At 50.2% G+C, this 936,607-nt stretch overlaps 47 protein-coding genes, 5 long non-coding RNA genes and 6 other non-coding genes across 116 annotated transcripts; 26 read left to right on the top strand and 32 right to left on the bottom strand.

Annotated features, from left to right (window-relative positions):
* Positions 1-6,571: 6,571 nt before the first annotated feature.
* Positions 6,572-15,417, bottom strand: SPATA20 (spermatogenesis associated 20). Of its 3 annotated transcripts, XM_030506084.1 has the most exons (17): positions 15,356-15,417; positions 14,356-14,493; positions 14,056-14,120; positions 13,502-13,656; positions 13,095-13,238; positions 12,642-12,843; positions 12,414-12,544; positions 12,230-12,334; positions 11,701-11,775; positions 11,282-11,494; positions 10,953-11,145; positions 10,067-10,235; positions 9,460-9,668; positions 9,133-9,332; positions 8,951-9,031; positions 7,950-8,053; positions 6,970-7,294 (listed from the first exon to the last, which is right to left on the bottom strand). In XM_030506084.1, exons 1-16 carry the CDS (start codon positions 15,385-15,387, stop codon positions 7,988-7,990), a joined length of 2,178 nt encoding a protein of 725 aa, XP_030361944.1. In that variant the 5' UTR covers positions 15,388-15,417; the 3' UTR covers positions 6,970-7,294; positions 7,950-7,987. The 3 variants fall into 3 exon arrangements, with proteins under 3 accessions (XP_030361940.1, XP_030361944.1, XP_030361943.1); XM_030506080.1 differs by lacking the exons at positions 6,970-7,294; positions 7,950-8,053 and adding an exon at positions 6,572-6,802; XM_030506083.1 differs by having other exon boundaries at positions 6,970-8,053.
* A 133-nt stretch (positions 15,418-15,550) lies between these two features.
* On the bottom strand, positions 15,551-25,324 carry EPN3 (epsin 3). Of its 4 annotated transcripts, XM_030506085.1 has the most exons (10): positions 25,010-25,285; positions 21,763-22,408; positions 21,276-21,394; positions 19,804-19,884; positions 19,427-19,534; positions 19,234-19,318; positions 18,689-18,997; positions 17,752-17,862; positions 17,246-17,467; positions 15,551-16,439 (listed from the first exon to the last, which is right to left on the bottom strand). In XM_030506085.1, the coding sequence occupies exons 2-10, from the start codon at positions 22,331-22,333 to the stop codon at positions 16,120-16,122; spliced, it is 1,926 nt and encodes a 641-aa protein (XP_030361945.1). In that variant the 5' UTR covers positions 22,334-22,408; positions 25,010-25,285; the 3' UTR covers positions 15,551-16,119. The 4 variants fall into 4 exon arrangements, with proteins under 4 accessions (XP_030361945.1, XP_030361946.1, XP_030361947.1 ...); XM_030506086.1 differs by lacking the exon at positions 19,804-19,884 and having other exon boundaries at positions 25,010-25,324; XM_030506087.1 differs by lacking the exon at positions 17,752-17,862.
* Positions 23,582-33,221, top strand: LOC115616616. Of its 3 annotated transcripts, none has more exons than XR_003994334.1 (4): positions 23,582-24,486; positions 25,426-25,528; positions 26,988-27,069; positions 31,921-33,221. It is a non-coding gene; the product is annotated as an uncharacterized LOC115616616 (long non-coding RNA). The 3 variants fall into 3 exon arrangements; XR_003994335.1 differs by lacking the exon at positions 31,921-33,221 and adding an exon at positions 27,875-28,406 and having other exon boundaries at positions 23,585-24,486; XR_003994333.1 differs by lacking the exon at positions 31,921-33,221 and having other exon boundaries at positions 23,588-24,486; positions 26,988-28,406.
* Positions 28,814-40,349, bottom strand: MYCBPAP (MYCBP associated protein). 5 transcript variants are annotated; one of them, XM_030506076.1, is made up of 19 exons: positions 40,162-40,349; positions 39,359-39,483; positions 38,648-38,804; positions 38,442-38,545; positions 37,774-37,948; positions 37,343-37,458; positions 36,479-36,629; positions 36,108-36,223; positions 35,271-35,383; positions 34,517-34,628; positions 34,002-34,191; positions 33,292-33,479; positions 32,577-32,723; positions 32,138-32,404; positions 31,198-31,319; positions 30,378-30,490; positions 29,779-29,891; positions 29,445-29,624; positions 28,814-28,959 (listed from the first exon to the last, which is right to left on the bottom strand). In XM_030506076.1, exons 1-19 carry the CDS (start codon positions 40,259-40,261, stop codon positions 28,855-28,857), a joined length of 2,694 nt encoding a protein of 897 aa, XP_030361936.1. In that variant the 5' UTR covers positions 40,262-40,349; the 3' UTR covers positions 28,814-28,854. The 5 variants fall into 5 exon arrangements, with proteins under 5 accessions (XP_030361936.1, XP_030361938.1, XP_030361937.1 ...); XM_030506078.1 differs by having other exon boundaries at positions 33,292-33,371; XM_030506077.1 differs by having other exon boundaries at positions 34,517-34,625.
* On the bottom strand, positions 39,696-42,718 carry RSAD1 (radical S-adenosyl methionine domain containing 1). Of its 2 annotated transcripts, XM_030506090.1 has the most exons (9): positions 42,557-42,718; positions 42,024-42,157; positions 41,740-41,944; positions 41,300-41,665; positions 41,146-41,209; positions 40,920-41,067; positions 40,795-40,849; positions 40,621-40,718; positions 39,696-40,549 (listed from the first exon to the last, which is right to left on the bottom strand). In XM_030506090.1, exons 1-9 carry the CDS (start codon positions 42,707-42,709, stop codon positions 40,369-40,371), a joined length of 1,404 nt encoding a protein of 467 aa, XP_030361950.1. In that variant the 5' UTR covers positions 42,710-42,718; the 3' UTR covers positions 39,696-40,368. The 2 variants fall into 2 exon arrangements, with proteins under 2 accessions (XP_030361950.1, XP_030361949.1); XM_030506089.1 differs by having other exon boundaries at positions 41,146-41,665.
* A 16-nt stretch (positions 42,719-42,734) lies between these two features.
* LOC115616610 lies at positions 42,735-44,372 on the top strand. The gene is made up of 3 exons (XR_003994332.1): positions 42,735-43,216; positions 43,467-43,527; positions 43,930-44,372. It is a non-coding gene; the product is annotated as an uncharacterized LOC115616610 (long non-coding RNA).
* Positions 44,373-44,737: 365 nt separating this feature from the next.
* On the bottom strand, positions 44,738-80,001 carry ACSF2 (acyl-CoA synthetase family member 2). Of its 3 annotated transcripts, XM_030506136.1 has the most exons (16): positions 79,882-80,001; positions 75,212-75,407; positions 73,753-73,881; positions 72,709-72,762; positions 69,638-69,756; positions 69,261-69,423; positions 68,760-68,855; positions 67,679-67,827; positions 67,203-67,294; positions 66,024-66,100; positions 48,007-48,114; positions 47,733-47,884; positions 47,157-47,298; positions 45,263-45,373; positions 45,039-45,107; positions 44,738-44,947 (listed from the first exon to the last, which is right to left on the bottom strand). In XM_030506136.1, the coding sequence occupies exons 1-16, from the start codon at positions 79,968-79,970 to the stop codon at positions 44,897-44,899; spliced, it is 1,797 nt and encodes a 598-aa protein (XP_030361996.1). In that variant the 5' UTR covers positions 79,971-80,001; the 3' UTR covers positions 44,738-44,896. The 3 variants fall into 3 exon arrangements, with proteins under 3 accessions (XP_030361996.1, XP_030361997.1, XP_030361998.1); XM_030506137.1 differs by lacking the exon at positions 68,760-68,855; XM_030506138.1 differs by lacking the exons at positions 75,212-75,407; positions 79,882-80,001 and adding an exon at positions 74,006-74,022.
* On the top strand, positions 57,003-64,802 carry CHAD (chondroadherin). Of its 3 annotated transcripts, none has more exons than XM_030506141.1 (4): positions 57,003-57,811; positions 61,326-61,489; positions 61,646-61,791; positions 63,822-64,802. In XM_030506141.1, the coding sequence occupies exons 1-3, from the start codon at positions 57,038-57,040 to the stop codon at positions 61,785-61,787; spliced, it is 1,080 nt and encodes a 359-aa protein (XP_030362001.1). In that variant the 5' UTR covers positions 57,003-57,037; the 3' UTR covers positions 61,788-61,791; positions 63,822-64,802. The 3 variants fall into 3 exon arrangements, with proteins under 3 accessions (XP_030362001.1, XP_030361999.1, XP_030362000.1); XM_030506139.1 differs by having other exon boundaries at positions 57,038-57,811; positions 63,819-64,802; XM_030506140.1 differs by having other exon boundaries at positions 57,038-57,811; positions 61,646-61,796.
* Positions 80,002-82,617: 2,616 nt separating the features above from the next.
* Positions 82,618-86,741, top strand: LRRC59 (leucine rich repeat containing 59). Its single transcript, XM_030506142.1, has 7 exons — positions 82,618-82,950; positions 83,254-83,313; positions 83,629-83,787; positions 84,097-84,201; positions 84,784-84,856; positions 85,295-85,468; positions 85,944-86,741. The coding sequence occupies exons 1-7, from the start codon at positions 82,846-82,848 to the stop codon at positions 86,183-86,185; spliced, it is 918 nt and encodes a 305-aa protein (XP_030362002.1). The 5' UTR covers positions 82,618-82,845; the 3' UTR covers positions 86,186-86,741.
* Positions 86,742-88,900: 2,159 nt separating this feature from the next.
* Positions 88,901-93,232, bottom strand: EME1 (essential meiotic structure-specific endonuclease 1). The gene is made up of 8 exons (XM_030506133.1): positions 92,631-93,232; positions 92,420-92,547; positions 92,144-92,236; positions 91,650-91,771; positions 91,293-91,419; positions 90,656-90,771; positions 89,646-89,835; positions 88,901-89,371 (listed from the first exon to the last, which is right to left on the bottom strand). Exons 1-8 carry the CDS (start codon positions 93,205-93,207, stop codon positions 89,195-89,197), a joined length of 1,530 nt encoding a protein of 509 aa, XP_030361993.1. The 5' UTR covers positions 93,208-93,232; the 3' UTR covers positions 88,901-89,194.
* A 104-nt stretch (positions 93,233-93,336) lies between these two features.
* Positions 93,337-98,091, top strand: MRPL27 (mitochondrial ribosomal protein L27). Its single transcript, XM_030506135.1, has 4 exons — positions 93,337-93,410; positions 96,384-96,506; positions 97,162-97,229; positions 97,662-98,091. The coding sequence occupies exons 1-4, from the start codon at positions 93,374-93,376 to the stop codon at positions 97,866-97,868; spliced, it is 435 nt and encodes a 144-aa protein (XP_030361995.1). The 5' UTR covers positions 93,337-93,373; the 3' UTR covers positions 97,869-98,091.
* An 85-nt stretch (positions 98,092-98,176) lies between these two features.
* On the bottom strand, positions 98,177-103,476 carry LOC115616634. The gene is made up of 6 exons (XM_030506134.1): positions 103,393-103,476; positions 102,813-102,934; positions 101,480-101,581; positions 100,919-101,083; positions 99,505-99,647; positions 98,177-99,430 (listed from the first exon to the last, which is right to left on the bottom strand). Exons 1-6 carry the CDS (start codon positions 103,427-103,429, stop codon positions 99,385-99,387), a joined length of 615 nt encoding a protein of 204 aa, XP_030361994.1. The 5' UTR covers positions 103,430-103,476; the 3' UTR covers positions 98,177-99,384.
* Positions 103,477-104,174: 698 nt separating this feature from the next.
* On the bottom strand, positions 104,175-117,250 carry XYLT2 (xylosyltransferase 2). The gene is made up of 11 exons (XM_030506175.1): positions 117,059-117,250; positions 112,108-112,579; positions 111,114-111,289; positions 110,631-110,833; positions 110,159-110,239; positions 109,800-110,016; positions 109,238-109,414; positions 107,907-108,169; positions 107,609-107,804; positions 106,839-107,172; positions 104,175-106,210 (listed from the first exon to the last, which is right to left on the bottom strand). Exons 1-11 carry the CDS (start codon positions 117,191-117,193, stop codon positions 105,888-105,890), a joined length of 2,577 nt encoding a protein of 858 aa, XP_030362035.1. The 5' UTR covers positions 117,194-117,250; the 3' UTR covers positions 104,175-105,887.
* A 2,059-nt stretch (positions 117,251-119,309) lies between these two features.
* LOC115616657 (CMRF35-like molecule 2) lies at positions 119,310-124,204 on the bottom strand. Of its 2 annotated transcripts, none has more exons than XM_030506176.1 (7): positions 124,119-124,204; positions 123,685-124,023; positions 122,832-122,988; positions 121,933-122,039; positions 121,323-121,375; positions 120,703-120,840; positions 119,310-120,424 (listed from the first exon to the last, which is right to left on the bottom strand). In XM_030506176.1, the coding sequence occupies exons 1-7, from the start codon at positions 124,156-124,158 to the stop codon at positions 120,290-120,292; spliced, it is 969 nt and encodes a 322-aa protein (XP_030362036.1). In that variant the 5' UTR covers positions 124,159-124,204; the 3' UTR covers positions 119,310-120,289. The 2 variants fall into 2 exon arrangements, with proteins under 2 accessions (XP_030362036.1, XP_030362037.1); XM_030506177.1 differs by having other exon boundaries at positions 122,832-122,913.
* Positions 124,205-124,362: 158 nt separating this feature from the next.
* On the bottom strand, positions 124,363-125,399 carry LOC115616658 (CMRF35-like molecule 6). The gene is made up of 3 exons (XM_030506178.1): positions 125,304-125,399; positions 124,855-125,193; positions 124,363-124,686 (listed from the first exon to the last, which is right to left on the bottom strand). The coding sequence occupies exons 1-3, from the start codon at positions 125,365-125,367 to the stop codon at positions 124,502-124,504; spliced, it is 588 nt and encodes a 195-aa protein (XP_030362038.1). The 5' UTR covers positions 125,368-125,399; the 3' UTR covers positions 124,363-124,501.
* A 14,885-nt stretch (positions 125,400-140,284) lies between these two features.
* Positions 140,285-147,121, top strand: RAB37 (RAB37, member RAS oncogene family). Of its 2 annotated transcripts, none has more exons than XM_030506173.1 (9): positions 140,285-140,420; positions 142,026-142,136; positions 143,675-143,716; positions 143,866-143,932; positions 144,019-144,071; positions 144,438-144,503; positions 145,227-145,283; positions 145,531-145,607; positions 145,715-147,121. In XM_030506173.1, exons 1-9 carry the CDS (start codon positions 140,304-140,306, stop codon positions 145,818-145,820), a joined length of 696 nt encoding a protein of 231 aa, XP_030362033.1. In that variant the 5' UTR covers positions 140,285-140,303; the 3' UTR covers positions 145,821-147,121. The 2 variants fall into 2 exon arrangements, with proteins under 2 accessions (XP_030362033.1, XP_030362032.1); XM_030506172.1 differs by having other exon boundaries at positions 143,863-143,932.
* Positions 147,122-149,097: 1,976 nt separating this feature from the next.
* Positions 149,098-158,192, top strand: SLC9A3R1 (SLC9A3 regulator 1). Its single transcript, XM_030506171.1, has 6 exons — positions 149,098-149,534; positions 154,890-155,051; positions 155,673-155,826; positions 156,349-156,389; positions 156,889-156,987; positions 157,091-158,192. Exons 1-6 carry the CDS (start codon positions 149,145-149,147, stop codon positions 157,253-157,255), a joined length of 1,011 nt encoding a protein of 336 aa, XP_030362031.1. The 5' UTR covers positions 149,098-149,144; the 3' UTR covers positions 157,256-158,192.
* A 1,625-nt stretch (positions 158,193-159,817) lies between these two features.
* On the bottom strand, positions 159,818-164,539 carry NAT9 (N-acetyltransferase 9 (putative)). The gene is made up of 7 exons (XM_030506169.1): positions 164,465-164,539; positions 163,848-164,023; positions 162,972-163,081; positions 161,981-162,115; positions 161,701-161,760; positions 161,427-161,521; positions 159,818-161,341 (listed from the first exon to the last, which is right to left on the bottom strand). Exons 2-7 carry the CDS (start codon positions 163,922-163,924, stop codon positions 161,195-161,197), a joined length of 624 nt encoding a protein of 207 aa, XP_030362029.1. The 5' UTR covers positions 163,925-164,023; positions 164,465-164,539; the 3' UTR covers positions 159,818-161,194.
* Positions 164,540-164,548: 9 nt separating this feature from the next.
* Positions 164,549-209,527, top strand: TMEM104 (transmembrane protein 104). Of its 2 annotated transcripts, none has more exons than XM_030506168.1 (10): positions 164,549-164,635; positions 165,856-165,980; positions 167,898-168,019; positions 169,954-170,035; positions 170,918-171,020; positions 171,440-171,520; positions 176,027-176,126; positions 176,893-176,998; positions 193,717-193,810; positions 206,020-209,527. In XM_030506168.1, exons 2-10 carry the CDS (start codon positions 165,936-165,938, stop codon positions 206,778-206,780), a joined length of 1,494 nt encoding a protein of 497 aa, XP_030362028.1. In that variant the 5' UTR covers positions 164,549-164,635; positions 165,856-165,935; the 3' UTR covers positions 206,781-209,527. The 2 variants fall into 2 exon arrangements, with proteins under 2 accessions (XP_030362028.1, XP_030362027.1); XM_030506167.1 differs by having other exon boundaries at positions 176,890-176,998.
* Positions 209,528-213,054: 3,527 nt separating this feature from the next.
* GRIN2C (glutamate ionotropic receptor NMDA type subunit 2C) lies at positions 213,055-227,260 on the bottom strand. Its single transcript, XM_030506166.1, has 13 exons — positions 227,189-227,260; positions 222,803-223,226; positions 220,537-221,132; positions 219,922-220,036; positions 219,052-219,263; positions 218,772-218,940; positions 218,258-218,411; positions 216,906-217,031; positions 216,590-216,819; positions 216,252-216,412; positions 215,565-215,752; positions 214,798-215,030; positions 213,055-214,436 (listed from the first exon to the last, which is right to left on the bottom strand). The coding sequence occupies exons 2-13, from the start codon at positions 223,208-223,210 to the stop codon at positions 213,063-213,065; spliced, it is 3,966 nt and encodes a 1,321-aa protein (XP_030362026.1). The 5' UTR covers positions 223,211-223,226; positions 227,189-227,260; the 3' UTR covers positions 213,055-213,062.
* A 7,342-nt stretch (positions 227,261-234,602) lies between these two features.
* Positions 234,603-244,052, bottom strand: FDXR (ferredoxin reductase). Its single transcript, XM_030506534.1, has 12 exons — positions 244,012-244,052; positions 243,122-243,219; positions 241,973-242,068; positions 240,896-241,018; positions 240,263-240,376; positions 239,669-239,770; positions 238,245-238,352; positions 237,941-238,025; positions 237,058-237,251; positions 236,596-236,767; positions 235,982-236,155; positions 234,603-235,241 (listed from the first exon to the last, which is right to left on the bottom strand). Exons 1-12 carry the CDS (start codon positions 244,022-244,024, stop codon positions 235,111-235,113), a joined length of 1,410 nt encoding a protein of 469 aa, XP_030362394.1. The 5' UTR covers positions 244,025-244,052; the 3' UTR covers positions 234,603-235,110.
* Positions 244,053-246,326: 2,274 nt separating this feature from the next.
* FADS6 (fatty acid desaturase 6) lies at positions 246,327-251,416 on the bottom strand. 3 transcript variants are annotated; one of them, XM_030506536.1, is made up of 8 exons: positions 251,248-251,416; positions 250,983-251,043; positions 250,718-250,908; positions 249,844-250,010; positions 249,439-249,619; positions 248,431-248,618; positions 247,666-247,845; positions 246,327-246,593 (listed from the first exon to the last, which is right to left on the bottom strand). In XM_030506536.1, the coding sequence occupies exons 1-8, from the start codon at positions 251,399-251,401 to the stop codon at positions 246,444-246,446; spliced, it is 1,272 nt and encodes a 423-aa protein (XP_030362396.1). In that variant the 5' UTR covers positions 251,402-251,416; the 3' UTR covers positions 246,327-246,443. The 3 variants fall into 3 exon arrangements, with proteins under 3 accessions (XP_030362396.1, XP_030362398.1, XP_030362397.1); XM_030506538.1 differs by having other exon boundaries at positions 250,718-250,867; positions 250,982-251,043; positions 251,248-251,341; XM_030506537.1 differs by having other exon boundaries at positions 250,718-251,043; positions 251,248-251,356.
* A 16,159-nt stretch (positions 251,417-267,575) lies between these two features.
* On the bottom strand, positions 267,576-276,861 carry USH1G (USH1 protein network component sans). 2 transcript variants are annotated; one of them, XM_030506573.1, is made up of 3 exons: positions 276,436-276,861; positions 268,671-269,912; positions 267,576-267,954 (listed from the first exon to the last, which is right to left on the bottom strand). In XM_030506573.1, exons 1-3 carry the CDS (start codon positions 276,834-276,836, stop codon positions 267,951-267,953), a joined length of 1,647 nt encoding a protein of 548 aa, XP_030362433.1. In that variant the 5' UTR covers positions 276,837-276,861; the 3' UTR covers positions 267,576-267,950. The 2 variants fall into 2 exon arrangements, with proteins under 2 accessions (XP_030362433.1, XP_030362434.1); XM_030506574.1 differs by lacking the exon at positions 267,576-267,954 and having other exon boundaries at positions 268,667-269,912.
* A 2,620-nt stretch (positions 276,862-279,481) lies between these two features.
* On the top strand, positions 279,482-285,968 carry OTOP2 (otopetrin 2). Of its 2 annotated transcripts, XM_030506571.1 has the most exons (7): positions 279,482-279,623; positions 280,223-280,660; positions 281,121-281,257; positions 281,896-281,954; positions 282,502-282,635; positions 283,095-283,984; positions 284,999-285,968. In XM_030506571.1, the coding sequence occupies exons 2-7, from the start codon at positions 280,255-280,257 to the stop codon at positions 285,167-285,169; spliced, it is 1,797 nt and encodes a 598-aa protein (XP_030362431.1). In that variant the 5' UTR covers positions 279,482-279,623; positions 280,223-280,254; the 3' UTR covers positions 285,170-285,968. The 2 variants fall into 2 exon arrangements, with proteins under 2 accessions (XP_030362431.1, XP_030362432.1); XM_030506572.1 differs by lacking the exon at positions 279,482-279,623 and having other exon boundaries at positions 280,202-280,660.
* A 7,614-nt stretch (positions 285,969-293,582) lies between these two features.
* On the top strand, positions 293,583-298,764 carry OTOP3 (otopetrin 3). Its single transcript, XM_030506241.1, has 6 exons — positions 293,583-293,973; positions 295,037-295,173; positions 295,912-295,970; positions 296,339-296,457; positions 296,954-297,879; positions 298,594-298,764. Exons 1-6 carry the CDS (start codon positions 293,583-293,585, stop codon positions 298,762-298,764), a joined length of 1,803 nt encoding a protein of 600 aa, XP_030362101.1.
* Positions 298,765-301,526: 2,762 nt separating this feature from the next.
* HID1 (HID1 domain containing) lies at positions 301,527-330,515 on the bottom strand. Its single transcript, XM_030506436.1, has 19 exons — positions 330,275-330,515; positions 322,501-322,650; positions 320,344-320,514; positions 317,591-317,704; positions 314,853-314,959; positions 314,259-314,375; positions 313,313-313,535; positions 312,864-312,920; positions 312,627-312,767; positions 312,152-312,242; positions 311,393-311,544; positions 310,057-310,135; positions 309,270-309,434; positions 307,886-308,113; positions 307,263-307,396; positions 305,009-305,089; positions 304,575-304,666; positions 304,114-304,272; positions 301,527-303,680 (listed from the first exon to the last, which is right to left on the bottom strand). The coding sequence occupies exons 1-19, from the start codon at positions 330,338-330,340 to the stop codon at positions 303,617-303,619; spliced, it is 2,391 nt and encodes a 796-aa protein (XP_030362296.1). The 5' UTR covers positions 330,341-330,515; the 3' UTR covers positions 301,527-303,616.
* A 2,789-nt stretch (positions 330,516-333,304) lies between these two features.
* On the top strand, positions 333,305-353,525 carry CDR2L (cerebellar degeneration related protein 2 like). The gene is made up of 5 exons (XM_030506435.1): positions 333,305-333,777; positions 345,912-346,024; positions 347,712-347,860; positions 348,786-348,950; positions 350,761-353,525. The coding sequence occupies exons 1-5, from the start codon at positions 333,699-333,701 to the stop codon at positions 351,644-351,646; spliced, it is 1,392 nt and encodes a 463-aa protein (XP_030362295.1). The 5' UTR covers positions 333,305-333,698; the 3' UTR covers positions 351,647-353,525.
* Positions 353,526-356,880: 3,355 nt separating this feature from the next.
* MRPL58 (mitochondrial ribosomal protein L58) lies at positions 356,881-359,270 on the top strand. Its single transcript, XM_030506468.1, has 6 exons — positions 356,881-357,073; positions 357,525-357,561; positions 357,714-357,773; positions 358,411-358,493; positions 358,589-358,758; positions 359,041-359,270. The coding sequence occupies exons 1-6, from the start codon at positions 356,912-356,914 to the stop codon at positions 359,123-359,125; spliced, it is 597 nt and encodes a 198-aa protein (XP_030362328.1). The 5' UTR covers positions 356,881-356,911; the 3' UTR covers positions 359,126-359,270.
* Positions 359,271-359,862: 592 nt separating this feature from the next.
* On the top strand, positions 359,863-359,935 carry TRNAR-UCU. The gene has a single exon. It is a non-coding gene; the product is annotated as a tRNA-Arg (tRNA).
* A 793-nt stretch (positions 359,936-360,728) lies between these two features.
* On the bottom strand, positions 360,729-360,801 carry TRNAR-CCU. Its single transcript has one exon. It is a non-coding gene; the product is annotated as a tRNA-Arg (tRNA).
* Positions 360,802-361,232: 431 nt separating this feature from the next.
* Positions 361,233-361,305, top strand: TRNAR-CCU. The gene has a single exon. It is a non-coding gene; the product is annotated as a tRNA-Arg (tRNA).
* Positions 361,306-361,780: 475 nt separating this feature from the next.
* Positions 361,781-361,853, bottom strand: TRNAR-UCG. Its single transcript has one exon. It is a non-coding gene; the product is annotated as a tRNA-Arg (tRNA).
* A 2,205-nt stretch (positions 361,854-364,058) lies between these two features.
* On the bottom strand, positions 364,059-364,131 carry TRNAR-CCU. The gene has a single exon. It is a non-coding gene; the product is annotated as a tRNA-Arg (tRNA).
* Positions 364,132-364,383: 252 nt separating this feature from the next.
* Positions 364,384-364,456, bottom strand: TRNAR-UCG. Its single transcript has one exon. It is a non-coding gene; the product is annotated as a tRNA-Arg (tRNA).
* A 1,477-nt stretch (positions 364,457-365,933) lies between these two features.
* LOC115616838 (5-hydroxytryptamine receptor 3A-like) lies at positions 365,934-369,915 on the top strand. The gene is made up of 8 exons (XM_030506599.1): positions 365,934-365,979; positions 366,168-366,325; positions 366,952-367,061; positions 367,712-367,878; positions 368,563-368,723; positions 368,880-369,090; positions 369,411-369,530; positions 369,671-369,915. The coding sequence occupies exons 1-8, from the start codon at positions 365,934-365,936 to the stop codon at positions 369,913-369,915; spliced, it is 1,218 nt and encodes a 405-aa protein (XP_030362459.1).
* Positions 369,916-370,802: 887 nt separating this feature from the next.
* ATP5PD (ATP synthase peripheral stalk subunit d) lies at positions 370,803-374,231 on the bottom strand. The gene is made up of 6 exons (XM_030505738.1): positions 373,911-374,231; positions 373,267-373,397; positions 372,507-372,603; positions 371,610-371,681; positions 371,215-371,277; positions 370,803-371,077 (listed from the first exon to the last, which is right to left on the bottom strand). Exons 1-6 carry the CDS (start codon positions 374,061-374,063, stop codon positions 370,946-370,948), a joined length of 648 nt encoding a protein of 215 aa, XP_030361598.1. The 5' UTR covers positions 374,064-374,231; the 3' UTR covers positions 370,803-370,945.
* KCTD2 (potassium channel tetramerization domain containing 2) lies at positions 373,992-383,945 on the top strand. The gene is made up of 6 exons (XM_030505739.1): positions 373,992-374,355; positions 375,706-375,814; positions 376,030-376,121; positions 376,791-376,886; positions 379,788-379,913; positions 380,481-383,945. Exons 1-6 carry the CDS (start codon positions 374,062-374,064, stop codon positions 380,508-380,510), a joined length of 747 nt encoding a protein of 248 aa, XP_030361599.1. The 5' UTR covers positions 373,992-374,061; the 3' UTR covers positions 380,511-383,945.
* A 7,817-nt stretch (positions 383,946-391,762) lies between these two features.
* SLC16A5 (solute carrier family 16 member 5) lies at positions 391,763-404,039 on the top strand. Of its 5 annotated transcripts, none has more exons than XM_030505734.1 (6): positions 391,763-391,852; positions 392,053-392,451; positions 393,350-393,600; positions 397,510-397,653; positions 398,912-399,778; positions 401,237-404,039. In XM_030505734.1, the coding sequence occupies exons 2-6, from the start codon at positions 392,387-392,389 to the stop codon at positions 401,476-401,478; spliced, it is 1,569 nt and encodes a 522-aa protein (XP_030361594.1). In that variant the 5' UTR covers positions 391,763-391,852; positions 392,053-392,386; the 3' UTR covers positions 401,479-404,039. The 5 variants fall into 5 exon arrangements, with proteins under 5 accessions (XP_030361594.1, XP_030361595.1, XP_030361592.1 ...); XM_030505735.1 differs by having other exon boundaries at positions 391,763-391,936; positions 393,353-393,600; XM_030505732.1 differs by having other exon boundaries at positions 391,763-391,936.
* LOC115616478 lies at positions 397,791-398,988 on the bottom strand. Its single transcript, XR_003994303.1, has 2 exons — positions 398,906-398,988; positions 397,791-398,261 (listed from the first exon to the last, which is right to left on the bottom strand). It is a non-coding gene; the product is annotated as an uncharacterized LOC115616478 (long non-coding RNA).
* NT5C (5', 3'-nucleotidase, cytosolic) lies at positions 400,559-416,162 on the bottom strand. Of its 3 annotated transcripts, none has more exons than XM_030505742.1 (5): positions 415,098-416,162; positions 412,195-412,295; positions 412,050-412,110; positions 411,184-411,298; positions 400,559-401,337 (listed from the first exon to the last, which is right to left on the bottom strand). In XM_030505742.1, the coding sequence occupies exons 1-5, from the start codon at positions 415,341-415,343 to the stop codon at positions 401,315-401,317; spliced, it is 546 nt and encodes a 181-aa protein (XP_030361602.1). In that variant the 5' UTR covers positions 415,344-416,162; the 3' UTR covers positions 400,559-401,314. The 3 variants fall into 3 exon arrangements, with proteins under 3 accessions (XP_030361602.1, XP_030361601.1, XP_030361600.1); XM_030505741.1 differs by lacking the exon at positions 400,559-401,337 and adding an exon at positions 410,332-410,502; XM_030505740.1 differs by lacking the exon at positions 400,559-401,337 and adding an exon at positions 410,707-411,102.
* Positions 407,799-410,367, top strand: ARMC7 (armadillo repeat containing 7). Its single transcript, XM_030505743.1, has 3 exons — positions 407,799-408,063; positions 408,137-408,280; positions 409,209-410,367. Exons 1-3 carry the CDS (start codon positions 407,997-407,999, stop codon positions 409,544-409,546), a joined length of 549 nt encoding a protein of 182 aa, XP_030361603.1. The 5' UTR covers positions 407,799-407,996; the 3' UTR covers positions 409,547-410,367.
* A 54-nt stretch (positions 416,163-416,216) lies between the features above and the next one.
* Positions 416,217-426,916, bottom strand: JPT1 (Jupiter microtubule associated homolog 1). Of its 4 annotated transcripts, none has more exons than XM_030505744.1 (5): positions 426,731-426,916; positions 423,782-423,924; positions 423,102-423,199; positions 421,199-421,226; positions 416,217-417,212 (listed from the first exon to the last, which is right to left on the bottom strand). In XM_030505744.1, exons 1-5 carry the CDS (start codon positions 426,784-426,786, stop codon positions 417,070-417,072), a joined length of 468 nt encoding a protein of 155 aa, XP_030361604.1. In that variant the 5' UTR covers positions 426,787-426,916; the 3' UTR covers positions 416,217-417,069. The 4 variants fall into 4 exon arrangements, with proteins under 4 accessions (XP_030361604.1, XP_030361608.1, XP_030361605.1 ...); XM_030505748.1 differs by having other exon boundaries at positions 426,890-426,907; XM_030505745.1 differs by lacking the exon at positions 426,731-426,916 and adding an exon at positions 425,612-425,802.
* A 6,740-nt stretch (positions 426,917-433,656) lies between these two features.
* SUMO2 (small ubiquitin like modifier 2) lies at positions 433,657-441,043 on the bottom strand. The gene is made up of 4 exons (XM_030505749.1): positions 440,632-441,043; positions 438,953-439,084; positions 435,901-435,972; positions 433,657-434,365 (listed from the first exon to the last, which is right to left on the bottom strand). The coding sequence occupies exons 1-4, from the start codon at positions 440,650-440,652 to the stop codon at positions 434,303-434,305; spliced, it is 288 nt and encodes a 95-aa protein (XP_030361609.1). The 5' UTR covers positions 440,653-441,043; the 3' UTR covers positions 433,657-434,302.
* Positions 441,044-441,484: 441 nt separating this feature from the next.
* Positions 441,485-445,034, bottom strand: LOC115616477. The gene is made up of 3 exons (XR_003994302.1): positions 444,796-445,034; positions 441,998-443,764; positions 441,485-441,907 (listed from the first exon to the last, which is right to left on the bottom strand). It is a non-coding gene; the product is annotated as an uncharacterized LOC115616477 (long non-coding RNA).
* Positions 444,947-457,079, top strand: NUP85 (nucleoporin 85). 2 transcript variants are annotated; one of them, XM_030505730.1, is made up of 19 exons: positions 444,947-445,291; positions 445,363-445,456; positions 445,528-445,690; positions 446,075-446,145; positions 446,629-446,672; positions 447,407-447,476; positions 448,389-448,510; positions 448,819-448,953; positions 449,487-449,609; positions 449,950-450,081; positions 450,469-450,575; positions 450,879-450,962; positions 451,588-451,653; positions 452,101-452,252; positions 452,343-452,460; positions 453,794-453,894; positions 455,475-455,626; positions 456,247-456,333; positions 456,891-457,079. In XM_030505730.1, the coding sequence occupies exons 1-19, from the start codon at positions 445,259-445,261 to the stop codon at positions 456,990-456,992; spliced, it is 1,956 nt and encodes a 651-aa protein (XP_030361590.1). In that variant the 5' UTR covers positions 444,947-445,258; the 3' UTR covers positions 456,993-457,079. The 2 variants fall into 2 exon arrangements, with proteins under 2 accessions (XP_030361590.1, XP_030361591.1); XM_030505731.1 differs by having other exon boundaries at positions 445,195-445,291; positions 445,363-445,460; positions 445,532-445,690.
* A 333-nt stretch (positions 457,080-457,412) lies between these two features.
* On the bottom strand, positions 457,413-477,749 carry GGA3 (golgi associated, gamma adaptin ear containing, ARF binding protein 3). Of its 5 annotated transcripts, XM_030505724.1 has the most exons (19): positions 477,681-477,747; positions 475,535-475,665; positions 473,667-475,146; positions 472,502-472,586; positions 471,711-471,786; positions 471,125-471,223; positions 470,218-470,341; positions 468,992-469,095; positions 468,380-468,460; positions 467,161-467,298; positions 466,064-466,145; positions 465,474-465,590; positions 464,277-464,525; positions 463,597-463,664; positions 462,880-463,202; positions 462,091-462,356; positions 461,741-461,910; positions 460,939-461,049; positions 457,413-459,787 (listed from the first exon to the last, which is right to left on the bottom strand). In XM_030505724.1, exons 3-19 carry the CDS (start codon positions 473,803-473,805, stop codon positions 459,677-459,679), a joined length of 2,343 nt encoding a protein of 780 aa, XP_030361584.1. In that variant the 5' UTR covers positions 473,806-475,146; positions 475,535-475,665; positions 477,681-477,747; the 3' UTR covers positions 457,413-459,676. The 5 variants fall into 5 exon arrangements, with proteins under 5 accessions (XP_030361584.1, XP_030361585.1, XP_030361588.1 ...); XM_030505725.1 differs by lacking the exon at positions 475,535-475,665 and having other exon boundaries at positions 477,681-477,700; XM_030505728.1 differs by lacking the exons at positions 473,667-475,146; positions 475,535-475,665 and having other exon boundaries at positions 477,681-477,749.
* Positions 477,750-477,764: 15 nt separating this feature from the next.
* On the top strand, positions 477,765-481,399 carry MRPS7 (mitochondrial ribosomal protein S7). The gene is made up of 5 exons (XM_030505714.1): positions 477,765-477,892; positions 478,507-478,698; positions 478,993-479,056; positions 479,648-479,815; positions 480,649-481,399. Exons 1-5 carry the CDS (start codon positions 477,837-477,839, stop codon positions 480,868-480,870), a joined length of 702 nt encoding a protein of 233 aa, XP_030361574.1. The 5' UTR covers positions 477,765-477,836; the 3' UTR covers positions 480,871-481,399.
* A 164-nt stretch (positions 481,400-481,563) lies between these two features.
* MIF4GD (MIF4G domain containing) lies at positions 481,564-506,893 on the bottom strand. Of its 4 annotated transcripts, XM_030505716.1 has the most exons (8): positions 506,882-506,893; positions 491,339-491,342; positions 488,513-490,445; positions 485,794-485,930; positions 484,930-485,039; positions 484,484-484,639; positions 483,673-483,765; positions 482,180-482,530 (listed from the first exon to the last, which is right to left on the bottom strand). In XM_030505716.1, exons 4-8 carry the CDS (start codon positions 485,873-485,875, stop codon positions 482,303-482,305), a joined length of 669 nt encoding a protein of 222 aa, XP_030361576.1. In that variant the 5' UTR covers positions 485,876-485,930; positions 488,513-490,445; positions 491,339-491,342; positions 506,882-506,893; the 3' UTR covers positions 482,180-482,302. The 4 variants fall into 4 exon arrangements, with proteins under 4 accessions (XP_030361575.1, XP_030361576.1, XP_030361579.1 ...); XM_030505715.1 differs by lacking the exons at positions 488,513-490,445; positions 491,339-491,342; positions 506,882-506,893 and adding an exon at positions 487,560-487,802 and having other exon boundaries at positions 481,564-482,530; XM_030505719.1 differs by lacking the exons at positions 488,513-490,445; positions 491,339-491,342; positions 506,882-506,893 and adding an exon at positions 487,828-487,857.
* SLC25A19 (solute carrier family 25 member 19) lies at positions 490,444-497,342 on the bottom strand. Of its 2 annotated transcripts, XM_030505712.1 has the most exons (7): positions 497,258-497,342; positions 496,990-497,121; positions 496,345-496,500; positions 495,411-495,581; positions 494,330-494,513; positions 493,075-493,205; positions 490,444-491,963 (listed from the first exon to the last, which is right to left on the bottom strand). In XM_030505712.1, the coding sequence occupies exons 2-7, from the start codon at positions 497,113-497,115 to the stop codon at positions 491,763-491,765; spliced, it is 969 nt and encodes a 322-aa protein (XP_030361572.1). In that variant the 5' UTR covers positions 497,116-497,121; positions 497,258-497,342; the 3' UTR covers positions 490,444-491,762. The 2 variants fall into 2 exon arrangements, with proteins under 2 accessions (XP_030361572.1, XP_030361573.1); XM_030505713.1 differs by lacking the exon at positions 495,411-495,581.
* On the bottom strand, positions 498,682-557,918 carry GRB2 (growth factor receptor bound protein 2). 3 transcript variants are annotated; one of them, XM_030505721.1, is made up of 7 exons: positions 557,692-557,918; positions 557,464-557,572; positions 544,129-544,334; positions 509,371-509,468; positions 504,867-504,989; positions 502,367-502,535; positions 498,682-501,013 (listed from the first exon to the last, which is right to left on the bottom strand). In XM_030505721.1, exons 3-7 carry the CDS (start codon positions 544,204-544,206, stop codon positions 500,828-500,830), a joined length of 654 nt encoding a protein of 217 aa, XP_030361581.1. In that variant the 5' UTR covers positions 544,207-544,334; positions 557,464-557,572; positions 557,692-557,918; the 3' UTR covers positions 498,682-500,827. The 3 variants fall into 3 exon arrangements, with proteins under 3 accessions (XP_030361581.1, XP_030361582.1, XP_030361580.1); XM_030505722.1 differs by having other exon boundaries at positions 557,536-557,572; positions 557,692-557,888; XM_030505720.1 differs by lacking the exons at positions 557,464-557,572; positions 557,692-557,918 and adding an exon at positions 549,310-549,558.
* Positions 516,204-528,202, bottom strand: LOC115616467. The gene is made up of 3 exons (XR_003994301.1): positions 528,123-528,202; positions 523,877-523,879; positions 516,204-516,214 (listed from the first exon to the last, which is right to left on the bottom strand). It is a non-coding gene; the product is annotated as an uncharacterized LOC115616467 (long non-coding RNA).
* Positions 557,919-557,996: 78 nt separating the features above from the next.
* Positions 557,997-608,663, top strand: TMEM94 (transmembrane protein 94). Of its 11 annotated transcripts, XM_030505701.2 has the most exons (34): positions 557,997-558,154; positions 563,808-563,924; positions 566,230-566,356; positions 568,223-568,317; positions 577,486-577,605; positions 578,424-578,551; positions 579,122-579,258; positions 579,913-580,109; positions 580,889-581,040; positions 581,599-581,701; positions 582,006-582,092; positions 582,603-582,719; positions 586,549-586,605; positions 588,416-588,520; positions 589,114-589,278; positions 589,529-589,735; positions 589,901-590,219; positions 590,966-591,139; positions 594,317-594,419; positions 595,611-595,828; positions 597,038-597,219; positions 597,380-597,518; positions 598,128-598,243; positions 598,958-599,057; positions 600,403-600,511; positions 601,020-601,209; positions 601,755-601,832; positions 602,204-602,289; positions 602,872-602,953; positions 603,261-603,415; positions 603,732-603,826; positions 604,806-604,899; positions 605,147-605,317; positions 606,136-608,652. In XM_030505701.2, the coding sequence occupies exons 3-34, from the start codon at positions 566,311-566,313 to the stop codon at positions 606,206-606,208; spliced, it is 4,200 nt and encodes a 1,399-aa protein (XP_030361561.1). In that variant the 5' UTR covers positions 557,997-558,154; positions 563,808-563,924; positions 566,230-566,310; the 3' UTR covers positions 606,209-608,652. The 11 variants fall into 11 exon arrangements, with proteins under 11 accessions (XP_030361561.1, XP_030361560.1, XP_030361563.1 ...); XM_030505700.1 differs by lacking the exon at positions 563,808-563,924 and having other exon boundaries at positions 606,136-608,663; XM_030505703.2 differs by lacking the exon at positions 563,808-563,924 and having other exon boundaries at positions 589,904-590,219.
* A 768-nt stretch (positions 608,664-609,431) lies between these two features.
* Positions 609,432-642,278, bottom strand: CASKIN2 (CASK interacting protein 2). Of its 3 annotated transcripts, none has more exons than XM_030505697.1 (21): positions 642,049-642,278; positions 639,160-639,873; positions 622,023-622,074; positions 620,086-620,183; positions 619,837-619,982; positions 619,617-619,712; positions 618,647-618,777; positions 618,330-618,438; positions 618,098-618,206; positions 617,701-617,795; positions 617,502-617,619; positions 617,119-617,298; positions 616,602-616,723; positions 615,891-615,972; positions 615,691-615,785; positions 615,372-615,482; positions 615,190-615,291; positions 614,838-614,976; positions 612,372-614,507; positions 611,954-612,263; positions 609,432-611,758 (listed from the first exon to the last, which is right to left on the bottom strand). In XM_030505697.1, the coding sequence occupies exons 2-21, from the start codon at positions 639,251-639,253 to the stop codon at positions 611,662-611,664; spliced, it is 4,422 nt and encodes a 1,473-aa protein (XP_030361557.1). In that variant the 5' UTR covers positions 639,254-639,873; positions 642,049-642,278; the 3' UTR covers positions 609,432-611,661. The 3 variants fall into 3 exon arrangements, with proteins under 3 accessions (XP_030361557.1, XP_030361558.1, XP_030361559.1); XM_030505698.1 differs by having other exon boundaries at positions 617,701-617,786; XM_030505699.1 differs by lacking the exon at positions 617,119-617,298.
* Positions 642,279-655,219: 12,941 nt separating this feature from the next.
* On the top strand, positions 655,220-659,765 carry LOC115616684 (melanin-concentrating hormone receptor 1-like). The gene is made up of 2 exons (XM_030506236.1): positions 655,220-655,354; positions 658,698-659,765. Exons 1-2 carry the CDS (start codon positions 655,297-655,299, stop codon positions 659,750-659,752), a joined length of 1,113 nt encoding a protein of 370 aa, XP_030362096.1. The 5' UTR covers positions 655,220-655,296; the 3' UTR covers positions 659,753-659,765.
* A 30,169-nt stretch (positions 659,766-689,934) lies between these two features.
* LOC115616648 (cytochrome P450 2C5-like) lies at positions 689,935-694,304 on the top strand. The gene is made up of 9 exons (XM_030506164.1): positions 689,935-690,195; positions 690,691-690,853; positions 691,210-691,359; positions 692,109-692,269; positions 692,409-692,585; positions 692,682-692,823; positions 693,040-693,227; positions 693,541-693,682; positions 693,758-694,304. The coding sequence occupies exons 1-9, from the start codon at positions 690,019-690,021 to the stop codon at positions 693,949-693,951; spliced, it is 1,494 nt and encodes a 497-aa protein (XP_030362024.1). The 5' UTR covers positions 689,935-690,018; the 3' UTR covers positions 693,952-694,304.
* Positions 694,305-696,285: 1,981 nt separating this feature from the next.
* CDRT1 (CMT1A duplicated region transcript 1) lies at positions 696,286-709,406 on the top strand. Its single transcript, XM_030506597.1, has 14 exons — positions 696,286-696,405; positions 696,501-696,573; positions 698,578-698,760; positions 698,853-698,980; positions 699,874-699,996; positions 700,511-700,623; positions 701,019-701,222; positions 702,182-702,303; positions 702,841-702,989; positions 703,865-704,007; positions 704,577-704,735; positions 705,625-705,869; positions 706,768-706,923; positions 708,317-709,406. Exons 1-14 carry the CDS (start codon positions 696,286-696,288, stop codon positions 709,162-709,164), a joined length of 2,766 nt encoding a protein of 921 aa, XP_030362457.1. The 3' UTR covers positions 709,165-709,406.
* Positions 709,407-712,134: 2,728 nt separating this feature from the next.
* LOC115616506 (Golgi apparatus membrane protein TVP23 homolog B-like) lies at positions 712,135-718,758 on the top strand. 2 transcript variants are annotated; one of them, XM_030505812.1, is made up of 7 exons: positions 712,135-712,224; positions 712,868-712,950; positions 713,803-713,947; positions 714,401-714,490; positions 716,011-716,142; positions 716,245-716,373; positions 717,347-718,758. In XM_030505812.1, exons 1-7 carry the CDS (start codon positions 712,213-712,215, stop codon positions 717,377-717,379), a joined length of 624 nt encoding a protein of 207 aa, XP_030361672.1. In that variant the 5' UTR covers positions 712,135-712,212; the 3' UTR covers positions 717,380-718,758. The 2 variants fall into 2 exon arrangements, with proteins under 2 accessions (XP_030361672.1, XP_030361673.1); XM_030505813.1 differs by lacking the exon at positions 712,135-712,224 and adding an exon at positions 712,253-712,364.
* A 185-nt stretch (positions 718,759-718,943) lies between these two features.
* TEKT3 (tektin 3) lies at positions 718,944-831,037 on the top strand. Of its 3 annotated transcripts, none has more exons than XM_030505807.1 (13): positions 718,944-719,276; positions 736,177-736,267; positions 799,441-800,053; positions 800,597-800,680; positions 802,246-802,316; positions 802,550-802,693; positions 803,957-804,179; positions 804,840-804,994; positions 806,035-806,236; positions 814,568-814,668; positions 815,811-815,901; positions 825,661-825,801; positions 829,797-831,037. In XM_030505807.1, the coding sequence occupies exons 3-11, from the start codon at positions 799,475-799,477 to the stop codon at positions 815,821-815,823; spliced, it is 1,572 nt and encodes a 523-aa protein (XP_030361667.1). In that variant the 5' UTR covers positions 718,944-719,276; positions 736,177-736,267; positions 799,441-799,474; the 3' UTR covers positions 815,824-815,901; positions 825,661-825,801; positions 829,797-831,037. The 3 variants fall into 3 exon arrangements, with proteins under 3 accessions (XP_030361667.1, XP_030361668.1, XP_030361669.1); XM_030505808.1 differs by lacking the exon at positions 718,944-719,276 and adding an exon at positions 798,707-798,789 and having other exon boundaries at positions 736,228-736,267; XM_030505809.1 differs by lacking the exons at positions 718,944-719,276; positions 736,177-736,267 and adding an exon at positions 796,947-797,035.
* Positions 831,038-936,607: the final 105,570 nt, after the last annotated feature.

Genomic DNA, 936,607 nt, shown 5'->3' with positions numbered 1-936,607 from the left:
GGGACACATCCAGCCCCCAGGGGCTTGCAGTGTAATCCTCCATCAGCGCTCAGGCTGAGGCTTCACACTAAACCAGGACTCCCTCCAGCACTTTTGTCTTTGTATACTCTTTCTAAATTAGATTTTGCTCTTTTCTCTGTTATCCCTGCCAATTCCCTAGGAGCTGGGAAATAGCTCTGTCCCCTTCTTCTCCCCCTTTCATTTCCAGTTGTTCACCAAACATCAGTTCATTTTCTTGCCTGCTTTTCTGAGAGATAAACACGTCTGTGCTGGCTGTGCTTTCGGATCCCAGACGCAGCCGGCATCCCTGGCATGCCACAGGGGTAGCAGCTCCCTCATCCCTCAGCAACTGATGGAGACATCGGTCAGAGCCACAGAAACCTGAGCTGTAAAGCATGAGATGGTGAGGAAGAGGTGCTGAGGGGTGTAGAAAGCCTGGTGCTGCCAGCATCCTGAGCAGGCACCTGGGAGGGATGTGGGGATTGCATGTGGCAGCAGGGTCTGATTCAAAGGCAGGACCCAAGAGCTGCTCATCCCCTGCTCCATCACACTGTGGGGCCACACAACCACTATCCATCCAACTGTGGAGCCAGGGGTGACAGCAGTGCCACGGTACCCTGCACCCTGGCTCCATCCAGGGCCCCATGACTAATTTGGGATGCAGTGGACATTTTTAATATGCTGCTATGAATATTCATGGGCTGTCAGCTATGAGAAAGGACTCTGCCTCCCACCGCGCTGCCCTGCCAGAAGGCAGCACACAGGAGATGGAGTGAGCCACTGCTCACTGACCACTGGGACATCCCAGTGAGCATTCCATTGTGAGGATGCCTGGTTGTGGTATGCCCTAACCCAGCTCCTGCCCACATTCTGGTGGAACCTCAAGCCAGTTTCCTTCACGGCTGTGACATTCCCGGCAGGCACAGGGGAGAACACACCAGCACGGCGGGGGCCGCCTGTCAAACCCGTGCCTCAAATCCCACAGAGCCAAAGCTCGCGCCTGTCACGGCAGCCTCCAGTCTGCTGAGCTGCACAAACCCCGATGAAAGCCTTGTGCTGAGTTGCAGTTCTGCTTTGCTGGCGTGCATCGCCCCAGGGACCGCCTGCCACCCGCTCCCACGTCTCCTGCTCTCCATCCTGGCCACACCACTCGAGCATCACCACTGCCGAGGCCCCAAAAGCATCACCCCGTAGGGATATTATAGCCTGCTTTCTGCACTTCTGAATACCTATTGATTCCTCTTTTATGTGCTACACCCCGACGTATCGATCTGACTTAGCCTTCATAACTAAAAGCAAATTAGCTGCCTTTAATCAGTGGATAATTGCAGCAAGCCCAGCTCTGTCTGTCCCAGATTCATGAGGGAGGAGAGCGCTGGGTCAGATAGGGACATTCAGGTTCCTTGTCTGTGGGTAAAGCCCCCAAATCAGCCCTGAAGCACTGGGAAAAGTGGCCTCAGGACAGCCATGCAGCAGCCAGAAACCTGGCTCCTATGGCTGGGGACCCATCCTGCTGTTCCAATGGTAGTTTTGACCCCAAAGCCTGAGCATCACCACCTGCCTCCTGCTTTCCCCAAGCCCTGGGGTCCCTGATTTGGGTTTCAGCTTTGGCTGATACCATCAAGCGTTGCTCCATGCTCCAACCAGGCTGCAGCACACAAGGGGTTAACCCCAAAAATCCATCCTCGCTGGAGCTTTAAACAAAACCTGAGATGAAAAGCGGAGCCTGCTCCCCTTTGATGAGCAGCTCCAGGAGCCCTCAGCATCTCTCACTTCTAATTTAGCAGCTCACAAAGCACCAAAGGCACTGGAGATGCCACCAGCACCTCACCTGGACTGACAGTGTCTGGGACATCCCCATGCTGGTGATGAGGCTGTTTGGGACCCGCTGGGGTCCTGGTCCCTCTGTGCACCCTCAAAACACCACTTCCATCTGAGTACCCGCAAACATGCACCCTCCTCCCCGAGCATCATCCTCCACCCTTCTATAAAGCCTTCAAAATACACATTTAATTGTGATTTAATGCAATAGTTACTGTGGTCAATAAATACTAAAATCATATTAAAGGAGGATTAATGGCCGTGTAATGGCCGAGTGTCTATTGCGTATAACCCTTCATATGCGTGGATGGCCTCTTGCTGCCCTCCTGCCATGCCATGGGCACTGCAGATCTCCAGCCATCCCTTCCCATTCTGGCTGAGGCTGACAGTCCCATGAGAAATGGATGAGATTCCTGCAGTGCTGCCAGGCAGGAGGGGGAGATCTCCAAGTGCTGAAACTGGATAAAAGCATCAGCGGCTGAGCATCTCATGGGCATGACGGTCCCTAAGAGACCTTGGCTATGGCAGCCAGCCTGGGGAGAGCAGAGACTTCCCCTGCATGGCCCCTGGAGCCTGTCTGCCCCTCTCCGCCCGCTAAAACCCAGTCATTAAACAGCTTGGCTGCACCCCCATCCCATCTCCCCTTTGCACTGACCACTCGCTGCACCCAGCAGCATCCCAACACCAACCCACTTGCAAGGGGAGAGCCATTTTCCCATCTCTGGGGTTCCCCACTTTGGGAAGCACTGCCCTGAAACGCAGCAGTTGGGGTGCCCTGTTTATCATGGATCAAGAGGAGCCAGAGCACAGGGTGGCTCTAGGAGAGGCCAAGCGGGGCGCACACTGCAGGGCTGGCTGATGGTTTGGATAGGAATTGCCAGGACATGCTTTTGTGGCAAGGGAAACTGAGGCAGCAAGTTCCACCACCACTCCAACCCCCACCCCCTCCCCATTCCCTGGCACCAATCCACATGGAAAGTCACTTTAAAGAGGGGAAAAAAAGCACATTTTGAGCAAATTTTGGCTGGCTTCAGCTGCAAACTCACTTGTCAGGAATACTGGAATTAGTGGAGCTGGATGGCGTGAACATCTGTGCAACGCAAACACCGAGGGGGGAGCGGAGCCTCCGCTGCTGCCTGCGGATGCTCCAGTGGGATGCAGGAGGAGGGCAGCTGGGACCCAACACGTGCCCCCACCCACCCCCCCGTGCAAGGGGACCCCAAAATACCCTGGAGAGGAGGCTGCAGCTCAGGGACTCACCACACCAGCTCAGCAGCTGCCAATTCCCTTTGAGTGAATACTGGAGTAACTGGGCTCAATGGAGCAGGATGGGCACAGAGGGACTTCTTGCACCAGCCCCACATCTCCTGCCCCTTGTAGGCTCCCCTAATGCGGAGACGGGGCTTTTCAGAGCAGCCATGACCAGCACCCAGCACTTCCCAACCTCCTCCTGCATCAGCAGCACTGCAACCCTCAGCTGCCAAAACCTGCCTGTTTATGCCCAAAATAGCCCTCAGGCAGGAGCTAATCAGCTGATGAGGCATGAGCAGATTGGGTACTCAGGTGTTGGCTAATTAGGTGTTCAGGTGCTGACTAATTGGCCACCCAAGCATGGTGCAATGGGGTGCTCAGGCATGACCTAACTGGGTCCTGATGTGTGAATCAGTTGAGGGCTTGGGCTCGGGTGTGAATGGGGCACCCACACCCAGGCACCCATGCAGGAGGAAATGAGTGCAGAAAACTCATTATTTTGCCCAATTTTGCCCTTCTTGGAGAAGCTGGAAACAGGGATTCCTGAATTGCACCCCCACGTGTGTCTCAGGGCAGGGATAAGCACCGGAGCAGGGTTGGACCCGGGCTTGGGGACATCCCTCTCCATCCTCCCTCCTGCACAGATGCAACATCGCAAATAGCAAACAGCTTTCAAAGCCCCATCTCCCATTGATGTCACATCAATGCCAACAGAGATAAAAGCTGAGAGCCCCAGAACTAGTGCTGGCTTTGCCAGGAAATATTAATTAGAGGGAAAGCCTCATTAGAGCAGCAAGGGTGGTGGCTGACACTGCTTCCCCCTCTGTGTACCCTGGATCCCCCAAAGGGGTACTATGGTACCAGCGTGTCAGCATCCCGGCTGCCTCAGTGGGATGAGCACTGCAGACCCTCCAGCGTAGGCATTAAAGACTAAAATGCTGAAGGTGTTGGGGTTTTATTAAAAAGAAGGAAGGAGAAAACCTGCTTCTCCCCATCCACAGCTCCTGGGGCTTCCAGGCAAGCACAGAGCCCAGGTAGGGTGATAAAGCCCCCCTGTGCCCTCCAGAGCAGCCTAATGGCAATCCCCAGTGTTTTTTTGGGGAAAAAAGCAGCACAACAGTTATTTGATGCATTTTGGGGTTTCATTATGATAACTTTGCAGCTGAAGAAGAGCAGAAGGAGCGCAGGATGCTGCCTCCTGTCAACCTAAGCCTCCCCATTGATGGGGAAAGGAGGTCTAGTGCTGCCCCACGGAGAATCCCCAGCATCTGCCATCAAAGGGAATGTGGGAAGGGATCTGGGAAATGGCTATTGTGAAGTGACACAGGACCCTTGAGCACCTAGACCCCGCTCCATCACCCTCCCGAGAACCTGGCCCAGCCCTGGCCCCCATTAATCACCCCAGGAAATGCAGCAAATCAGTGGGTGAAATCAGTGTGCTAGTGACAGGAAGGTAATGAGGAAGGAAGCAGCGTGGGGAAGGTTTAACTGCCATGGCTGTGCTCAGCTTCTGCAGCCAGGCCCTCCTTTGGCAGCACCTCCCAAGGAGGAGCATCACCCATGGGTGCCCTGGTGCACAGCCTGGCTGGGGGACACTGAGGAGATCAGCAAGGAGGGTGCTGCAACTGAACTCAGAACACCCCTTGCCAAGGCCATAAAGTCAAAGGAGCAGCCGGGTGGCTCCAGGGACGGGGTAGAGAACGTGTGACTGCACAGGATGGGGCTCTGGTACCCAGGCAGCAGCGAGGCAGCGGCACCAGGAGGACCGAGGTGCCACCACATCAGTTGTTTATTACAGAGAACTTCCCTTCCTTTTTTGTTCTGTTTTTCCCAGGAGATGAGCCCGATTCATCCTGACAGAGGTTCTCAGCACATATTTGCCCAGGGGCTGCTTACAGAGACGCACTGACAAGTAACACAGTGCGGGAGAAAGGCACCCTGTGCCTGTGCCACAGGGGGTCTAGCGGGCACCAAAATGGGCTCAGCACATCATTCCCAACCCCATGCCACCTCAGGGATGGCTGCTGCACGTGGACCTGGCTGGCCATGGGGCATGAGGCCTCTGGGCTTTCCCATGGGTGCTCAGCACCAGCCCTGCTCTCTGAGGATGCTCTCCCAGCACCAACTTGGTCCCAGCGCTCGTGAGGATGGGTGTCAAATCAATCCCTGCAGCAAGGATGCCAAGTTAAAATAATAAACCCAGAGGAAAGCAGCCAGCCATCTGCCAGAACTGCAAATTTCAGCTGGATTTCCAGAAACACTTCAGCTCTTAAAACCAAGAGAGGAGAGAAAATAAAACCCCCTCCTCTTCCACGAGCACAGAAAGCACTCACGATGAGGTGTAAAATTCCTCTTTGACTTCAAAGGCATTTCTCCTGGCTGGTTACCCCAAAATCCTGGCACAACCCATTGGAAAGCCATTGGGAGCACAGCTCAGCGCCGCTCTGCTGCCAGATGACAGCATCCTGCTGCCCGGGGTGCGGGATGCTGTGCTGGGGAGTCCCGGGGTGTCAGAGGGATGCTGAAAACACAATACTCACCCCTCTGGAAGCAGGGAGGAGGAGGAGGGATGGGGATGGGAGAATACTACTTATGCTGCAGCAAAGAGAGCTTGTGTGGTTGGCAACAGCACCCTGCTTCTGCCAGAGTGGGTTACATCCCTCTGCCAAGACCCCACACTGCCATCCCCATGGCCAGCATCAGCAGGATGCTCACCCATGAGGCTGGCTGAGACCCTCGGTCCAGCTTAGGCTTTGCTGGGAAAGCTCAGGGCAAACCTTCCCTCCTCAAACACCGGCCAAAAGGCGTTATTTCTTGTGCTGTTACTGAAACTTTCTGCAAGCAAAGTCAGCCCCAAGCACCCCAGCATCAGCACCCACCCAGAGCAGTGCATCCCCCAAGCCCCATCCTGGCATGGGTGCAGGCAATGGCCTGTTACAAACAAGACAAGACTTAGAAATGTGCTTTCTCAAGCTGCACCAGGTTTCTGCACCCTTGGCAAAGCCATGATGAGCTGTTTAGCTCTTTGGAAGTGCTCAGGCCGAGTCGTGTGGCACGTTTTCATCAGCTGTGGTAATCAGCAGGGCTTTTGCAAGCACTATATATTAACTTAACGTATGTTACAATCTACCCTGTAATGGAAAAACACCGTGGCTGCTATAGCTGGTAACACTTTCAAAAGCATTTGACTCCCAAGTCATCCAGGTGCTTTTGACAGTGTTATCCTGGGTTGCTATAGGAACTCTAATAGTTTTCCCATCTGACTTCTCCATTAACACTGGGATTTATAGTTAATTTGTTTTCCTTTCCCTCAGTGAGAAGAGGCAAGGAGTGTGTATGCAGGCGGAGGAGATGCTCCTCGGTGGGTACCTCTTGGCCACCCCAAAACCAGCACCGGGGACCAGAGCTGGTTCTGCTGAAAGCCATGGTGCAATCAGAGCCCACCGTGCTGCTGGAGGGAAGGGCAGAACCCCACCACCCTGCCAGGGACCAGCCAGGAGATGGTTGATGCCCAGGGTGGCTTTATTACGGGTCTCTCAGTCCCTCAGGGGCAGAAGGCTCATGGGCAGAGCATCCCACGCAGCTCCTGGAGCGAGGTGACGGGTAGGGAGCAGGTGAAGTTGCTGCAGACGTAGGCGGTAGCTTTCCCATCCTTCCTCTCCAGGGATGCAAGGAAAGGCAACTGGCGGTAGAGGAACCCAGCGCTGTCTCCATCTGCCAGCATCAGCACCTGCCCGAGAAGGAGCTGTGAGAGCTGGAGAGCACAGCCAGCACCAGCGGCTGGGCCTTCCCTCCGCATAGACCTGCCAAGCGCTGGCAGCATGCCCCATGCATTCATCCAATGAAGGGAGAAGGACAGGGAGCCAAGCAGACCCAGCCAGCCCTCTGCCAGGGTCCCACAGTGGCCACATCCCCATCACACCTGCACTGGAGGGAGCGTATGGCCCACATCGTCCCCGGCAGCTTTGCCTCCCTTTTCTGGCAGGGATGAAGCACAGGAACCAACACACAGTGACCCAGAGCCAGCCAGCTCCACAGGGACACCCACCCAACCCAGGGGCAGCCCCAACCCGAGCATCAGCACCACCCCATCTCACCCTGCAGCCCTTCAGCTGCTTCCCAAGAAGCTCAGACACAGGCAAGCAGTGGGCTGGGGGCTCTCCTGGCTGATACAGCAGCACCAGCCAGGGTGACGACAGGGCTGCCGTGATAATTAGCTTTTCTGAAAGTGAAAATGTTTGTTAAAGCCTCAGGGCTTGTGGGCTCATCAGGGAAAGGGCCAGGAGCTGGCCGGGAGCCTGGTGCCCACACAGATGCAAAGGGTGAGCAAAACACCGGCCCTTCCCAAGGTCCAAGGCACGGTGGCAGCATCCCACTGTTGGAGTACATGGTTCTCCCTCATCTGCCCCAGCCCTACCATATGCACCCACTGCAGTGCCCACTGAGCACTGACACACTTGCCACATGTTCATGCTGCTGCCACCAAGGAATGCTGCCACTGAGGGATGCTGACACCAAGCATTGCCACCCCCAGCACACACATCTCCCACCCCAGCATGCGGCATCCTCTGCCACTGGACCACGAGCAAACACAAAGCCAGGAATGACACTCAGCAGGCATGACTCCCAGCAGGAACACCGTGCAGCCTCACCCAGGCCTGGCAAGGGCTGCCCCAGGGGGTCCCCATGTCCCCAAGCCCTTGCCCTGGATAATGGCTGCTACAGGCATCCTGTCCCCATCACCCCTCATCACTGCTCAGCCCCTGCCTTGATGCAGCGCTGGCTCAGCCTGTCTCCCTGCCTGCCCCTCTTGTTCTTCCCCCAACCTCCTCCCCACTCTCTTTTGTCTGGAATTAATTCCAGGAGTGATTAATTACCAATTCATGTCCAATCTGAAATTCATTATTCATGTTTCTCACAAGCTCCCTAAGGTCCTCTTGCGGGGCCAGGATGAAGGCGAGCACAGGCTAGCGCTCTGCAGCTGAGGAGATAATGGGATCCTTCATAATTACCCTAAAGACCATTAACAGAGCAGGGATCTACACCACGAGCAGGGATCCAACTCTCCCTGCTCCCAGCACCAGGATCCCCAGGGAAGCAACCACTGGCATCATCCTGGAGCACTTACAGCCCCATGGCAGTTGCCTGTGGCAAAGGGCTGCTCTGGGCACAGGGTCCATTGAAACCTGTGACCTCCATATCACTTTATCATTACAGCAAGAATTTCAATGTGAGGTTTATAAGGAATTAATTACTGGAACGACCTAATTAATTGTGTTCCTGCAGATGAGCTTAGCCCCCAGCGCCCTGGAAGCACCGAGGGAGCATTGGCGGCAGGGGACACGGCCGTGATGTTTCCCCAACTCCTTGGCAAAGTCAATTCCCAAAGCTGCCATGCCCCTGGAATGGGTGACCCGGGGCTGCCCTGCCTCAGGCAGCTTCTTGGGGTGGGGAAGGAGAGCTGTGGGGAGGCTGAAGGTGTGTAGGAAAAGAAGCACCCGCATCTCCATGTAATGCAGCACGGAAAGAGGGATGGCTGTCGGGAGGCAGCAGGAGAGGGATGCTCGGTTCAGGTTGAGCTGTGTAAACAGCCAGCAGTGACAGCAGCCACTGCTGCAGCCTCTCCCTGGGCTGGGCTGCCAGTGCTTTGTGCCAGTGAGAGGGGTGCAGGGGCTCAGCCATGGCCCTGCTGTCTGTGTTTACGGATATGGAAAGGATAGGCTGCTTCCCAAAAGGGAGGCACGACAGAGGAGGAGAATGGGTGCTACCGCCCTGGGAGAAAGGATGAAGGCAGCAGCGATGCAGGCAGCAGCAGGGAATGCGATGACAGCCGGTGGGAAGTGGCTGTGCAGTGAGCAGGGAGGGCTGGCACCTCTACCTTGGTTGGGCTGAAGACGGAGTGGACGCAGCGCAGCATCTCTTTGGTGTCTTCTCCTTGTGGGTCCCCACAGATAACGACCTGTCCAGGGAGAGCATGGATGACAGGAGGGATGAATCAGAGCTGTGACTGTACCCACACCACCCATGTCCTATAGGGGACACATGAGCCCCAGCCTGTACCTGTTTGACAGTGTGATGGAAGACAGCGGTGGCCCGGGCCATCTCTGGCAGGATTATTGGGATCTTCTGCAGCCTCTCTGAGTAGGCAGCCAAGATCTGCCTGGCTTTTTCCACCCAGTCTGTATGGCCAGAGTAACAAGCTGCTCGGAGCAGGTTTGTGACAGTGACAGAGTTGGCGGTGGGCTCTGCTCCATCTTGGTCTGTAGGGGACAACAGCTCCTCCATCAGCGCAATGCCTCAGCACCCCATGGCTTAGTCCTCCAGCCAAGCAGCACCCCTGCCCCACAGCATAACCTATGCAGGGCATGGCCACATCCCCAAGCTCACCATCCTTCAGGCGCAGGAGCAGGGAGGGATCACCAGCCTCGCTGGAGAAATATGCAAAGCCTTTGGGGTCCCAGAAGAGCTTGTCTTGCATGTGCTGGAGCTGCAGGGCCCACTCCAGCCAGCCCTGATCCAGTGAGGCTTCATACAGGTCAAACAGAGCCTGGATGACGAAGACATAATCCTCCAGGAAGCCCTGGATGGGCACGGCACTGCAGCAGCAGACAGGGAAGGGGCATGACAGTCTCTACACTGGCCAAGTGGGAACTGTTCTCCAACTCAGCAAAGCCCTACACACTGGTCTCTGCTAGCCAAGGAGAGCTCAGTCCAAGATAAGTGGTGGCTGTGCCATCACACTGCTCAGCCTGGGGTTTCTATACAGTCGGGGGAAGGTTCCTGCCAGCTTGGAAGATGAGGAATGGGAAACGATTTGACGTTCATTCCTCTGCACTGTGTGGGGGGCACTAATCCATCCCAAACGCACTGGAGGCAGTTCTGCACCAGCCTCCCTCCCTCCACGTTCAGCCCTGTCTGGAGGAGAGGAGGACAGGGACTGCCGGGGGCAGTGGGGTGGCCAGTTGGTTTGCAGACACTCTGCACCACTGCTCACCTCTGCTCCACCGCGTTGTCCTTGCCGCGGTAGCAGCTCCGCAGCAGCCTCCCGCTGGTGGGGTCGAAAAGGTGTCTCTGCAGGAAGGCGGCTGCCTGCGCAGCCCGGCTCACGTACTCCTGCCTGGCCAGGGCTGCCCCAGCCTGGGCAAAGCCCGAGATCATCAGCCCTGCACAGGCACAGGGAAAGGGACAGGCTCAGGACAGGCACAAGGAATCGGTGCGGATGTCACTCTCTCTTCTCTAAAGGATGCTCAGCATGAAGCTCACCCTCCCTGATGTTCAAGGCAGGTGAGGGCTCAGCCATCAGCTCTTTCCTCTAAGAAAGTCACCTACTGTGACCAAAGAGCAGGGCAGAGTGCTGCATAGCCAGCAAGAGCTAAGCCTTCACTTGTAGGCAGAAATGGGGCTTAAAAAAGTCTTTCTGTTTGCAGGACGTGGTCTAACTCATGCCAGCTCCAGATCCAGCTATCCAGGCATTCATATCCATGGAAACAGTGCCTGAGGTACTGCAGTTATTACCTGCTCCAGGACACCCGGACACATAGGTATGGTCCCCCCACTGACACAGCAGTGAGATGGGCTCTGCACCCTGCCTGGGTCCTGAATCCCCACCTCCATCCCCTTCCCCAGAGCCACACCGCGAAGCTGAGCCATGGGAAGAGTTTTGCTGCTCTCTGCTGGCAACAGGGGAGGAAAATAAAGCCAGAGCAATACCCTGACCCTCGGCAGCCCCTTGGCATGCGGATGAAGGGCAGCTTCCCCCCGGCGCTCCCACATTCCCGCATCCCAGCCCACCCACTGTACCCATGAGGGGCTCCCCGGTCCCAGCAGGACTCGTTGCTACAAGCCCCCAGTAACGTGCTGGGCCCGCAGCCACCTCTCACCGTTCCACGCCGCCAGCATCTTGGTGTCCAAGTGCGGCCGCGGGCGCTGTGCCCGGGCAGCGGCCAGCCTCTGCCGGCCCTCCTGCAGCGCTGCACCCAGCCGCTGCGGCTCCAGCCCGAACCGGGACGCCGTCAGCTCTGGGGAGCCCCGCACAATAAGGACGTTCTTGCCCTTCAGCTCCTGGTGGGGGTCCTGGAAGGAGAGCCCTGTTCTATAAACACCACTGGGATGACGTGGGTTGGACCCTGTGTGCTTTGGGGTTGCTTTGCCATCTCCCCATGCCCAGGGGTCCCTCACCGGTACCAAGCAGGTCTTTGCTCTCCCTCACCTTCATGGGGTCCACGTTGCCGGTCTCCTTCACTCCATAGTGGTGCATGAAGACATCTCCCAGGGTTGTCCCCTCTGTGGCCCCCTCGACAGGGTCAGGAAGGAGAGCCCGTATTTCCTCAGCTGTCCAAACACAGAAGGCTCCTTCTCGCTTCTCTCTGGATTCGGTGGTCGGGTGAGAATCTGCATCTTCTGCGCTGTAGAAACCTCCTGCCTGGGAAAAGAGCAACAGAGAGACCTTCCAGTTACTGGGACAGCACCTTCAGCCAGGTCCCCATCACTGCTGGGCCGGCAGCCCGGCCAGCAAGCAGTGCCCCATAGTGAGCTCAGCTGGGAAGGGAGGCAGGGAAAAGCATCCCTGAACCACATCCTAGGGCAGGGTAAGCAGCTCCCTTTGGCCCAGCTCAGGGAACAACCTACCTGGTCACTCAGGTCCCGTGAGACATAGAGCAGAATGTCTTGGGCAACATTGGCAAAGAATTCATCACCAGAGATCTGCAGGATAGACATCAATGTTTCAAGGAGGAGGAAGGAGGCAAGAGACACAGCAAGACTGGAGATTCAGATTTAAAGAGCTGGCAAAGGAGTGGAAACACATTGATTTTAAATGTGGGATGGATTCAGAGTAAGAGCTCTGATGGGAATCTATGGGCACTGGAGAGTAACTCTGGGGTTACATCACAGTCAGAGGCAGTAGCACGTGTTTGCTGACTTGCAGACTAGCCAGAAGGCTGTTTCCTCCCCTGTTACACTCAAAACCCTGGGGCTGCACTGTCATGGGTTTGTGCTGTGCCTCTGGATGAACGCCAGTAGAAGGGGAGCATGGACCTGCTCCTTGCCCATGGGATGGGCATCATCATGAGGAATAGGCTTTGAAGCTGCTCCTCAAACCAAGCCACCATTCAGTGTGTCAAGTGAGATCCACAGCAGAGGGTTGCCACAGCCATACCTGAAATGCTCTGCTATACGTAGCTGCCAACTGCCCCTGGTCATACAGCATCTTCTCAAAGTGAGGGACGTGCCAGTGCCGGTCAGTGGAGTAGCGATGAAACCCCTGCAAAGACCAAGAGGACACATCTCACCACACACCTCCTGGGCATGCCAACGCTTTACCTCCAAGGCTTTCCTCCTACCTGACCGACGTGGTCATGGATGCCCCCATGGGCCATCATCTTGAGTGTATGCAGAGCCATCTGCAGAGCCCGGGCTCCTTGTGGAGTTGTTCGGTGCAGGGCCCAGTACGTGAAGAGGAAATTCAAATTCACTGAAATACAGGGAGAAAGTGGGACGCTGTGGGGTGGGCTCTGCCCCACAGCACTGCCTGCCCCACGGCGGGGCTCAGCACCAGAGGCCAGACTGACCTGGGGTGGGGAACTTGGGGGATTCGGAAAAGCCGCCGTATTCCTCATCATAGGAGTCGGAGAGCTGCTGGAAACAAGTGGCCATCACCATTTCGGATGGTGGGGGTGACTCCTGGCCTCGCACACGGATCTCAGTAGTACGTAGCAATGCTTCCAGGATCTTTTGGCTGTTCTGCAACAGGGCATCTTTGTTCTCCTTCCACTAAAATGCAGAGTGAGAAAGTCAGTTCTTCCATATTTTGCCTGTTTCCCGCCTTGCACCAATCCAAACTGCACCTTCAGTTCCCAGTCCCCTTCCTCAGATCAGCTCAAACCCACCTCTAAGCCAGCCAGAGCTCTGACAGGGCCTAGTTTCTCATGATTCTATCTCAACAGTCACCCACCAAGCCCAGACCAATTTCCCTATGGTCCCTTTGGTTGAGCACCGCCTGTTACACCATTCCTGCTCCATACCTGCTCTGCGATTCGGAGCAGCACAGTCCGAAAGCCAACGCGATGAACTCCATCCTCAGGAGGAAAGTACGTTCCTCCTACAAAGGGCTTGAGGTCTGGAGTCAGCCAGACGCTCATCGGCCAGCCACCTCCACCACTGGTTGCCTGAGAGACAAATCACGGGTGCACCAAGGTCACACAAGAGGCATCTTCTGCTCTGTAACCCTCTGGCACATCCACATGTCTCACTCGAGGACAGACGTGTGCTTCACTCTACCCTTGTGATGATGCAGGGCCCCATACAGACCACCCCATATATCAGACCTATATATCAGACCACCCCACATACTGGTTCTTCTTGCCTGAAGAACATGTCCATGAACCTCAACTTGAGAGAGACAGTCCAAGCCCTGGCCATGCTTCCTTACCTGCACGAAGGTCATGTACACCTTGTCCACATCTGGCCGCTCCTCACGATCCACTTTGATGCACACAAAGTTCTTGTTCATAATCTCCCCAATCTCCTCGTTCTTGAAGGACTCCTCCTCCATCACATGGCACCAGTGGCAGGTGGAGTAACCGACTGAAAACAAGCTCAGACAAGTGAGGAAAGGCTTTTGCAGGGAGCAGGACACATGTTATGGGGAGATCTCCCAGAGGTGGGGAACCCTGCTATGGGCAACATCTGCTGCCTCTAATAGAAGAGATGAAGAAGGGCCTCCTGCAAGCATGGAGGCTTGCAGAGCCTCCTGGGCTCTCCAGCTCTTGCTCCTACAACCTGGCCAAGGACTCCAGTCCTCGGTGCAGCCCATCTTAAGAGAGCTACTAAAACACATGGCCCTTTCCTGCTAGCAGAGAATTGGTGCTCAGGGTCTGTCCTTGCCTGCATGGCTACTGACACACCAGCTCAGGACACAGCTTTGTCTGGTCATCTATTGAACACCACACGTGGGAACATGAAATATGTCTCGTTTCTGGTTACCTGACAGGAATATCAGCTTGTTTTCTTGCTTTGCTTTATCAAAGGCTTCCTGACCCCAAGGGTACCTGTGGAGGGAAGACAAGAAAGGAGCTTCAGGGGCCACCACTCCTCTAAAGCTGCCCAAGAAGCTGCTGCCTGGTGGAGAGTGGTCAGGACAGCCAGTGCACGGCTGGCTCAGGAGCATGGACCCAGAGCCCATGGGGAGCTGCACAAGCTGCTTCGCCTGTCGTCATTTCCACGGCGCTGAGCCCCATGGATGCAAGGAGAGGAGGAGGGAGAAAGGCACGAGCCTGCTCTTACCAATCCACGGGGTTGTGAGCGTGCTGCAGGAGGTACGGGGACTTCTCGTTAATCAGGCGGTTGGTGTGACGAGGGATGCTGGGAGGGAGGGTTGTCCCCCCTGTGGCCATGGTCACGGTCCCTGTTAGAAACGTGAACCTGGGACACCAAACGGGCTCATCATTTCCTTGCTCACAGCAAAGCACAGCCCCTGCAGAGAGCCTGGATGCCCCAGAGCAGCACCACCTCCACCCGGCTCCTTGCTATTCACTCCATGTGCCAGGGGAACCGCTCTCAGCCCCAGGGCTGGGTGACTCTGCCGGGGTTCAGGCCACCTCCGGGACCCTACAAAGTCCTTCCCACTTGCGGGATGCTCAGGTGAGGATGTTCTCCAGCCCAGGGATTGCCATCCCCGGGGCTCCCTCTCTTCCAGCCCCCCACCAGCACCCTTTGGGGGTCACCCTACAGCCATGGGTACAGGAACAGCATCTGCAGGATTTGACCTGTGCATCCTCAGAGAGGAAAATCCCCTCCCGTGGGCGCAGGTGCAGGGTCAGAGCAGCACCAGCTCCTCATGGCGAGAGGATCGAGGGACAGGAAGGGACCAGAGAGATCCTCCTGCTGCTGGGCAGGACGCAGGGCTGGGTGCAGGGAGTAAGTAAATGCATGGTCATGCAGGGGATACAGGGATGCAGGGAGGATTCCAGGCAATACAGGAGGGGTGCACAGATGATTTCGGGAGGATGCAGAGGAACGCAGAGAGGATTGCAGGGAATACCGGAGAGGTGTGAGCGTGCGGAAAGGATTTAGCAAGGATTCGGCAGGGCGCAGCGGGGTTTCGGGAGGTGCAGCAGGGGCACGGGGCGCCGCAAGGACGCAGGAGCATTGAGGGGGGATGCGGGAGGCGCGGGGAGGATTTAGGGGGCGGCGCTGACGCGGAAGGGCTCCGGGTGCCCCGCACCGCCCTCGGGGCCGGCCCCGCAGCTCCCACCGCCCCCTGCCCGGCCCCTTCCCCCAGTACCTGCGAGCCAGGCGCAGCGGCGCCGCGAACATGGCGGCGGGGCGGAGCTGCCGCCGCTCCCGTCACCGTCCCGCCCCGGTCCGTCCCCCTCCGGTCCCCGCCCATCCCTGGCACCGCACGTTGTGTCCCGCAGCCCGGGTCGCGCACACCGCATCCCGCAGCCTCGGTCCCGCACACCGCATCCCGCACATCGCATCGGTCCGAGAGTTTTATTGTCTCACAGGCAGCCCCGAGCCGCCGCTCTCCAGCAGCACCGAACCACCGGCGCTCCCACCGCACACACCCCCCCCCCCCCCCCCCCGTCCCGGAGCGGTGCCCAGCAGCGTGCGGGAGGCGGCTGCTTTACCCGCAGCTCCTGCGAGGTGGGGCAGCGAGCTGGAAAAGGGGCGAGGAGCGGGGAACAACGGCCAGGGAGCGCGAACCAGCCGGGGACCGCGGGGAGCATGGAGGGGGGTCCGCAGCTCCCTCCGGTCCCCCACAGGCGCCCCCCCGGGGGTCCATCCAGCAGCGAGACCCCCATGCACGGAGCCCCCATCCTCAGCCCTTTGGACGGGCCCCCCTCGGCAGGGGAAGGGGATCCCCTCTCGTCGGTGAAGCGCGGGGCTCATGCTGCTGCTCCCCAGACGGCAGGCAGGGGGCTGGCATGGGTGGCACTGTCCCTTGCAGCTAGCGAACCGCCTGGACCCCCGAGGTCTTGGTGGGAGGAAAGGCCGGGGGGGTTTGTAACAGCGGGGAAGGGGCGAGAGTCTGTTTGTCCATAGGATTCAGAGGAAGGGGTTGAGCCCCCCCGGAGCGGGCGGCGGGGCCGGGGCTCCGCTCAGCGGCAGTAACGGCTGCGGCAGGTTGCCGGGGAGTTCAGGGAAGGTGCCAGCCTGCGGGAAGGCACTGGCGGATGCGGGGAGGGCAGCGGCGGTGGTGGGGATGCTGCTGAGGGGCAGCGGGAGGGATGCGCTGTAGGTCATGGAGTTGTTGGGGAGGCCGGCGGGCAGGCTGGGCACCGGGGAGCTGGTCCGCATCTGGTTGAGCGTCGGCTTGGGCTGCTCGGAGAGGCTGAAGGGGTTGGTAGGGGACGGCGTGCTCAGACCTAGCAAGGAAATGATGGGACACGTCAGGGCAGGCAGAAGTGATCCAGAGCAGCCCTGTGGAGGAGGACTTGGGTGTGCTGGTCAATGAGAAACTGAACATGAGTGTTCAATGTGCATTCGCAGCCTAGAAACCCCACGTGTCCTGGGCTGCATTAAAAGAAGCGTGACGAGCAGGTCAAAGGAGGTGATCCTGCCCCTCTGCTCTGCTCTCATGAGACCCCACTTGGAGTACTGTGCACAGTTCCAGCGTCCGCAGCATAAGAAGGACATGGAGCTGTTGGAGCATATCCAGAGAAGGCCATGAGGATAAGGGGACTCGAGCACCTCCCATATGAAGAAAGGCTGAGAAAGTTGGGGCTGTTCAGCCTGGAGAAGCTGCATGGAGACCTCAGAGCAGCTTCCAGTATCCAAAGGGAGCTACAAGGATGCTGGAGAGGGACTACAGTGATAGGACAAGGGGGAATGGGTTTAAACTTAAACAGGGGACGTTCAGGCTAGATATAAGGAAGACGTTCTTTACTGTGAGGGTGGTGAGGCGCTGGCACAGGTTGCCCAGAGAAGTGGTGAATGCTCCATCCCTGGCAGTGTTCAAGGCCAGGTTGGACAGAGCTTTGGGTGACATGGCCTAGTGTGAGGCATCCCTGCCCCTGGCAGGGGGTCTGAACTAGATGATCTTAAGGTCCTTTCCAACCCAAACCTATGATTCTATGCCATTCCCAGCCCTTCTCTTCCTCCCCCAAACATCTCTCTGCCCAGTACAATGAGGCTCCCAGCCAGCAGCTCCCACCACAGCACCAGCACCTACCCGAGAGAAAGGGGTTGCGTGTCTTGGAGGCCGGTGTAGGTGCGACCAGGGAGTCCAGGTTAACCAGGGAGGAGGCGGCGGGGCCGAGGAAGGCCTCGGGGGTTTTACAGTCCTTCCGCTCCTTGCTGGATTCGGGCAGGGAGTCAGCCAGGTTGGTGAGGTCGAAGCTCTTCGTCCCATCCTGCCTGGTGCTGGGGAACAGGTCACCGAAGGGGTCCAGCTCTAGGGCAGAGGGGAAGATGAGCCGCATGAGACAGCCGGGAGACACTGAGAGTGATGGTCCCCCTGTCACCACACCAGGCAGCTAATAGATCTATCCCCTTGGCTATGGGACAGCCCAAGCCCATGGCACGCACGGTTGCAGATGGGAACAAGCTTTGGCCACACCAGCAAGCAGCCACGCACAGCCCGGCCGGCCCTGGAGCTGCCTCTCTTCCAATGGGCAGGGGCAGGTCACTGTCCCCAACCTGCCCCAAATCAGCCCCTGCTGCTCCCCCGGCTCTTACCAACGGGGCTGTTGGACTTGGCCGAGGAGGGCGGCTGCGAGGGGTCCTGCTCCGGTGGCTCAGCAGGCTCGGGCGGCTTTGCAAAGAGGTCGAAAGCGTCCCCCCCTGGAGCTGGGGGGAAGAGGTGAGACTCAAGGAGGGGAGCAAGCGGGGAGGTGAGAGGCAGGAGATGTACGGGCAGGAGAGAGGCAGGGGCGGCTGCCTGCAGGGAGACAGAGAAGAGGGCGTGCGGTGGGGGGCACGGGGCTGCGGGTCAGGAATGTGCATTGGCCCACGGTGGGGGCTAAGATGAGCCAGACCATTGGGGATCATTGCAGACCAAGGCAGCCCCACACTGCTTGCAGCCATCCCCCCAGCAGCAGGCGGGTCCCTTTCCCAGCCGCAGTGGGGACAGGTCTGCAGCAATGCTTTAACAACCAGCACTTGGCCCCAGGCCGGGTTCTGCTCTCCTCCCCAGCGCTGAAGCTGGGGAGCTCCACGGGGCCGGAGGAAGCACCAAGAGGAAGCACCAAGGAGGAACTGAGAGTGGGTTTGAGCTCTGAAACACAGGCTGCTCCTGCAACCGCTCCCTCATCTGCAATGCAGCAACCGCTCTGTCCCAGCAGGGCACATGGTGCTGCTTTGGGGTGACCAGGTATCACCAGGGGGGAAACACACACACTATCACCCCGCTGCTGCTATCCGCTCCCATGGGAGGGCTCTGTTAACTGTGCCATGTTCATTAAAGCAGCCTATTCTGTACAGAGAGAAAGCCTATAAGTTCATTGAAGTGTCCAAGATGCCAAGGGGTGAGCAGAGGTCCTGCTGCGGGGCAGGAGAGCAGGGAGGGTGTTTGCAGAGCTGGCTATGGGAGGAATGGGAGAGCACCCCGGGATCGCAGGAGGGCCAAAGCTGCCCATAGTCCCCAGCAAAGCCAAAAGCCAGTCAAGCCTCTTACCAGGGTTAGGAGGTTGCTCGGCCACCGGGGCCCAAGGGTCGGTAGCTGGTGCAGGACCAGAGCCCTGGGCAGGAGGGGACGCCGTCACCCAGGGGTCCGCAGCAGGGAAGCCAGAAGACAAGGGCGCCTTCCCCCAGGGGTCGGAGGCTGCCGTGGTGCTGGGGGGGAAATCCCAGGGCCCGGCAGAGCTTTGCTGGGATGGGGCGCTCGCCTGCGACAGGGGCTCCCCACCAGCGGCTGGGACCGGCACCCAGGGGTCAGGAGCACCGGCCCAGGCAGAGGCTGCCGGCTCCGCTTTGGGTTTCATATCTGAAAGAAGAAGGGAAGCTGTGGAACAATGCAGGGTACAGAGGGATGCTGAGCAGTGGGGATGTGCCCGGGGACCATGGCTTTCAGCAGCATCACCCAGGCATGAAACGGACCGGGCAGCAGAGAGAGAAGAAACAAAAGGTCCTTTCTGCTGAGTTACTGGGGGGGGACTGGGTTTCTGGGACTGGCAAGGGACAGGTTTCTGCCGCTGTCCCAAGCCTGCAAGGTGCCCCTACCTGGCATATCCCATGGGTCAGCAGACGTGTGGCTGGAGGGGGCTGCTGCTGGCCCAAATATATCTGCCAGCTCCAGGATAGAGGACTGCAAACAGAAAGGGAATTAAGAGATGAGGGCAGGCCTACGGGATCACCCCAGCTTCCCCCAGCCCCGAGGCTAGCTGTGTGACCATCCAAACCCCCAGCGCTGTACCTGGCTTTTCTTCATCTTATCTTCTTCCTCCTCTTCCTCCCTGCCCTGGGCAGTCTCCTCCACGGCTCTCTGCAGCAGGGAGTTCTCCCCTTGCCAAGCCCTCACCTCCTGCAGCAACAAGAGATGAGTCCATGAGCTCCAGCCCTGCATCCAGCACCTTCTCCAGGAGACAGACCAGCACAGGAGCTGCCACCGCATCCCCGAAAAGTCCCAGCATCCGAGCAGAGGGCTCCTCTGGGAGCGAGCTCAGCAGACAGCCCACAGCAGCAAAAGCAAAGCGGGCAGCGGAGCGAGGCAGCGTTTTGGGCTCCAGCACCCCAGAGAGAAGCCCAAAGCGCAAGGAGAGAGGAGCGCCCGGAGCTGCGGGGCACAGGTACCTTCTCGTGCTCCTCTTTGCTCAGCGCGAGCGCTAGCTGCAATTGCCTTTCTTCATCTGTACTGGAAATTGGAAGTGGCTTCTGCCAACAGAGGAAATGGGGTGACATTTCAGCTTGCCCTCAGCTCGCAGGAATGCTCCGAGGTCCCTGTCCTCACCACTGCCTCTTGCAGTGCCTGCACACCATCTCTGTGCCCATATAGTGGCTTCGCTTGCGGACTCCCAGCCCAGTGCCTCTGTGCTTGTGACCCAGCTCCTAATCAGGCTCTCCTGCAGCCACTGCCCCAGCTCCTTCCCCTGCCCCTGCATCTAGGCTGGGACGACCCTCAATTAGGCAGGGAGGTTTTCAGGGACTCAATGCAGTCAGCAGAGAAGGGATTGATGAGGCATCCCCTCACTACGGCAGCCTGCTGGGAAGGAGGGTTTGTGATGCCTTAACTTGGGAATCCTGCCCAGCCCTGCTCTGCTGGGGAATAAGCACCCAGACCTGAGGCAGATTTGAGGGAGAGGCTGTCCCCATACTGCCATGGCAGCCCTGATCACTGCTTGTGATGCTTGTCCAGCATGGGATCGGCTGGGAATGGTGTCCCTGGTGTGGCTCTGCATGCCTGTACAAGCGTGTGTGAGCGTGCACACATGTGTGCGCAGCCCAGATGGACTCCAACAGGCAGTGCTTTCGAGAGCGTGTTCCTACAGTGCTCATCGCAGCAGCATGTGGAAGCTATAAATACTCCAATTCCAGGACAAAAATAGGGATATACACTCTGCTCCATCTCCAAAACAGCCTCCATCGGGCAGGGAAGACAGGCAGCAGCAAGAGCTGTCTCCAAAGCATGTCCCCTGCATGGCAGGACCAAGCTCATGGTGCTCAGTGTCAGCCTGGGTTAGGGGGGACACCCATAACAGCTCACTTGCTGCCTGCTACATCCCTGCTTGGCTTCTCCTGGTGCTGTTTTCCAGGGCTTCTTCTAGCCTGGTTTGAAAGGACTAAGCCCCATTGAGCCTCCAGCCCAGTGCACAGCCCTGGGGACGCTGCTGTCCCCCCACCCACCACACAAACCACAGCACTGGGCAAGACATCGCCCCTAAAACCTCTGAGGGAAGGCAAGAGAAATGGGGGAGCTTAGACCAGAAGCCCTCAGCAGAAGAGGGCAGCCAGGTTTGGGGAGGGTCATGGTGAATCCAGACCCTCAAGCTCACCCTGGGGTCTAGGATGGGTCTCAGCCTGGTGCTGTCCCTGTCAGTATGAGGACAGGGAGCAGGGACAGCCATTGCCTTCGTCTGCCTGCCGGCCATTCTGGATGCCGGGCACAGTGCGAGCAGCCTGGTGCAGTTGCAGGTGCATGCACCGGCCTCGGGCAGCCCCCGAAATCCTTCCTCCTCCCAGGGAAACAACCCACCATGCCCACAGACAAGGCAAGGTGCTGGGAAATGCCCATCCTCTGTGTCTCAGGGCAGGCAGAGCCCTCCTACCTTCTCTGCCTCCTCCCGACTCATGGCCAGCGCAAGCTGTAGCTGCAGCTCCTCCTCACCCGTCGTCTGGGGCCTCGCTTGCTCCAGGTCAGAGGCGAACCGTGGGGACGAGGATGATGCTGGAAGATAAAGGAGAAAAAGGGGAATGAGTGGCATCAGGACTGGTGTATACTGGGGGGCACATCAGCAGCCTCCTCCTGGCCCCCATCCCAATGCCCGCAGCTCCACAACGTGGCTTCCCCAGGGGATGTAGCCCCACATTAGAGCTCCCTACCATGAACAAGCGATGGTTTTAAGGCTCAAGGCACAACCAGCTGCCACCACTGCTGGGTTCACCACTGGCACAGCCAAACCTCTGCCCATGGCACAGGCTAGAAGATGGAGGTGGGCTTCACCACCACTACCACCCCAAAAGGTGAAGAGGAGTGATGGGCACAAGGCTGATGCAAACCAAACGCACTGGGACACCCACCCCAGCAACACTCACAGTTAAAGGAGGAGGGTGAGCCCCGTGCCCGGCCGTAGTCTTCGCCATAGGGTGATGCACGGCGCCCATAGGCGACCTGGTGGCTGCCGCTGCCCATGCCCTCGAGGGCCATGCGCTCCTTGGTCTGCAGCGCGTGCGCCCGCTCCTGCTTCAGCCGCTCCTCGTCCTTCAGCAGCGCCATCACCTGCTTCACCTTCTCCCGGATGTTGATGCCCTGGTCCTTGCCGTCACGATCCACGTACTGGAAGTCCTTCAGCGTCTGGATGGTGTAGAGGTTCTCCCGGCACTGGTGGGTCACCTTCTCGGAGCCGGTTTTGATGAGGTAGTCCAGGAGGGTGAGGGCTTTGTAGACGTGACGCCAGTTCTTGCCGCTGTCATTCAGCCGCCGCCAGATCATGCCCATGACCTCGGCGAAGGCCACGGTGTTGAAGGTGAGGTCGGCGATCTCTGACATCAGAGAGCTGGGGGGTCCCCAGGGATCATTGGAGGTGGCCTCCCGCACCTTGATCTCTGCCTCTGAGTAGTTGTGCACGATGTTCTTCACCTGCCGGCGCAGCGCCGAGGTCGTCATGGCTGCGGGGTGCCTGGCAGCGGGCAGGGATGATGGAGAAAGGATAAGCACTCACAGCCGCAGCCTCACAGGTTCCTGCAGCAGGGAACAGGGACACAGAGACCTCAGCATCACCCAAGCCCGTCCCCAGAACACTCAGCTGATACCTGGGACACTTCTCAAGGTGGAAGTGCCCATCATCAGGCTATGAGGTGCACCCACTGGGCTGCCACCGCTCGCTAACCTGAAGCCACACAGGATGCAGGATGCTCAATGGGAAATAAACCCCTCATAGCAAGCTGATCCCCAGCACTGCAGAGCCGCCAAGAGATTTGGCTCCAGATACAGCAACATTTGGAGGAGATTTTACCCTGCACTTCTGCTTCTAAAAGTAACCACCTGAAAATGGCAGCTCCCTCCTCCAGATCCCAGCTGCCTCAGCACGAACCGTCCCGGCAAAGCTGGTTGCAGGCCCCCAGCCCTCGCACCAGCCAGGGGCTCCCCTGATGCTCCATCTGCGGCTGTATGTGGGCCCCACTCGCCCCAGCCATCACGCCAAGGCTCTCAGTTACACCAAGGATGCATTGTGGTAAACCAAAACCTTGCTGTGAGTCAGAGCCTGCCACAACTGACCAGCCTGGCAGCCGTTTGAGTGGGTTTTCCCAGCAAACTCAGTAATTCTGCTTCCGTGAGATGCTGTGGGTACAGAAGCATGTGCTGCTGCAGGGTGGTGAATTTGGGATGCTATCCTCCTGCACCAGGATGGATAACACAACCCTCCTCTCCCAAAAACCCTGAGCTGCCTCGGGGCCTTCTCTGCACCCAGATCCATGGCCAGGGCAGTAGGGGCTGGTGTAGCCAGGAGCTTTCCTGCTTCCTCCCCAGGAGGCAATGCCCGTCCTTGGGATGCGCTGCACCCGACCTGATCCAAAACGACGTGGGTCAGTCTGGACCCATCTTCCCACCACAACTGTGTCCCCTGTTCTGTCCTAGTCCTAATCCTCACCTTCTCCCTGCACAGTGGGAAGACACCATTTCCCCTCAGTTTGTAAGAACACCAAGCAAAGCCAGGAGGCAGAGGCTGCCCGGAGCTGCCTTGCCCTCAGCAGGGCCGCACTGCAGGGCCAGGGAGCGGGGCTGCTCCCAGAGTTCCCACTGCGGCTGCTACAAAACTCACTGGCAATGTGCTCCCCATCTAAGATAACACTCGCAGGCAGAGGAATATCTCCCCTGTGCAGCAGTGCCTGCACACAACTATACAGCATCCATCCCACCACCCCTCTCGGTGCCGGTACCTCCCTGGACCGCAGCTGCTGCACCATGTTCAGCCCTCTCCCGGATCAGGACACCAGAGCAGGTCCGGGACCATGCTAACATGCCCATAAGCCACGCACGGCGCCCGCCACGCTCCCGCACAACCCGTGCGACCGGTCCAGCACCTCCTGCTGCCGTGGGCCAGCGGCCAGGAGCCCCATGGCTGCGCCGGCAACGTCTCTTGTGAGTCAGAGAGGAGCCTGGCACCACCACGCCGAAGTTTCTCTCCAGACACTTCCCTGCATCGATTCCCTTTCGCAATGCAGCCTGTCACCGTGGCCTTTGGATCCTGCCGGGACAGCCGGCGCTGCGGATGGACACGCTATTGCCTGCCTGGCAAAGGAACGCTTTCGGGACAAGGGCAACGACACAGCAAAGTCCTCAGGGACTTGGCTCCATGCTCTGCTTTCCACCAACACCCAGGCGGGAGATAAAGTCGTGTTTTCCAAAGGTGCCACTGGCCCAGCAAACACCATCACTCCTCCTCTGGGGCAGGATGATCCCTCCTGCCTCCAACAGGTTTCCTGGCAGGATAAACCCCAGGGCCAGCACGATGGGCTCCAGCACTGCTTGTCCTGGCCAGAGACCTGACCCCAGCTGGACTTTGCCCACCATGAATGAGATGGCCCAGGAAGTCTGAATGGGAAGAGATGGGAAGCAGGGGCAGGGAGGGGAGCAGCGGGGCCCTGGTTGAGCACTGCCAGTGGCGTTAAGAGCAGCGGGGATTATCAAACACAATATCTCCCCCCCCCCGCCTGGAATATAAAGGCAGTGAAACAGAAGCTGTGCGGGAGATAAGGCAGCAGCACCCAGCAGCTCATATGGAATTACTGCAGTGACCTTGAGCGAGAGGCTGCCAGGTGGGAGAAGGACACAGGGGTGCGGGGACAGGTCCCCCATCACCCCGCGGCCCGGCCGGGGGACTGCGGACCTGCAGCGGGGGGGGCGCGAGGAGCAACACGGAGGGGAGCAGAAGGGGATGGTGGGGAGGAGAGCGCAGAGGGGCAGGCGGGGGGAGCCCGGGAGCGGGGGGATTACAGCCTCCTCCATCCCCGATCAGGTGCGGGGCTAGGAGGAGCAGCGCCCGCCATGGAGGGAGCGGCGGGGGAAGGCTCCTGGCAGAGCCCTCGGCCCGGCTCCCGGGGCCGCATCGCACCCGCACCCGCACCCGCCGCGGGGCCCCGAGCCCGGTCCGGGAGGCACCGCAACCAGCGGGGCCCGGCATTCCCCGGCCCAACGCAGCCCGCGATGCTCCGGCGTCCAGAACCTTCCTCTTCCTCCTCCTCCTCCTCCTCCTCCTCCTCCTCCTCCTCCTCCTCCTCCTCTTCCCCCCTCCTCCCCCGTCCCCGCAGCCCGGCTGACGGGGGGCGCAGCCCCGCTTACCTGCGCGGAGCGGAGCGCGGCCCCGCCGAGCCGGTGGCGGAGCCGGAGCTGGTGCCGGTGTGAGCGGGCTGGAGGCGGCCGCAGCCCGCCCGCTGCCTGCTGCGAGCTGCCGGGCTGGCTGGGCAGGTCCCGGCGGCAGGTCCCGGCTTAACCCCTTCGGGGCCGCCCGAGCCCCGGCCCGGCTCCCTCCCGGGCACCGGCAGAGGCGCTCAGCCCGCCCCGGCGCGGCGCAGCGCGGTGCGGAACCGGCCGCGGGGGATGCGGCGCCGAGCCCCTGCCCCGCCGCATGCGGGAGGCGGGGATGCTGTAAGTGCTCAGTCACTGCCCCTCGCTGGCAGCCGCCCAGGCGCCGCTCGCTGCTGCTTGCTTTGCTTTATTTTAATGATTTTTGCCCTCCCCATCCCCCTTATTTTTAGACAGAAATCAACGGTCCCGGGCTCGGAAGCGGCTCCGAGGGATGCCGACCCTCCCCACGGCGCAGCTCCCGCGCTGGTACCCAAGGCCACGGCTGCAATTTGGGTTTGTTGCATTTTTAATTTATACGGGGTTTTTTTTTTCCTGGGATCTAAATTTGGAGCGGATTCTTCCCCTGCTCTGAGCAGCTCCCGGAGCCTGGCTGGGGGAAGAGAGGGAGGCATCAGATGACATGACAAAATAAGTCATGTCTCTCGATCGTTTCAATGCCACCCCCTCTCTCCCGGCCTCTGCCTTCCATTTTAATCACTGACAGGCCTTCAAGTATTATGGATATATATAATCTTTTTAATATCACTGACATTTTCCATAATGAAAAGCATCTCCTGAGTGCGGAGACATTCTGGAGGGGGAGCGTGGCTTCCTGCGATGCTCCTGCCATGCAGACCTGGGACTCATCTTGCCCCGGGCGCTGAAGGTCCTGCCTTGGGCAGCAGGCGGAAGGCAGCAGCGGGGGGGCCGCTGCCTCTGGGAGCTGTGTAGATCACATCAGAGCGTGCATCTAGTCCCAATCTCAGCTGCAGCATCCAAACCATCCTCCAGGTCACCCTGGAGCACATCCCAGCTTGGACAGTGGGAGGCTTTCTTCATGGTTGCCTCAGATCCAGGCATTCCTCCATTCCCAATGCTCACAGTTCACCTGTGTCAGGCAGCCAAAGCAGCCAGATTGCCTCTCTTAGAGCGTTATTTTCTAATGAGCAAAGGGGGGGTCAACACCCTACAATCCGCAGATATAGGGTTTGCTTTGATAGAGAGCTCATGACTCTACCATAGCCACAGAGCCCTATGCAGGCTCTAAAGCTGATTTCCCTCAGCCCTGGCCCAAGCCAGCTGCTCACCCAGACCCCCGTTGCAACTAGAAAGCCTCTGGAAATGTGCCATCACCTTCTGCTAGCAGCATTTTCCTGGAATCCCCCTTCCCGGCCTCTCTGACAGTTATGGTGTCTTCAGGCCCTGACTCACGTGATGGGGTTGGTATGTTAACTCCCAAGGCCAGGAAGGTTGCTCACCTTGGTTGTTTAGCAAACACAAAACAAATTATTAACAATAATACAAATAATGCCCACGTTTGGGAGAGGAGAAGGAATACTCTCTGTGCCTGGCTGACAGGACTTGGCATTACTGGGACTCGATCACCCCTATGTCCTTCGAAGCGTGGGGCTGACCAGCCCTGCAGGGCTCTGCTCTAAAGGCAGGACCCAGATCTCATACCAGGCGTTTCTAAAGCTGCTGTGTGGCAGCCAGCTCTGATTCCACTGCAGTTCCAGTCATGTAACTTCCACAAATCAATGCAAAAGGAGGGGGAAAAAGGCACCTGGCTCAGAGAAAGCCACAGCAGCAGCCAGAGAGCAGAGCAATGCTGACCCTGCATGTCCCTTCCCGTGCGCTGCTCGTACCTTGTCCCTTGAGGACACTCCTGCCCCAGGCTTTAAGAGACATGGGCAATATTTATGACCAAAAACATAAAACTATTCACAGCGCTGGGGTTTGTTCTCCTTTGCAGAAGTTCTTCTGCCACTCGGCTGCCCCTGTGCCACCAGGCTCCTCCCTTGGAACGGAAGGAGATACCGGCATATTATTCCATGGTACGTGACTGACGTGAAACTCCCATCTACCTGATTTTGTATTAACAAATATCCCTGGGAACAGAGGTACACGTACAGCCTGGTTTCTATAAGGTGCACTGGAGGCATGGATCTTGTGAAGGGGTTTTGCCATCATTTAAGGCAAAGCTACTGCATAAAAGTATTCCTGCCTTTGAGACAATCACGTTGCCTCTAGAACGTGCAGACTCCCTCTTGTCTAGAAACAGATGGCTTGAGCTGTTTGAGTTGGGCATATTCACAAGCTGATAATCATCTCCAGGGAGGCAGGAGCTATTGTCAGAGCCTGTGAGACACACCCCAACTTCAGGCCTTTTTCCTTCTAATTCTCAAAATGTTGCTGAAATTCTCACTACAGGAATGCTGAGCAGAGACATTCCCTTTGTGGGTCTGCGCCCGCTAAAGTCAGAGAAGGTTCCTGGCTTCCACAGAAGCCAAAGCGCTTCCCTGCTAAGAGAAAGCATCTCAAAGCATGAGGAGCCCCACCTGGCCAGCAAAAACAAATAAGCTGTGCTTTGCCAGGAGGAAGAATATCTCCTCTCCCCAGAGACAGCACACGAGTTGAAATGAGAAAGCAAAAGGGAACAGCTCTGCAGAAGGAACAGTTATTTCACGCGTGTCAGTGTAGAGCAGCACGTGCCTGAGGCTCACACGCCTGGTGCAACCACACAGCGACGTGCAGTTTGTAACAGCGATGCTCAGCACGGATACACATCTGCTGCCTCAGAACCACAAAGGTATCACAAACCTCAATTAATAATCTAACACTGATGTCATCTCTCTGCAGGGCCAAAGCCTTTCCGGGGAATGCCGTCCAGCTGCTTTAGCAGGAAGACGGCATTTTACTGGCGTACGCCAGGTCTCTCGTGATGCCAGGTCAAGAGAGACCCTGCACCCAGTTTGCTTTGCATTGGAAACCTGCTCTGACCCAAGCCCAGATGCAGAATGTGTGACATTCCAACTTGGAATGCCTCTACAAAAAGCTCCATTCCAAAGAATGGACAAAGAAACCTGGACAGAAAGCAGTGATAAGCCCAGACACACACATAGACTGACAGAGGCAGGAAGGGTGGCTCTAACTCAAGGCCTTATCATGCTCACAGTATTTACAGTGTGAATTTCACTCATTTTAATTCAAGAGTGATTAGTCTCAGAAGGAAGCAAATGAGCTGGCTCAGAATGAGGCATGGCTACCTTGAGCTGGATGGAGAGAGATGGCAAGATCAGCACAAGAGGTAAACTCATAGATGTCAAACCAGGCAGGGTGGCACACCTCTTGGGATAGTGTGTTTTCCCAGGGATCCAGGGTACCTCCGGGAAGCCTGCTGTCAGCAAGTCCTGAGAGGAGACTGGACAAGCAGCCAGGAATATGATCAAAAATGGCATGGATTTTAGTATGCTACTGTCCTGGTACTTGAGCTCATGAGCACAAGGGACACCCTCTGCTCACTCACCCGCTAGCCAAGCGAGATCAAGAAACAGAGAGTAAGACATCTCGTGTTGACTGGCGCTTTTAAATCCTTCTTCTTTAACAGAAATGTCAGTATTTTCCAGTCTTAACGGCTTCCGAGCTGTGATATTTCTTGCCTTGTCTCTCCTTGGCAAGTGATCATCTGCAGAAGTAACAGATGATCTAGCAATCGTCTCGCATCACAGCATGTCAGAAAGGAGGCAGCCCACTACCAGTAATCACTGCATCACCTCACAAAGAAGAATCTCCACTCGATCTGTTTAAATGCGGTTATTTATTGTTTTAAAAGCCTCTTTCTAGTTACAAAGGGCTTCACTCTCCCACTTCAGAGCACCTTGTTTCTTCAGTTCCTCAAACAAAGAAACCATTTTGCTCACCATTGAATCCAACAGCCCATAAACCTGCAGCAGAAATTAACAGAAGGTTAATTGCAGTGAAAACACAGGAAGAAATCCTGGTGATGAGACTGACAGGCACAGAGATGGTGTCTCACACTGGAGCACATTAACGTATGGGCACGCACACAGAGAAGAGGCTGCCTGCTAACAGAGCCTAGCTCTAGTAATAACTTTTCTGGCTACGAAGTGTGTTTAACATTATCAGAGGTACAATTAATTCTGCTCATCCCTCAAGAGTCCACAAGCATGCTAAAGACATCCCAGATAGAAATCCCGCATGCGGCTATGGGATGGCTGGGTTTATGGTAGCAGGTTCCAGGCTGGAATAAAGGACATCTTACCTTGTGTTTCACACTTACCTCACTACAGAATTACGGACATATGTTTGGTAGCTTTCTGAGTTGATGCTTACCCCTCCCACCTAAGCTTCAGCATAAGCTGACAAGCAAAGAACCAAACCAAGATACAAGCTTTGGCCACAGACTTACTTCAATATAAAGCTTTTCCTGGTATATCCCAAACAAAACAGGGTCCACCTGCTCCCGAGGAGGTTCTGCTCCCTCTGCTCCTTCCATGGGCTGTGCTCCCCCTTTCATCTCCAGTGATGAAACGGAAGATTTAATCTTTTTCTCATCTTTTCCTCTTAACTTTCTGCTGCTTGGACGTTCCTATTGAGGGACAGACACACAAAACACCCCAACTAACACAGGTCAGAACTGTTCAGACTATTGCAAGATGCACCTCCCAGAAGCAGCACCTCATTCACTGGGTTGATCACACTGTCCCCAGCACTCAGGTTTCAACAGGCACCCCAACACACACCTCTTTCCCTGTCTTTGTTCTTCTTCTGCCTTCTCTGTCCTTCCCACCAAATGACCTTTTGTCTTCTCTCCTGCTGGTTATCCTGTCTCCTTTTACAGGTACCTTTATTTCCACTATAAAAGAAAGAATTTCAATTACTCAAAACCAACATTTTCACACCCAGAAGCCAAGCCCACTGCATCCACGCAGCGGAATTATATTACTTTTGCAATCTGTTTTCCTCTTTTTATTAATCTGACCTGTACTGCACTGAAAAACAATACTTTGAAGAGTACTTGGTTGAAATAAGGAATGAACAGTCTCAGATATGTATCAGAACAAGCCTGTAAGACAGCTTGAGGGTTTTCTGGGTTAGTCTGTGTGAAAACCATCTAAGTCTAGCTAAATTAAAAGGCTTATTTGTGTGGTGGGTTTTTTTAATGGCACCAAACCACAGATCACAATTAGTATCACACAATCTGCCATTTTTTCTGATGCATTTTCTCATAAAAGCTTTGAGGGGAAACTGCTGAAATTGTCATTTCAGTTGAAAGTCAGCACGTGTTCAGGATTTGCAACAGTCCACAGAAAGGGGTTGCTATGCTACAACTACCATTTACCTGTTTCCTCTGGAACTTCTACATAGATGTCCTTCTCGGGCAAGCCAAGCAGGGATCTCAGCTTTATAGAGTGACTCACCAGACCATCAATTGCTTCACGCCACAGCTGGAGACTGAGGAAAGTATCGGAATCAGGAGGGAGACAGCACAGCAATTGCCAGGGGCAAAGGCACCTTATAGTTAAGAGCTGCTCTGTCCAAGTAAACCAGTAGAACAGTACCCACTGTCCAGAAATCTATCCAGAGGGATGCTAAATTACCTTCTTCATGTTAGAGCCCTCTGAGGTCTCTGAGGCTTGCAAAACAATGGGCTCACATGGACCCATACATACTACTGTGAAACTAGATCTGCTCTTGAACTAGGCACATGTAAATCAGCATCAATCTGCTCTGTGTTCATCAACAGGAACCTGCATCCTTCTCATTTAGAAGGAAATAGAAGCTTGTTGATACGTTTACAGTCTGAAAGAGCTGAGCAAAGAACAGAGACTCAATACAGTTATCTGAGTAAAAGGGTAGAGAAAATTACTCAAAGGTTTTATAAATACAGACTGGAATAACCTTGCCAGAAATATTCTTGTATATTCCCCAAAATTACATGAATTTCATATTCTAAACTTATCTCCAGGGAATAAAAAAACCCCCACCATTTGGGTCCTAGACAGTTGCTATACTTAAGCTATAAAAAACCAGAGTGTAAAGAGAACTTCTAGACCTTGTATCATTATCTGCACTCTGAATGACAACGCTTGCAACACAGCTTGCTAAGGCTGTTGATCACACGATGCATTGACAAGCTTTATCTTGCAAAGGGAACGCACCAGATTTGATGCAAAAGGTCTGACTGAGTTGGCCTCTCTTGAACACACAGGTCCAGTGCTGCCTTGTTGAGCTGGGCCAGTGCTGCTTCTCGCTGCTCTTCCACAGGGATTGACTTTATAGCCTGATATGAAAGAAAACACAGGGTGTGTGGAATGCTGCTTCTCAGCCTTCATTCCCAGCCTGTGGACCCTGAGCTCAACACTATGGCTCTCTTTCTGGACACCAGTCTGAAACCAGGCTGCACTGGGCACTTACACACCCAGATCTGGCTTCCTCTATGGCTGGGATTTGGCCAAGGTGCACACATGACCCAAGAACTGGGGAGCATTCCCAGACCCCCAGTGAGCCCCTTTGCAACTTCATAGGTGTGTTGGCGAACAGGGATTCCAGCCAGAAAACCCTGAAGTAAAGATTAGTTATAAAAGTAGCAGAGAGATTTCCAAGAGACCACGCTACAGAAAAACTGGGCTGACAGAATCCAAACCACTCTTGCTTTAATCTAGGGAGGTCTGTACTTTATCCACAGCCTGTCATGAGTGCCTCCTTAGTGCTGTGATGAACAGGAAGGACTCTCCAAGGAGAGGAGCCCTTGGGGAAGCCACAGGAGGCTGTAGGATTAGCCTACCCCCTGCATTCAGTCCTGAGATGACAGAAAGCTAATGGCAGATATGCTTAAAATATCTATTACATTGTCTGGTTCTCTTTTCTTCTTCACACAACAGCCCTCAAAGTCTCTCTTGGGAATGTCTTTACAAGAGCACTGAGAGTGTGGCGAGCAGAGCTGAAGTGCTTTTCTGCAACATACATCATAAATCATCCCTAACTTGGGGCACATTGGAGGCAGACCTTTGAGTGGGCTCAAACTGCAATGTTCCTGGCTGCAGGGGAATGAAAACACCATCAGCTTGTCACTGCACTAGCGGGAACAGAGGCCACCACCTGCTTAAAGTCCTCGAAGGAAAGGTTCCATCCTGAAGGAGCTGGTTCTTCCTCCTCCACGTTCAACATTTGACTCGGAGCCCCCTCGAGTGAGTTCTTCCAACCTAGGACCTCTGTGATGCTGCTCTGAGGAGAGGGACCCTCTGCAATACTCTCCTGGTACCGCATGTCCTCCACGCTTGTCTGGCCCAAGGGCACTTTCTCCTCAGTCATGTGCTGTCTCCATAGTTCATGCAGCTGCTTTACCACTTCGTACTGATAATGCAACTGTGATAAAGGGGAAAAAGGTAAATAGTGAAATGAGCTATGACTTTCATCTACAAACCTAACTGTTAAAGCCACCATGGCAGACTATGCCAGCCTCCAAGGATGCACCAGCCCCGCTGGTCTTCCCTCCCTGCTATTTCAGTTGCGTATCCCAGCAAACAGCAAACATTACCTCGGGATTCTTCCGGTGGAACAACTCTTCCTCAGTGACATAGGCATCCACAGGAGATGGGGTGCGCTCTGGGGTCCGAATTCGGCCAAGAAGTTCCTTTATGCTCTCTTCTACTATAGCAGCACCTTCTCGAGCAGCCAGGTCACTCTGGGGCACCCCAACAAGAACAACATGTGAGAGTCCCCATGCCACATACAGACACGCAAATAAATTCACACCCATGCTAATAACCACCACATGTATATGTTATATAGGGCTCCAAGGACAAGAATAACTGCAAATATCACTAAGGAGAGCAATACTTACAACAGCTTTTCAAATAAACCCTACAAACCCTCCCCCAAACTGCACTTTTCAAAGTGCTGTGTAATTTTCAATTTATACCTTAACTGATATCACAGTGTGCGACACATAATCCCATCCCCACTAAGTAACTAGTAAATACATTACCAACAGAGCATTAATTCCTTAAAGGACCAGTGTGAACCGTTCGGGAGGCACAATCATATCTTTATTAACAACAACAGACTACAGAGTTCTTCCTTCTTTTTCTTCCCAGCAAACCTGCCGAAGTATGTGCAGGTGCTCTGTAAATCAGCTCATTCTCAACCCTAATTGCATAGCAATAAAATACCATGTCATCCACTCCCACCCTTATCCTCTATTTGCATATTAAGTTCAAAGCTCATAGTCACCCAGTTACATGCTTGGTTACCTCCAGTTTCTCTCTGAGGTCAGCCAATTTATCCTCAGACACAGCAATTCCCCAAAGGGTCACCTGCAGCACTGCTCCTCCTAATAACAGAGGATGTGTCCTGAATTCCCAGGCCTCGCTGAAAATGCCTACTCTCTCTGACTTGAAAATAAAGGAAAACTTCCTAGTTTCTCCAGGCAAAATTACACCTGAAATAAGAAAATGCATTGGTCTGCAAGAAGCCACCTGGTTAATTTGATCCTTTTCCAACCCCACCCTCTGTGTCCTTATCTCAGTACAAGACTCTTTCCCCATAGCTTAGCTGGTTATCACATTTCATCCAAATATTTTTCTCCTTCCAGATTTACTTCCAGTCACCATGTTACTGAACTGGTGTTATTTCCACTGCATGCTCCTTTTACAGCGAGCTCAGTGCTCTCTCTAGAAGATTATGCCCAGTTTGTTATCAGAAAATTATTCACTTCTCAATATTCCACCCATTTACATTCAGAGCAGGGGCAACCTCCTTTCCTTCAAAAGATCCCACGAAAGGGATCTGCCTCACACACCTCTTTAGGTGTGAGTCAGCTCTGACATGCAGGGTGGCTTCCTAACAAGAATCATCTAACAGGCTTGCTCTGCCATTAGTCAGACTCCACATCTCAGATAACTCCTGAATACGCGCTCCCTGGTCTATGTACAAAGGTCTCTGAGATGAGCAGCTCTCATACCTGGTCTGGTATCAAAGTAAAAACACTGCATCCTCTTCCCCTTGCGTTCTCTGGAGGGAATCTTCTGGGGAAGCCTCATCCAGTTATACCAGATGGCAGCTGTGCCATTATTGCTCACCATCAGGGAGCTTTCGGCTTTCTCACCAGCCAAAGTCTCAAAGGTGAGCCGGGCAGCAATGCCAATTAGATCCTACAAGGAAGAGGAAAAAGGCAAAGATAACAATTTCTACTCTTGCCTGAAGTCACACCACAAATAAGAGGCTGAGCCTTGGTAGGTGAACTTGTAAGGCAGGTCCAATAAAGTGGCCATTATACAGAGAGAGCCTGGGAATTCACACCACAGACAGAGCAACCCCTTCTGCTTCTACATCTCTCCAGAGCAAACACAGGGACACTCTATTATACTTAGAATAAATCCCCCATTCTCTGGCCCGGGGGTGACACTCATTGTACAGCTGTGACTTGGGAACTCAAGCAGGCTTAGCTTGACTAACCAACAAGAAGTGCACAATTACCCTGCAAGAAGTGGTGCAGTCGATCCAACGAGCAGGCTGGCCACAGAAAACCAAAGAGGGACCCAGTATGTCTTCTGGAGCTGCAAAGGGGTGGTCATTTAAGGAGTCACTGCTAAAGAAAACAAGAGCCAGTGTTTTCATGGAGTGAAATTCACTTTCAGAGATGGGAGAACCAGGGGCAATTTACAAGACCCTATAGAAAATAGTCCCAACTAATGTTTTCCTACACAGTCATCTCTTCAGGGACAGAGCCCTGCAGATGTGGTAAACTCCAGCTAGCTACTTATCACCATTGAGGTTCAGCCAGCCAGAATATTAAAGGATAATACCTGCCTAAGGAAGGCTGAGGGTACATGACTGAATAATGAGAGGCCCTTGGGTTGTGACTGTTACAGACAGAGAGGACAGGGGAAAAAGGGCAAATTAATGATGGAAGTGGAAGGCTGGAAAAAGACAAGCAGATGGAGGTAATTTAGAGCAGAATCCCCACCCTGCCTGATGCAAGCTCTGGAGCCACACAGAGGGAAGGGTGGAGGAAGGGCCTAAAAAAACCCTCTGGTTCTTGCTCCTTAGGCCCCAAGGCACAAAGAAACAGCTTGATTACTTAATCTGGTGGTTATAATATTAGAACATGCCTTTTATTGTGCCTCAGTGGAGACTCCTCTCCATTCCAGGTAAGAACAGCTAAGGATACCCTCATAGGTTGCTGGTGCATACCTGGAATTCTTTATTTCTGCCATGAAGTAAAACTTACTTTAGGCTCTCAGATGTCTCAGACTCTTCTGAAGTGATGAGACATGGAATAGGCTCTGTTGAGACAGATGTGAAAGGCTGCCCTTTGCCGATCACCTCCAGTCCATCCAGATCCTGGACATACAGACAAATGACCAACTCCTGATTTCTCTCTTTATATAGAAAGGAAGTTAAAATACCAGACGAATGTACCATCTGAGACAAGTAAAGCGAAGTGGAGATGTCTTGCTCCTATGATGGTTTTCAGAGCTATCCAACATATGTTCCAAAGACAGGAAGGAGCCAGTTCTGGCTCCCCCAAAATCCTAGATGACTGCATTCCCCACTACAAATGATGCATGGATGGGAAAAGTCCCCTTCACACACATTTCTCATCCCCAAAGCCAAGTTTCAGAAAGAAAAAGGTGAGGTTTGTCCAGCTTTTAAGAGGAGGGGCTACCTGCCTGCAGGAGGTTATTTCAGATGCATGTCTTCCACATGGGAAGATGGGTACCTTTATATGGGTAAAGGTGTCTTCCCTCTGCCCTGAGGCACTAAATCAAACTCCTACACCACTATTTGGCAGGTTTTTTATTGCCTAGGCCTTGGCAGCTGCATGCTGCTGGTTCAGGGTCCTATTCTGAGGCTCCTAGACCATTCCATGCAACACTTAGGGAGGGTCGACAACTCCTTCATGGTCCTTTGGAAATGTGGGAACTTCCAAGAAAAGTTCAGTGGGGATTAAGTTTTAGATTCCTGATGCTTTTTTCAGATCCAGTTCTTGGCAATTTTATGTTACTCTACAGCATCTGACAAGAGAAGAGAGATGCAAAGAATGTCCTTGATCCTCTAGTCTTACCGGCTTATAGAAATCTAGCTCCTCTAGGACAGATTTTAGCTCCTGCCGTCGATGTTTCAGGAAAAGACTCTTATCCCAGGTTAGATGGAAAGGGATCCTCTTTGGAGGCTTCAGGCCTGTGGAAATACCCACATAGGAGCTCACTGTCTACATACCCACACATCTATTAATTTCCCCCTCTGCCAAACTTTGGTCTCATGGTGTTTTAAAGAGGAGGACCGACAGATGACTGGGAAACAGCTTGTGCTGCACCTATCAGAAGGACCAACTCTAATGTGAGCCTTGTTTCTCCCATGAGTCACTGTTTCTGCTGATCCCTCCACACTTGCACCCCATTTCTGTGAAACCACCTCTCTGTGATGTTCCCTTACCCGTTTCCATCCGGACAGTGTGTGGTTTCCCCACATGAGTGACTGGCTCTGGGTAGCCACGTTCACTCTGAGTCAGTGTCATCATCAGGCCGGTGAGTTCACTTCCAATACGCTCAGGCTGGCTCCAGAACTCACTTCCTTTTCGGTAGCCCTAGGAAGGAAATCAAGGCTCCCACTGACACTTTTAGCTATTTTCACAGGGACTAGAAGCTAAGAAGAAGAAGGGGTCCAATTCTGCTTATAAGAACACTTTAGAAGTCTATAACTTAGTCCTATCACTTTCTGCAGAGCAAGCCAAAATTTCCATCAAGCTGCTGTCAAAGACAAAAGAACTTTCTTCTACTCAGTGCTATATGAAGGTTGAATGATATTAAAATAAAGCCTCACACAAATGCAAATTCTTCGATAGTGCTATAAATGTAAAATAAAATATTTTAACATAGGATACTCCCATAATCCTCCTGATACACATACCCCTTTCTCCATGGCAACCACTAAAAATCGAGCCTGAAGTTATCAGGTCTTTCTGTCTCTGGAACAGCAACTGTGGCACGTCCCCATGCCACTCCCCAGTGCCCGACAGCCTTTGGTGAGAATCATGAAATGGCACTTGCCCACGTACAGCAGTTCATAAGCAAGAAGCCAAGCACAGCACCACTTCCCTCTGACCAGTATGAATAGCACAGTTCATGGTTTCAGTTTTAAAGCCACTAAAAGCTCTGCTTGCACACGGGGCTAAAGGACTTGGAGTGGCTTTGATAAAGATCTAATGACAGGTCTTCAGGGATGTTACTCACAACACCGGTGTCTCAGCTCTTTCACAAGAACAGAGCAGTCAGGATGCAGATGAAGCGGGGCTCTCACCTTTCCAGGAAGCAGGGCAGGGAGAGTCCTGTCAATGAGGTCGCGTTCTTCCTGGATTTGCCTGTATCCCTCCGAGATGCTCATCAACAATTCATTCTCTGGCCTCTGAAGGATTCCTATATAGAAGAAACATCAAATCACTGGTGCTGCACTTATGGGCACACCCTTTAACACTGCTATTGTTCATATGTCACCCCCTTACACTGTCCCCCCCCAGATCCACTATCCTTCCTCTAACTAGAACCAGCTCACTTCCCCATAGCACCCATGCCCACCAGCACTAGCAGTGTGGGGAGCTCTGGGAACATGGAAGTAGACTGCAATGGCAATAGGATTAACCCCAGTTGGCTATGACCATCACTGTTGTGGTGCCACCAAACTCCTTCGTCTGTACACACACTGTCACAGAATGAGGCCTCAGCTTTTCTCACCTCCTATATATTTCTCCTGCTTTTTCCTGATTGCCATATTATGATACCAGTTTTGGAGAGCTTTGTGCTCTTCTGGTGGGGTCTGATGAATCTTTTTCTTCTTCTCTCTTCCATGTTTCTCTTTTAAAGCTGCTGCAGTAACATCTGGATGAGAAACCTCAATAAGATCTGCTAACTGAAGAGAAAGGAAACATTAAATTAACCTCGTCATGCACACAGGGACACCACAATGAGAATGGGAGGGGCAAGAAGAAAAGAATTCTTCAGATTGACAGTACTTTTACGTTATCACTCTGAGAGGAACAAAACCAGGGCATTAGTAACACAGAAACAATGGAAGGATTTATGTGAGTCATTCGACTCGAGCAATGGCATTGCTGCAATAGCAGCAAGCCTGACGCCATCAGCAGCAGCACATATGGAAGAGGAAGCCACTGTAATTCTTCCCTCCATGACCTCCTCCTGCACACAGGACTTCAAAACCTGCTGGTGCAGTTTGTCTGAAGGCAAAGCCCTCCCTGCAGAGTGTGACAAGGCTGGGAAAACCACACCTCAGGCCTGACCTGTTCCTGATAGGTGCTGGAAAGCATCAAAAGGTACTGTAGGCACCACACTCCACCTCCAGACAAGTGCCACACAGCAGCATTTTTGTAGCTTTACAAACTAACCCGAGTGTTTCCTCTGGCCAAGGCTTCCATCTTGAACTCCTGGAGACTTCCCAAAATGTGATGTGGGAGAATCTTTTCACAGCCATCACCAAACTGTCCCGGTCCTACAACACACACATGAAAAAACACCAACCCCAGAGCCACGTCACCAGAGCTGCGTTTAGCGAAACCAAACCCCAAAGGTAAGATGTGAAGTTTAACCCTACCACCAAAAGTCAGTGGTCCTCTGGGTGCCTTTGGGAAAGCAGGACACGCTACGAGGAAATGTGTCTCCTTCGTCTCTTTGGGTTGGTGTTTTCGAACGAAGTATTTCTTCCTAACTGAAGCTCTCCCAGCATCATGGGGAGGGCGTGGAGCATGAAGCTTCAGAAAAGAAACAGTCACAATGCCATTAGGTACATACTACTCACCTCCATTCCTTCTGACCCTTCTCAGATATACAGCCATTCAGTATAGGCTGTTCCTCCCTAGGAGGCACATTACACAACTGCGGAGATACCAGCTTAGTTATTGTCTTATTCTTATAACTGGGGAAGGGAAAAGAGTTTTAAATCACTTTCCCAATAGTTTTCTGCTGTGTCACTTGGTGGCAAGTGCTTCCACTCACGCACTTTGACCCCACGTTTGGAAAGGATGCTGTGATAGTTACTAAACAACTTCCATGTCTTATTAGACCAGAAAGTTGGAAATGTAATTTTGAGGACGCAGATGACTTATCCTCCCATTTGAAGAGGCTGTGAAGGATCAATAACTCTTTACTTTTAGCAACTGAACTGACAAGTCATAAAAAGCAGGACAAACGGAATGAGAACTCCAAGAGCGGGTTTTGCTTTAAGTAAATGGACAGCAGACTCTTGTTGAACACACTGAATAAGAGCGTCAGTAAGGCAGCCATTTCTATCAGTAGAAATACATACTTTCTCCAGGTCCTCCACCTTAATGGCAAGCGCCTGGATGTCATCTCCTTGCAGAACACATGGAACAGGCTCCGGCTCTTCTGCAATTGTTGAGGGGGGCAATTCTTGTATCTTTTCCTTCTTGTCTGAAAAACAGATGAAGAAACCTCCTCTTCAGCCTCCCGAGGAGACACCATCTTCCCCTTTCAGCCTGGTCACTCATTACTGAACTATATTTAGTTCAGTATATTTAGGGTTGGGGTTTTTTAAGGTTGCACAGTGTTAAATCCAGCATCTCTTCTAATTGGAAAAATCAAACTCTCAGAACCCACAAGGACCAAAGTGAGTCACCAGGATTTGACTGTCTCACACTTTATTCTACACATGGTACAAATACCGCCTGTGCTTCCCGCAGGTAGAACAAACTCCTGCAGTTTCCCACCCCAGCTGTAAGCACAAGCACACAGCTCCTGAGCACAACTCCAACAGCAAAACATGGATTTTCACAAGCTCTTAAATAGCAAAACAGACCTTAAATACCAACTCCCGGCCACACCGGGTGCAGGGAACCACCGGGCAGGACCCCAGCTAAGTCAAACCCACCGGGGGGCTCTGTACCCCCCTATCCTGCGGCCGCTCCAGCTGGAGTTGGGGCGCCTTTCCAGGGGGACAAACATGAGGACGATGCACAGGACGGGAGGGGAAGGGGCTGTTTGCGGCGGCTTCAACGCCGGGGATACCCAAGCCGTGCTGAGGGCACAAGCCGGGCCCGGGTCGTACCCCGGGGGGGGGGGGGGGGAAGGGGAGGTCCCGTCGGGCCGTACCCTGCGAGGTGCCGGCCAGGGTCTCCCGCCGGGTCAGGCCAGGCCGGGTCCCCCCCTGCCCCGCCGCGCCGCCCCGCCGTGCTCCGCGGCCGGACGCCATGGTAACGCCGCCGCTTCCCGCGGGCGGTGCGCAGGCGCCGGTGTCCGCCCCGCCCCGGCACCCGCACGCAGCGACCGTCGGTTGTCGTCCTGCACCACCGCCGCCGCTCACAGCGCTCGGAGCCCGGTGCGCGCCGCGCTACTTCCTCTCGGGGCCGTGCCGCCGCCCGGTGCGGGTCCCGGTGCGGGTCCCGGTGCGGTGGGGCCCCAGCGCCGCTGCAGCTGGCAGAGCAGGTCGGGCAGCAGCGAGTCCAGCACGGCCAAGCCCCGCTCCGTGCACCGCAAGCCGCTGCGGGGAAGCGTTGGCTCAGCCGCGGTACCGGACGGGATCCCCCCACCCCGGCACCCCGCGGTGCTCACCCGCCGTCCAGCACCATCCAGCCCTGCTGCTGCAGCGCCTGCCCCGGCGCCCCGAACACGGCCTCCAGGCTGAGGTGGGGGGAGAACCGGCCCCAGCGCTGCACGAGCCGGAGGAGCAGGCGTTAGCACTGGGTATTAGGGGTGCAGGGACCCTCGCCCCGGGCAGCATCTCACCTTGTGGGTGATGCCTTCGTCTGTCCGCAGCCCCAGGGCGAGCACCTCCTCCAGCCTGCAGGCACACGGAGAGATGCAGACAGTGCAGCATGAGGGGTACAGGGGGACCATGGTACTGTACTTACTGTTCCAGCGGGCTCAGCACCACCCGCTTCCCGGTGCCATGCCCCCGGCTCTGCACTGCCCGCATCCAGGCGATGGGCTCCAGCATCTGGACACGGGCTTCCCGGCTGCAGCCACCCTCACCGTGCGGCACAAACCGCCCGTGTGCCCCTGCAGCAGCAGAGGAGGGGGACAGTGAAGCTTGGGGGGCACACACAGCCATGCACACTACCAGTCACCTGCACTTACCAGGGCCCACGCCGATGTACTGCTCAGCCCGCCAGTAGGAGAGGTTGTGGGTACTGAGGGCGCCCTGTGGGAGAGTGTGGTATGGGGTGACATGGGGGCTGAGCCTGCTGCAGGGGTGGCATAGCATGGGGGGCACAGCATAGGGGCACCCCACCTTCCTTGCAAAGTTGGAGACCTCGTAGTGCCGGAAGCCAGCAGCCAGCAGCATGGTGCGGGCTGTCTGGTACATGTCAGCCAGGAGGTCCTGGGGGGGTGCAGGCAGGGCTCCCCCCCAAACTCGTGCTGCCAGTGCCGTGCCCCTCTCCAGTGTCAGCTGGTACAGGGAGATGTGGTCATCGCAGAGCCCCAGTGCCGCCTTCAGCCCTTGGGTCCAGGCACCCAGGCTCTGCCCCGGCAGCCCGAAGAGGAGGTCGATGGAGGTCCGGCCGGGGAAGAGCTGCCGTGCTGCCTCCACGGCTGCCTGTGCCTCTGCCGCTGTGTGCTCCCGGCCCAGCAGCCGCAGCTCGACGTCGTCCAGTGACTGCAGAGAGAGCACAGTGGCAGTGGGGAGTACAGGGGGGCTGTAGGGGATGGGAGGGGGAGTGCTGCTCTCACCTGGACGCCAATGGAGAGGCGGTTGACACCAGCTGCCTTGAAGCCAGCGAGCCGCGCTGTGGTGGTGGAGCTGGGGTTGGCTTCCAGAGTGACCTCGGCACCAGCGGGGAGATGGGCAGCCCCCATCACGGCCTCCAGTACCGCTGTGATGGTGCCGGGGCTGGCCAGGCTGGGGGTGCCCCCACCGAAGAACACAGAGGTGACGCTGTAGGGCAGATAATGGGGAGGCTGTAGGTGGGAACCGAAGGGTTCTGTGTCCCCCCCCGTTGTCCCCATGCACCCACCTCTTCACCCGGCTGAGCCGGAGCAGGGTTTGTGCCTCCCGCACCAGGCAGGCGCGCACGGCCGCCTCGTCCACCGCCGGCACCACGTATGTGTTGAAGTTGCAGTAGGAGCAGCGCTTGCAGCAGTAGGGCCACTGCGGGCAGGGGGTGCCATGGGGAATGGCTGCACACTCACCCCCGGGCACTCCGCTTTGGGCACACAACCCGTGGGGGCCACCCTTCATGTGCACAGCTCGGGGACCCGCTCAGCACCCCCAACACTGCACAGCAGGGGAGTCCCATGTGTGTACCATGATGTACAAGGACGGGATGGGGCCCCACGTGTGCACCCACACATGTGCAAGCCGCAAGGTCCCACTTTCACCCCCCAACCAGCGCAAGCATCGGAGTCTCATGTGTGCCCCCCACATGTGCAAGCCCCGGGGTCCCCCCCACCACGTGTGCAAGCTCCTGGGTCCCACATGCACCACCCCACGTGTGCAAACCCCGGGGTCCGTCCCCCTCCGTGTGCACTCCCGGGGTTCCCCGCTCACATGCACGTAGACCGAGGCTGCGGCGGGGGCAGCCGGTTGTGGGACCGGTCCCGGGGCCGGTTCCGAGGCAGGACCCGGTCCCGGTGCCCGTCCCGGGCCGCCCCCACCGGGCCGCGCCGCAGCCGCCGCCAGCCGCCAGCCCCGCGCCGCCATGGGCCCTGCAGCTCCGCCCCGGGGCGGGCACCGAGCCTCGGCCGCCCCTCGGCGGGGACGGGAAGGGAACGGGGCAGAGCCGGTGCCGGTGTGTCCCCGGTTCTCTTCCCCGCTGCTGTCTCGGACACACGGTCCCGACGAGGCTCGGGCACCGCGGGGCTGGCGGAGGATGTTCCTCTTTTCTGTGTCTCCACAAACCCAGCACTGATGGTCCCAGACGTTACTTGTTTGCTTTATTAATAGCCATGGAGAAGCGAGAACTGCCTACGACAAAGGTCACGGCTACCAATTCCTGTTAACAGGCCAGGAGTGGGTATTTTGGGGAATCCCATGCTTGACGTAACCCTCCCTGGGAAGAGCCCACAGCTCTGGGAGTTTCCAAGCTGGTGGCCAGTGCTATAAGAGCAGGAGTGGGTTAAGGGAAGGACAGGAGTCCTGGAGCCTGCTGACAGCCCCCCACACAGCGAGGCTGTGCTGCCAGCCACGACGATCGTCCCTTCCCCTCCTGTGAGTATTTACAACCGGGGTTGCTTTGTCCTGGTGGGCTGGGATGGTTGTGGGACATCTCAAGAGGTGGCCTGGCTGGCGAGGGCTGGATGTGCCCTGGAGAAGGTGATGGAAGGGGAAGCTTTCCAAGCTCTGCTGAGACTTAGACCTATGGACCTGGGATGTGAGTAGGGCTTGGAGGAGCAGGGATGGAGTGACGGGTCTGTACCCCAATGTGCTGGCTGTGACCGGTGCTCACTGTGTTTCTCAGCAGTGTCTCCCCACGCATGCCAGAGCTGACTTCACTTCTTGCCAGTAACTCCCTAGCTATGGTGAGTACATGGGGTGCTTCTGGGCAGCACTGGGGTTGTGTAAAGGGTGGTGTTATCAGACAGGAACCAGAGGAGAAGCTCCTCTCTCTGCAGGCCTGGCAGGGGGAAAGCAAAGGAAGGTAAAAATTCCTTCCCTAGACATCAAACCTAGAGGTCCACTGCATCCCCAAGGCCCCTGGCTGCCGTAACAGTTCCTCTTTGGGGAAGGATGGTTTACAAGGGTCCTAAACCAGAGCAGGGAGGAGACCTGGGTTTTGCTTGCACACATCCCACTTACGTCAGGGTGGGCAGAGGTGAGGTGATGAAACACAGTGACACCAGCCCCACGAGCAGTTTGGGAACAGCAGAAGAACCTGGTGCTCTGAGACAACCACCCCATACCCTGTTTGTTTTCTCTTTCAGAAAGCAGATACGAACAGTGGGCTTGTGTGCCACTGGGTCTGCTTCCATGGGTAGAGCCCCCGGTCCAGCTGGGATTGAGCCCTCGCTGCCTCTTCACCCCTCTCCCTGTTGCACCGTTTCCCCTGGAGGAAGCTCCAGCACGGAGATGGAGGCCCGGCCGCCAGCCCTGCTCGGGAAGTAAGCAGGAGGGAGATGGCACAGAGGTCGACACCAACGTTATCCGGTTCCCAGCTGGGGTGGGACACTGCTGCGGGCAAGGAGGAGGAGCTCGGCTCTTCTCCTTCTCCAGTAATGTTTCATGGTTGGGAGGTACCAAATAACTCCCGTAAAACACTGTCCTGGGTGTGCTCTGCTCACAGTGCCGCTGGGACAGGAGCTTTGGTATTCCTGCAACATCCTGTCTGTCTTGTCCAAAACACCAAATAAACAATGCCAAGTGTGCCTTGGAGATGTTTCTTTGGGGAGCAGAAGGCCCAGAGGGAACAGGGTGAGCTTTTCCGGCCAGCTTCAGAGATCCCCTTCCCGTCCAAAGTCTCACTTCTAAAGCCCCTGCCCCTCATTTCAAGCTCCTCTGCTGTGTTACATGACCTGGGAGACTCAGCAGAGAGGGCATCCACCTCCCTTGGGAAGCGAGGCCAGGCTGACTTTAAAATACCTACCAGCATCTGTCCAAGTCCGCTGAAATGGCTGCAGCCAAATGGCTCAAAGAGACACAAGGCTTTAAAACCTTCATGAGGCCTTTCAGTAATTCCAGAAATAAGCATCCCTTCCGCACACCACAGTGTTTCTGTTGGCAAACAAACCCAACTGGGGACAAAAGGCACTCTGTTTTATTAACTAAACCTGCCACCAGCCTGATGTCAGCAGAGGAGGTCTCCACTGCACAGCCCAAGGCACAGGTGAAACAGACCCAAAGCTGGTTGCAGTGGGGCTGATTTATCCCATTTTTTGCTCTGCCTTTCCCAGCTCAGAGCTGAAGGTGCTTCTCCATCTGTTCCCTGAGCTTGTATTTCTGAATCTGGAATGAAGTGCAGAGAGGAGAAGGGAGACTCAGACAGGAGATGGAACAGGAGGCCAGAGCTCCCATCCTGCCCCAGCACATCTCTTACCTTGCCAGAGATGGTGAGTGGGTACTGATCCACAAACACGATGTACCGTGGGATCTTGAAATGGGAGATCTGGGAAGAGACAACAGCTCCTAAGGAACCTGCTGGGAATGGCATAGCCAGCCCAGCTGGTACTATCCAAGCTGGATCCCCAGTTCTTCTAAATCCATGGGTCTGCCCAGCTGGGTGTACTGCTCTGGTGGGGAACCAAAGCCTGGGAGACCCACCTTCCCTTTGCAGAAGGCTTTAATCTCCTCCTCGGTGCATTCCTGCCCAGTCTTCACTCGGATGCAGGCGCAGATCTCTTCTCCCATCCGTGAATCTTTCACACCAACCACCTGGTTGGGATAGATAATCAGTGTGACCCATGGGGATATCCCTCTCCTTCCACAAGGTGTGTGTGTGCTGGCCCATGGTGCAAGCCCTGACCCGTACCGTGGGATGCTGGAGTAGTAGTGTGGGGTCTGTAGGGGCAGTTTGAGCTGCTTGACCATCCCACCAGTGTTTTCTATATGACATCGAGCCTTCCTGGAAAGACTTCCCACCCATTTGCCAGAGGAAAGGTGGCAAAGCAGGCTGGGTGCCAGGACACCAACACCCTCCTTTGGCTTTACAAAGCCACTGGAGTGAGGGCTGAATCAGACCAGGCAGGCAATGTTGCTCATTGTAGGTGCAACAGGGATCTGTGATCCCCCTGTGTGCCTCTGCTTCCCCAGAAAAGGGGGCAACAGGTTTCACAACCAATAGGGAGACTTGTGAATCTCCAGATGGAACAGCAGGAGAGGGATGAAGTGAAATTAAAGGATTAATGGACCGCTGCCTGTGACACCAGGAGATGGACTTCCCACGCCTGATCTCTCTCTAAAGCTTGCTCACGCTATTTCACAAGATTCCTACTGTCATTCCCTGCCTTGAACCAATATCTCCAAATCCTAGAGACACGTCGATCCTCTTGAGTCCAGAGCACTGACATAAAGCCCTAGAAACTACATAAACAGGCCTGGTTTGCAACCCATCTGCACTGGGACTGTTCCAAGGAGAGATGCTAGCCTGGCACAGGCACAACGCTGACTAAATAACTGGTTTATTTATGGGGAAACTTGTCTGGCACAAAACCTGGAGCAGAACAATCCCAGCAGACTGGGAGCAGCTGCTCCGTGCTGCAAATCATTGCTGTCTTGTGAAGGGGTGAAACTGAGTCTCACTCTTCATCTCCAGGGACTCGTTGGAAGAGTCTTTTTGGGTTTAGGAGTTTAGTAATTGTCAGTAAGTTCAGTAAAACCTGTCCTTCCAGACTGCTTTCCAAGACAGAATGTCAGAGGGAGCTATGGAAGTGGGCAGGCAGTTTAAAACCTGAAGATGAATGGCAGTCACTACTTTGCAGACATGAAGCCGGTGCACAAGAGGAACCAACATGCCCCATGCCAGGAGCTCTGCCTGCCTCTTTGCCCCAGTTCCCGCTGGGATAGAGTTAATTTTCTTCCTGGTAGCTGGTGCAGTGCTGTGGTTTCGGATTTAATATGAGAATAACGATAACACACTGATGTTTTAGTCGTTTGCTAAGTAATACTGACCCTAAGTCAAGAACTTTTCAGTCTCTCATGCTCTGCCAGTGAGAAGGGGCACAAGAAGCCAGGAGGAAGCAGAGCCAAACTAGCCAAAGGGGTATTCCGTACCACAGCACGTCATGCCCAGTATAGAAACTGCGGGGAGCTGACTGGGAGCCACTGATCACTGCTTGGGATAGGCTGGGCATTGGTCAGGAGGTGCTGAGCAATTGTGTTGTGCATCACTTGTGTGTCTTGGGGTTTATTGCCCCCTCTCTCTCCTTTTCATTACAATTATTATATTATTTCAATTATTAAACCGTTCTTAACCGATGGGTTTTACCGTTTTCTGATTCTCCTCCCATCCCACCAGTGGTGGTGGGGCAATGAGCGAGCATTGCCACCTGGGGCTAAACCACAACACCCTCCCATGCCATGAGCCTCTCCCTCCTGCTTGCCAACCAGTATTACATGAAAACCGATGCTGAAAACAGGGGAGGACAATCCCAAGCAGCAGTCCCAGCAGCTCTATATGCAGGTTTCCCACCACAGGAACCACCTCCCTCCCGCTCACCTGGACCTCCTCAACCTTGGGATGGGTGTGCAGAAACTGCTCAAGCTCTGCTGGGTAGATGTTCTCTCCTCCCCGAATAATCATGTCCTTGCATCGGCCTATGATTTTGCAGTAGCCGTGCTCATCCAGGCTCGCAAGGTCCCTGCAATGACACCACACTCCTGGTCCTGGCCTAACTACGTGGAGGAATGGCTGATGCTCCCACCCAGCCTGGTCTGGAGGCTGAGGTGCCCCCTGAATACATGGAAGGGATCAGAGAGCTCCTGCTACAGCCAGACATTGCCATCAGCAGTGTCCACACAAAGGAGGAAGGCAATTCCTGCCCCTGCAGTGTACCCCCACAGCCCTTCCATCCCTCCAGTAGCCAAGTGATGATCCCCTTCTCCAGGGGCATTTGGCATGGGGAGCTCTCCGCAAAAAGCTGTTCTGAAGTTTGATGGGCACATCAGAGCACTAAGTTGGGTCAGTTTTCCCTACTTTGGAAATCACAGCCAAGGCACTTCCATACACATCCATCCCCATCCAGCATCACCCTGCAGGACAGACCAGCAGGAGCAGGGCTGTTTCTAGACTCACCCTGTCTTGTACCACTTCTCATCAGTGACCACTTCGCTTGTCTTGTCAGGGTCACCCCAGTAGCCCAGCATCACACAGTAGCCACGGATCTGAAGCTCCCCTGCAGTGTTCAGAGGCAGGGACTGCCCTGTTTCGGGATCCTCAATTTTTGCCTACAACGGAAGAGAAGGGCTCAGTAGGGGATATCTGAGCCAAACATGATGGCATGCCCCAGCGCCAGCACCAGACAGGGAGGACACTGAGGTCTGCTGCAGGCAGGGAGGGTCACGGTCACCTCTGTGTGGGGAAAGATGCATCCCACCGTCTCGGTTTTCCTGGTGATGCTGTCGTCAGGGAATCCCATGAAGGTGACAGGGCTGTTTTCTGTGGTCCCATAGGCAACCTGCAAACACAAGAGGAGAAACATGCATAGCTCCAGGCATGGGGAAGACAAAGCTAGTGATAACCACAGAGAAGAGTGGGGTGGGAGAGGTTGTTTTCACAGTCATTCAGGTCACAAGCAAGCACTGCTCTCCTGGCCCATGGATGGACACATTGGCTATCATGCACTTTTGACACCACAACTTTTCTGGAGAACCCAAGGTTCACCCTCCTCCTTTTAACCTGTGTCTCTCCAAGCCCTGCCCCATTGACTCCCCACCATCTCTGCCAGGCACTGACTTTGCCTTGGTGCCCTTGCAGCCATCTACTCAAGGTGCTGAGTTCACCTTGCATCTTCTACAGCTCCAGGCACGTCAGACATTGCTTTGGACAAGCCTTGGAGCCAGCAGTGGGCTCCTGTGGGACATGGCATGTCCCACAGCACGGCTGCTGGCTCCAGATGCTTTTGTTCAGACCTCAGCTCCTGTAACCTTCATAAAGGCATCATGAGGCTGCACAATGCTCGGCGCAGCAGCATTTGCAGACCAAAAGCCTCACAGCGGGACAAAAGCTTCTTGCTGCTAAACCTCCCTCACCACTAATCCCAGCGGCAGGATCCGAGTCACCTCAGCTCGAGGTCACTTCTCCTCGGAGGAAAATTCCAGCTCTTTATGCCCAGCTCAGAGGCAGCAGGAGCCGGGCAGGAGGAGCTCTGAGCAGCTCTGACCTGCACCAACAGTGAGAGGACTTTAGCTGCAGGAGCATGGCTGGGACATGGGAAGCATTTGCTCCTTTCTCCTTCACATCTTCACACTGGCACATGAGCAGCCTTGGCACCAGATCTGGGTCGTGCCTTTAGAGCAAATGCCCAGCTCCACCACTGGACAGTGCCCACCAAACTCCAGGCACTGAGCCCAAAATTAACAAAGGGCTTTGCAAAGGACTGTGATGAGGCACCCTGGAAAAGCACACCTGTATCCTGAGCTATACAGCATCCTGGGGGGAGCACTTGGTGCTTTCTGCTGTTCGGTGCTGCTGAAGGATCTCACATTGGGCACAGACTGTTCTGAGGCTGATGCTCTTGCTTGACTGCACCGGGGTCAGTGTGAATCCGAGCTGGAGATTTGCAGGAGCCTGCTCTTAGTCAGGAATCTGGAGGAGACCGTCTCCAGGATGCTGCAGGGACCATCTGGTGCAAACTGCTCTGCTAGGAGCCTGGCAACCCACAGGGAGCGACTGTAAATAGGCTTCTCCTACCAGACGCAATGATAGCTTCCCAGCCGGGGTGGAAACCTACAGCGTCTAATGCTCAGACAGGATTTCTCTCCCACCCACTAATACGAGTCCTGTGGCTGGATCAAATGACTGACGAGACACCGATCCAAGATCCTAAACACTTATTAAGAATCCCAGCGCCTTTGTTGTTCTGTTTTACACTGCTGGATGAATCGCAGCGCCGGGCCCAGGATCCCAGCCAAGCCCTGACTCAACCCCTTCTGCCTCCCCGGGTCGCTCCAGCAGTTTAATTGGACGCAGCAGCAGGCAGCTCCCTGGCAGGACGATGCTGTGGTTCACCAGGCTCCTCCAGATGCCTGGCACCTCGCCGGGTACCCCAAGCACCGCCTGTCCGTGCCTTGGCCTGCGGCTTGTCCCCATAAACACCCTTGCACCATCAGCAATGGGCTTCCCAGACAGCGACGTGGGTCTGAACCTCCAGCCTGCTGCTTGATCACTTCCCCTGCCAGCCTGCACCAACATCGCTCTCTGCAGCCAAACACTGGGATGTTGCTCCTGAACTTCCCAGCATTTCTCCCTTGGGATAGTGTTTTCCCCAGCTGCATTCCCAAGACCAAGCCAGGGGCTGCAGCAAGCCCTCACACCAGTGTGGTGTCCTTCCCTATCCTCATCTGACACGTGGAGCATCCTCCAACAGCTCCATCGTCAGCAGGAGATGAAACAATGCTTCCACAAAACTCTATCTAGCAATTTAAGCTTGGAGATATCCACAAAGATTCCTATCTTTCAAGGCCCAAAGGGACACTTAGCATCATCTATCCACGCAGATTCATAGCTTTCAAGACCCAAAGGGACACTTAGCATCATCTAGCCTTGTCATCTGGTATAATTCAGTCCAGAAAACCTCACCCAATCATTTCTGCATCAGCTCCATAATTTCCGCTGGAGCTGTATCTGGTGTCAAAGCAAAGCTTTTCAGAGGCAGAGAGTCCAGCTCAGACCCTTGGCTCTGAGAGAAGCTACAAGAGTACAGAATATAATTGACTGTAAAGCATATTTTACTGTGAGGACCACAAGTGACCCCCCAACGTCCAGCACACAGATCAGTCCTGCCTTCAGCAACGACAACAGCTCCAAAACAAACTGCTGCCTAACTCCTACCGACAAGAGAATCATTCTTTGTGCCTCCTGAGCCTCTGTCTAAACCAGGAATAAAAAGAACATCTTAGAAGTGTGTTTTTTAAAGCATATTTCACAAACATTTCCTGCTCGCGCTGTTTAAACACCGGCCACTGCGGAACAGGCAAAACAGCCTGAAGAAGGAAGTGTCTAAAAAGGAAAAATAAAGTGAAAACAATGAGACTCCAGTCTCCTTAGTAAACAGTGGGGAGGCAGACTGATCTGGTGGGGAGAGTGGGAACTGTGAGCACCCTGGGTTTTTCCCAACTGTGCCGCTTATTTACTGCATAACTTGGAACACATCACATCGACTCTCTGCTCTTCGGTTCTCCCCAGTGTTCAATGGCAATAAAAATACCCACCTGTGTTCAACTGCTGCTGAAAAGCTGTGATGAAAAGGCTGGATTCAGCCCCATCAGTGCCCCAAGTGGGGTTATACTGGGTGAGACTGGAGCAGAAGGGCAGAGCTGCAGGAGGTTCTTGGAGGAAACCTCCTCAGGGCCTGAATGATGCTCAGGGAGGATCTTTGCGCCCCTTGTCACCACCCTTTGGTTATGCCACACTGGAGGATGATGGCAGGGCTGGAACCACCAAACTAAAACCTTCAGAAACAGCTTCACTGAAGACAATATTGGCCTTGGAAAAAAGCATCAAATTGACTGTGAAATAATAGGGATTTTAAGACTTCAGAGAGGGCATAATGAACAACAGAAAGCAAACTGGCAACCCAAAACATGTGCTAAGAGACCTCTAAGAGGCACTTTGGACCTCTCTCAGTGTAACATGCCCAATGGATCTAATTATCCCTAAACCCATGCTGAGCATGTTGTCTATCTTTGGTACCTCCACGAAGCCAACCCCAGCCTTTCCCTCCACAGCCAGCTCCAAATCATTCTCAACTGAGCATCTTCCTCACTACCAAGATCACCCTGAACTTGGCTGTCCTCTGGGGACACGTGTCCCTTTGCTTTGGAGCTGTCTATCCCAAATTGTATTGGAATATTCCAGGTCAACTTTGCCACTGCAAAAAACAACTTCTGCTCATGTCCAGCCTATGTCACAGCGAGGTTTAATCTCCTTCCCCAGCAACAGTACCAGCTTTGTGTCAAAAAGGACACAAACAAGCAGGTCTTGTGGGACAAACCTCCAAGCGTGGCCACCCTGTTGGCGTTTCTCCCCACCCAGGTTGCTGCCAGACAGTCCCAGTTTGGATGGGGCTTAAAAAGCTCCCATAAATATCAGGTGCCCAAAGCACCGTCTTTGTGTTGTAGCACGCAATGGCTTTGCCTCAGGAGGAGACCACTGCAAAAATGGGCAACCCAAAAGGCTGCTGCTGCTGAAAATTAACCTCCTGTTATGGTACAGTCAGGACAAGCTGCTCCTCGTGGTCTGGAGTTAAAGCTGCTTCTCTTCTATCTTGGGGAAGTCTTGAGGCTTGCAAGTATTTCCCCTGTCCTGCCAGCGTTTCAGAAGCAACCAGCGAAGGCGTGTGAAGTTACTTACTGGTTTATCCACAGCTTGGTAAAAGGTCTTTGCTATGTAATTAACTCCATCCTCCCTGGTGCTGGGTGCCAATGTGTTTAGGAAAAGTGGAATTAAAAGGAAAAAGTGAGAGGAAATGTGTTTTGCAAAGGTAGAAAACCACTGGTTTGGGGGTACCTGAATGCTCAATGCTGCTGGGGAAGAAACTTGGCAAAACCTAGGGGTAAAGAACATCCTAATGGATTTGGAGAGCTCAGCTCCCACCAAGGACATGGCTGGAAGTCCAGGATCTGTTTGCTTTCATGCTGCATTGTAAATGTTCTCATAGCACATTCCCATAGCTTCAGCAGCTTCTGAAACCACCTACTCAAAGAGATCCTCTCCAAATATGAGGTGGGATGGGATGGGGAGGTCTCACTTTGGCCAAGGCCAAGGCAATCACCATATGGAGTCAATTTTCCATCTTGAGAAAAGGGGGGACTCATGGCTGAGGAGCATTTGGGAAAGCTCCCGGTCTTGCTTGGATTAGAGGTGTTCTGCAAGTGAAGAAAGCCCCTTCTTCTTCAGAGCCTGATGGGCTGCTGGGAGATGCCCGGTGCCTTGCAAGGGTGGACACGGCAGGGCTGGGGAGAGGCAGTAAGGGGAGGAGAGGCCAAGAGCATCATGCAGCAGCTGCTGGGATCAGAAGGGAAGGGTTCAGCCAAACTGGAAGCATGTCAATGGGTGGAGGCCATGCTACAATGGAAGAAAACCATCAGAGGGAATGGCTGCACCCACCATCATCTCTTACAGCTCAATAAGCAGCTTGGCCCCCCTATCACAAAGGGCAGCATCTTTCAAGCATGTCAGAAAAGATAACTCAGGTCTGAACTCAGAGCCCCACATGCACTGTCACTGACGGGGATACTGCACATCACCCAAAGCCAGGGATTTCTTAGGTGCTGCCTGGAAGAGGAGGGATGACCCATGAGACCCTCTGGGGCTCCCCACTGCACACCCACCAGGGCTCCTCAGACACTGCAACCCCCCTGGGACACTGCAGAGGTTGCACTTTCTCCCACCTAGTGCTGGGCATTGCCAGGGGCTCAGCTCCACAAGGGATGATGCTGTGCAGGCTGCAAACACGGACAGCATGTGCACCCAGGCACCCCCAAAGCTGCCTTGAGCCCTCGCCTCCAGCCAAAAGAAGGAGACTTGCACCAGCTACACTGGTGCCACTTCAAGAAGGTGATTGCCAGTGTTCACTGACACGCAGAACCAGATCTGGAGCCCCTTAAAAGCTACAGGATCAGGTTTAAGCAAGTAATGGAATATTTTAACATGGAGCTATCTTGATATGCCAGAATTGTTAATACTAACAAAAATACAGATTAAACATGGAAAAGACCATCTCCAGTGCCGTATCAAAACAGCTCTGACCTGCAGCACCAAAGAAACACCCCACATCTATATTTATACTGTTTCCAAAGCTGTATTTCTTTGCTTATCCCACAACACCTCCGAGAAGGCGAGGATGGGAGCCCAGCATCTGCAGCTTACCCAGCACCAGGAATGTTTGCACAACTGTTAATCAATTAAGAAGGAGAGGATGGCAGGAAGATAATCCTGCCTCTTCTGCCATGTCCCAGCAGCACCAGCCCCAGGGGACCAGTGAGGTAGGGGCTGGAGCAGCCCCAGCTCACTGCGGTATCCCACTGCAGCAGAGGGAACACTGACACTGCTGCCATTGTCACCTCCAGACTGCCAGCCACCCACGAGCGGGACCCGGGAGAGCTTTTGAGGATCACTGGATGTTTGCTGGCTGGTGGAGGGCTGAGGAACCCGGTGTGGGAAGATCAGCTCAGAACACAACCAGCCGGGAGCCCAGGGCGAGATGCCAGCCAAAGCAGATGCCAACCAGCTCCCGCCACAGGAATGTGCTCACCAGGGCACAGCAGTCAAACAACATTAGAGGAAAGAACTTCCCTTTATCCAACGTTTGTGCCTGGAGAAATGGAGCTGAGCAGCAGACACCTTTCCCCCAGTAACACTGTCCTGCTGCATCCCATCGTGGGACTGAAAATAACCCAGCATCCATCTAAACCTCTGTTGCAGTCAGAGGTCTTTCTCCTTTGAAATCAGCAAGACAAGACCCCCCCAAAACCTTCCTCTGGGCACTGGGCTGGTGGGGAGCCCATAGGGACAGCTTCCCACCTTGCACCAGCATCGTGGCATCTCACGAGGAAGCTACAGGTCTTACTTGTGTCCACAACCACAGCACAGGCATCCCTACAGGTACACAGTGTCCCTGTCCCCCAGAATCTTCAGTCTCAGCCAGCAAACAGATAAAGGGTGGGAAAAAGGGAAATTTATCCCCAGAGGAAGAAAGAAGAGAAGGTGGTTTGAGGTTTGGGCAGCTTAACCTCTGAAAAGGGTCTTGTTCCAGAAATACACATGGGTGGGATGTATTTACGGCCCTCACCAGCTTTTTGCTCCAATCTGACTCTTGCTGCAGAAGCAGCAAGCTGTTAGCTGGTATTTTTTGCAAGGAGATGGGAAACCCAAGCATCAGCCATCAGCTGCCCTCAGAGAAGGAGCATGGATACACTACCTCGCTTCAGTGTCCAGCAGAAATAGGCTGGATTTTACATCTCACCCATCAGTTGCTCTCACGCAGAGCAAGAGCTGGTATGTAACTGCAGGAATTGTTCATCAAATGATTACAAGACTAAAGGTGGTTGAACCTGCTCAAAGAAAAGAAAAAACTATCAATCAGTGGATAGAAGATGATGCTTTAGAGGTGAATTTTCCCATTCACCCAGCTCCCTGCCTGAGCTTTACGAGCAGCACGCACTTATGGGACATCTCAGTCCTGGTCAACCTGGAGAAGCAATGAAGGAAAACACAGGATTCTTCTGTCTGCCTCCTCTTTCACTTGTCTCTAAGGTCCTGACCAAGACACTCAAAGAGCTACTCCAGAGACCAAAACACACACATGACCATTGCGGTGCCTACTGAATCAGGTATAAGCAAAGATACCACTGTTTGGTCAAAGAGTTTTAAGTCCTCCAGTAACTACAGCATAAGTTGATCACGTCCCTCTGGCAGGAGCCTGGAGCTCCTATGGTCAGAACATACCTCTGGAAATGAGGCAGGAGAACTGCTTAGCATCATAGAATCATAGAATCAACCAGGTTGGAAAAGATCTTTAAGATCATCAAGTCCAACCGTTCCCCAGCACTGCCAAGGCCACCACTAACCCACGTCACTAAGGTGACATCTACACAGTTTGTGAATACTTGGGCAGACTGTTCCAATACCTGATGACCATCCCCGTGGTGCTGAGGTGAGTGGTGAGGCCCTGGCTGCTCCACAGCAGGGCTGGCAAACACTGGAAGCCTGACACGGACCAGTTTGCACTGAGATCCCGCATTACATCATCATTCCATCTGGACCACAGCCTCACCAGAACCTACATCCACACCCTAGAAGCCCCTTTTCTCCCCCAGACTGGTCATGCAATGAAAACAGGGTTCATACTGACAGCTGCTGAGCAGAGGCTGGGCTGGCAGGCAGTTTGCATAGCACCACTGGAGCATGCTCAGCGGTGCTGGCTGATTCCTCACTGCAACAATGGAAAAACCCAGGAATCTCGGTGAATAAGCCAGTCTGTGTCCTAAGTCAGCCCTTGGATTTCCTCCCTTTCTTGAGCCTGTCTCGCCTCTGCAAAAGCTCCGCTGGGGCTCTGCAGCCAGCCTCGGGAGCACAACTCTCAACAAGCTCACAGTTATGCGCTGGGCTCTCAACTGTTTGCTGCAGCCAGGAACTGGCTGGAAATCAGTTCAAAATGTTCCAATTCCAAACCCCACCCCACAACCCCTGGATCTCTCCCTTCACACTCACAGAAGCAGCCACTGGGGCTTTTAACCACTTTGCTTTAGCCTTCTCCATTGGGAGAGCAAGGGACATCCCTTGTGCTGTTAACTCACCTTTGCCACTGCTGCCCCAAGACAGGAGCCAGGGCAGACTCTAGTCCCAGCTCCAGCAGTGATTTCCTTGCTCTGCCACCAATACCCACACCTTTCCCTGTCCACAGCTTCATCTTGGGAGCCATAGGCATTGTCACCCACCAAACCTACACACAGCAGGGCATCACTGTCTTACATTTCATAGCCACCAGCCCATGCCCCACCACTTCTCCACAGGCTCTTCCACTGCCCCATCCCTTGGAAGGCAACAGCCACTGCTCCACAATACCACATGCTGAGAAAAAACCCCCTCTCACACAGGTCTCCTGACCATGCCTATGGACGTGCCACACTTAACTGCTCACAGGAAAAGACACAGCAGAAATGAAGACTTGTCTTTGCTCTCCCTTTCTTGGCCAGCTCCTGGGTGCAGTCTAGATCTGCAAGGCTTCAACCAAAGTTTTGCATTGCAAGAGCAGCTACAGCACTGTTGGCCTTTGGCATGACCCTGTATTGCTCCCATCTTCTCCCATCCCTATTCAGGCAAATTCCTTTGAAATCAGCAAAACAAGAGCCCCCAGAAACTTTGCCCTGTGATAACAGGACAAGGTGCTTCTCCCCAAGGCAGCTGAGGATAAATACATTCCAGGATCTTCAGCACAAAGTGTCTGTGGAGCACAGCAGTGCTCCCTGCTATGCTGTTCAACCAAAACATGTTGTTTCCCCCCCCGATGAATCTGGGCCCTGCTCAGCTCAGGAGGGAGCAGATGGGTTCCCCACAGAGCAGGTTTGTGCTTGTTCTCCCTGTTGCAGAGAGGAAAACTACCTCAGCTCAGTGTCTTCAGCAGCAGGGCCCGGCAGGACCATGGATACTCCCCTGCCTGGTGCCAAGGGGTTAAGCTCACAGTAAGTTCCCAAAGCCAGTTGCTTCCAACTGGCTGCTGCCTGCGGTTTGTGGGAAGGGATTTTGCTTTTTAATAACATTATAAATAGGGCTGTGTTCAGCATGCTACAAACACAGTTACTCTCTTCTCTCCCACCCATCTCCCTCCTTCTCCTTCTCCTGCTTCTCTTCCCACCACACTAATTCCAGGTCTGACCATGTATCGGCCAGGCTTCTTCCTCAGTGTCCTACTGGCATGTCTCACCTCCGTCGTGCAGGCATGTCCCCCGAGCTGCCACTGCCACGGTGGAGACCTGCAGCATGTCATCTGCGACAACGCGGGGCTGAAGAAGATCCCCAAGGTGCCCGAGCAAACACGGCTTCTCAACCTGCAGAAGAACAACTTCCCCGTCCTGCCGACCAACGGCTTCCGTGACATGAAGAAGCTGGTGTCCCTGCACCTCCAGAGCTCACGGATCAAGGAGATCTCAACTGGAGCCTTCCGGGGGCTCAAGAGCCTGGTCTACCTCTATCTCACTGACAACCAGATCAGTGTCATTAAGCCAGGAGCCTTTGATGACCTCACTGAGCTCACCTACCTGTACCTGGACCAGAACAAGATCCCAGACCTACCCAAAGGGCTCCTCTCCCCTCTTGTCAACCTATTCATCCTGCACTTAGGCAGCAATAAGATCCAGGAGCTGAAACCAGGGGTCTTCAGTGGGGCCAAAGACCTGCGGTGGCTCTACCTCTCTGACAACTCCCTCACCAACCTCCTACCTGGGGCCCTGGAGGATGTAGAAAACCTTGCTGTCCTCCACCTGGACAAGAACCAGCTGAGCAGCTACCCTGTGAATGCAATGAGTAAGCTGAGAGTGCTGGAGGAACTGAAGCTTTCTCATAACCCAATTGAGGTCATCCCTGACAATGCTTTCCAGTCCTTCGGGCGGTACCTGCAGACGCTCCACCTGGACAACATGAAACTGAAGCAGGTGAGTCCTTTCTCTTGCCATTTGCTCTGGATAAGAAACATGGGGCTTGGTTTTCTTCTCCTTCAAAAAGCTCTGTTTGCTGTCCCTCCATAGCAGAGGAGAGGGTGAGATGCAGGTCTGCAGGCTCTGCAGACATCAAGGCACTGGCCAGCCAACACCACTCTTACATGACTCAAGTGAGGGATGAGAGCACTCCATCCTTCTGTTATTTTATGCAAACCCAAATTATCTGGTGTTGTTCAAACTGCCTGGAAAGGCAGCACATTCCCTCCCAAGCTGGCGGTGACACCAGACGTTGAGAAAGGTATTTGGGATGCTCCAGGACAAATAGCAACCTTCCATCACGCCAGACACAAGGTGTGGGATGAGAGGCGGGTGTCTGCTTCCTACTCGAGGGATTGAGGAGCACTGCCACCTTGCAGAGCAAAACTGCTCTGCCTCCTTCCTTCAGCCTGGGTACCTGTTGTAGGTTGGGAGGGAAGAGGAGCTATGAATAGCAGTGGTTTTGTACCCATGCCTTGCAGACAGGTAGGCATAGGGACGTTCACCTCCCCCATGCCTCCCAACTTTACACATTACAAAGAAAGGTTTGTTTATTGATGCTGTCTCAAAAGGAACTCACGCAGCATCTTACAAAGGGGCCCTGTTCCCACTGGCAAGGAGGAGGAGGAGGGAAGTTCAGGTATCCCAAATGGCAAAACAACCCCCTTCTTTTTCTGTGGGAAACAGGCAGGAGCATCACACTCAGGGAATCACTTGCATTAGGACCCCTGAAATGCCAGAACAGAAACAAGCACAGTGCAAGAACAGCAGCAGCCTGATGTCCTACGTACACCCCACGTGGCTGGGAAGGGAGGGGGCTGCAGGTAGAATAGAACAGTTCTCCCTGGGATGATGCTTTGCCAAGAAGCCCGAAGACAAAGGGAATCCAGGTGAGGCAGGCGAGGACTTCACAGCAGAGCTATACCCACCACATGGAGGAAGATGTGATGAAAAAGAATTTCTTAGCAACAAAGACCAACTCATAGAGCCTCACAGGGATGAAATCACCTGAAAGCTACCAGGAATAGAGTTTTCAAGGGGATATAGCACCCAAAATGCTCAAAAACTGGAATTACAGCATGCCTAGGTGGAGAGCAACACTACCTGTAACAGCTCGGTAGCACTGTCAGTATTTAAGCCCTTGTTCACTCTCAGCACTAACGTCTGCAGGATGGGAATAAGCAACTCAACACTGAAAACAACCTGCTGACCTCTCTAGGCAAGACCTCAGACGTGCTGTCACAGCACTTCTGCAGGCTCGGGTTTAATGCAGTTTCATCATGTGCAAGTCACAAATCACAGCTTAAATGCTGTACCAGCTGTAGAGACATCAGAGTCCCAAGTTACACATTAGACTAACTCATGCTGCTGGGGTGCTCCAAGGAATTCAATGTCCTTGTATCGGCCAGAAAGCAGGGATTAACAATGCTAGCCAACAAAAAACACTTTCTTCTGTTCAGTGACCCCCTATGGACGGGACCTTTAAAGGCTCTTCTGCAGCCAGATGCCTCCTTTCCTCCCCAGCAGCCCAGTAAGACACCAGTTTACAGGACCAGCACTAACAGGGATGGCTTCTGCAGCTTTAGGGCTTGCATTCTTTGTCAGGAACACAAACTCCCACCCCAGCTCAGAGCCTTCTCTTCAAATCCTCAAGGGCCTCATATCCAAACGGCCCACGCGTGAACTGTGCACTGCTAGGAGACATCTGATCACAGAGGTCTCGCGACCTAGGAAATCACCACCAAATGCTTCAAATGCCGCTGGCATTTTGGCTGCAGCTCTTGCTCCTTCACAAAAACACTGTCCTTAGCTGTTCCCTGCATGGCTCCAAGAGTTTTGAGCTGATTAAATGCAGAGCCCTTCTACTCAAAGCTATCTCAGCCTGTATTGCATTGAGCAGAACGAGGAGAGCCCTCAGGCTACTCCGCAGCTCCAGCATGGAGCTCCCAAAGCAATCCACCAGCATCGTGGACCCCCTTCAGTCACAGGCCAGGACCCACCACATACATCAACATGAAACCAGGCAATGCAAGCTTTACAGACACCCTTCTCTGTGTATTGATTGCCAAATAACTTAGAGCAGCAATCAATCCTCCATCTAAATAAGGGAAGAAATAACCCATTTCTTCACAAACGCGTGCTCTGGCAGGCAGCGCAGCGGCTGTAACCAGCAGATGTGAACTCTCCTCACGGGGCTGGGAGAGGAATGAGCAGCTGAGACAGTACACCACTGTCCAAAGCAGAACGTGGCCAGGCTGCCGCCCCGCTGCACGGCATGCCAGCATCTCTGAGCAGCTCCACTATCAGCACAGTGAAGCCTACCAAGGTCAGCTCAGTGTTAGACCGCAGAGGCCAGCCCCACTGATTGTCCAACAGCTACAGGACTCTGGGAGCCTCTTAGCTAAGCTCTAATCCCATCCAGCATTGCTTAATTTGGAAGATGGCAAAAGTTCACAGCTTAAAATAGTGGGTTTTCCCTGTCAGGCTTTTTAGCTTAGAGAGCTTGAACACAACACCCTGATGGTCCCATCTGAAGTGCAAGGTTCTGGTCAGCAATGGGAGAACAGGTCCTTGACTAGGAGGGTTCTGGTAGACCTAATGAGCCTCCTCTTTGCCCTTTAGAGAATGCTTTAGCCCCCCCAGCTTTGAGAAGGGGGAGAAATGCTTTGTCATAGCCAAGAGGAGCTTTGTGCTTTGTCAATTACCCCCTCTCCAAAGCATCACCACCGAGGAAGTTTGCGTTGAAGGGTTTGCTTTCAAGAAGAAACTTTCCAGCCTGAGTAACCGTGGGGTGAAAAAAGACAGGATGAGGCTTCAGGGAAGAGAGACAGAGCCAGGTCTACAGCCTCTCTCCTCTCTTTGGCAGCTTTTTTAAGGGAGGCTCTCCCTGAAAGCCTTCCCATTAATTGAGAAAAGACAAATCCTGCAGCATCCCCTGCAAACAACTCACTGGAGATGAGGAAAAACAGAGGAGGTTGAGGTGCTGGAAACCCGCCTCTATTTCTGCACTGCTCAGACGCCAAGTGTAACTTTCCACTTGGAGCCCCCGGGCACTGCCAAAGTCTACAGCCCCTTCAGACGCCACAAACACTCCCTCCTTCAGCCGTTCCAGGACAGGCAACAGGCTCCGGGAGGGTTTCCAGCCTTGGAAAGGAATACACCCAGAAAATATCTTCATTTAGAATGGAGAAGTATGGCTCGAAAATAGAGAAGGCTGGCAGACTTGACTGTATTTGGGGATGTAGCTGCAAAGACAATCCCACATGGATTTGGGACATGACTCTCTGCAGGCAGGGGACTCCATCACCCATGAACCCACTCGTTTGATACCTCTGTTAGGTGTCCAGCAAGCCAGGACACCCTTCCACTATTCTTTCCATGCTTATGCCACTAAGTCTTGAACAGAGACACTCAGGTTTGAATTCCCCCTTCCCTAACTCAACGTTCCTCACCAGAAACCTCTGTGCTTCAGTTTGCAGACAACGCGTTCACCAGTGTGACCGTGCTGAAGACGGCTCACGTGGAGAACAACCGGCTCACCCAGCTGCCCCGCAACTTCCCCTACGACAAACTGGAGACACTGACGCTGTCCCGCAACGCCTGGCACTGCAACTGCCAGCTCGCACATCTGCGCAAGTATGGCATTCCCTGGGGTCTCCTTGGGGGTCCCCACAAGAGGGGGATGCTGAAGGCTGCATCCATCCTCAGCAGCTCCCCTTTCCACTTGTAGTGGATATCCACGGTGGTTTTCCTTCTCTTAAGCTCCTGGTCTTCTTCCTCCCCGTGTCCCAGGTGGCTGAAGGGCAATCGTACCCGCACCGACGATACCTGCTCTACACCCGCACAGTACCGGGGACAGTCCATCAGAGACACCCCAGCCCTCCGCACCTGCAAGCTCCCCACCAAGAGGTCCAAGAAGGGAAGCCGCCATTAAACACGTAAGGTGGTTCACTTTCAGTCAGATCTACCAAACACTGGTAGGGTTCTATAGCTGACTTCTGTCTCTGACTTGAATAACACTAGGGTTTGGCTCAACACAGCTCATCCATTCACCCATGGACACCTCTGCTCAAAGCTGCTCCATCTCCTGGCAATATTGGGCTCCACGAGCTCCCCAGGACAAAGAATCTGCCTGGATTATCAGGGATAGAGTCAACCCTGCAAAACAAACATGGGGCTAAAGACAGGCCTGGGGCAGCAAGTAAGGGTGGAACATGTAATTAAGTGTCAAAACAAGTGTGGGTTTAGCCCACTCTTACCCTGAGCTGGGATCAGAGATGCTTTACTTTTCTAACTGATTGGAGATGCTCAGCCTATTGCCCTAGTAAAGGTCCTCTGAAATCCAGGGCAGGACATTGCTGGGAAATCTGCGTCCAGGCTGTCCAGCCTGTATGAAAATAGACGTCTTCCATAAGGAGCAGTTTTCGGTCCAGCACCTGCCTTTCAGCAACTACAATTCCCCTCCAAGACACTCAGGTATTTAAAAACAAGGGCTAATGCCTTCAAATGAGTGTCCCAGAAGAAGGAGGTTCGAGACAGCAAATACTCTTTGAATAGAGTGTTCTAGGCCAGAAGGTGATTCAGAGACAGGGCTGACTTTCCTTTGAGCAATAAGCTTGCTGACATCTACCAATCCAAACACCAACTGTGAAAACCTATCACACAAGCATCTTCCACAACTGGATGCTATCAAGAGTATTAAAAACTCAGCACACAGAGTAGCTAAAAAGCCACAACTGTCATCACTCCATCCCAAGCATTTTACTTTTCCCCATCCCAGGAATACATCTGGAGGTTGTACGGATTCCAGAGGACTTTGGGTGAGCCTGAAAGTTTATAAGCTCTTGGGAAAGGGGGTTTTGCTCATCTGTTAAGTAGAGTGTAGTGACCCTGCACTGCACTGTATGAACAAGGGTTGTCACTGTGTCCTATCGTAGCAGAAAGGACAAGGCAGAAGCCTGAAACTCAGTTATGGCCATTTGGTCCCCAGTTCACCGAGGATATGCATAACAGGATGGAGAAAGTAAATTTATGACCAAAATCTCAGGGATGATGCCAGCTGCCTTCCTAAAGTGGTTATTTCTCTTGCAGTGCCAGAGGTTTTATGGATTAGAGATGGAAATACCAGTCATTCCATATAGGGCGGATAAAGTTGCGCTCTGAGGACGGAAAAACTTCAGTTTTCTAAACCACAATACTCAAATGTATTTTATTTACAGGTCTGGCCCTTCTTAACCTTCTTCTCTCCCTGCCTAAACTCAATTCCAGTTCACTCCTCCATGATGAGAGTAAGAAAACCATGACAATAACACCAGTTTTTACTATAGCACCTTCTATCTGGCTCCCTCAAACATGTTTACAAGTGTTAATGACATAGAAAACTATCTATTCCAGTCTTGCAGAAGACAAAGCTTGGTACCTTCGGGTGTCAGTGCCAAAATACAGGCACACAAACCCACTCAGTGTGGTGAGCATGATTCTAAGGAATATGAAGCATCCGACTTCATCATGTACCTCTTGAGAGCCAGGCAGCTTTCTCAGATGCCAGCTATGGGGGTCTGTATTTCATGACTGATGACTTGGGTCACTGACCGTGTTTCAGCTGAAAAGCTGCTTGGCAGTTCCTAAAAATCTGCCTGCCCTGGATAGTCTGAACTGGGACACCAAAATAATTCACTGCTTCTGAAAACCTCACTCTTGGGTTTCTTCCTTTACAAAGAAAGTGCTCACTGACCATTGACACTTCGGGTAAGGTACTCAGGAGTCATGTAGTGAGTTGGCAGAAGAGGTCAGAGATGGGACTAACCCATCTCCTCTACTGTGGGAGCTCACAATGGCTCTTTGACTCCTAACACTTCACTTTCAAGTATGGGCTTCACTTACTCACTATAAAAACAGACAAGTTTACTGATTGCTTGGAAAATCCCCTTAAACATGTGACCTTCTCTCTTCTTTTCCCCCCTAGCAGGCCCCGGTATGGCCTGTCCTGGTGACCGGTCACTTCAACCATCAGAAAACTACTGACTTCTGAGTCCTTCCTTTAAGCTTCTCCTACCTATCAGGAAACATTTCTGATATATCCAAACATTTCCAGCCTCCTCCGAATCCCTGCTTCTCTGCTCATCGCAGGATGGAATCCACCTTTTCAATCTTTTCCGACATCTATATATTTTAAAAGAGGCATTCTTATGCATGACCATACTAAGACAAAGCTAACCTAGATCCTGCCGGTAAAACACAGTCATCTTTCCAAGAGGCAATATAACCCACGTCCCCAGTCAACCAGTTGGTCGCTGTCTCTCCCTTTCCAGTGGAGTGGAAGCAAGAGGGAAGGTTGGAGCATCCTTCCCCCAGCTGCTTGATCAGGAAAATTGGTCTCAACCCATACAAAGCAACTCCTCTGCCTTCCCACGGAGGGGATCCCTGCAGGCCAGGGCTGAGGGGGATAGGTGAAGCAATGACCAAGAACCGGTGGCCTTGAGACCGAGCTGCCCTTTCATGCCAAAGGGCAGCAATCTCTTTAGGTTGGCCAGAAATCCTTTAAGCAAAGCAGTATTGGGAAACCCCAAAAAGTGGAGCCATCTGAAGACTGGATTCCCTCCCACTCTGTGGGGTCTACCAAGACACATGTACATCCAAGAGGAGAAGGTGTGCGCTGTGCAGCCTGGCTTGGGCACCCCTCCTCTTCGCCCTGCCCATACTCCAGAGGATCTAGCAGGACACCAGGATGACTGTGGTTTATTGTCACGGCTATTACAATACCACAGTTGCAACCTAACTGTGTTTTTTAATCTGAAAGAGTTATATAAATATATGTATATTTATTCCTCTGTAACTGAGTGTAAATGACCTTTAAGGGGATGAAAACTCCTCTGTCTCCTATGTAGAAATCAAATTGTATATTTTCTTATGTACATCTTCTGTATAAAGCTCTTGCTGCAAAGATGAATTCAAGTCTCCCTGTGTCTGTCTGAGGGCTGGGGGATCAGAAGTAACACGAGACCAGTGGTACAAATATAGACTTAATCCTCTTTATCCTATGGGCAGAGCAACTGTTTGGGAGGGTTTTATTATTTCTCTCTCTACAAAACAGGAACATGTGCACGTAATGAGTCCTGGGCACTTGCAGCAATGTCTGAAAGTATTTTGTGAGGCTAAATTCAAGTCTACTATAAAAATAGGTGTCTGCCACCTGACAGTGCCTGACAACAGCGCCAGGGCTGTCCTGGTGTTTTCAGCTCAGCATTAAGAGCATCAAATCCTGCCTCCGAGACGGCTCCAGGACGGGTGCCCTGGACTCCCCTGGTCCATGGCAAAGCACACAGTCATCCCTGTAAAGCCCTGGTGCTGGTGTGGTCCTGGTCTGCCAACAATAACACGCCTAATCTGACTCCCAGCCCTGTGTGTTTACTCATCACAACAGTCTGCTCCCTCAGCATTTGAAAGCAGCACGTTATTGCCTTTAAATAAGAAAGTTCTTTTTTGTCTCAGCCATTCACTCACACACATGCAGAGGGCAGAACCTGCCCATGAAACAGGTCACTGGAGCAGCACTGACCCCCTCCACATGCAGGACGTGCTGATGCTCTTGCACAGGGCAAGGGTGCAGGGACATGTGATGGAGCAGCAGCATGTGAGGTCTAACATGTGCTGCCCTTCTGGCAATGCAATGCCTGGTGCTGCATGCATGGATGGCGCCATCCCCACAGCCAAACACATAGTATGCAACAAGGTTTTATATCTGCATGCACTCCAGGATGGTGTAAGAAACCCAACAGCTTCACAGCAAGATGAACACATGTATCCACCCACACCGATACAAACCAGCAACGCCTCTTCCATGATCATTCATCCTTGCAGCATGTACAACAGAAGGGTTTATGAAAGCTTTGAAACGCACCAGCAGGAGCTCAGTTTATAACTCTCAATGCAATGCCTTCTCTTCTTACAAAGCTTCCTCCTCAGACACCCCACCAGCAACCAGGCAGAACCCCCCTTCTTCCTCCCAGCCCCTCTACACCTTTGCTTTTCAGCCTGGCCTCACACCCATGGTCCCATTACACCTGATCCCACCACCATGGGGTACCACTGCAGTGCAGAGATGCCCAAACTCGGGCTCTCATCAGGACAATCACCACTCGTAGCTCCAGTCGCAGCAACGACAACTCACCACCATCTCCGGCATGTGCATCTTGGTCATAACCATCTTCATGACCTCAGGGGGAACAGGAGAACCTGCAATGACTCCTGGAAGAAAGAGGAAAAGATGACTGTCTTGGAAACCATCTATTTATTCCCAGGTTATCATCTATTTATTTCTCAGAGGTTCTGTACTTCCAGATTTAAATGCAGGTGAGACCTTTGGGATAGACTGGTTCCTGTCAAAATACTTGCTATTTTTATGGATTAGAGGTTGTAGTTATTCGAGAAGCAAAGGCTGCAGCAAGGCCAGTTTGCCTGGATGAATGAAGGGTTGGCAGAGTTCACTCATTAGGAAAATAAACTCTATAGCACAAACCTCGTCCAAGCTGTAGTTCCCAAAGAGGGAAGATTCAGAGCAAAAAGAGGCACAGATTTTTAGCAGGACAAGCAGTCTCATCAATCACCACCACCACAAAACCAAAAACCTTTCCTCCTGCCTTACACAAGGCAGCCCTTTTGGGAGAGGGCAGATCACATCTTCACTTGTTCTGTCCTAGGATGGCAGAGCAAAGGAGTGGCGTAATACATAGGCTTTGCTGGGGAACAAGATGAGACAGGATGATTTTCCACATAGCAGAGATGATTAGGTAATCTTTAAATGTTTCTGCTCCAGCAGCACCTTCCCTCAGTGCTGTCATTGCAGCAAAAGGGCTTGTGGTCTCCCCGTTTCAGCTCAGCTATTTCCAAGGCTGTCTGTGACAAGACAGAAAGCTCCAGGATGCGTTTTCACACCCTCTCCAATATTTAGATGAAGGCAGGAAACTTTAGGTCAGAGAAATGACAGTGTAGCTCTGCTTTAGGGACTGCACCAGCCTAAAGCATCTGCTGCCACATGGTGGTGGCTGGTGAGACAAGAGTTGAGCAAACAGGCTATTCCTGACACCTTCCCTTGCAGATGAAACAGAAAAGTCCTTTCTTAGACTGCCTTAAGATGAGAGAAGAGTCCTAAAAATACATCTCTCTTGAAGGAAACCCCAAGGAAAGGAAACACAACATCAAATTCACAGTGAAACACAAAGCTCATGCAACTAAACTCTTCCAGAACAGCCAGTTGCTTGAAAAGCTTAATACAGTCTCCCAGCAGGGAACAGCAGGAACAGTAATATCCAATTTCTCAGGATTTTTCCATCTGAGTTCCAAGACTTACCTCCCCGGAGACTTGACAGGTCGTAGGAGTCAAAGTCCGGCTGGGAGAGCATATCTATGAACATGGTTGGTGTGCCATGCAGAAAGGAGCATCTTGAGGAAGGGGAAAGAAAAGGTGAAGCTGGAACCAGGGAAGTTCCAGCTCAGCACCTATCCCATCCCATCCCATCCCATCCCATCCCATCCCATCCCATCCCATCCCATCCCATCCCATGAGAACAGCAGCACAGAGGCATGCACAGCAGATATACTGTTCATCAATGCACATACACGTATATAAAAATAGATATAATAAATGAGTGTATTATGCAAACACAGTGATAGCTCTTTTGTTTTATGAGCTACACATGAAGAACAGGCTGGAAATGCAGCTCTCTGCAGCAGAGGGCAGGTGGTGAGATGCAAAGACACACCAGCCACAGCAAACCAAGCAGCTCTGCAAGGTGATAACCTCTGTAGCAAGACACAAGCGCTCACTTCTCTCGAGACACTGCCTCCAGCGCAGCCTTCCCCTCGAAGCTCGGTGATGAGAAGATGCAGGAGGACCCGTGCAGAGCCATCACCATGCAGCCTCCTACTGACGACAGGCAGTGATAGAGGGGTGAGGGCAGGGCAACGCGGTAGTCCTGGGATCAAGCCAAAGACAACAGTGAGGAGAGGAGATCTCCCAGCCCACGACCAGCCCATCTCTACCACTGAAGAGCAATGATCTGAACAGAGTTTTCCATGATTCACTGAAAACTTGCTGGAAATCCAGCATTCATCTGTGTTTCCATTAGTTGGAAACACGACGCTGATCATTCCTGCCTTTAATAAAAATCAGTTTGGAAGTTTTTGATGTCAAAATTTCATGCTGTCATTTTGCAATGCCTTGTCTTTGCTGGACTTTTTGGCCTGGTATTGCTTACACATTATTTTATGCTACTCCAGCAGAGTGGTAGCGCTATGACAGGCATGAAGCGTGCAGGATTTGGCACATGCCATTAATTTTGTCTTTAAAAGCACCAAAGGCTCTGAAGACTGATGAAACAACCGAACATTTTTCTGTATCAAAGCTGCTGTGTTAGAAATAACTAATTCAGAACTTCAAATGAAAATATTTGCCTTTAACGATATTAAAACTAAACTGCAAATAGCAAGGTCACATCTTGATAAGAGTTATGAGACCCTTACGAGTCTCATATGAGTTTCATGTATAACGACATGAAATGAAGTCATATAAAGCAGATTAAAACCTTATTCAACAGAATTCAAAGCTAACATCCAGAGTGTTGTAATTATTTCAAATAAGCATTCACCAAGATGAAAAGTGGTTAATTTCACATTTTTCCCTTAAAAAAAGGCATCTTTTTCCCACCCCAAAAAAACCTTCACATGAAACTAAATGAAACATCAATGAAACTCCATTGAACTGACAAATGTTATGGATGAGTATCCCTCAGTGTCACTCGCAGCAAAACATCCTGCACCTCTGCTGAGCAAGTACCAATGCTCTCCATACTGTGGTGTGTCTGTGGCCATGGAGACCACCCCAAAGTGTGTTCCCGCCAAGACCCACCTGCTCTGTGAACCCCAGCCTCAGCCCAATCAGATGGGCGTTATTCACAATGTTCCTGTGGGAGAGGGTGGCTCCTTTGGGGCTTCCTGTGGTCCCCTGAAAGACACAGGGCATTATGCAGTGATGCCACCTTTTCCAAGGATGAGCTATGTGTGCTCTACGGAGATCTCACTCTTCATTCTCCATTCAGACCGGGGAGACTTATTTTCCCCTTTAACAGCATCTGAATCCAAAACCATATGCACACACAAAAATGGTCCAACTTCAATTGGACAGAACTCCCATGACACCCCCTTATCTACATCAACCCCTGACAAAGGGCTGAGCAGCAAGAATGGAAGAAGTAAGGGGAAATGTTAGAACACTTCCTTCATCCTACACGAAGATGGAACAGGGCTTGATCTCAGAGGGCACAAGGAAAAGGAATGGGGTCCTCAGCATCTCATACATCTTTCCCTGTGTCCCTCAACCACAAGGCATGGAGCAGGCAGGAGCACCTACTGAAGTGAACTGGATGTTGATGGGGTCATTGCAGGAGAGGGTCTGCTGCACAGCTCTTAACTGCTTCATATGGCTGCTGTCCCCTGCCTGCATCACCTCATCCATGTGGAAGGTGCCAGGCAGCTTGGAGTCCAACATGATGACAGTGTTTAAGTTGGGTAGCCTGACAGGAAGAAAAATACCATCGACAGTAACAGGGCAAGGAGAAAACTGCCTGGAAAGGTGTACACTTGTCAGGGCAAACATTCAGGAGAACCTAAGTTGTTCTCTTCACATAAGGTCCTTCTTCCACCCAAGCCTGTGTTTTGCAGCTGAGAGTACACAAGGCAGGACCAGCTGCGAGATCAGTGCAAAGACACCATTTGTTCCTAACTCACCTTTTGCTCTTTATTCCCCCTGGGCTGGATGTCTCTATCTCGGGACATGACTGCTTTAGGATATCATAGTATTTCTGCGTTTTAAATTGAGTGGGAAACACCAGTGCCTTACAGCCAACCTGTGAAGGGAGACAGAAACTCATGAGAGGTCACGTTGGGTTGATGTTCAGGCCATGCTAAAGAGCAGTCACCTCTGACACAGGAATGTGCACAGCCCTGTCACACCACACAGCAAGCATTAGCTATTACACCACACTGGGATTTTCTCCATGGCTTGTTTCTGTAAGCACATGATAGAATCAGCAATCTCCAGGCTAAACCCAGAGATTTTAAACTCTTAGTAAGATCCATTGCATGCAGTGGCTTAAAGATTCACTGGAAAGCATGACATGGCTCTTTGCACAGTGAGGCTGAAATAGCTGTACTCCCGGGGCTGGGGCCATAGAATCATAGAATAGTTAGGGTTGGAAAGGACCTAAAGGTCATCTAGTTCCAAGCCTCCCACAGGCAGGTTCAGTGAAAGCAAATGCAAGCCATGCATTCATAACACCCCTCAAGCACAGGGCAGGGTGCTGTTATTGCACCCCAAGCACCCATGTAGGAGAGCAGAGCTGCAGCCTGAGGTTCCCTCTTCTCCCAGGACCAACACTCCTCATTGCAAGCACAAGGCAAACACCACGGGTTTTCACATTAGGAGTCCCACCACTAACAAAAAGCCCAGTCCCAAAATATGGAAAGAAATCAATCATTTGAGTTGATCTGAAATGAGGAATTTTGAGGAACTTGGCGAAAACAAGGAAACCTAAAGACCACCTCTCAGGTCAAGCCAAGGTTTTGGTGTGGGTTTTTGAAGATGCTCCTTTTGCACCTCTTTTTAAAATTATTACTTGTTTTTTATAGTTTTATAACTATATAATTATTAATCAGCTATTTTGAAAACTTAAACATTTTGCTTTCAAACCTCTACATCTACACAACCCTAAACCGAAGCGCTTTCATTACTCCAAGAATTCCTATTTCTTTTCCAGCAGAGATTTGCTGAATCTGACCCAGATTTGAAAACCCACTTTCTTCTTCCAAATAAATGCATTCTGGTCAAATAAACCCTTCACATAAATTATTTACTCAGCTGGTTTCATTATTTTCCCAAGGTCCATGAAACGAGACCAAGGCTCTGGCAATAAATTATTTGTAAGCATCCTCTAGGGTTTGTCAGAAGGGAAGACAAACATTTGCTCTATTTTCTGGAACAGGCTGCCCAAGGGACTGAGGCTGTTCTGGGATGTTACTATTAGTTCCTTCAAACTACTATTCTGCATAAAGTAGCTTTGCAAAAGAGATGCTACATGAGGACTGGAGCTTGCAGGGCAGATGCTATATGAGATAACAGTCACTAGTTGGGCTTCTCCCACTTGGTGTCAACCTGAATGGTGGCACCCATCTTTAAAGGACCTGTCATATGAATCCTGCCATCAGTTTGCTTTTCCAAACCATGGAAATACAGCAGGAATTCAGCGTGTATTTCTGTATATACCAAAGGGAAGGAACACGGTGGAGCAAAGGCTGACAGGAGGCAAAGCCCTAAAGTCTTCAGGGGTTTTGCTGTGCAAATAAACAAATACAAATGATTAGGGGGTGCGGGACACCAGACATCCCAGTGCCAAAGGTACGTGGAAAAGCTAGGAACATTAGCAAACCTGGGAGGGCGAGACAGGAATAATCCCCAATGGAGCTGAAACACATTTCTGCTCTGACCCGATCAATATCCCATCTTAGCCCATCTCCTCCTCAACTGGAGGAGGAAATCAAAGCAGACTGACACAGAGAGATGGAAAGGAAAACAAAAGCCAGGTCTCCTTGGGGAAAAAGGAAAGCACTGCCATGCACGTTTCCAGCTGGTGAGACACAACAGGCATTCAATTCTAATGCACCAAAACAGGAGTGAGGCCACCTTAAGAGGATTAAATGAAGGGGAAATGGCAACTCGCATTGCAGCCCAGCAACCAATTAGAGTTACTGATGCAACTCGTTGCCAGAAATTGTCTACTTTCTAGGTTAAGCAAGAGCTTGGATAGTGCTGGGAAGACCCAGAAGTCGTTCGCTCTCTTCTAATATCAGCCTTTGATTTAAAGCTGAACAAACTACAGATGAGCAAGTTAGCTTAATTAATCCTGAGATTAATTTTTAGCCATCAAATGTTTAATAACCCGATTTCCTCATTACTGGAGCTAAGAAGCCAGAACAGTTTAAACTGATGGATGCTCTGCAGGTTGCCAACTGAAACCCAGGCAGGTATACAACGGTAGCTAAGGCAGCAGAGATCAGACAGCAGAAAGATGTCAAGCAGTGGCAATGCCTAGGACTTAAACCAGGTTAAACCTAAGGCCTAGGACAAATCTGGGAAGGAGAAATCAAGCTACCAAGTCAGCTTATCCTTTCTGAGCCTTCCTCCTTCCAAAGTTAAAGTCCCAGATGGTGATGTTTGCCCTGAGCAGGAGGCAGGCAGGATGGCACCGAGCTGGACAGGGTGGACACACAGTGCTGTCCCTCCCAGGCAGGCTGGAATGTGAGTGTGGGAAAGTTGGAACTGATTTAGGACAGATGTTGCCTCCAGAGATTGCAGCCACGCTCTGTTACTGCACATTCTCTGCTGTCCTGGCTGCCAGCTTCTCGAGTAGTCTCTGGGTAACATATTTAGTCTTGTTTTCCTCATTTCCTAGCAAATGATTTCTGGCAGTTAGGGCTGTTATTGATGTGATATTGGCAGTAGATGGTTGTCAGCAGAGAGAGAGGGATGAGAAGGATGCAGATAGACAGTGTGGCAGCCATGGGGAACAGCATGTGACCACTGTGTGACCACTAAACTGCAGCTTCCTCCCCTTGGTCATGCGTGGTGTGTTCCCTCTACACAGCCACCACAACCCTGCTCTCCAGCCAGCTCCCCCTGATATACCCAGGTCCCAAGCAGAAGCTCACCTGTGCTGTGTCCCCACTATCCCCTTTAACAGACAGCTTCTTGTATGAGTTCTCACAACAAATCAGTTAGTATTACCAGCAAGCGCCACACAAACCTTACTGATGACAAACTCCAGCTCAAGGGCCTGGTAGGCTGGATTCACAGATACCTGAAGAGGGAGAAAGAAGAAAATTGATCAGAGTTACCCTTGCCTTGAAAACCATCTCCTCTAACACATATCCCAACAGAAAGGTTCCCTCAGGGACAAGCCACACTCAAGGCCTCTCTTCCAACATGCAGAACTAAGAGCTCGCCACCACAGGGATTTCACATTCACCAGAGAAACTGGCTTGGATCCTGTGTTTGCATGAAAGAAAATGAAAAGAGAGGTTTATGTGAGGTCACGTAACCAAAACAGTTTCAGGAACAGAAGCCAAACCTCCTGTCTCACAGGCAGACATCCAATTTACTAAACTGAACACTCAAAACTCAAGTGCAAGTTGGGTTTCTTGAAGGACAACCAAGATAATATCAGCTTTTTCTTGCCCAACTCTCCACAGAAGCAATATTGGCCAATGGAGCTGAATTCCCCATGAGGTTCTGAGCCACCCTGTTCTTGTGTCTTAGCAAACACTGGGATGAACCACAATGAAGAAAAATGGACCAGAAGGTAGGGTGTAGTCCTTACCATGGTGCAGTCTAAATAACATGCATTTGGTGAATGTGCCAGGTCATACTGGCTTTTGGAGATATGCAGCTTGGACTAGATTTTTAAGTGAGCATTTGCACCATGAAGCAATACAGGCCCTATTTAGAAGGAATCTAAATAGCTGGTAACTGTTTAGGACAGCAGCATGCTACATAAAAATGTTCCCATAGGCAATAGTATATATCTTTCTATCATCAGCTGCTGCAAGCTAGTTCACAGCAATCCATTTCTTGCTGCTCCTTCCTCTGAAGTCTGCTTTTCTACATAGTGGAGGGCAAAGATGCACAGATCCTGTTTAAATACTGGATTCAGTTGTAGACAACATGCTGGGTAAGAGCATGGCAAAAAAAAGACAACAAACTTTATTCTCCAGTATCTCCTATTGCATTTTTGTCTCAATTTCTTTGCCCAACAGGCTGCTAAAACCCCAGACATAGCATCACTCCTTACCAGGATGATTCCTGCCTGGGCAGTTGCAAACTGCATGAGAACCCACTCGTACTTATTGGGACCCCACATCCCGAGCCGGTCTCCCTTCTTCAGGCCAAGAGCCAGAAGCCCAGCTGCTGCTTGGTCCACCTGTAAAACACAAGGCAAGAACCTGAGCATCACCGACAGGATGCAATGGGGGGATATTCATCTCCAGGCACCACTTTCTGGGGGAAAAGCATCATCTTTGCAACTGAAATCAGACAGAATATACCTCTGCTGAAGAATCTGTCAGCCTGCTGCAGCAGCAGCCACATCTTCAGGGTCACAGACCCTTAGCAGGTTGATGGAAAACACAAAAACAAGTGTGAAACAATACAACAAAGCAGAAAAGAAACCAAAATAGATAATTATGTACCAATAGTTCCAAATTAATCCTTGCCCAGAGTGTATTTAGTGTCTAGCTCCTCATCAACTCAGCTTAGGACTAAGCTTTACCCGTCTACACTGTTGGATCTGCCTCCACTCCTGCACATCACTTACTTCTAGAAGGACTCAGGTGAGGAAAAGTACATCAAGTGATTTTTGGCCAGTTTGGGGTTTCTATCCTCATTAACTCCTCATCCAGCTACTATATTAACATAACTACTGCAAGATGGTGTGTTTCAGGTGTGCAGATGCATGTATAAATATTCTGAGGTATTCAGGAAAGGTTTTGGTAGCTTTGGTATGTTCTCAAATGAATTTAAGAAGTCTGTCTTGTAGGGGATGTGAATGTGAGGAATAGCTATTCTCTGATTTATTGCTGAATTACAGCCTAGTGTTTAAAATTACACAGCTAATGTTGTTTATCTGAATGGATGTAACCAAAACAGCAGTAAAACTATATTAACCCCAACAATTTTTCCTATGCAAGATTATATCATACATTTAATAGAAACTTCTCAGGCAATTAGCCTTGAAATATTGCCCCTCCATTCAGAATACATATGAAGATATATTTGTATGCAATATGCACACATACACATGCACAGATACACCTACACATGGTTTTGTGTATGATATTGAAATCAAATCCTTGACTTTGCCTGGTTGCCTTTGTGCTTGGATTAGAAATCCCAACACGCTCAGAACCTCTGGCAGTCAGATCGGTGACTAATACAAGAACTGGACCCTGCTCCACCGGAGAAAACCACCGTGACTCAGCCCATACATATCAGATAGAGGTGATAATTTTCAAGTATGAAAGTTCATTCTGGGATAGTAAGTGAGCATTTTACATAAACCGCCTTCTCCCTGCTCTTAAAATGCCAAGGAGGCCAAAGGGCGCACTGGTGTGTGTGCTGGGGAGGTGCTGTTAAAAGGTCCACGCACCACACGCCTGAGCTGAGTGATGAAACCCCTTTCCATGTCTCCATCACGCCTGCTGCTGCCATCATACACATACTCAGGCCCTCCGAGGGGTGAACCAGGCACTCACCTCCTCTTTGAACTGAGCAAACGTCTTCCGAACCCCTTCCCGGCAGAAGACCAGAGCCTCACGGTCAGGAAACCGCTCGACAGTCTCATCCAAGCACTGACCTGTGGTTTTGGTGAGCAGGGGGATATCTGAGGTCCCCTGGACATAGCTGTTGGTCACCCTTAGGGAGGCAGAGGGCACCCCCGTGTGCAGGGCACTGTGGAAGAAAAGAAGAGTCTATTTATTAATATAAGCCATCAATATCATCTTCCTTGAAGGATCATCAGCCTGCCCAGAACACCAGGAGTACCTGATGCACATCCCCACACCAGTGGGAATCACAGGCAGCAGCTTCTGCAGGTCAAGAGGGTGCTGAGGCGCTGGCACAGGGTGCCCAGAGAAGCTGTGGCTGCCCCATCCCTGGCAGTGTTCAAGGCCAGGTTGGACACAGGGGCTTGGAGCAACCTGCTCTAGTGGAAGGTGTCCCTGCCCGTGGCAGGGAGTTGAAATTGGATGAGCTTTAAGGTCCCTTCCAACCCAAACCAGTCTGGGATCTCTTGGACCGGTTATAGACTCTCCAGTTTACTGAGAGATGGCAACTGGGTCTGGTCTTTCTGCAGCATTGAAAAGTACAAGCAACTTGCAAGGAACTCAATCAGAACAGTTTGTAGGGAAATTCCCCCAAGTGATTTCTCTCTGCTGGAAAGAGCAGACAGCTGAGAAAGTCACAATTAAAGTCAGAGATGAGTCTCCAAAACGGTCTGCAGATAAGGGTCTAATCCTGACGAATACAAACTGGTTAGAAGAGTTCAAAGAAGTTGAGCTGTAACCGAGAGGCTTTTGCAAAGTAACAGTCTGTGCACACAACAGCAAGTGGCTGTATGTTCTCTACTACCTCTGCCAGCTAAACTGCAAAGAGTTTAGCAACTCCTTGGCAATGAAGACAGCATCAGTAAAATGAAGAGCAACCAATGAGATGAGCACCTGGGCAGGAATGGCATGACAGGGTCCTTGAGAGACACTGTGCTGAAGCCAAGCTGGAGAGGGAACAGTTAGGAGAGGCAGCAGTGAGAAGACGTGGACAAGGAGGTAGGGAAAATCAGTCTAAAACCATTAAGGCTTTCACTGAGGCCTGATCATCGGTGGAAAACCAGCAACCTCCTCTCAAGCCTCAGCTCCTGACCATCCGAGTGCTGTGATTCTTGCCCTGGTTTCAATCTCTATCTCCTCTCAAGCCTCTCTCTGCGCCAGCAGCCCACCTCCCCAGGCAGCCCCCTGCTTCCTCTGTCCCTCCTCACTTCTTCCCCACCTCCCTCCATGCTCTCAGCTCCTCCATCCCCACCTTAGGAGATGATCAGGAAGAACAGGCTTAAGCAACACTTGTGGGGTGCATAGCTCGGAGGCAAAGCCGTGTTTGCACATTCAGCGTATAATGGGGGGTCCCTTGCCCTAGAGAAGAAAAACACATCATCCTGAACTCAGTTTTCCCCCATTCGTTATGGGATCAATATTCTGCAAAGACTTGGTGCTATTTACCATGAAAGATTTAGTTTTCTGCCCACAAGAAACAAAACCTAGCATGAAATGACTTCCCCTGTGGCACGAGTTCAATCTCAAGAGAATAGAGATTCTACCTTCCAGGGTGAGTTTTGCTCTGAACGCTAAGCAATGCCCTCATCCTCTTTGCCCCACTGCTTTTGGGCAGATGGAGGGTTGTGCAAGTCCCACAGGCTCTATTTGGACATCACTCCTAGCAGGGCCCTTGGGCAACTCACATCAAGGCTGTAGGAGGAGGAGAAGTGCTAAACTACCTTTTGTTGTTTGAAAGGTCCTGGGCAAAACACGTAGACAAACCAGAAGATGAAAGCAGCTCTGCAGAAGAAAAACCTTTATAAATATAGGTTATATAAACGCAGGTTGCAAAAGCTCTCCTGAACCCAAGGGAAGGACAAACACTCTTGGGAAAGCTGCAAGAGCCACTACAGCCACAGCCACTCGGCTGTTTGAAGTGGTGGCTGGAGAAGCCACATCCCACTGCCATAAGCATGGTCTCAGAGAAGCAACTCCAGCCACCAGCATAGACAGGTGAGGAAACCACAGGCTATTTGCAAAGCTGTTTCATGGAGACAACCACACTCGCATTCCTCTAAGGCCAAGTCACCTCCATGCTTCAGCATCTCTGTATCACTTATCTCCTGGCCACGGCAGAAGTGAAAGGTGTGGGATAAATCACAGTAGGCTGTTGGCAGCGCTGAGGGGCAGGAATGGAAGGAATGAGGCAGATACAAGATTCGTTATCAGTAGCATCATGCTGGAAATAACGTAGCGTTGGTCTCCCTCCCGCCTATAGCCGACAGCAAGTGTATATTTCTGATCTGAAAGAATGTACCAACAGACTTCTGCAAAGGAAATATGGAAATAACCTTTTTGTTCATCGTTGTTACAGAAAACAAGTTAATTCACCTTCCACCTCTTCCTGTGAAGCATCTGGTACTGCTGGAGATAACACAAGAGCAATGGCCTGATATTACAGCAGCTGTCTGTTCCCTGCATTAGCTGGAGGAGAGCGAATAAAACTGCTTCCTCTTGGGTCTCAGCATAAAGACTGCTCTCCGAGGGCACATGCCTTCTGTTGGCACCAATTCCAGCAGCAAGACAGCCCGCGGTGCCTGCAGAGGAGCCTCAACATTGGGCAGAACTCCATAACTCTGGAGTTCGGTGGTGCAACTGAATGGAGAAACATCAGAGACACAGGGAAAACGCATCCCTGTTGTGTCTGCTGCGAGAGGCAGGCGAGGAGCCGCTTCCTGGCAGTTCCAGGGAGCGCTGCCTCCTGAAGGCAGCGAGATGAAGCAACTGACCCTGGGAGCTCTGAGTGTTTGTCTCTGATCAGCCCCAACCAACATTTTGTAGTTGTCTATATAAGATAACCAGCTTCGTTTTTAACTCTTCACCAGTCTCTATAGACATTATCAGAAGGGACAAGAGATGAACACAAGGCAGGGGCATCGGTGTAGCCTCCTGTCCCCATGACGAGCACACTTCACAGCTGTGGAGGACACTGACCGGAGCTGTGGTGCCATCCACCCAGCATGGAGAGGACAGGTCCTGCCCTGCCAGGGCTCGGGAACTGTCCTGACTGCAGAGTTCATACCCTGAGAGAGGTTCACAGACACCCCTGCCAATTCCTTTGCTCATGGACACCTACCAGGAGCTTCTGCTCCCAGAGCAAGACCTTTTGGGTCTTTTATGTAACACAACCGCGATAAAAGGGTGGTTAAAGTTAACCCTGCTCTGTCCTTACCTCTTCTTTACTCTTTAAAGCAACCCTGTCAACTAAAGAGTCGATCAGGTTCTCATTAGGGTTTTTGTTTGCTTCAGTTTGCGGAAGGATCAGGTCCCCAGAGCTTTCAGACTCCTACTAGAGCAGACTTTCTGATTACACTTTCCACTGCTCCTCCCTTCCCTCTGCACTCTTCCTGCCAAACGGATAAATACTGCCTAACTAGGAGCAGAACTGCATAAGCTCTCTTATAACATTACTAGAAAGAGTTCAATCCTCTAAATATGTGGTCTTTTTCTCCAAGTGCTTTGTATTCCTGCCTCCAAGTTTCACTTCTGGGCTGGAGTTTAAACTATGGTGAACTCTCTGTTGTGCTTCACTTCCGATTCTGTTTCCTAAGAACAGATTCCGATGGCAATCTTGGCCCCAGCTACACACATGGGCTTCCACCACCTCACCCCTAATCCCAACCCAGCTGAAAAGAAAAACCTGGACCTTCTATGTGGGAAAAACAAGGGCTGCTCCCACTATTCTTGGGAAATTGCTCCCTGGAAGTCTGAGTCTGAGGCTCTGATGATCAGTTAATCCTTCCAAGCCTTTCCCAAAGCCAGTTGCTTTCCTATTGCTGATCTTTCCCATGAACTTGCTCCAAGAGGCAGCACTGAATACAAGCAAAGCAAAGAAGTGCCCTGACCCCCTCCAAACCCCAGAGCTCCTCAGTGCCCTCAACCTGCTGGCACCCCAGTGTCCCCCACCACCCTGCCCAGCCTGGGGTCTGCATGGCCACCTAAGGACAGGAACACTGCAGGTCAGAGCACTGAAGGAAGACAGAGAAGCTGTTTAATACACTTCACATTACTACAATCAGGGTGGAGCTGCTGCACAAGGAAAGTTCAATCCCAGTCACACATTCACGTCCCTCCACACACTATGTGAGGCTCATTGCTGCCCCTGATCCCCTTCCAGGTTGGGGTGAGGGGTAGACTAGTGGATGCAGCCCCTCTCCTGCCACTTTGGAGAGACTTTAAGGAAGCCAAAGGACAGCAACACACGCTGAAAGTGAAACCTCCAGCTGAACTCACCCTGCACACAGCCACTCCCCTGGCGGGGCACCCACATTCCTCTGCAGCTGCCCTGTAGCCCCTGTCCCGCTCACACATGGCCGCCATCCCCTAAAGCCCCCATCCCTGTCCCTACAGCTCTGTGCCCTACAATCCCTCATCCTCTGCCCCCACAGCCCTCCATCCACTATGCCCCCCCACCCTCTCACCCACATCCCCCTGTCTCCTACAGCCCTCCGTCCCTATAGCCCCCCACTCCCTCTCACCCATGGCCCCCTATCCCCTATAGCCGCCCATCCCCTATAGACCCGCAGCCCTCCATCCCCCTCTCCCGGTCCCGGCCCTACCTGCCCGGGGGGGCTCCCCGCCGCCCGCACGCCCGGCGCAGGAAGGTCAGCCCGGCCCGGGGCAGCGCTGCCAGCCGCGCCGTAGCCATGCCTGTAGCAGCGGCGGTACGAACCGGGCTGTTAGATACAGTACGGGGAGGCGGTGCGCACCGCGGCCCGCCCCGGCCCCGGCCCCGGCCCCGGCCCCGGCCCCGCTCCGGTCCCGCCCCAGCAGGCTGCGGCCCCCTTCGGCCCCGAGGCGCTGCAGGATGGGAGGAAGCGCCCGGTGGGACCGGAGGACGCGGCGGCCCTGCCCGTGCCGCGGGGCGAGCAGCGGCGGGTGCGGGGGGTCGGGGCAGGAGGAGCGGGGATCCCCCCCCGCGGCAGCACAGAGCCCCGCCGAGCACCTTCCATCCGCTCCTCCATCCCGCTGTCACCCCCATCACGGCTTTTCCACCCCATAAGCCCTTCCAGCCTCACGCCAGCCCTGGCCTTGTGCACCCCGAATAAGCCCCACACCCTTGCTGAGATGGGTTTGGGTGCGGGACAGTCATCATCATTTGTCTCTGCTTTCTTCCACCTGTGGTGCTCGGTGCCTGTGCCCTCTGAGCCACTGGCTGATCTCCAGCCCCATCTGCTCCAGGAGTTCGCACAGTCACCACCTCGCTGCCAGCTTCCAGCGCTCCCTGCCTGCACCCTGCCTGCAACGGGAAGAAGAGGAACTGCAGAGCTACCCCAGAGCTGGGCAGGGGGAGATCACAGAACCATAGAATGGCTTGAGTCGGAAAGGACCTTAAGATCATCCAACTCCAACCCCTTGCCATGGGCAGGGATAGCTCATGCTAGACCATGTCACCCAAGACTGTCCAGCCTGGTCTTGAACACTGCCAGGGATGGAGCATCCACCACTTCTTTGGGCACCATCGAATGGAAAGGAGCTTAAAGATCATCTAGTTCCAACCCCCCTGCTGTGGGGGAGCTGGAGTTCAGGGTGTCTGCAGCACATCAAGCACAACAGTGCTGATGAACAAGGGCATTGATACTGGCCTCAAAACAGCGAATCTCAGCCACCAAAGTCATAAACATGCCCCTAACACAGCCACATAGCGAAGCATTGACTGCAGCTCACCGGTGTGAGATACTTGGGTTTCAAAGTTTAGAAGCAGGAAGGCTCCACACTCAGTGTGCATCTTGTTCACAAGGAGTTTGGTTGGTGGCAGTGGTGATGGTGGTTCTTTTTAGTAGGAGAAGGGAGATTTGTGTCATTGAAATGGGACAAATTTGCCACAGCGGATGAGGGCACTCTGGGTGAGGGTTCTGCAGAGGAGGGTCTGGGAATGGTCTCCAGCATGACCAGCTCCTGCCCCCAGGGCTCCAGCAAGGATCATGCGATCAGGATTTGGCAGTGTCCAACCCACTTCTCTCAGCAGTCCCAGTTCCCTTTTCTTTGCTGGTGTTTCCGCAGCATTCCTCTAGCAGGGCGTGCGAATGTGCCCCGTGCTGTGGCCGATCTGGAGGTTCCAAGTCTTTCTAGACCCACACATGTGCCTCCATATACATGTCAGTCTCACTAAAATCAGTCACTGCATGAGCTTATGCATTTCCACAGGTGACATAAGGCTGTTTGATGTTCGTGGCCAGGAGCTTTCCTGTCCCTGCTGCAGCACAGAGCAGTTATCTTTGTCATCAGCTGCATCAAAGTGTGCTCAGTGTTGTATAATTACAGAGAAAAAAAGCCAAACCTGCCTGGGGTCCAACCACATCACCTTTAGCCAACAAAAATACAGCTGACTTCCAGATTGATCTTCTCACGTTCCAATCTTTACCCTGCAGGGTGAATCTCGGTTAGGTATTAAACCAAGAATGAAGCAGGACTTAATGAGACCTTGACTTTTGGATACGTTTGTTGAAGATTGTCAAAGCCTGAACCAGTGACGCTTCCTATGCCATTCAGGATTGTTCCTTTCTGATGAAGGTTTTTAAAAGTTAATCACAAATGAGCAGCAGGGTCTGTAACTGATCTACACCCTTGGTACTCTGTGAAGAGCCAAAGGCTCTTGGACTCGTGTCAACCCAGAGGTGCAGATTTCAGTCCCAGCAGAGATGCGTGGACAAAGGCTTCCCCAGAGATGTGGAGGGTCTTGCCCAGATTCCGAGTTTTAGTGCCTAAAGGGGCTGACAAACAAGCTGGAGAGGGACTTTGGAAAAGGGACTGTAGGGGGTGATGGCTTTAAACCGACAGAGGGAGGTTTAGATTAGACATTAGGAAGAAGTTCTTCCCTTTGAGGGTGCTGAGGCGCTGGCACAGGGTACCCAGAGAAGCTGTGGCTGCCCCATCCCTGGCAGTGTTCAAGGCCAGGTTGGACATAGGGGCTTGGAGCAACCTGTTCTAATGGAAGGTGTCCCTGCCCATGGCAGGGGGTTGGAACTTGACGATCTTAAGGTCCCTTCCAACCCAAACCATTCTATGGTCTCCCGGATGAGAGCGCATTAACCTCAGGCGGGTTTTGTTATGAAGCAAATCCTTGTTTGCCGTTTTGGGGTGCGTTTGCTCAGGCTCCCGGTCAGGAGCTAACGCGGTTGCTGTGTTTAGATTGGGATTATCAACCAGTTGTGGGGCGGTGTGTGGCCGGGGATATGGCTGATGGAGCTGATACAGCATCATCGCATGCGGACCCGGGCCGAGGCTCCCCTTCCCCTCCCGTACACGCGGAAGGCGCCAGAGCCGCGGCAGCACTCCCGCCATCCTGCCGCGGGTCCGGGGCGGGGGTAAGGCTGACGGTGCCTCCCGGGGTACCCCGGGGCGCTCCCGGTGCTCCGCTCCGCTCCGCTCCCGGCCGTGGCGTGCTCCGGACCGGCAGGGGGCGCGCCCGGCCCCGCGCGGACGTGGACGCGGACGTGGACGCGGAAGTGGGTGGCGGGGCCGATCGGAGCCGAGCCGCGCTGCAGCCCGTTCCTCACGGCTCTCGGAGCAGCCCGGCGGCCATGTCGCGGGGCGGCGGGAAGGGGCCGAGCCTGAAGGATAAACTAGATGGCAACGAGCTGGACCTGAGCCTCTGTGACCTGAACGAGGTGCCGGTCCGGGAGCTGGTGAGCGTCCGGCCCGCGGCGGCCGGTTCTGGCCCTGGGAAGGGGCTGCGCGGGGGAGCCAGATGTGCGCGGGGGAGCCAGATGTGCTGACGGTGCGTGTGAGCTGGCCTGCTGTACTGGAACCAGCAGGGAGGAGGGGGGGATGTCCTGCTGGCCCAGCGGCTGCCGCTGCTCGCATCCATTGCGGGATTCCATGCTGCCTTCAGACCCAGAAACCCATCTGGACGTGGCGCGGCCACGCAGCGATGTCGAGAGGGTCGGGGTGTACCTCAACGGTGATCCAGTGCTCTGCTTCTCTTTCAGGCTGCTCTTCCAAAAGCCACTGTGTTGGATTTGTCCTGTAACAACCTCATTTCCTTGCCGGTAAGGTGCTAGAGAGCCTTGGTGGGGGTGAGTCTGCTGGGAAGTATTGAGAAAGAATAACTAGTGCTTCCATAAAGGTTTGGAACTGGCACTTCCCTCATCCCGGGGTGGCTGAATGACTCTGCTGTGGTTGATGGGTCCATGCGGGTGGTGGTTTTGGCTGAGGCAGGAGGGAGAAAAGCATTGCACTGCATAAAGATTGCAGTGTCTGCCTGCCAGAGGCTCCCCACACAAATCCACACCAGCTTCATCAGCCCCAGGGGCTCGGGTTTGTTTCTGGTGCTGACAAGGGTTCTGTTTGTGTTTGGGTTTTAGTCAGACTTCTGCAGTTTGATGCATCTGGTGAAACTGGATTTGAGTAAGAATCGGCTTCAGCAGCTGCCCTTGGACTTTGGGCGCCTGGTCAACCTGCAGCACCTAGACCTCCTGAACAACCGTTTAGTCACCCTGCCAGTCAGCTTTGCACAGCTCAAGGTAAAACTGCTTGCTGGGCAGTTACGTAAAGCTTTGGGATGCAGCCCAGGGTCTTGTGATCTTTCTCAAGTTGATTTCTCCGGTAAAGCATCCGTCCTGCTGATTACCCGTTCCAAAATCCAGCTGGCTCTGCACCGCACCTCGGTGGGAATTCTCTCACACCTATTGGAAATGTCTTTGCTCAAGCTCTCTGCTTACCTTCTGTACCTGTTTCATTCACGTGAAAACTAGTCCTCTGCTCCTGCTTTGGATCTCTTAAATAATTGCAAGACTACCGTGCTCTTACAGCCTCCCCTTTCCTATCTGCAGAACCTGAAGTGGCTGGATCTGAAGGACAATCCCCTGGATCCTGTCCTGGCTAAAGTAGCAGGAGACTGTCTGGATGAGAAGCAGTGCAAGCAGGCTGCTGTCAAGGTAAGGAATCTGCTTTTATTCTTTTTTTTTTCCTTACTTGGCTTTGTCAGTGGAGGTCCTTCCTCTTTTTGCTTAGCGAGCTGGGCAGCTGCTGCAGCAGCTTGTGTTTTCTTCAGCCATTGAGGTGCAGGTTCACTGCACTGACTTCACTGCTGCTGAGCCTGTAGAGAGCAAACACTGGGCTGAGTAGGATTCTCTTCCAGTAGAGGAGTTAAGAGAGGAGTAAATGATGGTTGCCAAGAAAGCAGAGGCGTAATCAGACAGTAATCCATGTCTAGGCGTATAGCTCTGAGTAAAAACCTCTGTAGTTCTGGCAAACTACAGGCTCACAGAAGTAGAAGTGTTTTGTGATCCCCTGTGTTGGCTGCCACCAGGTTGTTTTGTCACGGGGAGATCTGTTTCTTAACCACAAAGGTTCAGGGGGGAATGTGCGAGCTCTCTTCAGAGGATACCTGTAAGGGGAAGAGGGTTTGGGGTCAGCCCCAGCCGGTGTCCTCAGCCACGCTCCCACTGTTCTGCTTTGAACTGACCATGCGACAAGCCCTCTGCAGAGCTCTCAGGTTGTTTTCTTGGACCTTGAAGGTGCTGCAGCACATGAAAGCCATCCAGTCGGAGCAGGATCGACAACGGCAACGGAAGCTCCAAGCAGAGCGAGGTGAGCACAAAGAGCCCTCATGTACTCTCTGCTGAGGACTGGTCCTGATGTCTCACACACCCGAACATGCTATTTGCCATCTAACATACTCGTAACTGTCAAAATCCTGAGGCTCGGGAAGTAGTAGGGTAGAAGGGTTGAAGGGAGAAAGATAGCAGGAGGATAACTGTGATTTCTTGCCTGAATAATAGTTAGAGCTCCAGATAGAATGTCCTGTAGTTTAACTATAAAACTATGAAAGAAGAGCACAGGATTTATTTTAAGTGAAGCCTAATTCTGAGGAAGCCAAGTGCAAGGTATGTAATATCTAAAAGATTAAAAAGGATAGTTACTTGATTGGCTTCCTCATTCCTATCGGGAACAGATAAGCAGGTAATAAGGAAGAAGGCAATGACAACCCTTTACATAAAAAGGAAAAAACTTCCTATTAATCCCCAGAGATGGAGAAGAAGCGTGAAGCAGAACAGCGAGCAAAGGAGGCTCAAGAGAGGGAGCTGAGGAAGCGAGAGAAGGCGGAGGAAAAGGAGCGCAGGAGACGGGAGTACGATGCTCAGAAAGCTGCAAAACAGGAGGTGGAAAAGAAAACTAAAAAGGAAACCGTGCAGACCCGGAGTAAGTAGTATCTGTTTGGGGTGGGATTGCACCGGATTTCATCCTCGTCACGCTTTGATGCTGCCAGATCTTCTTTTATGAGGGGAACCTGCAGGACACGTGTCGCTGCTGTGTCCTTTTCTCCTTCATCTGTGTTCCCAATGAAGTGCTGAGCTACAGAAAGTTCTTCATCTGTTCTAGGGAGAACTTCACTTATTTCTTTTTAAGTGTTCTGAGCTATACGTGCAAAACCAGACCTCGTACAACACAGAGGTACTTTACACCCTCTCCACTGCTGCCCATGAAAACTAAAGCTGAAACTTTTCATCCTAAACACACATTCTGCACATTTACTTAAGTAATGAATATTCATGACAAAAGACACCCGCAGCACAGGCTGAAGCATCTCACCCGAACAGCTCATTTCTGAACCAGACTGTTCAAGACACTTGACTAATCCCTCATGTTCTGTGTCTTGTAAATGTTCTGGTTACAGAGCCCGCCTCCAGCTCTCGTCCCCCGCAGCCACCCCGGCACAAGCACTCCTGGTCACGGTCGGTGCTCAGAATCCTGCTCTTTCTGCTGCTGTGTGTCCTCTGTGTTTTGGCCACTTGCAAGCTGACGGAGCTGCAGCGTCAACCTCTGTGTGTCAGCGTGAACACTCTCTACGAGGACGTGGTGGCCGCTCTGCAAAACCACAAAACCCTGCAAAACATGCTACAACAGAACTCGCAGTAGTGATTGTCCTGGACGGGCACTTGCTTCGTCAGCATCTCCTTCCACCATCTACGCAGCCAGAATTCCTATGGAATTGTGTTCTGATGAAACTGCTTTTAATCAGTCAGCATTGGTTTGCTGGTCCACTCCACACAAAGCAGAGTTATTGTTCACATCATCCTTGCTGTGCATGTTTCCCAGTTGGCCTGTAACTCCCATTACTTGCCTACCTTAACCTAAAGTCATTAACACTTCTTACCTCCAGGGGATGTTTAACCAGATAGTGAGATACAGCATGCTGCCAATCTATAGAAGTGGAAAAAAAAAGAGCCTTTGCATTATCTAGGTAGCTATAGCTCTGTCTTGGGAGGTGGAAGGTTTTTAATACATATCTATTCCTTGCTCTCATTTCTATTTGTGCTAAAATTGATTATATGGCTGTATGGGAATAATGAAGGCCTACTCCAGGACCAATTACAAGCGTGTAGGATGGCTGTGGAGCCGCGCGTTGGAGCGAAGAAGCTGATGTACTAGTGAAAGGAGCTGAAAATTTTCAATACAACAGTTTTCGCAGCAATTTGTCTCCACTGGATGTTTATGTTGCTAATGTGGTTTTAATTTCAATTAGCTCTTTTAGAAACAGCCAACACATTATTTCCTAGTACATACAGTAATGATTTCTAACTATGTTGAAGCAGCTGGTGCCAACAGAGTGGCTGCAGCATACGGAAGGCTTGGGGCCAGCCTGGAGGCTGGTTTTGTGTCTGAGACCAAGGGACAGGGTGCTGGCAGTAGCCGTGGGTGCTGAGGCAGGCAGGCAGAAAAGGGCTTTGCCTCGGGGCTTGCTGGGAGGTTTGGTTTGCACCTAGAGATGAAAACTCGCCTGTGCAAAGGCCTATGAATTATTCATAGTTTCCTTACAGAGAAAAGCAAACAGATGTTTATCATATCCTTAAGGGCTGTGTGAGTACTGAGATGTACACATAATGTTGTTAAGCACGGATATTCTCTGAAAATCGTGCTACAGACTCCACTGAGACATCCTACATTAGTCACAGAATCGCTCCCCTCTCTTCTAACACCTGAGATTGTTGCTGGTAAGAGGAGTGCTGTGAGGGAATAATCTGTAGCATTCCATACCAAGGTCATCATTGAAGCATTAAGCCTTCATCTTTTCGTAACCTGATGATAAAAGTCTGTGGTTTTCTAAGTATCACACAGAAAAAAGCAACAGCATGAATATCAAGTAAAAGGAGGGAAAGACTGCCTATCTCCACCTTAGCAGTATGTATGTTTGCTAAAGTTCTTTAAGCAGGTTTACACTTTGCTTTTAGTATTTAACTCACCACATTCTTTAAAAGGCCCTTGCTTGCTATCCAGAAACGTGCAGAAAAAACCCCAACAAACAAAATCCAAAACAACATTTCCTCTCTGCAGACATTCCTGCAGCATCTGGCAGGAACCTGCTACTTAAGTTCATAGAATCACAGGTTTCAGTTGGAAGGGACCTTAAAACTCATCTAATTCCACCCCCCTGCCACAGGCAGGGACACCTTCCACTAGAGCAGGTTGCTCCAAGCCCCTGTGTCCAACCTGGCCTTGAACACTGCCAGGGATGGGGCAGCCACAGCTTCTCTGGGCACCCTGTGCCAGCGCCTCAGCACCCTCACAAGGAAGAGCTTCTGCCTAAGAGCTCATCTCAGTCTCCTCTCTTTCAGTTTAAAGCCGTTACCCCTTGTCCTGTCCCTACAAGCCCTTGTCCAAAGCCCCTCTCCCAGTTTCTTGCAGCCCCTTTATGCGCTGGAGCTGCTCTGAGGTCTCTCCGGAGCCTTTTCTTCTCCAGGCTGAACCAGCCCAGCTCTCTCAGCCTGGCTCCAAAGCAGAGCTGCTCCAGCCCTCACAGCACCTCCGTGGCCTCCTCTTGGACTCACTCCAACAGCTCCACACCCCTCTTGTGTTGTTGCTCGAGCTAGACACAGGACTGAGGGGAAGTCTCACCAGAGCAGAGCAGAGGACACCTCCCTCAACCTGCTGGCCACTTCTTTTGATGCAGCCCAGCACACACTTGGCTTCTGGGCTAAAAGTTCCCAAATGCCAGGCTGATCAGGTTTATCAGTTTGGGTCAGAAGCGCGCTGCTGGCCCCGCAAAGGCTCTTACTGAACCCCTGAAGCCAGCGTGGCAGGTGGGTATTTTTTCATCCAAGACAACACATTTCCAAAGGGTAACTTCCACACATCAGATGCAGTTTAAAATTCACTCCCAACACTCATCTCCGTAAGTGCTGCTGTCACAAAAGACTTCAAGTGTCCTTGTGTGCACACAAGTGCTAACGGCTTCAGAGAGGGGCAAGCATGCTCCCCCGTCTAATTAAAAGAAAGCTTTTTCTGCCAACTGTTCAGCCCTCATAATTCCAGCACATATAATCAGATTTCAAGACCCTCTATAGATTAAGCTGTCTGGAGACTGAATCAGGGCACTCTAAATTTATATCTGAAAATTAGTCTTACTCATTCCCATCTGCCACAGCAGAAAACTGAGTCTGCTTTGTGAGGTAAAGCTCTTCCACCTCACTTAGAGCAGGTGCTGGGGGGGCTGCACCATGTTGCTTTAGCATTAGGATTTTTCACACTGGAGAGGGAAGACAACTCCTTGCAGTTTAGGAGAGCAGCGGGAAGTATTCCTTTCAACAGATGACAGACCTGTCTAGATTCAAGGCCGGATATTAAAAAGCAAACTTATTAGTCAAATGATTTATTTACTAGGAAGACAAATAAAAGGAACTTTCATTCCTCTAAGCCGTGTCCATCTCATGCTCTTAGGGAAGATGTTCTCCCCCTTTCTTGTGTAAACTCCAGCCATTCAGCAATTTAATCCAACCTTCTTCTGCTACAGTGAAGTCCGAGTGCATTTTAAGTCTTTTAACTGGCATCAATGATTCTGTTATCTAAGCACTTCTCCCCAGAAGGAAGCTGAATACTTAAATAGTAAATACTTAAAGCAGCAAACAGTAAAATCCTCATTCCCTGGAGCTACCCAGTGATATCCAAATAGAGATCAGGATCATGGGAAGTCATCTGGAGATAGACTCGTCGGGAGAGCTCTGGTCCAATGCGCCGGGAGGTGGCTGTCACGCCGTCACCACGGCGCACAGGGATGTTAGCCAGCATGTTCTCCCGCTCCTGCTCTGAGGAGCACCTGATATAGGCCTAAAAGCAACACAAAGGATCAAGAGTATCAACCATTTGCATCCATTGCTCAAAAGAATAATTAAAGCTTTGCACCCGTGGCTGCACTACCCTTGTTCACAACGTACGCTTGATTTTCACCTGGTCTCTCCACAGATCCCATTTGTGAACTTCACCACCTCACTAAGCAGCTCCATAGAGAATCCTTGTGTCACATTTAATATCAATTAAATGATGTCTTCCACTCCTTACATTAGCTGGCTGTCTGCACACAGTGTTCTTGAGGCATCCTCACCTGGCTCAGGAGCTGAGGAGAAGGGTAGGCGGACACAATAGCCTCAGCCATCTCCAGGCTGACCCGGTTAAACTGTTGTAACTGTCTCTTCCAAACTTCCAAGAGACCCTTTCCGGAACGATCCACCTTCACTCCTCCACACCACGCCTTCTCTAAGTAGAAGGAGAACCCTGTGTTCTCCCGCTCTCGCCTGGGGAGAACAAAGAAGAGAGGAGCAAATGAGACAATGAGATATGAAAATCCCATCCCTCCATGAGTTGTCACATAACCAGAGAGACGTTTCTCACTCTCTGCTATTAGAGATGCCATTGGCATCAAAGTAAATGCTAACAATTTGACCCTGTCTTCTTTACATTTCCTTGTTTAAGACCCAGATTTCCTACTGAAAAAGAAACGACCTGTGCTTGGGAGCAATCCTGACACGAGCCAGCATGCATGCGAAGTGGTAAACAAGAATTCACTTTCTGTCAACCATACTAGAACACTTTTATGTGTCATTTTTAATGACGTCTCCCCTCTTCTCATGGCTGAGATGTCAAATACAGCAGCTGCTGTGATAGGAATGCTAGGATTGTGTGAGACAGCACAAGATGGCTTTCTTTTAGCTATTGGTGCACAACATGCTGCTGTCCTTATCAGTGAAAACAGCTAAAGGGTTCCCTCTCAGTAATGTCTCTCTTGGTTACACACTGAAGAAGAAAAGCTGGTGCTCTAAAAGTCCAACCCTACTTGCATTCCTTTCCCGCTCCTAAAATCAGACCAAGAGCTCGATGTTAAGATTCCAACATGAAACCAGGGTCTGTCCTCACCCCTCCCTAGGCAGGAATTCAGTTTCCAAGAGCTAACTCTGTGCTGAAGGAGCTGCACTACAGCTGCTCTGGTCCCTGCTCCTTTAAAGATCATTACACTGTGTTGTAGTGAAGTAGAGCCGCATACCTGCTATCCCCTCCCAGTAACCGTGCAAATGCAACCTCTCCAAAGGTGTGACCAAACCTGATCTGGTTACTCACTTGAAGGGTGCTTCAGCCACAGATTTTGTGAACATAGTGGCATATTCTCCAAGCTCCTCCCAGCTCTCAAAAAAGCTGACTTGGACTTGTTTGCACAGCTGCAGGTCCACCAAGGCCTGTAAACATTGTCAGAAATGAATGGAACAATTCATCTTGTCACATCAAACCCCACTCTTGAAACAAAAAAAGGGTCACGACATCTTGCTATAGCACAAGAACATCCCCCTCTCTCCCCATTTTGGGAACAGGTAATTTAAGGCACTGAAGTATTTAGGGGCAGTCTGTCTCCTGCCAGTTAGTATCAGTCTAGCACCATTTCAGCTGGGCAGCTCCTCAGTGGCAGCTCTCATTACACACAAGCCACCCAGCCCAGCTTTGCCAGCAGCCCACCGAAGGTGAGAGATGCTAACCAAGACTGACATCAGAATCAAGTTCAAGGTGAACTTGATTGAGAATCAAGAATCAAGGTGAACAAGACAGTCCATGAGAGTGGGGAACTGAACCCAGAGCTCTGTCCACACACATGGATTAACAAAGGCTGAACCCCTCCCACCCAAGAAGGTGTGTGAGTGGGTCAAATGTTCCAGCAGCAGCCAACAAGACATGATGGCTGTGTGCCTGTTTTAAAGGTACTCACTTCTTCCACGTCCATTCTGGTTATCTCCAGGCCAGAATCCTTAACTGCCTTTTTTTTACGTCTTCCTTGTTCCTCATCTCGGCTTCCATTTGCTGCTGCTTGTCGCTGTCTCTTTTTTGACTGAAGTCTGAGAGACGAAAGAAGAGTGAAGTGAGGCTGGGATCTCATGCTCTTCCCCAGGTATTTTGTGATGACAGGCCTTTACTTCTGTTTCTGTATGACAAATAGTGGAGCAGCTCTGGGTGGGAATGCCTCTTAAGCTCCAGTCTTTGCTAGAAGGAATTAATGTAAACACCTATGGCATTTTTCCAGGCCAGAGACAAACACAGAAATGTTTGGAGGGAAAAAAAGTTTAACCTGAAATAATTTTCTACTTCGGCAACAGCCAGTGCCAGAATCTTCCCAGGCATTTTCTCCATCACACGAGCTACGTAGGTCTGTAGGGTCTCCTTCTGTCCTTCTGTACAGCCCTGGGCCTCCTGCAAAGATGAACAGAAAACAGGAGTTAAACCATACTGAGGTACACACGCAAGTGTAGCAGCCTATGGCTCTGATTCTGCAGATGAAAACATCTGTTCGTGCTGCTCTTCAGGAGCAAGCAGGCAATATTTGATCTGGCATAAAGCTATGGCAAAAAGAAATATAAAATAACCCCATTTGAGCTGAAAAAGTTTGTCAGAATGACAATGTTTGCAGAACTTTGCATTATACAACCCTAGTGGCTTTGATCCATTAATCCATGAAACCATGGCTCCATCCCACATCAAAACCTTCCTGCTGTGAAGAGAACGATGAACATCACCCTGAGAGCACAGCATGTTCGTGAGCACAAAAGTCATAAGCATTCTCACTTGTTTGTAGTTGTGAGCCATGGACAAAAACTCCTCCAAGCGAAGCAGAACCAGGACATTTGGTTCTTCTGTCCATTCATCTCCTTCTCCCATCTGTTCAGATAGGAAAACAAACAGCCAGACCAACAGTCTGTTTATCATTCATTCCAACCAGTGCTCCCACTCAGCCCTCTGAAGCAGGGAGAGGATTAGAGAGTGTTTACTAAATACAATTACTAATGAGTGCAAATAACAGAGGAAGAAAAGGGCAAGAACATGAAGATTTGGCTTGCGCACCTGAAACGACACAGCCTTTCTCCTCCAGGTGATGCTGCAGGGAACAGCCTGATCCTCAACCAGACAGGAATAATTTGCAGCCTGCAAAGCACTAAGGACCTGTTCACCACCTTCTACCTGCAACAGAACTGAGATCAGTGCATGGGTCAGACCTCCACACAGAGGAGACAACAGGCAATACAAGGCAGACACAGGCTGTGAGGACAAGTACCTGGATCTAGCACCACTGTTATGTATTTCTGGCACTCCCCTGGCCGCTGAGCTTTCAGCACCTTGGCAAGGGCCCTCTTCCTCTCTTTTTCCTCCTCCTTTTGCCTCTTTAGCGCTTCTCGCTCCTTCCTCCTCTGCCACGATTTGCACATTGTCTCTCTATCCTTCTGACTACGGTTTAGCTTCTTGGGAAGGGGGGATATCTCTGGGCTTGCTTCGCTTAGCAGGGGCATATTAGGCTGGTCCGTGGAGTCAGACTGAGAGGCTGGCAACGGGCACAAGGAGGGTGTCTCAGCATCTTGCGTGCTCCTTTGGCTGCCACAAGACACTTCAAAACCCGCATTCCCTGCTTCCATCCTCCTTTTGATCCTCTCAGGTAGAGGGACGACCTCCTCCTCGTCGCTCCCACTGCTCACTACCACAACCACCTCTGCCGCGCCCCTCGCTTTAGAGGCAGAAGGCGAGGACCGCCGGCGACCCAAATCGCAAGGCGGCGATGGGGATATCTGCAGAAGGGAGGCTAAAGTAGGCAACCGCTCCTCATCGCTCCCCTCAGACCTCGGACCGCTTTCCGCCATCCCTCCTTGCCCTGAGGTATCCTGAGGGGAAGCCCAGCCCTCGCGGCGATTGGTCCGAAGGCGCGCGGGGCTGGCGGCGATTGGCCCGGATGCGCGCGCGTGCGCGTTCGGGCCAATCGCCGCCAGCCCCGCGCGCTTCCCGCCCTCCCACCGGAAAGGGAAGAAGATGGTGGTAGACAAAATGGCGGCGCTGCGGCGGTTGTGTGAGTGAGGGGTTACCTTCACCTTCGCTCCCTTCAAAGGGTGGGGAAAGGAGGGAAAGCCGGCCGTAGGGTGGGAGGTTTTGCTCGGGATGGGATGGGGTGTACCCCGTGGGAGTTCGCTGTCGGTGTCTTGGGGTCGAACTCTTTGGTTTTTACCTCAGGCCGCGGAGGTGCTGTGGTGAAGTGGGCGGGTTTCAGGCCCCGCATTGCGGGACTGTTCATGCGGGAAGGGGTTTAAGCCATCTCAGGTGGTTTAAAGTGCAATGTGCTGAAAGCAGGGGCTGAGGTGATGGTGAAGTGCTGAGGGCTTTATCCCTTATGCCTTCAGAAATCTCCAGGGATGAGGAATGTCTCTGTGCTGCTGCTTGACTGCCTTCAAAGTGGAAAAATCATCTTTAGAGAACCAGTATTCATGTGTGTTAGATAGAAACCAAACAGTGAGGGGTGCCGCTCTCTCCTTGCAGAGTGTAATAGTCAGGAAGCTTTAAAAATACCCTTTTCTAATTGTTAAGTGTTAAAGGCCAAAATACTCTTAATGATTCTTTGGTGGCCCAGGACACAGTTGGCTTTCTGGGCTGCACACTGCCAGGTCATGTTGAGCTTCTCATCAACCAACACACCCAAGCCCTCCTTAGGGCTGCTCTTAATCCAGCCTCTGCCCACCCTGTACTTGTGCTTGGGATTGCCCTGTCCCAGGGGCAGGACCTTGCACTTGGCCAGGACCTTGAACTTTCAGGTTTCCATGGCCTCACCTCTCAAATTTGTCTGTGGATCCACCCATCAAATCCATGTCTCTCCAATTTAGAGACAAGGATGTTATGTGGGACAGTGTCAAGTGCCTTGCACAAGTCCAGTTGCTCTTCCCTTATCCACAAGCACTGTAGCCCATCGTAGAAGGCCACCAGATTTGTCAGGCATGATTTGCCCTTAGGGAGTTCATGTTGGCTGCCACCAGTCACCCCTTATTGTTCATGTGCCCTAGCTTAATTTTAGGAGGATCTGCTCCATGGTCTTGCTGGGCACTGAAGTGATCCTGACCAGTCTGTAGTTCCCTGGATCTTCTTTTTTCCCTTTTTGAAAACAGAGGTTATATATCCCCTTTTCCAGTCATCAGGAACTTCAAAGGGCTGCCACAACTTCTCAGATATGATGGATAATGGCTTGGCCACTTCATCCACCAGTCAGGACCCATGGATGCATCTCATCAGGTCCCATGGACTTGTGCATCTTCAGGTTCCTTAGATGGTCTTGAACCTGATCTGCTACAGCGGGTAGTTCTCCATTCTCCCAGTCCTTGCCTTTGCCTTCTGTGACTTGGGTGGTGTGGTTGGAGCTCTTGTCGGTGACAACCTTGGCCTTCTCCATGTCCCATGTGACCAGGTCTCCCTTTTCCTTCTGGAGGGGGCCCACATTTTCCCTTGTCTTCCTTTTATCCCCAGTGTATCTATCTAACTTCTAAATCTAGAAGTTTCTCTTGTTGCTCAGCTACAAGACCAGGGCAGTGAGCTTGCTGCATGCCCTCCTCACTGCCCTAAGGATCTTGATCTCCATTTCATTGTCACTGCAGCCAAGGCTGCCCTTGAGCTTCACATGCCCCACCAGCCCCTCCCTGTTGGCGAGGACAAAGTCCAGCACAGCACCTCTCCTCGTTGGCTCCACTATCACTTTATCATTTGGAAAAGGATGTTATCATCAGTGTATTCCAGGAACCTCCTGGATTGCTCCTGCCCTGCTGTGTTGCCGCCAACAGTTATCAGTGGTTGAAGTTCCTCACGAGGACCAGGGCTTGTGAACGTGAGGCTGCTCCCACCTGTATCCAGAGGGCCTCATCCACTTCTCTTGCTCCTCATCCATCCCCAGGCAGAGCTCCATGCCCTCCAGCTGGTCACTGACATAGAAGGTGACACCACCTCATCTCCCCTGCCTGTCCTTCGTGAAGAGCTTGTATCCTTCCATTCCAACACTCCAGACACAGGAGCCATCCCACCGTGTCTCCGTGGTGCCAATAAGTCCATAGCCCTGCAGGCTTGCACACACCTCCCACTGCCCCCACTGAAGCCTCCACTGGCTGGAGTGGCAGGAATTCCTTTGTGCAGCTCTTCAGGTGCTCTCCTGCTGACCTGCAATCCCTCTCCAGGCTCTGGGCACCTTGCACTGGCATCAAACTGGTAGGAGTGGGACAGACTGAGGTTCCCCTCCCTCGGAACTTTAGTTTAAAGCCCTCTTCACCAGCTTTGTGACCGAAGATGCTCTTCCCCTTCTCAGACACACAGAGCCACGTTTCTCAAAGCAAGTCCCATGGTCTAAGCAGCCAAACCCCTTACTGTGACACCAGTCTTGTAATCATGTGTTGATCTGCCACATTTGACAGGCCCCTTCAAACCCTTCCCTTCAACCAGGAGGATGGATGAAAAACTCCTGCGCTCCAGAGTCCCTGTTCACCACTCCCAGGGCTCTATAGTCCTTCTTGATACTCCTCAGACTGCTTCTGGCAGTATCTGGTATGAATATCTGCTTGTGCATCATCCTGGAGTCTTCTCACTTGTAAGATTGCAAAATATTACTGTGTAAGTAAATACCATTGGGTCAAAGGGGAAGCTGAAACAGAGATCACAACTTATCTCTTCTCCAAGCAGTATCAGGCCAATCCACAGCTCCCAGGAACGTCTGTACCTCATTTTACAAGGTCTTGCTCAAGCATGAATTTGTGCACGTCCTTTAACATCATTGCTGAGATCATTCCTCCATGGGCAGCAGCAGCAGCACTTGAGATGTAGCCTTTTAAATGCCTAAGCATTTAAACTTATGGTCAAATTATGGTTTCTCTTGGAAGTACATTGTTTTTTTCTCTCCAGACTTTCTTTTACCTTTAGTTTTAAAGCTGGTCTTAACTGATCTCCTTTAAATCTGAAAGAAAGAATATGTCTTAATAGCTTTTTCCAGCTAACGTTGTTGTTCTTGCTTCAAACCCAGTTCTGACAACTCCCCAAACGAGCCTGGTTGCCATCAGATGTGCTTCTAAGAAAAGTGGGGGCAGCTCAAAAAATCTTGGTGGCCGCAGCCCTGGGAAGCGCTATGGGTTCAAGAAAGTAGAAGGTAGGTCTTGAGTATCTGCTGAGTCCCATTTGTTGGGCTCCTCACAGCTTCCCCCTCCTACTGGTTGCAGCAGGAGGTGGCCAGGGCACTCTTCCAAGAGAATGGCAAGGGGAGGTTCAGTGAAACCTCGTGATCAAGGGTGGCTGGTGGGAGGGCAGGGTGAGCCAGCCAAAATTGCCTACAGAAACATGCTTTGATTCCAGCTCTGCCTCTGTGGAGCTCCTGGAAGGAGGGCAGGCAGTGGGACACTTTTCCCCCCCATGCTGCTGCGCATTTGAGATGTTTACAAAGGGGAGAATTATGAGGCTTAGCAGAAGCCAAAGTACAGATTCTTGCACCTGAGTGCTTATAATTATTACCTTTGCTGATGAAAACATACTGATGTAAAAGGTAATAAAACAAATACTTTCAGCAACCAGAAAATGCTTTGCACCCCCAAGGAATCTGTTCAAAGACTAACATTGCTTTTTGCCACTGTGTATCAATTGCCTTTTATTTCCTGCTAACAGCATTTTTTGGTTAGATGCGTTTAGCATTTCAAGTTCATTTTTCCTTAGAAAATTCCCACCAAAAGCTGAGGTTTGTAAGTCCTGGAACCACTTGTGTTCCAGGGAGCTCTGTCTCTCTGCAGCCTGACTCTGTCACTCTGTTGCAGGTGCCTTTGTGCATGCAGGCAACATTCTGGCTACGCAGCGGTTGATACGTTGGCACCCTGGGGCTCACGTGAGTTGTTTTCCATCTCTTCCTTAGTTCTCAGAGAACAGCAACCCACCAGAATCCTGTACCTGGGGCCTTCTCTCAAGCTCATTCTTAATGCTCTTCCCTATATACTTCTGAAATGGGGTTTCATGACCTGATATTTCTTAGTCACAGAGCCACACCAGTGCCCATGTGGCTCGGGAAAGGTCTGAAAGTTATGGATATCCCCCAACACTTCTACAACCTTGTACTTCAGGGTGGAATCAGTATCTCCTCCCTCGTGATGAGCACCATTGTATACTGATTGCTGGAAGCAACTAGTGTGGTTTTGTTTTAAAATCCAAAGCAACAGATGCTGTTGAAACCAGGATATCAAAGGAGGCAGACCAATGATCAGGTCTGCTTTAGTGGTGGACCTCCAGCCTTTCCTTCCTAATGCTCCTCATCCTCTTCCAGGTGGGGATGGGCCGTAACAAGACACTTTACGCCCTGGAGGATGGGATTGTGAGATACACCAAAGAGGTCTACGTCCCTCTGCCCCGCAGCAGTGAGAGCAGAGAAGTCATCTGTCGCCTACCCAAAGGAGCAGTGCTTTATAAAACCTTTATCAATGTTATCCCTACCACAGAAGTAGGAAGCTTTAAACTGGTCACCATGCTCTGAGCCATCACACGGGGACGGATGGGAAGGAGTGACTGGGACAGACCACTACAGCTGGACCGACATCCGAGGACAAGAACATCCTAGCTCTGAAGGTACCAGTTTAGGACTTGTTTTTTTGCTCCTAAAGCACGTGTGGGCAGTGCTCAGGCGATGGGATCACCTGCAGGCATTTCTAAGAGTGTTTAATAAATGCTCTGGGGCCGCTGAAGGCTTTGGCTGTTCATGGAATGCATTACTTCTGTTCATGTACCATCTGAAACTCCCTTCCTCTGGGGAACCTGTTCCATTGTGCCACTGGATGAGTTTTCTCCACAATCACTTTTAGGTCACTACTTATCGCACTAATAATTCCCCTCTATTTTTGCTCATTATTAGACATTACTGTTGTATTTGTATCTTAATTCAAAATACTTTTCCACCTGCATCTATCTCTGCATCCCTGGAAGGTAGATTTTTCCTTCTAACTCATCTCAGTGATTAACTCAAGTATCTGGAATATAACTCAGATACCATTTAGTAGCCACAAGAGGCAAGTTCACACTTGTAAAGCTAACTCATGACTAATTGTAGGATGCCTGGGAGGATGCACAGGCCTGGGGTGGTATTTGAAGCTCAGCAGCTGGAGGTGTATCATAAGGCCATAAACCAGAAGACATCCTTTTTGTCTTCCCCTGAGTCATTCCATGGCATTTTTTGAGCTTCTCTTGCTCAAAAGAAAGGAGCCCAAATACCTTGTGGCCAAACTGATCTCATTTTATCTCAATTTTATCATTGTTTGTAAACAATTTGAAACATTGGCTCTGCAGTAGAAAACAGGTTATCAAAATTGGTGGTGTAAGGACACCGGTGTGGATGCTGTTAGATTGTCTGCTCTGCAGAAGACAACTAAGTAAATCAGGTCAGCCACGCCTGTCCACCTTTGCTTTACATTCCCTGTGGTTCGTAGTTCACCAGCTATTTTGGCTGCATTTCTGTCCTTTCCCAGTCACACAGTTCATTCTCTGTGGTTGGGATTTGCATATAGCAGGTGACACTACCCCTGGAGCCTCTCCAGATCTTTATGTAAAGTCCATACAACATCGCTGTTGGTCACAGAGGACCATTGCTGCAGGAGCACACAGCAGTGCTCTCATGCTGACCCGTTCTGCTGCTCTCAGGTGAGGATTCCCACCTGGCAGCCAATACACTGATAAAGTAAAACATTTCATAACCTAAGAAATAAGTGAAGTAGCACAACACTGTGACTGTCTGAGGTCTGATCCTTGGTCCAGCTGGCAGTGCTCGCCTCACAGAGGTGCCATACACCAGCTGCCTGGAGGAGCTCTGGCTGAGCAGACCTTCTCCTTGGCTTTGCCCCCTGTGTGGAAGCAAGCAGCTGGTCTCTTGCCTTTGGTGACAGTACGTTTGCCAAAGAGTGAGCACACATCCCTAGTTGCTCTGCCTGGCAGTGGCTCCGTGGTTGTCCTTGTGCTGCAGGAGGGATGTCTCTGCTGGCCAGGTCTGACTTGCCTGTGTCTCAGCTGATGGCAAACCTGGGCAAAGGTCTGACATTTGGCCATTCCCTGCGGATGAGAACGATGTCACAGGCACTTCTGCCGCTGACACCACAGGAAGAAGCAGCACACCGAGGCCTTACACGGCTGTGTTTCGCTGAGGTTGGTAGCCAGGAGGGGCCTGGAAAGAGTCTGGAACGCCACGTCTGTCCAAGGTCTCTGAGCTTATCACTGGTCCTGAGAAAGCTGGAGGATGCCTCAGAGCATGCTCATAGGGAGGCGGCATCTATTGAGGAGAGAGGAAGAGCGTTACAGCGGATCAGAAATAACCAGGAGATTATCCCACCTCTTCTCATGGAGCAGATGACAAGGCTCCCAACCACCACCAGCCTGAAATCAAACTCCTGCAGTCATCCAAGCAGCAGGCTGCTAGCCAGGAGAACTGGGAGATGAGGGCTTAGCACTCTGATCTTGCACCTTGCAACACGGTAGCGCACGCTGAAGAGGCACATTCCCCCTGCTCCCCCCAGCTCTCTGTACCAGGTTCCAGCTCTTCTCTAGTCCCTTTCAAGGACTTGTCACTACTTGTCATACGGCCAGAAGAGATGCGACTTTCATCAAGAGGACTGTAGCTCACTTTCCTTTGGCCACAAAGATCAGTTACTGGGATTATACAAGCACCTACAAACCAGGCTTTCTGCCCAGGTTTTGGTAGCAAGTCTCAGTACACAGCAGCAAAGAGGAACCTCCAGGCTGTTGTTATGTGTATTTTGGCAGAGCTGAGCCAGTTCTCTGCCTGTGAGGAGCCACAGAAGCAGCACAGGCATGTTGTGGAAGTGCTCCCCTTGCAGCTCCTTACCTACTCATCTTTGGGACTGACCTTTCTGCCCTCAGTGCTCTGGTTTCAAGGCAGCTCTCGTTAGTAATAGCTCCAAACACTGAGTAGCAAGTGCTAAGCCAGACTTAAGGTACAGCTTTAAGAGCTCAAAATCCAGGTAAATTGGTGAACCTTTAGTGCTCTACCCAGGGTTTCAGATGTTTCTGTTCTGCTTTAGTCAAGGAGGTCTCTGTTCTGTGGGAGTCTCTCGGGACACTGCCACAGGACCTACTTGGCAGATGCACTCGCTTCTCTCTGTTCTATTGAAGGAGTGCAAATCTTAAACAGGCAAAGCCTTCTGCTCAGAAATAACACTTCAAGGTAATAGTGAAGGGCCTCCCAAAGGCAGGGAGAAGGGAGCGAGAAACCCTGGAAGCCTTACAGATCTAAAAATAACATTCCAGCTTGGACTTGTACTGAGCAGATGATCTGAAGGGCTCACCCTTTCAGCAGCAGCTCTGCCCTGCCTCCCCCACCCCGAGAGCTCGATCATTAACCAGCACAGATGAACACCAAAGGAGCTTCCCGATACCCTTTGTGCCCTTCCCAGAGATAAAGGCTATCGGAGTAAGGCAATCGCAGAGAACAGAGTCCTGCAGCAAGACCCAGATGCAGACCAGAGGCGGGGAACTGCCCCTGGGGCTCTGCCAGCAGCCCGGTGCAGGGGAGGGAGAGCTCACCTCCTGGGAAGGCTCTGCCCACAGCCCGAACCTGTCGGCAATCATCTGGTGGATCTCCCGTTGGCGATCCTTCTTCCGCACGCTCTCGTAGCTGGGCAGGCGGGGCTGCTCCCAATAAGGGACCTGGTATGTGCTGGGGGGCCCGACACAGAACAGCTCATCCCCCTAGAAATGCCCAGCCAGAGGAGAAAGGTCAGTGTGGTGGTGGCTTCCTTTGCTAAAAGTTCATTACTTGGTGCCACCTGAAGTTGCTTCAGGGTTTGAAGTTGTAGCTGCCCTTCCTTGAACCCTGAGAGAGGAAATCCTCCCTCCTGGGAGATAATCATACCATGACGTGCTTGCAAGATCCCAAGCCCCAAGGGATATGCCTGGCACTTACCATGGTGTCCCGTGCAGTATCCCTGCTCCCCACATCCCCCTCCACGCACAGGCAGCACTTCCCAAAGCTGCTCCTGCTGCCCAGCGCCTTCTCCCTCTGCCCCAGGAGCCCCCAGGTTCCCATAACCATGGCCTTTTCCCTACCATTCCCCCTCCAGCTCCCATCAGGGACCCAGCCATCACCTGCACGCCCGGGTTCTCAGCTGCAGCACTCTCCAGGCGCGAGGCTCTGCACTGGGGACCCACCAGCCGCTGGCTGCTGCTGAAGGAGGGCGGGGGGCAGTCCTGTAAGGAGGGGTGAGATGTTAGCAAAGCCAAAATCCCTCTCATCCTGCCTGGCAATGAACAGAACTGAGCTGGCTTACATGGGCCAGGGTGGGAAGTGGGGCTCTGGAAGTGGGGAGAACCACCCCTGCCCTTTTGGCTGATGTGGCTCTCACCACCAACCTCCACCTCCCTCTTTACCAATGCCAACATCCTCACCAAGCAGCACAGAACCTGAGCCCAACTGGAGGGACAGCAGCCCAGGCCCAGGTTTCATTCAGACTCAGCAGAACCACTCTCTTGGTTCATCTGCTTAGGACAATAAACCAAGCCAAGTATTCCGCTATCATAGATAAGAGCTCCATCACATGCTGAATTTGTAAACTCTTATCTACCAAGGTAGTCATTTCAGGATAACGGAGCAAGAAAATCTGCAGAGCAATGGCTGTTCTGTTCCTGAGTAGTCCTGCTCCAGTTAAACTCAGTTCCCCATCAACATGTTGAGCAAGAGTGAGCAGAGATCATCTCTCTGTAGACAGCCTTCTCCCTGACAGGCAGCAAGGAGGAAGAGGAGGAAGGAGCAGAGGCAGTGAAGCGGGCAGGGGACACCCACAGCCTGCTCCCACTCTGATTTCTGCTGGGGACTATCAGATTTGCTTTTCATGGCACCAGTCTCCATTCCCTACCAGCTGAGGCTGAACATCCCCTCTTCTCCCAGGGGAAAGTGGTACCTGCAGCTCTTAACAGCCATCCCGCAGCTCTGGAGGCTGAGCTGTCCCCAGGCAGCCACCAAGCACCACAAAAGCAGTGCTGCCTGAACATGCTGCTCTTTTCACTGTCACCAGCTCCCCACTCAAAGGCCAGCCCCAAGAAATTACAGCTGCGAGCGAAAGGGCTTTTGTGTCTCCCTGCTCTGTGCTGGGAGCTGCGCACATGAGAGCCACTTGCTGGGGATGCGAGTGGCTTTGTCTGCCTTTGCCCTCAGCTTCCAGCCCTCTCCCCATAACGCAGAGCCTGACCCCACCACAACGGTGCATCACCCCTCTCCAGGGAGCCAGGGAACCTGCCCGTGTCAGGCCTTGGGGATGTTACCACCAACAGCATGGCCAGGTGATGGATCTGTGCGGGAGACTGGGAAGAAGGAGGAGGCAGAGCTCAGCCCTGCTTGGATATCCCATGTCCATCCTGGAGCACAGTGCAATGGAACATGAGGCCGGGAGCAGCAGGAGACCCAGGGCAGGAGGACACTCACATACTGGCTGGGGCTCTGGAATAAGCGGCAGGAGCAGAGGAACTGGCAGCACATGGGGTCCCGGTGGTACAGGAGCAGCAGCAGGATGAGGATTGCCACGATGAAGACGGAGGTGGACACAGCTGCCAGGGAAGGGAGAAGAGGGGAATAAGCCTGTGGGCCCACGGGCCTCCCTGTTGCCTCCCACCTTCATCCCCCAGGGGCCACGGCTAAAAGCAGCTTGGAAAAGCCCCATTCAAGCCGGTTTCACCGACTGCCTGTCCCGAGGACTCGCCCACAGCGAGTAAGGGCACTCCGCGGGGCTCATCCCCATCCCGGACCACTGCACCGGGAACCGGGCCCGGCGCCCCCCCTCCCGGGGCTCTCGGCTCACACGCGGCCCCGCGCAGGGAACCGGGTCTCCAGCACTCTCGCAGAGCCCACCCGGCACCGGCACCCCCTCCCGCCGCTCTACTCTGACCTGAGCCCCGGGGGCTCAACGGGGACCCCGAAGAAGGACCGTGGGCTGTAGCGACCGCATCCCCGGGCCGCAGGGAGCCGGCACAACCCGAGGCCGCCCCCACCCGACCCCGCCACTCACTCGCGGCGATAACGATGGCCAGGACGTTGCTGTCCATGGCGGCGCCGGCAGCCGCCGTGTGCACCGAGGCCTCGCTGGGCTGCGCCATCCCGCCGCCGCCGCCCGCACCGGCAGCCGCTGCCCGCGCCCCATCGGCCGGCGGGGCGGAGCCGAGAGCGGCGGGGCGGGACCGGGCGCACCCCATTGGCCGCCCCCCGCCGTTCCCCACTGGCTGCAGGCGGGACGGGCTGCATTGGCCCGCGGTTGTCGTGGCGACGCGGCGGGGCGGGCCCCGGCAGCGGCAGTCCCGCTCCTCCGAGCCCGCGGTTACCGGAGCACCGCTGCGGTAGCGGAGCCACGCTCTCTGTGTGTGTGTGTGTGTGTGTGTGTGTGTGTGTGTGTGTGTGTGTGTGTGTGTGTGTGGCCCGGCCCCGCGGGCAGGGAACGGCCGCAGCGCTGCCCCGCTCCCGGGCAGCGAGAGCACGGGGAGGCTCCGGCACAGGGTGGTGCCCGCTCATTACCTAATTAATTAATTAGCTAATTGCTAAGTAAGCACCTACAGGGCTCCCCCCCCCCCCCCCGGGCACAGGCTATGGAAACCCAACAGCTTGGTGCTGAGCTGCACATGGCCCTGGACAGCAAGCCCAACAAACACCGCCAGCACCGCAATGCACCCCAACAAACCCCTCAACCATCCATCTCCCGGTGCACAGGACCGGGTACACCCCACCAGGGTGTCAGGTGAAGCCAAAGCTCCCCCACCCCTCGCAGCACCCACCACACAAACCCATCACACCACACCATAGAGCCAGAGATATATTTGTGGAGATGTTGCATATTTAAGACAACTTTACACAACGCTTCCAACAGTTTTGGCGTCTTCCCCCCCCGCGCGCCCTTCACCGGCAGGTACCTGCCCTTGCTGTCAAGGTCTCCGTTCTGTTTGACAGCATGCCCCATGCAGCACCAGCATCCTTAATCTGGGGAGACAGGGAGCGTGAGCCCCGGCAGGCGGGAAGTGGGGCGCTGGAGGAGGGTGGAGGATGGCACGGAATCTTTGGAGATGGCAAAACACGACTGGCCGAGGCCCGGAGCTGCTGGCGCTGCCTGGAGCACAGTGGTTGGGCCCAATGGGCTCCTGCTTGTCCCCATCCCATGCAGCAGGCAATTCCCCTTCCCAGGCTGCAGGCAAATGGTGAAGTGTCTTCCCAGGGTGCAAACCAAGCCCAGGCTTCTCCACGCAGTCAGTCTTGGAGAAAGGAACAGCACAGGCAGTCCCTGAGCCTGGGAGGATGGCAGGAAAGAGGGATGTTCCGCTGCACCCCTTCCCCAAGGAGGCAGAAGCAGAAAGCGCCAATGGATCCGGCCGGACCTTGTCTTGCCTCTTTGCTTTTTGGCCAGGGAAGCACAGCAGGTCCTGAGAGCTTCTGATGACCCAGGAGAAAAGAAGAGGTTGGGCCAAGGGGCCATGGCACAGGGCAGCGCTCCGGGCACAGCAAGCTGCTCTCATTTGCAGCAGGACATCAGCCTAAGGGGTGGCATTTTGGCAAGGAACTGGGGTGTCCCTTTGCTGAAGCAGACGGTGGCAGCAGGGTCTACAGCAGCGTTTGGGACTGTAACCATGGACCAAGTGCTCCACCGTCACAAGACACACACCAGCAGCTCCAGATGTTTGGCACCATCAGGCAGCACCCCACAACCCTGCCCGAGGGGCAGCAGGGTGAGTGTCCCAGCAGCACCCAGCAGGAAATGGGGAAACAGCAGAACAGTAACCATCATAATTCATAGTAAAAAAAAAATATGTAAACGACCCAGCACCCTGTCCTGTAGCGCCAGGACACCCAAGAGAACAAGGTCTGTTACAGTCTGAGGGGAGATGGAGACACAAGGACTTCCCGGCCAATGCGGGGTCTCGTCTCTATTGCACTTTGCATCATATATATTTCTCTCTATATATATTTATAAAAATACAAACTAAAGGGCTGGGGTGGAGGGGGTGAGATGCAAGCCCTGGCCCAGCAGCAGCTCCGTGCACATGTCAGGCTTCAACCCATCTGCTTCTGCCTTTCCCCACAGCCCTGTGCCAGCCCTGCCTGGAGCAGCACAGAGCTTGATCCTGCAGAGACCTCAGGGTGCTGAGCTGGTCCAGAGCCTGCCCACACCCACCAGCCTTCCCTTGCTCCCTTGCCAGCGCTTCCCGAGGCACCAAGGCCTGGAGGGACAGACGCACAGCTCTTCCCAGCCACCTTCTGGGCAGCCCATCGCGCTCTCCATGCTCTCCCCAGCCAGCAAGAGCCCGTTCCTGGGGGAGATGGACAAGCCTCACCTCACCCCTCTGCCCAAAATCCCCCTTAGGAGAAGGTTTTCCCCTGCCCAGGGGTTCCCATTCTCTCTTCCTCGAGCGCCTACGGTGCAGATGGCACAGGGTGATGCAGTCCGGGGACGCCCCCCACGCCAGTGACAGTGATGGAGGAGGATGCTCCTCGCTCCCAAGGCCGCCCCCCCGGCTGCTCCTGCTACCTCAGCCGCCCGTCAGGTTTGACGGGCCCCAGTTCTGATTTGGGGTCCGGGGAGAGGGAGCTCCAAGAGGTTTTGCTGCAGGTCTCCAGGGCGGCGCAGGCAGAGGGGCTGCTCACGCAGACGTCCGCCACGGACCAGAAGGCGCTGATGGCACCGTCAGTCCAGTCCTCCAGCGCCTTCCCCGTCAGCTGCGCCTTCCGCTCCGCATCCTCCTCCGCTGCCTCGGAACGTGGCAAGTTGAGGATCCCCCCCAGGCCCTGGAAGCTCTGCTCCATGTACTCGTTGCGGGGGGGGCCACCGTGCAACCAGTTGCTGTCGTCTGGGAAGGAATGGGAGAGAAGAGAGTAGGATCGGCGGCATAGAATCAGAGAATGGTTTGGGTTGGAAAGGACCTTAAGATCATCCAGTTCCAACCCCCTGCCAGGGACAGGGACACTTCACACTAGATCATGTTGTCCAAGGCTCTGTCCAACCTGGCCTTGAACACTGCTAGGGATGGAGCATTTATCACTTCTTCGGGCAACCTATGCCAGTGCCTCACCACCCTCACAGTAAAGAACTTCTCCCCTGTTTCAGTTTTAACCCATTCCCCCTTGTCCTATTGCTACAGTCCCTGATGAAGAGTCCCTCTCCGGCATCCTTGTAGCCCCCTTCAGACACTGGAAGGCTGCTCTGAGGTCTGAGCACCCTCATGTTCCCTCTGCCACCTCCCGGTGGAACTCAGCACCCCATCCCTTTGCAACCTCAGCTCTCCTCCAGCCTGAGGAGAGGGGAGCTGCTGCAGGACAGACCTAACTGACCACAAACGGGCCTGGTCTGAGGACTCCACATGGGCGAAGGGGACACCAGTGGGTAGGACAGCTCCTGCCTTGTCACCAGAGAGTCCAGGAAGAGGGGGACCACAAGGAGACCCTCCCATGAAGCCCCAGGCTCCAGTGCACCCTCACCTTTCCTGAGAGGCTGCTTGCGGTTGAAGGTCTGTGGCACCACCAGGAACTGGCTCTCGCCCAGGGGCTCCCAGAACTGGAGGAGGCGGATGGTCCAGACGCCGGGGCGCAGAGGCCGGTTGAGGGGGGGCTTGTACTGGGTGAACTCTGCCTCAGCATCCACCGTGATGTCGTAGGAAGCAGCGATGATATAGGTGGGATCGATCCACACCACCGTGGCCGTCAGGTTGGGGCCTCGAGACCACTTCTGCATGGCCACCGGCTCATCAAAAGGCCCCATCAAGCCTCCAAAGTTGCGGAAGAGTCTTTCCTTGGGATCCCACTCTGTGCCCACCTGGAGGGACAGGAGGTACAAGCGGTGGGACGATGGGCAGGGAGATGCTACCAGCTCAGGTTTTGCATTTCACCTCCCCAAACCAGAGAAGGCATAAACCTTGGAACCCAAAGCAATGCACACCCCACTCCATGGCTCTCCTGCTTGGCTGTACCATGCCAGCACTACTGCAGCTCCGAGATGCCTCCTGCAGCTGCAGGCACTGGACCCCACAGCCTTGCCTCCCCCCAGAAGATCCCCTTCAGGTTTTTTCCCCCCCATCAGCTCCATGCCCCACACAGAAACAAAACCCCCGGACAAAGGTTTGTTCCCAGACATGATCGTGCAAGTGTCCCCCGTCCCCACAGCGTGCAAGTGGAGGAAGAGGAGGAAGGGCAGTGTGGTGTGGGACAGCCTGGGAGGAAAGTGGGTGTTACGAGGGACTTTCCCCATTTACCTCAAGGTTTTGTAAGCGGTTTGCCTGCCCTCCGTGACCCGCCAGCTTCAGAGCTCCTTGGGGCATCATCCACACCTCCAGCGACTCTGCCTGCCCCGTTGCCAAATTCTGCACTTCCTGCATCACCAGGTAACCCTGGAAACGGTCATCATAGAAATATAAGTGCACGCTGGATGGGAAGCCCCGGGGTTCAAATCTGCAGAGAGAGACAGACAGAGAGAGGTTGCACATCTGAGCATCAGCACAAGATGCAGGCCACCACTCGGAGCCTGGAGCAAGCCCGCGGCAAATACCCGACCTGCAGAGCTTGGCGGCCTTTGCTGCTGGTGTGGATGCAGCTTTGTGGAGCCCCAGCCTGGAGAAGGCTGTGTAGAAGGTGAGGGTGACATCGCTGAGGCCACTGAGCCCATCGACACGGTCGTAGACGTTCTCCCAGTAGGCCTTCAGCGCCGGTGTGTTGGGGGGGTAGCTGCCGTAGAGGTGTGTGTCCAGGATCTCCAGCACCTCCTGATTCACCGTCGACTCAAACTTGCGGGCGAAGAAGGTGGGTCTGGAGAGTTGCTGGAAGAGCAGAGGTTTGGATTAGACACTGGGAAAAAATTCACTATGAGGATGCTGAGGCACTGGCAAAGGCTGCCCAGAGACGCTGTGGCTGCCCCATCCCTGGCAGTGTTCAAGGCCAGGTTGGAGCAACCTGCTCTAGTGGAAGGTGTCCCTGCCCATGGCAGGGGGTTGGAACTGGATGAGCTTTAAGGTCCCTTCCAACCCAAACCATTCTATTATTCCATGATTCCTAACAATGTTGGCTGCACCCAGCTGAGCAGGGCAGCTGGAAGGCACACAGACCAGGAAGAAACACGCTGGGACCCATCCTGCCCCCTTCGAGGGCACAGCCTAAGGAGCAGCAAAGCACAGCCAGCCCCTGTGTGCAATCCTCTATGACAGGATCAGTGGGAGCACACAGTACTGGTAATGCAGATGGGTTCCCATCTCTCCCACTGCCTCCCCCTTTCCGTGCTCAGAAGCAGCCATGTGTCATCTTAGCTCTTCAGCACAATCTCTACTCAGATGGGCCCCCACCTCGCAGAGTTGCTGTGGAGCCCGGCACGAGGCCTGGCCACGTGGCAGAGCTTCCAGGATCAGGGCCCTGCACTATGGAAGCCCACGACTGCTGGAAAACCTTGGTGACTCCTCGTTTCAGGGCTGGATGTATCTCCCCCAAACCTCAGTCTATATCCCTACACACTGAGAGCATGGGAGATGGTTTGTCACAAGGCATTTTGTCCTGCCAAAGAAGGCAGCGCTCTGAAGTGCTTCTACTGAAAAGGTATTCATCCCAAGTGACAGTCTGCAAGGAAAGAGCAGGAAAAATGGGAAAGTCTGGGAAGAGGAGGAGCGTTGCAAGCAAAAGCCTGGCTGCTGGGCAAGACAATCAGTGTAATCCCACTGCCTGGATGTTCAGACAGGTCTATGCTGAGCCCCGCAGCGGCTGTGGGGCTGGGGTGAGGCTCGTGGGGACATGCATAGCAGTTGCCATTGCACCCAAGGTTGCGCCCGCAAGGATGCTCGGAGAGGAGAGAGCCAGGGAAAAGGGGAGAGAGCGGGAGGAGAAAGGAGGATCTTTTTCACCTGTAGCCGGAGGAAGTCCTGGGGTTTGAAGTCATTTGGGGAGCACCCGCACCAGTCGACTATGTGTTTATATTGGCACTTACAGCCCAGCTTCCGGTTCCAGTTGGTCACTCGGAGGTTGTTATCGACCAGTGTCTCGCAGGCGTGACTGTTCTCCAGGACCGTGTGGAAGAAGGACTGTGCATGGAAGAGAACGGACAGGATACGCAGTGGGGATGGAGTACGGGTGGTTAGCAGAGACACCCTCCCATCACTCATAGAGGAATAACACAGAGCTTGATAACTCCTGAAGAGAAACCTATCCCTGTTCCCAGCACAGGGTAATACGTAAGGAATATAAACTGAGCCTTGGATACTTAGATATAAACATGATGGAACTGGATATAAACATCAGCCTTGGCCTGTCTGCTCCTCTCTCCCCTCTGTGCCTGGACAAAGGGGAGGCACAAAGCCGAGCAGGACCAACATCCTTCTCAGCCACCCAGTGCGGGGATGAAGCGGGACAGAGATGTTAAGTACAATGGGAAGAAACCCTGCCCCGTGGCCCGCAGCCAGCACCCACCTCTGCTGGCAGGAGCGTGTAGGTGTAGAACTGGCGCAGCTGGGACACGAGCTGGTCCTCGGCATAGACCACGTACTCCACAAAGCTGCGGGTCAGCGAGAACCAGTCGGAGCCGCCGTCCACCACGATGCCCTCGGGGATGTGGCGCTCGCCCAACCGCCACATGTGGGAGTCACACTCGTGGAACAAGCGGTCCAGGCCTTGCTTCTTGATAAACCTGGGCATGGGGGTGAGGATGAGTGTCACCAACTGTGCAGCTACATCCAGAACATCCTCCTTTGTCCCAATTGTTTCAGTTCTTTCCCCAAATCCTTCCTTTTTCTGTTCCTCAGCTCAGCTCTGCCCCTAGCTGGGATTACCTGGCGTTGTCTCGGCCATGAGACTTGAGGAAGTTTTTATCTCGGTATTTGGACAGGAACATCACCAGCTCCTCATTGGTCCTAAGGTGCAAATTAGAAAGCATTAATGGCCACTGAGGTAAAGCAGACCAGTAATCATTCACACTGCAAGAGCCATCAGACACAAGAAGCCTAAAGCTGCTCAGTGAGTGTTGACTCAAACCCTTGTCCTGTCACTGGGGAGGCACAGAGGTGTCTCTCTGCTGTCTGGCGCCTCACATGCGTGTTCCCCTGCTACACCCAGACCACAGGAAAAAACAGCCTCCAAGGCTGGGCTCCTCCGCAGAGATGGGACCAACCTTCCCCTGGAGCATCATCACCAGCACATGGGTGCAATCTCCAGCCCCATCTTCCCTCACCTCCCTGCGCCTCCCAAGGCACCATGCAGCCCAAAAACCTCCATCATCCTCCCCTGCCCCAGCAAGGTCCTCACCTTGTGGGATAGTCAGTGGCGCTCAGGTTGATGAAGAAGTCCCAGGGCCACTCGGGCAGTTCCAGCAGGTCCTTCATGCTACGCAGGTACATCTTGAGCAGGCTGGCACCTCCCCAGATGGTCACCATGCGCCAGGGTGTCACACGGATGTTGGGGTAGTGCCGGGCCAGCTCCACCGCCTCGCGATGGAGGTAGTTGGAGCGCTGTCAGGGAACATGGCCCATGCTCAGCAGGGAGCTCATCTCCCCATGGCCTTGCCAGCCCTGAGGCAGCCCCTACAGCAGCCTCCACAGAGAGGGGAGCAGCGAGACAAGACTGCTCTGGGCAGGGGGGATAGATCCTGCTTCCCTGGGGTTGCAGAAATAGGGGTTGCACTGAGGACAAACCCTACTCAGCCACTTCCTCCACTTGCCATCCACTCATGCCCCAGTGACTGATCCGGGCACTGTTAGCACCCACCTTGCCCTCACCCCTGCCACATACCTTGTCAACATGGATGTAGAAGAAGTGCTGCTGGTGGTACACAGCCTTGATGAGCCGCTTCAGCTGGCGAATGGCCCTGCCGTGCACAACCAGCATGTAGGCAATGCGCACGGGCTTGCTGGGGGGCAGCTGCTGCAGCCGGCTCTCGTCCCACTGGATGACAGGGCTGACCTTGCCTGTGCGGGGAGGGAGAGGGCTTCAGCCTTGGCACCCACCACCCCAAGCTCCTGATAAACCAGGGAGACATAAGCAAGGGGATGGGCAGCGGGGAAGAGCTTGGCCTCGGGCAGATCCCATCAGTGCAGCCCAAACTGGCTGCAGCGCCAGAGCATGGCAGCACACACAGCCCCTTGGCTGTATGGAGACCTCAGAGCAGCCTTCCAGTATCTGAAGGGGGCTACAAGGATGCTGGAGAGGGACTCATCATCAGGGACTGTTGCAACAGGACAAGGGGGGATGGGTTCAAACCGAAACAGGGGACGTTCAGGTTGGATCTAAGGAAGAAGTTCTTTACTGTGAGGGTGCTGAGGCACTGGCACAGGTTGCCCAAAGAAGTGATAAATGCTCCATCCCTGGCAGTGTTCAAGGCCAGGCTGGACAGAGCCTTGGGCGACATGGTCTAGTGTGAGGTGTCCCTGCCCATGGCAGGGGGTTGGAACTGGATGATCTTAAGGTCTTTTCCAACCCAAACCATTCTATGATTCTATGATAACTGACAGGGATGCGTTGGGAAAGGGGGGGTGTCTTTCTGTCCCCTCAAAACAAGATGCAGCTGGCTCTGACCTCTGCAGGTTGGGATGAACAGCCCAGTTTAAGGATGCTGGCACAGCTTTGATTGGATTAGAGAGGCAGCGGTAATCTGGGAATCAGTGACAGATTGAGGCCGCAGTTTGCCAGGTGGCACAGTGTGGTGACATAAGGAACGTGTCCCACGTGCCTGGCTGGGACATCCCCGATGCCCAGGGTGACCGGGAGCACCCCAGCAAGGACTCACCCGAGAGCTGGCAGTGGCGAGGCACAGACTGGGGCATGAGGCTGCCGGCCCGGTGCAGACACACCACGTTGGCGATCTCCTGTTGGCACTGCTTGCTGCTGGCCCGCGCCAGCGCCGAGAGGGCGTCTTTGCCCGTGATTTCACACTTGGGGGTGAAGCTGTTCTCGGTGGGCTGGGGAGCTCCTTCCACACTGCCCGTGTCGCCCTGCTGGAACACAGCCAGCTGGGCTTCCCCACGCAGCTCCGTCAGGTTCCTGCGGCTCGAGGAGTCCGGCGCACCCGGCAGCCTCCAGCCCAGCTTGTGTCTCGCCGTGACAGCTCTCACCACCTTGGACACCAGCGCGCCGGGGCTGTCCGGCCGGCCCCGCCACCGCCCGTGCTTCCTGCCAGCGCTGCCCCGGCGCCCCGCGGAGCTGTCCGAGTCCTTGGAGCCGTCGCTGCTCTCCGGAAAGCCGGCTTTTTTCTGCCGCTCCTGTTGTAGGTGGGTGCAGAAGAGAGGACAGAGCGTTAAGTCAAGCCTGCTTCCCCCCGGCATCCCTGTTCCCAGAGCTTGCTGCACTCAGTCCCCACTGCTGCAACATGGTAGGCACTCCAGGAGCAGCCACTGTGCAGCAAAGGATGTTACACTGCCCCTCTGCCACCTAAGTCCCCACAGCACCTCTCTGCATGGTCCTATGCCCCCTGAAGCCAGTAAAGGAAGACCTCGATTTGCAGACCACATCATCACAGCACAAAAAGGGTGTTGCTCTCTGCATGACTAAGTGGCCAAGGTCGATTATGCCTGCACCAGACACCCTCCAAGGTCCTGCGTAGGCAGGGGAGATGAGCACAGGGCTGCTCTGACTGGTGGTGGTGATTTTACCAGAAGGCGAATGGACCAGCTCTTTTTACCGTGACCACACTGTAAATTAAAGCCCAGCACATCCATCCGGGAGCTGGGATCTCAGGCAGCCACGTTCTCTGAGGCTAAAAGCACTGAATGAGGCCCTGCCCACGCTCCCTTCCCTGGGCCCCGGCTCCCCGCACCGGGCTGGAGCAGGCGCTGCGCTCACCAGCTACTCCAGAAATCCCTCTCACAAACCCTCCTGCCGAGCCAAACGGATGTGCACAGGGAGCGGTTAATTACGCTTCGTTACCTCGGTCAGGCTGGAAGCGAGGCAGCCTTGGGGCGAGCACGGAGTTGGGAAGTTCGGATGCCTGAGAGAGCCACGCTCCTGGGAAAGAATTTACCCAGCGAGTGGTGCTTGCAGGGACAGGGCTGTGTGTCCCCCAGCCGACAGGCAGCAAAGCCGATGCTGCTCCAGCCAGGCCTCCCAGCACTATCCCACAACCCAGCCTCTGTGCCCAGCACTGCGAGGCACATCGGGGGCTATTCCCGGGCAGCAGCATCTTCTGCTGACGGGCAGATGCCTCACAAGGACAGCAGGACCAAATTAGCCCCCTGCACAAGCACCAGTGTGAGTGTAGCTGCTGGGAAGGTCACAGCCAGGAGAAACCATGCCAGGCAACGGCTGTAAAGCATCTGGTGAGATCTGCCCGCTCCGCAGTCCCTGCTCTACTCGTGTTGTGGTGCAGAGCTCTCAAACCATGGTGAGGAAGGGGCAAGCCATCGCTTAACTTCCAAGGGGCTGGCGTCAGTGAGGATCAGCCGAGCTCCTTGCACCCAGACAGGCATCACAGGTGGCCGAGACAGGCTGAACCACTCATCAGTCACCACCAGGCCCATCTGTTCAACAGTTATAAACCTGTTTTCTGCACCAAGCATCACAGGAGCAGGGAGTCAGGAGGCAACAAGCGAGAAATGAATCTCTTCCACAGGCTCAGGACTGTTCCTGCAGGATGAGACTCACTGGTCCCGCTCACACTCTCTGCTTCCCAACACGCCTGGCTCTGGGGATAGCCCCCATGCAATGCCCCCACTTGGTTACAGTCCCCCTGGAAAGAGCCCTGTTCCTGGCTCAGGAGCACACCCATTGTTAGAAGCATCGCCAGCCTTTCCAGAGCTGCCAGCTAAAGAACTCAATGGCTTCTAATTACTGCACCACAGCGGAGCTCCCTCCACCCCAGCCTGGCAGGGAACGGCTCCAGCCACGTTGCTCTGCTGTATTTAAGGCTTGTGTGCTGTTCTTTAGGCAAGTCGCCCTGTTACCCTCCTCCTGACATGCACAGATGACTCCAGGCACCAGGCAGAGGTCAATTCTCCCCCAACATAACCATATGCCATCCCCACAGAGCTGTGGTCAGGCATTTACCTGCACCCCAGCCCCAGCACAGGTCTGACTGCACTGACATCTCCAAGCCCTGCCACTGTAAGGAACAGCACTAACAGCATCTGGTGTCCTGCAGGATTCCCCCTCTGGCCAATTGATTCTAGTGTCTGTCCCATACAAGCACCCATCAGACAAAATTGGCACCAAAATGTTCCAAAGTCACCAGAGGAATCTGGACACTTGATTGCTACTTGCAGCAGCAGAGCCTTAAACCTCATGATTAAAACGGCTGACACAGCCCCCTAAAACCAAGCTTTTGGGGGGGAATAATAAAAATCAAGGAATCTCAGCAAAGCTGGAAGGAAAGATGTTTCATAGAAAGCTTCTCTGGTGGCCAGAGCACATGGAGGACACCAGCACACAGGCTCCAGAGAGGTGCTGCCTCCTGTCTAGAAGGAGGAAGATGGGAGGCAAAGTGGGGAAAGAGATGCGACCGGGCTAAAACACTTCTCCCAAGTGACAGATCCTCTTCTCCACCCATGAGGACGCTCACATTTTCCTGGTGCCAGCTCCACCGTGGACCAAGCAGTCCAGGAAGCTCATATTCTCTCTCGGGAGCTGTCAATGTCACCATGATGTAGGATCACCCTCATCCCTTGGGCTCCCACCTTTGTGTGCAGACAGGCTCTTGCTGTCTGCAGCAGGGATGCTGTCAGCAAAGGGCTAGGTACCAATGGGAATTTCCTCTCCCATCAGTCAAGATCGTTTGGCTTCCTGGAGACAGGAAACTTAGTGTTGGCCTGAGTGGATGGAGACTGATCCAGTGGCTGGTCTGCACGCCATAAAGCATCTGCCTGGTGAATAAAGGGAGCCTGCAGGATCCTGAAATGGGGCTGGGAAAGAGAAGTGATGCGATCCAAGCGGCAGTGAGCCAGGTTATGGCTGTGTCAATTAGTGGGAAGGAGACATTTATGCCTTCTCCAGAGACAGTTGTCCATTCCCAAGCCCTGGAGTTAGTGCTGCTGGTGGTGAACCATCCCCTCTCGGGGTGAGAGGACCCATGGCCAAACCTGTCAGCTGCCCAGCTCGGTTCTGGGAAGAGACATGGGGAAACCAGGCAAGGACTGAGGCAGGATGAGCCGACCCATGAGACAGCGCAGGGCAGGAGCAGGGAAAAGCAGAGAAGCAGTTCAGGACAGTGCAGAGGAAGCCGGGACTGGTGAAGTGATTTGATCAAGGTCACAGGAAAGGGGAAGCTGGGCACTCCTGAAGCCAGATCAGTCTGCTCTCACACTCCCAGTGCCTCCAGATTGAAGGCAACACCGTGTCCCCTCTCCTTGATGCATTTGTTCCCTAGTTCTGTTTCGGTGGTGAGCATATGAGGGAGCTCACACCATTCCCAATGGCCTGGGGCTGGGAATTTATCTGCAGAGTGAGTGGTTACCTTAGAGACCTTCCCCCCACAAGAGGCTGCCTAATTCCCCTTCTCACCTCTTTGCTCTCAGGGAAAACTTCCTAGTCCTATGAAAAGACCTGTGGGGTCACCCTCCACACCAGTGAGGCACCCCACAATGGAGAGGAGAAGCTCTCATCACTCCAGAGATCCCCACTTCTCACCTCATGGCCACTTGGCTTCGCTCTGTCACAGCTCACCCCACGCCTGCTCCTACCCAAACCTGGCTTCACCATCACCCTGGGAGCAGCTCTCAAAGAGTCTCTACAGCCCCTGGACCACAAGGATCCTGCCCAAGATGAGGGGCTGTGGTGCCACACAGACATTCACCAAGGAAGCCCATACAGGGACTCTCAGCCCTTGGAGGAACCTGCTCCAGCCACTGGTCCATGCAGATGCAGCGGGTCTGGACGTGGTCCAGCAGCTCACAACAAATAAATGAATTCAAGTAAGCAACGCAGAGGTGAGGAGCTTTGTTTCAAGGTTGCGGCAGCGTGCTCCACGTCCTCCTTAATACCTGCTCGGTGTCTGACCTTGGGCAAACACCTTCGCCAGCCTGTGCCTCAGTTTCCCCACACATAAGAGGTGATGCCTTTCGCCTTAGCGGTGTTCTGGCATAAAGACACCAGATGACTGCCAAAGGCCCTCGTACCCTCGCACTCCAGAGGGATATCCCTGACCGGACCAGCTAAACAGGAGCTGCCACAAACTTCCCAAGCTGCTGCACATGCTCTCCCAGCTCTCTGAATTAATACATACTTCCTTATTTTCCGGCTTGGATGTCACTGATCCCAGCTTCCTACAGCATCTCCCAACCCATGGAGAAGCCCAGGACCCTGATGAGCCTTCCGCCCCACACCAGACCCCAACCTGGACCACAAAGTCCCTTCTCTTGTGCCATGGTGACCCCACACTGCTGCACCCAGAGCTCCTCACAGGCAGCATCCTAATGCCCACGCCCTGCAGCAGCCCAGGGACTGCGGGACCCCCACCGACCTCAGGGACCCATTGCGGGGCAGGACCTTGCCAGCCCCACTGGGACACCCCGGGGGGAACACAACACCCTCTTTGTGTCCTCTCTAGGCTCCACAACAAGGGAACACGCCAACCTCCCCCCCTCCAGAGCCCCATCCCAGCACGCACCATCCTCCTCCGACCCCCCAGCCCCATAACCCACCTCAAGCCCCTCACCCAGCCCCTTTATCACCGCCGTACCCCCCTCATCCCCATCCTCCCGTTCCCCGCCGGCAGGCCCCGGGTCCGGCCTCCCCCCCCCGCCTCGGCGCACCTCGCCCGGTCCCTCCTCGTCGAGGCCGGCGGAGGTCCAGAGGACGAGCCCCTGCAGCAGGAGGATGGCGAGAGCCGCGGCCACCGCCAGCCGGTAGCGCCGCGCCAGCTTCCGTGCCCGCCCCGGGGCCACCATGGTCAAGGGCCGCTCCGCCGCGGCTGGGCGGGCACCGGCACCGGCACCGGGCACCGCGCACGCGCCGACGGGGCACCGGGGCGGGGCTCGGGGCGGGGAGCGGGGGGCGGGTGTGTGTGAGCGTGCAACGGGGGGTGCGTGTGTGCAACGGGGGTGCGTGTGCAACGGGGATGCGTGCGTGCAACGGGGGCTAAGTGTGCAAGGGGGCGCACACTTGTGTGTACGCCTGTGCAACGGCGAGGGCGTGTGTGCAATGGGGTGCGTGTGCAAGGGGTGGTGCATGTGCAACGGGGGTGTGTGTGTGCAGTGGGGGTGTGCGTGTGTGTTAGTGCATGTGTGTGCACGGGTGTGTACATGTGTTCAAGTATGTGTGTGCCGTGTGTGCACAACTGTGCATGTTGGCACTGGCGTGTGCATGTACCCGTCCATGTGCACCATGACTATATGCATGTTTGCGTGTGTACACCAGGGTGTGCACGTGTGTGTGTGTGTTCCTGTGCATGTGCGCACCAGGGTGTGTGTGTGCTAGTGCATGTGTGTGAATACATGTGCATGTGTGCACCAGGGGGTGTGTGTGTTAGTGCATGTGTGTGAGTACATGTGCATCTGTGCACCAGGGGGTGCATGTGTTCATGCATGTGTGCACCAGAGTGTGCATGTGTTCATACATGTGTTTGGCATGTGTGCATCCAGGTATCCGTGGTTGTGTGTGGTTGTTTGTGCACACATACACAGGGATATGTGTGTGTACAGGCATGTGCCTGCATGCATGTGTACATGTGCTTGTGTACGCCTGTGTATGTGTGCACTGGGCTGTGCATGTAGCCATCCATGTACATACATGTGTGCACCATGAATATATGCATATCTCTGTGTGTGCATCAGGGCGTGCATGTGTTCATGCGTGTGTGCTCCATGTATGCATTGCTGTGCATTGGGGCACTGGCATGTGCATGTGTACACGCATGTGTGCATGCATGTGCATCTGGGCACTGGGGGGTGTGTGGGTGCATTTGTGTGCATGTATGCACTGGAGCATCTAATCTTCATGTATGAGCATGTGTGCATTGCAGTGCCCATGTTCATGTTCTTGTGAGCAGCACCGTGTGCATGTGCTTCTGCACGTGTGCGCTGGGTGCACGTGTGCTCGTGCGTGCTGGGGGGTGCATGGCCATGTGTGCACTGCAGTGTGTGCCTGTGTCCACTGGATGTCTACATGTGTACACATACAGATACATGTGCATGGTGGGATGTGCACAATCACATTTACATGCACTGGGACACGCTGGTGTGCCTCGGGACCTGCAGGTGTGTCTTGCGGGCACATGTGTGCACACGCAGAGCCACCGGATTGTCACAGCTGGAAACCCCTGCACAAGGTGTGGGCACAAACCTGCCCTGCTGCCGAGCGTGCTTCAAGGGGAGATAAAACACCCCATTGCTGGTTCTGCTGCAATAAAACCTGAGGAGATGCAAAACCTCTTCCAGGACATCCACCCAAAAGGCTCCGGGAAGGCAGCTTCCCCTTGCCAGGAATAGTTTAGTTCATGCCCATGAAAGCCAAGAGCTACAGGCATGGCAGGAGTAGAAGAAAAGCCCCTTCTCTGCTTGGATCATCCTATCTGCTCCACCAATCCTTATGTGTTAATTGGGGGTTTCAGGCAGCAGCAATTCATGAGTGAGCCATGCAGTGGGACTCTCCCTGCTCTGTCCTGTTGGGAGTTTGTCTTTCTCCCTGATCTTTTCCTAAAGCACGGAAACTACCTCCAGCTATGGCATAATGGAACCCAGTTACCTAAAAAAATCCGATTCCTCCTCCCAGCTCCTTCAGAGAAGGGGTGTTATTATCTCCAGTAATAAACGGGGCAGCAGGAGGAGGAGTATGTGGCTTTGCTTTCCCTTTTTCCCCAGGAATGGCTGGAATCTGGCTGGATGCTCATTTCATTACAAACTACAGCAATGATGCTTGTCTGTGCCGTTGCTGTTTGCTCCTCTGGAGCCCAGCCTCAGGCAGGGTAGGAAGGATGGATCCCACCTCCTGACCAAACAGAGGAGGAATTTTGCTTATAGAGGAATATAAGCTTATATAGGAATAACCTATAGGAACAACCACAACTGTTTTACCACAGGCACTTAATTCCAGCCGACTTTGGCTTTGTCAGAGCAGGGATGCTCCACGTGGCTTCTCAAATAAGACAATTACAATACTGAAACAAAGCTTTGCAGCAGTTAACGAAGTTAACAGATCCTCTCCAAATGAACCCCTGAAATACACTTGACTCAGCCTCACAAACAGATGTATTGAGTGGGTGCCATGAAATAAATTATCAGCAAAGCAGAGAAGAGCAGGGTCACGGTTACTGCTTATCCGTGTGCTTCCAGCCTGGAGTTCCTTGGGAATGGTGGTGGAGAGAGAGCAGGAACAAACGTCCCTGGGGATGTGGGACCAGGAGGGTCAGGGAGACACTTCCCAGCCACTGTGCAGGAGGGACAGGACCTCCTCTGCCATCATCGAGACCCTAATGCACTGCACCCTCCACTTGAGCCCTCCAGTGTTTGGATGTAACAAATGCATTTGGATATAGCACATCTCACTGTCCTGCTTCCCAGGAGCTGCCAGCTCTGCCTGCCATCAGCGTGAAAAAAGTCAGTCCGAGGTGACCAATGGGTTTGGGAGCTTCAGTCCCTGTGAATAACAGCCAAAGGGGCAACTGGGATGGGTGCTGGATGCAGGGAGCCAGGCAGAGCCCACCCTCACCTCCTGCTGCTGGGCTCTTCCACCCCTGCCCAGCCGGTCTCTGGCTTGAGCTACCCCAGTGCAAGGGGTAAGGTTTTATTCCCAGCATCACTGCTGTGCGGGTGAGGTCTCCAAACGCAGAGGGATGATTCCATCCTCATCCCGCCCCGTGCCTCCTGCTCATCATCAATCTCTTCAAGGTTGCTCCAAGGAAACATCCAAGCCCACAAGAGCAGCAGCTCTGCTGTCCAGCCGGCTCCTGCCTGAGCAGAAAGCCAGCCCACTGCCCTCCGTGTGTATCCCATGTGTGTCCCGCTGGCGCTGCCGGCAGCAGGAGCAGCACAGGGACCCGGACGGGCTCACTCCCTCTGCACCGGGCTCTGGGGCTCTCCTCTGGGCTGTGGAGCTGACGGCACGTTGGCGTAGATCTCCTGCTGCGCTGGTGGACACTTCCGCACGGTGGCATATGCGGCCTCTCTTTTCTCTTCCGAACGCTGGGAAAGGAGGGAAAAACAAAATACATCCTTTGCGGGGTTGCTCCAGGACAACACCCTCTGGTGGAACCTCTCTCAGCTGCTTTAAGCATCCAGGAGCAGCGTGGGGACCAGAGGGGACACCCATAGTACCCAGCATCATTTCCACGCCAGCTTGGCACATCCCTTTGCAGCTCCCTCCCTGCCCACCCGACACATCCCACTGCCCACACTGTCTCCCATCCGCTCCAGCTTTCCACCCATCACTCCGAGCTCGGCACTGCTCTGCATTCTCCTACCTTGTTGCTCTGCTTGACCTCCATGTACTCTGTCGTGGTGTCTGCCAAGCAGCGTAATGCCTCGGTGTTGCTGTACAACTGGCTCTCGGCTGTGCTCGTGCGGTGGTTGATGTCCGCATAGTTCAAGGCATCTTCTCCCTGACACGTGAAGGAGAGGGATGAGCTGTTTCACCTCCTGCTGCCCCACTGCAGTGGTGGGAACATCTCCCATCCTGCTGCCTTTCCTGATGAGGCTGCAGGAGCACTGGGGGGGAATTAACCTGCAGCAAGGGCTGGGTCAACGTTCCCCAGGGGAAATCTGGTTAGTGACACCAGCACCTCCTTGAAACCTGGCAGAAAACTACCTATGGTGCGTTTACTGCTGGTTCCCAAGGCTTTTCCAACCAGAGAAGCAGCTCCCATGCTTGAAGAGGCTTGAGGAGAAGCCTCTCAGCCCAATCCTAAATTCCCTTCACAGGAATACTCTGCCATAAATCCCTGGTTGGGTCTTCCTGTTGCAAAACGGAGCCCAGAGGATCCCTCCCAGCCTAAAGGGCTATGAACCTGGCTGAAAGCAAAGGGCTCTGGCAGCCTGTTTCCCCTCTCCAAGCGAGCTCTAAGCACAATGTGGTTTGTCTTACTGTATGTGACATGCTGCCAGTCCTGTCCATCTCTACAGCTGTTCCAGAAGGGGCTGGTTGAAGCGTGGATGAGGTTAGACACGAGTGAAACCAGAGGAAAAGAAATGTATTAAAAACCTGCACTGCCACTATGAATTTCACCATAAAGCAGAAAGAGAATCTATTGCCCCATCAACCACCTGGAGTTCTCCAAACAAAACCAGACCCCCTCTGCCAGCTGGTGACATCCCCTTCTGTCCCTCCCTACCCATCACACTGGCATTGAACTCTGCACCAAGCCTAGTGTGAGCCCTGAGCACACAACTGAGCACGGCTGGAGAAGCCGATGGTGCCCAAACAAACTCAAGCAGGTGCTGTTCCAGGCAGCACCCATCCCAAGAGCTGCCATTCCCTGCTCCCATCGGTATGAGACCCATGAGATGGTCCCACTCCTCCTCTGGGGGAAGGAGACCACATTGGTGGAGGTCTCAGTGGTGGACCTGGGAACTGGATGGATCAGAGAGGGAATGGGGGAGAAAAAACAAATATAGAGGGAAAAACCCCCAACTATATCAGAAGACAGGCCCTGGTGAGGAAGCAGCATGTGTGCAGCAGTGACAGCTTTGCTTACCCTTCTTCCTCTTCCTAGTCAATATTACCAAAACACCGACAGCAACTGCAAGCAAAAGAAGAACCACTACGATGACTGGGGTGAGGATGTGCTCAACCACATCCAAGCTGCAAGAAAAAAGAGAGTGTTTCTGTTCTCGTACTTCTCAGAAGCAGACTGGAGAGGAGCCAGTGTGGGGCAGGCACACAGGGAGAGGCTGAGGGTGATGGGGCTTGGGGTGGTCAGGCTGCAGGCTGGGCTCAGAGCAAAGCAAACTGGAAACTGCAGAAGCAAACAGGCACTGGGGTCTGAGAGCTGCTGCATCTTCACTGCTTTAAAGATCAGTTCCTGCACCTGATTTAACTCTGGTTTAGCTCCACTATTTGTTGAACTCGTAATGGGCAGCCAGGCAAAGTGTGCCAGCTACCCCTTGAGCACGCAGATGGGAAGCCTCAGCTTTGCCTGCTTCTTTCATCACCACCAAGAGGCAGGGGAGGAGGAACAAAGCTCCAGTCTCACGCTTTCTCAACTCTCTCTGATGGGCTGCATGTGACTACATTAAAAAAGGGATCCAGCTCAGCGCTTGGTTTCCCACAAGCAAACAGGCCCTCTGAATTTTGGGGAAGGAAATGGGGTCAGCGCTGCAATTAGAAACCATGGTGATAACCCTTGCCTTGCTTAAGCTGCAAGATGAACATGGGACAATCAGAGCTTTGCCAGGGCCAACCAACCAGGAGTGCTGGGATTATTTTCCATGCAGAGTGGCTGGATGAGAGGATGGAACACTGGTCTCTAAAGGCAAAAGCAGGAGGTCTGAATCCTTAAGGGGGGTGTGAAGAGCCCGCAGGGTTGCAGGGCTCCAGCTGCATCAGAGACCTCATGGAGGGAGGTGGCCACTGCGGGCAGGAGCTGGCACTCACTGTGGAGGGCTGGAGCCTTTGTGGTGGGAGAGATTTGATCGTGGTTGCAGAGATTCCGCCTGGGGATTTGCCTGTGTGGAGACTGATACAAAGCTAGTGAGATCCCGGTGCTCAGTGGTGGGGCCATAGGGCGATGCCGGGGAGGAGGAAGACGGAGCTGTAACAAAAAGAGGAGAGGATTGGTCAGTCTCCCTGCCTCTGCAGGGGAAAAAGGATGTGGGGTTTGCAGTGAATCAGAAGTGACCCACTTACCGTCCATCACAGGAGGAAAAGCTGGGTCCCCCTCTGCCACATCCAGAGCACGCTCCTTGAGGTGAGAGGACTGTAATCCCCTGCCCAGGAGGCTTTTCATGGCCTCAATCCCCCCCCAAACATGCACACAACAGAGTTCGCCCTGCAGAAAGGGCATGTGGGCACCTCATGCTCAGTCCAGTACTATAACACCAAGGTCCCTGGCGAGGGGACAGAGAGGGACATTCCCTAAGCTCAGGGCCCTACAGTGGATAATGGGAGGACACAAAGGGGTGAGGAGATCTCTAGTGTTATAAAATAAGGCAACTAGACCACAGACAGGACCAGCAGGATCTGAAGAGAGGGGAAAATATGGTGTGGGGCACTCCACTGTTGGGGGTGGCTGACCCTGGGGTGCTAAGAAGGGGCCATGCCAAGACCTGGGCATGGGGAACCAGTGGAGGTGGCACCTGCCACAGCAGCAGCCTGCCGAGACCTGGTGGCACACGCTGGGGCTGCCTCAGGTGATGCGGGCACCTATCTCCTCCCGGCTAACCCCCTCTGCAGCCTCGGATCCCAGCACATGGAGTGGGACAAAGCAATGCTGGACGCGGGGACTCACCTGGGGACACGATCACCCTCACATTGGCGCTCTTATCACGCGAGAGTGTGCTCGTTCGCACCCCGCAGCGGTAGGTGCCCGCGTCCTGCACAACCAGGTCTTTAATGGTCACCGTGAACACCCGTTGTGTACCATTGTCCTCGATGGTGACCCGGCCTCGCTGCACCACGGGGCTCAGCTCCGAGGTGAGAACGATGTCAGTTTTGCAGGTGGAAACGCTTCCCGGATAGCACCAGAACTTCGGCATCGTCTCATAGCCGGGCTCGTACGCGCAGGTCACCGAGAGGGACCCCCCCAGGAACCCCCGCACGGTGCCAGGCCCCGTCACCGCCCAGCAGCCTGCGGAGACACACGGAGCCGCGGGAGTGCTGCCGCCGCGCCCGCCCGGCCCGTCGGGGCTGCTCCGGGGCGCGGAGGCTCCGGGCCGGCCTTACCTGGCAGCAGCGCCCAGACAAGAAGAGGCAGGAGCCGCATGGCCGCTCCAGGGCGGTGGGGCTCGGCGTCCTGCCGCGCCCGGTTCCTCTCCGTGGGGCCGTGGGGCCGTGGGGCCCGGCCCGCCCCTGGGGCCGCCCCTGGGGCCGCCCCTGCAGCACCGGCCGCCCTGTCGGGGCGGAGCGCTGGGACCCCCGGGCCTGCCTGACCGCGGCAGGCATCGGAAAGAAGAGACGGAGGCGCAGAGCGGAGTCAGAGAGGCTTTATTGCAGCCGCCGCTGGCGGTAGGAAGGGCCCGGCGGGGTCCCGGTGCTGCCCCCCTACCCGCGCCGTCGGGGCCAGGGCGGAGCGGTGCCGGCTGAGGCTGCGGGGTCCCGGCCGCGGTTCAGGCGCCCCGCAGGCTGACCCAGAGCACGGCTCCGCTCATGGCGAGCAGCGCCAGCACCTGCAGCCCGGCCAGCACCGGGAAGCAGCGGAAAGGACTGGGGGTCCCCGGTGGAGCGTCCGTCACTGCCGCAGGCGGCCGGGCGGTGATCGGCGGGACGGTTGGGGTCCATCTGGGCGATGGGGCTGCGAATTCGAAGAGGGGACACATGCAGCGGGTGCTGCCGGGCACTGACCAGCCCTTGTCCCTCTCCATCCCTCCATCCCCAGCACCCCATCTCCTCCCGCAGCCCAGCCCCGGCCCCCAGACGTGGTGGTCACTGTTGCTGGGGAGACGGATGTGCAGGGACTCACCTGGGGACACGATCACCTCCACTTTGGCGCTCTTATCACGCGAGAGTGGGCTCGTTCGCACCCCGCAGCGGTAGGTGCCCGCGTCCTCCACAACCAGGTCTTTAATGGTCACCGTGAACACCCGTCGTCTTTGATAGTCCTTGATGGTGACCCGGCCTCGCCGCACCACGGGGCTCAGCTCCGAGGTGAGAACGATGTCAGTTTTGCAGGTGGAAATGCTTCCCGGATAGCACCAGAACTTCGGCATCGTCTCATAGCCGGGCTTGTACGTGCAGGTCACCGAGAGGGACCCCCCCAGCAACCCCTGCACGGTGCCAGGCCCCGTCACCGCCCAGGAGCCTGCGGAGACACACGGAGCTGTGGGAATGCTGCCACTGCACCGGTACCTCCTGCCCCGTGGGGCTGCTCCAAGTGTGGGGCTTGAGCCCCAGGGATCCCCTCAGCTCTACCTGGCAGCAGCATCCAGGTGAGCAGCAGCAGGAGCCGTATGGTAGACTGGCCTGGGCAGTGCATCAGAGCAGCCCTCCTGCCTTTCCTGCTCCTTCTTCCTTGTGTCTCTGGAGCTTTGCTTCCTCTTCTGCCAGGGGTACCACACATTTATAGCTAAAGCGTGGGCTTTCCTTTATCCTCTGGTCTCAGCTGACTTCCTGCCTCTGCTGTCACAAAAAGCTCTGCCATGTGCTATCCCAGCTCCTGTCCCCCTTCCTTCCCCTGCCCCAGGGGCTCCCCTTTTGCTGCTGGCATTGCCGCCACAGTGGGGTGCAGTCCTGTCTCTCCCTGCCACACTGTCACGCTGCCCAGCCTCTCTGGCCAGGCAGGGCACCCAGTGTGGGATCCACCTCTTGAGGGTGGCTCAGCACTGCATAGGGACCCCCTGAGCCCCAAACATTCCCCCAGGCTGGGGGCAGTGCTTCTTCATGGGCATCCTGTCCCCGTCTTGGGCAATGCAGAGGGAGAGCTCCAGCCTCCAGTCCCTGATGTGAGCACCTGTCCCCACTGCCCTAGCCAGTGCATTACCCTGGGCTGTCAGCCCCAGCACAGACCCTGCATGGCTTGGTAGCCCTATGCCCAAATCAGGTCTCCCCATGCTCCCCCTGTGCCCCCATCCCTTGTCCCCTGGGAGAACCAGTCCCCCCCACAGTGTCCTCCCTTCCACCCATATGTGACTTGTTGATCCTGTGCTGCATTGGGCAAACCCTTTGGAAGAAGTTCCCAGGGGTGAATCTGGGGACAGGCAATGACAGGAAGGACAGACACAGCCCACACACAGGAACCAGACCCACACTGAGAGTCACAGGATCTGCTTCCTACAGTCATGGGCTGGTCCTGGCTTGGCCCAGAGCCTCACACTTGGACCCACTGCTGGTACCTTAGCAGAGGCAATGAGACAGCTTTATCACCAACAGTTGGTTCTAGTTTAGCAGAGCTGAGCATGTTCCTTGGTAGAGACACAACTGAGCTGTCCCTGTCCCTGCCTTGTGCCTGGCCTCAAACCCTGGCCCCCAACGGTGGGTCCCTGCCCTGAGCATCACCCAAGCTGGGCTCTGGGCTGCCAGGGGTCCTGTGCAGTTGCTCCCCTGCAGACAACAAGCTGTGTGGTTCCCCATGGCTCTGCCTTGGAGCTGCCACCTCCATCCCGTCCACACACATGGTGGCTCTAGGGCAGGACTGTCCCACTTGATGGTGCCCTGGATGGGGCACTCTGAGGATGGGGCTCTCACCCTTCAAACCCACCAGGAGCAGACAATAAACAAGGAGGTGGGACCCCAGGGGGTGGAAGCTCGGCCCTGGCCCATGTGGTCCCAGCAGGAAGAGTGGATGCTGGGCCCACAGCCAGGCCCCCAACTCAATTCCCTCCAACCAGCCAATTCGGTGGGATTTCAGCACTATTCAAGTGCCTGCTTTTTGGAGGCACCAAACCTGGAAAATAATGGGAGCAATGAGAAAAGGAGCCCAATGTGAGCACCATCAGCATCGGCAGCCATCAGCACCCCAGGCAGTGCTGACAGGCAAACAGACAGACAGACAGTCACCTGCAGGACACCCAGGCTTTATTGCAAACCTGGCACCAGTTGGCAGCTCCAGCTCAGCAGACACAGGCTCTCTGTGCCCCAAACCTTCCCCTCTCCAGTGCAGGGGCTGCCAGGAGAGGCTGATGCTTCACTGGGGGAGAAGCCCCCAGAGCCGAGCACATCCTGGTGCAGGGTGGCCGTGATGGGTGTCACAGCCCCAGCAGGGTGGGGGGTAAAGGGGCAGGAGGGTGTCCCTGTGGCTCTGGGATTGGTGGGCAGCCCAGTGCCCTGGTACCAGCCACCTCGGAGAGCTGCAGGTTTTCCTGGCCATGGTTCCTGCGTTGGCTCCTTACCCAGGCAGTCACACACCCCAGGAGCAGCGCCACAGCCACCTTCACGCCAGGGATGAGCAGCAGGTAGATGATGTTGAGCTGGGACCTGGATAGGAGAAAGGAGATAGTGCTAAAGCTTGAGTCTGGGCAACGGGGATGGGGACACTTGCACGTCTGCCCTGCTTGCCCCTGGGATGCTCCTTGGAGCTGCTGCAACCAACCCAGGGATGAGGGATGCATGCAGGGAAAGAGGTGTCTTAGGCCAGGGGATGCTGTTGGGGGCTTGCCCGCACCCTGAGCCCTGACTCACAGCACTGGAGGCTCCCCAAAGCCCGTGGTGGCCACTGGGCTCACATCGCTGCCTTTGGTGGTGGATGAATCAGCTGTGAAAGAAAACAGAGTCAGAGCAAAGTGGAGACCCCCCCCTGCACCCATCCTGCCCCGGGGGCCTCTGCCCTGAGACTTCAGCCACAGAGGTGCAGGAGGTAGAGAGGGGGGTGCCCAGGCAAGGCACTGGGCACCGAGGAGGAGGAGGATGAGAAAGGAGAGAGGTTACTGGGAGAGACTGGAAACCCCAAAGGGCTTGTGGAAGCAGAAATGCTGAAAGGAGCAAGCAAGAGGCTCTGCTCTGCATGAGGCTCTGTAGCCTCCTCTTCCCTCATCCAAATCTGCACTGGGGCAGCCTTATGCTGCACATGCCTGACCTGTGCACATGCCTGACCTGTGCTCCCACATCTCACCTGGCAAAAGGGTCCAAACCAGGAAAATCCACATTTTCCACCTTCTTGCTCCTGACGCAGATTTTCCCCTGTGGTTATTCACAAAGTGCCCTGTGGGGTGGAGCTGGTTCACATCTCATGAATTTCCCAAGCCTCCTTCTCCCGTCACTTCCGTGGGCAATGTTTACCAGCAGAGCAGACCCTTGTTTAAAGGCAGTTGCTTCCTCATCTTCACCCAGGGACCATGACTCACCCTGGGAGTGTCTCATGAGAAAGACTCTCTGCTTTTTCTGTGAAACAGTGCTGGTTCCCAGCGAAACTCCCAAAATACAGCAGGTTCCTCCACCGCGATGCCTGTCCAGTGGTGAAAGCAGCCCCTTCCTCATGCACAGAGCCCAAATGGCTTCAGGGGGCTTTGTAGGAGGTCCAGGCCAGAGCGGGCTCCAGGGTAGAGCAAATGCAGATCGTGTGGATGGACCGGTTGGAACTGCCAGGATGCTCTCCCAGTCATGATGGACTGGAATGACAGACAGGAATGGTGGACTGGGATGATGGACATCCATCCCCACTGCTCTTCAGCTCCTGAGGTGGCCGCCAGTGCAAGCTGGGCTGGTTTTGTTTGTTTCCTCAAGCAGAAGTATCTCATTTCTTCCCCCAGAAATGCCTTTTTTGGGCACAGCTGTGGGTTTTGAGTGACGAAGCCTTGCTGAGGGCTTTCTTCCTCTATGGTCTTTGGAAAGGGCAGGAAGCACAAATCCCCAGCTCTGCCAGAGGCTGAGGCAGCTCCTTCCCCACCATCCCCTTCCTTCCCCATGCTCTGCCATGCCAAGAGGAAGCTCTGGGGTTTTCTTCTGGCTATCGACTAACCCCTTCATTCCTAGAAAACCAGCTGACTGACTGTGAGCTGAGTCGCTGCAAGAAGCAACAAGAGCTAAAATCAAGAAGTGGTTGCAGGTTGAAACTTGCTTTCTGATGATAAACCTTCCTGCAGAGGCCGGGCAGCCAGGGCTCCAGCTGCTCCCCAGCCACTCTCATCTTCCTTGCTTTGAGTATCCCATTGCTCCCTCCTAACACAGCCCAAACAGTAAAGGGTGCCGCAGAGACGCCCCCAAAGAGAATGGCAGCAGTACTGTGGCTCTATGGGTTCACCAAATTGTCCCCTCCAGACCAAGCCTCTGCAGAGGAATTAATTGGATTTAATAGAACCCAAAGCAAACAGGCAGTAATTGAATCAATCAGTGCGTGCACTCTCTTGGTGCAAGATCTTCCCCAGTTCCCATCTCACCACCACAGCTGAGCCTCTCCAAAGTCCTCCTCTGCCCTGGCCTTCAATGACATTTCCAATGCCCGACTCTGTTACTTAACCCAGGGCCTTTGCAAAATAATCCGGGTGTTTCGGACCATGTTTTCATGGGCAGATTCGGCAACTTTGGTGAAATTGTCCTGAGGAGATAAGGCTGAATATAATAGTTGCTAATGTAGCTCCTGGAGTGCTGGCTGATTGAGCAAGAGCTGTCTGATCTCTCCCTTCCGCTGCCATCTCAGACAACCAAGATAAGCCCATTCCCAGATCGCCTCATTTATCAAAGCTAATAAAAGAGAGAAACGCTTGGAGACTGTGGTGATGGTGGAGGGTTTAGCCCCAGCTGTGCCTTAGGCTGGATTCCTCACCCAGAAAGGGCTAAGGTAGGGGTTAGTTATTGCAGTGGAATTAAAGCAAAATTCAGCAGGTTCAGAGGATGAAATTCTTCCCAGCTCATAAGGAAGGAATGACTTCGGCAGGGCTCATATCTCCCCCAAAAAGTGCAGTATGGGCAGTCCAGAGAGATACTGCAGCAGGTTAATGGGTTGGGTAGTTGAGAAGGAGCAGGAGTGGGGAGGATGACAGTAAAGCAGAAAATCCTGAGCTGGATTTAAATCTTCCACTGTTATAGCTGTACTTTTTAAGGGAAACAAACAAGGAATCAAGTTATCAGGGTTACAATCTGCCAGCAAATGACCGAACAACGGAGCTAATTTACGTGTTCATTTGAAATCACTCCTGCCACTTGCAGGTCATTTCCTTTGGTTTCATTGCTCTGCACTGATCTCAGCTGCTCAGCGCTTGCTCGGGGCTATAAACCGCTCGCTGGCTCCCAGAAACCTCTGCTGGGGGCTGGGAGAGTGTTTTGCTTTGGATGGGAGGGAAAGGCATTCACTGGTGTGTAAGGGAAAGAGGGTGATGTGTATTGACTGCTGGGCTCTACTGAAGCTGCCGATAACACTTATCTGCGGCGGGTCAGGCCCCCCAGAGCCATAAAGGGCTATAAAGCCCTTGGAGCGGCGCCAGGCTGTGCTGGTGCCTGTCTTTTCCTAGCAATCATTACATTTGGCGATAACATGATAGATAGGAAAAGTGTCTTCCTTTTGAGTGCGGTTAAACCTGCGAGGCTAAACGTGTCTGGTGTGATGCCAGTGCCTGCGGGAGAAGGGGAGAATTTGGCTTTACGAGGCTCTTCTTGCTCAGTTCCTTGCTGCACTCCTTTGCGACTCAAAAGGGAAATGAATATTGCTGGAGCTGAGATGGGTCAGAGGATGCTCTCCAAGCCCCAGAACCTCTCCTGCAGCAGGTATGTGCTGGGAATCCCCCTCTAGAGATAAGCAGGGCTGTAGTCGTGCACCTAGTGGTGCACTGGGGGCTTCCTGTCCTCTTCACTGGCGGTTAAGTTCATCCCAGCCCCCAGAAGAAGATTGTCTGAGCACCAGCACAGCTTGGGTGCCCAGGGCAGTCACACGGTGCTTGCAGCAAATCTGGGTCTTGGGTACGTGTGACCCTGCAGGCAGCTCAGGGCAGGGCAATACTATGCTCTGTGCAGGCTCTGGGGCAGGAGAAGGCTGAGCACATACTTGAGACACATTAACATAAGGTCACCATCATCAATGGGCCATTTCAGCACTGGGAAGCCCATGGGCCTTTTGACAAATGCCTGGTATATTTAAGGGGGCAGAAAGCTGCCCTGGCTTTCTGTCCCCTCAGGGTTTGTTTTTCTTATCTTCCTGGTCCTACCTGGTGTGGGTTGTGTGCACTATGCTGAACCACAATGCTGGTTGGGCCACTTGTAAGTTATCTGATTTGGACACTGTGGTTCACAATATTGCTTATTTTCGTGCTGTTGATCGTTTTCCAGTGCCTGAGACCAACGGGTAGTCTGGCTGCAGGCTTGCCTGAGTTTAGCTTCTTGGCCTCGGGCAAGCCTGAAAACCCCTTGTCCCTTTGGGTTGTTTTTCATCTTTTCTGGCTGTTGTTGCCAAGACTGATCATCTGACCTGAAAGAACCATCTCTGCTGTCAGAGGAAACAAAGGGCAGATATAATTAGCAATGTCAGACCCAGGCAGTCAAACAGCAATCGGACGGGTGCAGATGGTTCTCGGAATCGTGGTCTGTTCCTCTGGCTTGGGGCCTTCTGCTGATCTGGAAGGAGGGAACTGGAGATTGAATCGAGTCTCTTAAATAAACTTCTCGGTAATTTCTTTTGAGTCAAATAGACAACACCAGATTGCTCTAGAGGGAGTTGTAAACAAAAGGATCTCAATGAGATACTGACTGTCACCTCCAGGTTTCGGCACAGTTTCCTCCTGTTTCTAAATACAATTTTTTTTTCCTGTTGCAAGCACGTTCCAAACTGGCTCTGTAAATGCAGTGGGTTTCCATGTCGGGATAGCCAGACTCAGGTTAGTACCAGTTTCATGAAGAAACTGGAATGGCCTGGCTAGCACAAGCCACTGTCCTTCGCTGAGCTGACACTGCTAACCCTGGTGACCACACAGGTCTGTGCTTTGCCACTGCCCCCGGACACCCAACTGAGCTGATGGCTGGAGGGGTGTCAGCTGGAGCAGCCCCTGTGCGGGCTCTTTGCAGAGCCGGGGGGACCTCTATCACAGTGGATGGAGATGGGGGAGTGGAGAGGGACCTGTGTGGGAGCTCCCACGGCCTGCCCGCCCCCGGGCGGGACCGGCCTCGCCTTCCCCCCGACTCCCTCCTCCAGGCGGTGGAACTCTGCGAGCAGAGCGAGCACGGCAGCGGAAGGAGCCGGGCACCGCTCCACTGTCCTGCGGGGAACCGAGCCGAGTTGTGCTGCGCTGAACAGGGCCGAACCCAGCCGTGCTGTGCTGAACCGGGCCCGGCCGAGCCTCGGCCCCTGCGGAGCCGGACCGGGCTGTACCAGACCAGGACTGACGGAGCCGGGCGGAGCCGAGCGCTGTCCGCGGTGCTGAAGGCGGGGCGGGCGCTGTCTGCGGTGCTGCAGGAGCGGCCCGGCCCGGCCCCCCCCGTGCGGCCGGAGCCGTTCCATGCACCCCGGCTATGGAGGCCCGCACCGCCGGCTCCGGGGGGCCCGGCTACAACGAGGCCCTGCTGCACAAGGTAGGGGGAGAGGGGAACAGGGGAGGGGACTGCAAAGTGCACGGGGAATGGGAGCATCGTAGCAGGGCGCCTGCTTAAACTTCCTCGGGAAAGTCTGTATCTCTCCCCTCCTCGCTCCTCTTCCTCCGGCGGCGTCCGTTCACCACCCCCCATCGCGCCGGGGGTTTGCGGCTGCAGCTATTCCCCCTCCCCGCTGTAGCCGGGGCTGGGTAACCCGCAGGGCTCGGCCCCCGTTCCCGACACATCCCTGGTGACGGCGGGGAGGGGGACGGCAGGAACGGGCGTGTTTGGAAAGCGAAGCGGGCAGGAGCGCTGGAAAGGGGCCAGCCCCGCGGCACAGCCCGTAGCCGGCGTTCAGCCGCTCCCACTGTCCTGTGCATGCTCGGGGGGGCCGGGGAGAGCTGCATCCCGGGGCTCTGTTTGCCAGAGACAGTCTAAGGAGCCGGGACTTCCCTGCCATGAAATAGCGGTGTCCCAAGAGACGTCCATCCCTGCCGTCCTTGCTTTAAAAGCCTTCTCTTCTGCGGGGTCCCTGGGACTGTGTTTTGTAACTCCACACTGTGCGGAGGGTGTTCGGTGCTGCTGCTGTTTTCCTTGCAAGACCTGGGTGGCTCAGGCTCTGCTCCCTGCAGTCAGACACTGCCCTGCAACTCCAGGAGACATGGAGGAGACACTGATCTCTGCCAGATCCACCCATCACTCCTCCTTGCTGTCCTCACGCTGCTTTGCTGCAGTCCCCAGTGACTGTGCAGGGACAGACGCCCCTGGGAAGCAGGTGAAAAGCAGGGGTAAGGTAGTGGAAAAGACTGGAGCTGCATGGATCCTTCTTCACAAATCCCAGCCTAGTTTATATCCTGCTCTATTCAACTCAGGGCAATTTGCCCAGCCCTTGATTAGCAGAAAAATATCAATTACTATCAACTCTCATTTCTGTTGTACATTGAGTACGTAGGACATGACTCCAGGGATGACTCAAGAAACTTTGACTCTTAGCAAAGCCTTAACTCCCTCTTCTCCAGCAATGAGCTGCTGCAGTTAAGGAATTACATTGGTGGAATTCAGTCACTGAACAGAAGAGCTGCCCAGGCAAATAATCATCCCAGTCCCATGTTCTCTGCCGTTTCCCTTGGTATTTTGCTGCTGCTCATGGCTGGGTTGCTTGTCTTGCAAAACCAAGCCTGCTCTTACTGCAGGGATGTGAGACAGCAAATACCTCACTAGATCTTGTTTCTGAGCAAGGAATCACATTTCAGATGTGCTGAGAAACCCTGAGAGAGCTTTGTGCTCTGGAGGCAAAGGTTAAGTGATTGCTGGCTGGTGGCTAAACCCAGGCCTGGGGAGGAAAGGGGCTGGGAGCAAATCAAAGCAGGATCAAGCAGAGGTTTGTTCTGGGCTGTTCCAGAAAAGTTTCACTTGGCACATAATGACAGATTCTGCTTTCAGGTGATTTGACCCATTGCCAAATCATTCTTCCTCCCATGCGATGCTTGGATCCATTTAGCTGGAACAAGTGCCAGAGGGAGAGGGATGTGCCCTTGGGCTGTGGTTGATCCAAGGTGTTAGTGCGGGATTTGCAAATGGGGATCCCCCGAGTGATTTGAGACAGCTTTTGTTTGATGTGCAGCCCTAGAACTCATGTCTACAGGGCTGAAATACTGCCTCTGCCAGGGCAAGGGCCAGTAGAGACCTGTGGGCTCTAGCTTAAGTCAGCGTAAGGGGCTTGGCCATGGTTAAACAGCACCTCGGGAGGGTGGGGACAGGCCTGAGGTGTCCCTGTGGCACAGGACAGCTTGAGGCAGCATCCAGCAGCATCCAGGTTGCCCTGGAGCAGGGGAGAGGCCTGCTCTGAGTGCAATTTCATATCTAGAGCAGGTAAAAATAAGTCTCATTAATGTACCCTGAGGGACAGTGAGGGCGAGGTGATGAGGGGCTGAAAGCAGCTACAGCTTCGCTCTTGGAACTCTCCTGGTGCCATGTCCTGGCTGAGCTCTGCAGGCAGCTGTGCTGGGGTGCACGTACACAATTACCACAAGTTGTTGTGGTAAATCCTGCTGAGCTGGGAGCAGACCTTTGGGTTTGGGGCCTCAGCAGCTCTCTGAGTGCAACAGCAGAGCCCATGGAGGGCACCTCTCCCCTCCCTGCATCCCCCAGGAGAGGGATTTTACCCTGTAGGGCTCCTTCTGGCTACATTTAGGTGCAGCTATTGCATGCTAAAGCTCAAAAGTGAACTGGGAAGATAACCTCAACCCACACGTGTTATCCCAGATTTCCTCCTGCTCGGCTGGCACTGGAAATGCAGCAATTGCCTCCCTATGCTGCCTTGACATCCATGCAAAGCCTCACTTCCCTAGGCACCAAAATACCTCCTTTGCTCACTAGCTGCCAGCAGAGGTAGAGGAGATCTGAGTGGGTTTTGCCCTTGCCACTTCATTGCTTTGCCTTGTCCCTTCAGCCCACGCTGAGCCAGCAGTGTTTTGAAGGGACGTGATTTGTCTACATCTGAATTAGTCCCAAAACTACTAATTCAAGGTGTTTGTGGGGATATTTGCTCTTTCCCTAAGGCAGAGCTTAAGAGAGGTCTTCTCAGGGTGTGTTACAAGCAGTGCTTTGGGATTGTCACTGAGTGGCTCTCCAGGTCTTGGCCAGGCTTCCCTTTGTGCCTTGTCCAGCCCATTTGTGCATGCACCCCAGCAAAGCACCGCTCCATCCTCACACCATCATCCAGAGAGGAGCTGCAGCCTGAAAAGGAATCTTGCAACTTTCTACCAAAGTTTTCCAGGCAATAGAAAAAAAACTGGGAAAACCCAGTGGGATGAAGGAGAGGCTGGCTTGTGGCTGAGGATGCTGGCAAGAGGCAGGGTGGGGATGGAGCTTTGTCACTGTGAGGCTTCTTGCTATCATGACTCAAGCATGTACAGCCTGAGGTTTGGACAGCAGGTTAGCCACATCCACTCCACAGTGAGGTTTTATTCTTCTTCTACGCTCATTTTACAGCCAGGAAGGTCACAGTGATTTCCACTGTGCTGTACCTCCACAGAGCCCATCAGCTTGTCCTGAAGTCACTAGGAAAGTCTCTTGGCCAACTTTTACTATTATTACTAGTAAATCATGAAGCAATTCATGAGTTGCCTCTATTATAAAGGCCAATTAAATTGTTATGGGAGCCTGCTTTGTGTACACGCTCTCTGTAAATCTTGGGCTCTGGAGGCTTTCTGGTGCTCGTTCCAGCCAGCTCTCCTCCCTCCATAATTAATGCTGTTCCCCGCATTAACTGCTCCCAAAGACAGCGCTGCAGGGTGCAGCTGGTCCTGTTGCACCTCCCAGCACCAGTGTTATACTGGGAAAAGGGTGTAGCACCAAAAAATGCAGCACTGGGGTGCAAGAGCCCCACAGAAATGAATTCCTGGGGTGTTTTCCTATGTGGCTGCTCCAGATCCTGCTCTTTACACAGGCAATCATAGAATCATAGAATGGTTTGGGTTTGAAGGGATCTTAAGATCATTCAGTTCCAACCTCCTGCCATGGGCAGGGACACCTTCCACTAGAGCAGGTTGCTCCAAGCCCCTGTGTCCAACCTGGCCTTGAACACTGCCAGGGATGGAGCATTTACCACTTTTTTGGGCAACCTGTGCCAGCACCTCAGCACCCTCACAGTAGAGAATGTGTCTGGACCCCAGGGCAAAGCAAAGGGGGACATGGACAGAGAGATTCCTCATAGGGAAAGGGGTGACCCAACCCCTCTGGCCCATGTGCAAAGCCTTCACTCAGAGGTTTCTGTCTTACAACATCCCCCCAGCTCCTGTGCAAGCTCCCAGCCCATGAGGCTGCTCTGAATGTACAAGTGACCCGCAAACAGCCTCATGTCTAGTTGGGGAGGAGAGAGAAACCTCTGGCCATTGGTTGCTGCCTCAGCACCCAGGTCTGTGCAGCAGCATGCAGCTGGCAGAGGTGCAGGGCTGCTTCCTGCCAACAACTCCACCCGGCAGGTCAGGCTTTTCCCAGGAGATGTTTGGGATGTTTCTTTCCAAGGGAAAAAGCTGATTCACCGGATCAAGCGTTTCACTGGAGCGTGAGCCAGTGAATCGGCCTTAACAGGCTCCAGGCGGGTTGTGGTGCAGCGATTCGTGCAAGGCAGGATGCTGGTCTCCTGCCAGCCCATGTTCCTGCTTTGTTTGTAGTCTTCAAGCTCTTTAGTTTTTGTTTTCTTCCCACTCCTTTTGGATCTGTGCGGTGGCAGGAGCCATGGTGCTGGGCGTTGTGGGGTGTGGCTGGATCCCCAGTGGCCTCCCAGGCATGAAGTCAGGGCTTGATCTGCTGGGGCTGTTTGGGCACTTGGTCAAACATGGTCCTTCACACTACACTTCACGAGGGGATGTGTGCAGTGCCTTAAGTCGTGCCAGGCTGGGTTTCACCCTGCCCTGGATGATGGAGGGATGGGACTGGCCATGCATAGAGGCTCCCCTGTCCATTGGGAAGATGCTCCTGCTTGACAGGCAAAGAGTGACCTTCACAATGTCACCCGGGGAGGGGATGAAGGGCTGAGGAACCCCAGGACGGAGCAGGGCTGCTGGAGCTGCATCGAACTAAGCACAAATCAAAGGGAGAAACAACAGATACAGAGAAGTGCAGCACAGGGTGAGGAGGTTCAGCCCCAGCACCTCGCTGGCTCAGCCCTGCAGCTACAGGGGTGGCAGGGGACAGGGGGACACTGGGATGGCTCAGTGCTTGCAAGGGCTGCAGCTACAGTAACACCCACGTCCTGAAAGCCAGAGCCAAAACAACTTATGAGCAAGAAGCCAGTTAGGAGAGTGTTTATTTTCACTTGTGTCCCTGTAAAAGGGTTGGAAAAGCCTCAGTTTCCTGGGAGGATGGGAATGTTTGCACCGGTGGCTCTGCAAACAAAGCCCATATACTGGCAGAGAAGGAGGGAGGGGCTTGTGTTTGCACTGTTGGTGTCCCTTAGGCCGGGGATTTGGAGGACGCCTGGCAGGAGCAGAAGGGAGGATGGGCTCCCCAGGGATGCGGTGTGGGTACCAGGGCCATGGGTTGGCAGCTTGGGAACTGCTCAGGAGGTGATGGCAATGCTCCAGCTCTGACACCTGCATGGCTCCTTCTGCCTGGGGACAAGCAAGCTTTGCTCCCCATGTGAGAGCCCTGGAGCTTCCCAGGAAGGGCTGGAGAGGCAGAGGGGCTCCATAGCCTCAAATCCAGGGGGAAGTGCTGTGTTAATGCAGTGTGAAAACAGCCCAGTGTCTCGAGAGGCTGCGTGGCTGTGGCAATGGTTGTGTGCAGCCGCTGTGGAAGATGCTGTCTTTACTAAACAGTTTTGGACCTGATCCAGCGCTGCCAGAGTCCTCCCAAAGAGGTTTTCCACCAGGGCTGTGCAAGCCAAGGCTGTCTCTGTCCAGCAGCTTCCCAAGCTGGGGCAGGAGCATCTCTCCTGCTTGCTTTCATTGATGGGCTGTGCTTTGCTTTCTCTTCCACCACTCTGCACTTGGAGAGGGTACAGAGGGGCTCATGCCTGAAGCTCAACCTGGGGCACATTTAAGTTATTGCAAAGATGCTCAGAGGGGTGGAAATTCCTCCCTGGGCAGGTGACAGGACCAAAGATGACAGCAAAGAACAGGGCACAGCGGGACAAGCCATCTGGACATAGTGCTGGCACCCAGGCGCCCATGGGGACAATCTGCTGCCGAGTGGGGCTGTGCAGGAGGACTCGTGGGCCCCATGGCTTTGCTGTGATCTGGGGCTGGGCTGGTCCCTCCCGATCCCTGCTGCATCCCCCCAAACACACTGTGCCTGTCAGCTTGGGCATTGCCTACTCCCTGTGCTGATACCTCTTTACCTCGATTGCAGACGATCCTGGTTGGAGATAGTGGTGTGGGGAAGACATCTCTGCTGGTCCAGTTTGACCAGGGCAAGTTCATTCCTGGCTCCTTCTCCGCCACTGTGGGCATCGGGTTTACGGTAAGAGCCTGGTTACTGGTCCCTGTGTGGTGAACCTCACTCACCCTTGGGAAAGCAGTTTTATTTGGGTAATCACAATCCATGAATCTATGCTTTAAGTAGTGCTGAGCATAAAGATCTGGGAGAATTTGCTTTGGTGCTGCTGGATGAGGGGCTGATTTGGCTGTGTGCTTGCTGGGGGCTGCTGGCAGGGGTGGAGGACTGATGAGGCTTCGCATTCCAAAACCCTCAGTGGGACCATGCCTGGGTGCAGCCTTTTGCTTCTCACCCAGAAAGCCGCCTTTGGAGCATCCCTGCTCTCCTGGGATAAGCCAGCCCGTGTCCTGCCTGTGCAGCCCAGGCAGGGAATAGTCAGGCAGACGGCAGCAGCGCCTGGGAAAGGCGCTCGGCCACCCTCCAGTGCTGTTTGCTGAGCTGCCATGATGCCATTGAGTGGCTCCGACGTGTGTGTCCCCTCTCCCGGGAGAGCCTGGGACAGAGACCGCTTGGGACCTCACTGCACAGCAAGACCAGCATCCATGGTGAGGCTGTTGCCCACAGGATGGCTGTTAGCATGAGGAGGCTGTTACCTACATGGGTTTTGTCTCTAGTCCAGGCCAAGGAAGCAGGGAAATGTGGTACCAGCACAGGGGTCTGGGGCCAGGCAGCACAGGGCCTGCAGCCCAGGGTGCCCGTGTGGGCAGTGCTGAACCCTGGGCAGGCAGGGGAGGCTCAGCCACATTGCTGACCTCTGCCAGCTCCTGGCTGTAAATGGGATGTTTCTCCTGCAGCAAATGCCGCGTGTGGAGGTGATGCTCAGCCAGGCGTTCTTCCTGCCTGCACAGCTCCATGAGTACCAGTGCGGCTTGCCCTATCCTTCCAGCCTCCCTCCCCAGCAAGCTGCAGGGGAGCTCAGCCACTTCCAGGAACTCCGAGTGCCTCCAGCCTTCAGCTCTGGGCACTTTCCTGGCCAAAGAGTGTACATAAACTATAAATCCCCCTGCTTGGTCTGAGCTACAGGACTGGAAATACAGGTTCCCTTTTCCCGAGGGGCAGAGGGAGGCTTGACTGGAGCAGGAGCTGGCAGCAGGGGTGGGCGCTGCCACAGAGGGCATCTCTGCCATCAGACCTCCCATGGCCTTTACCTGGAGAGCAGTGCGAGGCTCTGCACTGGAGCCCCGATGCCTGAAACCCATCAGCATGAGCAGGGATGGGGGGGTTAGACTGAAATCAGGCCTGGAGCAGGGGAGATAGGCTCTGTATCCCGTGGAGAATAAATCAGAGGGGACTGACGGCTTCTGTCCATGGAGTGGTGCCTGTCAGCCTGAAGACCTGTAGAACATGGATCTGGATGGGGTTTTGTAGAGTAAGTTTTTGGGTAACACATCCAGGACTTTTCCCTCATTCCCACACTTGTGTTTTTCCCACATGAAGAGCACAAGGGCTGTGCCCCAGTGTCTGGTGTAGGATGCTGGAGGCTCTGAGCAGCCAGGGGAGTAGGAGTCACAGCAGCCATCCTGGCACGGGCTCCCCATAGCGCTTGGCTTCCGGCTGCTGGCCGCTGCTTCACTTCCCTCCTGGTTTCACTGCGCCTGGGTGCTAACCCAGGTCAAAGCCTCACCCTGGGGTGGGCTGGAGGGATCCCCACTGATCCAGTGTGGTGGAGTGATTTGGGGTGTCCATCCCCACACCCATTGGGGACAGGAGGCTGTTGATGTGTGGAGTGAGTGGTTTCTCCTCTCCCCATCCATGTCCCCAGAGGGATGTGCCAGGGCTGTGCCCACCATCTGATGCCACCAAGCCCCTGGCAAACCCAAGCACCCTGAGGTCCCTGGTGCAGGGGGCAGGTTTCCAGCCTTGAGCCTCCTCTTTCTCATCCCGTGGCCGGGCTGGGCAGGGAGGCGGCTGGAGCGCAGCCTCGGGGGTGGCACTGGCTGGGGAGGAGGAGGAAGAGGAGGAGGAAGGCGGTTCGGGTGGGGTCCGCGGCTCCCGCTGGCCCCGCCGCGCTGGGACTCGGCGGCTCCGCTCGGGCGCACCATGAGCGGCCCCGACGGGGAGGTGGAGAGCGGGACCCCCCCGAAGGGGAGAGGGGACCCTCCGGCGGGGAGCGGGATACCCCCGGTGCTGCCCCGGGACTACGAGCTGTCCGGCAAGGTGGGCGGCGGCGCGGGGTGCGAGGGGAGCAGGGATGGGACCCCCCAAACCCTGCTGGCGTGGAGGTTGGAGGGTCCGGGGGGTGGAGGACCGGGAGGGGATCCTGGGTCCGCCCGCTTCTTCCGCTGCCGCGATCGCGCCCAGGAAGCGGCTGCGGGACGGGGAAGGGGAAGGGGAAGAAAGCGGCGGTCCCAGCCGAGCCCCCCAGCCCTGCCCGCCCCTGCCCCGGGGGGTCCCAGATGTGGGGATGGAGGTCCTACCCCCCCTCCCCGGGAGGTGGAGACAGGGGCCCCTGCCCCGGGGAAGTCTCTGAAAGCCCGTCCTGTCCTTCTCCGGGCAAGGGGGGGTCCTGCCATCTGGGCAGTGGTGCCCCCCATAATACAGGGCAAGGGATGCAGGACTCCATCCAGCCCATCGCAGCATCCCAAGGGCACCGGGGAGGGGGGCAGCCTGTGTGCCCCAGAGCCGAGCCAGCCCCCACACCCACTCTAAACCCCTCTTACTCCTTTGCCTTTATCCTCCGTGCTCTAACTCCTTTCAATGGAGGGCAACTTTTGTGTCAAAGGGAGGAATTCAGTTGCCAGCTTGACCTGGAGTGAGGTGGAGGCAGAACTGCGCAGTGTTCCCACCTGCCTATGCTGGGTCGGGGTGTCCCGGGACAGGATTTGACCAGCAAAGCGAATTGGCAGGAGGCAGAGCATGTCCAGCCCCCAACTCTGGCTGTGCTGGCCCAGCAGGGTGGCCACAGCTCACTGTGTTCACCCTGGGGCCAGTGGGGCTGTGTGGGTTTGCTTGGCAGGCTCCAGTGTCCCCACATGCTGGGCTTGTGGGGATGGAGTCCTGCTCACTGCTATTTTTAAGCAGGGAGTAGATATAGTCACCATTAGGTTAATTATTGCTGGGCAGGAAAGGGCTGCTGCCTACAAGCAGGAAGGAGAGCACAGCATCGGGGTGTTGGATAAGGATGTGGTTATGGAGACCAGCATCGGTCCTGGCTGCTGCCCGCCCAGGTCCGGCAGTGCCGGAGAGCCCAGGCTGAGCCTGTTTGCTTAGCAGGAGGGGAAAAGGCACCGTGTTTGCTTTGGTGTCTGCCCCGACAGGGTGAGAGTCCCGGACACGGCAGGGTTTGCCCAAGCCATGCATCATAGAATCATAGAATGGTTTGGGTTGGGAAGGACCTTAAGATCACCTAGTTCCAACCCCCCTCAGCCCTGGGGCTGGGCACACTCGGGCTGTGGGCAAAGCTCCATGTGTCTGGGAGCTGTTGCTGATTCTCCAGGAGCCTCTTGGGCTGGGAGATGGCCCGGGACAGCCAGCAGATGTCTTTTCTTGCTGTGGTACCCACCTTCCCACCAGCTCTCCCCTTCTACTGTCCCCCTCTTCGGTGGCTGGGGGCTGCTCTGCTGCCCTGGGCACTGCTTGGCTGCACCCCTGGGGGTCCCATCCCACTTCCAGCTCTCATGGGGTGCCCCAAACCCATCAGAACCAGCGCTGGCGAAAGAAACAGAGGGACAGCAGGGACCTGGAGGGGGGGACTCAGCATCACCCCAGGGATGCTGCTCCCTCCCCATCCCGCTGACACCTCTCCCTGCACCCATCTTGCAGGTGATGTTACTCGGAGACTCGGGCGTGGGGAAAACCTGCTTCCTGCTCCAGTTCAAAGATGGGGCCTTTCTCTCCGGGATGTTCATAGCCACCGTGGGCATAGATTTCCGGGTGAGACCACCACGGCTGCCGGCCCCTCACCTCCCCTGACTTACACTTCAGCCAGGACAGGGCACTGGAAAGGGGGGATGGAGGGTTTCCAGCCTCTGCACCCCAACCAGCAGCAGGCACTTGCTGAAACCCTTCCACCTCTCCCTGGGAGAGTGGTAACAGACACAAGAGCCCACTGGAAGCATCTCATCTTGTCTTTAAATCAGCAAGCAGCCTTGGTTTAGCCCATCTGGTGGATGCATGGGCTGGGGTGTGCAGTGGGTAGCGACCATGCTCCACTTGATGGGCTGAGGCCAGTGTCTAATGGGTACAAACACTGGTTGGGGTAATTTTATGCCTTGAAAGGGCTGAAATTGGCTGCTGAGGAGTTGTTATGGTCACAGGATCCTGTTCAAACCCTCCCCATTGCTCTCTGCTCACCCAACCCCAGCTGCAGGGGATGCAGGGACAGGCTGTGTTTGCAGCACAGGGTTTGAGCAGGGTGGAAGTGGGGGTGTCCCCGGGCAGGGCTCTGCTGTGGCTGCAGACACGTGTCGAGTGTGGTTGAGTGTGGTTGGTGCTTCCTCTGCCTCCGCAGCTGCAGTTGCTCTGGTCCTCTGGTGCCTTTGGGCTGCTCTTGGCTTGCGGGGGGGGAATTGGGTGAGGAGCAGGGGCCGGGGGTTTGCTTTGGAGGGGTCTTGTGGCCAGTTCTTCCACCAAAGTCATGAGAGAAGGCAAATCTGGGGTGTTGCCAGCTCGTAGGTGCTTTGTGCGAGCATCCCCTGCAGCATCGCACAGCTTCCTGCTGTAGGTCATTTCCAGTCTCCTAGGGCACGTTTTTGTTTTATTCAGCCCGTTTGCTCAAATTCTGTCATCTCCACATGGGCTGAATTTCCATTTCAAACAATTCTAGGCAACCAAATTATTTATAGGGGTCTTCTCTTTCCAGACTCATCCCTCCAACCATGATTCTTAAAGAGTCTTAAAATAGTCCTTCAGTAACTCCTGCTTTGCTTTCTTTTGGCCTCTAGAGAGAAGTCCCTGCACTTCCGAGTTGAGTACAGCGGTTGCTTAAGCCCTGATAACTGCCTTCCCTGCTCACTTGCAAATGTGTCTTCCTTCCTCAGTCCCAGCTCAGCTGCAAACCGTCCTAACCCAGGAGATTTCCTCCTGCTGTGCTGGATAAAGCTATGTGCTACCTGTACCCCCCCTGCATCAGCCAGCTCAGCAGGAGCCACAGAAGAGGGGTGCTGGCTGTAGGAGATAAGCGAGGCACCAGATCCAAAGTAGGCTGGGATCTTGTCCTGTCTCCATCAGGGCCTGATTCTGCTCTTTTCCACCTTGGGGGATGCTGCTCTGGGATGTCCCTGTAGCTGCAGCTCCACAGCAGGACCATGGTTTGTAGCAATGAGGCTTCAATGTCCAGCCCCATGGGCAGCCTGGCTTCATCCCACCAGCCAGGGGCGAGAAGCCGAGGGGCTGGGGCTTAGATGCTCCATGCTGGGGCTGGCTGGCATCTGTGCCAAGGCTGATGGATGTGTTCTCCTTCTCTTCTGCAGAACAAAGTGGTGGCCGTGGATGGTGTGAAGGTGAAGCTGCAGGTGAGCTTTGGGAGTGGGTGAGCAATTCCCAGCTGGATTGCTGGAACTCCCATCCCCAGGCTGAGCGCAGTGGTCCAATGGGAGCAACTGGGGCTTCCCCAGCTCCGGGGGTTCCCCTCCCTGCTCTCACTGGGGTGGCTTCTCAGCAGATCTGGGACACAGCAGGACAGGAGCGCTTCCGCAGCGTCACCCATGCCTACTACAGGGATGCCCAAGGTGGGTTTGGTGTCCAGCAGGGATGGGGGAGACCAGCCAGAACACATCCCTGCAGCAGGGCAATGCCTCTGCCTCTTCCCTTGCAGCCCTGCTCCTGCTCTATGATATCACCAGCAAGATGTCCTTTGACAACATCCGCGTGAGTCCCCTCCATGGGTCGGGAGCGTGTTTCTCCCCAGGGATGGGGCCTGTGGGTGCCCTGTTTGGCTTACATGTTTGGCTGCCTGTTGCGGCCAAACCCAGCCAGCTGGGAGCTCAATCCTGGGGTGCCTGGCTGGGTGCTGCATGGCTGAGTGCTGGAGGGAGAAAACATGGTTTGGGATGGGATCAACTACTTATAGACTTGGGCTGTAGCCAGGAGACAGGGTGTTTTCGGGACTGTGATGCTGGAATGGTTCCCATGCCAAAGAAAAAGTCATTTTCCCCATTCTCATGGCAGGGGTAAGGGCTGGGAGGGGAGGGATGGATGCACCACTCACCCCAACACAGCCCCGCTGCCCCACAGGCCTGGCTGACGGAGATCCATGAGTACGCCCAGAAGGACGTGGTCATCATGCTGCTGGGCAATAAGGTGTGTGCAGGGTGTCCTTCCACCCCATGGTTTGCTGTGCTGTGCAGTGCCAGCCCAGCCCTCGTTGCCCTGGGGCTATGGAGGGATGGGGCTCAGTGGGTGCTCTGCCTGCATCCTCCACTGGGCTCTGGTGCTTTCTGGGCTCAGCCAGGCCCAGAGGTGACCCCACAGATTTGGGGTATCAAGAGAGAATGAGGGGACCAGTGCTCCCGGCAGCCAGTGGAGGGCAGCACAAGGCTGAGGCTCCGGGTATGGAATGCTGCAGGGTATGGGATGCTCACCCAGGTCCCAGGTAGCCCCAAGCCCCAGATGCCCAGCCAGGTCCCAGATTCTCTCTGGAGGTCCTAGATGCTGCTGGTTTCCCAGTGCCCGACTGGGTTATGGATTTTCCCGTGGGACTGGATGCCCCTTGGGTCCCGGATGATGCTGGGTACTTGATGCCCAACAGGGTTTTAGAAGGCCACCTCTGGGTCCTGGATACTCCAGGTACTGGATGCTGCCCCAGGTTCCCAGTGTCCCCAGGTCCCAGGTTCCCCCCCACATTCTTGATGCTACCAGGTCCCAGATGCTCAACAGGTCCTGGATTCTCTGGGCACTGGATGCTCTCCAGTGCCTGAGTCCTGCAGTTCGTGGCAGCCCCCTCTGCACCCCATACTGCTTGCTGGATGCCCCCAGGGTGCCAGCCAGCCCTGGTGTGTGGTGACACTTTGCTTCCCTTGGCAGGCCGATGTGAGCAGCGAGAGGGCTGTGAGGACAGAGGATGGAGCATCACTGGCCAGGGTGAGCCATACTGGGGTCTAACCCAGCTGCAACCCCCCAGACGATTGCACATCATGCAGGGTCCCCACACAGCCGTGCCATCCCCTCTGATGGGTGCCCGGAGCTGGCTCTAGCACAGACAGCGTGGCACATAAAACCTGGGGCAAGGCAGGGAGGGGATGGCACCTTGTCCCCACGCCTGAGCTGGGTGACACGAGCAGGAGGGCATTTTGGCTCTCTGGGTGATGGGGCCATGCTGCCCTTGCAGGAGTATGGGGTGCCTTTCATGGAGACAAGTGCCAAGACGGGCATGAACGTGGAGCTGGCATTCCTGGCCATTGCCAAGTGAGTACCTGGGGTCAAAGGGCTGGGCATGGGGGGTGTCTCTTGCAGCCCCACCACCCCCTGCACTGGTGCGGGCAGGGGGGATTAATGCAGTCCCACCGCCCCAGGGAGCTGAAGCAGCGCGCGGTGCAGCCGCAGGACGAGCCCCGATTCCAGATCCATGACTACATCGAGTCACAGAAGAAGAAATCCAGCTGCTGTGCCTTCGCCTGAGAGCAGCCAGGGGGAGCTGGGGGTGCAGGCAGGCAGGGGGCACAGCGGGGGCCCGATCCTGCCCTCGAGCTCCTGCGGGAACCAGCCTCTGACAAGCCAAGTGTGGACGGGACAATACAGCGGAGAGAGGAGAAACATCATCCCAGTGTCAGGATCCCGGGGCCGGATCCTGCTGCCCCGTGGGACAATGCTTGGGAATAACCATGGCATGATGACTGCCAGCCTGGCAGGGAGCCATAGTGATGCCTCCATCACCCAAGCAGGATGCGGGACGTGGCTCCACACCTCGCTAAGAGCCCCCTGGAGTGGCTGGAGGGGTGATATGTGTGCCACGGACAAGCCCTCATGCAGCCTGTGGCCCTGTCCTCTGCAGCCATCCCAGCTCATGGCACTGCTCTCATCCGGCTGGAAGGGCCTGATCCAGCCCATGCATTCCCAGCGCTGCCAGTGACCAGGCTCAGCCGGGGCTCCTCACTGCTGTGGTTGCTGCTTTATCCTCCTGCCACCATGAGGGAAGAGGTATCCCTGTTGTGTCCTGGTCTTGCCGGAGGGAAGGGCTGGGATGGGGAAGCGTCCAGCCAAGCCTGTTCCCCGCCCATGCAGCTGACATGAGAAATGAGACTCCCTTGAGAGCACCCAAATACACTTGGAGCATTTCTAGTACACGCAGCAATTTGGAAAAACCTTTATTTCCCCTCTCGTGCAGTCACAGGAATTAAGAGACTTCATTTTAGTATTTTTTAACAAGAAAAACCTTTTTCTTTCCAATCCCTCCAGACAAAACCATCTCCGGCCTCACGCTGGAGCTGGTGGGGTGGAGGTGCCGGTGCTGCTGTGCCTGCTGGCTCCCATCCCTGCACATGGAATACAACCGTTTTCCTCCTGCCCCTGGCAAATAACAGCTGAAACCCACTCTCTGGAGAGCAGATGCCTGAGATGCTTCAGCCAGCAAACACTGCTACGCTGGGCACCGGGGTGCAAGGCTCTGTCCCTGCATCACTGCACATCCCCAGTGCCAATCCAACCCCTCCAGCGCGCTGCTGGTCCCCCCAGCACTACCCAGGGCGGTGGGTATTTGGTTATTTAGCTGAAGAGCTGATGCAAAGGGCAGCTGCAGAGGGCATGGCACTGCCGCACGTAGGAGTCGGGCACTGCCCAGCACATCCGTCCCCGCCAGCGTTTCCCCTGGCTCTGCGCCCCAGCTGCCCATCTCTTTACTTGCTCTGGTGCCTCCTTTGCTTCTCCTCCGCTCCCGGGTTTCTCTTTGCAAGTTTACACATTAAAGCTGAGTATTTTCGAGACTTTGCCTCCGCCCGGGTGTTTTATGGCGTGAGAAATCCCTGCCCCGGCTCTGCGCCGTGGGAGGCTGCTGCAGCCGAGCACTGCGGAGCAGTGGGGCTGCGGGGCCCCCCAGAGCAGCCATGGGGCGGGGGAAGCACCCACGGCCCCTTTCTCCGTGCTGGGGCTTTCGTTGCACATTTCAGACAGTCCAAAGGTGAGAGGGGAAGAGTAAACATGGCCTGTTAAATTAAAACCAACCTCCTCCCCTGCTGTTCTCATGGTGCGGAGTCCAGCATTCCCCAAATAACTCTGTCTTCCCACCAATGGCATTGCTGCGGCCGCTTGGCTGATGTCTGCAAAAAATGCTGGATGGCTTCAACACAAACAGACGTTGGCTCTTTTCTGCTTTCCCCCCTCCAGCCTGAGCTCTCTTAACGTCACACTGAGCCACAAAGGGCCCTGGCAGGAGGAGGCAGCGCCGGTGCTGCCAATGCCCTCCCATTCCATGGGTGCTCTGGAGTACGATGGACCCAAAAGCAGCTCCGGCTGTTTCCTGTGCTGCTGCTTTTCTCTCTTATCGCGGTCCCATGCTCAAAACAGCCCTCTTGGAGATGAGTTTGGTTTCCTGACCTAGGGCAGCATTCCCAAAAATGTCTCACCCCTGAACATGCATGGTTGTGGGGCTGTGCCACTCACACCCCCCTTGCCAAGAGGAGGGCTGTGCAATGGAACCCCTGTCCTGGGGTTGTACTATGACACGCTTGTCCCGGTTTTCCTCTCCGCAGGCATCTGCTGCCGCTGCCATGGGATTCCTCTCCGCCGCCTTTCTCAGGACTGAGTAAATGCTCAGCCGAGTGGAGGAAACAAATGAGCCCACCCTCTGCTCTGCTCCCAGCTTGTCCCCATGGAGCTGGAGCACGGCCACCCCGCAGCGCACGGGGGGTGTCTCGGCCACCGGGGTTCCTGCAGCAGGGCTTTGGTGCAGAGCCGTGGAGGGACGTGTCCTGTGGCTGCCGTCACCTCCTTGCTCACCTGCTTGCAGCGTGGTTAAATGTGATCCTGGGTGTCCTGAGGACCTTTGGCCACCCTGAACTTCAGCCAGGCCTGAAGCCCAGCAGTGAGACACACCAATGGTACCTCCGTGCCACCCTCCCCAGGACAATCCCCGGAGCCAGGGGCCAGCTCTGCTCGGCACCAGGAGCCCTGCTCGATCCCAGGCTCGCCATTGCCTCGCTCTGCCCTGGCTGACTGGAGACACCAGGATCTCACACTCTTATAACCCCCCCTGCAGCCACTTCTGCTTCCCAGGCCGCCACAGAGCAGGGCAGCGGCAGAGCAATTCCCTCCCAGCGTTTCCCTCATCTACTTCCCTCGAGACCCCAGCTCCAGGGTGCTGCTCGGGGGGCCGGGTGCTGCTCGGGGTGCCGGGGGCTGCTCTCCCATTTCCGCTGCACAGCGAGTTCCCGGTGACCGCGGCCTCCGGCGCTGCTTTCCCGCGCACTTCGGGGTTTTTATTTCACTTTTGAAGCACCGAGCACTCTCCAACCCTCCCCCTCGAACCGGCCTTGGAGGACCGGGCAACAAGATAGGGAGGACGGGCCCCGAGAGGCCGAGGTGTGCCACCCCTCCGGGCTGTGCCCCGTCGGGGCTGCCCCGGGGGGAGGCAGAGCAGCCCACAGCCAGGGGTTTGGGGGGCATCAGCGGTGAGCGGGGGCTGCCAACCGGTACCCGGTTGGGTACCAGGACGAGCCGGAGGTGCCCCGGGGAGCGGTCCGGACCCCGCTGCCGGCGCTAGGACCCTGCGGCCGGGACGTGAGGATACATTTACATACCCCAACCCTCGTATAATTTGCATAACCACGCCCCTATATATGTATAACCCCGCCCGTCGTGTCCTTCTGTGGCACCTCTCGTCCCGCCCCGCTCTCCCATTGGTGGCCACTCATCCATCGCCCCGCCCCTCGGTATAAGAGCGGCGGGCGGGAGGAGCGGCGGCGCAGAGCGCTCGGCGGGACGGGAGGTGGCGGCGGCGCCGGTCCCGCCATGAGCAGCAGCGCGGTCCCCGCGGCGCGGCTCTGCCGCCTGGAGCGGGGGCCGGACGGTTACGGCTTCCACCTGCACGGCGAGAAGGGCAAGCCGGGCCAGTTCATCCGGCTGGTGGAGCCGGGCTCCCCGGCCGAGCGCTCGGGGCTGCGGGCCGGGGACCGGCTGCTGGAGGTGGATGGCGAGAACGTGGAACGGGAGAGCCATCAGCAGGTGGTGGACCGCATCCGCGCCGCCGCCGGTGCCGTCAGTCTCCTCGTCGTGGACTCGGCGGCCGACGAGCAGCTGCATAAGCGGGGTGGGGCGGCCGCCGAGCCCCCTGTGAGCGGCGAGGAGGCGCCCCCGGAGCCGGCGGAGCCCGCGGCGCGGGAGCCCAGCGGAGAGCAGCGGGTAAGCGGGCGGGCGGGATCGGGAGGCAGAGCGCTGGGAAGTTTTCGGTGGGTGGCGGTGATGTCCGGGGGGGTTGAGTCGGGACCGGCCGCGGTTGTCGCCTCGCAGCCGAACAAGCAGGATCGGCAGCCGCCGTGTCGGCGCCGGCCTCCCCCGGGCGCCCGGCGTGGTTTCACTCTTGGTTCTTTCTTTTTCGCTTTGCTTGAAGCGCGGCTCCCCGGGAGCGCCCCGCCCCGCTCCGTCTCCTTTGGTTTATTGATTCAGTTTTTATGTTAATGCTCTTCTCCAGCAGCCGCGCTGGGTGGCGAGCGGGGGCAGGCGGGGCTGTGCAGACCCATAACCGAGCAGCCCGTCGTGTCTCGGAGCTCTCGGGCCCGTCCTTGTGCTGCAGGGCCGGTAAAACCGGATGAGAAAAGCAACAGGGAGCCAGGGCAGTGGCTGGTGAGCCCCTGCCCGGGGCTGGGTTAGGGGTGGCTGGCTTTAACCCGCTCCAAAATACAACAGAAAAAAGCTGTAGAGGGTATTTTGGGGTATTTTGTGGCTGCAGGTGTTGCTGGCATCATTCATGCTCTGAGTGGGACTGGTCTCTGCTGTGGAGTGGAGATGGCAGAGCCTTTCCCAGGCTGGGGGGGGCTGGTCCTGTTGTTGGTCCCTGTGTACAGACACCTACTAATGTAGGAATGTTGGCTGTAAGGGGCATGTGGGAGTAGCAGTGGCACAAATAAAGTGATGCAGAAAGGTGAGGAATTGAGAAATAGCTGACCTTTCCGGCCCGGAGCGGTTCCTAAGAGACGCCCTGGGCTGCTGGAGACAACACTGCTTTCTGTTTACCCAGCAAATGCATAACGTTTGTTGTTACAACAGGGATGTGGACGGTTTTCCCAGGAAGCATGCTCCTGCTGTCCCTGGAGTGTGAGGGACCTTCTGGGGAGCTCGTATGACCTGTTACCAAACATGATCTGTGAAGGGTTGGTGCTGTGGGGCCTTCCCGGTGTCGATGCTGAGTCCCAGGCAGGCTTTGGTGCCTCCTGAGCTGGTAACATGCAGGGTTTTGCTGAGAATCAGGTGTTTTTTAAAAGTTGTCTCCTCTTAGACTTTAGCCTTGAGCCAGCTGCCCATTGCCCCTGGTTGGGCTGATCCACTGCAGGGCACCGATCTCATCCCTGCCTGGCTAAAGCATTGCCTCAGCACCTCCTTCAGGGGCTTGTTAAGGTGGGAACAACCAGGCTCTGTCCCTGTCACTGCCCTGCTTGCTCTGTCTCCCATGGCATCCCTTGGGTCTGGCCCCATACAGGGCTGCAGTGTTGCCCCACACAGGAGGAATATGCCTGCTGTCCTGTATCACAGTGCCAGCACTCCCTTGGGGCTGGTGACGCTGTGCTGTGCTTTCTGCTCCCAGATCTCCATGGGCTGGGAAAAGTAAAAGGGATGTAGTTAATGTAGCTCGGGCGAGCCCCCTGCCAGGCTTGAGGGGCTGAGGATGTGCAGCCCCTAAGGGGGACAGAGCCCTGACATGCTTTGGGGCGGCTGCCTGCTCGCAGGGGCTGTGCCGCAGCGATGCCAAGGGCCTGGGAAGCTGGAGATGCCCCCTGGGCTTTGAGGGGGCAACCCCAGCTGTGGATACCCCACAAGCTCAGGGGGCAGGCTCAGAGCAGTTACCACAGTGGTTTCCCTCTGCTCAGGAGCAGGAAGTGGGTGACATGGGGTGACATTGCCACACAGCCCTGGATGATTTCTCAACAGGTATCAGGAAATCTTGTGGCTGGACGCAGGGCAGTAAAAGCGAGCAGGTCTGGAGACATCACCCCAGCTGGGCACCCACCAAGCAGGGTGGGAAGATGCCAGGCGGGATGGCGAGCCAAGCCGGAGCGGGCAGAAAGGGATTTCTCTATGGCAAGCTGGGAACACACTGGTGTCCCTGTTCTCCAGCCGCTGGCAGGCAGCCGGTGCCTGCAGCCCCATCCCCTGCAGCCCCCATCAGCCCCATCCCAGCCCGCTGGGTTAGTGGGATTCCCCTGGGATCACCATGGTGGGGAGAGGGAATTCTGCATGTGTCAGAGTTCTGTTTGCTTTGTTGGGCTGGACTTGCCTTTATTTATTTAAGGAGCCTGGAGACACTGGCTGCTTGGAGAGCAGCACCTGCACCCAGGGCTGTGCAAGGGGTGAACATATCCCACCTTCTGGGCAGGATGCAACCTCTCTCCCAAACACTGCTGGGTCCCGCATAGTTGGGAGCCCCCCATACGAGGGGGCCCCTGTGGGTCCCAGTGCTGGGGTGGAGGTGTTGAGCCTCCCATGCACCGCTCCTGCGGCGCTGAGCCACAGAGGTGACACTTTCACACGCCCAAGGCCAGTCCCGCTTCCGGGGGCCCTGCACCACAGGGACTGTCCCCAGCGCCCCATGACAGCTCGTCCTCCCCCCGCCTGCGTTTCCGGAGGCTTCAACTGCTCAGGAGTGTCTTGAGAAAGCTTCATGCAAACCACAGGGTGTTATCAGAGTGCAGGCACCGGCTGGGGCTGCTCTTACCGGGGCAAGGCTTTAACTACCAGCCCCAGGCTTCCCTATAGCAAATTCAGTGCTAAATCAGAGCCCTCTCTGCCACCAATGCTCATCCCTCCTTGTAAAACCCTCCCAGGGTTGGGTTTTGGGGTATAACGAGGAGCAGATTCCCCCCCCACACACTTCCATTTGGGAGCGTTGCACTGGGAATAGCTGGTGTCTAATTAGGAAATGAATTAAATTTCCTCTCGAGGCAGCTGCATGAAAAGCAGCTCCAGTCGAACGGGACGTGATGAGGATGCTGCGAGGAGGCTGCTTTGCATCCCCTTTGTATGAAGCCCGAATGCGTGCGCCAGATTTCAGGACCCGTGTGAATTTGCTGGCCCAGGCATCCTTGGAGCTGTTGTGTTTCTCTTTGAGTAGCTGGGAATGCTGCAGCCGATGGGTTTGTTGCTGCTTGTAGGGCTGCAGGGAGTTTCCTGCCTCTTGGGGTTTCAAAAGCTTGCTGTTGTGGGGCTGGGAGATGGGGAGCGGGTCCTGGCACACACACAGGGGGTCCCCACATCACTGGGTGGCCAAAGGTGCTGGGGAGGGATGGTCTGACACGTGCCTGGAGGGAGAAGGGTCTGGAAGTGCCCAAGTCCTGTTCTAGGGCAGGAGTAGGAATGCGATGCCACTGATTTCCTCATCCCACATGGACATCTCTATGGGCAGATGTCCCTCTGCCCCCCATGGCAGCACAGGATGTCCATGCTGGGGGCTGAGTCCAGCTTCCCCCACTACCCACCAGAGGCTGTAAGGCTCTGTTGGCTAATCCGTGCCCCAGCACCACGGGCAGGCTGCTGGTGTTGGAGGAGAGGATGCAAAAGCTTATAGAAATTAGGAGCATTTCCGTTTTCCTGCTGTGCAGCTCCCAGCCCCACAGCTGTGGGGCTTGTCCATGTCCCTTGGGATCCCTCTGAGCAGGAAAACCTTGGTGTTGGAGGGATGCGGATGCCCTACCGCAGGGTGTTTGTCCCATGGATGGGCTGGAGCATCGGGTGCATTTATAGCTTTCTCTCAGGAACAGTGGCTGCCCACAGGGTTTCTGCTGGCACAAGGGGTTTGGGAAGGGTGAGGGCAGCCTGGCACGTTGTGCTGGAGGAGCTGCCAGCCCCTGGCAAGAGGATGCTGTGGGGGCCAGGTCACGGCTCGGCCAGGCTGCCCTGGCACTGGTGGCCTTTGAGGGCTTGATCTTCCCTCTGTGCCATGACCCCCTGTCCATCCTGCACGGTTCCCCCCCAGGTCCATGGCTCCAGTGTCTCCGGGAGCCTGGGTTGCAGGGTCTTTGTTGGTATGGATGGGAGCGAAGTCCTCCCTCCTCCTCCTCCTCGCCCGGGAGCGCTGCCAGTGCTGCTTGCCGGGTGCTCCCTTCGTCTTTGTCCCGAGCTATCGGTGTGGAGCAACCCCGTGGTGCTGCCAAGGGCACCGGGAGCAGCGGTGCTCACAGAGCCTGAGCCCCCTTCCCGGGGCCTTCCTCCAGGCTCCTGCGTTTTGGCCTTGATTTGGGTTTTCCCTGTCCCTTGCCAGGGATTGCTGCCTGGGTGGATGGAGGGTGCAGTCGCAGCAGCCTGGATGGGGTTTTATCATGGTGTTGGGCTTAATGATTGCAAATGCATCACCCTGGACCATGTGGGACCCTGTGCCACCACAGTGCTGCCAGGCACCCCAAGGACCAGGCTTTTCATCAGGAAGCAAAGGGGATTTCATGGCAAGAAGCGAGATTCCTGTACAGGGGGTAAAGAGCAGCACAGTGTGGGTATGGGAGGGGGAATTCCTGCAGTGCTTGTCCCCAGTGGTGCTATGGGTACCAAAGGAATAAAAACCGTCTCAGAAGGAAGAATAAATATTAACCATCCCCTCCATGGTGAGGAATATTTCAGGCTTGACTGCTGGGAGAGCGCTACCAAAGCCCTGGAGGTGGTGGCGAAGGCAGGATCAAACCATATTATATATAATTATGTAGAAATGGTGTTTGGGTGCTGGTATTTGTGTTGCCCGATTCCTCTGATGCTTCCTGTGCATCCTACTCCCTGATGGGTGAAGGCAGCTCCTGGGGATGCTCCTGCTTCTCCCCTCTGCTCACAGTGTGGGGAACTGTGCTCATGGGGAGCTGGTGTGGGGCTGTGGCTGCCCCATTTGGGTTCCCCGGCTCCAGGTGCTGGTGGATCCACAGGTCAGGGTGAAACCGGGTGCAGATGAGCTGGGTGTTGTCTCCTTGAGAGGTGATCATCCCACATTGCGCTGCCCCGGTTGAGCTGGTTTCTCTGTTTTGCAATCCCAGAGGGTCCTGCTGGGACACTGGGGTGCCTCAGTGTTAGGGCTGCTCCATCTGGATCCCAGCTGCCTATCCAAGCCCTATGTGCCCCTTCCCATGGCTGTGGGGTGCTTTGGGGTGGTCCCATGGCTGGGTTTGCAGTTTGCAATGGAGTTGTGGGGGGACCTGTCTTGGTGGCTGAGACTTCTCCTATAGCAAAAGCTTCCCAGGTAGGGTGGGTAGAGGATGCTTCCCAGCAGCCTGACCTGTGTTTCCTCTTCCACCTTCATTTGGTGATTGCAATCCTGATCCCAAAAGGAAGCGTGTGGTCTGGCAACACACATAATAACATATTTGTTTAACGTTTCACTGCAATTAGTGTGCCCCACACCTAATTAAGTAGAGCTTGGGTTCATAGGATGTTTTGGCACCCTGTGTCCCAACTTGAGGTGTCTGTGGGTGCAGGCAGCCACATGGTGTCACCCAAACAGATGTCTGATGGTCCTTGGGTGTTGGGAGGGTCTGGGAGCAGCTTTCCCACTGGCTTCTCCCATTGCAGGAGGAGCTGCGGCCTCGGCTATGCCACATGAAGAAGGGCCCCAATGGCTACGGCTTCAACCTGCACAGCGACAAGAACCGCCCGGGGCAGTACGTCCGTGCCGTGGACCCCAACTCGCCGGCTGAGGCGGCAGGGCTGGCCCCCCAGGACCGCATCATCGAGGTACGATAGTGGGGGGGTGCTCCCTCGCATCCTGGCGCCAGGAGGTGCGCGGTGACCCCGGTGACTCACGGTGCAGCCGGTCCCCACCCAGGGGTGCAGCGCCGCAGAGGGCTGGGGCTGAGCACTGATTATCCAGCCTGCCCGGAGCATGAGCACCCTATGGGTGTCCCTGGGGTGGGGCAGGCTGAGGACAAGGTGTACGATGACCCCAAGTGCTGCCACTGGCCATGACCGGGGTGAGGATTGCACCCGTGAGGGCAAGAACCAACCCTGCTGCTCACCAGGGTGTGGGGCTGCTGCCTCTTTTGGCACAAAGCTTTAGGGTCACTGAGGCCCGTGCCATGGCACAAAGGTTTTGTGCCTTGACCATGCTGCCCATCTCCTGCGCCAGCCCCAGGTCCGTGCCCTGCCAGGCTGCTCCCTGCCTGTGTGATCCTGTGCTAATCACTCAGAGGAAAATCTGCTTTTAATGAGGTTTTGCTGGCTTCACCGCTAATCCCTGTGAGGCTGCGGGTACCTGTGGGGGCTGTGGGGTGGCTGTGACTGGTACCATGCCTGGTACCCAGTCCCGAGGGATGGATGTCCCCTGGCCCCAGCAGTGATGTGGTGCTGTGCCCACAGGTGAATGGAGTGTGCGTGGAGGGCAAGCAGCACGCTGACGTGGTGGCAGCCATCAAGGCGAGCGGTGACGAGACCAGGCTGCTGGTGGTTGATGTCCTCACAGATGAGTTCTTCAAGAAGTGCAAGGTGGTGCCCTCGGAGGAGCACCTCACAGGTAGGCTGGGGGCTGTGCTGCAGGGAGCGGGGTTTGTGCCACCTCTTCTGGCTCTGTGTCACCTTGCCACCAAACCCGAGGGTGCTGAACCCTGGAAGGTGGAGATCTCATCAGCTGGGGGCCAAGCACGGTCACGCAGCTCCGGGGAAGGAGGGTTTATGGCCCTGGGTTGCACTTTGGCAGGGTTTATGGCTTGGGGAGCAAACAGGCAGCAGCCGCCCTTCGCTCTCCCCCGCAGCCTTGGCTCAGCGTTGGCCCCTTCCCTGCTGTCACAGTGGTCCCCGGGAGGATGGGGTGTCTCACAGGGCTTCATGTCATGGCTGTCATCATGGGGATGTTCCTGGTGCCCAGCAGCATTCCCCTGTGCTGTGGGGCTGCCTGTGATGGTGGGTTAAAAACTCTGGGACCTGGCCAGACCTTGGGCAGCGCTGGTTTGGCCACATGAAGCCTTTGCCTTGCTCTGCATTGCCTGTTGGTGAGGGGCAGAGCAAACTCATCCTCACCCGTGTCCTTGTCCTGCAGGTCCCTTGCCAGAGCCAGTTGTCAATGGCGATGTAGGGAAGGTAAGAACCTCGCCTTGGTTTTCATCCCATCTGTGCCAGTCCCCAGGCAGGGACCCTGCCTGGTTAGGTGTCCCCTCATGGTGATGCCACCATGGACCACAGTGCTCCCGGGCTGCCATTGTGGGGTGGGAGCTGGTGCCCTCCAGAAAGGGGGTTCCTTGTGGTGCTGAGTGTCACGGAGGTTTCTGCCTTCCTCCTGCTCCATCCTTATGGTGCTGCAGGGCTGGGAGCCCTTGTGCTGCTACAGGGAAGTAGCATCCAGCCCTGCAGCTGCCCTCCTCCTCCTCCTGCTAAAGCCAGGGCAATCAGGCCAGGGTTTAATCCTTCCCCGCCCCGGATGGGCAGCACTGGAGGTATTTATGAGCCTTGGAGCTTGCAGGGGATTATGTGTGAGGACAGATTTCGCAGCCCCCTGCGTGGAACTTGCTGCTCCAGGGGCCATTCCCAAAGCCCAAGGCTGGCGCTGCCTGGCTCACGCTTGCTCCCTGCTCCTTCCCAGGAAAACGGCACGAAGCCACGGTCCAGCTCCGTGTCTGAGAGCCCGTCCAGCCCCGGGCCACTGGCCACATCCCCCAACTCCAGCGACACCCACAGCAAGGTAGGGCTGGGGATGCTGGGGGAGGCGGTGGCTGGGAAGTGGGGTCCAGGTTGTCCCAGGGGGGCACAATGGGGCTGACACAGCCTCTTGCCCCCCCCCCCAGTCTGACACACAGGAGGGTGACAAGGACCATTCAGCATCCGGCTCCCTCCTGGACCTTGACATCCCGCTGGCAGTGGCCAAGGAGCGGGCCCACCAGAAGCGCACCAGCAAGCGGGCTCCCCAGATGGACTGGAGCAAGAAAAATGAACTGTTCAGCAACCTGTGAAGGCCCCAGGGTGGGGGTGAGGGTCCTATGGCCCCCCCCAGCCTCGCACCCACCTCTCCTGCACCTCCTCTCCCTGCCATGGGGCTCCTGGTGGGGGTACAGGGCTGCTCCCCACTACCCTGGCTGGAGCGATGGGGCTCAGTGGCCAGTGAGCATCTCTGCAGCAGGGTCCTGATGGAGGTTATGGGGCAGAGGGTGCTGGGGGTGCCCCCTCCTGTGGGCCCATCCCCGGGGTGCTCCTCCAGGCCTGCTCACCCTGGTAGGCACAAGTGGGGATCTAGGGGGGGGGCGATCAAGGATTTGGGGTGACCTGATACCCAACACTTCCTGCTGTTCCCTGGTTCTTCCCCCACCCCAAACCAACCCCATTTCCACTTGAGCCCCCCACATCGCCCTCTAACTGTGCAAAACCTGAGGCTTTTAGTGACTTTTAGCATCCCCGACCTGCCCGGCCACTGACCACAGCGGTTCCCCTCTGGGAGGAGCCCCGTTTGACCCCTGCCTTGGTGAGCTCCGTCCATGGTGTCTCTTTGTCCCTCTGGCTGCAGGGAGGGACACGGGTGCCCAGCATGGTGGGGAGCCCCCAGCACCCTGCCCCTGGGGCTATTTTGGGAGAGGAGAGGGTGTCCAGAACCAGCACAGCAAGCAATAATCACCTCCTTTGCTCCCGCTCACTCCTGGAGGCAGAGCTGATCAGGGTTTGAATCCAACACTGTGTAATTTAAAGGCTTCTCAATAGACTCTCTTTTTTTTTCCTCTCCAAAATAAGAGTTTTCCAATCACACTGTTTTTTGGGGGTTTGTTGGGGGTTTTTTTTTTTAATGTATTTTGTGGAAATTCTTCCTGTGGATGTTTTGTTTCCATGTGTTGCGATCGGGTGTTGTACTGTCAAGCTAAAGAGAAATCCTGTTTACTGGAATAAACCTTCCTGACTTCATATGTCTGGTTGAAGGCTAAATCCTTCCACAGCCCAAGGGTCTGTGGGGCTCATCGGGGGCTCATTGCTGTGCTGCAGGGGCTGGGGAAGAGGCAGGTAACACTCCCAGGGGTGAGGGTCATTGGGGCTGGTTTAGGTGCCCCACAGCACCCGGTGGGGGGGAGTCAGAGAGGGACTGGCTGGTTGCAGTGTGGGTTAATGCCTTGGGGTGATTAAAGGGCTCTAATCCCCCCCGGAGTGTGGGGAGGGGTGATGCAAGGCTCTAATCTGTGTCTGCTGGCCTCACAGCAATGCTGGGGGCAGCCCAAATCTGCCCCCTGGGCGGGGTTGAGGTGAGCCTGAGCCCCAGGGTTGTACCATGGGTTGAGGAAGGCAACGGGGATCGGTGGGGAAGAGGGTTGTTTGTCCTAAGTCGATGGTTCTATGTCCTGTCTGGGGAGGGGAGCAGAGGAAAGCAGGGCAGACAGCTGCTTCAGCAGGGGTTGGTGATGGGCCCGTGGCTGGAATGGGCTGGTGGTACACAAGGTAGGGGCTGGGATGCCCCCAGGGCTCTGCCACCTTCCAGCGGGCTGGTGGCACCATGGCTGCCTGGGGACAAGGCAGGGCTGTGCTCTCAGCAGCGGCTGTGGTGTGCTGTGGACCCCCCAGCATCTTTGCTTTCCCTCCTCTGCCCCTCTTGTTTTGTGCTCCCAACACCCAGAAGAAGAGCTCCTCTACCCAAGCAGACAAGTGGTGGCAGAGATCTGCAGCTCAAATGACAACCAAGTGACAAAGTGCCACCGCATCCTCGAGGGACGTGCAGGCTGTCACTCACTGGAAGCTGGGGGACCCCATTTCAACCTGCCTCATCCTCCAAAGTCATGTCCTCTGTGGCAGTGCTGCTGAGGGGAGGTGAGCCCCTGCTCCCTCCTTTCCCACCCTCATCCCCTTGGCACAAGCAGGATATCCCTGCCCGGGACAGGGTGCAATGCCATGGGCAGCAGCTGCCTGCGTGGGGCAAGATTGGGGGGGTCCTGGGAGCATCTTTTGCCTCTTCCCCCAGTAGAAGCAGCCTGGGGGACCCAGTTGAGCTCCGCCAGGCCCCCCCCAGCCCGTGTGACAGCCGTGCCTCCGGGACAGACCCAACTTTGTTTGGGGTTGCCAGGAGAAGGCTTTCCCAGAGGCCCTCGGAGGCCCGGTGTTGCCGGGGGACCGGGGATGCCAAGCGGGGCACTCACTGGCTCCGGAGCAACGGGCCAGGCACCAGGAGCCATGGCAGGGCCAGGGAGGGCAGCACAGCTCCACTGTGCCCCCTTCACCCTGTAGCAGAGGGGGAAAGAAATCATTTTCCCACCTTGGTCACTTTTTAGGGGAGCAAATCCCACCCCAGCTCCATGTCCTGCCAGTCCAACCTTGCTGCTTTGGCAGAGGGATGGAACATGACACAGAAGGAGCACAGAGGCAGCAGTTCATGGGGCAGGTTCTGCAAATCTGGTTGTGGGGACAGAATCCTTTCCTGCCTGCTGCAGGTGACAACAGCACAAGGATTAGTAGCCCTTGTCATGGTAATCCCAGCTGGAAGTAGAGCTGCTCTTCACTGTGTTACACCACAAAGCTTTTGCTACAACTAAATCCACACTAAATACTTGTTGTTTAAAAGAGCAGGATATGCTGTTCCCACGCTTGGCTTTAATATTAGTCACAGGAAAGATGTGTTTAACTAAAATTGGAGAACTAAATCCCCCCAGGCCCTAAAAATACACGCACAGCAACACTAAAAATTCCCCAGTCTGATAAAAAACATCCCTGGGCAAATCTGGAAGCTGTTACCTGATACTGTGTAATTGGAACAAATAATTTCAGGTCTAGAATTAGCCGTTACGGTTGCTATTCCAGTGGGAAAACGCACAGGAGCGTCAGTTATCCTCCTTACCTTCTGTCCTCTGCTCTTAGCAAGCTTCCCTGCTGTGGAGAACATGCTGTGCAGGGCAGGAAGGGTCAGGCTAAATAACTGCATTAAAAGCTCTGTCCAGGGGGAGTCAGGCAAGTGCCTCCTCTTCAACCACGGATCTCGGCTACACCACAGCGGAACCTGGCGAGCTCCCGCTTCAAAGAGATCTGCCCCCAGCAAGAGAGATTTTCCCCCCATTCATCTTACTGGAGAGCAGCAAACGGACCCTCCAGGCTCAGCAGGGAAAGTCCTGAGCTCCTGGAAGAAGGGGATCACTATTCCTTGTCCTTTGAGCTGTGTTCTCCTCCTCCTTGCTTTCATAAAAGCAGCCTGGTCAAACAGTGTCTCTTCACTGATGAACTCAGGCTCCCCGGTCCTGTAGCTGCCAGTGCCCCTGTTTGCAGGGATTGATCCTCCAGGGCTCTGCTCTAGTCTCAGTTGGCTGATATCAATAGTTTTCATCATATTAACTTGCCCTTTGGTTTGGCTCACACCTTCAGGACCACCTGTGGCTCACACACACACCTTCAGGACCACCTCCAGGACCCTGCAGTGCCCCCTGCTCCCCAGAAAATGGGGTTCAAAGAGTCTCTGCTGTCCTTTAACAGCAGCCAAAGCAAGCAGACCAGCCCCACTGCACCTCAGGTCTTTGTCATTTCTTTAATTCAAGAGAAAACTGACTGAGCTAGAGCATACTGAGCCTGCCTGTGTTGAACTGGTGAATCCTGCTCCAAGGGCAGCGGAAAAGGAACAGCAGGTGCTGCTTGCCCAGAAACTGGTGGCACCAGAAATCAATTAACTGCTGGTGATCTTAGGCTGTGCCGGAACAGCATGTTGAGGTTAGAGTCATTGCTAGGCAAGCCTGTGAATTAGTGGCTGTTCTCCAGGTTCCAATTTCAGGCAGTAATCCCAGCTGGTTTAACAAGGTGCAAAGTTGACAAGATGACAGAGTAACCAAAGAGACATGAAAACAGTGAAGCTCAGTGCTGGCTTACTGGTGTCCTCCACACCCAGAGCTCACAACAGCATCCAGCTCCTCCCTGGAAACAAGGCCAGGGTCTGGATGTGTCCGTCAGGTCTCCAGCACCTCAGCTGGCAGCTTCAGTTCAACGTAGTTCTTCTCCTTCACGTGGTTTGTCTGTTCCAGGAGCCATCGTCTTTCCTGGTCACTGACCTCCAGCCTCAGTGTCACCTCCTGGAAAACGCTGTTCACAGCAACCTGTATCACACAGAGGGAAAGCAGCTCAATCCCAGCTGCAGGGGTAACTCTGCTCACCTCCTCTGGGTAGAAGAATGGCTCTTACCTCTTTAAAATGAAGTTTTTTGAACATGCAGATGCTGGCTTCATTCTCCTGACCAATCTTAGCCTCAAATTTGGTGATCCCCAGCTTTCTCACTCCTGCAAGAGAAATCAGAAGCATTTCTGTTACCTGCTTGGCTGCAACATCTATGAAAGCACACAACTCCAATTTCTGGGGCAGAGGCAACCCTTAATATCCTGACTGTGTCACTGGGAATATGTGCTTCTAGATCACATCCTGACTGTACTCCCATTCCTGCGCACTGAGCTACCCTTACCATAGGACATCATCATCAGAGTTGCCTCCTTGCCAAATCCTCTGCCTCGGTAGCTGGGCTCTGAAAGAGACAGCCACAGAAGTCAGCATTCACTTGGGTGAGACAAATCAGCCATGCCAGACACTTTGCAGAAGAGACTGTGAGCTGGGACCAGCAAAGGATGCTGCTCAGGAGTGAACAGCCACAGCAAAGCAATAAGACTAAAAAGTTGCTGTACACAGCACCTGCAGCTGGCTTTAGCCATGGCAACAAAGGTCCAAGTTATGAAGCAGAACTTGACCTGCAATCATAATTTCAATCTCAGCCAAAGCTGGATCCTCAGGGTCAGTGAGGAAGAGGTTCACATCCCCCACCATGCAGTCCTCATCCGCCTGCCCGGGCCACCGCTCCGTGTCCAGCACAATGAAGGTACATTCTGGGTAAAACAAAACCATAGCAGAGTTTGCAGGGCACAAATTACTGAAGGATGAAATTAAAGGCACACAATGAACAGAGGAACAACAGTTTTCCATGTGTTAATAGTGAGGAAGAGCTTGTAATTGAGCTTCCCATACCAAGTATGCCTGCTCTCATCCATAGAGATGTACAGACCCCTTGTAAGGGTGGTGCAGGCACCAAGACTAGAAACAGCCTATTTAAGGAGGCTGGAAACTTCCAGCCTGTGTCTGAGGTCTCCCTGCCTTGTCTCACTCAGCAGCAAGTTCAGGCAAAGAACTCTTTGGTGCACCAGAGACTGAGACCTAGTGATTCATCTAATCTGTATTATTGCTGCTTTGAGTAAGGCTTCTAATGCCAGCTAAGACAAATGCTCCACACTGAGGTCTTTGTCAGCCTCAGCATTTTCTAGCTCGCTATATTTCTACCAGGCTTTTATGGGCAGTGATTCATTACCTGTAGGAGAGCCAGGGAACCAATTCCAGCACACCTCAACCAGGTAATTCTAGAGCAGTTCAATTTCTCAAGGAAAAGTATGACTCCTTTCTACCTTTTTATGATGATCGGACCTGGGGAGCTTTGACTGTTCAGGAGCAGCTCAGCACATAAAGCTGTGGGAAACAAATCACTGTAATCTTTGAAAAACTGCATAAAAAGGACATCAGCAGCCCCGGACACTCTAATTCCTGAGTATAGACCAGCTATAAACAGAAAACCAGTTCAAAGCAAGTAGAACCCACTCACTGGGTGCTCTCAGCCCACTGTGGGTCCTTCAAAGGACAGAAGGGACCTGCTCCCCACTCCCACCCACCCTCAGAAGTGTTTAAGGTCCTCACTGTCTGCGTCGTCCCTCCAGCTGCACTGCATCTCATACTCCTGCTCCAGGCTGAGGGGTTCAGAGGCTGTCAGGCGCTGCAGCTCCTCTGACTGCATCCACTCGTGGTACCTGGCAAGAGGACCCACAACCACATCACTGCCTGAGCTACAGCACCACAGTCTGATTTCCACAAATGCTCTGAGGATTAGATTGTCATAAACTGGTCCTGGAAACACCAGCCTGGCATTTATGGCCTCCACAAGCCTCTCTCCCGTTTCTAACATAGGAATTGGTGTTCTTTGTGTAAATTTAGCAAGTTTGGCCATCCTGTGGCTTTGTCTGAAGAGTGACTGATGTTTTTAAAAGTACTGAGCACTAAGTTCCGGCACATTTCATCCCGACTGAGATTGATAGAGCATCTCCTGGACACTGACAAAAAGCCTAATACTGGCATCTTTGTGCTGAGGCTGCAGCTGCCTGGGTCAGCACTGTACAAATTGCCTTCATGCCTGCTTCTAATAAATCAAACATCCATCTGGCTTTACACATTGGAGTTTTGCTCTTCCACTGTCATTAGGGAAAGACATCAACGAACAAGAGAGCTGTTGGTGGGTCACTCACAGCCAGGTTCTCCCCTTTCCATAGGCACACACATGAAGTTCTCTTTGTCTGCAGACCTGGCACAGAGCACAGACCTGCCAGGGATGTCTGCTGCCAGGCATGAAGGGCAAAACTGCCTGCCTTTCTGAGTACTCCTTCCGCTTGTGTGTTTCCCACGGGGAAGAGGGCCCTGCAACCGTCAAGCCAGAACCCTTTCTGACTACCACATGCCCTTTAAAAAGAGAAGTGAGATCAGACTGTGCAAGAGCATCAGAGGAGGACACGAGCCACGTACCGGGGCACATGTGCAGAGGTGTATGGCACCAGGGTTGCCCTCTTTCCTTGCAACACAGTGTTCTGGTTAATCTTCATGGCCTCTGCACTCAACACCCCACTCCGTGTCTCCAGCAAGGCCAAGGGATGGCTCAGCAGGTCCTGGAGCCCTTTGGGAGCCAGCGGCGGCCGCTCTCCCTGTGTGGACAGCCCGCAGCTCATACCAATCCCCTCACACAGCCACCAACCCGCATCCCCCTGCTCCCCACACCCAGGGCAGGGCTCTATCGTGCCCTCGGAGGTGCCACGGTGGCGGGGGTCTGCCCTGACAGGGGCCACTTAGTGCTTTGTACTTAACACAGCACTTCACCAGGGGGCTGAGGGGAGATGGGGGCTATGGGGACGTCGGGGCTGAGGGGAGATGGGGGCTATGGGGACATCGGGGCTGAAGGGAGATGGGGGCTGAGGGGACGTCGGGGCTGACAAGAGATGGGGGCTGAGGGGACATCGGGGCTGACAAGAGATGGGGGCTGAGGGGACATCGGGGCTGAGGGGAGACGGGGGTTGAGGGGGGAATCGGGGCTGAGGCGAAGCAGAGCCCGGAGCCGCGGGGACCCAGCAGCGGGACGCCATGTCTACCTTGCCCCGTCGCCGTTCCGCGCCCGCGCACAACCGACCGGCGGTGCCATCATCGCTCCGCCCCGCCAGCCGGTCACATGTGCGGAAGGTTCCCCTCCCATCACACACACCCGTGCTGGGCGCATGCTCTCTGGACGCCCCGCGATGTGGAGCCGGGGGTCGCGGAGCGAGGTGAGGGCAGCGGCGGGGCGAGGGGAAGGTCGGTCCGGTCCGGTCCGGTCCGGTCCGGTCCGGTCCGCGCAGCGCCCCCGGGAGGGACGGGGCGCGGTGGGGTCTGGGGGCGCGGGTGCAGCCCTGGGAGGGTCCTGGGGCGGAGGTGCGCTGGAGCGGCAGGGCTGGGGGGGGTCTCGGTGTTGTAGAGGGGTGTCTATGGGAGCTTCCCCGGGAGGGTGCGCAGCATTGCCGGGTGGGGGGGCAGTGGCAGGGCTGGGGGCTCTGGAGGCCTTGGCAGGGCCCCCCCGGGCTGGGGTGGGTGCCTTGCAGGAGCACTCTCATCCCCGAGGTGGGTGCTGGCGTGGCGGTGGTCTCGCTGCCTTGTCGCGGCTTGTTGAGCTCGGCGTCGGTGGCTCGAGTGCAGGTCTGGTATAGAAGAAGGTGTTTGGCCGCTCCCCCTGAGGGCTGGCCGAGTTGTGACCGCTGTGAGCGGTGCTGCTGATGGACTGCTGTCGTCTGGGGGTGTGCGTAAGCTCATGGGCTGTTTGGTCTTCTTAGCTTGTGGAGCTGTGCTGATGATTTGCCCCAGTTGGTGTGACTGGGTAGGAACATATATAGGAGTATGAGAAGTTTGATAAAGCTCTTAAACAATTCAACTGTGGCTAATTATTGACCCTGAAACCTTTTAGAAGGTTTTGGGTCTCGCTTCCCCGTGTAGTTTTATTAAGACAATGTGAATTTCCCAAATACTTGTGCTTTGGAAACCTTGGTATGTGTAACAAAACATCTTGGGGTGTTTTTCATAGGTCTACTTATTTTTCTACTTGAGTTTATAAAGAGAGACTGTGGGCTGGTTTTCCTGGTTTAATTTGCAGGAGACACCTGCTATTAAGTATAGTAGCTGCATGAAAAGCAGCGGTGTGAGCTCATCCTCAAGGCAGGCATTCTTCCTCTTGAGGTTTTAGTGTCTGAAACGGCCCCTCTGGCTGTTTGGGGAAGGAAAAGTTTGGTCATCACATGCTATGGAAGGGCAGGGCTTTTTGGTTCCTTTTAAACTAGTTTAACAGGTAGGAGAACTTTTCGTACTGAGCCAAGTGGTGCTGGTGAATGGGCTATATCCAAAGCGCAAAGTCCTTCTGAAACCCTTCTTTGTTCAAACTTCACAAGGCTGATGTGCAAAAGCTGGCTTGTGAGTTCCTCCTGTACAAAGCTAACACAACTTTATGGTGTTTCCCAAGGTTAAAAGCAATAGAAGTTGAAAACACCCTCCTGAAAACACCCTCCTCGCTCTGCTCGGAGCCTCCCCACCGCCTTCAGCATGGCTGGCGGCATCACAGATACGGGAGAGCTTTACTCTCCCTATGTAAGTATGGCTCATTGTGGGTTTGCTCACGAGTGTGTTCCATATCCTCTTCTCTCAGCATTGTGGTTTCATTTCCTACATCCCCATGGACACAACCTCAGTGTTTCAAGAGATGGTGGAAGTTAAAAATGCTTAGCGCTTGTGGGGTTTTAACATTACAGATCACCCTTTATATAAGGGGATAATGTCAGCTTAAGGTACAGTTTTAAAAATCTTTAAAAGAACTTCACATCCCATACTAGCTCTTGCATCCTTTTCTTTCCTTATGTTTTCATTAGCCCAAATTGTCCTGTGAAGCTACCATAAACATGGGGGTGTGTGAGACACTGAAACTATCCCACTTTGCTGCTGCTTTTTTTTTGCTTTAAGAAATGCAGGGGAAAACATTATATAAAGTTTACTTATTTTTAGCTGTTGTACTAATTGCTTTTAAACCACTTCACTTAAAATGAGTAATCGGGATGTTTCTTCCTTGTAATGTGGTGTCCTGTGAAATTGCAGGGCCAATTAGTGCTTTCCTATGTTACTGGAAATACTGGTTTTCATAGCCACGAGTATTCATATAGTGTCAGCTCTTAAAAACAGTGCTTGGCAAACTCTCTTTGTTTTTCATTCTGAAGTGAATTCACTAAATATAGAACCAGTCCTGAAACCTGTGTTGGTTTTCAAATGCTTTAAAACTTTCACCCCCATGTTAATGATTGAATTTAGCAGAACTGGGTATTAGGCTGCAGAAGTAGGTCACAAATGAGAAAATGGAGAACAAGACAATAACTGGGGCATCCAGACCCTAAAGGATTAGTGTCACCTGCTCTTATGTTATGCTAGTGCTGCATGAATTTCCTAGTGCCTCATCTCAAAGGCTATGACTCTCCTCTCTTCCTGAAGATGTTTAGCCAGGCTGAACACAGGCACCACTCTCATCTCTGTCAACTTGACCAAAGTTAAGGAGAATCACCTGAGGTGCTTTTTGAAGAGTCCTTCACTGCAGGGTGAATTGTGGCCCTGAGCACTTGAGTTGTGCTTGAGGAATGACAGCTCTGCCAGCTGAATGGAAAGAACTTTCCTGCAAGCTGCGATAGCTGACTCTTGTCATTCTGGGGGACTTGTCAGAAGATGAATTTGCTGTGTTTATACCAGTGAATGAAGGGCAGGAGTGCTCACAGGGGAATAGTTCTCTTGATATTTCTTGTTCCACGCCTAGGAAAGTGTACTGTGACACAGTTCTTTACTGGCTGTCCTCTGGAGAGGCTCTGACCTATATATGTATGTATAAAAACCAAACAAACCAACTTTGAGGCAGTTTTTGACCCTGAGTTCAGCTGATTTCATAGTCTGGAGGGTCCTGTCTGGGTGTACAGTTATCTTTTTCCCGTAGGCAGGAAAAAGCTCATTGCCAGAGAGGAGAAAATCCTTCCCCTTCCAGAAGTAAAATCCCTTCTTCAGAATGTGTTAAAATAGTGAGCAGGCTTTGAGTTAGAATTCTGTTTGGGTATTTCCTGCTTGACTAAGAATAAAGAAGAACAAGAGGTTCTGAAAAGTAACTTATGTATGAACCTAACTACTTAGGTTCAGGTCAGAAAATAAGGAGAGACCCCAACCCACAGTGTAGACCCTTCTGATAGAAGGCCGTGGAAGGATGAAACAGCTCACATGCTTTCTAACTTTAAAAGCTAGAAAGAAGATAACCTTAAAAATAATTAAAAAGATGGAAATGAATATCAGTTTCTCCAGAAATGTGCTGACACTCACTTTGGTTATCAGTCCCCTCTTACATTTACTTCTAGTATGGGCTTGCTCCCATCCTGCTTGCTCAAATACTGCGCTCTCCATTTAAATCAGTACCTATGTGAGGTGTCTGGGATGATCTCTGCCACAGCTGCCAGCTCTCATGTTGGATTATGTGGATGATTGCAGGTGGGTCTGGTTTACATGTTCAACCTCATCGTTGGAACAGGAGCCCTGACCATGCCAAAGGCCTTTGCGACAGCAGGGTGGCTCGTCAGCCTTGTTCTCCTCATGTTCCTGGGATTCATGAGGTGGGACGTGAGTATGTGTCCTTGGTGGATTGGGAGGTTCGGTTGGGTGGGGCTGTAAGGACAGTGCTAAGACTTCTGGTGCTTTGCTGAGTGAGCCTGCTCCTCTGGTGCTTGAGCATTGCAATTGGCAGCTGTGTTGCCTGTGGACCTTGTTTGGAGGGATGCAGCAATATGGTGCTACATCCCACTTCCTGACTGATGGGAAAGACTTCTTCTCCAGTCCAGAGTCTTTCTCCTAGCTTCCTTTTTTGACACTGCCCTCATTGTGAATACATCCCACTCTTGCCTCTGTCCTGGATCAGCTTCCCAAGCACTAACCAGGTCACAGACGACACAGGGTCATTGCTGTGCTTTGTGACTTGCAGGTATGATGCAGACCTGTTGTGTTAGCTTTCTCTTGGCTTCTGGCAATGCTCTGGGCAGCTACAAGAGTGTCAGGAAAACAAATTACTCTATAGCTGGGCCTTTCTTATCCCCTTCCAAACCTTTCCTGCTTGAGACCTTGGAGCTAGTCTCATGATTTCCATGCTGGCTTGCTGTGAGCTTCTGCCCAGATGTCTCCCTGCTGGAGCAGCAGGTGGAGCTGGAGGCTGTTGATCCAGCACGGATGTCTAAGTAGTTATTAATAGAATTGCCATGTTCTAACAGGCTGTGAAACCCTGCTTGGTTTTAAAGTAAAATAAACCAAAATCCCCTCCTGGTGTTTGTACAAATGGAATTTAGAAGTTCCTTTCTTGTCAGTAACCAGCTCTGTCAGTCTGAATGTGCCTTTGATTTGGAGGCAGTGCTTTTTGGATCGGTTAGGTGCTGCTATATGGAGGTACTGTATGGTCAGTACTGATTGCAGTAATGCTTGTAAGTTCCCCACCTCAAATTCAAAACTGAATGCTGTGAGGGCTTAATGTAAACTGTGGGAGTACCAGTGATTGGGAGCTTTGGAAGCAATTCCCCTTAGGTGCATTCGTTTAACAGTGTAAATGCAATGTATGATACTCAGCACTAGCTGACAGACCTTCAAGGTCAGCAGAAGAGCACAAACCTCTGAATCTGCATACCAAAACTGATCTGGGTTAAACTGAGAAGACACAGCTTGAAGCTGTGTGCCTTGGGAGCTGTGCTGACCTGTTGCTTTGTTCTGGTGTTTGTGACTTCCTCATGCCCACTGGGACCCTTCAAGTGCCAGAAGAGTCTAGGCAGAAATTGGGCCTCAGAACAGGGCTGCTTGCTTTTATTCTTGCAAAACTAACCTCTCATTTGAGCTTGATAAGTGAGTCCAGTTCCTGAAGCAGTGAGAAGCCACTTTAAAGCCTTAAATAAGGTTGATTTGAGGTTGGTTGGTTTTTGTATTAAAGGACTGTTTTTAGCTGAGGTAATGATATTCCTTCCATTAGTGGCTCTCTCCCTTGACAGCTTTTCCCCTGGCCTCCAGCAAAGTGTATTAGCATACATGTGTGATCTGCTCCTTGCTCTTGGATTGCTGCTTTGCTTCTGATGCCATTTGTAAGATTCTTTACTGGATTGTAGTACCTTCGCCACAGGCCCTAACAGATAAGCTTCAGCACAGTACTGTGTGTCCTTGGCCCTAATAAGAGGAAGGAAGCTTGCTTTCTAACAAAAAGGGAAGTCCTCTTGCCTTTCTCAACCCCTTAGAAACACTAGGAAGGTGCTTTCCAGATATCTGAAGTGTCTTTTTATATCTGAAGGCATGTTATATTTTACTGCATTTTGTTGTCTGCTTGACACCTAAATCTGAAGAACAGGAGGGAGCAGCAACCAGAGATGAAATGCTGTACCAGCAACTCAGTGTGTGTGTGGAGCAGGTGAAAGAGTTGTTCTGATTGGTTTGCACCTGCAGACAGATGGGAATAATTGTCCATCTCCCTTCTGTAACAGTTCTTGACTATTATTGATACCAGTTGAATTCCTCTCTCTAGCTTTATGACTACAACCTTTGTGGTGGAAGCCATGGCTGCTGCAAATGCCCAGCTGCGATGGAAAAGAATGGAGAAACATAAGGTTCGTGTGAGGTTTCTCTTGTTCTTCTATCATGTAGGACTTGCCTGAGATTCCTCTGCATCTTTGCCTCATTAGTAACTCTAAAGGAATAAATTTCTACTGTACTGAACTTTGCCATATGAAATAGGGCTGTTCGTTCCCTGTGGGGTTGCTCATTAAAAAGACAGGATTTTCTGCTCCTGCTTTGAAAAATCTCCTGTGCTGTTCCCATTTCTTAACTGATTGTGCTCTCCTTACCCAGAGGCGCTGCTCAGTGAATGTGGAGAGGTGGCAGCCAATATATTGGTGCCATTTGGAGTGTGCTGAGGTCTATAAATCCTTGCTGATCGTGGGTTATTTAACTGGGACAGGCTGGCATATCCTTACTGTCACTTGGGCTGTATCCCAGGGAGTGGGCAGTCCTGAAGTATGTCCTTGCTGTAAAACTTACCTGTGGCTTTTTGGATCCTGTCTTTAGCGGCTTTTCTGGATCAGTGTGAGGCATTGATTGCACTCATTTAGATCCCTGCCTGTATGTTAGTGGGTTGGAGTTGGGAGCCAGACCTGTCTGCTCTGCCCAGCTAAGACTATATATGTTTGGATTATTATTATTACCGATTCTGCAATCCTGCAGGTCTGCCAGAAGCTTCTAATTTCCTGGTGCCACATATCCCTACACGAATTGGACACCTAGGCTAGGGCAGCAGAGCCTGTCACTCTCTTCAGCCTGCTCTGCTCCCTGCAGCATGCCAAGCCTGGGCCAAGGCTTCCTGCCATTGCCTTTACTTGCATGTCCTACCCATCCCTGTTTGGGACCTACCTTTGAGTTTCTGGAAGTGAGACCATGACAGCCTGTAATGTGGGTAGCAGACGTCTCAGCAGAGATCTGGACTTCTTTTCTAGGAGGATGATGAGGATGAGGATTCTTCCTCTGGTGTATCTGACACTGATGTTCTCCTCCAAGACGGCTACGAGCGAGCAGAGACACGACCTATCCTGTCAGTTCGTAAGTACCCACTTCATGCTTTCACTGCATCCGAGATCTCTTCTCCGCAGACTGTGTCCCAGTGAGCTCCAGCAAGTGGAACAGGAAGGACTCTTCTGTCCACTTCACCCTGAATTCCACATGCTCACATCCCAGAGTCCTTAGCACTTGCAAGATAAGACTCATTGAGCATTCAGTTTGCCTTTTGCAGTCTGATAAAGATCTCTTCCTTCTAGGTCACTAAGATGAGAATATCGTATTTTTGAAACACTTTTAAACTAGCTTCAGCAGAGTAATTGAACCAGTGACTCTGCAGCTGTGGAGTCATACACACTGTCCTTCAAACTGTTGCTAGAGCTTCCTGAGTGTCTTCAGATAGTGTCTGGCCTCTGGGTTTACTGAAGGGACTGGATGAAACACTTCTTGTTTTCAACTTGCAGAGAGACGTGGCTCACCCAATATCTTTGAAATTACTGAGAGGGTGGAAATGGGCCAGATGGCTTCCATGTTCTTCAACAAAGGTAAGTAATTCATGCTTTTAGAAGTCCCTTCAGGTGCTCTGGCATGCTGTGTGTATGGCTTTTCCTTCCTTTGTGTGCTTCTCAGTGTGGGTTTGCATCCTGAGTTTGTGATGATTCCACCCAAAAGTGTTGTTCCTTCTCTCTGTGGGCTGCATTATTCCCCATGTGGTGTTTCTACAAAGTAGATGATTTATGGGCCAGGTGGATCTGAACCTGGATGAAGGGGAGGGTGCGGTGGTGGTAGTGGAGCTAGCCAAATACTGCAGGTTATGGGCCCAGTTTCTTGAGACAGGTGTGAGTCAGTGATTTTCTGACTGCCCTTAATGTAACTCTGAACTGCATCCCTCCTCTGTGATCTCCCCTGTCTAAAGCAGTAGAGCCCAGCTGTAGAGCTCACTAGTTCCATCTTGGTTATAGCATTTGAGAACAAGGGATTTGGGCTTCCCTAAACCCTGTATCAGTCTGAAGGAGAGATGCGTCTGGGGAGAGCTGCTGGGAATTGCTTGTTTCTGGGGAGTCACCAAGAGAGCTACTGGGATGTGAAGTGCTGAAAGGTGTGCATATGATAGGCAGCTGTCTTGTCTTATTGCTTTTAAAAGTCTTTTGTGTGCCCCGGAACAAACTTGTTTCTGTACTGCCATAAAGATGTATCCATTGCTGCATGCGATAGAAATGCAAACTGCAATGTTAGGTATCCTGAAACTTGTAAACCAGTGCATTTGAAAGGCTGTGCAGAGCCAGAAAATCATCAGAGACACAATGGCTGTGCGGTTTTGAGCCTGTCAGGCCCCATTTCTTGTGGAAAGTGACATTTTCTCTTGTTCACTGGCCACCTCACAAAGACATGATGGGCTGGTTTTTTCCACTACATTACATCAGCTTTATGCCGGTGCAGGACCGTTGCCTCTGAAGGACAGCTGGGCTTAAAGTGAAGAGTCTTTGAACTATATTATTTCTGATTTAAAAGTCCAATTGAAAAAAAAAAAAACCCTTTTTTAATTTCCCTGCATGCTTCTTCTGGGCCTTTGTAGATTTAATTCACTTAGGACTGTCAAAATAATCTACCTTGGATCAGGCTGCCACTTTTCTTGTCAGAGGAGAGGTGACGTGACTTGGGTGTGGGTTGGAGACTTGGATTGGTCCAAAACAGAACTAGGAATGTGTTGTTGCTAGTCTTGCCTTGAGTACTGGGTTGCTCTGGCTTTAGGTAAGCTTTCTTGCTTGTGTGCTTTGCCACTGTGAACATTTCCCTGTCTCTTGTTCATCCTCTGGGGAGTAATATTTGGGAAGTGCTTTGGGAGTAAGCACTGTGTAACTTGGCAGTATTGCTGAGGATTCAGCTAGAGAAGCCTGTTGAGCTGCAGGAGGGCTGGGGGATCACAGGAGCCAGAGTGCTCCCATAAGCAAGCTCCAGAAGGCCCCTGCTTTGCCTGTTCTTCACAGGGAGAGGTGGTAACGACTCCCCAAAGCCAGGCAGGGGTTGCCTTCTAGTCCTTGCTGCTGGCAGCTGCTCAGCCTGTAGAGGGTGCTGGAAATACACGTCCTCTCTCTGTCAGGCGCTGATGTACGCTGCTAAGTGATATAAACTGCTTAGGACTCTAAATCTTAATCCCTCTTCTTAACGTTGTTTTAGTCAGAGTTATCTGATTTCTGTGTTGGGGATCCTCCCCAGGGAAAAGGCATGAATCCTTCTGCAGGAAGGCAGCTGGAACAGCCGCAGACCATGGCTTGAAACCTGGCAGTGTTCAAAGCCGGGTTGGACAGGGCTTGGAGCAACCTGCTCTAGTGGAAGGTGTCCCTGCCCATGGCAGGAGGTTGGAACAGGATGAGCTTTAAGATCCCTTCAAACCCAAACCATTCAGTGATACTATTGATTCTATGAAACAACTCGTGACTTCCAGATGAGGTGAGGTACACCCAGCAAAGGCTTTAAGGCAGCTGTAACTCATTTGCTGCTTTCCTGTCCTCTGTGCTCAGCAATGAGGCTCCATCCCTAGACTGTTGCTGAGTCCCAGTTCAGAGACACCCTCTGGTCTGCTGAGCGGCTGCAGAGGAGAGACAAGTACCTCCCTCTGCAGATCCTTGCTGAGGTGATGGTTGCACAGAAAGGCCTTCAGTAAGGGCAGTTTGTCAGTGACCAGTACTGCCTAGTGCCGAGACTGGGCTGCACTGGAGAAGTCCTGGCTCCAAGCACCAACCTCTGCAGTTTCACAGCTAGCAAATGTCTAGGTGGGTTTTTGCTCATGATATACAAAGCAAAAATCCAAACCTGGGATGTCTGAGGGCTTTACAGCCTTCATGGGGGGAAAGCTGGTGAAAGCTTTGCAGTAGACCTCAAAGCCTCTGATTTCCAACGAGTTCTCTGCTGCTTTCTCTTGACTGATTTTTATTTTCAAGAACCTGACAGTAGTTGAATCTGCAGTCCTGGGAGGTAAGCTGGGGATAAATCTCAATTTCAAACTGTCTCTTCTCTTAAAGGGAGCTGACTTAGGTTTAGGCTGTGAGGGGCTGTGTGCTCTTTCAAAGAGCTGCCTCTGGAGAACTGCTTGCTTTTGTAAGGTGCGGTGTTGGGTGCTTTCTTCTGGGACCAAGCAGTGATTTATCACGGTGGTGGATTCTAGGCACATTCACCATGCTGTTTCCCCACAGGAAGTCATTGATTTTCTTTTTTGCCTCCCCATTTTGTGTCCAGTAATGAAAGTATTGATCAGGGAGGGTCAGAGGCAGTTTATAAAAGAACTGATGCTAAAGTCTTCCTGTATTTGAGAGGAGGAGTTTGGGAGAGGAATGTCACCTGGACTTCCCACAGACAGAGAAGCCTGCACTGGAATGGGGACATAGTGTGTGCTGGTGGGTATGTGGTGGTGCTGCTGGGGCTTAGCTGGTCGTGTTAGTGTTATTCTGGGGGGTACTTGAGATGAGTAGCAGATCCCAAAGCAGACACTCTTTCTGAGTCTGTGTAGTCTGTGCTCAGGGTGTCTTGTAGCTTCTGTCCTGTCGGATATTCGTTATAACCTTCAACGCTTTTGGAGAACTGGTAGGTAATTTGTTGCCACATTCAGAACAACACAGAGACTCCTTAACTGTGAAGCCATCTTAAATCACAGAGGAAGAGAACAAGGGGGGAACTGCATGAAATGATCTGACAATTTCTGTAAGATCTCCATTTGTCTGTTCAAACGAGGAACAACTCTAAAATCCTGGCTTGGTGTGGCTCTACAGAAGCAGGGAAGTTTTATTGCTGCTTTCCCAATAGAGCCCTTTTTTAGCGATGTGTTATGCTAAGTAGGCTCAGCATATTGAATGATTTATTTAAACGAAGAAGAATGACTATTAATGTTTCTTGACATCCAGAGATCCAGGGGCAGTGTGATGGTAAAACTTTGGGGCATCCAAGCACTGTAGAGATATTTGTCTGCATTCCTGCAGCACTGCTGCCCTTGTTTGATAGTTGTCACATGTGAGGCTGGAGGAGGGGAATTGATTTGCTCAAGCTGCATTAGGATTAAGCATCAGGTGGCATCACAACTTTAAAGTGTGGGCAGCTTCCTTGAGCTATTTTCCATCAATGTCAACTTCCTAAATGAAACAAATCTGAGGCTGCTTTTTATTTTTTGTAACTCACCTGTCTCTGAACTAAAATATGTTCCAATTTGTTCTTTCTTGGTGAGATTTATACCGAGTTGCTTGGAAGAAAAGAATCCCGGGGTCTCATCAAGCATTTCTTTATCCCTGCAGATTTTAGCCCTCCACAGCAGTGTCTTGTTTTGCCCCAGTAAGGCTGTTCTGTGCACCCATTGTGCACAAGTTAACTTGTGTAAGACTTTTTCTGATCTCATAGGTGAACACAAAGCAAGGTTTTAAAGAAATAAAGAAAACAGTCTGGGGCAGGAACAGTGTACACTGTGGCAGTAAGGCAAGAGGGCTTTGCAGGTTTGAACCTTGGCTCAAGCAGTTGATGGTAAGGAGTCTCCCAAAGCAGCTCCATTTTAACCGTGTGGAACCTGAGCTCTGCAGGGCTAAATCCCTACTGTGAGGGTCCTGCAGGTTTGCAGGCAGAGGGTTTGGAATCAGCAGACACTAAAGGCTCTTCTCTCCATTTCACTGTTTGTCGAGCTCTGCTTACACCAGGTCTGTGAGCATCAGCTAGCTGTTTGCCTGTGGCTCTTCCATGTTGACAGCTTCATCTGGCAGATGACTTGAGACCTGTTGGTCTCGACCGGTGACTGGAATATGGGCTTGAACCAGAAGGTCTAGTGTCAGGGCTAAGTGTTGAAGGAGGCAGAGTTGAGCTCCGAGGCACCTTGTGTTCTGTCAGTTTCTGTGCTGTGGTCAAGTTCCCTGAGCTGCTGATGTGACCCTTGAGTGGAGTTTGTTGCAGAAAGAAGTAAACTATGGAGGCAAATGGTGATTTATTTCCAAAGACTTAGCTTTGTGTGTTTAAAGTGCATAGTTCAAGAGACCCTGTGTGCTCTGCTGTCTGTACAATATTTCCTTTTCCTGCAGTGGGTGTCAACCTCTTCTATTTCTGCATAATTATCTACCTCTATGGAGACCTGGCAATCTACGCAGCAGCTGTACCAGTCTCTCTCATGCAAGTGACCTGGTAAGTATGCTTACTGCTGTGGGGTTGTGTGCTAACACAGAAAAGAGCAGACTTTTGGATTTGATGGGGTGACTGGGATCAGCTCTACTTTCTGGAGTGAATAAATGACTTGAGGACAGCTCAGCATCACTTATGGGTGGGAAGGTGAAGTTGTTTTATATTGTCCACCTGAGTGCCTGCTGCCTGCCTGAAAAGTAGCTGACTTGATTTCAGATGAGTCCTCAGGTGTGAAGTACTTGCAGCTTCAACACCTGCAGACATGAGACTTCTTGCTCAATAGTTTGATTGCAATACTCTGTGCAGGATTTTAGCTTCTCTGTCTCTTTGGGTAAGAGCTGAGAAGTGTTATGCTTACCAGACTGTGACCAGCGCGTAGTGATGTTACATGGAATTAGCTCTGGACTGAGCCCAGTTCCTTTCTCAACAAAACAGATAATGAAAGAGATTGGTTTGATCAAATCTGGGCTGGATTTGGACTCACGACTTGAAAATGGAAAACCTCAGTAATGCATACATGACCTTAACTTCCTAGTTTGACCAAATGATAAAGCTTGTAAATGACTGGAGACAATTCAAGACTTTGCCTTTAAATGTATGGTACTTGGTGACTTGCTCTTTTACGCAGCCTAGAAAATAAAAGGACTGGGGTAGAGGAGGAATGGACACTTCAGGGGTCTGGTCATTCTTCTGTCCTGAACGCAGGAGAGGGGAAGTCATCTACCAGGAGTTAATGACTGTCTTTTGTTTCTCCCTCCTTTCCCAGCAGTGCCACAGGCAACCATTCTTGCAGTGTTGGAGATGGCACAAAGTACAATGATACGGACAAGTGCTGGGGGCCAGTTCGACGGATCGATGCTTACAGACTTTATCTGGTGAGTTTCTGAAACTGGGGTCACCATTATTCCCATTTAAACTTTGCTTCTAGTGGATAGGGATTCTTTTCCTGTAGAGGTAGTGTGGCTCAAGTGAACAACAGAGGTGTGAAGCTTTCAGGTCAGTCTGATCTTTTTGGCCAAATACTCCCTCTTTATTCTTGGCGACATGGCTGTGTTTCAATTTGGTGGCCACCAGAATGATTCTGAGTTTAAGTAGAGTTCTGTCTTACTGTTGTGTAGTTCTATATTGCTTAAGCAGGTGATATGTACATGCCAAAGGGTGGGATTTTTTTCCAGTGGCTGGCTAAGTAATTGTTGCTTAGTGGTAATTGTTGTCAATAGCCTGGAGTATGTTAAACTCTCTTGAGTGCATTCTTTTTGTGAATCAAACTGTTTATGCTGCAAGAGAGTCTGCTTCATGAGAGATGATGAAACAAACCACTTAAACAACATCCAGTGCTGTATGCTGCTTTAGTAATAGCTTTGTCTAGTTTAGGATTGTCTGGTGCATCTATTGCTGTGATTCTGTTGTGAAACCAAGCGTTTTCCCAAAGGATGATAAACTGTGTTTCTCTTGAGCTTGGAGACGGTTGAGTGCTCACACCTGAAGACAGATGTTAGTAGGGCAAAATGAGAAGAGGGAGGTGTGCAGGTGCTGCATGGTGTGGCTTCTGTTAAGGGTCTCAGTGAGAATGTCAGGAAAAAAGAATGACTATGGCCATGTGTGTGCAAAGAAATCCAGGGGTAAAGACTACCTAAAGCAATTTTTCAATTACTACATTTTAGACATGCAGGGGATCATATCCTTGAGTGCACTTGTCCCAGCATTATTGCAAAAGTAAGAGCTGGGCCTCAGGAATATTAGTGAATGTCAAAGCCTAGTTAATTATTTAAGAGAAATATTATTGCTTTATTAAATTGTGTCTTAGTCTGTTTCTTTAAAACTTCCAGAAGATGGAAAGTTTCCTTCCTGAATTTCAGTAACTCTCTCTGACCCAGCAGAAGGAGCTAGTCAGAAAAGGCAGACAGGCGTTAATTACTGCCTGCATCTCTCGGATATTATGTCTATAATTCATGAAGATAATTGTTGTTAGGACTTGGAAAAAAAATAAATTAAGGCTGTGTAAGCATTAGACTTGCTGCCTGTGTACATAGCTCTCAGAGGAGCTTTTCCCTCTGCTTGTCTCCTCTTGTGGCTTTGGAGAATAAATGTCTGCAGTCTTTGGTAGTGGTTAATCCTTCCCTGCTCAGGAATTGAGATGAGTGTTTCGATGCTTTTCTCCTGCTCCTCTTAGAGGTAGAGAGGGACTGTTTGTGGGAGAACATAGAATCATAGAATGGTTTGAGTTGGAAAGGACCTTAAGATCATCCAGTTCCAATCCCCTGCCATGGGAACGGACACCTCACACTAAACCATGTCGCCCAAGGCTCTGTCCAGCCTGGCTTTGAACACTGCCAGGGGTGGAGCATTTACCACTTCTCTGGGCACCCTGTGCCAGTGCCTCAGCACCCTCACAGTAAAGAACTTCTTCCTTATGTCTAACCTGAACTTCCCCTGTTTAAGTTTGAACCCATTACTCCTTGTCCTATCATTGCAGTCCCTGATGAAGAGTCTTTCTCCAGCGTCCTTGTAGCCCCCTTCAGCTATTGGAACACACCAGTCTGTGGTGGGTTACTGGAGGGGGGTGATTCCCACAATCACTATTTTCAGGACACTGCTGGGTGTTGGCATTACCTCCAAGTTGTGCTTTTCTCTTAAGGTCTCTAATGCTTCTTTCTGGATCAGTATGGGAGTAAACTGGGATTTGTTCTACCTCCAGCTCTGCTGGTCCCACTCCCTGCTTGACTCTGTGGTTTTATTCTTCAGAAAACAATGATGATGATGGCTTCTCTTGAGAGGGATATCAAACATTGAGACCACAGTCCTGACGCTGTCTTCAAGTCTGGGCTGCCTCTGGAGTGCCTGTGCTGGTTAATATGTTCCCCCACTGTGCTGTTATCAACTAGTGACCAGTACTTCGAGCTCTTAAACTTGGAGAGAAACCTGGGGATGAGAGGGTGGGGGTAGGAAGTTGCTTGACTTCAAGCAAAAAATTAATAGCAGAACACTGTAACTATCTCCAAAAACTTTGTCCAAGCTTCTTGTGTATAGAAGTGGAGTCTTGAACACGCAACAAAAGCTGAAAACTGCCTGTCTGAAGGGGAAAAGACAACGTGTAAATGAGGAGGGGTGAGATGCATCAGGAGCATAGCTGTTCTCTTGGTCCCAGGAGATCATACCCATAGAGAACTTGCTCTGTTTTCTTGACCTTTTTCTTTTTTGAATACTTGCTTGTTGGAATAATTCAGGTTCCATGTTCCAGTGGACAAACAAGGTCTCTTTTTGCAGGCTAAGTTCCCCTGTGGCAAGGGGACAGATGGACACTGTGATCCCAAAAGAAAGAAGCTGAGTTTTTGGATCAGCCCTTTTGTCCTAGATGCCTGCCTCTAGCTTTCTCACCTCGTCTTAGTAATGTATTTAGGTCTAAATGACTTTTAGGAGCAAGATGGGTGGATGTAACTGGAACCTCTTGCCCGTTACAGTGAAGCACATCTCTGGATGTACTGTTACATTTCTTACTCTGTGCATGACCCCACAGAAAGCCTTTTTTTGGACTTCTAAGGAGAAATAATCTATTTGAGGTTTTCTGGGGAGATGGTGCCAATGGGAGCTCTCTTGTGCCAAGTACTACCAGTCTGCCAAAGGTCTGTGCTGCTTTCCTCCTGTCGACTCTTTCTCTCCCAACGCTGCTCTTTTCGACAAAACCCATTTCAAACATTGACTCTTTGAGATGGGAGTGGAAACAGACGTAATGACTAATGTAAAAATCCTATTTCACAGTTTATTGTCCAAAAAGGCTTCTGGAAGCTGTGGCTGCTCTGATCACTGTGAACGGAAGCTGAAAACTATGTACATAATGAGAATATTTAGACAGATTAAATTCTTCTCTTGAGACTTGCTTGTCTGAGCAGCATCTTTATTGCTACTCCAAAATTTCACACCTAAGCGTGACTGCACGGTCTTCAGAGACCACTAGGCCCCTATTAACCTTTCTCTGAACAAATGGTTGTCTTGCTTCTTGTTTGTAAATTGCTTTGGAAAATACAGGCTTGCAAAACAAATAAGTGAAGGCAAGTGCAGGAAATAATGAAATAGGCTTTCACTCCTGTCCCGTCATGTGCTGCTAATATTTGCCTCTTCTTCAGGACTGTAGGAGTAAAACCCTATGGATTGAGATAAGAACAGTGCAATAACTGACGTATAATATAAAACTATTATTATTAATAAGGGAAATAACAAGGGGAGAGAATATAAAACTAAAAAGGGAAGGGGGAAAAAAAAACAAACAATAAACACAAGTGATGCACAATACAATTGCTCAGCACCCACTGACCGATACCCAGCCCAACCCGAGCAGTGATCTGGGCCTTCTGGGTGACTCCCCTCAGTTTCTATACTGGGCATGACGTGCTGTGGGATGGAATATCCCTTTGGCCAGTTTGGGTCAGGAGTCCTGGCTCTGCTTCCTCCCAGCTTCTTGTGCCTCTCCTCACTGGCAGAGCAGGAGAGACTGAAAAGTCCTTGATCAGAGTAAGTGCTACTGAGCAACAAGTAAACCATCAGAGTGTTATCAGCAATGTTCTCAGACTAAAGCCCAAACACAGCACTGCACCAGCTACTAGGAAGGAGAAAAATCAGTGTTACAGCTGAACCCAGACACTGTGCTATTCCATGCCTTTGAGGGCAAGACCAAGCAGGGCAAATTGGCTGGAAGAAAGGCATGTGTTAGATGGCCCAGCAACCTTGTTGAAGGCAAGCACTGATTACTGTTAAAGCGGATCGATGGCTTTCTATCTTTGCTTCAGATCCCTCACCATGCTGTCATGTCCTCGACAGCTGAAGTGACTCCCAAGTGCCTTGGCTGTCTCGATGGCAATGGTAAGGACAGGGTCAAGTTCTCTCCATGCCGAGTTCATGCTTCAGTGCAGTTGTTTTATCAGCTTGCTTTAAGGTTAGATGGGCGTCTTCTGTGTGGGCTGCGGGGAAGGGGCAGCAGATTTAAGTTTCAGATCTTTCATCATAACCCTTTCTTGTCTCTGTTCCAGTGATGCAGGAGTGTGACATGATAGTCCCTGTTTCTAGAAAGCAGCTAGGAGATAAATATGAGATTAAATCCTGGGGATCAGCAGCCATTCAGAGTGTCTGATCCAAAATGCATTCATGACCTGGCACACAGTGCTTCTCTTCTGCACCAGGGCAGCCTATGGAGCTAAAACCTCTACTCTCAGCCCTCCTCTTCTGGCAGTTTGGGGCATGGTGTCTTCCCACGATGGGAAGGAAATGGCTTTAAATTATCAGGGGGAGCCGTACGCCTTTCAGAAGAGGCACTGGCACAGGTACTCCTGGTAGCCTGGCTCCGTAGTGTGTCAAAGCTACCAGGTGCATCTGTTCTGTCTGAGTCTCTACTGGGTTTTTAGCTGATTGGGAAAAGGACGCGGCATCCGCTTTTGCCGGTTCACAGATGCTGCAGCATCACAGGCAGCCCAGCGGGTGCAGGCCGAGCGAAGATGGGAGCGCAGATGGTTTAATGGAGATTATCCCAGTTGGAAACGTGCTTGTGCAGTGAATAAAATGAGCGGGCTTGCAGGCACCATCCCTCTTCAGGAGGGGACAATGTCACCCCAGCCCGACGCTCTGATCACAATAGCCAGTGACCAGAGCAGGGCCGGGCCGTGGCTGCGAGAGGCTGTGCAGGGGGGTGAGGAGGTAGTCTGAGGACACACGTACAATTGCTCAGTGCCAGCAAATGCAAAGGCTGAACTGATAAGTGTTGATGTAGATCCCGGCCGCCTCGGTGCGGTGCTGCTTTCCCGGCCCTCGTCGGCTGTAGGGCTGTGCTCTGTGCTGCTGGTGTACGTGCTCTGCTTCCCTCCTCAGCATTTGTCCTTCTTGACTGTGCTGCGTGTGTGTGTGCGCACCCCCTGCTCTGGGTAAAGTTACCTGCGGTATTTACTATCAAAATGGATCTTTCCAGATATGTTTTACTGTTCTAGGGGAGTTTTATGGGCTTATTCGGTGCATGAGACTCTTGTGGTCTCTCTGTGGTTGCCTTCTGTGGGCTTGCTTTGTGGGGTTTTTTGTTTTATTCATTAACCTTCCACCAGTGATACAAGGGGAGCCCCTATGGCAGTATTTGAACATCCATGCTACATTTAAGCTGTCTTTTGCTAACTGGGAGCTGGAGAGAAAGAGCTGGAGCAGTGCTGCAAGCAGACCGCTGCTTCCAAGGACACCCGGGTTCGCTCCTCTTGTTCCCTTTGCAGCAAGTGCTTTTCCTCTGCCCTGCCTTCCTCAGCTGTGCCCTGCAGCAGCATCCGGTAATAAATGGGTCACAGCTGCTGTCTCCTGGATATTTATTCTTACAGGTCTTGGTGTCTAGAGACCTTGAGAACCAGTGGTGGGAAGGTACCTGCTTCAGCGTGTCTGGAGCAGGGAGGGCTCATTTCACACTCGTCAATCAGACAGGTTTGAGGTGCTTGCCCTGGGCTCCCAGAGTGAGCCAGAGAAGCTGATAGGACCTTCACATCTGCTGGTGTGAAGCCATCATCTTGCCTAAATAAATCGCATAAACTGTAGCATTGTTATATTCCAGGTTCCCCCAGCTTTGCAGTAAGGATGCAGCAGGACTGGGGCACTATTAGCATGTCACCCTGCATATCCTGTAAGAAGTTATTCCTGGTAAGACTTCCTTGCCAAAGATATTGTGTTATATTCCTTAACACAAATGCTCTGATGTGTTTTATTATGATGCTGATATAGAAATAGAAACAAATGCAGCAAAAAAAGGCAGCTGCTGCTTCTGAAAGCCTTCAAAAGAGGGAAAAGTCTCTCAGAGCTCCAGAATATTATGCCATTTCTGTATGTACAGGCACCTGAGTTTTGAGCCACTGCTGTGGCAAGAGAGGAATTAGTACTGCATTAAACATAAATATCAGTAGCCTTAACTGTTTGTTACAGGTGCCTCTGAAATACAGCTTTGCTTGGCTAAAAGCCCAGTCTCAGGGGCTGGCTGGAGTCTTCTCATGCCTCTCACCTAAGTCAGCTCCCAAAAAGTAAGGTCTGTTATTTGCTGCTTTACTCTGAAGTGGCTGAAGAAGGACAGGAGCTGTGTTCATGTCAAATAAATGGTGTCTGGGATGGGAAGGCAATTCTCAGCTTGCTTTATTGTGAAACTAATAAGGTTGAAATTGGCACACAGCCTTGTTAATATGGCATAAATCCTGCCTTGTTCATCCCGGTCCATTCTTCTTCTGTGGGCTTGTCAATAAATTCTTTCGATTGCTCACTCGTCATATGCCTGTGACAGATTAAACCAGCTCTTTTGGAGTTTCCCACACCCCTTGTGTAGCCTAATGCAAAAAGAACTTCACATAATAACTGGCCTTGTGAGTAAGAGGTTTTTCCTGGCTAGGGGAGAGGCAGGCAAGTGCAGTGTTGCAAAAGTGGAATATAAACTTGTGCTAGTGACCTGAGAGCAGGAGTTCAGCTTCTGATGTGTGATTTTTTTCCTTGCTTTCCTTGTAGTTGATGGTGTTTTGAGTCAAAAGAAAGATCAGCCAGAAGGCTCCCTGCTGCTAGGGCAAGGTAGAGAGTCAGCCTTTGGTACAGTAGCGAAGCTGCTTCAATCCATGGTCTCGCAGTTGCTAACTTTAAAGGATTAGCTTGTCTCTTCACTGGAAAATCAATAGTGCAGGGGACTGGAATATGTTTTCTGCAGAGCTGAGAAGTGTTTTTTTCCTGAAGCAAAGCTTGGGTTACTCTGTCACTTGGGTGCTGAGCTTTTCCAAAGGGCCATTCTTTCCCCTCTGCCACCTCCAGTTGTTGGCAAAGGCTGTGTGGAAGGGAAGGGTGCTGCTGGTTGTGTGTCTGGCCAGATGTGCTACAGGTACCAGCCCTTAACTGAAGCAAGGTGGCCGATGTATGGGCCATTGGTGAGCTCAGGTGCACTTGGCTTCCCCATAGGAGTCCTGCACACTTCGGTGCTTGGTTTGGCTTGTGTGGTGATGGATGGTGGGCACGAAGCAAGCCAGCTATATAAATTGGGCAAAGAAGTGGCTCTAGGTACATCTCTGTTTGCTTTTGTGCACTTCCTACAGGTATGAACGTACTAGTGGTGTTTATTGGACTCAAGCTACAGCCCCTGCTGCTCAGCAAGGCTGAGAGGCTGTGCTGCTGCTGTTCCTAAGTAAAGCTGTCCTCTGGAGTAAGCTCACTTGGGCAGCAAGGCACCAAAGCTGACACTGTTCTTTCTTGCTATTGGAAACCAATCTCTCCCAAACTGGGCAGGTGTCAGAACAGATATCTTGTTTGTGATCACCCACTCACTACTCCAAGCTGTAAAGGTTTAAAAAGGACCTTCTCAAATCCCTTTCTTGGACTTGACTGTTCCAGCAGGCTCCGCAGATCTTTCATTTCATAAGTAATAAATGCATTTCCCCCTCCGCAGTGTTATTTTGGGCAGTGGTAGTGACAGCATCCCAGAAACCACAGCTGGAGAAGACCTGTTAAGTCAGCTAAGCACTCCCCTGGGAGATGCAATACAAGCCTTTATCTCAATAGTGTATTTTGCAGTACTTTGTTCAGTGCTTTACCACCAATTTTGCTTTTAAACAGAGGTCTGACCTTGCTGCCTGCCTCATCAGCGCTTTCCTTCACTAACACAGCACTCTTGATCTCTCCTCCCCTGAAATTACCATTAATTCCCTAATACACACCTAGGAAGCACCAGGGCTGCAAAACTGTGCAGTCAATGCCCATCCGAACATTACCAGAGGCTGTGGAGGAAAGAGCTCTGGACAAACTCCTAAATAAGTCTGCAACTTCTTAACATCCTCCTAAATTGTGCTTTATGTCTGGGTGAGATCACTGACACTCTTGTCCAAAAATGTGTATTTTTGGGCTACATCAGCAAATCCCACATGTGGCTCATGCTTCTGTAAGCAGGACTATAAATACAAATAATGCAGCTGGGATTTATCTTCTAAGTTGAAGTCAATATAATGCTCTCAGGCAGAGCTGATCTCCGAAGCCTGTTGCACCAGTTTGGTGTGTGTTGTACTGGGGAGCCAAAACAGGAGGCTGGGAGCAAGCAGACACCCTGCTAACCCCAAGCAACAAGACTTTATCTCTTGCTTTTGTGCTGCTGCAAGGTAATTACAGACTATGGGACATTTCCTTGGCTTCAAGGCAACTCCTGCCTGAGACAGCAAATGGGATAATGTTGTCCTGAAACTGTATCCTCCAGGAATTGTGTGAAACTCAGCTGAGAAATTTGTAGGGGGAAAATTAAATGGAAAACATAACTGCTTAGTGATGGAGACACTCTGTGTGGTGGCAGATGAGGGGTTAGTGGCCCCCAGGAGCAGTCATCCTTGCTGAACCCAAGTACCTCCTAACACTGACAGTTTGTAGCTTGATGTGTTTGCAGGGCCCTCAGTGCATCCGTGTCGTGCTGGTCCATGTCTTCCTCACTTTGTGCTGCCTCTCCCAGGGGCTTTTGCAGTCCATGTCAGTCCTGTTGTAGTTGCCAATACCCTGCTAGGAGAGGCTGTGAATATGCAGGAATTGTGGTCAGTGTCTGTGTATAATGATCATGCCCTCACACTTCATTGGAGGGAACTCATTAATCTCTCATACCATGTTAATAAATTAAAGAGGTGGGGAACAACTCCTCCGGGTTACACAGTGTCAGGCTCCTGTTCCATAACCTCTGGGAGGTCAAAGCAAGCTGGTGATGGTGGATACAGCCCGCCCTGGCTCTGCAACTCCTCTGCTGTCCTTCCAAGTATCACAAAGCAACCATTCAGCTCTCCTGCATATCTATCCACTTTGCTGCTTCCCTCCTGCTTGCTCAGATGCAATTAGGAGATGCAGAATAAGGGGGAGCCAGGGGTCAAGGAGGCGACAAAGTGATTACAAGATGCTGCAAATGGCTGTGCCATGAACACTCCAATGATGAAAAATTAGATACCAGTCACCTCGGGGTTATTGCTGGCCTCCATCTTTCTCTTGTGAAAAATGATAATGGAAGTGTATTTACCCCAGAGAGTGCAAGCTTGCTGCTGGCTGTGATCCTGCACTCCACAGGTGTGCCAGGGACTGCAATCCTTGCACTGAGTGACTTTCTGAGAACACTCCTGCCTGGATTTCTTTGCTTTAGAAGGAAGAACAACTAGTTTTTCAGGGGGTTCTTTCCAAAGAGGACAGTTCCTGGTGCTCAGAGATGGGTCAGCTCCACAAACAGGCTGCAGGCCTGAGTCAGGGTGGGGAGAGGAGAGCAGCACCCTCCTGCTTGACTTCCCAGGGCTTCACGTGGAGGTTCTGGGTATGTTGGATGCCCAGCAAGATCATAGCTTGCAAGGACATCTGCTGTGACAAGTACGCTTGTTTGCTGCATGGGCAGTCAAAATCCAAAGCTGGTGCTGGACTAGAGCCTTTGAAAAACTCTAGATCCAAATCAAGTCAGTAGCTTTGGGGACACCCTTCTACAACAGGGCTACAGCATTGGTGGGTAAGGAAGGAACTGATGTTATCTACGTGGACTGTGCAAGACATTTGACACTGTCACTCATGACTTCCTTGTCTCTAAACTCGAGAGACATGGATTTGATAGGTGGAACTCTGTGGATAAGGAATTGGACGGATGGCCGTGCTCAAATTGTTGAAGTCAACAGCTCAATGTCCCAGTGGAGACCGGTGATGAATAGTGTTCCTCAGGGGTCAGTGCTGGGGCCAGTGCTGTTCAACACCTTTGTAGGTACATGAGCAGTGGGATTGATGCACCTTCAGCAAGTTTGCTGGTGACACCAAGCTGTGTGGTGCGATCGACACGCTGGAGTTCTTAGTTCTTGGAGGATATCTCCTCCCTGCCTTAAGGCACTGGGGAGAGAGATGGGTGAGGGCTCCTGGGTGCCAGCAATGTGCTTCATGTGAATTATGACTCTAAACCTCTGCCAGGTGTCCCGAGAGCAGCATGTTAATTACTGGAGCTGCTGTGGTAGCAGATGCCTGCTGTAGTCAAAGTGGAACTGCCCTTGTTTCTCTATCTATAAATACTCCTTGTGGGATGTCTGGCGGTTGCCTCCTCCCTTCGTTGTGACTTCCTGACTCTCCAGGGGATCTGGAGGTTAAATTCCCTCTTGCCTCTCAACTTCTATTGAGCAATCCTTGTTCTGTAGCTGGTTTATCTCATTTCAACTGACTCTAAGAGCTTCATAACAGCTTGTTTGCTGATAACTTGCTGTCTATCAGTACGGCCTCTGCTGCAGCCCTGCCTCCAGCCTTAAGCGATTGTGGATCTTCAGCTTTACTTATTTTTTCAGCTCTCTAAAAAGCTCCTTCCTGAACAGTCAGGCTCCTCTCATGGGTTTATATTTGTACTGCCCACTGCAAGGGGTAAAGCTTTACCAACGAAAGCTTGGATCGCCGCCTTCGCTCATGTGCCATCTGGCTCTCTAGCTTGAGATATGAGCTCATGCAGGAGGGAAACGTGGCCTTGTCGCCCAAGTGAAGGGGAGGAGAGATGGCAGAGAGGGCACCACATTGCACTTGAGACCCTTCTCCCTTGCTGTGTTTTAGCTGAAAAGCACTGAAGCCCTGGCACGAGCCACTGGAGCCTGTTGCTGGTAGCACAGCGCTTGCCGCCACCTGAAGTGGGTGCAGAGAAGCTACCAGAGGCTGTAGGTAGGAACTGGTGGAGCTGCAAGTGAAATGTTATAAAGCTCTGCTTTCTTTATCTGGGAATCCTAAATGGGAGTGGGGAAAGCACCTTGCGTTTAATATTTCTCTCCAAAGTCACCCCTAAAAATTCCTTGAGGATGTGAATAGGAACACAAATAGTAGTTAATAAGAAACTACTCTACCTAAGATGATAGGTCTGGTTCAAGCTTCCAGCCACGAATAAAACCTCTGACCTGTGTCAATGCTGGTAAATCAAGTTTTGCTTTTTCTTTCCTAGATGTCTCTTTAGACACACTCTAGAGCAGAGCAGCTGAGGTGGGAACAGAGCAGCCAGTCCCTGGTTCTCCTGACATCTTGTTTGCTCAGTGTCCACGCACAGTGAGGTTTTGTTGGATGGTTTTGTCTGTCCCTTCTAGTGCTCCTCTGGGTTGCGAAATAGCTCTGAGCCTAGGGACCTCCTGCAGAAGCAGAACGGATGTCAGCATTGCCACTCCTGACAGCATGTATGAAATGTCTGCTTTTTCCTACCCTGCTCAAGGAGACTTTCCTTGTGTCTGAGCACTGAATCAAACAAAGCTTCCTCTGGGAGGTGCTTGTTCAGTCAAGCTTGTGTTTTCCTGTCAGTATCTTGCTTTGCTGTGGGAATGCTGCATAGCCATAGCCCTGTATAAAGCACTCAACCCTCAACTTTCCAGTTAAAGTCTACTAAAGAGAGAGATCCATTTTGTTAAATCAGTAAATTTCTCTTTAAATGTCAGCTTGCTTCCCATTAGAGTAGGGTTATTTGCTGTACTCTGTCTTGTGGGAGAGAGGTACTACTGCTCAACAGTGGTGAACATCAATATCTGCAGAAGTGGAGTTGATGCTATCCTAAAATGAAGTTGGTCTGAGATGTTGGTACTTCTATCAAGGGGAAGCAAGAGTCTCCAAGGAAGGATTTGGTTTGGGGTGAGTTCTGGTTTTGAATGAGGATGAGGAAGGCTGGGAGGAGGAGGAGAGGAAAAGAAAGGGTGGCTGGGGCCTCAGTACAAAGGGCGATATTTAAGGGGTGAGCACTACACCACCTCTTTACCATCTTCATATTAAAACTGAGGGTTCCTTGCCCTGGTATCTGAGATGTAATAACAACTTTGCATTGCTATGATAGCCCTGTGCCACACAAATGCATTTATTAAACTCTCAAACTCTTTTTGCTCTGCTCCTGGTGTATTTGCTGCATTTAACAAGGTTAATCCTCATGGTCTCACTTTGCTCAGGTAACTACTCTGCTTCCACTCAGCCTGTCTGAAAATTTCCAGGCTCTGAATCAACAAGAAACAGTAGCTACTGTTTTTAATTCACTACTCAGCAAGTGCCAAAGACGGATGCAATTCTTACCGATGACTTTGTGGAGCATGAAAACAAGCAAGTTCCGATGACAGTTATGAATGAAGCTGCTTTTCAGATGGCCCTCTTGCAAATGTATGCAGACACTAGCCATAATGCTGTAACTACTGCATCTAATACATGAATCAGCTCTGTTTGGGATGCTAATTGTGCTTCCTGAGCCGTATTGGCTTTTTCTGTGAAAGCAGCATGCTGGGAAGCAGATGAAAGCTATTGAACTGTACTGGTTCAGAGTGACAGATAGACCCTTCAAGCCAATAAAGAACCTGTTCGGTCAATACACCCCTCTGACTGGCTTAAAGCATGTTTGTATGGTCTGAAAGGCTCTTGGCATTAGCTAGCCATCACTTAGTGGCTGAGAGCTCTCTTGGTGTCCCTCTTGACTGAAGCTAAGCTGATAAACCCAGCCAGATGTCCTATTAACATGTGGTTGTACTTTTGCTTTTTTAAGATAAGCCAATACATAACCTTATGTAACCAAGTTTTAACATAAGAGCTTTAATAAAATACACTTTTAGCAAAAGATATATAAAAATATATTCCAGGCACTGGTTTGCTTGTTTCCCCCATGGCAAGAAGACGTGAGTTGACCAGTCTGCTTTTTGCATTGAAATACCAAGAGCTGATGGGTACAGAGGCTGGGGAAGTGGTGTCACCTGAGTTGCCAACCCAGAGTAGATCCCAAACCTTGGTGCCTGTACTGCTGTGGCTTGGCTTCGTGGGAGGAATGGATTGGAGACCCTCCCAGGGGTTGAGCAAGCTGGTGTGATGCTCGTGGCTCCTACTGGCCTGCAGAGAAGAGTGTAATTCAGGGTGACAAGCTGCTGTTCTTTCCTCTGTGCTTGCTGGCTTCTATTTTTCTGCCTGGAAATGTTATTAAAAGTGAGAAAAAAAAATTGGGTTTTCTGGTCACTAATGTGCTGGATCTTTATGCTGTTTTACGTAGCATGAGAAAGGAAGATAAAAATAAAGAATTTTGTGTCTGTTGCATTTATTTTATGTGTGTGGGTTCCACATACCCTCTGTAGCAAGCCTGGCACCTTGTCTGGCCTTTCCCATTTAATGGAGGAGCTTGGAGAGAAATTAGGGAACTATGCTTAATAGCAGAAACACAGTAAAGGTTTCTCTGTGCCATCCTCTGAACATAAACATTTAGTAGATCTGATCCTCCTTAGCCGAAGGAAGGATTCCCTTACCTTAACTTTAGCAATGAATCAGCCATGGATGCCTGCTTGTTTCTAATAGGAAACGACTTCACTAGTAGAAAAATCTTTTAATCAAAGTAGACTTTGCTCATTCTGCCTCTTCTCTCAGGAAAAGAATGATAAAGTCCTTGAAAACATCTCAGCTAGCTGAAGAGGTGAACTGGAAAAACTTGGGAGAGCTTTTAGATGTGCTGGAGCTCTGCGTGTTTGATTTCTGGCAGGGCTGACTGGTGCAGTTTTCTATGTAGGTTTTAGAGTGTTTGAATTAAGTGTGTAATGAAGCACTTTAAATTATATCCCTCTAGGGGAGACGAGCTTGGAAAACATCAGGTGGAAAGTTTGGGTATATGTCTGAGGATCTTATTCGGGCTTACTTTTTCCTTAGGGAGAAGTTAGGAAACTAATGAACTTGATGGGTCAGAAGAGCATTTAGATGCCTGGCACAGCAAGATAGAGAAAGTAGGCATCCTCCTTCTAAGCATCATGGTCTCCTCTCATCCTTTTGGGGATGTGTTTTTAAATAGGCTTGCTGGCCTTGGGACTCTTCTGAGGGTTGACAATGAGGTGAGTTCTAATCTAGGGCCTGAGTCCTTGTCCCTCATGTCATGGCTATTGGTGAGGAACTGACCCCTCTTCCCTGACCCACAGGAAATCCTCTAGAGCTGTGCACCATTTCATATCAAAGTGATGTTCATCTGCCTGTTCACTGTCCTCTTCTGCCTTTCTCCTCTTAACCAGTCCAGTGTGTGCTGTGGCTTCCCTTCTTATAAGTGGTTGGCACAAATCCCTGCAAAGTAGGGCAAGCTCATCTCATTGCAGGCCTTAGCATTGTTTGTATTGATCCATGGATATCCGTCTTGGATCACTAATGGGCGTCAAGTGCAAAAGGTAATAAATTTCTGTTGCACTTGAATTCATCTCCCGCTTGGTTCCTTTGGACCTGCTCCAGGATCTTGTTAAGAACAGAAGACACTGATCATCTTAAAGGATGGGAGGGTATCTCTTCCCCATGAGCTGAGCAGTAAAGCCACGGAGGAGGAGGAAGAGAGTTGAAAGAGATGCTGAATGGAGTTGGTTGTTTCAGCTGCCTTGAACACTGGAGAATAACTGCAGAAAGGGGAGTGAAACACCCAGAGGAATTCTTTCAGCTTCATTAGCAGATGGTGGGGAGCATGTAGGAGACCCGCATTCTTCCAGCACCTAAGAATGCTTTTGATGCTTTTCAGCATCAAAGCCCCAAATCCACCTTAACGCAGCTCTTTCTTCAGTGCTTAAGACAACTCCAGGTTTCAGGCCCAGCTGCTCTGGTGCTCAGTGATCTTGTGTCAATCCTCACCATGATTTGAGATGCTGTTTTGCCAATCTGTTCTGGTGCATTCTAATTTGCAGAAGACACCTGTCCCTTAATCATCACCATCCTTCGTCTGTCTCTTTTTGTTTCAGCTCTTTCTGACGCATGAGCTGTTAACGTGATTTGAAGGGAAGCTGTGTTGAGCAGAGAGTGTGTGTTGGGAGAGGATGTTGAGAGAGATTAGTCACAAACTCAAGAATAATTTCCAGAAAGAGAGTTGACATCTCCTCTGGTTTGCTCTGGGTCCTTGACCTACATCCCTCTTTAGTCTAAAGTTTATTTGCTCCTTTGAGGTTTGTGCACTATCCGAGGATGGAATGGCAGTGTTGGAGGGCAGGAGAGGGTGGCAGGAGAGTGGAGTTAAGCTCCAGATGAGAAGAAAGGAGCAAGAGGGAGAAGAGTAAAAAGCTGGTTTGCTTCTGTGTAGCACTGGAAGTGTTTTATCTGTTAAGGCTGGTTTAGCTCTTAGTCTTGCCAGTTTTGCCTGTGGTGGTTGATGTATTCTGTTTGATTTCAGCATTTCCTCCAAGGATCCTCAGTTGCTTCTCAAATCTGAATTCTCTGTGTGCTTTCTGTCCGTTTCTGTCCCTCTTTCCCCTGCCCTCCCCACCTCCACGCCAAAAAACCACCACTTGGTGTAAATGATGGCCTCAGATCAGAATATGTCCTCGCTGAGCGACGTGTGAAACCAACGGTTCTCTCCTCTGGCCCCCTTCTGGGTTTACTTTGGTTGTCTGAGAATACTTGTGATGCGAGGCATTGCCAATTTGCCTTGCAGATATCCTGAAACTGTCTCAAAAAAGGTTTCTTGGGGTTGTACTAGGCTTAAAATAGCTTGGATTCTGTTCTGTGGCTGACTCGGTTGGGGTCGACGGAGACCTTGAGGCTCTGCAGCCTGCCCCTTTGAGTCCCAGTTCATCCCTTCTGGTGACACCTTTTCTTGAACTGCTTGAAGAAGTCATGGAAAAGAGCAATGTGTAAATATTAATGTTGAATGTTTGTCTTTAAAAATCCCTTCGAGATGCTCAACAAATCTGTACTCTGTGTGCTGTGACTTTCTCGATACTGCTTGCTTATAGCTTTTGGATCTGTTAGTATATTGCTCGTCCCTGGCATCCCACAGATGACAGGCAGGGCTCTCTTTCCTAACACCTATTTTGTCTCCCTGTCACACGTAGCTTCTCTCAGGTCACTTTCAGACCTCAGTCAAGGTTTGTTACCTTTCTGCAGTAAAGCCTTTTCCCTTCGGACTGAAGGAGGTAGGGTTCGAGTGGTGCTTGATGCCCGGGCAGAGATGAACTTGCTAAGAAATGCTGGTCTCTTCATATACTTCTAAGAGGGCACTGAATAAAGATCTGTCTTCATTGACAGTAGCTTTAATTTCCACACTGAGTGAAGTTTGTTCTTATGAGTATCTTTATTTTTTCCCTCACTTTGCACAGGTTTTCAGCTTCCAAGTCAATAGCTTAACTGTTATCCTGTGGCTTCTTGCTGTAAAACAAGCAACTTAGTGTGGGGAGGACAATATATTCCAGGCAGACCTGGCTCCGTTGCTGTTGAGCTTGGGACATGCTGCTCGGTCAATGTTAATGCCAGCAATCTGGTCATGGCTGTTGCTATTCAGACCTAAACTGAGCATGTACCTGGGCAAAGAGGCCACAGTTTAATATTTAATGTTCCATAAGGCTGCACTGAGAGCTTTTACTGAAATGTGTCAGTAAAGGAGTGCTGGAGCAGTGATAGCAAGAGGCTGAGAGCCAAGAGGATCCTGTGCTCTATCCGTGCCCAAGGCATGTTCTCTGATACCAAGCAGCTTGCTTGACCCGCTGTGTCTCAGCCAACTTAGCTGTAAAATTAAGCAGGAAAGCAGGCTCCATAACAAAGAGACGTGTCTGGAGATGAACTTGCGAGGCAAGCTTTGTTTTACTGGTAAGTTCATCTTACTAACAGGATTTCAGGGGTTTAACCTGTGTGTTTTCTGTTGTGCTTGCAGGCAGCATTCACTCTTCTCCTCGGTCCTTTCACCTTCTTCAATGTGCAGAAGACCAAGTATCTTCAAATCATGACGTCCCTCATGAGGTGGATAGGTGAGTCTTGGCGACCCCTTTACCATAGATGGAACCTGAGGCACAATAACAACACAGGATATTCTTGTTCAGAAGCAAGTTCTCGTTAAAACAACCTCTATGAGGATTGTCCAGGCCTGATAAATCTTTGAGGAAACGGGTTTTTGCTCTAGGATGAAATTTCTGATTAAAATAAACCAAACAAATTGTTCTCAATCGGATGTGAGCTGGTAGATGAAGTTTTAATCTGCTTTGTGTGAGAGGCAGAAGGGATTTGGAAGAGTCTCCTGTGGGGGGCTGAGCATGATACCCACCAGGTGCTGTTCAGCAGCAAGTTTCTCATTCTCTCAGCATGTGTGCAACAGAGCTTGAAGAATCTTTGTTTTGCTCTAAGAACAAAAAGCACTTCTGTCAGACTTTCCACCTTCAGTTACATCATCTGTTTGCGTGGTTTATTCCTGGGCCTTGCTTTAGCGTAGGGTGTCCTGCATTGGAAACCCCCAAACTGTCCTTGGGAACCTCCACTCTCGTGAGTTCTCTCCAAAATCATCCTGCCAAGAACTTATGGGAAGACAGATAATTCCCTTCATGAAATAAAATATCACTACTTTTCTCTATCCCCCAGTGCTTTTGCCATCCAGAGGTGCAGCTGCCTCACATCTGGCTTCTATGTGTACATGTCCTTAAAGGCTGAGGGCGGGATGTGTGTTATGGAGGCTTTTGTTGAGGTTTCTCTTGCCTTGTGTAACCTGGACAGAGTAACTGATATTCAGGGCTAACAGAGAGGGTGTTACATTACCAGCAGCATTTCTGGAGGTTAAGAGTCTCCTGGTTTGTGGGTCCAGACCATTCAAACACAGAATTAGCTCTGTTTATGCATATCACTGACCTGGAATAGGAAGAAAAGCTGCTTCTCAGACCAATTCCCACCACACACATACACTTGACCTGACTTCAGCTGCGTATCGTCCCTTTTCTGTGAGTTCAGAGGCCTGTGACCCTGTTTGGCAGTGACTGGCAGTCACTGCAGAGGAAAAGATCTGTTCTAGACAACATTTGAGATAGGGTTAAGCAGTTATTACCCAGGAAAATGAGGCTGGATTTTAAGCCCTCAAGTCTCAGATGCTGAACAGCTTGAGTTAACAAATCCTGGCCTCAGATGGTGTGAAAACCCTGAATGTCTGTTTATTCCTTTTGTTGTCTGAGCATACAAAAGGTCAGAAAGCCCCAATGTTCTTCAGAGGAGGTTAGCTCGTTGAGGGCAGTTAGAAGAGGCGTTTTGGCTTTGTTTTCTAACGATGAGTAAGCTCAGCTCCCTGGCCTGTTTCCAGCCACCCTGCCTCCTCTTTCCTGATAAAGACATCAGTCAGACCTCATCCTGTCTCTGTGACAACCTGATTTCTGCCTGATCTGCCATTGTTTTCCCTTTAGCCGGCTCCTTCCAGTATGAGGACTGCTAAACCTTGGTGTAAAGGCAGAACTGTTTCTCTTTTTCATCTCTTGATGGAGAAGGACAAAGGCAGTGTTTGGAGAAATGTAGGGGAAATTCATGCTTTAGCCTGATTGATTCCTGCGTCAGCACACTGGGGAACAGCTGCCCCAGATAATGATATTTAATGACCCTGACAGCACCTCAGTGGCTACTTAGAGCAATGGATTCCGTATGTGTACAATGAGGGATAGATTTATTAGGGAAGACAATTTATCAAACAGCCACGTGATGAAGGTAACAGGAACAAAGATCTTGCTGCACATTCTGGGCTAAGGATGGATCCCATACTGCAGGGATTTAGCAAGCTGGCTTCTCCCATGTCCTCCCATCACTGATGTTCCCCTCCTCCAAAAGCAGAGCTGTGAGTTAAACATGGATTGGTCTTTTCTTAGCGTTTAGAGAGCTTAGATCCTAAAGAATGGTCTTAGATGGTGGTTTGTGGGCTCCTTGTCTTGCCTGAACGCCAAAGGCCAGATGTGGACTCTCTGTTTTACTGTGGTGTTTAATTCATCTTCCTTTAGTTAGTTTTAGCCATGTGGGGCTGAAGGTGGATCTTCCACAAAGCTCTCTGAGCAGCAGAGCTGAACACTGGAGCTGCCAGCCTACGTGTTTGCTGTGCTGGGTAACAACTTCCCACATGGACAGTGGTTTATTCAGCTTACCTGTGCCCGCTGGCCTGGTGTGGATGGGAGGCTGATGCATGTTTTGCATCATGATTTGAAGGAATCCAGCCTGCTCGAGCTGGGAAGTCAGTGCAGGCTCTGCAATGTGCCTATTGCAGGACCCACTGTATGTACTTTTCCCCATCCCAGTGAAAGAAAAGCCCCTGGATTTCGGAGCAGCAGTGGATGATGTAAAGCTGCACTGCCCCAGGTATACTACTGATTCAGATGACAGTGGCTGAGAGGATGGTTCTTGGCAGCAGGGAGAGCTAGCTGTGTGTGAAGGTCATTCTGCTGGTGTTTGTAGCAGTGTCAGCCTTGCCTTTGAAAGTTGCTTTCCCTCTTTCTCCTCATCTAAGTGATAATCAAATGTCACTAGCCTTTTCCAGAGCCTCGTGCTCATTGCAAGCAGCACATCAGCTAACAATGCCTACAGTCTCTTTCCACACCTCATGGACAAGAAAAATGTCTTTCTGCCTCTGAAAAATAGAGTCTTAAACGCTGAGATCTGAACTGGAAAATAAAAACGGACCAGCTCAAGGAACATGGAGATGCAGCAATGGATCAGCCCTTCATCTGGCTGTGGTTTTCCTCCCAGGGTAAGGGAATAGCCAGGACAGGCCCCTCTGAAGCCTCTAAAAGGGGAAAGGTGAAGAAGGAGTTTGCAAGCCCAAGTGCTGTACTACAGACAGATGGGCTCTCATTGTCTGGGCTTGCTGATCATGGAGAGCTCATTTGGAAACCAGGCTGGCATGGCAAGGCGCTTCCCTGTCAGGACTCATAGGAGCACAGAGGGTGGATCCGTGTCTCCAGGTGGAGTGGGGCTGATGGCAGACAGAGGGCTTCCAGAGGCATCGAGCTGTTGGCAGTCTTGTGAAGAGTAACAGCTTACACACTTGGCTGCAGAGCTGATTGCCACCTCGCATGGGTGAGTGCCAGTGGTTAAATTCGGTGCAGCAGTCCGTGCTTAACTGCTGGCCTCATCTGTGCTTAGAGATCTCTGTTCTCTCTGTGTAAGGGTTTGCCTACGCAAGCTCTCATCCCCTTCCCAACTGCAAACTGCAACTCAGGCTGCTTTGAAAGCCCTCTCCTGAACTGCCTTGGGAGACTGAGCACAGCACCCTAACGGCTGTGACAGGGAGCCTGCCTGCTGTGCTTCCCTGGAGAAAGGGCTTGCTGGGAAAAACCACTTGGTTTAAATCCTGGTAATGGTGAAGCCTTGATTTAAATTAGGAATAAAATGTTGTTGGCTTCCTCAGCTCTTGACCAATAATATAAGAGCAGATAATATAAGAGCAGAGATAGGGTCCAGACTGTTTGACCAGGTAAGTATGAATCATCCCCTTGGGGTGAGGAGGGTTCCTTCCCCAAACTGTAGTTCATTCCTTCCTTCCTTTCCTTCCTTTCGAGTCCTTTTTTACCAGTTTTGGAGCCTGTTTCTAGGTCTCTTAGAAGGTTCTTGGAATGGGGCATCTCCTGCAGAAGGCTAAACCAACTAAGCCCTCAATAAATTAGAGCTGTTGGTATGTTCAGTTTTGCTGTTTGGACTTCAGACTCTTGTTTTCCTGGAGGATTTAAACCTGTGGTGGTCATGGATTGCTCTCTATAGAGACTTGAATATCTAGCTGGGGTTTTATTCCCTCCTTTCTCCAGTCCTGGTCCAAGTGGGTGGTGTTAGGGGTGAGCTGCTGGGGGCAGAGCACAGCAAAAGGGACTGAGTCTGATGCACTTCTCAAAGCAGAAAGCACACAGCCCTACCTCTTTATTATTGGATAATATTGGATAACAACTGACTAGCAGCCTCATGGGAAAGGATATGGATTAGGAAAGATAACAAAAGGACAGGGCTTGGTGGAGCTCAGCAGCAAACACTGGGCTATTGTGTATTAAGCAGCTAACCCAATTAATTGCAGCCTGTTACAGCCCGAGATGTCCAGCTCTATAGGTGAGGACTGTTGGCTTTAAAGACATTGGTAGCATGATTATCACTGCTGTTATTGAATAGCCGCTGGCAAATGTTCCCAGACAGCTCCCATGTGGGCCATTAGCTCTGTGTGCTGCTCTTGATGCTGTATTGTAGTTATTAGAAAGTATTGTATTTTAATAAAGAGACATTTTATTGAGGAAACTTCTGGGTTTGGTTGCTGCAAGCTCCGTTCTCTGTGTAGTACAATCAGATCATACCACAGTTACTCAAGTAACTGCAGCCCTCGAGACAGAGCATTCTCAACCCTGCCCAAACTATCATCTCACAATTATATGCCCAGAAATAAAACCTCTCCCGTTGCTCTTTCCCCTGGTCAATAGGATGGAGGGGAAAAGGACAAAAATAGCCAGGAAGTCTTCTTTTCTCCTTCCCATCCCCTGCCAGGATACTTGGCTTCTAGGGAGGAAACTAGGAAAGGGCTCTCCAGAGCATGCTGCTGGGGCTGACTTTCCCCATCTACTGATTTCTCTGCTAGTTCTGCTTTCTCCACCAGAATCCTGCTTTTCACAGGCTCCCCAGCACCTCTCTGCAGAGAACTGGTCTCGGACCATCTCCCTTTGTGAGCAGGTTTCAGCTGCTGTAGTAACTATCACTGCCATCCTTAGGCTTCACCAGCCATGCTGGAGTTGATGCAGTCCAGAAACCTGGAGTCACTCAGCTTCATCCCTTCAGCTGCAGAGACTGAGAATTAGAGAGGAGGCTGATAGAGGAGGGGATGACCATTACCTGAAGTCCTGTGTTTCCAGGCTTCTGCAGAGAGGTTTGTCTGCAGTGTCCACAGTCCTCAAGGTGGCCTCTTTTCTGCATCAGAAATGGAGCAAACAGCTTAAGGAGGGACCCGTTTGAACGCTGCCCCTTTCCTTTCACAGAGCAGGGCATATGGGACTGGCAAGGAAGAGGGAATTGGACTATAAATCAGCATACTGTTGCATGTTCATTCCAACAAGCTTCTTCAACAAAGTTACTTTGTGTTCTCGCATCCCTTTCGGAGCAGAGAAAGCTGCTGCTTGAGCCCAGGGTAAATAATTCACTACGAGAAGTGAATATATTTATGAAGAGTTGGATAAAAGGCTGTGCTTCTGTCATGCCAGCTTTCAGAATTACAGGCTGAGGAGCTCATCTCAGTGCTGTTTGTGGGGGGCAGTGGGGTGAAGCAGTGCCTGTGTGAGTGAAACAGCCTTTGTTAGCTTCAGATGCAGGTGGAGATTGATGCGCAGTGCTGGACTGAGATCCTGCCTTGAGGAGTTGATGTTCCTGAAAAGAGCACTTTATCCAGGCAGCAGGAGACAAACTAATGGGTCTGAGAGCTGGAGAAAGGGAGCTGAAAATGTAAGGACACATTCAGCCCTGCAGAGGGGTCGTGATGATGGTGCTTACACAGATTTTCAGAGTGGGTCTGTGGCATGCAAGAGTGTGTGTCATTGAAACAAGATGACAGAAACTTTGCTGGTTAGGGCCCTAAGAAGGATAGGGAAGGGTAGATTTCATGGGACACAGGTGCTCTGCGCCCAGTGCTTTCCAGAGCATGATGTGACACCACAGTGTGTGCTATTCCCTTCATGCAGAAGGGTAAATTCTCACATGGACAGAGAAGTGACTGTCAAAGTTAATAGACCAAGTCAGCAGCAGAGCTCGGAGCCGAGTCCCCATTGCAGAGGCTTTATGGTGCTTCTGCCAAAGGTGACTGGAGGAGAGAGGACAGTAAACTACACGGGTAATTTTCCACCAGAAGCAAACGCTCCTCGCTGGCTGCTCTTTCATTCCCATATGTTGAGATAAAGCACCCGTGATAAACACCAGAGCAGAGCCGTTTATCTCCCTGTGAACTGTTGCTGTGTGCAGATGTCTGTGGAGACCAGCTGATATGGGTCAGACGGGGCAGCTCCACTGGTTCCACAGCAGGACTCGTTACCACAGTAGGGGAAGCTACTTGGTGATGGTGTAGCAAACCCTGCCTGGACCATGAAGAAAAGCAGGGGAATGATGCCTTTACAGCACAGAAGCCCAGGTGAACTGCTTCTGACAGCCAAAAAGTCCTGGTGGTACTTAATAAAAGCTTCCTTTTGTGAAGAAATGGGCTCTGCTTGGCCTGAGGCCATCACAGCAATAGTGTCTGAGACGGCTGCAGCAGGAGCAAGCCAAACCTGGCAAAGGGACTGGAGGCTTTTTCTTGCCTTCCTGGTAAACTGCATCACACTCCTGTGATCTTAATGTGTCCAACATGTGGCTCTGCTTCCCCTGTATGAGAAACAGCGCCCTGCCATGTAGACCTTGCTTTGGGGCAGGGAGGGTAACGCTGTGCCTGCAAGTCCCTGCTCTCCATTAGAGGAAGGAGTCACACTGATGTCCCACAGCTTCTGCTCATCCCTTTATTCTGGGAAGTAATTTCCCTCCTCTTCTCCTTCCGACTTCTCTCTCCAGAGGATTGCTGTCTTCTATGAACATGTCCATCTTGCTTCCCCATAGTCTGTGCACTCATAAATCCTTCATCTTCCTCGAGACGGTGTTTTAGGCCCTGTCGTTGCCAAATCTCCAGCTCCCACATCTGATGGAGCAAACCTGGTTTTCATTTTACCTCTTTTACTGCTGTTTCATGTAGAAACCTCCTCTGAAGGTTGCAGAAATTTATCAGCTGCTACTCTGGAGTTTACAGAGAGCTGGAGGTCATGAAGAAGTGACAGGATATAGCTTCTGCAGGAGAAACCGGGCAAATGAACTTTAAATTTAAGAATCAATGTCTTCATTTCCTTTGCCTTGTTTTGCCGGCACGGTGAAATCCAGCTGTGCTCTAGTATTTCAAATGCCACAGCATCCATAATACCTGACAGCTCCAGAGTTGGAGTGGGCTCTTAAACTTGCCCAAAACACTGATAGAAGGCAACTGGCTCTGGGAGAGTGCACCAACATCCTAGAAAAACATCAGTAGTGAAGTAGACAACAAAAGTATTGTGTAGAGATGCAGAAGTAAGACTGCTTTGACGTGATATTCAGCATGTACACGGCAGATGCTCTCCTTTTATGCCCCCTCTCCTGAAAGAGCTGCCTAACATTACACTAAATGAGATCTGTTCCTCTGTTAAAGAGTGGTCTGTGTTTTGGCTTGATGGAGGATCAGCATCAAGATTAAGGTGGGGATTGATCTTCCTCTTTCCAAAGAGAATAGGCTCAGGAAGCTCATGAAAACCTCCTCCTCGGGATCCATCATGCCTCCTAATGTATGAAGAGGGAAGCAAGTGGCACGTGTTGTGAAGGGGTGATTCATTATCATTATTTCCTGGCACGCTGATGTCTACTTCAACAAGGAAGCTCTGTCACAGCATCAGGCAAGGAGATGGATGGCCCTGCCACAGCCGTCAGCAGCACAGCCCTCTGCTTAAACAAATGCCTGTGGATGGGGGTAGGGAGCAGCCAGGCTTGGGCTGCTCTGCTGATACAGTATGGTATAGTGCTCACCACTGCCTCTGTCCATCCCTGGGGATGGACAGTTTTGCCTTGTAGAAGGAAGAATGAGAGTAGGGACTGAGTTGGAGAAGATGTGACTTGAGGTCTGGTGCAATTCCTCTGTCTTTACCTTTCTGACTCTTAACATACAGGTGGTTGTCATGTAACTTTTGTTCTGTTTTCTTCCCTAAGTCTTTTACTCATCCCTAGTTAATGTCAACCCCCCTGCTTTCTAGAGCCATTAAAACCATCCTTGTTTTAACTGGGACCAGTGCTTTGAAGGTTGAAGTTCACTGTTGAACGTGGGAGGCAATATCTGTCTTTGACCTTCGTTCCTGCCGTCACAGACATGTTATCCATTGCCACAGTCCTGCAGAACCTCACTTCTGAGCTTGCTTCCCCCTTGCCAAGCCACCTCTTTCTGAATTCCTCCCTGTTTCCTAGTGTGGCTCAGTTCAGGATCTTCTCCATTATTTTCCACATGCCTATAGAGAGACAGAAGTGGGGCACCAAGTCAAGCATCTCAAAACCATAGTGCCTTGCCAGGGATGCAAGGGAGGGTTAAGCCAGGAATTCATTCTGAGCATCAGTTCTTCCAGGAACCTATCATGATGGGGGAAAAGAATGTGTTCTAGCCTTGGGCTTCTCTCTTTCCTTGCAATAGCCTTTCTGCAGAGAGATGAAGTTCATGTACAAACCAGCATTTTTTCATTTACAAAGGCGTTTGCTCTGACTCTGGAAAACAATCCTTAAACTTAGAATGGCTAAATTATCTCCAGTGCTCTTCTGCAGCCTTATTATGCTTCTATCAAAGTTCACCAAAATGTACTTTTTAATATCCCCAGGCTCCCATATTTCCCAAGGTGTTCTTATTAGGATGTGTGCTCATCCATATTCATCCTTTTTCCACCTGCAAGAGCCAGAGCAGAGCTGCCTTATCTCTGAATCAACATCTCCTGAGTCAAGCAGGACAGGCAGCAGTTGCTGCCTGCAAGGGCTGCACTGTCAGTGAGAAGTCAGTGTTTGCTGCTCAAAGAGTGACAGGAGAGGTCTGTAGGTGATGAGATTCATCACAGCTTTTCCTTTATGGCATACCCCTCTCTATTTTCTTTCCAGTCATACATCCTTCAGTAAAAATGATGCTCAAACATCTACAGGAGAGATGATGGGACCAGAAGTGTCCTCTGTGCCTCGCTGACTGCCAAGCCCATCTGTGGTGTGTGGGTTTGGAGTGGGTCTGACACTGATGAAAGATCAGGACCCTCAACTGTTTTTAAGCACTTACAAGGTTTAAAACAAGGTTTAAAACAAGGTTTAAAACAAGGTTTAAAACAAGGTTTAAACAAAGTTTTCATGTACCCTGCTAATAATCCGTGGTAGCATTGCTGTCCACCTCTCTTTGTCCTTATTGGTCACGGTACTTGAAGGTGTTTCATCCCTGGAGCATCTTGCTTGTATCTTCTCATGTGTGTAGAGGAACAGATCAAGGCTTTTTTATGAACCCATATCTGACTTCACCAGGGTCCTTGTGGTGAAGGAATGCTGTTGGACAGTCAATGTGGCAACTGTAGGTGGCTTGCAATAGCATGGTATGACTCTGCCTTCAGCCTGCTGTCCCAGGTAGAGGAGGATGCGAGCAGGAGCTCTGTGTGTGCCTGAGGATCCTGCGCTGCCTCTTGTCTGCCCTAAGCTGCCTGTCAGTCAGCATCTGTCATCTTCTTTTCATCTTGATTTATCATCTGGCATAAGTAGGTTTCAGAGTTTCACTTCGGGGCTTGTCTCCTCCCAGGGACAGACAGATAAATCTGTCATGCAAATAAACAAATAAGTCTGGCATGCAAATGTTTTAGCTCTCTGGATCCAGGAGTGAGAGACTCTTCTGTTGCAGAGAGAAAACACAACCACTGGGGCAGGGTTGCTGTTGTCTTCTCTGAGGCTGGAATTGAGCAGGGGAGGATTCCAGTTTACCCAGCACCATGCATCTCAAGGCTCATGCAGAGCACCAGGGCAGGGGAGCACAGCCTTGCTGGAAACAGTGCTAGTTTAGATCTTAGTATTCATAGAATCAAAATGGTTTGGGTTGGAAGGCACCTTAAAGCTCACCCAGTTCCAACCTCCTGCCACGGGCAGGGACACCTTCCCCTAGATTGGATCATTATGCCTTGTAACTTTAATACCTTTGATTTCTGAAAGAAGTATTTAAGGAAAAGGTTATGAATTCCAGCTGCTTAAGCCAAAGTCCGTCATTTAGGCAATCCGTAGGAATTCTGTTCTTTCAGGGCTCCCTGTCAGAGAGAGCAGAAGAGAGCCTATGGGTCTCTAACTGAGGAGATGCTCAGAGGATGGGGTGCCAGCCTGCAAGTTCCCCTGCACTGGTCCTATCAGCACTGGTGTGGAAAGCAGGGCTTTGAGCCAGTGGTGAGTTTGGGAAGTGGAAATAGGTGACTCCTCACCCTGCTGAGCAGAGGAGGTGGAGATTTACTGTGTGCAGAGGAAAAGGTGCAAGACGTGTGTGGTTATGTCTAGTCCAGGTACAGGACCAGCTCAGGATTGGGCTGCAGAGGATGACCACGTCTCCCAAGTGGGAAGGAAAGGAATGGACTCATTATTCCATCTCGTATTTCCAAAGCTGGTTTTCTCATTGCTCAGGGCACTTTCTCCTCTTCCTTGTAGCCTGTGCAGCCCCAGGGAGTGCAGCCAATGTCACATCACCTGGAACACAGTTCTTTCCAGCTCTTTTGCTGTAACACATACGCTGGCAAGCATCTCCCCTCTCCCTCTCCCCATTGGGGAGCAATGGAGGAGGCACAACAACTGTACCTGCGCTCACAGTGCCCCTCACTTGCTGGCTTGAGTGAAGGTGAAGGGAATTGCACAGTCCCAGAGCAATGAGCTGTTGTTTTCCATAGCCCTCTGTGGCTGCTCTTGGGGAAGTAAATAGAACCCAGCACTCCCAAAGTGGCTTGGCCCTCGTGGTGCCATGGAGGAATGGATGTACTGTCACCAGCCCAGCGTTGATGGAGACCTCTTAGACTTGCCCTGTCACTGGGGATAGTTGGAAGCGAGAGGTTTCCTGAGGCAACATGAGATGAAACGCAGAGTGTGGCTTGGTGAGGGCTCAGCACAAAGGTGGTGTTTGCCACGGGAAGGAAAGGAGGATTGCCATGAGAGGAGAAACAGGATCTCAGAGAGTGCTGGGGGTGCACGGGAGGCAATGTTCAGTTCAGGTTAATCTGGTCTCACTGGGGACCCAAGAGGCAGCATTTGTACACTGGTCTGTAACTGTCTTCCCTAGCCCTGTCCCTGGCAGGGTGTCCCATCTCCAGCCGGCTGTGTCAGGCAGAGCAGCACTTGGCACAGAGCAAGCCAGTGTCCTGGTCACCCCACGGCCAGGCTTGCAGCGCCGGTGGCCACCCTCCTGTGGGCTCTGTGCTGCTCTGTTTAATTCCTCTGTATTTATATTTATGACATTCAAAGTTGCCTGTAGCAGGAGTCCTCTCAGCATTATGCTGGGTTTTTTGTTACCTGATAATTCACAGCTCTTCTCTGGTGCCCCAAACCAGTGCAGGAGACAGCTCTGCGCAAGCTGCAGTGGCCCATCCATTGCCAGCACCAGGCTGTAAATCTTGCTGCTTGCTGCCCTGCCAGGTAGGGTTTTTTCCCCTGTTGCTTGTTAACTCCAGCAGCTGATGATCATCTTTCCCAGGCTGATGTGATTTCTGTGACACCAGAATTAGTTCTCTGCTGGTTTAATGTGCCATGCTAGGAATAACAGGCGAGCAGTAACTGCTGCTGGCTCCAACTGCCACCAGCAGAGTAAATAAGGGCATTAGACCAATCTCCTCGGTTCATTTTTGTCCATAGCACATTGCTTTTTTGTGATAAGCTTCGCGAAACGTCGTTAAGGCTTTTCCCTGCCATAAGTGAGGGGCAGACTTGGTGCCTTAGAAGTGATGAATTTTAATTGCAGTCTTTCAGTGCTGCTTTAGTTCCTTCCAGACTGGCTTCTGCACCCTGGGATTAACTACAGACAGCCTGTTCCTCCTGCCTGGGAAATGGCTGGCTGGTTCTTGCTCTATCATGCCTGACAGATCACAGGGACGGGAAAGCTTGGTGGTAGCTGCTGCCTCTTTGCATCTGCCTCTGTACATAGGTGAGGGCTTGGAAGCATTAGTCCAGTTGCAAATATTAAAGAGTATTACTGGGGTTGACTGCAGCCAGGTTTAATCTTTTCTTCCTTTAGAGGTCAAAGCTCAAACATCTCTAAGCCATTTTTAAATGGTGGTATTTAGCCACGGTGTGTTGGCAGAAGCATCCATGGACTGAGACCCATGAGAGCCAGCCATGTTAGCATTCCACTTCCGAAGGGCCAAGAGCAACTGTTTGCTATCCAGGTGGGAGGTGAGTCCCTGTAGGAAGGAGACTGGAGGGAGATTCCTGCCAAAGGCCCATTCCCTTATCTGCTGACTAGCACTGAAAGCAAGTGGTGATTAATTCCCATGCACCTTGCCTTTGATGTACCACCTTCTCTAGAGATAAGGAGATGCTCTTGTGGAGCAGGACACAGAGCTGCTGCCAGTGCTGGTGGGAGGAGGGTCGTGGGGAGCGCACACCTGGGCTTGACCTCAAACCTTCTCTCTCCCTCCAGCTTTCATCCTCATGATTATTCTGGCTCTCATCCGCATCAGCAGAGGCCAAGCTGAAGGTCACCCGTCCATGGCCCAGCTCTCGGGCATCCGCAATCTCTTTGGGGTGTGCGTCTACTCCTTCATGTGCCAGCACTCTCTGCCATCCCTCATCACGCCCATCTCCAAGAAGAAGCATGTCAACAAGCTCGTGCTGCTCGATTACATCCTGATCCTGGCTTTCTACAGCCTCCTGTCGTTCACTGCCATTTACTGCTTCCGCAACGACACCCTCATGGACATGTACACGCTCAACTTCACCAACTGTGAGATCATCAACGTTGCCTTCATTCGTTACTTCCTGGGCCTCTTCCCAGTCTTCACCATCAGCACCAACTTCCCCATCATCGCAGTGACCCTGCGCAACAACTGGAAGACTCTTTTCCACAGGGAAGGGGGGACCTACCCATGGGTGGTGGATAGGATTGTCTTTCCTGCCATCACGCTCATTCCCCCAGTGCTGGTGGCTTTCTGCACCCACGATCTGGAATCCTTGGTGGGGATCACAGGAGCTTATGCTGGGAATGGGATCCAGTATCTCATTCCGGCTTTCCTCGCATACTGCAGTCGGAAGGACACTCAGCTGGTCTTTGGCAGTGGGACAGTTAACAAACACCTCTCCCCTTTCCGACACACCTTCTGGATTGTGTTTGTGCTCATATGGGGCTTTTCTTGCTTTGTGTTTGTGACTGCAAACATTGTCCTGAGCGAGCCAAAACTCTGATGTGGGGGTAGCAGCTCGCTCCCTCCCTGGCTCCAGAGCCCTTGGCATTTCAGCTCCCCCTCTGCAGCTGTGGAATGGGGGAGAGGCATCATGAAGGGAAGTTTCCAGGCCGTTGGCTTGGTGACAAGGGTTAGCCTTGGACACAGACTTTCTTCACTCCATTTTGAGTGTGGATGGAGTGGACTCAGCCTTGTTACTATCCTGGTTCTCACACCCTGCTGTTCAAAGCCGTGGGGCTGAGCCCTTGGCAGCCTGCACGATTAACCAGTGTCCAGCCATTTCTGCCTTCAGCTCTGTTGGAGCATCACTGTTGGAGCTCTCTGTGTGCTGCAGGTCTCGGCGCACAGGAGAGCAGACAGCCTTGGCTGCTCACTGCACTAATCAGCTCAATGGCCCTTCTCCCAAAGGCACAGATGCGCTGGGCAGAATCCGGCAGGAGTTTGGGATAACCGAGTCTCTCTTTCAAACCAACCTCCTGTGTTACTTGAGGGGAGAAATGAGGGTGGGAGGACATCTAATTCAGAAGGAAGTAATGGTGTGTTCTGTTCAGTTTTCTTTTCCTAGAGGCATTAACCTGTTTGTGCACCATGATTGCCTGGGGTCTCCTGCTTACAGCAGGGTTTCTCAAGCCCAGGAGTTTACATTCACACTTCTCACCCTGTTCTCTGCTGTGGCAGCCCCAGTTGGACCCCAGAGCGATGCCCCTACATGCAGGGATACAGCTTTTCCTCCCTGGGGAGGAAACTGCAGCCTTGCTTCCCTCTGCTACTGCATGCAGACCCCTTGCCCAGAGCTGGTAGGACCAGCCAGCCCCTGCCTCCAGTGGTCAGGATTCCTCCGGGCTGGAATTCCTGTGGCTAATTACCCAGTCTGGACACGTGTAAGGCCTGCAGGGGCTCTGGCTGTGCACACTGATGCATTTCTAGCCTCCTGTGCTGGGTAATTAGCCTTGAAACAAGGTGGGTGTTAACTCAAGGGAATGGGCTGGTGCCAGGAGGCAGCGGCTAAGCCCTGCCTGCAGGAGCAGAGATCCCAAGTGCTTAAACCCTGCTGGAACTGGGCTTGAATCTCCCTTCTTCTTCTACACAGGGCTAAGGTGGGCTTTGGGCTGGTCCTGCTCAGCTTCTCGGAGTATTGGGCTTCCTGTTACCTTCAGCAGCCAGTGCTTTAGGTGAATCTCTGCTTTTAAGGCTACTAAACAGCACACAGCGACACACAGCCCTGGGTCCTGTGCTCTGAGGCCCTTGGGCAAAGATCTTTGGGCTTTCCTAGCAAAAGGAAGAACTTCAAAAGAAGTTTCCACCTGAAATACTTTAAGCCCCCCCTTATTAAAGCAGGTTCAAAGCCAGGTGCACGTCACTTACGTTAGATCCTCTTGCCCTCTGCACTTGCTGCAGTATTAAGTGTCTCCGCTCACTAAAGCAAGCTTTGAACTGCAGCTCTTTTTAATCAAGCTCTGTTTTCAAGTAGGACTTTCTGGTTTCCATATGACCTGAAGTGCTCCTCCTGCGGGAATATGCAAGTACCTGGAGCTGTATAAAAACACTTCATGGCTTTTAAAGCAAAACCCTGCACCTCTTCAGCCTGAGCACCGCCACTGTGTCCTCGCTGAGCTGCTTGGAGAGGATCCGGGGGGACTGTTTGCCTCCTCTCCAGCTTGATCCTAAGCATTGGCAACGACTTTAAACATCCCCAAGTGCTCCGGGGAAGCTGCTGGGGCATCTTCAGTGCCAAATGAGCAAGTTCTTTACAGGTGGTGGTGTCTCAGGAAGAGGGAGGTTGGAGGGCAGATCCATGGGGCAGCATTGCTGGGAGCCACCTGCGAGGCAGCTGAGAGGAATTTAGTGCTGATGAAATGAGCCTTTGGAGAGCTGGAGGGGCAGCAGGGGGTGTGCTGTGCACAAGGGCACAGATGTGGGTGATGGGGGAGGCTGAGGCCCTGCTTTGCGAGGCACTTGGCTCTGCCTCCATCCCTGCAAGCGCCCATCGCAGTCTCTTCCCTCCACATTTCATTGCCAGCCAGGGAACGGGGCTGTGCTCTTGTTATTTCACCTCTCATCCTCCCTTCCCCTCTTAGGGCTGCCCTTGGTCTCCCTCCCTTCCTGTCTCTCTATCAGGCTGCCTTGCCTGGGCTGGGAGGCAGCAAATCCACCCTCTCTCCTGCATCTCCTACTGTTAAAGACGTGCCTTCGCTTCCTGGCCTGGGTAACCCCCTCTCCTCCTCGGCACGGTGGTGACAGGGATTTCTAAGGGGCCTTACCTCCAAGAGCTGCTCGGATCCAGGTTTTGGATGCAGTGGCACGGCGAGGGCTCGCATCCTGCCCCCAGCCTTTGCTGTGGTACCTTAGTGAGAAGGACTCTGGTCTCCACAAGCACGAGTGCTTTCTTAAACAAATAACCCGCTGTCCTTGCACAAATATATCCAAGGAATTGGGGTGATTAAGGGAAAGAAGCTCTATGGCAGAGAGAACGTTCTTCATATCAGATGTGACATAGCAATGCCTTAAAAATTACTGGAGAAAGAGGGAAGGGGATGGCTCGGTGGAGCCAGCGCTGTCCGGGGGGACACTGCCCTCGGTGCAGGGCAGGAGCTCCCCCTTCTCACCCATCATGAAAGTCTGGTTTTATTTGGCCGTTATCAACACTAACACTTGATTATCACAGACTCTCACGTGATGCTTGTCCTGACTGTAATTAGTTCTCCAAAAATGGGATTAAACCCAATAAAACGCGCATTATACATCTGGTTTAGTCTGGCTTCTTTTTCCACCCCTTTCCTCCTCTGGTGCGTGCACTGAGCAGCTCTTCCCAGAGGGAACGGCCGTGACGGATGGTGCTGCAGGCCAAGGGGAAATGGCAAGCAGAGAGGCTAATGTAGACCCTCACCTCTTCTCTATTAGCCTCCTGCAACTCTGGGTGGTAGCTGCAAACTCAATTAAAACATCTGTACTTTCCCCTTCTCCATTACGGCTCCTTACACTTAAACCCGAACAAATTGAATCGCTCCACTGCCTCGGGCTGCAAAGGCAGTTTTCTGCCAACAAATTTATTATCACCATAAAGCGCAGCTTGATTTATGGTAAAATATTAAAACAGATCTTTATGGTGGAAATAAACACTTTCTGCTGTGATTCTCTCGAAGGACCTCACAAGCAGCAGAGGATTTCGGGGCTTGGGCTGTAAATCTGAGACCAAACTGGTATCAGGGATGGATTCGGGCTCTGGCAGCGCTTGGAAGAGCAATGGCCAGCAAAGGAAAAATGCCGACTTTGAGCCTGGGAGGCAGGTTTGGACAAGGGCTGAACATCACTGAGGGGCCATGTGTCACTTGGAGGGGGGGTTTAGCTGTTTAAGGGTTTATAGGAAGCTGCTCCCCACATTTCCCATCATGGGTTTGGGCAACCAGCTCCTGATCCCAGGAGCTATCAGCATCCGCTGGCCCTTTATTGCACTTTCCTGGCTCTGTATCTCTTCTGCTTTGTGATTTAACCACCTCCCCGTGTCCTCACCCAAGCCACCATCTCCCCATAGCAGCGTCCTTGCCATTGGAATCCTCTTCCCCATGGCTGGCCATGCTGGCCTGCCTTGTCCCCCCCCTTTCCTCAGCAGTTGCGTGTCGTGATGCCAGGCTGGATGTGGTTCTGGGCCACCTAATCTAGATGAAGGTGTCCCTGCTCACTGGGATTAGATGACCTTTGAAGGTCCCTTCGAGCCCAAAACATTCTATGATGATTCTATGATGCTGAACGATGAGGGCAGTGAAAACAATCCATGCCATGAGGGTGCTGGAGCTGCAGAGGCTGTTGGCGGATGGGGGGGCATTGCTTGTCCCCCCCCAGCAGGGCTGAGCCCCCCAGCAGTGGTCAGCACTGAGCTGACTGTATTTATGCACAGACCCAGCAGCATCCCAGGAGCTGGCTGGATTAAAAAGTGATTGATTAGACAATCTCACCCAAAAGAAATATCCCTCAGCGGCTGTTAAGCACTAAACTACCCAACCCCTGCTTTGGAAAGCCTTATCAGAGGGTGCTTCCAGGCTGCTGCTTCCCTGTGGATTCATCCCTGGTGCTCCCTGGGGTGTGGGGATGCTGCAGGAGCAGCTCAGCCCTTCCCCGGTCCATAGAGGGGGTGATGCAGCTCCCACCCTCACTGAGATGCTCGTTCCCCATTCAGCTCCATTCCCAACAGTGATTATCACTCGGGAATGTGAGAAAACCGGTGTATTCCATCCCAATTGTCATGTAAAGATAATTATGCAGATGCCACCATGGCAGCAGGGGACGGGGGCACCCACATGGCCCTGGCCTTACAGCGGGTGCTGACACCCATCCCCATGGAGCATCCCCGGCACCCCCATGTCCCCTGTCCCTCGCTGCCCTCAGCCTCCCGCAGCAAAGCCCTTCAATAAAACATGAAGCAAAAGCCATTTGGCCTCTGCTGAGTCACTGGGGACATCACTAATTAATTTAAAGTGTGGGTTGGGAATTATATATATATATATATATTTATTTATTCCCTCCCCTTTTCAGCTCTCTTTTGTTCTCAGAGCCCCAACCCTGGCTCAGCTTGACCCCAAAGGTGCAGCTGTGTGTGCTGGCGTCCTTGGGCCAGAAAGCCACAGTTTTGGGGGGGTTAAAGCTCCCCAGGCCACATTAGAGCCTCCTGAGGACCAGCCTGTCACCCGCAGGGGCATCCAGGCACCCAGGTAGGGAGATCTGCCCCAGGTAAATGGGTGCCATCCCCTGGGGCAGCCCTGCAAGGATCCATTCCCTTGCTTTCAGCCGGAGTTACTTATTTCTTTCCTTTATTTATACACCAGCACCTCTCTCCCTTGCCACAAGGCTTCAGAGGGGCTGCCAAAGCAATTAAGAGACAATTTCAATGATAAATAAGGGAATTAAAGTGCCAGCACCTGCTTGTGATGGAGCCAGGCTGGGGGATGGGGAGGGAACTGGTTGGATTTAACCCCAGACAGATGGGTGGATGGATTGATGGACAGATGGATGGACACACACACAGTGCCAAAGCTTTCACACGTGGCCGGGCCCTTCCTGACCTCCCTGGGGCTTTGCAACCATCCCTGGGGCAGGGCTGGGTACCCTGGAGCAGCTCCTGCCATGGTCCCCTTGTTGTCACCAGCCCCGGCTGCTTGGTGGCTGCTGCAGCCTCAAGAGCTGCTTTGAAATAGGGAAAACAAAATGATGGAGCTTTGGAGCAGCTTCTTGTGGAGACGTTCATCCAGACGGGTGATGCTGAATCAGCCGGGAGGAGAGGATGAGAGTTGGCATCTCCATGGGTAGCTTTGCATCATCCCAGCACTGCCCTGGGATGGGGCTGGTACTGCTGAGCAAAGCCTCGGCTCCCGCTTCCCTAAGCCCAGCAGGGAAAGGGCAGTTTCAGACATGTACATCAAGAGAAGAATTAACCCCAGCTCATCCATTGCGCCTGATTTATGGCTCCATCAGCCCTGGGAAGGTGGGAGGAATTGTTTTCCCTTCCTCATTCTCCCTCCACACACTATTGCCAGGCTGCTGGTTTGCAGCCATAGGAGCATCACTCGCTGACCCGAGCTCACAGCCATCTCTGCCCAGCACCCTAAAACCCGAGCAGGGTGCAGTGCTCGGCTCCAGCCTCGGCACATGCTGATGGCTCCCTCAGGGCAGGTGCTGTTTCCCTGTGCCTGGTTGCCACCAGTGTGATGAGCCTATGCCAGAGCTCAGCAGTAAAGGGCCATGAGCAGGGAGGGGTGCACAGGACCACAAGCATCCCACTGACAGGGGGTAAAGCCAAGGGCAGCCCTGGCGACAGAGCCTGGGGTGCCATGGTCTAGTGTGAGGTGTCCCTGTCCATGGCAGGGGGTTGGAACTGGACGATGTTAAGGTCATTTCCAACCCAAACCGTTCTGTGATTCTATGACTACTGGAGGATGGAAAAAAGGTCCTTAGCTGGTTGAAAATGTCTCTTTAATGACCTGGAAGTGGTGTTTCAAGTCCTTTGAATGAACCCAAATGACGGCAACACGGTGGCAATGAGTTTGGTGTCCCCGATGCCAGCCCTGCCTGCGGGAAGAGCCCAAGCCAGCGTGTGCCAGCCCCTGCCAGCCTCTTCTGACCCCCCCCGCCCCTCAAAGCGCACGGGACCCGCCGAGCCGCTTGGAGCATCCCACTGCCGACACTGCAGGATCCCGGGAGGCTGGAGCCCGGCCGGGAGCCGCTGGCTGGCCCATGGGGACACCCGGGCACAGGGCAGGCAGAGGGGTGCGGACACCCCCCTGTCTCCCCATCACACCTCCGACTCCAGGCTGGAGACCCGCCGCCAGGACCCGCCGGCGCAGGGACTCGTCACCCCGCGGGACAGCGGATCCCTCCGCTCGGTCCCCGCTGCCCGCAGCAAGGCCGGTTCCCCCCCGCGCCTCCCGCAGTCTCTGCACCCACCGTCCCAGCGCCCAGACCCCCGTCCGCAGCCCGCCGGCACCCTGGGGTGCTCACAGGGCGGGGGGGACCCCCGCGAGCGGTGCCCCGGGTACAGGTTGGGGTAGGAGTTCATGCAGGCGTACGGCGCGGTGCCGGTGGCACGGGGGGGTTGCCGGCAGGCTTCCCGGTACGACGGCAGCCTGGCGGCGGGGGAACGCGGTGGGAGCCGACCCGAGGGCTGCGCACAACGGGAGCCACAGGTGTAGCCGGATTCGGCTTCGGGGAAGAGGTCGGGGATGTCGGTGCATGGGGAGGTGTGAGCAGCACCGCAGCGGCGCAGCGCCCCCGGACACCGCTTCCCACCCCGCTCCCCGCCCGCACGGCGGTTCGGCTTGTCCCGCTCCGTCGCTGCAGCCTCCGGCTCGCCCCTGGCTCTGCAAGTCCTGGTGGCTTTGGGGAAGGCTCCATGAGGGCAGGACGGCGGCAGGAAGGGGCTGCCCACCTCCTGCCTCTTCTCTGCTGCTGAGAGCAGCCAGGGCACCGTCCCTGAGCCCCCGTGTCCCACATCCCCCTGGAGCCGGGGTGGGTTCTGCAGCCGGTCCCCCAGCCCCGACGGCCGCTTGTGCTCCCTGTAGATGTCCGGTGGTGGGAGGTCTCTGGGGGATGTAGGGGGCGGGAGGGGAGCCCCGATATGGTTCCCCACCAACACTTGCTCCCCAAAATCCTCCCCTGGGGACGTCTTGACCGGGACGTGGGGGATACCCGGGAGGGTTCCATCCCCTGCACAGCCCCCCCGAAACTTCAGGGGGTGCAGGAGGCGGGGGACGTGCTTGTTCGTCCCTCTCCACTTGTCCTCCCTGGGCAACCGGGAGTCCACGGGGATGGGCTGGGGCAGCGGCAGCCCCAGGGGAGCACCCACGGGTGCATAGGCTCTCTCTAGCCTTTCAGGGGCGGCTGGACCAGAGGAGGGGGCCCGGTGTGCGCCGGTGCTGTTCTGCACCACGAGCTGGGGTGTCCTCAGGGAGAAGGTGGTCTGGAGGCGCTCGCTGCGGCTGCTCCAGTCCTCGATGGTGCGGGTGGCGTGCTCCAGCGAGCTGCCCACGCTGGCCGTCGACACCATCTCCTTGGCCGCCTGCAGCATCTTCAGCACGTTGGCCTGGGCCGAGCTGGCAGTGACATCGGGTGTGGGCGCCCGCCTGGGGCTCACCAAGGACTGCACCCCATTGAAGCAGCTGTAGATGCCCTATGGAGAGAACAGGGCCCCCTCAACATCATCAGGGTCATGAACCCACCCTGCTGAGCTGAGATGATGGTGCCGAGATGTCTTAATGGCACCAATGTCCCCTCCTCAGCATCCCCAGCACTGCCAGGGTAGGTGACACCATCCTCCAGCACTCCTTTCCCCCGGGATGCTGATATGGATGTGGGGTCATTCCCAGGGCTAAGCCTTTCCACCAAACCCTACCTTTTCTCCCCAACCAAGAGCTCACATCAGCACAAACATCTCCAGTCCCTCCCATGCAAGTCAAAGGGATGATGCTCATCCCCATGGCACCATGAGAGGACATTTGGGCCCCTCAAGACCCTCCATCAGCATCACTCACCCTGCTGATGGCCAGGAGGAAGTCAAGCTTGTGAGACTTGGGGACGGAGTGACGCAGCTTCCAGTAGACGAGGTGCTCCCAGGCGAAGACCAGCAGGCTCAGCCCCATGGCCACCAGCAGCATGTAGAATACCCCCGCCATGTTGTCGATGTCCAGCTTGCTGCTCATCACCTCGTTCTTCTCATTCTGGCAAATCCCTGACAGCCAAACTGTCTCCAGCTTCTGGGTCTCACCTGGGGCCATGCACAGTGATGGGAGAGATGAAAACATCCACCCTTGGGCATCATCTCCCCAAGCACAGCCCCTGCCCATCCTCACCCCACCATGGCTGGAGAAGGAGAAAGCCATCCCTGGGGCGATTATCACCCAGTCCTTGCTGCTGCCCTTGGCCTGAGCATCCCACCAGTCACTCATCCTCCTCCAGGCCTATGTCCTATCTCTGTCCCATACCCATGTGCCAGCCAGCCATGCTCACTATCCTCCCCAGGCTTCTCCTCCTGACCCTCTGCTTTTGTGCGTGGCCATCTCCAGGATTTTACAGGAAGAGGAGGGACTCCAGAGGGAATGACCCCCCCGTCAGCACCCAGCTGGAGAGATGCTGCTGGGTTCAATATCCCCTGAAAGGAGCTGGTGGAGAACCCATTTGGTAGCATCCTGCAAGGAGCTGTGGAAGCTACACCGGGTCTTGGGACCAAAGCCCTCGTCCCTGGGTTAATTTGGGGTGATGATGGGGACAGGGCTAATGAGCATCTCTCCTGGGTACCCACCATCTCCCAGGAACTGGAGCAGGGCCAGGTCGATGGCCCGTTTCCAACGGGAGTCCTTCTGCAGGGCGATGCCGTAGCCCGTGGTGGCAAACACCTTCCCGCTGCCGATGGTCACCAGCTTGCAGCCCTCATCCTTGCCCGCCATGTAGTTGAGCACCGCCGCGTCGTAGATGAAGGCATCCAGTTTCCTGCACCACCAAAGGGAGGGAGGGTGAGGCTGGAAGACCTTGGGGGGGACTGTAGCTCTTTTGGGGGAGCTCTACCCCGTTTGGATAGCTATAGCGCATCTGGAAGGGGTTGTGTCCTCTTTGGGGGTCTCTGCCCCATCTTGGAGAGCTGTAACTCCACTTGGGGAGGGAAGTACCCAACGGAGGGGCTGTATCCCATGTGAGGGGAGCTGTATGAAGCTGTACCCCATCTGCAAGGGGTTGTACCCTGTTTGGGGGGGCCCATACCCCATGCAGGGAAGCTGCACAGAACCATAACCCACTCTGGAAGAGCTGTACCCATCCTGGGGAGCCCATATCTCACTTGTGGGGGGCTGTACCTCAGTTGAGGAAGCCTTACGCCATCTGGGAGTACCATACCCCATCCCAAGGAGCCCTAGTTCATTTGGGGATCCTGTATTCCATGTGGAGGAGCTGTATTCCAGCTCTGGGAGCCATACCCCGTTTGGGGGAGCCATACCCCATTTTGAGGCTGGTGAGGGCATCCTCCACGGAGCGCTGGTTGTACTTCACCATGTGGGTGTGCATGTCGGGGTAGTTGCTGCGGATGTTCCTCTCAGTGCTGCCGTTGGGGACGGTGCCGAAGCGGAAAGGGGGGTACTGCTCCTGTGGCTTCTGAAACTGCAATGGGGAGCCCCAGGGAGCAGCATCACACAGTGTCCGTGTCCCTGCCATGTCCCCCTTCCCCACAGCCATCCACACACCCATGCTGGCAGTGATGTGCAGCCCCCCCCCAAGTTCATTCCATCCCAAAAACCTTATTATTTTGTAGAGATTGCACCCTAATTCCAGCCCCACCTTCCTGTCACTCAGCCCCGACACAGTGTCGATGTACTGCTCCTGGATCATGAAGGCAGCCAGGTTGGCGGTGTAGCTGGCAAGGAAGATGACAGCGAAGAAGGCCCAGACGAGCACCATGATCTTGCTGGTGGTGCCCTTGGGGTTCTCGATGGGCACAGAGTTGTTGAAGACCAGAGCCCACAGTAGCCACACTGACTTGCCGATGGTGAAAGAGGGACCTCCAGGCCCTGCAAGGACAAGGGGACAAGGGGACTGCAGTCATCCTGGCTGGGAATGTGTCCCCTGTGCCCAGCTCCCACCTCTCCCAACTCACTCTTGCCACTGGTGAGGTTCTGGTTGTAGCCAACGGGGCTGAAATACTCGAACACAAAGACGGTGACGGCCACCACAGTGAGGCACATCACGAACATCATGACCCACACGGCCGGGCTGTAAGGCTCTGCAAAGCAAGCAGGACTCCATCAGCCCCACGGGACACCCCACAGCACCCTGGGGACCCCCAGAGGATGGGGGATCCCAAATATTGTCCCTCCCAGCACTGTGTCTGAGCAGATCCATAGGCAATCAGGAAGGAAGTGGGATGCTGTGAGAAGGGGGGATGAAGCCATGCTTCCCTGCATAAACAAAATCGGGCTTTCATCAGTGGGGAGGTGCTAATGAGATGCTGCCCATCTCCAGGCTCATCCCAGGGAGGGTTTCCCACGGGATTATGGCTTGTCCCCTATGACAGCTCTAGCCACAGGACCATATGGGACCAGCCCTGCAGGAGCTGAGGGTGGGCAGCAGGTCCCTGCCTGCCCGGGATGAGCTGGGACAGGGCAGCAGGAGCTCTGGGGATGCAGCCGAGCCCTCAACATGCAGCCACCGAGGTCCATTTGTCAGCGTGTCCTTCGCTGTCAGGGAGGAGAGGCCTCCCCTGATGGGGATGCAGCTCATTAGCACGGGAAGCACAGGCCCCAGCCCTACCGACCCAGGGCGGGATGCTCCGTGTGTCCCCTGTGTGAAGGTGACCCCTGCTTCAAGGGGAAAGCTGGGCCCCACGGCGTCGGGGGGACAAGAGGGGGAAGATGTGTCCCACACCCCATAGCATCCCTGGCACTCACATCCTCCCCATGCGGAAGCTTGGCTCTGGCTAAGCTTGGATGCCACCACCGTGCCCTTGCCAAGAGCCTCAAGCCATGCCCGAGCGCTCAGGCTGGGTTTCGTGGTGACCTTGGCCAGTCTCCTCCCTTCCCAGGCTGCAGCTTTGCTCTTTTAAAGCTCATTTAATAAAACTTTTAGCTCTGGTTTCCTACCCCCACCTTAACCACAGGCTCTGGTGATGGCGGCAGAAAAGGGGTCCCCAGAGCAGAGCTCAGAGGTGGCAAATCCCCTCCTTGTCTCACCTACGTCCTCATCCTCCCTCCAGTGCACAAGTAATGAAGGGGAGGAAACCACCCATCCTGGCCTCTGTAATAAAAGGATTATTCAGGCAAGGGGAGGAGGAAACCCCAAAGACTGCAGCATAATCCCCTTTCCTTCTGATTTAGGCTTTTTTTACTTAAAAGTTATTAAAACCAAGCAATATTTCTAAATTGCATTTGTCAGAAGCGTGGGATGAACCTGCAGATAGAGAGACAGAGAGAGAGACAGAGGAACAGACAGATAGAGGGACATGGAGCTCACCCAGGAAGGCAGAGGGGGAGACGGTGCCGTTGCTCCTGGCCACCATGACACTGATGCCCGTCTCCACGAAGGGCACGGAGAAGTCCACAATCTCGGAGCGCTCCTCGTTGATGGTGAGGGAGCCAATGGCCATGTCCGCGCGCTTGTAGTACACCTGGAGAAGGGGCAGAGGGTCTTGGGATGGGCAGAGGGACAGGCAGAGGGGCCCAGACCACCTCTCACCAGGCATTGCCTCATCTCCAGCATTGCCAACCTTAACTTTTGTCTTTCAAAACAATATGTTTTAGCTTCTGAAATGACCAGTGACACAAACACAACGTAAATGTTTAGTTGACTCCATCCCCATTCTTTCCCACAAAGCCTTGCCCATAAGCTCATGCCAAGCCCAGAGTCCCACACCGCAGACACCCTTAACCCCATCTCCATCAGGAAAGCCCAAGGTGAGGGCAAACCCCAAGAGAATGGTGCCCCCCAGAGAGGCCAAAGGTGGGTTCCAAGCTATGCCCACCCCTACCTCCCCAATCATGCCGTTCCAGACCCCACGGACGATCTTGCCGTGTTTGCCGTTGGTCACTAGATAGAGGTCATAGGAGAACTTCACCGTCTTGGCCAGCTTCTTCAGGATGTCAATGCAGAAGCCCTTGCAGCACAGCTTGGTGTAGGGATCCACAAGGCCATCACCACTGAAACCACACCAGGAGAAAGGGGTCGGACCAACCAAAGAAGCTCAGCGCCCCCACGGACACCATGGGGAGCGGTGGCCAAAAGAGCTGAGCTCCATCCTCGCTGCTCACCTCTGGGAGGAGTTGGTCTGCTTGCGGCAGGGCACGGTGTTGCGCACGCAGACCCCGGTGTTGGGGTCCGTGTTCTCCACTATGACAAAGGGTCTCTCCTCCAGCGTGGCCACCGTGAGGTGGCGGTTATCAACCACGGGCTGCAGGAAGGAGCCGTAGCGAGGCCATACCGGGTACTTCATGTGGATGATGCCTTTCTCCCACTTGCCCACCTGGGAGAGTTCACATCACTCTGGTGAGGGGCTCTGGGGGTCACACGGGGTCCCATGTCCATCCTCCCCATGCCTTTGGGGCTCATTTCTCCTGGAGCACCATTAGGCTCAGCCATAGAATCAACCAGGTTGGAAAAGACCTTTAAGATCATCAAGTCCAACATTCCCCAGACCAAGCCCACCACTAAACCACGTCACTAAGGGCCTCATCTACATGGTTTTTGAACACCATGGTGAGACCCATCTCAGCATCCCTCTCCACACACAACCACTGACCATGGGGCAAGGTGTTTCCTCCTGGGTCCCAAGCACCAGGCTTGGGTGAGCACAAACGTGGCCAATCTTCACCCAAAATACTTTTAAACTGGGAAAAAAACCCCTCTCTGCACGGCTTGTTTCAGGTCGACGTGTTTGGCTGCCGCTCTCCAGAGATGGGCAAAGGCATTTTTGCCTCTTCTGGAATGTTCCAGCCAAATTGCAGGGGAAAAACCCCAGTTCTTGACAGAGCTTTGGTGCCACAAAGCCCCAACATGCCACCATGGGTACCAGACATGGGTTTTGCCTGTCCCATGGTAGGATCCCAGCCTGTGCATGGCCCCAGGCTCACCCTGCCCAGCCACCCTCCCTGGTGTGCCCATGCAGGGTGCCGGGGTCCTACCATCTCCCAGAGCCGATGCTGGTTGAGCGAGATCACCACCATGGTGGGCCTGACCAGGTAACCGCCTTCATTGAAGGAGAAGTCCCTGTGCTCCCAAGTCACGTTGAGGAGGTGCCTGGTGGGACACAGCACCCATAAGCCCCTGACTGTGCAGCCCAGCCCCATACAGCCCTCCTCTTCCTCCTCCTCCAGCACCACGGGTCCCACCTAGAGACATGGGGCTGAGAGCTGGGGACCAGGTTTAGCCCTTATGAGAGGGGCAGCAGGGAGCTGGAGAAAACCCTGCCAGCAAGGAGGCACCAAGGATGGACCACTGCAGGGTTGAGGTTGCACAGATTGCCACAGAAGCCCCAAGGTGCCACATCTGCACTGCAGAGCAGAGCTGTGAACCACCCCCCAAGATCCCCATAGGTCCCAGGGGACAGAGAAGCATGGGAAAAAGCAAGGGCTGCTCAGGGGAAGCCCATCCAAGAGATGTGGACCACCAGCTACAGCCCACAGTGAGCATCATCCCTGCTGCCCACCAGCTCCATCCTCCCTCCTACTCTTCTCCTTCCCCCTCCATTTCCCCATTCCCCCATTTCCCACCCATCCCAGTGGATCCCCAAGCCTTACTGGTAGAAGCTGGTGTTGGTGGCCATGGTCCCAGCAGGAGCCCGGCAGTCCCGTCCCACCGCCGGGAGGTAGCCATGGGCCCGGAAGAAGCTGGCTGCCCCCATGGCAATGATGGCCACCCCATCCCGCACCTTCTGCCGCAGGCTCAGCTTCCAGCTCTCCGTCACCACACTGATGAGGCCAACGGGGAAGGAGGAGGGTGGCACCTCCATGCTGCCCACTGCCAGGCTGGGCACAATCCAGATGTAGCCTGGCCCCACGAGGCCGGCTTGTTCCGCCATGGTGAAGAGGTACTCGGCCTCCTCTCGTGAGCAGTAGACAATGAGGATCTGGGCATCGACCTGCCGCAGGAGCCGCTGCGTCCTGGAGCTGCTCCGCTCCTGGCTCATCTCAAAGGTGAGCACCTCCTGCAGCTCCCAGCCGAAGTAACTGGCGTCCGTGAAGGAGCGGATGACTTCCAGGAAGATGTTGTAGCCCGGGTAGAGGCTGGTGATGACAGCAAAGGAGCCCCAGTCGTATTCCTCCAACACCTTAAAGATCACCTGGATTTGCTGCTCGATGGAGACACCCAACTGCAGGAATGCTGAGCCGGGCTCCTGCAGGAGGAGAAGAGGTCAGGGGCTGCTCCATGGTCCAGGTCCATGGACCATGGTCCAGGCCCATTTGCACCTATGCAAGCTATCTTGAATTTGCCATCATGAAGGGTTTGAGGGAGCCATGAACTGGCATGGTCCATGGGCTGGAGACACCCAAAATGGGATTGATCCAAGGAACCTTATCCCATGCAAAGGGTCAAGCCCTGTGACATCTCCTCCATCTCCCAGTCTGACAACTAAAAACTCATCCATCCTCCAAAGGACACCACTAATTTCTCCTTAAACCAGTGGACGGAGGGGGGCAAATCCTCTGCCAGGAGTGTAAATCCCATCATAGCTCCAACTCACTACTTGCTACCAGAGCCTGTAAGGCTCCTTCCCTCCCGCCCCACCTCCCCCACCATCTGGCCTCTCATTAGCAAATCTTAATTGATCTGATTCTGTCTTAAATGATTCAGTGAGCGGCATTTGCAGAAGGTCGCGTGCAGGCAGCGGGGTTCCACCACTCGGACCCCCCCCACCTCCAGAGAAGTAGCTTTCCCAATGAGGCTGGTGGTCCCACCAGAGGGGTGAGCCCCAGATGGGAGTAGGAGACGCTGGGGACCTTCAGACAGGTCCCTTCACTGACCCCAAAATACCCAACATCTGCATGAAAGCTGCAGAAAAGCACCCAGATCACAGCAAAGCCATGGCTAGTTTTCAGTTGCTTGGGGTTTCACCTGTGTCCATTGCACCCAAATCAATCCATCACACCCACCCAAGCCTGCTGCACCCACCTCAATCCATTGCACCCACCTCAATCCATTGCACCTACCCAAGCCTGCTGCACCCACCCGGGTCCATTGCACCCACCTGAGTGCACTGCTCCCAACTGCCACCCAGCCACAGTGAGCTGAAGCTCTGGGTGATCCAGGAGCAGCAGCAGTGCAAGCAGGGGGTTTAGACCCCAAAACCTCTGGACAAGCAGAGCATGAACCCAGTGCCCTGAGGAGAAGCAGAATCTCCAGCCCAATAGCTGGAGATTCCTCCATAGAAGGAACCAGCACTGGGACCCCTCCAGTGCCCAGAGTGAGGGGAGCAGCCAGGAGGAGATAACCCAAATCTCCTCTCTGGTAGGGACTAGAGCCTTGCCGCAGCCCATCACTGCCTGCCCAGCACCCTCTGGCTCTCCCTGCCACCAACTCCTCCCAGCAGGCAGGTGACAGTGACAGTGTCTGATGCCAGCAGAGAGCAGAGAAGCCAAAAATCCTGTTTGGGCCTGTGGTGCACCTGAGATGGACACCAGAGCTGAGAAAGGCTTCTCCGTGCTGCTGGCCCAGCCGGTTCAGGGCCAGATCCAGCCCCGCGACGTGGGGAAGGAGAAGGACAGGGAGTGCCAACCCTGCCGCTGCCCTGGCAGCCCCAGTGCCACAACCATGGAGGGCACAGCTGGAGGGGACGTGAAGCAGGGCACCAGGGAAGGTGCCTCCACAGGGCACCAAAGTCCTCTCTTATGTCCCATCAATAGGGCCCCTCTTTGAAGTCTCCTCCATGTCCCACCACGCTGCAGCAGCCACTGCCTGTTCCTGCCTGTAAGCCCTAACGATGCATCCCACATCCCATATCTACCCCTCTCTAATCATCCATTTCTTTCACCACACAGCACAAGAAACCTGCAGCAGATGCCTCACCTTTGGGGTCAGGACCACAGCAGACCCCCCGCTGATGCTGATGACAGGGACCTGGGTCTGGGAGGAGATGAAGTCAAGGATCTGGGCCACAGCCTCTGTGCCGACGTTGTCCTCGAAGATGATGCCGTGGATCTTGTGGCTGGCGAGGATGTTGCAGATCTGAGTGAGGAGGCTGCTAGGGTTGGTGTTGTTGACGATGACGGTGATGGGATGGATCTCCAAAGGCATGTCCAGGAAGCTCTGTGGACTCAGGCGGGAGCGAATGTGCAGGGGGTAGGACGTGCCCCCAAACACCACGGCCACGTTGACCACCGGCTCCTCGAGGCCCGGCAGCAGGAGGTCAGAAAAGGCGGCCGAGCAGCCCAGCACCATGGACAGTAGCAGAGCGTGCGCCGGCACTCTGCCCATGTCCACCACCGCGTCCCTGCCAGGATGGGAGACAGCCCCTTACATCCAGCTGCCCACCAGCACCTTGCTCACCCCAGCCCTCCCCAGCACCCAGGGCAGCAGCAGGGCAAAAGGGGGACCCTCATCCTTTGGAGGCTGGATGTGGTGGAGGAATGACCACAGGGTTGTACCCACCACCCACCATACACCCCAGTGCTGTGTCTCTTGTTCCCAGTCCCATCAACTACTAACCCTTCCCAGCTAGTCCCCCCCTACCCACCACCACCACCCCATTCCCATCCCACTACCACCGTCCCCCTCCCAGTGCCGTCACCCTCTCCAAAAGCCACCACTGCTATGATGCTCCTTATCGCCCCTTCAGCCAGGGATGGAGACAGCAGCGAGAGGTGACAGGAGGAGCTGGCAGCTCCCTGGTGCCTCTCTCCACAGCTAACAGCCACCTTCAATATTTAAAGGCTTTGCCCTTGAGAGAGGGTTCAGTTCTGCAACCCCCATGTTGGGGTTTTACAAACCACACAGTCACCGGAGCAGCCGGTCGCCTCCCTGTCCCCTGCCCATCACCCTGCCCCAGCCCCTCGCTGCTGCTTCCCAAATCCCAACCTAATTGCCCTCATGACCCCTTATCTCCCAAGTTTCCCCCTCTAGACACCATCCTACTGCTTTCCCCCCTTCTTGCCTTCATTCCCCTTGGTGCCTGCCCGGCTGGGACACCCACCGCACTGCGTCTGTGCTGGCTGCACCGCAAAGACAGGCTCGGGGGGGAGTTTGGTCATGTCCCCCCCACCACATCCCTAATTCCCCACTGACTGTGGGTGCCAGCAGCAGGCGGGGTGATAGTCACAGCGGTGGGTGACACATTCCTGCTCACAGCAACGCGTCCCTGTGCTGGAGCTCATCCCTTGTCAGAGCCCAGCAGCAAAACCAACCCGCAGTGAGACCTGTGGCCAGGGGCACCTAAGCCCCTCCGAGCCCCGTTGTCCCGAGTCAGCACCCCAGTGCCATGCTGAGCAGTGAGGACAGGGACAAGCAGCCCTCTGTGGTGGCACCAGCAACATCCATGCAGCAAGATGCCAGCTGGTGCTCAGAAACGTCACTTGCAATTAGAAGCTGCTGTTGCTTAACACATCCTCAGCGCAGCCAGAGGAGCCCCTCACCATGTTCCGGATGGTTTCGGGGTCTGGGATGCCCTGGGGACCTGCATCTCAACACCCCTCCATGCTGCAGTGACGGACAACCCCTCAGCACACTGTGAAAGCACTGCTGGCATGTTGGACTGAAAATGCAGGAAATAAACCCAAGGACTGCCTGGCTGGGCACCCTGCACGAGCTGCTCGGTGCAGATCTGAGCACCAGAGCTGTCACCTCTGCAAAGACAGGGGACACGAGCCCCATGTCACCCTCCTGCACTCCATGGGTACTGCAAGGGCTCAGGCACCCAACCGGGCATCAACGCTCACCGGGCAGCATCTCATTCAACCACATGGGTTTCAGCAGGGGTCCATCCACCCCCAGCACCCAGGGGGGTTCACCCTGCCCTGCTGCATCCCCCTCACTGCCCCATACCACAGCTGGCCAAGCCGCAGGAGCCACGATGCCACAGCGATGGCCACAGCTATGTCCCTTGGCCGGAGCGGGTGGCGTGTGAGTCATGCCATGCTGGCAGCGTCCCACACTCCGGCACGGCCAGCTCAGTGGCACGGCGGCCCGCGCCGCCTGCTCCTCGTTGCGAATTCCCAAGTATTTTTAGTCCCGTGATAAATAATTCATTGGGAATCCGGCATCAGCTACCCGAGCAGAGAGGAAGGGGAGCAACACACCACCCAAAACAAACAGAGCTGCTCTCCCAGCAGCTCTGCCCGTCTGAGCCCTCCTCAAGGACGTTTAAATATACTCCGGGCCCTGATCGGGTGTGCTCGTGCCAGCCCTGGCACTTCACCCATTCCATGCCCTCATCCTTCTCTTCTTCAACCCAGCTCTTCCTTGTGCTGGGGAGCCTCTTCTAGCACCAAGTAACCCAAGCACAGGCCAGCAACCCCTCCTGAGGTGCCAACTGCTACCACCAAAGGGGCTGCTCTGCTCCCAGCTACAACTGGGGTCAGGGTTGAGCAAACTGGTTTCCCACTGCCCAAGCCGCAGGTGGAAAGCATCCCCATCCCTCACAACTGGAGTGCGATGGCAGAGGGGAGGTGGGCATGGGCATATCCCATCGTTCAAGGATCCCATTGCTGGGACAACCAGGGGAATGGATTTCCATCTTTCCCAGGAATCCGATGCCACCGGCCAGAACTGAGCTGTTTGCAGCAGCCAGTGGAGGATGGAGGGGTTTGGGACCAGTGAGCCCGCCGCTGGCAGGGGCTCCCTGCACGGGTTGGAGCCAGGGCTGCTCCAAAATGGCTGGATCTGGGACGTGAAGAGCAGACGGCTCCTCCAGCCTAGCCAACTCTGTGCTTCCAGACTGGATTTTTCCCAGAACAAGCTAGAGGGGTGCAGGGAAATGTGGGGTTTTGGGGGGTAAGGACAGAGAAGGCAAATTGCAGGTAAGTGGTGAAGGCAGAGGAGGAACCGAGCCCATCCCTGTGCTACTGCCAGAGCTCCTGGGCTCAGCACAAGACAGCCCCCCTAGACTTTAAACAAAATCCAAGCCCTTGTAGCAAGCACTGCGGAATTTGGGAAAAGGCCTTCCCAAAAGGGAGGTTTTCCAGCCAGGGGAAGGGACAGTGGCCAGGCTGCAGCAGGAGGAAGGTGGCCCTGGGCAATGCCATCTTCCAGCAGCCTCCCCAGGGACCAGAGGACACCCACAGAGCTACTCCATGGCTTTGGCACTTGGATTTTGTTGCATCAAGGCAATTTTGAGCAGCTTAACCCCTTTCCTAGGCACAGCTTCACCTGATGGATCACTCACAGAAACCTCCTTCTTAAAGCACTGATCGAGCCCTTACCTCCTACCACCCTCTGAAATGACATTTTAATGCAACAGGGAAAGTTTGCTCTTAATGTTAAACCTCCTATTTCCATCCATCCATCCGTCCATCCATCCATCAATCCCTCCCGTGCTCTGAGAGGGGCAGAGCTCATGCAGATATTTTGACCTCAGGAAAGGGAGAAATAACATCCTGAAATGCAAAATACCGTTCAAGAAAGAGAAACCTTATCCCCAAAAACAGCCTCTGAGCCTGAAGCCACAGGGAAGGCGCAGCCTGCGCCAGAGGAGGGGGAACTGCTGCCGATGGATGGAGCGAAGCCGATTGTGATGGGAGCCGTGTGGGGAGGACAGGGGGCACCAGGAGGGACACAGGGTTGTGCCAGGGCTTGTCATTGTCCCTATGGGGACACCCCTGTGGAGCAAGGACACCTCGATGGAGCCTCCCAAAAGGAGGAAAAGCAGCAACACCCCCCCACCCCTCCAAAGCCAACTCGTCGCCATCCCTGTCCCCACGCAGGGGGGATGACTCGGGAGGGAGAAGCGCTGGCAGCCCCCGGCAAGCACCGTCTCCTTTCAACCTTCATCTGCCACCACCCAGCATTGCCCTCCTCTTCTTCGCCCGCGCCTCCGACAGCAACAGTTGCGGGCTGGGGGCTGCGGGCTGGGGCGAGGGCCCCGCACACGCACGCACCGAAACGCAGCTTAAAAAGGTCGAATATGGATTAACCAAAAATAAACGCCAAGTGTCCTGCCTGCCGCTGGGTTACGCAAGGTGGCGGGGGGACACAGTCCTGGTGGCATCCAGGGGGGTGTCCCCTCTTTTTCCTGCCTCCCACCCCCCAAAAAACCCCCCAGTTCAGCGCCCAGAATTAAGGCTCATTCCCATCCCCTGCCCGGACGGGGAGCGGGAGCTCGCGGGGATGGGGATGCAGGAAGATGCTGGGGGAGAGGGAAACGGCCAGGACAAGCCCCCCAAACCCCTCCACCCCATCCCTAAAAGTTACTGGTGGTGGTGCCGGGGCGGCGACAGAGTCCGTCGGGGGCCCGGTACTTACGAGACCGCCGCTGCTCGGTGCCTACATGCCCCGCGGCTCCGGCTGGGCTGCGCGTCCCACCGCGGGCTCGGCTCTTCCCAGCGCGCTCCTCCTCCGGGGCAGCCCCCGGGGGCAGGGTCGGGCCCCGCCGCGGCTGCCGGGGGGGTCCAGCGGCCGCCGTCGGTCCCGGCTCGTCCTTGGCGGCGGTGGCGGCGGCAGCTCTGCAGCGGCGGCTGGAGGCAGGGACGGGAGCGAGGGAAGGAGGGAGCGGAGCGGGTGTGCACGGGGGGGGGCCCGGTGGCAGCAGGTGTCTCGGCGGCCGCTGGGCCCCGGCAGCCATGTCCGTCCCCCCCAGCCCCGGTACCGGCACCGGCGGGGCTGGCTGCGGGGCGGTGGAAGGACAGGACGCGCGTCCTCCCGCCTCGCCGCAACTTCGGGGCTGGCCGCCAGCCCCGGGGAGGGGACGGCGGGGGAACGACAAGGGGACGGGCAGCCCTCCCTGCCCGCCTCCCCCGGCACCCGGCGCTGGGGAGGGCGGGGGACAACACACACACACCCTGTCCTTCCCCCCCCTGCTCCTTCCCAAGGAGAGGAAACCCACCGCACAACGGCACCAGCCCCACCAGCCCCCCCAGCCCCTGGAAGAGCTGGAGGAGCGCAAACGGCTACAGCTGTACTCATCCCCCTACGGTATATTCCAGCTCTTTGCTAACTGAACCAGTGGGGACTGGCCAGCCCGGTGCTCCCCGCTCAGTGTAGGGCAGCCCCAGGGTCCCCATCGGTCACAGGGAGAAGGGGGGTGACACACAGCAAAGCCCCCGCAGGCAGCAGCATCCTCCAGCTGTTGCCAGGGCCAGTATTAAAGCATCAGCTGATCCCGCAGCACTGGTTTAGAGCAAGCCAGACTGGGGGGGAGAAGGGGGAGATCCAGCTAAGGCAGGGGGAAAGGCGGGCAGGGGCCCTCCTGGGGTCCCCTTGTCCCCGGCTGGATGCCCAGCCCACTCCAAAACCAGCCCATGTTCTGCAGCAGCCGGGCTGCGGGCAGAGGGACCGCAGCTCCTGGCAGGGGCTAGAGCCCAATTCAGGCCCTGCCAGGGGGGCAGCTGCTCCAAAACCTCCTTGTGCCCCGGCTCAGAGCCACCAAGATGCTGGGCATCACCCCTGAAAGCATCTGCTGGTCTCTGTCATGCTGGGTACCAGCAGCACCCATGCCCAGGCACTGCCCTCCTGCCTTCCCTGGGTGCTCAGGGACACAGCCACCCAAACCCAAGCTATTTAGGGCTGTCGGGTGGTTGCCACCCAGCCTGGCACTGCAGGCACCTGCAACAGCAGCCCTGCGGCGGCTGAGGCCTGGAAAGGTTATTTCCAGAAAGGTTTCAAGCTGCCTCCAAACCTGCTGCCTGCAGTTAAGCAGGAGCTGCCTGATGCAGGACATCCCCACGCTGTCCCCTGTCCCCGAGGCAGCCCGGCCCGGGGCTGTGGGTACCCTCAGGGCTGCAAGAAATGCCATAAAAACACAAAGGAAAGGGGAAAATGCATTTTGGGTTTCATTTTAATCCCTGTAAAAGCTCCTCTGCAGGAGAGCTCAGCCAAATCTCTGCTGCAGGGGCTCAGGGGGATGCAGGACCTTGCACCCTTCTCTTGGCTACCTGCTGGCCACATCCTGCTTCCCCCCAGTGCTGTCTGATGCTGCCTCTCTTTTGCCCAAGGAGAGAAGATTTAATGGTTAGCAACAGGTCCCTGCCTCAAATCATTTTCCCAGGACGACAAAAGGGTGGCTCTTGGGTTTAACATCTAACATTTAACCCCTTCTGTCACCTTCATGGTCAGGTGTGACCAGGCCTGGGGGACCAGCTTTCCAGGGAACTGGTCCCTTGGGGCTGGCACAGGAACCCTGAGCTGCTCTCGTGCTCTTAGTGCACCCATGGCAGCTCAGGGGCCTCATTTACCCCTCCTGAGCGGGATCCCTGGCTCACACCTATTTCAGCCTCAGCAATGGTTCATGGGAGGAATGAGGAGGACAACAGCAACCTTCTCCAGGGCAATATCTGGCTCCCCCACTGCAACATGGCCCTCCAGCATCTCCATCCCATGGAACATTTAACCCCATCACAGCCCAAACCCCACACGTGGAACAGACAAACCCATGTCTGATGCACAGCTGGGCACAGCTGGAGGGTGTCTGCAGTAGGGACAAGCAGTACAGGGCAAGGACTGGAGGAAACACACTACCAGGGCCCCCTCCAGCCTTGTCTCCTCTCCCTTGGGAGTCAAACACGGGTAAAGCTCTGGCCGGCACTTGCACTTGAGGCTGCAGAGCGAGCGGCTGCACTAAGAGCTTGCTTCCAAGTTCTTAGTTTTCCTGGCAAAGTCCTTCCAAAGCAAAACCCACAACATTTCTCTGGGGGGGAAAGTGCAGCGATTCCCCAGCCTGCAGCTGGGTCTGGGGCACCAACATCAGAGTTGCTCTGCAACCATCAAGATAACTTACCTGTGCATTTCAATAACAAAAGTCCTTTTCACATTCAAAAGAGGTGCCCTGATGGCTACAAAGGTCCAAACCAGAAGCACGAGCAGCACCTCGAGGTGAAGCCCACAGCCTCAGAAGGTGCAGATGGAACTTTCCTCATGATTGGAAAGCTCTGACTTCCCCAGCCCCTCAATACCACCCTCTCCTGGGATGCCGTGCCCTCTTTGCCCAGCTTTCTGGGCTGTGTGGGGATAACATGGGCATGAGACTGCTTTCCCCCTCCTTTATCCTCCTCCTTGACACCTCCCGGGTGGTACCCTGGCATGGGACCCTCAGAATCCCAGTGGGCCCCTCACCCATGGCACAGCACCAACGAATGGGAGCTCACCTCAGCTTCTCCATCTTTTCCTTGGTATCTTTTCTTGCAAGAGGCTCTGAAAGCAGGTTGATGAATGCAAAGGCACCACGTTCCAACAGCTCCTGGTGTGCAGCCACCTCCTGCAGGGGAGAGCCCACTCCACACAGCCTCCTTGCACCCCATTGCAACCCCACATTGGCATTCCACATCCCAAGCTGGGGTAAAGCCTCACACAGTCCATCCTGCCCCAGCACCTCCATCCTGGTCTCCCAGGAGTCAATGGGAGCCCATCATTTCCCAGCATAAGCCTGCACCCATGCCCCTACGCAAAGCATCCACCCCCAAGGTGCACCCACAGGCAAGACAGCATTGCACAGCTTCAGCCAGTGTCTTTAACATCTCCACTTCTGCAGGGTAAGCCCCAACCATCAATCTCCTATTTGTAGGAGAAACTCAGCCAAAGGTTTTTAACCTGAGTGCATCCTAAACCAGGACTTTGGGAAGGAGAGGGCCCCAGTCTGTGCACTGCGAGCACAAAGCCAGAACAGTCCCTGGAAGGGCAGAGTGACACAGTTTAGGCTGTCCCCATGGGCATCTGCATCCCACTAACAGCATCCAACATCAGACAGGATAACCTGGCACACAGATTCCTCTGCCGGGGCTGAGTCTTGCAGGTGACACTTCTGACACCTGAGATTTAGCCCTGGATCTGCATCAGTCCCAGACCTGCACTCATCCTGACCTGCACCATCCCAGCCCTGCCTGTCGGCTGCCAACCCTCTTCCATAGAAGTTTGCCCCAAAATCAACATCTGAGCACAGCCACCTCTACTCCTGGGCATTCACCTTGCCCTGGCCCTCTGGGGCTCACTTAAGAAGCAAAATGGGTGTAGATCATCTTCTCTCTGTTCTGCCTCCAGCTCCTGGGGCCATCCTCAGGCACCATCCTCACCTCCCCTCCCTACTCCATCCCATAAAGGTATTCAGATGCTTAAATAAGCACGCAGAGCTGGCTGGTGTCTTGGATCCCAGCAGCCACAAAAGCAAACAAAGCTGAAAACAGAGTAAGGAGAAAGTTGGGAGAGAGGCCACGGGGTTGGTGCTGTGAGTGATGCACACACGGCACGGATCCGGCACAGCTCCGCTCCGCTGCCACCATGTCCTACCCTCACAGTAATTAAGGGAGCTAAAATAAACAGGGACGCTTTCATCCCTGCGGGGATAATTCCTCCTCCTGGGGTGGCGCGTGCCTGCGGGGCTGCCCTGGAGATTGGGGATCAGGCAGCCAAAGCCAGCAGGTTGGAAATGGAAATTTCCCAGGAAGGGAGAAAATCGCTTCTTTCTGGGGCCGTAACCAGCCCTCACCCTCCAACAACTTTATTTGCTGCTGTCGCATCCCTAAATAGCTCCTCGAAGCAGCTGCTCAGAGTTCACATCTCCTTCCCCTCTGCTCCCCTCCTGGCCTGGGGAATGGGTTTATGCAGCTCCAAAAGTAATGACTTTCCAAAGTAATTCAAACAGAGGGGAAACCTCCAGCCCAGCACAGCCCTCTGAACATAGGCAAGACTTCAGGAAGCCTGAAGAGCTTGGATCAATAAGGCAGGGATTGCAAACCATGAGCCTCTGGTGGGTCTGGAGCCAGGGATGCGCATGGGATCCTTTCAGAGGAGGGGCGATGTCGTGCCAGGAGGGATGGTACTGGGCACAGTGGGGCTGATAACCCGCTCCAGTGACCCAGAACTTGGTACCCAACCTGTTCACATCCTGTCCCCAGGGATGGGGATGAACATGGAGAGAAGAGCACACAAGGTACAACAAGATGTGCCCAGGAGGGGCCAGTGCTTGTGCTCAGCCAAAGCGCTGAGGTCAGCACTCCCCAGAGCCATCTGTTCCCAAGCGAAGCCCCGGCACACACGGACTGACCCGGGCTTCCGATGCCGCAATTCCGTGGATCATGTGGTGAGGGGCCGGCGTAAAGCAGGACACTGCTTCTGCGGCCGCTCGGGATGGGGCTGGGGAACCATGTGTTAGCCATGCCATGGAAGAGCTTTTCCAACCATTTTCCTGGTGGCATAAGCGGCTTTTAAACAGCTCTTCACTGCTGGGCCAGATTCCTGCCTGGAGCTGGGTTTTCCTTATTCCAGAGCACAGGTAACTTCCTGCTTCGCCGGCTCTAAATGCTTGCTTGAAAAGGCCAAGTTCATCAAGCAGCCCATTAGCAAAGACAGCGAGAGCCTCCACACTTGTCTCCTGCATGTAATAAACACAGCATCAACCGGAGCTTCTGGGGTGTTTCAGATGTGCTCTTCCCTGGGTTACTCCAAGCTGCCCAGCAGGAGCAAGGCAGAGCCTCAGGGGAGCAGAGGAGTTACCCTGCACAGCTCTGCAGACCGGGGAAACTGAGGCACAGCAGCAGGAGGTTGCAAAGACCCAACCGAACAGCATTTACTGTGCAACCGCCCCGCACCACGGCGAGCTCTCTCTGCTCTGTACCCATCCCAGCTGCCTTTCAGAGCAGAGGAACTGCTCAGCCTTGCTTGGCTGGTCTCGAGGCCAAACCTCACCAGATGCTGATCGCCACCAGCTTTGTGCAGTCTCATTAAAGCTAAGCTGAGCCATAACTCATTGGAGCAGGGAAGTCCACATTAAGAACTGGCGGTGATGACTTTCAGCTTTTCAGACCTCCTTCCAACAGCAGGCGGGTGTCACTCAGAGCATCGTCTTCCTGGGGTGGAAAATGGCTTTGGAGATGCCCCTTCGGCTGCTCGGGAAGCAGAGGGCACAGGGATGGCTGCCCCCTCACCCCTTGGACCACCGCGGTGGGGACATAACCTATAGCAAACACGAGGTTAATCACACCTAAAAGCAGAACCTGAATGTGAACAGGTCCCATGAGGACCGCCCCCCCGCTGCTCAGAGCCCAAGCAGCCCCGGCGGTGTCAGGCCTTCTCCATCCCCACTCAGCCCCTCTTTGCTCCCCATTACCAGCCTCCCAGCGCCACCTAACGACATAGTGACCGGGATAAGGCCCTTCCTGAGGAAGCCAGGGGCACCCCAGTCCCCGGAGGAAAGGATGGAGAGCATCCCTGGTGATGGGGACAGCTGGCTGGGGCCTGAGGATGCAGGCAGCAGAGGAAAGGGGAGCTGGAGGTACTGAATGAGGACCCACATAACCGCAGTGATCCTTCCTCTGCCCACGAGGTGCAGTCCTCCATCCCTGCCCTTCGCTGACCTTGATCATCTCATGGCTTCCCCACGGCCCAGCATAAACCCCAGGGCCTTGGCTAGGTTCTGCGTTGAGCAAGGACACTGGGCTCAGCAAAGAGAGACACTCCCCTTAACCTGTTATCACAGCCCCCAAACTACCCCGAAGCATCACCAGTTTGGGAACAACCATTTGCCATGTGCAGCACAAGCACCGTGATTGATGATGGCTACAAACACACCCGACATCAACATTCAAGGTGAAGTGGACGAAAACCCTGGAGAAGAGCTGGCTCATCTCTTCCCAATACCTGCAGATCTGACGCAGCCACAACCACCCCTTCACCATCACATTTCTGGCTGAGCCGTCTACCAAAAGAGCTGCTCCCTGCCCTGAGCACAACCACTTCAGCCCCCTTCCCAAAGAGCTTATTCACCTCCGAACCCAGAGCTGATGTAATCTCCCTAATGCTCAAGAGTTCAGCATTAAGGCTGCATCAGCCCCGAGACGTATCAAGAGCCCCATCACACCAGCAGCTGTTCCACAAAAGCTTTATTGCTTGTTTGCGTACGAGTTCCCAGGATCACATTTCCTGAGTTCCTTAATGAGCTTGCAAATGAGACTGGAATAGAAAAGGAAAGGGGGAAAAAGGGAAAGATGAGAGAAGGGAGATCTCCCTTCCCTAACGTTGGACCAGAGATGGGGTGGGAGTATAGCGCCCAGCGGACAAGCCCTCTACCATGACTTAGAGATGGAGGTTGAGCGTGGACCTGAGACAAGCCCCACCAGCTGGATTTCCCCTCTGCCTCCATCACAGAGCCACCAGTAACAACCACTTACACAGGTCAGAGAGGAGAGGCTGCAACCCTTCAGTGCTCCCATGGGGAGTGCAGGATGCTGAGGGTGGCCAGAGGAGGAGACCATGCTGACACAGCCCCTGCACCATGGATAAAGAGGAGATTATGGCTCACAGCTTGTAATCTGGCTTAAAACCTGACACCGTCACCGCAGTCAATTCAGGCTGAAAGAAGCATTTAATAAGCTTCAAAAACACACAGGCCAAAAACCAGAACCACACCAGTGAATGAAGTGAAAGCTCAAGGCAGGGCTTGCATCAGCCAGCGCCGGCAGGTACCAACGAACACTGGATCCCTCATGATCCGGAGCAAGGCAATTACATGCTTGTTATCCCAATCCACCCTACGATCCAGAACCCAGGCTCTGCCGGGGCTTAACTGCAGGAGGCAGAAAGCAAATTAATGCTCTTGTCTGTTTAGAGCTCGCAAGCAGAGAGCAAACAGTCCCTCCCTGCACGAGAGGAGCTGCTTGCCTTGAGACACGGCGCAGCAGACGCGGCACTTGGCTGCTCCAAGAGGAAGGAGTCACAGACAAAGAAGCCAGACTCAAGTGGCAGCTCCAATTTGGCTTCCCTGGAAGGGTTTATTTAAAAAACAAATATTATCCAAAGCAGCCTGCTCAGGCACGAGTGACAAGGCAATGAAGCCATTTGGCTTGAGGCTTAAAGGGGAGGCAGTGAGACACGAGGAGGTTTCTCTGTCGACTTGCCATGGGGAAAACGCCTGGCCAGGCCCCCTGCCAGGGACACAGCTCCCCTCACCTGCATCAGCCAATTCCTTAATGCTTGAAGGACACAAAGGACAATTATCACCTCCAGGAGTGGCAGCTGGCTGCAGAGGCGCAGCACCAGCCAGCAGCCTCGGATGCTTTGAGACATTCACTTCGGGAGCCCAGAGTTCATCATTACTAGAGAAGCTCAAGTGCCACACACCTCTCCAGAGCAGCCACCAGCTCCAGGCACAAGCCCTGTGCTCCAGGGCCGTGCTGTAACCCACTGGCCTTGCCCCAGGACAGCACCAGCTGGACCAGCACCACATTCCCATCACTGATGCTTTAGTGACCGATGAGCCGCAGCATCTCCTGAGGATCCACGATCTTCTCTCGGGGTTTGCCAGCAGCTTTGCCTCTTGCCACTTCAGCAGCATCTATCTTCTCCCAGTCCGAGAAGGAAACAGGACGGATCCCTGTGATGATGGCAAGAGATGGGAGAGAGAACTTAACCAAGTAAAAACAAGTTCAGCCTCAGCTTCCCATTAGCAGGGACCTGATGTGCAGGGAAGCCTGCCCTTTCCTGACACGGCGCCAGACTTCAGCCTCACAAAGGAGTAATAATTTCTAACACCACAAGGAGAGGGATGGCAGGTTCCAGTCAACTTGGATTAGTCAGACCTTTGCGAGCTGTTAACAACTGCGAGCACAGCACCACCTCAGGGGACAAAACACTTCCAGTTCACTGTTAAGCCTCAGACAGTTAAGAGGCAAGACACACACAGACTTTAATTGAATGCCTTTAAACACAGCAACAGCAAATTACTCTCTTGGGCATTTTAATCCTTTCCCCAACTTGCTTAGAAGGGTTACTAGGAAAAGCACTCAAGAGCAATAGCTCGCTGCCTAGGCAGCTAACAGTGGCATTTTACCCAAGGTCCGTGCTGCTTTTAATGGCCCTTCCCAGAAAGTGGTCATTAACCTTATCAATGACACCGAGTTTGATGGAATTCAAATCCCCCTCTCCCTGCACTTTGAAGCAATGAAACAGCAGCACGTTTCCATGGTTCAGACTCTGCTCCCAGAAGCAGCTCACAGGACTCCAGGATACCCACATCCAGAAGGAATTTGGCTGTATAACCAAATATATATTTTGCTGGTATATTTTGCAGCTTTATGCTGGCTGCTACAGTGGCTCGCAGCCCCTCACACTGACCTCGGCTGCGCAGGATGCTCTCCATAGCCCCAAAACCTTCTCTGGAGGTGGACACGTCCAGCACGCCCCCCTGCAGATCCTCCAGCACAGACTGGGCAGTGTCAAAGCTGTCGTTCATGGTGGTGATGATCACACCCGTGGGTCCTCTCTTCACCCACCCGCTGCAGTACAGACCTGCATGGACACATAGAGTAGCCAGGCTTGGTTCAGTGTGTGGCTATGGAACCTCCTGGCTGCAAAGTCCTGCCCCTGGGCATCACATCAAGCTGCAAGAGGTGGAAGAATCCAGCCTTATGGTGGGAAGAGTGCAGCCTTTTGTCAATGCTGTCATAGGAGTTTGTGTACCTGCAGATACACTAAGCAGCTGTATGGGCTGTATTGCTTTAGCAACAGACTGCAAGGCCCAGTAAAATCACCCTGTACAAAACCAGACCCCCCAAACTCGAGCTGGGGACGAGCCAGGTCTTAACGCTGACAGAGGCAGCTTGTTTCCTCGGTTTCCACTCTCCCAATGAAGCATGCAATTGCCTTGTGTCCATGCTCTTGGTGAATGGAGCTTCCCAGCCCACCAGCTGCACTCGACATGTCCCACCCATATCCCTGTGGATACAGACCTGGGACACCCTCCACTCTGCCCGAGCTGTTGGGAATAATGCCACGCTGGGTGTCGAAGGGCACTGCTGGGTCCAGCGGCAGGCTCCGGTAGCCAATGCTGCTGACCACCAGCCCACACTCCATCTCCTCCATGTCTCCAGTGGGGATGGCTTTGGCAGAGTCACCCGAGCCCTAAGAGAGGAAGAAAGGGACTGCTGACCACCACTCACCAGATGCAGAACAGCCTCCTCCAGCCCCCTTTGGAATCCCTGATCCCAAAAGTCTTTCCCTAAAGGTCTTTCTAATGTAGCAGCATGAAAAGAGCTCCCTTTAGAGGCAGAAAGGCTCTTGGTGGTACCAGCTTCCCCGAGAGCCAATCCAACCAGTCAGGGAAGACAACGCTGTCCTTGGAATGATTCCCAAGGGCTGGAGGGATGCAGCAGTGTCCTGCTCAGGGATGGGTCAAAATACCAAACCCGTACCTCCAGGCAGGTCAGGGCCATGCGGACGCCTCTTGCCCGTGTCCCATCAGCCGTGGGCAGCACCTCCTGGGGGCTGCGCTGGAACTTCAGCCCCCATTCCCGGGGGGACACTGTCTCCACTGGCTTCTTCGGAGGCTTCTCCAGGGCTGTTTTGATCATCAGTTCAGTCAGGCGCTTCCTGGGCCTGGGGGCATCTAGGAGCAAAGAGAGAGCTTCAGGACAGGAACCACAGCAAAAGGCCCTTGACACAGCACAGAGCCAAGTCAAGGCAGTGACAAGTGGTATGTGAGTATCCATTTGGAGCTTGTCATGCTGATGGGCACCCGACACCTTTAAGATGACAAACTGCAAGTCAAAGTGACCAGGAGAGCTCCTGAGGCTTGAGGCCTCACACAGAATCATAGACCAGTTAGGGTTGAAAAGGACCTTAAGATCATCTAGTTCCAACACATGAATCAAAGCCTGTGATTCTCCTGCCTTGCTGGTGCTCAGAGGCAGCAGCCTGCGGAGAAGAGCAAGTCTCTGGACACCCTTGAACTCAGTGTTTTCCTTTTAGCTCTGCAGAAAGCTCTTAAATCTACAGCCTTGGGATCTCTCCTGCAAGTTTCCCCCAGCCCTCCTGAACCTCCTGTCCTCATTACTCAGAGTGTAAGCATAACTCCCAAGCAGCAAAGTGGCTGCACAAACAGGCTGTCCTCTTATCTTTGTGGCCAACTAGCACTCTGAGGATGACCCACACCACGGTCACCTTGCTTCACACACCATGCATTAAGCACAAGGTAAGAGTTTCTCTGATGCACGTTCTGAGCATCTCCAGATTGCTCCTGGATTTCGCCTGTCAAGGCGAATCACTATCTGGAGGACCACAGCACACTTCCCTCACCTTTAACAGCATCCTCGAGGCCTGTGAAGTCAGCAGGGTTCAGCACAGGGCTGGCACCAGGCAGGTTTATCATCTCCCGCAGCTCCTGGGGATTGCAGGTAGGAAGGTGTTACCTCCAGCACCGAGAGGTCACCCAACAGCCCCAGGCCCTCTTCCCCAGCAGTCAAGGAGAGAAGCCAGCAAATAGGTGCAGGAAGGATGCCTGTGTTCCTCACCCATCCCTAGACCACCTCTCCCAGCAGGGACGGGCAGCCTGGGGCTCAATGCTGGGAAGCACAGCTGCCCTCCAGCACCCCTGCCTTACCTTGATAGTGAAAGCAACTTGGAGAGGTCCCCTCCTCCCAACCAGCCAGACACGCTTCACCTTGCTGCAGGCAAGAGCTGCCAAGGAGCCATCAGTGATGTCTGTCTTCTGCAGAACAGAGACAGGAGAGTGGGATGAGGGCAAATCTGGAGGGAGCTGGGGGGGGGAAGCACAGCCTCTGAAGGTGAAAAATCAGCAGAAAAGCAGGCTGTGCATGCAGAGAGCCTGGGCAAGGGCGGAAAACAACTCATCTCCCATCGCACAGAGCTATTTGCACAGCTGGTCCCTCATCACTGAATGAGCTTTCCGAGGCCATAATGCTCTAGAGGCAACGAGCCGGCACCCCGCGAGATGGCCTCGGGGGATCCACCCAAGCAGGTTAACCTTGGGGCTAATGGAGCGAAGCCTTTCAGTGAGCTCCATTGCGGGATGCCTGCAGATGCTGCTGGGTGACTTCCCAGCTCAGGATATACAGGCATATGGGTGAAACCCACTGCAAACCACAGCTCAGGTCAGTGTCTGCCCACCCCGGGCAGCTCTGAGCACACACAGAGGCATTATCAAGCCTCAATGGTTGGCATCTTGCAGCTCTGTTTCAACTGTGTGCGTGTATCTAGATCACAGGAAGATCTTTTCCAGAGAAGACACAATGGGAGGGACACCAGGAAACCAGGAGAAACCATTCCAGACCAATATTCCAAACAGCAAACTGCCTGCATCCCCTGGCACTTATTTCCAGTGCCAAGTCCTTCCCAGCACTGCCTCCCAGCTGGCTTTAGCCACTGGTTGGAAGTGCCTCCAAGTTGTTGTTGGGCCTTTTTAATTTAGTTTTCATTTAATTTAGATATTAATACAGGAAGTGGTTGCATGAATGTAAAACCTCGTGGCATTTCTCCAGGAGGAAGAGCCTTTGCTGCCAACATCTGGGGCAGCAGCTGTATGGAGCAGCTGGTTCACACCAGCTCCCAGCTATAAGGGAGCAGCAGGAGGAGAGGTGCACCAGCTTGGACCAGCCACCAGTGTGCCCAGTGCTACCAGCAGAAACCAGGCTGCTGCCCTCAGCTACAGCAGACAAAGACCCATCCCAACATGGAGAAGCTTCTAGTTTGGTGGTGGAATAGGGCAAGCAGCTCCTCCTTTGCTTCTCATAAGGGATGAAGCTCAAATGCCAACTTTTTAGATACCAGCAGAGCAACCTGGAGAACTCCACAGTGTTACCCAAGGCACGGCTGGAGCCTTGGATCACTCTATGGACTGTGAATCCATAGGTCCACCCAAGAAGCAACAGCCTTCCCTGAGGAAAGATCCCAAAGACAGGAGAGTCTGAGGTTTTGCTGAGATGGGTGGGAACCAGCACCCATCCAGCAGGGACTGAATGTGGGCCCCAGACTGCCTTTGTGGCACAGAGCACCCCTGGGACTCACCCTGAGGAGCTGCAGTGGGGACAGGAGGATCCGGGCAATATCCAGCGCCACATTGCCATGACCCAGAATCAGCGCTGTCTCACAGCTCAGGTCAGGATTCAGCTGCCAAGAAAGACCCAGCTGTGAGCATGATGGCCTCAGACCTGTTCCCACCACCCAAATTCCCTTCCACCCCTCTTTTCCCCCCAAAAGAGGTGATGCAGATGGGGAAACTCCACACCAGCCTCCTCCCCAGACACAGCAACACAGCCACCCCAGGTATCCCATCAGATCCCTCTCCCCTTCTTCCTATGATGGCATCTCTGGGAGAAGGAGCTGTTTTCAGCCAAGAATACCTCCTCAGGTCAAAGCAGAGCATCACACCCCCAGGTTCCCATCTGGCCCAGCCAAAATGTGCTGCCAACCTACAGAGGCAGCTAATCCGCTCTCACTGATGTGCAAATTGTTCACATTTCTGCCATCTAAGAAGGATTTAACATGGTGCCTGCTAATCTTTTCCAATTGCAGGCCTTTCAGGACTTAATCTGGAGCTGAATGCCTGCGTTTGGATGCAGGATGGGGAGGAAGGGCAGGGAAGCACACGGCTGTACTCACATCCCGGTTCTCCGGCAGCCCGTTGTACCAGCCCACAAATGCTCGGGCTGAATATACTCCGCAGAGGTTCTCCCCTGGGATCCCCAGGACCCGGTTATCTTCAGCACCGTAACTCTGAGGAAGGAGCAGACATGGTCAGAGATGTCACCGTGTGCAGGGGTTGATACCAAACCACAAACCTCCCCTTCCAGCTGCTGCCAGGGACACTGCACGGCTGCAAACCCCTCCTAGGGGCTGGGATACCCAGTGAGGAGCTAAACACAGCCCAGGCAGAGGCGCTTCATCCACTCCATCCCCATAGGCTCCAGAGCCAAACTTGACCTCCTTAGGCCAAGGCAGAGCACAACAAGCTGAGGACTGAACAGGAAGGACAAATCCATATCAAGCTGAAACAGGTATTGACCATCACAGCGAAAAGGCTCCTCAACCATGCCCCTCACAGCGGGGTTTCAGAGACCTGCATTTGATGCCATGTTTTAACACACACCCCCTGCCTGAGCTGTCCCAAGCACGGGGACAGCTCACCATGGTAATAAAGCACCCAGAAACACCTCACCCAAACCCTCATCCCAAGACTCCAGCGGGGAATAACCCCTCAGAACCTTCTCCGCGAGCACAGGCGGCGGTACCCACCAGCACCACGGCGTGGTACGCCTGCCGCAGCTCTGCCACCGTCACGTCCCTGCCCACGGTGACGTTGCCGTAGTAGGCGCAGCGCCCCGAGCGCGCTGTCTGCGTGAAGGCGTTGATCACGTTCTGCACAGACCAAACAAGCACCAGGGAGTTACGTCCAAGCCCCAGCAGGGGCCAAGGCCCGCTGCTGATAGCTCCTGTCCCCCTCAGCCTTGAGATGCGTCACCCCCTCGCCCAGGCAGTTATTCTGAGGCTCTTATCTAACACCAGCCGCAGATAATTCATGGGGAGATAAGCACAGGCTGGGATTTGGCGCTCGCTTTTTCCATCGCCCTGTGTGGAATGGAAAATCCATCTTTTGCAGGAGGACAGGACCCCTTCAATGCCTTTGGCACCTCTCCATAAACCCCACTGTAGGAGAAAACTCCTTCCCAAAGGTGATGTCTGCAAGGGAGTCCAACCAAACCACCCCTTCCATTGAGGGGGCTGCCTGCCAGACCTTCTCTGCCAGCCTCTCATCTCAACCCTTCCCAAAACCCACTTCAATGAGGGGACACAGAGCAGGAGGGTGCCCAAACCCTTTTCTTCTGAGCAATCAGGGTTACAGAGCAGAACAACTTCTTCCCCTGCAGCTCCAGGGGATTCAGCCTGGTAGCAGGATGGATACCACTATACTGCAGACACTGCCCCAAACCCACCTCCCTTATGTCCACTCCTCTTCTCTCTCCCTCCTCTCAAAGGGATCCTGGCATTTTGGTCTGATGATCTCCAGGGATTAGAGGAAAACATCACAAGATATTCCTGTGTCTGGAACTCCTATGTCCCACCACTCTGACCACCTCCCCTGCAGCTCAGACACAGCAGATACCCCTGGGTACAACTCATGCCTACTATGAGGCAAAGGAAAATGATTGATTTCAAAGAGCTCCTTTGAGTTTAACTTCTCCTTGCCCAGATGTGCACCTACAGCCCAACTCCATCACCCCTAATAAGAGATCTCTGATCCCGATTGCCTTGCCTGCACCCAGCACCATCATGTTGAACCACATGGGCAAAGGGGAGGAAGCCAGCACCAACCTTCACTTCTGGGTGATCTGGGGCCACCCCAAAACGGACGAGCCCAAAGGGAACAGGCAGCTTCTCATAGATGTCCACTTGTGCCCCGCCATGGTGCTGCAGGAGAAGGAAATCACAGTTAAGGGATGAGGACAGAAAGGCCACATGAGCCCAGCAGCTCCAGAGGGACACGCAGTGCTCGCATGTTGCTAGGGAAGATACAAGGCAGGAAGAAGGATTGCACCAAGATCCACAACCAGCAACTGCCTCTTCCAGAGCCTTCCATGCAGAGGATGATGCTGTACCTGGTACTGCCAGCTCAGATCACAGGGTGTAGCAGAGTATGACCTTAACCACCATCAAGCACATCTCATGAGGGGCTCCATCCTCCTGCCCACCCCACAGCTCCTCTTCCACACTCACCTGGCAGCTACCCAGTCCCCAACAAAGAGCCCCCACACTGGGTGCACAGCACCATGGGTGCTGGTGGACCCCCGGCTGTCTGCCAGCCCCCAGCAGAGGTGAGAGCTGCAGACAGATGTTCTGCTGCAAGGCTTTTGTTATCTTGTATTTTGAGTCAGACTCTTCCCAGAGATTAAGCAGCCCTGAAATTTGTCCCTGAGGCTTAGTAACAGCTATTTTCCAACACGTACCGGAGACAACACAGCAGTTTAATGACAGGGTTAAGCTGCTGCATCTCTGCTCGGTGCCAACAGTTCTGTGCTCAGGTCTCCTTTCCCACCAGAAACCTGACTGCCCAAAGCACTAATAGCCTTTACAGATGCCAGGTAAAGAGTCACCTGTGTGCCTTAACTCAGCTAGGAGAGAAGGAAGCAGGAGAGCAGGTCTTGCACGCTAACACATGGTTAACGTCATCCCTGTTGGGTGACGACAGCTCTGAGCAAGGCAGATCTCTGTTTCTAGAGAAACCACTTGGGGTGAACTCGCAGCACCCAGGCTTGGGTCTGACCCAGGGGCAAGGCAGGGATGGAGACAGCAGCACCTACCCCAAGTGAAGGGGCTCAGGAGGACTCTGGGGGGTCTGGGCTGCCCCAAGCAGCCCCCCAACCACACAGGTCTGGCTCCCCAACCTGCTTCAACCCAAGCCAGCCTGGATACCTGCCCCCCCCATATCCTGCCTTCACCCACCGTCAAATCCCACCCTGGTACCTTGAGGATGTGCTGAGCTGTGTAGAACCCCGCGGGCCCGCTCCCCACTACACAGACCCGAGGAGCTGGGGCAGATGAGGACAGCCACCGCTTGAAGCCTGGAGGGGGGGGGGGAAAAGGACAGAGAGGACGTGAGGTGCATGAGGTGGCGACCCCCAGCCCAGCACCGCCCTCCCCTGGAGCCCAGCACCGACCCAGCGGGGCTCGTCCCCCCGCGGCACCCATCCTGCGCAGCCAGTGCCGGCGGCCGCCCGCGGTTTATGTACCCCCGGTGCGAGGTGGAAACGCTTTGGGGTGGGTCAAGGCTGCGGCCCCCGCGCTCGGCCAAGCCCGTGGCCTTGGTGCTGACGGCTGAGCCGGTGGGGACGGGGACGGGGGGGGGTTGTCCCGGAGAAGGGCACCAGGAGGCGCCGCAACAGGGACCGTCCCGACCCCGTGCACCGGAGGACTCCGGCCCCGCGTCCCTCGCTCCTCTAGGGCTGGAGCACGGGCCGGCCGGTCCCGGTTCTCGCAGCCACTCAGACCGGCAGCCCCGGATTCCCCGGTCCCGGTTCCCGCAGCTGCTCGCACCCGCAAGCCCCGGTAGCCGCAGTTGCCCCGGTCCCGGTTCCCGCAGCCGCTCAGCCCCGGTTCCGCCGGTCCCGGTGCCCCCCGCACCCACAAGCCCCGGTTTCCCCGGCTCCAGTTCCCGCAGCCGTTCGGACCTAAAGCCACAGTTCCCCCGGTTCCCGCAGCCGCCCGTACCCACAGCCCCGGTTCCCCCGATCCCCGCAGCCGCTCGGACCTAGAACCCCGGTTCCCCCGGTCCCGGTCCCCCCCGGACCCCGCGGTCCGGGACCCGCTCCCCCGCCCCTCACCGCCGCAGCCGCCGCCGCGCCTCCAGCACGCACCGCCCGGTCCCATCCCGGCCACCGCTGTCCCCGCCCCTCCTCCCCGCCGACCAATCACGAGCCGCGTTAAAGACATGATTAGCATAACCACGCCCCCTCCTCGCCGCGTGGCCACGCCCCCAGCCAATGGAAGCATGCGGTTGCCACCACGGCTGTCCGGAAACGGGAGATATCATAGAGAGGTAGGGAAGGAGAGGCCGCATAGCGGACGTCCTCGCCACCGCTCTCTATGGCGAGGCCTCCGCGGTACCCTGGTGGCTGCCCGGGGCGGCAGCATCCCTGCGGCTGCTAATTGCGAGCGCCCCTTAATTGCCGGGAGTGGTTAACTGCGGAGGTCTCCCGGGGAAAAACAGCAGCTCAGACTGATTAATCATTCCCCAGTGCAGCCGTCAGCCCCTCGCCCAGAGAAACCCACAGCACCCCATCAATAAAGGATAAACCACTAGTGCCAGAGCCCCGGCCCCAGCCTCCCCACTGTCCCTGCTTTATTTCCTCCTTAATCCCATCACTCGGCTCGTTCCAAATATAACTACTCACCATTCCCATGCGGGAGGACCCAGACCTTCTTCAGCCCCTGCGCAATACACCAGGCAGGAAAATCATCTCAGTGGGCCCAGGAGATGTTGAAGGGTTGTACGGATGCCAAAGCACACAGGCGAGCATTAATGGGGCTTTCTAAAAGCAATTAAGACCCAGAGGAGTTTACAGCTAGAAGCTGGTTTTAATAAGGGTCATAAACCTCACATCCTTTATGCATGGATTTGAGAATTAGTTCATGGCTTTCTGCGTGCTGAGAACAGCAACTGGGCACGTACCGCATCTGCACCCACTCCTTCAGGGGGGTTGCAGTGATGACCAGGATTTCCAACAGCTTTAAAGCCTGTGCCCCAAGCCCCCAGCCCAACACAGCAATTACCAACCCCTGCCCAGAGAGGGGAGCCTGGAGGCTCCATTCCAAATATCATCCAGAAGAAGAGCTGAGTTTAAATCTAGGGCATCGCTCGAGGCAGAAATGTAGGAGGTTCTGAGCACAGGTTTCCCATTAACCTCCGCTGTATCTGCCACTTCTGACAGGGGATAACCCCCGTGTTTCCCAAAACACGAGTCATCTCCCCGGCCGGCTGAAGAACCTGAAAACACTTGCCTTTAGATGGCACTGCGTTAAACAACAGCCGTGAAATCCAGCCTGGAAAAAGGCTATTGCTCCCTCCAGTGCTCACAGACATTTTGGGACTCATCGCTTTGCAATAGGGGAGGAGAAAGAGCGTTTTGTGCCCACAAGAGGGACACGTGAGGCTGAGATTATCCCAACTGAAAGCACTGCTAACACCTCCCCCCCCCCCACACCCCCCCCCCCCTTTGCTGGAGCACTGTTCGGCACATTCAGCTCTGGTGCTTAATTGAGAAACTAATAATGAGGGCTCTGGGGAGGTCTCTGCCACCCCTGGGCCCTGGGTGACCCCCACAAGCCCTTGGGCCGTTTGGTCCAGCCCCCCTCTGTTCTCTCCAGCCTTTTGACCCAGCATAACCCATGCTCAAAGGGCAAAGATTTGCCCTTTGGATGTTTCACAACATCCTGGATCAATAAACTGACATGGGGCCAGTTAGGGGTGACATGGCAGTGCCACCAGCCCAGGGCATCAGCGTCCCCTGGGTCTCAGCCCAGGATAAATCAGTAATTCCCTACTTCTGATGCCAAAGGGGTCACACTGGACAGATCCAAGGCCAGCTTTCCCTGCCCCCAAGTCTGGATCTGCCCTATGTCACAGCAGCCACATGGGGACCCTTCTCCAGTGGGTCTGAGGATGTCCCTGCACAGGGTGACGGTCTTTCCCCTACGTTTGAGTACCACCAGTAGACTTGCTCCAGCAACAAACCCCAATAACAAAGATCCACATCGATGTGTTAAGGCTGAAATCATTGTTCCTAGAAGGGACTGATTCACCCCAGAGTCAGGCAAAGCGCGGGCAGCAGTGACACAACCTCCTCCCCATGATCCAACCCCTTCCCTGAGCCTCCAACCACACACTTGCAGTTCCATCCTACAGATCCTGGTGGTTCTCAGCCAGGAACACTCTCTGGATGCCCTGGACATGGTGCCGCATCCCCCATGGTCCTGTTGCAGGGAGGCCCCAGCCAGCAGACAAAAGGTTTCCTCTCCCCAAGCGTGAAAGCAGAGTGGGTAAAACTAAGCCCTGGCTGGGAATAACTTGGGGGTATCCCCCTTTTTCTGTCCCTGGAGATGCACTTCCTGGCTCTTCTCCTGCAGTGGCTCCGTGCATCATTATCCAGCCAAAAGCAAGACATCAGGGGGAGATGTTTCCTACACGATGGCTTTATGGAGGCATTTGTCTGTGTAGCCCCAATCCTGCTAAAACCATCACTGCCACAAGTCCCTGCAGGAAACACCCCTGAGTCCTGGGGTCCCATCCTCACTGGATGCCCACCAGCTCCGTTATGGGGGGAGCGTGGACCATCAGCTCCTCGTATCTCTGGAGGAAGAGACGGAGCCTGGAGGTGTAGGTGTCCTCATTGTATGGCAGCTTCTTCTGCTTCAGGTACTGGGAGACGATGGGTTTGATCTGCAAAGGCAAAGTCATCTCTATGCAGGATGTACAAGGTTCCCAGGCTGAGGCATTGCTGAGCTCTCCACAAGGTGCCCATAAAACCCATCCCACATGCCCAAAACAGGGCTGGAGAAGGCAGCACCAGCCACGAGGATTAAGAGGAAGGTGGTTTCCAGTTAAAGCAACCCAGGGAGTTCACCCTGGCAAAACACCTTTGCAGGGATTAGGAGAGATGTCCTAATGAGGCTTTAAATGAAGGCCACCCATGCACGCTCATCACTTGCACCCATGGTTATCCTCAGGCACCCACACAGCAACTCAGCACCAGGGCTGGGAGGCTGCCACCAGCTTAATTACCCCTTCCCTGCAACACACCTCTATGGGAGGCAGGTTCTGCCAGCCCCATGAGCTCGAGCAAAGGGCACAGCCTGAAGCTCATGGTGCTCCATCTCTTACTATTACTGGTTTTCCCCCAACTTGAGGCTGAAAGTAAGTGCACAGCATCAAATGAGTGGAGATCCTGTGCTGAAAGGCATCACATGGACCTGCCTTCGGATCCCCTAGTGCTGGGGCAGTGTCAGGGCCCATGTTTTGAGCACACCCCACACCTCAGAGCAACAGGTAAGAGCACATCCAAAATTAGGGGAGGTTTGCCAGGTCTCCAGCTGAGCCAAGCCAGACCGAGCAGTAGTGGAGATACTTTCCCAAGTGAAGAGCTGGGAGGATCCCAGACCACTGGGTGGCTGCTGCAGGCTGGAATTGAGATCTGGGGAAGAGGCAAGGAGTAGAAACCCACGAGAAACAGGAGTAAGCACAGAGGGAATCATAGAATCAACTAGGTTGGAAAAGACCTTTAAGATCATCAAGTCCAACCATTACCTCAGGACTGCCAAGACCACCACTAATCCATGGCACTGAGGGCCTCATCTACATGGTTTTTAATGTGCAGAGGTGGGTTAGGGTTAGCGAGAGGTTTCTAGCATGGGGAGAGCAGCACAGAGAGGTCTGATGGCAGGGAGAGCTTGCAGCGGCATGGTGGGGAGATGGATGGTCTCATCCCAATACACTCACCCAACCCCTGTCTCACCTTGAGGCACATGTTGTCGGAGAGGCTGGGGAAGAGGTGATGCTCCACATGGCAGCTGATGAGCGAGTGGCCGAAGGACCAGTCGAGCAGCACATTGCGGGGCAGGTTGAGCACACCCAGGCTCATGAGGTGGATCCGCTTGGGCTTCCGATCGGCCGCGAACATGGGGAGCCCAATGTGCTGCGGGAGAGGCAGGGTGGGCATCCTACAGCACCCAGCACCCCCCAGACCCTTCAGAGCTAACCGCAGCTGTGGCCATATGGGAGCATGAAGGTGTCCCTCAGGCTGAGCCACGTTTTGGGGTTTGGCTGCCAACCCCAGGGCTGGGATCATCCCTAAACTCACTCCATCCTGTGCTTGGATGGCCAATGTCTGACCATGGAGCCCCACCAAGGGGCACCCAGGCTCTGTGCCCCCAAAGCACATGCACTTGGAGCCACCAGCCCCTCTCCATCCCAGGACCTGTAACAGCAGCTACACCAACACCAGCAAGCACACAACCTCCCCAAATCCTGCAAGGCATCGCAGAGGACATGACCCTCCAGCCCTTTGCATCCATCTGCCCTGATGTTCTCCCACCGCTTTCCACCCCAGCACCACCAGCCTGATCCTCCCCGTGACAACATCAGCACAAGGGAGGTGACAACTGTGGCTACTCGCCTTAAGCTGACGCAAGCTCTACCCAGCAGTGTCAGGGCTGTGTCACCGGTGATGGCTGACACATCCCCAGCACCATCAGGCCTTCTTGGAGCTTCAGGTCCCTACCTGGAATATGTTGACGTGGATGTAGGGATGGGCCAGGAGGGAGCGGGTGAGCAGCATGCAGAGCAGCGCGGACCACGGCGACTGGAAGCCCGAGACGTGGAGCAGCAGCCAGTAATGGCAGTAGAGACCCAGAAACATGCAGCACAGAGTCCGGAGAGCTGCTTTCCACTCCACGTTCCTCAACAAATCTGCACAAGGAAGAAGAGGCAGCACATGGGAGGGGTGCTGACACTTCCCTGCCACCACTGCTGCTCCAGCAGCCAAGCTGTGTGCCGATAGCCCTACATCCCCATCCCATCCCACCCTTCATCTCCCTTTCCCCATCCTTCACATTGGCCTGACTCCCCCAGCCTGGTTTTTGGGTCTTCAGTGCAGGCTGCATTCCTTGCATAGGGTCCAGCTGTGCATCATCACACAGGGATTTGGATGCACCTTCATGTCTTACAACGTACTGAGTCGTTGTCTGCGATTTTGACATTGCCCAGAGCTGTCCAACCAAGGGGGCTGGGCTTCCTCAGCCTCTTACTGTTTCCTGGGCGCTTCTCCATGATCATTTCCTGGCACCATCATTTCCCCTGTGCCACCACTTTGTGTACCCAAGCTTGTTGCTTCCTGGCCCCATACACAGTCATCAAACACACCCCATGCAATGCTCTCACCAACCAGAGTCCTACACGTGACACTGAATCCTGCTACAGCCGAGGGGCTGAACTAAAGGAAAGCGAATTTGGGGTGATTCAGGCTCATGATGGCTTGTGCCAGAGCTGCCATAACCAACACAGGAAAATGTGAAGTGTTTTCTGAACACCAGCAGAGAGATGTAGCAGATGCCTTCCATGGAGCAAGTGCAGCATCGCCTGCCTTTGCTGCAGCCCTGTATCCCACCATGGGCTTGAATAGTTGACCTCATGCCTCCAAACAATGCAGAACCCTTTGGTAGGGTGACATCTGCTCAGTAACAAGCTCGCCATACCCAGCACCCCATCCCAAGGCAGCTGGGACACGTACCAAGTGCAACTAGAGGGGTTAAGATGGGCACTGCGAGAGGCGCGATGAACATGTAGACGTAGCGGTTCAGGAAAGGAAGCTTCCAGGTGCTGGAGTCCCCCAGGCCAATGACATTGGTGTAACCATGGTGGATCTTCACGTGGTTGTAAGTGGCCTGCTCGACTGTGAAAGCTGAGCAGAGCTGGGAGGGAAGAGAAAGGAGAGGAGATGCCTACAGCCACAGCACCAGTGTTGGGCTCAAGGGAGAGGAACCCAGGAGAGATGCTCTGCACTCCACAGGCTCCAAACCAGGCTGGAAATGGACTTCTTAAGAAGGTGGCTACTCCTGAAGGGTTTGAGATGCTGGCAAGGTGATGATGGGGATCTGGGGGGGGCTGCCACCCAAACCCCACCAGCCCTGCTCACCTCAATGAAGAAGATGGCCCACACTTTGCCCCAGGACTTGGACTCGGTCAAGGCATTGTGGCTGGCCAGGTGGCTGCCCTTCACTGTCAGGGTGTGATGCACCACGCCAAGGGTGAGGACACCAGCCAGGAAAGGGATGGCCCGGCCTGACTGCAGGCACAGGAACCCTGTGGAGAAACCAGCCGGGCAGGAGCTTGGGCACGCACATGTGCTGCTGCCCTCCTCGCCTCTGAGCCGAGGTGTTGCTACACACAAACAAGCCAGACACTGCCCTAAACCTGTTTTTCAGACATAGTTACAGGTATATAAACTGCCCGAGCTGGAAAGCTTCCCTCCACACCACCCTGCACAGCTGGACCAGGCACACTCACCATCATGATGAAGGTTTGGCCACTTCCAGTCGTGATGGCACCGGGTGCTGCTGGTGGCAAATACAACTTTGCCAGGACCTCAGCATCCCCATGACTTCAAAAGCAAGAGAAGGTACCACCTGCAGCTTCCCAACCATGCTGCTGGAGCCCTGTGCTCAACCACATCCACCTGCACCTACCACAACCACGACCGTTGCTACCAAACTCATCAGGGTTTCCCTTCCCCATGGCAGGACATGGATGGGGCACACCAATCCTACCCTGTGCCCATCTGCAGGGCATCACCCCCTCACCCCAGGCTGTACCCTGGGTACCACCATCACCCACTGCAGGTTCCCAGTGGGGTCAGGGTGCCCCATAGCACAGGGTGAAGGGGTTACTATTAAACCTGTAATAAAGCTGTAACAGCTTCCAGCACCAAGTTGTACGAGCAGTGCAAAAGCCACGAGGAGGAGACATCGGGACCCCCCTGGCCGTGGTTTGGGGGTGCTGAGCTGGATTACCTGCCGGCAGCAGGAGGAAGCTGCAGCCGAGGATGCTGATGTCCACCCCGTGCCGTTCCCACCAGCTGCTGTTCTTCACCACCTTCTGCACCAGCTCAGAGAGCTCAGTCATCAGGGTTTCCTCATGCTGCCCTGCTTGCTGCAAGGCCCCTTTGGGGGTCACGTTCTTGTCACCCAGCGCTGGCCCTGTCCTGCTGCCATCGGGCGCTGTCATGTCCTGGAGCAGGGGGTCCCCTGTTTCCCCGAGCCGGGGGATACCGCTGCCCTTGCCATTGACCCACTGTCCCCTCTGCCTCGCTGTGTCCCCATCCTCCAGCGGCATCTCCCTGCCAAGCACAAGCCACACAGAGGGTAGCACCCACAGCACCCTGCCCCAGTGCCGGCGGGCTCCCCGGCTCCCGCTGAAGGACACGGGAAGGACAGGGATGGCAAAACCAAACAATCCCAGGAGGACACAGGCAGCGGTGACAGCCGCAGCCACCCAGCCTCCCGCCCTGGGGACACCCCTGCCACCGCAGCCCCCTACTCACGCCAGCCCCGGCGCGGTGGCTCCCCCGGTGCTGGCCGTTGCGGGGCGGCCGCGCAGCCGGTGCAGCACTGCGCACCGGTGGTGTCGTACAGCAGCGATTTGGAGAAGGGAGGAGCAGGGGAGGACGGGGAGGAGGGTGAATGCAGATGAGCCATTGGCAATAATCGGCCTTGGCAGCCCGTTTTGGGGAGCAGCCACCGCGGTGGGGCCATGGAGAGGACACTCAGCCGAGGGCATGGGGGGACGGGGGCAGCGGAGGAGTGGAAAAAGGATGGAGAGAGGCAGTGGAAACGCTGGAGGAGAAGGAGCCAAGTGCTAGAAATAGCCCTGAGAAACCCAAGCGGAGCACTGAGGACGGGGATAGGGTTTCGCTTCTGCTGGCGAGCGGGAGCAAACGGTGCCTGTCCCATGAGGGAGCCGTTTTGGGGGGGAAAATGGCCTTTTCCACAGCAAGGAGGAGGCTGTGGAAGGAGGGGGCAGCGCAAGGCTGCCTGCTGCTGCCTGCACACGCTGCTGCCGCTGCGGAGCTGCTCGGCACAATCCTCTGTGCTGAGGGGGAGGACACCAACCCGGGTCACCCCAAATCTGTGCCTGGCACCCAGACCCGACTCCACAGGGTCCCTCTTCCACGCTGTTCTCAGGAATTTCCTCCCTTTTCCATGATGCTGCCCAATTAATCACGGAGGCACAGTGCAGGAACCCCAAAAGCTTTTGAGGTGCCCATGCACAGACAGGGACATCCTGAGCCCTATTTCTTTGTGGTGGAAAGTTAAACCCACATTGCTTCTCGCTGTTGTGCTGGATTTCTTCTTGCTTTGTTATTTCTCCCAATCAAAACCTGAATCAGCTCAACTAACGCACCAAAACCCTGATGAACACTGACCCTAGCAAACCCAAAGACAAGGCTGGGTTTCTATACCCATTGCTGGGGTACCCCAGTCCCAAACTGAGACAGGCTCAGCACCTCCAGTAACAGCGCATCACTGCAGCCACTTGCAGGGAAGCAAACCTCACACCCAGGTTGCACCAATCCCCGGGGAATGTCATTATATCCTTGGTAAAAATTAATAACAACTAAAAACCATCCCATCTGCTGCAAAAGGAACAGAGCTGAGGGTGCATCAGAGACCTGCTGAGGCTTCATTTCTACTGTAAGAGCTTCTATTGCGAAAGATCATTTCCAGACCCACGAATTACAGCAGCATACAAAGCCCAGCCAGGCCAGTGGTTCATTTGTATACACAGCAAGGGAAGCCTGCAGATGGGAGAGCACCCATGGGTGCTGCCGGGCTAGAGATGTCAGACTCAAAGGGTGCTGCTGGGTCCGCTCCTGAGTGATGCCTTCCTTTACCTTCATCACGCCAAGGATGTCGTGGTGGCAGCACGGTGACAAAGCCCTGCTCCGAGGGCTGCCATCCAAAGGTGAGCAGTGGTGCAGGTGCCATTGCACAGGTGCAGAACGGAGCCGAACTGGTCGTGTGGTGGCGGCCAAGGAGGAGGAGATGGGGATCAGCCCCACATCCAAGACCAACATGAGCCATCAGGATCCAACCGCAACCAGCAGTGAGCGTGCTGGTGTGCACGGGCAGGGGCAGGCACGTGGCATGGCTAGTTCCTGTGCCGCCACTGGGATCACAGACCAGACAATCCCAGACTGGTTTGGGTTGGAAGGGACCTTAAAGCTCACCCAGTTCCAAACCCCTGCCGTGGGCAGGGACACCTTCCACTGAGAGGCTGTTTTGGCTTCTGGGTAAAGCATTGAACCCATAAGAGCCTCTTCCTTTGGGCTCCAGCGATGTCATGATGCTCACAGGAGAACAGCAGCCATAAGGAAAGCCAGCAGATTCAGATCTATAGCCCCAAATCTGACTCTTTGCTGCCTTGCAGAGCTCCATTTCCAAAAGAGCCTTTTAAAGCCCAAACTACACCTGATTTTCCACCATGCACAGGCCAAGCTATGCAGCCCCACTGACCCAGCTGAGGTTTTAGGGATGAAAGCAAACACTGGCTTGGCCCTTGCACTGTGGACACAAACACCTCCAATTTAGCAGGAAAAACACATTTAAGACTCAGAAATCCTCGGGCACGCAGCAGGGTGGCTGGAGGGGATCAGTGTAATCCCCATACAGTGAGCTCCTGCTGGCAGCTGCCGACCCTGTGCCTGTCCCCCTCCATGGGCAGCAGAAGAGTCCCATGAGCAGACCCTGCTTCCTCCATAGGAAGCTGCCCCAAGAATCAGTCTCCCACCACTGCCTTCATCCAACCTTCAGCCCCTCTGCCCCCAGACCCAAGCCCAGCCCCAACTGGCGCCTAGGAAAGCCAAATCTGACCCCAGGCAGTGTCCTCCCAAGTCACTGCTCCCAAAGGAGGGAAAATGGGCCATTTTAACGTAGCGCAAGGGCACACACGCCAGGACCCAGCAACCCTCAGCCCTCCCCACGGGCAGAGCCTGCTGCAGCCCCCAAATGGACCATTTCCAGTCCCAAAACCACCGTCCCCCTTTCTCCAGCATCACTGAGGCTGCAGAGATTTTCTTGTTTAATAGCTGGGGTTGGGTGGGGTTTCCCCCTCCCCTTTCAGGCCAAGCACATTTGGGTAATTAACTTAATGAGGGACTAATTACCACCATCCCGTCCCCAGTAGGGAGAGCAAAAGCACCGGCCTTTTATCCTTTTGGGGTCCTCAAGGAGGAGAAAATTGCCGCGATTAACACCTCATCCCATCCCTGAGGTCGGAGGGCTGGCGAGGAGCTCCATCTGCAGGCAAAGCCCTGCCTCCATCCCCCCCAAAAGCAGCTCTGTCCCCGCAAAAGTAGCTCTATCCCCCCAAATCCAGGCCCTGGCCCCAGAGTGCTTGGCACATCCCAGGCTCCGCAGCCGAGCGGCTCCCACTGCTGCTGCCAAGGCGGGAGCTGGGCACCGGTCCTCACTCATCCCCTACCCACAGGCATCCAGGGCACCCCAAACCCTCCATTCCTGGGCCTGCGGGATGAGGGAAGCGGGAAGAACGAGCTCGGGAGCCTCGGGGCGGGCAGCAGAGGGAGTCGCAGCTCCGCGCAACGCTGCTTTCGTTGTCGCTTTGCCAAATCACGGGGTGCTCAGCCCTGGGCTCCCAAAAAGCGAGACTCAGCCTCATCCCTGTGCCAGGGCGAGGAGCAATCAGTCGGTGCTGGGGATGGCACAGCCCGTGGGGTGCAAAGTCCCCTTACAGGGACCAGGACCTTGGGTACAGCCACAGCCCCTCTCGGAGCTCCGGCGGTGCCAGGCTGGGATGGGGCCGGCGAGATGCCAGGTCTACCCAAGGCAGTTTGGTAGCCTAGATGCTCCCAGCACCGCGGGGACGTGCAAAGTCATGCTTTTAACCCTAAATAAATACACCCCCCGGACGCCTCACTGTTTGCAGGGCACACACGGCCACTTCGAGTGGTGGGAAACTTCCTGCTCGCACTCAGCAGCGCCTGGAAGAAGCTGGATGCTGGCACTGGCTAATCTTGGCGATCTCTTTGTGCCAAACAGCGGGCACAGACCGAACGGCGGCGAGACGGGGCAGGCAAAGCCGTGCTGCCCTGTCCTGGGTCGTGCACGGCTGCAGGGGAGGCGCTGTGGATGGAGGCTGATCGTCTTGCCCAGGCTCTGTGTTGGTCCAATGTCACCTTGCATCACCTGGCACCCCAGGAGGGAAGTGAGTGGGTGGCAGAGCCCACAAAGTGTATTGCCCAGCCAGAAAGGGGGTGCAAGCCCATTCACACCATACTTTGCATCACTGTCATAGTTTTCTCATCTGTGCTTGACCCCTAGATGGATGCTGGCAGAGGGGGGTGTGTGTGTGTGTGTCACACATGGAGAATTGATCTTAATCTTAGTGATATTCACCGTGGAGTGAGAAGGGTTTTACCTGCTAGCTTCACTGGCCTAGGTCCTCAGTGCTGCAAGCTATAGGGGCCACATGGCATGGCAGAACCTGAGCCCTCCCAGCTCCAGGTTTGGGACAATGGTCCTCCAGGTCCCGGCCAGGCAAACATGCAGCTTTACCACAGGGATGGACCACGAGCATCCCCCATTTGCAGAAGAGATATGGACCATGGGGCTGCTCATGCAGAACAGGACGCTCTTCTTTGTGTGGGGTCAGGCACATGCCTGGTATGAGCTACACCATAGAGGGGAACGCAGCCACCTTCCTTCTGCCCTTTCCAGTAGCCATCTGCAAACATAAGAACCCCAAAGCCCAAGGACAAGCCCTGGGTGCAAGTCCCCGCCTGCCCAAGGCTGCAGGGCCAGGTGAGACCTGCAGCAGCGGCTGGTGCAGGTTCAAAGCCAATTGCACATGAAAACCAAACCCAGCACAAAGCCTGGCCCTGAGCCCTTGGACACCCCTTACCAGGGCTCAAAGACACAGCACCAAACACCATCTTTACCCATGAGCACCCCAGGGACTCGCTGCAATATCCACCACTGTCCCTTTTGCCCACCATCACCAGAGTGTCCTGATGCAGCACCTGGACCATGTTTCCAGTTTTATGTATCAGCAGTGAATAAAGCAGTTGTCATCCACCCCCTGCTCCAGCCCGGCTTAATTTCCAAAGCCGAGCTGGAAGTGTCAACTAATCACAGACTTCCTCCACTTAGCAGCTCAGGGCGAAGGTAATCACTGGTTTGGGTGCCTCTGCTCTTGCCCCGACCGAAACTGTTTGCCCCCACCCCTTGGTCCCTGGCGTCACTGCCTGGCCAAGAGTTACCCAACTCATGGTGGAGATGCTGCAGGCTCCATCTATCTCTGTTTCCACAATGCCAAGCCTGCCACTGGCAGTGCCACCAAGGGGTGGCCGAGCCCTCTCACCCACCAGCCCAGCAGCTCTTTTGTGTCCCCAGAGGGCTGGGGAGTCCTGTCCCAGCAATGATGAGTCCTGAGGAGGGAATCAGCCATCGCTCCATCAGCCAACAACTGCGAGGACGCTCCTGGGCGTGCTGCTGCAACTCCAGTCCTCTAAGATTAAGCATATTTCCCTTGTAAGCATGGTGCTGCCCAACACCAGCTCCCCAGTGCCCTTTTGGCCCCCAGGACAGAGCCCGTGGGGCCTCGCATGTGTCTCCATAGGCAGGCATCCACATGAAACTTCTACCACTTGATGCACGCTCCACCCTCTGCCCTCTCTAGGAAAGAGGGATGTTTCCAACCTCCTCGGCATGCAGAGGGAGGACGAGGACCCTGGTGAGGTGCTGGGGATGGCACTACCTGGCACTTGCTGCCTTGGGCTGATCCATAGATGAGCAAGTTTGCCAGGGCTGCTCAGCACCACTATCCACAGGGCCAGGTCTCCCTGCCGGCTCCCACCTTCATGGGACAGAAGGGAAAGGGGCTGGGAGGGAGGGTGGAGCTCAGGACCAAGACCTTCTTGCCTTCTCCCTTGGGAGTACTTGGGCATGATCTGGTGGGGCTGATGTGTTTGCGCACTTTAAGAAACCAGAGGTAAGGTGTGCACAGACCACTACTTGTGTCCTGACTCCGTCACTGCTCTTTGTGGGATCAAGAGATGTTGAATTAATGGAAACCAGGATTCCTGCAAGACAGAAAGCTTATTAAGAAGCCTATGCATGGCCTTAATTGACAAGAAGAGGGGTTGAACAATGCTGCCCCAGCACCCAGGATGAGCACGAGGCATGGGACTGTACTCTATCCCAGCATAGGCTGTGTAGGTTGGTGCCACCCTGGATGCAAACAGCAATGGGGTGCCATGGTCCATGGGCAGGTGCCTGATCTCACACTGCTCCGGCCGGAGAGGTGGCGAGGGCAGCTTGTGACATAACCTGCTGTGCCCGGGAGGCAGTGCCTGGAAGGGAGTGAGCCAGGCTGGGAAGCCAATGCGCTGCGTCACTCCTGCTGGCTGGAAATCTGGTTGGGAGCCAAAGGGCTGCCCAAATCCAGCTGGGCTACAAGAGCACATTCCTATCTCCCTGGGCCTTGCATGGCCATAATCCAGTTCCTTGCTTTTGGCTGCTGTCAGAGGTGATGGTTGAGCTGAGGGGCCAGGAGAGGATCTGCTGCCCCAGCTCCATCCATACAGGTTCCATATCCCTGCCAGGCTTGGGGACACATCCAGCCTTATGTGTCCATCCTGCCCATTACACATGGGACAGTCCCCAACCCCAGATGAGGGGAACTGACCTTCTAGGGCTCAACTGTTCCAAGCCCAACTTCCCAAGGGAAGAGCCCATCCTTCCCAGTGCCCTGCCACGCTTGCCTCCCATAGGTGCCACCACACTGAGGGCAGTTCTTGTTTCTCCTTCAAGGCGAGCTCCCAGATGCACCCTGCCAGCCAGAGGGATAACTCACACACCGCCTGGCAGCTATTTCATCAGCACGGCCGGACCCATAAAACCAGTTAGCTTGGAAAAACAGGGACTCTTCTAATGATACCTTTGGAGCAGTGGTGCTCCGGATCCCATCCACCAAGAGAATAGCTGAAGGAGCCCAGAGGATGTTGCAGGTCAGCTCTGGCTGGCACATAGCTGCATCCCCAACCCTGCCAACAGCACTGGCACTTCCAGTGCCCAAAAACTGGCATTCTGCAGCCTCCTAGGGAAACACAAACACCAGGAAAGCTGCTAATCCTGCAACTAGTTTTGCCACAAAAGAAGAGTCTCCCTAGCTCCATTCCTCAAGCTTTCTCCTTCCCACCATAAGCTGTTGTGGGCAAATCCAAGGTGCTGCTCCTTAATCCCAACTCTGGGAAGCAGGAGCCCCCCTGACCTCTCACCTCAGCCAGGATTGGGGTCAGTGGCAGCCGGCGGGAGGGTGAAGTGGGGCAAAGCGAAAGAGGGAGGAGGCCCATGGAAAAAAAAGGGCTTAGAATAGAAACCAGGTTAGGGCTAAACTGTGGGTGGTAGGAGCTGTTGTGGCAGGTAGAGCTGGCTGCCACGGCCAGCCCAGGGGACCTGGGGCCCTCTGAGCATCCTCAGCGTCCTCACCAAGTCTGCAGGTCTGCCAGTCCTCTGATGTTGGGAAACACTGGGCTGGAAAGCAACAGTGGGAGAGGGGCAGCAGGGATGAATCTGGGTGCAAAACAGCCCCAAAACCATCCCTTCATCCCGCAAAGCCTCTTTTGGTCCATTGGGTGGCTGAGGATCAGGACTACCCCTTTGGAGTGTCCTTGCTGCCCCATAAGAGCTGCATCCTGCAAGGCCTCTTTTGGTCAATTGGATGGCCGGGAATCGGGATTACCCCTTTGGAGGGTCCTTGCTGCCCCATAAAAGCCATATCCAGGGCAGCCAGACAGAGCCTCAGCACACACGGAGACCCAGACAGCGCAAAAATGAGGGTGGGTGGTTCTTTTCCCTTTCCATTCTTCCTGAATGGCAAAAGAACAATCAACAATGAGCCAAGCTCGGCGCAGGGCGAGATAAGCCTGACCTCCCACGCCGCTTGCGGCCGCGGGACCAGCGTCACAGGGCACTTGGCACGGCCCCGAGGGCTCCTCCGAAGTGCGCAGAGGGCTCACGAGGTGCCACTGGCGCCGCCCTGGCACCCGCCAGCGCGGGTGGCCCATGGGTGGCCAGAGCCAATGGCAAACGCAGGAGCTGTCCCATGGCCACGTCCCCGGCTGGGCTGCAGCCAGCAGGGAGCTGATAGCGGGATTTGCTGAGTGGCGCTGGAGGTGGTTCTGGGAATAGCCCTATTCCCAGAGCAGGATGTCACCTTCTAGCACGTGCTACAGGTGATATCCATGGATAACTGGGTGATTTGCTGGAAGAGGGGTGACTAAGGCTGGTGTTTTGTTGGAAAAAGGGGTGAAACCAAGTTGGTAGAATGGAGCTGACGGAAAATCAAACAGTCTTACCTTTGCAGAAGACAAGGCCACAGCGATATCGTGAGTGGGTTCTCGTGACCATCCTCTGCCCTGCGGAAGCGCTGCGTCCCCTGGGAATGCTCTGCTGGTGGGGAGTCATGGTGAGGAGGGCATCTGAGGAGAGGTGTCGAGTGCTGCCAGCTCCCTCTTTTTCACACATCCAATAATTTTGAGGAAGAAACAGTGTAAAAAAAGTGCTTTTCTTTTTAGCTTTCAATCCCAACACAGCCTTGTGCTGCCGTCAGGGCTGGGGCAGTTCTTAGCATCATCTGCCCCTGGGGTGGTGACAAAGAGAGCTTATGGCCCCATTCAGAGAGGGATGGATCCCATGTCACCTCTTCCAGCCCCTGGTATCTGTGGGATGCCCAGGGAGAGCTGGGGACCTCCTCATTACTCCCCAGCATCGAAAGCCACTGGTAGCACCCAACCCATCTACCTTGCGCAGGATTGAACCAGCCCCAGCTTGGGGACACCATCCCAGGGGCTGGTCCTCCCTGGGAAAGGCAGTTTGAGCACGTGGCATTCCTGCCCATCGGAGCTGAGCGCAGCCCGGGGCTGGGTGACTAACACCGGCTGCCTCAAATACCGGGGGTTTGATCTATCACCAGGTGCTCGTGGGGACAAGGTGTGCTGGGCACCACCAGACTGCCTTCATGCCTCTCTATGGGTGCTGCTCAGCCCCACCATGCTCCTCCAGGCAGCCTGTGTATCCTTGGTGGGTACCACACTGGGGTGGCACTGCCACCAGGGGCTGTCACGAGGGATGCCCAGCACAGGGCAGGGGGCCGGGCTGTCCCCATTCCTGCAGGCGTTATCCTGGAGCAGGGTTCCTGTCCCAGACATGCTGATGCTGCCACCAGCACCCTGCCCGCACGGGCTTGTATAACCACTTACATAAAGCAGCGTTGGGCCACAGCTGAGCTGGATCCTGCTTCAATCCCTGCCTGTGCTGGCCTGGCACCATGGATGATCCTTGGGCCCAAAGGTCCAGGGTCCCACTCCCTGGGGATCCCTGCCTCTGCTGGGCACCCCATGGGTCCCTCTGAGCAGCAGCCTTCCCATGGGAATGCTGTCAGGTGCTGTCACCTGGTCCCTGCTGTGACCCAAGGATGCTCATCCTCCACCTCAGGTCCCTTTGGGGCAGAGTCCTGCATCACACAAAGCAGGTTTTGCTATTGTCTTTGAAAGCAACCGAGAAAAGGGATGTCTTATGCTTCTCCCAAGAGGCAAATGCGGCCAGGGCTGCTCCCTGGCCAGCAGCAGAGACAAGCCCAGCACAGCCTGACAGGCACCCAGAAAGCCTCCACCTCCCCAGCCATCCCTGGCCTGCTTTCCAAACCCGACCAGCCGGGTTTCGGGGTGATGGAGGTGAGCCAAAGCACCAGGGCAGGAGGGCGAAGGCATTCCTTGGCAATGGAATGGGCAGGATGCCATGCCAAGAACAGCGTGCACTGCTCATCTCCCATTCCTGAACCCCGAAACACAAGCAAAACCCCTGGAGAGATGCTGTCTGTGGGTGCAGACAGCCCCTGGCCGCCTGTCAGTGCCCTTGAGGACTATGCAGCACCAATGAAACCCACAGGCAGGGTCTGCACAGTGTCTCCATATGATGCTTTGGAGCACCCACTGTTGCCCTCGGGCATCACTTGCAGGTTGCAAAGTGCCGCAGGGGAGTTGCTTTGGTACTGAGTCCTCTCACATAAGGAAAGCAGGAGAGTGGTGGGGATGAGCCTGTCTTTATGGGCCAGAAAACGCTGGTGCAGGGATTGGGCATGGTCAGCCCGTGAGTCAGTGGCAAAGGAGGGCCGGGCGCGGCGGAGGCTTTATTAGCTGATGAGGGGTGGAGCGAGGCTCTGCAGGCAGGCGAGGAGCCACGAGACACGGCATCGACGGAGCGGGGTCCCACTGTGCTGCCCAGCGAGCCCCCGCAGCACCCCAGCGATGCAGCCCCGGCCCTGTTCCTCCTCCTCCTCCTCACCGTGCCCCTGAGGGGGGGGGCCGAGCTGCTCGCCCCCCACGGCAGCCCCGGACTTGCCCTCGGCGCAGGCAGGAAGGCAGTGATGGAGCAAGGTCAGTGGAACAGGTTTCTCCTCCCGGGTCCCTCGAGCAGGTGTTGTCCTTCCCCGCGCAGGCTGGGGAGCTGCGGGGCTGTTGACAGAGGCTCTCATTAGCTCGGTTATTGAATAGGGATGAGAGCTGGGCTCTTGGATCCGGAGGTAGCGGCTTGGATGGGGCCATGGCTGCCCTGTGCATCTCCCTGGTGGATACCCATGCTGCTCAGGCTTCCCTGGCCTTGCAGAACCCCATTGGAGCCCCCAACCCAGGAGGTGTGCTCCGAAATACCAATTGGGTGATTGAAATAGTGGGTGTTCACATGGGAGCTCTGTTGTGCCAGGGACCAAAAGGATTTGGGGACAGCATCAGACCATGGTGCTGTGACCTGCAGCTGCCCTGGGTGCTGGCATGCCATATGAGGGACCCCAAGCTCAGGGGCTGGTTGTGGCTGTGGAGAAGGGTCAGGATGAGGGTTTATCACAGCAGAGGTAAAGGCAGCATCCAGGCCAGCTGCCAGGATCCTTCCTCTGCCCTGCTCAAGCCTTTCTCTGTCTCATTGGAGTTCCCGTGTGTTCCTCTGCACTTCGCACCAGCACTGCCAATAGGCAATAGGATGCGTTCCCTCATACACACACCAGGAATGGAGATCCCAGGGAAATCCACCCCCAAAAGGGCTTAAATGCTTGTGTATGACTTACTGTCTGGGTTTAGGTGTTTTCTGGGCTGGATCCCCTCTTGCTGCTCCAGTGCAGTGCAGTACCACAGGGTGTCGAGTGGTCCAGCCTTCGTCTGGGTGTCTCCTCCTCCTGGTCCCACCAGGACCTTGTGGGCTCTGCTGGCTTTGGAGAGTGCTGGTGTGTTGGAGCTTGGTGTGCTGCAACAGGAAAGTACAGTTGCTGTCAAAGTGCATCCTAAAAGTTTAAAGCATAGGCAAAGATCAGTGAGCAGGAGCATCAGGAAGGTTGTCCCTGTCCCTCCAAAATAGCAAGGGATAATGAGGAAAGCCAGGATCACTGCTCCCCAGTGACTTGGCTACCTGCCTTTCTTCCACCAGTGTCCAGGGCAGGATGTACAGGCCATCCAGGGCACCAATCACTGCAGTACCTGTGTTTGCCCCAGGCTGCATGTTTTCAGCTAGCAGCGCTACCCAGGAGATGGTGTCAGTGTTGTCCCAGCTACACAGGGTCTGTCACCCGCCGTCACCCCTGGACCCGTCTCTTCCCTTGCTGAGTGATCTCTTTTTCATGCAGGAGATGCTGCGTCGCTGGGCACGTGGAACAGCGCAGAGCCAGCCCCATTGCTGGGGTTGGAGTCAAGTCCTCCTAACACACAGCTCCCCATAGGTTCAGCATCCCCACAGGCAGTGCTGGGCACGGCCCTGTGTCCTCACCATGGGTATCAGGGCCAGGTCAGAGCGAGCCAGGAGCACGGTGTCACGCGGACAGGAATGTTCAGCTGCCGGGGACAAAGATCATGCGGTGCCTGTGCTTGAAGCACAGTTATCCCCAGCAGCACCATCAGTGCTCAGTGGGATGAATCCAGACTAACACCACGTACCTGACTGCAGCCACATCTTAGCCGAAGGTCCTCACAGCATGAAGCTCCCAGCTATGAGCCCTTATGCTGTTGGGGCAGGAGCCTGGGAGAAGGCGTTTGGCTCTTCCAGTTCCAGTGACCCCGTAGCTCCGGCATTAGCACCCAGCTCACCCAGTCTGAGTGCTGAGAGGCCCTGGGGAGCCTCACAGTGGGGGCATTTGCTTGCGTGCTTCCTCATTAACAGCTCCATACCCCTGCTGGGACTGGAAGAGGTTAATGCAGCCACAACTCCATGGTTACAGAGCAAACTGTGCACTGAGACCTGTGGGAGGTGCTGCCCTATTCCTGACCCTCATTCAGCGACAGGCAGGGATTTTAGCTGAGCACCCAGGAGGGAGCATCCCCCTGCCCTGCACCTCGATTGAATATCTGCTCTAGGTGCTTCAGGCATCACCAAAGGCACTGACAATGCCCCACACCTTGCTCTGCCCTGGGTCCCCCTCCAGGGATGCTCAGTGCTGTCTGTGGGAGCAACCCTGTGCTCCTCCAGCCACCCGGGCTGAGAGCAAGCTGGGTGGTGGGTACCAGGATGATGTGTACCAGGATGATGGGTACCAGGGTGCTCACTCCAGCCCCAAGACGCTTGGTGGTAGAATCCATGGCATCACCTGATATTTGCTAATATTTATGAATTGTGTGAAGCAGATGTAGAAAATAATTTGCTCTGTTAATACCTAAAGTCAGAAGTAAAAGCAAATGACACTCCACTTTTCCTGCTTTCCTGGCCTGCTTAGCAGCTCTCTCACAGGGAGGACAAGCTGAGCCTGTCCATGTTGCTGCCTCTGGGGCGTTTTGGGTTTGGGAATAACTATGGAAGGGCCTAAAAGCCATTGCAAAGCCCCTGTGGGGTGTTACATCGAACCCAGGCTGTATCAACACTGCATCCAGCCCTATGCTTGGCTGCTGGTGAGCACAGTGCAAGGCAAGGCAAAGCTGTGGCGTGCTGCAGGAGCTCTGCATGGAGCCTCCATTCTGGTCCTGGCCATCCTCCTTCCTGCAGCCATGTGTTACTCAGCTGCCCGGCCAGGAAGTGAATCCTGGCGGGATGGGCAGGAAATAGTTAAGCAAATGGCAAGCAATGGCCCACACTGGCCCGGCAGGTCCCAGACCCTAGTGTCACCCTCCGGTGTGGGCTCTGTGGCCATCACCAGTCACCAGCTCCGGGTGAGGCTGGAGGAGCATCAAGCAGGGCTGAGGACTCAGTGCTCCTGCCCAAGGGATATTCCTCCCTGTGGTCCCGTCTGCCCATAGGACCTACCTGGTGTTCTGCGGGTGATGTCCCTCCTTGGTTCCCATTTTGGCCCCATGTGGCATGGCTGAGCACACTGTCCAAGAGGAGCACCCAGTAATCCCAGTGCTGCCAGCCCCATAGGGGAAGCAGCCATTTATCCCCCCTGGGGTGGCTGTGGTACCCAGCACCCGAGCAGGGATGCTGCAACACTCACTCAGCACCTGCAAATCCACATCTCTAACAGCACAGCCACTGCACATCCTCAGTCATCCCCAACCGTCCCCCGGCTTCTCCTTCCTCCAGACCATGATCTGGATAGTACTCGATATATTATTCTTCGTTATATCATCTGTCCAACTGATTTTAGTACCTGCAATATCCCGTTGACACTATTTTGCTGTTTTCTTGTTTTGAACCTGTTATTTGCTATCTTAATACGATACACACTGTTTATTGGATCAGCCCAGCCAGCTCCTGAGGATGGGGAGACAAAAGCACCTGAGTGACAGAGAGCGCCAACACATCACCCTTGCAGCAGCCACATGGGGCTAAGGGCAGGACCTGTGACTCAGCATCACTTTTGTGAGTGATGCTTCTCCAGCTGAGGAGCCAGGGATGTGCGGCTCAAGGGTGGGGTGTCCACGCCATGGCCAGACACAGCCCATTGTCCTCACTTCACTCCCTACATGCCACCTCCTGCACCATCAGGACAGGGAAATACATGTCTAAGATAAGCCCAGGAGACTGGTTTTGCTGGGAAGCCCAGTTTAACACCAGCACAGGGTTTGGGGAGTTAAGGGACAACCATCCCCAGGATCGCAGGGTTCTGTGCCAGGGAGATGCTGCCATCCGCTGCCACGGTGCCCGCAGGACCTGTGCCATGTCCAACCCTGGCACCACGGGCAAGCCTGGCCACGGGCAGGTACGAAGGGCAGTGTTTGCTTGCTGGCAGCACCGGGCCGGGGAAACCTGCTGCCTGGCTGGGTTTCTGTTTGGGAGGGTATGGAAGGGTGTTCTCCAGGGTGTGCCAGCCCCAGCCTCCACCCTGCTTTCACAAGTGCCCTCTCCGAAAGGAGCTTGTTGTTCTCGGCCGCGGAGCAGATGCAATTAGTACCAGCGAAGTTCTCCCGTGGAGACCGGGCTTTCAATGGACAGAGATGGGGCCTGTCTGTGCTAAGGATGTGGGGACAGCCATGTCCCTTCCCCATGTCCAGGGCAAGCAGAGCCCTGCTCCATCATGAGCCCGCTGGGATGCAGCAATGCAGCCAGCTTGGGGGGTTTGAAAATCAAGGGACATCTCCTGGTCTGGGGGGTTTGAACGCCTTGATCTGCAAGGGCTGCATCCCCACACCTCGTAGGATGCAACGTGGTTGGAAACAAAGGACCAAACCCAAAGCCAAGCAACAAGCATGAGCCCAAAGAGCAGGCACTTGATCTGGGGCTTCTGACACCTCTGACAGCCACCCCTGTGCACACAGACCATTCTCCTTACCCCACCTGGGGCAGCCATGGGTCTGAGCCCATCCCCTGGGCTCTGCAATGATGTGCTGCTGCCATGGCTCAGTTCCCTGTGGTCATGGAGATAACATTGGTCTCAGGGCTCAGCAATCCCAAGCAGCATTTCTGGGCTTGGTTTTAGCTGTGTGGGGATGTGCCCCATGGCACTTGGGTACTATCACATCGCCAAACCTTTTACCTGGTTCTTTGGAGGAAAGACAAGTTGGGAGAAGGGATCTGTGTCAGCATCAGCCCAGCATCAGCAACTACTTGGGTGCTCCTAAGCACAAAGGCAAAGTTAAGGAGTGTGCAAACCCCAGCTGCCCCACAGCCCCCAAATACCTGCTGCATCCTGGTGCTTGGACAGCAAAAGGCAACAGCAGGTTCCAAGCCAATAGATCCACTTCTCCCTGCCATCCTCTGGGATAAACTGGTCCCCATGGCACTGGAGTGACAGGGATGTGAGCCAGGGCAAATCACTTCCCTCCTGTGTTCGGCACAAACCCAAAGGCACGCTTCATCCCTGGGGGAATTGGAGCCGGGAGCTGTTTTGTGGGGGTGCTCTGATGGTCATCCAGAGCAAGGGCAGAGGGCTTGGGTGAAGTCACACATGTGCATGAGGAAGGGGATGAATTTAGCTACTATAACCTCACCTGAAAACTGGCCTTAGGTTGTGGGTCCTGCTCACAGCAGCACTTGGTGGCCATCCTCCTGCTGCCTCGCAGCCTCGGTGGGCTGTGGGTCCCATCCTGCTCTCCCAGCCCCAGTCCCGGCAGAGGGAGCTGTGACATTATCCAGAGCTCTCCCTGCCCGTTGGCAGCCCTGGGCTTTGGAGAGAGACCAAAGCAAACAGGCCCTGGTGCTGCGCAGCCCTCACGGGAACTCGCCGACTCAGCACATCTGATCGCTCGCCCTTTTGCCTGGAACTCAAGCCAAGAGTTGTGCAGAACTTGCGATTTCAAATAGAAAAGCACTTTTAGCTCTAAAAATCACTTACAAAAACTCCTCCTCAGTTTGCATCTGTGCAGAAAGATCTCGGTCCTGCAGTGCTGCGGTGGTGTTTAGCTGATACTGGAGCATCAATGTGTGCAGCAGCACAAGGCTGGGACCTCACACCTCTCCTTGGGGGGCTTCAGCCACTTGAGGGGCAGTAGGACACAAAGCCACCTTCAAAGAGTACTTTTGCTCCACTACACACACACCCAGGGCATGCACAGGCAGGGAGCAGCACAGCTTCACACCAAACAAATCCCCATCCTCCAAACAGCAAAACCACGACTTCCACAGCTCCAAAGGGACAAGCATGGTCCAGATCCCAGCCAGACCTGGGGTGAGCACACACAGACTGTCAGGAGTCACTGTGCTCCGGTCATTTCTTACCATTTGCATCCTTGAGATAAGGCTGGATAAGCAGTACCAACAACAACACGCGGCACTTCTCTGATCTGGTAGTTTGCATCACAGCCTGAACAGGCATATGGCCAATACCCCATAGCAAGGGGCTGTTGACTCTCCCACTAGGATATGTCACTTCCCAGGTCCCCATCCTGCTCCTGCACCCCAGAACCACTCCTGCCACCCAGGAGCCATCCATAGGTGCAATGGAGCTGAGGGTTTGGAAAGGGAGTGCAGTGGTCAGTGAGAGATGTGATGGGTCTGTGCAGAACACTGAATCCTACTGTTCAGAGCTGTGTTTTGAGCACTGATACATCAGGGATTCTTGGAAGAGGCTCTGGGCTGCAGCCTGGTGTTATGCTGGGTCCTGGGATGCTCCTGGAGGCAAAAATCAAGGTCCTTCACACACAAACTTCGCTTAATGCCCTGGAGAGATGGGACAGAAACATTGCCTCCATGGGAGAGCAGTTTGACCACTGGAAGGCACCTACCAACGTGTTCAAACATGTCTTCATTTCAGAAGACAGCGTGGACTGGACTCAGGGATGTGCTGGCTATAGTCAGGGCTGGCACAGCCCCAAACCACAGTAATCAAAACTCCCTTCCAAACCCCAATAACAAACAATACAACGAGAACCAGAAGAGAGACCAGGACTCCCCATCTCTGCTCCTCCAGCCCAAGCCCCACATCAACCACTTGTTCAAGAAGGAATGGATTGTAACTATTTATTTTAGGTCCCTTTGATAATATGATCACGTATCTCCTTCCACTCCTGGCTTGTGTGGTCTCACAGCCTGTGACAGCACAGTGCAGCACGCTTCTTCCTCCAGCGAGCAATGACCGTCATCCCTTCAAGGTTGGCAGGAGCTGCCTGGTCCGATCTCAGCCGTCATCCCTCTGTAGCAGGTACCGCCTGGGAGCATTGCACAGGCAGGGAGCAGAGCGAGGGAGCAGGAGGGCAGTCCAGAGGGACCGCTGGGGATGGCTGTAGCTTTCAGCTGCCCCAGGAAGGGAGTCTCTGGCTTGTGTTTTCTGGCAACTTAGAACTGGGTTTGTTTCTGGATCATTAAAAAAAAGATGATGATGCTATCTGCAAAGGGAAAGAGAGAAACCCATCAGCACCCTGAGGATTCAGGCCTGAGTGTTCTGAAAGCTGTGAAACCAGCTAGAAGCACACGGATACTTGAAGGCCGGCAAGCCCAAAGCACACAGTGAATTGGGGTGTCAGCAGATGTGACAGTGGGAAGAGCACACTGACGCCTTCCCTTCACCTCCATGGCACGTGGTCCTTCGAACCAAACCAACCAAACACCATAGAACAGCAACAATTCCAACCCAAATATGCAGTCTCCAAAGGTCTGAGTAAGATCTCAAGTATCTGGGGAAGGATTCCCAATGGCGCTGGGCACTGCCGTCAGCCTGCTCCCACCGGGAATTGTGGCTGATTTCCTAATGCCTTCAAAAGGTGAAGAGTCAAGACAAGCCTGAGCTTGGTTGAAAATCCCAGCTACGGGGACACAGAAGAATCAGACCACAGAGCAGTCTGCATTCATACAGGTTATGAAACCAAACAAGGGCTTCACGTCCTGCCCAGCCACATTAGAGCTGTTGAGTAATGAGCTAACGCTGTTGCTACCTCTATGAACTCTCATCATTTCCACACGAGCAGGAATTTGCCCACACACAAAAGCACTGAGGTTACCTGGACTCCTACTCTTCCAAGTGGGTTGAAACCAAGACCTTACATTATCCACATCTCCACCTGCTGAAGGCTTTAATCTCTCAGAGGCCCCATCTCCTACTTACAGTTCAGTGTCTACAATGACATCTGGCTTCTCCAGAGTTTGTCGTCTCCTCTGGATGGCATCCACAATCTTTTTCCTAGGGCCCAACGGGATATTGATGCTCTTCAGGTCATTGTCTGAACACAGCATGAGGGCCTCCAGGTCAATCTTTTCCTTCTTCAAGATGGAGATGAACTCAAACATGTGCAGGGAAGCCAGAAAAGTCTCCAAGGGACTGGTATCTGGTTCATCATCATCATCTAAGCCCAGCTCCACCTCATCCCAGGGCAGCTCCTCCGCGTTCCTCTCCTGCAGGCTGTTGGCACTGCCAATGCTATCGTTGAGACTTGGCGAGCGCTGCAGGCGGCTCCGCAGTTTGACACCTACCCCATCTGTGTTGTCTTCACCCAATGTGCCAGCGTCCTCCCGGCCGATCCCAAAAAGCCCACCGCTGACATAGTTGCGCCGGAACACCATGGTGCCGAGCCCGGGGCGGTTGAACAAGGAGTCGTGGCCAGAGTCGGTGCTGACTTCCGAATGGGCCGAGTCCATGTGCAAACCTGGGTCACTTATGGCACGGGAGACAGTGTCTTCATCCGTGAGGAACATGTCTCTGATATTACGCCGGGTCCATTCCTTGGGACTGGCGTATGTGCCCTGCTTCACAAACATGACATCGTTCCCCAGCTGCAGACCAGATAGAGACCGCACACTTTTCCTCCCATCCTCATAGATCTTGAACGTCCCATCCACTTGCTTCTTCTTCTCCAGCTTCTTTTGTATTTTTGTCTTTCCCTTGGCTGTGCCATGGATGGTGGCTTGTGAGTATGGCAGGGAAGTCACCATAGACATGTGCTGGAACTTCTTGCTTAAGGTGCTACTTGAATAGCTGGAGAAGCTCATGGTATCCGAATTATCTGACATCTCCTTTCTGTACCGTTTCTCCATCCTTTCGTGGTGCTTCTTCTGCAGCTTCACACAGTCTTTAATCCTCCGCTCCGCATCCCGAAAGGCCTTGTCCTTCAGTTTGCTCACCAGCTTGGGGTTGAGGCTGCTCTGCTTGGCAGCTATCGAGTCCAGGTATCGCACACACTCCATGTGCCCCTTCATGGCTGCCATGTCCAGCGGGGTGTGGTAGTCATTGTCCAGGCACCAGATGTTGGCCCCAAAAGAGATGAGGAAGGAAAGGCAGTTGAGGTGGCCATTGGCTGCTGCCAAGTGGAGAGGGGTGTTCCCCCAGATGTCACATTTGTCTGGATCCCCCCTAGACAGCAAGAAAAGAACCGGTTAACATGCAGGCATGGTTGGCAGACTCTACTGAGACATTCCCACTTGTGCAGGGCCAAATCAGTACCATGAGCTCCTAAAATATGAAATAGATGAAGCTCAAAATATGAAGCTACATGCCTCTGGCCCCCACAGCTTAATTTTAAGGGGGTTTCTGGAGGGGTGTACCACTGACATGGAATCATGTGCCTGACATGCAAGTCATGACATGAATTTAGCTCTCAGGAGACACATGTTCCTTCTTGCTGGCCTTGGCCTTGGGGTTTTGTTGGGAGTTTTTGCTGTACCACGCTTGGTCTCGATTGCATGGCTTGGAGCACATTGGTATTAGCACATCCTGAGAATCCAGTTTCAGAGAAAGTGGAGATTAGGTTTCTGCGCTCCTCAAGAGCAGGACACTCGACTAATGCCATCAGCATCTCTTCTCACACCGTGCCAGCCCCTACCCCAGCAAGCTGCTGACAGGGCACAACCGCTTGCCCACATCTGCCTCCCATGGCAGGACAGACACAAACCAGGGATTCAGGGGAAGCTGGTCCTCCTGACATTCCTCTCTATTTGTGACCTGCTGAAACAAGAGCCAGTTCACACCCCTGCTGGCACCAGCCTTCGCCTGAGTGCGTGTGCTAATGATATGCAGCCAGCAGCAGTATCTGTCAACAAGGCGCTCTCCCTTCCTGCACAGGGATAAGGCAAAGCCTTTTATTAAGGCTGTGCAGCTCCACCACCCTCAAAAGCAACTCCCGTGGGCAGCAGGGCTCTGTCTCAGCACAGCTCCTGCCCGTTTCATCACCACTCTTCCAATGAGGAACCAAGCATTGTCTCTCAACCATGAAGACATCAGCTCCAAGCCCCGCTGACACCAGGAGTCTGGAAGGCAAATGCACACTTGAGACTGTCAACCAGTGTTACTTTCCTCTTTGCTGCTTTGGGATCTGTGTTGAGAAGAGCTGGGAGCAGCAGAGCCCTCAACCCCCTCCCCAGCCCCACATGCTCTGTGCTATGGCTCGTCACACTTGAAAGAGCCTGAAAAGTACTTCAGAGGAAGAGCACGGAGATCACAGGAGCTGAGGGATTTCTTTCCTGGTCTGCTTTGCATCTTCATCCCTAGCACCCATAACAGCTTTGTCCTCATCCAGCACATCCACACTCCCATAACAGAACAGCAGAGCCAGAGCAGAGCCACCAGCTGGTGTAATGACTCAGTTGCAACCCTCAGGCTTTGCTGACATCCCAGCTATGAAATACTGAAGGGAAATGATTCGGAAAAAGGCAGAAGCAATAAAGACAGTGTCCAGATATTAAGCTGGAGATTACTTGGACTCAGAGTGTGAGCTTCCTGCCTGCATTCCCTAAATGCTGCTCTGAGGTGTGCTCAGCTTTTCCCTTGTGGAAGCATCACCAATAGCTCTACCAATCTCGTGTTTTCACAGGGTTTGTAGAAACTTAGTAAGTACAACCCCGAGCCTGCTGGCAAACTCAGCAAGTTAGTTAAAAGGTTCAAAACTGCGTAAGATCCAAAAGACCCACAAACCCTGCAGGACATATCTCTCTTAGAAGCAAAGAAAGGCTTCAAAGATGGGTGTTAGGGAGAAGGGCAGATCACAGGGTTGAAGAGCTGTGAAACCAGCAGAAGGAGAGGAGGGAGCTGCCAGTGCTGTAGCAATGCCCAGTTTCCAGGAGTGGCAACTCCCCAGCCCTCATCTCTACCCTCATAGTGACATGCCCAGGCTGGGAAATTCATGGGGAGGATAAATATTTGATGAATTGCAAGAGAGGAGTGAATTATTGATGGGGCTGGATTAAAGAGCCAGTGAAACTGGAACTGCCGGCGCTGGCGGTAGGACTCCGGCGTGTGGAGGGTGGTTGGTTTGTTTACGTGTGCTCTGAACAGGCACATGTGTGCCCAACACGGGCGGGCAGATGAGCCAGGGCACCATGAGGGTCCCAACAGGTACATGGACTCATGATGGGGGCACGGAATTAGCAATGGACTCACTAGAAATCATCTGCTCCCCAGGCCAAGTGTATGGATGCTCCATCCATAGAGCCCATTCTCATGGCTGGCTGGTCCAGCTGGCAAAGGGGAAGGTCTTGGGGGATTCATATTTGAAGGTCTACTTTCCCCTCATGAGTGAGTGCATCAAAACTAGCTTTCCCTGGGCATTTCTACTGTCTAAAAGCAAGAGCATTCGAGCAAAATTAGATCTCTGGGTCCCTTTGCCCTATAAATGCCTGCCGCAGGCGCTACAAATGCATCCAAAGGGAAGAAGAACGGTGACTTGCAAAGTAGAGGTGTTTGATCCAGCACAGATAATAAACATGAGGCCCTCCCTCTGGCAGGTGTCTGTCTGAGCAAACCTTCCCCTCCAGGGCGCTGCACACGAGGAGATGCTGACTGCAGGGTCCACTAAGTGGGAACCTATGTTAATAACAGGTATAGAGCGCAGCACTTCTCAACTTCAAAGCGTTTTCGAGTGCTGAGTCAACTCCTGTAATAATCATTATGAAAAACACTGTTAATTGAGCCCCTTAGGTGGACATGTGCATGTCCTGAGTCACTCCCTTTGCACCGTGACAGGCACACTCACTCCCTTCCTGCTGGTTTTTCCCCTCCACTTCTCCATAGGATCCCAATTAGCTGGAGAATCCAGCGGCACTTACACATGTCCTTCCCTGGCTGCATGTGTGAAGTTCCTCTGATAGCATTGGGCTGGCTCATGCTCTGGCTCATGGTGTGTGTGAAGGATCAGGCCCTCAGACCAGGAGCCAGCTGGGTGCGGAGTGCCTCTGGCTCCCATAAAATGTTTTTGGGTGTAGGAAGAGGAAAACTCATTCATGGCTGGAAGGAAAAAACCCACCAACTTCAACATAGCCAGGGCAATGAACCGAGTAAAGCTTAGAAATGAGCAGAAAAGATGAGGTTTTGGACCGAGAGCAGAGCTTTGGGTGTTGTGGTAGGTCCAGGTGGTGGTAGGTCAAGGATTTAGCTTTTCTCCAAGTTCAAATCCCCCTAGATCCAGCACAGATGCTGTAGATGAGCTTCCCCTCAGGGCTCTCTACCTCTTGCACCAACAGAAAGCCAGGCCAGCAGCTATTGTTGCTGGTGATTATTACTGCTGTGGTAGCGCCTGGGGGCACGTCTACTGGCTCAGCACTTCCCCATGTCCTGATCTCAGCCTGACTCCAGGAGCCAGCTCAGGTGCCGGAAGCAAGGAGGCTACAGGCACGCTCCACCCTGCTCCTTCACCCTCCCGGCAGGCACGGCCCAGGGGAAGGTCTCCCCAGCTCGGCACCGGTGTGGCTTTGAGCACTGCGGTGTGCAGGGGTGCACATCACCTTCACGTGCTCTGCTGCATCTTCCACTGCAACCTGCCCCAGCCAGGGTGATGCGAGTCCCTCAAGCAGCCTGGCTGATGTCAGGAGCCCTCTTGTCCCATCCCACCCACTGCTGAGCTGCTTGCATCCCTCTGCCATTAACATCCACAGCATCCGTGATGCCCATTGTAAGAAGGGAAACTGAGGCACATACCCGCAAAGGCGACAAAGCTAACTGGGGGCATGTCTAGCAGAAAGACACATCCTCACCTCTCCTGTGGTCCACTCCAAGGCAAGGAAGTCCTGGCTATTCCCAGCTGAGGGCCCAGACCCATGGTTAACTGGAGCTGGACCGATGCCCACCACTGCCACTGCAGTTCATAACGAACCACGCTGAAGAATTACTGCCTCTGAAAAGCTGCAGTGCCAAATGCCAGCCTGCATCTTCCCAGCCATCATGTTAATTGAGTTTGCTTCTCTCACTGGAGCCCAGCCAGGAGGAAGAAAAAGGCTTTTTGTATTGCAGACAAGAAGGATGAGCCACTGCTGATCCCTCTGTCCCAAACCCTCTCTCCATCCCCATGCAGAGGTGGCACAGAGGCAGAGACATCCCCAGCTGTTATGAACAGAGCACTGATGACAGAGCCTAGATAACCCTAAGTGTCCATTGGGCACCAGTACCACTGCCCAGTGCTGGCAAGGAGGATTTGGAGTTTCTTGCCGCCCCATCACCCCTTGTGCCTCAGCATCCTCCTGCAACCCAGTCAAAGGTTAACCAGCCCCCTCACATCCTTAACGCCTCCCACCCTATCCCTGCGTGGAGCCAGCCCAGCCCCAAAACCTTCACTTCTCCCAGCACCATCCCATGCCTCAGTCCCACATTGTCCTGCCTTGCTGTGCAGGGCTCTCTCTGCCAAAGAATAGCAGAGGCCAGAGAGAAATGCCCTGACATTCTGGGGCACTCAGGGGTCCTCCCTCTTGCCTCCCAGTCTTTATAGTAACATACCCAACACAGAACTAAGTTTCACTTCTGAACAAGACAAAGACCATTGCACATCATCCTAAGCACTAGCAGAAAATCACAGGGGCTGACGATGGGCTCTCCTGCGTCCTGCACAATTCCCCCTCTCCTGCACCCCTGTGCCAGGCTCTCCTGCCTCTCACAGACCCAAGATTGGCTCCAGGGAGCAGAGATGTGCCTGTATTGAGCTGCAGGAGGGCAAGGAGGCTTTGCTGATCTCTGTGTGGTCCTGGGCAAGGATCTGACACACAGAGATGAATGCATTGATGTAAACACATCCTGCAGCCCGCAGACACACGTTTTGTTCCACCATCCATCACGTAAAGGGCACTGGGCTTTTGCCAGGCTATTTTCCTGTCAGGAACAAATGTATATTAGGCTGTTAATTAAACAGCAGCCGAGCTGCACTCGGACATGATTGAGCCCACAAGGACTTTTTAATCCAATGTGAACTTATAAAAGGGGCCCCTCCATGGAAAAGCAGCCATGGAAAAGGCTTTGTGGAGAGGCAGAAACTGTTGGTTTGGATGTGTGGGTCGACAGGGCAGGCAGTGGTGCTGCAGGGTGGAGGTGGCCAATATGAGGACATATAATGATATAAAGAGATATAAAGTCAGTCTTATAGGCCCATGCTGTGGGTCAATCCAAAGCCTTTCTGGAGGGGTGTTCATCCATGGCAGGGGCCTTTCACACTGACCTTTGTGCCATCAAAGAGTCTTTGGAACCCTTTTTGACTTCAGGGTCTCATCCCCAGAGCTCCCGCCCTTGTCTCTCTGGCCCTGGGTGGTGATTCCCCTCCTGGCAGAGCTCAGGGCAGGTTTATGCTGGGCACAGCCTCTCTGGGAGGCACACAGTAAGTGCCCCATCCAGGGAAGCATCACGGGGCGCTCAGCCCAAGAGCATCTCAGGGTGCACCACTCAGAGGGATGCCTTATCCCCTCCAGACTCCAAAATCCTGTTTTCTTGAGCACACTCCCATTGCATCAGGCACTGAAGGACTTCTCACAATCAGACCAGAGCATCAGGGGATGCTGAAAGCCCAGGAACAGGCACAGTGATCGGGTACAAGAGCTGCAAACACAGCCCAGGGTGGACACAGAAAATCCCTGCTTGGTTGCCTGGTGGCCCCACTGAGCCCTGGCCCAACATGGAGAAGCAAAGCCCTTCCAAGGAGGGGTGCTGAACATCCAGGCTGCCCACCTCAGCACTATTATTCAATATTAGAAAGAAATAAATCAAAATCAGCACCACCAGTAATCTCTCAACACAAGGCAGAGGTTGCTCCACTTTGGATGCCGTTAGATGAGGTGCTCAGAAAAGCTGCTGGAGCAGAGAGAAGTGCTGGCACGTGCTCCCTTGGGAGGCTGGTAACAACAAGAATGTCATGTACTGCTCAAGAAGGAACTAGGCATGGCAGATCTTGCCTTAGCAAGTTCCTCCAACACCAAGATGTAAAGCCTTCAGTCTGAAAAGCCCCCATAGTCCCACTCCCATCCCTCCACTACATCCATGTGTACAGAGCCAGCTTTGGCAGCCCAGGGTGAGGTATTGAGAGACAGATCAGCATCAAGCAGCCCCAGTGAGGGAGACTGGACTTAAACCTGCGCTTGGGGAACCTGCTCCTGGTTTCCCTGGGCTCTGGGTGCATGACAGGCTGCCCGGGGGTCACATATTGAGACCCTGCTTTGGATAAACCAGACAAGAGTCACCAACTGCCAGCTGGCACTGCGCACATCATTATGTGAGCAGTTATCGGGACAGAAGGAGCAGTTATTCTCTCTGCCTCTCATTTAAAAGGGCTTTTTTCATGGCAGTGACCCAATGTGTTTGCACTTCATCTCTGAAGTGCATTACAGGACCTGACTCAGGACTGCAAAGCACTTGCGGGGGGGACAAGTCCCTGGAGAGCTGAAAGCAGGGTTTGGAGCAGTTATAGGGTCAGAGGAGCTGGGGTAACACACAGTGGTTATCAGGAGTGTTGGATTGGACTCAAAGCACCACCAGGAGACAAAAATAACGGGGGAGAAGGCATGTTATGGACAGAAGCCATCATTTTGTGGGGCACCTGCATCCACGCTGACCTGCAAGCAGGAAAGGGGGAAAGATGGGGTCCCAGCTACTCTGTCCCCAGGACCAGCCCCATGCATTCACCAGTGCTCACCCTCTGCTGACGATGAGGCGCAGGGCATCCAGGTTGCCGTGGTAGGCAGCCCATAGGGTCGGGGTCATGCCATCCTCGTCCGGAGAGTTCAGGTCCTTCTTGGTGGCTTCCTTCAGGAGGTCCAGGTAGCCGTCCCGGGCTGCTCGGTGGTACTGGTCATTCATGGTGTGCAGTGGTCCCCGGGCGAGGGCATGGGTGCCCAGGGGGTGCTCAGAGGATGGGCATGGACGCGGGGAAGGGGAGGGCTCCCTCGCACAGCGCCGCTGTACCAGGACACCTGAGAAGTCCCGGCCGCTCCAAGCACAGCCAGGCAGGCGCTCCAGCGCTTCCCTGGGTCCTAAGCATCCTCCAGCCCTCACGGCTCCTCGCCACAACCCTTTCACGCACCAGCAACACGGCATATTACAGCTTTCAATTAAGCAGCATCACTGCGATGGGCTCAGCAGCGCTGTGGGCACGGTGACAACTCACTGTGTCTATGTGCCCCCTGCACAGAGCAGGCTGCCAGGTACCTGCCTGGTGCCCCTGCATGCCCCTCGCCATAGGTGCCCCATCTCGAGTGAGGGGCAGCAGCAGCCGGGGAAGGAAGCGAGGGCTGATGGAGCACCAGCCCCCACGGCCTCCACTTGCAGCCCCATCAGAGTAGGGCAGCAGCTGGGACCTGGATGGATGCTCCTGCTCCATGCAGACATGGCCAAGAGAAGTTTGGTGACTGTCCTGATTTCAAAGCAATGCCAGGGCTGTTTTCCTGGTAAAGATAGATAGATAATAGATAGATAGATAGATAGATAGATAGATAGATAGATAGATAGATAGATAGTTTTCCTAGTCTCACTAGCAAGATAACAGCAGACCTAGCCACCATCCCTGTCCCCCGACTCCCCTGCCTGTGCCCACAGGATTCTGCTTTCCAGGGAACTGCACAACAAATTGCACAACAGGAGTCCCTGGTAACCTGAAGTAACACACAGGCTGGAAAAATTCCCTTCCTCATCCCCTCTCCCTCTATGGAGACCATAAAACCTCCTCGAACCAAACCCGCTCCTGTCTGTAGCTCAGTACTCCTCCTACAATGTGCGCAATGGCCTCTCCAGTGTCTTTTATGCTGACACAGGATTCCTGGCTGTGGTGAGCCCTGCGGGGAGCTGGACAGCCTCAGGCAATGCCTGCAGCACAGGATTCCTGAGCCCCGGGCACCCTCTGCTGTCAGGAGAGGCAGAGCCAAGCCTGGATGTTGACCAAAGCACGTAGCTGTTGCAACACATTGTGCCCAACATTGAATCGTATCCCCTGGGACATGCTGTCATGGAGGAGGAATTTCTTCCCCCTGTCTTGTGTGTTTTGCCTACCACATCCTGGTCCTGGCTCTGGGAATAGAGAATTCCAGGGCTGGACCATGTGTCTGCCACCATGGCCCTGGGGCAGTGCAGGGGTTTGGAGAGGGTAGAGGCAAACCAAGGATGAGAAAGCAGGGAAGAGTGGAAAAAAGGGGAAAGACTGAAACACAGCAGCAGAAAGGGCTGGAAGGTAATGAGCAGAGAGGAGGAAAACAGCTTATTTTTCTAAGCAAAAAACCACCCCGCAGGGTCTGCTCACATCAGCAGGTTCATACTCACCCGCTCAGCCTCCTTGAGTGAGTCCTGGTGGGATGTAGTAGACATGGAGGTATTTGTGGCTGGGATCCTTCCGGGTGAAAAGCAGCGCAGTAACGTCTGCAATTCATTACAAGGTGATTTAATGATTCTTGTCTTATTACTAATTAAGCCTGTTACGCTGTATGGTAGCTCCCAGGAAGGACCGGGAGCATTGCCCAAGGCAGTACATGCTCTTTCCTTTGTTGCTGGCTGTTAAGGACAAAAGAGGGACGATAAATCAGTGCGTTTCGCTCGGGGGCACTCTGAATCTCTGGCCTGTGCAGAACATCTCCATTATCAGCTCCGATTCACTACCTGGGCGTCTGGCTTCCCCATGGAATGGCTACAGGCTGAGATCAACCACTCAGCCCGAAGAGCAGCCCCTAAGGCTCAGCGGAGGCCAGGCGGGGCAGACCCAGCACTGCTGGTGGCAGCCGGTTGGTGGCAGCACGGGAAAGACACACGAAGGTCTCCCGGTGCTGTACGGGAGATGTGAGCTCTCTCCTTCACCATCCCATATAGCTCAGTTTGATGCTGTCCCTGTAGGGCTGCAAGAAAGAGCACAGAGGTGAGCAGGCAGGAATAGGACTAAAAATGCACAGCAAACAGCCCCAAGCTGTGCTTGCCCCAGAAGAGACAAGCAACAGGGACATCTCCAAAAGAGGTGACACCATGAAGGAATAAAACTTGGCCACATCCACTCAGAACAGCTCTGGGTCCTTTTATTTCCCCCACCACAATATAACAGTGGGGTAAAAAAGATCTTGAGCAAAAGCTCTTCCCTCACCTGGCAAATGACAGAATCTCATCTGCATTGTGGTTTGTGGCATGACTTCTTTCATCTTGAAAGGACAGAAGTTAAGCTCCTGCGGGCAAGAGAAAGGTGAACCCACCCTGAAGTCAAATGCAATGCGTCAGCAAAGGGACATGGATTCCAGTCCCTGCTCTAATGATAAATCTTCCTCATTGTTGCCACCGTGGGTGAGAAAATATTGAGCTTCCCTTGGCACTGAATAGATACCAATGCAAATTTCTTCCTTCTCCTCAAAACCATCGCAGGTGTAGTGGGTACTGATTTGAATAGTACAGGGTGAGGCACAATATATGTTGTGCTCAGTTAAGCAGAAAGCCAAGCCCCAAATCATCAGCAAAGGTAAGTTCTTCAACCTAGACCATCTTCTCTTCAGGGAAGAGAACCCATAAGCGCAGAGAGATTGGTTTGATGGGGTGGCTTTGCTCGCTGGTGACCATGACCCTGTGTCCGAGCGGTCCGTGCTATGCTTAGCAGTGTTGCCACCTCATGCCCTTCTCAGGTAAATAATAACCCTTATCTCCTCATCTCTCTCATGCTTCCCCAAAATCAGCTATTGCACAAAATGGATCACATGAGTTTCTCTGAGAAGCCTGTGAAGAACTGCCGTCGGCTCCAGACATGGTATAAATCACAGAGACATCCCAACAGGTATAAATTCTCCGTTTGACCAAGCTGCAGCGACAGGAAAACTTCTCAGCCTGGCAAAGAGCAGAGATTGGGATCCCAGAGCAGCAAAACAGGTCAGTGAAGGCTTTGAGTGGTTAACTTGCTTTGTTTCAGGCTTTTCATTGGGAATCAATGAAGTCCCAAGCTTGGCACGGGCAAGGGGGTTCAGAGGGAGCGACAGTAGAGATAACTCACACCCTTCTTGCTGCAACTGGTCTAAGCCGTGACGTGATGTTCCAAAGATTCCCAGGGCTTTCTTACCTTGCAATGGTCTGTTCCCCAGCCAGGAAGTATGCCATTTCTCAGAGTGTTTAGTGGTTGACATTTAGAAATCAAACCACCTTGGCCGCCAGCCCCAGGATATTTGATCCTGTGAGCGCCTTTCTAGTGCTTTTTCAATACACACCTAAATGTTGTGTGGTAAATTAGGCAACTTTGTTCAGCTGAGCTGGGATCTCCCCAAGCAAAAGCATCTTAAGCAAGAACGCAGCCTTCAGGGAACCAGGAAGAGAAAGGTTGGAAATGAGCTCATCTGTCTTTTTGCGCTCCCTGTCTCAGCCTTCCCCGTTCCTCTGATACGTCCTCTCCTCCTCATCACATCCTGCTTTGGTCCAGCCCTACACTATTCAAAATGAAGTGACTCCTCTCATTCATGGGCCTCTCCTCCCAACAGCATTAACCCTCAGCTAAGGCGTTAGCTGAACCATGACTGAAGAGCCCATGCGGAAGAACAGCGAGATCGGACACCCTAACTCCAGCATGGGCTGTGGACACAAGGATGACAAAGCCAGCCTGGCCTCGAGCCAGAGAGCGTCTTTCAGCCACCAACCTCATCAGCCTCCCTCCACTCCTGCCTCCAAGGAAGTGTGGAAGAAGGGCGGCCGCATGTTCTCCATCCTGCTGGCAGTGCACTTGGCACTACTGGCCTGCACGTTGGTGAGCAGCGGGGCTTTCGAGAAGATCGCTGTGCATGACTACGATGTCTTCTTCCTGCTGACTGTCATGATGCTGATAGTCATCATATGGATCATCTTCTACCTCTTTGGCACCTCCCGGTGCCCAGATGCCATCCTCTGCAAGGACTCCCATGCTGGACCCATCTGGCTGAGAGGTAGGAGCTCTTCAGGGACTGGGGTTGGAGGTGAGAGGCAGGGTGGAGAGTTCATGGAGGCATCAGTTATTACAAGGGAAACAGCAACCATCTGGGGCACATCCTCCTCCAGTGCTGGGGCACCATGCCCTGCTTCAGGAGGTGAGCTCTTAGTCTCTCCACTGGTTTCACTGCCAGGCCTCCCTTTATCTGCAAGAGCTCTTGGTACTTTACACCAGGTTCCTTCCCAGCCTTGCCATTGCTCTTGCAAGAGCTGTTAGTCCCAGCCAGAGAACAAGGTTGACTGAAAATCCCTTCCACCCAAAATTAGTCTGTTGGTGCCAAGATAATTTGGGTACCGCAAGAGGAAAAACAAGTAGAAGCAAAGCCTCTCCATGGCAATAGTTCCTCTTCGTCTCATCTGTCTGCATTAGCCCACGTGTGCATCTGTCCAATCACAGACATTTTCGTTCCTCAACAGGAGGCCTGATCCTATTTGCCATTTTCAGCCTTGTGATGGATGTGTTCAAAATAGGATATTACTCAAGCTTCTACAGCTGCCTGTCTGCAATCAAAATAATCTACCCCATTGTGCAAGCAATATTTGTGGTCATCCAGGTAAGAGGGTTGTGCACCGTCTCAGGGAGGGGTAGAGATACAGAGCCACCAGTGGAAGCTGGAGCTCTCATCTCAGGGACATAGTTCAACTCCCCCTGCAGCAAAGGCAAGTGGCTTCACTCAGCCCCTACTCAGCTCACATCATCCAACCAGGACAGCTTCCAGCCATGGCAACTCACTTTAAGGCATGAGTTTAAATTTGCTCCCATCCTGTGACATTTTGGCTTATGCCAGGATGCTTGTCACAGCCTGCATCCATCCAGGTCTCCTTTGCCGTGAGGAACAGAGAGGGAGGATGATAGCCAGGGCAGGGGCTGCCTGGGAGTTTGAAGTCCTACATAGAGGACCATCTGCTCTGGGACAATACCAAGGAGAGAAGAGGTCAGATAAGAACAATTTAGACAGAAACAGGGGCTGGACATGGGCAGAGCAATGGCAGTGGGACAGAGCAGGAGGAGCAAAGAAAGAACAAATCACTTCCAGCAAAGGGCCAGGATTATGGGTTAGTGGGCTGGGCGCAGATGGACCCAAGCAAAAGAGGCTCTAGCTTGCTCCGCTGGGCAGGGAGATCCCTACTACAGAATGATGTGATTTGCTTTCTTGGTTTGTTGGAAATGACAACTTCTCATTCCTGCCAGACATACTTCCTGTGGGTCTCTGCCAAGGACTGTGTCCACGTGCACCTGAACGTCACGAGGTGAGCACTGATGCTCTTTGAATTTCATTGACCCAGAAGACCTGGGCCACCACAAACCCACTGCACTCAATCACACAGCTAAGTTGCAACAAGGGGATAATCTCATCTCCCTTTATCCTGGCCAAAACTAAACCTGATCAGTCTCCAACTACCCTTAGATCCCAGCTCAAGTGGTTGAGGTTCATGACCCATGGATGTAGCAGGGTTGGGATTCAATTCAAGGATACAAGCATTACTTAAAGCAGATTAGTATTAACTAAATAATTAGCATTAAATGATTCATAGCTGACTTTTGCTTCCATGGGGAAGACAACAACGCAGAGGGCAAGTCCCAGCCTAAACCAAGATCTTGCCCAGTTTTGCAAGACTGGATCTTCTGGAGACCAATCCAGACCTGTTGACCTATTCACTATTGAGAAGCTCTTCCAAAGCCAACAAGAGGAATCAGGCCTTTCTAATTCTCATGAGCATGGACCAAAAATAGACAGAGAGCTACACGGCCTAGAGCCAGTGCTTTAATATCATGAACCTTCTCTTTCTTCTGCAGGTGCGGCTTGATGCTAACGCTGACTACAAACTTAGCAGTGTGGATGTCAGCAGTGACAGATGAGTCTGTTCACAAAGCACATTCAAAGTTGAAGAAGAATGTGACAGATGAAATCTTCAGATGGCTTTTGAAAGGTAATTTGTCCATTTGTGAAGCCATCTGGTCCAGAGAGGGAGCCCACGAGGTAGCAATTGTTCTGCGAGTCTGGTTTTATCCCCTTTCAGAAGGCCTGTCGAGAGTTGAAGGTGCATTTAACTAAGCTGGTATGTTAAAAGACAGGTCTTAACGTTAATTTCTTAATCTGTATCACAGAGGAATCAGAAAGGTGGAAGGTCCTGTATAAATGGGGTAGGAATGAAGAAGGGAAGGAAAAAGAGAGATTCAACCTGCCACCTAACTTCAGAAAGATCATGAGCACCAGAAGGCTGAAATTGTAATATCCTTGTCTTGAAAGTGGTCACATATTCTTCTGTTTCTTCTGTCCTTGGTCTAGTTTTCCACTGACCCTAAGCATACAGTTCTTCAGGGCTGCTAACAAGCACTGGCTCCTTGTTTTAATACCACTGCACCTATGTGTTTCTATCTTGTTTCAGCGGGAATGAGAAGTAGCTCACCTGAAGAATGCAATTGCAACAGCCAAATCTGCCAGGTCTTCAAGAACGGCTACTTTTGGCTGTACCCCTTTAACATTGAGTACAGTCTCTTTGCCTCTGCCATGGTCTATGTCATGTGGAAGAATGTTGGACGCTTCATAGACCACCACTCCCACCATGTTCATCGCCTGAAGTTCAGGCTCTTCAGAAGGACCTTCTTCGTAGGCATTGTGTTGGGCCTCATCACTCTCGTGAGTGGTTTGGGAGTCCTTATTCTTTATGAGGTGCAGGTTAATTCCAGCACTGAATCCAGCAAGAAGAGCCAAGCCCTCACCATGTACTATATCTTCAACATTGTTTGCCTGGGCCTGATGTCTCTTGTCTGCATTGGTGGCTCTGTCATCTACCGGTTTGACAAGAGAGACATGGATCGGCACAAGAACCCAACCAGGACCCTGGATGTGGCCCTGCTGATGGGTGCAGCCTTGGGACAGTACGCTATTTCTTACTACTCCATCGTGGCCATTGTAGCCAGCACACCAAGAAATGCTATCAGCGCACTCAACCTCACGTATGCTCTCCTAATGATTGCTCAGCACACCTTCCAGAACATCTTCATTATCGAAGGCCTCCATCGGCAACCCCCCAAGGAGGACCACAAGCATGATTCCCACCAGAAGGATCTCTATGGACTCACCTTTGTCAACATCAATGCAGTGTCCCTCCGGATGCCTGACAGCGGCAGCACCTTGGCCCCTAGCACAGTCTCTGGCGCTGAAGCCATCCATCCTTCTGACCTTGTGAGGTCCCTCACTGCTCCCAAGAGGATGAACTGGAGGAGGAAGTTCTTAAGGGAGATCTCCATGTTCCTCCTGCTGAGCAATATCATAGTGAGTACATGCAGAGAGAAGGGTGGGAGGGAGGGAAGCAAGCGCAAGTGAGAAGTGTCTGGGAAGGAGAGGATGCAGCCTTTGCAAAACCACTCCTTTCTGTGCCTTCCTTACACTGAGAGCACACTTATATTTGTATATGTGGACAGCTGATATTCTCTTGTCACTTAAAAGCAAGAGCAACCACCCTGGAGTAATGACATTTTAGGCTATTCAATAGCCTAAAATCAGACAATAAAATCATTGGTTACATGAGAAGAATCAAGTTTGGTATTTAGGTATTAGCAGATATGTAGAATTGCTTATTAAAAGCAATAAAATACATTAAACCCTTCCCTTATATCCCCAAAGAAAGGATGTAAAGTGACAAATACCTGGGGTGAAGTCAGGGTTTTCTTGAGAAATGGCAGCACATCTCAAAATCCATGGCTTAGAAGCCCAAATGCTGATCCCAGTTGCTGTGGGGAGAAATTGGACAACTTCAGTTGGGGTTTCCGCTTCCAGGGGACCACAATTCCCTACAAAAGAAAAGTAAGGTTATAGCTGCACCTCCAAGCACATGCTTTGTCTTTAGAGCACCTCCAAATCCCCAGCTAGTCAGACAGATCATGTCCTCACACTGATATTACACATATGCTGACAGAGGATGCGCTGACAACTCCCATGCAGCCACATACGCTGGCTGGGTTTCCGAGCAAGACATGCACAGCAGAGCCCAGGCTGCTGCCAGCTCAGCCCTACGCTCGCTTGCTCCATCCAAAGAGTTTGGACAGGCCAGGCTCATGCTCACAGACAACGTGCTCAAGTTCTCCCCCTGGTGAGTGCTTCACACTTGGTTCAAGCCTGTCTGGCCACGAATAGAAACTGAGCTCAGAACGTACTTTATCTTAACGGAAACACAGGCTCCTAACATAGGTACCATGCTCAGAAGGTCATTCTCGGTAGCTGCGATTGAAGGTGCTTGTTGTACCACTCACCTTCCTCACTGCAGTGTCATTCTGTTTCCTCCAACAGCTCTGGATCATGCCAGCCTTTGGTGCCCGGCCCCAGTTTGACAATGACACAGAACTGAACTTCTATGGTGATTCCATGTGGCCGGCCATCGTGGATATTTGCCTGCCCTTTGGGATCTTCTACCGAATGCATGCAGTGGCCAGTTTGCTAGAGGTCTACACCATGTCCTAAAGAACTGTCTCGCAAGGAAGATGTGATCCTTCTCAACCCACTTGCCTTTTTCCTTACCCCAGGGCTGGGAGACTGCCCTGATGCCCCCAGGGGTCACCCCAGCACTGCCTGAATCATGTCCCCTTGCAGTGCTGGGGCATTTATGAATCGCCAGTGCAGATCATCCAAACATGGTCCAGATTTTATTTTTGCTACTTGTGTGTGGATGCGCATGTGTGTGTCTGATGTTCTTAAAGCTTAAAAGGTAAAGAAAGGAAGGTATCCAGAACAGGATCATGGTGATTACCCTTTGGTTCATGTAGAGACTCACCTTCCTTCTTAAAAGCCTGTTCACTCCATGCCAGTGATGTACCTGCCAGTGGGTGCTTGGCCCCCTTGGACACTCAGTGCCTGCCTGAGGGGCTAACACAGGCGTGAAAGGCAAAGAAATGAAACCACTTCAACTTCTGGTAAGGCCAGTCAGAAATCACTGCCCTGCAGAGATGTGAAAAACAAACCAGTGACCACCAAAGGCTTTGGGAAACCTTTTAATCTTTCCTCTCTGTATTACCCATTTATATTGATCCTTCCCTGTATCAGCCTCTGCTGTTTTCCTTCCTCTCCAAGGAGGCATCACTGCTGCCGAGTGGGATTGCCTCCTCTTCCCAAGGGGCAGGTCGTCTCTACAGGAGAGCTGTGCATGTGGTCCTGGGCTGGCCCTGATAGGGGATTGCTCTAAGCACACTTTTTATCCCAGTTTTCCTGAATCAGGGCTCAAAAACCATAAAGATTGTATGGGCAATATAGTGTGGGGAATGTCCAAGAGATTTGTTTTTTGTTGTTTTTTTTTTTTTTTTTAAATAGATAATGATTTTTTAAAACATATGAACATTTTTGTCTGTTATTTATTGATTTTCACTATAACACTGAACTCCTGAAGGGACCTCCTGCGCCCTCAGAAATCAACCCAATGCCATGGCCAATTTGATCTCTGAAGGGATGCTTGTGCTGCATCTTCCAGCCTGTGTGTGCTCTGAGACTGTCAGCACAGCCCCAGCACCCAGACAGCCCCAGAGGATGAAGCAGTGGGGCCCAACACAGGTTTCTGGGTGCCTGCAGCTCTCTATGAACCACTCTATGACTGAGGGGGCTTCCAGAGCAGGACCCTTGGGCTTGTCAGGGTTTATCATTCCAATAAAGAACACTGCAGAGGTGGCAGAAATCATCAAGCTTTTGCCTATGGATTCGTGTGCATCCACCAAGGAAAAATCTAATTGAAATCACGGTACTTGACATGGAGTGAGGCAATTTTCCACCCGACATCCCAGGCTGCCGGTTCACACATTCCAAAGCACCTTTCCCCTCCACAGCTATCACCAAACCAGCCGGGACCAGTGCCTCTGGCTGGTCTGACACCTCTCGCAGCCCCACCAACCCTGCAAAGGCCTCACTCTATTTTTAACCATTGATCTGGTAAAGATACCATCTCTCCTTAGGAACTATCACCTTTCCTAAAACAAAAGCCTTATTAATTTCAACTTCAGGAGCCCCACATTGAGCCAGAAGAGGGACGTAAGTGGCACACAGACGTCAGTGTTACGTACAGCCCTACACATTGTTCTAGCCCAAGCTGCTGAGCAATGACAGGAGCAGAAAACACTTGTCATCACCTATGCTGTCCTGAGGACACACTGGCTTTTCCCCCATGTGTTGGTGCCTGGTTCCAGGTTCCTAGGGCAGAGCTGGAAGTGCTCTTTTGTTCTGGACAGTAACTGTAGGAGCACTTTTTGGGGTTAAACAAGCTCAGGATGGGTGTAAGAAGAACCCCACGACAGCCCAAGCAGCACTGATACAGGCAGTAATTCCAAATCAACTGCTCCAAGGTGGTGGGTCTGCAGGAAACACAATGCCCAACCACAAGCAATGGTATTGGGGTAAACCAAAACACTCTGGGAACAGCACAGGACCCCTTGCTGACCTGAGGCATCTCCAGGCTGCAAGCACAGGGACAGCAGGGGTTTCCAACCAAGGGCTGTGTTCTTCTTATGCTCTCCAGCCACATCCATACATCTTGGGCAGGCAGCAGCTAGGTGAACAGCCGTCAGTGAACCCTACCTATACACCCAAGAGAGGGGACAGAGGGAAAATGAGCACCCACAAGTCTAGAAAGCAAAATGATCCATCCCAAACTGTAAGAAAACACTGTAAGCAGGGAGCCTGCTGCGTGCTCAGGGGTTGTCTATTAGAACTTATCAGTTCATGGTCTGTTAATGTGCAAAGGGCTGATGGAGAATCAACCAAATGTCCCTGGGCAACTAACTCCTCAATGCAGCCAGTGTCCAGTGCATGGCACCCAAATCTGGGTGCACCCCTGGATCAGGCATTGCTGCATCCTAGCTGCCTGGATCCATGCCCATCCCTGGGACTCTGCACTGCCAGGGATGCAGCTGACTGATGCTGGTTGCTCCGTCACTACCCCTTCCACTATGGATCTGGAACACAGCTTCTCACAGGCCAGTGAAAGAGAGGGACATCTCTCCCTTATGGAGTTTTATGGAATGGGAGAACGCCCCAAACGCAGAGTACCTGAGTAACATGAAGGGGTCCCACTTCATCCTTTGTACATGCATCCTCATAACAGATCCCTGCACGAAAGCACTGCTGTTAGATCCATCTTCCACGCCTGGAAGGAGGGAAACTGAGGCACGGGAGCTGTGTGAACAGAAAGCCTGTGTTGGAGCAAAGAATGAGGCTGGACCCTGAGGCCACCATCAGCATCCTGCTGACTGCTCCTGCCATTGCATCAGTGATGGAGCAGAGATCAAATCCACATTAGGGGATCAGGAATGGGGTCAACAGTGTGCCTCAGGGTGACTGTTTAATTGGTAGCCCTGCAAATAAATAACTACAGGAAAGCAAAGGGCTGCCCTGGGGCGCTTGTGTCTTGCCAGAGGCTTCCAGTCTCATATGCTTTGGTATAAAAACCTCCTTGGCCTCCCAGGGATCTGAGCACTTGCTGTGCTGCAGGGGTTTGGTGGGAGCACTGAACCCCACTAATAAGAACCACAGAAGGGAAAGACACAAGGAGCAGGAGATGAGAAATCACTGCTCAGAAAAAAGCCGGGGAGGCCATAGTCAAGGTCAGAACTGAGTCATCATCCCACCACGACCAGGGTTCCCCATCCCCTCCTCTGCTGCTTAATCATCTGTTATTTGAGGGCGAGTTTTGTTTTATTAGGTGAAAAAAAATAAATAAACCTTTTATCTGGGTGATTTGCTGCGAGGTGTGTCAGGGACAGGGCAGGAATCCGAGTTAATTATTATCTGTCAATGCAGCAGCTAGGAAGTGGATGCACTGAGAAGGTCACAGGCTGGAGATGAGGGTTTGCAGCACAAGGCACTGCAGCAGCGCTGGCTCTGGGGTATGTGGGAGCCAGGGCAGGAGGTGCTGGTGGAGGAGGCACATCCCCAGGACCAGGGTAATGGTTCTTACCAACAAGGAGCAACTCAATGGTGGCAGGAAGTTGAAGCGACCTGCTTTGGGGACCAGCGGGTCCATGCTTCATGAGTGGAGCCACCACATCCCCATGGAGCCCATCCGCTCCCACAGTGTGGGGTGGTGCAGTGTGGCTCACCTCCTGCTGCTCACTGCAGTTCCTGTCAAGGTGCTCCTTCATTAGCCCATGGGAGACGTCACCACGTGGTTATCGGAGGAGAAGGAAGGGTGTGAGCTGGTCGTCGGGCTCATGGTGGCCTTTGGGCAAACACAGCAGCTGGGCATGAACCTCCTGCCTCCCATGGTCCTGTTTACAGATCCGCTTGGCCCAGCCTGGGTGTTATCACTGCTTAAGTGCACAGATAACGCCATTTATAAGCATGCTGCTGATAGCAGAGGGGCAAACATCACTCCTACTGTGGAGCAGCTTTCTCACAGCCCCTGAGTAAAGGCAGCTTCTGCAGGGCAGTGATTTATGTGATCAGTCAATGCAGTTAGTTCAACTCCTCGCTCCCTTCCCGCCCCTCTCCTGCACGCTTGCTTACTTAATGACTTGGTTAAACTTGTGTCAATACATTCAAGTTAAACAGCTGCTCTTCTTCCACATAAAGGACAAATTAGGAAGATTAACCAGTCTCCCGGCGCTTTACAGCTCCTTTAGATTCAATTTTAGCTCCAAAGCCAGAAGAGGACAAGCCAGGCAAGTAAGCAAGGAAGGACCGTGCAGCCCAGATGCACGGTCCCATTGGCAAAACCACTGGGGCACAACAGGCCCCAACATCTTATTTCAGGCTTATTCCTCCAATAAGCCTAATAAAAAGGCTTATTAAAGGAATATGATTCTATGAAAAACCTCCAGTTTCACCCAAGCTTTTTTTCCCTGGGATATATTCACACTCCTGCACTCTCCTGGAGAAACTGGCTGTCCATGGCTTGGGAGGGGATACTGTTTGTTGGGTAAAGAGCTGTCTGGCTGGATAAGCCCAAAAAGTGCTGGTGAATGGGATTAAATCCAGTTGGCAGCTGGTCACAAGTGGTGCTCCCCAGGGCTCAGTGTTGGGACCAGTTCTGTTCAATGTCTTTATCAATGATCTGGATGAGGGGATCAAGTGCACCCTCAGTAAGTCCCCTAATGACAACAAGTTGTTTGGGAGTGTTGGTCTGCTGGAGGGTAAGAAGCTCTACAGAGGGATCTGGACAGGCTGGATCCATGGGCTGTGGCCAATGGGATGAGGTTCAACAAGGCAAAGTGCTGAGTCCTGCACTTGGGCCACAACAACCCCCTGCAACGCTCCAGGCTTGGGAAAGAGTGGTTGGAAACTGCTCATGGAAAATTGGTCAAAGGTAGCTGAACGTGAGCCAGAGTGTGCCCAGGCAGCCAAGAAGCCACCAGCATCCTGGCCTGCATCAGCACCAGTGTGGCAGCAGGGCCAGGGCAGTGATTGACCCCCTGTGCTGGGCACTGGTGGGGCTGCACCTCGAATCCTGGGTTCAGTTCTGGGCCCCTCACTGCAAGAGAGACATTGAGGTGCTGGAGAGGGGCCAGAGAAGGGAATGGAGCTGGTGCAGGGCCTGGAGCACAAGTGTGATGAGGAACGGCTGAGGGACCTGGGGGGGTTTAGTCTGGAGAAGAGAAGGCTCAGGGAGGACCTTATCACTCTCTACAACTGCCTGACAGGAGGATGGAGCCAGGAGGGGGCTGGTCTCTGCTCCCAAGGAACAAGGGATGGGACAAGAGGAAACGGCCTCAAGCTGCACCAGGGGAGGTTTAGATGGAGATGAGGAACAATTCCTTCCCCAAAGGGTGCTCAGGCATTGGAACAGGCTGCCCAGGGCAGTGCTGGAGTCACCATCCCTCCAAGTGTTCACACCCCGTGTAGCCGAGGCCCTCAGTAACATGGGTTAGTGGTGGCCTTGGCAGTGGTGGGGAGCAGTTGGACTTGATGATCTTAAAGGTCTTTTCCAATCTATGATTCCTGGCCTCCATTTCCCAGTTCTGCATGGTCACCCCAATTTAGGAATACAGCACTGAAAACCAGCCAGGTTCGTTAATGTCTTGCATGTAAATTATTGTCTTTGTTCGACAAAGAGGCCACCAAATAGCTCTTGGGAGATCCCAGATCATTGCTAAGCTCTCGAATGGGGTCTGGAGAAGAGCCAGACACCCAAAGGAGGGCCCGATTGCTCTCAGGGCATCCCAGAGCATCAAGGCAAGAACAGGGTTGTCCAAGCAGGCTGGAGCTGCTGATGCTTTGGAGGAAGGCAGAACAAATCTAGCCCTGGGTATTCATGAAAACCAACCCAGATCAGCACCCAGGCTCCACCAGAGCAGTGCAAGGGTTTGGTCAGACAGTCAGCACGGCCGCTTGGCTGGCAGACAGTCAACACAACGGCTGGACCAGCGCACACTGGGTGTTCTCACCCAGAGCAATGCACCCCTTTCCCTCTTGTTTTCCATCCCTTTCGTCACATCCCCACGCACGATAACCTGTGCTCCACCACCCACTCCTACCCCTAATCAGCTTCTGGGAAAGGGTTTCATGGCTCTGAACTCTCAACTCACTTGTTTGCCATCAAGAACCACAGGGCTTGGGGTTCATCCCGGGACACGCAAACTCCTCTCCTTCCATGGAGAGCTCCATCCTCTCCTGATGGACCCTCTGGGCTCACCACGTCAGGCAGGAATGACAAGTCCTCCACTGCCAGCCACAAAACCGGGGAAATCAGCTCACCGTAGAGCCATAGAAATAGGTTTGCCCTGCAACAGGAGAGGGAACAGAGACAGCTTGGACCTGAAGCATCCCTGACATGAGGGTTTGCACATGAGGGTCCGTCTCTGAAATCAGCACTAGTAGGTTGTGGCTACCACCCCCAAAAGAAGCAACCTTTCTGCAATAAGTGCATCGAATTGTCATCATGCCTGCATCTATCCTGGACAAGTTTTGCCTTTTGGGTCGGTTTGAGTATCTGTGCCCTGAGTAAAAGCAAAAAGTAATGGTACACTTGAGGAATAAACCTTAGGATCTACCTAAACCCAATGGAATGGGGAGCTTGAATGGATTTTAGCCAAAGTACTCCCAGCACAAGCCTGTGCCAGGAGGCTAAGGTGAGAATAGAGCTAATCATGGCACACATTAGTCACCACAGCTTTGTGGTTTTACCAGTTGGCACATCCTGTGCCAATGCTGTCCACATGGAGCAACCCAGCAAGTGCACAAAGGAGCTGATCCCCATTGGCTGCCCTTGGCAGAGCCGAGAGCTTCTCATTGAGTAATTAATGTAATGACAATAATAGACCCAAAGTAAACAAGGTGGAAGGGAAGAAGAGGAAAAAATCAATGGGTTGGGAGCAGAGGCCACGTTCAGCGGGAGCAGCCCCGACTCCCGACGGCTCCTGCCTCCTCCTTGGGCTGCTGCAAATACTTAGGAGCATCCTGGTGGCACTCGGGGAGTGGTTTGAACATCGGCTGTAACCGGTGGCTGCTCCCGCTCGGCAGGAGGCTGCAGGAGGTAAGGGCTGGGGCTTGGCTGCTCGCACAGCTACAGGATCAAGGGGGTGGGTGCAGCCTTGTCCGGGCACTTGGGGACTGCCTGGTGCAGCCTGGATGGGTTTCCAGCTGAGCCTTCTGCTTTTATGGCTTCTCCCCTCCCTACCCTGGCCACAAAGCAGAGGAGTTATAGCCATAGGAGAGGGGGGGAATTTGCTCCTCTGCTACTAAGTTCAGAGAGTTTTGGAATCAAATGGGGAAGAGTTTCGGATCAAGCTCCACTGAATCCCCAGAGACCAAAGAGAGATGGAGCACCTCAGTGCACATGCAAAAGAAGAGGGAAACATTCAATTTCAACCCCTTCCCAGACAACTTCTCCCCCAAAGCCCTATTTTATATATAGGATAACTATATATATATATATATATATATATATATATATATATATATATATATATATATAACTCCCTCCATCCTCAAACACACCTTGGGGGCTGCTTTCCCTCCAGCCACCCCCCACCACAGAGTCACTCCCTGGAGCGAAAGCACCTTTCCATATGCCAAATGGATAAGAGAGACTGATCTTGCCTGGATGCTGTGTGTGATCAAGCTGATTTCTCTCTCATGGGCAATACGGTCCTAACTGAGATTATTCCAAAAGCTGGATAGAAAAGTTCCCAGGCTCTGGATGTCTATTGAGCCAATCCCTCAAACTCCTCTGTGTCAGTGTGCCCAGAGCTCTGTGCTACAAGTAGAATAAGAAACGTTGAACAAGTAGAATAAGAAACGTTTATCCCAATCTCAGCCCACCTGGATGGGAAGTTGGATCTTTTCCAAGCAGCTCAGATCAAAACTCACAGACCCTCTTAATTGTCTGCAGCTTTGCCACAATTCCTGCAACCATCTGAGGAGCCTGGTGTAACATTCACAGCCCAGAAACACAAGGAAGAGGTCAGACCCATCAAACTGAACGTTAGAGCAGGTCTGAGCTTGCTCTGCACATCCACCTAATCCTTACAGTGACAAAGGGAAAGGAGGAAACCCAAATCCAGGGTGAGAAGGTGTGAAAGGTGAGCATGGAAACTGTTTGGGCACCTCTGGTCCCAACAGCTTCAAGTACTGGTGGGGCAAAGCAGAGACTCAAATACCCATTTCAATGCAGGTATCTCTGGACAGCTTTTGGCAGAAGAGCCTTTTCCCAGTGCCTTGCAATGACTCTGCCTACCAGGAGTGCTTAATGCCTAACCTGGGCTAAACACCAATCCTTTTCCCCTCATCCAGCTTCTGGAGCGAGGAGGGAAAGCTGCAAAGCAAGGAAGGGAGGTCACCACACAAGCGGCTTTACAGCAGAGCACAACCTCTACAGCAGAGCACAACCTCTCCTCTCAGCATGTCTCCCTCCAACCTTTCCTACTTTAAACCTCCCTTTTGTTCAACAGGCAGATGAGCCATGTCGGGCAACAAAGTCTCCAAGCAGAAATCCTGCCAGCACTGCAAGAACAGGCCAGCATCAGCTCCACAGGACACCGCCATGATCCACTATGAGAAGTTCTGGCTGTACCGGCACTGCTCCTCGGTGCAGCAGCGGCACAGGCAAGCTCAGAAAGCAGGGCAGCTCTTCTCGGGGCTGCTGGCCATGAACGTGGTGTTCCTGGGCAGTGCCTTCGTCAGCAGTATGATTTTTAACCATGTGGCCATCACCCTGGCGGATGTCTGGATCCTGCTCTCCATCCTCAAGGTCTTGTGCCTGTGCTGGATTATCTACTACCTGCTGGGTACCAGCAGGCAGCCACATGCGGTGCTGTACCGGGATTCCCATGCGGGGCCTATCTGGATTAGGGGTAAATTCTGCTTTTGTTTATCACCTCATGCCTTTCCCTTTCCTCCCAGGACTTAGACGATAAAGAAGTTCTTCCACTACGACTAATAGAGCTAGAAGCCACAGGAGATGTAGCTGGGCGCTGGGAATCTCCCAATGGGGAGACTGGGGTAGGCTGGGGAAGACATGGGCATAGTGGATGCCACAGAGGAACCAGAGCAGGCAGGAGTCCTTCAGCCTCCAGTCCAACTTCACCCTGTGGTCCCTTCCCAAAGCACAACCCAGGCATCTCCCACCAGTAACTGAGCACCGTGGGAGAGATACAGGAAAGGTTTTAGGCATGACCACTTGGCAATGTGAGAGCAGAACCACCATGTTTACCCTCCAAGGGCGTCAGCAGCCCCGTGCCACCCTCATCCTTGTTTAACATCACAGCAGCCTTGTTTCCAGGGGAAGATTCCTGCCTGGTGAGTCACATCCAGTGACACCCAGGCTTTCCTGGGAGATCTCCCATCAGTAGCTGCCCCACTTTGTGAAGTGACACTTGTCCCAGCTGCCTGCCTCTGGTCTATTATGGAGTTTCTAATTAGCACTGTCTTGTTAACCAAGCACGGAGAACTAGAGGGAAGAAAGCTGCAACGTGCCCAAGTAGCTAAAGCTGCAGAGAGGTTTCCAAGGTGAAGGAGAGAAACAATTAAAGGGTCCTAACTTCTTCAGTCTAGTGCTGCCAACAGCCTTAGTAGGCTTGGATTGATCTCAGGCTTTCTCTGGAAGGCAGAAGCCATCACATGCCATTAGCTTACCTCTGTCACTCCAAACGGCACAGAAGAGGCCAAAACCCTTGTTCCCAACGACAAGACAATACCTTGCACTGCCTCAACACCTTAAACCAGCCAAAGCACACAACCAGGCTCAGGAATCAGGCTCCCCTTTGTCTCCTTCTCTCAAAATCATGAGAATTCCAGATGGGAAAGCCTACAGCTCCACCCAAATCCAAGATGCATGAGGTTTCCAGTCCCCAGCCAGGCCCAGATGCTCCACAGACATGTCCTCATTTATTTACTGGTGCTTTTGCTGTTTGCCAGGGTCAGTGCTGCTCTTCGCCACTTTCAGCGTCCTCCTGAACACGTTTCATATCGGCTACAGCGCGGTTCTCATCCAGTGCAAATCCAGGGTGGAAATCGTGTTCCCCAGCATTGAAATCCTTTTTATCTGCACCCAGGTACTGCACATTGCCTTTCTGGAAGCTTGCTTATTCCCTCTGTCCCATTCCCAGAAGCCCAAAGGGTGGGGGGAAGTAGGGATACTTGGGGAACTGGGTGCACATGAGGCATTCCTATGAGCATTTAAGGCATTAAAGCATCACATTTCACATACCACTCACACTCCTCATAGGCCAGATGGAGGACAAAGTAGTAAGATTTAGGAAGAAATCACTTTGGCAATACCTGGCATACCGTAGGAATCAGATGAGTTTGTTTTGAAGCATCAAAGTAGGGAGAGAGGAGAGGAAATTTAGTCTCTTCACGAGGCTGAGACCCAGCCTCTCTATTTGCTAATACATCTCCCCAACAAAATCCTTTGTGCACAAAAACGTCTCACACTGTTTGCAACTTGTTACTCTGATGCCAAACTTCTTTCCAAACCCAAACCCATATCTGTAGAGTAACCTAGCGCCCATCTCAGCAGCAAATACCCACATATATACAAGAGAAAGAGAACAGCAGATCTCCCAGATCAGCACTAGGTGCAGGCACACACATGCTGTAGTTACCTGAGGATGCCAGCACATGTCTCAACACTGAGATGCAGGTGCACACATGTCCCTGCACCACTTGCACAGAGACAGGATTGCTCCCACTTGGACTCGTACCCTCTTGCCTGCCTGTCCCTTTGCACTGTGCATGCAGCAGGCTGCTGGCTTCAGCCTGCTCATGTCATTGTTGTTATCTGTTTGCAGGCTTTTTTCCTGTGGCATCACTGTAAGGACTGCATTCAGGTCCAGCACAACCTCACCAGGTACAAAGAGGGGGGAAACTGCCTTCTACTCGTCTAAAGAAACTCTTCCTTTCTGTTTGCTTATGATCTCTGTTATTCCTGTCTTCATCTGATCTCTCTATATTCTGCATCTGATTCTGTGTATTCGGACTCTCTATATTCTGTATCACGCAAGAATCAAGCTGTGACTTGATCAGACCCATCCTCCTTCCACTGACCTGGGCTCACCAGCTCCTTTCGGTTTTCACTTGAGCCTTGGACTGCTGCAAAGCTCATTGCTTCCTCCTAACCCCAAATCCCTTCCTGCTGCATGGCTCAGGGACCACTTCCATGACAGGAGGATGAGGTGGGGTGGCCTCCTCAGCCCTATCACCTTTCTCTTCTCCCAGGTGTGGGTTGATGCTGACCATAGCCACCAACCTCCTCCTCTGGCTCTTGGCTGTGACCAACGACACCATTCACATGGAGATCGAGTCTCAGCTGCGCGAGGTGGAGCAGCGATTTGCAGGCAAGACTCCTTCTCACATCCCTGTTTGTGTCAGGCTGACAGAGATGACTTCTAGGGAGGTGACAGTCTTTGGTCTTGGCAATTCAGATATCACAACCAGTTCCCCCGAATGCTTCAGATTCCCTATTACTGGAGCTTGTCTCAAGGAGATGGGCTGCAAGGAGAGAACATCTTCACTTGGAGGGGGGTGATCTGCTGTGAAACCCTGGAACCGAGGGTTAGGAAAGGAGAAGCCCAACATATATTAGCATTTCTGCTCATGTTTATCTGTCAACTGCAGGCAAAAGATTGCCAGACTAGAAGACATTTGCTAAACCCTGTTATTCTGAATCCTCACAGCCTTGAGGACCAAGTAGTGATCGCTTAACTTCGTGATCACTGGTTCTGAGACCCACAGAGACAGATGTTGTACCTGCACACAAGAAACACTCAAAGATAGCCACGAAATCCAGGCCATCTCCCTCCTAATAATTGCCTTCCTCTTCTCTTGCTCCAGGCAACGAGACTGTCTCATGCACATGCCCAAACACAACCATCTGCAAAGTCTTCCAGAAGGGCTACATCCTGCTCTACCCCTTCAACACCGAGTTCTGCCTCGTCTGCTGCTCCGTGCTGTATGTCATGTGGAAGAACGTGGGGAGACGCATCAGCCACCACCATGCCCCTCACATCAAGCACAAGTTCAAGCTCCAGGGGGTGGTCTTTGGGCCACTGCTGGGTGCCGTTGCTGTCATCATCGGGATCTGCGTCTTCATGATGTACCAGATCCAGGCCACCAGCTCGGCCCCTGACCACCAGGTCTTTGTGATGTTTTATTCATACTACATTGTGCTCCTGCCTGTGATGAGTGTGGGTGCAGTGGTTGGGACAATCATCCACGCCTTGGAAAAGAAGGAGCTGGATACAGTGAAGAACCCAACCCGCAGCCTGGATGTGATCCTGTTGATGGGGGCAGCCCTCGGCCAGATCGGCATGTCCTACTTCTCCATTGTAGCCCTTGTGGCCACCGACCCCAGAGACCAGTTGAACAGTCTCATCCTGTCCTATTCTGTCCTCCTCATCCTTCAGACCATCACCCAAAATGTCTTCATCATTGATGGGCTTCATCGGCAGCCCTTAGTGGCAACAACTGAGGCCAGACACACAGGACATGACAGGCACCATGCAGCAGCTTCGGAGCTACCTGAGGAAGAGGAAACCACAACTAGCAGCAAACAGGGGCACACACACTCCAGCAAAGAGGAGGAAGTTAAAGAAGAGCAGATCCATGAAGCCTATGACCAGAGACGACTGAGCGTGCTGGAGCTGGGACAGGAGATCCGCAAAGCTTCCCTGTCCTATATCCACAGCTACTCTCACCTGAGCTGGAAGAGAAGAGCACTTAGAGAGATCTCATTCTTCTTGGTTTTGTGCAACATCATAGTAAGTACTGCTCTCTCTGCTACCTCATACCTTGGCTGAGCCAGGATGATACAGATGTGCTCTCCTTGTCTTTCTTTTGGGCTGCTATTCCAGACAAGAAACCTTTGTCCACCATGTTTCAACCTATGGTGAGGCAAATGGAGGCCAGTTTAGCTGTTAACACCCCACTCTCACAATGATAAGGTCTCTTTTTCAACCAAAGAGTCAAATATGGCTGGGTTTCCTGGGTGCAGAAAGCAGAGAGCTAATAAACCCTTATGAGCCAAGATTTTAGCCTCTGAAAAGGTTATCTTAATCATTAAGGGTGTTTCATGAGATAGGTGGAAGAACGTGAGGCACCAGCAGTGAAAACGTGAGGGTCCAGGATTAAAACTCACCCAATTCAGTGCTCTGGGATCTCGAATCAGCATGGATCCTCGCTGCAGCCTTAACGCACTGAAAACACACTGGCCAAGGAAACAGTGGAATTCTGTAGAAAGACGAAGCTGGCTGGGGCAGAATGAGGCTGTCATTAGGAATTCAACAGGATTTGACTTACAGCAAGGGCTCAGCAGCATAACTGGGGGGTTTTCCTTCTCTTCCCTGGCAGGGAGACTCCTCTGATACTCTTGCAATACTCCTACAGTGACTTGAGGCAGTGCTGAGATTAGAGCGCAGGTAGGAGACGGTTTCTCATCCTCTGACTTTGCTCTTGTTTCCCTCACGCCTCTTTAGCTGTGGGTCATTCCCACATTTGGGGCTCACCCTGTCTTCGAGAATGGGCTGGAAAAGTCCTTTTACGGCTACTCCACCTGGTTTGCCATCGTGAACTTCGGCCTCCCCCTGGGGGTGTTCTACCGAATGCACTCCGTGGGGGGGCTCCTGGAGGTCTATGTCACAGCCTGACCCACGCCGACCCCCACCCATGGGCTGGGGTGGAACAGTGATGCTGAACAAAGATGCAGGAAGCAGCGGATATGCACATGGAAGCTGTTAAGCTTTTTCCCTTCAGCTTCTGCTTTGACTTCTCCTTGCACAACACCTTTGAGTTTCAGAAGAAAAGGAGGTTGGGTTATATTGCTTTTATCTCCATAGACTCAAAGCCCATAAACAAACTGTCTTGCTGCTCTAAGGAAGCTTGGATGCTGGGGCTTTTTGGTAGTCTGACAGAGGATGCTGCATGGCAGCAAGTAGGACTTGACCAGCTCCTGCTGAAACCTTCCAGAACACAAGAGCAGCCTTCAACCAAAGCAACAAAGTGTGACCTACACTCCATAGAGCTTCAAATATCCACAGTCAAGCCCCACCAGTCCCAGAACTGCTCCCCAACCTGTCATCCTGCAGCACAGAAGAGCTCTATCACTCCCAGCCCCACTAGAAGCACATACAGCCACAGGCATTCAGAAATGATCCAAGCACACACTTTATGCATCATATTCAAAAAGCAGTTGGTAGCTGCTTTAATGGTCAGAACAGGGACTGTTTCTGATTGTTCCTGGCAATCCACATCAACCTGTGTGAGTCCTGTAGGAGCCAGCCCCACTGAGTGCCAAGCTCCATTAGCTCTCGGCACTGAAGAGCAGGACAGGCCTTCAGACCTGCACTGGTTCAGCACATCTTCTCCCATGATCAGAACCAGAAGCTGTAACATTACCTTGCTTTACTGAGAATAAACTCTTTCTCCTTACAGGCACTCACAGAGCCTCAAGTGAGAAGCCCTAGGGCTGATCTTCACTTGATGCTGCTCATCCATGATGTTAGCACCAGTATGTATCGCAAAGCTCTCACCCTTGCACATGCAGCTAGTTCAAGAGCTATTGACAGATCCTCAGTGAATCCCTCCCTATCCCAACACTTTGATCCCACTGCTGCTTTGCACATCCACAAACATTTCACAAGGTGCACCGTAAGGGAACACGTGCACAGCCTGATCAAAGACCCATCAGTACTTGTTCTGCAGGAGATGCTTTGAAAGCACATGGGGCTTGTGACTATGGGTCCCGAATACAGAGCCTGATGAATGGAAATAAATAGAGATTGAATTTTCATGTGTTATCCTGTGAAATCTCTGGGTCTCTCTGCACTCAAAGACCACACTCAAAGTGAACTGACATTGACTTCCACCACTCTTGCACTCGGAGGTTACAGGAGATTTAAGAGCTGGCCTTATTTTACAATCAAAACCTTTGATGACCCTCAACCAAGGCCAAAGTAACATGGTACAAAAGGCATTTACATTATTGCTTCTGTTCCTCTACAAATCAATCCCACAAGTGCAGGTTTAAGACCAGAGCTTACTTAGGAGTGGGGTTGTGATCCCCTAGAAAAGCAAACTCTCCCAAGACAGCAACAGGGATGAGAGCTGGAAACTCCTGAGCACACACAGCTCCCCTTAGGATTCAGCATTCAGGCAGTGATAGCACCTGCCTGTGAAAACACATGTGAGAATGACTGCACGAGCATGAACTTTGCCCAATACACGTTTTTACTTAGGCCTGTGTCAACAGAAACATGTCGTGAGAAATAATAACTGGATAAATGAGGCTCCAGGAAAGTTAATCATTATTCTCAGGTCACAGTTTGTGCCAAGGGATCGACAGGAGACACATGCCAAGGGCTGGCTCTTTCAAATGATGAACATGAACCCAAAACTTCCTAGTTATTGACAGCTCAGAGACAGGCAATGATGTACTTCATGGGCAAACCCATGGACTGGGTTTTGTCTGCAGCATAACAGATAAAACACTGTTTAAGTTACTGAGCCTAGAGGTGGCTTTGGAGGTCTCCCACTGAGATAAAACATGAAGTCACAGATTTTATGTGCAAGTATGCACTGAAAGAGAACTTGACTTGTGATTTCTTGCTGGTAAACAGATGGGATACCTGCATTCATGATTAGCATGAACAGCAATGAAGCCCACCAGGGCCAACTCTTACCCACAGCCACTATAGATCAGTGGTCAGGGCCCTCCAGGCTTGATCATCCAGTTCCAACACTGCAGATGAAAGTAAGAAACCCCACAATGAGCAACAGTAGAAACACTCTTCTAGGCCAAAGAGAAATGTAGGGTCCAAGGTTTCAGCCCTTTCACTTAGGAGAGGTTTATCTCTGGACTGATTTGTGTCTACCTGCAGGAGGGGTAAACCCCTGAACACACAGTTTGCACGCAGTTAAAACTGCCCTTGGCTCCTTCACAAGGCTGAGGGCAGAGCAGGGCACAGTAACCAAAGCCTAGTGAGCAGTGAGCTAGCCTTGACTCCCAAATCCAACACAGCCAGGACATGTCAGTGACCTACCTGCTCCTTTGTCATCTGCCACCCATGAATGGCCTCCAGAGCTCTACCAGGGCCAGGGTGCCTGTTTTATGGGCCTGAACTGCATAGTTTTAGTACATGCTTCAAAGCTGGGAGACTATTTTGATCTAGTTTCTCTTCTGTACCCTTTGAGGCAGTTACCTTTGATGATGTCTCATGCCATAAACACAGAAAGGGCCCAAACCACTCAGTTCAGGCTCATTTTCCAGAGGCCAATCTTCATTTCTGATTAAAACACAGAATCCACACACTGCAGAGGAAGCCAGCACACGGTCTCCTAGTAGCACAACTCACCCCAGCATAAATCAAACAAGATTATAAACGTCTCTCTGGAAATAAACTCAGCAACCAAGTGCATGTTTCAGATAATCTTTATCTTTCTCTCTGTAAGTAAGCAAATAGTTTACAGTGCAAGTTGATTTCCACAGAACAAGTATCAGACTCCAAACACCAAGAAACAAAACAGAAAGGTTTCCAGAGGAACTCACAAAGAAACAAAGCAGAAAAGAGAGGACGGAAGAGATCATGAGAACCAGCAGATCCATGGGAGGGAAGAGGCAAGCACACGGGACACGGGATGCCCCATTCCAGCTGTGAGGTGTGAGTGCCACACAACCAGAGGCTGGCCCCACCAAATCACATTCTTATATATGAGAGAGATTCCAAGTAAAACAGGGACCTCACCCTGTTTGCATCAGAGCAGGGATGAGGTCAGGATGGGAGTAGTGCTAGATGGCAAAGTGGGTTGGAGATGGGAGGTGGGTGGGGGAATAACCTCTCTCTGTTTCACGTATTTCTTATCCTTCAAGAAAACCATTCAGTTTTTATTTCAGCTTTCTACTGGCCTGGGACCCCAGCCCCACTTCCAGTGCCCAAAGGAGGAAACCCCCTGACTACAAGCCAGCAGGAGCCAGCAGCTCACTAGAGCAGAACTCCCTCTAAGAGAGGACACTCATGTTGCTATCACTCTAGCTTCAAAACTCAGGCAAGGGTTACAAGTGTGTGCCATGCCTGTTCCCTTTAATGTGTGGGACCAGTTTCCATGGAGTGATCTCACCTCTGGTCAGTGATCCTCTCAAGAGCCTGAATACCAGAGCACCATGGACTAAGCTTTGGTGGAGAGAGAAAGGTCTCAGTTCCTGACAGGACCCCTCACATTTCATTGTCTAAAGACCACGTAGGTCTAACACAGCAGTCCCTCCCAACAGAGCATAAAATGCAACTCAAACCCCTGGATGTCTCCACCTATCCCATGCTGCTGAACCAAAGCCAGCAACAGTGGGTCTCCCACCAATTCCAGGTTCTGGCTTCCAAGATTTCACATGCTTGGGATCCAATACATTCAAGATGTGATAACTTGGTCACTAGCAAAATGCCCTGAAGAATGGAACTTTACCTCAGCACTCTCCAGTCCCTACTGACATGGAGATGCTTTTCCTCCAACAACTTCCAAATTCCTCCTACAACTTCCCTGAGTGCTTCCCTCAAACCCCTGCCTTAAACAGTAGTGTGCAAAAGACCCTTCCACTCCCTGCCTTGCATCAGCCTGCCAGGCAAAGACGGAAGGATATGGTTCCCTTCAAACCCAGGTGACACTGTCCTTTCAGTCACCAGGAGAAGACTAAGGGAGTTTAACAGTCACGTCCCTTCTTGCTCTCACTGAGCCAGTCTCTTCCTCCGTATGTGCTCCCATGGATTAAGCAGAGCTTTCCAAAGTGGCACATGCTCCATTGCAACAGCCCATCATAAAGGACAGGCTGCTGGGCCTGGAAGCCAAGGCAAAACTTCTCCTGCCACACCAAAGCACGAGCTCCTACAAAACTTCTTAAGCAGCTTTCCAGGAAAGGAGTAGAGAGATTCAGAACTGAGACACAAAGTTTTCCTTCAGCAACTTCTCCTTTCATTGGATGGGATAATTTCCCTACCAATATGTAACTGAGAGCAGGGAGACACCTGCAGCCAGAAGGGATGCCCCGGAAACTTTATGGAGCCACATGGAAGCAACTGCAGTTTCCAAACCCCCATCTCCTGCAGGAATAGCAGCTTCTCCCTTGCACCCAATTTACAGCTAGTCTTATTCAATTACGTGCTGACTCTGACCAAGGCAAGGACAGGGTCAGATTGGGTTCCAAACCATATCCAGGAGCAAAAGAGTAACAGAAGAGCTAAGTACAACCTGATTTCTAGTGCAACCACAACAATGCACAACCCCTTAGACATCTTTCACTCAAGGGTCCTGGTGAAGGGTGAGGGAAGAGAAGTGAGCTGGGGGGAGGGATGTCCAAGCAGGTCCCAGTTAAAGCTTTAAATGACAGGGAGGTAAATGAAGTGATTGTCCTTTTGGTCTCTCAGCTGGGTGTGAAATGCAGGAATAGCTGTGATGAAGCAGCACACAGCAGTCCTTAGATCCAGTGTATTTCTCTTCATAGAGGTAAGTGCTCTCTTAGACCCGTTGAATTTCAAACAGCTTCACATCTGTGTCATACCAGATAGGGGGATCCACATTCCTGAGAAAGACAAGAGCCACTTTACTCCCTGTGAGCAGGTACATGGAATTCCAATCTCACAGCTGAGGTTACAGGAGCTGCCTACACAGGATGCCTTCAGCTTTGCAAAAGAGGAAATCACTGGTTGAGAGACAATGCACCTTAGAGGGATGACAGTGTTTACAGCATCCCACAAGCCAGAGCTTTGCATTAAGTCTCTTCACCATCCCCTCTAGGCAGCTTTTCTACTCCCTGCTGCTGCTGCTGCCAGTTCCCAAACAAGCAGTGCTCCCAGAGCAGCTCCCTTCACTCAAACCAAGTTTTGGAGCAGCCTTTTCCGAGGGAATGACATCTTTTCATCCTGTAGATATGAGACAATCCAGAGCTAGCCAAGCACATGCAATGCTCTCTCCAGGCCCTCCAAAAGTTTGGAAAAGACCAAGAACTGGTTTACCTCAAATAAATAACTCCCCACATGTAGGTCCGGAACCACATGGCAGTGCCCGAGTTCGCCTGGTACTTGCGGATGAGGATGGGGTGAGGCACAGGCAGCAGCCCCACCAGTGTGCCATGCTGCAGGAACTTGAGGATCTCTGATTCATCAGTGAGACCCCTGCCAAGAGACAGATGAGCAACATCCTTAGCACGGCCCATAGACACCCCCAAAAGTGCTGCAGCACAAAGCAGCAGGCTAAACACAGTGACTGTGGCCACCAAGAACACACACAGCCTTCAGTCTAAAAAGGAGTTGTGAAGGGATCAAACAAGGAGCTTGGCAAGCAAAATAACATGAGACCATGATGCTTTCAATGATACTTTACAAGGTTTCCCCCAGAGGCACTCCAAATTCAAACTCTGCCAACCTCACAGAGCTCTTGACACACTGCACAGCCCTTGCTCTCCAAAACTACTTACTTGTCGATGCAGATCTTCTCCACCTGAGGGACCAGCACCTGCAGGAGCCGCATGATTGTCTGCAGGGGAAGCTTTGACTTCCAAGACATCACCTGTGAGGAGGAAAGCCCACAGGGGAATGAGCTGATCTATGGTTATCTCCACTATCTCTACAACAAAGGAGGTTTACAAAAAGCACAAAGGTGGTGGATGAACTGAGTGCACAACAGCACTACAATTATGAGCCACTCAATGGAACTAACAAGGAATTGGTTTAAAACAGGTAAAGCAAAAGATGGTGATAAACTTCCAGAGCTTGGACCACAAGTCAAAGACATTCCCCATGGGGAAATGCTCCTGTGGGGAGTCCTTCAAGCAGGGGAAACGGGTGGTGTGTGTGGCATTTCTGCCACAACTCTTATCCTCACTGATTTCCTCTGTCCCCATTCCCTTACCCAGTCAGGAGTTGGGGTCCACTGCCCACTGGAGGATGCACTGGAGAGACGCCTTCGATCCCGCCGGGGGTGTGATGCCTCCTGGCAATAAATAGGACATATTAAAACAGCAAACAAAAGCAAATCCCAGTTTAGAGCAAGAAATACACCCATTTCCTGCTGACTTCCCCCCAGTTTTCCCAGAGCAGTGTTAGGAAACACAGCTCAGCCTGCCCACAGAAGAGATCAAACCCACCAGACCTTCCATCACCAAAACCACATGCTTTGACCCACAGAGTGGCAATTTGATGGGGTTAAGTTGTAGGAGCCTCTGGCAAGGTCACAGCTGCTGACGCTCTGTTGGAACAATCCACAGTGGGAAGCTAAAACAGGATTGACAAAGCCTGTCCAGACACAGTGCTTTCTTTTAACACAGGGATTGAACAGCTGAAGACCACAGCTTTAAAATCACTATTAATCTCTGCATGATGTAAAAATGGAGAGGCTTTTTCCTTTTGCAATGCACCCTGCACCATTCATTACTCCTAAGTAACGTAGTCTTAGAGCTGACCTTTCTACAAAACAAATGGGAACAGCACTTCCTTCCACAGCCATCCTGCACCTCCACATGCAGGGCTTCATTCCTACATCACCTTTGCAACCAGCCACAGCAGGCTTGGGGCAGAGCTGTGCTGCAACCCACTGGAAGCTGGCAGTGCTGTACCAGTCTTTTCTGACTGGGAAACAGCTCAAACTGGATCGAGATGTAATGACCTGTGATTATGTTTCATGGGCTACTGGAGGAAGAAAACCTTTCTGCAAGTTCTCAGCCAAGATCTCACTTAATAACAACATAATTGTGTGCTTAAGACGTCTTGCTGACCTTATGGGCCTTCATCTGGGACCAGGAAAGGCCAAGAAGGGTAAGTAAAACTGGTCCTGGGATATTCAGGGATTCAGTTCATTCCAAAGGCTAAACAGCAATATTACTCTGCAGTGTTTGCAGCTACAACCCTTATCATTCAGCCTGTTCAGTTTCAGTGCTGTGCCCTCATCAAGCTTCTAAAAATAAAATTCATAAAGGCATAAAACCCTCTGATTTCCTGCAGATGACCGCATCTCCTTCCTCTTTCCTCCTCCCTCTCCCACAGCCCTTGCCCCCTCACAGCTGCCAGCCAGCTGGCACATTTAGGAGAAGTAAGATGGAATTACATGGAAATATGAAGTTGAACATTTCACAAGACGTATTTGAAATGGTTATGGCTGAAAAAGGGAGAACATTCAAAGAGATAAAGGAAGGAAAGTAAATCAGTCACAAGCGTGGGTATCCTAAAACATATCCAGTATCTTTTACTCATTTATCTTAGCTGAGTAGGTTGGGAGCAGGTTGGGGCACAGAAGGAAGACAATGTTCAGCTAGTCTGAACCACCACAAGCCCTGGAGACAGGAGCACGCTGCCTGAAGCACAGTGTGATAGCAGTGATGATTCTCCCCATAGAATCCCAGCCTGCTTTGGGTTGAAGGGACCTTAAAGCTCATCCAGTTCCTGCCATGGGCAGGGACACCTTCCACTAGAGCAGGTTGCTCCAAGCCCCTGTGTCCAACCTGGCCTTGAACACTGCCAGGGATGGGGCAGCCACAGCTTCTCTGGGCACCCTGTGCCAGCGCCTCAGCACCCTCACAGGGAAGACACTGCTGCTGCACTGAAATGGGAAGGTGGTTGGTTTAGAGCTCTTGATGGGAAAAGCTATCAAATGCCAGAAGGTTGACACTGCCACCAGAGCCGGCACAGCCTTCATGCACAGACCACAAAGCCTCTCCCTCATTTACATGGCCAAGCAGCCTCCACTCTGAGAACAGCATCTCAGCCAAGCCCTCATGGGAACACACTGTTCACAACATCAGCCAGATGATCACCCAGAAAGAAGGGAGAGGAAAAAGCAGCAGCAGTCAGAATCTGAGCTGAAAGCCTCCAGCCCAGGAATACATCCCTTTGCAATGCTGCACTTGCTGCTCCATCAGTAGCTTTCATGGTGGTGAAAGCTCACTCCTCTGGTGTCCCAGCTCTTGTGTCACTAGCACGGATTTGAAACACCCACCATGATGCAAGAGGACTTGTGAACCACGGTGTTTGCCAGCACAGTGCACATGTGCATATTGCCTCTAATAGGATGCTTTTATTCTAAGGGCCAGCCAGACCTCTCCTTCTCAGTCCCCCATTGAGTTCATGTCACACCCCAGCCCTTCCCTGCACACCAGATTGTCCGGCCTTACCCCGCTCCAGGGCTCCCCATCGCTCACAGCTGAGGGGGGGTTACCCTCTGGTGATGATTGTAAAGACTCAGGCTCCAGTGAACGCATGGTCCCATCCTCTGAGACCTGCGACTTCTCCGTCAGCTTGTCAATTCCTATGTTCAAAAGAGACAAAGCTCAGGAATACAAGTGAATTAAACACACTTAGAAGCAGGGGGGCTCTTTGTGCTAACATGCACAGACACCTTATGCATCTGCTGACAACCAAATCCCTCTCATTTCAACAGGAAAAGTAAGATCAAGCTTTGATTTCACCATCCCAAAGGAGTCCATTTGTCCCTAAGAAAACGCTCCCTGATTAAAGAGGAGCACAGGTTCTCATGGATATAGTTAAACTGAGGCAGAAGGTCAAGGTTAGGCCACGTGGCCATGAAGTTTGAGAAGAGAGAAGCTCAAGGCAGTTTACTTTGACTTGTTTGTGATCAGCTTGGGCAAACTGATGTGAAACTCGGCCTGAAAGGCACTAAGTCATTCCCAGATGTAAACTCCTAATCTCTCCCACACCCAGCGAAAGGGTGAGTCCACACTATATCTCCCAGCGAAAACAAACCTCTCTCCTGTTACAAAGGTAAACTAAAGCTGACCTGGAGTAGCCACCAAACTTGTCTTCAGTGTCCCTGGCTCTGCAGGGGCAGCAGGACGGGAGCCTTCCATGGAGACCCCTTCCTGGGAGTTGGTGCGAGAAATAGGCTCCGGAGTTCTCTTCTTGCGCTGCAGCCCCTTCTGGATGGCCTGTGAGTCCGTGGGCAGGTTGGCCAGCTGGTGAAACACGTTCCGCTTCCGGATAACAGCATAGACCAAATTCGAGTTTCCTGGCAATCAAAGCAACAAAATGAGCAGAGAAATAAGACTCAAAGAGCTCTGTCAATAAAGCAAAGCTCACTGGGGACATGAAGCGTGGTTGTGGAGACCCTGCAAGCTCAGAGAGCCACGCTTCGGCCCACAAAGGCGACGGCAAGTGGAAGAAAGCAGAGCTCAAAATCCTCTTATCCCTTACAAAGCAGTAAGTGAAATCCTTCCTAGGCTGGAAGGCTGACAAGAAAATGGTTTAGAAACTGCCATTCAAACAACTGAGAAGAAAAAGGAGTTTAAATCACGTATTAGCACCTCTTTTGAAAGAAAAGGTTGAGACAAGATTCAATATTCCTCCACCTTCAAAAGAGTTCACAAAACACATCAGGAGTATTGCGTTTGAGGAGAAACAGGCTTGAAATATCAAAGCCAAAAGACCAGAATTCTTACTGGCTGCAAGGTGGCAGAGAACAGAATGAAACCATCCCCTAATATAAAACACAAAACAGCCACAAAGACTGGTTTAGGGTCTGGCAACCACCACTTGCAAGATTCCAAGGCAAGATCCGGGCAGCAAAATGGCCACTCTTGATTTGCAGTTTGAAAGCAAAACATGACAAGTTGAGCAGTTTAAAAGACCTCATTATTATTTCTTTGAGGTAAAAGACTATCATGCAGTTAAGAGGGAAAGCATAAGGGATTTCCTGGAAAGGTAGCAAGTGCCAGAACTTTGTCTGGTTGGGGCTGTTCAGTCTTCAGCTCCAGTGACCTGACAGAGAAGAACCAAGGGGCACTTCTAAGGAGTTTAAGGAGATGGAAGTTGTTTTGTCCCCTCACATTGCTGAGCAACATGAATTTCACAGCAGCATCCAGCCAGTTACAACTTAAGCATTACACACTCACTTTCCCTTCTTCTTCCCCTCTATCCAGCTCATCTTCTGGTCTCCAAGAGGCTGAGGTTATGCTGTCACTAGCTTCCATCTCATTTTGCTCTAACCTGCTCTGTCTGGACCCAACACTGATTACCTACTAACTCAACTTCTCAATCCCAGGCAAGTCTCCATGTAGCTGATTTCTATACCTCTCATCTGTTTGGACTTTCTCTGTTGTTCCATCTCATGTTCTCTTGGACTAAACTAGTGCAAACCAACTAAATACAGCAGTCAAGTCTCTTACCATCAAACTGGTACTGAATGATGTTGTTGAAGACTTCCAGCAAGAAGAAAACAAGGTGGTGGTTCTGGACAGCAGAGAACAGGAACCAGGTGGTGGAAAAAGCCTCCAGGAGATGCAGTAACTTGTTAGCAGCCACCATGGAGAGAGACTTCAGGTACGGAGACACTGTAAAGGCAAACAAATGAAAACTGGAGGAAAAACTGAGGTGCATTTATTCACATAAATACACCACTAAATATGTTGCTCTTACCACCTTCCCACCCTGCACTTCTGGGAAAGCCTCATGGAACAGCTGAGCCCAACAGGGTTCCACAGAAACATTTCCAAACAGAAAAGAAGTAAACATAAAACCCTAGTGAAAGCAAACATTTCTGCTTTTAGAGGCTCTTGGGTAGTTTTATACCAGTAACATCACTGCTGGCACACCTCCTGAAAAGCTGATCCAACTGGAGCCACTGGCTGAGCCCAAGGGAAGCCACTGCCACCATGGGGAGGTGGCACTCCCTGCTGGAAAGGGCTGGCACTACCAACCACCCTCCCCAGACCTACTGGCAAATGCCCTTTTGCCACCCCAGAGGGGCTCCAGGGTCGCTGTTGTCCCACTCTCTGCCCCATCTGAGCTCAGGCAATACCCTGCAGGCAGGTCTGACCTGCAGCTGGCACCTCCAGCATGGACTAGAAAGGATCACTTGCCAGCAGCAGCTCTGACACTGCTCAGGAGCACAGGGAGAGGGGAGTGAGGGTGTCCCCTCTGTGGGCTGTGGTTCCACACTCAGACAGCACTCACCATTCACCACGATGGTGAGCAGGCAGTCAAAGAGAGGCTGCAGCCGCTGGTGCCCGCTGGTGATGATCTTGTGAAAGACCTATGGCAAGGAAAGAGCACTTGAGCAAGGTGGGACCTTACTGAGAGCACCCTCTCAACCAAAACCAGTGCCACCCCCACACTAATCGCTTCCTGACACCATTCCTGCCTAGGCAGGGCCCTGCACATGCCACAATTACACAGGTGGGGAATGCTGCTCTCACTGCAGACTTGCGCTCCAGGAGTACAAGCTTTCATTTACAAGGAATCCTTTGGGGATGTGATTAGGGCTCTACAACACTGCAAACAGAAACTGACTGTCAGCTATTCCAAAACACACACAGGCAGCCCGAGACAGAAATTAACCACCAGGAAGTAAGAAACATCTTCACCTCCAGATTGTGACTCTGAACCCCAACAATAGCTGCTTGAAATGCCACAGAACCAATCACTTCACGTTTGATTTTAGTGCAAACTTCTAACTCAAATATTTCTCCTATTTTTCTTAACTATACCCTCAGACATGGAAGATTTGACATTCCCAATCTTGGCCTTCCCACCTCTAGCTGAGAAGGTCTGCAGAATAATGAAAATATAGAGATGATATGAGATTAATAGAATGTAATAGCAAAACACATGGCATCAACAGTCCTGGTGGGCACATTTCTCCCAATTCTTTGTAGTGGGAATCTCCTTTTGGAGGTTTATCAGAAGCTGCTGAGAGATTCTTCTCTGGCAAGCAAGCACTAACATGACAGGAGGATACCACCACCTGAGGCTGGTAGTGCAAAACACAGTTTGTGTTTCGTAGTAGCTGTTTGTAGGCAGCACTGTGGTCCTCAGCACTGCAGACTGAAAGCTGACTGAAACCTTGCACACCCCAGAGCTGCAGGGTTGAGCTCGGTATCACCAAGTTGGTCCCACTCTGACAGATGTGCTCCACACACCTCTGGGACAGAGCCAGCAATGCAGTCACATCTGCCTTCCCCAACCACGACCAAGTCTGGCAGATGCCATGCACCCATCCCACTCATTCCACTTCCAGAGTCCTTTAGACACCAGCCCAGTGCTATCCGGGATCCTTGTTCTTTGGGATCAGCTCATGCAGATGGAATTGTACCCTGCCAGGCACACCACCTCAGGTTAACAACATGCAAAGATCCCACCAGTGCTTGGATGCATCCCACTTTCTAGCTACCCAGTGGGCTGTCATTCTAGGAAGCATGAGTATATTGAAGGAGAAAAGAGGACAGTTATTTGTGGAGGTATGGAACAGGAGGTAGGAGGGACACAAAAGAACTGTTGGAGCTATACTCACTATGATGAGCAGATCTGCATGTGTCCCTGTGAAGACAGGGATGTCCATAGGCACTCGTACAGAATAGGGCTTGTTGAGTCGAACCCCAAAGTTACGCTCCCCACTGAGAAGCAGGAGGATAAAGACCCCAATGTGCATCAAGCCCACTCGTGCTGCAGGTAAAAACATATCACAGTGAGGCCAGTGGACTCCTCAAGACAGAAGGCAGTGAGGAGAGGGGAGAAACACTATGGGACCGAAAGAGAAACTGCACAGACCAGACCACCCTGACAAGGGACATCCCCACAGAGCTCCCCCCGCTGCCAGTTCCAGTGCCCTTCCCAAGCACATCTATGGGGCCAATACAATGTTGAGTCTTGGATAAACCATGCTTTTCTTCATATGTTCTTGATGTAAACCCATCACTGTAGTAAGATAGATCTGAATTATTCTTACCACTCCGCAGTAATGGAATTATGCACAATTTATTCCCAAGGCAAGGACAGATTCCTCATTTCCCTCTCTCAGGGACACAGTTTTCAACACAAGGACTCAAAGTGAGTTAACATGCTAAGGATTTCCCTTCCCTGTGTCGTGGTATAGATCATGTCCTGCTTCTAGACACTAAAACCCACCTATCTGAACCACTCCACACCTGTAGAAGGCTCAGAACTTGTGCTTAAGATGCAACTGCATCTAATTGGTAGGGAGGAAGCATCTTAAAAACATTCTAGCTCAAGTGTCAAGCACAGCTCACCCCAGATACTGAAAATAACTTACACTGGTCTGCTCTGGCATCATTGAGAAAATACAAGATTGGGACAAGGATGTCCAAAACATCGCTGCTCTTCAGCACAAAGAAGAGGAATTTCTGGAAGAAAGGGAAGGATTTCAGGCAATCATAAGCAGATTTGATTTTCTGCAGCATCTGCAGGACTCACGACAGGTAGCCTCAAGCTAACTAGTCTCTCAGGACCATTAGAAAGGCTGATGCATGCACCAGCTCTTCAACTTCAGAGTTATCTGAAGCCATTCTAACACCTGCTCCAGCATTTGCCTCAAGCACTGACCTTCAGGAGCTGCAGCCTCTCTCATAAGCTGTCCCTACATCCAGACCCCCCTTACCCCATGCAGCAGGGAGCAGTGCTGCGGGCCAGAGTACCAGAGCCACTGCTAACTGCCTGCCCACAACCCTTCACCAGGCCCTGGGCAAGGGGCAAGGTGGGGCAAAGCTGAGCAAGAAGCAGATCCACACCTTGTTGAAGTCACAGAGTTTCCAGAAGAGAACGAGGAGTTCCTGATGGAATTGGATCTTCTTGGCAGAGTTTGGCAGGTAGGTCTGGACCAGCGGGTTTGATAACAAGCGGGCCACTCCTTTGAGGATGAACTGGAAATCCTGCCAAGAGACCAGGAAAGAGCCTGTGGTGAGGCCAGGGCTAATGCAACCATCATGAAATCAGACAGGGAAGAGTTGGGGCCAGGAGCACGTTACCTCCTCTCGGTGTATCCTTGAGAGGTAATTCACAAACAGATTGTCTGGTCCAGGAGGCTGTGTGCAAAGAAAAGGAGTGAAACACTTACTGGCAACAAGGATTACTCAGGAAGGCAAAGTAACCACTGGCTCTGGGGACTGATGTCTCTCATTTCAGCTTCCCACTCTGAAAGGTCCTGTTTTAAACGCCAGGAGACAGAGCACCTCAGGGAACTTTAAAGTCTTTTCACTTATATGCTCCTGATTCAAGTTAGTGACCAAAGCCTAATGGTTTGGTCATGTCCAGCTGCTTAGTGACCTACAGGAAAGAAGCAGGACTGGACCAGAGACAGCAGAGTGCAAGGGGAGAAGTGGTGCTGCGCCCTGCAGGTCAACATTCAACACAAGCTGGTTTAAGATCACTACAGGGAGTGATCACTACAGCAAACACAGCTCCCAGTGTCACTCACATCCACATCATCCATGGCCGTGCCAGTGGTCGTGCCATCCACGGTGGGACTTGAACTGGTGGAGCTGTCATAGTCCAAAGTGACAATCAGCACCTGGGCTGCCTCCTCCACCAGGGGCTCGCGGTAGTCCGAGAACAGTAGGTGGTTGTAGGGAATCCCGTATCCCACAGGATCGTAGGCACAGACGACGTTCAGGAGTGAGGTGAAGAGTGGGAGCGCGTGTCTGAGGGGGAGAAAACACCCTGAGAAGGCAGAAGCAGGAAGCAAAAGGTGCTGCCTTGGGGAGGGACAGTCTGGGGTCATGACAAAACGCAATCATCTTCTCTAACCTATGACAGTGGCCCAGAGACAAGAGCTGACATTCCAGCTCCAGGCTGGTCTCCTGGACTACATCCAAGAGGGAAAGGGGAGGTAAAAAAGGCTGAGTGGCCTCTCAGAGGAATCCTGTGCGGCAATGTGAAAAGAGGAAAAGATTTCAAAGCTCTCATAGGCTCTGGAAAGACAAAAGTGTCTGCTTTAAGCCAGGAGGTGAGCAACTACCGCCTGAGGAGCTGGAGGTCCCAGAGGAGACAATGTCACTAGAGGGCAGCATCCATCCGCCACCACCAGCAGACACTGCCCGCAGCACTGCCACGCCAGCATCCCCTGGAAAGAACAGGCTCTACAGCAGGGAACAGCATCTGCCATTTCCCACAGGGCAGGGATCAATCCTGTATCAAACTCCAGCGAGCACCATGCTCAGACTCCCCTTTTGCTACTGAGGAGCAATTCTCACTAAGCAGAGATGATAAGGAGATGTACATAAGATAGGGACAAAGATAAAGGACAACAGCCCCTCTGCGCTGGGGGTAGCAAGTCCTGTGATGCCCCATCATGAACGCACTCTATGGAAGAGATTTGAGGGTACTTCTCCCCTGGCACCCAGTTTGCAGCTCTTCACCCTTACCTGTTCTCTGTAGAGCAGAAGAACTGCACCCAGGGGTTGGTGTTGCTGCTGTCTGAGGAGGGAGGCAGATACATGGCCTCAGAGAAACAGGTCAGCAGCAGCTTCAGCAGCTCTGTCCTGAAAGAAGGGAAGAAAAGCCAAGGCCTGGAGCCATTCAGGAGTAGCAACTGGGTGCAGGAAGCACCAACAGCAGAACATAAGGAAAGCTCAGATCCATCTAGAAAGTCCTCACCACAGAGAGCTAAGCCTATTCCATTTCATAAGCAATATGCTGTCACTGGTGCATAGCTCAGCAGAATTATTGCCTTATGAAAAGGAAATGCAGTAGAGAGCTGCTGGGCATTTTCAAAGCAGCAGTGTTTTGCTAGTTCCTGCTGCAGACATTCTGACTCCCATATCATACTACACAAAGCTATTCAAAAGGTCAGCTGGGCTTTTTTGCCTGTGTTGCCAATCCTGTTAGCTCCTTTCAGAGCAAGCAGAAAGCCCCTGGGGAATCACAAACACCCCAGGAGACCAGGAGAGTCTGTTTCCACCACATTCTCCTCTCCCAAACCCAGTTTCTTTCCCTTCTGCCTCTGCAGAGCCTCTTACCTATTCAAGTCATGGATGTAGTTAGGCTGTGGAGAATGAGCAAAGCCCACTCCTGCCTCCCAGATGTACTCACAGCTGTCGATGGAGTGGATATCTTCTGCTGTGTCCTGTGGGAGAAACAAGAGGTTGGACTAGAGAAGGCAAGAGCCAGAGCTGACAGCACTAGTGGTACCCAAAGCAGCTCAGTCCCTCTCTCCAGCAGTACCAAAGGAACCAGCAGAGAAGCATCCAGACACTGACTGTACATACCAGCACCACCAAGGAGCGCCCCTGACAGAGGGCCTCACATTCAACATGCACTGAGCACCATGCAAAATGAGGTCCTTCCTCTAGCATGCTAAGGTGCAGTGCTGGCCACCTCCTCTGGGAAGGGTCACCCAATGCCAAAGGATCCAAAGTATGTTCTGCTCTCATTACAGGATGCATCACCTTCTCCTCTCCTCCTCATCTCACGAAATACAGCCCAGGTCAGGGCTTCTCCTTTGCAGATCAAGAGCACCACACAGGGTGCTGCTTGACACCTCAACCCTACCTCAGGGCACATCATGTTGAATTTACCCACATAAGGGTGACTCACAGTGGCTGCACCCCAAAGACAGAAGCAGCAAATTAACCCTCATGTATAACAAAAGCAGGTATGGCTGTGACTTGCTTTCAGAGGGGAAAGCAAGGTGACTGCAAATAAGTTATTTCTCCCAGTGAGAACCCTCCCAGTCCCTTGGCAGCCGCTGGCATGACTCCCAAACTCTTGCTTTGCAACCTGAGGGGATGAACCACAGTGGTTTGCCCTTCTCTGCCATGGTTGAAGCAGCTCTGCTGCCATTGAAAACCACCAGCCAACCCTCCAGGAACCACGAGGAGCAAGGGCCCAGGTGACTGTTTGCATCAAGTGCCCTTGGCACACTTTGGCTGTCTCTTTTCTGGGGTTTAATCAAGCAAGTTTTGCCTCCTGCCTTCTTTCCTCCCTGCACTTGGCAAAGCAGATCACAGGACTGCTTCTAATTGCTCTGGGTTCCCACTGCATCACCTCCCTCCTTCCACAAAGGCACTGATCTCAGGTCTTGAGGGCAACCAAGATGCACTTCCCACCCCAACCATGACTCCCACAAACCCAGCGTGTTGACAGCAGCTACTGCTGACAGGGAAGCAACTGCAGCTGCTTTCACAGTCCTGGCTTCTCCTGCCTTGCTACTCACTTCCTACAGACAGGCCAGAGCAAACCTGCTGTCAAGTTCCTCACCAAACTCCTCAGAACAACTCTTGCTGTGCCCAAGCCCTCCCTCCACAACCAAATCTTGTGCATCTCCTGACAGGCACTGGCTTCATGGAAAGAAATGGAATCACATCCACAAACCTGCTTCTACAGCGTGTGACTAAGCAGGAACACTAGGAGGAGACAGCATGTTACCAGCCAGCATTACAGCAGATCCAAGGCCCCAAAAAGCAGGTGCTGATGTCTTCAAAGAGCTCAGCCTTTGCAAGTAAGGGGTAAAACACAGAGATGCAGCACTGTGCATGACAGGAGCCCCAGTTTCCAGCCATAGTTACAGGGCTGACTCCAGTAGGACGACAAACAGCAGAAGAGCAGGCGTCAGTCCCAGCTCTCCTTTGCCTATTCCATCCCAGTTCTTCCTCTTCCTCTCAATTCTGCTTTAGCAACTACCCACCATGAACTGTGTCTCTGGGGCTGCCATGAATATGACGTGGCTGTACCCATCTCTCTGCTCTTAACCTGCAGTCAGACCAGCTCCAGAGAGGGAAGCAGCTAAGCAAAGACTACAGAGGCTGCAGGCAGCAGGCAGGCAGCTAACAGCAAGGAACATAAAGCATTCCTGATCTCATTGTCTAATTCAAGTTGCCCAGAGTCCTGGAAAACCAGGCTGGCTGCTGCCAAGGGTGAAATCACACGTGCAGTGAGGACTTCTCCCAGGGAAAATTTGCCCTTTCATCCCCAGGTTACAGATTTCAACTCTATTTCTACTACCCAGAAACCTCAAGCAAGCAGTCTAGTACTCAGGTTTGCCAGGGGATCTTGCAGCCATCAAATACACAGTGGTTTGGAATGCTCATTTTTTATTTCCTTCATAGCCATAGCAAAAAGGAGGGCTGCTCACTTCTGTTTATAGACTGGACCTCCAAGAAACACCACAGAATCATTGGAAGAGGGGAAGCGAGGGCAGGAGATGCATCAGAATCTATCCTTAGCACATGTGGTAAGAGCTCCCTCCTTCAGGGAACTCCTCCAAAGACAGTCACCATAAGGACCAGAACACATTTGGCTTTGCTGCAATGATGCAAAGAGGAAGAGGAGGTGGAAAGACACAACAGAGACCATCTACTCATTCAGATCACAGCACGTGTGATCAAGCAAACAGCTGCTTCCTGCCCTATCTGGGCTAAATTGCCAGTGAAAGGAACAGTGCTAAAGGTCTCTGGCAACAGCACAAGAGTGGTTGTTTGCCAGCACAACCCCCTGTTCCTGTGGGGCGAGCCACAGTGCAGGGGTAGATGCCAGCCACTCCATTTGAGACTCATCCAGCTGTCTCAGAACATCTGGTTTAGAAGGTACAAACCCCACACAGTGAACCCAAAATGCTGATCAACACCAGTCACTGTGGGCTCAAGCTCAGTGACTCTGTGTTTTCCTGCCTGCAGGGTTGCAGGGAGCTGCTGGGGTGTTCCAGGGTACCCCTCACCTTGCAGCTGATCTAGGTCTATAACCCCATGTTCCAACTCACCACTGTGCTCCTCCGGTGGCTCTGCACAGTGAAATCAGGGCAGAAGAGCAGGTCTGTGACAGCAAGGAGCAGCGACTCAGCCAGAGGCCGGGCATTTTCATCATCTTCATCTCCCTACAGTGAGAAACATGGAAGGGTGTTGTCAGCCCAGGTTAGCAAAGAGCACCCAGGAACACAGCAAGAGAAGATACACTCCCCAGGAACACACAGGGAGGCAAGAAGTTACAAAGGAACAAGAGGGACAGACAAAAGCCAGCCTGCACAGGAAAGAAATTCACCCCTGGAAGGTGGTGACTAAACAGGAATAAGCGCTTGAAATGACACCAAACTGAGCAAACAGACTTAGAGATGTTGGGGAAACAGCAGAGCAGCACTAGACCTTGCCAAGTGGAGATGCTTGACTTACTGGAGACAAAAGGAAAGGGAACCACTGGCAGGGAAGAAGGTTTTACAGTCGTGAAGGAGGGTGACTTGGATGGTGCACAAAGACAGTGACAGGAAGAAGCCAGCAGCAGCAATAAGGTGTAAAACCTCTTGAAGCCCAGACCTGGAGGTGACAGAACAGAGGTGACAGAGGCTGCATGCATCATGCAAGGGGCTGCCTCAGCCTGCCATGGCACAGCAGGCATGACAGCAGAGAGGATTTTGCCCTTGTCACCATTCAAAGCAATCACTGGACTCATGCATGGCTACTCCTCTGCAGCCGTTGCCACGGGAAACCATCCCAGATCCTGCCTGTCAAAGAGCATCCTGGATGGGAGAACTTCCCCACCACGCCCTGGTGCAGCAGGGAAAGGCGGGGAGCAGGAATGGCAGGAGCTTATCTATCTGCGCCAGGCCCCTGCCAGTCTGCACACAACACACAGCTCTTCAATCACAGCAGGCAGCTAAGGGAGATAACAACCTGGGGGGCTGCCTCAGCAGCAGCAGGAAGACTATTGCCAAACAGATCCTGGATGTCAGGAGAAACCCAGAGAGCATGGCTGGAGGCAGCACAGCAAAGATGCTTTTCCTTGGGCTCTCAGGCAGAGATGAAGTGACAAGCATTAGGGTCCAAGAGGATTTCTTTTCCAAGAATGATCTTTGCTAAGATCACCTTGGCTGCTGGAATGAAAGTCCCTGCAGGCTCTGGGTACCACCACATCCAAAATAGTGATGCACACCAACCCAATAGACCAGCACACAGCCCAGACTCCCTCACAGGAGGGAGGCACCCATGCCCCAGGAGCTCTGCCATCCATCACTGCACCATGGAGCAGGTGAAGGGTAATTGCAGAGACATTTACTAATGTAGCCATCATCTTCCCCTTTGGTTCCCAAAGAGAAATCAGCCTTCAGACCACAAAGCTGTTACCTCTAGATTAGACACAGCCCCAGCTTCCCTTAACATCTCTGTTATCCCTGCCAGGCAGCTGAGCCAGCCTTAGAGCTGCTCCTGCACATGGTTAAAGGATGGAGCACACTGCACCACAACAGCTCCTCGACATTCAGAAGGTACAACGCAGCAGGAGGGTTCACACATGCACTGGGCTGGATCACTATAAAGCTGACTCTCTCTTCTAGCTGCTGAACAAGGTGCAGAAACAGTAGTAACAGCAGCCTGGCTGGATGAGAGCTCCAGGCACCCCGCATGTGCCTTCCCAGAACAAGCTCCTCCATTGTTAAGCCTCTCCAGCACTCCTTGGCCCCTGCAGGGATGAAAGGATGGACAACCACCACCCTCCCAATCAGACCACACAACAGAGCAGGGCTAGCAAAGACTTCCCATTCCACCACCCAGAACTTCCCCTTGAAGTGGCCTCAGGCAGAACAGATTAGAGGTGACAGGCAGAGACAGCTCAAGGTGCAAGGTTTGTTCTGTACCAACCACTGCCAACCCTTTGTAACAGTCCCCAAAGACACTGCAGGGCACTGAGCCATCAGGGAAACCACACTCTTCAGTGCAGCCACACTGACCTGCAGCTTCAGGACCTCATAGGAGAGAGCTCTCTATGCACAGAGAGGCAGCTCCTGAAGGAGCAAACAGGCACATGTATTCCTGGCCTAACTCAGCTGTGTTTTCAACACTGTTTCTGCTACTTACAGGAGATCCTAAAGCACTTTCATCCTGTTCCTTCCAGAGACACAGACGAGCATTATTGTGCCTGCTCTCCAGAGACATAGGGAGGTTCAGAGCCTCCCCTGAGGTTATTCACATCACTGACAGAGCCAGGAACAGCACCTAATTCTTTAACCATTCTTGTTCAGTTGTGGGATTCACCTATGGGGCTACATTCCTGGTTAAAACTGTTTCACTCAGCTCATAACAGAGTATTGAGTTGTGATGCTGAGAGCTTCTCTGGCACTTGTTGCTTTAAATGCGACATTGTAAAGTCAGTGGAAACTACAGCCTGTTTCAATTTGACATGAATCTTAAATCAACCTTAGTTAATGGAACAAGGTCATTTCAGTTTAAGAAAGTCATACAGCCTTTAGTACTGCTCTCGTGTTCATTTCAGTTCACACCTTCCCTTACACTGGAGAAGCTTTCCCTCACATACCACTGCTCTCCTACAGTTACACAGCCAAGTGAAATACTCAGATGATGCAGAAACCTCTGCAAAACAAAGCAGCTGAGGGGGAGAGAAAGAACAGCAAGAATGAAAGGAAGGAAAAGAACTCAGAAGGTGCCACCTGATTTTTGACCAAATAGAAATAACTGGAATAAAGTTGCCCCCAAGTGTACAAAGAAGAATAAGAGCTAAGAGACAGACCCCTCCTCGGCCAGCCCCAGGGACAGTTGACCAGAAGAAACCTCTCCAGTCTGGGTCCTCGAAGATGTAAGGCAGGATGCGGGTGAGGAGCCGGCAGCAGTTCAGGATGATCTGCCTCTCCTTCTCGGTGTGGCAGCCGCTCTCTGCTCCCTGCACCAGCTTCTCCACAGCCTGAAGGAAACAAAACCAAAGACAGGTATCAGCCTGGACACAAGTTAGCAAGAGTTGGGCAGGTCTGTCGTGCTGGCGACACCCTCAGAGTCATAACCAGCTCTTGGAGCCCATTTTCTCAGGGTTCAATGGTACAGATGCTGCTGCTGTTTGAAACGCTGCAGAAATAGGGGTAAGGCTCTAAACAGACCCTCTTGAATTGCTCCTGTCCCACTAAAAGAGACCTCACATAGCAGGGTTAATCTGTGCAGCACATGTGTCATGCCATGTGAGAGACAGCCCCAAAAGGCTCCTTCCAGCCCTGCTCCGTGACACCACACACTGACAAGAGCAGCTCAGATTCATCAGCTGCAGCAAGCACCCAAGAGGCAGGCAGAAGCAAGGCACAGCGCTGTGCTGCACGGCGTGAGGTGCTGGCAGCGGGAGATGGCACAGGAACAGGTCTGACAGCTCTGTGTGTGCTGTTGTGATTACAGCAGGAACCTCTCCTCACTCAGGAGGTGGGAGCAAAGCTGCTGCCTGGGACTATTAAGTGTACAGATCGAGCCTCCAGCAGAGTCTGTCAAGGCCCTGCTGCAGAGGAGGGTGCCAGGCCAGGTTTCTTGTCAATAGGACTGGTGCTCTGGAAAGAGCTTCGGTGCTGAGTCTCTGCAGTCCAACCAGTCACTGCTGAACCTGCCAACGGAGACAGCCACAGGGTTTTCCAGAATAGGATGTGGGTCTTTGCCAGGCAGCAACCACAGTCCCCAGGGGCAGCAGCAGGAGGTTTTACCCACAGGCAGAAAAAGGCAGCTCCTTCTCCCAGCAGCTGCACCCACTTGCTCTTACTACTCCCTGATCCCATAGGGAAACAGAGGGGGGAATGAAAGCCAAAGCATTTACCAAGGATCCCCCTTGCTGCTTTTAATTCATGAGGTCATGTGTCCCTGCATGTTTTCCTAGCAGGCTGCTTGGGTCACAGCCTGCACCACTGCTTTAATGGGTGTTTAAATGCTGGTTGTGGAGTCTCAGTCTGGTCACACACCGCCCCGTGACTGAGCTTAACTATTCTTTCAGGCACATTCATGACTCTGTACAGCCTAAGCCTGTAGCCAGGACTGCAAATGACATTTCAGCCATGCTCTTGTGCTCTCCATGAACACACGCAGCATTGCTAAGTCCAGTGGCACACTGCACATGGAGCATGTCAGGGCCCTCAGCCTGGCAAAAGCACTGCAGGAGTCTGTAGGCTCCTCTGACCCTGATAGCCCAAGATCTAAGGCTCCTGGATAAGCTGCTCTGCAGCCATCAGGTCTCCCAACACATCTGGTTCCTGTAGGGAGAACAGCTCATGTTTTAGTCTTGGTTTAGGGGTATAGAGGACACAGAGTCAAAGGGGTTGTGTGGTCAGTAGAGGTCTCCTCAGCCCTTCTCCATCCTCAAGCTGCCGATGCCAGAAGCCAGAAAACAGCACTAGGGAAGAACTATTCCCTTTTCCCTCATTTTTGTACTCTTTCTCAAGTATCCACCACAGGCACCTGTGTGAGGCACGATTCCCAGTCACAGGCACCTTCAGTATGATTCAGTAGGTTTTAACCACGTTTTGTAGAGCAGAAAAGAAAAACAGGATGGCAACAACCATTTGAAACTGGGAAAACGCCATTCCAAACGTTCCCAGTACTACAGATTCAAGGCTACTCTTTGCATGGCTCAAATCAGGAGCACAATTAACACCTGCACTTTCCCAGGCAGAGTAAACCTCAGGCTGTTGCTCACCAGCTTGACAATTTGCCAAACCCGGAGGGTAGGAAACGTGAGTCCATGTGCCTTGTGCTCCACACAAAGCCATGGCAACACCAGAAGCAGCAGCAGGGATGCCCTGATGTCACAGCAGAAGGAAGAAAAGTCTTAGGATCTCCCTTGAATTTCATCCAGACACTCATACAGTGACAACCTCCACATCCCTCTGGGATCTACCAGCTTGAAGTAAGGCAGCACCAACCTTACCTTATAACACAAAGTTGCCAAGTTTGAAGGTGATTCTTCTCTCACTGCTCGGATCTCTGCAGCTGGTACAAGGGCAAAGACATCCTGCACTGAAGTAGCTGTGTCTGCCCAGAACTGGTCCCAAAAGGCATCATCTGTTGCCTCCACAGGCTGTGGAAAGACAAACATGGTTACAGAACCACCATTCTATTAAGTCCAAACACCCAGGTGATGTATTCCAAGATCTTTACCAATGCTCTCACAGCTCTGTCACCTTCAGAGCAAGCCAAGGATACCCTGAGTGTGCACTGGAATTACTTCTGTTGCAACCAAAGTCTCGAGGAAGCAATCAGAGACATCTCACACGAAGGCACGAACAGACATCTCACAGAACTCACCTCAAAGCACTTACAGATCCAACCCAATTGGTCTTTCTGAATCAAATATTTATAAGGAACTGGGCTGTGCAGCTGATTGCTGCAAGCTTGGTTCTTAAAAAGCACTAAGTGTGCAATTCAAAGGGGAAGATGGAAGGAAGAGGCTGATAGACCAAAAAAACAATCCATTTCAGACTCATGGTCTGAGAAGCTTCATCCCACCCTCCATGTCTGGGAACACACCTCTTCCCATTACCTCTTCTGGCTCTTCAGGTACAACCTTCTCCTTCACCAGCACTGTAGTCCCCTTGCTACAGTGGGAGGATGAGTATTCTCCGCGAGCCCGCCCTGAGACCCCATTACCAGGGATGCTGGTCTGTTTGCCAGGCCACAGCTGGAAAGACAGCTCTGCACATCTGGCTGCAGAGTGCCCATGTGATTTCCCCCAGCTTCTTCCTCATAGCATGGCACCTACTTGGAAAGCAAAACACCACCAATGACAACCTGGGTGTCAGGTTCTATGTGGCTGAACAAAGAGGACTGCACCTTGCTTTGCTCTTATAGAGCCAAAGAGCATTCCAAAGTGAAGCAGAGGCTCGCACACACAGGGCCAGCTGTGCCTCCAACCCTGCGCAAGCACTTTGATGCCACTCCCCAGATGGTGAAAGCACCAGCACTGTTTGCTGAACAAGGAGGCATCTCCATTACACAACATCTAAGGCATCCAAAGCTCTGAATAACCAGGAAAGACTTCACTTTTCAGCCAGTTTAAAACAGAGCACAGCTCTCCCCATCTAAATGTTAATCCTTGCCAAGAGGCATCACCCAAACAAGGCTGGGAGCACTCATCCAGCCCAGGGGTGGGATAAATACCTGCCTATTTATGCCCAGCAGTATAGAAGAGATGGATGCACATCAGAGGAGGAAAATGGAAGCTTTTCCAGAGGAGTTTCCCCAGCCATGCTGAGGGGTGGTGGCAGATCAGAAGAGCCATCCCCTTGGCTTGAGGTGAGGGGGAGCCTCCTGCCTGCAAGGGCACCAGCTCCAAAGCAAACAGCAGCTCTCTCCAACTGCAGTAACCAGCCCTGTGGGTGGGTCTCTCCTGTCAGATGGGAAAGGGATGAGAAAATGAACATGTGTTTAACTTCAACAATTCCTGCTCACTCCCAGCTCTGCTGCAGAAAACCCGCCCAGCTCTCTGCTGTCTGAATGCAGCTAAGACACAGCTCCAGGGAGAACAGCTCACTCACAGCTCTGGCACTGAGAAGTGCTCCATCTCCCCTCTGCTATCACCTCCTGAATTAACAGCCACAGTCTTAGAGCACTGTGTGTCACTATCACCCAAAGGCCAAAACGTGAGAGGGACTGCCCCCAAACTGGTATAGCAGGTTATTGCCCTGCAGCTCTCTGCCTTAACGCTCCAGTGGTGCAGAGGCTGCTTATCTCGTGTCCTGGTCCTTCCAGCCATGCAGCAGATCCACCCAAGCGACTCTCCAGACTTTAAAAACACAACCAGAGTAAAGCCATACACATGTTTAGGCATTAGGAAAAAATTCTGCACTCTGAGGGTGCTGAGGCGCTGGCACAGGGTGCCCAGAGAAGCTGTGGCTGCCCCATCCCTGGCAGTGTTCAAGGCCAGGTTGGACACAGGGGCTTGGAGCAACCTGCTCTAGTGGAAGGTGTCCCTGCCCGTGGCAGGGGTTGGAGCTGGAGGAGCTTTAAGGTCCCTTCCAACCCAAACCAGTCTGATTCTATGATCTTCTTAAACTGCTCTAGTGCTGAAACCCTCTTCATTGCATCACCTGGCCACCAAAGCAAGCTCCCACCAAACATCTTCCCAAGGTTCAAGATCACAGCTCCTCAGAGGGGATCCATAGGAAACACCAAGTGCTCAGCGCTGACTTCCAGCTTCCTGCGTGCTCGGAGGAGCTGCACTCTTTGTAACCTGGGCCTGAAGTGGAAGCAAAGCTGTTTTGCAAACCTCAACTCTAATCAGACTCCTCAAAAAGAGCCAAGTATTTGGAAATCCAATCTATGTAACGCACGAAACATCCTACCCCTTCTTTCAAGCCTGGTACCACAACCATGTGTATAATTGCCACATGTACGCGCTGGCTGCCTGCCACAGCCACTCCCACTGACAACAGGGAGCAGCAATTGCTGCTAATTGGAGCTCATGCATAAATAATGCTTCACTGTCATCTAGAGGGGAAGCAGAAACCATTTCCCACCAGCAGACACAGATCCTTTACCTCCTGCTTGCCTCAGGCCTGCTCTGAGCTTGAACACAGCCGCTATTCTACAGATGGTAACACACCAGTGAAGGCAGATGGAAGAACAGGGTCTCTGACTAAAAGGGCATGGAAGTAGAGAAGCTTAGCTGCAACATTGGGTGCTGCAGCCACGTGAATGTCATGTCTGCCATCTTGGCAAGCAGATGATGCTAAAACACTGGTTCTTTCGGGTTTAATAGCTGCAGCAGTCAGCTCCTCGCCAACAGATGGTATCCCCTGTACAATCCTAGGCCATGGATTCAGTACTGAGTCACTCACAGCCCCACAGCCCCCCTGGTTTAATTAACAGTCTGGCATCACGAAGCTACTCCATCCACGTAATATTCATCCCCTTGATAGAACATTAATGGATGTTTTTAAGCTGATTGTGTTCCGCACGCAGCATCTCTGGGGATCTAAATATCCATTTCCTCGTGCTGAGCTCACCCAACAGCCCGTATGTAGCTCACAGAAAAGGGAAATACAGAGACCTAGAAGAGGTTTGTTCACCAGCTATGGATATCTTCATTTGGAAATGTCAGGATTTAGTTACAAGCAGCACATGCTGCAGTAACAAATCCCACAGCTAACCTGGACAGTGCTTTAACCAGAAGAGCTCACAAGGAGCTGAATCCTGACCAGCAATGCTGTGAGCTGGGGCCACTTTGGATCCTCCAGATCAGCATGGATGTGTCCTCTTTCAGAGAGGGAGCTGCAGCACGGATGAAGATGTTCCTGATGTTCCTCCTGCACAGGGCAGACAACCAGCTCTGCACCAGCACAATGAGAATTAGAACTTCACTGTTGCTGGAAGAACTGAGGGATCAGTAGCTCAGCTCTACTCTGGAAACACAACTGGCACATCTGGAGAGCAAAGGAAGTTCCTGACCCACCACGCACCCCAACACAGAGGCTGCTGCAGTTATCACCTTGCAGAGAGAGATGCTGCTGCCTGAACCGAGCTCTCCACACCAAAGGGATGAGGTGACAGTAGCACAGAGGGGCTGCTGAGACCACAGTGGGCTGAGCTGAGGTGATGTGACATCTCAGAGCAAACAAGAGGGAGACTTCCCTTCAGTTCACCTGGGCAAGGTGTAAAGACCTCCCCCCTGCATGCTGGCCACACAGAGCTGGAACCAGTCCTACTGGACACTTCCAGTCTTTATTTCCCAATAGTTCTAAATGTTGGGTTTCAGGTTCTTTAGAGCACACCACACACATGCTGTAGGAGCAGAAAACACTCTGTTTACAAGCATCTTGCCAGTTACTGAACAGGGAATCATAGCTCCAAACAGGCAATCCCCAGGCATCCAACAGGATACCTCACAGGAAACAGGAACCCAGAGTGGAGCTGACCACGTTCTATAAACAGGAAAAGGTCCTGAGGCACAGCCTCTCCTGTTCATTACTGTCCTCAGCCTGGTGCTAGCACCACCTTCGCTTTCTCTTTCAGATACAACCCCTCACAAACTCGTGCAGGGTGAGTGTTTGCACCCTCCTCCCAGCCAAGCACTTTCTGCACTTCCACCTTTACATCAAATCCCCATTCCCAACAATTCCTCCACCAGGTCCTTACCAGAAGACTGTCCTTAAACCAATTCTGAAGTTGCTGCAAACCATCAGCAGAGAATCAAGGGGACAAGCAGCCACTAGTCTGACTGTATTCTCTTCTTGCTTCTTGCCCACACGCCAACTGAGCATCCCACCAATGGAGCCAAGGGAGCAAGGAGTTCAGGGCAGGGACTCTCCTTCTTCTGGGAGTCAAGAGGAGAGTGGGTTCCTCATCCCTTACCAGGGTTTCTAGCCAGTAGTACCCAAACTCAGGAATGTAACAGCAGCATGTTCCTTTCCACCCAAATGAGGCAGAACTGTGACCAGAGAGACATTCGTGCAGCACTTGGTGGAGCTCTAGGAGACGAGGCAACCCTGCAAGGCCAAGGGATTAGTTTGAGGCAATTTACACCTTTGTACCCCCTGCTTGTGAGCCACTGTGCAAAAGGAAAGGGAGAGGACAGATTTATTCAGAACATTAATAACTAGCAAGATTTCCCCCCTGCTGCCAAGGCCAGCAGCTCCACACAGAGCAATAGCAAGCTTTTCTGGAGGATCTCTGCAGTCAGCAGGGCAGAATCAAGGACAGACCCCACATGAGTGTGCTGCTGGTTCTCTGCCCCCACAGCAGACAGCGTGGCAAAGGAAACTGCAAAAGGGGATTAGTGCGAGTCTGGCAGTGAAAGCCCAGGACAAGTGTCAGCTGTGTGCACTGTTAGTTACAGCTTTGCTTTTAAGACAACAACTTTGCTTTTGATCAACCTGAGACAAGCTTGAACGCTGTTAGAAATAGGCTGCGAGAAACCTCCATGCACAAGATGTACTTTTATCAGCCCCAAATTAACAGCCTTTCCCCATCAGAGAGAAAGAAAGGACTGGAGTTTGTCCCTCGTGTCTGATCCTTCCTGTCTCTTTAAAAGCAGAGGCACAGCTAGCACTAAATTCTACCAAGCTGCTTCACAAGATCACAATTCCTTATCTTCCAGTCGGCTGCTTGCAGAAACCATTTAATCACCAACTGGCACGAAATGAAAACGTGTTTCCCAGCAGACTCCCAACTTCAGCTCCCTGCTCTACCTCTGACTAGTCATCATCCTGACATTCCCTTCACCTCTTAAGGAGACAGCATTTTCATGGGCAATTTGGGAGGGCTCACACCTTCCCTGCGATAAAGCACACCTGGTTTATTATTAAAGGGTGGCCCTATCCATTTAAAGGTGTGCAGTGTAAGGTAATATATAACATATGAAAATCCTAAAGCCCATTTTCTCCATGTATGATTATAAATATACAACAGTAGCATAAGCCAATTCCTTCCTCCTGGTACTACTGCCATTTTTTAATCACTGAAATCATTCTTTATCAATCCTCTTACACCTTCAGAGCTTCTCTTTGGAGAAAACCAAGGAATCAATTTCATTTGTGTCCAGACTTGGTTCAACTTCTAAGTTCTTGGTTCCACACATGCTACAAGCATTCAAGGGTTATGTTCCTTACACATTTATTTTAATGTTCATAGGGGAACACTCATATTTTTGAATTAACAAGAAATTATAAGAACTTATCTTTAGGAAAAGCTTAACTTCAGAGACAACTGAACCTTCACCAGTGAGTGAACAGTGCTTTCTGCTCAACTTCCTTCCATCAGAGCCTTGGGAAACACCACATCGTGTTTATTACTCCAGTAATAGTGAGTATTACTAAGCTCAGGGTTTCATGTTACTGATGATTGGACACAAATCTATTTGTCCAGCCACCTAAGGTCAGAGGAGAAGGCTGCAGAGAAGCAGACACGCTGCTGAGGAAGCAAGGTGTGTTCTGAGCTAAGAGCTTTGAAGCACTTGCCACTGTCCACTACCGCAGCCTGGGTTTGAATCCAGGGTTCGGCAGGAGGAGGCTGCTGCTGGTGGGAGCTCCGGAGCTCCGGCAGAGCGCAGTCACACATCCTGCACAAGCAAACAGCGGTGCCCTTCTGCAGTATGCAAATATGGGAGCGCCAACACCCCACCCTTCTTCCACATGGCAGTTCAGTTGCACCTACACCACAAAGACCTGAAACGAATCCAGCCAAGAACGAAGCTTTTTCCTCCTTCCTTTACGTGGGGCCCCAGTGAAACTTCTTTCATTACACACGTCGATAAAGCAGGGGAGGGGAGCTCTCTCTTCTTGGCTGGCGATAGGAAGGATTGCCTCATACAGGATTCTCTTTGTGAACAGCAGGCTGAGAAGATCCCCACAGGCTTGATTTCCCCTTTAATTTCACTTTACACACACATTTCCCAGTGGAGGAAGGATGGTCCAAAGCTGAAGGCAGTCTGAACTATTTGGCATCCAGAAAAGACTTTGGAAGAATCCCTTAAAACATTAATTCATTCACTTCTCTTTTTGCCTAGGGATGTTACAGAACATCTACAACTGAAAGGTTTGAAGATGATGTTCAGAAAAGCCCCTCCTGAGCGATGCAGATAGAAGTGATACTGCTTTAAAAAGTATAAACACAGCTTCTCAAAGGCTTTTCCAGCCTGATTCATTTCCCAGTTCTAGGCTTCATCTCTTGAGTTTTCACAGATTTTCTCCCGTTGTCCCTTTGCATCCATATCCTTTTCTGCTGAATTCATTCCTCATTGTTAAGCATCCTTCTGCCATCATCCCTAAGTTTTCTTAGCAGTTGTTATTCCCTTACTACCAAAGGTGGATCATAACAGCAACTCTCCTGTGTAGCTCATAAGAATCCAAGATATGATTTCTCAACAGAGCAAAATCCCTCTGCTTAGACAGAAGGACACTACTCATTTGCTACCAGCATGCTGCCATCACTGACTCTCAACTTACACAAGAACCAAGCTAGCTCCCAGGGCATGGCAACATCTGTTAGACCTCTGGGCAACCACCCTCCTTATAGACAGCCCTGACCGCCTTTCACTCCATTCCTTCTCCTCTACAGCCTGCAGAAATAAAGTGTTATTTCACAGATGGAAGCTGCTTCTACTGCAAAAGGCTCTCTCAACAGCATGGATGGCCAACAGCCCTTTGAATAAGCTATTACCCCAAAACAAGGTTTGCCACCAATTATTCAGGGGGGAGAAAACAACAGATACAGAAAAGGAGGCATTGGCAAAGCTTGCGGTGATGTAAACCTGCAGCTGAATGCATGAGGAGCCGTGGACATCGCTTACGACAGCAGCGTCTCAGCCTGCTACCACCAAAGCACAAGATGTCAGAGCGCTGTGATACAGGCACGGCCCTGCCACGGCTGTGCCCAGGGGAGCCCGGCCTCATGGCGTTACCGGGGTCCCTGATGGGGCCGGAGCCCCCACGGGCTCCGCAACCTCACGGCGAGGCCTCACCGGGGGACGGACCAGGGCCAGCCATGGCTGCAGCCCCCCCCCGCCGTGTTGTCACCTCCACCCCCAGCAGCCTCACAAGGAGCCCGCCCCGGCCCCCTTCCCTCAGCACCAAGGGGTGCCCGGGTGCTGTCAGCCCGCCCCGGCCGCCTCGCAGCCCGGGGAGGCCGCGCCGCACGGCTGGGCGGGTGGCTCCGACATGGCGCCCCCCCCCCCCCACCTCACCCACCGCCCGACATGGCGGCCTCACCTGGGTCTTGGTGGTGAGCTGGATCACCGCCTTCCTGAAGTTGAGCTTGGAGTCGGCGCTGCCCATGGTGCGGCCCGGCTGGGCTGGGCTGCCAGCCGCGGCGGGCAGGGCAGGGCCGGGCAGGGCTGTCCCCTCACGCCGCCGGTGCCGCCTCCCCTCCTCGGGCAGCCGCTGCCGCCATCCCCCGTCCCCGCGCCGGCGGCTCTCCCTGCCCGCCTCCCTGCTGTCAAAGCCGGCCTCGCAGGTCCAGGCCCTCCCTCCCCTCCTCCCGCATCGCTTCCTCCTCCCACGGCCGCGGCTCCTCCTCCGCCAGGCTTCCAGCCCGCCCCGCTCCTCCTCCTCCTCAGCCTCCCCTCCTTTCCCATCGCCGTTTACCGCCCCTTACCCACTTCATCCCTTCATCCTCCTCCTGGCACCCCCTTCCCTACCGCCATCCCCTTTCCAAACACACTTCGCTTCCCATGGCCATGCTCCCCCTACACGCTCCCTCATTGTCACTCCATGAGAGCCCATGGCAGAGCACGGCATTCCTCATTTCCCCCACCTCTTCCAGCCGTTTCTCGTTCTCCCTTTTGGCTTCGGCTCCCTCCACCTTCTCCACGCCTCACCTTCCCTAACAGCCCCCTTCTCTTCTTCCCTACCTTTTGCTTTCTCTCCCTCATAAGCGTCCTTTGCCCCCCATCTTGCCCCTTCTCCCCCTTTCTTCCTGCATCCTTTGTCCCCTGAAGCCCCTTTGCTTGGCTGCTCTCAGGCACAAGCCCTATGACAGCTCCAGAGAGCCTGGATGGTCAGGAGGAGCAGTGGGATGCCAGGGAATGCCGGCTCTAGCAACCCTAGTCCTGGGTTGAAAAAGGCCAAGAACAGGAGGCTTGTAACAGGTGCCATGTGCAAACACCTTTTAACAAGCTTGTTGCATATAGTGGCCCATTAACCCTAACGGAATTCTACCCACCTGCAAGGAGAGGTTGTTTTATAACCCTGGGGAGTGGGAATTCAGGATTTGGCCCTCATTGAACACCTCAAAGCAGCTCTTTGAGGTGATTCAGTGTCTCCTTTGAAGCTATCCTCAGTTTTCTGCACTGAACCGCAAGCTGGGCTTCTTGGTGTCGCTAAGTTACATTTCACATGCTCAGCCCTGCAAACCTGCTTTCTTCAGAGGAAATGAGGTAATTCTAAAGGGTTTTGCAAAAGGAAGCAATTTGCTGACTGCCCAGCTGGGGCAGACTGTGGGAATTCTCATTTGCTGGCATATAAACTGGACAGGAATCACCGGTGTTTGATCATATCGAGTGACGGGTCAGATCTGAGCCGTCCGTGTGAAACCTACAGGAAAATGTTTTCCCAATATCATGTTGCCTGGCTTTTGCTGCCAGAGACAAGGGATTTACACCCAAGCACTCACTCCTATGGGAACGCTACATAGATAAATGATAATCATTTATATTTAGGAACAGAACACTTCTCACAGGCAACTATTTTGCACAATTAATAGAATAGCTCTGTTGGAAGAGACCTACAAAGAACCATCATCTAGTCCAACTGCCTGACCACTTTGGGGCTGACCTGAAGCATGTTATTAAGGACATTGTCCAAATGCTTCTTCAACACTGATAGGCAGGAGAAAATTGAGGTTTTCTCATTTCTGTGTTAAAATTGCTTAGAAAAAGATCTAGGAGCCAGTCAGAGGTGGCTTCCTCCCAGACGCACAGAAAGTGCTTGGTTATCTTTGCTGGGTTATAAATGCCAGGTTAAAGCAAACTCCTCAATCCTGGTCTGCAACAGCATTAAAGCAGAAGACTTCCCTAAATTTTGCAGATATATTGATGTGTATAGAGAGGTCTATGAGGGGAGAAAGGGAGAGGAATAACCTACTATTTCTCTTTTATTCCCTGCTTTATCTCCCTCCTCCTGTGCTGTACACATGAGCTGAGTACTAGTCACTGCTTTAATCACCCAGGGGCTCCCAGCTGCCTGTCACTGCTGGAATGGGTGGAATTTTGTGACACAGATCCCATCTTTTCTGGATGCACAGTCTGCTGCTCTTGCGTAAACATCTTCTATTGCCTTTTCTGTTGGCAGCACAGCAAGGTAAAGCAATCAGTAAAAACCCAGGAGTTCCATCACACAGCAGGCAAATAAAACTTAAAAAGTCATCTAAACCCACTGACACATGAGTTCATTTGGACCTTGGAGTCTCTGATGGGTGCCAGGGCTGACAAGGACAAATAAACCTCCTTGCACCAAGCTCCACGGTAGCAAGGAAGAGAAAAGCCACCTTCTCTAACCCTCATTCCCTTAAGCTGAAAAGCAAGTGCCAAAATTCCAAGTCTTTTCTGAACTTGCTTGTGTGTAACAGTCATGTTTCCCTTCAGACCTCTACAAATCCTCATTTCACTTGATTTTAAGCTCCTTTCACCCTTTGGAAAGACACAAGAGCTTGTCCTTGATCAAAAGAAGGGAGAAACCCACATCCAAAGCATTTGTTTCTCATCAGGGTGCAAACTAGAGAGAACACAGAGCAGGAGGAAGGGCTAGGGAAGACACAACGCTAAGATGATGCTATGGGACTGCTGGTATGGGGGTTCTCCTCTCACAGCCCCAGCCAGGGAGATTAGAAACACCCCCACTTGAAAAGCATCCCATACGAACCCACCAAGGCAGAGAAAGCACCAACATCCCCACTGATGGGTCCTGAGACCTGCCCAAAGCCACAGAGAAGCCCATAGCAAGGCCAGGACACCCTCCACATCCCAACCAGCGCCGGAGCAAGCCCTGCTCCCGGCTGACCTCCCCGGGATGCAGGGACCCAGCCGGAGGTATCACTGCAGGAGGGAACAGCAGGGCAGCTCCCTCCTCCCCATCCTGCCAGCCCCAAACCCCGCTCCCTGCAGCCCCAGGCCCGCTGCCCGCGGCAGGGCTGGGCGGAGAGGAGGAGGAGGAGGAGGAGAAGAAGGAGGAGGAGGAGGAGAAGAAGGAGGAGGAGAAGGAGGCTGGTCTCTCCTCGCCTCCCCCTTCCCTGTCGCCGGGTTTCTTTGCAGCATTTCCATGCTAGAGGTCTCCACCGAGCTGCGGAGAGAGGATCTGCCTGGCTGCGCCGGGCCCTCTTCCTTCCTTTGTGCATCCCCCAGCCCCGGGCAAGCCGTGCCCCCCGCCCTGGCCGCCACGTCCCCGCTTCATCCCCTCCGGAGCCTCCCCCGGCCCTGGAGGCAGGAGGAAGCCGCCGGCCCGGGCAGGCAGAGCCGGGGCAGCGGCAAGGCACCGGCTGCCACGTCGTGCCACCCTCTTCCCGGCGCGGGCACCGAGGCCGCATCCCCGCCCGCATCCCTGCATCCCTGCCCGCATCCCTCCCCGCTCCGCTCCGCGGCGGCGGCGGCGGGGTCCCCTTTGGCGGATGCTGCGCGCCTCCCCGGGCCGCTGGTGCTAAATGCTGAGCGCCGACAGGATGGAGGAGTTTCAGAGCGAGGAAGAGGAGCCCTGGTACGACCAGCAGGACCTGGAGCAGGGTAAGGATGGGGACACCCCGCAAGCTGCCAGGGATGGCGGGCTGGGGGGATGCGGAGGCAGAAAAGGGAGCAAATCCCGGGTTCGGGAGGGTGGGATACCTTCTCTCAAGCATCGTATGTGCTTGGCAAAGCCAGCGCCTCATCCTGCGGCGGCATCTCCGTGGAAATCTCATCTCTGCTGCTCCAAATCACTGTCCTGGCTGTGGAAAGTTTAAATCCAATGGATAGAGGCAGGGAGAGCAGGTCTGTCCTGAGCACTGGGGTGGTAAAAAAAACCTGGTGTGTTACATCCACGGGGAAGCTGGTTCCCCAGAAAACTTGCTGCAGGCAGAATCAAAGATGGGTAGTTAGGACATTGCTTTCATGTCAGAGCAGTTGCAGGTAGGGTTAGCACGCACACTAGTTAGGAATTAACACATCAAAAATAATGTGTTGCTATGCTGAAAGCATCTCTCAAAAGCTTTTGCTGGCCAAGCCCAAATCCAAAGGGATCTTCCGCTTCTAAGTCACCTCATTACTTCTGGAGGTTTTTGCAATCAGCCAAAAAGCAGGAGAAATTGGGATGGAGGAAAAGACAAAACCAAGGCCAAGTTTCAAACAGCAAAAATAGCTTTGGGAGAAGATAACATTCACTTGTAGTTTGTTTTGAAGCAGCTGTACCTACATTTGCATTAATTCTATGTAATGCTTATCCCGAGGCTGGGCAGTTGGTGGCTTTGGGTATTTGGGGCATCTATTTTAAATTTCATTTTCCTTATCTTAACATTTTGACTCAACACGCAGTAAGTAAATAACTGGAAGAAGTCCTGCTTAGTGGCAATCGGCCCAGGAGTGAACCAAACTGCTCAGTCAATCCATAGGGAAGGATTCCTCCCTGAATCCAGTACTTCCCCGCTGCGTTGCATTCTAGGTACAGTTACAGATGTGCTTTGGGCTGTCAGCAGGGCCCCGCGGTCCAGCTGCAGTGCCTCTGCCCACCATCGCTCCAGGACATTATGTCATGACTGAAAGTTTACACAACTTCAGCTGCAGGGCAGAGGCCCAGCAAGGAATGAAACCAGCTCCCCAGGGATCGCTGCAGCTGGTTTTCAACCCCCAGTTTATCAGGAAACAGGAAGTATCCATAGCGGGATACTGGGTCCTGGTCTATGGAACAACAGATGAAGCCAGAGCAGAGCACGGAGATGGAGCTATCGGCTGAATAAACAGTGCAGCCTTTGAGTGCTCAGAAATACACATTGCTGGGTGACGTCTTCCCATGGCTCACAAGGGGCCTGGGCACTGCTCCAGGGGCGGGATGCAGGCTGAGGAAGAGCAGAATCATGGATGAATGTAGGGATTGTTGGACAACGTGGGACAGATTGATTTTGAGTGTAACACCGTCCCTGGTGACAGGTTCATGAGTCAGCACTTGCACCTTACAACTGGCTCACAACAATGAAGCCACCTTCCCACTGCAGGCCAGGTTCCTCGCTCTGTCCCGGCAGCGTAATGCAGAATAACTGCCTCCACATGATGGATTGATGCTGGGGACAGACTCCACCTTTGAGCACATCCAGGACTGGAAGAAAACACAGACCCAAAACAAAGCCCAGCGGTGGGATTTGCAGCCTCCTGTACGAACGGGGGCTGCACAGGCTTGCACAAACACAGGAGGAGGGATGAGGAAGCCTTTAACTAAAACCAGCCAACTGGAAAGGTCCTACGGGGTAATTACAACCGTAATTAATTTGCATGATGCACAAAGCATCACGAAGGGCAGTGCTAGACTTTGTCCACATACACTGTGCCTTCGCATTATAGCAGTAGCAGTATCCAGAGGCCTCTGGTGACAGCACAGCTGTGGAGCTGTTGGTTTGGAAAGGGGGGGTGGAAGTAGAGTGCAAGACATCCCATCAGCATGGGCATGGACCAGCATTACTAAGAGGATCAGCATGCCAACAGCCCAGGGTCGCACAGAAACCCACGCCTGGCAGCAGTACCAGGGAAGCAGAGGACAAAAGCAGAGGCTTAGAGACTATTCCTTAGGAGTGAGGGGTGGGCGAAACAAGAAACAGCCTTGGAGCTGTTTCTCTTGGAGCGAGGAGAGCAGAGAAGGTTCTGCTGGGAACCAATTGGTTCCTGGGCCTTTAATCATCATTTCACAGCATCAAATATTTATTACGTTTACATCCAAAACTGTTTGCTAAGCAACAGATGGCTTAACTGGGAGCAACGTGATGACTGTGTCAATTAACCATTTTAGCACCACAGAGGAAATCATACCTCCAGCTCCACTCTGAGTACCTGTTACTTTGCTCCTCATCCTCCAGAGAACTTCTTGTTGAAGTAACTGATTTTTCCAAGAAAATAAACCCAAATCCCTCTTTTCCCCCTGGCTAAAGCACCCACAGTGGTTGACTGCATCCACCACATGCCTTGGAGGCAGCCAGACCTGGTCCCCAGCCTCAAGGCTCCTTCAGTGAAGCTGGTGGCTTTCAGGTTCCTTTACCTGTTTCCTAGTGTGCTGTAAGCCTGTGTGGTTGAAGGCATTGTACCAGGATGCCTGAGGACATAGAAGTAGAGACTCAAATCCCAGCCAAGATACTTAGAAGTAATATGGAAACAGTAGTGGTATCCTCTGAGGTGTTTCATTCTCATGGCGTTCCCTCTGGAAAGGCTTTCTGGTTTGAAGAAAGGGGTAAAAATGGAGCTCTGATTGCTTGGCTTTGCTTATTGCCAGGCTTTCTAAGCATGATCAGGTATCAGTGCTGCTTTGGTTCAGCCACAGCCTCACCTTCCATGAGCTGGGGAATCTGTGCCTCTCAGCGTTAAAGCCAGAATACAGTGATGATGAGCCTTTTCCAGCCGTTGGGAACTGATGATGTGGCTCCAGTTGCATCATACCCTGTGCTCAGAGTATGCAGCCATACACTGAGAGAATGAATGAGCTAAAATTAGAGAGTCTGAGCTGGGGATAAGTGGGGACACCTTTTCTGTTCATCAGAAGCATTTGTGTGCAGAAGGGCTGTGTGCCAACTCAATCACATCTGGATCCAAACAGAGCAGAGACCAGATCCAGCCACTTCCAGCCTTCATCTCCCCCTGCAGCAAGCTCCCAAGAGAAGCCCTTCTCGCAGTCACCCCACTGCATTCCCTGATCTTCCCACTGCCAGCATTCCAGTCTAAGCAGAAGAGCAAGGTGCAGCCCAAGAGAAGGGCTCTTAAGGCCAACCTTATGGTGTCTGGAGCTTAAATACCACCTAAGTGCTGGGGCAATCCCTCCCATGTAAATAAAACAGCCTTACACTGCTCTGAGTTAGCCAGAGGAACAGAGGTATCACAAGAACCAGCACATCACCTCACTGCCACTGCAAGACTGATCATCCTCAGCCATAGAAACTTTTGGGCCAAACCATCTGCAATGCAGGCTTAGGACTTTATAGCTGTAACCTCTAAAGGTCTCCAGATTTAAGGTTCTTATTTTAATTCCTCCTCCTCCTCCTGCCAAGCATCTGATTGCTTGAATGCTAAGAAGGAAAATGACACAAGGTGCTGAGCTTGCACCACTCCCAACTCATCCATATAAAGACACAGGGTCACCAGGCTCCGGTGACATTGATGTGAAGCCAGGGACTCAGTCCTAGCACCCACTAGCACCCATACTTGCATCACCCAGCCTAACCTAGGGTGCTCCATAGAGCTGCAATTCACCATCAGCTTCCCCAGAGGATTCACTGTGCTGGGGAGCAGTTGGTACCCCAAATTCAGTCCCTCATGATGCAGTTATCCCCGCTCAGAGGACAAGCCATGCAGCTCGCCTGTCCTCCAGCAGCACAGCAGTTAATTCGCTGTCCTTTCTTCCCAGTGGCAAGCCAGAAGGACAGAGTTTTGCCTGCAGTAGCTGAGCCACTTACTTATTTAGCAGTGCAGTACAGCAGGTAGCTTATGGAAGTGGAAAGTTTTCAGTGACTAATTGCCGAGCTGCTTGGGAATGACAAGAGGGAATAGAAAAGTCACAGGAGACAAGGAAATAAGATGACAGCTAGGTTAGCCTGAAGAGGGGATGAGAGCCTCCAAATCTGGGAAGGAAAAGCAAAGGAATATAAGAATATATACATGTATGTATGCATTTTACTAGAATAAAAATTCCCCTGTTATGTGAAGACAGCAAGAAATAGGGGCATAAGAGAGCCTCACCCAGCAACTACCAGGATCTCCCTCCTGGTTTCTCACAGAAGCTCCTTTCTCCATCTGCTGAACCCCAGGCACATAATTCCAGCTGTGGGAGGGAGCAGAATTACAGGGACTGCTGGAAAGGGAAAAGGAGAGGCAAAGGAAAAAGAACCCTAACCCCAAACATCATAAATCAGAGCTTTCCATGTCTCCCATCCTGAAACAATCAGCTAACAGTGGAATTTCTCCTTGGCAAGGCCATGCGCGAAGGATTTATGGTCCAAATCCTGAAGGACATTCCCTCCACAGCAGCCCTGAGCCCGAGGGACTGGGAGCCCAGGCACCAGCCGCTAACACCCTGCAATCAGAGGCTTTTCCTCCCATCCCAGCGTTTTCCAACCCTCTTTCTTTCCTCCTGTACCAGCCAGCGCTGGCTGGTGACAGGGGAGATGCACTGACTGTGGGGCAGCCAGGAGCCATGTAGAGCTGTGACAGCACCAGGGTCCGACCCTGCTCCTGCTGAAAGCTGTGCCAGTGCTTATGCTAACACACAGCTCACTCCTGCACACACTCCTCTGCTAAAAGATCTTTCCCAAAGCAGCACAGTGGTATATTCCCACCTCACCTGACTCCAACAGATCTACGTGCTCACACCAAACACACCACGAGGGCTTCCAAAGCTTCTATTTGACCTGCTCAAAAACACATATCTGAGTCAAGAATTCAGGAAAATCTCTCCAATACAAAATACCCCGGAGGAATGAGACAGATGTTACACAACTGCTGGTCTTTCATAGCTGGGCAGTTTAAATTGATTTTAGGTTAGAGTTTGTTCCAGTTTTTTCCATGTATATTTAAAACACAGTTGCAAACCTTCTCTCCAAAAGAAGACAGTTCATTTAATGATTTAAACAGCTTGTTCCTCTGCAGCCTTCTGTGAAGTCCCTCTAAGTTATCCCACGTGCAGTGCAGCTGCCCTGGCACTGCTCAGTTAACTTGTCTCCTCCCTGAAGGATTCAGTCTGAGTGTGAAGTATCCAGGTCCATGCTGACCTCTTCCAGTTATGCAGCTGGAGCAAGGACATTATCACGCCGTGCTCCAAGTTTTCTTGGCCTGCAAGCAAGCGTTGGGTCCTGGGAAGGCACATTGGCCTGGGAGGTGGTGGCTGAGCACTGGGCTCTGCAGGATGAGGCAGAACAAGGGAAGTGCAGCATGTCCCCCTGAGCATCAGTCTTTGCAGCAGAGCTGCTTCAGGGCCTCTGGCTTTGATGTTGGGCTCCTGAAAGAGGCATTGCCCTGCATCCTGCTCAGGACTAGTGATGGACATAAACACCACCATCAAGAATTTCATCATTTCCTTTCCTTGCAAACGCAGGCTGGAAGGCAACAGCACTGCGTTCTTCCTGCATAGCTCCACAAATCCATCACTCACCTGAGCTCAGGACCTCTTCCCACATGGGCAGCATCTCCAGCCGGTACCCACAGCCAGGGTACCAGGTGCTGGGCTGTGTGTGAGCTTAGCACCCAGAGGAAGAGGGCTTCAGAGCATTCCCCAGCAGTGGATGGGAAGGGAGCAGTGGTGGGGCAGCAGCATGCAAGATGATACACTTTAAAGCCAAGCAGAGGGGCTGCTAGAGAAGAGGTGGGCAGGTTTTTGGTGTTGCTGCAGAGGGTCAGGCTGTTTTCTGCATTAGCTGTCACACATGGCTGTGGAAGAAGGATATTCTCTGTACCTACATGCCTCTGGCACATGAGAAGCAGCAGACAGGAGTAACCAGCAGCCGTGGTGCTGGTGGTGGTCTTGGTGCAAGTGGCAGTTGTGCTGGAACTCGGTTGCTCCCTGAGGGACCGAACCACTCGGGATCAGTGGTCCAGCAAGGGCCGATGAGTTGGCTGGCAAAGGCTCGGAGTAGGAGAACACGTTGTGTGAGCACGAGAGCTGACCCGGTTGTGGCAGCCCATTGCTGTGGGCACTGTTCCCTGCCACACGAGCGCACGGACCCGTCCTTCACAGGTCACCTTTGCTCGGGGCTCAGCACATGCACAGTGCTGTGGTGCAGCAGCAGCAGCCAACACGTAAAGTCTCCCTGATGCTCATCCTCCTCGTCCATCCTGAGTCAGTTACAACCTCCTTGCCCACAGAACACACAGGGGAGAGGAGATTGCCACATGGCAGCAATCCACGTCTGTGCCTTTAGCTTTCAAAGAGTCAAAGCTTCTATTCATGGTTCTCTGCACCCCAACATAATTAATTAGTTGGAGCTTTGCTGCCCGGAGGAGGGATACATGCAGGAAAGCACTGGCTGCCTTTCCCTCTCCTCTTTCCTCAGTGCTTCTCCTCAACAACTCCACTTGTATGTATTCATTTAGGACACTTTCTAATCCAGGTGCACTATCAGAGCCTCTGAGATGACTGTTTCAGCCTAACAAGGCAAACGCAAGCACCAAGGCTATTTAGATAAAAGAACAGCAGGGAAAGACGCAGCTGGGGTCCAAACCATGGTCTGATAACACACTCCGTGTTTTCATGCTCTAGCAACTTGGCAAAATGCACATTGATTGCTGTGGGCACAGGGATGGGACTGCTGCGTGTGTGTTTGTATAGACACATGCAGTTTAGAAGCAGAGGTAACCACCCTAGGTCTCAAATGTTAATGTATAGGTGAAGCTTTGGGGCACAGAAAGATAAGAGGGCAGAAAGAAAAGGCAAGTATTAATCAAATAAAAAGCCTGATGACCATCTGTGAATTAAAAGAGCTGATGGAATGGAAATACTGAACAGGACTGAAAAATACAGAAAGCAAGGGAGGGAGCTGCAGGGGCTGACAAGACTGGAGGGCCTCCCTGCAGCACAGTACAGCTGCTGCACCCCTGAGCCCCTTATCAGGCTTTTCACTCCTTGGTGGTGCCACTTTTGCTCAGGGGACCACAGGCAGCACCGAGGGAGCTGCTCTCATTCCACTGTTCTTGCCTTGCCCCCTGCAAACCACATCTCTCCCCTACCAGGGACGACTGCAAAGCCAAACGCAGCTCAGGGGTACGTAACATATTACACAAGAGAAATAAAAGGGAAAGAAAGGAAGAAAAGCAGCAAGCAGGAAATCCAGCAAATCTCATTATCCAACAGAAACGCTCGTGTGACCAACGTCAGCTCAGCCCAGCTACAGCCACAGGTTGAAGGGAGGAGAGGGAGGAGGTGGCTGTGCTACCAGAGACCTCACGCACACCCCTCGCCGGCTCTCACCAGCCCTTCCAGGGGCATCTTTCCCCCTTGCTGCATTGGGCTGCTCTGCAAAGCAAACCCTGCCTTTGCGGTACTCCAAAAAGGCAGGTCCCCTTAAGAAACACACAGAACATCAAGTGCAAAGCTGAACTGGGCAGCAACATTGGAGTTATCCAGTGTAAAAGGGATGGAGAATCCACACCTCAGCAGTAACACTGGTGGCTCTCTGAAAGCTCTGCCTCGCCGTGGGAAACACTATCATCTGTGGAATGGGCACATTGAAAAGGCATTTCCAGGTTGTTTGCAAGATGCTGTCAGATGCCACTGGCTTCCTTGCACCCCAGCACATTCTGTTGCAAAGGCTTAAAAGGGCTAAGTACACAGAATGCCTCCTTCACCTCTCATGGAGCAGCAGTAAGTGATATACAAAAGCTGATCTTCATTGTAATATACCCAGACAGCACAATCCCTTTCAACTAAGAAGAAAAATAAATGAATGGCAAGCACACCCTACCCTAGGATAAACCAGCACAGCATCATTTATTTAGATTTTGAAAGGAATAATTGCACCTACCCTTGACTCTAAGTATTCGTGTGTAATGGAGCAGACAGCAAATGCAATTAAACTAAACGTCAACAGCATTAAACATCAGTTCTTAACTCTCAACCTACCCCATCCATCAGCTAACAAACAACCTAAACTTCTTCCAGACCTCCACACCAGAGCAGTTCCTCCCTGCTCTGAACCAGGTGAATTCATCATCTGCAGTAGCACCATATGCATCATATTCATCATATGCAGGAGCAGCCCTTCCGTGCTTAAGAGGGGACTACAAGTAATTCCTTCATAGATGCTTACCTGAAAAGGACCTGCAAGTACATGCACCATAAACCTCTGCTTTTTGGCACCACAAGTCAAAGGACTTCCATCACCCCCTGCCTGTCTCAGAGGATGGGGACTGGGTTGGTGTAAAGGTTACCATCCCTCTCACCCGTTTTTGGGGCAGCAGCATGTTCTCTCACAGCCTGAACAAATGAATCCCTTGCTGCAAGAGAGGCAATGGGGGAAAGCCCAAAGTGGCTGCTCCAGATGGTGGCTTCCTCCAGAAGCTGTATTTTTGGGGACCATCTGAATAGCCACCAGATCACCACCATGCAGAGAGCAGCCGAAACCTCTTCTGCCTGGCATCAAGCTTGTGCTCCCCTGAAGCCACAACCAGGAGATGCTAGGGGTAAAAAACCCTTCCAAGCATGGTCTGTTCTGCTCAGCAGATGCAGGCCAGCACTGGGATGGCAGGAATGGCTCCAAACCCTCTTTGAGCCTCATTGCAAGTGCCTAGCTCCACAGCAGCCCCATGCAGCGCACATCTGCCTGTGCCAGCATTGCCACAGGATGCTGCCGCGGGGGAATACCCTGCAGCGTGTTTCTCAGCCTCTTTCAGCCATACACAACCTGGTACAGCTTTTGGATCAGGATTTGTTTCCCAGGTTTCCTCAGTGGCACAGAGCTAGCAGAATTATTGCTGAGCTGCTGCTGATCTCGGCAGCTCCAGGACGGCTGCTCCTGCACGTGCTGCCCAGCCATGCTCCCCTCCACCAAGCACTGCTGGCATTCAACTCCCGCTCCCTTCCCACCATATGGTCTCTCTTCTCTTCCCCTCCCTCCTTGCTCAGCGCCTTTCCTGTGGAAGCTTGCAGGGAAATGCAGCCTCCGTCCCTCCCCTCCATTCCATAGGCACAGCTCTTTGTGTGGGGACATGGGGTGTCTCCTTGGCTGGTGTCACTTGTGCTACTGACAGCCAAAGGACTTGGTGCCCAGGACAGTTTGCATCCGCAGCCCTCTCCCAAACAGGATTTGGGCAGCACCAATGCTCCCATCTTTTAAGTTGGATGTTGCCCATTTCAACAACATTCAGCACAGAGGCTGCGGAGGGATCAGGCACATGGAGCACACACGCTGCAGAGTCGCTCCCAACCACTTTATTTCTCCTTCTGCATCGAAGAGAAGGGGGAAGGGAGGCATCAGCATATCTGCTAAATTAGGGCAAGTCGTACAGCGCTGGCTGATGTGGCAGTGGGGAAGCAGAGGAATACAACAAACCATGGAGAAAGCACATTGCTATCCATAGAAAATCCCCAAGCTCCTAAATTGTTCCTTTTCCCCCCAAACTTACTGAAATTTCCCATTCAGCCTCAGGTGTCTGTGGTCTCCAAGGAGAGGAGCTGTGTGCTCCCCCAGCCCCTGCAGAGCCACAATTAGTGCAAAGATCAAGAGGGAGCTGGTCTAAAAGACGACATTAAAGCACTTCCATGCAGCATCCCCACGGTCCCACAGCCTGGGGGAGACCAACAGGTTGGGTTGGACTCAGGCACAAGGGGGTGGATGAGACAGGATTACTGGGGATGCTCGGGCTGTCTGGCAGGCAGAGGGAGTGAATGTATGTGTGTGACAGCAGCTGAGGCAGTTAAAAGACACTAAAAGAACCAATTCCCTCATGTCCTTCCAGCCTGGAGTCTCCCAGGCCCTTACGCTCAAACTGGAAACGAAGAATCAATCTCCTCCTCGGAGCTCAGCCCCGTTCTCTCCTCTTTCCCACCCGTCCCCAAACGCTGCCCATTTTCCCCCACTAAATTATTGCTGACAGAGCCCTTTAAATTACAATGCAGGATCTTGCACTGCCTAATCCACTTAACTCAACCCCAGCTGATTAAATTGGATGCCATATGGTGGGAGAGCACTGGTGTAATCCGCAGGGACGGGGACACACTTGAGTCATTACCTGGAGCGCAGCACAGAGCCCTCTGTGCCGGGGCCCTGCTTGCTGCAAGGGATGTGATTTGCAACATGCTGGTCTCCAGCAACAACACCAGTTCTGGCAAAGGTGGTGGTGCCATTAAAATACAGCCCCAAGCAGCTTAAAGGCACACATTGTCCTCCCTCTCTGGTGGCATCTGGCTGTTCCCTGTCCCCAGCTGGTGTAGCAAACACTCAACCTCCCAAGGGCACTTTGGAAACAGGAGAAATTTAGTGCTTGGTAGAAGAAAATAGGTGGAAAAGTCCATGGGGAAACGTGCCAATGTCTTGATTGCATTGATAGCTGCGACCCTCAGACCAGGTCCCTGTGCAACGATGGGGATTATAATTAAGAAGGTCACAGCCTAGAATAACACCCTGCAATGCGGGCCACAGCTGGAGAGCACATGCCCATGGTGGAGGGGAGATTCCGGGCACACTGAGCAGCTGCTGGCTGGAGCACATCTGGGAGCCAGCCCTCCCGCACCCCTGGAGCTGCATGGAAAGGAACATGGGCATCACCCAAACTAGTAACACACCAGCACTTCCAACAGTGCAGTGTTATCCATCAGGAAAGCCCCATCCCAAACACTGAGAGCACTAACAACACTCGTCCCAGCAAGGACTCGTGTCCAAGAGGTCAGTGTGAGCCTCAGTTTGTGATGTGCCATTTGAAGTGTGAGAGATCAGTGATTTCCCATGCTCGGAATACATTCTAAGCATCCTGATCCCCTTTTTTCTTGCCTTAGTGACCAAATATCCCTCTTTCCTAAAGAACTACACGGCCAAATTAACCCCCAGAAGAAATCACAGCTGCTTTTAGCCATGGCAGAGCCTTTACAAAACGCAATTAGCTGCAAACTAGAGAGGAGCACTGATGGGCTGAGAAAATGCCAGGGCAGGAGACCCAGGTCCCCTCACACACTGCAGGATTGCCACTCCTTAAGTATCTAAAACTGCATAATAACCATACCAGAGAGAGAAACACACACCAGGACCTTTTACCTTACCTTTTTGGAGGTCAGATTTTCAGGCTGCCACTGTAAGACCTAGAAACTCACCTCTAAAAGAACCAGGAAAACCAGAAACCCACATGCTCATCGGTTTAGGCTTTAAAAAGACAAGCAATTTCTGTGAGAGCAAAGGGATGTTATCAGAGCCAGCTGAGCCATCCCAGGCCCACAAACAGCATCACCTGATGTGCTCACGCTTTGGCCAAAGGACTCACAAGGTCTTGAGGCTTTTTCTTTACCCAGGAGACAGCAAACCCAGTGTTTTAAGCTGACTACATTGTCATCTATTTGCCCCTGCACTTCTCCTAGGTCCAACTATTTCAGCAGCTTCCAAAGGGTGTTTAGAGGTGGCAGGGAGCAACATAAAGTGGTTTGTCCTCACCCTGGAGCTGCCCCAAGGAAAGAGCCCCAGCCCCAGCACAGCACTGCCCAAGCAGCGGGAGATGCTGCCAGCCCTTGGGGCCACACTTGGTTGTGTTGCTCATGTCAGTCTATTAGCAGCGATGGATGGAGGCTGAGGGCAAAGGCAAGGCACTCCCTTCATTAGAGATAATAGCAGCATTTACAGAGCATCCCCAAGGCTCTCATTCTGATAAGTGCTGAGTCCGTTTCAGCCCTACAGGATTTGGTGATATGGAGGATGGAGGTGCTGAGCACCTGCAACAGTCAAGCCCCATGGGCCTGACCCTGGCTATGCAGTGTGCAGTGCAGAAGGGTTATGCAGCCAGCCAAGCACCAAATCATAGCATGAAAGATGTCCTGATCTCAGCCTCCCCTTGCTCCTGCAGCCCAGGATGACAGAGGCCAGATCCTGTCTGTCCCATAAGCATGCATCCGTGTCAAAACTTGCCTATAAAATCAATATCATGCAAAGCATTCCTGTGTCTGATGTGGTGGCATTTGAGGAGCCACAGGAACTGCAGCAGCTTTGTCCCATCTTGCTTTCCAGACTTGCATTTGGCCGCAGAGCTGGGGAAGACGCTGCTGGAGCGTAACAAGGAGCTGGAGGACTCCCTGCAGCAGATGTATGCCACCAACGAGGAGCAAGTGCAGGAAATCGAGGTAGGGACACAGTCGGGATAGGGGTGGGGATGGAGCTGCTCAGCCACTGCTGTCACCTAAGGGTGGTGGTGGGGAAGGGGCTCTTCCACTGATGCCAACAGCTCAGATGCCAGTAGAAAGGATGTGCCAAAGGGCATGGGAGTTAAAAGTATCTTCTCTATGTGCCTGAAGTGGGATGGATTAAGGTCTGGTTGAGCTCATCCCAGCCCTGGAGAGGGTCCCTTTCCTCCCCTAACTGGTATTTCCCCAATTCACACATCCCCACCCCCTGCCCAGATGTGCACACCAGATTTTGGCACCAGGTTGCATCTGGGTCACGTCTGGCCTTTCCCTGCCCATCCACCAGCCTCCACACTCCTTTCCCTTTGCTCTGCTGCAGCTTTCCCTTCATTCCAGTTATTCATAATCACGTTTGTTCCCAGCTGGCCCCTGGGCACCCCCATAACACAGCCCCTTTTGTTAGAGGCATAAAATAGCTCTTTCTGCAGGAGCTGCAATCTAAACCAGTGTTTCAAGCATCCTTTGGGGTCAGGGCAGTATTTCTAAGAGCCCATAGAAGTGATCTTAGAGGCTTAAACCTGCTGTGCCAAGAGGTTTTTCATCCACTGGAAAACTTCTAGGGATCTGTGAGTTAAAAAAGCTTGGAACCCCCCTGATTTAAAAGGACACAGGGCAGGGCTGTGAGCTGGGGCTGTTCAGCCTGGAGAAGAGAAGCTGCGTGGAGACCTCAGAGCAGCTTCCAGTGTCTGAAGGGGGCTACAAGGATGCTGGAGAGGGACCTTCATCAGGGACTGTAGCAATAGGACAAGGGGTGATGGGTTCAAACTTAAACAGGGGAAGTTCAGGTTAGATATGAGGAAGAAGTTCTTCCCTGTGAGGGTGCTGAGGCACTGGCACAGGGTGCCCAGAGAAGAGATAAATGCTCCATCCCTGGCAGTGTTCCAGGCCAGGTTGGACATAGCCTTGGGTGACATGGTCTAGTGTGAGGTGTCCCTGCCCATGGCAGGGGGTTGGAACTGGATGATCTTAAGGTCCTTTCCAACCCAAACCATTCTCTGATTCTATGATAAGAGCAGCACAGGGTGGCTGCAGGGATCTGACAGCTGATGCCTGAGGACACTGGTGGATGGATTTAGCCATCTCTTCAGCAGCCCTTCAGGAGCATGTTCACTGTAGGATTTGGGATCTGGTCCTGGCGAAGAGTGATGCCCAGTCTTTGCAGGAGGAAAGCTTGCAGTGGCAGGCTCACAGCAAAGGCTCTGCACACACACCGGAGCTGCAGGTCTCCTCACATTTCACAGGCTCAGAGCTTTCGCCTGAATTCCCAAGGAATTGCAGCTCCTGCAATCAATCTGTCAGACAATCCAGCAACCAACCGGCCACGTTCAGTCAACTGCAGTGAAGGGTCATGGTCCCAGGGGTATCAGCTTTCTGTGGGTACTGGGAATAAAAGAGCAGCTGAACAGAGATTGAGGTTAGTGCCCTTCACAGAGGGCAGGGGAAGTTCAATCTTGTTTTAGACACAGAACTGCTCACAGTGAGCAGGGGGTATGAATATTTCAACCAGGCAGAGGATAAATCAGCCACAGAACACACTATTAGAGGGAGCAAGGGCTGTAGGGGTTTCTGGCTGGGAAACAACCCGGATTTGGGATGTGGAGTGTTTCTCTTTGGCTTTTTCCTGCAGTACCTGACCAAGCAACTGGAGACGTTGCGGCAGATGAACGAACAGCATGCAAAAGTCTATGAGCAGCTGGACCTGACAGCACGGGACCTGGAGCTAGCTAACCAGAAGCTCGTGCTGGAAAGCAAGACATCCCAACAGAAGATACAGTGGTACAGCCTCCCCTCCTCCCTCTGCAGCAATGCTTGTGCCCAAAAGACCTTCATCTCCCCTTTTCCCTGCCCCAAAGTGCAGCGTGTCCTTGCTATTGAAGCCATTCTCTTATCAGTCAGGTTTTGCAGCTATTTACAACACAAGCTTGTTGCACTGATGCTGTTTAGCAGAGGTCAACCACAGCACAGACACCCCTGGGACAAGGGCTGGATAAAGGAGTGTCTGAAGCTGCCAGGAGGGAGCCATGGCAGCCTCTCCTCTGATGTGTTTCCTTGAAGAAGAGGCACATAATGATATCAGGGAGGTCCCCAGCACACAGCCCGGCAGCAACACTAGGCACAGATCCAGCATCTAATGAAACCCTGGCTAGTCCATGCTGAAACACCAGTTTATCAATAATACTTCTTTCCTAAAACAAGCCCATACTCAAGGTCATCCCTGGAAACAATAGACTAAGCCATGTCCTTGCAATGCAGCATCTTTTGCAGACGACTGTGCTGAGAGGGAGTTTTACAAACTGCATTCACAGCCAGAACACAACTAAATCTCTGCTTGGTCTCTCTGTGTTTATCTCTACATGATACACAAGAGGAAGAGAGTAAATTGCTTTTACTGCAGAGATATTCCAGGATAGTGCTTATGTTCCACAGGTGACTTTAGCCAACTGATTTGAGGACAGAGGGTCTCAATATCCCTTGCCACTGTAGAAAAAGGTGGGGGATTACAGCAAACACCCCCATTCAAGTGAGATCACACAGAGAAAGACCAACCACTGCCATGAACACCAAGCACTATCATGCTCCCAGCCCACATGCTAGAAAATGGAAGCATCTCCCCTAGACTGGCTTTCTCTATAGGGAAAACACACCTTTCAAGGACCTGCAGTGCCCAATTCCTCACTCGTGCCCCCTCCTCTCTCTGTAGCTTGACAGAAACAATCGAGGGGCTGCAGAACCAAGTGGAGGAGCTGCAGAAGCAGGTGGAGGAGATGAGGAGCCTGGAGCAGCTCCGCATTCGACGGGAGAAGAGGGAGCGGCGCCGAACCATCCACACCTTCCCCTGCCTTAAGGAGCTGTGCTCCAGCCCCAGGTATGGACCCCTGCCTATAGCAACCCCTCCAACCTTCTCCCCCACCTCCTCTGCCTGTGGACAGGGGATGCAGTGGGTTAGATCCTCTGGGGGTGCACAAAACCCCACATGCACCCCTCCAGGCCTCAGAACCTCAGTGCTGGAGGTGAAGGAAGAAATTCCCTCTCTCCTCCCTGCCTGTCTATGCGGGTGGCAAAGCAGAGCCTTCATGATCGCAGCATCAGTGATGCCTCGAATGGGGAGATAGAAGCTCTTTCAAAGAGGGCAATAGCTAGGTAGGAGGACCTGGATGCCTCACGCAGCTGCACTGAGCCAGGCTGCAGGGGACAGGCATTGCCTGGAGGGGCTGGGACTCTCCTGGCACGTTGGCAAGGAGCTGTGTGGGAACAGACACCAGACAAGGACACATTGCTTTAGCTCCAGGTAGCTCAAAGCAGCCTCTCCTCATACAGCCCATTCAGTAATGCATCATGTGAAGAGGACCCTTACCTCGAGCTGCCTACACAGCTTCCCTTCCCACACCAGCACAGCCCATTTGCCCTTTGCAGCTCCCCCCCAGCACAGAACCAGCACCTCTGGCTCACTAAAACCAGTTGAGATGGTGCATTTTGTCCTGTGTGACTTCGGTATCCCCCCAGGAGCACCAGTCACACACCAAGATACACCATGTGCTGCCAAGTGCTGTACAGACACCTTCAGCACTATTGCACACTTGATCCTCCTTAAAACCCACGCACTGTGTTCATTCACTGACCTCGTGAGGGCATTTCTTGCTCAGCTCTGTCCACAATAGAGGCTTCTTTAAATAGATAAGCAATCGATAAACTTTGTTACTGACAGCATCCTCTGCCAGAGGATATGAACAAAAGAAACTCCTACTGCAGCAGCAATGGGGCTGTTTATGAGGCCATAATCTAACCCCCAGCAAAATCCACTTAATGTCTCTGTGGTTCTTTCCCCCCCCAGTTCCCAAGTCCCACTACACCCCAGTGCCTCAGGACCTCAGTTCAGTTGCAGCTCTGCAGTTGGCTCTGAAGGTCAGGCTGCCCTTCCATAACTTGGGAATCTGTTCAATACCCCGCGCCACCAGTCCTGCCTCCCAGGGGAGGCCACGGTGCTTGCTCTTCTCCAATCTGTTCTAACCACATAGGATGCCACGGGCACTTCACTGAGGAGGAGGAGAAGCTGAGGGAAGGGGGAAGTGCTTGTTACCACTCCCCAGGCAACAAAGAAGGGGCAACTCAACCATGTCTAAAGCCTCTACCTGCCTCCTTTGCTGTTTGAATCCTCTCCCACGCTCTCTGGAGCACCTCCCAGACACAGGACAGCAGAGCCTGCACGTCTGGGTTTTGGCTAGTTGGGGTTTGGGGTTGTTGGCTGATGCAGCGAGTAGTTGGTGAACTCCATGCAGTGAGTAGCTGATGAACTGCAGCAGGAAACACTGAAAGCCTCCTACTTTCAGCTCAGACTGGTGGAACTTGAACGCTCATTGTTGCTTCATGGCAACATTGGTGGCTTGTCTGTTAACCAGATGAGTCTTCTACCTTTTAGGGTTTCATTTCCCTCCTGTCTTGGATCACTGCTATCAAATGAGACTGCAGGTTCTCTGGGACAGAGACTGGTCTCTGTGTGCAGAAGGGCCTCAGCCACGTCTTTTGGTCTCCTGGCACATGGAAGAGGCATATCTCACTCCATGAGCTCAGGTTTGCTCTGGGCATCAGTGGAATCACTTAATGACAATAGGACACAAGGAGTCCCTCACAGACTGTCACTTGGTCAGACACTGTCAAGGGTCTTTCTTCCCTTTCAGGTATGAGGACGCATTCCAGATCCACAGCTCTTCCACAGAGTTCAACCAGAAGCCACTGGAGAGGGAGAACGAACGTCTCCAAGCCATGGTGAACTCCCTCAGGTCCCAAGTCAACCAGGAGAAGCAGCGGAAGGAGAGGGTTGAGCGAGAATACACCTCTGTTATCCAGGAGTACTCGGACCTGGAGCAGCGGGTGTGCGAGATGGAGAACTGCAAACTGCGCATCAAGGAACTGGAAGCAGAGCTCCTGGAGCTACAACAGATGAAACAAGTCAAGAAGTATTTGCTCAGCAGAGAAGACAACTTATCCGAGGCCCTCCTCGAGCCGCTGAATAACGCCCCAGAAGCCGACTACATCGACCTCTCCGAGGAGGAAGGAGGAAAAAGTCATGGGCCATCCATGACACCTTCCCCAAACCACCCTGTCCGGAAGAGCTGCAGTGACACTGCCCTCAACGCCATCGTCACCAAGGATGCCGTGAGCAGGCACGAGGGCAACTACACGCTGCACGCCAACAACGTGCGCAAGAGGGGCATGTCCATCCTGAGGGAGGTGGATGAGCAGTACCATGCCTTGCTGGAGAAGTATGAAGAGCTCCTGAGCAAATGCCGGCAGCACAAGGACAGTGTGCGCCACACAGGGGTCCAAACGTCCCGCCCCATCTCCCGCGACAGCTCCTTCAGAGACTTCCGAGGAGAGGGACATGAGTTGGAAGAGCGGAAAACCATGGAGAAGACCATCAGCAAACACGTGGAGGCTGTGGACAAGCGGCTGGAGCAGAGCCAGCCCGAGTACAAGGCTCTCTTTAAGGAGATCTTCTCCCGCATCCAGAAAACAAAAGCAGACATCAACGCCACAAAGGTGAAAAACAAGAGCAGCAAATGAGCCCTGCCTCTCTGCAACTCCCATGTGCAATCGCAACAGCCACGTCTTCTCTTCAAGCCCCAGGAAACGCCACGTGGCCCCTCTGCTTTGAAGGTTTGAGAGGTCTACAAGCAAGACAACGTCACAGAGACTCCATTCTCTTTATGGAAGCTCTGGACAACTCGTTGGGACAATTGTACATTGTAGTTAGAGGATTCCAGAAACCGTACGATGGATCTCTGCATGAGTTACTGCCGCTGCCAGACATCACAACAGCAAACCACACCACAAAGAACACGGATCACCTCCTCCACCCTTTCCAGCTTGTCTTACAGCCCAGTTATCTGCAAGCAAAAGCCTGGATGTCCTCCAGCATCCTGCCACAGCTGGAGCCTTTCAAAGTCAAACCAAAAGCCATCAGAACCCCAGGGGCTGCTGCAGCACACTGGCCCAATTTGGTTTTATGGCTAAGAACCTATGCTTGTACCCAAGAGAGTTCCGTCTACGCCTTCCCCTTCCCCAAAGGGCAGTATGTTCTTGCTATTGAAGCCATTTCTCTTACCAGTCAGGTTTTTCAGCTATTTTACAATGCAAGCTCATTGCAACTGGAAAAACTTGAAGAGAAACAGATGATTGTTCTGTCTTCATCAGCGTCGCGTAGTGTTTCGGTCCATACCCTCCAGACTTTGTAGGCACATGGGATTTCCTCGCTTTACATCTGCCCCCCCTATTTCAGCCCAGGTGAAGCACTGTGCCTGGTAGGAACTTGATGACCAGGGCTCTCCCATAAGCTAGACGAGAAGTGCTATTACAGTATCACAGACACGCTTTCATCCCATGGTCTGGGTAGCAGCCCTCTGTGCTGTGCTCTTCAAGAGGCTGCCATTGCCCCGTTGTAGCAAACTCCTTAAACACAGCTTGCATGGGCTTGCAGAACTGACCACCAGTGACTCGCATGCAAGCAGAAGGATAAAGCATCTCCCAGCGCCAGGAGCTCTGGTCCTGGCAGTAGCACTGACCACACGTTATCCCCCCACTTTTGCTCTGAACATCTCCCCAGTCGAGAGGACACATTTCAGGGTTTCTGCTGAAAATCACCTTTCTTGGCTGAGATCCTGTCTCCAAAGGTTGTCACCTCTCATGTTCACTTCCCAGCACTGAAATCTCCTCACTTTTGCTTCCACAGACATGCAAACACACAGCCAAAAGGCCACTGCAAGTCTCAGGAATCACCAGTTTCCATCGTTCACGAACCTTGTATGGTCAGACACATGTTTTAGGCAGAGAAGCAGCATTTCATTACAGCTTAGTCAACACCCTGAGCATAGAGCCACAAAAATGAAGCAGTTCAGTGTAAGCTACCTATTCTGTACCTGCCTGGAGAAGCTCCAGGCAAGATTTGGTTCTGTTTTCACCAGCTTACATCCCAAAACCTTGGGTGAATGGTTGGGAATTCTGCAACCCTGCCATGAATAAATGAGCACGCAGCTTTGGAGCGGGAAAGACTCTTAAAATGTAATTATCCTCCAGTCTAGGGCCTTGATGTTATGAGGAGCCACTTTCCTTTCACTCCCCATGGAAAGAATGCAAAAATACCCCCCAAAACACATTCTTGTGTTAAAGTGAGGACCACGGAGGTAAGTTGGCAGGAGTGCAATGCCCAAACCATGCCCGCTCCGGAGGTCTCCTCCTCAATCCACCCTCCACCATCCACTCTGCTCTTCCACGCTCTGCATTTTCAGGTGCCCCATGGCCCCAAACTCGAGAAGCATCAGGAGCCGCACGCACGACCGTGGCTGCCAGCTCTGTAACAGTATGGAGAACCTTCATGCCTTATTTATTTATAATGGAAAGCAGTTGTCTAATAAAAGAAAACAAATAAAACTGAACAACAGCAGCAGCAGAAGCAGCGGTGGTGATTTTCTCAGAGCATCCATCCATTAAAGCCATTGTTTGTAGCAGGGTATGGCTGAAGCAGTGATGGTTTAAGCTGACCCTGCAGTCCTTTGGTTGCTGCAGAGGTGTGGGAAGAGGATCACCTTCTCTTCTTTAAGCAATCCCACATGAATCAGCATCCCAGTGTACACACAGTCTATTTTCCAAAGCTTTATTCTCTTCTCGAATAAAAAGGAACGCTGGTGTTCTCAAAGCCAAGACCTTCTTTACGGCTCTTTTAAGAGCAGCAGAAGAGTTATTTCCTGGATTTACATGTACAATTTGGGTCAAGATAATGCTTGAGGCTTCCCTGCAGAAAGCAGAGCGAATACACCAAACTATACTGCTGCATTATTTATATAACATATATTCTGTGCACTTGGACCACTAACATTTGCCACATGACAGAAACCCCCATTTGCCAGCTCGGAAGCCTCTGTAAACCCACACCATTTCAAAGCTGGCAATTCAGATGCTATTTTTGTTTAGGTCTTTCTTGAAAGCCCCAAATCCAAAGCTGACTGATGGGAGTAACGTGGCATTAGAATTTGGCTGCACAAAGGACCAGCTGCTGTATATCAGCAGCTTGTTCAGCTGAGGGCATTTTCCTCTGCATCCAAAAATATTAGTGGCCATATATACACGTCCTGATGACTGTGTGAGTCAGAGTCACTTGATTCTTTCCTTTAGTGAGGCTTTCAGCAACCAAAGGAGGAAAGAATAAGCATCTTCTGGCCTTTTAGCCAAGTTTCTATCTAAACTTTTCATATTGCTTTGAAAACACCAAGGAAAACTACACAACTCCATTAAGAGGTAAGAGGAGAGTATTAAGCAACCACACTGCTGACCACAGAAACAGGTCTAATAGAGCAGCAGCTATTTAAGAGCATGGCCCAGTGATCAAAGACAGAAAGAAAACTACTGCATGCAATTAAAAAGGCTGAGGAAAAGTCTGCTATTATAGGATATAATGATTAATCTCAGAATTTGGCAAGACCAATGAACCTATGCAGCTCATAGCATTAAGATCAATAAGGACAGAGCTTGCCAAGAATCCAGTTTCATGCTGAGATTGAAAGATGACATTGAGACAAGGGCATTTGTATCACATCTAGTCTGGCTTCTTACTTTATTACCCGTCAGAAACCCGCCCATCATCACAAATAGGGATGGAGCACTCGAAGCACAAATTCAAGGGGTTTACAGAGCTTAAGCCCTCACGGGGAAGGAGATTTCCTGACTCAGTCTTCCCTCTCTTATGAGAGCTTAAACCTTGTGGAAGGCCCCTCAAAGAGCTGATTTCTCCTGCATTAATGGTTGTGCCCTCACTCACACAAGGAGCAACAGGCTCCTTGGACACAAGAGCTTTGCATCACCTTTCAGGGGTGGCTCCTCACAGCTCCTGCTCGCTGGTGACCACCATGCCCAAACGGGGACAGCACCAGCACCAAGGCTGTTCACTTCTCCAGCTTAAAGGTCAAAAGCTTGGCTCTCCTTGGGTCAAAGTAAGACCTCGTCACCCCAAGCCCTGCCTGCTGGGGAGAGCCGTTTCCAACCATCATCCTGCTTTTTACAAGGCTCTTTAAACACCTGCATTCACCATCAGAGAGTGGGAATGAAGCAAAACCACAATAATGCCCTGTTAGATGGGTCTGGGTCCAGCTCTGACCTTCAAGCCCCTTTCCCAGCCCCTCTGTGCACCACACAGTGACACTGTCCTTGGTGTGTGTTACCAGCACAGTGACAATGCCAACGTGTTGGACCACAGTGGGTAAAATGAGTCATTTTGCTTTGGCTATTTTACCCATCCCTCTGGCTACAAATGATTTACCTGTTCCTGATAGAAATTAAGGTCACCAGATGGCACGGATTGTCTCTGACAGTGCTGGGGGGGTTCTTTAAAGCATTTCAGCAGAGTTTGGATGGAGGAAGCAGAGCAGAACCTCAGGACATAGAGATTTGATTAGAACAGAGCATGGAACCCTCTTTGTCCCCTCGAGCACTGCTCAGACACAGCCACGACAGACCAACCACCAACAGAGACTTGCTCCTTCCCCATGGACTGAGCTTCCTGACATTGCTCTGATTCTCTAGATGGGACCCAGCTCAGCTCCTCAATCACCCACTGTCTTATATCAGCTTCAAAACACCGTTCTTGACTTCACCCACCCTTTCAAACAAGAGATAGTCAGCTCCTGTCACAACACCAGAGCAAATGACAGCCCCATCCCTGCCTGTGCACTTTCCTGCTGCCAGAAATAGCAATCCCTGCCCCTCCCAAAAGCCAACCTGACAGCTCCAGAAAGCTGGGGAGGATATCCACAAATGCTTCACTCCCCTGCATCCCCCGTCACAGAATGATTTGGGTTGGAAGGGACCTTAAAGATCATCTAGTTCCAGCGTTGGCATCTCTCTTACAGACCTGGAAACACATACATGCTCCTGTATCAGCATTCAAAACTATATAATTATATATATACATGCATATATAACTTTTTAGCACTCTCGAGCAGATGAAAGCTGAAGCATCCCGGGTGCAAAGTCCAAGTACATGGAAAACTCTGGATGTATTTTCAGTGTCACCGCTCAGCTCACCAAGATGCAGGGTTCAGGCAAGAGCACACGGTCCCCACCACTGCCTGCACCCCAGAGCTGGGAATGATGTACCCAAACCAGCCCTATGGGCCTCCCACACCATGACGCCCCAGGGCCTGCCTCAGCACTCAACAGACCCCATATAGCCCCTCAGTCCTCCCACACCCTCCCCATGGTGCTCCCACAGACACCATATACCCCCCAAGGTGCCCCACAGACCCTATATAACCCCCTACACTTTATAACCTAATAACCCCCTATACTTTATAACCTGTATAACCCCCTACACTTTATAACCTATATAACCTCCTATACTTCATAACCTATATAACCTCCTATACTTTCCCACGGCCTCACAGACCCCATATATTCCCCAAAGTGCCCAACAGACCCCATATAGCACCTCAGTCCTCCCACACGCTCCCCATGCTGCCCCCACAGACATCATATACCCCCCAAAGTGCCCCACAGACCCTATATAACCCCCTACACTTTATAACCTATAGAACCTCCTTCACTTTATAGCCTTCTACACCTTCCCAAGGCGCCCCAGAGAGCCCATAATCCCCCCCAGACATCCAATGTCCCCCATATAGTGCCCCAAAGACAACCCCCCCATAGACCCCACACCCCTCGTGTCTCACAACCCCACTGGCCCCACACACACCCTCCCTCCTCGGGCCCCGCCCCGGAACGCTGCGCGCAGCCGCCGTTTCCGTAGGGACACCGTGGCAGCGCTGCACCGCGGGAGCCAAGATGGCAGCGCACACGCTGAGGGCCCTGTGCCGGCCGCGGCTGGGGCTTCTCGCCGCCCGGTTCTCGCAGCGGGCCGCCGCCGGGACCGAGTACCGGAGCGCGTACAGCCTGGACAAGCTGTACCCGCCGCGGCAGGACGGCGGCGGCACCGGCAGCGCCGCGGTGAGGGCGGTGGGAGGAGACGGGCGAGGGGCGGGGCTTAGCGCTTGAGTGACAGGGAGAGTGGGCGGGGCTTAGCACAATGGATTACTATGGGGGTGGGCGGGGCTAATAGCAAGGGGCGGGGCCGACGCGGGTGAGCGGGACTTGGCGCAATGGGTTGCTATGTGGTGGGCGGGGCTAATCGCAAGGGGCGGGGCCGCCGCGGGCGGGCGGGGCTTAATGCAATGGGTTGATGCGGGGTGGGCGGGGCTAATCGCAATGGGCGGGGCCTAGCACAAGGTGTTTGTAGTTGATGGGCGGGGTTTATCGGAAGGGGCGTGGCCCAGGGTAGCTGCGATGGATGGGCGGGGCTTAGAGGGAGCGTGGCTTTCGCGGGTGGGCGGGGCCAGGCTGCTCCCGGTCGCCCCATCACTCCCTATTCCCAACGCGGGCATTCCATGGTGTTTTCCAGGAGGAGCAGCAGCCGCCCGCCCTCGACATCCCGCTGGGTGAGTCACCCCCTGAAACCAGCCCCAGCCGAGGTGCTTATCCGGGCCTGCCCTGGGTTAGGTGCCCGGAGGTGTTAGCCTGGATCAATCCTGTTCCAACACCAGCAGGAGCTGTGGCTCCGGGTCAGTGCGCTCCTTCTCTTCTCTTCCAGGTCGCCTCACCGTGACCTACTGCCGGAGCAGCGGCCCCGGCGGGCAGCACGTTAATAAAGGTGAGGAAGAGGATCTCCCCCTTTGATGGGGAAAGTATCATAGTCTTCAATCGCTTCCCTGTATTTGTGGTAAAACATTCAGAACATGAAGGTAAAGATCATCTTTGTGCTGCCTGGTGCTTTTTCATCATCATTACCTTACATTTTAACACAACTTCCACATCTTCACAATGCTCCAGACCAGTGGTAATGTATTTGATTCTCCTGCTGTTGCTGGGAGCGTTGCTGCGACATGTGCCACATGAAGCATCACCTCTGTCTGGTCTGTTTTCAGTGATCAGGCACAAGCAGCCAGATGGTTTCTGGAACTTTACAACACCATAAATTCTCAGCTTAATTCAAATAAACTAGAAATACTTCCTGTTGTGCCGCTGCCATTAAATAAGGGGGGTATTGACTGGCAACAGCGATAAATCTTGTCTAGAAAGGCAAATATCATGATGGAGTATCCATAAAGATTTAGAGATTGTCTTTGAGAATGGTCAGTAAAAATACAGCAAGGAAAAAGGTGATTTTTCAGGAAATTGATGCTGGAATCACCCTATGTTCAAAGCTAACAGTGAACAGGCTGAATTATCTCCTATAACTTAGGAAGGCAAGCCATTACATAGAAAAAAGACCCTGTTTTTCCTCCCAGTGAACACCAAGGCAGAAGTTCGCTTCCACTTGGCATCAGCAGACTGGATTCCAGAAGCCGTAAGACAGAAAATAGCATCGATGGTAACTACAGACCCCTTCCAGCCACAGTTTGAACGTCACTCTCAGACAGGATGTGATGAGGTGTCAGTGATCACATCCCGTTTTCCCCTCTGCAGCACAGGAATAAGATAAACCGGGCTGGTGAGCTGATTGTGAGCTCTGAGGAGAGTCGCTACCAAATGAGGAATCTGGCCATTTGCTTAGAAAAGATCAGAACCATGGTCACGGAGGCTACGGAGCAGCCCAAGGTGGTGTCTAAGGAGACAGCACAGAAACTCATAGAGAGGTATCTTTATTGAAACGGCCTTTTATTTGAGATGGATTCAGATCATTGTGTGATTTAGTTTGCAGTTCATTTGTACAATCTTCATACTCATTTGGATTTCCTTTGCTAAGAAATCCACTGATCCATTAGATTTTAACCACTTCCCTGGATAGCATCCCAAGAACAGGGACTGGTTATTCTATCTGTGGACATTTGTCATCAAGTCTATGTTGTAACTGTGCTCAGATTTGAATGTGGAAATGTTTTCTTGGTGCACTAAAGGAGCTTTTAACTTTGTTTTAGGGTGGAAAAAATGAACCGCGAACGACTACGACAGAAGAAGATACACTCGAACATAAAGCAGAGCAGGAAGGCAGACTTCGACTGAGAGAGCAGAGACCCAAGCCTTCAGCATACCATCTTCATAAAGAAATGGCGTTGGCAGCTGTAGATGGTGCTAAACTTATGAGCTGTTTTTAACAAAAATGGTCTGAAAGTGTAAATAAAAATATATAACATCTCCTTTTGAATTGAAAAATTATTGTTCATGTTTGAAACTAAAAATTCGGTTTGAATTATATATTTTATAATATATATAATATATATTTTAAAATATATTAATATATATATGCTGTATATGTAGATTCTTTGCGTGCTTCAGCCCTCTGCTCTATGAGAGCACCCTCTGCTGCTGAGCACAAAAGCAGCAGTTGATTCGGGTGGAACGAAAGGGAAGAGTATAAAAGCATAACTACATATGTAAGTAGCTATTCACCATTTCAAGCACTTTCCATTCATTGTAGTTGATTTTTTTCCTAACCATGAAAAAGTACGTGTCATTTTATTACGTTAACCTAAAGCCACAGCAGGAATTGGGCAGGTTGGTCTCTGGGGGTGCTCAAAGACCAAACCACCCTCTAAGTCCAGGAGGATGCTGGTCCTTGAGGTGCAACACCAGAACCCTCAGGCTGAGTCTCTTGGGCTTGAGGAGTCGCTCATTAGGGGATCCTGTTTGAGCAGAGGACGATCCTGTGGGTAATGTGGGGTTCACCACCAGGTCACTTCACTGGGGGGGGGGATGTCCTCAAAAACACCAAAATCACACATTTTTCCTCCTCTGTCAGGGCCCCAGTGGCCTAATGGATAAGGCACTGGCCTTCTAAGTCAGGGATTGTGGGTTCGAGTCCCACCTGGGGTGAGCAGAGCTGGCTCTGTTTTAGGCAAAAACCCAAACAAGAGAGGGAAGTGCGCTCTGCTGGTTCCTGGAGTTTAACAGGACACTCATGGCTTTGCTACAGTGCCCGGTCCCCTTTGGAATGGAGGGGACTTCTGATCTCTGCCCTTGCATCAACCCGGATCAGAAAGCAAAGAGCTCAAACCTCACATCCTCCCCAGACAGGCTAGAGCACATCAATGCATCCCGATCACCCCCCCTGCACACCGAGGCCAGCAAAGATAATTAAGTCTGGCCCTGCCTAAAGGTTTTCTGAATGGGAGGAGGGTGGCTCCAGCTTCCCCCCTCACAGCAACAGCGGCTGCAGCTCCGAGCTGTGCCCTGGGCTTTGCTAAGTGAACAGGATGTTGCTGCTTCAGATGTATTTCTGACAAAAAAATGCTTCAGATGTATTTCTGACACAAAATCATTGCACGAACATCAGTTGGGGCAGCAACAACCTCAACCGAGGCCTCCTGCAACCAGGACACCTCATCATCCCCTGCTCTCCGGGTCTCCTTACCAAGGTTTTGCAGTAAGATTTGCCGAGTTCTGCTTAAAGCCTTGGACACCACGGTTCGGGGGAGCCGCTTCAGAGATTAAAAGCATATTTTAATGCTGGGTTTGTGCACCAACACCTCTCCCGTGTGAGTATGCGCTGAGCCAGGGGTCACGGAGACCTGGGGGGCATGCTTAACCGCCTGTCACGGCAGCACCGACCCCTCGCCACGCACCAAGTCACCCCAAAACCGGCTCAGATCCGCGGAGGGAAAAGAGTCACCCCAGATGGGACTCGAACCCACAATCCCTGGCTTAGGAGGCCAGTGCCTTATCCATTAGGCCACTGGGGCTGCGCACAGATAGATTATTTTAGTGCCGTGACTTAACTCTCTGCTGGCCGGAGGGGAGCGCGGCTGCGGCGAGCGGGGTGCGGGGTCCTGCACAGCCCCGGGGGGCCCCCGGCACCCCCAGAGCACGGCAGCGCCGTCCTCGCCGAGCCGCGCAGCTCCCCGCCCAGCACAGCCCCATCTCTGTGTGTACAGCCCAGGAAACCGGCGGTGTTGGAGGGCCGGGGAACCCCGCGAATGGCCCGGCTCCGCCCACCGGGCCGCAGCCCGCTCTCCCGCACCGGCGGGGCGGGAGGTTCCGGTGCCCACCGCCCGGTTTGCGGTGCAAGGAGCCGCTCTCCTCCTTCCCACCCCCCGCACCGGTCGCTCCGTTCGTTCCGGACCCCCGCGGAAAAAGCGCGGGGGGGCGGGGGTCAAGTGGCGGCTTTTGCGCGGCCCCAGTGGCCTAATGGATAAGGCACTGGCCTCCTAAGCCAGGGACTGTGGGTTCGAGTCCCACCTGGGGTGGGAGCGGCTTTTTTTGTCCACTTCTTTGCATCAGAACCCCAAGGGAGAGGATGGGCGATAATGGGACGCCCACCCTCACATACACCGACCCCTGTACCTCGCCCCAACTCACCGGACGCTCCCCGTAGCAAAGAAAAGCCGCAGCCCGGTCGCCCCTGCCCCTTTATCCTATCCCCGGTAACCGGCCGCAGCTGGGGCTCATTATCCGCCCTGTGCCCCCATCCCGGGACAGGGTGGCCCGAACCGCTGCCCGCCGTGGAGCCCCAGGAGCACGAATGGCCCCGAGCAGGAGATCCCCGGGGATTTGCAGGGCACATCGCACCCCAAAGCTGCCCCAGCACGGGCACGTTCCCTCGGGCTTTGCCCCACTGGCACCCCGGGGGTGCCATCACCCCAGGCGGTACTGATCGCCGCCCCCCCCACGCCAGCAGCACAGCGAAATTAAACTAGTCGAGGCTCTCCCGTGGCTTTAAAACAACCACGAAGGGACTCGAACCCTCAATCTTCTGATCCGAAGTCAGACGCCTTATCCATTAGGCCACGTGGTCCCCCATAACTCTGCTTTGGGGACACTGGCAGACACCGGGGGTCCCGGGGGGTCCCTGCCACCCCCTGGGCATCCTCCCCATTCCCATCCCGCCTGGGATCACGCTGTTCCTTACACCCAACACGGGACCCCATGTGCTTAATCGGTCATCATAGACCCCACTGCTACCCCCAGCCTCAGTTTACCCTGTACGTGCTGATGTCTGCAGCAGTGACGTTCTCCTCCTGCCACCAGCCCTGCTGCCCAAACCGTGCTGCTGAGGATGCCAACAACTCTGCACACAAATATAACCCAAAACGCAAAGAGACCCCATCCAGGAGATACCCCCAACACAGAGCCACTGGGGTCACCCTCCAGCTGCTGGGGGCACACAAGTCCAGGCTTTCCCTGCCCATCCCCATGGAAAGGCAAAGACAACATCATCACATCCAGCTGCGGCTGTGCAGGAGCCTTAAGGGGGAGGGAAGCAGCGTTTGACTCCCAGGGTCAGGCATTACTGGGGAAGGAAGAAAGATGGGGAGAGCCAGGACCCTGGAGACAATTCATCCTTGCCTGTTAAAGCATTCAGTGTGATGGGCACAGTGTCAATGAGATGCCGGGAGCAGGACACAAGGAGTAACACCATGGGCCTCATTAAGCCCCTGTTCATTATTAGTAACACCTCCTGGTGCAGCTTGGCTTCTCCCCCAAACCTGCATTTCTCATCTAACCCTAAATAAGTTTCCCAAAGCCTGCCACAGGGCGGAAAGGTGTTTTAACCTCTTCTGCACCCATGGAGGTTTTGGGGACCTGTTGGCTCCTGGGGTACGTTCAGCTCAGCTTCAACCAGTGTGTCTTTTCTGATGTGTATGTCAAACAAAAGCTGAGCAGAAACATGCTGAAGAGCACTTGTGGGTGTGCTTAGGCCTCAAGCAGGTTTGCTGCTCTCCAAGCAGCCAAGTCATTTCCTCCTACACCTAAGAGAGAAAAACTACTTAGAAAGAAACTTTACTCTAGGTTTCACTGGTGTGATATCACCCTGACCACAGCTGCCTTTTAAAATCCATTAACTGTGTTAGAAAAGACCCTCCAAGTAGCTTTTTAATGCAACAAACCTGAGAGATCATTACCCCCAAGACACTTATGTGGAGGGCTGTGGTCCCAGGGCAGCGCAGCCAAACTGTGTGACCCCAGCAACCTGCCCCTCACTGAGATGCAGTTTCTGGCGGAGTAAAGCATCCTTCCCAGCAGAGCTTGTCCTGCTCCGGGAAGAGGTTTATGTGATACCTGCAAGGTTCTTATCGCCCAGCATCCATCCGCTTTTTGTTGGGGGTCAGATGCAGCTGATGACACAGGGAGCACCCAGAGCGGGTAAAAATGCAGCTGAAGTTCCCGGCACAGCCCTGAGCCAACACAGACCCAGCTCTGCCCAGACAAAGCTAATTAAACAGTGTTAACTGCTCTGCTTTTGCACTGTATGGGTCGCCTGGAAAGATGCCCCAGCCAGAACCATCCTTTCATTAACACCTCTCTAGAAATCATCCTTTCGTCAACAGGTCCCAAGCATTCACCTTTGCACTGAGGCCTGGGGCAGTTTGTAGCTACTCCTTGTTGCTTCCCTTTTTCATGGAATCATATTATCACAGACTGGTTTGTGCTGGAAGGGACATTAAACCTCACCCAGTTCCAACCTCCTGCCACAGGCAGGGACACCATCCACTAGAGCAGGTTGCTCCAAGCCCCATACAAAGCCCTGTCTTTCTGATGAGCTCTAAACTGTGACCACTGGCCAGGAGCAGATAACCACATCGTCCCAACACCATCGTGTACAGCTCGTGTGCAGCACCCTGCGTACTGCGGTTGTTGGCACAGGGAGCAAGACCAGCTCTGCTGTGGGGATCTCACTGCCCCAAAACACATAGTGTGGACTACCCCAACCTCCCTCTTCAGCTTTCCCCTCTGCAAGCTCTGTCTCCAGCGGCTGCACTCAGGCACACACATTCAGCAGCACTGGTTTATTCTCCTGCTGCATTAACCTCCTTAATTGACATCTGCCACTAGGGATGGGGAACGTCTGCCCCATGACCAAGCAGCCAAAGCCAGCTCCCACCGGGCAGCAGCACCAGGAGAAGCAGGCGGCCCGGAAGCTCTGAGCGGGGTGATGGCACCTAAACCAGGGAGCAAACGCACAGAAATGGGGTTGACACCAGCAAAACGGGGGGGTGCTCACCCCAGATGGGACTCGAACCCACAATCCCTGGCTTAGGAGGCCAGTGCCTTATCCATTAGGCCACTGGGGCTGCGCAGGGCGCGCGCCCCGGCCCGCGGGAACGGCCCGGCCCTGGCGCTGGGAGGGGGGGGGGGCGAGGAGCCCTCAGGGGAAGCGGGGGAAATCACCCGGGGGTCCCGGGGAACGGGAGGCGGAGCGGGGCTGCACCGGGAGCGGCGGGGGGGGCACAAGGGGCCAAACCGGGTTCGCTTCTTCTCGCCCCCCCGCCGGGAGAAGAGGCGAGAAGGGGAAAAGCTGGAAATGGGGAAAGGGAAAAAAGGGTCGACCACGAAGGGACTCGAACCCTCAATCTTCTGATCCGAAGTCAGACGCCTTATCCATTAGGCCACGCGGTCAGCGCTCTGAAAGCGCCCCCCAGCGATGCTGCCAACCCCCAGCCCGCTCCCACCGCCGGTCCCACCGGGACCCCGGCACGGAGCATCCCCGGGCACGGCCGGGAAGGACACTGCCGGGCGGGGGAAAGCAAGGGTGGGACTCGCTGCGCTGGAGCCGGGGACAGGCCCGCAGGCAGGGCCGGGGTGCTTCGCTGGGGAGAGGCAGAAGCAGGATGATGCAGAGCCCAGGCTCTCGCTGAGCATCCAAGTCGTCCCATCGCTTCACCCAGCCTCGCAAGTGTCCGGCCTCCCTCCCTCCTCTGCCCCCCACATGAGCTGCTGCAGGAGGGATGCTGTGCAGAGCGTGCAGGTCCTTGCCGCAGCAGGACATAGTGGATACCAATGGTTTGCAGAGCAACAGGACAGATTCGCCTTTCCAATGTACTCACATCACACCAGCTGCTGGCAGGCATAAGGGATTGCTGGAGGCCAAGTCACCTTTATAGCACCATGCTGGGGGCCCAGCATTATCCTATCTCTACTGATACCGTCACCCACCAGCATAAGCTCCTACAATCAACACAACCCTCAAGCCCCAGCACAGAGATCACCTCTACTTCTCGTACCCCTTGTATGTGATCCAAACCCACTCTTATGGCCATATGCTTCCTACCTCCTATCTCAGGAACAGCCGCACCACACAGTTATTAGGTGCCATCTTGGATGTCCTGGCAGGATGGGACTTTCCAAGAGGACAAGAATTGGAGCCGCTCCCCTGCAAGGGAACCATCACTTTGAGCACCTCAAGGTATTGATGGAATCACGGCAGAAAAAACAGGCAGTGATGGAGAGGAGGGGTAGCTGAGGGAAAGAGACAGAGATGGAAAATGCCTCTGAGCCTTTAATCTTAACCTTGAGGACTTGGAGGAGAACAGGAGCTCAGGAGTCAGAAACCCATCAGTGGGTGCATGAAAGGCTCAGTGCTTTGGGAAATGAGGACACACTCTAACACCCACAGCCTGCGCTGCTATGGAGAGGACCAGGCTCAAAGGAGAGCAGCCTCTCGTCTGCCTCCCCAGCACCCCTCACACCGCACAAGCACTAATTCCTGTTCCATTTCAGTGGGGTTGCAGCAGACTCTCAGCCCAATAAATCAGACGGGATTTGCTTTGAGTAGCTCTGGCTCTTTGCCTTTTCTTTGTGGAGATGGGCCCTTTCTTTTCCTCTCCCTCAAATTGTTGGGGTTGTTTTAATGACTTTATTTGTTCCTTCACCACAGCTAAAGGCTGCTCCCCTGAGCCAGCTGAGTGCATCAAACCATTAGCAAGTTCTTCCTTCCAATGCAAATAAATACATAAAAAGTCTAGCTCCTATTTACAAAATAGCCATCCCTCATTAATAAATATCAAATCAACTTCGACATAACAAGTGACGTGTCCTGCAACTGTTCATAAGACACCCGGGTACCATTTGCCTCCTTATTTAGAAGCAGGAGACGATGCAGCGAGCTTTTATAGTTATCCTCACCTTCTCTCTTGGGTCAGGTAAGTGCAAGAGGGATAGAAAAGCTTTGAGGAATTCTGTTCTCATCCACATGAGAAGGGGTTCGCCTGTGTTAATGATGTTTTTCATACCCAGAGCTCCAGGCCCTTTCTCTTCTGGTACATCTCTCACACAGGTTGGGAACTGCCTGATCCTTTCCTGATTCAAGTTGAATTCTTTCCTCCAGCAGGGGCTGCTCCCAGGTACATCTGCACCTACTACGATGTGGTTGAGTACCTGAACATCTCCTCTCACAGCAAGGTGCACGCACACATACTGCCCAAGACAGACTTGAAGGAGCCTGTGGAGGTGAAGATGGATTTCATGCTGATGGCTATTCTCTCCGTGGTAAGGACCCAAAACTCCCGTCGAGTCTTTATAAGAGAAAACTGGGCAATTCCTAGATTGGGGTCTGGGTCTTCTGCCAGGCAGGGCTGAGCCAGCAAGGCCACAGGGATGAGAATCAGCCCCTTCCACTTCAGCTCTCTGCTGTTTGCAAGTGGCTTTGGAAGATCTAGAGTATTGTCTCCCACTTACTTCCAGGAAGAAGTTCAGAGGCAAATTCAGAGAAGCTGCTTTATAAAAGGCTCTAAAACCAACCCTGCAGAGTGCCTCAGCTGAGCAGTGCAATTGCAGGGCACTGGCATGTAAATGGTAACAAGAATCTATTTCTTTACGTAAACCATTGGACTGCTCCCACTCTTCATGTGTCGGACCAAGACCCTTGAGCTGAGCTCCTGCAATCTGTGCTGTCCACTGCAAGGGCGACAGGGGCGAGCTCCGGGCTCTGCACTGGATGTACCTGAGAAAGCAACATCTTCCCTTTTGTTTCTCCAGGTTGAAAAGCTCCAGACAGTCACTTTTTACTTCGTTTTGAACCTGGTAGGTCCCTCAGGAGCGTTTCCATCCTGCGATGCCCAGCATGATGGTGCTGAGCCCGGCGCTCATTTCTCTCCTGCAACTTCTTCCCCCAGGAGTGGAAAAACACTTTTGCAACCTGGAACCCGCAGGATTTCTGTAACATTTCCAAAGTCATTCTGCCCATGGAATCGTATTGGTCTCCCCCCATCTTCATTTTAGAGCGGTACGTTCCCCTTTCGTTTTTATCTACTGCCTTAAGAGAAATACAATGGGAGCGAAGTGTTGGTATTATTGTAGGAAATGGGATAAATTCATATGGTTAAAAGTTGTTCCCATGAACTCTCTGAAACCAAGAACCTTGTAATTTAGATTAATGGTGACCACAGTTCATACTAAGCACTTTGTGGCTCTATAAAACTGTAACATCAGCAGAAAGATCCCACCTGGGCTGTAGTTAAAGCTGAGGAAGCAGCAGAGACCTGCGGTGTGGTGGGATGAAGCAACCCTTGGTAGTGAGTTGTGAGATACAGGATGAGCGCTGCGGGTCTGACAGGGATGGGCACCAGCATCAGCTCTTCAGCTGGGGGAAGGATGGTGGCAGCTCTGCGGTGAGCAGAGCCAGCACCGAGCCCTGCCCCAGCTGAGAGTGGGAAGCAAAGGGGAGAGAGGAAGGAGTTCAATAGGATGCGCAGAACTACAAACCTCAGTCCAGAGGCACCCACCAGCCCTTCTTCAAGCCTCAGGTTTCCTCCTCACTGCTACATCCCATAGGTGGGTGACGGCACAAAGCCCCCCCGGAAGGATGCTCACAGCCCGCTGAGGAGCATTCCAGCATCTTGGAGCTTGGTTGTTCTCCACTTTTGTTTCCTCCAGAGTGAATGGACAAAAGCCGAACTTGGATTACATGGGTGTAACGCACAACGGCACCTTCAACTCCACCCAGCCCTTCCAGGCGACCTTGACGTGCAGCTTGATGATCTTCAAGTTCCCCTTTGACACCCAGACCTGCAACTTGAGCATAGCTTCATTTCTCTACCCAGGTACAGCAGCAGGATGGGCTTTACCACATCAGCTGGGCTAAACTTGCAGAGAGAAGAATAGATGGGATGGACCCCGGCTCACTCCTGGGTTCCAGCACCACATGCTCACAATGGGTTGGTGGGGTTGAGGTCACATAACACCAGGGGAAATGAGCTAAACCACTGTCATTCTGTTTGGCACGTTTCTCAGTGGCATCCCCGGAAGTATCTGGATGTTCTGTGGCAATTCCCCCTCCCCAGGACTGGTCTCTACAAACCAAGAGACTAAGAGGCTTAAAACAAGGCTGCTTGTTCACATACAGCTTCAAGGGCTGATCCTTAAACATACCTGAAAGCCATGGAAAGGGAGAAGATTAAGGAGTTTCAGGGATCCAAGCTGTGCTCAGAGTTCACCCCATCAGGAAGGGTTGAAAAATAAGCTGAGGTGACACAAAACCCTCCAGCTCCAACACAACTGTCCTAATTCAGCAGAGATTTCCCCTCTGATCCACATTCCTAAAGGTCCAGCCAAGTCTCTTCACCAGAGTCCACTGATGGGTTAAGAAGCCCCATCAGTGCAGGGAACGCTGCCTTCCCCATCTGCGGGCACCCTTGGTTGGGAGGGAAATGGAAAGGAAATACCTGACCTCTAATAAATAACCTCAATTCTACAACCTCTCTCCTCTTTTACCTCCTGCCCAACAGTTACAGACCTTGTCATGAAGACGAAGCGGGCACCAGCTGATATGATGAGAGACAGCCAGAGTTACTTCCTCACTGATGGAGAATGGAAGTTCACCAACCTGAGCATCATTGAATACATGGAAAACCTGGATGATGGACAATTTTCCGTGGTCACCTACATGGTATGGCAGTACCTTCATGATAGATTGCATCGATTTGCCACCAAAAGAAAAAGAAAAGCATGAAACAAGATGATTTTCTACATCAGGGAAAAAGCATTTGCCCAACACAGTAAGTTATCTCCTGCTCACCTAAGTTTTGTCCATCTTCTCCAACAGATTTCCATGGAGAGACGACCCACTCTGTACATTTTGAACCTGATCCTGCCGACATGTGCGCTGTACCTGCTGGACATGGCCGTGCTGTTTGGACCCAGCTCCCTCGAGGAGAAAATCAATTTCCAGATTGCCATCATCCTTGGAAGCTCCATGTTAGCTGTGATTCTCAACAACATCCTCCCGACGTCCTCCAACAGGCCACCCGTGATAGGTACCCGTCTTTACTGAATAAAAACTAACTGGGTTAGTTTTTAGGTTGGAACCTAAGCCTGAGCCTCATCCAACATGGCCTTGAACACTGCCAGGGATGGGGCAGCCACAGCTTCTCTGGGCACCCTGTGCCAGCGCCTCAGCACCCTCACAGGGAAGAACTTCTGCCTTCTATCTAATCTCAATCTCCCCTCTGTCAGTTTAAAGCCATTCCCCCTTGTCCTGTCCCTACAGACCCTTGTCCAAAGCCCCTTTCCAGCTTCCTTGCAGCCCCTTTAGGCACTGGAAGGCTGTTTTCTTTGTTTTCCTATTGTTCTGCAGTGGTATTCTTCCTGGGCACCTTCCTCCTCATGATCATGGCTGTGTTCGACACCTTCTTCTTGTTGCACCAGCAGCACAAATCCCTATACGTAGACAAGGTTCTCAGAAGCTTCCAGCAAGGTAAAGAAACCCAAAATAACCTCTTAAACCAGTAAGTTTGGTGCATTTTCCTGCAGCTTCCTTTGGGCGAAGGTGGGTTTCAGCTGTGGCAGTCACCCACCAACTGCCCTACACTGATATATGCTATTTGCTCTTCACAGATGTGCACACCAAGCTGGCAACGAGAGCCACAAACAACCAGAGCACGAAACACCTGGCCAAGGACGGTGCCCAACAGCCGAACCTTCCCAAGAAGGCCCAGGAAAAGGGACAACCAGCCAAGCGCCACTGGCAGCCACAGGAGCAGGACCCGTTTCTGCCTGTTCTGGAGAAGGTGCTTCTCTACAGCCACTTCTTCCTGTCCCTGGTTTTCTTTGCTATTATTTTTACTAAATGGAGCAGCTGAATTCCAGCTCTGCACAGCACTAGGTCAGTTGCTCTCCACTGCATTGCCCCTCCTGCGTAGCTTTTATCCAGCTTCATACACTGAGTTGCAGTTGTTTCAGTTGCCTAAATAACATTAAAAAGACAAACCCACAGGGGGTGAGATCTGCATGCTTAGTGCTTCATACTCTGTTCAGTAGAGCTACATCTGTTCTTAAAGCATTCCATGTGCTAGCAAAGCATGGCAATAAAACACTGGTGAAATCTAGGGATAACGCCTTCGTTCTATGGGTCTATAATTCTCACCACTAACATGACCAATGGAAAGGGAGTTAATGCCCTTCTCTTTTGGAGATGTTTCCATTTTGGGGAAAGGTGTTGAAGAATCCACCTCAGATAATGAAATAAACCAATGCAAGTCTGAAGCATTTGTTTCTGTGAGTTTCAGTGAGCTCTGCATCATCCAGAAACCTGGGACAGAGGAACAGGATCACCAGGGTTAAAGGGGTGATAGCTGGGTTGTCTGAAAAAGATAAAACCTTTTTTTAATGTATCTCAATACTTTCACACTCCTTCAACTCCTTTTACAATTGACTGGACTTAAACCATCACAACCAACCTAGAAACCATCCCCAGACCTCTGCCTGTAGAACTACTGGGACATGTCTCCCACTGCACTGCAGATCATTACTAAATACACCCCAACATCAAAAAAGGCTTTATACCTTCAACTCCTATGCAACTATTTGCCTGCAATGGCACAAGAACTACATTCCCTGCGCCATGCAGTCACACAGATGAACAGACAGTTTGATTGCATTACAAAAGGACACAGTCTGATCAAGAAAGGATCCTGTCCTTGCTACAAAACCAAGCTCACAGGTAGAAAAGACAAAATCCAGTGGGCTGTTTGCAAGTTCATGTATTGTCCCACATTCCTCAACACCTGGCAACCTCATGTCTAAGATCTAAGGCACAGACAGGAGGGAAAGTACTTTATTTAGATGATCATAGAGTCTGACAGTCACTAGACAAACTGCTTCTGGACAAGTTTACAGATCAGCTATTGGTTTGTAGGGCCAGTACGGGTATTTCTCCTTGTCCAGTCTGGTTTCAGGGAAGGCTTCGTGCAAGTCTTCAAGCGTCATCTGTTCAAAGGGGATCATGCTTTTGAGCTTCTGGAGCTTGAAGTGGGAGCAGAGACAAAACATGTTACAAATCCCTTATCAGCAAGAAAGAGCAAAGCACACCCCCAGGTAAGAACACGGCGTGTGCCAGGCTGGGTTAAAGGCAATATTCTCTAAGCAAAGCCCAGACTTACCTCTTGCTCGTACTGGGCAATACGAGCTTTGGAAGCCTGCACGTATTCCGCAGTGCTCTTTGCCTGCAGGAAAGCAGAGGACACAGTGAACATGGTTATACTAAAGACAGTGACCCAGAGTGAACCTGCAACCCCGCGCTTGAAGTTGGCATTAAAACTCCTCATTACACTAGGTAAGTGGACAGAATCTTGATCAAATCCCAAGCAGCCAAACCATTCCATGTGCATAGATCCTCCTGCTCAGCCAAAAGCCAGAGACACATACAAAGCGTGGAGCCATGCTCCATCCCAGGCTGCCCTGCCTGTGCAGATGCACGCAGGGAACATCCCTTCCCTCCCACCCCTTCCCATCCCCACAGACCATGCTGGCATTAGGGAACACTTCAAACACTTACAGCTTCCTGCTCTTGGGCATCAATTTTGGCAGTCTGTGTATCCACTGGCTCAGGAATCTTTAGTGCACTGAACTGTAAATCAAATGAGAAAACTTTAGTTATACAGTTTGTTTGATTGAAATAATCCTTCACACCGAACTCATTCCCCCTGGCAGCAGGGGAGCATTCCCTCCTTTCTTCCCAGGATATGCTCATGACTATGTAAGCTAAGGAGCTTTCTAAAACTGATCACTGCAGCTTGACTGTGAGCTTAAAGCCAACTAGTCTGTACTGCATACCACCACCAGGACACAGAGTGCTACACACATTACACCACAGCACTGCAAAGAGCATTGTAAAGAAGCAAGAAAGTCTAAAAGCAGAGAGTTGACATATTGGAGACTTATTTCCCCCAGGACAAAGCTCCCAGACCTATCAGTGGGTCCTCCCAGTCTCAGGAGGTCAGTTCTCACAGTGCCAGTGACACCACGTGCCCTTCAGCAAGACCCTTGCTCCTGCTTTTCAATTCCTATTTATAAAGAGGATGATAAGCCCTGCAGGCAACACGTTTCACAGTGTGCAGAGCCACACTCGCCACCTCCTTCCATTCAGTGAGTTAGAGAAATACTTTGAAGGTTTGCTTCAAGAAGGCACTACAAACACGCTCCTGCAGCCAAAATAACTTATCAAGTTTTCTTTCACCAGCCTCTCACTTGCACAGTGCCACAGGTTTCCTCCTGAGAGATGGCACTGACGTGAGCTCCTCCAGGTTAGTGATGCTGACCTGCAGATGTAAATCCAGAGCCTCTTTCTAGCCAAAACCAACCTCCTCTGCCAATCCTGGTGTTTCCTCCCACCTCCAAAGACATTCCCCATTTAATCCCCAAAAAGCAACACCCAGCTGACACAGAGACTGACCTTTCTCTGAAACTCATCCACCATGCCTGCTTTAGCAACAGCAGTCTTGTAGTAGGCCCAGTCGATGGCAGGGGGCTTCTCTGGCAGGGCAGCCAGCCTAAAGGGACAGAGGACAGAGGACATGAACAGTGCTGGAAGCAACCTGGTGCCATCATTTGATCTCTGCCACAGTTACTTAGAGCCTGCTAAGGTTAGTTTAAATCTTTTCAGATCCATCATTAACAAGCAGCAATGAACCATTTCTGCAAATCCTTGAGACAGGCTTCTCTATACAGACAAGAAGAGCTCAGCCTGCAGCCCTGCTCCACTGGAAACCACTGCACAGCATCTCCGGGAGCAGCCCTGTAAGAGGATTAGGCAATTTTCACAACACCGAGCTAGAGGCAATCAGCAATATTAACTGCAACAGCCAAAGGTGTTTGTGTCCAGCGGTGGATCTTGAAGGACTTGAAGAGAGTCATGAATCTGTACAGCATTTATCAGACAACAAAGAATGCAAAACGTTTTGAACCACCAAAGCAAACTGCTTTCACAGAACTTGTTTTTACGTTTCAGCTATTGTTTTGTTCTGGGGGGGATTATGTAAAGATGATTTGCCACAAAAAGCCACCGCATGTCTTGAAGGTGACCTGTTTTAATGCCAGCCAGGACACTGCTGTGAGACCAGTTACCAACCCCAGCTTAACCCAGCACACACGGGTCAGGCGGCTCAGCTGAGGGGCTGACCTGCCCCACATGCAGGAGTGGGGCAGCCACTCACCGGGCCGACAGCGCGTCGCTGCGGGTCTTCAGGGCGTTGAACATGGCCTTCTGGTTGGGGGGCACCCTCTCGGCGAAGGCCGCCCAGTCGATGGCCTTGATGGCAGCTCTGCGCCCCGCCATGCTTCCCCACTGCGGCCACGGAGAGACAGCACCAGGCGGGTTACACCGGGGCGAGGAACAGCGACCGCGGGGATGGGGAGGACGGCGACGGACCGGGAATGGGGAACCGATGGGGGCGGGAGCGGGGACCGGGACACAGGAACAACGGGACACGGGGGCACCGGGACTGGGGGGCACGGGGGACATGGGGGCACCGGGCCGAGAGGACACAAGGACACCGCGACACGGGGCCAATACGACACGGTGGCACCGTGACACTGCGGCACCTAGACGATGGGACATGCGGCCAACGAGACACCGCGACACGGGGCTAAGGGGACACGGGGGCACCGGGATACGGAGGCACTCAGACAATGGGACACGAGGCTAACGGGACACGGGGGCAGCGGACCGCGAGGGCACCCAGCCCATCCCCGCCATGGCCTCGCTTCCCCTCCATACCCCCCCAACCCGCCCCGTCCTGTCCCGCCGCCCCGGGACCCCCAGAACCCCCTCTCCTCGGTTCCGCAGCCCCACTCTCACCTTCACTGACCGCCACCGAGCAGCGCCGGAAGCCCCGTCCCCGCTGCCCAACCCGGGCTCGGCCCTACCGGAAAGCGTCGTTCCCGTCCCTGCTCGGCGCTGCCGGAAGCGGGGCGGTGATGGCGGCGCGGCGGCGCTGAGCGGCTCCGCCATGGCCGAGCTGGCGGCGGCAGCGGAGGGGCCGCCGCGGGGCCGCACGCCCAGCCCGGGCCCTGGGGGAGCGCCGGGGCCGCCCAGCCCCCGTGCGGCCGGAGCGGCGGCGGGCTCCGGTGGGGCGCTGTCCCCGCCCGGCGCGGCCCGGCCGCCCGCCGCCGCCTCCAAGTGGGTCCGGCTGAACGTCGGCGGCACGTACTTCGTGAGCACCCGGCAGACGCTGTGCCGAGAGCCCAAGTCCTTCCTGTGCCGCCTCTGCTGCCAGGACGGGCCCGAGCTCGGCTCCGACAAGGTGAGGCCGCGGCGGGGACCGGCCTCCAACACGCACCCGGGGCCTCCGCCGCGGCAGCCGGTGCCACCGGGGAGCAGCGCCCTGGCCCCGCTGCCGGGCTCCCCAGGGCCGGCACCCCTCGGTCCCCCTGGCGTGGCAAGGCCCATCGCCACAGCAGCCCCACCGCCGTGCTCCCCGGGGCACACGCCATCTCCTTGTCCCGTGTCCTGTTCCACATGGCCGGCCATAGCCCCAGGGACGGGGTTAGGGTCTGCCCGGCGCTGGTAACAGGCGGGTACGATGCCCTCCGCCTCCTGCCATGGCACGGGTCCTCCAAGGAGCAAACCAGCAGTTTCCCATGGTGGTTATTGCAGGGAGGGAACAAGAAGGAAGCTTCCCTAGAAATAGTAATATTAATGGTTTCTCCTGTTTGTTGGTGGGGTTTTTTTAATCTTATATTCCACTTTGCTCTCATAAAAGATCACAGTGTGTGTTCCTTACATGGATGGATAGTTTGGAACTCGTTGCAGTTCATTGTAAGGATTTTGCAAACAGTTCTTCTTGTACTTGCAGGTTTTCTTTAGGAGCTGCTGCACCAGGTTGTGTATGTGTTTTGTGGGTAGGTCAGGCTGAGAGTTAGCCTGGTCTTTGGCCACTGTGCTCAGAGTTTAATCGAAGTTGTGATCAAACTAGGAGTCACTGCATCCGTGAGTAGAGGAGGTGACATTTCAGAACGGCTTTTTTGGTCTTTTATTGCTTTAGGGCAGATTGGTTGCCAGGAGAAATGATGCTTTAAAGTGGTGTATGGAGAGAGAGAGATGGAAGAGTTCTGCACAGGCTTTGTCAGTGCTCCAAAGATGCTTTTGGTTGTGAATTGTTGGTTATTTAGTAGTTATTGTGTTGCTAGAGACATGGCTGGTGCATTGCAGCGTGCATTTTCTGTAGTAGAAAGGAGTAAAAAAGAGCTACTTTAATGGTTGTATTCTCTTAGCTGGAACTGGAGAGCCAATTTTCCTCCAGAGCCTCTCAGTTATATCAATCTGGAAAACAATGTTAGACAGAAGACAACCACCAGCTTTTGGTTCTTATTATTGCAGTGAAGAAAAGCTGCTGAACCCTGCTTTTCTCTCCAGATATATAAACTCTGTGTGTAGAACTGCTTAACTTGAAGCATCTACTAACATTATTGAGCTGCAGCATTTGTAGCAGAGTTCAGGCATTGAAAACATAAGTGTTGGGTTAAATGTGGAGTCACTAATACACCTTTCACAGGCAAATAACCCAGGTTCTCAAAAGAAAAACTGTTCAATTTATTGTTTTCAACTGAAATGACTTTTTTCCTGGTACCACTTACCCATCCCTCTTCCACAGGATGAGACAGGGGCGTATCTCATCGATAGAGACCCCACCTATTTTGGTCCAATACTGAACTACCTCCGACACGGGAAGCTCATCATAAACAAGGAGCTTGCAGAGGAAGGTAAGAGAAAAACGCTGGGGAAGAACTGACAGGTCGTTTTCTTCCAGCCTGGGAGCATGAGATCTGTGGCACAGCCCATTCAGCATTTGGGATTTTCTCACCTCTGGGATAGATCTGGAGTCAGGAGCAGCTGTTCCACCCTCGTGACAGAATCATCTTCATTCTACCCTGTACAAAGTGACAGAATCTGTGTCTGCTTTTGCTTCCTTCCTTAGGGGTACTGGAAGAAGCTGAGTTTTACAACATTGCATCTCTCGTGCGGCTGGTGAAGGAGCGGATACGGGACAACGAGAACAGAACCTCTCAAGTGAGCACAGGGATATTTGTGCTTCTGTAGCACAGCAGAAGGACAAGTGTGGCTGTCAGCACTTCTAGTAGCAGTTCTTTGGTTTTAGCAGTTATCTTTAACTGCAGGAAATGAGTGCTTTCAAGTAGATCCAGGGATCAGCTAGGAAAAAGCATCCATTAGGGTTCTGTAAGCACAGAACAGAGCCATCTTGTTAGTGTTGTAGAGGAGGACAATGAACAGTTAAACAAGAGGGGCCAGGAGCAAAGCTGGGTAGCTATAAAGCAAAACACGCTGCTTTGGTAGGTAAGGAGTGGTTCAAACTCTTCCTTCTCTAAACCATTTTCTTCCCTTTATATCCATCTGAGGCAATTTTCCCCATTGCTGCTCAGCTGATAACACATCCAGCAGATTCAATTTCAGAAGAGAAATGTTTTCAAAAAGCAGTAAAAGGCTTTGAAAGCCAAAGAGGTTTTGCTTTTAGTAGCCCTTAGATGCCTAGAAGGCTTTTAAGAGTGATGTGCCAACTGTATGTACCCATTTTAGGATCAGTTGGATGGTCAGAAGGAGGGACCCTCAGACTTCCTCATATAACAAGACAACAGAGCAGGAGAGGCTTATTCATTTTCTAGCTTGATACTAGCATAACAATTGCTAAACTTACACTTATTTGTCTTCTCCCTGCCTTAGGGACCTGTGAAGCATGTGTACAGAGTCCTGCAGTGCCAAGAGGAAGAGCTCACACAGATGGTGTCCACTATGTCCGATGGGTGGAAGTTTGAACAGGTATAGTTACCAAAGAACTTTGAAAGCTGCATACAGAATAAGCAGAGTTTGCTATTGAATTGCACTTCACACTGCTCTGCTCTTCTGAATAAGCAGCCTGAAGCGAGCAGCAGTCTGCTCTGTAACATAACTGACAGGGAAAGGCAGAATTCACTCAAACTGCAGTGAGATTTCATTTTCTCTCAGCACTTTTTATATCCTTGTCAAATCCCAGAGCAAGTCTTCCCTTCTCCTGCATTTCATCACATAGACCAGGCCCCAATACATCAGTTTAATATAGGAAAATTAAGAGAGTCATGAAAAAACACAGCACAGCTTTTCTGGAAGCTCAAAGACATGACTCCAGCATTTGCTAAAGAGGCACTGGGTGACATGAGAGATACACTTCCTGCAGATGCCTTTGTAATGCAGCTGGTTTCAGGGCTGGGTATCACTGAAGTTACATATGGCGTTAGTTCCACATTTGGTTTCTGGAATCAAATACAGTCCTTTTATTTAAGAGGCTGGAAAACTGGAAACCAGCTGGCCTGCATGTCAATGCTCTATTAAGAAACTGCAGAATAGGCTCTGGATTACAGCTCTGCTGTCTTCCCACTTAATGCAGCTTCCCAATTAATCCCATAACAAGTGGATGTTGTGGGAAATGTGTGCTGACACAAAGGGAGGCAGAGGATTAACAACAGCACTTTGCATCACTTGTTCATATGTACCTATTCTGTAATGCCTGAAAACTCCTATTGCATCATGGGGAGTTAAAAACCTCTTGCCCCTGTGAGCTGGTGGTGACATGTTGTGACCAAGAGCCAGTGGCTGCTTTATGGAAATGCAGTTCTCCAACAGCCAGGTTTTGCTGTCCAGAAATTGGCTTAACCAGAATTTGCCTTTCACACATGCGTGAACATACACATGCATGTATACAACCCCAAAACCAAAAACCCACACACAGGAACCTGCACCCTTACATCTTTCCTAGTCCTGCTTTTCAAACCTGTAATGACAGGGTCAGGATACTAGTTGTAGGCAAACGTTACTGTGTTCCCTTCCAGTTCCCTTCTTCCACCATCCACAACCTTTGCACAAATCCACACCAGCTTCCTTCCTGTACACCGCAGGCACCAGGAAGATTTCCTGCATGTCCTGCTCCAGCACATTCCCACCATCAGGAGCTGGTTTTGCTGTCTCCAGGACTTGCATTTCAGACACCCAAGGGCAGCAAGCCAGAACAGGACAGATACCATCCCTTACACAGCCACACAGCTTCTCTCCAGCTGTGAGGTGGCCCAGACTGGGTCACAGAGCAGGAGCATGGCAGTGGTGCAGCACAGGATGTGTCCAATGCTGAAATGGGCCCTGCTGAGAGGCACATTGTAGCTGCAGCCCGTTGCCAAGGTCTTGCCCAGATGTGCAACCCTGCCATGGGTTCTATCTTCCCCCAAATCACACCACTTGGCATGCTGAGACGTGTTAGGAAAGACAGTAACAGATCTACATACTAGGGACAAAGAGCCTATTGCTTAACCTGGATGCCAGTGGTTGAACAGAGCAGACGTTCCCTTCCTGGGCTCTTTGGATCCAGTCATTTTGTAACACCAAAAAGACTGGTTCAGAAACCTGCAGGAAAGGCAGAAGCAGTAAAAGCTGTTGCTGCATTATTATCTGTGAGGCTTGGGCTCTCCGAGGAGCATGTGGCCTTTCAGGTTCTCTGCCTTGTTCTGTTCAGTCCTGCTTAAATTAGGATGGACTAGAAATGTGCTATTTTACACAGAAATCCATTCTTCTGTCCCCCTACAGTTCTATAGTCTGGAGAACTGCTGTTTTTATCAAAAGATGCTTTGTTGAGTAAATAGTGGTGTGTGGTATTGAAATATCAAAGAGATTCAACAGGCAAGAAAGGAGCAGGGAAGCAAAAGGAAAAAAAAAACAACCCTTTTTTAATCCTATTGTCTATCTTTTGCCATCAGCACAAACATCAAAGGCTGTTTAAAACAGTGCTGGGGGTCAGGCAATATGACAGCCCAAGTGTTCCTGCAGCTGCACTGTAATCACAGAGTCATCTGTCTCAAATACGGAGCTGTCTCTTCTAAAATCCATTAGGACATGGAAGTTAGGGTGCACACTGCATATTAAACTTTCCTACTATACACAATTGATACAATTCATATTGCTTTCTTCAGATTACTTCGATTTATTATCTAGAAAGCAGAACTGAGCAGTAAATGATAAATTAGCTCTGCACTCCAGGATGGCCTTTTAATGTAATAATGATAAATGAGACAGATGGGATTTCTTGGATCCACTCCAGGCCCCTCATCACAACAGCAATAGAATATAATCCCATTTATACAGATATCAACTCCATCTTGACAGCATCTACATAAAGAATGGTGTCAGTTTGCCACATGTCCCCTAGTTCATCTAACATCTGCCTGTGGTAAAGAATTGCCTTTCCAGGTTTTACACATCAAAGTCACAAGGCAAGCTGAGAGCAGAGCTCAGTGGAGTCTGGACCAGGAAGCCTGCATTGCCCACCCCGTGTCTGAATTAGCTGGATATTATATATAGCAAAATATATGTATCTAGCAGAATGTATTTATCTCTATATAGCAAAATCTATATGATGTGTCTTTCCTTTTTCTGCTCTCAGTAATTAATTGAAAAACACTCCGTTGTGTTCAGCATTAGTGTTTCAGGCTGGAATGTCTTCCTGGGCTCCAGGTGCCAGTAGAGGGCTCTGGAGCTCGGCTCTGTCCCTGCCTTAAACACACACATCAAAGGCCACGGGGAGACACTTGAGGTCCAGGATAGGTCCCACTGGACACTTGTACCTCACAAAGCAATAGTGGGAATAAAGCAGAAGTCAAGACTTACTGATAGTTCCCTTGGTTATCTCCTGTTGCACAGCTGATCAGCATTGGATCTTCCTATAACTACGGAAACGAAGACCAGGCAGAATTCCTCTGCGTTGTGTCCAGGGAGCTCAACAATTCTACCAATGGTATTGTCAAGGAGCCGAGCGAGAAGGCAAAGGTGAGGCAGCTGCTCAGAGGTATGGGCTTGAATTCTCCTTTGCAAAGAAAAAGCTCTTCTTACAGTAGCAGATCCATAATTTGCAGTAGCAATTCTGTGTACCAGCTTTCCTGTTTCCTCCTGTGTGCATGATCTTCCCCTCTTGGAAGATTTTATGTGTTATTGTACAACAAGAGCTAAGACTGTATGTCTCAAATCAAGACAAATAGGAGAAAGACTTGAAAAAGGCAGACAGCATTGCAAGGACCTTTGAGATCGGTCACATTTCGTGGTTGAAGGATGGTGCAGGGAGAGACAAGCTCTTTCTCTTTTCAAGCCACTCGTTTTTCCCCCAGGATAGCAACAAAACCCATTATTCTTAACACCGGGGAGGCAGCTAAGCAGGATTCCTAGAGAAGGGGCTCAGTCTGCTTTAACCAGCCTGTCATTTGTTAGGGTAGCAAAGAAGCCAGCAAGATACTCTCACGTTACTCCATCTCCTTTCTCTGCAAAACCCGAGGACTCTGAGCAGGAACTTTTGCCTCTAAACTTGTCCAAGGTGTTTATAGAAACCCTCTTCTTTTCCAGATTCTTCAGGAGCGAGGATCCCGGATGTAATTCCAGCATTCACTCCGTTAACACTCCCAGATGTCAAAGGGCAGCCCAGCTGGGCAGAGCGCCTCTCCGCAGTGCAACCTTGCCCTTGTACAGTAACCAAGCTAATGCAAAGCAAAGCCGAGCCTGTCCTGCCAATGGTGAATAATTCTGGTCATAACCAAAGGCTTCCCTCTTACCCTGGAAACCTGGGAAGGAAGAGACTCTTCCAGTGGGATGGTCCTTTCCACAAGTATTTGGTTTATTTCCTTGGCCAGCACTGTATTGAGTTTCTCCACCAGCCGGATTCCCAGTCAGAGCCTTTGTGAAGGTTGCTCAGGTCCACAGGCCCTTGTGATCAGTCCCACCTTCCACAGGCTGGTGCCGGTGGGACGATCTGTGTTTGAGCTGTGCCATTCCTTGCACCCAGGGCTGCCACTAGAAAAGCGCAGGGACCTGGCAGTGCTCCCCCTCCTGATCAGCCAGATCCCCCCCCCAAAATCAGAACAGGGCTTTGAAAGGAGGAACAAAACAACCACTCGTAAAAAAAACCCACCCAGACTTTTCCATTCTTGCTTTGTATTTGTTCCTTGTTCAATTCCTAAGAGCTAAGTTTAGATACTAAGGGGAGGGGAGTTGTGTGTACACCTTACGTGGGTCTCACTGGTAACACTATTACATATGGGCTCCTGGTGTTTCCCAAAGCCCATTACTTCGCATGCATAAACAGAGACCTGTGTTCACCCAGAGTAGTGGTAGAGTGATAGTTGTCCTTCACGCTTCTCTACTGCAGAGGAGCAGTGACATCTTCCCCATCCAGCACCCTGCCACGGCCATATCTTAGCCTGGTGCAAAGTCACAAGGTTAGGGACTTCTTGCTGCCAAGTTCAGCTTTGCCTTGTTTGTCTCCAGCAGCGTGGGCTCTCTGTCTCCTTCCTTCTCACCGAGGGAGGGCTTCAGGCAGAATCTCTTTTGTACTGTAGCAAGCAGGTAGGTTTGTTTTCACCCATGAGATCCTTCGCGGAGGAGATCCCCTACTTCCACGCGGTGATTTACCTGCAGCCCCCTCATGTCCCCACCTTTAGGAGATCACCTCAAATTATAGAGGGGCAGCACAGAATTGGGGTTGGGAGGGAGGGGGGGTTGGTGAAAAGTTGCCAAACTGTTGTAATGTTTCTTGTCCAAAGTGATGTGTCAACTTCTGTGACTTTTCTTTCCTTATTTTGTTTTGAATGCCTTGGATGGATGTGCAAAATGTTCGTTTGTGCCTCTCTTGAGTTCTGATCTTAGCCAAACTGCAGTCACTGGTTCCCCTCTGTTAACCTGTGCCATCCCTAACCAAGGGCATGTCCCTCCTAGTCTGGTAAATGGAATTACTTAGCAATTTGCTGCATGTTTTTCCCCCCCCTTCATCCTGGCTTTGTTCTTTGTAGCCCAAGGGTCCAGGCACTTGGGTCTCTTTGAGTCAAGTCCCAAACTGATGTGAAGCACTCCAGAGATGCTGGAATTCACAGACATTGACAAGCTCAGAGCAGTTGGTTCTCAATAAGGTATCAGAAGATTCCTCACCTGGACTGAGGAGTTGGGCTCCTTTCTGGAGGACTTCAGCTACCTGTGGTCTCCTTAAAGCTTTGAGATAGAATTAGGCAGGTTTCCCATCTTATCACTTGTTGCTGACAGGGCCTTGCAGCAGCGTTACCGATGGTTCAATGACCAGTTCAGCAGACAAGACATGCAGTAAGGACACCAAGCGACACCACTGCACTCTGCCTCTTCCCAGTGCTCCTGTATGCACTCTTGCCTGTCCCCTCCCATCCTGCTTTGCCAACATACGTCCTTCGGTGGAGGCTTTGCCTCATTCTCAAGAAAGGTTTATTCTCTGTGCTACTTTAATCCTGGTAACAACAGACTGTGCCAAATGTCTTTGAAGTCACCTCGTGTCACTTACAGGCTGTTGAAACGCAGCTGGCTTGCCATCATGCTGAAGAACCCAGCTCCTCCTCTGCCCTCCAACTTCCCTGTTTATAACGTGGTGAGATGGTATTGGTGTGATTAGACCATACGCCTTGGCTGGGCCTAAATAACACTGTGATGTGTATAGAGATCTTTCCTCTGTCACTATCTTGTAGCCTCGCTCATTGTCCGTCTGTGCTCACAGCTAGGAAATCAAGAAGCACACGTAAGCAAGTTAGCAGCCTAAAAAAGCCCTTTAACACTCTCATCTATCTTCTTTCCCTTCCTCAGAGGAGGGAGTTTCTGGGAACTGATCAAGAAATCCCAAACTAAAGGCAACAGGAACTGGTCAAGCTGCTTTTGTCACGTCAATGCCAGTTGAGCACCTTGCTGTTCAAGCCATGGAGCTCAAAGCAGAGGGAGGCTTTCTGTCCAGTACAGCTCAAGTAGATAACAGTGACACATCCATGCTTGTTTGTATCACCAGAAATGCCATCCATGGGGAAGCCCACCAGAGGATTGCCTGATACAAGAGTGATGCCATCAGTCCCCGATCTGAGCCACAGAGAGCCTAAAAGTTACCATTGCCAGCTAACAGAAGAGCTGTTTTATTCACGTGCACAAGAAAGACTTTCAAAGTTGCATCTTGCTTTTCCCTTCCATGCTGCTTTCTTCAGTGAGGATGTGCCAGGGGATTGAAGACTCTGGGTTCAATTGCAGGGTCTTTAAACTCAACCAACCAAGTTTATGGTAGGAGACCAATCGGTACGGGACACTTGAGTTCTTGGGTGATATTTATGACCAGGTATGAAGTCCATCCAGAGCAGGTACATTCCCAGGAGGATTTCTGCTTTCCCAGCTGTGCTTGGTCACCTTTACCCTAAGACCAAGGCTGGTCTCAGCATTATGCACCAGTTGCATCCCTTCCGTGCTCAAGACAGGGCTTTTCCTTCCATTGCCTTTCACTCAGTCACAACTATATCAAAACATATTAGGCTGAAATCTGTCCCATTCACTCCAAAACAGGTAGCGTGTTGTGGTGAGTAGGGTAGGTGAGCAGGGGTAGATCTACTGGATATCTCAAAGAGTGCTTGTGCCTCTTGGGAAGGTTCATGTTCAAGTATGAATCCTGGCAACGGCGAGGACGACACTTTGGGTTTTAAACAAACTTTCCCAGTGGCCTAAAATTGTTCCTTTATGGCAAGACTGGAAATAACCTCTCGAAGTGTCTTTGTCTCTGCACATTTTTAAACACAAAGCGGTTTTACTCAGGGGTGACTGAGTGGGCTGAGGCAGAGGGGGCCCGGGGGGGGGCTGCGGGGCGCTGGGCCGTGGGCTCCTCACCTTTACCTGCGAACCCGGAGGTTTTGTACAGTTTGTGTCAGTGCCCTTTGCTACCGGTTCTCTTTGGTTATTAAATGTGTTTGAATAACAGGTGAGATGCTGTGAGTGATTGACTGAGTTCTTGTTTTTCAAATAAAGATTCAGAAATGGGTTTGAAACGTTTGAGCTGACGGTCTGCGGCTTTCTCTGCATCCACACAGGGACTGCAGCGTGGGGAAGGAGACGTGCTTCTGCCTCCATTTATAACAGTGATCTGACAAGAGGTGGATATAATTAGATTTGAGTCCTTCTTGATTATTTTCAAAAGCCAGGTTGGACAGAGCCTTGGGTGACATAGCCTAGTGTGATGCGGCCCTGCCCATGGAACTAGATGATCTTTAAGGTCCTTTCCAAGCCAAACCATTCTGTGATTCTATAAAGGCAAACTGAAGCAGGTTTCTGGTTTGCTATTATAAGCAAAGAATCTAAACTTCCACATTTTATCGTTTCCACTGGCAACCAAAAACAAGTAGAATGTTAATACAAGCATTAAATATGAGTAGCTAAGAAAGGAAAATGCCTTTTTTTGTCAGCTTTTGTTTGCTAACCCTTACTCTGCTCTGGCTCAGCACACGTGACAAAGGTCTGGCTGTGCAGACAGCTTCATCCCTTAAAAAGGAGCACGACCAGCAGGTCAAGGGAGGGGATTCTCCCCCTCTGCTCTCATGAGACACGCACATACACTCCCCTGCATTTGTGTTCAGCTCTGGGGTCCCCAACATAAGGATATGGGCCTTTTGGAGGGAGTCCAGAGGAGGCCACGGAGCTGCTGTGAGGGCTGGAGCAGCTCTGCTCTGGAGCCAGGCTGAGAGAGCTGGGCTGGGTCAGACTGGAGAAGAGAAGGCTCCTGAAGGGGAGACCTTAGAGCAGCTCCAGTGCCTAAAGGGGCTCCAGGAAACCTGGAGAGGGGCTTTGGACAAGGGCCTGTAGGGACAGGACAAGGGGAATGGCTTTAACCTGCCAGAGGGGAGATTGAGATGAGCTCTGAGGCAGAAGTTCTTCCCTGTGAGGGTGCTGAGGCGCTGGCACAGGGTGCCCAGAGAAGCTGTGGCTGCCCCATCCCTGGCAGTGTTCAAGGCCAGGTTGGACACAGGGGCTTGGAGCAACCTGCTCTAGTGGAAGGTGTCCCTGCCCGTGGCAGGGGTTGGAACTGGATGAGCTTTAAGGTCCCTTCCAACACAAACCAGTCTGTGATTACCACAAGAGACCCTCACTGACCACCCGCAGCAGCCTGCAAACAGCTCTCCACTTGCCCCACAAGACCAAAGATGAGCAGCTCTTGCCATCACCAAGGCAAAAAGGGAATGAACGTAAGAAACAACTGCAGTTTCTTCAAGCCAGCTTCCCCTTGCATCCTGAGCCTGCACTGACTGCGGGCAAGAGACTGCCCTGGGCATGGGCATTAGCCCAGAAACCCTGGAGGATGGTTGAAATCGCTGGTCTATTACCTCCACCTCTATTACCACAAACACAGAGCTGCCGGCCTTCCCTGTGTTTGTGTCCTTAGTGTGGCTGGTGGATTAGCTGAGATTTAGGTTCTTCCCTGTTTACAGAGCATTGCAACTCAAATGCCTGAGACAGAGGTACCAACAGATGGACAGGCAGCGGGGAGGCAGAGGCAAACCACAGAGTGAGGCTCTGGTGATGCCAAAAGGTGGATAACATTGACAATTGAGGCCCAACATGGGGAGAAGGAGGAGGAGCAAAGACATACGGATGGGAAAACATGGATTAATTTAGTCTTTTGACTACAAGTGGCTGTTGCTGCTGCAGCTGCTCTGAAGCTGCCCTGCAGGCACCCTGCTGCCTCCATCCCCACCACAACAGGAGCCTCAAAACAGAGCTGGAGTGGGTTTAACAGCAACACAATGGAAGATGATAAGACTTTTCCCCCCAGAGGTTGCTCACAGGGGCAGAAACCACATCTGGGCCAAGTCACCACATAGCATGGGCTCATTTAAGAACCTCCTTGACCCATCCCCGTGTCTCTGTGCCAGACCTGACTGCAGGTCTGGGCTGCCAGCGAACTTGCCCAGGGCAAAGCCATGCTCGAGCACTGGCAGCATCTTGGGCAGAGGCAGGAGGTGCTGGGCTGGCACTGCTGACACCACCTGCGTATTCATTCACATTCACAAGGTAGGACTTGTCAGCAGATGAAATTACAGATCACATCCAAATTACAGCTGGCATTCCAGGCCTGCAGTCACAACCTCCCTGCTCTCCCACCATAGGGATGCCCTATACGGCCACATAAGCTGGAAAAGCCTTTGTACAACTCAGTGCCACATCACTGGGCAGAAGACACAAGCGTCACTCAGTGGTGTCTGCAGAAACCACAAGCTGGAGCTGCCAGAGCTTTGCACCGTCCCTCCCTTTCCCATTACAGGCTGTGCAATGCACTTAACTCCTTTTAAAGATCATTTCTTCTCACTGCAGAGCACACAGGCGATGCCCCAGCGTTACCGAGCAGCGAGAGGCTGTGCAGGATAGGCAGCAGCATCCTGTGTGTTCATTTTTACCCTGGGTAATGTAACTCTATACACCAGCTCTTAACAAGCAGGTCCTGCGGTTGCCAGGGCCAAAGCTCAGCTCTCCCCATTGTCAAACCCAGGCTGCTCTAGAAGGGAAAGAGAGGGGTGGTTTGCAGCAGAACTGGCCTCAGCAGAGGGTTAAGGCTCTTGTCTGGGTTTGCCAGAGCACCCCAGGCTGCCTCAAGATGCGGGATACCCAGTGCAGGCACCTCCCCGGGGACAAGCAGCTCCTGTGAGCAAGAAGTTCCATCCCTGGGGCTGTGCCACCCCCAAGGCAGGAGGTGGATGGCAGCACAAACACCCAAGGAACTTCATACCTGCCCATGATTTGGTGCCTCCCACCCCTGAGGGGCAACTGGGGGAAATAAGTTCCCCAGGTGCCTTCTCCAGGTGCTTGGGAGGAGGATGAGTAACAAACCATCGCTGAGATTTCCCGATAGCCACAGTCAATAAGCAGCACACACATCCCAGCTGCAGCAGGGGGGTTTCAATATCCCTTTATCAGCCTTTTCTGCATTGAAGGGGCATAAAAGGAGCAATCCCACACCTCAAGGAAAGGCTCAGGCTCTCTAGCACCCTGGCCACCACACTGGGTTAGGGACTATTTGGCTCCCTGTGGCTGGGGCTCAGCTCGCTGCAGCACAGCAAACCTGCCATTAGTCACCCTGCAGCCGCTGCCAGCTTTGCCTGCAGCACAGTTCACTCGTTTTCCTGGCCTGCCTGCTCATGTCTGTGGGCACAGGAAACCCGAACTGACACCCAAGATAAGAAAGGGGCTTAGCAGCATGGAGGCACTTATCAGCATCCCACTGCTCAGCCTGAGGCTCCAGCAAAAAGCAGTGGAAGCTGCTGATGCATCTCCCCTCTTCACACACATATGGGAGGGGGAAACCCAGTGGTGCAGAGGTCTGGCCGCAGCCATAAAGGGCATCTTGCACCACATGTACACTCTTCTGCTCTGCCTCAGGCCCTCGCATAAAGACAAGGTCAGTTTGTCACTTATCCACCCCCTTCACCAGAACAAAGCCATCAAAAGCCAGATCTATTTGCAGCCAGGAAGCCTGCAGATATTTTCAACCCAGCTTACTAACTTGTTTGGGAAACAAGGACCTTGGCCATAGCCATTCACCTTGATCTGGTTTTGAGGCAGCCACCGGAGGTTTAACCCAACTTTCACATGGACAAATAACCCACATGTACCTTCTCCCTTCCAGGGCTGGAGAAACATGTTGTTTTCTCAAACCACAGTAAAGAGGAGCTACAATCCCGAAGCAATTGCCTTCAGATCGTGGTGTTACATGAGCAAAGGCATCAACATTTGACCTTCCAGAAGTATTTCCTATTAGAAGCCTCCATCCTTCCTAAGAGTTCCCCAGACTTCAGCAGATGGGAGCCTGATACAAGCCCATCATTGGTCTGAAGCGTGAGTTACCATCAAGATCCTCAGTGAGCTGAGCTCAGCGGGTCTCTGCATCACCAAGAAAACCCTTGGGGAAGGTGAGCACCTTCACCCATGATTGGGGTCAGGGCAGCAGGTCCTGCAGCCCAGGCAGGAACACACACACCAGCGGTCTGGATGGATTCAAATGACAGTGGCTAAAGATGAGGAAAACTGTGTGGGCAACCGAGCAAAGGGTCAGGCCTTTAACCCAGGCACTGAGTTCAAGATGTTGTAGAGAAGCGGATGAGTCACTAAAGCGCTAACAAATACTTCATGAACAGTCATCCTCATCCTGATAATTCAGTGGGTTTTCATCTAAAATCGAATGCGGAGAAACATGGAAAAAGCAAAGGGTGGTTGTATTTGCCAAACCAAAGGGGGTTTACCCATGAAACAAAGGTTAAAGGACACGTTTTGCTGTTTCCACACACCCCCCTGACAACATGACCCTAAGGCACACAGCGACCTGCACTTCCCAGCAGAATGAAGAGCTCCTGCCTTTCTTTTCAAGGAATCACAAAGCTGAACATCATGATCCCTCTGGGGGTGGACAAGAAGAGCCCATGTGTTGGCACTGAGGTGTTGGATCTCCTCCCCTGCTCTGTTGTGACTTCTAGGTATCACCTGCACCTTGCTTAGAGCAACTGTTCTTGGACAAAAGACAACTGAGAGCAGGACCCGGCCAGGATGGCAGAGCATCTGCTTAGAGCAGCACAGCCAAAGCTGCTTCTCTTGGCTGGCTGGAGCCCAAAACCCCGCTGGGTTCCTGCACACCCAGGTTGTGGCTGCACACCTTCAATCGCCAACAACCTCCTCCAGCTCTAAGGATCCAGCATCCACCCAAGGGAAATACTTCTCAATCTTTCAACCATTAAGCACCTTATTCCTCATTAATACAAGCCAAGGTAAAGTGACAATTAAGTACTTGATAGATGAGATCTGCTAGAGGGAACACCACACACCACAGCACAGCATCCCTAGATGTCAACCCATGGGAGAGATGGGCTGCAGCAGGGTTAGACTCACCCACAGCTGCAACACAGCCCATTGCCCCTTCCTCTACCACATCCTTAACTATTACACAGATGTTTTCATGCAGCCAGCAATAAGGTAACTCCATTTCTCCAAGAGCCCCACTTTTCAGGACACACACCACCCTCCTCATCTTCACAAGGGAATAGCTGCAAGACCAGCACCAGCACCTTCCGGATAGCCTCAATAACCAGGTTCTAGCAAAGACCTCCATTGCTTGGGCAGTGCTGTGCCAGCATCAGTCCCACTCCCAGGGCAGCGTGGCAGGTCAGGGTGTCACACAACACGAGCCAGAGGCACTCCAATGTGAACTCACCTTTCTCAGGCTCATCCCCATTGCCTCGGGGAGAGCTGCCCACCTACTGCACAAAGCCCATGCCCTGGGGAAGCCACAGGCAGTGACCATGGGGACAGCAGCAAGGGCTGGATCGCACTCAAACCATCTGCAATCACCCACCAGGGTAAAGCACAGGGACAAGCCACATCTTGCTGGATTCCTGTGAGCTGAGGGGAGCTGTCAGTGCACGCTCTGGTGCCAGCTGCCTCCTCAACCCCCACTTCCCATCTCCATGCCAAGCACTGTTATCCCCAGTACTGGCTAATGGTCATTAAAGCTGGTCCCAGAAGTGGAATGTCTCACCTGGTGGTACACCCACGTTCTGGTGACTAATGGGCACAGAGCAGTCAGGCAGAGCCAAAGTCAGGGCAGGAGAGCAGCAAACAGCAGTGAAACACATCAAAAACTGATCTAAGGCAAAGATCTGGGCTTAAATGCAGCTGGAGAGCAAATGGGGTGGAAGAGGTGTGGGAGGAGGCCCCAGATGAGGCTGATCAAACTGATTAGGACCTATCAGTGCAAGCAGGACCCTGACGGCCTTTGCAGGGGGAGGATGTGGGAGTGATGCTATGGGAACTGCTTGGGAAACTCCTGATCAACCAGCACTTTGCCCACCCTTGGCACAGATCCATTTGCTCAGCACCAGCAGAGCTGCTCTGCAGGGCTTTTGCCAGGGTTGTTCAGATCCTGCCTCAGTCTCAGGCCAGGAACCTGGACTGAGGTGCTCTGAGAGCTTGGTTTCTGCTGAGTCTGTTGGGGTTCAAGGAAAGGATCAGAGCAGGAGGTTAATTTGGCATTGAAAAGGAATAGCCCCCAGCTATTGCTCTGCAATCCCACAGCTGAAATGTCACTTAGTTCCCCTTGCTTAAAACCCAAACCCAACCACCACGCAGCTTCCTCCCCAGGATTCAATCTGTGTCAGGCCATTTGCTAACCTGGATCTCTGGAGCAGGTTCAATGACTCTTTCTCAAAGTGATTTGCAATCTCCGGGATATTTGCACTTTGGTTTCCACATTGTCTGCCCCAAAAGTGCTGCTGACCTGGGGACTGGCTTACAAAGCTGTAACATGCCAGCAAGGACATGCAGAGAGCATGGGACCTATGGTCCCGGGCACGGCCTGACCCTTAAGGGCTGCTGACAAGTGACATCCCACAGACACAAGCCCATCACATTAGGCTGTGCTGCAGCACTTGGGCCATTGCTTTAATCAGAGCTAGATCTGGATTCTCTGCTGTCAACTTAGTGGGTGACCTTGGAAAAGTCAGCTGGGATGGAACACAACAGCCCTGGGAGAGGATGGCAAAGCAAGCCAGGATCTCGGGATGAAAAGGTACTTAAAAAGTGACTTATAAAGGTATTTACCAAGAGAAGTGCTTGGTTCTCCTCCCCTCAACGTACACCGAGTAACCCCAAGAAGCAGTTTTCCACCCCTCTCAGTTTACAGTAAACATCTCACTTGTGTGCATGCAGCTGATTTTACACACTCATAAACCACATGTCCAGCACACGCCGGGCCGAGCTGGGGCGGCAGGAGGATGCTGCTGGGCAGCAGGATGCACAGACCTAATGCACTATGATCAAGAACCTTTCCTCTCCATTTCCATCCCAAGCTGCTGGCACCGTGTGGTCTCTGAACAGCCCTCCAAGCCCCATCACTGGGACAGGGGTCCTGTCTCCCCCCACCAGCCACACTCCTGATTTCCCCGCTGGATCATCCCTCCTGGGTTGCTGTATGGGAGAAGTGAGCCGCTCTTCTCCCCATGGAGATACCCACCAGCTGCAGGCTCTCACCGAGGGCAACATATAGACATCACCATCATTTGCAGGCTAAATATAAGCCTCTTCCTAGGAGGTGAGATACATAAATGCCCCAGGCCCTTGTGTTTGTCAGCATAAAGGGCTGCCCGTCCTTGCAGGGAGCAGCATCCAGCAACCCTCATCCCAGCAGCTGCTTGTCCCCCATCACAGCTAAGGGAAACTGAGGCACAGAGGAAGCAGGCAGAGTCACTCCTGGTCTGCTGCCATAAACAGCAACTAGTAGGGCTGCTCCATCACAGCTGGGGAAATCCAAGAAGGTCTTGGGTGTCACTGGAGGAAGAAGAAACAACATCCAGACCTGAATGAGAGAGAATTATCATCAGGACAGACAGTGAATGGCCAGGAAGAAAGGCTGAAACCAGCACGTGCTCCCCCATGTCCTGTCCATGGCACCCCTGTCCCCCGGGCACTGTGTGGGCTGGTAGAGGGAAGCACCTTTGCACATCTATGTGCTCCCAGCACAACACACTGTTTGCAGTAGGCACCCAGGCGTGGTTATTGCGGTGAACTTCAGTCCCATTCCCAACACCATCAGCATGAGATGATCACGTACATGGGAAAACCCATGCCTCGCGGATGTCCCTGCTCTGTCACATTCACTGCTCAGCACCAGGAACGCGTTGCTTGAGAGCCACCAAGCCCATAGGAGCACAAAAACACACATTACCCCCCATGTTTGCCCCTTCCATCCGATGTGGTTACCCTGGGAAGGGTTAAACCAAGGTTTTGCAGCGCTGCTGGTGTTCCGTGTGGCACATCCGGCTGAGCCAGCGCTGGAATAAACTCGTTCCTTTACCTTTATGCAGGCAGCGAGGAGGCAGCGAGGAGGTCACCGTGCTCTTGGCACCACATCACCAGAGCCCTTCCAGGTTGGGCTGCCCAGGGGAACGGGTGTCCTGCAGAAGGTGGATGAAAGCCATGGGGTCTGCAGCCCCACTGGAGAGCCCTTCCATGTAAGCCGGCATGCAGGGAGAGGTGTGGGGAGCCAGAAATGTGCTGGACAAGCTCAAGAGCTGGACGGGCTGTCTGGGAACAGAGAGGAGCTGTGTGCTTCTGCCTTTTATTGCAGGTTCGCTGTTGCCGGGGAGAGGCTTTAGGCTGTCATCCAGCTAATTCACACCAGAGAGACAAGCACTTGAATTAGTTGCATTATCTGCGCCCGGCTAAAGTGGACAAAGGATTAAAGTGTGCTGAGCACCACCACCGTGATTTGCATCTCAGAGCCCCTTCCCACGGGGCCCCCCTTCTGCTCCCAGCCTTGTTTTTTGTCCTTTGGGCTGGGAGCCAGCATAAGAGCCCTGCTTACAGAAGTGATGCCGAGGTTAATATTGCAAAAGGGCTTCATCAAAGCTTTTAGTGGCTACTGAAGCAGAAGTGCGGGCCGTGAGCTGCGCACACAGGGGATGAGCTGCCCGCGCAGCCACACGCTCGCCACCCTCCGCTTGACCAATCCTTGTCTCAACCTGAGGTATGGAACTAACTTTCTGCCCCTGTGGCATATATGAAATAATGAGCATAATCAAACTGTTATTCATCTTTAAAGAGGCACACAGAACTCAAACGTGGCTGTTCTGCTAGGGAAGATCAGTGTTTGAGTGCTAAATAAATATTGCACCATGTTGCGACCTTATGGGTGCTTTTCCGAGCTCATCCAGCTGCCAAAGGTGTTTTTTTCCTTATGCATGTTTATTCATGTGGATGGGGAATGCTATTGCGATGTGTTTCTTGTAGCCAGTCTTAAAGAAGTCAAAGCTGGGATCTCTCCAAAGAAGCTTCAGCTCTAACCGGAGGTAAAGCAAAATCCCATCTGTGATCACTGGATCCTAATGACTTAATGGCTTTAAAACTGGTTTTTCCCCACTAGCACTGTGTGGGTAGGTGCAGCCTTCCTGCCAGTTTCACCCCAGCCCTGCTGCCACACGCAGACTTTATATGGTTCTATTTTTCTTGGCATTTGTGGGGTTTTTCCTCCTCTTCTGGGCACGAGGACTGGGTGACCTTAGCAATTGCCAGCAAGGGGACTCCGTATGATGAAAGCAGGTGAAAGGGAAAATAAGGGCGGGAATTAGGTAAGGCCAGTTCATTCCTCAGAGGAGGTGTGGTCCTGCCCTGTACCTGGCTGTGGCCACAGTCTTGTGAAATATAAAAGGGGAAGGCAGTTGTTCCTTAAGCAATCAGTTGCCAGGATCCTGCGGCGAGAATGAAGGGAGGTGCTAGAAGAAATGCAGAGCAAGAAGTCTAGAGAGTTAGCTGTAAAAGGTGTGGGACGCTCCGGTGCCTCCAAGCCTTGGGAATACCATCAGCTCTGCCCCATAGGCTCATTCACTGGGCTGAGGGTTGCATGGTAGCTGCTCTTCCTTCCCCAGCAGGCTGGCCTGGGAGGAGAAAGAAGCTGTCATGTCCCAAGGACAAGCAGGAGAACGCAAAGCTGCCAATGCCCAGGACCAGGGCTGGGCATGGATGGTCCTGCTGGCTGCAGTGGTGCTGCAGGCCATGACACTGGGCTTCCCCTCCTGCATCGGCATCTTCTTCACGGACCTGCAGCGTGACTTCCAGGCCAGCAACAGCGAGACGTCGTGGTTCCCATCCATCATGGTGGCTGTGCTGCACGGAGGCGGTAAGTGATGGGGATGCTCTCCACCACCTCCTGCTGCTGTGTGGCTGATGAGGAATGTAATGAGGGCACTGTTACCATTCAGGTTACCATTTTCCATTAAGGTATTCCATGGTGGAAGGGACTGGGAGGTCAGAGCAGACTGGCTGGTTGGCAGTGCACAGCATCTCCTAACTGCTTTGACCACACCTAAGTTTCCACAGATACCAAGCTCCCTTTTGCCACTCTAAGCGACACCCAAGACCCTTGGTCAAAGGAGGTGAATCCCTTTCTCTCCCAGCATCTCCAGACCAGCGAGAACTTAGTTATTCCCCATAGCAGCTCTTTGAATGAGCCACTAGGTAGTGCTGGAGCTTAGGTGCTTTCTTGGTTCATCTTGCATCTGTGAGAACCCATCTTCTTCTATGTTCCACCTGACAAGTGTGTTCTTGGTGGCTGAAACACACCTCAAGCCAAGCTCCTCCAGGCTGCTAGCTGAGGCAGAGGATTAAACCAGCTTCCTGGGCGGTGGCATTGGGTGCACACCCAGGCAGGGTGGATGTGAGCTGGATTGATGCAGGATGTGGGTCAGGAGGCAGCCTCTGGGTGAAGGGGGTGGAAGGAAGGTTGTGCTCTGTGGGTAGTGGAGGGAATCACTGGGTTTTCCCTGCAAAGATGATGTGGGAGGTGACAGGACATGGTACCCAGATCCCCCACGCAGATGGATATATCTGCACAGAAGAGAAAAACAAGTCCCCAGCAGCTCGAGGGCTTCCCAATGAGAGGATGGTCCACATTGCTGCTGACCCCTCCATGTACAGCTCCTTCTTACCTGATAAACAGAAACTACCCAAACTGAACCAGGCAAACAGCAAAGCACCCATCGACAGCCACATCCCTGAGCTGCTTCCTGAGTTCATACCTGCCCCTTCCAACACTGGTGAAAGGTGGCACTACAGGATGAAGAGAATACAAAGCAGAGCCCTGAGTCATGCTGCTGTGAAGGCAGTGTCAGGTTCACGCTCTCCTGTGCAGGGCTTGGCTCACAGCCACAGGAGAGAGAGTTTGCACCTTAGAGAAGCAGTTGGGTCCAGAGCTGCAAGGTGCGGATGGAAAGAGAGCTCAAGGGAGGCAACCAGGGGAGGAATTATCACTGAAGGTCAGCAGAAATAGAGCAGCATCCTGGGGGGGTTGAATTTGGAAGCTGCTGGGTATTCCCTGTGCTGCCTTCCATCCCTGCTGTGGTTAGTGGGACGGAGCCAAACGGGACCTGCTGGCTCTGGGAAATGGTCTCAGGAGCAGCCCAGTCCTAACATGTCCAGAAGTGACAAGTCTGGCAGCATCTGCAAGAAAATATCTATTATCCTATCTGTTCTGATGGAGTAATTGTTGTGTAGGAGGCTGGGACCACAGTAAAAGGCACTATAAAGACGGCCAATAAATAGATCTAAGAGTTATAAATTAGTCAAGGAAAGAACAGCCTCATACTAATGACATTCAACAACAGAATTTGTCAGGGCACAGCCAGTGAGTTACAAAAGGCTTATTACTCTGCTTGCCAGTTATGTCTCCTGTTGCAGGCTGTTACAGCAGGGAGTGCTTGTTCTTGTCCCCCAGGAGTGTAAGGCAGGAGTAGCATAACCAGGAAGAAAACCAACAAAAACCAGACATAAAGACTCCCTCTCAGGTCAAGCATGTAGGGCTTCTGCTGCAACTTCTGACCTCCTTAGTGGTGGGCCAGGCTCTGTTTGGTTCAGGTTCTTCAGTTACATCCATCATCCTGGCACTTAAACTAAATTGCATTCTGCAATGTCACCGGTGTCTCTTGAAGATGCTGCTCTCTTTTCTTCTCCTTTATTCTTTTTAATTCAGAGAAACTGAAGGGGAAGAACAATATTTGTGGCAAAAACAGGTAAAGGGGCAGGGAAATGGACAGAGCAGCCTGTTCTCAGGGCGGTCAAGAAGGTCCCAAGCAGGAGAGCTATGGAAGGAAACAGGGAAGGACACAGTGCAAACAATAACTCATCAGTTAGGAAGCCAAAGTTATCTCATTGCCCATGTTATGTTTCTAGGTAAAAGTGATTAATGATTATTTTGTTATAAGAATGGTTTGAGAGACCTCAGGATCCTGAGGCCATCCCCAAAAGGGTTGTTCAGGCCTCACAGGTTCCTGCTCCTAGATATTCACACACATGTAACTCGCAACTCACACTCATACAAATGCAGCACTTTAGTTGCTATTATTTTTGCAAAAGAAAGCACAAAAGCCTCAGGCAAGTGACAAATAACGTTTGAAACCTAGAAAGCAAGTTAACAGGAATAAGTAATGAAAATCCCTTATACTTTTAGAGCCATTCTCATCGTTTTGGAGCGTTCAATTCACGACTTCTGGCTACTGGGGTCGGTTAAACTGCAGAACCATCCTTAATATCTTCAGCAGGAGGAAAATAATGCAGTCACCATTTGCTGAACACTTCTTCAAAGTCTGAGGTGGAAATCTCCCAAGCAGATCAAAATACAGGCAGCTGCTCTCCTCATTTTAATAATGGTCCCCTGTTCACTCCATTATGTGGGTTCTATTTCAAACCAGACGTTGACTTAGGTCACAAATATGCCACAGGTTATTTTCCCTGCACTGATGACTCCTAATTCTGAAACTTACAGTCATTTGGCCTTTGCTCATATAACCTGAAGTGTTCAGAAGAGAGGAAAAATAATAAACCCTGGAAAAACCTGAACATCCTCAAAGGAATGGAAAAAGAAACTCTCAGATCCTCTTCTCATGCAGAGAGAAGCATGTTTCCCACTAGTGGGCTGCAGGTCTGAACTAACTTTTTCCTACCCCAAAATGAAGGATGCTAAATGATATTAATAAACTAGTAATTTACCACAATCTCATGGAATTCACCAAAACTCTATGAACAGTAAAGAATTAACTGACTTTAAACACACACCACCATGGCTATTTGCTCTTTTTCTCATGAAATAACACAACTCTTTGCTATAAAGCCTGCCAGCAACGTAGGTGCACAACAGAACACAGGTTTGGGCCCAGGAAGGGCAGAGGTGGGCTCTGGTCCATCAGAACCACCTGGGTCTCACTCCCACCTCTGTGGTGTTAGTGCTGGAGCGGCAGTGGGAGCTGGGATGTGCATGGTTTGCTCCTAGGCTTGTGTCCTGTTGGGAGTGGACACAGTGAAACCTTCCCACCCTGCCAGGTAAGCCAGGACAGGCACGTGCAAAGAGCTGTGCTGACAATAACAGTATTTTTCTGAAGAAGATGACTTGCAGGACACTGCAGGACTCCACAAGCTGCAGCTTGGATGCTACTGCCTGAAGCTTAGATCAATTCCCATGTAGGCATGAATATACCTCAGCTGTATTCAAATGATCCTCCTCAATGATGTCTATTTTCTCCCATTTTTGGTCTAGTTCAGGGTCAATCTGTCTTCTCTTGCAAGGAGTTTCACTAAGGGAGAGGACACCACAGGCAATTCAGGAGATTTTGTGGCAGAATATTTGAAACACACAGTGAAAGGAGTGCAAATATGCAAACAGAACCATCATCCTGCTTAGCATCTCTTATTTGGAGGCACAGAAATCCAATCCTTTCCTTTCTCAAATCATTCCCAGAATTTATATGACGTGAGAACAGATTACACTTGAAAGTCCTTCTGCCATTCCATTTCCAACTGTTTGAACTAAAATCTACCACAGAGAAGCTTAGAAATCCTACTTGATGGCCAAAATCCAAGCAGATCACAGAAGCCTTCCCCTCAGCTAACAAGTCAACCAAGCTCTTGGAAGGATTAGGGACTATATATTCTCTCCCTGGCTCCCTTACCACATTATGCTGGATAACTGCAGCAATCCAGCAGGCACAGAGAGTTCTCTTCCTCCCTAACTGCTTCCCTTTTGCTTATTTGGTGCCAGGGCCCCTCTGCAGCATCCTGGTGAAGCGCTTTGGCTGCAGGTTTGCGGTGATGCTGGGAGGGCTGCTCAGCAGCGTGGGCATGGTGTCCAGCTCCTTCTGCAGGTCCATCAGCCAGCTTTACATCACCGCTGGCTTCATCACGGGTGAGTACCACAGAGCAGCAGGAAACCCGGTGGCTGAGCTTCACCTGAGAGACGGGGAATGGCGATTCCCGACTATGTGCTCACTTTGTTCCATTCATCCATGAAATAGGATAAACCAGGAGCAGCAGGAGTCATAGAGCAGCCAGACTTGCCCTTCGCACCCCTTCAACACGCACCTCATCCAGCCAAGCTCACTGCAAAGTGTTTCTCTCTGGAAAAACCTTCAGGTCTCCAGAGGGCAAAATGGAGAGCAAAGATGTCTGTTCTGTTTAGCAGCTTCTCAGCCTTTTGGCTGTGAGGAAGGGAGGGGGCTTTCAATCTTGGAATGTGTTGGGATAATATAATCTATGATAACATCCCTCCCAAGTTCCCTGGGTTTGTATTTCACCACTCCCAAGCTGGGGCAGTGTGGAGACACCTAACAAAGGAACATGTTGGTTTTGAACAGAAGTAACAGACGGGAACTTCTCCTTTCCAAATATTTCTCCTACGTGACTGACGTTCAGCTCTTGGGGGTTTTCTAACACAATGAAGAGATTCATTTCTTCAGCCAGGCTATGCTGCTTTGGGACTAATCCCATTGGATCTTGAAAACTAGATGGTGTCCACTGCATAGAGAGAAAACCAAGTAACTCCCTGAGCCTTGATGGAAGTGTCAGGAAAGCAGCACTGCTTGTTGTGTGCAGTATAAAAAGTTTTTAATGAACGATTCCATAACAATTTTAGGAATGGCAGACTGCTCAAAATGTCAGCTTAGATCAGTATATTTAGTATAGAACACAACTAGTTTAATTTATGCACAACATCCCTTCTGTGGGGTTTCTGAGTATGAATCACTGCGGGTTGTGCAGCCTGGCAGGTGAGGAAATGCTTCAGAGGCAATAAAGTGATAAAACCATAGAATGGTTTGTGCTGGAAGGGACCTTAAAGCTCATCCAGCTCCAACCCCCTGCCACGGGCAGGGACACCTTCCACTAGAGCAGGTTGCTCCAAGCCCCTGTGTCCAACCTGGCCTTGAACACTGCCAGGGATGGGGCAGCCACAGCTTCTCTGGGCACCCTGTGCCAGCGCCTCAGCACCCTCACAGGGAAGAACTTCTGCCTAAGAGCTCATCTCAATCTCTCCTCTGGCAGGTTAAAGCCATTCCCCCTTGTCCTATCTCACCTGTGGGTACACCCTGGATTTAGGCTTTTTGCACCCTTTAAGACAACGCAGAGGGATCATGTGCTGTCATTTGCTTTTTTATTCTTACCTTTAGGCCTGGGGTCGTGTTTCAGCTTCCAGGCAGGAGTGACTGCACTGGGATACTACTTCGTACGGTGGCGAACACTGGCCAATGCCATGGCATCCACCGGTGTCTCTCTGGGTTTCACGCTGTGGCCGCTGCTTTCTCAATACCTGCTGGATGAGATGGGCTGGAGAAACACTTTCCTTATCTTTGGAGGAATACTATTGAACTGTTGTGTTTGTGGAGCCATCATGAGACCAGTTCAGCTCGCTTCAGGGTCAGTGCTACAGTCACCCAAGCCTGGAGAGGAGCCAAGGAGAAGAGCAGAAGAGACACAGCTGTCCAATGGAGCATCTTCTCCGCATCATGAGCTCCAGAAGCAAAGCAGAAGGACTGCATGCTTCCATGTGCTGCAGAAGTACCTGGCTTTTGACATCTTCTGTCAAAACAAACGTTTCCAGATATATACTATTGGCGTGACCTGGATGATGATGGGGTTTGCATTACCCCATATCTACCTTGTGCCTTACGCCATCCAGAACGGGGTGGAGGAGCGCAGGGCAGCTCTCCTCATCTCTGTGATCGGGTTCATCAACATCTTCATACGCCCCTTCACGGGGCTGCTCTCGGGACACAGAGTCTTCTCAGGGAGACGCATCTACCTGTTCAGCCTGGCCGTGCTCCTCTGCGGGCTGAGCAACTTCATCTGTGTGGCGTCAGCTGAGTTCAGCGTGCTCATCATCTACTGCGTCATCCTCAGCATAGCCATGAGTGGCATCGGGGCACTCACCTTCCAGGTGCTGATGGATGTGGTGGAGATGGACAGGTTCTCGAGTGCTCTGGGGCTCTTCACCATCGTGGAGAGCATCACACTCCTCCTCGGACCCCCTCTCACAGGTGAGAAGCTATTAAAGCAGGCTGGGGAGAAACTGGTTGTTTAGACACTGGTGAGAAGTGTTTGGGAAAATAAGAAGAGAAATAAGGGAGATTTCAAACCCATGCAGGGAGGTGAGTTATGCAAAGGGAGGGATATAAAAGGGAGAATCAGAAACGAAGGATCAGCCCTTTCTCACAGCTGAAGGAGGGTCATTTCTGCAGCTGCCCAAGTGTCACTATGGCAGTTTGTCAGGTATGGGAGTGATAAAAGGTTTGTTCCAGTGAGCAGCAAGACAGAGAGGAATTACTGTGGTAGGATCTTGCTGTCTCTGAACTCTTTCACTTCTTCGTCAGTTCGCACTGTTTTATCTACGAAGTCTCAAGGAATTGTGAACGGCCCAATAAACAAATTAACTCTGATCAGAATTAATACCAGTCCTACATTATACGTGAGCCTTATAGTAAAAGCTTCTGTTCGCTCTTCTTTCCAGGTTCTAGAGTGTATTGATTTTTCTCTGGAGACAAGAAAGGAGCTAGATATGAACCCAAAGCCAATAAATGATTCACAGATTTCACAGTTCACCCCTGCATGTACCTGTTCCTGCAGCACAGCAGCAAATTTAAAAGACCTGAGCATGAATGAGGCTTTAGTTCTCTTCTCCAGACAATGAGCTGTGTGCTATTCAGCAGGAAAATACTGTCTGTTCTAAGGACAGGACGATAACATGCACCATATTGCATGGTATTCCCTGGCATTAGTGGGTCAGTCCCTTTTTTCTGCTAAAGAAAAGTGCAGCAGGACAAGAAACATCACCAGTCTTTACTGAAGAATACAAGCAAACAAACAGTACTCCAGTATTCCCATGTAAATAAGTAGCCTACAGAAAGCATCATACATTTGACCCAAGTATCACCTTTCCATCTCTAACATCAGTGTTAAATTACTCATTTGATATGTCACACTTTAAATGTTTTATACTGAAGGCACTTAATGTTAGTCATGATGCTTTCTGTGTTGTGAATTGCTTTCTCCCTGATTACACACTATTAGAGACAAGGTTTCAGTTTAGAGACCCTAACGTGTCCATCTGGGAGAGATTTCTCTATTTACTTGTTCTGTTTTCTGACCTGGCATATAACAGGGTCACCGAGTCCAAGATCCAGTGAGTGGCACAACGGTCCTCTGCTGAGTAAGCAAAACGAATCAGCACGTTGGGGAAAACTCCCAACTTCCTTTTTTCCCCTTGATTTCTCTGTGTATTGTGATCTACCTGATACAAAAGCACAAACATCACTTGAGTCATGACTACAAAACACAACCAAGCCCTGGAATCTAAAGAGAATTTACCTCACCTGTGGATGCTCATCTTTTGTATATGGCAGTTTGCTGAGTGATTTAGGTTTAACATTCATGTGATTGTCACCCCGTTGCCTTTAGTGTGCATCTTCTCTTTGACTAAGCTGTGGCTTCTATTTCAGGTGTCCTGGTAGATATAACTAATGATTTCCACTACGTCTTCTACAACTCCAGCTTCTTCCTGATCTCGGCTGCCTTATTCATGGCACTCTCCTTCTGTGCTCTGGAAAAGAAAACCAGACTGAAAGAGGCTTCCAAAGTACCTGTGGATAATCCTTCCAGGTATCAGTACAGTGAAATGCCAACTGAATCACAGCCTGAAAGTCAACCCCCTCCAGCAGTCGTGTACATCACAAGCATATGAAAAGAAAAAAGACAAATAAAGAGGAACACAAATGATTATGTGGCCTGTACAAAGCTACACGTGGCCCAGCACTGGTGGCAGATGAGAAACCAAGTGTCTGCTTTCCACAAATGTCATCATCCTTCTGCACTTCCACTCCATGGAGCCGTGTCAGACTCCAAGTGAGTGATCTGGACCACAGGCTGAGCCCAGAACCCAGCGCCAGCCAAAGAGATGAAGGACAAAGAGAACTGTGCTTCCCCAAAGCAAACCCTGGGATAACAGCCATGGTAACCAGCACCGAGACACAAAAGCTGTGTCAGTTCAATTGGTGTAAATCAGTGCCTTTAAGTCACTGGAATCTCACATGCACATTCCAGTTGGTAACACTGGATAATACGTATTAATGGCTATGCACAATGGTCACTCTTCCACAAAGAAGTATTATTGCCTCATCTGAACACATGATTTTGGTGCAGAATGTAGAGTTTCCTGGTTGCTTTCCATGTTGGGGGTGGCAATTTCCACAGGAAGGCTGTTATTATTTTCCACATCTCTAAATATTGTACGGAAGCTGCTGCATGTGCTGCAGAACTCAGCCAAGTCTCTAGTAAGAGCAAATATTTTCTTCTATGAGGTATACACACGAGTTCTTCATGCCAAGGACATTTTCAAAGCCTCAAAGGTTCAACTCCAGAGCATCAAAAAGAAACGAACCAACCAGCCTTAGAGTGCCTGCTTTGTGTAACTAGTGACATCCCAAGTGCTTCTTGATATACCATAAACAGGATCTGTGGCTTGTGTAAATACACTTCCTTTCAGCACTAACTGGGACCCATTGTTGCAGGGGGGGAGTGGTAGCAAAGGTGTTACTAGACCTAACAATAAGTGTCTACATCCTTAGAGGGCCAAATTCAAAGCCACTGTAGTAAAGGAGTTTGCAGTACACAAAGCCCTTGTGTAAATGAATCTAGCTCTTTAGTCTTAGACTCTCAGACTTCATACACCAGCATTCTCTATATTATAGAGTGCTTGCACAAGCAGAACTACATTTCTTATAAGCACAAGCATAACTTACAGAGGAATCTGTGGGGAAAAGTACATTGAGAAAAGTCAATGTTATTGACTTCCACATCCATACAGCCTTGACTAGAAGTAGCTTTTCTTGCTACACTCCTGGGAATTACACTCATAACTACTAAGATGAGAGCTGCATGAGCCTTCAGCCTCCCTCGGCATCAGCTTGAGTTGCACAATGGTTATGTTCTGTATCATTCCTTATCTGACAGGAGCAGATAACACAATCATAAAATTGATTAGGTTGGAAAAGACCTTTAAGATCATTTGAGCCTAACCGTCAACCCAGCACTGCCCAGTCCACCACTAAACCACATCCCCCAGTGCTACATCTGCACATCCTTTAAATCCCTCCAGGGATGGTGGCTCCACCACTGCCCTGGGCAGCTTGTTCCAATGCTTGACAGCCCTTTCTAATCTAAACCTCCCCTGGAGCAACTTGAGACCATTTCTCCTTGTTACCCTTGTTACCTGGGAAAAGAGGCCAACACTCACCTCACTCCATCCTCCTGTCAGGCAGTTGTAGAGAGCGAGAAGGTCCTCTCTGAGCCTTCTCTTCTCCAGACTAAACCTCCCCAGGTCCCTCAGCCGTTCCTCATCACACTTGTGCTCCAGGCCCTGCACCAGCTCCATTCCCTTCTCTGGCCCTGCTCCAGCACCTCAATGTCTCTCTTGTAGTGAGAGGCCCAGAACTGAACCCAGGATTCAAGGTGCAGCCTCACCAGTGCCCAGCACAGGAGGATGATCACTGCCGTGGTCCTGCTGCCACACTGGTGCTGGTGCAGGCCAGGATGCTCTTGTCTACCTGTGCACGCTGCTGGCTCATACTCACAAAGCACTGTAGATGAAGACTCAACACATCAGAACCATCAGAGAGACAGAAGCATAACACGGGAGTGAGATGGAAGAAGTAACAGCTTTCAGCTTAGCTGCAGAGCTTTTCTTTAGGACTGGTACATCAGATTCCCAGCAACAAACCCCAGTTTTCACCAATGCTGTGGGCTCCCAGGGCAAAACAAACCAGTGGAACTGAAAAATAAACCTCACATTGAATGAAACCACTGGAAAACTGACTCCGAGGTCTTCAGAGACTATAATGGCTTCACAGCTGGCTTTTACAGTGGGAAGAGGTATCACCCTTCAGAGGGGTTCCTGCTCCCACAGCTCAGCATCTTCTTCAGTACTGCTCTAGGATTACTGAACCAGTAGGCTCTGCACTTCCTGGTCAAACATACACTTACATGACATGGCTAGTGGGAGATAAAAATATCTGATCTTGCCACATGTGTTTATTAACTGGTGCAATGCTTACACGGTCCATAACTACAAAGTAAACAGGGACTGGTGCTTCTCAGCTTATGGAAACAACGACTGAAGCAATGGCTGTACATTCCTAGGAAAAAGATGGGGCTTTCTCTCTCCCCCCCCGAAAAAATCAATGAAAAGGGCCAAGTCCCAAACCTTTCCTAGCTATTGCAAATAAAACAGCTAAGCTGCTGAACACATTGCCGCTTTCCTGTGTGTAATTCTTACGTTTTACGTTCTGATCACCTTTCTACACTCCTTTTCTGTTTTCTTCCAGAAACATGGGGTCATATTGTCCCATATCTTCCCACTGCTACAGATGTCCTGGGCCAAACAGGTAAAACATGGTGTAAACTACAACCCATCAAACTTTACCACGGGAAAACAAAGGTTAGTTGAAGGAGCAATAGAACACATCTGTGTGGAGCCAATTGCTCTATCTGCAATGCTTTAGCCCTAGAGCTGGCTCATAAGCAAGGAAATGCGTAATCTAATGCATGCCTGCAAGATATAAGGAAGGAAAAAGAAGTACTCACCCACTGAACTGGCACAAAGGGATCAGCTCCTCCTACACCATGGCACGGAAATCTGTTTTGACTGTTTCTTAGCTGTGTGCAGCAGTGGAAGATGATTTAGGATGGGAAGTTAGGAGAGTACTTTATAGAACTGATGCTCCCAGACTCAACACCAGGGTCACTGGGGCTTATCTGCAGATAAGGCAGAGATGTTTCTGGGCAGAAAACCAAAGGAAATCCATTATTTTAACGTTTCTCAACTGGTTCACTATAAACTTTCTAACAGCTTTACAGAACGTGAGCTGCCTCAAAAGAGGGTTGGTTACTTCCCACAGACCCTTTAGAAGTCATCCACAACCCACAGGTTGGAAATGAATCTTGGAGAGGGAAGAGAGAACATTTTAGGCTGTTTCCACAGGTAAATCAGGTGTCTGAGCTCCCATAATAGAGGAAACTACCCCTTCCTCCCTCCTCTGCTGTTCCAAAGCTCTCCTCTCCTAGCTCTCTTTTCAACCTGAGCTCCAAGCTGCCCTGAGCAGGAGCTTGTAAAGCATAACTGAAGGGACCATGCATAAAAACCACATTACCCTATAACAAAAATTCCCCCTCAGAGCTGTCATACAGGAGCAGTAACACTCAGTCCTTAAGAATCTTGAGGCCCAGAAGAAAAATAAAGCAATAAAAGCTCCTTTCATTAGTTTAAGGTCGTCCCATTATGCAAAGCAAAAACCCCCTGAAGCAGAGTTTATTTAACACCTACAGACAGTAAAATAACCCTGGTTTTAATTATGGCCAAACACTTACACCTCAGCCAGGTTATAAACCTCTGAGAACAACAAAAGTTGACCAGAACTAAATGTCCCAAGCTCCCCATGTCCCCTCTTGCCCTTTCCTGCTCCCTTTATCATTTCAAGTACCATTAACCTTGCAAGGTAAGCATTTCTGCAACGAGCACCTTTCCTTACTGCAATGAAACATTCACCAGGAAGTTCACATTGAAATCATGCGGGCTCATGGTCCTTCAAAGCCAAAGTAACACTTGGAAAAGTTTAATACAAACCCAAAGGAAGGTCACAGTAAACTTCCAAGCTCTGAAACACCTCAGAAGGGCAAAAGCACTCAAATGAAGAGCTTGGCATCCTGTCTGCAGGCCTGGTTGGTGACTACAAGAAAGGAAATGTAACTACTAGAAGTAGTAGTGCTTCTATTGAATTGTAACTTGCAATGTCACTAGACCAGCCCCTGGAGCAGTGAATACTCCAGCTATACCAGCCCATTCTGCAGTAACTCTTCTGGCAAAAAGCAAGTGCTTGGAGCATTCAGAGGATTAAATATATAGACAGCATCGGGTGAGTAAACAGCCAACTCCAGCTACTGCCAAGTGATCTTTCTGGATGGTCTGGCCAGACTCCCTGTAGTAAGTCAGCACAAAGACAAGCGGCACAGTGCTAGTACCAAAGCAGGTTGTGTGATCAGTACTAGTGTGGTCTGTTGGTTCTGCAGGGAACCTCTGAGAGCCACAGACCCAGAGGATGGTGTTAACCTCTCCTCCAGGAGGCAGCTCCGGCACAGCAAATGAAATGAAAAGTGTTCCTCACATCTAACCAGCTTGGATGAAACTCAGTGCAAGACAAAGGCTGGAAGGAGCTCGGCTCGCCGTTCCCAGGGTGTTCCTCTCTCCTGGTTACTTCTTGCCATGCACTGAATAGCATGACCTGGAGATGTGTCACCTGGAACAGACACCAGCCTTTTCTAAGCACCACTGTCTGTGGAACTGCACCAGGGGACAAAGTTCCTTCTGTGCATGCAGAATTACCCTGACAGACACGAGTCATTGCATTTTTCCTCTTTAAACACTGAGTTTCACCCCTTATTAGTCAAGCCCAGCATCCTTAATCGCTTCTCTTTGTGCTGACTAGCTGAAAGCTGTGTTTGCTTTCTCTTCTCCTGCTTTCTCCCATTAGTCATTTACTTTCCATGTAATGACAGATGTGGCTCTAAAGTGTGTCAACACTTACCACTTACAAAAGCATACATTAAGGGATTTGTTAATACATTAGCAAACAGTCTGATATGGAAGTTGTCTGTAGCACCTTTGCTGACTGCTTTCATGTATGTACACACATATACACACAAATATACACACATAGATATATATACACCAACTTCAGCTAATAATTCTAAGAAGAGTTGAAGCTGCTAGCACAGGCCTGGCTTTAATCTTTATATCAGTTGTAAATAAACACCTTCCCTTTCACATTCTCTGCCTTCCCACAGCACTGCAATGTTAAAAGCTTTAGCATTCCTGCACTCAGTGTAGTTTCTTTGCTCATTCTTCTATTTAATGTGGTCATGGGCAGGTAGGTTACTACACCCAGCTGTGTAGTAGATGATTAGCAGCCCAACACACTTGCCACCCGTGCCACATAATCAGTGCATCAGTTCATCCTCAATTTGCTTTACCTGAAAATCAGCTGTACTTGAGATAACACAAAAGACAGCCTGTTCCCTTCCTTATCTACAGAAGAAACTTCATATGCTTAATTGCTCCAATAAAAGAAGCACCAATTTCTGCTGAGTTTACGTACCTTTACCTTACATATTTAAATGACATGAACCACAACTGAATCCACTTGCAGTGCCTGTAATCACGGTGGTTTCACAGGCACTGGGCTGGTTCAGAATGGGGTGATTACTCTGCTTTGTGCTTAAACCAGAGCACTCCACAACCAGGATGGAGTTACCTGCTGCTGGTTTCATTCACTCCTTGGCTTCCCATTTCTTTCCCTTTAGTTTATCCCACATGGAAGTTTAGTGAGTACATAGCAGTGAGTGAGGGTTTAAAGCAAAGTGTTTAAATAGCAGAGTTCTGCTGTACTCTGAGACAGAAGAGCCGAGAACCTCGACACACACTTGTTTGTGGTAGTTGTTAACAGGTTACACGGTCCACAGGGAAAGAGAGGATGGAAAGAGAAGAAGGAAAGGGAAAGGGTTAAAAAGGGAAAGGGGAAAGAACGGGGGGAAAAAAAGGGGGGGGAAAGGAAAAAAGCTGTAAAAGGGGGAAAAAGAGGGGAAAAGGGAATAAAGGGGGAAGAGAGGGGAAAAGAAATAAAGGGCGAAAGGGGGGGAAAAGGGAAAGGGGAAAAGAGGGAGAAAGGGAATAAAGGGGGAAGAGAGGAAAAAAGAAATAAAGGGGGGAAGGGGAAAAAAGAGGAAAAGGAGGAAAAAAGTAGAAAAAGTGGAAAAAGGGAATAAAGGGGGAAAAGAAGGAAAACGAAAGGGGAAAAGGGGGAGAAGGAATAAAGGGGGAAAGGGGAAGGGGAAGGAAAAGGAAAAGGGAAAGGAAAAGGGAAAAGGAAAAGGAAAAGGGGAAGAAAAAGGGAAGGAAAAAGGGAAGAGAAGAGAAAGAGAAAGGCAAGAGAAAAGGAAAAGAAGGAAACGAAGGGAAAGAGGAAGGAGGAGGAGGAGCCGCCGCGCCACGCCCCCAAGATGGCGGCGGTCGCGCCGTGCCTGATCCGGTGATGAGGCGGCCCCGCTACCGCTGGCCCCGCTCCACGCTGCGGGGCAGCCCGGGCCTGAGCACGCCCCGCCCGCGGGGCTGTCACCGGCACCGTGCGCTGCTGAGCCCGGGGCACGGCGCGGATGGAGCTGGGCCGGCTGGAGTACCTGCAGGCCCTGGTCACCGAGTTCCAGGCGACGGACAGCGCAGGTACCGCGGCCGCGGGCGGACCGCGGCGCCCGTGCGGGGCTGCTCCGCGCTCAGCGGCGCTTCTCTGTTGCAGAGGCCAAGGAGCAGGTGCTGGCCAACCTGGCCAACTTCGCCTATGACCCGCGGAACTACGAGCACCTCCGGCAGCTCCAGGTGCTGGACCTGTTCCTCGACATGCTCACCGAGCGCAGCGACACCCTCGTGGAGTTCGCCATTGGTAAGGAACGCGCCCGGCACCATGGAAAGGGGCTGAAAGCGCAGGGGACAGTGGGGCTGATGTGTGGTTTGGGGGTTCATGTCCCTCCAAGGGGCACACAGCTGCATGGACAGCACCACGCTGTGCTGGTACAGCCTCGTTTGGTGGGGAGAGAGGAAGGGGAGAGATGGGAGGCATCTCCCCTTCATCCTCATAGAGCTGCTGTGCTGCAAGAAGGATTCTTTATCCCCAAACTCAAACTGAATGAGGTTTTGATGAAATTACCTATAGAGAAGCAGACGTTAATGCATAAAATACATAATGCACATGTGTAATGTGCAATGCTCTCATTCTGCTATTGACAATCAATAGTAGAATTGGCAACCAAATTCCAGAATAGCTTCTGGAATACTTACTTGAAGTCTTTTAATAAGCCCTCTGAGGAACTGCCTTATGGTGATTCAACATGATCCAAAGATAAGTTAAGGGGCCAGATCCTAATTGTGAGTGATGCCATGAGCTGACAATAAATATATTTGATTTTATGGTTTGTGGCTGAGCTACACCAGGACATGGCTGCGTCTTAAAGTGTCAAGTTCAAGCATGCCGCACCTCTTGGCTTGTGCTGTTGGCTCCATTCTCTGTTTTCCTCTAACACCTGCAATGAACTGCTGGCTTTAGCCTCTGTTAGGGTTAAGGGATCCTGGAATTCTGTGGAAGAGGTTATGTCCAGCAGTAACAGTGCCCTCTAATGACATAAAGGAGAAGGAATGTTGTGGTGGAAAACCTTGCCAAGGACCCGTTAAGAATTTTCCATCCAAACATCCCAGATGCTTATTTCTGTGTTAGAAGAAAGGGCTCAGCTGTGACTTTGAATCTTAGCATGAAAAAGCTGAGGGGGTGAAGAGCTTCTCTTGCACGCATCAGATGTTTTCTCTTGCTGTTCCAGGGGGTCTTTGTAACCTGTGCCTGGATAAAAAGAACAAAGACTACATCCTGGAGGCAAACGGGGTAGAGCCCATCATCAACTGCCTCTCTAGCTCCAACGAGGAGACCGTCATGTCGGCGGTCACAACGCTGATGTACCTGACGACGCCGCAGTCGCGGCCGCAGACCACGGCGCTGCCCGTGGTGGAGTGCATGCTCCGCTTCTCCCTCTCGGCCAGCAGAAGGCTGAGCAACCTGGCAACCATCTTCCTGGAGGATTACTGCACCCCGCTGCAGGTGGAGGAGGCCAGGAGCCTGAGCAAACACACTGCCGTGGGGATTCCTCTCCCCAGGGACTGATCCTGGCAGGATAGTGCAGATCAGAGAATCAGCCAGGTTGGAAAAGACCTTTAAAATCATCCAGTCCAACCATTCCCCAGCACTGCCAAGGCCACCACTAAGCCATGGCACTGAGGGCCTCATCTGTATGGTTTTTGAGGGTGATTCCACCACTTTCCTAGGGAAAAAAGAGGGAGATCTCCCTCTGTTTTCCCAGGCCTCCGCTTTCTGCTCAGCAGGTCAATAGTGGTGCCAGGAACAACCTTAAAGAGGGAAATTAATCACACCAGCACTGGGTTTAGTTACTAAAGAGGATGTATAGCACTGCCCTGTCAAGTCAGGCCAAGCACACAGCTGAAACTGAAAGCAGATATTTAAAATAGAACAGGTCATGGCCATTGGAGAGCAGGGTGCCACGTGCAGCCCAGCACCCAGCCTGCACCAATAACCCTTCCCAGCAATGAGTTACTGGGCAGCTTATATCCCACCCTGGTTCCTGGCTGGTGTTGCTGCAGCTCTTCAGTGTCAATTCAAAGGACTTTGAAATGTCTCATAAACATTATTGCTTCTGCAGAAAAAATAAGGTGTTTCCCTGCCCTGGCAGTTTGCAGCCTTAGTGCACCTCTTTAGTACCAACTATGCCATCCTGTCATCGTGGCACAGGCTAATAAATCACTGCACAGGGCAGGTTGCAGCTATCCTATAAATGGGGAAGTGAAAAGCTGTTTTTCTTTCATTACCACTGGTGAGAAAGGTGAATGTTAAATAAAGGGCTCACGGCAGCCTGGCTCATGGGAACAGCTGTCTTGTAAAACCTTCTCTTAATAAAACATTAACTTAAATGCTGTGTAAACAGTTTGGTATAAGCTCATAAATATTTCTCTCCAGCACTTGCAGCCCAGCCTTCGCCCACTCTTACTCACGCACATGGGCCAGAAATGGAAGCCAGCTTCCTGTCCTCTCTTCGTCAGCCAATGATGCAAAAGGTAACCCAAAAGCCAGGGTGGCCAAATACGTAACACCAACAGGGTTTGGCTGTTGCACACGGTGTTCCCTGACAGACACCCTCGCTGCGTCTGCTCTAGTTTCAGAGCTTTACTTCCTCTTTTTTTCTTCCCTTCCACCCCCAGTCAGCACAAAACAAACAGGACTGAGGTTAAAAACACACACACACACATAAATACAACCCACAACTGCTTGTATTTTATCGTTTCTCTTCACCAGAAGCAAACATCCCAAACTCTACAGACATAACTAACTGCAGAGCAATCTTCCAGACGCATGGAGCAGCATCAGCTCTGCAGCGTGTCTAACAAGGTCAGCTTATGTCTTGTTATAACTACTCCCAAAGTGCTTCTGCCTGGATGAGAGTGCTCACTGCCTCCTGGGAATGGGATTATTCCCTGCCAGTGGGAAGAGCATCCCCTTTGTGCACTACTGCCTGCGCTTGCTTTCCAAGATGCCCTTCCAGTCATCCGCCCAGGACAGCAGCCGCCTGCGTGGGGGCTGCAGCTGGATGTGCCTGTTGTGGCAGCAGGTAAAGAGGATGTGCTCCCAGCTCGGGTTGGGCTCTGCGCCTGGGGGCAAGGGAGGAGAGCTGGGCTCAGGCAGGGGGTTCCTTCCCGGCTAACAGCAATCCATACAAGTGCTTTCCAAACCTGTAATGGTGTCCTTGTCGTCAAACAGCAAATCCGCAGACACGACGGTCTTATCTCGGGTTAGAATAATCCGCTCCACAAACTCAGGTCCCAGATGTTTCTCTACCCACTTATACTGCAGAGGTAAGAGAGAAAATGCTCCTGTGCTTCAGCTCCAGTCACATCAGCCCCAGCAGAGCAACTCTTCCCTGCAAACCTACATCTGTGTCCATGAATCCCCACTGCAGAGACTGGCCATGGCCCAGGACACTGATTTAACCTGTATTCTATCAGCAGCACTGTGCTTCCCATGCCTAACCACTATCGAGTCTGTGAGCAGCACTGGCTGCTGGCCCAGAGCACGTGGATTGTGCCCATCCAAGTCATTCCAGTGATTTAAGGTCCCCCTCTCGTTCTCATGCCAGTGGCAAACAGGACCGATTCCAACACTGAAGCCTCCTCTTAACTCAGCACTGGCCTCTTTCAGGACACTGGGTGTCTCAGGCTCCGCATTTAGACAGAGTAAAGTTTTATTGTTGAGGATTCTCCAGTGTGGAATCCCCTGGGAATATCCACCCCTGTGAGCCATGTTACAACAGCTCCTTTGCTATCATAGGTGGAGCAGCAGGGTCACATCATGCCAGCTCCGAGAGCACACGTGCCCCACAGTAAGGACACTGGCACCACGTGGCACTCCGAGATTCCCTGTCCTGTGCTACTACCCTGTGTCTGGGAAGCTGCCCGTCAAACAGAGGGATCCAGGGAAGCCTGGCAGCTGGAGCCAGCCACTGTCTTTATAAATGCATGACTCTGGCTTGGATGGTGTGATAGAACAAGGCCTTGCAAAAGCAGCAAAATAAAACCCAGTAAAACAAATTCTCTCCCACCTTTTCCAGGACGCAGTGCTCGTACTTCTGAAGGGGACTTGTGCAGATAAAGACTTCGGTGCTGAAAAGAAACACCATCCATTAGCAGTCAGGGGGAAGTACGTAAGGTAATGGAAAAGGGCTGCGGGGTGCAAAGCATCCTTACTCCTCCATGCGGATCATCTCCTGCATTGCTTCAAGGGCTCCTGGAATTGGATCCAACCCTAGAAAGAAGCCAGGGGACTCATAGACACTGGCTACCTTAGCCTGCAAGAGACAGGGGGACAGTCAGCAAAGCCCACCCATGCCTTTATCCGAGCTCTGAGCACCACAGTTGTCCAGTTACCCCATGTGCAACAGCCATCAAAGGGCCAGTGCTTTAGCGCGAGGTGATGCTTCACACCCAGAGGGGATTGTAACATTTCTCACCTTTTGGGTTCCAGCTCAGGCACACAAGAAGGAGAAGTTACTCTCTGGTGGCTCGTCAGGAGTGAGGAGGCAGAGCTGATCCTGACCTTGAGCAGCACCACAGACACAGCACTGACCGACAGCTCGGCTGGCTGATGTCTGGTACAGGGGGAGCTCATGGTTCACCCCTTCCCAGCAGGTCTCTCCCCACTGACTCTTGTGAAAATCGAAGGAACAAGTTCAAGGCTCCTGCTCCTCTGTCACGTCTGACTGGAATTTGCTGGTGGCTCAGGAATACACCAGGGCTGAGTGGGCAGCACCAGCAGGCGCATCCCAGCAGCGTTAAGGGCTGAATCCAGACCTAAGCTTCGTTCTCAGACAGACAGGTTAAACTTCTGATCTCTTTTCTACCCTAAAACATGTGAATCCCGCCTTCAGTAAACTTCAGAGGTGTCAAGGCAGCATTTTCCACTAGCATTAGAGTCAGACATTCCCACAATTTGGAAAACTTAGTTCTCTGTAAGTATTCCTCAAAGGCAGGCTGGCAGCTTCGCTTAGGAACTGTACCACACTGCTTTATAGTCCAGCTGACTCCTTGCTCTATTTCACCAGCAGACACCAACATAAAGCCCATTTCAATTAAGCAGCAATGAGAAGTCAGCACTAAACAAGTCTCCTGGATCATGGTGCTCTCTCAGCTCTCCTAATTTACCACTTCTCATAACTCAACAGCCAGACATGTGGAAGCACTGCCTGATTCCACATGCAGATCAGAAGAGTTAAGGTGAAGACGTGGAGATCACATCTGCCCAGATCCCTGCTTCCAGGCAAAGCCTCATCGATTTAAGCAACAATTCCCTGGAGCTCTTCCTGAGGAGATTCAATTACAGAACCAGGGCTTGTATCTGAAAGCTCTTTTATCCACTGCAAGACACCAGAAACGGGCAAGTTTCCAGCATGTCACAAGAAAGCCTGGCTTTGCTGGAGAAAGAAACTGGAATTGATGACTTTTAGAACCAAAAACCATCTTGCCCACCCAAAAATGTGACTACTCATTCTCATGCCATCGTTGCTGAATGTTTCCTTTTAACAGAGTGATGTTCTGCAGGGCCCCTCCTGCATCACCCTGGCAGAACTGAGGTCTCTACAGCCACAGTATTCACATAAAGGAGCTTTAAAACCTTATTTTTCTGCCAAATATACCTAAACCAGCCCAGAGATGCAGAGGTGGCTGAAGGAGGCAGACACACAACCACCTAAACCTCATTTCCTTAGGAAGCCAGGCTAATAACAAACAGTGAGATAAGAGCTTTGTGCAACTGCTGATCTGCATGGGATTCAAACCAGTTATCTGGTTATTGCATTGACACACCTAAAGGTCTGGGAAGGAAGAGGATGAGCATGAACCAAATTAGGGAATGGGAATGCCAGGAATAGAACAGGACATGACTTTCAGGACAGATCACATTGTAGCCCTTCCAAATAAAAGCAAATAAAAATTTGCTTAAGAGGTCTTAATGACCTCTTAAATTACCTGCCTTTTTCTTTTTGGTCCTTCTAATGGGATTCACTTAAGGAATACTCACTTAAGCAATAAATCAGGTTTGGTTCTATAAATGATAAACAATTCATGCCCATTCCCCATATTTACAAATTCCATGTTCAGGAAGTTTTGAGCATCAATAGTCATCCATTAGAGCTCGGTCAGTTTGGAGCCTGTGGAAACGCTGCCTGGAGCCAGCACTCCTGTCTGGCCCAGGGTGCAGGAGCCTGAACCTTGCTGTGGAATGGGAGGAATTGAATGGGAATTGTCATTTTTCAGCAGTAAAAGAACCTCTGCAGGCCCAGGACAGCATCTTAAAATGAGCAATGAAAGTGTATGGCACAGCCTGGATCCGCAGCCTGGATCCGCGTCCATTCCATCTTCTTACAGTCCCTGAGTGTCCTGAGCTAACCAGAAGGAAGCATGATCTGCATTCACAGTATTATTAATTTTGCCTTGCAAATTGACGTTCCCTCAGTCATTAGCAAACATTTACAAAACAGAAACCATGTGCAGGGATGGGGGGTACCACCAGCGTTTTACATAGTTCCACATGGGTTATCTACCACACACTCTGCTTGTCAGAGCACGCAGAGGGCATGATCGAGGTGTGGGGTTTCATTAGCTGTGCAATGCACAGATAGTATTCCTATTTTTCATCCTGCTGCAGAGGCGCATTAGTACTTAAAGTGCTCAGAGAGCTTTAAGTTACTACTTACCTTATTATTACTTATTATTTTAATAATGTTAATATTACTTTTTAATACTGCCAATATTACTTATTAAGTTATTACTTCTGCATAGTAATATGCATACCACAGAGAGGTTCATGAGTAGGAAAAGAACGAGCTGAGGATGGTTCAGCAAACAGATTCATCCAGTTATTTTGAAGAGAGAAGCAGCTTTTGCCAATTAATTCCCGCACACACATCCCTGTGAAGGGCAGGAAATCCTCCTGGAAGAAGTCACTAATCACCACCATACAAATGCAGGCACGAAACAGCCCTCCCCTCTGCTTTGTATACGCACAGCGGGCAGGAAGAGATTCCCTCTGCTCCCAGCAGGATACACGGCAGGAGCCTCCGCTCCGCCAGCACCGTCCCGGCCGCGGCACTCACCGCCAGGTCCCGGCGCAGGCCGCGGTACTGCTCCCGCACCGAGAAGCCGCTCCGTGCCGCCAGCTCCACGCGGGGCTCCGCGGGGAAGCGGGCGCTGAAGCCCCGCAGCACCGCGCCCTCGAAGTCAGCCACGACGCCGTCCATGTCCACCAGCACCCGCAGCGCGCCGGACATGCCGCCCTGCGCCGGGAGCAGCGGCACCAGCGAGAGCCGTGCGGGAGGCACGGCCTGAATATGCATGAGCATGGGCGGGGAAGGCGCGGATCGGGGGCAGCCCCTCGCCCCGCACACGGGTGGCTTCTACCAGTGTCTGGGGGTACTTGCTTAAGGGTAAAAACAACAGCCAGAGCCGCTCCAGGCATCTCGGCACCATTACCACGCTCCAACCGAGACAAAGAGGGCAGCGGATGGAAGGGCAGCTCCGCTCAGCTGAAGTCCCAGCAACCGTAAAAGGAGCATTAACAAGTTGCACCGGTTGTGGGGCTCGCAGAGGAAACGGGATTTGATTATTTTCCTCCTCCAAGGGCAGAAAACAAAGTGGGCACGATTTACATGCGGGAGCCACAGCGCATTTACCAGCCACGAGCAACAGCACCCCCAGATGTAGGAGGGGAGGAGCACGTTAGAGCAAATCCGGTTTTATAGGTTAAGCACCCAAGGCTAGGGCTTCCCAACAACTGGTTCGGAAACAGGGTGTTTTTAAGCACTGGTTCTTCCAGGAGGAGGGTGGAAAAGGCACCAGCAGTTACACTAGTTCTGTGCAGATCCACTGCTTTGGGCTTACCATGCAGCAGATCCCCTCCAGGACAACAGAGACCTCCATGGGTTGGTCTCCCCTCCCTTGTTAGGGTCTCATTTTTGTGAGGAGAATAAACTTGCCTCTGTTTTCTTGGGTATTTTAGATAGAGCAGGTTATAGAGATCCCACCATATCACACACTCTCTGATCTAGACAATAAAGAGGCAAATCAGACACTTGAAGGGAAGATGACTCCGGACAGCGACTTCAAACCAGGTACACAAGGTCTCCTCCTCTGCTGCATCCCGCCTCTGTCGGAGGCTGAGCCAAGGCCAGCTGAGAACAGAGCAAACCCGTGAAATAAAACCCACACAGGAAACACTGCTTCAAAATTTCTATATTATTTACTTTTAAGCAACAGTCCAGCTTTGTGAAATTACAACACACACTTTAAAGGATGAGATTTTTTTCACCTCATGGTCAAGCACCAGCATGATCATGCACAGCATTGAGTCAGTTGTAAAAAAAATGCCCTGTCACTTGTATTTCTATGATCCACTCCACCTTTACTGAATAAAGTCTGAATAATTCCCCTCCTAGCATCAGGCCAGGCGGCTCTGCTCATCAGCCCTATTTGGCACATACCCTGCTTCATAGTAGTCCAGTATCAAGAGGTTTTGATTCTATATTGTATTTTAAAGGCAGCATGGTGTACACTAACCACTTTAGGATTCATATGGCACAGCAGGGCTCAAGGCATTTACCACATGCAGTCAATGAAGCCTTTTAGGTCCCCAAATCCTGCATGTGGAGGAAGGGACTGCTCTTGCTGATTGTTTGCTGGCCTCTTCAACCAGGATTCTAGACCCTTGTAAAGCTAAAGGGGTTCTAAAAAAACCTCAGTACAAAAACCCTCTAAGCACACTTAGAACCAATCTACTCTCCTTTGAGTTACAATGACGATACTTCATAAAGCTTTCCCTCGAGTCTATCACTAGAAAACACTCATGTCACTTCCAGTAGATCTGGGGAGGGGAAAACACAGGACAGAAGTGGGGAGGACCAAAAAAAAAGAACCAACCCTTGATCTCAACGAAAGATGGGAGTACATAAAGTGCTTCTTTTTAATGAAAGAAATCGGAGATGTACAGTCAGGCTCAAGTTGTGCAGTTCACAAGCATGGGGGGGGGGAAGAAACAAGACACGAGTTCAGAACAGTTGGGAAGGGAAAGGTTTAACCGAGGACTAGGCTGGACTTGCCACCGGGTGGATTTCTCCTGGATGGTGCTGGTGCTACTGGGCTAGGAACAGGTGCAGCAGGCAGGGATTTCTCTTCATTCTGACCTGGGGCAGCTTCTACATCAGCCTCAGTGATTTCTAGAAGAAAAGAAGCTTTTAAAGTGTCTGATGTGGATGATGAAACCACACGTTTCATTGGCTTAGACAGAAGGTCAACTCCTGTAAGTCTTCTTCAGGCTGACGCACAGAGCGCTGCTATAACCTGCTGGCAGGACAGACTGCAGCCCTCTGAAGTGTTTCAGGTGAACTCTAATGCTTTAAGGTTCAGCTTCAGGCATTCAAGAGCCACATTCACTCAGCTGCTATTAGCAGACCCCATCAATTTTTCATATATATATATTTTAAAGACAAGCAGCTTAAGTCTTAAATCTTGTCCATATTATTAGTCAGCGTATGACTGTGCCAATTGTAACTCAAGTCTGAGCAGGTGCTGGAAACCAAGTCACAGAAGCAGCAGGACTTGGAAGCAAGAGCTCAAACTACATTCCCAATTTTGTGAACTAGAGGGAAGAGTATCTGCCACACACTTCTGAAGCTTCACACAGACAGAACAGGGAACAGCCATGCATGGGGAGGCTCCGCGTGTACCCTCCCTGGGAAGCACATGATAGTTTAATCTATCTAAATACTTCCAAACAACCACAAGTGAAGACAGGACACAGAAGGAATTCTTCATAGGAAGCACTTTAGATACTGGAGGAAAGAACTAATGGATTTGCTTCATTGACAATTCATTTAAGGAGCACAGCAAATACCTCAGCATCTCATGGTTTATAGATTAACACAATGAGGTATGAGCCAAAGGCCCAAATGAGCACCAATAGCCCCTGATACTTGGGGGGATGAAGGGAGTGAGCTTCCCCACCAGCTCTGTGAAGATGAACTTAATTTAACAGACCCCATTTAGTTTCATCTAATCACTAGTTCTTGGTTTGGAGGATTCACCTTCATCACCACCTTCATGATTTAGTGTATCTTGATCCTATTCTCTTTCCCAACTGAAGCCATTTTAGTCTCTCCTCACACGGCAGCTACTGCATCCTTTTACATTTCCCCTTACCTTCCTCTGCCCCTTTCTTACCTCCACTCCACTCTGGCCTTTACATGTCCACAATTGCATCCCTGATTCAAGATGTGGGTATATCCTTGTTTACAGAGGCAAAACAATGTCTTGTTCCCCATTCTCTCCTTGACAACATTTCAGAGTGTCAGAGAACTTCAGTAATAGAACCCAAGGCAGATCCTGGGAGTTAACTGCTGCACAGAGCTGAACCCAAGCCTCGCATCGTTTAGGTTGTGGGTCTCCCCCCCCAAAATGCATTACTTTATACTGACTTACACAAAAACTATCCTGCCACCTTTTAACCTACCTGCCTTATTTAGGTGAGTCCTGACAGTAAGATTTTCCCACCATCAGCACAATTTGCCTACTCGAAAGAACTAATGTCACCAACAGAATTGGAGACTTCACTGTTCATTACCTTTTCCAGGTCACGGATGAAGGCTCTGAATAACACTGGCCCCAGCATCACTTCCCATGGCTCGTTTTTCCAACATGAAAAGCAATCACTAAGCCCTACCCTTTGTCTCCTATTCTTTAGCTACCTTCCTATCCATGGGAGCAGTTTTCCTCCAATCCTGTGGCATCTTTGATGCAGAATTTTATCAGAAACACTGAAAACCCACTTGTGTCCACTGAACCCCCTGGATCCACGCTTCTAATAATCTCAAAGTGCTCCAGCAGCTTAGCATAGTCTCCATGAATCAGAAATAACCTACAACACAGATTCTCTGCTGTATTCATTAACCCACATCCGAACAGCACTGTTACTATGAAGCTTGAAGCTCCTGCAGCTCATATGTACCACTGCCTGCTTACTCAGCAAGCTGAGAACAACTCAGGCCATACCCACTGCTCACACAGAGCTGAATGCTCCATTGTCTGCACCTTCAGCACACAGCCCAAGCACTGTGCAGCACTCCCAGTGATGATCTGTCCACCAAATGCCAGACTCCACCTTCCTGTGTATCATGTAGAGTCAGTCATTGGTGACAGTCAATGGAGGGCTGGCTGGTTCTCCTTAGCTGGTCACATTCATTAGGCACACAGTGCTAACTGAATCACAAAAGAAACAAGAATTACTATCACAGACTTTGAGGGAAGTTTCTACAGCATTTAGAGGCTCACTTGGCCAGCTGATGTACACATTAGTGCTTCCCACATAATCAAGATATAGATAAGTTCACCAACCTAATAACTAAAGTGGTAAATGCAGCAGGATCAGATGAAATGTTGACGTTCTTCCCTCATCAGAAAGGGCATGATCTCTGAAACAGCTTCCTCCTGAGTACACTGCAAACCATTGGAAGCTGATGCACAGAAAGGAACTACAGCTTCCAAACAAGCAGCAAGAACTCTGCTGCAAAAAGGAACAGGTTTTCTTCCCCTAGACAGGCATGATTAAACATGCACACCCCACCTGACACCTACTTGGGGTTTTACCCTCAGTTACATACAGAAAATCATTTCCAAATTCAAAAGAATAACCATTTTGTTTTAATGATGGGAACCCATTAAGCGGCTGGTTATGCTGTGAGCTGTTTTTCCTTGGAGGTGTATTCATTCAGCCCAGAGACAAGTGCCACAGGTGGGATGTTCACCAGCTCATGCCTGCCATCTCACACAGCAGGAACATCAAGTGCAGTGACACAGCCAGCTCAGCAAGACTCTGTGCTCCATTAAGCTCTGATACCTGAAGCTATCAACACTAGAAATTAACTTAATCCATCAAGGTTCTCAGCTATCTGCCACAGTCACCGTTTCCACTTTCTACTCCTTCTCAAGCACCATCTGTGGAAGTTTAACATTCAAACCTTTGCCTGTCATTTTTATTTCATTTTACACATCTACAGAAATGTAATCTGAGTCACGGCTACAACAGCAAACACCCCAGTTACTGGCCAGTAACACAGCCCTGCTTCTGCTTCCTCCCTTCCCATCTCTACGTGCCTTACCACTGCTCACAGGCTCTCATCCGACCCCATGTGAGCTCATTAAATGCCAGGAGAAGCAGCAGAGCCCTCAGATCAGTTTACTTCTATTAGCAAACCACATCCTCCTACTTGAAACATAAACTCCAGATGCCTGCAGTGTTAATTAAGATCAGACAGACATGGGAAAGAAATACTGAAGAAGCCCGTGCAGTTTGATTAGCAGCAGCAAGACTTCTTTTGGGCACAGATACCACTTAGAGGTAGGTAAAACATTCAGGGAGAACTCTCCCCCTCCCAGCTGAAGTCTTTTCAGGACATGGAGCTGCTAATGGCTTTAGTGATCTCCCACAACTCATAGGTGTTGAAAGTAGCACTTGGAAAGCAACAGTCAACACGCACATTCCTCTGGTCAGGAAGTCAGCTGTTCTTAAGGTCAGTCTTACAAAAGAGAGATTTCCAGCCTCAGAGCTAGAGAAAACACTTCAAGGTTACCATGCGTGCTGCAAGGGGAAATGCCTGTTTACACCATGTTTGCAGTATGCATATGAACTTCCTTGACAGAAATCAGCATTTAAAAAGCGACAGGAACTTAAAAGCCAGTTAGTGCAGACACTTCCAGATGCAGTTGCTGGGTTTGATTATTTCTGTGACTGTAGTGTTTGCTGTAGGAGATGACAGGAAACTGAATTGCTAAACTAAAATCTGTACTGTTGAATTATAAACTACTAGAAGAGCAGTGCAGTCTCAATGACTGAGCTCTTTGCAGGATGGTATCCACCTTGCCTTCTAGTGCTTAAACAAATCCAGACACCAACCGCTGCTGGCAAAACAAACGAACAGGATTGTTCTCATTTTAACCTGATGACTACCAGGCACTCCAGCGTTTCATCCCACAGCCACACTTCCACTGAAGCAGTCAGCTCACTTGACTGATGTGATGGATTCAAGGAACCACCCCGAGCTGTCTCTCTCCTGATACATGACCATTTATATATCCTATATCCTCTTGCATTTCAGAAGCGCCCAATTGCAAAAGGCTTTTACTAGTAGAGTCTGAAGGAGTTACTCACCAGAAGTTTCACCACCACCATCGCCTCCCTAGAAGAGAGAGACACACATTAAATCTCACACTTCACAATGTATTTTCCCCTTCCATCAAGAGGGTAACTCAGCACTCCACATTATGACCATGGTGGTTGGGCAACACCTTCCAAGTGACAGAGCCAGTGAAGCACTTACAGACCAGCAACAGGCTCTTAGGGACAGATACCAGAGCGGTGGGTTCTGCATACACATTTCTGCAGATATTATGGGTTTGTAAGCACCAGTTCTTACAAAATGACTAAAATAACTTCATCAGCTGTTTATTTATCTGGCAGACTTCTAAATGTTTAAGCAGAAAGATACTACTGAAGCCATCCTGATGACCTGTAACATGTGGCATCGTACTTGTTCTCACACTGTGAAGGACATGGGTGGGCAAGAACACTTACTACAGACATCACCCTCCATGAGGCAGCATAGACAGTAACCAGAACACTCTAATTGCTGAGCAGTAGTGACAAGAAAATAATACTGTAAGCAATTCACAGCAGTTATGTCTCCTCCTTCTACGAAGCAACTCTTTCCAACCCCAAACATTTATCTGTTAGCAAGGCCAAAAGCTTTTCTTCTATCCCTTTGTGAAATACAGATCAGTGTTTTGCAAGGTTACTGATATAAGTTCCCTTCACTACATAAACAGCTAAACATTGGTTTCATTCTGAATCTCTTCACAGGCTGCAACTTGACACAAAGATACAGAAAAGTCTTCCAGCAGCAGGCAAGGCTCCTCAATGGCAGGAGGTTTTATCAGCTTTCATAGATTTAACATTGCTTACTACACAGTGAAACTGCAGCCATCAGGATATAAAACTCAGACAAATACATCAACTTAAATCAGACTGGGCTCCAGCTTCTGCTGTTTGTAGCTGTAACTACTGTACAAAGTTGAAGTATTCCCCGTTGGAACTGTTTGCAAAGCTGAGAACCATAGTATTTAATACAATTAAGTAGAGGATAGAATTAGACTAAACAGTTTGTGTTTTCTGTGCTAGCGGCTGTAAATTTAATCTTACCTACATTTGCTAAATTGGAACAAGATATTTCCTGCAAGAACAGTCTTGGGGCTGAAAGTGCCAATTAACAACAAAAACGGGTTGTGATGATTGATGCCAATTATCAAAACTAAAACTTGCTCTTTATCATCCACGAGCCAAAAGGTTCTGCCACAACTTTTGAGATCCACAATTTACCCACCAAGTTCTTTTCAGAAAACCTAAAGCTGGAGAGCTGTAAAGAACAAGGTTTCTTCCCCCCCACCCCTAGGATTTGTTCAGGCAAGTGCAGCCCACCCTGGTTCCTGTTTTTCTAAGTTCAGAGGAATTGCTCCTCTTCATCCTGTTTTTGTTTTTCCCATTAAATGTAATCACACATCTAGCAAACCCCACATTAATACTACAAATCATGCTCCATACTGCTACCAAGGACAGTTTATCTAGGAAAGAACACACGTGATGTTGTTATTAAAGACAGTAACATAAAGCAAGCAAGCATTTGTGCTACTGAGCTAAGTACTTGTTGGGATGTGAAACCAAGTCCTTTGTTAGAGCCACAGTTTGTTGCAGATAACTATTGTTTGTAAAGTCTGTTAAAAACACAATTACACACGTCTGAAGCTAGGTTTCACACCACTTCATTACTGGCTCATGAATAAGAAGAGCTGAGAGCTCTAGAAAGCTTTAGAAAAATCCAGCCCTTCATCACCATCCTGTAAGGCTATCACGTGGAAAAGAAGAGAACCTTCAGGAAAAGATCAGATTTGAGGCTTCAAATCCTACAATGTTTCCAACTGTGTGAACAGCAGCGATAAAGCGATCCCACACAGAGCACGAATTGTCCCATTATCAGGCTCTTCCTAGTTAATGTACTGACCTTGGGATCTACAAAGTCTCCACAGTTTACATCAGTTGAGTTTCTTCTTTGTGGCCCAGATGATTCACAGTTTTCTCCGATTTCACCTGGCTTAGTCCCTACAACCAGAGATTGATTCTGATCAGGCTGCAAGATAAACTTCCTGGGAAAGCACATCATAAAGTCAGGAGGTTTGGGGTTTTTTTTACCATTCTTAGTCCTGGACCTTTAGATAATAGCTCACAAATTACAGTCTTACAATAGCATCTCATGCAGTTGAGGGTGTTATTTAAACAGATGGAAACTGGGGTCCCAAGGCCACCCATACTGGCAGTGCTCTGCAGAGATGGAAGCTTAATCCCACAAAGCTGAACTTCCTCTGAATAACCAAGGGCAATCAGTGCTACTAAGACACAAGTTCACCTTATTGTGGCTTGGAGGAATTGCATCCCAAATACAATTCTCTGCTTGCAACACCTATTTTCATGACTTGCATAAAAGAATTCCCAGCCAAGCAAAACTCTGGAAGCAATTCAAAATGAGAAATAGACTCATGCAAGCAGACATCATTTATAGCCCTGGACACCCCAGTGGGAAGCAAACTCTGGTTTCTACACTAAGCCACCAACAGCTTCAGGCCCGTTCAAAAACTGGAATTAGCACATGTCAGCAGCTCTGGGAACAAAGCACTACGTTCTTACCCGATGATTTAGCCCAGGAAGGTGGATTTTCTTCAGGAGTTCCAAAGATGCTCGATGCCATTTTGTTCCTTCTCACGGGTTGTTCTTTTGGTTCATCAAACCCCAGCGAAAAGTTGGACCCACCTCCAGGAGGACGCAGCACTCTGGGGAGAGAAAGAGGCAGCTTTACAACCATGCAGGGACCATTACTGAGTGCACTCAACACGTAAAACAAGACTCATAAGCCAAGAGATCATAGTTGGCTCTTGTTACCAGGCAGTCATACTGTCCAGACAGTACTCTGTCCAGACAGAAACTATGCAAGATGACTGTATTAAGCACTGGCTTTTAACAGATGACACAGTGTCATGTCTTCAGTGCAGAATCTCAGCTCAAAAGGCAAGCTGCCTGCCAGCTTTCAAGCCAGACACTGTAACTCCACTACTCTTCTCATCAGCGACACTTAGAGCCCTGAGAATTCCAATACTAATCTTCAAACTGACAGCACAGCAAAGACAGGAGCCAAAGTACTGGTTGTATCGCTGATGACTGGGGGCTGCAGCCTTTATCCACATTTGTTCCATTGGAGAAATCCTCCAGTCTGCAGCACGCCGCTGGACTAGACTTAAAAGGTACAATTAAACAGTCTTAGGCTAAACTATTATTAGGAGAGACACGTATATGAGGCTCCAAATTTATAACCTAAATCTAGCAATCCTATTAGACAGACACAAAAGCAGCCTGCCTGGGACTTTGGGGGCTACATTGTGGTCTGCTTTCCAACTTGCAGACATCAACCGAAATGAACAGCAGCAGTAAAACACATCTTTAAATGTAAATGCCTTCAGATCTTAAGTATGAGATGTTGTGTTAGCTGGAGAAGGCAGACAAAAGCTGGGAGCATGAAAACGCATAAGGAGGATTGTCACAACCCCCAGAGAGATGCGAGTAACACCAATAGAACTGGGCTTTAAGACATCTAGTGCTCTGAAAGGAAGAGCAGAACACACTTGGGATGGCGTACATAAAATACAGCTAGAACTTTGCAGCAGAGAACAGTGCATGGCTTGTCAATGCACCCAACCCAGGAATTCCACACAAAGAACACGTCTGATTTCACACTGTCATCTCCATCACTAAAAGGTTTTACATCTTTTGAGACTTTGTGCCTATTGCATTCCAGATGCAACACAAAACCACTTCTCCAGCCTAGAGAGATGAAAAAGCTCAATGGCAGGATGAATTCACACAGGTGTGTGCTGGGGCTATTTAGTGTTATTTAACCAGCAAACTACTTTTCCTAACAAAATTCTTCTCCAAAGTTGTCAGAACGCTCAGCTGCTAATGGGAGGATCCCCGGAGATTGTGGAGCATGTTTTGAGAATCCAGGAATGGTTTTTTTATGCTTTGCTTTGTCTCTTCTGAATTCAGAGATACGATATGATGGTCTTGAATCTTCTTTATCTTTTTTCCCCCAGAGATAATGTCCCCATGTAGAAGGTTTCTTTTCCTAGCTACATCTGTTGCACTCCCTAATTCAAAGAACAGACCAGTCAAAGGAGGGATTGTTTCCACATCTCAGATCACCTTTATTTTACCAGAGCAGTGAAACCTGCACTCTCTTAACAGCACAACAGTTTCCACTGACAGCCTTAATGAAATTAACAGAAGAGGCAATTGAAGGAAGAAAGCCATCACTCAAACTGTTAAAAGGGAATAATCCTTCTTGCCAACCTCAGCTAAAGGTTCACAGATTTTATTAGGAGCCGCTCACAGCCTCGAGACATTGCAACACGTTTGGTCAAAGCCACATCTAACACTTCAAGCAATGAACCGCTCTTAAAATTGCACCTGATACCCAGGGATGTATCCTGCAGATTCAGCCACGGCTCCATCCAGGAAGCATCCTCTTACACAGGATTTGTGGGGTCTTTTTGCTTTGTCTTAAAACGCACCCCAAAAAGCCAGAAGCAAACAGGAAGCAGCAGCTTTGTCAGGCCAAAACCTCACAGAAAAACACGACAGGGTCCTCCCCAAGCCAGCTGCAGGAACGTGGGTGCCTCGCACAGCGCCGAGCACCTCTTCCAGACCTACCTGCCAAGTTTTCTTTGTCTGCAGACAGGCTACAGCTCCCCGACCCCCCCCGCAGCTCCCCAGCCCTCGTTTGCCACCGCAGGGCCGGGGAAAGGGCACCCCCTGCCCCGAGCACGCTCCCTGCCCGCCGACGGTCAAGCAACGGAACGGCCACCTCCGACCAGGGCACCGCGGGGAGCGGCACCGGCCGGCTGAAGCCCGCAGGTGGGGAGGCCGGGGCGAGCAGACAATGGAGCCCGCTCGGCCCCACCCAGAACGCGGCAGCCTCCGGGGCTGCTCCGCCAGGCCGAGGGGTAAAGGACGGTGCTGGCAGCCGCAGGGAGGGGAGAGCGGCGGGCAGAGGAGCGGAGCGGAGGGCAGCCGGGGTGCCGTGCCTCCCCCCCCTCCCCGCCGCTCCAACCCCCGCGGTGCGGTGCGCGGCCGCGCAGGGAGTCGCCTCCCTTCTTTGTTCGGGAGAGGCAGGGGCGCACGCCCGAGCACCCGGGGTGGGTCTCGCCAGCTCCCACCCCGCAGCTCCCACACCCGCCTCCCCCGGGCAGCTGCGGCAGGGCACGGCCCCGGCCCCGGCCTGCCCCCCCGCCCGCCGCCCCCGGCAGCGCAGCTGAGGAGCCGACGGGCAGCCCGCGGCACCCGGGTGGGTGGGTGCGGCCGCCACCGCCTCCCGCCGACCCGCCCGGGAACCGGCGAGACAGAACCGCACACACCGAGCCCCGACACGGCTGGCGGCCGCTGCACACCCCCCCACCCCGGCCCGGCTCCGCGCCTCGCCGCCCCGCTTAGAGCCGCGCCGAGCACCCGCTCCACAGCCAGCCAGGCCCTGAGGTGAGGCGGAGCGGCGGCCCCGCCGCCGTAACGATTTCAAAGCCCCCCCCGGACCTGGAGCTGCTCCTGCCACTGGGGTCCATGCCCGAAAAGGTGGTGGTGGTGGTCATGGCGGCGGGGACGGCGGCGGCGGACGCAGAGGAAAGGGCTCCGCGGAGCGGGCGGTGACAGTCCCGGGAACCGAGCTCCCCGCCCCTCCCCGCCCGGCCTCACCCTCCTGCTGCCGGTGACAACTGCGGCCGCCGCCCGCACCCACCGCGCCTTTTATATCCGCGTTACGGCCCGCCCTCCAGAGGCCGTCTCATTGGACGGTTCAAATCCAACCCCGAGCTCCTATTCGACCGCACCCTGCCACTCTACCCGTTAGCCCGCCTCCCCGTCTCTACTGAAGCTCCTTGCCTCACCGGGAAAAGCCGATTGGTGAAGCAATACGTCTGTTCTGCGCTGATTGGCTGAGCCCAGGCGGCGGCGCCTTTTGTTGGTGATTGGCAGGAGCCTTGTCGCTCATCAGCCCAGGTGAGCTGCGATTGGCTAATCCACACATGAGGCGAGACAAAAGTGTGTGCGGTGCCCCCGTTGTGAGGGGACCGGGGCCAGCGCCCGGCCCCACGACACCGCCCGGGCACCATCGGGCTCCCAGCGCCCAGCACAGTTCCCCCTCAGCCACCTTCACACCTATGGCCGTGCTGGGAGCCGGCTCGGCCCGGGACAGCCTTGAAGTCGCCTCATGGTGCAAGCCCACCAGCCATGGACGACAAAGAGGCCATCAATGGGTGGAGGGTGTTCGCATGAGGCTGCTGCAGCATCCATCCATGGGGGATAGGCACAGGGCTGGTGCCTGTGTCAAAAGACGTGGTGGAATGAGTCAGTTGTAGTATCAGAGGATGGTTATTCCATGGAAACCACTGTCTATAGTAGTGGAGTATGAAGTATGTGTGTTAACCCTGGAGGCTGTGTGGATCCAGCACAAAACACGCGCAGCACAGACTCCACATCACCAGATGTTGGCTGCTGACCTGTCAAACCCACCTTGGAACTGGTGACGGGGAGTTCCTGAACTCCTGGCAACTTGCAGACACACAGATGCTTCCTGGATCAGCAGCGCATCTACTCCTAAATGAACACATCAGGACCTCCCGCTGCAAATGTTATTGTAATTAGTACTTGCATGAAGGAGGTGGAAGAGGGAAAGAAACCCCCTGTGCGTTCTATCCATCCCTCCCAGTTTGCGCTAAAAACAGCCCTTCAGAGCCTCAAAACACTTCCCTCTAGAAAATAATCCTTTATGCTTTGGCAAATGCAAGTTTTGTTTGTGCTACTTCACTCTTATGTACAACAGGAGGTATCGAGTGTCTGAATTATCATTAACCTTAATATTAACGCAGCTCAGAGCTGAACTGCTGCAACTACACAAACAGGAGCACAGTATTCTAATTTTCTAATCTAGGATCTATAAAAAATTCTTGTTTAGTTAAAAAAAAAAAAAAAGCCCCAACCACTATTTTGGTCCACAGGGAATTCTGTCACATTTTTCCAGATGTAGATTAAAGGGGAATTTTAAGTAACATGACACAGTTGTTTTAATTCCATTACCCCTTAGGCTCGGGCACTAAGAAGTCAAATGATCCCTCCTTGCATACAGGTAAGCAGCTGCTCTCTTGAGAACTTGCTTAAGTATTTTGTCATCTAAATGCTTTTTATTCAAACCCACAGGATTTGACTCTTAAATTTGTACCCCTGAGACATGCGGAGCCTTTTCTTAAAGTCGAGAGGAAGAAAAACCCGTTCCCTCCGACAAAGCCAGTTTTAACACGCAGCTTTACAACTCTAAACCTTCCGCATTTCCAAGGGACCCCACGGATCTCTCAGTCTGTGGGGATGGTCTGTAAAGAAAAGCTGCTTTGCTGATTAGTTATCCATAAGAAGAGGAACAGGTTTATGAAGATGGCTCCAGAAACTGGGCTTATGATCCTCCTCGGGATGATGACATTTGACCAGAACAATTCCCAGCAGCTATTTGACAAACTCAGACACCACAATTCCACCTGCTCTTGAAATTCAAGCGGCAACGAATGCAAAAAGCATCTGGAAGTGCAAACAAGACTCCAGGAAATGCAAGGGTTAGGCAAGGAGAGATACCATTGGGTTGAGAAAAGCCTCAGCTTGGTCATCCTCCCATGACCAAGGGCTGCTTCTTCATGCCACTCTCTGCTACTTATGGCACAGCCACAAAGAACATTTGTTCGTTAATTCATTTTACCAAAAATAGGGTTTGGCTCAGTCTTGTCTTCTCCTATTGCCCCAATCCATTCATAGCTGAAGGTAAGTAGTAAGCTTCAGCTAATAAATAATCCTTGTCACAGCTGGATTTGCAGCTGTAAAAGACCTCTGCATCTGAAGTGATGCATGGTGGAAGGTCAACAATATCATACAGATCCAACTGTCTGTCCTACTGAGCAGATGCTGCAGTTTGCAGGAGCTGTGAAAGCTTCTTTGGTGCCCCTGTACATCTATCTTCAGGTAAAGTTCATCACAGTAAGCTAGTGTTTAGGAAGGAGGCTTGAATCAATGCCCACACTCCTCTCAAAGCTGCAGAGATTTAGTTCTGAACATAAAAAGCAGGGTGGCCAATTCATGTTCCTGCTCCTGTGCAGGCATCCAGCGTTACCGAGTCTGGCTGTATACTCCAAAGCACTGCTCCTCAGTGGAAAAAGACAAGCATCACTGGAAGGGGAAGTCAGTGCCCTGACAGAGTCCTCAAAGAGCTCCTTTCATTCCAGTTTGCTTAAACGGAAGTTTTCTTCACCAAGTGATCCTTCAAGAGTCTCTGCAGGGCATCAGATGTGCTTTAATGAGATCCATGGATGGGATGCTGAAAGGGGGTGGATGTAAGCCACCAAAACCAGCACAAATTCCATCACAAAGGGTGTCCTGTGCACCCATGTCCTCCCTGGAGAATATTCCTTTCCTAAGAAGTAACAATTTACTATTGATTTGGGCTTCTACAACCTTAAGTCTTTCCTCGGTGCTTCAAAGTGATGCTCCTATCAGGATTAACTGTGAAAGCCTCCTGCTCTGCCCATTCCCACCAGAGCTCCTCACCAACTTGTTCTTCCTACAGCACCCACACCCTCATTACCTCTGCTGACAGCAAGCCACTTCACAGCACCACCAGCTCTCCCTCATCCCTCCTGCATAGTCTGAAATTCCTCGGGAATAGCGGAAAAAGAGGAAAACTCTTCCCCTCAAAGGGACTCAGAAGCATTTCACAAGCACCCGCTGGGCCTCCCAGCATCTCCATGTTAGAAGAAGACCGTTAGTCTCATGCTACTAATGAAGAAACCAGGAAACCTCTGTAATTAAGCACCTTGAAGGGTAGCCAAGGACTGAAACCACATCAAAATCCAGTCTTCCATCTCCTGATGATCCTCACACTTCTACATCCTAACCAGCAGGGAGAACTGCTGTGCTACTGATCCATTCTGACACCAAGTACAAAGAAGGCAAGATAAATTACAGGATTAAGTTATTCCCTCTCAGAACACATTCAGTTTGGCAACCACTTAACAGCCAGAATGAACCTCAATAATCCAGAGAATGAAATGTATTAATGACACTGGTAATATAAGTTATTTAAATGCTTTGAGAGTGTCTTTTAGTAGCCCCCAACAATCCCTCACCAGCTGATTCAAGTGGCCTTTTCTCAGGCCACGATCTAAACCTCTAATAAACCTCTTCAGTTTATTGTTCACTTTCAATTTAGATGATGCTGAGGGAGCATCTAGTTTTTCATTTTTAGCTTTGAAAAGAAATTGCTCTTCCTTAGCAATTCCCCTCTTTCCAGCTGCCTGAAGCACAGCAAGCATTCTTTCCTTAGGCAGGTCACATCCCTGTTCATTAATGTTGCAGTGACAATCACAATAGAACCAGTATCTGACAGATGAAACGACAGCACTTACATTACATTGACTCAGAAGTAATGAAGTCGAGGTACTAGAAAGGAATATTCTTGCAAGAAAATAATCTTGTTTTGACCATCTCCTTTGCAGGAGCCCTCTTATCTGTTTTGATATTGTGATCTCGAAGCAGCAACCATCATACTGCTGCTACAGGTGCTTTTCTTTTGTTGAGAGCACCTCTATAGCCAGTACAAGAATCTCTCTCCCATCACCACTTGCAGTATTTCCTTACCCTCTTAGCAGTTCAGCATATTCTGTTTCAGAATGACCTTGCAACACCTCCCAGAACACCTTTGAAACCAGCATCTCAGGCCACTTCGTACTGAACAAGAGCCCTGTTAAATGGGTGTCACCCCCACTGTGCAGAGGTGCTGGGTTTCAGGTGCCAACTGAGTCCCCTCACAGCCAGTTTGTACTTCCAGTCTGCCATTATCACTCACAGAGATAAAAATACCGTGCTTTTCTTGTGTCCATTCCACAACTGAAGCTCTCTGAGGGACTGAAGACCGAGCACACTCCATCATCCACAAGAACTCACTAGAGAATTGTAGCTGATTATGACTTACTCCCTTCTTTTTCATTTAGAAACCAGGAGAGGAACATTAACTAAATTGCATGGCAATCACTTTAGAATGTGTTACTTGAAAGCTGTGGGTAATAATATCATTTGCCCAGGCTCTTGAGAGATCCCAACTGGTAATAAGTATGAAAAACTCACCTCCCAACCAGTGTGACAAGATCTCTGTGCTCAGTTTCCCACTATCATCCACCATGTGGACTTCTAGTAGTCTACACAGGCCACCAGTGTAAGAACTGCTACAAACCAAGCCAGGCCAAACAGCCCAGTGAACTCCAAATATGTTCTGACTTGTTCATACCCCTGCACTTCCCAGCACCACTTCTGAATCCTCACCCCTAGCAGCAGCATTCCCAGGGAAGAGGTTTCACAGGAAACCCACTGAGGTCCCAGCAAACAGGAATCAACAGGTTAAATTCGCCAGCAACAGAGTGGTACCGACAAGCACCAAGTTCTGTCCTAAGAAGAGCATTGGCAAGACGAGTTCTAAAGAATAGGTTTAAAAAAGCAGCTTTTACAGTGTTTCTGCATTGCTGTGTCCACAGATATGCATCAGAATGTGCCAACTCAACAGTTTGCTGGACTAGTGGAAATTAATGTTTGAGGCTCTCGAGGAATTAAGCCGCTTGAGACAGTTTCTTGATACCTGTCTCATCGAGGAAAAGCCCAATTTATCAGCTTCTGCTTGCAGTCACCACCTTACACCAACACCATCCAGCACTGTTAGAGCAGTTACTGCAGAAACATGAGGAGCAAACCCAGGTGAATAGCAAAGACGTGAGAAATGAGGACATTCAGGCAAACCCTGCACATAAGTTCATGACGGATGAAGTGCCACTCTTCATTCAGGAAATTAAGACAGTGTTTTTGAAAGCATGTTCAGTACCTGTCCCTTGACTTTTATGGCCTCAGGAAAGAAGAAATAGTTGGCAAGATATAATAGAGAGTTGTGAGCTTCACAGGCTGAAGCTGGGCTGGAAAAATCCCTGTATTTAAGGAGACCTCACCCTTTCTTCAGAAACCAAAGCAAGTCCAAACATCTTTTTTGGCCAAACAAGATAAAGAGAGCTTTCTTCTGGGAGAAGCCTTGGCATGACATCAAGTTGAAAGAATTTTAGACACTGTTATCAGTGCCAGAGATTCTAAAGCCAACAAGCAATGTCTAACCCAGGAAAGGTGTTGAAATATATTCTGCACACACACCCCCTTTTTTTTCTTCCCAAGAAGATTTTTTCCAGGTCTGTGTGAGCTTGGATATGAAAACATTTGTTCACAAGAGGGAATTCCAACCTTGCAATATACCACAGAAGTCTCTAAGGTACATACCAGAGGAAGAAATAAGCTGCTTAGCAGTAGAATTCCCTACAATTAAAGCAATGGTAAATGACATTCTTCAGCTCCATAGTCAAAAGTAACTGCAAAAATAATGCCATTTTTTCTCCTAAAAAGATACATGTAATATCCAATGTATTAAAGTCATGACATAAGTCAAATAGATCACTGTCCATGAGCTAACTGCACAGACCTGACATTCTGCCACACAGTCTGAGAGTTTCCAGACCCAGCAGGCACTGGCCTCACATATAATCACTTCTTGAACTGACCACTACAAAACCCACCACCCACAAGTGAGCTCTGCCAACAAGTTAATACCAGAAAGAGCATCAGCTCATTGCGAACACAAGAAGATGCTGGAACACTCCCAGGACATCAGGGAATGCTCTAGGGCCGCTGAGTAGACAGGTCAATCTTTCATGAATGTCCATGGATTTCACTGCAACCTCTGAACTTCCCCAGGAGAAAGCTCAGGACCAACAGCCTTGTGGAAAAGACTCATGAAAAACATGACCATCACCAGCTCCCTTTGGTACCTGCAGCCCCTTCCAAGCAGGAAGGAGGTTCTCTTTCTGCTTTACATCATGGCAAAGCAGAGCTTGGAATCTACACCACCATTGCTACATACACCCAAAACCCAGGTGGTTTTTATTTGTGCTTTACATTTCCAAGCACCTCCCATTTGATACCATGGGAAACTGAATGGTTAATGAAATTATTTGCTCTTTTTAGCTTCATTTTTACATCAAAAAGCATTTAAATAGTTTTAAATAAGCTACTGTAACAATATTGATGCTTCTATTAAAGCTTGACAAAAAGAGCTCAACCCAAAGTCCAACATTCTGCAGTTTCCCTATTGAAACATTTCTGGCTTAGCAGAACATACAAAATAAGAAATCAAAAGAGAAAACCAACTTCTATTTCCAAGTCAGCTACTGACTGAGAGGATTTAAGGAAGCCTTTCATTATCCAACAGTCTTCTACCTGTAAAAGGGGAATTATACTTACTTACCCCACAGAAAGCTGAGCCCTGGGAAGCGTAAAGCACTGCAGAGAAAGAAACACAAGTGCTGAGTCCTGTTACTCCAGAGAACACTAAAGAAACCTGGTTATTTTAAACAAGAAGTTTATTTAAACAACAAGACGCTTTTACTTGAAGGGAAAAACTATCTAGGATTTTTTTTTCTTCCTTTTTTTCTTTTTTTAAGAGTAATTTACCCCTACTTAGACAGAGATTGCTCTACATGTAACAGCTACGTACAAAAAAGTTATAAAATTGTCCTTGGTTTTACAATGATAAAAGAAAAAACATTGAAATTATCCAATCAAACAAGGTATGCAAGGTTTTGTTTTTTGTTTTTTTTTGTTGTTTTTTAAACAGTGAGAGCAAAATAACTTACTGGAATATAAAGATAAAAGGAGCAGGAGCATGCCACTAACGGAGAAAGGGGCATTTTTCACAGAACCAGTTTGTTTTTCCCACCCCATCTCCATTAAATGTTGATCAAAACATACCATTGGCCATTTAGTTAAAAAAAATATGCATTATGTCTGTGCACATACACCAGTTACTTTATGTACAATAGAAGGAATAGGAAAAAAGAAAAAATCAAGAGAGAGAAGAGAGAAAACTCTACTGCAGTAGTCAGGATGTGGCTGAACCAAGTCTCGTTTGTCTAATTGTGAATGTGTTGCCTGTGGGAGCACAGTTCTGCAGAGGAAAGTAGCAGGTTCTTTGTTTGTGTGTTGGTTTGTTTAGTAAACTCCTCCTGTTTGCTGCTGGAACACATCAATTGTATCTTCATCCTCCATTTCCAACTGTAGCAGAAAAAAAAAAGAGAGAGAAAAGGCTTTCAACTCTTCTCGGGTATCTACTATAGGCTTGGGTGTTCTTACATCTTCTTTTCATGCAACTTAAACCAGCCCAGCCCCACTCCCTTCCATCACCATCACTTTGTACATTTAATCTACATCGCCAGAACTCAAGAGCAAAGAAACTGCAGAGGCAAAACCCAAAAAGCCAGTTGATAACTCTTGTCCTAGAACGGATTCTACTACATAACTTCAGGGTGCACTGTAGGACTTGTGTGGAAAAGATCAGCACTCATAACATTTTAATTCAGATGCCTACTTTTCCATGGCATCTTCTTTCTCCTACTTACTTCCTCAGTTTACCTTAGAACATTGACACAATTCCACCTTGCTGCTGTTATTCAAATGGCTTCAGCTACAGCACTAAGGAAAACAGACTGTAATGAAGGCCCCCAGCCCAGGCAGGCAGTAAAACCAAGCATCAGCAAGCATGAAAGAAAGCACTTGACACGGTCACCCATGTAACAAACTGCCAGTGAGCAGCAGCAAGACTTCATAAATGTAAGTCTCTTTTGCACCCCAATTTTTACAGTTGGTATTTCTGGGATGTTGATGTTACCTAGAGATGACAATCTACAGGAAGATTGAAGGAGTTGCTATAACTAATGTTATATTCCTAAACAGTCTCAATTTCTACTCCAGGAAACCAAACAAGTCTATGGCATTTACCACAGCTATAAATAGACTGATCCTGAGCTTCAGCATAACATGGATGGAGAGAAAAGCACCCTGTTACCTCGATTATCAGCATTCCGAGCTAAAAAGTTGCAGATTGTGCCCATAAGAGGCACATTCTTTGGAGCAACTGCTTAGAAAATACAGGTCTACTATAAACCCCCCAACACCAAGAGTCCCTTATTTCATAACAAGCAGTTCTGCAAAGCACATCAACCTGTATCACTTGGAAACACTGATTAAACTCAGCTACGTGGAGCAGTACAGAGAAATACTCAAGAGCCACAGCAAACCATTCTGTTCTTGGAATGGCCTTGATTTTACCCAGTTACAACTTCACAGTATTCATTATTTTTATGCTGCTGAAACAGAGCTTCCAATTATGAATAACAGAAAATGGCTTTTGCATTACAAAAGCCAGTTTGCAAACAAGATCCTGATAACATCCTGGCAACCTCTTACAGAAGCAAGTCAGTGCTTCAGGAAAAACTCAATTCTTGACTTACCAACTCTTAGCTCAGAGCTGTGACTCAATAAGGTGACAGGTTTACAAGACTCACCATCTGTACACTGCACTTCCAGTTCCTATTTTATTCCTGGTGATACAGACTCATTACTTAAAACACTACAGAAGCCTGAGATTCCAGTTCCAATACCCCTAAACTAGTTATACCAGAACAGTGGTAAAAAAGATCAAGTTCTATCACTAATAGATACAATTACACGGGTATTTTATACGCAACAGAAGCATCAACCCCTGCAGCAAGTATCAAATGCAGTTCTTTAGCCTTTCTTCTGCTGTTTACCTGTGCAGGTGTGTCTGTTTCATTAATAGGCTGCCCATCGAACCGGAATCTGATTTGCCTCATTGACAACCCCTGCACAAAGAGAAGCAACAAAGGGAAGTAAGTCTGGTGTAGAAGCACTCACTAGCTTGCTCTTCAACTTGTCAGCATGATCATTAAAAGCCAGGATATAGTTTTCATACTCCCCTCATGCACTGACTTTAAGGCATTTCCCTACAAATCCTTGCAGTCTGGTTTGTATTAGTAATTGTATTGTGGCCAACAACTAAGAGAAGCAACAGTGCCCCCACTGACTGGAAGGTAAAATCAAGCAGCTTCTAGTGCACGAGTCTCACCCCAAAGGCCAGGATTTTTATAGTGCTGTTTAATAATAATGCACTTAAAATGAGAGGCAACACTTTGGGTAACACATGTCAAACAGTAATAGTCAATATTCCTTTTTGATCCTGCCCAAAAGCAACAGTATGTGTTCCATAAATGCAATCATCATTTCTAAGTCTGCAGCAGCAAAGGGCAGGCAATGGTGACTTTCTGACCTCCAATTCCTATTTACAAGAAGTCAATGGATCAAAGTTCCCTGCACAGCTGAAACTTTACAAAAAGATAATGGAATCTTCTACTTCCAGAAACTACTGAATAGGATTTGAACTGGTTTTGAGCATTTCTACCACACACAGTCATTTTGCTGACCTCTTCTATCCCCAAAGGACTACTCATTCTTGCCTGAGCCAACTCAAAAAGAACTAAAGAACAACAATCCCTTCTAGTTGTAACATAAGCTTCAAATTCACAAGTTTTCCAAAGTATTCTACTGTACACCACGTTCTGCACAGGAAGATGAATGAAGTGTGAGGATACAACCAGAACCAAGAACTTTGTTGTCTGCTTCTTCCCCAGTTCTAGCTACTCTCTCTACAACTCGAGTTGGCTTGAGGTAAATCCCACATGGTGCTGTTCTGGCTCCTCTGTATTTGAAGAGCAGACTTCATTTAGCCCTGCAAGAGCAGCTGTATCAATCACACAAAATGCAGTTCATTAATTCTTGAGACTTGGCAGGAAAAAAAAAAGATTTTAATAAAGAATAAGTAAAATTTTCAGTCAGAATTTAGAATTCAGAGCAAAATCCTTCTCCACCATGACTCAGACTCTGCAGTGTTCACTCAGAACATCCTCCTGTTTAAAAAAACCCATGTGGCAAAGTGTCATGGCAGCAACACATTTTTGCACAGCAACACTTGGTTTGAGCTGTTTTCTCTGTCATTGTGTTGCTTAAAATATATTTTTCCTATTCCAAAAGTGCTGGGGTTTTTTTCTTGCAGGCTCCTGACAACTTTATGAGCTGGATAAATGTTAGCTGAAAACATACTCACCAACGGTACCTTGGTGAGATTAATAGCCACAAAAAACTGGCTGTTCCATGGATTAGTTTTCCCCACATGAATAGTCTTGATCTTCTAAACGTATCAGTCAAGGTTTTACTTCCATTTTAGGCCTACAACATGCAATACATGATTTTCCTGCTTTAAAGCTGCTCAATTCTCTACTATATGCAGCTTCCAGCTGCCCAAAATTAAATCCAAAGTCCACAGTTTAAGGATTTTAAGACTGGATGTGCCTAGTTACAACCACCAACTGAATCTGACTTTTAGACTAAGGCAGAACAAACGCTTCTAAACAAAGTCAGCACCTAAGAAACACAACTTGAAGACAGTATCCTTTGCACACCTACTGGCTTCAAACTGAAACAATAAAACATGTCTCCCATTATAAAGATTTATTATTTTTTTCCCCTCCAGTTGACAATTGGGGAATTCAGGTGAAAAGTTTTATAGCTTTACTTTTGTTTCCAAGTAACTGAAGCACAAATAGTGCTTCTAAAATCATCTTTCCTAAGACTTTACAACCAACTGACCGAGCCTGAAACCCTCCAAGAGACAGCTCTAACTGCACTTCATGTTTGGAAAAGCAGTACACAGAGATCTGCAAAATCTAACAAGAGTTTGTCTGACAGAGGTAAGAAAAATGAGTTCACGGCTTCAAACACTCACTAATTTATCCCCAGAACACCCATATGAGAACATATTCACACATCCAGTGAGAGCTGATTTGCTCTGTCTTTATTCGTATCACTCTCCTGTTGTGGCAAAGGGTAAATCAAAGAGGTTTTCCCACTCTGAGTGTGAATTAGTTTGTTTTTTCCTGGGAGTGAAATAGTTACCTCAGTGATATATACTGATTTTATTGTATTTGATGGTATCACTGAATATTTGTGTTTAAAAAAAACCAACCCAAACCATCCCCAATTCCAAACACTTTTGGACAGATGGAACTTTTTAAAGGCAGACAGTCATTAAAAAATCGTGGTCAGCAGAGACAGAACCTTCCTAACCAAAAGCTCCAGCTGAAAGTGTTAAATAGCACCGCTCTTATACAGGTGGGTGTGAAACTTGCAATAGCTGCCTACATTTGCCATTACACTAACAAAATACAGGGAATTTCTTGCTCCTCAGAGGATTAATTTGACAAGGCCACAAGAGAAAAAACAACCCACGCTCAGCATTAACTGTACAAGCTCCTTCTCAAGGTGGACACTCAACACTGCAATACCCAGTGATGTTCTTCCATCTCGATACTAAGCTAATAAACCAGAATCTCTGACCACACCAAGCCGTTACTCAGAGTTATAAAAATACCTCTGATTATCACTCAAGTCTCTCTCCTGAGTTCATACCACAGGTTCCCAACCCACCCTTTCCATACGGGTATTTCTGAGCAGTAGAATAACAGTCACCTCCCAACAGCCTCCACCTATAACCCAGACTTCACAAAGATAACAAGAGATCTTTATTTTACCCATTTCCTGTCACAACCCTGTCAGTCCACCCTGTAACAGATCCGAAGAACAACACACTCCCCACCACACAATTAGTTTCTCTTAAGCCTTTATCATTTTGCATATTTGCATAGATCTAAGCCTCTGCTGCCTTCAGCTATCATCTCTGGAGATCACCTCTCCCCCAGCCCTCTCCTGAGGATCACACAAGAACCATACCTGTCGTTCACAATAGGCTTTCATTAGTTTGCTAAGTGGTGTATGCCTCTTAATCTTAAACTGCACCACAGACCCATCTTGCCCTGCCACCTTCAGATTAATGTGGTCATTGTTTTCAGTCTTCACTCCTTCCTGTGGAGGAAATAAAAGAAGAAGAAAAAAAAAACCAAACACACTCTTTTTTTTAAAAAAGGTACGAAACAAGAAGTGAACATTTTACCAAAGTGCAACAGGTCATTAAAAAGGAGGAAATAAAGGGCATTACAGCTGTTTAACAACTTGAAAATTTGTATTAGGAGATAAAGGTCAGTAGTTTTTATTTGAAACTGTAAAGAAAAAAACCATGCACACAAAAAGAACCCCCAAACCCAACTGATATTGGCTGTCACTCTTGAGACTGGTTAACATGTCAGGTAGCAATGAAAAGCTACTAGGACAGCTGTTTTACAACAAATTTAAAGATAAAAAAGTAGTTATTTCTATGAAGGGCACAATAATATGCAACACCACAGCTCCCAATCAAAGCAATAAAGTTAATGATATTATAGCTATGATCTCCACCACTAGCAAGTGGTTTCTAACTGCACCTCAAACTTTTTCCTATCGGTTGAAGTACTTCTGAAGAAAACTTCCAAGCTACTTTAAAGGACTCGATGTGAAAAGGTGGCAAAACCTGAGCGGAACCAAGCTTCCTCCTTCAGAAAACGCTCAATAAAACCCCTCCTAGACCCGGAGTCCGATCCTGTCGCTTCCACGAGAAGCCACATGCACAAACTGCAGAAAACCAACTTCCAACTCCGCTGCTCGCGTTCTGATCCGGAGGCAACGCGAAGGTTCCGCGCTCCCCGGCTCCAGGGCAGCGTTTTCACCTGGGTTTTCTACCGGAGAAGCGACCCGGGCCCGGGTGCGGGTCGCCGCCGCCATGTGACAGATGCCCCCGGCCCGGCGCTGCTCCGAACCCCGTTTAAAATGAGGGGAAAAAATATTACGAGAGAGGGAAGACGGCGCGGGGCTGGCTGTGGTGGGGTTTTAATTATTATTATTAGTTTCGCTGGGGTTATTCTTTAATTGCCGCTGTGGAAAGCGAAGCGCCTCCCTCCCCCCCCGCCAGGCCAGGGCCGCCGGGCCCGGAGGCAGCACAAAGGGGGCAGGGAGCGATGTCCGCCCGCCCCTCCCGCGGCACCGAACGGGAAGGGGCTGGCAAGTGCCCCGGCGGGAGGCTGGCTCCGAGCGGGGATGCTGCGCCGCCAGCCGCGCAGGGGAGGCCAGATCCGGCCCCGCGACGAGCAAGAGGAGGAAGAAGGCGGCAGCGGCAGCAACCGCCTCCGGACCTGCCTCTCTGCCTGAGGAGGGCGGGAAGGGAGCCCGGATTCGCCCCCCCTGAGCCTCCCCCTTCTCTCCCCGCCATCCTCCCCGGGGATCCCCCGCCCGCCCCGGGAGGCTGCGGCCCCGGCCCCCCTCCTCCCCCGGCGGGGCGGGAAGCGGCCGCGGCCTGGGTGCGCAGGAAAATGGCGCGCAAAGCCGGCGCGCCGGAGCCGAGGCCGCTTGGCTGGGGCCGGGCCAGGGCCGGGGCCGGGCACGGGCCTCCTCCTCCTCCTCCCGCCACCACTGCCGCCGCCTGAGGGGCGAAGTGAGGGCGGCGGGAGCGAGGGCGGGCGGCGGGAGAGCGCCTGCCTCACCTTGGGCTTCTCGTCGGCCATGGCGAGTCAGCGATGTCCGGGCCGCTCCGAGCGCCTCACAAAGGGGGGGAAGGAACGACCGAGCGCGGCGGCAGCGGAGGAGAGAGAGAGAGAGAGAGAGGGGAAGGCGGGGGGGGCAGGGAGCGCGCACGCACTGCCGCGGGGCCGCGCCTTGCCCCCGTGCGTGCGCGCGCCCGACGGGCTCCCCCCCCCGCTTCCCCCTCTCTCCTCCCCCCCCTCGGCGCGGCCCCGCCGCCCATTGGGCTCCAGCGCGCGGCGGTGGGCGGGGACAAGGGGGGGGGAGGTAAGAGTTGAGGGGGGGGAGAGGGGGAAGAGAGGCGGTGTCGCGCGCGCGCTCCCCGCGGCCGTTACATAACGCGGGGCCCGGCGGGGAGGCGGAGCGTGCGCGCGCCCCGGCCGCTGCGTGCGCGCGCCCCGCCCCGCCCCGCCCCGCCGGGCGCTCACAGCGGGCCCCGCCGTGCCTGTGAGGCGGGTATTGTCCGACTCAAAATGGCCGCCGCGCCCCCCCCCACCCCACCACCACCTCCCCTCAGGCACCTCACCTCGGGGCACTGCTGGATGTTACCCCCCCACATACACACACACACAGCCCCGGGTGCACCCCCGCCGGTGACCCCGCTGCTTCGGCCTCCTCTAACCTGAGGTGCTTTTTCTCCCCCCCAAGTCGTGCCCTCGCTGTTTTACAGCTGACACTGAGGTTTGACAGCCACCCTGTCACCCTGCCTCTGGCACCCCCGGGCTTCGAGTTTCCTGCCCTGAAATAGGTGGTTTCTGCAGAGGGAATGGAGACCCGCTCTGCTGCATCCAAAATACACAGCTTGAATATAGTGAAAATGATTGCAGAGAAGGTTTACTTGTGTCCTTCAACGAGCTAAGGACATGAGGCAGCACCTCAAACATATAATACATAAATAAGAGGATATACCATTAATGATGTAAGTGGTTTCTTCAAGTTCTTTCCAATAGAGGAGAAGGGGGAGTTCTCGGTAACACCAGGGAGTTCTCAGGCTCCCACAAACCAGTGTCAGAGCCTGTTCCCATCAGTGTTACACCCGCTGCCATTTGTCAACTGCTTCTCCACAGCACATCGGTGGGGAAGAAATGCCACAAAAAGGACCTTTGTGGATGCTTCAGGGATGGATTTGCCGTTAATGGGGGGCATCAGTCCCACCCGGAGCCGCTCCGTGGGGTGAATACACTGGATTGTGACACAGAGGTGATGGACGCTCTGCTCCAGGCGTGACAACACCCAGGCCTGTGTTTAAGGCACAGGAGATGTTACAAGATGGGATTTGTCCAGATTAAAGCACTCAAGTAGTGAGATATCAACTGAAGAGAAACCTACGAGCAAAGCTCAGACTGCAGCCATGCTTTTCACTCCTGATTCTGATCCCCCTTCTCTGCCTTTTGTCACGTTACTTCACATTCCAGTACCCGAGCGCAGACACAAACAGATTGTTTTGTTTTATTGCCATTGTCTGGAAGGTGAAGAACAGTATCACGTGCTGAGGATGGAAAGCTGAAGCCAAACCTTTACCTGAGTTCCCAGTTGAGAAAGTAACAGCCATAACCCAACCTGAGGCAGAGCTTCCACAAAACACAGGCCATGAAGTCTCCTACCATCTCCTTGTAGACTGGGCTCCCATAGATCGTAGTTTTCTCTCTGCTTCAATACTCTGAAAGATCAAACGTCATCTAGAGTTTCATAGAACCTTTTAGTACTTTACTCCTTCTGAAGAGTCTTAGTTAGTCAGTTCTGGAATCACAGGCACTGAAAGAGCTCCATCTGACCCAAGAAAGCAACCAGTATGCTGTTTTAAATTGTGACTGCAACTCAGATCCTCCTTTGAGCTGGACATTCCACTCCTACCTGTATGGTTTTCCTTATCATCAAAAGACTGTTCCAGTCAGTCGATCTTGCCTGTTTTCCCTGCATTTAATTCCTCTTACTATTGTTTTTTCTATTTATTTAAGCTACCAGGAGGCAAGAAGCACCTGTGACTAGAGAAAACAACCCGCTTTTGTCCAAATCCCTCCTCGAGCAGCCTAATGGTGACTCACTCTCCTATGATCTCCTTTCACCTTTTCTTTTAGCTCTGAAAAACAATGGGCAATGTCACTGTGGCCTTCTGAAATCCATTACCACTGCTGCAAAGCAGGACTAAATGGGAGGACAAGGAACTAAATCATCTCAAACCCCATTCAAGTCGTCTTCTTCATACATGGCTTTCTTTAAGCAAGACTCTGTGCACGAGGGGTGCTTTGCAGAACAAAAGACAAGTGCCACTTCCCAAGAGACCTGAAGTTCTATTTTTAGAAATGATGCAACACCAGAGAGAAGCGGCTGCTGTGAGGAAGGGCATCACGAGACTGATGGTGCTCGATGGTCCTGCTTTATTTTGCTCTCCCCTCCCTCTTTGAAGACCTCCGTGCAGCAGGGCCGGGAGCAGGATTTCTTTGGGGAGAGGTGGGATGAAGCTGGTCAGGGCCTGAGAGCAGCATGAAAGAACTGAATGGTGTTGAGACATACATTAAGGCCAGTATTACAAATAGCACTTGGAAGGAGACAAGGAAATACACTAGATTTCATGAGAACATACAAGATTTTGCTACCACTGTGGATGTCATATGTGCTCAGATAAGCTGAGAACTGTGCCACCACTGGTCTCACCACCAATTATGCAGGGCAGGGTTGTACAAGCCTCATATTTATATGGCTTGTCTTCTTATAGAGCAACAGAGGAAACTCACACTATACAGGAGGCTCAGTGGAGCTACAAGTAAGTGCTAAAATCCCCAGAGCAGTGGCCAGAACTCCCCAGCACTCGGAGCGAGCAGCAGGGGAGAAGCCACACACAAAGGACCTGGTCCCGCAGGATCCTGGCTGCAGCAGAGGGGAGCAAAAGGCAAAGCTTTTTTGTCCCTCTGAGCTCCTCCTCTTCAATGCCTGGAGTTGAAGGGCAGTGAATGGGGCAGCGTCACAGTGAGCATTCCAGAGAAATTCCAACTCCGGGAAAAAAAAATTCCACGTGTTGCTTCCTAAAATATTTCCACGCCTTGTTTCATTCTCGGACAGCAGTTTTGTAAAGGAGAAATACAAGTTGTCTGGATCCTGCAGAGCACAGAGCAGCACCATTTGGTAAGTCAGTAGATGAATTTGTACAACAGAGATTCCAACATTCCCCAAAACACAGGACTCTTACCCACAAATGAAGGATGAGCTTTCTTAAAACTGATGCCTCTTAGTTTCTCAAGCAGGTTTCTGAAGATTTAAGTTCTTCTACCCTGCAACAAGCCACCCCTCCTGCCTGACCCACACAGACACCACCTCCTTTGCCCAGCATGACTGGCAACACAAGGTGCTTTCACCAAAGATAACTGCTGCCTTTATTGTTTTGAGGAATGATGGATGCAGTAGCCAATAGAGTGAAAAAGGGGGATTTAGCAGTGGAGTGTTGCAGCATTTGTCTCAAGAGGACAGTGAATTATTTAAGCTATCTTGGGAAAACCTTAGTAAGCTTTTGTAAAGCACCAGTTTGAGGGCCTGTTGCCTCCTCCCAGCTGAGAGCTCAGCGAGGCAGCATTGCCAGGGCTTCTCTTAAACAGTGGATCACTGAACAAGTTCTTTATTGAGAGGAACAGGCAAAAAGTGAGGAGCATGCAGAGATGGGAAGAAGAGCAGAGTGAGGGAAAAGAACAGCGTGTGGTCAGTGTTTTGTCACACCAAGTTATTAACGGATCCTCAAGTTCAAGTCTACCGGTAGGTGAGCTCCCAGCGTTAGAACATCCATCAGGCTCTGGCGGTATTAACCCTGCCAGGCACAGAAGGGAAAACATCTCATGGCCCTGAGTGAGTGAACAGAGCACAGCAGAGATGTTCTCCCTGACACTTGCCAGCACATCTCCCTGATCTGCTGCGACTGATCCAATGCTTCATCGCAGTCCTCCTCCAACCTGCAGGCAGCTCGCTTAAGTCATAAAGCACGTAATTTGATTACTCAGCTTTATCAATGAGCTTGCCCGAGAGAGAATGTCACCTTCAACAACCTGGAGGCTCATTTATCTGCGAGTGTTTGAAGTGCATCAAGAAATAAGACAAACCAGTTATTAGAAGGCAATGAAGTGAACACGGTGTTCACTGACCGACTACATCGCCGCGCACCAGCGCCAGCACCGCGTCCCTGCAGCACGGAAACCGCCGAGACACGAAAATGAAGGAGATGGAGACGCGGCGGCTCCGGTTCCGAGGGGCTCCGCGCTCCCCGCTGCCTGCCCGCCGCGGCGCTGAGCCCTGCCCGAGCCTGGAGCCCCCCGCACAGCACCAGCGCCCCGGCGAGCTCCGGAGGCCTCAGGGAAGCGCCCAGCGGAGCGCAGCCCGCCCCGCCCCGGCGGGGCCTTGGGAACCCGCGGCGCTTCCGGGGCTGAGCGGCGGGCGCCTGCCCCGAGCCGGCGCCTCCCCGCGGGGCCCCTTCCCCCGGCCGGTGTTTCGCCGGTGCGGACAGCGCTGCGGGGAAGCGGCGGAGCGCGGCGGGGCTCCGCGGCGGCGCAGGCAGCGGCGCGGGCAGCCGCGGCGGGGCCTTCCCGGGAGCGCAGCGCGGCAGCCGCCATGGAGGAGCTGGATGCGGAGCCGCCAGTGATGGTGCGGGCCGGGGGGCGCGGGGCGGTGCGGGGCCGTGCGGGCGCCTCTGACGTGCCGCTGTCCCCTCGCAGGTGGTGCCGGGCGCGGACCCGTCCTCCAGGCAGCTGTGCTTCGCCTGGGGCCCCGCGGAGGTGCTGCTGTGCGAGACACGCTTCGACCGCACAGGTAGGTCCCCGCCGGGCCGGGTCGGGTCGGACCGGGCGCGTCTGCCCCGGCGCTGACCGCGTGTGTTGCAGGTGCCGGGGATGGAGGACCCAGCGCCTCCCGCGTCTTCGTGGTCCGCAAGGATCAGGACATCTATATCCACACCCTGCGGAAACTCTTCAATGAGTCGCACGGGATCTTCATCGGGCTGCAGCGGAGCGAGGAGGAGCTGGCGGGGAAGTCGAGGAAATCGCAGTGAGTGGATGGGGAGCGGGAGGGCGGGAAACATCCGTGGTCCCTGCGCCTTCTCCAGCCAGGAAAGTGCCTGGGACTTGGCATTGCCTCTGGTGAGGCGGGTGCCATTGACCGGGCTGCTCCGAGCTGCTGTAATCAGCTGCAGTGCAGAAACAATGTCTGGTTTGGGGTCATTTTACCAACCAAAGTCCTGATCCTTCCAGTGACTGTGCTGACCAACACCTTTCCCAGCATACAGCAACCAGCGCACTGATCCCTACTGATACACCCAAGTACTGGGAGCATCTGCTGCTGCAGAGGAACTTGCAAAGCTTTAGTGGACAACAGGCATGAGAGTAAAACTCAAACAGCACTTCCTAACTGAAGCCTTTCTGTGTTTGGCAGTTTGGTTCAAGTGAGTAAAAACTACCGGTCGGTGATCAGAGCCTGCATGGAGGACATGCACCAGGCAGCTAGTAAGTTTATTCTCTTACAGCACTAAAAGGAAATGCTGGTTGGGGTTATAAAATAGCATTTCAATTGTGAGTTATTGCAACTACTGTAAAATAGATTCCAATAATTATCAAGACTCCATTTCCATCCAGATTTCCAAGTTGGTTTGTAAATCCTACCCCATTTTAACAGATTTTCCGGGGATTTGCAATCTTTTCATATCTCAGGTTGCAGTTTTATGGGATACAGAGTCCAAATTAACAGCTGGCTCCCCCAAAAAATGGGAGATTTTACTCTTCTATCCATTCCCTGGTGCCATACCCAGATTTGCGCAGGATTTATAAAGCAAAGTTGCAGTTTTATATAAAAGTTAGCTTTGCCATGTGTGTACTCAGTTAGGTCTGTGCTTGGTGAGTGATCACGTATCGTTGTCTTTAGTTGTGAGCCCAGAAAGGGCTGTGAAAGGTGAATCTGTCACACTTTGACTTTCCTTGTTCCTCTCTCAGTTTCAGCCCGTGACCCTGCCCTGCAAAACCAGTACAGCACCCAGGTAATGTGTAGTCACACCAGAGCATGAATCCTGGCTAGTAAATCCACCAAGGAGGCCAGCACTGTGGCACTAAAGCAGTTTAGATTTAACTCTGCCTTAGTCTATTGGATGCAGTTTGTGACCAAGAAAAAATGGGAATAAATAGTTAACTCCTTTATTTCTAGAACCAAAAAAAGGTGTCCAACATCTCAATTCACTGCCATTTCTTAAGCATTTATCCAGTGTTATAGGGGTGGTGTTTTCTTGTCATCTTAAAGTCAGCTGTGGGCTGTCTGGAACTTCACCCCTCAAACACACAAGTTCCAGTTGGCCTCGTGGCAAGCTCTGGCTGTTCACTGGGAGAGCATGGGAAGAGCAGTGCTTGCAGTAGCTTTGTCCTGGTGACTGCAGTGATGTTGTTTCATTGGCCTTTCTTTGCTGTTTGTATTAAATCTTAGGAGTGCAGGAAGGCTGCAAATAACACTTTCTGTGTGCTACTACTGCTGTGCTACTCAGTCTTGCCCACTGGTGACAGATCATCACTGCAGTGCCAATAGTTTCTAAGCTGAATATAGAGAAGTTGTGGCCTGTTGCTGGCTTTTAATTTGTATCTCTGAAATATAAATATGACATTTGTCTTGTCCATAAAAACTGAGCTTACCTGACAGCTACAGACAGCTTCAAATGTGTTACTATTCCCAACAACTGGAATGATGACTGGCTCTAAACCTGGCCCTGCTTTTTTCACTCCTCAGGTTTCTATCCTCTCTGCGATGGAGCTGATCTGGAACCTGTGTGAGATTCTGTTTGTTGAAGCAGCTGCAGGTGAGCAGTGAACTATCTGACGTTAAGACTGAAGGGCTTTTGGTTTGCATATTTACTTGTTTAAAATATATATAGCAGCTAGTGTGTCATTTTAATATGTTTTAGAGCTATAACAAGTGCCAGTAAGCCTTTTAATACCTCTTCTGCCTCTGTAAATTGCCTTCTTCTGAGTGATATCAACCTATTAGATTTGCCTTCTACCTTTTCCCCTCATGTAGAGTGCACTACAATGTAAATTCTCTTTTTGACAGGTAGGGAAGAAGAGGGATATCAAAAGTTATTGCCAATTTATTTGACTTCTGAGCATAAACACGTCTTTAACCATCAAATATGTTGATGCCAGCTAACATTTACACATTCTCTGCTGTAACTCCTTTAGCTTTAGATGCCATTTCTGAAGTCAGTTTGTTTACACTGGCAATTGAAAGTAATAAATATTAAGGAAATGGGATTATGCAGACAAATTCTACTTGCACAGTCCCAGAAGTCAGAAGAGAGATTCACAGGTTGTAGATCAAGTAATCTGAAGAAAAATTAACCAAGTGCCAGATTCCTTCTTCATAATCAGTTAATAATAATGAATTGATGCTAAATTAAACAGGAACATTCTGTGTGTCCTTTGGCATTGCAAGATTTATGATCTGAATCACTCACCTTTTATTTCTTCAAGTACCTGGTTAGGGTTTTCTTCTGGATTGTTCTAATTCACCACATGGAATTCTGGCAGCAGCCTGGGGCTCCCACAGCCTGGCTACTGAGGAGCTCCGGGCCTTTGTAATTTGACTGTGGCAGGTAGAAATCCAGTCAGTAAAGCTCAGGTAGTGACTGTCAAGCCAGTAAGGTCAGAAGCAAGTAGAAGCAGTTTGGGAAGGAACACTTGGGAACTAACAATGAACTCTTCTCTGCCCAAAGCTGGCCCTCTCCTGCTTCGCCTCCTCGACTGGGTTCGGCTTCACGTCTGTGATGTGGACAACATGGTCCGTGAAGTTCTGAGCAGTGAAGATCCATCAAAACACGAGCTCTTCTGGAACGTGGTGAGTGCAGTCTCAGCCAGCCTGTGCCTTCCTCTTCCCTACTCAACACTAGATGACATCAAAAAACTGATTCCTGGGATGCTGCTATCTACCTCTATAGCTTTTAAGATGAAGCCGTTCTGAAGATCATTCCTGTCCTGATCCTTTCATTTTCACCCTCCACAGAGGTCAACACACTGTGTGTTTGAATTAGCAGGGCTTACAGTTGAAGCATTTAACTCCACTCAGCTCACAAGTGAACTCTGACACTCTCGTGGGTGTTTTCCAGCCTTGCCCAGTGTGATGCTCACAGAGGGTGGGTTTTGCAGGTGGATGTCTTTGTGCTGCAAGGCCGAATGGATGAAGCACGGCACTTGCTCTCCAAGGAAGCCAGTGCCAATCCCACGTCAGTGAACATGTACAGAATCCTGGATGACTTGATGAAGAAGATGCCTGTGCCCAGTGTATGTATAAAGAGCATTGTTATCGTGCAGTTCCACTGGGAAAAGGGAACTACTCTGATGTGGCTCCTGTCACATCACAATTTGTTCACCACTAAAACATCTCAGTCTTAATCCTTTACAGCCATAATATTTGTATTGAGTTGCCCTAAAGACCCAACCATTCAGATAAAAGCCTGTTGGGTGACAAACCAACAGAGAAATGTCATTTTAGCAGCAGGATCCATTCTCCAGTTGTCTGAAAGACATCCTGGTGAGAACTATTCTCTCCTACAGAATATTCTCTGAAGACTCTTACCAGCAGCTTTCCTCTGTTGCAGTGATTTCCTGGTGGAGGAAAAACTGCAGCTGCATTACACTAACCTCTCATAGGCTCCCCTTTGCCTTATTCAGATGGGTAAAATACGACACTTCAGGTGTCTTACTGTAGGACAAGTTAAAAATGGATTTAGCTTTTTATCACAACTGAGTTCAGCCCCAAGCACTTGTTGTGATTTGACTTGGTGCTTCCCTTATTTTCTGTGTCTTCTGTTCAGCTTAACAACACCCAGACACTGACCGAGATGGAGCTGAAATGGCAGCACTGGCATGAAGAATGTCAGCGCTATCTACAGGATGGAACTTTTGCTTCCAATTCCCACACGGAATCCATCTGCAAGGTGTGTTTTTGCTGGGAAGGAGAGAAACTGGGCAAGTATCAGATCCATCCTCCATTTCAGGAGCCCTGTGTAGCCATAAATAACTTGATTATACTGGATGACCTGTTCATTAAATCAGGAGATTTCGGGCCCGTCTTCTCTGTTCTTTGTTGTTGCAGGCCTGGGCAGATCATTTTCCTGTCCAAGGCCATGGGGCTGATGAGGAAACTGGGCTCTGAGAAGGATCTTTGTCATTTATCATTTCATTTTGATTAAAACTTTGCAAACTGGGAGTAATGCTTCTAAAGAGTCCCAGTGCAGCTGGGTTTGGAGGATCACTCCTGTGTCTCTCTCCTGTTAGATCCTGCTGGGAGATGAGGATGCCATACTGGAGAAAAAGGAACTCATGACCACTTGGTACCACTTCCTGGTTACCCGACTCCTCTATTCCCACCCAACGGTGAAGCCGATGGAGCTGCGGTTTTATGCACAGGTATGAAATAGGATTTTATGGATATTCTCCACTGTTTCACACACACAAAATTACTGATTTAAGGAAAACTTTGGGGGGGTAACATCCGACAGCAGCTACATACCTGTAAGATGTTCCCTAGAATGTGAAGTGGGTCAGGAGACTGATAGAGCTGAAGACCCACTCTCTTCAGTGGCTGCTGTCACCAGTCTTGTTCCTGCAGATTGTTTTCCCAGTTTCTTTATGCTAAAATAAGGAAAAATCTTTTTTTTGTTAATGTGTTCAGTCTCTGTGAGCTGTTATTTCCCATAAAATAACCAAAACAAGGCTGCTCCATCCAAACAAATGTCTTCCTTTTACCATCTCCCAACCTCTGCATTTATCATGTCTTGTCATCTCATTCCACAGTCTAGCATGGACCTGTTCCTGGGTGGAGAATGCAGCCCTGAGCCTCTAGACACGATTTTAATGGCAGCCTTTGAATTTGAGATTCATCAAGTGATCAAGGAATGCAGGTGGAGTTTTAAGGCTTCTCATTCCCTGGTTTTACAGTATTGCTTCTGTGTGCATTTACTCCAGTAGGATTTGGGGTAGAGGATATGGGTACAGCCCCACCTCATCATCCTTCCCAAGGATTTAGCGGAAGTACATGAAGCAGGCAGCAGTGACAAGGATTCCATTAGGTCTGGGACATTGCAACCAGGCATCATGCTGGAATACAGCCTCTGTATTGGGAAGAGATGCCTGTGGAAAACGTGACACATTCCTTGGCAGCTGTAGGCTTAGTTTTTCCTTTCTTTTCCTTGTTTCAAATACAGCATTGCCCTGAGCAACTGGTGGTTTGTGGCTCATCTGACTGACCTGCTGGACCACTGTAAACTCCTGCAGTCCCACAATCTCTAGTAAGTATTTCTTTGCCTTGACTATTCAGACCCTCAGCAGCAAAGATGACTGAAGCACCATGTGGATGTTGGTTGAAAAGGAGCATCTTGGGCCTGTACAGAGGAGGGAGAATAAAGATGCTGCATGTCATCCATGGCAGGGGGTTGGAACGAGATGTTTTTAAGGTCTTTTCCAGCTTTTAACCATTCTATGACTCTATGTACCTCTGAAGTTACAGGCAGCCCAGATGATCTGTTCAGCAGCACCTCAATACAGTGTTAGGATTCTTAAATATCATTTTATCCAACATATAATCAAGGGCCCCAATGTTTGTGATTTGGAATAGTGAGAAACTAACCTAAAAAGAGTTCCTGAATAAACTGAAGTTTGAGCAGTTGAATTTTGCTCTGTGGATTCCCTTGAGGTCTCAGTTTATAAAGCACTTTCTCTCAGTTACACTTGCTCAGTGCTGTAGCTGTTTGGCAGGTGTCCCAAGGAGAAAGCTGACCTGCAGCTTAGGCCCGAGGAACAAAGATTAAGATGGCCCACGATACTTAAATTCAAATACTTGTGAAATCAAGTCAGCAGGTTGTTTTCAATGAGATGCAAATAGTAATTCCTGTTTCTTTTCCCTCTTCCCCCCAGCTTTGGTTCGAACATGCGTGAATTCCTTCTGCTGGAGTATGCCTCAGGCCTCTTCTCCCATCACAGGTACCAACTTCTGGGTTTGCTCAGACAACAAACACGGAGGCAGCCAAAACAACTAACTCCATGTTAATGAAAGAAAAAGGCAAAATTTCCAGAGCCACTGTTGGAATCCCAGCAGAGGTGTCCTTCAGGGATCATGCAACGTGAGCATGTTTTCTTTCCTGAATGGAAGACAAAAGCTATTTGTTAGAACCTGTGGAGCGCGTTGACCTGTGCAGAATACTCCTGTCATGGGGCTTTCCTGGTACAGAACACCTTGTACTGAAGCACTTGTGAGCTGCAGGTGTTCCCCAGTTGTAGGTCTGAAACCCAGTTTAGGTCTGAATACTGACTTAAGCAGAGCTGGCTGTTATTAATGCAGACCCAGACTCTCCTTGTGGCTTTACTGTTGTGCTTATTTAAGGTGTATATGATCAGAGTAGCTGACGTTGGGGTTTTGCCCTCTCTCAGCCTGTGGCAGCTGGGGGTCGATTACTTTGACCACTGCCCCGAGTACGGCCGAGTGTATTTGGAGCTCCACATCGAACGGATACCCCTCAACACAGAGCAGAAGGCCCTCAAAGTGCTGAGGATCTGCGAGCAGAGGCAGATGCATGAACAAGGTGATTGATTTGTAAATCTCACTGGTCTGGAGTGATAAGTGAAGCCACTGGAACTAAGTGTTTCCCTCTTCTCCTGTGTTTCCTTCTCAGTCCGTAGCATCTGTAAGATCATGGCCATGAAGGCGCTGCGGAATAACCGCTTGGGCTCTGCCCTCTCCTGGAGCATCAGAGCTAAAGATGCAGCTTTTGCTACACTCATCTCAGACCGGTGAGTGTGAGCAGCAGCTCCCAGGGGAATGCTGCTGGAGCAGGGTGCTGGGGAGAGGACTATCAGCCACTGCAGTGGAGCAGAGCAGGTCCTGCTGCAGGCAGAGGGACACTGGCTTTGCCTCAGAGCAAGTGCCTGCTTCTGGACTAGCATAGGACATCCTTGAGTACTCCTGTCTGCAGTACCCTACCCTGCAGTGCCCTGGTTCTTTTCTGCACTGTTCTACTTCCTGCAATCTAGAGATGAAACAGATTGGCTTTATCCAACAGGCCACTCCTCTTAAAACGTGCTTTGGTAAACATCTCTTTGGGCAATCTCTCTATCATCTCATGCACTGCCCTTTCCTTTGCTTAGATGGGGCTGTACAGCGAACCAAGGAACTGATTTGGGTGGAGGATGAGCCCCTTCTGTGCTTTATATTCAGCAGGTTATTCTTAACCAGTTGAGTTCACCAGGAAACCTCCAGACAAGTCAGTGGGAGTCACTTGAGCCACTGTTTCTGCAAAGAATCTCAACCCCCAGTTTAACACATGTACCAGAGAGTGAAGTTCTTTGTGCCCCTGGTTTTGCATAAGCTCATGAAAACATCAGACCTTGCAGGGGTGGGAATGCTGTAAAACTGAAGAGGGTGCTGACAAGGCCTGGGCAAAAGCTCTGGCAACTCTTTAAGCTTTTTACACCCTCACAATCCCTGTCATGTGGTTTTTGGCTAATTGGAAATGGGCAGGTACCAACCTCTTTGCATGGTTTGAGTCCAGTACTGAAATGACACCCTTGGGTAGGTGGCCAGGCAACACTGTCCTCAGCAGTGGAAACAGGGAATAAGAAATGCTGTGTTGGGGGGTTTTAGTTTGGGGTTGTTTCATTTGTCCTTGGAGGGAGTGGGAATCGTGCTAGTTCTTTCAACAGAAGGTGAAAGAAAACCACGCCAGGAAGCAGCTCTGCAAAAAGCAGCATCATGAAGGCTGCAGCAAAACTGATGAGAAGCTTTTAGAATTGTTTTCTTCCTGCTGCTTATGACAGCAGGAAAACAGAGCTTTTTGTTATGATCTGGGAGTGTTATTTATGCACCCACCAGCCTCAGCTTCCTGTGCTCACTCCTTCCCTCACTCCTTTCAAAGGACAGATCTCAACTCCCACAAAATCTAGAAGAATTAATTAAGTGGCCACTTCGAGGAACTGTTTTGATGCCTTTTGAAACCCTCACAAGAGGCTGATTGAGAGGGAACTCAGTTGTACAGCGACGTTCTCTGCGAAGGGATTCAGAGGTACAAAGCTAACGTGGATGATGTTCTTACCTCTGCATCTTTGTTGTGTTTTACTCTCTCCCCAGCTTCCTTAAGGATTACTGTGAACGGGGGAGCTTCTCTGACTTGGACCTCATCGATAACCTGGGGCCATCCATGCTGCTCAGTGACCGGCTGACGTTTCTTGGTGAGACATGCACAGTTTTCATCCTGGTCTCTTACTTAGAACACAGTTAACTCCACGGAATCACTTGGATCTGGCTCTTCCTCCATCTGGCTACATCCTGGTTTAGTGATGAGGGGAATGCAAACGGCTGAAGGTGATGAGGGATGCAGCCTGCTTGCTACCAGGAGGCTGCACTTACAGCAGTGCTCACAGCAGCATCTATCCCACACTGCTTTGAGCAGGATAGTCTGGAATTCTGACACTTAGAGGCTTCACTGAGCCAGAATCACTGCCTGGAGAGCATCTCAAATCCCAACAGATGTGGTCTGGAAGACCTGAGGGGGCTTCCATGGCAGAGAAACCAGTGGTTTAAGTGATTGTGACAATGTGATGGGTTTTTACTGACTTCAGAGAGTTCTCCAGCCTCTCCCACCACTTCTCTTGGTTCCATGTGCCAAGTTCAAGCTCACTCAAACAAAAGCTCTTTCACTGTGGGCACTTGTGCCCAGTAACAGCGGTTTTGGGCTGCGGTGACCTGGCTGCAGCTGCTCTGGGGCCTCATTAATGGACTGAGAGAGGCAATGGAGCCAAAAGGCACCTTTCTCTGGAGCTGGGGCACTGGGGAGCACAATTACTGGGGCTAAACTCTCATCAGAGTTTGCAATAGCTGGTGGCAATTGGGCTGACTCCTCCTGGCTGACACCAGCGCTGCAGTGAGGGTGCTCCTGAATTTGGGCTGTTCCCTTTTCAGCCAGGCTTGCAAAACTGGCACTGTACTTGTTCCTTTAAACCTGATCCTAAATTAAGCCTAGAAGCTGACTGTGGCTTAGCAAACTGGTCACATCCCTGTGTGCCCAGTGTCACCCAGTGGCCCTGGCATCAGCCCCAGAGATTCACAGCTTCATTGTGAAACTGTGCTTAGAAACTGTGATGTAGAGAAATCCCCTTTTTGCTGTTGCTAAAACATCCTGAAAGGCCTGAGAATATTTCTGCTGGGAGTTTTTAGGAACATCCATTTTGTTGGACAACTTTCACATGGCTTTATCTTGAGCTGAAGCATTAGTTGAGGGGGATCTGAGTGGGAGTCACTGCTGCAGTATGTGGATGCACACAAAGCCACAGATTAAACCTCACTTTCATCCTCGGGCAGTTCTCTCGTACTGATCTAACTGATCTTAGTCAGTACTGATGGAACTCATTTGAGCAAAACCAGAACGTTCCACATTAACACAGGTCTCAGTTTCCATTTAACCACTCAGGAACCTGACACTGCAGCCGTTCACACCTCCTCGTTTCTGTGGTATCAAAGGGAACAGTCACCCCCTGCCTCTCCCCTGTGTCCTGGCTTGTGCAGACCCCACCAGTGTCTCTGAGCCACTCGTGCTGTTGCCCTGTGAACGCTCAGCACCAGTGAGCGACCATCCTGCTTCAACCAGTGAATGTTACCAGGACAGTAACAGGCTTTTGGCTGCCACTATTTTAACAACATTCCCCTTCTCCCAGACCCAGCTGCTTCAGAGACTCACTTCAATTGGGGGTGGTTCTACCTCGGGTGTGACAGACACTGACACCTTTTCCCCTTCACCAACACCCGTGTGCAGGCAAGTACCGGGAATTCCACCGGCTCTACGGGGAGAAGCGCTTCTCCGAGGCTGCCAGGCTGCTCTTGATGCTGATGACAGCTCACATCGCTCCCTGCTCCTTCTGGATGACCCTGCTCACAGACGCCCTTCCCCTGCTGGAGCAGAAAGAGGTGAGCAGCTGGTCACACACAGCAAACCCCCCATTGCTCTTTCCTTCCTTCCTCACGGGGGATCTCAAAGTGGTGACCCCCCTTTCTCCCCCCACCCCAGCCTGGAGCTGCACCTCCAGTGTAAAAGAGCTGTTCGTGGCAGTTCCAGACCTGCAGAGCTCCCCAAGGGTGCCACCAGTGGGAGCACACAGGAGCCAGCACAGGACAAGCCACCCTTAACTTGGTTCCCTGCCTTCAGAAAGCAGCAGTGGGGTCCGTGGGTGCTGATATTGAAGTACACACCGTGTACTCGGGGTGCTTGGCTTGAAGGTTGTTCAGAGCTTCCTTCTTCTACTCCCTATTTTTCCTTCAAGATCCATCAAGAAAATGACAGTTGAGCAGTTGCAGACCCATGATGGGTAAAGGCCAGAGCACCCGCTCTGGCCTCAAAGCGGACCCTGCTCTGCACGGGAGGTGGCACTGGAGACCTCCCAAAGTCACTTCCAGCCTGAATTATCCTGGTTTAAAGGGTCAGGATGGATCCGAAGGAGTGTGGAAGCTTCCTCTTCCTCCCAGCTCAGTTCTCACTGTGTGATGTCCTCAAACTCCATCACTTTAAGCAAATATTCCCATTCCCACAGGTCATATTTTCAGCGGAGCAGACTTATGAGCTGATGCGGTGCCTGGAAGACCTGACAGCAGGGAAGTCGGAGAAGCAGAAATTCCAGGTAGCTCCTGCTCTGAGGAGAGCAGGATAACGGATCAGTGGGAAAGCAAACCCTGCATTCATATTCCTGTGTGAGGGCAGAAAGGGGAGACCCCGAGTTACAGGGGCTGGTGTGGTGGGACTTTTAAAGGCCAGTCAAATGAGGCACCATGAAGAGATTTCCACAGACACAACCCCAGTGCTGGGGCGCTTCTGCTCCGCACTGTTCTGCTGGGCAGGATTGGACCGGGATGCTTTTCCAAAGCAAGTAAGCGCTCATTTCATAGGCAGTACGAAGTGGAGATGCTGCCACTCAACAGTTTCAGCTGTGGAAGGTTCCAGGCGCAGCACAGGGAGCATTTGCTGCACATGCAGCTGCCAGGAAAAGGCTTTGTAATGCTGCCTGTGGGATCTAGAAAGTAGGAAACGCAGCTTTTCCTCTTCTGGGGAGGTCCCTGTATCAGGTAGATACTCACGTGCTCTCCCTCTGAACATCCTTTCTTACCCAGATGCAGGGGGAGCCTGTCTCCAGCTCATGGCTGTGTGCAGCAGCCTAACCCCAGCTCTGCTCACTTCCAGGATGACAACGTCGAGACGATGAAAGTGGAAATGCTGAGACTTGCTCTTGCCCGGAACCTGGCACGAGTCATCGTCAAGGAAGGCACGCTGGAAGGGTCCTGAAGGCAGCAGGATGTGATTTTACTCTTCCTCTGTGGCTCACTGTACATAACCCGAGTGCTTTTCTAAGAATAAATGTCTTGTTTTGCATATAGCTGGGGATTTGCTCTTGGCTGCCATAAATGTAACTTTTCAGAGGGAGCTGCATCAAAAGGCTGAGGTTGCTTGGTCCAGCTGCCCGCCCTCCCCAGTGGAGTCAACCCCGTCACCAAAGGCAGGGTTACCTTGGCTTCCCCAGTTGCTTTGCCTCCAGTACCCAGAGCTGACACTAAACCCACCTTTTAAGCCATGAGAGGTTTAGAAAACACCAGCTTCTCCATTTTCCCTTAGTTTGGATGCTCTTGAGGCAATGGGTTGAGTTTCAGCCTTCCCAGGAGCAGCACCGACCGCAGCAGCACTCACACGAGTAAGGGCGACCCAGAGAGCAAAGTAGGGAAATCAGTTTATTTCACATGCAGCAGATCGAATGCATCTGAGACGTATGTACAGTTACAGCTGTTGGGGGCGAGCAGGAACCTCACCCTACAGACAAGGAACACTCCGAGTTTTCATTTCCAAAGCTTCTAACGAGGCATTTGCAGGCTGCAGGCCTCCGGAAGCCTCTCTCTGTGCGGCTGCACAGCGCGGGCAGCGCTAACACAGGACACAGCCAGGCTGCAGAGAGCACTTGTGCTCCTCTGACCTCCCCAAAGCCACAGCGAGCCTCACGCACTCCCAGCAGTGAAACCTGCTGCCTCAGGACACGCTGCCACCTCCTGAGCACCACCTGCAGCATCGGAAAGAATTCTCTCCTTTTCCCCTGGCCTTGGCTGTCAGGTTAAAACTGCTCTTTAGGGACCCAGCAGCGCACCCGCCTCTCTCATATGCCCCCAGGGAGCTTCATGAGCTTCAGACCAGGCATTTACACAAGGTCCTTGGCCGAGCTTTGAGTCCACCTTCAGGGGTCTCTACAACTGGTGCCTCCCCTGAGCAGGTTCTCAGGCCTTTGAATCTGCTGAGCTTTTCCCCTCCAGTGATTTTACTTTACAACACAGTAAAGGCAGCTGCATGGAACTCAGAGCTGCACTTGCAGCAATGGGTTTTACAGCCACCATGAATTCAGCAGCACCTTCTCCTCCACAGTTCTCCTACCTCAGGCAGGGCTCTCCTCCTTGTGTGGGTTCTCCCAGTGCTCCAGCTGACAGCTCCCGCTCTGCTCTGGTAAGAGCTGCTGCCTGGTGGCACCGAGCAGTGTGCAAGGACCTGCCCTACCTGTGCTGTGGGCAATGCACGTGAAGAACCCCATTAATCTAAACCAGTCTCAATGCTCACTGAGGCACTGCTTGAGATTGGAAATGGAGGAGGAAGGGGCTGCTGGAACCACGTCTTTGTGACTTTAATCTCATTTCTGCAGCAGGAAGGGTTGGCTTTTCTTGCTCTAGTGGAAGGTGTCCCTGCCCGTGGCAGAGGGTTGGAACTGGATGAACTTTAAGGTCCCTTCCAACCCAAATCCATTCCATGATTCTATGATTCTCCCCCTGTTAGCACACACCTCCAGTGTCCAGCCAAACTGCTTCCCCCCTTGCAGAGACAATTGCACTTGGCCACTTTTACTTAATACATTAACGGGGCATCAAACCCCACACATGCACCTCCAGCCTAGAGGAGCTTCTTTCCATTCATTGCCTGCTTGTTCCTATTTAAATATCCTATAGCTCTATTATTTACATCTTGTATGTCATTGTACTCAGCTCAATAAAACACAGTATTCAACTACAATAATAATACTGCCCGCACGAGGGGACGCGAGAGGCACCTCTCCTCATCCCTGGGTTCAGTCGCTGCACCTGATCAGTGATTGTAAAGCCATTCCTGCACGCTGGGTGCTGTCCTCCACCACCACCGAGCCCTCCATCCCAGCCCTGTTTACCTCCTCACGACACATTTCCTCTTTTCCCACATTAGGGAATGCGATGAAGGCAGAAAAATAACCAGTGTAACCACCTGCATCCAAACCTCAGCTCCCCGAGCGGATACAGAAGGGAGGCAGTAGTGTCAAATACAGACCCACTAAAGACAGAGCAGCATCACACAGCACAGAGCGAGGGGCTGCTTACGTTGGCCATTGGGAATGAAGCAGCAGAGGGGGAGGAAGGGATTTAAGTGCCATTTCAGTGTGAAAAATCAGCATTCCCTCCTGGATCCAGCCTTATTGCTCGCCGTGCGCAGCGGGTCCGTGTGGCACTGAGGAGGGGAGAGCCCAAGGGAGGGCGTGTGTGAGGGCTCTGCACTGAGGAAGCTCCTGGTGGCATCATCACCCCGCCAGGCTGTGGTATCTCTGGACAGCAGCACAGGAACGAGCCGACTAAATCCCTTCTGCTGACAGGTCTCCCCTCAAAATACAATAGCTTCAAGTTTAACAGAGTGGAAGGTAGAACCAGATCCACCCCGAGGTCAAGATGAAAGCAGGCAGCACCGCCTGGTACCGGCTGCCACCTCAGTCCATGCTTGGCATAAATGTTCCAGGACCCCTTTAACGTGGGGCAAAACATTCTGGACTAAAGCTACAAGCAGAGTGGGCAGGACATGTAACCAAAGCTGAACATCACCAGTGGACAGCACGTGTGCCCCTCGCCACGCCACGGCCATCCCAGTCCTGCGGGAGCCCCTCCTCGTCCTGTCACACAGTCTCTGGCAGCGGCCCGAGGTCATAGATTCCCCCATTGCTCTACGGGGGGAAACTGATCCACTTCGCCCACCTCTGTGCTGGGCTGCTCTCCCAGCGTGAAGGTCAGTCTGTATCTCAGCCTCACTTTCTCCTGCAGATGAGACAAAAGCCAAGAGCAAGGTGAGAACAGCCCCAGTGGCTCCCAAACACCACACTGCTACAGCTGGACACGGAGCATCAGGGTTCTGCAGCACCCAGCAGGGGCACAGGGCCATGGTGAAGGCCACGGGGGGGTTCAGCTCTTCAGCAAACCAGTTTTTATAGCACAGAAGCTTTATTGCTTAGCACGGAGCAGCAGGAGGGAAGCAGGAATGACCTGTGTGCATGCACGTGGCCAGCCCCCACTGCTCAGCTGCTGTGCAGCGAGCCTGAGGAATGCTGCTGGAATAGCTCAACGCTTCCCAAATTCAACTCCCCATCATGTGGAGGAAGATCAAACAGTTCCTGCTCTGCAAAACTCGGAGTGAGGCAGCAAGCAGGAGGTGGAGCCAGTCCTTCAATGAGGGGATCACCATGCACCCCACAGCGTTGTCCATCTTCCCACCAAACCCCTCTGACATTTAGCCTTTTGGACCTCAAAGCTTTCAGCTGATGCTTTAGGGACCCTTTTGCTGTAATTCTCAAGCAGTAACATCCAGATGAGCACATCTGTGTGTACCCCAGCACACAGCTTTGGGCTTTATGGGGGGGGCTACTTAAATGGGTAACCACAGCAAGGACAAGCAGCTGCTCAGTGCTCCCAGCACCATCAGCAGAAAGGGAAGGAAGTGTTATCCACATTGTTCCACTGGTCCCAGGGACGTCCCCACAGAACAAGGGAACAGATGTGATCTGACATGGGTCTCTTGGTTCAGGTCCATCAGGCTACAGCCTCAACACAACAAAAGTACAGCTACAGCACCAGCTGATTTTGACATCAATCTCGTTATCACCAAAGCCAGACACTTCCAGTGCACAAAGGGGGGCAGGTACAGCCCCAACTGCACCCCTTCAAGCTGAGCCTCATGTGTCTGTGGCCCTTCTGCTGAGAGAAAAGTCCTTCTCATCCCTCTCCTCATTGACAAAGTCTGCTGGGGAAGAGCCTCCCTCCAGCCCTGAATTCAGGCACCAGCGTTATGCAGGAACCACCCCTGGGGGGCAGGGACAGGACAAACAGCAGCATCTGCCCAGATGTTTGGTCCAACCCCCTCAGAATGCAGCTTACACCGAACCCGACAGGATGAACCCCGCTGCCCCTCTCACCTTGGCAGGGTTTGCCAGGAGCATGACTTGGGTGATGGCAGCAGGCGGCTGGATGGGATTGAAGGGAGACAGCTCTGTGCCAGAGGGGGGCTGGAGCTTCACCTTCATGGACTGCAAGGGAAAGAGAAAGGGGAACCTCAGGGGTTATCTCCTGCCCTGGGGACAATGAGAGATCCTTGCACAGGCTGGGGAGGTAACAGCACACATCTAAACTGGAGAGGATCAATCCATATGTGAGGGTGAGGAAATGAGCCAGCCCTACATGACAGGAACATGTTCCTACATGACTGGAGCAGGTACTGACAAGTCAGCCCAGCGTAAAAGCACTGCTCAGAACACCAACAGCACCTTCATGTGCGTGCCCGTTGCCAGGTTTTCATGTGAACACCTTCCTGACAGCAGCAGATCACAGCTGAGATCAGGCTGGTTTTCAAGCACAAAGCTGCCCATCCAAAATCATCCAGGTGCAGTAAGAGCAGAATGGAACATACTGTTACATTTAGGATGTCTTAAAAACTCTGATCCTGAAGACCTCAAGGGTGGCTCTGTCCATGTCAGAGTCTGTCTGAGCCACCTTCATGAACACACGCAGCTGGATTGATCGTGGATAGCAATTCAAACAGAACACTGCCTGCACTGCTTGACTTATCCTAGTCAGTGCGCCCCGACAACCACCTCTATGTTCTGGGAACAGGCAGAGCACAGCCTAGAGAAAGGCAGAACCAGGCTGCCCCAATTCCCAAGTTCCCATCCAGGCCTTCCCAAAGCCTTCAGGTCGCTGTGGGTCTGGCCCCATCCCTACCTTTGGCACTGCAGCCTGGAGCACGATGTTCTTCACGGGGAGCGGTGCCGTGTTCAGCATGGAGACCACCACCACCAGCACATCCGCCCTTCCCGGCGGGCATTCCCGGGCAAAGTGCAAGAGGATCCGGAAGCCGTTCTTGTCGTAGGCTGTCACTGGGAGGGCACTGCCTGCCACGGGGAGGGAAGGGGAATGCAGGTTTATGGTGCAGAAGATGAGCTGTGGCAGCATGAGACACTCTGACTGCTCAGCTGGGACATCTCAACCCTTCTCTCTACTTCATAAGCTTTGGGAAGAAACTTTGCTTTTCAGGAATGTTCACAGAAAGGTGAAAATCCCAAAATACTCACTGGGTTTGATGGATTCCAAGGGAACGTGGACATTGGCCAACGAAATCTCAGGTGCTTTCACGGGACTGCCTTGCTGCTGGAATGCTGCTGGCTGGAAGAGAGGGCTTCCCGAGCCCGCAGGGCAGCTGCTTGGGAAAGGAGCTGGCGGGGCTGCAGGGGCAGTGGCTGGCAGCCCTGCGGGAGCTATCAAGGGGGCAGAGGTGACAGTGGTTGGCAAAGCAGCCCCAGGGAACACCGAGGGTGTCGCCAGGCCTTGGGTGGCAGTCCTGCAAGAGAGACAGAAAACCATGGGAAATGGAGCGGGAAGCGAAGCAGGAATTTCACCACAAACCTGGAGGTAACAGATCTCGAGGACAAAGCAGCAGCCTGGAGCCAGACTGGAGTCTGTCGCTCAGTACAGTCTCATGTAAGGAGGAGAGCTATAGGGGAAGTGGTGGTGGTAGGGTCAGGCATCGCTTGTGTAAGTCAAGAAGGAAGCAGAGTCCTACCATCTCAAGGTGGGCAAGGCTAAGAGGGGTCTCTGCACCTCAGCAGCCTGTTCAACTTCACACCACACAGTTATATCAGGCCAGAGCACGGGTGCTGTGCTCTCCCTAGGGGTGCCTGCCCTTCCCTCCCAGAGGTGGGACCCCCCTATCAGTTTATAAACCAAAACCCTTTGAGAAGACAAATCCCAATCACACATTTCTACCAAACCAGACAGTTTGGAGTCAGCCTCTGAAGCTGATGCTGCAGCAAGTTTGGCTTTCCAAGTGCAGAGACACAGCAAAGCCCAGGACTTTAGGTTACCCTTTGGCTTCTTCAAGGAGTTGTCCCAATGCATCCATCTTATGTGACATATTGCTCCCCACAGACGAGGTGAAATACCCAGGAGCAGCTGGAATAGTCTTGGGAGGCCCCACAGGGGCAGCTGGTCCAGCAGGGAACACAAATGGTGCTGAGTTTGGTGCTGGGATGCCTGGAGCAGCCTGAGAGGCTGTGAAAGCAGAGGGCAGCGTCACTGACGTTCCACACGTGGTCTGGGATGTGGGATGGAGAAGGGGGTTCCCTGCAGAGTTGCAAGTAACAGTCACCATCTTCGGGTTAAAGAAATCCAGGTCCAAGTGGTCATTCTGAAAGAGAGGACAAGGAGATGCTCTAACTCGCTGCTACCCCCCGCTGTGGAGGTGTTACAGAGGGAGATAGATTTACCGCAAACACAGGTGCTGGGTGGCAAGCAGCAAAGTCTGTGGCCTATGTCAGGGCTACATCTGATCTGTAATTTAAGCAAAGGAAGTGCTAACATCATGGGGGACAGATGGGAAACTGAGAAAGCCAGGTTCAGGGCTATCCACTCTCTTTAACACACAGCTATCCCGGATTTTAGGGCTAAGCCAGACTTCCCCTCGGGAACAGCTGCCCCTCTGCCTCTATGTTTGTTCTCATGCTTCTCCAAGGTGACACAGTGGGTTCTGAGGCCTCCCACAATGACAAACCCTCCCCTTCACCCCAGACTCTCCTTCCTACCTCAAACATGCTCCACTGGTTGTTTTCTGAGGTCTCCTTCACTGCTGCCGGGGCTGGGTCATTCAGGCCTGAAAGGGAAAACAACAAGTAGGTGACTGGAGGAGGAGATGAGTGAGGGGTCACCCCTTGGCAACTGCTCCAGTACCATCAAACTGCTCGATTCAGCTCTGCCAGAGCCCAAAACCTGAGGAAAGAATGTGATGAGGAAAAGAGACTGACAGGAGCTGTCAGCCACCCCTTGCACACAGCTCTTCTAACCCTTCCTGATCTGCAGTGTCCTTTTCTGTTCCATCTGGGCTCCACAGGCAGGCATGCTGCAGGCTCCTCCACACAACCCCTCTAAGGCACCTTGTTCTTTAGCACTCTTTGGTACAGGGGTGAAACCTGCACCAAACTGCATGTCCAAGCACCTACAGGGACAAACTGCAGTTACACTCAAATTACTACATGCAGCCAGCTCTGGGAAGATCAGAGTTTTCAGTCCTGACTCACTGACCAGGTCTCATATCCAGCATGAGGCAAGGGAATGTCCCCTGCACTTCTCTAGAAACCAAAAGGCATCTCATGCTCCTTTTTGGCACACCACACACGCAGCCAGCCCTCACTCAAGCAGAGGGAAGAAAGCAGTCTTTGTTAGGCATGGACGGAGTAGCCCTTTTCTGAGCCCCTCAGTGTCTTACCTAAGCACAGCAGCTCCTCATCCAGCAAGGAGAGGGAGCTGCTGCTCTGCTGAGCGGGTGCAGCTTCCACTTGGCCAGAGGAGCTGCTCCTCAGGGGAGCAGATGCCTGGGGAGGAGGTGGCAGGATGGGGATTTCTGCTGGGGGGGCTGGTGTCAGGGTGCTGGGTGGCAGTGGAGGTGGCGGGGTGCTGGTGACGTCCAGTCCAGCCAGGTCGATGAGGGTGTTGAGGTTACTTGTGGAGTTACTCCCTGCAGCAGACAGGAGAAGAGCACTACTAGGAGAGAAGGCGAGAGGCTCAGAGCAAACCCAGCGTACAGAAGAAATGATCAGAGAGATGGTTTAGGTAACACAGATCCTCGTTCTATCATGGCTCTCTGGAACACAGGAAGCCCACGTGCTTTCTGCCTCAGCATTTGCTGGCCACAGGCTCCTTAAATCAACCAAGAGACTTGGAAACTTCTCTCTGAAAATCAGCACCTCAGTGCTTCTTGTAGTGTAAGTTGTAATAGTTTCAAAACCTTTTGAGCTCAGATGAGGCTACAGACTTACAACAAAGAGGGCTACCAGAGAGCTGAGGAAAACTCCTACTGGCTTGGTCTTTCTGTTTAGGACAGTCTTGTCTCCATGAGATGCTGCCAGGCAGCACCATGCACTCCTCTGCTGCTCTCCATCCAGAAATGTTTAACTGCCTCCCCAACGGGAGTTCTGACACACACACACATTCCAGAGCTTCAATGGTGAAGCTGAAGTGTCAAGTGGGCAACCAGCCTAAATTCACAAATGGAATTGCTGGCAAAGCCAGGAACAGCACCTCTGGCCTGGCTCCCACCTTCCTTCCTGCTCTTGTCCTTTGGTAAGATCATCTTCACCTTGCATGTCCCCATTAAGGACAAACGTGGAGAGGAAAATGAATGGAAACTTCCAGCCACACAAACCATTCAGATGCAGTTTTGTTCCTGATGTTATCAAAGGTTTCAATATGGAATAAGCAATGGAAAAGGCAAAGCTGCAGCACTGTTCCCCATGTCCAGAGCTATTTATCCCCTGCTTAGGAGCTGTCTTGTCCCCCTCTGATCCAACAAACTGTTGGCCACAAGAACCATCAGTTTTCTACCTTAGCACGATAGGAAACCCTGTCCAAAAGCCTTAGGACTGCAGGATTCAAAACTGGAACAGTTGGCTTCCCAGGAACTCACCTTCCACTACAGACATCCCAGGGAGATCCACTTCACCATTGAGCACTTGTCCCTCTATGATTTTCTTATAGGAATTTATCACACGGGACAGATTGTCACTGGCCTGCAGAATATCCCCTACACGTGAGAGAGAGAAACGACCTCCAGGACTTGAGTCATGTTGCTCCCACTGAGAGCACCAACTGAATCATCAGCAAGAAGATAACCCATGATTGCTTGGCCATGAGCTCCATTACTCCCTGCCTTTGCTTTGCTCCTCCACACAACACCCTGACTTTTCTAGGCCCATGCACATTACAGTTACAATATAAAAATGAATCCAAGGCTTTGCTCCCCACAGCAACCCCCTTCCCCTTCCAAAGCAGCAGCTCTCCCCCATTAGCACCCCCAGCCTCCTCTGATCATCAACTCTACTGCCAAGTCCTTGCCTGAATGTAAATGATAAGGATAAAGAGGCTTTTATCTGCTTGTTCAAAGCAAAGTGCATCACAGCGAGGAGCTGCCTTCCCAGCAGCCATTCCCCTGCTGAACCCTCGCACAGTCCCAGGTCACAAAAGCAATGAGGAAAGGAGACGTGGCATTCAGCTCACCCAAACTGCTGTCGTTATCCTCTGTCTCGCTGGCCAGCTTGAATAATGTCCTTCTTTTGGTTTCACACCTCTCACAGAGCTCCTACAAGAGGACAAAGGGTTTCATCAGCCAGGAGCCACCAGCAATAGCAGTCAGCACAGAATGACTCCCCAGGCACGCACTGGAAAGCCCAGAATAGAGAAACCAGTCTCCCTGTGCTGAAGGTGCAAGTGTAGCTGGACAATGAAGGTGCCAGTGTAGCTGGACAACCAGGATCCCCTGTCCCTGCCCTATTAACAGGCTGTGAAGCATTACCTGACCCTGGGAACCTTAACACAGCCTGCATCTCAACACAACATCACCCAGCCCTCCCTCACATCAGCACTTAGGCCAGATCTAGGCCAAAAGAGATGTTCACCCCTTGTACTACACTTAGTCCCTACAAGCCACAGGAAGAGCAGAGTTGTATTTCAACTACTGTGCTTCAGTTGTGCTGCAACCACTCCTCAGAGTCTGCAATGGCACAGAAGAAAGGTGGCAAGAAGGAAATGTTTCACAGAAACCAATCAGTTTCTCAAGCTTCTTATCATTGTTTCGGGAGCCTGTTAAAATGAGTAGTTTTAATGTTTTAGATTAGATCCAGTGCAACTCTTCAAGCCCCTGGGCTTATCCAACCATCCTTGGTGGCTGGTTTCATTTTTACCCTTCTGACGTTCTCCCAGCCTTCTAACACTAGTTAAAACTCTTCCTTTGAAGGGGAGGTCGTATTTTCTGCCCCTTCAGCCTTTAGTTTATCCATAACAGTGCTGTAAGGGACAGCTCTGATCTGCAATCACTGTGTCCTAACAGCAGCAAGCAATTACAAACTGCAGCTTCCTGATTGTGCCACACTGCAGTTTTGGAGCACAGCTGTCCCTCACTTCAAGCATGTGCAAACCCAAGCTATTACCCACTGAGTCCTTTGCTGAAAGGCTTTAAAAACAGTTCTTTTCTTTCCTGCCATTTCCTGCTCTTGTTTCTCACCACTGCTCTCTGGTTTACTGCACTCCCTGTAATTCCTTGCAAAACTCAAGCCTGTCAGGAGAAAGGATTGACTCCAGGAGCAGCTCAGACCCACCTTCATGAGCTCCCTATCGGCCTCTGATGATTCCTCTTTGCTGTAATGAACCAGCATCTCATTTAGCAGCTTCACATTGTTATTCACTTCCTCCAGCGTGTGCATGCGCTTTGTCACCTTCTGAATCCGAGCCTCGTCCTTCAGGGAGTAAAACACACACATAAAGTGAGTTTCCCTGTAGAGGTCCATGGTACCACAACAGCTATTCCCTGTGTCAAATAATGCCTATTTAAGGTTAAGCTTAGAAATAAACCAACCAACCACCTCTCCATTCACATGAAGCTTTGCTCATTTTATTATCTTTTCCAAACAATAGACTTTGATGTATCATCAAAGATGATGATACATCAAAATAGAAAAGTTCCTTTCTGACCTTTCCAGAAGATTGATTTTTTTTGGTCACTTGATGTCATTTAATGAAAAAGATGAGTTTGAAGCAAAACATTTACTAGGAGCAACAAGCACTCTCTGGTCCAAAATGTCCACCTATGGATTTGAGATTCCAACTACAGACGTAGGACAGTCTGCCCTGGGGACAAGATGAGCTTGACTGAAGCACTTCAATAACCTACACGTCCTCTTCAGTCTAGAAGCTACCCTCTTTTTTTGCCAGAATCACCGTGAGTCATTTCCTGGCCTCCAGTTTCTAATGCCTGCCTGGGGTGGATGCTCTACAAACAGGAAGGTGTTTCCATGAAGCCTGCTTGTGAGAAGACATGCTCCAATGACTCAGTCCTCAGTATCCAGGGGTGGTGCTGCAATGCTCCACCAAACCCTGCCATGAAATACTATCCTGAGTGATGAGAGTGTGATTGCAACAAGGGGCATTCAATCCTTGTCCCTTCTTGCCATGGCCTCCACCAGAGACACCAACTCCCAGTTGCAAGCTAGAGCCAAAATCACAACACGTTCATATCACACAGAGCCCTACTAAGCCATCAGATGACACCCCTTTTATTGGGGGACACAGGGACTAGATGCAAGTTAGCACTGTTAGAGGTTTTAAGAAAGAATAAGAGGCTGGATGTCACTGGTGGTCAGTCTCATCCAGTCCCCACAGCTTGACTATGGGATGTGCTAACACAGTGCTCCCGGAGCCTGAGGAATGCAGGTTCTGCCATTCACATGATCCTAAAGCTCTCCACCATTCTGAAGTCAAATTGCTGGAAAGCTGGCAAGCAGATTGCTGTCTGGGACCAATCCTGCAGGAATTTCTTACCTCTTTTACCATGGATTTGATAAGCTTGTTGGCCTCTTGTAAATCATCTGGGTTTTTGCTTTTCAGCAGTTTGGCTAGAAGCTGTAAGACGAGAAGAGGATATTCAGGAAGCAAATAAAGACCCTTTGACAAAGGGAAGCAGAGAAAGGAATCTAAGAGAACAATTCAGAGGGAAAGAGATACAGCCCAGTGTCACCAAGCTTACACTGCTTCTGTAGTTCAGTGACTTCAGCAGGAGCCATTTATGGTTTATTATTTTATGTGAGTTGCTGCATTCTTGCTTCTGCACAGGACATATGCTGTGAAACCTCAGAGACTTCTGACACAACACCATTATTCCTCCCATATATCATTTTTGGTCCTATGTGTGAAATGTTCTCTGCCTCTAGTAGTACAGCAGGATGCCACTTTAACCAGGAATAGCCTCATAATGGTGACACAGACAAGGCTTGCACTGGAACTTCAGGTTAGGCGGGTGGACAAAGCAATGAGTTCTGTGCAAGTACACACACCCCCCCGAAAATAAAAGCTGAATCAGTATCTTTCCTTATTCTAACTGTGCACTGACTAATCACTTTTCATTAGTGATTATGGTAGAAGTGTTCACTGTACCTTGGATTTCTCCTCATCATCAAACACAGGGTTTTTGGGACGAGGCGGTGGAGAAGGAATCAGGGTTCTGTCTGCAGGAATCACAGGATCAAACATAACGATCCCTGAAAGGAGAAAGGGAACCCCTGTGGGTTTGCTCACGCAGTCACACCAGGCAGTGCACCCTGCTACTCACAGGCTGCTGTCAAAGCCACACACAGTCACTGTGCCCACAGACCCCAGCACCGTGTGCCAATGAGCAATACAGGATCAGTGTCACTGAGCATGCTAGCTGGAGAAACACCGTTTCTTTGGGAAAGAAAGGCCAAAACCCCACAAATGTGCTGCCATGTCCATGTTGCTCCTCTAATAGCTCAGTATAACCAATAGCTCTCCACTATTTGTCTTTCCCCCCTTTTATTTTAGCTGTTGAAGCACTAAGTCCCAGACAACCCAGCTTTGTGCAGACTCAAGGGCAGGATACCTGTACGAGCTGAGCAGGAGAGCAGCAATGCAAAGTGGGGTGCTGAGCCCACTCCTAACCACGACTGGGGGCAGAGCTAAGTCCCTGCTTGCTCCATTGCCACTTAGATCTGTGCTCAGCCTCACAACTGGGCTTGCACTGGAGCTGCAGCTTCTCAGCTGAGCTTTTTTCACTGTGCCTACACAGGAAATGTGGTATCAGCTGAACTAAAGGTGCAGTTGTAAAGTGATCTAGTTAAAAGAACACAAAAGGCTACAGAGAATCACAGAGTGGTTTGGGTTGGAAAGGACCTTAAGATCATCCAGTTCCAACCCCCTGCCATGGGCAGGGACATCTTCTTCCACTAAATCATGTCACCCAAGGGTCTGTTCAACCTGGCCTTGAACACTGCCAGGGATGGAGCATTTATCACTTCTTTGGGTAAATGGAGGCTCTTATTTCAGTTTAAATTAGACTTGTTCAAATCATTTAATATCTACTGCCAGAAAAACTTAAACAAAAAACAGGCTCTGCAAGCCAAAACAAAAGTATTTGCAAAGTGTTTAACTAAGGTAGTTAAAAAAGCCAACCCAGGCCAAGGGATTTAAACATAATGAGAAGCTTTTCAGGGAGTTTCTCCCTTGTTCTATCTCCCTCAGAGACAGAACCTTGTAAAAGCCTTGCAGAGCCCTGACCCCATGTCATTAGAAGCTGTGTACTTTGTGACACTTGTGCTTAAAGCCCAGGCTGAAGGGGATGCATGAGCAAGCAGCCAACTTCCTACCTTGTCGCTTCAGCATGTAGTAGGCATCCTTGATTTTGGATTCTTCTGGCAGTGCCACTGTCCAGCTGTACAGCAACTCGATGACTTTGCTTTTCACCTTCTCTGAGACTCGGTCTCCCAGGTACTAAACATGGACAAAAGATGTAAATTCTCCATGTTCTTGATTTCTTCTTTTCACAAATAAAGCCCAAACCCAGAGGATGGAAGTTGAGTGATGTACATTAAAGGTGTGTAACCCAAGTGCCAAGGTTATCTAAGATACATCTTATTAAGAGGAAAAAATGCTCCTCTAGTATATTTGAAGCAACAGTGAAGAGCAGCTTTGTGATTACCTTTAGCAAAGGAAAAAGCAGCTGTTCTGTGGCTTGCAGGATTTTGCTATTTAAAAATTACAGCAGTACAAATATCTACCCCCTCCCCTGTCCCCATAGAATGTGGGAATACTCGGCTGCATCAGTCATGCCACGGGGTGCCTCTATTTATCACCCCATCACCATCACTGCTGATGAATGCTGAGGGACTTAGCCAGGCCCTCTTTACACAGCAAGTCAGCAGCAGAGTGAGGACTATGGTGTGTTGCCAAGGGTTTTGTTTTAACCTCTGCATCACCCCTCTCTTCCACTGATGCTGCAGTTTGGTTTGGTTGCTTAAAAACATAGCCCAAGCTTTAGAATCCCCTGAGTTCCATGAAGGATTAGAACAGAACAGAGACTGATGGTAAGTAAGTACAACTTACTGAGAAGAAGAGTAAGCAGAACATAAACCAACCAAAAAACCTTAGATAAATGCTCTTGAATACGGGCTAATAAATGCAATGAGCCAGCCAGAGCACTGCAAACATTTTGGATGCTGCCTGTAGCTTACAAAGGCTGAACAAGAAGTAAATGCACAAGGCTCAAGGACTAACCTTTGGAGACACAACTTTTATCAACTCGTTTAAAAAGCGAAACTTCCCGACTTCATTGTGAAATCTTCTCCCACAGTTCTTCATACAAGCTTCTAGCACCTGCATTCAAGGAACAAAAACAGGGCTGAAGTGAACACAAGACCCTACAGTAACAGCACAGCTGAGGTGTGCTTACAGAGGAACTGAAAGACCCATGTCAGTGAGACACATTCCTGCTCTGTAACACATGAACCCCAAATCTTTAGAGGTGACACACCAAGGCAGGCAGGTCTCCCACCCTCAGCCATGTATGCACGTGTTTCAGTTATCTCACCATTAGTTGTCCTCACAATAAACACAAATCTTTCCCAAAGATAACAAATGGAAGCAGCTAAAACTAAACTAGAGTTATTTCTGACTGCTCCATTGCAATGAGCAACCTGGACACTTCAGTGAGGTCCCTGTGCTCCCCCTCCCAGCAAAGGGGAACTGGGGCTTTCAGCCCCACAACTGACCCCAGTGACACACTGCACATCTCTCCTACTCTGCACAGATGCCATAAGATGATATATAAGTGGATTTAGGAGGAGGAGTAAGGACTACCTACTGTCAAGGCTTGGACTGCCTCCCATTCCTGTGGCGACTGGATTTTATGAGCCAGGAGCCTCACAGCTATCTGTGGCCTGAAACAGAGCACACCCCCATTACACACAAAGCAGGTGAACACAGCCAAGGATGTTTCAGACTTTCTGCTCTTTAAATAAGATGTGTTTCACATAATCCAATGAAATTAGTACTTTTTATCTTTCCACCAGTGTACAAAGCTAACAAGAGGCATCTTTGTAAGGCTGGGTGTTTGCACATAGGAAAGGAAGCGAGGGCTCATAGTGTGAGCCAGCAATTCCAGATTCCTCCTTGGGAGGGGCCAACCAACTCCCAGTCCAGTTCCCAGCCCAGGAAATCACTTCATTTCTCTTGCATTAGTTTCTTTTTGCCAGAAGAAAACACTTCTTCCTTAGCTCCCGGGAATGCTGGGAGCCAGGAGGGTTCCTTGTAACGTTTTTAAGGATGTGAGGCCCATGAGGCACTAAGAAGAGTTATGACCCCATTTCACAGCCTGGCAACCAGAGGAACTCTGGCCAGATGAGCTAATATCAGCTGCAGCTGCTGATATTAGGGGCAGATTCAGAGTTCCCATTCTCCATCTGCTCAGTGTGTGTATCAGCCATACAGCCCAGAAGAGAACCCCCACTTCACAGCATCTTGTTTCTTTTATAGCCACATCTTCCTCGTGATATCAGCATATATAAAAGACAACATGAAAGTGTGATGATCAAATGATATAGTTAAAGCTGTGAATATTAATTTATTAAGCCTAGAGCACTTTGGGACACCCACCCTTCAAGTTCTTTGTTGATCTGGTCACAGAATCCGATGATGTATTCCCAGTCTTCTTGCCTGTTAGATGGGTTAGTGGCTTTATCTTTGGCAAGGGAAAGAGAACACATTACCAAGCAAGTAAAAGAAACAGTAGAAAAGGTCATGCACTTCCTAGACAAAAACATTTGACATCTTTTGCCAACTATAAAACAGGAGGAAGAAGTTCACATGTGATCTGTTTGCTCAGAGAAAAGGCTGTGTTCAAGCTGAAACATCCAAACATCCAGCAGCAATCCCTGCTTTCCAAAAAGCCAGGTGCCAAATCCCAAGTACTTAGAAACATGTTATTTCCATACTCTAAATGAGAGCACAAGATAAAACAAGGGAGCTCACGGAGCTTCCCTCTGCCTGAATGCTCTTTCTGTTTGGCTGTACCATTAAACTCCTCAAAAGCTAAACCCTCACACTCTCTACACAGGAAATTGTGTATTCCCTGGAAGTTTAGTGGAAGAGCTGGAACATCAGATGTTTAATATAAGGCAGTTAGCATTAAGCATTGTTTTTAGAGTGCCAGCTGATTTGTTAGGTGCCTTAGCATTCCTCCTGGGAATTATGAACTGAAATTCATTATTATCCATGGAGTGGTTCTTGCAATTAATGATGAGCCCAGCCTGGGCGGGATCAGCAGTTCAGACCCTGCCTGCTCAGACCCACAGGTCGATGCTTTCCTGACTGGGCTATTTCAGGCTCCCGAAGGCTCCTCCCCTGGGCACCAGGACCTCACTTACTGTGCTGATTGCAGAACAGGGATGCTACTAGCAGCTTTTTTTGCCATGAATGCATCTTATCCACGTATTCTGCTTAACCCTGACGGAGCACTGGGTTTACAGGAGACAAAATTCCTGCTTTAACCTAATTTTCCAGTTAAGATGACTGGACATGGTGAGTTTTCTTTCCTGCTATACATCTAAGGGCTGGCATTTAAGAAGCCTTCATAAAAATCTTAATACAATGAGAAGAGATGCAGAAAAGAACCTATTGCTTAGCTGGATAGTGTAGAGCAGAGGATGAAGGGCAGGGAACACCTCCCTGTGCTTTCATTCTAGAGGGAAGCGTAACAAACTCCACACATGCTACATCACAAAGTATCATTGTTTGTTATCATTAAAACACATCCTTTTACCTTTCCACAGGTAGAGAAACCCAGCTGCCAAACAGAATAACCCCACTCTGACAGTGCACCTCAGTCCTCCTACTGTGGCAGGCCTACAAGGTTTGCTTGGGTTTTCTTCCTCCTCAAAAAAGGATAGTTGTAAAGCCATTGTGTCACTTATTCCCTGGATTTCAGCTGTAAAACACTCCACAGAGGTGAATCCTTGTGCCTGCTGCCGACTTACATGGGACCCTGGAGAAGCAGGAGGCAGCAGGCAGGGAGGACAAGCTGCAGGATCCCATCCTGTTGTACAAGTGAAGCTATAAAGCTGGTTTTTGAACTCAAGAGATTCAAGAGAGGCTCAGTTCAAAACACAGCTGCTGCAGAGCCAAGCAACTGTTCAAAACATATGTGACACTTCAACCTGGGTACCACACACAACTGCTCAGCACCCTGGAAGCAGCAGGAGACCACGCGCTTGGAACAATGTGAAGTCTTTTCATGCAAGTCAAATGGCATCATGCATGGCTCAGTGCTCCAAAGCACCTCTGCTGCTCTGAAGATGAAAAAGCACAGTTCTTGGCTGGAGTTAATGGAATGTACTTAATAACTGCAGGAAGAGCACAAACAAAGAGAAGGAGACTCAACCACATGAACTCTTTTTGTTGGCTGCACATCCTGAAGGTAGGAAAAAGCTGTGGTACAAACAGAAAACGTAACCAATGGTTCCGTGCTCCAAGGGTTAATTTTAAAGCTGTTCCAAACGTCTCCAAAGATTGGAATGACACTGGATTAGTTCACACTCCCAAATTGAGCTCAGACTCATCTAAGTTCTCGCACTAGAAGCTCTCACAGAGAGATAGTGAAGTCTCAGAAGGAGGTTACTGAAGGGATGTTATGTTCCATATGAAGAAACTCCCTATTTTTAACACTCATAAAATCTCCCTAGATCATAGAAGTTAATCAGCTTGATCAGGAATCCTTCCCTGGCTCTGGAAATCGATGTGTTTGCCTGACACAACACAATGGTGTGTACGAATCCTTATTGCCATCTGAGTGCAGCCACATGAGCACAGCAGCCCAAGTGAGCTAAATTCCCCTTTGTAGGACACCCCTACATGAAGCTGCACCATGTCTATCGAGGCATAACTTAAAAGTCCTCTGTTTTTACACAGAACACTTCAGATGTGGGCAGGGAGCTCCTCTGCAGTGCCTTATAGATATGCTTCAACACTTACATGAAAGGATTCACTCCAGGAAGGAGAGTTTGGCACTCTGGAATATCAAATCCTTGGACATATAAAGTTGCTTCATACCTGACCTAAGCACCAGGGCCATTCAGCCCTCAGTTGCTCTGCTAGACCCTGGAACAGGAGTTAACATGCAGATGCATCATCAGATATGAAACAAAGGTGCTTCTTTTCTGTACAGAGAAACAGCTGTTGAAAGGCAGAGAACCACAGACATTAACTGCCTGGTAATGAGAGCTCATATTTTCCCAGGTTTACTTCTGAAATGAGACAAAAGCCATCCCAACAAAGGCTTTCCCCCAGGTCAGGCTTAGCACATGAATTGGGAACCCCCAGCCCAAGCATGTTGAGTCTAACAGCCTGATTTTGTTTGTATCCCCAGGAGGAGGAGAATGCTGACCCATGACAACACAAGGGAAAAAGAACTGAAGACAGCCGTAATACTTCATCCATCTGCATCTATCACATGGAGACGCAGTGCCTAAGCCTGACACGAGTGAGACACAGACAGCTTCCTTCTGGATGCAGTAAAGGCAGTGCTAAAGTCAAGGGCTCCAGCTGTGTTTGTACAACTGACAGGATTTCCTAACCTCCTCCTCTATTTCAGCTCAGTGCAGCAGAGCCTGCTGGCAGGAACAGCAGAATCACCTTCTTTCCTCCCAGCTGCCTGAGCTGAGGCAGGAAACATGAAGATGCTGGATCATCACTGGCTGAAGTGCAGATCTTGCTGCAGTATTAGGACACGAGGATGATGTTACTTCCTGGGTCTATGCCTCCACCTGATGACAGACAGGGCAGCGTGGAAGGTACAGAGGAAAAATCATTGGCAAGAGGCAATTTTCCACCTTCCTGTGACCGGGAAGTTGGCTGAGCAATTCCACCCTTTCCTTTAGGAAGGGCACAGCAGGTTAGCAGTGGGGACAGCACAGCTTTGTGATGGTTAGAAGAATAAAGCCCTCAGGACGCCTGGTGGAAGCTGCACCAGCCTCCACTAATTCACATACACTAAATGCTCTGTGCTCCCTATGATGGGAGGAGCAACCGAATCACACCAGCACAAATCACACCAGCACAAATCACTGTGGCAGTGACCTGGCATAAAAGCATCCTCTGAAATGAGAATGCAACACTCGAGCCTTGAAAAACGTGTACACCTCTGCAGTCAGGCTCACTGCACTACTCACAGTGAGTAAGGCCTTTGTAACGCTACCCTTCAGCGTGTGTTCTCCTGTGCAGAACATCCTCCTGCTCGGCCAAGGAGAGAGAAGTTCTCTCTTAACATCCACAATTGAAAAACAAGCCCACAAAACAAACAGGCAGGAAGCCTTCCAGGCTCCACAACCTAAAATAGCATTCCTACTAGAGATATTTTCACACACAAACTGAACTGGGTGAGTCAGTGCTCCTCAGAGGAAGATTAAAAGGATGGGATGTGGGTGTTTCTTCATGTGTCTCACTGGCTACAATAAGAGATATTGACAAACTGTGGGAGTTCAGAGGAGGAGCAAAAATGCTGAGGGGCCAGAAGGCATTGATCTAAAATGAGAAAGAAGAGCTGAAAACGTCATTTAGCCAGTAACTCCTGGAAGAGATGATGATACTGGGTATGTGTTTGAGTTTTATATAAAAACCACCAAGAAAGAACAAGAATTAATCATGTTTATGGAAGGATAACTCCGAAAGGGTAAGAGGCTTTGTACTCTATGATATTTAATGACCATCTGCTCTTTGCCTAGTGCCCAAGTACTTCAGAACTTCATTCACTGCTGTAACCAAATAGCTATTCAAATAAGAAGACAATCCAGACAACAAGCTGGTCATGCCCAGGATAACCTCCCAGGGACAGCAGCGGCAGCCCCTCTGCATGGAATATAGGGAAAACAATCACTCTTATGACTGATTCATTCAAGAATCATTCCGGATCTGCCGGCACTGGGGTGGGATCTCACAGCACCAGGTTCTCTGCAGCCAACAGCCCCAAAGCCACCTGACCCCCAGAGAGACACTCACTGAGGAGATACCCAGCAAGGGCTGGGGATGAAGAGGCCGTGTTTGGGGTTTAACCTGCCTCTGATGTGATAAAATACACCTTATCTTGACAAAGGGTTTGTAAGCATTCCAGCCTGTACGGAACACACACCCAGACCTCCTACCCTGAAACTGCAGCTAGGCACCGAGCAAACCCCATCTGCTTCACCATCCTGGTTGTGTAACACAGCAATACAATTTATTAGGTGAATCCCTACAGCTCTCAGCCTCACAACCACCACCAAGGCTGGGCACTTCCAACAGCGCAGTGCTTTGTACACAACCAAAACCCAGGAGCAGGGAGAACACACACATATATGAGCCTCCATGGCCAAAATACCCCACAGCCCCGCAAGGCGAGCTCCAAACCCGCCCATTGCTCACCCCTCCCGGGCACCACATCGATTAACGGACCCAAACCATGGACCCTACAACAACCACCCCCCAGCGCCCCGCGCCTCTCCTCCCCGGCCGGGGCCGCAGGACACCCGAGCGGGCGATCGGCGGCCGCGACCCCGCGAGGCCTCAGCCCCTTTCCGTGCGCCCGGGGTGCACCGACCCGCCCTCCGCCTCCCCTGCCCGGCCACGCTGAGGCGGACGGGGTGGTGGGTGGGGGGGGGCAGCGCTGAGGTGATGGGGAAGGGCGCGGGGTTGAGGAGAGCGGAGCGGCGATGGGAAGGGCGCGGGTGGCGGTGCCGGTGCTGGGGGGGTGCCGAGGAGGGGAGCGGGACCCCGGCGCTGAGGCGGGGGCTCCGCGGGTACTCACTGAGCCACGACTCCAGGCTCTCCCCTTCCGCCTCCGCCATGTTGCCGGCCCCAAGCCCCGCCCCGCCCGCGCAACACCCGCTCTGGGAGGGGGGCGTGGCCAACCTAAGGACCGCCCCCTCCTCTTTCCCGCGCTTGGCTCCGCCCCGCAGGGAAGATGGCGGCGCCCATGGCGGCGGCGCTGGGCTGGCGGCTGCGGGCATGGCTGCCGCGGTGAGCGGGGCCGGGGCACCCACACACGGGCGCGGGGAGCGGGGGGTGATGGGGTGGTCCCCGCGCACGGGTTGCGGTTGTTTGGGCTGCCTGCGGGGCGTGGGTGCGGCGGGCTCGAAGCCCGCTTGCTCCGCACCGAGATGCGCCTCCCGCGGTGGGTGGTGGATGGGTTGCCGGTTTAAGGTATTCGCCCCTGCGGCACGGGTGCAGAACGGTGTGTGTTTGAGGCACGCACAGGCTGGGCCCTCGGGGAGGCTCGGGTGAGGCAGGAGCCCGGTGCTGTGCCTGGGATTCGCTGTCCCACCCGTGCCTTTGGCGTGGTTTGCAGCGAAACTCCTGATTTATGGAATCACAGAATGGTTTGGGTTGGAAAGGACCTTAAGATCATCTAGTTCAACCCCCCTGCAATCTATTTCAACTTGACTAGACCAGCTTATCCAGAACCACATCCAGCCTGGCCTGGAATGTGCCTCGTGGTGGAAATGCAGTGATGGAGAGGAAGGTGGAGATGTCTCACAAGTCCAATGTGTCCCTCTGAGATGTGTTCACATCTCCCCATGTCATGACGTATTGTACGTGTGAGTTTACAGCCCTCCTCCTCTTGTTCTTTGCAGGCTGACGCAGGTGAGATGGAGCCGCTACAACCCCAGTTACGTCGAGCCAGAAGTGAACAAGGAATTGTACCGGAAACCTTCAGAGGAGCTGACGGATGAGGAAAAGGAAAAACTGGAGCTTAAGGCTGTTCAGCCCATAAAAGCTGCACCCCCCACTCTCTCCAGCTCCGTGTTCAGCGACCCCATGATCAGGTCAGAGAAAGCAGCATCTCCTGTGTTACAGCGAGGTCCTGTGGAGCCAAAATGCCAGGGAGCTGTGCTCCTCAGCCTTGTCTTGCTGTGCTGCCCGTTGCCTTCTAGTACAGCACAATCCTTTAATTCCAGGTTAATCTTTTCCCCACAAAGCCAGTCCTTTGACTGACGGTGCTTAGAGATAATCACAGCAGATTCAGGAGCCCCCAGACTTAATGACGGGAACGGCACAAAGGGGGTGGCTTATTTCTGTGGGTGATTAAAATCAAATCACCTTTGGCTTTGTGTTTACAGTAAATTCACCAATATGATGATGAAGGGTGGAAATAAAGTGCTGGCCAGAAGCCTCATGGCTCAGGTGAGAACTCACATTTCTTCTGTTAGGTTAAACCCATACAAAATGGAAGGCTGGGACATCAAGTCCACTGGAGTTAGGAAATACAACAACTCGGGTCATCCCTGTGGTCCTGACACATTTGTCCCTGCACACACATTTTCTCGCTGTTACTTACCTGACAAGACATTTTGTACAAGCCCCAATTTCACTCAGCTCACAGCCCAGGTGGTGAGAGCCTAATGGAGAACGTTCTCTTTCCACTCTTCAGTAGCCCTTGGACCTTATGTACTGCATAAACTCCAGATAATACCCTTAAAAGCATAATTTTCTCAAATAATCTTCCTTCCAGCTCTTTCATGCCTTATATTCTGTATAATTTGCCAATGAAATCTCACAGATGTGTCACAGTTTTGACCCCTGCTCTGACCTACAGTAACTGGTTTTAGCTGATGGTCCCATCTGGTGTGTTCCACCCTTGGAACAGGGACACACGGTGTCCAAATGTTCCCCAGCTGCTCAAGTGAAAATGGGGTGCTTGTAAAAGTGATGAACCTTCATGGAGTGGGATGAGCCATCTGCTCTGCATGTCTCCTTTCTTGTCTTTGTCCCAAGACTCTAGAGACCATTAAGAGGAAGCAGCTGGAGAAGTACCACAAAGCTCCAGAAGATGAGAAGGAGACAATTGAATGCAACCCTTATGTCATTTTCAACCAGGCTCTCAAAAACTGCCAGCCCATCATTGGGCTCACCAGCATCACAAGAGGAGGCAAAACCTACCAGGTGAAAGGGGGGCCTGGGAGCACATCTGGCTGGGACAGGATTAGGGAAGCAGATGAAGTGGTTCCATCCCTGAGCTCAAGCTTTTCTCCCCTTGGAGAGACACTTTGCAATCGGGATTAAAACCACATTAAAACCAAGATCAGGATCCCAGCCTCTGAGCATGGCAGTTCCCCTGTCAGCAATGGTCTCTGCTTCTCTGATGAGATGAGGGGTATGCAGCAAACGTTGTCCAAGGAGACAGAGATCAATGACAGGCAGCAGACAACTCGGCAGTCCCAGGACTACCAGTGTCATCCTCTGTGCTGCACCACAGTGCTTGGGTAGAGGTCCCAAAGCCCTGGGGCAGGTCAGTGTAGCAGAAAACATCAACTACATACAGTGGAGGGTTGAAAATGAGCAGAACCTGTCTTTAAGTAAAGGCTCTGCAACATGGAGACCTGGTGGGGAAATAAGATAGGAGGCATTTCTGTCATTCAGTGCCAGGGAGTGGGGACCATCTCCCATCTCTGCAGCACAAACCAGCCGGGTTCCAGCTTCCAAACAGCCCAGAAGTCCTTCCAGAGCCCATACCAAGGCAGTAGCAGGGCTGATCAGAACATCATTTGGTATCAGTGGCCGGTTTCTGTGGGCAGAGGAGGTGAATTGGGGGAGAGGAGGTGCTGGGAGCTGGTTTTAGTGCAGAGAGCAGCATGCAGGCACTGGAGCTGCAGCGTGGGGTGGATCTGTGTGAGTGCTGGAGCAGAGCAGGTTACTGCACCCTCACAGTGTGATAACTGTGAGATGTGATATCACCCTCGCAGTGTGACAACTGTTATGGTTTGAACCTTCCCCAGGTCCCAGTCCCTCTGAAGGACAATCGGAAGCGCTTCCTGGCCATGAAGTGGTTGATCACCGAGTGCAGGGAGAACAAGCACCGCCGGACGCTGATGCCCGAGAAGCTCTCCCAGGAGCTGCTCCAGGCCTACAACAACGAGGGCCCCATCATCAAGAAGAAGCACGTGCTGCACAAGATGGCAGAGGCCAACCGGGCTTATGCCCACTACCGCTGGTGGTAGGGACTGTGCATGGGACACGGTGCCACCAGCCCCAGCGCCGCCTGCCTGCCTGGGAGAAACTGGGCAGAAAGAAGAGGGAAAGAGGGAAGATCCCTTCCAGACAGCTTCTGAACTAAGCCAGGGAGAGCTCATCTGATCCCACAAGGTTCCTCTGTGCTTCTTTGGATGGGAAAAGGAGGAGTGTGGAGTTACCAACCCCTGCTCTGGTTACTTCGTCATCACTGTCCTGTGAAGAGAAGCCTTAGATGTTTTCTTACAGCAATGCTGTACAAAATAATCTTCCACTTACCTTTACTGGAGACTTGTCAGTCTCTGCTCCTGCAATCAGCAATGGTTTTGGCTGCACAGCTACAAACAGAGCTGGATTTTTTCCCACACCACAACCACCCTTAGCAGCAACGGTACAAAAGGCAATAAAAGGCCCTTTTTGATTACTGCTTCTGGTCATCAGCAGCATTGTCTGTGCAGGTTTGATGGCAAAAACAGCAAAATAAAACCAGTTGTATGGGAAAGGTTTCTCATGTCCAAACCTTTGTGTCTGTTGGTTGAATCTCACACTGCTCTTTCCAGTTACCCTGGTTGTACCAGGCCAAGCTGACACCCTACACCTAAGGAGAAAATGAGTATTGAAGCCTTAAGTCAGGAGTAACCTTTAAGTAAAGCTCAGCAGCTGTGCAGAGAGAAAGCAGGGCATGTTAGTGGAAAACTTTTATTAGAAAAAAATCCTTCAATAGACTATTTTGTTGTTTTGCTTTGTCTATGATAAGAAACATTCCGTAGTTGAAACTCCCTAAAGCCTGATAAAACACAACAGTTGTTGTATAAAACTTACAAAACCTGTTCCTGGCTACGTGTGCTCAGGGACCTGCACATGTAGCAAGGAACGACATGGGAGTAGTTGTGTTCTGTAGAACCAACCACCAGAGCCCTGGGGCAGGTACTCGTGGCTGTGTGCACGCAGGTGCTGGAAGGAGCCTGGGAAAACAGCACTTGGTTGAGCTGTTTGTGAGGCCACAGTGTTCTGTGTGGCTTGTCCCAGAGAACCGCGTACAACCTGAGCTGGGATGGATTTCCCCTCTGCCTCCCGCAGCTCTTGGATAAACCAAGATGTTCTCAGCCTAAATTGTGCTTTTAACACTCAGAAAATGCTGGTTTGAGCTGGAAACTCAAAGCTTGCTCTTTGCTGGCAGCAGCCTAATATTAGCCAAAATCAGTGGTAGAATTCCTGGGTTAAACGTGCCCTTCCCACCTCTCCCAACCTCCGAAGTCAGGTTAGCACCAGTTGTAGCCTCACAGAGTGCCCAGAGGCTCTACCCAGTATCAATCCGATTTATAGGAAGTGCTAGAAGAACATTGATGTGAAAAGAAACTCAAACTTGGTATGAAGCTTGCTGGTGAAGGTGCTGGGGACGTCTCCCCTCTGCTGCAGAGCTTAATCCGTCACTTCACTGTAATAGTACTTCTGGGCAGCGTCCGTCATCTTCCAGTCGGCAGCTCGGAACTCGATGATCTCCAGCAGCAGGAGCTGGGACAGGGAGCTGAGCCCTTCCTGCAGGAGGAAACCGTCCCGGAGGAGGGAGAAGAGCTCGTCCATCCGCTGGGAGTTCATCTTCTCCAGCTGCTCGCCGATGCGGTGGAGCTGTAGGACCAAGCAGTCCACCTTCAGAAGGAAGAGAAGATGGCTGAGTAGAAGGGAATGAAGAGCTTTGGCACATCTCTAGAGGTCCCCATCAGTCACTTATGGACCAACTCATCCTGTTCTCTCTGTTCTGGATTTCCAACAGGTGATGGTTCTGCTTCCCCAAAGCTGCTGTGATGCAGGAGAAGCTCAATGTCCCTTCTGGCAAAAGCACTGGAAAAGCACATCCTCAACTCCCATCTCTCAGATAAAACTGCCAGAGAAATGCACCCACAACGGGTGGAAAACCATTAATTTCCTGCAGGATGGCCAAGAGATGATGGCAAGGCTGAACCTGAGGCTGAAGGTGCCTCCAAGAACAGAGGGAAGTGCTTGGAACGTGCACTAAAGCTCTTATAAAGCCCAGTGATTTGCAGGAAATAGGCACTAACTGGTCTTTGGAGAAGAGGAGAAAGTCAATGGGCTGCAGGGGTGGGAGGGTTGTGCTGAAAGGGAAGAAAAACCACAAAGGGCCCATCCAAGGCCCCTACGTTCTATAGGAGCCCCTCGCCTGGCTCTGCCATGCCCCACACAGGTTGTGTGAAGCTCCAGCTCCAACAGATCCTTCTCCAGCCCACGGGGGTCTGGCTCAGCATCAATGCTGCAGCCCCGGGCAGGTGAGCAGCAGCCACACAAAGCATCACAGAGCACAGCCTGGGACCTGTGGGGACACAGAGCCACCCTGCACAGCCACAGCAGCTACCTGCCACCACCTCCCAGTGCCCCAGCATATCACTGTGGCAGCTGCTTTTCCACATGTCCAGCAGTTGGGAATGCTGGAAAAGCAGCTGGATTCTGTGAAAATGGGGGAATCGTCAGTGTTTTTCTCACATGATGGGATTGAACCTGTGTAGCAGCAGACAATCCCTGCTTCCAGGTGTGCTGCTGCATCTCCAGTGATGACATTTGGGCAACGGAGGGGAAAAGCTGCCCCAAGGGAGGACGCGCAGCCTGGGCAAGGGAGTCCCAACCAGCACCTCCATCCTGCTTCCTCTCTGCAAACCCTCCTGCCCGGCAGGTCTCCTTCCAGCACATCCCAGGAGGCAGCTCTCCCTCCTGCATCCCCCCGGGCTGTGCCTTTCGCTGGTCCTTGGCACATCAGCATCCCTCTTCTCTGCACTCACCTCTTCCTCCTTGCACAGGCTGTCGGGCTGTGCCAGCCGGAACAGACAGTCGTAAACGGGGTTCACCAGAGCCATCATGGGCATGTTGTTCACCTGCAAGGAGGCAGGAGCCATGGTCAGCTTGGGGGCAGAAAGGGGGCAGAAAGGGGGGAGTCTGCAGCTATTCTAAATAGCTGTCCCCTTGCTGCTCTTCAAAGAAGGGAGCAGCATTTAGTTGTGCTGCTAAACTCTCTATTGGTGGGATTCACGCAGGAGAGCAGACACTTGAGCCTCCAGGAGCCAGAGAAGCTGCACAATGATGTGAAAACCATCTATTTTTAAGTGTAAGCAGGTAGCCATGGGAAATGCACTTGTTGCAACAGCATTTTCCTGCCTGCAGCTCTGTTTGCATCATTTTTACATCTACTCCCAGCACACACACTGCAGCAAAGGCTTGCAGACGACCTCTGTCAGTACATGGGCTAGAAATTGTATCAGCACCCACAGGTCCCCCCAGGACTAAACTAGTTCAATCTGGGACATCTGGGAGCAGGCAAAACAGGGGATTTCAAACACCAGGTACAAAACAGGGAAGCTCAGACTTTGTGACTGTTGCCAGAGAGGGCTCTGCCTCTTCAAACCTCTTTGCTTGCCTGTAGGTAGCACCAGTTCTTGCAGCATCCTTGTGCTGAGAACCAGCTCTGGCTCCCACTGCTGAGCCATGGCCCTGAGGCTCCGTTCAGCACCCATCCACCACCCCAGCCCTGGCACCTCTGCACACCCGGGGCCCTTGTGGCACCCGCAGGCAGCAGCAGCAGCTCCTGTTCCTCACCCTCAGGTAGTCGAAGATGTTGCAGATGAAGGTGACGTAGCAGATCCAGGCCTGGAGCGAGCGGGTGCGCAGCTCCTCCCGGTCCTTGTACTCCTGCTGCAGCCGGTTCAGCAGGCTCCTCCGGAAGATGCTCTGCCCAACTTGTTTGCTCTCTGCCTACGAGCCCACAAAAGCAGGATGGAGGCATGAACTGGGGGGTGAAAGGGGCAGGGGGATGCTGCTACCTGGGGGATGCTGCTACTTGGGGGGATACAGGACCACACAGACACCGTCCTGTGACTGCCCAGAGAGGCAGGAAAGCTGCAGCCAACTGCCCGTGCTCACTGGCTGCTTGTATGGATGCTGCCACTGCACAGGGCAAGCAGCAGAAGAGTTGGATCATGGCACAGGGCTGGGACAAAGCCTCTCCTGGCCCAGCCCAAGGACCAGGCACGAGGAGCTCTCACCTGGATGATGGTGTAGCAGATGCGCCCTGCCTCCTTGCTGAACAAGCAGTCTTTGAGGGACTGGTCCACTATAATGTTGGCCACTTTCTCCAGGTCTACATTGCTGGGGTCTGCAGAGAGGAGAAACATGTCAGCATCCAGCACTCTTTGTGCCCTGCTTGCTTTGGAGCACCTGGAAAGCAACCAAGGTCAGCGTGGGGCCTGCTACAACCATGTTATATGGTGCAAAACCTCCTGCTTGCTCCCACATCGAGAGTCCCAGCCTCTTTCACACACCAGCTCTAGTGGTGCATGGTCCTTCCAGGCTGGAGACAGAGCTGTCATGATGGGAAAGCGATGGAGAAAGCAGGTAATACAGGAAGCAAGTTGATCTGAATGTGAAATCCCAGCACTGCTTCGCAGCTGGGTTAGTGGGAGCCAGATGGGCAAACTCCTGCAGGGCTCTGGCCAGAGATGTGACCAGTGAGCAGGAGACCCCATGGGCCAGGAGGAGGAGGTGGCCCCATGGTGTGGAGGGGCAGAGAGCAGGAATGGGGCACTGGAGAGGGGTGAGAGGCCAGGTCTGGGCAGAGATGCTGGGTTAGAGCAGGAGAGGGGGTACCCCGAAATCAGAGAGAACCCCAACGATGAGAACCAGGAGCTGAGTTTGAACATCCGCAGCATTAAACACTGCGGAGGCGAGGGGGTGAGAAGAGGTGGGGAGCAAAGACCTTCCTGGAGAAGATTCACCAACAGGACCCAGTCGGGGATGAACAGTGTTTATGGAACAGCTTTTCTACCCTTAGCACTGGGTGTTCCTTACAGGGGTTCAGCCTCAGGTGCCAGCCAAGCTGCAGCAGAGGAGCAAGTACAAAAGCTGCTGACCTTTGAGGGCTGTTTTCAGCAGCTTCTGCGTCTCGGTGTCGAACGACTGTATTTTATACTCTTCTTTGCCTGTTTCCCCCATGACTGGCTTCCTCCAAGGGCAAGAGTCAGGGCAACGGATGGGCTAGTGACAGTCCCTGGGGAAAGAGCACACAGAACTTCGTTGGACAGAGGCAGACCTTCACCCAGCCACTGGTAAATCCCATCTAGTGCTGGAGCACAGGCTGTTATCCTGACAGCTCGCACCAGCCCTCCATCTGAGCAAAGCCTTGCTCCCCATCTCTTTGAGCCTTGTTTCCTATGATACGACTTAATCTTCAAAGCCTTTATGTTCTTCTGATATGAAACGTGTGTTGCAGTCTGTTGATCTGCAGATTCAAAGAGCGCAGCACACCAAGGCAGCCCCAAAATACACCTATCTCGCCTCAGGCGGCTTCCCTGTGGCTGTATCACAGGGAAACACACACAGGAGCACCCTGTGCAGCCGCTCTTTGTGCTTTTAACACACCAGCTCAACTGGTGTCACACAAAAGCTTGGGAAGAACCAAACCCAGCACCTAAGCATCCAGAACACCTCCTGCACCACTGTCAGGCTCCCTCAGCGAGACACAGCAAGCTCTGCAGCCAAATCCCCAACAGCACCAGCTCCCATCCCACTGCAGCCAAGCACAGCTCTCTGCAGGACCAGCGCTGCTCCTAAAGAGCCTCCAGATTAGTTTGTGATACACTAAAGACAGCAATAGAGTAACATGGCACAGAGAGAAAGGGCTTTCCCTGACAAACACACATACAAGATGATGTGCTGAACACAAACTGCTGGGCTGGCCAGGCCCACATGGAGAGGGCACTCGGCCAAATGGGTTTTGCCAGCTTGAAATTCCTTGTCTGTTACTCACCCCTCGCTGCAAATAGGTCCTGACAGGGATTAAAGCCAAAGAGCCCATCGTCCTTTAGAGGCATGGGACACACACATATAGCACCTCGGAGCAACAGGTAGAGGCTGTGCCCTCCTCTCCTGCCCCTCTGCAAGGCCCAGAGCAGCCCCTGCCCCATGGGGTGACAACTGCCAACGCTGCTCCCACAGCCAAAGCTCCCACCGACACAGGGTTACCTGCGGGACCAGCACTGAGGTGTCTTTTCCGGTTGGATTCACAAGCAGCTCTGTGCCCTCCGTGCCATGCCTGGGTGACAAACACCTTCCCATCCGGCCTCTCCAGCCCCGCGTCCCACCGGCAGCATCGCTGCGCTGGAGGAACCTGGCGACAGCTCAGCGCCCGATCCCGTCCGGCAGCGTCTGTCACCACCGCCCAGCGCCTCTCCCAGAGCATCCCCGGGGCTGGGCACGGCTGCTTGGAGCTGCTGTGCCAAACAACCCTGCCCTGCGCAGCCCACAGCCCGTGAGTGTAAAACCAGCCAGGACCACTGCGTCTGAAGGGCTGGTGGCGGTGGGTGACACTGGGCACAGCATACCCGTGAGTACCAACTACTCCTCTGCCAGCGGTCCCCACTAGACCTGGGGACTGATGCGGTTGGTGTCCTCGCCTGGCTGCGTCCCAGCGCGTCGATCCCGGCGGGAAGGGCAGGATGTGCCGCGGCCCCACAAGCAGAGGGAGAAGAGCAGCGAGTCTCCTCCGAGGGGCACAACCAACCCGCCGGGACCCTCGTCCCATCCCCACCGATGGCACCCGCAGCACCGAGCCCCCTTCTGTGCCCCGGGGGACCCCCCGCCCCGCAGACAGGGCAGGGCGGGGGGGGGAGCCACCGACCTGCCGGGCCGCCCCGCTGGCTCCTCCGCATCGCCGGAGCGCCCCGGGCCCCGCCGCGGCCCCGCTGCCTCCCGCCGCGGCCCCGCTGCCTCCCGCCGCGGCCCCGCTGCCTCCCGCCGCGGCCCCGGTTTCCTCTTAGGTCATTTCCTCGCCCGAGCCGGGGGAGGGCCGGGCCGGGCCGGGCCGGGCGAGCCGCGGCCGCAGCGCCACCGCCTGCGAGCTCCGGGGCACCGCGGCTCCCCCGGCACCCCCCAGCGGCCGCACTTACCGCTGTGTGCCGGTCCCACGGCGGGAGAACCGGGCGGGCCTCCCCCCACCCCGCTGCCGCTATCCCGGTGCGAGCCGCGGTCAGTGCGGTCCCCCCCCGGCCCGGGCAGGCTGCAGCGAGCGGCGCGGAGAAACACATGGGCAAAGTATCAGGGAAGGGGAGATGAGTCAAACCAACTCAGTGCAACGGGAGCATCCTCGCAGTCTTCATTCCCAACCGTTTCAGCCCCTTAATGGGTGAAGCCTCGGCAGCACTTGGGAGCAGAGCGGCCAGGCACAGCTCAGGAAACCAGAATGAGTGGTTTGGGAACTTTCCGGCTCGGTACAGACCAAGCCAGGACTCATCCACCACCGTGCGGGGCGCAGGACCCACTGCGGGGCTCCAACAGACCCTCTGGGGCACAGCGGTGGGACTGGGCTGGAGACCCCCCTCCGCTGATCCGCCTCTGGGCGCAGCTATACCCAGAGCATCACCCTGTATCCCAGAGGGGATGGAACGGCTCCCAGGAGCCAGAGATAGGGAAAACCAGACCTTCCTGCTGCCCCACACCCTGGGCCTGGCTGTCCTCCCCCAGGGCAGGAGGGGGCCCATGGTGATCCCATAGGATCCAGCTGAACATCACACTAGGAGGGAAGGAATAATCAAATTGCAGCCAGACAGGAGCATAACCAAGGATTTAATGTACCTTTTCTCCAAGGTAGCACACGTTGTGCTCGGACACTTTCCAACAACAGCAGCTGCAAAAGATCCACTCAGGAAACACAAAGAAACGCTGCAAAGAATCAAACTACATCACATGAGAAACTTAAACCCAAACGAAGTACAACCTATTCCGAGCCTGACTGTCAAACACTCACTGCTTTTCACAAACCACGCTCTGGAGGAGCATTCCAAGAACAGAATGTCCCAGGACTTGGTGCTGCAGGACACCGTGTCCATGTCCTCCTGCCCGAGGCCAGCTAAGAGCGACAACCACGGCACAGCTTGGCTTTCCCTGCTGAAGGGCTTTTGGATGTTCTGATGGTACAAGGCACTATTAGAAAACTAACACGACTGCAGGCAACACAGATCCCCGCTGCCAGCATGACATCAGAGGGAAATCCCAGCCATCCCAATGGGAAAAAGCCAGCACAGAGTCACAGCGAGTCACTCATCGTGACTATGAACTGGTGTGCAGAGTATCCAAGAGCAGATCTGGCCCAGCACAGCAGAGAACAAGGTGACTATGGATGTCTCCTATCTCCTGCTCCTCAGATTCAAGGAATCTTGGCTTCAAACAGCATCACAAGCAAGCCCTGTACTCCTAGCGCTAAACCAGGCATTCCCAAAGGGAAAACACCAAACCAGGCCATGTGCTGAAGCTCCTGACCAGGAATGTCTCTTCCACAGACTGGCACAGCTTCAACTCCAACGTTGCTATCTGTTGGATGGAGGCAAGCGCATCTAATGCAGAGTGGAGGAACAAACTATCCCAGAAGGAAAAGCTGCTCTGTGCCCTCCAGCGCTGCTCTCCCTGTGGCACAGCCAACTTGCACACCCCAAAGCTGCATCACTTCAAGCTCCACAGCACACCTGAGGAGCACTGTCTCAGCAGAGCACAGTCTTCTGTTCTTTCTTTTACCCCTGTGCCAACCAAAGCAACTCCCCCCTCTTCCAGAGCTGCAATTCCCACTGCTGAGTTCCTCACCAGTTTCCCCCTATTTTGTGCAGTTTAACAGCAGCTCTTTGATATGAAGTGAAAAACAAAGAGTTTTGTAAGGTTTAGACAGGATGGATGAGGCCTCATTTCCTATGGAAGCCTAAGTCAGCACCAAAAACCTGCTGTGGCCACTCCTGTCCCTGCTATCCATGACAGCATTCCTCTGTACCAGCAGCCAAAAGACAGTGACAACCCCAACCTGTTTGACCCTGTTTCACAATGAGACGTTTCTCTCAGTGGAAGGATGTCATGAGGGTAAGTCCACCACTGCCTGTGATGTCTTTCCAAGAACAACAGATGAACAAGAAACAAAGGCAAAATATTGTTATGAAGATTTTGGGGGAATCTCAGCCTAAACAACACAGGAAAATGCCACTAAGATTGAGGCACTTTGAGACACTTCACATTCTTTGTATTATCTCCTCTAACCAAAACTGTGCGTTTTTGGAGCACATGCAGCTAATAGTCCCTCTTCAAGGCTCCTGTGTTAAGCCTCCTGCCTGCCACCACCACTGCTCTGTGGATTTAACTTTAAATAGCTCTCAAAGTCACCTGCAAACAGCCACGTCACGCTCCACGATCTCAAAGCACAGCAGACACCAAGTTATTTGGCCTGGGCTTGCAAGGAATCTCTCTTAGATACCTCAGACACCAGTGAAACCAGTGCGCTCTTTGAAACCAGCCTCTCACAACAGCACAGGGTAAGTGAGCAGTGCTGATATGCTCAACATTGCCAGAAGTTGCATCAGCAGAATGGAATTGGTCACGCTGGAATGTGGCCAACACTGAGGATTAACACCCTGGATACTGCAAAAGAGGCATGGAAAGCTCTACGTGAAGAGCCATCAAACCATCCTCTGAACAACAGCAGTGCTCTGCCCCATCCACCACTCGCCAGATCACCAACATGCTTTTGTTCCTCCTCCTCGGAGCCTGCCTTCCACAACTGGTCCAACCACACCCTGCTTGGAAAAACAGAGTAAAAGAGGAGGAAGAAAGTAATTTCCCTCTTTTCCCCATTACGTAAATCAGAGCTGCTGGGTCGTTGCTTTGTTGGGTTTTTAAAGCATTCCTAAAACCTTTGAAATGCCAGAAAACCACTTCTCCAGCTCTAATTCCATCACCCTTTCCTTGTCAAACACCGTGCTGAGCCAAGCAATTCCCAGCTGATGCTCAGTTCTCTCACTCCAGCTTATCTTGTCAAAACACTTTCATCTATTAGCACCACAGCAGGAGTGAGATTCAGAAAGGTTTTGAGCAGAAATACTTGCTGGAAACATTCAAAGGTGGTATTAAATAGTAATAATAACGATAAAAAAAGACATTTACTAGTTTCCACAGGACTTTTTCCTTCATTAGTCCCACTTAGATTAAATATTTCTAGAACCCTACACAGCATTTGGTTACTCCCTGCATTGAAGCAAAGGACCCTGAAGTAAGAACTGGGCTTGTGCGTTTAATCCCCTTAAAGAGGGGTTCTTAATCTGCAGATTGAGTTGCAAACGTGTGCCTAGGCAATGCAGAACCCCAAGAGATGTGTGGCAAGATGTGCAAGAAGAGAAACGGGCACTTTGGATACAATCAAGCTCATCAGAGTTAAAGGAAGAGCAAGTTTGGGTGTGATCCAGCAGAAGATGCTGTGTTTCGGGTGGCTGATTCAAGTGGTCAGCAAGAAGCAGCAGCTGGCAGCAAAGAAAAGGGAAACTGAGGTTCTGTGACATGAACAAGGTTTGAACTGGCTTCACAACAGCAACTCAGTGCTACACCAAGGAAAGAACACGGTGCAAACAGCAGGTCAGAGAGCAAGGACACACAGCTGTGCGGATGCGGCCATAGGAAGTGCTGTTAGGTTGGATAAGCAGCACCATCTACACCAGGATCCCAATCTGTGATCCCGGGCAAGCACAGGAATCCACCCACTGTATCAGGTGCCTCTTCACAGCACAGTGAAGGTAGTTTTCTGCTTGGTTCCCCCCCCCTCTCCCCACTAAATGTGTGCTGATATTAGAGGAGACAGAGGAAAAAAGTGCTCAGTTGAACAGCTTCCAGCAAAGCAGTTCAGTGTCTTCAGCAGAACTGCAGCTGCCTTCTCCTTCTGCTTGGTCCCAGGAGGTGATTTCCTACAGGCTGGTGGAGCTCTGGGAACTCTGACATTCCCAACATGCTCGTGACAGAGCAAAGCCCAGCAGTTTCCCCTCCTCCAGGAGAACACCGGGTAGCCACAGACATGCCCCTTTCAGCGTTCCTTCCTTGCAATGCTGTCGGTGGTCTTCAGGGAACACAGGAGGCTGCAGAACAGCTCATACCAGAAGAAGGTAAGGCCAGTGGAGACAGCAGCCTTCAGCAAGCTGGGGGAGAGGCCCTTAAAGAATCCACCCGGGCCCTCCTCTCGCATGATCTGCCTTATGCAGTCCAGGAGACCGCTGTACATCCGCACCTGGGAGAGACACGGCCAAAAGGTTAAACAAGGAACCTCCAGGACAACGTTACCTGGAAAAGAACACAGAGATCCCCAAACATCCCACAGAAACGGGATGTGCAGCCTGGAGATACCTTTCTGGCTGTTAAAATGAAAGCTTCAGAGAGCCAGTTTGTAGCAAGTGGGGTAGAGGAAAACCACGTGTTTTGCGTCAGCAATGGCTTATGCAGATCATTCTAATTGAGCGGCCCTAAAATCTTTCTGCTGCAACCGCATGTATTATTCATGGTACCAGTTTGTGAAGTGGTTATTTCAGATTGTGCTGCTGTTTTCCATCCCCTTCACTCTCTAAAAAGGGACTTTTCCAGTTTCCTGACAGAAAGAAAACACAAGCCTCAAAACCAGCCATCTGCATGTCATCGTGTCACAGGGAAGTTTTAACATCCTGGGCCACGTCGGTGCTAAGAACAAGTTCTGAACCTCACTGGAAAAGCATCAAATGCAATGGGTTAATACTTCAAGTTCTTATCTCAGAGTTTCTTAAGGTACAGACTGATTTGCTTCTCAGATCCAAGCAATGTGAAGGAAAAAAAAGACATTTTCCACATGTCGTGGAAAGAAAGAGATAGTTCCTTGAAGGATCTGTATTTGTCTTACAGTTTTCACCTCGAAATACACTGTAAGACAAATAGAGCACAGAGGATGGTGCTAAAGAACACCAGAAGTATTTAATTTGCTTTGAATTTCAGGATGTTCTGGTACATAAGACATACGCTCAACACTTGGTGCCCATTCCTTGTGTCAAAATACTAATTGCAGAAGAGGATCCTGACAGCCAGGCGATCCCAGCACAAAGCCAGTGTCATCCTCTGCCAGGAATGTGGTCCTGAACCAGAACTACCAAGCTGCAACTAGTAAATAAGTCTATCAAACCCCTGTTTCCTGCTTCAGTCATCCCCAGCTTCAAGACAGCCAACACGTGGAGGTGGGTGACAGCAAGTTCCCCGGGAGCTCTCAACCCAAATACGAACACAAGAGGTACCACTGGTGAATCACCGCTGGTGGACTGGCTCTGGATTGTCTCACAAATCCATATTCCTAAAAATCAGAGAATTCCAACATTTCTCACCTGCCCAAAGGCCGCCCGGGCCTGCTCAAAGCCACCCACTTGCAGTCGCTTCTTGAACAAGTCGAAGGGATAAGTGAGGGTTTTGCTGATGATTCCAGCACAGCTGCCACAAACGAGGTTTTTAATGTTGCCTGAGAAGCAGAAAGGGGAGATAGCAGGGAGGGAAAAAGAGGATGAGCAGGGAGTCTGGATTAAACATCATGAGACTGAAGTTAACATCACTTGCCACAAGAAGTAAGGTCAGAAAGGCCCTTTAAAGTTCCAGTCTGTATTTTCTACATCTGGTTTGCAGTGTCCTCTGGAGCTGGAGTGTAACAGCTCATCTTGGTTCATTGCACTGATCGTGTCCTGCTCTGCCAAGTGGCTTAGCACAAAAAACCCCAGTCACCAGAGAACCTGCCACTAGTGGATGGAAAAGTTTTCCTGCCCCCCAGTAAAAGCCCAGTCACTGGAAATGTTGCATCCCTGACTGCTCTTATCCTGGATTGCAGTAAATCACAAGCTGGCGCTGCCTGATGATTTCAGAGGCTTGTGGGAAATGAGTTTTGTGGCATTAAACTTCTGCCCAACAAACATGAGTTCCCGGCACACAACCACCATCAGCCTCTGCCATCTGAAACTAAACATGCAGACATGATCTGGGAAAGTAGATCCTCTATTGAAGAAATTCCATCGAGGAATAAGAACATGCTGATGCTGCACACACTCACTCTCAGGGAGGCACCAGGATCTAGAACTATCAGGTGACAGGTCGCATCGGGATGAGGTTCTCTTATCACGGAGCTAGAAATTATCATAAAAATATCAACTTAAGAGCTTGGTGGTTTTATATGAGGCTGAATGAATCCTCTTCTGGAACAGCTGTGCTGGGAACTCAGGCAGATTTCCTGAGGAAATCCAAGAGTCCCATCCCCACAGCACTAATGGAGCAGAGAAAGGTTATGCCTGCACTGTGTTCCCACAGGATCAGTGATGTGACACAGTTCGAGAAGGAGTATTCGAGCCTGTGACACTTCACTTTCCCATCCATCCCCATTTCCATCATGGTGATTCCATGACAGGAGCTGTGTGTAAACTTCACTGTACTTACTTTTGCACTATCAGTGAAGGGGTAAGAATGAGAGGGAGGAAATTGAGACACTTTTGTATTGAAAAGGTTGATGGGACAGAAAACTGAGCTTATGGCAGCCTCCCAAAGTAGCATCCATCCTTTCTGTCCCCCCCCATCACAGACATCACTGTCCCAAGTGCCTACCTCCTTTCTTTCCTTCAGCTGGAATCGCCCATTCAGAAAACTGTTGCAGGATGTTGTAGAAGGAGAACTGGAGACCAGCATTTGGGAAGACAGCAATGATTGTGGGGGTCAAACCTCTATAGAACGTCCGAGGTCCTTCCGTCTGGTACATCGTGACCACTGCGTGGCGAAGGTTTTGGTAGATCTAGGCAATAAAGAAGAGGCTGATTCACTGATGGAAGAGGCTTAAAACAGCAAAGCAAAGGGCAGGTTATTTCCCAGTGCCCAAAATACAACGGACTGGTTTTCAGCACAAAGCAATGAACAAAGGGATTTTGCACATCTTCACACCGAGCTGAGTATTCTCAGCTCAGCCCTTGTGACTCTTGTAAGCTGAAAACCTAAACCTGCCTCTGAGCTACAAGAGACTAACTCAGTGATTGTTAGCTCTGCACTGAAAGGCCTGGGCTGATACATCCAAGCTGTGCTGAGGGGTGGAAACAAGGCACAGACATGATTGATTGTTTTTCTCTTAACAGCTCTGCTTGCTCCTGCAACAGAATTCATGTAATAATATGTATAGTGATTCTACTGCAGGCTAATGGCTCTGATATAAACACATATAAGCCCAGTTATTACAGATCTAATTAGCATGGAGACCAATTCTTGCATAAATAAGCACATGAAATTCAAGTGAAAGGTGACTGGTTTCAGGTATCATCCCCATCATTATCTAAACATGACTCTGTGCAAGTGGAAAGTTTCAAAACCACAATGTTCAACAGACTGAGGAGTGTATTTGTAAATGGCCAACAGCCCAGATGAAAATTGACTTATCCTGGTAAGGACAGTCTCTCCCTTCTGGATCCTCTGTTAGGATTCAAACAGAAATCAGGAGCAGCAAAACATAATTAAGAAACCTGTGTCAACAGCACAGAGAGTAACTTGGCAACAGCGCAAACATTGCCCAATAACAGCACCTGCTCCTTTATGCTAACCCCAGGCCGTTATGTGCTTTTCAAACCTCCTATTTTCACACCCATGGAATATTGCTACTGCTATGGATGCTAATCCCAAAGCCCTGAAGATCCCTAAGCCATACCTTGGGCTCACCCTGAGCAGCTAAGCGGGTGCGTAGCGTGTCAAGAGGCTGCACTGCAACAGTGGCTGTGCAGGCAGAGAGCCCGCCGCAGGTGAAGTGCACCAAGGAGTCGCGGGCGCTGTACGAGGTGACGTTGTGCGCCAGCTGGGTCATGCTCTCAAACACCGTGAACTGACAGGACAAGCACACACAGGTCACGGAGTCAATGCTTATCACTGACATGGATCTCCCACTCCTCCCTTATTTCACCAGAACAGCTCCACCCACCGCCTGTAGTCACCTTCTCCCTCTGTCCTTCAAACGTCCTTCCCAACTTGCACACTGAGCATGCATGTGCTCGAAGAATAACCTGTAAGGATCACTAAGCAGCCCAGGGAGTGCTCAGGATAGTCTGAGCTCTGACACTTCCTGCTAGATCTTGCAGTTTGAATTGTGAAAAGCTCATTTGAATGCTCTACATATCCTGAAGAGCATTTGCTGTACCACAGATGTGCTGTCCATTCCTCTTTCAACCACTGCTTGCAAAACACGTTGTTAGTATTTAGAAATTAAGCATAACAATGCTGTGTAAAACACCATCATCAGCCTTGGTTTTTCCTTACAAGCTGTTAGGGAGCCATGAACAAAAGCAAAACACTACACAGGTCTGGAACACGAACAGCTAAGCCAAGTGTCAGGAAGAAACAGGGCTTGTCTGTGACAGCAGATACAGGCAGAACTCAGTCTGCTCTAGCTGTGCTCCAGCTTCAGCAAGCTCAGGAATATTAACTTAGGAATTATCCATCAGCAAGATACAGCTGCACATCTTTGAGGCTTGCATCAGTACCGTGGAAACCTGGACCTTCCTGCATCTGCCCATGCAGCCAGCCTGAAGAGGAGCAAAGTAAAGTCCCATGTATGTGCACCGGGCCCAGGTGATGTCTGGTCACCTCACCTGAACAGCTCCGTAGCCAACTGAAAGCAACTGGGCAGGAACATGGCCCTTCCAGAAGGCTACCAAGCCCTCTTCCCGGAAGATGCGCCGTGCAGCTTGCAGGATGCTGTGATACTTCGCCCCTGGGTTTCTGGAGGAGAGCTGCTCGATCTGAAGCTGGAGGGAAACAGAGAGAGTATTTTCTCTAATTCCACGTCACGTTTCAACAAGTTCAAGCGTCCTCTTCAAGAATACACAGCCCTGAGAGGCAAGCAATGCCTTCCCACGGGATCACACCTAGAAATGACTGGGATGTTATTTAGGTAGAGCTCTAAAAGAGTAAGACCACACGTGCAACACGAGGCAATCAGTAGGATGATGGTGAAATTCAGTTAGATAGCGAAGGTGATACATAAAGACAGAGAAGGAAAACAAACTATAAAGCCCACAAGGTCCCATTCAAACACTTAAGTTATACAAATAGAAGCAGCGGACACGGGATAGCTCTGCTACCTTGCATAACCTGTACACCCTGAGGTGAGGGTTCAGGAGCAGCTTTCATGCTCCCTGGTTGCACAAGTGACCTATTCGCCCAGGACGCGCTCCGCTCCGCTCTGTACCAGGCTCTGTCACGCCGCGTCCCCCGGCACGCCGTGAGGGAGGTACCTGGAAGCGGATCTTGATGACATCCAAGGGACTGATGAGGAGCCGGGTGACGAAGCCAGACGCTGATCCTGCTGCCGCCGCTTCCGCCGTGGAGACGCACCTGGCGCCGGGGTCATAGCCCACCATGCCTGCCTGCAAGGGACGGGGGCTTCGGTGAGCGCGGCGCGGACAACAGGCTCCGTCCCACAGCAAGCCTGCAGCCTCACCCCGTCCCCTCACCCCGCCGGACCCCTCACAGCTCCCCTGCCCCACAACCCGCGCCCCGCACCGGAGGGGAGCAGGGAGCCGAACCCCGGGCGGGGCTCGCCGGCCGCAGCCCGCCCTCAGCCCAGGGCCCGCCGGGGCTCCTCAGCCGCCCGCCGCCGCACTGCGCCTGCGCGCCGCGGGGGGCACCGGGACATGTAGTCCTCGGGCACCGCGGTACCAAAATGGCGGGCGGGCGGCTGGGGATGGCGCTGCCAAGGGCGGGCGGGCGGCACCGGAGGAGCCGGGAGTCAGGGTTTTCCTGCAGCACAGCCCTGCCGCACGCCACAGCTCCCGGCGGGAAGGGAACACGCCATGGAGACAACCGGCCTTGCTCCTGGTGGTTCTTCCACTGTGGCTTAGCCTTGTTGTTCCACAGGCACATATAGCAACATCTTCCCTCTATAAAGTGGAAGGGAATAAAGGTTTTCTACACTTTTCAGTAGGCACCAAGTTATAAACAGCAGTTTTGATCAACCATGTCCTGCTGCAGCATTACAAAAGCCAGATCTCCAAACCACATTGTTTCTATATTGACTGAAAATAGAACTTATAACACTATCCAGGCGTTTCAACTGCACACTCCTTGACTATATTTGAGCATAATAAATAAAAGCAACTGTTAAAAACCATGCCAAAACCTCAATTGGGCTTTTTCCTGTTGTATATTAGACTATAAAATTGCCAGGCGCTCTCAGACCATAAAGGAAAGGCTGAGCCCACAGAGCTGCTGCACACCTTGGTCACGCAACTGGGCAGTTCTCTTCCTTCAGCAATAGAAGGGAAAACAGGCTGCAAGGCACTGATGGAGCAGAGCAAAAGCTCATGAGCAGTGTGAGCCATGGTGGCTGTGCTTACACCCATCGTGTGCCCATCATCCCCTCAGCAAGATGCTCCAGAAACAACTGGTGTATCATGCTCTGTTACAGCAGTGCAGTCTGTACCACAGAGCACATGAGCTGTTTGGTAAAAAGCTAAGAAAAAAGCAAGGGGAGAAACAGTGCAGTGCCACCCACACGCTCAGCTTATGGGCTTATGTCCTCACAGCAACATCATCATTCAAAGAATCATGGAATAGTTTGGGTTGAAGGGACCTTAAAGCTCATCCAGTTCCAACCCCCTGCCACGGGCAGAGACACCTTCCACTAGAGCAGGTTGCTCCAAGCCCCTGTGTCCAACCTGGCCTTGAACGCTGCCAGGGATGGGGCAGCCACAGCTTCTCTGGGCACCCTGTGCCAGCACCTCACCTATTCCCCCTCCTCACTGTTCATAATGCTCTGTGTTGACTTAGCTTGGAAGAGGAATGAATTCAGCCAAGACTAAACTACCATGCTCAAGAGCCTGAGCACACCTCACAGCTTCTCCCTCCCCTAGCAATTCAATACCTATACATTACCTCCGTCAGCCACATTTTGCTCAGTTAACTGAAATAACAGACAGATGCTCAAGTGAAGAATTCAATGTATATTTATTATTCACAGTTAATTACTATCTACCAAATGCTGCTGCAGAGTTAAAGGATTAAGTACATAGGCCTTTTTTTTTTTTTATTTAAACACTGATTTTTTTTTTTAATATATATACACACACAAGACACATGTCTGCAAGGCTGCATGATATACACCAATTCCAAAATAAGGAAACAATCAAATGGTCCAGGTGTAGAATGCCATAGATTCCTCTTCCAATCACTTTACAAAGAAGGAAGAAAGTGAGTGACAGCTAGCAAGGAGAGGGGGAGAAAGTAATAACTCTACAGGATAGCTCTCTCTTTCATCTGCTGGAAAATTAAAAGTGTAAGGCAGAGTCCATGTCAGGAAGAAAACATTTGTAACACTTAGTACAAAAAAAGGCACCCTCCAACTAAAGATTGCCTGTGCTCAGGCAGGGCGGGAGGAGATCTCCGCTGCAGGGTTTGGATTCGTTGGTGGGGTGAAGGGATCCAGCCAAACGGCCATCAAAAGGAAAAGTAATGCAAGTGAAGATTGGCACAGAGAGCAGTGAGGCTCCGTTGCTTTCCTTCCCGTCCAATTTAATGTCACACTGCTCTGGTGGAGGCCACAGAAAATGCCATTCTGGTGCGGGGTGGGGATTACAGTCATCACACAGCCTGCTGTGAATGGGGAGCGGGGCGGGGGGATCTGCTTCAACAGGAACACTGACCTGAGGAGGGAGGAGAAACTGGAGAACAGTGATGCCAACCCCACGTTTCAAGAGCAACACGACTGCAAATATTCCCTATCCAGGCCAAAGAGACAGGCTGATTACATGCATCACGTAGAGACATTCACTAAGAGCATAAAGGTTTTTGTCTTCAAGCACTATTTCTTGAGGTTTCTCTGCATTATAAAGTTTTCCATCAAAGGAATGTACATTTTGTAGGACATCTCAGGGCGATTATTCCTCAAATTCCCCTCCCCTTAACCCTCCCCTCCCCAAAATATTCTTCCTCATCTTCCCTGGTCATAACTTCCCCCCTTTCTGTTACTTCTTTTGAGGCTCCTGGTTGCAGCTCCCCACCTCTGAGCAGCAGAAGTTGCCACTTGAATGCCTTGATTTTACTTTCCTTGGCATAAGGGAAGTTCAACAGTTAAGACAAATCTTAAGATTAAAGCTCCATCTCTTGTTTGTAGATTTCTCTCAAATGTCCATTGATAAAACCACCCTCCTTTACACCCTTCCCCCAAAAGTATTTATTTACACATAGGCAGGGAAAAAAAAAAGTTCTGGACTGTCCTTTTAACTTAAAAGAAAAAAAAAGAGAATAAAAAAAGAAAAGAAGGGAAAGGCACTATGGAAAAAAGTACAGAATGTGCTCAACCGTACACCTTTAAGAAAAGAACACAACAAAAAAAGCTGTCAGCACAGCATGAACAGATCTCAGTTGTACGTTGGAGTTTCTCAAAGCAGCTCTGTGACTCCAAAGAAAAGAAAAAGAACAAAAAAGCCACACAACTCTTCTCCCTTCCCCTGCTTGGAAGCTGCTGAGCTTCAGAAGAAAGTGCCAAAGGAGGAGAGACAATAAAACTTAAGATTAACACCTCATCTTTCCCAGGCAAGAAGAGCTGAATGTTGAAGGCAAAAGCAGAGACTGATGATTTTTGTTTTGTTTTAAAGGCAGGACTGTGGATTTGGTTCTTCTCTCATGTCCCTTCATGTCAAATGAAGACCGTTTGCAGAGAGAGAAAATACCAGCAGAGTTTCTCCCTTTTCCTTTAACTGCATGGCTAGGACTTTATATGGCATTAAAACTTCATGCACTGATGGACAGAGGGAGGGGGGGAAACAAGAAGAGTGGATGAAAGGGGGTAACCCAGGAGCAGCTGAGGAAATTTGTTATTTTCATTGTTTTCTCTCTCTTTTTCTCTCTCTTTTTTTTGTTTTTCTCTTTTTAAAGATAACTTTTGGTGTGTTAAGTTGAACTCTTCCCCCCCCAGCCCCTGAAGTTCCGTACTGAGTGAAGGAGGATCACCTCACGGTGAAAGGTGACTCAGGTTTTATCGCCGTGTGATTTTAGGTCACTGGCTGCAGTTAGGCTCTGTATGTGTATTTACTGGTTCTCTTGTTTTCTTTAAATAATCTCTAATATTTATCTCTAGATGTTCCGGTTCACTGGGGTCACGTAGTTGCGTGGAAACATGCCCGTCTGTCCGTGGCAGGCTCCCTTCCACCAGTTGGGGTCAGAATTGTCAAGGACTTGGATAAAGTCTCCACGACGGAAGCCCAGCTCTCCTTCCTCCTGGGGATCAAAATCAAACAGGGCCTGAACGTATGTGGGTTGCTGGAAAGGGAAAGAGAAAGAGACACAAAGTGAGAATCATCCCCAGCGCTCGAGAAACCTGCTCCTTCAGGCAGGAGCTTAACTTACACCAGGGTTTAACAAGGAACATTTGGGCTGTGCCGTTTCCCTGCAAAACAGCTTCCAACATCTGTAACAAGATGCTAAAATAGGAAAGCACAGTCTATAGAAGACCTTAGAAGAAGTCAAGCTCCTTTCAAAGAGCAGAAATAAAGATAGCTGATGAGTCAGATGTTTTCCTAGTGTTTTCCAGGCTTCCTGACCTACTGTAAATCTGTATGTACTGCAATACAATAGTCTTGTAGTCATCCTGCGTTCACCAACTGACAGGGTGAATATAACTGATCTACTGATAACCAAAGATCACCCTAAAAGCTGGATGTTAGCATTTAGATTTTCCTTGAAACTCTCCAATAGCAATAAATCCTGCCTGGTCAGCAAATACTTCAATTCCTATGGAAAAGCTAATGGTTCATTTAAAATGCATGTGATTCCTTAAAATCGTGAGGTTAGGAAGGTACCTTCATGGCTGCTGTTTTCAGCCAGCTGTTTGCTCATCCTCTGTTTATCACTGACCCAACAGTGCAGAGCCAGATGTTAGTTCAGACAAACTGGGGCAAAGGGGGTGTGCGGTACCCGGTGGGCACCATGAATTCCACCCCCCTTGTCCTCAAGCTAGAAGGAGAATGCTGCTGCACATGGAAGCAAAAGGATTTATTCAGAATTGACAAAAGCTCCAGTTACATGCAAAATAATGTTCCGACTGCCCTGGGAAATGGAACAAAACAAAGAGCTAGATATCCACAAGCTGCTCTGCTGGCACTTAGCAGCAGGTTTTGGTTTCTCTTAACACTGGCTAGATCCAAACCAGAAGGTTGGAGATGTTCCATATGCTGTAGACACCTCCTGAGGAAAGACCAGTACCAAAGCTTCACTGGCTACGGAGGGGAATAGTTCTGGCTATGAACCAGTATAAATAGAACTCTCCTTTCTTACTATGTCCTAAACCAGGAGTAAACCCATTTTTAACTCACAGGAATAAGATAATCTTTCTACAACAGTATCCATAAACATTCAGACAAGCCAAGTGTTCAAGCAGCAACAATAATGTTTTGCCTGACGTGGAGACTAGGGAGTTCCAGGTAGGCTTTGCACAAACATCCAGCTTATTTGCCAGTATAATTCTGGCTGCAGGATCTAAAGATACACTTCCACAGGCATAAAAACATCAGTCAGCTTCATTCCATCCCTATTCATTTACTCTAAGCTGCAATCCCACTTCAGATTGTGGTTGCAATAGTCCAAAGGTGTGCTCTATGAGGACGCTTCTCTTACCTGTGGCACCTGCTCAATGTCCCGGAGAAATATTTGCTGGTTCCTGGAGACAGATGTGGATCTGTGATAATCTACCAGCTCGTTCAAAGAATTGAACTTCACCACCCAGAGGAAATACTTGCCAGCCCCATCTCTAAGCACCTTGAAGTGCTGCACATCATTTCCAAACCTGAAGAACACATAAAACCCACAGTTAGTCACCAAGTATTGGGATGTCACAGTTAGGAACAAAGAGGTCCTTTGGGGCACAGTGAAACTGCCAATGATGCTCGTAACAATTGGTATCTGTAAAAAGTCATCTGAAAACCACTTGTCAATTGTATTTTAAAGAAATCAGGGATCAGAGATAGAATCCAAATACTGAATTTACCTTGAAAAAAATCTTGCAAGCTTCACATTTGCTTTTCTTATAACAGGACTGTTTAAAACCAGCTTTTCAAACTACTCTGAACTTGCAGAACCTTGAGGTCTTTTCATAAAGGATTTCTGGTGTTACAAAACACTCTTTATTTTGGCTGACAGGCAGTATTTCAGCTTTCTATTCTACACTACATTGCCACATAGCTGGCACCAGTACATGTGCTTCTTGATGTAGGTATGCAGTCACCTGAGTCGTTGAAGACAGCGCACAGAGGACTTTGCAGTACCAGACCAAGGTCACACTGAAGTAGCTGCACCATGGTGCCTTCCACTTCACATCCCCAGATACCACGTTCTGAAGTCAAACAGTACAAATGTTTTGGTTTGGCTCTTCACACACAGCAGTTTCACAGCTGACTCGAGCCAGTTTGTGTTTGAGCTACTCTTGCTGTGGTCCTGGACTTGTCTCAGTCTGTCCCTCATGCAGCACCACTGGGTGTGTGTGATAATGTAATACATAAGCTCCAGTCCCATTGTAGGTAAATTCCCAGGAAAACACTGCCACAGGGAGGGTGGGATTGTCTCCTCTGGTGGCTGGTCTGGACTTATGCAAAAGACTGTCTTGCAAAACAAAAGGATCCCACAAAACCACCCCAAATCCCTCATGCTTGAAGGGGGATGCTGCACATGTAACGCAGCAACTTCAATTCCATGTTAACAATTCTTTCTGACGAACGATGCCATTCAGTTGAAGCTGCTTTTCCAACAATTTTAGTCTGAATAAAGGGAACTCTGGAGAGATCCATTGGGATTTTCCAGATGAATGGCACATGGGTATTTTTACTTCAGTCTAAACCACTGCAAACAGACGACGACTGTTCCCCACTTGGCGCGCACAGCTCCTGTGTGCTGACTGACACACAGACACCATCCTGGCTATAAACCTACATGAAACATCTCCTGAGTACTGCCTCTGCTCTCCCTTCCTCAACCTGAGAGCTTCTCACCATTTAAATCCTGCAGATCACTGTTGAGGAAAAAGACACTTCTAAATCAGACAGGGAGGGGAGAAAAAATCAACTGAGAAATTACCACCAGATGGCAACACAAAGCTAAAGGCAGCAGAGCCATGCTAGCCTGACTTGATGTTTCTTAAAGGAATGCACTTTCTGGAGTGAAGCTGCCATTTGTATCTAGTATTCCAGCTCAGATGATTGTATTCAAGACAGGAATATAAACTGGAAGCTAAAAATGTAGTGAAAGATAACCTGAAAAAGAAGTAATCCTGTTGAGACAGATCACTGATAGCCACAGACACCAGCAGATTAGGAATTGTGCATAAATAACCAAAAATTGATAGGATTCTAAAGAAAATTCTATCGTTTAGATTCCGAAGCAAAGGGGAAGATCACAGGAAAAAAATAAAGGTAAAATTCAACTGCTGAGGACAGAAAACTCCCATCCCCAACCCACGTTGAATTAAGTCACATACCTTTTTAATACCTCTATTTTACGGTGACAGGTAGCATGGTATTATATGGGCCATGGCTAACTAGCAGCAATTCCTGCTGGTGAACAGCCAGTACCTCCTAGTATGGTTACTCAAGTGCTCCTCACTTCACTGTTGTTAGAGTGAGTTTCTCTACCAACAGGGAATGCACTTGTGAGAGATCGAAAAGGCCTCCGTGTCCCAGTGCTAGACAACATGAATATCCCCAAAGCCTGTCCCAAGCAGACATGAAAACATATTGGAAGGGTACTACACAGAGAAAAGATAAAGTAATAACTTGTACTGCGTAAGAGGAATGAAGTAGGATGGGAGAACATGTACAACACTTTGTGGCTGTAAGGAGGAGGAATGGGACTCAAAACCAAACCAGTAGATAGTGGCCAGGATTGCATGAGCCAGCCAGAAACATGCCACCAGGTCAGCCCTGTACTCATTACAAACCAGAGCACATGTATTTGTTCTGTTAGAGAGGGACTAAACAAGCACCACTGGAAGAACAGAACTGCTATAGGGCATCTGGAAGCTTATTCCTGCTCCTCAGCATTGACATCACCTGACCTCTCCTCACTCGTCCATATGAGCAGTAGGTGGAATGATTACCACACACGGTTGCTTCTGGGCATTACTTACTTGACTGAGAGGGAGAAGTCCCCAGGAGCACTCTCACTCTCCCTGATGAGGAAGGCACCATCGTGTCTCTGTTTGCCCAACATCTCTTCAGCCTTCGCTCGGGGAATCTTTCCAAAAAACCACCTGTGTAGGAGCAAAACAACAGGGAAGGAGAAGAATTGTAATTCCTTCATGGAAGAGCCAGAGGTAGCTACTCACACCGAGATGAAGTGATTGCTAACAGAAATCACTGCACCTCACTGCCACTCCAATACAGGCCACTGAACCACAGAGCTTTTCATAATGCTTCCTCCTGGCAATGAAGCAACCACAACCTGATAAGCAGGTGCTTGCAGTAGCCTTATTCCACCCAATGTAGTGAAGCAGAGATGTGGCAAGAGTGAACTCCTCAAATTATAGGATTTATTTGCAGAGGTGGAAACAAAACCTGCTCGAAATGTCATGTATTATTCACATGGTTTTGCACCCTCTTGCACCTGCAGTTTAGCATATAAAACAGCACACCAAGAACCTGATGTACACAACTGCCTCACAGCAAAGTCCTGCTTGGTGAGACTAAGATGAGAACCCTGGGAACTGGCTACAAGCTTGGCCAAAGTTAAAATGTCTGCGGTGGTCTCACTGGTATCTTAACCTAAAGTCAAACAGATTAAATGCCTTGCTCAAGCAAGAAACTCGAGTCCCTTCCTCTATCAGTAAGGAATAAAGTGCCAGGTCTACATGCAAAGTTTTAATTGTCCAAAATGTATGATGCCATCAACTCAGAGACAACAAAGAAGTCCTGCACTGGTGGCTGGTCAAGACTGAACTTCTTATGATGTAGCAGCATTTATGTCACTATTAGTACCCAAAGGTAATCAGCAGGGAGTAATTCAGTCTCCTCTATTAGTTCTGCCTCCTAAGGAGAAGCTGCCCATGCCTTAGCCACGATATGCAGAGCAGACAATAGAGAACATTGAAGTTATTAAGGATTAAGCTATTGTCACTCTTTTAGCGGGTAGAAATCTTTACCAGAACTGGAGTATTTGCAAGCTGCAAGGGAAACACTGGGAATTCACTCACAGGTTTCTCTTCAGAAACATCCCAGCTGTAGAAAGAAGATCCTGCCTATGGACTGACCTATCCTGCACAAGTGGAAGGGGTGTTCTGTATCAAAACCAATTTCTAATCTCTTTGAGATCAGGTGCTAAGTCATGAGTGCTTCAGGCAGAATGAGTAGCTTCACTCAGCAGCTGGTTGTTCCTGCAGCCCAGAGTCTGATCTTTCTATCCCATCCCACAGCACTGTGGTCAAAGACACATATCACACTTCAGAAAGCTAAGGCAGGTCCCAGGAGTGGAGTTATGTGTACATCAAGTGAGAAAAGCTCCCTCCATGTCCCTTGGCTTCACTGGAGAGGGGTGCTGAGCTGGGCATGCAGTTCGGTTCTAGGGAAGAGGCTGATAATACTTGTTTCGGAGCCTGTTTTCTTGCTTTCTCCTGGAGTCAGGACAATCCAGCAGCTTCCACACAAGCAGTCACATGGAGGAGCTGCACCATGGAAGCCACATCTGAGGTTCTTGGCCGCTGTGCAGAAGTCAAAGCCGCAGGCTGACCACCTCCATGACACCAAGGGTGAACCTGCCTCGGGCAACCAGATCGGCAGCACTGACCAACAGCGCCCGGTCACAGGATTCTTACCCACATTTACATCTGCATTTCCAGACTACTCCAAGATTAAAGGGAAACGAGGGCTGAGTGGAAGGTCACATGGGGTGGGAAAAGCAGAACCACCTTCACAACCAAAAAGTACAGCTTTTATTTCTGAGGGACCGATCACACAGGGCAGAAGCACTTACCACAGCCTATAACCACGCAGATGGTTGACCTTAGAGGAGAGCATTTAGTAACAAGAGCTCCACACACAAAGTTTACTTTCTACACTGAAGGGTTTGGTGCAGCAAAAAGTTGCAGAATCCTCCCTGAAACAGTTGGTTTTAAGAGAAGTGGAAGCTTTCACCAAGCCACGAAGTCACCAGATCTTCCTCTTTAAGAGGTTTCCATGATCACCTAGACATGTTTGACTTGCTTGCAAGTCTTCTTGTGTACTTTTTATCCCCCGAAATGGAAAGGAAAAGCTTTCTCCCACAAGCATCCTATTTCCAGTGATACTTCATGGCATTTAGTCCTTTCCTGGTGGGTTAGCATCTGTGCCTCTTCTTGGTACCCGAGGTGGTGGCAGAGGCAGCAGAAGGAGCACCTACCTGGCCTCTCACCGCACTCTGCTGCCTTCAGAAAGCCACCTCAAGAAACCAGGATGTGAAACTCCTTCAGAATTCAGAGGCAGCAGTTTGTTTCCTGGGCTTTTGGCACAAAGGTCAGAAAGATAAGGAAGTCTGGGATTTTGCCTCTGCCAAACGTAACATAAAGCGAGTTTTATATCATGACTTCAGTATCTTGCCATAGTTCTTGTTTACAAAGTGGTTTCATTCTCTTTAGGTCTCAATTAGGTCTCAATTACTCACATGTGACTTGGAAATGAAAGCCTTATCTTAAAAAACCCCCCTGAAACACCTCCCCCATCTCTGTACAACAGAAGGAAAGCCTGAAAGAGCTCAAGAGCACATCTATAATCCTTCCTGAAGCCTCTATTTTCCCGTAAGTTTTACTGAATCACTACAAAGTACAAGTGTACAATTTGATTAAAGGAATTAAAGCATGTCAAAATTCAGAGAGAATTAGGCCAAAGAAACCAACCACAGCATTCCCACAGCTTCCCTACACTTGATAACACTTGGCTTTGTAATGTGGGTGAAACTCAGCCAGTCAGCACTGCAAAACCAAATCCAACTCCTGGCATTACTGCTGATGCTGGGAGATGCACTGATGGAACAACAGAGAGTTCACATCACTCTCACACTCACTTCAATCTGCAGTTTGGCAATTCCTTTGGCTTTACTGAAGACAGCTAGTTAGCTTGGCTGAGTTCTACCCATGTTACAATAGTGCAAAGTGAGATTTCAGCTGTATCTTCAAGGAAAGCTGATTAGGAACACACACTTGACTTACACCATAACAGGCAAATTCTTCCCCTGTCCCCTTACAGAGCACAAGGTGGTCCTGCCACTGAACTCACTGTTGTGCCCTCACAAAAGCCTCCCTGCCGAGAGTTTCCTGCAGCTCTTCTCTCAGTATCACACCTATGTCTGCTTAAACCCTTACTTTGTTAACTGCTGTCGCAATTCAGATTAACCCCTCAGAACCCAGGTGACTGAGAGGCACCTCATTTTCCTTTCAGCTTCATTTGCTACTGGTTACAAAGCAAACTAAGATTTGCAAAACACAAGCACGAAGAAACATGGCTGTGGGGCTGGAGTCTCAGATCTAGGACAGGATTTAAAGCTGTTTTCAGTTGCTTTCTTTCCAAATCCTCTTGAAAAGCTCTTCTGCCACCTTCCCACAAGACGATTTGATCCCAGGCTGAGAAAGGGAACATTCCCTTTCTCAGCTGCCTGCAATTTGCTGTTTGTATGACCTGTATGACTAGAGAGCTCTGCATGACAACTAAGCAAACATTATGCTAGAAAAACGTCTGCATAATTTCCCAGGGCTGCTAACACACTGTTCAGACTCCCAGCATTGCTGACACATGGAGCTAACTCCAGCCAGCTGCCATCAGCAGTTTAAACAGCTTCAGAAAAGGTCAAAGTAACCATGCTTAAAGAACACTACCTAATTCATCCACTTGCAGGCTTGTTCATTCCCTTTTGGTATCAAAAAGCAAAATCCCGACAGCTCTATCCCTCTAAACCAAAGTACCATGGATGGTTACGGAACAAACTGATCATCAGCACAGGAGACATCACCACATGAGAACTCAAATGCCTGCAAAACTGTTGCAAAGAGATGCATGATGATTGAAATAAATGATGAAGAGAAATTGGAATGTACATTTGTGATCCCCAGGGGACCAGCATGATCCCCACAGCATGCCAGGTCAAACCAGAGGGTGGCTTGTTTTGTGAGGAAAGTGTTGGAGCAGATGACTGTTAGAGGTCTGATCTAAACAGTTCTGTGATTCTATACTCAGGATGTGACAAACACACCAAGAGTGCTCCAAATATCCTTAAACATGGTTCTGGGCAGCTGTGAATGCCCCAGTTTTTATTCTTATCTGCTATGCTAAGTAAAATAGAGAATCATCACAAGAACACAGTCACTCTTTCCTGTGGTGGTGACAACTCACTACTAAAGAGTTCTCTGCTGGTTTATGCTTGCTACTGCCCAAAATCTGTCTGACCCTACAGCAAAACACCAGAGCAATGACCAGAACAGCTTCCAAAAATACCCTGCTATGTAGCTAGCTGTGAATGAGTTACAGCAAACACTACAGCCAGAGACAGAACTCAACAGCATCCTTTATCTAACCACCCATTTTGGTAGATCTGGTAAGGTACAGAAAATCCTTCTGTTTGAAAGGATGCACAAAGGGATCAAAGGAGCCTGTCACCAAAGCTCTACTTACGGATGTGGTTTCATTTCTATGTAGTTCTTGGGAATGAAGCCATCTTTTCCATTGAGTTCTGCCTTGTACCAGTTCTGATCGCATTCTTCATTCAAAACCTGAAGGAAGCAAACAAAAAATAAGCTTACCACCCTGCAAAACACAGCAAAAGTGGTGAAGGTACTCGCTTATTCTTCCCATTCTTGTTTCTAAGACTGCTCTTGGAGGAGGAACCTGTAAGAAATGGTGCTAGTCAGCCTGCTCTGCTGCACCTCATGAGTGTTGAGAACAGTGGTGAACAAAAGCTGGACAAGTAACTTCAAATAGCCAAAGGAATTCAGTGCCAACCCCCCATGCTTTAGTACTCTGAAGTCCACAGGTACTTTTAACAACATAATCTTAGAACATATCTATCAAGTGTGCTGTCATCACCAAAAAATTCTGTCCACAAGCTGCAAGCCAAGAAATTCTGATTCTTTATCACTTCTAATAATCACTTTTTCCTGGATTCAGCTGATAAACCTGGTGTTTTCAGCATAAATATGATGCCATCCAGCCTTCCTACATTTGCACTGGTTGCACATGGGGTATGTTAAAGGTTCTAGGCAACACCTATAGAGAATTCTACAAACCACTCCCTCATGCCAACATTAGTCCAGGTACAGATACAACTGGCAGCTTCAGCTGGTTTTGCTGATACAAGTTAAACCCAGCTTAAATCATACAGCAGAAATAGCAACCTGCCTGTTGAGCACTTTTTAGGTTAATAAGACAAAGTTAAACACACAAACAGCAAATGTACAGGGACAAAGTTTCTTTCTTAAGGGATACTTTCGTTACTCTAACTTTATCCTAAATGAATGAAAGATCAGGAGTCACAAGAGACGAGCCACATGAAGAGCTGCTTTACAAAGCACAGACTGATACTTCAAAGCATACTTGCTCTTAAAACTTCAGTGCTTTATTTTTCACTGCATTTCTGTCAGCTGGTGGAGTGCAACAGGCAGGGCTGGTGTGCTGCCTGAAAGCAGTCTCTTTCATAGTGTTATGTGCTGGAAATAAAGCCATGCTATAGTTTGAAACTGCCTTTCCTCAAACAGATTTGATTTGGTGTTGGAAGCAAATACCGCGCAGAACCTGCTCCCCACTTTAAAATGAAGCACCACACCAGCACTTTTCCCAGGGCACTTGCATTCCTGCTCAGCTTTCTGAGGTTCTGTTTTAGCTTTGGGACAACAGCAAACAAAAAGCTGGATCTGAGTTCTGGTTTATTTATATACTTCAAGCTTCAAGTCACAGAAGTATCACATGAGCAGCATTGCCCGGATGCGGGAAGATAAGGAAATGCAAAGAGAAAGACAACGTCAGCGCAGATCCAGAGATCAATACTACATAGACACGTAGTTACAGTGAAGACATCCACCAAAACCACACCAAAATACTCTTTTGCTATCTCACTCTTTCTTTTGGAAGGGTGATGAGAGGAAATAAAAGATAAAAGCAGAGAGGAATGTGCAAGTACAGGCTTTAAAATCCTTACAGCTGACGGGAGTGCTGTGGAAAATTCAACTCTAAAGATCAATGTTTGCTGCCCTTCAAACACACGTGACAGATCAACACCCTCATCTGCCTCATTGCTCACTGCTGCATTGAAAAGAGAAAAACCTCAACACCTATTGAGATGAAATCGGGCAAAGCAAAGAGAAAATGGAATCTGAATCTGCTCAGTGAATTCGGGTGGATAACAGTTACCTGGCTGTTCCTTAACTCCCTGCCGATGGTGTGCATCCCTCAGGTGCCAGCATTTCCAGTGCAGAACTGGCACAGGAGCAGGGCCACATCTACACAACTTTAGGTGAGCAAAGATATGCACCTTTACAGCCCATTTCACAGTATTTTAGTTGAGGAGACTTTAACACTTAGAAGATCCTAAGTACTTTTACATGGATAAAAATCTTCACGCTATCTTTTGTGCAGTTACTACTTTGGGCTTCCATTTATTTATTTACAAGCAGTCTTAGCAGGCATTAGAGTTCAGTCATTTAGTAAGGATAACGTGACCACACGTTCAAGTGTGTCTGTGTTACAGGCTCAGAGGTAAAGCTGACAGAGATCCACAGATGTAAGCAAGAAAGCGTGCACATCTCTTACAACCACCATACCGACTGCAAGGCAGCGTTCTGTGCACAAACAGATTTGACTCCAGAATACAAAACACAGGTAGGTGACACCAGAAGGCAGCTGTGGGATACTGAGCAGGGAAGATGGAGATTAAAATGACCAGGAAGTTTGGTTGTTCCATACCTCAGCTGCCATCACGAGTGTCATTTACAACAGAACACAAACATGACACATAGGGATGTGATTTCTAACAAGGCAGGTTTTATGCAATAGCGTGTGTTCCTTTATCAAGGATAGCACAGATCAAACTTTTGATAAGACTGTGTCCTCCAAACTTGTCTCATTACCATCAGAGAGCAGTTAAGGGATGTGGCAGTCTGTTCTTTTTCCAGGGACAGAATAAAAAGGGCAAACTGTAGCTTCCTGTGAAGGACACCACTATGGATCTGTGTCTTTAACACCTGCTGCGTTTGGCAAGGGGTATTAAAAATTATCAGAGATTCTAAGGCCCAAATGTAAATTGTTTTAATGAGTTTTATCTTGCTCTGAAGATATGGTAATAGGTGTGCAGGAGCCAAATCACACAGGGCTTGGGGTATTCATCAATGCATGGCCTGAAGCCAAACGCCGGCGAGGGAGCATTGCTGAAGCACGCATTAAGCTTTGTGACCATCAGAAGCTGCTGGTTAAAAGGGAGAGGAAGGTGAAGTGCCTGCACAGATGTATGTACAACCTGTTCAGGGGACTTCTGCTGTACCAATGAATCCTCCACAGCTCCCCCCTTCAGTCGCTTTGTTTGCTCCAAGGGCTTTTTCCCGCTTCATACCCAGGCTGATGGATCTTCAGCGCCGTTGTCCTTTCTAGGATCATTTTAAGTAGCTGTCACAGCTCCATTCACACCCCGGCACACAGCCAAACTCTCCATGCCCTATATAATATACCAGAGAGCTTATACACCCAGAGTCACCCTGTAAACACCCCTTTCTTTCCTCTTTCCAGGTCTTGCAGTGTATGCTCTCCTCCAGAGGCAACAGAACATACTGTTTTCTGTACAAAGCTCCATGTTCACGCATCATTTCAAGAGGACTCATGGTCTCCACAACACAGATAGCTACAAAGTCATTGTTTTCTGACAGAGGCTCAAACAGACACTGCTGGAGCTGTTCCCAATGCTCAGTCAAGCAACAATGAGCGTACTGAAGTACCTTAAATTCAGGATAATTTTGCAGCCACGTGCACGAGGCTGGAATTCAGGTGCTGCTATGAAGTGATGTGGTTGTTATTATGACAAGTGCAGAATAGTTATGTGAAATTACAGCTTTCAAGAAAGCAACTTATGCCACTAACATCCTGCAGTGAAATACAACTAAAAAGCAACTCAGGAACACATTAACCCTCTGCACTGCTGTATCCATTTACATTTACATCTGACGTTGCTCTTTTAAACTGTCAACCCACTAAAAAGAAAAGTGACTTTAAGTAATTAAACTACGTGGCTGCAAAACACTTAAGGAAAAGCATCCAGTAAATCCCTCTATCCCATAGCTCCAACTGGCCTCCAGTGATTTCCAGATTGGAAGAGGAAAATATATCACCTGGATCCTTAAAAAACAGTGCTATGCCTCTAAGGAAAATAAAGATTCTTACCTGAGCTATGGTTAAGATTTTCCCAGACTTCTATTCCCAAGTTACAAAACTTAGTCCAAGTGCTGCATGTATCACTGGGGTTTGCTTTGAAAACTTCCCCACATACAAATAAATGCCAAGAAATAAAGCAACAAAAAGTAAAGATTCAGCGCTCCAAAGGCAGACACAGCCTTCAGAGTCTGCACAGGAGTCTAGAGGCACAAACACTGATTTCTCTCAACCGCTAAAAGCTGCTGCTGTTTGTATAGGTCACAACATAAAGCATTCCTTTGCGGCCAACCCCCCTGTCTGCTCCAGATCTAAGCGAGTCTACGCCAGAGCGACTCTTCCTTTCACATTGGGGCATCTGTGCCTAAGAGGAGGAAGAAGGCAGGCTATTTTTAGCCACTACATTTGAACACACAGTGCCGTGTGACGTCCTCAGCCTGCCGTCAGCCCTGTGTCACTCTAACAGCGGCTCCACTGCTGCCCATCAGTTTCCTAGTTTGATAAGAGATCTCTTATCAACAAAAGCCCATCTGTTCCCATGGAAATGAGAAGAGGCACCGCTCAAGAGGCACGCAGGGCGGTTCTCCCAAGTTCTAGCTACACAACAAGCATTCCCAGCCATTCCTAATCCCATATCTAGTACGTCTAAGCACAGCTTTTCCACCTTTGTGAACTGTTGCACACCAGTCTTGATCCCCTCAAAACCAAACAACTCTCAGGAACACGCAGGCACTAAACTAGAACATAACAAGCAGATCTGGCATCTCAGCTCTCAAGCTGACTTCCATATGCAAACATGAATTAAACAGAAGGCCTCAAACATACTTATGTGCTTGCAAATTTAGCCAAATTCATTGGAATGCTCCAGTTTTGGAGTGACAAAACCCAAAAAACTTGTTCAGGAAGGGCTCTGAACCTCCTTATTTCCCTGAATTGTAAAGTTTCAGGATTCTTACTTTCTGTTTCTTAGCGCGGCAGCACAACTGCTCAAGCACAAGCTGTTAGCTGCCAATCTGTTTCTTCTCCTCCACAAAGTTGCACTGACACTGCCACGAAGAAAACGATGCAGCACATGGAAAACACTCCCAAAGTCTGAGGAACGCAGGGGAAGAGCTCACGACACTCAAACTAGGGCAGGAATTACAATATTAAAGAAGTGAACAGATTATTTGAAGGCAGCAAATCTGTAACTGAATTTTCAAGCCCAGAAACATGTCCCAGGATGGGATGGTGGCTGGGAGGATGGTTTCACCCTCCACAGAGGAGCTTTAACACAGCTTGTCATTTAGGAGAAAAATGGCTCCTTTTCTGCTCCACAAAGGGAGGTATGAACCAGCTAAAAACCCAGTAAAGCACCCTCTGCTTCAGGGGAAGCTACACCTGGATTCAAACAGAGTAAGTTCAACACAGTCCTTTAGATAGGAATTTTCTTCCACACAAACTTACTGAAATGGCTCCACAGGACATTCAAATCCATCTCTTTGGGGTTTTGCCGAAGACAACCCAAAACGTGGCCTGGTAACCTGCAGCTCCCATCCTCATGTTGCACAGATTTCCCTGAACAAATGAATCCTCCTCACTCCGGCTGCCGAATGCCATCAACAAGGCAGCAGAACTGGCATCTTGGACAAAGTCAGCGTGATGTGCACGTCAAAATGGCATTGTAATGCAACTGTTAGAATGCAAGGTGACCAGCTCAAGAACACAAAGCTGCTGAAAGATTTTAGGCCTTTCCTTACATTCAATTTATCATAATTACACATAGGAAATGCAAAATGTCATGTTTTTCAGATCAAAACCTAAAGCACTATGTTTGGACATGCTTTAAGACTGTGAACACTTGCTCCCTAGGCTGATATAAAAAGCTGTGAAAACACTTAACCACTGAGCAAGTGTTACTGGAAACAGGCAGAGAAAGATTGCTTCTTAAACTGTACTTGCTATAAAGCATTATAAAGTAACACCTAAATAATGCATGCAGATTGGAATATAATGCAATGATGTGTTATGGGTACAGGTTTTCATTCTGACCCTCTCCCCAATTCTCATTATCACTGTAGAAACACTTCTTCCACCCTTATCTTTTTTGAAAGCACAAAACACAAACTCCAAAACAATCCTTTCAGAAAGGCTTCCCACCACAGCAAACACAAAGCATGAGGGGCCTTTCCCCCCTGCTCCTCAAGCAGTGCTTCGGTCAGAGCCTTGTCTGAGGTGATGGCTGCTGCTTCAACACACTGACAGTGTTCACCACCACAGGCCAAGCTGAAAGCAGGAATCAAGGAGAGCAAATGTTGAAGCTGTTCAGCTCAAGAGGCTGGTGTCTGGGTTACACAGTGCTGTCTTTGGACATATTTCCTTCTTAAAGAAACCAAGTTATTGCCATTTATCTTGAAGGAGCCTGGAAACTAAAGTAAAATACATGAGCAAGTTGAGAGACAACAAACCAGAAATGACAATGAAAGTCACAGGACGCAGCCACTGCAGGAACTAAGCTTCTCTTCCCAAACTGAAGATAATATTGTCCACCCAGTCTATCACACAAATCAATGGAGGTTCATTCCATATAAATGTTTACAGATAAATCCAGTTTTCCCTTAACCTTCAGGAATGGTTGATGGGAAGAAGTAGCTGAGTAAGATTATAGGAAGTGATGTTACTTCCAACTGCATGAGATAAAGGCAAGTTGCAATGACAATTTCGTGCAACATTTCACCATGCAAAACTCCAGATAGAGAGAAAGAGACACAAGGGTCAAGAAAGCCACAGGAGCACTGGCTGGCAAGTACAGTAACGTGTGTTGTAACAAAGCGAAGTCCAAGGAGAGGAACAGAGCTGGGAATCAGCACTCAAGCTTTCACTTCAAAACCACCTTTTTGTGTTCTTTTGTATGTAACACAAGAATACTTGAGGCAACTTTAAGTTAGCTGAGGTACAATCAAGTCTAGCCACAAGGACAGAACTCAGCACAGACTAACCTACCCTGCCTCTCAGGCCTTGCAAGTCTTGTACTACTGCTTCCCCTCTGGCAAAAGCCTTGAATTATGAAGACCTATTCATTTATTTAAGATAACAGGAAAAAGAGAGAGAGAAGTAAAAAAAGAACAATCTAGACAACAATTCTCTTTCCCTAACACAGAATGGTTTGGGTTGGAAGGGACCTTAAAGCTCATCCAGCTCCAACCCCTGCCACGGGCAGGGACACCTTCCACTAGAGCAGGTTGCTCCAAGCCCCTGTGTCCAACCTGGCCTTGAACACTGCCAGGGATGGGGCAGCCACAGCTTCTCTGGGCACTCTGGAAGTTAAAAACCAGCATTATATTATAGTGACCACCAAAACATTTAATGGAGATCCTGGAAAGGCTCAGTAAAGCTCAAGGAACTTTGCCACAGGTCTCGTCTTCAATGAGGCGGTTCTGTGTAGGAAGCTTCCACTAGCACAAACGCACAGAGGTGAAATGATAATGAATCCACCAGTTCTGCCTATGTTGTGAAGGACAGTGAGATGTCAGCCTCAGCAATTACAGAATTCTCTTCAAATTAGTGCTGCCACTATCACCACTTATGTAAAGGTTGAGCTAAAGATACAACAACCTGAGTATTTTCAAGGAGAAGGTTGATGCAAAGCCTCCATCACAGAAAGAACAGGAGCCTGCAATAAACATCAGTATTGGTGATTTTACAAGCCAAACAAAAATAGCTTTACAGAGCTAGAAGCAGCTCCAGCTCGTGCTCTAATTAGGCTTCCCTCATCTGAAAGACCCCCGAGTGTTTCAGTACCAGCAGGGGCTCTCAGAAGAGAGATTAGTTTTATGTTCAGCAACTTTTATGGTGCTGAAGTGAACACTAATTCGGATGAACTTCATAACGTAAGGGTGAGTGCTCAACATTTGGATGTTACAGTGAGTACACTGTCATTTGATCAGTGCTTGACCAAAATGGAGTGCAGGAAAGTATGACTGTTATCACAGCCTCAGCCCCACAGTTTGGCTTGCACGTGTACAGAGCAGAATGCTATGGGATCCACAAGAACAGTTTCTTAAAAAGAGGAAGGGGAGTGTTGTTTTTCCTTAACAGACCCGGGGTTAGTTTACAGTGACTAAAGACCAAGACCAGCCTTTTATAACTAGCTGTAGTGCTCAGGATGTTATCACGGAAACAGAAGACAAAACATCCTTCCTTAATCTCCAACCCAATCCACATCGAATATGGAAGCACTGAAGAGCATTTGGTCATGCACTGTTGTGCAGTGTGGATTAGTTCACTCAGGTACTAGTTGGGATGGTCATTTGCTTGTGTCTTTCCCCACTGAGTTTTCGTTATAAAAGTCAACAGATCAGCATTGTTTAATTCAGGTTTAAGCAGGGTCCCAAAAGAAGAAGCATCAGTGGAGCACACAAAGAACAGGTCAAGTTCTAAGCCTCGAGAGCTCAACGCCATCCTTTTACTGAGTAAAGAGAACAGCCCTGAATTCAGAGTGAAAACCTGCTCTGTTTGGAAAAGGTTCAAAATCCAAAACCACACCCCAAAATAACCCAAAAGGTTCAAAATCCAAAACCACACCCCAAAATAACCCAAATAACATCTGTACATAAAGAACAGAGTATACATTGCCTCAAGCATCCCAATAAACCCTCCATTTTGAGCAGAAATTTATCTAGTGGTCAGAGTAAGGTCTTCTGGTTTCTATTCCTGTGTCTGCTAACACAAATGTTATAAATTCCAGGCCATCTTAAAAGAGGGGTTGTTTCTAGCTATCCCTTCAAGTTCAGCAACATAGATACCAAGCATAAAACACATCTGTTATCATACGCTCTGGACTATTTACCCAAGGACAAACCAACTACAACTTCTCAGGCCTTTAATGAAGCCGTAAGGCTTTTGTAAGAGCTCTTGGCACAAGCTCTGAGGGGTGAAGGTCAAAAGCCACTCTACCAGAAAATAATAACAACAATAAAACCTCCCTATCGAGCATTCCAGTGAGTGTTTCTGAGTTGCTTTCAAACTTCACACAGAAACACTGCTGAAATACCAGCAGTGGCCATGTGGCTGTTTGCAAGCCTATCAAAAGCATACATGTCTCGCACGACTTCTCTCCTCATTGCTGGCTCTGTTGTAAACCATTACTTGATGGTGTGTATCAAACAGAAACGCTCAAAAAGGTAATGAAGAACAAGCAATCACGCCACATGTGCTTGCCATCCCAGCTGCGGTTGCCCTTTTAGAGCTTTACAATACAAATGAAGCTGGTCACCCAGTAAAAGTGAGAAATACCCTGGGGAAATACACATGCATGACAGTCCATAAATCAGACTAGAATCACAGCTTGTGAAATCCATTCTTAATCTGCTTTGCATAACAATTTTACTTAATACCCCAGAGTTCCTATTTCTATTCCTAATTCTATTTGCATGCGTCCTAATACCTTACTAAAATGCACTGCTGGAGAATGTATTCCTCACCATGTCTGAGGAAGCAGATACACCCATCTCACAGAGACAGGGACAATTCCTCCGTGGTTATACAACAGAGCTAAGACCAGAAGGCAGAGTTCCTTGCTAGTTGTCCCACACCTTGCCTTTAAACACACTACAGCAGTCAATGCTACTAGAGGACAAGGAAAGGCTGGCATCTCATTGAAGAACAGGATGCTTCACAGTCCAACACTCCACTCCTGGACTTTCATTCTTAATTATTGCTTTTCCTAGCACACAAAGTTCACCCACTTTTAAGCAGACAGGAACAGTTATTTGTGGAGTTACATCAAGCAACTGCTCCATGTAAAGAAGTTCTCTATTACAACCATTCTAATGCTTGTGCACAACAGAATTGCTATGACGTACAGGAGTAATAGCAGGTTAAAGTCCAAAAGGATGGGTTAAAGCAGACAAGCTGCTTAGTAACAGCTCTGCAATGCAAACCTTTAAAGAAGGTGACTGCAGCCACTGAAGCTGAATATTGCTCAGTTCACTTGGCATCCCGCAGGAAGACCAAACTCTTATCCCAGTGCTGGGAAAGCTGGGCAGGAGGGGGATGATAACTAGTGGAACTTAATCTTTGATCGGAAACTTAGAGGTGGTTTAAAGTCTTGTAGCTTTAAAGTCTTGAGGACTTTAAGCTATAGTGCTCCCCAGCCAAGGCCTTACATGCTCCGAGTGGAATTCCTTTGCATGTTGTGTAGGTATTACAGCCCTGTCTATACATCTCATTATAAGTGTTGCTTAAGAGTGTGATACCACCTTGATTTCAACCAGTTCCCCACTGTAATGTCTGGGGTATTTCCAGAGGAACTGATACCTAGCTAGTTATTTCCCAGCCTGTATTTGAGCAGTTGATTATTTCTGCCTGTGTGTTTTGACAGTACATTAATTCTGGTTGAACATCTTCCTGGTTTTAGAATATATTCCTTCATTGTACCTTCAGCATAAGCCCAACTCAACTAATAATCACCACAAACATTATCAGCATCTCTATTTCATCACCCAGTTCATTAATGCAGTATTATCATACCCAAGATTACATTGTGGAAAGACAGTCGGTGCAACAGTGACCCTCTGCTACCCAGGCTTGATTGTGGTTTTCTACATCCCCCCTATAGCAGATTTCACCTAAACGAGGTCTCCTTCACAAAACAGGCTGCCAGTGTCAGTGGATTACTGGGCTTGATTCCCTGGGATGCACTGGGAAGTTTAAGTGACCAGCAGGATGTGCACAGACATGATGAAAACTGCAGTCTTGATGTACTTTGAAAACCTGGAAAAAGCTAGACAAAATGCACACACCTTGCGCTGACAACCACAGGCTATTTGGTGAGGAGCAAGTCAGGTATCCATGTTAACTGCCTGCTACAAAGCGAGCCAGAAGGGAAACCTGGAAAGGTTGCCCAAAACCACTACCAAAATCCAACTACATTTCAGTGGGAAATACAATTAGAGACATTCTCTGCGGCATTTTAAAGAACACTGAGAAATAATACAACCAATAAAGGCATAAAGAGAAATTTCAAGTGTGTTCAAAACACAGACTGTCCTTTTTTTGCTTATAAAGAAATAAATTACTTGATCTACAGCTGCTCTGGTTTTTTCAGTGAAAAACCTATTGCAACCACACAAGCAAAAGGTCCAACGTGCTTCCAAAGATCAAGACAAGAGGCAGATTCCTTCTGAGTATGAGCAACATTACTGGGGCGGGGGGAAGCTTTCAGTGCAATTGGCATATATTTACAAGACAGATAATCTTCACATTCTTTTTTGTGTTTAAAAGCCTGGCTTTGTTTAAACTGTTTTATTACAGTATTTATTATACGTTCATTTTACAGTCCAGACAACAGAGCAATAAACCCCTTATCTTTGCTTCATCTGGTTTTAAAATGTCAAGGCTTTCGGATTCTGCCAGCCCAAGTTCTTGCACTTCGTATCGATTGCTTTATGTTTTATAGCATTGTAAATCTTAGAGAATGTGAAACAGCCTTACTCGGCTCTTAGACAGATATCGGGACCAGTATTTGACAACTAATTAGCTACAGAACAAAGTTCCCCAGGTTAATTACACCTGATACGCCATATTAAATATATATGTATTTGGAGAGCTATGCAACACTTTAGTTATTCTGATACTAGTGAACTTTTGTATATTTCATATCTCTTATTGATGGTCCTCAAAAAACACAGTAGTTCAGTTATGCCTTGAAAGAGGCACACGTATTCAACTAAACATAGAGCTGCTACAAGCCAAAATCCAGATGATTTAAGCCTGCATCCAGAAATGAGGATGTTTGCGGCATCTCTCAAAAGAGTCAGCAATGAAATTGTTAGTACTGATCTTGCACACATCTTAACCTCAGAATTAACAACCGGACTTGTTAATTCATGCTTCTGAGCATGAGTTCCTACCCAGCCCAAGCTCAGAGGCCAGGCTATCAGGCTGTAGTGGCTGGATGTTTGGCAGCAGCACTGTTTGAGTTGGTTTGTGCAGTCAGTGCCGTGTGGCTGCAGCCTCCCACATGCACTCCAGGGCAGTGGTAACAGGCACTTGTGTAGTGCAACAGATTGGGGAACTGATGTGCAGAACAGTTCAGGGAGGTGGTGGTGGTGTATTTTGTACCTCCTCAGTTGACTGGTATGTCAGTAAGTGCAGAGTACGACTGTACAACCAGAGCTGAGGCAAGCGACTAAGGAGACGGGAAGGAAAGGAATAGGGCAGGACTGCTTGAGCAGGCAGTGCCATGAAGGAAACACCCTTCGTTCCAGTTTCAAAAGACACAAACTGCTCTACAATTCCTCCAGCAAACCACCCCAAAACTCACATAAACAAGAATTAATCTTCCACTTGTGTAAAGTTTCATCTAGGCAGAGTTAAACGGAGCAACCTATGAGAACAGGCGGACAAGAGCTCAAGAAGGAGCATGTGAGGAGTCCTGCAAAGGGGCAGCAAAAACCCAAGACTCAGCTGAATGTGGGTGTGTAGAAGGGAAATGGGGAAGCAGAGTGAGGGACTCAGCTGATGCTTACCAAAGTATTTGTGTCTTCTGAGGACACGCTTATTTGGGCAAGCGGTTTCAAGCTTGGTTTCAAACTGTATACAAACTGAAGCTGGGCCCTTTAATGGGTAAGATAGAAAGCAAAGTCACCTTCAGGTCAGGCAGCCAGGTTCAGCTAAACCTCAGACTGATCCTGGCAAGACATCTGAAGATTTCTGCAGCATAGAGAGAAAAACCACAGACTTAATGCATGAAACAGCTATCGAGTTCAGGGACACTCACTAGAAGTACTGGTGGGCTGATCAAGTCTCTGTTTCTGCTCCATTCTTTCAGCAGTGACACTTGTTGGTCCTTCTGACAAGGTGAATTCTTTATGGGTTTATGACTGATCTGCATAGCAAAAGTCAGCCCTTCCATCCAACTACACATTGTGAAACCACACACATGAGAAGAGTAGGGCTTTATGACTAGATGTTTAAAGATCACATGTCAATACCAGTGTGCCAACGTCAAACCTGTTAGACACAGGATGTCAAGTGAGTGTTACTGCTTTCTGCAGCAATTGAATTATCAGTATCTACTATGAAGCATCAACACTCACTGATTTCTTGCACATCTAAGACACAGACATACTTTTCTGCCAGTCCCTAGAGCATATTCTGCAATTTGCATTTGGAAGTACAGAGAAAAGCCCAAGTTCCACTGCCCTGAGACAGCTGCCCTAAATGTCACCACCACTCAGTTCAGACCCAACCTGCAAAGGCTGATCACTTTGGCCAATGAAGCTGAACTCTGCCATTTCCTGTTAGCACCAAGAAGGTTCCACAGCATTAGTGATCTAAGGATAGTCTTCTCACCATCTATTTGAAGTGCATTTCCCCCAGCTTCCAAACGCATCAGTAACTCCCCGCCCATGTGTTTCAATCCCTGCCCTACTGAAAGAGTGAAGTAAATGGTGTTGAAATCTCATTTTGAGATGCAAAATGAAAACTGGAGCTGAGGAAGCCTCCACAAACAGCTGTCAGTGCAGGCAAAGAAGTCATGTTTCTTGTTAGGACAGGCAGCAGCAGTTACAGCTACACCTTTGGGACAGTAGAACTTAGCTTTGGCTGTAACATTTGCTGGGTGTATTGATGGAGAACAAAAGGAGACAGATGCCTGTGGGGCAGGAGACACTGATCTTTATTAAGCAGACTTCACACACCAGCAAAACGGAAAAGACTGACTGGTGATAATTAGACCAAGAAATAGGGTTTAAAACACTGCAGAAAGTCCCTTTTCTACTGCTAGGAAAAATGAGCCTCCAATCTCAGAGCTGTGTGAATCTCTCAGGTGTAAGGCTGACTGCAACCACTAGATAACACAAACTAAAGACTTGCCTCATCGACGCAGAGCTTCCAAACTCTGCTAGAATGTAAGCAGGAGGCTTATGGTTCTTGTTTATAGAGACAACCCTTTCCTCACAGTGACTGCAATCTACCTGCTTTGTCAAGAATGAAGTTCAGGGGAAGCTTTGCATTTGCTACAGGAAGGGTTCACTGTGCTCATTTGAGCGATCCTTCTCTCACAACAGAGGAGATATGACTCATGTCAGGCAAAGTCCACGAATCCTCAATGTCTTTATTTTCCTTTCGCCCTTTACATCTCCTCACAGAAGTATTGCTGGAGGAGTCACAGAAAGAGCCCTTACATCACCATCTATTCCCCCTTCCTCCTCCACTACCCCAAATGGAACAGGCATGCTATCACTAAGCCAGCTCATGCAATTCTTTATTCTTTGCAATTTCCTACCTCTCATTTGAAAAACAAATACTTCACTGTTATCTGAAAATACATTAAAACATTGCCAGCAACTCAGCGCTCAAAGCAAAACAACCATCACCACCCAGTGTGAATGCACAATAGAAGCGGCAGGTTTGGTAAGGCAAATTTTGAGGGAGTTCTTGAGAACAGCAAGAAAAAGAATTCAAGTTACAAACAGAAAGGGCTGCTCTATAATCAGCAAGAGAACACTGCTCTGCCATCATGAGACTCAGCCGAATGCATAGCCCCAGGGCAGGGATGAAGACTGCAGTTTGAGAGCAGCAAAAGCCTGCAGCAGCAATGCCAGTGTAGGGTATGCAGAGCTGACCCCCACACCAAAGCTGCTCCCCCCCAGTGCAGCCAGCTCAGCTACTTTAAACTAAATCAAACACAACCTTAGCTAAAAGAGCCCAAAACAAAACCAAAACTAACAAGGAAACCCCAAACCAAGAACAAAAAAACACCCAAAAAACCCCCAAACCAACCAACCAACTCCACTGACCTCTTCCCCCTGACCGGTTCACAGTGCACCCCTACAGATGTCTGCACTACCACAGGTAAGACTGACACACAGAGCATCCTGTTTGTAAAGCTGAGCTATATCCCCAAGGCAGTGATTCCAGAAGTGAAGTTTGTGACAGAGCTACATTGAGCTTCTCCCAGCACTTTCTACCCTCCAGACACTCATTCTCACCTCTGCACTCTCCATCCCCAATCTGTGCTGGCCCAAGTGTTTGGGAAGTTAAAGACTAAACAGGGTGAAGAAGAAAAGCCCATCATTTGCAAGGGCTCCATTTTTGTCAACACGCTCAGTCCCAGTGGAGCTCGGTCACTAATGTGAGTTTTCTATCAACAGAGCACAGGATTAGGAACTAGAGGAAAAGCTCAAGTGCTCCTGTACTCCAAAACAATGAAGTGCAATGAAGAGTTACACACTTCATGTACTCTAGGCAGCTGGGGCAGGGACTTACATGATATTCCTGCACTGCACGCTTCTCTCTAAGCAAAAGCAGGTCTAACAATATACACCATTCTACTAAAAGGTCGAATTCAGATCACCTATAAAAATGACAGATCAATCAGAAGCAGAAAGAAGGAACTTCCTTTTACCCCAGCTCTGATGTACTAACACATCTCCTTCCTCTTCCTTTCCAATCTTCTTCCCTAACACATCTCCTTCCCCTTCCTTTCCAATCTTATTCCCAAAAGCAACTTTGGGATAGGAACCAGCAATATGCTTGATGTTCACAGATGGCCAGTGGAACAGATATGCAAATGCTTTAAAGAGAGTTCCCTCCAGTATCTAATCTGGAAGTCCATCAGTGTAGCACAAGAAACTCCCAAATAGCCGATGAATCTGCTCGAACAGGAGTTACGATAAAACCCAAATCTCTTAAAGAGAGAGAAACATATTCGCTTTGTAACTCCCACAAGCATCAGCTGTCACTTTGCCTTCTTTTCATTTACAGGCTTGAAGAAGCAACACCACTTGTTTCCTAATTGGTGCCTGAAACTGTGCAGAAAGGACAGAGCTTCTTCCACAAGTTTGAGACAAAGACCTCTTGTAATCCTCAAAGTCCACCTAACGATGTTTGCATTAGTGTTTGCAGTAAAACTTATTAGCCCAGTGCAGGAAAGAGTCCCTTTCTCCATCACAGACTAGAAAATTAACCCTTTGCAATCAGCCAATCTTAACCCATCATTAACAATAGCAAAGTTGTGCTGTAGACACTAAAAAGTTTGGGAATTCTGTGCTCCAATTCAGTTGTCCTTTCTTCATTTAAAATGAAACTTCATTTAAAACGTATCATGAACTAAGGATCTCCAGAAGAGGCTCTTATTGAAACTGAAAATGCAGTTCTTAATAATCATTTCTTATTTGTTGTCCTATATACAGGGTGGATTTCATCCTTTGTAACTCAAAGGAGTTGATTTACTCATCATTTTAGGCAGCCTGTTTAGACAAAAAAACCCCAACAAACCAACCCAACAACAACCAAGTGTCTTACTCTCAGTAGGAAAGTCTTTGAGAGCTTCATTATTTCAGGGTGATAGAAAGCTTTAATCTGAAGTTTGCAGAACACACCTCAGGTACCTTTTCAGTGTATTCTTTTGCAGCTGCTGAAGAAAGGGTTAACCCCAGGACATTTTCAGATCTAGAGACTAAGTGTAATGAGATCAGAATAATAAGATTACCATAATCTGCCTCACACACGTAGCTCGGATCAGCCCTAATCTCTTCATTTTGAGACAGATGGAAAAAGCATGAAATCAGAGATAACAGGAGGCCAATTTCCTAGAATAAGCAGCTTTGCAAGGTTCACTGTAGCTCTAAGTAACTATTTTTCTAGATTTGTACCTATTTAACCAATTCTAATAGAACATATCGGAAGGGAGAATCAGGAACTTCAAATCCATACTCCATAAGCAAAAAGAAGTAGTAATACATCAATGTAATTTTGATATGCTGCAGAATATTAAAGACTAAGAGACTAATTTACTGAGACTTTAGCCAATACCATTCCCAGATGCTTTAACTGAAAACACTGAGTAAAGAGCCAATACTTTGAAAAACAAGGATCTCAAAACTGCACGTGACTGGGGACTGCTCATTGATTTTTACTACAAGGTGGATACCCAGTGTGAGGGTGGCAAATCGCATCTGTGAGCAGTTTGCCACAAAGCAGGCACAGGAAGGGACAGTTTTAATCTTGGTTTAAGACAGCACATTAAGAGATGCAGCATGGAATGACCCCTTAACTCTGCTATTCTGCAGGATATGGGTATTGGGGAGAGGGGAAGCATGAAATAGCCTCAGATATACAAGATAGCTGAGGGTGATAATCGTGGCCACTCTGCAGCTACCTCAGCAGAACCTGGCCAAGCATCAGCAATAGGGGAACTTGGAGAAAAGGAAGAAAAGCACGCTGTATTTTGGCACTAAATAGGATCAGCAAGATGCCTTCAGATTAAATAACACTGGTAAGGGAAACAGAGGTAAGCAAGAAATCACAGGAGGAATTAAAACCAGACTGGTGGCTATAGGATAAATGGGAAATTATTTTTCAAGCAGCCAACAGCCTCTAACTTTTTCCAGAACAAAAGCCCTACCCTGTAGGTCAGCAGCAGCCTCAGGCTCTCTGAATCAAAGCGACATGAGACCTTTGAGGCTGGATGTGCAGTTCAGCAGCAATACTGTCAGCTCGTTATGCAAAGACCTGAGAAAGGAAAGGGAAAGATAAAGGCACCACAAAATCCAATCTCTTCCCAAGCAGGTTCACCTGCCAGTTCAGACTAATTGCACCCATAACTCTTAGAGCACATCAGCAGCTTGCATATATCTGCTCTAAGCCAGTAATTTTACAACATGTCTTAATTCAGCCCACAAAAGGCCTGTTCATACTCTCACAGCCCTCATGATTTTGTCATGTATTATATAGACATGGCCACAATTAATGATTTGGTTGGTATCCACATAAAGCTCTTTCTATTGCCTCAGCCCTGTTTGTACATCTGCATAACTTGCTGCCTCACCTCTTATCTGTGCACTCGAAATGTTAAATGTAACTCTCCTTTGTGGGGAGGACAGGCAGATGTGCAAACAGCACTTACCCCCATTTCATTTTGGGGTGGTTCACTGACAGAAGCTAGAAGAGGAGACCTGATCACATCAGTTCTGCAGGGCCAGACACACAATCGTGTCCACATAAGAACAGCAAAACCAACACTAGTGGAACTTCAGGTCTTAAAACAAGATGCCTTCATAGCAAGATTATAAATTCAGTTATAAATCAGCACTGACTAAAATAAAGAGAAATCAGTGACGCTTATCTTGCCCTGTACAAATCAAGGCAATTCCAGTGCATACAACTAACAACATTGTGGCTCAGCATGACATAAGAGCTCTGTTTTCCACAACATAAAAACCACCATTTAAGGCACCCAAAATACTAATGCTGCACCAAGGAACTGCAACTGCATTCATCAGAGATTTGTCAGCTGCAGGGTGATGGTTTTAATCAGCATGTTTTTGATGGATATAGCTTATTTAATCTAGTTTTACTGATTTACGTCTAGCAACATCCTAAACTGGAGAGGAAATCTGCAGGTACTTGGTTTGGCTGATCTTCAGAGTGAGAATATGAAGAGAGACAGGAACTCTTCTTGTTTTCCAGTAAGTGCAAAGCTGCTCAGACTTCCTCTCTAGTGGGACACGCACACACACACAAGAGGAAGACACTTGCAAATGGTTTCTGATCAGAACCCTGAATATCATCTGACTCATTCCTGTCACATTTGCACAATGCAAAGCACACCAAGAGGTCTTGCAAGCCTCTATGAGAGCAGAAATGTGGTATCAAACTAAGCACACTGAGGGCAGTTTGAAGAATGGGCTCTAGAACATTATACCCACTTAAAAACATCTCACACAATGTCTCATGAAACAGAACCAAACAGGAAGAAATGAGATGCAGCTTTACTGTAAAGCATTACATTAGCACCAGTGATTTTCCTGCCCACATTACACCAAATAAGGGAGAAAGAGAGGATAATAGAGGCCCTTTAATGAGAAAAGGTTGTTGGGGACTTGCTTTTAAAGGCCTGAGATGGCACATTGCCATTTTCTTGCACCCAAGTTTCAACCCAGCTCCCAGCAGGGCATCAGCCACACAAAAAACACCCAACAAAACACAACCAACCTGGTTGGTGTTAAAGAAAGCAACAAACCACCCACCCACCCACCAGGATTCTGCTGGTGTTGCACTAAGAACCTGAAGTTCAAAGACGGTTTGAACAGTCCATTCGTACACACTGCACATGGTTCATGCCACCACTGGAGGCTGGAATAAGATACAAGGGAGCTTTCACCCAGCAACTCTGCTCACTTCCACCTGGTCAAGTTCTGCTAAGAGAAAAAGATTGCAAATAACAGATGTACTTGAACACCCTTTTTAGCCAAAGACATCAGGTACACTCCAGATTCAGACTTCTGGAACAAAAAAACCCCCCAACAAAAGGCAAGCAAACAAAAACCAGGAAAAAAGGATTTCAAGGGATTTTGTACTTAAATAACCCTTGTGAAAGTATATTTAATCATAATTCTTCTTTCCAGGTTTTGATAAATGTTTCTAACAACACTAAAAGCCAGTAAAACCAACTGGCTATGCTTCACTACCTTGCTAAAGGCGCCCAAGCAACTGGCTTCAGATCTTGGCAGTCCCGGGGTAATGGTTGGACTTGATGACCTTAAAGGTCTTTTCCAAACTCATTCACTCTATGATTCTAATCCCTTAATTTCTTTGCCAGGTTTCCTTAGCTCTTCGATCATGAGGGATAGAACATGTATGTCAATAGTCTTAATGTTGCATCCTCAGTTGTTTTATTAGGAAGATTTGGGTGATACACTTCACCATCCATCCCAGCTTTTCCTCAGCTGCCAGCCACACCAGCCCTTCCTGCACAAAGCTTCCTCAGTGCTTTCCCAGCGACTCGTGCCCTTTGCATACGTAAACCCCAAGAGGGAAACACACCAAATTCTATAAACACACACACTCTGGGGTTGGTGTACTCAGGTCTCATGTTGATCTTTCATTCATGCTAACTTAAAGAAGAAATGTATGATTGTTTTCCCTCTGCTACGGAATAATGAACTATTATATCCCAGAAATCTTATAATGACATTTAAGTTCAGCTTATTTTGGGGTCACCACAGGCCTTAGTGAAAAGTGTTGGTTCATTCCAACACTAATCCATTTTTCTTTCTTCTCCAAACTCATCATTGGATTATGGTGTAATTTCTGGGCAATTAACAGTATACAGAATGAAACACCCACAATTCTGTACTCAGAATAACAAAATGCAGAATTCCAGTGGCCTCCATTTAAGCATAAAAAGCCCAACGATTTCTGGCAAACCAGGAAAGATTGGCCTTTCAAAGGGAAAAGAAAACCACACACCCCACCAGAGCCTGCGAAAATAGACTGAGAAAAGAACCTGCTTTGATAACTGATGCTAGACTGAGGAGCTGGAGAGAAAGACGTCTGAACCATGCGCAAGGAATCGGATGCTGAAGAATAAGGCTCATTCTTTTGAACAAGGAAAGCTATCCCGACTACACAGCCTACATCTAACCCCCAACAGAAGCCCAGAGGGAATGCTAGAAGTCATTATGAATGGCAAAAAGTGAAAAGATATCAATAACCTCCTCTTTTGAAACAGAAGGGGATGCCCACCACGTAGTAAGGACCCCACACACGCCAGAGCTGCCCGATGGTCTGGAACATGGACTTATTCCAGTGTCAAAACAGCATTCCTGCTCTAACAAACTGGGGAAGTGCAAGGCCCAAGAACTAAAAAGCAAGTTCAACTCGCATTCTAGCCCAGAAAAAGTCCAAACCCTCAGTTGTGAGGGCTTACTGAGAGGAAACTACTGAATTACACACTATAGGGGAAGGGACAGGGGAAAATGAGTAGCATAGAAAAAGAAGGGGGGGGGGAAGACAACATCTGCACGTTGAAGAGATGCTTAAAAAAATTCCCCTTATGCTACAAAGTTCCTCTTTCACTTCAGAGCTAATAAAATAGCTTTAGTCCATGTGCAATTCTCTCCATGAAAGGAAGCTAAAACATTTACATAGAATTTGCTCACAGCAAGTTGCAGTAGGAGAACTGCGTGTATTTATGAGACTGAGCCTACAGTTGTCATTGTAATTCAGTATCGTATGGATTGGGAAAGGAAACACTCCTCCAAAGTTACTCAGGGGTAGGAAGAAAACCAGTATACTAATACAGGAATATTTCACTTAAAACAGATGTGCTACCTACAATATCTCAGAGGAACAGAGAAATATAAACCTGGTAAGTAAGTACTGATAAATACTTCTTTCTTTTTCTTTCTGTTTCTGTTTTTTTCTCTTTTTCTTTCTTTCTTTCTTTTTCAGTAATATAACATACTATTAGAAACACCATCAATCTCTACAAGAAACCCTATCGGTGCTTTCTTAGCTAATAGGCAAAAAAGAAAATCAAAGAGGCTCCTTACATGAATAATGCAGAAATGCAGATTCTAAATGCCAAAAGCAGTAACTTGCTCCAGAATCCTGGAATCAGCTGGAAGGCAGCTGAGGCACCAAATTCTTTATGGAAAAGCTCAGAGATAACTCAAACCATCTCCTAATTAGTGGCTCAAATTAGAAGGAACTGTTCCAGGTCAAGAACAAATTAAAACAAGAATAGAATTCGTCAGGGCTCCATTGCAGTAACCTGGAAGGGATATCAGAATGCAGGTCACTCACACCCTGGGGTATATTATTTGACCACAGACTAATTTTAAGCTCCCAAGTACATTATAGTAGCACAATATCTCCATTGTAAGTCTCAGCAAAAGATAAGGCACTAAAACTCTCCCTTACTGGGAGATTCCAATCAGGAGATCAATGCCTTGAGCACAGAAAACTCCCCCCAGGGCCCAGACAAAGGGTCAATTGTTCCTACACAACAGAATAGGAATTTTAGGCCATGTGTTAGCTATGGATGCATTCAAAAACTTTCCCAAAAGTGGAGTTCTGGGAAGACCTCGATAAGTGAAGCCACCTCACTCGTGCTCACAAACCAGGATCAGGCCTTACTGAAAGATACCAAATAGATATCTTGCGCCATGACAGATGCCAGTTGGTGCAGCTGGTTTGCAGCAATATTGCCAGTGTGCAGCCACAAAGCCTCTCTGGAATCAGGCTCTCCAGCTGACTTTCAAGCAGCTCTTTGGAAGCTGGGCTCTTCTGGCAAAGCTCTAAAAGCAAAAAGCATCTTCACCTCAGAGCTCCATTTAATCAGTGGCAAGAGAGAACAAAAATGTAACTCCATATAGAAGGCAGATGAGTCACTAATGGAGATAAACTAGAAGAGTTGCAAGGCCAAGATGCAAAGTTTTCTTGGGTTTACGTGTGTTGCTTCATTTCAAAAGAACAACTCATGTTTTTGGCTACTCATCTCCATGAACATACTCATTAACACCACAGGACCCGCTCTGCTCAGTGGCTTGATAGAAGGCTAACATGGAAAGCAGGGGTCAGTGTGCACAGCGGAGGGAGGCTGTACCACAGGGATCCCAGGAGGGGCTGCGCTGCTTGACAGCTTCACCAGTGAGCTGAGAAGCTGGCAGGGAAGTGGCAACGTTCACCAAGATGTACACAAACCTCAAAATTCAGGAGCTGCACAGATAACATAGTACTAAAATACCAAGTGATAAAAGACAGACTGAATACAATATGCAAAATAACATGCGTGAGGAAAAACACAGCCAAAACCCCCAAAGAACTGTAACTACAGGAAGCTGTAGGTTTTAAACCAACTATTTCTCCTCAGCAAATATCCCAGAATCATGGGGGTAGTAATCTCCAAACAGATTAGAAACATCACCTAATATTCCATATGAAAGAACCAAATTACTTTGACTCTCTGCATCTGTTCTGTCAGGCCCTGAATTCTCTGAGTAGCTAGACTCAGCCCATCTCAAAACATACTGAAAGGTACTAAAACAGTTGAGAAAGGAAAGAGGATAAAATAAGTATGGAATGGTTTTTGCACTATAGGACATCAGACACGAGGACATATGCAAACCTGCTCCTCTCAGTACAGGAAGAGATGCTTTCCTGCTATCTCTCTCAAGGGAAGGATGGAAGCAGGGGGGAAGTCAATAAAATTCCCAGGTAGGATGTTTCAAACCAACAAAGGGAATAACTTTTTCCCCACACAGGACACATTTACATTAGGAGAATTTAATGTTATCATGTACAGATGGACTCAAAATGGGTTTAGAAAGATTCAGAGAAGGTGTAGCCATCAGTGGCTGTTACAACACCATAGTCCAGGTCCAGCCTCCAGCTGAGAAAGTCACTGTAGTCTGGCTACGGGAAGACCTTCTACAAGGAGAAGGATGATGCCCAGGGCTAAATGTCTTGCCCCAAACAGCCAGCACTCAAGGAGTCCATCTTAGCTCAGTCTCTAATGGCAAATAAGTATAGATACTCAGAGAAGAATAAAGGAAGGTGTCCCTGCCCATGGCAGGGGTTGGAACTGGATGAGCTTTAAGGTCCCTTCAACCCAAACCAATCTGTGATATGTATAAAGAGTTTTCTATTATGTTTAATCATGAAAATGGCACATAATGCACTTCAGATGGAAACTGCTCTCAGATGATACAGGACAAGATTTTAACATTAGGAAGGGTACAATTTACTTCCACAGGAGAATGTCTAAAGCATAATCCATTATAAAGGTATAATAAACTTAATGTTATCTATGGCAACGAACAGTGAGGAGAAGTTGGCTAATACTGGGAGTTGGCAACATGGTACAAGGGCCATGTAAAAGGTCAGCTCAGATCTGTCTATAAGGGCTGCAAACCATTGCCAAAGCCAAGCACACCCCAGCAGTGCTACGTGTTCCTGCATTAGTACACAGCAGCCAGGTTCACTCATCTGGATGATGCCCCTTGAGCTTCCTCCCAATTAGTAAACTAGGAGTTTTAGTGACCATGACTGAGGGAATCAAAGGTGGTTGTACTAGAGTTTCCTCAGGTACTGCCAGATTTCTCACTTTGGACTGCAATCCTGAACAATACTAGCCAAATCCAGTTAAGATTCAGAGCAAACTAAGAAAGTGGTAGAACCATACTTGCTTTGTGAGGACTTTAAGCTAGGGAGCCCCAAAGCATCTAGAACTGCACCCTCAGCCATGGCCACAGAACACTAACCTGCAGCTCATGTAAGTCACTCCTGGCTGGATTTCAGTGCTGACCAGGCTGCAGAGCAGCTCTTTTCCCAACATATGTTTAATAACTTCATTATTTTGAAGCTTTTTGAAAGTTAAAAATCATTTTTCTTCTCAACAAATAAGCTTTAGGAGGAACATATTACTCCTGATGCAAACAGCACCAACAGTGTCTCTAATCTCACTGCAGCATCTCGCACATGTTTGTAATCCAAACAGAGACAGGTGGAATGAAACCCAAGCTCTTCATGGAAAAGAAAGCTCAAGCAAGTTTATAGAAGCCTCTTTTTACCTATGCTCTTCCTTTTCACATTACCTAAATAAACTGAGGGAAGGTAACAGCTTGCAATTTCCAGACATACCAAGCTGTGAAGGAAGGGTGGAAGCCAAGGAAGCTGGGTCAACTGTAAGCACTTTGGTTAGCTCTGGTTTTTGTGACCCTGTAAAGAGAGTTGTTATTTTTAACCTGGGTCTTCTTAGGTAAAGTCCCAACAGTCTTCATCCATCCTGGCACAGAGCAAGTTACACTCTTCACCTAAAAGGCAATTTTCAGGAAAAGAAAATGAGGGGAATGTGTCACTTCCTGTTAAGGAGTAAGGAATTGTCAAGATGGTTTGATGCTGGAAGAAGGTTTAAGCACCCTGGTACAAATGCTCAAAAGAGATGCTAGTTTTTGACAAGCTGTAGTTTCATTGGAGGTCAGAAAGAGGCATCAGTGCAAAATATACCTTGAGAAATAAGGACAGAAGTGAAGGCAAGGAGGAAGCAAAAGCAACTTCTGCTTCCTCCAGTCCTGCAGTCAGAGGAGAGCCTGAACTGCCAGCCCAGGCTTTATTCACTTCCAGGATTCATCTTGATTCTTCTTCAAGGACATGCAAACCATTACAGGAATGTAACATTCAGCTGTGGAATATACACACGAGTTCTCCTTATATTGCCTCAATAAGGCACGTTTATCAAACTGATGTTCATCTCACGAAACCCAAGTACTGTTTGAAGGCAAGGTTGGGAAAAACAGCATTTCAAATGCCAAATTTCACCTTTAAAAGTTGCATTGTGCTTGTCTCCATTCTGGCTGCACCTCCTCCTCATTGCTTCCCTTCCTCTGCAAGTGTAGGACACACTTTGAGCACGTGTTGGCCTTCCCTCTCTGCCCCCGCCAAGACACTCAGAGTTTGCCCTGACTGGTTATGCCCCCACTAGTAAAGATCAGAGCCCAAGATGTGAACAGGAGCTGAGGGAAATAAATACCTCTTAGGTCAAAGGGGCAGATTTTCCATAGGAACTAATGAAAGATGAACACTTCTGCAGCTTAAAATCCTTCCAAGGACTCCGAAATAAACTCACTTAAGGCTGGAATCTAAGCATAGCTCTTTCCAAGCAGACCATAATCTACTGTTAAAAGCAGAAAGTAGAAGTCAGATCAAATGGCTAAAATCTCATTTTCATATTTATGCTGAAGTAGCGTAAGGAACAAAAGAATACTCAAAATTTGACTGCATGTAAGGATTTACAATGGAAAAACCTCCTGGAGCTCAGCACCAGTTGCAGGAGGTTTGAATTTTGTGCCAGTTTCTCACAAGGCAGAGGGCTGAGTAGCTTAGACCACAAGTCCTCTGCACCAGCAGAGCTGCTAGGATTAGTGGAACCTGCTGGCTCACACATAACTCATGCAGAATTCCCCCCTTTCCTCCAAAGGGAAACAATTTTGCATAACAGCAGCACTTTTTTCCCCTCCCTCCGCATGTAAACCTGTGGAGTTTTAGCACAAGTCAGAGCAAGCAGCAGTTTGGCTCACTGCAGAAAGCATGAATTCCAGAGGCAAATTATTTAAATCAGAGGTTTTGGAGACTAACAGCATAATTACAGCTCAGCTGAACTGCAGAAAGAGATGCTTTCTGTTCCGTGCACCCGGCCCAGCTGCAGCGGAGCCAGCTCGCGGCTCAGGACAGAGCGTGCACGCCGGCATGAACACATGCAAAGCAGCTAAATGAGGCAGGTACACACTGAGCACAGCTACTCTGGGAGGGATTCTCTTTCTCTATTTTGGTTATAAAGGTCAGTCAGGTTTGAACAGCACAAGTATAAAGTCATCACTCTACACAGGCTGACAATGGACTTCCTAGCCAAAAATAGCTTCTCCTCACTGTTGCTTTCTTCCAGCCACCAACCTGACCTGCCCCTGTGGGATCAAAAACCCAACTGATCTCATGGATCTCCAAGAACAGGGCTATTTGTTTTCCCAACCTCCAATAGAGACAGAAGGATCCAAGATCAGAAAGGGAAAAAAGCCTCTTTGGTGCTTCAAAACATCTTTAAAATGGGCTTTTATTTAGTATTTCTAGAAAACCACGACTCTTTTAGTAAAGAGAAATACAGGTTTAGGGAAATGATGAACACAACCATTCAAAATGCAAATTTCAGATGCATCTAGTAACTAATAGGGAAGTACTGTAGAGTAGCATCTGGGGTGCAGGAATATAATAACTATCCTCAAAATCATTATCGTGAGCAGTTTGGGAGAATGTCAGTTCACTTCTTGCTCTATTAGAGATCAGCAGTACCAGCCCATGTGTTTAGCACATGTCACCATGAAAAAAAACACATTCCTAAGTTTGTTAAACCAATTCTCACTTGAGTTGTCAGATGGTGGCACCAATCATGCATATAAGACATGGGAACAAGTTCAGGCTCCACCACAGGCTGCTTCACAACCGTTTTTCTCTGCCATCTGAACACCTACTCTTATGAGGTGTTACAAGATGACTTCAAAGTTGAAGGCATGTGTCACTCATGAGCAGTGCTTGAAATGCTGAGCACCAGGGCATGAGCCTAGAACGTGACAAACAAAGAGCAGCTTGAGGCTTGACAGATTGAGATCGACAAGGCTGTTGTTGTTCCACCTCAAAAGATACAGCTATTTGAGGGGCAGGAACAACCCACATTGTAGGTAATGCAAAAACCTCCTAAATATCACAAAGTATTCTCCTATTTTTCTTCCCCAAGGCCCAAAGCATCTAAAAAAACCCCCACATCTCACTTCCTTGTGTATATTCTAGTCACTGATGTTTGCCCAACTTGGGAGATAACATTAACTGCCACTGCAGGGCCAGCAAAGGAAATGAAAGAGCAAGAGCAGCTGTGGGATAAAGCTGCAGATAAGAACTCGTGTATCAAACCCCTGCAGTGTCACTTTGCTGATGTGCACAGAAATGCTGAATGCATACACTCACCTACTCATCTGCACTTTGAATTCGACAGAATCTTCACCGTAAACTGGAACTGATAGAGATCAAAGGCAGCTTTCCTAGCAAAATGCTAAATAAAGCAAGTGAAAAACCCCCAAACATTGAGACCTGGTACCTCTTTTCACTGGTGCCTCAGTGAAATGGCTTCCTATACAAAAGCTCCATTTCTAAGTCTATGAGTTAGGTATCAGAGGAAAAACAAATGCATTTCCTTGGTCACTTCTCTACATTCACAAGCCACAGCTGCATCTCTCTGGCTAACACCTATCCCACCAGCACTGGAAGAAGGGAGAGCAGGAGAAGGAGAAAAATAGGCTTCTCCTTTGCTACACATTGCTAATTCAAACCTCCAGAGCAGCCTGCTCAGACATCAATGCATCACACCCCCTGTAACCTGGAACTAAGCACAGGCCAAGTATGTTAGTTTTGAATTGTGCTGAATCCCATAACGTGGTTATCATCACTCCCGTTCCCTGGAAGTTAGCCACACAAGATACAGTCCCATCTCCTGGCCACGCAGTGCAGACATACCCATACACCAACCTGCAAGCAGAGAGGTGACAAGCTCCTCACAGCTCTGCTTAGTGCTTTACCACCACTCTGCTGGCAAACCCAAAGGATGTTCTGCAATTCAACACCACAGACCAGAAATGTGATGCCACATACAGAGTCACACAGGGAAAACTCAGAGAACTCACCTCAACTAGTTCATCAATGTTGCCAAATCCTTTGCTGATGCCCATTTTGTGAATGGCTTTAAATGTGTTTTGTTGGAGGCACGTAGGGGGGTGTGTTTGGGTATTTTAAAGCTGTTTCTTGTTATGGTTCCAGAACTAGCTTTGATTTTTCAAACCTTTCAAGACCTACATAAATAAATGAAGACTATAGAAAAGGCTTTAATTGAGGGGTAACCAGCGAGATAAGTGTGGCAGTCTGGCATCAGCAGTGTAACAGCCTTAAATTAATCCACCAGCTCAGTCTCACAGCAGTTGTGAGAAAGTCCTAATGTTATCTTTAGCCTAGATTTGTGTTGTGAAATTCATCAGGTTTGGTAAATCACATTTCCCTTTTTGCTCAATGGGAGATTAGAAGATTTTTGGCTCCAGTGTTGTTAGGGAGCTAATGCTTCCTTTTCTTGCATTTTCAAAGAAATAGAATTAGTTTCACCCAGTGCATTTTGCTCCTGAGGTTTAGGCTTTAGTTATTGATTTCTGGTATATTGCCACTGGCAAATTGAAAGCACAAGGGATTTATCAAGGGGTCATATAGTTCCCTGCTTACATTAGGCTGAGCTGCACACAGTCAAATTGGATTCCTTATCTCCTCTTGCTTAGTTGAATCCTTATTACAATGAGAAACCAGAAAAGTCTGAATTTCACTACCAACAGGACCCCTCCTCCTCCCCCAGAATGACAGGGCTCTGCACAGAAACTGGAAAACTATTAATACTACATTTATGATACTCTCAATCCTTTATATATGCCACTGAAAAGCTTAATCCCTCTTTTCTTCCCCCAACTGAGATCAAGTTTTTACCATTTTAATTAAAATTATAATAAAATCAAAGTTGGTCCATTATCACCTGAGAAAAACAGATTTTATCGACCTGAAATTCTCACCATATAGTTCCTCACAAGAGAAGGGTCACTGAACCAAAGAGGAGAGAGGACATTCTTGTGCTGGCAGTAAATAACCCCAAAGCCCGTTGCACCGGCTGCAGTTTGACACATGTTGGACAAGCAGATAACTAATTTAGCAAGGCAAAGCTTGAGTTGCTGGTTCTGTCTCTGCTAACACCTCTCACAGGTCTGGCATACCCCATAAGCTGGAACAACAGCACTTCCATTACATGGGCAAAAGGCAGATGGAGCTTCAGATGAGCATCATTTCTCCTGGTTATAGCAGAGTGCAATACACGTTCAATCAATACAATAAATGAGCTGAGCTGACCACTAGCTTTAATCAGTGTTTTGCTTGACACTCAAAACTCCAGCAGCACACAGCTCACAAGGGCTAATTTTATTCTGCTGTCAGTGACAAGTTTAAATAACCAGCACAAATAGCTTCTAAATAAACACAAAGATGCTGGTTTTAAGGAAGAATGTGTTTACTCCTTGCCTGCAAAGCCCTTCAGTCTGGAACACTCCCTGTTTACGTCTTCTGCACAGACACACCTTCAGCAATACAATCCATGAGTGTGTTCTTTCCTGGGCACACACACCTTGTGGAGGTGAGGGAGATCCTTCCCACAACCCTTTCCCTTGATGCTTGGAGAAGTTCATTAACCAAATACATCCCACTTTCTATCTGTAGGTTATCCTCATACACAGAGGAACAGTATTGGAGAAGTTTGTACTAAAAACACAGGCACTGCATAGCTGGGTAGACCAGAAGAATGCAACCTCTTACAGGAGGCATCTCCTTCTAACACAGAACTGCGACTGCCAGGATGGCAAATCAACTCCATTTAAGATAATTATACCTGTCTTTATGAGTCTCTGTGATTATCTGAGGTTTGTGTTCCTTGACTGCAATATCGATCACATATTGATGACAAATACGATCTTCGTTCAGTGCTTCCAGCCAAGGAACACGACCTAAGCACACCTCTACAAATCAACCATCACATACAACAGAGCAGCCACCCACAGCTCAGTCACAAAATAATGCAGGTTGGAAGGACCTCCAGAACTCCCTCATCTATCTCCTGCCCAGAAGAAGTCTAATTAGATCAGCTTGCTCAGGGACTTGTTTGGGGATCTCCAAGGATGGGGATTCCACAACTTCTCTGGGCAACCCGCTCCAATACTTGACCTATTTCACTATAAAGCACACAGTGCTTCAATTTGCCTTAATGTAGAAAACTCTTTCTCATGTTAAAATCAAGACCACACCTGAGTCCATCCCCTTCCAAAAAGCAAGGAAAGATGATTGAAGTGTGTGAGGAAGGGAGAGAAGGATGAAAGTAAAGACAATTTCACCCTAAACAGAGGAAAAGTCTTTGCAGTACTTCACAGCAAGCCATGGATTTCCATTCTCTGGCACAGACACCACAGGCAATGCAGGTGAAGTCAAAGCCAAGGGATAAGGGAGAAGAGAAGGGAGACCACGCTGCCCTTGTTTAGCAGACTCCTCCCTCTATTCAAAACTGTTTCACTGGAGCCAGGCACAGAAAGATGGTTTTCATGCAGGAAGTGAAAATGCCACCTCAGCATCAACTGTTTGCAAACACTCGATCCTCTTCAAGGCTGACAGAAAGAAAAGGCTGGTGGGAAACAAGCACATGAGCAGAACCCGGGGTGACCGTCCTGAGTGTGAGCAGAGCAGGAAAAACCCATCACTCTGCTGAATGAAACCATCAAGTGATCAAGATTCTATCAAGGAATTCCTTCTTTTAGCAGAGAGGGAAGCTGGTCTGTGTGTGTCACACCAAAGCGAACACCCCAAAATGAAAGACCATGGCCTCTATTTTAAATCACCACCTGAACAATTTTCCTCACGAAAACAATCTGTAAGTGCCCCTGAATTCATTATGCTGACAACTACTGGGAACAGGAACTTACTCAGTTCTTCAGAAGATCACTTTGCAGCTATGCCCCAAGCCTCTGACAGAAGAAAGAGAAAGAGGAAATGGAGCAGTGGTCTGTAGCTCTTTAAAAACCCCACAACATTCAAGATATTTTTGAGTGTGCTCAGTGCTTCTGCATTAACCATGCAGAAATGGTTATCAGAGCACCACAGTATTAACTGTACTCTTTGGATTAGATGTAGGAGGAATAGAGAAAAGAATGATGATGAGATGAGAGGAAGAATGATGATTTTTCTTCTCTCCTCCCCCCCATCTCCTGCCAAACCACCAGCAAGTATTAGCACACTTTAGGTCTGGATACTTGCCAGTTAGCACAAAGGCCAACAAGACCAGAAGCTGCTCCAAATACAATAGTTTTGGGGGACATAAAACCCGAATAACAAATACAGAGATGGAAGTTAACTACTCCCCACTTCAACAAATACAGCAATCGAACGGGGAAAAGACTGAAAAAGCATCATAGCAACCATCAACTATTCCAAGCAAATCAACATTCTGAGTAGGAACCCCCCAGTTCCGTTTTATTTTTACTTATTTAAACACCAGCACAGGGCCTCTTCGCACCTCTAAGGGGATGCCAGTCACCAAGTTCCTGTGAAGCAACCACCAACACATGACAGCAACGGTGATCCCGAGAGCTGCAGCACTGTGCTGTAATCAGAAGATACAGAAGGAAGCAGGAATCTTCCCTTGCTCTGGAAAAGTAGTATTTAGTGTATTTAAAATGTCCAAGGGTCAGTTTGCACCTCCTGAACAGCAACACCACACACTGCTACAGAACCACCAGACAACAGGGTAAGGGGATGCAGTGCACTGCCAGGGTTTCGAAGTCACAGAGGCAGCTTCTGCCATACAGTGCCCACACAAGCAAAGGCCAAGCACTTTTCCTCTTCCCTCAGCTGTTTTACAATTGCAAGGCAAAGGTCAACTATCTTCAGTCACTTTTGGAAACCAGCCACAAGATTACTAACCACCAGCTTAATGGCTACAGTTCAAATGCTGTTCAATCAAGGCCTGAGTATGTGGGTATGCAGCAGTAATGGCACCATGACATCACAGGCAAGTTATCTGCTGAGATCAGAGCGAGCCAGTGGGCATCTCTGCCTGCTCTCCTAGGATAGAAACATGAACTTCCCAAGGAGTGGGAATTAAAGAGTCAGAGATTGCGTTCTTTCCTTAGTGTGGCCAAGGTGCAACGTTTCGCTATGAAACAATCCTTTGCCATCACCCTCTTAAGAGGAATGGCTGAAGAACTGGGGGGGTTTAGTCTGGAGAAGGCTCAGGGGGGAGCTTATCGCTCTCTACAACTGCCTGACAGGAGGATGGAGCCAGGAGGGGGCTGGTCTCTGCTCCCAAGGAACAAGGGATGGGACAAGAGGAAACAGCCTCAAGCTGCACCAGGGGAGGTTTAGATGGAGATGAGGAACAATTCCTTCCCCAAAGGGTGCTCAGGCATTGGAACAGGCTGCCCAGGGCAGTGCTGGAGCCACCGGCCCTGCAAGTGTTCACACCCCGTGTAGCCGAGGCCTCAGTGCCATGGGTTAGTGGTGGCCTTGGCAGTGCTGGGGAATGGCTGCACTGGATGAGTTTAAAGGTCTTTTCCACCTGGTTTATTCTATGATTCTATCATACCTGCCACCAAACCAACTTGACTTTCTGGAGGTGCACCAAGACAGGCGTCCAACAGCTAGATACAAAGAAGCCCTCGCTGCACACCAGGTTACGTGGGCAGCACACCAAAGGCTATCTCAAGAGTGAATGCGCAAGTGCATTCAACAGGGTACAAGTTGATTTCTCAATTCATTTGAGGGCAGCAGGATTGACCTGCTTCATTGCACAGATCACATGAGGTACACGAATGGGGTCCCCTGAGACTTCTCAGTCACGAGCAAAGTACTAACAAAACAGATCTGACATGTCTGAGGGAAATTCAGTTCCACAACTTGAAACACCTTAGAAGTGAACCAGACTTTCAGAATGACAAAGCCTCACAGAGCTTTGTCAGCCTGAATAAAGTGAACTGTGACAACTGGAATTGGGTTTGGCTTATTTGTCTGAACTTTACCAGCTTTAGTGACCCTCACCATGCTGCACAGGACCCAGCTGTGTGCTGAAGGATTCCTGAAACCGGGAGCTTCCACTGACCTCAGTGACAATCTTGAGCAATTCACCATTTCTATAACTCAGTTTACTCATCTATGGAGGAAATCTATAAAATGAACAACCCTTTTCAGAACATGAGCTGAAATACAGTGTGAAGAACTGCTCATCGGTGCTATGAGGATGTTCAGGCTTGGGTTTGTGTAGAGTAGGAAAATCCCTCTCTTTAGGAAAAAGGCAATCAGTAATGTGGTGTAACATCATATATACACTATGTTTCTATCACTGGGAACAACGTGTACCTGTGGGATGACATCAAGTGCAAGGACTCAAGAACATGTTACTATCAGCCACTGTGTGTAGTTGTAAGAGTTTTAGTAGAGACGAGGCTTCCAAAGCCTAAAAAATGTTATTTTCCTTTAATTCTCAGAGAAGAAAATGTTTCTAAATGAATGCAAATTTTACCACATATTTTTTCATGTATTTCATCAAATTTCGAACCAAACTAGATCAAAATAATTAAGATTCCACTTTCAAATAAACCATAATTCATTATACTTCAGTTTTTCCTTTGTGTTCGGAACGTTCTACAAACTGACCTCAGCTGTGCTCTACCTCCAATAGACTATAAAAGCTGAGGGTAGCAGTAACCCAAAATAGACAAATACAGCCCAGGTTAAGAATAATAAATGCAAGATTATCCCAGAAGGCTTCTAAAATTCTGAGCCTTAAACGTTTAAAAGCAGCAGAAGGAAATACTCTGGTCATTTGCAACAGAGGAGTTGAGGTGTACGGGTCTTTCTAGGCCAAGTATGGCCCAGGGATGAGCAGGACACACACAGATGCAGTTAGTTTAACAGTGGGATACATTTTTGCAACCTCTATCTGCTGATGGCCACACATTTTAGTGCCCTTTTAACAAAGCCACAGTCACGTCATTGAAATATCAGTTATAAAAGGCACAAGTTTATCCATCAAGGTTGGGTTTTTGCCAACTCACATTCAAGTAGCAGTTAAAATCAAGCCCTTCCCTGGCAAAAGTTTTGAGCAGATGAGTAATCCCACTGAGGTCTGAGGACTTGATTTGTCAGCACACACAGAGTTATATCTGCACACAGGCACCTCCCAACACTGTTTCTACTCAAAGCATTGGAGAAAGCAGCAGCTTAAAATACATCAAACCAGGATGGTAAAGCCCATTTTATGGGGAAATCCTGACTCTGAATGAAGCTCCATTAAAGCATTCTGCAATATGGCTCTTAGGGCTTGGCAGCAACAAAGCTCAGAGTTGTGCTTCACTGAGGCCAAAGCACTGGGGGTTTTATCCAAAACATAGAATTTTGGGCTTGTTCTCTGTGTCCAGTTTTTTGAATATACCTTCAGAAATTCAGATATTCCTCAAATTCCTCAATACAGCCAAGACAAAGCCTAAAAAGCCTTTGATATATTGAAAAGACTATAGACCAGAATTCGTCTAATGCACTCCAGCATCCACTTACATCTGCACAGATCCATTAAATATTCAGCCACAAGCTTATCATTGGAGTTCATCAGGACTGAAGATAAAACTCAGTGCCAATATTTGACAGCCTGATGCTAAAGATTACCTACTGAGAAATAACCCAATCACCGTTCTTTGATACTGGAATCCTTGGCAGGAGCAAAGGAAAGGAATATCAAATTGATCTTGATCACTTTAAGGGGTTTCCTCTCTTCGAAGGGAATTCAGCGTAGAGACTGGTTTGTACTTCTGCTTATTTGCAACCATGTTTACGACTAAGTTTTCAGATATTCCAATCTTAGAACAGCGAGAGATGAGACGCTTTGGGATGCACAATGAACACACACACACACCAAACAGCTGCTCCTGCTCTTAGAGATCAGGCTGGGATTGAGGAAATCTTGCGGTACTCTATTAAGAGGAGGCAGCGTTCCCTGGGGACTCAAAGGAGGGTCAGGTCTGACGGACAGGAAGAGAAGCTGAAAAGCCCAGGGCGAAGGAGGGAACTCCCGAGCCCTCGCCCTCCGCTTACCTTAAGGATGTCCCCCCGTTTGAAGCTCAGCTCGTCATCCGCGGTGGCTTTGAAGTCGTACTTGGCGATGGCTTCCATGCTGGGGCTGCCGCGCACGGCGGTGGGCAGGAAGCGCTCCCCGAAGCCTCCGCTCCTCCCGCGGCCCGGCTCCGTCCGAGGCGCCGGCCCCGTCTCTCACATACAGGGAGGCCGGGGGACGATCCGCCCTAGGGGAGGGGGAGGAGGAGGAAGAGACGGGCCATTAGGGGAAGTGGCACGGATCGATGGCCGGGGCCGCGCCCAGCGCCGCTCCCTCCGCCCGGCGCGGCGCGGCCGCCGCTTCCTCCCGCCGCCGCTCGCCCAGGCCCGGCTCGCCCGAGTGACACGTCCCACGGCCAATGGCCGCCCCGACTGCCCCGGGGGCGGGAGGCGGCTCCGCGGCCGGCCCCGGCCCTCCGGGAGGAGCCGCGGGCCCTCGCCCCGGGGCGGCGGCGGCGGCAGCAGCAGCAGCGTCGCGGTGGTGCCCGCGGGGCAGCCGCGCTGGCAGGGCCCGCCGCCGGCGCCGCTCCGCCCGGCTGCCGAGCCCCAGGAGCGCCCCTCCCGGGCAGCCACCGGCTCCTCGCGTTTGTAGTCCCAGCGGTGGCCACGGCCACCGAACCGAGCCCCGGCAGCCCCCGCCGGCCGCGGAGAGGGGCAGCCCGCACCCTGCACAGGGAAGGACCGGTCTGGAGATGCAGCTGACACCAGTAACTCGGGGTTTTTCCATTCATACGGCTCACAGCGATTCAAATAGAGTCAGACAAAGCAGAGAGGGGCTTCTGGGGGTCCTCTCTAACAGAGCTTTGCTGGAATCGAAATGTTCACTGAAGTGTCCTCAAACAATATCACATAGAGACAAAAGTTTGGGCTCGCTCTGCCACAAAACCACCCCAAAATTCCAGTGTCTTAGGCAGCAGAACATGTTAAAAGCATTTCAAAAGCACGGCATGAAAATCAAGATGTTTGTGTATCTCTTAGGAGCACAGAGAAGAAACAACATCAAACCCAGCAAGGCACAACGAAACCACTGGAAAGGCTTAAATCTTGATCTTGGGTTTGAAGAGGAAGGATTTAATCTCACTCCAGCTATGCTGGATAGCAGAGAAGATACGGGATCAGGAGAAAAACAAGTCTGTAAGTTCAAAGCTATTGTGAAGGCCCAGCAGAGAGCTGGTACCTGTCAGTGACAACTCAAGACAGAAGAGCTGTGACAACCAGCAGTGAACCCACGCACCTGCTAATTCAGGCTCTGCTTAGGGCCCAGAAGGAGCCCTGCCACAAGCAAAGGCAGCAGATGGCAAGAGAAGCCTCTCATTTCGGAGAGAAACCTGCCTTCCATGAACACGGAGAAGCAATAAACACGCTCCTGTGCCATGAGCCCCGGGTTTGCCCAACCTTCAGCTGCCCGTAAAGAATAACGAAGCTGGAGGCAAACCCCAGAAGGGAGATTTCTATCGCAGGAAGCTGGCAGGAGGAGAAGAGGTATTTACAGGATTTACTTCGAGCGAAAACCAGACCAGCTCGGTGAAGTCCCATGTGGGCAGGGCTTGGGGTTTTCTCTGGTACTCTCTGGTCCTCCTACACAGCGCTGAGACTGACAGGGCTGTCAGCAGCCACAGAGATCCCAACTGAACAATCTGCTGCTGCAACCGTAGGGAACAGATCTACTGGATCCGAGCTTTGACCAACGTGTATAATTAAAAGCAAAAGGTGCCTCATCTTTGCTACATTCTGGTGATTCTAAACTACTTCATTTTAGTTTCAATGCCGATGAAAAAGCATCGTTCTGATGTCAGTCTTCCACACCCACAGCACACTCATATGAACAGCAGCAATAGCTTTCTTTCACCAGGAACATCTTCTCTTTGCCACCTCTGTGTTCACCACCTCCTCATGCCTCTAACCTGGCCTCTGGTCTTTCTAACTGATGGTATTTATGATTTCCTGCTGTTAGAGCAATATTAAGGAGCAACATAAATGACTGTGTGTGAAACGATGGAAAATGCAAACGTTTGTTCTACACCTCCTGCACCTTCCATGGCAAACCTCAGCTGTTTCTAATCCTTCTCAAAGGATAAGTATTAGTGTTGTGGTGTTCCAAGCAGCACAATGCTACGTTTGAAGATGTGTATCACTACACGGGCATGCAAACACTATCAGCTAAGGGAACACTGCTTGCAAACCCCAAGTTCCAAACCTAGGAATATAACAGCAAGTTGCACAACTTGAAGAATACAAGGAAGGCTCAAGACACAGTTAAAGAAACAAAATCTTGCCAGTTGGGAAATGTTCCTTTCTTTAGGACACACAAATATTGCCACCTTGTACTGCGTTAGCATCTCAGAACTACTTTTCTAACAGAAGGAGTTAATGCTCAGCTTTCTCAGAGAAACTGATAGAGCCTTTCCAAGAACTACACTGGCATTTCCCTGAGCTTAGCAATAGCACAATGTTGGGAAGTTTTCCAGCACAATGCAAGATGAAAGAGATTCATCACACAATTTTCTTCCAGCATTCATATTGCTACCACCATCATATACACTGTCAGCATATAAAGGAGGGATGTTTCCAGGTAACAGAACTAACAGCAGCTGCAGCATAGAACCAAACCTTCATCATCACTTTAGGCAAAAGTGGAGCTGCAGTTTACACAGGGAAGTTCCATGGAAATTAGGGAAAAGCTTTGAAAATATTAAGCCAAGACACTTACACAGCAAATGTCAGAAAAGGTAAAGGTAGAATATCAATTCCCTTGCAGCCACTCAGAAAGCATTTGCTTTTCACTACTCATAAAAGTCATTATAGACAGACAGACACAGTTATTAAAATACAAATCAACTGGCCAACAAGGGCAAGAAAAAGCTTCTGGGGAAGCAGCTTGTGCTGGTCTCTGCCCACCGAGAGCACAGCTGGAGGTATCTGCTGTGGGCAGACAGCAGAGAAACAGAACACACTGAAATACCACAGTGTACCCCAGCCCCACGGACTTCAAACGGAATCAGGCAGGTATGAAGGACTAACAGGCAAACTATGAACACAACGAACACGCACCACAAGAATTATCAGATGATCTCACTAGAGAAATGACTGAGATTGCTCTGAGTATCTGTCTGGTTTTCACCTCTCTCCTTACTGTGATTTGGGGCATGACACTTCCTTTGCTCTTCCAATCATATCTGGGAGGGGGCAGAGAAGCAAAGGCAGCAGTTGCAGCTACCAGTAAACTCTGATTACCATCGAGTGCTGCAGCTCAGGGTGGGATGTAAGTAATTACAAATACCAACCTGCCTGTAGCCAACAGGAAACAATTCTCACGTTCTTTTCACTAGATATTTCAAAAAACACTCAGGCAGAGGGAGGCTTTTTGTCTGCTCTTACAAACAGCACTTTTTTTCTAGCAACTGAGAGCTTTCTCATTGTTCTCTTTCCACTGTTTCACTGGAAAGTGATATGGGCAGGAACAGAAGAACAGACAGTTTAGAAAAGCCAAAGCGAGGGAAGAAAGAAGATCCCTTCAGTGGAAGATTTTGCAAAGAATCAGATCCAGGCTTCCTCAGCTGCTGGAGAACAAAACATTACAGAGGCTGGTGGGAAGAAAAATGTGTGGATACATCATCTGGAAGACATGCAGAAGTGTTAAGTGACAGGCTCTAGACAAAAGAATAGAAAGAAAAAAACTGGTAAGGGCAGAGCACTAATTCGCATTAGCCAAATAAGGAAGTAAAACATAAGAAATGAATGAGGTAAAATAGACATTATCAACATATAAACTCCAGGCATTCGGGATCACAAATGACACCCCTCATCTACTGCGTTAACACATTTCAACTTCCTCAAGCACGTCTTGCCAGCGGACAACTCACGATAGCACAGAGCTATGCTACAGCACAAAGCACAGATAATATTTATCAGATGAAATAATTTTATCGGGTAATAGAAAACTTTCTATCTCTGCCAAAATTTATTTATTGCCTTTTTTATTATTATTATTACTTTGAACTCTATAAGCAGCTTTAACTGTTCCAAGCGTTCTGGTATTACGAAATACTTAAAGTGCTACATGACATAATCAGCATAAGAGATGATGACAATTGAAAAGTCTCTTTTTTGGTACAAATTGTCAATACCCAAAGTTTGCAGAGAAACGGGTTACAAACACCACAGTGTTTGAAGAACAGCAACAATCCGTGACCCTGCACGTTCTGGCCCTCGACCACAGGCATTTAATACTTTCTGAAACAAGGAGTTAACTTCCCTAAACACTGTATTTATCTGTGAGCTGCTTTCCCAGTTATTAACTGTGCTACAGAGTATTTTGCTCTTTAGGTTATAAAGAGATGTCTGAGTCAGATGCTGTGGGAGTTAACAAGACTGCATCCTTGTCTTCTACAGATGATTTGAAACTATATTGGCAAGCTAAACCTTATCCCCCCCACCCAAAACCAGCGCTGCATCTCAAGCAGGAAGTTCAGAAGAGAAAAGAGGTGGCAAAGAGAAAAACGTCCTTCTTTAGCATAAAACTCACGTCTGAGGCACGACCCAAAAGGTCTTTGGAGAAAGAAAAGGATGGATGTTAACCTGCCTACAGGGTATTCACAACCTTTTAACCTTTGGAAGCGGCCTGAAGTTACGGAACTCTTCCGGGGAATGGTAAAAGTAAGCCCCGAGAACAGCTCACACTCCCCGGCCTCTCGGCGACGGGGAAAGCGCCCCGAGACCAACACCCGCCCGGGGGACCCGCGGAACAGAGCCGTGCGAGGCCCGGGGAATCTCGCCCAGCAGATAACGCCTCTCCAGCCCAGGCCCTTGCTCCAACCCCCACCCGCCCGGGGCAGCCCTGCCCCGCAGCGCCCCGACAAGCGCCTCAGCAAGGTCGGGGCCCGCCGGGGCGCGGGCCCACAGCCGCGGGGCGCAGGGACAGCGCTGAGGCGGCTCCTGCGGAGCACGGCGGGCAAAGGCGGAACAGCCCAGGGGCGCAGGCCGCGGCACACGGGGCTCAGCGCGTCCCTCCCCTAACGCGCCCCAGCAAGGCCCGCGGAGGGCAGAGGAGCCGGGACCCCACCGGGAAGGCCCTTCCCCGCGGCGCACCGGGGCGGGGGCTGGGGGTCGGCGGCCCGCCCTCCATATACACACACACACACTCCCCCCCCTTCCCGGACTCACCACCGCGCAGCGCTGGGGGCCGCCGCCCCGCCCAAGGGTCCTCGCCGCCTGCCCGGCCCCACGCGGCCCGGCCGCCCCTCCAGCGCCGCCTCGGCTGCCGCTACGGCCCCGTCCCGCGGGCCCCCCCCCCCGGCCGCCCGCCGCCTGCTCCGCCGCCGCCGCCGTTCCCGCAGGAACTCTCGCGAGAGCGGCACTGTCAGCGCCCTGCGCGATCGCTCCGCCTAAGGCGGGAGGGGCGCCTGCGCGCTCTCAGCGCTGCCCGCGCAGGCGCAGCGGGGAAGGACCAGGGGGCGCGGAGGGCAGCGCGGAGAGGCGGGAGGTAGCAGCCGCGCACCGGAGCCCTCCCGGGCAGTACGGAGGCTGTACCCATCACCTCCGGGGGAAGCGGGGCATGAGTACAGGGCTCCGGAGGTGAAGCCACGCAGGGTTTATGCCTAGTTTATCTGTAAGGCAAGGCAGGCTAGCAAGGAGGAATCATTGACAAGAGTTACTAGCAGGGAAATTCGCACCTTGTCCACTGGGTGTTTGAGGGGGACAGAGCTCATCAAGCTCGGAGAGCAAAGAATACACCCGGCAAAGCCATAACTTGATAGCTAGCATCCTCTCTGAGCACTGATTAAGGCACCCAGGCTGTAGGAAAAACATGTAACAGTGATTACACATTGCAATTAAAATAGAGGAGGGCAGAATTCAGATTGCACCTGCAGTGTTTGACCCTCCTGCCATTCTTTTAGCTTGAAAAGAGGCTAATAACACACAGTGAAAGGTAAGCATCAGGCCTCGATTCCTCGATAAAGCCATGGAATAAAAGCAGCTTTCCCCCGGCTGTAGAGGGGAAAGCTTGGTTCTCACCTGGAGGCTTTTACAACCACAGTGCTGCTCCCATGAAAGGATGAGCCAGCTACAGGGGTTACTTCTGGGGTTTTCTCCTCCACATCAGTTGCTCCCCACTCTGCCACCCACAAAAAGATGGGAGTGGAACAGGCAGTGTAAGCACAGCACGTACCACACAACTGAGACGCAAGCTGCAGGGTTCACATCCAGGCCCCTGTAAATTTAGGATTATTCTGGACCAAGACTACATCTAATTTAGAGATAATCAATGTTTTCTTTTAAGCAGACTGAGATGCAGATTTCCAGCCTCCAATTAAACCCACTTCTTTTACACAAGCCACCGCACGGGTTGATCTCCCCAGCTGTACTCTGCAGGGGGGTGTCATGGTTCCAGCTGTACCAAGATGAGGGTAACATCAGAATACTGCTGCTTTGTACAATTCAGCTTCAAACCATGGTCTGCAAACACTGCCTGCTAACATTCCCATTCTAAATGCTTCAAAAAGATTCCTGAGAGGTTATTTTTGGATGAAATTTCTGGTTAAAACCCCTTAGCAAGGTCCTTTTCTTGTCTTAATAGCAAGGACCTTGTATTTAAGGGGGTTTAACTTACTGCCACATTTGGGTGCTGGGGGAGGGTGTGAATTCTCCCAATATTGGAAAGGGTGGGGAAATGGAGCTATAGGAGTTGAGGATATTACAAATGTTTCAGATGTTCTTTCTGAGGCTGCAGAAGTGATGCACCCAGGACAACACAAAGATTGATGAAATCAGAGCTAGATTCCAAGATCCCTCCAAGTCCCCAGTACATGTTCATAGCATCGGCTTACAGACTCTCTGGTTTCATGTCTGACCTCAAAATGAGCATTTAGAAGTTCTCAGTAAGCCTCCTGTAAGTTAAAGAACAGCTCAGAAAACTTCGAGCAGCTACTTTTAGCTGGACTTGAAGAGCCAGATACAGCCAACAGCTGCCAGTTGAATGATGGCTACTTTAGGAGCCTGCAGCTGCCCGACTTTAAAAGGGCAGCCCTAGAAAATCAAACAAGCGACACATTTTACAAATAGCAGAGATCAAAGTGGTAAGAGAAAGATATTCCTGATAAAGGAGCTGCTGAGATGGACTTGCTTGCGAAGCAATTACTGTCGAATGTCTTCCCCAGCTTGCGAACACATTCATGCTCTAGGAAAATACCCAACTTCCTCTGCAAACACCAGGCAGCTTCAGCGCAGCAAAGGCTGAAATCCTGCCTGGCTGTAAGCAAGGGTGGAAAAGGCAACACAGACATTGTTTTGCTAGAGGATCAGGTTCACATGGTTTCGGTAGTCTAGGAATAGCCTGGATTTTCTAGGAGAGTTTGTGGTGATAAAATATAATCTAAGATTAGCTCGGAGTATTTTAAGTACTAAGAGTAAGACAAAGCTTGGTGTCTGGCATAGCTTCTAAACTTCTCAGAGCAGTCTGGAGACATCAATATCCAGGTTTTGCTATCAATAAATCAGAAGAATATTAAACAAAACCTGGTTTTGTATCAACAGCCACTCAAGATGTGCAATTTCTGCTTGGAATATTACTGTTAATGCCATGATACTGCCTAAAGACAATGGTCACAGATGACATAACGTAAGTTTAACATTAGTAACAGCAGTTACGTTAGTGCAAATGTTACGAAGACAAACCCTGGTGATAACACGTCCCTTATCTTGTCACAGTCTCTCAACTCTGCTCCAGGAATGTCTGTGTCCTTGCAGTGCAATTTAATTATTGTGAAAACTTCTCCACTATTAGGACTCGCAGCTCCCACTACATGTCACCTAAAGATTAACTTCCTAGTGTTGTCACAGCAAATGCAGGAACTCAGCATGTGGTGGTGTAACACACTTCTCCAGACAAGCAACTCCGGCATGGATTGAGATATTAACATGCTCCTAATTTTTATCCCCATCTTAGTGCTACTGTACACAGTAAATGTGCTGCTTTGTAAGGCTGATGCAAGAAACTAAACGCTAAGCAGGAAGATATTCTAGACTGTTTCTTTTCATTCAAAGGAAGAAAGAAGTGACCTCTCACTCCCACTTGCTGAGAGCATCAACACATGCAACTTCAAAGGTGGTTTTGAAAACTAAGCGGCAGAGCTTAAATTGGAGCCCAGGGGCCCCTGCCTCAAACAAAAGAGCAACTAGAAACTATTGGGAGAGCTGTTGAACTTCGAGAGGGTTCATAGGCAGAAAATATTTGCTCGAGCTTTGCTTCATATCTCTTCTCTCTATTGGCAAACACAAGTTAAAAGCTTATGAACTGACAGAGTAGTGAAAGAAGGAGCCTTGTGGTCGTTCCATTCCACATGCACTGCGAGCAAATTCATCTCCAGCAGGATCTGTCTCATGACAGTGCAAGACACAGAGAGACCAGAAAGCAATCATCTCTCTCAGTAGAGCAGAGGCTGCAACACAAAAAACCCAGGCTTGAGTGGAGAACAAAAGCGATCCTTAACTTGCAGTGCCTTAATTTGTAATGTTAACTTGACACAAACTTGTATGAGGCCAAATTCTTTCAAGCTTCTAATCAATCAAGAGGAAAAATCCAACATCCGAGTGCTTTAGATGCTGTCAGTATCAAAGATAAACCAGGGTGGGTGTAACTCCCTTGAGGATGTGTAAGAACTGCTTAGTGGTTGCTGGAATCTGACATCACATCCCAACTCTAACAGAAGGAACCTCTAGCCTGGAGGAAGTCCTTGCTTCACCAGCTCTGGTGTTTCAGAGGCCCACCACCTCCTTGACAAACTTCTAACACTTAAGCAATTTCTTTAGAGCGATGTGGCTTAACCTGCATTCCATGTGCCTCAGCCTCTGTCCAACCCCAGGCAGAGGAAACCTTCCTGCGAGAGCTCTCCAAAGCACCTCACTTCATCCTTTCTGTGGTCTTTGCGTTTGTTCCTAAGCCCGTTCTCTTCAGACATGAGGACCTGTGGTCATCAAGAACTACCATTCACAATCGCCAGTGTAAGGAATTTTGTGTCTGTTGCAATGACTTTTTAATGGCATCTGGCACAATAAGTGTGGTAAACCACGTTGCTAACACGGACCTTTCTTCCTCAGGGGCGCTTCCTGATTTCAGAGAACTGTAGTGATATTTTAGCTCCCCAAAGCAAACCCCGACTCACTCAACATAGCTGAAGGTGCTCAAAGTTTCACATTGTGATTCTGCATTGTACTGCTGCAGCTCACCCACCCTCACACTATGTGTGTGTTATCCAAGTTGTGACAAGCCACCTGATGTACAAACCAAGACAGAAAGCTTCCTCCCACAGAAAACAATGCAGAGAATCTGCTGGGGGAATGCAGAATAGATGCAGATAACTCAAGATAGCCCTGATCAATTTTCTTACAAGCTGAAAATGTAATGCCATAAAGAGTGTCCTGACAGCTGTAGGGGAACTTACTCGCTATATGCCCCTGAGATGCACAGGAATAAAGTGGGTGCAGCAAATAGGGAATGCCAAGAATGTAGGCACAGCAAGGAGAGAATGCTGGGAATGGGGCTGTTGATATTTGTTACATGAACATTCTCTTCTTGCCTTTTTCTTCTCACATCACCTCATGTTGGCCTCAGTGTAAAAATCATGCCAGGGCCATTAAAATCCAAAACTATTCCATTTACTAGATTGAGTCTTGGAGCAGAAGTTGCTTCATCAAACATGCCTGATGCAACCAAAAAGCAATGACTATGACCTGCTCTAGGGAGATGCTAAATACCTTGAGAAAACCTAGTATCTAGCTGCTAGTCTTAGACCACATACAACAGACCTGCAGATACTACTTGCAGACAGGAAAGGCAACAAATTGCCTTCATTCATAATTAAGTATTAAAATAGTCACCAAACAAGCTTGGCCTATTGATGGAGTCTTATCAGCTTAACTGGTATTACTGGAGTTTCTCTAAAGCCTTAATTCCAGATCTAGTTCTGTCTAGATAAAGGATTTACCCACATGCCTGTATCTGGAACACTGTGTGACAGCATGAATTAGAGACTCGGGCAGCAAAGCTAAGGAAAAAGCCTGTCCAGATGTGGTTTCTGTGCCTGTTCTTTGGAGAGCAGGACAGTGAATGGGTTGGCTAAAGCCATACAATAATGTCCCACAGCATTAGGAACAAAATTCCTAGCTGTTGGCTTCGGAGCCTTGCTGTAACCATCAGCTCTCCCCGCTCCAAACCCCTCCTAATGCTCTGCTCAGCCTTTCTCACACACATATTGAAACATTACCACAACTGCTTGTTTCTGTGAATCTGTCCAAGTGCAGTAAATAAGTGTTGGTGCTTGTGACCCAGACAGAACAGCTGATCTGCCAAAATAGCTTCACCATTTTACTCATTACAGATCTCAAGAGCACTTGTGAAGCAGCTTAATCACCATGCGAGACAAACAGGGACTGTTTTGACTATTAGAGACCAGCAGACAAAAGAAAGTTAGCTTAGCCTCAAAACTAAGCAGAAAACAAATAGTCCAAACCAAAAGCACTCCAGTCTTATCTCTTCCCAGTGAGCTGGGAAGAATGTAATAAAAGCAGATTCTCTTCTGTACCACATGTGTTTCTATGGCCACAAAGAGAAGAAAGGACAAGATTGTTATAAAAATGACTACGTAGGAAATACTGCTCTACCTGGGACTGTAACACCCATTGCTGACATTAAGAAATTCAACAATAAAAGGAGTTGGCTGAGGTCACCCGGAGCTGCTTAACCTCTGAAAGACATCTGTAAAAGGGAACCAGATCCAACTATAGTGTGTCATCTCCCCTTTCTTCAGCACAAAAGAGCTTCTGCTTTCTTCCTACTCCCAGTTCAGTCATCTGTCATTTTTCAGGACAGCTTGGAATTGTCAGTTCAATTACCTTTCAGTTTGGAGAAAAACAAAGCAGATGCTGTTTATTACTAAAAGGCTGAATCTCTCTCTTTTGAGGAATAGAGTCTCTTTTATAATTAGACATTGAATTATAGTGCATCTCCCTTATTTATTAAACAATATATAGGAGCTGGGAAGGAATATCATTTAGCTAAACTGAAATACCATCTTCCCTTCAGCTTTGGTAGAGGTGTTGGTCAGCTCAACTACTGCTTTTAAGACTCAGCTTCTGTAACAATCTTCCCCTTTTAATTCCCCTTATCATTACATACATATCAGAAACATGGTCAGTTCCTAGCATCTATCATGCAATGTGCCTGGGGTGGGGGAATCAGACACACAGCAATTGCCTTGCCTAAACAATACAACATTTTCTCTCCAATTTAATTTGTACATCATTTGTTCAGAAATGCTACTCGAGTATTGATTAAAAATGCAACTTCATCATGCCAGAGAGCTTAACTACCTAAAAACAAAGGCAAAGAAAGATGATTTTTTGCATACAATACCTGCTTTAAAGTGGTCCTACTCAAATTTTCCTGTCTGCTCTACCCGCAGCAGCACACTGATGAGCACTGACTGAAAGGCACATGCAGGGAGGTCTAATAGTTCTCCTGGATCTGTCAGGCATTGCAAGCCAGAGGCGGAAGCTTACTGCAAACTGAGCCACGTCTCTGCCCATATGTCATGGTCCCAAGAGGAGACACTATATCCCTGCGCTGAGGACATGGGGAGCATGAAATTTAGCTTTTTCAGACTATACAGAGAGGTTTGCAGTAGCTGCTTCATTTCTGTGAACTCCCTTCTTACCAAAATGATATAAGAGGCCTTTACACAGTGAAACAGTTCCAGGAAGTACAAGGATGTGGGGAAAAAAAGCACCCAAGGAATAGTTTTAATAGCTATCTTGAAGCAAGGATGGGAAGTAATCTTCATTTGCAGGCAAAATGGACTGATTTGAGCTTTCCACACCAGAATATTACATTACTATAAACATGCAGAAGTGATATTATCTTGTTTAGCTTTAGAGCATTCATTCACAACTCTAATATTAAAACATAGAGAGGATGGCTTGCTTGTAGAACACGTCTTTACACCAAAGTTCTCAGATCCAAATATCAGACCAGTTTAGTGCCTCTTGAGTACTTCCCAGCATTCACCTTTTGAGGTTTCCCTTTGTCATCTAGTACTAGAATACACAGGAAAAGTGCTCTCTGGGTACCTGTGCTATTTCTGAAGCTATAGCAACATTGTCCAATTCAAGGGTGTTTCTGCTCTTCCAACCATCCTGGTAACACCACCTTTTGATAATGTTTTTCCACTTAAACACAACACGCTCTACAAGCACTAGGTCCCTAAATCACTCTGAAGTAGACTGAGAGATCACACGTATTAAGGAGGAAATAAAAGCACAAATAGGTTAAAGATCCAGTCTATCAGCTCCTATAACTGCACATCTCATTGACAGAAACTCTATACACAGCACACTTGTGAGTGAAAACAGGTTTTATTAGTGGCTTGCTCGAAACCCACAGGGAATCAGTGTCAGAAGGGAAACAATCCAGACTCCAGATCTCTGTTCAAGATGTATCTTTACTCTGACCATTTAAATAAAACCTTCTACTAATTAGGCATATTTTATTAGGAGTGGAACAATCTAAAGAGGAACTAAAGATGCTCATGCAGCACTAAGCACGACTCACCATCTTATTACAACTCCAGGAACACATTTATCCTCTTCCCCTTCTTTGTACTGTCTCTATATGACACCATAAAATTCCCCAGACCTGCCATTTTAAACCAAAACCAGTTACAGTGTCACTCAAGTGTATTAAGAGTTGTGGGGTTTCTTTGTTAACTGATTAAAGGGAATTGTTCTGGATAACAAGCTCAGGAAGAGCAGTTCTGTGCCTTTCATTTTCCTCACCAGACGTTACATTGCATTTGAAAGAGCTGAAATCACACTTGTAGAACTCCTGCACTCCGTATGTATCCAGGCACCATGAAAGCAGGCTGTCTCAAAGGAGTATTAAGTACACTCCCAAAATACTACTTTCTCATCCTAAACTGCATCTGCAGGGAAAACAGTGCAGAGCCTTTGTACAGTTTATTACCATAAAAATCACAAACAACTGCACCTGCAGCTTAATACATTAACTATCATCAGCTTTGTAAGGCAAAATCTCACATGGGAACTGTTGCATCACAACCTGGGATAATACCCGCTCTGCAATGAATTACAGGAAGAGGAAGGGAATTAAAGCTAAGGAACATGCATCTTTTCAATTTAGCCAGTATGAATTGAGAAGACAACCCCCAAATCTCCTTTCGGAGGCACAGAAACGGGCCATCTCCGCCTCACACCTCTGATTTCCTTTCCAGATTCTGCAGCGGCTTAGATTTCTCGTTAGATTACCGGCTTGGTAGGGCTGTGTGCTCCTTCCCCGCACGGCTCCCTGCGCACCCGGCACCCAGCGGGTGAGCTCACCTCAGGGCTCCTCCGAGACCGCCGGTCCGCTGGTTATCTACGGCAAAAGCAGCTTTTCAGAGGGAGATCTGCAGGTGTCACCCTCCCCTTGCAGAGGCGCAGCCCTGGCAAAGGGACACCCGTTCTCCCTCACCCTCCTTTGACAGGGGCACCCACCTCAGCCAAGGGGATGGCGCCTCACGCCACAGGCCACTCGTGGGCTCTCCTCATCTCCTCACTTCACTGCTCTCAGCACCGTCCCTTCGACGGCATCCCGGCACTCAGCTCGGCGCTGTGGCGGCCGCCCTCCCCTCAGCGCTGCGGCCGGGGCTGAGCCGCCGCTCCTGAGCCCGCCCGGGCTCCCCTCAGGGCTCGCCCCGACCTGCCCCCAGGGCGGATGCTCTGCTTCGCGCTCCACCCCGCCTGAACCAATCAGCGCGCGGCTTACGGGTGGCCGCACGGGATCTCACCAACCAGACACCAGCTTCTTGAGGCCGCCCCGAAGCCCCATCGCGGGGTATCCCCTCCACCCCAGCGCCGTGACGTCCCGTTTGCCAGTGACCCTGATGGCGGCCCCGGCGGCGCGGGGGGAGGCCCGGCGGGCCAGCGGCTTCCCCGCCGAGAGTGCCCGGCGCGGCTGGTGAGTACGGGCCGAACGGCGGCGGGGCGCGGCCGGGCTCCGTCCCGTCGGGGGAGCGGCGCCGGGAGGGCCGGCCGGCCGCTCCCACAGCGGGATCCCCGGCTCGGCTGGAGGCTGCCCGCCATGGCGGGGGGAGAGGCCCGAGGCAGAGCCGGCGGCGATCCCGCCGCCCCTCGGGCCCGGCAGCGCCGCTCCCCTCACGCAGCCTCCCCTTGGCATCTCGCCGGAGCGTTTCCGAGCGGCCCAAGAGGGAGAGGAAATGAAAGAGACCGAGAAGAGCCGCTCCCACACGTGTTCGCGCCTCAGCGCACCCGCCGGGGCTTCTCCCGCAGCTCCGCCTCGCAGCGCAGCCCCCGCCGGGCTCCTCAGCCCCGGCAGCGCTGCCCCCCGTATCGGCGTCAGGGTTTTAGGGCTGGCCCCAAATTGCGGCTAAAACGCCTTCAGGAGTTTGCCTAACCCTCGGCTCAGCCGGTTGCTTTGCTCCTGCTCCTACCTCACCGCAGGCTTTTGCTCAGCAGAAGTTCGTGGCACGCTTCGTTCTGCCTCAGACATTCATCCGTGTGTGGTATTTCTGAAAGGTGTGATCCATGGAGCTCTTGGATTATGTTACTGCTGTTTGTCTGTTGTTTGGGAGCTTTCTCCTATCAGGATAAGACAGGCCATGATTGATAAGAAAAGGGCCAGCAATCCCAGGTAAAAATCCCATTACATAAAGCACAAGAAGTTTGTCTTACATTATATTATCTACCTAAAAGATAGCCAGAGAGGAAGGGAAAACCCACAGACAGGAGTGTTCTAGCACACAGTTAAGACTCACTGAGCTTCCACAGGACAGCTTGTGCTACAGAAGTCTCTTTAAGCTACTCTGACCAGTCTTAAAAGTTACCAAGGTAGCAGCAGATAAGCAGAAGCACCTGTCTATCTCACCAAGTAGTACATACTGCTACTTTTCCTGAAAAAAGGAAGCAGTTATTCCATGCTTGCCTAAAATCCTATTATTTCCCACCAATTGCAGAGTAAGTTCGTAGTTGAACAGACAGCTCATACATGAGGAGATACAATGGTATAGGAGGACATGACCTCTGTGGAACACTTTGGGTTCCTTAGAAATGCATGTTTATACAGAAACAAACTTCCTTGATAGGGGCTGTGCTGCACTGAACTACGGGTCTTGCTCAAATATAGCCAAATTTGAATAACCTACCAAGCAAACTAGATTTGCTTTCTAAGAAGCCTGTTCAATACAGGCATACACATAAATAGCTACATTATGATGGCTTTATGCAAGGTATCTTTTGTTCCTTAGAACAGTGCCTGACACTGCTTTGTTGTCTTTTACTTAAGCACATCAAAACACTTTACATAATGCTGTTCTTAATCATGACCTTCTAAATAAACACATTGCCAACATTTTTTATCAGATGAGAAGATTAAGATATTAGTTGTCTTAGCCTTGGTTACAAAACAAATCAACATGCAAGTGGAACCAAGAAAACAAACCTCCTTCCCCTGGACTTCATACTCCATTCTGTTTTAGTCTCTGTATCTCTGAGGCCACCCTTGACTCTGTTAGAGTCCTACCCAAAGTACCTGCTAGAAGCAGCTACAAGCACTGCAGAGACCACAGTACTCCAGGGAGAAAGGCAGCCCTGAGGTGAAGGTGGGATGGGAAGGGTTTATATACACCTATGGTTGGGTGGGACCAGCCAAGAGCAGGGCTGGGCCATGGGGGATTGGCCAAAAGGCAAGTCCTTCTGGAGGGTTGACCAAAAAGAGTGCCCTATGAGGGCTTGGGCAGCACTGTCCTGCACGCAGGCCTGCGAGGAGTAGGATTTGGGTTGGGTTAACACCTGTGATAATGTATGGAACCATTTGTCTGCTCAATATGGCACTTTGGAGCCTTATCTGTAATACTCTTGAGTGAATAGTGGAGAGTAGTTCTTAAGGAGCTGTAAAGAGCTCCTCTGTTTTCCTTTCTCAGTGGAGTGAGTCAGCTCACTGCTCTAATTCTAGACACAGTTCATCATACAAATGTTCATCATAAAACTTGCATGGAGCTTCTTGTGGGAATAGCAAAATACACAAATCTCTCGAACTGCTCAGTGTCTGTTCTGCATAAGGGCTGTGCTTTGCTTTGCATGAATGTAGGAGCTTGGTCTGCTTAATGCCCTTCAGGTGCTGCTTTGGGGAACTCCCAGTGAACACCTTCCCATCAGCATGATATTGTTCAATATCTCCACATGGCAAACACTGCTGTAGGCTGGGTTTTTGCCTAGATTTACTATAAACTATGTGTATAACACCCTTATTTATAACCTGGAATTAAGAGAAAGAGCTGCACTTTTATCTGTGAGGCAGCGTACATCAGCAAACATTGATTTGCTGGAAGGTTCTATAAATACAGCACAAGCTTTTTGACTCTTATTTTGGGCTGCTGCCTTTTTGTGGGTTTCTGGCATTTCAGGATGGGTTTTAAGGGAGGTAGTTTTAAGGGAGGTTTTAACGATCCTGCTTCCCATAATAACCAATATCCCAACGATGAGTGACAGCTGCCACTTTTGCAGTGAATCCTTCCCTACATTTGCTGTGAAATGGTTTAGTTGTCATTCAAGGCATCGCGCCACAGAGCAGATGATGTCTCAGCGCTCTGCAGAGGCTGGAGGGGCCCCTCCATCCTTCACAATTGTGCCTTTTGTTGCCTTTCCCACTTTGATCCAGACTGTACACATGCTGTGTCTTTCTGTGGCAGGCTTAGAGTACCTGAAGCAGAAAAGATAAAGCAATCCTTTAATTCCCAACTCTCTTTTAACAAAGTAAGGAAAGATGAACACAGCAAAGATCTTTCAGATTTACTATCCCTTCATTTGAAACAGTATCAGCCCCAGTGGAAACAGTAAGTAGACTGATCTGATCATTCTTTTGATCATAGCCATCAATTACTTCTCAACTCACCAGCACAAAATTAAAACAGAAATAAATGCCTTGTTTTGGTTGTGTAGCATCTTGTTTTACCAATGTTAATCATGCAAGTAAACCAATGGTCTGGCTCTTACAAGTGGGCCAAATCATAGAATCAGCCAGGTTGGAAAAGACCTTTAAGACCATCAAGTCCAACCATTGACTATTTCCTACTCCCCTTCTCCCTCCTTGTTGCTCAGCTTTTGCTTCAAGCCACCACTGCCCTTTGAAAGAAGTCTAATGTGCGTGTCCTGTGCTGAAGAAAGAAGTCAGAGAGATTTTCTGTTGGAAAACTCAATGAGTAAGGGTTAATCACAAGGTAATTTCACCTCCAAAGGCACACTTGTCAATTGGAAGACAAATTGTAAGTTCATGTCAAGTTTAATCCTATTCCTGATTCACGGTAGAGTGGATCTCTCTAATTCCTGTCATTTAGCAAGGGAAGTGTGAAATCAACTGGGATTTTTCACAGCCATGCACAGACAAGATACATGACCACTGCTGCGTTGATAATACTTAGCACACATGCAACACTAATTCAGATCTCACTTAACTTTACAGATACTAATAAATTGATTTCACAGTCTCTCTCTGGAGCAGATCTGCACATCCCTGTTTATAATCTAGGGTTAGTGAAGCAGAGGATGTTCAACTGGCCCTATTTCTGACAAGGTTTTTCACAAGCAGCTCCTGCACCAGGAGTGGGGCTGCCAGCTCACTTGCTGGAGTTACTCTGTGCTCTCAGTGAGTCTCAAAGCAATTTGACAGTATGAATTGATGCACTTTTGGAAGTCCAGAGATCAGCAAACGTGCCCATGTTGCAAATGATCAGCTACTCAGGAGGAGGAAGACTGTGTGGTTGTGCTGGTATCAAACCCACCAGCTCTAATCTAAGCCATTCTCTCCAAGGCAGCTGCTTTTTTGGTTGGTCTCTGTTCCCCCGTGTTTCTATTCTTGGTGACAGCTCAGGCTTCTGCTCCTGAGGAATCCACTTTTGGCAGCAAGAAATGTTCAGACTCCCCATCATTTTTCATAGACTCTATCTATGTTGGGAATTTTCAGTAAATACCATGAAAGCAGCAGTGATGGAACACTTAGGGAAAACAGGATCATTAGGTTGATTTATTTTCTCCCTAAAGACCTGCAGCTTCTGAAGCACATTTTTCTTTCCAAGTGTCTGTAGGTTGTACAGTTATCTGATCTTTCTGTTTGCCAGTTGTTTTAGAAGTGCTGTACCTAATGGATCATGCTGTATAGTTCCTTATTAAATATCACCATACTGATGTTGTGAGGTTTGGTTAAGTTGTCATGCTTTGAAATCCCTGGATTTCAAAGGAGCATCTGCAAGCGCAGTGTTTGTTACCTCTATAAATACTCTCCTGCAGAAGACAGTGTTATTTGAAAGATGATTTCATAGACAAATGTTTGAATGGACCCTTGTGAGGCTTCTGCTCTTCAGCAGGATGTTTCAAGCACTTCTTGATGCTCTCAGATCAAGCTACAAGACTTAACTCTTTGCTCAGGGCACTTGCAAACAGGAATGAGTTTGGCGTTTGGAAAGGTCTGGGTGTCAGATACACATGGCAACCTGAGCACTGGCCTCTTTTATTCTTACAGATATAAAATGGGTATAGTCTAAGTGCATTGCAGACCTCTCCACACAGTTATGTGGTAACTACTGGCCAAGTTCAGCATACAGGACTTCCAGAAAGTTCATTTGCTGTTAAAGGTGCACTAGATTGAGTAACTTGGTGGACCCTATGTTGGGTTCACTCTACTGGATGATTTGGAAGCATTTCTCATTGCTGAATGCAGCACGATGACACTTGAACACCACATCCAGCCATTTCAAAGATCCAAGGACTGCTCTAGACATGAGAATCCTGAGGAGTGATGGAACATGCTGGGAAAGTGAACTGGCTGCACTTGGAGCCTCTGGTGTCTGATTAGAGCAACCACAGCTTCAGGCATCTCTGACTGTCTGCGGCTGAATACTTGACGCCCAGTGACATGTTCCAGCAAAGTCCCACGTCATTTTTACCCTCCTGTCTGGCCCAGTTTAACATGTCAACAGCACGAGTGACTAATGGCCTGGGCAGGCAGAAGAGAGATAACACACAGGGAGGGCAGAGGCAGGCAGATACTCTAGTGTGGAAGCAATAGTGGTGCAGAGAACTCCTGGGCTGGGTCCAGAGTGTGGCGAGTCCCTGCTGTTGGGTGGGGGTGATGGGGGGACACCCATGGGGGTGATGGGTGGGAATTAGAGAGGATGGAGTGGATGGATGCACAGCTCTGCACATCTGCACGTTGCCTACAGAACTCATCAACTGCCTCAGCCTCATTGTGTGAAGCTGTTTTCTGAATGTCTGCAGAAACCTCTGTAATGCTGATGAGGTTTTTTAGTTGGTGTGGCACAATTCCTGCCATTTTCTTGCAGAATTCATATCGTGCTAGATTCTGATGTGCAAGAAAGCACAAACCCCACATTTTATATGGTTCCAGTGCCATTCCTGGTGCAGCAATTGTGGGAGGATGGTTTATCACTGTAGCCTGTCTTTGCTTTTGGCTTCAGTTATCCTAATACTAAGCTATCCCAACCTGTCCAGGCTTAGCTGTGTCTGGAATTCTTGGTTGTAAATCAAAGCCCTTTTGAAACTTGGAAAAATGAAACATTCCACTTGTTTTGTACATCCAGATTGGCACAGGAGAGACCTGGCTTCTTGCTTTCTCTGTGTGAAATGTCTACAGTCTAACCACTGTTGGCACCTTCGGTTGAGGATGTGAGAGAAACTGAACTGCTTCTGGGTTTCAGGTCAGTGTGTTCAAATTCTGGACAGCCTGCTGCTGATGGAGCAGGGCTGCATGCACCACTGGGTCCTTTCACAAGCTCTTGTATTGTTCATTGCTTTTGAATTGGACTAGGTAGGGAATATTCATTCTTTCCAACCAATCTTTTAACACCCTTATTGTGTATAGAAGCATAGAATGGTTTGGGTTGGGAAGGACCTTAAGATCATCTAGTTCCACCACCCCTGCCATGGGCAGGGACACCTCACACTGTGTGATACCCTAGTAGGATACCCTAGTTCCTGCTTCCTGGCACTGAGGGACTTCAGGGTGGTGTTCCCAAGCATGCGGATGATGTGCTTTGAACTGTAAGGAATGGTGTGGTTTGCATTCAGGATCACATTTCAGTTTGCTGCCTAACACAGAATGTCACTGAGTGCAGCAAATCCTGTCCCCTGCCCTCCTGCCACAGCCACCCGTGGCTCCTAATGATACGGGCTCCATGGGATGAGCACCAGCAGCCCACGATATGTTTTCTCATTCTGCTTTTGTGACTTTGGCTTCCCCTTTGTCTTGGCTTGGCTTACCCACTTGTGTCATACATAATTATGCTTTTGAAGTCCAGATCCAGAGAGAAATTCAGGCTGTTAGCTTTGAAGGAGTGAGAGCATGGTGCAGAATCCTTCAGGAGATCTATCTTCTGTCAGAGGGGGGGGAAAAGAAGAATCACTGATTTATTTCTCAAGCCCTTTTATTATTAGTGACCTCAAAATCAGCCCCTCATTGCCTTCCCTTATATTGAAGTCACTCTCAAGTTAAAGGGAAGATACTGAGGCTCTGTGCTGTGTGTGCAAGCATACAAAAGTACCTTTTCCTCCTTCCCACTCCCAGCCCTTTGCTGGGAGCTCTTTGTCAGCTGCGCTCCAGTAGCTCTCTGATTCTCTCTTTGCAATTGCTAATGGCCTGGCAGGGATATGAAGTGACTGAAATAGCTTCATTCCCTGGGTGTGTGCACACTGACAAGGGTCGTAGCACAGCAAAGTAGGGCAGAGTCCAGCCTTGTGGCTCATGCCAGCCAGCCAGCAGCCAAAAAATGGCAGTTGCAGGTGCTGGTTGCTGTATTGCAAGCAGTGCTTTGATAAGCAGCACTTTGAATACTCAATGCTTGCTGCTTCCCAAAATGCAGGTGCAGGACTTGCCTGCATGAGAGGAAATCCTGACATGGAACTCTTCAGCGTGGGGCAGGAGGGGCTTTCTGGGTGAGCTTTGGGTGCCTTGTGTTTTCCTTGGCATGATGGAGCATCATGGAGAGCAGTGGCTGCCACAAGGATGGGCTCTCCAGAATCCCTCTTCTTTGAAGAAGCAGTATGGTATAGGCCAAGGTAGTAAATCCCAGTTGGCAAAAGGCAATCCTGTTGTATATAGGAGATGTGTGGCTGGTTTGGGTTGGTTTGCAGATCTGGCTGCTTCCTTGTTTGCTTGGGTTTACAAGAAGTCCAAGCCCTGAGTTTGTGTGTGATAAGAAGTAGAACCAAGAGTTACTGATCAACAGGAAGTTTCCCAAGACAAATCATAGCATCATCTTAGAATACTTCATTGTGGTTCTATATAAGAGAATCCTCTGGAGCAATATACACACATCCTTTGTTTTGACCAGAAAATACATATGTGGAAGGAGAACATATTTGTGCCATGGAAGATCAAGGGGGAAATGGGCTCGAAGGAGGATGTGAGTTCTAGAGCTGCTTCCTATCTCAATTCTATTACAGGTTCAGCTTTGCTAAAAAGAAGAAGGGGAAGACCTAGTTCCTTGGAAATCTGGAATTGCTTTTATGACTTTTGGCCCATTGAATGGTGGTCACATACATGCTCAGCCCAGCAGCATAGCCTTGTCAAAGACTGGATGTGCTGTTCAGCAAATGGAAGGCTCATTACTGCAGGCTCCATTAGGGATTAGGTGGACAAAGCTCCTGGTAGATAAGAATAGCAAGACAAATAGCCAGGGGTGACAGCATGCTCCAGCACCTGGTGGAATCCAGTGCTTTGTCAGCTTGTTTTGGAGGCTTGCCCTAAAGTGTGTCAGGGCTGCAATAATCCTGGGAGCTGCTGGGAACTTAATTCATCTGCTGCTGCAGTTTTTGAGGCGATGTAAGATACTGGGATCCGTTCGGAGAGAGAGGAGGTTCATGTGCTCTTAGAAGCACTTTCAGGTCCACAGTTCTTTTAAAGACCACTCTTGTAATTTGAGTTTTGGGAATGTCATCACTTTCTTGTCCTAAAGGGAGTGATACAGGGAGACTGATTGACTGCTTCCCGTTCTGTTTCCACAGCTGGTGATGTGATAAGTGTGGCCAAGCTCATCTCTCCCTCGGAGCCAACCTCCCCTGAGGAGCAATCCCCTTCTGCTGCACATGCTTACAGAAGCACACAGCCGTGGACCTCGAGGAGAAGTGGCAGGTAGGTTTCCTGAGAAGGGTCATGCCCAACTGCAATGTCGAGTCCTTTTAATTGTTTTTCACTATTTTGGGTCAAGGCTCATTATGGTATAACCCATGGTTAGTATCAAAGCTGAGTGTTCTGTCACCTTCACGTTCCTAGGGATGTATGTGCTTGTATCCGTAGGGAAGTCCTTTGCAGGCTGGGACTTGAGGCACCGTGGTGGAACAACATAGGTGAAGTATATGCTGTCACATATGCTGTGTCTTTCTTGAGGTTTAAGGTAGGGCTTCAGTCCCCTGGGCACTAACCTTGAGAGGCTGAATTCACTGAGAAGAGTTTTTAAAGACACCAAGGGAATGAAATCATCTGAGGCCAGTTTTTCTGGTGGTAACTGGATGGATTTCTTGGGTAATTGCATGTGTAGGGAATGCTGCAGGATAGTATTTCTACATCTGGTTTAGAAAGTGCCAGCTAAGTCTAGCTATTGTATGGAGGAATGCCATCTTGCCATGCTTTGAGATTACAAAGGGAAAAGAAGAGAGAGAGATCTTCATGAATAGCTGCTGTGGAAGCTAAAAAGACATATCTGCTGTGGCTGACAAGAGACGGTCAGCTTGGCACATGTTACTGCTTCCCAAAAGTAAAATGATTTTGATCACTTCAGTGAGCAGCGTGCTGGTCACTTCTGGTTTAGTTTCAGCAGCCACCTGAGTGTAAAATGTATTTCTTACTCCAAAAACTGACCTGGTTTTTATTCTGGATCCCAATCAGAAATGGGACACGTAGTTTGAGACCAGTGGAGAACATGATACACACCAAGCTGTCAGCTGGCTCTGGGAAGAGCACATTCTTGGCTTTCCTTTTTGACGTCCCTCTCTCCACCACACAGTAACTTTATCTGCCAGCTCATGGTGCTGCCTCTCTGTTATTCTGTGCATCCCTTTCTTGCTGTTTTGTTTACAGTGCTTCCAGCATCAAGAAGTAGTTTTGTTGATTAGTGCAAAGTACCTGTTAGGTGATCACCTCAGAGCTGCTCTCAAAGCTTGCTACAGCAGTGGAAGTGACTTCAAAGCTACTCCATTTTTAACAAACACCAGCACTTGCCTACTACACTTCTTCTTTGCTGGGGTCTCTGTTCTGGCCTGTGCTTGTCCAGCAGGGCCTGGGTTTACTCCTGCCTGAACCTCTTGGAGCTGCTGTGCTTGGAGGACGTGTTTGAACTGTGTTGTTTTACATTCGATGGCTGTTTTACTATGGAGGTAACATTCCGATGAGGATAAATACCTGCTTATTCTCTTATTACTGACATCATAGGCTAATCTGGCATTGATCATTTTAAGAGATGATGCAATTACCATTCTGTACAGGGGTGTGTTCTGGGTAGGACCTGGAAGCACCAACAGTGGCATGGCTGCAGCCACGGCAGAGCGCAGTGGAGACACTTCCACTGTAGGTCACTGTCTTTGGTTCATCTCTCTCTTTCTCAGGTGACATTCTTCACTGTACAATGCAGGAATTGCATATCAAATTGCTGGACAGGCAGCAGCATGGACAGTATTGTAATAGACCTTTAAAAGGCCTATTAGGAACATGTCCTGCACAAGGATATTTAGGGGGGTATCGTGGTGTTCTGAACTCCTAGTCTCTTCTTCTGAGTTACTGAAGCTTTTCTCCCTCCTTCCTGAATGGGGATTAAAAGTGAAGGCAAGATATCATCACACTCTTTTCAATAGGTATTAAACCAAAAACCTTTTGAAACATAGAGCTGCATTTTACAACTTACTTTGTTTGGATCTGAGGAAAGACCATGGATTTGTTCTTGTAGCAGTAGATTATTTGGTGTTAAGAAGTTTGCTCCTATTTTTTTTTTTCCCAATGCTGCAGATCCCTGTCTCACCCCCTTTAAAGTGGAATCCATCTTCCTTTCCATAGTGAAGAACTTGGACACATACATGCTGATAAGGGAACAAATTCACCTGGTATGTAACCTCAGTAGTAAATTCAATGTGCTGGTTTTATTTTAAAATGCTAAAAATCAAATAAACCCACGTGAAAACATCAGTCCCAAATCTAGCTGAAAGCAACCTCTTTGCTCTAATATATGTGTGTGAAGAGTTAGCACTCCTGGAACAGAAGATGTGCTCAGAGCACTGTCGAAGCACAGGCATTTGTCACTCAGAAGATGAGAGACTTGTCCTCTGCTCCTATGGGCTGAGACAGTTCCCTTGGCAGAGGTGGCTGAGGATCAGAGTTTGTCAGGTCTAATACAGGCCACCTTCCAATTTCTGCCACAAGCCAGACACTGCAGAGAAAGGCAGAGTTTATTTCAGGAGCAGTGCCAAAAGCTAAAATTAAATGTGCTGATATCTTGTTCTTTCTCTTCTCCTGACTTTTGAATTTTCTGTGTATTTCTGATGTGAATTTAATACTTGGGAAAGGTGCCACAATCTCTGCTCCAACACCAGCATATACCAAGGCTGACAGCAGCACTGCTTGCCACACGACAGTGTGAGCCTCGTGAGTTTGAGTTGCTTAAGATGTATTTGCAGCACACAACTAGTAAAAATCATTGGCATCATTGATACCACAGTCACCAATAACAACTGAGCCGGCTTATCCCAGTGTGATTGCTGCAGCCTGGATGCGGCACCAGGCCAGACCCTGGCAATGTGTCCACATTGCTCCAGCTCCAGCACAGCCTGTCCTGAGCTATCTTGTTCCAGGGAGCCTAACAAGAGCTGCAGTCCTACCTTTGGACTAAAAATTAGCCCAAGTCCTTTGCCTCTTCTCATCTTGCCAGTAATTGTATCTCTGGTTTTATCCCCTGCTGTTCTCTAAAACCTCAGCTCTTCTTCCAGGGGCTTTGTCACAGACTGATCTTTTCCTGCAGATTGTCTCTCATCTATGCTCCAGTTTTTGTATGGGTCTCAGTCTCTTTATACTCAGCCTCTTATTTCAAGCCTCAGTTTTATCTCCAGATCTCAAGTTTACAGCTTCTGCTCTTTCATTCTGTTGCTTAATGCACAAATCCATACCCAGATGCAGTTTAGGCTGATGTCAGGAGGAAGCTACATAGTACAAATTACTGCCCTACACAAAACCCTTCAGAGCAAGGCCTCTCGGTGGTGGGGTAAAGAAGAAGAGGGAATTTAATGCATTTCCAGTTGTGTTCACAACCAAAGCTGGAGTTTTTGAGCTGGAAGAAAGTTGTGTCAGGACCTCTTACCTGCATGAAGCACAAGGGTTGTTCCTGGTATTGCACTGTCACAAGCAAGTTGTTCTAGTCACATTCAGTTGAGCCTCCAGAAGGAGCAGAGCCATGGGAAATAGATAAGCACTATAATAAAAGGAGAGGTGTTACATGTGTGTTGCGTGAGGGTTTGTCCATTCTTACCCCGTGTTGTTGTTGTTGATCCTTTCTTCTCCTTGCTTTTTTCTTTGTGTTGAAGGGAGGAGGTAAGTAGTTTCATAGCAGGAAAAGAGGAAGGAAGGCAAAATTGTGTCATTAGGACATTTTGTTCCTCTCTCTGGTTTAAAATTGTCGTCTAGGAAACAGAATGCCCTATAGAAGGATGAAGGATGTCTTGCCTCTTGCTCCCCCTGCTTTCTCCTGAAGTTACATTAGATGCAGTGTCAGCTTCCCTTCAACTTTGGCTTTAAGAGCTTTGTGAGGTTACATACTGATGTGCAACTCAGTGCCAGCACAGGGGTGATAACCAGACCCTGCACTGGGTTTGTGGTAAATATTCAGACCTCTTAATCTCTGCACATCTGGCTTTAAACACAGAATATGGGCTGTGCCTGTTCAGGCATGTGGATCTTGGGGAAGGAAAGGAAGAGCTTGGCCAGGGAGGGTGGCTGAGTCCTGATACCTGTGCTTGGTCTTCAAAGCTCCATGATATGCTGAGAGCTTTGCAGTGCCTGTCTGTTCTGTACTGGGCAGCTGTAACCCTTGGCAAGGCTCTTGGCTGGGACAGTTCCTTACCCCTTTCTATGTGGAATGAAAGTAATTGCTTTAATGGTTGCTCTGCAGAACTTGGAAGCCCCAGAGAGATTTAGGACGGCGCTGAAGTAGGAGCTATATCTAAATCCCCACTTATACAGGTGCTCCTTTCCAACAATGAGAAGGAAGCACTGCTGTAGAAGAGAGAATGAGAGAGAAAGCTTATTCCTTCGTCACCCCCACAGGCCTTTTTATCCCATTACCTGTTGTTTTACCCAGCTCTTCCCTCTCAACACTAACCCTCTGCCTTGTCGGTGGCACTGCCCTGGTGGCAGGAAAGGGGAAGCCCCAGGCATGGTGTGTGGCTGTGAAGAATTCACATGCACCTTTTGTTTAGATTCTGGGGCTCAGGATATGTAATACTGGGTGCTGAGAGGGGCTTTTGCTGCTCTCTGTTGTCAGGCTGGACCTGTAGCCATCTCAAGTTGTTTAAGTAGCAGATGCTTATAGTTTTAAATTGAACTTCAATACAAAGCTGTGGAATCATCTGGAAGACTCTCCTAGATTTATATAGGGGGTTTAGTATTCCTGGCTCTCTCTGCCTCAATCTAGTCTCTTTCTTTGCCTACTGAGGTGTCCTTTCCCCTGCAGTATATTTTATAGCACTTTGTCCTGTCTAATTTGCCATCTGCTTTTCCACAGACCCCTGTGTGTCAGCATGAACCCTCACTGTGCATGCATACGCATCTCTCCAGGCAGGGAACCCAGGGATTCGGGCTCTGTCGGCTCCAGCTGATGAATGAACCATTCTCACAGACATCTGGTGCTATCCTGGGCAAACTTTCTTCTCTCCTTGCCCTTTTTTCTTCCCCCCCTCCTTTCTCTCCCTCATCCCCACCCCCATCCACCGCCTCCTTGCTGGAGCTGCAGCATGACTGGAAACAGGCTGAATTAATCAGCAGCCTGGTGCTTCACTCTGCTGCTTCTGTCTCATTCTCTGCAGCGCTGGGCTCTGCACAGTCTTGCTCTCTCTCCCTCTTTGCTGGCTCATTTCTGGAGAGCAGCAGCAGTGCAAGTTGCTGGGGAAGTGGCGCAGGAATTTGGCCCAGATGCTGTTTAAACAGGCTGATCTCTGGATCCCCCACCAAGGCAAATGCTGCAAAGTAAGTTTCTCTGCCTTAACATTTCAATTCAAAATGGCTTTCCCTGTCTTCCCCCCCTCCATCCTGCGTCCTGCCTGATGTGATGGTGCAGGAAGAGCTTTGAGGTTTTGAGGAGAAGAGGTTATGGCAGGACATGAAACAGTGAATGGTGATTTTACCGAAGGAATAGCTTGGCGTGTTGGAGGGGATGGGGAAAGCAGCTCTCTTTCTAGAACCAACAGGAGGGGCCAGACATGGTTTTAGGTGCTGACTCCTGCTTTGCTACCCCTCAGCCTTATGACTTAAATTTGTCTGTTTCTTCTATGGGCTTTGATCTGTAGCTGTTGAACCTACTCATCTCTTTGAAATGTGTCTGACAGCTAGGCTGTGCCATAGTTTTAGTCCCCAAAGTCTTCAGCTAAAGAAGCGGGGACGGGAAGGGGGGATGACAGATGTGCTGAAGTTCTGTGGGTTTCTGAGCATTGCTGAACTCTGAGAGGGGATGAGCATCCTTTGGAGTAAGCTCTGCATTGGCATAAAGCAGTGTGCTGTGTGTTGGAGCCTGAATAAATCCAGACCCCTAAGTGCTCTCTGAAGTTGGAGGAATAATGTAATAAAAGCTTGATAATTGCATAGCACAGGTGAGCTTCAAAGCACTGCATAAACACTGCCTCATCCTGCCAGCAGCCTGGTGGGGCAGGTAACTATGGCTGGGGATTTGCTGCTGCAAACAGGACCAAAGAGACAGACCAAGGAATGCACGATTCACCACTGAGCTGGTACCTGGGGAGCAGTCACCTCCTTCTCTGCTGCTGTAGCTGAGGGAGAAGCAGAGCACTGGGCTTTGCATTACCCACATAGAAAGGTTGGTCATGCCTGTTGGCATCTTACTCAGTGCTTTATGGAGGGGGTAAAATGTGAATGTCATCGTATGGATTAAAATGGACTCTGCTCACAGCAAAATGCAGCGGTGATTCAGGCAGCTGATGAGTGTTGCTTTGGCCACATCTCTCAGAGATGTGTGCTCCTGCAGCTGTGTCTCTTTGCAGTGCAAGTCTGCAGGCCCTGGCAGCAGTGAGCCTCAAAGCCAGGAGCCCCTGCAGGCACCCAAACTGGGGGGGCTCTTTTGTGCAGGGGCAGGGGGAGGTCTGGCCTCTGCCTTTCATGCTGCAGATGGAGGAAGGAGACAGTTGTTGCCTGTTGCTCTGCCCATTAATTTGGGCACTGCTGTGCTGAAGGCTTTGCTTCTTTCATCGGATTTGAGACCACCAACAGCTCAGCTGTGGCTGCCAGGCTCATGGCAGGTGCCATTTAAACCAAGTTGAATTCATTGTGCCTTCTGGTACCTTTGCCAGCATGGGCAGTTTTAAAGGCAGTGGTCCCCACAGAGCCATGATCTGCTTGATGGAGCTGCCTGAGTCCTGTGGGTCTCAATATATACTTCTTTTTCCTGTGCTTTCCAGTATGTTCAGGTAGGTTGGTGAATATTACAATCTTCACCACAGCTACAGTTGGTAGGGAGTTGGTAGTCCCATTATAGAGATGAGAAACTAAGGTGCAGAGGAGCATCCAGTTTCACACTGTCATGCAGAAATATATTTGGTCAACTAACTCCTTCTCATGTGTTTCTGGAACTGTGAACAGTGCTTATAGTTCAAGAGGTGTAATCCCTGAAGTAGATTAATAGCCAAATGCCATTGTTAAATGAAAAGCTGCCTTCTCTTTCTGCTAAGGAATGCAAAATAGCTGTCAGGGGAAGGAGGAACATTCTGCTGCCCAGTTGCCCACCTCCAACTGTTGAAAAGTGGAAAGCAATTGAGTAGAAGTGTTGAAAAAGGAGCCTCGTGTGCAGGCTGGAAAGAGGGAAACAACCTGACAGCTGCCTTGTAGGGTTCCCATCCCACTCTGAACCAAAGGGGTGGATCTGCAGGCTGTGAAAATTGAAGCTTTTAGCAAATATTCTGTTTTCTATTCCCTTATTTGTTCAAACAGCCTTTGTAAAGGCAGTTACAAAGTGTACAGCAGTCTTGGTGAGAAGCTCTTATCCTGCAAGAGCCTGAATCCACAGAGGATGGAGGATGATTCAACTCCCTTTGTAAAGCAAAGAATGTATTTGTGTTCTGGTGTTACTTAAAACAATATTTGGCACATGGGCTACAACACCACTTATTCTATCAACATTTACTGGTACCACAAATAAATATGCTACTATGGATGTGTAATGGCTGTGTTAAAAGATAAGAGGACTTTGTTGTACTAATATTTCGTGGCTCTTTCTCACCTGCATACATCTGACCTCTGCTTGCTTGAAGGAAGCCTCTTGAAGGAAGGAGCAAGACCTCTGTCTTTCATTGGATAGCAGAGAATAGCTGATAAACTTCTAAGATATTCTTGAATGTTTCCGTGTGTCAAAGAACAAGATGAGAATTCGAGGAGGAGACATCAGGAATCACTGGTGGTTTGTGTGAGGATGAAGGTGGGCTGTGGGAAGCAGACACGAGTAGGTGGTGATGCTCAGGAACAACTTCACGTTGTGGGAGGCAAAATCAAGAAGATAACCACTCTTTTCCTACCTGTCAGTCTGAAAATGCATCTGCAACCCATGAGGAAGGCAAAGGAAACCTTTTAGCTGTGATCCTCCTGGATCACTGGGTGTTTGCCCAATAATTTCCCCCTGTCAAGCTATGGAGGGCCAGCTGAGAAGGCAAAGAAAAGTCTACAGGTTCTGTGGCTGTCTCCTAGCTCTGAGCTGCTTCCTGTGTCCTTCCTGCAGAGCCAAAGCAGCTCCTAAACCTGGGCATTTGCTAAATCTAGCTCAGGTTCCCCTTCCTTAGCAGGCAAGCTAAGCAGTAATTTAACATCTAGGCTGTTTACTGCAAGTGGAGACATTGACGCATCTTTTCATCTTCCCATCCTGTCCACACCTCAGCATGTTCATTCCCTCTACAAAGCAAAATCACATGCACAAAAGAGATCTGCGCTGTGTGGTTTTCCTTCACAGCCATCCTGCAGATCACAGCTCTTGAGAGCTGTGGTACCATCCCCAAGGCAGAGGGTTTCAATCATCCCCTGTTCACTTGCCTTCAGTGATGCATCATGGACTAAAGCTGTGCTGGCCAGCGCAGGGGTCAGCTCCAGAGGAGCCCTCAGTGCACTTAGAGCCTCTTGTGCTCTCCAGCCTCATGGGACAAAGGAGGAAGCAACTGCTGGTTTTCTCCTCAGGACTTTTTCCCTTTAGGCATGGGCAAAAGGCTAGTGTAGCCTTTGATGGTTCCCATCAGGGCTTTGCTTTCACTGTAACCTGGAGTTTACTGGTCTCTTCTGTTCTTCAGCCTGTGGGTGGGATGGTGTCTCGCTGCTTTTGTTTGGGCTTGAAAAGTAGCAGGTTACTCTTTGAATGCCACTTCCCAAAGCAAAGATGTGAACATTGAGGGGTTTATTAATGACCTGCCACCTCCTGCGGATGGTTTCCTCACCCTGGGGTGCTCAGCTCCTGTTCTGTGGCAGGAAGAGCGCTTGCAGCTGATGAAAGGCTGGGAAGATCCCTCTGGGCCAGCTTAAGAGCACCAAGGTTTGCCATAGATAAAGGTTTACTTTAGGGCATTTGAAACATGCTTCATTAGCAGTTGATGGCTTCTTGTTGTGAAAACCCAGAGCTGCCCCTTGCCAGCAGCTCCGGGTGGCTCTCCTTGCCTGTCCCTTTCATTCCTTGGTTCCAAGGGCTTTCCCTTGATGCTCACCAGCAGTAGGTGACCTGAGTCACCACAGGCAGCCTCTCACTCCCATTATCCAGTGTTTGTTTACCACGGGCTCTGCCTGCTTTGCTGAGCACTCCATGTTTTCAGTGTCAGGATGGGTGTTTAACATTCCCTGCCTTTCCTGCTGTTCTTCCCCTGCCGTGCCACTCTCTGCACTTGTCCTTTCTCACCTCCAGCCACCTTCCTTTGTGGCTGCCCTTACCTTGACTGATAGTACAGCTGAACTCCTGTGCAAAGACTGGAGCAGATGTACAGGTATTTCAGGAACCTTTCTGATTACCTCTGGATTTGCTGCCTTTTCCTGCTCGCTGCCTGCTGGGATGTGGCAGTTTCTCTTTCCAGGCAGTGTGTGACTGTACTAGATGTTGGCATTAAGTGCAGCTTTCCTCTCATTTCATCTCGAGCTCCTGATGCATCCTTTGGAAGCAGTTTGGTGTCTAAGCAGACTTTGCTTTGCAGTTAACGTCCTTATTACTCATTCTGTGTCTTTTATTTATCTCTCTGCTTTCCCTGTGTTGGAGAGGACGTTTTTGCAGGTGCTTTATCCCAAAGAGCCAGCAGTCCGTGGAGAGGGAGAAACCTTTACTGTCACTTGCTCCGTGTTGCTCTCAAGCACTCCTGTTTGCAGCACTTCCGTGGTGCAGCAACATGTCTGTTGCCATCTTCTCCTCTGGGAGTCTTTGAGAGACTCCTATGTTTAGTCCTATGCTGATGTTACCTGGGTTGCTTCCAAGCACAACACAGAACTGCTTCCTCTATTCCTAAAACTGACACAGAGGATGAAAACTGCGGCAGGATTATTTTTAGTCCTGTAAAAGGGCAGCTAAAGCGGCATTGGAGACTCTGCCAGGCCAGAATTAGCTGCTTCAGGTTGTCCCTGATAGGTGGGGAGTGTGTGTGTGTGGTAGATGGTAGTTTAAAAAGCATCTATCTACTATTCCTTGACGCTCAGTTACACTTCTGGATTGGACCAGCAATGCAAATGAGTCTGAAGGCCAAGATCATAGTTTCTGGTAAACGTTCATCACGAAACCACTCAGCTGAGGAGCAGGAAGAAAAGGGCAGGTCCCAGTGAGCTGCACGTGCGGAGCTGGGTGCATGCAGGCAGCTCCTCAGAGCAGAGCTGCTGCAGTTCGAGACCACGGTGGCTTTTGGCAGGGCTGGGAAGAGCTGGTGGCTGCAATAGCAGGAAGAGCTGCAGCTCCTGCCTGAGCTGTGTGTCACACTGGTGGGGACTGGAGGGGGCAGCTTCCTGCCTGCTTTGTGTTCAGTACTGCTGTAAACAGTATGAGACACCTGAACACTTGTGACATGCAGGATATCCTGTGTCTGTACGCCCTCCTCAAGGTGTTTGTATTAAAACATGCAATGCAAATGGTAACTTGTGTTGTCCAGTTCCCTGCTCTCTGCTGTGGCCCTCTCAGGGACACCTGCCTGCTTCTCCTGCTTAATTCAGTGATCTGGTAGCCACCTCGCAGCAGGGGTTTGAAAGAAAGTGCTTGTGTTCTTGCCTTGCCCCCAGAAATGCAAGTGTTCACCCCACTTTCTTGTCACCAGCATCCTATGGCAGTGTTTTCCACGTGGCACCCTCTTGGGTTGCATCCTTTCAGGCTGCTGCTGCCTCTTTGCTGACCAGTGAGGGAGCAGTGCTCTGGTCTCTGTGCTTCCTTCATGTCCAAATGCCTCCCTCCTATGTCTGTCCAGTTCATCACTTCAAACTCGAGTGCTTTCTCTTGTAAAAGTAGTTGATGCTGGAGCCTCTTCCTGCACTGATCCCTTAAATCTGGGGGCTTCTGTGTCAAAGTACCCACAGGCAGGACTCATAACCAGACATTCATAATGAGCAGTGGAAATTGGGCCACTCTTGTTTAGAATTGCAGCTATTCTTAGTTGTTACTGCCATTAGCAACTGTACAATTCTACTGTAACTGTGTTCTGTTGTCTCTACAAGCTGATACCAGTTGGAGCCTGCATAACCTTGGAGCTGAGCAGCCTCCCTTTGTATTGTCCTCAGCCTGTGCTGATTAGAATCTTGTTTCACAGCAATGACACTGTATTGTGCTTTGATAAGGTGTTTATCTGGCACAGTCAGGACTGGTTTGTTTACCTGATACTATCTAAGTGCTCCAATTCCAGCCAGCAGGCTAAAGTTCACAGGAGGGAAGATGATTCCAGGAAGGTGGAGAATCAGCCTGGTGCTGATGAATGCAGGGCATTCCCTGTAGGGTGCTCAGTGAGCCACCAGTGAAAAGCCTAACAAGAACATAAGGAAGCACTAACCAGTTTGGTTTTGTGGCACTTCAGGATGAGATGACTTCAAGTTTGGGCCTCACCACGAAGAAAGCCCTCACCATCCTGAGAGACCAGTTGTCAGCACTGCTGGAGGGGCATCAGAAGGAGCGGAAGAAGGTGGCTTCATGGAAGGTGAGGCACCAACAGCACAAGGGTGGGCACTCAGTCTCCCCTTCTCAAAGGAAAGCTGATAGGTGGGGAGTGTGTGTGGGGGGGTAGATGGTAGTTTAAAAAGCATCTATCTGCTATTCCTGGACACTCAGTTACACTTCTGGATTGGACCAGCAATGAGTCTGGAGTCCAAGATCATAGTTTCTGGTAAATGTTCATCAGGAAACCACTCAGCTGAGGAACAGCTGAAGATGAAACAAAAGTTGGCTGCATTCCCTCCCAGACTGGGTGTAGAGCTGCTAAAGTCCTTGGGAACAAAGCAAGGAACCTACCTAAGGATGTGTTTTGTCCCAGCACTTCTCTCCTGGATGCTGGAGCTCAAGAGGAGCTTTGCTTCACCTGTGAAGGATCTAAGGGCTTCAAGAGCCACTAACGGCAGCGGGGTCCGTATTAGGTAGAGAGCAAGAGCTGTGAAGCTCAAGTCTCCCTTGTCCACCACGTTTACCTGGCATTGACTACAAAATGCTGGTGTTTATGCACAGTACTTATACACAGTGCTTGGTGAATGACAGCGGGGCAGCCTGGCACAGAAACCTTTTCATTCTTCCAAGCAAGAGTAAAGCAGAGAGGGTTCACTCAGACCCACCAGCTGAGCAAGCATTAGTGCTGGAGCATTCCCATAACTGATCTGGGATGCTCTGTGTCATGCTCGGGAGTTTTACAAAGTCATGTTCACCCTGGAGTGTCCACTGCTGCCTTCCCCCTTCCTCACTGTGCTTTTTCAAGCCTCTGCCTCTGTGTTTCGTGGATGCTGACTGTCTGCTGCTCTGCTTTTGTAGGAGGTGTGGAGGAGCAGTTTTCTGTACCATGGTAACCGTTGCTCCTGTTTTCACTGGCCTGGTGCATCTCTGATGCTTCTGGCAGTGCTGTTGCTGCTGTGCTGCTATGGGAGCCAGCCACAGGGGAGGTAAGAACATCATCCTATGCTGGGTAACTGAAGCAAGGTGGCAGTTATATATTGTCTCAATACTGTGGCTGATAGAACAGTGTTGTCCCTCATTCTGTCCAGACATCAAGACATTAGCATGCACTGGTAATTCTGTCCCTATCAGTCCCTTTCATAAAACTTCAGCCAACTTAATCCTACTTCTAAAAGACCCACAGAGTGTCCTATGGAGAGACTGAGATGCTACAGCATTCCTAGATCTTGAAAAATCCTAAGGCATTATCAGAGTTAGGAAGGATTTTGAAACTGGAGAAGTTAGTGGCTCATAGTGCTGTCACATGTGCCATAGCATTTCTTCACTCTATTTGTAAGGGTATTGTTTAATTGAGACAAGACTTTTCGGACTTCTCTAGTGGTATTATCCTAAAGAAGTGTGATCCTAGCTCCCCTGCCTTTCCTTTTTAGCCGTGAGTCTGTGGGATGTAGGAATAAACACCCAGGCAGGTGTGCATTTATCTCTGTGGGTGGCTGGCAGTGTATTCTGCTCATTTACTCAAACCTTCCTGCTCTCTTCTCTTTTGCTGTGCGAAGCCAAGGGGCTGAGATAGTCAATGCACTGGCACTCTTCCTCCTTCTCCTCTTGGATCTCTTCATAATCGGGCGTCAAGAGAGGCTGAAGTGCAGAGAGGTGGAGAGGAGACTTCAGACAATCATTGAGAAGATAAATGGTGAGGTCTCATCCATCTGGCTCTCGTTTGCATTTGTCTTCTCCTCCTGTTGGATTCTTCTCCAAACCTGACCACATATGTTACTAGTTGGGCTTAGTAGCCTTCCCCTGTGCTGCACAGAAACAGTGAGAACTGTGTCCTACTCCTGCCTCTCCTGTACAAGAGTTATTTTGAGCTATCATGTGGCCATGTGCTTCCAATCTGTGTGTTATCAGGTGGGCGTCTGTTATGTCTGTGCTTTGGAGTAATTTGAATCCTCAGTAGCCTACAAAAATATCTGCCTTGCAGCAGATGATGAGAGAAGAATACGTGGGGTTGTACCACAACATAGACCAGAAGGAAATAAATTGCTGTGTGTGAGCATCGTCTCAATGGGGGGTTGAACCTGAGGAGGTAGTTCGTTTCAGTGTGGTGGTTTTAAGGACAAACTTCAGCTTTTCCATTGTACAAGTGTGTATTTGAGGTTGTAGAATGTTTAGTTGTTAATACTGGGTGGAGAGAGAAGGGAAAAGACATCAAGGAAAAAGAGAGAGATGATAAAAGATCATGGGCTTAGCCCTGGAGGACCTATAGCCACTACAGGATGTAAATTGATGTACAATTTGCCCCTCCAGAATTGTTATCACTTCATTCTTTCACACCCTGTGCTTTCAGATACACTTGGCAAAGAGGTGAAATGGCCAGACTCCATGTACCCTGACCTCCACATGCCTTATGCCCCATCCTGGTCCCTTCACTGGGCCTACAGGGATGGGCATCTTGTCAACCTGCCCGTGAGCCTGTTAGTAGAAGGAGATGTTGTTGCCTTGAGGCCAGGCCAGGAGTCGTTTGCTTCTCTGAGAGGGATTAAGGTAACTTGCTTATTTCCCTGGCCCTGTAACAATATATTTCCTGGGATTTTCTTGCTAATTCTCTAATTGCCAGTGTACAGGTTATTGTTTGAGTGTTTGATTTCTTCTGACCTTGAAAACAGCTTGAAATGCCAGTAACAGTCAAGGCTGGTGCTTTGTTAGACAGGCTGCATCTTCCCTATGAACTCCTAAACCCAATGGATGTGACACATTATTTTGTGATACCAAAGTACCATATTTCCATCTCTTCCAGCTCAAGGGGAAATTGTAATGTGCTGCTAAATAGAAGTGAATCTATCCAGGAGGATGATATGACGTACAAACCCCTACTTTATCCTGGGGTTTATGTGGAGAAATAAAGTTTACTTTGACCTTCTCCTTACTACTAACTTACTATAAAAGAAGATTATATAAAATACCTGGGGTAAAAGTAAATCAACAAATCAGTTACAAGATCTAGGCAAAGACTTTGCTGCTTGAAGAAGACTGGAAAAAGTTTAAAGCTTCAATTGAAATGTACCTTTGTTGGTTTTTATCCTGACTTTCACTCCGAATGCCACTTGTCATGCCATAACCCGATGTGCTCGAACACAAGCATTTCATTTTACTTCAAGTTTGAACAACAGTTTAGCTGGTGAATGTTTGATAGCTGAGAGAGGGAACTGTGACCAGCACATATTGTAGCAGGGATCCTGCTGGACTAAACCTCTGGCCCCTCGCAGCAGGATTGCACCCAGGCCCTGACTGTGCAGCCTTTGACTCTCTGACCTTTTCTCTAGGATGATGAGCACATAGTTCTGGAGCCAGGAGATCTGTTTCCACCTTTCTCACCTCCACCCTCGCCAAGGGGAGAAGTGAAGAAGGGCCCTCAGAACCCTCAGCTCTATCGTCTCTTCCGTGTCCTGAAGACGCCAATAATAGATAATGTCAGGTGGGCTAAACACAGTGCACAAGGCCTGCCCTTGTCTGTGTCCTTGTGGCTGCCTCATGTTGGGGAAGAATGAGACTTACTGGTACAGGAGAGGAGTTTTCAAAGGTGCTGAGTTTCCTTTATTACCTGGGAATGCTCTTTTAACTGTCCTCCTTAACTGGTAGGCTTGTATTTAAAACCACATATATGCCAAGTATTACTGTTCAGCTCTACTCTCCAACTAAATGTGAACAAGGCAGGGAGCTCACAGATTTCATGCATTTGATGTAACCAGTGATATGAAGCCCTTTAGTCAACTGGAGATACAGATCTCTGAATGTCCTGTTGGAGTTTCAGTGCAGATTGGGGTGATGGAGCCTTTCCCTTAAGCAGGGGGGGAGTTTGTTCAACAGCACTGCACATTTACCATGGCAAGTGCAACGCTGTTATTGGAGGACTTGGCTTTGCTTTTTAAGTGCATCCCTCATAGCATAGGGTGAATGCAGTGTTCTCATCAGGTCTCCTAGGGAAGTGCAGGGTTGGTTGCTGAGATCTCAAGCTGGTTTCCATCTATTTTAGGTGGTGTCTGGAAATGGCTTTGTCACGTCCTGTGACAGCCCTGGATAATGAGAGATTCACTGTCCAGTCAGTGATGCTGAAATACGCTGTCCCTATTGTGCTGGTAGGTCTCGTTTCAAGCCTTTGGTGTTGAATATAACCATGTTGTGTCAGTAAAGGTGAACAGTTTGCATCCATCAAGTTAGCCAGGCCCTAACTCACACATCTGACTCAATGTGTACCTTGGGAAGCTCAGAGAAGCACAGATGCTGAGCCATCTAGCTGTGAGAGTGCAGGGAGGAACTGCACCAGCAGACCGTGTGTATCTTCCAGGCTTTCCCAGGGCTGAGAGTGTTACAAGGCAGTGAAAACTCCTTCCCTCCAAGCAGTAGTAGTTGCTGACAGTGCCATCTCTGTTTGAATTGCAGGCTGGCTTCCTGATCACCAATGCTGTGCGCTTCATTTTCAAAGCTCCTGGAATTGCTTCTTGGCAGTACACTCTTCTACAGCTACAGGTAAAGAGCTTTGAGCTCCAGTACACCCCCAGAGCACCACTGGGGGTGATTCCCTCCCTCAGAGAGTTGCTTCATCCTGTGGCAGCATCCTATGCACTCCCGTGTGCATGCTGGATCCAGGAGCTCCTGGTGGAGCAGGACAACAGCTCTACCCTGGCCATTCCTCCTAGGCTGCTCTTTCATTTCTTGCTCTCTCTCACTTGCCATATGTATGTGTCTATGTGTGTATATATGGTATCCTTTGCCTTTAAACTTGTAAGAGTTTATGCCAAATTGAGCAGGAAAAAGAGCTGCAAGTTGCTGTGATTCATTCCCTCCTTCATTACAAACCCCTAAGGGGGTGTCTCTCCTCCTGTGCTTCTCAATGTGCTGCACTGCTTCCAGTGCAAGCAGTGTCCTTCCTTCCTGCCATTGCCTTTGCCCCATCCTCTCACTGTGGTGCTGAAGGTGTCATGTGAAAGGGCTGAGTTCTTGTCTCTCTGCTTGCTGGTAATTACAATTCCTTTACAGGTGAACGGTGTCCTACCCATCCTTCCGTTGCTCTTTCCTGTCCTGTGGATTCTTGCTACAGCCTTTGGAGAAGCCAGAGTCTTGGCCCAGATGAGCAAGGCCTCATCCACCTCACTGGTAGGTATCTCTCCACATCAAACCATTGCAGAGCAAAGGGCAGGAGATGAGAAGGGCTCTGTGAAGCACAGTGAATTCAGCAGACGTGTCAGTTGTAAAAGCTTGGTGGATCTTTGGTTGTCCCCATCTCTGCAGCATAATGGGATTTCTTCTTGAGCAGATGTTTTCATTTTTCCAAGCTGTCTGCAGACATCCCAAGGTGTCAGGAAGCTCCAGTGATTCTCTAAATCACTTCAAGACATGTGCTTTCTATCCACTAAATATAATCTGCCAGAGGGGTCAACATGGAGATAAACACGCTGTAGTGGCTCTAACTGGGCAGTGTTAAGCCACTGGGAAGGAATGGGATACATGAGATCCTCTGCAATCCCTGGATTTAATGTGTGGGCTGAACAGCTCCTTCCTGAGGCTCTGAGGCTTCTCTTGCAGGCATGGCCTTTGCAGTAGGTCAGGGAGTAAGAGGAGTTCCTGGTAGTTGTGCTGATTTGGGGAGCAGAATTTGGTAGCCTTATAGGGGTGTGATCCTGAACTGAGCACACTGATGGGTGTCTCTTGTTCTCTGCTAGGGGCAGTGTTGGTGAGATGCACCATGGTGTTGTCTTCGGTGCTGACTTCTGTTATATCAGTACTTGGAGAGTTTCTCTCTGCTTCTTGTCCTTCCTTGGTCTCTGTGGCCCTGGGTCTGTGTTTTCTGTTCTTTTCCCTATAGGTTGTACATGACCTGTGTTCTGGGAGGGAGGACGTTACCTCCCCCAGTGGCGTTTGCACCTTCACCATCTCTTTTCAGTGTTTTCTCCACTTTACCTTTCCAGCCATTCTTGGCATCACTTGGTTTTTGTCTTTGGAACCTTCCTCTTCCCCATCACACTTCGCTATTTGGCTGGGAAGAGCCAGAGCTCTTTGGCTTCCCTGGTTCATCATTCTCAACATACACATTTGCCCTCTCACCCATACTTGCACCTTCCTTGTGTTCTTTCTTGTCTTCTCCTTTTTCTTGTCCAGGCACCTCACTCTGTCCAGCCAGCTCTTTCTGTGACATCTCAAACATGATCCTCCATCCTTGCTGCTGCAGAACCACCGCTGGGTTGTGCCTTGGTCATTCCCCCCTTGACTAGGGCAGTCTTCTCTTGGCCTCTCTATTTTGCTCCTTCCTTCTCTCTACTCTATTCAAAATGTAGCAGGTAAGACCCTCTGCAATCACTTGGCCTGTGTGATGCTCTTCTGCACCTTCTGCCCCCTCCCATCACGTTCAAGCTGTTTGATTCCCAGTTTTTCAAGGCCATAGATGAACCTTGTGACTGGTTAGTCAGACTTCCTACAGGACACAAACCAGTGCTGCCCCAAACGAGCCCCTGCCTCAAGTTGCGTTACTACAGTTGGACCACAGCAGCATTCCTTTGAGTAAGGAATTTGATGTTGGTTTGAAACTGCCTTTGGTAGTTTGCTTCAGTAACTATTGACCTTCATTGCTAAAAATGGGCATTCTGTGTTAGTGGGACTTTTTGTAGTCTGATTTTCAACCCTTGGAACATTTACATCTTTTGTCTCCTATCTCTAAGAGCACATCAGTCAGATTTCTGGCCTGTTGTAGTTACTCACGTTCCCTTTTACCATCTCTTTGGTTAAGTAAATAGTTCAAGCACCTTGAGTCACTCTAAGCATATTTCCCAACCCTCTAATCTTTCTCTTGGCTTTCCTCTGAGCTTCCTCCGGTGCTTCAGGATCACTGCAGAATTATGAATCTCCAAACCCCACAGAACATTCCAGTCACAGTTGTGCTTGTGCTAGATTCCAGAATAATTTGGACTTTCTACTGTATGTCCCTTTGTTAGTGCAACAAAGGATCATATTAGATCTTTTAGCCACTGCTTGAAATGAAATGGCCACTCTTTGTTCAGCTGATAATCTACAGCTACTGCTTTCTGAGGCTGAGCCCTCATCCTGTAAGTCCAACCTGCATTTTTGCTCCTAGCTATGCACCTTCCTGTTGGTGTGCATGGGTTTGCTTCTTTACCAAGCAATCCACGTGGTTCTGTAACAACACCCTGTTCTCTTTACTATTTGACCCTGCCCCAAACTTAGTATAGTTGACAGTATCTATCAGTAATGGGATTTTAGTTTTCTTTCAGGCTATTCACAAACTACCCAGATTTGTCCCTGCTTGAGCATCCTATTGCAAATAAGTCCTCAGTTTCTGTTCTGGTTGGAGATAGTCTATTTCTAATATATTTAATCCGGGCCCTATTTCTCTTTTGTTACTCTAGTTCTTGTTAGAAAACCAGTAAAGCATTTTGTGTCAAGTCAAAGTATAGAATGATAGAATGACAGAGTGGTTTGGGTTGGAAAGGACCTTAAGATCATCCAGTTCCAACCCCCTGCTAGTGTGAGGACAGGGACCCCTCACACTAGACCATGTCGCCCAAGGCTCTGTCCAAGTACCAAGTGATCTATGTCAAAAGCATTCCTTTTATCAGTCAAACATGTACTTCTGTCCAAAAAGATCTCACAATAGTTCCATGAGATTTATTACTCACATACTTGTGGTGTTTGGCTCTGGTTCTATTATTCCACTTCTTTTAATTGAGTCTCATATTAGCTGCTCTGTTATTCTGTCTGAAATCAAAGTCTGTCTGGGTCCTGCACTAACCTGGTTTGTTCTCCTTAACCTTTTTAGGCGTTGGCACCACTTTAGCTTTCTATTGCACTGGGACTTAATCCATGCTTCGAGCCTGGTGCTAAATCAGCAGGAACAGAAAGCTGTCCAGACCTGCTAATTTAAACATAGTTACTGTCAGTAGCTAATGGTAGAATGGAAAATATTTCATGGTTATCATGTGGTATGATTGTATCACTGGATAAGGAATAGCAATATTTAACGCATCTGCCTTGCCTGCAATGTCATTTGCAATGTCTGTCTTCAACATGCAGCACACTGGTTTTAATTACATATTGGTATGCTTTATCTTACTTTTATGTTAACTTTTACTTTTGTTTTCACTTCCACTCAAACTGGGCTTTCTGATTTTTCCTATGGGATTATTTAAATATTAATAAAATGATTAAATTATTAAAATAGCGATAAGATATTGTCAAACAGTTCCTAATTCTCCTTCTTAGCTCTCAGCTTAAATTATTCCTGATGAATTTGTCTTGGTAACAGGTCATTTTTAAAGTGCCACGTAGATGCCTTATTATTGGGGGGGTGTTTTAGTTACATACAAATGTAATTGCCATATGCACTGATGCTTGTGAATATACTTCAGTTTAAATGACATCTACTGTGGAATTCCTTTGTGCTGGCTGCAGATTTTGAGTTAGTAAATTTCCCAGTGTAATCCCAAGATAATTCCATGGTAGTGCCCTGCATAATGTCATTTCCTACCCACATCCCATTCGTATCACCTCATTCCTCTGTGTCCAGTGTATTCCAGGCACCTGCTTTTACACCCACTTTCCCAGCTCCCCTCTTTTAACTGACCCATATAGCTTAAAACCAGATCAGTCTGTCCTGGCTCTTTCTGCCTAAGAATAACCATCCAGAAACAGCCTCCTCTGGGTCTAATTGCTGTTATTTTCTCTGTAGACATTTAGGTAATGACTGTGTGTCTTCTGTGATGTACAGCACCAAGCACTTTGTGCCCCACAAGTAGATAAAGACATAGTCCATTAAGGACTTAATTGCTTGGATGAATTATTGCTCTGCCTTGGTATTCCCAGTGAGCAGGACTCCTGCTTTCTCCTCTCTGGAGGCACAGTATTGAGGGAAGGATGTTCCTCAGGACACATTTCTGAGCACAATTATAGTAACTGGTCTCTTCTCTTGCTGCAGCTTGCTAAGTTTTCAGAGGACACTCTCAGCAGCTACACAGAGATGGTATCTTCTCAGGTACTATTATTATGAATTGTTTTCTTCTATCTTCACTGCACAACTTCATGATATCCTTTCCCTTCCCCCCTGATCTCCTGTTTGTTCCTAAACCCTTTTCACTTGTGCCACTTGTTCATTGTCACTCATTTGCTGCTTTAACTTACTGGTTGCATGTCTTTCTCTTGCACCTTCTTATGTAAATGCTGCTCTGATGACCAGAGATTGAGGTGACTTTGATACAGTTGTGCTTTTCTCTATATTGCAAATGGTTTGAAATCAACTTTTTTCTGTCCTGAAGAGAGTATCTCTTTCAAATCCTCCTGTTCCAGGAGTAAAATGAACTTTTTATGGTGTGTGTCAGGAAGAAGCATATTCCTTGTGCCAGAAAAACCTCCTTTCTCAAGCCAAAACTGAAGAACAGGGGGGATGGTGGTCAGCGCCAAAACCAAATGCAAAGAGGGGTCCATGGGCTGTTCAGGCTTTTTAAAAGCCTGATGCTCTTTCACAGGCTCCTTAACAAGCTTAAGCACATTACTTGTGCCTCCAAAGCTGGGGCAAATAAGCACTCAGAGGACCTTTTTCTGGGGGAGGAACTGCATCTGGCCACTCTATAAATTGAATCATCCAGATTAAACAGGAGGGTAGAGGAAAGACACTCTTCAGTCTAATCTGGCATTAAGATTCCCCTTGCCATAAGGAAGCAGATGGACTCCAGGAGTTATTAAAATCCCTAGGTATTACAAGAATCAATTCCTATCTCCTTGCTCCCAGCCACACAGAGGCATGCAATGGATGCACACACACATGCTTCCTCTGCTCAATAGTTTGTTTTCCCTCTGTGACAGTTCATTTAGTTGAGATGTTTTTCAGGTGTTCAATGGGAGTGATTTGAGCTGAAGTTCCTCACTGGAAAAGCTCTTCCCTTTTGTACCTATGCAACATTACTGCTTATGAGAAACTGCTTTAAATAAGAGCTTTTTTCCTACCTGATTGTTTCGCATTTGAGCTTATGGCTGTATGAACACTTAGGATTTAAGGAACTTGATCTAAAGAGCTTTGAGGGAAGTGCTCTGCAGTGGCAGCATTCCAGAACAACGGCTAAAAAAGCAGTAAAAGAACACTGCAATGCAAACCTGGCTTTGCTGGCTTTAGGAGTGCACAGGTTAAAACACACAGCTCTGGTGCTTGGATCGATTGCCACCATCCAGACACCTTCTGCAAGAGTTTGTGTGGAAGATGAAGGTGCCAACTTGACATTTTCATTTTGCAAGATAGCCCTTTCAGTTTATTAGCATGTTGATTACAATTCCTGTGTAATGATGGAGTAGTCAGGGCACCTTTACTTTGTTTCCAGCACTGCCACTGCCTCTGTAAGTAACCTTGGGCAAGTCACCTCAGCACAGTGACTCCATGTACCCCCATTCACTCATTCTGGTGATCATAAGCTTAAGGCCTCAAACTCCATAACCCGAGTGGATGAGAGTTGCTTTAAGAAAACATACTAAGAGGTAACAACTGATTCACCTCTAATAAAATCAGTTCAGAATTCCTTCCTGTGTTTTTGGGTAGACAAAGGTAGTTTCAGTGAATTCTCAATTCAATCAGTGTCTGTTAGCATCCTCTGGAAGGGGGGAGAAATGCCTTTCCCTTGAGAACATCAGCACCATATCAGTTAACGGGTTCCCACAGAGACTGATGTTTATCTCACAGTGTATCACTGTGTTGAACCTGCAAGCAGGTAATGTCATACTCCCTTTTTCCCTTCTCTCCCCTCATCTTGCACTGAATGAGCCTTTCACTGGCTGGTGTCCTCTGCTTCCCTCGGCAGGAAATGATACGCTGTATCTGGAGCCACTTCCTCTGTGTTTTAAAAGGCAAATCCCCAACTCTGAGCTTCACTTCCAGCTTGCTCCATAGCCTGGGATCTGTCACTGTGAGTATTGCTGGGTTATTAGAAGGGGGAGCACTACATGAATGCTTCGTTTGCATCGCTCACATCATCCTGCCCTGAGCATAGGCTGTTAGCAGTCAGTTCACTGTGCTGGAATTAGAAACCCTTCAGGCATCTGTCTTTGTAGAAGAGTTGATAACTGTCTTGTCTTGTCCAGGCAGCACATTTACAGGCTAAAACAATGGTTAGAGATACTCTACAGCATCTAACAGGATGTCTGTATTTTCCAGCTCTGGTTCTGGTCCCATAACCCTCTTGACTTCTGATCGAGAACCAGCTGGGTAGGTCCTCATAAGGTACTAACTGGTGAAACAGGCTGAGTCGTTGCTTCCTTCTGTGGTCTTCATGCCTAGTTTTGCAATATCCTGAGATAAAATATGTGTTAACCTCAATCCTGCTAGAGCAAGGAATTCTTGGAGCGTTTTTGAGTGCAGTTTCTTAGAGAAGGTTGGCACAGGAGGGACTCTATTCTCCCATGTGTGTATTAAACTTGTGATATTTACAACTGTGCATGAGCAGAGAGGCATGTTTTCACTGAGATTTTGCTTTCTTGGGGGTGTTGTGGGATGTTCTAGGTGCTCTGCTGTGTAGACAAGCAGGGAATTCTTTCCTGGCCAAACCCCAGCCCAGAGACTGTTCTATTCTTCAGTGGGAAAGTGGAACCACCTCATGATAGCCATGAAGATCTGACTGATGAGCTCTCTACACGGTCCTTCTGCCATCCTGAGATGGAAGATGAGGTGAGTCATATATAATCCATAATGCAGTATTTTGGCTCTGATCATAGTTTGACTGACATGCACGATTATATAGGGGCCCTTTGCTTGTAGAGAAATCCTCTAATTCTTTGCTTAAAGGATAAAGATAAAGGATAAAGAAGCGGCGAGGATGAGATCCTCTTCTACAGCAGTCCTAAAGCAGCAGGTGAATCAGTAGTGGCTCATGTTCAGCCACTGAATCACCACTGTTCATTTGGTTGGTCTCTTGCAGCCCCATGAAAGAGATGCTCTGCTCTCTGGTCCCCTGGCAGACACAGTCCACATGGCCAACGAGCAAGAGAGGAACAACTGGTCTGGTGACCCTCCAAAGGCTCCTGATGCCCATACCCACCGAAAGCCAAGCAGAAGCAAGCATCCCTCTGGGTCCAATGTGAGTTTTAGCAAGGACACAGAGGGTGGAGAAGAGGAACATACACAGGTAAGACATACTGGTGGGGCACACAAGTGGTCTGTTGTATTGCTATAAGACAGACTTAAACCTATAGAGCATTCCCTTTTGGGAATTCAGTTGGGAATTGCCTGTGGGATTCTAGGCTCCAGCTGTAGTCATTGTAACCAACTGGAATTTTCCTGTCTCTTGGAGCAGGTTGTTGGTGACAGTGAGGTGATGACTTGTGAGGCTGAAGACTTTGTGTGTGACTACCACCTTGAGATGCTTAGCCTGTCCCAAGACCAGCAGAACCCCTCCTGCATCCAGTTTGATGACTCCAACTGGCACATGCACTTGAATTCCCTCAAACCTCTGGGCCTCAATGTGCTGCTCAACCTCTGCAATGCCAGTGTGACGGAGCGTCTGTGCCGCTTCTCTGACCACCTCTGCAACATTGCCCTCCAGGAAACTCACAATGCTGTGCTGCCTGTCCACGTGCCTTGGGGCCTCTGTGAGCTTGCCAGGCTAATAGGTAAGGAGAAATTGGATGAGCAGGCACGGAGAAATCAGAGCTGTCAATAGGCACTTAATCCTTAGAGAGCACAAGAAAAATACTTCCCTGGTCCTGGTTGCTGAGAAGGTGAAATTACAGACCTGACTCTGTTGTTCAGTTGCCAGAAGAGTCTTTTAAAGAGATTGCTTTTGGCAAGTTCTGACATTGCCGACACCATCAAAGGAACAAATGTCATCAAGGATATTCCCAGCCAGCCCTGGCTAGGCTTGGAATTCTTCTGCTTGAGTCTGCCAACCTCAACAGGAGACAAAGAATACCTGCTAATGGACAGACAGCTGCCCTGCCTTTACAGTGATGCTTTACCAGGAGTTTGGGTATAAATGATGTGAGGTACCTCAGCTTGTTTATAGATGGGAAAACAAAGGCACAGGGGACATGAAGAAGTTAGCTGTAACACTAGGATGAAAATCTGGAAGCTCTGGATGAGCTCACTGCTGTGCTTGTTCTTCAGTGTCACAGATCCTCTCTCCAGTGAACCAGAAGCAGGAAAGCTGTAATTATTAATAACATCAAGTCCTTCTGAATGATTTGCATCGGAGAGCTTGAGCCAGCTTGATGTAGCTGCACAGTGAGCACAGCTCGCCTACCTATTGCTGGGGAGGTGTCAGAATGAGCAAGGGCAGAGCAGGTGGCACAGAAGCAGGAGGAAGGACCTTTCCTTTGCTTTGAGCCTATTTTTAATCCTTGTTGTGTTCACGTTTCAGGTTTCACACCGGGTGCTAAAGACCTTTTCAAGCAGGAGAACTATTTGGCCTTGTACCGCTTGCCAAGTGATGAGATGGTCAAGGAAACAATCCTGGGGAAGCTTTCGTCCATCACCAAGAGGAGACCACCCCTGAGCCACATGATTAACCTTTTCGTGAAGGACACCACTACCAGTAAGGCTGCCCCTTCCTTTGGGTATCTGCTTGGTACAGGAGGAACTTTCCCTGCAGAGAGCCTAGGAAATGCCAGACTGGAATAGTCTGGGGTCACTGTGGGGTGACAGCCTTGCTCTGCCCATGCTCAGTACAGACGTGCTCACCAACCCTTAGTGATCAGTGCTATGGCATACTGAGGGGGGGAATTCTTCCCACCTCTGGCTTACTCCAGGATCATAAATAACTTTTTAGGATTATCTTAGCACTCAGTAAACCTGTTTTCTGCAATCAAATGGCACTGCAGAGCCAGGTAGGGGGTTTATTTGGTTTGGAATAGACTTCATTATGATAGAGAGACTGATACTGCACAGGGCTGAATGTTACTCAGGGTTTTAGCTAGTGATGCTCATCCTTCTGATAACCCAAGTCAAAAGTCATTATCTTTGTGAGTTGTCCATTGCACAGTCCAGTTCTATATTGCATATTAGTAAGAACTCACAGAAATCCCATACAAACTCATGGTGACCATGCATACAACACCTGAAGCCACGCTGACTTCTCCACTCTTAATCCTTCCTAGTCTAATAGGAATGGGCTAGGAGGGAAAGGAATTATAGCTGGGTACCATGAGGTCTTAAAGCACCTCAGCAAGATTTAGCAGCTTGCCTGTCTTGGTCTCTTCATAATACCTTAAAATGGACTGAAGTTGGCTCTCGGGAGTTGACAGACATTTGATATTGAATCTAAACCATTATTATTCTGCTGGCCAGAGGTTTCCCAGGTAAAGTGGCTTCTCTTGCCCAATTCCTCTTAAATTTTTATCTTAACCCGGGGAGGAGCTTTTTCATTTCTCCTGCTTGCTGCTCTCCTGCCTTTGTGAGCAAGAATTTTTCTGATGCTGAGATTCTCACCGTAGCAAAACCCCTTTAATGTTTAATGTTGCCTCATTTCAACTCCTTATCCTCCTTTTCAAATGGTTTAGTTTTAGAGGCTGGAGCTTAGACAAACGTGTGTGTGACCTGGATTACACTGTCTAGAGCAGATTCTGAGAGGAATGTTGCCAGTGGGGTTAGTTAACCATGGGAACACCTCTTGTCCCTTGAAACTCTTACGTGTACAAGCAGAAAGAATGGCTTGTGCAGATGGTACTGGCTGCAATCAAATGACTCTGTTCGTGCAGAGCCGGAGCAGATGATCACAACTAACCTCTCTTGAGCCATTATTTGTGAATCAATCTTTGAATCCACCCACTCCCAGGACGTGCTGAAGTCAAAGGGAGATACATCATAAATCCTACAGCTGTAACAGAAATAGGAGGCAGCTTATCTGTATGCTCCCTTGCTGCTCCATGGAAATACGTGTCTCGTCATCTGGCAGCGTTCATCCCCAATCCATAGTAACCACATGGAAACGAGGGGCTCACCGTCATCTTCGGTGGAGTAAAATGCCTTGATACCATCTCTGCCTGCCTTTGCTGTAGCTGCACTCTTCCATTCCTTTTGCTCTGTGTCACTGGCTCAGCTGGAGCAGCTTGGTTCTTCCTAATGAGTCCCAGCACTCATGAATGGCTGTCATACTCCCTGTCCTATTCATTAGTTTTCTCCCTCGTGCCAGAGAAATCCTGGCCTGCAACTTCATGATTTGAGAAGGGAAGAGGCTGAGCTCATTTTACTGGCAATGAAAGCTGAATGAACTCCTTCCAGTTTGCAGTGCCTGCTGTCACTGCCATTTACCCCTTAGGACTCTTGTGCAGGATACTGATGCTGCTGAATGGGAAATGGGTTGCAGTTGCTGTCAGGCATGAACGTAGCTATGGCTGTGATCATCTGCATGCTCTTGCTCTGTGTCCAGGGCATAGTTTTTGCATCAATCAATAAACATCTCTTGTTCCTTCTTTCCTAGCAAGGACTATCTGGCTCTAGGAGCGAGGTGGGAAGGATTAGGTGTTCATACAATAAAATTAACCAGAGTTCAGCACAAGTTCTCCTTTGTGTCCCTGACACAGGCTCCTCCTTTCACACACAGCTCCTATTAGCTGGAGGTTTGTTATGCTGATAAACTTGGCCTGTGATAGCTATTTATAGCAGAGAGCTGCTCTGTTTTGGAAAATCCTGCTGTGTTCCTGAAGGTTCCTGCCTGCTTTGTGCCAGTGGATATTCCTGGCTCTTGGTTTCACCAGCTCGTGGGAGCATTTGCACTCAGCAGCAGTGCCTGCAAGGAGCCTTTGGGCTCATTTTTCTTGGCAGTGAGGTTTTGCCATTAGATCAGCTTTGGAGCTGTTGGGGGCAAAGTCACGGAGCAGCTGGAGGAGGGAACCTCCACAGGGAAGTCGACGTGTGTGCAATGTTAATGTATCAGTGCAAGGGAAAGGCAGCAGGAAGTATGGAGGGGGAGGCAGCATCCTTTACCTTGTGTCCCGTGCCTGGGACCTGCATCAGACAAGTGCTATCACACACCTTTGAGAAGCTCTTTTGAACACCCCTGTCTACAAGAGGGAACAGAAGATTTTAAGTCTGTGTTAAAGTAGTGGAAGAAGAAACCAGGGCAAGCTGTGGTGTCTTGATTCTCAGTTCTTCTCTGATCACAACAGGAGTTACTTCTCTAGAGTCTGTTATGCTGAACTTCTGACTTAACACGTTTTCAGGACCCTTTGTGAAACAAGCTGCTGTCTCATGGGTCACACTGTAGAATTAGCTTATGCTGCTTGGATGGAAGGTACTCAAGAATAGCTCTTACCTTTTAGATCCACGCCTGGCCTGAAACTGAATGCACTTCCCAGTGGAGGCAGACTTTGATCCTCACAGGCTCATCAATGCTGCTTGTAGTCTCATGGGAAGAGGCACACAGGAATAAGTTTTCTTCTGTTCTGTGGATACAGGAGCAAGATATTATCCCATTTGTTGTAGGAGCAGAACCGTTACAACAGGGCAAATAGGAACTGACTGCGTGGCTCACATTTTATCACAGCCTTGTCTGAACTCACAGTTAGACAAATAGCAGCTGAACACATATCATCCAGTCTGGAATAATTTCTCAATGGGTACTGAAGACTTATAACAGAGGAAAGGGGCTATTTGGGGTGCATCAAGGCAGTTTGAATACTTGCTTCTAACAAAGAAGGGAGCAGCTGGAATGATATCCCTTAACTGGGAGCCTGTATGTGTGATGCTGACTCGTTGTTCTCCTACACTTCAGGCACGGAGCAGATGTTTTCCCATGGGACAGCTGACCTCATCCTCGAGGCCTGCACAGACTTTTGGGATGGTACCGACATCTACCCGCTCTCTGGCTCTGACAGGTGGGCCCTGTGTCACCGGCTGCAATTGCAGATCACCCTTTGTTAAAATTCCCTTTCCTGGTGTTCCTTAAGCTATCTAATAGAAGCTTCAAGCAGGTGATGAACAGGAGCCATCTCTGCTTGTAATGAATTGTTGAAATTATAGCAGCATAAGAGATGAGACAGCAACAAGCAATCTGTTGGCCTGTAAGATGAAGAGACTTACATATCTGTTAACACATTAGCCTCTTCTAAGTGGACTATTATGTAGTAGGACCATGAATTATAATCAGGTCCTGTGCTGGTGGCAGATAATTTTTGTTGTTGTTCAAGACAAATGCCTTGTCTTACACGAAATGCAGAGTGATCAATTCTACCTGCTGCTGCCAGCTTCAAACCAGTCCACCACCATGCATCACACCCTGTTAGTCCTGCTGCACCATCTGACAGTGTCTGTTGTATTCTCATCTACAGGCTAAATGTCTGTTCCCACCAGCAGAGCAGAACAGTGATGTTTAGTTTCATTGACCAGCAGCACATTATTCTTCTTCTAAGGCTGCTTATCCTTAGGTGTAAGAAAACTCCCACTGGTTCTTTTTGGAATATCATCTTCGAAGCCAATGAAGAATCCTATATGTAGTCTGATTTGTTTCCTTTGTGATTTCAACTTAGAGAAGGAACTTTACACTATTCCAGTGACTGAATATTGCCTAAATGGAGGCTTTCCATGCAGCTCCTGGGACCCAAATCTGAAAGGGGTTGGGAGAAAAGTCTGTTGCTGTAACTATCTCTGCAATAGATACTGTTGTCAGAGTTGTCAGTTCCTCCCTGGGTGTTTATCTCCTTACAGATAAGTTCTTTCTGATGGATTAAGCTTCTGCTGTCATGCAGTGAACTTCCTTGGAGTCATCTGGCAACCATATAGAGCGTATTACATTAATAAGTGTATTCAAAGAGCACTGTGTTCATACTCATCAATCTGTCTGATGAGCAAACAGAAACCTTCACCACTGCTCCTGCTGGAATATGTGTTCTTCTTGTCCTAGTTTGTTGTTTCTAGTGCCTGTAGCTTCGAAAATGAAGAAACTGTAAGGAAAGGCTTTTTTAGAGCCTCTCATCACTCCTCATGGAATAATTGAACTGCAGTGTCCATTGTCAGAAAAGAGGCATATTTCTGCTTAACTTTGCCTGTTTTTTCTCTCTTCCCCATAGGAAGAAGGTGTTGGATTTCTACCAGCGAGCCTGCCTCTCAGGATACTGTTCTGCCTTTGCATACAAGCCAATGCATTGTGCCTTGTCCTCCCAGCTCAATGGCAAGTGCATAGAACTGGTGCAGGTCCCTGGGCAGAATGCTATCTTCACGTGCTGTGATCTCCCTGGGACAACCCCCATCAAGCAGAGCAGTCGGAGGAATAGCTGGAGCTCAGATGGTACGTGTCCTCTGTGCTGTCTATAGTAAGTTCTGCTGCTGGGCCAGGTGCTTGCTCTCTCATCAGTCTAGAGCTGTAAGAACATTGTTATTCAGAGCAGCAGATGGAAATTGAGAGCTAAGGGTTTCTGAAGTAGCTGCATTTCCAGAGGGAGTAAGGATGTAGCAGCTGGTAGGTATGTTTCTAAGTCAGTTCCTGATGCTTGCAGAGAAATTCTACGTGAGGGAAGCCTATTTCTTAAAGCAGGCGACTCACAGACAAGATTCCTGGTATTTCAATACGTGGTTTGTTATTTGTCTAATTCTATGGAAATCACATATGTTGGGTTTTTCAAAGGAATTACACGCGTGGTGGTATGTGACTATTCTCCCTTGATTTTGTTGCTGTGCTGGAGGAACCGATTGCCACCAGATGAATTGTCCATCTCCTCAGAACAGTAACGAAGCTGAGAATAAGCACATACCATTAGGTGACTCCAAGAGGCTCTTTTGGAAAACCAGTCCTAATCTCTTTCTGCCTTGGTCTCCCATTCTGTAACATGTGGATTATGGGATTCCCAGCTGCTGGGAGGCAGTTGTGACTGAGTGTTTTCAGCACACTCTGCAGTCCCACCTGTGGCAAGCTTTGCAACTGTGTGAAGCGTTGTATTATTTTCCTCCTGCTGCATCCAGCTCCCATTCACCACGAGCTGAGCTGGGAATGGTGAAGGAACCCTGTCAAAGGGCCTTTGCAGGCTCTTTGGGAACACCTACAATGTCACTGGAGGGAATATGCTCCAGTTCTTTTGTATCAGCCCCACGTACTCGATGCCAGTCTGCCTCAGCTCGGCTCCCCATGTTGTTTAAGCACAGAATGATGTGTTTAAAATGCACATGTGAACATCATGCAGCACACATCCTTTACCTTTCTGCCCCAGTTCTTTGTGACTGATCCTTGTCTTCTGTTTTGTCTTTTTCCCTTCCATGCTCACTGTTTCGTGCTTGTGTTCTTGGTCACACATGTGGGGATGTCCTGATACCACTTCTGTGACTGGGTATGCTGGGACAAATGGATGTCTCTTCATCTTTCCTCCTGTGTGTGTGTATCTGCATGTTTCTGGGTACTGTGTCTTTGGGTGTTATCTGGGTGGCCTCTCCCACCATTTGTGCTTTGATGCACACGTGGTCCCTCGTGTCTCAATGTGCTTGCGTGTTGTTTGCATGCCTGAAGAAGGGATTGGGGAAGTGATGGAGAAGGAAGACTGTATCCAGGCTCTGAGCGGACAGATCTTCATGGGAATGGTCTCGTCTCAGTATCAGGCCCGGCTTGACATTGTCCGCCTCATTGATGGATTGGTCAATGCCTGCATCCGTTTTGTCTACTTCTCCCTGGAAGATGAGCTCAAAAGCAAGGTAAGCTCTGCTGAACCTGAACTTGCATGTCCCCTGGCTGGCAGACTGGAGAGTCCAGCTCCAGGGCAATCTAAGGTTAATCTGATTCACCTAATGGGTCCAGTCTGCAACGCTCTGGCCTGGACAGTGACACTAAAATCTTCTCTCTGCTCATCTACAGGTGTTTGCTGAGAAGATGGGTCTTGAGACTGGCTGGAATTGCCACATCTCTTTAACACCCAATGGTGATGTGCCTGGCTCAGACATCCCTCCCTCTAGCCCCAGCCATGCTGGCTCTCTGCACGATGACCTCCATCAGGGTGAGAGAACCATGCCTAAGCCACTTTCAATGTTTCCTGGATGGTTCTTTTAAACCCATTGATAGGTTCCTGTGTCCTCACCAGCTACCTGATCCTTCAGAGCTTTGAGCACAAACCTGGATGGGCCTGAGGTGTGTGTGTGTGAGAGAGTGCCTTACATTTATAGCCTGTGTACCCAGTCAGCACCACAGCTGTGGGAAGCAGGCATCCTCCTGCCAGGATTTTACAACTGCTCATTAATGCTTTTGGTTCTTGCTGGGGCCCTGCTCAAGCCACTGAGGGTCTCTTGCCTGTGCATTTTGCTTTCTTCTCACCTCAGGTGGGATTTCTTTACTCTCTTCTTCCCCCAGAAGAAAGAGAGCAGAAGAGAGAAACTGCCATGTCTCCAAAGAGCAGAGCCTGGGCTCACATATCTACCTCTGAGCAGATTAGTCATCTAAAAATACTGCATTTTAGATGACTGAGTGGGATCTAAGTGTTGCTAACCTAGAAAATCAGACCTCACATTTCCTATCTTCTGCAGTGCCACGTGAATACACCATGTGGGTGGCACAGGGGTGGCAGAGGCAGGATTGTGCTGATTGTTTATGCTGCTTCTTTCTGCTCCAGTTTCTCGAGATGATGTGGAGGGGCTTCTGCTGATGGAAGAGGAAGGGCACTCGGATCTCATCAGCTTCCAGCCAACAGACAGTGATATCCCCAGCTTCCTGGAGGACTGCAACAGGGTGAGGTCCCTTTTCCCTACACACCTTGCACTGTTGTCATGGCCAGCAGCATCACCTCATTGCTTCTAGAGCGAATTCCTCTTCAAAGCAGCTTAACTGGTTTGCATTGGGACTCCTGATCTCCCTCCCACCCTCTTCCAGCTTGCTATCTAGAGCCTGGGAAGTTCGAGGTTCCCTCAGTTAATCACTTTTACTGAACAGAGGTTTTTTTGGGAGTTTAGGAATGGAGATGATCACACAGCTTTGAAAGCCACATCTCAGTCCATCTGTGTCCCCTTCCCATGTGCTGGGCAGGGAATGGGAACATCCCCACGTTCTATGCAGACAGAAGAAACTGTCCTTCCTCCAGCTGTGAGCCATGGCTTGTGCTGCCCAGTAGCCAGTGTGGGACAAGCTCTTCCTGTCTCATACAGAGCTCAGACATGATATAGAGCTAGTTGCTGGGAGGCAGCACATAGTCTCTGACTAGTTTCTCCACACAGGTAACAAGTCCTTAGAACTCCTTGACCACAGGTTTTACCATGCTGGTCCTACAAACCTTGATGGCAAGCACAGTTTGGCATGTCAGCATGGACTTTGTACAGTGGCTTGGGAAAGCCAGCTCCTGCCTGCAGGGACAGCAGTGTGCATCTGATCTTGCACTTGCAGTTCCCTCTGCAATGCCTCTCCTCACACACACACTCCCCTGCTTAGTCTCTTCTTTCTCTTTTCCAGGCCAAACTCCCCCGGGGGATCCACCAGGTGAGACCTCACCTGCAGAACATAGACAATGTGCCTTTGCTGGTGCCCCTCTTCACAGACTGCACCCCAGAGAGTAAGTGGCACAGAGCCTGGGTCTGTCCTGTCCTTCCCCAGCCGTTTGCTCTGGCTCATCTGGCTGTGGACATGGGTGAAGGGAAGGGAATACAGCCCCGAAATCTAGAAGGACATTTTGATGTTAACAACCTTGTGGGAAGCCAGGTGTTAACTTCATTTTAGTGATGCTGTTTCCTAGCTACAGAATCGGGCTAACAACTGCTCCTTTCAGTTTGTATTCATAAGACACACTAAAGCAAGCATCCAAAATACTGCTGCCTTCTATTAAATAAGCATTATCAGTGTGCTAGAAGACTCTGATCTCTGCTCACAACCCTCACTGCCCTTTTATAACTTGGAAATCACTTCCCAGGATGATTTTCCTCTGGCAGTTGCTGTTAACACCTTCTGCTTTGCAGAGCTTTTGATTGCAGGGACCAGAAAGGATGTATTTTAACTCTGAGAGCTACTATTTTAGCTAAGAGATGGGCTGAGTGCTCAGCTGGCCAATACCTGTACACCTTACAGTGTAAGTTCCAAGCACCATTAGGTGTTTCAGGTACCTCTGGGCACAGTTTAGAGAGGCAGTGAGGACCAGTTACAGCCCAGCCTGCCCAAGCACTCAGTGCCCAGGAAACTCCTCTCTTTTTGGCAGAAGTGGTTGTTTCCTGCCTCCTCTAACCCCTTGCAGTGCTGCAGATCTGGGTGCACCAGCCATTAGATAAGCTGTTTACACAGGAACCTGCAGAGAGCGGGTTTGGGTTTGGTTTGTTTCTTGGTTTTCTTTCTTTTTTCCTAGAAAATCCATACACACAGAGAGCACTGGGCATAAAGCTGCAGAAGAAAAAGCACATCAAACAGCAGCTTTGATTTCGAGGCCTCAGGAGGGTGTTAATAAAGAACTAGATGAAGGCTAGAGGTAGTGGTTGGAGTGCAGGAATAGGGGCTGGCTCTGAGTATGGCTAAGCTTGGCACTGCTTTTGGAGTAGTTTGTTGTATTCCCTCTGTTCCTTTAGACTTATAACAGTAGTGATGTGCTGCTGAGCACATTCTACATTGTATGTTTATTTTAGGTTCGAATTATTTGAGTTTATTTAATGTTCTGCTATACCTACAGCTCTGGTCTGAAAGAGAGGTCCTAGAGATGCAAATCCCTGAGTCCCAGTGCTGGCAATCACAGCTCAGCTCCTGCCATGAATCAGCTGTGTACTTTGTAGATCTCATTGTACCTGAGTGATGAATATCAGTTGGGGTAACTTGCAAAGCTCTGGCTGCTTGTCATCCAGCCTGGAAGGGGGGTGTGAAACTGCATCCGTGAGCACGATGAGATAACACGCTGGGTTTCTCCTCCTGTCCCTTTACAGCCATGTGTGAGATGATCAAGATCATGCAGGAGTATGGGGAGGTGACTTGCTGCCTGGGAAGCTCTGCCAACCTGCGGAATAGCTGCCTCTTCCTGCAAAGTGATATCAGGTAGGGCAGGATCCAAACTCCTCCTGCTGCCTTTACCTTATGCTTGGCAAGTGCCCAGCCATGGGTCACTGGATTGGGCAAAGGGAATGCTCACAATTGCTGTCCATTACAAACTGCTTTGTCTCCATAAGGGAGATCTGGGATGAGTGGATGGGATGATGACCTAGATCCCCTGACACAGACATTTCTCTCCATCTTTGAGAGGAAGGTGCTAAAGTGTTGTGCACCAAGTGGCATTACACATGCTTCTCATTGGATGGAAATACCCCTTTGGATCAGCCAATTTGTTGACCTTGCACACCACAAACCCAAAATATGTTCATTATTTCTCTGGGAATAACAAAGTCTAGGGAAGATTGATCCTAAATTCATGTCACAGCTCAGGACTTCTCTACCAGCAAGGTAGATAGAGGTGGCATAGCACAGCTTTACAAGCTGGACTGCGTTGAAACATAGGTTCTCCTCTGGGATGAGGACTTTCCCTCATGCTCCTGTGTTGTCCTTGCAGTATAGCACTGGACCCTCTCTACCCATCTCGCTGCTCCTGGGAGACGTTTGGCTATGCCACCAGCACCACCATGACTCATGTCTCTGATGAGCTCACCCCTCTGCAGCTCTCAGGGCAGCTCAACAGCCTGCCTTGCTCCATGTCCTTCCGCCAAGAGGAGAGCACCAGCATCATCAGGCTCATCGAGCAGGTAAGCCAGGCACATCCCCTCTCTGACACTCACCCCTCTTCCTGCAGCTCACAAAGAGCAAAGCCAGGAGCTCACGTGAGCATTCTTGGAGTTACCCACAGTAAGCTGCCAGCATTAGCTTTGCTGGTGTCTCCTGTCCTTTGTTCAGGAAGCACAACAGAGAGAACTCTTCCTGCTTGGCCCTACTAGTCCAAGGGGTAAGGGATGGTTTGGGAATGGTGCCTTGTGGCCACAGAACATGAATACTGCTCAGTTGGATAAAGTAGAAGCTTGCAGAGATCCCAAACCAGTGCAGTGCTGGGGAGAAGCGGTACCCCAGAAAAGCCAGGAGGTTTAAACTTAACCCTTGCCTAAATTCTGCCTTCCCTTCACAACCTCTACATGTAGGCAAGAGACCTTCCCCTTTTGCTTACAGCGTGTCCACATCCTCTCCCCTCCCACTTCCCCTGCAGGCCCCATGTCCTGCCCCTGCCTGCCAATAATTGCTCTTGGCTGATAACTGCTCCCATCACAGAAGGGCTCTGAGGGCTTGTGCTTCCTTCCAGGCCAGGCATGCAACCTATGGGATCCGCAAGTGTTTCCTCTTCCTGCTGCAGTGCCAGCTGACCTTGGTTGTCATTCAGGTGAGTCCTGGCCTAGCTGGGGACAGCATTTAGCTCCGAGGACAGCAGTGCTAGCATGGATGTGGGTGGCTGCAGTGGGGCAAGTGAGCAAAGTAGCCTTTAGTCAGGTTTACACAGGATGCTTGGGGAAGGTGCAGACAGAGACGATGTGATCTCAGCTGCATTGCCCTTCTCCCTGACCCTCCTACAGGGCTTTCTTCTCAAACCCTTTTTCCTTGGGGAAAAGCATCCCTGGAGCATGTGCAGGGGCTGTGCAGTGGCAGCCTAGTTACCAGCTCATCCCAGTGTTTTGGGGGAGGATGATAGCACCTTGGGTGACAACACTGTCCTAGCACTGCTCATGCTCTTCACTCTGGGTTGTTCCTGTGCAGTTCCTCTCCTGCCTGGTGCAGCTGCCCCCCATCCTCAGTACCACGGACATCGTGTGGCTCTCCTGTTTCTGCTACCCACTGCTCAGGTGAGTCTGTCAGACAGGGTGGAATCTGCCTCCCACCCACAGGATGCACTGACCAGTCCCCCAGCCTCACTGTGTCCATGGTAAAAGGAAGCTGACATCACCCACAGCATGGTAAGAAGGCTGGAAGGATTATTCCAAACACCTGCTTTGACAAGGTGCTTGGAAACACAGAGAGGAGCATTTGAGTACTGCTGTGTTAGCCCTGCCTGCTGTCTGAGAGCTGCTACTGTCTTGTGGCTTGAACCTCCAGCTGAAATCATCTTCTTATCATTATCACATCTTAGTATCATTAACCCTGATACTGTCACACTGTTTGGAGTGTGATGGAGAACCTAGTGAGTCAGGCAGAGGTCAAAGTACCATGGGTGGTGTGTTCCCTGTCACACATTTGGAGATCACCTCTCTCCCTGGTTGTACCAGACATAACATGTTTTATAGCTTATGCTTGAGGCAGTGGCCAGATAAGTGCCAATGCTCCAAACAGTCTGAGGAGGTTATTTGGGTTCAAATGTTAAACAGTCAAAAAAGCAAGAGTTCTGGTGCCTGAACTTGTTACTGAGACACTAACTTACCTTTCTGCAGCATCTCACTCCTGGGAAAGCCTCCCCACAGCTCCATCATGACCATGGCCACAGGAAAAAACTTGACTTCCATTCCTAAAAAGGTAGGTGACCCATCAGATTTAAACAGTTCACACTTTCTCTCTTCTGCTTTGTCCCAGTGTTGATGCATAGCTGGGGCCCTGTGCACTCCCAGCTCACTTGGGAAGTTGATCCATAGCATAAGCCATGCTATCCAAAAGTCTGGCATGGACAGGAAGGGAATCCCTTAGTGCCAGTGTGCCCACAGGGCAGCATCTCACCTGTACTACAGCTTGTCTTTTGCAGCCACTGATCCCCTGATGGCTCATGCAGGGGAGGTTGGGCCAGTGACATGCCCACATCATCCTCCTGCCTCTCCCTCATTCACAGACTCAGCACTACTTCCTGTTCTGCTTCCTGCTGAAATTCAGCCTGACCATCTGCTCCTGCCTCATCTGCTTCGGGTTCACCCTGCATGAGTCCTGCAGAGGGGTGAACACTACCAGCCTCAATCTCACAGCCTGCTCCTCCATCATGCTGCACAGGTGAGAACTGAGCCTGGCACACACAGCCCTCGCCCTGCAGGGCCTCTTGCTCTTACCCTTCCCAGGAAGGACTGGTTCCCCTCTAACAACCTTCAGACTCTTGCATGACCCAGCTATAATGGCTATACAGAGGATGGGGTGCTCTCCCCATAGCCTTGACAACTACAGCTTTGCTCACTGTTGCCTCCTGGTACTAGGGCAGCCTGACTCCAAGCTCAGGCTTAGCTCTCTCAGCAGGGGACATGGCCCTGGTGGGAACAGGTCAGACAGTAAGTCCCCACTGGTGACATCCTTCCTGTATCCTCTCATTTACTAGCAATGCTGATGGTGCTCCTGACTGGTTTGGGACATTTTCCAATGCTCTTCTTGTAGCCCAGAAGCTCACAGCAGGTCTGATTGTTTTACACACAGGTAAGTCCCTGTTCCCAGACCCCCATTCCCCACTCTGGGGGAAGACCTGCATCCTTTGCCTCTTTCTTTGCCCTCTATGCTAGAGCTCAAACTCCCTGGTAGAATTAGACACTGCAGTGGTCTCTCAGCACAGACATGAAGCCCCTTGTCTTACTAACCATTGCCCTAACAGATTAAAGGCAGCACCTTCAGAGCTGATTCTGCTTCTTACCAACCTGATGAAGTGCTGATTCCTTTTCAATTTCACCAGAAGAGCAATGTCTCTCTGCTAGAAGCCTTTTTAAACCCTCAGGAGGGGTGGGGAGCCAGCTCCTGGCTGACCCTCATCACCTGTGCAGGATTGCCTGGCAGAGGAGGTGCAGCTGATCTTGGTCAACCTTAAAGGGTCTCTGCTCCCTTTCCACCACGTCATGGGGTGCTGTGCCTTGGTGCCAGGCAGAGCATTGCATGTTGAGATGGGCAGGGTGTCCAGGCCTTCCTGGTTTGAGAGGCAGCCTTACTTTAGAGAGAGTTGGTGTGCGTGACTGTTCATGTCCCTGAGCCCACTGAGGCAGGTGGAAATGCTGTTTAGAAGAGCCCAAGCAAAAGCTGAGCAAACACTCGGGGGCTCTGGCTAAATACCCTTCTCTGGGCTGGAGCTTTCTGCTGGTGCAGGCCTGCAGTGACCCAGAGACAAGGGCACGCTCCCTGCTCCCTAGTTGTGCTCCTTTGCCTAATCTGTTGTGGCATGCAGGCTGCAAACCAACGCTGGCATCCCCACAGTGAGTAATCCTGTGCTGTACTACTACTGCTCTCCTCCCACCCTGCGTATCTGGGGACTTGGAATTGCTGTGGGGAGTCTGGTCTGAAAGGACCTTGAATAAAAGGTTGGTTTCAGGGTCATAAACCCCATATTCCTTTGGAGTAATAGCTGTGGGTGTATATTGTGAAGTACCTGTGTGTGATGCTAAATAATGCCCTCTTCCCTCTGTCCCCACAGTGTTCATATCCATCACCCACGTCCATCGCACCAAGCCGTTGTGGAAGAAGAGCCCCCTCTCCAACCGGTGGTGGACGCTCACTGTGGCTGTCGTGTGAGTATCCCCAGGCCCTGCTGGGGCACTCCAGGATGCTGGAGGAAGAAGGGCTCTAGATCTGCTCCAGCACCAGTTTGCTGGTGCTGAGGAAAATGATAGTACCTGGCAATTGTTCTGCACTGAACTGGCGAAGGGTCTCTGTTGTGAACTCAGGAGTGTTACATTGGGGCCTGAACCTTGATCTGCAGGTCCTGGGAAGCTTGTTAGCTCTGCTGAGATGTGCTGTGTCTCTTTATGATCTTAGATTGCTGGGGCAAGTGGCACAGACTGTGCTGGACCTGAAACTCTGGGAAAACCTCAGTTCTTCATTGACCTTTAAGCATGTTTCCATCTCGCCGGTCTCATGGCTCCTGGGTTTTCTTTCCTTGGTCCTTGTGGTTATCATCAATGAGGTTGTCAAGCTGCATGAAATCAGGTATGGGGGTAGTAGGGAAGATGGGGAGAAAGGGCTGGAGCCTCATTCCAGCCTGCCTCGAGCTGCAGAAAAATGCTGCCCAGGGAAGAGGGTGGGGAATGAAAAGGAAAAGATGATTGCATTGTGTAAATCACCTGGCCATTGTGTGCAAGCTCCTGTTCCACCTCACAGGGAGGAAAGAGGGTCAGGGAGGGGCAGTGGCAGTGATTGGGAGCAGGAAGGGAGAGCAAAATCTCCTTATCTCAAACCAATGAGAGGGACACAGCCAAGGTCTATGGAATACCGGGATGGAACTGGAGAGGGCTGTTCTCTCCATCTCGTCCCACGAGGACAGAGAGGCATTGAATCACAGCAGAGGAAATACGTCTTCACACAGTGCCTGGACTGTGGGACTCGTTTTCACAGGAAGAGGCTGAAGCCAAGAATTAGGAGCAGGCAAAGTGACTGGTTGTTCTTCCTAGCACAGGGAGCAGCAGGGCTGGGAGTTAACACTAATGAGCATGGAGTCAGGAAATGGGTTGGTGAGGAAAAGCAGTGGGGATTAGAGAGAACCCTGATGGGGACAGAGCTGCTCTCTCTGTTCCTCTAAAGGATTTTTGGACCTTTCTCTGCTTTCCCTGGAGACGGGACTTGGCTGGATGGGGCAGGACCGAGATGGGTTGCTCTCTGGATTTGCTTCCCCTTTTAGGGTACCACAGGGCCCAGGGCAGGGGCTTCCCTCTTGTAGGGGCTGTGCAGCTCAGGAATCACAGTGGGAAAGCTTTGCTTTCCTTTCACCCTCCATATGCTGACTCCCTTCTTTCTTCTGCCTTCTCCAGGGTCCGGGTCCGTTACCAGAAGAGGCAGAAGTTGCAGTTTGAAACAAAGCTGGGGATGAATTCTCCATTTTAACCACTCTGAGCTTGAGTTCCCTGGAGCCAGGGCCCACACAGCCACAGCCTGCACTGAGAGCGGCTGCTCCAAAGGCTCGGGGAGCTTTCCCTCACACATACAAACCAGACAGCTCCCTGCAAAACCACCTCAGCACCTTCCAGGGACCCCAGGCAGGGCACTGCTAGCAGGATCCCCCCGCAGGTATGCAGCCCTTCCTTCCCCAGCCTGCTTGGGTACTCCCAAGGGAGCCTCGCAAGCTCCAGTGGCTGGTAAGGCTGCTCTTCCTTTATTTATTTATTACTAGAGGTTTCTGTTAGTAGCATGGTGATGCTGAAATGAAGTGACTCCTTCCCTCTGTGTGAACAGATGGGTTTCTTGGAGCTGGCAGGAGAATCTGGGGCCAGCATAGGGCTGCTGGAGCAAGAGATCTCTATTGAAACCCAGTTTGGTTTCCCACCTCTGCGTGCTCCCCTGGATGATGTGTTTGTGCATGTCCTCACCCACCTCCTTGTGTCCTGGGACAAAGGAGCCCTTTCTCTTGCAGCTCTAGGAGCGCTGGGGGCCAGGTGAGGACTGGAGCTCACATTCCCAAGGGGATATGGGAAAGGGTCTCTGGGAGGGTGCTGGAAAGCCTCTGCCATGGCCAGGCTGTGCCAGGCCTGCCCTCTAGCGTTGTTGCTGTAGCCATATGCCGGCTGTTGAGTGCTTCAAGAGAAGAGAAGGCTTTAAGAAAACCGGTCCACGTTTGACCCCAGTGATGTGGTGCAGAGGGAGGCAGGAGGGTGGCTTTGCCAGCCTGCAGGGGGTCAGCATGCCTCAGCTTCCTCCAGCCCTGTTGAACCAGCTCTTATCTGCTTTAACAGCCCCCAGAGAGGTTTATAACTGTCATTCTTGTGATTCACAGGGCTGGTTTGCTTCGGTAAAATGCCTGCTTGAGAGGGCCATAGCTAGAGAGAAAACCTGAGACCTGCCTGTCCTGCCAGGGAGGGGAAGGGATGTCATTCCAGGCAGGATATCTGCATCTTGCAGTCGTGGCTAACATGGAGCTGGTGGACACCACCTTTCCCAGTCCTGGAACTGTGCTGCAACTGGTACTTGCTCTTATATCTGTGACAGTGGTCGGAGTTCTCTCCCCTCTGTGCTGCTGCCCTCAGACCTGTTCCCTGTTTCTCTGGAGGTCTGTTGTTCCTTTCAGTGGGAGAAGCCTCTCCCTGAGGGCTGCTGCAAACCATGACTTGCCCCAGCATGGCACACATGCTCTTGAACTCCGAACAGACCCCACTTGTCCTGGGAACACTGGTGCCATTGTGGGCTGACAGTTGAGGGCCACACAGGAGCACACAGACTTGGCTACCACAATCTTTGTAGCTTATGGAGATACTGACTCTCTCCTAATTCTAAAAGCTGTCTAAAGCTGGTAGATCCTGGCACTGATTTTGCTCTCAACATTAACACTACAGTCTAGAGCTGATACTTCCCCCTTTGGCTAACAAATGGCTGCTGGTCCTTCCCTGGCAGGGAGGAAGGGAGCTGCCTGGGATCCCCCAAGCTCTGCCCTGCTGCTCCACTTTGTCTTCCTTACATTTCAGCATAACCAGAGAGCATGCACACTACTGTGTGTCTCTAAGCAATACCCTTCTCCCTGCTGTGTGTCTGGTAGGAGAGCAAAGCGGGGTACAGCCAGCCTCTGAGCTCTGGGGACAGACAGAGGTGCTGGAGGGGGGCAGCTGGGGGTGCTGAGAGGCTTGGACCCTGTTCCTGCAGCTAGACAGTGGATGTTTAGGTTCCGTGCTGCTGGCAGGGCTGCATGGGATGGATAGGGAGACAGCAGCTCATGATTCCATGCTGCCGTCCTGCTTGCAGAGCGGGTCTGCTCACCTTTGCCAGCCAGGCTGAGCTCTGCCTTCACTCCTCTGGGGCCTGCAGAGCTCCTGGCTCAGGGAGAACAAGCTGCACCTTTCTCAGGCTCACGGAATGCCAGCTCCAGATCTGGTACCCTGGCACCTGAGAGAGCAGCTTTGCTTCCCGAGGCCAGGCTCAGCTCGGATATGGTCTCCTCTATGGGCAGGCTGAGCTGGAGTCAGAGCCACCACCAAGCTGCTCCCTGTAGAACAACCTTCCCCTCCACCCCTTAGCTCTTGCCCTGTGCCACTAACACTTGTGGCTGATAACAGGCAGCAGATACCAGGGCTTCTTGCTGCCTCCACCTTCCTCTAGAGGAGGCGCCTCCAGTTTCCTTCTGTGGGTGATCCCAAACGTTCTTTTCCCTGCACCCTCCTTCCCCTGTCAGACTCGGAGGGAGCCAAGGCCTATGAATGAAGCCTTTTGGATGGAATTGCCAATGCCCCCCCTTCCCTCTGCCACTGAGGTACCCAAGGGTGAGGGTACGCGGCTTCAGAAAGAAGTTTCCTACATCGAGATGTTTTTAAATGGTGTATATTTTATATTAAAATTTTTGGGATGTATGTACAAATATTTCATTTGTATTAAAACTTGTAAATTGTATTAAAAAAAACCAAACCCAGGCACCAAACTCAGACCCACACACATCCAGGCTAGGAATGGCAATAAATGAGTGTCTTGGATACACGCAGGGAGAGTGGGAATAAGTTTGCACCCAGCAAAGCAAAGAGGTGGAAGTGTGTATGATTGCTCTAAGTTACCTGTTGTAGGGACACAGCCTGAAGGAGCTTGATGCTCCCTGGACCTGATCCTGGCACTTTTTCCCCACTTTCTGCTCAGCTTTAGGCAAATCTGCCCAGCTCTGAATGCCTCATCCTACAGAGTAACACTCACCTCGTGGTCTCCTGCATCCCAGGCACTGCTGGTTGGTGGCCCAGTGTGAAGCCCTCTGGATGGAAGGTTGGGGTGAGCTGGAACAGGCACTGGGAGCCCTGGAGAACAGCAGCGTGGTGAGGTGAGGCAGCCTGGGCTGCTGCTTCTGAGCAAAGCAGGACCTGGTGGTGCTGTGGCTTATTCCTTGGGTGGCTGAGGCTTCAGCTGTGCCCAAAGCAAGGCACGAGAGGGTCATGTTGGTCCCCAGCACTCTCCCCATGGTGCTAAGCCTCAAATTGGACACTAACCTTGCTGGAGGCAACAGCGGGACTCTTACCAGGGGAGATTATCAGAGGAAACCCCAGTCTTAAGCTCCCAAGGGTCAGGATGAAGCTGATCCTCAACAAACCCCGGAGTAGGTGACAAGCTGGTGCGATTGGACACGAAGGACACAACTAGGCAAAACTATCAAAAGGGTAAAATACGCCCCACTGTTTAATAGCATTTAGTCTTACTGCATGTTAGTGGAAAACAAAACACATGATGAACACAAACAGAGCAGATGGTTTAGAATCTGTTGTCAGTCTGGTGATTACACGGGCTATTTTTTCCCCCCTCACGGTCTTGCTGCGCGGAGCAGCTGGGGTCAGTGAGTCCCACTTGCAGTGTACATAACTTACACACCATACAGTAGCTTCAAAATAGAGATCTAGAGCTTAAAAAATAGGCATTCTTCTGCAAAATCCAATGGTTTAATTCCCTTATTGACAACGAGAGCAGCGTGGTGCTGCCCTCAGGTGGCTCAGACAGCGACAGCTCCACCCCAGTGTCCTCTTATCCCTGACCCTAGAGTCCAAGGCTTGCAGTTCTGGTTAGTAAATATATATAATAAATCACATTTAAAATATATACATTGGCCTTTAGAAAACAACCCACAAACATTTACAGTTTATCGACATTGGAAAAAGAAAGAAGAACTGGGCTTGCCCCAGGTTGACTCGAGTAAAAAACCAGTTTTAAAAGGTTTCCACAAACCTTTTGATAAAGTGCCACTGGTTGTAGCTACTTACAATCAGGCGGGTCTGTGGTGTAGCACTCGCCTGTCAGACACGGGCATTTAAATACATCAATCAGAGCAACCAACTAAGCCAGGAGAGAGGGGTCTCGTCCGCCTCAAACTGACCTCAAGTCCCAGCCAACGAGAGGGTTTCTGTTTTTCCAAAGGGATTGTTTTGTCCTTGCTCCTGCTTTTCAGCAGTTAAACCCCTCAGGAATGTCCAGGCAGGCTCTGCTCGCTGCAAGGGGATGAGGGGCTGCACCATCCAATACAGTCTCAACTCCCAAAAGGATTGGGAAGCAATGGCCTCTTCAGCCACCTTCTCCCCATTCCAGTTCGGTTTTGTGTCGGTGTTTTATTTAAAAGAAAGGGGAGATGCAGATTATTCTTTTCCCTTTGTCAGGAATTTCTGTAGCAAATGGCACTTGAGTACAATCTTAGCTTCCCTTCTGGTGCTCGGATGCTTTCATTTGCTTGGCATGCCGAGCGCAAGCCAAGTTCAGGGCTCTTGGACATATTTAGACATGCACTACTGAACAGATCCCGCTGGAGAAATCTGTCTTCCAGCGATGCCGCCGTTCCTCCCGCTTGGATGCAGTGAGCTACTGACCACATCCAGCCTGCACGCACGGTAGCTGCTGCTGCTGAGCTGAGTGCACCCAGTGCACGTGGGGTCACCTCTCCCGCTGCGAGGAAGCGTCCCAAACACTGCTCCTGTTTAACAGTGCTCCCAGCGGAGTTAGTGCCAGCAGGGAGAGGGAGTGGGAAAAGGGACTGTTTTCTCCCCAAATAAGAGATAGGGAGGGGAAAAACTCCAGGTTAAAAAGCATTAACCACACTGCTACTTCACCCCGGGAGCACCGGGGTGGTGGTTTCATAGGCACAGTGTCTGCAGAGGGCAACTCCCTTTAGCAGCACAATCCAACCGCACAGGCCTTCGGCGCTGCCATCACCATCCTCCTCGCTCTGGGAAAGGGGCAGCCAGACCTCCATGGCCAGCAGGGCCGTGGTGGAGCACCCACTGCTTCCCAGGCTCGAGGGGTCCGAGGGTCCCGCAGGAGGGATTTCGATCCACTTGGATTACACGCTGCCCGACGCTGATGCGATTGGAAAAGCAGCAAAGCAGAAAAGGTTCCTTCTCGCTCCGCGAGCTGCCAAACCGCGACAACCCCGTCTCCTTTTAGCTGCTGTCAGGCCTTGCCGGGGTGGGATCTGCTCAGTAAATAGCCAGCCCAGTGCCGGCTGCCCAGGGACGTTTCTCCTCTGACACATTGTTGGCAGGGGATAAATAATAAGTGGCAGGACTCAGCAATGCAGCGGGGAAACAGAAAGGTCCCTTGTGGAGGCTCCTCGGCTTCTCCGTGGCCTCCAGGACCCCATGTGCAGCCCCTCTGGGCTCTCCTCCTGCCTCCAGTCTGCTGGGAAATGCCTGACCCCCTCGGAAGCGAGCCCGCGGCCGCACTGGCACGTGTGATACGGAGCCAGGGGCGAGCAAGGAGGGGCAGCAGCGTTCCCAGCGCAGTGCTAAGTGTGGGGATGAGGCGGCTGGAGAGACCCGGAGGCACCTCTCGGTGCTGGATCTGCTCTTCCCCATCACAAGGAGCAGCCGGAGGCAGGGAGGGGAAGGAGGGAGCAAGCCTCAGTCCAGCATCGCATCCAGCTGGTCGGCCAGGTCGTCAAACATGTTGCTGATGTCTTCCAGGATGTTCTTGGCTGAGTGCACGGTGCTGGGGTGGCTGGGGAGGGAAAGGAGAGAGTCAAACCACCACCCAAAGGCTTCGGGTGCTGATGGGGTAGGGTTGGCCACGCTGGACCTGATGGTACATCCCTTGTACATGCACATCCCTTCACCTTGCCCTCACTGGGGGCTTCCCAATCCTCCCGGAGGGGCTCATTCCCAGCATATCCCTCACCCCACCATGTTCCCTCACCTCTCCACCTCCTCCGTTGTGATCTTCTTCTCAGCCGCCTGCAGCGCAGCAGCCAGGGTGCAGTTGGTCTGCTCCAGCCGCTGCTGCACCAGCTGCCCCGGGGCAGATGCCGATGGCTTCACCGGCACCTTGCTGCCCACCTCCAGCGCCCCGGCACCGGCCAGGGACCCGATCACATCCGGCACCGCCTCAGTGCCTGCCCAGGGAGCCACGGTGTGGCGGGAGGGCTGCAGGAGCTGCTGGTAGATGGTCTTGGGACCTGAGAAGACGAGCTTGGTGGATGCGACGGAGGTGTGCTTGGCGGGGACATCTGCAAAGGAAGGGGACTCATGGTATACAATGGCACACGTCCTCCTCACCTCCTGCACCAACCCAGGAGGGAGCCTCATGCCCCATCACCACCTCATGGCCCATGTACCTGGAGCAGGCGTCCTCACCACAGCGGTGCCGAGCAGCTCCGTGGGGCTGGGGGCTTTGGTGGGGCTCGGTGCCTTCTTCATCCCCTTCTCCAGAGACAAGATGCTTTTCTCTATCTCGGCAATCCTGAACTCCACAGTGTCATCATCAAAGGCATCCCTGGCCAGCCCTGCCCGTGGTGCTGGTGTCGTGGGGCCGGTGATGCTCACTGCCTGGGCCTGGGCATACTGGGGCACGGGGCTGGTGGGTGCCTCTGCCTGCCCGGCCATGCTGAACGCCTTCAGCACCGCCTGCAGCGGCTCCCGCTCCCTGAACCGGGGCCGGCGCTTCACCGTGTCCGACTCAGTGAGGTTGAACTCCAGCACCGGCGGCTCCTTGGTGACAGCGGGTGCCACCGGCTCCTTCCCAGCGGAGCAGAGGGACTCTGCTGGCTGGGAGCCGGGCTCTGTATCCGGCACGGCCGCATCAGCCTTGGGGTGCCCGGTGGGCTTCGGCCGCTGTTTGATGGTTAAGTTGCCTTCCTCTGCAAAGGGGATGCACTCGCTGGAGCTGTTCTGAGAGGATGAGGAGGACACCTCTGGCTTGGTCTCCTCCTCTGTGTCCGAGCAGGCATCCTCCCGCCCTCCCTGCACAGCCACCTCTGTCATGGGAGCGCTGGGCTCGCTGAATGTCCGTCTCCGTGGCTTGCTGCTCTCAAAGGGGTCCCTACCAGCATCAGAAAGGGCGGTGCTGCCGGTGTCACCACCACTGTAGGACTCACCATCCACATCTCCCCTGGGGAGACAGTCCTGAGCCACATGCAGCGGCTTTGGGGCCAGGAGGGGCTTGGGCGGACTTGCTCCCGGTGTTCCCTCCAACGCAGCCGCCAGGCTCTTCACTGTCCTGCTGCGGCCGGTGTCACCTGCATCGGCCACGTCCTGGGGGGCTGCGGGCTGCCGCTCGGGCTCAGGGGGCTGCTCACTGTCTGCGAGGGCGCTGGACACGGAGCTGAGGCGCTTGGGAGGCGGCGGCGGGGGGCCCTTGCGCTTGGCCCGGATGGCGAAGGACTGGCTGCGGGTCACCTTGGCCTCCGTCTGCAGACATGCCCGTGGCATCTGGCTGCGGCCCGGCCGCCGCGTCAGGGTGGCGTAAGAGCCCAGCGTGCTGGTGGGTGCACCCTCCTCCTCCTCATGCTCCCCGTCCGACAGCGCGTAGCGGTTCAGGCTGTGCGACCGCTTCTTGTGCTTGAAGCCTTCACCCCCGTTGTGCTGCTCCCCAGCCGGCCAGGCACCCGGGGCTGCCCCAGCGGTGGGACACACGGAGGGTGGCTCCGTGGGGCCGCACTGGCTGTGCAGGTAGGAGAAGGCTTTTTGGGCTGATGTCTGCAGGCTGCTCTTCTGCCCCGAGGAGAATGGATGCGCCAGGGTCTTGGGCTGCTCCGCTCCCAGGAGGGAAGGGACTGTTGGGGATTTCAAGGAGACGTGTGGGTACATGAAGACATACGGGGCTGTCGCCTTGCTGGGGGTCTGGGGAGGAGTGCAGGGGGTGACCGCGGGTGTCCCGGGGCCTTTCTGAGCCGCTGGCCGGGTGTACTGCTCCGTGCCCTCAGGCAGGTTCCTCTCCTTGAGCGGGCTGCCCCCGCCACCATTGGCAAAGCCATTGAGCCCCTCGGGGGACACGAGCTTCCCAAAGGGCTCAGGACTGGGCCGCCCCGGCAGGCTGGCCGGGCTCTCCTTGCTGCGGGGCGGCGCGCAGGACTGCCCGCTGCTGCTGCTGCTCTCCCCGCTGCCCAGGCTCTCCTGCGAGGGGCTGGAGAGGTGCCGGGACAGCACGTTGTCCTGCGAGTGCCCCGAGCCCCGCGAGCGCACCCCGATGCTCTCCTGGCTCCGGGACATCCCCTGGCTGCTCTTGATGCCCAGTGTCTCGTGGCAGCTGTTGGACATGGCTGTCTGCAGCTCGTAGCTGAGCTCGCTGTCCTGGAAGGTCGTCATTTTGGGGGTGTGTGGGGACTGGCACTCGCCGTTCTCCAGTGACTCGATGGTGACGATGTCCAGGGCACCGGGGACTTTGCGTCTTGCCAGAGTTGCTTCTGCTTGGTTGAGGCTTTTGCGCAGGTCTCTGAGCTTCTTGACGGCCAACATGATCTTCTTTTGGTGGCCTGCAGGAAGGTTGCAATAGGAAAGGGGTGTTAGGTTGGTTCCAGCCCCTATGGCCTTTGTTTCCTGGCCAAAAGGAATCGTGGTCACACCATCAACCGGGGCAAAGGCCTCCGGGTTATCCAAACACTGCCTTTGGGAGGAGACAAACTACGGCCAGTGTCCTCATGGCTCCAGCCTGCCAAGAGATTCCTTAGGGACAGCCATGAACTGCCCTTTCCGAGTGCTCAGGACATGCCTGCACCTCCCTGCCTGAGGAAGAACGGGGCGTGGGGAGCTGGGTGGGAAGCTTGGCTGCCCTGGGCCACCCCAGCATGGTGACAGGGACTCACCCAGCTTATTGATGCCGATCTCCTGCAGATCCTCCCACGTCAGGTCCGTCACGATGGTGATGGAGTCATAACCGTTGTTCACCAGCTTTTTGTGGTACTGGGGCAGCCCGATGGCGCTGAGCCAGTCCATCAGGTCAGCCTGTGGAGAGCACAGAGATGCTGCCGTGAGCATCGGGGCATGGGCAGCTCCTTCATCCATCCCTTGGCTTGGAGACTGTGTTTTTAGGCTCTAACTGCATTAACACAGCATGTGTTTCCTTACAGACCCCGCTCCTGCGCTGGGGTAAGGCAGCTCTGAGAAAAGACCTGGGACAAGAAGGTGCTGGACCCAAGCCCCAGCACCAGGACTCACCGGGATGTAGTTGGGCAGCCACTCGGCGATGCTGAGCTGCCCGATCTCGGTGGAGATCTTCTTCCTGTGGCCTGGTTTGGTCACACCAATGGCTGTGAGATCCTAACGTGAGCAGAGCAGGGCAGTGGTCAGCAGTGGTACCCGCTGCAGCAGCTCGCGAGGTGGGGAAGGACCTGCCTTACCTCTGGGGTCATGCGGCTGATGGTGGGGACATCGTAGCCGGCGTTGAGGAAGTTGGCGGTGTATGACTCCAGCTGGAACTCACTCAGCCAGTTGTAAATGGCTTCTGCATCCTGGGGGGTGGACAGGGCAAAGAACAGCCTGTGACAGCGGCTGCAGGGGCTGGAAGGACCTGGGTGCTCCGAGAAATATCCCCTTGGGCAAGACCCACCCGTCCCCAGTGCCCTCAAGACCCATCTCCTGTGTCCCCAGTGCAGGGAGAGCTGGGCTGAGAGCCCCAGATGTGCCCCCCTCACCCATCACACCAGTTTGCCCAGTTACCTTCCCCTCGAGGAGCTGCTCAGGACGCAAGAACTGGTGGGAGAAGACCCTGTCTCCAGGGGGGCAGCTGCCCGGGGGCTGGTGGCTCTGTGTCCCTGGTGGAGAGGAGAACCGTCATGGGGGCACTTGAGCAGCGAGCAGCCTCCAGGGCCAGGGGGAGAGCTGTGCCCAAGGCCCCATGGAGCTGGGACACCCCTCACCTGCTGTGGGGGTCAGCTGCCCATTGTGTGGTTCTGATCCCAAGAGGTGTTGCTGGATGTCGTCACCGGCGGCGGGCAGCGGCTGGGGGAGAGGAGGAGTGATGGAATAGGGAGAGACAGGCCCTGGCACACCCCCAGGAGCGGAGCGGGGTCCCCACACTGGGCGCAGCTTCACCCAGTGAAGGGCTGGTCCCCAGCAAGAGATCTGTGCCCTTTTTCTCCTCTCAGATGCCACAGGATGCAGTGGAGATGCTGTGTGGTACCAACTACAGCCTCCAGCTCCACTCAAAAAGGTCAGCTAGGCTATGGGGGGCAACTGGGGGTCCCCTAGGAGCATCTCCTTGCTGGGACCTAGCAGCAAATCAGCGTTTGGTGGAGGATGCTCAGCTTAGACTGGGTATTAGGAGGAATTTCTTCACCAAGAGGGTGCTCAGGCATTGGAACAGGCTGCCCAGGGCAGTGCTGGAGTCACCATCCTTGGAAGTGTTCACACACCATGTAGACAAGGCCCTCAGTGACATGGGTTAGTGGTGGCCTTGGCAGTGCTGGGGTAATGGTTGGACTTGATGATCTTAAAGGTCTTTTCCAACCCGGTTAATCCTATGCTCCCTGCATCCCCTCCTTCTCCAGGAGGTGCAGGGGGTGATAGGCAAGGTGCTGGGGCTCCAGCATGGGGGGAGCAGCATGGGGGGAGCAGGAGCTGGTGCCTACCCTGGCGTTCTCGATGAGGATGCTGGTGCTCTGCCCGTTGGTGCCCTCGGTGCTCTGGCCGCTGCCGGCACTGCGGATGCTGCCGATGCTGCCCTCGCTGCCCACACTGTTCCTGTCTCCTGCTGCTCGGGGCATCGGGGAGGGATCAGCAGTGCCCCAGGGTCAGGGCTCACACAGGGCACAGAGGTCCCAGCAGGGACCCATGTGCCAGCACAATGACGCCCCTAAACCCAGTCTCCCATGAGACCCCTCCAGCCACAGACGATGCATCGCTCCCTCCCGCCTCCCGGCACACACAACACAGACAGGGTGACCCGGGCTGGCAAGGGACACACAGATGGACACGGGGACACAGGCTGGGACACAAGGAGGGAAGGGGCTGCTCTATGGGCTCCCCTAAACTCCCTTTCCTTGTGTCTGCTCCTTCTCATGTGGGAGGTGGAAGGAGATCTCCCCCCGTGTCCCCCTGCACAGGCAGGGCTGGGAAGAGGGGAAGGTCCCCGGCTGCACCCCTGACCTGAGCTGTCAGGGCCCGGGGCCGTCCGGGTTAGGGTGAGGTGGCCATAGGCTGGGACGCTCAGGGCTGCCTGGTGAGGACACTCGTCGGGGAGGTGCTGCAGCCCGCCGGGGGGGGCCGGGAGTGCCGCGGGGGGGCCCTGGCGCTGGTGTGCGGGTGGCACGCGGGGGACAACCATGCCTGCAGTCAAAGACAAAACACGCGCGGTCAGAGCTCGTGCGGGAGATGGGGGGTGTGAGCCTCAACCCCCAAATCACAACCCCCTGCATCCGCCCCAGTCCTTCTCTCCCCACCCCTAGGGCTGTGGGGACCTGTCCTACAGGAGGTGCAGGGAAGGTGTCACACAGAGGACTGTGCCTGGCATGCGCGGGATGGACACTGACCTGTTCTCTTGCTGATGACTTCAGCAATGGAGGGGGGGAAGTAGCCAACCCGATCGGTGCCTTTCTGAGAGTCGTGGATGTGCCCCTTCCATCGCCCATCCGGATGCTGCTCCAGGACCTGCGGCAGGGATGAGAGGGATGGGGTTGGTACCTGGGGCTATGATGGGGCAAGGGGATGGGGAGCAGGGAGCAGACTCACTGTGATGACATCTCCTGCCCGGACATTGAGAGCGGTTGGATCGTGGAGGTTCCAAAAATCCTTCAAAGCTCGGACCTTCAGGATTCCTGATGCCTCTGAAGACAAGGGACAGAGGGAAGAAAGAAGGTGCCAGAGTGCAGGGAGGAAAGAGAGAGGTTCAGAGAAAGCAGGGGGAGAAAACAAGAGCGAGGAGAAGGGAGAAGAAAACATTAATACTGCAGGAAGGACTCGATCCCTGGTCACTGCCCACAGGGAGGATTGGGGCAGTATAACGCAGGACCAGGATGCTGATGCTCGCAGCCAGGCTGGTTTGGGTGTTCAGGAGAAGCATTGGGAGCCCCATGCATGTCCCAAGAAGCCCCTTTCAGTGCCTGGCTGTGTGCCGGCCCCACCTCACCTCTCAGCAGCTGCTTGATGTCCTTGCTGGCGTGCGAGGTGGTGAACTGGTTCACGATGTCCAGCGCCGTCTGGTTGTAGGTGTTCCTGATGTTCACATCGACACCACCCTGCCCAGGAGGGGACGTGGTCATGGCCAGACCCCGCATGTGCCACCGGACCCATGGGAGATGGAGGGACGGAGGGGAAGGGGATGGTAGCTGCCCCCAGGGGCTCATCCCCTCCACGCTCACCTCCAGCAGCAGCCGCACCACCTCTGTCTTGCCGTAGAGCGCGGCCTCGTGCAGGGCTGTGCCCGTCTTCGTCTGCTTGTTGATCTCGATGCCAGCCTTCAGCAGCTGCCTGGTAGGAAGGAGGGAAAGGCATGAACAGCAGGACACGGGCATCAGGGCCAGGCGATCGGCTGGGGACAACCCCTTGCACCACTGAGGCTCTGGGGATGAGGAACCACAGCCCGCAGCAGGGAGATGGGTTTGGAGGAAGCAGGATTGAAGCTGTGATGCGTTTCTCCAGGACAGGGCAGTGCTCCAGGCTGGCAGGGGGTTATTACCTGATGATCTCCTTGTGCCCGTTCTTGGCTGCCAAATGCAGCGGGGTGGTGTAGTTGGGGTCAGTGGCATCCTTGGACTGTCCCTCCAGGAGGGCGACACACAAGTGGCTGTTCAGCAGCAGTTGGGCCACCTACACATGCAACAGATTGAACAGTGGGGTACGGGTACCCCTACCCAAGGGGCTCACCCTTGGGGCCAGCCCTCTGCTCCCCATCCCTCTGCACCCCTCCATCTGCAGCCCCAGGGCTTGGCTGGAGCTGGCTGGTTCTTGGCATGGTCACACTGTCGTGAGGGGCCATAAAGGTCACAACAACCAGAAATAGTCTTCCCATAATCGGGCTTTTCAGACCAAGCCCTAAAAAGCTTCAGTCTCTCCAAGCCCAGAGTGACATTCAGCATCTCAGGGCAGCCCAGAGGCACAGAGGAGTTATTTTTACTGCCCTGTTTATAGCTGCAGACATTATAGATACGCCAAAGATGGAAATATCCCCCTGCTCCCCTCCCCGGTGGGGTATGGGACAGTCTGGCTGGACAAGCTCCAGCCCAGACCTGGTGCTGTGGTGCTGGCTGGGTTGGGGTCTCCCAGAGCGCAGGGTGGCCTTGTCCCCACGAGCCATGCCAGGACCTGGAGCTGGGTGCTCATGGCTTGTGGGGATTAGCCAGCTCAGCCTATGTGAGCTTAAACAGGAGCAAAGCCGGGGTAGAGGGGGGAGGCTGTGGGGAACTGGGAGCAAGGACTCCTGGCTTCTCTCCCAGCCTGATGCTGCTCTGTGTGAGGTCAGGAGCAAAACCTGCAGCTCCCAGGTTCAGGATCCAGCCTTGTCCGGGCAGATGCTGGCTGCTGGGCTCTGGGGCGTGTGGCAGAGGGAAAGCACAGCCAGACCCAGCGCTTTGCTCCCAAAGGAGCTAAAGAGCTCCAGAGCTGCCCCAGAGACGTGCCTGGCGCAGGGCAGAGCCCCCAGCACTCACCTTCAGCCGCCCGAACTCACAGGCCAGGTCCAGGGGGGTTTTCTTTGCCTTGTTGATGAGGCAGGGGTTGGACTGGTGCTGCAGCAGCATCTCCGACTGCAGGGGAGCAACGTGGTACAGGGGCTGAGCATCGTCCTGCACCATGGCGTTCAACCCATGCACGATGGGGTTCACCCCCGAGAGACCCAGGGGGTGTGTGTGGTGCTGGGCTCTCACTTACCACCTCGTAGTGGCCGTACTGTGCCGAGAGGTGCAGCGGGATCTGCCCGTCCAGCGAGGCCATGTTGACGGAGGCAGCAGCTCGCAGCAGCACCCGCACGGGCTCCACGCGCCCCTGCCAGGCTGCGTAGTGCAGGGGCCGCATCCCTGCGGGGAACGGGGCTCAGCAGGGCTGGATGCGGCCCCTGACCATGCTCAGGGGGCTGCTGGGGGCACAGGGCTGTGCCAGGGGGGCAGGGTCACCCCTTACCATTGCTGTCCTTGATGTCAACGGTGGCCTGTGCCTCCAGCAGCAGCGAGATGAGGTCCAGGCTGCCGCCCAGGGCTGCGTGGTGCAGTGCTGAGAACCTGTGACACAAGGCAGGGCTCAGCCCAGCTTCATCCCCACTGCGCTGTCCCTACAGCCCCTGCCTGCACAGGGACATGGGGCTGGTCACTGGCTGTTCAGGGCTACATCCTTCCTGACTCCCTGCTCCCAGTGCCTCAGTTTCCCCATAGCAAAGCAGAGATAAATCCCTCCGTGCTGCCTCAGGGCTCAGTGAGGGATGCAGGGACCTTGTGCACGCCCAACACCGAGAGGGGTCCCTCACCCCCCAAACAGGAGGGATGGAGAGAGATGCATCTCCCCTCTCTGCAGTGCAGCCACACTGCTCGCAGCAGCCAGCAAACACACCGGCACAGCGGCCATTCCTGCCCCCTCCCCATGCCAGCAGGGATGCCGGGAGCCCACGGCACAGTGTGGGAGGCCGCTGGTAATGAAAGAGCCCTGTGTCTCGGGGCTGTGAAAGGGGCCTGTCTGCCCGGGGCTCCCCCCGTGCTGTCACGTGAAGGGCCACGGCCAAGCGAAGGGTCCCTGAATTGCCGGGGATTAGCCCGTGTGCTGCTCCAAGGGGTGTGAGGGGCTCCAGGCAGGGCCAGCCTGGGGATCTGATGGGCTCAGCAGTGTCCCAGCCCTGTGCTGGGCACACAGCTCAGCCAGCACGGCTCTCCTCCCGATCCGTGGTCCCGGAGCATCCCCAAATCCCTACGGGCGATGCAGGAGGGATGCGAACCCCAGCAGCGAGAGCTGCTCCCTCCTTCAGTGCAGCCACTGTGTCCCTGAGCTCTGCCTTGAAGAGACAATGTGGGAGGTACAAAACACCCCCCAGCCAACCCTGCAGGGATCCCTGCGGGGCCAGCTCTGCCCTGGAGGCAGCTCCACCAGCCCACGCTCACCTGCCCCATCATCTCCAAGCCACGAGCAAGGTGACACCAAGGACACCATCATCAGCGTGGCTCTCCCCATGCACAGCTCTCACCTCCCTGCCATCCCCTTCCTGCATCCCACGCGCTGCCCACGCTGTTAATGCCCTCTCTGATGGGGAGCCCTTTACCCTTATTCCCATCAGCAGCCCTCCTGGAGCTGCCCGAGCACGAGCCCTGTGCCTTATCAAAATCAGATCATTGCATCTATTATTACATTTTTTTCCTATTAAGCTCCATCTGCACAGTATTATTTTAAGACAGAGCCATCCTGCACATTCTCAACCCCCCACTGCCCTTTAGGGCTCATCACAGACACCTCCTCCTCCAGAGTCCTCAAAAAGAAAACATGTAGAAATTAGGTACAACAACAGTACATAAACCAATGCTAATAGCTCACAGGTCAGCGTTAATTCAATAAGAACAACATGCTGATTTGTTTTATGGGCCTTTGTGGTTTCTTTAACTCTCAGTACCCATCTTATTAAGTGCTTGGATTCTGGAAGTGATGAGCTACACAAGTATGCTGTGGTCACTTGGCAACCTCATCTTGTCTTTCTCTAACACCCCCCCAAATGAAGGAATATTGCTCTTGGGATATTAAACACAGGCACAAGCACGTGTGGACACTGCTTCAACCAGCACTGAGGACATGGACCACTGGCTGGACACCCTGCGATCCCTTTTCATCCCTAAGGAAGGGGGCACGGAAGAGCTTTATGAAGGATTTTGCAGGATGGATTGAGCACAGTGCTCAGCTCCAGCAGGCATTGGTTCTGCCTCTGCAGGGCTTGCCCTGGCTTTGGGATGCTGCTGTGCCCTCTGTGCCTCAGCAGCTTCCCTCTTCATGATACCCAGAGCTGCAGAACCGACTGGATACCGGGAAGAACAAGCCCCCCACGCTGGCGGCAGCAGCACCCAGCACCCTGCCAGGGGAGCACTCACCCGTCTGCATCCTGGTAGTTCACATTGAGGCGCTTGGCAGACCCCAGGAGCTCTGCAGAGAGAAGAGGTGAAGGTCAGGGCAGGAGGCAGCCCCCAGCACCCCGTGTGAACCCATCCTGCAGCCACACCGACCTCCCAGCGCACAGAACAGCGCCTGTCCCATCCCGGCAGCCTCTTCCCTCCTCTCACTCCATCTTCACATCCACGAACCCTCAATGGGCTGACCCAGCTCAATCTCAGACCCTTTCCTCCTTCATCCTTCCTGCTCCATCTCTGTGCACCCCCGGGATGGGTCGGACCCCGCAGCTCCTGTCACCCCTGCTCGGTGGGATGGCGTTTCCCTCTCCTTTATAGGCAGAAACACCCCAAAACTGCTGAGTGGGGTCATTTTGCTCCCCACTCACTCCCTGTGCCCGTCACTGCTGCCAAGGCCTGGCCCACAGAGCACATGGCTGGCATTTTATGGCTGAAGCCTCTGTGAATGTGAGGATTGTGCCACCTCGGATGTCCCCGTCCCCCCATCCCTCCCTCCCCTTTGGGGACCACTGAGCCACAGAGGATGCTCACCCCACACAGCCTCACACGCTCCCCCAATTGCTCCTTCCCGCAATTAATTCGAACGAATTCCTTCCTCCCACACAGAGAGGACGTTTTATTCTCCACCGAGAGGTTGAGAACGGATTAACATCTCTGGAATTCATCCGCCAAGTCAAAAGGGAAAGAAAGGAGAAGGTATGCAGGGGGCAAGAAATGCCGCCGCTCCTCCTCTGCCTTTCCAGACTGCCCCATTGCCGAGCCGGGGAGGATTAAATGCTTTCAAAAGTTCCTTTGCTGTTTCCTACGGAAAATCCAAGTCTGGAAGCCAGGCTCGGAGTGCTCCAAACCCCACTGAAACATAGTGGGGTCCTGGGGAAGGAGTCCCCTTCCTTGCAGCCGGGCACAGATCCTCAGGGCTGCAGCTCCCTTTCCTCCTTCTCCTGCTTCATTCCCTTCTCTTTTCCTCCTCTCCCGAGGTCTCCCATACAAAGCCATACTCTGCTGTATGGCCCCTCTGCCGAAAAGCAGAGCTGAAGAGGGGGTGGCTCATTCCTCATGCAAATGGTAATTAAAGGAAACCAGGGAATGGTGTGTTCCTTACTGCAATCTGTGGTGTTTTGTAAACAGCCTCATTAATGCAGAATGGGCTTGGAGTGGCTGCTGGTGAAGGACTCGTGACTCCTCACCACAGCTGAAGGGATCAGGATGGGATCACCCTAATTACCTCCTCCAGAGTGGCAGCCAGCAGCTCCACCAACCTGAAAGCCCTTCCAAAGCCACATCCCACTGTGGGATTGCTCCCATCAGCTGAAAACTGCCTGAGCTGAGAAAGGGGGTGAGGAGGAAAGGTCTTTACCCACTGCAGAGGGGCAGAGCCTGGATTGTGCTGGGAAGGGAAGGGCTGGATGGACGTACCCACTGAGCACACCCGAAAGAGGCCGAAACATCCCCCCTGGCTTGGTTCTGCAGTTGAGCAATGCCCATTATTTGAATCCCATCCCTGACCACCTCCTACAATGGCACTGGGGTGGTTGGTGGGGTCCAGTAAGCAGGGCTGGGATGCAGTGGGTGTCCCTGGCCCCAGGAGGCAGCTGTCAGCATCTGCACAGCCAAGTGTCTGTGTCTTTGCTCCTTTCCCCAAGCAGCATTCCTCAGATTAGTTCCCTGCTCCGGCTGCCCAGCAAGGTCAGGACATGGGGCAGGACCATACGGACACAGCATGTGTGGCTGGGAAAGCAGCAGCTCCCCAAAAGCGAGAAAGGTTTATCCCCAGCTACAAACTGGGAACGAACCCCTGGGAAGGGAAACAGTTTCCCTGCATCCCCCTTCCTCTTTCCATCCATGGGCTCCTTTTGATCGATTCCCCCATTTTCCTCCCCATTTCTTCAGCCCCTTCTCCTCCTGTTGGTGTCCTGGCAGCTCCAGGCTCCGTGGCCTTTCTCACCCACATGTTTTGGGGCTCAGCAGAGGTCAGGACAAGCTGTTCCCAACCCCTCAGCCCTCCCAGACCAGTTTGGAGGTGCACCTCCAGCTGGGATACCACAGAGCCGGGCTGGGAAAGAGCTGCGGGGCTGGGGCTGATCCAGACCCTTCCCAGGCACACCATCACCTCCTTTGTGTTTGCACCAGGGTGGGAGCACCCATGGGCCTGATCCACAATCCCCCGCTCCCTGCCGGGATCACATTCACATCCCAGGAAGATGAACACAGAAAAACATGGATTTGGTGCCAAAATGCAAAAAGCCCTTGAAGGGGATGATTCCAGGGGAAAACCCAGCGCGGTGCATCCCAAGGGTTAACTCCAGCTGTGGGCTCCCCAACATGCCCCCTCCAAGGGGTCCCATTGGGCTCTCATCCTGCTCTGCTCGCTGCTCCGGCGCCTGCCCAGGCAGGATGAGGCTCGGCAGCGCGGGGCCGGCGCTGAGCGAGGCCTCGAGGGAGGCAAAGAGCTTCTGTGCAGCGTGTGGCTGCCAAGAGCCGGCACAGAGCAGCGCCGGGAACTGCTCACACATGTAGGGCTGGGGAAGGCAGCGCTGCCGCCAGGCGGGACCCGCACCCTCGGCCATGGGATCACAGAGCCAACCGGGTTGGAAAAGGCCTTTAAAAGCATCAAGTCCAACCGTTCCCCAGCACTGCCAAGGCCACCACTAACCCATGGCACTGAGGCCTCGGCTACACAGGGTGTGAACACTTGCAGGGACGGTGACTCCAGCCCTGCCCTGAGCACCCTCTGGGGAAGGAATTGTTCCTCAGCTCCATCTAACCCTCCCCTCGTGCAGCTTGAGGCTGTTTCCTCTTGTCCCACCCCTTCTTCCTTGGGAGAAAAGACCAACCCCACCTCTCTCCATCCTCCTGTCAGGCAGTTGCAGAGAGCGATAAGGTCCTCCCTGAGCCTTCTCTTCTCCAGACTGAACCCCCCCAGGTCCCTCAGCCGTTCCTCATCACACTTGTGCTCCAGGCCCTGCACCAGCTCCGGTGCCCTTCTCTGGCCCTGCTCCAGCACCTCAATGTCTCTCCTGTAGTGAGGGGCCCAGAACTGAACCATGGCACACCCTGGCTCTGGCCCTGACCGGGGGGAAAGTGCCAGCCCTTGGCCATTTGGATCCTTGCTGGTGGAGGAGCCAGCATGGCACAGCCCCACATAGCACATCTCCAACCAGCCCCCGTGCCTCAGTTTCCCCATGGGTCCAGGCTGCACCCCATGGTGGGCTGCCCACTGGGCTGAGCTCATCATGGGGTGCAGGGGGCACCCATGAAGCCGCCGGCCAGGACAGGCACCTCACCCGCACCGCTGGCGCCCGGCCCAGCACCAACCCCTATTCACCCCCTGGGGCGCTCACCCGGCGCCGGCTGTGCCGGCTGTATGGAGCCAGGCGTGCCCCTGCCCGGCCCAGCCAGCACCCGGTGCCAGCACAGCGGGCACCAGCATCACCCCCTGTCCCTCGCTGCACAGCTCAGCCCCAGGGGCTTCACCCCAAGGTGTTCGAAATGGACATGATCCGTCCAAAGAGCTGAGCCAGGAAGGAACGACACACACTCACCTGGGTTTGGCTGGGGAAGGGAATGCCCAAGTATCCTGCGTCCCCCCACAAAGTGCCCCTTGGAGACTCCTGCCCTGGCACCCACAGGGAGAGTCAGGCTCCAGAAAGCACTGCTTTAGCTTGGACCCCCCCCCAATTTTGTCTGCTCGCTGTGGCCACAGCAGAGCTCCTCCGCTGCAAGCCTTTGAGGGGGACAGATTGATAACTGTAGACACCTCCTTGCCAGTCCCACCTTTCTGCTGGGCCTGTGTCACAGACCCTCATCCCTTCCCCTTGCCCTGGGAAATGGCATCCCCATGCTGCTGGCTTCAAGTATCCCCATGCCCCGAGCCTCCCTGCACTGCAGGTCTGAGCACCCCTGCATCACGAGCATCCCTCAACATCCAGCCTGAGTGTCCTTGAGCCATGATCATCCCTGTACTGCCAGCCACACACATCCCTCAACATCCAGCCTGAGTGTCCCTGCACCACGAGCATCCCTATAGTGACAGCCACAGCATCCCTCAACATCCAGCCATGAGCCTGAGCTCATGGTCCTTGCACCATGAGCATCCCTGTACTGCCAGCTCTGAATACCTCATGCCCTGGCTGGTGGGAGAAGGACCGTGTGCTCTGGACGCACCAAATACATGCACATACCCTCTTGGGATTGTCACCACTAAGCCAATAAACCAGCTGGAGGAGCTCATCATCTGTGATCCTGCAGAGCACCAGCCATCTCTGACAGTGGTGGCAGCCTCCTGGGGCTGGAGGTGGCAGGAGGTGGCAGCTTCACCCGCCCTGCCCTGCCTGGGGCGGCCCAGCCTCACACACGGTGGGTTCATGCTGGGGCTCAGGAGACACTTGATGTCTCATCCAAAATTGAGACCCAAAGAGGTGACGTCTATCCCTTGTCTGCAGGAATCTCCCTTCCCTGTCACCCCTCCATCCACAGGCACGTCCGCTGCGGCCACCCACACCCGGCTCCTCCTGGAAAACCGGCTGCTTCAGGTGCAGTTTCCCAATAGGCTCAGAGGAGATTCACCCGCTCTGATAGGGAAGGAGCTCAGCCACAGCGGTGTGAGGAAACTCAACCAAAGTTGCCCAGCAAGCTCGGGACGGAGGCTGGGTGAGAGCCAAGGGCTTCTGACCCCGGCTGCCTACCATAGCCACCAGCCCAGCGCTGTGCCCAGCTCCCCGGGCATGCAGGGCTCCCCTATTTCCCCTGTGATTATGGGTGCTGCTGCCTGGGATACCTGGAAGAGCACCCATATGTCCAGCTGTCATGGGTGCTTTCCTGCCTGCAAATGGCCTGTCCCAGGGTTTGATGCTTCACAGCATCCCTGTGAATGGGCTCCCCACCAACGCTGACAAACAGGTCCTCCACCAAGCCAGGCACTGTGGGGTGGGTCCAAGTGGGGCAAAGCCACTGGGTTAACTGGCAGGAACGGGGAGGCTGCAATCAGGGAGGCAGACTCCCATCAACACAAGGCAAACAGCAGCCACTGGAGAGCATGACATGCTACAGAGCCCTTTATCTTTCCCTGCACCAGTGTCTGGCAACTCCTTGAGGATAATTGGTATCTTCAGCCCTTGAGAAACCTTCCAAACCCCAGTGAGACACACTGGGACCTGGCCAGAGCCCTGCCTGCTTTGACACTGCACGATGGCTGTTGCACCCAAGCCCTGCTCCCAGTTTCAACAGCCTGGATCCCACTGGAATAACCCCAGCAGGAGCTGAACTCCCAGCAGCTCCTCACACCATCCTGAGGGCTGAACACAGCATCCTTGCACTGTGAGCATCCCCATTCCAAAAGACACACTGCTCGTCTCTAACCTCAAGAGCCTCCACTATTTACCCCCAGCTTGAGCCCCAAATCTTAGGGCTTACAGCCATGCAGAGCCCAAGTTGCCCCTGCCATCAAGCTGTCTCTGTCAACAGCATGTCAGTCTCCTCTGGCAGCTCTGCCTCCCTCCTCAGCTGTGCCTTCTCCTTTAAGCTCTCCTATCCTACAGCATGTTCAGATACAATGGATGATGGTGAAGACAAGGGATGGCAAAGGCAGAGGAGGAATTTGAGAGGTCCTTCCTCGTGCCTTCCTCCCTGGGCTGGGCTGGGGACCCACGGTAGGTGAAGGGGACATGGCAGCAGGACCATGGAGTCAACTGGGAGCCTTTTTCCTTCTTTGGGAAAGGCTGGGAGCCTTTTTCCCAGGGAAAATCCAACAATTAAGTTTTTTAGAGGCTGGCAGCAGGAAGGGCAGCATCCCTGCACAGCACTGACATGGAGCGCTCAGCCCCAGCCCAGCCACACCGGGACCCCCAGCCAGACCCCCAATTTCCCCCCACCACTTCCCCCCCTGCAAGCAAAGCAGGAAAAAACAGGCAGCTCCTTCAAAGGGAAGGCTCCCAGAACAATGAAAGGAAAACAGAGTCGGAAGCCCCGTCCCCATCCACGCAGCTGGGAAGAAGGTGCAGCTCTCGCCTCTCACCCCCATGGTTTGATAGCCACATAGAGGGGACAGATGCCAAGGAGGGGATGGAAACAGCATCACAAGAGTCCTTTGGGGCTGGGTTCCCCCCTTGCGAATCCAAACATGTGCTCCTGCTTTGAGTCTGAGGCCCCCAGCAGCTCATGGTGGGATGAAGAGCATTCGCTCCCCTTCTCCCCAGTGATGTGGGGGTTTGCACCACTTGTACCTCAACCTGGCTTGGAACCCAGGTAACACCCCTTCCCCATGGAGCCAAAATCGCACCCCCCAGCCCCGGCCAGGATGGGAACAGCTGGGAAAGGCTTTGGGTGTGTGGAGCCGGGTGGCTCCTTCATTGATGCAAGGGCTCCTTTCCCAGCTGGCCGGGGAAACGCGTTACCGGGAGGTGAAGTCACCGTCCCCGCTGGGACCTGGCTATTCCGCTCTCCAGGATATGAACTCAGAGGAGCTGTATTTGCCCAGGGAAGAGGTGGAGCCTTTTCCATTTCCCCCATCCTTCCGAAAGGACAGGACGCCTCCCGAGCGGGAAGAGATGGGGCGATAGCAGCGGGGGCCAGCGGCCAAGTGTGAGTTCTGCCTGCACCCATAGTGCATCACTGGGCACACCACGGGGCCCAGAGCCACCCATGGGCTGCAGGACACAGTGACCAGCACAGCATCTGGTCCAGCATTAACAAACACACCTTGGCTCCCGTTGAACTGGTTCCATACTGGCTCCAACTGGGAGCCAGGGAAGGGGCTACAGGGCTCCAGTGCTCCCCAGGTACCCAGGCAAAGGGGTTCTGCACCTACAGACCCCCCCTCAACATCCTCACTGACGTGATGCCAAGCCAACAGTGCATTAATATAACCCTTGGAGGATGCGCAACAGAGGGATGAGGGCAGAAATAACACAAAAGGGACTTAGAGAGATTAGAACGACAAACCCAGGCAGATTCAACCTGGGAAAATTGCAGACAGCAGCATCTGGGGAAAAATAATCCAACCGGCACACGGTCAATGGGAGGAAGAAAGAGGGGAAGCAGGATGTGGGGGACGGTGAGAGCAGCCTGAGTGTGGGCAGGGAGGGAGCTGCCAGTGAGGAAAACATGCTCCTTCCTGGGGTACCATATTCCATCGCATGCCCAAGGCTGTGAACATGATATGGGCTCGCAGGGGACATGAGAAGCAAGCAGCAGGAGCCAGCAGTTAAGGGCTTGCCTTGCACGGGAAGATTAGGGCAGGTCAGTAAGTCTGGATTTGCTGAGCAACAGGTAATTAGGGAGGGCGGGCACGGACGCAGCAACCCACCTACACCTGCAGGGTTGGACGCTCAAGAGCAGCACGTAGCTATTTATTTGATGGTTCTAACGAGGCCCCGATAAAAACTAGAGCAGCCAACAAAACCCTGCGAGCCCAAGGGAGTGAAACAAGCATCCAGCACTCTGCTGTAGCCTGGATGGCTGCAGCAAACCATGCAGCTCCCAGGGGCAGTGGGGCAAGTGATGCTGGAGGACTGGGCTGCTACAACCCCATGGCACTCTGTCCCCATCAGCGCCAGCCTGGCACAGGGCACCCACGAGCTGCCCAAGCCGGTATGGCCAGTGCTCAAAGCACACAGGGATGTGGTGGCGGCTGGAAATCCTGCACCATCCTCCCTATTTGGTCCCGGGGAAGCTGCTGCCGTGTACCTGGAGCTGCCGGGGAGGACGGAGCGGCTGTCCCCACCCTGGCTGCTCTAATCTGGGCACGGCACACACAGGATGGGAGGGGAGGCACCGGGAGGTCACTCAGCAGGTCGATGGTTCAAGTGCTGTCGCTCCTTCCCGAGCAGCCGGGAACTGAACCTTCCCAAAGCCCCCCCCGTCACCAGCCCATGGGCAATGAGCAGCGGAGGGCGAGCCTCAGACCCGCTGCTGGTGGTTAAAAATACCTTGCGGATGCCTTTCCTCCACTGCGACCCTGCAGCCGGTGCTGCCGCCAGCACAGGGCGGGCCAGCGGGGTCCCCTGGGACACACATGCAGCCCCATTTGTGCATCGACGGGGCAGACGCTGCCTGAGGACTGGGTTTTCCTCCCTAGGAACCAAGGGTTTCCGCTCCTGGGGGGCTGCTGCCACTACACTCTCTTGCCAGACAGAAACGAGAGGCTCTTTGCTTCCTACAGCTTCCAGCAAATGATGCATGGGCTATCCAGCTCCATGTGAACTGCAGCGTGGATCTGAGCAGCTTGAGCAAACTGTTTCCTTCCCACCAGGACAGAGACAAAACGTGGCCTCTGGCTCCCACTGGTCCCAAGGGATGCTGGATGGGCGACTGCTCCCACAGATGCCGCGGCACTGCAGCCATTCACCGCATCTGCATTGGGAAAGAGCAAGAGGATCCCACCCAGCAAGGGCTGCTCCATGTTCCCAAGCTGCAAGGGACGGGAGGGATCCCTCTCCACATGTCCTCTCAGTGATGGCAAGGGTGCAGAGGGCATCCATCTATCCTTGCTATTCTCATCCCCTTCACAAAGTTGCCTATCAAAGCACATGCCCGGCTGCTCCACACTGCTGTCAGCGGGAAGGGGAGAAGGATGGGTCTGTCCCCAGTGGGCATGAGCCAAGCTCCATCCAGAGCTTGAGAGAGATGAACCAGCCTCTGGTCTCAGCTGTATCCCCACAACACCCTGCACCACCCTGCGTGTCCCCAGGTAGAAGCAGCAATCCCCACTAAACACACTTAGCAGCCAGGGACACTGCATGTCCTGGGAGCAGCATCTCCCCATCCCCATGGTGGAAGCAGGACCCTGCACCAGGACCCTGTGCCCATCCTGCTGTCCCTGTGGGGGCCTCAGTGGCTGCTGAGCTATTCCCGGCACCGCGTTCCTGCCCCTGTCCCCTCATCCCAGCTGCTCCAGGGCCGGCAGTGGGTTCCTCCCATCACCCAGCCCGGATGCCGGAGCCCACCAGCAGCTGCTTGGGGACCAGCTGGGGACAAGGACAACACGGAGCAGCCCTGTCCCCGCCACGTACCACAGGAGGGACAAGGGCTGATTTACAGCAAGGTCAAACGCATCAGAATACAACTGCGACGGATAAGGGGGGTTGAAGAGCCCCAGTCCATGGGCTTCCCATGCAGGGACAGGGAAGTGAGGTTGGGGCAAGACACTGACACCTCCAAATCCTTAAAGAACAGACCCACCTTAGCACTGGGGGAAAACTGAGGCAGGGGCAGCACCTCTGTGGCCCCTCATCAAACCAAGGTCATGCCCTGCTAGCAGCAGGGACCCTGTCACCTTCATGGAGCCCCTCCACCAGGTTATCCCCCTCCCTCTACCCCATCCCCTGCCTCGGCGCTCCCCACATCCCAGCCCGGCCGCCGGCGGTGGGACACAAGCCAAGGCCTGCCCGCTCCCTGGACCCCTGCCGGGAACCTGATCTGTTTACGCCTCTCCAGCACGGCGGGTGCGTGTCGGGAACGGCCCCGGCAAGCCCGGCTTGGCGGCGGAGGCAGGACGTGGGAGCCGAGCACAGAAACCCCCGCTGACACCCCGCAGCATCCCGGGGGTGGTGGTGAGGATGAGGGGGTGCACAGGGGGAAAAAGGGTCCCCCCACCTCCCCTGGATCCTTATCACAGGGAAAGGCACCCCTTCGTGCACCATGACACCCCTGTGCCTCCTACCCCAGCCAGGGAATCACGGTGGGTTGCCCCATCCCCAAACCTTGCCAGCAAATGGCTTTCCAAGCTGTGCCAATGCTGCTGGGAAAGCACTGGGAGAACGAACCAGCCCTGGAAGCTGCATGTCCCTTCCTGTCCAACAAGGAGCTGGATTTGGAAGCGTGTGGCTGGACACACGTCAGGGCTCACGGGGCTGATGGGCACATGTTGGTCCCCGTCCCAGTGCCTGGGTTGCCCCTGGATGAGGCTGAGCAGAGGCACTCACCTGCACTGCTCCTGGGAGATGTTTATCCAGGCATTCGGAGCAGGATGTATGGGACAGAGCACAGCCATCACTCTGGGGGCTCAGAGCTGGACCCCACCATGTCTCCACACCAGGTTTGGGGTGAAGGGAATGGAGAAGCAGCTCCAGGATGTCCATGTGCAGCCCAGCACATGCTGCTATATATAACCAGTGGGACAGATGCTCCGAGATAGGGAGCTGCCTGTGTCCAGCACTGCCGAGGATGACAGATCAGGATCAGAGGCAGCTCCTCTGTCTGTGCAGGACCCTCTTAACCTGCAAGGAGGAGCATTTTCCTTCTTTTTGACCCAGGATTAACAGGTGCTCATTCAGAGAAGCCAGAAGGGCTCATGCAGCCTGTGTCAGCCCAACAAAACCAAACCAGAAGTGCTTCAGGCTGACCAGAGCATCCTGGGCTGCAGCCCAAAGCAATCCCCACTGCCATGGTTGTGCTGGCCCCCATGCAGCTACCTGGGCTCATCATGCACCCACATACCCCATGCAGTCAATGATTAGCCACTGCGGGGGACTCTGAGCCCTTTTAGAGCCTGCTGAGGCAAGCGGTGGGGCTGGCGAGGTCCCCGAGAGGCCACCATGCTGTGAATTACGTGTCCTGCCCAGGGAGAAAGGACACCAACGGGACGGGAAGTTCCATGAGGCTCCCAATCCACCGTCTCCCTATTCTGTTCGCACCCAATTCGTCTCCAGCTGGAAAACCCCCTTCAGGCTCATCCACACCCATCCTGGCACAGAAACAAGACGATGCCTCAGAGATGGGCTGCTCAAGGTGGGGGAGCGAGGGCTGAGCGCCAGCCAGACCCTGGGACCGATGATGCAAGGGAGCAATAGTAAAGCCCATGGGAGAGCTGGAGCCAGCCCTGCCATGGGGCCACCTCCATGCCATGCTCCCCAGCTCCTTCCCAAGCAGACACCCTTACACAACCCGCCTGCCCGCGGCCGTGTTACGAAATCCCGGGAGTTTTCACCCCTCACGGCACAGCCGCCCACCGGGGTCACTGATACAGGCTTTGACTCTTGGAATAGCATCCATGGGATGCCGGGATGAGGGTCCGGGCTCGGCGGCAGCGCCGGGGGCTGTGTGCTCTGTGCACAGGCTTGGCTGGGTCCCATATGGGGAGCGGTGCTGGCACGGCTTGGCGGAAGTGCAGCCGGACGTGTTGCACCAGGCCTGGGATGCTGCAGGAGCCGCATACCTGCTGCACACGCAGGTTTTCCCTGCTTCCTTATCTCCCCATGCTCAGTTGCAGCTCCAGCCTTTCTCCCTGGGGTTGCGCACCTACCCTGGGCACAGGCTGTCACAGCCTCGGGGCATCCCATAGGAACAAGGGATGGGTGAAGATGTCCAACCCCTCCCTGATCATCCCGGCAGAGCCATTTCCAAGCAGTTTGGGCATCTCCAGACAGGTCTGTGACTCACCAGGACACCTCGGCACTGCCCGGGTGATGTTGCAGCCTCAAGGTTCAAGCAGGTCTCACCCTCTCCATCCTAGGTATGGCGAAGCCAAGAATGGGATTTAGCATAGATGGGATGATTTGGGATGGATGGGATGAACTGGAATACTCGCAGCTCCACCCCATCCCCCTCTTTGCTTGCTAGAACAGCCAGAAAAAAATAAGGTGGTTTATTGTTATTTAGTTTCTGCCCCTTTCATACTCCTTTGCTGGAGTTTTTGCCAGCGGCGGGCCCCGGCTCTGGCGGGGATCCAGGCCAGAGAGGAGCTTTTAAAAACAAAACAGGGCGCGTGCATGCACACACACACGCACGGCATCCAGCCCCTCTTTTAACTCTTGATGGGGTGATGCTGTGTGGAAGATGGTTTCCAGCCGGTCGGGAGCGCGCTCCCGACCGGCTGGAAACCATCTTCCACACAGGGATGCTATCAATCACTGCTGGGATCTGATAATTCACTCTCCCCTTCCCCAAAACACCTTCTTGCAGCATCTCCTGATGGAGAGGTGTCAGGAGCGATGCTGTCATGGACCACAGGGACCTGCTCGTCCTAAACACTGCAACCCCTTTCTAGGTCGCAGCCAAGATGTTCCATCCCAGCAGCCCTGAGGAGGAAGAGCACGATGATGTTTCCACCTAAAAGCAGCTCTGCTCCCACATGGTATAAAGTGAGAGTGCCAACAGCACACACACAGTGACGCCAAACCCATGGGGCCTTGTTGAATGTGTTGCTGCCATTCAGAAAGTCTTTATGCACCAGGTCCAGCCCCATTTCTCCAGCCCAAGGACAGGATGCCTGTGCCGGTTGTGTCCTTGCTAGATCACATCCTACCCTGTCTGGGTGCAGCCCTGGGGAGCACCGTCCCCGTTACAGCGCCCATGTGCTGCTGGCAGCCTAGCACACAGTGTTCAATGGCTCAGGGCTGCCCTCCCTGTTTGCCTTTGAGCTGTTGTCATCCAAATTGTCCCGTGTTTCTGGGTCAGGCAGCCAAAACGGCCTCCAAAGTCTCAGGAAGAGCCCCCTGGTCTAAGATGAGTCACTGGAAAGTGCCCAAAGGATGGAAATCCCCCTCCTGTTTCAACCTCCTGTCTGTGACACTGGAGATGGCCATCGGCCCAGCTCTATTCATGGCCCTGAGGGACCAGCAAGTCCCTGGGATACCCCCAGTGCCGCCCAGCCATGCCCAAGGGCAGGCAGCATGGCCTGGAACAACCTTGAAAGATCCCACACTCATCCCCTTCCCTAGAATCACCCCTTTTTCCCATCCCACTCCTCTACCCAGGCAGGGAAAAGGCAGCTGCAGGTAGCCCAGGCTGACAGCAAGGAGCCACAGGCTGCCCTGACAATGGGTCTTCAAAGGCTGGGGACTGAAATACAGACCTGGGACAGGGTGCGATGTAGCCCTGTGAACACAGGGAGATGGGGTGCAGAGGGGCATGGGGCTGGGTGCCCCGAGGAGGCAGTGCCCAGCACTCCTCCACCTCCCTGTGCCACGCTGTCTGCTCCTGCCTTATCTCCCGCGCTTTCCCTGGCTCCGGGCACACCGGCAGCAGCCGGGCCCCTTTCCAAACACAACACCCGTTAGGAACCAGCTTTGCAAAGCAATCACTCCTTTCACTGCCACTGCCTACACGGGGCTTTGCTTTCCTGCGAAGAGAGGCCGAGAACAAGGGGCTAAACCCACCCCTTGAGCTGGAACAACCGGGATGTAGATGGGAAAACCCACCAGGCTACTAGAGGAGAATAGGAGCCACGGGAGGAGGCAGGAAGGATGGACCCCCCCCGCCCCGTGCCGCGGAGCTGCAGCCGCCGCGCTCGCCTTTGAAGCCTCTTTTCTCCCCCCCCATCACCGCGGGCTGGTTCCGAAGCAGGTCCGGGCACGCTGCGGGCGGAGGGGTCCCCGTCGCGGGGCCGCGCCAGCCGGGCTGCTCTGGGCACGGCGCCTCGCCCCGCTGCCGGCGCGGCCCCGGCGGAAGGGGGAGTTTTGCCCGTTTCGGCGGAGTTTGTCGGCGTCTCTCCGCAGGCGCGCCCATGGCGGCCCGCGCACGGCAGCGGAGCCGGTCCAGCCCGTCAGACATCCAGCGTGCGCGGAGAGCAGGGGAGGGCGCTTGGGAGCTCGGCCTCGAAACTTGGGCTTCAAGGGACATCGCCAGGGATACGCTTGGGAGCAGTGGCAGAGCCGGGTCCAGCCGCCTGCAGCGCCCACGGCAGGAGCGGAGCAGGCAGGGTGCCCAGACATCCCTGCACCACCGCCAGCAGCGAAAGCCATCGGGTGTAACAGAGCCTGAAACGATAAGGATCCTGCCCGAGGCTGGTCCTGGCTTTTCCCCATAGCCAAACCATGCAGAGCAGCTAGAGCACCCCAGGCTTGGGACAAACTTCACTCAGGAGCAGCAGCAAGGAGGATAGTCCTCCCTGGTGACAGGGGATGGCATTCTGGGCTTGCTGGTTGGCACAAAACCACATCCAACACCATTGCAAAATAACCCCCAAACTGCAAAAAGGAGCAACTTCTTCCCCAAATAACTATGGAGCTCAGAGAAGGAAAAAGCCCATCAGGACACAAAGGGTGTTTCTACCCAGGACCGGGACACAGAGTGCCGGTGGCAAAGGCTAACAAATCACAGGAGAGATATTAAACCTCACGCTTCAGGGCTTAAACTGATACAGCTACTAGGGATTAGGAGGAAATTTAAGGGGGGGAGACTGAGTTATCCCACATCTGCCTGCTGCAATCTCGCAGCACACGGAGCAGCAGCATCCCTCTCCTGCCCAGCCAGATGGCTGACAGCAGCATTGGAGGGCCAGCACTGCTCATGGGAAAAACCTGGAGTTCTCAGATGCAGCAATGAGGGGCACCAACCCACGTGTAAGGATAAAGCCAAGGCACCCTGCAAGCTTCACTAGTGTTTAACAACTGGCTAGGTCATAGCCCAGACACTGCAAAGTCCCAGGCACCCACTCCTGTCCTTGATATATCCAAGGCCCGGAAAGCCCCATCGCAGCTGGTGAAATAGAGTAAGTCACCGGTGAAATGGGGCAAGTGGCTGGCCAAAGGTGGCTGAACCTCCCTGAGGCAGCAGCTGAGCCCTGGCAGGGCTTTGCTCCCTGTCCTTGAGAGTTTCACACCAGTTTGCTCAGCTGCTGCCCTTTCTTTGCACTTTGCGCACGTTTAAACAAAACCCTTCACCACTCCCTTGAGGAAGGCAAACAGTGAGTCCAGCTCCCGGTGCCTTCCACAGCTCCTCCAGCTCCGGCTACCGCAGGAGCATCACACTCTGCCCCAGCATCCCCTCATCCCCTGCCCCTTAGCTCTGCACATCCAGGGATGCAGACACTCACACCTTGCAAAGCACCGTCCAGCTCCAGGAGCCATCACCCCTTCCCAGGGATGGGAGCCTGGCCTTGGGGTAGGTTTCTGCCTCTCACGTCCCCCGGGAGCCCCAGCCCCTCGGTGCAGCAGCAGCCCTGGCCCAGCCAACTGGTGCATTGTTGGTGAGTGCAGCCAGCCCAGGCCGTGATTGATGGCTGGGGAGAAAGGCCAAAGCTGTGACGGGTCGTTTAACAATTTCAATTAAACTCTCCAGCACTCCGAGGCGGAGGGGAGGGGAAAGAGAAGGAAATGAACAAGCAGAACATTGCTATTGCTGCTCCCTCAGCAAAGGGTGGCTGGAGCAGCTCGGCTCTCCTGGAGGAGAACCCCTTGGTGGCTGCAGCATCATCCTAACCCCCCTTCCTGCAGGCAGGATACCTGCCCTGCTCCTACCCCCAAAACTTTCTCCCTGCCTTATAATAATAGGTGCTGTGACCCACTTGCACGGGGAGGAGGGCTCTGCACAGTGAATGTTGAACAACACGTCCCTGAAATTCCCGCTGCCGGGACTGGCACTTGGTTTCTGCTTACGTGCCGTGACTTTTTTAGGCACAGGAAGCCCCAGAGGGCTGATCACAGCGCCCGAGCTCCCAATCCACTGAGACAGCAGAAGGACTCTTAGAGGGATTTGAAACAAAGATAAAATTCAGCATCTCAGCCTGTCATATGGAAAAGGCGCTTCAATGAACGGCAAATGCTCGGCTCACATGGCATCGATGAAAGAGGGAACTGGAGGGGATGGGGAGCAGTGACACCCTCCATGCTGGGGATGAGCCCCTGGGACCAGGCAAGCCCCCCACAACAGGTCCAATATGGAAGCCCCACCAGGCAGTTGCCTTACAGGGGTCTGGGCTTGTTGCCTCCCCTCCCTATGAAGGAATAAAGTGAAAATAAGCAGAGGGAGCTGCTGACGCCGCTGCAGCGGGGGAGTGAAACACACGTTCACGTGGGTGCCCCAAGGCTGCAGGGAGGGGAAGACGCCAGAGAGAAAACACACAGACAGGGTTTGACTGGGAGAGAGTTACTGGAGGGGACTGGAGGAAGCCAGTGTAACTTCACCCCTCTGGGTGTGCAGGATTGCCACAGGCACCCCAGCCCGCCGGCCATGGGACACTAGCTTGGGGCTGCACCAGCTGGTGGGATGATCAGGGCCTGACTTTATTTATTGCCTTGGGGATGTCCTTCAACCCACCGGCACAGAGAAACCTCTCACTCCAGCTTGGGGACCCCTGAGCTAGAAGCAGAGACAATGGCACCCCATCCCTTTACCTGGGGAGAGGGCACCAAGCACCCCTGTTGTGGGAGGAGGTGGCCCTCATCCCTCCTGCAGACCTGGAAGTTGAGATTTGCAAAGTTCTGGCCCAAATCAAAGCTTTCCAGTGCTGACCCAAAGGAGTTGATCCCTTCTCACATTTATAATCCTCAGCCTAACTCATGTTTCTCACCACCAGCTCCTCCGCCCTGAGCCGCTCCTAAGAAGCCTTAAAGCTTCCTCTCCTGGCTGAATTCCCCCTTTCCCTCCCCAGGAGCTCTTTCCCCCCCAGCTTTCTGCAAGACCCCCCATGACAAGCATCCCTGGCCAGAGGCCTCACATCCCAAACCCAGGCAGGCACCAAGCACCTTCCCCTGGCCACACACCACCCTGAGAGCTCTTATTTACTTTTCCCAGTTTCCTTCTCTTGGAAGGTCATGAGAAACAACCAGGAGCTCAGCTCTGTTCAAGGACACCGTGGCCATGATCTTCTCCTCCACCCTTCCACCTTCCCCATGTCCTCCAGACGCTGCGTGGCGCCTGCAGAACCCCAGCACCCTTGGGGACCCCCATGAGCCCAGTGTTTGCTCTGAGCTGTACCTTGCTGCTGACCTTTCCGAGAACACATGCAAGAAAACAGCCCTGCTGAAGGGTTAAACATTACCAGACTGAAATTCAAGGCTTGACGATTGGTTCCAGTCCACTGGCTGGGATGATAATTTTTCACAAGATAAATACAGGCAGGAGTGAGTGGCAATCGCTAAAGACCCTTTGTAGCAGGGTTTCCCCTAAGTGGCTTCACTTCCCCTCGCCACCACTGTTTCCTTTTGCCCATCCCTGCTCAGTGACCCACACTTCAGGTCTCTGAGTTCCGAGGGGAACCCCAGCCCTGCCAGGACAATCCCTTACAGCCTGGTCATTCCTCCACATGGGCTGCAGGGTTCAGAACCAGCACCTGAACCCAGCTTTGATGGCACCGAGCCCATTGCAGGGACTTGCACCTTGGTACAGGCAGCAGTGCCCGGCCAGACAGAGGGATCCCACAGCTCCGCACCCCAGTACTCACTGCTCTTGGATGCCTTGATCTTGGCCACCAGTTTCTGCACACCAGGAATGTCCCCGTTCTTCACGGCCTGGATCAGCTCCTGCTCTCGCCCCATCGCAGACAAGTGGGAGCAGTGGTGGTGCAGAAGGCAGACACCCTCGGATCCCAGCAGTTTATAAAGCCATGGGAATAAGCCCCTAATTCCTCAAAACACACTTTGATGGGAGACAAAATCCAGCAAGAAAGATGCTTTGCAATCCCATGGGACATAAAAACCAGAAGGAAGAAGTCTTTCTGTCAAGGGCAGCAGCCCCTTTCTGTGTTGGGAGGAGCAGGACCCGGATGGGTTTTGCTTGGAGAACATGCGATCAATTAAAACAAGAAATAGTTCAGTGCTGAGGGATGGGCTCCCGGCAGCACCGGCACTCCATGAGACAAAGCCAGGCTGCTCAGGGCAGTGTGGCCAGTGCAGTCAGCATCGGGATCCCTTCAGCCTCTCGCAGCACTCCTGGAGCTGGAGGTGTCGTGCTTTGCTCCCCTCGCCAGGCTCTGCTGCGCTGATGAGTCCCTAATTCTTCCCGAAGGGATTACGGGCTCATTGCCATCTGGAAGTTATAGATCCTCCCTCTCTGGTGCTCATTAGCCCCTTCGTTTCGGCATTCCTCTTGGCGACGGCGCTGCAGCCACACTGGGGAGTCCTGCGCACGGCCGAGCCCCGGCGCGGCAGCCCGGGACCTGCAGAGGGGAAGAGCAGAGTCAGCCCTCAAAGGACATTTACCTCCCGGCTCCGTCGCGACAGCCTTTGTATCCACGCCGAAGAATGAATGCTTTGACTATATTTAGTCCTGGCGGGACTTGGCTCATCCCTGTTAAACAGAGAGCGAAGAACCTGAGAGGAAAGCTCCTGAGGGTGCTGTTGGGGGTGGTCGGGGGGCACAGCTCCTTCCCCATCCCCCTGGGGCGGCACATGACATCTCCTTCCTAAAGGCAGCACATGGGCCTTGGGGCACCACGGCATCTCCTCCCCTCCTTTCCCAGTGGCAGCACCCAAGGGATGGAGCTGGGGAGGTTTAGCCAAAGGCCCCTGCAGCCCATGGCAGTGGGTCAGCCAACCTGGCACTATTCCCATCCCATGCAGGGATAAACCCTCACCCTCCAAATTACCCATAAAACTCAGTGCCCTGGAACCCAAGACACTCCTTTACCAGTCCATGAGCTCTCTTTGGCCCAAGCAAGGAGCTGGGTGTAATTCAGCAGCACAACCACGCTCAGGTGAACAGGATCAAGCCCACATCCTGGCCAGCTGGGGTACCCTGAAGAGGACACAGAGCAGTTCACAGCCTGTGCTCTCCCACTGCACTCGGGCTGCCCAAACTGGATGGTGAGAAAACCCCTCCTGGTTGAGGGCCATGGGTCTGGCAAGCTGCTCCAACACCCGGGAAGAGTGTGCGTGCAGGAGGGCAGGGAGCACACACTGTACCAGCCGCAAGGCTGGCACCAGATCACCCTGCAATCCCCCTGTGCCAATCCGTACCGGATCAGAACCGGCTCTGGCATCCCCAGCCACGGCTCAGGAATGCCGAACCCCTTCCCAGAGCGCTCCCCCTCAGCCGTTTATATAATAGCGGGTGTCGCTTCCTCCGAGCAATCCAGGTCACTGTTTTGAGAATGGAAACCACAGGGGAGAGAAGGGAACGGTGGGAACAGAGCTCCTGCTTGGGTCGGGAGAGGCAAAAGCAGAAGGGGTGTCCCACGGCACAGCACTGATCAGCCCACCCACAGTAAAGCTGGAAGCTGCCCATGAGCACAGACCCCCCACAGGCTCCCCGTGCTCAGCCCCACCTCCCGGGGTGCAGCAGCATTCAGTGCAGCCAGAGGGGAGATCCTCCGGTGCTGGCTTAGCTTCTAGGACAAGGGGATGCTTGTCCTAGGAGACGACCAGACTGGGGGGTTCTCCCCCCCCATCATCACTCCCCTCAATGAGCACCTCGGCACTGGGGCTGTTTGGGGGCGCTGAGGGCAGTGCTGAGGTCAGTTGTCACCTCCCCACATCCTGGGGCACCAGTCCCGAGGCACCCACACCAGCTTATCTCCATTACAACAAAGCTTCAAGCACTTGACTCAGACCAACCTCCTGCAGCAAACAAATCCCCTCCCGAAACCTCCTGCTCTGCTTCTCACCCGTCTTCCAAACTATTCCATTTAACCCTGTGCACTGCAGCCAACTTTGTGCTGCTCTTCAAAAGCACTCACAGAAAGCGAGTGTGAGGGCGCTGAGACTATTTACTCCTTTATTAAACAAGCCTGCACGGCCTCGCTTAGAAAACAGCCCCGTGCTGGTGCCTACACGAGGCTCAGCGGGTACCGAGAGCTCCGAATACCGACCTCCACCTCTTCAGCCTCTCGAGAGAAGAGCAGGAGCGAAGGTAAAACGAAGAGATACGCACAAAGCTGGAAAAGCAACAGCAAACATCCCTCCCACCCGAGCAGAGCTGAGCCTCCAGCCCAGGAATCCACCTGGAGAACCAAAGTATCCCAAACATTCCCGCAGCCAACGGCAGGGCAGGGAAAAAAGGAGGGAGAGGAGGAAAAGAAACAACAACAAAAACAAACTAATTACGTAAATGGAGAAGGAAAGATGTAAACGAGCAGCAGGCACCGAGACCGGGTCCCGGAGGGAAAGGGGGGGGGGGCGGAATCTTGCCTCCCCCGGGAGGCCCCGGGGAGCCCCGCATCGGCAACGCGGGGGGCACCGGCCTCATCCCCTCGCCCCGGGACCCCCGAGGACCGGCCCGGACCGATCCCTGCTTTGGGGGGGGGGGGGATTCTCGCCCCCACCGAACCAAGTCGCTCCGCGGCTCCTGCGAGCGGCCCGAGCCGGGCGGGCTCCGCAGGCACGGCCGCACTCACCTGGCGCCGCTCCCAGCCCCGCCGCACCGGGGCAAACCGAGCCGAACCGCACCGGACCGCGCCGTGCGGGACCGCTCCGGACCGAACCACACCGAGAAGTACAGAACTGAAACCGAGCCGAGCCCAGCAGTAACTTGCCGAGCCGTGCGGGGCGGGACCGGGACCGAACCAGAGCGAGCGGCGCGGTCCCGGCTGCCCGGCTCGCAGGGCGGCGCGGCGCTCGGCAAAGTCCCGCTCGGGCTGGCCCCGTCCCGGCAGGAAATCCCTCCCCGGCCCGGCCTGATTGGAAAAGCCCGGCGGGTTGTGCGGGCTGGGCAGGGCCGGGGCGGCTGTCACTCACCGTGATGCGCCGGCAGAGTGGGGCAGGGCCGGGGCCGCGGCCGCCCGCCGCACCGGCACCGCTCCCGACCCGCCGCGGGGGTGCCCCGGGGTCCCGGGTAAGAGGCTCGCTCTCAGTGGGCCCGGCTGGAGGCACAACGCGGCCCGGGACCGGCTCCGGGGGGCGGGACCGAGCCGGTGCTCCGGGACCGGCTCCGGTGGGTGAAACCCCATCCTCGGCCCGGGACCGATCCCGTGCTACAGTACCGGCCCTGGGGGTGGCGATTCCCCACATTCAGCCCCAGTTCAACCCAGTCAGCACTTTGCCCCCTCCACCACCAACCACACTGGTAGAGAGGCTGCCTAAAGCTGCTGATGGCACCCACGGGACCAACATCCACCGATCCCCAGCTGCCCAAACCCAAATTGATCCTCCTCTCACAAAGCACTAAAACCACCTAAACCCACCCTTTTCTGCCAGTCCACAACAGAAACACCAGAGCTGAGCGCTCCCCTGAGCAGTTCTCTTAAAACAAGAGATTGCCTAATAAAGCTGGACAGCTTTTGCTGTATGATACCACTGGATTATCATCAACTAATCAGATTAAAAACACACGGAGGCTTTGATTTTATTCGCTAAGTGCCCAGCCCACAGCTCCCTGGGGGAGATGCAAAGATCCCCTACCTCTTTGAACCAGGCCCCGAGACATTACCCCAAATGATGGTTTCATGAGCAACCCCAATAAGGAGGATTCTCAGCAAGGAGGAGGAACTGACGTTTCAAGACACACCCTGTCTTTTCAGTTCGGGGAATAAAGAGATTATTATGCACATCTAATTATAAATGTCAACATTTTACAGCTGCGATGTTGAAGCATGAAGCTCTAAGTAGCCCTGCTAGGAAGGGCTGTGAAGTGAAAGATCTTGTTATTCTTCCTGTGAGTTTTGCCAGAGCTTGTAAAGCGCAGTGACATTTATAATAATTCCCTGAATTTATGTAGCACCTTTTGTCCTTTTAAGGATCTTAATTAAGCATTAAGCTCTGCAGCTCCCTGAGCACAGACTAAACCCACTTTGCAAAACAGGAGCCTGGGCCCTGCTTTCTGTGTGTGTCCTGTTTCAAGCACGGGCAGAACTTTTCCTCCCCAGTGACCTCCGGCTGTATGCTGTTACACTGCAGCAAGCGGGTCCTGCATCGAAACTCCCACCCAAAGGTTATGCTGCTTCTCTGCCAAAGGTTACACTAAATTTGGCTAATTTAAGCTTTAAACTCTGGTATCACCACAAGCCTTTTGAATTGAGGGTGCCACTGGAGGGTTTACCCCAATTTACTAGAAATCCACAGTTTCTAGTGCAGCCTTTGAACATTAAACCACAAATCAGCGCTCCTGACTCCACACCAAAGCCCAATGCCTTCCCTTTACAGCCCTATCCCCAGGCAGGCAGCAGAGCAGGGATGAACCCCCATTTCCTATCACACACCTCACAGGTTTCCATTGACTCCTGGATGGAAAGCTGATGAGTGACCCCAGCACAAAGACGCACAAGTGGCTCCAGCCACATCCACCTTGCTGAGCCAGCAGACCCACTGTGACACTTATTCCCCTGTGCCCACAGAGCAGGTGCTGAAAGCATCGATTGAGTTTCCACTGCAGAGAAACCCCTTTAACATTCTGCTGCCCCTGTACTGGGGTGAGGTGTTCGCAGTCTAGGAGGTCTTCGGGGTGCTGGCACCCTTGGGTGGCCAGTCCTGTCCTCAGCCTCTGCAGGAAGGTGCCCAAGGCAGCAGCACCAATTCCTGTTCCCCACTTCGGCCCGGCAGGGCCCCTGCTCCTGCTTCCATCTCTTCAGGTCGATGTTGCCATCTAGAGGCCCCAAATGATCGTCTCCTTGCAAAGTTTTGGGAATTTAATTTGGGTTTTGTGCCTTTAATTCAGTGCAACGTTTCAAAGCAGCTTTTTTGGCTTAGGGGCTGAGGGGGAGGAGCAGGTTAGTTGTTCCTACAGGTGATGTGGTTTTGACTCAAAAAAATCACTGCCAGCTCTCCCCAGCCCATGTTGGATGGCTGATTGATGTCTGCACCTCGCCCTGGCTCACTACACAGCTGTGCAAACCCCTCCTCTCTGCTCTGAGATTATTTTGTGGATGGGGTAGAAAACTCAAAGGGATGCATTCTTCTCTGTGAGGGTAGTGGGACACTGGAGCAAGGTTACCCGGGGAAGTGCCCCATCCCTGGCAGTGTTCAAGGCCAGGTTGGACACAGGGGCTTGGAGCAACCTGCTTTAGTGGAAGGTGTCCCTGCCTGTGGCAGGGGGTTGGAACTGGATGAGCTTTAAGGTCCCTTCCAACACAAACCATTCCATGATTCTTTGATTGTATGATTCTATGATTTGCTGCCAGGAAGGGACCAGCCCCACTGGTAGGAGCAATGCACACAGCAGCACCCACAGCAGCTCCGCTGCCAGCACTGGCTCCAAGATCTGAGAGCACAAGACTCCTGCTTCTGAGTCTCACTTGTAAAAGCCAAACTTAGCAAGTCATGACCATTGCATTCCCACCAAGTGGACAAGGGGTCTGCAAAGGCCCGTACCAGACATCCGAAACATTTAAAGTATGCTATGAACCAGCTGGATGGAGATACACTTGTCCCATCTCAGCTGTGGCTCAGGCTCCTCCTTTCACTGCTGTTTAAAACTGCAAGGAATAATCCCAGCTCAACCTGGAGACTTGCTGCTGCTGGAAGAACCCCAAGGCTCCCTGTGGCACCCAGGCAGGGGGAGGCTCAGGCTGACCTTGGAGGGATGGCAGCCCTGCAGGCAGAGCAGGATTCCATAGGCACACAGGGCTGCTTTCCCTAGGTGGATGTGCAGACACTTCTGCCCAGACACTCTTCATTCAGGGTCAGAGCAGGGCTGAAGGCTGGGACCTGAACACCCGCAACACCACCACAGCAAGGCTGCAGCACCCGCATTGGTACCACAGCATCTATCCTGCAGGAAGGAAGGTGCAGGGTGAGGATGAAACTCCTGCGCTGAATCAGGCCACTGTAGAAAGCAGGTTATTGCTCAGATTTAAAACTACCCCCAGGAGCCCTTCCTGCAGCTCCTGACATTCATTCCCTCAGTCACTGAGCACCAAGAGGCAATGGGTGCCCCACTGCTGGGCTTTGGGCCTGTCCGTAAGCAGCCCAGCAAGTCTCAGTCTCATTCCTGGCACTCAGCATTCATGTTCCATCCCCGAGGACCCTTTCCTGCATTGGCATGCATCTCCTTCCATGTTATGCCCTGGATAGGCATTTCCCACCTGGCTCAGCTCTCCACCTTACTGGCCACAATGTCAAGGGCAAAGCTAGAGAGAAGGTTGGGGATCCAGATGCATGAGGTGCTTGTGTATGCATTTACTCTGCTGCCTTTTATGAATCCTCCTGACAATAGCTGTTACTGGAAGAAGTCCAAGGAGAAAAATAAGGAGGGTTGATCAGAAGGGAGATGCACTGCCCACAGGGAGGAGGAGGGATGCTGTGCTCCCAGGGACCAGGCTCTGACAGAGAAGCCTTTGGGCCGGTTTGGCCTCAGACACCTCCTGTCTCCACACGACGTGCAGCACAGCCAGTGGCCACCACCATCAGGAAGGCTTCAACGCCAAGACACATCCCAGCCCCAAGCCAGAACCTGGACACAGCTCCATGTACACATGCCCCATGAAGCTGCACATCAGCCACAGTATGAAAAGCAGCAGCGGCTGCCCTTAGCAGAGCTGGTGGTACCTGCTGGTGTCAGACAGCAACATAAACTGCACCTAGAGTCAGCTCTCCAGCAGGTAACAGGGCCTGGGAGGTGATTTGGGGAGCTCTGCTTAGCTACAGTCTTTTACAGCAAAGAAATCCCCCCACACATGCAACCTCAGGTGACCAGCCCTTGGTTACACCATTCTGCTCCAAGCTCCTCACAAAGCAACTCCACAGCTGCAGGTTGAACACGTGCGAGCTGAGATTAGAGCCTGCACCAGCCTCTGCCCTGGCACAGCAAACTCTACACACGATCCCTTCCCCTGCATCCACGTGGGAACCCAGGCAGGTACCAGCATGGGGCTCCCAGCAGGAGCAGCCATCCCACGTGCCAGCGCTCAGCTCCCGATGGACTCACCTCTCCAGGCACACGTGTGCTGCTGCTTGCACTATCCTCCCCGTGTGCCTCTTTCCTCCTCCTCCTCCATGAGCCTCCCTGTGCTGACAGTCACTTCTTTCTGGTCCTTTGCCTTTCTTTGCTCTCTGTCTCCCTTGCTTAGTCCCTCACTCAGGAAATTAAAGATAATCCTCCCTTTTTTTTGCTGCCGGATTCCCTGTTTAACATTCCCTGCGTGTGCTTGCACTGATTCAAAACAGGATTAGACTTTCTGTTGCTTTGATGTCAGTTGGGCTTTGCACTTAAGGCAGAGAGAGGAAAAAGGAAAATGTCTGTTAACAAACCTCTTGGGTTCTGCCCATCCACTTGCACCCGTCCTGGAAATGAAGGTCAGGCACATGTACGTGCAGAAACTAGGTCTCCTTCCAGCACCAACCTGGGAGGAATAGACCGACCTGCATCCCCAGCACTGCAACCTCAGCATTGGGCTTTATTCTCTGGAAAAGGACCAGTTTTCACCCTGTCTCCATTGTGACCCAGCAGCACGGAGGCTGAATGGCTCCCATGGGCTGAGGTGTCATTAATCATCAGGAAACCACAACTTGCTGGCTGTCAGGGAATATTGCAGCCCCCAGCTGCCGCATGGCAGGAGCATGCGGACCACCGGCATCGCTTCAATAGAGATCGGGGCTCAGGGCTTCCCGCCGGGAATACCCTGAGCCGCTCATTTCTAAGGGAGAAGCAGCTGCTGTGGGATGGATAAGATGGAAATCCATACACTGCTCCCTGCGATGTGATGCTTGTGCTGAGACACAGTCCATGAATCAGGCATTTCCCTCTGCTTCCTTAGGCCTGAGCTTCTCCCTTTGGAGCACAAGGACCTGGGGTTGTTTTTGCTGGCTGGTGTCCCCAACTCCAGTCCAAAGCAGACCAAGAGCAGGGGGCAATGGAGGCCTTGCAGGGGGTTTCTGCTGCCTGATGCTCCGGCTCCATTCCTGCCTGAACTTGGCTCACAGGCAATTCTGGGTAACAGGCAGATTTGGGAGCTGCAGAATTGGAGATGTTCAGATGTACCTGGAATCACCTCAGCACCTTCTGCAGGTTGTTTGAAGGAGCAGCTCCACGGGCAAGCATGGTCCAGCCATGGCCAGGACCAAGCCCTGTCCTCAGGCAGAGGCACAGCTAGTGCCTGCGGAGCAGAAGCAGGGACACACCTAAGCTCTCCCTAGGATCTGGCAGCCATAATCCCTGTGTCACCCACACCACACCATTGCACTGCAGCCCTGGCTGGCACTGCCACCACGTCGGGTATCCTCCAGGATTGCCCAGGGACTCGGGACATGCCTCTGCCAGCAGCACAGTGTCTAATCCATTTTGCCCAGTGCATGCACACAGACTTGATTAATGTCTGCAGCAAGCTCCATCCATCATCGGGGAGTAAAGGAGATTAACTGTGCAGCACGCCTGCCTCGCGTTGATCCCATTCTCCAGGCCTCCTGATTAATGGCGAGGCCGCCTTATCTGTCACGCCAGGAAACACGGATATCCGGGTGACTGGGGATGAAGGGAAGCTCTGGATGCTCGGGCTGTTGCCAAACCAGCCACAGCCCTGCCATCAGCGCCATGCCAACACACCCCTGCTCCCCATTCCCATCGCTCCCTCTCTTTGTGCTCCTTCCTCCTAGTCCTTCCCCGTTGTGCTGTCAGGGATGACCAGAGGAAGAGTGGCAACTGCAGTACTGATGCATCCCTTCAGGAATTCAATGCCTAAACCAAAGTGTAGGGCTCCATCTACCCTCAACAGTCAGTGGCGAAGATGTTACTCCCCATCCATGGAGAGAACTCGAATAAGCCAATTTGGAGGCCTGGAGTAACCTCGGCAAATCCCATCCTGGGGCCACGGGTAAGGCTGCGGCTGATCAGCGCTGCGGAGGGCAGCCGCTCATCCCGGCTCTTCCCTGAGAGGACACACGTGTAAAGAGGATGCAGGGAATTAGCAGTGCCATCTGGACGGGCTCCAGCTCCAGCCCCTGGCTCACCGCTGATGCTTCATTAACAGCTCCCTCCTTTCAGCTCCCGTCTCCTTGGCTTCTGCCGTGATCAGCTGGGCTGGAGTTTTGTTGTCTTGGGTTATTTCCAAGTGGAAATTATTTCTCATTTCTTTTAACAATCAGGACACAGAGAAAGAGACAGGAGAGGGAGGAATTTCCAGGAGATGAAAGGGCAGGATTAAGGACACGGCTTTTGCTTTGTTATCCCTCTAGTGTGCCTAAGAAATTCCTTTCCGGAAAAGGCTTTAATTAACTATGTTTTTCTGACAGGAAAGAAACCTGGACCTGGAGATAGGACTGACAATCCCGGCTGCAACCTCAGCAGATTCATAAACACGAGCTCTTAGCACAGTGCATTTCAGTTTGCTTTACAAAGGCACTGACTGTCATCCCAGTCTGGAAAATAAGGCACAGAGGGGAAAAAACCAGGCATGAGCAAGGCTGCCGTGCTTGGCGCCGGGAGGAATAGGATCCGAGTGCACTGAACCGCAGGGCTACAGTGGCCCAAGATGTGGGAAGGGACCTTTACACAGAGGAATAAGCCAGTATAAATATCTCCATTGCCTTCTAGACCAACAGCCCTTCTCACACAACAGGAGAAATCAGGGGGAGAGGAGAGAAAGAGGCCCGGTGGCAAACTGGGACATTTAGAAAGCATTGCACTGATGTGTCTGCATCCTCTACTGCCACAAACCCCTCCAGGAACCGAGTCAATCAAAAATAACATTTGGGGCTGATTTTTATCCAGATGAACTCTCTCCAATATTTTAAGGCACCAGTAAAACAGCCAACTTCTGGTTTGTTTAACCCTTCTTCTGAAACCTGCACTGGGTGTGAGAGAGAGCATCATCTCAGAAAGCATCTTGTTCTGTGAGCTTGACCTGCAAACCTGGATGTGGTCCTGGGTCTGCCCATCCACAGCAGCACCCCAGTCACCTCCCTGTGCCCCAACCCACTTAGTCTTTCTGCAGCTCATCTTCCTATGTAGGCCTGGACACAAAAGGCCAAAGATCCATGCAGGTTTCCAGGGAAGCCTCATACAATAACACTAACTCCTCGCAGGGAAACTGGTCCATCTGAGAATGGCGTTTGCCCTTTTTTGAGCCATGTTAAACAGAGAGCTCAAACTGAACCCACATCTTGCTCCTCTCCCATCTTTCCAACTAATGAATTCCCAGCTGATAGCAAATGCCAATTGTTGTTGCTGAAACATCTGCCTCTGCTCTCAGCATTTACCACCCCAAGAGGCTTAACTGGTTTACCAATTACTGCTTCCATAAATGAGCATTGTTTTACTTTTCCATTATAATTTTAAAAGGTTCCCACCTCTTCCAGTGCCCTCAGCCACTGCCTCCAACCCCGGCAGAAGCCTCCGTGCCCAGCAGCAGCAAGGGCACATATGGCTGATGTGCCAGGGGGGAAGCAGAGAGAGAACAAACATCTGCCTGCTCCAGCGAGCCAATTGCTGAAGTGGGAAGAGCTTTTCCTAGGGGCTCTGCAGGTCCACATCAAGAGGGTTTGCCATCCTGTGCTACCACTGCTAACGGCCCCTCTCTCAACACAAGACTTCAGGCTCACTGGTGATTTAATTCCTTATTCATTGTACAAGTTCTGTGCTTCTCTGAGTCTTCTGCAACCTAAGGATTTCCTGGGAGATGCTGTACCAAATGCTTTACTGGACTTAAGGTACATTCAGTGTACTGCAGCTCAAAAATCAGCTACTACTGCTTTCCTCCCTCTAGCACCTCCTCAGAATGAGGCAGCAGGATTGCAGTCTTTGGTTATAAAACACCAACTCTTTTCCTTTTATTATTAGCTCTGTCATAAATCCTTGCTCTTGGATTTGCAATTTCATGTGACAGCTCTTTCCAGGCACTGACGGGAGTTTATCTTGTCTCCTTGATGAACCTCTCAGGATTTTTAGTTTTGCTTCATCTCAAATCTCTAATTTTCATTTCCAAGTTCATCATCATCATTCCTATTGAAAAGGGTGGCAGAGCACTCATTTTGGGTTGGGCAGACATCTCTTCTTGGTCATCAATCCCTTTGCATTAATCCTGTTCTGCCTCCTCTTGAGCGCCATGCAAAGTTATCTGTGAGCTACTCATCTGAGCCAAAACTTTTCCTCCTTATTCATAGTCAGGAGGAATTCAGGTTACAGTTGCCTCCTCCTGATGCTGGTGCCTGTTCTTGTAAAAGGGAAGCACATTGATTAACACCATCCACCCTGTGGCAGGATTTGCCTCCCTGGGGCTCCTGGCTCTTGGTCCAAGAGCTGCCAGCAGCTTCTTATCTCTGATGACAGGATCTGCCTGTGTCATGGAGCGTGCATCCGTGTCCCTGACCTCGGCACATCATGGAGCCCGCCAGCCTCCTGGCTTCCCTGTCACAGGGCAAGCCCTGCTTGGCCCCTTCTTGTTATTTTTGGCTGTGCTTTTGTCTCTGGGCTCCTCTAACCTTTAGCAATGAAAACAGAACCACAGAAAGCTGCTGCCCTGGCCTTTAGCTGGCAACGAGCAACCAGAATGGGCAGAGGCTGAAGGCTGAAACCTCAAATTAGCAGCGTGGGACTGGAAAGAGCCAGCAGTGACCAGGCAGCTCAGACCTGCCATTTCAAGGGCAGGACTCCTGTGGGGAGAGAGGAGGTGGTCATCTGGTTTCAGATAAATGCCCACTTTCTGCTACTTAATTAGAAATCCAGCACAGATAGGAGGGTTTAGGTGATTGTGTAGCTAGGGATCCCTGTAAAGCCATGTGTGACTACGGAGCTGTGGAGAAAGGGAATTCATCCTGCTGTGGTCATTAGACACACACACACGTATACAAGAAAGCTGGGAGATGGGAAACAGGGGTTTACTCATGGCTCTGTCTCAGGCCACAGCTCCATGTTCATTAATACCAGCTCAGGACAATACCAGATCACACAGTAGCACTGATGTGAATTTAATCAGGCATTGAGACATGACAGCAACTTCTTTCCAATCAGCCACACACATCTAGATCGATGGCAGCAATGCCCAAGTCACCAAGTTGCCTTGAGGAAGCTATTCCTTCAGACCTTTGGATTTGCTGTGTTGGGGGATTTTTTTAAATCAAATGATTACATTCAGCATACATCCATCTGTGCAGATACAAGAAGTTGTGTTGGGATAATCATTGCAGGAAGATGGATAAGGTGCTGCCTAAGCCAGCACTGTTGTAGAGAGAATTACTGTCAATTTTTGACCTCAAGCTTAGGATCTGGCTTTAGGGAAATAATTTGACTTTCCACATTTTCCTTCCCTGTAAATGAGAAGTGATAGCAAAGACTCACTTTTCAGAATCAAGTGAGGTAAAAAGCATCAGTAGTTGAAAACTACTTTACCAGTCTTGCCTGAAAAGGTGTGAGACTGATGTGCAGCTATCGGACAGAGACAACAATATTCAAGTCCTCAGCCAGAATGGAAGGTTGATGCACCACATCTAACACATCCTGAATGAAATCATCTCTACCCCGAGGCCATTGCAAGGGAAAAACTTCACCCATTAGCTATTTGATCAATACAAACAAAGACAAAGAGCTGAGCAATAAAAATGTGACGCCCATTCTGTAAGTCTGGAGTTGCAAGTAAGGAAACCAGCGAGTTAGAGGGGAGGATTTGCAACTTGGCTCTTTGTGAAGGCACCTCTCTCCAGAGCGCAAATCAGAGTAGTAGCTAGGTGCTAAATAAATACTTAGTAAGTGGGAAAGTCTCCATTTAATGAGAAATTATTTGGAGAAACAAGCTGGGGAAATGGTTTCAGTAGCGCGGTAACAGAAGCCGGCGCTGCCTCCTGCCCCATGGGATGCTGTGGTTCTACTCATGTTGCGTAAGACAGGATCTCCAGCTGGGACAGATGCAGGAAATATAACTCATTACTGAAATGCAGGAGCCTTTCAGGGTTAAACCACTGTTAGACCAGCCAGATTCATTCCTGAGTCGCAGAATTTGCCTAGCAGCAGCTTTGGAAGATTACTATCTTTCTTCATAACAGTGATGTTGCAGACAGGATGGTCTAAGTGTAGTGGTGATGCCAAGTCTGTAAAAAGAAGTAATTTTTTTTCCTCTTTTATGTTGAAGGGCTGAGCTCCATTTCCACACCTTTATCTAACATCATTAGGCTGTCAAGATGGCAGTTCCATGCTTAAATGTTAATTACTATATCTCTCTTTTAAGATGCATTTTCAAGCGGTTAGTGCCTAAATCTTCCTTGCAATTACATGGAGTGGTTAGTACAACCCCTTGGCTGTATCCTGAGGTCCTTAAGAGCTCATCCCTGCTGCAGTTTCCAGTAGACGAGCACTCACAGAGCTAGTCCTTCAGAGAGCTGCTGTCTTCAAGTGTCCAGCCAGATAATGAGCCCATTACTGTGCCTGCTCCTTCTGGCAATGAGTCCTACGCATGAGCAGGCTGTGCACCACCAGTTGCTGCAGTTAACGTTCCTCTCCGTTCTATCCCTTCAACTTGATGGGGCTGGTTTTACAGGGCCCAGCCATTGTTGGGACAAGAACTTCTATAGATTATTGACATAGCAAAAAGGGAGAACCAAACCTTGTCAAAGCTGAATATAAAAGCTCAGTAATAAAAGTCACTCAGCCTTGCTAGTGAAGCAAATCTTGAAGTGCTGAGCACAGATTTGTCATTACAGCTGTGACATGTGCACCAGGGATGGACTGGCTGTGGTTTGTTATGCCCCTACAGCTGGGAAGAGAAATTACAGCTTCCTCAAATGCGAGGCTGTTTCTAAGTGAACAGCAATATTTGAGATCACAAATTAAAAATCATGCTGTGCTTTGGAAACTGCTGCATTCAAATGTCAGGTTCTTTCTTTGAAAGCTGTAAGATAGCTCATTCCTCTCCACGGAAATTGAGTAGGAGCTTGTCTACACAGGCAAAGTGGAACAGCAACTGCACACCAGTTTCACATGCAAACACTCATACTCTGTACTTCAAGACTGAGTTAAGCAAAATTACACAAAGGCATTCACTAGAGAGGACAACGGCCCTCCTGCCTTAGCTCCCAACATCCCAGTGCACAAACCATAGCTTGCTTCGCAGTTGTAACCCCACAGATGAACATTAACATTTGCCCAAGATGAGAGGGAAAAAAAGTTCTTTTAAGAAAATATTAAGTGTCTGAGAAACAGCACTTTTTTGCAAGCTACACAGGTTCAAAACTGGCTTATATACCATGGGTAAAACCTCTTGGGCAAATCACTGACTGAGGCAACTCCAGAGACCCAGCAAAAATCTCACAGCAGAGCAGACAAATTGGTCCCAGCCTGTCTCCAGTTCCCAAGAGCTATAATGCCTGGGTAAAGCATGCTCTGGATTTGTCTGCTGCTGGTCCACTAGAGGACAACCTAATAATGATGAACTCCTTTGGCTTCCATAGTAAAAGGCCCATACTGAAAATGCGGCTGCCAAATTGGGCTTACAGATGCCCATCCTGGCATTGCTGCTGCTGTGTGTGCTGGGCCTCTTTTTTAACATATTACTTCTAGTCCCAAATGATACAGACTTGTAAAGCTCCAAAAACTGACTCCTACAGTTGATGCCACCCTTTGCAACTACAGAGAAAGAGACAGAAGCGAGATTTCCAGACAGACAGAGATAGATTTTATACAGCAAACCCAAACCCCTAACACTGCACTTTACTACAGAGGAAAAGCTGCCCGTTGCTGCTGGATTTCTTGCAGACTCCTGACATACCACGCTCTTTTGGTGCGGGAAATACACAGAGACATATAATAGTCATTTTGCCCTAGTAACATATAATTTATCAAACCATAATGGAGGAACTCAACTCATATATAAAGAGTGGGCAGGAAGCACAACAAAATCATCAGCTCGAAGCCCCAGAAAACAGCAGGCTACTGTTCTGGGAAGGCAAATAAAGGGCAAAGCAGCTTCTCAAAAAGCAAAGGGCTTCTCGCCTGGTATTATTAAGGAAAAAAATAGAACACAAATAAAATCTGAGCTAGCAGTAGTGCTCATTTCTGGAGCTAGGAAGTAAATGAGCTGTGGCAAGAAACGGAACAGCAGAAAACAGCAGAGAATTAATTACAAGTGAAGTGTCTCAGATTGGAATTAGAGTTAGAGGGGTCAGAGGGTCAAAGTAACAGAGTTTTCAGTGGGTAATTTGGTGCCTTGACATCCCTCGGCCCCGCTATTAAAGATGTGCCAGTGACTCAGGGATGAAAAGTGCATATGTCTCTGCAAGACAGCAGAACACACACTGAAGAAGGCAGATCAGAGCTGAAGTCTGATACACCTCTCCTACTGTCGATAGCGAGGCCAGGCTGGCTGTAATTGGGAGGGCACAGATCCCACCCCTCCCTTCGGGAGCCACTTGGGGAAGCGATGTGAAGGGGCACTGCCCAGCCCCTGGCCGGGAGTCAGCCCCCTCCCGCTGGAGGAGGGCAGCTCCCCCCGGCCCCACTCAGCTCCGGCATCCCTCCCAACCGACGACGGCGGAGGGATGCTCTCGGAATACGTGGAGTCAGCTGCTCTTTGATGTCAGTACCTACTCCGGGCTCGGCGGGGCGGGAGTGGGCGAGCGGAGCGCAGCGCAGCCGAGTCGCAGCCTTCGCTCGCCGGCTGCAGGAGGGCTCCTGCCTCCCGCTCTCTGCCCACCTCGTCGGGGAAAGAGGAGGCTCCCACCCCATCGCCGCCGCGGATCCACCGAGGGAACTTGCCCAACTTCCTCCATCCCTGCCACCGGGACTCACTGCCATGGCCCCCACCAACTCCTCCCGCAACTTCTCGGCGCCGGAGGCTCGGAACGGCTCAGGTGAGCAGGGGCTGCGCGGGGCGGCGGCGCACCAACCTGGGGGAGGGCGCGGAGAGCTTGCTGGGGGCAAATCCGCTTGCTCATGGGTCTTGTGCTGCTCTGCGGTGCTGAGCCCGGTGCTGTTCGTACCCCATGAAGTGGGAGATGCAGGGACACCCCCAGCACCCCCCACCCCGGACCGCCGGCAGGGGCGAGCCACCTTCAGCACCCGCGGGCGGACAGCTCCCGGGACACCCCCTGGAGCCCGACCACCGCTGCTGGCCCCCATGGCTTGAAGCGATTCTACGCTTTGGCTGTGAGGCTGTAACACCACCAGCAGCCTGTCTGTCATAGCTGTAAAGAAGAGATGGACCAGCTTCGCTAGACAGGGAGGGGAATGAGACACAGACAATATGAGACATCTCTGGAGAGGGAGGCAAAGATCCTCATCATTCTGTGTTTTCCATACCACCACTATTCACAAATCAATAGTTCTTGATGGTGCAGGTTGGTGACACTCTTCAACAGAAGGTGTTTTGACTCCCTCTGCACCAGCATGTCCTTTATAAACTGAAAGCGTGCTTTAGGTGCTTCCTTCTGAAATGCAGTAAAGATGTAGTTTCTTATGTGTTTGGGCATGGCTGAGGGCAACAATCACCTTAGAGGAAAAAAAAATAGGTCCGTCCTCATTCAGCTCACACAGTGCAGTCTCCTCTGGGACTTTAAAGAGTAACAGGGCAGCCACAGATCTACAAACAAGGACAAGTCAATGCCTGAAGTAGCTGTTTCAGTAAAAGTACAGCCACTTGGGTGTACACAGAAGCAGCGCTGAAAATTCAGATTCAATGATCTCAAGATGAAAGAGACTTTAGAAATAACTTTTGAGTATTTGACAGACATACACTTCTGACTCCTGCTTGTAATACACACATGAACGATTACTTCACACTAGCTTCCAGCTAGTAACACTTGAGAGTCCTCCTTGTACAAATACCAGCAGCAGGGAAGATGCTACAGTGCTGTATACAGACTACCTCTCACCCAAAGCCTTCAGGCTTGCACACATTCTGCTTTAAGGCCAGCTTAGCTCATTCCAAGTGTTACAGGATCACCATGAGCACTGTATTGATTATACTGCAGGAAAAGGACATTTTTGTCTCAATTTCCAGCTAACCAAGTGGCCTTTACATTTCACTCATAAAATCCATTTCCACTACATTTATTAAAAGTTTGGGGCTAAGAGACTGGAGAACAGAACTCAATAGCTATGTGCAGAACAGCAGGACATCCTCCAATTTCTAGTCTGCCACCTTTGAGCATTAAGGAGGTGTGAGATCTGTTTGGATGTGCAGGGGATCCACAGGCTGGATACTGAAGACTAAGGGTCAGGCCTCAATAGGGTGCTGATGGCAGCATGTTATCTACCAAAAGCCATGCAACATGGGGCATTTCCTTACATTAATGAGCAGCCAGAAGGAACAGGGACCATTTGAACCCACACAAATGACCTGGACCAGGCTTTTTTGTCTTATCAACCAAAGCTGGCTTCCACCTACAGGCCCCTTCCAGTTCTGTGCCTCATTGGCTCCTATCCCTTATATGTATAGAGGCTTTCTGATAAAATGGTGCAGCAACTGCTCTATTGGATTCTAATCTTGGCCTTGCATATGCCTAAGCTGGCTGCTTTCTAGTGCCAGAAGGACTGAGACAGTGGCTGCTCACGTCCTGCTTCTAGGAGCACTGAAATATGACATAGAGGTGATATGTCACATAGTTTTCCAGCCACAGGCCAGGCGTGCAGCCCCAGCTACCTTCCCAATTCAGTCAAGATCCTCTGTCACATCAAAGTAAACCTGGAGAAGTTTGTACTCAAGAATTCTAGACGTCGAAGTCAGCAAATACCACCTCAGCAAACAGACACTGCTTTGGCAGAGACACCACCTCATGAGCATCTGTTATTTCACTTTACCTCCTTTTCCAGATTTCCCTAGGTTCCGTTGGAGGAGACTTCCCCACTTCTCCTACAGCTGCAGGCTGCTAAGGACATGGAATAGTACAGTGACTGAAAGCATTTCCAATTACCACCACATTGAATCATCTGCAATTCAGTGAAAGACACATGCAGCCCAGGCTTAGGGACTGTTTTGCATGTCTGTAACAGCCATACAACTCACACAAAGCCTTCCCCTAGAAAAAACACCACCACATCCCATAGGAGAGGAGTAATGAGATTTGCCTTAGCTGAGAAGGGTGATTTCAGACTCCATCACACCCTGCACATGGCAGTCTTGCAGAACAGAGTGCACCACAACCAGTGCCTCAGACACCACCTTCTGTGCCCGAGAGCAGACATCCCTATTGGTTGGCACTGAGGGCTTGTGGCTTCAAAACACGGTTTTAAACCCAGGTTAGGGACAAGGCAAATGTGAATTTGATTGTGTTTGGGCCTCCTACTCCAAGGGCAACAATCAGATGTCAGTGCTGATAAGCTAGGTGTTAACAGGCAAGAGTTTTTCCTTGGAAACCCACCTACCTCCGGAACTCAGACAGCAGCTTTAAGCTGTGTTTTTCTCCTTGTAGAACTAGGACATTCCCTGTTGAAGGGCCACTCTGAAATACACTCCCAAATCCCTGCCTGGCCACACACCTGGATTTCTTTCTAGAAAAGAAACTAGAAAGAGGGAGAGGGGCAGGGAAGGAACATGGAAAGGAGTGCATGCTCCTGCCTAACCCTGACCACATAGCTGGGGCACAGCCAGGGTACAGTCCTGGATCTCACAACAGAGATAAGCGTTAGTTATCTGCCTGCACGGCCAATGAACTCTGTGTGTCGTGCTGTACAACAGCTAAACCACCCAGCAGATGAGCCGAAGCTTTCTGACAACAGCTTGAGCATTGACTAGATCCAGATTTTGGCACCTCCTTAGAGGCTTCACTTCTCCCATGTGCAAAGCACCAGCTGCCTCACCCATTCCCCTCAAAAATAGCTGGGTAACCAGCACACCCTGGAGGAGAAGTTACTATTGACTCTATCAGACACTGGTGAGTGCAGAAGCACACCAGTCTAATGTTAGTTCCCAAAAAAAGAGCTGGGAAATTTCAGAGCAGAACAGAAGTGCATCAGGAAAGCTCAGGAAAGATGTCTACACATGGACACATTTGGGGGGTGTGCTGCATGTAGTGAGTAGCAGAGAAAGAAGTGTCAAATCCCCAGCTAAGCCTCTCCCAGTCTCAAACAGAGGGTCTTAAGCATCATTCCAAGCTACACCTTTGAGGGGGATCCAGCTGCAGGACAGGGCAAGCACAGAGAGGTGTAAGGAGATTGCCTCTGGGTTGCACTCACTGCTTTGGTTTGTTTTGGCAGTAGCAGAGAAGCCAGCACCGTACACCAATGTGATCATGCCTAGTCTCTTCAGCATCATCTGTTTCCTGGGCATTGTGGGGAACCTCATTGTCATCTACACTATCGTCAAGAAGAAGAAACTGAGATGCAAACAGACCGTGCCAGATATTTTCATCTTCAACCTCTCCATTGTGGACCTCCTCTTCCTCTTGGGCATGCCCTTCCTCATCCACCAGCTCCTAGGCAATGGCTCATGGTACTTTGGAGCTCCTCTATGCACCATCATCACTGCTTTGGACACAAACAGCCAGATCACCAGCACCAACATCCTTACAGTGATGACACTGGACCGCTACCTGGCGACTGTTTACCCTCTAAAATCTACCTATGTCCGCACCCCATGTGTTGCAGCCCTAGTTATCTGCTTGGTGTGGCTCCTTTCCTTCTTGACCATCATTCCCGTGTGGATGTATGCAGGTCTTATGCCTCTGGAGGATGGAACCGTCCGTTGTGCTCTCTTGCTTCCCAACCCAGAGACTGATATCTACTGGTTTACCCTCTACCAGTTCATGCTGGCATTTGCTGTGCCATTGATTGTAATCTGTGTGGTCTATTTTAAGATCCTCCAGCACATGGCCACCACCGTGGTCCCATTGCCCCAAAGGAGCCTCCAGGTTCGTACAAAGAAAGTCACCCGCATGGCAGTTGCCATCTGCTCAGCCTTTTTTATCTGTTGGGCTCCCTTCTACATTCTCCAGCTGGTTCACCTCGGCATCGACACACCATCCATGGCCTTCTTTTATGCCTACAACTTTGCCATTAGCTTGGGCTATGCCAACAGTTGCCTCAACCCCTTCCTCTACATTGCCCTCAGCGAGACCTTCAAGCGCCAGTTCTTAGTGGCCATCCGTCCTGCCAAAGAGCCATGTCGCAACAGCAGCTCCCTCAACAACAACAGCATGACAGAGGCCAGCGTGTGTCTGAAGCTGGCACCAGAATCCACTCAGCAGACTCAGTTTCTGGAGGACTTTTCCCCACGTTCAGTAGCTCTGCCTGTGACTGTGGCTGTTCACTAGGGCACTCTGAAGTGACCACCTTCACATCTGTGAGTCGATGGAGAAGCAGCAGCTTCAGGCAATTCTTGGTGAAGCGTATGAACTACAAGCTTCCACCTCCAAGAGTCCAGGTGCCTCTCTTTGTCATTGCAGGGCTCTGCTCCTACACTGCCCTTGGCCTAGGAGATGCTGCATACTGCTGCTTCTTTCCCCTCGTGCATGGCAGGGCTCTGTCACACAAGACACTGGGCCCCCAAAGAGGATGAACGGAAAAGAGGCAAAGAACAGAAAGAGGATTTCAAGGGGAAATGTTCACCCTGGAAGAATAAAACCTTTATCAACAATACTGCCTGATGATTCCTCTGGGCCTGATCAGGGTTCCTAAGCAGCATGTCAATACAGAGCTTCCTCATTCAAAACTTAAGCCTTTGAAACACAATGCCATATTTGTTTTTGATAAGCAATCTGACCTGCAAACTTTGCTGACCGTGCTCATATCCTAGAAGCCAACAGCAGAGAGAGATCTTGGGGCCACAAGTCTCGCCTAGGTCAGTCACTTGGCCTTTTGTTCCAGCCCCATCTGCCTATACTGTTGGGCAACCGGGACATCTTCAAGAACTGGCTAATTTTGATGCTAATCCTACATATTTTGGGCAAAACCAGGCAGTTATAATTGCACTGCTTCAAAGGACTGCAAACAATTCTCAGAACTACCGCTGCTAACACCAGCTTTGTGGCTATTCATGGCGATGAGCAGGTTTTCACACCGCTAGCTCCTCATGCTGCTCTTGCGCCTCAAAGCCTGCACGGCCATCGGGGAACCCCACGTAGAGGGTTTGAAACAGGACTAAAAAGCACAGTGTGCAGAGATGTGCGGGGCGAGGAGCTGTGAACAGGCAGCTCAGAGGAAGCAGAGCTGCTTATGCAGCTTTCTCAATGTAACAAATGCTTTACAGAGTGGAAAGAGGGAAAATTAAATGTCTGTGTTTTGTATGTGCAGCTTTAACAGTCGGAGGTTAGGAAATAGCTTTGCTCATTACAAAAGACTAGAGAAAAGACAGCACAGATGAGCTCAACACAGGGGATTACACTGACAGCCTGTGCAGGGCTCCGAGGGGACCGTGCAGGCATTGTTCAACACAGTGTCGAATGTGGAGGAACTGATTACTGTAGATGAATTTAATATAAAGAAGAATTAAAAACATCAAACAGCACAAAAGAATCTGTTACCACGCTTATGGTTTCGTGCCACCAGCCACCCACAGTATACCCAGAACAGAAATTCACCCTTACACAGCCACACAGCAAAACTGTGTCACCTGCACAGGGCTTTCTAAGCCATGTGCACATTGACACGTGCACCCAATGCACACCCCACACACTCGTAGGTATTTTTAAGTACAGCCAATACTTCACTCTACACCCTGTAGAGAACGCAGGTATTCACTCACCTTTGCGGATCGAAGCAGGCTGGTGTGCCTGCTTTTGGCATCATCAGATGCAGCACGTTGCTTTTTGAGTCATTGAACAAACCTCACAAAAGGGTCTCTCTGTACTTTCACAACAGGGTCTGTCAACCTCCACCCACCTCAGCAGCACATCCGCATTGTGACTACCTGGTATCTTGCGAATTTTCCACCCCCGTTTCCCTGGGCAATAAAGCCAGACACATACGGAACTTTCAAGCTTTATGACTAAAATCTTTGCCCCATTCTAACTGCCAGGAATTGTCAGCTGCTTTTTTTCTTGGAACTGCTTTGCTCTTTGGTCAAACCCACTCCAAAGGGCTCAGGAGCAAAGGTTGAGGAAGATGTGTGCTGTGCCAAGCCAGACCTGCTCTCAGCTATTGTGTTAGCTCTCTCTCATAAGGAAGTTAAGTTGAGGACTGGCACACTTGTCTCTGAAAGGAGGTAATAATGTTTGGGTGTTTTTTTTCCTCCTTTAACACCAGCAAGAGGGAAATGAAAACAGACTGAACTGTCAGGGCTCTCAGAGCAGCACACTGTAGATATTATCTTGGCTGCACAGTAAAGGTGTTAATGGTTGAACTAGTCTGTTCCCTTCTGTAGTGAGTCAGTCTGACCCAGTGTGGCCAAGCCACACGCTAAAAAGCACAAGGACAGCATAGATTAACCAAGAAGCGAGGCCAGCACCAGCTGGTGCAGCACTCAAAAGGTTCTTTGTGGGGTAGACCTTTTCTAGATCTCATCAAACTAAAGTCAAGACACAGGACACTGACACCTTCCCAGGCTGAAGTCCTTTTAGATCTCATTTATGTGAGGTGAAAAGCTGTGCTAGAAAGACCTGGTCCCACCTCCAGGGACAAAGCTTCCCATTTAGCTGGTGTCCTAGTAGGAGCACCTGCCCCTTCCCACCACCCTGCAAAGGCTCATGGTTTCTATTCCCTCTGTTCCTCCTCTCTGTCCCCAAGGGGTTTCCTAGTCCAGATGTCTAAATACTGGCTGTGGATCCCTCCCTTTCCATGTGCATTCATAAAAGCTGTGGCAAACACTTTGGGAACACAAGGATGCGGATACCTGTGATGTGCTGGGAGGCTGGGAAGAGAGCTACAGACAGCAACCAAACTAGCAAAGAACACAGCATACAGCTTTTTGCCATCTTCCCTAAATTGCCCCAAAGCACAGGGCAAGATGAGCAAAAGCCTGTCCTATGAAGACGAACTTTTTGATCCAACACCTTCAGAGGTGTCCCCCTATCTAGGGGTCAAGGTAAGGCCTTCCAATAGCTAAACAGTCTCCGTGCATCTTTGTGTGACCTATTCCAAACATCCTGCCCCTTTTACCTATTTTTCAGAGCCAGCTTTAAGTCAGAAAGTCTGTCGATGTTCTGGTTTGTATTCAGCTTTATTACTGTCTCTTCTGTTCTTTGTATTTGTTATGCGATCTCCTGTCTCAGTGCCTCACTTACTGATGGCAGAGCCTGAATAAAAGGCATCTCCAAGTAGAAAAGGACACAGCTACTCATACAGAGATAGGAAGCCTGAAGTGCTGTGAGGTCTGGCTGAAGGGCACAATAAGGACACAGAGATAACACATCATGCTTCCCTGCAGTCCTGCCTCCCATACACAGCCCAGTGTCTCTCTTGCTTGAGAGAAATAAGGGGAATCCAGCTAAATAACCGAGGGGAAAACCTCCCCCAAAACCAAAGGGGGATAGAAAGAAACTATTCAATCTAGCTGTTTGCATCGATAGCCTGACACGCTGGATGAGACAAATTTCCTTGGCTCTTTTTGCCAGCACTTTTCCCATGTGCTGCCTTGTCAGACAGCAGGAAGACAGATGGGTTCACTCTCCACCCCCTCCTCTTCCCCTTCTTGTCCCTCAGAGGTGAGACTGAAGCTCCATGTCACGATAAACTCCCACATGGGGCAGATGGTCCAGTCACTTTTACTCCTACTTTCCCAGAGAGCAACAGATCCTCCTTGGCTGGTCATGGCAGGATTTGAACCCTGGCTCACCGTTCTCAGTTACCTCTTTTCCACTATCCACATCCCTGTATCCCCACAATATAAAAAACTCCTGCCTTCCCCACAGTCACAGCTCTGCCAAGCCAGCCCTAATGACAAGCTGGAGCTGAGGTCCCCAAAGCCCTGCTAGGCTCCTGGTGGTACCCTTCCCCAGACACCCTTCTCTATCTGGAGTCTCTGTGCAGCTAAACCTGCCCCAGAGCACACTGTACCTGTGATGGAGAGCAAGAACAAGGCTGGGAGCTGCCGGGTGGGGAGGAGGGAAAGGTGAGGTGAGTCACTGGCCCCTGGGACACAGCCAGAACCTGACTAATCGTGTTTCATCAATCCTCCTGGGCTGCTAATTGGACTCATTTCATTCAACAGGCTCACACCGGTGGGAGAGGAGCCACGTGGCAGGTACGGATACGTTCCAGCCTACCCGCTTCCCATTAGTCCAAAGCAGGGACCACACAGCGATGCCCTTACCTCCCATTAACAAAGCAACACACCTAAACCCTCACCCCCACCCCTGCAGCCTTTTCACTTGCTCTGTCCCTGATGCAGGGCTGGAGTGGGGACAGCACACTTCATCAGCAGTAGGGGAGTAAATGGCTGTTTCATCTCCAGCCTGCATCTCCCACTGGAGGGCTCCTCCAGCAGACCAGGATCTTTGGTGCCTCCAGGCAACAGAAGATATATTTTTGAAGCTGTATTTACAGGGCAGCAATTGAATGGGGAGCTCACTGCACCACTGGGGGGAAAACCTTTAAAAGAGACGTAGACCTGATTGCAGGAGGGCACGAGGTTGTTTTACCTGCTTTTAAAGCCTTTGTTTGCCACCCATATCCCATTTGGGAAACAGCTCCTATAATCATACCAGACCCAACAGCTGTTCCTCTCACAGCATCTTTCTACCAGTATGGTTATGTTTGCTATGGAAATCATCAATCCTGATCCTTCAAGCCTGGCTCAAGGGACAGCAGCAACACTGGTTTCTCCTGAAGGGCAGAGTTGGGCTTCAACAACTGCAAAGTTACACTTGAGAAGTGGCTTTAGTATGAGACACGATGGCACACATAGTGCAGTGCTTTCAAAAGCACTTCTGGATGTGCTGAGGACAAGCATGCTAGAAGAGCCTCCAGGGTTGTCAGCTCAGTACCTTTCACTCTAAATGCTGCTTGCAAAGGGCCAAGCTTTGTATGAAACATTCCTCCTCTAAAGCAAAGTCAGACTACATCAGCATCATCCTCCCCAAGCACAGCAGCTGAACACCACAAGCACCACTGGAGGCTCAAGGCCCCATACTTCAGGTCCGTACAGGATTAGTGCCTTGGCAATGAGGACCAAGTTCTGCCGATCACACCAGAGCTTGAGTTTACACCACAGCAGTCAATGGGTTTTTAGTACAACAGGGACCAGACCCTACCCCAGGTACTGACTGCGACATCATCCAGCACCCCATGAGAAAAGGAGATCCACAGGGTCTGGCTCCACAGAGGAGCAGGGACTTTTCTGAGGTTCAGCTAAACAGGGACACACATATGTTTTGGTTTAGTCCTTAAACCTTATTTCTTCCATTTAAAACTAAGTTAAGAGATGAGTCAGCCCTTCCGTCCAGCCCGTGCTCCTCTGTCCCCTGCAGGTTTCCACTCACAGGGGAGGCAGGCAGAGAGTAATAACATCGTATTAATTATTCAGGTATTTGGTTATTAAGTTGCCTTTGCTAAGTCTGAAGAAGCTCTTTACCATTCTCTTCCTACATACACTGCTGGAAGCACAACATCTCGGTGACTTGGGGCTGCCTTGCCCTGCTCCACCGGACACTTTAGAGGAGAAAGCAGAGCTCTTCATAGCAGCCACAGCAAGGAGAAGACTCCTGCCTCATCCAGGAGCAGTGCTTCTCACACCCACATCCCACTGCAGGCTTGGGGATGCAGTCCTCTACCTATTCTCTCATGGGCCCTGACCACAGAAAGCCAACGCTAACAGTTTTGCATACATTCTGACATAGAGCACTCTATATGGATAAGCATGGTGATGGAAATAATGGATGAAGTTATCACTGATGAGAGCTTCTTAAAGCTTATTGACTTACTCCATTAGGAGGTTGGTTCTTGGAGGTGCACCTTCTCCAGCAGCCAGCTCCCTCCCACTGAGCAACGGAAACAGGTTTGGAAAGGAGCAGACTGTTCACACCAGGGCTCCCTCTGTCCTCCTTCCTGTCTGCTTGGAAATGAAGACTTTGGATTTCAGCTTGCACAAAGTATTTTGGGGATTCAACCCCCTCCCTTCACCCTTTCTTAGTACTCAAGTCCTTAGAACCTTTTAGACCATAATCCCCAACTTAGACCTCCAACTGCAACGTACATTCATTGTTATCAGCACAGAAACTGCTTTAGAAGAGAAAAAGGAGTGAAATGTCACTTCTCAGAGTGAGAGCACGTCGCCTTGTCCTTTCCTTTTATTCTAGTCTAGATACTTCTCCCCAGCCAACCGCTGCCACTGAAGAAAGCACACAAACATTTGCTCCCAGGGTGAGCCACATCGTGCCAAGCTGCGGCCCCCAGCCAGTACTGACACAATCTCTATGTTTAAGAGCACAAATGAGAGAGGCAGCTCAATGAGAGGGGACTCATTTGCTGGCATTAATATTCAGTCTTTCTGCAGTATGGGAAGCATCAATTGTTCTGTGTGAAATAAATCATGTGTCTTTCCTGGAGGGATTTTAATGAGACCTCCTCCCTCTTCTCCCAACACGCTCAGACTGGGGGTAAAAGGGAAAAAAAAAGAAAGCAAAACAACATTCCAGCATCTCGCCATCAACCCTGCATGGTAATGGCCCAATCAGGGTAATTAGGATGTCTCCTGTGTGCTCAGGGAGGCTTTACCCAGCAAATTCGGCCTGTTGTTCATTATGTTGCTGCAGCATAGCTAATTCCTCCTGGTTTTAGAGGGAAGGGGAACAGACCACAACAGCTTTGTATGCAGTTGGGAAAAGGGCTATGCTGAGCACAGGTTTTGGCTTTACCTCTGGTCCTACTAGATTTCCTGATATGCTGAAGGCTACAGGATGGAAGAGGCTGCTGCTCTGGGTAGTTAGACCTTAGAAGAACAAGTATAAGGACCTATATGCCCTGGAGACCCCTTTATTTACCTTCAAACTCCTTTGGAGCAGAACGGCAGCTCCTCTTTGTGTGCCAACCACAGCATGCGTTAGAGCAAAGAAACATGCATGCAGAAAACAGACCCCTTCCACAGAGACACAGGGCAGCCCTTTGGGGCAGGAAAGCTCACAGTGTGGCAAGGGACACAAATGGGAGCCCTTCCCAAGGCTGCTGGAAGCTGGATGGACACTTCATCTCCCTTGCCTTTCTACACTAGATCCCATAGAGCCACCATCCCCTAGGTGTGCATCCACATTCAGACTGGCAGACACTATTGAGCCCCTTTGCCACCAGGTTTAAGAAGCTCCAACAGCAATCTCATCACCCAGAGGTGTTCTGGGAGCATCTGCACCCCACTTCCCAGCTACTGGCTAACACATGAGCCACTCACAGCTCACATCACTGGCCTAATTTATCATCTTTCCTGTCCACGTGGTATCATGTCCAAGCTCAGGCTTGCTAGGAATGGATTAAAGCTCCATGGTTGACATCCTGCTACGTTCTCATCTCCAGATTTGGCTAGAGCATGTATCAGAAGTGCTGGTGTGCGAATGTGAGATGAGGGAGGATACCACTGTGGTCTCAGCCAAGGCTGCAGTGAGCTAGCCACATAGCTGCACATTGAGACTTAGCTCATTTTACAGCAGTGACTGCTTAATGCTTTACAAGCCTTTCCAGACAGGCCTGGCAGGTAGGCTCAGTCCCTCATTTTGTGGCTGTCTGCCCTTTTCCTTCTTGATGCCTTTGTTTCCTTGAGCCTGTAGAAGTTTCTTTAGCAGCAGTAATTGCCAGCTCACATTTGTGAAACTTCATACGACTTACTGGCTTTGCTTGGAGAGGAAGGCTTGAAAGAGTGGATGGGGGAAGGTTATAAAGCAAGATCTTAATGCAGAAGGTGTAATGTACACTGCTGGGGCAGGGGGGAAGAAACAGGGCAGCTGTGGACCAGACAGCAAGTGCTCTCCTGTGCTTCGGTATCATATCTCTCTTCTGCACACTCAGAGTCTAACTCACTCCTAGAACAACAGTTAACCAGGGAACCTGCCTTGAATAGTCAAATGTGGGACCAAATTGACCTTCGAAGGGGTGCAAGTACCACCGAGGCTCAGCACCCATGTTCAGACAGGTATTTCATCCCTTCCAAAATGGGCTGGCACCCCACACATTGCACAGAGGTTAACAGTCATCAGGCAATCAGAGGCACTGAATAGTCCGCAATCACACAAGGAAACAGGCCAGTTGCACAGGCAGCCTCAGACCCCCTTCACTGCTCAGCCACAGGAGGAAATCCAGAGCCTGCTCTGGCTGAAATCCAGAGTCTGCCTCCACCAAAATTAATGACATGGGATTAGAGGAAAGCCAAGCAAAACAAGGTCTGAATCATGCCAAAAGCTTCTTCTGTGGCTGCCCAAGAGTAGGGTTTGACATCTCAAGGCTCTGATTTCACCGCCAAAATGAGCTGCCAAGAAGGAAAGCTGACATGTTGCTGTCGTCTAGTTCCTTGAGTCTAATAATGTGAAATGCTTTACAAGTATTAATGACCCAAAGCTCAGATGATGGCTGGATATATGAGAATAATGATCATTTTATCCTTGGAAAGTGTAAGCTGTCATCTCGGATAAAATCTACAGTACCACTGAGAAAAGCAACTGCTTATCTTGATTCTGTCCTTTAGTACAGGAAAGAAAAGCAGAGAAGAGTAGTGGATGATTCAAGAAAAGACAGAGCTACAAGAAATGCTTGTCTGCAGGATTATAAGTAATAGATAAAAGCTATAGACCCTGCCAGCACCAGGAACCAGGCAGATCAAGCTGAGCCTTGATGTACTGGAGACAGGACATAACCCCTGGACATAACCCAGGACATTTCTTTCATCTCCCCAAATCACCTCATTGTACTAATTCTTTCAAAATGTGCTTATTCCAATAGCTGCAAAGATCATCCCATGGGCTTGACCCATGAGTGAGAATACTGCTTCAGATGAACATGAGGTTGGCTAAGTGACATTCAGCCAACTTAGAGAATTACTACCAGAAAACAAGCTTCTGCAACCAGTAACAAGCTGTGTGATACATCAGTTCTGTCAGGAGTGTTTTTCAGGAGTGTTTAATCTTCGCTTTAAAGAGGAGCCATCAATACTAATGAACTGCAATTGTGACAGCTCAGTGTAGAAGCCCAGATTTTAAATTCTGTATCTGACTGTTCATGTTGTAAAGAGACTCAAATGGTGCTGCAGATGCACCAGGTCTTCATAGCAATTCTTCAACCCTTTTGCTACTGTGCTAGATGTCACAAGCGTGTGGAAGACCTTGAAGACCACACAGGCAGTTCAAAAAGTTATATCTAAGATGCAATTCCTATTTTGGAACATATTTTCCATGAAAACCTCTGCAGAAACTAGTTTATCTGCACATACACACACTCAAGAACAGCCATCTCGGGACAGAAAGCAGCAGGGCACAGTCCAGCTATTGCAAGCTGTGGAGAAGTGATGTTTATGTCAATAGAAACCCTTCATTGAAGTTCCTGTGGGGAGGATCAGTCATACCAGGATACGTCACCAACACTGAGTCACAAGCAGAAAATCCACATTGTGTTTCTCCCCTTGCAAGAAGCTGTTGGGTGGTGTCCATCAATTCATTTGCAAAGGAAGATTTGAAGATGTGTCTCATTGTGGAAGAAGCAAGATCCCACACCCCAGCCGAGGAAAAGCTGCTCTCACCTTCCCATCAACTAGAATGGGATAACCTGTGAGGATAGCAAGTTTTAAGCAAATTCCACAGTTCCTTTACTCTGCTCCTTTCTCACCTTGATGATGAGTTAGATAAGGGCAGTATCATCCCAACTGGGTAGGACTTGTAAAGCACCAGCAGAGGGAGGAATCTGGGCATGGCACTAGTGGTGCCAAAGGGACAAGAGCTGGCTCCTACACAACAGGAGGGCACCAGGAAACAAAACTCAGCTAATTGGTAGTCTTTCAGTCAAAAAAGCCTGACTCCTGAAAAGGCAAAGCTGATACATCCCAGGGTAAAGGAAGCTTTGAGAAATATGGAGTATAAAGTGCAATAGTAAGACTACAGGAATTTCAGAATATATATTCCTTTTAACCAAAGGAATGATGAAGAAACACAGGGGAAAAAGCTAAAAGGCTTTTTGGACCAATGGCTAAACCAGGTTTGGTCCTCACCAAATCCAAATAGGAACTTTTAAATGCTTTTATTAACTCCCAAAAGAAAAATTGCTGTCTGAAAGCAGGAGCCACTCAGTGACCTGTGAGACATCTGCCTGCACTTGGACAGTGTCACACTTAACAAGGACATAGCTGGCAGTGGTGGCTCTGCAAGTGGCTTACATTACCCCATCCCGCTGCTGCACATCACGTCTGACATTTGTGTGTCCATGGCTGTAGTTCAGGATGCATTAGTGGGCACAGCAAACACCTCAAGGGGAAAAGATATTAGCCTTGAGTTGTAGCTGGTCGGGAGCAGAGGGAGTGGGAATGAGTATTGATTAGCAGACGCTATACTGCTTTTGAAGCTTGCAAAAGTGCCTTAGGTGGTGCTTTCTGCAGCACCCTCTGGCCCATGTTATCAGAATTAACAACTCCATGCCTATAATTTGCAGAGGGGCTGGAATTAATTTATCCCCATTTCTATAGTTGGAGAAACTGGTGCTTATGTCAGGTCTAGCATATTCCAGTAAAACACATCAGCTCCTGGCTGTTCCCCTGTGATTTGCTCACCCTGGAGTATCTACATCTTTGCTCCAGCAGCCTGCCTAGCAGTGCTTGTCCACACAGGAGACCCAGAGATGCACACACACTCTCTGACTTACAATAAGATGAGCTGATGGCCCTTCAGAGGCTTTGCCCTGGATGATAACACAAGGTAAAACCATCTCAATAGCTCTGGATACATTTCTTTCCCTCCTGACCTGATTTTCCGACATTGGGCTTCAACTCAGAGGTTTCCTTTTAGGATCCCAGAAAGGGTTTTCACCAGCCTGCAAGGTCAGGACACCACAATGACAAGTGCATCAACTGGACAAAGTTTTCATCAAATAACTAGAAGCAAACCATGTTTAGTCAACAAGATCCATGACCAAGGGTGATGATAAAGGCACTGTGAAGTGACAAAGATGCGAGGAAGCTCTAAGGACTCAGCCAAGAGACCAGTCAGCACTGTTTGTGTCACTTTGGGAGAGGAAATAGTCCAGAGAAACCAGCAGCACCGTTTGTGTCACTTTGGGAGAGGAAATAGTCCAGAGAAACCAGCAGCACCCCTATGGGGCTTGTTTTAAGCTCTAAAAAGAGCACTGGCCACAGAAGCCAGACAATTTCAGCACTGAGGGAAGAGCAGCCAAAGGGAAACAATCATCTTGTTTTGTGAAGGAAAGAAAGAATTTGTGGGTTTGGTTCTTTTTCAATAGAACACCTCAGAGGTCACTTCTTGCTACTTTCTCGTAGGGATGGAAATAAAGAAAACAAGAAATCAAAGTCGATCCCAAGTCTTTCAAGCAGACTTTGAAGAAGGAATTATTGAGCTAATTAAAACCAGAGGTGAGTTTTACGAAAGTCTATTGCAGTCTTATTTGCCTTGTTAGTAGCTCTGTCAGGGCAGTCGGTTTTGGCTTACAAGGCTGCTGCTTATACTACTGCTGTTTAGCTGGCATAGGGGTTTCAAGATACCCCTTGCTTGCTCAGCTCCCCTCCCTGGGCATGCCCTGGTCATTCTGCTGCCAAAACACCCCACACAACAAGCTAAATAAAACTAAAGAGCAAAGCAGCATTCAGTGTCAGCAAGAGGATGTTGGCAACAAACCCATCTAACATAACAATGAAAGGTCCTTCCTGAGCTTCTGGCCTGTGTGTTTCCATCTTAATTTCCTCCTTGTTAGGCAAAGCTAATTTAACTGTTCAGAATGAACCTGGTGCTCAGAGCATCTCTGCTGAGATATCGCTGGAGGTGGGTGATTGAACTGAGAAAAGACTTGATTTTCAATCCCTGCCCTCATACACATCTACCTGAAAGCAACAGCTTTGTTGGGCTGAGCCTGAGCCCATTCCAGCAGCCTGCCGAGCACATCTGCATCTGGGAAAGCGGCAGCAGCACCCCTGAGCATCCGCCACAGGGGTTGGCACATGCCTGGCCGCAGCTTTGTTTCCATAACCATCTTCCAGGGTCAAACAGGGACACCTCTTCAGCAAAAACACTTCTCTTTCTTCTGGGGGTTTATTATTGATGTTACTATGGTTCCCATCTTCAGCTCAGGCCTTTAAAGTCAGGAGCATCACTGCGTGCAAATTGAGGGAATTTTCCAGTCACAAACCAATAGCACAAAGGGGCACTGCCTCTTTTCATACCAATTTCTTATTTATCACATTTGTGCAGAGGGACAAGTTCTAATTGTGCGACGCAGCCCTCGAATCAGCAGCACTTTAAGCACAGATACTCAATAGACCTTTTCTAATTTAAAACCTGAATGAATTTCAGCTGATAGAATGACTTGCACAGCTTTTTTTCCTCCATTGTACAATGAGTATTAAAAGTCAACCCCCACATTTGATTTGCTGTGAAGTCACAAACAGACTTCAGTCTGTTCTGTTGGGCAGTAACAGATCCAGAATCAAGTGGATCAATACCTTTTGAACAATTTCCCTGCAGCTCTCCTCCCACATTTATTCCTATGAGAATTTGGGCAAATTTACTTTACTTGGATAAGCTGAAGCCTGAGCTTATTCTTGGAGGTGTGCGTAAGAACTATCCCTGCTGTTCGTGCATGGTTGAGTCAGGGTGACAGCAAGATTAAACATCATGTTTTATTGTGAGCACAAGTGTACTCACACAGGCCTGCTGCATACAGGATTTAACAAACCAGAAAGGCACGCTAAACAGCTACGAATGCAGTGATTATTCAGATAGTCACAGATAGGGCGTCCACACAGGGAGGCAGCTCTGAATAGCTACAGCACAATTATAACCCTGCCATTATGCTGGATAATTTCCTAGCAGACACGCCAGACTCCCCCAGCACAACACAGCCTTTGAGCCAAAGATCTATAAGCCAATTTAGATGGAAAATTAGGAGGTGTCAGAAGAGGCAGAACTAGACAGGTCTCAAGGATATTAATTCTGGCTCCCTTAGCCTTGAGCTTTCAACGTACCATTAATTTAAGATCATTGATGTTAGACTTTCAGCAATGCTGTGAAAAGAGGGAATAGTTCACTTAATGCTTGAGCTGGGTGAAGATAAACCACCTAAAGAACCAGTCTACATGTGCAGTTAAAGCACTTCAAGCCCAGCCGCACCGAGACACTCACTCCAACAGCAGATAGACAAGTGCTCACCCCAACCCACAGCATCTGTCTGCATGCCAGACCCCAACTGCCCGCAGCATGGAAGAGATGACAAATGACACCCAGCTACTGTCACAAAGAGCTCTTAACTTCAAAGGTTACCCAGTTCCACCTCCTTCCAAGCTTCCTGACCAAGGCTGTGGACATGCAGGGCTGTGATGATTTTGCTCTGGAGTACACCTCCCTCCCTCCAAGCACTACAAGTTGTTAATTAGTTTGATACAGGGGGGTGTAGAGGACACGCAGCGCCCTGCCAGTCTAGTCTGTCATCTATAAATTCATGATATATCTGCAAGCAATTTGCTGCGGGCCAACAAAGCAGCAACCAATTAATTCATGGCTGGGTGCAGTTGCATCAATAGCAAAGTGGATAAGAGATACAAACCAGTAGTGCCTGCTATGAGCAAATTAGCTGTCTGTTTAGGCAGAGCGGCACACAGTAATGAGCTGATAGCCATATCAGTGAGTCATTAGAGGGGACACTAGAGCTCCTATTGGATGCTGTTACCAAGTTTTAGCTCTTCCCAGTAGCTAGGGCCTCACACAAAGGCAGGGCAGAAAGGCCATTTCCATCACGCTGAACAAATACAGCTGCGAGATGCTGAGGTTTGGCCATGCTGCTTCTCACACAGCCTCCAGCCCACAGCTGAAGTGTTCCCTGGTCTGACTCTGCCTCCGCTACCAGGATCCTCCATGCATCCACACAGCAAGCAAGGACTTGTCTCTATCAACCGCGAGGCAGCTCAGCCCACCATAGTTGCAAAAGACCTTTAAGACCATCAAGTCCAACCACTACTCCAGCACTGCCAAGACCACCACTAACCCATGTCACTGAGAGCCTCATTTACACTGTGAACACTTCTGAGCCCAAGTGCCTCCTGCCCTGCCCATCAGCACACAACAGCCTCTGCGCATTTGTTGGTTTGAATACAGACACTTGGGGTTTGGTTTTTTCCTCCTCCTTTCCCCAAGCAGCAAAGGCTGGCAGCACCAGCTGTTTACTCTGCGTCTGACAAAGCAACTCCTGCACCTTCATTTCTGTGCTTTTGGCCATGATTGGAATATAAATACCTGACTTGCTCCAGTTCATGCCTGCAGTGGTGCAGCCTCCAAGAACTCAGGAACATCAGACAGACTCGACACCATCTATAACCCAGTAACATGGGCAGCATCCTTCCTCTGCCAAAGCTCTCCTCCACAGCACAGGAAACCAGCCTTTCAGGAGCTACAAGGGTAGATGACAGCAAGTTCTCTGTGAGATGTGCTCCTAAGGCCTCTCCCACCAACTTGCCACCCTATAACCACATGATTTTAGATTTTTATCCTCAACTATTGATGCTTGGTGTGACAGGATTCTAACCCCTGCCATTACGAGGTCAACATCAGTGGACCGCATGCTGGGTGTGACAAATCTCTCCCTGGCATCACATATAATTTCCTCCTTCTCAAGAGGGAAGCTGCCTCTGAAGGAAAAGGGCAACAACAGTTAAAATCACACCAGACAGCCAGACCAGGACTATGACCACACTGCCACATGCGTTGCTTCTGTAGGCAGTGCTGCTCCTTGTGCCTTCACACTGAATTCACACCCTCCCTTGTTAATAAGGTCTTCTGAGACAGGCCATGAAACTACATTAGATTACAAACCAACGCTGAGAGTACCACAGCAGAGGCTCTCTTCTTCCTCCCAGGAGCCTGAATACATCTCAACTCAAAGAGCGCTGGTGAGGGGAAAGTGTTGTATTTCTCCATTAGCATTTCTCTGCTTGTCCTCAAAAGCAACACCAAGCAACTGCTCCAGAAACTCATGTCTCTTATGAGTTAAAGTGGTGGAGGAGACGCAACCAGGCAGCATCATTGCAGAGGAGTAAGATGGCCTCAGCAACCATTTCACCCTCCCAGCTGAAATAAAGACCCTGCCCAGCAGTAGCTGCAGGTCCTCATCCAATTTAACCCTACAAGAAGGGCTCTAGCATCTCTGCAGACATCCAAACCCCCAGTCTCCAGCCTGCCAAACCAGCTGCCCCTTCAGCAAGGTGCTTTCTCCTCCCAAATCTCTACTTCAACCTGCAGCTTTCCCGAGAGATTTAAATTCATTTAAAGCCAAAATTAAAACTCAGCCTTGCATGTTCTTTGTCCTCAAAGGGCTGCAGAACCAGAAAATCCTTTGCGTCTGAGCTGGGCCAGGTCATCCTACATTAAAGATGGGGCAATCGAGCTGCATTTGGTTAACAGCTAAGGATTAATCAGCACACACTGAACCCAGCCCAGGCTGGTCCCTTGTTTGCTGAGCAGCCACATGAGAAGAAAGCTGGAGATCTTTCAGCATCAAGCACCTGCTGAGGCCTTTGTAGAAGGATACCCTTAACCTCATGTGATATAAAGTCCAGAGCTCAGTTCAGTCCTCTCCCCTTGCTCCAGTCGGGGGGCAACACTTCCCTCCAGCCCAGGGGCCTGTGACTCAGCTATGAATCACCAACCAACCTCTTCATCTCATCCCCAGCACCAAACCGTGCACAGGAACAATTAAAGAGGTGTATTGTCATGCTAAGCAGCTTGCTGGGCTCCTGCAGTCCCGACAGCTCCTCCATTCACCGCCTGGGTTGCAGGGGCAGAGGCATTTCTCGGACAAGAGCTGGCAATGGTGCTTTTCTGGCTGATTTAGTGGCAGTGGCTGCGGGCTGCGCCGTTGCCGTGCTGCCTCTAACCAGCAGCGAGGAGCAGGAGCGCTGAGACACAAAACCCCAGCGGTGAATCACACACAGCAGCGAGGCTTGGGAAGAGTTTGAGCCTCTGAGTTGTCAGTGATGCACAACTTCAGAGACGCAGCTGAGGTCAGGTCCAGAAAGGAGCTGCGAGCTGAGTGACAGCTGCCCACAAGAGTTCAGTTTACTCACTCGGATCAAGCTGAAGACTCACATTTGCCTATGGAGAATTAATGTGGCAAAAAATAGAACCAAGAGGCTTTGGACAAGGACGACTTGAGCAGTGCTTTTCCTGGCAGCTCAGCAGGCTGCAGACACCCCTATGGAGGGGATCACATGGAGTGGTGAGTCCTCAGCATGAGCACACCACCAACAGTGATGCAGGACAGGTTTGTGGAGGTCTTTTCTCTTCAGCACTGCAGTAGATAAATCCTTCCCAAACTGCTAGGCAAAGTTCCCTAGTTTCCCAAGCATTCTGGGGATGAAGGCAATGGAAGAGAGGCAGCAAAGTCCTGCCATCACTGGGTAGCAGTATCCTTTGTCCTATAGTAAGCTTCATCCTACAGGAGAAGTAACAGTGCTACTTCACTTGGATGGGATGGAGGTAAAAGGGCTCATCCAAAGCAAAACCAAAGCAAAGACTAAGCTCACTTGTGCTAGAATTAATTCATTATATTGCCCTCCAGGAAGAGATGCTACCTAAACCCCGTCAGTCACTCATTGAGCAATTTCAGCTCCATAGGTTGTTCAAGAGCAGTTTTGTGAACAGATGCCATTTGAGATGGAGTGTTTTAGTTCTTTTTGCTAAGTGCGAGATATCATTTGGTTTGCAGGACAAAACCATTTGTACTCCAAAAGACAGATAAGTAGTTTCCAGTTCCTCTCACAACGTTTTCTGACAGTAAATGTAGTTGGTGACTGCTCAAGATGGAAGTGAAGTCCCTTGTATGAGACAGTGAAAAGATGTTCAAGTATCTGCTTAGTTTTAAGTAGAGACACTTCAGAAAGCAGAATCCACTTCCAGAGCACCTCGAACACTTGAGCAGTTCAACATCTCCATGAATTGGGAAACTTACATTTTAAGGATCACGTAGTGGGCTGCAATACCTAAATACCTTGTTCACATTCATTCTGAGAGGACTTATTCTATCCCACTTTTGTGGGGAAAAAAAGATCAGCCTCCACTCACAGACAAACCAAGCAAGTTCCCCAAACCTTCTTCCACCACCCATGCTGGCAGCCTGGCTCAGGCTCTGCAGGAAGTCCCTTGTCCCCAGGTTGTCACATCCCCACCACAGACCAGGAGCTTGGACTCACACCAGTCACTGCAGCTCTCCTGGTTCAGGACAGCCTCATTCCCTATGGATGCATGCTCTGCTCCAGCAAGCTGTGGTGGGAAGCTGGGCAGGGTGAGCTCCAGTGTCTTTTATCTGGAATTAAAACTGATCATCCAGCAAACTTACAGGCAGAGCTTATGATTTCCCAGCATAAAACGAGCTTAAAAGAAGGGACCAGCTTGGAATAAAGTGGGAGACTGGGAGAGATGCTCCCAGAGGTCCAAGAAGCCAAGGGTCTCATGTTGTCCCACTGCTCTCAGGTTTGGACCCTGACCTCTGCTGAGCTGCCAGGGCTCCCTGTGACACACAGCCAGGAACAGGGTCGATGTCCTGCCAGGCAAGTTTGCAATGGCACAGACCCACATCCCAGCACCCTCCCAAGCCAGGCTGAAGGAGACATCACAGTGCAGGCCATGCTGCACGTCAGGAGCCACACAGTAACACTGAAGTTAAAATAGACCAACAAACCTCTCCGCTCTAATCACGATTACTGCAGGACAGAGGAGCACAGATGCACATCATTAGAACTGATCCAGCTGCCCTGGAAAATTCATCTGACCCCCTTTGAGAGGGAGGCACAGGGTGAGAGTGTGATACAAAAGGAAGAGGGATGGATTCCCTTCTATTGTCCCTGCTCAGCACCAAGGCTTCAACTCCATTATAGGAGACCTCCACCTCATCTGCACACAGGCAAATCTCAAAGAGAACAAATGATTTAAATGGAGCAGATTTGATTTCCAAAGAGGATGAATTCCCTATTTCTTCTTGGGACTGCACTTTTCTCCCCATGCTGCAGAGGATGTGAACAAACGAGCAGGAATGAAAAGGATTAATGAATGAATGAGTGGGACCTGGGCTCCCAGCTGCAGGAGGAAGGGGGGAAGCCAGCCACAATATCAGGGACTGCCAGAGCGAGATAACCCACCCCTATGGCTAGTGTTTAGCATTACAGACACCAATGGCTCCCAGGATCCCTCCCCGTTCAAATGGAGATGAATTAACAAACATCTCTGAAAGGATTCACTTAAAGGGAAAAATCAAACAAAGAGAAAGGTAGGAAGGGTTTAAAGTTTAGACCAACCGCATATTGCATAGAGAGGGCTGGCTTTGCACAAATGCTGTACTTCCAAGTGCTGACACCATTCAGTTTCCCAGTAGCTTTTGTTCTGCTTGAGAGATGGAGCCACATGATGCTGGTGTCCTCCCAAAGCCTTTAAAACTGCAGAGAACCAAGGTGGCATTTGGTATTTACTGAGGTATTTACACCAAACATTGCTCATTCAAGACCTTTTGACTCTCCTGATGTGGCTCTGTGGAAGCTGCAAAACAAGGAAAAGTTAAATCTTCTTTTCTCTCTTATTCTCAAACTGTTTGAAGTCAAGTCCAACATCAGGGGATTAGAGGCAAAGTTTGGGATTAGGATTAGTCTTCAGCCTGGTCTGCTTCACATGGCAGCTGGTTTCTAGTACTGATGCCCCTATAAACTGCACCAATGCACCCTTTGCTCTTGATGCCCCAATACTGATCTTTGCTTTGGTTCCTCAGTGCTTGGAAGAGATGGGACACATGAAAGCCACATTAAAGCCACCACAGTTTGGGTTGGAGAAGCAAGCAACACCACCCTCTAAATCTAAAGAGTTCACAGTTACCCATCATGCTATTATAATGCATGGTTTAATTTAAAAGCAAAGCTTAATTTGCAGATTAATTACTATACTCCCTGACTGGATGAGCTTGCAATAAATCATCTGGGTGTGAAATTGCACAGCAATTACCTGATAGCACATAAAGCATGTAAATGCTGGTAAAGAGGTGTCACCTAATGGAAACTGCAGTTGGGGAACTGCAGGCTACAGCCAGCAGAAGTCATGGTGCAAAGCAGGTCAGGGGAGTAGCTGGCAAAGAGAACAGACATCAAGATGTTGAGCACCATTCAAATCAGCCTTCAGGGGCAACATGCAAAACTAATGCGGGATTTGCAGGGACCAGCAAGTTGTAATGGAAGCTGCTGGAATTTCTCATAGTGCTGGGAGAGCAGATTTGAGAGGTGAGCCACTGGTCAGCCCCAGCCTCGCTAGGTGAGTGAGGAGCAACATGGGCAGACCTCAAGGGGATCAACCTTCAAACTGATAGTGATGTTGCAGCAGATGACAGCTCTCTGGTGCCACAAGCCCAGGTTTCAGAAGCATCACATCTCACCATGGACAGCCCAGTTCCGCAAAGCTATTCTCTTACAACAGCTATTCGTTTACAGCATGCTAGATGATCTCAAGGTCCTTTCCAATCCTAACTATTCTATGATTCTATGCTTTGGGATGAAGATCTCTGATCTGAATGGCTTCATAATAGCAGGCCCAAGTGTGTTATTTCCTCTAAGTCGGGATGAGCTGGAAACAAGGCAAGTTTAGAAGTAGCAGGGCTTAAGCCTTGGAGAGCAGTCTGGCACCCTCAGGACCCACTTATGGGATGTCTGGGTGACATCTCCCCCTCCACAAGCACCAGCACTATCACTATCACCCCACAACGTGCTGCCTTGGCAGCCCTAGCACTTGCTGCCAGCACAGCACCAGTGGTGCTGGGTCAGGCAGTCCAAGGGGCAGAGGAAAAGCCTCTCATTCCCCTGGAGGTGATCCCAAAATGGGCAAGTGGCATTGCTGAGTAAAGGTGGCACAGTCCTGCAGAGCTGGAGATAACAGGGCACCTCAGTCCACCACTGCTAACAACACTTGTAGCTTCCTAGGCGAGATTCAGTTTGCCAGAGGAGCTGGGATTTATTACCGTGATCAAAGCACTAGGAACAAATGTCGGATGGAAGCTGTGAATGCTGCAGCTTTATACACACTCATCCAGGGCTTGAGTTAAGAGGAGTAGCCAAACCAGGCTGCAATCCATATCCAGGGCCAGAACATTGATTAGAGCCAGCAGGAGGTGTGTATCCTTCTCTAATTCAACATTGGCTCTTTCACTGCAGGCTGCCCACAGGGTTGCTCAGCAACACAAGGGCTGATTCTACCAATTTATCCAGGGCAAGCTCTTGGACTCCCAAGAGGAGACGCTCTTACCTGGCATTGTGTGCAAATTGTATTTGCACAGCCAGGATGAGCTGCTGTGGAAAACCAGGAGCCCTCAGCACCCCCAAGATAAGGAGGGCATCATTCACAGGAGTGTAATCCTGCCTGCATTGGATGCACCAAACAAAAGCAGCACATTTATACAACACACCTGCCTGCAAACCCCCATTAACACCTTCCATCCCAGCAAAAAAGATGCTGGCACCAGCTCCAGTTGTCTAAAGTTGCAATAGGGTTAGATCCGTCTAACTCTTTATCAGGGGTTGTAGTGATAGGACAAGGGGTAACAGATTCAAACTGAAACAGGGGAAGTTCAGGTTAGATATAAGGCAGAAGTTCTTCCCTGGGAGGGTGGTGAAGCACTGGCATGGGTTGCCCAAGGAAGTTGTGAATGCTCGATCCCTGGCGGTGTTCGAGGCCAGGTTGGACAGAGCCTTGGGTGACATGGTCTAGTGTGAGGTGTCCCTGCCCATGGCAGAGGGTTGGAACTGGATGATCTTAAGGTCCTTTCCAGCCCAAACCATTCCGTGATTCTATGATCTGACATTGATGTTCTCTGCTGTTTCCCAGTAAGCTCTTGACATGAGGCAGACCTTGTAGGCAAGCAGAGGGAGCAGCTGCCTCTGACAAGTTCAGAGACACAGAAATGCATCAAGATCCTTCTCCAGGATGAAAACAGGTCCTTAAACCAAAAGGCAAAAGGCCCAGACCTATCTGCTACCACACACTAAAAAACCCCAAAAAAACCCAGAAAGGAAATATGGAAAACCCAAGTTAATATTTATGACTCCTGTTTGCATTATCAGGAAATGAGCAATGCTGTCAGAAGGAGCTGAGATAAAGAGTTCTTCCAGCCCGCATGAGCCATTCCTGGAAGGACTGAAGGCAGCAGGAAAAGAATTCATTCCTCACCAGGAAAGAAAGTTTCATGAGGAATGAAGAGATGACAAAAGCTGCTTTGCTGCTGCAAAGCTCCCAGGGAAACGGGGCCAATTACAAACCCTGCCTAGGATTTAGCAGGCGGCTGCTGAGAAACACATTGATTTGAATGGAGGAAGAAATGAGGTTGGAGAATTATCAGTGATAAAAAGAGAGGAGGTTTTCATGCTCAAAACCAAAGTCAGTGCAAGTGTCTGTAGCACTTAATCCTTATCAACACCGAGTTGTAGAGAGCTGGAGCTACAGGCCCATCACCCTGTGGATCACAGGGACTGCGCATGGCACAAGCCCAGCTCTCCATCCTGCTGTGGGGAGTTTCAGCCTCACGTTGCAGCAATGGAACCTTTGCCTCTGTCCAAGCTCCCTTGTTCTTAACACTACATGCAGTGGACAAGTATGCTTTGGTTTCCAGCTGTGTGCAGATTTTGACATGTAGGATTGAGATGATCAGTCACACATCTTATTCCATGCAACAGCAAAGGTCCAGCTCTGCTATACTTGTACCCAGCAACATTTGGTGCTGGTCCCAGTTCTGCAATCCTGCCCCTGGGTCCCCAACACCTCTCAGAACTGTTTCCATTTACCCCTAGGAAATATTTACCCTTTGGGCTGACACATCCAGTTTATTTACTTGCTAGTTCCCCACAGAAAGCAAATGCATCTTTGGGGTCCCTAAAAAGCAAGGGCATCTCTGGAAGGTCTGGGTCCTCATTAGCCTCCATCCACAGCAGAAGGCAGAGGTTTCATTAAGAAAGGCCAGCCATTCCCCAAGCCAGACAGCAGCTAACAAAGGAAATCACTCAAAGTCACCTCCCAACACATACAACTTAATTAAACAAGGATTCTTCCTCAAGGGCACCATCAGATTTCTGGAGCCATGGGAGAGCTGAGAGAAGAATGGAGCCGCTTGCATCCCCAGGGCAGTGTTAGCAGCCCACATTTCCAGTGCCAGAGAAAACCACTCCGTTTTCTTGCAAATAGAGCTCATCAAGAACAATGCTGCCCTGAAGGTTTCCCATCCCTGAGCAATGCTGCACCACCCCATTTGCTCCCCTACATACAGGGCTCAGACCTGGTGTCCCTCCAGCATTAAGTACAGAGGGAGCAGCATTTTACGTGGACATTTCCATATGCTCCTATATCCTCCTTTGAAGGCCTATTGTCTCCTTGCAGCTTGCAGATCTGCTCAATCCACACACTTTTCATCTCCAGGTCATAAAAGAGAAGACAAAACCTTATTTTCTCAGGTGTTCTAAGCCCGACGCTCCATTTCTCTCCACCCCACCATACAGACCCACTGGCAGCTTCTCCATCTGCAGCTATGTCATTTACATGGAATTATGCCAGCAGCAGGGATCATGCTGTTCCTGTTCTGTAGCCATGCTTTGGAAAAGGATGCAAACTTACTTAATACCAAATTCTAACTTCCCTCAGATCTGTCAGTACAGCTCCCTTGGCTTCAGCACAGCTGAAACACTGAGCGCAACTGAAAGATGGAGCACACAGCACTCTGGAGTTATTAGCAGTGCATGAACAATCTGGATACAATGCCCTTTTAATGCCAACAGCAGTGATGAAAGTGCAAGAACAGAGCCAGCAGAAGTAGTTTTTCTGCTCACGTAGGAGCACAGCTTTCTGCCTCCAGCAGGCTCAGCACTAGGGAAGCGCACGTCTGCTGCTTGCTCATCCAACACCCTCTGGACACCAGTTCATGGACATTGAGGCTAAGGCAGGACCATCAGCCCATGTAACCACAGAGCTGCCTTGTCACGGCCAGTACAAAGAGGTTGGCCAGATGTACAGGGGTGACCAGGAGCCCCAGAACTTGGGCTCTGCGGCCCCACGGTGCTGACAAGGGAGCTCATTCCCCATGTCCTCAGGGTGGGAAACACCTCCTCATCCCATCTGACCACTCTAGCATTTTGTCAGCCAAATGAGGTGCTTGGTTTAGTCAAGGTGCAAGACAAGTCTGGCCAATTCATGCCATCCCATCAGGGGAAAAAATTCCCCCCTTAGGGTGGAAGTCATTAGCAGCCTGCACAGTATTTCTTGCTTCAATTGGTCTGATTTTATCCTTCAGACACAGGCTCTCATTGTGCCTTTTTTTTTTGCAAGATGAAAGTGCTTTTTGTTATCTGGGAAAGTACTTACAGTGTAATTAAGTTGCCCAGTCCTTCTTTTGATAAGGACTAAGCAGATGGAATTCTCACATTCCCTCCCTCCTAGATATTTCCTTCTACATGCCTTCCAAGCTTTCAATATCCTTTATCCTTTAAAAAAGCCTGACACTGAAGCTGTACAGGTGATGTTAGCATCTCTGGCCTTGCCACTGCCCAAAGAGGGAAGAGATCACCTCCTTGCCCTTGCCTCCCACCCTGTAATTATTGCTCCTTCGCACCCAGCAGACAAAGTGAGGGAGACAATCCTTCTCCATCCTCCACGCCTTGGAGGCTCCTCTATTTCACCCATTCCATACCAGTGCTGTACACTGGTACTATCAGCCTGTTGCAGGCATCCTGTTACAGCACTGAATGCTGATAACAGAAGGGTTTCTGTATCCAGGGTTACCTGTGGATGTGGAGGTATAATCCAAGGCTTAACCTTGCCTGTTCCCACCCCAGACCCTGCCAGGCTGGTGGGGTTATTGCTAACCCACATTGCTTCCAACTAAACTCCCTCCCTCCTAATGCTGTCCCCTGTTTGCAGGGCAGTTTGCTCCAAGCATTTCAGAGCCAGCTCAGGAAGAAGCATAAATTCAATCTTATTTAGGAACTCATCAAGGAAAACCAAAGTAGTCTCTTTAGATGCATTAGGATAGTTATATCTGGCTCAAGGTGACACTGTGCAACTCTTTCTGCTGGAACAGCTTCTTGCTTAAATCTACCCATCCCTACAGCTACTGACAGCTCTCTGCAAGAGCTGGAACTCCTGAAAGGAGGAAAACAAGGCTTTCAGAAGAAACACTTCCATTCACTTCAGGGGCATTGCCCTCGCTTTCCAAAGTATCTCATTCAGAGCACTATGTACAAAGATGACATCCCAGCCTGTCCCCCACACTCAAAGCACACCTTTCTGCTTTTAAAGCTTCATAAATGCCCAGGGAAAGATCCATAATACCAGTCCCAAGTGCTCCCAGCTGAAACGTGTGGAATAAAAGCACTATTTTAGCTGCACACTAATGTGAACTACTCCAAAGCCACATCTGAGGCACAGCACAACCCAGGTGCCTGGAAACGTGCAGCAGGGGCATAGCCCTTAGACTGAATTGTGCTTCCTGATGCGCAGCAGCACACAAGCAAAGGAGCAGCTGGCATAGGAGCCAAGAAACCACTCCAGGATCAAAGAAGGCTGCAGAGAGCCTATTTCCACCATACTCTCTATTCCCCATTGTGCATACACACTGAACTCCCATTAAAGACAAATGTATAGACACCTTCTCCTCTTGCAGGGCATCCTACGGCTGCACCTTTCATGCTGATGCTCCAGTTCTGGTGCTCAAGAGAAGCTGAAGCACCTCCTGAAAGAGATTTGGTGGGCTGCAATACCCACTGGGGAACAGGCCTGCTCTTGCAGTAATAAATGAGAGGCACCTGCCAGCTGCTGTTATAAAGCTCAGTGCCATCAGGATGACCAATAGCAGCAGATACCAGGATATAAAGTACTCCCCCAAAGCAGGCGGGATCTCTCCTAGCTGCCCCCTGCCCATGGGAGAAGGCTATCACCTATTTCAATGCTTAGCATCAACTTTATGGGGGTAGAGGAGGAAAACATCTTGGCTATTTGGAAAGCTTTATGGGATGATCCTTGCATATGTGACAGGACCTGTTGCATTCAATGCCCACCTAGATGCCCCAGAGCTGCTGCACACACATAGGTGGACTCCGCACCTCCTGCAAGTGCTCCATCTCGTGTGTCTGCTCCCAACATGTTTTTAGGTGAGTAAAACACACCTTTGTTGGGTAAGCTGGAAATTACTCTATCCTTCACTGTAAAACCTTGTTGAAGAGTAAGCAGCAGGTAACTGGCTTTACAAGCTGGACCCAAATCCGTATGTGACTGGCAGAAAGGTAAGAGCCCTTTGGAACTGTTTTTCCACTTACACAGCCCTTTTGGTGCAGAAATATAGCACTTCTACAAACCTGCCTTTTTAGTCCAAATGGAATCCAATCACGCAAAACACACATTTGAGAGAAAGTTCTCAAGTTATAAAATTGAAACAATAGGGAATTGTAGCCATTAAATGGCCTTGATGTAGGCTCTGAAAGTTGTGCACAAGTTCAAGAGTCAGTGCTTGATTGGGAAATGGCCTTAACTCAAGGTCAGTCCTGTGCAAGGGTGGCAAAAAGTTAGACAGGCTTTAGCATCTATTTAAGGTTCTCCAAGGGACAGGGCTCACCCTGCAGGATGCTACAAGTAGTGGGACATTTGGGATGAAGATGGGGCATCCCATTAACTCTGTCATGCTCCCAGCTTGGCTCCTGAAGCTGCACATCCAGGAGGAATGAAGCCCAAAGGGAATATTAAGGGAGGTTGCAAGTATCATATTATTGCAAACCTCCTCCCAGCATTCAAGAGATGCTTGAGAATGAGAGCTTGGTACCCAGCGGCAGTGCAGAAATAGGGGCTGGCAGGAAGAGAGTAGTCAGTGATGCAAAGGGGGTGCTATTCGTTTGAAGATGATGGCACGAAGCCTCCTCAGAGCAGCATGCCATCCTCTCCAACCCCCTCCACATGCACTTTGCCAGCTGCCATGGGCCAGCTTGCAAGCAGCAGCCCAGTTTTCAAATAGCCCAAAGCATAATCACAATCAACCTTCCTTCCCACTCCTCTCCTCAGTGCCTGCTTCATGCAGCTGCTGGCTGGAGACTCATCCCTTCCCACCCTATCCGGTACCATGTTAGCAATTAGCTTCCCACAAGCAAAGATGAAAGAAATATCCTTTTTAGCCTTGCATCTAGAGAACAAATCAACATACTGTTGTGCTGTAATTGAAGGTCTCTCAACCTGTCACCATCACGGTGCTATAGATGGAACTCAGTGTTCACAAAGCTGATTTGTTTGCTGGAGCTGTTAAAACATCCTAATTATTCTAACCCCTTGCTGTAGCACTCGAATTCAAGTGTTTTACTCAGTGTTTACCCAGGCTTAAAAGCCTAGAGGATCACACATCAGTGCTTCAGTGAATCATTGCAAAGACTTTTGAAATGCAGGCAGTGATACAGGAGAAAGTTTAGTGGTCTTGGGGGCTGCTGGTGCAGGCACTGAGCAGTTCTTCTCCCTTCCTTAGCACCTTAGTCACTCACTGCTCCCAGCCTCCTCGTGGTTGTGGACTCAGCCTTACAAGAAGCACAGTACAAGTTCTTAATCCCATTTGGTTTAAAGCCTCTGTGTGCCCAGAACAGGTAAGGAAGAGCCTGCAGCTTCATAAGGTAATGACACACTGTAGAGCAGATCCTTGATCTCCCAGTTCCTTGCTTTAAACAATATTTCCTCCTCCTCTGTCCCCAGCACCAGCCAAAGACACCCTGACAGTCTGAACAGTCACTTGTCTCTGACCCAAAGGCATGTCCCTACCAAGCATCTCCCTTCATGGACAGCTCAAGGACAGGCAGCAGGTTTTTGAGTGCTGCTCCTGACCAAAGCCCAGCAAAGACATTTCAAAGTACCTGGTGAGTGCAAACACACTGCAGGAAAACTATGGAACTTCAGCAAGAGCCTTAAACCCTAAACAATGAGGATCCTTTAGCCCAAGGCAGGTATCACAGTGCTGAATCTTACCAATCTGTTCAAGTGAACTGAGCAGGATGCCAAAGGAAACTGGGGAAATGAGGAAAGCTTCAGCCATTCTCTCCAGATGGACATAACTCAGCATTTCTCCCAGCCTAGCGCAGTGCATCATTGAGGTAAGAAAGACTCTTGACTATTTGAATCAATCTTGCTGGATTTGGTCCATGGTTCCTCGGCTTTTCACATGCCATTAACAATGTACAAGTTCCAGTAAATGATTTCAAATAAATCCTTACAGGACTAACAGACAGCAACTCTAGGAATTCACAGAGGGGTGTTTGAAAGCCTAGACTCAGATCATTACTTGGGGCCTTCGCTACCTCACTGTGTACCACAAGTCTTCATAACGATACCATATCAGTTTTCCTGCTGCAGAGCATAGCCCTCAAAGTTGCACTGTAGTCTATGGATAGTCACACAAAGGCAGATTCTACCACAAAGTTATCAGAACAGAGGAAGGGAAATTAAAGCTCCTCTGTTTCTCAGCCATCAGAAGGCAGCAGTAGATGCCAGTGAACACACACTGGTGATGAAGTATTAACCACTTAATCCCCAAAGTCCTGTACTCAGATAGTTGTGTTTGGCTTCTCCCCCCCGCTAAAAACCTCCTTACACATCCCAAATCCAACCCTGATAGGTGGCAACAGAGATTTAGCCCAGAAACCTTCCTCCTTCTGGGGCAAAAGTCTCTTTCCATTGCCCTGCCCAAACTCCCAGCTGTAACATGCTGCGGGAATGGTCTCCAGCATCACAAGCATCCTCAAGCAGCAAGGAATTGGCCAAAAACTCATAGGTGAGGCTAGAAAGCAGGCTGATCCCACACCTCAAGACAAGCTGTAACACCTGACACCATTATCTGCTTTCCATCCAAACCGAATGCTTTAGTGTGTATTTAAGGTCTGCCAAATTCTGTTGAAATTGATTGTCAAACCCTCCTTTCTTATTTTCAACTGTAAGAAATTTGCCTACATGATGCTCTAGAAGCTCAGAGCAGGGATGTTTTCCACTTGAATATAATAATAACTAGGAATTGTGTGCTGAACTACAGCTAACCTGTGATAACAGGCTTGTTGAGAAGCGATGATATGAGCATAGCTCAGAGCTAAGCAATTCTGATAACACTATGTGTATTGCAACACACACAGGAACTGCAGCTCTTGGCAGTTATAAGGAGTTTGTAACACCCTTTTTCAACCCCAAATCACACAGAGCATCTACACACAAAACCTCCTGGTATCAGGATGTGCTCCATGGGTTGCAGCAAAGTCAAAGTGGATGGGATGCATTACCTGTTTCAGACACTCTTCCAAGTGGTGCCATTTGTTGGCAAATAGATAAAGCCTAGAACAGCTGAGGCACAGCTGGTTTCTGCACAGTTACTAATATATTTCCAAACCAGGAACTGAAGGAGGTGTTAACATAGGGATTAAAGCAGGTAGTGGTACCTGTCAGAGCTGCTTAGCTCAACACAGCACACGCGATTCCCTCCTGACTGTGCCTTGCACATAACACGAAACTAGGAAAACAATCCCAAGGCCAAAGCCGGGATTTTCAGGGCCCTTTCAGCTCCTCCAAAGCCTGAATGTGACACAGTAATGCTTTTTTGTTCCATTAGAGACATTCACATTCCAAAAGAGCTGCTGTAGCAATGGGTGTTGCACTGAAATGCTATTGGTGTCCAGGCAGGTAGCCATGGGCTCTGCCTCAGCTCACCTGCAGAAAGAGGGGATTTTCCATCAGATTTAACCTTTGCAGCTGAGATTAATCCCCATGGCTGTTTCTTTTCCTGTTGTTTGACTGATTTGTTTGTATTGTTTGGCTGCCATGGAAAAAATGGTGTTGATCATCGAGAGGCTGTTCACACCTCTGCCAAAATCCCAGTCACTGCATCACCTCCTCAAGCAAAGTTCCCCACTTGAACGCACCCAAGGCAAGAATTTAGAGCAATCTATAGGAAAAGCAGGGACAGGATGGGAATGGGGTAAACAAGTGAATCATGGTAACCTCCTGGCCTCAGCCCCACTGGGTCTCAGCTATGGGGCTCCTGGCACAGCTATGGGGATGCCCATCCAGCCAACCACAACCCTCTCCTCCCCAAACCCCTTTTGACAAGTGTGTTTGCGATGCTGGCAGAGGCAGGAGCCCCTGCCTGCCCCCAGCACCGTGGGGTGGAGGGAGGAAAATCAGAATGTTGAAGCAGAGCAGTGCCAAGGCTGCAGGAGCTTCACTGACAGTCTCTTTTTGGTGATTTGAGAGAGATTTGGTGGGTATGTGTAAGGAATCGCACTGCAGCCATAAGAGACCATCCCCCAGAGCCCAGCTCTGAGCATCCCTGGCCTGACACCTGCAAATCATCCCAATATATGGCCAAAAAAGGGTGCACGTGCAGAGGTCCTGGCTGTTCCTATCAGCCCAAACTCAATCCTGGCTCCTGGCCATTCATCCTGTGGCTAGATGCCTGGAGATGCTCTGAGTAACTGTCGTAATTCAGGCTCCTCTCAGCAAGTACCATTTAATGCCCTCTGCTGAGGGTCTCCTTTCACTGCAGGCACTAGCATGAAATCAAACCTCCTCCCTCTTTTTCTCCATCCAGGAGAAATCCCATCCTTTGCTGGGAGCTGGCTTGTGACCAGCTCATCTGGCCAAGAGCTGTGAGCACTCTTGACTAGAGTTGTGGTGGCTGAACCGGTGCCAGATGTGCTCATGTGCTGCCAGATGTGCTCTTGCTCAGAGTGAGATGCTTCAAAACATCAGAGGAGCCCTGAAGAGGCTGTAGGAACCCAGGGAAGAGAGAACCTGATCCCTGCAACAACCACAACACTTTGGGTTGACATTCCTCCCAAACACAAGCAGAACCCCAAAATATTTCAGGAAAAATGTGTGTTTTTCCTACTTTCTGATCTATTTTCCATCAGAAAGGAGTTTGATGGAAAATTGCCACCCAGCAGGTACGTGACCAGCCACACGTGCTCCTTGGTTTCTGTTTACAGGAATGTCCCCTCCTGGGTCACAGCACTGGTAAGCAAAGCAGTGACAAAATGAGCAGTGACCTACTGGTAACATGCGAGGTCTTGCCAGGATGGTGATAACTTCTACCAAGGGAGCTCTAAACAAGAAATGACTCAGCGAGGTGGGGAGGGGAGAGCTGCTATCTCCTCCAGGGGGGTTTTGCAATGCTTCCAATGCTTCATGTCAGCTCTTTGAGACCTGTGTTACAACATGCTGGGGCCAGGTATGTGCTTTGCTGGGACAAACCAGTGCTTCCGTGTCACTGACCGCCCGGAGAGTGGTGGGGGGACACACAGGAGACAGCCCCAGGGATGTGGGAGGGATGTGCCTATATAGAGCACAAGGAAGGGCAGAGGCAGCAGGTCTTGGCTCCTCACAGCTCAGTTGTGATTTTCTCCCTGGAGGGGGAGTTTCTGGATTGCTTTTGCTGATCAGCAGCACAGTTGAGGATGGATGCTGGATCAGCTGGGGTGCTCCTTACCCTCCTCCTCTTCTCCATCCTGTGGTTCCTGCTCTGGAGAAGTGATAAGAAGAGACGCTCTCTGCCTCCTGGACCAGCCCCATGGCCCATTCTGGGCAACCTGTGGCAAAAGGATGTCCTGCCCCTCTACAAGACCTATGAGAAGGTAAGAGGGGAGCTGGCTGTGCTGGATCTGCTCCCAGCCCTTGCAGGAGAGAAAAAGTGACTGTCCCATATCAAAATAAAAGGGCAATCATGCAGTTCACTCTTTCCTTACCTTTCTTTTCTCTTTTTCCCTCCCTTTTTTCTGCTTTGCCAGAATTCCCTAAATCCCTGCTACTGAGGGTGTAATCAATGCTATTATTGAAGTCTTCCTCCTCCTGTAAGGGATCGATCCATGGCAGTGACACCAACCCCTCTTTGGGCTGCAGCACTGCTGCCATCCAGAGTTGCTTCCTGGAGATGATGCTTCGAATCCCAAAAGCATCATTGGGATCAGAAACCCCCAGAGACAGGGCTGGGATGGGAGCAGGGCAAAGATGTGCTTCCCCTCCCTATTCATTCAGTCACTACTGTTGTGGTCACAAGATCTACTTTGCAACTACACGAATGGCTGGGGTGTGGGACACTCCTTCACCACAGCTCTCCTGTCCTCCCCCAGCTCAGCAGCATCTACGGCCCCATCTTCACCGTCTGGCTGGGGATGAAGCCAGTGGTGGTGCTCTGCGGGTACAAGGTGGTGAAGGATGCTCTGCTGGGCCACTCCGAGGAGTTTGGGGGGAGACCTACGATACCCATACTGCTGCAGCTATCCAAAGACTATGGTAGGTGTCTGGATTTCTCCTAGACACTATTGACCTCTGGGTGAGCAGAAAGTCCCTGACTACAGCTGCTGTTGCTCGAGTCTAGTGAAGGACTCAATATCCAAGACCTCAAACACTTATTTCCCTCTCTGCAAGTCCCTTCAACTCTTAAGCCTCTTGTCTAAGAACAGAATTAATTCCAGTGTTGTTCTGAGTTTCTGTAGAGATCCTCAGCCTTCCAAGGGCACTGCACACACCAAGGGTCATTCCCTGGCTTATTGCCCTATTGCTCCTCAGCTGCACCCAGAACAAGGTCCCCCGTTCCTGGGGAGGAGCAGTGGGGCAGGCGGTGAGTGGTCTCCACTGCCTCCCTCCAGGTTTTGTGTCCAACAATGAGAAGAAGTGGCGGGAGCTGCGGAGGTTCACGCTCAGCACCCTGCGGGACTTTGGGATGGGGAAGAGCTCCATGTCACAGCGAGTGCAGCAGGAGGCCCAGCACCTGGTGGAACTGCTGGAAAAACACAAAGGTGATGTGGGTCCTGTCTACCCACCCCACACAACAGCCTCACGGGACACGTGTGGTCCCCAGAGCTGTTTGCAATGGCTGGTGCGGATGACCCATGTAGAGAAAGGGCTTAGCACTAGTCCCATCCCTCCCAGAGAGCTGCAGGGATGTGGTATGGTCATGGCTTAAAGGCCAGGGTGGGAGATGCTGCTCCTGAACCGGTGCAGGGGGTGGCAACCACTGAGGGACATTGCATGCCAAAAGAACAGAAATAGGAAACCAAACTGTGTGGCATTGAGAATGCACAAAAAAGATACTGCCCTGGCAATGTGGGGGTTATTAGAGTGATGTCCTCCAACAACACTGAGCTGCTGCCAGCTCTACCACCTCTTTTGGGGCTTCCTGAATGTAAGAGGAGATGGAAGCTCAGCCATGCGTGGGCTCCTCTGCCTCTGAAAGGTGGTGCTGGCAAGGGGAGGGTTGCTACAGGGAGGTGTTCTGCAGCCCCCCAGATCCCCAGGGCTTGGCAGCAGGAGCACAAAGTCCCTGGAGATGCCTCTGTCTTCCTCAGTCCCAATCACTGGGGAGGGGTTTAGGAGGAGGGAGGTAGATGTAGGAGCCCACAGCTCAGGAGGGCTCTTTGGTTTGGCTGTTAGACCCAGCAGATTCAACCAGGGCTCAGAGTTCAGGGGACAGGGGCTCAGCGGGGGAGGAAGCACATAAATAACTATTGACTTTTGGATGCCTTTATTGCCTCTTCTGTGGCTGCAGGAAATGCCTTTGAGCCAATAATGATGTTCAGACATGCATTTGCCAATGTGATCTGCTCTGTTGTCTTTGGGAGCCGCTACAGCTACAATGACTCGGCCTTTCTGGAGCTACTGAGTGTGATCGGGAATTACATTGCCTTCTTCCTCTCCCCCATCGCCATGGTAAGCATCATTGCTGTGCTCAGCACCCTCATGTCCAACATGCTCAGGTGGTTGAGGGATGGTCCTTGGCTTTGGCTCACTCCTTGGCTTTGATGGGACAGCATGGCTTTGAGCTCTCCTGTGCTTTCTCCATCTGCAGGTCTACAACACCTTCCCCAACATCATGCACCACCTCCCGGGGCCACATCGGAAAGTCCTGGCTGAGTGCAAGAAGCTGATAGACTATATCCAAGAAAGGGTTGAGCTTCACAAGCTGACACTGGATCCTAGCTGCCCCCGGGACTACATCGACTGTTTCCTTATGAAAGCAGAAAAGGTAGAGGTGGTGCAAAGGGTGAGGGCTGCCCCCCAGACCTGGCTGCAGCCTGGCAAATCACCCAGGTGATACTGAATCCCCACCACATCCTTGCAGGAGAAGAGCAGCCCAGAGAACATGTACAGCAACAAAGACTTGGTCATGTCAGTATTCAACCTCTTTGGTGCTGGGACAGTGACTACGAGCAACACCCTGGTCTTCTTCCTCTTGGCCCTGGCAAAGCACCCCCATATTCAAGGTACTGTGCTCCCTGTGCTGAGGAGGTCATAGTGCAGCCTACAGGAGATGCTTTGAACCTGCCTGATCTGGGGACCCTATTTCTGGTCTCTATGAGGGGTTATGCTTGCTCCCTCTCTGCTAGATCATCTTTAGCTCTAGAATAGGTGCCCATGGAGGCCAATAAAAGATGATGGGGGGGTTTCACACAGCAGCTCCATGCATGCCTTTTCCCCAGCCAAGGTCCAAGAGGAGATCGATACGGTGGTGGGTGCTGGCCATGCTCCCAGCATAGAGGACAAGCTGAGGATGCCGTACACCAACGCGGTGATCCATGAGCTGCAGCGCTTCCAGAAGAGCCGCATTGAGAACTTCCCACGGATGACAACACAGGATGTCCTGTTCAGGGGCTATACCATCCCTAAGGTAGATGTTGTGGCTCTGGAGTCTCTGTGTCCTCAAGGGGATGGGTGGTAGGGGGGTTTGAATGAGGTTTGCTTTGCCCCTGGACTGTTTGCTCACTCCTGAAGGTCCCGTGTCTTTCCCAACCCTCCCTGGGCCGAGATGGTGACAACCTTTTAGCACATGAGTAGAAGGAGGGGAATGCTGCTGCCAGTTCGGCCCACACACCCATGTTGGGGTGTACATCCCCTGTCACCCCAGATGCTCCTCATTGCTAATCCACCACAGCAGAGCCCTACGTCATGGCACTGATGTCTCTCCCATCCCTCTCCCGCAGGGCACAGCTGTTATTCCTGTATTTAATTCTGTACATATGGATCCAACCCAGTGGGAGAACCCCAAAGAACTTGACCCAGGCCACTTCTTGGATGAGAAGGGCGAGTTCAGGAAGCGTGAAGCTTTCATGGCTTTCTCAGCAGGTCAGTGCCCTTTTCTCCCCAAAGGCTGGATGAAGCCACCAGCCTGGTGCTCACCCTCCCCTTTCTGTGCCCCAGGGAAGCGCATGTGCCCGGGAGAGGCTCTGGCCCGCATGGAGCTCTTCCTTTTCCTCACCACGCTGCTGCAGAGCTTCACCTTCCAGCTCGCCATTGAGTATGCGGAGATGGATTTGTTTTCCCTGTGGCTCGAGATAGAGAGAAGGGCAATACCAGGCAGGCTCTTTGCTATTCGGCGCCTGGTGTCCTCTTAAGCAGAGAGAAAGGATCTTCCAGATGCCTTCACTTCTGATATCAGAGCAAGCTGTGCAATCCTGAATGTTATGAGCAGAAGGGTTGCTCTGAGCTTTGAGCTTTCTCCTCAGAGAACTCCTCAGCATCTCTGCCAACAGCTCCATGGGCAACCTGCTCCCAATCCTTGCCCTCCGCATCCCAGTAACACAAGGAACACAAGCACTGGTTTTCCTCCCCTCATACCTATCAGCTCTGACTGAGCTGCAGCTCCTGTGGCAGAGCTGCCTGTAGCTCCAGGGCTGGAGCTGGGCACTCCTCATTGTGGTGAGAGGTTCAGAGTGCTTCTGCAATAAAAACAACCATCATAACAGGATGCTGGTGTTTATAAGGACACTTGTGGTGCCTCTTGGTGTAGGGGCAGTGATGCTTGGTCCTCTCTGTCCTTCACAGATGGTATATGAGCCACAACTACTATGGTGACAAGCATCTGATGCTTCTGATTCCCTGCTTTGCTCCCTCTGTGTACCCTCCAGCATTACGCAAGGTCTGCAACACTGCAAACCTCACTTACCTCCATCCCCACTTCCCACTGCACAGGATGAAACCCTTGTGAACAACCTTTAAGCCACCAAAATGTTAATAAACAATGTGTGTGGGGAAATGTGCTATAGGAGAGGGGTGCTGTGCCTGGGAAGCAGGAATTATTTTGCCACCAAAGTCACTGCTTCCTTCTTGGGGTGCTGAATGTGTTTTCTGTGTTTGCACTGATTTAACTAGCCCTGCAGGAAGAGGGATTTACTTGCTATCCCCCAGGCATGCTGCAGCTTTTATTCCAAACATTGGGATTTTAAAGAAAAGGGGATTTTTCTTTAAATACCTGTGCAAGGGAAAAATGACCCTTACACATGCCCACCCTGCCTGGCCTCAGCATTGGCCTTGGAAAACCACGATGTTTCCTGTTGCATCCAGCTCTTCCCAGTGCAAACCTCCCAGCTATTGGACTCTGACTCCATGTCTGTTCCCAGGGTTTCCTCATCTTTCCCAGGACAGATGGAGCTGGGCAAACATTCTGTTTGTTTTAGCTGCTTTGCCTCCACAGCTTTAATCTTTAAACGAATCTAACACATCTTAGGAATTTACGTGATGCTGGGGAGAGCTCCCCAAGCAGGCAGCACTGCCTACACTCAGGACAGGCAGAACCACCTGAGTTCTCCAGCAGCAGAATGATTCCAGCTGGAGAAGGAGCACAGGTTTCCAATAACAGGGCTGAGTTGCAGCTCAAAGTGCTGTAGCTCAGGAGAGTTATGTGGGAGAGCAGAACAGATAGGGAAAACTATTCAGCTTGCTGATGTGGCCATGCCCTCCTGTCAGTAGGTGAGATTGGGGGTGTTGGGGGCTTCTCTCACCATGGGACAGCAGTTTCTCCATGGGGTGTGCTGCCATCCTAAATGGACAAGTAAAGATTATTTCCTAGATACCACTGTGAGAGGAGCATCCCTGTGCCTCAGGAATGAAATGCATCTCTGGGAGGGGTTGTGGCCTCTGTAGAAGGGATCTCTAAGGTTTGATTGAATTAAGTAAGCAAGCACATAGAGGCAGCCTATGGCTGGGCTTAGAACTGGTGAAAAGTAGTAGGATTTGCTGTAAGTAGCTCTTTGTGGCAGGAAAACAACCCTGCAGTGGAGAAGAATGGCTGAGGTTGAAATTCTGCTTTCCTCTGCTCGCTCTGCCAAAGAGTCACATTAAAATCCCACATGGGGATGTGCACAGGATGACAGCTTGTGTGCCTGAGCCCAGAAGGCTGCCAGCTTCATATGGCATGTTTATTTTGCATGCATCAGACTTTAAACCACTGCACCAGAGCCCTGAAGTCTCTGCAGGGCAGGGAGCATCATGTTCCCATCCAGTGCTGTCTTTTCCACTTCTGCCTGCAACAAGTGAAAGAGCCAAGTGGGCACAGTGAGGACCCCACTATGCACAGAGCAGGGCCCAGGTACATGACCCTCTCTGCAAGGGGGTATGAGCTTATTGCTGCCTGTTCTGCTGCCTTCCCTTCTGGCCTGTTCTGCAATGCTCTTTCTTATCAAAAGCTTTTTCTTCATTGTGTCCTAGTAAATCCTCCTCCCTTCTCCCAGATGGTGGCTCGACGATCTTTTACTCTTATTCCACATGCTTTTTCGGCTCATTAGATGACTAAATGAGGTATGCTTTGGCTTTGTTTGCTTGTGGCTTTTTGAGCGGGGTTTTGTTTTCAATATGCGAAAACTTGGGACTCGGGAAACGACGTTTAAAAGCTAAATACGTTTGACCGAAGCGAGCTGCTGGGGAGAAGATGGGGTGAAGAGGCTTCACAAATGCTTGTGCGCGGCTCTTCGCAGCAATACGGCGGCGCGGCCGGCGGTTTACGGTACCGGTGTCTCCTAGCAGCCGCGACGCGCAGGGCACGGCGGGGCCCCGCCGCCCGCCCCGGGCAGGTAAGCGGGTCCGGGGCTCCGGTATCGCTGGCGCTGGCACCACCGGCGGTCTGTGCCTGGGTGTCGGGGTACCGGGGCACTGGACGGACTTTCAGGTGATGCTGCGCATCCCCGGTGCCAGGCGGAAAACGGTGGACCGAAACCCTCGCATTCAGGGCAGCCCGACCTGTGGGGGGTGATGTTTGGGGTGCTGGTGCCCTGGTGGTTGTCTCTGCGGTGCTTTTTGGGGCTGTTGTTATAGGAAAGGTGGATTCAGCCTTGCTGGGGCCGTGCTGGAGGTCCCTGAGCTCCAAAATCTGGGTTTCTCCCAACCAAGACTTGCAAGGTGACTGAGTTTAAGTCTTCAAGAACTGAAGCTGAGTGCACACTAGGCAGGAGGATGCTGCCTGTGACCAGGGTGTGTGGCTTTTCACAGGGCCCTTCCCTGCAGGGCCAGTGGTGGAGAGGAATTGTAGAATCATGGAATGGTTTGGGTTGGAAGGGACCTTAAAGCTCATGCAGTTCCAAGCCCCTGCCACGGGCAGGGACACCTTCCACTAGGGCAGGTTGCTTCAAGCCCCTGTGTCCAACCTGGCCATAAACAACCTTGCCATGTTCTTCCATGTCTGCAGAACGACCTTCTGTTTGCAAAGTGGTAGGGCCGGGATTACCTGCTCTGTGTGTGTATCTCGTGTTCCTCAGGGAATGGAGGGTGCTGCAGTCACCCTCTGTTTGTCCTGGACACCAAGGTCTGCTCCTGAGCTCTCTTGGGTCATGCTCTGGGCCAGTCCACAGTTGGGGAGATGCCCAGGCTGTGCCTGAGCTGTCTCTGAGGCACAAGCACTGTGGTCCAGGGGTGATGCTAAGATGAAGGTAATGTTACCCAGGTTCCTTTCCATCACCTGCAGCAGTCTGGCAGCTCCTGGTGCTGCTGCTCTGGCTGTTCTCTCTAGCAGGTAATCTGCTGCACGTGGCAAAATTCCCCATGCAGGTGGTACATGGGGAATCTGCTGAAAGGAACCACACAGCCAACAGAGCTGTTTGTTGCAGCTTTATTTGCCTTGTGCTATTAACCTTCCAGTTACCACCGCAAATCTGATATGGTTCAGGTCTCTGATCCTTCCAGCTGTAGGAAATGAGTGGGCAAAGCTGGGAGTGAGCACAAGTGATGGAGGGAATGGGCTGTTCCCAACAGTGGGAGGTGGGGCCAGATGAGACTTGGACCTGGCAGCTTTATCCTGCCCCAGCTCTGCCTCAGTACCAGCCTGCCTGTGTGCACCCATGTGCAGTAATCCTTTGAATGAGGTGATGGACAAAGGGAAGAGGAATATAGCTTATAATGGAGTGGAGCTGACAAAATATCATCATGAATTCTCCTGGGTGACACAGCTCAGGGGGGACAGCTGTGGATTGAATGTTGTAAGTAATGAAAGCCATACCAAAGAAAGTGCTGAAGGGACTTATTCTGCATAGCTAGAAGGGATAGAATGTATAATATACTGTCCTGGTTTTGGCTGGGATAGAGTTAATTTTCTTAAACACTGATGTTTTAGTTGTTAAGTAGTTCTTACTCTAAATCAAGGATGTTTTAGTCTCTCATGCTCTGCCAGTGAGAAGGGGCACAAGGAGCTGGAAGGGAGCACAGACAGAAACTAACCTGACCCAAATTAGCCAAAGGGATATTCCATACCATAGATCATCATGCTCAGCATGATTTATTTATTAGACACTCAACATACTATTCTAACTTCTACAATCCCCTAATTCAGCTCTTAGGTGCCTACTGCAGGGTTTGTTTCTTTGATTAATTCTTCCAGAGGAACATGTAGATGGATAATCTGCTTGAATCTCCAAGAAGCTTCAAGGAATAGAGCTGTTCTCAGCCCAGTACCCAGATTTGATTCTCACTATGGTCTGCAGCTCTTAAAAGTGAAACGTTATCTGCAAGAACTGGCCAGCTTGATATAATGGGTACCACTGTCTGAGTATTTAATACTGGGGGTAAACTGTTTGAACTGTCCTGCAGGACCCAGGGGGTTTCCAGCATTTTCCTTGGAATGGTACAGGATCAAAGGGACTAGCAGAAGAGCCAGATTAAGCTCAACCAACTCTTGCAGTGCATTGCTAACAACAGTGCTGTCAGTAGTCACCAAAGCTCAAGTATTTACAAGACTAAACTCGTCTGTCTTCTAGGTGGTCAAAACACCGAATGCTTCATCCAGGAGGGTCCTGATACAGAGAACAACTCGCCTATTATGTCCGTAGCTGATCAAGATGTCATCATGGTCCCTAGATCTCTCCACTTGCCCTCTCCTGCCAACCCACCCAAGGACTTAATTCGCTGCCTGCCCCCTCATCTGTCCATGTACATCCTGGGTAAAGCTGCTCTGATTTTTGTTTCCCCAAAGGGTAATGAACGGTCTCCAGTGTGCTCAGGGGTTAGTCAATTTGTGCCTTGAATTTCTTAGGGTTTTTGGATCAAAAATCCCTCAGTTCATGTGCTGCTGTGAGCAGATGCTGGGAATATCTGGCTGCAGAAGTCAAGAGGGAACGTGCGTGTTATAACGTAATACAGGAGAACATCGTGTATTTGCAGGTATGATGCCTGGGCTTCTGCTGTGGTTACACACTTGGAAAAGATGGTGGTTTTCTGCTACTGCCCAAGCCATTGGATGGAGCTGCTTTTACTAGAGGTTACCTCCCACTTTGGTCTGTTCCCTCTTCCTCTATCTGCAGAGCTAAGCCATATGAGACGCTCAGACTGTCACAAGTGATCACAACAGAATAGCTTTTACTGACTTTGAGAGCCTGTGACTCTAAAGATGGATTAAAACATTCCTGTAGTCAGGAAGAGTTTGGTCACAAACGCAAATACTGGACTTCCAGGAGCTAGTGGAAACTGGGCAGAGCTACAATGGCACCTCAAAAGTTAGCTTTATTTGCTCCCTCTAGGAAGATGGGAGTGCTAGATTTCCTTGTGAGACATCAGAGCTGGTGGCTGGGACACAATAAAGCAGAACTTCTAGGAAAGGCTTGTCCTGGTTAGCACAGACCTGCCATACACCAAGCTAAGTGTGATGGTAAACCCCTAGAGAGACCATAGAAATCTCAGCTTTGTGCTAGCCTTAAAAGAAGGCTGAATGGAAGGTTTAACACATTAAAAATGAGTCTTAAATGTTGATAAAGATGATTCAAGAGCCTCTCATCTCAGTGGGTTTGGATTCTGAATCACCTGAGTGCTTGCCAAAGATGAGATGCAGCTTCTTAAAAGCTTATGACTAGAGTTTGGAGACAAATGGAAAGTAATCATTTTACCCAAATCTACCAACAAAGTGGTAAATTCAAGCCTGGCCTCTTACACAACAGCAACAAGCCAGTGTGTGCAGCTCTGCTTTGCATGTAGCGTCCCATGGAAGCACTGACACGAGTAGCATCCATTGTGTACATGGGCTCTGTAGTAACCGTGTTGCTTCTGCTGGCTTACTCCAGGGATTGCGCCCAAGAGGAGCTGTTTCCAACTATGCTAAAACAGTCAAAGTGGCAATTCCACAGTTAAATGAGGAGGGTGGTGTCATTGAAGCCAAAAGCACGGTTCGGCAAAGTAAAACAAAGGTATGTAGGAAGTTGTTGGTCTTCCGTGGATCCTGCATTTCAGTATTTGGGGAGGAAGGAGATGTGGTGGGCCTGGAAGACAGGACAGTGAATTTGGGGTTGCTTTACTCTCCTCCAGCTCCTGCTCCTGGTTTGTCCCATCAAGGACCAGTGCTTGCTCAGCACCTTCTTGCATCCCTAAACTCCTGCCTCGTCCTAATGCATACCCCAGTGTCATGCACAGCCTCAAAGATGGGGTGCTGGCACAGCTGGGCAGCATCACAAGGATGCAGCTTTTTTCCCAAAGAATAAAAGGTGCAGCAGTTGGGTCTTTCTCTTTTGCCATGGAACATGGCATGGGAACAGCCCTTCTTTCTGCACTAACCAGAAGTTTGTGCACTCTGGGTGTTCCTTACCAACACTTTCTGTCTCTGGTCTCATCACTACAGTATGGACAAGCTGATACATTTAATACCATGGAATAATACTGCATTCCTCTTCCATGAGTTACTTTCCCTATTTTCCTTTCCATTAGGAGAAGGGAAGCAATCTGCAGGAAACCTATAATGGTCTGAAAACTGACACAATCCAGCTGGAAGAGAGAAATGTCTTCTGTGGCTCCTACAATATTCGTATCCTCATGGACCAGTGAGTAAACTGCCTGACTGTAGGGCAGAACAGCAGCTTCTGAAGACCTGTCCCATTCCCTGTGATCCTTCTGTGAGAATGGATGGTTGGAGAAGGGTCTCTCAGCATCAGTGTTAACAAGTCCTCAGTGTCAAATCCAGGTTTTTATGCAGATACCAGAAGTATTAGTCATCTACAGTGTATCACAACGGATATGGGGCCAGGAGGAGCCCTCTCCCTTCTTTAAGCCTACCCTCTGGATGCGAACTTGGGTATGCAGAACTAGGGACCTTGGTTGTAGTGTCTGCAAAGGATTCACCACTTAAGTGTATTGTCCATTGGGTTGTTCAATGAGGACCACTTAAGCATCAGCCTTAGATCTGTTGTACTCATCTCAGTCACTGTTTCTTATCCAGATCAGACCAAAGCAGAGTAATCCATTACTGTGGTGGAAACTTGGTAGCTGTTGGCTCTGCAGATCGAAAAGTGAGGTTTCTTGGAATGCCGGGAATAAAGGAACTGCCTCCTCTGCTCTCTGGCCACGCTGGGAGCATTAAAGCACTCTATCTCAATGAGAAGAAGGGGTTTGTTCTCAGTGCAAGTTTCGATCTCAGCATCAGGTGAGCAACGGTGGGACTGTGCCATGGAACACCAGCCCCTTGGGCTAGGAAACGTGAAACTTTAATCCTTCCACTCCAAGGCTTTAGGAATCCTCCTTCCACCACTTTCCATTAGAGTAATGAAGAAAGGACAGTAGATAAAGGAACACACCCCCTGCTCACACAGGACAGCTTCCATTTCCCTATTCCACCCAATACTGAGTGATAAGAAAGGAAAATACAGGGAAGCACGGGCTTTCTTAAAGTACCCTAAAACACCAGAGATGTTTCAAATTAGCCCTTGCAGTGAGATGCTGGCCTTGCTAATGTCAGCATCAAGTTCAGGGAGGCTGGGTTTCTCCATGCCATTCCAGAAGGCCTGTTGTGCTAAGCAGGCTCAACACCCTGGTACCTGCTGTACAGCTGCTTCTTTCCAGGTACTGCACCCTGAAATGAGGGCTGGAGATGATCAGCTCTCACATTTACCACTAAATCCTGACAGTATCATGATGAGGGGTGAAAAACATTGCACAGCTTCATCAAAGGCAGCATTTAACAGAAGGATTTACACCCATTCAGGCTCTGTCCTCCGTGCTCAGAAAGGGCTGTTTGTGTGGGTTTGAGTCCTCTAGATAAAGTCAACAGCAATCATCTTGGCACCAGCCAGTAAATAAACAACCTTATCTTGTAAAGGTCTGCTCTTTAAGGTTAATTGAAGGTAACCACGCCAAAGTTGAAAACAAGCCACATGTTTCCAGGCAGTTTAGAGGCTGAAGAACACATTATGGGGGTAAAAACTTTAATACTAAGCCTGAATCGATCATTCCAAATCCTCTGACACCTTAGTAGAATGACTCCTGATTTTAACCCTGCGTTTATGGGAGAAGAGCTGGGCCTATTAAGTAGGCAATAACTGATAGCTAATTAATCTTATTCATTAAGTTAATCACTGTATTCCCTTTTTGGTTGGTCCTTTGTAGATGCTGGAATCTATACAGTGGTATTTGCGTGAAAATCTTCAATGGCCACTGTGGGACAATCACCTGCTTGGATTTACACGAAGAGCAGTTTGTGTCAGGAGCCAAAGATGGGATAGTGAAAGGTGAGAGCCAAGACTTGGAGCTTTCCAGCCAAAGGCAAACAGCAGCAAACAATGGGCAGGGTACATGTGAGGTGTGATGAGTGTGACACATACAGTGTGTCAGCATGAAACTAAGCCTATAAATCAGAGGGTGAATTTTAGTGTGTCATTTTTGCTTCCAGAACAGCCTAAGCTGTGGACACATGCTCACGCAAGGTCTCTGACTGTGTCACTGAATAAATTCTCATCGTTTCTGCTTTGATTCAGTTCTGTGGCTATAGGGCTGGCCCTTGCCTGGGCAAGTAATATCAACTTTCAGCTTTGCCAGAGGTTTGCTTATAGAATAAGGATGAAAAAGTTGTGTTATGTTCTGAACTTTGCATTTAAAATGGTTTTGCCATGCAATTATGTTTTAGGTCAACACCTGGCTCCATGCAGAGCTGCAGCTACAAGGTGTAGCTGTAATTCCAATAGTACCTTTTAATTCATGTTGTACTCAGCAAAACTTATCATTGGGGCATATGTATTTGTAACATTTTTCCCCTTTGCCCCCAACAGTGTGGAGCCTGGAGAGTGGGAAATGTCTCAAGACTCTCAAGCACAACAGTGCTGTTGGGGTGGTTAAAATGAATGGCACCCATATCATCAGTGGGTCTGACCGAGGGCTGGTGAAGATCTGGAGTGCTGATACTGGTGCTCTGGTCAAAGTAAGTTTCTTCTTAGGTGGATAATTTTGTGCTAAATGGTCAAAAATCTTCTGTGTTAGTTTATCATAGCCCTTTGCCTTTACCAAAGGCTTTAGACTGCTTTTGGTTTTGGGGAATTTCATAAACTGACAGAACTATTCATGAACTGCAGAACTACTTGTAAGCAAATAGTCAATTTTAACCCAGGGTTTGATTTGCTTTGCTTAACCCCCATCATTGCTTGCTCTCTGAAGATACATTCATCTCTGCTCCTGTAGAAACATTCAGAACCTGGGAAGGGGGTGGGAGGGCTTGTCTAACAGCTCTTGGAGTTGGAGGTATCATGTGTTAGCCCAAAATATGAGATTTGCTCTCAGAACCAGTTTATAAAGCTGAAGCAGCTGCATAGCTGCTCTGCAATGGGAAGATTGAGGGCAGAGTCTGCTAATTACCTTAGCATGTGTCCAGAATCACATCTGAGAGGAGTGAAGCTCTTTCTACATGTGGGGAACAGTTGCAATTTGCAAGATATCCCAGCTCCAGTTGAGCTAAGCTTGCAATTGCCCTTTCCACTATAGCCACAGCAGTCCACTCCCTTCTCTTCTAGGTGAACATTTAAGAGATCACAAAGGTCTCAGTGCAGTAACATCTATTTAATGTAATAAAGACAGAAAATTGATGTTAATTCCATGCTAGAAGCTCATAAGCAGCAAGCCCAGAACATTTCTTATACATGATTATAAAACTTACAGAGTTATGCATAGGGTGTATTGGTATAACACCCAATAAAACTACAATACAGTACATAAGGCTGTTTTTCTGAATGCCTTAATATACCTTGGCATACTTACATCCAGATTGTTGACAGTGTTGCACCTATTTCTTTTCCTTTGCAGATATTGGAGGGGCACCAAGGCCCAGTTAACTGCTTGTCCTTTGATCAGTGGCATCTAGTCACAGGAAGCACCGATGGATATATCCTGGGATGGAGCATGTTGGGAAAACTTAAGAGATGCCTAATAGCTTTCCGCCACCCTAAGTAGGAATCAGATGTGTTTCAAGTTGTACTCAACAGTCTACTAAATCTGTAAAGAAAAAGTCTCCCTTATAGAAACACAGAATGCTTTAATTATCAGCCCTAGTATTGAAATATCCTCGCTTTCAATAGCTTTCATCTTAAAACCAGTGTCAGGCATACATGGTCACAACCAGCACGGGTCAGTTAAGACTTGTAACAACCTAAAATGCAAGTGTCCCTGCTCTCAGGCAGGGATGACTTAAGACTGACAGTGCATAGTCCACTATTTTGAGGATCCCAAGCTGTATACCACAGAGTATCACACTATCATTTACTTTCCTAGACATAAAAATGAAATCTGAAAGAGCAGCAGATGGCTATAACTGTACTGGTTGCTATGAGCATGTGATGGCTTGGTTAGTTTGGGCATGGAGAGATTATGAAGGACTTCACTATTAGACCTCTTAAACATCTTGATCAGCTCCTGTGTTTAGCCTGTTGATGGAGGCAGACCTTTGCATCTCCTCCAAGACAAGAGGTATTTGATGGTGTCTCCTTGTGAAAGCATGGTGATGTGCTGTGTTTTTCAGGGAAGTTCTGTCTCTGGAGTTCCTCTATCTCAGAGTCATCAGCGGTTGTGCTGATGGGAAGATCCGTATATTTAACTACTTGACTGGAATCTGCCTGAAAGTGTTGGTGGCCAGTACCAAAGGGGACCCCATATCTTCTTTCTATATTGGAGGAAACAGGTTGGTGACAACTGCTGCCATCAGTCTCTGAACCAAATTAGGTAGATTACAGTGTAATTTAAGGAATTCTACATTTTTTCCTTTTACTGTCCTTCTCACAAGTCAGTTTTAAAAGGCTCTATTGCTTAGTGACTGCTTTAATAATCATGTTTTTATAACAATGGCTGAAAAGAGATTTTCTTAGTCCACTCAGCAATGTACAATTTCCTGTTTCTATATAGCTTACAATATAGATGCAACAGTAAAGCTGAACTCTGAGCCCAGATTTCTTAAGAGGTAGGAGAATCAAGCCAAGGCCTGCCAAACCCTTTGCTTGTTCCTGACCTACTGCCTCTTTATAAATCCAATAGTGGAAAATCCTTCCAGGATCATTCACTTCTGCACCTCTAAACTAAAGGGAGTTTCCAGCTTTTGTGTAAGCGATAACTAGAACTCTGGTGTGTCATTAATGCTGTTTTGGTCACGATTCTAAACCACAGCAATACACGGGCTGCTATGAAGAAAACTAACTCCATCCCAACCAGAGCCAGTACACCCCTCCAATTTAGGTTTAAATGTCCCTAATGACATGGTATCTTCAGTTTCTTTTAGCATTGCACTGATCTAGCTCAGTTTGCTGTTGGCAATTTTCATCCTAATTATTTTAGAACTAATTTTGCCATAGAGCGGAATGAAAAGAGCCCCATAGAGCTCATTCATACAGAACATAAGTTAAAGTGTGCAGCATCTGACTGATGGGACTAATTGCTATTGGTCCCTTAGAAGAGTGCTGGTTGTCTTGGATCTGTTTAAGGGTTTTGTATTGCACAGAAGCAAATGGGACCCTTAGGCAGTAACTGCTGTGTTAATGTTATCTGTGCTCTTATGGGCTTTCCCTTCTCTTCTCCAGGATGGTGATCAATTCATTAAGTAAACTGCTGCTGCTTGAGTTTGAAGAGACCAGGTGGGACTATACCTTAGATGCTGACAGAAAGGTGGCAGGGAAGAAAAAACAGGACAAAGGGACTTCACGCAGGAAATCCATTCAGCGAGTGAAGCGCCGCAGTGTCAGCCAGCAGCATCGACCTTCTCGGGAGAGACTGGACCTTGACCTGCATTACTTCCAGCCACCAAAAAGCTCTGGAACATCTCCAAGTATTACACACAGCCTTTGCAATACACTGCTCTTTTCTAAAATGAGTTAGAAATCATTTCAAGTAGTCACTGCCTTCATCCTGATCAATATACTGACTCTCTGCTTTTCTTGAAGTGCAGTGTGGTAGATGTGCTGTTGTGTTTCCATGGTTCTGTCGATTTTAGGCCTTTCTAAAATCTTTGTACCTTTTAAGAAAGGTCTGGTATAAATTCAACATGTTTGTCAAGACAGGCAGTGTCATTTTCCAACTGAGTAATAGAGAAATCAGTAGTATTCATTCTTACAGCTGGTGTGCATGGAAACATGCTGCTGATTCAGTGCTTGAATTCTTTATTAATAAAGACTCTAGAAAGTCATAGCACACCTGCATTCAGGATCTGCCATCACCAGGAACTGCAATGCACGTAAACAGACACGTTTTAAACAATAACAATTATGTTCTTTATTTTTAAGTCAGAGTTAGTTAATACAGGATGTATCAAGAATCTTCCAGCTCTACAAGCTGTATATTGCAGATAAACTGATGGGTTAAGAATTTTTCATGCTTTTAAGGCCATCAGGTGCTAATCTCCTTGACGCAGGTAAAAGGAGGTAAAAGATGCACAGTTTCTAGAAACAGGAAACAAAGAGGGACTGCACTATATTTTAATTTTAGTGACAAAAATTATGAGTTGTGTATACACAGTATTCTTTAAAATCAATGCTTGCTGCCACCTTTGAATTTGTGGTTTCTGCTCACCAAATACCTTTGGTTTTTTCTAACACCTAGACTTTTAGAAGCTGCGATTAGAGGCAAAGCAGTAATCAAAGACTTGACATCCCATCAGTTACGTTGATTTCATTAAATAAGTTTCATTTCAGCAGAGTTTAGAGATGACTTATTCTTCTGCTTTCTAGCTCCCTGGTACGAACTGATGACACCAGCAGCTCGCCAGCAACAGCAGCCTTTTCACATTCAGGCAGAGCAGCAGGAAAAGCTTTTCATTCCTGGCACTACAGAAGCCTTGGAAAAGTCAGCGAGAGAATGTTCTGCAAGGATCCTGGCAAATGCTGGTAAGGACAGATGCATCCTACAGGAGCTGCTTTAGATCAAGCAAATAAACAGGAGAAGTTCTAAGGTTTACCTATAAGGCTTTGTTCTCTGGTATCTAGGGGTTTTTTATTGTATTTTTATTCTATTTCTGATTGCTTTATCAGGTGTAAGAGAATTCTGCACAAAACTTATTCAAGTAGTTGGTGTTTAATCAATAGCAGTAACTTGGAAATCTGTTTAAAAACCTTCCTATATGTAAGTTGTCTCAGCCAGCAAAAACGCTGCAATCTGAAACTTGAAAATGAGACAGAGCTGAGATGAGTCTGTGGCATATGGCATGTGTCTCCTTAAGGTAGTTTTTCTCAGGTTTTATATTTAGAATCTGTTGGGATCTTTAACACAGACTGATACGTTACTGCAGAAGAGCTGTACCAATTGTAAGTCTCTAACCCTAAGCTTCTGGTGTTTGTAACTAAGCTGCAGGGTCATATGTATGTGCGGATTAAACAGTTCTAAATCCTGTGAATGAGGAACAAGGAGTGATTTTCATTAGCTTGTTCTGCTGTATTCTGCCTTTCTGCACTGTAACTTAATGCTCTCTGAAACACATTCCTAGAGGGCAGAAATTTCAGCTAACCAGTCTGAAAAAACATAGTTGTACTGCAAAGCAACGATACACAAACAACGTGACACTGCAAAGTGACAAATGAGTTGCTGTAGCAAGGCCATGGGACTAAGCGTCTTACTCTGTGTTGCAATCCTCATCCAGTTGTCAGTCAAGGGCATAATTACACTATCCATCTTGATGTGTCTGTCATACAGCGCAGGTCCCTCCCTATATGCCTTGAGGTAGCAAAGTTAGGCTATGAAGCATGTCTTGTGATTTACAATTCAAATGCATCTCTGAGTAGTAACAGTTCAAGTGGTTCTCAGATGTTGGCTACTCCAAAGATTTCTACTTGGAACTGACTTGTCTTGAAGCCTTTTCCCAAAGCAGACTGTAGGATAAGGAAGGGGTGCATGGAAAGAGGTGGTGAGGAACCTCATTCCTTTCAGAAACCATTGCTTCAAACAAGGTGGATACCAAACCAGCCACAAAGTGCAATGTATGTTACAGAATCTGACTTCAGTTTGACCCGTACAGGCTCTGGCAAGGAACACTTTTCAGTTAACTGGGACAGAATTACCTCTGATGTTGGCAGAGTCACTAGTGAGGCCAAGGATGAGTAAACTGAAATGGGCACCATTGGCTTGTAGCTTCCTGTGCTGCCTGTTGTATAGATAAACTTGGACTGCCCATACGCAGGTCAATCCAGCACCCATCCCTGGTCTTAACTCTGAGTACTACCCTGCCAACAACGATCACAAAACCCACCCTCAACTCCAAATGTATTGTTTTGTTTTTGGAAACAGATGACAAATCTGAACATGGCTCTGACAAGGCAGAAGCTACTTTGCAGCATGAAAGGAAAAGAGATCCAAGATGTCCAATGTCCCTTGACAAACTCCTCTTAACAGTCAGCATGCTGCAGAAAGCCTGCAAGCCAGCCCTGGACAGCTCCAGCACTGAGCATGATGTGAAAGTCAGAGAAGCATGGAAACCTCCTCCAGAGCATCAGTACCCTGCAAAGGTACAAAAATACAAAACTCCTCTGCCACAAAAAAGGGATCAGACAGTCCAGCTCCAACATGCGAGACTGCACAGTGATTCTCTGACTGTGAAAAAAATTTCTGTCCCCTTTGAAACCAAAATGCTGCAGCTCAAGCTGAAAAACTCTTTGTATGGACCCACTGTGAATTCCTCCATCCCTGCTCCTTCTGTGGTACGTCCCAAGACTTGTGATTTGCTGCAGGAAAAGAAAGCTCACAGTGGTCATGGTAAAGCCATTTCTTTCGCAGAAGAGGAGGTTCATGTCGCCAGTCCCTTTGCAGCTTCTTCTCAACTGATCAAATCAACACGTGTGATCATTGCACAAATGAAGAACGAAGCATTTTCGATGAGAAGAAAGTCCTTCTGTCCATATGGTGCAAGCCCCTCCTGGAGTGATGGGGAATTCAGGCTTCTGACAGGGAAACAGAAGGAGGCATATGAGGCAGCTGCTGTAGCACAGTATCAGGCACACCAGGAAAAGCTCAGAGAAGAACAGCAAAGAGCACGCAAGAAGGCCTGGTTAAGGAAAATTAAAGGCCTACCTATAGACTCTTTTACTGGGGAGGGGAAAATACCTGCTCCTGAACTTGGGTTTAATACATTTATCTGAGCTTACCTCATTAAAGTAAGTTTTTTCCAATGTTATTGGTACATTCAGCTATTTCTCAAGGCAGGGAAAGGATTGAGTCCTCTCCTAGATGCTAGACCTGCTGTTACTACAAACACAGCACTGCTTGACATGAATACAGCTCAACATATGGTGCAACTGTGACTAATAATAATAAAAGTCTCATTAGAGTTCATGTGGATTGATTAGATTTATAAACTGAAGAAGTGTGGACTGAAAACTGGCTGAGCATCTGAGCTGAGAGGGCGGTGACCTCAGCATGAGTCTAGTTGGAGGCCAGTAACTAGTGGGGTAGTCCACAGGTTGATACTGGGCCTGATTCTGTTTAACATCTTCATTAATTAATGACATGGGTGATGATGATGCAGATGACACTAAACTGGGAAGGGTGGCTGATGCACCAGATTGTTGCTGCTGTCTAGAGGGACCTAGAGGGGTGGGCTGTGAGAGATCTGGTGCAGTTCCGCAAGTGGAAATGCCAAGTTCTGCCCCTGGGGAGGAACAGCTCCAGGCACCAGGATGTGCTGGGGCCACCCAGCTGGAAAGCAGCTTAAAGTTTAATTTGTATTAAACTTTTTTTTTAAAGAAACCATTACTTTCTTATTTCTCTATTTTTGTGGATAAAATGCCTTAATATGCTTGATTTCCACCAATGCTCAGGACTTAAATCAGCTTGAATTGGGAAGACAAACACCTTTCTACTTGTGCAACTGTGAGTATATGGTCCAGCGTAGCAGAAATTTCTCTGTTATCCTCTTGTGTTGAGGACACTCCTGCTCACAGGTAAGCTAAGGCAGCAGTTCTGGCTTGAGATTAAAGTCTGGTTAGTTTTGGTTTGCTTATTTTAATGTCATCTTCAACTCCCAAACCCTGAGATTAAGCCAGACATTGCTAACAATGGACAATAAGTTGTTTGAGGTGGCTTTGCCTGATGTTACTTTTCAGACTCGAAGCAGCAAGGATTTCCCTCTTAGCCATGGGATGGCACTTTCTCACAAGAAATCAGGCTTAGCCCAGCACAGCTGCAGCCAGAGGCCCTTTGGAACAACCCCCCTGGAAAAAAGCATGTAAGAGAGAAGCTTGATGGAAAAACACCATGGAAAGTCTGATGCCTTTTTAGTCGTGCTGAAGTGAGGAGGATTAAAGTGTCATCTTCCTATTTGGAGTCAATAAATCAGCATCTGCCTGCAGGCGTGGGTTCTCAGGCTCTTTTGAGATGCTACAGCCAAAGAGTTGTGTGAAACTACCTACAAAGGCAGAACTGGACCAAGTCCTTTTGACATCTCCTTTAGTTTGGCACAGGGGATGCAAAGCCAGAAGCTGGGCATCAGAGATGCGTTTGAAGGGAATTAACATCTGGGAAGATGTCATACATGGTATGTGAAGCCACTTATGAAGGTAACTAAGAGGTAGTTTTACTCTTTAGTAATTCATTTCTGAATTAAACTGACCTTTCTTTGTGCATGACCTTTGGGTGTGCAGGGGAGACAGCCTGGGGGTGCAGTGGGCAGCATTGCTCTTGTGCAGGATGTGATGCACCCGCAAGCAGAGAGCAAGCCGGGCTGAGCAGCGGCAGAGTAGTTTCAATAGAGTTTTGTTGTAGCTAGGTGCTGTTAATGTTGTACTTGTCATCCACAAAGTGTAGATAACCTTATCCTGATGTGATGATACCGTATTGATGTTGCAGTGATTTTGTCTGTATAGCTTGACAGGCGCTTTTGAACTAAATGTGCCTTGTGAGTGTTGGTTATAGCTAGAAGTGTTTGTATTTCAGCAGAGGAATGGTGCCTGACATGTAACAGCGTGAAGGAGCCAGAGAGTAATAAAAAGAGGCAACAGCAGGGACATAAAAAGCAAATTAAGTATTTATATAGTATTGTATTATCAGTAATAGCTTTGGATTGCCTGTGAAATGGCATGCTGACTTAAGCAAGCATTGCATATGAATACACCAAGGGATGAGCTAGTCCCCAAAATAATTAAATCTGAACTAAATACATAGTCCTTCAAGAATACATCAGCTGCCAGATCCACCCAGCAAGCAGTTATAGCCTGAACTGGTTATGGTAAGAGTGATCCAGAAAGCGAGAGACCCTTTTTGCTTCAACCAGGGTCAAGTCATGATTCTTCAAAGAGGTGGCAAGTAATAAAGCAATGTTGTGCCTCATTGCACAGCAACCTCTGCGTTCCTCTGTGCTTGCCAGAACAGATGGAAGAACAACTGGAAGGAATAACCATATCGTTAACTTTGCCGCCCTCCTTTCTCAATGTAGCGTGAATTTACTCATTTCTTTCCTAATGAATGTTTCCTACATCGTTCATGTACAAACCCCACCAGGCAGCGTGTTTGAGATGAGCTGCTTGCAGATGGGTTTCCTCAGAGCCTGCAGCCACTGAGGGACCCTTGCCCCTTGCTGATGGTGGCAATGAGCAATTTTAAGATCAGGATGTTGTGAACTTGTGTTTTTTTTCCTCCGAGCTCTGTGCCTTGCTGTAGCCTTTGTAGAATTCAAAGCTTAACGCTTCCACTTTCAGTGTGGCTGCTCAGGCTTCCCTTGTTCTACAAACACTGCTCTACTTTGAGTCTTTTCTATCACATTTTCTAGGGTATAGAGTTGGTTTTGTTTGGTTTTGATCTGCTCCAGGAGCAGGGAGGACCACAGAGATGCTGCGAGGGCTGGAGCAGCTCTGCTCTGGGGACAGGCTGAGAGAGCTGGGCTGGGTCAGCCTGGAGAAGAGAAGGCTCCTTCAGGGGAGACCTTAGAGCAGCTCCAATGCCTAAAGGGGCTCCAGGAAACCTGGAGAGGGGCTTTGGACAGGGGATATAAGGACAGGACAAGGGGGAACGGCTTTAACCCGACACAGCCTGAGCCGCCATAACCGCCACCACAGCGCTGACGGGCGGCGCGGGAGCGGAGCCACCACGTCTTGCGCCCCGCCAGCGCGCACGCGTGGCCGGAGCGGGGCGTGCCGCGATTGGCTCCGCCGCGGTGACGCGGCGCGGCAGGCGGAAGCGAGGAAGCTCCGGCCATGTTACGGCAGGTGAGGGGCCGCGGCCCGGGGCAGCGTGGGGGGACCGGGGCCTGGCGGCGGGGCCTGGGGCGGCGGCAGCGGGGCGGTACGAGGTAGAGCGGTGCTTCGAACCGCAGCCCCCGGTTGACCCGGAGCACCGCAGAGACTCGGTCGTGGAGCGGTTAAAAACGCCGGGAGGGGTTATGGGGGTCCGGGAGGGGGTTGGGGTTGTCCGGGTGGAAGGTGCGGGGCAGGGGGAGAGCCCGGGCAGGGCTGCGGGTGTGAAAACAACCGGTTCTGCGGCCGGCCCAGTGCGTTCGGTGGGAGGATGCGAGTCTGTTGGCTGATACACGAATAGCTTTGTACGAGGTAATGCGCTCTCTAAGAGAAACGAGGAGTAAAAGAGCCTAGATGGGGCTGTGGTGTTAAGTGCCCGGTTGTGGAAAGGAGGCGGGGTTTCATGAGAGCTTATGTAGGTTTCAGAAAGCACAAATCAAATCATTTAATACTGCGTTGTTTGTTTTGTGTGTGGATAAATCTTCGTGGTCTTCCCGAGTTGATTTTGATCTTCGGGTGTTGCTGTGATGTTCTGGTAATCAAAACTGTGCCTGCTTGAAGTTGAAAACTTAGTCATCTTCATCTCATAACTCTTTGTGTCTGTTCCCTGCTTCAGGACAGCAGTGAAGACATTGAAGATGTGTCTCTCTTTGATGCAGATGATGATGTATCCAGGAGATCAAAAAAGTCCAAAATAAGGTCAGTGCCTATGAATTTTCATATGAGGTCTAGGCAGAAGTACAAGGAAGGAAGGATTGCCATTATGTCAAACTGTGTCATGACAAATGCCTCTTTATTTATTTGGAAGGAATGGAAAGTAATTTCTGGGTAATTGAGAGTGCCATTTCCAGAAGCTCAGTTGGAATTTGTAAATCTGAGCCTTCATGCTCCTGGGTGCCCTCATGTTTAATATGTGTTTGTGTTCCTGTGTGGAAGGAATCTGCATGGATACAGTGACATTGTGTACCAGGAGGTTCTCCCTGGGTTGAGGGCTGGTTCTGGGCTACTCTGTTACTCTTCCCCACTCTTCATTCTTATGTTCTGTGCTGCCCTGCTGTTTGCCATGTCCTGGTGTAGTTAGTCCAGCTGCCTTCTTCCTTGTTCTGCCCAGTCTCCTGCCGCAGAGCAGTGTCCATACCCATGTGCTTGGCTCTGTGCTGCACGTTTCTGACCTGCAAACTGCAGAAATGAGAGAGAAGGGCAAGTCTGCTGTGTTGAGAAATGTGATCTTCCCTTCAGAGGTATTTCCACCATCAGGACCTTTTTAAACTCACCCTATAAAAATTGATTTATGTTGAACAGTAGGTATCCCATCCCTTTCTACCTCAAATTCCAGCTGCATGTGGGACGTCCCTGCAGGTAGAATGTGTCTTCCTTGTGATGATCTAGTCAGTTTATTTCCCATATTCCCAGCAGTCACAGTGGGTTTGTGTTACGATGCTGATCCTTATCCTGTGAGTTGGCAGGAGATCACTTGGCAATGTCATTTCTCTGGAACTGCTTCAATTGTCTTGTCTGAAAGAGCTGTGACTGTGTTGTACTTCATTCCAGGCATCCCGTGGCATCATTTTTCCACTTATTCTTCCGAGTCAGTGCGATCGTTGTCTATCTGCTCTGTGAGCTCTTAACTAGCAGCTTTATCGCCTGCATGGTGACAATTATCCTCCTCTTGTCGTGTGACTTTTGGGCTGTAAAGGTAAGTTCCTCCTATGCTTTTTGTTATCTTTGTCTTACTGAATAAGAAGAATTGAACTTTATGTCACAACAAAAGTTACTTCTTTGTGCCTTTGGCAGAAAGTGATGCCCAAAGTACCCTCAAGTGCTGTGATGTATTTCAAAGAGTTACAAAATAAGAACTCTTAAATCTCTGTGTACCTCATTTCTTTTTGAAAATCAAATGGAAAACATAGATTAGGTTTTCTTTTACAGCCTTCATTATCAGATCACTTTCAAATCACCAGAAATATGCCTCACAGTATTAGAATATAATAAGAAACAGATTGTTGTGGACATAAGAGCCTTATAATTTTGGTTTCCCAAGTGTAAGTTAAATGAGCACCATTGAAAATAGCAACCCAACCAGCTGAGCTTTGGCAAATAGTTTCTTTTAGCAGAACATAGAAAGCTCATTGCTTCTCTTCTGTTTCAGAATGTGACAGGGCGACTGATGGTTGGCCTTCGCTGGTGGAACCAAGTGGATGATGATGGTAAAAGTCACTGGGTATTTGAAGCCAGGAAGGTAAATGTCTTTCTTTTCTTTTTTATTCTTCTTTTAATTGTTTCTGGGTTATGAAATCCCTGTTAAATAGTTGTTACACTTATGATGGCAGATTGCACAATGCAGACATTTACTTCCAGCCACAGATCTGTAACCACAGGCTTGTTTCATGTGGACTGCTGAATGAGCTTTTTGATTGTGGAATTGAAAAATCCTCATGCTGCATTGATCTGGCTTAATGTCAGCAACCTAAAACTTCCACACATGGTGCAGTAAAGCTTCCCAGGTCACATCAGTAGAATCATAGAATCATAGAATCGTAAGGGTTGGAAAGGACCTTAAGATCATCTAGTTCCAACCCCCTTGCCATGGGCAGGGACACCTTGCCCTAAACCATGTGGCTCAAGGCTCTGTCCAACCTGGCCTTGAACACTGCCAGGGATGGAGCATCCACAACCTCCCTGGGCAACCCATTCCAGTGCTTCACCACCCTCACTGTAAAGAACTTCTTCCTTATATCTAATCTAAACTTCCTCTGTTTAAGTTTGAACCCATTACCCCTTGTCCTACCACTACAGTCCCTAAGGAAGAGTCCCTCCCCAGCATCCTTGTAGTAACCTGCAAGTTTTCTGTTATAAACTTGGAACAGCTGACATAGCTTTTATCACCTATAGAAAATTATTGGAAGTAGGAAGAAACATCCAGCATTCCTCATGGTTATTGCTTGGCCTTTGTGTTCATGATGGTTACTGTTACCTCTCTAGTATCCCATCTGTCAGGTACCTCACTACATGTCTATGCACCCTTTTGATTCTTGCTAATTTGGGATCACTAGTGAGGTCTCTGGTGGTGTAGGGAAGCTAAACCTTTCTCCAGCTGAGTATGTGCACTCACTACAGGCCCATTTTTTCCTCAAAACCATGCTGGTTTAGAAAAGCTTGAACACTCTGGAGGAGGGGGGAAAGGTGATGCTGTAAATAAGTTGTTAACCCAGCCCACATTTTTTAACTGCCATAGGGAGAAGGGAGTGCTTGCTTGGGATCTTCTGCTCTGTAAAGACTATAAAATCAGTAGTGCGGTGTGAATCAGACCTCTGTGTGTGTAAAGAAATATTAGCCTATTTTAATGCGTAAGAGTATTGATACTCTGCCAGTGCTAGGAGTAATGGAATTGTGGTTGTCTGTGCAGTGATCTGGAGGCAGAAAACATTATCACTTTGGCTGTTTCTAAGCTTTGTAACTGAACCATGGAGTAAATGTCGCGTTTTCCAAACTTAACCTTTTAGCCCCAAGCATTCCAAGAGGATTTGATGGTGCTGCCTCCACAATTTCTCATAGAAAATTGGCAAAAGGATCCCTTAAATGGGAACATCTTCTGTTGCAGAAAGATCTTTATGTGATGTAGAAATTGATCTTGAAAGCACCCAGTTCTGTTGTGTGGAGGCAAAAAACAGTGAGCTTGTAGATTCTGGACTGTTTTTAATGACAGTTTGATCTCTACAATGGAGCAGCCTGTTAATCACATTTCCTTTCTGTTTCTAGGTATCAGCACAAAGGAATAAAAGCTCATCAGAAGCAGAGTCCCGAATTTTCTGGTTAGGTCTGATTACCTGCCCTATGATCTGGGTGATATTTGCTTTCAGCGCTCTCTTTTCTTTCAAAGTGAAATGGCTGGTGAGTTGACTCCCTCAACTCGGGAATAGATCTGGCACGTTACAAGTAAATAAGTGTCATTAAATTGGTGTAAATTAGTGACTTTATTTTCCTGTGTCTCAGGCAGTGGTTGTGATGGGAGTGGTGCTTCAGGGAGCCAACCTTTACGGTTATATCAGGTGTAAAGTTGGCAGTAGGAAGAACTTGACGAGCATGGCAACCAGCTATCTTGGAAAGCAGTTCTTGCGGCAGGTAAGATGATTTCCAGGGTTTTGGAAACCCTACACTCATGTTTCTGTCCATAAACTTCCTTCCTGCCTAGGCATGAAAGACTGTAAAAGTTGTTATTTGGAGTTCTGCAGTGGGACTCTTCACGCCTTACTTCTGTGTGAATTTAAGTCATAGAATAACTTGCTTATTGTTGGCATCAAGTTCCATTTACACTGATTCATGAGCTTGTAGTATTTGCTGGTCATTGGAAACATACCCTAGAAGTTACTGGAATGTGGCAGGTGTATTGGACATAAAGAATGCACTGAAAATGGTCACAGAGTGAAATAGCTTTTGATAAACTCTGCTCCTTTTAGACAACATGTTGCTAAGTTACTCCTTTCTTTGCACTGCCGCTTCTTCAGCTTGTGCTTAGCCACAAAGCCGTGCGTCTGGAGGGATGTTGCACTGATCCTTGTGCTTCAATCCTTCACTGATCCTTGTGCTCAGCTGCAGCACACAGAGCTCTTAGCTGAAAGGCCTGCTGCTGCCTTTTATAATCTTTCTCCCTTCCAACCAGCTCTTCTCAACAGGTCCTTCTCAGCCCCAGTGCTGGGCTTTCTCCCTTCTGTAGGTCCCTGCAGCAGTGGGCACAACTGTCCTGTTCCACCTTTAGGCTGTTGTTTAACTTCTGCTTTGACCAAGTGTCCTGCCTGTGGCTGGCTCTATTACACAGATGACTCTGGGGACAGTGGTTTGGCTGCCACAGGTTCATAAATGTTTGCTGGAATTGTTGTCCTTAGTGTGATTAGAAGCTCAAACATTGATAATTATTTCTTGGCAGTCTGTGCTGGGCTTGGCTTCTTCTGTAGCTTGCTTTGCTTCTGAATGCTTTTACTATTGTGGGAGTTAACCCAGACCCATCTCAGTCTCTGGCAGAAATGAATATCTTGCCCCAGAACCATGGCAGTGAGTCACATAATTCTCTGCTCCTTTTCTTTTCTTCCTGCTGCAGACTGTGGCTAAAGAGGACCAGCCAGCATCCTGAGTGTGGCAGAAGCCTCAACCCAGATTCAAAGTAGTGAACAACAAGGGAACGTTGCTCTGACCATGAGGTTTGGGAGCTGCATACATGAGGTGTGAATTAAAAGAAGTAAATAAACTGTGCAAGACTTCAGGTTAACACTCCTAGCAGCTTATATTCGATTTTCCACTAGCAGTTTGTGTTTAAGTCCTTTTTTTAGTTTGATTAGTTAGAATTAATTTGCCTAAACTTTAAATTAATAACTATCCTAGGTGGCTCTCATACAGGTTTAGAACTACTGGATGAGTTAAGAGAAAATTGCTGGACATCCTTCTTCAGAAAAACCATGCACAAGCCAAGCCTTCTGTTACCCAAGAACTCCCCCAACTCCTCCAGCAGTTGGTGTCTCAGATAGTTTCAGTTGTGGACATTGCTGCATTTTGTTCTTGAAGGTCACTGCTGCTTCTGTTACAGAGTTTAGATAGTGCTCTTTTGGCTCCACAGCGCTCTCATTCTGTGATCTGAATGGTGCTGAGGTGAAGGAATGGTTGCAGTGAAGGACATCTAAAGGAAATACTGCTGTTGGCCTAGTGAGAGGGTTATTAAAGCCTCGTGGAAACTGCAGAAAGTGACTTCTGAGCAGCTCCGGTCTTTTATTTACCTGGAGCATTCCTGGAAGTCTCAGTAACATCTTAAACCCCTGGATTTATGGGAAATCCCTCTTCTACCTATATGGAGAGTGTAGCAAGAGGAAAACCAGTTTCTGAGGAAGGTTGCCTGCGCAATTTCAGAGAGTGAATTTGGGAGCAGTTGTTGTCTAACGCTGTTGAAGGGATGCATCTGACACACATGCTGTGTGGTAGCACGTGTTTGGTGCTACAGGTCTCTTTCTCTGGCCATAATGATGTAGGGTGATGTGATCTGCAGTTTCCCCACTAGCCCCTCAGCACAGGGTCGCAGGGAATGTGACTGACAGGGTTTTACATTCCTGGAATCCATACAGTATGCTGTCCTTAAGCCATGTGCCCCAAGGAGTCCATGAGCTAGGAAAAAAAGCCTTTTGTAGGGTCGTGAAATGTTGGCTTGCAGTGTTCACTTAGATGGCGGAAAGTGGTGTGTTTTTGTGTGAAAAGGTGTGTGAAAGGGTCAGTTCCTTCTTGTCATGTGATTTTGTTCAAGGCAGATTGTACTTCCCCAACTTTGGATGAGGTATTTTAAATGAAGAATGTGTTTTGAATAATGGGTATTGTAAATCATGGGATTGCATTGACATGATTTCTCTCCCTGTACTGTAGCAATACTTGGGAGCTGTACATTTGTGGAACTCTTCAGATTGAAACCTTCCTTTTGTAAATATGTATTTATAAAATCTTGAAATTAAAATAATGCTTTGTTTAACCAGACCAGATATCCCTCCTGTGATTCATGGCTGAGCTCTATCCGTACACTGTGCTCTTGTAATGTAGCTTTAACAAGGGTTACTTGTCAGGTTAAACAGTGCTGGTTTGGGCACAGAGGTCTTGAACAGTTTTCCCTGTGTGAACACTTTCTTTGTCAGTGTGCTGGAGTGGTTATAGTGCAACAACTGTCACTATAAGGCTCATCTTGGAGTGGCTGAGATGCTTCTCAGAGGTCCCCTCTGCCCAGTTCCCCCTGGCAGGTGGCAGCACGCTGCTGTAAATGCTTGTGCCACCACATAGCGGGAGCTTCTGGTCCCCGTTTATGTGGAAGAGATGATTTATTTCTAAGGAATGGATGTGAGCAGGCAAAATTAAGCCAATCATGGAAGTGAAGGTGCTGCTGCAGCCACCCGGGGACACACAAGCTCAATGGGAATCCCTTTTGCTGCAGTCCAACGAGCCCCAGTTTGATGCTGCCGTCGGAAGGACAGCACTGCCTCCAGCACAGCTTCAGCCACGAGGTAATTTTAAGATGTGTTGAAAGCTTTGGGCTGACTGTTTATTCTCCTGCTGCCAAAACTCCCCCTAAACTGTTGGAAAGTTGCAGTTTATTTCATCAAGGACAGAGGCATTTATTAGTACGTGCCTTTAAATATAGCCCTCTTTGGCTTATTTTTAGCCTTTTGGCAAACGTTCAGTCTTTTGAGCTCCTGAGAAGCTGGCAGTTTAGTGCATTTCTCTACATGGATCAGAACCAAATTTCTTATCACTGCCCCAGTTGGGTGTGAGTCTTGTTTGATTTTTTACTCACACTGTGCTGGGCTTTCCTGTGGAGCAGGAAGTGGGAGTTGCCACGGCATGGGGAAATTCTCTGAATGTGCTATTTTCCACAAGCCTCTGGAATCCACACTAAGCCAATTCCTTGAGCATTAGCTGTGTAATGGTGGCCCCACCTCAGACCTGGGTGGTGGCTGAACTTTCAGGGTTTACAGAAGCAGAAATACTCCAAGAATAATAAAATACTCTTTGCTCTGAAATAGCAAAGTATGCGTTGGGTGTTGCAAGCACAGCTGAAAGATGGGCTTGAAACCACCCTTATTTAACAGGCTTGAAATCATCCTTATTTAACAGGAAGAACATTCTGAGAATGTCCTTGGAGGACAGTGTTTTGGGCCAGTGGGGAGCTTTGATTGCAGAGCTGGGGACAGAATAGGCCCTGGTGGACACTTGCTGTCTGCTTTGGGGTGCACAAAGCCACATCCTTCCCTTGTGTGCTAGGGATGAGCTGCTCTGTTGCTCTTTGGCCACAGCCAGGACCTGTTCTCTCCTGCTGCCACAGGGCAGCCTTGGTTTGTCCTCACCAGCCATGGCCCTGTGCTGTGCAGCCACCTGGGTGCTGGAGTCCCCAGGGATGGCACCTGAATTCAGGGGCAGAAGCAATGCTTTTCCTGGTCCTGTGCTTCACTGCATTACTGAGATGCATCTGGATATTCTCAAACATCCAGAGCTTTAGAGGCAGCTTTGCCCTGTCTGGAGCATCTCTTCCCTCTGTGCTGCTCCCTGCCCTGGGGGGAGAATCATAGGGAAGGGTGGAGGGGGGATGCTGGGTGTGCATGGACAACCTGGCCCTGGGCTCTTGGAGCCTGTCTGCCTTTCATCCATGAATTTCTTGGAGGCTTGCCGGGCCGGGAGGGCTGCAGGGAAAGGTCTATTGTAGTTGCTTGGCAGAGGCCACGGTCAGCCCTGCTCACATGGGACAGGACATCCCAACTGGTATTTCCTAAACAAAAAGCTGCAGTGACTAATGAAGAGTGACCTTTGGGAAGACCAAAGGGAGTGGGGATGCAGGCGAGGAGGGTGGATGCTGGCCAGCACCCAGTGCTGCTTCCAGGAAGGAATTTCTCGCTTCCCTCCTGCCTTTCTGTGCAAACAGCCCCAAGATGGGAGCAGGCATCCCTCCCCACCCTGCAAAACCCCCAGCAAAGAGAGCCTCCCCACTGCCCTGGTAAGACAGGCGAAGGGAAGAGAGAAAGGAAATGCTATTTCAGTTTTACTGATAGCAGCATTTTTATACCACGGAGGACATATGGGCCCATCATTATCTGCCTGTGTGTGTGCCTAAAGCAAACTGGGTTCCTTCCTATCTCCTCCAATGCCAGCACATGGCTCGGGGCAGCTGATGCTGGGGACATGCTGTGCTGGTTTCTCCTGCTCTGCCACAGGCTGCAGTGCTCAGCTGCTTGAATTCCACTCCTGTTTCTCAGAGGGAAGCATTGCCTTTGGGTGCTTGAGGACAGGCTCTTCCTCTGCTCGCAGCACGTTATGTGTGCTTCCAGCTGTGTCTTGAACCTGTGAGAATGCATCTCTGGGTCAGACCAAACCTGTCAAACCCAAGGTTTGTCTCTGTGTGCCTTGCAAAGACTGTGTGGAAATGGCAAACTCACAGCCAGGTTTTCAGGAACACCTTTTGTACCTCCACAGGTTCGTGGCTCCCTCTATGACACCTGATGGATTTTGCTGCCATTAGTTTGATCGATTCCTTTCTGAGCCCACACCCTCAGCAAGTATTTGTGGTGTCCTGTGGCAGAGAGTTCCACAGGTTAACACAGGCGCCTGTTTAAGCCCAGGCTCAGCATCCACTAATCTTTGTAGCAAGAGGGTTTCTTTGGAGGGGCAGGCTCCTGCAAGCCCAGGACTTTGTGTGTCTTTGTTACAACATCCTGCATGCCTGGGTTTCAATTTTTAATGATGCACTGGGGAGATGGAAGAGCAGGATCTCTGCTAGGCATGTTTTATGCTGCTGATAAGCAGCATCCTCTGTGACAGGTCTGTGAGGGCTCTGCACAGAGTTGGCCAAGTTGAAATTCATGGAAAAAGAGTTCATTTTGACTCTCCTAAAGGCAGAATCCTACAGCACTCTGTAAGTGTTATAGCTATCCTCTGGGCTTTCAGAGCATAGTGAAGCATCCAACGAGCAGATTTTATATCTGCAGGTAAAAGCAGAAGGGGTTTTCTGTGTTATCCTGCTTCCTTTCTGTTTCTGAATAATGAGCTCTGCACACTTCAAGGGCCAGCAGGCAGTGATTTACCCAAAAGGTGGGTATGGCTTAAATCCCGGAGGTTTCTGGAGCCCCAGAGATGGAAGGGAGGATAGTTTGGTTTCCCTCTAATGGAGTCTGGGAACGGAAGCATAGTCAGGTGGAACTTCCCTTGGCAAAAGCCATATTGATGTTCTTCAGCTATTATCTCTGTGAATCCTGATCTATGGAAGTCTGAAGAGTTTGCTCAACAGAGGAGTTGCATTTTCTGCTCTGTTGTTCCTCATATTCCTCCCAGAATCCTTAAAAAACCCCAAGCCCCAGTATCACACTTGCCACCTTCCACCCATCTGGCACCAGAAGCAGTCGCTTTGGCTTGGTGGTTCAGTGAGTTCATCCCTAAATACTTTGGACTCCTCCTAGAAGGAGCCTGCTGAGTTCCTCCTCTTCGTGTTGCCAGCTTGTGCAAACCTCCTTCTATTTAGTTCATTTTGGGCGAGTTCTTTAGCTTGATTTTTCTCTCTCAATCACAAAGCAATGCGTAAACAACTCCATAGTAACCGCTGGAGCACATGAGTCATTCAGCTCTTCTGCCACAGGACATACTCACTTGCCTTTGCCTACTGTTATGTTTCCAGATTAAAGGAGGGTTTAGCTGTTGAGATGGTTACTCATGGTTTCCTACTGAGCGTACTAATGTTGAGTCCAGCCCTTTTCTGATGGTTTGTATGACTTCCCCCCCGTTAGAGCTTCTAGCCATGGACCTTCCACGCTTGTCATGTCCCCTCTGCTGTGTAAGGTTTAAAATGCCATATAAGTTTCTTTTAATAGCTGGGTTATAATTTGCTTTGGTTGGAGCACTCCCTCACATCTGGACTCTGTTTCAGAAGGAATTTGAATTGCCCACCAAAAACTGCCTCTGGTCTTGTGAACTTCCACACCCACTTCCCAGCATCCGGGAGCCCACTGGGCTGGAGGTGCCCAAGGGCAGCTGTAGACAGAGATCCCGACCCAAAACCTCACCTAAAATCTCTTTGGGTGAGGAAAAATCTGGACACCCTTTTGCACAGCTCTTGGGGATGTGAGCCCTTGATTTCTCATGGTTTAGACTGCAGGGTTGTCATAGAATAGATTGGGTTGGATGGGACCTTTAAAGCTCATCTAGTCCAATCTAATGACAGGGACATCTTCAACTAGATCAGGTTGCTCAGGACTTGACTTTCCTTCCAGGGATGGGGCATCTACCACTTCTCTGGGCAACCTGTGCCATTCCCTGGTTTAATATTAGGATCTGGACTGGAGAAAGGAGGGGATGGGGACTTTGTTTCGGTCCTGTTCCATCTTCCATCCCCAGCTCAGGACCGGATCATGATAGTGAGGTCTGGGTAGTAGCTGGGGCAGGAGCGTGGTTGCAGCTTGGGGGATCTGGCCCCGACATCTGAGGTCTGGTGCCTTCAGCAGCCATCACAAGCTACACATGGGCTGGTCCCCCCAAGCTCTTCTACAGCAGCTGCTAGTGGGACACCCCAAATCCCACCACTCCCAGCTGCTGCAAGAGCAGCCTCAGCACAGTGGGAGGAAAGCGCAGGATTGATAACATCCCCATGGGGCTTTTCTCTCTGCTTCTGGCTCAGTGGGAAGTGCAACATTCCCTGGGGATTTACCAGCCTGGGATATAAAATCAAGCCTTCCCTTAGCACCTCTGGACAAAAACCTCTTAATCTCCCTTGTGGTTAAGGCCACCATCAGCAAACATCTGGAGCAGCACTGCTGCGCTGACCCTGGTGTAAGGTCCTTTCAGCCCAGACAGCCTCTGCACAACACAGACTTCTTTCCATGCTTCTCCCACCTAAACCCGTGTGGCGGCAGAGGGAGCTCTTATGCTTTTTTCTTTTAATTCATTAAGTAAGTAAAAACGGAGCAAGGAAAGTTTTCTGGAAGGGCTGGTTGGAAACGCCTCCGAGGATCAATCCTGCGATGTGGGAAGGGCCAGGAGCAACCCGCACATCCCATGCGAGCATGGGACCGCAATGGGGAGGGTGTCACGCTGGGTGTCACCCCTGGCTGCGGCTGCCCGGAGGGGTGACAAAGAGGAAAACAATAACCAAACCCGCCTCTCCTTCCGTTAGTGCTCCCTCCGAGCTTTCTGGGGCCAAGCGAGGATATAAAGGGAACATGATTTCACCTCCCTGGTGTTACAGGGTGGTGTGAGCAACGCTTGAGCTGGAAAAAGTAAGTAAAAAGCAAGTTCATTCCCAGCTATGTGTGTGTGGGACCAGCCGCAGGGTTGTCTCCTCAAACAGACTCAGATTTTAGGGAGTAAACTCTTGATTTAAAGCGTTTCAGCCCCGTGCCCAGCAGCAGGTGCGTTGGGAAGGTCCTTGGGAAGGACCCAACTCCATCAGGTCTTTCCTAAGCCTCCTACTTGCAGCACTGGGTCTGGCTGATTTTGGTGGTGGGTGAAGAATAGCTGTCACCTGCTTGGTGGTATTTCAGTGCAGACCACACTTTCAAATCCCCCAGCCCTCATCAGGTCTGTTCCTCCCCATGAACTCCCAAATCCATCACGACCTGGTTCTGCAGTTGCTCCTCACTCCTTGTGCTCCAAGCAAACGGTTCAGCCCCTCTACTGGGGTGGTCTCACTGAGAGACATCGAGTACAAACATCCCCAGTGTAGTTTTTGGCAACGTCGAAGTTTCTGGCTTGAGATATATCAACAGGACTTGTCGTTGCATTTAGCTGCTTTCCCCTGCCCTCACTCCCACCTCGACGTGCTCTTCCATGATTTTAGGATATCCACAAAACAACTAACCTGTTATCCAGGCCTTGGGTTTCATTTTTAGGAGGCAGGACTGCAGTTTGCACACTGCAGCCTCACCCAGCTGACATCCCACATCCCCATCCATGCAGAGACTGCAGCACCCTCGTCTTCATCCTCATCCTCCAGCATGGCAAACACTGTGGCCCAGGCATATCTCATGGCTGCTGTTCTCTCTCCAGGCATGGGGCTGTATGTGTGTAACATGGAGGTTGGATTTGGTGGGGTAAGTACCTAAAAAAGTAGCAAGAATGATTTCCTCTCTCCTGTGACCTGTTGTCACCACTGGACACGAATGGCTTTGAATACCAGCATTGGTGATGCTAGTGTTCTGCCCTCCTCCCACCACAACAGCAACTGGGGTGAACCCTGAATCCTTGGTCTTCAGCCCCAAGTTTGAGGTCTCTTTTTTAGCAGGCGTGACACTACGTTGGAAGCTTTTAGACTTGGGACTCAATGGACGTGTTCTGCAGGACAACCTGCAAGGCCATAGGCCAGCACCAGCGAAGGAAAGAAAATCAATTCCCTTCTCAAAGCTAAAGGCAGCCTGTTCTGTGCCCAGATCTTCAGTGTTTATCACACTGTGGTAATACCTACCAGCCCCAGCTCTGTATGAGGCACATGGGCACCCCACAAACACTTGAAGTAAAGATGGCTCATGGCCAGAGCAGAAAGTGATTCTTGATTACTTGGACAGGAGGAAGGAGCCCTGCAAGAATTGCAGTTCACAGGACTCTCTCTTCACAATACTGGTTTGTATCCACATTAAACATTCAGAATCTCTTTCCCTGGGATTGTCCTTTTCCTTGGAAATAGGTGACTTCATGGCTTGACAAGGATCAAGGCTGCTGTTTCTCTAAAGGAGATGATGACTGGAGAGCTGAGGCATGTCCCACCTGCCTGCCTTCCCCAGAACACAGCAGCAGCAGCTCTTCTCTGCTTAAACCCCTGGGATTCAGTGGCCAGGTATCCTGCTTTTTACCCTCAACTGAGTGAGATACTTTCTCACAAGGAAAATCAGAGCCCCATCCCAGAGCCAAATCATATTATTGAGCCCTTGAAATTAAAAGTGTCTCAAGCATAAAACTCACCTAGCTGAGCTATAAATCAAGCCTCTGCTTTCAGGCAACCCATGCTTGCATAGTTATGAATCAACCCCTTCTTGCTTAATCATTTTGTATTAAGGACACCTTAAAATGAATGTGCTCGAGTCAGAAAGTCCATGAAAAATGAGAGTGCAAATGACTAAGGGAGGATTTTACATTTGCGTCCAAATTTGGAAGCAAATATGGGCATTTGTAGGGAGAGCAGTCATCCTCCAAATACTTCTGCAAAGAAAAGCCCATGCAGGGAATGACTAATGGGCACGGACAGGAGCAGGCTGATCCATACAAGTGCCCAGCGAGGAGCCTGCAAGGAGTTTGGCTGTAGCTGCCTGGCTCCACCTTGACCTGTGCAGCAGATCTTTGTGGGAGAAGGTGGATTTCTTTGGGAATAAAGATTTCCCTGCTGTCTGATGGCATTTTGACAAGTGAAGACCTCAGACAGCAAAGCGTGCAGCAACCCTGTGCCACAGCAGTGCTTTGGCTCCAAGGGTTTGTGCTATGCTGGGGACCATGGCAGTCAGTGGGATACAAACAGAGGGTGTCCTCTGCTTCTAGAACACCAAGTTTGCTTTTTTCTCCTGTTGGGAAAGTCCTTATAACATAATGGCCGTGCTTAAGGCACTCTGGCAGCAGGAGAAACTCAACGTTCTGCACTTTCACTGCATCAAGGTGTTTCAGGGACTGCGATCTCTGTGGCATTTGGGAACAGGGGAGCTGGTAACCCAGGGCAGGCACAAGCAGAGTGCATCTGACTATATTCCATGAGGTCCGTGTCTCTGTCTTGGATGATGAAGTTTGGACAGTGGAGTACACATCATTCAGGGGATACATGCCCATCTTGGGCTTGGAGAGCCAGGCAGAGGGCATCCCACAGAACAGGGCTCTGATGCTGCTGACCCCCCACAGCAGGAGCTTCCCTGCAGATCCTTGCAGCACTTGATAACAGCTACTTTATTCACCTGCTCCTACCTTTTGTGGCAACTGTAATACCTGACACCATGGATAGACACATTCAGGCACACAAGGACACAGCAACAGCCCTGAACACACAGGTAAGCCCAAGCAGATGGCACAAGCGTCCACAGAGCACCCACTGCCCAGATGCCTGGTGTTGGGCATGTGTGGATTCACAGAGACACAACTGGGCACTAAAAAGCATCACAGCATGGATCCCAAATGCAACACATCCTCCCTGCTTTGGGATGTGTGCACACACATGCATGCACACACACACGTGTGTACACACACACACATACGTGTTCTCCACAGCAGCACAGTTATTGTGTCACTCAGCCGTGGCTGCTGTGCATTCCTGAGCCAAAGGCAGGGTCTGGGCTCTGGGCTGTCAGCAGGTCCTCGGGGAGGTCTAACAGCCTCCAGCTGCAGAGGATGAGCTCAGCACCAGCCGGGCCGAGTGAGCCTCCACCTTTTGTGAGCCCTGGAAGCCGGGATGGAGGTTGCTGCTATCGCATCAGGCAGCTGTTCAACATCAAATGACCTTCACTCCATTCCTTGCCTGCTCAACCCCGGGGTGCTGCCAAGTGAGAGGGGTTTCATGGCCGTGCCCTGTGCAACTCTCATGGATTCGGTGTGGATTTCATGGATTTCTGAACTTCAGCAGCTGCTTAATTTTGGCTCAGTGGTACTAGAGGTGTGGAGGCACCCAGATGAGGTGGGTAACTGCAGTGCACACGCACAGCCCACCTCTGCCTCCTGAGCATCCTCCTCCCAGCCCAGGAGCACGCTCAGCCCCAGATGTGAACTCCGCAGCTCAGATCTCTCCTAGTCTAAATATGCACTGGAAGGAAATTCCAGCTCAGATCCCTCCTGGCAGAGCTCTCGGGCTGTGCTCTTGTGGTTTGAGCACACAGGACCTCTGACTTACAGCTGCAAATATCTTGTAGTTACACAAGAGGAAGCAACACAGCTAATGTGCATGGGAATTATTCTATGTCCTAAAGCTTTGCCGGGCCTGGAAGCCATCTGTGTGACCCTTCCCGGGGTCGGAGGTGAGACATTCCATTTTCCCTGTGTCATTTGGAATGAAAAGCAAAAGCCTGGCTGGTGCTCGAGACACTAAGTACGTGTGTCAGGGCGCTGTGAGATGTTTGCTTTAGACATGATGTGAAAGTGTGTTCAGTGAGGAGCCGCTGAGTCCTGCAAACACATGGCTGTGGGATGTGTCATGGTCCTTCAAGGAAAGGGTGAAAGAAAATGAGCACAACTAAAGGGGTGAAACCTTGGAATTCTGTAGGACACAGCAGCTGCGAGGGGAAAGTGTCTGGAGAGAATTTAAAATGCAGGATGTGGATGTGAAACTGCACTGGCTGGATGCTGAACTGCTGTAAGATGTGCAGTTTATTGCATTCAGACATATAGTCACTGGTAGCTGGACGGTGTTGGTCATTAGCAACCAAAATGGATGGTTTAAATTAATGGTTTTAAGTTTTAGTGCTTTGATTTAAAACAATGCCTTACAGGTGGAGCCAAGCCCACCTAATTTTGTCCCCATGGGTTGCCCATGAGCATCCCTCAGGACAGCCACCCATGTGGGACACCTGAGGAGTTGCAGTGCCCTAGGAGCACTCAGCAGATGGGTTTAAGGTGTGCAACTCGGAGTGTGACAAATGTCCCAAAGAGCCTGTTTCTCCCCAGTTAGAACAGAATATAATATTACTTTTAATATTTAGTTACTCAGGCTGGAGCTGTGCATCTCTTTGCTGCAGCTCGCCTTCCCACCAATGCAAGTGATGTTCCAATAAACCAAGGCACATCCCAGATTTCCAAGAAAGTTCCTCTTTCTACTCCCTGTGGTGGGCTTTTTGGAGGAAGACCTGGCTGGTTGCATAGTTCCATGATGAGGAAGGTCATCATGTGCTTGTGTCAGACCAGTGCTGAAGACATCAAGCTGGAGCTTTTCATCCTGGGTGCTGCCCAAATGTGGGGCGAAAGGACAAACTTTGCCTTGATGCACAAGATGGGAGACAATCAGTTGACTTGACCATGGGTGGAAGCAGTAAGGCCATGCCAACCATTTGTGATCCACCATTTTTGGGTCACAAAACTGCCTGCACATGCTGATGGGTGCTGAGGTCCTCGTATACGCCTCCCAAACCTTCTTCTTACCCATCCTTTGGAGATGGTACTGCCAAGATGGGGTGGCGAGTCCCATACTGGCACTTTCCTGTCCCAGAAGTCCCAGCCATGAATAGGGAGAGGGGAGGTGGGCTGGTTCTCATTGGGATGTTTCCTATGGGCAATAAATGAGGCAGAGCAAGGACGAGGGGAGGAAATCACCCTGGAGAGGCAGCTTGTTTACTGCAGCACACACTGGTCCCAGACAGGAAAACTGCCCTTGACTTCCCCCATCTCACGGCAAACCAAGAGGTTGTTTTGATGTGCTGGGAGAGGCGCTGGGGGCTGCCTGAAGCACTCATTGAGAGACACAAGTTTCCATCGCTCCCGTCCCACCAAACAGCCAGGGGTGACTCAGATTTCCTGGAGATGCTCTTATCTCGTCCTGCCCAGTGCTCACTCGGCAGCGAGGGCGAAACAGCAACCCTGGAAAGGCTGCCCTCTGCCCTTTCACAGCACGATGGAGGCTTCCGGGCTCTGTGGCTCGCACACGAGAGCTCAGCTTCACTGGGCAAGGAAAGGTCATGTTGAGATGGGCATGGCTAAATAATCCTCAGCAAACCCCTCCGAAAACTCTGGGGGATTTATGTGAGTGTGTCATGACATGGACCACTCTGGCATCACTTGTAATCAACATTAAATGAAGGCAGAGCTGGATGTGCAGGGCAGCACTGCGCATGTGTGTGGCGCTGGCAGGGCTGTACCATATTGCTGTTCACATTTACAATCATGATATTAACTCATTTTAACTCCAGGTTTCCATCCTTTGCATTTTCATTACCAGCCTCATACACATCACTTCTTACTATGGTACATGGTGGCCATGGACATGGCGTTTGGTGCCCTCAAAGGCTGTATTTTCCTTTGGAGGAAAAAATAGCTGAAGGAAGAGAGGGAAATATTTAGCTTTTTGTCCCTTGACTTGCAGGTTTCTTTGATCATGACACAAGTTCTCCAGGTTTTCACCACAGCTTCGCTATCAACCCTTTCTAAGGAGCTAAGCTGCCTCAGCTCCCTGCCTCAGTTTCTCCAAATTGGGCTATCAGCATATCCACCTCACATGAGTATTTTCACAAGGACAATGTGCTATACACATTGCCACTGTGCTTTCCCTCCATTTGGTATGTCTGGACCACACCAGCACACCCATTTCCTTGCCTGTGAGACTTCTTGGATATGATGCTAAGCCTGAGAAGTGAGCAGGGACCAGCGGGGGCGATGAATGACTCAGAGACACCTCCACAGGCATTTCCTTGCTGGATTCATCTCGCTTTGCACAGAATTAGCACCTCTGCCTATAAAATATAAACCCTGGAAATGGTGACGTTGCCCTTGCGCATAGCGAAGGCATCTGGAAAGGGCCACGGCCCAGGTGAGAAAGGTGGTGCTGGGTCAGCACCGTAACGTCAGGCTGCGCGATGGACCCCGCTTTGTGGGGATAGGGTTTAGTGTAAGTGATGCGGCAGGGTTTGGCCAGGATGGACCAGATCTGTGTCACACCAGCAATGGCTTTGGCTTCCTGCCCTGCCGGAGGCCAGCCTGGAGCTGTAATGGGTCAGGTTGTCTCCTTATATCAGCCCAAGGCTGGAGCGCCTCTCCCCAAGGCAGGGGGCTCCCAGAGGAAGCGATTATTCATTTCCAGGAACACTGGAAGCAGGGAAAGCTCCTGGAAGCCTCCTCAGTGCTTGATGTCAATGTGTTTCCTATGCACTGTGACTTCTGTGTAGGAAGGGGCCAGCAAACCCTTCTGCATCACTGCCTGGTGCCACCAGGGCTGCCTGGGCAGCTCCAGGCTGGGCTGATCCCTGGAATAGCATGGGGAAATGTCACTGTCCAAGAGTGACCAGGATGGTTTCGGGGATGCAGGACATCATCTCTGCAAGGATGGGCTTTCCCAGGGCAGGGACTGCTGCAGCTAGGGATGGTTCCCAGCAGTGTGGGTGAGCAACCTTGCCCCCGAACTCTTCCACTCCCCCTTACACCAGCACAAACACTCAGCATCTGCAGTTCCTGTGCCAAGGCATGTCACCGTATAACTACACACTGAAAAAAGCCCTCTTTTTGCTTATTCTGAACCTGTATCCTGCTACTTTCATTAATACATCCCTGGAAGACTTGAGACATGGTTTTGCCTGCTGTCACATCTCCCCTCCACAGCTCCCTTGGTTGCTCCTAACCACAGAATCATAGAATCATAGAATGGTTCAGGTTGGAAAGGACCTTAATACCATCTAGTTCCAAACCCCTGCCATGGGCAGGGATGCTCCACACTAGACCATGCCACTCAAGGCTCTGTACAACCTGGCCTAGATGAAAGCTCTTTCCTTCAGCCACCCATCTGCTACCATGTCTCTGGGGTGGGGGACCAGTACCCATGGTGCAGGTGGAACAACATCATCCTCAGCTCTGATCCCTTTTGCTTCCCTGTGTCCCTGGTGTGGTGGGAACTGGATGCACCCACCAGCACTCCTTCCCTCTGTCCCTGCTCCTCCCAGCACAGGGCTGGGACACGTTGGGGCTGGGACAACAGAAAAAGTGACCTCAACACTGAAACTCCTGGCTCTGCCTGTTGTGTGCTCGCCAAACACATCTTTATTTACGATGCTCCATGAAAACAGTTACTGTCACTACCACAGAGGCTTGGCTGCAGGAGCACTCAGGTTCCCTGCTGCTGGCTGGGGAGAGGGATGGAGGTCCCAGGATGTGCACCAGGGATGGGGATGGCTTATGTAGCCCCAAAACACTGCTCATCCCATGAGAGGGTCTGCTCTGGGGCAACAACCTGCCCTGCTCCCAGCTCCTGGGTGGAGCTGCTGATGTTCTCAGATGTGCTGGTTTCTGGCTGCTGTTTGGGGTGCATTGTCCCTATCTTGCCCCAACTCCAACCTTGTTGCCTTCCAGCTCCCACCCTCTGCCTCCACCCTCCTGTTCTCTGACTGCAGTCTCGACACTGGGATTGCTAAAGTCTGCTGCTAAACAAGATGAAGCTGTGCTCTGCCTCCTCCCCAGCCTTCACCCTTCATTTGAGGACACAGAGGGGCCACACCGCTTCCTCCAACAGGGTGACTCCCTAAGCAGGGAGGAGGCAGGATCTGTGGGATTCAGCACAGGATGAGCCCCAGCACTCCCAGCTCCTTTCCCATGGGAGAGTCCCAGGGCGGGCAGGGGGGAGCAGGCAATGCCTGCATGGGTGGTCAATCCACCCCTCCCTTCATGGACAGGCAGCCCCCTGAGGCTCTCATGGCACGAGAGGTACCATTACACACTTCCCAAACTCGTCTGCTGCTTGCCAGAGGTATTACTCAAACCAGACATACCACGAGCATCCAAATCCCTTTCCCTTGTGCAACTGGGCAAGGAATTACACATGGATTCCCGCAGGGAGCCCTCACCCACCTGCTGCAGGTGAATATCAACTGCTTTCCATGTGAGCTCTGAGTTTCAGTTAGAAAACATCAATTCTGTACCTAAAGGCACTTGTGGCAGGGACTGACCTGGTGGGACATCACAGTGCGTGGGGCTACTTAGGGAAGTGGTCCCATCCCCTCCCTGTTCCTCGTCACCCACACAGGAACCAGGAGAGGGGAAGCACAGCAGCTTTCGGCTCAGAGCACATGGATTCATGGCATTGCTGCAGAGAAGGAGGATTAGGGATGGTCTGAAACTCCCTGGTGAACAGGCTCTTGCCCAGCCTCCTCCCACAGACTCTTCTTCTCCTGCAGCTTGTCATAAGAAGCAAACTGGAAGCTCTGGGAGGAATCACAAGCTCCCCAAAGTTTTGTGTAGAAAATATCTATGAGGTCAGCCCGTTCTTGCTCCTGCTATTGCAAAACCTTTTCCTTTGTGGCTTTCCAGTATAAAGCACAGAATCTGTGATGAAATCCACCTCCTGCTTCAGCAAGCTGGAGCTTCTGCTGCCTGCCTGGAGTTTTAACATATACAGAGGCAAAAGCATATTTAGAAGTCCTAAGGGTCAGCCAGTTGATACACAGATGGCACCAATCCGTATATGCAGGCGATGCTCTGATGCTGTGTTGGTGCATGGTGCTGCTCTGCATCCTCTGCAAGGATGTGCACACCAGTGCCCGGCTTGCTGGGGTTGCAAACACACATGAAAAGCACCAGCTGAGCTGTTATTTAATGGTTAAGACCAATAGCCAGCTTTTATAGGGCTTAGGATCAGCTCCCTCTGCTTACAGGGTTAGTAATGCCCCAGTGTCAAAACGGCAGGGAAGTGCATCAGCTTTACTTGTGTGTGGATGTTCTGGTTATTGTGGGTTTCCTACAACAGCATCAGCAAATTCCCTGGTGTGTCCAGCCCTTTCACCTTCTTCTACTATATTTGCCTGTCAGCAAGATGAGAACAGAATCATGAAAACACAGAATGGTTTGGGTTGGAAAGGACCTTAAGATCATCTAGTTCTAACCCCCTGCCATAGGCAGGGACGCCTCACACTAGACCAGGTTGGTCTGTCCAACCTGGCCTTGAACACTGCTGGGGATGGAGTATAACATCCCCTTCTCTCATTTGCTGCTTAATACCCGTGCTTAGATTATAAACTCCCTGCATGGGAACTGCCCAGCTCCAGATGGTCAATTTGACAAAAATCATGTGTGAATACAAAAGCCGCAGGCAGCACCCACCTGGGTCCCCATAGCACCCATCCCTGACCCTTGGCTGTTTCGGAGGCTACACACTGGGTGCTGAGCATTGGAACAGGGAAGTGGTGGAACCACCATCCCCGGGGGTACTTAAAAGACGTGTAGATGTGGCACTGAGGGACATGATTTAGTGGCAGACTCGGCAGTGCTGGGGGTAAAGGTTGGACTCGATGATGTTAAATGTCTTTTCCAACCTAAATAATTCTATGATTAAAAAAAATAATAACAAATCACAAGATCCTCCCTTCCCTGGAGTTGGACTGAGTGCGGCCCCTGGCTTTCACCTGCAGCAAGGGATGCTCAGCAGCAAACCCATCCTGGGGACCGCAGTGATGCCTGGCAGCATCCAGCCAGCAGCAGCCATCCATCCAAACCCAGAAGCCTTCATCAGCTGCCCATGAAGGGATTCTGTGCTGGAAGTCCCAGCCTCTCCTCCTGGCATGGACATAATCCAAGCCAAATCTGGAGATTTCAGTAGCACTTCCCGGCAGCAATCCTTCCCCAGCTAAAGGCAGGCTTTGATGCTGCCGGTAACCAAGAGCTGCTGGGAGGACAAGAAGGTATTTGAAGTGGTTTTCTTCCTGTAAAAGAAATTTCTTCCCTTTCTCTCTCTTTTTTTCCCTATTAAAGGTCATGGAATTGTCTGCCAGCCAAAGTGCCTGGGATTCATGGAATACCTGAGCCAAAATTTGCCTTTTATTCTGGTGTCTAATGAGTAGGTTCTGGTTAATGCTGGGTTTAATGGGAATCCCGTGTTCCTGCAAGCCAAAGGAATGAGCTGGGTCAGCACCACGTGGAGCAGCATCAATCCCTGGGCACAGGCTCATAATATGAGAACATTTGGGGTTTTTTAGGGATTCTGTTTTTGCTTCAAATCTTCTGGATGTACCATATCTGATGAACTGAGCCTGTTTGGTTGGAGCAGCTTAAACATGTTCCTGCTATTAATTAAACTTCCCAATCTGTCAGCAAAATAGCGTGTCTGCTGGATGAAGCGAGGGATTAATTTCAGCTCTTTGAACACCCAAATGGGTGTGATAACCATTGAGAAGGCTCATCTCCATTATCTATGGGGCACTAGGTACCATAGGTTGGTGATCTCAAGGGCCTGCATGGAGCAGATCATCAATGGAGCTGGCATGGGGCTATCTGTTGTTTTGGGCATTGAATTGGTGTTTCTTTCACAGGGCTGGATGTGGGTATTTTGTTCAGGCTGTGGGAAGGGTGATATCAATTGAGCTGCACAGGGACAGAGTCATGGATGGAGCAGCACCAGAGGGACCAGGAGGACTCTTTCTAGTTTCTGTGGTGTTGGTGTGGGAGGAGGATGGGGATATGGTACCACCACTGTCACAGCAGTGCATGTAGGACTTGTACAGAAAAACACACACCCTCGTGTGTAGCTAGCCAGGGGACAAAGAGACATTAGGAGGCACAGATGAACCTGTACAAGTGCCAGGCACAGGACTATAGGAATGACTGGAGACATTTAGGCTGATTTTAGGCTTGTTTCCTAAGGAAATGAGCTCTGTATAAGTGCACTCAGTGCTTGGGTCTCCACTGCTAGCTTTGAAACCAGCTGGCTGATTCAGCTGAAACTCATTGAAGAGGAAAAATTGCCCGTGACATTCAAAAGCCCCTTCCCAGGATGTGCTGTGTGATGGCTCAGGTGGTGGCACTGATTGAGGAGGAGGCTTTAGGGATTAAAAGCACCTTCAGCAGCTGGGTTAAGTTTTCACCTCCCATTTTAGTGGGTGCTTGAGGTGCTTTATGTTGTCATAAGTACCCAGCAATGGCCAGGTCTGCTCCTGAGTGTGTCCTAGGGCTGAGTAGTTTTTCCATCTCAAGCAGAAGCTGCCCTCCTCCTCCTTGCTTGGCTCCTATGCTCAGGTACTGGGGCTGGAAAAGCGATGGCGGGGTTGGGAGGTGTAGAAACGGGGATGGAAGGAGAAAGCAGAGGCAAGAAAGTGGGGAGGAGACCTGAAAAGGGGAATGATGAGCTGCAGGAATCAGCAGCACAGAGAGAGAACAGGTATTGAAAGGGAAAAACAAGGGCTGTGGGCAAACCCTGCCTATATCCAGCTTTTGCAGTGGGTGAGACCGGGCTTCTGTAAAGGATCCTCTTGCTTTATACACTTGTTTATTTAGTTAACTAAATCCAAATGCACTGATAATGGAGACGGTTGTGAAAAAGCGTGTACAGCAGGTAACTAGAGCTCAGCCGGCCTGTGTATGTGCAGCACTGGGAGAATGGGGCTTAAGTATATCTCATTAACTCTAATTGTGGTGTTTGCTTTAAAATGCATGGCTTTACATGCTACCCAATGCTGCTGTAAAGCAGTGAGCTCTGTGTGAAGTGTCTAATGCCTGAAGCCATGTTGAAACCCTTTCAGTCAGGCTCACACTGACTTCAGGGCTCTCTCAAGCTGGGTGGTGTGTGAGCCAGCAGAGTGGCTGTATCGTAACATCTCTATAGTAACCCAGTGTTTGGTGGCAGTGAAGCAGCTTCCTACAAGCTGCTCCTGGCCTGGGTGTCCCTGAGGAGAAAAATAGGGGGTGAAAACGTTTTGGCCGCTTAGCATCCTGTGATATTATATTTGTGTGTGTGAGTTTTGTACCCCCGCCATATACTCAGTAAGGAAAATGGATGCTTTTTTAAAGGATATCCTGGAGCCTTCAGAGCAGGACACATTCAACAGCCTGACGCGGATGGAAACACCTTCTATCAACACCTTCAGAAACCCATGTGCAGGTAAGGGCTGCCCAGGGCCAGGTAGTGCTCTGTGCCATGGAGGATGCCAGCTCTGTGCACCTCCAGTGTGGGAATTTCCCCGGCACTGGTTTCCTGCAATATCTTTGATTCTTATTTATAAGCTTAAATATCCACTGGGTTGAAATTTAGACTTGACTGGAGTTTAGTGAACTTGATGTCCATGCTGAGAACTTTGAGTTATGTTGTGCTAAATGTGAGTGTTTAGTGTTTGACTAATTTGCTTTAACTAACTTTGTTAGTGCTGTTCTTGGTTAGTGTGCTGGGGTCAGCACTCCCTGTGCATGTCCCTAGGGATTGGGGGGAACTTCTGGTTCACCCCTGATTCCTGCAGCTCACAGTGAAGTCACGAGTTGTCTCCTTGGGAAGTGAGTGATGCATTTCCTGAAATACCTGAAAATACGAGGGTTTTGTAATAGGAAGCTCAGCAGCAAATAGTGAGACTCAACCTGCTTGAGGCAGGCTGTTTCCCCAGATGTAAATTCCCTCCCCACTGATCCCAGCAATTGAGTTTGATTAGCGGCTAATTACAGCCATTAGCGGCTAATTTCAGGTTGCTGTTTAAGGCTTCACTGCCTGTGCAATGTCGAGCTGGTGATGGGGGCCAGGGAATGTGTGTTTGCAGCAGGTAGCTTGGTGTGGTGCACGTAGCATGAACGTGGTGAACATTAAACATGACTTTGTGTGCTTCAACCAAGCTCTGCAGAGTCATGAGAGCCTGCCTGTGGGGGTGTGATGTTCAGTTCCTACACACAAGTATGCACAAATTAAGTGATGATAGAGTTAGATCATAAAATGGTTTGGGTTGGAAGGAACCTTAAAGCTCATCCAGCTCCAACCCCTGCCACGGGCAGGGACACCTTCCACTAGAGCAGGTTGCTCCAAGCCCCTGTGTCCAACCTGGCCTTGAACACTGCCAAGGATGGGGCAGCCACAGCTTCTGGGCACCCTGTGCCAGTGCCTCAGCACCCTCATAGCATGGACCACCTATTTCCTCTGTTCCTCCAGCCCTGTCCATGCCCTACGCTGCAGATGTCCATTGCCACCTATGTGGAGGGGTTATAACATCACTGACTGCTGTGCTCAGGCTGTGGATGGCAGAAATGCCGCTGCAGCAAAGGGATGCTCTTTACAGCTCTGTTAGTTTGTACTTGGTGAGGTTTTGCTGCTTTACAGCCCTGCTTCTGGGTGGGGATCACGGCTGCTCCACTTGTAGCTTTTATTTTGCAGCCTTGCTTTGTCCCAAGGGATGAGGTGTGTTTCTTGGGGAGCTGCTTTTCACTGTGCTCCACCAAGTTTTGCTGGAGTAACTGGTCAGCAGTGTCGGAGGGGACAAAAGCATTTGCTGTACGGAGACAGACAGGCAGATGTATATGTTATGCGCTTGGAGCCCTGCCCAGGGGAACATGGAAAGCAGATGTTGGATCGGTGACCTGCTGGATGGGCCCTCGCTTCCTCCTGTGCCTCTGTGGTCTGGCTTGGACAGAGCTGGAGTCAGTAACTGCAGAGGCTCGGGTGAGTTCAGCACAGCCGTGGCTGGTTTGGCTGAAAGGAGTGTCTGTTCCCTTTGCACTTCGTGTAGTGGAAAAACACATCCAGAAGTCACGTTAAAAGGGATTGAAGCATGATCTTGAAATCGAGATGCTCTCACTTCTTTCTCCTAGTCTTAAGGCAGCCTGGAGGCTGCACTGAGTTATCCTGGAGTGACCATGGGGTAGCAGGAGGTAGCTGGGGTGTTGGGCACTCCTCTGCCCATCCAGACCCATCCCCATTCATTCATTAGACATCACTCGGGGCTGATAGTGGTTATGTGGATTTAGGAGCCAGCCTCTGGTCCTTCTGCATCTCCCCACAGACTGGACAAAAGCAGAAGGTTTGAGCCAAATCTTCAGATCCATCTGAAATTCGGACCCAAAGTAAAACCCAGATAGGTGAGATCCTTGGCTGAGCTCCACAAACTTAGAGTTCTACTAGCAAAGTAGTAGGAGACACCTGACTTTTTTCCTTTGTGTTGTCCTCTACTGTGTCACCTAACACTTGCTTAATAGACCATGTTATATCTTGCTCCTGACTATGACAGAAGGTCCTAATCAGATGCTTCAGGGCCACGCAGCAGTTGGGGCTGCCACAACACCTGGGTATGTTGGCAGAGTTTCTGTGATTGTGTGTGGTGTGTCATACCCTGAGCATCCCAGGTAAGCTTGAGCCAGGGCAAATAAGCAGTGCCAAAACAAGGGTGCAGCCTGTGCCTGGGGAATAGCACTGGGCTTTTGCATCTGGATTGGCATCATTTGCTGACCTCGGCATGAGTGTAACAGGAGGAGGAGCTGCTAAAACAGGGCAAAGAAACCTTTCCCTCCCCAGAACATGAGACATCGTGATTTCAGATGTGCAAGGACCTGCGTGTGTTTACAGCCCACCTGGGTTGGTGCTGGTATGGGATAGGGAGAGTCCCATTGGGCTCTGAACACTGCAGCCTGTGTCTGCTGTGGTGGGGTGCGACATTCCTGCAGCTCGGATGTGGAAAAGGAACATTTGCTGTGGAATAGGGAGGTGTCTGTATGAGCCTGCTGGCTTTCTGCAGCCCCGGGTTTCTCTGCTCCTTAAAGAATTAAGGAATTAATTTTGTTCTCTCTTGCCCATAGACACTGTAGAATCACAAAGGATTTGATAATGTGTGGCTGGAGAGAAGACAAAAAGGTTGCTACAGGGAGGCATGATCAATTTTGCTGAGAAGGAAAACTTAATAGCACTGAGGTGATGTTCCTTTTAGAGTGAGGAGCAGCACTGTTGTGAAATACATGGAGAGGATGTTTCGAGGGACTTGTGCTTTTCCTGCTCTAAGCCATATATGTGGCTGGAACAGCTTCAGTCCTGGATGACTTTCAGGACAGATTAGGGAAACTCATTGAATCCAAATGCCCTGATTTTGCTCCTCTGAACATGGATTATCTGGAGCCCAGTGGGTGTTTTGGGGGGTTAAATGCCTCCTGTAGAGGGTTGAGACCCACAGTAATGGACTGGATCTGGCTAGTGGATCAGAAGGAACCTCACTCTGGAAGCCCTTGGAGAGGGCTTAACCTTTTGCTAAGGAGACTCCAAGCCAGGTTATGTCATGCTTGGCAACACAAACCTCTGGATGCTTATGGAATTAGTTATGTGTTTTATTTGAGGGTACTTCTTTCTCTTTTGGCATCAACCAGCTTTAGGAAGTGCTTATCTGAAACATCTCTTTCCCATCAGCTCAGGGAAAGGGCAGCCTTGTGGGGCACTTGCTATAGCAACTCCTTGCTTCTGTTTTTGGCTTTTACCCTCTTTGCCCCTCTGGGAAGATTGTGTTCTGATTCTCGCTTTCATTTTCTCTGCAATGGAGGCAAGGGCAGAAGCAAGCAGAGGGTGTTGTAAGGCTGAGCTGTTCTCTAGAGACGGCTACACACAAATTCCAGGAATACTTCCTTGCTCGCAGCTCAGGAAGGAGTGCTGTAAGCATTTAGGTCAGTGATGAGCACTTGTATTTCTGAAGAAACTTGTGTTACTGCTATGCAGGTTTGTTTGGTGTTGCTTTCCCTTGGAAATCAGAAGCTTCCTTGCAGGAATGTGTGAGGAATGCAGGAAACTTGCAAGCAAATACCTTGGGGATACTTGCAGAAAAGCAGTGCGCAAGGTTTTGACTGTGGATAACTGATCTGAAGGCGTCAATGTGAGAGCACGTGTGTCCTGCTGGGACTCTGTCCCTGCTGAGCGGCTGCCTGCTGGCCCCTGTCACACCAGATGGGTCCAGGGCTGAATCCTGCTGATGGAGCAGCCTGTGTGCAGCACCTCATCTGCAGAAAAGGATTAACAGCTTCCCTGGCAGTTGCTCAAGAAATCGCCACAAATCTCATCAGATCACTTCAGGTGTTCTCCTTATCTTTATTTGGCACTGCTGGCTGTGGTAGTGCAGCCTTCAAGTCTGTATGTCTGGGAAGTGTATGTCTGTGCATGCTTAGCTCTATCCCTGACCTCCTCCTAACTCAGATTCGTCTTGTGACCTTCAGACTTAAATCTTTTTTCCCCTTATCCATGTGTTTCCACAGCTTTCAGAAAGTTGCTGCCATCTAAAGGGCACAAAAAGATTGCTCTACAGCTACAAAGTTGGAGGTGCTGTGAGTCAGTGTGTCCTGGTTCAGATGCCTGTGAAGGTCTCTTTGGGATTAGGTGTGCTCTTCATGCTCTTTTGAGCAAAACCTGTGTTTAATCTCCAGCTTGTTGTTAAAAGTGATGCTGAGTGACATTGAATTAGTAACCAACTGCCTAAAAGCTTGAATGTGCCACTGGAGTGATTGGGGGTTTAGTCATTGGCTTGGTCGGGCTGGGTGAGGGCCGCTTTCCTCTTTGAGATGTGGTCTAAACCAGGGAGAATTTCCTGTGCTGAGCGAAACTGTTGACAAAGTGATCCCAGATGGCAGATATGGGAAGGGTCACACAAGTGGTGACATTAGTGCTCTGCCTCTTTCCTTGTTGTCAAAGCTGTTCACAGCTTCATCTGTTAAAACTGACTTCCCAGTTCTGGACTGTGAAGGAAAGGTTTGGTTAGGGAAGGGCTGCTCAGACACGAAGCCAGCTCTTGTGGGATTGTCCTGCTATGCTCCTGTGGCATTCTTGATGGATATATGGGCTTGTATTCTGCCTCTTAAGACTGATAAATTGTTCTGCGGTGTGTGGCATCCTTCAGCTCTGTTCAGGCCAGGGGCTTGCTAACATGTGAGAAAATGAACTCATCAGGAGGCTGCTTGAAGTGACCTCAATCACTTGGGTCATTCAAAGACACAAACCTTACCATAACTCAGCAACCACAACTACTTGAGGGATTTTCTTTCTTGGACATGTAAAACCTTTATCTTCGTGTGCAGACCGCTGCTCTGACAGCAGCATTGCAGGCTCTGGGTTTGGGAGAAGCTGTAGTGGGATGCATGGGGGGGAAACACCATCAGAAGTAAGAATCTGCTGTAGCTAAATCACTTCAGGAAGTCATTTGAATAAATAAATGCAGCAATCCATGTGGATAAACCAACCAACCTATGTGCAGGAAAGGTTTTGCTGCTCGTAGGCATTGTCCCCTTCCCGAGTTATATTTGGTGGCAGGTCTGTGCAGAGTTTCCTTTTATGCCCTTGCCTTTGTTCTGCTGTTTGTTGTTCAGGAGGGAGCTACGTGGAAGCTCCCTCTCGGGTGTCCCGGGTTTCCTAAGGGCGGGCCGAGGGGATGTTCTCTTCCCCTGGAAGATTAATTGTACAGACCTGGTATTCCTGTTCTCAAGGATAATTTGGCTGGATGCTGAACATTCCCACCCTGCATTTCTGGCGTGGCAGGAGAGTGTCACAGCCTTGTAGCATCTTCCTGCTAAAAGCAGATGCTATTTCAGCCCCTGGCTCATGTTGCGTGCTGCATCCAGAACAGCTCATGGACAGAAAGGCGTGTACACACACCCTGTTCCTCCTGCATGGCATCTCCAGGGCATGTGGGGTGTGCCATGGATGTGTGCTGGGCTTTCAGAACAGGCACACTGAAGTGGTGAGATGACCTTGTCCATCCACTCCTGCTCCATTTCAAAGGGCCAGGTTGCTTATGAAGGGCTGGGGTTTACATCCCTGAGTCCAGCAAAGCCAAAACATGGGCTTGGACATCACTGGGGCGAGGGTTTTTGTGTACAAAGCACTACTGCTGGCTTGGAGTTGGGGAGATACTTGGGCAATGACATGTCCTGTGGGTGTCCAGTGAAGTGCTGCTCAGTGGGAGGCAGTCTGGGTCTGTGCGAAACCCCAGCCAGGAGCAAAGGCGCATTGGGGTGAGCATGGAATGCTGTTCCTGAGGCATGGTGTCACTGGCAGAGCAGCCCAGTCACTAACTGATGGAGCTGGCTGGAAAATGTTTTCCTGTGCTAAGGAGAATTCCACAACAAAAACAGAGCAAACTTTCCATTTTGAGAGATGGGTTTAAGTGAAAGGCGAAGTCTTCTGTTCTTGCCTGATCACGTTTTGATGCAAAGTGGCTCTTCTCCAGTTGGAGTTTCTCATCTTGTCAAAAAGTCAACAACTCTGAAAAGCAGACTTATTCCAGCAAAATAGTTTCTAGCTGAAGTTCTTTCCCTCCCAAGTAATTTTCAGCCAGCTCAAGTCATTACTACTGTGGAGGTTGGATGTTGCCTGATCTGAATGCCTTTGTACAAAAAGTCTTTTTTCCATCATTAAAGTGGGATAGTAGTTAAAGCAGAAGAGAGTCCATTCTGAGTTATACATTATCTGACTACTCCTGAGCAACCTGCTGCCACTGCCCCTGCTGTGAGGTTGGAGTAATGATCTCCAGAGCTGCCTCCAGCCTCGGCAGTTCTGTGAATCACTGCAGATAAAGTGCTTTAAGACTTAGGGGCTGCCCTGCGAAAGGGAAGTATTGGAAACCACAGAGGCTTGACCTCTTGCTCAGTGAAATTCCTTGTAGACACTGATAGAGATAGTGGCTTGCAAGTGCAGCTCCTTCATGATACTTCTAAATCCATCTGGAAAAAGGGGATTGTCATGCAGCGAGGCCAGATGTGCTGCAGATGTTGGGGTCTGTTAGCTAAATGCAGTCCTTGCTCTGAATTGCTTCTAGGTTGGGTAGGCAGGGAAAGAGGAGAAAGCCTGATTGAAAGCTTTTCTTCCTGCTTCTAGCCACAGAAGTGTGGAGAAACTGATTTCCATGGTCTTGATCTTCCAGGAAATCCATGGAAGAATAGCTCCATCCCTTGGTCCTCACCTACTGGAAAGTGCAGCTACATGAGGTTCCTTCCTCTTTGAGATGAATTTATACCCCAATGCCTTGACCAGCAGCAGGTTGCTTGCAGGTGGTCTGCAGGCTGCAGATTGGGCTGAGTGCCAGACTGTGTCTATTGATGCAGGACCACAGAGCACTTCATGCTGCCACCCCCAGTGCCATGTTCCAGTTGTCTGATAGCAGCGGCTGGTGCTGCTGGAGGGATGTTGATGACTTGGATGGAAGTGTTCCCTTAAGGAAGAGGTGGCATCTCTCATGTGCCCTTTGCGAGTGAGTGGGTATCACCCTAGCTCTCAGACAGGGCTGCTGGGTGAGAAAGATGTCTTCTGTATTAACTTTTCATCTGTCCAGCATGCAACTAAGAAACCATTCACAGAAATGGGGATGTCCATTCCAATGAATAGTGGAGAAGGTTTCTCCAGCAGCTGTTAATGGGGGCTTGCCAGGGCAGTGTTTGAGTTGCTGATGAACCATTCAGCGCAAAGGATTTGAGCTCTGTTCATCAAGATCTGAATGCTCCTGCCAGGACACGGAGCTCCCCTGGGTTATCAAGCTGAACTTGGAGTCTGGATCCAAGCCATCCTTGGAGTCTTGCACCACCCTTTCAGCGTTGCTACGCGTGTGCTGTTTGTGTTGTGTGTTGCTGAGTCACGTTGTAGTATGTCTCGGTAAAGGGGAAATATGTGGCTTCCTTGAGTATCTGCTTCCTCTCTGTGAAACCGTTGGGACTACAGATAGCACAATAGGGAGGAAGGTGCAGGGAAAGGGAGCAAGCAGGACTCCAGAGCATCCTCCTTCTTCCTGTGGGGTGCAGGAACAGTCGCAAGCCCAGCAATACTCAATGTTGTGGCTGTGTTACATGAAAGGCACCACTAAAGCAGAGTGCACCCCTTGATGTTGCTGGGTACTTCTGTGGTGTTTCACAGATGTGGAGTATGCATGATCCCATCCAGGAGTATTTCCATAGGAAAGGTGGTCTGAATTTCAATGGCCAGACAGAGCTCACTGTGGTTGTGGCATTAGATAAGAGTGACCATCAATAGAAATGACTCTTCAACAGTTCATGTTGGCTGCCAGCAGGGTCTTGCCTATCAAGTGAAGTTTACTGCAGAGGCTAATAGCACAGTAATTAAGCAAAAACAAATATTAGCTTGAAGCTGTGCCTGTAACTTGACACACACAGCTCTGCTTTTGATGTACAGCTCAATTGGAAAACCTGATGTTTAATTTGTGTTGCATTAGTCTGACGGCAGCTGGTTTTGTGGGCTGAGCATGAGCCAGATCTGCTGCTGTCACAAAGCTCTGGCTCCACTAGTGCAACATTGATTTATGCTGGGTGAGGAGCTGGGCCAAGTCTCCTTGCTGTGTCTCTGTAACCTGTATTGTTCAGGCATTCGCTGGGGGGGTATTTGAGGACAACCAAGTAGCAGAGAGGTTGTGAGGGCAGAGAAAATACCTTTTCTGTTATAGATAGATCTGCCTGTAAATGAGGCCACATCTGTGCCTGGATTTGAGTTTTTGTTGTGCTTCAGAATCTCCCTGTACCTAAACCTGTGTAAATATGGAAGGAAATGCTTTAGGGTAGAGAAAATGTCTGCCTTCTCCATAGCCCAAATATGTTGGATTGTCATGTAGGGTTCAGAGATGCTCTGGGTGGCCAGTGCCCGAGGTCAGAGGCAGGACGGACCTCTGAGAGCAGCAGCACAAGCCCTGGGGCTTGCAGTTCTGTTCACAGCAGCAATTTCATCGCTCTTATCTGCCATCTGAGAAACATTGATGTCAGCTCTAGTTATGCCTGAGACTCCCCTTACACAGTGTGTCTGCTTGCGTGTCAGCCTCTTCACCCTTGGCAAAGCCAGGCTTCACAAGGTCATGAGTAAACCTGAGGCTTGTGAACATCCTTCTGAGCTTGGGTCTGAGCTGTTTATCTGGATGAGGGTGGATTTAAGGTCAACATCTTGGTCTTTAACCCATCTCAGCTTCCAGAATCAAAGTATTAGCCCTGAGGTGGTCTCATTCCCATGGCACATCCTGGATGTAAGTCAGCTATGTGTATTACACACAGTACAACATAAAAGCTTGGTGCAATGTGGGTTTGGTGCCCCAATTTGTGTGCTGTTGGGTGATGAAATAAGTGAGCTGCTGTGAAGAGTGTTTTGGCCATGGTGATTGAGATCTCAGCCTGGAGAGCTACCTGGGAGGTGCTGATCTCTACCTGGATTTTGGGTTTTGGCTTGTCTTGTGTCAAATTTTTCCTGGGGCTTCATACTCATGGAGAGGGAGCAAGCAGTATGCTGTGAGGAGGAAGCCCTTACTGAGAAAATCCTTTCCCTTGTGTATAAGCCCTTAACCTGAGGGCAATGCCTTTGCAGCACTTCCCTGGTGTGGGAATAGCATGAACTTTTGACTCTTTCTGACTAATACTTAAAGCTGTTATCCCTCCCTGCCTGCGCTGCCAGCCTGGATCCTCTCCCTTCATTCTTGTGACTGCATCTGATCCCAAATCCAGTCCTTGCTGTCTGCAGAGTAACCATGGTGTGCTATAACCACCAGGGTTGGGTTTTCTATTGCTTGTGCAAGTATGAGGAGAGTGTTGGAGCTGTGGCAGGATGCCTGGGAGGGCATTGCAGGTGACTGCATGTTGCAGCCTCCCTGATGCAAAGGAACTCCATATACTTGTGTTCCCTGTGCAAGAGGAGCTTGGGGCAGGCACCCTTGGTGGGACAGGACCCGTGTCTATGCTCTACTCTGGTTACAAGGCTTGGAGCGTCACCATGGAGGTGCATGTAGGCCCTGCAGACGAGACCGGGTATTGTCTGCTGGAGAAATCTGGATGGGAAATGTTGCATTGAACTGGTCATCTTGCTGTAAAAAACAACCATCCTTTCACAGTTTCCTTTCTTAAGACATGGCTAACGTCTCAGGAAAATGATTACTAGGAAAAACGTTGTCATTACATGTACTTTGGTAGCATTAAGACTTGCTTCTGATATTACCCACTGTCAGACACCTGAAGTAGAGACAACGGGGTGATGCTGGACCAAGAAAGCTTGCAATGACTTGTGCCAGCTTGTTGCTGATAAAGCAAGAGAGTGAAATTTGAGGCTGGAGAGTTGGGAGGTGAACAAGTTTCTGTGGAAAACTTCCCAAAGCATGGTCTTTGGATGTCAGAAATAGGGCACCCCTTGAGAGTGGTCATAGTGTGGCCTCATTCTTTAGGTGCACACCTTGCCGCCATGTGTCCTAATGCTTTCCCTGCTCTGGCACCAGCCAGAGTACTTGGGAAGGTGCCATGGCATTCCTGGGGGATTTATTTGGAGACAACATGTGAAAGTATTAACCCCACATGACTTGAAAGCCAAAACCACCAGGATTCATGGTGGGGTTTCCAGCAAACCTGCTACAGGATTGTGTCATGCCTGTATCATAACATGCTGATGGAGAGAAGTAGCGCAGGAAAACTATCAAATCTCCAACTAAGATATATTCTGTACATAGGGAACATAATCTGACTTCTCTGGGAATGTTTATATGGGTGAAATGTGTGATTAAGCTTTTTGGAAGATCCAACTCATAACATGGTTTGCTGTGTTGCTTAGTCAGTGTGAGCTGTGGGAGTCCTGCAAGAGTTGTTAAAACAGAAGCTGAACTAAAATAACTTCCCAAGCCAGCTCATTTCCAGGCAAAATCATGCTGAGTCAAAGTGTAGCTCAAACTATATGGTCTTTACAAATGTATTTACTCATAAACACATGAAATCCTGGCTCTTGCTCAGTCTTTAGAGTAGAGCACCCCATAGGGCTTCTCTAGCTGTGATTCGAGGTGTAGGGCTCTACTGCAGTGGGTTTATTTTTATTACCAGGGTGTTTACAAGCATCAGAATTGGAAAGTATGAAAGACTGCAGTATATGGGGTAACACTGGGGTGCTTCTAATAAAACATGGGTTAAGTGGAAACATTGATAGCAACCCCGCAGACTGCTGGGGTTGGAGTCAATCATGTGGGGAAATGCAGCTTGGGAGGATGTTCGTGTTGGGACAGGTTTGTTACTGTGGCATCAGGAAATGCCCAGAGTGAGTTTGTTGGAGGGTGGTGATGGTGGTGGCTCTTCCTTGGTAGAGCTGAGTGGTGTGGAAGAGTAAGGAGCCTCCTTCAGTGCTGAGTTGCTGGAGTCTTCTTCCAGGACAAGCCCACTGCATTGGTCCAACCAGCAGTGGAAAAAGACTGGAGAAGAAAACACTGAGGAGCCTCTGTTTCTGTAGAGGTTTTGAAGATGCTCATGGCCATCAGTGCTTTGAGAGCTTTGGAGCAGCACTCACTATCTGAGCAGGAGTGTGTCATTCCTGTGTCATAATACATTGATGGAGGGAAGAAGTGTGGGAAAACTATTATATCTATATTGATTTAATCTATATAGATCTATGCTCACTACCTGAGCAGCTATCTCTGCAGGAGCTGCATCTGCAGTGGTCAGGGCTGTTTCTCAAGCCTGGCTGTTCCAGGCAGCTCCTCTGGAAGGTGCACTAGGAGGTCAGAGATGTAGGGATGTGATGCTGGCTGCATCCCTTCCCTGCCACAAGCAGCCCGGCCCCAATATTGAGCACTGGGTGTGTTGATGGTATGTTTCTGACTTGTTCTGTTTCTTAGCAGAAATTATGATGCCTTTGGCTTTGAAAATGAACTTCATAGGTTTTCTTAAAAACATGCTTTTGGGGAAACAAAACATCAGACTTGATTGTCCAAACATGTTCGTGCAACAAACATCTGTCAATGTCCTCATGAATATTCATGTACACACAGAAAGTGTTGGTAATGCTGCTAGTTGTTCTGAAAGTCCACTTCTGGTAAAGGGTTTTGTGGATGAAAGTTACTGCCTAGCTTTTTAGTGTGCAACAGCACCATTCCCAAACAGGCACTGTGCACATTCATGAAGCTCTGTAGAGTTTGCTACTCCAGCCATTCATGTGGCAATAATTAGGTGGGTTGTGAGTGGGTCTCACATGTGGATGATGCTGCATGATAGCCTGGTGTTACTGCATGCAGAAGACGAATCTGAATTCCTTGCACTCACTCCTCACAGCACTGCTTTGTACAGTTTGCACAAGCAAGACATTAGTGTGCTGTATTGCAGAGATGATTTGGGGTGGGAATAGATACTGCACTCCCACAGGCTTTCAGTATTTGCTCCCCTTCCCTACTGCGCAGCTTATCCTGAAAAGGGCACTGAAGGCAAATAAAACAGGAGGAGGTTATTCACTCCTTGTTTGGGGCTGCAAAGGGTTAACTGCTGCCTGAGCTCATAGACCAGTGTTATGGAAGCTGAGCAATCTGGGATTTATTAGGGAAACTAAAACTGGGAATTAAGAGCTCCAACCAGTAGGAAAGCTTTCTTGGAGGTTTGAAACAAGTTTTCTTCAAGCTAAGCAGTGATTTGAAGTGGAAATGCCAGAATTTCTTGCAGGGGCCTTCGGGAAGCAAAGGATGAACAAACTGATCTGTTTGAACCATCCCACCGGTTTAGCATGTAACATTTATTGCTCTGTTGTGTCTCCCTTGCCTGGGCTGACAAAGCGCCCATTGTTCACCCCAGCACTGCTTCCTCCTCCACACTCCATAGAGACTGCAGCTGCTGGTGGATTGTCATCTTGTTCCCGCTGGACAAAGAAGTTAAGTTGTCCCTGAGGATGCATGGTGTCCTGAAGGGATCAGAGGCATAAACTGGCTGGAGGAAAGGTTTATGGCCAGATGTTGGGGACCAGAAAGAGCTCCTCTTGCTTCCTGGAGGAGGTGGCTTCTCTCTACATCTGGGCTTCTTTCCAGAGGTGATCAAGAGTTAAAAGCGAATGGGTGTCTATGGAAAAAAACCTGTGAGCTGGGAGAAATAAGGAATGGGAAACTGCAGCAGCACCTCTAGGCATGAGTGCAGCTACAAGACCCCTGCTTGGCTCTGCCACTCTGGCTGCTGCAGGCAGTAAGGGCTTCTCGGGGTGAAGGGTCTGGGGGTGCTGTGGCAGCAGGAGGTGGATGCAGAACCACATATGAACAATTTGTCCTTTGCATCCTACTTAATCTGTCCCTTTGGAGTGCGAGCCATTGCGTCTCCAAGGGGAAAAAAATGCCCAGAAATTCCACAGACCCTTCAATATAATTTCTGTTTTACAGTGAGAACAAAAAAGGTCCCTTTGTGTGAGGGCTGAAAGGAATAGCCCAGTCCCACAGCCTCCCCAAAATCTTAATGTCAACTATTTGCCTCCTTGTGTTTTCACATAAACAAGCACTTTCTCCTGAATATCTATGTTCTGCCTGCTCCCAGCTTGGTATTTCCCCGCTCAGTGGTGCCTGTGGGATGGACAATCCAGCCTCCTCGTCCTCATCCTGGCTGGGCTTGTGCAGGCAGAGAGATGCAGGACTAGTCAGGGGGATGTGGGCTGGAGAACAGCAAGAAAGGCAACTAAGGCTGGGTTTGGAAAGACATGAGCAGTTTGAGCTGCTTTTAATTCAAGGCACTGCTGCTTGTCTAATAGAAGGGGGAAAGCTCTTGTTTACAGATCCGAGGCTGGTGAACTATCCCTCTTTACTCCAGCCTGTCTCAGCATCTTGTTCTGCTCTTGCCGGGGCATCACCCATCCCTTTGGGGTCAGATGTTCCCCTGCTTTAAGTGACTGTCAAACTAATAGCACTGCACAGATCATAGCAGCTGGGAAACCGCCCGCTCTATTTTAGTTGCTGTTTGCATATACACACTGGAGCGTCTTGGGTGTAACACTGAAGACTTCTATCCCAGAGTTCCACTTTTTTTCTATCATGTTCCTTTTTATAAGAAGAAAAAAATAGAAGCAAGAAAACGGCTGTAATGTTGTGTCTGCAAAGTAAAACCGAATTAGACTGAAATGTGAGTGCCAGCAGTGTTCCTGCGGTTATTGTTCATTGAGCTGTGTCGCACGTGTGTGCTGCTCCGTGTTCCTGTTCTCAGCCATGTAACTTGATATATCACTGGGTGCATTGTAAAACATGTCTCATGAAATCCAGGGATGCAGAGCCTGCGAGCTGCTGCTGCTGCGGAAACACTGGGGTTTGTTGCTCTTTGTTCCACTGTTGGTTTTCAAACCTTGGGGATGTTGGGGTGGAAGCTGGTCCTGGTGACTGAATGTGGATGTGGGGTTAGGGCAATGCTTGCTAAGGCAGCTCTGGAGAGATGTGGGGTGATGGGGGGGTTGCCATCCTCATGGGTTGGTGCCTTACCTCCTCAGCACATGTTTAGAAGTATTTGGAGTGATGTGAGATACCTGCTGGCTAATTGCTCTTAGGCCATCTTACCCCATGGTTCAACTTCCAGTGGATCCAAAGCCCCTTGAAGGCAATGGATGGACACCTGGTAACTCCACCTGATGTTAGATCAAGCCCATCTTGGAATAACTAGAAGTGAAACACTTGTCAAGCTGTTTGTTTCTTCAACTGGCTTTTCACTGTGGCCCTAATGCCCAGCCAGGGTTTCTTCCCTTTCCTGGGATCTGTCATGGGGATCCTCAGTTCCCAAATCTGCCTTGCTGCCTCTTCTGTTGATCTCTTACTCCTCCAGCCCTCTTGGAGCCTGTGATCATTTCTTTCCATCTTTATTGCACAGCTTCCCAATTCATATGTATGGGGAGGAGTTTGGGTTGGAAGCAGTTCATGGCGAACTTCAAAGAGTAACATCGGATGAATGAATGAATAAAGGGTAGTTTTGTTGCTCTTATCCTTTCATCAGCTTCATTTGGTTCCCAGCAGTACATTTTGCAATTGCCATTCCATCTGGCTTCTTACTGAGGGACAGATTAAAATCCTGTTGAAGATGAGAGCAAACTGCTGTGGAGCTGTACAGAACTAGTGAAGTCTGAAGCTGACTTCTGGCAGAGTAGCACTCATTTCTCTTCATGTTGGTTAAACTGAGAGGTTAAACATTTGGATAGGAACCGTGGAGGCAGGAAATTCCTGTGCTGAGGATCCCCCAGCAATGCAGGCTAAGGTTGTAAAATACAACACTATTAAGTCCAATGGTGTTTGTCAGCTTTCTTGGAGGAATGGATGTTGTCCCCCCCTGCATGACACAGGGAAGAGGAAGAGACAGCAGCTGCTGATGTCTTCCAACTTAGATCAGTAGTTTTCAGTGCTATAGTTCTATTTGGTTGTAGGAAAAATAGATCCAGTTCAAATGAGAAATCCCACATCAGTGGAAGATGATTTGATCCCCATTGCCAAGCCTGCTGCAGGCAAGACCCTTCCCACTGACTTGGGTGTCCTGTGGACCAGCCTTGTGCTGCAGGAACGCATGTGCCTCTAAGCTGCTCAGAAGGGATGTGTTGCAGGGGTTGTCATGTCCAGAGCTTAGATCAGTAATTTTCAGTGCTATAGTTCAAACCAAGCGTTGTAGCTTCTCCACCCCAGCCTTTGGAGATGTATCTTCCTCCAGGCCAGTGTATCCCAGCCAAGAATATGGGAACCACATGGCCAAAGCCAAATGAATGGGAACCAGAGGCTGGGGGCCCAGAGCCTGTCAGCAGGGGCTGGCTTAAAAACAACTGAAAGAACAGAGAAAAAAATAGCTGTAATTATCGTGAACTTCTAAAAACACAAAATAAAAGCTTATTATTCAGAGCTCCCTTTGCAGTGTGTAATTTCATTTCCCCCCATTTGCTTTTACTACTTGCTCTGGGCACTGTCAGAACAACCTGATTTATAAGTGACAGCTTTGGCTATTTTTCAGGCGAGTCTCTCTAAATATAAGAGTGTGAAACCTGTCCTGCTGCCAGCAAGGCTCTTAGAATTAAACCTCACATGAGCTGTAGCATGCAGCAAAGTGCTGGGTGCTTTATGACTTCAATGGCTTTCATAAAAAGCAACCTTCCTCCTTTCTCTTGCGATAATTTTTCCTTTTATTACACAGAATATGTCAACCTGTAGTTGGAGAAAATAAAATAGAACAAACGGTGGTTGTTACCTTACTGTTTCTCTGCTACCGGCTCCCTTGTGTGCTGTGAGTTGAGAGTTGTAGATCATGAGGGAGATGTTTATTGACCAAGGGTTTTAGCAACAACTTTGTCTAAGGTTTGCTTCCCATTCCGAAGAGAGAAAGACAATGAGCAACATGAAGCATAACACAGTGACAGGTATACAGCATAGCCTGCTAATTTAAAGTGAATTGATAGTAATGCCTGAGAATTGGGGAAAATATTGTCAGCCTGAACAAAACATAGCATGTGCTTTACCTTCTGGTTAATAAAGAAAAGCTGTGTACATTGCATGATGTTATTTCTGTGTATTCTTTATAAACACGATCTCTCTCTTTGCCTATGGAAGTGCCTGGCTTTGGTGGTGCTGCTTTTTTGGATGCAGTTAGAAATTTAGCCCTTTAACTGTGAATGTTTTAAAGCTCAAAACACTTGATTTGGATTTAAAGTTGGCCATGAGTGTCCCCATTCTATAGGAATCATAGTTCTTGTTGGTAACTTCTATGCTAAAGTTCTGGTATTGCCCGTTTTCATTCAGAGTCTCACAAGGATCGTTGTTAGAGGTAGGGTTCTTTTAGACTTCACTCTCTGAACTGTGCTGCTCTGCTACCCAAACAACCTGAATCTGATTCAATAGCCTGGTCAGACTGAGAAGGCTGGAGGCTCACCCTGTCAAACCAGTGGGGACCAACATGTGTGGGTCCATCGTTCGGTTTGGCTGCTGCTGGTCCAAAAAGCTGGGTAGAGGTGGCACCTTCTTGTGAACAAAGAAGGCTTTTTGATTTGATTTTTGAACTGAATGTATTTGTAAATGCTGAGATGCAGCTCAGAAATGCTGCTTCTCTGTGGTGCTTGTGGGTGAAGATGGTCAGCCTTTGTAGGGCTGTGGGAAAGGTGTGAGGCACTGTCCTCCTCTGCTATCCATTAACATTTAACAGCAGAAGTCTGTCAGACAATAAATTTCCAGAAAGAATGGTGACAGGTGTAAAATATGCATCCTTGTAAAACATGCACTGTGTATACATGTGTCTTGAACCTGATACTGTCCTCAAGTAAATTCTACTTGATATTAAGATGAAAGACTGGTCACGTATGAAGTTAGGAAGCTGCAGTCTGAAAATGCCTTACAAGCCCAAACAGCTTAACCCTTTCTCTTACAGAGGATGGCATGTTTTTAATCACCTTAGATAATAGATGTGCTACCTGGCCACTGCTCAGTACCATCCATCCCACAAGCAGGATGGAGACCCCAGCACTGCCTAGCTGGTGACAGGCTGCTGCTCCCTACCAGGCTGGGTGGGTTGGTTGCTGGGGGGTTGCTCATTGTCCAGGAGAGTAAGTCTCCTGAATTATTCCATTTAGATACCAGTCCATTGATGACAGTAAAAGAAAATCAGATTTGATCAGTGCTGCTTCTGTGGTTTTCAAAAATACTCCCACTGAAGTCAATAGGGAATTTTTTGGGTTGGATGACTTTTATTTCAGGAGGAAAAAGTTAAGCTAACACAGGGTGTTTTTACAGTCCCATTCTAGATATTGCATCCTTCATGGCCCTCTTTGGAAATCTTCCAGGTGGGAGACGTGTTTTGGTCTTATGTTCCAGGGCTGGCACATTCAGCAAAGGCACATGAATGCTGCAAAACTGGACTCTTCAGGAATGTCTGTGTGCTGGATGGGCCTGGCTCTCATCTCTTGTCTCTCAGCTGTCCCAAGTGAAAGGCAATACTAAGCTGGCTTTATAGTTGCACCTGAGCAGCTGAGGCACCCTGATGCCCTTGCTCTCATTACTGGTTTTAGCCATTGCCTGATCTTGCTGCTTCAGTCAGGGTCTGTCCTTACATTTGGCATTGGCTACTTATCCCAGGGAAGGGAATTGGTGAATTTGGATGTGGACTGAGTTCAAGACCCAACAAAAGTGCAGGATAGGATGTGGATGGAGAGCTTTGCAGAACCCATCATCTCTTCTCACAGTGCACTGACTGTCAAGGATGAACAGTAAGAGCAGAGGGTGAAGAACATGAGGTAGAAGCAGAAATGGAAGGGGAATGGGTGGTTCTGGGGGGTGAAGTCCTGGCACTCATGGCCATGGTTGTACTCTACATGAGGAGCCACATTTCCCAGTGGTTAGACTGCAGGTGGCCCTGTGGCTGGGCTGATGCTTGTGACAGTGGTCCATGATGATGTGTGCCTTGTCTCAGCTGTATTGGGTGGTATGTGGCAGGCCAGACCTGATGCTGAGCTGGTGTGTTATCAGGGTGTGCTGTGTTACAGTCAGGGTTGTCACTGGAAACCACAGCCTGGAAGGAATGTGAAAACCCCACCATGGAGCTCCCCAGTGCATGCCTGTGAGATGCTGAGCTGGCGTCAGGACGGGAGAGGAGTGTGTTGGAGTGTTTCCCATTGAAACAGTTCACAAGCAGATAACAAAGCAGTGTGGACAGCTTTAGATAAACCCCAGGCAGGGTTTGCAGAAGATATGGCAGGCAATAACCCTGTCACTGCAGTGGGAAGGAAGCTGGCCCAATTCTGCTCTGGAAAGCCTTTACCAGGACAATCCTGGAGACAGGTTTCATTAGCAGGTGCTTGTAAAGCAGAGGAGCTGATATACTTAGAGGTTTCCCTGGGATGTTGTGGAGCCTTTTGTCCCTGGGTTCTGCAATCACTTCCAGGCCAGTAGCCAAGCACAAGCTGTAAATAACAAATGGTTGCTGATGATCCCATCTCATTTTGCTGGGGTGTTGTCAGCTCTGGGCTTTCCCTTGGCATCTTCTCTCCAGTGCTTTGCATTCCCATCTTCAGCTCCCAGTACTGTTGTGGCATTTGGCTGTCTCCTGTCATGCTGACGGTGTGAAGGAGTCACTGCTGTGGTGACCTCTGCAGGGATGTAATGCAGGGAAAGCTGATGGATTTAGGCTCTGTGGTCTGGGTGATGTTTGTGTCTTCTCTCCCAGGGGCTTCTCTAGTCATTGCTAGTTTGGAAAGGGCTGGAGATAAGGTCAGAGGAGGAATGTCTGGGATTTGCGTCAGTCTGTGTGTCAGCACTCCAGCATGGGCAACTTGGAAAGCAGATCTTATTGCTGTTATCTGAGGTTCTTTGCACCTGAGCATATAGAACTACACAGGACAAGTCACCTGGTGGGTATCCAGACTTCATCCTGTCACCTAATGTTCCCACTTCACCAAATATCCAAACTAGGGCTGCTGTCCATCACACTGCTTCTTTTTCCTCACCATCTAGGAAACTCTTTATTGCCCTGTGAGATCATGCTGTAGCATATCATGTATATCATGTAAGTAGCAGTATTTATCCAGGATCAAATAATATCATGCAAACACTGAAATATTAGGATACATACCTGGTGCATGCATGTGTCCTCCTTCCCTGAAATCGTGAGCTTAGCTAGCCTCTTCACATCAGGAACATCTGGCTTGGTACAGCAAAGGTAAATGTTCCAGGTGTGCAAGAGTTTGGAGCCACGTCTTAGCACTGTAACATTTGTCCTTCTCTATTCCACCACCTTGTTGTGCTCACTCATTGCCTTATCATTGCACAGTTGTTTGGGTAAGGGACTTGGCTGGACCTTAGCTTGCTCTGCAAAACATGCAGCACATCTTGTGTTGGGCCTATGTGCAGAAACAGCTCCACCATCTCCTTATGGTGTGGTCCTCACTCACATGTTGTGTGTGTCAGGAGCTGGTGCTGCTGGTTTGGCCATGGCCCTTGTACCCATCTCGCAGCTGTTTGGGGCTTGCCTGGGAACAGGAGGGGAGGTTTTGCTGTGCCTCTGGGGCTCATGTCGTTCTTTCCATGTGCTTTGTTACTGCTGGATTGAATTTACAGCTCAGCCCCGTGCAGTGGCTGCATGCCCAGGCTTCACTCCCTGTGTTTATTCATCTTACAAAGACCTGAGCCACAGACTACAACAGTGCAGAAAGGGGCTCCAGATCAGCTCTTTTTGTGCTTCACTAGTGGTGTTTGGTGCCTGACCTGCTGTTTTATCCACCAGGTTGCAGTGCTTTAGCTCAAACACGTGCTTGCTGTCATGTGTCCTCTGCAGTTGCTGCTCAGAGCAGCTCCTGGCATGTGAATTCCTTTTGAGGCTGGGGGTCCCACGCTGTCTTTCCAGTCTCTGGAGGACAGGCTGAGCCAGAGCTCCCCAGTCATCAGAAACACTTGGAAAAGAGTTGAATTGTCCTTTAACAAGACTTTTTTCCTTAACCCTTTTGTAGTTGCTTTGTGCGCATTAGCCTGATGAGCTGAATTGTAAACCAGTTCTGTAACGAGGGTTAAAAACTCCACAAGTGGTGAGTCAGAACAGATGTTTGAAGAGACATGGACTATCTCAGCTTGTCAAAATCAACATTTCCTTTAAGCACAGAGTGTGCCACTGTCTGAAAGCTCATAATTTAAAGCCAGACTCTTTTCAGTTGGGCTTTTCCTGATTGCAAAGCTGAGTGTGTGTATAGCACTGGTACAGAACAGTGCAACTTCACAGCAATATGATTGCGGGGAAACCTTTTTGGTATGGAAACTTCTCTTTTTCTGATAACATGTCATGCTGCTGCTATTTATAACCTTGGGGAAGAGCCTGGGCTGCCTGTTGGCTGATCTGGGCCATCAGCTTCATGGCGTTGTCCTGTTTGGATGCGCCTTTGGGATAGGATGAAAAGCAGCTATTGTCAGTGGGTATTAGCAGCAGAGCCGGAGGGGCCGGGCAGGGGAAGTGTGGGAAGGCAGAGCTTAGTGTGAGAACAGCTTATGGAAAAGCAAATTCCTGATGCTTTGCACACCCAGAGACCATCTGGCACCAGCCACAGCACTGAGAGAGGGTGCAGGAACTATGGCTGAGATGCATGTTCTTGAGCTTGGGAGCCTGCAAGATGCATCTTGGTGCAGAAGCTACTGAAAACATGTTTTTCCGCCCTCCTTCTGTCCCTATGGCTTTAGCAAAAGATAATCTGAAGCAGCATGTTTCTTTAAAAACAAAGCTTGGAGCCTTGAGTTGTAGAGAAATGAGAATATTTAATTTCAACGAGGAGCTTGTGGTGGGACCTTAGGGAGAAATGCTTGTGGCTCTGTCCCTGCCTCTGAACACCCAAAGTTGACCTGCTTTTCTGATGAGGACCCTGGGTATCAGCTGAATATCAGAGCCCTAACAAACCCCAGCGTGGTTTTGTTCTGGGTGTTTCCCTGACAATGCAAAGCTCGGTCACAAAAGACTGACCCTCTGCAGGAGAGAAGGGGAGAAAAGAAGCAGAATGATTCCCAATTAAAAGAGAAGAATATAGTGCCCAGTGAAAGGTAAGACCAGGCTTTCCACCTACACCTGAATGATTTAGGAGCAGGCAGGTTTGTAAACCCCACCTGAAGCAGCTTGCCTCCTTCCCCCCCTGTGCTCAGCCAGGAGGGTAAAGCAAGGGCTGCTGTGCCCTCCAGGGACATCTGGTGAACAGGACTACAGATGTAACATGTATTTCTTGGCCTTCATGTATGAAATGCTTCATAAAGCTTCTAAAGAATAATATTTAGCAGCATTTTGTGAATCAGGCTTTCCACATCTGTGACCCAAATAGCCTTGCTTTTTTATAGCACCATGTTCTGCTTCTGCTGCCCTCCACAGCAGCCACCTTGCCCTTGACTGTTTTGAGGGTAACTGAGTCACCCCATTTCCTTAGGACTGCTGTGTCCACCATGTATGGGGGATGCTCAAACTCTAAGGATGGATATCTTAAGGAAAAGCCTGGTTGCTCCATCTCTCTTCTTCCTTCTTTTCTTGCCTGCAGGCTGCCTTTTGGACCTTGGTGCAGACCAGTTTTAAACATGCTGTTGCATGAAAGTTCATGCCTTTGACAGCAATGGACCTTCGAGGGTCCTGCCTGTGTCAGCAGGACTTTCCTACCATCTTATTCTAGCTGGTTGTGCTGAACAAGATTGCATTTTACTACTTTGAGTACGTAGTCAGAATGAAGTCAACTGTTGCATTAGGTAAAGTTAGTGAAAAATATCTGAGACAGAAAACTCTGTTTTTGTGCTATATAATTCTTAAAGGACTAATGACATCTAAGGGAAAACAAGCTGGTTTTATGAAAAGCCTCGTATCTAAAAATACTAATGCTGATGATCTCACTTTCCAAGATCTATTGGAATGCATCTTCCTGTTCTGCATGATGCTTTTTTTCTTGGATTTTCTGCCTTGAAGCTTCCCTTGCACAGACATCTTCCCAAGTGGGCTCAGCCTAACCCCTCCAGGCATTTCTATCAACTTTGTGGCTTTGTGCTTGTAAGACTTGAGTGATTTAAGGGGTTTAGAGCAGAAAGATGAGACTGAAGATCTTCAGCGTGGTCTTGTCCTGCTGTGTGTTAGCTTGGCTGTTGGTCAGTGCTGCAGAAATGAAAACTGCTGATTCCACCCCTTTTTCTTTCCTACTGTGCTTCTCTGTGTAATACTAACCTTCTGCAGCTCCTCCTTGGTCAATGCAATCACACCCTGTGCTCAAGCATAGAAATAAAGGTACAAAACCTATATATGATGGACATCATCCGTTTCTTGCATGGGTTATTTGAGTCTTGATGCAGAGTAGCTACCTGTAATGGCACTGCCGTCCCTTAGTGCTGCCTGGCCATAGCAAAGCCATTACTAATCCTAACCATGGTCTTTGGCTCCAAAGAGTATCCTTTGTGTCACCAAAGGCATCCTTCTTTCTACCTGTTCCCTAAGAGGGAAGAAGCCAGGAGGTAACTGGCTGTGCTCTCATGGTGTCTGTTTCTTGGGTTCCAGAGCATGAGCTGCCCTCAGCCAACCTCGGTCTGCCCAGCCACCTCATCCAGCGCCGCTGGCCACAGCCTACCTATGTCACCCACACAGCCCCCGTGGTCAAGATGCTCGTTGAGCAGGATGAATGGAGAAGGGATTTATACATCAGCTCAGGAAAGACAGACTCAGGCGGAGAGCCTCAGGAAACCGGTTCTGAGGAGGAAACCCAAGCGCCATCAAAGCTGAGGAGAGGTAGCCTCCTTGGGGCTGGGAGGGGTTCTGTAGGAATACTGAAGCCTGAGAGCAGTTTGCCATCAACAAGTGAATGCTGTAGGGTTATTTTTGCAAGAAAACCACCTCCGTGTGTGCTACCATGTAGCTCCTTGGCAAGTTCCAGCAAGAAGAAATGATCTGTTTGCAGCTAGAAAGAAAGAAAAGAAAAAGATGCTCTCAAGTGTTTTCCAGAGCGCATTAAACTGCACATGCAAATAACACTTAACTTTGTGCCTCTTTCCTTAAAAGTCCCATTTGAGTGAAAGCAGACAAGCACAGAAGGTGGTGGTGTTGCATTTTGCTGCTTGTCTGCTCTCAGATCCGGAGAAAACAAGAACCTCTTCCTATTGAACTTGCTTCACATGCATCACTAGCTGTTTGCTGCTTTGCTGCTTGGAAATGCCCCACAAAGGGTGCAGTGCAGAGGCACACTATGGAGATGGAGATGCCTGTGTGCCCACACAGCCCTGCACACACAGGACCCAGTTCTTTCCTCTCCTGCATCTTGTGACCTTGCTGGCATCGGTGCTGAGTGTCAGCAGCCACTGTGGGGATTCGGCTGGGGGTGATGGCTTCTGAGGGCTCTGCATCTGCATCCTCTTGAGATGCTGGTCACTGGAGGAAAAGTGCACTGAGAATCTATACTGAAGCTCTATGTTGCTGAAGGAGCATGGATTGAAAGGGAGAGGAGTTTACAATGAGCACTTGCTTGTACTTTTATCCCTTTTTCTCATGGCCTGTCTGTCCTTAGGGTGTGAGGTCTGTTCAAATTGCATTTACCGGACTTTCCATACGTATACATCAATGCATGTGCTGCTTTCGTGCATACAAGTCAATTAAAAGAAAATCAATGCAGCAGCAAAACCTATCAGCCAGCTGATAAAAGACCTGCTACTCCTTTCCCACTTATACAGATGAGCAGAGATGCTAAGATCAAAATTGCTGGGGGATGAGACTGTTTTTGCAAGTCCTTAGCTTTATGTGATACTGGAAATCATATACCGGAGGTCTCTAATCCTAGCTCATGCCAGCTCAGAGCTGGGGAATATTGCTAGATTACTTAAATCTATTTGCAAGGGCATCACCTCATTATTCTTTGGCTAAGAGGTAGAATCCAGTTTTCTAGTACCATCTCTATGGCCACCTTCCTTCATTAAGACCTTCCAACTTGTGTACCAGAGCCTGTGGGTACCTCCAACAGTGTGTCCCTGGTGAAAAATGGTAAAACATAAATTGACGGGGTTTTTTTCCAACAAAATGGTATCAGGCTGAGGAAGTTATTTGCCCTGGAAAACTGTTGAAGTTCTAAACAACTTATCTAATAATCAGGAGTATTTGTGATCAGGTGATGCATCTAATGTGCTGTTCCCAACTGCTGCTGTCAGCTCGTGTGACTTTGAGATGGGACTAGTGCCACTCCTTGGCTGAATGCTTTGGGAAGCAACGTTGGGCCTCGGCAAGAAAAGAATGTAAAGAACTGGAAAATGCAAACAAAAGGGAAATCACTGCTTTCTATGGATGTATAAATAAACTTGTTCCTGCTCTATTTTAAGCCCTGGGTAACTCGCCCCCCTTGTGCCTGCGCACGCACTGAGGCAGCATGTCACAAGCCCTGTGCTCAGCAGTGTCTCTCCTGCCAACCCGTGGCTTTGGTCACAAGCCGCAGAACTGGGAAGAAATAAATAAACCTTCATTTCCAGCTCTTCCCTCTGACTCTTCTTTTCGTATAGAGGGATCCTGGAAAAGGAATGCGTTGATGTCACTTTCTTGCCTCCTTGCTAATGGGGTGACTGCAGCAATAGTGGGAGGCTCAGCTAGGGATCATAGATGTTTCACATCTCTGACACATAGGGATGTGTCTTTCCTGCTCATGGATAGAGGGCTGGGGGTGCTCTCCCCCTGCACCCTCTTGGCATCAAGCCTGCTGTGCAGGTGTCACCATCTGTAAAGGGGTTGATGGTTCCTATTTAATAGCATCAATGTACGTAGCTGACACTAGGATTGGGTTTTGGGGAGGGAGGTGTGCACTGAAGCAAGTGGAAGAGATGTTAGATGTGATGTGAATCACTGTCCAAGCTTCTCAGGGTTACTGGTTTTCTCTGCAACCACACATTCCCAGTGAAGGCAGTAAAGCACTGACTTGTCTCTAGGTTCATTGTAGGCCAGCTCTGCCTGTGCAGAGGATGCTGAAGCAGGGGTGAATTGTATGTGTTCGCACAGCTCAGGGATGGTGAGAAGGAAAACACCCACCTTCCTCCTTGTGCCTGCACAGAGGCTTTACCAGCTCTGGTAAAGCCTTGTTCATACTCCTGTGTTAAACCATTCTCACTATTACACCTCCTCCCTTGGGGAATGGCTTCTTATTCTGCAGGTGAAAGACCAGAGTTATTTATGGGCAGTTCTGTGGTGAGAAATGGTATAGAAAAAGGTTGAAACCATCCCTAGAGAGCCAGAAATGGCAGCTGAGGTGACTGAGAAAACATTTTCTTGTTTCTTTTGCATGTGCAGTGTTTATACAAGTGCTTGAATGTGTTGAGTTCATTGTGGGAAGGTGTCCCAGGGCATCCCTGCACCAGTGTCTCGTCTGGGTGAGGAACCCTGTCCATGTCCAGGGCTGGTGGAGGCATTGCAGGCTGTTCTTTGCTCTCCTCTTTTCCTCACTGGATACATTAGCCAATTTTTTCTGTCTCTGTTCCTCTATAGCAGGGACGAGCATCAGCATAATGTTGGATGTGGCACCAGGGAACATTGGGGATCCGAGGACAGGAGATGTGGGGTGTCTTTTTGGAGGTGGGGTGGAACTGGCCCCCCTGCATCTGTCAACAGATGTAGCAGCACCTACTTAGTTGTTATAATATACAATTGGGGGCCCAGAGCTAATTGCAGCTCTAAATGACTTTTATTTTGCTGTGGTTGCTCCTTGCCTACTATATTGAAACCAGATGCCCAGGTTATTAAATAGATAGAAGCCAGGTGCTGACTGCCTTATTTAAGCGAAATAGGAGCTGATTTCCTGCAGGAATGAGTGTGGTCATATATATGCCAGCACTCAAGAATGGGATGAGAAGGCTGAGGAGAATGGTGACCATTGTGGCTTGGGGACCGCTGCTGAGGCTTTTAGTGGTGCTTTGGGGCTTGGCTGATGGATTGACTGAATGCAAAGCTGCTGAGGGTTTGGGGGTTACTGTGCTCCAGAGCTGTTCCTGAGCATGTCACGAATGTGTCTGGATGAGACGCCTGCCCTGCTGAAAGGACTTACAGCATGGCACAAAGGTGACAAAACCTCAGCAGCATCAGTGCTGCTGATTCTGGGAGGATGCTGCAGTCTAGTCCCTAGCTCAGGTCTGTGTGGTGTCTGTGTCTCTAGCCCAGTATTTTAGCCTTACAGATGGAGCTTTTTGTTGGAGGATTTGTCATTGAGAACCTTTCATCTCAGGGTGCTTTACGACAGTTGGGAGCACAGCAGGTAGAAAGTAGGGTTGGCTGTGAACAGAGCTAAGAGTTGTCTACCTAACACCAAGGCGTTTCCCAAACAGCTTTGTGTCTGCATTCAGCACTTGACTCATCTGTCATTACACAGCCCATTGTGCCAGCAGCAGCTCCAGGCAGGGAGCACTCACTGCCATTACCCTCTACAAGTGCTCATGTTTGAGCCCTGGAGGAACTGAGCTGCTGCCAGCAGTTACAGTTAGTAGCTCATGGCTCATGCCAAACACTGCCAGCAGTGCTCATCCTGTTCTCACCATCCCGAGCAGGCAGTGGGGAGATGCTGCAGACACTGAGGTGATGGAGCTACTGGTGTTTGCTGCTCTCTCATCATTTGCAGCAGTTCACAAAGCCTGTGGGGAAGTGCCATGGGGCCACAGTCTGCTGTAAACTGCCTTACTCTCATTTAGAGGTGGATTTCTTTCCTTAGAGGTGGCTTGGGGTGAATTCTGTGGGGTAATATGAAATTGAGGGGGAGATTAGAGAGAACCACTTGCTGTAAGGCTGAACCTGGGTGGTTGGAAGCCTCTTGGAATAGTATTGGAGCTTGAGTGAGCCTCGGACAAAGCTGTGGCAGCCTGGACTTGGGCTTTGCTGAGTCATTTTTGTTGGAATTAAAGAGCAGTGGAAACCCTGCCATTTTCATGGAAGAATTCCCCCTCCCCAAGCGCTGCTCTGTCCGTCCTCCCAGGCTACAAAGATGCTTATTTTCCTTTCCCCGGCATTGACGCCGGGTACAGTTGTACTGTTCCGGGTCTCAGGAATGACTCTGTTTCAGTAGGAGCTTGGTATGATGTCAATGTTTCGAGTGGGTGAAGCAGAGGAGGAAAAAATAGACATTTAGACATTTTTCCAGTTATGCCTTTTCAAAAAGGAGTATTTATAGCCCAGCCCATAAACACAAGCTCTCTTTGTGAATCTGTTACCAATTGCAACACAGCACATTACCCCCTCGGACCCTCGTGTTCTCAGCCTCAGGACTGGTCTAAGCAGCTTTGACCTTCTCGCAGTGGAGCCTCTGTCTCCATGTACCAAATCACAGTGTTGGAAGTGTTTTCCAGTCCAGGCATGAAGCACCCACAAAGATCTCAGGGTGCTCAGGGGCTGGATCCCTTGCAGCAAGCTGTCCTGGCTCAGCTCCAGGATGGGGATGCAGCACGTTGGAGTCTGAGCCTCAATTTTGTGATTAACTCTGAAGTATAATGAGGGCTGTGATCAGGGTGGTTTGATCAGGTTGCTCATTGCTAGGTGCTGGTCCAATTCACTGCATCTCACTTTACCTCCTTTTCCCCATCTATGGGATTTGAATAATGGCCTTTACCATGCAGTTAAAAGTGCTTTGAGACTTTCAGGGTGTTGTTTCACAGCATAGCTACCTGAACCACCTCTCAAGATCTGACCTAGCTTTCAAGGAGCTTTGATGCGTTAAAGCTTTCTGGCTGCTGCTTTCTTCACTGTTTCAGCAGGAATGGGAGCTCAGATGTAGGTGGCAGGTGAAGAGGTTTTCAAAGGCTAACACTGGCTCTCCAAAACCTGTGTGAACTGTATTTTCCAAGCAGACTGTCCTCCTGCCACTCGGCAAAAAGCATTGGTTATTCTTGGCAATGCTCTTCGTTGCACTCTGCAATCTGAACTGCAGAGAGATGGTGCCCTGAAGGGCTTCATCGCGTGATGCTCACCAAAGTGGCTGGGGTTTGTATGTTTGTGTTTATGGATCTGTTGTGATGCTTTGAAGAACAGCTTGGTGGAGGGTCAACACTGACTTCTGTGGGAGTAAACCCCTCAGGTCTTTGATACGAAAAAGTTGTGTGGGCAGAAAGGTGGGGCTGATAATGTCTATATATCATGCGAGTTTCTGCAGGTGGGTAGTAGTCAGTGCCTCGCTGGATCAGCCTCCTATGATCCAAGGGGATTTAACTTTTGCACTTGAAAGTCTTTCAGGCAGGAAAAATAATCCTGATGAGCAAAAGGCTTAAAGCCTGGCACACTGTGTAGTGCTCACCATGACACAGTGCTCAGGGTGTGCTTCCAAAGCGTTGTCAGAGATCTCGATCTCGCCTCAAATTACTTTCCATCAAACCTCGGTCTGATCTCTGCCTGCTCTCCAAGCTGCTTGAGGGGAACAATAAACTCCATTCCTGTGGCTTGTCTCACACTGCCCAGTTATGTGCCAGCTCATCAGGTTCCCCTTCTGCAATCTCGGAGGTTGGCGTTGCCTCCCTTGCTCGTGCATCCCTGCCCTGCTCAAGCAGCCTCCGCTGCATCAGCAATGGCCTTTTGACTTATCCTTTGCAGATGCAAAGCCAAAGTCCAGAAGGGTTTAGTAAATCAGCCCGATTTGGATTTTCTCAATTGCTCAGGCCTGAGCTCTGGCTGGATACCAAGGGGTAGCTTGGAAATGCAGTTCCACCCCCAAAACTCATCCCACTCCAGTGAAACCAACACTTTTACAGGGATTTTTCTGTGTTCCTGCTTTTATTTGTGTCCAAGGCTCATCTGGATATCATAGCATGGATGAGGATCATGGGAAGGAGAGCCCAAACACTGTAATCTCAGTTCTTCCAGGCTGATCATTCATCTGTTTCTTTTCTCTCTCTGTCCTCCCTATCTCCATCTTTCACCCAAGCTGCTTGTTGGCATAGCAAGGATAGGAGCAAAGCTTAAAGGCAGGATAAGTTTTCCCTGGCTCAAATATAAGGGTGAATCCCTACATCTCAGTCTCATGAAAATTGAAGAATAGATGCCTTTAGTCCCTGTCTTCAGTGGATGGCATCTGCTGCTTCGAGTCCAAGCTTAGTCCTGCAGTGGGAATTTTGAGTGTGCATTTTGGGTCAAACAAGGGAGTTTTCCACTTTTCTTATAATGGAAATTTCTTCCTCACTAGATGAAACTGTGAGATGCTTTTTAACAGTTTTCTTAAAGCACAGTAGATGCTTTCTTAAAGGTGTTACAGTTTCTTGTTAGAAATCTGAAAACCACAAACTGATTCTGGTTTGGCTTTGGCCACGGATTTTCAGTTTTTAAACAGGTAAATACGAGATCTCTTCCCAGCGAGCCTGGGGGAAGGAGAGCTGGACTTTCTCCTAGATCTTTAGCTGTGCTGGTATGAGACTCTGCATTATTTGTTCAGGAAGAATAGCATCGAAAATGTAATGCCTCCTCTAGAAAACACAGATCATCTACCCTGCCAGTCCTTTCCTTTCACAGTAGCTCTAACATTTGCTCTGCTGGGAGCAGGGAAGATGGTTTTGCGGCCTAGAGATGACCAGACTGATCTGGCACAATGCAGTAGCATCCTCTGAGGTGGGGTGTGCTGGTGGGACTGCCATGGGCTGAGGAGGTACTGGTTGCTTCCTCCTCACACACAAGTAGGGAGCTGCTGCAGTGGGGCTGGAGCTTAAAACACCAGCAGCAAGAGGGAAGAGGCCAACAGGTCACTTGGTCTTTGCCTATAGAGGTGGAACCAACTGCTCTCGTGGGGAACTGCAGTTCTGCCTCAATGCTCTCTGCTTGACTGCACTGGCTGTATGCCAGGGCTGCACATGCAGGAAGAAGAGTGGTGGCAGTTACACTTTAGCCCATGGTCCTCTCCACGTATGACAGATTACTTCTTACAGTCATCAGGAGCCAGAATCAGACCTGTTGCTCTCCAAGCATAACTCCCTAAATGCCAATGAGATGCCAAAGCTGTGATGAAGGATGGCACATACAGCAGCAGATGGGAAAAGCCTTTAGATTTGGGATCAGGGTTGGCAATTCTTGCTCTGGGGAGGGGTGGTTGTGCCCAGACCTCACACAGGGACCTGTCAGCCTCTTGGCAGGGTGTGTGGATGCCACTCTGTTGCAACTCCTCTGCGGTCAAAAGATTCCCCGCCTTGGTGCTGGCATCCTGGGCTCCCTTTTAGCAGCCTCAGGAGATAGATGGCATTCCAGCCACCCACTGAAGTCATGTCAGCTAAAGGCAGCCAGAAGACCGGGGAGTTTAAGTCATGTGCCTGTCTGCCCTTGCATCCTACACTTGGTGCAGCATCTTGCGTCTGTGCAAGATGCTTTGTCCCTTTGTGGTCTTCCCCTAAGGCTGCTTTTTCTTGCTTGTTTGACTATATTGGACCTGCAAGAGTTTGTGAAATGCTTTAAAAAGAGAAAATGTGCTGATCTTGCTTGTAAAATGCAGCAGAGGGTAGCAAAATGCTCAAACCCTTCTCAGAAGTTGCTGTCTGAAAGCATTGCGGGGGTTAAAGGGAAGAGATCTGCTGCTCTCAATTGACAACCTTGCCCTATGAGCTCAGTAAACACACTAATACATGGTATAACTCTGCTGCCAGCCCTGTTTATTTAGCAGACCCTGTATGCACCAGGATCTCTTTGCATCTTCACATCAAGGTGGTGAACCATATGTGTCTGCACTGCTGCTGGCAGCCACAGGCAGCAGCAATCACAGCCAGCAATCACCTTGACTAAGAATCTCTTCTCTCCAAGGTCTTGTACCTGAATTTGGGGCGCTTTATAGCACGGTGACACCCTGTTGTGATGCTCACCATCACTCCTCTCTGTTCTCCTTCTAACCACTCATGGCTCCGGCAGCACATTTCCTGGAAGATGCTCTAGTAATTATATTAGCATTGATCTCTCTGAGCTGGAAGCTGGCTCTGCTATTAGCTGAGGCTGTTAGTAGGGCTGTGGGGAGCTCAGCGTGGTGGAGATGAAAATATGCTCAGGGAACAGAAACTCTCTGTGGCCACCCCAGCCATTCTGGGCTGCTGGCCAGGCTCCTTCGGATGGATTAATGACAATAATGAGAGCTATCCTTTCCAATGGAGAGCTAATCCATAGCAAGCAGGGCTCTTGGCTTGCTGATTCACTCTCTAATGTATAAACTGGGACACTCTGTGCACGATGAGACCAAGCGGGGTGCACAGGGAAAGGTGCTGCTGTGAAAAGGCAGGCAGTTTGTGGTGGGGCTATGTGAATGTGTCAGCGCTTTCTCTAGAAACTCTCCTTCCTGGATGATTTGATAACCTAGTGATGCAGAAATGATAGGGTGAGCCCCTATAAAACCTGGGCAGTGCAGGAGTTAAAGGAGACTTCTTGTAATGGTGACCTTGACACCAGGTAACAGCAGTTATAGTGTTTTACCTGTCTGCTCAACAGAGAGATTGGAAAGTACTGTTCACTTGGCAAGTGGGAGTGAGCAGAGGTCGTGTTGCTCCCCAGGGAGTGGAGGTTATTGCTTGCTTTGATTGTTATGGAAAGGTTTGTAGAAACCACAGTACAATGTTCCATTTTGCATAGGGATTTGGCTATAGTTTAGCATGGAAAAATGCATCCAACTTGGAGAGGCTGGTCCAACCGGACCCCTGAGGAGCCTCTACTCAGTGGGATAAGGAGATTCCATACTGAATTTTGTGCTTGCAGCCATGCAAACTCTGCTTTCCCCATAACGATGCAAAAGGGCAAGTGAAGATTCATACTTTCCCCTGTCTTTTAAAACCTGTGTCCACCAGTGAAAGATGTTTTGTGGTGAAGGCACTCAGTTGAGGAACCAGAGTCTGTTCCGGCCCCTGCAACAGAGTTGGTGTGAGTGTGGCTGAGATGAACCTGGGCTTTGTGGAGGTCGGTGTCCCTGGTGCAAGAGTCTTTGCTGGGATGTGAGCAGATGAAGAGGTTTGGCTCCTCCTGGGAAAATAGTCAGGCCCAAACTGAGGGAATGGACATGAGGCTGGGGCTTGGTGTGAAACCATGAGGTACCCAGAGCCTGAGACACATCCTGGGTGTCATTTCCAACTCCTCGTTTCTAGGGTATTCATAGTGGTGTTAGTACAAGAACATAACATCCAACAAAATGCATTTTTTGACCTAATACCTGTTTTATGGGGGGAAAACCCAAACCAGTTTAATTAAAGCCAGTTGGACAGTCTTCACTGCAGATGGCCATTACTCCTGTAGTGACATTCCTGGTGTGGTAACTCTCACTGTGACCATGAAGAACAGCTCTAGATATCTCTTGCCTTTGCGCTGACATTAACCTTAATGGGGTAAAAATTATGTCCCCCCTGGCTTTGTTCCAGCCACTCAGTTTGCACTGAGCTGATGTGCTCCATGCCATGGACTCCCTCTGGGATAAAAGACATCCTCCTACAGAGCCCAGAACAAGGGGGATGTGGCTGACTTGTTTGCTTTGGTGCCAACCCCCTTGGGCCTGACCCTGCAGCCTGGCTCATGTTAAGGCTGAGCTGCCCCAGCCCTGTGTGTTGGGCTGGGGTCTGCTCGCTTTGCTCATGTGGAGAACTAGGGATGTCCCAGGCAGATATCAAGGTTGCTGCACATTAATGCTGTTGAGATGTTGGCTATAAGCCCCAGCTGTACGCATGTGAAGCTGAGAAAAGACCAGAGGTGGGTGGAAGAAGAGCCAGAGCCTGTGGTTAAGGACAGGACAGAATAGGGAAAGCTGTATTTAACACTTAGATGACAGCATTTTGTTTGTGAAAACAGCTCAGTTGCTCGCTGGACTTAGGCTAGCATAAATTAACCTTCTTAAAGCAGCTGCTCCTGTAAGCCTCAGTTTCTCCTATTGCTACAGTCAGGAGCACAGCAACGGGCTCTCTCCCCTTACATTGTGATATAGCCCCTCTCCTAGATGGAAACATCCCTGAGTTCTTTTCTCTCCTGCAGTTTCCTGCTGCTTTCCCAGCTGGTCTTTCACTTCTTGGTTTTCATACAGATCCCTCCATCCCTGAGCCTTACCCAAGCCGGTGCTCATGCTCCTGCAGCTCTGCAGGTGCTGGTGGCACCCCTGGGAGAAGCTTGGTGACAGTTTTGTGCACTAAGATGCCCATGTGCTGTGCTCACCAGGCACTGTACCCCATGGATATGCAGGGACCAGGGGTATACAGAGATTTTCCCCTGTATTTCCTGGCAACTCAGTCTCTTTTCCTGCAGCAGAACAGGCTGAGACTGGTACAAGCTCTCTGGAAAGAAGCAGCAGAGCCAAGAAGCAGAGAGGGAGCCCTGCCTGGGAGGGACAGTCCCACAGTGAACTTCTGCTCCCGATCCCTCCTCCTGCAGGGAGGAGAAACCTTTCCTCACAGCTATGTCAGAAGAGGGATGTGCTGAGGAGCAGTTTCACTGGTTCAAACAGCTGGGTTTTGGACAATTATCAAATGAGTTCTGGTGATGAATAAGCACTTTTGCCTTGGAAAACTTCCTCCCCCTCCCTGTAGCAGTGCAGTTCTCCAAGACTAATGGCCACATTGTCCGGATTCCAGGCGAGCCACCTCGCCTTCCCTCCCCATCCCTTTGGTGCACCATTGCCTGGGGCTGACACAGCTTTCCTTGGAGACGGAGGTCTCCTGGGGGCTATGGATGCCTTGCCATGGGCAGAAGGACACTGCAAGCTCCCAGTCAGAAGCCACTGTGTGTTTGCTAACACGTGGTGGGTTGCACCTCTGGTCTTATGGCTGGTGGCAAGCTAGGGTCACACTGAGTGCAGCTTCTTTCATAGTTTGACTGAGGTCATCTTAGATGGAGTTGTATCGCCTGCTCCTTTCGTTTGTGGCAAACCATTTATGTCAGCGAGGGCTTTCCCGTTTATGTCAGTGAGGATGTGAGTATCTCAACAGCATCAGGACAAATATCTCCCACCCAGGGCTCTTCCCTGACCCTCCGGGATGACTGATCTCCCCCATGTGCAACCTCTGGCCATAAAAGAGGCACTCTGCCTCCCTGCAGCATCCCACTGCTGTTTTTCAGGCATAGAATCATAGAATCGACCAGAAAAGACCTTTAAGATCATCAACTCCAACCTTTATGCCAGCACTGCCAAGTCCACCACTAAACAATGTCGCCAATGTATTGCAAAAAGCTTGCCGGGGCTGGTTGGTTTGTAAAGGGTGTTTCCTGGGGCTTTCAGGCTCCAGCTCTGTCTTTCCTCTCTTCTCGTTCACTTTTGCCTCTTTGTTTTTATATATTTGGGATTTTTTTTGCATCTGAGGGCTGAAAGGCTGATTCCCAGCTGGGGAAAGCTTTCAATGACATAATCCAGGCCTTTAGAAAAAGCTGTCATTACACATCTACATGCAGCTTCCCTTCAAAGATGTAATGGGCATTGCATTAAGAGGCAGAGTAAAGCAGAATATCCATAGAGCAATATAGCTCTAATCATACAGAGGCTAAAAATGGGCAGGAAAACACTCCCAAGAGTCAGCCCCTGCTGCAAGTCCCAGCAGATAATTGTTGTTTTGCGGCATGCCTTGAGCATTAATGTTAAGGGATATTTTGGAGCGGGAACTGGAACTGATCCCACTGTGCTATAGCCTTCGTGAGAACTCTTGGCAATACTTGCAAGTCCCACTGAGCTGCCTTCCCATGGGGAACAGTGGTGAGGACACCAGGATGCGTGTGTGGGTACATCCCTCTGTCCTGGGCCAGACGGGGCTCTACAAGGACCCAGCCCACATGGTTTGTTCACCATAGGGGCACAGAGCCAAATGCCAGAGGTTTTCTCTCTGAAATGCAATCTCCTTATGAAATGTGGTTTATGTGATGGGGGATTGGTTTTCCTGCTGTGACTGGCCAAATGGCAGGGTTCGACCTAGGCAGTGGGCTGGGGAATGGGATGTGAGCAGAGGAGGAAAAGGGGTAAACAGCACGGACTTACCAAGTGTCTCCTCTGTCCTTGCCCTTTGGTGAAGAGATTTCTGCACCAAACACTCTGGACTCTCACTTTATATTAAATTGAAAGAAAACCATGCATCTAAATCTCAAACACAGGCTCCTTAGTGCCTAAATCACTTCCGAAAGTGGGTCTGAGATGGTTCTATCACTGGTGGTGTGACTTATTTTCCTTTCCTTTGCTACAAGACTCGGGTGGCTTTGCAGAGATGGCGAGCGGGCATCTCCACTCTGAGACAGGTAAAAACCTCATCTTTGGAAGGGATGAAGCTGGAGATGAATGCCCCACTTGGATGCTGTGTTTTTTTAATCCTATGTGAAACAAGGAACCCGATTCTGGCCAGCGGTTGGATCCAAACACAGACTGTTTCAGGAGCTGTCCCTGAGAACATCCCCGGTTTTGCTCAGTGGAAAATTCATTAGCAACATGTGTGATGAATGGGGCTCTGTTATGACACAAACGGTTCAGACACCAGCAAAACTCCGCTGGGTTATATAGGATTTCATGGTGCTACATCAACATCCAGGAGGGCAAGTGAGCAGGCGGGTGGTGCTGTCGACTCTGCCCCTGCCTTTGCTGCTTTTCCTGTTACCCTTTTAGACTTCCTGAAGCGCTCGTTGCTGTGGTAGCGAGGGCAGTTTGAGCTGCAGTGTGTGAATGAGCACTTTGGTGAGGCAGGAGAGCCCGAGCGGGCTGTACATGGGGGAGTCCATCCAGTTTGTTTCTTGCTTTGGGCTTTGACCTTGTGTCTCCAGTTTTTCCTTGCAGATTCCAACTAACTTGGATAATTTTTCCTTTTTCCCAAGCTTTTTTGTCATCCCTCCCCACGTTTCCTAATGTTAAGGGGAGCAGAACACGAGGTCTGAATTCTTTACTCTCTCAAACAATTAGTTTCATATTGACTCAAGCGCAAATATGCTCTCTGCAATCCAGTGTAAATACTGCGGAGCCAACAGCTCCTCCATAGCGCTTTGCAGTGTTCAAATGAAGGACTAGACCCTGTGTCCTGCCCTGATATGTGTGAGCAGCTACTCAAGTGTGTAACCCTGAAGCTACAGAACACCAGCCCAGTGCCAGAATAGGTCACTGGTGTAATTGCACTCATCAACTGGGCGAGGCTGACACATCAGCTGGAATAAAACATGAGAAATGAAGCTGTTTTCCCCCAAGGTGCGAGCTCTGCACCTCACAGGGGACTGCTCAGGGCTGTGTCAACCTGCTTTGCTGGTGGTAGGTTTGTGTATATGTGCTGAGCTGCTCTTGGCAGCATTTGGCCCTGGTCCTGGCAGCGCTGAGCGCGCCGGTCGCGTTACCCCGACCTTCTCACATTACAGGGCTTTTTTTCCACTGGAAGCTATAAAAAGCCTGTAGTGAAATGCAAAACAAAGCGTAGCCCCTGCCTGTGCTGCAGGGATGTTTCTTTTCCTTTATAAATGAGGCAGAGGATGAGGAGAAGGGATGTGTGTGGCGGTGGGAGGAGTGTGCATCAGAGGGGATGCTCTCAGGGCTGTGTCTGCGTTTGACTCCTGTGCTCCCCAGGGAACCATGTCTCCTTATTTAGCAAAGTGCCTGAAGTTAGACAAGATAAATCTACTCCACTGAGTCATTTAAGACCAAACTTCAAGTGTGACCCAAGCAGAGACCCTCAGAGGTGCTCCTGGGTGGATGTTTTCCAGCCATGCCTCCGGAGGCATTGCTGATCCAGGTTTGACTGTGTTTGCAAAGTATTCATGGGTAGGAGGGGTCCTGTGTGGGACAGTTTATCATGACTTCTGATGCCTTCCTCTTTTCCTTCCCCTCTGCTGATGTTTGTCCATTGCAGAGGTATGTGCAGATGTTTGTGCTGTGGACCAACTTCAGGAAGGTGATCGGAAACCCTCAGGACTCCCTGGCCCACCGGCTGTGAGAGCTCCCCGCTATCTTGAGATGGCCATGGTGAGCTGGAGTGGGGACAGCAGGCGCGTTTAGTAATGCAGAGCATGTAAGGAAGAGGGAGGATGCAGAGTGAGGTCTGTTGGTGGAAATAGCAATGGAGAATATAGGAGTATGTGTCATGTCTTCCAAAGAGTGGCAGGATGCCTTGCCGAGTCCCATGAGTTCCCATGTATTTAAATTAGTGATGTCTCTTGGAAATAAAAAAAACCCTGAAGTGGAATTGTTGACAAAGATGTTTTTACCTCTTTGGAAGATGTCAGGTTCTTGAAATCTCTCTGACCTGGAAATGTTTTTGTCCAGAAGGTTTCTGAGCTTGAGCAGACTGTTGGAGAGGGAGACATGGACTGGTTAGACTGGCCTTGGGACAGGAGCTGTACCCAGGCATACCCAGCTCAATGTCCTTCTTGCTGAGGTCTACCATGCCTGCATTGTCCTTCACTGTTCCTGGGAGGGAGGGTGAGAAAGCCCGAAAAGGTGAAAGATGTTCAAGATTTCACGAGAAAGGCCCTGGAACAAAAACAAGCCTGGGAATCTCATTTTACTCCCACAAACTAGTTTCTCAAGCTGTCAGAACTGCAACACTCTGAGGAGTCCTTACCCATGGCAGGGGGTAGGAACTAGATGATCTTAAGCTCCTTTCCAACCCAAACCATTCTATGATTCTACAACTGGGCTTAGGAGGGAAGGACTGTAGGTCCTCCTGATCCACAGTGCTGGGGAGAGGTGGTGATTGCCAGAATACGAGAGTCTCTTGGAGCAGCCTGGCTGGGTAATGCCCTGCCCCGAGGGAGGCTATGCAGCATCCTCTCATCTTCTTCTTGTCTCAGCTCTTTTTTCTCCCTGTGCTGGCAGGACGTAGGTGCTGTGTTGGAAGATTATCCTCACTTCTCCTTTGCTCCCCTCTTTGCCCAGCGGTAACCCCTCGGTGATGGCACGTTCCCCACTGCCCAGAGCACTCTGTACTCTGCTTGCAGCTGTTGTTCCAGCTGTGTCCTGCCAGCACAACCCAAGGCTCAGTCTCATGAATCACCACCCGGCCCCGCTGCATGGAATGAATTTAACTGTTGCCATCCATCGCAGGGAGACGTGACCTTTGAGGAGGCTTTGTAGGCAGGCAGCGATGCCCTGCAGGGAATGGCATGTCCTGCTGGCGTGTGCTGTGCCTTCTGGCTTCAAACCCCATGGACACTTCTTGCTGTTCCATTCCCTTTGCTGCAAGTGTGGCCGAGGGAAACCTCCTGTCTGGCAGGGTAGGATTTATCTCTTCATCCTGCATAGGGCTAGGGCCAGCTGGAGTAAGAGATTATGGTGTGAGTTGTCTGCTGGGAAATCTTGTGTGTTTCTGTGCAGGTTTTTTGCTCAAAATTAAGTCCTAGCCTCACTAAGCCATGGGTCTCCTGCCCACAGTGACAATAATTTGCCTCCGTGGCCTTGGTCACACCCTTTGAGCATTACTAGCAGTAGCCTAGCTGTGTAGTGCCATTGCTTGCTCCCCTGTGAACCTGCCTTCATCCCTGTCTTCTCTGTTAGTGGAGAGCCGTCAGTCTAAAATCTGTCCCTAAACCAGAGATCACATAGAAAATCTGGGTGACAATCAAATGGAAAAGGTAGTAACTAAACATTCAGAGATATGGCTATCGCTGGGTATAGCTGGGTCATACAGCAACGGCATAGGACTGACTGGTCTTCCAGCTGGAAAACCTGAGTGATACATGGGATACAGGAGTTTATTTGTACAATAAATACTGGTTCTTCAAGACGTACACATGGAACAGGGTGGATGCTCTCCACCCTTTTACCCCCGTTCTCTTTGAGAGGCTGAATCAGTACAGGCTGTGCCCTCATCAGCTTGCAGGTAGCCAGCCCCTCATTGCTGCATTGGCTCTTGAAGCCAAAGGTTTCAAAGGCTGTTTCCACACGAGCTAAGCCTCTGGTTTGTGTTCCACCTGTGCTCATGTTCACGTGTTTGATTTTTCTACTTCTTTAGGAGGGGAAGAGAAGTGAATAATAAGCACTATGAAAGCTCTTGACACTTGGTGAGTTTGGAGAGACTGAAAGACACAACAGGAATGCAAACATGTGGCTCTTGATTGTAAGGACAAATCTGTGTGGACGCAGCACTCTGAAGTCTGGGGTGGAAGTGAAAAATAATTCTTACTTAAATATCAGTGCTTTTCCACTGCAATTTAGATTTTGGAAAGGGTGTATCCCATCAGTAGTCTGCAGGCAAAGACATTGTTGTCTCCAGTGTTGCGGGATTTCCAATGGGCAGGTTGTGCTTCTGGGGCCATTCTTGGTGCTGGAAAAGTCCAGCTTTCTCTGAACCATGCTTTTTCTTTCCATCCCGTCACTTTTGGGCTCTGTTTTTGTGTAGGATCTGGGGAAGGGGTGTGTAGATGGGCAGAATGGAGCTGAAGGACAGGGACAGAGCCTCAGAAGTTGAGACCCACCTTATTAATGTCTTTTCACTTGTGGCACTCATGGGCTTGTTGTCCCTCTATGCTCCACTAAACCTTTTCATCTGCTTTCTCTTTCTTTTTTCCTATCAAAGGTTTTGAGGGGGTTGGCTGGAAATATCCCATCATGGTATGGGGGTTGTGGAGAAGTCCCCATGTGCTTCAGGGGAGCTCCATATGGTAGATGTTCTGAGAGCTGTTACTGAACCAGTTCCTCAGCATGGAGCTAGGGGGAGGTACCGTCTTTCAGATGAGATAAAATCAAGGTCCTTGTGACCCTTAAAAATTCCATGATGCTTTTTGCTAGAATAGAGATGTCAAGACCATTTTTATGGCCAAATGCTTATACACCTTCCTAGTCATATGGTCCCAGCTATTGGTGTCCTGTAGCATTATAAAGTCTGTTACTTCGTCCCGAGAGATGTCTGTCCTTTCATTAGCACTGTGTGACTGTTGCAGAAAAGAGATTATATTCAGTATCTTTCAAGCAATTCAGAGACCTTTGGGATGAGAGGTATGCATTATGTCAATGACAGCAGTAAGGGATTTCCATGGATGGAAGCAGGTGATTCACTGAGGAGTTCCCTTCTGCGTCACCCACACGTGCTGCTCTAGTTCCTGCTTTGGCTTCCTTAAGTGAAAGGGTTGATCTGACAGCAAAGAGGTTTAATAGAACCTCATCTTGAGGGGAACTCCCATACTTGTGTGGGATGGAGACACTGTACCTGATGCTGTGCTCTGTGCCTGACTTGTCTGAAAGGCAGGGAAGGCACGTTGTGGTGGCCAGTGCTGCCTGTAGGCAACTCCTCCCAATTCTGTTGTGATCCTCTGAGCATATAAAGACAAGCAGATGCAGAAGTGGGACTATCTTCTTGGCCCAAAACATACTGTGAGACCAGGATTCCCTCTAGCAATGCAAAAATCTTTTGCCTCAGTGCAGTTTCATTTTCATCTCTGCAGGAGAACTAGTGATGAAAACCATCAGCACAAAGCATTTAGAAGATGTCAGCATGATCTATAGAAGAACCAACACTTCATGCATTAGCCCCATCATTCCTCTATTGAAATCAAAGCATCTCCCAATTGGTGATGTCCTGCTGTCATAACGTTTGAACCAAAGCCAGTCTCACCACCTCGCTCTTGCAGACAGTTGATTTTGATATGTGTGGGTACTCTGCAAGCACGGAGATGTAGGAAGTCACTTGAGTCTGCAGGTGGTGGGAAATGGACCATGAGCTCCCACGGGGGCTGTGTGGGATGCACAGGGCCGGAGCATCAATGATTACAGGGGAGCTGCCGCAGGTGGATGTGATGGGAGAGGTGACCACAGCACGCTTGGCTGAGCAGGGTGGGCAGCCCTGAAGACCAGGGCTCCATCTTCAGTCACCTTCAGACTCCACCACCCTGGTATGTTTTTGTTGTTGTTTCCTCTTCCCCCTTATAAAACTCATTTTCCTGCAGAAACCTGCATCTCACCATGCACGTGTTTTTAATCACAAGCATGTGATGAAGAAACAACCAGAGGTGTTATGTGTGACAGCCTAATTCATGGCCCCTTCTTTTTGTTGTAGGGCTGCTGCTCCACACCTAAGGCTTCTTGGCTTGGATTTTGTCTTTCATGAATCAGGTCTCAGGGGAGGAAACTGTTGGATAATACAACCATTTGTTTTGGCAGTTGCCTGCGGGTGCTGGCCCTCCAGCCTTCCTGAATGTGTACTCAGATGTGAACTGCTCAGCCCAAAGGGTTGTAGGGCCTTGATCTTTAACCTTACTAAAGAGCTGGTCAAAATAACAGTAAGCAAAGGAACCAGCTCGCTGGTGTTTAGTGTGCTCTGCCAGCTCTGAAATGCAGACAGCACCGAGCTGCCTCCTCCAAGGGAGATCTTGTCTCCAAAGCTGGGGTTCCTCATGACTTGAAGTCTATCACTGCCTAACCCCACAGCCAGGACATGGTGTTTGGCTTCTGCTCAGGAGGGACTCTTTGCCCACAGGCTGCCTACATCACTCTGCAATAGGTACAAAGCCATGCTGAGCATTTTTTGGTGGCAAACACAGAAAATGCTGTGATTTCTCATGACCTCCAGTTCATAGCAAAACTGGGTCCTGTCTGTGTGGATAGGATCAAAGCCTTTTGTAAACAGTTGTCATTATTAGTCTTAAGCTCTGTTATCACAGCCTATAACAGGATCCTTTCACCAGCCTCTGTCATTGTGTGAGGCCGCCCTGTGACTTTGGGATGCATGAGTACAATGAGCTGTAAGAGGAAAGTATTTCATCTACCCAATCCTGAGAGAACAGGAATCTCCTCCAGAGAGATCCCAGCTGTCCTGTCTTCCTCTGCCCTGACATTCAGAATTCCCATCCCTAATCTTCTTGCAGCCCTTTATGAGGTGGATGCAGCATCTCCCTGCAGCATCAGGGATAGGGGTAGTGGGGACAACTCACTTGTTTCAAGCAGCAGAGGTCTGTCAGTATGAGTTGGGAGTTTCCTTGAAACACTGCGTGATTCAGTGTTCTATAATGTTGTCCGCACCTCAAGGCAGTGGCTTAGGGCTAATGAACTAAAGATAAAATGCTTAGACACCTCCCTTCCAGGCAGGGTATACCTGGAGGGACGAGCTAAAGCTGTTTGCTGCCCTGGTGTGCACTAATCCTTGCTGGGAGCAGCGGGGTTTGTGTCACTGATAGTAATGCAGGGGAGCTCCCCAGGGAGTGCCAGCACCTTCAGTTCAACCCTTGCCCTTCCCTTGGGAGCATCATCATGCTGGCTGCGTGTCCTGGTGACACACAGGAGGGGCTGGGATTTATGGTTAGGCTCCGTCTCTGATTATCCCAATAAATCACTTTTCAAGGGTGATGCCAATGGATAAGGTAGCAATAATTCCCCCCCTCAAAGTTAAGTCTATCTGGGAGATTTCTATTGGGTTTGGGCACTGATCCCGTAGATGGCATGTGTGCTGTTATTGTGCTGGTTTTGTACAGAGATGGAAATAATTTGATTCAGCCATTCAAAATAATGTTATTAGCTACAGAAAAATCAGAGCTAATTAAATGTGAATATTATTCCCTTAGAAAATGTTCTTTTCAAAAATTATTTGATGGGGCTGAAGAGATGTAAGGTTTAAATCAGAAGAAATCACAATTTCTTCTTTCTCTGTGTTTTTTCCCTGTTTATTTGCCTATGGAGGCTTATTAAAGGTGATGTCACTGTGTTGCATAAAGGCCACTCCAGACAGCCCTGGTGCAGTTAGCTGAAAACCCCTAGCATTGACTCCATTGACTGTGATGGGGCAAGGTTGAGCCCAAGGCAACTCTGCCAATTCTTATTTGAGCCTTTTTGCCCCTGTGAGACCCAGAGTGATGCTCACTGACAACCTCAGGTCTAAACACTATTGGTGCAATGGTCCAGCAAGCTGCTTCTGAATCTGCAGCAGCTTTTGGCACTGGGTTCCTCTCCCTTCTGGACTTGTCTCTGCCCCTGTTTGCATTTTGGTCAGCTGGAAAGGGCTTGCACAAAAATCTGCTTGCTGGCGGTAAAACACCCACAGGCAGCTTCGCAGAGCATCGATTCAGATAGCGATTGCAGGCAGCCTGCTGCAGTTGCAGCCCTGTGATGGATGGCAAAGTAGAGTCTAAGTGAATTAGGGAAAGCAAGAACATAATTAAATTGATGGCACAATGAGATCTGATCTGCCTGAATGAGGTTCTGGATGCCAGCCTGCAACTCAAGCCTGTGCTTTGGGTGATAAGACTCTCTTTGTGAGCACACAAGAACCTACCTGACCAATGAGGTCAAAAGGGGTATGTATATGTGTGTGATGGCATCACACACCACTTTCCTATAACAGTAGTTTAATTTTTTTCCCAAACAGGGAAATCCTGCTGTTACATGACTGAATAGCTCCATGCATGGATCCCCATCTTTACCTTTATGTCTCCCACTGTGCCAACCCCTGAGACATGCCTATGGAGACAGTGTTGTTCTCCTGCTTCCTCTACATCTGTATTACATAAACTTTCCTCCTTGATTTTAAGGTCGGTGTGTTGCTTATGCCACACATAAGATTCAGTTATGAGTGATAGCCAGGGCCTCAGGCAGAAGTGGCCGCACAGCACCTGAAAAGGTCCCAAAACCTGGGAAGGACCAAATCCCCTTTTTTAAACACCCTTTACCTTCCTGGTGGTGGTGGTGGCTGTTAAGCTTTGGCGCAGCAAAGGCTTTAAAGGCAGCTTGGAGACAATAGTGTTAGTGATGCTCCCATGTAGCTGCTTGAAATGAAGGTGATGATTCGGGGCTGCAGCAGGCTTTCCGTGGGACAGATGTGTGCTGGACTTTGTGCAGAGGATGTCTCCATTCTTCCCATGGAAGACCGGTGCTGGGGACCACTTGGCACAGCCCAGTTGATGCCTCACATGTTCAAGCTGATCTCGGCGCCACCTCGGGTTGACAGAGAGCTTTCAGCCTATCTCTGTGCTATGGAGATACATGTGAGTCACTAGGGACAGCTGGGGTGGGTCTTCATGGGCATTACTGAGGGCCCTGCCCCTAGTGACACCCTCTGGGTTTCTCTTAGTTCTCCTGTGACACACCACAGTCATTCCAGAAGGTCATGGCTAGAAGATAAGGTGACATTGGGTGCTGCGTGGGACTGCTGGGGTGGAGCTGTGAGCCTTGTGCCCTGACCTCACTCATATCATACACTGAACCTTGAAGAAGCTGTTTCAATGCAAAACATCTCTGCTTTTGCTCTGGAGGCAGAGATTTCTCCCCATAGAAAGTGGGGATCATGCTACTGAGCTGCTGGAGGTCTGCTGCTGGGAAGCATGGGCAAAGAGCACCAGTAAACCAGAGTTTACTGGTGTCTGTGGTTTTGGATGGGTCGAGGGGATGAGTGCATGCTTGGCATTTGGCTGCGTGCAGAGAGCAGCGCAGGATTTGTACCTCACAGGGGAAGAAAACCCCCTTTTTTCAGTAATACTGTAGATAAGAGGAAGCCAAATATGTGTCTCTTCAATCAGAGCCTCTTCAGTCATATTAGGAGCTTGGGCTTTATAACATTTTCCACTCTGAAGTGCATTTCTACGTGCTTTCTATTGGGGGTTCCTAAATGCCCTGCAGATGATGCTCTCCAGCCTTTTGAGGCAGGGCACTGCGTTAGTTCAGAACCCCCCAGCCCTTTGCCTGATCTCAGCAAACAGCTTCACTCACACCAGAGACTGGTTCTGCTGGTGCAGTGGGAGCCCTGCTGTGTTTGTTGGCAAATAGGCGTGTTGAGTGCGTGCAAGGTTGGGACCTCCTACACCTGCCAGATAAAGCAGAGCACTGTGCTCGTGGGAAGATGCTGCCTTATATGATGATATCAAATGTACAGAGGGAAGTATTATTTCTGTTTTATCCACCTCTGAGTGGCTATCAGTAGTATCAGAGCTGGATGGCTTATCCACACCATCCTTCTGGACTCATAGTTACTGGAAGGAGACTAGTGTCTCTATTCATTTCTTAGATGCCTACTAGGTGTCTCCTGGTGGACATTACCAGATTGAAGAGGTTGAGGACTGGGCCACCAGCAGACACATAAAGCTTTACTGCAGGTGGCCCAAGGTAGGAGAGAGGAGCCCCACTCTCCCACCAAGAGCTGGCCCCATCCCAGGGCAGACCCTATGGAGCCCTGTACCACCCCTCCCTCCCTAGCTTGGCTGTGGATCTCCCCTACGCCTTGCTGCCGTGTCCTTCTTGCGTTCCCAGTTGTTTCCCTGGCAGAGGCACCATCCTAAGCCTGCTTTCGGGATACCGTCCATCATCCCCCCACTGGCCTGGGTGTCTCAGTGGGAGCATGGGGCTGGAGGCTCAGACAAGCGATGCCTCTCTTCTCTCCCCCCGGGGCTCTGCAGGAATGTGCTAATTGCTGCTGGAACAAAAGCTGCTTCTGTGTGGTGCTGTGTAGGGCTGTGCTGATCCTTCCCAGGCCCCGGTAACGCTCCCAGCGGTTCCTGCCGTGTGCTCTGCACACACTCCTCACATACTTGCAGAGGACTTGGATTTATCTTCTCTCGTGCTGTTCTACTTAAAAAGGCATATTCGGGGCATGCCAAGAGTTTGCCTGGAAAAAGCATTTCCTCCTTCTCTTCAAATGCAGAGAGCTGTTCTCTCAAATCCACCTTGAATAAAGCTACCTGAGGTTTCAAGGGGTTTTCTTAAGAAAAATCACCCCACACTCCTCAGCTATTTACTGCTGTTGTGTTTACCAGGTTCCCCAGTGTCTGATGATTCAACAGCACTCCTTGCTTTTTGATATAACTCTTAACCTGTGTTTTTTGCTGGGGCGGCATTATTGCCCTTATCTCTGCACCAGCATGTTGGGGCAGGTCGCTGTGTCTCCTCCCTGTTCCATGACCTGGTGAAGATCAGACATAGTGCGTATGGCTGTGGGTGCCTGAGTAGTGGCATGAGCATCCCACAGCCATGTGCTGTGATTTTCCTATGACTGGAGCACTTCAGCAAGTCTTTTAATGCCACTGCTCAGGGCACCAGGAGCAATTTAGTGGCAGCTTTCTGGAAATTAAAGGATGCAATGAGAAGTTAGGGCAATGCAGTGGCTTTTCCTAGGAAAAAGAAGCAAAACTGTGTGCGGGTTGTGGCAAGAAGGACAGTTCAAGTCACCCTGGAAAGTTTGAGCAAAGCACATTGGATGTGGCTCCTTCCCAAACACTCTGTTTTTGCATTGTGGTTCAAACAGTACAAGATATTAGTTGTAGAAAGCCACATAGATGGGAATAAAGCGAGTGTGTGCAGGAACCAGAGAGCCAGTCCATGGGTTTGGGGGTGCACTCATACCTGCAGGGCTACTGCGAGGGGATGGTTTATGTTGTGCAGGCAGAGGGGTCCCTGGAGAGGTGGCTGTTCTTAGACAACAAGGAGAAAACTTCTTGATATGGATGAGCCCTCTCTGTGCAGATCCACCATCCTGGGGTGGGTCTCAGAGCCTCCCAGATGCTAGTTCAGTTATTAAAAGTCCCTGTGCAGAGATGGACTGCTGAGGTTTAAAGGCAGGGGACTGGAACTAGATGATCTTAAGGTCCTTTCCAACCCAAACCATTCTATGGTTCTATGAATGTGAGACTCCTGCAGGAGTATCACTGCAGTCCACATTGTTAGGATGTGTGTCCTCACAGCAGGGATGAGGGATGGATGGGATGATGCACTCTTTTGTTTCTATGTTTAAAACCTCATCGAGCCAAGGCAGGAGCCAGGCAGCCGCGGCATGCACAGCGCTCTGCTGGGCACGTGTAGCTCTTGTTCCTGAAGAGCATGCTGAGCAGGCAGAGAGGAGCTCAGGGTGTTGAAACTCCTCTCTGCACAAAAGGCAAAGTGACACTGGCTCTGGCGTGGCTCCCGAGCCCTTACAGTGTGTTTTGTACAAATGTTGGCACTTTATGAGCCCTCAAAATAAGCCGTCTCCAGTCCTGAGATTAGGCTTTATTGCAGGTGGGGCTCATAGCAACATCTCTGGTTGTGTTTGCCTAACAATGTCCATCATGTTTTTATTTGATTATAGCCTTGTTGAAGTGTAGCCATTAGCTTTTATACTCTTCATGCAGTGTGTCAGCTCCCTTTTCCTTTTCTGGAAGTTTTCTAGGGAGGGGTTTAGCTGTTGGGAAGAGTAGGGCTGGGGCACTACTCTTCCTACATGCCACCACGTCCACCCTTCAGCAAGCTCCCAGGAACCACATTGTGCCTCCCTGTGCCCCAGGGAAGTTCTGTGCCGATAGTTCTGTTTTCATAGGTTGCTTATAAGAACCCCAGGACATCGTGCTCCTCACCTGGTTAAAAGTCGTGCTTGAGTTTGCAGTGCTGCCCGCTCAATATTGCAGCCCCCCAGGGATGTGCTATTGGTTGCTTTGGGGGATGCAGGCATCTTTCTGTGTGCAGAAAGGCAGAAGCTGCTTTATCCTGCTTTTGCTGCCAAATGTGATATTCCTGCAGGATCGGGCCCTGTCTTCTACTCCATCCATGTCCCTATTTTCGGGCTGGCTGGTCACCAAGCGCACCTATGCAGGCAATGTGCCCCTTTAAGCTGTCATAGTACTGCTGCATTTGGGCTGCAACCCAACCTTGGAGTGTGGCTCCTGGTTCTCCTTTCCCTAGGATTAATGCAGGAATGTCTGTCAGCAGCTCAAATAAGCTGCGGAAAACTGAACTCGTGCTTAGTTCCTGCAAACAATAAAGACTTAGCCACAGGCTGAGAAGGAAGATCTCCTGTGGCTGGAGACATCTCCAACTAGAAGGTGCAGTTAGTTGTTTAATCTAGAGCAGCCCATGGAGAAGTGAATGGGGATGAAACTGCGATGAGCCTCTCAATAGCCTTTTTGTGCCAACTTTCAGTTTTGGAGTATGGGGTTGGAAAAAACACGATCTCAGTTTCTTTGTTGCTTATCTGTTGGAGTAGCATTTTAATATCAGCATATAATAGATGGGTGAGAGTGCTTTGGGGATGAGTAGGATGGGAGTATCTGAGTTATTAAAGCCACCAAAAAATTATTCTTAATGTAACTTTCCATACGAAAAAGCAGGTTAGTTGAACTTGAGCCATGTAATAGAAATGTGCTGATTCCAACAACATTTCCTAGCAGCAAAAAAGAAGTTGAAATATTTTGTTTGGACCGTATCAGAACTCCAGCAGAAGCAGAATGTTTCTGTTCTGTCACTTAAATGAATTTCATGTAATGTAGACTGTAAATTTTGATATTATACTGTCTTTCTAGATTGTATAATTCCACGTGCAGGTAGAAATGCATAGGAGCAAAAGGAAGAATGAAAAGAGTCACTGAAGTGAAACACTCTAATGGCCCTAAACTGATTGCTAGGAGGAAATGTTGCTTCTTGGCAAACACAAGAATTCTAGCTTTTTATGCTGAATCAGAATCAGTCTCTCCCTTAATGTCAGGATTTCCCAAGTAATGGAAATTGCAGGTCCCAGCCAGCTCTGCTCAGGATGTCGTCTGTGTTAATTATTATTGGAGTCAGATATAATAAGAGATAACTTTAAGGACACTTGGGATAACACCACTGCTTTAAAGTCATGTCACATCCCCAGGCTGGCCAGGGACAAAGGGGGATGGAACAGAGAAGGGTGCCTGGCTTGCAGTGTTTAGGGATGGACAGGCTTCTCTACTGGTGGAAGGGGGAGTGGGTGTCCCCAACCCTATGGGGCTGGAGGACACCACAGCTCTCTGTGTGTCCACAGAGACCCAACCTGAGTGCTACAAAACCCTGACATGGGCTGAAGAGCTCAACAGCTCGTCGTGGCTCTTGGCTCTGCCTTGCAAAGGTTCAGCCTGTGGCTGCTAAAGCAATAACAGGGCTGCTGCTGCCAGGAGCCAGAATCAGCTTTTGTGTGCTTCATTTAGCAAAATACTGGAATCCTTATAGAGTGTGTGTGTGAGTGATGCAGCAGCACTCTGTCCTGGTTTGCATGGGGACCCCTATGGAAGATGTGTATGGGGATTACTTACTTTGGCTGACCATTGCCCAGTGATGGGGGAGCACATCGGGGGCACCCACAGCCTCAGCACTGGGTCTGTCCAGCACCCAGTGAGCAAAAGGCAGTGGCAAGGATTTATTTTCAAGGTTTCCAGAAAAATTGTTGCATTGGCATTGCTGTTGGAAAGGGAAAATGTGGAACAGGGTAGGAGTGAGAGCCCAGGACCCCCCTGGTGATTTGCTAGGGCCAGGCAAGCCACATTAAGGGGTCAGTGCCGACCAGGGGAGGCTTCTGCAGAGGAGGCACAGCAGTTTGATACAGCCCCTGTACTGAGAGAGCTGCTTCCTTGGTCCCAAACTTGCTGCTTCTCGGTTTCTGCCGCGTAATTTCATCTAGCCTTTTCAAAACAAGGTTTTGCTACCAGCTAATTTGATTTTATAGTGAGATGTTTGGGTTTGTTCCTTTCAAGCTGTCGGATCCTGGAGTCCTGTGGCTACATCAGCATCTCGGCTGCTGTATAAACCCAGCAACCTTTCCAGGTCCTTGGGATAGTAGACTTGAAAAGCAAGCTGAATACATACTATTTTTTACAGTTTTCCAGAAATCTTTCTGCATTGTTCGCTGTGAAAAGCCACGTTTATTTTGGCTTTTGAGACAACTTTGAACAGCCCAGCAGCAACCTGTAGCCCTGGGAATAACCTGCATTAGGCAGGAAATGTGCATTTCATCCTCAGTTTAAGCATTGAGTGCTATGTAGAAGGGACAGAGATGCCTTATTGCCCCAGGATGGGGTAGGAGAGCCCGAGGCTGCGGTGCCTGAGCCTGGGACAGCATGGTCCAGCCTGGAGGCACAAGCAGTTGGTGGGACTCTCTCCTCCAGCCTCCTACTTCACCTCTGCTGGGGCAGCAAACACTGCCCTAAAGCCAAGAGATGTCCTCAGGGTCCTCTCCTGGCCACTGTGAGAGCTGCTGCTATCAGATTCACCCACTCACAGGTGATTCCTGTTCCAGGAGCGATAACTGCATAAGAGCTTTTCTGATAATTTCACAACAAGCTTATATTCACCTTGGAAAAACCAGCATCTTTTGCATCAGCACTACCTTCCCCAAAACGTTTCAAGGAGGAAAACAATTTTGGGTTCTTAATAAGTCTCCAACATCAGCTGAGCAGGTTTTATTTCCATTTGTCTTCTCCACAAAAGTTTCCATTGTATCCAAAAGCCATTTTCTGTCAAAAAAAAGTTTTGATGGAAAATATTTTACTAAGACTATTTGGAGCCGATACAAAGCGCTGCCAAGAAAGAGGGAATGAATAAACCCCATGGCAGCTACTCGGCACATTAAAGGAAACATCACCCGGCTTCCCAAAGCCTCAGGAGGGTGGTTGGGTGGTTGTGGGGCTGGGCACATGGCATTTACTCCTGGTAAATGTTAAGCTAACAAATAAATGTGCTTTGCTCAGCAGCCAGAATGTAGCCTTCAAACTGGGGTGAAGCTTTCTGAATATTGCTTGGCATGTTTTCTTTAAAGGAAGGAAGGATCTTAATTCCAGCATTCCAAGCCAAAATAGATGTCTCTAAGAATAGCCCTTCCCTGTCGCAGGGCAGGATGCCGTCAGGAGGAAAAAGGGTTGGGGGAAATGAGACAGTGCTGTCCCTAAATAGTGAGGCTGTAATTGTGAAGTGATGGGTTTTCAACTCTGATTGTGAGTGATCATCCCCAGAGCATCCAGCCCCATTGAGATGGCTTGGATTTGCCTCTTCGATCCCCTGGGACCTGGGATCAGAGCAGCTCACTGGCTCTTTGGGTTGATGGAGCCATTCCTTAGACACTGACCACCCTGCAGTGGACATGCATTGGTGTCCTCCACCTTGCTGCTGTTGGAGCCCATTGTGTGGCTTCGGAAGGTGCACATCCCCAGGGCCACAGCCCTACAGCAAGGAGAAGATGCCCCGGATGTGCTCACTGTGTCCTGATACAAGCAAAGGCATCCCATGGGAAAAATTACATTGGGTGACATGACCTACTGAAGTCTTTTCCACCAGGAATTATCCTGTGATCAGATGCTACTAAGCTGGAAGGCTTGTGTGTGTGGCTGGGGTAGGGACGACTCTTCTTCCAGTCTCTTTTGGTTTAACAAATGCAAAGCTGGAGTTACCCCAGGTCCCATGAAGTTCAACAAGAGATTAGGTGGATAGAGTCTAGTCCCACTCCCTTTTCCCTAGAAAACATAGGTTGGCATCATTTGAACAGTTTTGACTTTGATACTCCCATTTTGGGGTCATATTTTCTATGCAAATACAAGGCTTAGAGAGGAATCTTAGAGTACATTCCTTATGACCCCAGGAATTGTGGCTTTAAGGAAAATACTAATCTTCATGGAAGTTCTAATGCAACAATAAAACCTGACAGCACGGGCAGGTCCTTCCGCCCTCGTTTCCTTTCTTTCAATGCTAGCAGTGGAATTTCAATCTCTCAAGTTATAAACACCCTCAGATGCAGAGAGCTGAACATCTCCTGGTGGTGCAAGCTGCATCTTCCCAACTCCTATATACCTGTTCCTGGTACATCCCTCCTGGTGCTGTGTTTGAAGCTTTTCTCTGTGTGAGATCAGTGTCGCACTTGGATTGAGCTTTAACTGGACTCAAGTGATGCTTCAACACTAAATAACATAATCCCAAGTTTTTCAGGAGCATGTACCTTAAATAACATGATACTGGCTTTAAAGAATTGCATCTTTAGTTTAAAAACAACATTCTGGGGGCTGCCATGTACCTTGTGGATGGTGTCATTTGTCCTAGTTCATGTCTACAGGGCAAGTGTCTCCATGTGAGCTGGTTGTGCAGACCCCCTTGGCTCTTGGGAGAAACAGGCGATTCTGGGGCAGAATCACTCCCTGCTGTGATGGTATTAAATGTATAAGAAAGCGAATGAGCTGCCTCTGCGTTTATAGCCCAGCTTTACAACCAAGATGATTTATGTATTCAGGTGGCTTGAAAAATGTTGACCCAAAACTAGGCAAAACTTGCTGGGTTTGGCCAATTACTCACTTTGTATTTTGGGCCTTTCTCAACTAAAACTCAAGGTGGGTGTAACGAAACCACAAACCCCCAAATCTGAAAGATAGCTTGTACAAAGGTCTGCAAAGCCCCTTGGAGCTGGGAAGAGGGAAAAATAATAAGGTGGAAAAATGTGAGTTCCACCAGGCTGCAAACCTGAAACCCTCCGGTGCTTGTTTGTGAAGAATCAAGCCAAAGAAGCTGAGCTCCTGCCAGAATATCCACTGTGGGAAGGGCTGGTCCAGCCTGAGCTGCCTCCTTCCTGCTGCTCGCACACACCGAGGAATAAACCCTCCACAGAGATAAGAGGGAAAAACGCTTCCGCTGAGATACAGCTTCAAACACCCCTTTGTGTGTCCACGCTGAGGAGGTCCACCCTCACTGGTGGGTCCTAGGGCTGCAGCTCTCCCCTGCGTGTGCATGCAGAGGTCTCATTTTAATGATGCCCTTTGGGGCATCTTTGATCAGGGTACTGGATGATGGGATGCTCCTGCTTTTGTTTTCAGGCCCCAAGAAGTGTCCTGGAGAAAACAAGGATATGAAGGTGCTAGGTTATCTCCTTTTGATCCCCCTCCCTTTTTGGCTTTCTTTTTGGAATCATCTCCAGGGAATCACTCAGATTCGTCTCCATATCACCCTTCCAGATCACCCAGAAGATGCATGTGGTCAGAGGGAGCAGAGCTGTATATCCGGCTCTTGCTGTCACCAAGCCAACTTCCATTTATTTTTCCCCTGCTCTAAGCCCAGGTTTTAGTCACCAATTCCTCTGTTGTACTCAGGAATCTCGCTGCTTTCCTTAGCTCCTTAAAAACATTCCTCCTCACCTCCCAGGTGGGATCCAATGTGGTGCTTATGGTCTCCAGGCTCGCACAAATCAATGTCCCAGTATTTGTGCCTCTCTTCCTTATATTTTACCCCTGAAAGTGGGTGCAAAGGGATTCTCCGCAGCAAAACACGTGGTCCCTGCACTCCTGCGCTGCGTTTTTATAGCTACTTGGCTCAGGAGAAGCATGTTTTTTACTCTAGTCTGGAATTCTCTTTTTAAGGACTTGCTGCCCATGCTCCAGCCTTGGCAGGTATTGCTGCTGAATCAGCATCACTGGGAAACCTCCCGCAGGTCTTGGTGCCCTCAGATCAACGGTGGCCCCACTGAAAGCCCTGAGCTTTGCTACTGGCTTCTCAAGTGTTACTGGTCTCTGGCTATAGGTGTTATAGGTGCTCTGGCTTCTACAGTGGTTAGAATTAGATTCTATAGTGATTATAGTGGTTGCAGATAGTCAGGGCAAGCACGTCACAAAATCCTTTCTCTGCAACGGGTGGGGAAAATGCAAATTTCCTGGTGTATTTTTCTGGCTTTCATGATTTATTGCAAATCTCTTCCAGTTATTATTTAATTTGTTATCTTTGTCTGGTTTTATCTATTTTCATTGTTCTAAGGTGGTTTGTTTTGTTTCATATAGCTGAGGGGTGAACGTAGATCATGTTCTGGCTTGAGCTTAACAGCACCAGGGTCGCTCCTGCCTATCCTTGGGTTCATTTGTGTGGGGTACTTCTGGGTGCAGGACATTTCTGTCCACCTCTTTCTTTCCAAGGACTGTTGGTGACATTGGGAAAGCCCAGCCTGGCTCTAAAGTCACAGGAAAAGCTGCTGTGAAAAAGGTTGAAGAACAGAATGGGTGATGACTCCCATACAGCCAGCCTGAGTTGGGTAGGGGATGAGTCCTGCTTGCAAACCTCTTTAGTCGAGCAGTGAGAATGGAAGGACCCGTGCAGCAGGTACCCCACTGAGGCTCCAGCACCAGAACTGGGGCCTTCCTCCATGAGGATACCCTTGTGATTCCCTTGTGGTGTGCAGATACGTGGCACAAACCCTAAACCCAAATGGCCTGTAGGTGCTTTTTTGAGCAAACCTTTATGAGGGTTCAGTATGCAGAGACCTTGGTGAGTTTCATCCTCTTACCTATTAGTCTAAGCAACGTTCACCTCTCCAAAACATGACAGAATCAGCCTTTTTCTGAAGGCTGCCCACGGTACAATCAGAAAACACCTTTTGTTTAAACTGCTTGAAAATATTTGCACTTGGAGGGGAAGAAACCCATTGACCAACCCTGCTCTCCCACTTTCTTTAGCGCGCACCATGCACTCCATCTGACTTAAGTGGACCACAGTGTTCCAAGGATAAAAGTTACATGTAATACGAGATAAAGTATCAGGCAAAATATTTATGTAATGAAACCTTAATGATAGTTCTAAAGGTCTGCAGCAGGGCATGGCAGAGAAGAAATGTTCCTCTTGCTGGCTTGCATAGTGGGGGACAGATGGACAACGAAAGACACTCGCAGGGGTAGGAAAAAAGGAGGTTTTAATAAGAAATCTGATCTCCTCTTTCCAGCAAGAAAAATCTACCAACTGGTATCAAATAATTTACAGGATCTTCTCTGATCAAAGCTGTGTTCACTATAGGCCAGCTTTACATGGCAATGGTTTCCCTTTGTTTGGAAGTAGTAAACATCCTCCGTAATCCTCAGACCCCAGCAGCTGCTGATGTGAGGAAACCAGAGAGCGATGCTGACCTAAACCACCCAGGGCTCTGAGCGTCACAGGCTGCAGCTGGGACTGGATCCAAGTCCATCCCATACTTTGCTGGCAGATCCATCTCTGGCATCCTGGCTTGGGCTGGGACTGCTGCAAGGGCTGGTCACAAATGTGGTAAGAAAGCCAAATTTTCTGAGAGGAAGAGGTGGTTCAGGTTCAGGCTGCAATTCCAGCCCAACATTTGGCCAAGCGAGGTAGGATGCTTTGTTGTCCTTATCCAACAACTGAATGTAGTTGGAGTTTTTCATATTGTATGTCGAAATGGCTCTCAAATACACGCACTTTATGTTTATCAGAGCTCTCAGTGGCCAAATCTGATAAAAGGAAATTCTGTCTGGAGTTAGACCATCCCTTGAGTGATCCTGAATAATAAGTGATATTGAGATGTGGAATTATTACTTCCTTTTCAGCAGAAGTAATTCTGTAGGTGATCTCTTTGCAGAAGTGTTAGATCAGTCATGCACAGTCTGGGTGGTGCTTTAAAATCATTTGTAGTCACTTAGTCTGTTTTGTGCATAGGGACAGACCTCCCAAGCCTGCCTATGTTTTAGAAAGTTCACATAAAAACAACCGGTATCTAAATTGTTGTGTTCTGGCTGCAGCCCTCTGAGGTCCCTTCGGCAGATGTATGGGGATGGAGCAGAGCAAATGTTCCCTTTCCTGAAGAGTTGGTTGTATCCTAAGCCCAATGAGGGAGAGGACACAGGAGAATGGATGGGGTGAGCACTGGCCAACTTCTGCCCCTGGCTGGGGGGAGTCAGATCACCACGCACCCACATCTCACCTTGTTTATTGATGTGAATGTTAACCATTCCTGCAAGGAACATTGTTGTGTTTGCTGAGTATTTACTGAGGTAACTGTGCACTGGGAGATGTATTTCCTCCCCCTGAGCTGGACAAGTGTGATTGCAGTGGGGAAGGGTACCACAGACCTCTCCAGTGCGCTGCCAGTGCTGTGCTGGTTGAGGTGCTGCATGGATCTTTCTCTTCTGGAGTTGCAGCAGTCTCACGGGTAGCTGGTCTGTTGGGGGATTATTTGGTATTATTTTCCCATGTAGGCAAGGAATCAGGGGCTTTTCTACAGCAAAGGCTCCTCTCTGGTCAAAAGACAAGCAAGGGTTTGTGCCATGGGATGGTGCAGAAGCGCATCCCTCCACAAGGGTTCACTGCCATGGGGAAGAGTATTTATACGACCATGGAAAGAACACCCTGGCAGGACTGCAAAGGGGATCTGAAAAGTGAGGAGAGATATTTTTTCCCTGTCTTTCTATTTAGAAGCAATTTCCATGAAGGCTGGTTTCTTTTCCAGACAAGCTTTCTGGGCATTTCCACAACAGGACTGCATTCAGCCCTTGCTATTTCCTGAGGAGGCAGAAGCTGAGGTCGTTCCTATCGGCTCTGCAGACTTTGTGATCCTTTTGCTGTCTGTGAAATAGTAGTCTGAGTATGATGACAGAGAAAAAAAAATATACAGTGACTCTCCCCTCCCTTTTCCAACCCAAGTCCTTGCCAAAGCAATAAAGAACTTTAAACAATAGCCAGTCATGACATAAACCAGCCCTTGAGTGGCCTGCCAAAATTCACCTCAAGAAAGCAGGTCCAAAAATAAACACTAACCTATAAAAAGCCCCACAGACTTAAAAAGAGCCTTCCCATTGTGCTAATTGCTTTCACATCTGGCTCAGCAATGAGGAGTGTATATGAGCATGGAGAGGCCACCAATAACTCACTTTGGTTAAGCACAAAAGCATGTGCGTAGCATCAATCACATGAGCCATCTATTTCTACTCAGCAGACCTCAGATGCTGGGGCTCAATTTGAAGTTGGTGTTTAAATTGCACTGAAATAATGGGGCTGGTCATGATGTTAATAAACAGCACATGGTTAAACGCTTTCACGGGTGGGATATTTAAGGCGAATATAGAGAAACTGGTTTCATTTCCCTTTTCCCCTCCTCTATCAGTTATCAGACCACAGCACTGTCACCTCTGAGGAGTTTTTGCCTGGCCTCCTCCTTGGAAAGAAGTCAGCCCCTGGGGTGGTTGGAAGGTTTCACCTTTGATAAATCAAGAGGTAGAGCAAGATGGGACATACAGAGGGAAAATAAGCTGCGGATGGTTTCATAAGGCCTTTTTTGTGTGCCAAAGAGGTGACCCCAAAATGTGACCAGGTATGAACTTGGTAGGAAGAACAAAACTCTTGTCAGGCTCTTGGCAGGTCGTAGGGAGCCAGAGATGTGTGGTGCTCTGCACCTTCTGCTCTGGGCATGTGTTCATCTCTTTTTACACTGATGTCTATACCTGTTACATGACTGTGAATCAGCGGGTGTGCATAGCACTGTCTCCCACTTGCTCCTAAGTCTGTGCAGTTCAGTGATTTTTATGGTGTGAGCAACCCCTTTGCTTCTTGGATGCAACTTAAAGCACACCTTCCCCACTGTCTTAGACTTTGCGGTGAGGCCAATGTAGAGAGCAAAATCCAGACACCTCCCTGCAAGCCCATGGTGCACTGAAGTGGCTGCAGGGAGGCTTTCCCCAAAATCACTGTTTCTTATTTCCGATAGTTGGGCATTGCTGAGAACATCACCAGTAAATTACTACATTTCCTGAGATCACAGTTGCTGTGATTACAGGAGTTATCTGTGTCTTAACCTTGTGGATATAGAGAGCAGCCTGCCCCGAGCATCTGTGGTTTCGTGGCTGTGACTCATGATGAGAGCTCAAGGAGGGATTTGTAATGATTTATTCATGCCACATTTATTGTCTGGAAAGCTCAATCAAATGCTGCCATGGTTAGACTGAATAATTCATCTGCCAGTCTACTTTTTGATCTCTTTAGTGGTTTCTCTCTTCGTTAAGAGCCTCATGTTCAGAGGTGAAGATCAGTTTAGTCTGAAGGCAATTTTATGTTCTTGATATCTTTGGAAACCAGAATTTCAAGAGTAGAATTCCAGTAGGTCTGGTCTTGCTGAAGGACTAAGGATGTTTTCAAGAGTCCAGGTTCATCTGCTCTGGGTCAATTTGACATTCAAGTCTGGGCATTGCTCTGTGCATCTCTTATGGGACATGGAAGAAACTCACCTTCTCTTGCACCATTTGCCTAATCCTAAAGAAACCAGTGAAGATAGTTTGGATAACAGGCAACAGGACACATACAGCATGCTTCCACCTCAGAGACAGGAAAGGTTTCACAACAGGCATTTTTAACAGGTTTTCTATTAATAGTGTCAGAGCTGAGCCCAGGATGGACTGCACTGATGTGCCGACAATGCAAGGTGGGATCTCAATCCTTTGCCAACACGTGCAAACCATCCTGCCTGCATTGCAGCATGAACTGTGGGCTGATTCTTCCCCACCTCGTGCTATATTTACTCCAGTACAGGCTCATGGACATCGCAGAGGTCATCCCACCTTAATCCAGAGTAATAGAGAGGAGTCAGGTCCTGCTGGGGCAACCTGTTGATGAACTGCGTTTTTGTAGCCATTTAAGAATCCCAAGGAAGTGACTCAAATGAGCTGGAATTAACCACAAATTGGAATTTGGCATTGCTCCTTATTCATAGGTGGATATTTGCCCTGGGGAGCTGGGTTTTCTAAGTCCAACACACACCTTCCAAGTGCTGTGTGTGACTGTGCAGAAGCTGACACAAACACCTGAGCTTCTCCAGCCATGATAAAAGGGCACAAGCTCTTTGAGAAGCTGTTGGCAGAGGAAGGGAGAGCCCCAGGTGATCTCCAATGGCTCCCATGTCCAAAGCTGGATCTTTCTCCTTGCCAAACTGCTCAGCCTCCTCTTCTTCTCCTCCAGGTTTGGTATCCAACCCCTCAGCCCTTTTCCTGACAGTCCCAGCCTCTGTTGTGGCAGCAGGGTGCTCAATGATGGCCATAACCATCTTTTCCCACTGGCCTTGTGCAGAGATCAAAGCAGCCCAGGCCTCATCTCAAGATTCCTTGGTCCTCTGTGTTTTATGGTCAACTCATAATGAGAATGTGGGAAACCCGGTAAAACCCTGGGAAGTCTCATGTGTTTCCCAGCTAGATGGATCCTGCTGAAGGACCATGCCCGTGGCTGCAGGTCCGTGTCCAAGCAGCCAGCCTTGATTTCATAAATAGATAAAACCATGAAGCCTGTTTGAATCCCTACAGTAGCCCTGGGCCATACAGGAGCATGTGCTGCCTTGTGAGCATGTGAGCATCCTTGTCCTTCGGTGTGACAGCATGGCCTGTGCCACACACAGTTTAATTATTTTAATCCTCTATGAATTAATGTGACTTTTGAAAAGTCTGTTCTGCTGTTGAATAGACAATTCAACTCTTTCAGGCAGGTACAGAGTTTATAGGAGAGAGAGGAATACTCAAAACTGGGGTAAAACTGCCACTGGGCAGTGTTATGGGTACATGTAGGCTCATGACGAATGCTATAAAAGATCTGGATCTGGGTATTTTCAGAAGGGCAGCTTATGATCCAGTGTAATGCTATATTAATAGACGGCGAGAATGCAGAGCTGTGACAGAGATTGACAGCTTTTGGCAGTAGAATTTGTACTTAGGTATCTAAATGTATCCCTTGAAATTCCAGTTTAGTCAACCAGACAAACCTGGGCTGACGTGCTGAAAATTGGCACCCTCTTAACATCAGCCTCATGTTTTCACCCTTGTGTTTCTTTTATGATTCTGAGCTAAAGCGGTCAAGGCTTGGGGACAAGCTGTGTTCTCACATGTCCATCAAATCTGGACATGCCCCTCCAGAACCAGGAGCTGGTTTTCTAATTGCAGTGGATTTGCTGCTGTTGGAGTTGTAGTCACAATTAAGGAACCCAGTTTAATCACTTGAATAAGTGGAGGTAATGTGAATACTCTACTTAATTCGGTGTGGTACCCAGACCATGAGGAATGTGGGGACCACTTACTGTGTGCAGTTGACAACTTCTTGCTTGAGAGTCACTTAGCTTGTGAGTTTGGCTCTTTTACCCATGCCAAGTCTCATTGGCTTTATAGCTTTTAGGTATGTTATTAGCTCTTCACTTGAAAAACCACCCCAGACACTATGGCAGGACCAAAGCTTCATTCATTCTGATGTCTCCTGCTGTCTCTCTGCATCTCGGTGCTTGTGGATGCTTCCCCAGAAAGCCTGTGTGCCTTTCAGAGCACCCATAAACCATTTACAATATTATCTAATTATTATAGCTTAATTTATCAAATTCTTCAAAATCATGTGGTTGCCTCCAACAATTAGTGGTGTCCCTCATCGCGCAGTGATTCAGCTGAACAGAATCGGCTCCAGGCAAGCAGAAAGAGCGGGTGTAGATGGAGGGTGGGAATGTGCAAGGACCAGAGAGCAGGGCTGGTCCGAGGGTGTGAGCGTGAACTGCCCAGGGGCAGAGCTTGGTTTGCTTTAACTGAAGTTATTTTAGCTGGTTTAGCTCTAGAAAAGCAACTTGTGTGCTGAACTTTTTATTTCACTTTAATTAAGTTGATTCTTCACTCGGCTAAAGCAAGACGTGTGTTTAAAGTGAAATCAAAGTGTACTAAGCTTTGTATACACCAAAGAGTTTTAGTTATTTTTTATGTCAGATCTTTGGCAGCAGAGGCATGGCTTTCTCGAGGAGGCCAGCTCCGTGTGCGTGCATAGAGAGCAGGAGTGGTGGGGCAGGGCGTCCCTGCTCTCACGAGAAGCTGTAAAACACTGGTACAGGCTCAATCCGCAGCTGGAATGGCTGGGAAAGTGAGAAGACACTGAAAAAGGCTATGAGAAGGCAGATGTGTCTGTCTGAGTATTGAATGAGCCATCCACATAGCTCATGGTTAACCTAAAGTGGTAAAGGGAAGCAATGAGGGTACTGGTTTGCCCATGGGTGACACTTGGCTGCCCAGGAGTGGCACTAGGATGCCCAAGGGCTGTTTGCCCAAAGGATCAAGTTGCCAGCATTAGGTTGGACAGAGTTGGCACTGGATTGCCCAGGGGTGGCCCCATGTTGCCCATCAGGAGCACTGCATTGCCCAATGGCTGCATCAGGTTGCCATAGCGGCTGCAGGGAGTTGGCCTGGGTAGAACCTCGTTGCTGAGCACCCTGTGCCCATGGCAACGTTCCCCTGGTTCTGTATCACTGACACCAGGGATGCTGCAGTGCCTGGTAGTGCTGCCACCGAGCCTGACAGCACAGCAGGGAGCAGCAGCCCCGGACACCCCCAAACCCCAGAGTGCACCCCACACCCAGGCAGCTACGGGTGAGCGTCTGCTTTAACTGGGACTAAAAAGCAGGTATTTCTCTTAATCCTTCCCCAGTATCTCTTATATCATCTGAATGTACCCAAACTAGGTGGTCGGTGGCTCCCAATGTGTGCCTGTGTTCAGGGGTGGTAGGAAGTGGGATGGCTTATCCGAGGGGATGCAGGGGTGTTTATTTCAGCTTTAAATGGAGGGAAAAGTAACTCCAGTCCATTCCCAAGGCTTTTTCCTCCCTTTCTTAAACGTGTGTCTGTCAGTACCTGAAAAGAAACAACTTATTTGCAGGGGTGGGAGCCAGGGACGCCATCTCCCACTCTCTGAGTGCCGTTTCTCAGGTATAAATAAGCGGCATGGAGCTCGGGCAAGCGCAGTGGTTTATCCCTAGCAGGGACAAAAGGGCCGAAGGGACTGGTTTGTGGGAACAGGCACACACAGTGGTTTTTGTTGGACCTGAGCACAGACATTTCGTCCTCGGTTCTGCCAAACTGGCTCAGAGGGTCGTGTTTGTGAAAGTTTCTTTGCTAAATGTGAGGGTGTGAGTTTCCCGCTGCAGATCCCACAGCCTCTTTGGCCAGGCTGGATCCGGGGGTGAGACTCAGTGCCTGCAGCTATGCTGCTCTCAAGTCAGGTACTGGGGCAGCCCATGCCAACATGGCCAAAATTGGGCAAGGCTTGAGAATACAGTCCTCAAAGTTCAATGATTTCCCAGCTGTAAGCTGTGCACTTTTCCCCTCTGACTCATCCCTATTTTTCTCCAATTTGCCCTAGCTAAAGGAGTTATTCTCCTGTATTTGCCATTTGTTTGTTTAATAGCTGCATTTTGAGACACTTCATCTGACTGCATCAAAGCTTTACAGGCACTGATGACATAAGAAGTCTCTTAGGTCACCTCTAGATGTTAGAAAATGTGCAGTTTAATGAGTTGTGTGGTCTGCTCATCGCCTGGTGTAAATGGGAATGGCTCCAAGAAAGTCAATGAGCTGTGAGTATCTGGCATTAGAGGGTTACATTGGTGTACAGCAACAGCAGCTCACAGGCAGAGCCTGCCTGGCTCTGTGTGTCTCCTCCCATCTACTGCCTTTTAAGCTTTCCAGGAGGCAAGAGTGAGTCCTTGGTCCTGCCCTTGTGCAGAAAGAGGCATTCTTTGTTGCAGAGGTAACTGAAATGAAAGAAACTCTCTTTCTTGAGGGTTTTGTGATTTTAAAATCAGCTCGCCTACAGATGCAAAGTGCTAAGGGTAGACCAGGAGGAGCAATTAAACCTCTAGTCATGTGATTGCTTTGTTCCAAAATAAAAGTGAGTTTATGTCATGCAAGCATCCCACTTCTAAAGGATTAAAGTTGATCTCATCCTATAACAAGCAGGATTTAGCACGTGTCAAACCCCACTCCCACCCAGGGATCTTGTAGCACACCAGTGTCCTGATCTTAGCAGGAGAATACATCCTTGCAACATAGCAGCTGGCTGCAAGAGCCACAGGGACTTGTTCTACCAGTGGGTGATACCTGTAACCACACAAGAGCTTCATACCAAGCACAACATACCCTCCTCAGATTAGGTGTGTTAGGTACATTTGGTGGCCCTCTACATTCTATTTCTGATTATAATTGACTGATAACCTGTATCTGGAAAGAGCAATAAGCACCCACAGTGCTGTATGCAGTTACTGGTAGCAAAATCTTCTTGTGTGGTCATTCCTCCTAGGGTTACTGCAAGGCTGGCGTTTATGAGCCGCTCTGAAAAGACTGTGGGATATTTCCTTTCCAAGTGCATTTATTTTACATCAGGTGAGCCACAGACGTTTTTCTTCCTTTGCAAGCCAAGAGATGGCTGTTCTTTTTAGATTGAAATACATGGCGGGGTTCAAATTTGGGGTATAGCCTTGTAAAGCTCAGGTCACCTGCAGCCTTCTCACTCGAGCATTTAATGCAAGTGAAGATAGAGATGATGAGGATGGAGTCCCTCACACGCAAATTGTGCTGTGTTGGTTGCAGCTGTGTGTTCAAAGCTATCAGGGCTGGTAATGGAACTTTTAAAGAGAAAATTGTATCTGGAGTACTATAAGATCAGCAGATACACTGGCCAAAAGAAACAAATGAACAGCCCAGAATCAGCAACTACAGTTACACTGGATTGACAGATTTAAGGAAGATGAAGGCATAATATCTGTCACTCTCCTTAGCAGCTATGATTTGTTTCTCTCCGCATTTCAAGACCTGATGCTAGATACTAACAACAAAGTCAAATCCTTATGTATACAAATGCTTGGGATTCTGTCAGAAGGGATTTGCTTTCAAGAGTTGTAGGCCTGTGCAGGCGACGTGTGGGTGCTGTGTGCATCGCTGTTTGTATTATAAGTTGCATATGCTGCTGTAAGAAGTAACCCAATTGCAGGAGCTTACTGAGTGAGGTTGTCATCTTCTGTCTCCTTTGTGCAGGACACATACCTGAATAGCAGAGCAGTGTTCAAGAATGGAGTTGGTTGGCTCTCCCTTAACTGCAACGCATGCCCATCCAAGATCAACACCTAACAAGTTTCTGCCTGCCATAAGCACCATGGCTTCAAGCTATAAGAACCGTTTTCCTTACTATCCTTTGCCTCAGACCTTCAGCCTCCCCTGGATGCCCAGAAGCTACTATAAAACAGCTGCCATCAACCCAACTTTGGCTCCCTTTTCCAAATGTGCCGAGGGGATAACCCCTGGCAAGACACTGCCTTTTGTTTGCAACAGAACAGACCTCTTCACCCGCTACACCCCTGAGGACTGGTACAAGTCCAACATGACCAACTACAAAGAGTCGGAGACTTCCCGGCAGAACGCAGAGCGCCTGAGAGATGATACCTGCCGCATGATTCAGGATAAACATCAGCAGACAATGAAAACCCAAGGAGAGAGTACCAAAAACCTGGGAGTACGTGTCAATGATATAGGATTTTGGAAGTCTGAGCTCTGCCATGAGCTGGATGAGATGATCAAAGAGACCAGTGCGCTCACAGATGTGAAGAAACGACTGGAGAGAGCCTTGGCTGAGACAGAGGCCCCTCTCCAGGTAAGCACCTTGTCCAATGTGCTGCAAGCTGTAGCCTCCTGCTGAAACATCTGCAGCTATTCAAATGTCTGATTAAGTTTCATTACAGCTCTGTAACATCTAGAAAGTTTTTATTAAGAGACCATTAGTTAAGTTCGCAATAAACAAATCCCTTGCCATCTGCTGCATCCCCGCTCAGCACATGCTGAGCACATCAGAACAGTATTTGCTTAACCAAATATTTTTATAAGCAGTATATCCAAAACCCTGGTTTGAGAGACAAAAGCCCATGTCCTACTATGAAACTCTGGTGAGGTCAGCATCAAGCCTGACACAGGTCCCTCCATTCAGCAGTGGTTGCACCAGCGACACGTGTGCTCCCTCATATTGATTTAATGCTGATGTTGCAGCTCGGCTGCTCGTTGTCAGCTAAATTATCTCCCCTGGGTACGTTTTATCCCATGCTGTCATCTCTGTGTCCACCCATAATCTCTTTTCTTACATTATTTGACATGGGGACCACCCCTGTAGGGAACCCCTGCACTGATGGCATGTCCCCAACAGGTTGCTCGGGAGTGCTTGCTTCACCGGGAGAAGAGGATGGGCATTGACCTAGTCCATGACGAGGTGGAGAAACAGCTCTTCAGAGTAAGTTTGGCAACACAGATCATGTGTTAAAGTTATTTTTACCTAAACTACTCTAAATAGCCCTGTTGCCTGGCTGGCTCCTTAATGCTGGTGAGGTGCTAAAACTCTTCAGACCCCCAAAATCCATTGGGCTGGGGCCGTGTTCCCCCATGCAGCAGCATGAACATGCAGGGTAGGTAAGGCTTGCCCTTACAGAGGAAAGGATAGCTGAAAACCAGCTGGGTTTTTGTGTAGCCTATTGGGGTCCTCTGTCCCTCTTCAGGGAATTTATGAGACTATCCTGCCTTTTAGAGCCCTGCCAGCACAGGATCTATATGTATCCGTATCACACACATATGATGTATGTCTATATCTATATCTCACACATATATCTATATATATTTAACACACATGCACACACAGATATGGAGACGACAGTGTGTGCCCGACAGCTTGTCTGGTTTTGCCAACTATATTAGTTGCTCTAATAAAAGATATTACATCTACCCCCAGCTTAGCTCAGCTTTGCTCAGAGCAGTGTGGCTGCAGTAGGACTATGTGTGCTCAGGCAATGGATTTTATAGAGATCATAAAAACGTGCACTCCTGCCTGCCTTTATATAGTCTGCTTTAAATTATGAATAAAAAGCAAACATGCTGAGAGCTGGCACAGAAGATGGGATCCTAATGCAGGGTACAGTGAAATACAATCACCGCAAAGGCAGCACGAAACTGGGAAGGAAATTGCGGCCCCTGGGACTGTGGAGCCACTGCTCCATTAGAAGATCTTTTCTTATGAGTCAGGCTCTAACAAATTAAAAGATTAAATTAAAGGTCATGAGATTTTAGGAAAATAATCAAAGCTGGTATCTCCATAATGGCATTTTGGGGTTTAAGTGTTTGGGATGCATTTAGACTGCACTTTTCAGCTAGCTAATGCAGACAGGAGGACTTAAAAATTCCTGGGTTTGGAACAGTAATCATCTGCCTCTGAAAGCTGAGGCTTCTTAAATACATAGATTTATTCTGACTTCAAGTGGGCTGAGAGCAACACATGCCTTCCTCCAGCGGAGCTCAGTGCTGCTTAGAAGTGACTGGGGATTTACACCAAAGTCTCCTCTTGTCCCATACAGATGGGATTTCTCATGGGGAGGAAAACATTTTGGGAGCAAAAAAGGCAGATTGGGGATGGGGATGTGTAGGGCTGTTGGTCCAGGAAACCACTGTGCTTGTTCCTATCGAGTCAGGATCTGTCCCTGTCTCCCTATAGTGGAACTAACCAGCACTTGTCATAGATGTCAAGATGAAAAACCACTTGGCAACCCACCCTGAAAGCAAATTGAGAGGCCATGGCTGTGGCCACAGCAGCACCCTGTCCCCTCCCAGTTGCTGTGCACAGGCTCGGCTGCACAAGTGGGTGCGCTGGGGTTGGGGAAGCACTTTCTCCACTCCCTGCCTGTCTGCTATGGACAGAAAGACAAGCAGGCAAGTTCTTGCTGTGTGTGAGGTTGAGAGGTGTGAGGGGATGAGTGTGGCTAGGAGGACTGAGCATGGACACTGATGGGGTCACGCTTTGCCTTTGCCCAGGAAGTCGACATCATCAAGTCCTGCCAGGAGAGGATGCAGCAGCACCTGGATAAGGCGAAAGCCCAGCTCATGTAAGGAGGAGCTCCTTATCTCATCAGCTGCAGGGCTGTAATGTGCACCCCCAGCAGACCCCTACCTCTACCCACACCCTGCAGGCTTGAAACCCTGCGGGCTCCATGGGAAGCTGGCAGTGATGCTTGTGGGAGCACATAGCTGCCCAGACAGGAGCTGCAGGGAAGCAGGATGCGAAGGAAACCATTCCACCCAAGCTTCCCCACTGATGGCTGGTGTTTGTGTGTTGAAGGTCCAACAGGGGAGCCCAGCACGACCTGGAGAGGGACCTGGCCAACAAGCAGTCAGCTCACCGCATTGATGACAAGTGCTACCACCTGAGGAACACCTCCGATGGGATCAGCTACTACCGAGGGGTGGAGCGAGTTGATGCCACGTGAGTGCACGTGGGTGTTGAGCACTGAGGGGCATGGTGCCCCTCCCTGGCAGGGAGCTGGTTTCCACCAGACCACTATAAAGGCATGTGTCTATGTGTGGCACATCCATCCCGCCTGGAGACACCCGCCTCAGAGGGGCCCTTTCTCCCCACTCACCATAAAGGGAGAACAACTCTCTGCTTTCAGCTGGATGCTGAACATCCCGCAGGCAAAAGCAAGTCAAATATCCCATCGAAAGCAAGTCCCACCTAATTAAACATTATATCAGGGTTCAGAGACCAGCTGGAAAAATGAATTCAGCCCAGCACCTCTGCACAGCTCATTAAGTTAATGCATATTTCAAATATGTGTCAGTGCTTGCCTGAGTGCTTCTCATTGACGTAAAGTCAGCGGGGTTCACCCCTGCATGGAGAGGGCCTGGCAGGGAGCCGAAATGACACAGGAGATAAAGAAATAGAGAGCACGGTCCTGGGATAGAGTTCAGCTGCTCTTGGGTGCCAGGAATTTGGCTTTGGCTCTGCAGTAAATGAATGATGACCTCAACCAGCACTCACAGAGATATGCCCTAAGTGGCAAAGGGCTGAGGGAATAACTCTACTGCTCACACAGATGCATGCAGTTTATGTGGGGCATAGATTGATTCAGTTTTTCTAATGTTTGAATAATTATTCACAGTGAAGCTCAGACATATTTAGATGGGCAAATAAATTGCAAAGGATTGATGCTAAAATTCAGAGGAGGGTAAAATGTGCCGAGAATCAGCATGTTTTAAATGGAGCTTATGTGGTATTTAAGTCTTTTGTTGACCTTGTTCTGGACTATTGCACAGGCGTGAGCTTCATCCTGAATGCACAGACAGGGAATGGAATATTATCTAATGCTCATTCAGTTTAGTGTGAAACCGAGATGAGTTATGAGCAAAACGAATTGACTGCGTGTTGTTGTGTAGCTGGGAATCACTTGGCACTTAAATGCCTCGAATATGTAAATATGAGGCCTGATTAAAATCTCTCTTTCTTTCTGGGAAAATGTTTTGTTTGAGCTTTCATAAGTAACACAGCTGTCCTCGTGAGCATGTCATCATTTGATAAGCATTACTGAACAAATAGTGCCCAGATGTTTCACTTTCATCTGGTCAAATTAAGAGCGTAGATTTAATCTACATTTAACCACACTGCTCCTTGGCAGGGTCCATGGCAGGGTCCACGACAAGGTCCATGCCTGCCCATGGGCTCACCAGGGCTTCTCCTTTCCCCTCCCAGGATCACGGTGCCGGAGACATGGGCCAAGTTCACAGACACCAACATCTTCCGCTCCCAGAATGACCGGGCAGCCTCTGCCAAGCTGCGGGACAACATCGAGACCCTGCTGGCAGTGACGGCTGATGAGATGTGGAGCCAGTTCAACACAGTCAACGTCGCGTTCACCAACCGCATCTCTGAGACAGCCGATGCCAAGAGCAAGATTCAGACTCACCTGGCCAAGGTAGCCTGAACTCCTCCCTTTCGGTGTGACACCATCACTTCTAGAGATGCTGCTTGCGTCTCCTGGTAGCTATTTCAGCCTGTGGGGGGTTTGCAGGCTTGCTTCTCCTCCAAGGACATGCTTTCAGTCTCAGCACTCTGAGTTTGCTGCATGGTTATCCATGTGTTTCCTACATTGCTCTGCCAAGCAGAGGAAGCGGAGATCCGTGATGGGCACCTGGCTCGAGCCAGTGGGTCTCATGGAAAGCTTCCTGTAAAGCAGTCAACACACTATTGATTAACCGAGCAGAGACTGGGCTTGGAGCGCTGTGGACTGATGCCACAGCCTGAAATGAGGATCCATTAAAAACTTTCCCTCTGTTAGTTGCTATTGATGGATGATCAGTTCCTGCAAGCAGTAATTTTGGGAAGCTGGTAATTCAATAGATCCATCACTATTCCAAAACCTCCTCTGATGTGACAGCAACAGCAATGAATGGCTTTTCCTGAAGAGAAATCTCTTCTGGATCTGTGCCTTGATGTGTGGCAGAGTGACAATGGCCTGAGCCTGGGGTTTGCTTATTGAACGTGGTTTTTTTCTGCAGACAGGAGAAAAGGGAAATTATTTTGTCACTTGAGACTGTTATTTTTAATTTATGCATGTGTTTGTTTTCCACTCCAGACTCTGCAGGAAATCTTCCAGCTTGAGATGAACATAGCAGCTATCCGCAAAGCCATTCGGGACAAAGGACCTCCATTAAAAGTGGCTCAGACCCGGCTGGATGAGCGCACATGGAGACCAAACATGGAGCTGTGCCGGGACCCTCCCCAGCTCCGGTAAGGGGTCCCTGAGGAGTTGGTGGTGGTAGCACTCAGGAGCATCACTGGGTGACAAAGTTAATGTTATTTATTTTCCTTTCCTTCTATAAATGCATTGATACAATCAAAAGCAATGAGCAGGTATCCCAGCCTTTGGGTGCAGCCACAGAGGCTGTACACCATGGCCAGATCCAGCCTGATGTCACCTAATCAGGGCTGAGTTTTTCCCACTTGAGTAAATGTCATCTTCTCTCCTGCCTGCTTCCCAGTGGCTGAATGTGCTCAGTTTTGAAGGATAAGCCCTTTATTCTCCATTAGGCTCATGCTGGCAGCACTTAGCTCCTTCCTTTTGGGTAACTGCAAGAAAGGGTGCACCATATGGAGATATAAGCACTAAGGGCTGTCCTCCCCTTCCCTGGGGACACTGGAAATCCTTTCCAGGACATAGGGAGCTCTTTGGGATTGCACCCCAAGGGGCTGTGGAGAAACGGGCTTCTCTGAGTGCCCAGCAGCACCCCCTGTGAGGGACCCCAAACCTCATCTCTTCTGGAGCCCTCTGGGCATGACTTCACGGAAAGCCGCTTTTCAAAAGCCATTTAAACCCAGCCCTGGAGCCTGTTGAGCATCTCACCATTGTATTATCCATCCTCCACTTGTTTCATATTCACTTTTAGCCTCTCCCATCTGTCCTACTTTGCTGTGTGTGCACTCATAGGTGCAGGGAGGACCCTCGAACAGGGAAATCCAGGAGGGTGAACCAACAAACCTCTAAAACCAAACAGGAAACCACATCCACTCATCCCTCTTCTTGGCGGCAGGAGCTGCTCTGGGAGACACGGCTGTGCATTGCTAAAGACAGAGCAAACCATGCCTCCCCATAGAGGTCCAGAGAAGCTCTGCTCTCAGCTTTCCCATGCATCAGGCAAAAATGGGGGGTCAGAGTCAGTCTGAACAGGCTGAAGGAGGAAACCCTGTGCCCAAGGGGCCTATTAGCAACAGCATGGTGGAAACCACCCCTGTGACAGGACCGTTAATGGGATTTCTTGCCTGTCTTCCAGCCTTGTCAACGAGGTCTATGAACTTGATGAGACAATTCAGAACCTTCAGCAGCGGCTGAGTGACGCTGAGGACGCGCTGCAAACACTGGTTCGCGCCAAGTCAGTGCTGGAGCATGACCTGGCTGTCAAAGCCAACTCGCTCTTCATTGACCAGGAGAAGTGCATGGGGATGCGCAAGACCTTTCCCAGCACTCCACGCCTGGTGGGTTACGTTTAGGCTGGGCTGTGCCAAACTCACAGTACCTGCTGCAGGAGATATTCCCAGTTTTGCTAGGATGCATTCCCAGTTCTGCCAAGATGCTTCCAAAATACACTATTAAACTTTCACTTCCTGATGACAGCCCTGAGTAGAAATTAAACTATCACTTGGTGTGTTCCATGGTCTGCCAGGATTATTTCTTTTTCCTTTGTTTTTTTCTCTTTCCACTGCCAGAAAGTATCAGAAAATATCCTTCATGCAACGAAGAGTAAATCCACCCATGGGGATTCATTCCTACCCTTTCAAGTCTGTGATTTTAGGAGAAAAACTTTGATGCCTTCCTCCTTTTGAGTCTGTCTGATATGGGAAAAACACAAGGGGAAGTAAAGTTACTTGTCAGAGTAATTAACTGTTGACATCCATAATGTATTTTTAATGGTGCAGAGTTGCAGTATGTTCTGTTCCTAAACAGAAGAATTTGCATTTTAAGCTTATTTCTAATGATAATTTAATGATAATTTTCTCACTTAAATCAAAAGAATCTTAACAATTGAAAGATCTTAATTAAATTAAAAGAAAATTTAAATGTCATCTAAAATATTAGTGCTGGGGTCTTCAAATGAGGAAGCACTTTCAACCAGCTAACTGAAGAAACTGCTGCGGGTTTAATTTGGGTGAGTATGGATTGGTTCCTAATGTAACCTCTTGCATGTAGTTTGTTGGTGGAAGCACCAAAGCACTTTGAAGATAAAGAAATGCATTGGTCCTTAAGCCAGCCACTCCGACTGCCATGGTACCTGCTGTCTTGTTGCAAATCAGACCTATTCTACCAAGTCTTTGAACTTACAGAGGGGTAAGTCTTCAATCCATCTGAGATTCAGCATGAAATTCACTTTGCAAATTGTCTCCTTAGACTCATGTGTCACTTAGACACTCTTGAATCTTTAAACCAAAGCAGAGTTGAGCTCAGCCTAAAGCCTTCAAGCACCAATAATCCCAAAGGAGCAGAAGCTCAAGCCCCTTCTTCTCCCTCAGGAATCCAGGGCATGGACCTCCTGGCCCAGCATGGGGGCTCTTGGGAGCTGAGAGCATCTTCCCTTGTCTCGCATCCCCATATGACTCCATCTCCCAGCACAGCTCTGGTCAGACCTACCTGGTCTCCTGCTCTCCCAGGGTGAGGTGTAACCTGCACCGAGGCCCTGCCCCAGCCTCAGCATCTTGCGAGGGTCTCCCTCCACAGCAGCAGCCCTAAACAGGAAGCAATTGTCTTTTTAACCTTTTTTTTACTAGCACTTCTCTCTCATGGAGACTAAAAATAGATTTCCCTTACTTTGTGTGTATCTTGGAGCCAGAGCCCCTCGGACACAGCAGCTACCCTTTCCAGACAGAACATAAAACCATAAGCAGGGAAAACTGTCCAGCTCATCACACCTTCTCTTTCTCCACTTATCTCCCTCCCCAAAATAAGCCTTTGGCATGCTGAACTCATTGGGACTAGCAGTATTTGTTAGCATCCTTCTGGCCTTTGTGCTGCTACTCTCCCTGTGCTCCTTTACTGATGACTTTCACAAACCCTGGTGATTTGGCTGTGCTGCTGTTTTGAAGCCCTGCTCCAGATGGCTGGTTTTCAGGCAGAACTGTTTTCTTACTTGAGAGATGGGTCCTGCACATTTGTCCCCAGCCGAGCGCTGGGAAGTGGAGGCACACACAGACCCTTTCTGCAAGGCTCATGCTTTGAGCAAAGTCCTGGCATCAGCGACAGCTTCACATTCGTTTCACTTCCACCTTCACTTTTGTGTCACATAAAATATCTGAGTTCCGTTTTTTTATGAGGGCACGCCAGTAATAGTCAGCAGCCAAAGACTCTTCTCCAGTTTTGCTTCCAAAGCACCCCAAACACTCATCTTTCCCAGTAGCCTAACTCCTTTAAGGCTTTCTCCTAATTGACATAATTTATGTGGTGTCGCAATTACCCAACTGTTATCTTGTCGTCCTACCCTCTCTTTACACAATATTGGCACTGCATTTCTTTCATCCATTTGAGCCTTGATCAGAGGAATTTCAGTTGCAGCTTCTCTCATTTCTTTCACAAATACTTCCTGCTTTCCTGCAGCAGATTTCCCAGACATTAGAGAATTCCCTGGTCCCTCTGGGGTTTCATTCTCTCCACGCCAGTTTTCCATAAGTCGACAGTATTGATGTTACTTCTTCTGGTAACTGATACTCTAAAATCCACTCCCCATGCACTTTGATTGTCTAATTCTACATGTGCTTCAGTTTGTGTCGTCTTTTTCCCCTCTTGCAGTGTGTCCTGGGCACATCCCATGACAGGAGCCAGCCCTGCCATGGAACTCCTGTAAAATGGGTCTCTTGGGAGAGGGATTTGTGGGAAATTTCGATAGACACGTGGCTTGTGGCAGGCTCTCCTTCTCATGCATGGATTTGCCTCCCATGACAGAGCTGTTTGGTTCAATCACTGCAGGGTTGGTTTTGGGGTTGCAGGTGAGCAGCCCCTATGGTTGATGTATACCAGGGACATTAAACAACTGTCCTGTCCTGGCTTCCTGCTTCTGATGCACAAGATGCTTTTGTACTATTACATGATTTGCTTTCACAGATCACTTCTAAGTAGAACCCCGTCTGCCTCAGCTGCCTTTCTGCACTGATGTGACGTTTCCTTTCAACATTTCCTTTCTTTTAAATGCCTTCAGGTTGAAGAATGCTGCGCCTGCTTTTATTGGTTTATTGCTGCCTTTATCAGCCAAGTTGCTGAGAAAGTTAGTTTGTGGAAATTCCTTTGCATCCCACAGCCATATTCCCACCCTCCTGCACCATCCCAATAAACCCTGCAGGGCCAGGTTTGTAAACTAATTGATTACTGACTGGAGGAAAGGAAATAAATGAATAAAGCCAGGACAGCATTGTTTCATCCATGTCAGTCCAGGATCCAGCTGAACAGTCAAGGCTAGCCTATCAAGAAGTTATCCAGAAAGGAGGTTGGGTGATTGTGTTGACTAAGAAAAGAAAAACTATTGAATGTCCTGGAGGACTCTGTTATGAATGTGGGTGAAATGAAAGCTTGCCAAAAACCCATGTTAATGATATATTTTGTAACTAATGCAGATTATTATGCTCAAGGGAGAGAGAATTCCCAAAACAGCATCAGCAGTCAGGGAAAGAAAACCCCAAACTCATGGTTATTATGGAACAAAAATAAAAAGAAAAAAGGGAGAAAACTTCGGCAAAATGCTAAGAGGAAAAAAAAATAAGGAAAATAGGATCATAGAAATGCCTGTGCTGGCTCAGACCAAAGTCCAGCAAGCGCCGGATTCAGCCTGTAACAGATCCAACAGGAGACGCTTAGATAAAAGCGCCAGGACAAGGCAAGCACTCTGTGATACTTTCCCAGTCCACTTTCCCAGCTTCCAGCAATTAGTATCTCGAGGACTTCCTGAGCTGACATGGCTGTCCTTGAGTTTAATATCCCCCCATGGATTTGTTTCACATGGTCTTGATCCAGTTGTTCTTCGAGCCCTTGCAGACTTGCAGCACCACTGTGTCCTTCCGCAGGGAGCTGCTGGGGATGGAGCACCGTCACCCTCAGAGCATCAGTGGTCACTGTTGGGACCATGGAGGAGGCTGAAAAAGGGACCAGTCTGGAACTGCTGAAGCCAAAGTGTAAAACTCAATAGCTTGGGCATAAAGGTGGCTCAAAGCTGGTTTAGATTTGTAGGTTCAACACCAGAGCTCACAGAAGGTTGGGTTCTTCTATATGCTGTCAGCATGCAGAAGATGAGCACAAATCACAGTGACGGAAAGCATCTGGCTGTGTTCTGACTCTGTGTTCAGAGTCAAGTCCCAGTTGGGAAACTCAGTTGGTTTCTCTGGGGTTTTGGAGTCAGTGGGTAAATTTTGGTTTCATTGAAGCTGGTGGGATTTTCTCCAGTGATTTCAGCCTGACTCTATCAGTGATGACAACTGGCTTGGAGTTGAAAGCAAAAAGTTGGATGACGTTGGGTTTTGGGCATGAATGCAGACAGGACGAAAATGTTTCATAAATTTCTCTTGGTGGAAAACAAATGTCAGGAAAAGGAAGTAAATGTCTCCAAGATGTATTAGACCTCTTGTTTTAGAAGTTTGCTCAATATAAATGCCTCCCCTCCTGCTTTTTTTCTGCTTGGAAATGGCTTTTCAGATAACCATTCCAGCAGCTCTATCAGGAAAGGTAAAACCCACACTCTCTCAGTGCATTTTGATCTAAACAGTGGAGAAAAGGCTCATTCCCCTTGCAATGGCACCTCTTCCTTAGGCACAGCAGCTGCCTCCTGCCTAGCTGAGACCCAGCTCAGTGCACGTCCCTCTATGTGCTGGGGAAAGGGCAAGACCCTGGCAGCCCTCTGAGCCCTGCACTTGCTGCCAGCAGGGGCTGTGTTCTCAAGCTGGAGAGAGCCCTTCGACTGGAAATACTTATTTAGACAGTTATTTCTCTCTGTGTATGTGTATTTATATATACATGGATGTTTGTTGTTGAGGGGGCACTATAAGTTCTCCATAAAATGCGAGTCAATCCTTATCTTGCTCTCCTTCTTTCTCTAATGACACAGTTGTTTGAAAACAGGATTCCACCCCCCCCCCCCCATTATCCATTATGAGCTGCGGGCTCACTGATGACAGTGCAGATTTCTGCCCCTTCCCCTTTGCATTTAGATCCTAATGGTCTTAATCACTAGTGTAGGGAAGAGGAAGTGAGTCCCTAAAATTGTGATGACAAAGCAAAATCTTGGGGTTAAACAAGTCCATCCCCAAAGAGATATACAGGGAAAATCTTGCCTTTTTATGTAGCTTGAAAATGCTGAAGAGTCACCTGGGCTGGAGAGTGGAATGGTTGGTGTCCATGTATGCTGGACCGATGGCAGAGCCCATGATGCCACAGCCACAGATAAATGAGACCTAGACCCTTTTCAGCAGTCCTCAAAGACCATCACTGTCCTTTAAAGTGATATAAACCCCACTTTCCCTGCTGAATTCTCATTATTTCATTCTAGAAATTCAAGCTGAAGTATTGTAAATTTTAATTGATCCCATGGAATAGTCTCAAAGTGAGAAATCCATGTTTTTACCCAGTGTTTGTACAAGCCATCGATCTTACACTATTCCCAGCACAGGCTGTGGCCAACCTGGTTTGTATGCAAAGCATTTTTCGGATGTATTGTGGCGCCTGCTTTTATTTAGGCAGTGATGACCATTACCAGCCATGCTCAGATGGACATGGAGCGGGGGCAGCTTTTGAGCTCCTCAATGGGCAGCGCTGTGTGATGCTCTGGCCATGCTGGGTCAGGTACTGATGCTGTCTCTCCAGTAGTTCCTCAAAGACTTTGCTGTGAACATCCTCACTTTCTCACCTCATGGCTTGGACAGTGGCCATCGAGCACGTCCAGTTGATGGGAGGCACAGAGAGGAGCTTCATGTGAACTCACCATGCTCCCTGGCACAGCACAGACCCCATCACATGCTCAGCACATGTTTTTCCAAAGCCCTGCTCTGTTTGGACGATGCACCTTTCCACGAAGGAAGATGTCTGAGTAGCACGGGAGTGATGTGCTCTTCTCTCTGGGCTTCCTTCACTGTTTCTAGTCCACAACTCTCAGCCAAACCAGGCTTTATTACTCGCAGGCTACTTTTTTCCTGATTTAAGTTTCAGATCTTTCTCCTGTGCTTAAAAAGCTGCTTTGGGTACAGTTTTCAGGACTGGAGCCGAGGTGGCTTTGCTGCCCCATATTCACAGAGGAGCTTGGGTGCAGTATGGACCCCCCAGCTCCCAGCTGCTTTTCACCACTGTGCATCTCCCTGCTGTGCTTTCGGGGAATGGGTAAGGTAATTTATCTAGGGACACAGCAACTGAGATCTTGGACTTATAAACCCACATCAGAAGCCAGTCTGTAATGGCAGGCTAGATTGCAGTCCTTGGGGACAAGCCCCTTCTCCCTCCTTGTCTGCGCAGCCCCGATCGTGGTGGCTCCTTCTGCTCTGAGCACAGCACAGGCGCTCAACCCACAGAGGCAAGACAGCCCAAAATAGCCTCATTAGAGAGGAATGTACTGATGTTGGTCCAGATGTTTTAGTCCTCTGGAGCTTGCAGTCACGGATGGCACTGGCTCCCGTCGGCGTGTGCAGTGTCACAGGGTGATGCAGGGAGGTGGTAGCAGCAGGGAAATGGGTGGGTGTTTTTCAGAGGGGAGGGCGAATTGCATCCTTTGGAGCCAGGCTGGGCACGAGGCAGAGCTGGTGCTGCTAGAGCACCATTTGGCATCGTGGTGGGGCATGCAGGCATGTACTGAAACAAGGGCTTGAGCACAGTGTGAGGCTGGGGACCTTGTTTCAGCCACTGGCCCATCCCCTCCCAACCCCAGGGTGCTCTGAACATCCACTTGCTGGCTAATGCGTGTGATGGGACCACTTACGCAAGCGCGGAGGAGCCAAGCCAGAGCCCGTGCTGCAGGGAACAGGCTCTGCTTGCCAGGAGGAAGGAGCCAAGCACGCTCCTCTCCCTTTTTTCTCCCAAGATTTAGTTTCAGTGGCTGGATGCCGAATCCTCTCGTCTCTGCAGCAAAGCAGGACTGGTTTTGAGCTGGTGTGTCAAGAGGCGAGAGGTGATGGGAAGGTTGGTGGTGGTGCTCAGGACTCCCAGGAGCGTTCAACTCTCCTACGGGGACTGCTGGGGGAGGTTTATTTCAACAGATCAGCTGTGATTGAGGAATGAGTGAAGGCTTCTGTACTGAGTGCAGCCACCCCTTCCTCCCCATTTTGGAAGATCTCACCCTCCATTTAGCAAAAAGTCGCTCAGTTCCTTTCAGGTGCTAAAAAACTCCAGCCCAAGAGCTCCTGCGCATTGCCATTGCAGGAGCAAATCAAAAAGGTGTCAGTTCCCTGGACACAGCTGCACTGTGTGAACAGAGATTATGTTCCCCCCGACTTCATTCCCCAAATCCTGTCCCACGGATCCCTGACCAGGGTCTCACAGACCTTCCGCAGCCTCACACCTCGGGGGGGCCGCCCCGGGACACGCAGGGACCCCTCCACGGCCACGCGTGGCCGCTCCGGAAAGCGGAGCGGGGCAGAGCCGCTGCCCGGCCGTTCTCGCCCTACTCGTTCCACGGGTGGGCTGAGCAGCAGGGGCTCCCCACGCCGGGGATTCCTCGCTAGGTGTCGTGGTGGGGAAGAAGAGGGGAGCAGCCACGCCGGGGGTGTCCCCCCCTTCATAACCTCCCCGCTGCGCGATGGGAGTGGCCGTGCGTGTGTGCGGGGGATGGCGACGGGTCGCTCAGTACCTCCCAGCAGTGTCCCGGGCTCGACGGGCCGGGCCGGGCGCTGCCTCTGTTATAGGAGGAGCAGCGGGCGCGGCGCTGGGCCCGCCCCGTCTCGCAGACGCAAGCGGGGCGGTGGCCCCGGTTAAAGGGGAAACTTGACAGCGCCGCCGCCCGCTCCGCTTCGCTCCGCGCCCGCTGCCCAGCGCCGCTCGGCTCCGCCGCGACGTGAGTACGGGCCGCGCTGCTCCGCTCCGGTAGCCGGGCTGGTTGGGGGGGGGGGTCCGGAGAGATCCTCTGGGGTGCACAGAGGAGAGGGACGGGGGGAGCCCTCTCGCTTCGGGAGTCCGCTGGGGAGAGGGGTGAGGACAGCCCCCCCTTCCCTCTTCTCCAACGGTCCCGAGGGGAGATGGGCTGGGAAAGTCCCCCCCTTTCCTTTGGGGAGAGGGCCTAAGAGGCCGGGAGTGCCGAGGGGAGATGGGCCAAGGACATCCCCCGGATAAGAGGGGCCGAGGTAGCCCCGACGGGTGAAATGGGGCGAGGTGGATGTGCCCCCCCCCCCCCCATTATTCTCCTCCCTGGGGCTCGCCAGGGCAGATGAGCTGGGGAAAGCCTCCCCTGGGGAGAGGGTCGGGCAGAGTCACCCCCGGTGGTCCTATGGGTGGGTGGGCAAGGGAACCCCGCTCCCGGCGGAGCTGGGCTGAGATGCGCCGAGGTAGACCCCTCCCATGGGGGTGCCGAGGAGCACACCCCGCCTTGGGGGAGAGGGATAGGAGCCTCCTTGGGGAAACACCCCGCCCCTGAGGGTCCCTAAGGGAGACGGGCCGGGGAAGCCCCTCTCGGTGATAGGGCTTGGGGGACCCCTTGGGGGTATCCGGGAGTGGGGCTGGGCAGAAGGAGCTGGGCGCTGCCCAGGCATCCCCCGGAGCCGGGCCGGCTCCCGCCGTCGGCGGAGCGCCTCCTGCCGCCCCCCGGGGCCGGGCTCCGCACAGACACACACACACTCAGCATCGTTCCTCTGCCCCTCCAGTTCTGTCCCCCAACACCGCCAAGATGCTGCTTTTGCTGCTGGGGATCATCGTGCTCCACGTCACCCTGCTGGTGCTCCTCTTCGTCTCCACCATCGTTAGTGTAAGTACGGACTTTACTCTGGCACTGGGGTACTGACAAAGCAGGGAGTGGCTGGCAGGGGCATGGCATGGCGTGGCAAGATCAGAAAGTGTTATTTTCATTTGTGGGTTGTTTTACAACTGGTTTTTAGCAGGAAACCTTTACTTGCTGCTTGCTGTTCTCACTAACAGTGGGATTTTGGAGCATTTATGCTGTCAGGTGTAACTGTGGGACCTTGGTTGTGCTCAGGGCACCCATGTTAGTTGAGAGGAGAGCGCTCTTGAAGCCCATCTCCTCATCATCCCCGCTCAGGAGCAGCTTTGGAGCACCCAAAATGTGCTCCATGGGGGTGATGCTGCGCTCCCCTTCTGTACAGGCACTCCACCTGCTAACAGGCTTCAGATGCAGGACCGGTGCCCCCAGTCTGAGCAATAATACCCTTTGAAACAGGGCTAATTTGGGCACTGGCTCCTCAGCACCACTGGGTTTGCCCCCCAGCTCCGCTCCTTTGGGGCTGTGAATTAGGCACAGCCTCTGCCTCTTAACCCATATGGGCTCCTGCTGGCGATTTTCAAGGCTTAAGCTTTGCATGAGTGAAAGATTGAGGGCTGGATGCTGCACAGAGAGCTCCCGGCACTGTTCTGGGTCTAGAGCCCAGTTACCACGTCATCTAGTTAGAAAGGGGATTGACTTGGTCTTAAGACAGCAGTTTTGTGGAGCTGGTGAGTTCCAGACTTGCCTCACCAGGTCCTTTTTTCCCCTGTATTTTATTTTCCCTTCTTTCCCGTTGGGGTGGTGCTAACAGCAGTAGGAGCCGTTACAAGAATCTTCCAAGCCATTGGAAATCACGTGGAAGCATTCAAATAACCCGGCCAGGCTTCGGGCAAGGACGGCAGAGGGGAGGGAAGGCAGAGGGGAGGGAAGTGCATGTTCCCCGCGGGACTTGGTCCATGTTTAAAGAGAATAAAGAGCTTCTGTGTTAGCACCGTTGAGGCGAAAGCAGCTAAAAGCAAATATCAGGATGTACTTTCCAAACCTCTTTCTAAAGAAGAGCATGTGCCTGGAAGTGCCTGGCCAGGCACACACGTGCTGGTGTTGAAGCCCGGGGGGGTCCTGCTGCCTCCTGCCCCAGCCCTGCTCATAGGGCTGTGTCTCTCTTGCAGCAATGGCTGGTGAGTGACGAGCACACGGCAGACCTCTGGCAGAACTGCACCTCCGGTACCGTCTTCCGCTGCCTGACATCGTCCACAAACGGTGAGTGCTCCCTGGTAATCAGGGGTGTTGCTGCCTGTTGCATTATTCTCCTCCCCAGACACGGAATCAAGGGGGATTTGCCTGTGCAGGTTTGTTGTGAGTCCCTCTTGCTTTTCTCTGCACCCTCCTGAAGTTGTTCCCTCCCACCCCTTTCCTTGCCTCCTCTGCTCTGTTCCTAGATGGAGGGGCAGGGCTCCACCATGCTCCTGGTGGGGGGACCGAGGGTGGCTCCCCCCAGCCTTATCAGTCCCTGAAGTTGCGATGGGGCTTGGCGTGGGTACCGGATCCAGTGCCCATCACTTTGCCCTGCAGCCCTCAAGCTGTGGGGCAGCCCCTGGAAGCACTGTGGCAGGGTGGAGGTAACTCAAGCTCTTTTCCTGTTATTAGCCCGTATTGACTGCATTTGGATGTACAAACATCTTTGGAGCAGGGCTTGCTGGGTGCCCATCGCCCTGCTGGGAGCAGAGGGGCCATTTTCAGCATGCTTTCCTGTTGCTCTGGTTGTGATGATGTTTTAAAGATGGACTTGGTGCCCCATGGACAGCCTGTCTCTGGAGGACAGCCTGTCCCCCTATCTAGAACTAGCTGCCCTGCTTTTGGCTGCTGTGACCTGCTGAGTTTTTTGGCACAATCCTTACCCTGTGGGTTGCTGTCACATACTATGTGTTAGATGTGCTGAGTGCTCAAGCCCTTCATCCCGTTGCTGAAAGAGCCCCTATGGCACCTGCACATCTGGAGTGGCTGAACAGCCACCTCTGGACCAAGCTGGGTGAAGGCTGATGTGACATCACCCATCAAGCTGTTTGCTGAGGTCAGCAGGGGAGGGGTGCTTGCTAAGACACTGTGACACAGAGTTTCCAGGGCACTCAGTGGCACCAGTAACAAGAAATCTGTGCTCAGGGAGTCAGACAAGCCCGTGCCTCAGTTTCCCCAGGAGACAGGGCTAGCGCCAGTGGTGTCATGTCCATTTGTTTTCAGTTAGCCTGGGTTTGGCTTTCCTATGGATCAGATTCTCCCAGTGTAACCCCCAGTGAAACCCGCTGTGAATCACACGCCTGTCACTGGGAGCACAGTCACACTATGCCGGAAACATGGTCCTGGCGCAGGAGCAAACCGATGCCACGTGGTCTTGGCAAGGAGGGAATGGTCACACTGAGAGCGCTAAATGCTGACAGAGGGTCTAGCAGCCATGGGAGACTGTTGGAGGCTTTTGGAGTTTTATGTCACCCTCATTCCCAGCCTGTTGGGAGCAAAACACCCCGCGCAGGGAGGTGGATGCTGGTGCTCACTCTCCCTCTTCCCTGCGCTGTGAGCAGTGCTGTGTTTCCCTGCTGGGGCCCAGGCTTTGGTTTTCGGTGGGAGCAAAGCTTCCGCTGCGGGTCTCTGCTGACGCCTGGTGGTGTCCAGGCTGGCCAGAAGCTGGCTGGATCCCATCCCAACCGAGGAGCCTTCTGGAGCCATGTCCTTCATCAGCAGTTGCTGGCTATCTGCAGCGTAGGCAGGCTGCTTCACAGCCATTCATGTGTGCACAAAATCTGCTGACCTTGCGCTTTGGAATAAAAGGCAGTGATTGCACCCCAGAGTCCCAGAGCTGAGGGCTCTAAAGCCTCCCCAGATCTTTGGCTTTTCAAACCTGCACCGTTTTTTCTGGGTGTTTACAGGATGCTCTGTGTCCAGGAGATGTCAGTGTCAACACGTGGTTGGGATGGTTTCCTCCATGTCTGACTGTCCTGCTGGGTGTTGCAAGTCTGTATTCACATGATTCCAGAAGCTCCTCAAAGAGGGGCTTCCCTCTGGATCCTTTCCAGCAGTGATTTCTTATCGTTAAGGGGATTATAGTCAAAATGACCCTGCTGAAAATGCAGTAGAGCAGCTGAGTTTGGTTGATAAGGTGCTGCTTGTTGAGTGGAGGCACGTTGTGCTCAAGTCTTAGAGCTCTCTGACAGTTCTGATTCCTGTGAAGGCTCTGCTCTGGCATCAGAAGGGGGTTTTGCTTGGGCAAAAGCTTGTGCCCCATCCACCTCATGGCAGAGGTGTGGGAGCAGTGCTGCTGATGACCAGTCTCCATGTGGTGGGACTCTGGGTGCAGAATCCAGAGCTCACGGGTGCTGTAGGAACACAGAATCGAAAGCTATTTCCTAGGCTTGTGCAGGGCCTTTACAATCTGTTTGTAAAAGCAGAGCAGAAATGCCAAGCAGCATCTCTTCCAGTGGATCCCACCACCTTCCCTCCTCATGCCCATGTCTGACCCTCTTACTCCCACCACTCCTGTGCTGCCAATCTGCTGCAGTCAGGCAGTATTTGGAGCAATAGCAAGGACATGGGGCAAGGATGCTGTGGCAGAGCCACTTCCAAGGCTCACGCTTGTCCCCTGCCTCATCCTTATTTTGCTCTTTGCTGGGAATATGCTTACTTTCAGAAACATGAAACATCCTATACCAGATCCCACAAACCGTTCTCATTTAAATCTCATTCTAAACACAGGCTGTGTTTTGCTACACTAGGTTGTAGAAAGCAGTAGGAATTTGTTCCTCTGTGCTGGAGCCAAGGACGGTACTTAACGGTTAAACACAGAGTGCCAAGGTCCGCTGTGGGCTAAGAGCAAGAAATCCTCCTTGGGGAGTTTTGGCAGAACTTAGTCTTTACATAGAGGCATTTTTTCTTCTGGCCATTGCAGTGGCTGCTGTAGTGCAGTTATTTCTTCCTCTCTTTTTGAAGCGGAGTGGTGCTTGGAATATGTGGAATTTGGTAGGGCTGGGCCTTCTGTGTTCGGGATGCATAGAGGCTTTGGGGGGTTTGTGGTGCTGTGATGCTCCCCTTGGTCTCAGCACGGTGAGGATGGGTGGGTTTGTGGTGCTGTGATGGTCCTTGTGGTCTCAGCACGGTGAGGATGGATGAGTTTGTGGTGCTGTGGTGCTCCCCTTGGTCTCAGCACAATGAGGATGATGGATGGATGGATTCCTCTTGCTCTACTGCCACAGAGGGATCCCTTTGTTGAGATGACCATCATGTGGATGCCCAACGAGAAGCTGAAGTGGCTAGAAGCAGGTCCCAGTGTTAAACACAAGATTTGCTTGTAGTTAACACTGGGGCAGGTTTGGGATTGTGCTTCTAACCTTACTGCTTATCCCATGGGGATGGAATAAGCAGCAAAACAACCCAAGGGTTGACTACAGGAATGCCAGACCGCGGATTCCCGGGACATTAGCTGACCTTGGGTACAGGGTGGAGCCAGCCTCGGTGTCGGCTGAGCTCCCACCTCCCAAATTCCTCTTGGCAGGACTTGATCGCGCTCAGGGCTGAGCACTCCGGAGGGGCGTGAGCACAGGGAAGGAGGAGGAAACACCAGGTCGGGGGCCACTGCCCACTTTGCCTTTCACAACTGCCTGCTTGTTGCTTTGATTTCTGCCTTTGCCTGTTAGATAATGCCTTTTTTTACCCCAAGAGGCCGAGAACTATGGAAAAAATGTTGCAATCTTTGCTCCGTTTGCGCTGTCAGACATTCCTGGAAAAGACTTATCTGAAGAATCCAGCCCTGAATCCCGGGATTGTGCGTCGGCAGGGCCGTGTGCCAGCCCCCAGCTGTGTGAGCCCGCTGCGACACGGGGCACGCAGCCGGACCTGAGCCGCTCGAGTGCTTTGGAGTAGATTCCACCCCAAATTTCCAGACAGTGATTTTTTATTTTTCCTCTAAAAATGGCCTTTTCTTCCCACAAATGAATTTTTTATGCAGGCAAGAGTTTTTTTCCTGCTACTTTCTACTGCTCTTCCTCTGATTTTGGTGGGGAAGCAATGGGAACTTCTGTGGAGATCCCTACATCCTTCCGTAACATCAGATGTTTTTCCTGTGTTGTATTACAGTTTCTCCTGTCACTGCCCTGTGGCTTTCTCCTGACTGGCTTGGTCACAGGCAGGCTGGTGGTTTTGGGCTTTTTTAAGGGGAAAAGAAAGCCCTAAACCTTGGGAAATGCTCAGGCTGCCAATCCACACGATTACTAAGCGCTGTGGTATGTGGTGCACCCATTAATTTGCTGATGTGATGGCCACAAGCAAAGCCCAGGTGGGTTACCCAAAGCAGAGATGTGTCCTGGACTGCCTGGGCAGATAGGGATGGATCTCTCATCGATGGGGCAGGCACCAGAGGATTGCCCTGCTCTCTGAACACTGCCTCTTCATCTTCCAGAGCGCCTTTGCTCTGGCAGACGTGACCCTAAGCAGTACTGCTGGTGCTTGAAATCCATTTCTTGCTGCTGGAGGAGGTAGGAAAGTTCTTCATCCTTGGCATGAGGCAGCAGCATCTGTGCCCTGACCCATCAGCTGTTCCCTGAAGGAATTGCACTGCTTCCTTCCCGCTTTAAAATGCATAACTGAAACATCTGAACCCATTGCTTTTGCTCTGTTAGTGCCCCCAGAGTTTTTTTGCTGCCCTTATTCTTTCAGATTCTTTCTTCCAGCAATACTGGACTTGAATGACATAGAAAAGGTATGGAGAGATGGATGAGACGTTTAACTTGCTCTATTTCAGATCAGTTTCTCCCATTACTGTATTGCCTATGATATGAAAGGGATTTCCTCTCTTTAAACCCAGTTTATATTGTTGCTTATTCCTCTTACAAAGAGCATCTGATAAGGAGAAGTAGGGAACTAGTGTTGTGTTTTTCTCAGCTGCTCCAGAGCAATTTGGCTCCCGTTGTTCTGCATACAGGGCGTCAGGCAACCTTCCCTGCTGGATGGGCAGCTTTAGCCTATAGAAGAGGAGTAAAAAGGGAGGAAGAAGGCAACATGTGGGCAAGTGATGACTACAAAACCAGGAGAATGGGTGAGGGAGTCCACTGCAGAGTGCAGTGCTGGAAAACTAACATTGGTTTTGGCCTTGCTGAGACTCTTGGGTGTCCCCATGGCTGGGTGTACCCCTGCAGTGTGTCAGGGCACCACCGCTCCCCATCCCTGCTCCTGATGCCTGGACTTGAAATCGCTGGGTGTTGGTACCTCAGCCCTTTGGAGGACCTGAGCCTGAAATGGTGTATCTACCATCTCAACTCGCTCTGATGCCGAAGCCAAAACCACCACGCTGAGGGTCTTGGAGAGGAGCTGCCTTGGGCATTGTGGAGCTGTTGGAAGATGTTTTTCATGGTACCAGCAGCTTTCTGCTGCCTTGTCAGCATCAGAGGTTGCCTCTGTGGGACATGAGCTTCCATGGGCTGATGGGACATCTGAATGTGGCAGCTATGGAGAGCTACAGACCTCCTGGTCTCAGGGACTTCTTGAATGGATCTTCAAGGAGAAGGCAAGAGGGAGGACAGCTGAGAGGAAAAGAGGACAAAAGAGGGCTGTGGGGGCTTCATCTCCTTCTGAAGGAGCTACAGAAGAGGACCAGGAAGTCTTGTGCAGGAACTGCAGCACTGTGTTCATTCACAGCCTCCCTGCAACCCCGGTGTTTCCCACATGCTCATCCCTTGGCCATTACAAACACCTTGGGAGCTCCTTAAAATCCCCCTTTTTTCATGGGATTTCCAGGAATACCTCAATCCAACACCCTGTCCAGGGAGTGTACATAGGAGGATAGGAAAACAGCAACTATTCGGTGTAAAACCTGCTTTTCCTGGCTCAACCATCCAGCAGCTCGGAACGCAGCCGGGGAAGGTTTGACTTCATGCTGGTGGGAGGTCTGGGACCAAAGCAGAAGGAAGTTGCAATGTCATGGAGCTGGATTTTCCGAAGGAGAGCTTAGCAGCTCTGCTGGATGTGGCTGATGAGCTGTGACGCTGTTCTCCCCAACAGGAGAGATGCTCACTTCAAGTAATGGGGCTGTGAGTGGTGGTGATGGGGTCCGTGCTGCCAGAAATAACACTGCAGGTAGCTGAGCTGTTTTGACTCTCTGAGTTGCTGCATCGAGTTGCCAAGGGGCGATGATCTGAAATTCAGCCCCAGAAGAATGATGTGATAGAATTAATGTTTCTGCATCTTCATTTTCTCCTTTTCCAGCCCTCTTAAGGGGTGTTTGAATATCAAGGTTTGAAATGGTTCCAAGCCCCAGCACTTGTGATGTGACCTGTCCACTTCATAGGTGAGGATGTGCTGTTCAGGTTCTCGATCAGACCTTGAGGCCCAGGAGCCTTCTTTGGAAAAGCCCTGCTCAAAACCCATGGCAGACCTGGGCTGGTACCTTTGTGCCAGCAGATGTATGTGCTGTTCCTGACCCTGCTGTTATTTAGTTGGCAGATTTTACCATGCAGATATGATCATTAATTTCTCCTCCCTCTTGTTCTGTATATATTACATACTACAGTTATCTCCTTAGTGGATGTTTTCTTCCCAAGAAGTGGTTGCTTTTTAAGTGTACACTCATATGTGGTTTGCAAAGGGAAAGCTACATGTGCAGAATGCTACCATCAGCTGCAGGTCACAGCACAGAGGTGTTTTTAATGCATAGCATTAATTTAGTGGAGTCTATAAGCCAGTTGCTCAGATAAGTTTCTTTTCAGTTTGTACTTTGTTCCTGCTCCTTGGCTTGAGCCAATAGAAGATAGGGTGTCTATGACAGAGCAGGGAATTAAGCAGTGGGGAGCCAATGTCTGCTCAGTTGTATTCCTTGTCCTGGTATAAAACCTCCCTGCAAGCAAGGCTGGGGCTTTGCTGGAAGGGCTACTGTCATGTGGGAGGGTTCAGCTGCAATTTCTGCTCTAAGTTTCATTTTCTGCTCTAGGTTTCTTTCTTTCGTGCTAGACTTCAGGGCAGTGAAATGTGGTTTTTGGCATCCCAGGGCTGAAGCCGTTTCTCTGCTGTTGTAAGTGGTGGCATGAGCCCATCAGGGCTTGCAAAGTTTAGGGAAAATGTCAAATTTGTTCTGTAAAGGCATCTTTCTTTGTTTCTAATGGCCTGAAATGGCTCTAAAAACACTCCCAACGGGTCATCTCTGGAAGCGGTGTGCAGGGTGTTATCTGTCCTTTCCACTCTGCTTCCTTTTCTTCTTCCTCCTGAGGAACAAAGATATAAACACAGGGCAGAAAAGATGCAGGAGAAAAATGGAACAACCAACGCGCTGCCCAGAGGAAACCACAAATAACAGCCTGGGAGTAAACAGTGCTGACAGCCCCATGGTACAACTCACTGGGCCCACACGTCCCTGTGGGAAGGGAAGAAGCCTGTAGGTAGGACACAGCACTAATAGCAAAGGAGTTAAAAGCAGCGATCCTATCTGCAGTTATAGTGCTGTTCTCAAATGAATTAAAGGCAATTAGCTAATACAGCTGAAGTCTGTGGGTAGCTGGGCTTGGATTAATGGGAGTATTGCAGCTTGCACTTGTGGGTCTCTGACTTATGAGCTGGGACCTGCTTTTTCATAGGAGGCCAATAGAAGTCAGTAAAAGGCTGGATGTGAGCAGAAACTCTCTGGTCTGTGGGGTCATCTCTTGATTTCTCTGCTCGTGTGGCTGCTGCTCTCTGGCTGCAGCAGGGTGGCTGCCTGCCGAAAGCCCTCCGGTCACGGTGAGCTCTTCCCTGCCTCTCAGTGCCTGCCTTTATATTCCTCTGACACGGCTCTTTATGACAATGGGATTTTGCAAAGCCTGGATAAGTCATTCAGAACCAAAAAGGAGGCACGGGGAGGCGGAAGCAATTAAAAGGGCAGCTCAGCTCAGCTTTCCGTCTAGACAGGCTTCTCCTAAAATAACCGGCAGTTGGAGCATCCACCTCCGACCAGAAAGGGCTCCTCTCCGGGCCGGATCCTGTGGCCTTTGAAATCACAAAGACTTGGCTTCCTGGGTCCTGGACCAAACTGCAGGGCTTGGGGCTGGGCAGGCTTTGGCTCAGCCAGTGAACAGAGCTGGACATGGCTTTAGGGCTTGGGATGGGGTGAGATGAAAACTCAGTTTCCCAGACCTGGGATGGGAGCCCTTTCTGTGCTGAAATGTGGAAGGATATTGCAGTTCAGCAGCTGGACATTGTCGAATTGTATTTCTCCAATCCCATCTGAGCAATGGTTTATGACTTGATTTTTAGCAGCACTTGAGCTACCTCATCCCCTCTGTTGCCCACTGGTTGGGTGCTGAAGGGTCAGATGTGGTCGAGGCAGGGGCTTTTCCTGCCTGGCTAGCAGAGATGAAATATATGGGACATTTTGTGTGCCCATTGTGTGAAAACCACACTGAGGTTTCCTGGAAGTGACAGCAGTGGTAGCTGCTCCTTCCTAAGGAACAGCAGCAACTGGTGCACATGGATATAATCACTCAGCAGCACTGTAAATGAGTGAAGTGCAGCAGCTCTTTAGCAGGACCCATTAATGCTGCAGGGTAGTTTGGCATGGGAAGTGGGAAAAGGAGGGGAAGGGAAAAGCTGTCAGCAATGAGCAGAGGCTGCTCTGGGTGGTTTCGGTCTGCTTTGGTGAGCAAATTCAGCTCCATTGTATGAACGTCCAGAGGCAAGATGCAAAGACGAGAGGTAGAATTGATGGTCCACAGCCAAACACGCCAGACATTACTAAATTGCACAGGATGTTCCCCGCAGGCATGGGTTTGCTGGAAAGGCTCAGGCATGGATCATCATTCATGTTCCAGCTGAATGATGTACCTCACTATCTGTTTCCAGTTCTGCTCTCACCTCCATGAGTGTGGTTTGTGAGGATGTGGTGGGAAGCGTGACCAGTTCTCTGAGAGCAGACGCTGCTCTGGGCAGTCCCAAACGGCCTTGTTGAAGGTTGTTAAGCTGAAGGATACCTTCAGTTGGAAGTTCTGCTGGGTTTCAGCTATTTGCTGCAGAAAGCTGGTGACTCTTGCAGTGTGCAGTCAGGAGAAGGAAGATGGTGGGAATAAGACTGTGGCAGAAACGTTGGATTGGGACTGATGCTTCAGTGCTGCCTGATTCTCCTGTCTGCGGATCCAGCCCAAAGCACGATTTTCCTGCCTTTCACTGCGTGCTTGGTTTAGCTGTACCGAGTCCTGACTGGTTTCTTGGCGAATTAATCCACATTGCATCCTTAAAGACCTCTCAAGGAAGGCTGCAAATACCCATTTTCATCTCAAACTTTAAAAGGAAGAGGAAAGGCAGAGGCATTTGTGTGCATGGCCCATCCCAGCGCTGCGAGGCACTGCCGTGTTCTGTCGGGCTGCAGCAGCTCATGGGATGGAGCAGCATTTTGCTTGTTTATTTATCTTATTTTTACGAGGGGAGTTCCACACCCACAGAGCCTGGAAATATCTGGGCAGTGACTCACGCCGGGGCTGGTTGAACTGCTCTTTGGCAGCTGGGGAAGTCTCTTTCTCAAAGGTTTGACTCTGCAAGGGCAGAGGGTGTTTTCACTCGCTGTGTATTTATTTTAGCTCACAATTGGCCCGCTCCATGTCTCATGGCTTGTTGCACATGGCTTGTGTGTTTTTAGAGCAGCTGAACTCCCCGGGCCTGATGTGAAGCTGGGGGAGAGGCTTTGTCTTGATTTCTGCAGGCTTCAGGTCAGGGCTGGGATCTCTGCTCATGTTTGATTATAAATGCTTTCTGAGAACAGAGTATGGCCATGCAATTCATTTTATCCCAGCACTCTAGTCCATGCACACATCATTCTAAACCCCACGCAGCATCATGCCCATACTGAGCACCTCACCAGCTGATGCAACACTGGATGTGGCCATATCTCCCAGCTGATAGGAAACTTCGTGGAAACCAGGGTGGGATGTTGGCATGGAGGATGATGCTGAGGCCATGGGCTGTGGTAGGGGCTTACAAACTGTGATGCCCGCACTGAGGTTTCTGTCTGTCTCTCCCCAGAATGGCTGCAGTCTGTCCAAGCAATGATGATCCTCTCCATAATCTTCAGCGTCTTGTCCCTGTTCCTGTTCTTTTGCCAACTGTTCACCCTCACCAAGGGCGGGCGGTTTTACATTACTGGAATCTTCCAAATCCTTGCCGGTAAGCGGGGGCTGATCCATGGGGCTGTCCTCAGTGGGGAGAGGGCTTTCAAGCAGAGGAGAGGGGGGTTGGAACTAGATGATCTTAAGGTCCTTTCCAACCCTAACTATTCTATGATTCTGTGGTGGAAACGAGCACGCTTTTGGGTACCGAAGCAGGAGGGCCAGGGACCTGGCTCCTGTGTGGCTCATTGAAGGGAATAGGGGATGAATAACTTGGGTCTGTGGAGGTCTTGCATGTCCTGGGGTGGGATCTGTCTGTCAGCGGGTTATGCATCCAAGCTCTTCTGCCCTGGCATCATGGGAAGTGCAAGTGGATTGCTGGCCCAGCTGGAGAGGTTCTGGAGGACAGACCCACCAGAGGCAGGGCTGCTGGACTGAGGGCTCTGCCTCCTCTTCCCTTACATGGGATGGAGCACTGAGGGTCCAGGATGGCTGCTCTGGTGCTGGGACCCATCTTTGCTGGGCTGGGTGAGGTTTCCCCAACTGCTGTCAGGGTGAGGAGCAGTGACCATCCTCTTCTGGTGAAAGAGGACCTGATGATTATTTATAACTTGCCATAAGGGGGGCTGGTGCTTTCCACATCAGCAAAGAGCCGCTGGAGCGTGTGGGGTGAGCGGCTGGCTTTGAACCGTCAGCCTCTATTTTTAACTCTTCAAGAACTCAGTGCTGGAAATGAGCCATAGTTCATGTCCTACATTGCAGTCCTCCAAATATAGATGCTGTAATGCCACTGGCTCCGTTTATGTTTCCACATATGAAACCAGTGGGGAGGATTTTCAAGCACTGAGACTAGAAAAATTATTGTGCAATGAAGTTCTGGCTAAATGATGACAGACTGTCTGGGAAGGAGACTGATCATTGACTAGAGCTTTAGATGTTAGACTAAAAGCTACCCTAGGTCCTGCTGCTTCATCAGTGGAAAGACTTACGCACTGAGTTTAGACAAAGTTTCTGAGCATCCTCTAAGTGACCTGGCCTTCACAAACCTCAGAGAAGTTCAGAGCTAACCTTTATTGGCACAAGTGGCATGAAATCTGTTAGGAGTGTATCTGCTTGGCCATAATGCAGGTGGTGAGTTCAGATCAGTTCACCATCTCTGGAAAGATAGATGTGTAGAAACCCATTACAGCCATGGAGACAAGGATGGGAAATGGGCATTAATAATGCAATTATCTGCTTGAGAGCTTGTCTAATAGATGTGGGAGCAGAAGCCTTTACTCTTTTGAATTGGTGAAATCTCATTCTTGGAGGAATGGGATTCAAAGAGTCGTACAATGGTTTCTGTTGGAAGGGGCCTTAAAGCTCATCCAGTTCCAACCACCTGCCATGGGCAGGGACACCTTCCACTAGAGCAGGTTGCTCCAAGCCTCTGTGTCCAACCTGGCCTTGAACACTGCCAGGGATGGGGCAGCCACAGCTTCTCTGGGCACCCTGTGCCAGCGCCTCAGCACCCTCACAGGGAAGAACTTCCGCCTTAAGAGCTCATCTCAACCTCCCCTCTGGCAGGTTAAAGCCATTCCCCCTTGTCCTGTCCCTACAGGCCCTTGTAAAAAGTCCCTCTCCAGAATGCGACCTGATCCTCATGAACCTTCCCCATGGCCTGGGGGACCGGTGAGCAGAGTTCTTGGTCCTGATGGACCATGCAGCGGTGGGCACTGGTGGTCCTCACTGTTCTCCATGGCCAAGGCTGGAGGAGGGGACTCAGGGCAGCTGTGGTCTTTGTGACCCTAAACTTGAGGGTTGTTGGTAGGACACAGGAATGGTGCCAGTGCTGCTGGGTGAACCCACCTGGAGGTAGAGACAGGTCTGGTCAAAGGAGCTGAACTTGATGTGGTCTCCTTGCAGCTTGCTATAGGAGACCACTGCTGTCTAAAGCAACAGGGGAAATTCCTGTGGCCTTCAGGCTTTGGAGATGTTAATCCATGCCTTGCAAAGCCCTGGCATCCCAAAGCCTGATGCAGGTCTGCCAGGGACAGGGTCTTACCCACTTGAGTGCTTTGTTCTTAGCTCCAGCAGAGCTGCAGAGGAGCTGAGGGTGAGAAGGCTTTTTCTGAAGCTTTCCATCACCCTATGATGGTGCAAGCAAAGCTGAGGGTCTCCAGTTCTGGAGCCTGGCCAACAGCAGTGCTGGGCCTAAACCAGTAGTGCCAGGGGCAGGACCATTGAGTGCTGTTGGGTGGAAGAGCCAGGGAGGAGAGTAGGGGCTGGTCTGCACTATGACTTCAGCGGTGGCTGAGGGGATCTGGGTCATGAAGGAAAGAGCAAGAAGAGATGCAGGAGGTCAGTCAGGTCTGTTGTGCAGCAGGAGGGCAGGATGCATCCCCAGCACCTTCTCCGCACTGCTTGGAAACAAGCCCTGAAGTCTAGCTCAATTTGCCCTGATGGGATTTCAGCTATCACAAAGGCATCAAAAAGCCTCTGGCAGCTCCCCTCCATCCTTCGTGGGTCCATCACATCCACAGGTAACTTCTTGCAGCTGTGTAAGCCCACCATGCGACAGATGTTGGTTTGGCCCTCTCCGGGTTTGACCCATTTTTCCCATCACTCTTTCTAGCCTCAGCACCACTTTTATCCCTTTTCTCTCATCCTTCCCACCCTAGAGCTGCTGTCCCTGTGGGGTAACCATTGCCTCCATGTAGCCAAATTCCTCATGTGGACAATTGCTGCTGTATTTTCTGCTGTCTGTAGGTGACCAGTGTGGCCACACGCCTGTCCCCTGTCCCACCACCATGGGCAGACAATCGCTGTGCTCTCTGTGCATGGGCTGGGGCAGTGGGAGTTGGCTCTCGTGCTTAGAGAATGGAAACTGCACCAGCGGCGCGTTAATGAAACGTATTCCCACTCCTGCACTTTCCCAGAACAAAGGAGCAGTGTCAAGTGGAATTACAGCTCAAATATCACGGTGGTTAAATGTAGGTGGTCCCGAGGTCTGTGCAGGGGATTTGGAACTCGGCTCTGACAACAGCCCCACGACTGTATAATAGAACTGCTGGGATTGACTGAAAGAGCTTGTTTTCGGGCAGAAATAGAGGTGGCTTTGTGTTAGCTCTGGGCAGTCCCCAACGCTGATGGGTTGATTTTGCAACAAAGCTTAAATGCTGCCTACCGGAGCTGGGCCTGGCCGGAGAGCCCTCGGGGACCTGTGCTGGTCCCTGGCTCATGAGGGTGGATGCCAGGATCCGGGGAAGAGAGTTGAACTATGGGCTTGTGAGGCTTGTAGAGAGCATGGTTTCCAGTGGAGCTCCTCATGCAGCCCTGGAGGAGGACAGGGGATTGCAGGGCACAAATCCTGCCTGGCCAGAGCATCCTCGGCCCCAGCTCTGTTTGCCTGGGAAGGTGGTAAAGAAACTTTTGTGCTTTAGGAAAAACAACAAGGTTTGTGTCTGAGCTCCTGCAGCACCTCTGGTAGGGTGGTTTGGGATACAGTGTGCATTTTAAACAAGCCACCCAGGGATGGGGCTTGTCCAGAGCAGCAGCATGGAGCTGCATGGTGCTTGCCTGAGGAATGGGTTATCCCCAGTGATGCTCCAGCTTTGCCTGCTCCAGGGGTTCTGGTTTGCTTGCTGAGCTTGCCAGAGCTATTCCCACTCACCTGCAGCTGGGGCAGAGCCCACAGCATCACACCCCAAAATAATAGTTTTCCAGGAGACAGGATACAAAAGGGCAATGACAAAACCAGCTTCCCATGCTGACACTGGGTGTTATCCTCTCCAGCTCTGTTTTTCCAGCAGGGAACTGCTCTGTGCACGATATCTTTTCTATATCATGGTATCAGCTAGGTTGGAAAAGACCTTTAAGATCATTAAGTCCAACCTTTACCCCAGCACTGCCAAGGCCACCACTAAACCATGTCACTAAGGGCCTCGTCTACGTGGTTTTTGAACACCTTCAGGGATGGTGACTCCACCATTCCCTGGGCAACCTGTTCCAATGCCTCGATGAAGAAATTGTTCCTGTTATCCAACCTAAACCTCCTCTGTGCTTCCCTGGCAGGGCTCTGCGTGATGAGCGGCGCTGCCATCTTCACAGTGAGGCACATGGACTGGCACCAAGCCTTGGAAAACACCTCCTATGGCTTTGCCTATATCCTGGCGTGGCTGGCCTTCCCCCTGGCCCTGGCCAGCGGCATCATCTACATCATCCTACGGAAGCGCGAGTGATGCTGCGGGAGGTGGCCTGGCGTGACAAGGGGCACTCATGATGTCCACGGAGGAGACGGAGGCGGGGGAAAATAGACGAGAAAACGGAAAAGAAAATTAACCAAACAAGAAAAGGAATAAACCCTCCCACCAAAACCAAACCCAACCGACCCCCCCAAGGAAACACTCAAAGGGTTACTTGTTAATTGAAGATGTATATAGTATCTATGGTTTAAAAAACCTATTTATAACACTTTTTACATATATGTACATAGTATTGTTTGCTTTTGTTGACCCTACGCTATGTTTTAAAGCCTAAAGCAAGTGCCTAAGGAACTATTACTCCTAACAGTGTAACAAGAGCGCAGTGATTTTTTTTTTTCTCTCTCATGCAAAATCCTCTTTGACCTGAACTCTCCTTCCCCATCCCAGCCCATATCGAACCATCAGAAAACCCCATCTCTGAGTGGTTTATAGGCTGGCATAAATCGGAGTTACTCCTGCCACATGCTGTGATCCTGGTAACTGAAGTGCACGTCCAGATCTGACGGGAGATGCTTCCGAAAGGTTTGAAGGATTTCAGAGCAAAGGCTTTGATTTGCCCCAAGTGCCTAAATGACTTATGTGCCTAAATCCCATTGCCTTTCCTCCACACCCGCTGGGAATTTGGGCTTTTAAATCACTTAGGTTGAATTGCAATCCAGCACGGGCTGTCCTCCTTCGCCCGGGCCAGCTTTAGGGGTGCCCCCTGTGCCAATGGGGCTGGGTGTGTGCCGAGCCAAGCACCGGGGCAGTGATGCTCCCGACCGTGAAACGTGCTTTATCCTTGCCGTGGAGCTAAACTACCGAGGAGAAAGAAGCCAACCCAGTATATCTATGAAATCAAATACCAGATATATGACATGGTGCTATCTATTTACCATTCCTTATACTGCTAGCCATTTAACCTTATTCACTGGAAATTCAGTTAACAATCTTGAGGTAAACGAGAAAGCTAGAAATGAGAAATAATTCTGTGTAATATAAATGAGCTATAACTGCTTTTGTACTTAGACTGGCTTTTACTATTATTTTTAATAAAGCATTTATAACCAAGGTTCCTTCTTTCCCCCCCGTGGTCAAGAGGAACAGAAACAGCTCTGGTTGGAGCCCTGCTGGTCTTTGCTGCCGGAGCGAGATGTCTGTCCTCCGTCTGTGTGTCAGCGATGTGTCTGGCCATGAATTGAACAGGCACCTGCACAGACCCCAGGCTGCCTCCTGAGGACTCCAGACACTGTGTTGCTGTTGTTTTTTGTTTAATTTTGGGGTTTATTGGGGTGGTTTGTTGTTTTGTTTTTGTTTTTTTTGCTTTGCTTTTCTGATTTTATACCGACTGTGTGGACTAAGAAGCAATGAAATAAAAGAATAACTCAGTTGCTTCTGCTTTTTGGCGTTTTTGCAGGTCAGAACCACCAGTCTGCCTGCTTGGCCAACCCATGTAAGGTCTCCATGATGCTACATCGCTGATTTGCAGGCTAATTCATGCTGCTGAGAGAGGCTCTGAGCTTGCTGGGCTGCCTGTGTGGCAAATATACCTGTGCTCTGGGATAAGACTGCACCAGGGTTAGTGCCAGGGCCAGGAAATGAGCTCAGGGCCTCATGCCATAGTGCTGGTGCATGCTCATCTTTCTGCCTGTCCTAAGATGTGACCATCAGCTCCCAAAGATGACAGCCAGGCAGCAGCAGGCAGGAGCACACTCATCCCTCCCAGTCTCCTGAGCAGGGACGGTTCAGGTCAGCATCGCTGCTCCGGGGGTATCTGGCTGGCTCTGCCACCCAGCACAAACAGCAGAAGCCTTTCAGTCCTGTGTGCCAAAGCACCCAGAGCCTGGGGGTGCAATTACGGCCAGGGGGGATTAGCACATTGTGCACAGCGTGCGCAGGCTGGATGGCTGGCACGGAAGCGTTGATGCTTCCGTTTGCTCATTCATTTGGCTATTAAATATCCGAACTGATGGAGCAACTGGTGCTGGCAGAAACACAATGGCTCTTGCAAGGTCGCCTGTTGAGGCCAGTTATTAACATCAGGCCAGATCCTAAAGCCCTCAGCGCAGCCGCATCCCAAAGGAAGGGAGCAGGAGCTGTCTCGCACCTCCTCGGCCGCTCAGCTTCATCTCAGGGATGCACTTTTGAAACCGTGCAGTGTAAGATGACTTCAGAAGTGGAAACAACGCCAAGCTTTGAATCCCTTTTGGAGATGGTCCGAAGGGGAGCTGCCCCCATTTGTAGCAGAGCTGATACGTCCTTGTGTCCCCATCACCAAGCCATCTCATCTGAGTTGGCTCTGCTGGGCTGGAAAACACCAGACCCCGTTATCCCGGCGCTCAGCCGTGGGTGCAAACGTGCCTCTTGCCTTGTTGGAGCTGCCGGGAAAGACCAAACACGCGCTCTTTTGACCTTTTTTGCTTTAATCCGGTCAACCCATCCCTGTCTGGTGTCACCGCGCAGGCGGAGGGGGAGCGGGGAGGCCGGTCCTGATCCCGATCGCGGTCCTTGCCCGCCGCCCAGTGGCTGAAGGCAGCATTGCGGGCCCCGGCCAAGACCGATGCAGGGGAACACCCGCTGCGGGTGAAAAAGCCTTTCTCAAATACCATCCTGAACGTCCCGGGCCTCAGCCTGCCCCGGTGACCATCCTCTACACCAGGAACACACATGGAAGTGGGGACCAGCACTCAGGCTGGGGCATATCCCCCTCATCACGCCTCTGCTCCCCGTGCATGGCTCTCCCTGCTCACAAGGGTGATTGATAGAAGACATTGAGGCAGGACCCAGCATTCTGCCACATTAGCTGTAAGCACACTTGGAGCTAAATTTCATTGCACCCTGGGGCTAGAGCCCAATTAAAATCACAGCAGCCCATAAACCAGCTAGCTAAATGGAGCAGCAGCAGTATGGGACAGAGTGGCAGAGGGGCGAAAAAGGGAAGTTTCTTTAATGTGTGTTGTATCATAAAAGCTATTGTTTAAATGGCTTTTCTAGTGTTTTGGGCAGTAAATACTTCTGGAAAATGCGCTGAGCAAATCTCATCTTCCTCCTTCATTTATTGCCTTGTAAATTGAAAAGATTATGGTAGGGATAAAGAACCCCGGTGCCTGGGAGCGGCTGTTCTGCTCACAGCACCTTTCCTGCTCTGCCTGTGGTTCTCCAGGGGAGAGTGGTGTCCCCTAAGCCAGGTTGGAACCATCAACCCTGCTCCAAGGGCCATGTGCACCCTGCACAGGACCAGGCTCTAAACTGGTGCAGGCAGGAGCAGCTCAGCCCTGGAGAGAGCAAAGCTGTTGGGTGTCCCTGCAGCCCTGAGCAGGCTGAGGGTGCTTGGGCTGGGCTTGGGCACTCTGCAGATGCAGGCAGGAATGGCTGGGGTGATAACCAGGTCTCCTTACACAGCCTGCAGCTCTGCTCCCCTTCTGGGTACCCCTCCAGGCTTTATCACTGCTTTGTAGTTGGGTTAATTAAAACAAATGTTATAACAGCACCACTACTACAACTGGGCTTTGAAAACCATCCACTACAGCCCTTCCCTGCCAAACTCTCCCAAGCACAGGGATGCTGAGGGCTAAGTTTTTGGCTGGAGCTGGGATATGACTTAGTGAGTGTGTATTTAGATCCACTCAGGACTTGGAGCAGCCTCAGCCTATTTTCAGAGCCTAGCAACACTTTTGATTTTGCATCCGCTACCCATAGAATAATAGAATCAAAGAATGGTTTGTGTTGGAAGGGACCTTAAAGCTCATCCAGTTCCAACCCCCTGCCACGGGCAGGGACACCTTCCACTAGAGCAGGTTGCTCCAAGCCCCTGTGTCCAACTTGGCCTTGAACACTGCCAGGGATGGGGCAGCCACAGCTTCTCTGGGCACCCTGTGCCAGCGCCTCAGCACTCTCACAGGGAAGAACTTCTGCCTAATACCTAATCTACATTTCCCATCCCCTGAGCCCTCCCAGCCCTCCACTGCCCTCATCCTCCAGCCTGCCACAAACCTCTCCTCCTTCTCTGCCCTCCGGCACTGACCCCACAGCCCTCCTATTCTCACTTGGTCAACTTTCCCCTCCGTAATTATTTAACATGATTATTGATGCTTCCCTGAACATGGCCTCTTTGTGCAGTGATTTATGGAGTGCTTCCTATGCTCACCTCCCTTCTCCCCTTGCAGGGACAGGCTGATCAGGGGCTGTGGTCAGGAGAGAACTCTTTAGCCCAGGTGCTGAGCACTGAGTTAGCGTGTACAAGCAATAAAGTCCTCTGGCTTGGAGTCAGGACGTGCCTTGAGATGCTGCAGAGACACCCAGGAGTGTTTAGTGGGTCTAACCCTGATTTCAGCCAAAGATGATCTATGCTGCGCTGAAAGAGTACAGCCTTGGGGATGCTCCTGCAGGGTCTGTCCCTCGTGTGGCTTCACACCCCTCAGCTCTCACTGTGTCTGGCATCGCCTGCACCCAAAGAGATGCTGCCTGTTCTCTGGAGTGGGATGGAGAAGGGGCTGCAGAAGAATGCTCAGAGATGAGCTGGAAGCCAGTGGAGTTCCTGGGCTTTGCCTCATTCCCAACGTAGGAAGGAGCAGGTCGGTGGTGGCACTATGGTTCCTGTTTCTCCCACTTTGCTTCCCTCCTGCATGGGTCATCCTGCTCCATGCCCTGTGTCTGTTTGCTTGGGTTTACATTCTCCTTAAGCCTCCCAGCATTAAAAAGCCACTTCTTCCTGCACTGATGAAAGGCTAAAAGTACTGAGTTGTTCCTGGTTTATTCGCTTCCTGGGGGATCATTCAACATCTTTAACTTTCCCTAAGGGGTGTGCTTTCCTGGGAGAATCTTTGCAGGATGGTTTTATTGCCCCTCTGCAGGCACTGAGTGGGGAGAGGCTTTATTTTACAGTGCTTTAACTGCTTCATTTCAGTCTTTGTCGGTTGTGTTTCCTTTCATATAGACCTTTTTCACTTTCATTTCCCAGGGCTCCCTCTTATCTGCCTTTGGAGACAGCCCTTGTAAAAGAAGAAACAAGAAAGAAATCAAACCCCAGAGCACTCTCCCTGGGATGCTTTTAAGAGAAAAGGCCCCTGCCCCCTTTCAAACCTCTTTTGAGAAGAATAGACCCCAACCCTGCACACGCCACAGCCTACAGGAAGGTCTTTGAAGTAAATTAAACCAAATTAGTGTCTATGATATAGATGGGCAGAGCAGCTCCCCGCTGGGTCCCTGGCCTGGCCCTTTGCGTAATCTTTAACCCCTCTCCCTTGCTCCCCTCTTGCCTCTAATTGACCGTGAAGCACCTGGGGGTGATTGAGAGGCGATCCCATCTGCCCTGGTACAGGCAGGGTCTCCTTCCACCTGCACCAAGGGATGGGGAGTACTGAATATGAGGATGAGTGGATGCACCACTTCCCGCCTCCCTTTCCTTATGTTCGGGATCTGATTATTTTTGCTTCTTAATTCCCTCTTATCTCCCTTAATGAGAGGCCCCCTGAGCCCGAGGGCACCCCAGCCTTGCCCCCATGCCCCTATGACCCTGGCCATGCTGGTGAAGGTGGAGCTGCTCCTGACCCCTTTGCAGCCGAGGGGCAGGTGAAGCAAGAGGTTCTGAGCCCGTGTTAAAGCTCTGCAGGGTGTTGCTTCCCCAATGCCTCACACAGCCGTTTGTGTGCCTGACCCAGTGCTGGAGGAACCAACTGCATTTGGCCATGAACTGGGATGAGGTATGCTGGTGTTTAACTTAGCCAAAAAAGGGGGGGGGCGGGTTGGTGGTGGTGGTGGGTTTTGTGTGCATGAGTGGGATTGAAGCTTCTTTTTGCCCTCTGTGTTGTGCACTGAAAGCAGGACATGGCTTGCAGGCTGCAAGCTGGGCAGGCTCTCAGCAAGGCAATGGAGAGATGCCTGTGTCATGGGATGATTACATGTGCAAATTGTAGGCATGCACATGCAAGGAGAACAAAGAACTCACTGGTGGCAGGAGGTAACTGTATATTTGAGCTGAAGAAGCTCATGCTTTGGTGCTTGGCCTCGGAGAGTTGTGCTGTGGGCTGCCTCCAGTCACCCTGGGGAGCCCTCGTGCCATCACATCCCCAGCCCTGGCTGGATGTCTCAGGCACCAGGATGAGCCCCGAGCCTGCATCGAGCCCTGGGTGTCTGTCTGCTGGGCACGGTCTGTTAGTGCTTCTCCGGGGACATTCAGCGCCCTTTGAAGGATGGGTACAGGACTGGTCACTTGCAGGAGAGGGCAGGGAGCAGACACTGGGGCTGAGCTGTGTGCTCCTGGCAGGTTTAGCTCATGGTCCTTTGGACAGAATTCATGTCCGAGAGGAGTTTGCATTAGATGCTTCTCACACCCACCCCTAAAGCCTCTTTCAATGCCCCTGAGCCACTGACAGCGTTTTCGGGTTCAGTAGTGAAACCTGCAGCAGGGTCACCCACCGCATTTCTTGAGAGGTCTCAGAGCAAACCTTGGGGACCACCTTGTGACAACTGTCATTGTGCTGAGACATCTTCTTGCAGTGGCAATAGTCTCCACAGAGCTTTGAGCTCAGATGGTGGCACCAGCTGCGTTCCTTCTTGCAGGGAGCAAGCAGGAATGTCCGGACATGGCCAGTGAAGGGATGGGAACACAAGCATGAAATGTTTTGTCAATACCAAAGGGCTGCATGACTGAATGTCCTGATCTCAGAGAGGATGCTCTGCAGCCCTGCAGCAGCCGGGCAGCATTACCTCTGGGGCTGTTCTTGCCCAGCAGCGTACGTGGCGATTGTTTTAGTCCCCGCAAGTATTCATGTGGACAGAGGTTTCAGGATTTGCATGTTTTATAAGCGTGGCTATGAATAAATCACGGCCAAATTAAATCCTGAAGCAAAAATAAAGCCCTATGAAGCTGACAGGCAAATAAAATCCCTGGGAACGAGCAGGAGAGGGCAGCAGATTCCTATAGACTTGCAGCAGGCTGCTGGGATCAGGGTCCTAGCGAGCTCGTCTTGAGGTGGAGCTGAGCACCCACACGCTCTTCTGGATTGGTTTGACAAAGCCTGAAAGCAGTGCTGTGCAATGCATTTCTGTGGGCAAGCCGCTTCTGCCTCAGTTTCCCCACTTGCAAAGCAGGGGTGGGAGCAGTGTGTAATCTGCCAGCCTGTGTTGCACCATGGGAGGCTGGGTTTGTCCCCCAGGATCCCTGGATGGGGAAGCAAAGGGTGTCATGAGGCTGATCCAGGCTCCAAGGTACAAGCCACCCATTGCATTGAGTCATCACTGCACCCAACAAGCACCCGTAGCATCCTCCTCCTCTTCCTTCTCTGGGCTGACTGAATAAAGCCAAACCCAAGCATTTGATTTTGCTTATTATGTAGAAGGATTTACAGGCAGGACCAATTTTAAAGCATTGACTTTCTGACTCTAGGCTGTGGATTCACTTCAACGCAGACCAGTTCAGACTGGTGCTTAGCACAGTGTGTGGGATGAATTGGTTCATTTTCAGAGTGGATTTGTGCCCTCCTGAAGCCTGCTGGGACTCTGCTGGGCACTTGCACAATTTCCTCCAGTCCTGGGCTTTGCTGAATAGTGTCTGGAAAAACCAAATGGTCCCACAATGGGGCTTAATTCAGGGCAAAAGGAAGAGCCAATAAATCCCTATGAATGTAAACTATGTCATCTTTAAGGAGGCTGTGTCATGGGTGCAGCTATTATGGGGAGGGCAGGCGGCCTCATGCAGTAAGGTCAGACTGGGTTATCTGATGCCCTCTGGGGCTGGGGAGTTGTTTCAGCACATAAATATCCCTTGCCCTTTCCCACCAGTCTTGTAACATGGTGTGAGACCTTCTCTGCATGGAAAACCTGAGTTTGTACCTAGGAAAACACAAGGAGAGGAGTTTTAGCTGTGAATCAGAGCAAGGAGAAGTCCTCTTTCCCGAGGGTGGTAGGAGGAATTACGCGCTGTTATGTTTTCAGTGGTCTTACTGAATGCTTCAAGCGCTCACAAGAAAAAGAGATGAGTGGATAAAGCAAAGAAAAAGAATAAGTCAGACTGGCATTTTCACGCAGCTTTGCAGGGTTTCCTGATGTGCCAGAGTGATCAGTTATTCATGCCCTGGTTTTGAGCTTCAATGGGCAGTGCTGTTTGTGGCTGAGCAGCCTGCTAGGTTTTCTAAAGTGTACCCTGTGCTTCGCAGATCTCCTGATCTGTCTTTTCCATCCCAAACCGGTGTTGAACCTACATCTTACCACCAAGACAAACAGATTCAACTCTCTCAGTCTATCAATAACTGTGACGAGCAACCAGAGCCCACCTAGCACAGGTCCAGGCGTTCAGCCAGAGCTTCATCCCACCAAGACAGCAAGATTCCTCTACCTGTTGCATCCAAAATGGGGGCCTCGTATATGCGTTTACCTGAAATCACACAGCCATGGCTGTTCTCTGAAAAGAGTAGCACAGATTCAGTATTTCTTCCCTTTCTAAGAGGCCAAAACCTGGGATTACTCATCTATTGGATGCTGTGTTAGCAGCAAATGGAGTTGGGCTGGCCTGAGGGCAGCACTGTGTGAACCTCTGCCCTTCTCTACTTGTGCAGGTGTGTTGGGACTTGGAATGACTATTGCAGGTGCTATTCCAGGGATGTCAGAGCCCAAACCAGCAAAAGGCAAAGGTATGGCTCTCATTGCAAAAAGCAGAGTGCCAGCAATGCTGCAGAGCTCATCTTAGCCAGGGTGGTCCATGCATTTCGTTCCTGGCTACCTCCCTCTCCTATAAGCCCCCAGGTGCTTTGCCTTTAGCAAAAGGAGCTGCTGTATCACCCAGGTGAGCAGGGTAGGTGCGCACTGTGACTGTGGGTGGGGATTTAGGAGGTCCAGGCTGGGATCTTGGCCTCCTGTCAGCTGCACTGTGGGGTGTCACCTTGGTTTCCCCAGCTCAGCACTGCCTGGGCAGGCAGAACTGTGTCTGGTTGTGCAGGGTCCTGTTGAAACGCTGCAGGTCCAGCCAGGGACCTGGTGGCAGGACAGAGCATCTGGCAAGCAGGTACCATGGATGCTGGAGAGGGACTTTTCATCAAGGACTGTAGTGATATGACAAGGGATGGTGGGTTTAAACTTAAACAGGAGAAGTTCAGGTTAGATATAAGGAAGTTCTTTACCGTGAGGGTGGTGAGGCACTGGCACAGGGTGCCCAAAAGAAGTGGTGATGAATGCTCCATCCCTGGCAGTGTTCAAGGCCAGGTTGGGCAGAGCCTTGGGTGACATGGTCTAGCGTGAGATGTCTCTGCCCTTGGCAGGGGCTTGGAACTAGATGATCTTAAGGTCCTTTCCAAAACAAACCATTCTATGATTCTATGGTGTGGCACTTCACACCCGTGGAAATGGTGTGAGGAAGCATGTTGGTGGTGATGGCAAACTGCAGCAGACCAGGGACTTCAGTCGCATCAACCCTCTCCCTTATCCTTTGTTTTACAGGCTACAGTCTTATTATAAATAATAGATGGGGTGGACAGAAGGTGAAGCAAAAGGATAAGTGACTTGCCCATGGTGGCACTGGTTCCCCGTTAAACAGCTGCTTGGAGCACCCCATGGTCAGCATCCCAGGGACTGGGGTGATGCATCCCTGCTGCCTCCTGGGGTTGCTGCATCCCAGCAGCGCCCTCCAAGACCTGAAAAGGGAATCTAAGGTGGTAGGGAGAAGGGGTAGGGAACCCCGAGTGCTTAAATATTCCAATCACTCTATCTTCTGGGAGATAATACTTTTAATTTTCGGCACACAAAGAATATGTCCTGAACCAGAAGGGGTTTGCCTAATTCATCATGCTTGCTTTCCACACAATACCAGGCCTGACAAGCAGAACATTTTAAAATGAGAGAAGTGGACATAATTAATGCTCATGAATTGCAAACGCTTCTTTATTAAAGGGCTTTTGCTTGCCCCTCGACCATCTGCTTCATATCACTGGGCCGGGGTCCTGAGGCTATAATAACTTGCAGCTTTAATAATTTTACCTCTTAATTAAAGCTCATCTCAAAGTGCAGGAGCACAGACACGTTCCCAGCCCAGATTTGATTTTAAACAGAGGAAACCTTGAGGGCTGGGTAATAGAATTTGCATCCTTTCCTTTGAAGCATCTCTTCAATGAGGTTGAGTGAACTTCATGCCTGGAGAAGACCATAGGGTCAGTGCCCTCCAAGGCTGGAACTAGATGATCTTAAGGTCCTTTCCAACCCTAACTATTCTATGATTCTATGTGAGCTTTCTAGGGGCTGAAGGTCTGAGCTCTGGACCTTTGCTCCTCCTGTGATGATCGTGCACCCAGTGCATAGGGCATAGAGCAAAGGGGTTGCTGCTGCTCACCCAGCCCTCAAGGGATGCGAAGCCCTGAATGTGGGAAGGGTGATCTCTGAGGAGCAGCCCATGCCTGGATCCTGCAGGACTTTGCGGCCAGGCTAAGGCATGAGGCAAGCTTCTGCCTAAGCAGAATGATGGCATTTTCACCCTGAAAGGGGATCCCAAGCCTGTATGTCCTGGTGTTGAGTTAAATAAAGCCTGGGGCTGTGCAGGGGAGGTGGTCTGAGGCTTTTCCTGGTACCATTGGAGCCGCGGGACATCCCATGCAGTGGACCTCAAAGCTTTCCAAGGGCTGCAGTAAAGCTGACACCATCCACATCTGCTCTCCCCACAGATTCAGGTGACCTTTTGGGGGGTTGTGCTCCATTTAGATGGGATGAGTTGACAGTGCATGAAATATGGTGGATTAATTCACAGTTCATTGTTGCTAGACGTGAGGCCGAAGGTCAAAGTCCATTAAGAAAACTAGGTATGAATTAATGTCCTGTGATTCACACAGGCCTTCTTATGGACAGAACATTTGAGTCTAAAATGCTGGTTTAATTATTCATGTGTTAATTGATTGCTACAGAACTTGGTTCAGCAAAGGTGCATTAACAAGGAAGAGTTTGGGTTTTGAACGACACTTTGTTTGTCCAAATGGAAAAATCAATAAATAACCCAAGATCCAGAGAGACATCTTGATTTTAGATTTATTTCTTTTCCTAGTGGCTGAAATGATCCAAGCAAGGACAAGTCTATTGGAGTGATCTGCTTAACTCCATCAGCCTTGGAAAGGCAGATCCATGGTAAGGGATGATGGAAACACTGGTCCAGGTAGCTGAGAAAACACAAAGTGATCACAACCAGCTATTCCACAGCCTGTTCCCCAGTGTGTCTCCACTATTGTGCTCAACCACAGCCAGGCTTGGGGCTCCAAGGGTCCCTTCTGCACCCAGCAGCCATGCAGATGCTCCCCATGCGCACCATGTTGGGTGACTGCCTGGAAGAGCTTCAGATCTAATACCTGCAGGGGACAGTTGCAGTTCTGATGCAGGTTTGGCCCTTGAAAGCCTGGGCACAGGAGTTATTTGTGTTGATAATTCTAATTATTGGAAAAATATTCTAATTATTCTAATGTTAATAATAACTGCTAATGCAGTTATCCCATCCTAATGCCTGCACACCAGAGCAGGAAGGGGCTGTGGAGGTCTGTGATGCTGCAGGCAGCAAATACTCATCATCTTTGGCAGTGTCAAGTGACTCAAATACTGACTACAGTCGATTGAATCATGTTGTTTCTTTATATTTCTGGAGGTTCAGAGAAAAACATTTGTTTTAGTCACTGCAACAGTTTCCTTTTGTTTTTGCTTTACTGACCAAAGCAGTTGGTCTTCAAAAATGTTTTCAAGACCCATCTTCTGGTTTTGGTTACAGAAAACAAAAGAAACAGCTGCTTTTCTGTAACCAGCATTTACTTTAAGGAAAATTCTTGCTTTCAATGAAAAAATTGGAACAAATGATTAATCATAGGGGGTCTTGTTGGTTTGTTGGGTTTTTTGCTTGCAAAAGTCCTAATTTCCAGTGACATGTCTCCAGATAAATTCCCATTTTGATGGCGAGGGCACAGCCAGCTCTGCTGCTGAGTTTGTGCCTGCCTGGGCTCACCCAGGAAGTTGGGAATGGCTGGGTTCAGTGTGGGGCACTGCATGTGGCTTGGCTCAGCAGGGTGCAAGCAGTTACACAAGGGAGAGCCTGTGCCTGCTTGCTCCAGTTAAAAAGGTATGACCATATGGAGCAGCATGCTCAAGCCAAGCACCCATGGATGAGTGAGTATGGCACATCAGGAACTCATTTATTTATTAGGATAATCTTTTTCCCCTCAAAGGGAATCCACCTTGAAATGGGATGGACAAAAGATCTGTTTCCTTCCCATGCTTGGACTGCTTGTTTCCTTTGCCACCAGCATGGGAAGAGGGGTTCACATCACCTAACTTCTGGGTTCCTCATGGGCTTTTGAAGCCTCATCTATTATGGATGGAGCTGGGTGGGAAGAGAAGCCCTGATGTGGGCCTATATCTGTGTGTATCTCTGAGAACCTTCAATCAAGTTTCAGGAGAAACCTTCCCCTCACATCTATTCATGCTTTTTGCCTCCAGTAACTGTGTGGGACCTTTCGATTGCTGCTGGGCAGAAACCCTCATGAAACAGCGGGGACAGCCCATCTCCTTGCCCTCAGAGGGACAAAAGAGGGATGTATTGGTGGGGAACAGTGGTGGGATGGAGGAATTGCAGGAAATCAAGTGGAGAGCTTCGGAGCTGCCTTTTTGAGTCTTCCCTCTGTTCTCCTTGGGCATGTCCTACTGCCCCTGAGCTGGGGACACCCCAGCAAGCCCAGAAGCTGCAGGGAGGGCTGGCTCCATCTCCTCTGCTTGGGCAAACAGCGGTTACCCAAGTGATGGTTTGGACCTGACTTTTAGGTTGTGTTTTCCAATAATTAGAAGGGCTAAAAATGAGGTTTGTGTGTTTCTGGAAAGCTGAGGTTTTCAAGGAATTCCCTGTTTCTGGAAGCTGAAGAAAGCACTTATGAGGCCTGTAATAAGCCTGTAGTGTGGGATATAGAAGAGTGAGAAGGCTGGGAAAGAGTTAAAGGCTCTGTAGGGATGAATTTGGGATCAGGAGGTAAGATGTGAATATGCACTGGAAGGCTTCTTTCCAAAATAGAATCAAACCCTGAATTCTATGGAAGTTGAAGCACCCACAGTCCTTCAGTTAATGAACACCCAGTTCAGCAACTCCCCAAAAGACCATGCAGCCCAAACAGCAATTCCCAGCAGCTCCAGGAAAACTTCCCTGACTTTGCAAAGGCCCTTGGGGCTGTGAAGATACTGGGGAGGATGGGTATGAAGATGGAGATGTCCCATGCTTGTGCATTTGCATGAGTAGCATCAAGGCAACACAAAAGCCTGTCAAAAGGCAGAGCTTGGATTCTCTGAAGGTTAAACTGCTGCCAGGAGAGGGTGTGTGTGTCCTTAGAGTTGAGCTACAGGGTGTGCAAAGAGCGTCCAAAGGGATTAGTGCAAGGTCCTTGGAAGTGCTGCACAGCCAGGGTCTGTGTGGCCTGAGGAGCTGGGAGAAGTGCAAGACCTTCTTGGCACTCTGCACAGTCACTTCATGTGCAAAGAGTATTAAAAAATCACTGCCAACCACTGGTTTCAGCCCAGTTTAACCCACCAAACTGTAGTGAAAGAAAGGAAAGTTCCTTTGCCTGCACGTGAATGCTCTGAACTGAGCAGTTCAGGGGGGTCTCAGTGTGGCTGCTTTATTTCAACAAAAAAGCGTGTGTTAACAGGGTGATGGGCACCATTGCTAAATGATGCAAACACTAAATAAAGAGGAATTCTGGAGCGAAAGGTCCTGCCGTAGCCTGGAGGGGCTGTTTCCTCTGTCCTCTGTGGTAGTTGCATTGGAGTATGAGGCCAAACTCATACCATGCACTGATGCTCAGAGAAGTTTGGCTTCTCTGTGTAGACCATCGTTAAAGGGCTTTGCAAGCAGTCCTGTGCCTGCTTCTGCTACACCCCAGCTCGATATCATGGCCCAAAAAATAGCCTTTGCTGGTTCTAGCAGCCCTGTGCTGCAAAGGGGGCACTGGTTTGGGTGATACCTGCTCACTGTGATTCCTGAGTCGAGCCCTGGGTGTGCTGCAGTGGTCCCAGCATGTGCTGACCCTGAACTCTGTAGGCTGGTAAAAGCTAGGGGATAATCTACAGTTCAGGTGAGATCATAGTAATTCAGGGGACAAGGAGGACTAATGGCTTTTCATAACAGCTCTGCTTAAATGTAGAGAGAAGGGATCTTCCCTCCAATAGGTATACTCTAGTCCTGTGTACAATCATGTATAGTCACAAGTTGCAAGCGTTGTTTTGAGCAGCAAGCAGCACTTTTCCCTGATCATTCAATTTTTCCTTTAAAATGTAGCCTGGAAAGCAAGGGAAATTTAGGAAGAAGAAAGAAAAGAAGCATTTGGCTTTTAAACCATCCCCAGCATTTCGCCTGAAAAGTGGTTTGCATCTTTTCCATTACACAGGCTCCAAAGGCCTCCTCCTGCACAGCCTCGCTGGTTTGAGGGTGTCTGGGAGCAATCACAATGGTGCTGCAAGCTGATGAGAGATGCCTCCTGAAGACTCAGTAGCCTGGTTTCCCTGCCAATGTGCCTTGTTTGTTCTTATAGCAGCAGGCAAATGGACTCTCACTCCTCTACAAAAGAAAAGGTAAAGAAGTTTTGCTGGGAGGATGTGAGAGATCCTCTGTGAATGGGCTTCAGCCCAAGCAGCCTCACGTATGAGATGATAATGACCATGAGGGTCAATTTGGTCTAGCTAGACCCAAGCTAGGCACACCTTTGGGCTTTCAGCTGCCCAATAAATGCAACCTGGTGCTCCAGGGGAGCAATATGCATGCCAGGGGCTCAGACCTCACCCCCAGCTCGCAGGAGATAGGTGTTTTCAGGGTGAAGGCTGGGGGTTTTGGTGAGGCCCATATTATGGTTGCAGTTCCAGAGATCATGGAATAAGGGTGAAAGGGGTCTGTGCAGGATAGGTACTACAGACTTTGTACAAAAATGGGGTGGGAGAGCAGGAGGTGTTTCACTGTCAGATATTTTCTAGAAAAAACTTCCAGATTTAAACTAAACCCCCACAATATTGTCAAAATAGGAGTAGTGCTCATAGACATAGATCTCAAAGGATGGAAAAGGGCACCTATCAAAGGAGCTTTTCAGTGAAAAGCCTTTGCCCAGCCCATGCTCGCACTCCATGCTTCTCCCATGGGAGAACACCTTGGCAAGGGGGTTATTTATCCAGCTGGGATGCAGATCCTAGACCTTTACCTTCAGGCCAGTTTATTTAGCCCAAATGTTTTTGTGTGACTGGAGATTTATTCCAAACACGGTATAGATGCCCTCAAAGAGATGAAAAACCCCAAATGCTTTGGGCATGACTCACATTTAATGCTGTCAATATTGTTTCTACTAGTTTGTTGTGTCAAAGAGACTTGGTTCAGGCATTTACGTGCTGGAAGAACATCGAGCAGAGGTTGAGAAGCACAGAGGAATTACAGAAGGTAAATGAATCTTCCCATTTCTCTCCAAATGAGTTATTAATCATCTCTCATTTACATATTCATTAACCACGATACACACCATATTTTTATTAATGTGGCAGAAAAACAATTACAGGTGAAAAATGGGTTGTCTGTTCAGTTTATACATGGATCTTGTTCCTCATTTGCATGATGTAAAAAATGATGTTGCTTCTTGCCACACAGAAAAGAAACTGTCTGCTTGGGATATGTTCCAGCATGAGACTATGGAAAGGGCTGTTTGGATGAACGGATGGGAAACAAGAAGTTGCATCAACCAGCAACTGGCAATGGAGGATTTTTACTTTTATTGCCAGGAATGAGTTGTACTAAGTCAGTCCTGGACTGAGACAAGCGAGAACAGACTGGTTCAGGTATTTTCAGTCTGGTGGTGTGTGGTTACCTGCTGGTCATAGGCTTTCAGAAGGTGCTTTGTGAAGGATCTGAAAATCAACACTGAAGTCCTCTCTATGCATTTGCATTCAAGCAAGCAAAATGTGGGGAGCAGAAATAACCAATGAATATTCAAAGCCTAATTCTGAATTGATTATAAAGGGGAGCCGTCTAATGGTCAATGGTTTCTTTTATTCTCATAGAAGTGACATGGAGCTTTGGTTTAAAATGCTTGAGGAACGATATCCCCAAGTTCCTTCCCACTTCCTCCTCTGTAGTTTTATGATGAATATTACTGGATTTCAGTACATTTGTTGGTAAGCCAGGCATGAGTTCAAAGGGGAAGCTTTGCTTTTCCCAGTGCCATTTCTTTGGTCAAGAAGATTAAGCTAAGCTTAAGCAAAATGATGTTGCAGAGAAAAAACCCCACATTGTCGATTAAAATCTCATGTTGTGAGTTACTGCGGATGAGTAGTGAGGTTGGGAATGTTGTCTGGATGCTTGCTGAAACCAGACATCAAATCTGGCTTTGGAAGGGTCCTTCTCATCCCCATCCTCAGCTGGTCACATTGGCAAGCAAAATAAGAGCTGTTTGCCTCTTTCTACAGTGGGATCAACCCAGTTTCTAGGGTTCTTCCTACACAGGGGCTAAGGCTCAAAGACAGTCTCCAGATCAGCAGTTCCCATCCCAATGACAACTGGGAGCTGAGGCCTGTCCAGGATTGGCAGTGCTCTATTCTTGTCATGCTTCCTATAATCCTTCCCTGGATGTAGGCATTGGGCACTGCTGGACACCAGATACAAGGCAGGATGGGGCCCTAGTGCACAAAGGTGTCTTTTCTGCCCCACATGCCAGATTCTCATCATTTGGGAAAAAATAAGGTCTTTGAAACTGTCTCTGCTCTGGGAAATGCTGTTTGCAGATAAAGAGCATTTTAATACACTGCTTGAAGGTGTTGCTGAAATTGGGAACCAAGGGAGCACTCTTTTGAGCTCCAGGAGGGATGCTTATGACTGTCAGTGCTTTTTTTGTGAGACCAGAGACCTTTCTAGAAACATATCTCCCTATAATAGGATGAAATCATGTTTTGAATCTGCCTGGGAAAGGGACAGGACATCTGCGCAGTCAGTTGTATGAGGGCCATGTATTTCTGTCTGTCCTTGTGCCCCTTCTCATGCCTGAATGTGCTGAATGATTTCAACCAAATATGACAGGAAGGTAAATACCTAAATAACAAATCTGTGTACCTATATGGGAAATGGGCTGCTGAAGGGGAAAAAGAACCCAAGCCCTGCTGAGGTTTGGACAGCCTCGACTTTGCTGTAATCGCTTTGGCCCAATTCCCGCAGCCGAGCATGGCAGCTGATACATCACAGCCAACTTGTCCTGCGAGGGGTGTTGTACGAGGAACAAGAGAGGGATTTTAGAGGTATGGGCAGAGATGACAGAAACCTCAGCCTAATTCAGCTTCAAAATCAGTTGAGGGAGAGACATGCATCCTTAGGAAAACAGAATAGTTTGCTCTGCTGTTTACCTGACTGCCGGTCTCCTGTCTCCAGGTGGGAGCTCAAACCACCTTTTTGTTCTCAACAGGAATGTTGTATTTATTTATTATTGGAATATGTATTTTTTTAAAGCCCCTGACTGGGGAGGGGAAGTTTCTTTCAGAGACCATCTGTGAAGTGGGTGAAGTTTGGTCCATTCCTGTGGAAGTCTGAGTCTGCCAGTGCAGGGAGAAATGGTAAAGCTTAACAATGAATGAATAATTATAAACATTTGTCCAAAGCACCTGGCTCTGGGCATAAGCCTTCTTTCAGTGTACTCCAGTGGTTTCATGCTGCCCTGCTCCCCTTGATGGCATGTAGCAATTCATGACACCTTCCATTTACTGCAAACAGGCAAAGTGCCTCGCAGCGTCTCCAGTTTTGCATTTGAAAGAGGCTGTTCAGTGTATTTATTCTCCCTTTTTTAATGACATCTTTGATAGACTTCTGTCTCTCCGTTTTCCAGCTTGCGTTTTTCTCCCTTTTATTTAACATTTATTGCTACTTAGGAATGCTTTCCAGCTCTTGGTGTTAATGTGTCCTGGAACTACACTAGAAGTAGGCTGCACAACCCCAATTTCTCCTACCCACTGTCACACAATGTATAAAACCCGAACAATCAGAGGCTTTAAAAAAATCTATAATAAATAAATCAAAAGAAATCACACCATGGTTTAAAATCCTGGGAATGCTGGAGATGGAAAACATCACTCGGTTCACTCTGAGGTTCCTCACACAGTTGAGAGCTCCTGGAAGATCAGCAGGGCTCTATTACATGAATATCAATTCCTCTTTCAAGAGAGAATGAGTATATCTTACATAGCTGTATCAACGCTAGACTTGATCCCAAGGTTTTGCTTTAATTAATTATAGCATAGCTTTTTTCCTGCATATGTCAATATTGCACTAACAATAAAAACACATGAATAAGATGCAGTGCTTTTTGGTTTCTGCTAAAAATTGCTGGATATTGCTATTCTCATTTTCTAAATGGGAAACTGAGGCATGGGAAAGACTTTGTATGCCTCTGAGTTGCCTGGGAGGGTATGTGTGCTCCTTCTCTCCCACCTTGTTTCTGTCTTGATGGCATAAATTAGTTGGTGTGGGATGGGTCCTGGTGTGTCTGCACAGGACCTGGCACAGCTGAGCCTTACCTTAGCTGAACCAAACTGGTCTCATCACAAACAAGGCAGTTAGCGTGGCTGTGAGCCTGAGGGGGTTTTGGATTTGCTTACTCTGCTTTTATTCCGGTCAATCCATCAATACTGTGTGGGGGAATGATTTTTATCTTCTTTATAAAGTTTGAGCAGCTGCTGCCATTGGTCTTTAAACCACCGAGCTACCGGAGCTCCAAACCTGCCCTCCAGCCTCCCACCCTTCCCTCCTTTTACCTTTAATATACCACTTCTGGCTCTGTACCAGAAAACACCCATCTGCATCCCCCATGGGGATAGTCCCAGCCTCACAGCTTGGCGCAGGAATCTGTTTGGGCAGGATCAGGACCCTTCGTAGAGCCTTCAGAGAGTGCACTTTGTAGCAGCAATGCCTTTAGAATAAAGCTACAAGGAACGTGCCTCTGTCAGATTTGCTGCCCGAGTCAATCGTAGTGAAGCACAGAGATTTATCAGCAATGAAGCTGGGCGAGCCGGTTTTCAGCAGCTCCATTTCTGCATCGTAATCAGCCCTGTTAAAACCAAGTCATCTCCCGCAGACCATCACATTCAAGCTTTTCCTCCCTCCTTTGTTTCCACCAGTGCTTTTCTTCTCTCCCAAGCCCTTAAACAACCTTGACTGCAAGGAACTGGCGATCAGCAGAAAGCCTCATCCGTTCAAAGTGAAAATATTGATGCTTCTGCATCATTTCACAGCACATCTGGGGTCCCTTGGGTCCACATACCATCACTGCCCAGCACGCCAGGCCAAGAAAAGCACGAGGAAGAAAAATAAATGTGATGACAGTTGAGCTCTTGCAAATGAGTCTTGGACTGAAACAAGGCAGAAAAGAGTAAGCGTCTTGCACGGACTCACATGCAGAGCAGAACTAGTGACAGGGAAAGAAGGAACGTGCAATGTTCACACCGTCAGGGCAAAGGTCTGCAACATGAGCTTGCAGCACCAATATAGGCAGATTTCCTGCCTAATAATGCTAAAGGAAATGTCTGGGCACTTGCTGATCAGCTGTGTTACAATGCCTGTGTGTGAAGCAAGAGGAGGGAGACTGGGCTGGGGGGGATAGTGAAGGGCTGCTTCAGCTACTTCAGCCCTGGTTTTCTGGACACAGCTCTTGCCCATGCATGTGTTGGAGCTTTGGTAACTCTACAGGTGTACCTCAGGTCTCCCTTGTATTTTGGCCGACATGCTTCAGCTTGAGCTCTTTTGGCATAAAATCCATCCTGGCTAGGTGTACAGATCTGTGCTTTGAGTCTGTGCTAGGATGACTAAAACTTGCTATTCACAGGGGCTTAAATTCACTTTTTGGGGGCTCAGGGTTAAAGGACAGACTCCTCTCTCAAGGAGGCAGGACAAGATTGACTCCATCTCCTTCACAATGAAGAGTTAACTTGAATCTGAACAGCACATTTTGGGTTTTATTGTCCTCCAATGCCACCATGCAATTCCCTGGGCTGCTTTTTCCAGCCTTCTAAGCTATTCACTTTCCTCTCCCTCCCTGCACACGATGAGGGTGGTTTATACACACTTGGCTGCAGCTCAGTTCCCTGTGGTCCTCTCTGTTCCTCAGCCTTGAGGCTCCAGAATATGTAGTGGGTTCTGGCTAACTTCTGCTCCACCAGCAACCTGGAAAACTTCTCCAGCAATGCTGGAAATCTCCAGCAGTTGATATTTATTAAGGCTTTTGCTGCCTGCAAGACATGTGAAAGCCAACACATGTGATTGATAGGCCCAATCTGCATCGCTCTGTGTTTTCTTGGCCAGGTTGAGATTTGGCTTGAAAGAATGATATCTGGGGTTCTTTTCTGAGTGGCAGCATGGCCAGCTGCAGCTTCTGGCTAGATTGATAGCATAGACAAAATAAAGGCACAGCAGGACCAGGCTATGTGACAGCCAGGTAGGCATCTGCCATCTGAGTCTGTGCCTGTCTTGCTTGCAAAGCAGTGGCCTCCAGGACTGCTGGCCCTTCTCAATGTCCGTCAGCTAAAGCCATGGTCAGTAACAGCACTGAGTTATTTAGGGTTGAGTTCTGGCACCATCTGCATCTAGAGCTACATCTGCCCCTGCTTGTTTGGAAATGAGCTGTAACTCGTGCCTTCAAAGCAAACCCAAACGGCCAAGTTTCAGTGATGTTCCCCATGTCCACTAAATCTGGAGGAGGTTCTGTGACTGCTGCTATACCCCCTCCAAATCCTTTTGATCACAGCTGCCCTTCCCACACATCTGCCACGTCAAACAAACGACCTCAGCCAACATGTAACATGTGCCCCATGTTAATCTGCAAAAGGCATTCTGCGACATGTGTCAGAAAGCTCCGGCAGCTCAGGACTTGTAGGGCTGCATTGCCAAGGGGGTATCTTTCAAGCAAAAAAGAGCTCAACTGCATGCAAACAGCCTGGCGTGGGGTGAAATATGGGAGCAGACGGCAGGTTTGCATGACAGCAGAGATGCTGAATCATAGGGCATCCCCTTTCAGTGCTGGGAGGGGTGGGGAAGTGCAGAAGCTGTGCTGGATAGATGGCAAACTATTGGCACACTGCAAAGTCTCGACATGCTGGATTGTGTCTGGGCAGAAACCCTAGCTACAGAACCACCAGTTTCGAAAAGACTTGGAGTCATGTAATTGAGAAGAAAAACTGTGCAAAACATGTTGTTTGCAAGACTAATACTGTCTAGCACAGTAATTTGTAAGTGTTCATTTACTCAGCCATTGTTTGCTCTATTGTTCCCGTGCTCTCTCCTTAGGTAAATATATTTCCTTGCCCTTTTCTACCCCAAATCAGATCTTCTCAAAAATGATTCTCCTGCTTGTATGAGTGAATTGATAAAAAGGATGCAAGCATTGACCCTTGGGTGGCTCATTGATATTCCTCTGTTGGTCCAAGCTGATGTTTGTGGGGCATCAGGTCCCAGATTTTATATGCAACTCAAGAGTGAGTTTCAGGTGACACCTCCACTTCTCTGCTGAAGCAGCCTTGGAACAGGCAATGACAACCCATTGCATCTGTAAATAACAATATTGAAGTATTATGCAGGGCAAGGCTGCAAAGTCTTTGTGATGAAGCTTCTATTGTGAGCATGTGGGAATATCAGGCCTTGGGATAGGAAGCTCCTTGCTATAAATCACAGCAAACCCAGGTGAAGGTCTTTGTCTCTCTGTCCACCAGACTATGCTACTTCCTTGGTAGTCATAGGGGTCATTTTAGCTGCTGTGACTTTAAAAATGAGGAGCAGAGGGAGATGTTCACATTTTCCCACATGCTGGAGCCAAGGAGCTGTTAAGCCTCATGTGAGGTCATGCTGCAAAGGGGATGGTTGTCCCATGAGCTCACTCTTGGCTGAGTTGGCGAGTGCATGGGGAGCAGGTGGCTCTGTTTGACAGCGGTGATGAGGATGGGCTGCAGGTTGTGCTCCTCCCCACCATGGGCTCAGTCCTTCCCTTGCTAAAGGTACCAGAGACCCAAGGAAGACAATATCCCAGGTAGAAGGTAGCTGGAAGTTTTTCATTGAAGTAATATTCTTAATAAGAAATTAATGATAAGCTCAATGAGAAGGTTATGGTTGAAAATGGTTTGGGGTTTCTTTACCCCAAAAATATTTTCAAAATGGGAATGTTTAAACCAACACCTACAAGCAAGATATAAGTTGAAAAGCAGCTTTCAGACGAAATTAAACAAGCCTAATCATACTGGTCCATTACTTTTTGACAAGAGAGAGAAATAGTTCCTAAGCATCTCAGCTGCAATTGGGCTGTTGAATGGAGGCTGAACTCTGTATAACAACTTGCTTGAAACAGTGAGCTCATGTCTCTGTCAGCACCACGTCTGCATCCAACTTCTGCATGCATGTGTGTGTGCTGACACACATGCTGAGTAATGTGCTTGGAGCCATTTGGAGACACGTCTTCTGAGAGGCCATGCAGAATTGCACGTTACAGGTAGATTTTGCTCTCAGACTGCATGAGCAGCCGTTTCTCACGTGGTTGGAGCCTGTGTGGATGGATCTGGGAGCAGGGTTTGGATTGTTCTTAAGCTTTTCTACTCCTTAGTCCTATATTTCAGGTTTTATGCTTGCCTTGCAAGATTTGTTTAGGAATATTGTCACCGGCACAGCACTCATTTCTGTTTGCGCCAAAACTGGGGCAACTGACATCATCAATTACATGCTGTGCATTATATGCACAGGGAAAAATTGTAGATTGTGCTGTCCCATGGCATGCACCTGAATATCAGTGGTGGAAAAAAAAGAAATAAAAGCCAGTCCATCCTAATAATACACAAATTTCTACAGGGGCTTGGTACTGCAATGTGTAATTTCAACAAAAGAACCTTCCTTTCTTGCCTCCACAGCTGAAAATATGATAGTTTGATGGGGTTTTTTAGTGTTGTGAGCAGATAAGAGCAAAATGCAAGGGTGCACCCAGCTGGGTTGGCAGGTTCTTTATATAAGGGGTGATGTGAGGTCCTGGGATTATTTCTGCAGGCTCTATGCGATCAAGTGGAGGTGTGTCAAGTTGCTCTTCTCAACCTGTCCTGAAAACATGGCTTGGGCCAGCTTCAGGCTTCCACCTAACTTCAGGTTAAACAGCCTTTCTCTGGGCTAGTGTATGTCTGGGATGCGGGGTGTGGGCTTGGCTCCCCTCGGCTAGCTGCTGGTCATTCTTGGGGACTGCAGTGTGTTGCAGTGATTTCTAATAGACAAGCAAAGCACTTGGGATCTGTTCAACAGAAGAGTTTTAATTTGCATTATTAAAATGTTTTGCATGACATCTAATGCTGGTGATAGAATTTGGTAAACAGCCTTGTAATTTATGCCAAATATTCCTTGGCACATTGGCTCCTCCATGGCAAACAGAACTGATAGGGATACAATGCCATGCCGCCTTCTCGCCCCTGCCACCATCTGCTTGCAAAATTCATGCCTGAGCATGTACAAAACGTTCATGCCCATAAGAACTGGCCCATCTTATCAAACTAAATATGAACAATGTCAGAACGATTACAGAAGAACTGAGCAAAAATTGCTTAAACACCTACTACTCATCATTAATAGCTTGTTATTGGCACAACTGATGTGTATTACTATCACATAGTACACTGAGCCAGTACATAAATGTGTTTTTTTAGCATATTTTTAATGTGACTAATTTATCTGTTACTGTCACGCTGGGGCTGTTAGCTTTGAACAAATGGCTGTTATTAATCACTGGAGAGCTATTAGACACCACAGCCCCGGTGTTAAATCAACTCAGGAGTGGCACTTGTAGGAATATTCAAACAGAAAGTCCAAATTGCCTGGGTACTGCTCATGTGGTTAACACCTCTGGGATCAGAGCCATCGAATGCTACAAATACTGCTCCTGTGTGTCGAGCTCGCCCAGTGGAAATGCCTTTCTCTAAAGAGCAATTTCAGTTTAAGACCTTATTTATTATGAAGTTGGTTTTGGTGGGAAAAAAAGAAGAGAAAAGAATTGCAACTGTTGGAGTTGAGGAGTGTGGTGTTTATACCCCAAGCATGCTGTTCCCCTGGTAGAGCTGGGGCTTTCTGAGCAGCAAAGGGTGTCTTTCCCTGTGTTACCTGGCTGATCTGCTGATGCTAAGGGAGGTCAAAATCCACGAGGAATGAGGAGAGGTTAATTCTTTGTGCTAAGCACCACTTTTTTGGGTGGCTGAGCCAGTCTCCTGGGCACAGATGAGTCCTTAGATGTTTGTGGGACCTGAAGAGCAAAGATCTTCAGAGCAGTTTGAGCTGCAAGAGTATTTGGCTGAAGTTTTTCCTGTTTTCAACTTGATTTTCATGAGGGAAAACTAAGCTTCAGGGAGATTGACGTTTTTAAACAGCATCAAGCTAGTATCAAACCCAGAAGCGTCCCTTTCAGTTCCCTGCTCTTACCAGTGTCTCATGTAAGGGGAACACCCATGTTTGTCCAGCCTCTCACACAATATGTTCTCCTTGGGATGATGGCAAAAGATAATAACGATTCAGGTTAGACCTATTCACTTGATAGCCAGGGAAGCATCACTCTGGTTCAGGAAGTGAATGGAGATGAAAGAAAGATGGAGCTGAATGGAATGAAAGAAACCTCAATGAGAGCTCGTTCAAACAGGAGGTGTTTTAGACAAAACATTTGGGGGCTTAATGAACTTGTGTTTTCCAGCAAGAGATTGATTCATGAGGAACCTTTGATTCATGAGACCTGCTGGACTCATATATACATTAAATGTATGGACTTTGATGGCTGCTCTAACAGAGCAGCCACAAAGCAGCTGTGAGTGGGAGATGTCTGGTGGTCACCTATGATGCTCCACAAGTTTCTTCAAATGCAAACAGATTAAATTTGGAACAATTTTATTGCTGTTCTGGAAGGGGTGCTGTACCTTGTATTTTCTCTGCCATTTCTGTAAGCTAAGTCACCACATGTGCAAGTACAAATCTCAGTAGTGGCCTCTTCATCAGCCTTGTAGTAGACTTCAAAGAGAAAATTTTGGAAGAGTTTTTGGATCCCATGAAAACACAGTTTCTCAGATCTTTCGGATTGTCAGTACAAATCCACTGTAACTTTATAGCTTTCTGTGGCTTCCTCTAATGAAGGCTATTTATATGTGCCTTTTCAGAGCATTGCAAGGGAGTTACCCAGAGAAATACCACAAAGGGCTTGTAATTAATGGTAGTTATAACTGCACCACAGTGCAGCAATCACAAGGGGCTGCTGCTGAACTGACTGTGAAAAAGGGACTTTTCTGTCCTTTTCCTACAGTCTTTCACCATGCCTTCAGTGGCCTGGGCAAACATGAGTTGAAGAAGGTTTGCAGCCAGCTGAATGGCACTTGCCTTCAGTATGATCAGATGTTCTAACTGGCATATCATTAATGCTGAATGGAGATGTGGGCCATGGCTTTGTATTGCCACTAATTTCTACATATTCACCTTGTGTTTGTATCACTGACCGGCAACCTTACAGCTGGGTTCTCCCATTTGGAATAAACCTAATCGTGTGCCTTTTACAAAACCCCTTTGTGCAAGGGCAGATGGAGCCCAGGGATGATCTAATGTGACCTTCTGCATAATTCAGGTCTGAGATTCCCACAAATTATTTCAGTGTTAAGGTGCTCATGTTGGACTGAACATGTGGAGAGACAGCCAAGAGTTCTGAATTTGCACTTATTTTTGGACAGTTTTGTTTGACTTTTGGATGACAGCCACTAAACCTCGCCACATCTTTTTTCCTCTTGGTTTTGGAGCCTTCTCTGGAGGTTTTATGATCAGGTCACTTCTCTGGTCTCAGTAAATAGAGCATCCTAAACCTCTTGCTATTGGTCCTTTGCTGTCATCTCTGCTTCACATCACAAAGCTTCCCACACCAGACAGCTGCCTACCAAACCCATCCTCAGGGCCAGATGGAAGGTGGCAGAGGGTGTTATTTTTTTCCTTAAGACATACCAATTTCTCCCCTTGAGAAATTAATTCTGTGTTGGTTCCAAATGGGTGGCCCCAAAGATTGCAACCCTTCACTAAACAAAGTCCCCTGGGGTTCCACAGCCATTAAACTCTTTTCCAGGCTGCTAGGCTGGTGTGCCATGATCTTGGTCATACAGCAGAAAAGGCGTAGGGACAGTCTCCCTCTGCAACCAGGCTACTCCCTGGCAGGTTTGCTGCCAGTACTAACCTTGAGGGGCATCAGAAGACAGAGCGATGTATTAGTTCTTTAATAAAGCTCACTGTATTCACACTGAGATGCTCCCAAATATAAAGAAATAACCCCATTAGTTGAGCTCATCATCTTTGGGTGCTCCCCTGGGACCAGTTGCTCCTCAGCACCTTCATATATGGCACCAGTGTCAATGTAATGAGCTTTACTAGTGGGAACTTCAAGTCTTTCTCTCTTTAGGACCACATTTCTGGCAGCTTGTACTGAAGATCCCAAAGTGATCTTTTTTGGCTGATGCAATGTGAAGTTGCAGGCAGGTAAAATATAGACAAAATAGATTAACTGCCTCGTTCCTTTAACCCCAAGCTCTTTCCTGGCTTGTAATGGAAACCTAAAGCCTGCCTTTCTTATAACTCAGATCTAAACAGTAGCTGCTATGAAGTATTAGGTTGGAGTATGAACTCTGTGTGAAAGATGAAGGGGGAATGATGTATTTTAAAAAGGATCTTAGTGGGCCCTAACTTAAAAGCATCAGTATAAATTCATTGCAAGTAATATGCTCTTAATTATTCATTTTCCTTGGCACTGGTTAAACAGCCAAGGAACGGCTTCTGTCTCTTTATATTTAGTCTATTATTGTTTGAAAAAGGCCAGGGGGAGGCCAGACTGTGCAGAAATGATATTCCCCCTTATATATACATGTACATATTACTAGCAGCCATAGTAAAGGGGAATATAATCACCAGCAGCTGAGAGACAATGACATTTTTATAGACCTCCTGGCAAATCTGCAGTGGGAGAGAGCCTGACAACTCTTTGGCTTTGGACCACATTCCTCTGCAGGCTCAGCACAGGGAGCTCCGAGTTGCTCCCTCCCTGGAAACCAGCTCACATCAGCCAAACAGCAGCAGCCTCATCAGGCTGAACCATTCCCCTTCTGCTAAAAGAGACAGGAATGAAAGAGCAGGGCAGCTTCAGCTGCAGGAGAGGGTCTTTCTGCTGGGACAAGATGCTCAACAGCTGGATCTTAGAGAGCTGGTTCAGCCAAAGTAACAGCAGTGGGGTGGCTGGCCACTGCAGGGCTTGTTTGGAGGAGGCAAGAAGTCATTTTCTGCCTCTTTATAGGAGACTTCTCAAAGACCCTCAAAAAGAGCCGTCTGGCTTTGATAATCTCCATCAGCCCAACTGTGGTCCTGTCCTTAGGCAGGTGAAGACTCCTGCTGACTCCATACAACCTGGGAGTGAGAGCACAGCCATGCTTTGCTGAAGAGGCACAGGATGGAGAGTGCAGCTTGGTTTTTCTCTGAAACAATAATGGGAATTCAGCTGGTCTGGAAAAACTTAAAAGGTTTTTTCAAGGTCTTCCACTCAAATAGCAGAAGAGACACTCACTGGGGCTGAACACATGGAGCACCTTCTGGGATTTGAAGGTCTGTGGGCTTGATCCAGGGTCTCAGCACCATGTCAGTGCTGCAAGTGCTTAACCCCATTTTGCACTTTCTGATGATGTTTCATGCAATGTTGATTATTGATTTTACTTAGGTCAGACAGCAGCAGGCTCAGCATTTTCATCTCTGTTCTGAAAATCAGCAAACCATCCTCATCCATTCAGCCATCCCTACCCAGGTTTCCAAGCACTGGCACTGAGGGGGTCTTTGCTCCCTGGATACAACACCCCTAAGCACTTATTCATGGATGATGTTCTGCCAGTGCCATTCACCTGAAAGAGCCACTTTTGTCCTGCTTTTTGCTATGAACAAAGTCATGTTGTACATACATTTCTGCCTACTCAAGTGTCCCAGGGTGTGTGGGAAGGATCTGCTCCATGCTAGCTGCCGTCCTCTGCAAATAAGTAACGTTAAAGCCTTTACAGTCTCAAGTAGATGCAATCACCACAGCTCAATTCAGAGTAGATGAGATGAAGACAATTGGGGCAGGGGGGTGGAAAGTTGATCAATTGTAAATAAAATTAGTTGAGTTTTGTCTAAATGATAGAGACCGACTATTTCTGGGTTTTGGCTGCTGACAAGTTCAACATTTCAAGCAGTTCTTTGGCAATTCAAATAGCAGAAGATTAACTGCATGGTCAAAATAAATGGGGTTTTCTGTTTTTCCTTTGGTAGGCTTATTTAATTTTTCAACTGTCAAAGTCGTGAAAGATTTGTGCTTTGATAGAAAACCCTCAGATTATCATCAGGATGAGCATTTCCATTGGGTCAAAGGAGTCTGGTTTAAAAATGCCTTGACTTGGAAGTTTTGCTAGCTCTGTCTCAGGGCCAGGCGCTGAGTTTCACATCATTGTTGCTTCAAATCCCGACTTCTCTCAGGTTTGCTCAATCACTGCTTTCACTGCTTTTGCCTGAGAACAGCTTAGGTACCTCAGGCAGCTGAGGCTGTGTTTAATTCTCCCCTGAAAACAGGTATGTTTTGCCAGCTTCAAGGGTGGGTGTCTTATTTTTTTGCTAGAGCCTCAATCGCAGCCCTCAGAGGTGGTGCCAAACAGTTTAACACTGGCACTACTTTTTCCAGCCAGCACATGGGAATTCGGGAGCACTTAATATTCACACTTAATATTTAGTGTGAATAGAGCCCTGGTGTCTGACAGCTCTGTTTACCCACTGGGAAGGGAAGGCGTGAGAGCAACGCCTTTGGGCTGCTGCCCTGCAGTGCTTTGCAGAATGACACCCAGGTAGGGACATGGTTGAGGAGATGCCAACATGAAAGAGCTGGTCTCAGTTTCCTTCTGAATACACAATTAAAGATATTATTTTTCCCATGATACTGAGCCCAAACACTTGCTCACACATAATTATCTCCGCATCTACCTCCATGCATGCCCACCCCAGTATCCTCCCACTCCTTCCTCCATGCCGTGCCTTCTTTTATGTCCTCAGACCTCTGCCCTCTCCAAAATGGAGGCTCTTGGGCGTCCTTCCTTAGCCCACCATGCCATTGTTTCCTGCTTCATCCCATGATGCTTAGAGCTATGCTTCCTCCTAGGGCTTTCACACACATGTGCCCCCTTCCCATGGCATGGCAGCATGTCTGATTATGTAAAGGAGGACAAGGTGTCTGTATGGGCCTCTTTCCCCTTCCGTAGGCGTAGGATGCTGCAGTCATCTCCCACCAACTCCATGCAGTCCTTATCCTGAACTAACCCTTTTTTCCCTACTATTTTGACTTTTCTTCAGTGTCCTTTCTCTTTGTATTTGCCCTGAAGTGGTCAGGCAGTTGGACTAGAAGATTGTTGTAGGTCTCTTCCATCCAAAATGTTCTATTCTATGTCTCTGCCTGCACGAAGGCCTGACTATGGCACAGGATCTGAGTGTTCTCATCACACAATGGGTATAGCTTTACTGACCAGAGACCCAGGAACCCTTCTGGCCACTGCTTGCTTACATTTTCCCCCAATTTTCATCAAAATCAGCAATGTTCAAGGAGGCCTAGATGATCCTTTGAACCATCATAATTTTAAGATCTTTCCCCTCTTTTGGATGGAAATATTTGATGAGTGCAAGAATAGTTTTTAATTCATTGGAGGCAATTTTCTGCTGGAATTGGCTCTTTTTCAAAGTAGTAATAATAATTATTATTACAATTTCTCCTATATTATTTCCAGCTTTGATAACTTCACACTAGTTGGAATGAGATTCCTTTAGCATAGTGGAATGCAAAGCAAAATTAACAGAGCCCTCCCCTCTGGGAACTGCTCTCTCTCTGCTCTGCCCACAAGTGCTTTAGCATCAGAACTCTGCAGAGCTGTAGCTTCATTGAAAAGCGTAAGAGGACCTTCTCTTATTTAGGGCTTTGCTTGTGAACTAGGTTGTGTTTATAACTTATTTTATTCCTGCTTTAACCATGGGCCAAACTTGGAGGAATCACTTTTTAATTCCCCAATTTGTGCCCAATGAATTTAAGGATCTGACTCTTGCTGACACATGTTGATTTGCTGCTAGGAAACTCCAACTGAAGTGTTTCTGTTTGAATCATTCTGACATTAAATCTTATCTAGCTGGTGTTCTGTGGTGCAGCACAGTAATTGCTGTGGTGCTGCACGGGGAGTTCATGTAGTTCCAGAGCACAGGCTGTGTGCATTGCCTGGCTGGCACCCAAACCCTGTAACAGCCTGATTGTGCTCTAGTAAAGCCAAAGAGTGCTCAGAAGAGGTATAAGAGGGGAATATGATGTGGAAAACAGCGTTTTCAACACTGGCATGTTTCTCCGTATGAGTTGTACTGCTGAATTTCCTATAACGCTTAGCTGAGTTTTGATCTGGCTGTTAGGAAACTCCTGTAACAGATATCTGGAAAGACAGACCAAAAAACTAGAATCCCTTTAACCTCCTTTCTTGCCATGTCATTCCCAAAGTCCTCCTAAGCTTTCCCCCCGGAAAAGGTGGGTGAGAGCCACCTTAAGGAGAAAAGTGATGATGATGTTTGTGAAACGTTGGATGAAATGAAGTACATTATCCTGATGCAACATGACTTTCCGCAAGCCAGTGTTCAGCTGGTGTGTGTTGGTGTAGTTAAGCTGAAGGCAGAGGGAGTCTGAACAAAAAGGGGTGATAGCAGTGTAACAGGAAAACCACCCTGATCCAAGGGTAACGACAGGGGCTGTCTGAGCAGGGAAAGCTCCGTACTTCCAGGGATGTGTTTTATATAGCAAAAGCGGGATGGATTCCCAAAGGCAACTGTGCAATAAAACCTTACTGGGATGAAAGGAATAGAGGCCAGCTGAAATGAGCATAATACGGATCTGTAGAAATGAGCCCACGTATATATAATTTATAGGGAATAAATTCCTTTCTGTATCTGCATGGTTTCTGAGCACTATTTTATAGATTTCTCTAGCAGATATGTAATTCTCTCCCCTCATTCTTTAGGATGTCCTAATCCTTGGGCTGGTGATTATTCCCTACAAGTTCTCTTTGAAAGAAGTCAGAACATTTCTTTGGGGCCCTTTTAATAAAGTGCCATTGGCATTTCATAACTCCCAGTGTTTCATAAGGTATGAAATGAAAGCATTTAAGAAATCCATGACTAGTAAGGCCAGTAAGAAATCCATTTTTAAATCTACCCTATTTATCACTTATTTCTGGGTTCAGCATGCACTATGGCCAATGTCCTGCTTTTTCCCATCCACAGTGCCGCTTTTATGCAGGAGTGACAGGGCTCTGGCCTGCCTTGGCTGAGTGGATAATGGCCATATTCACCAGTGCATGTTTCCAGCAGATCTGACAGCTAATCCAAGGAATGACGTAGTAGTGAGACACTTGAGATAAATGGAAAGAAAGAAAATCTCATCAAGCCCAGGGGAGCCTCCACCGCCTGGCTTTCTTCAGGAGGCACAGGGCAGAACGTGGCATTAGTCATGAACACCAGCACACTAGGAAGGAGCAGACAAAGCCTTAATTTTGCACGATGTGTGATGCCTGGTTACACCAGGTTATTTTCTTTTTAACTGTTGTAGCTGCAAGGGTTGGAGAGCTTGGTCTCAGTCATGGAGAGATCAGCAATCTCTCTAAGAGACGCTGGTGCACATGAGGTTGTAAGGAGCATCACCAAGATGTAGCTTCAACCCTGGGAGACCCCTCTGCAGTCATGGTAGGAGAACTGTAGCCCCCACCCTCCACCCCAGTGCTCAGTGCAGAACTTCTGCCCAGACATGACCTGTGTGGACATGTAGTGAGACAAAGCAGAGCCTTCCCCAGCAGAGGAGCTCTGGGAAGGGGATGAGTGAGGAAGCTTCATAGAGCAAGGTGAGTGACTGCTGAATGGGTGCTGGCAGATGCTCAGCATCCCCGACAGTGCGGATGATAACCGACGTAATGTGTAGGTATAGTTCAGCACTGGAGAGGAGTAAGATGCTACTATGGGCTCTCCAAAACAGAAAGCAGCACCTGCAGGTTTGTGTCTATGCACAGGCCTCATCTGTGAGATGCCAAATAGTTCATGTGAGTTACTGAGTTCAGCCCCTGGATGCCTCCTTTGCTCCTTCCTTGCTCCCTCTTCTGCACAGTGAGGAGCGGAATTTCTGGAAACAGGAGCCAGAGAAATCAGTTACATGATGAGTATCTCAACATGGCAGCTCCTAGTGCTTCCCAGGGTGTGAGTGGAAGCATCTTCAGAGGGAGCTCAGGGAATTTGTGATGTCAGCCCATAAATCTCCTGTCTCTTTTCCATCTTCAGCTGAGCGCTGAGAATCAGTTTCTGATAACATCTCCAAATTGCTGGGAGCAATTTTGCAGCTTGTGTTAATTGCAATCTTCTGTTGAATGCCTCTGAGCTCTTAATAACTTTGTAATTAAAGTGCAATTAACAAATTAACAAGTATATGTCAAATGGAATGCTAACGTTGTTGTTAATGAGGAGGTAATTAGCTGGTGTCATGGAGAGACTCATGGGGCATCTTCGAGATTCAGAAGCCTTTTGGCTTATGTAGGAGGTTAATGGAGTTTGCTATGAATGAATGAATGAATTGTCCTTGGATGACGTGCAGTGGAGCAGTCGAAGATAGCCAGGTAACCCATGACTCCACAGTCAGAAAACACAGGGTTCTCATGCAGTCATTTTCTAGGCAGCTGGCCAGTGTTTCACAAAGCTTTTCTATAGCACAACTGGAACGCTCATTAAAATACATGGCCAGGCTTTGAGAAGGGCTTAGCAGGTGATGAAACCACTCAGCACCATCCCAGCCTGCAGGCAAGGTTCCCACTCCAAAAAAGCCCTGTGCAGCTTGTGGTGTTTCACTCCAGCATCACTGAATGAGACGCAAACCCCAGGACACCTCTGCCTGCCCTATCTCCTGGACACAGGTTCCCTCTCCAGATGCTGTCACAGTTTGTGGCAGTCCAGCAAAAGTGTCCATATTTGTTAACATTGACTCCAAGAGACAATCCCAAATGGAAATTAGATATGGGCTGTTCCCTCATACACCCAGGGAAGCACTAACAAGCATTGGCAGAAAAGGGTGTGAAGTCAGAGGGTCGCTCCATCTTGGCCCCTGATTCATCATTAAGTAATTTTCCTGCTGTGGTGGTGGGTATTGGTTGAAGAGAACTGCAGGGGAAGCTGAGGGGGATATAAGAGAATTCAGTGGACAATGTGATAGGACCTGAAGTTGCCCATATAGTGCACATGGCTGGATGTAACATGCTGCTTTTACAGCTTTTGAATGTGATCTCAAATTTGCTGTGAGCCGATGAATCCATCTGCCCCATCAGGTTTAAACCTATCGGGTTTAAACTCAGCCCCATCAGGTTTAAACTCCATGGCTATGGGTGTGAGGATGGAAGTCCAGACTGCAGGATGTGGGTGGCTCCTCACAGATGGTTCTCGAAGTGCTAGCAAAAAGAAGTGAGGTCCTATAACTGGTTTGCTGGCATTTCTACATCTGCTTTTGGGTTACTTTCCATTCAGACAGACAGTGACCTTCCCCAGCACCATTATTAGCTGCAAAAATGCTCTGTTGAAGGTCTTTCTTGCAGAAAAAGCACCAAGTTCTCCTGGCCTCTGCTTTGTAGGCAGGAACTGGGACTCGAGAGGGTTGCCAATATAATAATGGGGTCCCAATGATACAGCTTATCCTGGGGTGCTGCAGTGCAATGCTGAGCTCAGCCAGCTCTGGGATCGTGCAGGGACCCTGCCTTTCCGCATTAGGACCCTGCTGTGCACATGGGGCTGCGGATGCTGTGCCAGGATGGGTGTGCTCTGCACTGGGGTGCACTGAAATGCCCTCCCTGCAGTTCAGCTCTCCCAGTCTGGCTTTCCAGCTTGGATGTGGGCTGGGAACGGGAGATCTCATTCTTGAGGAATTTGCTCCTGTTATTTGGCCTTCATTTTCCTTTGCTCAATTTCACCTTATTACCCACAGTTACACCCTGCCGGGCCATGTGGCAGCACTCTAACAGGTATTTAAAATGTTATAGAGTGAGCCAATTGGCGTGTTTAAAATCCATTCCATACCATGACATAATATATTTCCAATATGCTCAAATCTGTCAAGGTACATTGGGACTGGAAAGAGAATGACCAACTGCATGGGAACTTCCTTTTTGCTTGTGGTCGGACGGATGCTGTGCCCCCATCCTGCACTACCCATGTGTGTCCTGGTGTTGCAGGTCAGCCTGGTCCCCTGCACGCTCTGCCAGTGCCCATAGGTCCAGAGCCTCAGCCTCTGCCCATGACTGACCTCTGCCAAAACACATGAAGCTGGGTCTGCAGCTACTGCAATCATTTGATTTCAGGATCTTGTTTGCACGGTTGTTGACACGGGAACGTGTTGGAATAAACGCTTCTGATTTAATCCCCTGGTTAAGATTAATGGTCATTTCTGCCTGATAGCACTGCAAGTGCTGTCTGTTTCTAGTTCCTGTTTTCTTTCCCTATTTACTTATATGGCAGCAACTCTGCACTGGGAACCACCAGGAGGAAAAACCGCAGATGACAGAGGTAAGGAGAAATAGCAGGAGGAGGAGGAGGAGAGCAGCCAAGAGTAGCCAAAACTGGACACAAAGCTGCCACATGAGGAGCAGGGTGGAAGGTGGAGGTAAGGCTGGAGGATGGGAACTGCTCTTGCTATTGAAGCAAAGGATGCAATTTCTACCCTTGGGGCAGGCTCCAGCAGCAGCATCACCCAGCCCTTGCCCTGCTGAGCAGCAGCCTGGCCCCCCATGGATCCTGGGACCCCACCAGCAGCATGACTGGGCACATCTCCCTTTATCCACCTCCCCAGGCTCTTCTTGCTTGTGATGAAATCTGCCCTGCACATAGTTAAACCACTTTCCAGTTTCACTGCAGGCCAGATGTCCCTTCCCCATGCCTAATATGATATGATCTGACTGAGGAAACCATCGTGGTCCTGCAGGCAGAAGATCCAGGAGGGAAGCTGTGTCAGTGCAATGATGCTGTCTCATAGCATCATACTGATATTCATGGCAGGGTGACTTTCAGACATCTTTACATCACATTTGTGTAAAAAAACAGGCCTGAATTCACATATCACATAGGCAAATAAGCAACTGCTGGAAAAGAAAGGAATTGCTTGTGGTCTGAAGCCTCAGTTCAATCTCGATGACTTTAAGTTAGTTATGTGCCCCATGCTTTCCTGAATGGCAATGCTTTCCTGAAACATGGTCTTAGGTCAGCCATAATATCCTGCAGATAAACATTTCCCCCCTCTTTGCATCTACAAAGAGAGGTAGCTTTGGACTACGTATTTATAGACAGACCCTGAGCTGTAAATGGGACATTTCTGCCCCACGCATTCCCTTAAGGGCCAGTAAGACTACACACATCAGCTAAGTAATATTTTACTGGGATTTTCTTTAATGACTTCAAGAGCGCTTATTCTTGCCCTCAACCAGCATTGCATCGATAACGTAACTCTACAATTAATCCTGAGTTATTCATATGCTGGACTCCATTTTCCTTTGCATTCAGGACAAGTTTTAAAAAGTTATTGCTTTCCCCCTCCTTTCTCTTTCTTTTTATTTTTAAAGACTTCTTTAATCAGACCAAATGGGGCTTAAAAGTACTGGAAATGTCTGGTTTTCTTTCATTCTCAGCCTGTTCAAAATCAAGCTAACGACGAAGGACAAGCAAAGTGCTCTACATTCACAAGCTGTGAAGAGGGACATGAGGGAGAGGGAGTCTTTCACACATTGCTGATGCTCACTTGTGGGCAGGAATTTCTGAGCAATGGTGGAGGGATAAAGGTGTTTCTATACAAGTTACGCCTCTGTTTAGTGATTGACCTCTACAAAAGTGGTCATTTTAGAGTCAGTTTAAAATGCATTGAAAGCTGAGTGGGTGCTTGAGGCAAGTCCTGAAAAGAGAATGAGATGGGCTTGAGGAAATACAGTGCCCCCAGACATGGTTAATGGTAGAGACCCAAAACCATCCAGACGCTAACAAGTGCTGGGACTTTCACGGTATCCATGAAAGCCTGTGATCTCAGGGATATGTCTCTCCCAAGATAATCAGCATACACAAAGAGAGGCAGGGACAGCCCAAAGCTGGAGCTCCACCATTTCCAGAAGTTCCTGGGGCTTTTTGGCCCCTCTCTGTGGTCTAATATTAAATGTTTGATCTGCTAATTGCCAGCAAAGATGGGGAACACCTGAAACCTCCCAATACTGTCAGCTGCAGCATGTCTTGCAGGCAACTTTGTGCTCTCTTCATCACCACACTAAGTGAAAACACCAGGATAGGGGTATGCTGCTGGGAGCAGCTGCAGGCTATCTACCACTGCAGGTGGACCACGGCAACCTCCCTGAGGAGATCCTACTTTAGAGAGTCCTGAGGACTGCTGTGGCTTGGTCAGAAAGAAGGGGATAGCACTTGGTTAAGTCTGCTGGAGCGGAGAGGACTGAGCCTTGTTTTCTACTGAGTAAGGTAATTCCTTTGCTTTCATAGTTTTTTATAGGAATTTGAAGGATTCACCTTTAGCAGCAAGTGCTCTGGTCTGTGAATTTACCTGGCTACAGGGCTGGTTATGAAATGAAGAGATAGATTTGTATGTTACTCTTGAATTTGCTAAATACTTTTTTATAGGCAAGAAATGTGGCAACAAAAAGCTGATGTATCAAAAAAATCAAATTATTTTATTTTGAAAGTTCTGAAAAAAATAGGCTCTTTACATTTATGGGATGTAGGGGTAGGGCAGGGGTGTTATGGAGACAATTTGGTGCAAAAACTCATCCAGGTTTATACCGATCTGCCCCCTGAGGTGTGCAATGGTGACTGCCTTTCCCTGCCTGGGTAATGGGCTGAGGGTGCACACCCATGCACAGGGATGTTCACAGCATCCCTGAAAGCCTGTGATTTCAGGGATATGCTCAAATACATCCCATGGGGAGTGTCTGGGCTGGGAAGCTGGCAGAGCTCTCTCTCCACATCGGCTCTTTGCTGGCTGACACCAGTTGTTCACGCTACACTCCATATATCTGCATTAGCTCAAACCTACCCGCTGTAGAGTCAGCTAATCCTTTGGGAAGTACATAGGGCTAAACTCCTCCGTGTTTTTTTCTGTTTAGTCTAGACTATTAGACTTAGTGGCGCGGCTACTACATGGATTGGTGATAGATTTACTGGAGTTGGGATATGGCAAACAGTGGGTATTTATGCACGTGTGCTCATGCACCCGCAGCCCCAGTGAGGGGCCTGGCTGCTGAGCCCTGTGCAAACTGCTGTCTTACCTTTATTGCCCCTCTCCCTGCAAAGAGATGAAATACTTTTTTGGGGGCTTTGGAAACACATCCTTTTTAGAGTGCATCTTTTCTCTACCTGTTTGGAGCTGGTGGGAAGTGGGAGAAGCTTTGAAGTGTCCTTTCCATGGCCTCTGGGCTGTGGAGCAGTGGACTTGTAGAGGCTGAGCTCATCAACTAGTCCCTTCCACTGTTAAAGCGCCTTTCTGCCTTCTCCAGGAAATATTTACTGCTCCTTAAAGACCTGAGCTGTGAGGTCTGGGTATGGAAAGACTATTTCTCAGCTAATGCACTGCAATGCCAAAGAAGTGGCATTTGCACTGTCTTAGTTCTTTTTTCCATCCATGTCACCTGCTAAGACACTTAAAAGCCCAATTGCATTGCCACAGACAAATGGGATGTACCCAGTTGTGTTCTCATTCCTCAGCAGGAACTTGCAGGGAAGGTAATATTACGTGATTATATTGCTGACTAAAAATGCCACCTCAGGTATCAAGCTCCAATTGAGGAATCTCAAGGAGGTCCCTAAATGTCAAGGTGATATGGGAACTTCAACTTGAACACTGCTCTTGTAGCTCTTTTGAGCTACTCAGATTTTCTCTCCCTATTGGTTTTCCTTGCTCCTCCGTTGGCCTAGAAGCTGTCTGGTCTGTTTGTCAGAATCAAATCACAATGAAGAACATGGAGGAAGAGGTGACGTCTCTTATCACCAGTGTCCAAAAACTTCCAGTTGTCTGAGGGATAAGGTTTATAACATACACTACTTATATGAATGTTTGCCTCTCTAGATCCCCCTGTGCACTGTCACCAATCCTTTAATTTAATCACAGCATTGTTAGTTGAAAGGCACAGAAAGGGAATAAATTTGTATCTTGACAAGAATAACACACAGCATCCGCTGCTCTTCTTGAGCTACATCCGGATTGCCCAGTGAGAACTTACATAGACCAGGAATTATTCCTGCCTTGACTTAAAATAAACTTGTGTTTCCATAAATGACTTCGCAATGTAAACATCTCCCCTCCCTAAGGTATTAGGGTTTCTTTGTCTTTCTATTTCCCCCCCACATCCAGGCCCTTCTCTGCTGAGTTTCAGGTTTAGCACGTTATGTTCTGTGGCTACTTTGTTCTGTGCAGCCTTTGTTGTTCCCTGTTCTTCCTCCAGGCAATCCCCTGCTTTATTTACAGGGCATCTCCTGTACGTTACACACCCACGCTGCTTCCTGCTTGCAGCATGATCTACAGGGGACCTTCTAGAGCACCGCAATTATTCTGTCATGTATAGCTCCCCTTTTGCCACCCTGAAGCTGTTACAGCCCCAAACTCTCCAAAAAAGAATCCCAACAAAATCAGTAGTAACTAGAAAGGAAAAGTCTGAAGTGCATATATAAAAAGAAAAATAAATCACTGTGGGAGATAAATGTGGAAGCACATATTTCTCCTTACCTCCCTTCTGTTAATGGGAGCACAAGAGGAAAGGACTAATCCAGAAACATCGTGGCAAGAAAGGGTAAACACAATTTATTTTTTAAGTCTCTTCCTTTGCTGGCTTGAAAGTGAAGATGCTCCTGGTTTACCTCTATGTAAGTGAAAGGAGGATCAGGCCTTTTAGCTGTTATTTTCAACTAGCACTGGGTGGTGCCATGGAAAGGGCAGAACAAGCATCTCCTTGTTGTAATCGCTGGATCTACAGTCATCTCATTGCAGGCTGCATTGCCTGTTCTACATCCAGTGCCTGTGTCCAGCCAGGCTCTTTTTACATCTCTGCACCAACGCAGATTCCAGTGGTACTTCCCTGATTTATGGTGGTGCAAGAGGCTGGCTTGAGTTTTTAAGCAAAGCCACCTAATGTGGTGCATGGCCTTCACACTGCCTCCTGTATTCTCTTGCAAATCCACTGGTGTTTCTGAATGTATTTTAATTCAGGTAATGCAAAAGCCTATAATTCAGGCTGTTGCAGGCACAAGCTGCCCCTTGCCTGATGGTTTTCTACCCACCCTAGGAACTTGGAGACCTTCTCACACCTCGGTTATGAGCCCAGAGCACCCAGCCTCTATCATCCAAGGAAAACCCCAGCCTGTAGTGTGGATGTACTGCAGTGCTGCATCCAGACCTGCAACCTGAATTACTGCCTGTGGTGCTCTTCTCTGCCAAACCTGCTGCAGGTGCCCAGCATGCATCCCACCCAGTGACATCAGGGGTGGTGAGGTGGGAATGGTCCTGAGGTGGGATTTGCTGGTGCAGATGGGATTGGATGCCCCACAACTTCTGAAAAGCAACTAGCAGCCTTGAAGCAAGAATGCAGCCAGGAACTTGCAGAAGTCACCTCTCAGTAGCATAGAAAACATGGTTGATCCTCTTGTTGAATTGCTGTTTCTTTTTCAGCTTGCCTGGAAAGCCACTAAATCTTGGTTGAATTCAGTCCCCCTAGCACATCCCTCTATAGGAACCAACTTTGGCATAGGAAAGGCAACAATGAGTGGAAATAAGTGGCAAAAACAGTCCCTTCATAGTGGATGCACACTTTGGTTTTAAAGGAACCTCAAAATTAGATCTTTGCAAAACTGTTCAGCTGAGTCCTTCTTTAAAAGCAGTTGAGCAAAGCCCTATAAACCCCCCTGGTTTTAGAAAAGGCCTTTAGGGAAAGCTGTGACCTGCCCTGTTGGGTGCTGAGCTCCTTGAGCAGCAGCTCTCGGTGGTTTGCCCAAGTTCACCCATCTCACACACATTGGTATGTTTAGTGTATCGCTATTAAATGATAATCAGAGTTTAGGATAAGCTACATTTCAGGCATCAGTAGGCCAGCTGGGATTAAACACCATCTTTTAGTGCCTGCTCAAGTTGATGAGGGCAGATAGCTCTTGCAGGCTGCCTCCTTATCTCCTATATACCAAATGTCGGCTCTGTGCAGGTTTTCAGGACCAGCCCTTTGTCCTCCAGGAAAAGCAGCATTCAGACCCACTAGTTCTCTCCCAGCACCTTAGCAGCAGCTTCATACCACATCTCCCCTTAAGTTGCTGACTCCTCATCCCTCTTTTCCCTCCTCCCAACACCCCCAGCTCCGGTTCTCAAATCCCGAGTTCATCAGTTTAAATCACATCTTGCTGCAAATTGATTTCATTCCAGCCTCTGCTTCCACCTCTCCCTTGCCTTTAAATTGTATTTAGTCTTAAATCAATCTTATTCCAGGCCTCAGCTGCTGTGCTCTTTATTCTTCCACTTCAATTCCAACTGTTCTTAAAGGGCCCAGATCAGACAGACATCTTTCTCTCAGCCTTTGCTGCCACCTTGTTTCACTTAAATCACCTCCAATATTAAGCAGGGACATCTTCTCCCTTCCTCCCATCCCTCACATACTCCCTGTTTAGCCAGTTAATATTTTGCCTTTGCAGCTCAGTTGGTTTTAAACCAATTGGACTTTTTTTTTTATCTTCTCCATAATATTCTATATTATTCTTTACTTTCAGGTTTCTTCTGAAGTTCCTTCTCTGTGTTTCAGTTCCTGGTGGCAGTAGTAAGCAATGACTTCAGAAATATGATGTGACAGTTGCTGGCTCTCTGTTTGCAGTGCAGGAGGACAAATCCTGTCTGTGCCAGCTAAGCTGATGCAAGAGGAGAACCTCTTCCTATCTTAGTCTCATTATAAAGTGATTTAAGTAGCTGCGAACAGATTTGGGAGGTCAGTGATGCAAATAGAAGCCTTTTGGGATTTGCAAGAGTCTGCATTGAAAGCGGCCTTAGGGTTTTCCACAGCTATGTCACTACAGCTGACTACGAAGGTACTGAGCATTGCTGATGCATGAGAACTGGAAGCAAAAAGGTACCAAGCTGCTGTTGGTTTTCCAGTGAGGCCTGAGGTGACAGAAAAGCCATGTGCTTTAAAGCAGGCCCCTGCCAGGTCGCTAAGCAGGAAGTATTCACAGACACTAGAGGAGGCAATGTGCCCAAATCCCATAGTGTTTCAGTAGTAAGCATGTGTCTACACGGCACATTTGAGAAACTTCTCTCCAGTTGTCTTCACTTTGAAACGATGTTCAGGAACCTAAAGCTGCCCAAGGAGTTTCATTAGAACTGCTGAGGACCTAAATCAGAGTGGGATCACTATTTGTCAACAGCCCTGACATCATTTGGATGTGGATATACAGACATATGTTTGGGAAAGAAGGAAGTAAAATGCCCCTTTGTTTTTTTTCCTGTTCAGTGTCCATCTGGATGCAGCCATTCTCCCCGTCTCCAGGGCAGGGCCTGTTCACTAACATTGAAGCACGGGGTGTGAATGTGCTGGTCTCCACCATGAGAGTCACACTTGAACATGGTCACCGGGGCAGCTATGAGCTAGAGAGGGGTCACCATTCACCCTATGCATGGAGATGACTTCTGGTAATGGCATTCAGCATCTCCTTTCTCAAGGCTTTGAAAGGTGACCTGGAGGGTCAAAGGTTTGGTGTTCCATGTCCTGGAGGAGGTGCTGACTCTTCTCCATGACATAATTTATCCTTTTCCCTTAAGAAGAGCCCATTGTGTGTTGAGGCTGCCCCTTCCACTGGCTGTGGTAACTGAGTGGTGCCCTGAGCCATTACTGTCCTCTGACCCCTCCATCGCAGCACAGAAGGCACAAGCAAGGTGGTGCCCTCATTTGCTGCCCATGGAAGAAAGCTGTCAGTCTCAGTGTAATGGAGTATAGAAGTGGAAGCATCATGAATCGGATGTGTTTAGGGAAGCTGTTTTCGTGATCTGAGAGATTATGCCCTGATTCACGTGTCGGTTGGTTGTAAAGTGCCTGAAACTTTCTTTATGGTGGAAAGTTCTGATTAAGAAACTAAGATTTTTTTTTTTTTTTCTTTTTTTTTTCCTGGAAATTGAGTGGGGTTTGGGCTTTTGGCTTTTAATTTCCTCCCCTCCCTCTTGTAAAAGATGACTGAAAGCAGAACAGCTAATCAGCAAAAGAAGTGTTTGCCTGAAATGTTTTAGACCTAGTTTTCAGTAAGCGTGGGCCAGTGTTTTTGTCTTGGTTTTGATTGTCAAAAATGAAAAATCATCTTTAGTGACAGGTCAGATCTTTTAATTCTGAAGGATGTCCCTGTTCCTGTCAGCTTTAAGTAGCAGTGCAGTGGGACACGTGCATGAGAGCTCTGCAATGGATGGCACAGTGAAGCTAACATAGGACAATGGGAAAACTGATCCAGCTTCTTCATTGTCATCAGATTGCAATGAATTTGTGCTTTTCTTGGTAGATCCCATTTGTTAGGTGCTTTTTTAGCAGGAATAATGTTGCTGGTTTTGCTTTGATGATACCAGGCACTTCTGGAGGATATGGACTGTATTCCAGACCTTTAGGGGGCTGTGTAGGTGTCCTGGGCTTCAGGGCTCTCAGGAAAACTCATAGAGCCTCTAGATAGTTCAGTCAATTCAAATGCTCTTTGGAAAGGAAAGAGTGCAAAGATGCAGGAAAAGGGCCAAACAGTCTTTCCAGCTTCAAGCCATGGAGAGTTCATGCAGAACCAGGTTAATGCGGACTGTTGCTTTGGGACCTCCTGACAATCCCTTGATGTCTTCAGAAAAATTCTCATTTCCTTCAATGTGTTTTGGATCAGGTGCTCATTGACCCACCCAGAGGAGCTCCCTAAATCAAATGCTCCAGGGTGAATGCAATTGGTTAGGATGTCTCTGGTCCCTGTGCTTTCTCCCTTAGGAAGGTAAAAGGTGCAATTGCTGTGATAATGAGCAGAACTGGTGAATTTTTTGGCACCAACAAAACAATTAGAGTAGTCTGTGGCAGACCAGCAGCAAGTATTCCCAGAGCCACAGAGGTGCTCTAATTGAATCTTCACTGAGTCCCTACATCCCAAAGGATGTGGACGTGGTAAAGCTGCACAGTGGGTCCATTCCTAAAACTTATCATTGTTTAATAGAAAAATAACACCCATCAGATATTTGGTGGAGAAGCTTTTGTCTCTTTTTCTATGCTTAAAATCAATGTGTTTGTCGTTGGAAGATGGTGTTTGTTGTGTGCAGACCAGCTGAATGAACTCAGTGCTGGTAACCCTTGTGCAACCATCAATGCTCCAGGCTTGGGGAAGGCTGGCTGGAAAGGTGCTCATGGAAAAGGACCTGGGGGTGCTGATTGGTGGACCTGAATCAGGAGCCAGTGTGTGTGCCCAGGCAGCCAAGAAGCCACCAGCATCCTGGCCTGTGTCAGCAATAGTGCGGCAGCAGGACCAGGGCAGTGACTGTACCCCTGTACTTGGGCAATGGTGAGGCTGCACCTTGAATCTGGACCCCTCACTACAAGAGAGACATCGAGGTGCTGGAGCGGGGCCAGAGAATGGCAATGGAGCTGGTGCAGGGCCTGGAGCACAGGGGTGATGAGGAACGGCTGAGGGACCTGGGGGGGTTTAGTCTGTAGAAGAGAAAGTTCACAGGGAACCTTCTCACTCTCTACAACTGCCTGACAGGAGGATGGAGCCAGGAGGGGGCTGCTCTCTGCTCCCAAGGAACAAGGGGTGGGACAAGAGGAAACAGCCTCAAACTGCACCAGGGGAGGTTTAGATGGAGATGAGGAACAATTCCTTCCCCAAAGGGTGCTCGGGCATTGGAACAGGCTGCCCAGGGCAGTGCTGGAGTCACCGTCCCTGCAAATGTTCACACGCCGTGTAGACAAGGCCCTCAGTGCCATGGGTTAGTGGTGGCTTTGGCAGCGCTGGGGAATGGTTGGACTCAAACGATCTTAAAGGTCTTTTCCAACCTGGTTGATTCTAAAGCACCCCAGGGATTTCAGACAGAAAGCACTATCCTTTCCCCCAGGATTTTGTAAGCCACTGGCAACGGCAATCTCCCTTGTAACATATGTCAGAGAAATGGGAAGTCCAGAGGTGGTTGTGTGAGAATAAGCAGGTACACAGAAGAGACACTGACAGTGTCCCTAACTAGAAGAAATCCAGCAGAGGCTTAGTCTTTATTAGACACCAGAAACTTCAAATGGAAACTTGTTCTTGGGGATACAAGTCAGGTTTAACTGGTTTCTCCACGTGGGGAGCTGTTCCTTTATATCACATACATAATTACATTTACTCTGACAGGGGAAAATGTCTGTGAGATGAATTATTCTGTTGCAGCAATGCTCAGGCCTGTTGTTACTCTGAACTCAGGCCGTTTTCCAGTCAGTCTCCCACTCAATGGAGACAGTTTCACTAGCACAGAGCAAACTGTGCTTCAAGGGCAGCCCTGGGCCTTGCAGAAAGGACTTGCCTAGAGATTTGAAGGAGTGCAGGTTGGAGAGGGATCATCTGGGTTGCACATAGTGAGGTGCTTTGGAAGCCCGTCTTGTAGGTGTGCCTCGGTTTCTCTATCCTGATGGTGTGAAAAGCAGATTATCACTGCAGGATGTTGTGACAGTCAGTAGCGGAAATGCACTCAAAATCCTTCAGTGAAAAAGAGAATACAAGTTTAGGGTCTAATGATGTTGCTGCATTAGACACATCAGTGTTCGGGCAGCCCACAGAAAGGATATGGCTCAGATTTAGGTCAGAGGTTCAGGTCCCTGTTGACACCTGAAAGAGGGCAGATTGCTGTGTGCTTGAGTGTTTTTTGAGTGTCATAGCTCTGCAGTCAGCCACTGCTCCTCAGCAGAGCAACCCCAAAACTCCCTGCAGCCCCCATGATCTGGAGTGCTGGAGTTATTCTTGTCTTTGTGATGGATGGATGTGCTATTTGCTGTCCGGGTAACCCCCTTCAACCACCATGTCCCTCTCCTGGATGCTACTTTATTCTTTTCAGCACGAAAGGTGATCAGATAGAGAACATGAACGTTGTGCTGGGCAAGGAGAGATGATGGATGGGATATGTTATATGAAGGGTAGTCAGACCTTGACTGTCTTAGGGAGCAGCAACTGCTTTTTCCCCTGAGTTTCTGCTGGGACACATAGGAATCATTTAGTCTTGCGGTGCAGTGAGATCTGCTGGTTAAAAGGTGACGGGCAGAAAAGTGATGGTGGTAGGGTGGCACACTTTTATTCAGCTTGTTTCTTGCATCTCTGAGACCCAGCTGGGTTTTCCTTGCAGGTGCAGCTATGAAAGCTGTGTGACTACTTCTGCATTGAAATAAGGATAATGGTAAATACTATCCCTGCTGAAATGCTTAGAGAATTTACCAGTGACTGCACAGGGGCTGAGATGTTAAATGAAATGCCTCCCTGAATAGCGAAGCCTGCCTCTGTGCGCTACAGTCAGTCAATGCAGTAATTAGCAAGTGAGGCTAAAAACTGCAGAAAGTGGTAATATAATATCGTGCTGTGGATTTTTAGCATTTAATATATGCCTTTTCTCTATGGCTGCTTGGTTATCTATAGGGATAGGACAGGAGGGGGATTAGCTCTGATATAAGGGGTTGTTTTCTGCGTTCTGGGCAATGCCTGTTTATGTAGATGGGGGGTTTTCACCTGTGAAATGCCTATTCTGTACAGTAATCCTTCTAAAGCAGGACTCTTTTAGAGGTACAGTAAGGAGAAAAGGATTGTACATAGCAAATGATATCATGGTTACCAGCCACACAGATAGATTACTGAGTTTTGTCCTGTTGGCTGTCTGAAAATGTGTTTGAAGGCAGCCTGCTTCTGATTTATCATCAAGCTTCCTAGAGAACAAATAAAAGCTAAATGGGAATGATGGAAATTACTCAAGGGAGAATCCAAGCTGGATAATCTGTTTTCACACTTCCTCTTCACCACCCTCGAAGCCAAACTCTCTAACATCTTTCAATGACTTCAGAGCTGAACAACACTGTCCCACTGGTTCTTTTGATACAAATAATTACCCATGACCCATCTAGAGCTGCATGAATCCAGGGATACCAGAGCGTTTTGCAAATACTGATGAATGAAGTGTAATTGTTCCCTGATCCCGGAGCAGTGGGTAGCCATTCCACCAATTCCATGGTCATTTTGAAATCCCTCCTTGTTGCCGTTAGGGTTAGGTGGGAGACGGCTTTTCCCCCGTCCACACACAAGGATATCCAAAAGTGTGAAAGACTTCTATTCCAAATGGGCACATACAATTCAGATCCTGAAACATGAAAAGTAACTCATCAAAGTAAACTCTTTAAGGCTATATTTTTAATAGGTGTTTGGTGTTGAAATGTTTGAGACTAAGTTGAGTGGAGCAGCCTGAAAATGTCAGAGCATTCCTTCTCTTCACCATTGCCTGGCCTGTTGCAAGTGGCCCAGCTTAGCAAGATCTGCGCTTTTGATCAATGAGCATTTTGAGGATGCGGAAAAAGGTGCAACTGGGTCATAAGAAAGTGCATGATCAGCTCTAGATGGCTCCATCAGAGTCATTGGCTTTGCAGGACAGTGAAGTAATAGAGATGCATCCCAGCTCCTCCTGCCCTGCAAAACAAGCAAAGCAACAATCCTGGACTGTATCCTCTCCCTGCTCAAGTCAAATGTCTCTTTGCTGCTGAAGGTGTGATTGGCCAAAGTACACAGCACTGACCTGAGTATTTACCTGCTGCTGGAGCAATGTCAGGCCTGCATAGACAGCTGGAAAATCCCATGTGCTGGCAGGCAGCTGGGCTTATAGCTGGACATAGGAAATGGTAAATGGATGCTGGTGTAAGGGTGCCTTGTCCTCAGCCAGCACAGTCCCTGTGCCATGTGGGAGCATGTTGTTATTTAATTATACAGTGCTTCTTGACAGGAGAGGAGAATTGATTGCTCTCCTTTATAGCTCTGTAACTGTACATAATTGGGAGGGTGTTGAGAGCATGTACATAGGTGCTTTAACTGTGTTAGATTAACTACCAGCTCAGCATCCCAGTAAAATTGAGCTCAGTTTGTCCTCATTTGCCCTCCAGGCTGGAGGCAGCCTAGAGCCCATGCTGAAGAAGCTCTTGCCCAGGAACTTGATGGGTTTCGGAGGAAAGAACAGAAAGCTGCAGCTTTTTCTGGAGGAAAGAGGGATGTCCTTTGTCCCTAGGATAAATGCACACCTTCTCATGCTGGGAATCCAGAGGACAAGTCCTCAGGCAATGCTCAAGCCCATCAGTGGGGACTGCTCAGCCTAAGGAAGAATAAGGCTGAGGCCCACAACCACCTGGTAAAGGACCAATAGGAGTCCTTTACCACCCCATCTCTCATTCCACATCCCTTTGAACCCGGTGTGGTTACAGGACATAAGACCTTTCTTCAACATCTGGGAGCAATTAGAGAAAAATCCCAAAACTTTTCCCAATGCCAATAAATGCAGTGGGGAAAGGGACAGTAAGAAATGGAGAAAGGAAGGATAGACCCCTTATCCTTATAGACATAAGAACTCTACCTTCCAGCAAAGCACAGATAGTGATAAATGGAATTATTTTATAACACAGCATCATGTATTTGATGCAAAGCCACAGTATTCCTGCTTTTCAGACAGCTGTTTCTCTTGCAATTATTTCTCTATGTCAATGACTTCTTGGTCCACGAGGTTCAGCCACCTCTCCCACGCACGTGCCAAACTCGCATTAACTCTCTGGGAAGTTGTGCGTATGCATCGAGAGGAGAACAGATCCCCTTTCTTGTTTCAGGAAGGGTTTGCGTGTGATTTATGAGCCTGGAGAAGTAGCATGGAATACGGGAGTGCCAAATTAAGGCAAGCCCAGCAAACGAAAGGACAAGGTGAAATCCAGGAGCCTTCAAGATTAATTACTGGAACAACAGAGCTGACATGAAGTGATGTGAGCTCACGATAGCCAATCCTGCCAGCTTCAGGTGCAAAGGTATATTTGTTCATGGCTCAGGGTTTTCGTTTCAGTGCTGACAGGGTGATAATTCAGGCCCATAAAGCAGCAAATTATCACTGCCTTCTTAGCATTCATTTCCCTCCCCAACAGACACCGTAAAAAAAAAATGAAGGCTTTCTCCTCAAGGCCTTGGTGTGGAGTATTTCCCATGGCAGGCCATGAGTTACAACTCTATCTCCAACGATGTCCTGTAAATAACACGTCAGGATCTGAATTCATTGAATAAATCTAATACCCTACCTGATCCATAATGCACAGTACCTTCAATGCTCTTCTAAAAAGGGTGTCAGTGCTTTCCTCTCTGAGGCATACGCTGAGAGCATCGTGTAGGCACAGATATAATTATCCATACCTCCCCACACAAAGCAAAGCATGTATATGAAGTACCCTGTAGGGAGAGTCACTCCAGGAGAGCCCCTGTGCCCACAGCTCCAGTAGTAGGTACAGTTTCTCACTTTGACTGGTTGCCTTAGGGCCTGTCACTAAATGCACAGATCAAACCAGAGATGATCATGTGCTGACAGAGGCCCTCTGATGCCTTGTGAAGTTCAGATGACTTGCTTCAAGCTTGTTCCTTTTGAGGGGAGAGAGAGAGCATTACCAAATATTGCTTTGTCTGTCCATCTTTCTCTATGGGAATCTTCAAACTGTCTGCTGTACATGGATATTTCTGTGGAGATGAGGTTTCCCCTCTTGCACTATCCAATAACTCATACTTTTCCAAAGCCATGGTGAAACCCATCCATTGCCATGCTGGAGCTAGAGAGATGCTCAGACTGGGCATCGTTTCATCCTGGCTCCTGTCTCTGAGCTGAGGTTGGGGCAAGGGCAGGTTCAAGGCTGTTGCTGTGGTCCTTGGGGTTACATAGGTTCCCCAGCCCCTTTGGGCATCCTCAGTTTCTGCCTTGACTTCAGCTGTTCAATTTGATGGAGTTGCCTTTGTCTGACATTGATGGTATTTGGGAGGTTCCTCCCTCTGCTTTGAGGCCACTTGAGGCTTTTTACATGCTTTTGAAAGAGAAATACCCTGAAGTCATGGGAGGTCTCATCCTCTGGCCATGTGGGGATTTTGTAAGGTGGCAACAGGCTTGTGTGCACATGAGAGAGGGTTTGAAAAGCTTAATTTTACAGCAAAATGCTAAACTGCTGGAGGATATAATAATTAATCCTGAGAGATCTTTTGGAGCCCTGTGGTGTGTTTGCTGCTGCTCTAATTCTTGCCAAAAGGGGGAAATTTTACAAGGCTTGTTTGCATTTCGAGCAAGATAATGTCCCTGCTTTGTCTTTTCCTTTTTGATTAACGTAGAAGAGCAAAAGAAAATTAACTTGCTTCCGGACGAAGTTAGTGGATGTTTCACCATGGAGCACATTTTGATTGCTGAGTATTACCCTGCTGTAGGAGATACTGACAGGGGACAAGGAGGGTTTCCTGATTTACTGCTGTTCTGGGCATTGCCAGTTTGATAGGACCTCCAATTATACTTTAAAGGCTAGGGGGAAAAGGGTTGAGAAGGAAAGAAAAGACCTCAGTCAGAAAGAGGCTTTGTATTCCTGGTTTTCCTGGTCTGGATTCAAGGGACTTTTTCTGCTGAATCCATTACCATTAGTCCATACAAGCGACACACCAGATCCCTTTGTCTTCAAAGGCTGGAGCAGCTCTCCCCTTTTGCATGAGAAGGGCTCAGCCTCAGTGCTGAGCCAAGCACATCCTGTCCCTGATGAACTTCATAATTAGGTTCCCTAAGAAAGCACTTAATCTGAATATATGCTTTTACTAATTGCAAGAGGAAGTTTTGTCAGAGCAGTTTATCTACTGCTGTGCCCATCACTCCCTGCAGACCCTGGGAACTGATATCCACCAGCCTCGCACCCCAAGCAGAGCCTCGGTTATCCCTGGCAATTGAGAAGGAAAACGATTCTCCATTTTCCCATTAAAAGATGAAAGAGGAGAGCCTTCCTCCTGTGTCCCACTCCAATTCTTCTCTTTTCCTTAAACACCAAGTGATAATTTTGCCTGCGAAGACGCTGCTCCTCTTTCATGGCCCCTGATTAGGAAAGACAATGGGATTAGTTCAGACCGAGTTGAGAGGCCTTGGTGACTCCTTTGCTGGCTAAATTGCAGACGAGGGTGGATAATGGGAGATTGATTAGGGTTAATAGACTTATTTTTACAGGTCATGCCGCACAGCACTCTGGGTTGTGGTGCTCCAACACATATTATTGCAAGCCATAAATCAAGTGGCTTGGAGGGACTTCAGGGCTCCCTCCCTCTGAATTGTTGGTGAACAATTGACTTTTGTCTCCCTGTTGCTAGTGTTACTGCACTAGCTCCCGTCTCTTGGCAGGGCCTGATCCTGGGGGGGGCTCAGCATGTCATCCCCAATGGCCAAGCACCTCGCAGAGCTGCAGAGAGGAGCCTGGTGCTTGGCCATGCTGAGCACCCTGCAGCATCCAGCCCCTAAAGGGCTCCATTTGGACAGATGCGGGAGTGGGAAGGGGGCTTTTTAAAGTGTGTTTTGTGAGGTTGGTGCACGGGGATGAATGGGGGACCTTAAAACCAGCTCTGTGGGACTCCCAGGTTTGTTTTCTCTCATTTCTAAGGTTACTGAGCATGTTCCAGCAGCTGGAACAACTGCGCAGGGCTGTCAGTCCCACTCCTGCTCCATCAAAATGCCTCCAGCCGGGAGCACCAGAGGCGGAAGGAGTGGCAAAGGGGGGCAGCAAATTCCCACAGGGTTTTCAGGCCGTTTTGGCTCCAGTAGTTAAATGTGACCAGAGGCAGCACATGAAAAGTCAACGCTGCTTGCAACCCACTTACATTTCAATGCCAGGTCAATGTTAAGCAGGGTTATTTGTATATATTGGATATATTGTGCATGTATAGTTTTCATTTAGAGAAGCCCAAAAGGAATGTTTTCTAACAGGTGGGGAAGGTAGGAAAAGCTTATTCTGTGAAATGCATAGCAGGGTTTCATTCAAGCAGGGTAAGTCTGTATTACACCAGGAGAAATCTCTGCTGCCTTGCTGGAGCTTTATGCTCTTGCAAAATGCGAGCTATTCCGGTTTTATATCGTTGTACCTTGATCCCAAATGGGAGATCTCATTTTCTGCAATGGGCACTAGCTCAAAGTATGTTATATTATTCCTCTGCAATTCATGCTACAACAAACTGCAATAAAAATCCCCTCCAACAGCATGCCACGGTGTTACAAGTGATAGCTGCCATAAGCTGTATCATTAAGTGCCAGGACTGTGGTAAGTACCAGAGCTAGCTGCAGATTTTTCCACTGGAATAATTACCCTAAAGGAAAGCATCCTGTTTGCAAAATCAAGATTTTTCCATAGGGAAATACACACTTGTGCTATTTTCTTTCTTCTCTGCCTTTTGCTGCTTCCCCCACAGGCAGTGTCACATCGGAAATGTTCACTTAGTGTTTTCCTGAGAAAAGAGATGGGTTTTATCAGACCTCGGGAAGCTGTGTGATTATGCTTGGGAATGCCGTATAGCACAGCCCTTCAATCTCTCACAGCACCTAATTCCATGGCACATGGGATGCTGTGGGCCGTGCCCCTTTGCTTCAGACATGGCACTGTGGAACAGGACACACCAGTGCAGTTACTGGTAATGGTCCCAGCCCTGTGGCCCCTGGAGCACACACAGAACAAAATCATCTGGTGGCAAAGCCCAGCGTGACAGCAAGATGCCCTCACTCAGAGTGGCAGACAGAGAAAGCAGTATGTACTTCCCAGAGAAAACGCTGACATGATCTCTAGGTATTTCTGGCTGGAGATTAAATAACGCAAGGAGTTTGAACTCCTTAGTATTTCCAAAGGGCTGACTGCTGCAGTCTGAATTGCCCTGTGATGATCTGATCTTTTCTATCCTGCTTTTCCAGCCTTTCTCTGCTTGCTGCACGTTGCAATGCACATGCTAATTGAAGCTTCATGGAGATATTTCTTTGGCTGTGCAAGGATATGTGGAGGCTTTGAGAAAATGATCTCCAAAGAGGATAGAGGATTAATTTTATCATGGATCAGGTGTGATGCATGGCTTCAAAACCAAAAGCAGGCAGAAATTAATGTAATTGCAGTAACCAGCTGGTGTATGGGGACGCACTAACCCGCAATTGCGGGATGTTTGCTACCACTGTAATCATAACAAATACACTAATAGCTTGTAGCACCTTTAGTTCAAAGATGATAAAGTACTTCACTGAAAAGATGTCTTGGAATGCTCCAGAGAGTTGTGTCTCCATATAATTGATGTCTGCATTTGTGAATCTGAGTCAGCAAGCAGTTAAATGATGTGCCTGGGATCATCCAGTTGATCAGTGGCAAAGGTCTTAGAGTTCAAAGCTCCTTCACTCCCTGTATGGGACAGGCAACATCAAGGGCTTCAGTGCAGACAGATGATTGTAAAGGAATTCAAAATCCCCTTCCTGAATTAAGGTACAGTTTGTATCATAAGAATGTTGGTCATCTTGCCAAAGGTATTTGCCTGTCACACTTAGCAACATCAAATACATCTGTCCTGAGAACATGCAATGTCTGTCCAGCAGACGCTGCTCAAAAGGCATGTAAATACAGCACACAAACAAAATGAAATCTTAATCCCAGTATTGCACCATGTGTTGAGAAACGCCAGGGTTGATCCGTGGGAGGAACAGGTTCAGTTTTGATTGCAGAGCTACTACAGCCTGCCCCAGGCTGGGTAAGCTGCGGTGTTTCTGTAGCTGGGATTGCAGTGTGGAAGGCACATCCTCAGCTTGACTAACAAGGCGCTTACTTATGGATGGGGTAACTGGGAGCAGCCTTTTTGTGAGTTTCCCTCGCCTCTTTTGGACTTTTGACTTAAGAGAGGGTTTAACTGCTCTGCACTGTTCAAATCCAGAACAACCTACAAATACATGAGCGCTCCTGATGCGTCTCTCATTTCCCAAAATGTCCTTGCAAACAACATTTCCTTCCAGAGAATGCCTGTGGAAATGAACAGAACGATCCCCAGTGCTGCTGGAATAGCTTTGCATTTCTTTATGCAAATTGAGAACTGCAAATAATCCTTGGCAGCCTTGTCCTGGCTCACAGCAGTAAAGTAACAACAGAATGTAGGTGAAGTGGATGACAACTTTATAATAACAACCAAATCCAGGCAGATCAAGCATGAGTATCCCATGTTATGTCTTCACTACAAAAAGGGGGTGTTTTTACACTGAGATAATTAACTGGAGATATTTACCTTGGTGTACATTGCAAACAGTGATAAGATAGTGTTACCTAGATGTGACTGGCTGGCTTTATCTTGACTAGGTATATCTAGGCAAAATCTATAATTCTTTGTCTAGACAATGATCTCACAATGAGAGAATGAACTTTAATTAGCTGTTTTGATGGGGGGAAAAAACATTTGGTGTAATGGAGACAAAGCCAGAGCACTTATGAGCACCCCTACAATAACAAACCAGTATGTGCATAAACAGAGCAGATAGGAAAGGGGGTGGCAATAGCAAGAGGATTTAATTTCAAAGTGACAAGCAGTTATTTCAGATGCTAGCAAGTGCCTGCCTTTATAACAGGGTTAAAGGCAAAATCTCTTTGCCCAAAGCTCATCTTGAGAGGAAGGACGGACAGGGAGTGTTGCTCTGTGTGAGCCCTGCTCATTACACCTTTGGAAAGTGCTAGGCGGGGCAGTGGGAAAAGGGGAATGGAAAAGCCACATGGCCAGATGTGTAAAAAGAGCTGTTGGGGCTGAAGTAGTAAAGTGCTGTTGGGAAAAGGAAAAGCTTTAGGTCATCTCTGGCCCTCAATGTAGGGCCCAAACCTCTGCCCTTCTTGTAATCACAGGCCCTGAAATGCTACAGTCAAGTATGCTGTTTTTAGGCTGTTTCTGTGCAGGGTGCAAACTCACGGATGCTGCTTCCTGCTCCAGAGCCTTTAGAGGTTATCCATGTACCCCTTAGCTCTGAAGCGCTGAGGATGTGATGCTCAATAACTGGTGTCATACGAAGGCAGGCTATGTAATCCAGCAGGTTGGACTTTTCTGTTTTCACAGCCCAGCTGTGGTGGAAACATGACTTCTGTTGAGTGTGAATAGCACCTAGCAAACAAAACAAGTGCTCCAGAAACATCGCTGTTTTCCGGACCTGTGAAGGGACAGCAGTGGGTGCAGAAGCAAAGAGCTTTGAGGAGGTTGATGTGTTTGCATGTGGCATCTAGTTTTAGAAATGGGGAGTTGTCACAGGCTATTACCCAGCCCAAGTCCTGCAGCTGGGCTATACCAGAGTCCATCCCTGGGTATCCACCTGATGGCATTGAAAGCCTTGAGCTGCTCTGACCTGTACCAGAAGTGTCATATCTCTGTGCAGAAGGTTATTATCATTAAGAGTGGCAATAAGGCTGCTCTGCTCCATTCAATCCCCTGGTGGTGTCCCTACATCCCAGCATTGGTTTCTCTCTAGAGAGAAGACTCAAAGCCACCCTGATGCTGGCTGTGTTCCCAAGGGATATCCCTGGGAAATGAATGGAAGAGCTCAAAGTTTTTCACTTTTTTTCTGAATCTGCTCTCATGCAACTGCAGCACATGGAATATTGGGGGGGGGGGAGGGGGGAACACGGGATGGACACCTTCTACTCCTCTTCAAAGGAGATTGTTAAATACATTTCAGCTTTTGCATGGGCTCAGATCATTCATCAAAGATGACTTTTGATCAGACTCCCCTTGGGAGGGACCTCTCAGTAGCAGACTTGAACCAAGGAGGGACAAAAGAAAGTAAAGATAAGGAAATAATACTACACTTTAAGCACTGCCCTTCATTAATATCTTCAATAAACAAACATGTACTTCTGAATATTACTTTCTCTTACACACCCACTGTTATCACTTAACTATATTCCACATGAAAGCACACTTGTCATAAGCCATTTCAACTTCCAGCCCAAGTTAATATATTAGCACTCATTTCATTTGCATTTTAATGGTGAGACTACACTTTTCAAATAAATGACTGCACTTTATCAAAGGATTACTTCATTTTGACTGTAATGCTGCTCTGCCATGCGGGAATCGGGGAGTGTGGAGCTTGAAAAAGCCCTGCAAAGCAGACCCACTGGGTTCAAGAGCACCAGCCCTGCTCTTTACAACTCCAGCTTCATAATGAGGGGGAAAATAGCACTGTTGAAATGCACTGGCTGCTTCTTTTTGCACTAAGGGAGATGCTGATTATGTCATTTCCCTCCTGCATTTTGCTATGTGCATGGGCTCCTCCAGGGAACATCATTAAGGGCTATAGATGGCCTGAAATGAACCTGTGGATAGAAATCCCTGGGCTTTCTCTCTATCCAGGCTTTGCTTCTCTGCTATGCAGCTGAAGCCTATTCTAGTGTTAGGCCTGCTTCCCCAGCAGATCAGAGCAGTCTCCTATGGAGAGGGGGTAGGATCCAGCACCCCTGTCTCAAAGGAGGGGTAATGTGTTGGCCACACTGTGGATTCAGCTGGAAGGTTCTAGAGCTAAAACCCCAGAATATATACAGAAAAATGAAACTGCCCTTTACTTCAAGAAGTAGAAAGCCACTTAAAGCTGTGCGTAGGATGCTAAATATTTATGTAGCAAAGTAAGAGAAAAATAAGAATGGAAAACGCAGCCTGCATGATAAGCAGCTCTGCAACACTGCCTGTCCTGCTAGAGCAGCACTGAATTCCCACCTTTCTAAGGGAACCAAGTAGAATAGATTTGGATGCTTCTGGTATTGATATCTGCTTATCCCAGGATGAATCATCTCTTATCAGTGCCAGGTCCAGGGGCCGCAGACCCTTTAAGGGAGGCAGCCCGGCCGCTGGCTCCACCTGCGGGGGGGCTGGAGGGGGATAACGTGGAAGCACATGTGCGATGGGAGCCGTGCAGGGAGCGGTGGGAAGGTCTGTGCTGGTTCATGCAGGGCGCTGAGCATCGGGGGGTGGTGAAAGGGGTGTACGTGGTGGGGTTTGCTTGGGAAGGGGTGGAAATCCTGTTCTAAAGGGCTTTTCTGGCTGGTTATCTTATGCTCAAGCCTTCCCCCCCCGCTTGCATGAGTGCTGGGGGAGTTTGGAGATGGTGCTATTGTCTCCAAATTAAGTTGGTGCCTGGCGGGTTAAGTGCTGCTTTCAGGGAAACGTGGTTTAAAGTTGCACAGGTTTGGGGCTTGCTGTTTAACACCAGGCTGTGTAAGAAGGTTTATCTGGCTGTGAGAAACCCCCCTACCACTAAAGTTTAAGTTCCCTTCACTCCTATGATAGTAATTCCATTTATTAGCCTCTGCTTGCTGAAGAAAGCTGTGGTTCATAGTGCCCCAGTGGCTGGGTGCGCAATCCAAATGTTCTTAAACAGCAGTAAGTTTTATTTTAAAACTTAAGTCAATGTTTAGCTTGAATTTGAATAGAAGTGAAGTGTCAGCTTCTATTTGTTGATGGGAATACTCCTGTGACAAATTCTGTAACAAAACAAAAGTGTGTGGATTAAACCCTGCATTAAACTGAGGCAGGGTAATGCAGTGATCTAGAGCCGCTATTTGCAACCCAGGCCATGATCGTGAAGGATGCTGGGGAACTCTAATGTGTGAAATGTTGGTGGAGATAATAGAAATGTCTAGCAGCTTTTTCATTTAATAATTCTCTGTTACAAATTAGCATGTTGTACTGACAAACTGGAGCATGAGCTGCCAAGGAAAACCACCCCCACTGCCTGTTTGCAGCAGGGCTTCATCATGGGGAAAAGCCAAGTGTCTCCTAAAGTGGTTATTGATAAGGAATGCTTTATTTCATCAGGAGTTTACACGCTGGCAAAGTTGATCCAGCCTTGGGAATGAAAGACTCTGGATGGCAGCAGCGGACTCTTATGGAGAGGCTCCAGGCTCAGATGCTTGGTCCCAGACTGGTGGATGCTCCTGTAGAGGTGAGAAGATTTCTCCTTCCTCATAGTCATGGTGAACAGTGTGGTGCAATAGGAGTGACCTGTGAGGGTAAACTCCTGGTTCTGAGGAGCTGAATTTTGTCTTATGTACCTTTTAGGGCTTTTTGTGTTGGGGTGTTTCTAGTCTGGTCTTACGGATTGGTTTTCATTAGGAGTTGGGGCATATTAGAACCCCTTCTGTTCAAGGTTCAGAACCCCTTTTGTCACCACGAGGTGCTCCATCTGAAGAATGTTTTGTCCCCTGTCGTCTGTCTGTCTCTCCCATGTGGAGGAAGGAGGACAGGACAACGTTGTCCTTGTGCAGCAGGCTGGCTGTGTTATGGCTGTGACATGTTGGCTGATGAATTGCCCTGAGGACTCTGCACAGAGCAATAGGCACTGCTGGTAGATCTACTGGAAACTGGGGTTCAGACAGGGATGGAGGGAGGTGAGATGGCGCTGACTGGACAATGGGGAAAGGGCAAACGAATACCAGCAGTGGCATGCTCTCCTACTGCCAATTTGAAGTAGGTATGGGAAATCCTAATGGAAATTGTTAACCTTCTGCTAATTCTGCTGGTGAAGTGCCTCTAGTTTAGCCCTGGGGCATGTGTGTGCACCCTGAAGGAGCCCAGTAACCTCTAGACCATTCCTGGAAGGGCACAGAAGAGAGGGTCTTGCTAGTAAACGCACCCAGTGCTGGTGGCTGGAGAGTAACTGTAGTGGTGAGCACAGGGAGGCATAAGGACCCATCACCGGAGCCTTATGGCATCCACTCCTGGCACTCAACCCCTCTTGCTGCAGGTTGCACTGCGGTGACTGATCTGCACCTTTACTGGCCTGGTGCTCATAAGCCTCCAGCAAATATTATGGCTATAACCTGGTATTCATCAATATTTTAAGTGTTAACGCTTCTCACCACACGCCTCAAGCATTTCATAAAAGCTGGCTCTAAATCCCCTCAACATGTTTAAGATAATTCCTGAGGCATGCATGGACAGAGCTGCCTGCATTCCTCCTTGGTTATATATAATGCTGCTGAAGTCTGGGATGACTACGGCTGTCTGTGTTTATACCACAAAAATCTCTTTCGCATTGCCCAGGATTTCAGTTGTGTAATTCATGTGGGCTGCCCAAAAAGCTGGAGCAGCCAGTAAGGCTTAGAGATTGCTCCTATGAGCCTGTAATATAAGGGTCTTAGCAATAGGCTGCATATACATGTGCATCTCTAAATAGTGGTAGCTAGTACACGTCCAAGAGCACAACCTGAGAAAAGTCCCTTTGTCGTGATGTTTTGCGCATATTCAGGGATCTCCTAGTCTTGCCAGAGACTGACAGATGCTGCCATGGCCCCTGCTCTGCCCTCTTTGATGGATGAAGGCTACAGATTCACAGGGGTTTCCAGCATGGTCTTGGTGCTTGCTCCCTCTTTGTTCAGCTGATGTCCTCAGATGGCAACTGATGGCCTTTGTGTTCTGACCCTCTTCTTTCTCTGACCAGGAGCTTCTAAGTGCCATCCATCTTCCCCTGGGTTTGACAGAGTGGACAGGAAGCAGGCTCACCCCAGAGGGGAGATTTTTCCTCACCTTGTGCTGGGATGTTTCGTAAGAAGTGAGCATACAGTGTTATCAGTATCACTGAGTCTTGGCACTGACCCTTAGTGAGCATCATGATGGCAGTAGACTTGTCTTTTGCTCCCTTCCACTTCCACTGCCCTTGCTATCTGTTGCTTTTACTAGATGGGGCAAGCAGGGCTGCATCTCAGAGCTGATTTGTCATCTCCCTTGAGAAAAGAAGCATGGGGTCAGGGCATGTCCCATTAATATGGCAGAAGCCCGAGCTGAGCCTGTGGTAAATGATGGTATTTGGGTCTGGAGATGTTGCTCTCCATGGGTGCTTTTCATGCTGTGTGTGATCTAAGGGAGAACTCCGGAGATCAGCAATGAGACAGCAGAGCGTGCCATGGGCTGAAGTGCAAAATAAGGTCAACTCTAACACCCTGCTGTGCTGTAACATGCCCATCAGCTGGTCTGTGGAGGAAGGTGGTGTCCCCTGTTTATAGATGTGGAGCTGTGTTGTAGGCAGAAAGCTGGTTCAGGTAATCCAGAACACCTCTGACAGGTTAAGGAGTTAAATTTATTGAGGAGTTAAATTTATGATGCGCTGAAGAGAGACTTGGGCAAGGTGACCTTAGCAAGGGCTCCAACTGCAGTGTCTTCTGTCAGTGGGATACAGTCAGATGCCTGCGTATGTGATAGTACTTAGTATCTACTGGTCCCATTGCATCTCTAAATAAGGATGTTCAATGCCTGCAGAGTAGCATTTGTATGAGTAACTGCACTTCTCTTGCTGTGCACGTATAAAAATTAAGAGCTTGTTCTTACAGGATGTTCAGTGATGGGAGTTTCAAACCTCCAAACTGAACACCCTGACTGGACATCCCTGGGTAAATGGAATTGGGATCCCAGCTGAGTGGGAGATCTATACGGTACAGGGCTGCCTTGTGTGCCTGGAGTCATGTGTGTGCCAATACTTGGTGTTGCTTGGGAACTGCCCCTGCTCTCCTAGGAAAACTTGTGCCTGCAATGGAAAAAGCAGCTGTGACTAATATGTAGATAAGTGATGTGCTAATGAGGAAGAAGGGATTTCTCTTTGTGAATAACTTATTTTCCATGTCTACATCTCCAAAAAGGGGGGACAACTTGGTCCAAAGAGCAGATCCTCAGGGGAATCTGTTAGTTATAATGTCCCTTTGACCCCAAATATCTCCCTGAAACAGCTATATTTAAAATGTGCCATGCAGCTTTAATATAACGTGTGCTCTACTTACTGCCTATGATGCAAATTTTGCAATAAAGCCATCACATGATGCTAAACTGAATGCCTTTGAGAAATCCAAGTGCACACTCTCAGCAGAGTTGGCTTATCCAGAGAGCCTATAATCTTGTCAAGAAAGAGATAGCTTGATTTGACAGCTCCACCAAAAAGCAGGGTTTACAGTGACTTGCACTCTTTGTGTGTGAGCCTGTAATTCTCTGGTAGTCTTAAATGTACTCTTCTTTGCTGGCATCAGGGCTAATTGTGCTATAGTTCTGCAGGTTGCTCGTTTTGCTCTTTTAAATGTTGGAATTATGTTACTGCGATCTAATCCCTTGGGACTTCTTGAAGTCTTGAAAAGCTAGAAATGAAAATCACAGGTCCAGTGTTCTCTGGTCAGGTCTTTTGAGACTCTTGGAAGTAACTACATAGTGCCAGGAGATTTGATGTGGCTTCATGGTGTTATCTTGCATTCTCCTCTGTTATATAGCAGCTAAAAGTAGATCATGCCAATTGTACTCCTGGAAGTATATGACTCCATGGATGACCATGCTGAGGGAAAGAAAATGCAAAAGAATGAGTGAATACGCCTGAATTGTCAATAAAACTATTACAGTTCTTTTCCAGCCTCCAAAATTAAGGTTACAGATGATAAAACAACTTTAGTGCCATAAAACTTTTTCAAGTAGGGTTTTATTCCTAACCCAGTACTGTACAGTTCTTCCATTTCCATAGTAAGAGAGCTCGCGTTTAATGTGTTGCCTTATGGGGTTTCTTGGCATCCTTAATGCCTTGCCATTCAATAGGTTTGTGCTTTGCAGGACCCTGGAGATAAAAGAACCAATATTACTTCAAAGGTTATTTCTAACAGAGGAGTAGTTAAGAAACTGTCTGCACACAAATGACAAATTATTGTCATCTGAACAAAAAACGGCACAGTGAAGATGACACCAGCTGAAAACTTAAAAGAAGCCATAGACAAAGATGAAAAGATGGGCTAAAGAAAGATCTCTAATGCTCCTAAATGCAGCAATATGGTTAATGGTGGAAATGAGAGATGCTTCAGAAGCAGGCTTGAAGATGAAGATGAGTTGCCAACTCATCTTGAGTTGTCTTCTCCTGCCAGCCCCTGCGCACTGAAGCCTCCAATTTACACATGCTCACAGCACCAGGGAGCAATGTGTGCTCCTGGGGGCTGGTTTTGCCTGCTTTAACAGGCAGGAGAAGGTTGAGCTTGCACTGCAGCAGTGGCTGATCCTGCCTCTGCTAGGAAATCAGAAGGAAAATATTTCTTTTCTTTCCTAATCTCATTCCCTCAGCTCGGTTTGCAGTTTGGAACCATTTGTTTGCATGGTGGGAATAAAACTGGTGTAGGAATCATGAAGCAGTGCTCTTGACGTTGGGATGTGGGATGACAGGCTGGGAGCGCAGTGTTCCTTTCTATCCTTAAAATCTCCAAGTGTCCTTCTGCTCCTGTGTGAGCAAAAGAAAGGTTCCCCGAGGCCTGAGGAAGCTTCTCTGTGAGCTGGGGGCAGAGCAGCTGCTTCTGGGTGAATAAGTCATGTCATGGGTTTTGTGTTCTGGGGTAAGGAAGGCTGTATTTGAGTGAATGGCAGAGGATGTGTCCCAGTGTTTGTCAGATACAGGCTCCTTCTGGCAATGGAGTGAGCAGTGACAGTATAGGATGTGTCTTTTGGCATTTCCCCTCTAGCCTTTGGGAGTCCCTCAGTGGAAGTGCTTCAGTTGATGAAAAGGGAGTTGTCTGCTGCTCTTCTATAGTGGCTTTTTTTCTGTTGAACATGTATCAGAAGTGTGTGCTACATGAACATGCTCGTGGGAAGCTCTCTGGGGACAGGCGATCCTGGAGGGGAGAGGGGGTGAAGAAAAGCCAGAATCAACTGAGGTGGGAGCAGATATCCCTGCTAGCACAGCCGTGGGGCCACAGAAGCTTATGGTAGCATTCAAAGCATTCCTGATAGAGAGGTTTTGGCTGTGGAAATTCAAGCCAAACCTCCAAGCTCTGCTTAGTCTGAGTGTGAAACCTTGATTTGCATTGTAGTTTATACTTGGCTTGCTTGGCACTTTGCCTGTTATTAATCAAATCTTTGCAGAGCCTGGCCTTGGTTTTAGCTTGGCAGCAGGACCTGTGCCTGGGCAAGTTTACCTTGGCTTTGCATTTCATTACAGACCTCTGCTTGTGGATGGTGAATCAAATGTGTGATAAGTTTACAGAGGATCTGGACTGTTTCTAACAGATGCCATTACACTGCTTGTTCAAAGCTGTGTGTGTGACAAGGTCATTCCATCTCGTAAAGATAGCATAAATTTCATATTTTCCTTACTCCCATGGAGGATTGTTGGAGGTAGAGATGTAGGGATTGCTGCAGTGCATGGAGCACAGAGATCCCCTATGCAATTTATCCATAACCCATCAGTATCTGTCATCTTCCCAATGTTATTGTTTTTCAAACTACAAACTTGCTGTGCATCTCTGTCTTGTCAGTGCTGAACACCTTGCCTCCTCCTGATGGGAGTTTTAGACCCCAGTGTTGTGCAGTGGGTCAAAGCCGTGGCTGGGCTGGGAGGCAGCACCTTTTGCTTTGGGCAGCTCACAGCTTAAGACTGGTACTAATGCGGGGGCTGCATGGTGGAGGCATGGGTTTTTGCCTCCTTCAGTCCAAACTTGCCTTTGGCACCCGGCTTAAAGAGCTAATCTCACCTGATGATGTCCCAGTGCTTTGGGACCTTGTCACGCCCTGGCTGTTCCGCCAGACTAGCTCACCAGGTCCCCAGGTCTGTTTGTTCATTCCCCTCAGAAAGATCTGAGCCCTTTGGAGGTTTTAACACCATTGGGCTCCACCTCGAGTCCCTGTTCAACCGAGAGCAAACTTCTCAATAGCTGGCTCTGCCTTGGAGGTCATCCTTCAGTACATGTCACTTTGCTGCAATACCTTCCCCAGTAGTAAGAATCCATGTGCTGGAGATTCTTATGAAGCCCGAAAGCTGGTTCCCTCCTTGCCCCAAGCTTTGACTTAAGATCAGGGTATGGAGGTGCAGTGGATTTTTGAGCTAGCTACCGATCTATGGGAAATTATATCTGTATCCGCTGCAAAATTCTCCTGTCCTAGAATACAACAGCCTGGATCCTGCCATGGTTTCCACTTACCAGCATGTGCTGTAAGGCAGAGCAGACCTGGAGATCTGGATTTTGATGTAAGAAACATGGAAAACAGCCACATTTTGCTATTCCAAAACCCAATGAAAAATCACCACAATGGATGTGTTGGGACTGTTGAGTGTAATAAATAGAAGCAGAAGTTTAGCTACATAGGACAGTATATCTTATGGGGTCTATTGCATGGTTGATTGTATTTAAATGATACCATCCATTTCCTATATACTCTAGAGGAGATTCAGGCTCATTAGTAGATCAGAAACATTCTTCATCATCCATTACAGTAGTAAGCAGGCCAATAGATACTTTGCTTTGACACCATAATATGTAAGAGGGAGGAATATGTCAAGTGCTAAGTTGTCTTCTCTGTTTTAAATAAATAAGTATAATAAATGATAGAGAATTAAACCCTTCCTGATCTTTACTGTCTCGTGATAATCTACTTGCTCTTTGATTAAGCAGATTTTATTATGGTGCTTGACTGGGATTCTGGTTTGGAAAGGCGTTATTCAAAATGTAGAAGGGGGGAAATACAAGAATTGCATAAAACAGGGCATGAAGGCTGCTTGTTAAATCAGCATGAAGTACTTGGAGAGTGATTAGTGCCTTTCTGTTTTCATATTAAAATGGTGCTTCAATGATAAATTAAGTCCCTGCTCAGAATGACAATATCCATCTGGGGCCATTTGTGCTCTCTTTATAGCGATGTGGTGGTTTCTTGTGCTAGGGCATCTTTCTAGGACAAGAGGAACTTGTGGAGCATTACCTTGTCACCTGGGTAGATTCCTGCCAGGCTGCTGTGGTTTTCCACTCTATTTATGTACTGCCTTGCACTCAAATACCAGCTACTGATTGCCTGGACAGCAGGTTGGGGAACTATTTTGTATAGTGCTGTTTGAGACGAGGACACCTGCTCCCAGGTAGTCTCAAACTATATACGCATTAGAGGCTTGAAGTATGTGAGGAGGCTTTTTACAATGCTGAGGAACTTCTGATAAATCTGTTATCTCTTTGTGTCCACAAATCCTTGGAGGAGGATTTGATGCTCACTGCTGGAGACTTAAGTCCTTTGTTCATCTGCAGGACCTTAGGCCATCTTCTCCCCCCAGCACTCAGAAATATTTGTACATTAGGACGCCCTAGCTGTGATACAGATAATTAATGCAAAATAAGCCATAGTGAGAGTTAGTTCCCCTCTTCACAGTGTTCCACAGTTGCCATTACCCTGAAGAAACACTGCTATATGCAAATAATAAAGATGATTCTTATCAAGAAACAGAGGGGAAGAATTGTCAATCAAATTATAACGTGTGGCTACTGTCTGGCTTGACAGAGGGAATACTTCCGTAGCTTCTGGGAGCAAGGGAAAACAGATTGCAATAACTGCTCATTCCAGCCATGTTTTAGCACCCTTGAGAAATGCTTGTGTACACACCTTTAATACTTCCAGGCATATTGAACAAATGTGTTCAAATAACTCCCCTGATTAAACATGTCATTGCTCTAGGTTAACTTCGCATATGTATGCTCTGCTAGGGTTAAAGGAGAAGTGGATTCCTTGTATTTAAACTTGCCCTAAGTGTAGTATGTTCTATAAATAGCCCTCCCAAATACTGGAGCAATTCATATTCTACTTTCAAAAGGCAGAAAAGGCCTCTTAGGTAATGGAAATAGTGGTGATTAGTGAAGGCTGGGGATGAAAAGAGGATATGAAAGTAGCACAGAAATCCTTTGATATATACTCGCTGTTCCTGAGGCATTTTCTTCTCTTTGTCTTGACTTTAAATTTCCCCTTTAGTGTGTAAGTGAATCTACCTCCTAAATTTACGCTCTTAAAAATATTTTACTTTGCCTTTCTATGTGAAAATATACTTTCCTCCTGAGTTGTGCTTGGCAGAAATAGGAGAAGTGCAACATAAAAAGAGAAATCAATCTAAGAGTATTGATTTGAATCTTTATAGAAAGCAGTTGGGCTAGTTTGGGCCCCTGCTGGGTTAATCGAGGGAATATAACAATGCATTTCATCCAAATTTAGTTACCAAAAATTAGGCATCTAGTAAACTTTGTGGTTAATGCACCTCCGAGGGCAGTTTGTCTGTGGTGTAGGAATGAACCAGCCTCTGAAAGCATCGTACTCTTTCCACTGACCAGGAGGAGTCTAAATGATTGAGATTAGACACCCAAGGAGTGGTGTCTAATCTTCAGGTGTCTAAAGATGCGTGTCCAGTGCTATTTTAGACGCTATCATAGACAAGGTGTATGTTCTGATGTCCTGATGCTCCCCAGTTATATCTGGGGTAAGGTTGGGCTGGTCCCTTCAGTTCCAGGATGCTGGTATATGTATGCCCACAAGGTATTTCCAGAATCAGTCGTATCCTGTGCTTATATTAATATTGGCTGAGAACAACTTAATCCCATTGGCAAGTTGTTATTCCTTCAAGTTGTTTTGCTGTAGTTGTAGGGATATGCACAGGGAGATGCTTCTAAGTGGGGGCAAGAGTGTTCCACAATAGTCACCCTGAATTGCTTCATGGAGAAATGTCATGGGGCGTGGAGCTAGCAAGTAAGTTAGAATTGAGTCTATAGGCATTAGACTATACAACAATACTGCAATACAACTACAATACAACACTGAGTTATTTGACTGGAAGTCAAATAGTCCAGATCTGCTGCAGTGGCTCACCAGGTCATGTTGCAGTTGAGGATTTGGCTCATGGTCTTTGAAGCAATCGGCAGCAAAGAAACAGGTAGAAATCAACCCCTGAGCAACACCTGTAGCAAGCAACAAGTACATTCTCCAAGTTCCATAGAGCTTAATTAAAGGAGGAGAGGCCTGTCAGACTTAATTTACTTTTAAAAGCCCCATCAAATTTAATTTGTGAGTGTAGTTTTTCCATCTGCTTTCAGGCATTATCTCTGGGGTTCAGGAGAAAAACACATGTCTTGTGGTTAATAAGAATTTGTTTTAATGGCTCATATGACTGGGTGATTAATAACTGCTCTACTCTGATTGTTCTCATTATAACGGTAACATGCAGCCCTGCTGCCCAGCACCAACCTATTGTCGTGAAAAGAGATCATAAAGTGGGAGATGAAAAATTCCTCTGGTTGAGATGAAAGGGAATGGATCAAGAGGCTGGCTGCACGGAGCTGTGCGGGGAAAACGGCTTCCTATGGTTCTTATTATTTCTCTTTTGGGATTATATATCAGATCATCAAATGTGCACAAAGCAGGGCACTTAAGTCTCCATTTAGACTCGTAATTTGAGCTGATGTCTGGCTGCCAAAGGCACTGTTGGCATTCAGGAGGTCCTGAGTAAAACCCTGCTTTCCACAGACTCGCTCTGTAACCTTGGGCATGTCCCTAAAGCTCTCCAGAAATAGCATCCACCCGGAGATATTCCCAGTGCAGGTCAGACTTGGACCTCACCAGATTTTCCTCTCTCCTAGTTTCAACTTTGTGTCACTTCTTCCAAGCAAAAGCTCCGCATCTCCGTAGAGTTGCACCATATTTCCACAAGTGCAAATGAGATGAGAATGTGAACCTTCAGTTTAATGACCAACTGGTGCTTTCATTTCATGCAAGAACCAAATCCAGAGCAATTCATCATATTTGCTTTCATGATACGCTGGCTAGGTATTAGAAATGTTGGAAGCTTTGTTGTTTGGCAGATAGTCAAGCCAGTTACTTCAGAGGAAATTCCATGTATTAAAAGAGTCCAGTGATTAGGTTATCATCATCTCCACTTCTTATTTGCTCTGTTCACAATGAAAGCTTGAAAGAGAGAAATTTATTTGGTTGTTTTTAAAGGCACGACTTGAAATGTGCTCCCAGGCAGGAAATAAAGAGACATTATTACTTCATAGCCCCCTGGGGGAGATGGCAGGCGGTCAGGCATGTGGTCCCAGGAGCCATAAAGCAACACAAACCGGAACAGGTAACTCGTGTCATTTTGGCTTTGATTTGCTTTTCCAGTGTTAACCTCATGTTAACCTTCAGAGCAGGAGGTCAGGGAAAGGTTGCAGCCTCAGATGCTGGAAAAAGGAACTTTGCCTGCCTGAAATGTGCAGTCCCTGCAAAGCCAATGAAGTTGGCCACAAATAATAATTAAAACCAAGAAATTACTCCTCAATAGCATTTCCATTTCAGCTGAAAATTCTCAGCCAGTTTATTTGCAGAAGGAAAAAGCAAAAAGTACTTCAAAGCAGGGAATAAAATCAATGTCCCTGCAAAAGCAAGGGGGATGATGGTATTTTGATTTCTTTAGAACATTCACCATGCCTTTCCTGTCTCCCTGTGCTTATGTAATGCCCAGGCACTGGTGTTAGCATAGAAGAGCTGATCTTCTGGTCTTTTCATTGAACACCCTATTGTTCTGCTGCAGCAATGACTGTAGTCAGGATTTGACACTTAACTACTCTTTGTGCTGGTACCTGGAAGCAGCAGATACCTCCCTTGGGGCACATGGCAGCTAACCTTCCTTGGTGCAGCCATTCTAGGTACTGGGTGAACTGGCCTCTAAGAACTCCCTTTTAGCTTGTACTGCTTGAAATTATCATGTGCCCTGAAAGCACTTTTTCCTGAGCTATGAGAGAATGTGGGCACCAGGAATGAAGTGTAAAAGCTCTGATGTGGGCATGAAGCCTTTGTACAGCGACATAAAAATAGCATTGCTTGCACAATTGCACCCATAAAAATGGAAAGAGAGGGAAAATCATAGTGTGCACAGGGAATTTTTCATTGGCGGCTTCGTTATTTCCATAAGGGACAGACAGATGGGGCCAATTTGATCAAACTAGGAAGTTCTCTGCCAAGCTGCGTTCATTCATCTGCTCTGAAATATTAGGTGGCATATGGCAACTGGTATTTTCTGATAGACTTCTACAATTGCATGGTGATGACAGTGTCTCTGTGCTGAGAGATATGCAACAAAGTAGGCAAAGTGATGGAGACAGGAGAGGTGTTGCTGAAAGTGCTCATGGCTAGTGCTGGGGACGGGCAGGGGGATGCAGGCTCTATGGCCCTCTGCTATCCAGATGTGTGATGTGTTTCCTTAGGTGCTGTGAACGAGCAGCTGTTTTGCACTGGTGAAAGTGTTCTGCAAAGATTAAGCTAATAGTGATTTATAAGATGTATTATTTGTTATTATCCTACAGCTTCTTTGGGACCCTTAAACATGAATGTGAGCAACTAAAATATTTGTCTTCAGGGAGACACTTTCACAGAGGGGTGAAAAAGGGAGGATTTTGATTCTTTTTGGTAGAACAGGTTTTTCATGTTAAGATCCTCTACACATATTTGTGCACAGCCAAATGTCCTGCTGGACAAAGGTCTGGAGCATGGAGGTGTGTGGAGACTCCCTTGGGTTTTCTTTCCATTTGGACTGATTCTTGTAATGGAATCTATTGCCAAAACTCTTGGTGGACTTGGAGATGGTATCTGTTCTTTAATGTTCCTGCCTTATCACTGAGTTCTCCTTAGCAAAGACGGGATTCATATGTTGAAATCAAAGTGCTTATATCAGAGTCTATCACCAGGAGCCCTGTTTTTAGTAGTCATCTCTCTAGTGCACCTCTTCTCACCTGAATGTAGATGAATTCTCTACCCGGCAATAATTTCACAGCCCTGTACCTTGATTATCTCCCGTTTTAAGGTGGATACAACCACACACATCTTCTCAATTCCATTTGAGATCTGCCATTACACAATGTAGTAAGCATGGAAAGCAGATCTGTTAGGGTAATGCCGTTTATTTTAAGTGAAATACTTAAAATTAAGTTACTTCTATATCCCATAGAAGGCAGCTTTAACTTTTATTTGAAGTTTTGCTTAGGATTATTTCTTTTTCTTCTTGGTTTTTATTTAATTTCCACTTGCAAACCTGAGAGAAGTTAAGAAGGGAAAAATAGAGGGGAAACTTTGGAAGAAAACTTTAAAGAGAGGAAAGAAAAGAAGGGAGAAAGGAAGCAATGGAAACCCAGAGTCCTTCCAGCTTTGGAGAACAAACCCAAAATGACTCTTTTTAAAGGAACATTTATAATTCTGTTTCATTTTGGAAGTTTTCATTAAAAAAAAAATTGAACCAAATCAACGGTGTTTGTGGAAACTCCTGGGTTCCCTTGGAAACGTGCTTTATTTTTCATGGCTAGAACTTTACTGAAGCAAATTGTAACCACGTCGTAGCTGTTCAACTGCCTGAGATTTATGAAGCATGTTAATCAATCACCTCGTCCTGCAGGTGCAGAACTTTATAAATAGCAATTACGAGGAGGTGGCGTGATGCCAATCTTAATCCCGCTCTCTTCCCCCACATCCTGAAGTCAGCATCTTCAGAAAGCCCTCTGTGCTTTCTAAAGCTCCGCAAATCATTACATCTGGATTTCTTGAACCACTTCCCAGGCAGCATCCCTTGTGCCTTCACGCTGTCATCTCTTTCATGTGGTCCTCTAAGTGCTCTGCTGGGGTCCCTTTTTTACCTGACATGGCAGTGAGAGAACTCAATGGTTGACTGTGGCTTTGGCTACAGAGCTTCCCTGAGCACTGCCGTCACTTCAAATGGGTCAGTAAATCACTCTTCTCACTTTGATAAAAGGTTATGACATGGGAAAATGGAAAATGACATTCTTGTCATAAAAAATCCTCAGCCTGATTATCTTTTTTTACATTAATGACAGTTCTGAATGCAAGTTCTTCTCTACAAGACGTTGCTCTGCAGGGTGGTCTTGTTTCAGGCTGAGGTTTTGAAGAGAAGTTTTGGTCCGAGCACTTGCTTCTGTGCTCACTCCCTGAGCAACCATTGTGTTTCCCTACCCCTCCATTGATGTTTGCCTTTTCCCCACACTGTAACTTGCTGCAAACCACCCTGGAATAAAAACCCATCTTTGACCCTGCTTGTGGTTCATACAGCATGGACAAAGTCTCTCCTGGAGCATGCGTATTGTCCATGAATGCTTCCTACCAATAGTGAGAAATACCCCATGAAACCTGTGATGCTACATGTGCCAACTGCACTTTGGTCATCTCCTTTGCAGCCTGGAGTCACTTGACCATCCATGTGTGCTTCTGGTTCAGGGCTTCATGTGCCATCCCCTAGAGGGGGATTTTGGCATCAGCTTTAGTAGGAGAGGTGAAAGAGCAGAACTCTCAAGGTCAGGGACTTATGTCACTTGTTAACATGGCAATTTCTCTGGGTTTTTAATAAAGATGAGTATATATGCTCCCTCTGGGGAAGCCCAGCTCTGCTGGCCTCTTTGCTCTGCAGAAGTACTCAAATAAGGTGAAGAGGAGCATGTTTTTGAGTGATATTGTCCCCTGAAAGATCAGTATGCTGGAAAATAATTCGCTGTCAACGCAAGTTGCTCATACTGCCTGCCCTCTGTCACCAAATGAAGTTCAGTGGGCTCAGATCCAATGCAGAATCACCAGGGGAAGGGGGAAGCTGTCCCCAGATTAGATATGACAAGCTCATATGACACAAGAATTTATTACTTAGTCCATCTTAGGGGAGGTCAGAAAGAAAATCATAACCCTCTTTGTGAAACAGAGTTTGAGTGTAACCCAGGGGTGTTAAGTCTTAATAAATTCTGTTGGTGGCTTGCATGATGGACAGATTTATCTCCATCATGCTGTTTTGTTGCTTTCAAATGAATCCTAACCAACACTGATCTGAAACTTTTCTCTCTTTAATATAGATCAATAACTTAATACAGCCTCTTCTCCATATTGTCTGGCAGCAGTAGGCCTCAGTTTTACTGGGGAAATGGTATTTTCTTCAAGGTGGAATATTATGGCCAGACTGGATAAATATCTTGCATTTCCTTGCATTGTCTGGCAGCACACATGGGGCAGTTCCCAGCCCTCTCCTCAAAGCTTTTACAATATTGAGAGGCCTCCATAAACTTCAAGCAGCTGGGAAGATATTAGAGGAATGTCTTAAAAAGTAGAAGGAAATAAGAGGGCGAGGGGAGCAAATGCAAACTCATAAGAAAGCATCAGAGGATATATGAGGAATAGCAGGAATGTGATTCCACTGGAATGTGGGAGACTCAACTTCTCCCCATTATACAAGAGACTTCTTGATTAACTAATGGTGCTTTATGCCTTGGTTTACCTTTTGTAAAGCAAAATCGGTAACACTTTGAAGAGAATTAATAAACATGCAACTAGTGAGCTCTGATCAGGGGAGATGGAGGTGAGAAGGACCATGGGTGGATGCCTGCAGCTAGATCACCTGTTACAGCACATGCATTCTCTGGCTACGGAGGATTTGATGGCCTCAGTCTTCATTCCCATCTTTCAGATTTTATTATGGCAGGGAGATGGTGGTTTCTGCTCTGAACGGAGCTGGTGAAACTTTGTTTTACTCTGGATGAAGAAACCTGGTCTGTCACTGGGAATCTCAGCGAGGTGCCAAAGCCAGAAGGCTAATCTCCATTAGCAAGTCTTTTACAAGCATGCCCACCTCTGAACCTGACCTGAGTGCCAGTGCAGAGGCCAAGGTAACCTGGGGGGGGGTCCAGTGAACAGGGAGCGTGGTGATGGGGAGTGTTGTGCCTTTTGAGCTACAATCTCATTCCTGATGCTCTTGAGATGCTTTTTCTACCCTCTGCACCCATCCTAAAACCCTGTCTGCCCTATCCGTGGCTGCAGGATTAGCTCCGTGTGTTTGGAGATGGAACAGAGGGAAGGTGCTGGTGCTGCAGGGCTGCCTGGCCCTGAGCAGGCACCTTGTGAGCACCCAGCGTTTGGGGGCAAACTTAGCTAGAAATGTACGGCGTGTGGGCTCTCGCCTGGTGGCTTCTGTTTCAGCATATGGGATTTCTTAATAACAGCAAATATCCCCCAGTGGTTTCCCCCTGTCTTATTCCTTCTAACTAAATAAATACCAACACATTTGGAAGAAACTATGTAGTCATATTGCATTAGCCACAAGAAGAAAGATGTAATTATTTTTGTTTGCCTTTCAAGGATCTCATAATATCCTACAACTATTAATTAATCCGGCCTCCTGACAATTCCACGGGGATATACGATAGCGATCAGTTCTGGATGGGGAAATTGAGTCATATAGCTCTGAACGGACTGGTTCAGCACATTGTGTGGCAGGGCTGGAAATAGAAAGCAGAACCTTGCTGTTTCCTGCTCTAACCATGGGCTGGCTGCCTTCTCTTCACAAAGTAGGTAGAAAAGTTTTTGCTAAGGAAAGCGATCTTGGTTGCTGGCTTTCAAAGGCTTATTGCAAACACAGATTGATGGGGCAGGGAACGTACTTTAAACATTATGGCAAACACCTCAGCTGTGTCCCTTTCAAGTGAAAGCTTGAAGTAAGGGAATTTGACTGATGTGTGCTTTTATCAAAGCTATTCCCTATTATGTTAAGCACAGTAGCCTACGGAAGTTAAGAAGTTAATGGGGGAAGCGGGCATTAAACAGAAAGATCAAATGCATCAGGTAATAGCCAAAGGGATAAAAACGATACAGCACCTGAGAGTGGCAATAAATGTAAAATGCTTCTCTCTCCTTTCAGATGTATGATTAACTGCTTCTAAATATACTGGGGACTGTGCAATAAAGGGGAAGATGTGGATGAGCTATAATGTAGTCAAAATGTTTCAGGAACTCTGACCAAAGAACCTGTAAAAGCCTCCTGGGCTTCTAGCTGCCAAGGATATGTTCTGCCCGTATGACTGCAGATGTAAAGGTTCAGGGATTTATAGATAATTTTTTACTGGAGGAAAAAATATCAAATAAACAAGTGAGGTACAGAAAAGCACTGTAGGAAAAGGTATTGGATTGATGAGGATGGAATATGGGGAGTAGCACAACAGTAAAATTCTGTTTGATGTTCCAGAGGGGAAATGAGTTTATTTTCCTTTCCATTACTGAAAATGGCTTTTGTAGAGTTAAGATCAGAGAGATTTTTTTTTCCCCAACCTTATATCTCCAAAGAACTCTTACCTATTTTGCTAGCACATTTGCAAACGGTGCTTTGCATGGGAATGTTCTCCCACTTATTTCTAAAACACTGCCTTTCTCCAGATGCAAAACATGTTTTGGAAATATTTTCAAATCACTTCAGCCCATTGCACAGGAAGACTTTAATGTTTGTGTTTCTACTCGCAGCAATGCTTACCCCCACTGAAACACTTCACATCCAGGACACCAGAGCACCTTACAAAAATGTTTCATTCAGCCTTTTGGCATAGCTAGAAAGCCCAATTTCATGCAAAAGAACAAGGCAGGTCTCTGCAGCTCAGATTAATAACAGGCTAGATGATTGCTTTGTCTGATGCTTTCCTCTCTGTGACATCAGTCAGGATCAACAGTGCTTTGCACCAGGAAAAAGCCCCAATGATTAAGATTTATCCTTTCTCTATTTCTCTATTTATTTATTTATTTATGTATTTGAATGCCCTGAAACCAGACTTCTTGTGCGTTGTTTGTGTAACCAAAGAGCAAGAAAACTTGTCTGTGCCTCAACCTCAGGACATAATGACTTGTCATAGCTGGGATGACCAGGGTCTGCTGCACCTGCCCCAAGACCTGCCCAGCAGCAGCCCTTTCTGGTGCTGTCCTTATTCAGCGACAGGCAGGTCAGTCCCCTGATATCCAGGGCCATGGACTGATGCTGAATATCGCATCCTTCCCCTGGAAGGCTGTATGGTATGTGCAACTGGTGCTAGGCATGTCCACAACCCACTCGGGAGGAGCAGGGGTGGAGGACCAGTGCTGGGGCAGTGGATAGGGAGCTCGGAAGAGAACATGGCTCTGCTCAAGCAGGAATATCCTAGAATAGGAGAGATCCTTGGGACAACCATGTCTTTCCAGAGACCACGTGGTGCAGCACGTGCTGCTGGGTAGTGCAGGTGGGTCACAGGGCACTTCTCTGGGTTAGACCCACTCTGCTACCCTGGCCATGCTCTCATCTACTGAGTGATCTGGGTTATCTAATCTCCCTTTCAAGTCCTGGGAGTCCAAGCCAGTGAGCTCAGGGAGCTCTGGGGCTTGACTTGTGTATTCAGCTGTGCTCCGGCACAGTCTGTGCATCTGAACTGTGGGGCAAAGGGAGCTCCCCAGCTCTGGGGTCTATGCACTGGCTTCTGTCTCCATGCCAAACGCTGGACACTTTGCTCAGGTACCAAGGGGACCCACCAGCACTGTCCTGATGGAGGGGCCAGAAGCAGAGTGAGCTGCGTCTGGACACAGCTTGTGGGAGTTTTGGGGCAGAAAACAGTCAGTTCTCAGGTAAAATGGACAAAGAGATATCCAACGTAGGAATCAGACCCAGGATGAAGGGTGAAGCCAGTGAGAAAGGGTCAGGGAGAACAAAACCTGAGGATGCAGAGGGCTGACAGACTGTAAATCTCCCAAAGCTGTGTCAGGGACTGGAGAGAAAGAGCTGAAAGGTCCTAAGCCTGTGGTTATACACAACAGAGATGGCAGCTGGTACAATTAATCTCCTGCCCTTTGTGAATCTTTAGATGAAGCCTCTGAGTAAATGAGGAAAGGTAAGGAAAGGTCTTCGTGGCCCTTTCTTGCTTTCATCCCGATGGGCTCCTCATCCTGGAGTAAATGAGAAACAGTCCCAGCTGCAGACAGCTCTGCTTTGGATTCAGATTTGCTTCTTCACCAGCACAAAGCAGTGTGACATAACTTATACCACCGTGTTGCCCTGAACTTGTCCTTTCAGCTTAGTTCACTCAAAGCTCGCTGTCTCACAGCCTCGCTCAACATAATCTTGTCTTGAACACCTCAGATGCTAAAGAATAACATGAACACTACTAATATTTAAAATATTATTAAAATCATATAAACAGATGTGGACTTATTTCACTTATCCAGGATAAGAGGGAAATGGCTTTTTTCCTGATTCTGTATGTTTTGAAGACTTTAAGTTCTAATTCCAAAAAAAGTGTATGAGAGGAGGAGGAGCGCTGTTGTAGTTGGGAGTATCTAAGGAGGACTAGAGGTAAGGCTTGTATCTGTCATGAGGCTGTCAGATATAGCTGGGAAAAAGAGTCACAAACTGTTTTCAGGTGGGAGGAGACATAGAGCTGCCAGAATCTGCTCTGCAGTGACTGTTTGATTTCTGCTGCAGTCATAACTAGGAGAGCAGTGTCTGGAGGAAGGAAAATGTAACCTCACATGACTTGAAAACCATCTGAGCTGGTCAAGTGTCCCAGAATTAACCCGTCTCTTCTGCCTGCTCCTGTCTGAGCAGGTGATGGTATCATCAGGGACTGTAGTGATAGGAAAAGGGGTGATGGGTTCAAACTTAAACAGGGGAAGTTCAGGTTAGACATAAGGAAGAAGTTCTTTACTGTGAGGGTGGTGAGGTGCTGGCACAGGGTGCCCAGAGAAGTGGTAAATGCTCCATCCCTGGCAGTGTTCAAGGCCAGGTTGGACAGGGTGACATGGTCTAGTGTGAGGTGCCTCTGCCTGTGGGAGGGGGTTGGAACTGAGTGATATTAAGGTCCTTTCCAACCCTAACTATTCTAAGGTTCTATGATTCTGTAAAACCAGCCATGGTGTCGTGCAGGCTGCAGGACCCCCCCATATCGCAGCAGTCACCCCAAAGGATGCTTTCAGAGGGCTGGGTTTGCGTCCTGTCCCTGTTTTCCACTCAGTGGTCAACTGCTCTCCCTTTGCTTTCTGCTACTTCTTAAACCACCCAGTGTTGCCTGTGAATAAAACTAGGTAGTCCAAGCGAGGCAGAAAAAGTGGCAATCAATTAAAAGCCCAACAAAGCGGCTTTGTGCCTTGCTTTGCAGTCGGCATGAATGGCTGTCTTGTCAGAAAGGTTTCTACTGTATTAAGAAGGCATTCTACCTTAGCCCGTTGTGATCCTGCTTGCAAAAGTCTTATTACTGTGCCAGCAATAATAGTGTCTAATTAAGCAGAATAAAGAGAGATGAAGCGTAATGGTTACAGGATAGAGAGGTTATTCGTCAGAGTAATAAATTACTGAGTCCTGTGTCCTGGTATGCTGGAAAGATGTAGTCAAAAAGAGACACCACTGGAAACTTGTTTTTCTTTTTGATAAATTGGCCAGCTTGGGTTGGTATTTATTTGTGCATTGACTCAACAGATTCTTTATTTTCACCCGTCTTAATGAATAGAGCAAACCCATGGAGATTAGGGCGGAGGCAGAGTAATGACAAGATCAATTGGTCATTATAAGGGGCAGAAGTGCATATCACTGCACAGCCAGGGAGCAGAGATGGCCCAGAGAGACCTCCTCTACCTGGCATCATGCTCCAGAAGGCTTGGTTCATACTTTAACTCCTATGTTATTGCTGGGTTATTACCCCTTCCCTGGTAAGGAGCTCTGCAAATCATACCCTGCACGCAGTGCAGCGCGGAAAGATGCAAGAATGTCATTAAGGTCATGCCACGAGTCCCTGGTTGCGGATAATGAACAATTCCTGACAAAATGAGGTGGTTGGAACTGCTCAGAGATAAAACCCTGGCTGTCATTCTGTTGCATGAACCTATATTCCAATTTTTATCTGCGGAGCGCAATTCTCTTTTATCCGGTTTCCTGTTTGAAGGGATTTGAGCAGAATAGATAATCCTAACTTTGAACATAAATCACTGGGCTGCATGGCTGATAGATGCTTTGCACTTTTTTTATGATAATGGCTGATTGGAGGCTGGGAGGGAAAATGCCAAAGGCTTATCTCTATGGAGCAGCGTTTGGAGGGCGTGCGGATGGCTGAGGGAAGGGGAGGCAGCGGCAGGAGGTGGGGCTGTTCTCTGTTTGTTTGCCTGTTTGTTTTGAACATCTGAACTGGAGCAGAGATAGGCTGGGATGTGGCTGGGAACTCTGGGAGTCAGGGTCTGCAAAGGCACCGCGTTACAAGATGAGGCTAGGCGACTCCATGGACATATGAGATAACAGAGGCCGTCAGGCGCTCAAAACATGCAGGGCTGAGCTCCACATAGCTCACTCGGAGACTGATATTTCCCATGAAGGGGTTTGGGGATGCCAAAGAGACATCAAATAGAGTCCATGGATTGTTACTATTTTCCTAAGAATAGTTAAATAAAAAAATAGAGCTCTTTCTTTCTTTTTTAACCCACAGTCTAGATGACAGCTCAGAAAGCGTACTTTTCCTTCTGAAGATGCAAATCCCCACAAAGGTCATGTTTCATTTTGGTTTTGAGTGTTTCTTGTTTTTGAAATATTTATTTTACTCCAATTAGCTTAAATTTCAAAGTAATTGAAACCCAGAAAACTGGATTTTTTATTTTTTTTTTTTTCCCCCTTACAACTTCTGTCTCTTCTTTTTTAAAACTTAAGAAAAACCCAAACCCAACAAAAAAACACGACTTCAAAACAGATGCTTTTCCAGGAAAAGTTGTTTTTTTGATGAAACAGATTAATTGGCATTTTCTAATCAAATCTTCAAAAAACTTCCCGGCAGCTTTACTGAAGCATTGAAGTACCCTTTTAAAAAGCTTTCTTAATGTCACCCTGTGAAAATCGTCTTTCTCCAGTGACTATAAATGATGCCTTGGCAACTGCTTTGGATTAGGTGCCTAGCTTTTTGCCTAGTGAATAAATGAGTATGTGGGTTCAGAGGAGGAGCACAGTTTTGAGGCCAATCCCCAGTGTGTCTCCAGGTGTGCTCCAGATGCTCTCCATCCCCTAACGGAGATGTAATCGTCCAAATCAAAGCCTGATTTTTCCAATGGCTCTGAACCACAAGCACAGTCAGGATGTTTATTCTGGGGGACCAGACTAAACCTTGTGCAAAATCAATCCCTCCAAGATGTGTACAGAGTAGATGGTCCAGTGTCAGTACCGGGTATGCAGATGCTGCAGATCTGCCCTATTATACCAAATTACTTGTCTGTATAGATGAAGCTTCACATAGCTAAAATTGTGTCAGTTGAAAACCATTTTATGTGGTTCTGTTACCCTATTTGAAAACAGGTAACAGACTCTGAATTGCTGAGGTGGTTTAAAGACCCTTCTTTGTGTTATTTTTCCTTGCATAGGTTTTAGTTTGACACCAGCAACTTTTGGGAGGCCCTATGCTGACCCTTGGTCTTTGCCTGAAGGAGCTGGCTCTCGAAGGAGTCTGTAGGAGATGGTGTGATATGGACAGTGGGATTCTGAATGCCAGGGACAAGCTTGTGAAGGTCCTGACCAAGATGAGTTACTGTGCAGTGATCTGTCACCTTGGCAGCAGGGCACATGGATGCTTAGTACAATAAAAGGAGTAATAAAAGACATATGGGACCTGCTCCAGGGCACAAAGTTGGGGGAGAGAGCCAGAGTCCTCTCTAAATTATTTCTCTACAGGAAGATGAACATAAAGGTCACACAGAGGCCTTACATGGGAGGAGCAGTGTTTCCTCCAGGAATATGAGGACTGTGTCCATATGGTAAAACTGAACTGTGAAGGGAGAGGTGTTTTGGACATGGCTGGGAGTTGAGGCTCCAGACCTTTAAGAGTCAGTACAAGTCAACCAATATGAGGAGAGGGAAGGAGGAAGGATCTAGGGCTACACTTCACCTGAAGGGGTTGAAGATGTAAGATCTAGCTTTGGTGTCTCTCTTCTAGATTGTCAGGGATTCTCCAGGAGATGTTGTGCCTCCTGAAGGTGGCCCTCTGTGAGGGCAGTGCAAAGATGAATTTAGGGCTTTGACCCTTTGAAGCTGGTGTGCTGTACGCCATTCCTTACTGAGGTATTTCGTGGAGTCAAAATTCACATCATCACTCCCTACCTCTACCAATTTGATGCCAGAGAAATGCTTTGTTGAAGTGGGTTTTCATGTTGATGGTGCCTCTTTCCTGCTTGGTTCTAGCTAATTTTTCTGGTTATTAGCAGTAGCTAGGTCTGGTAAGAAACCCCAGCACCTCCACTACCCCTATTAACACTTTGGGCTCCCATGGTACTTTATGGGAAGTGCAGTCCAGCTGCTTCACACACTTTCTTCTTTATAGACTGAGTAGCATTTGAACTGTATTTCCTATATCACATCACAGTGTTTTAGTGAGGGCCAAAATGCATTTTAAGGCATGGCATATGACCACAGAATTAGCCCAAAACACAGGAGATGCCTGAATGTTTCCTTTTGCGAACCAGTGTAGTAGTGTTTCAAAAGAGAAATATTTGGGCTTTAGGATGAAAAATGACCTTTATATTTAGTGGGGAGCATTCCATTTTTTAAAGGAAATACTTAAAAAAAATAACCCCTGCATTTTCTTACTATTTGTTGCTGTCCAGAAGCCCAGTTTTCTGGGAAATAGAACTTTTTTGGATGGTCTTAATTATTCTATTGCACTTTCAATGGGGGTGACACAAGCATGCACTGGCAAATGAATAGCTCGTAGAAAAGACAATAAGTGATCAAGTCTCCCACAGGAGACAATTTGGGTAATGTAATCTGCTCAAACAACACACTCTTTCAACTTGCAAGGAAATTTCTTTTGAGCTTGAGCAGGTCAATAACATTTCCCCCCATTCGAAAAGGAATAGAAAAATTAACTTCTTCCCCCTCCCTCCACCAGCATTTCTGTTATTTAACAGCCTTTTAGAAACCCATTTCCTATGCTATTTTCAGCTGCAGGCACAGCCAGGAGACCACATCTAAGAGTGACGATTTAAATCTCTAGACAACTCAGGAGATAAGTCAAAACAAATTTCAGGATGTTCCTCTAAAGAGCTGTTTCCACTTAAGGAAGTCCCACTGGGAGCCTGGTTAAAGAATCACCTAATCCGCTCCACATTTTATACATTTAAACAGGTCCATTTGAAAGAAAGTTGGTGAACATTGCTGTGTGGTGAATACATAATGAGCACCACTGTTTCCAGGCTGGAAATCGCTGCTGGTTTTTAGCTCTTTATTGATGTTAATAACTTCATGGTATCCTGATGGTTGGGTTTTTTCACTGCCATCATTCAGGCTACTGCACCAGGCAGCACAACTCCTCCTTGCTCCCCAAAACCATAATAAATGCAGCAAAGCTGCTTGATGATCTAGTTGAAGATGTTCCTGCTCATTGCAGGGGCGTTGGACTGGATGACCTTGGAAGGTCCCTTCCAACCAGACTATTCTGTGATTCTATATGAGACAGATGCTGTGCAGAGGTCAGGTAAAGGAGTATAGTATGGATATAGATATGGGAAGAAAGCAAGGGGAGGGGAGATTGGCACATGAAAAGAAGGAAGGCATAGGTGGACCAGCTCACTAGGAAGGTGATCTGGAGAAGGAAGAGGAAACACAATCAACCCCTGTGGCTTATTGTAGTGGTTTCTATTGCAGGGATATTTGGTATAGAGATCCCATCTCCCCTCACTTGGGAAGGTTAAAAGCTTCAGCCTACCAGTATTGGAGGCAGCCTGTCGCAGCCCGTGGCCCAAGATCTGGTTTTGTGGGATACATAAGGTGGCTTCTTGCACACTGGGACCCAAACCCATCTGCATCCTGCTTGCAACAGTGACATGCAGATCATTACTGTTATTCTATCACCAAGAAAGCCCGTTCTTGTGCTCCAGAGGAAAATGCTGCTGCTCACTGGCTTGTCCACATTGTGAACTGGAGAACCAGGACTCAGATGCTAGTCAGGAGTACGACCAGCATATGTTTATATGTCAGTGATCTACTGGCAACTACTGAAGGGCAATCTAATAGCAGTCTACAACTTCAAGGGCAGTACTAAGGATGTCGGAGTCAAGGTATTCTTCACTTGGTAATGGGAGATGATGTTAAAAGCAGTAATGCAAAGAAATTATTCTTCCAAATGTCACAATTGATACTTGGTGAAAAAATTTCACTGGATAGTGCAGGCTGGAACAGGCACTCAGAGAAGTAGTGGACTATCCACCCTTGAAGATTTGACTGTGTTTGACCCTTAGGTTTGGCTACATGAGGCCATGGCTGACTTGCTCTGCTGTTGATGTTAGCATTGCTTTGAGGAGGGAGGTTGGACTAGACACCTTACAACCAACGTTTCTTTAGTTCTGCAATGTCAGACTTTCAGACTTCCACTGTCTTTGGGGTCAAAGTTTAGAGGTGCAGAAGGAATGCTGCCTGTCTTTTACTTTCTTGATGGAGCAGTCTCAAAACATTGACATCTCACCTGAGAAATATTCAGGGATAACACTCAGCTCCGTGACTGCACTGCTCCTCCCCAGCCATCAAATAACATAAGTTAGCAGCTACAGACATTTCTTATGTGCAAGGCAGCATTGGCCTTCTGGTGATTCTGATTTTCAGAGATAAGAAAACAACTGTTCTCACGTTGGTTGGGAGGGATCTGCAGAGTGTGGAATGAAAACTGTCGAGTGGAGTCTGCCATGCTAATGTAATGTCTGGAATATACAGCCCTGACTCTATGTCTTGAAAACTTTCTTTGTGATATCTTGTCCTGGATTTCACAAATGGAACACAGGACTTGGGTGTTCCCTGCCTGAACTTCTTAACTTGCACTCTCTTCCCAACCCCATCACCGGAGAGCAGTTGTAAGAGCCTTGATGGATTCAGATCTTGACACTAGACTTGTTTTTGCCTTTAGATGAATTGTGTAGCTTTTCCACCATAGCTCATGTATCTCCTAAAGGGAATGATAGTTACATGGCTAGCACTTACGTACTGGTGCACTGGCTGGTTTTATTTCATTTGAAGTTCTTTGCATTTGCAGAGGCCGAAATAGGGTAAATGCTCTGTTTCTCTTTGTAATGGCTACTTGTGTTCCCCCTTCCACATCCTTTAATAGAATTTGAAGCTGAAGAGACCACAGTGGCCATCTAGTTTGAGCTTCTTTATAACATGCCAAGATCTTTGCTATTGATTTCCTGACTTGTGATTAGACTAAAGGAGGTATTTTACACATAATTTATTACAAGTGTTGTAATACTTGAGTGTTAACTCCATTCCCTGGCTGTAGTGCAGCAGTTCTGTAATTCCTAAAAAAGGGTTGTGTGTGTACAAACATCATTTCACATCTAATACCTTAAATGGCTTTCTATCAGCTTCCAGCAGCTTCAAGGAAGGTTACATTTTGACTCTAGGTCTGTTTGCCTTTTCTTGCCCCCTCTCATCAGCTGCAAAATTCCCGATAGTATCCACAGGACTGGTAAGACTAGAAATGAACCTCATGTGAGTGAACTGAGAAACATGCTCTAAAAGGTTGAGCTTCTTCTCTCATGTCCATGTTTGTGCTCAGGAGATGGCACTTGCACACACAAGTGTCCACACCAGGCGCTCAGATGCTTTCAAGCTTCTTCAATTGAGGTGCCGGGAAAACAGACCAGTCTGGAATGATTCATGGACATTTGTCATCTGTTTTCTTACCAGCCTGGCTGCTGAGAAGAAGAAAAGAAAACATTCCCCACCCCATCATAACTTAACAAAGACAGGAAGAAAAGAAGCCTTCCCCACCTGGGTTTACCCGGGGTCTTGACACCAGGAGTGTACAAGCCTGATCATGTTTCCAAGAGGGAGTTATCCCAGATTAGAGCGAAGGCGATGGTGGCATTTGCCCTTCCTGGGGACATGTGGCCTCACACTCAAATGTCCCATCGGACCGGACAGCTGCTCCGAGCTGTCCTCAGACTGGCTGGCGGCCAGGCAGGAGCCTGCGGGAACGTGGGATGAGGCACCTGCTCCAAACCCTACTGAAACAGCAGGGAAGGGAACAGCTAATATGGGCCCCCTTAATCCTAGGTGCTGCCCTGCCTGTTCCCCCTCAGATACCATTACTGGAAAGTAAAACAAAGCGCTGCCGAGAGGGGCTGCACTGAAGAATCTGATTGCAAATTGATATGGGTGCAGATCCCCATCCCTTCACCTAAAACACTGACTTCAGGCACTGCGGGGTGAGGGCGATGCTGCCTCTGCTTCACAAGGTGCTTTGGGGAGATGGCCTCAACCCATCTTTGGAGGGAGCTTAGAAGCTTGGGAGTGTGGGGAAAAGGCTGGTTGCTACAAACCAAGGTTTTGCTTTGGCTGGTGAGAATCCTCTTGTGTAGCTCTCAGGGTAAGGTTGGGTTTGTTCCTCTTCCACTTGCACCAAAGAAACTAATCCCAGGGAAGGCATGTGTTCAGTGGAAGATCTCAGAATAAACTCTCTGTGCCCGAGAGCTGCTTGAAAGCAGGACTCAAAAGGATTTACCTCCATTCACCTGCCTTGGAAAGGTGCAGTAGTGTGGTTGCTTCTTGGATTCAGCCTGTGAATGCCTGATAGTTGGAGCCTTCATTGAGGAGTTGTGGTTTGATGCCTTCCCACATGAGCAGTGCTCAGAGCGCCTTAGCATATGCCAGGCAGCTCCCTGGGGGACAGCAGGGTTTTATTTGGGCCAGAACTGGGATAAAACCCTGGAATTTTGTTTGAAGTCAACATATTCCTGAGCTACTGAGTTTTTACAATATTGGGATATTTCATTTCAGTGTAGTTAAAACATTTAGCTTCTATAGTTTTATATATAGAATGAAGGATTTCATTCTTCCTGTGTACTTGGCTTACTGTGATATCAAAGTCCACACAAGGCATTTTGGGTCTTTCAGAGCAAAAGTCTTTGGTGATTTCCCATCAGAAAGCAAAGTGAATTTACAGTCTTGCAGAGTGGCTTAATTTCATCAAATCAGCCCTTTCTTAGAAGAAAAAATAATCTCTAGGAAAATCCTTCAAGCAGCCCCAGTGGAAGTGGCTGCTACAAAGCCCTGTCATGTATTGAAAGCAGACAAAAATATGTGGAGAGCACTCCTTGAGTTGGCAATCTCTCGCTTAGCTGCAGGCATCGTAGGTGTTAGTTGTTATAACAGCAAAGAAAACCATTTCAGACAGAGGTCTGGTTGTGTGGCCTGACTGTGTCACTTGAAATCAAAAGGGAACCTTTGTGATACAAACAAAACTGATTGCTCTGTACAATGTCTGAAGTCTTTGCTGAAGAAACCTGTTGGAAATATGGGGTTTGGTGTAGGAAAGGAAAGGTAGCCCAAAGGTTTTGATCACATCATCTTGGGTGATTAGGCATGACATTCTTCCTTGCTGTTTTGTATCACTGGCTACCAAACCAGCACAGAAAGTACATAGAAATGGCATCTTTCTCTCCCCCTATGATTAAGAGAGCATTTGATCTTAAAGATAAAAGCAGTAATTGACTTCATTTAAAGATTAACTGAATGTAATGCCTTCTGAAAAGAAAAAAGTTATTAAGCAAGTTGTCAATCAAAGAGTTGATGTCTTTTTTTAATATAGTCTGAAAGTGTTATAATTTTAATACCCCAAAGGCCAAAGCATATTATCAAGCTGAAATTAGAGATTAGCAATTTTCAATTTCTCTCCCATCTCTTATGTTTCATCTTCCACCTTCTGTTGCTGGAGGAAAAAAATACAGCATTTGGCAGGAGAGGGGAAATGCAGAGTCTGGATGTATTGATATCCAGTGCTTGGAGCTAGGTGCTGACCTCCCAGCTGCCCTGGGCAACATAGTCTGATTAGAGCTTTGATACAGCAGCATCTTCTCTGGAGGGAAGAGGCTGAGACAGCCAGCATGCAGGATTGTATGCAGCCATTAAGGCACTCATAGGTTTAGCTTGCTTAGAAAATCACCTGCCCAACTGCAACTTTAAGCATCTCCTTGGGTACCACTGAATCAAAAGGGTGGAGTGTGTGCTGTATAGCATATGTCTGCTTCAGTGTAAAACTTGGCAATGGGATTTTTATTGCTAAGGGCTGGGTTTGCAGAGGTGTTGAGGATCTGGATCTAATTAGAGAATCATATTGTAGGTGGAGTTCAGGCTTCTAAATCTGAAGTTGATATCCTGGAAACCCCTTTTAGTTGGAGTCTAACCTTAGGGGCTCCTAAACTTTAGATGCACCAGAATCTGTGACTATAATGTTCCCACAGAATCTGAAAGAGTTACTCTTTCCTGTGCAGCAGAACCCCTGGCGTGTGGGGTCAGGCAGCTGAAAGACTACCATGGGCATAAGCTGGGACAGGATCCACAAATGACAAATTCCTGTGCCAGGGGGTCTTAATCCATGAGGCATTTGAGCAGGGTGACTGTCTGATGAGAAAAATTACCCTGCACAACAGACTGTGGTAGCTTTTTCTTTTAGTGTGTTTCTTTTAAAGGCAGTTGTGCACAGAATTTCTTTGGACTCAATTCCTGGGTTGTGGACTCTTCATTCAGGGTGTTTCCAATTGGAGTTTTGTTTTTGTCCTGGGAGGATTAAACCACCATAATCCTTTCAGGGGTTACAGGAGTGTTTTAGCCCTCAGTCTTCTGGTGGAAAAAGGATTCCTCTCCTCCAGCTGAAAATATGTTTCATACAGAAAGTAGGGAAAGAGACAGCAAGGAAAGCTCCTGTAACACATCTGAAGGAGAAGGCCTTGTCCTGACCTCATCTAGTAGAACTATTTTTAAGGAAGGAGACTGAACCATGCTCCTTCCATGTAGGAGGTGTGTTTTGTCTAGCACAGCAAGCTTTTTGTTGTAAATCTCTCAACTTCTTTTCCAAATCCATGATTGCGTTGAGTGTTTCTCTGTGCTGGCTGGTTCTGCAGTGTGTACCGACTTGAAACTGTCCAATGTAAGAGATGCAGACTACATGAAGACACATGAAATACTATACACTCAGTTGTGCCAACAAATCTATATTTCCAACCACAGTAAGTGGCTGCTAGAGAGGCAATGGGTCTGTTCCTACTCTTTTCTGACCAAAAAACCCCAACCTTCTCCCTTTAATAAGTTTATCCCTTTCTGAATTCTTAATTTACCAAACATATCTGAGTACATAAAACCTGTCCACATGCCCCTGTGCCCTGCCTGGAGAACCCTGCTAACAGGGTCACTTGAGATTGGAGAAGTTTGAGTCTTTTCTGCACGGGAGCACTACTGCAGCAGGAGAGGTGATGAGGGCAAGTCCACGTGCCACTACGGATGAGCTCGGGCAGCTCCAGGGAAGCGCCCTGACTGGCAGAAGTGTAATTGTGCCAAGTTGTTAAGCAGATCTGTGCTTTCAAGCACTGTAGGATGCTTTCTAAATCATCTTCTTCTAGACACTGAGGGGCTCTGGCAAGCAGGACTCCATCACTACTTGCATTTGTGATCTTTTCCTGTGAGAGATGGACTGGTGCTGTAAAAGGATGCTCTGGGTGGTTATTGCCTTTGTGTTCTGGTCTTTCCTCCATGCGCAAGAAGCATTTTCTGGGGGAGGGAGTAGGGCTCAGAGTAATTGAAATAGCAAGAGTATTCCTCATGAACTTTGGGCTGGAGAGGGGTATGAAATTCTCTGCAGTGAAAACATTATGCTCCTGCCATAATCCACTAAAGCACTCTTCATTTCCCTGGTGTGGTAAGGTTCTCTTCTCTTATTGCATTTAGCTTGAAATCAGAGCTCTCAAGCTGTTTTATGCTGGGCAGTGTTTATGCCTTATGTTGTCATAATAAATGCCCCAGTTCCATCATAAAAGCAGTTCCTTTGGCACAGAGGCCGATTGGAAGCTATAGGAGATGTGTGGGGTAATAATGGAGATTTATTTCTTTTGCAAAGGAATTGGATTATAATTTTCTTGAGAGTTATTTTACCTTTTCCCTGCTCAGTCGAGTCAAACCAGTTACTGCCATTCATTGGATTAAATATATCAAGGCAGAGAGGAACACAGCCCTGCCATCTCTTTGGAAGTGTTGGCTCCCGTTGGTAGAAGTGGGCATTTCAGGTAATTTACGGTGCCTGTCCAGCAGCCCATCCTCAGGATGGTGGTTATCCAAACAACGCACCATCCACAGGGTTTTGACCTCCATCAGGGCGTTACAATTTATAACCCTTGTTTTACTGGAGCAGTACTTGCTCACTTCTAATCCAACCCCATCATTTCTGGGCTTTTATATGTCTTTGGGTGAAGCAGGTTACAAAATTCTTTCAAGGCTGTATTTTACTGTGCTTTGTTTAAGAGAAGAGGGCCTTCCTCTTTATTGTTTGTCAGACTACTACAAAAATTAATAGGTCTTGATAGATAGTAACTTCTCTGTTGGCAGTCAGGAATTTGTTAGTGAAAGGAACTTGTATCCTCTGCTGTTGATCTTTACATGGTGAAGTAGCTCTGTTTTACAGTGTCAGTAAATGATTTATTGATGCACTATTGCCTCTCAACTGGCTGTTCCTCGCATACACCTACACTTCAGTGGTCAGGGCTGGGCCTTGCTGGTGATGGTTTAGCCTGGTTCAACTGAACTGTCTCTGCCAAAATCCTCTCTTCAGCTATTGCTTCCCTGTCTCATCTGTGTCCACATACCTGTCCCAGCTTGGCACTAGATCTCGGGCTGTTTGGTGTACTTCTGCTTGTGTGCCTGCTGCACTGGATTCAGTGGTGGTTTGTTTAACCGTTTTTGTGACAAGCGCCGTGCTTCCTGTGGTGTGGTGGTGCATAAACCACCACCTCCTGCCCTGCATTCACCCGGTGTAGGCAGCATCGCTTGCCTCCCCCCATGAGAAGAGCGTGGAGAAGAACTAATAGAGAACCAGGGAAGCGGGGCTGGGAGCGAGGGGAGTGGCCTGGGCGAGCGGGGGGAGTGTCCTTGGGCGGCCCCCGCAGCCCCGCGCTCTGTCCGTGGTGCTGAACCCGCCTGGGGCCGCTGCGCGGAAGCTCCGCTGCGCCTTCGGGCTGGGCTGTGTCTCCGGGAAAGCAGCTGTCAAAGAGTTAATTGTAGCAGGTTTTGGGGAGAACTGGCTCTCTCGTATTGTGGTACGAGGTACACAGTGGTGGGAAGCATTGTCAGAGAGCCTGCAGCGTGGAAGGGATTGGGGGGGGGGCAAAGGGTGTCTGCTTGGTCCTTAGAGGTGATACCATCGAGCCACAAGGGAAGGAATAACTCGAGGATTCAAATACTGGTGTTGCTCAGGGCTGTGCCTATGAGACAGGTTTGTTTTGTTTAAGAAAACATAGAGGCTTTCAGCTTTTAGGGTTTCTGGCTGGCATCTCTCTCACTAGCACTGAAGCACAGAGAAAAAGGCAAGAAAATACGTTTAGGCATGTCTGGGAGCCTCTCCCCAACAGCTTGGAGTGTGAATTTGTGAACTAAATATTTCCACTGAATAACTATTGAGTATCTGCATAAGGGAGGGCAAGTGCAGGAGACAGGAAGTGTGGGTCACTGCCTGCTCAAATGTGGGACACCACTGCAATGAATGGAACTATTTGTTAAATTGGTTTGCTATGCTAATTGCTTGCATTAATTTTTTGGCAAGTGGGGTGAGTAATTTGAGGCATATTTGAAACCTTTGAGTTATGTTGTGTTGTAGGTTGTTAGATTGTTGTTCTGATCTTGGGCAGAAAAACATGTAGAAGATGTTCTGCAGTTACAAACAGGATTCTGTTATTGTCATAATTGGGTGTTTTCTCTCTGTTAGGGATTTGTGCAAAGCTGATAATAGCAGCAGTGTTGCGCAAGCCAGAGAGAACTGGCACATACACTGGTGAGCTCTTTATTCAGTGTTTTGCCAGCAACCTGAGTAAACAGCAGCTGGTTACTGCAGCAATATGGTGAAGGTGGGTAGGGGCAAAAGAACTCCCATTTTGAAGCTCAGAAATCCCTTCAGTGGAGCAGTGCATAGGCATGATGAGAGAGGATGAGAAGCTCATGTCTTATGAGGTTCACAGCCTTTTAGCTTCATGGTTCCTGAATCCATGCACATGTAATCAAGAGGTCAAGATGTCCTTTTGCACTGCTCAGTACTAAAAATAGCTCAGCATTGGTAGTGCCAGTCTGGGAGGTCCTCTGGTGATAAATATAAACTGACATACATTTGTGAAACAGTTGCAGCAAGTTTCAGTTTGTTTGTTTTAATTAAATATTAAAGGATCATTTTAAGATGGTTCAAAGCATCCGAAATCTCAGATGCTACTTTGTACACATAGCCTCAGCACAAGTCCCTTCAGTCCTGCAGACCTTGTGCTGCTTTGTACTCCTGATTGAAGTGACTCCAGCACTCAGGTTTATTCCTTGGTATGTAAAGAGAAATAGTCTGATCCTAATTAGGGACGTCACTGCCTTTTTGTCTTTATACAGGGATGGAGATTGGTCCCTCTAAGTTCCTGAGATCTGAATTACTCTCTGAAGGTGCTTGTCTTCATTGACAAGAAAAAAAGATCACAGGGCATATCTCCTGCTAGTCTATGTACCTTGAGCAAGACCTTTCAGTTGGGTAGGATGGATGTAATGTCAGCACTCAAGAGGTGATGTGAACAGCTTGTTCTAGAGTGTTGTTGAGAGCCTGCATTTCTAAACAACGGTCATGGAAACTGGGGCAAATTCCTCGAAACTGTCATCATGCACTTGTGAGAACCATCAGCTTGGCACAGGAATATCAACCTGATGATGACCAGAATAAGGTCAGAATAAAGAATCAGCTTACAACAAGTTCAGAACTGGACCTTTTGAGCTCCAAATTAAATAATTCTTCCTCAGGCCTAATAAAGTCTCAGTGTCCCTGGAGCAGATACAAGGATAGTTTTAGTACCGCATAGCAGGGTTGGCTAATACCCTTGGTTCTCAAGTACCTCTGGAAATTGTGCCTGCACTGGATCCATTTTCTTCTTGAGAAATAGCTGCTGCCACCTTCTTTATAATCTCTTTCCTGTATTTTGTCTGACCTTGAAGCAGACATACCAAGGTCCCTTTATTTCTGAGCATAAGGAATCCCATCCACAAACCCTACCCGCTTCTGTAGGAGATTTTTAATGCTTTTGGGGGATCATTCAGATTCTAGTAATGTTCCAAGGGTAACAGGCACTCACCCTTGCCCTGCATTTCAGCATTTATAGTAGGTACCCACATAGTTATTAAGCTGTCTACTAGACCTCAGTTTTTACATGTTAATGGCTGAAAGGTCTATCTGAAATCAGCCAACTTTGCTTAACAGGATGGTCTACACACATCAAAATCTTGGCAAATAAGGATGGAAGTTGTTATGTTTTAGTGAGTTTACTCTCCATGGTAAAGTCTGGTCATCGGGTCAAATGTAGGAAGGGAAGGAGTTTGCACAAAATTAAACAAGCTGAAAGGAGATCTCTCTGTGTGGGAAATCCTCCTCTGCTCAGCAAATATCGTGAAACAACTTTAGCTACTTAAGAAGCAAAATTAGCAATACAGACTGAAACTTCTTTAGTCAGAAGTGTGAAAACATCAACCACCTTTACTTGCAAGAGAGATTAATTGGGAAGCGGAGGATAATCCTATGCTCTGTATTAAGTTACATCTTAATCCAGTCTCTTCTGGATCTCTTACAAGATGATTTGTGGACTTCAGGGTGACCCTGAAGATACAGATTTTTGTTCATAGTTTATTATTCTGCCAACTCAGAATTACAGTGTGACCACAATGCGGGAGGTACTTAAGGGATGCGTTTCCCCATTCACATGCATGTGAATAACATCACTGAATGTTGTCCCACGTTTAAGTTATGCAAATTCAGTCACTGACGAGCTTGTCAAAGGTAAAGCCATAAGAAACAATTACAGCACCTAACTACATCACAGCATAGCCATGTATGTGGGTTGGTTTTTCTCTTTCCTGGGGCGGGTAGTGCCATCCCAGCAGCAGAGCTGATGTCTGTCTGGCTTCTTGTGATAACACAGCAGAAACTTGCTTTGCTCCTCCTTAGTCACCAGCAGGCTCCAAGATGTGATGGACGTCAGGAGGATGTAGAGAGTCGGTGCTTGCCCAGTTGTACCAGTAGGACCATACTCATTCCAGTACAGTTTTAACTCTACTGGCATTGCAAAACCAGTACAAGTCACTGCTGTCTAACATGGAAACAAGGATAGTTTGGAGACGGAGAGGCAAGAGGTGAATGTACCTAAAAGCTGTCCAGCACAGCGGTGTGTATGGGGGCTGGATGCATTGATTTTGTTCACTGAACACACTTGCTAATTAGTTTTCATTAGTCTCTTACTAAATGGTTGGAGCTGGTCTGTGGTGTTATGAGGGGTGCGTGCTTGCCAGAGGTGCTTCAAGTGATTTGTGATGGTACCCTTGTGGGATATCAATCTAAAAGGAGGGAAAATGTTTGGATTACAGAGAGCTTTTAATAGTGCTGTGAGTTGTGTCCCCTCGCAGCCCTGTGCTTCGAGGCAGTGGCTAAAGGAGAGGTCTTTTCACAGGGGAAAAAAAAGTGATTAAGTAACCAACTTACCAAAAAGCCATTCATAAAACCCTGCCTCTCCAAAGCTAATAGTCCTGTTTGTTGTGTCAGAAGCAGCTAATAATGGCCATATTTGTTTGAGTCATAAAACCTTCTTTTGTTGGTGCATGATAATAGAGTGTGTTACATGTTCAATTAACCAAACTAATCAAATGCGCTGAGAAGAAATACAATGGAAACAAAGACCTGATCTATGCTGTTCTTTGCTGGGTATAGCGGTTTTTTTCGCATGCTTTCCTAGTAGTCCTTTGAGCAGATTGACCAGTGATATGCTAACAAATCCTTGACCAGTTAAAAAGGCAGGTTTGTCCCTTGAGTAAGTCAGAAAGGCTCCCCTAGGACAACTTAAAAGCATATTCGCCCTACCCTGTCACTGCGAGGTACAATGGTGCAGACCACCTTATCTCCTTCTTGGCAGTGTATTGACCTCGTGTGCTATAATTCTATGATTAAATCAAATCAAGCAAGAGCTAAGCCCAAAACCTGGAGGGGTGGTGGTTTTGTAGCAGGTTTTGGGGAGAACTGGCCCTCTTGTATTGTGGTAAAAGAGACACAATGTCCAAGCACCGTGGCATGAGTTAAAACTCACCAGGAACAAGTATAGTGCCTAGATCCTCTGCCTCCAAATGCAGCAACTTGTAGCCTTATTTCTCCTATTGAATTGTATCCCTTGCTTGGCCTGCTTCTGAGGCCCATCAATAGATGGGCTCCCAGGGCAAGCCCGAGGTGTTTCCGTCAAGGCAGTCTCAGCCTAAGTCAGTGGAACATAGTGCTGGCAAAGCCACACACAGCCAATTCTGGGAGGCAGGAGATGTAAGACAACACATAGAGCCTGAATTAGCTCTCTGGTGTGTAGCACCTCCAAGATGGTCTTTAAAGGCAGAAAAATGCTGATTTTCTGTGGGCAGAGCTGTGCAGATTTACCAGGGAGACACAGGCCTGGTTAGTACCAGTCACACAGGTATCAACAACCTCAGCGTTAGAGAATAGGCCACGTCGCATCAAGGCAGGCAGATTATCTTGTAATGAAGTGACCAGCTCCCTGTGCTGGTGAGTGAAGCGGTCCAAGAGACAGTCTTGTGCAGGTCTATGAGAGCCCATCTTTGCCTCTCCTGCGTGTGAACATCTAAGGGATCTCCAAAGTTGACTGAGGTGGGAGAACTGATTGTCAGGAGGCTTATATTTGTTATGCAGAGAGAAATTTTATGGGTCTGCAAATAGAAAAAGGTTTAAAACCACTGCACTAGATCAAAAGTGCTTCTCAAGAAGTTGCTTTTTCCTGCCACTAAGTGGCTCCAGATGTTGAAATTTTCAACAAAATTGCTTTTCTCCCTTTTCGTTTTTTTTTTGACACACTGAGTTTCACATAGTCAATCTGTAGCAAAGAAACCCCAGTGCTCTTCCCCCACTGAAAGCCACCCAAGTGCAACATTAAATATTAACTGAGAGAAGAGCTTGATTTGTAGCTTTGGTCTATTTTGATTTTTTTAAATTGCTTTCTTTTTCCTAAAACATGAGTTTCCTCTACACGGGAAGGACAAGGAAGTTTCTCCGTGTTCCAGGCACGGTGAGAGGGGGGTGTTGTGCTTTGGGAAGTGGAGCTCCCATTCTTTATTTACTTGCAGTGAGGGACAGGGCTCATTGAAATGCTGGTGGCCTACACGAATGCCCCAACTTCTTGCCTTTACTCCATCCCACTGCGTCCTCTTTCTGGCATTGCCCATCCTTCCTATTCCTTTGGTCCAGGGAGAGATGGAGGGTGGCAGTACCCAGCCAGGAGTCTAAGATGGCTGTTGGGACATGGGACAAAGGCTGGTTGAGTTCCCCTCCTGTGCAAATTAGGGCACAGTGGGAAGAACAGATGGTCACCACGCAGAAATGCTGCTTCCTCTCTGGGGTGCTGGGAAGCACAGTCAGCACAGCTGTAAAGAGGATTATTTGTGCCTGGATGGCTGCATCCTTCTTTGCTGTTTGGAAGTAGATCAAAACTACGTCACCCCCCTGCAATAAAATTCATACATGTATGTAAATATGGATCAGATATGGGTATGTTCCTCTGGGTCCTCTGTAACGTTCTACTTAGTCAGTGCTTGAAAACATTTTTACTACAGAAAGTCCCTCCAAAAGTCAGATGTTTTATTCCTGCTCCACTGGAGCACAACTCGCCCAGCTGCCACCAAGTGTGTGTCATTTCATTTCCCCCTCCCCAGAATAAAGCTGCACTGAAAGCACCACTTCCATGAATTATTTCTTTAGTCAACAACTGGTATTTTTCTCTGTATTTGGGAAATTTGCCCCCAGGTTTTTCTCAATTACTCCAACTTCTTGGTTTTTCTCTCTAATGGGCAAAGATATTTTGGGGGCTTGGCTGTGTGGTCCTGCCACTCTCCATCCACTTCTGCACAGGCATGTTTTACACAGTTGCCTGCAGTGATTTGGGAAGAATAGGCACCAATACACTGCTATGGTCTACAGATTGAAAGAGAGATGCACAGCTGTCCTAAAGCCTTTTTGCTAATGACTTTTCTCCCCACTTGGCTGTTGAATCCAAACAGCCTGCTCCCAGTTGCACTGGGTTTGGTTCATTGTGGTGGGTATCAGAGCTGGGAAGTGCTCTCTTGCCCTTTGCAACCATGATGAGCTGAATGCAGTAGAGGGAAGAGACAGAAAGGAAGGGGAGTTCCTGGCATTGAATATTTAGCAGCCAAGCCCTGGTGTTCTTCCATAGAGCAGAAGATCCTTTCATTTGTTCTGTTTGACTGTGCCTTTAGTATCTGCTAGGCTCTCTAGAGAGCAGCATTAAATGTGTTGCCTGGGGCAAGCTGTGATGGACAAATCTTTCTTTCTCTCTGTGCCATTAGAAAGGTCCAAATCTGTGTATCTTCACGTAAGGCAAGCCTGCCCAAAGCTTAGAGAAATGAATCAGACCATCAATGTGTGAATGTGCGTGTTTGTTGGCCCTTGTAACCTCACTCGGAATCATGCAGACAAAGCTGGTGAGTCACAGGACAGGCTTGCTGAGGTTGGAGAGCTGTCAGATTGGCATGGCTGGGATGGATGGTTATAGAGCATCCTGGCTGCAGGAGCAGCCTGTGGTTTTCCCCACCCTGCTCTGTCGTCCTGCAGACCCAGAGGCGGTGTGCAAGCCAGGGGCTGCAGGCAGCTGGAAAGTGATTCCTGGTAAAGGATTTATAAGGCTGTGTCTATAAGTTCATCCATGGGACTACTGTTAGGGCAGGATGAGGTCTCTGGGCCAGGGCAACAGATGCTCTTGCTTAGAAGAGGAGGGCAGAGCATTGCAGCTTTGGTGGTCCAGGAAGCATTGACCTGGGTGGAAGCTCAGCTAGGTTTGGTCTGCACCAGCTGCCGCAGAGCAGAAAGAGCTTTTGAGGGCCAGCACAGGCAGTCCACTGCACCCAGCAGATGTCTTAATCCTCCTTTTCTAAGATGCTTTGAGCTGTTTGAGATCCAGGTGAGTTTTCCCTTATGAGGTGGGACAAGTCCTGCTGCTTCTTGAAACCAGGAAAAAACACACATGTTGAATGTGGACTGGAAGCAGGATCAGCCTGGACAGGTCAAGCAGTTTGGGCTTGTGTTTCTTCCCAGTAAACTCCATCCTCTGGAGCCCTGTGTCCCAACTCATCAGCTCAGTGTAATCATTGGGCTACTTAAATATGTTTTTGCTGTGAGGGATTTAAACCACGACAACCAGTCAGAGAAATACAGATTCTTTTGTGAGTCTTCTCTTTCAATACAGAAACCCAGAAGGATGGGGAATTCAATTAAAAAAATGAATTACGGAAAAATGTTTGATTTTAGGTGTTAAGCAGTAACAGTAACTTCAAACCGTTTGCAGAGATGTTATTCAGTTGGAAAGCTGTTTTCCTCAATCACAAATACTTCATGTAATTCCAAGCAGCTCTCCCTCTGAGGCAGAAAAGAAGCCAGGAGAAATAATATTTTCCAGCTGGAATAATTGTTGTTATTGTTTATTCTGCACTTTCTCAACTCCCTTGGGAATAGCAGAAAAGCTCTAAGGCTGGCCTTTCTTCTACACCTCCGAAGTGTGTGCTCCAGGTGTGGAATGGGGCTGGCAGTGAGATGAGATGCTGCTTGAATCCTGGCAGCCCCCAACCATTCACCATTGCCTATGCCAAGCTGGCAAAGATGCCTTGTGTTCTGTTCCCTCCACCTGAAAGAGGGCTTAGAAAAGATGGAGAAGATACAGAGAAGGAAGTATAAGCTGTCTTCCAATTTCAGATGAAGCTGTAGATGTCAAGGAGCATAGATGAATGGTGTAGAAAGGTGGATAGTGAAGCATTGTGGTGCTTTTGCAATTTACTGTCTAATGGTGAAATCACCAGCCAGCAGGTTTAAAAGAAATCATAAAGAAATCATTATTCTTCCCTGTGCAGTGAAACTGTGGAACTCCCAGCTGCTGGATCTAACAAGGAGTGGGAAAAGGAAAGGACAAATTCATGGGAGACATCTCAGTCAGGAGCTGCTGATGCTCAAGAGCTCAGGTGCAATGGTCCAGGTCAGGTGCCAGCCCCATCACAAATCCTGCCTTACACTTGTTTTGTTTCTTATATGTTTTCCCAAGTTAGCTTCTAAGGATCACTGTAGGAAACACTATCATGGGGAATGGATTTGTCTTCCCTTGAATGGCATCCCCTGAATTGTTTAATGGAAATCATGCTCCAGGTTAAATCCCAAATTTTGGGAAAGCATTTCTAAACCTTTTCCAGCTATTCCTTATCTGGCAATAACTTGGTGAAGTCAGGAGGTTTATCCTCATGGAAGAGCTTAGAAAAATACTATATTCACATGAGGTATTTCTCTGCTTGGGGAGCTTGGGAATTTCTACTCTGAAAACCATATCACCGCATCCTTGGACCAGACTTTCACTCCAGCATCTTGCAGATCCATAGCTGGAATCAGCCTATGATGAATGTGAGGCTGCCATGCAATTCTTGAAGCGTGTGCATTACTGTGTTGTTACTTACATAAATATATGGAATTATTCAACTCAGAAACATCCCAGAAAGTAAAAACTGTGGCTCTGGATGAAATGCTTGACACCAAATTCGACAGGGTTCTTAGAGGGGCAGGACAGAGGCACTGGCACAGAGTTTGAAGCCTAATATGCCCCTCCATCGTTTTTCCTCTCTTTTTTCTGAGATTAAAAAAATGCAAAACAAAACCACAAACTAACCTTAAGAAGTGAGAAAACAAAAGAATTTTGGCTGGGTAAAAAGGTGTGTATTTGTGCCAAGCCCTTTCCCAAGTGATCACTGCAGGGTGGGTCAGGCTGAGGTATGTTTGGAGATGCTGAAGCTGGTCCAGTACTGCAGGATGGCAAGTGAGTGTACATGCAAGGGATGTACATGGGAGGTGTATTTTGTTCCTGTTCCTTAAATCTGAACATCCCTTAGTGTACAGCTAGCTGGTCAGCTCTCCGCCACTCATGCAAGTTCCTGAAGGGAAAAGCCATGGGGATGGCCTGACTGGCCATCAGCTCCTGAGTTTCTGTTGGCTGATCCAGCCTGGCAGAGCCATGTGGTTCTGCCCTGGGAAGAAAAAGGGGTGAGATGTGGTCCTGTGAACAGGAAAAGGGTGACGTTGGGGCTTTCTCCTTGCAGTTTATGTCCCAGCCTTGTGGTCGCTCATACCTCAGTTGGAGTAGGAGGAGAGTCTTCCCCCACTTGCAGACCTCTCTTGCTGAATGCCCTCTCGAGGCAGCAGCCTGTGCTGGGGAGGGATGTGCACCGTTACAGGAGAGGCAGATATGATGTGCATTTTGTGCTGAGCATGTCAAACATGCCTGGGATTTATGGAGACAGGACCATGCAGTTGGGGAAAGGGGGCTGACATGTGGCAGGAGAGAAAGGTTAGACAAGAATTCTTCAACTGAGATTCTTCCCCTTCCTTTCAGGCGTCTCTGTGCATCGATGCTACTTTTACACAACCAACCACTGCCATTTTGTTAGTGTGTGGATTCATCTGTAGCAGTTTTGTGCCTTTTAACAGGTAAAGAAGAAAGAATGAAACATGAAAGCTTCTTTTCCCACCTTGAAACCTGAATCAACCTGCCCGCTCCGAACTGGAGAGGCGTGCATTGCAAATATCTAGAGGGGAATTGCTCGCTGTTTCTGCTTGACGTTTTGCCTGCAGAGTTTGGGAATTGAGCTTGTGCCACTAAAAGCAGGGAGTTTGCCCATTCAATTCAGTGGGAGCTGGTTCAGGCCCTGAACCTTCCAACGATGGGGAGGGAGTGGGTGAATCTCTTGCAAAAACGTCTTTGCTCTGACCTGTTTAGTGGGTGTCTGGGTACAGGGGAATCAGTAACACGGGATTTGCAACACTTGGACTGAAGAACCTTTCCTCTTTGCTCAGGCTTTCCTTATAACTACAGTCTTCTTTTTCATAGAGTTTTTTATGATATCAGGATAGACTTTGCTAGATTCTTGTTGCTTATCCAAAGAATGGACAAAAAAACCCCTAAGGTATTAGTGAAATGTTAGTTTGAATACCTCAAACTCAGTTAAGCATTTATTTTAAGAATGTTTCTCAAAATACAGACATGAAGCTGACAGAGGGGAGATTGAGATTAGATACTAGGCAGAAGTTCTTCCCTGTGGTGAGGTACTGGCACAGGGTGCCCAGAGAAGCTTTGGCTGCCCCATCCCTGGGAGTGTTCAAGGCCAGGTTGGACACAGGGGCTTGGAGCAACCTGCTCTAGTGGAAGGTGTCCCTGCCCATGGCAGGGGGTTGGAACTGGATGAGCTTTAAGGTCCCTTCCAACACGATCATTCCATGATAAAAGCAGTCCCTCTGGGTTTCTAGAGAAGAAAATAACAGTGAGCTTTGCAAGGTTGCTGGCCCAGGAAGCTGCCAGTCCGAGAGCTCTGGGGCTGTTTTCCCAGTGCTGTAGGAGCGACCTTGATTGAGACATTTAATCTCAGCGATCTCCCTGGGGTGGAACAGCTCATTCTTGCCACAGAGCAAGGAACTGATGTTAGAGATTGGTTCATAAGGAGGCAACACTCCTGGAATTCCAACATTTCTGGTTTGCCCTGCGTTCCTGGCTTTACATTCAGCTTTCTGCGGAATGACACACTTGTAGTGGGGGGAAGCTGGCGCAGGGGATGCCGCCTGTGTTCAGCCTCTGCCCGGACCCCAGGGATGAGCTCCCCAAAGCCTGTCCCAAGACCGGCGCATCCTTGCGGCTCTCTGCTTTTCCAACTGGAAAACCCGACAAGCTGAGAAACGAGGGGCTGGGGAAGGGGGGGATCGCGGGGCGTCCCCGGCAGAGGGCACTCGGAGCCCGGCCAGAGCTCGCCAGCATCGCCGAGCCCGGCCGGCGCGAGCACAGGGCTCCTTGTGCCTCGATAACTGGAGGAGGGCCACCCCGAGGCACAGAGCAGAACGGCAGGGCGCTGGGAAGCGGTCATCACCCGCAGGAACACTCGGGAATGATGCTTTAATCACTCAGAGATGGATGCGGATGCAAGCAGTTATCAAGCGGACCTTTCCACCCAGCGACTTGCGTTTTCTTCTTTGTGCTATTATACTAAATACTAAGGGGTATCAGTCTAAAACCCCAGACAGTTATCCGCATAAAGGAGGATGTTTATATGGAATTCCCCCCAATATACTCGCTATCATGATCAGCTGAACTCCATCCTTTGTAATGTTTGCTGTTCCCTGGCTAACTTCACTTGGGGGGGGGGGGGGGGGTGTGTGTACCCTGAGAATCTGTGCACTTGAAAGCAGAGCACAGACCTGAGGCAATAACTGACAACATCCCACAATAAGAAATACGTGGTCACCAAATGTTTTAAGCCATACTGAGGGGTTGGCTTGAGTTCACCTCTTTGCAAGCAAAAGCTGCTTTTTGTTTGTTAGTTTTCATGCCAGCTTTTTGCCCCTAGCCTCTCTCCATATTCTAGTTGCTGAGTTTGTGTGGGTTTGGCAACCAAATCCAGCTCCACTACACTTGGAGCCTTAAATCTCCCAATTCCCTCTTTATTCCAGATGCAGAGATGGTGGTAGTTGCAACTAATGTGTGAGGAGTTGGGATAGGTCTTTATTTTTGAGGGATGGTAAAATCACTGATGACTCTTGGGCAGCCAGTCATTACCCCTACCTCCAGAGCATCCTCTGTGCTTCCTTCCAGCAGGAGCCAGGGAAGCCATAGCCATGCTATATGCATTGGGATCCCTTAACTTCATCCAGCACATCGACCTGGGATGCTGGATACTCTCCATGCTTCTTCCATTATCTGTCCTCCAGGCTTAGGTTAAAAGCTAGCATGAACTAAACTGGGCCTGGTGATGGGAGAGAGGGAAGCCCCCTTCCCTGGCACCAGTTTGCCTGATGGCTGGAGCCCTGTGCTGTGGCTGGTCCCCAGCAGGAAATGCAGAAGTATTCATAATCTGGGGGATAATTTCCTATTAGATTTGTTTAATAGTTTTGAGGTCAGTTAAATATGGAGTGACAAATTAATTCCAACTTAACTACTTCCCTCTCAGTCTTCCTGCCTCTTGCAACTCCCCTGTTGCCCTGTTAAATGAGACCAGCTGGTGGGACCATGTCGGTTTCGCAGCTGTGATGGGTTTGTGTGCTGAGCCCTGCTGGTGGGTCCATTCTCTGTGGCTCTGTGCATGCCCATGTGCCATCTTCCCAAGGAGAAGGGGGAGAGGGAAGTATTTGTCTGCCTAGAGCCAGAGGCAATGGCTCCTGGGGTCATGGTTTACACCAAAGTGCCTTTGCAAGGGGTTTATTAAAAGAGTGTTATAGAGACCAGTAAGTCACTGGCTGCTGTTACCTACCTGTAACCTCCCAGTGGGTACAGCTGCTCCAGGGTACATCTGCCATCAGTCCTTAACCCTCTAGAAACTGGGTATTGCCCAATGTATGCTGTGTGGGTGCCTCCACTCCCTGCAGCATTTTGGGATCCCTTTGCTTGTGAATCACAGCCAATAGCAGAGGGGTTTGTGGTCTGGACATGGTTAGACCCTCAAGCCTTCCTTGGGCAGGACGGGAATGGAGTGCGGGAAGTGGAATTCCCTGGGCAGATACCCACTTTCCAAACTGACACCACAAACTCTTTCTGCTGAGCGTACCTCTCCCAAGGGGGTATGTTACCCACCTAGAGATGTGAAATTCAGGTTTACTAGGTCCATGTGATCTATATGTAGCCAGAGATACAGGAGTCCTTAGCTCCTCAGAGGCTGTCAGAGGAGCTGAGAATCTGAATCCCCATGCTTGAGGATGCTTCTTTGGTCTGCAATGAACCGTGGAGCATGGTAGTTGCAGCTCCCTATGTAGGTATGTGTGTGTGCATCTTGTGTGTATGTGCTGTGGCAAGGCATGACAAGAAAAGGGTTTATTTCTCTTATAACGACTTGTCTTTCCATGGGTTTTTCCTGCTGCTTCTCACTTGGCTTTCCCACCAGACTGGAGGGAGGGTACCAGATAAATTGGTATTCATGAAGGGAGTTTGATCTCTCCAACATGCACAGAGCACTTGGACGCGAGCTCTTGGGGTAATGGTGGGAACTGCTGAAACTTTTTTGAGCTGTTTTAGGTGTCAAGGCACAGGTTTGAATGTGTGTGTGACTCAGCTGCTCAGTAGAGACATCTTTTTCTCCTCTGACAGCAGACTCTGTGTGAGAGACACAACTTAGGAGATGTGGGACAAGGGATCAGTACTGATTCCCCAGATGGTGCCACTTTCCCTGGCTGGAAGGGTTGAAGCACCAAACTACACAAATAAGCTAAGGCAGACAAGCAATAGCAGTGGTTCACATTGATCCCTTCCTGGCTATGCCCACCACGGGAGGGACACCCTGAGGTTGGACTCCACAGCTGTAGGAGTTGCTGTGTAAAGGCCAGTCTTGGCTATTCATCCTGCTTCTTTTAAAGTCAGTGGAGAAACCACCTGAAGGTGACTCATTTCATCCCTCTTAGATGTCATCTTCCTGTTCTAACCCTGGCACGTAGATTGTCAGTCAGCTCAAGCGAAGCAGTTGAGATCTGTGAGGTCTAAATACTTCACAGACCCATTTCATGGGTGTCAGTGTTTAACTTCTGAGCCTTGGATCCCTTATAAAGATATAATCCTCCTGCTGCCCCAGAGGAGGAGAGCTGGCAGGGAGCCTCCTCCTCGGCCATGGGGAGGATGCCGCAGGGGAGAGCCTGAGCCCTTTTGCTGCCTCTCTTGACGAAATCCTATGGACATCAGGAAATATCAGGTGCATTGCTTTCACCTTGGGGAAGGGTTTTTGGCATTCGTGTGCATATGGTGGTTCAGCAAGTGCTGCTTAACACACTCCTGCTTAATGGTCCTTCCTCCAACAGATGTGCTGCTTTCCATTTCCCAGGTCCTTTGCTTCAGCTGTTTGCTTTTCCATAACATAACACATGACATTTCTTACCTGCTATCATCTTGCTGATCATCTTATTAGCTTAGCAGCTAAATATCAGGGACCAAATCTTCAGCAAGAACAAATCTGACTAGCCTCATATCCTTCATTCTTCTTAGTAAGACAACAACAACAAAACCAACAACAAAGATTGCATCTTTTCTGCAGTTAAGTTAATTATTTGTGGTCTGGATCTGGCAATATGAGAGGAAATTAGCCTAGTCCTGATAATTGGATATTATTAGCAGCATATGAAGTCCATCTTTTGTTTGCTGAGGCCCACACTTGGGTTTATTTAGCACCGTCTTTGCTGGACAGACACGTTGTGGGAGCTTACATTAATATGTTGGCTTTCTGACTGTGCAGCCCATTCTCCTGCACACACTGGAGGCAAAGCTTTGCAGTTTCAGTTGAGTGGACTTTGTACAGGCTTTTTCAAAGTTTCCTCCACAGATGCTTTCCCATTTTTTGAGTTCCTCTTAGAGTTTTGTGCTGGGATAAATTTAAGAGGGCTTGTCCTCAGATGGTGCAGGCTGGCCTAGCGCCACGGACTGCGGGAGAGCTAAGCCATTCTGCTCAAGCAGAAGATGTGCTGCTCGAACTTCAAAAGGCCACCCACATGCACTTGCTGAGCTGGAGGTCTAAATTAGCAAAAGCCAGAGTTTTTCACATGGTTTTCACTCTAAGCCATAAAATTATCCGTATGTATTGCAAATCCTTCAGGAGTCCTTGAGCCTCAGTGCACAAGGAGCGTATTTCAGGTCTGTAATGCAAGCAAATATCAGGGAAAGTTTCATCTTCCTCTTGACTTGAATGAATGCTGGTTCGATTGTAAAAAGGTTTTGTAACTCTAAATAGAAATTACTGCTTCAGGGAGGGCATTTGGTTTCTTTCTGCTATTTTGAATAAGGGGAGTTGATCATAATCAGAGACCCAAGAGCATTACTAAACCCAAGAGCATTGCTAAGTGCACTGGATATTGTCTCTGTGGCAAATGTGATAGTTATAAGCTCAGCTCCTCATTGTGGGTACTTGGGATCATTGCTGGAAAGCCAGGAAGTCACTGAGTGTCAATGCTGCGACCTAAAGCTCTGGAAAGTAACCTTCATTGCTATCTGGCTGCCAGCATTCAAAGGAAGGTTGTTTCTCAGGCAGAAGGTGTCTTCATTTCCAGGCTGCTAATGATGTCCCAGCCTCAACCCACCTTTCTAATGGCTGCTTGCTTAGTGTGTGACATTGCAGTGAGGCTTAGGATAAGAAAACTACACCCGAAGATGCCCTACCCTGTCCACGGGCCATGAGGCGAGGGACGAGTTGGTAGCTCTCAGAGACATGTGCATGGTAGCATCTATGTTTGGTTGCTGGAGGCTTACCTCATGGGGACTGGGAAGAGCCGTTGCTTTTGAAACAGTGAGCCACCAAAAGCAGTCTGGCAGGTCACCAGAAGCCTGGCATCCAGGCTGCTGCTTGGCTATAGGTGATGCTGGAGTGGCCTGTCTCTGCCAGCTTCATGGGGTGGCTTTGGCAGGAGAATGAGCAGGAGTTCCCGCATGGTATGTCACTGTGGGCTACTGCTTGTGGTCAGGCTGCTCCTCTGATCTCTGCATATATACAAGGGGTAGAGAAGTAAGGAAAGGAATGTTTATAACCCTCTAAGCCATATCACTGTATTAAAGTTGTCCCAGAGCTTTTCTGAGTCAGGAGAGCTGTGGAATTTGCCACAATTTAGGGTCTAGTCATACATATATTGGTCTTACCCAGTGCCAAGGAAGTTGCCACTTGAGTTGGCAGCCTGTCTGTCTGAATACACACAGAAAGCTGAGCAGACATCTTGAAATAAGCCAGGAAACAGGATTGTATGATACATGGCACTGCAGAGGTGATGCTCCTGAGTTAAAACCAGTGCTGCAGTACTTTTTTAAGGTCAGGGACTTGCACTTTGCAGGAAGGAGCTATAGAAAGAAGTGCTTTGCACATGTGCAAGATCAGCCTTGAAATCATTTCAGCTACTAGGAATAAAAGGTCGTTTGAGTGTGATTTTCCAGGGAATCACAGGAAAGCGCTAGCTATGACCTTCTTGAATGTACCTGAAAGACAAGACAGTAATTATTTCTTAGCAATGGGGTCTTCTTTACAAAGATTAACATGCATTAATAAAATATTTTTCCTCTCTCAGCTGTAAAATGTTCCCACATCACCCCCATTCCTGGGCTGTGGAAGAATATTGATTGTGTTCAAAGGGCAGGGGAAGATAAAGCCACTGCCTGTTAGTGAAAGGAGATTGTGTTTCAGGGCTGTGCCACTTCTTCGCATCTCTGACCAGTACAAAAAGGTACACCTGGGCCTTGAGAGACACGCTGGGGACAAAGGGGTTGATAATTCAGTCCAGCAATGCATAGAGCAGGTGTTCCCCTTCCCCTGCTGCCTTCTCATCAAGCCAGACAGGCATTGCAGAGCCAAATGTAGGTTCCCTTGGACACCCCAAGCTGTGTTGCTGTCACTAGGTGTGGAGTGCTGCTAACTGTGTGACAACAGAGGATGAAAGTGGAGCTTGCCCTCAGTGAAGCACAATCCTACAAATTTTTCCCCTGCAGGAAATCCAATATATTTTATCCTGTTTGTCAACACCGTTCATTCTGAGAGAGCCCGGAGTCTGTGGCCAGCAATTAATGCCACTTAAAAGCTTTTCAGGGGGATAATTGCCTGTTGTTCTGCAGGCATCACTCTCATTCACATGCTAATGGCTGTCAGGGGCAGTGGCCATTCCCACATTGGGGACCAGGTATGCCCCGCTCCCCTCGCCTTGGGAAGAGGCTTAATGGGTCTATTGTCCCTGAACAAGGGCAGCAGGGAAAACCCCCGTCCCTGAGGAAGCCGTGGAAATAATCCTCATCAGTCTGTGTCACTTTGGCACAAAAGGCAAGAGGGTGGACAAAAAGAAAGAAGGGGGCATCCAGCACAAGGGGGTGGAAGTCAAGGTGTCCCATGTTGGGGGACTTACAAGAGAGCTGTTCCAGGCTCACAAGCAAAGGCTCACCTCAGCACTGTGAAATCCATAGGGATTTTCCCAGCCATTCTCAGATTTCAGATGTTCACCTTTGCTTGCTCCAATGGGTTTTGATCGTATATGCCATGCCCTCACTGTGATGTTCTCAGGGGCTGTTTGCAAGGTGTTGGCCAACGTGGCACCACACGCTGCCTTGTGGATGGTCCATGAATCCTGTGATTGCAGACCTGGGTTGCGAGGTCCCTGCACTCCCTTCTCCCTGAATGCTGCTCTCTTTCAACTAGGCAGATGGAGCTGGTTGTGGGTTTTTAAGGTATGGTTACCTTTTTTTGGAGGTCGCATTATAGGGACAGAATAAGAGTCCTTAGCAATAGTCAGGACCACAGCATGAAGCTGTTGATGTCTATGGGTAGGTTTAGTTTTGGCAGATTCAGCATCAGAGCTTACATGTCCAAATGTTGGTGCATCAGCTGTCGTCTGGGAGTGGTCTACTCACAGGATAAGAAACCTCCTTTCTTCTCAGTTCCCTCCCATTTTTCTAGTCACTCTGTTTTCCCACAGAGGTTGGGCTGAAGCCCATCATTTGTGATGGAGTTTACATGATTATGTTACGACTTCTCCTGCTTCCTTTCGGGATCCCTAAGTATCTGGTCTTTGCAGACCCCATACACTGTGGTAGGCTGGCGACGATGAAGTTGGCTGGAGGCTGTCCCAGAAGATGCGCCTCTTCCTCTGGGTTAATTCTGCAATTTAATGAAACGCGGGTTTGCAAACTCCCAAACGCCAAACGCCCCTTCCCTCTGCAAACAAGGGAGCTGGGTCAGTGAAAAGAAAAGATGCTTTCTGGGGGAACACATGCTCCTCTGTATGAATCCGTGAGGAAGAGGGAGGGGGGGATCATTTAACAGCCAGGGGCGTCTCTGAAGTCCCTTTTTGAGGGTTTTGTTTTGGAAGCCTTGGGAAGGATGGCCTCCCCTCCCCAGCTGGCCACCTCCTTTGGGGGCCCTGTTTGTGGAGCCATCCCAGGGGGGTCTCCATGGGCTGTCAAAGCCCCCAGCCCCTTTGTGCTGCTTTCCCAATTGGATTTCATGTGGGTTTGTTGGGGGCTCCCCTTGCCCTGGCAGACCCGCTCCCACCTCGCTGCCGTGGGCCACTTCTGCGGTGGAGGCAACCAAGAATGGACTGTGCCACTTCCATGGAGACAAAAGCCTGTTTTCAAACAGTGCTAAGAGAAACTGTTTCTATCTTAGGCCTTTAATGACCTGAACTGTCCATCTTTTGGAGAAAAGCAACAATAAAAAGGCACTTTGCTGTGCTTCTGCCATTGCCACATTCGAACTATGATTATCTTTTGCCAAAGGAGCTCAGCATCCATCCTTATTTATGATGCATATTAAAATAAAAGGAGTTTTATTTGCCCCTTCCAGCAAATCTTGCTGCTCGGAATAGGCAGGCACGTTTGCAGCAGCAGTTTGTATTTTCCCTGGGAGAGGAGTCCTGTGCCCTGCGTATTTCAGTGTTGAATAAATAGTCCTTCATGTTGTATGCGGTGGCTCCGGGCACCCTGCTGAGATCATGTCCTTAATACAAACAATACGACACATTTATTCTAAGCTGACCGCGCTGACCCCCAAAAGTTTGTTCCCTCTGCTGGGACTCCTCGGCCTTTTTATTTAGCTGAATGGCCAGCACAAAGACCTTGTCGCATCTACAGTCCCTTCCTAAACAAAACTCCGGGAGGAAGGGGGAAGGAGTGTTGGGGGGGAGAGGAAAAATAGGCAAACATTGACCTCTCCACCTAAAATAAAGTGGAGGAATTTGCATTTTAAACCTTAAGATGCTCGGCCTGGTCTCCCTGCCTCTCCTCCGGTTTGACTCCCCTTTTGCAATCACCCTGAGAAGCTCCGGGCTTGCAGCATCCCAGCAGAGCGGCTGTCCCAGCACTGGGCAGCA

This window comes from Strigops habroptila, chromosome 14 (genome assembly GCF_004027225.2).
Source record: "Strigops habroptila isolate Jane chromosome 14, bStrHab1.2.pri, whole genome shotgun sequence".
Taxonomy (NCBI): Eukaryota; Metazoa; Chordata; class Aves; order Psittaciformes; family Psittacidae; genus Strigops; species Strigops habroptila.
The sequence above is the reverse complement of the archived record's forward strand: the minus strand, read 5'-3'. Positions and strand labels throughout refer to the sequence as shown.

What these genes read in the sequence shown, in the direction of transcription:
- GGA3 (XM_030505724.1), bottom strand. Translation starts at nt 473,805, where the DNA reads ATGGCTTTACAACTATCCTTTTTTGAGGAGGAAGAAAACCCAAGCAAA. An exon ending in TAAAAGTTGTGTCTCCAAAG is followed by an intron (nt 470,342 to 471,124) that starts GTTAGTCCTTGA and finishes GTCCATGTTTAG; the next exon opens with TACCTGGGAGACCGAGTCTC. An exon ending in CTTGGAATCCATCAAACCCA is followed by an intron (nt 461,911 to 462,090) that starts GTGAGTATTTTG and finishes TCCCCGTGGCAG; the next exon opens with GCAGTGCCCTCCCAGTGACA.
- LOC115616657 (XM_030506176.1), bottom strand. Translation starts at nt 124,158, where the DNA reads ATGCGGCTCCTGCCTCTTCTTGTCTGGGCGCTGCTGCCAG. An exon ending in TGTCTGGGCGCTGCTGCCAG is followed by an intron (nt 124,024 to 124,118) that starts GTAAGGCCGGCC and finishes GTGTCTCCGCAG; the next exon opens with GCTGCTGGGCGGTGACGGGG. An exon ending in GACTAGGAAGAGGAAGAAGG is followed by an intron (nt 121,376 to 121,932) that starts GTAAGCAAAGCT and finishes CGCTTCAACCAG; the next exon opens with CCCCTTCTGGAACAGCTGTA.
- SLC16A5 (XM_030505734.1), top strand. Translation starts at nt 392,387, where the DNA reads ATGAGCTGCCCGCGCAGCCACACGCTCGCCACCCTCCGCTTGACCAAT. An exon ending in GGCTGTGCTGCACGGAGGCG is followed by an intron (nt 393,601 to 397,509) that starts GTAAGTGATGGG and finishes ATTTGGTGCCAG; the next exon opens with GGCCCCTCTGCAGCATCCTG. An exon ending in CCTCGGACCCCCTCTCACAG is followed by an intron (nt 399,779 to 401,236) that starts GTGAGAAGCTAT and finishes CTTCTATTTCAG; the next exon opens with GTGTCCTGGTAGATATAACT.
- SLC25A19 (XM_030505712.1), bottom strand. Translation starts at nt 497,115, where the DNA reads ATGGTGGGCTATGACCCCGGCGCCAGGTGCGTCTCCACGGCGGAAGCG. An exon ending in TCATCAAGATCCGCTTCCAG is followed by an intron (nt 496,501 to 496,989) that starts GTACCTCCCTCA and finishes GTTTCCCTCCAG; the next exon opens with CTTCAGATCGAGCAGCTCTC. An exon ending in TTGGCTACGGAGCTGTTCAG is followed by an intron (nt 495,582 to 496,344) that starts GTGAGGTGACCA and finishes TTGTCCTGTCAG; the next exon opens with TTCACGGTGTTTGAGAGCAT.
- MYCBPAP (XM_030506075.1), bottom strand. Translation starts at nt 40,261, where the DNA reads ATGGCGTCCGGCCGCGGAGCACGGCGGGGCGGCGCGGCGGGGCAGGGG. An exon ending in AGGTGGAGGACCTGGAGAAA is followed by an intron (nt 38,805 to 39,358) that starts GTATGTATTTCT and finishes TCTTTTCTGAAG; the next exon opens with CTTCATGCTCCACGCCCTCC. An exon ending in CACTGTCCGGATGGAAACGG is followed by an intron (nt 36,224 to 36,478) that starts GTAAGGGAACAT and finishes GTATTTCCACAG; the next exon opens with GCCTGAAGCCTCCAAAGAGG.
- KCTD2 (XM_030505739.1), top strand. Translation starts at nt 374,062, where the DNA reads ATGGCCGAGCTGGCGGCGGCAGCGGAGGGGCCGCCGCGGGGCCGCACG. An exon ending in CCGAGCTCGGCTCCGACAAG is followed by an intron (nt 374,356 to 375,705) that starts GTGAGGCCGCGG and finishes CCTCTTCCACAG; the next exon opens with GATGAGACAGGGGCGTATCT. An exon ending in ATGGGTGGAAGTTTGAACAG is followed by an intron (nt 376,887 to 379,787) that starts GTATAGTTACCA and finishes CCTGTTGCACAG; the next exon opens with CTGATCAGCATTGGATCTTC.
- RAB37 (XM_030506172.1), top strand. Translation starts at nt 140,304, where the DNA reads ATGAGCGGCCCCGACGGGGAGGTGGAGAGCGGGACCCCCCCGAAGGGG. An exon ending in TCATGCTGCTGGGCAATAAG is followed by an intron (nt 144,504 to 145,226) that starts GTGTGTGCAGGG and finishes TTCCCTTGGCAG; the next exon opens with GCCGATGTGAGCAGCGAGAG. An exon ending in ATGGAGCATCACTGGCCAGG is followed by an intron (nt 145,284 to 145,530) that starts GTGAGCCATACT and finishes CTGCCCTTGCAG; the next exon opens with GAGTATGGGGTGCCTTTCAT.
- USH1G (XM_030506573.1), bottom strand. Translation starts at nt 276,836, where the DNA reads ATGCCGTGTTGCTGGTGCGTGAAAGGGTTGTGGCGAGGAGCCGTGAGG. An exon ending in CGCCTCATCGTCAGCAGAGG is followed by an intron (nt 269,913 to 276,435) that starts GTGAGCACTGGT and finishes CTTGCTGTCTAG; the next exon opens with GGGGGATCCAGACAAATGTG.
- SLC9A3R1 (XM_030506171.1), top strand. Translation starts at nt 149,145, where the DNA reads ATGAGCAGCAGCGCGGTCCCCGCGGCGCGGCTCTGCCGCCTGGAGCGG. An exon ending in CCCAGGACCGCATCATCGAG is followed by an intron (nt 155,052 to 155,672) that starts GTACGATAGTGG and finishes CTGTGCCCACAG; the next exon opens with GTGAATGGAGTGTGCGTGGA. An exon ending in CTCGGAGGAGCACCTCACAG is followed by an intron (nt 155,827 to 156,348) that starts GTAGGCTGGGGG and finishes CTTGTCCTGCAG; the next exon opens with GTCCCTTGCCAGAGCCAGTT.
- NT5C (XM_030505740.1), bottom strand. Translation starts at nt 415,343, where the DNA reads ATGCTCATGCATATTCAGGCCGTGCCTCCCGCACGGCTCTCGCTGGTG. An exon ending in AGCACTGCGTCCTGGAAAAG is followed by an intron (nt 411,299 to 412,049) that starts GTGGGAGAGAAT and finishes TTACCTCTGCAG; the next exon opens with TATAAGTGGGTAGAGAAACA. An exon ending in CGACAAGGACACCATTACAG is followed by an intron (nt 411,103 to 411,183) that starts GTTTGGAAAGCA and finishes CCTTGCCCCCAG; the next exon opens with GCGCAGAGCCCAACCCGAGC.
- NUP85 (XM_030505730.1), top strand. Translation starts at nt 445,259, where the DNA reads ATGGAGGAGCTGGATGCGGAGCCGCCAGTGATG. An exon ending in ATGCGGAGCCGCCAGTGATG is followed by an intron (nt 445,292 to 445,362) that starts GTGCGGGCCGGG and finishes GTCCCCTCGCAG; the next exon opens with GTGGTGCCGGGCGCGGACCC. An exon ending in AGCTGCGGTTTTATGCACAG is followed by an intron (nt 450,082 to 450,468) that starts GTATGAAATAGG and finishes CTCATTCCACAG; the next exon opens with TCTAGCATGGACCTGTTCCT.
- XYLT2 (XM_030506175.1), bottom strand. Translation starts at nt 117,193, where the DNA reads ATGGTGGCCCCGGGGCGGGCACGGAAGCTGGCGCGGCGCTACCGGCTG. An exon ending in CATGGCCGAGACAACGCCAG is followed by an intron (nt 110,017 to 110,158) that starts GTAATCCCAGCT and finishes CCCCATGCCCAG; the next exon opens with GTTTATCAAGAAGCAAGGCC. An exon ending in AAGGCCGCCAAGCTCTGCAG is followed by an intron (nt 107,805 to 107,906) that starts GTCGGGTATTTG and finishes CTCTCTCTGCAG; the next exon opens with ATTTGAACCCCGGGGCTTCC.
- ARMC7 (XM_030505743.1), top strand. Translation starts at nt 407,997, where the DNA reads ATGGAGCTGGGCCGGCTGGAGTACCTGCAGGCCCTGGTCACCGAGTTC. An exon ending in CCAGGCGACGGACAGCGCAG is followed by an intron (nt 408,064 to 408,136) that starts GTACCGCGGCCG and finishes TCTCTGTTGCAG; the next exon opens with AGGCCAAGGAGCAGGTGCTG. An exon ending in CCTCGTGGAGTTCGCCATTG is followed by an intron (nt 408,281 to 409,208) that starts GTAAGGAACGCG and finishes TTGCTGTTCCAG; the next exon opens with GGGGTCTTTGTAACCTGTGC.
- TMEM104 (XM_030506167.1), top strand. Translation starts at nt 165,936, where the DNA reads ATGGCTGGCGGCATCACAGATACGGGAGAGCTTTACTCTCCCTAT. An exon ending in GAGAGCTTTACTCTCCCTAT is followed by an intron (nt 165,981 to 167,897) that starts GTAAGTATGGCT and finishes GGATGATTGCAG; the next exon opens with GTGGGTCTGGTTTACATGTT. An exon ending in ATGCTTACAGACTTTATCTG is followed by an intron (nt 176,999 to 193,716) that starts GTGAGTTTCTGA and finishes TTGTGCTTGCAG; the next exon opens with GCAGCATTCACTCTTCTCCT.
- LOC115616658 (XM_030506178.1), bottom strand. Translation starts at nt 125,367, where the DNA reads ATGCACTGCCCAGGCCAGTCTACCATACGGCTCCTGCTGCTGCTCACC. An exon ending in CACCTGGATGCTGCTGCCAG is followed by an intron (nt 125,194 to 125,303) that starts GTAGAGCTGAGG and finishes GTGTCTCCGCAG; the next exon opens with GCTCCTGGGCGGTGACGGGG. An exon ending in GGAGGTGATCGTGTCCCCAG is followed by an intron (nt 124,687 to 124,854) that starts GTGAGTCCCTGC and finishes TCGAATTCGCAG; the next exon opens with CCCCATCGCCCAGATGGACC.
- NAT9 (XM_030506169.1), bottom strand. Translation starts at nt 163,924, where the DNA reads ATGAAGATTAACCAGAACACTGTGTTGCAAGGAAAGAGGGCAACCCTG. An exon ending in CTGGAGGGACGACGCAGACA is followed by an intron (nt 162,116 to 162,971) that starts GTGAGGACCTTA and finishes TGTTTTACCCAG; the next exon opens with AATGTACCTTCATTGTGCTG. An exon ending in TCTGATGATGATGTCCTATG is followed by an intron (nt 161,522 to 161,700) that starts GTAAGGGTAGCT and finishes TTTCTCTTGCAG; the next exon opens with GAGTGAGAAAGCTGGGGATC.
- LOC115616684 (XM_030506236.1), top strand. Translation starts at nt 655,297, where the DNA reads ATGGCCCCCACCAACTCCTCCCGCAACTTCTCGGCGCCGGAGGCTCGG. An exon ending in GGAGGCTCGGAACGGCTCAG is followed by an intron (nt 655,355 to 658,697) that starts GTGAGCAGGGGC and finishes TTGTTTTGGCAG; the next exon opens with TAGCAGAGAAGCCAGCACCG.
- JPT1 (XM_030505744.1), bottom strand. Translation starts at nt 426,786, where the DNA reads ATGACCACCACCACCACCTTTTCGGGCATGGACCCCAGTGGCAGGAGC. An exon ending in GAGACTTTGTAGATCCCAAG is followed by an intron (nt 421,227 to 423,101) that starts GTCAGTACATTA and finishes TCTCTCTTCTAG; the next exon opens with GGAGGCGATGGTGGTGGTGA. An exon ending in TGGTGGTGGTGAAACTTCTG is followed by an intron (nt 417,213 to 421,198) that starts GTGAGTAACTCC and finishes CTTTTCTTCTAG; the next exon opens with AAATCACTGAGGCTGATGTA.
- CHAD (XM_030506141.1), top strand. Translation starts at nt 57,038, where the DNA reads ATGTATCGGCCAGGCTTCTTCCTCAGTGTCCTACTGGCATGTCTCACC. An exon ending in ACAACATGAAACTGAAGCAG is followed by an intron (nt 57,812 to 61,325) that starts GTGAGTCCTTTC and finishes TCTGTGCTTCAG; the next exon opens with TTTGCAGACAACGCGTTCAC. An exon ending in CAGCTCGCACATCTGCGCAA is followed by an intron (nt 61,490 to 61,645) that starts GTATGGCATTCC and finishes CCCGTGTCCCAG; the next exon opens with GTGGCTGAAGGGCAATCGTA.
- LOC115616648 (XM_030506164.1), top strand. Translation starts at nt 690,019, where the DNA reads ATGGATGCTGGATCAGCTGGGGTGCTCCTTACCCTCCTCCTCTTCTCC. An exon ending in GCAGCTATCCAAAGACTATG is followed by an intron (nt 690,854 to 691,209) that starts GTAGGTGTCTGG and finishes GCCTCCCTCCAG; the next exon opens with GTTTTGTGTCCAACAATGAG. An exon ending in TTTCATGGCTTTCTCAGCAG is followed by an intron (nt 693,683 to 693,757) that starts GTCAGTGCCCTT and finishes TCTGTGCCCCAG; the next exon opens with GGAAGCGCATGTGCCCGGGA.
- ACSF2 (XM_030506136.1), bottom strand. Translation starts at nt 79,970, where the DNA reads ATGGCTACGGCGCGGCTGGCAGCGCTGCCCCGGGCCGGGCTGACCTTC. An exon ending in TTGCTCAGTTCAAAGAGGAG is followed by an intron (nt 73,882 to 75,211) that starts GTGAGTGCCTGG and finishes TGTGTTTTACAG; the next exon opens with GTGGACCAAGCAGCAGCTGG. An exon ending in CCTGTCAAGTCTCCGGGGAG is followed by an intron (nt 66,101 to 67,202) that starts GTAAGTCTTGGA and finishes TCTTTCTTCCAG; the next exon opens with GAGTCATTGCAGGTTCTCCT.
- LOC115616838 (XM_030506599.1), top strand. Translation starts at nt 365,934, where the DNA reads ATGCAGCGAGCTTTTATAGTTATCCTCACCTTCTCTCTTGGGTCAG. An exon ending in TTTCCGTGGTCACCTACATG is followed by an intron (nt 368,724 to 368,879) that starts GTATGGCAGTAC and finishes CTTCTCCAACAG; the next exon opens with ATTTCCATGGAGAGACGACC. An exon ending in CAACAGGCCACCCGTGATAG is followed by an intron (nt 369,091 to 369,410) that starts GTACCCGTCTTT and finishes ATTGTTCTGCAG; the next exon opens with TGGTATTCTTCCTGGGCACC.
- GRB2 (XM_030505721.1), bottom strand. Translation starts at nt 544,206, where the DNA reads ATGGAAGCCATCGCCAAGTACGACTTCAAAGCCACCGCGGATGACGAG. An exon ending in AACGGGGGGACATCCTTAAG is followed by an intron (nt 509,469 to 544,128) that starts GTAAGCGGAGGG and finishes TGCTTCCTTCAG; the next exon opens with GTTTTGAATGAAGAATGCGA. An exon ending in ATAGAAATGAAACCACATCC is followed by an intron (nt 504,990 to 509,370) that starts GTAAGTAGAGCT and finishes GCTCCTACACAG; the next exon opens with GTGGTTTTTTGGAAAGATTC.
- RSAD1 (XM_030506089.1), bottom strand. Translation starts at nt 42,709, where the DNA reads ATGGCGGCGCGGGGCTGGCGGCTGGCGGCGGCTGCGGCGCGGCCCGGT. An exon ending in ACGAAGGCATCACCCACAAG is followed by an intron (nt 40,719 to 40,794) that starts GTGAGATGCTGC and finishes CGGCTCGTGCAG; the next exon opens with CGCTGGGGCCGGTTCTCCCC. An exon ending in TGGATGGTGCTGGACGGCGG is followed by an intron (nt 40,550 to 40,620) that starts GTGAGCACCGCG and finishes GCTTCCCCGCAG; the next exon opens with CGGCTTGCGGTGCACGGAGC.
- ATP5PD (XM_030505738.1), bottom strand. Translation starts at nt 374,063, where the DNA reads ATGGCGGAGCCGCTCAGCGCCGCCGCGCCGCCATCACCGCCCCGCTTC. An exon ending in CTCGGTGGCGGTCAGTGAAG is followed by an intron (nt 373,398 to 373,910) that starts GTGAGAGTGGGG and finishes CCGTGGCCGCAG; the next exon opens with TGGGGAAGCATGGCGGGGCG. An exon ending in ATGCCCAAGAGCAGGAAGCT is followed by an intron (nt 371,278 to 371,609) that starts GTAAGTGTTTGA and finishes GCTTTCCTGCAG; the next exon opens with GCAAAGAGCACTGCGGAATA.
- OTOP3 (XM_030506241.1), top strand. Translation starts at nt 293,583, where the DNA reads ATGTCGGGCAACAAAGTCTCCAAGCAGAAATCCTGCCAGCACTGCAAG. An exon ending in TCCTTTTTATCTGCACCCAG is followed by an intron (nt 295,174 to 295,911) that starts GTACTGCACATT and finishes ATCTGTTTGCAG; the next exon opens with GCTTTTTTCCTGTGGCATCA. An exon ending in GGTGGAGCAGCGATTTGCAG is followed by an intron (nt 296,458 to 296,953) that starts GCAAGACTCCTT and finishes CTCTTGCTCCAG; the next exon opens with GCAACGAGACTGTCTCATGC.
- MRPL27 (XM_030506135.1), top strand. Translation starts at nt 93,374, where the DNA reads ATGGTGGTAGACAAAATGGCGGCGCTGCGGCGGTTGT. An exon ending in GGCGGCGCTGCGGCGGTTGT is followed by an intron (nt 93,411 to 96,383) that starts GTGAGTGAGGGG and finishes CTTCAAACCCAG; the next exon opens with TTCTGACAACTCCCCAAACG. An exon ending in GTTGGCACCCTGGGGCTCAC is followed by an intron (nt 97,230 to 97,661) that starts GTGAGTTGTTTT and finishes ATCCTCTTCCAG; the next exon opens with GTGGGGATGGGCCGTAACAA.
- TMEM94 (XM_030505700.1), top strand. Translation starts at nt 566,311, where the DNA reads ATGCTTACAGAAGCACACAGCCGTGGACCTCGAGGAGAAGTGGCAG. An exon ending in AGGCCTCATCCACCTCACTG is followed by an intron (nt 582,720 to 586,548) that starts GTAGGTATCTCT and finishes CTCTTGCTGCAG; the next exon opens with CTTGCTAAGTTTTCAGAGGA. An exon ending in TGACCTTGGTTGTCATTCAG is followed by an intron (nt 601,833 to 602,203) that starts GTGAGTCCTGGC and finishes GTTCCTGTGCAG; the next exon opens with TTCCTCTCCTGCCTGGTGCA.
- HID1 (XM_030506436.1), bottom strand. Translation starts at nt 330,340, where the DNA reads ATGGGCAGCGCCGACTCCAAGCTCAACTTCAGGAAGGCGGTGATCCAG. An exon ending in TTCTGCTCTACAGAGAACAG is followed by an intron (nt 313,536 to 314,258) that starts GTAAGGGTGAAG and finishes TCTCCCCCTCAG; the next exon opens with ACACGCGCTCCCACTCTTCA. An exon ending in AACTCTGTGACTTCAACAAG is followed by an intron (nt 312,243 to 312,626) that starts GTGTGGATCTGC and finishes CCTTTCTTCCAG; the next exon opens with AAATTCCTCTTCTTTGTGCT.
- SPATA20 (XM_030506080.1), bottom strand. Translation starts at nt 15,387, where the DNA reads ATGTTCGCGGCGCCGCTGCGCCTGGCTCGCAG. An exon ending in TCCATGACCACGTCGGTCAG is followed by an intron (nt 12,335 to 12,413) that starts GTAGGAGGAAAG and finishes TGGTCTTTGCAG; the next exon opens with GGGTTTCATCGCTACTCCAC. An exon ending in GCTCCTGCGCCTGAAGGATG is followed by an intron (nt 9,333 to 9,459) that starts GTGAGCTTGGGG and finishes TGTCCCCTACAG; the next exon opens with ACCAAGATGGAGCAGAGCCC.
- MRPL58 (XM_030506468.1), top strand. Translation starts at nt 356,912, where the DNA reads ATGGCAGCGCACACGCTGAGGGCCCTGTGCCGGCCGCGGCTGGGGCTT. An exon ending in GCGGCACCGGCAGCGCCGCG is followed by an intron (nt 357,074 to 357,524) that starts GTGAGGGCGGTG and finishes GGTGTTTTCCAG; the next exon opens with GAGGAGCAGCAGCCGCCCGC. An exon ending in GCACAGAAACTCATAGAGAG is followed by an intron (nt 358,759 to 359,040) that starts GTATCTTTATTG and finishes ACTTTGTTTTAG; the next exon opens with GGTGGAAAAAATGAACCGCG.
- EPN3 (XM_030506085.1), bottom strand. Translation starts at nt 22,333, where the DNA reads ATGACGACCTCGGCGCTGCGCCGGCAGGTGAAGAACATCGTGCACAAC. An exon ending in GTCGGGAGGAGGCAGAGAAG is followed by an intron (nt 19,885 to 21,275) that starts GTAGGAGGGCTC and finishes CTCTGTTGGCAG; the next exon opens with AAGCCACTTCCAATTTCCAG. An exon ending in CGAGCAACCTCCTAACCCTG is followed by an intron (nt 17,863 to 18,688) that starts GTAAGAGGCTTG and finishes TCTTCCCCCCAG; the next exon opens with CTCCAGGGGGGGACGCTTTC.
- GRIN2C (XM_030506166.1), bottom strand. Translation starts at nt 223,210, where the DNA reads ATGGGCAGAGTGCCGGCGCACGCTCTGCTACTGTCCATGGTGCTGGGC. An exon ending in CTCCCCCTCTGCCTTCCTGG is followed by an intron (nt 217,032 to 218,257) that starts GTGAGCTCCATG and finishes CTTGCTTTGCAG; the next exon opens with AGCCTTACAGCCCGGCCGTG. An exon ending in GCTCCAGTTCCTGGGAGATG is followed by an intron (nt 215,031 to 215,564) that starts GTGGGTACCCAG and finishes GCATGGCCCCAG; the next exon opens with GTGAGACCCAGAAGCTGGAG.
- MIF4GD (XM_030505716.1), bottom strand. Translation starts at nt 485,875, where the DNA reads ATGGGGGAAACAGGCAAAGAAGAGTATAAAATACAGTCGTTCGACACC. An exon ending in GCTGAAAACAGCCCTCAAAG is followed by an intron (nt 485,040 to 485,793) that starts GTCAGCAGCTTT and finishes TCCTCTCTGCAG; the next exon opens with ACCCCAGCAATGTAGACCTG. An exon ending in ACATCTTCGACTACCTGAGG is followed by an intron (nt 483,766 to 484,483) that starts GTGAGGAACAGG and finishes GCCTCCTTGCAG; the next exon opens with GTGAACAACATGCCCATGAT.
- FADS6 (XM_030506536.1), bottom strand. Translation starts at nt 251,401, where the DNA reads ATGGCTCATCTGCATTCACCCTCCTCCCCGTCCTCCCCTGCTCCTCCC. An exon ending in CTTCCTCCTGCTGCCGGCAG is followed by an intron (nt 250,011 to 250,717) that starts GTAATCCAGCTC and finishes GTTTCTCCACAG; the next exon opens with GGTTCCTGTGCCTGCAGTCA. An exon ending in GGGCCATCTTCTTCATTGAG is followed by an intron (nt 249,620 to 249,843) that starts GTGAGCAGGGCT and finishes CTTCCCTCCCAG; the next exon opens with CTCTGCTCAGCTTTCACAGT.
- CDR2L (XM_030506435.1), top strand. Translation starts at nt 333,699, where the DNA reads ATGCTGAGCGCCGACAGGATGGAGGAGTTTCAGAGCGAGGAAGAGGAG. An exon ending in AGCAAGTGCAGGAAATCGAG is followed by an intron (nt 346,025 to 347,711) that starts GTAGGGACACAG and finishes TTTTTCCTGCAG; the next exon opens with TACCTGACCAAGCAACTGGA. An exon ending in GAGCTGTGCTCCAGCCCCAG is followed by an intron (nt 348,951 to 350,760) that starts GTATGGACCCCT and finishes CTTCCCTTTCAG; the next exon opens with GTATGAGGACGCATTCCAGA.
- CASKIN2 (XM_030505697.1), bottom strand. Translation starts at nt 639,253, where the DNA reads ATGGGGCGAGAGCAGGAGCTGATCCAGGCCGTGAAGAACGGGGACATT. An exon ending in GGGCACAAGGAGATCATCAG is followed by an intron (nt 618,439 to 618,646) that starts GTAATAACCCCC and finishes CCTTCCTACCAG; the next exon opens with GCAGCTGCTGAAGGCTGGCA. An exon ending in GGGCAGGAGATGTCATCACA is followed by an intron (nt 617,620 to 617,700) that starts GTGAGTCTGCTC and finishes TCCCTGCCGCAG; the next exon opens with GTCCTGGAGCAGCATCCGGA.
- LRRC59 (XM_030506142.1), top strand. Translation starts at nt 82,846, where the DNA reads ATGTCGCGGGGCGGCGGGAAGGGGCCGAGCCTGAAGGATAAACTAGAT. An exon ending in TCAGCTTTGCACAGCTCAAG is followed by an intron (nt 83,788 to 84,096) that starts GTAAAACTGCTT and finishes TCCTATCTGCAG; the next exon opens with AACCTGAAGTGGCTGGATCT. An exon ending in GGAAACCGTGCAGACCCGGA is followed by an intron (nt 85,469 to 85,943) that starts GTAAGTAGTATC and finishes TTCTGGTTACAG; the next exon opens with AGCCCGCCTCCAGCTCTCGT.
- LOC115616506 (XM_030505812.1), top strand. An exon ending in TCAAAAAAGTCCAAAATAAG is followed by an intron (nt 712,951 to 713,802) that starts GTCAGTGCCTAT and finishes ACTTCATTCCAG; the next exon opens with GCATCCCGTGGCATCATTTT. An exon ending in CTTTCAAAGTGAAATGGCTG is followed by an intron (nt 716,143 to 716,244) that starts GTGAGTTGACTC and finishes CCTGTGTCTCAG; the next exon opens with GCAGTGGTTGTGATGGGAGT.
- CDRT1 (XM_030506597.1), top strand. Translation starts at nt 696,286, where the DNA reads ATGCTTGTGCGCGGCTCTTCGCAGCAATACGGCGGCGCGGCCGGCGGT. An exon ending in TTCTATATTGGAGGAAACAG is followed by an intron (nt 704,736 to 705,624) that starts GTTGGTGACAAC and finishes TCTCTTCTCCAG; the next exon opens with GATGGTGATCAATTCATTAA. An exon ending in AAGCTCTGGAACATCTCCAA is followed by an intron (nt 705,870 to 706,767) that starts GTATTACACACA and finishes TCTGCTTTCTAG; the next exon opens with CTCCCTGGTACGAACTGATG.
- EME1 (XM_030506133.1), bottom strand. Translation starts at nt 93,207, where the DNA reads ATGGCGGAAAGCGGTCCGAGGTCTGAGGGGAGCGATGAGGAGCGGTTG. An exon ending in AACAGTGGTGCTAGATCCAG is followed by an intron (nt 92,548 to 92,630) that starts GTACTTGTCCTC and finishes CACTGATCTCAG; the next exon opens with TTCTGTTGCAGGTAGAAGGT. An exon ending in GAAAGGCTGTGTCGTTTCAG is followed by an intron (nt 92,237 to 92,419) that starts GTGCGCAAGCCA and finishes CTATCTGAACAG; the next exon opens with ATGGGAGAAGGAGATGAATG.
- OTOP2 (XM_030506571.1), top strand. Translation starts at nt 280,255, where the DNA reads ATGACTGAAGAGCCCATGCGGAAGAACAGCGAGATCGGACACCCTAAC. An exon ending in CAATATTTGTGGTCATCCAG is followed by an intron (nt 281,258 to 281,895) that starts GTAAGAGGGTTG and finishes CATTCCTGCCAG; the next exon opens with ACATACTTCCTGTGGGTCTC. An exon ending in CTTCAGATGGCTTTTGAAAG is followed by an intron (nt 282,636 to 283,094) that starts GTAATTTGTCCA and finishes ATCTTGTTTCAG; the next exon opens with CGGGAATGAGAAGTAGCTCA.
- LOC115616634 (XM_030506134.1), bottom strand. Translation starts at nt 103,429, where the DNA reads ATGGACAGCAACGTCCTGGCCATCGTTATCGCCGCGA. An exon ending in CTGAGAACCCGGGCGTGCAG is followed by an intron (nt 101,084 to 101,479) that starts GTGATGGCTGGG and finishes GGGCATTTCTAG; the next exon opens with GGGGATGAGCTGTTCTGTGT. An exon ending in CCTCAGCGAAACACAGCCGT is followed by an intron (nt 99,431 to 99,504) that starts GTAAGGCCTCGG and finishes TCTCATCCGCAG; the next exon opens with GGAATGGCCAAATGTCAGAC.
- SUMO2 (XM_030505749.1), bottom strand. Translation starts at nt 440,652, where the DNA reads ATGGCCGACGAGAAGCCCAAG. An exon ending in AAGCCTATTGTGAACGACAG is followed by an intron (nt 435,973 to 438,952) that starts GTATGGTTCTTG and finishes CTCTTTGTGCAG; the next exon opens with GGGTTGTCAATGAGGCAAAT. An exon ending in AAACAGACACACCTGCACAG is followed by an intron (nt 434,366 to 435,900) that starts GTAAACAGCAGA and finishes TTTCTGCTACAG; the next exon opens with TTGGAAATGGAGGATGAAGA.
- MRPS7 (XM_030505714.1), top strand. Translation starts at nt 477,837, where the DNA reads ATGGCGGCGCCCATGGCGGCGGCGCTGGGCTGGCGGCTGCGGGCATGG. An exon ending in CTGCGGGCATGGCTGCCGCG is followed by an intron (nt 477,893 to 478,506) that starts GTGAGCGGGGCC and finishes TGTTCTTTGCAG; the next exon opens with GCTGACGCAGGTGAGATGGA. An exon ending in CCAGAAGCCTCATGGCTCAG is followed by an intron (nt 479,057 to 479,647) that starts GTGAGAACTCAC and finishes CTTTGTCCCAAG; the next exon opens with ACTCTAGAGACCATTAAGAG.
- TEKT3 (XM_030505807.1), top strand. Translation starts at nt 799,475, where the DNA reads ATGGAGTTGGTTGGCTCTCCCTTAACTGCAACGCATGCCCATCCAAGA. An exon ending in GTGGAGCGAGTTGATGCCAC is followed by an intron (nt 802,694 to 803,956) that starts GTGAGTGCACGT and finishes TTCCCCTCCCAG; the next exon opens with GATCACGGTGCCGGAGACAT. An exon ending in TTCAGACTCACCTGGCCAAG is followed by an intron (nt 804,180 to 804,839) that starts GTAGCCTGAACT and finishes TTTCCACTCCAG; the next exon opens with ACTCTGCAGGAAATCTTCCA.
- FDXR (XM_030506534.1), bottom strand. An exon ending in CAGATCACCCAGAAGTGAAG is followed by an intron (nt 241,019 to 241,972) that starts GTTGGTGCTGGC and finishes TGGTCTGTGCAG; the next exon opens with AACGTGATCAACGCCTTCAC. An exon ending in CAGAGTGGAGGGTGTCCCAG is followed by an intron (nt 236,156 to 236,595) that starts GTCTGTATCCAC and finishes GTGTCCATGCAG; the next exon opens with GTCTGTACTGCAGCGGGTGG.